The 1,153,433-nt window shown below is 43.7% G+C and overlaps 9 protein-coding genes across 30 annotated transcripts; 4 read left to right on the top strand and 5 right to left on the bottom strand.

Moving 5' to 3' along the window:
* Positions 1–52,203: 52,203 nt before the first annotated feature.
* MIER2 (MIER family member 2) lies at positions 52,204–168,331 on the bottom strand. 2 transcript variants are annotated; one of them, XM_056518048.1, is made up of 12 exons: positions 168,310–168,331; positions 149,860–149,945; positions 149,662–149,787; positions 149,473–149,557; positions 119,357–119,397; positions 112,950–113,013; positions 66,023–66,171; positions 64,605–64,686; positions 63,549–63,643; positions 55,307–55,431; positions 55,131–55,207; positions 52,204–54,005 (listed from the first exon to the last, which is right to left on the bottom strand). In XM_056518048.1, the coding sequence occupies exons 1-12, from the start codon at positions 168,314–168,316 to the stop codon at positions 53,719–53,721; spliced, it is 1,224 nt and encodes a 407-aa protein (XP_056374023.1). In that variant the 5' UTR covers positions 168,317–168,331; the 3' UTR covers positions 52,204–53,718. The 2 variants fall into 2 exon arrangements, with proteins under 2 accessions (XP_056374023.1, XP_056374022.1); XM_056518047.1 differs by lacking the exon at positions 168,310–168,331 and adding an exon at positions 168,194–168,268.
* Positions 168,332–209,641: 41,310 nt separating this feature from the next.
* On the bottom strand, positions 209,642–337,720 carry SPMAP2L (sperm microtubule associated protein 2 like). Of its 8 annotated transcripts, none has more exons than XM_056518041.1 (9): positions 337,581–337,720; positions 314,556–314,606; positions 254,542–254,691; positions 233,312–233,401; positions 221,194–221,240; positions 211,002–211,068; positions 210,760–210,886; positions 210,493–210,670; positions 209,642–209,955 (listed from the first exon to the last, which is right to left on the bottom strand). In XM_056518041.1, exons 4-9 carry the CDS (start codon positions 233,392–233,394, stop codon positions 209,708–209,710), a joined length of 750 nt encoding a protein of 249 aa, XP_056374016.1. In that variant the 5' UTR covers positions 233,395–233,401; positions 254,542–254,691; positions 314,556–314,606; positions 337,581–337,720; the 3' UTR covers positions 209,642–209,707. The 8 variants fall into 8 exon arrangements, with proteins under 8 accessions (XP_056374016.1, XP_056374015.1, XP_056374018.1 ...); XM_056518040.1 differs by lacking the exon at positions 314,556–314,606 and adding an exon at positions 255,086–255,129 and having other exon boundaries at positions 337,581–337,699; XM_056518043.1 differs by lacking the exons at positions 314,556–314,606; positions 337,581–337,720 and adding exons at positions 249,503–249,631; positions 287,265–287,516.
* Positions 337,721–337,728: 8 nt separating this feature from the next.
* Positions 337,729–699,142, top strand: LOC130268641 (uncharacterized). Of its 10 annotated transcripts, XM_056518046.1 has the most exons (10): positions 337,755–337,887; positions 343,383–343,422; positions 343,571–343,710; positions 352,164–352,240; positions 412,511–412,671; positions 486,605–486,655; positions 495,589–495,690; positions 544,869–544,913; positions 552,092–552,239; positions 698,987–699,142. In XM_056518046.1, the coding sequence occupies exons 4-10, from the start codon at positions 352,176–352,178 to the stop codon at positions 699,036–699,038; spliced, it is 624 nt and encodes a 207-aa protein (XP_056374021.1). In that variant the 5' UTR covers positions 337,755–337,887; positions 343,383–343,422; positions 343,571–343,710; positions 352,164–352,175; the 3' UTR covers positions 699,039–699,142. The 10 variants fall into 10 exon arrangements, 1 of the variants encoding a protein (XP_056374021.1); XR_008843545.1 differs by lacking the exons at positions 412,511–412,671; positions 495,589–495,690; positions 552,092–552,239; positions 698,987–699,142 and having other exon boundaries at positions 337,729–337,887; positions 544,869–545,124; XR_008843544.1 differs by lacking the exons at positions 352,164–352,240; positions 412,511–412,671; positions 495,589–495,690; positions 552,092–552,239; positions 698,987–699,142 and having other exon boundaries at positions 337,738–337,887; positions 544,869–545,124.
* A 115,586-nt stretch (positions 699,143–814,728) lies between these two features.
* Positions 814,729–862,089, bottom strand: C2CD4C (C2 calcium dependent domain containing 4C). The gene is made up of 2 exons (XM_056518037.1): positions 861,891–862,089; positions 814,729–818,702 (listed from the first exon to the last, which is right to left on the bottom strand). Exon 2 carries the CDS (start codon positions 818,647–818,649, stop codon positions 817,345–817,347), a length of 1,305 nt encoding a protein of 434 aa, XP_056374012.1. The 5' UTR covers positions 818,650–818,702; positions 861,891–862,089; the 3' UTR covers positions 814,729–817,344.
* Positions 862,090–890,866: 28,777 nt separating this feature from the next.
* On the bottom strand, positions 890,867–954,797 carry SHC2 (SHC adaptor protein 2). Of its 2 annotated transcripts, none has more exons than XM_056518028.1 (13): positions 951,770–952,475; positions 934,038–934,108; positions 932,740–932,800; positions 932,516–932,635; positions 920,899–920,952; positions 920,763–920,814; positions 910,720–910,846; positions 910,099–910,282; positions 908,690–908,756; positions 907,504–907,668; positions 903,114–903,409; positions 900,687–900,821; positions 890,867–893,085 (listed from the first exon to the last, which is right to left on the bottom strand). In XM_056518028.1, exons 1-12 carry the CDS (start codon positions 952,457–952,459, stop codon positions 900,687–900,689), a joined length of 2,022 nt encoding a protein of 673 aa, XP_056374003.1. In that variant the 5' UTR covers positions 952,460–952,475; the 3' UTR covers positions 890,867–893,085. The 2 variants fall into 2 exon arrangements, with proteins under 2 accessions (XP_056374003.1, XP_056374004.1); XM_056518029.1 differs by lacking the exon at positions 951,770–952,475 and adding an exon at positions 954,725–954,797 and having other exon boundaries at positions 890,868–893,085.
* Positions 954,798–990,868: 36,071 nt separating this feature from the next.
* Positions 990,869–1,039,784, bottom strand: CIMAP1D (CIMAP1 family member D). Of its 3 annotated transcripts, none has more exons than XM_056518034.1 (5): positions 1,039,643–1,039,784; positions 1,014,709–1,014,816; positions 1,010,538–1,010,648; positions 1,009,736–1,009,849; positions 990,869–991,362 (listed from the first exon to the last, which is right to left on the bottom strand). In XM_056518034.1, exons 2-5 carry the CDS (start codon positions 1,014,758–1,014,760, stop codon positions 990,878–990,880), a joined length of 762 nt encoding a protein of 253 aa, XP_056374009.1. In that variant the 5' UTR covers positions 1,014,761–1,014,816; positions 1,039,643–1,039,784; the 3' UTR covers positions 990,869–990,877. The 3 variants fall into 3 exon arrangements, with proteins under 3 accessions (XP_056374009.1, XP_056374010.1, XP_056374008.1); XM_056518035.1 differs by having other exon boundaries at positions 1,014,709–1,014,804; positions 1,039,643–1,039,772; XM_056518033.1 differs by lacking the exon at positions 1,014,709–1,014,816 and having other exon boundaries at positions 1,039,643–1,039,769.
* Positions 1,039,785–1,039,932: 148 nt separating this feature from the next.
* LOC130268460 (hippocampus abundant transcript 1 protein-like) lies at positions 1,039,933–1,074,820 on the top strand. Of its 2 annotated transcripts, none has more exons than XM_056518030.1 (12): positions 1,039,933–1,040,121; positions 1,043,619–1,043,714; positions 1,043,790–1,043,852; positions 1,043,940–1,044,067; positions 1,049,713–1,049,827; positions 1,052,241–1,052,459; positions 1,068,102–1,068,215; positions 1,069,859–1,069,930; positions 1,070,871–1,070,983; positions 1,071,703–1,071,800; positions 1,071,925–1,072,091; positions 1,073,894–1,074,787. In XM_056518030.1, exons 1-12 carry the CDS (start codon positions 1,040,038–1,040,040, stop codon positions 1,074,101–1,074,103), a joined length of 1,479 nt encoding a protein of 492 aa, XP_056374005.1. In that variant the 5' UTR covers positions 1,039,933–1,040,037; the 3' UTR covers positions 1,074,104–1,074,787. The 2 variants fall into 2 exon arrangements, with proteins under 2 accessions (XP_056374005.1, XP_056374006.1); XM_056518031.1 differs by having other exon boundaries at positions 1,040,044–1,040,181; positions 1,073,894–1,074,820.
* Positions 1,074,821–1,099,727: 24,907 nt separating this feature from the next.
* MADCAM1 (mucosal vascular addressin cell adhesion molecule 1) lies at positions 1,099,728–1,146,548 on the top strand. The gene is made up of 7 exons (XM_056562817.1): positions 1,099,728–1,099,782; positions 1,108,128–1,108,394; positions 1,111,880–1,112,170; positions 1,112,484–1,112,711; positions 1,125,302–1,125,559; positions 1,131,509–1,131,717; positions 1,146,396–1,146,548. The coding sequence occupies exons 1-7, from the start codon at positions 1,099,728–1,099,730 to the stop codon at positions 1,146,546–1,146,548; spliced, it is 1,461 nt and encodes a 486-aa protein (XP_056418792.1).
* Positions 1,146,474–1,151,245, top strand: TPGS1 (tubulin polyglutamylase complex subunit 1). The gene is made up of 2 exons (XM_056518032.1): positions 1,146,474–1,146,895; positions 1,150,716–1,151,245. Exons 1-2 carry the CDS (start codon positions 1,146,597–1,146,599, stop codon positions 1,151,242–1,151,244), a joined length of 828 nt encoding a protein of 275 aa, XP_056374007.1. The 5' UTR covers positions 1,146,474–1,146,596; the 3' UTR covers position 1,151,245.
* Positions 1,151,246–1,153,433: the final 2,188 nt, after the last annotated feature.

Raw genomic sequence — 1,153,433 nt, 5'->3', positions numbered from 1 at the left:
TTATAAAATTCAATAAAAACATTGTGAAACATAAAAAAAAGCTTAAAACATACAAAAAATTAGTTTAAAACAATTTTTTTTTAGATTGTAACAAAGTGTCCAACAGATGTTGAAAATAGCTAGATTATAGATCAACTTTTAGTATATACTCTGTACATTCTGATAGAATGATGGACAGGTACAATCCTTACACCTTACTAACATTTCAAGAAAAGAACCAGATTGACTTACCGTATTTTTCGCCGTATAAGATGCACTTTTTCTTCCCCAAAACTGGGGGGGAAAAGTCGGTGCGTCTTATACGGCGAATACACCCCTATCGCGGAGGTCCCTGCGGCCATCAACGGCCGGGACCCGCGGCTAATACAGGACATCACCGATCGTGGTGATGCCCTATATTAACCCTTCAGACGCAGCGATCAAAGCTGACCGCCGCGTCTGAAGGGATAGTGACACTAACCCGGCTGTTCAGTCGGGCTGTTCGGGACCGCCGCGATTTCACCGCGGAGGTCCCGAACAGCCCGACTGAATAGCCGGGTTAGTGCTTACAGGACACGAGAGGGACCTTACCTGCCTCCTCGGTGTCTTCTCCGTTCAGGGATCCCCCCTGTATGGCTGGAACTCTCCTTCCTCGTCATCACGTCATTGCGTACGTGCGTCGGCGTGCGTAACGACGCGATGGCGGTCGACGGAGAGCGAGGATACCCGGATTGTACCAGAGTAGGGAAGTGCCAGTTAAAAGAAGTACTGTTAAAATGAGGCGCCACACAGAATTCAGATGATGTATGGAACCTCTTCCTGCATGTTGGCATTTACTGACAGCAAACAGACATGTTAAGATGGCCAGACCTCTTCAATAGCTGTCAAACAAACATTTGGCCGAAAAATGTTAAAGGTGTATAGTCACCTTAACATCTATCTCTCCCAATTGTGTTTTTTTTAATGAAGAGAGGACAGGAAAGGTCCCTGACAATATTGGCATTGACTTTGAGAACAGAAGGGCTGGGCAGTTGAAATACCACATGCCCAACCCCATACACTTTAGGCAAAGACGGTGGGCTCAATCAACTTTTGACGCAAGTATATAATACGCAAGGAAATAATCTTACACACGGTCCTTTATAGTTCAATGCTTTATTTAAACTAGATTAGAAAACTCCTCAACTTGTGCAGGCGTGAAAATTAGGACAACATGCTGAGAACAGGGGGATGTCTGGTGTGGAATGCTTTGAGATGGTTGGTCCATTTGGTGTCTTATCTTTCTGGAATTTGCCATGTTTTTCCCATCATACCATGGAAGTGCAATGTTTTACAGGTAGGTGAGATCAGGTAAGAGAAGAAGCAGTCTTTTCACGTAAAATTCATGCCCGTATGTTACAGAAAGAGATTTTCAGTGCATCAGGAGTCTATGAACAAATGAAAGTTCTTGTCCCGAAGAAGTATATGTATATGTCCAGATGATTGAAAATGCACTCATCCCATTACCTTGGTCTATTTTCACACTGGTTATTTCTTCTCTCATAGAAAATTGGTCACAAGTATTTATGCAGATTTTTGCATCACAACAAAAAAATCCCATAAACAACAACAAAACCCACATAAATGAAATTCATTCTACACTAAGATAACGCAGACAAGTGTATTATAACTAAAGGGGGTTGGTAAAGAACCAGTGAACTTTATTGCTCTGGGCACAAGAGCATTGACAGGTTCTGTTGTCTGTCTTTCTGTAGACCAGATAAGAAAAAAGCTCCCACAATAGAGGTTAATTGGATGGATGTGGACAGCATTTCTAACCTTTTCACATGTAGATGTGGGTGTTTTATTTCCCTCATTCATTAAATATTTTGGTTTAGTGTGTGGTCAACACTATCAGGAAACATAAATGGAAAAGATACGTCTGATCCCTGACTACTCTCTAAGGGCCCCTTTACACGGGCCAATTGTCCGGCAAATAAGTGTTTGTAGAAATACTTGTTCCCAATATATGGCCTGTGTAAAACACTTGCTTGTCTGCTGATCACATCTTTTGTACGGCCAATAAAATTGTTATCAGCCACACAAGCACTGTAAGGCTGCATTCTGTGTGGAATGCTGCCTAAATTTATTGCCCATTAACTTTAACCCCTTAAGGATGAAGCCCATTTTGGCCTTAAGGACCAGGCCAATTTTCGTTTTGCACTTTTTTCCTCCTCCCCTTCTACAAATCATACCAATTTCAATTTTGCACCCATGTGAGGGCTTGTTTTTTGCTTCACTTATTGTACTTTATAACGATATGAATCATTTTATAACAAAATCTATGGCAAAACAAAAAATATATATATTTGTGGGTTGAAATTGAAAAAAAACAAAAAAACGCCATTTTGTAAATTGTTGGGGCTTCCATTTCTAATCAATGCAGTTTTTGGTAAAAATGACACCTTACCTTTATTCTGTAGGTCCATACGGTTACAAGGGTTCCCAAATTTTTGTAGGTTTTATTTTTTTTTAAATACTTTAAAAAAATTATAATTACATGCAGCAAATTTAGTATGTTTAACCCCTTAAGGACCATGCCCATTTTGGCCTTAAGGACCAGACCAATTTTATTTTTGCATTTTCTTTTTTCCTCCTCGCCTTCTAAAAATCATAACTCTCTTATATTTCCTTCCACAGACCCATATAAGGGCTTGTTTTTTGCGTCACCAATTGTACTTTGTAATTACATCACTTATTTTACCATTAAATGTACGGCGCAACCAAAGAAATATTATTTATGTGGGGAAATTGAAAAGAAAACCGCAATTTAGCAAATTTTGGAAGGTTTTGTTTTCACGCTGTACACTTTCCGGTAAAAATTACATGTTTTCTTTACTCTATGGGTCAATCCAATTAAAATGATACCCATGATTATATGCTTTTCTATAATTGTACCGCTTAAAAAAAATCTCAAACCATTTTAACAAAATTAGTATCTTTGAAATTGCCCTATTTTGATCACCTATAACTTTCACATTTTTCCATATATGGGGCGATATGAGGGCTCATTGTTTGATCTGTAGTTTTTTATCAGTACCACTGTTGCTTAGGTTTTACTTAGGTTTTACTTTTTATTAATTTTTTATTACATAATTTTTTTTTAATGAAATGTGACAAAAAAGCAGCAATTTTGGACTTTTTAATTTTTTTTACATTTACGCAGTTCACCGTACGGGATAATTAACAATATATTTTAATAGTTCAGACTTTTACGCACACGGCGATACCAAATATGTGTATATTTTTAACTTTTTTTTTTTTTTTTTTACACTTTTTATGTCCCCATAGGGGGCTATTCATAGCAATCAGTTGATTCTGATTCTGATTTGATACTGTTCAGTGCTATGTATAGGACATAGCACTGCTCAGTATTATCGGTCATCTTCTGCTCTGGTCTGCTCGATCTCAGACCAGAGCAGAAGACCCCGGGAGACGGCCAGAGCCAGGTGAGGGGACCTCCGGCCGCCATGTTGGATGATCGGATCACCGCGGCAGCGCTGCGGGCGATCCGATCATCCAATCAAAGTACCGCACTGCTGCAGATGCCGTGATCTGTATTGATCACGGCATCTGAGGGGTTAATGGCGGACATCCGCGGGATCGCGGATGTCCGCCATTACCGGCAGGTCCCTGGCTGCTGATAGCAGCCGGGACCTGCTGGGCATGATGCGAGCACCACTCCGGTGCTTGCGATCATGGCGGCTCGTAAATGTACGTCATGGTGCATTAAGTACTAGTGTTGCTCGCGAATATTCGCAATTCGAATATTAATCGCGAATATCGCATATTCGCGAATTCGCGAATTTCGCGAATATAGCGCTATATATTCGTAATTACGAATATTCGTTTTTTTTTTTTTTTTTTTTTTTTTTTTTTTTCTCTTCACAGTACACATCACAGTGATCATCCCTCTCTGCTTCCAGCTTGTGTGGTGTAAAGAAGGCTGTAATACTACTGTGTGAGACTGGCGTGCGAAAATTCGCATATGCGAAAATTAGCATATGCTAATTTTCGCATATGCGAATTTCCACATATGTTAATTTTCACATGCGCGTATTTTCGCATACGCGAAAATAAAACGAGGATATAACGAATATGCGAATATTCGCGAATATATGACGAATATTCGTCCATATATTCGCGAATATTCGCGAATTCGAATATGGCCTATGCCGCTCAACACTATTAAGTACCACATCACCATGACGTACATTTACGTCCGTTGTCGTTAAGGGGTTAAAACTGTCATCTTCGGACCCCCATAACTTTTTTACCGACTGTGCAGTTTAACTAACCTTATATTTTAATAGTTTGGACATTTACGTATGTGGCGGTACCACATAATATGATAATTTTTTTATTTAATTACATTATTTTATTAATTTAAAAAAATAGGGGGGTGGGGGATTTCATACTTTTATTGGGAAGGGGTTAATTCAGTTTTATTAACTTTAAAAAAAAAATTTTTTTTTGTCCCCATAGGGGGCTATACAGGCCCGTCGCAACAGGACAGGCAAACCAAGCAATTGCTTGTGACCCCGAGCTGGCCCAGGGCCCCCGAGCAGAGCCGTTGTTTGCCTGTCCTCTTGCACTATCCCATTCGGCAGGCAGCTCACCCTGTCAGCCTGTCGAGCCAGCAGTGCGAGAGCCTGCCTGGAGAGGGAGGCAAAGACTGAAGCCGCTGCTTCCGGCTCCTTTTTGTGCCCCGCTCGGGCTCACCGTCCGTCGGCCCGGGCCTCCTATGTGCGCTCGGCTCACCATGTCACGTGACGTCATGCTGAGTCCCAGAATTCAGGGGCCGGCGTCCTGACGCCAGCCCTAGAGCGTGACGTGACGGTGGGCGGTGCGCGAACTGCAGACATTACCGCGTGTGGTGTTAGTTGTGCAAGCATGTTCAACTTCTCTGACAGTGAGTGAATGTGAAGGTTCTGCACTCAATTCCTAGGGGTACTATCTACCTGCCTACTGGGTCTGGGGATAGGGAGTTAATCTGGGGGTATTACTGTCTATTTTGCTTGGGGCCCCCAAATTCCTTCAAACGGCCCTGGGGCTATAACATGCAATCTTCTGATTGCATACACTGTTCAATGCTATGCTATAGCACAGCATTGATCAATGTTATCGGTGCTCTGCTGCTCTAGCCTGCCATAGCTGGCCAGAGCCTGAGAGCACCGATTTTACGGCGATGAGGCAGGTAAGGGCCCTCCCGCTGTCCACTCAGCTGATCGGAACCCACGATTTCGCCATAGATGTCCCGATCATAGCAATCGGGACCCACTGGGTATGAAGCGAGCACGCTTCAAACCCCAGTAATGGGACCAGGGTGTACAGGTATGCCTCCCTTGGCAGGGGCGTAGCTAGAAACCACAGGGCCCTGATCACTTTGTCAGCAGATCCTCATCCTATATGTTAAGAAGATAATTGATACAAGCCTTTCACATAATGTATCACCTGAAAAAGCGGTCTAACTAGAGTCCCATGGCCCCCAGGACAAAATTTGGCATCCACACCAGCCCCCTCAATAGATAGCCAGGTAGGTAGGTAGCTAGGTTGGTAGCCAGGTTGTTAAGTAGCTAGGTAGATTGCTAGCCAGGTAGGTAGGTGTAGATAGGTAGATAGATAGCCAGGTAGTTAGGTTGCCAGATACTTTGGTAGATAAATAGCCAGGTAGGCAGCTAGATGGGTAGGAATAAAGACATGTAGGTAGGTAGCTAGATAGCCAGGGAGGTAGGTAGCTAGGTTGCCAGGTAGCTTGGTAGATAGATAGCCAGGTTACACAACCAGGGGTCCTCCAGCTGTTGCAAAACTACAACTCCCAGGATGCCTGTACAGCCAAAGGCTGTCTGGGCATGCCTTGAGTTGTAGTTTTGCAACAGCTGGAGGCACAGTAGTTGGGAAACACTATTGTAACATGATGTTTGCTGTTCCCATACATGCCACACCTGTATCCACAAACCCAGCTCCCTGTACAGAAATAACAAAAAAGATACTCACCTTGTCCCATCTTCATCTCCAGCAGCAGGGTCGCATCCTATCTTCTCCCCTGTGCAGGCGCCAATGAGTGACATCAACAGCATATGTATCGGGGCAGAGGTCACAGCCCGCTCTGAACTGTATGTGCGCATGCATATAAAAACGGTGGCGGCGGCGGGATGGGGCAGATGCAGGCATGTGTCCCCTCCAGTTCCTTCGCCCATGGCTGCATCGATAGGTCTGTGTGACCCAGCGATGAAGAACATTTTTTAGTGGCAGGGGAGCCCTGCGGGCTCCCTGGGCTATGGGGCCCAATCACACTGGCAACCCTTGCGACCTCTATAGCTACACCACTGACCCTTGGTCCTTAAGTACCAGGATGCAAGAGCGTACCTGTATGTCCTTCGTCCTTAAGGGGTTAATGAGATTCCGCAAGGTCATTCACACAGCAGAATTTCTGCTGCGAAATGATTGATGCGGAAATCCTGATTTCAACGGTCCGGAAAAATATAAGACTGGTCTTTGTTCCGGACATTTCGTGCAGAATCCGCACGAACTTTGACTGTTCAATTAAATAAAGTCTATCTTTTTAGTGAGCTGCAGAATTTGTGTGAAAATATGTTAGACTTGTGCCTTAGGCTATGTTCACACGCCAGAATTTTTGCACTGAATTCTGCATGAAAATTCTGCATGAATTTATAGCCAATACACTTCAATGGGATTCCGCTGTCCTATTCACACAGCAGAATTTCCAGAATTGCAGAAAATTCATTAAAGTGAATGGGCAATAAATTAATGCATAATTTTCATGTAGAATTCCATGAAGAATTCAGTGCAGAATCTAGTTGAATTTATGTAGTGGAAATCCTGCAGCAGAAATTCTGCTGTGTGAATGGAACAGCGTATACTGGCTCTAAATTCATGCAGAATTCCATGCAGAAATTCTGGCTTGTGAACACAGCCTAAGGCACAAGTCTAACATATTCATGAGTTACGGGCTTCCTCTGCCCTTCCACTATAGACCTACAGCTTTCTCTCAATGTAGAGTAATAGGGACAAAACTGTCAATCAGCAGTGGGTGGGCAAATCCTCTATCCCATGAATACATTGGACTCCTGCCTCACACCACTAACATCGGGTTGCAACTATTATACTGTGGGATTAACAAAGAGTACCCCACAATCACACATAATATACACACTGCAGCCATTAGCATGTCTATAACTACTTCATGCTGCCCCCAGGGCAGCAGTAACATTGTGACAATTTCCCCTCTTAGCATTTTCCTGAAGAACCCCTTTAATAAAACTTGCAGAAGGAAAAATTGTCAGTTTGTTCTCCCCGTGTTTGCGTGGGTACTCCGCTTTCCTCCCACACTTCAAAACCATACTGATAGGTGAATTTAGATTGTGAACCACAATGGGGACAGGGACTGATGAAAATCTCTGTAAAGCACTGTGGAGTATGTTGGCGTTGTATAAATAAAGTAATTAACCGCCTAATCAATTAATATACAGTACAGACCAAAAGTTTGGACACACCTTCTCATTCAGAGTTTTCTTTATTTTCATGACTATGAAAATTGTAGATTCACATTGAAGGCATCAAAACTATGAATTAACACATGTGGAATTATAGACATAACAAAAAAGTGTGAAACAACTGAAAATTTGTCATATTCTAGGTTCTTCAAAGTAGCCACCTTTTGCTTTGATTACTGCTTTGCACACTCTTTGCATTCTCTTGTTGAGATTCAAGAGGTAGTCACCTGAAATGGTTTTCACTTCACAGATGTGCTGGTGTGGAGCAGGAGGTGTGATGGTGTGGTGGGGGTGCTTTGCTGCTGTCACCGTTGGGGATTTATTCAAAATTGAAGACATACTGAACCAACATGGCTACCACAGCCTCTCGCAGCGACATGCCATTCCATCAGGTTTGCGTTTAGTAGGACCATCATTTATTTTTCAACAGGACAATGACCCCAAACACACCTCCAGGCTGTGTAAGGGCTATTTGACCAAGAAGGAGAGTGATGGGGTGCTGCGCCAGATGACCTGGCCTCCACAGTCACCGGACCTGAACCCAATCGATATGGTTTGGGATGAGCTGGACCGCAGAGTGAAGGCAAAAAGGGCCAACAAGTGCTAAACATCTCTGAGAACTCCTTCAAGACTGTTGGAAGACCATTTCAGGTGACTACCTCTTGAAGCTCATCAAGAGAATGCCAAGAGTGTGCCAAGCAGTAATCAAAGCAAAAGGTGGCTAGAACCTAGAATATGACATATTTTCACACTTTTCTGTTATGTATATAATTCCACATGTGTTAATTCATAGTTTTGATCCCTTCAGTGTAAATCTACAATTTTCATAGTCATGAAAATAAAGAAAACTCTGAATGAGAAGGTGTGTCCAAACTTTTGGTCTGTTCTGTATATTGGTTAATAAGGTTATTTCACTATCTTTTCACACTTTTCTTCTGGGTTTAATGCAAACTGTCTGCTCTGTTGTCTTTCAGCCCAACATACTATGTGGGAGGAGTTATAGCCAAGAAAGTATGGTGGGAGGGAGGTAGACTTGGCTGAATTCCTGGCTAGAGTGTCCTGTACTCAGGAACAGGAAGTCTGTTTTAGAATGTACACTAGACAGGATGTTGGGCTGAAGACAACACAGTCAACAGTTTGCATCAAATGCAAAAGGAAAGCATGAAAGACTAATAAGCTGACTTTATTTACCAATATATGTTTATTTATTAGACAGTTAAACAAATGTTTATTCATCAGACAACTCCTTTAATAACTACTGTCTGTAAAAGAAAAACATAAGTTGGGGGAAATATTTCCTATTTATGGTTAGCTTAAGATAGCACATTTTTGAGATTTGTGTCTCTTTAAGAGTCCTCTTCATGAGTATGCAAGAATTTCATTAGAGAAGCCAGTGGGCTGCAAGGAAGAATTTAATCATTTTGTTTCTAAAGGTCAAGAGTGAAAAGCAAAGCAGCCAAAGGATTACTCACCCGAGTGAGATCACAAGGAATATCCTTCCACTGCATTTCATTCCAGCCATTGGCGGTAGATTATTTCACAGACAGTGGATTCTTCAACAAATAACAAGTACAAAACAAAGGCAGGTTTTGCACCTTTGTAATGTAATTATGCATCCATTCGACCTATTTATTCTCCTGTGCTGCTTCTACACATGGACTCAGCAGGAATACTTACATTCACACACAGCTTTTGAATAGACAAGGTGCAGATAAGTTAAGCAAGAACCACCAACATTGTAGCTATTCTTCTACTCGCCTTCATTCTGGACTATATAAAAGGACCTTTTGGCTAGGACTCCACTGAGATTTTTGCCCTGTGATTTTTGTGGCATAAAAACGCCAGTAAAAACTGCCACAGTTTTCCCCAGCGTTTTTTCTGGCGTTTTTACCTTTGTGTGGAATTTGCCTTTTTTGGCCCCTTTTGCGTATTTTTTTCCAAAATAGTTGGGAACCAAAAAAAAAAAAAAAGGATGCAGTAGGGATGTAAAAATGTATTTAACTAAATGTTTATTTTTTATAACAAAATTTAAATACATTTTATTGTAAAGTGTGTGTGTTTAACTTGTTTCTCTTTTTTTTCCATTTTTTTTTATGTAGTACTACTACTCCCAGCATGGAACACACTGTTCCATGCTGGGAGTAGTAGTACCTGTACTATAGACATATCGCCCCGGGTGTCTGTCTGACACCCGATGCGATCGTCCCTTATATAGCAGAGAAGCAGAGTGGCTCTATACAGTGCTCGCACCTCTGCTCTGTACTCTGAGTGATGTTCTATTCATATTTTCCACCCAGAGCTGTGATTGGCCGGATGGTTGCAGCCAATCACAGCTCTGAGGAGAAGATGAATGAGTGAGTGGCCGGCCCATAGTACAGTACAGAGCAGGGATGTGAGCGATGTATACAGCCGCTCTGCATCTCTGTTATAGACAGGATGGTCACAGCGGGTGTCAGTAGTGACATCCACTGTGATGTGTCCTTAAGCAGGCACTACTACTCCCAACATGGAGCACACTCTGCTCCATGCTGGTAGCTGTAGTACCTGCATTAATAGACAGATCGCAGCGAGTGTAACTTCTGACACCAGCTGCGATCTGTCTATTAATGCAGTTACTACAGCTCCCAGCATGGAGCAGAGTGTACTCCATGTTGGGAGTAGTAGTGCTTGTAGTTAAGGAAAGATCACTGCGGGTATCACTCCTGACACCTGCTTTGATCCTCCGGTAAATAATGTATGGATGCGGCGGCCGCTCTACTGTGGTCCCCTGCATGCCGTATATATACACATATTCCTATTTCCCACAGAGAGCTGTGATTGGCTGGAACCATCTGGCCAATCACAGCTCTGCGGGAAATATGAATATGTGTATATATACGTGAGTGCAGGGGACCATAGAAGAGCGTCCGCCGCATCTATACATTATACAAGAGGATCGCAGCGGGACCCCTGCGATCTGTCAATTATTACAGGTAACTACTACTCCCATCATGGAACAATGTGTTCTATGCTGGGAGTAGTAGTACTACCTAAAAAAAAAAAAAAAAAAAAAAAGACCCACACACTACATTTTTATTTTGTTGGCTATATTTTTAGTGCTTTACCCGTTCACATAAATTGATCCCTGTTTAAAAATGAATAAACATTTCGTAATAAAAAAGATACATTTCGTTAGATACAATTTTTTCATCACTACTGTATCTTTTTTATATTTTTTTTATGGTACCCTACAAAATTTTTATAAAAAAGGTATCTCCACAATTTTTTTGGATCGCTAAAGTCCAAAAAAGAATAAAAACCGCCTGCAAAAACGCAAAGTTTAAAACCAACATGGCGGTTTTCTTGGCGTTTTTGCTCTCCCATAGACTTCTATGGGAGGAAAATGCCACGATTTCAGGGCAAAGAACGCCAAACTAGGTTTTGTCGGGCGTTTTGAAAATCCAGCCTCTGAGCCCGAAATAGCTGAAAAACACCAAAAGGATAAATAAAATGCCAAACTGAAAAATGCCAAGTGAAGCTGGTATTTTGCAGTTTACTATTGACTTGCAGCTAACATCTGGATGCGGCGTTTTTTCACTGAAAAAACGTCATGCGGGAAAATTGGCGTTTTTAATGGCGTTTTTGCAAAAAAAAACCTCAGTGAAATTCCAGCCTTAAAGGAAATCTGTCATCAGAATCACCTGCACTAAACCTGTTACACAGGCTTGTAGTGTGGGTGATCCTGATTAAAACGCTCCTTACCTGGTTAAAAATGGTTCAGCGCTTCTTAAGATATCTATATTTTTAGTTTTCTGTTATTCCCTGGCTTGGGACTCAGTGGGAGGTCTTATCATCTGGGACTCAGCCACACTTCATTCTAGCTGGGCGGAGCTGCCGCCCGGCTCATGAATATTCATGAACTTATCCTCCTGGTCTAATTCTTCTTTCTCGGTCTGTTTGTGAATAAATACACCCTCCGTCCCTCCCTTCCTCCCACCCCCGGCTCCCCCGGGGGGAGAACGCCGCTTCCGGGTGTATGGAACACGGCGCATGCGCGGCCCTCCACACCAGACCGAGAAAGAAGAATTAGACCAGGAGGATAAGTTCATGAATATTCATGAGCCGGGAGGCCTCTCCGCCCAGCTAGAATGACGTGTGGCCGAGTCCCAGATGATAAGACCTCCCACTGAGTCCCAAGCCAGGGAATAACAGAAAACTAAAAATATAGATATCTTAAGAAGCGCTGAACCATTTTTAACCAGGTAAGGAGCGTTTTAATCAGGATCACCCGCACTACAAGCCTGTGTAACAGGTTTAGTGCGGGTGATTCTGATGACAGATTTCCTTTAACGTTTTTTTCTGGTAGCAGCTAGGCCATGACCCAACTCTCTTAGTGTTCATATGCTTCATGCTAAATTTAAAGCATTTTTGTCATTTAGTAAAACTTTTGAGATCGTCCAGACGTGAAAAGTTTAGATCACATCAGGTCTTACTCCTAAGAGAGTTGACTAGACTAAGCCCGATTAGACTAAGTGAGCCATAGACTATAATGGAACAGAGGGGCGTAGCTAAAGCCTTATGGGCCCTGGTGCAAAAGTCCCATTTTGGCCCCCACTTTATACCTTTGGTGGATCTTTTTAATTTGTCTGTCAATAAAGCACTGGCAGCCAGGGGCATTGTTAGGTTCTCAACCCCTTAAGGACTCAGCCCATTTTGGCCTTAAGGACAATTTTATTTGTACGTTTTAGTTTTTTCCTCCTCGCCTTCAAAAAATCATAACTCTTATATTTTCATCCACAGACTAGTATGAGGGCTTGTTTTTTGCGCGACCAGTTGTCCGTTGTAATGCCATCACTCACTTTACCATAAAATGTATGGCGCAACCAAAATAATACTATTTGTGTGGGGAAATTAAAAAGGAAACCGCAATTTTGCTAATTTTGGAAGGCTTTGTTTTCACGCCGTACAATTTATGGTAAAAATGACGTGTTCTTTATTCTTTGGGTCAATACAATTAAAATGATACCCATGATAACTTACATAATCGCAAACTTTTTAACCAAATTAGTACGTTTAAAATCACCCTATTTTGAAGACCTATAACTTTTTCATTTTTCCATATAAGCGGCGGTATGAGGGCTCATTTTTTGCGCCGTGATCTTAACTTTTTATTGATACCATATTTGCTGATATAAAACTTTGAATCCATTTTTTATAAATTTTTTGGGGAATAAAAGGTTATAAAAAAGCAGCTATTTTGGACTTTTTTTTACATTCACGCCATTCACCGGCGTGTTTAGATATTTTAGTTTAGATATTTGCGCACTTGGCGATACCAAATATGTATATAAAATATTTTTTTAACATTTTTTGGCGGTGAAATAGGGGAAATGGGGCAATTTTCAAATTTTTCAAACTTTTTTTTTACACTTTAACCCCTTAAGGATGCAGGGTTTTTCAGTTTTTGCATTTTCATTTTTCCTCCTTACATTTCAAAAATCATAACCCTTTCAATTTTCCACCTAAAAATCCATATTATGGCTTATTTTTTGCGTCACCAATTCTACTTTGCAGTGACATTAGTCATTTTGCCCAAAAATCCACGGCGAAATGGAAAAAAAAAAGAATTTTGCGACAAAATCGAAGAAAATACGTCATTTTGTCACTTTTGGGGGCTTCCGTTTCTATGCTGTGCATATTTTGGTAAAAATGACACCTTATCTTTATTCTGTACGTCCATACAGTTAAAATGATACCCTACTTATATAGGTTTTATTTTGTCGTACTTATGGAAAAAATCATAACTACATGCAGGAAAATGTATACGTTTAAAAAATGTCCTCTTCTGACCCCTATAACTTTTTTATTTTTCCACATACAGGGCAGAATGATCGCAAATTTTTTGCGCTGTGATCTGAAGTTTTTTGTTTTGATTACACTTTTTGATCACTTTTTAATAATTTTTTAATGGTATAAAAAGTGACCAAAAATACGCTTTTTTGGACTTTGGAATTTTTTTTACGTGTACGCCATTGACTGTGCAGTTTAATTAACTATATATTTTTATATTTCGGACATTTACGCACGCGGCAATACAACATATGTTTATTTTTATTTTTATTTACACTGTTTTATTTTTTTTATGGGAAAAGGGGGGTGATTCAAACTTTTATTAGGGAAGGGATTAAATGACCTTTATTAACACTTTTTTACTTTTTTTTGCAGTGTTATAGGTCCCATAGGGACCTATAACACTGCACACACTGATCTTTTACACAGATCACAGGCGTGTTTTAACACGCCTGTCACGCAGTCATATCCGTCTGCCGCGCATGATCCGGGCATCGCTCTGATGCTTGCGGATATGCTCAGGACGTAAATGTACATCCTGGCGCGTTAAGTACCAGCTCACCAGGACATACATTTATGTCCTGCGTCCTTAAGGGGTTAAAAGATCATGTTTAGGCATTAAAAGATATATGTTTTCCCCCTCCTAACATAGATATATATATATATATATATATACACACACACACATTATGGCAGGATCATAGCTGTCAGTCATAGCCAGGTCCCCATAGTCATTGTGTATAACTCAGAATAACATACATGTATGTGATCTGTTGGAACTACAGACATTTTAGATGTAGAACACTGTTGGAGGCAGTGGGGGGGACTAGCCACTCCAGTTTTAATGGGGGATTAGCCACTCCAGTTCTATTGATTGGTGGGGGTCCCAGCATATGACCCATTATTATATGCATCATTAAACAACTGGAGCTTTTTGACTGCTATATACAGCTCACATTACACAGCACAGCAGAATCATGTAATGGAAACTCTTCTTTAGACATTTGGAAGCTCCTGCCTTAGGGTCTATTCACATGTACAGTATTCTGCGCAGATTTGATGCTCAGGATTTGAAACTGTGTTCAGTCATTTAGTTTACATTGAAATCTGCAGAAGAAAATCATGCACATCAAATTTGCACAGAATACTGTATGCGTGAATACACCATTAAGGTGATATAGGGTACTAGCTTGAAAATGCCTGCAGGACTTACAGTCGTGGCCGTAAATGTTGGCACCCCGGAAATTTGTCTAGAAAATTAAGTATTTCTCACAGAAAAGGATTGCAGTAACACATGTTTTGCTACACACATGTTTATTCCCTTTGTGTGTATTGGAACTAAACCAAAAAAAGCAAATTGGACATAATGTCACACCAAACTCAAAAAATGGGCTGGACAAAATTATTGGCACCCTTTCAAAATTGCCCTTTAAGCTCACCTGGGGCAAGTAACAGTTGTGGACAATATACAAATCACACCTGAAAGATAAAAATGAGAGAAGTTCACTTAGTCTTTGCATTGTGTGTCTGTGTGTGCCACACTAAGCATGGACAACAGAAAGAGGAGAAGAGAACTGTCTGAGGACTTGAGAACCAAAATTGTGGAAAAATATCAACAATCTCAAGGTTAAAAATCTATCTCCAGAGATCTAGATTTGCCTTTGTCCACAATGCGCAACATTATCAAGAAGTTTGCAGCCCATGGCACTGTAGTTAATCTCCCTGGGCATGGACAGAAGAGAAAAATTGATGAAAGGTGTCAACGCAGGATAGTTCGGATGGTGGATAAGCAGCCCCAAACAAGTTCCAAAGATATTCAAGCTGTCCTGCCGGATCAGGGAGCATCAGCGTCAGCGCAAACTATTGGTCGACATTTTAATAAAAATGAAACACTATGGTAGGAGACCCAGGAGGACCCCACTGCTGACACAGAGACATAAAAAAGCAAGACTACATTTTGCTAAAATGAACTTAAGTAAGCCAACATCATGTGGACAGATGAGACCAAGATTCTTTTTGGTAAAGCACATCATTCTACTGTTTACCGAAAACTAAATGAGGCCTACAAAGAAAAGAACCCAGTACCTACAGTTAAATATGGTGGAGGTTCAATGATGTTTTGGGGTTGTTTTGCTGCCTCTGGCACTGAGTGCCTTGAATGTGTGCAATGCATCATGAAATCTGAGGATTACCAAAGATTTTGGGTCGCACTGTACAGCCCAGTGTCAGAAAGCTGGGTTTGTGTCCGAGATCTTGGGTCTTCCAGCAGGACAATGACCAAACATATGTCAAAAAGCACCCAGAAATATATGGCCAGCAATGAGTCCAGATCTAAATCCCATTGAACACTAGTGTTGAGCGGCATAGGCCATATTCGAATTCGCGAATATTCGCGAATATATGGACGAATATTCGTCATATATTCGCGAATATTCGCATATTCGTTATATTCTCGTTTTATTTTCGCATATGCAAAAATTCGCGTATGCGAAAATTAACATATGTGAAAATTAGCATATACAAAATTAGCATGTGCGAAAATTCGCACGCCAGTCTCACACAGTAGTATTACAGCCTTCTTTACACCACACAAGCTGGAAGCAGAGAGGGATGATCACTGTGATGTGTACTGTGAAGAAAAAAAAACAAAAAACGAATATTCGTAATTACGAATATATAGCGCTATATTTGCGAAATTCGCGAATTCGCGAACATGCGATATTCGCAAATAATATTCGAATTGCGAATATTCGCGAGCAACACTATTGAACACCTGTGGAGAGATCTTAAAATTGCTGTTGGGAAAAGGCGCCCTTCCAATAAGAGAGACCTGGAGCCATAGGCATGCGCAGCCTATTGCATTAGGGTGTGCACCCTAAAGCACAAACTCACTCCGCGCACGCGTGTGTGTGTTTATGTGTGTATGTATATATATATATATATATATATATATATACATACATATACACACACACTCTTGCTTGCATAGTGTAGGAGGATCGGATCCAGGGCCGGTTTTAGGCTTAGCATGGCCCTGGGCAAAGTGGGGTCCCAAAAGTTGTAATAGTGCACTAATCAGATTAGCACATTTTTGGTCACTTCAAATACCGTAAAAAATATCTAAAAAGCAAAAAAAAAAATGGTACCGATAAAAACTACAAATCACAGCGCTAAAAATGACCCTCATACATCCCCATATAAATAAAAATAAAAGTGCTATAGGGATCAGAATAGTACAATTTTATATTTTTGTATTCACATTAGGTTGGCAGCATAGTTCCCCCACATTAGGTTAGCAGTATAAATCTCCCACATTAGGATGGAAATATATTTCCCCCACATTAGGTTGGCAGTATAGTTCCCCCACATTAGGTTAGTAGTACAGTTCCCTCACATTAGGTTGGCAGTACAGTTCCCCCACATTAGGTTAGTAGTACAGTTCCCCCACATTAGGTTGGCAGTATAGTTCCCCCACATTAGGTTAGTAGTACAGTTCCCCCACATTAGGTTGGCAGTATAGTTTGCCCACATTAGGTGCAATACAGTTCCCCCACATTAGGTGCAGTATAGTTCCCCCACATTAGGTGCAATATATTTCCCCCACATTAGGTGCAGTACAGTTCCCCCACATTAGGTGCAGTACAGTTCCCCCACATTAGGTTGGCAGCATAGTTCCCCCACATTAGGTTGGCAGTATAGTTCCCCCACATTAGGTGCCGTATAGTTCCCCACATTAGGTGCAGTATAGTTCCCCCACATTAGGTGCAGTACAGTCCCCCACATTAGGTGCAGTACAGTTCCCCCACATTAGGTGCAATATAGCCCCCCACATTAGGTGCAATATAGTTATAATTGTAGGGAGGAGGGCAAGTCTAGAATTTACCATGAGGCTTACTGGACTAATTCTATTGTTATATTTGCCAAGGGGTTCAATGGGCGGAGCCAAAGGGTTGTCAAAATTAGGTTTTGCCAAGAGTGTCAAATCCATGCACCAGCCCTGACTAGACCTCCCACTTGTGTGTATGTTTGCTGGTGTTTATAGGGATGCATTTGATGTGGATTTGAAAAAAAAAAATTGTAAGTTGAATGGTAAAACTCATGTTTTTCTTTACTTGGCAAACCGAAGAACGCTTCTACTATAAGATGGTGGCACAGAGGGGGGAATATTCCAAATTGAATTTTTTTTGCACCAGATTGGTTGAAAAAGTGATGAGGCACCCAGCAAGCTTGGAGCAGTGTGCACGTTGTAGTTTTGGGTCTGCAGCTGACCCAAAACTAGGACTCCCAGCATGTTGCACCATAATCTAAATTGTACTCCTATATAGTGCAAGATGTGTGGAGTTGTAGTTTTGGTCATCATAGATTGTATCAGGGTATGCTGGGAATTGTAGTTGGTGACTGCACCTCCCAGCATTGCATTCCTTCAAGGAATGCAATGCTGGGATTTGCAGTTACCAACTACAATTCCCAGCATGCCCTGATCCAATATATGGTGACCAAAACTACAACTCTCATTATGTTGCACTATACTGTAGTATAGGTTATATGGTGCTACATGCTGGGGGGAGCTGTAGTTTTGGGTCAGCTGCAGAGATATAGGCTAGAATCTGGATCACGGAAATTTCTTGATCCAGATTATAGTATAGTGCAACATAATGGGAGTTGTAGTTTTGGGTCAGCTGCAAAACCATAAGCTGTATCAGGACATGCTGGGCATTACAAATAGTAACTGCAACTCCCAGCATGCCCTGATACAATCTTGGTCTGCTCTGCAGCTGTCCCAAAATTAATGCATTGCTTCCCCAGGACTCAGGAGTATAGTGCAACATAATGGGAGTTGTAGTTTTGGGTCAGCTGCAAAACCATAGACTGTATCAGGCTGATACAGCCTATGGTTTTGCCGCTGACCCAAAACTAATTTTGGGACAGCTGCAGAGCAGACCGAGATTGTATCAGGGCATGCTGGGAGTTGCAGTTAATACTAACTGTAATGCCCAGCCTACCCTGATACTATCAGGGCATGCTGGGCGTTACAGTAGTAACTGCAACTCCCAGCATGCAACTCCCAGTATGCCCTGACCACACCACACATGCCCAGGCTCAGAGCTCAGGACTACATTCCCATCATGTATGATTGTGACTGTCTATTATATGTAGCCTACATATAATAGACAATCACACATGATGGGGATGTAGTCCTGAGCTGTGAGCCTACATATAATAGACAGTCACAATCATACATGATGGGGATGTAGTCCTGAGCTGTGAGCCTACATAATGTATGGCTGCAGGCCAGCAGCCACTTACTGGCACTTTCTGCTGCTGCAGGCCTCTCTCTCCTTAGCCGCCCTCTCCAGCAGCCCAGACTCCAGAGCTGGGGGCACGGGCTTCTCCTGTCCTGGAAGCAGGCCTCTTCTGTGCGGGCTCTCCAGACATAGTGTGCGCCTGCGGGCTCCTGGCACTGCGCACCATGAGTCACCTAGACGTCATGTGCAGCCGTGCACACTGACACCTGACCCATCAGCCCCCGCGCTCTTAAAGCAGCCCCGGGCGGCATGTAAGGTCAGTCAGTGTAGGGACCATATTCCATATTCCGTGGGGGGGGGTTGGTTGGCATTGGTGATGTTGGAGATGTCCGGTGGGGCTGGGGTTTAGCATTGAGAGAGAAAAAAAAGTCCTGCAGCAGCGGGCAGCGACCACGGTGATTACGGTGTGTCTGTGCACACCCGGCACACCCTGTGCTCATGCCTATGCCTGGAGCAGTTTTCAAAGGAAGAGTGGTCCAACATTCCGGAATTATGTCCAATTTGCTTTTTTTCTTCTCATTTTTGGTTTAGTTCCATCCAATACACACAAAGGGAATAAACATGTGTATAGCAAAACATGTGTTACTTCAATCCTTTTCATGTAAGAAATACTTAATATTCGAGAAAAATTTAAGGGGTGCCAACATTTACGGCCATGACTGTATATATAATGTACACTGTCTTTGCTAACCTCGTGTAAAGAACTACATAAAAGATCCATTCCAGACCACTAATAATTCACTCCTTACCAGTGTGTCCACAGCAGGTCAGGTTGAAGCGCACACTATAGAAGAGGAGGGGCACTCAGGCTTTTCTTCTGTAGTTCTGCTGCTCCTCCTCTCCATCAACATAGACTTGTCTGACAGTGACCAAAGCAAGTGAGTCTGCTGCTGCACCTGCATCACACATTCCCCACCCTCCGCTCTACAGTCCCTCCTCACTTTTCCTTACTACCATGTTTCCCCGAAAATAAGCCATACCCATAAAATAAGTCATGCCAGGAGTTCTACATCTTTGCTCAGTTCAGTATAAGCCATACCCCCGAAAATAAGCCATAGTGGTAGGTGTGGCTTATTGAAGTTAATAAAAATGGCCACTCCTACTCATCTGCCCCAGGAACCTTAAGGATGTCCAGATTCTGTGCAGCGGTGGCGGTGGTGGGTCCCATGTCCCAGCTGATGAGAGTGGGGACGGCAGCTGACAGGACAGGCAGGGCAGCTTAGGGATGTACAGCACTTCAGTGGCTCCCAACTCCCTGTGGTTGCCTAGCACTGGGAGGAACTCTATGGTGCATCTGCAAGGAGAGGCCAGGTATGGTTCATGAAATGGAGGAGAAATTCAGTTAATTTCTCTCCATTTCCTGTTCAAACAGTGAACATAAAATAAGGTCGGGTGGGGGGGGGGGGGGGGGCATATGAGGAGGAATAAACATGAGGGATAAAGGCATATCATATGAGGAGAAATAAAAATAAGACATACGCTAAAAATAAGCCATGGTGTGTCTTTTTGAAGAAAAAATTAATATAAGACAGTGTCTTATTTTCAGGGACTAAAAAAAAGAGAAAGAGGGAGCGCTCCATAGTGTTATATCGCCAAATCATGCAAGACGCTTAATGTAAATTAGCGCTTACCAAAATAGGTTGTGCACAGGCCAGCACAACAAGGAAAAAGGTGTGTAATGATGATCCACTGCTGCCGTTCCACAAATAGGCACAGGAAAATACAGTCACCTCCAAGAGGAATGGAACTCAGGCGCTGAAGGACCAAGCAAATCTCAGGACAACAAGGTATTTATTCCCAGTATGCAACGCGTTTCGTGCATGTGCGCTTCATCAGACAAATGCCTGATGAAGCGCACATGCGCGAAACGCATTGCATACTGGGAATAAATACCTTGTTGTCCTGAGATTTGCTTGGTCCTTCAGTGCCTGAGTTCCATTCCTCTTGGAGGTGACTGTATTTTCTTATTTTCAGGGAAATACGGTAGGAATCGCAGCACACCTATAACGTTGCACTGCTGGGTCTGTGTGACCCATCTGTGTAGCTACATCAACAGATATAGAGGTAGTGAGGGGGGGATATTGCTACTATAGGGGGGATAACAAAGCGTTCCTCTGTATTGTCTTGCCATGTATCAGATCTCTTGTGACTTGACCTTGCTCCTCTGCCGCCTGCGTACTGAACTCCTGCTTTGCTTTGACTACGCTACTGTGCCGGCTGCCCTGACCTTCTGCTATCCAGACTATGAGTTGCCTTATCCCTCCTGTGCCTCGCATTTCCTCAGCCGCCTGTGTGGTCGAGCCGTGCCAGGGGTAGCGACCTGGGTGTGGCCTGCAGCAGCAAGTCCATCCCACTTTGTGGAGGGCGCTGGTGAAAACCAGTGGCACCTTAGACTCCGCTCCCTGGTACGGTCCGAGTCATCTACCCCACAGGTCCAGCGGATCCAAATTCACCGGGGTTCCTGTCTTCAGAAACGTGATTGTTACACCCAGATGGTGGATAAGCAGCCCCAAACATGTTCCAAAGATATTCAAGCTGTCCCACAGGCTCAGGGAGCATCAGGACAGCTTGAATATCTTTGGAACTTACATTTAAGGAGTACCAACATTACGGCCATGACTGTATGGATAGTTTATTCAACTCATATCACAGCAGCAACATTTCAATTTTTCATTAGAATTGAAAATTATTGTAGAGGACCTTATCTGGGGGGGGGGGGGGGAGGGGTTATATACACCTTATAGTGTATAGTTACATCTAGGGACTCACAGACGTCTTTTCTGATCAGCATCATCCTCTTTCCTTTTCTTCTCTGTCCGACCTTGTCAGGATCCGGACTGGTATGCAGCGAGGACACTGGTGGTGGATCCTCTGTGTCAGTGGGGGGATGGCGTGGGCCGTACCAGGGGAACGGAGTCTAAGGGGTTACTGGTTTTCACCAGAGCCCGCCGCAAAATGGGATGGACTTGCAGCGGCAGGTAACCCCCAGGTCGTTCCACCCGATAGCGACTCAACCCCAGCTGACAACTGAGACAGGCGCGGTACACAGGGACAAGGCAAGAGCAAGGTCGGACATAGCAGAAGGTCAGGGCAGGCAGCAAGAGTCGTAGTCAGGGGCAACAGCAGGAGGTCTGGGTACACAGGCTTTGGAACACACTAAACGCTTTCACAGGGCACAAGGCAACAAGATCCGGCAAGAACAGGAAGGGGAAGTGGGTTATTATTCACATAGCGCAGGTGTAGGTACTGATTGGGCCAGGCACCAATTAATGGTGCACTGGCCCTTTAAATTTCAGAGAGCCGGCGCGTGCGCGCCCTAGAGAGCGGGGTCGCACGTGCCGGGACAGAACAGCAAGAGGACGGGGCAGGTGAGGAGATTGGGATGCGACCCACAGACGGGCGCGTCCCGCTACGCGGATCGCATCCCCGCCGGTGATACCAGTGCAGCGCTCCCGGTCAGCGGGTCTGACCGGGGCGCTGCACAGAGAGGAACGCCGCGAGCACTCCGGGGAGGAGCAGGGACCCGGAGTGCTCGGCGTAACAGACCTCTTCCAGCGAAAACTCATCTCTTTAGCATCTGTAGGACAAACATGTCAGACTTTGTATTTTTCCAGTGCCGCCCCTTCCTCTACACAATCTCCTCATCTATAGGCCTTGACCTGTTGTAATGCCTTCCTTGGTGCCCTGCACAGAAAAGGGCAGGTAGGTGGATAGGTAGCTAACTATGTAATTAGGTAGCCAGATGTGTAGGTAGCCAGGCATGTAGGTAGGTAGCTTGCTAGGTAGTTAGGTAGTCAGGTATGTAGGTAGGTAATTAGGTATCCAGCTATGTAGGAATACAGGTAGCTAACTAGGTAGTTAGGTAGCCAGGTATGTAAGTAGGTAGTTCTGAAGACAGATACATACGTACGTAGCCAGGTAGGCAGTTAGGTAGCCAGGTATGTTGGTGGTTAGGTTGTTACATAGCTAGATATGTAGTTAAGTAGTTATGTAGTCATGTAGTTAGGTATCCAGGTAAGTAGATAGGTAGTTAGGCAGACATGTATGTAGGCCAGGTATGAAAGTGGTAAGGTAGCCAGGTATGTAAGTAGGTAGTTAGGCAGCCAGGTATGTGGGCCAGTTTACGCAGCCAGGTATGTGGGCCAGGTTAGGCAGCCAGGTATGTGGGGGTAGTCAGGTAATTGGGGGCAGCCAGGTATGTGGGGGTAGTCAGGTATTTGGGGGCAGCCAGGTATGTGACTCAGGTTAGGCAGCCAGGTATTTGGGGCCGGCCAGGTATGTGGGACAGACAGTTATGTGGGGGCAGCCAGGTATATATGGGTCAGCCAGGTATGTGGGGGTTCCCTTTCCTCCCCTCCCCCAGGTATGTGAGCCAGGTTAAGCAGCCAGGTATGTGGGGGCAGCCAGGTATGTGGGCTAGGTTAAGCAGCCAGGTATGTTTGGGCAGCATGGTATGTGGGGCAGCTAGGTATGTGCCGCTCACACTGAGAGGAGGCTTTCAGCTGTGTGCGCATGAGCCACGCATACAGCTGAAAGTAGCCCTTGTCTGCCTGGGGATCCGGGACAAGTGTCCTGGATCCCCAGTAGCAGCAGCAGGCCCCTTACTCTGCCAGGCCTTGGACCACGTCCAAACAGACTGGCCGGTCGGTACCCCCCCCTGTATGTGCGAGGTTGGAGTAGTAGAAGATTTCTTTATATACCCTAGCATTGCTGTTGCATAGAATGGGGTGGGTGAGTATTATTTCCCCAATAATTATTTCCTCTGGTGGGCCCAAGGTACTCCAATCCAACACTGTATATTATCCATATATGGGATGGACATTTGGAGTACCTTTTGGGCCTACCAGAGGGGCTTCCCTGGTTCATAAAAAATTATTAAAATAATGCCCTTAAAGTGCCCTGTATATAAGTACCCCCCCCCCCCCCCCTCATAGTTCCCTATATGAAAATAGACCTTACCATAACCCTCCTCCACACATACTCCTCCGGGAGGATTCTCCATCCAGAGGCGGCGCCCCATGCCCCCTCCTTTCTTACATACTGCTCCACATGACCACTGCCCTTACATACTCTTCCCAATGGTTTCCAACTCTGTCTCACAGAGTGCTCCCATGGCGCTCTATCTCATGGACTGTTCCCAATGGCTACCCACTCTCATATACTTCTCCCTCTGTTTTTCACTCTCCTCAGGCTTCTCCCTGCACCACAGCTGCAACATCTTTCCTCTTCTGCTCCCCAGACGAGATTTCACTAGGCATAAGCTCCTTTCCTTCCTGTGCAATAATTTGACCTCCACTTCACACTACTATACAGCAGCCTAAAAGGTGGAAGATGGGGCAGGGAACCAAGGGCTCCCTTGCACCCACTATTGCTCGCCACTAGAGCAGGACATAGTTAAAAAAAAAAAGTGGTTCTGCACCCATTAAACCTCCAGTTCCTAGGGAGAAATATGGTCCTAGATATGGAAGGAGAAATCAGTACAGGAATATAGCTGTGTGGATACATAAGAGCTAATAAAAGCAGCAACCTCCTGACACAGTCCTAATATTGAATGTGAGTTATAAGCAGGGACATGTCTACGTAGGAAAAGTCAAAAACTAGGAGCAAGTTGCAAATTGCATATAAGGAGGTCTAAAATTTATCAAGGAATGGAGATGTTTTTGTAGCAAAAAAAAATGGGCGCATATTTAACCCTTAAGGACTCAGGGTTTTTTCGTTTTTGCACTTTTGTTTTTTCCTCCTTACCTTTTAAAAATCATAACCCTTTCAATTTTCCACCTAAAAATCCATATTATGGCTTATTTTTTGCGTCGCCAATTCTACTTTGCAGTGACATTAGTCATTTTACCCAAAAATGCACAGCGAAACGGAAAAAAAAATCATTGTGCGACAAAATCGAAAAAAAAATGCCATTTTGTAACTTTTGGGGGCTTTCGTTTCTACGCAGTGCATATTTCGGTAAAAATTACACCTTATCATTATTCTGTAGGTCCATACGGTTAAAATGATACCCTACTTATATAGGTTTGATTTTGTCGCACTTCTGGAAAAAATCATAACTACATGCAGGAAAATTTATACGTTTAAAAATGTCATCTTCTGACCCCTATAACTTTTTTATTTTTCCACGTATGGGGTGGTATGAGGACTCATTTTTTGCGCCGTGATCTGAAGTTTTTATCGGTATGATTTTTGTTTTGATCGGACTTTTTGATCACTTTTTATTCATTTTTTAATGATATAAAAAGTGACCAAAATACGCTTTTTTGGACTTTGGAATTTTTTTGCGCGTACGCCATTGACCGTACGGCTTAATTAATGATATATTTTTATAGTTCGGACATTTACGCACGCGGCGATACCACATACGTTTATTTTTTATTTTTTTTACACTGTTTTATTTTTTTTATGGGAAAAGGGGGGTGATTCAAACTTTTATTAGGGAAGGGGTTAAATGACCTTTATTAACACTTTTTTTTAACATTTTTTTTGCAGTGTTATAGGTCCCATAGGGACCTATAACACTGCACACACTGATCTCTAATGCTGATCACTGGCGTGCATTAACACGCCTGTGATCAGCATTATCAGCGCTTGACTGCTCCTGCCTGGATCTCAGGCACGGAGCAGTCATTCGTCGATCGGACACCGGGGAGGCAGGTAAGAGCCCTCCCGGTGTCCGATCAGCTGTTCGGGACGCCGCGATTTCACCGCGGCGGTCCCGAACAGCCCGACTGAGCAGCCGGGTCACTTTCACTTTCACTTTAGAAGCGGCGGTCAGCTTTGACCGCCGCTTCTAAAGGGTTAATACCGCACATCGCCGCGATCGGCGATGTGTGGTATTAGCCGCGGGTCCCGGCCGTTGATTAGCGCCGGGACCGACGCGATATGATGCGGGATCGCGGCGCGATCCCGCTTCATATCGCGGGAGCCGGCGCAGGACGTAAATATACGTCCTGCGTCGTTAAGGGGTTAAGGACTCAGCCCATTTTGGCCTTAAGGACTCAGACAATTTAATTTTTACGTTTTCATTTTTTCCTCCTCGCATTCTAAAAATCATAACTCTTTTATATTTCCATCCACAGACTAGTATGAGGGCTTGTTTTTTGCGCGACCAGTTGTCCTTTGTAATGACATCACTCATTATATCATAAAATGTATGGCGCAACCAAAAAACACTATTTTTGTGGGGAAATTAAAACGAAAAACGCAATTTTGCTAATTTTGGAAGGTTTTGTTTTCACGCCGTACAATTTCTGGTAAAAATGACATGTGTTCTTTATTCTGAGGGTCAATACGATTAAAATGATACCCATTATTATATACTTTTATATTATTGTTGCGCTTAAAAAAAATCACAAACTTTTTAACCAAATTAGTACGTTTATAATCCCTTTATTTTGATGACCTATAACTTTTTTATTTTTCCGTATAAGCGGCGGTATGGGGGCTCATTTTTTGCGCCATGATCTGTACTTTTTTTTATATACACATTTGTATATAAAAAACTTTTAATACATTTTTTATAATTTTTTTTTTAATAAAATGTATTAAAAAAGTAGGAATTTTGGACTTTTAAAATTTTTTTTCGTTCACGCCGTTCACCGTACGGGATCATTAACATTTTATTTTAAAAGTTCGGACATTTACGCACGCGGCGATACCAAATATGTCTATAAAAAATGTTTTTTACGCTTTTTGGGGGTAAAATAGGAAAAAACGGACGTTTTACTTTTTTATTGGGGGAGGGGATTTTTCACTTTTTTTTACTTTTACTTTTACATTTTTTTACATTTTTTTTTACACTTGAATAGTCCCCATAGGGGACTATTCATAGCAATACCATGATTGCTAATCAGAACATAGAACAGATCAGTGTTATCGGTCATCTCCTGCTCTGGTCTGCTCGATCACAGACCAGAGCAGGAGACGCCGGGAGCCGCACGGAGGAAGGAGAGGGGACCTCCGTGCGGCGTTATGAATGATCGGATCCCCGCAGCAGCGCTGCGGGCGATCCGATCGTTCATTTTAATCGCGAACTGCCGCAGATGCCGGGATCTGTATTGATCCCGGCACCTGAGGGGTTAATGGCGGACGCCCGCGAGATCGCGGGCGTCGGCCATTGCCGGCGGGTCCCTGGCTGCGATCAGCAGCCGGGATCAGCCGCGCATGACACGGGCATCGCTCCGATGCCCGCGGTTATGCTTAGGACGTAAATGTACGTCCTGGTGCGTTAAGTACCACCTCACCAGGACGTACATTTACGTCCTGCGTCCTTAAGGTGTACATTGAAAAAAAAATGTATCCCCTATCCGCAGGGTTCTTTATTTCCCACACAATGAGCATAGTTTAGAATCTCTTTCCTACCGAATAACCCCTTTATGGAGACTACAGAGCACAGGGATGTATTTGCCATTAGGCACAAGTGAGCCTGTGCCTAGGGCAGCTGTGATGAAGGGGACAGCACTTCAGTGAGTAAAATAAGAAGTTATAAATACTTTTGATATAGCTGCTGCCATGCTGTGGCCTGCAAATTTTTTGGTGTGCAAATAAGTGTTTCGTAAAAATGTGCAACTTTTCTTTACACCTGTTTAGTAAATAAACAATACATTCCACGCTATATGCTTTATTAGACTGTTTGAAGGGTTGAAATCAGTTTGCTACCTTTACGGTAAAGCTGGCTTCACAGATAGTAATTTGGTCAGATTTTTAGGGAATAGGTTCAAAACATAGAAACAGCTGCAAATCTTTTTGCAGTTCCACTCCTGGTTTTGGCTAAAAATACTGACCAAAATACGACCTGGGGAAATCCATGAACCTGATTAGGAAACATTGCTTTAGAGATCCTATACATTTTAGTAGATTATTTATTGTAATGTTGGTGGAAAGGGGACTTATTACTCATGCTTAAATTTGTTCTTGATCATTTTTAATTAATTTCTTATTAAAGCGTTTATTTTACCTATTGATTCTTATTTTTAATTTTTAGTTTGCATAATGTAAAATATGATTATATGTCATACTACTACTACAAATATAAAGCACCAAAAAATCCATAGCACTTAACAATTCTAATGGTACAAATAAAGACAAATATCCAACATATTATGTACTAAATATTCAAACTAGAGGAACGAGGGCCCTTCTCGCCAATCTATGAACCATTAGGTTAGATATCTCTAAATGCACATATCCTATTGATTTTTAGTGAAGTCCTCACAGGGAAAAAAGGTATGTAGATATAATACCAAAGTAATGGATGTGCCTAATTTTTCCCATAATAAACAAAATTAATTTTACATGTGAAGAAACAGTACCCTCTAGTGGTTAAAGCTGAAATGTAACTAAGAGACAGGATAACTATCAAAGGTACAGTATAGTGGGGTTACAGGTACTAAAAGAGCCATTTTCTTTACTAGTTTTTAAGCCTGGTCATGGTTAAATGAAGGATTCTGCAATGATCCTTACACTATCCCTTCATGTAGCCATTGTTTCTCCAAATTGACTGAATTAGACCAAATAAGCCTGCTTTAAAGGGGGTAATCCGCACCCAAAGACATCTTATCCCCTATCCAAAGGGGATTGCCGCAGTCCCGCTGCTGGGACCCCTGGGATGTTGGCTGCTGCACCCACCTGTACGGCTTCCACCTCACACCGGCAACGCTGGAGGCTTCGGATCCCGACCACAATGGCGGACGAGCGTGACGTCACGACTCCGCCCCGTGTGATGTCACGCCCTGCCCCCTCAATGCAAGTCTATGGGAGGGGCGTGATGTCACACGGGGCGGAGTCGTGACATCACGCTCGTCCGCCATTGTGGTCAGGATCCGAAGCCTCCAGCGTTGCCAGTGTGAGGTGGAAGCCGTACAGGTGGGTGCAGCAGCCGAGATCCCGGGGTCCCCAGCAGCAGGACCCCGGCCTCCTGACATGTTATCCCCTATCCTTTGGATAGGGGATAAGATGTCTAGGGGTGCGGAGTACCCCTTTAACCCCTTAAGGACCCAGCCATTTTACACCTTAGGACCCGGCTATTTTTTGCACATCTGACCACTGTCACTTTAAACATTAATAACTCTGGAATGCTTTTAGTTATCATTCTGATTCAGAGATTTTTTTTTTCGTGACATATTCTACTTTAACATAGTGGTAAACATTTTTGGTAACTTGCATCCTTTCTTGGTGAAAAATTCCCAAATTTGATGAAAAATTAGAAAATTTTGCATTTTTCTAACTTTGAAGCTCTCTGCTTGTAAGGAAAATGGATATTCCCCAAAAAAAATTTTTATTCACATATACAATATGTCCACTTTATGATTGCACATGTTTTTACTTTTGGAAGACACCAGAGGGCTTCAAAGTTCAGCAGCAATTTTCAAATTTTTCACAAAATTTCCAAAATCACAATTTTTCAGGGACCAGTTCAGGTTTGAAGTGGATTTGAAGGGTCTTCATCTTAGAAATACCCCAAAAATGACCCCATTATAAAAACTGCACCCCCAAAGTATTCAAAATGACATTCAGTCAGCATTTTAACCCTTTAGATGTTTCACAGGAATAGCAGCAAAGTGAAGGAGAAAATTCACAATCTTCATTTTTTACACTCGCATGTTCTTGTAAACCCAATTTTTTAATTTTTACAAGGGGTAAAAGGGGAAAATGTATACTTATATTTGTAGCCCAATTTCTCTCGAGTAAGCACATACCTCCTATGTCTATGTTAAGTGTTCGGCGGGTGCAGTAGAGGGCTCAGAAGCGAAGGAGCGACAAGGGGATTTTGGAGAGTACGTTTTTCTGAAATGGTTTTTGGGGGGTATGTTGCATTTAGGAAGCCCCTATGGTGCCTGAACAGGAAAAAAACAACAACATGGCATACCATTTTGGAAACTAGACCCCTTGAGGAACGTAACAAGGAATAAAGTGAGCCTTAATACCCCACAGGTATTTCACGACTTTTGCATATGTAAAAAAATTAAATAAAAATTTCACTAAAATGTGTGTTTCCCCCCAAATTTCACATTTTTGCAAGGGTTAATAGCAGAAAATACCCCCCAAAATTTGTAACCCCATCTCTTCTGAGTATGGAGGTACCCTATAAGTTGACCTGAAGCGTACTACGGGCGAACTACAATGCTCAGAAGAGAATGAGTCATATTTGGCTTTTTGAGAGCAAATTTGCTCGGGGGCCATGTCGTATTTAGGAAGCCCCTATTGTGCCAGGACAGCAAAAAAATACCCACATGGCATACCATTTTGGAAAATAGACCCCTTGAGGAACCTAACAAGGAATAAAGTGAGCCTTAATACCCCACAGGGGTTTCACGACTTTTGAATACGTAAAAAAGAAATGTTTTTTTTCACTAAAATGTGTGTTTCCCCCCCAAATTTCACATTTTTGCAAGGGTTAATAGCAGAAAACACCCCCCAAAATTTGTAACCCCATCTCTTCTGAGTATGGAGGTACCCCATAAGTTGACCTGAAGCGCACTACGGGCAAACTACAATGCTCAGAAGAGAAGGAGTCATATTTGGCTTTTTGAGAGCAAATTTTGCTCGGGGGCATGTCACATTTAGGAAGCCCCTATGGTGCCAGGACAGCAAAATAACGCCCACATGGCATACCATTTTGGAAAGGAGACCCTTTGAGGAACGTAACGAGGGGTACAGTGAGCATTTACCCCCCACTGGTGTCTGTCAGATCTTTGGAACAGTGGGCTGTACAAAATGTTTAATTTGCACAGCCCACTGTTCCAAAGATCTGTCAGACACCAGTGGGGTGTAAATTCTCACTGCACCCCTCATTACATTCCATGAGGGGTGTAGTTTCCGAAATGGGGTCACACTTTTTTTTGCATTTGTCAAAACCGCTGTAACAATCAGCCACCCCTGTGCAAATCACCTCAAATGTACATGGTGCACTCTCCCTTCTGGGCCTTGTTGTGCGCCCCCAGAGCACTTTGCCCCCACATATGGGGTATCTCCGTAGTCGGGAGAAATTGCATTACAAATTTTGGGGGGCTTTTTTCCCTTTTACCTCTTGTCAAAATGAAAAGTATAGGGCAACACCAGCATGTTAGTGTAAAAAAAATTATTTTTTTACACTAACATGCTGGTGTAGACCCCAACTTCACCTTTTCATAAGGGGTGAAAGGAGAAAAAGCCCCCCAAAATTTGTTAGGCAATTTCTCCCGAGTACGGCGATACCCCATATGTGGCCCTAAACTGTTGCCTTGAAATACGACAGGGCTCCAAAGTGAGAGCGCCATGTGCATTTGAGGCCTGAATTAGGGATTTGCATAGGGGTGGACATAGGGGTATTCTACGCCAGTGATTTCCAAACAGGGTGCCTCCAGCTGTTGCAAAACTCCCAGCATGCTTGGACAGTCAACGGCTGTCTGGCAATACTGGGAGTTGTTGTTTTGCAACAGCTGAAGGCTCCATTTTGAAAACAGTGGCGTACCAGACGTTTTTCATTTTTATTGGGGAGGGGAGGGGGGCTGTGTAAGGGTATGTGTATATGTAGTGTTTTTTACTTTTTATTTTATTTTATGTTAGTGTTGTGTAGTATTTTTAGGGTACAGTCTCACGGGCGGGGGATTACTGCGAGTTTCCCGCTGCGAGTTTGAGCTGCCGTGCAAAATTTGCTGCATCGCAAACTTGCAACCTGATATTCCCTTACGTCCTAACCAGTAGCACAGATGGGGTATTCCACCCCCCGCGAACTGGTAGGACAGATGGAAGTTTTATTGAACCTAATTAAACAACCAGTAAGACACACCCACAACCCCCTGTATAAGTAAGAGGGTCATCCTCTGCCTCATTGTGTTTTTTTCTGTCCTCCCGGACAGTGGGACAGATGGTGACCCCCTTACTCCTGTTGGAGGGGTTTTTTTTTTTCTTACTTGCAGTTCTGGGCTTAGTTTTCGCCCATCTGCTTCTATTCCTCGGAGCCGCGACTCCAATCGCGTCCCCGGCCGGAAGTGCGTCAGCGGCGTCTGACGTCACTTCCTGTTTCTCTCTTCGCTCCCGGCTCGTTTTTTTGCGCCGTTTTTGCCAATAATGCGGCGAAACCGAGCGAGGAGCCTCTTCTATAACCCTCTAACTAATAGGGTTCCTTTTCCTCCTGTTTTTTGTAAGACAGGATTCCTTTTTTCTGCAACTCCGCCTTGTGGGCGGAGTCTTGTTTTGGCGCCAGCCAGGAGGATATTTAAACTCCCCCTAGGCTGCCATTCAGCCTCCTAGAGCGCAGAGCTGTTGGTACTTCCACAGTCCTGTCTTTTTGAGTCTAGTAGTGCATCCTTGCGGATACTACTGTTTCCCTATCTCTCTATCTTACCTGGTCTCTTGCTGAGAACTTTGGGTATTTTAATTATATTTTAGCTAGCCGCAATTTTTTCTTGCCGCTACATTATCTAATCACTCCTCTCATATTTACCTAGATATGTCGACCGAGGGCTCAGGAGATCGTGAAGGCTTGGCAAAAAGATCCGCCAAGCGCAAGCACCTCTCTTGCCATGACTGCAATACTCCCCTGGAGGATAATTATGAATTTTCCACGTGCCCTCCTTGTAGGGCTAAGTCTCTACCTTCCCATCAGACTGAACCTACAGTCCAAGATATGTATGTGTGGGTCTCCTCTAACATGTCGGCTATGCAAGCCTCTATTGAGGAGCTGAAACACGTTGTCTCTCAGAAACGCGCCAGACCTTCTTCACCTCCCAGAATGGAGATGTCTGTGGATCAGGAGAGAGAAGATTCCAAGTCCTCCTCTTCGGATGAGGAGGTCACTGCATCTTCTTTTTTTCCGCTGGAAAAGACCCAGCATCTTCTGAGATCCATCCGGTCGGGGGACCAGGATGTTGATCCCGGGGAAGCCTCTACCTCCGCCTCTAAGGGACCTAGGGTCTTTAAAGCGGATGATACCCTTCTGTCCGTGCTTAGAACGGAATGGAAAAGACCAGAAAAGGGTCCGGTCTTAACTAAAAGATTTAAGACCATGTTTCCTATACAGGAATCTCAGCTTTCTTCCTGGGGTCCTGTCCCTAAGGTTGACATGGCAGTTGCCAAACTGTCCAAGAGGACAGTGGTCCCTGCTGAGGATGGGTCTTCCTTGCAGGATCCAATGGATCGAAAGGCTGACTGTGCCATGAGGCGCTCCTACTCCACTGCTTCTGCGTCTGCATCAGTGGCGATAGCTTGCTCTGAGGTAGCAAACTTTTTGAAGACCCGTCTTTCTAACATCCAGTCGGATTTGGACCAGGGGGTTCCTAGAGATGAAATTCTTTCATCCTTCAAGACGTCCAATCTGGCCGTTGATTTTTTGTGCGATGCTTCCACCCAGCATCTTAAATTGGCCTCCAAGTCTATGGCCCTGGCTTCCGCTGGACGACGTCCTCTATGGTTAAAACCTTGGAAGGTTGACAACTCTTCCAAGAACACCTTATGTGCTATGCCTTACGAACCCGGCATTCTTTTCGGAGCTGAGCTGGACCGCATTATGGAGGGACTTTCTGACAAGAAAGGCAAGTCCCTTCCTTATTCCTCCTTTCGTGGTCGAGGCCGGCGTTCTGGGGGCGGATCAGCCCCCCAGCCTAAGCCTCAGAGAGAATGGGGTAATCAACGCCGGGGCGGAAAACGCTCCCGTGGCTCCAAAGACAACAGAAAGCTCTGACTGCGGGCTTCTACGAAGCTCTGGGTTCCTTGCCGAGGTGACCTTTCCAGTTTCCCATCCTGCCCCCCAGATTCCAGTTGGTGGTCGTCTTCACCACTTTTTAAGCGCCTGGTCCCTCCACATTCAGGATCCTTGGGTCCTGAGATTAATCTCGGATGGTTATTCGATAGACCTCGAATCAATTCCCCCATCCAATTATGTGGAGACAAGAGTTTTTTCACCAATCAAACAGGGGGCGCTAGAAACCTACATTCTGGAATACATCCAGAAGAATGCCTTAGAGGAAGTTCCTCTTTCAGAGCGGGGGTCAGGAATTTATTCTCCAGTCTTCCTAGTTCCCAAGGTAACAGGAGACTGGCGGATGATTATAGATCTGAGATATCTCAATCAGTATGTGAAGCACAAACGCTTTCGTATGGAAACTATTCAATCTGTGGTCAACCTCATCTCGCCAGGGGATTACCTGGCTACTCTGGATCTAAAGGATGCTTACCTTCATATTCCTATTCATCCGGTATCCAGAAAGTATCTAAGGATCGCAGTTCAGGTAGGGGGAGTTCTAAAACACCTCCAGTTTGTAGCCCTCCCGTTTGGAATTTCTTCGGCCCCACACACATTTACCAAAGTGGTGGTAGCGGTAGTCGCTGCTCTAAGGCTCCAGGGGCTCAGCATCGTTCCCTACCTAGACGATTGGCTCCTCAGAGCTCCTTCTTCTGCGATCCTGTCCCAACATCTGCAACTAGCAGTATCCTTCCTTCACCAGTTAGGGTGGATAGTCAATTGGGCCAAATCCAATTTCCTCTCAACTACCTCAGTGAGGTTTCTCGGCTTCATAGTCGACTCAATCTCCATGACACTCTACCTCTCTCCCGAGAGGAAATCTCGGGTGCAGGAATCGGCCCTTTTTCTCTCTGTACCCCGGAGAGTTTCCATTCGCACTCTCATGCGGATGTTGGGACTTATGTCCGCTACCGTGGATGCGGTTCCTTGGGCTCTTTGGCATCTACGCCCTCTTCAATCAGAGGTGCTCGCCACTTGGAATCTCAGGCCCTCGGGCCTAAACAAGTGCCACTCCCTGTCTTATCGAGTCAGGTCCTCTCTCAGATGGTGGTCTCACCTCGAGGACGGCAAGTCAATGATCCAACCCCCTTGGATCATACTTACTACCGACGCGTCCCTTGTAGGTTGGGGAGCGCATCTCTTGGATCTGTTAGTGCGTGGATCTTGGTCTCCTCAGGAGAGAGGGTTAACCTCCAATCTCCTCGAGATTCGAGCCATCAGACTAGCACTCCTCCACTTTGCTTCTCTTCTTCAAGGGAAAGCAGTAAAGATCCAATCCGACAGCATGACGGCTGTATTGTACATCAACAAGCAGGGAGGCACTCGATCACAAAGCCTCCTCAGAGAGGTGGGTCTGATCTTGGATTGGGCAGAGAGGAACCTAACCCACCTGTCGGCAGTTCACATTCGGGGATCTCTCAATGTGATCGCCGACCGCCTGAGCAGAGGACTTTCAACTGGAGAATGGTCTCTCCATCCAGAGATGTTCAAACAAATAATACTCAGGTGGGGTATGCCAGAAATAGATCTTATGGCAACAAGGTTCAACACCAAAGTGGTGAGATTTTGTTCCCTGTACAGGGAAGACAACCCAGTAGCAATCGATGCTCTCTCAATCCCATGGAGGTTCAGGCTGGCCTACATCTTCCCTCCAATTTCCTTGATCCCAAGGGTATTGATGAAAATCAGGCAGGACCAAGCCTCTGTCATAGCCATAATTCCATTTTGGCCCAAGAGAGCTTGGTTTACCCAACTCTTGCAAATGAGTCAGGGACAATTCTGGAGGCTTCCCCCAGAGCAAGCACTAGTGTCGGGGGACACTCACAGCTGCTCAAATCTTCAAATGTTCAACCTGACAGCCTGGAGGTTGACCAGTCCCTTCCACATCTAGAAGGGCTTTCTAGTGCGGTCTTGAATACCCTCTCGCATTCCAGAGCGGAGTCCACTAACAGAGCCTATAAAAGAATTTGGACAACTTTTCAGTCTTGGTGCTCCAAGAAACAACTACCTGGACAGAATCCAGCTGTTGCCACAATCCTCAACTTTCTCCAGGACGGATTAGACAAGAATCTATCTCCTTCCACACTCAGAGTTCAGGTATCAGCCATCTCTGCCTTTCTCAATAAACCATTGTCTCAAGACCCACTAGTCAAAATATTCTTGAGGGGATCCTCAAGGTTAAAACCTACAATTATACAACCTGTCCCAGCATGGGACTTATCGATGGTGCTCAAGGGGTTAGCATCTCCCCCCTTTGAGCCCTTGGAGGAGGTGGACATGAAGTTTGTTACCATTAAAATAACTTTTCTACTGGCAATCACATCAGCCAAAAGGATTGGGGAACTTCAAGCGCTCTCGGCACTTGAACCATATACTAAATTTTTGCCGGATCGAGTGTTACTCAGATTCATGCCATCCTTTATACCTAAGGTTCCATCATTCCAAAATATAAATCAAGTTATATCCCTGCCAGTATTTTCTCCTCCTCCATCCTCCAATGAAGATAGTTCTCTTCATTGCCTAGATATCTCGAGATGTCTCCAGATCTATATAAGAAGATCTTTGGAGTTCCGGAAGGATGAAAATCTGCTAATTCTCTTTTCAGGACCCAAGAGAGGTCTTAAAGCTTCAAAGCCCTCCATCAGTAGATGGGTAAAAGATGCCATTCGTATTGCCATGGTATCCCAAGGTAAGGAGCCTCCTGAGTTTGTAAAAGCTCATTCCACCAGGTCTGTATCTACCTCCTTTGCGGAAAGGAGTCTTGTTCCCTTGGAACATATATGCAAAGCTGCTTCCTGGAGTTCACTCTCCACATTTATCACCCACTACAGACTTGACAGTAGATTGGCCGATTTTTCCTCATTTGGACGGACAGTATTATCTGCCGTCAGGCATGAGAGCCCTCCCTCATAGGGTTTCTGCTTGCCATTTCCCCATCTGTGCTACTGGTTAGGACGTAAGGGAATCGTTAATTTCTAACGATAATTTGTTTTCCCTTAGTCCTAACAGTAGCACAACTTTCCCTCCCTAGTTAAGTTATTTTCTTCTATTATTTACCTTTAGTTCTTCTTGTTACTACACAATGAGGCAGAGGATGACCCTCTTACTTATACAGGGGGTTGTGGGTGTGTCTTTACTGATTGTTTAATTAGGTTCAATAAAACTTCCATCTGTCCTACCAGTTCGCGGGGGGGTGGAATACCCCATCTGTGCTACTGTTAGGACTAAGGGAAAACAAATTATCGTTAGAAATTAACGATTCCCTGTAAGCCCCTGCCCATGTAAATGTACCCTGTACATTCACAGGGGGGGGGGGGGGGATCTCCAGCTGTTGCAAAACTACAACTCCCAGCATGCAGTCTATCAGTGCATGCTGGTAGTTATAGTTTTGCAACAGCTGGAGGCACACGGGTTGGGAAACGCTGAGTTAGGAAACAGACAATGTTTCCCAACCAGTGTGCCTCCAGTTGTTGCAAAACCACAACTCCCAAACACTTAGGCATGCTGGAAGTAGTAGTTCGGCAACATCTTTAGAGCCAGATGTTGCCGAACTACCACTCCTAGCATGCTTGGAGTTGTAGTTTTGCAATATCTGGAGGACTACAGTTTGCAGACCACTAATACAGTGGTTCACAATCTGTGCCCTTCCTGATGTTGCAAAACTACAACTCCCAGTATGCCAAAACTGTCCAGGCATGCTGGGAGTTGTAGTTCTGCAACATCTGAAGGGCCAGATGTTACAGAACTACAACTCCCAGCATGCCTGGACAGTAAGGGCATGCTGAGGATGTGTAGTTTTGCAACATCTGGAAGGGCACAGTGGTCCCAAAACTGCGGACCTCCAGATGTTGCAAAACTGCAACTTCCAGCATGCCCAGACGCCAAGGGCTGTCTGGGCATGCTGGGAGTTGTAGTATACAGGGTCCCAATACAGCAATGCATGTCGCTTTACGGCGACGTGCATTGCTGTAAAGGGCCCGACCGCGGATCTGGGTCTTCAGGGACAAGGTAAGTACCGGGGCCGGGCCCCAGCACTTCCCCGTCCCCCGCCGCGTCCTCCGGTCTTCCTCCCATCCTTTCCGGACTTCCAGGGGCCGGGCAAGGCGGGAGGAAGTAACTGCCCCCCCTGCGATTGGTCGGTTAACTAACCGACGGATCGCAGGGGATAGGAGGAGGTGGCAGGCTTGCCATCTCGCTCCTAGCCTCCAGCATGGTCCTGGCTGTCTGTGACAACCGGGATCATGCAAAATTACTGGGCGGTCGGGTCCCAGAGACCCGATCAGCACGGTATTGCCGCAGATCGAAGGGACGATTTCCCTAGCGATTTGCGGCCCCCCTCGGCGTTTGCCCTGGATCCCTGCTGAAGGATTTCAGCAGGGATCCGCTTCCGATCTCTGCCGGGTGAGCGGCGGAGACCAGGAAAAGACCATGACGTATGCATACGTCATGGGTCCTTAAGGGGTTAAATGCCATGGGCACATTTGTACCAATTTTTATTTTTTTTATTAGGACCCAGCCAGTTTTCAGTGTAGGACGCGGCCATTTTTTGCGCATCTAACCACTGTCACTTTAAGCATTAATAACTCTGGGATGCTTTTACCTTTCATTCTGATTCCTAAACTGCACCCCTCAAAGTATTCAAAATGACATTCAGTAAGTGTGTTAACCCTTTAGGTGTTTCACAGGAATAGCAGCAAATTGAAGGAGAAAATTCAAAATCTTCATTTTTTACACTCGCATGTTCTTGTAGACCCAATTTTTGCATTTTTACAAGGGTGAGAAAAAGGTGAGAAATCTTCCTAAAATGTGTAACTCAATTTCTCTCAAGTAAGAAAATACCTCATATATGTATGTCAAGTGTTCGGCGGGTGCACTAGAGGGCTCAGAAGGGAAGGAGCGAAAGTGGGATTATGGAGAGTGAGTTTTTCTGAAATGGGCGGTATGTCACATTTAAGAAGCCCCTATGGTGCCAGAACAGCAAAAAAAAAAAAAAAAAACACATGGCATACTATTTTGGAAACTTCACCCCTCATGGAATGTAACAAGGGGTGCAGTGAGCCTTAACCCCTTAAGGATGCAGCTCATATTCACCTTGAGGACGGAGCCATTTTTTGCAATTCTGACCACTGTCACTTTAAGCATTAATAACTCTGGGATGCGTTTACCCGTTTATTCTGATTCTGAGATTTTTTTTTTTCGTGACATATTCTACTTTATTTTAGTGGTAAATTTCCGGCGTTACTTGCATCCTTTCTTGGTGAAAAATCCCACAATTTCTTGAAAATGTTTAAAATTTAGCATTTTTCTAACTTTGAAACTCTCTGCTTGTAAGGAAAATTCATATTCCAAATAAATGTTATATTGATTCACAAATACAATATGTCTACTTTATGTTGGCATCATAAAATGGACATATTTTTACTTTTTGGAAAAATTTGAGGGCTTCAAAGTATAGCAGCAATTTTCAAAATTTTCATGAAAACTGCAAAATCTGAAGGGACAGATGTTACAGAACTACAACTCCCAGCATGCCTGGGCAGTCTAGGCATGCTGAGAGTTGTAGTTTTGCAACATCTGGAGGGCTTCTGTTTGGGCACCACTATAATAGTGGTCTCCAAACTGTGACCCTCCAGATGTTGCAAAACTACAACTCCCAGCATGCCCAGACAGCCTTTGGCAGTCTAGACATGCTGGGAGTTGCAGTTTGGCAACCACTAGGAAGGCAGCAGTAAAGATCGCTTTACTGCCACCTCCCTTGATGCTCCACGCCGTCGCCTCCCTACCTGCGCCGCTGATCTTCGCTGATGCCACCGATGATCGCCGGTCCCCACTGCATCTTCTTCTCAGGTACCGGCCGCCATCTTCCGTTCTGCCCGACATTCAGGGGTGGCCAGAGCGGGGGGTTTCCATGCCAACCCCCTGTTTTCAACTGCCATTAGACAGCACTCATTGCTGACTAATGGCAGGGGATAGGAGGAGGTTGCAGCACTGCAACCTCGCTTCTATCTCTTAGGATGATCGGGGCTGTCACTATTTTTCGGGCGATCGGTTCACCAGAGACCCGATCAGCCCGGAATAGGAGAAAATCGCATGTCTGAATTGACATGCGATTTCCTGCAATCGCCGACATGGGGGGTCTCAGGACCCCCCCTCGGTGATGTGCCGGGATGCCTGCTGAATAATTTCAGCAGGCATCCCGGTCCGGTCCCCAACTGGCTAGTGGCGGGGACCGGAATTCCCACGGGTGTATCCATACGCCCTACGTCCTTAAGGACTCGGGATGCAGGGCATATGCATACACCCTGCATCCTGAACAGGTTAATACCCCACAGGTGTTTGAAGACTTTTCGTTAAATTTGGATGTGTAAATAATTTTTTTTTCACTAAAATGCTAGTATTCCCACCAAATTTTTATTTTTACAAGGGGTAATAGGAGAAAATGCACCCCAAAAATTTGTAACCTCATCTCTTCTGAGTATGGAAATACCCCATGTATGGACGTCAGGTGCTCTGCTGGCGAACTACAATGCTCAGAAGAGAAGTCACATTTGGCTTTTGGAAAGCAAATTTTGCTGAAATGGTTTTTGGAGGGCATGTCGCATTTAGGAAGCCCCTATGCTGCCAGAACAGCAAAAAAAACAAACCCACATGGAATACTATTTTGGAAACTACATCCCTCATGGAATGTAACAAGGGGTACATTGAGCCTTAACACCTCACAGGTGTTTGACGACTTTTTGTTAAAGTTGGATGTGTAAATGAAAAAAAAAAGTTTTTTACTAAAATGCATTTTTTTCTCATAATTTTACATTTTTACAAGGTGTAATAGGAGAAAATGCACCCCAAAATTTGTAACCCCATTTCTTCTGAGTATGGAAATACCCCATGTGTGGATGTCAAGTGCTCTGCTGGCGCACTACAATGCTCAGAAGAGGAGCACCATTGAGCTTTTGGAGAGTGATTTTGTTTGAAATGGAAGTCAGGGGCCATGTGCGTTTACAAAGCCCCCCGTGGTGCCAGAACAGTGGACCCCCCCACATGTGACCCCATTTTGCAAACTACACCCCTCACAGAATTTAATAAGGGGTGCAGTGAGTATTTACACCCCACTGGCGTTTGACAGATCTTTGGAACAGTGGGCTGAGCAAACGAAAAATAAAATTTTTCATTTTCACGGACCACTGTTCCAAAAATCTGTCAGACACCTGTGGGGTGTAAATGCTCACTGTACTCCTTATTACATTACATGAGGGGGTAGTTTATAAAATGGGATCACATTTGGGGGGTCCATTGTTCTGGCACTATGGGGGCTTTGTAAACACATGTGGCCTTCAATTCCGGACAAATTTTCTCTTCAAAAGCCAAATGGCGCTCCTTCTCTTCTTTTGGAGTGCTTTTGGAGGGCTTTTTTCCTATTTTCCCTTGTGAAAATGAAAAATTGAGGGTAACACCAGCATTTTAGTGAAACATTTTTTTTTTCATTTTTCCATCCAACTTTGAAGAATTTTCATTAAACACCTGTGTGGTGTTAAGGCTCACTATACCCCTTGTTACATTCAGTGAGGGGTGTAATTTCCAAAATGGGGTCACATGTGGGTATTTATATTTTTGCGTTTATGTCAGAACCGCTGTAAAATCAGCCACCCCTTTGCAAATCATCAGTTTAGGCCTCAAATATACATAGTGCCCTCTCACTCCTGAGCCTTGTTGTGCGTCCGCAGAACATTTTACGTCCACATATGGGGTATTTCCGTACTCAGGAGAAATTGCGTTACACATTTCGGGGGTCTTTTATTCCTTTTAACACTTGTGAAAATAAAGAGTATGGGGCAACACCAGCATGTTAGTATAACATTTTTATTTTTTTACACTAACAGGCTGCTGTAGCCCCCAACTTTTCCTTTTCATAAGGGGTAAAAGGAGAAAAAGCAGCCCAAAATTTGTAGTGCAATTCCTCCCGAGTACGGAAATACCCCATAAGTGGACCTAAACTGTTTCCTTGAAATACGACAGGGCTCTGAAGTGAGAGAGCTCCATGCCCATTGGAGGACTAAATTAGGGATTGCATAGGGGTGGACATAGGGGTACTCTACGCCAGTGATTTCCAAACAGGGTGCCTCCAGCTGTTGCTAAACTCCCAGCATGCCTGGACAGTCAGTGGCTGTCTGGAAATGCTGTGAGTTGTTGTTTTGCAACAGCTGGAGGCTCTGTTTTGGAAACAGTGCTGCACAATATGTTTTTCATTTTTACTGGGGGGGGGGGGGGGGGGGCAGTGTAAGGATTTGTATATGTAGTGTTTTACCCTTTATTATGTGTTAGTGTAGTGTAGGGTAGTGTTTTTAGGATACATTCACACAGGTGGGGGTTTACAGTGATTTTCCCACTAGGAGTTTGCGCTGCGGCGAAAAGTTTGCTTGAGGCAGGAAACTCACTGTTATGTCCCCCCATGTCGGCGATTGCCGCAGATCGCTGGACAATTCAACCCAGCGATCTGGGGCGGATTCCGGGTCAATCGGGTCTCCAGTGACCCGGTGACCCGGAATTATTGGCTGATCCAGCAGGGTTGAGGTGGCACTGGTGCCACCTCACGATCGCCCTGATTCGTCGGCTGACCAATCAGGGCGCCTGCTGCGGGTGTCACTCCCGCAACCCGCTCCGCCCCTCTTCTGGAGGACGTGAGCGGGTGCGGGACGTGCACCCCGGGTGCTGGGGACCCCGATCCCCGTTGGAGGTGAGTGACAGCCTCCTGCTGTTGCTTAGCAACAGCTCCCAGCATGCAAAAAGGGCATGCTGGGAGCTGTAGTTATGCAACAGCAGGAGGCAGACCACCACAACTCCCAGCATGCCCTTATGGGCATGCTGGGACTTGTAGTTTTGCAACAGCTGCAGGCACATTTTTCTATGGAAAAGTGTACCTTCAGCTGTTGTGTAACTACAACTCCCAGCTTGCACAATCAGCTAAAGGGCATGCTGGGAGTTGTAGTGGTGCATCTGGTGGTTGCATAACTACAACTCCCAGCATGCCCGTTGGCTGTTGGTTACTGCTGAGAGTTGTAGTTTTGCAACAGCTGAAGGCACACTGAGTTAAGTAGCAAACCAGTGTGTCTCCCGCTGTTGCATAACTACAATCCCCAGCATCCCCAACCAAAGTAGTATGCCTCCGGCTGTTGCATAACTACAAGACCCAGCATGCTGGGGGTTGTAGCTTTTGCAACAGCTGAAGGCACACTGGTTGCAAAACACTGAGTTTGTTACCAAACTCGGTGTTTCACAACCTGTGTGCCTCCAGCTGTTGCAAAACTACAACTCCCAGCATGCACTGATTGACCGTACATGCTGGGAGTTGTACTTTTGCAACAGCTGGATGTTTCCCCCCCCCCAATGTGAACGTACAGGGTACACTCAAATGGGCAGAGGATTACAGTAAGTATCTGGCTGCAAGTTTGAGCTGCGGCAAATTTTCTGACGCACCTCAAACTGCCTGCGAGAAACTACTGTGAACCCCCGCCCGTGCGACTGTACCCTAAAAACACTACACTACACTAACAAAAAATAAAATAAAAAGTAAAAAACACTACATATACACATACCCCTACACAGCCACCCTCCCCAATAAAAATGAAAAACGTCTGGTACGTCACTGTTTCCAAAACGGAGCCTCCAGCGGTTGCAAAACTACAACTCCCAGCATGCACTGATAGACCGTACATGCTGGGAGTTATAGTTTAGCAAAGCTGGATGTTCCCCCCCCCCCAATGTGAACGTACAGGGTACACTCACATGGGCGAAGGTTTACAGTAAGTATCCGGCTGCAAGTTTGAGCTGTGGCAAATTTTCTGCCGCAGCTCAAGCTGCCAGCGAGAAACTACTGTGAACCCCCCGCTCGTGCGACTGTACCCTAAAAACACTACAATAACAAAAAATAAAATAAAAAGTAAAAAACACTACATATACACATACCCCTACACAGCCCCCCTCCCCTCCCCAATAAAAATGAAAGCGTTTCCAGAACGGAGCCTCCAGCTGTTGCAAAACAACTACTCCCAGTATTACCAGATAGCCACTGACTGTCTAGGCATGCTGGGAGTTTTACAACAGCTGGAGGCACCCTGTTTGGGAATCACTGGCATAGAATACCCCTATGTCCACCCCTATGCAAGTCCCTAATTTAGGCCTCAAATGCGCATGGCGCTCTCACTTTGGAGTCCTGCCGTATTTCAAGGCAACAGTTTAGGGTCACATATGGGGTATCGCCGTACTCGTGTTACAAAATTGTGTTACAAATTTTGGGGGGTATTTTCTGCTATTACCCTTTTTAAAAATTTAAAATTCTTGGGAAAACAAGCATTTTATGTAAAAAAAAATATATATTTTTTTACATATACAAAAGTCATGAAACACCTGTGGGGTATAAAGGTTCACTTAACCCCTTGTTACGTTCCCCGAGGGGTCTAGTTTCCAAAATGGTATGCCATGTGTTTTTTTTTTTTTTGCTGTCCTGGCACCATAGGGGCTTCCTAAATGCGGCATGCCCCCAGAGCAAAATTTGCTTTCAAAAAGCCAAATGTGACTCCTTCACTTCTGAGACCTGTAGTGCGCCAGCAGAGCACTTTTCACCCCCATATGGGGTGTTTTCTGAATCGGGAGAAATTGGGCTTCAAATTTTGGGGGGTATTTTCTGCTATTACCCATTTTAAAAATGTAAAAATTTTGGGAAACCAAGCATATTAGGTAAAAAAAATTTTTTTTTTTACATATGCAAAAGTCGTGAAACACCTGTAGGGTATTAAGGTTCACATTACCCCTTGTTACGTTCCCCGAGGGGTCTAGTTTCCAATATGGTATGCCATGTGTTTTTTTTTTTGCTGTTCTGGCACCATAGGGGCTTCCTAAATGAGGCATGCCCCCAGAGCAAAATTTGCTTTCAAAAAGCCAAATGTGACTTCTTCTCTTCTGAGACCTGTAGTGCGCCAGCAGAGCAATTTTCACCCCCATATGGGTGTTTTCTGAATCGGGAGAAATTGGGTTTCAAATTTTGGGGGGTATTTTCTTTTATTACCCTTTTTAAAAATGTAAAATTTTTGGGAAACCAAGCATTTTAGGTAAAAATTTTTTTTTTTTTACATATGCAAAAGTCGTGAATCACCTGTGGGGTATTAAGGTTCACTTTACCCCTTGTTACGTTGCGTGAGGGGTCTAGTTTCCAAAATGGTATGCCATGTGTTTTTTTTGCTTTCCTGGCACCATAGGGGCTTCCTAAAGGTGACATGCCCCCCAAAAACCATTTGTCGCTCCTTCCCTTCTGAGCCCTCTACTGCATCCACTGAACAATTAACATAGACATATGAGGTATGTGCTTACTCGAGAGAAATTGGGTTTCAAATACAAGTAAAAATGTTCTCCTTTTTACCCCTTGTAAAAATTCAAAAATTGGGTCTACAAGAACATGCGAGTGTAAAAAATGAAGATTTTGAATTTTCTCCTTCACTTTGCTGCTATTCCTGTGAAACACCTAAAGGGTTAAAACACTTACTGAATGTGATTTTGAATACTTTGGGGGGTGTAGTTTTTATAATGGGGTCTTTTATGGGGTATTTCTAATATGAAGACCCTTCAAATCACCTTCAAATCTGAACAGGTCCCTGAAAAATAGTGAGTTTGAAAATTTTGTGAAAAATTTCAAAATTGCTGCTGAACTTTGAAGCCCTCTGGTGTCTTCCAAAAGTAAAAACTCATAAATTTTATGATGCAAACATAAAGTAGACATATTGTATATGTGAACCCCCCAAAAAATTATTTTGAATATCCATTTTCCTTACAAGCAGAGAGCTTCAAAGTTCGAAAAATGCAAAATTTTCATTTTTTTCATCAAATTTGGGGATTTTTCACCAAGAAAGGATGCAAGTTATCATAAAATTTTACCACTAAGTTAAAGTAGAATATGTCACGAAAAAACAATCTCAGAATCAGAATGCTAACTAAAAGCATTCCAGAGTTATTAATGTTTAAAGTGACAGTGGTCAGATTTGCAAAAAATGCTCTGGTCCTTAAGGTGTAAAATGGCCTGGTCCTTAAGGGGTTAAACATTAATAACTCTGGGATGCTTTTACCTTTCATTCTGATTCTGAGATTATTTTTTCGTGACATATTCTACTTTATGTTAGTGGTGGGCAGAACGGGGAAACCAAAAATTAACCCCCGCCTCCAATCTGCTATTGGTCGTTGTGTCTTAACGACCAATAGCAGGGGTAGGAGGGGTGGCACCCCTGCCACCTCACTCCTATCCCTTCAGGGGGATCGTGGGTGTCATGGACAACCGCGATCCCCCTTATATTCTGGGTCACCGGGTCGCCATAGCAGGTATGAATTCACCGGCGATTTGCGCTGATCGCCGACATGGGGGGGGTCTGATGACCCCCCCTGGGCATTTGCGTGGGGTGCCTGCTGATCGATATCAGCAGTCACCCTGATCCGGTCCCCGCCCAGCCCACGGCGGGGACCGAAATTCTCACGGGCTTATGGATACGTCCTGGGTCCTTAAGTACCAGGAAGCCAGGGCATATCCATTAGCCCAAGGTCCTTAAGGGTTTAAGGACGCCCTGCGCCCGGTCGCGGTGTTTAAAACGGGGTCACGCCGTGACCCTGCATTGCACCTGGTCGTTCCCAGCTGCTATTGATAGCCAGGACCCTGGGCTAATAGCGTGCGGCACAGGTCATTGTGCTGCGCGCTATTAACCCTTCAGATGCGGCGATCAACGTTGATCACTGCGTCAAAAACAAAAGTAAAAGCTTCCCGGCAGCTCAGTCAGGCTGATCGGGACTTTTGCGATAAAATCGCGATGTCCCGATCAGCTAGGACGCGAGCTGAGACACCCTTACCTTGCTCCGTCATGTCCGATCGGCGTTTGATTGCTCCAAGCCTGAGCTACAGGCTTGAGCAATCAACCCCCTATAACGCTGATCCATGCAAAGCTATGGCTTTGCAGGGATCAGGGTAAAAGATCAGTATGTGCAGTGTTATAGCCCCCTATGGGAGCTATAACACTGCAAAAGAAAGTGAAAAAAAGTTAATAAAGGTCATTTAACCCCTTCCCTAATAAAAGTTTAAATCACCCCCCTTTTCCCATAAAAAAAACTGTGTAAATAAAAATAAACATATGTGGTATCGCCGCGTGTGTAAATGGCCGAACTATAAAGATATATAGTTATTAAAATAGCGTATTTTTGGTCACTTTTTATATCATAAAAAAATAAATAAAAAGCGATCAAAAAGTCTAATCAATGCAAGAATGGTACCAATGAAAACTTCAGAATTCGGCGCAAAAGATGAGCAATCATACCAGCCCGTACGCAGAAAAATAAAAAAGTCGATATTTTTCAGGGACCAGTTCAGTTTTGAAGTGGATTTGAAGGGTCTTCATATTAGAAATACCCCACAAATCACCCCATTATAAAAACTACACCCCTGAAAGTATTCAAAATTACATTCAGTGTTTTAACCCTTTAGGTGTTTCACAGGAATAGCAGCAAAGTGAAGGAGAAAATTCTAAATCTTAATTTTTTACACTCACATGTTCTTGTAGACCCAATTTTTTAATTTTTGCAAGTGGTAAAAGGAGAACATTTTTACTTGTATTTGTAGCCCAATTTCTCGCGAGTAAGCACATACCTCAGATGTCTATGTTAAGTGTTCAGCGGGCGCAGTAGGGGGCTCAGTAGGAAAGGAGCGACAAGGGGATTTTGGAGAGAACATTTTTCTGAAATGGTTTTTGGGGGGCATGTCACCTTTAGGGTGTCAAAACAGCAAAAAAAAAAAAAAAACACATGGCATACCATTTTGGAAACTAGACCCCTCGGGGAATGTAACATGGGATAAAGTGAGCCTTAATACCCCACAGGTGTTTCATGACTTTTGCAAATTAAAAAAAAAAAGAAATTGACCTAAAATGCTTGTTTTCTCAAAAATGTTACATTTTTAAAAAGGGTAATAGCAGAAAATACCCCCCAAAATTTGAAGCCCAATTTCTCCCGATTCAGAAAACACCCCATATGGGGGTGAAAAGTGCTCTGCTGGCGCACTACAGGTCTCAGAAGAGAAGGAGTCACATTTGGATTTTTGGAAGCAAATTTTGCTGTGGGGGCATGCCGCATTTAGGAAGCCCCTATGGTGCCAGGACAGCAAAAAAAAAAAAAAACACATGGCATACTATTTTGGAAACTAGACCCCTCGGGGAATGTAACATGGGATAAAGTGAGCCTTAATACCCCACAGGTGTTTCATGACTTTTGCAAATGTAAAAAAAAAAGAAATTGACCTAAAATGCTTGTTTTCCCAAAAATGTTATATTTTTAAAAAGGGTAATAGCAGAAAATACCCCCCAAAATTTGAAGCCCAATTTCTCCCCATTCAGAAAACACCCCATATGGGGGTGAAAAGTGCTCTGCTGGCGCACTACAGGTCTCAGAAGAGGAGTCACATTTGGATTTTTGGAAGCAAATTTTGCTGTGGGGGCATGCCGCATTTAGGAAGCCCCTATGGTGCCAGGACAGCAAAAAAAAACAAACACATGGCATACTATTTTGGAAACTAGACCCCACGGGGAACGTAACAAGGGGTTAAGTGAACCTTTATACCCCACAGGTGTTTCACCACTTTTGCATATGTAAAAAAAATTAAAAATTTTTTTTTACCTAAAATGCTTGTTTTCCCAAAAATTTTACATTTTTAAAAAGGGTAAAAGCAGAAAATACCCCCCAAAATTTGTAACACAATTTCTCCCGAGTGCGGCGATACCCCATATGTGACCCTAAACTGTTACCTTGAAATACGACAGGGCTCCAAAGTGAGAGCGCCAAGCGCATTTGAGGCCTAAATTAGGGACTTGCATAGGGGTGGGCATAGGGGTATTCTACACCAGTGATTCCCAAACAGGGGGCCTCCAGCTGTTGTAAAACTCCCAGCATGCCTGGACAGTCAGTGGCTGTCTGGTAATACTGGGAGTAGTTGTTTTGCAACAGCTGGAGGCTCCGTTTTGGAAACAGTGGCGTACCAGACGTTTTTCATTTTTATAGGGGAGGGGGGCTGTGTAAGGGTATATGTATATGTAGTGTTTTTTACTTTTTATTTTATTGTGTGTTAGTGTAGTGTAGTGTTTTTAGGGTACATTCACACGGGCGGGGTTCACAGTAGTTTCTCGCTGGCAGTTTGAGCTGCGGCAGAAAATTTGCCGCAGCTCAAACTTGCGGCCGGATACTTACTGTAAACCTCCGCCCATGTGAGTGTACCCTGTACGTTCACATTGGGGGGGGGGGGGGCATCCAGCTGTTGCAAAACTACAATTCCCAGCATGCGTTGGCAGACTGCACATGCTGAGAGTTTTAGTTTTGCAACAGCTGTAGGACCACTGGTTGTGTATCACTGAGTTTGTGACCTAACTCAATGTTTCACAACCAGTGTGCCTTCAGCTGTTGCAAAACTACAACTCTCAGCAGTCACCGACAGCCAGCGGGCATGCTGGGAGTTGTAGTTATGCAACCAGCAGATGCACCACTACAACTTACAACTCCCAGCATGCACTTTAGCTGTTTGTGCAAGCTGGGAGTTGTAGTTATACAACAGCTGAAGGTACACTTTTCCATAGAAAAAATGTGCCTCCAGCTGTTGCAAAACTATAAGTCCCAGCATGCCCATAAGGGAATGCTGGGAGTTGTGGTGGTCTGCCTCCTGCTGTTGCATAACTACAGCTCCCAGCATGCCCTTTTTGCATGCTGGGAGCTGTTGCTAAGCAACAGCAGGAGGCTGTCACTCATCTCCTACTGCTGCAAGCCGCCGCATACAGTCAGTCCCTCGCCGCCGCTCCTGGGGCCCCGATCCCAACAGGGATGCCGGGGATCGGGGTCCCCAGCTGCCGGGGTCCACGTCCCGCACTCGCTCACGTCCTCCGGAAGAAGGGCGTAGAGGGTTGCGGGAGTGACACCCGCAGCAAGTGCCCTGATCGGTCAGCCGGTAAACCGGCCGACGAATCAGGGCGATCGTGAGGTGGCACCATTGCCACCTCACCCCTGCTGGCTATGGCTGTTCGGGGCCGTCAGAGACGGCCCCGAACAGCCTGTAATTCCGGGTCACTGGAGACCCGATTGACCCGGAATCCGCCGCAGATCGCTGGGCTGAATTGTCCTGCGATCTGCGGCCATCGCCGACATGGGGGGACATAATGATCCCCCTGGGCGATATGCCACGATGCCTGCTGAACGATTTCAGCAGGCATCCGGCTCCGGTCCCCAACCGGCTAGCGGTGGGGACCGAAATTCCCACGGGCGTATGGATACGCCCTGTGTCCTTAATGACTCGGAATGCAGGGCGTATACATACGCCCTGTGTCCTGAAGAGGTTAAATTTCCTCCCTAAAAAAATATTTTTTTGGGTTCACCGTACATTTTATGATAAAATGAGATATTCCATTACAAAGTACAATTGGACATGCAAAAAACAAGCCCTTATATGGTTCTGTAGATGGAAATATAAAAGAGTTATGGATTTTAGAAGGCAAGGAAAAAAATGAAAACGCAAAAATAAAATTGGCCTGGTCCTTAAGGTCAAAATGGGCTTGGTCCTTAAGAGGTTAAAGGAGATCTGTAGTGCTCTGAACTTTATCCCCTATCCAAAGGATAGGGGATAAGTTTTAGATCACGGGGGTCCGAGCGCTGGGGCCCCCCGCAGTCTCCTGTATGGGGCCTCTGCAATGTACAGGAAAGGGGGCGTTCCGTCCCCGCATGATGCGTCAGTCGGCACGCCGCTCCATGAATCCCATAGAGATACATGAGGGGTGTGCCGGCTCCCATGTCATAAAGTTCAGAGGACTACAGATCTCATTTAAGGACCCTGCTGTTTTTGTAATACAGTACTAGATAACCTCTTTTATAATCATTTAATGACTATCTTTATATTATTAATCGTTTATGATTATCAAATCGTACTAACATTTCTGTCCCTGTTTTCTTTTTACTATGAATAAGATCCCTATTCTTAGAGCTGTTCATCCAAAAGAAGGCAAAAAACCATGGACAACGTCGAGCCAATTTCATTGTACTCATTTTGGGAGACTTGTCATCTCAGGAGATCCGGACTATTTCAGTATTTTCCCAGACAATTCAGGGAAGCAAATATGTATGACTGTGTAAATGGAAATTAGATATATGATGGGAGATACATTTGGTTGAAGAACGGTGGCAGCTGCTGCGGCATACCTGTGAGCGTGATGTGGCAGCAGCGTAATGCACGGACAGCAAACAGCTGTTTGGGCATGCTGGGAGTTGTAGTTGTGTGCCTCCAGCTGTTGCATAACTACATCTCCCAGCATGCCCTTCAGCTTTATTGGGGTATTTCCGTTATCTGGAGAAATTGTGTTACAAATTTTGGGGGGATTTTTCTCCTTTTACATCTTATGAAAAGAAAAAGTTGGCGGCTACACCTAAATTTTTTTAATTTTTACACTTTCATGCTGGTGTTGCCACATAATTTTCATTTTCACAAGAGGTAAAAAGACCCCCAAAATGTATAAAACAATCTCTCCTGAGTACGGAAATACTCCACATGTGGGAATGAAGTGCTCTGCAGGCGCACAACAGGGTCCAGGGGTGAGAGTGCACCATGTACATTTGTGGCCTAAATTGGTGATTTGCATTGGAATGGATGATAGTTGTAGTAGTTCTGACAAATGCAAAAAGACACAAAAAAAAAACCACGTGACCCCATTTTGGAAACTACACCCCTCAAGAAATGTAATAAGGGGTGCAGTGAGCATTTACACCCCAAAACAGTGGTCCAAGAAAATGAAAAATGTTGCACTTTGTTGTTGTTTTTTACGGCGTTCACCGTGCGGGATAATTTACACGATAGCTTTATAGTACAAGTCATTACGGACATGGCAATACATATGTATATGATTTGCATTTTTTTTTATGATCATACATGGCAATTATTGGGAAAGGGGCATTTATTTTATTTTTTTACACTGCATTGTTTTATTGAAGAACCTTTTATTATTTAATTTTTAGCTTTTTACAAGTTATACTATGCTGCAAAACATTTGTACTGCAGCACAGTATGACCTGATGAGCTGCACACACTTCAACCTGTGCGATCCAATCTGTGGCTGGATCTCACAGACTTCCGTAGCTGGCAGACAGGAGACCATCAGCTGGTCTCCTGCTGCCATAGCAAACAACGGCAACCAGGGATCGTATCGTGGCGCCGCCATTAGTGATAAGGGGTGAAAACCCTCCCCCTGTCAACACCATGGATGCCGTGATCAGGATTAATCACGGTATCTATGGGGTTAATGCTGCCAAGACCAGCGCACAGAGAGCATAGCACTCACCTGCGGGCCTTTGTTAGCATAATAATGAACATATTTCAGATATTTACAAAAATGTAAGGGGTGTGCTCATGTAAGATACTGGCCCTGATTTATCAATCTGCCTGAAACCCTAATTATCTGTTTTTTCCCATAACAACCAATCACAACTCAGTTTTCATATCTTAATGAGCTCTTGTAAGGTGAAAGATGAGCTGTGATTGGTTGTTATGAGAAAAACCAGACAATTAGGGTTTCAAGCTGTGTTTGATTCACTGTGTTTCAATAAATATATACTCCTTTGGAAGCTAAATGCACGCTTTGAAATGCTTGCTCTTAGGAAGAGCATTTTAATAAAGAAAGTAAGGGGACAGATAATACAAAATAACGCCATCACAAAAGATCCCTTGGAATGTTTGTTGATGAGCCTGATAGCTGCGCAAAAGAATCATCTGAGACCTTATTTCTGTATTTACAAATTTTTATTCATGTTTGGAGTCTGTATAGTTAATTGTAAAGTACTGTAATCTCTGTTTACTTAAAAAAAAAAAAACAATCTAAATGGATTGAAACAAAGTGATAAACAAGACAAACATTACATTTTGCAAGTACATAAATGAAATCTGTGCAAAAATTTGCACTGTGCTGGCTGGAAAATAGTTTCATAAAAGGGTTATGGGTCCCTAGAATAACCTACATGGACGCAGCTTGAATGAAAAAAAGAAGTTTAAATAGGCAAACAATATATGCATATATATCTTACAATTAAGCAATGTAATGTATAGTAAATATGTACAACAATATTGTATGCTTGTATTACTTTATGAATATTTTGAAAAAAAAACAAACAAAAAAAATATATAAATTTTATAACGTAAATGGTGCTGAAAAATTATTCAGTCAATTGAGGTACATGAACCAGAGGTTTTATCGAAATGTACAGAAAGGCATGGATGACTAGCAGCACTTCAAATAAAAGAAAAGTTCTGCTTAGTCTACTTAATGTAACTAATGGCTTTATCTTTCACTGGCCATCTCCTCATATATCAAAAGGGTCTGAGCCCAGACAGTGTAAATATTGCAGTCCAAGAAAGCAAGTCTGCTAAGATGGCTGGCAACTACAAAATGGCAGTAGCCAAAAAACTAAAAAAAACTAAACTAAACTGTAAACAAACCAGGCCCAATACATGTACTAGACACATGTCAGAATTGTCAGCAGGCCTAAAAACAAAGGTTTAAATATGGATGATGAAGGTAATGGGATAGATTAACTATTCATAATGTGCTAAAATTCTGGCACAATTTTCATTAAAAAAAAATAAAAAAATTGGTGTATATGCTGTGCATTACATTTATTATGTGTTTTATCCAGTGTGACCAACAAAAAGGTGTGGCATTAAAGGGGTGTGGTTTACAATGCAACATCAAGTATTAAAATTGTGCAAAAATTCTGGCACAGTTAAAGCCAACTCATAGTTGCTGGGCTAAACTTAGGCTAAAAAGAAACCAAATGAACAAAAATCAGCCTGAGCCACTGTGATACATCTGGCGCATTTATATTGTCTAAGACAGTTAGACAGTTTTAGTAAATCTGCCCCAATGTGTTTAAATTGATAGACTGAAGATGTGGAATGTGTAACAAAAAAAAAACATGTAAATCCTAGTATAGTAAACTGTCATATTGTGCAAGTCACCTCTAGTGTGCAATTTCAAAGGTCAATTGCGAATTCATACAAAAAATACAATTAAATAAAAAGAGCATACTGTACAGATCTAGTTCCTGTATATGTCACCAACTCAATACTTCAAATAGCAAATCCTCCAAAATGTCTGGTACTGTTAGGTATGTCTTCCTGAGATTCCAAAAATCAGCTGATAGGAACACAAGTAACTGGTGAAGCAATAGTGGACACATCAAGTGGTCCAATACAGCCTTGTCTTTATTTAAATTGAAAGGTGGAAAATCAGGGCGAAAGTTGATTGGTACAAAATATAGATGGTCTTGACATAAAGCCAGGAAGGGACAAGTCAGCCATATTAAATGTTTCCAAAGGATGGTCTTTTCTGACATCAGGCAATACCGGCAATTCTGGAGGGCACAGATCCAGATTGATATTTTCACTGCTGATCGGAAGGGGCTCCGGATGATCCTCCTGGTTGGAAGAAGAATGGGTGTGCAGTCTACAAGTAAGCTGACCTTTATCAGAGGAGCAGGCAGTGCTCGGAGAAGAAGAATTCTGCTTAGAGCCAGCTGTGTTCATGAACAAAAACAGAAGACGCTATTATGACAGCTGGTAATATAACATTGATAAATGGAGTATAGCCCCACATTAACTAGGGAAAGCATTCTCTATGTAATGGGAGCAGGTGGTGTATCCCAATAATAACAAAAAAGCAAATACTATTCTGTCTGAAAATACTTTTCACAACACTGTATGAAAAATGTTGTAGTATGAGTAAGAAAAGGAAAAAAATAAAACAAAACAAAAAGGTGCAAATATAGAAGTAGTGCTGGCAGCTTGAAGAAGAGGAGTTCTCTGCTTATTCATTTGAAAAATTATAGGGGGCATTTATCAAAACCTGTGTAGAGAATGAGTGGTGCAGTTGCCCAGAGGAAAAAAAATCTAATTTCATTTTTCAGAGGCCTTTTTAAAAATAAAAGAAGCACTCCTCCTTTACACTGGTTTTTGTGGGGTGGGTATATGTAGCTGCACTGTTATCAACAGCGGAATGCATTTGGAAGCTTTGTTCTTCTCAATGTATGGGGAGCAGGTAGTTGTTGCTATTTTAGGTGCTATGACTATTTGTATTCAGCAGATGACAATCTTGGGGAGGGGAACATTGACAGCACCTCAAAAAGCAGGTCATAACATTTTCCCTAGCAGGTTTGCAAATGTCCGGTTCAATTTCTTCACAGAGTAAAGGACCCCCATAATGGTAATGGTAAAAGGAAGACAAATTGAAAAAGTTGCATAAAGGACCCCCATAATGGTGAAGGTAAAATGAAGACAAACTCTAAAGTTGCATAAAGGACCCCCATAATGGTTATGGTAAACGGAAGACAAATTCCAAAAGTTGCGTTCACATGGGCATATTTCTTTTCAAACTCGCAGTGTATTTCCTGCTTCGAGTTTGAAAAGGGGCGCGGTCTCCGTGGGCTATCCACAGCAACTTTCGGCTGCGGAAAATATGTTGCAGACCTCATTGAAGTCAATAGGGTCTGTGGCAGATTTTCAGCATACCCTATGGGAAATGTCAACAAATAAGAATATGTTTTTTTTTTTTTAAAAAGGAAGCACGTGGACAGCCATTAAAAAGGTTGAGCAGGATAAAGGCTGGATATCACAGTTTACAGGCATTTGAGATACAGTCTTACCTATACCATCTTTCCTGAGTGCAGATTCCCGCAATCCAAATGGACACTCCAAATTTGGCACTTCACATACATACTCCCTAGTAAAGAAGAAAAACATATTCCTCATTATTATTCTTTTTTAGTTGTGTGCATGAGTTCGAGACTTCTACCACTAAAAACTGCGAACATTAACTCACAGTGACGTAGTGTTCATCAGCTGCTTTCTCCTACCCAGGCGACTCTGGGTGAAATGCTCATAGCGCTCAGACTTCTTCCAGGTGTAGTAGTACTGTACACACTCCCCCACTGAGCGTGTACGGACCTTGAGGAAAGAGTTAGAGAAGGACAATTTTTACAATAAATAACATAAATCATTAATTATATCTAATTAATAAATACATTTGCAGATCTCCTTCAAATGTTTTGGTACCTAAGGTCTTGTAAAAGACTGGAAAGGCATATGAGGTTGAGGTTCCATAAGACCCTAGAATATGTATATTGGGGTATAATGATCTTTCTATAGATGAAAACTGTAAAATTGCTGTTGGTCGTCTACACTACTTAGCCAAGAAATGACCTGCACAGTATTGGAAGAACGCCAAGTCACCATGAAAAAACTATTTATTAATAAAATAAATATTTTAACAAGTTAGGCTTGAAAAGGCTATTTATATGCAACTGAATAAGTATTATATGTTCCAACAAATATAGATACCCTGGTTGAATAGGTCTGACTAATACTTATAGGGGTACTGCAGCAAAAAGTAACTTATCCCCTAGCCAGGATAGGAGATAAGTGTCAGATCACCCGATCAGGCCCCAGCTCTCTGAAAGGATTTCTATGGGAGCGCCAGAAATGTCAGAGTACAGCACTCGGGTCTCATCATGATCTGTTAAGAGAATGAATGAAAGAACCGGGGCTCATTCAGGAGATATTAGGGGGTGCCAGTGGTTGGACCCCCTGCGATCTGACACATCCCCTATCCTGCGGATAGGGGATAAGTTACTTTTTGCTGCATTACCCCTTTAACCCCTTAAGGACCAAGCCCATTTTGGCCTTAAGGACCAGAGCGTTTTTTGAACATCTGTGTCATCAGTGTCACTTTAAACATTAATAACTCTGGGATGCTTTTATCTATCATTCTGATTCAGAGATTGTTTTATCGTGAAATATTCTACTTTAACATAGTGGCAATATTTTGTGGTAATATGCATCCTTTCTCGGTGAAAAATCCCCAAATTTCATGAAAAAATAGAAAATTTAGCATTTTTCAAACTTTGAAGCTCTCTGCTTGTAAGGAAAATGGATATTCAAATAATTTTTTTTTTTATTATTCACATATACAATATGTCTACTTTATGTTTGCATCATAACATTTATGAGTTTTTACTTTTGGAAGACATCAGAGGGCTTCAAAGCTCAGCAGCAATTTTCCAATTTTTCACAAAATTTTCTAACTCGCTATTTTTCAGGGACCAGTTCAGGTTTGAAGTGGATTTGAAGGGTCTTCATATTAGAAATACCCCATAAATGACCCCATTATAAAAACTGCACCCCCCAAAGTATTCAAAATGACATTTAGTCAGTGTTTTAACCCTTTAGGTGTTTCACAGGAATAGCAGCAAAGTGAAGGAGAAAATTCAAAATCTTCATTTTTTACACTTGCATGTTCCTTTAGACTCAATTTTTGAATTTTTACAAGGGGTAAAAGGAGAAAATTTTTACTTGTATTTGTAGCCCAATTTCTCTCGAGTACCTCATATGTCTATGTAAAGTGTTCGGCGGGCGCAGTAGAGGGCTCAGAAGCGAAGGAGCGACAAGGGGATTTTGGAGAGAACATTTTTCTGAAATGGTTTTTGGGAGGCATGTCACCTTTAGGAAGCCCCTATGGTGCCAGAAAAGCAAAAAAACAAACAAAAAACACATGGCATATCATTTTGAAAACTAGACCCCTCGGGGAACATAACAAGGAATAAAGTGAGCCCTAATACCCCACAGGTGGTTCACGACTTTTGCATATGTAAAAAATAAAATAAAATTTTTTTTTACCTAAAATGCTTGGTTTCCCAAAAATTTTACATTTTTAAAAAGGGTAGCAGCAGAAAATACCCCCCCAAAATTTGAAGCCCAATTTCTCCCGATTCAGAAAACACCCCATATGGGGGTGAAAAGTGCTCTGCTGGCGCACTACAGGTCTCAGAAGAGAAGGAGTTACATTTGGCTTTTTTGAAGCAAATTTTGCTCTGGGGGCATGCCGCATTTAGGAAGCACCTATGGTGCCAGGACAGCAAAAAAAAAAAACACATAGCATCATATTTTGGAAACTAGACCCCTTGGGGAATGTAACAAGGGGTAAAGTGAACCTTAATACCCCACAGGGGTTTCACGACTTTTGCATATGTAAAACAAAAATTTTTTACCTAAAATGCTTGGTTTCCCAAAAATTTTACATTTTTACAAAGGGTTAAAGCAGAAAATACCCCTTAAAATTTGAAGCCCAATTTCTCCCGATTCAGAAAACACCCCATATGGGGCTGAAAAGTGCTCTGCTGGCGCACTACAGGTCTCAGAAGAGAAGGAATCACATTTTGGCTTTTTGGAAGCAAATTTTGCTCTGGGGGCATGCCGCATTTAGGAAGCCCCTATGGTGCCAGGACAGCAAAAAAAAAAAAAAACCCACATGGCATCACATTTTAGAAACTAGACCCCTTGGGGAACGTAACAAGGGGTAAAGTGAACCTTAATACCCCACAGGGGTTTCACAACTTTTGCATATGTAAAAATAATAATAATTTTTACCTAAAATGCTTGGTTTCCCAAAAATGTTACATTTTTACAAAGGTTTAAAGCAGAAAATATCCCCCAAAATTTGAAGCCCAATTTCTCCCGATTCAGAAAACACCCCATATGGGGCTGAAAAGTGCTCTGCTGGCGCACTACAGGTCTCAGAAGAGAAGGAATCACATTTTGGCTTTTTGGAAGCAAATTTTGCTCTGGGGGCATGCCGCATTTAGGAAGCCCCTATGGTGCCAGGACAGCAAAAAAAAAAAAAAAAAAAAAAAACAACACATGGCATCACATTTTGGAAACTAGATCCCTTGGGGAACGTAACAAGGGGTAAAGTGAACCTTAATACCCCACAGGGGTTTCACGACTTTTGCCTATGTAAGAAATTTTTTTTTTACCTAAAATGCTTGATTTCCACATTTAGGAAGCCCCTATGGTGCCAGGACAGCAAAAAAAAAACCCACATGGCATACCATTTTGGAAACTAGACCCCTTGGAGAACGTAACAAGGGGTAAAGTGAACCTTAATAACCCACAGGGGTTTCACAACTTTTGCATATGTAAAAAAAAAAAATCACTAAAATGCTTGTTTTCCCCCAAATTTTGAATTTTTACAAGGGGTTATAGCTGAAAAATCACCCCAAAATTTGTAGCCACATTTCCCTTGAGCAAGGAAATAACCCATAAAAGGACGTATAATGCTTTGCTGGAGAACTACAGGTCTCAGAAGGGAAGGAGCAAAATTTGGAGAGAGAATTTTTTGGGGGGCATGTCCAATTTAGGAAGCCCCTATGGTGCCAGAACAGTGGGGACCTGCTAAGGTATTCATCTAGGGGTATAATGGAAATTTTTTAAAGTTTTGTTTAGGGGTTTAGCAAGATGGTGTAAATAAAACTATATCTGCCAAGGTATTCATCTAGAGGTATAATGGAATTTTTTTTTGTTTTGTTAGAGGTTTAGCAAAATGTTGAAAATATAAAACTATACCTGCCAAAGTATTCATCTTGGGGTATAATGGGAATTTTTAGTTTTATTAGGGGTTTGCCAATTAGATTTTTGGAAATAGTGTAGTGGAGAAAAAGGGGAAATTATTGAATTGCTCACATGTCATTCCAAGGGTGCGTTGGGTAGAGTTATTCAAAGTCATTCTAAAAATAGTTAAAGGGGACAAATTTAGATATCATATGTTGTGTGATAGATTTTAAAACAGTCTTCAATGCACAGACCGGGTTTGTGGGGACATGTCTCACAGTGGTATATAGTGCATTTTCTAATGCCACGCTAGGAGCACACCCGACACCGCTTCTGTTGCCTACTCCCCGATTCTCTACAGGGAACGACCCCAGGAAAATGTTGCCCTGGAACTATTCTGTTCTCAGATCCTGTGGCTCTGCTTCCCTCCCGTTCCTGATCCTCAAACAGAAAGTCCTTAATAACATTTTCCTGGAATTGCAGGTATGTGCATGTATTTCCTGCACGTTTGTACACCACAAATGAATTGTACATGGTAATTTGGAAGAGGTACAGTGCCAATTTTTTATACCAGGTCTTACTTTTGCGTAGGGCAGTGTACGGCTGCAAGGCCTGATCTGACAGATCCACCCCTCCCATGAACTTATTATAGTCTTGGATACACACAGGTTTAGGGGCACTCTCTGTGGTACCACGGACTTGGACAGGGGTGGATCTGTCTGGGTGTAAGGTGGTTAGTACAAGGACATCACGCTTGTCCCGGTACTTGACAAGCATCATGTTGTCCTGGCACACAGCCTTGCTTTCCCCCTTGTTCAACTTCTGCCGAACAAAAATTTTAGGCAAATCCCTTTGGTTTCGCCTGATGGTACCACAGGCCACAGTCCCCTTGGCAAACAGGCATTGTAGTAATGGGACGCTAGTGTAAAAAAGATCAAGGTAGATGTTATACCCTTGATCTAGCAGGGGGTGAATTAGATCCCATACTATTTTTCCAGTTGTTGTTCGTACGGGGGGGGGGGGGGGACACCCTGGGGGCTCTATTTTAGAATCTTTCCCCTCATAAACTCTAAATTTGTGTGTGTAGCCTGTTGCGCTCTCACACAATTTATAAAGTTTTACCCCATACCTGGCCCGTTTTTTAGGCAGGTATTGCCTAAAGTGCAACCTTCCTTTGAAGTGCCCAAGAGATTTGTCCACTGCAATCTCTTTTTCTGGGGTGTACACTTCTGAAAATGTTTGATTTAAATAGTTTACAAGGGGCCGAATTTTATACATGCATTTATATATGCGATCGAAATTTTGATCACTGCGAGGTGGACAATTTTCATTATTAGCATAATGTAGAAATTTGAGGAGGGCTTCAAACCGAGCCCTTGGCATTACCGACCGGTACAGTGGAGTATGGTAAAGCATATCATTACTCCAATAGGAGCGAATTGTGGGCTTTTTAATTATGCCCATGTTAAACAAAAGGGCAAAAATTTTTTTTTTAGTTCTAGTGGATTAGTTGGCGTCCATCGGTAAGGCTTAGCATAATATGCCTGTGGATTGGCCGTAATGAATTGCTGAGCATACCGGTTGGTTTCCTCCACTATCAAATTAAGCAACTCTTCTGAAAAGAAGAGCTGAAAGAAATCCTCTTCTTTTAACCCCGTGGTGTCAACACAGATGCCTGCAGTGGCCACGAACTCAGGCAAATGGGGTATAAAGTTTGAAGCTGGAGCCCACTCAGAGAGGGCACTAGGACCTGGCTCAATACTGGTACTAGGACCTGGCCTAGGGCGGTGGCGGGGAGGTTCCTCGTCAGAATCAGAGGAGGAGGAGGAAGAAGAAGAGGGCAAATATAGTAACTCTTCCCCACTATCTGAACCAGAGGAAGATGCCAAGAAGGCATATGCCTCCTCAGTGCTGTACATGCGATGCCTTGACATATTGTATGTACAACAGTAAAACTATATTTTTTTTGTATTTTAATTTTTTAAATAATTTTTTTTACTTTTTTTTTTTTTTTACGGAAGCAAACAACCAAAATGTAACCGCGCTGCGAACAGCAAAACAGTGGCGAACTGTCACTGCTGTCCTAAATCCCTAGAACTAAGCTCGTGGTGTGGAGAGTATAGATAAAAAAAAAAACTGTAACAGCACCACTAGTACTATAAGATGTCACTAATAACTAATATATATTTTATATATTTTTTTCTTTTTCACTTTTTTTTATAACTACGGAAAAACAAAAAGCGCCACTAAAAAAAAAACAGCGGCGAACTGTCACTGCTGTCACAAATCAGTGACGCACTAGGTAAAAATGTTAAAGGGTAGTATGGAGGCGTGCGAGGTGGTGATGGGATGAAAGGGTGACAGTCACTTCAGGGGCACTGACAGTAATTTATATTATGTTATGGTCAGTGACAGACTTCAATTTCTTCACTGTAGCCTGTTCACAGGTTACAGCAGCAGTTGATGAATGAATGAACAAATGAATGAATGAATGAACAAATGAATAAATGAATGAATCAGCAGCAGGGTACGGGGCACTGTAACACTTCTGGGAACTGAAACTTTTTATTACTGTACTGTACTGTAAAATGTAACTATATTCAGTTACAGTTACAAGAATCTTCACTGCAGCCTGTCAGATCACACAGGCTGCTGACTTCAGACAGGGAGGACAGCAGCAGGGTAAGGGGCACTGCTGGGCACTAGACTGTCACTGTTATATACAGTGACAGTCACTAGGATCTTCACTGCAGCCTGTCAGATTGCACAGGCTGCAGACTTAGGAGGCAGCAGGTGGGCACTGAGGGGCACTGCTGGGCCACAGATTTATACAAGACTGTCACTGTTATATACAGTGACAGTCGCTAGGATCTTCACTGCAGTCTGTCAGATCGGACAGGCTACAGACTTCAGACGGCAGCAGCAGTGAATGGGGCACTACAGGGGGGCTTCTTAGTACTTTTACTTTAAATTTTAGCTTTTAAAAAAGCGTTTAACAATCTTCTGTCACTCTGCTACAGTGTAACACACTAACACCGGCTCTGATCGCTATTCTGACTGAACTGAAAGTTTTGGAGTCGGTGTTAGTGTTACAAAGACACAGAGACACTGTGATTGGTCCACAGGGGCCAATCACAGGGCTCTAATCCCAGGACGTCAGGCAGAACTTGTCTCCCGCCGCTAGCCGCGGGAATTCTGCCAGTTGACCCGTGCGATGCTGTGCAGCGCCGGGTTAACTGTATGCCTTTTATAAACGGCGGTTTGCGCGAATGCACTGCACAACCCGCCGTTTATAAACGGCAGTCTGCGGGAAGGGGTTAATATTTATTCAACTCCCCATTTCTCCCATTATATTTATTTTTTCTGTTAGAGCACAATAGTAGTGGGTGAAGTGGGTTAATGAAAATATTAAAATGTAGATTTTATAAATATCAGAGTGTTGTACTTTAGTATTAACAGAGGGAGTTCCTCCGTATGGTGGTGAAATGTATAATTTAATGTATGTTTGAATATTTGTTTAACCCCTTAAGGACTGAACGTTTTTCAGTTTTTGCACTTTTGTTTCCTCCTCCTTACCTTTTGAAAATCATATCCATTACAATTTTGCACCTAAAAATCCATATGATGGCTTATTTTTTGCGCCACCAATTCTACACCAGGCATTTTACCCAAGAATCTATGGCGAAACGAAAAAAGAAAAAAAATAATTGTGCGACAAAATGGAAGAAAAAAATGCCATTTTGTAACTTTTGGGGGCTTCGGTTTCTACGTAGTACATTTTCCGGTAAAAATTACACCTTCTCTTTATTCTACAAAATCATAACTACATGCAGGAAAATGTATACGTATGAAATTGTCCTCTTCTGACCCCTTTAACTTTTTTATTTTTCCACGTATGGGGCGGTATGAAGGCTCATTTTTTGCGCCGGGATCTGATGTTTAAATGGTACCATTTTTGTTTTGATCAGACTTTTTGATCACTTTTTATAATTTTTTTTATGGTATAAAAAGTGACCAAAAATACTCTATTTTGGACTTTGGAATTTTTTTTACGCGTACGCCATTGACTGTGTGGTTTAATTAACGATATATTTTTATAGTTTGGACATTTACGCATGCAGCAATACCACATGTTTATTTTTATTTACACCGTTTGTTTTTTTAATTATTATTTTTTGCAATGTTATAGCCCTCATAGAGGACTATAACATGCATTACACTGATTCAATACACTGATCACTGCTATTGCAATGCATTGATCAGTGTTATCAGTGGTTGATTGCTCAAGCCTGGATTTCAGGCTTGGAGCAATCAATCGCCGATCAAACGCGCAGGAGGCAGGTAAGGCACCCTTCTGCTGCGTCCTAGCTGATCAGGACATCACGATTTTACCGCCATGGTCCTGATCAGCCCAACTGAGCTGCCGGGAAGCTTTCACTTTCATTTTAGACGCGGCGATCAAAGATTTAATGCCGGACATCTGCCTGAACTGCTATGTCCAGCGTTAGCCATGGGTAATAGCTAATAGCAGCTGGGACAGTACGGGTATGATGTGAGCTCAGCTCCTGAGCTCCCTTCATAACCCTCCCGTGCTGCGGCGTTTTGCAGCAAGGGGTTAATAAAGAAATACTATTAAAAAAATGTATACATACTCTAACACAGTAAAAAGAAACCCTCACCTTGTTGGCCTGGATAAGATGGAAGTTTTTACCATAGACTCGAAATCCTTGCTCAAAACTTCGACATTCATCCTCACTCCATGCACACAGATGGCCTAAATAAGACAAAGGATAGGAAGAAAAACAAAAAGTCCAGTCAGTTTTTTTTTTTTTTTTTGCTATACACAGCCTTAAAGGGGTACTCCACCCCAAGACATCGTATCCCCTATCCAAACGATAGGGGATAAGATGTCTGATGGCGGGGGTCCTGCCGCTGGGGACCCCTGCATTCTACCATGCGGCACCCACCTGTAACGGCTTTCGGAATCCGCTGGAGGCGCTCAGGCTAATACCATCCTGACCACGAGAACGGAAGATCATGACGACTCACGCCCCCTCCCATAGACTTGCATTGAGGGGGCGGGTGTGATGTCACACGGGGGCGGAGTCGTGACATCACAATCTTCCCTTCTCGTGGTCAGGATGGTATTAGCCTGAGGGCCTCCAGCGGTTCCGGAAGCCATTACAGGTGGGTGCCGCATGGTAGAATGCGGGGGTCCCCAGTGGCGGGACCCCCGCCATCAGACATCTTATCCCCTATGCTTTGAATAGGGGATAAGATGTCTAGGGATGGAGTACCCCTTTAAGCCTCATTCACATCAATGTTACGAAGCTACATTACACATGCTGATAACGGGACTGGATGTCGGGTGTGACCCTGGACACAAACAGATCCCATTTATTTTATATTGGGTCCATCGGGGTCCAGTTAGATGTCTGTTATTTTAAAAGATTTTAGAAGAGAAAAAACTTGACTTTTTTTTGTCCACTAAAGTATCTTTATTTTAACGGAATCAGAGAAAGAAGCTTCTAACGCTAAGGCTACGTTCTCCGAAGCATTTTAGTGGCAGTTTTTTCTTTAGTTTTTGAGCCAAAGCCAGAAGTGGATCCAGCAGAAAGGAGAAGTAGAAGTCCTTTCTTTATATTTTACTTTCCTTTTGAACACACCCATATTTGTGTATGGTTGTAAAAAAAATATGTTGCACTATTGACCCTATGGAACTGCACATCGCTTACCTTGAACAACCTTGACATTAAAAGACAGCCTTCGTAGAGCCTCATCTGTGTTAAATCTGCATTTCACCAATTCATAGAGAGCCTAGAAAAAAAGGTGGTGGAGAAAAGCTAACCAGAAGGCAAATAAGAGGGAAGCCAAACAGTTGTATCTGTAAAGCCACGGTACAGCACATGCAATATCAGGAAAAGAAAGAACAGAAGGTAAATGGAGAGAAATCCTCTTAACATGACAAGGATACATGATAAGAAACACAAAAGAACTACCGCTCAAGGTCTATAAATATAAGGCACATGTAATATTGAAACAAGATGACATTAGTATAAGTATAAAAATGCATATGCTCAACTGACAGGGCCCTTGTCAGAGAGCGAAATAAAAATGCAGTGACCAAATATTCAAAAAACGTCCATGTATAAAATAAAATCCAAACTTCCTCAGTAAAAAATAAAGTCATAAGATCTGACACAAAGTCAAGATTGATGGCAAAAGTGAAGTGAAGTTAGCAAGTAAAGAATAGTACTATTAGGCTACTTTTCTTTACTTGCTAACTTCACTGAGGAAGGTCCCTAAGGCGGGACCGAAACGCGTTTGAAATCAGCATTACTACCACGAGGACGCCAGCCGACTTTCTTTTCATTTTACCCACATTTTCCACAAGCCACCCGTATCCAAGGTCAGCAGGAACCCAGTTATTCATCACCGCTACCACCACCTTTGCTATTCATCACCGTTTTCCATCCCCACTGCTACCTCCAAGAACATCCAGGTCTGCACTGCACCTAGGATCCGCGTGCAAGAACCAGGAGGTTTGCAGAAACATAGGAGAAGAACAGTGTTACCAGCGTTGCAGCGCTCCGTGTAACTGTTAGGTCTGCTCGGCACGTTGTTCTCATCACAGCCAGCGGCAAGAACCAGGGGACCTGCGTAGGATCGGGTGAGTGACATCATCTTACTATACTACGAGCTGTAGTGACTTGTTACTGATTATATGCATACAAGGAGAACTTTATCATCTTATAACTATCATTTTGCCGTCAATCTTTACTTTGTGTCAGATCTTAAGACTTTATTTTTTACTGAGGAAGTTTGGATTTTATTTTATACATGGACGTTTTTTGAATATTTGGTCACTGCATTTTTATTTCCCTCTCTGACAAGGGCCCTGTCGGTTGAGATAGCATGTGCATTTTTATATATATACTAATGTCATCTTGTTTCAATATTACATGTGCCTTATATTTAAAGACCTTGAGTGCTAGTTCTTTTGTGTTTCTTACCATTTTACTGTTACACTTACAGTTTAGTGTGTCACTAGCTTCTCGGTCTTCACATTGTTTTATCAAGATCAGAGAGCCATCCTGCTTCTCCTTTCTTTTTGCATGACAAGGATACATGCCAGTGACAGCTATACATTTACCTGCTCATTATCCCTGACATTTCCTTTCTCTTGGCTATATCTTCCCCCAGCTCCGTGTTGATACTCTGCTGCCAAACTAAGGTAATTCTCCACTTCTCTTTCTGGTAAGACATTTGGATCCCAAAGCAGCTGATCCTTTTCCTGAGAATCTGACAAGCAATGGAGATACAATCTGAATGCTACCAATCTACAGTTTCCATAGGGACACAATAAAGAAAACCAGTACACTGGCCCAGAATTAGTAAACAGAAAGACAACACTTATTGCAGGGCTCTTTTTTTTATTTTATTTTTTAATTGGTCTGTTGTATAACATTGTGACAGAAAAGTATAAACAGCAAGTAGAAACCACCCTTAATTGGTGGCTGCAGGCAGTTAGCCATAATGTAGGATCATTTTTCTTGTAATGTCTATGTAAAGGCAGGGGATTTGGGGCCCTGGAGCTGAAGAATTAGAGCTTAGGCTGCTATAAATATATATTAAAAGGAGTTTTCCTAGTTTAATGTTCATACAGCTTAACCAGAGTAACAGAGAAAACTTGAACTCATTTTGGTTGTTATTCCACTTTCCTAACCTGAACCTAAAAGGCTAAACTTCCTCTGCCAAGATTTTTAAAGCATATTTTTGATCCCACAAATACCTTAAGGTGACCCACCTTATCCACTGCCTATCCCCCTATAATGCCATACTCATCAAACTTTGATGGCCAAAAACAGCACACCCACCACTTCTCACATTCTAGCTTCTACTTATTACTTTGAAACTAGATGTATTTACATACTCTTACTATCCTACTTTTATGAGGATTACTTCACACATTCCCATTCTAATGTATACCGTGGGTGAAATTAAACGTCACAATTTTTCTCACTAAATACATTTCCAAAGGTTCTATTGACATAAAATGTTCACCAGATGATGGTAACAACCTAAGTTATCCATACATACAAAGAAACACCAAAACAAATCTATATACCATGTATAAAACTCAATGTGTGTATGTGTATGTGTGTATGTTCCAGCATATTAACATGAAACTTGGCACACATGTTATTTATATGTCAACAACAAACATAGGATAGGTGATTTAACCCTTACTCACCCCCATTTGCCAGGGTCAGGCTTTTTGCTTAACCTCTTCAGGACATAGGGCGTATGGATACGCCCTGAATCCCGAGTCCTTAAGGACCGAGGGCGTATCCATACGCCCGTGGGAATTCCAGCCCCCACCGCTAGCCGGTTGGGGACCGGAGCCGGATGCCTGCTGAAATCGTTCAGCAGGCATCCCGGCATATTGCCCAGGGGGGTCATTATGCCCCCCCATGTCGGCGATCGCCGCAGATCGCTGGACAATTCAGTCCAGCGATCTGCGGCGATTCCGGGTCAATCGGGTCTCCAGTGACCCGGTGACCCGGAATTACTGGCTGTTCGGGGCCGTCTCTGACGGCCCCGAACAGCCAGAGCCTGCAGGGGTGAGGTGGCACTGGTGCCACCTCACGATCGCCCTGATTCGTCGGCCGGATTACCGGCCGACCAATCAGGGCACCCGCTCCGCCCCTCTTCTGGAGGACGTGAGCGGGTGCGGGACGTGCACCCCGGGTGCTGGGGACCCCGATCCCCGGCGCCCCTGTTGGGATCGGGGCCCCAGGAGCAGCTGCGGCGGCGGAGACGACGAGGGACTGACCTGTGCGGCGAGGATCGTTGGAGGTGAGTGACAGCCTCCTGCTGTTGCCTAGCAACAGCTCCCAGCATGCAAAAAGGGCATGCTGGGAGCTGTAGTTATGCAACAGCAGGAGACAGACCACCACAACTCCCAGCATTCCCTTATGGGCATGCTGGGACTTATGGTTTTGCAACAGCTGGAGGCACATTCTTTCTATGGAAAAGTGTACCTTCAGCTGTTGTCTAACTACAACTCCCAGCTTGCACAAACAGCTAAAGTGCATGCTGGGAGTTGTAGTGGTGCATCTGCTGGTTGCATAACTACAACTCCCAGCATGCCCGTTGGCTGTCGGTGACTGCTGAGAGTTGTAGTTTTGCAACAGCTGAAGGCACACTGGTTGTGAAACTCAGAGTTTTTTTTTTACCTAACTCAGTGTTTCACGACCGGTGTGCCTCCAGCTGTTGCAAACTACAACTCTCAGCAGTCACCGTACACCATGCACCGTACATGCTGGGAGTTGTAGTTTTGCAACAGCTGGAGGCACACTGGTTGTGAAACACTGAGTTAGGTCACAAACTCAGTGATACATAACCAGTGTGCCTACAGTTGTTGCAAAACTGCAACTCTCAGCAGTCACCGACAGCCAACGGGCATGCTGGGAGTTGTAGTTATGCAACAGCTGGATGTCCCCCCCCCCCCCCCAATGTGAACGTACAGGGTACACTCACATGGGCGGAGGATTACAGTAAGTATCTGGCTGCAAATTTGAGCTGCCGCAAACTTTCTGCTGCAGCTCAAATTGCCAGCGAGAAACTACTGTGAACCCCCGCCCGTGTGACTGTACCCTAAAAACACTACACTACACTAACACAAAAAATAAAATAAAAAGTAAAAAACACTACATATACACATACCCCTACACAGCCCCCCTCCCCTCCCCAATAAAAATGAAAAACGTCTGGTACGCCACTGTTTCCAGAACGGAGCCTCCAGCTGTTGCAAAACAACTCCCAGTATTGTCGGACAGCCGTTGACTGTCCAGGCATGCTGGGAGTTTTGCAACAGCTGGAGGCACCCTGTTTGGGAATCACTGGCGTAGAATACCCCTATGTCCACCCCTATGCAAGTCCTTAATTTAGGCCTCAAATGCGCATGGCGCTCTCACTTTGGAGCCCTATCGTATTTCAAGGCAACAGTTTAGGGTCACATATGGGGTATCGCCGTACTCGGGAGAAATTGTGTTACAAATTTTGGGGGGTATTTTCTGCTTTTACCCTTTTAAAAAATGTTCAATTTTTTGGGAAACCAAGCATTTTAGGTAAAAAAAAAATTTTTTTTTTACATATGCAAAAGTCGTGAAACACCTGTGGGGTATAAAGGTTCACTTAACCCCTTGTTACGTTCCCCGAGGGGTCTAGTTTCCAAAATGGTATGCCATGTGGGTTTTTTTTTTGCTGTTCTGGCACATAGGGGCTTCCTAAATGCGGCATGCCCCCAGAGAAAAATTTGCGTTCAAAAAGCCAAATGTGACTCCTTCTCTTCCGAGACCTGTAGTGCGCCAGCAGAGCACTTTTCACCCCCATATGGGGTGTTTTCTGAATCGGGAGAAATTGGGCTTCAAATTTTTAGGGGTATTTTCTGCTATTACCCTTTTTAAAAATAAATTTTTTTTGGGAAAACAAGCATTTTAGGTAAAATTAGTTGTTTTTTTTTTACATTTGCAAAAGTCGTGAAACACCTGTGGGGTATTAAGGTTCACTTTATCCCATGTTACATTCCCCGAGGGGTCTAGTTTCCAAAATGGTATGCCACATGTTTTTTTTTTGCTGTTCTGGCACCATAAGGGCTTCCTAAAGGTAACATGCCCCCCAAAAACCATTTCAGAAAAACGTACTCTCCAAAATCCCCTTGTCGCTCCTTCCCTTCTGAGCCCTCTACTACGCCCGCCGAACACTTTACATAGACATATGAGGTATGTGCTTACTCGAGAGAAATTGGGCTACAAATACAAGTAAAAATTTTGTCCTTTTACCCCTTGTAAAAATTCAAAAATTGGGTCTACAAGAACATGTGAGTATAAAAAATGAAGATTGTGAATTTTCTCCTTCACTTTGCTGCTATTCGTGTGAAACACCTAAAGGGTTAAAACGCTGACTGAATGTCATTTTGAATACTTTGGGGGGTGTAGTTTTTATAATGGGGTCATTTATGGGGTATTTCTAATATGAAGACCCTTCAAATCCACTTCAAACCTGAACTGGTCCCTGAAAAATACTGAGTTTGAAAATTTTGTGAAAAATCGGAAAATTGCTGCTGACCGTTGAAGCCCTCTGGTGTCTTCCAAAAGTAAAAACTCATAAATTTTATGATGCAAACATAAAGTAGACATATTGTATATGTGAACCAAAAAAAAATGTATTCGTAATATCCATTTTCCTTACAAGTAGAGAGCTTCAAAGTTAGAAAAATGCTAAATTTTCAAATTTTTCATCAAATTTACGGATTTTTCACCAAGAAAGGATGCAAGTATCGACAAAAATTTACCACTATGTTAAAGTAGAATATGTCACGAAAAAACAATCTCGGAATCAGAATGATAACTAAAAGCATTCCAGAGTTATTAATGTTTAAATTGACAGTGGTCAGATGTGCAAAAAACGCTCCGGTCCTTAAGGCCAAAATGGGCTCCGTCCTGAAGGGGTTAAAGTCCCATACAAGTCAATGGGAAATATATGTTACTGCATAACTTCAAAACGGCTGGAGATATTTTTCGATAATACTGGGTCACATGTTACTTATATGTCCATTTAAAATATAGGATAGTTAATTTAACCCTTAACTACCCCCCATCTGTGAGGGTCTGGGTTTTTGTTTAAAGTTCCATGCAAATCAATGGGAAATGTATGTTCCCACATAACTTCCGTACGGCTTGAGATATTTCAATAATACCTGGTACACATATTACGGGTCGGGATAGGAGGTCGGGATATGAGGTCGAGATAGAAGGTTGGAAAATGAGGACGAGATATGAGGATGGGATATGAGGTCGGGATACGAGGACGGGATACAAGGAAGGGATACGAGGACGGGATACAAGGAAGGGATACGAGGACGGGATACGAGGACAGGATATGAGGTCGAGATAGGAGGATGGGATAGGAGGTCAGGATATGGGGACTGGAAATGAGGTCGGGATAGGAGGTTGGGATAGGAGGTCGAGATATGAGGACAGGATATGAGGACGAGATATGAGGAAGGGATAGGAGGTCAGGATATGAGGTCAAGATATGATGACGGGTTAAGAGGACGGGATATGAGGTAGAGATATGAGGTAGGGATATGAGGTAGGGATATGAGGTAGGGATATGAGGTTGATATATGAGGACGGGATATAGGGTTGGGATATGACAACAATATATGAGGATGGGATATAAAGTCAAAAGCTTCCTCCTTTGTTGATTTTCCTCCCCAACAAGGATTAGGAAGGAAAAACTGGGCAATGCCGGGTACTCAGCTAGTCTATATATAAAAAACCCAACATGTGTGTGTGTGTATGTACAGTGGGGATCAAAAGTTTGGGCACCCCAGGTAAAAATTTGTATTAATGTGCATAAAGAAGCCAAGGAAAGAGGGAAAAATCTCCAAAAGGCATCAAATTACAGATTAGACATTCTTATAATATGTCAACAAAAGTTAGATTTTATTTCCATCATTTATACTTTCAAAATAACAGAAAACAAAAAAATTGCGTCTGCAAAAGTTTGGGCATCCTGCAGAATTTATAGCATACACTGCCCCCTTTGCAAAGCTGAGACCTGCCAGTGTCATGGATTGTTCTCAATCATCATCTGGGAAGACCAGGTGATGTCAATCTCAGAGGTTTTAAATGCCCAGACTCATCTGACCTTGCCCCAACAATCAGCACCATGGGTTCTTCTAAGCAGTTGTCTAGAAATCTGAAACTGAAAATAGTTGACGCTCACAAAGCTGGAGAAGGCTATAAGAAGATAGCAAAACATTTTCAGATGTCTATATCCTCTGTTCGGAATGTAATTAAGAAATGGCAGTCATCAGGAACAGTGGAAGTTAAAGCAAGATCTGGAAGACCAAGAAAAATATCAGACAGAACAGCTCGCAGGATTGTGAGAAAAACAATTCAAAACCCACGTTTGACTGCACAATCCCTCCAGAAAGATCTGGCAGACACTGGAGTTGTGGTACACTATTCCACTATAAAGAGATACTTGTAAAAATATGGTCTTCATGGAAGCGTCATCAGAAGAAAACCTCTTCTATGTCCTCACCACAAAAATCAGCGTTTGAACTTTGCAAATTAACATATAGACAAGCCTGATGCATTTTGGAAAAAAGTTCTGTGGACCAATGAGGTTAAAATTGAACTTTTTGCCCGGAATGAGCAAAGGTACGTTTGGAGAAGAAGGGGAACAGAATTTAATGAAAAGAACCTCTGTCCAAGCTGTTAAGCATGGGGGTGGATCAATCATGCTTTGGAGTTGTATTGCAGCCAGTGGCACAGGGAACATCTCACGAGTAGAAGGAAAAATGGATTCAATAAAATTTCAGCAAATTTTGGATGCTAACTTGATACCATCTGTGAAAAAGCTGAAGTTAAAGAGAGGATGGCTTCTACAAATGGATAATGATCCTAAAACACACCTCAAAATCCATGGGGGATTACATCAAGAGGCATAAACTGAAGGTTTTGCAATGGCCTTTACAATCTCCAGACCTCAACATAATTGAAAATCTATGGATAGACCTTAAAAGAGCAGTACGTGACAGACAGCCCAGAAATCTCAAAGAACTGGAAGACTTTTGTAAGGAAGAATGGGCAAAGATACCTCAAACAAGAATTGAAAGACTCTTGGCTGGCTACAAAAAGCGTTCACAAGCTGTGATACTTGTCAAAGTGGGCAGTACAAGATATTAACTCTGCAGGGTGCCCAAACTTTTGCAGATGCCATTTTTTTGTTTTCCGTTACTTTGAAAGTGTAATGATGGAAATAAAATCTAACTTTTGTTGACATATTATAAGAATGTCTAATCTGTAATTTGATGCCTTTTGGAGATTTTTCCATCTTTCCTTGGCTTCTTTATTCACATTAATACAAATTTTTACCTGGGGTGCCAAAACTTTTGATCCCCACTGTATATGTGTGTGTGTATGTATGTTCCAGAATCACGTCCAAACCGCTAAAGATATTAACATGAAACTTGGCACACGTTACTTTTATGTCAACTAAAAATAAAGGATAGTTATTTAACCCTTACCTACCCCCAATTTGCATCGTTTGGGTTTTTTGTTTAAAGTCCAATGCAAATCAATGGAACATGTATGTTCCAGCATAACTTCCAAACTTGAGATATTTCGATAATACTCGGTCACATGTTACTTATTCGTCCACTAAACATATATGATAGATAAATTAATCCAAACCTACCCTCATTTGCGTTGGTCTGGGTTTTTGTTTAAAGTCCAATGCAAATCTATAGAAAAATGTATGTTCCAGCATAACTTCTGTACGGCTGGAGATATTTTGATAATACTTGGTCATGTGTTACTTATATGTCAAATAAAAATATAGGATAGTGATATTAACCCTAACCTACCCCATGCAAGTATATAGGACTTCTGGTAAATTACTCCACAATCTCCGCTCTGTATCTCCAGGTGAATGTGTCAGTCCGGTTGGCAAGCCACACTCTCCACGTATTCCATGCCCCATCTTGAAAATACACGCCCACCCTTTAACCCCTTAAGGACCGGAGGTTTTTCCGTTTTTGCATTTTCGTTTTTTGCTCCTTGCCTTTAAAAAATCATAACTCTTTCAAATTTACACCTAAAAATCCATATGATGGCTTATTTTTTGTGCCACCAATTCTACTTTGTAATGACGTCAGTCATTTTGCCCAAAAATCTATGGTGAAGCGGGAAAAAAAATCATTGTGCGACAAAATTGAAAAAAAACCGCTGTTTTGTAACTTTTGGGGGCTTCCGTTTCTACGTAGTACATTTTTCGGTAAAAATGACACCTGATATGTATTCTGTAGGTCCATACGATTAAAATGATACCCTACTTATATAGGTTTGATTTTGTCGGACTTCTGGAAAAAATCATAACTACATGCAGGAAAATTAATACGTTTAAAATTGTCATCTTCTGACCCCTATAACTTTTTTATTTTTCCGTGTATGGGGCGGTATGAGGGCTCATTTTTTGCGCCGTGATCTGAAGTTTTTAACGGTACCATTTTTGCATTGATAGGACTTATTGATCACTTTTTATCTATTTTTAAATGATATAAAAAGTGACCAAAAATGCACTATTTTGGACTTTGGAATTTTTTTGCGCGCACGCCATTGACCGAGCGGTTTAATTAATGATATATTTTTATAATTCGGACATTTCCGCACGCGGTGATACCACATATGTTTATTTTTGTTTTTATTTACACTGTGTTTTATTTTTTTATTGGAAAAGGGGGGTGATTCAAACTTTTAATAGGGGAGGAGTTAAATGATCTTTATTCACTTTTTTTTTTCACTTTTTTTTTGCAGTGTTATAGGTCCCATAGGGACCTATAACACTGCACACACTGATCTTCTATGTTGATCACTGGTTTCTCATAAGAAACCAGTGATCAACGATTCTGCCGCATGACTGCTCATGCCTGGATCTCAGGCACTGAGCAGTCATTCGGCGATCGGACAGCGAGGAGGCAGGAAGGGGCCCTCCCGCTGTCCTGTCAGCTGTTCGGGATGCCGCGATTAGCCGCGGCTATCCCGAACAGCCCGACTGAGCTAGCCGGGAACTTTCACTTTCACTTTTAGCCGCGCGGCTCAGCTTTGAGCGCGCGGCTAAAGGGTTAATAGCGCGCGGCGCCGCGATCGGCGCTGCGCGCTATTAGAGGCGGGTCCCGGCTTCACTATGACGCCGGGCCCGCCATGATATGACGCGGGGTTACTGTGTAACCCCGCGTTATATCAGAAGAGCAGGACCAAGGACGTACCGGTACGTCCTTGGTCCTTAAGGGGTTAAGCCACACCACTTTAATTTTCAGCTTACAATATCTTCATCACAACTCGGACCCACCTGAGGACTGGAGATGAGGATTAGAAATGAGGATTAGATATGGGGATGGGATATGAGGACGGGATATAAGGACAGAATATAAGGATGGGATATGGGGACAGGACATGGGGACGGGATATGGAGAAGAGATATGAGGTCTGGATATGAGGTCATATACGCGGACAGGATATGGGGACGGGATATAAGGACATGATATGAGGTCAGGATATGGGAACAGGATATGGGGACGTAATCTTAGGATGGGATATGAGGTCGGGATATGAGGAAGGGATTTTTGGGGTCAGGATTTGAGAATGGGATATGAGGACAAAAGTTTTCTCCTTTGTTGCTTTTCCTCCCCCACAAGGATTTGGTAGGAAAAATCGGGCAGCGCCGGGTACTCAGCTAGTAAGCTTATAAATTAAATTATGTATAATCTGTATCAGAACCTTAGGGTGAAGTAATGAAAGAAGGATAGTAAGCGTATTTACATACATCTAGTTTTAAAGTAATAGGCAGAAGCTAGAATGTGAGAATTGGTGGGCGTACTGTTTTTGCCAAAATATATTTAGTGAGGATGAATGGATAAATGGTGACTTGTTCAATACTTACATAACCCGCTGTATTTAACTGCCGCCCCATTGAAATAAACTACCTATCAACACGCTACAGTGCCAGCAACTTTGTGCTTGGGTGCTGATGAGCCTTCACCATTTCTACTTTCCACCTTCTGCAATTTGATACTGGTCTTTTTTCCCCTTTGCTTTATCCATTTTCACATCAAGGCTCTCACCTGGAACCCACTAGTTAACCATATTTTGCACTTTTTTAAATTAAACATTTTTATTAACAGATTTTCAGTTTTTACAAATAATTGGTCCCCAACAGGAGAACAAATCCCACAATCTCACGAACACCCCCACCCCCCATACAAACCCCAAACAAAAACAAAAAGGAAATATATTGTTAAACAAAGCAGACTTGTACCAAACATTGAGAAAGGGGCACAGAGATACATACAGCTATGAAAACCATAGATGAACACCGGTAGACAACAAGGCAAAGGAAAAGAAGTAAAAAGAGAAAGAAAGACCTACAAAAAGATTAGGCATTAAAATATCTCAGAGTAAAAAGGGAAAATAAAAGACAGCGGGATAAAGACACCATCAACAGAGGAGTTAAATCGAGCCCATACCAAACCTTCGTAGTTCTCTGGAGGCTAGGCCGGAATAGTCCAGCTACACTCCCCATAGCTTCTCAAACCTGTGTAGATATACACCTTTTTCCAGATTAACCAGCCAGTTAACCTTAGCAACAAACTCAGTGACTGCAATCAACTTACGGGTCCAATACAGCATCCTATAGCTACCGCCACCTTATGGGGATCCTCAACAGTCCACCACATACCCCAGAACACAGACCAGTGGAGAGAGAACAACAGAGACCTTATACACGTGATATAATGTCAATGGATCCCTTCCAAAAGGACTCTAGAGCGGTGCAAGGCCACAGTATGTAAACAAGATCAGCATCAGGCAGGGCGCAACAAGGGCTATTGGTATCATACCGGAACCCAGTATCATACAAAAATTTGGGAGTCCTATAAACCCCATGCAGTAAATAAATCTGGGATAGGCAATGCGCCTCACTCAGAGAAAGCTGCAGAGTCATCTCCAAGATCTCTCTCCAATGGTCATCCTCTATAGGGCCAATGGACCGTTCTCACTTCTCCTTACTGTTACTGGGGTGTTGTCTTAAAACAACAAACCATATTTTGCACTTAATTTGTCATCCCCATTACTAAACATATTTTTGTACAATGTACAAGGCTCTCCCTCACCCACCAAAAAATCGAAGTTTTTTTTATTGCTACAAATCATTCCAAACTCATTATTTCTCTTCAGGAAACAAGATACTCAAAGACAAAAACCTTCTTTACCTACTATAAATTCTGTTGCCCTGAAAAGATGAGGAAAGTGGTGCTGGCTTTCAACAAGAACCTACCATTAACTTTTTTGATAGAATAGCCAATTTAGAAGATGATACATCATCTTTGTGGGTTCTTGATTTGATGTAAATGTCACATTTTTAGGCTATTATGCACTAAATGACAAGTGAATTTATTTTCATCTCTATTTAAAACCATAAAAGCCCAGCAAAATTGCCTACTGCTAGAGGTAGGCATTAAAAAGATGTCTGTCAGGGCTATGCAGACAGGCACAGTACAGTGTAATACAGAAGTCAATTTGTCAAAAATATGAAGAAAAAAATATTTCTTTTAAAATGGCAACACAAAAAAAATCCTTTTTTAAACCTTTTCCTGTCCTATCATGTATAGTTACGTCATGGAAAGGAATATGTTAATGCAAAATTATGTATATTTACCCTGTAAAAAGAAGAGGGAGATGGGAACAGCCATGTAATAACATACCCCTGGGTGCAACCAGTTGCCAAAAGTTAATCGTATAGTATATATAAAAAGAGTAAAAATGGGGGTGAGAAGAGATGCATCCCCCCGAACATGTCAACATGACATATCCTATAGACCTATTTCCAATGTGTACGTGCACCATGCCGCCCCAGTGGCACCACCAGGTGGAAACACCCAGTGCATGCCAGAGGGCTCACAGACACACATAACACAGTGTATATAAATACGCCAGACAACAAAAAATACTGTCAGTAAAATCATATGTACAAAATATATCATAATGAACAAGCTTCGGTACATAAAGATTTTAATTTCCACATCACAAGCCCATGAAGCATGCTGGGGATGCATCTTCCATATTCATTGTTTATTATGCTCATTTAAATACATTATATAGAGCTATGATAAGTTTATTTATATTTTATGTATTGGTTTCACGTGAGTGGGGAATTTAGAATGACCGTCCCAAGTGGGTATGTTAAGGTGGTCCAATTTGCTGGTTATCAATCAGTGTAATGTTTATACAAAATCAGTAGTAGTTATTTTTGGTTATTCTACACTTTTGTCCAGTGATGGGGTTTGTTTTGCCCCACTTCCAGCATTATGCATGATTATGTTTAGTGTTGCAGCATGCATTGAATTAAAGGGGTATTCCAGGCCAAAACTTTTTTGTATATATCAACTGGATCCGTTACTTCTATTAAAAAATCTTAATCCTTCCAATAGTTATTAGCTTCTGAAGTTGAGTTGCTGTTTTCTGTCTAACTGCTTTCTGATGACTCACGTTCCGGGAGCTGTCCAGCTCCTATGGGGATATTCTCCCATCATGCACAGCTGCTGGGACGTGACATCATCATTGAGCAGTTAGACAGAAAATGTCAGAAGCTAATAACTATTGGAAGGATTTCCAGAGCCAGTTGATATATAAAAAAAAGTTTTTGCCTGGAATAGCCCTTTAACTTTGCCACACTTCCGGTTGGTAGGAGTGGTACAGCTTGCCCCACTTCCGGCAGCGGAATACGCTGCATTAGGAGGTCTGGTAAGATTACACTTACATTAGTCTGCAAAGTGAATGGTTCCTGCCACACTTCTGTCTGACAGAAGGTAATCCATCTGCCCCACTTCCAGGGGCAGTACACAATGCATCAGGAGGCGTGGTGAGACACATTTACACCAGTCCTTAATTCAACTACACCATGTTACAGGTGATTATACAGGTGTTGCTCATTAGTACATATACAGTCATGGCCGTAAATGTTGGCACCCTTGAAGTATTTCAAGAAAATGAAGTATTTCTCACAGAAAAGGATTGCAGTAACACTTGTTTTGCTATACACATGTTTATTCCCTGTGTGTGTATTGGAACTAAACCAAAAAAGGGAGGAAAAAAAGCACATTGGCCATAATGTCACACCAAACTCCAAAAATGGGCTGGACAAAATTATTGGCACCCTTAACTTAATATTTGGTTGCACACCCTTTGGAAAAAATAACTGAAATCAGTGGCTTCCTATAGCCATCAATAAGCTTCTTACACCTCTCAGCCGGAATGTTAGACCACTCTTCCTTTGCAAACTGCTCCAGGTCTCTCTTATTGGAAGGGCGCCTTTTCCCAACAGCAATTTTAACCCCTTAAGGACCCGGGCTTTTTCCGTTTTTTCATTTTCAATTTTTCCTCCTTAACTCCTTCATAACTCTTAAAACTTTTCATCTAAAATTCCATATGATGGCTTATTTTTTGCGTCACTAATTCTACTTTGTAATGACATTAGTCATTTTACCCAAAAATTTCGGTGAAATGATACCCTACTTGTATAGGTTTGATTTTGTATCACTTCAGAAAAAAATCATGAATACATGCAGGAAAATGTATACGTTTAAAATGGTCATCTTCTGACCCCTATAACTTTTTTATTTTTCTGTGTTGAGGGCACTATGAGGACTCATTTTTTGCGCCGTCATCTGAATTTTTTAGCAGTACCATTTTTGTTCTGATCAGAATTTTTGATCACTTTTTATTCACTGTTTTGTGTATAAAAAGTGATCAAAAATGCGCTATTTTGGACTTTGGAATTTTTTTGAGCGTACGCCATTGAACGTGCGGTTTAAAAAGCAGTATATTTTTATAATTCGGACATTTCCACACACGGCGATACCACATGTTTATTTTTATTATTATTTACACTGTGTTTTTTTTATTCTTGGAAATGCCGGTTGATTCAAACTTTTATTAGGGGAAGGGATAATTGAAAGGGTTAATGATTTTTTGACACTTTTCTTATGCAATATTATAGCTCCTATAGGGGGCTATAACATTGCATTAACTGATCTTTTACACTGATTGATCCATCTCCATAGGAATGGATCAATCAGTGTTTTCGGCAATTGAATGCTCAAGCCTGGATCTCAGGCTTGAAGCATTCATTCGGCGATCGGACTGCACAGGAGAAGGTAAGAAGACCTCCTCCTGTGCTACAGCTGTTCGGGATGCCGCGATTATACCACGGCGATCCCGAACAGCTCCCTGAGCTAACCGGCAACTTTCACTTTCGTTTTTAGCTGCGCGGCTCAGCTTTGGGCGCGTGGCTAAAGGGTTAATAGCGCGCTGTCTGAGTGTAGCTTTGGAAGAGAGGCAGTTGAAAGAGAGTTGTAAAACAGGAGATATCTGCTATGCGGAGTGAATCTGTGGAGTGGGAGTGACTTGTGTGAGTACTTACATTTTAAACACCCTTTTCCCTTTTTTTTCTCTACTCTGCCTCTAGGGGGAGGGATAGATTGGTCACAGGGGTACTCCGGCGCTTAGACATCTTATCCCCTATTCAAAGTGTGTGACGTCACGCCTCCGCCCCTGTGTGACGTCAAGCTCTGCCCCTCAATGCAAGCCTATGGGAGGGGGCATCACAGCTGTCACGCCCCCTCCCATAGGCTTGCATTGAGGGGCGGAGCGTGATGTCACACGGGGCGGAGGCGTGACGTCACTATGCTCCGTCCCTCTGATCGCTAGTAATCAGACCCGGAGCGAGCACGAAGATCACGGGGGTCCCCAGTGGCGGGACCCCCGCGATCAGGCATCTTATCCCCTATCCTTTGGATAGGGGATAAGATGTCTTAGCGCTGGAGTACCCCTTTAAATCTCAGTCTGGGACTCAATTCTGAGCATGCTCTGTCTGAGTATTGCTTGGAAGAGAGGCAGTTGAAAGAGAGTTGTAAAACAGGACTTTGAAAGCAGGAGTTTGAGATCGCTGTGAGTGTTACTTTCCTTACACTGTGGGGACTTTAAACTCACAAGTTCTACTGAGAATTTAATTGTAATAGCTACTGTCTGTTTTGGGCTGTTAATCTGTGAAATCCCCATAACTAGATGGCCTCTATGTTGGAAAATGCAGTCCGGTGTACATCTTGCACGATGTATGCAATCCTTGAACAGCAGTTTGATGGTGCATATTGTTGTGCGAGATGTGCGCGAGTTGTTCATTTGGAAGCCTAGATCCTGGATCTAGAGGAGCAACTGGCTACACTGAGACACATTGACAACTTGGAGAGGAGTCTCCTGCTCACTGAGAAAGTACTCTCTGGGGTAGAGGTGGGGGAGGATAGTGGGACGGAGGTGAAGGACAGTCAGACAGCTAGCTGTGTTACAGTAAGAAAATGAGGTAGAGGGAAAAGTGTCACGGAGGTTAGTCTTGATCTGGCACACCGCAACAAGTTTGCCCAATTGACAGATAAGGGGGATGCCCTTTCAGAGCTAGCAGTACTGCAGCAGGACTCTGCCTCTGACCGCCAAGGGGATGTCTGCTCCAACAAGGAGGGAGGGAGGAGTGCAGGGCAGGCCAGACAGGCACTGGTAGAGGGGGACTCAATTATTAGGGGGACAGACAGGGCGATCTGAACAGTGTGTTGTCTACCTTGCGCTCGAGTTCTGCACATTGCGGATTGGGTTGACAGGTTTCTGGGTGGAGCTGGAGAAGACCCAGCAGTCATGGTACATATTGGCACCAAGAACAAAGTAGGTGGTACGTGGAGTGTCCTTAAAAATTATTTCAGGGACTTAGGCCGCAAGCTTAAGGCAAGAACCTCCAAGGTAATATTTTCTGAAATATTACCTGTACCACGAGCCACACCAGAGAGGCAGCGGGAGATTAGGGAGGTAAACAAGTGGCTTAGAAGCTGGTGTAGGAAGGAGGGGTTTGGGTTCATGGAGAACTGGGCCGACTTCACTGTCAGATACCAGCTCTACCGTGGGGAGGGTGCAGCTGTGCTTGGGGAGAAAATGGCTAGAAGGAAGGAGAAGTGTTTAAACTAGGGACTGGGGGAGGGAACCTACAACATAGAGGGGAAGATAGTGTAGATAGAGAGGGGGGACTTATTAATGTAACTGGGGGTAGAGTGGTGGGAGGGGTTAGAATAGTTAATAGGGATAGGCTTCATAGGAAGAAAAAACATACACCATTGAATTGCATGTGAACTAATGCCAGAAGTCTGTCCAATAAAACTGACAAACTGGAGTTGATAATGTCGGTGGAGAATTATGACATAGTGAGTATAATAGAGACTTGGTTGGACGATAGCTGTGACTGGGCGGTCAACATACAGGGTTAGTCTATTCAGGAAGGATCGGACAAAATGAAAAGGGGGAGGAGTTTGTCTTTATGTAAAGTCCAGTCTGAAGGCTGCACTGCAGGAGGCTATACAAGAGGGAAACGATAATGTGGAGTCATTATGGGTAGAAATATATAGAGAGAAAAATTAAAAAAATTCTGATGCTATAAGCCACCAAACATAATGGAAGAGGCAAAAGATCAATTACTGAGGCAAATAAACAAGGCAGAAAATCACAATGGGGTGATAATAATGGGGGACTTAAACTATCCTCATATAAACTGGGAGACTGAGAGCTGTGAATCTCATAAAGGAAACAGGTTTCTGACTATAGCTAAAGACAATTACCGTATATACTCGAGTATAAGCGGAGTTTTTCAGCACAACTTTTCGTGCTGAAAACGCCCCCTCGGTTTATACTCGAGTGAACTCTCCGCCTGTCAATCCTTTCTCAGTGGTCTTCAACCTGGGTACCTCCAAATGTTGCAAAACTACAACTGCCAGCAAGCCCGGGCAGCCATCGGCTGTCCGGGCTTGCTGGGAGTTGTAGTTTTGAAACCTCTGGAGGTCCGCAGGTTGAAGACCACTGCGGCCTTCAACATCATCCAGTCCCCTCTCACCCCCTTTAGTTCTGTACTCACCTCCGCTCGGCGCTGGTCCGGTGCTGCAGGACTGTCCGGTGGGGAGGTCGTCCAGTGGGATAGTGGTTCCGGGCTGCTATCTTCACCGGGGGTGCCTCTTCTCCGTGCTTATATTCGGCTTATATTCGGGTCGGCTTATACTCGAGTATATACGGTAGGTTGAACTTGATGGACTCTAGTCTTTTTCAACCTTAAGAACTAAGTTACGGCCAGCCCCCTCAAGTCAAGCTAGTCAATGGGAGGGGGCGTGATGGCTGTTTGTCCCAAACAGTGAGCAGCGGAGTACACCTCTAAGCAGGGGGACAAGTCTGGCATTGCACGATTTGAGTCCCTGGCAGTGTAGTGTGTTACTGATGGTAGCTTTTGTTACTATGGTCCCAGCTCTCTGCAGGTCATTCACTAGGTCCCCCCGTGTGGTTCTGAGATTTTTGCTCACCGTCATTTTGACACCACGGGGTGAGATCTTGCGTGGAGCCCCAGATCGAGGGAGATTATCAGTGGTCTTTCTAATTATCAGTGGATTTTCTAATAATTGCTCCCACAGTTGATTTCTTCACATCAAGCTGCTTGCCTATTGCAAGATTAATTTTTCCCAGCCTGGTGCAGGTCTACAATTTTGTTTCTGGTGTTCTTTGACAGCTCTTTGGTCTTGGCCATAGTGGAGTTTAGAGTGTGACTGTTTGAGGTTGTAGACAGGTGTCTTTTATATTGATAACAAGTTCAAACAGGTGCCAATAATACAGGTAACGAGTGAAGGACAGAGGAGACTCTTAACCCCTTTAAGGGCGCAAGGTTTTTCCGTTTTAGCATTTTCATTTTTTTCCTCATCATCGTCTAAAAATCATAATGCTTTCAATTTTGCACCTTAAATTCCATATTATGGCTTATTTTTTGCGCTACCAATTCTACTTTGCAGTGACAGTCATTTTAGCAAAATATCCACGGCGAAAAAAATTAATTGCGCGACAAAATTTAAGAAAAAATGCAATTTTGTAACTTTTGGGGGCTTCCGTTTCTACGTAGTGCTTTTTTCGGTAAAAATGACATCTTATCTTTATTCTGTAGGTCCATACGGTTAAAATGATACCCTACTTATATAAGTTTGATTTTGTATTACTTCTAAAAAAAAAAAAAATCATAACTACATGCAGGAAAATTTATACGTTTAAAATTGTCATCTTTTGACCCCTATAACTTTTTAATTTTTCCACGTATGGGGTGATATGAGGGCTCATTTTTTGCGCCATAATCTGAAGTTTTTATCGGTACCATTTTTATATTTATCAGACTTTTTGATAGTTTTTTTATTCATTTTTTCATGATATAAAAAGTGACCAAAAATACGCTATTTTCGACTTTGGAATTTATTTTGCGCGTACCCCATTGGCCATGCGGCTTAATTAATTATATATTTTTATAGTTTGGACATTTCCGCACGCGGGGATACCACATGTTTATTTTTATTTACACAGTTTTTTTTTAGTTTTTTTTTAATGGTGTGGTGGTTCTTACTTTTATTAGGGAAGGGGTTCAATGATCTATATTAACTTTTTTTCACACTTTTTTTTTGCAGTGTAATAGCCCCCCCCCCCTAGTGGCTATTACACTGCACATACCGATCTCATACACAGATCATTGCCGTGCATTGACAAGGCAAAGATCAGTGTTATCGGCGGTCGATTGCTCAAGCCTGGATTTCAGGCTTGGAGCAATCAATCGTCGATCGGACGTGACGGAGGCAGGTAAGGGGACCTTCGCTCTCGTTCTAGCTGACCGGGACATCACAATTTCACCGCGGTGGTTCCGATCAGCCTGACTGAGCTGCCGGGAAGCTTTTACTTTAATTTTAGATGCGGCGATCAACATTGAACGCCGCGTCTAAAGGGTTAATCGTACGCGGCACAATGATCAGCGCCGCACGCTTTTAGCCCAGGGTCCTGGCTGTCATTAGCCGCTGGGACCGACCCGGTATGACGCGTGACCCCGCGTTATATACCGGGACTGGGCGCAGGGCGTACAGGTACCCCCTGCGTCTTTAAGAGGTTAAAGGGTAGCTCCCACCATCCTCTTTTTTTTTTTTTTTTTCCTGTCCCTGCCTATTGCCCATCTATCCCTAACCCTCTCCCTGCCTTTATTATTTTTTTTATTATCTTAAAAATGGCATTTTGTCTGCCTGGTAGTGTGCTCACTACCAGGCAGACTTCCCCAGCAGGCACCACGTCACTGATGCCTGCTGGGGGCCGACTTCCGCCCTTAGTTCTCCTGACAGGGTGCCTCCAGCTATTTCACCACTACAACTCCCAGCATGCCCTGACATCTATTTGCTGTCAGGGCATGCTGGGAGTTGTAGTGGTGTAGTGGTGAAACAACTGGAGGTACCCTGTTTTGGAAGACACCCAGCCCCCCCCCCTCACCTGTCCCAGACCATGACCGGGGGTCCGTAGCAAGCAACAAGCGTATGCCCGGCTTCCTGTCATGCCCGTATACTCTGGCAACTGTCTCTATGTTTCTGGAGGATTGAAAAGTCCTCCAGAACCACAGAGAGAGCTACCAGAGTGTAGGAGCATGACAGGAAGCCGGGCACACGCTTGTTGCTCAGTGTGTGATGGGCCCTCCTGTAAATGGCGCCCCCCTCTCCGTATAACGCGATCCCCCTGGTAATGACAGGACACAGCTGCGAGGAGCAGTGAGGAGGCGGCGTATCCCCACTGGAGCCGTGGTTGTAAGGAGAGGTAAGAGCCACGTGCCTCCCTGCTGCATGGAGAATATGCAGCAGGGAGGCGGCCAGTGTGTGAGTCCAGGGAGCCAATGCTAAGCCCTGGATTTCACTGTGCTCACTCTCGCCTGTTTGATTGACAGGCGGGAGCGAGCACCGCAGTGACTGAATTTCAACTCATTTGCCAGGCTCAAATGAGACGAAATTCTGTAGTGACGTCACTGCCGAATGCATTCGGACACTAGGAGGGCGACCCCTAGTGGCCGAATTTAAAAGTGATTTTAAACTGGCTTAAAATCACTTTTTTTTATTAAACTATATTAGAGATATGTTGTAGTACTTAAGTACTACAACATATCAATTTTTTGATTTTATGACAGTGCCCATTTAAAGAAGAAGTTACAGGTCTGTGAGAGCCAGAAATTTTGCTTGTTTGTATGTGACCAAATACTTATTTTCCACTATAATTTGCAAATAAATTCTTTAAAAATCAGACAATTCTTTAGCACAGGAGCGCATCACGACCCCTGCCCGAAGCGGAGGCCGCCACGCCCCCTCCATAAAGCTCTAAGGGAGAGCTGTTCGGCAATCTTCGATTCTCCCATAGAGCTTTAACTCCATTTCCGGGCATGACGCGCTCCTGAGCTAAAGAACTGGGGCTCTGTTCAGTAGATTGCGGGGGGCCCCAGCGTTTGCAACCCCCGCGGTCTAAAACTTATCCTTCGGATAGAGGATACGTTTTTCTTGGTGATACTTATCCTTTAAAGGGGTACTCCCCTGGGAAAAAAAAAATCTAAATCAACTGGTGCCAACTGGTTAAACAGATTTGTAAATTACTTCTATTTAAAATTCCTAATCCTTCCAGTACTTCTCAGCTGCTGTATGTTCCAGAGGAAGTTCTTTTCTTCTTGAATTTCCTTTCTGTCTGACCACAGTGCTCTCTGGTGACACCTCTGTCCATTTTCAGAACTGTTCAGGGTAGGAGCAAATCCCCATAGCAAACCTATCCTGCTCTGGACAGTTCCTAAAATGGACAGAGGTGTCAGCAGAGAGCACTGTGGTCAGACAGAAAGGAAATTCAAAAAGAAAATAACTTCCTGTGGAGCATATAGCAGCTGATAAGTATTGGAAGGATTAACATTTTTAAATATAAGTAATTAACAAATCTAGAAGAAGAAATGTATAACCAATCCTCAAGGATTTTACCTCAAAAGGTACATAATGATATTCAAATAAAATAGGTTTGCTTTAGTAAATTTTATAAAATATATAAAATCAATAGAATAAATTGCACTATTTAGTACTCTGGCACAGATGTAATAAAAGGGGATGAAAAAACACTGGGCCCTAGTGGCAATAATCACCTATAAAAATAACAAAAAATATCAAAAAATATATATATAAAATAAAAATAAAATATATATATATACCGTATTTATCGGCGTATAACACGCACTTTTTAGGCTAAAATTTTTAGCCTAAAGTCTATGTGCGTGTTATACGCCAATACACCCCCAGGAAAGGCAGGGGGAGAGAGGCCGTCGCTGCCCGCTTCTCTCCCCCTGCCTTTCCTGGGGTCTAGAACCCTGCTGCCGGCCCTTCTCTCCCCCTGGCTATCGGCGCCGCTGCCCGTTCTGTCCCCCTGACTATCAGTGCCAGCGCCCCATTGCCGACGCCGATAGCCAGGGGGAGAGAAGCGGCGCCGACAGCCAGGGGGAGAGAAGCGGCGCCGACAGCCAGGGGGAGAGAAGGGGCAGCGGCACCCATTGCCGGCGCCTCTGCCCCGTTGCCTCCCCCCATCCCCGGTTGCATAATTACCTGTTGCCGGGGTCGGGTCCGCGCTGCTTCAGGCCTCCGGTGTGCGTCCCCTGCGTCGTTGCTATGCGCTGCACGGCGCGGCGCATTACGTCAGTGCGCCGTGCAGAGCAACGACGCAGGGGACGCACATCGGAGGCCTGAAGCAGCGCGGACTTGACCCCGGCAACAGGTAATTATGCAACCGGGGATGGGGGAGGCAACGGGGCAACGGCGCAGGCAATGGGTGCAGCTGCCCCTTCTCTCCCCCTGGCTGTCGGCGCCGCTTCTCTCCCCGTCTAGGGGGAGAGAGGCCTTCGCTGCCCGCTTCTCTCCCCCTGCCTTTCCTGGGGTCTAGAGCCCTGCTGCCGGCCCTCCTCTCCCCCTGGCTATCGGCGCCGCTGACCCTTCTGTCCCCCTGACTATAGGCGCCGGCGCCCCATTGCCGGCGCCGATAGTCAGGGGGACAGAACGGTCAGCGGCGCCGATAGCCAGGGGGAGAGGAGGGCCGGCAGCAGGGCTCTAGACCCCAGGAAAGGCAGGGGGAGATAAGCGGGCAGCGAAGGCCTCTCTCCCCCTGCCTTTCCTGGGGGTGTATCGGGGTATACACGCGCACACACGCACCCTCATTTTACAATGGATATTTGGGTAAAAAACGTTCTTTACCCAAATATCCTTGGTAAAATGAGGGTGCGTGTTTTAGGCCGGTGCGTGGTATACCCCGATAAATACGGTATATAATGTCCTGTAATCTGGCAACTTTATAATCTAAGTATAGTTTGCTGAATATTTCCGGTATATAAGAGTTATTGAAAGTCCTCTTATATATGACTGTTATTAGAATCTTTGCAATAAATATTGTAGCAAATGATGTAACATAAGTATTGTAACTTGTCTCTTTCTCTAGGTATTATAGTCTCTTTGTTGAGCCCAATAGAACACTGCTGGTAATATTGTATCTCACCCGCTCTTGTGGGACTCTGTATGCGATATCCTCTCCATTCACCACGTACCGACGGGGTTGGTAAGGCTGTTACTCCTGCAGGGATGGATTTTCGCAGGTATGCGCTTGGCACAGCGCCTCTTGCGACCTCCGCGCTGATGTAATTGCGGTGCGGGCAATGCTGTCACTGCTGCAGAGATGGACTTTTGCAGATATGCGCTTGGCACAGCGCCTCTTGTGAGCTTCGCACTGGTGTTATTATAGTGCGGGCAACGCTGGATGGTGTGGCGTCCCTCATGGTAAATGGATGGAGTCCTGGGCGGATGGATAGGTGAATGTCTCCCAGCAGGTTTGTTAGGGTCCGGACTGGTATGCAGGGACTGTCAGGATTCGGACTGGTATGCAGGGATGACACAGGTAGTGGATCCTCTGTGTCAGTGAGGTGATGGTGTGGGCCGTACCAGGGGAACGGAATCTAAGGGGTTACTGGTTTTCACCAGAGCCCGCCGCAAAGCGGGATGGACTTGCTGCGGCAGGTAACCCCCAGGTCGTTCCACCCGATAGCGACTCAACCTCATTGACAGCTGAGACAGGCGCGGTACACAAGGAATAGGCAAGGCAAGGTCAGACGTAGCAGAAGGTCAAGGCAGGTGGCAAGGTTCGTAGTCAGGGGCAACGGCAAGGGGTCTGGAAACACTGGCTTGGAAACACACAAACGCTTTCTCAGGGTGCAAGGCAACAAGATCCGGCAGGGACAGGAAGGGGAAGTGGGCTTTTATAGTCTATAGTCTGATTGCACTGATTGGGCCAGGCACCAATTAGTGGTGCACTGGACCTTTAAAGTTCAGAGAGCAGGCGCGCGCGCCGGGACGGGACAGAAGGTGGACGGGGCAGGTGAGTGACATGGGGTACGATCCGAGAGCGGGCACGTCCCGTGCCTCGGATCGTGTCCCCTCCGGAGACACGGGAGTAGCGCTCGTGGTCAGCGGTGCCAACCGGAGCGCTGCATGCAGAGGCGAGCCACGATCGCTCTGGGGAGGCAGCGGGACTCGGAGCGATCGGCGTGACAGTACCCCCCCCCTTGGGTCTCCCCCTCTTTTTAGAACCGAGGAATCTGTGGATGAGATCTTTGTCTAAAATATTGGCCTCGGGTTCCCATGATCTCTCCTCAGGGCCACAATTCTCCCAATCTACCAAAAATTTTTTTTTACCTCGGACGACTTTGGAGGCAAGGATTTCTTTAACAGAGAAGACATCAGAGGAGCCAGAAATAGGAGCAGGAACAGTGACCTTGGGAGAAAAGCAATTAAGTACAAGAGGTTTGAGAAGAGACACATGAAAAGAGTTAGGAATGCGAAGAGAAGAGGGAAGATGAAGCTTGTAAGAGACAGAATTGATTTGATTCTTGATCTTAAAAGGCCCGAGGTACCGAGGACCAAGCTTGTAGCTAGGGACACGGAAACGGATGTATTTGGCAGAGAGCCACACTTTGTCACCGGGGGAAAAAAACAAAGGAATTCTTCTCTTTTTATCAGCATGTCTCTTCATGCGAGATGAGGCCAGTAGGAGTGACTTTTGAGTCTCCTTCCAGATGGAGGAGAAATTTTGTGTCAATTCATCTACGGCAGGAACTCCAGGGGAAGTGGGAATGGGGAGGGGGGGGGGAAGTGGGAATGGGGAGGGGGGGGGAAGTGGGAATGGGGAGGGGGGGAAGTGGGAATGGGGAAGGGGGGAAGTGGGAATGGGGAAGGGGGGAAGTGGGAATGGGGAGGGGGGGAAGTAGGAATGGGGAGGGGGGGAAGTGGGAATGGGGAGGGGGGGAAGTGGGAATGGGGAGGGGGGGGAAGTGGGAATGGGGGAAGCGGGTGATGGCCGTACACCACAAAAAATGGAGATTTGGAGGAAGATTCAGAATTCTTGAAATTGTATGAGAATTCGGCCCAGGGCAGCAGGTCAACCCAATCATCTTGGCGGGAGGAGACAAAATGCCGCAAGTAGTCGCCAAGAATCTGGTTTACTCTTTCCACTTGTCCATTGGATTGAGGGTGATAGGCGGACGAGAAATTCAATTTGATCTTTAATTGAGTGCAGAGCGCTCTCCAAAATTTTTAGATAAATTGAACGCCTCTATCAGAGACGATATGCGTGGGAAGCCCGTGGAGACGAAAAATGTGCAGAAAAAATTGCTTCGCCAACTGTGGCACAGAAGGAAGGCCAGGGAGCGGGACGAAATGAGCCATTTTGGAAAAATGATCAACGACCACCCAAATGATGGTGTTGCCATGAGATCAAGGAAGGTCCGTGATGAAGTCCATGGCTATGTGGGACCATGGCTGTTCAGGCACCGGCAGGGGGTTGAGAAGACCTGCAGGCTTCTGGCGTGGAGTTTTATCACGTGCACATACTGTACAGGCCCTTACGAAATCAGTCATATCTTTTTCCAGGGAAGACCACCAATAGTGTCTGTAAATCATCTGTAAGGATTTTTTCATTCCTGCGTGACCAGCCAGATGGGAGGAATGACCCCATTTTGAGTCTGGAGGCGAAGACGTGGAGGAACATAAGTTTTTCATGGAGGAACTGGCACCAGAGAAGCAGGAGCAGAAGAGATCAGGCACTCAGGAGGTATGATGTGCTGAGGAAGGGTCTCGGCTTCGGAGGCATCGGTGGAACGTGATAAGGCATCTGCCCTGATATTCTTGTCTGCAGGGCGAAAATGGATTTGAAAGTTGAAACGGGCAAAAAACAATGACCATCTAGCCTGGCGAGGATTTAACTGCCAGACAAATTTTTGTGATCAGTGTAGATGGTGATGGGATGAAGGGATCCTTCCAGAAGATGTCTCCACTCCTCAAGTGCCAACTTGATAGCCAATAGCTCTCAGTCTCCTATGGAATAGTTTTTTTTCAGGAGGAGAAAAGGTTTTGGAGAAAAATCCGCAAGTGATATTCTTTCCCTTAGCGTTTTTTTGTAGAAGAACAGCTCCGGCTCCGACTGAGGAGGCGTCAACCTCGAGGAAGAAGGGTTTCAAAGGATCTGGTCTGGACAAGACTGGAGCAGAAGAGAAGGCGGCTGTTACGCCGAGCGCTCCGGGTCCCTGCTCCTCCCCGGAGCGCTCCGGTCAGACCCGCTGACCGGGAGCGCTGCACTGACACTGCCGGCGGGGATGCGATTCGCATAGCGGGACGCGCCCGCTCGCGAATCGCATCCCAAGCTACTTACCTGTCCCGGTCCCCGGCTGTCACATCCTGGCACATGCGGCTCTGCTCTCTAGGGCGCGCGCGCGCCAGCTCTCTAAGATTTAAAGGGCCAGTGCACCACTGATTGGGGCCTGGCCCAATCACTGTAATTACTCCCACCTGCTCCACGCCTATAATACCTCACTTCCCCTTCCCTGCATTGCCGGATCTTGTTGCTGTTACCCCTGACTACGACCCTTGCTGCCTGCCCTGACCTTCTGCTACGTCCGACCTTGCTCTTGCCTTGTCCTTCTGTACCGCGCCTGTCTCAGCAGTCAGAGAGGTTGAGCCGTTACCGGTGGATACGACCTGGTTGCTACCGCCGCTGCAAGACCATCCCGCTTTGCGGCGGGCTCTGGTGAATACCAGTAGCAACTTAGAACCGGTCCACGCCAATCCCTCTCTGACACAGAGGATCCACCTCCAGCATGCCGAATCCTGACAGTAGATCCGGTCATGGATCCCGCTGAGGTGCCGCTGCCAAGTCTCGCTGACCTACCCACGGTGGTCGCCCAGCAATCCCAACAAATTGCCCAACAAGGACAGCAGCTGTCGCAGTTGACCGCCATGCTACAGCAACTTCTGCCACAGCTACAGCAGCAACCACCTCCTCCGCAGCGAGTGCCCGCTCCTAGCCTCCGCTTGTCCTTGCCGGACAAATTTGATGGGGACTCTAGACTCTGCCGTGGTTTCCTGTCTCCATGTTCCCTACATTTTGAGATGTTGTCGGACCAATTTCCTACAGAACTGTCTAAGGTGGCTTTCGTAGTGAGTCTTCTGTCTGGAAAGGCCTTGTCTTGGGCCACACCGCAATGATCCTGCCACAGCCACTGTCCAGTCCTTCTTCGCTAAAGTCCGTAGTGTCTTCGAGGAGCCAGCCCGGGCCTCCTCTGCCGAGACTGCTTTGCTGAACCTAGTCCAAGGAACTTCTTCCGTATGCAAATCCAGTTTCGTACCCTCGCCTCAGAGCTAGCCTGGAACAATGAGGCCCTCTGCGCGATCTTCAAGAAAGGCTTATCCAGCAACATCAAAGATGTACTGGCCGAACGAGAAATTCCAGCTAACCTGTCTGAACTTATCCTTTTGGCCACCCCCATCGACAAGCGTTTTTCTGAAAGACACCAGGAGATCCGCCAGGAAAATGACCTTGATCTCTGGGCACCTCTCTCCCAGTATCCTTTGCAATCTACCCCTGTGCCTCCCGCCGAGGAGGCTATGCAAGTGGATCAGTCTTGCCTGACCCATGAAGAGAGGTCTCGTCGCAGAGATAAAAACTTATGCCTGTACTGCGCTAGTACCGAACATTTCCTAGTGGACTGCCCTATTCGTCCTCCGTGTCTGGGAAACGCACGCACGCACCCTGTTCACATGGGAGTGGCGTCCCTTGGTGTGAATTCTGCTTCTCCACGTCTCACTGTGCCTGTGCAGATTTCTCCTTCTGCCAACTCCTCCTTCTCAGCTGTGGCCTTCTTGAACTCTGGTTCTGCTGGAAATTTTATTTTTGCCTCTTTTGTTAATAAGTTCAGCATCCCAGTAACCCGTCTCGTCAAGCCTCTCTACATTTCTTCTGTCAACGGAGAAAAATTGGACTGCACTGTGCGTTACTGCACTGAACCCCTGCCCATGAGCATTGGACTGCATCACGAAAAAATTGAATTTTTTGTTCTGCCCAACTGCACCTCCGAAGTCCTCCTCGGTCTGCCATGGCTTCAACGTCATTCTCCCACCCTTGACTGGACCACCGGGGAGATCAAAAATTGGGGTTCCTCTTGTCACAAATGATGTCTCACATCTGCTCCCACTTGTCTAACTCCTGAGGTTCCACCCTTACCGGCCCCTCCCAAGGCTTACCAGGATGTTTTCGGCAAAAAGCAAGCTGAGATTTTGCCTCCTCATAGCCCCCTTCCTGGTAACACTCTGCTCCGTGGCAAGCTTCACCCTCTGCCCCCCCTCCCCATTCCCACTTCTTCTGGATTGCCTGCCGTTGATGAAGCTACCCAGGACTTCTCCTTCTTCCGGAAGGAGACTCAAGAGTTGCTCCCAATGTTCTCGTCTCGTTTGAAGGGACAAGCAGACAAAAAGAGGGGGGAGACCTAAGGGGGGGGGGGTACCGTTACGCCGAGCGCTCCGGGTCCCTGCTCCTCCACGGAGTGCTCGCAGCGTTCTCCTCTCTGCAGCGCCCCGGTCATACCCGCTGACCGGGAGCGCTGCACTGACACTGCCGGCGGGGATGCGATTCGCATAGCGGGACGCGCCCGCTCGCGAATCGCATCCCAAGCTACTTACCTGTCCCCGGACCCCGGCTGTCACGTCCTGGCGTGCGCGGCTCCGCTCTCTAGGGCGCGCGCGCGCCAGCTCTCTAAGATTTAAAGGGCCAGTGCATCACTGATTGGTGCCTGGCCCAATCACTGTAATTACTCCCACCTGCTCCATGCCTATAATACCTCACTTCCCCTTCCCTGCATTGCTGGATCTTGTTGCCTTGTGCCAGTGAAAGCGTTTAGTGTATCTCCCAAGCCTGTGTTCCAGACCTTCTGCTGTTGCCCCTGACTACGACCCTTGCTGCCTGCCCTGACCTTCTGCTACGTCCGACCTTGCTCTTGCCTTGTCCTTCTGTACCGCGCCTGTCTCAGCAGTCAGAGAGGTTGAGCAGTTACCGGTGGATACGACCTGGTTGCTACCGCCGCTGCAAGACCATCCCGCTTTGCGGCGGGCTCTGGTGAATACCAGTAGCAACTTAGAACCGGTCCACGCCAATCCCTCTCTGACACAGAGGATCCACCTCCAGCCTGCCGAATCCTGGCAGCGGCTTTGAGATGGTTAAAGGCTTCCTCGGCCTGTGGTGGCCAGGATTTCGGATTAGCATTTTTCTTGGTCAGTGCTACAATAGGAGCAACGATGGTGGAGAAGTGGGGAATGAATTGACGATAATAATTAGCAAATCCAAGAAATCTTTGGATAGCTCGCAGGCCAGTGGGGCGTGGGCAATCTATTACCGCAGATAGCTTATCAGGATCCATTTGAAGACCTTGATCGGACACTATGTATCCCAGGAAGGGTAGACTGCTGCGCTCAAAAAGACATTTCTCAAATTTTGGCGTAAAGATGATTTTGGCGTAGGCGCTGAAGCACTTGACGGACAAGGAGGCGATGTTCCTCTAAGTCCCGGAAAATCTCGTTGACAAAGTCCTGGAAGACCGCTGGGGCGTTGCATAGACCAAAGGGCATGACAAGATATTCAAAGTGTCCATCTCTGGTATTGAAGGCGGTTTTCCTTTCATCCCCTTTACGTATATGGATGAGGTTATAGGCGCCCCTTAGATCAAGTTTGGTGAAGTCCATCTCTGCAGCAGTGACAGCGTTGCCCGCACCATAATTACATCAGCGCGGAGGTCGCAAGAGGCGCTGTGCCAAGTGCATACCCGCAAAAATCCATCCCTGCAGGAGTAACAGCCTTGCCAACGCCGTCGGTACATGGTGAATGGAGAGGATATTGCATACAGAGTCCCACAAGAGCGGGTGAGATACAATATTACCAGCAGTGTTCTATTGGACTCAACAAAGAGACTATAATACCTAGAGAAAGACACAAGTTACAATACTTATGTTACATCATTTGCTACAATATTTATTGCAAAGATTCTAATAACAGTCACATATAAGAGGACTTTCAATAACTCTTATAGACCGGAACTATTCAGCAAACTATACTTACATTATAAAGTTGCCAGATTACGGGACATTATATACATATTTTTATTTTATATACATATTTTTTGATATTTTTTGTTATTTTTATAGGTGATTATTACCACTAGGGCCCAGTGGTTTTTCACCCCCTTTTATTACGTCTGTGCCAGAGTACTAAATAGTGCAATTTATTCTATTAATTTTATATATTTAATAAAATTGTTAACTAAAGCAAACCTATTTTATTTGAATATCATTATGTACCTTTTGGGGTAAAATCCTTGAGGATTGGTTATACATTTCTTCTTCTATATTTTAATCTCGGCCGATGGGTTTCGGCTTATAACCAAATATATCCTCGGATTGTGGTTTGTGAGCTGCACACACACATTGTATTTTTGTAATTCACAAATCTGTTTAACTTTCTGGCACCAGTAGATTTAGAAAAAAGGTTTTCCAGGGGAGTACCGCTTTAAGGGATTCACTAAACCCCTTCCTAAATCACTTCCTCCCAGTACTTTATGGTGCAATGCAGCAGCGTGGGAAGGAGAAATGCAACGACACCTGAGTGTGTGCAGACTATAACAGCAACATGAAATTAGGAGGAGGCATTAAGATAATTCTCCCCATTTCATATCCAATCCCCCCATTTTATGTTTTTTTATTTTATGTATGGTGAGTGGCAGTGCTATGGCGCCAAGCCCAACCAGTACCTTCTACAACCACCCTGAAGTCCTCTTCAAATACATCAGAAAATAAAATATTATGATAATACAATTTTACAAAAACTTATATTGAAAAAAAGTGGGCAGGGCAATGCATTTTCGGTTTCGGTATTCGGCCAAGCACAGCCTAAATTTTCGGTTTCGGTCCAAAATTTCCCTTTCGGTGCATCCCTAATATTTTCCCATTAATTTGCATTCAATAACCCAGAATGACAAAGTGAAAACAACATTTTAGACATATTTGCAAATGTATTGAAAAAAAAAATAAAAAATAAACTTTTGCATGGACATGAGTATTCAGACCCTTTGCTATGACACTCGAAATTTAGTTCTGACTCGTCCCATTTCCCGATCATCTCTGAGATGTTTCTACACCTTGATTGGAGTCACCTTCGGTAAATCCAGCTGGTTGCACAGGATTTGGAAAGACACACCACTGTATATATAAGGTCTCACAGCTAAAAATGCATGTCAAACAAAAAAAAACAAGCCACGAGGCAGAAAAACTGCCTTTAAAACACAGAGAGAGGATTGTTTAACGTGACACAGATCTGGGGAGGGGTACAAAAAGATTCTGTAGCATGGAAAGTTCCCAAAAGCCAGCGGCCTCCATAATTCTTAAATGAAAGTACGGAACAACCAGGATTCTTACTAGAACTGGCCGCCCCATCAAACTAAATATTCAAGTGAGAGAACAGCCGCGGTGACATCACTAAGCTCTGTCGGGTTCCCGGAGCGGAGCTAACGGAGGAGATTACCGAAGATCCCCGTCACGGAACGGGACAAGGGGAGTACGGTTGTCATCAGCGTCACCTGCACTACCTGTCGGTAATCACAGGTTAGTGCAGGCGACACTGGTGACAGATTTCCTTTAACCCCTTTGTTAAGTTATGCGCTCCGACTGCACACACTGGCTGTGAGCCCATGGTCCCGTTACCTGTTGCTGCCAGCGGGGCTGGGATTCGCATTGCGGGACATGCCCGCATGCGAAGCCCAGCCCGTCACTCATCTGGTGCTTCTCCTGCCCCCACCTCTGCCTCTCTACTCTGGCCGGAGCTAAGATTTAAAGGGCCAGTGCGCACATAAGTGAAGTAACACCTGTGGCTCATGGATAAATTCCTCCACCTCCTACACTTCCCTGCCGGATCTTTGTTGCCCTAGAGCCTTAGAGAAAGCATTCCTGAGTATTGCCTTGCCGTGTATCATACCATTGCTCCATGACCTTGCTCATTTGCTGCCTGACTACTGACCATTTGCTACGTTCCTGACTATGCTACTGTGCTGCCTGCCCTGACCTCCTGCTATTCAGACCATGGGTTGCCTAATACCAGCTGTGCCTCGAATCTCCTCGGCCGTCTGTTCGGTCAAGCTGTGCCAGGGGTAGAGACCTGGGTGCCACCTGCCGCAGCAAGTCCATCCCTCTTTGTGGCGGGCTGTGGTGAAAACCAGCGGCACCTAAGACTCTGCTCCCTGGTACGGTCCGAGTCATCTACCATATGGGTCCAGCAGATCATCAGTATTCCAGTCTACTGAAACGTGAGTGTTACAGTAAGATCCGCCCATGGATCCCGCTGAGGTACCCTTGCCTGAAGTCATGGATCTTCCCTCCGTTATGGTACGTCAGTCTAATTGGTGCAATTGGCACGACAGGCGCAGCAACTTACCCAACTGTCTGCTATTATGCAACAGCTATTGGCCTTGCAGCAACAACAGCAGCAGGTACCGCAACCTGGCCCACTCCCACCACCAGTTCCTGCAGTGTCTTCTGGCTCCCGGTTACGTCCACCTCTTCAGTTTACTACGCCTCTTGCCGAAGAGGCTATATGCAAGTGGATCGTACTCGTCTTACGCAACAGGAGAAGTAACGACACCACAGTGAGAATTTGTGCTTGTATTGTGCTAGCCCGTTGAACTTCCTCAAGGACTGTACTGTTCGCCCACAGCGTCCGGGAAATACCTGCACCTAGGGTACGTGGGAGAGGCATCCCTGGGTGTGAATACTACCTCTCCATGCTTAACTATTTCTGTACAAGTCTTCACTTCAGCCAAGTCTTCCTTCAGTGCTACAGCATTTTTGGATTCTGGATCAGCAGGTGACTTTATTGATGCTTCTTAGGTCCACAAGTATCATCTTCCCCTTACTCAGCTTGCCAAGCCCTTGTTCATCTCCTCTGTTAATGGACAAAATCTGGACTGTATGGTTCACTTCCATACAGAATCTCTCATCATACAAGTGGGAGTATTGCATAAAGAAAAGATTGAATTCTATGTTCTACCACACTGTACTTCAGAGGTTCTTCTTGGCCTTCCTTGGCTGCAACGCCATTCTCCGCAACTGGATTGGAAATCTGGAGAAATAATTTGTTGGGGACAATCCAGTCAAAATCTTTGCCTCCAACCACTTCTGCCTAAAGTTGTTCCTCGTCTTCCTCCTTTACCTGGCCTGTCCCACCGTACCAAGATTTCTCTGATGTATTCTGCAAGAAACAGGCCTCCACATCCTTACGACTGCCCTATAGATATTCTGCCTGGTACCACTCCTCCTCGTGGAAGGATATACCCTCTATCGGTTCTTGAGACAAAAACTATGGCTGAGTATATCCAGGAGAATCTCCAAAAAGGGATTTATCCATAAGTCCTCTTCTCCTGTGGGAGCTGGTTTCTTTGTTGGAAAGAAGGATGGCTCACTCCATCCATGCATTGACTACAGGGGACTTAAGAAAATCACGGTCAAGAACCATTACCCACTACCTCTTATCTCAGAATTTTTTAACCGTCTACATGGTGCCAAGGTTTTCTCCAAGTTGGACTAACGTGGAGCGTATAACCTCATTTGTATCAGCAAGGGAGATGAATGGAAAACGGCCTTCAATACTCGTGAAGGACATTTTGAGTATCTCGTAATGCCTTTTGGTCTCTGCAATGCTCCAGCCATTTTTTCAAGAGCTTGTCAATGAGATCTTCTGTGATCTTCTCTACACCTGTGTCGTCATATACCTAGATGACATCCTGATCTTCTCTTCCAACTTAGAGGAACATCGTACTCATGTTTGTCTGGTTCTTCAGTGACTACGGAAGAATAATCTCCACGCCAAACTGGAGAAAGGCCTGTTCCAGAAGTCTAGTCTTCCGTTTCTTGGCTACATTGTCTCTCATCGGGGTCTGCAGATGGATCCAGAATTGTCTGCAGTATTGGATTGGCCTTGTCCTTCGGGCCTGCATGCTATTCAACGCTTTCTGGGATTCGCTAACTATTATTATTGCAAATTTATCCCACATTTTTCGTCCTTGGTTGCTCCAATCGTGGCTCTCACTAAGAAGACTTCTAATCCGAAGTCTTGGCCTCAAGAGGCTGAAGAGGCCTTCTCCCGTTTAAAGTCTGCATTTGCCTCTGCTCCTGTGCTTACAAGACCAGATCTGGAGAGGACCTTTGCTTTGGAGGTTGATGCCTCATCTATTGGAGCGGGTGCCGTTCTTACTCAGAAAAATGCCAAGAACAAGACTAACTTTTGGGTTCTTTTCCAAGACCTTCTCTCCTGCTGATAGGAATTAGTCCATTAGAGATCGTGAACTCCTCGCTATCAAGCTAGCTTTGGAGGAATGGCAACATTTATTGGAAGGTTCTTCTCATCCGGTCAGTATCTACTCCGACCATAAGAATCTTCTATACCTTCAGTCTGCTCAGTGTTTGAACCGCCGCCAGGCAAGGTGGTCACTTCTTTTCTAGGTTCAACTTTTTTATTCACTTCCGTCTGGCAGATAAGAACATCAGGGTAGATGCTCTTTCCAGGTCCTCTGACGTCATTGGTTTGGACCCCACGCCTAGACATATTATTCCTCCAGACCGTTTGATTCCTGCCGTTCCTGCTGAAATTCAGCAAGTTCCTCCAGGAAAATCCTTTGTGCCTGCCAGGTTGAGATGCAAGGTACTAAAATGGGGTCAATCTTCCTTGACAGCAGGTCATCCTGGTATACGCAAGACTACTTCTAATCTCCCGGCACTACTGGTGGCCCCATCTTGAACGTGATGTTTCTGATTTTGTTCGTTCCTGTGAAACTTGTGCCTGTGACAAAATTCCTCGTCAGAGACCTGCAGGACTCTTACAGCCTTTACCCATTCCGGAGACTCCCTGGTCCCATATCGCAATGGATTTCATCACCAATTTGCCACTATCTCATAACACTGTCATTTGGGTCGTTGTAGATTGGTTTTCCAAGATGGCTCATTATTACATGTCTTTCGTTTACATGGTCTTCCTCAGCAAATCGTTTCGGATCGTTGTGTGCAGTTTGTCTCTAAGTTCTGGTGAGCCCTCTGTACCCGCCTGGACATCAATCTAGACTTCTCCTTGGCCTACCACCCTCAGTCCAATGGTCAGGTGGAGAGGGTTAATCAAATTATTGAGACTTATCTTCGGCATTTTGTTTCAGCTCACAAGACGATTGGGTCGATCTTATCCCCACGAGGTTGTCTCCCAGTATCCTGCAGTGTGCCTGCTGTTGATGAGCTGGTCCGTGACTTCACCATCTGTCAACAGAACCGACAGTCGTTATGCCAGGCTTCTTCATGCATGAAGGCGCACGCTGATAAGAGTAGAAGACCTCCTCCGTCCTTCTCTCCTGGATACATGGTGTGGCTTTCATCTAAGTACATCTGCTTCAAGATACCCTGTTACAAGCTTGGTCCTCGCTACCTTGGTCCCTTCCAGATTCTACAAAAAATGAATCCTGTCTCCTACAAACTCTGTCTACCTGCTACTTTACATATTCCCAATTCCTTCCACGTCTCTCTCCTCAAGCCACTTGTCATAAACCGGTTTTCTCAAAAGAATCTTGTCCCCACACCTGTCTCAGTCTCTTCTGACGTCTACAAAGTTAAAGAGATTCTTGCCACTAAAACCTTGAGAGGGAAACAATTTTTTCTGGCCGACTGGGAGGGTTACGGTCCTGAGGAGAGATCTTGGGAGCCTGAGGAGAATATCCTAGACTGGATATTCTAGAATATCCAGACCACGAGTTGCCTAATCCCACCTGTGCCATCCCACTTTGCGGCAGGCTCTGGTGAAAACCAGCGGCACCTTAGACTCTGCTCCCTGGTACAGTCCGAGTCATCTACCACACAGGTCCAGCGGATCCACTATCATCTGTGTTCCAGTCTACTGAAACGTGAGTGTTACACTCATGCTGCAAATAGTTCATTAACGTCCATCTGTGGCTCCCGAGCTAAGATGCGTGCTCAGCAGGTGAATGTGTATCATACCCGGTGGGTCCAATCGGCACATCCAAAACGATCGCCGCGTCTAAAACCATCGCCAGTTACCTCAGTGGTGCTGTTTGGGACCGCTGCGGTGAAATTGCGGCGTCCCGAACAGCTCTACCTGCCTCCTTGCTGTCCGGTTCCCGAATGACTGCTCTGTGCCTGAAATTTAGGCTCCAGCAGTCAAGCGGCACAAATACTGATCAATGCTATGCTATGGCATAGCATTCAACAGTATGAGAGATCAATGTAATGCATGTTATAGTCCCCTATGGGGGCTATAACGCTGCAAAAAAAAAGTGGAAAAAAAAAGTAAATAAAGATCATTTAACCCCTTCCCTAATAAAAGTTTGAATCACCCCCCTTTTCCCATTTAAAAAAAAACCAAAAAACTGTGTAAATAAAAATAAACATATGTGGTATCGCTGCTTAGGTAAATGTCCAAACTATAAAAAATATATCATTAATTAAACAACACGGTCAATGGCGTACGCGCAATTTTTTTTCCAAAATAGCGTATTTTTGGTCACTTTTTTGTATCATGAAAATAAAAAATAAAAAAAAGATCAAAAAGTCCCATCAATACAAAAATTGTACCGCTACAAACTTCAGATCATGGTGCAAAAAATTAGCCCACATACTGCCCCGTACGTGGAACAATAAAAACATTATAGGGGTCAGAAGATGACAATTGTAAAGATATTAATTTCCATGCATGCAGTTATGATTTTTTCCAGAGGTAAGACAAAATCAAACCTATATAAGTAGGGTATCATTCTATTCGTATGGACCTACAGAAGAAAGATAAGGTGTAATTTTATCCGAAAAATTTACTGCGAAGAAACAGAAGCCCCCAAAAGTTACGAAGTTTAGTTCTTTATTCAATTTTGTCGCGCAATGATTTTTTTTTTTGGGTGAAATGACTGATGTCATTAACAAATTTGAATTGGTGGCGCAAAAAATAAGCTATCATATGGATTTTTAGGTGCAAAACTAAAAGGGTTATGCTTTTTAAAAGGTAAGGAGGAAAAAATTAAAGTGCAAAAACGGCAGTCCTTAAGGGGTTAAAGGAGTAGTGTTCAGAAAAGTATTCCTAGTCCGTTGTGCCCGGGCTGAAAAAAAAAAAGAAAATAAACTTTAACTAATCTTCTTGCGTTCCTCCGTAGCGCCGCTATGGTGCTACTGACGGTCCCCATGCGCTTGAAATTATCTGCAAAGAAGAATGGCAGAAAATCCCCAAGTCCAGGTGGCTGTAATGGTCGCCAAAGGAGTTTTAACTGAGTACTAAGGTAAGGGTCTAAATACTTATGTCAATGCAATATTTTCGTTTTCCCTTTTTAAAAATTTGCTAAGATTTTTAACATTCTGTTTTTCACTTTGTCATTATGGTGCAGATTGCTAAAGGAATTTCTTAAAGGAAAAGTCTCCTTGTGCATTCTCATCGTGTATGGAGCAGGGGTCGGCACTTCCCCTTAATGCATCTTTATGGAAGAGAGGGAGATACCCGAACACACCAGCTCGTGTATCTCTGGCTCTCCCCTAGAGATGCATGTAGAGCACATAGTACAGGAAATCGGCGAGGGGGGGGGTCCCAGTGGTCGGACCCCCAGCAATCAGACACTTACTCCCTATCCTTTAGATAGTATCCCCTATCTAAAGGATAGGGAGTAAGTGTCTGATTGCTGGGGGTCCGACCACTGGGACCCCCCCTCGCCGATTTCCTGTACTATGTGCTCTACATTTTCCTACATGGGACTTCTGCTTTTAAACAGACTTCATGCACATATATTTTCTTTTCAGACCAACTAGGGGATATCACAATAGAATCTTCTAAGTGCTCTATGGTACACTTAGTAAACCAAATACATTTTGTCTATCATTAACAAACTGACACTAAAACCAGAGGAATTTGCAATATATTTTAAGGTGCAGAACTAATTGGAGATCACATAACATATTTTTAATCCCCTTACACAAACTATAATATTAATCTATAATTGTAAACTCCTAAATCTGATATAATGTGTTAGCTAAGGCTGCATTTAGACTGGCGCAATATGGTTGCTTTCTTGATACTTTATTACGGATACAATGCCTGAACATCCTGAAGTTTATAGTTACAAGCAGAGGAAGAAAATGGCTTTGACAGAAATGTATTAGACATTATTCTAGTGATAATCATTGTCACTATAAATGTACTGTGTAAAACTAAACAAAACAGAACTGTTTTCTTACAAAACAGTGCCACATCTGTCCTCCGGTTGAGTCTCTTATAACAACTTGGCTCCATTCACTTCTTTACAGGAGTGGTGCTGTTTATGAAAGAATGCAGCCATATTTATTCTACCAGTAGAGAGGATTGTTTTATCCACCAGCGAGAAAGAGCAGCTCTCACAGTTTCTGTGTCCACCATCCAGACAGAGGTGGCACCTTCATTATACACCCCTCTCTCTGACAGATAGGGGATAAGATGTCTTAGCGCCGGAGTACCCCTTTAATACAGTAAAATCTCCCTTAGTGGACACCTCCCAATAGTGGACAGTTTTTAATTCCCCAGCAGAGTCCCAAAAGACTTAATGTATTTGCACCCTCCGAATAGGGACTGCCAATAGCAGACGCAGACACACCCTATAGGGGACAAAACACTCCCAATAGGGGACAATACACTCCCATTAGGGGAAAAAACGCTCCAAATAGGGGTACAGCCAATACCCTAGTAATGGACCCAGGCTCCCATGGGGCCCAGGTTACCGATGCACCCTCCTACTGAAGCCCCAGCACAGAAGCAGAAGACCGCTGTTTAAACAGTGGTCTCGTGTTTCTGTACGTCCACCGGCCACATCATTCACCCCTTTCCTTCCCTGATCACCCAGTGCCACTTTATTTTTCCTGTGCCAAATCATCCCCCCTTTATTACCCCCTGTGCCACATTATTTCCTCTTGATCCACTCTGTGCTATTTCATTCCCTCTTTATTGCCCTATGTGCAAATTTGTCACAAACTCTTTACCACCCCCTTCCATTTCATTACCTTTTATCCCCCCTGTGCCATTTAATTTCCCCTTTATCCCCCTGTGCCACTTCATAAAGAGGGGGTGATGAATGTACTCAGAGGTTAATAAAGGTGGGATGAAATAGCACAGGGTGATTAAGGGGAAATTATGTGGCACAGGGGGTGGGGGGGGGTAATTTGGCACAAGGCACTGGGGAATAAGGTGGCACAGGATATAAAAGGGGGGATGAAATGATACAGGGGAGGGATAAGGGGTGAAAAACGGCACTGGGAGGTTCTACTGTAATGTTGCTATTTATCCTGTTTTATAGGTAACACTCTGGATAGGGGATAAGTGTTAATCACGCTGCAGATGTCCTTTAAGGCGGCACTGCTCTATTTGGCCATTAACAGGTGACCAGGTGTGGAATAATTGTAGCTTAGACCAGTCTTCTATCCTATAGTGAGTCGGCGGTGGTGCTAGGACGTAATGAAATAGATATCAACATATGAGCTATGAAGATAAACTGAAAAATATCCGCACTCACCACTCAATATGCAACTCTATGCTCCAAGACCGGGGCTGACCGAGGATACGGGCTGCAGAGATGGACGGCGCTCAGAGGCTAACTATCGGTGTGTTCGCGCAGATCTGCGCGAAGACACTGGTAGTTAGCCTCTGAGCGCCGTCCAGCTCTGCAGCCCGTATCAGGTCGGATGAAGCGCAGATCTGCGCGAAGACACCGGTAGTTAGTTTCTGAGCGCCGTCCATCTCTGCAGCCCGTATCCTCGGTCAGCCCCGGTCCTAGGAGCATCGAGTCGCATATTGAGTGGGGAGTGCGGATATTTTTCAGTTTATCTTCATATCTCATCTCTTTAGCAAAGACCTCTTTAAAAGTTCTCCATAGAACCTACTTTGTTCCAACTCAACTCCATGCCATATAATCTCTATGTTTTAGGGGCTGTTTGTCATCTGGCTCTATGTATCACACATGGTGGAGTTGCCTGGTCGCATCCTCTTTTTGGACATGACTTGTTAATCGAGGAAATTGCTCAAAATAAATTACCGTGACCCTTTCTTTTGTTTAGGAAGCTGTTTAGAATGCCTTAACGTACCTTTAAGCTTGCCCAACATTTTTTATTGGCTGCTAGCATCCATCTTGCCCATATGAAAAGAAATAGGTGGCACTGTCTGATGGGTTTTTAAGTACAATAGATCAGACAACTATGGGGAGCTCCATAGGAGATGCTGATTAATAGAACACAAGGGAGGTCCCGACTGCATTAGACTAAAAAATCACAGAACGTGTAGAAATTTGAACAAAAGCCGTTGCGTTGAAGTGGTTTAAGACTAATTCATGTATTCATGAGTATCCATAAATACAGGTGACGGAGGCCGAATAGCAGACTACATGTTTCAGGCAATTAAGAGCTTTCTCAAGTCATACACAGCCTTGGGGAAGGGATTTAACTGCAAAAGGCTTCTGACATAAAAACATGCAAATTAAGTCAAATCCTAAACTCACAAAAACATTATGATAAGTGAAACAGGTGAACTGGAGAAAAGGAAAGGTAAAACATGATTAAATGAAAACACTGAGATCGTTCCTATTGTTCAGACAGAGTCCTTCTAGTGCCCTAGTGTGCAGAATCCACTTCGCTTCACATCAGAGCAGTCTTGTGTTTATCCAGCCCATGTAAATTGGTCTCAACTCTTTGTGTTCCGGTACATTCCAGTTGCTCCATATCCCCTACATTTTTCATGTGCTCAATAAAGCGAACATACCATTCCAGTGTAAACTGACCTCAGATGTTCTTGGAACCTGATTTTTAATGGCCCGATTGTGGTCTCTATATAACATCTTCCGCAAGTGCAATACACTGCATGTACCACACAGTTCTGCAACATATACAGTGGGCCAAAAAAGTATTTAGCCATTAATTGTGCAAGTTCTCCCACTTAAAAAGATGAGAGGCGCCTGTAATTTTCATCATAGGTCTACCTCAACTATGAGAGACATAATGAGAGAGAAAAAATCCATACTATCACATTGTCTGATTTTTTAAGAATTTGATAATCTACAGAAAGATTTGGTAATCTACAAACAAGCAAGATTTCTGGCTCTTACAGACCTGTAACTTCTTCATTAAGAGTCTCCTCTGTCCTCTACTCATTACCTGTATTAATGGCACCTGTTTGAACTTGTTAGTGTAAAAGACACCTGTCCTCAACCTCAAACAGTCACACTCCAAAGTCCACTATGGCCAAGACTAAAGAGCTGGAAGACATACAAGACCAATGATAATCTCCCTTGATCTGGGGCTCCACGCAAGATCTCACCTTGTGGAGTCAAAATGATCACAAGAACGGTGAGAAAAAAATCACAGAACCACACAGGGGGACCTAGTGAATGACCTACAGAGAGCTGGGACCAAAGTAACAAAGGCTACCATCAGTAGCACGCTACAATGTCAGGGACTGAAATCATGCAGTGCCAGACATGTCCCCCTGCTTAAGCCAGTACGTCGGGGCCCAACTGAAGTTTGCTAGAGAGCATTTGGATGATCCAGAAGAGTATTGGGAGAATGTCGTATGGTCAAATGAAACTAAAGTAGAACTTTTTGGTAAAAACTCAACTCGCCGTGTTTGGAGGAGAAAGAAGGCTGAGTTGCATCCAAAGAACACCATACCTACTGTAAAGCAGGGAGGTGGAAACATCATGCTTTGGTGCTGTTTGAGTGAAAAACCCCTTCCACCAGCAAGGGCATTGAAAATGAAACGTGGCTGGGTCTTTCAGCATGACAATGATCCCAAACACACCGCCCGGGCAACGAAGGAGTGGCTTCATAAGAAGCATTTCAATGTCCTAGTGTGGTCTAGCCAGTCTTCAGATCTCAACCCCATAGAAAACCTTTGGAGGGAGTTGAAAGTCAAACGTTTTCTGTAAGTCTTCACAAGGTTTCCACACACTGTTCCATAATTTGCAAATAAATTCTTTAAAAATCAGACAATGTGATTTTATGGATTTTTTCTCACTATGTCTCTCATAGTTGAAGTATACCTATGATGAAAATAACAGACCTCCCTCATCTTTTTTAAGTGGGAGAACTAGCATAATTGGTGGCTGACAATATACTTTTGTGCCCCACTGTAAATTATTTTATTTTAATCTCTGTGCCCCCCAAGAGCACTGTTTTTTCAGCAACAAAATATTTGCAATGTGAACAATATCTTCACTTATGATTCCCTATAGGGGAAGTATTAGCTAGCCAGTCTTTTTGTTCTAAACTAGAGGGGGGTGCCCTATGGACTAGCACATTACTGATGCTTTTACTGCGTCTGAATGACACTATAGCTTTTTTAAGCACAATATCTTTCAGAATGGGATCGTTTTCTAAGATGAAACAATTGTCTCTTATTGCCTGTCTCACTGTGTCTGCCAGGATATTGTTTTTAAATGAGAAAACAAAACGCTGTTCTTTTTTATCGCTCCTCTCATCTGTTTTCTTATATTTTTTAGTTGGTAGATCTTTTCTGGTTATTTATTTTATTTTTTTCTAACGCTGCATCCAGTATTTTTAGGGGATAACCAAGTAACATAAACCTGTTATACAGGTTTTGAGCTTGTCTTTCAAAATCCATGGCCCAGATTTAGCAAAGAATGTCTACGGTAGAGCTATTTTCCCACGTTTATTTTGGTGGTGGGTTTGACTAGCGTGCATCTTATTTATCAAGAAGGTGCAGCTGGATGATGAATTTTGCGCAGATCTGCTGTGGTGGGAAAAGCTCTACCACATACACTTTTTCTAGATGCTTGTGAGGGAGGGAAGTTGACACTTTCCTGGGTCCTGAATTTGGCAGGTTAGGTGTTTTTATTTACTTTCACAGAGCTGGCGTGACATTTTTACTTGCATTTTAGACGCTACAATGAAATTTGATTGTGGTGTCTAAGGGGTTAAAGCCGTGCATCACCATGATCGGTGATGTCTGGCATTAGAGATGGGTCCTGGTGGCAGATAGCAGAAGGTAGAAGTGATTCTCACGCTGACTGGTAGGTGGTGTAGCTTGACCCTAAAAAAGTACCTTTGCGCACAAAATAGCGACTTTTGACAAAAGTCACAAATGATAAATACGTGACCACTGCATGGTCAAAAAGAAAAAGTTCTAAGGATATGCAAAAAGTGAAACTCTATATATCAAAAGACGCATAAAAGTCGCGAAATAAGCTGCTTGTTCCTGAACTGTGCCAAAACATAGACAAAAAAATGCTCTAAAAGCAATGATAAATCTCCCCCCATATCTCTTTTATAGATTTTTCTTAAGCAGAGAAATTGGCTGTATGGAAGAGCTTTTTTAAAAAAAAAAATTTACGTGGTCAGGGCGAAAACTAGTATAGTGCAATAAATTGTTGGAGGCAGTTGGTTTTCGGTATCCTACAGTGATTAGGTTTTCATTTTCTATTAGCAAGTGTGCGTCCAAAAATTCCATTTTGCGGTTACTACATTTTTTTTTGTAAATTTCATGTTCATATCATTGTTACTTATGTATTTTGTAAATAGCTTAAACATTTCTGATGTTCCGTACCATATTATAAGTATATTGTCCATACTATAACAGGTGACTATTTGTTTCAGGAAAGGGTTGCCGCTGCAGAAAATAAATTATGCTTCAGAAACTGCCGAGAACCACTCGTCTTGCAAAGTGAAACAATTATTCTGTAGAATTAACGCCAAGACCTCACAAGCAAATGACACGAACACTTCCTCTTTTTGGGCGGCTTCAAAAAATGATTAGTGTCCTTTATATATGAAGGAATTTGTTTCATAGGACACAAAAGCCATTTCACATACTGTGAGTGGTTCAGTGATGAAGCCAATGCTGGCCACTATAGGCCTCCCCGACGGATGTTCACTATTCTTGTGAGTTTTCGACAAGTACCACCATTTTGGCTTTACTGGGAATGAGGGGAGCAGTTTTTCTGCTTCTTTTTTCTTTAAAGGAGTAGTCCAGTCCTGAAAAAAGTGGATACGTTGAAGATCGAGTGAGGGTCAGACCGCTGGGCCCCCCCCCCCGCGATCTCCTGTACGGGGCCCCGGCTCGCTGGCCAGAGAGCGCGTGTTGACCATGGCATGAAGTGGAGGGCGACACACCCGCTCAATACAGAGCCGGAGATTGCCGAAGGCAGTGCTCCGGCCTTGCCATAGAGTTGTATTGAGGGGGCATGTCAGCTGCCGCTTCATGCGGTGGTCGACACGCCCCCTTCCCATGGGCTGCCGGGGCCTCATACGGGAGATTATGTGGGGTCCCAGCAGTCGGATCCCCCCCCCCTTAGGATAGGGGATGAGTTTTTCAAGACTGGAGATCTCCTTTAAAATCCCTTTCTCTGTATCATTTACGGAAGGTGAATTTACTGTCACGTATGGGCAGGGAAGAGTGAAGCACTGAACTCACCCGGTCCCACTTGCCCTGCCTACTTGCATACCCGCCCAAGGCCACGGGTCAACAAACACAGTAACAGTTCCTGCCTGAATAAGTGTAAAGAGTAAAACGTCAACAAAATGGGTCAAATATGCAAGAAATACAAGATACAATACAAACGCTAGCTAGGAGTATAAGCTTTTTCGCAGGCAACCCTTGGATGAATACTGAAGGTTTAAATAGGGAGCTAAGCAGGTGAAAAGCCAATGAGATCAGCTGACCATCCAGAGAACAGGGATTTCCACAGTAACCAGGTTAACAAAAGACCTCAGTGCAGATTAACCCTTCGGGTTCTTACACCTACAAAAGGAATAATTTCGGTAGTACAATCTTTTGTTTTTGTTCACTCTCTTAGTAGACTTAGTAGCTCTGTCGTGGAAGGACAGCTTTAATCTTATGTCGATAGACGTTGAAAGCCAATACATGAGAATCCTGCAAAAAATGGGAGTACAGGCTATTCAAGAATTTTTGGAAGCGGCCCAAAAGGAGGAAGTGTTCATGTCATTTGTATGTGAGGCCTTGGAGTTAATTCTACAAAATAATTATTTCACTTTCCAAGACGAGTGGTTCTCACAATGTACAGGAATGGCTATTGGGGACGCCCTGTAATATTTACTTTGCTAACTTTTTGGGGGAGTTTTTGAAGCTAAATTTATTTTCTGCAGCAGCAACCCTTTTCTGAAACAAATCATCACCTATTATAGCTATATAGATTATATACTAATAATATGGGACGGAACATCAGAAATGTTTGAGCTATTTACAGAATACATAAGTAACAACAATATGAACATGACATTTACAAAAAATTCAGTAACCACGAAATAGAATTTTTGGACGTACACTTGCTAATAGAAAATGAAACAATTTATTGCACTATACTAGTTTTCACCCGGACCACGTAAAAAAAAGCTCTTCCATACAGCCAATTTCTCAACTTAAGAAAAATCAATGAAAGAGATATGTCTTTTGAAAGACAAGCTCAAACCTGTATAACAGGTTTATGTTACTTGGTTATCCCCCAAAAATACTGGATGCAGCGTTAGAAAAAAACTAAAAAAAATAACCAGAAAAGACCTACCAACTAAAAAATAAGAAAACAAATAAGAAGAGAGAAAAAAAAGTACAGCATTGTAGAAAACAATCCCATTCTGAAAGATGTTGTGCTTAAAAAGCCTATAGTGTCATTCAGACGCAGTAAAAGCATCAGTAATGTGCTAGTCCGTAGTGTAACCCCCCCTCTAGTTTAGAACAAAAAGACTGGCTAGCTAATACTTCCCCTGTAGAGAATCATAAGTGAAGACATTGTTCACATTGCAAATATTTTGGTGCTGGAAAAACAGTGCAGTTGGGCAGCACAGAGATTAAAATAAAATTATTTATATGTTGCAGAACTGACATGTGGTACATGCAGTGTATTGCATTTGCGGAAGATTCTATATAGGATCCGTAATCAGGCCGTTAAAAATCAGGCTCCGAGAACATCTAAGGTCAGTTCACACTGGAACGGGATATGTACACTTTATTGAGCACATGAAAAATGCACATGCAGGGGATACTGAACAACTAAAATGTATGAGAATACAAAGAGTTAAGACCAACCTACCTGGGCTGGATAAACACAAGACTCTGCTCTGATGTGAAGCGAAGTGAAATCTGCGCACTAGGGCACTAGAAAAACTCTGAACTATAGAAACGATCTCAGCGTTTTAATTTAATTATTTTTTACCTTTCCTTTTCTCCAATTCACCGGTTTCACTTATCCTATTTTTTTTTTATTTCTATTTTCTCTTTTTCTTTGCATGTTTTTACAAGTTTACTATTTGACTTAATTTTCATATTGTGACGTCAGTAGCCTTTTGCAATTAAAGGGGTACTCTGCCCTAGACATCTTATCCCCTCATCACCCTCTAAAAATCATAACGCTTTCAATTTTGCACCTACAGACTCATATGAGGGCTTATTTTTGTGTGCCACCAATTGTACTTTGTAATGACATCAATCATTTCACCACAAAATTCTGATTCTACGCAGTGCACTTTTCGGTAAAAATCACACCACATATTTATTCTGTTGATCTGACCATTGATCTGTGTGCTCTGTGCTCCCTGCTAGGCTCAAAGGGGTACTCCCGTGGAAAACTTTTTTTTTAAATCAACTGGTGCCAGAAAGTTAAACAGATTTGTAAATTACTTTTATAAAAAAAAAATCTTAATCCTTCCAGCACTTTTTAGGGGCTATATACTACAGAGGAAATGGTTTACTTTTTAGATTTTTGATGTCATGACCACAGTGCTCTCTGCTGACCTCTGCTGTCCACTTTAGGAATTGCCCTGAGCAGCATACGTTTGGTATGGGGATTTTCTCCTGCTCTGGACAGTTCCTAAAATGGACAGCAGAGGTCAGCAGAGAGCACTGTGGTCATGACATCAGAGAAATCAAAAAAGTAAACCATTTCCTCTGTAGTATATAGCCCCTAAAAAGTAATTTACAAATCTGTTTAACTTTCTAGCACCAGTTGATTTAAAAAAAATTTTTCCACGGGAGTACCCCTTTAATCATTCACAGCGCAGCAGCCAACACAGTAACAGAGGTAAGCCCTCCGACTACCTCAGAAATGGATCGCCCCCTGCGATCACGCTGCGGGGGGTTATCCACCCCACAGGACCACCAGGGAGCAGTTAAAGGTACCTTTAGACACCGCTGTCAGCTTTTACAGCGGCGATCTATTGGGTTAATTGCCGGCCTCGGCTATAGCCGATCGCCGCATGTCGGCTATTAACGCCAGCCCTCAGCTACAAGAATCATCTGAGGGCCGGCCGGTATGACGTGGGCTTGAGTCGGGAGCCTGCACCATACCCCATTAACGGCACAAAAACATGTATACACGTCCTTGGTCGTTAACCAGTTAATACACTTTGGGGTATATGTGGCTTTTTGACTACTTTTTATTAAATTTTTCGGTGGTAAGGTGACCAAAAAGTAGCAACTCAGGCATTGTTATTTTAAATTTATTTATGGCATCAATTTGTCACGTGTCATACCTATTAAATAAAGTTTACTGTTGTAATTCACTGCTATATGTCTATGAAACCAACAATATTGAAGGGCGGGAAGCCAGGATTGGAGGAGCAGGAGCTCAGCTGTTTATTACGCCCAGTTCATGCTGCAGCTGGTGTGGGCTTAGTTACTCTGCTAGCACCATACATGTATTGTTTTCACATTAAAGAGGTTATCCACCATAAGGTGATTTTAGTATTTACCTGCCAGACAGTAATGGAAATGGTCAGAAAGAATCCATGCTTGTCTTGGGGCTAAATGGCTGTGTTGTAAGCCAACCATAACACTGCTGCTTTCTTTTTGTTAAATGACTATTTCCTGTTGGAGTTCCCTTCCTCCAACTACAAGTTCCAAGATCATGTTTGTAAGTGTGAGGTCACTTTTATTCTTCCCACATATCAGTCACCCTACCCAATGCAGAAGAGCTGAGCTATGCATGCAGTCCTGTGGAGAATGATCTCCTTCTAGGTGCACCACCAATGTATAGCACAAGCTGGAAAGGGGATAAAGGTATGCATTATAGTGATACATCCTGTCCCTCCCCACCTAGGATAAAGTTATGTGTAAATTCTAAACTTTAAGAGTAAATAATTGTACATTCCTTACCTCTCCCACCTGTTGGAGTGTATCTTAGATATGGTAGCTGAGGCTCAGATCCAAACATAGCCTCCTAAAAAAATGTAATCAATGTATGTTACAGTGAAATAAAATTATAATATATTCTTTTTATAGAAAAGAACTGTTTAATTCAGAATCAAATGCGAAGAGAAATAGATTACAATGTGCAATTCAACAACCCAGAAAAAGACTAAGCATAGCTAACAGAAGTGACTTCTATATATGTTTCTACGGCTGTCTAATAATCTAGAACATTAAATATACATAAAACATTTTTTTAAATCAACTGGTGCCAGAAAGTTGTACAGATTTGTAAATTACTGTCAGTGCTTATCAGCTGCTGTATACTAGACAGGAAGTTCTTTTCTTTTTGAAATTCATTTCTGTCTGATCACAGTGCTCTCTGTTGACACCACTGTTCATGTCAGGAACTGTCCGGAGAAGGAGAGGTTTGCTATGGGGATTTGCTCCTATTCTGGACAGTTCCTAACATGGACAGAGGTTTCAACATAGAGCACTATGGTCAGACAGAAAGGAAATTCAAAAAGGAAAAGAACTTCCCGTGGAGCATACATCAGCTGATAAGTACTGGAAGAATTAAGATTTTTAAATAGAAGTAATTTACAAATCTGTTTAACTTTCTGGCGCCAGCTGATTTAAAGAAAAATTTTTTCCAGCAGAGTACCCCTTCAAGCTGATTTCAATACCTATTTAACCTTATTAATGCTCGATTAAAGTAAGTTTACCATACAATATTATGATTAGCAATGCTTAACATGTACAGCACATTCTCCCTGTAGTGATGTGTAAGGAAAGGTTAGTGCCACGTAATTAATAAAACAATTTAGCATAACCATAAACATTTTGAAATGATGAATCAGAAGGTGTCACTAACAAGAGGATTAGTGTTTACAATGTATGATAGGGGCTGTGTTCCCAGTCTCGCAAAACACTTTGTTTCCGGGACTGGAGACGTGAAGTGATGCCACGGCCCCTCATGATGTCACATCACGCCCCTCCATTCATGTCTATGGGAGGGGGTGTGACAGCCATCACGCCCCCTCCCATAGACATGAATGGCGGGGGTGTGGCGAGACGAGCCGTGACATCACATCTTCAGTCCCAGAAACAAAGAGGTTTCCGAGACGCAGCCCCGCATAGAATGCGGGTGCTGCATGGAGATCGCAGAGGATCCCAGCAGCGAGTCCCCAGAGATCAGACATCTTGGCTAGGGGATAAGATGTATTTGGCCGGAAAACCCCTTTAAGTTTAAGCACAGGCATTGACAAAGTTCAGTGAGGGTGGGCTAGTACTCCTCTGTGCATTCCCCAGTGCTCTCAGACAGGAGAGAGCCATGCCTGTGCTTCAGCTTGGACAAAGCCATGATTTATAAGCCATGATTTCTATAAAAAGGAAATTACATTTTCGTATGAAGTATATTAGAAAGGTTAATGTTTTGCCAAGATGTACAACATATCAAAAGTTTTTGGATCCGACAGTGCCTGTTTAAAAGGACAAAAGGGCATACCAGTGTGCCTTGAATCCATAAGCAGGTTTGAAGCGAGCGCAGAAGCTGCGCTCGCTTCAGAGCAGTGAGTGTCGGCTACTCACTGCCGATCATGGCATCTAAAGCAATAAGGAAAATTGTCTGTAGCTCAGTGGAGCCCACAGAACCCCCGCGGTGTGATCACGGGGGTTCCTAGAGCTAAAATGGCGGAGGAGGGTCCCCTTACCTGCCTCCTGCTGCTGATCACAATCCAATGATGTAGCCTGGGCTTAGCCAGGCTATATCAGTGGATTGTCGATCAGACTATATAATGCTATACCATAGTCATAGCATTATACAGCAAATGCATCTAATGATTGCATATATAAGTCCCCTATGGTGACTTAACAAGTATAAAATCAAAAATAAAAAAGGTTTGTAAAATTATATAATCCCCCATCCCTAAAAAAAAAATAAAAAAAATTACCCTTATTTTCTAATTTTACAAAAAAATATTTTAAAGAATTAACATATTTGGTATCGCGGCGTGCATAAATGTCCAAACTATTAAAATATAATGTTTATAATCCTGATTGGTAAACAGCGTAAATGTAAAAAAAATACCAAACATCAAATATATTGATTTTTAATCACATCATATATCAGAATTTTTTTTTTAGATAAAAAGCAATCAAAAAGTCTCATCAAAACAGAAATGGTACCAATAAAAACTAAAGATCATAGTGCAAAGAATAAGCCCTCATAAATCACTGTATACAGAAAAATTTAAAAAAGTTATAAGGATCAAAAAAGGACAATTTTATACATACCAATTTTGTCAGTAAAATAATAGAAAAACTATATAACTTGGGTATCATTTTAGTCGCATTGACCTACAGAATAAACATAATTTACTAAGAGTGTTGTGTAGTTTCCTTTGTGGGTTTTAATACCGTACATTTTTTTTCCACGGTATTTACTAAGGTTTCCCTACGTTTTGCACTTTGTACACATGCTCTGATCTGTTGGGTTTTCCTTAGCTCAAATCCACCACATTTTCTGTGGAAACCTTAGTAAATATGTTGGGTTTTTGTGAAAATGTCGGGGACACGCCCCCTTTTTCAGGTTTTCTCAGTAAAATGGAGGGCTAGTCTGTTTTTTTTCCAATTCTGGTGCAATGCGCCAGAATCTGGTGCAGTACCCGACAAAACATGTCGGGTTTACAATAGTATATCAGGGCCAATGTATCATTTTTACTATCAATACACTGCGTAAAAACCAAACCCCCAAAAAGTTGCAAAAGTTTTCTTATATATTAATAATTTTTCTTATATAATAATAATATTTTGGTTTTGTGGAACATTTTATGGTAAAATGAAAGCTCTTATTTCAAGTACAACTGGTCATGTTAAAAACAAACCCTCATATAAGTCTGTGGATGGAAATATAAAAGAGTTTTGAATTTTAAAAGGGCAGGAGGAAAAAACACAAAAATGAAAATTGGCTATGTCCTTAAGGTCAAAACTGGTTATGTCCTTAAAGGAAAACTGTCACCAAATCCCCCCCCCCCCTGCACTAACCAAAGCTGATCAATATGATGCCTACCATCCCCGAATCTAGCCGTTCGCCCGATATCTTCATTTTTCAAGATATGCAAATCATCTTCTAACTGGCACGGGCAGGAGCAGGGTTACTGCCTTCATCTGGCACTGTGTCGTTGCCGCCGCTCGGCTCGCAGCACAGCCCAGCTTATGCATATTCATGCCCTCCCTCTGTATCTTCCTCTCCTCCCTGCTCTGTACAGGACTCCACTGAGCTGAGGCTGCTTCCAGGTGTACACAGGAAGCCAACACATGCGCAGTGGAGTCCAGTAGAGAGTGGGGAGGAGAGGGAGATACGGAGAGAGGGCATGAATATGCATTAGCCGGGCGGGCCGAGCAGCAGTGACCTCACAGTGCCAAGATGAAGGTAGTAACCCCGTCCGTGCTAGTTAGAAGAGGATTTGCATATCTTGAAAAATGAAGATATCAGGCGAATGGCTGGAAGGATCCAGACATGGTGGGCATCATATTGATCAGCGTCCCCCGCGCTACCAGCCAGTACCTTTGCTAAGTGCGGGGGGGGGGCTGGGGGGTTTGGTGACCGTTTTCTTTTCACAGGTTAATGGAGTGCTGGCCTTGCATGCACAGTGTGCTCCATTTATTTCAGGGACAATTTTCAAGACGGGGGAAGGGGCTTGTAGGGTGCCAATAGGTTGTCATATGTCATAGCAGTTGGGAAGTTCTTCCTCAAATCATTCCTAAACAGTTTTTGCAGTGTGGCAGGGAATTATCTTGAAAGAGGTTTACTTGGTCTGCAACAATGCTAAAGCGAGTACATAGCAAAGTCACATCCACGTGAATGCCAGGACTTGACCAGAATAATGCTTAGAGCATCACACTGCTTTTGCAGGCTTGCTTCTTCCCATAGTGCATCCTGGTGAAATCTCTTTATAGTTAAATGTAACTGTCATTAGTAATAAAAAAAATTATAGATTATATATATTTAGCCTATTTTAATTACGTTTCTAATATACTGTACTTCTTGATAACATTTTGTAACTTTATGTGTTAAATGAATCCCTAAAAGTTTGGCCACCAGGGTTCCTCATTCTGGTCCTGTCTGCAGTCCTGCTTGCAGACTGTCTCCTGTAGCAGCCTGGTAAAGACAAAAGTCAGGAAATGCTCTTGGGACCTCAGCTCAGCAGTGCGTATAACATTTCCCTTTGAGCTGAGCTAGACTGTAGAGTCATGATTCTTCAGTGAATAATGCTCAATATTGTGCTAAATATTTCTGCTCCTTTTGTAAGCTACTGGGCAGAGTTGACACACTGTAGAGTTCACGGCCAATCAGAGCCCATCTCACATTGAGCTGCTCTAGGCTGTGTGCAGCAGAGGGAGGGATGAAGTTCTCACCAGTAGGGCTTCAGATGATGTCACACCTGCAGGAGAACCTTTCTAGTCTGAGTTTACTGAGCAGAAGATACACAACAATATTAAGCTAGAAAACATAAAAATATCATAAAATAATGGCAGGTGGTGGCTTATCATGATGGGGGAGTGAACATTAGAACATTAAACATGTTCTAATTTTTATGTCCCCGGGCTCTATTAGCAGTGGACATGGGTCAGTATGCCTACTCTCACTATGCATGTCAATAAGTAGGGCTGCAACTAACAATTATTTTCATAGATTTGTTGGCAATTTATTTTTTCGATTAGGACAAAAAACAATAGTGGAAAAGTAGATATGTAAGTTAAATTAGGAAAGAAGTGAATGAGGGATCTGTACCGAAGGTGGGAGGTGTGTAAGCGATGCCTTGTGTGTTTATAGAAAGTTTGTCGGGTAGGCTAGATGCGGAGTTGAGTCTATTCCCCCCTCCCAGTTTTTTACTTGTGGCCAGAGAGGGAAGGGGGGAAATGCACACATGATCATGCATCTCCTCTCTGCAACTATTGAGAGATCAACCTGACACTCATGATAGTTGCAGGGAGGAGCTGCAGGAAGTGGAAGATTGCGTACATTGGGACACAGGCTGCCAGGGACCACAGTTACATATATACATAGTGATAACCAATCAATTGTTTATGAAAATAGGTGACAACTATTTTCATAATAGATTAGTTGTCGATTAGTTGTTTCAGCCCTATTCATATTATATGAGCAATCAAATGACAATGTGAAAGTCCCATTGTGGAAATAATAATAAGAAAATAATATGTAAAGAAAATAAAAGCTAATCACATCTGTTTACAGCATAGTGATCCCCCCCCCCCCCAGCTGCGAAATTATAGGGCTTTGTAGTCCTCTCTGACTGATTCAGTCAATCCATCAGATAGGCAGGACTTTATTTTCATATGGGCTGTGTTTTGCTGAGTTCCCTGCAGTGACTGTACGGTGGTGGGCATATTTAAGGGAGGGGGAATGGTTTCACACATAGACCAGAAATTGATTGGCTGCTATTGGCAACTGCTCCATTTTTCCTTTGCACAGTTTTTGATAAATCTCCTCCAGTATCTTTATTCTGTATGATTAAAACACTACCCATATTAACATAGCTTTTCTGATATTATACTACTTTTAACAAAAAGTCAAACCTTCACCAGACAGGATAATTAACATTGTATTTTAACATTTCGATCAATTGCGCACATAGCAATACCAAAAATACCCTTACTGCTGTTACTGAGCCACAGAGAGATATCACGGTGCACAGCAGTTAAGTGTGAGAGGAGTTATGATTAGATGAGGGTGGACACACCCCCCCTCAGCACTCCAGCCTGCACTTCCTGTGTTTGGACTTCGGTCCCAAGTCTGTGTATGAGATGGGGAAAATGTGCTTTTGAGCTTTTTTAAGCACAAATAAAACATAGAAAACATCTTTTTTTTTTTTTTTTTTTTTTTTAAGTATATTACAAATATTTTTTATTTACCATAAGAAATGCAATAGCAAAATTTTTTTTAATGAGAATGACCATTTAAAAAGATTAATGGAAAGAAACAACATATAAAAGTATAAGAAAATCACAAACAAAAGGGGTTCAGTATTCAGATATATTTTAGGAAAGTTCTGAATTATGTCTGTACACAAACTTGGTGATCCACTCCCTCATGGACATTTATATGCATTAATGAGGTTATCCAGGATTAGAAAAACATAGTCACTTAATTAAAGAAACAGCGTCATTCTTGTCCTTAGTATGTGTGTGGTATTTCAGTGCCGTGACATTTAAGTGAATAGAGCTCAGTTGTAATACTAAACACAGCCTGAGGGCAATGGTGGTGCTGTTTCCCTAAGAAAGCAGCAATGTTTTTTTGAATACTGGATAACCCCTTTAATGTTACAGGCAGTGAACCAAACATCATTTACCTCGGCTCTCATTTCAGACTCCACTGTCCAGTCATCTGGAGCTGTTAAAAGAAAAACAAATGGTATAACTGAAATAAAAAGTTAAAATTCTGTCTCTGCAGCCAACCTAATACTAAAGTAAAGTGAACATTGTACTGTTTATTATCTGTTAGGTGAGGTTCACATATCCGTTGTTCCTACAGATATATTTGTACGTCACAGAGTTGCATATATTGCCTGTAAATCTTTCTGCATTAAAAACCACAGTGAACAGTTATGGCGACATCTGTTGTCATGAATACTGTTATAACAGTGACAAACCAAATCAGTTTTGTGTCCATAAGATGAGTTTTACTGAAGTAAAATGTCAGTCCCTGACATTTTATGAGAATTGACTCTAGGATGGGATTGTCACTATTTAAAAAAATAAAAAGACCTTTAAGATACATTAAATATGGAAACTGCTTGAAGCCTGAAAAATTCTGGTGGCAGGTCTTCTTCTGATTTTAGACAGGTACAATCTTGTCATAAAGACCTTCTGTGGTTCCAAATACACCATATTTCCCATTAAAAAGTTATGTGTTTTTATGCAGTGTGATCCTGTACATGTTCAATGCTCATGGTTGTTTTCAAATCCTGCCTTAGGAATAATGAAAATTGATCTCACATGTGCGGCCATCTTTTATCCAGATTCCAAGCAGTCACACTTCACTGCTTTTGGTAGTTAGAGCAGGAGCCTGGCTGTCATGCTGAGTGTCGAAATTCTGTGACCCAGCACAGGAGACCAGTGCCGCCTTATTTTAGCCCTGCTGTATAAAGTCAGCAGGCAAGAATAAGGACCCTTAAAGGGGTACTCCTCCCCTAGACATCTTATTCCTCTATCCAAAGGATAAGATGTCTGATCACGGGGTCCCGCCGATGGGGAACCCTGCGATCTTGGCTGTGGCACCCCAGACATCCGATGCACGGAGCGAACTTCATTCTGTGCCGGATGACTGGCGATGCGCCCGGCCGCGCCCCGCTCATGATGTCACAGCCATGCCCCCTCAATGCAAGTCTATGGGAGGGGGCGTGATGGCCGTCACACCCCCTCCCATACACTTGCATTGAGGAAGCATGGCAGTGACATCACGAGCGGGGGAACAAAAGTTTGGGCACCCCAGGTAAAAATTTGTACTAATGTGCATAAAGAAGCCAAGGAAAGATGGAAAAGTCTCCAAAAGGCCTCAAATTACAGATTAGACATTCTTATAATATGTCAACAAAAGTTAGATTTTATTTCCATCATTTACATTTTCAAAATAACAGAAAACAAAAAAATGGCGTCTGCAAAAGTTTGGGCACCCTGCAGAATTGATAGCATGCACTGCCCCCTTTGCAAAGCTGAGACCTGCCAGTGTCATGGATTGTTCTCAATCATAATCTGGGAAGCCCAGGTGATGTCAATCTCAAAGGTTTTAAATGCCCAGACTCATCTGACCTTGCCCCAACAATCAACACCATGGGTTCTTCTAAGCAGTTGTCTAGAAGTCTGAAACTGAAAATATTTGATGCTCACAAAGCTGGAGAAGGCTATAAGAAGATAGCAAAACGTTTTCAGATGTCAATATCGTCTGTCTGGAATGTAATTAAGAAATGGCAGTCCTCAGGAACAGTGGAAGTTAAAGCAAGATCTGGAAGACCAAGAAAAATATCAGACAGAACAGCTCCAAGGACTGTGAGAAAAACTATTCAAAACCCATGTTTGACTGCACAATCCCTCCAGAAAGATCTGGCAGACACTGGAGTTGTGGTACACTATTCCACTATAAAGAGATACTTGTACAAATATGGTCTTCATGGAAGCGTCATCAGAAGAAAACCTCTTCTACATCCTCACCACAAAAATCTGCGTTTGAACTTTGCAAATGAACATATAGACAAGCCTGATGCATTTTGGAAACAAGTTCTGTGGACCAATGAGGTTAAAATTGAACTTTTTGGCCAGAATGAGCAAAGGTACATTTGGAGAAGAAGGGGAACAGAATTTAATGAAAAGAACCTCTGGCCAACTGTTTAGCATGGGGGTGGATCAATCATGCTTTGGGGTTGTATTGCAGCCAGTGGCACAGGGAACATCTCAAGAGTAGAAGGAAAAATTGATTCAATAAAATTTCAGCAAATTTTGGATGCTAACTTGATGCCATCTGTAAGAGGCGTAAACTGAAGGTTTTGCCATGGCCTTTACAATATCCTGACCTCAACATAATTGAAAATCTATGGATAGACCTTAAAAGAGCAGTGCGTGACAGACAGCCCAGAAATTTCAAAGAACTGGAAGACTTTTGTAAGGAAGAATGGGCAAAGATACCTCAAACAAGAATTGAAAGACTCTTGGCTGGCTACAAAAAGTGTTTACAAGCCAAAGGGGGCAGTACAAGATATTAACTTTGCAGGGTGCCCAAACTTTTGCAGACGCCATTTTTTTGTTTTGTTATTTTGAAAGTGTAAATGATGGAAATAAAATCTAACTCTTGTTGACATATTACTATGTCTAATCTGTAATTTGATGCATTTTGGAGATTTTTCCATCTTTCCTTGTCTTCTTTATGCACATTAATACAATTTTTTACCTTGGGTGCCCAAACTTTTGATCCCCACTGTATTCAGATGAGAATATTTGACTGCTTTATTGACTGCTGTAAATAATGGCCCTAATTTACTAAGAGTGGAGTGTAATTTTCTTTGTGGGTTTTAATTCCCTACAAATCTTTTCTACCGTATTTACTAAGGTTTCCCGAAATTTTTCTTTTTTTTACACATGCTCTGATCTGTTGGGCTTTCCTCAGCTCAAATCCACTACATTTTCTGTGGAAACCTTAGTAATATGTTGTTTTTTTTTTTTTTTTTTTTAAATGCCGGGGACACGTCCCTTTTTTGGGGGTTTCTCAGTAAAAAGGAGAGTTAGTCAGATTTTTTTCAAATCTGGAGCAAATTCTGGCGCACAACCCGACAAAACATGTCGGGTTTACAGTAGTAAATCAGGGCCAATATGTTGTCAATAGGTTTCACGTGGGTCTGCTGGTTTTGGATTAAAATGTCACTGTCATAAAAAAAGTAATAAACAAACAGTCTGGGTCTCAGCCACAATCTCTAGATATAGCTAAGTCAACCATGTGGCAGCTCCCTGCTCCCTGAATTGACTCTCGATCCTTCACTTTAAATAGACTATAATGGAGATCATCTACAGCAATAAGAGCTTCACCTGGCTGTGTCTAGCGATCAGTGGGGGTCTCAGCACTTAGACCTCCACCAATAAAAAGGTGTGACATGTCTGTGTGACACATCCAGGGTCGGTTCTGCCATTAGGCAAACCAAGCGTCCTCTTGAGGGCGCAAGGACTCCGCAGCCGATGGAGGGCGGAAAAAATCAAGACTTTTTTTTTAACTAAGACCCCACCTATGCGCCCTGCCGCCGCACAGCAGTGGTCACTGCCGCTGCTTGCTCCACTGTCCGCTCCCTCTGCTTTTATTGCCGCGGGCCGCCTTGATTCCTGGGCACCTCTTTCACTGTTAACCTATCTGCGGCCTGTGGCAGTGATGAGGTACGTCCACCTACACCGGGGAGCCGCGCAGGAGGATGTCACACATCAATGAAGTAGCTGCCTTCGCTAGAAGCTCATGCACCAGCAGCAACAGATTATTTGAAGTTTCCTGCAGGCTGCCTTGATGAAGTAAGGGCAGCTTTCTAAGGGGGGGGGGGGGGGGACACCTTCTGCTGGGGTGGAACCCTGACTCTGGTGCGGCCATCCCATACCTGTCACACACTGTGCAGTTGCACAGTACTGGAGGTGCCTTACTTCTATGCAGCACCTCCAGACATCTTCCTGTATCAGGTCAGAGGGGAGGGGGAGGGGCGGAAGGAGCACAGAGGCATGAGAGGTCAAAGGCTATCAAGCCCGGAGGCCCCTGTGCAGTCAGTCCCATGCCATCCTCCTCTTCATCACCTCTGCTGATCTCCTCCCGGCTGCAGACCCCCCTTCACAACATCCCTGAATGGAGTGAAATGTAAGGAGACAGGCTGCATGAGGTAAGTGTATTACAGTGGTCTCCAAACTATGTACCAGACTACACCACCCAGCATGCCAAGAAAGCCTTTGGCTCTCCAGGTATGCTGGGAGTTTTGCAACAGCAGGAGGTACATAGTTTGGAGGCCATGGGTGTATTGTATAAAAATGTGAACAAGCCCCTTCCCCAATAAAGAAAAAAATCCCTTTCCCGTACAAGTCGTACAGTAATAGAAAAATATAGACTGCAGGTCACATCTATTACATTATCTGTACTCAGAGAGTTATCACTGTGTTATCTGTGGTGTTACATAGGACTGCAGGTCACATCTACTACATTATCTGTCCTCAGAGAGTTATCACTGTGTTATCTGTGGTGTTACATAGGACTGCAGGTCACATCTATTACATTATCTGTACTCAGAGAGTTATCACTGTGTTATCTGTGGTGTTACATAGGACTACAGGTCACATCTACTACATTATCTGTACTCAGAGAGTTATCTGTTATCTGTGGTGTTACATCAGAAATAATTTAAAGAAACATATATGCAAGAGAGGTGGAGCGCAGGGTGGACTGCAGGTTTGGGGGGGGGGGGGGGGGGTACCAAAATGGAGCTTAGCTTGTGTAGGCAGAAATCCTTGCACTGGCCCTGGACACATCCAATCTTTTGTGACAAAAATATTTGCTAACTAATATTTTCGGGTTGATATACATGGCACTTTTTTGGTGCTCCTCTATTCTCTTTTTGAGCTTACCGCATTTGCAACACCAGTTCATAATAAATTATTAAAAGTGGTGCCTGCCAACTGTATTGTTGTGCGCAATTGGTTATTGCTCATACTATATTACTTTAAGGAGTAACAGCATTCCGTCTCTCATCTCATGTACCAAGTTACTGAACAGGTAGCTACTAACAAAAGTGCTCTAATACAGCTTAATTAGGATGCCCTCGCAGCATAATATAGGACAGAATAATGTGGTGTCCCGATACAGAACACGTTTCTGTACAGTCCTTAAGTCCCCTCAGGTAGAGTCCCTCAGGTCCAAAGGGCTCTCCTGCAGGGCTCCCCCTAAATCAAATGGTATTCTATTGTATTCTATTGTATAATAAGTATGTACCTGTAATATAAGTATTGTACAGTGAATGTAAACTGTATATAAAGGTTATTAGGATATTTACCCTGTATAGGACCTTCCTAAGTGATAAGTCATGTCATGTGTGTTCACATGATATACCCACAGTTCCATGGGCACAGGTAACCACAGGCAACCAGCTGCCAATGGGCTTTAGTCCAGCCCCCTGGTATATAAGGTAGTACAGTAGCCTGCATCAGCATTATAATAACCACAAGTCCAAGCAAGCCTGAGAGGTTCCCTGTGTCCAGGTCACTTTTGTGGAAGTTGGCTGTTTGTAAAGACTGTTTTATGCTTTCTCCCAGTAAAAGTTCAAGTTGCATCAAATCCCTGCTTTGGACTCTCATTCATCACATGCCGTTTTTGGGCTCCTTGTCGGAGGTGCCCTACACCAAACAATCACATCCTGGCGTTATGAACACTAGGGGTTAACAACATCTTGCCCCAGGGGTTAATACCATCCGACCCCACCACTCACTGCAACACCCCGTGGTTACCACATACTACGAACAGGATACGGGTGTGTGCTCTAACTATTAAACCACCAGGCCACCCACCACAAGGAAATGGGTGTATACCAAAAGCCACTAGTCCTCCCCCTATTCAGAACTGGGATTATAGAATTGTCCGGAGCTGTCGCAAGCTGCGACAAGAAGTTCGGCCACCAGTGTACGGGACATTGTTAATGAAATTGTGCTTTGCCGGGGAGCTGAAAAAAGTAAGGGGGAGGTGAAGAATACTGTGTTGTTGCCAAAGTACCTGCAAGGGTTAAAAGTCAATCCCAGGCCTTCCCGAGCGCGCGAGTGGTCGCAGATCCGCCCCGCCGGTCCTCCGCAGTCACGCCTCCTTGGCCAGGTGGTAGGAACAAAAAGTTTGTCCTGTGTTGCGGTGGGGATGGACTTCTTAACCACATAGGGACCCAGGGCGTACAGGTACGCCTTCGGTCCCTGGTACTTAAGGGCCATGGGCATACCTGTACGCCCGTGGGAATTTCGGTCCCCACCGTGCCGGGCGGGGACCGGACTGGGGTGACTGCTGATATCGATCAGCAGGCACCCCGCGCAAATGCCCAGCGGGGTCATCAGACCCCCCCCATGTCGGCGATCGGCGCAAATGGCAAGTAAATTCACACCTGCGATTTGCGCCGATTCCGGGTCATACGGGTCTATGGTGACCTGGAATATAAGGGGGATCGCGGTTGTCCATGACACCTACGATCCCCCTGAAGGGATAGGAGTGGGGTGGCAGGGGTGCCACCCCTCCTATTCCTGCTATTGGTCAAGACGTGATGACCAATAGCAGATCGGGGGCAGGGGGGGTTAACTTTAGGCTTCCCCGTTCTGCCCACCCACAATAGGCGGGGCAGGATGGGGAAACCGACAGAGGACCGCGGGCGAAGCCCACTCACCCATCGGCGAAGGCAGCGGACGATGATCGACGGCGGCAGCGGGTGACGATCGGCGGAAGAAGACGACGGCTATGCGACTTCCTGGATCCTACGGAAGCTGGTGAGTTGCCTAGCAACATCTGGAGGACTACAGTCTGAGACCACTATACAGTGGTCCCTAAACTGTAGCCCTCCAGATGTTGCAAAACTACAAATCCCAGCATGCCCAGACAGCACACTGCTGTGTGGGCATTCTGGGATTTGCAGTTCTGCAGCATCTGGAGGGCTACAGTTTGGAGATCACTGCGCAGTGATCTCCAAACTGTGGCCGTCTAGATCTTGCAAAACTACAACACCTAGCATGCCCACACAGCAGTGTGCTGTTTGGGCATGCTGGGCTTTGTAGTTTTGCAACATCTGGAGGGCCACAGTTTGGAGATCACTGTGCAGTGGTCTCGAACTGTAGTGCTCCAGATGCTGCAAAACTGCAAATCCCAGCATTCCCTTCAGTGATGAGTGCATGCAGGGAGTTGAAGTTTTGCAACAGCTTGAGGCACACTGGTTGGAAAATACTGAGTTACCTAAATGAAGGTTTTCCAACCAGTGTGCCTCCATCTGTTGCAAAAGTACAAATCCCAGCATTCTGTTAGTACATGCTGGGAGTTGTAGTTTTGAAACAGCTGGAGGTTTGTCCCCCCCCCCATGTGACTGTACAGGGTACATTCAAACGGGCAGGTTTACAGTTAGTTTTCTGCTTCAAGTTTGGGCTGCGGCTAGTTTTTTGCCGCAGCGCAAACTCCTAGCGGGAAACTCACCGTAAACGCCCAATGCCCTAAAAACACTACACTACACTAACACATAATAAAGGGTAAAACACTACATGTGCACCCCCTTACATTGCTCCCCCCCCCCCCAATAAAAATGAAAAACGTATCGTACGGCAGTGTTTCCAAAATGTAGCCCCCAGCTGGGAATTTAGCAACAGCTGGAGGCACCCTGTTTGGAAATCACTGGCGTAGAATACCCCTATGTCCCCCCGTATGCAATCACTATGCAGTCCTCAAATGCGCATGGCGCTCTCTCACTTCGGGGCCCTGTCGTATTTCAAGGAAACAGTTTAGGGTCACACATGGGGTATTTCCGTACTCGGTAGAAATTGCACTTCAAATTTTGGGGGGCTTTTTTCCTTTCACCCCTCATGAAAAGGAAAAGTTGGGGGCTACACCAGCCTGTTAGTGAAAAAATTTTTAATTTTTTACACTAACATGCTGGTGTTGACCCATACTTTTTTTTTCACACGCGGTAAAAGCAAAAAAGAAGACCACCAAAATTTGTAACGCAGTTTCTCCTGAGTACGGAAATACCCCATATGTGGGCGTAAAATGTTCTGCGGATGCACAACAAGGCTCAGGAGTGAGAGAGCACTATGTACATTTGAGGCCTAAATTGGTGATTTGCACAGGGGTGGCTGATTTTACAGCCGTTCTGACATAAACGCAAAAAAAGAAATACCCACATGTGTGATTTTTCGAACAGTGATCCGAAAAAATGAAAAGTTACATTTTTCATTTGAACAGCCCACTGTTTCAAAGATCTGTCAAATGCCAGTGGGGTGTAAATACTCACTGCACCCCTTATTAAATTCTGTGAGGGGTGTAGTTTCCAAATGGGGTCACATGTGGGGGGTCCACTGTTCTGGCACCACGGGGGGCTTTGTAAACGCACATGGCCCCCAACTTCCATTCCAAATTCTCTTTCAAAAAGCTCAATGGCACTCCTCCTCTTCTGAGCATTGTAGTGCGCCACAGAGCACTTGACGTCCACACATGGGGTATTTCCATACTCAGAAGAAATGGGGTTACAAATTTTGGGGGTCATTTTATCCTATTACCCCTTGTAAAAAATTTAAATTTGGGGGGGAAACTGCATTTTAGTGATAAATTTTTTTTATTTTCATTTACACGTCTTTCACAAAAAAAAGTCAAACACCTGTGGGGTGTTAAGGCTCACTGTACCCCTTGTTACGTTCCTTGAGGGGTGTAGTTTCCAAAATAGTATGCCATGTGTTTTTATTTTTATTTTGCTGTTCTCGCACCATAGGGGTTTCCTAAGTGCGACATGCCCCCCAAAAACCATTTCAGCAAAATTTGCTTTCCAAAAGCTAAATGTGACTCCTTCTCTTCTGAGCATTGTAGTTCGCCCACAGAGCATTTTATGTTCTAACATGGGGTATTTATATACACAGAAGAGATGGGGGTACATATTTTGGGGGGCATTTTCTCCCATTACCCTTTGTAAAAATGATACATTTGGGGAAAAAACTGCACATCCGACTTTAACTAAAAGTCGTCAAACACCTGTGGGGTGTTAAGGCTCACTGGACCCCTTGTTACGTGCCATGGGGGGTGTAGTTTCCAAAATGTTATGTCATGTGGGGTTTTTCTGCTGTTCTGGCACTATAGGGGCTTTCTAAATGTGACATGCCCCCCAAAAACCATTTCAGCAAAATTCACTCTCCAAAATCCCATTGTCACTCCTTCCCTTCTGAGCCCTCTACTGCACCCGCCGAACACTTAACATCCACATATGAGGTATTTCCTTACTCAAGAGAAATTGGGTTACAAATTTTGGCTGGCTTTTTCTCCTATTACCCCTTGTAAAAATTCAAAAACTGGGTCTACAAGAACATGCGAGTGTAAAAAAGGAAGATTTGGAATTTTCTCCTTCACTTTGCTGCTATTCCTGTGAAACACCTAAAGGGTTAACAAACTTTCTGAATGTCATTTTGAATACTTTGAGGGGTGCAGTTTTTATAATGGGGTCATTTATGTTTTTTTTTTTTTTTATAAGAAAGCAATTCAAATCCACTTCAAAACTGAACTGGTCCCTGAAAAATTCCGATTTTGAAAATGTTGTGAAAAATTGGAAAATTTCTTCTGAACTTTGAAGCCCTCTGATGTTGTCCAAAAGTAAAAACATGTCAACTTTATGATGGAAATATAAAGTAGACATATTGTATATGTGAATCAAAATATAATTTATTTGGAATGTCTGTTTTCCTTACAAGCAGAGAGCTTAAAAGTTAGAAAATGCAACATTTTCAATTTTTTCATCAAATTTTGGAATTTTTCACCAATAAATTATTCAAGTATTGGCGAAAATTTACCACTAACATAAAGTACAATATGTTACGAAAAAACGATCTCGGAATCAGAATGAAAGGTAAAAGCATCCCAACCATCCCAAATTTTTTTTTACTTTGAAGCTCTCTGCTTATAAGGAAAATGAATATTCCAAATAAATTATATATTGATTCCCATATACAATATGTCTACTTTATGTTTGCATCATAAAGTTGACATGTTTTTTCTTTCGGAAGACATCAGAGGGCTTCAAAGTATACCAGCAATTTTCCAATTTTTCACAAAATTTAAAAAATCTAAATTTTTCAAGGACCAGTTCAGTTTTGAAGTGGATTTGAAGGGCCTTCATATTAGAAATACCCCATAAATGACTCCATTATGAAAACTGCACCCATCAAAGTATTCAAAGTGACATTCAAAAGGTTTGTTAACCCTTTAGGTGTTTCTCAAGAATAGCAGCAAATTGAAGGAGATAATTCTAAATCTTAATTTTTGTACATTGGCATGTTCTTGTAGGCCCAATTTTTGAATTTTTACAAGGGGTAAAAGGAGAGAAATCTTCATAAAATGTGTAACCCAATTTCTCTCGAGTAAGGAAATACCTCATATGTGTATGTCAAGTGTTTGGCTGGTGCACAAGAGGGCTCAGAAAGGAAGGAGCGACAGTGAGATTTTGGAGAGTGAGTTTTTCTGAAATGGTTTTTGGGGGGCATTTCACATTTAAGAAGCCCCTATGGTGCTAAAAAAGCAAAAAAAATAAAAATAAAAAAAAACAACCCCACATGGCATACTATTTTGGAAACTACACCCCTCAAGTAACCTAACAAGGGGTACAGTGAGCTTTAACACCCCACAGGTGTTTGATGACTTTTCATTAACTTTTGATTTGTAAATGATTTTTTTTTCTCACTAAAATGCTAGTTTTCCCCCAAATATAAAATTTTTACAAGGGGTAATAGGATAAAATGCCCCCCAAAATTTGTAACCCCATCTATTCTGAGTATGGAAATACCCCATGTGTGGACATCAAGTGCTCTGCTGGCGCACTACAATGCTCAGAAGAGAAGGAGTCACATTTGGCTTTTGGAAAGCAAATTTTGCTGAAATGGTTTTTGGGGGGGCATGTCGCATTTAGGAAGCCCCTATGCTGCCAGAACAGCAAAAAAAAAACACATGGCATACTATTTTGGAAACTACACCCCTCAAGGAATGTAACAAGGGGTACAGTGAGCCTTAACACCCCCACAGTTGTTTGGATTACTTTTTGTTAAAGTTGGATGTGTAAATGAAAAAAAACTATTTTTGCACTAAAATGCTGGGTTTTCCCCAAATTTTACATTTTTACAAGGGGTAATAGGAGAAAATGACCCCCAAAATTTATAACCACATTTCTTCTGAGTATGGAAATTTGTGGCCCTCCAGATGTTGCAAAACTACAAATCCCAGCATGCCCAGACAGCAAACTGCTGTCTGGGCATGCTAGGAGTTGTAGTTTTGCAAGATCTAGAGGGCCACAGTTTAGAGACCATTGTATAGTGGTCTCAAAATGTAGCCCTCCAGATGTTGCTAGGCAACTCACCGGCTTCCATAGAATCCAGGGAGCAAGCCGCACTGCATCGCTGCCCGCCGATCACCGCAGCCGATCGCGCCCGCAGCCTCCGCCAATGGGTAAGTGGACTTCGGCGCCGGTCCCTGTCTGTTTCCCCGTTCTGCCCCGCCTATTGTAGGTGGGCAGAACGGGGAGGCCGAAAGTTAACCCCCCCCCCCGCCCCCGACCTGCTATTGGTCGTCGCTTCTATACGAACAATAACAGGAGTGGCACCCCTGCCATCTCACTCCTATGCCTTCAGGGGGATCGTGGGTTTCTTGGACAACCCCCATCCCCCTTATTTTCCGGGTCACCATAGACCCCTATGACCCGAAATCCACGCAAATCGCCGGTGTGAATTCACTTGCCATTTGCGCCGATCGCCGACCCCATTGGGCATTTGCGCAGGGTGCCTGCTGATAGATATCAGCAGTTGCGGCGGGTACCGAAATTGCCACGGGCGTACAGGTACGGCCTGGGTCCTTAACTACCAGGAAGCCAGGGCGTACCCATACGCCCTGGGTCCTTAAGGGGTTAAAGGGCCAGCGCACTCCAAATTTCTTAAAGCGACAGTGCATTCAATCAAGCCTGCAAGATGTCCGCACCCAGTTCTCCTGGAACACCGGACGAAGGTGCTTCTGCAACTCCAGCAGGGGGGTCACCACTGGCTACCAGGAGGGTTTTACTCTCTCCATCTCCAGTTCAGCGCAACAGTCTAGGAGCTCCGGTAATTGCACCAGTCGTCTTGGGGAACCCTGTTCTTCCCACCTATAGAGGGGATCCTTTCACTTTGTGAGATTTCAAGAGAGAAAATACAGAATCTTTTTGTTTTCTATTCTTTTCCCCCTAATCAGCATGTAGAGTTGCTTACTGGACAGCTACAGGGATCAGCACTCGAAGAAGTCTGCACCTTGCCAGCCTCTGAGAAGGCAACAGTGGAGCAGATCTTTGAGGGACTATACCAAGTGTTCGAGTCTCACTCCCCCATCTGAGGTACGGCTCCGGCTATATGAGAGAGGACAGAAACCAGGTGAGACTCTCGGGGCCTACGCTGTAGCCTTGCAAAATGCCTTAGAAACGGTACAGAGATTAGACGGTATCACGCCCGAGCAGGGCAACAAAGTGCTGATGGATAGATTTATAGATGGGGCTCAAAACAAGTGGGACAAAGCCCAGCTTAGAATGCTGTATCTAAAAAAGAGAAAAAAAGAAATGCGCTCCTAGTGTGGTATGTTACGATAGGCAAGCCCCTTGAAAAAACAAATGTTAGGCTTACCAGAAGGTGTTGCGCTGAGGGCACAACACCTGTGTTGGCGTGTAACATCGCTTAGTCGACGTGAGGTCAGCAGCTCCAGGATCCCCTTTGAGTGTACCAGACACTCAGTACTTGTAGCTAGATTCCAGGTGTGTGAACCACAATATGGGACACACAAAATGAGGACTTGGTTCCAAAGCGCTTCCCCTCCAATAAGTGAATGGTATGCCAAGGCAGAAAGATTTCTTAGTATAAGGAATTTATTGCAACAATTAGTTTCGAGCCTTATGCAAGGTTCTTCTTCAGGCATATAAAATACAATACAAACGCTCGTGGTTAAAAAGCCCGAGCTCACTCTGCATCTGGGTAAAAGGTCATCACATTGAACATATTAAAACATCATAAAAACAGAAAACCAGGAGGAAAAAATAATAAATATATATATACACACTCTCAAAAAAACATGTGAGCAGAACCATTATAAAATATATGTGCCAGAGGACTGTTTTAGCAGCGCTGGAGGCTCCTCAATGGGTTGCTTGTCACAGAGCTGTAAGTTGCTACTGCGCCTGCGCTGCTGTGTAACGATTTATAAAACATCATAAAAGCAGGAATCCAGGGGGAAAAATTTATATATATACACACTCAAAAAATTGTGAGCAAAACCACTATAATATATATGTTGTAGTGCCAAAGGACTAGTTTAGCAGCGCTGGAGGCTCCTGGATGGATTACTTGTAACGGAGCTGTGAGTTGTTACTGCGCCTGCGCTACTATGTAGCGATTTGTAAACAAAGGAGGAGCACCAAAAAGCGCTAGCACATGGCTCCAATTCACTAGAGCGCATGCGCTACTATGTAACAGTTTGTTGTGATGCTTAGACGAAGTAGCCGTTCACCACGTTGTCTTTACTCAATGAAGTGTTCAAAGGAGAGTTGAATCTAGCGTGTGTTACTATGTAGCCACAGCGCGTAAGATGTCAGAGGTTAGAGCGCAACGTCTCCATAGTACGGGGTAAGCAGCACAATAAGGCATACGTAATAGGACATACTCAAGTAAAACTGGTGATATTAGAACATGGATAAAGGTAAGATTTGTTAAAATCTCTTTTATCTTCATGAGTATGAAAAATTAATTATTGATATAAGGAAAGGAAATTAATTCCCACATAGGAATAGCAGTTTCTACAGGGATCAATTCTAGTATAGAGCACCAAAAAGGCAACCACATAAAAACAACAATAAAAAAGATCAGATAAATGTATCCAATAAGTGGGATATTATTACCATATTATATTGATAATAATATGGATATTACTACCATATTATATTGATAATAGTATCATTATCCTGCAAGGGATAGAGAGTTGGTTTGTGTTCATGGCTAATGTGTTAATATAATGAATACCCAACCCGATGGGGGAGGGGAATTATAAAGGGGCCAGTGACAGGTGTGAACAGCAATGCATATGGAGGCTCATAGTACTGTTTCCACCATTTCATTGAGTCCCTTCGGTGCCACTGTTGACAACTTGTACATCCAGTAGATCTCTTTTTTCTTTAATGTATCAAAACGATTTGCAGTGTCAACTGGGATATGATCAACTGTAGTGACCGTATAGATGTCCTGTTCTCCTGGATGGATCATAGCACAATGTCTAGTGACCCCATGGAGTAGGAATTTGTTCTTAACATTTTGTCTATGTTTGTTCAACCGATTGCGAAGAGGTTGTATAGTCCGACCTATGTATTGCAGTTTGCATCGGCACTCAAGTAAATATATAACATAAGAAGAACTGCATGTTAACCTATGTTTTATTATGAATTTCTCCCCGGTAACATTTGAGGAAAATTCGGTCCGTTTGTTTCGGATTTCCTTGCAGCATAAGCATCTCTTGTTTGTTGCACCTGTACGATCCTGTGGGTAAGGGAGATTTCTTTAATACTGATTTGTGTTGTTTTATGATGCTGGGTGCCAAAATATTTTTAAGGGTAGGATCTCTCCGAGACGTAATTGATGGTTTATCTGGAAGAATGTTGTTTAAGGTAGAGTCATTCTGCAAAATATGCCAGTGTTTATTCAGAGTTTTTTTGATGTTACTAGCAGAGTCGCAAAAGGTGGTGATGAGATTTAGTCTTTGCACCTCCCCGATCTTCCTATTTCCCTTGGGTTTGAGTCTTTCTAATTGTGTCTGATCTTTGACTTTATTGTAAGCATCCCGGACAATCGATCTGGGGTACTTCTTTTCTTTAAATCTATTGGATAAGATCTTAGTCTGTGCCACAAAGGTCTCATTATCCGTGCAATTTTTCTTAATCCTTTTATACTGTCCGTACGGCACATTATTTAACCATTGTTTTTTGTGGGCACTATCATACTCCAGATAGCTGTTTACGTCCACTGTTTTGAAGTATGTGGATGTAATATAGCTGGAGTGATTATGTGCGATGTTTAAATCCAAAAAGTTGATGTTATCCTCACTATATTCAATGGTGAACTTGATCCCCCAATCATTCGAATTGAGATGGATCAAAAAGGAATCTATGGATGTTGGTGGACCTTTCCATAGGAAGAACAGGTCATCAATGTAACGGCGGAACAGTTGGATATGGGAATGGTATTTCGGTAATCCCATGATATATTTGTTCTCAAATGCCCCCATAAATAAATTGGCATATGAGGGTGCCACCTTTGACCCCATAGCCGTGCCGTTACACTGATGGTATATCTGTTTATTGTACATAAAGTAGTTGTTATCCAATATGAATTTTAGGCTTTTTATAATAAAATTCCTATGTGCCTTAGTGATGTTAGTGTCATTGGCCAAATATTCATCCACGTATTGTACTCCAATGTTGTGACCAATATTGGTGTATAGTGATGTAACATCACAGGTTATTAAGTATACACCCGGTTCCCATTTGATAGTGAGCAGTTGTTCTATAAGCTGGGTAGAATCACGGAGATAGCTAGGTAGTACAGTGACATACTCCTGGAGGTACAGATCAATATAATGTGACAAATTGCTTGTCAAGCAGTTTGTGTTGGATATGATTGGACGCCCCGGGGGTCTGGTAAGAGACTTATGAACTTTAGGCAAAATAAAAATATGGCTTGTTATCATTGTTATATTGTAAAAATTTGTGTTCTTGTTTATTTAGGATACCTTCAGACCGCCCATCCTCGATCAGTATGTTATATGGGGCAAGGACCCCTTTATATGGATCTCCAGTGATGCTCTTATAGAATTTGGCATCTGATAGTATATGCAGTGATTCTTCTTCATAGTATTCTAGACTCATCACTACTATCCCACCTCCTTTATCCGCTGGACGGATTACCAGATTTTTGTTCTTTTTCAGGCTGGCTAGGGCTTCTTTTTCTTTTTTGGTTAGATTGCTCTTGTTTCGATGTTTTTTATTTTTCCCCATTTGTTGGAATTCTTCAAGTACCAAGTCCGAAAAAACTTGAATATGGGATCCCTGAGCATGCACTGGGTAAAAGCTTGATGGAGCTTTTACATCCTGATGTTTAACATCACTACTGGATGGCTCAGAACTGGAGATTACATCTGAATTGTTCTTTGGTCCCTGTTTGGAGGGCAAAGAACCGTTGTAGTGTTAGCTTCCTTACAAAACGGTTAAAATCCAGAAAAAGTTGGAAGTCATCACCTGTTGATGATGGGCAGAAGGAGAGGACCCCGATCCCCTGAGATTAGGGTTCAGCCACTAGAAGAATCACAAGTTATGTGGCCTCTGGAAAAGAAAAACTGGAAGGTTCGGATGGGATCCGGCTAGCAGCTGCCACTCCGGCTAAAACTGGATTTGCTACCCCGGTCAAACATAACAATGTACAAAGGAGAACTAGCATGGGCACACCTAATTCTCTATTTTTACAAGCTAGTATGAGCCTCTCCAAAACATATAAAGATGTTAACCCCTTCATGACCCAGGGTTTTCAATTTTTGCACTTTAGTTTTTTCCTCCTTACAACCATAACCTTAAAACCATAACTCTTTCAATTTTGCACCTAAAAATCCATATGATGGCTTATTTTTTGCGCCACCAATTCTACTTTGTAATTAAATCAGTCATTTTACCCAAAAATCTACAGAGAAATGGAAAAAAAATTCATTGTGCGACAAAATTGAAGAAAAAACACAATTTTGTAACTTTTGGGGGCTTCCGTTTCTATGCAGTACATTTTTCGGTAAAAATGACACTTTCTCTTTATTCTGTAGGTCCATACGGTTAAAATGATACCCTACTTATATAGGTTTGTTTTTATTGTACTTCTGGAAAAAATCATAACTACATGCAGGAAAATTTATACGTTTAAAATTGTCATCTTCTGACCCCTATAACTTTTTTATTTTTCTGCATATGGGACAGTATGAGGGCTAATTTTTTGCATCGTGCTCTGAAGTTTTTAGCGGTACCATTTTTGTAATGATCGGACTTTATGATTGCTTTTTATTCATTTTTTCATTATATAAAAAGTGACCAAAAATACGCTTTTTTTGTTTATTTTTATTTACACAGTTTTTTTTTTTTTTTTAAATAGGAAAATGGGGGTGATTCAAACTTTTATTAGGGAAGGGGTTAAATGATCTTTATTCACTTTTTTTTCCACTTTTTTTTTGCAATGTTATAGCTCCCATAGGGACCTATAACACTGCACACACTGATCTTTTACATTGATCACTGGTTTCTCATAGGAAACCAGTGATCAATGATTCTGCCGCTTGACTGCTCATGCCTGGATCTCAGGCACTGAGCAGTCATTCGGCGATCGGACAGTATGGAGGCAGGTAGGGATCCTCCGGCTGTCATGTAAGCTGTTCGGGATGCCGCGATTTTGCAGCAGCGATCCCGAGCAGCTCCCTGAGCTAACCGGCATTAGTTTACTTTCACTTTAGATGCAGCATTCAACTTTGAACGCCGCGTCTAAAGGGTTAATAGCGCGCTATTAGCCACGGGTCCCGGCCGTTGCTAGGTGACGGGCCCGACCCGCTATGACGAGGGGCCACGCCGTGGCCCCACGTTATAGAATGGGAGCCGACCCATGACATACATGTATGTCATGGGTCGGGAAGGGGTTAATGAGAAGCTTAAACAGACCAGTGACCCATTAGAGATACAAACAGGATCGAGTATTTTGGCGCAGGATCCAATGATACAACTAATTAACTTTGATCTTTCTATACATGAAGCGTTCTCACCAACTGGGAAACCAATTAGGGACGAAGACGTCACTCAGGAAGAGAATATCATCATTATTAATAACATCAACAATAAGGGGTGCCTAGCCCCCTTCCTCAAGAAAGATAGTGATCTACAGAAGGGGGACGAACACATCAAATTTATCAGTAGTGAGTTTTGTCCAAACGACCCTTTTGATGATACCCAAAAGTCTCCTATCTCCCTACTCGTAAAGGAGATTGAAGATCAAGCGTTAAATCAACAAACTACAACCTCATCGGATTTTTTAGGGTTGGGTACACAGAGGATGACCAAAATCCCAGGCATGTTCCTGAACAACAGGAGCAAACGAAAAATAGAAGAAGTAGAGGGAGAAGAGGAGGCAAGAAAAAGAAAAGACAAGCAAATCTGTCACCATCAGGATTAGAAACAATAACCATGGATAATAAAACCACTAAGAAAACCACTACAAAAATATTTAATATATCTGACCAGGCACTCAATTTGTATGAAATAATGTTACTGCAGAAAGGCCTCTCCTTCTGCCCATCATCAACAGGTGATGACTTCCAACTTTTTCTGGATTTTAACCGTTTTGTAAGGAAGCTAACACTACAACGGTTCTTTGCCCTCCAAACAGGGACCAAAGAACATTCAAATGTAATCTCCAGTTGTGAGCCATCCAGTAGTGATGTTAAACATCAGGATGTAAAAGCTCCATCAAGCTTTTACCCAGTGCATGCTCAGGGATCCCATATTCAAGTTTTTTCGGACTTGGTACTTGAAGAATTCCAACAAATGGGGAAAAATAAAAAACATCGAAACAAGAGCAATCTAACCAAAAAAGAAGCCCTAGCCAGCCTGAAAAAGAATAAAAATCTGGTAATCCCTCCAGCGGATTAAGGAGGCGGGGTAGTAGTGATGAGTCTAGAATACTATGAAGAAGAATCACTGCATATACTATCAGATGCCAAATTCTATAGGAGCATCACTGGAGATCCATATAAAGGGGTCCTTGCCGCATATAACATACTGATCGAGGATGGGCGGTCTGAAGGTATCCTAAATAAACAAGAACACAAATTTTTACAATATAACAATGATAACAAGCCATATTTTTACTTTTTGCCTAAAGTTCATAAGTCTCTTACCAGACCCCCGGGACGTCCAATCATATCCAACACAAACTGCTTGACAAGCAATTTGTCACATTATATTGATCTGTACCTCCAGGAGTATGTCACAGCACTACCTAGCTATCTCCGTGATTCTACCCAGCTTATAGAACAACTGCTCACTATCAAATGGGAACCGGGTGTATACTTAATAACCTGTGATGTTACATCACTATACACCAATATTGGTCACAACATTGGAGTACAATGCGTGGATGAATATTTGGCCAATGACACTAACATCACTAAGGCACATAGGAATTTTATTATAAAAAGCCTAAAATTCATATTGGATAACAACTACTTTATGTACAATAAACAGGTATACCATCAGTGTAACGGCACGGCTATGGGGTCAAAGGTGGCACCCTCCTATGCCAATTTATTTATGGGGGCATTTGAGAACAAATATATCATGGGATTACCGGAATACCATTCCCATATCCAACTGTTCCGCCGTTACATTGATGACCTGTTCTTCCTATGGAAAGGTCCACCAACATCCATAGATTCCTTTTTGATCCATCTCAATTCGAATGATTGGGGGATCAAGTTCACCATTGAATATAGTGAGGATAACATCAACTTTTTGGATTTTATTGTTGTTTTTATGTGGTTGCCTCTTTGGTGCTCTATACTAGAATTGATCCCTGTAGAAACTGCTATTCCTATGTGGGAATTAATTTCCTTTCCTTAAATCAATAATTAATTTTTCATACTCATGAAGATAAAAGAGAGAAAAAAAAAAGTGTGTTTTTTTTTTTTAACAAATTTTACCTTTATCCATGTTCTAATATCACCAGTTTTACTTGAGTATGTCCTATTACGTATGCCTTATTGTGCTGCTTACCCCGTACTATGGAGACAATGCGATCTGACCTCTGACATTTTACACGCTGTGGCTACATAGTAACACACGCTAGATTCAACTCTCCTTTGAACACTTCATTGAGTAAAGACAACGTGGTGAACGGCTACTTCGTCTAAGCATCACAACAAACTGTTACATTGTAGCGCATGCGCTCTAGTGAATTGGAGCTATGTGCTAGCGCTTCTTGGTGCTCCTCCTTTGTTTACAAATCGCTACATAGTAGCGCAGGCGCAGTAACAACTTACAGCTCCGTTACAAGTAATCCATCCAGGAGCCTCCAGCGCTGCTAAACTAGTCCTTTGGCACTACAACATATATATTATAGTGGTTTTGCTCACAATTTTTTGAGAGTGTATATATATAAATTTTTCCCGCTGGATTCCTGCTTTTATGATGTTTTATAAATCGTTACACAGCAGCGCAGGCGCAGTAGCAACTTACAGCTCCGTGACAAGCAACCCATCCAGCAGCCTCCAGCGCTGCTAAAACAGTCATCTGGCACATATATTTTATAATGGTTCTGCTCACATGTTTTTTTGAGAGTGTGTATATATATATATTTATTATTTTTTCCTCCTGGTTTTCTGTTTTTATGATGTTTTAATATGTTCAATGTGATGACCTTTTACCCAGATGCAGAGTGAGCCCGGGCTTTTTAACCTCGAGCGTTTGTATTGTATTTTATATGCCTGAAGAAGAGCCTAGCATAAGGCTCGAAACTAATTGTTGCAATAAATTCCTTATACTAAGAAATCTTTCTGCCTTGGCATACCATTTACTTATTGGAGGGGAATCGCTTTGGAACCAAATCCTCATTTTGTGTGTCCCATATCGAGGTTCACACACCTGGAATCCAGCTTAGAATGTTAGCAGTGCAGAATCCTAGTTTGTCTTTTCCTGCTTTCAAAAGACTAGTCATACAAGTTATTGAGGCCGAAGAAGTTAGCGCCTCCTCCTATGAGACATTAGGAGCATCTGCTAGGTCACTGCCACCATCACCACCTGTTCCAGTACCATTATCACCTGCCTCACCAATCCCTGCGGCCTCAGAATTGCAAAGTGTTAGGCAGGACATTGATCAGTTGACCAAGGCCGTTAAAGAACTTGCTAGCCAGTCCGCCAAGCCAAGAAACACCTCCACCTAGAAAACCTGCCCTTACTCCCTGTCCTGCTTATCCGCCTAATTTCCCTTCCAACAGACCTCCAGGGACTCAGAGGCCCTTCTGTAGCCACTGCAATAAAACTGGACATTGGAGAAACCAGTATTGGGCTTTAAAAACGGGAATCCCCTGAGGTCGAGGACCTACCCTCAGGAGAATAGTCACCAGGTCTAGATTCAGCATATTCCAAGTCAGGACTTTCCCATTACGTCGCCCCATGCCCCTATGTAAAGATTGTTGTCGAAAGGGTACAGTTAGAGGCCCTAATTGATACAGGTTCCCAGGTGTCCACAATACCTAAGGATGTCTTCTATAAATATTGGGGTCCTGATTTATGTGAACCTGACGATGTCAATTTTAAAGTAATGGCATGGGTACTGGGAGCCAACCATTCAAGTGGGAGAGTATGTCCTCAGAGGACAAGGAGTAATTGTGACTAATGTAGTCGATAAGGGGGTGGCAGAGTTCATATTAGGCATGAACATTATGAGACACTGTTTTGACGAAATAGTAGGTTCTTTGCATGCCTCTCTCCCTCACATGTCCTCTTCAGGCCGGAGGGCTGCGCAACACCACTTGAAGATTCTTAAAGCAGAGCAAAAGTTCATCAAATGCCAGGGAGAGCTCTGCCGAGTAAGGATTCAGGATATCGGGTCAGTAGTCTTGCAGCCTCATACAGAAACCATCATCTGGTGCCGTGCCCGATCTGGGATCAAGAACCAAGATTACCAAGCATTGCTGGAGCTGATACAGCTGGAAGACTATCCTTTAGTCCGAGTAGCGAGAAGCCTGGTTACGGTTTCAAGTCCCGGTCCATGTAGTCAACCTATCTGATGCCGCCACCATGCTGCCGAAGTATCCTCCTGTTGCTCAACTCTATAATCTTGGGCCAAAGGACATCCTCACCAGGACACAGGTGGCCGACATTGAACAGCCCAGACAGTTCATGGATCTAACACCAGTCATCCTGAGCCCTGGTCGACCCAGCTCCAAGTGGGGGATGAGAGCACCCCAAGAGAACAGGTTGGTGGAGTCATTCAAGTGGCCAAACAGTTCCAGGAGGCCTTCAGCAAGCACCCCACCGACTTTGGCCGGACTACTATGATACAACACCGCATCTTGACAGGCAATAGTTCCCCAATCAAGGAGAGATACCGCCTGGTAGCCCCGGGTATGTACCAGACAGTAAAGAAAATGTTGACTGAAATGAAGGAGGCTGACATCATCCAGGAAATTCAGAGTCCCTGGGCCGCTCCGTTGGCCCTTGTTAAGAAGACGGGACTATCCGTTTCTGCCTGGACTATCGGTAGTTGAATAACATCACACACAAAGATGCCCACCCTTTATCCAAGATCTAAGAGTCCTTAGCTGCTTTGGGATCAGCCGCGTATTTCTCCACATTGGATTTGACCAGTGTTACGCCTAGCGCTCCGGGTCCCCGCTCCTCCCCGGAGCGCTCACGGCGTCTCTCTCCCCGCAGCGCCCCGGTCAGTCCCGCTGACCGGGAGCGCTGCACTGTCATGGCCGTCGGGGATGCGATTCGCACAGCGGGACGCGCCCGCTCGCGAATCGCATCCCAGGTCACTTACCCGTCCCGGTCCCCTGCTGTCATCTGCTGGCGCGCGCGGCTCCGCTCTCTAGGACGCGCGCGCGCCAGCTCTCTGCGACTTAAAGGGCCAGCGCACCAATGATTGGTGCCTGGCCCAATTAGCTTAATTGGCTCCCATCTGCTCCCTGCCTTTATCTGACCTCCTCCCATGCACTCCCTGGCCGGATCTTGTTGCCTTGTGCCAGTGAAAGCGTTTAGTGTGTCCAAAGCCTGTGTACCTGAACTTCTGCTACCCATCCTGACTACGAACCTTGCCGCCTGCCCCCGACCTTCTGCTACGTCTGACCTTGCCTCTGCCTAGTCCTTCTGTCCCACGCCTTCTCAGCAGTCAGCGAGGTAGAGCCGTTGCTAGTGGATACGACCTGGTTGCTACTGCCGCAGCAAGACCATCCCGCTTTGCGGCGGGCTCTGGTGAATACCAGTAGCCTCTTAGAACCGGTCCACTAGCACGGTCCACGCCAATCCCTCGCTGACACAGAGGATCCACTACCTGGAAGCCGAATCGTGACAGTAGATCCGGCCATGGATCCCGCTGAGGTGCCGCTGCCAAGTCTCGCTGATCTTCCCACGGTGGTCGCTCAGCAATCACAGCAGATTGCCCAACAAGGACAGCAGCTGTCGCAGTTGACCGCCATGTTACAGCAAATTCTGCCTCTGCTACAGCAGCAACCATCTCCTCCGCCAGCTCCTGCACCTCCTCCGCAGCGAGTGGCCGCTCCTAACCTCCGCTTGTCCCTGCCGGACAAATTTGATGGGGACTCCAGACTCTGCCGTGGATTTTTGTCTCAGTGTTCCCTGCATATGGAGATGTTGTCAGACTTGTTTCCTACAGAACGGTCTAAGGTGGCGTTCGTAGTGAGCCTTCTTTCAGGAAAGGCCTTGTCTTGGGCCACACCGCTCTGGGACCGCAATGATCCTGCCACAGCCACAGTCCAGTCCTTCTTTGCTGAAGTCCGAAGTGTCTTTGAGGAACCTGCCCGAGCCTCTTCTGCTGAGACTGCCTTGCTGAACCTGGTCCAGGGTAATTCTTCCGTTGGCGAGTACGCCATACAATTCCGTACTTTTGCTTCTGAACTATCCTGGAATAATGAGGCTCTCTGCGCGACCTTTAAAAAAGGCCTATCCAGTCGCATCAAGGATGTGCTGGCCGCACGAGAGATTCCTGCCAACCTCCAAGAACTCATCCATCTAGCTACCCGCATTGACATGCGTTTTTCTGAGCGACACCAAGAGCTCCGCCAGGAAAAAGACTTAGATCTCTGGGCACCTCTCCCACAGCATCCTTTGCAGTCTATGCCTGGGCCTCCCGCCGAGGAGGCCATGCAAGTGGATCGGTCTCGCCTGACCCAGGAAGAGAGGAATCGCCGTAGAGAAGAAAATCTCTGTCTGTACTGTGCCAGTACCGAGCATTTCTTGGTGGATTGCCCTATCCGTCCTCCACGCCTGGGAAACGCACGCACGCACCCAGCTCACGTGGGTGTGGCATCTCTTGGTTCTAAGTCTTCTTCTCCACGTCTCACGGTGCCCGTGCGGATTTCTCCTACAGCCAACTCCTCCCTCTCAGCCGTGGCCTGCTTGGACTCTGGTGCCTCCGGGAATTTTATTGTGGAGTCCTTTGTTAATAAATTCAGCATCCCGGTGACCCGTCTCGCCAAACCGCTCTACATTTCCGCGGTCAACGGAGCCAGATTGGACTGCACCGTGCGTTACCGCACAGAACCCCTCCTGATGTCTATCGGACCCCACCACGAAAGGATTGAGTTCTTCATTCTCCCCAGTTGTACCTCTGAGGTCCTCCTCGGTCTGCCATGGCTCCGGCTTCATTCCCCCACCCTTGATTGGACCACCGGGGAGATAAAGAACTGGGACTCTGCCTGCCATAGGAAGTGCCTCTCCCCCCCTCCCAGTCCCGTCAGGCAAACCTCTGTGCCTCCTCATGGCCCCCGTCCTGGTGTCACACTGCCCCGTGCCAGGCTTCGCCCTCTGCCCTCCCTCCCCATTCCCACTCCTGCTGTACTGCCTGCCGTTGAGGAAACCCTCCATTTTTTCCCGGTGTCCTCATCCCAGGGGAGGCAGTTGCCGGTCAAAGAAAAGGGGAGACCTAAGGGGGGGGGTACTGTTACGCCTAGCGCTCCGGGTCCCCGCTCCTCCCCGGAGCGCTCACGGCGTCTCTCTCCCCGCAGCGCCCCGGTCAGTCCCGCTGACCGGGAGCGCTGCACTGTCATGGCCGTCGGGGATGCGATTCGCACAGCGGGACGCGCCCGCTCGCGAATCGCATCCCAGGTCACTTACCCGTCCCGGTCCCCTGCTGTCATCTGCTGGCGCGCGCGGCTCCGCTCTCTAGGACGCGCGCGCGCCAGCTCTCTGCGACTTAAAGGGCCAGCGCACCAATGATTGGTGCCTGGCCCAATTAGCTTAATTGGCTCCCATCTGCTCCCTGCCTTTATCTGACCTCCTCCCATGCACTCCCTGGCCGGATCTTGTTGCCTTGTGCCAGTGAAAGCGTTTAGTGTGTCCAAAGCCTGTGTACCTGAACTTCTGCTACCCATCCTGACTACGAACCTTGCCGCCTGCCCCCGACCTTCTGCTACGTCTGACCTTGCCTCTGCCTAGTCCTTCTGTCCCACGCCTTCTCAGCAGTCAGCGAGGTAGAGCCGTTGCTAGTGGATACGACCTGGTTGCTACTGCCGCAGCAAGACCATCCCGCTTTGCGGCGGGCTCTGGTGAATACCAGTAGCCTCTTAGAACCGGTCCACTAGCACGGTCCACGCCAATCCCTCGCTGACACAGAGGATCCACTACCTGGAAGCCGAATCGTGACAACCAGTGGATATTGCCAAGTGCCGATGGCTGAAGAGAACCGAGAGAAGACTGCTTTCGTGACTCCAATGGGGTTATTTGAATTGAAGAGTATGCCCTTTGGGCTATGCAATGCCCCTGCTACCTTCCAATGCTTGATGGAGCAATGCCTGGCATCTCATCTTCCAAAGCATGCTGTTATATCTGAATGACATTCCAAGACTTATCAGGAGCATCTTGACCACTTGACAGAGGTATTCCAAGTCTTGATTCGTCATGGACTGAAGAGTAAACCCTCTAAATGTCATCTGTTGAAACCGCAGGTCCACTATCTAGGTCATGTCGTCAGCACGGAGGCGGTTCAACCTGACCCCTGAAAAGTTAGTGTTGTCAAAGACTGGACTACCCCACGCATGGTGAAGGGCGTTAGGAGCATCCTAAGATTTGCTGGCTACTACCGCCGCTTCATTCCTCACTTCGCACTAATTGCTGGACCCCTTACAGCTCTCCTCCAGGGTACCGCGAAGGAAAGAACAACTCCAATTACAGTTCCTTCAAATTGGAGCTCCTCGCCTTGGTCTGGGCAGTGACCGAAAAATTCAAGGACTATCTAGCAGCTACACCTTTCAACGTCTACATGGACAACAATCCGTTGGCCCATCTTAATACTGTCAAGTTGTGAGCTATTGAACAGCGTTGGGCCTCCAGGCTTCCTGGGGACGTGAACGTCGGACAGTCGTGAGCCTATCACCGGCCGCAGCGATGTTCCACCTCGGCCGGTGATAGGCTGAGCCCACTGTCATGTAAGAAGCTGGCTTCTTACATGATAGTGCGCTCAACCTATCACCGGCCGAGGCGGAACATCGCTGCGGCCGGTGATAGGCTGACGGCTGTCCGACGTTCCATTCCATACGAAGCTGGTCCTGACCGACGGGGAAGGCGAGTTCAAGTTGATTTTGTTTACCTTTTGCAGCCCGGGGATAGGGATACAGCTATAGAGTGTCAGCGCCGGCTGCCGCAACAAACATGAGGACGAGGAGGGCAGTGCTTGCGGGTGATTACTTCCTCAACTGGGACAGTGCAGCACTGGTATGATAATTAATTGGGGGGGGGGGGGGGGGGCAGAACAGCGCTCGCGGGTCACATATGATGGGGACAGCGCAGCGGCGCTAGGCTGATAATTCATTCATTCCCAACTGGTGTTGCGGTATGGAGAAAAATTCATATCCTGCAGGACAAAAATTTCGGTATTCGGTATGAACCGGTATACAGCCCTAGTCTCTGGTGAGCGACTCCATCAGATTCTGATTCACCGAAGAGATGCTGCAAAGGTCCTTAACGTCTACCATAATCAGTCAGGACACTTTGGAATCCACAAGACCGAGTCCACTATCAGACAGAGGTTTTATTGGATCGGGATGCAAAGTGACATCGAAAAATGGTGTGGTGAATGTACTGTTTGTAACATCACCAAGAATCTCTGCAAGGATGCAAGAGCACCTCTTCACCCCATCCAAAGCAAAGGGCCTAACCAGCTGGTCGTGTTGAACTATGTAAAGTTGCCCCCTACTCGGTCTGGATACATTTACGCTCTCACCATGGTGGATCACTACTCCAAGTGGGTGGTGGTAGTACCTGTCAAGGACCTCACAGCGAAGACCGCTGCACAGATGTTCTACTCCAACTGGGTCCAGACCCTGGGATGTCCGGAGTCGGTCCTCACAGATTGCGGAACAGCCTTCGAGGCTGAACTGTTCCAGGAATTGTGTCAGTTCCACAACTGCAAGAAGCTCCGGACTTCAGCTTACCACCCCCAGGGGAATGGATTATGTGAGCGTATCAATCAGGTTTTCATACATATGCTCTGAGCAGCGTCAGTGTCCAAGCATGAAGAGTGGCCTCGGCTGTTGCCAGAGTTGTTGGAGATCTACAAAAATACCATCCATTGCTCCACTGAGTACACTTCATTCTTCCTGATGATGGGACGGCATGGACAACTGCCAAAAGACCGAACATTTGGGCTAAAAGCGCCACAACACTCCACAGGTTTCACAAGACTGGTTCTCTGATCATCAGAGGAGAATCCAAGAAGCAAAAGGAGATTGTTGAAACAAAAATGGACGAGGCACAAGAAAGACAGCAGATTGACTATAATCATTACGGCTCTGCCAAGCCTTTACAATTAGGCGATAGAGTATGGCTGCGGAAGTTCCCAAGGACGCATAAGTTGGACTCCATTTGGGAAACAGAACCCTACACTATTACCACAGTGCCATATTCAGACTCCGATGTCTATGAGGTCCAGAAGACTGGCTACGAACTGCAGGTGGTCCATCGAAATCGCATAAAACTGTGCCTCAGAGAAGATCTGCCTGAGCCTCCTGCTCCTCCTCCCACAGCTGCTAGACCCATGAAGGAGTATGTACCAGGAGAAGGAATCCACCCGTCAATGGATGTACCAATGTTCTCCTCTAACCAACCTGCAGTCTTCTGTGCTATACCATACCAAGGACCTCTCTCCCGTTGCAGCTGCTTTCATTCTGGATTCAGATGGACCCAGTAAGTCCAGGGCCAAGTACAATTCCTGAATCCAGTCTGCAAGAGTGTCCTTCTACTTTGGAAGCACAAAGGGCTCCTGAAGAAGAGTGTGTTCCTGAGACCCATGAGGTGGTGTTGCGTCGGTCCCAAAGGTCGACACAAGGAAAGTTACCTGGTTGATCAATGCCGTGGCTCCATGCATTACACTGCGGCCAGGGCGGGACATCATTGCAGCAAGTGATTTGCTGAATAGCAGCCTGATGCGCTGACCACAACCGGACCAGGAAGATGCCAGAGGAGGAGCAGAGTAAGATACAGAGACAGTTCTCTATCGTTTTAGTTTAAGGCAGCCCGGGCATTAAAGACATTTTTTTTTCCAATGGGACTTCTCCTTTAAGAATGTCTCTTTACTCTGCTCCATCTAGCTCTCCCTCATTCCCGGCCAGTCTGTTTTTTTTTCCTGTCACTGAAAAGCATCCCCTCAGCATGATGCTGCCACCACCATTCTTCACTGTAGGGATGGGTTTGGGGAGATAATGAGCAGAGTCAGGTTTTCTTCAGACATGGCGCATAGAATCGAGGCCAGTTCGATCTTGGTTTTACTAGTCCAGACAATCTTCTTTTTCACAGGTTTTTTTTTGCAAACTCCAGTCAGGCTTTTATGTGTCTTTTACTGAGGAGAGGCTACTTTCTGGTCAACCTAAAGCCCAAATTGGTGGAGTGCTGTTTGACTTTCTGGAAATTTCTCCCATTTGCACACTCAATCTTTGGATCTCAGCTAGAGAGAACATTGGGTTCTGGGTCAACTCTTTCGCCAAGGCCCTTCTTCCCTGAATAGTTTGGTGGAACAGAAAGCTTAGGAAGTGTCCTCGTTGTTCTAAATTTCTTCCATTGAAGAATTATGGAGGCTGCAGTGATCTTGGTAACTGAAGGTCTAAAAGCTTAGGACCAATACAAATTTTAGTTTATCCTATTTCTAGCCTTCAGTTATCAATTTGGAGTACTATCATTATGTATTGAGTGTAGAATGATGTAGAAAAACCATGAGTAGATTTATTTTGTATCATAAAATTCAAAATGGAATCAAGTTTTGTATAGTGGAATAAATAGCATATAGTGTAAACTAAACTGATAAAAAAGAGGGGTGGAATAAAAATAAACCACCCAAAACTACTGATTTGAGTCTTAAGTGGTAACTGCCAATATAAAAAATTCTGCTTAAACCAATGGCATCACATAATAGAGCATGATAAACAGATTCATATACTGTGTAATCTTGTTTTTAGAGATTCAGTATAACTTGTAACTTAAAGGGGTACTCCGGTGCTTAGACATCTTATCCCCTATCCAAAGGAGTCCCGCTGCTGGGGACCCCCGTGATCTTGCACCCCGTTTGTAATCAGTCCCCGGAGCGTGTTCGCTCCGGGTCTGATTATGGGCGATCACAGGACGGGCGGCGTGTGACGTCACGCCTGCGCCCCCGTGTGACGTCACACTCCGCCCCTCAATGCAAGCCTACAGAAGGGGGCGTGATAGCCGTCACGCCCCCTCCCATAGGCTTGCATTGAGGGGCGGAGTGTGACGTCACACGGGGGCGCAGGCGTGACGTCACACGCCGCCCGCCCTGTGATCGCCCATAATCAGACCCGGAGCGAACACGCTCCGGGGACTGATTACAAACGGGGTGCCGCGTGCAAGATCACGGGGGTCCCCAGCCGCGGGACTCCTGCGGTCAGGCATCTTATCCCCTATCCTTTGGATAGGGGATAAGATGTCTAAGCACCGGAGTACCCCTTTAAAGTGTACCTGTCACTTAAAAAAAAGTTTGAAGTGGTCAAGTGTTCAGGCCCTGAATGAAAGACAAGTCAAAAGTTTTTCTAACATAACCGTGTCCATTTAGTTAATAAAATCCCTACTTTCTATGCTTAGCAGTCCAGTTTAACACTTTCATTATGGACTCCATAATACCTCAAAGATTCAAAATTAAATGTCAAATTATTGGGGCTTCTTTTAATTTGTGATTTGTGAGTGAATAAGGCCTCTGTATTTTTTGTAGGCTGAAATACCTAAGCATCAAATATCATCAGTATAAATGTTGTCATCTCTGAAATTCAGACATGAATTAATAATAAAAAATTAAATATGGATATATATATATATAATATATATACATACATGCATGCATACATACAATGTGAAGAAAGTGTTTGAAAATGCATCACACTTACAGTCAGCAAAGCATGGGGAGAGTTCAGTGGACCCCCCTGAAGTCAAGGAGGGAGACATCTGTGTAGGTTCAGTGGATACTTGCTCCTGAACAATAAATATAGATATTATATGCTCAAAATCTTCACTTTACAATATTCTCTACAAAAAGATATTTTATCTGTGACCTTCGCTTTTGCTGTGAGTCTTACCGGTTGTAGAAAACCAATAGGCTGTGTGGCTTCAGGTTGAGTATTATCTACTTCACTGTCTGATAAACAGTCTGAATTGTCATAGCCGTAAAATGCCAATAAGTCATGAAATTCGGATTCCACTTCCTGAAAAACAAACAAGAATATGTCAAGTAAAGTTACATCCTATAATAACACTACCTTCTATTCGCTTCTTACCGGTGTGTCCCCAGTGGCCCACAATGGTTCCTGCTCCTCCTGCGCCAGGATCTCAGCTATTCTTAACCCTTTTTGGAAGGAGACCACTAAAGGATGGAGAAGGTAAAAAGATTACAGACTTAAATGAAATCCACGCTGTACTGCATGTTGCCCCCCACAACACACACCAGTCATATATAGCATATCCATCTTAGCCTTAAAGGAGTACTCCACTGGAATAAAAAATGGAATCAACTGGTGCCAGAAAGTTAAACAGATATGTAAATTACTTCTGTTAAAAAATGTTTAATCCTTCCAGTACTTATCAGCTGCTGTATGATCCATAGGAAGTTCTTTTCTTTTTGAATTTCCTTTCTGCCTGGCCACAGTGCTCTCTGCTGACACCTCTGTCCATTTTAGCAACTGTCCAGAGTAGAAGCAAATCCCCATAGAAAACCTATCCTACTCTGGACAGTTCCTAAAATGGACAGAGGTGTCAGCAGAGAGAACTGTGATCAGACAAAAAGGAAATTCAAAAAGGAAAGAACTTCCTGTGGATCATAACAGCAGCTGATAAGTACTGAAAGGATTAATATTTTTTAACAGAAGTAATTTACAAATCTGTTTAACTTTCTGGTACCAGTTGATAAAAAAAAAAAAAGTTTGCCAGGGGAGAACCCTTTAAGGGGAATCCGTCAGCTTAGTTATGCTGCCCTTGCTACAAGCAACATAACAGGGACAAACATGCCATTTCCAGTAGTACAATGCATTTGGAAAGTTTTCAGACCTTTTCACATTTTGTATTGTGCTAAAGTAAAAAAAAAAAAAAAAAAAAAATATAAAATGTAGTTCTCCAATGATGTTCCCCATCATTATGCACTCAATACATGATAATGAAAACATATAATAATAGAACTTTAAGCAAATTTAACCCCTTAAGGACGGACCCATATATTTTTTTTAACTTGACATGTGTCTCTTTAAATGGTAATAACTTTAGAACGCTTTTTCTGAGAAGAGTGATTCTGAGATTGTTTTTTTCGTGACATATTGTACTTTATATAAGTGGTGCATTTTTGTTGACACATGCAGCATTTTTTGTGAAAAACTGGAAAGTTCTGGCATTTTTTAACGGTGTACACTCTGCGGGAAAATTGATGTTATATTTATTCTGTGGGTCAATACGATTATGGTGATACCCATTTTATATAGCTTTCTATATTCTTTTTCCTTTTCTGAGCAAAATTCTTTTTCTGCCATTTATTTTCCAACAGCCATAATTTTTTTTATTTTAAGTCCGACACCATTGAGTGAGGGCTTATTTTTTGCGGGATAAGCTGTACTTTTTATTGGTATTATATTTGCGATACGTGCTTCATTCTGGTCACTCATTGTGGAGTGTGGCAGTGATGGTTGAACATCTGGAAATTTTGACCATTGGTTTCTTGGTCAGCTTTCTTACTAAAGGCCTTCTCTCCCAAATACTTGGTTTAGTAGCTCCAAGAAGGGTCCTGGTTGTTCCAAACTTCTTTCATTTAATTATGGAGATGTCTGTGCTGTTGGGAACTTTCAGTGATGCAGAATTTGAGGAGCGGGTAATTCAGATTATAAAACAAGCTTGCAAACTTGCCAATTTTGATCTCTAGATAAGTAACATGACTCCTGACTACATTTAGTCCTAATCCCAATGATTTTCAAAAGGCACAGGGCTATTTGCACCCGAGCTCCAATATTTCACTCTTCTTCACCACCACTTTGACCGTACATGCAGAAACCTTAATCCCCTGAAACAGGTCGGAATCCTAAGGTGTCTTATTGGGGGCTCCAGGGTCAAATCATTTAGAAGGGGGGGCAGTGGGCTCCTCTGCTTGGTTATACGACACAGTGGAAAACAATCTGAAAGATTAGCCATCACATTCAGTTGAGCCACAGGTAACAGTACATTCTCATTAGGAAAGAATGGAACGTCCCTTTCACCCCAAACTTTTCCAGCAGTGCCCCAGCCAACCCCAACGTGAATATCAAAAGCTTTCTCCGCATTGAGGGAAACCAAAATCAGCAATTCACCTGGGTGGAGACAATGCTGCACCCTATCCAAGATTGTAAGAACCTTGCCTAAATTAAAGATAGCAAAACCTCCCTTAATAAACCCTTCCAGTGATAGTCCCACCAAACCTGGTAGATGGTCACTCAGGCTTGTCACCATGAACTTTGCAATGATTTTGAGGACTTAATTAATAAGCGATATTGGTCAGTAGGAGCAAGAGTTTTCAACAAGAGTTTTATGTATGCCAAGTGAGAATTAGGGGGGTAAAAATTTAGTAGTCAGCATTTTGTTAAAGTGCTGCGTTTGTGGGAATACAATGCGATCTACTGGGGTCTTAAAAGAAATTCGCTGAAATACCCATCTGGGCCTGGTGCCTTTGAGTTGCTTATTGTTTTAATGGTCGCATCACTTTCTGCGAGTCCGACAAGGAAGATAAGACAGACTGCAAAATTAACGTGTTATGTCCAGTGGGGCCCTGTAAAGATCTTTATAATAATCACAAAGTAATGAAGCAATTAGCATTTGATCAGGCAGGAGGAATCGCTCAGAGTACTGATGTGTTGGGAAGGAGTTAACTGTCCCTTAGCCAGACGAGCCAAGAGGTGTCCAGCCTTGAAACCATACGTGAACAGACCCCTATAAAACAATGAGCAACACTACTGGCATTTCCTTTAAGACCATAGGTCAAAGGAAGTTTAAAGCATGTCTCCAGTTCTCGCAAGCGATGGGAGTAAGGAGTTGCAGGTACATAGCGTAGGCATTCTTAAGCGTCTGTTATTAAGAGCGTGTTTTCTCTTAATAACAGCTTTTTCGATCTCCCAATATAAGAAAGGATAAGAGTCCCTCTCCATGATTTTGAAGGTGAACTCCAGCCTCCACCTCTGTAAAGTAAAGCATCCCCGAAAGTGACATCTTTGAAAAGATGTGAAGGAACGTGCAAATGAAATCTTTACCTTGCACACACGTGGAGGTGTGGTCAGAGATGACAAAGTCATGTATGTTTGAGAACATAGTACCTGAGGTCAACTCACAACAGACTAAGAATTTATTCTTGACCAAGTAACATGATGTAAAAATTCTCTCAGGAAGCTCTAGTGTCATCAAACCAAGCACTGTCACATGTCCTTGTACAGTGCATCCAGCTAGCACTCATTTCGTGTCTCCTAGTGCAGTGAACACTTTGTTGAAGTTGCCCCAACACATTAAACACAACCTGATCCCCAAGAAATTTATCCGTCAAGTACCTAAAAAAGGAGGTGAAACAGAGTAGTGAAAGTGATCGGTACTCACTGAGTAGCATAGACTTCATACAACATCACAGTCCAAGCTGTCAGAGCAATGGAACACAGGTGTATGCACAAAACCAGTGGTGCTCTCTCTCTGTAGTGGGGATACAATTTCAGTATGCACTGAAGAGTAATGGAAGGCACTCACAGTTATGATGTTGTGCGGAACTTCTTTATTCGGGGTGCATAAAAGCTTCAACGGCGGGATGCCAGATTGGGTTAAACAAGTAGCACGGTAATAGCCATTTTGCGCTTGACAAACAGTGCTTCCCCAGACTACACCTACCCTGAAGCGGAAAGCCAGGTAAATAAATTTGCACCAATTACATCTTCCACAACGGTAGTTACCGGGGCTAATTGTTTTACCTAACTAATTTTCTTGATTTTTAGAAGTTTTTAATTTACTTGTCACAAGATAATCTTTAACGCTCTTACATTTTTTTAAAGTGGCTAAAGGAAAATTAGATGTTTAGTCTGAAAAGTCAGTGTCATTCTGCAGAAGAAACCAGTTATTTTTGATAGATTTTTTAATCTGTTCTGCCATTTGACTATACTGAAAAGCAAAGCAGAATTTGAAAGGGGTAGCTTCAGTTTCATTAGGACCATTATTTATCTTCCTTACGTTTTTATCTTTAGTTTTTTGTTGATTGTTACCACTTCTATTCCTGTTCCTGTTCCTAATTCTGTTCTAGTTTGATTATTCGCTCTGGTCATAGCTTCTTCTAAGACTGAATTAGGATAACCTCTTACACGTAGGCGCTTTTTCAAATCATTTGCTTGGGATAAAAAAAAATCCTCATTTCTACTGTTAATTCTTTTTAGTCGCAAAAATTGTCCATAAGGTATGGCTGTTTTAACGTGATTGGGATGATAACTTTGATAATACAGCAATGCATTGCAAGCCGTGGGCTTGCAGTATCCCTGGGTAACTATTTCATTATTGCTACTCCTTACCATGACATCTAGGCATTCTAACTCATACGGCCCGATTTTGTGGGTAAATTTCAAGTTCATTTTGTTACTGTTGTTCAGATACGTGATAAATTCGATAAAGGCTAGCTCTGTATTTGTCCAGACAATAAACACGTCGTCCACAAAGCGACGATAACAGGCTACACATTTCAGGTACGGATTTTCACTAGTGAAAATATACTTTTTCTCAAAGGTGGCCACGTAGAGGTTTGCTAGTGTAAAAGCCAAGGGTGTACCCATTGCCACACCTCCTGTTTGGGCATACCATGTCTCTCCGAACTTGAATGTGTTGCCCGTTAAAATAAATTCTGGAGCATCGCAAACAAAATCAATATAATTCTGGCTTCTATCTGAAAAAGACAATAGTTCTCTTACGGATTCTACAGCACCCATCTGTGGGATACTAGTATAAAGACATTCAATATCAATTGAGGCCAGGATACAATTTTCAGGCCATAGTAAGGAGAAACTCATAGGTATCTTTTACCAATGCAGGCATCTTCGCCAGGAGGGGGTGCCGAATCCAATCTACAAACTTGGATAGAGGTTCCGTTAGAGACCCCACTCCGGATACAATAGCTCTCCCGAGTGGGGTCTCCAACGTTTTTGTGTACCTTTAGCAGTTTGCCACTTTCGGGTATAAAGATATAAGTTTTTCAGCAGTTTTTTTTAAACAGAACATTAATTTCTACATAGTGTCTTAGGAGAGATCACAATTTTTCTGTTAATCTAGGAATAGGATTAGAGGTTAATTTACCTTAATATCTAGTATCTCCCAATTGTCTCATGGCCTCAGATATATAATAATTTTTCATCAATACTACATCTTATATCTTCAATCACCCTTTTAGAAAAAAGGTCAATGCTACTCCCTGGATTTATCGGGGGCAAAACCTTGATTTGACACCCCCAGTAAATTCAGGGACATATATAGTATCGTGCTCTATTAAATCATCATTATCGTTTTCTAACAATAAATCAACCATTGAATCCAGGCATTCAAGTTCAACCTATGATGCTGTATTTAGTACAGAGAAACCCAGAGGGCCGATACTGACTGGTATTTCTCCTTCGGCTCTCCTAGGATCCCTGAACTTATCTTAAAAAAAATAAAAAAATAAAAATTAGGGCAACTTTTCGCTAAGGTTTTATGTAAATCAATTTCAAATGTAACAGGATCAAATTTTTCTGTTAAACCAAAATTGAGTGCTTTGGAGAGGACGGAGATTGTCGAACAGTCAAGAGTATAATCGGACAAATTAATAATCGAGAGGTTCTCAGTTTTACTCTTCACCCCTCCACTTTCTAGGGCGACCTCTCCTCGTCCTCCTTTTCCTAAAGGGCCTGTAGCGCCAGTATTAGAAGGATCTTGACTGATTTTGTTCACATAATGTGGTCTTTTTCCGATTCACTGGAGTTGTCCCCATCAAGAGCATAGATATTATATAAGCTTTATTCACAACCCTCAGAGGAAATGACCCTCATAGGAAAAGGCACCTGTCATCATCCAATGAATAGGAAAGTATGACACTCTTGAAGTGAGAACTCTAGCCATACTATCAAGGGTGGATGTACCACAGACCTACCTCCACCCACATCATCTTCATGCATGCAAAATCTATGATTAAGGTTTATTAAGATTGCTTAGGCACCTAAGCGGCAGCTGAGAATTTGTCTGTACTGCATGGACTTATAATAAAGAAAGTTTTGACTGCATCTGCTGGATCCGTTGCATATTTTCTTTGATAGTACAAAATCCATCTCTGAAGGAATGCAATAATATTGCATAAACATTTGAGATGTTTCAGGAGCTTCGACTTCGAAGATATAAAGAGGTAATGGAAGCAAGATAGAGAAAGGAGAAAAGGGTCAAAAGAAGAGAAAAGAAAAGGGTGGGGAAAGAACGAGGGAGGTAGGGTAAATCTCACATGAGTATTGTAAATCAAGGATGCCATGTGATCAGTTATAAGATATAAGAGCAGGGCCCACCTAGAGTACTATAGACATCTATTGGGGAGGGAGAAAAATGGGAAGAAAGGGCACACCATGGTATCAGCGCAGCACAATAATGTACCGCTGTGTTTTAGACTTCACTTTTTTTCTAACAAGCAGTAACACCCCGAACTTCGCCATGCCAGCAATGCTACTAACAAGTAAACATATATATGAGCAACAAATGCAAAGCAATATTACTATATGAAACTTGGAATATCTGCAACCATAAGAACAGATAGAAACTGTCAGAAATACTGTACGATCACAAATTGTGAATCAGTACGCCTAAACTATTCCTTAACCATAGGTTTCCCATATCTGAAATAAACCTGAAATGTCTCCAAAATGTCTCCATAGTGTAGCCATTGGCCTCAAGTGACGAATATCAGAGTCCAGAGTAAAGTCCTAGTATAGCTCCTTAAATGCTGCGGGGGCTGCAAGACAAATGTGGGCTCTGATAATCAGAAACTTAACGAACCACAAAAGTTTATAACCTGGATCCCCCGGTGGGAGAGACCTTGAAGTGGATGCCTCTGCTTCAGGCAGTCGGGTTTCAACAGCCACTCTGCTTCTTCTAGGGCACCACGGCATACTGCAACTGTAATCTCACTTTCTGTTGATACAAATGAGTGTACACTCTGCTGAAAGCTTTTCTCTGCACTTCAGCAGAGTAGTCCTCAAACAGCAGGAGTGGGTGGCCCCACAGGCGTACTTGTTGTGAGTGGCACTGAAAGGCTCTTAACAAACTTGTCAATGTAGTTTAGTAGTTTTATTATGACTTCCCTTAGTCGCAGATAAGGGTCTCCCTGTGTTGCTCTTTTAGAAATTGAGCCCCCAGGCTTTGGGCCAACACAATGGGCATCTTCCACCTAGCAGTAGGGGTTTAGAGTCAGTGCCTTGGGAAGTTCTTTTTCGCATATATCGAAGAGATTCATGGAGCATATGGATTCTGGCATCCCCACTATTCTCAGATTGTTTTGTAACGTCCAGTTCTCTACTCCATCTATTATACTTGATGGTCGACCATTCTCCATGACTGAGGTCAGCAATAGCAAGGGCCTTAATGGGGTGTTCCACCACCTAGTCAATGGACTCCTCTGATTTCTGTGACACATCATCCCTGCAGGAGCTGCCCAGCAGAGCCTATGATTGGAAGAAGCAGTCTCCCGCCCAGTCAGTCATTGGCTGAGCGGGCAGTTCGTGTAGGCACAATGTGTCATGGGAACCGTGAAGAAGCAGTAATGAGCGGAGTCCGTAAGCCAATGGAATAACACCTGTGGGGATTGGGGTAGGCAAGTACCACTTTTTTGTGTTTACATCTGCCATGAAGGGATGCACTCGCTTGACCTCAATAATTCCTACTGTCTAAATGTCCAACCACTCATGTGCCAAAGAAACATTTCCCATATTATAATGCCACCTCTACCAGCCAGAAATGTTAAGACTTTGTGTTTATACCAAGTTCTGACTCCCATTAACATGGTGCCAGAGAAATCTGTATTTGCGTGAATTGGTAATGTTTTTCCCTGCTTCCCTTAGACAGTAATGACCCTCAGACTGGTCACCTGCTGTTAAAGCCAATCTGTATTAAAGCAGCAATCTGTTTTTTTTTTTTCTTTTTGCCTATATCATGCACACTCACCATTACTAGTTCTACAGCACCATATATTTTATCCCAGCGCTGCTGCACCAATTCAGTGTCTAAGGCTATATTCACACAATGGAATGTCAGCATGGAGAATCTCCATGAGGACATTCCACAAACTGCGGGGCACCACTATAATATGCCAGCACTAGGACCGCACCATCTCATAGACCTCCACATTCTCCGATAATAGCCTATGCTATACAGGCTGTACATTTAGGAACATTAGCTGGAACACCAACATTGTGGTTGGTTGTGCGTCATCTTTTGTCAATGAGTTGTTTATGTCCACAGGACCCCCATTTCACTGGATGTTTTCCCTTAATCATTCCCTGTATACTCTCAACACAACTGCAAGTTGCCATCATACACGGCTGTTTTTTGTTTTTTTTTTGCAACTGCCACAGCAGTTTTTGAGCCAAAGCCAGTAGTGGGGGCGGCAGGTAGATTTCCTTCTTTTATATTTGTCATTCATTTTTAATTTACTTCTGGTTTTGGCTAGAACAATCTTAATCCTTCCAGCACTTATCAGATGCTATATACTACAAAGTAATCTGTGTAGGCCTCGTTCACATTGCCATTCGCATCCAATCCAATTCTGGCACCAGTAAATGTAAAACATTTTTTGCTCCAGAGTACCCCTTTAAATAGCCTAAGCCCCACAATTTTGGCAGTTTATTAAATCCTGGCCCCAGCTAGTGTAGCACCAATGACATGCCGTGTTTTCCTATGCTATTGTGGATTCCCCCCCAAAAAAGTGGCCCTTCGGTGTAGGCTTCCCAATTTGTATAGGCCACATACCTCTTCCGTATTTATAGTCCATTATCAATATTTATAGGTAAATATCTCAAGCAATTTGTGCAATTGGTTGCCATGGGTACCCAGAAAAATCATTAAAAATTGAATTATTGGGTTATATTCAGGAGTATAAAGAGTATTCTGCTTCAAGAATTGATATTATCACTAGAGGGTGAAGAGTAATAATATTACACGGTATAGTCACTAAATTCTGGAGAGTAATAATATTCCAGTGTATAGTCACTAGAGAGTAATAACATTACAGGTTATAGTCATTAGATTCTGGAGTGTAATAAAATTACAGGTTATACATTAGATTCTGGAGAGTAATAATATTACAGGATATAGTCATTAGATTCTGGAGAGTAATAATATTACAGGATATAATCATTATATTCTGGAGAGTAATAACATTACAGGTTATAGTCATTAGAGTCTGGAGTGTAATAATATTACAGGATATAGTCATTAGATTCTGGAGAGTAATAACATTACAGGTTATACATTAGATTCTGGAGAGTAATAACATTACAGGTTATAGTCATTAGAGTCTGGAGTGTAATAATATTACAGGATATAGTCATTAGATTCTGGAGAGTAATAATATTACAGGTTATACATTAGATTCTGGAAAATAATAATATTACAGGTTATAGTCATTAGATTCTGGAGAGTAATAACATAACAGGATATAGTCATTAGATTCTGTAGTGTAATAACATTACAGGTTACAGTAATTAGATTCTGGAGTGTAATAACAATACAGGTTTTAGTCTCTAGATTCTGGAGTGTAATAACATTACAGGTTATAGTCATTAGATTCTGGAGAGTAATAACATTACAGGATATAGTCATTAGATTCTGGAGAGTAATAACATTACAGGTTATACATTAGATTCTGGAGAGTAATAATATTACAGGTTATAGTCATTAGATTCTGGAGAGTAATAACATTACAGGTTATAGTCATTAGATTCTGGAGAGTAATAATATTACAGGTTATAGTCATTAGATTCTGGAGTGTAATAATATTACAGGATATAGTCATTAGATTCCGGAGAGTAATAACATTACAGGTTATACATTAGATTCTGGAGAGTAATAATATTACAGGTTATAGTCATTAGATTCTGGAGTGTAATAATATTACAGGATATAGTCATTAGATTCTGGAGTGTAATAATATTACAGGTCATAGTCATTAGATTCTGGAGAGTAATAACATTACAGGTTATACATTAGATTCTGGAGAGTAATAACATTACAGGATATAGTCATTAGATTCTGGAGTGTAATAATATTACAGGATATAGTCATTAGATTCTGGAGAGTAATAACATTACAGGATATAGTCATTAGATTCTGTAAAGTAATATTACAGGATATAGTCATTAGATTATGTAGTGTGCTAACATTACAGGATATAGTCATTAGATTCTGGAGTGTAATAAGATTACAGGATATAGTCATTAGATTCTGGAGAATAATAATATTACAGGATATAGTCATTAGATTCTGGAGAGTAATAATATTACAGGATATAGTCATTAGGTTCTGAAGAGTAATAATATTACAGGATATAGTCATTAGGTTCTGGAGAGTAATAATATTACAGGATATAGTCATTAGATTCTGGAGAGTAATAATATTACAGGTTATAGTCATTAGATTCTGGAGTGTAATAATATTACAGCATATAGTCATTAGGTTCTGGAGAGTAATAATATTACAGGTTATACATTAGATTCTGGAGAGTAATAATATTACAGGATATAGTCATTAGAGTCTGGAGAGTAATAACATTACAGTATATAGTCATTAGATTCTGGAGAGTAATAATATTACAGGATATAGTCATTAGGTTCTGAAGAGTAATAATATTACAGGATATAGTCATTAGGTTCTGGAGAGTAATAATATTACAGGATATAGTCATTAGATTCTGGAGAGTAATAATATTACAGGATATAGTCATTAGATTCTGGAGAGTAATAATATTACAGGTTATAGTCATTAGATTCTGGAGTGTAATAATATTACAGCATATAGTCATTAGGTTCTGGAGAGTAATAATATTACAGGATATAGTCATTAGATTCTGGAGTGTAATAACATTACAGGATATAGTCATTAGGTTCTGGAGAGTAATAATATTACAGGTTATACATTAGATCCTGGAGTGTAATAACATTACAGGATATAGTCATTAGGTTCTGAAGAGTAATAATATTACAGGATATAGTCATTAGGTTCTGAAGAGTAATAATATTACAGGTTATAGTCATTAGAGTCTGGAGAGCAATAACATTACAGGTTATACATTAGATTCTGGAGAGTAATAACATTACAGGATATAGTCATTAGATTCTGGAGTGTAATAATATTACAGGATATAGTCATTAGATTCTGGAGAGTAATAACATTACAGGTTATTGTCATTAGATTCTGGAGAGTAATAATATTACAGGATATAGTCATTAGATTCTGGAGAGTAATAACATTACAGGATATAGTCATTAGATTCTGTAAAGTAATATTACAGGATATAGTCATTAGATTATGTAGTGTGCTAACATTACAGGATATAGTCATTAGATTCTGGAGTGTAATAAGATTACAGGATGTAGTCATTAGATTCTGGAGTGTAATAAGATTACAGGATATAGTCATTAGATTCTGGAGAGTAATAATATTACAGGATATAGTCATTAGATTCTGGAGTGTAATAATATTACAGGATATAGTCATTAGATTCTGGAGAGTAATAGCATTACAGGTTATTGTCATTAGATTCTGGAGAGTAATAATATTACAGGATATAGTCATTAGATTCTGGAGAGTAATAACATTACAGGATATAGTCATTAGATTCTGTAAAGTAATATTACAGGATATAGTCATTAGATTATGTAGTGTGCTAACATTACAGGATATAGTCATTAGATTCTGGAGTGTAATAAGATTACAGGATATAGTCATTAGATTCTGGAGAATAATAATATTACAGGATATAGTCATTAGATTCTGGAGAGTAATAATATTACAGGATATAGTCATTAGATTCTGGAGTGTAATAATATTACAGGATATAGCCATTAGGTTCTGAAGAGTAATAATATTACAGGATATAGTCATTAGGTTCTGGAGAGTAATAATATTACAGGATATAGTCATTAGATTCTGGAGAGTAATAATATTACAGGATATAGTCATTAGAGTCTGGAGAGTAATAACATTACAGGATATAGTCATTAGATTCTGGAGTGTAATAATATTACAGGTTATAGTCATTAGATTCTGGAGTGTAAAAAAATTACAGCATATAGTCATTAGGTTCTGGAGAGTAATAATATTACAGGTTATACATTAGATTCTGGAGAGTAATAATATTACAGGATATAGTCATTAGAGTCTGGAGAGTAATAACATTACAGTATATAGTCATTAGATTCTGGAGAGTAATAATATTACAGGATATAGTCATTAGGTTCTGAAGAGTAATAATATTACAGGATATAGTCATTAGGTTCTGGAGAGTAATAATATTACAGGATATAGTCATTAGATTCTGGAGAGTAATAATATTACAGGATATAGTCATTAGATTCTGGAGAGTAATAATATTACAGGATATAGTCATTAGATTCTGGAGTGTAATAATATTACAGGTTATACATTAGATTCTGGAGAGTAATAACATTACAGGATATAGTCATTAGATTCTGTAAAGTAATATTACAGGATATAGTCATTAGATTATGTAGTGTGCTAACATTACAGGATATAGTCATTAGATTCTGGAGTGTAATAAGATTACAGGATATAGTCATTAGATTCTGGAGAATAATAATATTACAGGATATAGTCATTCGATTCTGGAGAGTAATAATATTACAGGATATAGTTATTAGATTCTGGAGTGTAATAATATTACAGGATATAGCCATTAGGTTCTGAAGAGTAATAATATTACAGGATATAGTCATTAGGTTCTGGAGAGTAATAATATTACAGGATATAGTCAGATTCTGGAGAGTAATAATATTACAGGATATAGTCATTAGAGTCTGGAGAGTAATAACATTACAGGATATAGTCATTAGATTCTGGAGTGTAATAATATTACAGGTTATAGTCATTAGATACTGGAGTGTAATAATATTACAGCATATAGTCATTAGGTTCTGGAGAGTAATAATATTACAGGTTATACATTAGATTCTGGAGAGTAATAATATTACAGGATATAGTCATTAGAGTCTGGAGAGTAATAACATTACAGTATATAGTCATTAGATTCTGGAGAGTAATAATATTACAGGATATAGTCATTAGGTTCTGAAGAGTAATAATATTACAGGATATAGTCATTAGGTTCTGGAGAGTAATAATATTACAGGATATAGTCATTAGATTCTGGAGAGTAATAATATTACAGGATATAGTCATTAGATTCTGGAGAGTAATAATATTACAGGATATAGTCATTAGATTCTGGAGTGTAATAATATTACAGGTTATAGTCATTAGATTCTGGAGTGTAATAATATTACAGCATATAGTCATTAGGTTCTGGAGAGTAATAATATTACAGGATATAGTCATTAGATTCTGGAGTGTAATAACATTACAGGATATAGTCATTAGGTTCTGGAGAGTAATAATATTACAGGTTATACATTAGATCCTGGAGTGTAATAACATTACAGGATATAGTCATTAGGTTCTGAAGAGTAATAATATTACAGGATATAGTCATTAGGTTCTGAAGAGTAATAATATTACAGGTTATAGTCATTAGAGTCTGGAGAGCAATAACATTACAGGTTATACATTAGATTCTGGAGAGTAATAACATTACAGGATATAGTCATTAGATTCTGGAGTGTAATAATATTACAGGATATAGTCATTAGATTCTGGAGAGTAATAACATTACAGGTTATTGTCATTAGATTCTGGAGAGTAATAATATTACAGGATATAGTCATTAGATTCTGGAGAGTAATAACATTACAGGATATAGTCATTAGATTCTGTAAAGTAATATTACAGGATATAGTCATTAGATTATGTAGTGTGCTAACATTACAGGATATAGTCATTAGATTCTGGAGTGTAATAAGATTACAGGATATAGTCATTAGATTCTGGAGAATAATAATATTACAGGATATAGTCATTAGATTCTGGAGAGTAATAATATTACAGGATATAGTCATTAGATTCTGGAGTGTAATAATATTACAGGATATAGTCATTAGATTCTGGAGAGTAATAATATTACAGGATATAGTCATTAGATTCTGGAGAGTAATAATATTACAGGATATAGTCATTAGAGTCTGGAGAGTAATAACATTACAGTATATAGTCATTAGATTCTGGAGAGTAATAATATTACAGGATATAGTCATTAGGTTCTGAAGAGTAATAATATTACAGGATATAGTCATTAGGTTCTGGAGAGTAATAATATTACAGGATATAGTCATTAGATTCTGGAGAGTAATAATATTACAGGATATAGTCATTAGATTCTGGAGTGTAATAATATTACAGCATATAGTCATTAGGTTCTGGAGATTAATAATATTACAGGTTATACATTAGATCCTGGAGTGTAATAACATTACAGGATATAGTCATTAGGTTCTGGAGAGTAATAATATTACAGGATATAGTCATTAGATTCTGGAGAGTAATAATATTACAGGATATAGTCATTAGATTCTGGAGTGTAATAACATTACAGGATATAGTCATTAGGTTCTGGAGATTAATAATATTACAGGTTATACATTAGATCCTGGAGTGTAATAACATTACAGGATATAGTCATTAGGTTCTGAAGAGTAATAATATTACAGGATATAGTCATTAGGTTCTGAAGAGTAATAATATTACAGGATATAGTCATTAGGTTCTGGAGAGTAATAATATTACAGGATATAGTCATTAGATTCTGGAGAGTAATAATATTACAGGATATAGTCATTAGATTCTGGAGTGTAATAATATTACAGCATATAGTCATTAGGTTCTGGAGATTAATAATATTACAGGTTATACATTAGATCCTGGAGTGTAATAATATTACAGGATATAGTCATTAGGTTCTGGAGAGTAATAATATTACAGGATATAGTCATTAGATTCTGGAGAGTAATAATATTACAGGATATAGTCATTAGATTCTGGAGTGTAATAACATTACAGGATATAGTCATTAGGTTCTGGAGATTAATAATATTACAGGTTATACATTAGATCCTGGAGTGTAATAACATTACAGGATATAGTCATTAGGTTCTGAAGAGTAATAATATTACAGGATATAGTCATTAGGTTCTGAAGAGTAATAATATTACAGGTTATAGTCATTAGAGTCTGGAGAGCAATAACATTACAGGTTATACATTAGATTCTGGAGAGTAATAACATTACAGGATATAGTCATTAGATTCTGGAGTGTAATAATATTACAGGATATAGTCATTAGATTCTGGAGAGTAATAACATTACAGGTTATTGTCATTAGATTCTGGAGAGTAATAATATTACAGGATATAGTCATTAGATTCTGGAGAGTAATAACATTACAGGATATAGTCATTAGATTCTGTAAAGTAATATTACAGGATATAGTCATTAGATTATGTAGTGTGCTAACATTACAGGATATAGTCATTAGATTCTGGAGTGTAATAAGATTACAGGATATAGTCATTAGATTCTGGAGAATAATAATATTACAGGATATAGTCATTAGATTCTGGAGAGTAATAATATTACAGGATATAGTCATTAGATTCTGGAGAGTAATAATATTACAGGATATAGTCATTAGGTTCTGAAGAGTAATAATATTACAGGATATAGTCATTAGATTCTGGAGTGTAATAATATTACAGGATATAGTCATTAGGTTCTGGAGAGTAATAATATTACAGGATATAGTCATTAGATTCTGGAGAGTAATAATATTACAGGATATAGTCATTAGATTCTGGAGTGTAATAATATTACAGGTTATAGTCATTAGATTCTGGAGTGTAATAATATTACAGCATATAGTGATTAGGTTCTGCAGAGTAATAATATTACAGGTTATACATTAGATTCTGGAGAGTAATAATATTACAGGATATAGTCATTAGAGTCTGGAGAGTAATAACATTACAGTATATAGTCATTAGATTCTGGAGAGTAATAATATTACAGGATATAGTCATTAGGTTCTGAAGAGTAATAATATTACAGGATATAGTCGTCATTAGGTTCTGGAGAGTAATAATATTACAGGATATAGTCATTAGATTCTGGAGTGTAATAATATTACAGGATATAGTCATTAGGTTCTGAAGAGTAATAATATTACAGGATATAGTCATTAGATTCTGGAGAGTAATAATATTACAGGATATAGTCATTAGATTCTGGAGTGTAATAATATTACAGGATATAGTCATTAGGTTCTGAAGAGTAATAATATTACAGGATATAGTCATTAGGTTCTGGAGAGTAATAATATTACAGGATATAGTCATTAGATTCTGGAGAGTAATAACATTACAGGATATAGTCATTAGAGTCTGGAGAGTAATAATATTACAGGATATAGTCATTAGATTCTGGAGTGTAATAATATTACAGGGTATAGTAAATAGATTCTGGAGAGTAATAACATTACAGGATTTAGTCATTAGATTCTGGAGAGTAATAATATTACAGGATATAGTCATTAGATTCTGGAGAGTAATAATATTACAGGATATAGTCATTAGATTCTGGAGTGTAATAATATTACAGGATATAGTCATTAGGTTCTGAAGAGTAATAATATTACAGGATATAGTCATTAGATTCTGGAGAGTAATAATATTACAGGATATAGTCATTAGATTCTGGAGTGTAATAATATTACAGGATATAGTCATTAGGTTCTGAAGAGTAATAATATTACAGGATATAGTCATTAGGTTCTGGAGAGTAATAATATTACAGGATATAGTCATTAGATTCTGGAGAGTAATAACATTACAGGATATAGTCATTAGAGTCTGGAGAGTAATAACATTACAGGATATAGTCATTAGATTCTGGAGTGTAATAATATTACAGGATATAGTCATTAGATTCTGGAGTGTAATAATATTACAGGTTATAGTCATTAGATTCTGGAGTGTAATAATATTACAGCATATAGTCATTAGGTTCTGGAGAGTAATAATATTACAGGATATAGTCATTAGATTCTGGAGAGTAATAATATTACAGGATATAGTCATTAGATTCTGGAGTGTAATAATATTACAGGTTATACATTAGATCCTGGAGTGTAATAACATTACAGGATATAGTCATTAGGTTCTGAAGAGTAATAATATTACAGGTTATAGTCATTAGAGTCTGGAGAGCAATAACATTTGTTTTTGCCTTCATTTGAATACACAATATAGAGCAGGAGTTCTTAACCAGGAGTACGCCAAGGGTTATGCAGGGGTATGGTAATTCGCTGACAAATACTGGCCATGCATTGGCCAGCATTTGTCAGTGCAAAGCGCGGATTGGATGCCACTTGGGAGAGGGGATAAGTTATATTGTGCTAAAGATGTTCTTAAATCCCCTTGTACCATTATTGCCCCCTCCCTCTGATTCCCTTTTGCCATTTTCTGATAATGGCACAAGGGGATCAGAGGCAGGGGAGAATAATGGCACCTGGGGATTAAGTATCACATTAGAAAGGTAAGCAAACACCATTATGAAATTAAGGACTTTTATTGCTTATTTTGTCCGTAGATACCTCTCACACGTAAGTTCCACACAAGGGGTACCTGCGGACATACTTTCACCCTTTGTGGGTACAGTCGTGATAAAGGTTGGGAAACGCTGCTATATTATACTAGGCTGAACTGAATGGATGGATTTTTACAGCCTTACAAGCTATGGTATAAGGGTAAGTTCACACCATCCTTCACCTCCGTGAGGTAAGTTCACACCATCCTTCAGTATGGGATATGAGCGGAGAGACAAATCCTGCAGGTACACTTTTTTTTTTCTCTGCTCAACTCCTCCAAAACAACAAATGGAAAACCAGAGAAACCCCTTTTCAAATCAATGGGATCCTTGGGGAACCGTTGTGCAAAAGACTCGGTTATGTGGCCCCAAACGGACCCAGCGATGGAGTTGAACTGTGGTGTGAACTTAGCCTTATGTGTTCACCCTCTGGCATGTCCGCTCCTATCTTATTATATGTATCTGTGTTGCCTGTATGTATCTCATTGTAGCATGCTTTAGTACTGCTCTATGAAGGACTCCATTTTCTGGGGTATATACACTGGCATGAGATAAGCGGCATCCTACACAGTGGCATGTATTCCACTATATTCTTCCTCACATGCCATCTCTTTCCACAAGAAAGTTGGGAAAGTCTTCTAGTTTCAAACCAGTGGACAATGAATGATCCATGCCCCTCAGGGTGCTCTGTGACACATAGGTCATTCATAACGGGATGGACTATGCTGGGCATGCAGGGGTGCCATGAAGGTATGCCCACACTATGCTCCGCTCTACCCTCACTCCTCTATCAGGGGGCGTGCACTGCCTCACCACCCGGTGTGCCATCCTTCCATTCACTGTATGTCACAGACACGTGAAGCTTTACAGCTGGCATGCCGATACTTCCCACATTCACAGCTTCCACGTCATCCTGACACTCACATTACCCTCCATGCAACTACACTAGATTCACATAGGCAAAACTTCCGCCAAGCCCCGGCATTAAATGACTGTCTCCCCTCCCCCTCCGCCCCGGGCGGAGCCAGCCCCGGTCGTGCCACACCCTGGTCCCGGTTACCTCCAGCCGCCGAGCACCGGAGCAGGAGGAGCAGCGTGGCCCGGATGTGAGCGACCAACGCGATTGGCAACTGGGCGGAAGGAGGGGCGTGACCCAGGTAGAGCGTCACGTGACGCGCATAGGCTGAGACCCCTCAGTAGTAATTAGTAGGTACGGAGGCCACTGGAGAACGTTAGCGGCGATAGGTTGGCGGCCATATAACGGCAAGTGTCCGCTTATAGCCGAGACCTTGTACTCAGCGAAGTGCTTATTGGAAAAGGAAGGTGGCTGTGAGGATGGAAGCAGCTTCTCTCAGTAATGAAAGTCTAGGGCGCTTTATATGCTTGGTAAACTAGAGGTGATAGCAGCCAATCAGGTCACAGCTTTTAGCATCTCACCTGTCATGGGACATAATAGCTGGGATCTGATTGGTTGGTTTACTAAGTACCTCAACACTTGGTTTTACAGGGATTATATCAAATTAAAGGGATATATCAGTAATAGTGACCACATATACAATGATAGTATATGTGGTCACTATATAGTCTATAACAGTGATCTTCTCAGTGCTGCCTATCAGTAATAGCGCCCACATATACTATAACAGTGATCTTCTCAGTGCTGCCTATCAGTAATAGCACCCACATATACTATAACAGTGATCTCAGTGCTGCCTGTCAGTAATAGCACCCACATATACTATAACAGTGATCTCAGTGCTGCCTGTCAGTATTAGCACCCATATATACTATAACAGTGATCTCAGTGCTGCCTGTCAGTAATAGCACCCATATATACTATAAAAGTGATCTCAGTGCTTCCTGTCAGTAATAGCACCCATATATACTATAACAGTGATCTTCTCAGTGCTGCCTGTCAGTAATAGCGCCCACATATACTATAACAGTGATCTCAGTGCTGCCTGTTAGTAATAGCGCCCACATATACTATAACAGTGATCTTCTCAGTGCTGCCTGTCAGTAATAGCACCCACATATACTATAACAGTGATCTTCTTAGTGCTGCCTGTCAATAATAGCACCCACATATACTATAACAGTGATCTTCTCAGTGCTGCCTGTCAGTAATAGCACCCACATATACTATAACAGTGATCTTCACAGTGCTGCCTGTCAGTAATAGCACCCACATATACTATAACAGTGATCTTCACAGTGCTGCCTGTCACTAATAGTCAAACACCACTTAATATAGACACCATTCGAGTTAGATTAAAACATAACTTTTACTGATATTAATAGAAGGTAATAAAAAAGGGGGGTACACACATAAATAGGGGGCATAAGGAAAAAAGGGGTACAGGTGAAACCCTAATCTTAAAGTCCCTAATAAATTCTAACTATACGTGTGGAAATAGAAAGAAAAAAACAATAAATGGGGGGGTAATACAATGTAATCTTAAAATTGTGGTAGGTCTCTTTTGCCTACGCGTTTCGCCCTCCTTAGTAGTGGGGCTCATCAGGCATAAGAGAACCACAAATAACACATGATATAAATGGGTGTACCTAATAGAACAACTGCCCCAAAGGGTATGTGGGCAAGACCCATAGGGAATTTAGGAGGCGCATTCTTGAGCACGTGGGGGATATTAAAAACAAACGCGATAAAACTTTGGCGAATCATATGCACAGGTTCCATGCCAATGCTCCCCTCCAAATTCAATTTCAGATGATTGAAACGGTCAAATTGGATGTTAGAGGAGGTGATGTGGACAAATTACTTTTACAAATGGAGGCAAGATGGATCTACCGCCTCCATACGGTTACGCCTTTTGGACTTAATGACTGTCTATCATTTACCTCATTCATTTGAACAGCCTTTTTTTATTGGCCGGTATACTCTAGGTCCATCATGACACTATATTCGAAGAGACTTTCTCGCTTTAACATATCCAGTCTATCTGATAGTAGTGCAGGCCTCTGCTTGGTTTATTTGATTTATTATTCTTTTTCATACCTTTGTTTTTCATTATTTTTCTATATGCTTTTTCTTACCCCTTACCATTGTTTGCACACCCGGTAATATGGCCCTAAAATAATCATATAGTATGCTTATGATGGCCTCATCTAAGCCAATTACTCCTTGTATCTATATAGAATGTTCTTTTCTATCTGTCACTGTGGAACGCATTGCGTTCCAAATACTGCCTATTGTAGCTGCATAAATATTTTCATCAATTTCCGGTCTGGATGCTTCCGCCTTCTCGTGGAGCGCAGTATGTGCTCCACGTCCCGGAACTGACAATATTCGCTAACTTCCGGTTTGGCTACATGCGCCTCACTCGTGTCTGTGGAGCGCAGTTTGCGTTCCACGAGACCGGAAACAACACTACTTATCAATATCCGGGCAGGATATTTAAACTCTAGCACTTACCAAGATATCATGCGGCGTCCTCATGGCACATCCAGGTTTCCTACACGGCAACATTATCAGGTTTGCGAATTTCTTTCTCTTTGGGGCTCTTTCTAACAGCTAGTATTCTACCTTATCTTCTAAATCTATGTTGGATCTTACATTTTAGTGCAGGATATCATACCGCCATAGGACAACTGTATTACCATCACCAGGTAGTTTTTTCTACCATACATATTGTCAGGTAGGACTTCTTGGATTGTTGCTCAGTTGTATTTAACAGGTTTATTTCTCTTTAATATATAAGTCTACTATGCATTTTAGTTATGTTGTGATCTTGTCTTGATCTAGAGCCCCAGACTATTATACATCTGCCTTTACTGGATGTGCCACATATTTAATTTTTCTATCTCATCCCAGCCTATTGTCCAGGTGAGCCATATCAAAATCTGCCAAACACATGGTTACCATCAATATGTAATGGGGGTCCATTTGTAACACCCTCTATTTCTCTTCAGTTATTTTTTTCTCTCTATCTATTATTGTTTTGTAGGAATCTGTGATCAAATATGTGGATACTTGAATAATATATCTATCAGCCTGTTGTACAATATTTAATTTTGGGTAAGCCCTCTAAATTTCGTATGAGCATCATTCACTTTGGTCTATGAATATCTAATTCTAAGTGAATTTTTCTCTGCTTTTACCAACAGTGCGGCTGTCATCATATATATGCACAATACAGGCTACTATTTATATAATACCCTCTGAAGCCATCAATTTTTAGAGTGGATTTGTATCATCATTGTATCTGTATTGTTGATCATGCAAATGTTGCCACATGTCTAAGACTGATTTCTGACTAAGACTGACACAGACTTCCTCTTTGAGACGCCTGCTTACTATTGTTACCCTTTATCACATTATCGGTTACTTTATTGTGTATGTTCTATTAGATACACCCATTTATATCATGTGTTATTTGTGGTTCTCTTATGCCTGATGAGCCCCACTACTAAGGAGGGCGAAACGCGTAGGCAAAAGAGACCTACCACAATTTTAAGATTACATTGTATTACCCCCCCATTTATTGTTTTTTTCTTTCTATTTCCACACGTATAGTTAGAATTTATTAGGGACTTTAAGATTAGGGCTTCACCTGTACCCCTTTTTTCCTTATGCCCCCAATTTATGTGTGTACCCCCCTTTTTTATTACCTTCTATTAATATCAGTAAAAGTTATGTTTTAATCTAACTCGAATGGTGTCTATATTAAGTGGTGTTTGAAAATTAACTCTTATCACCAAGAGTTGCATATCGATGTAAGGTTGTGGTACCTACTATCTATACCATAAGTTTGGTTTTTCTGTCACTAATAGTGCCCACATATACCATAACAGTGATCTCCTCAGTGCTGCCTGTCAGTAATAGCGCCCACATATACTATAACAGTGATCTTCTCAGTGCTGCCTGTCAATAATAGCATCCACATATACTATAACAGTGATCTTCTTAGTGCTGCCTGTCAATAATAGCACCCACATATACTATAACAGTGATCTTCTCAGTGCTGCCTGTCAGTAATAGCATCCACATATACTATAACAGTGATCTTCTTAGTGCTGCCTGTCAATAATAGCACCCATATATACTATAACAGTGATCTTCTCAGTGCTGCCTGTCAGTAATAGTGACCACATATACTATACCAGTGATCTCCTCAGTGCTGCCTATCAGTAATAGCACCCACATATACTATAACAGTGATCTCAGTGCTTCCTGTCAGTAATAGCACCCATATATACTATAACAGTGATCTTCTCAGTGCTGCCTGTCAGTAATAGTGACCACATATACTATAACAGTGATCTTCTCAGTGCTGCCTATCAGTAATAGTGCCCACATGTACTATAACAGTGATCTTCTCAGTGCTGCCTGTCAGTAATAGCGCCCACATATACTATAACAGTGATCTTCTCAGTGCTGCCTGTCAGTAATAGCGCCCACATATACTATAACAGTGAACTTCTCAGTGCTGCATGTCAGTAATAGCGCTTATTTTATTCTTTACATAGTAATAGTTTTCCTCTTAATGCTCCATACTGTACAAATGCCCCTTACTGTTTAATAATGCCCACCTTCGTACTCCCTACTGTACTACGGTCATGGCGCAAAAAAATTAGCCCTCATGCAGCCCTGTATATGGAAAAATGAGAAAATTATAGGGTCAGAATAGGCCGATTTTAAACTAACTTATTTTGTTAAAAAGTCTGAGTTTTTTATAAAAATCAGTACAATAATAGAAAAGCATGTAACATGGGGAACATTTTATTCGTATGGACCTACAGAATTAAGAGAACCTGTCAGTTGTACCACTGCAAAACTGCACTGCATGAAAGCTAAAATCCTCCAACATTTTCAAAATTGCGGTTTTCTTTTCAATTTCCTCACAAAATAATATGTTTTTGGTTGCGCCATACATTTTATGGTAGAATGAAAGGTGTTATTACAAATTACAATTGATGGTGCAAAAAAACAAGCCCCATATGGGTTTGTGGATGGAAAAATATAAGAGTTATGGCAAAAATCAAAATTAGCTGTGTCCTCAAGGTTAAAATCTTAAATCACCCCCACAATATCTGTTAGTGGTAGCACACTGGTTAGGCAGCGATATATGTGCTGAAATTGAATATTTACCCCTATTGCCACCTTCTGTATTTGCTCAAAACTGCTGCAATTTTAACTCAATTTTGTGCAAATTGCAGTAGTGTTCGTATTGCCCTAAAGCTGTCCGTGCTGCACAGAGCCTCCCACCTAATGCCAGCCCTGCTGGTTGGGAAACACTGATTTAACCAATGAACCTCACCCCCTCCGCCCTGCGTTCTTCAGAATGGGGCCCCTAAAGCAAAACTAATTACTTAAAGGGGTTATGCTAGTTTAGGGAAATGTATTTTCTATCTAAAAGATAGCGGAAAAATGTCTGATCGTGCGTGTTCTGACCACTGGGACCCCCCCCCCCCCACCATCTTCTGCTTGGTGCTCTGGCTTTCCTAGTGCACGGAACAGGGGTCACCAGGTGCCCTCCATGCATCTCTGTGGGAGAGCTGAAGAGCTGTATCTCCGGCTCTCCCATAGAGATGCATTGAGGGGGAGCATACAGCTTCATGCATGGGGAGAGCCAGTTTACCGGGCAGGAGATCCCGAGGGTCCCAGAGGTTGGACCTACAGAGGAAGAGGTTCTACATTTACTTTCTAAAGTGAAGACAAATCACAGGGGCCTGATGGGATACACCCAAAATTATTAAAAGAGTTTAGTGGTGAGCTAGCAAAACCGTTAACAGATTTATTTAACCAATCAATGGTAACAGGAGCCGTCCCGGAAGATTGGAAATTAGCAAATGTTGTGCCCATTCACAAGAAAGGTAGTAGGGAGGAATCAAGCAACTATAGGCCAGTAAGTCTGACATCAATAGTGGGGAAATTAATGGAAACCCTACTAAAGGATAGGATTGTGGAACATCTAAAATCCCATGGATTGCAAGATGAAAAACAACATGGGTTTACTTCAGGGAGATCATGTCAAACAAATCTTATTGATTTTTTTTGACTGGGTGACTAAAATAATAGATGGCGGAGGGGCAGTAGACATCGCATATCTAGATTTTAGTAAGGCTTTTGACACTGTCCCACATAGAAGACTTATCAATAAACTACAGTCATTGAGCTTGGACTCCAATATTGTTGAGTGGATTAGGCAGTGGCTGAGTAACAGACAACAGAGGGTTGTAGTCAATGGAGAATATTCAGGGCACAGTCTTGTCACCAGTGGGATACCTCGGGGATCTGTACTGGGACCAATATTGTTTAATATCTTCATTAGTGATATTACAGAAGGTCTCGATGGTAAGGTATGTCTTTTTGCTGATGACACAAAGATATGTAACAGGGTTGATGTTCCTGAAGGAATACGCCAAATGGAAAAGGATTTAGGCAAACTAGAAGAATGGTCAGAACTCTGGCAACTGAAATTTAATGTGGATAAGTGCAAGATAATGCACCTCAGGCAGAATATAGATTATTTGACACAGCCCTGACCTCAGTATCTGAGGAAAGGGATTTAGGAGTAATTATTTGAGAACACTTAAAGGTAGGAAGACAATGTAACAGAGCAGCAGGAAATGCTAGCAGAATGCTTGGATGTATAGGGAGAGGTATAAGCAGTAGAAAGAGAGAAGTGCTCATGCCGCTGTACAGAACATTGGTGAGACCTCATTTGGAGTATTGTGCGCAGTACTGGAGGCCGTATCTCCAGAAGGATATAGATACTCTAGAGAGAGTTCAAAGAAGAGCTACTAAACTAGTACATGGATTGCAGGATAAGGTTAAAGGACCTTAACATGTATAGCTTGGAAGAAAGAAGAGACAGAGATATGATAGAGACTTATGATAGAGACTTTTAAATACATAAAGGGAATCAACATGGTAAAGGAGGAGAGCATATTTAAAAGAAGAAAAACTACCACAAGAGGACATTGTTTTAAATTAGAGGGGCAAACTTTTAAAAGTAATATCAGGAAGTATTACTTTACTGAGAGAGTAGTGGATGCATGGAATAGCCTTCCTGCAGAAGTGGTCGCTGCAAATACAGTGAAGGAGTTTAAACATGCATGGGTTAAACATAAGGCTATCCTTCATATAAGATAGGGCCAGGGACTATTCATAGTATTCAGATTATTGGGCAGACTAGATGGGCCAAATGGTTCTTATCTGCCGACACATTCTATGTTTCTATGTTTCCTTCTAGGGATTGACCGATATCGATTTTTTTAGGGCCAATACCGATAATCTGTCACCTTTTAGGCCGATAGCCCATAACTTATACCGATATTCCGCCGCCTGCTTCTCTCCCCCTGCCTGTCCTGGGGTCCTGAGTCTAACCACCACAGTTGCCCCATCACCTCCCTCCCCCATCCTCTGCCCACATACCGCCGCCGCCCCCCCATCCTCTTCCCACATACCGCTGCTGCCCCATCGCCTTCCCCCATCCCCGGTGTTATAACTACCTGTTCCCGGGGGTCCGCGATACTTCTGGTCCTGTCGGCGTCCAGCGCTGTCACTGTGCGCACAGACGGTGACTTCACGTTGGGGGACGTCACTCGTCACAGCGCACAGCAACAGCACCGGAGCTAGAAGGATCGTGGACCCCGGGAACAGGTAATTATAACACCGGGGATGGGGGGAGGCGATGGGGCAGCGGCGGTATGTGGGCAGAGGATGAGGGGGGGGAAATGGGGCAGCGGCGGTATGTGAGCAGAGGATGGGGGGGAGGCGATGGGGCAGCGGCATGTGGCCAGAGGATGGGGGGACGCAATGGGGCAGCGGTGGCAACCCCGGAAACAGGTAATTATAACACCGGGGATGGGGGGGAGGCGATGGGGCAGCGGCGGTATGTGGGCAGAGGATGGGGGGGCGGCGGCAGTATGTGGGCAGAGGATGGGGGGGAGGCGATGGGGCGGCGGCGGTATGTGGGCAGAGGATGGGGGGGAGGCGATGGTGCAGCGGCATGTGGGCAGAGGATGGGGGGAGGCAATGGGGCAGCGGCGGCAGTATGAGGGCAGAGGATGGGGGGAGGCAATGGGGCAGCGGCGGCAGTATGTGGGCAGAGGATGGGGGGAGGCAATGGGGCAGCGGCGGCGGTATGTGGGCAGAGTATGGGGGGGAGGAAATGGGACAGTGACGTTCGTCTCTGGCCGGGGGTCGGGGCATTATCGGCATATCGGCATGGTAATTGCCGATACCGATAAAGTCCAAAATCGTGATTATCGGCCGATAATATCGGCCAAACCGATAATCGGTCGATCCCTACTTCCTACAATCTGACACTTATCCCCTATCTTCCAGCCTGTTATGCAGCTTTAGAGGTGGTCAGGAAAGCCAAAAGCAGCCGATGCTGTGAAGTAGCGCAATTTGTGTGACTCCCATTGACTTTAATAGTAGTTACGCAAACAGCATACGTCTGCGAGCCGCGCTCTTTACATACCGGTTAAAATGGTTAAAGAAGGATGCAAGACTTGTTCTGACAAACAGTCGGTGCACAGTCATGAAAAGTGTAGCCAAATACAATGCTAGTACTCAATCTAGTGTGTGCGAAAGTACAACCTATTATTCCATAACACAGGTAGGCAATAACAACCTGCAAATAGTTCCAGTACTGTTGTGACTAAAGAAAACAGAAAGGCAAGACCTCAGTGGGCAAAAGATCATAAAAACTGAGCTTGCTTATTAGTGGAAATACATTGCCTGGTCACAAGCAGCATAAATTGATGAACCCTTCCAGTCAGTTGTCAACAATTCAGGTTGGTGGCATCGGCGTTAGGGTGTGGGGAATCTTTCCTTGGCACATCCTGGGTCCTCTGACAATGCCCCATGATGCAAGGGTCATTAAGTCATGGTTTGATTCCTGTGCATAAGTTTTCTTTACTTCCTTTGAGTTCATAGTCCATGTATTTAATCATATAGATCATCTCTGGGATATGAAACAAGGCCAAAGTGTATGTAAACGTTCATAATTAAGAAAAAAGATGATCATCGCAGGGCCCATGATATTGGTTTCATTGGATGTGTATGGATACAAATGCAATTAATGATTTAATTGTGAATCCAGAAAATGGCAGAACAGAATTACATCATTTATGCAGTTCTTTGCATTCAGTATTGCTGAGATTTGCAGAGAGCCAATTAAAGTCTTTCCATTTGGTTCTCAGTTGCTTCTCTGCCATCTTAATATTGACAGTTTATAATAATTTGCTAACAAGAAATTGAGGAGTTACTGACAGGTTCCAAATAGTGTGAGTAAAGCAAAAGTGTACCTACGCATTTACTCCAAATATAAAATCCCAGTGAATAAAAATCCTAGAGTTGACTTAACATGTCAAGTTGCTATAAAAAAAAAAAAAAAAAAATCTCTTTAGCTTCTATTTGTTTCTTCTGTATTGGATCTGCATCACCAGTAAAGAACAAGTTGTTAACTATAAATCCTGGCTTTTGAGTAGATTTCCTGGGACCTTCATTAAAGCAGTAGTTAGTTGGAACTGTCATCTATATACAGGGTTGCTATTCGGATCCCATAAAACCGCATGCAAGCGGGATTCAGCCAGCAAACAACAACCATAAATCAGCGTGGACGCGTTTCGGGTATGCACCCTTTGTCTTAGCACATTGTACTCTACTAAAAAGCCAGGTTATATGTGGGCATCTGAAAGGGGGAGGGGTGGAGTTAGGACATAGTCCAAAGATTAACCCACTCCATTCCCCCAAACGATTAACCCTAACATCACATAACATGAAAACCTGGTACATGATAGTAAGACATCATAATTTACACAAGTACAAAGACTTAAAATTATGAAAAAGAAGATTTTTCTATGCTAAAAACATGAAAAACAAACATAAATAAAAAAAAACATAAATTAGTAAATATTTAAAAAGGAACAGATGTGAACAGAGATAAATAGAAAAAAAAATATATGACATTAATAATGCAAGATTAGATCATTTCTTAAATTCAGACCACCAGGATGAATGGTCTGGAGATTATGTATCCAAAAGACCTCCCTATTACGTAGGGATCTAACCCGATCACCTCCTCTTACATGTCTACGAACACATTCGATGCCGCAGAAAGTCATATTAGAAACATCACCAAAATGAACGTCCCGAAAATGTCTAGAGACAGTGGAGGCATTCACATGGTGCGGATTAACTGCGGCTCGAATGTGCTCCTGAATGCGTTTTTTCAACGGTCGTTTAGTACTACCAACATACATAAGTTTTCAATTTGTACATCAAATTAAGTAAACTGTAAAGGTAGTTTGACAATTGATAAAGGACCGGATAGGAAAAAATTGGTTGGTATTGTAATTAACAAACTCTTTAGTGACATTTGCATGTTTACACACCACGCAGCGAGAGAGACCGCACCTGTAAAAACCTTTAACCTGCAACCAGGTGGGGCCATTCCCGCTGCTGGTGGAAAACATGCTGGGAGACAAAATGTTTCCCAAAGTAGGGGCACGTCTAGATGAAAACCTGCAACCGCCTCGTGTGAACTTGGCCAAAAATGGATCCTGCAACAAAATAGGTAAATATCTTTTCACAATTTTAATTATCTCATGATATTCAGAACTAAAGGTGGTAATGAAAGTGACCTTATCTTCTCCATACCATTTATGTCCCGTGGTATTTTTATGATTTTTATTTTTGTTTTTATTGGATGAAGTCAAAAGATCTTTTCTATTTTTATCTTGAACCCTAATTAAAGCTCTGATAATTAAACCCGAGGGATAACCCCTATTTAAAAGTCGCTCCTTCACCACAACCGATTCTTTGCAAAATAGTTCCTGAGAGGAACAACTGCGTTTAGCACGGGTAAATTCACCCACAGGCACAGAAGAAATTGTGTGTCTTGGGTGACAACATTCAGCTCTTAAAAGAGAATTACTTTGGATAGGGGATAAGATGTCTAGGGGCGGAGTACCCCTTTAAGGACCAGGCCAATTTTATTTTTGCGTTTTCCTTTTTTCCTCCTTGCCTTCTAAAATCCATAATTCTATTATATTTTCATCTACAGACCCATATAAGGGCTTGTTTTTTGCGTGACCAATTGTACTATGTAATGAAACCTCTCATTTTACCATAAAATGTACGGCAAACGCAAAAACTATTTTTTTAGGGAGGAAATTTAAATGAAAACCACAATTTTGCACATTTTGAAAGGGTTTCGTTTTCACACTGTACACTTTACGTTAGAAATTACATGTGTTCGTTATTCTGTGCGTCAATACAATTAAAATGATACCCAATGCTAGATACTTTTATATTTTTGTACCAAAAAAAAATCGATAACTTTTTGTACAAAATCAGTAATCTAAAATTGCCCTATTTTGACAACCTATAACTTTTAAATTTTTCTGTATATAGGGCTGTATGAGGGCTCATTTTTTGTGCCATCATCTGTACTTTTTATTGATATGATACACATTTGCATATATAAAACTTTTAGATAATGTTTTATTAATTTTTTTTGAATAAAATGTGACTAAAAAGCAGCATTTTTGGATTTTTTTACGTTTACGTCGTTCACCGTATCGGATCATTAACATTATATTTTGATAGATCGGACATTTACGCACGCGGCGATACCAAATATGTTTATTTTAAAAAATTACGCTTTTTGGGGGTAAAATGGGAGAAACTGACAATTTTTTCATTTTTATTGGGGATGGGGATTGTTCACTTTTTTTTTTTACACTTTTTATGTCCCCATAGGGGACTATCTATAGCAATCATTTGATTGCTAATACTGTTCAGTGCAATGCATAGGACATAGCACTGATTAGCATTATTGGCTATCTCCTGCTCTGGTCTGCTCGATCTCAGACCAGAGCAGGAGATACCGTCCGCCATTACAGACGATCGGATTGCCACGGCAGCATCTATTTTAACATGCGCATTGCCGCAGATGCTGTGATCTGTACTGATCACGGCATCTGAGTGGTTAATGGCGGACATCCGTGCGATCACGGATGTCGGCCATTACGGGCGGGTCCCTGGCTGCTGATATGAGCTGGAACCTGCCATGTATGATGCGAGCACCGCTCTGATGCGAGTGGTCATACACAGGACGTAAATGTATGTCCTGGAGCGCGAAGTACTACCAAGCCAGGATGTACATTTACGTCCGTGGTCGTTAAGGGGTTAAAAAGATCTTTCAAATTTGCTCATCCTTTAACTTGTACATGCCCTCATCATCTCTTGCTTGGACTACCACAACACCTCTGTGGCCTTCCATTAAACACCCTTGCTCCCCTCCAATCCATCCTCAACTCTGCTGCTCAACTAATGCACCTTTCACCTCCCTCCTTCTCTACCTCTACTGGCCACCAGTGGAGGGATTGCCAAATTAATTTAGTTCAAACTGTTCACCCTTCAACATAAATCTCTGACCTGATCTCCCGATACCGCCCCTCTCATAATTGTCAATGCTCTTAAATCTTCCACCTGTGCTCTCCCCTTGTTCGCACCTAACACAACCATCTCTAAGAATTTTTCCTTGCTTTCCCTATACATTGGAACTCCCTACTACTCAAAGCTGTCTCTCACGCACCATAAAGACCTTCTAGAGCAACTTGAAGACCTATCTTTTCAAGCAAGACTATGATTTACAATAACCCTGCTGCCATTGCACTGCACTATGAACGGCTACTTCCCCACTTGCTTACAGATGACCAGCTGTCCCCCTCACCTACTATTTCCCTCACCTTTTCTTGTAGATTGTAAGCCCTTGCGGGCAGGGCTCTCTTTCCCTTTAAATCAGTCTGCAATTTAATCTGTGTCACGATCATTGTTCCTCTGTTTGTATTGGGTATTTTAACTCTTATCAAAAAGTGCAGTGGAACCAGGGGTGCTATATAAATAAATAGTATTATATCTCTTCTTCTGGTGTCATGAACCTGACAACCCTGTCACCAGGGATACACCACTATCCATCTCTCACTCCTGACTACCACACCAAAAGGTTCTTCTGTTTAACTACTGGGTTTCTGACTCAGCTTGTTTCCTGATCTTGTCTGTTTGTCCTGAATAAGTACCATAATGAGAGAACCCTGCCTGCCCTTAATTCATCCCATTTACATAATTAAAAAAAAACTTTGCCTGCCCTGACCTAGAAATGTCTGACTAGGCTATTTGTCTTCTGCTTTGGAGTCAACATTTGCCAATGGAGACTACTTTAAAGGTACGTTCATATGTACAGGATCTGCTGCATATCTTTTCTGCATATTTTCTGCAGCTGATTTTGCTACCCATTAAAGTTAATAGGCAGCAAAATCAGCTGCACATAAAATACAAAAATATGCAGTAGATATTGTACATATAAAAATACCCTAAAGGTAGCAACATGGGGATTTCCTGACTCCATGTAAGTCCAGGGGTTTCTATGCCTATACTGGACATAAAATACATGAACTTGATGTTTGAAAACTCTTACCTTCTGGTAAATTTGGGCTTGAAGTTCTATTGTATATCTCAACCCTGGAGTTTGTTTATGGATCCAACAATTTAATACTGGAATAATATATGTGGAGAAGAAAAGACCACTACTACTCTTCACATTCAGGGATTGTGGTTGGTGGGGCATGGGGTTTATTCATGCCTATTTTGTATAAATGCGCAGTGTGGATCCTTTTGTATTGCTTAAAAGGTGATGAAAGTAAAAAAAAAGTCTCAGAATAACTCATTTAAATGGGCACTCTCATTAAACTTTTTGCTGTTGCACATTGTATTGTAAATAAAAAGTCTTTCTAATTAACTTATTTATTTTATTTGTGTTTTAAAAATCTGCCACTGGGTGTCTCCCTACTTGTACTTTTGTATAGACTTTGGGCACCTGCTGGCCTAGCAGAAGTCCCAAATCAGGGAATGCCGTCTGGAGGGGGGCTGCAGCTTTATCCAATCATAGTTAATCTCACACTGAACTGCTCTGGGCTGTGTGTAGCAGAGTGGGGGAGGAAGTTCTCCCCTGCATGACTTTAGATGATTTCACGCCGATGGGGAACGTCCATTCCCAGTCTGTGAATGTGACTGAGACTGAGCAGAAAATACAAAGCAATATCAAGGTAGAAAACTAAAAAAATAAAGGCTGGGGGTAGTTTATGAACTGGGATTCTTCCAGAATGAGCTAGAAAAATTTTAAAGTTAAAGGGGTACTCTGGTGGAAAACTTTTTTTTTTCAATCAACTGGTGCCAGAAAGTTAAACAATTTGTTAATTTGTAAATTGCTTCTATTAAAATATTTTAATCCTTCCAGTATACTACAGAGGAAATTCTTTTTTGGGGGGATTTCTTTTCCGTCACAACCACAGTGCTCTCTGCTGACACCTCTGCCCATTTTAGGAACTGTCCAGAGCAGCATATGTTTGCTATGGGGTTTTTCTCCTGTTTTGGACAGTTCCTGACACGGACAGAGGTGTTAGCAGAGAGCACTGTGGTCTTGACAGAAAAAAAAATCCAAAAAGTAATACAGCAATTAGCAATACAGCAACTAATAAGTAATGGAAGGAATAGAAGTAATTTACAAATCTGTTTAACTTTCTGGCACCAGTTGATTTAAAAAAAATAAAAATAAAAAAAAACACTTTTCCACCAGATTATTCCTTGAAGTACTTACCTGATACCTACCTCATGCACATAACACAGCTTTTTATTATTTATATGCCTGGCAGTCACACAGGGCCCTGGCTGGCAATCTGTAAAGTAGGAAACAGCTGGTCAGGTGCAACCTATTCCCCCATGACCATCACAGGGAAATAGGTTTTACAAAAGAAGGGCAGACCTGAGCAGCGGTGTTCAGTCTTGCACCTAGATATAGGCTGAAACATTGACTACATTACACTGGTTCATATTAACCCCTTAAGGACCCAGCCATTTTACACCTTAGGACCAGAGGGTTTTTTGCACATCTGACCATTGTCACTTTAAACATTAATAACTCTGGAATGCTTTTAGTTATCATTCTGATTCTGACATTTTTTTTCATGACATATTCTACTTTAACATAGTGGCAAAATGTTGTGGTAACTTGCATCCTTTCTTGGTGAAAAATCCCAAAATTTGATGAAAAATTTGAAAATTTAGCATTTTTCTAACTTTAAAGCTCTCTGCTTGTAAGGAAAATGGATATTCCAAATACATTTTTTTTTATTCACATATACAATATGTCTACTTTGTTTGCATCATAAAGTTGACATTGGAAGACACCAGAGGGCTTCAAAGTTCAGCAGCAATTCTCCAATTTTTCACAAAATTTTCAAACTCACTATTTTTCAGGGACCAGTTCAGGTTTGAAGTGGATTTGAAGGGTCTTCATCTTAGAAAAACCCCACAAATGACCCCATTATAAAACCTGCACCCCCGAAAGTATTCAAAATGACATTCAGTCAGCATTTTAACCCTTTAGGTGTTTCACAGGAATAGCAGCAAAGTGAAGGAGAAAATTCACAATCTTAATTTTTTACACTCGCATGTTCTTGTAGACCCAATTTTTTAATTTTTACAAGGGGTAAAAGGAGAAAATTTATACTTATATTTGTAGCCCAATTTCTCTCGAGTAAGCACATATCTCATATGTCTATGTAAATTGTTCGGCGGGCGCAGTAGAGGGCGAAGGAGTGACAAGGGGATTTTGGAGAGTACGTTTTTCTGAAATGGTTTTTGGGGGGCATGTGGCATTTAGGAAGCCCCTATGGTGCCAGAACAGCAAAAAAAAAAACATGCCATACCATTTTGGAAACTAGACCCCTTGAGGAACGTAACAAGGAATAAAGTGAGCCTTAATACCCCACAGGGGTTTCACGACTTTTGCATATGTAAAAAAAAAAACATTTCACTAAAATGTGTGTTTCCCCCCAAATTTTACATTTTTGCAAGGGTTAATAGCAGAAAATACCCCCCAAAATTTGTAACCCCACCTCTTCTGAGTATGGAGGTACCCCATAAGTTGACCTGAAGTGCACTATGGGCGAACTACAATGCTTAGAAGAGAAGGAGTCATATTTGGCTTTTTGAGAGCAAATTTTGCTCGGGGGGCATGTCGCATTTAGGAAGCCCCTATGGTGCCAGGACAGGAAAATAACCCCCACATGGCATACTATTTTGGAAACTAGACCCCTTGAGGAACGTAACAAGGGGTACAGTGAGCATTTACAGCCCCCCCCCCCCCCCCCCCCCACTGGTGTCTGTCAGATCTTTGGAACAGTGGGCTGTACAAAATGTTTAATTTGCACAGCCCACTGTTCCAAAGATCTGTCAGACACCAGTGGGGTGTAAATTATCACTGCACCCCTCATTACATTCCGTGAGGGGTGTAGTTTCCGAAATAGGGTCACATGTGTTTTTGTTTTTTTTTTGTTTTTTTTTTGCGTTTGTTAAAACCGCTGTAACAATCAGCCACCCCTGTGCAAATCACCTCAAATGTACATGGTGCACTCTCCCTTCTGGGCCTTGTTGTGCGCCCCCAGTGCACTTTGCGCCGACATATGGCGTATCTCCGTAGTCGGGAGAAATTCCATTACAAATTTTGGGCGCTTTTTTCCCTTTTACCTCTTGTCAAAATGAAAGGTATAGGGCAACACCAGCATGTTAGTGTAAAAAATTAGTTTTTTTACACTAACATGCTGGTGTAGACCCCAACTTCACCTTTTCATAAGGGGTGAAAGGAGAAAAAGCCCCACAAAATGTGTTAGGCAATTTCTCCCGAGTACGGTGATACCCCATATGTGGCCCTAAACTGTTGCCTTGAAATATGACAGGGCTCCAAAGTGAGAGCGCCATGTGCATTTGAGGCCTGAATTAGGGATTTGCATAGGGGTGGACATAGGGGTATTCTACGCCAGTGATTCGCAAACAGGGTGCCTCCAGCTGTTGCAAAACTCCCAGCATGCTTGGACAGTCAACGGCTGTCCGGCAATACTGGGAGTTGTTATTTTGAAACAGCTGGAGGCTCCATTTTGGAAACAGTGGTGTACCAGACGTTTTTCCTTTTTTTGGGGGGAGGGGAGGGGGGGCTGTGTAGGGGTATGTGTATATGTAGTGTTTTTTACTTTTTATTTTGTGTTAGTGTAGTGTAGTGTTTTTAGGGTACAGTCACACGGGCGGGGGATTACAGCGAGTTTCCCGCTGCGAGTTTGAGCTGCCGCTCAAAATTTGCTGCATCGCAAATTTGCAGCCTGATACTCACTGTAAGCCCCCTGCCCATGTGAATGTACCCTGTACATTCACAGGGGGGGGGGGGGGGGCGGACCTCCAGCTGCTGCAAAACTACAACTCCCAGCATGCACGGTCTATCAGTGCATGCTGGTAGTTCTAGTTTTGCAACAGCTGGAGGCACACGGGTTGGAAAACACTGAGTTAGGAAACAGACAATGTTTCCCAACCAGTGTGCCTCCAGTTGTTGCAAAAGCATGCCCAGACATCCTAAGGAGAACAGTTTGGGGACCACTGTGTAGTGGTGTCCAAGCTGTAGCCCTCCAGATGTTGCAAAACTACAACTCCAAGCATTCTCAGGCATGCTGGAAGTGGTAGTTCGACAACATCTTTAGAGCCAGATGTTGCCGAACTACAACTCCCAGCATGCTTGGAGTTGTAGTTATGCAACATCTGGAGGACTACAGTTTGCAGACCACTAATACAGTGGTTCCCAATCTGTGCCCTCCCAGATGTTGCAAAACTACAACTCCCAGAATGCCAAAACTGTCCAGGGCCAGATGTTACAGAACTACATCTCCCAGCATGCCTGGATAGTAAGGGCATGCTGAGGATGTGTAGTTTTGCAACATCTGGAAGGCCACAGTGGTCTCCAAACTGTGGACCTCCAGATGTTGCAAAACTGCAACTCCCAGCATGCCCAGACGCCAAGGGCTGTTTGGGCATGCTGGGAGTTGTAGTGTAAGGGGACCAGATGGAGCAGTCCAGATTGGTTTACGGCGGTCTGGACTGCTGCAAAGGTCCCGCAACGCTGGCGAAGATCCACTCTGCTGCAAAGGTCCCGCCACCGCCGCCGTCTCCGCCGCCGGGATCCGGGTCTTCAGGGACGAGGTAAGTACCGGGGCCGGGCCCCAGCACTTCCCCGTCCCCCGCCGTGTCCTACGGTCTTTCTCCCGTTCTCTCCGGACTTCCAGAGGCCGGGCAGGGAGGGCGGGAGGAAGTAACTGCCCCCCCGCGATTGGACGGTTAGTTCTAACCGACGAATCGCAGGGGATAGGAGGAGGTGGCAGGCTTGCCACCTCGCTCCTATACTTCAGCATGGTCCTGGCTGTCTGTGACAACCGGGATCATGCAAAATTACCGGGCGGTCGGGTCCCAGAGACTCGATCAGCCCGGTTACGCCGCAGATCGCAGGGGCGATTTCCCTCGCTATTTGTGATGATCGCCGACATGGGGGGCCGACATGGCCCCCCTCGGCGTTTGCTCTGGATGCCTGCTGAAGCATTTCAGCAGGCATCTGCTTCCGATCTCTGGCGGGCGCGCGGCAGGGACCGGAAAATGCCAGGACGTCCGTGTGAACGCATCCTTAGGGTCTATTCACATGTACAGTATTCTCCGCAGATTTGATGCACGGATTTGATGCGCAGGATTTTCTGCTGCACATTTCAATATAAACTGAATGACTTCAAATCCTGCGCATCAAATCTGAGCAGAATACTGTATGTGTGAATAGACCATTAATGTTCTGATTGCTGGGTTCTGACCCCTATCTCCCTGTGCATGGTGCGGCTTGTTGGTATGTGCTCCATACATTCTCTATGAGAGAGCCGGAGATACATGAGAGCTGTACTGGGGTATCTCAAGCGCTCGCATAGACAGGAGGGTCACCAAGTTAAAATATTAAGGGGCTGTGCCCCGAATGTCAGCAGGGCTGCTGTCAGGGGGGTACAGCCCCAGGGGGACCCAGACCCATGTCGTCGTTTATAACTGGGACATCCCTGCTATTATAACAAAGGGATGCCCTATGCTTCTGCGCTGTCACTTTAAATTTTGGAAGGCTGACGTGCCTGCGTGAGCCTGTGCAGTAGGAGCGAAGGAGCAAGAAGGATGGACTGGCGGCCAGGTAATTACTCAGGAACAGCATGCTGCCTTCTGTGCACCAACCACTGCTCCTCTAGTCTAGTGACCTACTAATATAGCCCATAGGCCCTGGAACGGTGAAGCAGTGGTCAGAAAACAGACATACTGTCTGCAGCCATATACTGTAAATGGCTGGAGGCAGTATGTCTGTGGGGGCACAGGAGGCCTATAAACAAATTTTTTTCTGAAACACTCTACACCACGGCGTCCATCACACCAAGTAGGGAACCTGTTAAAAATTTGACCCCCTTGATGCTACTGTCACCTGACCCCCACCTCAGCTTAGAACATAGAGTGGCCTCACCTAATACATCTATGGTATGGCTGTAATGGCTTAAAGTAGCATCAGCTGACAGCCAATAACTCTAACCCCTCCCTCTGACCCTTATTCATGGAGAAAAATTTTGTATGGAATGGCCATTAAACATTGAGTGGCCCCGCCCCCTTGGCCTCTCCTTTTGGGGGCTTCCGTTTCTATGCAGTACATTTTTCTGTAAAAACGACACCTTCTCTTTATTCTGTAGGTCCATATGATTAAAATGATACCCTACTTATATAGGTTTGATTTTGTCGTACTTCTGGGAAAAATCATAACTACATGCAGGAAAATGTATACGTTTAAAATTGTCATCTTCTGACCCCTATAACTTTTTTATTTTTCAGTGTACGGAGCGGTATGAGGGCTCATTTTTTGCTCTGTGATATGAAGTTTTTAGTGGTACCATTTTTGTATTGATCAGACTTTCAATAGCTTGTTATTCATTTTTTCATTAAATAAAAAGAGACCAAAAATTCGCTATTTTGGACTTTGGAATTTTTTTTACGTGTACGCCATTGACCATGCAGTTTAATTAATTATATATTTTTATAATTCAAACATTTCCATACGCAGCAATACCACATATGTTTATTTTTATTTACATTTCTTTTTATGGAAAAAGGGGGGGTGATTCTTACTTTTATTAGGGAAGGGTTAAATGATCTTTATTAACTTTTTTTTCACTTATTTTTTTGCAGTGTTATAGCCCCCATAGGGGACTATAACATGCAGTACATTGATCTCCCATACTGTTCAATGCTATGCCATAGCATAGCATTGATCAATGTTTCTGCCGCTTGACTGCTCATGCCTGGATCTCAGGCACTGAGCAGTCATTCGGTGATTGGACACCAGGAGGCAGGTAAGGGCACCCTCCTCGTGTCCTCCAGCTGTTCGGGATGCCGCGATTTCGCCATGGTGGTCCCGAACAACCCACTGATCTAACCGGCACTTATTAGCTTTCACTTTAGACGCGGCGATCAACTTTGAACTTTGATCACTGTGCTGCGCGCTATTAGCCGCAGGTCCTGGCCGTTGCTAGGTGCCGGGCCCAACCCACTATAGAGTGGCCCCGTGTTATAGAAAGGGAAAGGACCCAGGACGTACGGGTATGTCCTGGGTCGGGAAGGGGTCAAAGACCATACCCAAAAAAGTGGTGGTCAGTGATTTCTACTTTGAATGGTCCCTGGTTATGAGTGATGTACCTCAAGGTTCAATGCTTTTATTTTAATTACATAGAGGTTGGGATTAACCCCTCAAGGACTTTTTGCACTTACTTTTTTTCCTGTTTCCTCCTACTCTTCTAAAAATCATAATACGTTCAATTTTGCACCTACAGACCCATTTAAGGACTTGTTTTTTTTTTGCATCACCAATTGTACTTTGTAATGATATCACTTATTTTATTGCATAATCTGTGGTGAAACAAGAAAAAGTTATTTGTGGGGTGAAATTAAAAAAATTCAATTTTGCAACTTGTTAGAGCTTCCGTTTCTATGCATTGCACTTTTCGTTAAAAATGACACCTTATCTTTATTATGGACGTCCATACGGTTACAAGGATACCCAATTTATGTAGGTTTTATTTTATTTGACTACTTAAAAAATGATAATTTCAAGCACCAAAATTTGTATTTTTAAAATTGTCATCTTCTGACCCCCTATAACTTTTTTTTTTCATTTTTCTGCATACAAGGCTATATGAGAGCTAATTCTTTGCACCGTGGTCTGAAGTTATTATTGGTACCATTTTTGTTTTGATGTGACTTTTTGATAGATTTTTATTCATATTTTTATGGTATATGAAGTGACCAAAAATGCACAATTTAGGACTTTTTTTTTTTTTTTTTTTACGTGAACGCTATTGACCGTGCAGTTTAGCTACCCTTATATTTTAATAGTTCGGACATTTACGCACGCCCAAATTGGAAATGGGGGTTAATTCTAACTTGTATTAGGGGAGGGGCTTATTGTATTAGGGGAGTGGCTTATAAAAAAACATTTCACCCAAGTTCCCTTTAAGTTTGTGTAGTCTTGAGAAGAGACATTAAAAGGGGGTTATGATCAACTTATTTAGGTATATAAATAGCCCATACAAAAAATATGGGGGAAAACTTTCAGTTAAGGGGCACTCCAATTTCCTGTAGAAAAAAATGGTTTAATAGCCAGAGATAACAAGCCTTCTTTACCGTAAGAACTGTGAATTTGTGGAACAGTCTACCTCTGGAATTGGCCACAGCAAAAAATAAAAAATAGTCAAAGGCTTCATAACAGACTAAGGGTGGGTTCACACTACTGGGGGAGCCAAAACCAGATGCTCCCATATCCCAGCCGGACCCAGCCCGTATCTAATTCATTTCAGTGAGCCGACCATAGTCAAACAGTTACTCCAGTCGGCTCATTTTTGCCCCGTATCCAGTTTGGTGACCGGACTTAAAACCACAGCATACCATTCATTGAAATGAATTAGATACGGGCTCGGTCCGGGAGCTGTAGAGTGAGATCGTAATTTGGACCCACCCTAAGACAGATTCTTAGGACAAAATAATATTAAGGTGTATGTGGAAAAATATCAAATCCCCTCCTCGTCCACCTACCTAAATATTGCAGCTGATGGCTTCTTTAGGCTTCCCCACAGCATATGTGCTGTTGTGCTAAATTAACAGATAGTCCATAAAAAATTGTGTTTTCTTCTTCTTTATGTAATGTCTAGCAAAAAAAAAAAAAAAAACTGTCCGTGATTCTTTATCTCATATTTTGAGCACTGATATGAAGTTTTTCAGTTCAACGTTAAGGTTGACCAGATTTTTTTTTCTGTCATAGCTGTGGTTAGCATACAGCTAACATGTATGGCCAATCCAGTAAGATGTCTAATTGCGGGGTCCCGCTGCTGGGATCCCCCGCGATCTCCGTGCAGCACTCGGCATTCTAAACAGTATGTATACATAACATAACATAAATGAAAAAATACAAACCTGTGACGATACCAATCTCGCCACATTGCATTGGAGAAGCCTGGTTGCCCGCCTGCTGCCTTTGGACTATGGCCCTGGGAGATTGGGCCCTTTAAAAACAGCATTCAGCCATACCAGAGTGTATGCCACTCATTCTGGCCCTTTAAATACAGTGGGGTCATTCGGTACTTGCCCTGTTTGAGCGGTGATACCCCAGATAGCTATGCCATGGAGCCCATTCATATAATGAAAGACTATGGGAAAGACTTTAGCTCCATGGCAATTGGACTGTATGTGTGTGGTCTGAGCACCATTTGATAATGTGCGCTCAGACCTAAGCTATCTGGGGATATGTTGTATGTATATGTTTTATGTAGTAATTGTGGCATTGTGTAGTTTTATGTCTTTTTGCAACCATGTGCTCAATGAAGTCTGCCTCTATCCCTGGATATAATTGGATTTCTTCGTCCTGGGAGATAATTGGATTTCTTCCAAGTTGTCTGGGGGATAGAGAGGAGGGAGGTATGGGTAAAGTGGGAAGGGCTTATGTTGACGCCACTGCGATTGGCTACTGTCCACTATGTTTTACAGTCTTCCATCAGGTCCCCTAGGGGAGTGTCCACCTGGTGGAGACCTGCATAAATACCGGGCAGGTAGCCGCATTAAATTCAGACCACTGCTTGACCCTCAACACAGAGCCTTGTCTCGTTCTTGGGGGGATTCACTGTATGCTGTTAGAGACTGATTGCCAGGAGTGTAAGCCGCTTGGGAGCTTTTCCTATTCGTCTGTTAGCAGCTATTTGTGAGGTTCCAGTTTGGAGTGCTATTTTGTATCCAGTTCGGGAGTTTGGTGTTCTGCATTAGCTGTGCCTGTGTTTCTGAAAAGGGGATGATCGCCTAAATGGTTTTTAACCCCTTGAGTGCAGAAACGGTCCATTACAAAACCAGTACAGGGGAAGACAGGACCCTGCCATAACATCTACAATGAAAGGGGAAGGAGACAAAGGATGGGGGAAGCAGCTGTTCATTTAGCAGTACAGTGACAGCAGGGTAAGGCTATGTTCACACAGGGAATGTTTGCTCAGAAATGCACTCTCTCTATGCATTATGTGCGGAGTCGGAGAAAGAATGGACATGTTCATACTTCCTGCAGACACTGGAATTTGAATTTACGCATCAGATGTTTGGAAATTCTGCTATGTGCACAAAGCAGCAAAATCCCATTGAAATCAATTCCGCATGTAAATTCTGGTGTGTGAACATAGCCTTAAAGTTGGTTGTAGCCTTTTTTTGGGTTTTCTAATATCATTCAAGGGTTTTGCATTTTGATGTGAGAGAGAGTCTCCTTTTGTCAGGGTAGTGAGTTCCAGAGTGTGGAGAAAACAAAGTAGAAATGTTGACTGTTGGGCGAGGAGAGAACAAGAGGAGAATGCAGACAGAGATCTTGTGAGTATCTAAGATTATGCGAAGGCCAGTATCAGATTCAGATTAGAGTAGAGATGTATGGAGGGGAAAGGTTGTGGACAGCCTTGTGAATTAGCTGGGCAATTGGTAGCCAGTGACTGGATTGGTTTGTGTGGTATGTGAGGACAAGGCTTGTGATGCCAAAGGACTAAAGAATTTGTAGCAGGAGGGAGTGATCAACTGTGTCAAAGGCAGAGGAGAGATCAAGAAGAAGAAGCACAGAGTATTGGGCAGTTAGTAGGCTATTGATCATTGGCCCCTTTGGTTGGGGTGATTTCAGTAGAGCGGTGAGTCAGAGACCAGATTGTAGGCAATCAAAAAGTGTGTTGTATAAAAAGTTGGAGGACAGTTTGAAATAGACATGTTGTTCGAGAAATTTTAAGGCAAAGGCAATAAGTAAGATGGGGTGGTAGCTGGACAATGATGATGGGTGGAAAGATGACTTTTAATTGTGAATGTGATGGTTTATGTTTAAATGAGCAAGGGAAGAGAACAATGTTCAAATATACAGTAGAATAAAAAGATAGATTAGGACTAGAATAGTCACAGTGTAAAGCCTGGACATAAGAAGGAGCTGGTTGGAACTGGGTCTGGCGCACAGGTAGTGAGGTACAATGTGACGAGTTGTTGGAGAGCTTTTTATCAGATTATTGAGTAAAGAACACTGAATAGGTGTGAAGATGGATTGTAAAGACTAAGTTAAAACTTTCTCTGATGTTGTTGAGATGAGAGATATGGGGGAGGGGGCATTAGGGGATGATTATTTATTACTGATTAGAGCCAAATCCTGAAACACATTCTTTTTTATAACCAGTTTCTATTTCCTGATTGCAAATTTTAAATTTTTTTGCAAATGATTGCCTGGATATATCTGCTTTACAACAAGCCCCATGAACATAGACATGGTAGTTTACATTTTTCTGGGCATGCTCTGTGACCTATGCAGTTGTAATTTTACAGGGAGAGGGAGGCTAAGATCTGAGTTACCGCTGAGTTAGCTATCTACTGGTGTCCCCTTCTTCTGTACTCCTGTCTATGATGATAAGGAAGATACTGCTGGAAAGTGATCACTACAGTACAAGATGTCTTAGTTTAGTTGTAGGTTTAGGCTTAGAGGTCAGATTGAAAACTGCAAGATTTCACAAAAAAATTCTTTAAAATATGTGTAACATTAATAGTTAACGCTTTAACAATTTAAACAGCTGGTCACAGAGTAGGTATGACAGTTTTAGCAAAGGTAACTACAAACTTGAAAGTGAGGAGTGTTACCTGAAAATAAAAACTATTGTTACTTCTTGCTTGTACCAAATGTGAAGATCTTTTTGGAAAATTCTCTCATGCCAAGCTCAGCATATTTAAAGGGGTATTCCAGGCAAAAACTTTTTTTTATATATCAACTGGCTCCGGAAAGTTAAAAAGATTTGTAAATTACTTCTATTAAAAAATCTTAATCCTTCCAATAGTTATTAGCTTCTGAAGTTTTCTGTCTAACTGCTCAATGATGATTTCACGTCACGGGAGCTGTGCATGATGGGAGAATATCCCCATAGGAGCTGGACAGCTCCCGGGACGTGAGTCATCAGAAAGCAGTAAGACAGAAAACAGCAACTCAAATTCAGAAGCTAATTATTTTTTTAAGGATTAAGATTTTTTAATAGAAGTAATTTACAAATCTATTAGTATAAAGGAGTAGGAGAGGCTCTTGTCCGATTACCCACCAAATAAACCCGGGCTACCTAATTAGACACCTATACCCAAGGTGTCAAAATGTAGTTTGTCTGTAGAAATATATATATTAGGGCTCAGGGTTTGAGACAACTGGACAGATAGTAATTCAATTTATTAATAATATGCAATGTGACAATAGAGTATAAAATAATTGCAAATAGCAGCAACTGCGTCTCACAGGGCCCTTGTGTAGGCGCAGCACCAACTATTAAAAACTATAACATATGTATAGCATAATGTGTAAAATATTAAAAATTCTTATAAAAATTCTTATAAAAATAGAGACCACCATAAATATATATAGGGAGAGGAATCTGGGTGGGAGAGTCTTAGTCCATCCACAATCGTCAATTATCTCCTCTCTTGAAAAGTACTGCAAGTATAGACAGATTCCAGTATTTTTGTAACTAATAGCAACCATAAGGTTTGTAACCCATAGCAACCATTTAAATGTGTCCGGCTATAGTGGTAGTTCGCAATTAAACACCTTAGCAGATAATATACTTGCTATTTGCAGACAATGTTCAACGTATATGCTTGTGTACAGTCACTGTTAGTATGCATGCATATTTTTAGGATACTTTGTATCTCACCGCTATATATATTTCTACAGATAATTTACAAATCTGTTTAACTTTCCAGAGCAAGTTGATATATATAAAAAAAAGTTTTTGCCTGGAATACCCCTTTAAAGGGGTACTCCGCCCCTGGCATCTTATCCCCTATCCAAAGGATAGGGGATAAGATGTTAGATCGCCGGGGTCCCGCTGCTGGGGACCCTGGGGATCGCTGCTGCAGCACCCCTCCATCATTACTGCACAGATTACTGCACGTAATGACGGGCGATACAGGGGCCGGAGCAGCGTGACATCATGGCTTCGCCCCTCATGACCACCACGCCCCCTCCCATAGACTTGTATTGACGGGGGCTGGCCGTGACATCACGAGGGGCGGAGCCGTGACGTAACGATTCTCCGGCCCCTTATTGCCCGTCATTACGTGCAGAGCGATCTCGCTCTGCGCAGTAATGATAGCGGGGTGCTGCAGCAGCGATCCCTGGGGTCCCCAGCAGCGGGACCCCGGCAATCTAACATCTTATCCCCTATCTTTGGATAGGGGATAAGATGTCTACGGGTGGAGTACCCCTTTAATGTAAAGATTCATGGCTGTTACAACAGCTTTATATAATTAATGTGCCTGTAAGATCCCACAAGAAAGGATTAATATGTTACTCAGTATCTAATCCTGACCATGTACATCTAATTTTTATGGCTCTTTCACCTATATTTATTATAAAAAAAATACCGCTTTTCATTAGCTCATAGTGTTAGAAATCCTCTCAAGGGAATGGGGTGTGTCCCTCCCTCGTGGTGGTGGGAGGTGATTGATGTGTCCATGACTCACGGACAAGCCTGATGCTGCTGCAGGACTGGTTAAAGTCCCAGTAGGTATGGGGACCCCTAGTGGGTGGATTTTCAGGAGCCATTTTCTTTAATAAATATTCCAAAAATGTTATACAACCATATTCCAAAAGGTCTTTAATTTTCATCAGTAACAACATGTAAAAGTTTTTGCATCTGACAGTGCCCATTTAAGGAAGCACACAAGCTCCTTCCTAAGAATTTACTTCTTGTTCTAATACAATATTATTGTCTCTAATCATCATATACCCTAACTTTCATATGGTTCATAATGAGGGTTTATAGTGTTTTCAACTTACATTAACCAACAAACTCCACCATTCATCTCTCTCACTGATGATTAAAGGGGTATTTCAGGAAGAAATATTTTTTTTTATATATCAACTGGCTCCAGAAAGTTAAACAGATTTGTAAATTAACAAAAGAAAATGTGTGCAGCTCACAATCAAATGCCCGAGGTCAATGTGGTCAAAAAGATCGATCCCCAACGATCCAAGTTTATCTAAATTAATATAAAAATATTTGAACCACACCTCAAGAGCATCACCCCACTGGGTACACAATGAATATCAATTGGGAACAACCAGTTTGAAACAAAATGACAAATTTATTAAAATACAATAAAAAATATATTAGTACAAACAAAATATTTATCAGAGCAATATTAAATGTTACATTGATCTGCCATTGGGCCCTAATGGCAGAATAAATTGTATCCCTTGCAGCAATCGCCTGATATTTAAAGTGCTAGCGGTATTGAATGCCGATAATTCGGAATATACTGTTAATCCGGCAGATGTAGTGTAAATGAAAAATAAGATAAATAATCAGTCTCGCAATGGATCTAGGCTGTACTGTCCACAATCTATGGATGAAAAGTTGTGCGCTACCTCACAGTAACAGTTGGTCCCATGTTGCAGCAGGCCGAAGATGGTATATTCCATAAGGTGCTGTGTAACGGTGAGCGGGCAGTGTGGTCCTCCCGTGCCTGTTGCGAATGGAGCTCCGGCAAGAGACTTCCAGGTGAGTGGTCCGCAATAGCAATTTACACCTGTTCTCGGTGTCGGACCTTTCTCTTTGTTGCAAGGCCAGGGCACACGTGGAGTTGTGTAGTAGTTTTAATCTTACGCCCGGTTGGTAGGATGGATTTGTTACGGGCGTATGATTATTTTTATTATTGTGCAGTTTACCGCCATGTATGGACCTAGTATATTAGTCCAACATATTACATAGTAATTCCCCTGATGATGCCACGATACTGTGGCAAAAAACACGTTGGGAAACTTTCTTGTATGAATTAGTAATAATCCTAGATTCTCTGTAAATCCGCACTCATATGTGGTAACTGCTATTTGGATTATATGATTTGGTGCTGGGTGATTTGAGCACTATTATGTTACATTTGTGGATTTTAATGTATATCTATTAAAAGTTACTTTTTATGGGTGTTCCCCCCCCCCCCCCATCAGCACATATTGGTTGTTGATTTTCTGTACATGCTATGATCTTCTCAAAAGAGAAAGTCGTGTTTATCTGACTAACTAAATGCTCTAAAGAGGGAACTGTCGCTGATTTCCAATTGCTTACGCTCGCAATTTCGGCTAGTATGCAGAAAATGATACAATATACGTAGAGTTTAATGCATTTTTGGAAAATTCTTTATGGCCGATTGGCCGAATTTCCCCCCAAAATTCGGTTTGGAATCGCTATTAAAATCGGCTATTTCTGGGCTACAGAGAGCCTAATAGAGGTGTAGAACACTTTGCTTTGTCGTAACACGCATATGGAGTATGCTGTGTTAGTGAAATAATACTGTTATTCAGTATGACATGCAGATTACAGGCATCTCTATTAGAATCACTGCTGCAGAGTGTATGGATGTGGCAGCAGGGTCAGAAGAGCATATGGCGTCACAATTGAAGAGATTAAAGAGATTTTTTTATTTCATTTTTATATATTTTAATTTTTTTAAATAATTTTTTGAGGACCCATTCTGGTGAGCATCCAGCTGGTGGTCTGCCGCGAGGCGAGCTACCGCATGTCACAGCCTCTGCCTCTCAGCGCACCCCCATGCTCTGAGTTTACACTTGAAAAGGAAGGGACTGCAGTACCCACAACTTGGACAGGAGCACATTCAGCTTCTGCGCCGTTGAATAATCGGGCGCATACTGCTAGAAGTTGCTGCAGTGAAAAAGCTCATACTTGTGTCTTTAAATCGAGTTGGCGGTCCTCGGCGAGGCGAGCTGCCACCTGTCCCAGCCCCTGGGTGCCTGAAGCGTTTACTTTGAATACTGTATAACCACAAAACCCAATATAACAAGGAGTCACATGGCGGCACAATGACAGAGCCTAGAGGTGGCAGAAGCCTGACGAGACCATGGGCCTCACAATTGAAAAGATGAAAGATATTTTTTTTATTTTAATTGAAGATTTTAACCCCTTAAGGACTCAGCCCATTTGGGCCTGAAAGCGTACCCGTCAGACCCAACAACATTTTTTTTTTAAATATATCACTCAGTACCTAATCTTGACCATGTACATCTAATTTTTATGTGTCTAACACCTTTATTTATTTATTTTATTACACTTTTAATTTAGCTCACTAGTCTGAATTCCTCTCAGAGGGAGGGGGCTTGGCCTCACTGTGCAGGTCTCCGCTCCCTCCCTCAGTATGCTGTCTGTTCACATCTCCCCTAGCATTAGCAAAACTACAACTCCCAGCTTGTCCTCACTGACAGTAGAGGGACACAAGCTGACAGTGGGAGGATTTTTCATCCAACTATGAGCCCTGAGCTCACAGCTGTTAATCAAGGAAGTTTGTCCATGACATAGTTGATGATGCATGGACACAGCAGGACTAGTGTTACGCCGAGCGCTCCGGGTCCCCGCTCCTCCCCGGAGCGCTCGCAACATCCTCGCTACTGCAGCGCCCCGGTCAGATCCACTGACCGGGTGCGCTGCGATACCGCCTCCAGCCGGGATGCGATTCGCGATGCGGGTGGCGCCCGCTCGCGATGCGCACCCCGGCTCCCGTACCTGACTCGCTCTCCGTCGGTCCTGTCCCGGCGCGCGCGGCCCCGCTCCCTAGGGCGCGCGCGCGCCGGGTCTCTGCGATTTAAAGGGCCACTGCGCCACTGATTGGCGCAGTTGTTCTAATTAGTGTGTTCACCTGTGCACTCCCTATGTATACCTCACTTCCCCTGCACTCCCTCGCCGGATCTTGTTGCCATCGTGCCAGTGAAAGCGTTTCCTTGTGTGTTCCTAGCCTGTGTTCCAGACCTCCTGCCGTTGCCCCTGACTACGATCCTTGCTGCCTGCCCCGACCTTCTGCTACGTCCGACCTTGCTCTTGTCTACTCCCTTGTACCGCGCCTATCTTCAGCAGTCAGAGAGGTTGAGCCGTTGCTAGTGGATACGACCTGGTTACTACCGCCGCTGCAAGACCATCCCGCTTTGCAGCGGGCTCTGGTGAATACCAGTAGTAACTTAGAACCGGTCCACTAGCACGGTCCACGCCAATCCCTCTCTGGCACAGAGGATCCACCTCCTGCCAGCCGGCATCGTGACAACTAGTATGTGTCCAAGCAAGCAGGGGGGGGGGGGGGGCAGTTGTTTGACTGGCTTTTTCAGTATGAAATACTGAAAATTTTCTAATGAAAGCAATTGCAAAACCTGTTGGTTTTGCATGCCTTACAACATATCAAAAGTTTTGTATCTGACAGTGCACATTTAAGGACTCATTTTATTTTTACGTTTTAGTTTTTTCCTCCTTGCTTTCTAAAAATCATAACTCTTATATTTGTATCCACAGACTAGTATGAGGGCTTGTTTTTTGTGCAACCAGTTGTCCTTTGTAATTACATCACTCATTTTACCATAAAATGTATGGCGCAACAAAAAAAATAAATACTATTTTTGTGGGGAAATTGATAAGAAAACCACAATTTAGCAAATTTTGGAAGTTTTTTTTTTCATGCTGTACAAAATAGACATGTTTTCTTTATTCTGTGGGTCAATACAATTAAAATTATACCCATGATTACATACTTTTCTATTTATTATACCGCTTTAAAAAAACAACGCAAACTTTTTAACCAAATTAGTGAGTTTAACCCCTTAACGACGCAGGACGTATATTTACGTCCTGCGCCGGCCGGGACCCGCGGCTAATACCACACATCACCGATCGCGGCAATGTGCTGTATTAACCCTTTAGAAGCGGCGGTCAAAGCTGACCACCGCTTCTAAAGTGAAAGTGAAAGTATCCCGGCTGCTCAGTCGGGCTGTTCGGGACCGCCGAACAGCTTACAGGACACCGGGAGGGCCCTTACCTTCCTCCTCGGTGTCCGATCGACGAATGACTGCTCCGTACCTGAGATCCAGGCAGTAGCAGTCAAGCGCCGATAACACTGATCACAGGCGTGTTAATACACGCCAGTGCTCTGTGTAAGAGATCAGTGTGTGCAGTGTTAATAAAGGTCATTTAACCCCTTCCCTAATAAAAGTTTGAATCACCCCCCTTTTCCCATAAAAAAAACAAAACAGTGTAAATAAAAATAAACATATGAGGTATCGCCGCGTGCGTAAATGTCCGAACTATAAAAATATATTGTTAATTAAACCGCACGGTCAATGATGTACACGTAAAAAAATTCCAAAGTCCAAAAAAGCGTATTTTGGTCACTTTTTATACCAAATTAAAAAATGAATAAAAAGTGATCAAAAAGTCTGATCAAAACAAAAATCATACCGATAAAAACTTCAGATCATGGCGCAAAAAATGAGTCCTCATACCACCCTGTACGTGGAAAAATAAGTTATAGGGGTCAGAAGGTGACATTTTTAAACGTATACATTTTCCTGCATGTAGTTATGATTTTTTCCAGAAGTACGACAAAATCAAACCTATATAAGTAGGGTATCATTTTAACCGTACGGACCTACAGAATAATGATAAGGTGTCATTTTTACCGAAATATGCACTGCGTAGAAACGGAAGCCCCGAAAATTTACAAAATGGCGTTTTTTCTTCTATTTTGTTGCACAATGATTTTTTTTTCCATTTCGCCGTGAAAAAAGAAGTAGAATTGGTGACGCAAAGAATAAGCCATAATATGGATTTTTTAGGTGGAAAATTGAAAGGGTTATGATTTTTAAAAGGTAAGAAGGAAAAAACGAAAGTGCAAAAACTGAAAAACCCTGTGTCCTTAAGGGGTTAAAATCCTTCTATTTTGCTGACCTATAATTTTGTCATTTTTCCATATAATTGGTGGTATGAGGGCTCATTTTTTTGCTGTGATCTGTAACTTTTTTATACCACATTTGCATGTATAAAACTTTTAATACATTTTTTATCAATTTTTTAAAATAAAATGTTATAAAAAAGCAGCAATTTTGGACTTTTTTATTTTTTTTACGTTCACGCCGTTCACCGTATGGGATAATTAACATTATATATTAATAGTTCGGATATCTACGGATATCAACGCGACAATACTAAATACCGTATATACTCGAGTATAAGCCGAGTTTTTCAGCACGATTTTTCGTGCTGAATACACCCCCCTCGGCTTATACTCGAGTGAACTCCCCCACCCGCAGTGGTCTTCAACCTGCGGACCTCCAGAGGTTTCAAAACTACAACTCCCAGCAAGCCCGGATGGCTGCCCGGGCTTGCTGGGAGTTGTAGTTTTGAAACCTCCGGAGGTCCGCAGGTTGAAGACCACTGCGGCCTTCGACATCATCCAGCCCCCTCTCACCCCCCTTTAGTTCTGTACAGTACTCACCTCCGCTCGGCGCTGGTCCGGTCCTGCAGGACTGTCCGGTGAGGAGGTGGTCCGGTGGGATAGTGGTTCCGGGCTGCTATCTTCACCGGGGAGGCCTCTTCTAAGCGCTTCGGGCCCGGCCTCAGAATAGTCACGTTGCCTTGACAACGACGCAGAGGAGCGTTCATTGCCAACGTACTTCTGCGTCGTTGTCAAGGCAACGCCTCTATTCCGGGCCGGAAGCGCGGAGAAGAGGCGCCCCCGGTGAAGATAGCAGCCCGGAACCACTATCCCACCGGACCACCTCCTCACCGGACAGCCCTGCAGGACCGGACCAGCGCCGAGCGGAGGTGAGTACTCAGAACTAAAGGGGGTGAGAGGGGGCTGGATGATGTCGAAGGCCGCAGTGGTCTTCAACCTGCGGACCTCCGGAGGTTTCAAAACTACAACTCCCAGCAAGCCCGGGAGGTCCGCAGGTTGAAGACCACTGAGGGCGAATGATGAGAAGAGGATGATGAAGGGGGGGGGGGGATGATGACAAGGGGATGATGACAAGGGGATGATGAAGGGGGGATGTGTGGGATGATAAGGGGATGATGAAGGGGGGATGTGCGGGATGATAAGGGGATGATGAAGGGGGGATGTGTGGGATGATGACAAGGGGATGATGAAGGGGGGATGTGTGGGATGATAAGGGGATGATGAAGGGGGGATGTGCGGGATGATAAGGGGATGATGAAGGGGGGATGTGTGGGATGATGACAAGGGGATGATGAAGGGGGGATGTGTGGGATGATAAGGGGATGATGAAGGGGGGATGTGTGGGATGATGACAAGGGGATGATGATGAGGATGTTAATGACGGGTCTGGATGATGACAGGGGGGGATGATGTATTTCCCACCCTAGGCTTATACTCGAGTCAATAACTTTTCCTGGGATTTTGGGTTGAAATTAGGGGTCTCGGCTTATACTCGGGTCGGCTTATACTCGAGTATATACGGTAAGTTTATTTAGAAAAATGTTTTACACTTTTTGGGGATAAAATGGGGAAAAACGGACAATTTAAATTTTTATTGGGGGAGGGGATTTTTCTAAATGTTTTTACTTTTATTTTTTAGTTTTTTTTAAACTTTTATTTTTATACTTTCATAGTCCCCATAGGGGGCTATTTATAGCAATCATTTGATTGCTAATACTGTTCAGTGCTATGCATAGGGCATAGCACTGATCAGTGTTATCGGCTATGTTCTGCTCTGGTCTGCTCGATCTCAGACCAGAGCAGAAGACGCCAGGAGACGGACGGAGGCAGGTGAGGAGACCTCCGTCTGCCATTACAGATGATGGGATCGCCGCGCCAGCGCTGTGGGCGATCCGATCATCCACATTAATTGCCGCACTTCTGCAGATCTTGTGATCTGTATGAATCACGGCATCTGAGGAGTTAATGGCGGACATCCACGCGATCACGGATGTGGGCCATTACCGGCGGGTCCCTGGCTGCTATCAGCAGCCGGGACCTGCCCCTTAACCGAGCATCGCTCCGATGCTCGCGGTTGTGTATAGGATGTAAATGTACTTCCTGGTGCGTTAAGAACCACCTCACCAGGACGTACATTTACGTCCTGCGTCGTTAAGGGGTTAAAGAGATTACAATTTTTAAAGTTTAATTTAATGTGCCAACAGCATAAGGAGACCATATGGTGGCACAATGACACAGCCTGGAAATGGCATCAGCATGAGGAGAAAATACTGTGGCAGAATGACACAGCCTGGAATATGTGGCAGCAAGAGGAGACCATATAGTGGCAGAATGACCCAGCCTGGAGGTGGCAACAGCCTGACGAGACAATAGGGCCTCACAATTGAAAAGATTAAAGATATATATTTTTTTATTTAAATTGAAGATTTCAAATAGATGAACCTAAAAAGTTTCATTTAATGTGCCAGCAGCATGAGGAGACCACATGACGGCACAATGACAGAGCCTGGAGGTGGCAGCAGCAGCATGAGGGCCATGCCAACTGAGGGTTGAGTCTGAGTAACCCACTGTTTGTTGACTGGGGGTGTCAGATGTCAATTGGGGTGAAGTGGATGACCAAGTAAACTAATCAATCACGGTTGCTGGTCGAGACACGACTGCTAGCTGACACCAGGAGCTCAGACCTCTCGCTGTGACTCTTGCTGCCAAACGCCCCTACTCTGCTGTGATCTCTGCCTGTGCCTGATGAGTTTATGCCTCTGCCACTCCTATGTGCACATCCTGGCACTTCTCAATACGCTCCACTACACTTGAAACTGTAGCAGGAGACAAAGAACGAACAGAGAGGCCTCACTCACCGAACAAGGGCTTAATTCAGGTCTTGACGACATTCAGTAGGTAACAGGTGGGGGAGCTGGGATGGAGGATGGGGGAGTGACCGGAATAAGCTGTTTCGTGTGACTAGCGCACTTCCTTTAGCCGGGAAGAGGAAGTGCGCTAGCCTCACGAAAAAGCTTGTTACGGTTCCTCCCCCGTCCTCCATCCCAGCTCCCCCGCCTGTTACCTACTGAATGTCGTCAAGACCTGAATAAAGCTCTGGTTCGGTGAGTGTGGCCTCTCTGTTCGTTCTTTGTCTTCTGCTACATGTGCTATTTGGCTCTGTACCTCCGCTACAGGCTTCTAGTGAGTCGTGTCAATAGTGTCTTCCTTGCGCTTTACCCTGTGCTTAATCTCGTACGTCCCGGCTTCCTGCCTTTGCTTGCTTGTGTCTACACTTAAAACTGTATTTGGCTACAAAAGCAGGTAGGGGCCGGACCGGGATGCCTGCTGAAATTGTTCAGCAGGCATCCCGTGCAAAGCCCTGGTGGGGTACTGAGACCCCAGATCGCCAGTCGTTTCAGTCTGGCGATTTGTGGCAATTCCGGGTCAATCAGGTCTCTGGTGACCCGGAAAAAAAAGGGTGATTGGGGCTGTCTGAGACAGCTCCAATCACCCTTACCCAGCAGGAGTGAGGTGGCATGGGTGCCACCTCATGATCACATGATTGATCGGTCGGAATGACTGACCAATCACTACTCTGTTGGGTGGCGATCGGGGCGGTGATTGGGGCAGGCGGAGGTCCCTTACCTGTCCAGAGGTCGGCGGGGGCCCCCTCAGGAGCAGCGGCAGAGGACTGCAGCGGCGGTGGTGCGGGCGGCAGGATACAGCAGTAGGTGAGGCCTGTTCGCCTCCTGTTGCTGCTTAGCAACATCTCCCAGCATTCCCAGCCAAAGTACAAGCTGGAAAAAGTAGTAATGCAACAGTTGGAGGCATAACTACAACTCCCAGCATGCCCTTTGGTAGTCTGTGCATGCTGGGGGGTTGTAGTTATGCAACAGCTGGAGGTACTTTTTTTTAATGAAAAAGTGAGCCTCCAGCTGTTGTATTGCTACAACTCCCAGAATGTCCTTCAGCTGTCAATGCATGCTGAGAGTTGTAGTTTTGCAACAGCTGTAGGCACCCTGGTTGTGAAACACTGAGAGTTTGTTACCTAACCAAACTAAGTGTTTCGCAACCAGTATGCCTCCAGCTGTTGCACAAATACAGCTCCCAGCATGCACTGAGAGACCATACATGCTGGAAGTTGTAGTTTTGCAACAGCTGGAGGCACACTGGTTGCGAAACACTGACTTAAGTAACAAACTCTCAGTGTTTTGCAACCAGTGTACTTCCAGCTGTTGCATAACTACAACTCCCAGCATGTATGGTCTGTCAGTGCATGCTGGGAGTAGTAATTTTGCAACAGCTGGAGGTTTACACCCCGCTCCTCCATGTGAATGTACAGGGTACATTGACACCGTCGGGTTTACAGTGAGTTTCCCACTAAAAGTTTGAGATGCAGCACATTTCCCGCTGCAGCTCAAACTCCTAGCCGGAAACTCGTTGTAAACCCAATGTACCCTAAAAACACTACACTACACAAAATAAAAAGTAAAACACTACATACACACCCTTACACAATTATTCCCCCCCCCCCCCCCCCCCCCAATAAAAATAAAAAAACATCTTGTACGGCACTGTTTCCAAAACGGAGTCTCCAGCTGTTGAAAATCAACAACTCCCTGTATTGCCGGACAGTCGTTGACTGTCAAGGCCAGCTGGGAGTTTTGCAACAGCTGGAGGCACCTTGTTAAGGAAGTGTAATGCTTGCATTCTGATCCGTCCCTATGCCAATCCCTAATTCAGGCCTCAAATGCGCATGGCGCTCTCTCATTTTGGAGCCCTGTCCTATTTCAAGGCAACAGTTTAGGGCCACATATGGGGTATTTCTGTACTCGGGAGAAATGACGTTACAAATTTTGGGGGTCTTTTTCTCCTTTTATTCCTTATGAAAAGGTAAAGTTGGAGTCTACTCAGCATGTTAGTGTAAACATTTTTTTTTTTACACTAACATGCTGGTGTTGCCCCCATACTTTAAAATTTTCACTAGAGGTAAAAGGAAAAAAAGATTCCCAAAATTTGTAACGCAATTTCTCCTGAGTACGGAAATACCCCATATGTGGACGTAAAGTGTTCTGCAGGCGTACAACAGGGTTTAGGAGTGAGAGCGCACCATGTACATTTGAGGCCTAAATTGGTTATTTGCATAGGGGTGGCTGGTAGTTACAGTGGTTCTGACATAAACCCCCCCAAAAAAAACACCCACGTGTGACTCCATTTTGGAAACTAAACCTCTCACGGAACATAACAAGGGGTATAGTGAGCATAGTTGAACGTGAAAATGAAAAATTAGATTTTTTTTCACTAAAATTCTGGTGTAGGAAAAAAAGTCCCAAAATTTGTAACACCGTTTCTTCTGAGTAAACAAATACCCCATATGTGGATGATAAGTGCTCTGCGGGCACACTACAGGGCTCAGAAGAGAAGGAGCGCCATTGGGCTTTTAGAGAGAGAATTTGGCTGGAATTGAAGGCCATGTGCGTTTTCAAAGCTCCCATAGTGCCAGAACAGTCCCCCCCCACATGTGACCCCATTTTGGAAGACTACACCCCTCATGGACTGTAACAAGGGATGCAGTGAGCATTTACACCCTAGAGGTGTCTGAAAGATTTTTTGAACAGTGGTTCATGAAAATGAAAAATTACATTTTTCATTTGCAGTCCATTGTTCCAAAGATCTGTCAAGCGCCAGTGTGGTTATAAATGCTCACTGCACCCCTTGTTACATTCTGTGAGGGGTGTAGTTTCCGAAATAGGGTCAGATGTGTGTATGTGGGGGTGGTCCACTGTTCTGGCAGCATGGGGTCTTTGTGAACGCACATGGTCCCCGACTTCTATTCCAACCAAATTCTCTCTCCAAAAGCCCTATGGCACTCCTCTTCTGAGCCCTCTAGTGCCCCCGTAGAGCACTTAACATCCACATATGGGGTGTTTCCTTACTCAGAAGAAATGGTGATACACATTTTGGGGAGCTTTTTCTCCTATTACCCCTTGTAGAAATGAAAAATTTGGGGTAATAACGATCCCCGGGGTCCCCAGCACCGGGACTGCTGCGATCTGACATCTTATACCCTTATACCCCTTTAAGGCTCACTCTACCCCTTGTTACATTACTTGAGGGGTGTAGTTTCCCAAATAGTGTGCCATGTTTTTTTTTTTTTTTTTTTTTTGCTGTACTGGGCTCCCTAAATGCGACATGCCTCCCAAAAACCATTTTAGCAAAATGTCACTCCTTCCCTTTTGAACCCTCTAGTGTACCCACAGAGCTCTTTACATCCACAAATGAGGTATTTCCTTACTCGAGAGAAATGGAGTAAACTATTTTTGGGACATTTTCACCTATTACCCCTTGTGAAAATGAAAAATTTAGGGTAACAAGCATTTTTGTGAAATTTTTTTTTAATTTTTCATTTTCATGTCCCACTTTAACAAAAGTCTGTCAATCACCTGTAGGGTGTTAAAGCTCACTATATCCCTTATTATGTTTTTTGAGGGGTGTCATTTCTCAAATAGTGTGTCATGTGTTTTTTTTTTTTTTCTTTTGCTGTTCTGGCACCATTAGGGCTTCCTAAATGCGACATGCCCCCCAAAAACCATTTCAGCAAAATTCTCTCTCCAAAAGCCCAATGGCGCTCCTCCTGTTCTGAGACCTGTAGCATGCCAGCAGAGCACTTTACATCCACATATAGGGTATTTCCTTACTCAGGAGAAAATGGACCCCAAAATTTGAAGTCCAATTCCTCCAATTACCCCATGTGAAAATGAAAAATTTGGAGTAACACCATCATTTGTGTTAAAAATAAATGTTTTCATTTTCACGTCCATATTCAACGCAAACCTGTCAAACACCTGTGAGGTGTTAAAGCTCACTATATCCCTTGTTATGTCACTTGAGGGGTGTAGTTTCCCAAATAGAGTGCCATGTGGAGTTTTTTTTTTTACTGTCCTGGCACCACGGGGGCTTCCTAAATGCAACATGCCCACCAAAACCATGACAGCAAAATTTTACCTCTAAAATCCTACAGTTGCTCTTTCCCTCTTGAGCCATGTTGCGAGCCCACAGAGCACTTTACGTCAACATATGTGATATTGCCATACCCGAGAGAAATTAGGTTACAAGTTTTGGGGAGCTTTTTCTCCATATACCGTACTCCTTGTAAAAATGAAAAAAAAAAATGGGGCTACATGAACAGGTTAGTGTAAAAAAATCGAGATTTTGATTTTTCTCCTCCGCTTTGGTGCTTTTCCTGTGAAACACCTAAATGGTTAACAAACTTTCTGAATGTCATTTTGAATACTTTAAGAGGTGCAGTTTCTATAATGGGGTAATTTATGGGGTATTTCTCACAGAAAGGCCCCTCAAATCCAATTCCAGCTTAACTGGTCCCTGAAAAATTCTGATTTAGAATTTTTCATGAACATTTTCAAAATTGCTGCTATATTTTGAAGCCCTCTAATGTCCTCAAAAAGTTAAAACATGTCAACTTTATAATGCAATCATAAAATAGACATATTGTATATGTGACTCAATATATTATTTATTTTGAATATCCATTTTCCTTACAAGCAGAGAATTTCAAAGTTAGAAAAATGCTACATTTTTAAAATTTTCATGAAATTTTTGAATTTTTCACCAAGAAAGGAAGCAAGTAACAACGAAAATTTACCACTATGTTAAAGTAGAATATGTCATGAAAAAACAGTCCCGGATTCAGAATGAAAAGTAAAAGTATCCCTGAGTTATTAATGCATAAAGTGACAGTGATCAGATTTGCAAAAAAGGGCTGAGTCCTTAAGGTTAAAATGAGCTAAGTCCTTAAGGGGTTAAATGCTCTTTGCTACTCATCATTTTTAGAATGTAACAGGTTGAGGTAGAGCTTTAAAGGGGCATTGAAAGCTGACGGAGAGCCAACCCATCGGATTTAATGCAGGACGGTGTCAAGCCATGTAAAAAATTATGTATTTGTAAATATTTATAAAAATCGTGCTGCGGCAAGTGGTATGTCTCTCTCAAAACGAGGAAAGGGATGAGGTCAGAGGCAATATATCAAAGATTTGTATGCTGCTAAATCCAGATTGGGGATAGAAGCCTGTATAAAAGTAAGTGGGAGGGCCTCTTTCGTAAGTAATGTAGCTGAGGATGAGCATGGGATATATGTAGTCCAAGCCTGATAAGAGGCTTTAACTAGAGGATTGTGAAGAACAGGGACAGGTAAATCCCAATATGGAAGATAAAGGAGATGCCTAATATTATATGGAGATACCGGAAAAATCCTCAATATCAACCCAAAGGAGATCCATCAGGCTACGCCACAAATGCCGCAACATTGACACCAAAGTAGCAACATGGTGAATATTTAAACCTAGAGCCAAATTTAACTATAGGCACACCACTAAGGCATTCTTATAGTTAAAGGCATCCCGAACCGACCGATGGCTAGTTCAACTCTGTTCTCCTGATTTCTGCCATCAGGGAAGAGTCAGAAAAGCTCTATTCACTTTCTAACACATCTAACTTTTATGTATACCTTTAGATTCAGCAATTCACCTTCTTGCATTTGAATGGATTTGTTTCTGTCTTGATATATGAAACCCTAAAGGGGTACTCCAGTACTTAACTTATCCCCTATCCACAGCATAGGAAATAAGAGGGAGATTTATCAAAACCTGTCGAGAGGAAAAGTTGCTGAGTTGCCCATAGCAACCAATCAGATCGCTGCTTTCATTTTTCAGAGGCCCTTTTGAAAATGAAAGAAGCGATCTGATTGGTTGCGATGGGCAACTTAGCAACTTTTCCTCTGGACAGGTTTTGATAAATCTCCCCCTAAGTGTCTAATCGTGGGGGGTATGACCACTGGGACCTGCTGCGATCTCCTATCTGGTGCCCTGGTTTTCCCCATGCACTGAGCCAGCAAAAGCTACATGTAACACATGCAGATATTACTATCTGCAAATAATATTCACAACTGATCTGATAAGCTGAATTTCTATAGTTTTTTCCCCTGTATGTTTCAGTGTATATATAATGTGTCACATATAAATCAGATTTGAGGCAACATATAAAATCACTTGTTTATTGAATTTTTGTCCTAAATATAGTTGTTTTACTTTAATAAAATACACCTCCTAGACTTTTTTATAGAGCTGTTTCCGAGCAGGTGGTGCACTTAGCTCAATAATACGAGGAGATGCTTCAGCATGCTTAGCTGCAGGGGAGATCCGGTATGGGTCATACCCTTCGAAGATAGACTTTCGGGTTTTAGGCTTTGCCAACTGGCAGACTCTGTCTGAGGCTTGGGCATTAAGAGCAGGTGCAGGAACATGCCGCAAAATTTCCAGGTCATGATGGTACTGAGGGTGCTCCATCTTAGGCACTAAAACATATATTTAGTATATATTACATGAAGAAATGCTTCCCACCAAAATCCTGTTAAACCTAGTTGTATGGATTTCGTGTACCCATTAAAATACTCTTTTCTGTGGATAATTGACTTTCTATATACAAGAGAATAACATGTCATAAGCTGTCTTTATTTCAAACTAATTAAACCAAATTTTGATAACCTTGTAGTGTAAGACTGTTTTCCCACATTTGCATTTTATGTGTTTTTGCTGTGTTTCTACAATAAAACCTACACTGATTGTGTGGACTAAGAATGGGACAAATTCATGAAACAGCCTGAGCCACCTTGATAGATCTGGTGCATTTCATTTTTTACTGTCTAGGGGACTTTTTTGCCTAGGGATCAAGTCCTGCAAGAACAAATGGGAACTGAGTTCTTGCACTTTTTTCACAGTAAGAACACTGTTCCCATTAGCAGGAGTCCTGCAGGACCAGCTCTTGAGTGGAAATCTTGGGTGAGTTTCAACACTTTTTTTCTCATGACTTGACCCCTGCTTGTGCCCATTACCTGCTAAAGCCTCAGTCCTAGCTGTGGGAGCTACCAGTGTTTCAGAATTGATGACACCATTGCTGTCTTCTTGATGACTTTTTGGTGTGCTTAGCGTAGAGCGGGCAGCACAGTTTTTTGATATTGCTAACTGTACAATGCGAGGACTTGCAGAAGCTCTCTTGGCTGCTTCAGTCACCTGAAATAAATTGAAAATGCAATGCTATAGTTACATCTGTGAAATATTTTCTGCTATATTTCTTAGGTGCCAGGATAGTATAAACATACCACAGTGTATATAGGTTTGTCTTCCACCCATTCTGGGCTAATACTTTTAGCCTGTGCCAGTTTCTCTATCCGGGGAGATGGGACTACCTGTAGTGCACTTGCCTTTACTGTCCAATTTGAAGAGGGTCTATAGAAAGATAGTATTATACATCACCTTTAGTAGTTGCCTATAATTGTATATATTTGTTTATCATTTCAACTTCCTATAGTTTCATCTCTGACTGTCCATATCATGAAGTCACCTGTCTTCCTTATACAGCTTGTTGACAGTTTTATGCTGTGCCAGCTCATTTTGTCTTGCAGTCAGACCTATTGGAGGAAAGAAACATACATAAATAATGAATACAGAGATTGGCATATTGTATTTTTTAATCACATATTTACTATTCCACTATCCATCACTTAAAAAAATCATCTGTCACACATAACTGCTTCCCAGAATGTAAGAATGTTCAGAAACTGCGGGAAATAAAATAATTTACCACTTGGTTGCTACAGTGAAACTAATCAAGTTGTCCCATTTCATTTCACACTTTAAATCTATATTTATGCCTTCAATAAATGAAAAAGTTTGCTGTTAGGAGAAAGCTGTGGATTGTGGAAGCTTGTGTGACATGTTTACACAAGTATTGGGCCTTCTATTCATAAGCTGAGCTTACCCAGAACACCTTTTTTCTGCCTACTTGCGTAACTTAGATATCGGTTCCACAACTGGTCGCCAGTCCCTCCGCTGGCCTAAAGTGCAGGGGCATCAAGTCAAATCAATAAATAGAACACAGTACAGAGGTCAGGGATCAGGTCAGAAAATAATGGGTTAAACATAGCACAAACCAGGGAGCACAATACAGCAAACAGTCAAATAGACAGACAACTAAAGCAGAAGAAAACAGGCCAGAGTCTAAATCAGTAATGCAGTACCAAAACACTAAGCAAAAGAAAAGTCATATGCAAACCATGGTCGAATGAGAAGAACTACAAGGCAAAGAATGGCAGGCAAAAGAATGGTGTCACGATCACACTCTATCGGTCCAGCCAAGACATTAGAGTGTGATGGTGCAAGGGTTAAAGCCACCAGACCTCTGGGTATCCACTACTAGTCCCAGCAAGTCACCAAATTAACCCTTAGATAAACGTGTTTCCACCAGAGCTGCCTTCAGAAAGGTGAGCTCATATATTTAGAGATCAAAGACCAGAGCTGATTAATTAAACATTTAATCTGATATCTATATCTATATCACAGTGCTATATATATATAAAAATACAGGAACAAATGACATACAGGTACACAAATATATAAAAGAGTTTTTCAAGGCAAGTTCAGAAAACAAAAGATGAAGTTCTTACAGCATGATGATATAGCAGTCCATGTGAGTGCTGTTCTTAGGATGGTCTTGTCCGCTTGTGGCACAGCCTTGAACAAACTCAGTCTAGCATTGTTTAAATATTATCTCTGCTTCTTTGGAGGGAAACTCCATTCCCCCCTCCCCTCTGATCCCACCAGGTGGGGCATCTCTCTTCCTGACCCCTTATCTGTTTGATTATATGATGGGACCAGAGTGCATGACTTCAAAGGAGAAACCAAGCAGCCAGACCCCCAATAAAATGCAATACACATAAAACAAAGGATACACCGTCTGAATGACCCCTCACCCATGGCTTGGATAATACATCACACAGTTATAATTAAAATACACATATATGATTTTAATAATCAGGCCTTGGGCCTGACACCTCCCCCTTAAGATGGGGACAGAGAGATCTTGCCTTTCCAGGCTGATAGATCTGTTTCCATTAACCATCTATTTCCCCCTGACGCGATAATCCATCTGCATTTTGATGCAGGCTTCCTTTTCTGTGTTGGACAGGGAAATTATATTGCTGGAGGATAAGACTCCAGCGAAACAGTTTGCCATTGTTACCTGACACTCTGTCCAACCAATGTAGAGGGTTGTGATCAGTTATAACAGTAAAATCCCTGCCATGCAGGTATGGCTGTAATTTTTGCAAAGCCCAAACCACAGCTAGACATTCCTTCTCTATGACCGCATAGGCCACTTCTCTAGGCAATAGCTTCCTACTCAGGTAGAACCTAGTGGATTTGTCTTTTTTGGGCATCAGCACTACTGGGGAGGCCCAGGGGCTTTTTGACTTATTAATTACCCCTAGCTCTAACATGTCCTCGATCTCCTTCTGTATATGGGCTTTTACCCCTGGGGATACCCGGTAGGCTACCTGTCTTAGTGGTGGCTGGGCCCCCGTATCAACATGGTAGGTGACTAGACTAGTTCGCCCGGGCCTCCCAGTAAAGGTGGCACTGAAGGGGCCTAGTACCTGATTAAGCTGCCTCCTCCTTTCATCTGAGAGCTCTGGATTGATCTCCACATCCTGAAGGGATGCCTGGCTCTTAGCTTCCTCCACTAGATCAAGTAAGGGATCACTACCCAGCCCTTCCTCTGGTGCACTACATACACTGAGTACCACCTCCTCAGGGTCATAGTATGCCTTCAGTATATTAATGTGGTACTGTCTCTGCCTCTGACCTTTCTCATCAAGGGCTATTACATACGTGGTGGGTTCTAGGCACCGTAAAATGGTAAAGGGACCTTCCCAGGCCGCCTGCAACTTATTCTGCCTAATGGGGTTCAGAACCATTAACTTCTGTCCCACTTCATAGACCCAGTCCCTTGCATTGCGATCATACCAGTACTTCTGCCTGGACTGTGCTGCTGTGAGGTTGTCCTGTACCAGCCCAGTCAATGTCTGCATCCTGTCCCTGAATCTCAGAACATACTCCACCTCAGAAGTCTCAGGGGCATATAGCCCCCCTTCCCATTCTCCCCTAACTAAATCTAGGGGTCCCCGCACTTTGCGACCATACAATAACTCAAAGGGCGAGAAACCTGTAGACTCTTGGGGTACCTCCCTGTAAGCAAATAACAGATGGGGTAAATACTTTTCCCAGTCTCTGCCCTCCAATTCTACAAACGTTTTTTGCATTTGTTTCAAGGTGCCATTGAACCTCTCGCAGAGACCATTTGTTTGTGGGTGGTATGGGCTTGCTACCAAATGCGGTATATTCACTTTTTTACAGAGGCTTTGCATGAGATTGGACATGAACTGGGTGCCCTGATCAGTGAGCATTTCTTTGGGGAACCCCACCCTGCAGAATATACTGATCAGTGCATCTGCCACCTTATCTGCCCGGACAGAGGATAAGGCAACAGCTTCAGGGTACCTAGTGGCATAATCCACCACAGTGAGAATAAATTGTTTCCCTGTGCTGCTGGGTATAGCTAGAGGTCCCACAATATCCACTGCCACTCGTTCAAAGGGTACAGATATGACTGGTAGGGGAACTAGGGGAACATGAGTAACATCCCCAGACTTACCCACCCTCTGGCAGACACGACAAGATCTACAATAATTGGCAACAGCAGTACCCATACCCGGCCAGTAGAAATTGTGTGCCAACCTGGACTTTGTCTTGGCCACTCCCAAATGTCCTGCCAGGGGGGTCTCATGGGCCAACCTCAGCAGCTCTTTCCTGTACTGCCTAGGAACCACTAACTGCCTTTCTCTCTCCTGGGCCCCTAGCATGCCTTTGGAAAGGGACTCCCAGTACAAGATATCATTTTCCCAATATACCCGATGCCCATCTGTGTCAACACCTGTATGTTCAGCACGTTGTCTCAGCCCTTCAAGGGAAGGGTCACTGCGCAGTGCTTCCCGGAAATGCTCATTTCCCTCCCCCCATCTCGTGGTATCAGGGAGCACATTTTCCCCAGGTGAACTAGCATCTCCACCTTCCTCTGCTGGGGCTTGCAAGTCACACAGCTTGCCCCTTGCATCACCAACCTCCCTTCCTTTTAAAGCTGCAGCCCTGGCATGCTGCTGACGCGTTACCACTTCCACCGTTGGTATGCCTCCCTGGGGTTTACCTTCCTCCCCCTCAGTTCCAGACAAAACAATGTTACAGACATCATACACAGGGCTATCACTCCTTCCCTCCTCCTCCTTAGGCTCACAGGATTGGGATATATCACTCACTACTGGTCCCTCATCCTTACATGTCACCAGGGGCACACCAACCCCTCCCCCTAGCCCATCTCCACTAGGTTTTGACATTGGCAATGCATTGTCAACACATTTTACAATACACCCCATTCCACTTTTGGAAAACATTACTGGTTCAGTCACAGTAATAAATCCAAAGAAGGGGCAAAATAATACCAATATATTTCAAGTCGAGTGTGTTGGTAACTAACAAGAAATCCTATATACACACTGTAACACCAATTCTATACATAAGTAATAAACTTTATTGAGAACATCATTAAATAAAAGCAATTAAAAAGGACAGTATAGCCAGACAAAAAGGAGTTGGTAAGGCAGGTAATATATCATCAGTTAGCATAAATGCAAAACATGACATAGTTATTCCTGACTAAAGAGTAGGGCCACCAGTATAACAAAGAATTATAAGTTACACATGACAGTCATGTATAAATTGCACAGAAAACAAAGCCTAAGTAAGGAGGTCACTGAATAAATGGCCTCCAGCGAGTGGTCAGGAGGAAGGGGAAAAGCAAATAATAGGAAGCCAAACGGCGAAACGACGTTGGGGTGCTGGTGTTGTGTGGGTAGGTACACTGTTTATGTCTCCTAGCTTGTACTCTGTGAGTGGGGAAGCTTCATGGCAATGCTGCTCTTCTGTGCTCCAAACGGGCGGGCATTGGTTTCTATCCCGCAGTTCCTTTGAGCTCTTAATTGCACACTATTATTTGCTTTTCCCCTTCCTCCTGACCACTCGCTGGAGGCCATTTATTCAGTGACCTCCTTACTTAGGCTTTGTTTTCTGTGCAATTTATACATGACTGTCATGTGTAACTTATAATTCTTTGTTATACTGGTGGCCCTACTCTTTAGTCAGGAATAACTATGTCATGTTTTGCATTTATGCATTTATGCTAACTGATGATATATTACCTGCCTTACCAACTCCTTTTTGTCTGGCTATACTGTCCTTTTTAATTGCTTTTATTTAATGATGTTCTCAATAAAGTTTATTACTTATGTATAGAATTGGTGTTCCAGTGTGTATATAGGATTTCTGGTTCAGTCACAGGAAAACAATTATCAATCCCCTGCACTCCCTCCCAGTTACCACGTTTCACAATACACCCCACTTCACTTTTGGAAAACATTACTGGTTCAGTCACAGGTAAACAATTATCAATCCCCTGCACTCCCTCCCAGTTACCACATTTGCGGGGTGTCCCAAAGTCTCGCACAGTACCTCAGAATGAACAGGGTTCTCTCCTAGCCCTTCCGGTGTGCAGGTAGCATCCTCTGGAGCATAATGACAGAGCATCTGACCCAAATCATTCCCCAGCAGAACATTAACAGGGATGTCCTCAGAGACCCCCACCTCCCGCAAACCTTGGCCTGTACCCCAATCCAGGTACACACGGGCCATGGGCACAGCCGGTCGCACACCTCCAATTCCTTTTAAAGCCATGGTTCTTCCAGGGATGATGTCCTCTGTATCCACCACTTCAGGCCGCACCAAGGTAAAGGAGGCTCCAGAATCTCGCAAACCCACTGTCACCCGGTCACCCACAATTACACTCTGCAGGTTATCCGCTCTTTTCTCCACTGCTCCGGACACCAGAAGAACAGCTGTGTGTCCTCCAGCTACTGGTGCAGAATTATTTTTGTTGGGGCAAGTGGCACTCAGGTGCCCGATATTGTTGCATCTGTAACATCGACAGGTGTTCCCCTGACCCAATGTGGCTTCTGTTGCTTTCGGGAATGATGGCAAGAATTTCCCGGCTTACCTGGTGGTGCTTTGTGGTTGTGTGGCTCTCCTCCAGGTACTTGCTCCAGCTTGTGCAGATCCATGCTTTGCTGCTGGAGCCTGGTTGTTTGCAAAGTCATCTCCTAGTTCTGCTGCTTCCATGACTGTCTTGGCTTGCGGTCCAAAATCCACTCTCTGGCTTCAAAGCTCTGGACCATCAAGTTCTCCAGGGCCTCATAGGTAGTGACTTGTAGGCCCCCAGTCCATAGCCTGAATGCAGTCCTTAGCTGACCTGCATGTTGAGTGCAGCTTTCTGTGGCACTTTGTTGCAAAGTCCGAAACTTTTTCCCGATAAGTCTCTGGAGTCAGATTAAAACTTTTGAGCAGGGCAGATTTTATTGCCTCATAGTCCTGGTCACTCTCAGAGGGAAGCGAAGAAAATACATCCAGAGCTTTCCCTCGCAGCCGTGGGGTTAGATATCGTCCCCACTGTTCCTTAGGTAGATAGAACTGCCGGCAAACCTTTTCAAATCCCCTCAGGAACACATCCAGATCACCATCTTTCTCCAACATGGGGAAATGTTCCAAGCGGGGTTTGTGGTCTCCTTGATCCTGCACATCACTCCGTGCGGATGAAGCATCCCCTCTCAGCCTCAGAACCTCCAGTTCATGCCTTCGCTGGGCTTCTCTTTCTGCTGCTTGTGCCTCTCTCTCTGCAATTTGGTACTGGAGAAGCAGTTGGAGTTTCATATTGACATCCACATTCCCAAGGTGTTGTAAGGCAGTCCGCATATAAGAGTCCAAGGCCTCATGTGGAGTACTGTCCTGATGGGGAGTAATGTTGCTGCGTTCCCCAGGAGATATCAGTCCTTGGATGGCAGTTCCAGCTGCAGGACTTTGCCTCATGTCACTCAGCTCTTCTGCACGGGCATCATACTCCACAAGATCAGCAATAAGTTGTTCCTTGTTCTTTCCTGCAGTAGGGATGTCCTTTTCTTGGCACAGTAGCTCCAGTGCAGGCTTGGACTGCTTGCGATATGCCTCCATATTTCCGAGATGAGACAGAGGAGGTAAAACAGGAGATGGGGAGGACAGAACTGTCTTGCACTCTTTTTTTTATGTCTTTTAAACCAGCACTGAGCTCTGTCTTTGGAATTTACACACAAGGAGATGTATGCAATTTCTTTTTTAGTGCTAACATTTCCTTACAGGTAAAATCCAGCAAGCACTAAAAATCTCTAAATATATCCCGACGCTGCCACCAGTTGTTATGATTACACCCTATCAGTCCAGCCAAGACATTAGAGAGAGTGTGATGGTGCAAGGGTTAAAGCCGCCAGACCTCTGGGTATCCACTACTAGTCCCAGCAAGTCACCAAATTAACCCTTAGATAGACGTGTTTCCACCAGAGCTGCTTTCAGAAAGGTGAGCTCATATATTTAGAGATCAAAGACCAGAGCTGATTAATTAAACATTTAATCTGATAAAAGGTATCACAGTGCTATATATATATATATATATATATATATATATATATATATATATATATATATAAAAATACAGGAACAAATGACATACAGGTACAAAAATATATAAAAAAGTTTTTCAAGGCAAGTTCAGAAAACAAAAGATGAAGTTCTTACAGCATGATGATATAGCAGTCCATGTGAATGCTGTTCTTAGGATGGTCTTGTCAGCTTGTGGCACAGCCTTGAACACCCTGAGTCTGTTTAAATATTATCTCTGCTTCTTTGGAGGGAAACTCCATTCCCCCCCTCCCCTCTGATCCCACCAGGTGGGGCATCTCTCTTCACGACCCCTTTGATTATATGATGGGACCAGAGTGCATGACTTCAAAGGAGATACCAAGCAGCCATAAAATGCAATACACAAAAAACAAAGGATACACCGTCTGAATGACCCCTCACCCATAGCTTGGATAATACATCACACAGTTTTAATTATAATACACATATAGGATTTTAATAATCAGGCCTTGGGCATTACAAATGGTCAATAAACAGGCAGGTGGTAAGTGAACTGTATAAGGCAAAGCAAACATAAAGCTATAGACACAGGTATGAGCTGTAAACACAAGCGATAGGCAGCTTCAATGGGAGGACCAAAAATATGTGCTTAGTCTAGATCTGGATAACAATCACTCACTTGAGAAAGGATGATACTTGCAGGACTGCAATATTCTTGTAACAAAAACACATATATAGAATCTATCTATCTTAATATCTAAAGGGGTCCTCCAGTGGAATTTTTTTTTTTCTAAATAACTGGTGCCAGAAAGTTAAACAGATTTGTAAATTGCTGTTAAAAAAAATCTTAATCCTTCCAGTACTTGTCAGCTGCTATATACTACGGAGAAAGTTGTGTAGTTATTTTCAATCTGACCACAGTTCTCTCTGTTGCCACCGCTGTCCATGTCAGAACTGTCAAGAGCAGGAGAGGTCTGCTATGGTATTTGCTTCTACTCTGGACAGTTCCTGACATGGACAAAGGTGTCAGCAAAGAGCACTGTGGTCAGACCAGAAAGAACTATACACATTTCTCTATAGTATAAAGCAGCTGATAAGTACTGGAAGGGTTAAGATTTTTAAATAGAAGTAATTTACAAAACATTCTAGCACCAGTTGGTTTGAAAACATTTTGTTTTTCACCGGAGTACCCCTTTAATAGAGGCCAAAAAGGCACAATTTTTGTCTCTTTCAGGACAGTGGGCGGCCTATGGCTACTTTTGCCATATGCTCTAGCAGTTTGCTGATGCCAAAAATAATATATGCACCAAACATGCTTTTGGAACATAATAACTTTTGGAATCTACAGTGTTAGGCTTCTTTCACACTGCCCTTAAGAGCAAGGGAGAATAGTGGGAGAATAAATACTGCTGGTGCTGTCTTTTTCTCCCGCTATTCCTGTCAAACAACAATGGCGCCCGTCGGCCCACATAATAGTAAATGGGAGCTGTCGGGACCCGTTGTTGCCAGTTGTGCCTTGCCACGAGAAAGGCCGTTAAAGTCACCAAAAAAAGAGACTTTAACGGCCGTTGTTGACGGGGAGCAACAGCAGTGTGAAAGGGGCCTTAGAAAACAGAAACTGATTCCCTTAGTGGACACACACAATATAGTAGTGCATTCTTTATTTGCCGGTTATGTAAATGGGGTGACGTAAGGAAAAAAAATGGGTGTCAGTATTTTAGTCACTTGCCATATGTACGATTTAACATTAAAATATAATATATATGTATATTATGATATATATCACTAAACTGTTACATGTTAAAATATATTTAACAGATTATAAAAGGTCACTCTGATGGCCTCCATTGGATCATGGAAGGCTATGGAAACTTTTAGGGAGAAATATAACAATGCTTTCACGTGAAAACTGGTGTAAAAAAAAGTCACATTTTTTGGGCAACACTCAATTTTTTTAGGAAGAATTCTAGATTTAAAAATGCGATATCTATTATTTGTGAGCACAATCTGTCTTAAAGGGGTACTCTGGTGTAAAAAAAATTTTCAAATCAACTGGTGCCAGAAAGTTAAACAAATTTGTAAATGACCTCTATTTAAAAATCTTAAGCCTTCCAGTACTTATCAGTTGCGGTATGCTCCAGAGGAAGTTGTGTAGTTTTTTCCAGTCAGACAACAGTGCTCGTTGCTGACACCTCTGTCTATGTCAGGAACTGTCCAGAGTAGGAGCAAATCCCCATAGAAAACCTCTCCTGCTTTGGATAGTTCCTGACATGAGCAGAGGTGTCAGTAGAGAGCACGGTGGTCAGACTAGAAAGAACTATACAACTTCCTCTAGAGCATACAGCAGCTGATATGTACTGGAAGGATTAAGATTTTTAAATCTGTATAACTTTCTGGCACCAGTTGATTTTAATTTTTTTTCCCCGGAGTACCCTTTAAGCCTGGCAGTCTATATTTGACAGGATCTTACATGCTGCAGCTGTTCAGTCTGGAAACGGGTTTGAATTGAACTTCATGCTATCAGTGTTTCTGCATTCCTAACTCTAAGGCAATAATCACACAACGGAAAATGTGAGGAATTTCTTCCCAGAAAACACAGGCAGACATTCTGCACATTTGCACATATTGCCGGCACTGGGACTGCTCGGAAATAGGCCCTTTCTATAGAAGACAATGCATTTCAGTGCGGAATCTGCGGAAACAATGTTCATCATTTACGCAGATGCCGAAATCAGGATTTCCGCGGAAGAAAAATCTGCTGCGGAAATCTCGCCATGTGCACAGTGCAGCAGAATCCCATTAAAATCAATGGGATTCTGCTGCTGCGGAGATTATAATCAGAATATTTCCTCGGAAATCCGCTCATAAATTCTGCTGTGTGAACATGGCCAGAGCATAAAACATTCATTTTTACAATACAAACATTATTATGTAGGATACAACAGTAAATGAAAATGATAAATCCCGCACTCACCAAGTCCACCGCTACGTTGTAGCGGTGGACGTGGTGAGTGCGGGATGTATCATTTTCATTTACTGTTGTATTATCCATGTTCACTTTTCATTCGTGCACCACTCCACTATTTGACATAGTTCCGCTATCTTCACATAGAATTATTCCACAGGTTCTGGATTAATTAGGAACTTACTGCAAATAGAGTTTATGTCGGTCTTGTCTTGCCAATATACAGATGGCCTAAAACACATAAAAGTAGGGATGCTAATTACTCATATAAATTATATTCAGTTTACAATATACTATAAAGTATTAAATACATAAAACAATAAAGTAGAGGAGTCTTTCAGGTGAGCCATTAAACTGTATCTGTTCAAATGACAGACAAGGATTTATTCATCTTTATTGGTTACAACGCGCAAGATATTCACTATCTCTCTCATAGAGCGGTGGGAGACCAAAAATCCACTGGCAGGGGAGTGATGGTCCTCCATAGAAATGTCACACTAAGGCTAGGTACACACTACGGAATTTCCACCTGCAATTCCGCTTTGAAATTGCAGGCAGAAATTCCGTTTGCTAAAATGTATAGTGTAGTGAATGGGTTTCCGTTCACAAATTCACACTTCGGAATTTGTGAAGCGGAATTTGTAAACAGAAAATCCGCTTGGAAATTTCCGCCTGAAGAATGGCGTTGCTCATTCTTCAGGTGGAAATACTTGCGGAACACATTGCAGTCTAATGGAGACTGCAGTGTATGTGCGGACCTAGCGCCAACTGATTCAGTCAGCGCTGACCGCACTCGGAATCTCCGGGCAGAAATTTTCTCCCCGGAGAATCCGTAGTGTGAACCTAGCCTTAGGGTGCTTTCTCATGAGGAATAATTTCGGTCAGGAAATTGTTGCCTTCTGTCATTTTATCCATCAAGCGGAATTCGAGCGGAATTCAAGCGGAATTTCCATGCAGAAAAGAAGAGGAATGAAGGAGGTGGCTATTTAATCTACTTTTCTGAATTCCGCTCGAATTCCGCTTGAAAACGATGTTGGGCAGAATTTTTTTTTACCATTGACTTCTATTGGATTCTGCTCAAAGACTCCGCTTGAAGAATGAACATGTTCTTTCTTCAAGCGGAAAGGAATTCAGTGTCGGAATTCCACTAGCAGAATTTCTGCAGTGTCAACAGGACAGCAGAAATAACATTAAATCAATGGGCAGAGGAGATGTGCATTAATTTGGAGCGGAGAATTCAAGAGGAATTACTTGAGTAAATTCCTCTTGAATTACTCCGTGTGAATGCACCCTTAGGCTAAGTTTCCGCTTGTTTTTTTCTGGCAGTTTTTGGATATCTGCCACTGCAGTTTTTGAGCCAAAGTCAGAAGTGGATCCATAAGGGAGGAGAAGTGTTAGTACTTCCTTTATATGTCCTATTTCTTTTGAATACATTTCTGGTTTTGGCTCAAAAACTGCAGTGGCCGTATTCCAAAAATTGCCAGATTATTTATTATTATTATTTATTAAATCCGGCATTTCACACACCAGTCTAAATGAATCCCCCATCAGTGCATGAGCACACTGGATTTATGCATGAATGCATAATCCTGGTGCATCTGGTGCTGCCTTGTGTGCCCATTTTGTAAGATTCCTCCTCTCCATTATAACAATTCTGCATAAAATGTTGCAGTTGCACAAATAAATGTGCAACTTTTTAAAAGTGCTTTCCAAAGGCAGTTTTCTAAGCCAGATCTGTTGTAGATTTGCAGTGTATTAGAGGGGTTTGTGACGCTTTTTGCCACACTCACACTTGGTAAATAGGTTACCACTGCAAGTCGAAAACTATAATTGACTTTTGCAAGATCCTTTTGCTAACTGCAAAAAAAATCTTGTGCAGATTATAAGCAAAAAGAAAAAAGCTAAATACAATGATATATATATATTTTTTTTTTTACAAATTCATTATCGATCCATATGTTGCAGTATCATAGCTCCCAACCGTTCTGGATTCGGCAGGACATTACCACTTTTGGAGTGATGTCTCGGAACGGCACTGACATGTCCCTCATTTAACTGTAAACACCTCCTTATGAGGTGTCTACAGTTAAATGTGGCACTCATTTTGACAGGGTGAAGAGCCATTGGCTACCTGTGGGGGAACTGCTGCCTATATAATGTGTGGGAAGGCTTCCTACCTAATATGGGGAACTGCTGCTTAGCTAATGTGGGGAGCTGCTGCCTACCTAATGTGGGTGAACTGCTGCCTACCTAATGTGGGGAACTTCTACTGCCTAGCTAATGTGGGGGACTTCTGCTGCCTACCTAATGTGGGTGAACTGCTGCCTACCTAATGTGGGGAACTTCTACTGCCTAGCTAAGGGTGGGTTCACACTACGTTTTCTCCCATACGGGAGCGCATACGGCAGGGGGGAGCTAAAACCTTGCGCTCCCGTATGCCTTCGTATGCGCTCCCGTATGTCATTCATTTCAATGAGCCGGCCGGAGTGAAACGTTCGGTCTGGTCGGCTCATTTTTGCGCCGTATGCGCTTTTCCCCCGGACCTAAAACTGTGGTCAACCACGGTTTGAGGTCCGGTCGTAAAAGCGCATACGGCGCAAAAATGAGCCGACCGGACCGAACGTTTCACTCCGGCCGGCTCATTGAAATGAATGACATACGGGAGCGCATACGAAGGAATACGGGAGCGCGAGGTTTTAGCTCCCCCCTGCCGTATGCGCTCCCGTATGCGAGAAAACGTAGTGTGAACCCAGCCTAATGTGGGGGACTTCTGCTGCCTACCGAATGTGGGGTGAATTCTGCTGCCTAACTAATATGGGGCGCTATCTACTATGTTCCTGCCTAGCTAATATGGGGAATTACTACCAAGCTAATAGGGGGCTAACTACTACCTACATAGCTTATATGGGAGTTTTCATACAGGGGACAGATATCTAGGGGAATTACCAACAGGGGCAACTCTCTTTGGGTGGGCCCTACCTACTCGGGGTACCTATGTGATCGGAGAAACTACCTGAAGGGCCCTGTCTACCTAGAGGAGCAACCTTACTACTTATTGTGGAGGACCAACCAACTCTTCCCCAACCCACTTATCTACCCACTTTACTATGTGTGAAATCAAGGGGGGCATTATTACGGTTTGGGGCACTATAGGTCTGGCAGTTTCTGCAGAGATGAGTTGTGGCTGGAAGAAATCATCATGATGGTCTGGGCTGGATGGGGAAGGAAAATGAAAATGAATGACTCCAATTAGACAAGACGTCACCTGCGAGTCACCAGATGTAACTGTATGTAATCTCTTAGATGATCTGTGGTGGTAAAGATGGTGGTTGTTGTCAGTCACCTGATGTAACGGTATGTAATCTCTTATATGGCCTGTAGTGGTAATGATGGGGGTTGTTGTCAGTTACCTGATGTAACTGTATGTAATCTCTTATATGGTCTGTAGTGGTAATGATGGGGGTTGTTGTCAGTTACCTGATGTAACTGTATGTAATCTCTTATATGGTCTGTAGAGATAATGATGGGTGTTGTTGCCACCTGTTTATCGTAGGTCCTCCTAAACTTAGGTGACAGACTGACAAAGGTATTCCCATTCAGCATGGGCAGGCGTAGTGAGGGCATGTTTAGGGGTGTGGCTGAGGGTGTGGTTAGGGTGTGGCTTGCCCCTCTTTGTTCTCAGCAAAAGTTGGGAGGTATATAGAATGGTAGCCCCATCAAGTGCCTCATCCCTTTTCTAAGCAAAAATGTAGCAAGCAATAAATATTTTTATCATTAAATTGCACATAATTTATAAGATAATACTCTGAGTGCCTCCACGTAAAATCTGTGACAGGTTGGACTTAAAAAGTACCTCTCATCCAAAAAAACTTTTGATATATTATAGATTAATGTATGCAGAATAACTTTACAATTGCATGTTATTAAAAAATATGCTTCTTTCTATTTAATTTTCCACTTTGAAGAAATGACCACTAGGGGTCTCCCTACCAGTCCTGGCAGCAAGCATTTCAGACTCATGCTGGAGTCCTAAACACTACGAGCTGCCAGTCTGCTTTGTTCACAAAGGAGAACACTCAGAGCTGCCAGCCTGCTTTGTTCACAGCCTGTCTGGCTGTGAACAAAGCAGGCTGGCAGCTCTGAGTGTTTAGGACTCCAGCATGAGTCAGAAATGCTTGCTGACAGGACTGATCGGGAAAAATACAATAGAAAGAAGCATATTTTTCATTAACATGCTATTGGAAAGTTATTCAACATTCATTAATCTAAAATATATCAAAAGTTTATTTGATGAGAGGTACCCTTTAAAGATTTCTATCAGGCTGTGTTTCTGGAAATATTGGAGCATTTCACAATTGTAGTATACTCAGCCTTTGAAGTAATTCCTGTGACTCGATGCTACTGAATGTCTGTAATACTGCAAGAAAATATTTGCTGAACTGTATGCACTATTGTCACCATCAAATAAAAAGTGATTCCTTTGTTGCCTTATGTCGGGCGAGTGCTGACAGCAATTGGAGGGTTCCTGTGTTTGTTGAGAGCGAGGTGGGTGCAGTCACAGACATAAGAGACTGGCACACTAATTACTGGTTTTCCCAGTATTCTGGCAGCTTGAGTGCTTATTAGCTTGGGTCACCTGTAATTACAGTCTCATTGTGCTCTTTATGGGATCTGCCATTAATAGTGTGTAATTAAATGGTGCATTAGAAAAAATGATAATAGGTACCTGGTAACAAATAATAAGTACTATTTTCTATCTGGTGGTTATTTATATTTGTCAGCACTGATTATAAATGTGATTAGTGCTGAATAGTGCAAGGAACAATCCTGAAACAACTGAGGTTAAAAATGCAGAGGAAGGTAAACGACAGTTCAAGATCATAATGATACAATGTAGCATAAACAGTTGCGCAAATACAAAATGTTATTGGCAAATTAAAGAGAATGTATCACCCAGACTTTTTCTCATTAATTAACATAAGATGTCAAGACATATTTTATTCTAATGTGTTTTTATAGATTTTTTTTCTACTCTATTTTCACTACACAAATATCGGAGTAGCCATCATGCCTATAAGCTATGTAGGTAGTATGTAGCCCCACACACGACACAGACAAATTTATAAGGCTGGGTTCACATGGCAGAATTTCTGCACGGTATTCTGCATGAAAATTCTGCAATAAATTCCGCAAAAATTAATTGCCCATTAACTTCAATGGAATTGCCTGAAATTCTGCAGCAGAAATTCAGCTGTGTGAATGGGACAGCAGAATCCCACTGAAGTGTATTGGCTATAAATTCATGCAGATTTTTCATGTGGAATCCCTGCTGAATTCCATGCAGAAATTCTGGCGTGTGAACATATCCTTAGGCCGCGTCCAAACGGCTAAAATTCTGCATGTCAGCATCAATTCCGTGTCCACATTCATTTTGGCTTCAATTCTGCATCCGTCCAGCATGAGTTGATGCGGAATTGACGCAGAATTGATGTAGAATTTCTGGATGCTTTCTGCATGATTCCTCAGCACAGTTAGGCTGGTTTCACACAGCAGAATTTCTGCACTGAATTCTGCATGAAAATTCACATAGCGGAATTTCCATGCAAGATGTTTCTGGCACGAAAAGTCCGAATTCCGTGTCCGCAGAAAGAATGAACCTGTCCATTTATTCTGCGGACTCCTCACAGAATGGATAGCCAGGACTTTATGCATTAATTTATAGCCAATGCACTTCAATAGAATTCCTGCAGCTGAAATTCTGCAGCTGAAATTCTGCTGTGTTTATAGGACAGTGGAATCCCATTGAAATGTATTGGCTATAAATTAATGCATAAAGTCCCGGCTATCCATTCTGTGAAGAGTCTGCAGAATAAATGGACAGGTTCATTCTTTCTGCGTACACGGAATTTGGACTTTTCGTTCCAGAAACATCTTGCATGGAAATTCCACTATATGCAAAATGCAACAGAATCCCATTGAATACAATGCTGTTCCAGAATCTCCTGCAGAATTCCAATGCGGAATTCTGCACGAAAATTCCGGACGTGTGAACATGGCCTAAGGGTATGCTTACATGCGAGTTTTCTGCTGCTGGTTTGAGCTGAAAATCTGCAGCAGACCTCATTGAGGTCAATATAATCCGCTGTGGATTTTAGGATAGGAAATTAGACTGTGGAAAATCTCCTGCATATCCAACCTGTAGCAGGAAACTCACAGACAGCTTGTAGTTTTGTACTTTTTTCTGATTTTTCTGATACTACATGTGAACCCAGACTACCTATGTGTATACACATAATTTTCTTCACTGTTGTTGTTTGTCCATTTCTGTTTTCCATATTTCATATTGTATTGTTAACATATATATATATATATATATATATATATATATATATATATATATACATAGCTGCTTTCTAAATTCTGCTGCTTGCCCTTTGAAACAAAGGTGTCATTCTCCGCTCCAATTCATCTTCAGAAGGACCACCCGTCATTAGACCTTGCCTAAAGCACAACGCTAAGGGTACGTTCAGGCGAGCAGATTTACAGCCCGTATTACGCTGTGGATCCGCCGCTGAACGACCGCTGTGTGCTGCCTTTTCATGTGCCTGCTCAGAGCTACAATACACCGTTACGAGCAGATAAACTGCGACGTAAGAGTCGCCTTGGGCATGCGCAGTCACTCTCCGGAAGCCTGCAAGGCACCGCTGCTGCACATACTTGTCCTGTCATTCATAAATTTATCCAGGGAACCGCTCCGGCCCTTTAAGAGCAGCGCAGAGGCTGCCTGGAAGAATAGATGTGTGACATCATTTCACACTGATAGAGAGGAGCGGAGCAGAGGGGGATGTGCCGCCCTCTGTGTTGGTGTGTGTACAGCCTGCAGGCAGCGTTATCTTCTTACTGGTAGGATTTTCTATATTATCTTCTCCTCTTCCGACAGCATTTATCTTTCCTATCCCATTATCATTCCTCATAGAAATGAGGGGGGATTATATACATGTGAGGGGGGATTATATACATGTGAGGGAGGATTATATACATGTGAGGGGAGGATTATAAACATGTGAGGGGAGGATTATATACATGTGAGGAGGGGATTATATACATGTGAGGAGGGGATTATATACATGTGAGGGGGGATTATATACATGTGAGGGGGGATTATATACATGTGAGGGGAGGATTATATACATGTGAGGAGGGGATTATATACATGTGAGGAGGGGATTATATACATGTGAGGGGGGATTATATACATGTGAGGGGGGATTATATACATGTGAGGAGGGGATTATATACATGTGAGGGGAGATTATATACATGTGAGGAGGGGGTTATATACATGTGAGGAGGAGGTTATATACATGTGAGGGGAGATTATATACATGTGAGGAGGGGATTATATACATGTGAGGAGGGGATTATATACATGTGAGGGGGGATTATATACATGTGAGGGGGGATTATATACATGTGAGGAGCAGGTTATATACATGTGAGGAGGAGGTTATATACATGTGAGGGGAGATTATATACATGTGAGGGGAGATTATATACATGTGAGGAGGGGATTATATACATGTGAGGAGGAGGTTATATACATGTGAGGGGAGATTATATACATGTGAGGGGAGATTATATACATGTGAGGAGGGGATTATATACATGTGAGGAGGGGATTATATACATGTGAGGAGGGGATTATATACATGTGAGGGGAGATTATATACATGTGAGGAGGGGGTTATATACATGTGAGGAGGAGGTTATATACATGTGAGGGGAGATTATATACATGTGAGGGGAGATTATATACATGTGAGGAGGGGATTATATACATGTGAGGAGGAGGTTATAAACATGTGAGGGGAGATTATATACATGTGAGGAGGGGATTATATACATGTGAGGGGGGATTATATACTTGTGAGGAGGGGATTATATACATGTGAGGGGAGATTATATACATGTGAGGGGAGATTATATACATGTGAGGAGGGGATTATATACATGTGAGGAGGGGGTTATATACATGTGAGTAGGGGGTTATATACATGTGAGGGGGGATTATATACATGTGAGGGGAGATTATATACATGTGAGGAGGGGATTATATACATGTGAGGAGGAGGTTATATACATGTGAGGGGAGATTATATACATGTGAGGGGAGATTATATACATGTGAGGAGGGGATTATATACATGTGAGGAGGGGATTATATACATGTGAGGGGAGATTATATACATGTGAGGAGGGGGTTATATACATGTGAGGAGGAGGTTATATACATGTGAGGGGGGGATTATATACATGTGAGGAGGGGATTATATACATGTGAGGAGGGGAATATATACATGTGAGGAGGGGATTATATACATGTGAGGAGGGGTTATATACATGTGAGGAGGGGGTTATATACATGTGAGGAGGGGGTTATATACATGTGAGGGGGGTTATATACATGTGAGGAGGGGGTTATATACATGTGAGGAGGGGATTATATACATGTGAGGAGGGGATTATATACATGTGAGGGGGGATTATATACATGTGAGGAGGGGATTATATACATGTGAGGAGGGGATTATATACATGTGAGGGGAGATTATATACATGTGAGGAGGGGATTATATACATGTGAGGAGGAGGTTATATACATGTGAGGGGAGATTATATACATGTGAGGAGGGGATTATATACATGTGAGGAGGGGATTATATACATGTGAGGGGGGATTATATACTTGTGAGGAGGGGATTATATACATGTGAGGGGAGATTATATACATGTGAGGGGAGATTATATACATGTGAGGAGGGGATTATATACATGTGAGGAGGGGGTTATATACATGTGAGGAGGGGGTTATATACATGTGAGGGGGGATTATATACATGTGAGGGGAGATTATATACATGTGAGGAGGGGATTATATACATGTGAGGAGGAGGTTATATACATGTGAGGGGAGATTATATACATGTGAGGGGAGATTATATACATGTGAGGAGGGGATTATATACATGTGAGGAGGGGATTATATACATGTGAGGGGAGATTATATACATGTGAGGAGGGGGTTATATACATGTGAGGAGGAGGTTATATACATGTGAGGGGAGATTATATACATGTGAGGGGAGATTATATACATGTGAGGAGGGGATTATATACATGTGAGGAGGGGGTTATATACATGTGAGGGGAGATTATATACATGTGAGGAGGGGATTATATACATGTGAGGAGGGGATTATATACATGTGAGGGGGGATTATATACTTGTGAGGAGGGGATTATATACATGTGAGGGGAAATTATATACATGTGAGGAGGAGGTTATATACATGTGAGGGGAGATTATATACATGTGAGGGGAGATTATATACATGTGAGGAGGGGATTATATACATGTGAGGAGGGGGTTATATACATGTGAGGAGGGGGTTATATACATGTGAGGGGGGATTATATACATGTGAGGGGATTATATACATGTGAGGAGGAGGTTATATACATGTGAGGAGGAGGTTATATACATGTGAGGGGATTATATACATGTGAGGGGAGGTTATATACATGTGAGGGGGGATTATATACATGTGAAGAGGGGATTATATACATGTGAGGGGGAATTATATACATGTGAGGAGGGGGTTATATACATGTGAGGAGGGGGTTATATACATGTGAGGGGGGGATTATATACATGTGAGGAGGGGATTATATACATGTGAGGAGGGGAATATATACATGTGAGGAGGGGATTATATACATGTGAGGAGGGGTTATATACATGTGAGGAGGGGGTTATATACATGTGAGGAGGGGGTTATATACATGTGAGGGGGGTTATATACATGTGAGGAGGGGGTTATATACATGTGAGGAGGGGATTATATACATGTGAGGAGGGGATTATATACATGTGAGGAGGGGGTTATATACATGTGAGGAGGGGGTTATATACATGTGAGGAGGGGGTTATATACATGTGAGGAGGGATTATATACATGTGAGGAGGGGAATATATACATGTGAGGAGGGGATTATATACATGTGAGGAGGGGGTTATATACATGTGAGGGGGGATTATATACATGTGAGGGGGGATTATATACATGTGAGGAGGGGGTTATATACATGTGAGGAGGGGGTTATATACATGTGAGGGGGGGTTATATACATGTGAGGAGGGGGTTATATACATGTGAGGAGGGAATTATATACATGTGAGGAGGGGATTATATACATGTGAGGAGGGGGTTATATACATGTGAGGGGGGGTTATATACATGTGAGGAGGGGATTATATACATGTGAGGAGGGGGTTATATACATGTGAGGGGGGATTATATACATGTGAGGAGGGGATTATATACATGTGAGGAGGGGGTTATATACATGTGAGGGGGGGTTATATACATGTGAGGAGGGGGTTATATACATGTGAGGGAAGATTATACATGTGAGGAGGGGATTGTACATGTGATTTTTCTTCTCTCACTTACTTCACTGAGAGGGGTTTCTCCGTCCTAAAGCGAGCTGGCCAGGAAGGTAATTATCCAACATGCCACCTTCAGTGTTCAGACCACTGCTCTTCTGGTCCAGGGACCTACTGGAGGAGCAGTGGTCGGAGCACTGAAGCATGGCAGTACACAGACATACTGTATATATAGCTGGAGGCAGTATATCTGTGGGGACAGAGAGGGGCTTACAACTATATATGGAGGCACAGGGGGTCTACAACTATATATAAGGGCACAGAGGGGCCTACAACTATAGGCAGGGACACAGAGGGGCCTGCAACTATATAGGGGGGAAGAGAAGCCTACAACTATATATGGAGGCACAGGGGGCCTACAACTATATATAAGGGCACAGAGGGGCCTACAACTATAGGCAGGGACACAGAGGGGCCTGCAACTATATAGGGGGGAAGAGAAGCCTACAACTATATATGGAGGCACAGGGGGCCTACAACTATATATAAGGGCACAGAGGGGCCTACAACTATAGGCAGGGACACAGAGGGGCCTGCAACTATATAGGGGGGAAGAGAAGCCTACAACTATATATGGGGTTACAGAGGAGGCTTTAACTATTAATATGGGCACAGAGGGGCCTACAACTATATACAGGGATACCGAGGGGCCTGCAACTATATAGGGGGGGGGGGGGAGAGAAGCCTACAACTATATATGGGGGTACAGAGGAGGCTGAAACTATATATGGGGGCAAAGAGGGGCCTAAAGCTATATATGGGGACACATAGAGACCTATAACTATATATGGGGGGAACAGGGGGCCTACAACTGTATATGGGGGCACAGAGTGGCCTAAAGCTATATATGGGGCACATAGGGACCTATAACTATGGGGGCACAGATTGGCCTACAACTATATATGGGGGCACATAGGGCCTAAAGCTATATATGGGGACACATAGGGACCTACAACTATATATGGGGGGCACAGGGGGCCTACAACTATATATGGGGACCTACAATGTATATGGGGGACACAGGGGGCCTACAACTATATATGGGGGCACAGAGGGGCCTACAACTATATATGGGGGCACAGAGGGGCCTACAACTATAAATGGGGGCACAGGGGGTCTACAGCTATATATGGGGGCACAAAAGGGGTACTATGTATTGGGCCAATACACATGGGGAGTTTGTAAAGAGAGGGCCATGTGCTGGAAAAAGGAGCCTAAAATGTTTGTCTGGCTGCTCTGGCAGGTTCTGTGGAGACTAGTCTTGGCCAGGAGAAATCTTCATGGTGCCCCAGGCCAGATAGTAAAAAGGAGAAAAGGTGAATGACTCCAATCAGAGAAGACGTCCTCTGTGCGTCATTAAATGTAACTATGATCACTTATACTGTCTGCAGAGCGCTCACTGGTATCTACCTCTATATGGTCAATATGTACGAATATTGGCAAATTGCTAGGGCGGTTTCATAGTAACCAGAATAGGGTATATTAGATTACAGCAGAGTGCGGCACAGTATAATACTTTGCAGCACAGTGTTATAGAGCACTGGACTCTAATTAGAAATATATAATTAGAAAATAAAATATAATTGAGGGCAGGCCAGGGGGTGTGGGGATGGGGCTGGGGGGCCCATGCCTTGAGCTGTGTAAGGGGCCCCGAAATTTCTGATGGTAGCCCTGTGGAGTGGAGCATATTGTTATATAATGTAAGCAAATATTTTTTAAGTAAAATTTACAGTATTAAACAAAGACAATTATTTGAAATTGGAGCATTTATGGAATTGTCATTGAATGTACTGACCTGTCATGTTGTTTTAAGAAATCCAGTTTAGGATGTGCAAGGAGATCAAGATGATTTTCTGAAGATACTTGAGCTGCATACATGGTGTACCTGGTAATTGATAAGAAATAGTAAAGATTTCCTAGATAAAAATTATCACATTACCTGTGTTATGGTGAGCGCTCCAGTCCGACGCTCCAACCGTGAGCGCTCTCGTTCCTGCTTCTCGCCTGCCTCCCCTATGGCCCCGTGTCCTGCTGCAGCCGGCGGGGCTGCGCCGTCACTCACCACATGTTCCTTCTGCCTCCTCCTCTGCTTCTCTGTTCCGGCGCGTGCGTCCCAGTTCCCTAGGGCGCGCACGCGCCGGAGCTCGGAAATTTAAAGGGCCAGTACGCCCAATAATTAAGTAATTACCTGTGCCTCAGTAATAAGTTCCTCCACCTCCCACACTTCCCTGACGGATCTTCAGTGCATCTAGCCTGAAATTAATTGTTCCTATTGTCTGTTTGCCTTGCCCATGTATTTTGACTTCAGCTACATTATTTGACTACGCACCTTTGCCGCCTGCCCTGACCTTCTGCTAAGTCTGACTACGCCTGTGCCTCATCCTTCTCTATCTCGTCTTGCCCAGTTACCTGTGTGGTTGAGTCGTATCGGGGGTAGCGACCTGGGTGTCACCTGCCGCAGCAAGCCCATCCTGCCTTGCAGTGGGCTCTGGTGAAGACCAGCGGCACCTTAGACTACGCTCCCCGATACGGCCCGTGTCATCTGCTACACAGGTTGGAGGATCCACATCCAGCAGCGCTACTACTACCGTGAGCGTTACAGCAAAATCAGACCATGGATCCCACTGGGGTTCCGCTGCCCGATAATCCGGAACTCGCTCCAGTCGCAGCAGTTGGCCCAGCAGGCACAACAGTTAGACCAATTGTCCACCATGATGCAGCAGTTGCTTTCTGCTCAACAACAACCGCAGCAGCCACAGCCTCCTCCTGCTCCAGTGTTGGCTCTCTCTCCTGCAGTCACCTCGGGATCTTAGCTCCACTTGTCTTTTCCTGAGAAGTATGAGGGGGATCCCAAGTCTTGCCGTGGTTTCGTGACACAGTGCTCCATGCACATAGAACTTATGGCGGAACAGTTCCCTACGGAACGAGCAAAGGTGGTCTTTGTCCTCAGTCTCTTAACTGGTAGGGCCCTGGCCTGGGCAACCCCGCTATGGGATTGCAGTGATCCAATCACAACTAATCTCAAGGCTTTTCTGTCAGAATTCCGTGGTGTCTTTGAAGAATCTGCCCAAGCTTCCTCTGCTGAGATGGCTTTGCTGAGTTTTTCACACTGTAACTCCTCTGTGGGCGAGTATGCCATCCGATTCCATACCCTGGCATCGGAGTTATCCTGGAACAATGAAGCTCTTTGTGCCACTTTCAAGACAGGACTTTCTAGCCATATCAAGGATGTTCTTGCTGCCCCGGAATTGCCCACTACCCTGAATGAACTCATACAGTTGGCTGAGAATCTTTGTAGCAGTTATGAAAAAACGCCACGAACAACTTGATTGATTTATAACTTGCTTTAGTGAAAATTTTTTAAAACATTCACAATATGAAAAATAGAGTCTTTGCAAAAAAGTAGAAATGACAGAATTTCAAATCACCCTAAGTGCACCTTCTTCGGACGCGCTCGACACTCTCCAGGCTGTAGGTAAATTTCAGCCCATGTCCGGGCTTCCTTCAGCGCATAGACCTTCCTCTCACAAAGGGGAATCGGATGGAGCTTGCATCGATACCTTACGACGTTTCGGAGGACACGCCCCCTTTCTCAAGTATCCCTAACGTGCTCACCACCACATTACATAGGCATGTCAATCTCGCAAGACTTTATCTCTACAAACGAGAGCCATAAGATTAAAATCATATATTAAAATCATATATTAAAAAACTGACATCAGTAAAACATCGGACAGCATACAAGATGACCTCTCACAGGTAAACTCCATAATTACATGATTCATTAAGACCATTTGGATACAGTGAATTGAGTGTCTCGATCCAATAAACTTCACATCGTAGCAATCTTTTCTTTATTTCGCTTTCACTTTTACCTTGTACTTCTTCAATTATCATCCATCTCAATTCACTGATCCTATGGTTCTGTTCGACAAAATGTCTGGCAACACTCGTTTCACTGTATTTTTTACTTTCTTCTACTGGTTTTTTCTTAGCTAGTGCATTCCGGATTACCGAACGATGTCCCATAATCCGGTACACTTAAATAAATTCTGCGACACTTTAGTGGATAGAACACCTGTTTCGTTTCACAACTATACCATCCCCTGATAGGAAACTTAGTTCCTTACAGTGGATGAACGATGTGATCGCTTTTGATAATACCAGAACAATTTGCGCATGACACGCAAGCAAATGTACCTTTATTTTTAGATTTTAGAAAAGTCTGTTTTGTTATTTTCTTCTTTTTAATATCAGCCCTCACCAGGCTGTTAGCCAATGTCTTTCCTTTTTTATACGTGAAACGGGGCATGTTGCCAAACATCTTACCGAATTTCGCATCAGCCTTAAGGAGACCCCAGTATTTCTTATAGTATTTTTAATCAATCGGGCATGTTTGTCATATGTGCCCAGATATACAAACTCATCAGATAACTTCTTTTTGTCCTTCTTTTTTCTATGTCTAAATTGTTGTCTAGGAATCTCTTGCACTTCGTCTCCCACCTCCCACTTTTTAACCTCATCTTCTTTGTATCCTCTTTCTAAGAATTTCTTGACTAACATCTCCTTATTTTTCACATACTCCTCCTCGGTGCTGCAAATTCGTTTAGCCCTAATGAATTGACTCTTGGGAATCCCTTTGAATGTCTGTGGGGCATGAAAGCTATCTCTAGATAGCAAATTATTTCTATCAGCCTCCTTTTTGTATAGTGTGGACTGTCCCTTCTTTGTAAACCTCTACATCTAAGTAATGGTTCCTCTGGAGATCTGCCTCCAATGTGAACTCAATTAATTCATGGCACTGATTTAGTGCTTCAACATACCTATCTAATTCGTTATGTGTTCCTCCCCACAGCATAAACACGTCGTCCACATATCTCACCCACGTGGCGACGTGTTCACTCTGTAGGAGGGAATATACAAATTTTTCTTCAAACATGGACATAAAAATATTGGCGAAGGATGGGGCCACCGGGGACCCCATTGAAACACCATGTAGTTGTAAGAAAAAATCTTCTCCAAATCTAAAATAATTTTTAGTTAGAATAAGCTCCAGAAGATCCATCACAAATCGAATTTTAGAATTGTCCAGGGAAGCATCCTTGTACAATTCTTCTTTAACTGCTATTAGCCCCTCATATGTAGGAATATTCGTGTATAAGCTCTTAATATCTAACGTACATAGCCATATGTCCTCACTAATATTGACCTTGTCTATGCGATCCAAGAACTTGTTTGTATCACATAGACAATTGTCCAATCTCTGTACAATTTTTTGTAGAAAACCATCCACATACACAGCCAGGGGATAGAGTATTAAGTCCACCCCAGAGACAATCGGGCGTCCCGGGGGGGGGACGGGACTCCATACTCTTATGGACCTTGGGCAACAAATACAGTATAGGCGTTCTAGGAAAGTTATTGATTAGTGCACGATGTAAATTTGCATCTATGATGCCTGACTCTAATGTTTCATCAAGTAAAATCTGTATCTCTTTCTTAAATGTGGCTGTCGGATCTCCTGCCAATCTTCTGTACACTTTTTCATCACTCAATTGTTTTTCTGCTTCATTTAAGTATAACTATTTATCCTACAACACCGTGGCGCCACCTTTATCTGCTTTCTTTATCACCACCCTATCTTCTTTTATTAGATCAGAAAGAGGTCTTTTTTCTTGTACACTTAGATTGGAAGGAGATCTTAGGCCACATTTATCCCATTTTTCACATACTTCATTAAAGGGGTTATCCAGGAAAAAACTTTTTTTTATATATCAACTGGCTCCAGAAAGTTAAACAGATTTGTAAATTACTTCTATTAAAAAATCTTAATCCTTTCAGTACTTATGAGCTTCTGAAGTTTAGGCTGTTCTTTTCTAAGTAATCTCTGATGACACGTGTCTCGGGAACCGCCCAGTTTAGAAGAGGTTTGCTATGGGAATTTGCTTCTAAACTGGGCGTTTCCCGAGACACGTGTCATCAGAGATTACTTAGACAGAAAATAACAACCTTAACTTCAGAAGCTCATAAGTACTGAAAGGATTAATATTTTTTAATAGAAGTAATTTACAAATCTAACTTTCTGGAACCAGTTGATATATAAAAAAAGTTTTTTCTTGGAATACCCCTTTAAAGTCAAACTTCACAAGCTCAAATGGGTACAAACCCTAAACCTTTATTAAATAATTTATTCTGTCTTTCTGTTAGTACTAGTGGGGAGATATTGATATTGAGTTCCTGTTTCCTGTTTCTTTTTCACACTTGGTGTTTTTCCCTCTATTGATTCTTGATCTTGATCTTTCTTTTTCTTTTCCGTTTTCCATTTTGGTGTACCCCTAAAAAATCTTTCTTATTTTTCTTTTGGGGCCACTGTTTTCTATCAATCGAGCCGGTGTCACTTTCGGATGTTAACGCTTCGCTTGACGAAGCTCTCTGATTATTCCAAGTACTTATTTTCCGGGCTTTACGTCTTTCCTCTGCCCATGTATAGACACGGTCCAATTGGTAGTCTCGAGTGTCCCTCACAAATTTCTGTAATTTCGTTTGTAAAATCAATGTTCTTAATTTAGCAATATTTTCTTCCAGATCTTTTTGTTTTTTTTCTATTATTTCGACTGTAGACGAATTTCTGAACTCAGACTCTAATGCTTTAATTTCATTTTGTATTCCTTGGATCGCCATCTGAAGGTGCTGCACTGTCAGGTACATCAAATCCAATGAGTGGTGGTTACATTGCAAACAATTTCTGCTGATAATCATGATCATCTGTGAGCAGCACAGGTGTTAACGGGCTTCTCAGGCCCCGGGGAATCCGTTGGACCTTCAAGGACTCTGTGAGTGTAGAAGCATGCAAAAGAAAGCTGGCTTCTTTCTTTTTCAATTGTAGCAGTCTTTTAGCATAGTCCACTTTAAAATTTTCTTTAAGACTTCTAAGTGAAAAGCCAGCTTGCTTTTGCATGCTTCTACACTCACAGAGTACTTGAAGGTAAAGGAAAATATTGCTAAATTAAGAACATTGATTTTACAAATGAAATTACAGAAATTTGAGAGGGACACTCGAGACTACCAATTGGACCGTGTCTATACATGGGCAGAGGAAAGAGGTAAAGCCCGGAAAATAAGTACTTGTAATAATCAAAGAGCTTCGTCAAGCGTTAACATCAGAAAGTGACACCGGCTTGATTGATAGAAAACAGTGGCCCCAAAAGAAAAATAAGAAAGATTTTTTAGGGGTACACCAAAACGGAAAAGAAAAAGAAAGATCAAGATCAAGAACCAATAGAGGGAAAAACACGAAGTGCGAAAAAGAAACAGGAACTCAAGGAGGTGAGCTCCTTATCAATATCTCCCCACTAGTACTAACAGAAAGTCAGAATAAATTGTTTAATAAAGGTTTAGGGTTTGTACCCACATTTGAGCCTGAGAAGTTTGACTTTAAGGTAGAATTTTTTTTATTCTGTCGGAGTTTAAGGCTAAAAATGTTTTTCTATGATGTTAATAGAACAAAAGGAAGGGGAAATAGCGATTTGTTTAGTGAGATTCCAATATCCTTGAGAAAACGCAGTCAATTTGACCCTAATGTGAATTGTCAGCTATTAGAAAGTTTTCAAAAAGCTGTTATTAATGAAGTATGTGAAAAATGGGATAAATGTGGCCTAAGATCTCCTTCCAATTTAAGTGTACAAGAAAAAAGAGCTTTTTCTGATCTAATAAAAGAAGATAGGGTGGTAATAAAGAAAGCAGATAAAGGTGGCGCCACGGTTTTGTGGGATAAACAGTTATACTTAAATGAAGCAGAAAAACAATTGAGTGATGAAAAAGTGTACAGAAGATTGGAAGGCGATCCGACAGCCACATTTAAGAAAGAGATACAGATTTTACTTGATGAAACATTAGAGTCAGGCATCATAGATGCAAATTTACACCGTGCACTAATAAATAACTTTCCAAGAACACCTATACTGTATTTGTTGCCCAAGGTCCATAAGAGTATGGAGTCCCCCCTGGGACGCCCGATCGTCTCCGGGGTGGACTCCATAATCTATCCCTTGGCTGTGTATGTGGATGGTTTTCTACAAACAATTGTACAGAGATTGGACTTTTGTCTATGTTATACAAACGAGTTCTTGGATCGCATAGACATGGTCAATATTAGTGAGGACATATGGCTATGTACGTTAGATATTAAGAGCTTATACACAAATATTCCTACATGTTAGGGGCTAATAGCAGTTAAAGAAGAATTGTACAAGGATGCTTCCCTGGACAATTCTAAAATTCGATTTGTGATGGATCTTCTGGAGCTTATTCTAACTAAACATTATTTTAGATTTGGAGAAGATTTTTTCTTACAACTACAGGGCGTTTCAATGGGGTCCCCGGTGGCCCCATGGTTCGCCAATATTTTTATGTCCATGTTTGAAGGAAAATTTGTATATTCCCTCCCACAGAGTGAACACGTCGCCACGTGGGTGAGATATGTGGACGACGTGTTTATGCTGTGGGGAGGAACACGTAATGAATTAGATAGGTATGTTGAAGTACTAAATCAGTGCCATGAATTAATTGAGTTCACATTGGAGGCAGATCTCCAGAGGATCCATTACTTAGATGTAGAGGTTTACAAAGAAGGGACAGTCCACACTATACAAAAAGGAGGCTGATAAAAATAATTTGCTATCTAGAGATAGCTTTCATGCTCCACAGACATTCAAAGGGATTCCCAAGAGTCAATCCTTTAGGGCTAAACGAATTTGCAGCACTGAGGAGGAGTATGTGAAAAATGTTAGTCAAGAAATTCTTAGAAAGAGGATACAAAGAAGATAAGGTTAAAAAGGTGGGAGACGAAGTGCAAGAGATTCCTAGACAACAATTTAGACATAGAAAAAAAAGGACAAAAAGAAGTTATCTGATGAGATTGTATATCTGGGCACATATGACAAACATGCCCGTTTGATTAAAAATACTATAAAGAAATACTGGGGTCTCCTTAAGACTGATGATCACATGATCACATCGTTCATCCACTGTATGGAACTAAGTTTCCAATCAGGGGATGGTATAGTTTGAAACGAAACAGGTGATCTATATACTAAAGTGCCCGTGTGGCAGAATTGATGTTGGCCAAACAATGCAAAGTGTGAAACGGAACATCGTTCGGTAATCCGGAATGCCCTAGCTAAGAAAAAAACAGTAGAAGGCTAGGTTTCCACTTGTTTTTTTTTTGTACACCTAAAAAAACGCCAGCAAAAACGCCAGAAAAACTGCCACAGGTTTTTCCTGAGTTTTGGCAGTTTTTCTGACGTTTTTTCTGGCGTTTTCCCTGGTGTGTGGAAAGAGCCAAATTTGTCCCCTGTGGCAGTTTTCTCACTGCCTTCTGGGTACCACTCTGTGGGTCGGATGTTGAGTGCCCGGTCCACAGAGTGTAAGGAGATGAGGAATGATGTATAGCATCACTGCTGACCTCCCCCGGCCATATAGTATACAGGGGGGCATAGTGTACCCTTGTATACTATACAGGCGCCGGGAATCCTGTCACCAGACTGACAGGACTCCCTGCCCCTATAGCCCCTTTGGGCAGTATACAGAATATACAGCTATCTATAGATAGCTGTATATAGTGTATACAGAACAGGAGGTCCACTTACCTCCCTCGTTTCTGTCACCACTGGTCCGTGTAGCTCCACCCCCTAGTGATGATGTCATTAGGGGCAGAGCTACAGACTTATTCAGGCTAGTCTGAAGCTCTGTTCACATTGTCCGTTTTGGATAATGGGAACAGACCCTTCTGCCAGTGTCTACCCAGACAGGGGCTGTCTGGGCATGCTGGGAGTTGTAGTTTTTCACCAATTGGAGGCTCACTGTTTAGGTAGACCTTGCATTATGGGTGTTCTCCCCTGCAGAGAGTACAAAAAATGTCCTAACCAATTTTTTTGTGTTTTTTTTTCTTCTCGTTTCAGATCCGTGTATGCAGAGGATTACGACGGATTCGATGGATTACGACGGATGAACTTTATTTTTTTTATTTTAATAAAATGGTTAACGAGGGCTGTGGGGGAGTGTTTTTTAAAATAAAATAATTTTTCCAATGTGTTGTGTCTTTTTTGAATTGAATATTCAGGCTTAGTTATGGAGGCTGTCTAATAGACGGAATCCATTACTAAGCCGGGGCTTAGCGTTAGCCCCAAAAACAGCTAGTGGTAACCCCCAAATATTACCCTGGTACCCACTGCCACAGGGGTGCCGGGAAGAGCCGCTACCAACAAGCCCAGAGCGTCAAAAATGGCGCTCCTGGGCCTAGGTGGTAACAGGCTGGCATTATTTAGGCTGGGGAGGGCCAGTAACAATGGTCCTCGCCCACCCAGGTAATGTCAGGCTGTGCCTGCTTTGTGGGTATTGTGCTGATACTGAATATACAGGGAACCCTATGCGTTTTTTTTTCATAAATAAAAAACAAGCAAAAAAAAAACGTATAGGGTTCCCCCTATTTTCAGTATCAGCCAGATACCAACCAAGCAGCAACAGCCTGATGTTACCAGGGTGGGCGAGGACCATTGTTACTGGCCCTCCCCAGCCTAAATAACGCCAGCCTGTTACCGCCTAGGCCCAGGAGCACCACTTTTGACGCTCCGAGCCTGTTGGTGCCGGCTCTTCCTGGCACCCCTGTGGCGGTCGGTACCAGGGTAATAATTGGGGGTTAGCGCTAGCGCTAAGCCCTGACTTAGTAATGGATTATGTCTATTGGACAGCTTCCATAATTAAGCCTGAATATTCAATAAAAAAGAAAACACAACACATTGGAAAAATTATTTTATAAAAAAAAAACACTCCCCCCACAGCCCTTGTTAACCATTTTATTAAAATATAAAAAATCCTGTTAATCCGTGGTAATCCATCGAATCCGTTGTAATCCTCTGCATACACGGATCTGAAACGAGAAGAAAGAAAAAAACACACCAAAAAATGAGTTAGGACATTTTTTGCGCTCTCTGTAGGGGAGAGTGCCCATAATGCAATGTCTACCTAAACAGTGAGCCTCCAACTGGTGCAAAACTACAACTCCCAGCATGCCCAGACAGCCTTTGGCTGTCTGGGCATGCTGGGAGTTGTAGTTTAGCAACAGCTGGAGTCTCCCTGTCTGGGTAGACACTGGCAGAAAGGTCTGTTCCCATTATCCAATACGGACAATGTTAACAGAGCCTTATACCCTTGCCAGCCTGGATCGCGTCTGTAGCTCTAGGGGGCGGAGCTACACTGACATGCGGGGACTGCACGGAGGTAAGGGGACTTCTCCATCTTCTGCATACACTATATATAGCTATCTATAGATATCTGTATATAGTGTATACTGCCCAAAGAGTTAACCTACACTGTCCAGCAGTGTAAGTTAACTCTTTCCTTGCCGGGCTGGCTTCGCGCACAGCTCAGCAAGGGGTTAAGTGAGCCAGCAAGGTGTATACTGTAGACACATTGCAGACTCACTGTAAGTTCTTGCTGGGCAGTAGGTATACGATGTATATCTACGGCTCAGCGTCAGCTGTTCTCCCGGCTCTAGCCTTGAGAACAGCTGATCCCGACAGTCACTTCAGGAGGATTGCAGCGGGTGTCAGGAGGAGTGACATCCGCTGTGATCTGTCCCTTACTGCAGGTACTACTACTCCCAACATGGAGCTCACTCTGCTCCATGCTGGGAGCAGTAGTACCTGCATTAATAGACAGATCTCAGCGAGTGTCACTCCTCCTGACACCCGTTGCGATCCTCCGCTATAATGTATAGATACGGGCGGCTGCTCTTCTATGGTCCTCTGCACTGCCGTATATAGACACATATTCATATTTCCCACAGAGTTGTGATAGGCTGGAACCATCTGGCCAATCACAGCTCTCTGTGAGAAATAGGAATATGTGTCTATATACGTCAGTGCAGGGAACCATAGAAGAGCGGCCGCCGCATCCATACATTATACAGGATCGCAACGGACCCCGGCGATCTGTGAATTAGTACAGGTAACTACTCCTCCTATCATGGAACAGTGTGTTCCATGCTGGGAGTAGTAGTACTACCTAAAAAAAGGTTAAAAAAAATAAAAAAGTGAAACACACACACACACACACACTACATTTTTATTATTGTCGGCTACATTTTTAGTGCCCTCCCCACGCACATAAATTGATCCCTGTTTAAAAATGTATTAAAATTTTGTTATAAAAAAGATACATTTTGTTAAATACAATTTTTTCTATCACTACTGTATCTTTTCTATTATTTTTTAATGGTACCCTACTAAATTTTAATAAAAAAGATATCTCCAACACTTTTTGGATCGCTAAAGTCCAAAAGAGAATGAAAACCGCCTGAAAAAATGCCAAATTTAAAACGCACATGGCGTTTTTCTTGGCGTTTTTTCATTACCATAGACCTCTTTGAGAAAAACGCCAAGATTTTCCCGAAAAAACACCAAAGTCTCGACAAGAGGTCGTTTTTTAAAAACTGCCAAGAAGCCCAAAAACGCCAAAAGGATTTAAAAAACGCCAAACTGAAAAACGCCAAGTGGATTTGGCATTTTGCAGTTTGCTATTGACTTGCAGCTAACATCTGGCCGCAGCGTTTTTTCACAAAAAAAAAACGCCATGCGGCAGAATGGGCGTTTTTATTGGCGTTTTTGTAAAAAAAAACAAGTGGAAACCTAGCCGAAGAAAGTAAAAAATACAGTGAAACGGGTGTTGCTAGACATTTTGTCGAACAGAACCATAGGATCAGTGAATTGAGATGGATGATAATTGAAGAAGTACAAGGTAAAAGTGAAAGTGAAATAAAGAAAAGATTGCTACAACGTGAAGTTTATTGGATCGAGACACTCAATTCACTGTATCCGAATGGTCTTAATGAATCATGTAATTATGGAGTTTACCTGTGAGAGGTCATCTTGTATGCTGTCCGATGTTTTACTGATGTCAGTTTTTTAATATATGATTTTAATCTTATGGCTCTCCTTTGTAGAGATAAAGTCTCGCGAGATTGACATGCCTATGTAATGTGGTGGTGGTGAGCACGTTAGGGATACTTGAGAAAGGGGGTGTGTCCTCCGAAACGTCGTAAGGTATCGATGCACTTTGGGTGATTTGAAATTCTCTAATTTCTACTTTTTTTGCAAAGACTCTATTTTTCATATTGTGAATGTTTTAAACATTTTTTCACTAAAGCAAGTTATAAAGCAATCAAGTTGTTGGTGGCGTTTTTTCATAATTGCTACTTGGATTCCCAGTGAGTTTGAGCCCTCACTATTGAAAAACCAAGGACACCCGCCCAAGTGCGAATAGGTGACATACATTCTATATTTGCTGGGCTGAGAATCTTTGCCTTTACTGCGCCAGTGCAGATAATTTCCTCAGAGATTGTCCTCTGCGTCCACAGTCACAGGGAAGCGCTCGCACCTAGGGTTTGTAGGAGAGGCCTCCCTAGGTGGGAATACCTCTTCTCCACGCTTGAATTTGATGGTCCAGTTATCTCTACCCTCCAAAGAGACTATTTCCGTTCTTGCCTTCTTGGACTCTGGTTCCGTGGGAAACTTTATCGATGCCTCCTTAGTAAATATGTATCGTTTGCCAGTAACCCGCCTTCTGAAGCCTTTGTACATCTCTTCGGTCAACGGAGAAAATCTGGACTGTACTGTCTTATTCCGCACAGAACCTTTATCTATGCAGGTTGGAGTTCTGCATAATGAAAAATTGTCCTTCTATGTTCTTCCACATTGCAACCTCCACTATTCTTCTTGGCCTTCCTTGGTTACAACTACATGCCCCGCATCTCAATTGGAAGACTGGAGAAGTACTTAGTTGGGGAACCTACTGCTATAACAACTGTTTTCATACCCTACCGTCCAAGTTCGTGTCTCCTTCTACTCCTCTGCCTGGTCTGCCATCTTTTCTCCAGGAGTCACGTCTTCAGCGAGAAACAAGCTAAAGTTTTACCACCACATCATCCCTACGATTGTCCTATCGACTTATTTCAAGGGACCACACCTCCTCGGGGCAGAATTTACCCTTTGTCTGTTCCCGAAACCCAGGCCATGTCTAAATACATCCAAGAAAATCTTCAGAAAGTAATCCTCCCCTGCCGGAGTTGGATTCTTCTTCGTGGAAAAAAAAAAGTGATCTTGGCGAGCTTGCATCAACTACCGTGGCTTGAATAAAATTACTGTCAAGAACCGCTACCCGCTTCCTTCGATCTCAGAATTATTTGATCGTCTGTGTGGAGCGAGTATCTTTTCCAAACTCGACCTTCGTGGGGCCTATAATTTGATCCGCATACGTGAAGGAGATGAATGGAAGACTGCGTTCAATACTCGTGATGGACATTTCGAGTATCTTGTTATGCCTTTCGGACTCTGTAATGCTCCAGCAGGCTTCCAGGAATTCGTCAATGACATATTTCTTGAACTCCTTTACTCCTGTGTTGTGATCTATTTGGATGACATTCTCATCTACTCACCCAATATCCAGACTCATCGCTCTCACCTGCGCCAAGTTTTACAGTGTCTCCGAGACAATCATCTCTATGCTAAACTTGAGTAGTGTACTTTAAAAAAAAAAACAGCCTTCCATTTCTGGGGTATATCGTTACCAGTCAAGGTCTTCAAATGGATCCTAACAAGTTGTCCGCAGTACTGGACTGGCCACGACTTTCTGGCTTGAAAGCTATTCAGTGCTTTCTCAGCTTTGCCAATTATTATTGGCAATTTATTCGTCACTACTCCACCTTGGTAGCCCCCATTGTTTCTCTCACCAAGAAGACTGCTAATCCGAAGGTCTGGACTCCAGAGACTGAAGAAGCTTCCAAACAGTTAAAGTCCGCCTTCACCTCTGCTCCTGTTTTATCTAGACCCAATCCAAGCAAGCCATTTATTTTGGAAGTGGATGCTTCTTCAGTTGGAGCAGGTGCAGTATTGACGCAAAAGTCCTCTAAAGGAAAAATTGTAACCTGCATTTTTTTTCTCTGAGACCTTCTCTCCAGCGGAGAAAAACTGTACCATTGGAGATTGCGGACTCCTGGCAATAAAGCTGGCTTTGGAAGAATGGCGTCATCTCTTGGAGGACTCTTTACATCTTCTTACTATTTACTTTGGCCAGAAGAACTTGCTCTATTTTCAGACTGCCCATCATCTCAATCCCCGGCAATCTTGTTGGTCTCTGTTCTTCTCCAGATTTGACTTTTTTATTCACTTCCGTCCAGCAGAGAAGAATCTTCGAGCTGACGTCCTATCTAGAGCCTCAGATGTTCAAGACCAGGAATCTCACCCTCAACATATTATTGCTCCTGATCGACTCATCTCTCCAGCACCTGTGAGTCTACAGCACCTGCCTCCTGGAAAAACTTGCGTATCTCCCCATTTAAGACTTCAAAATGACTTTAAATGGGGTCATTCCTCTCTTCTGGCCGGTCATGCCAGAATACGCAAGTCCTTGTAGCTCATTTCCCGACAATATTAGTGGCCTACTTTAAAACAGGATTTACTTGATTTTGTCCGTTCCTGTTCGGTCTGTGCCCGGGACAAGTACCCCCGTTCAAAACCAGCAGGTCTTCTACATCCCTTGCCAGTTCCAGAGCTGCCCTGGACCAATATTCCAATGGACTTTGTTACAGACCTTCCCACTCCTGGCAGCAATATGGTCATTTGGGTTGTAGTGGACCTATTCTCTAAAATGGCTCATTTTGTACCTCTGCCAGGATTACCATCTGCACTGCAGCTTGCTAAGCTTTTCCTTTGCCATATCTTTCGCTTTCATGGATTGCCCTCTCATATGGTATCCGACTGTGGAGTCCAGTTCGTCTCTAAGTTCTGGAGGGCTCTCTGCTCACGTCTCCAAGTTAAACTGGACTTTTCCGTAGCTTATCACCCCCAATCCAATGGACAATTCGAAAGGGTGAGCCAGGTCTTGGGAGACTTTCTTCGGCATTTTGTTTCTGCTCGTCAAGACGACTGGGCCATTTTACTTCCCTGGGCAGAATTTTCTTACAATCATAGGGATTCTGCCTCCACTGGGACTTCACCTTTCTCTGTGGTCTATGGACTCCATCCTTGTCTTCCTCTTCCCTTGTCTTCTTCCTCCGGAGTTCCCTTGGCTGATGAACAAGTGCGGAATTTCACCTCCATCTGGCAGAAGACTTGTCGCTCCCTTTTGTATGCCACGCCCCCTATGAAGGCTCAAGTGGACAAGAATAGGCGTTCTCTTCCAGGAGACAGAGTATGATTGTCATTAAAATATATCCACTTTGAAAAGGTACCCAGTTATAAACTGGGCCCTTGCTATTTGGGTCCTTACAAGATCAAGAAACGTTTAAATTCTGTGGCTTATACCTCCCACAAAAACACAATCGGTGGAGAAGTTGAATCAAATATGCAGAATGGAGGAACTATCCAGTTGGTCATCTCTCACACATGACAAGTTTGAAATGTTATGGGGACCCTGGCTCTCGTACAAACGCCTTTGCATGACACAGCCCCTTTCTACACCATTGGCCTCCAATTAAGCAGATTCGAAGTCTCTAGACCTTACGTATAGACCACCGCAGTGTACAAACTCCAGGCATGCTACACCACGCAGGACTCCCAAGCATATCCCCCCTCCCCTTACCCCTCAATCACTCCCCCATCCCCCCACACTGATGCACTTATATAGCTTTTATCCTCCTAGAGATCACACTCTATCTGTGCACCCTTAGTTATCTTAGCTAGCTCACTATTTTTTCTCACCTAAGGGTAACAAGTCCTCCACCAGCTCAATTCACGTGACTTGTTTTGTTTTGTATGTTGATATTTGTATTTTAATAATAGGATCTTTCTAGGATGACATATCTGCGCATATCTCTTTTGTTTGTAAACAGCTATGTATACTGCATATATGTACCATTCCGACTGCTTATTGCCTTATCCAGCAATGAGAGCACATTGTGACGATCCTATTCATTGTTATCATTGTATCTTGCTCACTGTTATGTAAAATAAAAACAGACTTGTTAAAAAAAAAATTCTGTGGCTTATTCTCTCCATCTGCCATCTTCTTTCCGAATCCCAAATTCTTTTCATGTCTCCCTCTTGAAACCTGTTATCCATAACCGCTTCTCTAAAAAAGACATCTCTCCTACTCCCATCTCAGGTACCGTCAAGGAAATTCTGGACTCCAAAAAGAGGGGGAGACCAAAGGGGGGGGGTACTGTTACGGTGAGCGCTCCGGTCCAGCGCTCCAACCGTGAGCGCTCACCTCCTCGTTTCTCACCTGCCTCTGCTATGGCCCCGTCTCCTGCTGCTGCCGGTCGGGCTGGAATTCGCATCGCGGGACGTGCCCGCATGTGAATCCCAGCCAATCACTCACACATGTTCTTTCTGCCTCCTCCTCTGCTTCTCTGCTCCGGCACACGTGTCCCCGTCCCCTAGGGCTCGCGCATGCCGGAGCTTGGAAATTTAAAGGGCCAGTATGCCCAATAATTAAGCAATCACCTGTGCCTCTGTTATAAGTTCCTCCACCTCGCACACTTCCCTGCCGGATCTTCAGTGCCCCTAGCCTGAGATTAAGTGTTCCTATTCTCTGTTTGCCTTGCCCTTGTATTTTCACCCTTCAGCTACGTTATTTGACTATGCACCTTTGCCGCCTGCCCTGACCTTCTGCTAAGTCTGACTACGCCTGTGCCTCATCCTTCTGTACCTCATTTTGCCCAGTTACCTGTGTGGTCAGGTCGTATCGGGGGTAGCGACCTGGGTGTTGCCTGCCGCAGCAAGCCCATCCTGTCTTGCGGTGGGCTCTGGTGAAGACCAGCAGCACCTTAGACTCTGCTCCCTGATACGGCCCGTGTCATCTGCCACACAGGTTGGAGGATCCACATCCAGCAGCGCTACTACTACTACCGTGAGCGTTACAACCTGTATAATATAAAATGTTTATGTTGGAATGGTCTTTCGATGTACTGACCTTATTCCAGGAAATTTACCTTAGGGTGAGCAAGCTGCTGAAGTCCACATTTTAGGATGCTGCAACTCATTGCAAAAGTCATATGGGGAGATTTATCAAAACCTGAGCAGAGGAAAAGTTGACCAGATCACTTTCATTTTGCAGAGGCCTTTAAAAAATAAAATAACATTTAAGAAGCTATCTGATTGGTTGATGTGGACAATTGGTCAACTATTCCTCTGCACACATTTTGATAAATCTCCCCAATGGTGTTTGTCATCTGGGTTCAGCTCCTAAAGAGTAAGGCTGGGTTCACACTGCGGAATTTCTGGATGGCAAAAATCCAGCTGGAGATTCCAAGTGCGATCAACACGCTAAAGTATTAACCCCTTCCCGCAGAATGTCATATATAAACGCCGGGTTGTGCAGTGCGTTCGCGCATCCCGGCGTTTATAAATGACATGCAGTAAACCCGGCGATGCGCAGCATCGCACGGGTTAACTGGCAGAAGTCCCGCTGTTTCCAGCAGGGGACAACTTCTGCTTCACCCCCAGGACCATCAATTGGTGGTCCTGGTCAGCGATCACTGTGATTGGTCCCTGTGGACCAATCACAGTGATCTGGGGTGAAAGTTCAGATCCCCCGCACTGCCCGCCCCTGGAAGTCGGGCAGAACGGGGGACGAAGCGCTGCAGGGGCTCGCGGGGACCTGCGGCATAGGGGGGGAACACGTGGGGACCGGCGGACTTACCTGATCCAGCGGCGGGACCGAGGAGCAGCGCGGGACCGGCCACGTGGACGAGCAGCGACGGGTAAGTATGTGGTCCTCAGAGGCAGCAGTGAAGATCTTCACTGCTGCTTCTAGGAGTCTGAAAACTACAACTCCCAGCATGCCTAGACAGCCTTTGGCTGTCCGGGCATGCTGGGAGTTGTAGTTTTGCAACATCTGGAGGGCCCCAGTTTGGAGACCATTGTATAATGGTCTCCAATCTGTGCTCTTCCAGCTGTTGCAAAACTACAACTCCCAGCATGCACTGACTGTCCAGGCATGCTGGGAGTTTTAGTTCAGCAACATCTGGCCCTTCAGATGTTGCCGAACTACAACTCCCAGCATGCCCTTCAGCTGTCTGGGCATGCTGGGAGTTGTAGTTTTGCAACAGCTGGAGACACACTGGTTGGGAAACATTGTTTCTAACTCAGTGTTTCCTAACCTGTGTGCCTCCAGCTGTTGCAAAACTATAACTCCCAGCATGCACTAAAAGACCATGCATGCTGGGAGTTGTAGTTTTGCAACATCTGGAGGGCCCCAGTTTGGAGACCATTGTATAATGGTCTCCAATCTGTGCTCTTCCAGCTGTTGCAAAACTACAACTCCCAGTATGCACTGACTGTCCAGGCATGCTGGGAGTTTTAGTTCAGCAACATCTGGCCCTTCAGATGTTGCCGAACTACAACTCCCAGCATGCCCTTCAGCTGTCTGGGCATGCTGGGAGTTGTAGTTTTGCAACAACTGGAGACACACTGGTTGGGAAACATTGTCTGTTTCTAACTCAGTGTTTCCTAACCTGTGTGCCTCCAGCTGTTGCAAAACTATGACTCCCAGCATGCACTAACAGACCATGCATGCTGGGAGTTGTGGTTTTGCAACAGCTGATGCAAGCCCCCCCCGCCCCGCCACCCCCGTGAATGTACAGGGTACATTCACATGGGCGAGGCTTTTACAGTGGGTTTCTCGCATCTTGAGATGCAGCAAATTTTGCGCTGGGAAACTCGCTGTAACCCCCGCCCATGTGACTGTACCCTAAAAACACTACACTACACTAACACAAAATAAAATAAAAAGTTAAAAACACTACATATACACATACCCCTACACAGCCCCCCTCCCCCAATAAGAACGTCCGGTACACCACTGTTTCCAAAGCAGAGCCTCCAGCTGTTGAAAAACAACAACTCCCAGTATTGTCGGACAGCCGTTGACTGTCCAGGCATGCTGGGAGTTTTGCAACAGCTGGAGGCACCCTGTTTGGGAATCACTGGCGTAGAATACCCCTATGTCCACCCCTATGCAAATCCCTAATTTAGGCCTCAAATGCACATGGCGCTCTCACTTTGGAGCCCTGTCGTATTTCAGGGCAACAGTTTAGGGTCACATATGGGGTATCGCTGTACTCGGGAGAAATTGCGTTACAAGGTTTGGGGGGCTTTTTCTTCTTTAACCCTTCATGAAAAGGAAATGTTGGGGTCTACACCAGAATGTTAGTGTAAAATTTTTTTATTTTTTACACTAACATGCTGATGTTGCCCTATACTTTACATTTTCACAAGAGGTAAAAGGGAAAAAAGCCCCCCAAAATTTGTAACGCAATTTCTCCCGACTACAGAGATACCCCATATGTGAGCGCAAAGTGCTCTGGGGGCGCACAACAAGGCCCAGAAGGGAGAGTGCACCATGTACATTTGAGGTGATTTGCACAGGGGTGGCTGATTGTTACAGCGGTTTTGACAAACGCAAAAAAAAAAAAACCCCACATGTGACCCCATTTCGGAAACGACACCCCTCACGGAATGTAATGAGGGGTGCAGTGAGAATTTACCCCCCACAGGTGTCTGACGGATCTTTGGAACAGTGGTCCATGAAAATGAAAACTTGTACAGCCCACTGTTCCAAAGATCTGTCAGACACCAGTGGGGGGCAAATGCTCACTGTACCCCTTGTTACGTTCCTCAAGGGGTCTAGTTTCCAAAATGGTATGCCATGTGTGTTTTTTTTTGCTGTTCTGACACCTTAGGGGCTTCCTAAATGCGACATGCTCCCCGAGCAAAATTTGCTCTCAAAAAGCCAAATATGACTCCTTCTCTTCTGAGCATTGTAGTTCGCCCATAGTGCACTTCAGGTCAACTTATGGGGTACCTCCATACTCAGAAGAGATGGGGTTACAAATTTTGGGGGGTATTTTCTGCTATTAACCCTTGCAAAAAGGTGAAATTAGGGGGGAAACACACATTTTAGTGGAAATTATTTATTTTTTTTTTACATATGCAAAAGTCGTGAAACACCTGTGGGGTAATAAGGCTCACTTTATTCCTTATTACATTCCTCAAGGGGTCTAGTTTCCAAAATGGTATGCCATGTGGGTATTTTTTGCTGTTCTGGCACCATAGGGGCTTCCTAAATGCGACATGCCCCCCGAGCAAAATTTGCTCTCAAAAAGCCAAATATGACTCCTTCTCTTCTGAGCATTGTAGTTCGCCCATAGTGCACTTCAGGTCAACTTATGGGGTACCTCCATACTCAGAAGAGAAGGGGTTACAAATATTGGGGGGTATTTCCTGCTATTAACCCTTGGAAAAATGTGAAATTTGGGGGGAAACACACATTTTAGTGAAAAAAAATAATTTTTTTTTACATATGCAAAAGTCGTGAAACACCTGTGGGGTATTAAGGCTCACTTTATTCCTTGTTACGTACCTCAAGGGGTCTAGTTTCCAAAATGGTATGCCATGTGAGGGTTTTTTGCTGTTCTGGCACCATAGGGGCTTCCTAAATGCAACATGCCCCCCAAAAACCATTTCAGAAAAACGTACTCTCCAAAATCCCCTTGTCGCTCTTTCCCTTCTGAGCCCTCTACTGCGCCCGCCGAACACTTAACATAGACATATGAGGTATGTGCTTACTCGAGAGAAATTGGTCTACAAATACAAGTATACATTTTCTCCTTTTACCCCTTGTAAAAATTTAAAAATTGGGTCTACAAGAACATGCGAGTGTAAAAAATTAAGATTGTGAATTTTCTCCTTCACTTTGCTTCTATTCCTGTGAAACACCTAAAGGGTTAAAATGATGACTGAATGTCATTTTGAATACTTTCGGGGGTGCAGTTTTTATAATGGGGTCTTTTGTGGGGTATTTCTAATAAGAAGACCCTTCAAATCCACTTCAAACCTGAACTGGTCCCTGAAAAATAGTGAGTTTGAAAATTTTGTGAAAAATTGGAAAATTGCTGCTGAACTTTGAAGCCCTCTGGTGTCTTCCAAAAGTAAAAACTCGTCACTTTTATGATGCAAACATAAAGTAGACATATTGTATATGTGAATAAATTTTTTTTTAATTTGTAATATACATTTTCCTTACAAGCAGAGAGCTTCAAAGTTAGAAAAATGCAAAATTTTCAAATTTTTCATCAAATTTTAGGATTTTTCACAAGGAAAGGATGCAAGTTACCAAAAAATGTTACCACTACGTTAAAGTAGAATATGTCACGAAAAAACAATCTCGGAATCAGAATGATAACTAAAAGCATTCCAGAGTTATTAATGTTTAAAGTGACAGTGGTCAGATGTGCAAAAAACGCTCTGGTCCTTAAGGCCAAAATGGGCTTGGTCCTGAAGGGGTTAAAAAAGGCCAAAAGATTCCTAAGGTGAACTTAATTCCAAAAAAACTGTGTTTCTGCTCCCTCTCTGGCTTAGAAAAGGCAGAAGCATCACTTGTTGTAGGCATCTGATAGAATTAATTACCGTAGTTCACCTTAAGTTTTCTACACTACATTTGAGTGCTGTTTTAGTTTCTAATATATGTGTGTGTGTATGTGTGTATATATATATATATATATATATATATATATATATATATATACACATACAATGTAAAGACAATATATATGCATATACGCTCATTTTATTCTGCTGCTTTCCGAACACTGCGGCCCTCAGTGACACATACATGTCATGTTATCAGTTAATATTTACTTTACTTAGCGATAATTATATTGACAAAAACACAGCTCAACACCTTTATATTTCTCAGTATATATATTCTTAAGTCAGTCCACATTACACTAGTTGGTTTGCCCAGCTGTCTGAGGCGAAAACAAATAATTGTGTTTGCACAGTAACTTCTGTATCTGATAACACATCCTGTGCTCTGACCTCCAGTCCATGAAAGCATCTGCAGAGGTAGCCACCATGTAGATAACATGAACAATACACACATCTATGTGTATATATATATATATATATATATATATATATATATATATATATAATTTTTTTTTCTAGTTATATGTAAACCTAGACTTACCTCCTGTATCAATGCTTGGCTGTCATGTCATGTGTCTGGCCTCTCTGTACTGTCTCTGTTGCTGGGAGACTCAGTATGCTCTGGTTTCCAGGAGAATCAAAGAATGTCACGTGGCAGGGAAAAGGGCTTCGTGTGATGAATAGTTGACATCTGAGAATGGTTTACACCCTGGTTTCTTTTACTTTGTATATACTCATGTTTATATTACTGGCAGATAATCAAAGATTTATGCTACATTTCCTTTTTTGTTCCTTACAGTGGTGAAAATGTTTAAATTATCTAGTGCAGAGATTGTCATTGTGTAAAATTGTGCATTTATTGTCTTTGCAAACGTAAGGAGATAATGTTACAATGAAAAGCTCCCTTTCATGGGTACATAAAATATGAATCTAGAGTTTGCTTTCTTTTTTAACATAACAGTATTGTGTTTACTTTCTACATATCAGTATTTTATATTTCAGTACATTTTCTGAGCATTCACATTAGGTTTTTTTTTTGTAACCTTAATTTGGAAAATAATAAAGTCTTTTATGTAATAACCTACTACATCTCAGATCTGCAGCGATCAGTCTTGTGTATCCCACACTGCTATTTCCGGTGGTTTGTGATGATACGATATCAATAGTCATTGCCCATCATCATGGATTGGTGAGGGAGGCAGAAGACCGGTGGAGTGGGAAAAGAGAAAAAGTAGAGAGCTCAGAAATGGATATTAAAAGTTTATTTTCCTAATTTAGGGACAAAAATATTTTATGGGAATTTCCAAAAGACACTATGATGACTTGCTCTTGTAAATAGGTGCGGTTGCAGTATTTTCAAATCAAAGTTCAGTGTTTTATTCTCACTTGGCACATAGCAAACAGTCTTTAAATGCAGAACCAAAGAAAACGTAACAAAAGTCCACCTGTAATCCTTAGGTGTTTGTTCACACCTGAGCAAGTCTTTTCCAGGCCTGCAGGCAGACTGTTCACCAGCTTCCCACCTTGGAGCAAACACAGGGAAGAACTCCACACTCAGCTCTTTCTCTGGCAGTGATAGCTGCAACTAGCAAATCCCCCTCAGCTGGTAAAGCAAGCTGCCTTTAAGGCCAACAAAAGGCCGTCTGGATTGTGGGGAATGGCCCCCACCCAGCACTTAACCATTCCCAGTAAGAGCTATGCCGGATTGGCCTTCCAGCCATACTACGGTCATAGTGTCAGTCTGCATCGCAGCACAGACACTGAATAAATACCGTCTCTTAGTTCACCAATGCCAGGAGCCTTGGTGACACATATTGCCCATCCACCACGATGCCTTTCACCTTATCACAACACATTTAAACCAATTTCTTGTGAAGTCATTAATTGTTAAAATAGGAAATAGTTTTGACAATACAATTTCTGAATGTGGACCGGCCTTAGACAAGGTGGGCTCTCACTGCTCTGACCCATATAATCAGCTTTCTGGGGTTACCACAGTATATGATAATTTTTGATGGTGGTTGACTCCACACTGTTAAAGACCATGGTGTAGAGGACTTTTTGCCCAATGACCTATTTTTAATAATGTTAGGAGGCCTGTCCAGAGGCTAAATCCCCTTTCTCTAGGGGCCTCAGTGCCACAGTTAGCCGTGACATGAGCCTGGGGGGAAAATCATCATTTGTAAGTGGCCAATTCATCAACACTAACAAAGATATGTCTGATATTGTTGTCCTATTACCAATCTTTCAGTGCCTGCAGCTTATATCATAAATATGAGGTGACAGATTACCTTTAAGAACAATGCTAAAAAAAAAATGCAACAGCTAATATAAAATATACTGCTCAAAAAATTTAAGGGAACACTTAAACAACACAATGTAACTCCAAGTCAATCACACTTCCTTGAAATCACACTGTCCAATCAGGAAGCAACGCTGATTGGCGATCAATTTCACATACTGTTGTGAAAATGGAACAGACAACAGGTGGAAATTATAGGCAATTAGCAAAACACCCCCAATAAAGGAGTGGTTCTGCAGGTGGTGACCACAGACCACTTCTCAGTTCCTATGCTTCCTGGCTGATGTTTTGGTCACTTTTGAATGCTGGTGGTGCTTTCACTCTAGTGGTAGAATGAGACTGGGTCTACAACCCACACAAGTGGCTCAGGTAATGCAGCTCATCCAGGATGGCACATCATTGCAAGCTGTGGCAAGAAGGTTTGCTGTGTCTGTCAGCGTAGTGTCCAGAGCATGGAGGCGCTACCAGGAGACAGGCCAGTACATCAGGAGATGTGGAGGAGGCCGTAGGAGGCCAACAACCCAGCAGCAAGAACCTACCTCCACCATTGTGCAAGGAGGAACAGGAGGGACACTGTCAGAGCCCTGCTAAATGACCTCCAGCAGGCCACAAATGTGCATTTGTCCAGTCAAACGGTCAGAAACAGACTCCGTGAGGGTAGTGTGAGGGCCCGACGTCCATAAGTGGGGGTTGTGCTTACAGCGCAACACCGTGCAGGACGTTTGGCTTTTGCTAGGAAACATCAAGATTGACAAATTCGCCACTGGTGCCCAGATTAAAGCAGGTTCACACTGAGTCTGGAGATGCTGTGGAGAACGTTATGCTGCCTGCAACATCCACCAGTATGACTGGTTTGGCGGTGGGTCAGTAATGGTGTGGGGTGGCATTTCTTTGGGAGACGCACAGCCCTCCATGTGCTTGCCATAGGTAGCCTGATTGCCCATAGGTACCGAGATGAGATCCTCAGACCCCTTCTGAGACCATATGCTGGTGCGGTTGGCCCTGGGTTCCTCCTAATGCAAAACAATGCTAGACCTCATGTGGCTGGAGTGTGTCAGCAGTTCCTGTAAGAGGAAGGCATTGATGCTATCGACTGGCCTGCCTGTTCCCCAGATCTGAATCAGATTGAACACATCTGGAACATCATGTCTCGCTCCATCCACCAACACCATGTTGCACCACAGACTGTCCAGGAGTTGGGGGATGCTTTAGTCCAGGTCTGGGAGGACATCCCTCAGGAGATCATCCGTCACCTCATCAAGAGCATGCCCAGGCGTTGTAGGAAGGTCATACAGGCATGTGGAGGACACACACACTACTAAGCCTCATTTTTACTTGTTTTAAGGACATTACATCAAAGTTGGATCACCCTGCAGTGTGGTTTTCCACTTTGATTTTGAGTGAGACTCCATATGAAGACCTCCATGAGTTGATCAATTTGATTTCCATTGATCATTTTTGTGTAATTCTGTTGTCAGCACATTCAACTATGTAAAGACAAAAGTATTTCATACAATTAATTCATTCAGATCTAGGATGTGTTGTCTTAGTGTTCCCTTTTTTTGAGCAGTGTACATATGTGGCTTGTGGCCAGTGTTATATGCTGGCCTGGGGGAGAAGAGTCCGTTTGGTGGCTCCTGTATGCTTCTAACCTGTATGCTTCTATGTCCAATTGTATCTCTTCTAGTACCCAGACTTGAGGTGACCCACTCACTTACATATATCATCATTACATTAACACATACTGTGTGAAGTTTTATTCCATTCCAACAACTCCGTCTTGGTGCATAACTTTGTCAGTGAATATATATATATTTAATATTTATAATGATATAAAATTTACATTTATAGTTTCATTTTGAAAAGTCCAGTACAAGACCAGACAGGTTCGCTTCCACTGACACAGAGGGTTTACAAATATAAAATGTATACGCAACATTAAGGGTAGACTCGCACATGCCGTATTTTGCTGCATATTTTCTTGTCTTGTCTTTTTCTGGACTTTTCAAAATGAAATTATAAAGGACTTCATACAGTATGTGTTAATGTAATGATGGTATATGTAAGTGAGTGGGTCACCTCAAGTCTGGGTACTAGATGAGATACAATTGGACATAGAAGCATACAGGTTCCGTATGGCATCCTGTAGTACATTTGCATCCTGCACACTCGTATGATAAATTCATTTTGTTTGGATTAAATAAAGGTCCTTGATCAATTCTAAACTCTGATTCCGAATTAAATACAGTGCATTGTAGAAAAAGAAGACATACATACAGTATCTGTATTATGTGTGGCAGTTGCCCAGAATACCTTTACTTTATACTTCATAGAAAAACAATGGTGAACCAGGAAATCATTAGAAACGCATGTTATACATGGGAAAATTACAATTCAGGAAAAGCGTGACAAATACAAACATTTAGTCTAGAACAAAGGCCGAAAGTCACATTTTAAATATTGACAAACAAATGTCCTCCTGGCCCCCAAAAAGACTGGTCAGAGTTTGTTTTCAGCTAGCTTAGATCTAAATTTTCTGAACCTAAGTAACCTAAAGCAAACAGATAAGCAACCTCAGGTAAAATATAACAACCACATAGTTTCATTGTTCATACACGTAGGTTGCCAAAGCTGCCATCCCTGCTAGTCCCATAAATCAATTGGCATTAAATCTAGTGACAAATGAGGCCAAGGAAGTGTTGCTATCTCGCAGAAACATTCCTAGGAAACCCTGGCTGTGTGACTGAGAATTATTTTGAAGCAAAAAAAATGCCCATTGGAAACCTTGCCACGAGAAGCAACACAGAGGCAACAGGATGTCCTGCACTTATCACATGTAATGACAGAATATCATATGTAATGGCTTTCCAGATCATCACACCAGTTGGGGCAATGTGCAGCCAAGGCAGGATTGAAGTGCTCACCACAAGGCCCCCGTTCCTTGATCCGACCATCCTTGGATCCAAAACAGAACCTGGATTCATTGTTAAAGAAGATATGGTTTCAAACCATAGTAACCCAGTATTCTCGTTGACATCACTACAAATGAAGGTGTGCAGGTTGTTGTCTGTCAATTATAGGAAATGTAATGAGAGCCTTGACACCAATTTCCTTTTGCTAAGCACCTGAAAATGGTCTAGGCAGAGATGGGTGTGAAATGAAGGTGCCATTTGGTTATGGATAGTGGACAAGGAAACAGCAGTGACTGCTCATTCTTGTCGACGGATCACACCATACTTTTTGTTGGTGATCGGTCTGAGCCTACTTACAGATTGGTCAGGATGGCAGGCAAATTCTCAAAATTAGCACCCTTCTTCTCTCAGTCCATTAATGCAGTCCTCTCAAAGTCTAACTATGCTAAATGTTTTTAGATGCATCACAGAGGCATGTCTAGCAGTTAACGGTCAGTCATTAAAAGGTACACTACTTAAAAGTAGCCTCGGAGAGCCTTTTTATAGGGCAGCAGTGGAAGTACTTTTACATCTTCTTGTGGCAAGACCCAGTGTCTAATAAGATCACACCTGTAATAATTTACATATCTGTCTGCATGAGACATAACTGCAGGCCAAGATTTGCAGCAATCCAACATCTCTGTTTGGGTGCATTATTTGTTTTGTCAATTAATGTATGTGAATTCACTTTAATGTATGAAGGGGGTAGTCACTAGGATAAGGATTCTACCATTAAATTTAAATTATATGGGATGGCTAAAGCTGAGTATAGCAGTGTTTTATTCAAACAAGGGCACTCAGGATTTAAACTCAGGAGGTCCAAGCAGTCAGACTCCTATTGATCAGCCACTTATTACCTATCCTATTGAAAGGTGATAAGTTGTAATCAAGGGGTATCCCCTTTAAGTTTATTATTTATATCTAGTTGTACTTTTGTTACAGTTTGTCTCTAAATATGTAAATGTCTCTATAGTTTGTCTCTAAATATATTTAAAACATAACTGTAGTCATTTCCCAATTTATGTTAATTATCAAATTATGAAATAAACACATATTGGATTTCTGATCTTTTATGTACATAAATATTTGTCCTGTGATGTAAATATCACTTCTGTTTACTTTTTATTTAGTCTTCGGAGCTTGTGTAGTTTACTTTTCATGTACTAGTTTACGTTTTTTTTTTAAATGTAACTGGCTTATATTATATTTTTTTAAAGTATGACATTATTTTGCCTGACTTTTGTCTTTGTGTGTTAAGACATTTTTTATTTGTCATTTCTTTTAACACTTTATTGATGCAGCCTGTTTCGGGCCTAAGAGCCGACTTTAATTTTTGCATATTGTTTTGTTTCTCCTGGCCTTTTAATAGCCATAAGTCTTTAATGTCTCCTCTACAAGGCCATTTAAGTTTTTTTTCATGCAGAACAAATTGTTACTTGTAATTACACATTTTGCCACATAATCTACAGTGAAGCCAAAAAAAATTGCTTGTTGGACAAAATTGAAAAATGCAATTATGCAACTTTTTTGGGGAGTGGGTGGGTAGGTTTGTTTCTACGCAGTGCGTTTTACAGTTAAAATGACATGTTATCTTTATTCTGTAGGTCAATACAATTACAACGATAACTAATTTATATAAGTTTTGTTTTATTTTACTAATAAATTATAATAATACTAATAAATTAGTATGCTTAAATGGGCACTGTCAGATACAAAAACTTTTGATAAGTTGTAAAGCATGTATAACCAATAGGTTTTGCAATTGCTTTCATTAGAACATTTTCAGTATTTCATACTGAAAAAGCCAGTCAAACAACTGCCCCCCCCCCTGCCTGCTTGGACACATACTAGTCGTGCTGTGTCCATGCGTCATCAACTATGTCATGGACACACTTCCTTGATTGACAGCTGTGAGTGCAGGGCTCACAGCTGGAGGAAAAATCCTCCCACTGTCAGCTTGTGTCCCGCTACTGTCAGTGAGGACAAGCTGGGAGTTGTAGTTTTGCTAATGCTAGGGGAAATGTGAGCAGACAGCATACTGAGGGAGGGGGCGGAGACCTGCACAGTGAGGCCCTGCCCCCTCACTTTGAGAGGAATTCAGACTAATGAGCTAAATTAAAAGTGTAATAAAAAAATAAATAAAGGTGCTAGACACAGAAAAATTAGATGTACATGGCCAGGATTAGGTACTGAGTGATATATTTAAAAAAAATTTTTTTGTTGGATCTGATGGGTAGGCTTTAAAATTGTCCTCCTCTTCTAACCCCTATAATTCTTTTAATTTTTCCATATATAGGGCTTCATGAGGGTTCATTTTTTGCACCATGGTCTGAAAATTTTTATCTGTACCATTTTTTTTTAAAGCAGTCTTACTCACAGTCTATGAAATAAGCTACTACGCTTGCTTCATTGATTGCTTTTGCATCATAATGTAAATATAAGTTATTTTGCATTAACGTATTCCAATTATAAAGTAAATATAAGTCATGGGGTAGGAATAGGTTAAAAGGAACCTGTCACATTAAAAATGCTATCTAATGAGCAGGCGTCATGTTATAGAGCAGGAGCAGCTGGGCATACTGATATATAGTTTTGAAAAAGTTCAAGGTTTACTTATTTTTGGACCGTATCTGGTTTTCTTTCCGGACTGTTTTTAATCTGGCAATAAAACTAGTACGGTTCAAAAATGAGCCAACCGGAGTCACTATCTCAATGAGGTATGGTGCAGGTTTGGTGGGGGTATGGCAGCGGCCAGTTTTTAAACTCCCCCACCTGATCTGGTGGCCGTATTGCATAGTCGTGGTGTGAATAAACCCTTAGAGAAAAAGTCCAGATTTTAAAATGTGGTTGTAAAATGCCTGAATGACTGAAGTGGAGATTAGGTTTTGTTCACATTAGCATCATGGCTTCCTTTCTACAAATGGATATAAACAAATCATGACTGGTTGCATTGACTAGTAATGGAGTCCATCAGGTTCATCAGTAATGAAGTCCATTAGGTACCACAGGTCTCAAGTTAAACTAACTAATGTCATGCCCAATGTTTTTAGTGTAACATATATCCCTTCTATGTTCCCTGTCCCAAGGAGCTCACAATCTAATCTCTTTTTCTCACACAATGTATCATTGGATGTGGTCCAAGGGCCTGGTAAAGGGCCTGCAGCCATCGCTACTGGGTATCCGGGACAATTATCCCGGATCCCCAGGCAGGCTGACGCTGCTTCTTCAGCTGTGTGTGCGGCTTGCGTGCACACAGTTGAAAAACCTCCTCTCTGTGTGAGCCGCATCTGCGACCTACATAGAGAGGAGATGTGAGGAAAGTCAGCTTGTTATACGTTTTTATATACGTTTTCATATACTCCTTTTATATTTTATACTCTATACATCTTGTATATCAGCCATGTTGTCTATAAGTTGCCATCTTGTCTACGTACGACTAAGGCTACGCACTGTGGCCGAAACGCGTCACCTGTCTTCCATGTTGGCTGATTGCTGAATAAAGTACCAAGTATTGCTTGAATTGCCACGCTGGACTTTCTCTTCATTTCTACTGCATTTGCTGGACTGGGGTTCGGTCCTGTCCGTGTCGTGGCGAGGGCATAAGGGTGAGCTGTGTCAACTCTGCTCTGCTTGCCATCTTGTCTGTATTTTTTTCATTCATTTAATAGCAATTGTGGCCAGGGAGCCTGTGATTCAATGTTACTATTGCTGAGCTTACAAGAAACCTTCAAGGCCATTCAGTTTGAAGCCTTATTTCCTGCTTATGAGATTAGACATATGTTTGTAGCTACGTATAATTTGGCATTGAGCCATCCTCTCTCTTGTGTGCTATAAGAATCTTGGTCTCTGTAAGTAAACCCACACAGCTTTGGAGTTTGTGTCTATCTTCTCCTAGGCCTAGTAACTTATAACTACTGATTAGAAATCAAACAACATATGAAGAAATCCATTGAATTCCCTATCAATTTGGCGTTTCTCTGGGTGGGCTCGAAGATGACTGAAAAAGCTGCATTACCGAACCTTCGGACCTCGAGGAGGAGCAGTGAAACCTAGAACTACAGATTAATAAAGCAGCGCTGTAGGGTAAGACTTTATTTTGCCACCTTTGTGCTTCCCGGGCTGATCCTACTCCTTTGTCTGAGGGGGTAGGTATGCATACTTTCAGTATAATGTTTTTCCTTCGAGTCAAAAGAACCCTTTATAGAGGATATGTTATTTGAGTAATATGTGGTTGGTCTCTGTTTGTCCATATATGTGTGTTTTGTTTTGTGGGGTTTGTATAAGACAGGGAGCCTGTTAAGTAATTAACCCCTTAACGACGCAGGATGTATATTTACGTCCTGCGCCGGCTCCCGTTATATGACCCCGCATCACTTCGCGTCGGTCCCGGCGCTCATCAACGGCCGGGACCCGCGACTAATACCACACATCGCCGATCGTGAAAATATGCGCTATTAACCCTTTAGAAGCGGCGGTCAAAGCTGACCGCCGCTTCTAAAGCGAAAGTGAAACTATCCCAGCTAGTCAGTCGGGCTGTTCAAGACCGCCGCGGTGTCCGATCGACGAATGACTGCTCCGTGCCTGAGATCCAGGCAGGAGCAGTCAAGCGCCGATAACACTCATCACAGGCGTGTTAATACACGCCAGTGATCAGCATGAGAGATCATTGTGTGTAGTGTTACAGGTCCCTATGGGACCTATAACACTGCAAAAAAAGAGTAAAAAAAAAGTGTTAATAAAGGTCATTTAACCCCTTCCCTAATAAAAGTTTGAATCACCCCCCTTTTCCCATAAAAAATAAAACAGTGTGAATAAAAATAAACATATGTGGTATCGCCGCGTACGTAAATGTCCGAACTATAAAAATATATCGTTAATTAAACCACACGGTCAATGGCGTACGCGCAAAAAAATCCAAAGTACAAAAAAGCATATTTTTGGTCACTTTTTATACCATTAAAAATGAATAAAAAGTGATCAAAAAGTCCGATGAAAACAAAAATCGTACCGATAAAAACTTCAGATCACGGCGCAAAAAATGAGTCCTCATATCGCCCTATACGTGGAAAAATAAAAAAGTGATAGGGGTCAGAAAATGACATTTTTAAACGTATACATTTTCCTGCATGTAGTTATGATTTTTTCCAGAAGTACGACAAAAGCACACCTATATAAGTAGGGTATCATTTTAACCGTATGGACCTACAGAATAATATTAAGGTGTTATTTTTACCTAAATATCGACTGCGTAGAAACGGAAGCCCCCAAAAGTTACAAAATGGCGTTTTTTCTTCGATTTTGTCGCACAATTATTTTTTTTCCGTGTCGCCGTGAATTTTTGGGTAAAATGACTAATGTCACTGCAAAGTAGAATTGGTGACGCAAAAAATAAGCCATAATATGGATTGAAAATTGAAAGGGTTATGATTTTTAAAAGGTAAGGAGGAAAAAAAGTGCAAAAACTGAAAAACCCTGAGTCCTTAAGGGGTTAAGAGGGAATTATCCCTGATGCACCCCCTCAACCGATCTCTAGGAATTAAAAGAGAGACCTCTACAGAGGGTAATTTTTCTGGGAAATGGGAAGCCTCTATCCTGATAGAGGGACAACATCCCAATAAGCTTTTATAGAATAAGGCAGGAATAAGAGAGGGAGGGAAGAGGGGGAGTGCCCTAGTGCCCTAAAAAAACATACAAAATCATTATTCATTTGTTTGGAAAACATATGGAAAGTAGTGCTATAGTGGGAATAAAGGGATGTAAGTAGTTAAAAAGGAAGTCAGGATGTGACAGTGATGGAATACTGAGTAATCAGCATTTGAAAGACAGAAGGTTATGGGAAATGTTGACAAGTTAAGTTGACTTAAAAGTGAAGAAAATAGGAAGTTATAGACAGAAGCTTTCTGTGAAGTTTATGTGTATGTATGTTATTGTGAAGTCTGTAATATTGTCTACTATATAAACGTAAATATATATATATATATATATATATATATATATATATATATACAGCACATGTTATATCTAACATGAATCTTATATTTCTATGGGAATGGAAGATGTAAAATCGAACTTCTTTTTCCTATCTCTTATGTGAGGTATGATAGGTTTATATCTCAAAATGGCATCCAGACCTTTCAGAGAGGGGAGGGGCTTGTATGTCACATACTGTAGACAAAGAAATGTGTAATTAACATAGTAGGAGAATTTGTGAATGGTTTTAGTAAATGCTAAAGACATAATTTCATGGGATAAATTGTGTTTCATATTTGCAGTATATATATTCAATAAATGTAGAAATTGCCGGATTAGGGGAAATTCTGGAGTATGCAGTGTTTTAGTTGAATTAGGAATAGCAGTGTTATGTTATGTGCTCCGGCCGCACACGCTGGCCGTGAGCGCATAGTCCCGTTACCTGCTGCTGCCGGCCGGGCTGGGATTCGCATCGCGCCCGCATGCGAATCCCAGCCCCTCACTCACCTGGTGCTTCTCCTGCCCCGCCTCTGCCTCTCTGCTCTGCCGCATGTGTTTCCGACCCCAAGGGCACGCGCTCGCAGGAGATTTAAGATTTTAAGGGCCAGTGCGCCCATTAGTGAAGTAACACCTGTGGCTCATTGATAAATTCCTCCACCTCCCACACTTCCCTGCCGGATCTTTGTTGCCCTAGAGCCTTAGAGAAAGCATTCCTGTGTATTGCCTTGCCATGTATCATACCCTTGCTCCGTGACCTGACCTTGCTCCTTTGCCGCCTGCCTACTGACTATTTGCTACGTTCCTGACTACGCTACTGTGCCGTCTGCCCTGACCTCCTGCTATCCAGACCACGAGTTGCCTTATCCCACCTGTGGCTCGAATCTCCTCAGCCACCTGTGTGGTCGAGCCGTGCCAGGGGTAGCAACCTGGGTGCCGCCTGCCGCAGCAAGTCCATCCCGCTTTGCGGCGGGCACTGGTGAAAACCAGCGGCACCTTAGACTCTTCTACCTGGTACGGTCCAAGTCATCAACCACACAGGTCCAGCGGATCCACTATCAACAATGTTCCAGTCTACTGAAACATGAGTGTTACAGTAAGATCCGGCCATGGATCCCGCTGAGGTACATGAGTCTCAGCAATTGGTATGACAGGAGCAGCAACTTACCCAACTGTCTGCTATGATGCAACAGCTATTGGCCTTGCAGCAGCAACAGCAGCAGGTACCGCAAACTTGCCACTCCCACCACCAGTTCCTGCAGTGTCTTCTGGCTCTCAGCTACGTCTGCCTTTACCTTCTAAATATGATGGTGATTCCAAGTTATGCAGGGCTTTTTCACACAGTGCTCATGTCTGAACAGTTTCCGACGGAACATGCGAAGGTGGCCTTTGTCATTAGTCTACTGTCTGGAAAAGCCAAGGCCTAGGCTACCCCCCTTTGGGACCGTGGTGATCCTCCAATTTGTCAGCTTTCTTCGCCAGCACCTGCACGTGCCTCTTTTGCTGAGACGGTTTTGCTGAACCTCTGTCAAGGGAATTCTTCCGTTGGTGACTACGCGGTTCAATTCCGCATTCTAGCCTCAGAACTTACATGGAATGATGAGGCCTTGTTTGCCACATTCAAAAAAGGACTGTCAAGCAGGATTAAGGATGCCCTCACAGCACGTGATCCACCATCTTCTTTGACTGAACTTATCCACTTGGCCACACGCATTGATGTGCATTTTTCTGAGAGTCAGGAGGAACTGTGCTTAGAGAGGGAACCAGCCCAAACATGGAGATTTCCTCGCCTGGCACCTGTGTTTCAACATCCACCTCTTCAGTTTCCTGCGCCTCTTGCCGAAGAGGCTATGCAAGTGGATCGTTCTTCCTTGGCTGCAACGCCATTCTCCGCAACTGGATTGGAGAACTGGAGAAATAATTCACTGGGGACAATCCTGTCAAAATCCTCCAACCAGTTCAGCCTATAGTTGCTTCTTGTCTTCCTCCTTTACTTGGCCTACTGCCACCTTACCAAGATTTCTCTGACGTATTCTGCAAGAAACAGGCTCTGCCTTCACATCATCCTTACGACTGCCTTATAAATCTTCTGCCTGGTACCACTCCTCCTCGTGGAAGGATTTACCCTCTATCGCCTCATGAGTACATCCAGGAGAATCTGCAAAAGGAATTTTGACCGTCTACATGGTGCCAAGGGTTTCTCTAAGTTGGACTTACATGGATCGTATAACCTCATTCATATCCGCAAGGGAAATGAATGGAAAACAGCCTTCAATATTTGCTATTTTGAGTATCTCGTAATGCTATTTGGTCTCTGCAATGCTCCAGCCATTTTTCAAGAGTTTGTCAATGATAACTTTCGTGATCTTCTCTACACCTGTGTTGTCGTTATACCTAGATGACATCCTGATCTTCTCTTCCAAATTAGAGGAACATCGTACTCATGTTCGTCTGGTTCTTCAGAGACTATGGAAGAATCATCTCTACGCCAAACTGGAGAAATGCCTGTTCGAGAAGTCTAGCCTTCCGTTTCTTGGCTACATTGTCTCTCATCGGGCCTGCAGATGGATCCAGATAAATTGTGTTCAGTATTGGATTGGCCTCGTCCTTCGGGCCTATGTGCTATTCAACGCTTTCTGGCATTCGCTAACTATTATCGTTAATTTATCCCACATTTTTCATCCTTGGTTGCTCCAATCGTGGCTCTCACTAAGAAGACTTCTAATCCTAAGTCTTGGCCTCAAGAGGCTGAAGAGGCCTTCTCCCGTTTAAAGTCTGTGTTTGCCCCTGCTCCTATGATTACAAGACCAGATCCGGAGAGGCCCTTTGCTTTGGAGGTTGATGCCTCATCTATTGGAGCGGGTGCCGTTCGTACTTAGAAAAACTGCCCACCCACAATATGCGGTGAAGAACGATGAAACCAACAGTGGACCGGCGCTGAAGCCCACATACCCTGTAGCCCTCCTGGTCTTGCAAAACTACAACTCCTAGCATCAGTACATGCTGAAGGTTGTAGTTTTGCAACATCTGGAGGCACACTGGTTGGAAAATACTGAGTTAGGTAACAGAACCTAACTGAAGGTTTTCCAACCAGTGTGCCTCCAGCTGTTGCAAAACTACAACTCCCAGGATGCACGGTCTGTCAGTGCATGCTGGGAGTTGTAGTTTTGAAACAGCTGGAGGTTTGCCCCCCCCCCCCCCCCCATGTGAATGTACAGGGTACATTTACACGGGCAAGTTTACAGTAAGTTTCCTGCTTGAAGTTTGAGCTGCGTCAAATTTTTCGCCACAGCGCAAACTGCTACCGGGAAACTCACTGTAAACCTGCGCCGGTGCGAATGTACCCTAAATACTCTACACTACACTAACACATAATAAAGGGTAAAACACTACATATACACCCCCTTACACTGTCCCCCCCCCCCCCCAATAAAAATGAAAAATGTATTGTACGGCAGTATTTCCAAAACGGAGCCTCCAGCCGTTGCAAAACAATAACTCCCAGCATTTCTCGACAGCCACTGACTGTCCAGGCATGCTGGGAGTTTAGCAACAGCTGTAGGCACCCTGTTTAGGAATCACTGGCATAGAATACCCCTATGTCCACCCCTATGCAATCCTTAATTTAGTCCTCAAATGCACATGGTGCTCTCTCACTTCGGAGCCCTGTTGTATTTCAAGGAAACAGTTTAGGGCCACATATGGGGTATTTCCGTACTCGGGAGAAATCGCACTATAAATTTTGAGGGTCTTTTTCTCCTTTTACTCCTTATGAAAAGAAAAAGTTGGGGGCTACACCAGCCTCTTAGTGTAAAAAAAAAAAAAAATATTCACTAACATGCTGGTGTTGCCTCATACTTTTTATTTTCACAAGTGGTAAAAGGAAAAAAAAGACCCCCAAAATTTGTAACGCAGTTTCTCCTTAGTACGGAAATACCCAATATGTGGGCGTAAAATGCGCTGCGGGCGCACAACAAGGCTCTGGAGTGAGAGCACACCATGTACATTTGAGGCCTAAATAGGTGATTTGCACAGGGGTGGCTGATTTTACAGTGGTTCTGACATAAACGCAAAAAAATAAATACCCACATGTGACCCCATTTTGGAAACTACACCCCTCACGTAATGTAACAAGGGATATAGTGAGCCTTAACACCCCACAGGTGTTTGATGAATTTTCGTTAAAGTTGGATGGGAAAATGAAAAAAAAAAATTTTCACTGAAATGCTGGTGTTACCCTAAATTTTTCATTTTTGCAAGGGAAAATAGGAAAAAAGCCCCCCAAAATTTGTAACCCCATTTCTTCTGAGTAAGAACATACCCCATGGATGTAAAGTGCTCTGCTGGTGCACTACAATGCTCAGAAGAGAAGGAGCGACATTGGGCTTTTGAAGAGAAAATGTGTCAGGAATTGAAGGCCACGTGTGTTTACGAAGTCCCCATAGTGCCAGAACAATGGACCCCCCCACCCACATGTGGCCCATTTCGGAAACTACACCCCTCACGTAACGTAATAAGGGGTACAGTGAGCATTTACACCCCACAGGTGTCTGACAGATTTTTGAAACAGTAATTTTTCATTTGCACAGCCCACTGTTCCAAAGATCTTTCAAACGCCAGTGGGGTGTAAATACTGCACCCCTTATTAAATTCTGTGAGGTGTGTAGTTTCCAAAATGGGGTCACAAATGGGGTGAGGGTCCACTGTTCTGGCACCACGGGGGCTTTGTAAACGCACATGGCCCCTGACTTCCATTCCAAATAAATTCACTCTCCAAAAGCTCAATGGTGCTCTTTTTCTTCTGAGCATTGTAGTTCGGTAGCGGAGCCCTTGACGTCCACAAATGGGGTTACAAATTTTGGGGGTCATGTTCTCCTATTACCCCTTGTAAAAATTTTAAATTTGGGGAAAAAACAGCATATTTGTGAAATTTTTTTTTTCATTTACACATCCAAATTTAACAAAAAGTCGTAAAACACCTGTGAGGTGTTAAGGCTCACTGTAGCCCTTGTTATGTTCCTTGAGGGGTGTCGTTTTCAAAATAGTATGCCATGTGGGTTTATTTTTGCTGTGCTGGCACCATAGGGGCTTCCTAAATGCGACATGCCCACCAAAAACCATTTCAGCAAAATTTGCTTTCTAAAAGCAAAATATGACTCCTCTTCTGAGCATTGTAGTTCGCCCGCAGAGCATTTTACATCCTAACATGGGGTATTTCCATACTCAGAAGAGATGGGGTTGCAAATTTTGGGGGGCATTTTCTCCCATTTCCTTTTGTAAAAATGGTAAATTTGGGGAAAAAACCACTTTAGTGAAAACATTTTTTTTTCATTTACACATTCGACTTTAACGAAAAGTCGTCAAACACCTGTGGGGTGTTAGGGCTCACTGGACCCCTTGTTATGTGCCTTTAGGGGTGTAGTTTCAAAATGGTATGCCATGTGGGGGGGGGGGGGTTCTGCTGTTCTGGCACCATAGGGGCTTCCTAAATGTGACATGCCCCCCAAAAACCATTTCATTAAAATTCACTCTCCAAAATCCCATTGTTGCTCCATCCCTTCTGAGCCCTCTACTGTGCCCGACATACACATATGAGGTATTTCCTTACTCAAGAGTTTTTGGGGGACTTTTTCTCCTATTACCCCTTGCAAAAATTCAAAAACTGGGTCTACAAGAACATGTGAGTGTAAAAAATGAAGATTTTGAATTTTCTTCTTCACTTTGCTGCTGTTTCTGTGAAACACCTAAAGGGTTAACACACTTACTGAATGTCATTTTGAATACTTTGAGGGGTGCAGTTTTTTTTAATGGGGTCATTTGTGGGGTATTTCTAATATGAAGGCCCTTCAAATCCACTTCAAAACTGAACTGATCCCTGAAAAATTTCGATTTTGAAAATTTTGTGAAAAATTGGAAAATTGCTGCTGAACTTTGAAGCCCTCTGATGTCTTCCAAAAGTAAAAACATGTCAACTTTATGATGCAATCATAAAGTAGACATAATGTATATGTGAATCAATATATAATTTATTTGGAATCTCTATTTTCCTTACAAGCAGAAAGATTCAAAGTAAAAAAAAAATGCAACATTTTCAATTTTTTCATGAAATTTTGGAATTTTTCACCAAGAACTTATGCAAGTATCAATGAAAGTTTACCACTAACATAAAGTAGAATATGTCACGAAAAAACAATCTCGGAATCCGAATGAAAGATAAAAGCATCCCAGATTTATTAATGCTTAAAGTGGTCAGATGTGAAAAAAATGGCCGGGTCCTACACTGAAAATTGGCTGGGTCCTTAACGGGTTGCCATGTATCATACCCTTGCTCGGTGACCTGACCTTGCTCCTTTGCCACCTGCATACTGACTATTTGCTTTGTTCCTGACTATGCTACTGTGCCGTCTGCCCTGACCTCCTTCTATTCAGACCACAAGTTGCCTCATCTCACCTGTGCCTCGAATCTCCTCAGCCGCTTGTGTGGTCCATCCGTGCCAGGGGTAGCGACCTGGGTGCTGCCTGCCGCAGCAAGTCCATCCCACTTTGCAGCGGGCTCTGGTGAAAACCAGCGGCACCTTAGACTCTGCTCCCTGGTACAGTCCGAGTCATCTACCACACAGGTCCAGCGGATCCACTATCATCAGTGTTCCAGTCTTCGGAAATGTGAGTGTTACAAGCAGAATATAATCTCTCAGTGAGGCTGCTTAAGAAGGCTATTGATAAACTTCTGTGTCTCTGAGTATGTCACTACTGTTTTTGTTTGGTTGTAATTCTGGATCTCCAAAGATAAAATTCAGTGTTTGTGTTTAAACAGTAGGACTTTAGCATATGTTGGTTTGTGTTGAGTTTTGGCTGCTATATACTAATCCTGATCTTGTGTCTTGATATGTCTGTTTATTATTTTGTAGTGTTTTTTATCTGTATTTCATTGCATGTCACTGATCATTCTTTGGCTGGTTATTTGTTTTAACCCTTGCCTCTCCTTGATTTTGACATGTTCCTAATCTGTACTGGTCTGCTGTTCTGTTTGGTTTGACGCTCCTGTATTGTAGTTCAGCAATGGATTGGGGCTTAGTTGTTATTTACAGCTAGGGTGTGGGACACGGCACATCTGTAGTGAATCAGGTACGTGCACGTCAGGGGCTACATTTCGTCAGGGGTTGTGTATGAGATGCTTGACGCTGAAGGCAGGAGGGGGCTGCATTTTATCTGTCCTGTTTTTCTCAGAGTTCTGTTAGAGCAGCATTCATAGTTTGTTTTCTTTTGTTTTTCTTGTGTTTTTTCAGTATGTAGTTTATCTCTTATGATAAAATATGAAGCAACCTTTTTATTTTGCATAATTTTGCCTTGAATAAATGTAAGGCTTGTCTGTCTGGGGTGCAGCTTTGAGACGGTGTTGTCTTCTTGGGTTAAAATTCTGTTCTCGAGAAAGATTTATATAATTTCAGAATTGCATTTTGGTTTGTGGGAGGGGGAGTCACCCTGTTGATTCAATTCACTGACTTGTAGCAGCTTGGTAGTTAACCCTCTTCTTTATCTGGGATTCTTTCCAATCCAGTACACCCCTCCCTGTACAACACAGGATAACAGACAATTACCTTGAATCCAAATAGATTGCTCTCTGGTGGAGAATGTCTGGATTCAGCGGAGGGAGGAAGATGATGGGAGCCCCATGATTTTAGACAAACTGTGTTAAAAAAAAAAAAAAGACTGTATAGAGCTACTGCTACAGAAGACAGCAGGGTTCTCACATGATTCCCTATGGGTTTGCAGTTAAGTTACTCTACATTACTCCAAGTAGTCAAAACGGAACCACTCCTACCTTAGAGTCAGCTGAGCTAACTGGGGCCTACAGCAGGGGTACTCAACTATTTCTAGTGAGGGTCCGCTTATCCACGTCTGTCATCCGGTGAAGGTCCGAGCTAAACACTAAGGCCTGGTTCACAAATAGTGTCCTCAGTGCCATGAAGGAAAGAGCAAATGAGCAACTGAAGTGTGAAGGATGTATGACCTGAATACTGCCATATACTGTACCCCTGAATATAATACTGCCGCACACTGTGTCCCTGAATATAAAACTGCCACACACTGTACCCCTGGTATATTACTGCCACACACTTTACCGCCGAAAATAATTCTGCCATACACTGTACCCCATGAATATATTACTGCCACATACTATGCCCCTCGTATATTACTGCCACACACTATTCCCCTGCAATTTTACTGCCACACGCTATTCTCCTGCAATATTATTGCCACACATTATGCCCCCAAATAAATTATCGACAAACAGTGTGCCCTGTACCGACTAATTGTACCTCTGTGCCCCAAATAATTTATGCCACTGTGTCCCCAGAATTAATGATGCCACTGTGCCCCAGAGTTATTTATGCCACTGTGCCCCAGATTTAAGAATGCCACTGTGCCCTCAGAATTAATGATGCCACTGTGCCACTGTACTGCACAAAATTAATGATGCCACTGTGCCCCCAGAATTAGTGATGCCACTGTTCCCCCAGAATTAATGATGCCGCTGTGCAGCACAGAATTAATGCCGCTGTGCCCCCAGAATTAGTGATGCCACTGTGCCGCCAGAATTAATGATGCCGCTATGCCCCCAAAATTAATGATGCCACTGTGCCCCCAGAATTAATGATGCCACTGTGCCCCCAGAATTAATGATCCTGCTGTGCCCCCAAAATTAATGATGCTACTGAGCCCCCAGAATGAATGATACCAATGTGCCCCCAAAATTAATTATGCCGCCGTGCCCCCAGAATTAGTGATGCCACTGTGCCCCCAGAGTTAGTGTTGCCATTGTGCCCCCAGAATTAGTGATGCTGCTGTGCAACCAGAACCTACATAAACTTTGCCACTCTGACTTTCCAGCTGTTGCAAACTACAACTCCCATCATGCACAGACAGAAGGTCATGATGGGAGCTGTAGTTCTACAACAACTTGAGAGTCACAGGTGGGGGAACACAAATTTGTACCTGAGAGCTTGGCTCCCGTCCCAGGTCCCGCGCTGCTCTGGCCTCTTCTAGTCAGGCTAAGCGCGCTGCCTGCATCATAGGAGAAGCGCCGGGCGGCCGGGCAGGGAACACAGTGCTCCCTCGCTTCGGGCCGTGGCTATTCATTTATATCAGTGTCTTAAAGACACCTATAAAAATGAAAGAGGGGAGATCCGGACGGAGGTCTGGATGAATGGCGGCCGCGATCCATATACCTCTATATGACCCTGTATATAATCACTTATATAGTATACAGATCATGTGTACAGCTGATCTCTATCACCATATAGTCCTGTATAAAATCACGTATATTGTATACCAATCCTGTGTACAGCTGATATCTACTGCCATATGGTCCTCTATATAATCACTTATATGGTATACAGATACTGTGTACAGCTGATATTTACCACTATATGGGCCCTGTATAGAGGAATACTGGTCTGTGTATAGGGGTTTTATTCAGTACAGTATGGCGGTATTAACCAGTTATTGTGTGGTGGTATATATTTCCTCCTTGTGTACTGGTATTATTGGCAATGGAAAATTATTTATTTTATTTGGTGTGTAGGGGTGGTGCCTGAGGAGGGATTTGGGTGGTATAGGGGCATGACAGAGGTGTGGCCAGGGGCGGATTCTCACAGGAGGCCCTTGCTTTATTTGGACTGGGGCCCTGAGTGTTGTCAGTCCGCCCCAGACTACCTTCATCCCTATGTCCCATGAAATCTATTACTCTATCATCTTTGACCCCAGGAGCTCATAATCTAATCTCCCTATTTCACACACAATTGGCCAGAATTATCAAAAGTAAAATAAAAACTGTCTTTGTTGCCCATAGCTACCAAATGCAGCTTAGCTTTCATTAAACTGCTCTGGCAAAATAAAATCTGATCTGTGATTGGTTGATATGCACTTTATTTAACCTCTTAAGGACTCAGGGCGTACCTGAGCCTGGTCCCAGTGTGAAAAACAGGGTCACGTCGTGACCCTACAACACACCGGGTCGGTCCCGGCTGCTAACAATAGCCGGGACCCTGGGCTAACAGCATGCGGCACTGATCATTGTTAACCCTTAAGACGTGGCGATCAAAGTTGACCGCCGCGTCTGAAAACGAAAGTAAACGCTTCCCGGCAGCTCAGTCGGGCTGATCGGGACATTGCGATAAAATCGCGATGTTCCGATCAGCTGGGATGCAGGTGGAGGTCTCCTTATCTGTCTCCGCCGTGTCCGATCGGGGTTTGATTGCTCCAAGCCTGAGCTACAGGTTTGAGCAATCGAGCCCCTATCTTGCTGATCCGTGCAAAGCTATGGCTTTGCAGGGATCAGCATAAGAGATCAGTGTGTGCAGTGTTATAGCTCCCTATGGGAGCTATAGCACTGCAAAAAAAAAGTGAAAAAAAAAGTTAACAAAGGTCATTTAACCCCTTCCCTAATAAAAGTTTGAATCACCCCCCTTTTCCCATTAAAAAAACTGTGTAAATAAAAATTAACATATGTGGTATCGCCGCGTGCGTAAATGTCCGAACTATAAAATGATATCATTAATTAAACCGCACGGTCAATGAATAAAAAGTGATCAAAAAGACAGATCAACACAAAAATGGTACCAAAAAAAACTGCAGAACACGGCACAAAAAATGAACCCTTATACTGGCCCGTACACGGAAAAATAAAAAGTTACAGGGGTCAGAAGATGACAATTTTAAACGTATACATTTTCTTGCATGTAGTTATGATTTTTTTCAGAAGTGCGACATAATCAAACCTATATAAGTAGGGTATCATTTTAACCGTATGAACCTAGAATAAACATAAGGTGTAATTTTGACCAAAAAATGCACTGCACAGAAACGGAAGCCCCCAAAAGTTACAAAATGAATTTTTTTTCTTCAATTTTGTCGCACAATTATTTTTTTTTCCGTTTCGCCGTGGATTTTTTGGTAAAATGACTAATATCACTGCAAAGTAGAATTGGTGGCGCAAAAGATAAGCCATCATATGGATTTTTAGGTGCAAAATTGAAAGCGTTATGATTTTTAGAAGATGATGAGGAAAAAAGGAAAATGCAAAAACGGAAGACGCTGAGTCCTTAAGGGGTTAAAATAGTTTTGATAAATGAGGTCCGGTGTATCATCCCCGTCACTGTTGACCCCATGTGACTATGTTAATTTTTTGGGGTTTTGCTTTAGGATCTTTCGGAGGTCACATGGTGTGGTCACATGTCAGACCATGATCCTTTGTACAGATAATTGACAGAAGTTTTGGACCAATCAGCTTAAGGCCAGCCCCTGCCCATATAAGGGAGCTGCAGCCAATGATCGCTCTCTTGGGTTCCGGATCATCGGAGAGTTGAGTTCTGCGTAACTTGCAAAGACAATCCTAGGCTTGAAGCCAGCCGGCCTCAGCCTGAATCTAACCGTGAGTCCTAAACCAAATCCCCGCTAAAGCTAGCGTGACTACTGGACCGTAACTAAATCCCCTAAATCCAGTTGAACAGTGCATATTAGTCTTCGGACTTTAAAACTTCAGTAAAAGTTTCAACAGTTTTCAGCAAACTCTCCTGTTGTGGACATTCACTTATTTAATACCTCCCTACCGCTCTTGGGATGGGTGGCGGTAGGACAAGCATTACAGAGGAGCCCTCACCCTGGCATCATGAATAGAAAGGGTTAACCAGACACCCTTTAGTTACCGCACAGCTACACCCCATATTCCATACAACCCCAGGCTACCACATTAGCTCTGTAAGGTAATAGACATGGAGGAGCACAATATTATATTACAGAGTGATTTGGGGAATCTAGAGGCTTGGGCAGAGAAATGACAAACGTGATTTACTGTGGATAACAGCACATAAAATTAGGAAATGAATGCAAAAATATGTGAAATTCCTCACTTTTTTCCCAACTGTATATATAATAAGAAGGTTACATAACCTCATTTTCTGCTTTTCTATCAGCCATTGTCCCATCCCGCCTGAGGATAAAACACTTTGTGGGGGGGGGTTGTTTTTTGTTTTAACCCCTTCCCGCTATAGGACATCATACTGTGCTGCAGTACAAATGTATTGCAGCATAGTATAACCTGTAAAAAGTGTAAAGATTAAATAATAAGTTCTTTAATAAAAGTATAGTGCATAGGGAAAGTATTCGGCCCCTTTGAACTTTTCGACCATTTGCCACATTTCAGGCTTCAAACATAAAGATATAAAAATGTAATTTTTTTGTGAAGAGTCAACAACAAGTGGGACACAATCATGAAGTGGAACGAAATTTATTGGATATTTCAAACTTTTTTAACAAATAAAAAACTGAAAAATTGGGCGTGCAAAATTATTCAGTCCCCTTAAGTTAATACTTTCTAGCGCCACCTTTTGCTTTGATTACATCTGTAAGTCGCTTGGGGTATGTCTCTATCAGTTTTGCACATCGAGAGACTGAAGATTTTGCCCATTCCTCCTTGCAAAACAGCTCAAGCTCAGTGAGGTTGGATGGAAAGCGTTTGTGAACAGCAGTTTTCAGTTCATTCCACAGATTCTCAATTGGATTCAGGTCTGGACTTTGACTTGGCCATTCTAACACCTGGATACGTTTATTTGTGAACCATTCCATTGTAGATTTTGCCTATGTTTTGGATCATTGTCTTGTTGGAAGACAAATCTCAGTCTCAGGTCTTTTGCAGACTCCATCAGGTTTTCTTCCAGAATGGTCCTGTATTTGGCTCCATCCATCTTCCCATCAATTTTAACCATCTTCCCTGTCCCTGCTGAAGAAAAGCAGGCCCAAACCATGATGCTGCCACCACCATGTTTGACAGTGGGGATGGTGTGTTCAGGGTGATGAGCTGTGTTGCTTTTACGCCAAACATTACGTTTTGCATTGTTGCCAAAAAGTTCGATTTTGGTCTATTCTAACCAGAGCACCTTCTTCCACATGTTTGGTGTGTCTCCCAGGTGGCTTGTGGCAAACTTTAAACAACACTTTTTATGGATATCTTTAAGAAATGGTTTTCTTCTTGCCACTCTTCCATAAAGGCCAGATTTGTGCAGTATATGACTGATTGTTGTCCTATGGACAGAGTCTCCCACCTCAGCTGTAGATCTCTACAGTTCATCCAGAGTGATCATGGGCTGTATCTCTGAAAGTTTAGAGGGACGGCCAGGTCTTCCGAGATTTTCAGTGGTCTGATACTCCTTCCATTTCAATATTATCGCTTGCACAGTGCTCCTTGGGATGTTTAAAGCTTGGGAAATCTTTTTGTATCCAAATCCGGATTTAAACTTCTTCACAACAGTATCTCGGACCTGCCTGGTGTTTTCCTTGTTCTTCATGATGCTCTCTGCGCTTTAAATGGACCTCTCAGACTATCACAGTGCAGGTGCATTTATACGGAGACTTGATTACACACAGGTGGATTCTATTTATCATCATTAGTCCTTTAGGTCAACATTGGATCATTCAGAGATCCTCACTGAACTTCTGGAGAGAGTTTGCTGCACTGAAAATAAAGGGGCTGAATAATTTTGCACACCCAATTTTTCAGTTTTTTCTTTGTTAAAAAAGTTTGAAATATCCAATAAATTTCATTCCACTTCATGATTGTGTCCCACTTGTTGTTGATTCTTCACAAAAAAATACAGTTTTATATGTTTATGTCTGAAGCCTGAAATGTGGCAAAAGGTCGAAAAGTTCAAGGGGGCCGAGTACTTTCACTATGCACTGTATGAGGTGTGAAAAAAAAATGCCCCTTTCCCAATAAAAGCCCTGTATTATCATCAAAAAAGATCAGCAACAAAAAAGCGCAAAATTTGCCAATTCTGGTACAAATAGTGGAATAAAAAAGATCAGAAGGTAGCACATATCGCAAAAAATGATACCAATAAAAAGTACAGCTCATCCTACAAAAAAAAAATACTCACTCAATGGCGTTGGACAAAAAAAAAAAAAATTACGGGTGTTGGAAAATGAATGGTAGAAAAAGAATTCTGCTCAGAAAAGGAAAAAGAACATAGAAAGCTATATAAAATGGGTATCCCCATAATCATACTGACCCACAGAATATATATAACATCACTTTTACCGCACAGTGTACACCATAAAAAAAAACTTTTTTAAAACGCCAGAAATGTTAAAGTTTTTCACAATATTTTTGAGTTTTTCACAAAAAATTATGCATGTGTCAACAAAAATGCACCACTTATATAAAGTACAATATGTCATCTAAAAAAACAATCTCGGAATCGCTCTACTGAAAAAAAGCGTTCTAAATTTATTACCATGTAAATAAGTCAAATGAAAAAAATGAAAAAGAGCCTGGTCATTAGGGTAAAAAATGGGTCCGTCCTTAACCCCTTAAGGACGCAGCCCTTTTTCACCTTAAGAACTGAGCCCTTTTTAGCAATTATGACCACCGTCACTTTACGAATTAATAACGCGAAATCGCTTTTACCGAATATTCTGATTCTGAGATTGTTTTTTCGTGACATATTCTACTTTATTTTGGTGGTAAATTTTCGGCGTTAATTGCATCCTTTTTTGGTGAAAAATCCCCAAATTTCAAGAAAATTTTGCATTTTTCTAACTTTGAAGCTCTCTAATTGTAAGGAAATTGGATATTCCAAATACATTTTATTTTTCTTCACAAACACAATGGGGGAGATTTATCAAAACCTGTGCAAAGGAAAAGTTGCCCAGTTGCCCATAGCAACCAATCAGATCGCTTCTTTCATTTTGTAGAGGTAGAGGCCTTGTTAAAAATGAAAGAAGCGATCTGATTGGTTGCTATGGACAACTGGGCAACTTTTCCTTTGCACAGGTTTTGATTAATCTCTCCCAATATGTCCACTTTATGTTGGCATCATAAAATGGACATACTTTTGCTTTTTGAAAAAATTAGAGGGCTTCAAAGTAGAGCAGCAATTTTCAAAAATGTCATGAAAATTGCTAAATCTGAAGGGACAGATGTTACAGAACTACAACTCCCAGCATGCCTGGGCAGTCAAGGCATGCTGAGAGTTGTAGTTTGGCAACATCTGAGGGCTACTGTTTGGGCACCACTGTAACAGTGGTCTCCAAACTGTGACCCTCCAGATGTTGCAAAACTACAACTCCCAGCATGCCCAGACAGCCTTTGGCTGTCTGGGCATGCTGGGAGTTGCAGTTTGGCCCCCCTAGTGGTTGCCACAGTAAAGATCGATTTACTTTCACTTTCAATTCCCCCCCCCCCCCCCCCCCCACTGTCGATTCCCTACCTGATCAGGATCCAGCAGGCTCCAGCGAAGATCCCAGGTCCCCAGGCATCTTCTCCTGCAGGTACGGCCTTCATCTTCTTCCCAGAGCCCCTCGACATCCAGGGGCGGGCAGAACGGGGGGTTGCCATGGCAACCCCTGTCCTGCGCTGCCATTGGTCAGAACTCCATTCTGACTAATGCCAGGGGATAGGAGGAGATCGCAGCTTTGCGACCTCACTCCTATCCTTTAGGCTGATCGGGGCTGTTGCTGACAGCTCCGATCAGCGCTATTTTCCGGGTGATCGGGTCACCAGAGACCGATCAGCCCGGAATTGGAGAAAATCGCATCTCTGAATTGACATGCGATTTTCTCCGATCGTCGACATGGGGGGGTCTCAGGACCCCCCTGGGCGATGTGCCAGGGTGCCTTCTGAATGATTTCAGCAGCATCCGGCTTCGGTTCCCAACCGGCTAGCGGTGGGGACCGGATTTCCCACGGGCGTATGGATACGCCCTCGGTCCTTAAGGACTCGGAATGCAGGGCGTATCCATACGCCCTGTGTTCTGAAGAGGTTAAGGGGTTAACATTCAGCTAATATATCAGTTCTTTATCACTATAATGTATACCTGCAGGTGTACACAATGGAAATATATACATTCTGGGTAGGTTTTACTGCCAAAAGGAAGACTAATTCTATTATAACTCTTGAACTAATTTACTGGGCCTTCACCAAATAAAACTTAGCTTTTATTATTATTCTAGGGTGTATGGGGAATTGAGGCTATTTACTTACTATTAGATGATTTGTAAAGAGAATAATGACATTACTAATTTCCATTTACTATGAAGGAGATTTATCAAGCTCCGTAGTAGATTTTTCTTTTCATAAAAAAGTTGCACGTACTTGCGCACGTGCAACTTTTCTATAGATGCTGCAACTTTTTGATTTTTGCTTATTTCAAAGCACATTTCTGAAATCTACTCACGTAGTAATTTTATATATTTTTTTTACTTTGCAGTGGTCATGTATGTATCAATGTCACTATTTATGAAGAAAAAAAGTTGCATTTCCATTTAAAAGTCCTATTCCAAATCCAACCTGGCTTAGAGAAAGTGCATACGTCTGCAGAAAAGGACATTAAAGGAGTAGTCCAGTGGTGAACCCAGTGGTGAACAACTTATCCCCTATGCTAAGGATAGGGGATAAGTTTGAGATCGCGGGGGTCCGACCGCTGGGGCCCCCTGTGATCTCCTCTACGGAGCCCCGACAGTCCGCGGGAAGGGGGCGTGTCGACCTCCGCACGAAGCGGAGGCCGACACACCCCCTCAATACAACTCTATGGCAGAGCCGGAGCGCTGCCTTCGGCAATCTCCGGCTCTGCCATAGAGATGTATTGAGGGGGCGTGTCGGCCGCTGCTTCGTGCGGAGGTCGACACCCGCTATCTGGCCGGAGAGCCTGGCCCCGGTACAGAGAGATCGCAGGGGGCCCCAGCGGTCGGACCCCCGCGATCTCAAACTTATCCCCTATCCTTAGGATAGGGGATAAGTTTTTCACCACTGGACTACCCCTTTAAAACCCACTACAACAACTGTTCTTGTTCTGCATCACGAAACAAAGCTACTACATTAATGTTAATTATAGAAAAAATGTATTATATAACTAATATAATAAGGGGTACTCCACTGGAAAAAATAATAAGGGGTACTCCACTGGAAAAATTTTTTTTAAATCAACTGGTGCCAGAAAGTTAAACAGATTTGTAAATTACTTCTATTTAACCCCTTAAGGACCCATGACGTATGCGTACATCTCCGCACCCTGGGCTTTAAGGACCCATGACGTATGAGTACGTCATGGCATTTTCCGGTCTCTGCCGCTCACTGGGCGGAGATTGGAACGGCATGCCTGCTGAAATCCTTCAGCAGGCATGACGTGCAAATGCCGAGGGGGTCCCGGGACCCCTCCATGTCGTTGATCGCAGAAAATCGCATGTCAATTCAGACATGTGATTTTCTCCTATTCTGGGCTGATTGGGTCTCTGGTGACCCGATCACCCGGAAAATTGTGATGATTGGAGCTGTCAGTGTCAGCCCTGATCATCTTGCAGGGTAGGAGTGAAGTCGCAATGCTGCGATCTACTCCTATCCTCTGCCATTAGTCAGAATTGATTCTGACCAATGGCAGAGCAGGACAGTGGGTTGCCATGGCAACCCCCCGTTCTGGCCACCCCTGGATGTCGAGGGGATCGTGGGAAGAAGATGGAGGCCGGGTACCTTACCTGAAGATGCCTGGGAACAGCTGATCGTCGCTGGAGACTGCTGGATCCTGGCTCAGGTAGGGAAGCGACGGTGGGGGGGAATTGAAAGTGAAAGTAAAGTGATCTTTACTGTGGCAACCACTAGGAAGGCCAAACTGCAACTCCCAGCATGCCGTGACATTTTTGAAAATTGCTGCTCTACTTTGAAGCCCTCAAATTTTTTCAAAAAGCAAAAGTATGTCCATTTTATGATGCCAGCATAAAGTGGACATATTGCGTTTGTGAAGAAAAATAAAATTTATTAGGAATATCCATTTTCCTTACAAGTAGATAGCTTCAAAGTTAGAAAAATGCTAAATTTTCAAAATTTTCATGACATTTTGGGATTTTTTCTCCAAAAAAGGATGCAATTAACGCCGAAAATTTACCACCAAAATAAAGTAGAATGTGTCACGAAAAAACAATCTCAGAATCAGAATGATAACTAAAAGCATCCCAGAGTTATTAATGTTTAAAGTGACAGTGGTCAGATGTTCAAAAAATGGCCGGGTCCTAAGGTGTAAAATGGCTGGGTCCTTAAGGGGTTAAAAATCTTAATCCTTCCAGTACTTATCAGCTGCTGTATGCTCCAGGGGAAGTTCTTTTTTTTTTTTTTTTTTCCTTTCTGTCTGACCACAGTGCTCTCTGCGGACACCTCTGTCCATTTTAGGAACTGTCCAGATTAGGAGCAAATCCCCATAGCAAACCTATCCTGTTTCAGAAAGTTCCTGACATGGACAGAGATGTCAGCAGAGAGCGCTGTGGTCAGACAGAAAGGAAAGTTCTGTGGAGCACATAGCAGCTGATAAGTGCTGGAAGGATTAAGATTTTTTAATAGAAGTAATTTACAAATCTGTTTAACTTTCTGGCACCAGTTGATTTAAAAAAAAAAAAGTTTTCCAGGGGAGTACCCCTTTAACATTATGTACTCATTGTTGGACAACACCATGATGTCTGTGTGACTTACTAGGAAGAGGTCTGGAAGTTACCGGGTTAGAAGACTAAGAGTAGGGTCACACGTATCACATCCGCAGCGTATTTGATGCTACTGCCTAGAGTGTGCCTCCAGCAGTGCCCGTATGTCCTGCTCACAGCAGCAATCCCCTGCTACAAGCGGACACCAGCTGTGAGTCGCGTGCGGACAGCTCTCCAGACATCGCGGCCGCTCCCCCTGCTCCCTGAGCTAGGCCAAGAGAGTGAATAAAACTGTGCCTGTGCAAGCGGCTTGTAGCTCCCTCTGTGTCTGCTCGTAGTGGCTGATGCTTGAGGCGTGTAAAAGCTTTGTATTACAGTGCAGGATCAATAGGGGAATAACCGTGTGTCTGATCACCCGCATAGTCAGGTGTCTTGTGGTCATAATATGGAGGCAAAAATGCACCCATACTAACGTTAAAACGGCCTTAGGGTAATGAATGACAAATCGCTAAATTATACTTGGATTGGATTATACTGGATTGCTAACACATACAGGTTAAATATGATCTTTGTTGAAGCTGAAGGTTGTTTAACATGTATGACATCATGCTTCAACTAAGAATAAATGGGTGACGTGTCAAAGAATTGCTCAAACCCCAAATGGCGCTCTAATTAACCAACTAGAGACCACTGCCAAATAAAGCCTGAGAAGGGCAATGCATAATAACAGTCAAGGAGGAGTAAGTTGATCTTAAAAGCTTTTTATTGATTTTATTAACCTTACTGGAGCACTTTAATGGCAATGGCAGACAGTACTGAGTCAATAAAAATAAATCTACACTGTAATATGGTGTAAATTGTCTGTTTGTGTAAAGTTTGATGACAATATAAAGCAGTATAATAAAACAACAGGTTTTGCCTCACTTCCAGTCTTCCTCTTGCCTACAGGGGCCTTGTTTGTTTGATTTTATAGTAAATAATGCTACCAAAGTAACGGTAATATAAGTTTACGAGTGTTGCTGAACTGCAGCCAATGATTTTATGCTACTGTCTCAATATTTGGTCATTTGTATTGGCTGGCTCGTTTACAAGGAATTTGCACTATTCTATATTTAAACTTCTGGCAAATAATTTACTACACATTTCTCTCATTTGCACTCAGTGTTTAAATCTGTATTAAATTAGCCTCAGAAATTGTCTACTTGTTAGGGTTCATGGAAACAGCTGAACTATTGCTTTGTACTGCCTTTGAATTGCAGAGAGATGTAGTATGGCTACTATACAAATTCTTACTCTACCTCTGTATAAGCCCGATTTTATTAGGAGGCATACTGGGGCCTTCATAGCAAGCGCCATCATTTTTCTACTGTGAAGCATTCTGAACTCTGTATGCCACCACACAGATCAGTTACACACAAGACCAGTTAGGTTGTTGCTTTTGTTTTCCAAAAGCCCTCAAAGTAATGACAGCCGGAATCTGGTTGCTAACTGCTTTTTTTTTACATTTCATTACCATCATGAGCAGGTGAAAATTCTTACATCAAAGAAAGAAAACTAACAACAGACATGACAAGTTTACTGAGTGGATGACAATACTATGTCACCAGGACCATGTCTGTAGGAATTTCAGGAAGAGATGGTATTCAGTGGAATGCTGCTATTGGTAAACATATAAGCAAGGTTCACACTACCGTTAGGAGCCGCCCCGTTATAGACCCCTTATTATGCAATAACGAATCATGGAAAAAACAAACTACACAACTGTTCATAACAGATCTCAATGCATGACAGATGTTTGTTAGTTTAACGGATATTCTACTGAAATAATGGACATGTTGCGTCCGGTACTGTCAGTTATTTCATGCTCAGTAGCAATAACAGATCATAACGGAATATGAAAATAACAGAGCATAACACATACTATTTGTGGTAGTTCGTCATGCATAGACTTCAATGTAAAATTTATAACGGCCGTTATTCATCTGTTATTTTTTACGGGAAACAAATTAGTGTAAGTACCATCCTTTCTCTCGTCACAATAACGGACAAAACCAATAACTGACAGTAACTGATTATAAAGGATGCAAAAAGGAACCCATTGAAATTAATGGGTCTTTTATGACCCATTATTAGGAGTTCATGACGGGAGAACATAACGGGCATGATTCAGAGGGTATAAATGGTAGTGTGATGGAGCCCTTAGAGACACCGGGAAAAAGTAGACCCTCTGGAATATCAACTACCAGAGGGGCAGCTAAATTATGCACTCCAATATTTCAGCCACTCCTCAAATAACTAAACATCTGAACTTTGGTAATTTCAAGCCAAGGTGACCTGTGAACCAACCATAGGGATAAGTGAACAAAAGGCCTTGGAGAAACTACAAAACTAAGAACAAAACAAGTAGGATTTTTATGGAGGAGGCTATGGACAGTCCATTTTATTGATCTGTCTCCCAAACTAAACAATATGTCCTGGATCTCCATCCATAACCCCCCCCCCATTGAAATCATGCAGATGCCCCCCTTGCCACTCCAGTATATAGAGTTATAGCTGCACCAACTGGTCACACGGACCCAGTGGTGCATTGCTCCCAGCCTGTCAGGAGCACATATGAGGAGGACAGGAGGGTGGAGGTAGGGAATCACTGCCTGCTGCACTTACTCGTATGGCAGCCCAACCACTGCCCTGTGTTTGTAGACGGAGAGGAGGAGGGGAGATCTATAGAGGTGGAAAAGCCTGAATATTTCTCCCTGCTGCGACTGCTGGAAGGATTCTCTAACCAGCATAAATAATCTGCTCAGCCAAATGTTTTTACAACTTTTGTTCTGTGACAGCTGGTATGACAGAGACAATGAGAGGAATGGGTGTGGCAATGAAGTTGGTGGGGCATGTTGGTGCCTAATACCCTTCAGTAGATATATACAGGGGAGGGAGGGGGGGATGGATTGACCACCGTGTAAGGCCCCAGGCACATGAAAGGTTCTTTGTAAAGTCTATAGACACCTTTGAATGCATTTTTTTAATTACTGAATTGTACTTATCATCATGTGTAAAATGTTTTATCCATAGATCTTTATTAAAATATCTTGCTTAATCTGTATTTTGCTGCCAATATGTTTTTTTTTAATTTAACACGGCTGATTTATCCAATTCAGAGTGAAATCCTTAGGAGTTTATCTTAGGCTATCCCTTATAAATTATCATACTGATTGTGCTATTTTGGAGTTATTTTACATCTTACTTATCTTAAAAATAAAAGATTGTTGCCAGCTTCCTTATTGTGTATATAGCACCTGTTGTGCATTTTGCTATGTGATGGCCATAGCATGGCATGTACGTGGGTCCAGACTGGGTGCTGGATGCCAGGATATAGGTTAAGTAGTTTTATAGATCACTAAACTGCAGTTGTAGGAAGGGGAGGACGTGATCACCTTTTTCTATATGGTGTTAGAATGAGAATGATGATAATATACTATGGAAAGCATAATTTCCAAATAACTGAAGATATTTCGATAATACTCTGTATACATGCTACTTCTATGTAAACTAAAAATGTAGGACAGTTAAAATAACCGTTCTTACCCCCAACGTGAGGTTAGAGGTTTTTGTCTGACATCCCATGCAAGTCTATGGCTCTTCTGGTACTTTACAAGCTACGCTCTGCATCTTGGGTGAGTGTGTCAGTTCGCAAAGTCACATCCCATCCAGCATAGCCACACACCCTTCTATTTTCGACCCTTTTTGTGCATCTGTCCGGGTTACAAATCACTTAGCAGCCCTATGATATTGAGCGTCAGATACAATGGGGGAGATTTATGAAAACCTGTTCAGAGAAAAAGTTGCCCAGTTTCCCATAGCAACCAATCAGTTCGCTTCTTTCATTTTTAACAAGACCTCTGCGAAATGAAAGAAGCGATCTGATTGGTTGCTATGGGCAACTGGGCAACTTTTCCTCTGGACAGGTTTTGTTAAATCTCCCCCAATATGTTTCTGCATAAGAGAGCGTGATCCCACAGCATAGATTGGTTATGTAAGACCAACTTTTACCTGCTGGTATCCCACACCACAAATATCATAGCAGACAGTGAACAGACCACCCTCAAACCACCAACCAACCTTCATAATTTTAAAAACAGAGAAGCATGTAAAAAAAAGAGAAGCAAATGACTGTAATTAGAGAAGATGTTATCCCTGAGTCACTGGATTTACTGCTTATTGTGCCTTTCTCTATGCCTCACTGTATTTTAGTCTTTTGTACATATTGTAGTATTATGATGTCCTATGATGAAGCACTACAATGGTATCTTAGCTTTGGAATTTATATTATGATTGAACAGGTTTTTGCAATGTGGCTAGTACTATTTTATTTCTACAGTAATATAGAATTGTCATTGATGGAAGAGTGACTCAGATATATTTATAATAAACTGTATAATTAATATAGTGCTGTGTTGGCATATTTAAAGCTGTTATCTGCTGCACGTTTATTAACAATTTGCTCCATGCATTCAGTTTGTAGAAATTGAGGATACGTGAGCCTGTCCATGCTTGGTCATGATTTAGACTCATTTTTTAATTGGACTCCAAATAAGTCTTAAAATGCAAGAATTTTGAATATTGAAAGTAAATGATAATGTAGTGATATATGTTGTGACAAATTTATCAAACACAAAAATGTGTTGCAACATGTGCTTATATGCAATTTAATTTAGATATTGATGCATGTGGACATTTAAATGTAGTGGTTTTACAACTGTTGCCTATGCATCCAGGGGCGTTCCACCCCCTGACCTACCTTGCCTGTTTTTTGATCACTTAGCCTTCTGACTTCCTCATTCCCTATCCTGAGAAACATCAACTCTCATTATGGTCAACTTTACCATCTTATCTTACTGCCCAATATCTTGAAGGGGTACTCCAGCCCTAATACATCTTATCCCCTATCCAAAGGATAGGGATTAAAATGTCTGATTGCGGGGGACCCCCGCAATCTGTCATTCAGAACCCACCTTTGCCAATTTTCCGCAGCACTGGAGGCTCCGAGTGTGCAGCGTGACGACCATGGGTCCGGAGTATCGAAAACGAAACCTTCCAAAATTAGCAAAATTGTGTTTGTTTTTATTAAAATTTCCCAACACAGATAAAAAATTTTTGTTTGCGCCATACATTTTATGGGAAAATGAGTGATGTCATTACAAAGGACTACTGGTCATGCAAAAAAACAACCCCTCCTATGGGTCTGTGGATGAAAATATAAAAGAGTTATGATTTTTCGAAGGCGAGGAGGAAAAAACGAAAATGCTAAAATAAAATTGACTGTGTCCTCAAGGCCAAAATGGGCTGTGTCCTTATGGGGTTAAACATTTTCACTTCCTCAAGCTGACAGGGTTTTCGTTTTCTATGTCTCAATGACATCTTGCCCGCGTATGTGCTGCTTTCAGCCTTCAATAAGGAAAACTGTCAATAATCTGACAGTTTTACTTTTTGCCGCTGATCTACGCTACCTCCCACAGTCACTCGCACAGGACAGCGGCAAGGCACAGACGCAGTTACACAGCTGACATTTGTCAGCCAAGAGAACAGTTGGGATGTGTTCTCATGTTGCTGTGGAATTGTGTTATTTAATGCATTGTTTTTATTGTATTAGTTATTATTTGCAGTTATTTTTTATTGTCTGAAATATAAAAAAAATAATTGTCCGTGTATGGAGCAAAAAAGAGGATAGGAGAGAGAAAAAACTAAGGAAGGGAAAACAGGAAGAGGTAGGGGTTAATTTCCAAAATAAAAAATTATGATATTGATGAGTTGGTTGGTGAGTTTTGACATTTTCATTAGAAGTTCAGGGTTTCCATCCACTAATGTTTCAATGGAGGATTAGATTACCCCCAGAGTCTCACAATAATTTGCCTCGTTGCCATTGCAGAACCCAAGCAAGCTGTTCTTAAACATTGGCATGGGACCTGAAAAAATAGACAACAATGATATCCTGCCAAATATTTCCACATAAATCTGTAATTTCCTGGGGGTCAGGACCACCATCTATGTAGCATTGTTCTCACTCCTGCACAGCATTTTTCAACATTGACTGGATACCATTGAAAACAACTTGTATAAGTGCATTGGGGGTAAGGTCCCATTGTGTCAATAGTTCAACTTCTAGATCCTGCTAGGCATGAAAGTTTGAGTAAGAAGAATTAACTTATTCCATTGTTTTCAGTCCATATTTAGATCCAATTTTCCCAAGCCTCTATAAATCAATGGTGGATGTTCCCAATTTCCTCAGTAGTCAAAATACCATAGACCAGAGAAACTGTGTGATCTGGTTCTGTTGAGTCCAAAAAAAAATATTCAAAGGAGGTAAGCTAAGAATTAAATTGAGATGTTGGAGCCAGGGTCCAAGCTAAATTCATGTCAATTTTCCACTGATATATAGTCATAATATGCTGCAGTACAGAAGTATTACAGGGTATCATACTAATGATCAAGTGATTTCATGTGCAAGCCCCTGTAACAGTTGTGTCTGTCTCTTGTTATGACTTCAGCTCCAGCTGTGGTATCAACTATTGTTGTGATCACGCCCGGGCCAATCAAGAAGGGTGGACAACTGGCTAACTGTGTCTGACCATATCGATGATACCCTTCTGAGATTGTCTATTTAAAGGGGTTGTGCGCTGCCCTGCAGTTCGGAGCTCCGCTTACAGCATCCGGAAGTTCATTACTCCGAACGCTGTATGCGGGCTTCCATGTTCGCAGCCGCCGGGCGTGACGTCACGCCCGGCCCCTTCGTGACATCTCGCCCGCCCCCTCGTGATGTCTCGCCCGCCCCCTCAACGAAAGTCTATGGGAAGGGGGCGCGACCGCTGTCACACCCCCTTCCCATAGACTTTGGTAGAGGGGGCGGGCGTGACATCACGAGGGGGCGGGCGAGATGTCACAAAGGGGCCTGCGAACCCGGAAGCCCGCACACAGCGTTCAGAGTAATGAACTTCTGGACGCTGTGAGCGGAGCTCCGAACTGCAGGGCAGCGCACAACCCCTTTAAACTGCACTCTGCTTCCAGACACTTGCCTGAGATAAAGGATTCTTTGTTGTCCTCTGGGTTTTGCTATATCTTGTGTAATTATATATTTTCTTGGCTTGTTCTCTGACTCCTCTAATGCCTACTGTATCTATACTGCAACACTCTCTCTGTTACTGACTTGGATTCTTTGATTGTGCCCTCACCTGTGCCCTGACTTCCGTACTGTCTGTTTTATTATTTTAACATTGTGAAGCCCTGCATGTAGCATTATAGGGATTGTTGCCCAGTTAATGGTCTGTCGTTAAGGGAAACCCATCAAGTAGGCAGAGACAGAGGTTATGGGTAAACTGAGGGCAACACATGTCCCTGTTCTACGTGACACCCCCAGTGAGAAAAAAAGTTAAACAGAAAAAGTAATAAATACTTTCATAGTGTAAATAAAGGAAACAAGAAAAAATGACATACAAATAATATCAATAAATCCATATTAACCTGAAAAATATAACATTATTTATCCTGTGAGCTGAACCCGAAAAAAATACCAGAATTACTATTTCTTGGTCAACTCACATCCCCAAAAATTGAGTAAAAAAAGTTGTATACCAGAAATGGTGCCCCATAAAAATAAACCATCAATCAGCTTATGTAAGTTGGCTTTTAGAATCTGACTTAATATTGCTGTAACAGAACTAACCTGCAATTAACATTTCCGTATATTTCAGGATCAAGAGTCAAACCATGAAAATAAAATCCAAGAAACCAAAACCTATAAAATTTTGGTATTACTGTTTCTTTTTTACTTCCCTCCCAAAAAATAAAATATATACAAGAAAACCATATGAACCCAAAAACATCTGCTTCAATGAAGAAATAAAATTATAACTCTTGGAATGAATGATGAAAAAAACACACACACAAAAAGCAAAAAAAAAACAAAAAACACACTGGACTAGACACAAGCTCACTAGACTATACAAACTTGCCCAACAATCAGTTTGGTAGTAAGACCCTTGTCTTGCATATAAACCTACTTTAGTGTTTTCCTACCTATCATTATTGGGACTATTTTATAGTTATATATACAGAATTTTAATGTTTATTGGAAAGTATTCCATATTTTATATTTAAGATGCCGTACAGTGCAGTTGGTCTATTCACCATTAGGTGGCACCAGTCTACAGGGCATGGTGTGTGATAAGGCTAAAAATAGAGCTACAATAGGCTAATAACATAAAATATTCCTGCTGAACACTTGAACAGTTTCCTATGAAATAAACTAAATCAGGCAATACAAAGCCACTGCAAAATAAAACATTTGTATACCACACACCCATGTTTTTGAGCTGTATTGAGATGTTCTATTTGTGAAATAACCTATTTTTTGTAAATGTCCCACTAGAACAGGGGTGTCCAACTTTTTTCTGCAGTTTTAGCTGTGTAATGCATGTAAATATAAGAGTAGAGCAAACTTTTCAAAAGTTCGGTTCTGCCATTTTAGCAAAAAGTCCGGCAAAAAGTTCTGGTTCAAACTAAACTAGTTCTGTCTGAATCTGTATTTTACCAATAGTCAAAGTACAGTCAGTAAACTTGTGTGTAACACTGTCCAAGAGCCCTAAAAGCCCTGTATAACACTGTTGGGTCACCTAGAAATGTGTAACACTGTCTAAGAGCCCTAAAAGCCCTGTATAACACTGTTGGGTCACCTAGAAATGAATATATGAGGCAAAGTTCAAAGTTATGGCAACATGTATGGCTATGGGAAAACGGAAAAACTAACAAGTAAAAAAAATTTTTCAACTGTAAAAACAGAAAAACAAATACAATCATATCTGTGAGGCCAAGTCAGGGCCGGCCTTAGGTGTTCAGGTGCCCTGAGCGAGCTAACTTTGTGCCCCCCCATTACCCCATAAACATGCACAAAGAGCAAAAAAATCTTTGTAACAAATATTTTTTTTATTACAGATAATTTAACTACAACTCCCAGCATTTCCTGGTTGGGAAACACTAGCATACACACACATAACAGGGACTACAACTCCCATCATTCCCTGGTTGGGAACCAATAGCATACACCCACACACATAACAGGGACTACAACTCCCAGCATGTGCCCCCCCCCCTTCTCACATAGAAATCATCCCCAGTCAGAGATTTATTCCCCAGTCCCTGCAGTGTATGAATCCCCAGCCCGTGTACTTTGTTTACTGAACAGAATGACAAAGACAGAGCTCAGGCAGGGGAAATGAGGAGCACTGCTGTGGCTTCTTTCTCCCCGTGCAGACCTGCGTCCTCTGAGGGGAGGGGAGATGCGGGAGCCGTGCTCCTCCTCTCTCCCCCTGCTCTGGCTTTTTTCTCCCCGTGCAGACCTGCGTCCTCCCGAGCTCGGGTAGATGAAGGAGGGGGCGTGTACTCTCTCCCCGTGCAGACCTGCGTCCTCCCGAGCTCAGGGAGGGGAGATGAGGGAGGGGGCGTGTACTCTCTCCCCGTGCAAACCTGCGTCCTCCAGAGCTTGCGGAGATGAGGGAGGTGGCGTGTACTCTCTCCCCGTGCAGACCTGTGTCCTCTCAAGCTCAGGGGGGGAGATGAGGGAGGGGGCATGTACCTACTCTCTCCCCTTGCTCTGTCCTCCCCCAGCTCTAGCTTCGGAAATCTTTGGAGGGCTGGGGGAGGAGCGGAAAATTCCACCTCACACCGGCCTGTTACACTGCGAGCTGTGTCGGCCGCCCGGCGCCCCTGCTGCTATGGTGCCCTGTGCAGCCGCACAACTTGCACACCCCAAAGGCCGGCCCTGGGCAAAGTAATCGCCAGCTAGGAACAGACAATACAGTCAGTAGTACCAAGAGTGAATAAACCACTGCAGATCTAACAGATCTGCCAAATAAATATAACAATATAAGGCAATAAGGAAAAATTCTATAAAAACACATAACAGGGAGAGAACTCGCAAAAGGAGGGAGGGGAAGGGGGGAGGAAAGAGGAAACAGAAGGGTGGGAGGGAGTAGGAAAGGAGAAATTGACGAGATGAAGAAGGAAAACACTCAGAGTAAGAAAAGCCAGAGCAGAGGTAGAAAGAAGAAAAAGGAGGAGAACGAGAGGTGCAGACATAAAAAGGTAGAAAAAAAGCAAGATCATGGAGGCTGCCTATCAGTGAACCTATGCCAAGGGTCCCATGTGGACAAAAACATAGGGACAGTGTTTTGCATGGATGCAAGAGATTTCAGGGAGCGTAATTCATCAATACGAGCCATAAGCTCGTCTTCCGACGGGGGCAGGGTCTGTTTCCAATGCTTTGCTATGAGAGTCTTGGCTGCAAGAACTACATGCATAAAAAACTAAAAAATTTGGGATAAAAGCCTAGTGGAGAGGTGCAAAAGGTAAACCATAGGGTCTAGGGGGATTGAAACTCCCAAGACAGCATGTAGCAGGCTCTGAACCTGCACCCAAAAATTACTAATCAATGGACATGACCAAAAAATGTGTTATATCGTACCCAGGCCTACACCACAATGCCAACATTGGGGAGGGATATTGGGATTCAATTTATTCAGCAAAACCGGAGTGTGATACTAACCCATGAGCATCTTAAATTGTGTTTCTTTGTAAGCTAAGAAGATAGAGGCCTGCTCCCAAATAACACACCATTGTGGGATAGAAATAGTATTATGAAGAGCTTCCTCCCAACGGCTCATGTAATGATGGGAAGGAGGGGGAGGTCTGGGGGAGATAGTAGGAAGGAATAAATATTAGAGAGAAGTCCCTTCACCTGAGGACCACCCCTACACAGCCTCTCATGGAAACAGTCATCGAAGCCTGCTGGGAGGACAAGTAGTGGCAGAGCTGGACATAATGGTGTATCTCAGAGGGAGTTCCCGGGGAGTCACTAGCTGGTCAAAGGATAGAAGAGAAAGAAGAGAACGAGTAAGAGGGTCAACAACATCAGCCCAGCAGAAAAGGCCTTTAGTGCCCAATTCTCTAACCATAACAGAGGACAATCCCGGTGTGAAGTCAGGGTGATGAGAAAAGATTGCAGGGGGGAGAAAGAGGAAAGAAGTCGGAACCGTCAGGAGCAGTAAGTCTAAAAAATATCGAGATACCGACATTGGCCCCAAAAGAGGGCCCCCAGGGGAAGGGGGAAAAAAGGTCCACAGGAGCTAATTAGGATGAATCGGTGCCAACTACAACTCCTTCAATTCCATTCATTTACTGTAGGTGTGGTATGTAGACCACGCCACCAGGTGGCATAAGTGTGCCCAATAATATTGAGCAATATCAGGAACCCCCAACCCTCCCATATATCAACTAGCCAACATTACCGACATAGGGAGACTATGGCCGGAAAATAGCCGATTGAAAAGAACGCAACGCAACTAAGGGTACCCGGACCAGAAGTGTCTTCAAAAAAGTAAAGTAGTTTAGGGAGGATAGTAATCTTAACCGCCGCGATACGTCTGTAAAAAGTAATATACTGAGACCTCCATATTTACATCAAAGCACGTAACTCACGAAAAAGAGAGGGAAAACTAGCAGAGTACAGAGAAGAGTAGCGAGGAGAAATCAACACACCCAAGTATGTGAATGCAGACGGGGACCAGCAAAACGAGTAGTTAGCCCTTAAAAGAGAAGTCAAGGAAGAAGAGAGGTTAAGAGACATAGCCTTAGAGAGGTTCACCTTATAACCCGAAACAAGGCCATGGGCGTGTAGAAGGTTATATAGATTAAGCATAGACAGCAAAGGATTGGTTAGGGTAAGCAAGACATTGTCAGCAAAAAGACATAGCTTAAATTCCTTACCATGGAGGGTGATACCTGAAATGTCCAGATCCCCCCGAATCATTGCAGCAAGGGGCTCAATGCAGAAGGCAAAGATCAGAGGGAAGAGCGGGCAGCCCTGCCTGGTACCATTAAATAAAGGGTAAGAGGGGGAAGAGGCATGAGGTAGCTTGAGGGAAGAAGTGGGAGAAGAGTAGAGACCCCGCAGTGCTGTACGGAAATGACCAGAAATACCAAACTTTTGGAGGGTGGCAAATAGAAACGGCCAACCCAGCCAATCAAAAGCTCAATAGCAGAGCCTTCTCCGACCTCCGATTGACTACATCTATGAGATCCACCACCCTTCTCATATTGTCTCCACCTTGTCAGCAAGGAATAAAGCCAACCTGATCCTTATGCACAAGGGTAGGGAGAAAGCAGCTAAGGCGGTTCGCCAACACTTTGGAGAACAGCTTCAAGTCAGAATTGAGAAGGGCAATGGGTCAGTAGCTGGAGCAATCGTGAGGGTCCTTACCTGGTTAGGGAATCAGCGTAATCGAGGAGTAGAGAAAGGTCTGCGGGATCCCCTCCACCCCACATAAACAAATTAAAAAGAGGGATCAGTTTAGGAAGGAGAATAGAGGAATAGGTTTTATAGTACAGGTAGGTGAAGCCATCTGGGCCCCAAGAGCGCCCCGCAGGGAGGGTCTTGAGAACTTCAGAAAGCTATTCAAGAGTGATAGGGACATTTAAAGTCTCACGGACAGCTGCTGAAAGAGACGGCAGGCTACAGCAAGAGAGAAAAGAATAAAGTGCTGCATCACGCTCTCCCGGATCCGAGGGAAGCTGAGAGGGAAGGGAATAGAGTCTAGAATAGTAATCAAAAAATAGATGAAAAATAGCTTCAGTGTGATAATGAAGGGTACCAGAAGAGTCTCTTAGGGTGGAGGGAGCCTGAGCAGCAGCACGATCCTGCAGGCGTCTTGCCAACATAATATGAGCTTCGTTGCCCTTTTCATAGAAACGTTGCTTAGTGTACAGCAATTGACACTTAACCTTATAAAGAGTCAAATCACCCAACTGGGAAAAGGCTGCAACCAAACGCTGTAGGACTAAAAGAGAGGGGGAGGACAATAGAAGGGTTTCCAGGTGAGCTATCTGGGACTGAAGTTCCTGGGAGTGAGCTATAATGTCACATTTTAATCTAGAGCCCAGAGCGATACAATGACCCCTGACCAGGCTTTATGGGCCTCCCATAATATCACCGGGGAAGACACAGAGCCTTCATTATCGGCACAGTACTCACTTATGCTCGCTTGGATCGAGTCCCGGGAAGAAGGATACTTAAGCATAGAATCATTGAGACGCCAGTGGCATCGATGTGGAGAGGCGGAAAAAGGAGAGAAAGAAAGGAGGACAGGGCTATGATCAGAACAGGAAATAGGTTCTAGAGATGCAGAGGAAAGCATATGGACCATAGGAAGGTTACCAAAGAAGTAATCAATACGATTATGAAGTTTATGAGGATGAGAGTAAAAGGTAAAAGAGGGGTCAGAAGGGTGATTAACCGCTTAATGACCACGGACATAAACCTACGTCCTGGTTTGGCGGGACATCCCTCACCAGGAAGTATATTTACGTCCTGTGTATGACCGCTAGCATCAGAGCGGTGCTCGCGTCATACACTGGCAGCCGGGGACCCGCCGTTAATGGCCGACATCCGCGATCGCGTGGATGTCCGCCATTAACCCCTCAGATGCCGTGATCAATACAGATCACAGCATCTGCGGCAGTGCGGTACTTTGAATGGATGATCGGATCGCCCGCAGCACTGCTGCGGCAATCTGATCATCCAGCTTGGTGGCTGGAGGTCCCCTCACCTGGCTCTGGCTGTCTCCCGGGGTCTTCTGCTCTGGTCTGAGATCGAGCAGACCAGAGCAGAAGATGACCGATAATGCTGATCAGTGTTGTGTCCTATACATAGCACTGAACAGTATTAGCAATCAAAGGATTGCTATAGATAGTCCCCTATGGGGACATAAAAAGTGTAAAATAAAAGTTGAAAAATGTAAAAATAAAAAGTAAAAAAAAGTGAAAAATCCCCCTATAAAAATGAAATTTGTCCTTTTTTTTCCCATTTTACCCCCAAAAAGCGTAAATTTTTTTTTATAAACACATTTGGTATCACCGTGTGCGTAAATGTCTGTACTATCAAAATATAATGTTAATTATCCTGTACGCTGAATGGCGTAAACGTAAAAAATTTTAAAAGTCCAAAAATGCAGCTTTTTTGTCACATTTTATTTTAAAAAATGTAATTAAAAATTATATAAAAGTTTTATATATGCAAATGTGGTATCTATAAAAAGTACAGATGACGGCGCAAAAAATTAGCCCTCATACTGCCCTATATATTGAAATTGAAAAAGTTATAGGTGGTCAAATTAATGATTTTGTACATAAAGTTTTAGATTTTTTTTAAGCGGTACAAAAATATAAAAGTATCTAGCCATGAGTATCATTTTAATCGTATTGACCCACAGAATAAAGATCATGTCATTTTTACCGTAAAGTGTAAAGTGTGAAAACAAAACCCTCCAAAATATGCAAATTTGTGGTTTTCATTTAAATTTCCTCCCTAAAATTTTTTTTGGGGGGGTTCGCCGTACATTTTATGGTACAATGAGAGGTTTCATTACAAATACAATTGGTCACACAAAAAGCTGAAAATGGGCTTGGTCCTTAAGGGGTTAATGCGCCAAAGGTCGTTTAGGGAAGCTGAACGGATCAATTGCTGAAAAAGCGTAGATCAGCGCAACTGGGAAGGGGATGGGAGCATGCCCACAGCGGAATGGCAGTCAGTAGAAGGGGAAAAAGGCACTTGGGAGGCGTTGGGGCATACACATTACAGAGGAGCAACTGTCTACCTCCCAGGGAGCCTTCGACTATAAGAAACCAACGTAGGGGATTTGCATAGGAAGAAGAGACCTGCAAGGGACAGGACCTAGAAACTAAAATAGCCACCCCACCACCTTCCTATCTGTAGAGGCCAGGAATACGTGGGGGTAGAGGTGATGAAGGAATTGAAAAGAGCCCATCTTGTCAAAATGCATCTCATGGAGGTAAACAATATCCGCTTTTAGTGCTACCAACTCATTCCGCAACAAATGTCACTTGTAAGGGGAAATAAGGCCCTTTACGTTCAGGGAGACGCACTTAGCCATGAGGGAGGAAGTAAGGAATGAGGTGCATATGTTGGAAAGTACTAACTCCATCAAGTGACACAGTCAAGGAGCCCTGTGGAAGGTAGAATACTTTGACAGAACCAGGGAAGCCACTGTGATAGCCGTCCGGACCTAAGGGATAGAAAAAACAACAAAGAAAACAAGTAGAGAGGGAGGACAGTAGGACAATAGACAAAGTGGGAGACAAAAAATAAACGAACAAGGACATTGGGAGGAATACAAAGGGAAAACATAACCATAAATGAACCAATGGCTCAGAAGCCAGAGAGGAGGCCATATAAGTAGAGTGGAACAAGGCAATCAAAAATATCACTAACAAACCGGTAATTGCCATGGCCTCGGAGAAGGAAGTAGAATATCGCTCCAGAAGGAACTACCGCGATCAAATGAGAGTCCCGCCCAGAGGCCTGGCAAGAGAGAGTAGTCCTATAAAAATGGCAAATGAAATGTACTAAGACAACAATACTAAACTGGGCAAAGGTAGCAAATAGCATATAACAATGATGAAAAGCAATGGTCAAAAAGTCCCGGAAAACAGCAGTGGACTAGTAGTAAAGTCCCGGAGGTGTCCATCACAGAGGATAAGGGCAGGAGCCTCGGTGTCCCGGAGAAGCCATGCCTCGGCTCACTCTGGAGTGCTTTCCCCAAACAGACTGTGAGTTTCCAATCTGTGAGCTGAGGGACCGGAAGATCCAAGGCAATGCAGAATGCTGGTAAGTCAGCAAAGGAGTATAGTACTGCAGAGTGTCCATCACGCAAGGCAAACGGAAAAGACCACCTCTAGGGTATCTGGGCTAGAGCGTAGGGTCGACAGGAGAGGCTGTAGCATCAGTCTCTTCCACAGTGTGATCCATGAGAGGTCCTGGTATAACTGATTAGGAGCACCATCAATGTCAAAACTCCGAAGGGAGCGGGATTTGGCCATGATCCGTTCTTTCAGTTGGAAGTAAGCTACACAGCAAATGACGTCCCAGGAGAGGGGGTCATTAGTGGGGTGGGGACATAGGGCCCTATGAGCATGGTCTAACTTGATCCGGGGAGAAGGGGACTCACTTAATATCATAGTAAATATAGCTTCCAGGGTAACATGTAAGTTCTCCGCCTGAGTAGCTTCTTCGAGTCCAAAGACTCTAATGATGTTACACCTGCCTCTGCTGTCCAAGTCCTCTACCTGGGAATGCAGATCATTGAGAAACTCAGATTGGGCTGCAATGGTGTTTTGAAGCTGAGCAACATAAGACTGGGTTGAGTCATGGGCCTCCTCCAGAACCTCTACACTCTCCGAAACCTGCTGAAGGTCCTGAAGAAGTACAGAAATCTTTACCCGGCAGGCATCCTCTGTGATGAGAGCCCTAAAGGCATCTTTGGTAGGAATTTGGGAGAGTAACTGGCTCAGGTCAGGGGAGGCAGGGGTAGGGGCTGGAGCTCCAGAGAAGTCCAGATCAGAGTCCAAACCAGTCTCCAAAGAGGGGTGCTCAGGGGTCAGCAGCATGCTTGTTAGCCAACACAGTCCTTTGGGGTTTAGGAGGAGCACTCACAGGATAACAGAGAGCTCCAGAAGGGACACCCTGCAAGGAGTCAGAAGGTAAATGCGGTGCAGCTGTCCAGTCTGTAGGGGTAGCAGGAAGGGGTGCAGGAGAAACAGGTTGCGCACAGGCAGAGGGAGAAAACCTAGGTGGTGGGAGATCCCTTGCTAGAGAGGGAGAACTCCTCACAAGGTCTGCACAAGATGGCGGCCCACTCGCAGATGGCGGGAGAGCCTGTTTGGCCCTCTCAGTGAGTGGAGAGGGCAGCTGGGGTGAAGTTAGCACAGAAGGCAGCAGGGCAGGGGCCTCACTCACGAGGATCACCTCGCTGGCTGGAGGAGAGTCTGGGACTGGAGCGCAGGGCAGCAACACCACCAAGCCTGGGGCTGAGTAGGCGGGGAGCCCAGGGCTGAGTAGGAGGGCTGGCGGAGGTATTTGGTGATGCTCCCGGGAGGGAAGTGAGGTTCCAGGCCGGTGGGGGGATTCCTCCATCTGCGCCGGGCACTTTTCCTCATGGGTTGCAGGGCACTGGGAGCTTTTTTGCAAATTTTTCGACCACGAGGTACAGGAGCTCAAGCACTAGGCGGCCATCTTCGTCGGCAGTAAGTCCTTCCTAACAAGTAAAATTTAAACACATTGCACCAGCTGATTTTTTTATGCTTTTTAAAATCAATATAAAAAAAATTATCCCTTTTTGGAGGCAGATGCCTGCCGCTGTTCTTATAAAGGCAAGGTAAAATCAAGTGCTGAGACCAAGATAAAATTCAGGGTGTTTAATTACCCACAATGCAAAGCGTTTCGCGGGAGTTCCGCTTCTTCAGGCATGTAGGAGGGCAGTACAGACAAGGATTATATAGGGAGAATTCTTAATCCATTCAGGGAAAGGAATTAACCCCTTACATACTAATAATAATTTTTTATGTTTAAAAATACATGTGTATTTACATATAAATACAAAATCAATAAAAGAAACACATACATACATATAAAAAATATATATTAAATTAGAACATATATTAAATTGAAAAAATATGAATAGATGTAAATATAAATAAATTATATGAAAAAATTCATATAAAAATGTATTTTCTATATAAATGAAAGGTATCAATAAATTTATAAATTCATATCAAAATAATTATAAAATTTAATAATTACCATGCATTTTCCAGGGTTTCATTCAAACCATCTGGAAGTAAAGTGACAAGGGAAAAAATCCAAAAAGCCTCCCTATTATTTAATCTCTGCATACGGTTGGGTGTCTGTACTGGAATGGTTTCCAAAATAGTAAGTTTTATACTATCTATGCAGCTATTATGTTTAAGCTTCATATGTCGGGAAACACTATGGAGCATAAACCCGATTTTTATATTGGACCTGTGTTTATTCATACGTGAGCGCACGGTCTGAACCGTGCACCCCACGTATTGAAGCCCACAGGTACAAGAAAGGAGATAAACAGCAAAAGAGCTGTCACAGGTAAGATGGTCTTTAAAGAGTACCTGTCATCAACAAAAACTTTTAATATGTTGTTCATAATCATTAATGAAGAGATATTGTAATATATCTTCATAAAAAAATATTAATATTTATACCAGTTTTTTCATTTTATACTTTTGGCCACTAGGGGTCACTCTTCTATGCCTGGTCTGCAGGCAGCTTCCTATGCTTTTCATAGTAAGTGTACAGCTTTTAGGACTAATGCTGAAAGGGTTCTGGTCCTTCCACCGGAAGTTCAGTACTCTCAGCATTAGTCCTAAAAGCTGTACACTTACTATGAAAAGCTTAGGAAGCTGCCTGCAGACCAGGCATAGAAGAGTGACCCCTAGTGGCCAAAAGTCTAAAATGAAAAAACTGGTATAAATATTAATATTTTTTAATGAAGATATATTAAAATATCTCTTCATTAATGATTATGAACAACATATTAAAAGTTTTTGTTGATGACAGGTACTCTTTAACGAAAAAACTTTTTTTTAGTAATGTATGACATAAAAGAAAAAACTGGATCGCCCATCATCGCGCAACACATGCACCGGGTGCGATTGCAAGAAAATGCACCAGGGGAATTAGTTCGAATGGCTGCGATAGTCGGCGAAATAGTAGGCTTAAATCTACTAAGTGCTACAAGGTTTCTTAAATATGGGGACCTGCGAAAAGTTACACCAGGTTGTGGGGGAATAAATTCTTTTAAAATCGGATCGTCCATCAAAATAGACCAATGTTTTTTAAGAGCACTTTTGATATTAGACGCCGCACAATTGTAATCAGTGATAAAATTATATTTATAAGGATTAATGGCATTTATTGCATCGTCTGATCTTTTGGGGGATTTTATACTTACTAGCAATTCTTGTGATATCGATTTTACTTTATTAAAAGCATGGAAGAGAATTGATTTAGGGTAACCTTTATCTAAAAAGCGCTTGCGGAGGATATCAGATTGTCTCAAGAAATCATGATTTTTAGTACAGTTCTTCCGAACACGTAAATATTGTCCATAGGGGACATTTTTTATCCATTTTGGAAAATGGGAGCTGTTAAAATCTAGCAGACTGTTCACATCTACTTTTTTGAAAAAAGTTTCAGTGAAAATGTTATTATCTTTTTTTTTATGAGTAGATCCAAAAATTCTATTTTATTATCGGAATAATGCAGGGTAAAAGACAACCCCCAGTTATTCGAGTTTAAGTAAGTGACGAATTGTTCCGCTAAAAGTGAAGTGCCTGACCAAATTAAAATTAAATCATCGATGAAGCGCCTATAAAAAATAATATAGGGAGTGAAATTAGTGCATTGCGATATATACAGGGACTCGAATCGCCCCATGACTAAATTAGCATAACTAGGAGCGAAACGAATCCCCATCGCAAATCCCTTGGTCTGTCTAAAAATGGAATTGTCGAACTGAAATGCATTGTGTTCCAAAATAAATTCTATCGCTTCAATTAAAAAAGAACTCTGTGAGGGGTTAAATAAGGGATCACTATCGAATGTGTCATGGATAGCTTTTAAACCAATAAGTATAGAGATATTAGAGTACAGTGCACAAACATCCAAAGTTATAAAAGAAAAATGTGAGGGTAGCGTTAAAGAGTGCAATTCCCTAATAAGTTGTGTTGAATCCTTCAAATAGGAAGGTAGCTGCAGAACATAGGGTTGAAGAAACAAATCAATATAGAGAGACAGGTTACTAGTTAAAGAACCAACACCCGAAATAATGGGACGACCAGGGGGATTAGTGATAGACTTGTGAAGTTTAGGTAAAAATAAAAAATAGGTAGGGAACAATTCTTCACCGACAGAAATTATTTTTTTTTTTTATTGAGCAGGAATAAATCCAAAGCTTTTTTAATAAGTAAATTATACTCAAGTTGGTACTGTAGAGATGGATCAGTATCTAACACCTCATAATAATTTGTATCGGACAAGATATTATAGACCTCTTTGATATAATCATTTCTATTTAGGATGGCAATCCCTCCCCCTTTATCGTCCGGACGGACAATAATAGACGTTTTATACTGTAAACTTTTAATGGCACTACGTTCATCATGAGTAAGGTTATCCATATAACCAGTAAATTTAACTATCTCATGTAGTTTACATAAATCTTTTGAGACTAGAGAATAAAAGGTTTCAAGATGGGAACCTTTATGTTGAAGGGGATAGAATGTGGAATACGGTGTCACCTTTACATGTCTCACAAATGGAGCACTCTCAATATTCGCACTCATATTGGAGGGGGGTATATCTACATCTTTATTAATAACAAGGGAAGGTATGTCAACCTGGTTGTAAAGATGGCTAGGGTTATCAATAGGATTGTTGACTAATTCGTTATCACGTTTTTGTAATAAAGAAAAATGACGCCCAATCGTCAGTTTACGAATGAATCTATTTAAATCAAGAAATAGCTTAAAGTTATTTGGTAGGGCAGTTGGACAAAACGAAAGGCCCTTACTTAATAATTCTGTTTCATTCTGTTGTAATAAATAAGACGATAAATTGAAAAGTTTAATTCGAATTTGATAAATAATTATCTTCGACTAAATTTTGTTTTTTTTGGTGTGATGGTCTATTTTTTCGCTTGGTCCCTCCTCTAGACCCTCTGGGATGTTTTTTCTTTTTTTTTTGTGATAGTGTTGTGGGCTGGTAGAAAATACTGAGTGATGCAATTCATCAGTGGGCTTTTTAGTCCCAGTGTGGGAAGGGCAATGTTCACACACACAGGACAGGGATCTAAAAAACAGGTGGATTCCTCATGTGTAGAAACAATACTAGAAGGATTACTCATAGAAGTGTGGTTATCAAGGTCCACTTCATGGACAGTAATATTAGCTAAAAAAGTATCCTCATCTGATGAAATCGATGAGCAAAAATCATTCTGTAACTGAGAAACTCGTGGGGAGCATGCAAATTCAGGACCCAAGAAAGGAGATGCACTGTCTGAATGGTCACGTATCAAGGGTTCTAAAACAGTATGACTCACAATCGTAGAACGACCGTTGGGTAGATTTTTTATAGGCGCTTCATCGATGATTTAATTTTCATTTCGTCGGGCACTTCACTTTTAGCGGAACAATTCGTCACTTATTTAAACTCGAATAACTGGGGGTTGTCTTTTAAAAAATAATAAATAGATAATAAAAAAGATAATGATGATAACATTTTCACTGAAACTTTTTTCAAAAAAGTAGATGTGAACAGTCTGCTAAATTTTAACAGCTTCCATTTTTGAAAATGAATAAAAAATGTCCCCTGTGGACAATATTTACGTGTTCGGAAGAACTGTACTAATAATCATGATTTCTTGAGACAATCTGATATCCTCTGCAAGCGCTTTTTAGATAAAGGTTACCCTAAATCGATTCTCTCCCATGCTTTTAATAAAGTAAAATCGATATCACAAGAATCGCTAGTAAGTATAAAAACCCCCAAAAGATCAGGCGATGCAATAAATGCCATTAATCCTTATAAATATAATTTTATCACTGATTACAATTGTGCGGCATCTAATATCAAAAATGCTCTTAAAAAACATTGGTCTATTTTGATGGACGATCCGATTTTAAAAGAATTTATTCCCCCACAACCCGGTGTAACTTTTCGCAGGTCCCCAAATTTAAGAAACCTTGTAGCACCTAGTAGATTTAAGCCTACTATTTCGCCCACTATTGCAGCCATTCAAACTAATGCCCCTGGTGCTTTTCCTTGCAATGATGGGTGATCCAGTTTTTTCTTTCATGTCATACATTACTAAAAAAAGTTTTTTCATTAAAGACCATCTTACCTGTGTGACAGCTCTTTTGCTGTTTATCTCCTTTCTTGTACCTGTGGGCTTCAATACGTGTGGTGCACTGTTCAGACCGTGCGCTCACATTTGAATAAACACAGGTCCAATATAAAACGTCCTGGCGTTTTCCGGTCCCTGCCGCGTGCCGGGCAGAGATCGGAACCGGATGCATGCTGAAATGCTTCAGCAGGCATCCAGGGCAAACGCCGAGGGGGGCCATGTAGGCCCCCCATGTCGGCGATCGCCGCAAATCGCGAGGGAAATTGCCCTTGCGATCTGCACCGATACTGGGCTGATCGGGTCTCTGGGACCCGACCACCCGGTAATTTTGCATGATCCCGGTTGTCACAGACAGCCAGGACCATGCTGGAGTATAGGAGCGAGGTGGCAAGCCTGCCACCTCCTCCTATCCCCTGCGATCCGTCGGTTAGTTAAGTTTGTTAGGGCCTCAAATGCGCATGGCGCTCTCACTTTGGAGCCCTGTCGTATTTCAAAGCAACAGTTTAGGGTCACATATGGGGTATCGCCGTACTCGGGAGAAATTGCCTAACAAATTTTGGGGGGCTTTTTCTCCTTTAACCCCTTATGAAAAGGTGAAGTTGGGGTCTACACCAGCATTTTAGTGTAAAAAATATTTTTTTTTACACTAACATGCTGGTGTTGCCCTATACTTTTCATTTTGACAAGAGGTAAAAGGGAAAAAAGCCCCCCAAAATTTGTAATGCAATTTCTCCCGACTACGGAGATACCCCATATGTGGGCGCAAAGTGCTCTGGGGGCGCACAACAAGGCCCAGAAAGGAGAGTGCGCCATGTACATTTGAGGTGATTTGCACAGGGGTGGCTGATTGTTACAGCAGTTTTGACAAACGCAAAAAAAAAAAACCACATGTGACCCCCATTTCGGAAACTACACCCCTCACAGAATGTAATGACAGATCTTTGGAACAGTGGGCTGTGCAAATTAAAAATTTCGTACAGCCCACTGTTCCAAAGATCTGACAGACACCAGTGGGGGGTAAATGTTCACTGTACCCCTTGTTACGTTCCTCAAGGGGTCTAGTTTCCAAAATGGTATGCCATGTTGGGGTTATTTTGCTGTCCTGGCACCATAGGGGCTTCTTAAATGCAACATGCCCCCCGAGCAAAATTTGCTCTCAAAAAGCCAAATATGACTCCTTTTCTGAGCATTGCAGTTCGCCCGTAGTGCACTTCAGGTCAACTTATGGGGTACCTCCATCCTCAGAAGAGATGGGGTTACAAATTTTGGGGGATATTTTCTGCTATTAACCCTTGCAAAAATTAGAAATTTGGGGGGGAAACACATTTTAGTGAAAAAAAAATTTTTTTTTTACGTATGCAAAAGTCGTGAAACCCCTGTGGGGTATTAAGGCTCACTTTATTCCTTGTTACGTTCCTCAAGGGGTCTAGTTTCCAAAATGGTATGCCATGTGGGTATTTTTTGCTGTTCTGGCACCATAGGGGCTCCCTAAATGCAACATGCCCTCAAAAAACCATTTCAGAAAAACGTACTCTCCAAAATCCCCTTGTCGCTCCTTCCCTTCTGAGCCCTCTACTGTGCCCGCCGAACACTTTACATAGACATATGAGGTATGTGCTTACTCGAGAGAAATTGGGCTACAAATAGATGTATACATTTTCGCCTTTTACCCCTTGCAAAAATTCAAAAATTGGGTCTACAAGAACATGTGAGTGTAAAAAATGAAGATTGTGAATTTTCTCCTTCAATTTGCTGCTCTTCCTGTGAAACACCTAAAGGGTTAAAACACTTACTGAATTTCATTTTGAATACTTTGGGGGTGCAGTTTTTATAATGGGGTAATTTGTGGGGTATTTCTAAGATGAAGACCCTTCAAATCCACTTCAAACCTGAACTGGTCCCTGAAAAATTGTGAGTTTGGAAATTTTGTGAAAAATTGGAAAATTGCTGCTGAACTTTGAAGCCCTCTGGTGTCTTCCAAAAGTAAAAACACGTCAATTTTATGCAAACATAAAGTAGACATATTGTATATGTGAATTAAAAAACATTTTTTTTTGGAATATTCATTTTCCTTACAAGTAGAGAGCTTCAAAGTTAGAAAAAGATTGATAAATCAGAATGATAAGTAAAAGCATTCCAGAGTGATTAAAGTTTAAAGTGACAGTGGTCAGATGTGCAAAAAAATGGCCGGGTCCTATGGTGTAAAATGGCTGGGTCCTTAAGGGGTTAAACGTAATAGCTGCATAGATAGTATAAAACTTACTATTTTGGAAACCATTCCAGTACAGACACCCAACCGTATGCAGAGATTAAATAATAGGGAGGCTTTTTGGATTTTTTCCCTTGTCTTTTCCAGATGGTTTGAATGAAACCCTGGAAAATGCACGCTAATTATTAAATTTTATACTTATTTTGATATAAATTTATAAGTTTATTGATACCTTTCATTTATATAGAAAAAAAAATTTTATGTGAATTTTTTCATATAATTTATTTATATTTACATCTTTTCATATTTTTTCAATTTAATATATGTTCTAATTTAATATATATTTTTTATATGTATGTATGTGTTTCTTTTATTGATTTTGTATTTATGAGTACACTTTGTATTTTTAAACATCATTTTTTTTTTTTAGTATGTAACGGGTTTAATTCCTTTCCCTGAATGGGTTAAGAATTCTCCCTATATAATCCTTATCTGTACTGCCCTCCTACATGCCTGAAGAAGCGGAACTCCCGCAAAACGCGTTGCATTGTGGGTAATTAATCCCTTAAGGACTGAGCCCTTTTTCACCTTTTTTCAAATTTTTTGCAATTCTGACCACTGTCACTTTAAACATTAATAACTCTGGAATGCTTTTAGTTATCAATCTGATTCCGAGATTCTTTTTTCGTGACATATTCTACTTTAACATAGTGGTAAAATTTTGTGGTAACTTGCATCCTTTCTTGGTGAAAAATCCCAAAATTTGATGAAAAATTTGAAAATTTTGCATTTTTCTAACTTTGAAGCTCTCTGCTTGTAAGGAAAATGGATATTCCAAATAATTTTTTTTATTCACATATGCAATATGTCTACTTTATGTTTGCATCATAAAATTGACGAGTTTTTACTTTTGGAAGACACCAGAGGGCTTCAAAGTTCAGCAGCAATTTTCCAATTTTTCCAAATTTTGAAACTCGCTTTTTTTCAGGGACCAGTTCAGGTTTGAAGTGGATTTGAAGGGTCTTCATATTAGAAATACCCCATAAAAGACCCCATTATAAAAACTGCACCCCCAAAGTATTCAAAATGACATCAGTCAGCGTTTTAACCCTTTAGGTGTTTCACAGGAATAGCAGCAAAGTGAAGGAGAAAATTCACAATCTTCATTTTTTACACTCGCATGTTTTTGTAGACCCAATTTTTGAATTTTTGCAAGGGGTAAAAAGGAGAAAATTTTTACTTGTATTTGAAACCCAATTTTTCTCGAGTAAGGACATACCTCATATGTCTATGTTAATTGTTCGGCGGGCGCAGTAGAGGGCTCAGAAGGGAAGGAGCGACAAATGGTTTTTGGGGGGAATGTCACATTTAGGAAGCCCCTATGGTGCCAGAACAGCAAAAAAAAACACATGGCATACCATTTTGGAAACTAGACCCCTCGGGGAACATAACAAGGGGTAAAGTAAACCTTAATACCCCACAGGTGATTCACGACTTTTGCATATGTAAAAAAAAATAATAATAATTTTCCCTAAAATGCTTGGTTTCCCAAAAGTTTTACATTTTTAAAAAGGGTAATAGCAGAAAATACCCCCCAAAATTTGAAGCCCAATTTCTCCCGATTCAGAAAACACCCCATATGGGGGTGAAAAGTGCTCTGCTGGCGCACTACAGGTCTCAGAAGAGAAGGAGTCACATTTGGCTTTTTTGAAGGAAATTTTGCTCTGGGGGCATGCCGCATTTAGGAAGCCCCTATGGTGCCAGGACAGCAAAAAAACCCACATGGCATACCATTTTGGAAACTAGACCCCTTGGGGAATGTAACAAGCGGTAAAGTGATCCTTAATACCCCACAGGGGTTTCACAACTTTTGCATATGTAAAAAAAATAATAATAATAATTTACCTAAAATGCTTGGTTTCCCAAAAAATTTACATTTTTACAAAGGGTTAAAGCAGAAAATACCCCCCAAAATTTGAAGCCCAATTTCTCCCGATACAGAAAACACCCCATATGGGGGTGAAAAGTGCTCTGCTGGTGCACTACAGGTCTCAGAAGAGAAGGAGTCACATTTGGCTTTTTGAAAGCAAATTTTGCTCTGGGGGCATGCCGCATTTAGGAAGCCCCTATGGTGCCCGAACAGCAAAAAAAAAAACAAAAAAAAAAAAACACATGGCATACCATTTTGGAAACTAGACCCCTCGGGGAACGTAACAAGGGGTTAAGTGAACCTTAATACCCCACAGGTGTTTCACGACTTTTGCATATGTAAAAAAAAATCTTTTTTTTTTTACCTAAAATGCCTCTTTTCCCAAAAATTTTAAATTTTTAAAAAGGGTAAAAGCAGAAAATACCCCCCAAAATTTGTAACACAATTTCTCCCGAGTACGGCGATACCCCATATGTGGCCCTAAACTGTTGCCTTGAAATACGACAGGGCTCCAAAGTGAGAGCGCCATGCGCATTTGAGGCCTAAATTAGGGACTTGCATAGGGGTGGACATAGGGGTATTCTACGCCAGTGATTCCCAAACAGGGTGCCTCCAGCTGTTGTAAAACTCCCAGCATGCCTAGACAGTCAGTGGCTATCTGGCAATTCTGGGAGTAGTTGTTTTGCAACAGCTGGAGGCTCCGTTTTGGAAACAGTGGCATACCAGACGTTTTTCGTTTTTATTGGGGAGGGGGGCTGTGTAGGGGTATGTGTATATGTAGTGTTTTTTACTTTTTATTTTATTGTGTGTTAGTGTAGTGTAGTGTTTTTAGGGTACAGTCGCACGGGCGGGGGTTCACAGTAGTTTCTCGCTGGCAGTTTAAGCTGCGGCTGGGAATTGTAGTTTTGCAACCGGTGGAGGCTCCGTTTTGGAAACAGTGGCGTACCAGATGTTTTTCATTTTTATTGGGGAGGGGGGTTGTATAGAGGTATGTGTATACGTAGTGTTTTTTACTTTTATTGTGTATTAGTGTAGTGTTTTTAGGGTACAGTCGCATGGGCGGGGGGTTCACAGTAGTTTCTCGCTGGCAGTTTGAGCTGCGGCAGAAAATTTGCCGCAGCTCAAACTTGCAGCCGGATACTTACTGTAATCCTCCGCCCATGTGAGTGTACCCTGTACGTTCACATTGGGGGGGGGGTGGGGGAAGAAACATCCAGCTGTTGCAAAACTACAACTACCAGCATGTACGGTCTATCAGTGCATGCTGGGAGTTGTAGTTTTGCAACAGCTGGAGGCATACTACTTTGGCTGGGGATGCTGGGGACTGTAGTTATGCAACAGCTGGAGACACACTGGTTTGCTACTTAACTCAGTGTGCCTTCAGCTGTTGCAAAACTACAACTCCCAGCAGTCACCGACAGCCAACGGGAATGCTGGGAGTTGTAGTTATGCAACCAGCAGATGCACTACTACAACTCCCAGCATGCACTTTAGCTGTTTGTGCTAGCTGGGAGTTGTAGTTACACAACAGCTGAAGGTACACTTTTCCATAGAAAAAATGTGCCTCCAGCTGTTGCAAAATTACAAGTCCCAGCATGCCCATAAGGGCATGCTGGGAGTTGTGGTGGTCTGCCTCCTGCTGTTGCATAGCTACAGCTCCCAGCATGCCCTTTTTGCATGCTGGGAGCTGTTGCTAAGCAACAGCAGGAGGCTGTCACTCACCTCCAACGATCCTCGCCGCACAGGTCAGTCCCTCGTCGTCGCCGCCGCGGCCGTCGCTCCTGGGGCCCCGATCCCAACATTGACGCCGGGGATCGGGGTCCCCAGCACCTGGGGTGCACGTCCTGCACCCGATCACATCCTCCGGAAGAGGGGCAGAGCGGGTTGCGGGAGTGACACCCGCAGCAGGGGCCCTGATTGGTCGGCCGGGAAACCGGCCGACGAATCAGGGCGATCGTGAGGTGGCACCAGTGCCACCTCACCCCTGCAGGCTCTGGCTGTTCGGGGCCGTCGGAGACGGCCCCGAACAGCCTGTAATTCCGGGTCACTGGAGACCCGATTGACCCGAAATCTGCCGCAGATCGCTGGACTGAATTGTCCAGCGATCTGCGGCCATCGCCGACATGGGGGGGCATAATGACCCCCCTGGGCGATATGCCCCGATGCCTGCTGAACGATTTCAGCAGGCATCGGGCACCGGCTCCCCTCCAGCTAGCGGCGGGGGGCCGGGATTTGACAGGACATACTCAAACGTCCTGAGTCCTTAAGGACTCGGAAAAGGGGCCGTTTGAGTACGTCCTGCGTCCTTAAGGGGTTAAACACCCTGAATTTTATCTTGGTCTCAGCGCTTGATTTTACCTTGCTTTTAATTGGAGGAGAATTGTATCTATTGTTGAGCATTGAAGCTTGGAGCGGCTGCAGAGACCTTTGGTTTTATCCCCTTTCATCACGTCTATCCATTGTTGTACTTGGATTGAGTACAACTACATCTGGTAAGCACAGCTCACATTGTGCGGTTATGCCCTTTATCAGCAATAATACACTACGGAGCGCATCCTTCTGTTTTTTTGTCTTTGCTGTTCATATAAACACAGAGGTATCGAACAAAGCAATAGGGGATATTTATCAAAGCTTGTGCAGAAGAAAAGTTGACCAGTTGCCCATAGCAACCAATCAGACTACTTCTTTAGAGAGGCCTTTTTAAAAATGAAAGATGTGATCTGATTGGTTGCTATGGGCAACTGGTCAAATTTTCCTCAGCACAGCTTTTGATAAATTTCCACTACTAGCTTTTCCAAGCATTCCAAAAATGATCCCTTTTTGGAAGAAGCAATAGGTTTTTGTTCCTGGAAAGTGAAGAAGCAATGGCTTTTCACAAGCTGTGAAAAATAATTTCCATTTTGGGACATAGCAACAGTGCTGGAATCCTAGAGAGTGCACAAAAGTTATGCAAAACCCTCTATGTATGGCTTTTACACAATTGGTGTAAAACAAAAACAACTGGCACACAACTTTCATTTAAAATATATTTTGCACTTGCAGAGCAGATACAGAACACTCTCTACTGCTTTACTATAATTATTACATATGTGTGGTCCTGCCCCTATCTGTGTTGGTCACTGCTTAGTGTCCTTCACAGAGATCTTCACCTAACACCAGCTGTCTCTAAAATGGCAGTTAAAGCTATGTGCATGAGCTTTTAAAGGGGTACTCTGGCTGCAAGACATATTATCCCCTATCCAAAGTCCACGGCGAAATGGAAAAAAAATTCATTGTGCAACAAAATTGAAGAAAAAATGTCATTTTGTAACTTTAGGGGGCTTTCGTTTCTAAGCAGTGCCGCTTTGGGTAAAAAGTACACCTTCTCTTTATTCTGTAGGTCCATATGGTAAAATGATACCCTACTTATATAGGTTGAATATTGTCGTTTTTAGCGGTACCATTTTTTTATTGATCGTACTTTTTGATCGCTTTTTATTCATTTTTTCATGATATAAAAAGTGACCAAAAATATGCTATTTTGGACTTTGGAATTTTTTTGCGCGATTTAATTAACAATATATTTTTATAGTTCGGACATTTCCGCACCCGGCGATACCACATATGTTTATTTAAATTTTTATTTACACAGTTTTTTTTTTATGGAAAAAAGGGGGTGTTTCAAACTTTTAATAGGGAAGGGGTTAAATTACCTTTGTTAACTTTTTTATCCACTTTTTTTTGCAGTGCTATAGCTCCCATAGGGACCTATAGAACTGCACACACTGATCTCTTATGCTGATCCCTGCAAAGCCATAGCTTTGCATGGATCAGCGAGATAGGGGCTCGATTGCACAAGCCTGTAGCTCAGGCTTGGAGAAATCAAACCCAGATCGGACGCGACAGAGACAGGTAAGGGGACCTCCGCTCGCGTCCTAGCTGATCAGGATATCGCAATTTTATCGCAATGTACCGATCAGCCCAACTGAGCTGCCGGGAAGCATTTACTTTCACTTTCAGACGCGGCGTTCAACTTTGATTGGCGCGTCTGAAGGGTTAATAGCACTTATCGTTGTGCCGGGGGTTGTGGGGGGGTGAAAACTCACAGATGCACTTTAAAGGGGTACTCTGTCCCTAGATATCTTATCCCCTATCTAAAGTATAGGGCATAAGATATCAGATCGCAGGGTTCCCGCCGCAAACTTTGCTCCGTGCCTGATGACGGTTGATACAGGGACTGGAGTATCGTGATGTCACGGCCCTGCCCCCTCATGACATCATGGCCCGCCCCCTCAACACAAGCCTATGGGAGTGGGAATTGCCTTGAGGGGGCGGGGCCGTGACATCACGATACTCTGGCCTCTGTATCGCCCAACATCAGACACGGAATGAAGTTTGCTCCGTGCAGCAGATGACAGGGGGTGCTGCAGGAGAGATTGCGGGGGTTCCCAGTGGCAGGACCACCACGATCTTTGGATAGGGGATAAGATGTCTAGGGGCGGAGTACCCCTTTAAGCATTTTTCTCCATTTTACATGTTTCTTTTATTTTCATACACTATTGATTTATGCAAAGTATGTTGAAATGACAGGGATGATTTGTATCCTCATCTTACTATCTTGCTAATACTATTGAAACATTAAAAGTAGGTTTATTTTGTTTTGTTACAGGGACATGTTAAGTAAATTGTAGATTTAATTGCAAATACAAGGATAACTTGGCTAAGGTTTTCTAGGGTAGCATTTGTCTTCTTGTGGATATTGATAATTGTTTTTTTTTGTTTTTGTTTTTTTTCTTTGCTAGCAGCAAAATGAAAGATAGATGTAGCACATCAAGGCATGGCTGAATGTTCCAGTGCAAGCATAAAAGGTTGTCCTTTGAAGCTGCTGGAAGCCTGAAAAAAGCAACTGACCTACTAACCTCTGGAGAGCTTGTTTTTCTATGTCACTGGTTTCCCTTCTCTCTTGTGTGCTGGGCAGTAAAGAAAATGTTCGGTTAAAAAGATAAATTAATCAACTCTTAGAAATTGGGTTGTATCAAGTGAAAAATATTAACCTTGGTCTCCTACATAAAGCTAAGGGTCAACTTTGATAAGGCTTTACTTTCAAAGTAGGGAATTGCATTTACAGTAACTCTATAATATGTGGCTATTAGGGCTGATTGTACCTAAAGCTACAGTAGGTCTGTGCCTATAGATATCTCCAGAGAAAAGACATCAGCTTGGAAGCATCCCTTTATGAATTCTCAGAATAATTAGGCAGATTTACTATTTATTATTTAGACAGCTTAAAGTGTACCTGTTAGATCTGGTTAGTGTCTTAGTAGGTATGGAGACCCCCTAGTGGTGTTTTTTTCAGGAGCCATTTTCTTTATTAAATATAAAAAAATAAAAATAAACAACCATATTACAAAAGGTCTTTAACCTTTTGGGTATGCAGGGCGTATGCATACGCCCTGCATCCCCGATCCTTAAGGACTCAGGGTGTACCTGTACGCCCTGGTCCCGTTTACTGGGTTTAAACTGTTCCGTTCTCACCAGCAGAGAACAGGTTAAACCCGGTGTGTCCCGGTTGCTACGGGCAGCCAGGACCCTGCGTCGTTGCTATGCGCTGCGAGACGCAATGACGTCACTCGTCATTGCGCCGCGCATTGCAGTGCATAGCAACGATGCAGGGGACGCACACCAGAGGCCTGAAGCAGCAGGGACCCGACCCCGGCAACAGGTAATTATACAACTGGGGATGGAGGAGGCAACGGGGCAGCGGCGCCGGCAATGGGTGCCGCTGCCCCTTCTCTCCCCCTGTCTGTCGGCGTCGCTGCTCCATTGCCGGTGCCGCTGCCCCGTTGCCTCCCACATCCCCGGTTGTATAATTACCTGTTGCCAGGGTCGGGTCCGCGCTGCTTCAGGCTGCCGGTGTGCGTCCCCTGCATCGTTGCTATGCACTGCATTGCGCGGCGCAATGACGAGTGAGGCAATGGGGCAGCGGCACCGATAGCCAGGGGGAGAGAACGGGCAGCAGCACCGATAGCCAGGGGGAGAGAACGGGCAGCCGCACCAATAGCCAGGGGGAGAGAAGGGTCGACAGCAGGGCTCAAGACCCCAGGACAGGCAGGGGCAGAGAAGCTGGCAGCGATGGCAGGTCTCTGCACCTGCAAAGCCGCTGCAGTTCATTGATTTAAAGCGCCCCCTTTAAATCATTGAACTGCTGCGGCTTTTTGGCATATAACACGCAGATAGACTTTAGGCTAAAAATTTTAGCCTAAAAAGTGCGTGTTATACGCCGATAAATACGGTACTTCTAAAAAAAAATCATAACTACAGGAAAATGTATATGTTTAAAATAGTCATATTACCCCTGTAACTTTTTATTTTTCCACGTACGGGCCGGTATGAGGGCTAATTTTTTGCGCCATGGTTTGAAGTTTTTATCGGTACCATTTTTATATTGTGAGAAGAAAATTCGTCCAGCACTCAGGGAACGTTATCTTTATTAAGGTGGCATGGAGAACAAACAGGTACACGAAAGCTTGTGACGCATTTTGGCTCGAGTTACTGAGCCTTAGTCATACAATAAAAGCCTTACAATTCTTGCTATTTATATGCGGGCTCGACAGGTAAAAGCCACGCCCATTAGGGCCGCGGCACCTGTCTTGAACCACATATAATGACATCCGATCCACAGGTGAGTAACAAATGGTGCAGTTTAATGTGTCTATACAAGCATGTTCAATAATACAAAAGAGCGAGACTAATGGCTGGAGGGCAAAATATACAATAATCACTGATAGATCGCCAAAGGCAATCCAATAAAGGCCCTGAGGGTCCCAACCAAATATTTACTAAATACAGGACTTTAATTTGCGGGTCCAAAAATATAATAATGAAAAAAGAAGGAAAAATCACACATTTAAAAACACTATGTGCTCCTAACTAATAGCTGAATTAAGGCTTATTGGGCTCGACTAGCTCCACTATTTTCTTTAATTCGTAGGAGATACCTCAGTGGGGCAGTGTTATGGTTTTAACTGCTATGTACCCTAACAATCAGTAGTTCTGGGATACAAAAAACACAATGTATCTCCTACGAATTAAAGAAAATAGTGGAGCTAGTCGAGCCCAATAAGCCTTAATTCAGCTATTAGTTAGGAGCACATAGTGTTTTTAAATGTGTGATTTTTCCTTCTTTTTTCATTATTATATTTTTGGACCCGCAAATTAAAGTCCTGTATTTAGTAAATATTTGGTTGGGACCCTCAGGGCCTTTATTGGATTGCCTTTGGCGATCTATCAGTGATTATTACAAGCATGTTCAGACACAATATTTGAGAGAAAAACCGCAATTAATTTCACCCATTGTGGATCGAATGTTACAATACAAAATCACAATTAAAAATACATACACTTCAACACCGCACCGAAACACTTTGAGTACAACATCAATATTAACAAGATGTATATAATGTATGTTACTACGGTGCTATAGAGAAGTTACAATAATATACAAAAATATATATAATAATGTTTAAAATGGGGAAAGAGGAGGCAGACCTGGAGGCCTAACTGTATGCATCAGATAGAAGTGCATGAACACATATCAGAACCGGGAATATCAGGTGAAGCTGCCAGATAGAAAAGAGGGTATATTATAAAAATATACATATCTAAAAGATGACTCATTCGAAAATTCAGTACAAATTTAATAATGTAGAATGGTGTCAAGTCTCCTATTGGGACCGTGAGGAAATCTGGTGTTCAATTTGAGAATCCAGTAGACCTCACGGTCCAAGATTTTTTGTTTGAGATTGCCCCCTCTTGGGGACAGTCTCACCCTCTCAAAACCTCGCAGATGTGAGGAGGATGTATTTCCTCCATGGACTTCAGTGATATGTTTGGAAACCATAGACACATGCCGTGTCTGAAAATGACCTATGTCAGATAGGTGCTTCCGTATCCTTACTTTCAAAGGATTTTTGGTGCATCCTACATATTGAAGGTTGCAGTCACAGCATGTGAAAAGGTAGATAACCCCTGATGTGCTGCAGTTAATATACTGTTTAATGACAAAGCTGTCCTTATTACTACAAGAAACGAATGTATTAGAGTTATGTATATATTTGCAGCACACACATCTATTGGCACCACATTTGTAAGAGCCCGTATGTTTGAGCCAGGTTGGTTTCTTAGTAGGACCATCAGTAAACAGACTAGGTGACAACATCTGACCGAGGGTAGGGGCCCTGCGTGATACACACATGTATCCCGATTCAAGGGCTTCCCTCACCCCGGGATCGGTATGCAAAATTGGCATGTGTTTATCAATGATTTTCTGAACCGATCGAAATTCCGTACTGTACTGGGTAGAAAAGATTATGGGTTTAGAAGTCTCACCGGATAAGGATTTGATATCTTGATAGCTCTCATAATCGTCCAGTTCGGGTATCCGCGCTGCCGCAAGCGGTTGCCAACGGCAACAGCTTCCCTAGAAAAATCAGGCTCGAGGGAGCAATTACGGCGTGCCCGGATCATTTCCCCGACTGGAAGATCTTTGACGACATGAGGGGGGTGACAGGAGGTAGCGTGGAGAATAGAATTTACAGAGGTCTTTTTTCTAAATGTTGTAGATATAACCCTGCCACTACCCCTGTCACCCCGCAAATGTAAATCAAGAAATCAAATTCATCATGATGGTAACTGCCTGTGAATCTGAGATTGAGATCATTGGAATTGAGAAATTCCATGAACCCCGGTATGGCCTCCACATCGGACCCCCAAATAAATAGGAGGTCGTCGATGTAGCGGCCATACCACAGCAGATGTTCGCTGTAGGGGTTGCAGGGGGTGAAAAGGATCTCCCTCTCCCACCAACACATATATATGTTGGCAAGAGAGGGGGAGAATTTCGCCCCCATCGAAGCTCCCATGACCTGGAGGAAAAAAGAATTGTTGAACATAAAATGCGGTGTTGAAGTGTATGTATTTTTAATTGTGATTTTGTATTGTAACATTCGATCCACAGTGGGTGAAATTCATTGCGGTTTTTCTCTCAAATATTGTGTCTGAACATGCTTGTATAGACACATTAAACTGCACCATTTGTTACTCACCTGTGGATCGGATGTCATTATATGTGGTTCAAGACAGGTGCCACGGCCCTAATGGGCGTGGCTTTTACCTGTCGAGCCCGCATATAAATAGCAAGATTTGTAAGGCTTTTATTGTATGACTAAGGCTCAGTAACTCGAGCCGAAACGCGTCACAAGCTTTCGTGTACCTGTTTGTTCTCCATGGCACCTTAATAAAGATAATGTTCCCTGAGTCAAGTGCTGGACGAATTTTCTTCTCACATTTACCTGCCGGGGCGGAGTCCACGCCTGGTCCGTCCACTGCATGCGAGCGTGAGCTGATAAGAACTTTGCTTGCATTTTTATAATGATCGGACTTTTTGATCGGTTTTTATTCCTTTTTTCATGATATAAAAAGTGACCACTTTGTATACCAAAAAAATATTAATAAAAAGCAATCAAAAAGTCCCATCAAAACAAAAATGGTACCTATAAAAACTACAGATGATGGTGCAATAAATGAGCCCTCATACTACCCTGTACACAGAAAATTTTTAAAGTTATAGGGGTCATAAGATGCCAATTTTAAACATACTCATTTTGGTGCATGTAGTTTATAATTTTTTAAAGTATTAAAATAAAACCAACATAAATTGGGTATCCTTGTAACCGTATGGACCTACAGAATAAAGATAAGGTGTAATTTTTACCAAATATATCACTCTGTAGAAACGGGAGCCCCCAAAAGTTACAAAATGGTGTTTTTTTTTTATTTTACCCCACAAATATTTATTTTTTCGTTTCGCCACAGGTTATATTCTAAAATAAGAGATGTCATTGCAAAGTACAATTGGTTACGCAAAAAAAAAGCCCTTATATGGAAAGTGTTATGATTTTTAGAACCTAAAAATAGAAGAAAAAAGAGACCAAAGGAGGCACCTCGTGTGTTACCACTAAAACAATTGGCAGTATTGAGACGGGCACCGTCCCTAGGCGAGCGGCGCCCTTAGGTAATGGCCGCTCACCTTGAATGAATTAAAAATTTCCGTATCAACCCACCCAGTGGGTTACGAGAGTGAAGAGGAGGAACAGCTGCTAGGCCTGGGCCCCAGGAGAAGGAGTAATCCAGTCCTGATGGAAGTCAGTGCAGAAAGGAGAAAAGTGACCCTTACGACGGTGCTGCTGGTTCCAGTAGGAAGTGAAAGCCAAGCCAGGAGTATTTTCAAACACCGCAGTGGTTTATTGAACATAAAATAATAAAAGTACAAGGATAACGCATTTCGGGGGAGCCACCCCCTTTCCCAGATCAGTCTGGGTAAAGCAGGTACATGCAAGGTATAAATATGTATAGAGTTGTGTAGCTCATTTAGTAGTAGATTGTACCTGAGGTTAAAGGTGTTGCCTTTACCCAAGAAGGCCTATAATTAAAATATATGGAGGTATAAAAACGTAATTTATATGAAACCAGTCCTCAAGGTACAATTTGAAAGTAAGAAGGATAGGTATAATAAGTAAAATAAGATAAGTAAAATAAGAGTTGGTCCAGTAAAAGTTAATATATGGTATTTATTAAATACAACAATTGATTAAAATATATAATATAGGACAACCTATTAAACCTCAGCAGGGCCCTTGCATGGGGTATAGGGGTCCCAAAAAAATGGTAAGAATGGTAAAAAAGAGAGAAAAAAAATATAATAATAAAATTGTAAAAATATAGTAATGTACTGTATATCGAAAACAGTTATTGGCAGTCTCTGGTATAAATCAAATTCATTAGGTTGAAGCGCTTTTTATAATTCAATCAAAAAGTGCCTGGGATGTTCAGCATTGAAGTGGAAGTGTACTGTGATAATAAGCTGGCAAGTTGTCACAGTTCATTCATAAGTTGAGGATACAAATTTGCCGCAATGATGCAGTGTAACAATATTGATACAGTTCATGTGACAGTGTGCAGATGTTATCACAGTTCAGTCGTTGGTAGGTGATACAAAGTTGCCATAGGAATGCGCTGCACTGGGGTATCGTACTAAGTCCGAATGGCTGTTTATGATAGGGTTCGGTGCACAGCACCACTCACCGGCTCCTGGGAAGAACGAGACAGGATAGGCTGGCACGGCTGGGCAGTTGGCACAGACTCAGCCACCCAACTGCCAAACAGGCACTTACCCATCTGTGCCAACTGCCCAGCCGTGCCACAGATTTCATCAACACCATCATGGAAGTTGAGTGGTTCCCCGAGGATTTACTGGTTACTATGGACATATCCTCCCTATACACAGTTATTGAACATGACTTGGGTATTAAGGCTGTTTCACACGTCCTACATAGTGATCCCAGTATGCCGTCTGCTCAGATTGATTTCATTTTAAAAGGTCTGCTATTTATACTGCAACACAATTATTTCGAATTCTTGGGCCAAATCTATCTATCCCAAGTTTTGCGAATTTATTTGTTGGATTATTCTAAATACAATTCATCTACACCACCACCCCCTCTTTTCCAACTGTGTCTATTATCACTGCTACATTGATGATATCTTCTTTATCTGGAGGGGTAGCAGGGAGGATCTGAACACATTCCTCAACACCTCAACCTCAACACCAATGAGGAATGTTCACCCGATCTATATACAGTAATCATGCAGAGTTTCTGGATGTGATCATTTCACATGATGAGGGCAACAGACTATACACCAAAACTTTTTTTTAACCCCTTAAGGACTGAGCCCTTTTTCATCCTTAATGACTGAGCCCTTTTTTGCAATTCTGACCACTGTCACTTTATGCATTAATAACTCTGGGATGCTTTTTACCAATTATTCTGATTCCGAGATAGTTTTTTCATGACATATTCTATTTTAACACAGTGGTACATTTTCGATGTTACTTGCATCCTTTCTTGGTGAAAAATCCCCAAATTTCATAAAAATTTTGAAAATTTTGCATTTTTCTAACTTTGAAACTCTCTGCTTGTAAGAAAAATGGATATTACAAATAAATAATATATTGATTCACATATACAATATGTCTACTTTATGTTTGCATCATAAAGTTGACATGTTTTTACTTTTGGAAGACATCAGAGGGCTTCAAAGTTCACCAGCAATTTTCCAATTTTTCACAAAATTTTCAAAATCTGAATTTTTCAGGGACCAGTTCAGTTTCGAAGTGGATTTGAGGGGGGTCTTCATATTAGAAATACCCCATAAATGACCCCATTATAAAAACTGCACACCCCCCCAAGTATTCAAAATGACATTCAGAAAGTGTATAAACCCTTTAGGTGTTTCACAGGAATAGCATCAAGGTAAAGGAGAAAATTCTAAATCTTAATTTTTTTTCACTCGCATGTTCTTGTAGACCCAGTTTTTGAAATTTTACAAAGGGTAAAAGGAGAAAAAGCCCCCCAAAATTTGTAACACAATTTCTCTCGAGTAAGGAAATACCTCATATGTGTATGTCAAGTGTTCGTAGGGCGCAGTAGAGGGCTCAGAAGGGAAGGAGCAACAATGGGATTTTGGAGAGTGAATTTTGCTGAAATGGTTTTTGGGGGGCATGTCACATTTAGGAAGCCCCTATGGTGCCAGAACAGCAGACAACCCCACATGGCATACCATTTTGGAAACTACACCCCTCAAGGCACGTAACAAGGGGTCCAATGAGCCTTAACACCCCACAAGTGTTTGACGACTTTTCGTTAAAGTTGGATGTGTAAATGAATTGGGTTTTCCCCCAACTTTTACATTTTTACAAGGGGTTATAGGAGAAAATGCCTCTCATAATTTGTAACCCTATCTTTTCTGAATATGGAAATACCCCATGTGTGGACGTCAAGTGCACTGCGGGCGCACTACAGTGCTCAGAAGAGAAGAAGTCACATTTGGCTTTTGGAAAGCAAATTTAGCTGAAATGGTTTTTGTGGGGCATGTCGCATTTAGGAAGCCCCTAGGGTGCCAGAACAGCCAAAAAATAAACACATGGCATACTATTTTGTAAACTACACCCCTCAAGGAATGTAACAAGGGGTACAGTGAGCCTTAACACCCCACAGGTGCTTGACAAATTATCGCTAAAGTTGGATGTGAAAATGAAAAATTAGATTTTTTTTCACTAAAATGCTGGTTTTACCCCCAAATTTTCATTTTCACAAGGGGTAATTGCCTTCCAAAATTTGTAACCCCATTTCTATGGAAATACCCCATTTATGAATGTAAAGTGTTCTGCGGGCGAACTACAATGCTCAGAAGAGAAGGAGCGCCATTGAGCTTATGGCGAGAGAATTTGTTTGGATTGGAAGTCAGGGGCCATGTGCATTTACAAAGGCCCCAGTGGTGCCAGAACAGTGCACCCCCCACATGTGACCCTATTTTGGAAACTACACCCCTCACAGAATTTAATAAGGGGTGCAGTGAACATTTACACCCCACAGGCGTTTGACAGATGAAAACCCCACAGGCGTTTGCAAATGAAAAATTAAATTTTTAATTTTCATGGACCACTGTTCCAAAAATCTGTCAGACACCTGGGAGGTGTAAATGCTCACTGTACCCCTTATTACATTATATGAGGGGTGTAGTTTCCAAAATGGGGTCACATGTGGGGGGCGGGTCCACAGTTCTGGCACTATGGGGGCTTTGTAAACACACATGGCCTTCAATTTTTGGACACATTCTCTCTCCAGAAGCCCAATGGCGCTCCTTCTCGTCTGAGCTTTGTAGTTCGCCCACAGAGCACTTTACATCCACATATGGGGTATGTTCTTACTCAGAAGAAATGGGGCTACACATTTTGGGGGGCTTTTTTCCTATTCTCCCTTGTGAAAATGAAAAATGTAGGGTAACACCAGCATTTTAGTGAACATTTTTTTTTTCATTTTCACATCCAACTTTTACGGAAATTAGTTAAACACCTGTGGGGTGTTAGGGCACACTTTACCCCTTGTTACATTCCGTGAGGGGTGTAGTTTCCAAAATGGGGTCACATCTGGGTATTTATTGTTTTGCGTTTATGTCAGAAGCGCTGTAAAATCAGCCAGCCCTGTGCAAATCACCAATTTAGACCTCAAATGTACATGGCACACTCTCACTTCTGAAGCATGTTGTGCGCCCGCAGAGCACTTAACGCCCACATATGGGGTAGTTCTGTACTCATGAAAAATTGCGTTACAAATTTTGGGGGTCTTTTTTTCCTTTTACCGCTTTTTTTCCTTTTTTCCACTAACATGCTGGTGTGGACCCCAACTTTACCTTTTCATAAGGGGTAAAAGGAGAAAAAGCCTCCCAAAATTTTTAACGCAATTTATCCTGAGTACGGAGATACCCCATATGTGTCGCTAAACTGTTTCCTTGAAATACGACAGGCCTCCGAAGTGAGAGAGCACCATGCGCATTTGAGGACGAAATTGGGGATTTGAATCCGCCACAAAAATCCCCTACGGCAGTGTTTCCCAAACAGGGTCTCTCCAACTGTGCAAAACTCCCGGCCTTGACAGTCAGTGGCCGTCCGGCAATACTGTGAGTTGTTGTTTTTCAACAGCTGGAGGCTCCGTTTTGGAAACACTGCCGTACAATCCGTTTTTTTTTTTATTGGAGGGGGGGGGGGGACTATGTAAGGGTATGTGTATATGTAGTGTTTTACGCTTTGTTATGTGTAAGTGTAGTGTAGTGTTTTTAGGGTACATTCACACGGGCGGAGGTTTAAAATGAGTTTCTCGTTGGGAACTTGAGCTGCTACGGAAAATTTGCCGCATCTCAAACTTGCAGCAGAACTCGCTGTAAACCCGCCCGTGTGAATGTACCCTGTACATTCACATGGGGGGGGGGGACCTCCAGCTGTTGCAAAACTACAACTCCCAGCATGCACTGACAGACCATACATGCTGGGAGTTGTAGTTATGCAACAGCTGGAGGCACATTGGTTGCAAAACACAGTTTGTTACTTAACTCAGTGTTTCGCAACCAGTGTGTCTCCAGCGGTTGCAAAACTAGAACTCCCAGCACATACAGTCTCTCAGTGCATGCATGGAGTTGTATTTTTGCAACAGCTGGAGGCCCACTGGTTGCAAAAACTGAGTTAGGTAACAAACTCGGTTTCACAGCCAATGTGTCTCTAGCTGTTGCAAAACTGCAACAATCAGCATGCATTGGCAGTCGAAGGGCATGCTGGGAGTTGCAGTTTTGCAACAGCTGGAGGCAAACTGCTACAACTCCCAGAATGCCCTTTGGTAGTCTGTGCATGCTGGAAGTTGTATTTATGCAACAGCTGGCTGCACACTTTTTCATAGAAAAAATGTGCCTCCAGCTGTTGCAAAACTACAACCCCCAGAACGCACAGACTATCAAAGGGCATGCTGGGAGTTGTATTTGGAACTCCAGCTGTTGCAAAATTACATCTCCCAGCATGCCCTTTGGCTTTGAATGCTGTGAGTTGTTGCTAAGCAACAGCAGGAAGTGAACAGGCCTCACCTCCTGCTGTATCCTGCGCTGGGACCTCCACTGCTGCTGCCGCCGATCCTGCTGCTCCTGTCGCCGCCACTGATCCTGAGGGGACCCCCGCCGGACCAGGGCAAGGTAGCAGACTCCCGCCGGCGCCGATCTCCACCATCTTTGCCGTCCCGATCGCCGCCCAGCAGGGTCGTGATTGATCGGTTGTTCCAACCGATCAATCATGGGATCGTGAGGCGGCACCCGTGCCACCTCACTCCTGCTGGGTAAGGGTGAATGGGGCTGTCTCGGACAGCCCCATTCACCCTTTTTTTCTGGGTCACCAGACACCCGATTTACCCGGTAAAGTCGCAAATCGTTGGTCTGAATTGACCGACCATTTGCGGCGATTGCCGACATGGGGGGGTCTCGGGACCCCCCAGGGGTTTGCACAAGGTGCCTGCTGATAGATATCAGTAGTCACTCCGTTGCAGTCCCCGCCCGGTGAGCGGCGGGGACCAGAATTCCCACGGGCGTATCCATACGCCCTCAGTCCCTAAGGACTTTAAAATGGGGGCGTATACATACGCCCGCCGTCCTTAATGGGTTAAACAGGTAGATAGCAACAGTTATCTCAATTTCAACAGTGCACACTATAAAAAATGGTTATGTAATGTTCCTTTTGGACAATTCAAAAGGATCCGCAGGAATTGCACCAGGGAGGAGGATTTCAGAGCAACATCTTAACCCCTTCATGACCCAGGCTTTTTCAATTTTTGCACTTTCATTTTTCCTCCTTACCTTTAAAAAACCATAACTCTTTCAATTTTGCACCTAAAAATCCATATGATGGCTTATTTTTTGCACCACCAATCCTACTTTGTAATGACATCAGTCATTTACCCAAAAATCTACAGAGAAACGGTAAAAAAATTCATTGTGCGACAAAATTGAAGAAAAAAATCAATTTTGTAACTTTTGGGGGCTTCCGTTTCTACGCAGTACATTTTTCAGTAAAAATGACACTCTCTCTTTATTCTGTAGGTCCATACGGTTAAAATGATACCCTACTTATATAGGTTTGTTTTTATTGTACTTCTGGAAAAAATCATAACTACATGCAGGAAAATTTATACATTTAAAATTGTCATCTTCTGACCCCTATAACTTTTTTATTTTTCTGCGTATGGGACGGTATGAGGGCTAATTTTTTGCGTCGTGATCTGAAGTTAGCGGTACCATTTTTGTAATGATCTGACTTTTTGATCGCTTTTTATTCATTTTTGCATGATATAAAAAGTGACCAAAAATACGCTTTTTTGGACTTTGGAATTTTTTTGCGCATACGCCATTGACCGTACAGTTTAATTAATGATATATTTTTATAATTCGGACATTTCCGCACGCGAAGATACCACATATGTTTATTTTTATTTACACAGTTTTTTTTTTTTAAATAGGAAAATGGGGGTGATTCAAACTTTTATTAGGGAAGGGGGTTAAATGATCTTTATTCACTTTTTTTCCCACTTTTTTTTGCAGTGTTATAGCTCCCATAGGGACCTATAACACTGCACACACTGATCTTTTACATTGATCACTGGTTTCTTATAGGAAATCAGTGATCAATGATTCTGCCACTTGACTGCTCATGCCTGGATCTCAGGCACTGAGCAGTCATTCGGCGATCAGACAGCATGGAGGCAGGTAGGGATCCTCCGGCTGTCATGTAAGCTGGTCAGGATGCCGCGATTTTGCTGCGGCGATCCCGAGCAGCTCCCTGAGCTAACCGGCATTAGTTTACTTTCACTTTAGACGCGGCATTCAACTTTGAACGCTGCGTCTAAAGGGTTAAAAGCATGCGGCACCGCGATCACTGCCGCGCACTATTAGCCACGGGTCCCGGCCGTTGCTAGGTGCCGGGCCCGACCCGCTATGATGAGGGGCCACGCCGTGGCCCCACGTTATAGAATGGGAGCCGACCCATGACATACATGTATGTCATGGGTCGGGAAGGGGTTAAAAGCACAGTTCAAGGGAAAGGGCTATCCTGCCCCCCTGGTGCATTCCTCTTTTAACAGAGCACTAGCTCTCACACAGAAAGACTCCCTGGCTCCCAAATCCAGTGCCACTAATTCTATTCAGGACCGGTCCACCAATTTTGTCACTACCTACAGTAGAGAGCACGGTAATATCAGAAAAGTACTCAATAAACATTGGGCAATTGTTTTAAAGGACCCTTACATGAGCGCCCTCCTCCCGCCCAAACCCCCACTCACCTTCCGCAGGGGTCGCACCCTCTGGAACCTGGTCGCCCCCAGGTCCATAACCACTATGGCCACAGCATCCAACTTCTTGGCCACCACAGGCAACTTCAAATGTGGTTTACCTAGATGTAAATGCTGCTCCCACATCACACACAGATGCAATGGTTTCAGCTCACAGGTCACCAAGAATTCGTACCCCATTAAGACACATCTCGATTGTGGATCCCAGTATGTGATATATCTGCTTGAGTGTCCGTGTGGGTTTTAGTATGTTGGGAGGACTATACAGTGTTTTAGTGAGCTCCTCAAAAAACACTGAAACAACACAGTTCATGGATTTACCCTGCACAATGTGTCTCGTCATATGCATGAACACCACGCCGGCAACTTCAGCCTGTTACAAGCCTTTCTGATTGAGCACAATACTAAGGATGTATCCCAAAGATTCAACACCTTGAGGAGGTGGGAGAACTATTGGATACATACCCTACATACCCTTGCTCCGCAGGGTCTTAATGAAATGATAGAATGCAACTTTTAATGGACTCCGCACGTCTATCTCGCAATGTGTCTATATATACTCTGGCTTTCCATATCTCTATGTACCACTTATAGATATGTATTGATTTATTCATCTATGTGCTCATGTTTATTCATTTAATTCTCGTACACCTCTCTCCCGCCTACACATGCAAGCTAGGCAGACACTATGATCAGAGTGTGATTTTATTATCATTTTTATGATTTTATATATGCTCTCTGATATTTCACCATTATTTTTATACTCTGACCATGATTTCTGCTGGTATTTTATCTGTACTGTTCCTCGCTTTTATGATTATATGTATACTTTTGCATATCTTACCATGGTTATTATTAATTTTATTTTACTCTGATCGCGACCTTTACTGGTATTTTAACTGTATGATTACATACCTTTATACTCCCTGGGCACTGTATTGTGGACAGGCCATACAATCATATAAGATGCATTTTTATATGGTTTTATACTTTTTATATTTATATTCATATGGTTTTCCACATACTATACATTTATTATTTATTATTCATGCTGAGGTAACCCTTAGGAATGTATATATACTCTCATTGTGGGCTACTCCCTTTTCTGATACCTTCATTTTATATTCGTTTTTATTTTTTATTTTTTTGGTACCGTATACATTTTGAAAAAAACACCAAAGGGGCCAGAAATGCAATTTCCACTCAAATGCAAAAACGCCAGAAAAATCGTCAGATGCAGGAAATTGCACTCTCGCTTATTCTGGCATTTTTTCTGTGAAAAAAACGCAGGGAAAAAAACCAGGGTGAATCCAAGCCTTAGAAGCAGGATAGTTATGATCTGAAAGTGAGGTAGAAAATTATCTGGGTGCAGATCTGCATGAAATTTATCATGGTCACTGTGACAATATGATAAATTTGGAGCAGCACCGCCAAAAAAAAACGCATCTAGACAAACCACAAAATGATCTAGCCAAGATCGTTATTGATAAATAACCCCCTATGTCTCTAGGTCCAGCCTGAACCCCTGGAACGTCCTAGATATGCTATGGGGTCATGTGCAAATTCTCCCCAAATGTCTCTAAATCTGAATTTCCACTCCTTCTATAATACCTCATGTTGGACTAGAAGTAAGGCTTCTGGCTATATTTTCCTTTGTTAATTGGAATTGCTGTTCCCTGTTCTAGGCACTAAGGCCTAACTAATGGAAGGTGAGAGATAAGCTGCTCCTTTCCCTTTCTCGCTCCATTCTGAACTAGAAGGCCTTTTAACTTGAGAGGCTGGCTAGACTGTCACTGCATCTGCTCAGCCTAAGCTTGTTTCCTCTCTCATGGGAGATAGAAGCTGAGATAGGAAAGCTCCTTCTATCAACTAGAATGTTTCTCAATTCAATGTCATTTTTTAGTGTGAGTGTATGGGCTTCTGCTTTCTCAGCCAGTTAGATTCATACCAGAGTACAACAATAGAGGTCAGTATAACCACCTATCAGTACAGAATGTGATTATCAGCCATAAATGGTTTAAAATAGTACAAAATCAGTATAAGACATTACTAACAGGACAAATCCTAGAACTGAAATTTTCATCCGACAGGATCATGTAGTGGGACACTGTAACTGAGAGGATGGGGACTCGGAAAGTTCTTAACACACAGAGATCAGGGCATTTCCTGGGTACTTTCTGTGACAGCAGTCCGTAGATTCAATGACGTTTTTCTCAATCATAAAGATTGCATGACAACGACACAAGGTATCGTTCGCCTTCCCTCCGCACCCTCTGTATAGGGCTGCCAGCAGTTTTGATTATTTAGAACTGCTAACAAGCTCATTTCAAAACAAACAGGTAGACCACATCTGGAATACTGTGTCCAAAGACTTCTACAAAAATGGTGGAAGGTCTGCAGCATTGCCCGTACGCGCGATGTCCAATAGTTGCAAGATAATGTTGCAACATCCTGCAGCTATTGGATGTTATATATCCGTAATGAAAATAACATTTTCTTATGTATACTAATACTTGAAATTTCACAATTGCTGTTAGTGAGTCTTTGGCGAATTTGCATGTCCGATCCACAAAGGGTGTTGCAGATAAACCGATTAACTATGACTACGCCAAAAGTCATGTGACCTGTACGTTTGTTTTAAAAGTTTAGATGTTTTTACTTGTTTGTAGTCCATGATGAAGGTCATGCATGGACCAAAACACATCAGATTAATGGCCCAGAATTAGCCCAGTGTGAGAGAAAAAGTTCCCACAGCAACCAGTCACAGCTCAGCTAAGGAGCTCTGGTAAAGTCAAAGCTGAGCTGCGATTCGTCTCTATGGGAAAATCACTCCACTTTTCTCTCACACAGTTGGATAAATCTGGGCCATAGTTCGTGTCCATGGATGTACATGTTTTTAAAGATGTTCAATAAACCAAAGTTTTACTGCAGTTTCCTTTTTCTCGATCATTCCCTTTCGAAAAACTATGTAACTGGATATTGTGTGTGTGCTTGGTTTTGCCCACAAGCGATGATCGTGACCTCTTATTTCAAAAGGTATACTTTGAGCACCAGGGAGCACAACAGGTTTCTGCTCCCCGAACAACCTCCTTAACCCCTTAAAGGGATAATCCGCCCCTAGACATCTTATCCCCTATCCAAAGAATAGGGGAAAGATGTCTGATCGCTGGGGGTCCCGCCGCTGGGGACTGCCGCAATCTCTCCTGCAGCACCCGCTTGTCATCAGCTGCACAGAGCGAAGATCGCTCCGTGCTGTTGACTCACGATACAGGGGCCGGAGTATCGCGACGTCACGGCCCCGACCCCTCGTGACATCACGCCCCGGCCCCTCAATGCAAGTCTATGGGAGGGGGCGTGGCGGTACATAGGAAGCCGTCACACACAGGAAGCCGGCATGTGCGCAGTGTAGTCACATACAGAGCGGGGAGGAGAGGAAGATATGGAGAGAGGGCATGAATATGCATAAGCTGGGAGGTGCTGCTGACCGAGCGATGGTGACGACACAGTGCCAGATGAAGGCAGTAAACCTGCCCGGGCCAGTTAGAAGATGATTTGCATATCTTGAAAAATGAAGAAAATCTGGCAAACAGCTGGACGGATCCGGGCATGGTAGGCATCATATTGATCAGCGTCCCCCGCACTACCAGCCAGTACCTCTGGTTAGTTTGGGGGGGGGGGGGGGTTGGTGACAGTTTTCCTTTAAGAAAATAACAACATAACAATGCAAATGGCTCTATAGACACAAAAATATTAAACCAGTAAAACAAAGGCATTTTTTTTTTTGGTTGAAAGTCAGGTAACTTGACATAGGACCTTTATAAATTAAACTTGTTTTGTCAGCACAGGTTCATAAGACTGATAACACCAGGCTGAGAAGAAAAGCAGGGATGGCATTACCTAAAAACAATATAATCACTTGTACACTTGCACCATGGAGCGGGGGGGGGGGGGGGGGGTATGCAGAAAGTAAAAAATGGAAGTTAAAAAGTACTATTAGACAAAAATAAAAAGTACTATTAAGACTAAACAAAAATAGAGTAAAAGTAGACCCAAATAAAAAAAAAAGCCCAGGAGCAGAGAGACAGCATTCTGCTGACCACCATCTCTCTGCTCATGTGCAAGTTTTATTCTGGACGTACAATAAAGTTTGTCTCTTTTATCCATTGATTTCTTATTTGTAATTTTTCAGACCCGGACATCTTATTACTGTGGTGGTCCAGTACAGGAGTTGTACCCCTGTACCCTAGCTGCCCTGTCAGGCAGCCTTCTTGCAGTTTCCCCTGGGCCCCCGGCACCTGTTCCCCTTGTATAGTTATCTTTATGCTGTGTATTGTATATAAAAGTGTTATGGCTTTAAGAACTGTTGACATGTGATTAACCATTGACATGTGATTGAAACCCAGTGAGGTATCAGTGACCTTAGGGTGACCTATGTGACCCCTCCTAGTCTCCCCCATATAAGCCCTGGAAGGAGCTATGCTCGCTCTCTTGATTTCCAGTGAAGTCTTTGCTGAGGTCCAGTGCAGTCAAGTCCTAAGAGTGTGTCTGGAGTCCAGAGGAGGCCTAAAGTCAATCACGGAGCCACAAGTCTACAAGTCCACTACCCCCAGGTCCCAGTCAGAGCCTGGTAAGCAACAAATGGGGTACAGTCAGTCTCAGTCCAGTCAAAGTCAACCTGTCTTCAGTCAGCGTGGCCTGCATCAAAATTGTCCCTGTCCACTGCAAGTCCCAGCAACCCCTTAAGTCTGTGAAGTCACTGGTCACCTCCATGGGCCTGGCTAAGCTGTATAGACTATTCCACCTATCTAACTCAGTAAAGCTATCGTTGTTACGTAACTTGGCGTCAGAGTCATTATTGCCCCCGTGCCTAGCCCAGGATCCAGCGGTATACCTTCGGGTGGTATTGAGGATAAACCATGCCCTGGCATCACAAACACAACGGGCCTCATTTACTAAGAGTTTTGGGTTTTTACTAGTGGGAAAAGTTGTTTTAGAGTTGCAGGATTCCTCTCTATTTACTATTGGGAAAAGTAGGGAATATTTTCTGACCAGATTTTTCTAGGTCGATATTTCCAGCCATTTACCCACAGGATTTTCTGTGAAATCAATAGTAAATCGGTCGGGTTGTGAAACAACGCCCCTTTTCGGTCCGACCACGCCCCTTTGTGACAGACCAAGCCCCCTTTTCGGCTTTTCACAGTGCAATGTCGGTTTTGTTGTATTTTTCAGGCGCACACTGTCGCAAACTGGCGCAGACAAAAACTGGTCGGTTTCAGCTTAGTAAATGAGGCCCAATGGGTTAATGCCATCTGCCCCTAGGGCCATTCCATCTGCCCTCATCACACCCTTTTCCACATTACGTGCACGCTACTCTGTGCTTCCATACATATCAATAACCCATGAACCTGTTACTGGTGCACTCCACGGAAAGCAGTACTTCAAATTACAAATGTATTTGGGTGCCAGCAGCAACGCAGACTGATCAAAAGTCCACAATCCACAAATAACAGAAAACCTGCAGCACTCTGCAAGGACAGCCTCAATTATTGATTCGGCTTCAATATATTCGAAGCATCCAAAGTGTAGCAATGTTTTAATCCTAAGAGAGGGTTAAAACGTTGCTATAGATCAGATTGACTGAATAGATTGAAGCTGAATAAACCGCGACTTTAGGACGATCCTTGCAGGGTGTTGTGGTTTTCCTGATATATAGACACACACAGTACCCGTTCTACACTGATTAACCCCCGTGTTATGTCTTACAGTAACTGTCAGAGATTACAAGTTGAATACAGACGCTTCCCTATTTCCCACATCCTGTGCAGGACAAAAGCAGCTAATTTAAGGGAGCTATATTGAGATACAGTGACTTAACTACAAATGATTAGGGGGGCTTGGATACAACCCTATCAGATTTTCTCCCTCCATCTATTTATAGCATCCTTCCAGGGGCGGACACAGACAGCAGAGGGCCCCTGTGCAAAGAATGTGCCTGGGCCCCCCCCCCCCCCCAGCACTGTGCCCCCTCATGTACCTAGACCCCACCGGGGGGGCCTCCACTTACCCCGCGCATGTAGTGTCGCCACTTGCCTTGTCCACCACAGGTGGATGGAACGACTCCTGAGGTGGGCTCCGGGTGGCCCCTGTCCCTCTCAGTGTGCGGCCCAGTGAGTACTCCCCCAGGTCAGCCTGACCCGTATCTAGCTGGGAGGCAGAGGGCAGTGCTCCCCTTTACATTCGCACCCCTGGACTTAGCATGACACCCCTTGGCACCCCCTGGTTCCTTGGCTTCTTATCCTTAATGATAGAAGTGACTTACAGGCAGGGCCAGACTGGGACCAAAAATAGGCTCAGGCATTTTAAAATAAACAGCCCATTTTTATGGTGGGGGTCTGACTCATGGGACCCCCACCAATCACCTTGGTTCAAGTGGCTCCCGAGATGTTGGAAAGCTGCAACTCCCATCATGTCTGAAGTGACTACAGCTGATGGGACAGTCAGGAGACTACACAATGATATCAGTGACTACAGCTCTGATGGGACAGTTAGGAAAATACACAATGATATCACTGACCTGAGTGACGTCTTCTCTGTTGTCTTTACTTTTCTTCTTCATCTGGTCCAGACACCAGGATTTCTTCCATCTTCTCTGCAGAGTCTGACACCTGAACATCATTGGTTCCTTAATTTGTCAGTAGATCCTCATCCTCTGTATGATGACAATAATCATTATAACCTTGCCAAATACTGTACCCCTGAATATAATACTGCCAACCACTGTACCCCCTGAATATAATACTGCCAAATACTGTACCCTGAATATAATACTGCCAACCACTGTACCCCCTGAATACTGCCAACCACTGTACCCCTGAATTTAATACTGCCAACCACTGTACCTCCGAATATAATACTGCCAACCACTGTACCCCTGAATATAATACTGCCAACCACTGTACTCCATGAATATAATACTGCCAACCACTGTACCCCTGAATATAATACTGCCAACCACTGTACCCCCGAATATAATACTGCCAACCACTGTACCCCCTGAATACTGCCAACCACTGTACCCCCTGAATATAATACTGCCAACCACTGTACCCCCTGAATACTGCCAACCACTGTACCCCCTGAATATAATACTGCCAACCACTGTACCCCCTGAATACTGCCAACCACTGTACCCCTGAATATAATACTGCCAACCACTGTACCCCCGAATATAATACTGCCAACCACTGTACCCCCTGAATATAATACTGCCAACCACTGTACTCCATGAATATAATACTGCCAACCACTGTACCCCTGAATATAATACTGCCAACCACTGTACCCCCTGAATACTGCCAACCACTGTACCCCTGAATATAATACTGCCAACCACTGTACCCCCTGAATACTGCCAACCACTGTACCCCTGAATATAATACTGCCAACCACTGTACCCCTGAATATAATACTGCCAACCACTGTACCCCCTGAATACTGCCAACCACTGTATCCCTGAATATAATACTGCCAACCACTGTACTCCCTAAATACTGCCAACCACTGTACCCCTGAATATAATACTGCCAAATACTGTACCCCTGAATATAATACTGCCAACCACTGTACCCCTGAATATAATACTGCCAAATACTGTACCCCTGAATATAATACTGCCAACCACTGTACTCCCTAAATACTGCCAACCACTGTACCCCTGAATATAATACTGCCAAATACTGTACCCCTGAATATAATACTGCCAACCACTGTACCCCTGAATATAATACTGCCACACACTGTACCCCTGAATATAATACTGCCCACCACTGTACTCTATCAATATAATACTGCCAACCACGATACACCACTGAATCACCCCATACACTCCATCCTCAGTCTCCTCATCACCCCATACACTCCATCCTCAGTCTCCTCATCACCCTACGCACCCCATCCTCAGTCTCATCACCCCATACACCCCACACAACCCATCCTCGGTCTCCTCATCACCCCCATATACCCCATCCTCAGTCTCCTCATCACCCCCATACACCCCACGCACCCCATCTTCAGTCTCATCACCCCATACACCCCACACAACCCATCCTCAGTCTCCTCATCACCCCATACACCCCACACACCCCATCTTCAGTCTCCTCATCACCCCATACACCCCACGCACCCCATCCTCAGTCTCCTCATCACCCCATGCACTCCATCCTCAGTCTCCTCATCACCCCACGCACTCCATCCTCAGTCTCCTCATCACCCCACGCACTCCATCCTCAGTCTCCTCATCACCCCACGCACCCCATCCTCAGTCTCCTCATCACCCCATGCACTCCATCCTCAGTCTCCTCATCACCCCACGCACTCCATCCTCAGTCTCCTCATCACCCCATGCACTCCATCCTCAGTCTCCTCATCACCCCATGCACTCCATCCTCAGTCTCCTCATCACCCCATGCACTCCATCCTCAGTCTCCTCATCACCCCACGCACTCCATCCTCAGTCTCCTCATCACCCCATACACCCCACGCACCCCATCCTCAGTCTCCTCATCACCCCATGCACTCCATCCTCAGTCTCCTCATCACCCCATCCTCAGTCTCCTCATCACCCCATGCACCCCATCCTCAGTCTCCTCATCACCCCATACACCCCATGCACTCCATCCTCAGTCTCCTCATCACCCCATACACCCCATGCACTCCATCCTCAGTCTCCTCATCACCCCATGCACTCCATCCTCAGTCTCCTCATCACCCCATCCTCAGTCTCCTCATCACCCCATGCACCCCATCCTCAGTCTCCTCATCACCCCATACACCCCATGCACCCCATCCTCAGTCTCCTCATCACCCCATGCACTCCATCCTCAGTCTCCTCATCACCCCATACACCCCATGCACCCCATCCTCAGTCTCCTCATCACCCCATACACCCCATGCACCCCATCCTCAGTCTCCTCATCACCCCATGCACTCCATCCTCAGTCTCCTCATCACCCCATACACCCGATGCACTCCATCCTCAGTCTCCTCATCACCCCATGCACTCCATCCTCAGTCTCCTCATCACCCCATCCTCAGTCTCCTCATCACCCCATACACCCCATCCACTCCATCCTCAGTCTCCTCATCATCCCATATACCTTAAGCACCTCATCAGTATTACACAGCTGACACCCCCCACCCCAGTCCTTCTCATCAACATTAAACCCCCTAATCATTACCCCCCTGACCCCCCCTCTGGTCCTCCTTATCAACACTACGCTCTCCCAAACCCCCAATCTTTCTTATCATTACACCACCAACCTCTTCAACACCCCTCCTGTCCTCTTCTTCATCATTACAATTCCCTCCCCCACCGCCCTGCACCCGACCGTCGCTCTCCTCACCTTATCTGCTCAGCGATGCGGCCGTGTGAGGCGGGAGGGTTTGCTGCTCCTGTCGCTTCTGCAGGGGTCAGAGGCCATGACACGTGACGTCAGGGGCTTGGAACAGACGTGCGTGCCTGCGCGGGGCACGTCTGTTCCCATCAGCCCCTGGCCTGTCCTCTCGCCCGGCCGAGGTAAATTACTGCTGTCAGCGGCAGGTCCGGGACCTGTTGCTGCAGCATTTAGTATGAAGTACTGGCAGGGGGCCCTACAGGGGCCCAGACTGTGAGGCCCAGGCTGTGACCTGGGCTACTAGGGGGCCCCCTAACACGCTGGGCCCCTGTGCAGCCGAACCGGCTGAACAAGTGATATGTCCGCCCCTGCATCCTTCCCATGTAGCCCAGCCTCCTTTCTCCTAGTCACTTTACTTGCACTAGCAAAGTAAATTATCATTTTGGAGCTAAGATATCTTTTTATGCAATTACAAGCATTCTTGTTTAAGTACAAGCTTCATCATGTCTATGTAATTATTATTAGTAATATTAAAAATAGCAAGGAACATATTCTACTAAATCGTGACTACTGCGGGCACGGCACCAACGTATACTCTACAATTCTGGCTTATTCAGTGTGTGAGCACCTTGCTCAGTGTTCAGTATATGTTCTTTGTCAGTCAATTTAACAATGTATTAACATGAAGGGAACAAGGTTCTCAATTAGACATGATAGGCTCTGATGTGGTAAGTAACTATGAATAAGCAGGATGGCTATAAGGACTTGTATTACATACCCAGAATCTGCTCCATTTAGCGCCGACGATTTTGACTACACACACACATTGATATAGACACACAAACACAGTTTTTCTAATGTTCATGCAGTCTCTGGGGTCCTTTCCTGCTCTTCTCTCCTGTATCCTAACCGTTTCCATAGTAACACAACATCCCTGGGACTCTGGCCAGTTCTGACTGACAAGCCTGCTGCATTAGATGACCAAGCGCATACTACATTATAAGGAACAGCTTAGCGTCTGATCCTAGCATTGAGCTGTTCAGCCGCACAAAGGGCACAGAACTTTCCGTCTATGCATTCTAAGGGTATGTTCACACTATGGAGTTTGAACGGAATTTCCTCACCATTGACGGCTATGTAGTGCTCGAGGACTTCTGCACAACGCTGTTAAAATTGCTCAATGTGAACGGGTCTCGAGGAAACCCATTCACACTGATGTTTATGTTCACAGTGCGTAATTCCGCGAGCAGAAATCAGCGGGAATTGCGTAGTGTGAACATACCCTAAGATGGACAGGTAGATAGACAGGGGAAACACTGTAGGCTGTGAGTAGCACACACTCTACAGGTCAGATGTGCCCCTTCTGGCTTTATTGTAAACAATACCTTCAGCTTTCAGCTATGCAGTGGTAAGGAAGAAAAAAAACCTTTTCAAAGGGCGCTGCTGTTGTCCTGGTGAGATGAAGATGAAAAGTCCGAGGCAGAAGTATTTTGCAAGATATAGCTTCTTTATTGGTGTAGAATCATAGCAAGCAGGGATACAGGCTAGATAACGCGTTTCGGGGGACAGCGCCCCCTTCTTCAGATCAGTGATCTTCAGATCAGATCTGCCTCGGACTTTTCATCTTCATCTCACCAGGACAACAGCAGCGCCCTTTGAAAAGGTTTTTTTTCTTCCTTACCAATTCAGCTCTCAGCTGACACCTCTGTCCATTTTAGGAACTGTCCAGAGCAGGATAGGTTTTTAATGGGGATTTGCTGCTATTCTGGGCAGTTCCTAAAATGGACAGAGGTGTCGGCAGAGAGCACTGTGGTAAGGCAGAAAGGAAATTCAAAAAGAAAAGAACTTCCTGTGGATCATACAGCAGCTGATAAGTACTGGAAGGATTAAGATTTTTTAATAGAAGTAATTTACAAATCTGTTTACCTTTCTGGCACCAGTTGATTTAAAAAAAATGTTTTCCAGTGGAGTACCCCTTTAAGTGCAAATGTCCCACAAAAAGTTGCAAACCTCTACAAACAAACAAAACTACCTTTGGAGAGCACTTTTAAAAAGTCGGACAAAAAAAAATTGCAACTGTGACATTTTGTGCAAAAAAGTTGCGTGGAGAGGAGAAATCTTACAAAAGGGTGTTCTAAAGTGATTTATTGTTTTGTGCTTACGTGCGCCAAATTTATTAACCCCCCCTGCGATAGTATGATAAATATGTCACATGTAAGAAAAACCCAAGCAAGAATGTATGAATTAATCAAAACACACTTTCCAAAGACAACAAAGATAAATCCCCACAAAGGTTTCCTCCTCTTTCCCTGGGATAGAGAGTGGTGATGAACACCTATTGGACAGAAATTGGCATTGTGACTATATATTACTTTTCTAATATTTTGCAAGGACAATGCATGCATAGTATAACAAACTTATAACCCCTTATACTCTGGAGAACACTGAGTGTATGTTGTAGCACAGAAACAGAAAATATATATCTGCAACATAAGGAAACACAGCACTCTAGACATATATTTAGCTGTCCAGCAAACCCTAAGACTACAGACACCCAGCTGTTCTGGGTCATCACATATAACCCTGGAGAAGTTTTACCTCTGAAAGTCATTATGAGTCGTCAAGGAAACCTGTCATTAGATTTTACCATACATAATGCGTAGCAACCCGTAATATGTGTAAAATCTTCTTCCTCACATCCCTGGCAGATGTTCCTGCCAGCAGGTATGGAGAGGATATGATGTTTGAAAGTGTCCCCAATGGGCACGCCCATAAGTTGTCCCCTGGGCGGGAAGCTATACTCACCTAGTCCCTCTGTCCTTTCTAAAATCACGCCCCCTCATGTGGTTGACAGCCCCGCATCACCACTCTGCTCGCTTAGCAGACGGAGCAAAGTGATGACAAGGCTGTGCCCGGACTGTCAATCATTCTTAGGGGGCATGATTATAGCCAGAGAAGATGGGACTAGGTAAGTATAGCTATCTGTCCAGAGGATTTACAGGCTGGCAGGGAACACATTCAAACATCATATCCTCACTATCCTTGTGGGCAGAAACGTCTCCTGGCTATGGTGAGGAAAAATATTTTAGCATATATATCGTCTTGCCACACGTTGTATTTGGTAAAATCTGATGACAGATTCCCTTTAAGAGTTTCCCACAGTTCTCCTGGAGTTACAAGGCATGTATGTGCTGTCCCAGCACCAAAGGCTGTCCTGTAGCTTTGGACTGCTTCTGGCAGACCTGCAGCACAGTTGTTAGCCCCACTGAAAGACTTATTGTTATATTAATTATGTTTTGCACTTGGCCAAGAATTAATATCTTTTTATAATTATTTAGTTGTTATTCTTATGTATGTTTCTTATGTGTTACTGTGCTTTTAAGCAGAGGAGCAGTGTACTCATTGTGACCCTGCCTGCCAATGGGTACCCCTAAATTCTAAACCATATAGTGTAGTGGGGTATGAGTTTCCCAAGTTGCTCCTGAGCATCAGTGTTGTAAAGATGTAAGGTGTGTACTCTGAGGGAAGGCCCAGATCAAATCTACTTTATCCGGTCATTCTGTAAGGATCACCCGCACTGTGGAAGTTCATGCCCTGGCGGATGAAGCTACAGGACCTTGACAGAACCCTACCAGGATCAATCTTCAAGTCTCTCAAGTCAGTATCAATTTATTGGGTATAAGCACCACAAGTCCCAGCAAGGCAACAGGGCTCCCAAGGGGTTTCGCTGCAACCTCTCACTTTGCACCATACTGTCTGTGTAATACCATCTGCACCGTGCTCAGTAAAGACAGTTATCCGTAACCTGACGTCGGTGTGTTCCTTTACTCCCGGTATCTGGCCCAGGAAAAGCTGTCTCCAACCTTGGTCTGTGCATAGGCTAACAGTGCCCTGGAGTCACGAAGTGATAAGGTATTTTCCTACACCACCCGTGGTACCACATGTGATACAGTAGGCCTCAAGGAATGCTAAAGGGTGCCTTATTACATGTCTGTACAACCCTAGTATGCATGAGAACTAAGAAGGTTAGGTCAGGAAATTACTTTCCCACATTTAGGAATGTCCACATTGACATTTTGTAAGGGATGTAAGACAGTCACTATCCAGTAATGGAACCCATACTTTGCAATAGAGTTTAACTGTTTCAGCAACCAAGAATTTACCCGCTAGTTTTGTTTTTTCACAAATTGGTAGAAAATAGCTGCAAAGTGGAGACAGAATCCTGTTACAATTCGATGTATGAATGTAAAGAATTTATTCCTATTAAGGTGGGATGTTGCAAATGAAAAAAAAAAAGGAAACACAAGAAAGCAAAGTTCTGCTCTCCTTCCATATATAATAGTCATATAAGAAGTCTGGTAATTTCAGGAGAGAAAGAGACCTGGGAGGGGGAGCTGTTTATTGCAGGCCCCAAAACTCATTATAAATGATTGACAGAAGAGAGGGAGAGTTAAGATGCTCAGCACAATCCACTCATTATAATATGATGCACTGCCACATAAACACTGCAGAACGCTGCCCGAGCGGGGATAATACAATGTACTACCTACCATACCTTGTTATATGCAGTATTTCATACACACCTGGTTTTAACTATTCTAATTATATGCACAAATTTGGGGCACTTTCTAACTTCATATCATCACCATCCCTGCGGATACAGTATATAATGCTTTGCCATGCGTAATATATGGTAAAATCTGACCAGTTTACTCCACCACTACACCCTTCTCTCTATTACCCTTACCTCATTATGCTCAGTGGCATGTAATAGAATTAGAATTACTTCAAACCATGTGAATGGCTTCAATGAACCCTGAAACTTGAGCCAATTTAGGTCTCTGTTGCAGAAAAAGTTGTCTTTTTGATTCAGGAGCAGTAACTGCTCTAGAGAAACCAATATGCAATGTTACTTTTCATTGCTACAATTGTTATTATTGGAAAGATTGTGAGAAAATTGCTCTGTGTATTCCCAGTACTATTTTTCTCAGTTTGTATATAATAAAAAACATATTTATGTTTTGCATCTTTTTCAATAGTATCAATTTAGTGGGTAAAAAGTAGGTTCAAGAACGGTCAATGCTGGAGCTGGTTTTACTAGTACTGGCAATACATGGATCTGGAATAATATGATTTTCAAAATGTAACAAGATCAGAGGATTGACAACAATAAGGCAACTGTAAAGGCAGTAAGGATGGCTTATATGGTGTCTTCTGAAACAAGGTGGCCACCCAGCAGTATCATTTTCACTGTATAATCTCATGATCATACCCCAAGTTAATCAGAGTAAAAAGGTAAAGGGGAATTTTCTCGTGTTTCCAACAGGGGGTGGCCCAGGCTTCTGATATATGGTTAAATAAGCTCCCTATCTTTTTATTTAGAATAAAGCGTAGAACAGAGAGGATTCTGGGCATTCTCTATGGGTATAAATAGCCCTGAGCAGCTGTTGTAATCTCATTTCAACCTCACGCATTCCCAAGATGCTAATAACAGTGAGTGATTCAGAGAAACTGCAGGAGGAAAGTGAATCACTTCTACTCCACTCCATCACTCTACTCAGAATCCCACAACTCAGTATTATGTATCTTTTGCATTTCAACAGTTTCTTGATCAATTCTCTTATCAGGCTTCACAGATCTCTTATTTTAGACATCTTCAAATAATCTGTCTACTATACATGGTAGCTGGGCAGTGAATTATTTACATAAGTTGAGCCATTATAGACAATTTTACTATGCAGTCTTACGTGTACTTACTCCCCCAGATAAGCTTTAATAGCACTGTCAATAAGCAAGGATGAACCAATCAGAGTCAGTCTATTATCAATAAGTACTCATGTACTGACAGCATATTACTCTTGAACACGTTTAGTGAATTCCTACTAAAGTATGCTCCCTTGATTGCCACCAAAACCCACCTCCAGATTCCACAGCTAGAATTATTTGGCACTCTTCACAGTAGGTACTGTGTTCTTTTCTTTGTAGGCTTCATTCCCTTTATCGGTAAACAGTAGAATGATGTGCTTTACCAAAAAGCTCTATCTTGGTCTCATCTGTCCACAAGATGTTTTCCCAGAAGGATTTTGCTTACACAAGTTCATTTTGGCAAAATGTAGTCTTGCTTTTTTATGTCTCTGTGTCAGCAGTGGGGTCCTCCTGGGTCTCCTGCCATAGCGTTTCATTTCATTTAAATGTCGATGGATAGTTCGCGCTGACACTGATGCTCCCTGAGCCTGAAGGACAGCTTGAATATCTTTGGAACTTGTTTGGGGCTGCTTATCCACCATCCGGACTGACACCTTTCATCAATTTTTCTCTTGCGTCCATGCCCAAGGAGATTAGCTACAGTGCCATGGGTTGCAACTTCTTGATCATGTTGTGCACTGTGGACAAAGGCAAATCTAGATCTTTGGAGATGGACTTGTAACCTTGAGATTGTTGATATTTTTCCACAATTTTGGTTCTCAAGTCCTCAGACGGTTCTCTTCTCCTCCTTTCTGTTGTCCATGCTTAGTGTGGCACACACAGACACACAATGCAAAGACTAAGTGAACTTCTCTCCTTTTTTGTCTGCTTTCAGGTGTGATTTTTATATTGCCTACACCGGTTACTTCTCCCAGGTGAGTTTAAAGGAGCATCACATGCTTGAAACAATCTTATTTTTCCACAATTTTGAAAGCGTGACAATAATTTTGTCCAGCCCATTTTTGGAGTTTGGTGTGACATTATGTCCAATTTGTCTTTTTTTTTCTCCCTTTTTTGGTTTAGTTCCGATACACACAAAGAAATAAACCTCCCATAGTCGACAGGATTCAAGGCGCTGAACACAGAAGTAGAAGGGAGCTGACGTTTATTCACCCATGATGCAACGCGTTTCACAGTAGAACTGCTTCATCAGGCGTGCTCAGGTGGGTACAAACACATATTTTATAGGACTCACAAATTAACTATTCCTGGTAAAATCTTAAAGGGACCATAATTCCATAGACATAAAATTACAATTAAAAATACATATAAAAAAAATTAATGAATAAAGTAATTACATGTATACCAAAGATGTGTACCTAAAAACATGTGTACATCAATTTTAGAAAATAAATATATAATTAAAAAGAAAAGATTGTTATTCACATGGAGCAGACATGTGCCTCCTTTAAATAGATGGAGACCCACACTCCTCACTTGAAAGAAACAATCGAATAACACCGTTAAAAAAAAAAAAATGAAAAAATGCACACCTATGAATAACAATAATAATGATTAATGAATAGCAGTAAAGAAAATAATATGATAATACACAAATACCAAATTTAACAGAACTTTATGAAAAAGACATTGTTAAACTAAAAATGTATAGAATATGAAAATATACAGTTATATACGTAAAATTGACACTACTTAGCATTCTCGATCATCTCATTGAGTCCTCCTGGAAATAAAGAGCCCAATGAAAAGATCCAGAATGACTCTCTATTAATTAATCTTTGGAATCTATTTCTAATATGTGATGGGGTGGTCTCAATAATTTTATGTCGTTATTGTGTTTTGGTGTGAGATGACGAGATATACTGTGTAGCATGAAATTGTGTTGTATATTGAATCTGTGTAAGATACAAACATTACACTAACAGTATGCAGAAAAGGAGGGCTCAACCTATAAATTAGTAATGCAGAGGTGCTACTAACAGCAAAAGAAGCAATACACCACAGAAGATAAAAATGATATTGCTGTTTAAAGTGCACACCCAAAGAAAATATCAGTATACAAATGTTTATCTTTATTATGAAAAAACACACAATTACAGAAAATGTAAGACAACACAAGAGCAGCTAAAAACAATTAAAAGCTCAAACAGAGCAATGCACAAGATGGGAGAGGGGCCATGAACCCCCTCCCTCCACACCCCTGTCCTGCAATATGTGATGTATATATTAGCTGCTAATCCAAAGTGCACAGTGCATGTAACAAAATAAATCACAATAAATATAAGTAATACCTACAGTGCACAAAGTAGCAAACCACCAACGGAGGAGCAACTAGATATGCAGTACATGACAGGATGACCAAGGACCCCACGCATTCCGTCACTCCATGGTGACTTCCTCAGGGGTGTTGTGCCATACTGCCCTTCATCTCACTATATATACCATAAACAATAAAGAGTAATACCTAGCAGGTAGAGCGTCTGTCTAGTAGAGATGAGCGAAGTTACAGTGAATAGATTCGTCACGAACTTCTCGGCTCGGCAGTTGCTGACTTTAGCCTGCATAAATTAGTTCAGCTTTTCAGGTGCTCCGGTGGGCTGGAAAATGTGGATCCAGTCCTAGGAGACTCTCTCCTAGGACTGTATCTACCTTGTCCAGCCCACCGGAGCACCTGAAATGCTGAACTAATTTATGCAGGTTAAAGTCAGCAACTGCTCAGCCGTGTGGTTCGTGACAAATCGAATCACTGTAACTTTGCTCATCTCTACTGTCTAGCATCCCACATGGCATATAAGCGCTCGATATGTCCTGGCGCGCACTTCTGCCCGCAATGGTAGGTGCGGGCGCTTCCGCCCCATTCGTTTCTAGATCGCGCATGTGCCAACCACGCTATTGTGCTGTCTCTAACGTAATGTGTATGAGCGCTAACACACATGACTCGGTAGCGAGTCACGTGAGTCAGTCAAGTGATCACATGAATGATTCCTCTGCTGGAAGTGTAACGAAGAAAGAGTGCGCATGCGCTGAATAGGAGCCGATGTAAATTAGGTACATAAGTATAAACATACATAATAGGTGTTACGCCGAGCGCTCCGGGTCCCTGCTCCTCCCCGGAGCGCTCACGGCGTCTCTCTCCCTGCAGCGCCCCGGTCAGACCCGCTGACCGGGAGCGCTGCACTGACATTGCCGGCGGGGATGCGATTCGCATAGCGGGAAGCGCCCGCTCGCGAATCGCATTCCAAGTCACTTACCCGTCCCGGTCCCCGGCTGTCATGTGCTGGCGCGCGCGGCTCCGCTCTCTAGGGCGCGCGCGCGCCAGCTCTCTGAGACTTAAAGGGCCAGTGCACCAATGATTGGTGCCTGGCCCAATTAGCTTAATTAGCTTCCACCTGCTCCCTGGCTGTATCACCTCACTTCCCCTGCACTCCCTCGCCGGATCTTGTTGCCTTGTGCCAGTGAAAGCGTTTAGTGTTGTCCAAGCCTGTGTTACCTGATCTCCTGCTATCCATATTGACTACGAACCTTGCCGCCTGCCCCGACCTTCTGCTACGTCTGACCTTGCCTCTGCCTAGTCCTTCTGTCCCACGCCTTCTCAGCAGTCAGCGAGGTTGAGCCGTTGCTAGTGGATACGACCTGGTTGCTACCGCCGCAGCAAGACCATCCCGCTTTGCGGTGGGCTCTGGTGAACACCAATAGCCACTTAGAACCGGTCCACCGGCACGGTCCATGCCAATCCCTCGCTGACACAGTGGATCCACAACCTGTAAGCCGAATAGTGACAGTAGATCCGGCTATGGATCCCGCTGAGGTGCCGCTGCCAAGTCTCGCTGACCTTACCACGGTGGTCGCTCAGCAATCGCAGCAAATTGCCCAACAAGGACAGCAGCTGTCGCAGTTGACTGCCACGTTACAGCAACTTCTGCCTCTGCTACAGCAGCAACCATCTCCTCCGCCAGCTCCTGTACCTCCTCCGCAGCGAGTGGCCGCTCCTAGCCTCCGCTTGTCCCTGCCGGACAAATTTGATGGGGACTCTAGACTCTGCCGTGGATTTTTGTCTCATTGTTCCCTGCATATGGAGATGTTGTCGGACTTGTTTCCTACGGAACGGTCTAAGGTGGCGTTCGTAGTGAGCCTTCTTTCAGGAAAGGCCTTGTCTTGGGCCACACCGCTCTGGGACCGCAATGATCCTGCCACAGCCACAGTCCAGTCCTTCTTCGCTGAAGTCCGTAGTGTCTTCGAGGAACCAGCCCGAGCTTCTTCTGCCGAGACTGCCCTGCTGAACCTGGTCCAGGGTAATTCTTCAGTAGGCGAGTACGCCATCCAATTTCGTACTCTTGCTTCCGAATTATCTTGGAATAACGAGGCTCTCTGCGCGACCTTTAAAAAAGGCCTATCCAGTAACATCAAGGATGTGCTGGCCGCACGATAGATTCCTGCCAACCTGCAAGAACTTATCCATTTGGCCACCCGCATTGACATGCGTTTTTCTGAGAGACATCAGGAGCTCCGCCAGGAAAAAGACTTAGATCTCTGGGCACCTCTCCCACAGTATCCTTTGCAATCTACGCCTGGGCCTCCCGCCGAGGAGGCCATGCAAGTGGATCGGTCTCGCCTGACCCAGGAAGAGAGGAATCGCCGTAGGGAAGAAAATCTTTGTCTGTACTGTGCCAGTACCGAGCATTTCTTGGTGGATTGCCCTATTCGTCCTCCACGTCTAGGAAACGCACGCACGCACCCAGCTCACGTGGGTGTGGCGTCTCTTGGTTCAAAGTCTGCTTCTCCACGTCTCACGGTGCCCGTGCGGATTTCTCCTTCTGCCAACTCCTCCCTCTCAGCCGTGGCCTGCTTGGACTCTGGTGCCTCTGGGAATTTTATTTTGGATTCTTTGGTGAATAAATTCTGCATCCCGGTGACCCGTCTCGTCAAGCCGCTCTACATTTCCGCGGTCAACGGAGTTAGATTGGATTGCACCGTGCGTTACCGCACAAAACCCCTCTTAATGTGCATTGGACCCCATCACGAAATAATTGAATTTTTCGTCCTTCCCAACTGTACCTCTGAGGTCCTCCTCGGTCTGCCATGGCTCCAGCTTCATTCTCCCACCCTTGACTGGACCACCGGGGAGATCAAGAACTGGGACTCTGCTTGCCACAAGAAATGCCTCTCCCCCCCTCCCAGTCCCGTCAGGCAAGCCTCAGTGTCTCCTCCTACACCTGGTCCCCCCAAGGCTTATCTGGAATGTGCCTTGCCTCCTCATGGCCCCCGTCCTGGTGACACCCTGTCCCGTGCCATGCTTCACCCCCTGCCCTCCCTCCCCATTCCCACTCCTGCTGTACTGCCTGCCTTTGAGGAAACCCTACATTCACTCCCGGTGTCCTCGTCCCAGGTAAAGCAGTTGGTGGACAAAAAAAGGGGGAGACCTAAGGGGGGGGGGGGGTACTGTTACGCCGAGCGCTCCGGGTCCCTGCTCCTCCCCGGAGCGCTCACGGCGTCTCTCTCCCTGCTGCGCCCTGGTCAGACCCGCTGACCGGGAGCGCTGCACTGACATTGCCGGCGGGGATGCGATTCGCATAGCGGGACGCGCCCGCTTGCGAATCGCATCCCAAGTCATTTACCCGTCCCGGTCCCCGGCTGTCATGTGCTGGTGCGCGCGGCTCCACTCTCTAGGGCGCGCGCGCGCCAGCTCTCTGAGACTTAAAGGGCCAGTGCACCAATGATTGGTGCCTGGCCCAATTAGCCTGATTAGCTTCCACCTGCCCCCTGGCTATATCACCTCACTTCCCCTGCACTCCCTCGCCGGATCTTGTTGCCTTGTGCCAGTGAAAGCGTTTAGTGTTGTCCAAGCCTGTGTTACCTGATCTCCTGCTATCCATATTGACTACGAACCTTGCCGCCTGCCCCGACCTTCTGTTACGTCTGACCTTGCCTCTGCCTAGTCCTTCTGTCCCACGCCTTCTCAGCAGTCAGCGAGGTTGAGCCGTTGCTAGTGGATACGACCTGGTTGCTACCGCCGCAGCAAGACCATCCCGCTTTGTGGCGGGCTCTGGTGAACACCAGTAGCCACTTAGAACCGGTCCACCGGCACGGTCCACGCCAATCCCTCGCTGACACAGTGGATCCACAACCTGCAAGCCGAATCATGACAATAGGCAAGCCTGGTATACAAATATTGGGATCCAAAGTGCATTTCATACAATGTGCAGACTTAATGTTTAGATATAGGAATCCGTAATGCATTTCATGACAGTGCTAACTATATATGAATTTAGATAAATAAATAAAGTATATGACATTTCACAAATAATGATGCATAATCGCACTGCATATTGGCATATATGAAGCCCCACAAGTTATACTATTGCACTATTGGGGATTCAGTATACATACAAGCATAATATAAATAATGGCCAATAATGGCCAATTCAGTATACATACAAGCATAATACAAATAATGGCCAATATACAATAAAGGATATAATATAGATAATGGCCAATGTATAGTGTAAACCAATAGTAGTGAAACAATAACTGATGAATGATATATCCCATCGTTATTTCATAACCCATTATGATACACATAAATTCATTGACCACATACTATAAATATCCCCCACAAAGTCATATCAGTGAATGGTTGTCATTAATAATTCTATACAAAACCACACCTTATAATCGTGATAGAACTACCTTTGCACCATAAATGTATAAAACTAACCCTCTAATCTCACATACTAACTGTGATTTCTATTACACTATGCGTTACAGTATCTATCCCTATTCAATGCTCTACATAGTTCTGTCCCTTAATATTCAGTTCAATTATCTACCATTCTATCCCCTAACAAATTGTGTAAAAGACTGATAAAGTACATAATCCTTTACTGAAAAACCCAATGATTGACACCATCAGTGTATACACCACTGTGGTGACTGGGGTGTTGCAATGATATTACAGGAACTGGTGGTATTAACCCTTACTTGTCGTGACACCAGGGTGAGGTTTGCTTAGTATTGGAGGTCCTGCCGCCAACCGTCCCACAAACGGCAGGGATAATAAACGGAATGTCCACAGCAGAATTTATGAGAACTGGAAACTTTTACTTGAACTTTTACGTAACAGTCTTTACAAGTATACAGTGTCTTTCGAGGCAACTGGAATGCAGGTTCCTCACAGGCTTTGATCCAATGTAACCATGTAGACAACCTTTATCCTATATGTGATAATGGAGATAAATAAATACTAATTTGATATCCCATAAAACACTATTAAATACCAAAGAACTACCATCCACATATACTTGTATAGCCACAGTATGCGCCTGAAAATGCCATATAGGGGCCATGTGGGGGCCAACCAACACTCCACCTGCAGGTCATGTACAGTTACATCAAGGGCTCAAGTCCTGCAGGAACTCATGGGAATGGAGTTCCTGCACTTTTTCCACAGCAGGAAAGCAGTTCCCATTAGCAGGAAGCCTGCAGGACCAGCACGTAAAGGGGTACTCCGCCCCTAGACATCTTATCCCTTATCCAAAGTTTAGGGGATAAGATGTCTGATCTCGCGAATCCTGCTGCTGGGGACCCCCGCGATCTCAGCTGTGGCACCCCAGAGATCCGGTGCATGGAGCGAGCTTCGTTCCGTTCCGGATGACTGGTGATGCGGGGCAGAGGCTCGTCATGTCACAGTAATGGCCCCTCAATACAATTTTATGGAAGGGGGCGTAACGGCCATCATGCCCCCTCCCATAGACTTGCATTGAGGGGCCGTGATGTCATGAGCCTCCGGTGCTGCACCCAACGCTCTAAATGAATGCTGGGTACAGCAGGGAGAACGTGGGAGTCCCCAGCAGCGGGACCCCTGGGATCATACATCTTATCCCCCACCCTTTGGATCGGGTATAAGATGTCTAGTATCCCTTTAAGTGGAAATCTTGGGTGAGTTCCCATACTTTTCTTCCCTGGACTTGACCCCTGGTTACATCCAAACATCACATAATTACAATAATAATATATGTAAAGCAGTATTTTATTATTCTTGTTGTTTTCATACACTGATTGAATGCCAATACTGGCAATTCTTTTACATAGATAGGCATGATAGTCCATGTACATATTGGGGGAGATTTATCAAAACCTGTGGAGAGGCAACGTTGACCAGTTGCCCATAGCAACCAATCAGATCGCTTTTTTAATTTTTCACAGGCCTTGTTAAGAATGAAAGAAGCAATCTGATTGGTTGCTATGGGCAACTTTGCCTCTCCACATGTTTTGATAAATCTCCCCCATTATGTGTAATTTTTACACTCATCGCTCTTACAAAGAGTCCTTTTGTAGATTAGGATTATGCCAAACACAAACCACATATGTTCATCCAAACCTACAGTGAGTCTTGTTTTAAGAGTCCCAATGAGAGTTTACAAGACAGAAGCCATATACTTTTTATTTTCTAGGAATAAAGCCCCAAATTCTCAAGCCGGAAAGTTTAATACTGATGTTCCTGAGTTGAAGAAATCCTCAAGCCATAAAACTCTATACTGGTGTTCCCAAGCTGTAGGGAAAACGGTTCATCTCCTGCGGTAACGCTGCCAATCTCCTATGTACATAGCTCCACCTTATCCCTTGTAAAATGATAAACAGAATAAAGATGAAGGAAGACAGAGTAAACCAATAAAGCATCTGCATATATGACGAAATGTGGGTGTGTATTATTTTGAGTAAATTAATAAATAAATGGGTAACTAAGGATAAAGAAATTATGGCACAACACCCCTGAGGAAGTCACCATGGAGTGACAGAACACGTGGGATCCTTGGTCATCCTGTCTTGTACTGCATATCTAGCTGCTCCTCTGTTTGTGGTTTGCTACCTCTATTTGCTTTATGCTAATTTTTTCTCCTATTTTTTCTCCATACTGTAAGTATTACTTATATATATTTTTGTGATTTATTTTGTTACATGCACTATGCACTTTGGATTAGCAGCTAATGTATACATCACATATTGCAGGATAGGAGTGTGGAGAGAGGGGGTTCATGGCCCCTCTCCCATGCTATGCTTTGCTCTGTTTGAGCTTTTAATTGTTTTTAGCTGCTCTTGTGTTGTCTTTAAATTTCTGTAATTGTGTGTTTTTTCATAATAAAGATAAACATTTGTATACAAACATTACACTAACACTTTTAGTTATATGCGAAAATGGTGTCAGAGGAGAATTTAAAGGGTAAATGCTATAAAAATGTATGCTTTGACATACCGTGGAGAAGAACCAGTAGATAAGAGCCTTGTAAATGTCCACCTCTACATAGTCCGAAAAACTATAAAGCATATAAACCCCTTTATATCACTCAGAGGTACTTACCAATGGAAAGCTCCGGTGCAACACTCTAAGCAAACGACCAATGATTTAAATGGCCCTTTGCTAAGAATGTTATGTCAGAGATTCCCAGTAATTGAGTTATGTACATGAGGTTTGAAGGTTCTAAGAAGTTCTGCAATGCTTCTACAAATCACTTGTGGCTTATGTACTACAATTGATTAGATCAATTTTGGATGTTAGTCCAGTTGACATACCTGTTTTATTAAATTTGTGCAATTCCTGTAAAATAACAATTCTGGAACAAGACTTCTAAGAACTCTTCATTCTACTATTGCTCTGTAGTAAATTGCCCCAATGAAATTTACAACTGGATGTTACCAATCACTTTATAATAGGGTGTGCCTGACAGTGTCAGCACGGTAAGTGATAACATTTATTTATCAGTTTATTTCTAGAGCTAGAAGAAAAGATGCTGTAGAAATGTTGTTTTATTTAAATATTAGGGTAGCTTACATGTTCTCTTTAAAGCCACCTCCAGAACATCACGGTTGTACATTAATAAATCATAGATACCTGCGCAGGTAGACTTGTAGCCTTTACTACATTTAGAGTCAACATTTATTCTGATTTTGGTAGCATTTTGTCTTTCATTCTTCATATACTGCAGTCTAAAGGGCTAAATGTGATGTCACTTTCTAAAAGTAGCCATATACTTTCAATAGCTGGGCAGATTATTCAGCCTGCTGAAAGGCTCCCGATCACTCTCGATCTCCCCAAACACATGAACCTATGGCGTTACTAAACAATCCTGTGTTCTCTATGGAAATAGGAGGCATAAGCTGCTTTTCTTGGAAGCTTATCTGTCTGATAACAAAAAGGTCGAGCGGCTGTAATCCAAAATGCCTTCTCTGCCCTGAAATCATCTCTTGGGGGAAACTTGGGAGGAATATTGTTAGGGTTTTTTTGAGACCCATCCCCCCAAAAACCACAGCTTTTTCTGTTCTAAAACTTCCTGTATTGGGAAGCTTGGAGTGTGCATCCCAAAACTTCAAGACCTGGCATTCCTTGCAGCTCTAGTTCAGAGAGAACAGAGCAGTCAGAACAGAGCTATGATGTCATATTAGTTGCCGGCACTAATTGCAGGTGCGGGGCTGTAATTTAGAGCTGAGAATGGACTTAAAGCAGGACACTGAGGAAAGAACCATGCAAAGTTTGTAATTAGAGTACATTAAGCACTTGTATAACTTTAGAAACTGGATTATTTAGAACAAAAAATAGATTATCCCTTTAACTCTCCTAATAGGCTCATGAGAATAGTATAGGACAATATAATGAGTAATCTTAGTCTGTATTGTAACAGTAAATTTGATTAGCAGTTATAGTAGGTGGGCAAAACCCTAAATTGTGTTGTTGGGAACATTTTTGACTAGTCAGAATATTGCATTTGTTTTACCACAGTATTAGTCGGATATTTGGAAAAATTTTACTTTAATGCAGTTGACCAGTTTAGATATGTCCTTTTTAGCTCTGGAATCCCCCTGAAACCACTGCTTGCGGTATGCGTCTGTGTAATTGCAAATGTTCTATGCAGAACACTATAGTGGACCACTATCCAAACCAGGTACCCCCTATACCTCCTGAAACCGATATAATGGGAACATGTATATCTTAAAACAGATCATCCCAATAATCTGCACCATTCTACTTGGTTTGGTGCCATGAGAGATTATTTAAAAACAAGAAATACTATGTCTTTATAGCAACCAAGATAGCCATTGGATTCTAATATACAGTGCATTATTTTTGAATAGCTGTGAAATTATATTCTGTGTGGTCAATTGTCAAGTTCTCAGTGGTACTGTCACTCATATTGCCACTCAACACTGCCACGTGCTGCAGACAGAGCTGTTATTGTTAAACACAGAATATTTTAAGAAGCCAATTATACTGGTTACATGGCACTTACGTACTAACAATTTAATAAGTGCTTCAACTGTTCCGTGGTGTCTTTCTGACAGAGCGAGACAAGGGTGGGGGAGAGAGAGCGAGAAAAAGACAGACACTGTGTAATAATATAGGAGAAGGAAAATTAAATAGAGAAAATAATTGCAAGTGAAATGGAAGCAAGACACCCTGAAATAAAGGTTTTCTAGAACCGCATAGAAAGAAATGCAGTCAGGCTAGATGAATAAAAGAACTGAGAAATGTAACATTAAAGACTGAAAGAAATATATAAAAAATCCAAAGCTGGAGAGACAGCGGAAAAATGAAAATGAATTTTTGTTAACAAAGAATACAACATAGAAAAGTGTGTCTTGGAAGACAGGAGAAATAGAGGTTACAAGGATACAACTAGAGAAAGAACAAAGGGAAAAGCAATTAATTCAGAATATAAAGATAAATGTACATACAGCCTAGGTCAGATAGAAAGACATTACACCCACACTAAGTGTGCCTAGGTTCACTGGCTTTTCTAGATTGACCCTAGTGTTGAGATTATGAGCCCCGCTTGTCACCGACAGAAGTCTACTTAAAGTATATACCCGCTTTATATAATTAATGGCCAGTCCATAGAGATATTGATAATAATTCTATGTAACTAAACTGCCTGTCAGCCCCTGCTTTTTACCTTTTCACTACATGATTAGTGACACATAAGGTTTAGATACTAATCCTAAAACTAATTGTATTCTGTTTAACCATTCAGTAAAGGACAAGTAAAATGTCCTTTTTATCAAATCTGCTTCCAGAAACCCGGCATTGTGCTGTGACATAACACCCTGGCTACCCTTATGTCTATAAAGTCTGGCTGATGGCACAAATATCATTAGGGAGCTTTTGTGAAAGGCGAATACAGGCTTCTATTCTGCCACTCAGTGACAAATGATACAATAGAGCAGCTCTGGTTGAGCAGGGTCCTTATGGGATCCTATATATGTAGAATGTCAGCACTGCAGGGCTGGTTGCCTGCTGCAAATATTCCTATGAGATTTGCATATAGCACTTTACTTGTTTTTGTCTATTAATCTAATTTGATTCTCCTGCTCCCTCATATCTGAAGCCGTCCTTCTTCTCAGTCTCTTCACATGAACCAGTTTTTTTCGCGTAGCTCTATCTTTTGCCTTTACATTTTCTGTCCATACAAGTGAGAATTATGAAATCCCCCCAGTCTATTTCTGTCTACCACACTATATATTACATTTCTGATCAGCTGATTTGCCTCTATTCTCCCTCCCATTCTAGCTTGAGCTCTGGATCTGCATCTGACCTACCTTCCCGCCACTTCCTTCTTCTACTCTACTTCCTTTTTGTTCCTCTTTGTCTCATAGTGTTTTTCTTTTGGAAGGATTGTTGGTGCCTTGTTTTAAAAATAGATCAGTTCTTCAGATTTACACTTGCATGAATTGTTAATAAATATAATCTAACACGTTTGGGCTTATTCTTAAAAAATGGTGTAAATTAAAAGACCATGTGTTGCCAAAAAAATTAAAAATAAAAATAAAATAGGTCATTGCTTTTATTTTGTAATCTGTGGGAAATAAAACCACTACTGGTATCAGATGCCATTTTATCTACATTTATCATCCAATAATAGGGTACAGCTTCTGATACAGCCTGCGCTCCGGCCGCACATGTCAGCCGACAGCCCATTGTCCCTGCTCCCGGCGGGGCCGGGATTCGCATCGCGGGACGCACCTGCATGCGAATCCCGGCCCGTCACTTACCTCGCTCCTCTACCACCTTCCCCATTGTGTCTCAGCTCCGTCTTCTAGGGCACACGAGCGCCGGAGCTCTGAAATTTAAAGGGCCAGTATGCCCATAATTATGTGTAACACCTGACACTACTCTATAAGTCCCTGCACCTCCCACACTTCTCTGCCAGATCTTCAGTGTCATTTGCCTGAGAGAAAGCGTACCCATTGCCAGTTTTGCCATTCCCGTGTATCCAGAACTTCCTGATACTTTTTTTGACTACGAACCTTTGCCGCCTGCCTTGACCTTCTTCTACGTTTGACTACGCTACAGCCTCATCCTTCGGTACCTCGCCTTGCCCAGTTTCCTGTGTGGTCGAGCCGTGTCAGGGGTAGCGACCTGGGTGTCGCCTGCCGCAGCAAGCCCATCCTGCCTTGCGGTGGGCTCTGGTGAATACCAGCGGTACCTTAGACTCTGCTCCCCGATACGGTTTGAGTCATCTGCCACACAGGTGGAGGATCCACTTCCAGCTCCATGACAGCCTCCATCCAGGTGCATGACAGCTTCTATTACAGGGGGGGGTATTGTCGGTTAAATAGACCCAAATCAATCTGTGTAATAGGGCCAATGATCGGCCAAACAGCAAAGGCCTGTTTACCTGCTGACCATGTCATTTTGACCTATCAAAAAATCAACACTCGGCCACACATCTCAACATATGATAAGGTAAGTGTTGCGGATGAATGATAGGCGCAGACGGTCACACAAATGATCAAACAGCCCTCCCTGCATGATCCTCGAGCCTTGTAATATGATCTTTAAATATGTACCAATGTACAAAAGCGGCACAAAATAGGCCATTTAATAGGCCTCTAAGGCTACATGTAGTGTCATACTGTTTTGTCATTGGGCAAAACTGTTTACTGTTTACTTGCACAAATTGAAAGTCTATTTATATGACTTATTGAAAATGATCCGCTGTCCACAGGATAGGAAAAAAAAGTATAAGACCACAGGGATCTGATAACTGGGCCCCCCTTGATCTTGAGAATGGCATACCTGAAGCTCCCATCTGCATAGAGCAGTAGACAAGTAACTGTAAACTGCTGCAACCAAGCACCAAAGGCTAAAATCCTCTATATTTTATTTGCTGTTTCTTTTTTCAGTCGTGTAGCTTGTGGGTACTGTCTGGCAACCAGAACCTGTGGCCCTCTTCCCTATCTATTCCCCTGCCTTCTTATTCCTTATGTTTCCCTTTCCTATTCTCATTCTTACTTTCCAGTCTTTCCTGTGAGGAGCCAGATATGCAAAAATAGTAGTCAGCATACTGATTTACATGGGCTTCTCATACTTTTCTCGCCTCTACCTAGTTGTCTTTTCTTTTTCCTATTACATGTGTCTCATAATTTCTGTGTGACACATGCCTATGAGAGGAAAAATATGCTGATAATTTAATGAGGTTATTAACATCTACTTGCTCCCAGTACAAAGGTCTCTGAGGATAGGCAATTAAATGTGTATAATAAAGTATGATTGTATAGTATAGAGATCCTAAAGCAGTGACAAATTAAGCTCTCCTTTGTGCAACTCCTGGCAAAAATGATGGAATATCCATACTAAGGGTAAATTTACTCATTACAGATTACAGTACCAGGCGTGTAGATATGCTTTTTCAAATGTCATTCACATGCTGCAGAATTTGATAAGAAATTGACCTGCAATGTAGATTTTACAATGCATAGTATGTTAATTTTTGTTAAAGGGGTACTCCGGCCCTAAGACATCTTATCCCCTATTCATCACGCCCCCTCCCATAGACTTGCACTTTCCGGGGCATGGCGTGACTTCACACAGGTGGTACTCCGGCCCCATAGTCATGACCCGGCAGACTCGGAAGCTGCAGCGCTGCGTGCAGCTCCCACAGGTGGGTGCTGCATGCAAGATTGCGGGGGTTCCAATCGGCAGGACCCCCGTGATCAGACATCTTATGCCCTATCCTTTGGATAGGGGATAAGATGTCTTAAGGCCGGAGTACCCCATTAAAGATGTTTCACTGCAGATGAAATTTTTTTCTTGTATGGTGGTGGTGAATCTGCAGTGAATTCACAGTAAAATCTATATAGAACACGTAATTTTTTTGCTGTAAATTCCCTATAGAAAAAGAAGTTTTGTATGACATTACCCTTAGAAATTGTTCATCCAGCTTTTTCACTCAAAACAATATTTGTCAATGGAAACAATGGAAAGGAATTTAGGACTCCTTCGGGATGCAAACCAATGGATCCCAATTTGTAGTGGGGCATAAAATGTTGGTTGTTCCCTGCCAGCTCTGTGTAAAATTTGGTGTAAGTATAAACAAAATGGGAAGCTTATAAAAGGAAAACATACATGTAGACCAAAGAAGATTGGAAGTGAATTTGGATTGAAAATGCAGAGCATTATGTGAAAAACAAATAGGCAGAAACAGGAGGCAATGTGTGTAAAAGAACTATGAGAAACCAGATGAGTGAATTTACATATAAAAAAGCAAAATTAAAACCAGCACTATTGCTTAACCCCTTAAGGACGGAGCCCATTTTCACCTCTAGGACGAAGCCCTTTTTTGCAAATCTGACCACTGTCACTTTAAACATTAATAACTCTGGAATGCTTTTAGTTATCATTCTGATTCTGAGATTGTTTTTTCGTGACATATTCTACTTTAACATAGTGGTAAATTTTTGTGGTAACTTGCATTCTTTCTTGGTGAAAAATCCCCAAATTTGGTGAAAAAATTTAAAATTTTGCATTTTTCTAACTTTGAAGCTCTCTGCTTGTAAGGAAAATGGATATTTCAAATATAATTTTTTTTATTCACATATACAATATGTCTACTTTATATTTGTATCATAAAATTGACGAGTTTTTACTTTTGGAAGACACCAGAGGGCTTCAAAGTTCAGCAGCAATTTTCAAATTTTTCACAAAATTTTCAAACTCGCAATTTTTTTCAGGGACCAGTTCAGGTTTGAAGTGGATTTGAAGGGTCTTCATATTAGAAATACCCCATAAATGACCCCATTATAAAAACTGCACCCCCCAAAGTATTCAAAATGACATTCAGTAAATGTATTAACCCTTTAGGTGTTTCACAGGAAAAGCAGCAATGTGAAGGAGAAAATTCAAAATCTTCATTTTTTACACTCGCATGTTCTTGTAGACCCAATTTTTGCATTTTTACAAGGGGTAAAAGGGTAAAATGTATACTTGAATTTGTAGCCCAATTTCTCTCGAGTAAGCACATACCTCATATGTCTATGTAAAGTGTTCGGCAGGCGCAGTAGAGGGCTCAGAAGCGAAGGAGCGACAAGGGGATTTTAGAGAGTACGTTTTTCTGAAATGGTTTTTGGGGGGCATGTCGCATTTAGGAAGCCCCTATGGTGCCAGAACAGCAAAAAAAACACATGGCATACCATTTTGGAAACTAGACCCCTTGAGGAACATAACAAACAATAAAGTGAGCCTTAATACCCCACAGGTGTTTCACGACTTTTGCATATGTAAAAAAAATATATATATATATTTCACAAAAAATGTGGGTTTCCCCCCAAATTTCCCATTTTTGCAAGGGTTAATAGCAGAAAAGACCCCCCAAAATTTGTAACCCCATCTCTTCTGAGTATGGAGGTACCCCATAAGTGGACCTGAAGTGCACTGCGAGCGAACTACAATGCTCAGAAGAGAAGGCGTCATATTTGGCTTTTTGAGAGCAAATTTTGCTCGGGGGGGCATGTTGCATTTAGGAAGCCCCTATGGTGCCAGAACAGAAAAAAAAAAAAAACCACACATGGCATACCATTTTGGAAACTAGACCCCTTGAGGAACGTAACAAGGGATAAAGTGAGCCATAATACCCCACAGGTGTTTCACGACTTTTGCATATGTAAAAAATATATATATATATTTCACTAAAAATGTGGGTTTCCCCCCAAATTTCCCATTTTTGCAAGGGTTAATAGCAGAAAAGACCCCCCAAAATTTGTAACCCCATCTCTTCTGAGTATGGAGGTACCCCATAAGTGGACCTGAAGTGCACTGCGGGCGAACTACAATGCTCAGAAGAGAAGGCGTCATATTTGGCTTTTTGAGAGCAAATTTTGCTCGGGGGGCATGTCGCATTTAGGAAGCCCCTATGGTGCCAGAACAGCAAAATAACCCCCACATTGCATACAATTTTGGAAACTAGACCCCTCACAGAATGTAATGAGGAGTACAGTGAGCATTTATCCCTAACTGGTGTCTGACAGATCTTTGGAACAGTGGGCTGTGCAACATTTTTCATTTTCACGGACCACTGTTCCAAAGATCCGTCAGAAACCTGTGGGGTGTAAATTCTCACTGTACCCCTTATTACATTCCGTGAGGGGTGTGGTTTCCAAAATGGGGTCACATGTGGGTGTGTTTTATTTTTGCGTTTGTCAGAACCGCTGTAACAATCAGCCACCCCTGTGCAAATCACCTCAAATGTACATGGCGCACACTCTCCCTTCTGGGCCTTGTTGTGCGCCCCCAGAGCATTGTGCGCCCACATATGGGGTATTTCCGTACTCGGGAGAAATTGCGTTACAAATTTTGGGGGGCGTTTTTCCCTTTTACCTCTTGTGAAAATGAAAAGTATAGGGCAACACCAGCATGTTAGTGTAAATTTTTTTATTTTTTTACACTAACATGCTGGTTTAGACCCCAACTGTTCCTTTTCATAAGGGGTAAAAGGAGAAAAAGCCCCCCAAAATTTGTAACACAATTTCTCCCGAGTACGGAGATACCCCATATGTGGCCCTAAACTGTTGCCTTGAAATACGACAGGGCTCCAAAGTGAGAGCGTCATGCGCATTTGAGGCCTGAATTAGGGACTTGCATAGGGGTGAGCATCTCCAGCCATTTGAGACCACGTTTTTTGTTGTTTGTTTAAATTTTACACTTGGAGGTGTGTAAACTCCAAAATTAATGCGCCTTGAATATCTTCAAGGCAGCATTAAGGTAGCACCTGTGAGGCCATGCACCTATATTAGCCAACTCAGGTGGGGCTTGCAGCTTGCCTCCCTCCTTCCATTGCATGTGTGCTCAGTCACGCTGGAGGGTATCTGGGAGGAAGTTGTGAGTCGACCGAATGCTGCCGTAATTGCCCACTGGCCCCTGTTTTGCTTATCAAGCACAGGTAGGATTAGCGTAGGTCCCGCGCCATCTTGAGAAACCTTGGCGTTGGTGTGCGGGCTCCGGTGTGTCCTTCATATAAGGATACACTGGCGAATGTCTCAATTTTAACATCAGTGTTGAGGGATAGCCAATGTCATTGTATACATCTACCACAGTAGTGCACCCATATTTCTGTATTGTATTATTCTAATTGTTACACATCCACACTGTTTATCTGGTGTAGGATTCTATTGTGGCACTAGTAGTCCGCTGCAGGCATCCTCCATTGTATGCATTTTTATGCTGGGGATCGCCCTTAGCAACGGACTACAAGGGCAGGATCTGCTCCCCCAGTATAAATGCACAACCGCATTTGGGGTTGAGCATCTCCAGCCATTTGAGACCACGTTTTTTGTTGTTTGTTTAAATTTTACACTTGGAGGTGTGTAAACTCCAAAATTAATGCGCCTTGAATATCTTCAAGGCAGCATTAAGGTAGCACCTGTGAGGCGCGCATCGCGTTCATGGGGGGGTGTCAGGACCCCCCTCGGCGATGTGCCGGGATGCCTGCTGTTAGATAACAGCAGTCATCCCGGCCCGATCACCGCTACCGGCGACGCGGCGCTCCCAGAACCCCGCGACGTACATGTACGTCGCCGCGCGCCAAGTGACACTTCGTGGCGCCGTACATGTACGTCGCTCGTCGTGAAGGGGTTAAAGGGGTATTCCAAAATTATTTCAACTGGTTCCAGAAAGTTTGAAAGATTTATAAATTACTTCTGAACTCTTATTGTTTTCCTTATTTATTCTTGTATTTATTGTTGTAACTCTTTAAAGGAAATCTGTCATCAGCATTACCTGCACTAACTGCTTGGTATAGACTTGTTGTGCAGGTGATGCTGATGTCAACAGTATTTACTGTTTCCTGATGCGTGGCTTGTTTGCTCCGCTATTCTCGATTTTGTGATTATGCAAACAAAGTAGCCCCAGTGCACCATGACATTCGACCTGAAGTCTCTCACAGGGGAGGAGGCATTTACTCCAGATCCAGGCCAGATGTCACGGTGCACTCATTGCTTGGTAAAGCCCCTAGTGCACCATAGTACTCAATTTGCGTTATCACAAAACGAGAATAAAGGAGCAAATGAACCATGCAGCAGGAAACTGTGAATACCATTTTCTTCAGAGTCACCCACACTACAAGCCTATACCAAAACCTCAACAAGCCTGCACCAAGACACTTATTTTGCATAATAAGAAAACTGGGGATAACAGAGGAAAGAAGCCATGTATCAGTGAATGGTAAGTGCCATTGTCATCAGCGTCACCCGCACTACATGTCTATACTAACAGGTTAGTGTGAATGATGCTAATATTTGGACTCTCTTTAGTGTGTCCAGAATGCTGTACTGGTTGCCCATTTACAATAGAGTACAATTATAACTCGTTCTTCACATCCACATGCTGACAAAATCATCACTAATCTTTACAATAATAATAATAATCATCATCATTAAAATCATCACTAATCTTTATAATTATAATAATAATAATCATCATCATCATCATACTTCCTGCACGTAAAACATTAATAAAGATTTCAAATAAAAAACAAACATAAACGGCAGTATTGATTCATCATCATTTGTCCATATGACTCACACTTTTATTATATAGGTCCATGATCACATCATCAATTTTATAATGTCACATAACCAAATTCATAAATAAGCTCAAGTATTTTAGACACTAAAATGTCTACAATATAGTGCAATCTGTTGTGTTAACCATATGGGCATTTATGTATTCTAGTTCTCTTTAGAGATGAGTGAACTTTTGAAAAATACGATTCGGCCGATTCGCCGAATTTATTGAAAAAAACTTGGTTCGATCCGAATTTGTTCGCAGCAAATCTATATTAAAACGGCTTTTTCTGGACTACACAGAGCCTCAATAGGGGTGTAGAACACTTTACTTTGTTCTAACACGCATATGGAGTGTGCTGGGGTAGTGAAATAATACTGTTATTCAGAATGACATGCAGATTACAGGCATCACTTTTAGAATCACTGCCACAGAGTGGCACAATGACAAAGCATGGAGGTGGCATCAGTATGAGGAGACCATATAGTGGCTGAATGACAGTGTGGAGGTGTTGGCAGCATGATGAGACCATATAGTGGCTGAATGACACAGCATGGAGGTGTTGGCAGCATGAGGAGACCATATAGTTGCTGAATGACACAGCTTGAATGTGGCTGAAGCATCAGTAAACCATATAGTGGCTAAATGACACAGCGTGGAGGTGTTGGCAGCATGAGGAGACCATATAGTTGCTGAATGACACAGCCCGGAGCTGGCAGCAGCATGAGTAGACATTAGGGCTTCACAATACCTAAGATTAAATTTAGAAATTTAAATTGAAGATTTATGGTAGCTAGTGCATCCATAAAAACTTTTAGACCCAGGCCCAGCAGCATCCGATTAACAGTTACAAAATAGTACACAACTTAGATGTATGTATGTGGTAACCACTTATGAGGGTAGAAAAATGTGGTACAGTACGCTTAAAAAAACGTATTTTAGTTAAACACCAGCCGGTGATTACTTTTGCCTGGACTTTGACAGTATCTAGGCCCTTGACAGATTAACAGGTACAAAATAGTACACTACTTAGATGTATGTATGTGGTATGCACTTATGAGGGCAGAAAAATGTGGTATAGTATGCTTAAAAAAACTACTTATTTTTGCACAACACCAGCAGTACACCACAGTGCTGCAGCACAAAAAAGCTGTGTACTAAACACAAAATTGCATTCTGTCAAGGACTATTAGGAATGGACTGCTGGGTATTATACCGTGTACAGACTAGTATAACCAGCAGATGATTTGTTGTAAGACACAGAATTGTGCTGAAAAATTCTTCCTGCCTCCTCTGCTAAGGTTTATGAAGTTGAGGCAGCTTGTTGAAATGTATGAGGCAACACACAGCTATCTGCCCCTCTTTGTAATAAATGTAATAAAATGCTTAAGAAAGTGACTGGGAGGTTAATGGCTGAAGTAAAAATCCTTTTCAGTGAAAAAAAACACTGCTCTCTGTCCACCAGAACACTGATGTGACTGGGATCTGAAACGGTGCTGGAAAAAGCTTTTCTGTGTAACACACACACAGCGATGTCCGTCCTATCTCTATGCATTGTAATAAAGGTTATGACGACCCGCAAAATGGCTGCCGAATATATATGGGGGTGACTGGCTGCTCATAGGCTGCATCCTGCATGTGATTCAGGGTCATCCTGCCTACTTCCCTTCCCGCCTTCCCAGCATTCCTTGCCCCATGTACTGACATGTGGATACGCAATTTTAGATGCCATGGAGCCTGGGCAGCAGTAAATGGAGTTTAATTAAGCGATTTGCGCGATAGAATTGCGGCGATATTTGAATTAGTTGAGAATGGAATATTTCATGAAATTACTAACAAATTCATCAGCTTCGATTCGCTCATCTCTAGTTCTCTCATGGGGATCATAAGCATTTGCTATGAGCTAATTTATGAATTTGGTTATGTGACATTATAAAACTGATGAACCTATATGATTAGTATATATATGAGTGTGAGTCATGTGGTCATATTGAAAAATGAGTGTAAAATTTTTAATATCATGTTATATGTTTTTTAATGAAGCATAAAGTAAAATTATTCATCTCTATGTAAATCAGTAATAGTTTTGTCAGTGCTTTTTCTTGTGCAAGTATATACAATCCACAGTTTTACACATGCCCTAAAGACATATTTTTTTTTTAGATAGGGTAATCACGTTCCATAAACGGACTCCTTTCCATTAATCACCATTATGCCTCAGAACCTCATACCTTAATTTAACATCTTCATTTGTATGCTAATGTACTTCATATATGTTACATAGTTGCTGCAAAAAGACAGCCTATTACCCTATAGTCTTAATCCAGTCTTAATCCACAGACAGGCAAAAAAAAAAAAAACATGAGGCCAATTTTCCAAATTTTAGAGAGAAAAATTTCTTCCTGACTTGAAGGGCTCACAAGCGTATTTCCTTTCAAACCTGCTGCAAGTTTGAGAGGGAGCAGGCTCTCTGCCAGCTGTCCACTGCAAATTTTTGGCAGCAGAGTCTACACTGCAAAAAATCAGTCGCAGACCCCATTCTTATCAATAGAGTCTGTGGACGATTTTCAGCAACGGAGAATCTGCTGCGGACAGCCTGCGGAGAACTCGTCCCTTTAAAACCTGCGGAAACACTCTGGCAATCAGAAATCTGGCAATCAGAATAACTTACTGGATCAGCAACCCTTGTCCAGAATCTAGTCACTATACCCTGTAATTTTATTACTCTCCAGAAATGTATGGCAAATAGTTCTATGGTCTCACTGCTCTTACAGTAAAGAACCCCCCGTCTGTGCTGGTGTAGAAACCATCTTTTCTCTAAACGTAGAGGATTCCCCCTTGTTATAGATGCAGTCCTGGGTATAAATAGATCATGGAAGAGATCTCTGTACTTCCCCCTGATATATTTATACATAGATATTTGGCCTCCCCTAAGCCTTCTTTTTTCTAAACTAAATAACCCTAATTCTGATCATCATTCTGGGTACTGTAGTCCTCCGATTGCTTGTATTACTCTGCCTTTTAACCCATCTTTCTTGTACATTGGTGCCCCGTACTGTACAAGGTATTCCATGTGTGGTTTGACTTATGATTTGTACAGCGGTAGAATTATTCCCTTGTCATGAACATCTATGCCCCTTTTAATACACCCCATTATATTATTTGCCTGTCTGACACTATTTACTACAGTTAAATTAACCTAAAACTCCTAAGTCCTTTTACATGCGCACGCAAAGATCCTGGCTAGGTGACCAGGTAATATGCAGCTTTAACTCCTTCCCTCCCCAGCATGTATGCACTGCACTAGTTTGGTGCCAGGAGCCTGCTGTCGAAATCCAGCTGGGATCCTGCCACAACTGCCGAAACCGAAATCGTGTCGGTCTCGGCAGTTTTAATTCCATAGATGCCTTAGTCAGTGTTGACCACTGCATCTGTAGGATTGACAAGGGGAGGGGCTCCCCCTGTTCCCTATCAGCGACCCTGTAATGCAATCGTGGGGTCCCGATGGTTTCCATGGCAGCCAGATGCAAGATGATGGCCTCCTGTATGTCAAGTATCGATCCCTGTGAGGTCCATTAATAGGCTGGGTCTCACAGGTGAACTTTTAGTGTACACTGGCAGTTATACTATACTACAGTACAGTATACACAGCGATCACAAGTTAAAAGTATCAGAATAAATGCCCCTTTTCCAATAAAGCCCTATCATAAAAAAATATAGATATTGTTCCCAACGACTTGTACTATAAAACAGTAATATTATTCATCTTGAACACCATAAATTTTTTTTTTTTTAATTATCATTTTGGTCTTCTTGTTTAAAAAAGTGTAATAAAAATGACGAAAGGGTAGCATGTGTCACAATAAAGGTATCTGTAAAAGGCACAGCTCATCCTGCAAAAAATAAGCCCTCACACAATGAGGTCACACGAAAAATATAAAGGCTATGGCGGTAAGAACATGGCAACACATAAAGGAAACCAAAAAAAAAAAAAAAAACATAAAAAGCTATATAAATTGAGTATAGCCATATTCGTACTAATCCACAAAATAAAGATAATGTAATTTTTACTGCACAGTAAACACCATAAAAAAGATAATAAAAAATGCCAGAATTTTTCCTTTTTTTCGCAATATTCTCAAGTTTTTTTTTTTTACTCTGAATCACTTTCAGTAAAAACATTTAAACGTTATTACCACTTAAAGGAGTACTCCAGCACAAAATAACTTATCCCCTATCCAAAGGATAGGGGATAAGTTATAGATCACGGGGAAGGGGGGCGGGCGCTGGGGCCCCCCGAGATCTCCTGGACGGGGCTGTGGCAGTCTGCAGGAAGTGAAGTTTCATCCCCAGCAGAAAGCCGCGGCAGACACGCCCCCTCCATGTATCTCTATGAGGTACATGGAGGGGGCGTGTCGGCCGCCGCGTCATGCGGGGATGGAACTCCCCCTTTCCTGTACATTGCCGCGACCCCGTACTGGAGATCACGGGGGACCCCAGCACTCGGACCCCCCGCGATCTATAACTTATCCCCTTTCCTTTGGATAGGGGATAAGTTATTTTGCACTATAAATGTCCTTTAAATGGGCACTGTCAGATACAAAAACATTTTATATGTTGTAAAGCATGCAAAACCAATAGGTTTTGTAATTGCTTTCATTAGAAAATTTTCAGTATTTCATACTGAAAAAGCCAGTTAAACAACTGCCCCCCCCCCCACCCTTCCCTGGCTGCTTGGACACATACTAGTCCTGCTGAGTCCATGTGTCATGGACCCACTTCCTTGATTGACAGCTGTGAGTGAGAACAAGCTGGGAGTTGTAGTTTGGCTAATGCTAGGGGAGATGTGAGCAGACAGCATACTGAGGGAGTGGGGGGGGGGGGGAACCCGCACAGGGAGGCCACGCCCCCTCCTTTTGAGAGGAATTTAGACTAATAAGCTAAATTAAAAGTGTAATAAACAAATAAATAAAGGTGCTAGACACAAAAAAAAATTATGTACATGGTCAGGATTACTTACTGAGTGATATATATAAAAAACATTTGTTGGATCTGACAGGTACGCTTTAAGGGTCCATTCACACGTACGCAGATTTGATGCACAGGATTTGATGCACAGGATTTTCTGCTGCAGATTTCAATGTAAACTAAATGACTGAGCACAGCTTCTAATCGGCAGTTTCAAATCCTGCGCATCAAATGTGCGCAGGATCCTGTATGCTTGAATGCACCCTAAAGAGACACTTCAGATTTGAAAAATGGGACTTGTTCATTAAAGCTGTTATCCAGCCAAAAGTGATGAAAATAAAAACGTAAGATATGACATCACAAGGCATTCCAACTAATTTGTTTCAAAATCGGACCCTCATAATCCCAAACAGTATTACAAAACCTAGTTACTTCCTGGTGTGTGCAGAGAGCTGGAGAAAGCTACACAGACCATCACCACCTGTGCTTGTTTCCTGTGTGAGCTGCTGGAAAAGCTGCCTTCAAGAAGCTGAGCAGGCCACATGGTTAGAGAAGCAGTGAATGTAAATGAGGTATGAGAGAAGCGCTCTTGCCTTTTTGAGAATTGAGAAGAAGGGAGTATGACATTGCAAAGGGAAATGGGGTGTACACCCAGCTAAGTGAACATGACAGTCATCATGTGTGCTAAGAACCACTGGACTTCCTGCCTGGAGGAAACAGTGTATGTGCTAAGCAAAGATTGCACTAGTACATTACATTATTAACGTTAACACAACTTTAACATGTGCAGCTACATAAAGGCTATTTCATTTGGTTGGAGTTCTTTTAAAGTTTTTTTTTTATAAAAAAAATGGTTGGATCATTGCATGTAAAAAAATCTGTTATCTCTTCTGACACTGCACCATTTTTGTTTCACAGATTGTAAGCTCTTATGAGCAGACCCCTCACTCCTCTTGTGTTCCCTCTATATTCTCATAGATTGTAGGCCCTGTTGAGCAGGACCCTCATTCCCCTTGTGTTCCCTAAATGGACGTGAGACAGAAAACTAACAGACCTCATTAAAGTCAATGGGATTTTTCAGGATCTCTTGTTAGCCATCCATCTGTTTTCTGGCCCTTAACGGAGTCTGAAATTGAGGTCTGGAAAGGAGCCCTGACACAAATGTGAACCTAATCTAACATTAGACTTCCTTCAGCTAGCCAGTTTGTACGGTTCTACTCTGTTTTCCTACTTTCAAAAGCAGTGGGTAACAATAAATTTGGGTGCCCCACTGCAAGACCCACTGAGGGCCTCCTAAGCTCTTTCCCACAAGGTATGCCATGCCCACACCAATTTACCCCTCCCACACCAAATTGCTTCATCCATACTAATATGCTCCAAAAGCCATTTTCTATGCCCACACTTTAATGCCATTTGCCCAGATATTGTATAAGGAGCATCTGTAAGTAACACTGAGTACACTGAGAACTTGCTCCTTACTAGTTACTTTCCCACAGTGCCCATACCTAGCACTCTTTATAAATTCTAATCATGTAGAAGAGCCAGGAGGAGCGTTTCAGGTACATTAGTGGTTTCCAAACTGTGGACCTTAAGCTGTTAGGCTAATGGCTGTCCAGGCATGCTGGGAGTTTTAGTTTTACAGCAGCGAAAGGTCTAAAGGGTATATGCTCCTACTGGCTGCAGAGCCTAAGCGAAACTACAGCAGCCATGGAGAGCACAAATGACGGTCCGGGGCCCTGAGTTTTCTGCAGTTTTGTACCAAACGCCAGGCGCCAGAGAGGAGAGGCAGCTCAACAGCAGACAGTACGTACCCTTTTATGGCAGACTACAGACGTTTCCAGGGTCCTCTCTCCGTCTCACAAGGGGATACCTTTGTCACGTTTCACCCTATTCTTAGCTCCAGTGCTAGCTCTGCTTGGAGCCCCCTCCACGTGTCGGGTTTGTTGAGATCACGCTTTTTCCACAGGAGTGATTGCGACCATCTAGTCCAAGGCTTTCCAAACTTTTCTTTTTAGACATGTGGTTGTTAACACTCTTTTTAGACATGTGTGGAAACTCTGTGAGCCCTGCTCTGACTGAGTCTAACTGAAGCTGGGTTTGTATTCTAAAGTGTTGTATTCTTAAGTGTTAACATCTGAGAAGTTTTATATGCAGAAGTTTAAAAAGCAGGAGTTGTAAGCAGGACCCACTGTAACTTTAAGTATTACACTCCCTTGATAAAAGTAGTTTTTCTTAATAGTTAATAACAGCTGTTTGTCACCAAGGATATGGACAGCAGGATTGGAGGTTTTCTTCAGTGCACATTGTGCCACATGTATACATCTCTGGAGCAGCAGCTTCAGGGTGAATACCGCTGTGACAAATGTGAGCATGTTGCCCACCTGGAAGCTTGTATTAGAGATCTAGAGGACCAAAATGCAACATTGAGGGCGATTGACAATCTTACAGAGCAAGCAGTTAGTGGGGTAGAAATGGAGGTTGGAGAAACTAGCCAGGAGGCCCAAGTAGGGAGCTGGGTTAATGTAGTTAGAGGGACTGGAAAGGGGGCAAGGAAAAGGAAGGTCACTTCTGCTTCTGATCTCCCAAGTAAAATTGCCAAGTTGGGCAATGATGCAAGGGCCTCAGTATCAGAGATGGCAACCCTAGTGGATACTGGTCTCCCTAACAGCCGGGGGAACAGCTCAACTAGTAGTGTGGGGGATGGTAACGCAGGTAGGCCAAGACAGTTAGTTGTGGTAGGGGATTCTATAATCAGGAAGACGGATAGAATAATTTGTCGCCAAGACCACCTCAACCGAATGGTTTGCTGTCTCCCTGGTGCCAGGGTTCGGCATGTGGTGGAAAGGGTGGACAAATTACTAGGGGGGGCTGGGGATGACCCAGCTGTCGTGGTCCATGTGTGAACCAACGACAGAATACATGGTAGGTGGAGGTCCTTGAAGAATAATTACAAGGAACTAGGTGCCAAGCTGAAGGGAAGGACCTCTAAGGTTGTGTTCTCTGGAATACTTCCTGTGCCATGCGCATCGCAGGAAAGACAGCGGGAGCTTAGGGAGTTAAATGCATGGCTTAAGTCGTGGTGTGAGGGGGAAGGGTTTGGGTTTTTAGAGCACTGGGCTGACTTTTCATTGGGGTACAAACTCTATTCTACGGATAATTTGCACCTGAATGGAAGGGGGTCCGCTGTGCTGGGGGAGAGAATCTTGGAAGGGGTGGCTGAGTATTTAAACTAGGTGAGTGGGGGAGGATAATAAAGCAAAGAAAGCAGACAGTGGGATGGATAGGTTAGAGAGGGGTCAGGACATAATGGTGGGTGGAGAGGAGTCCTGTGGGGGGAGGTTAAGAGCAGTGGATAAGGAGATCCATGGGTTACAAACCAGCCGTAAAAATAAATGTAGCCCGAAAAATTGTAATCCCAATAATTCAAAAAATTCCATTAGCCCCAATAACTTAAATAACAACGTTAGACCCAATAACGCAAAAAATCCCATTAGCCCCAATAACGTTAGACCCAATAACTCCAAAAATCCCATTAGCCCCAATAACTTAAATAGTACAATTAGCCCTTATAACTCAAATAATAACATTAACCCCAATAACTCAGAAAATCCCATTAGTGAGACTATATGTGTAAAACTTAATGGAAATGTAAAGTGTATGTTCACAAATGCCAGAAGCCTAGCAAATAAAATGGGGGAGCTTGAGGCCTTGATACTGGAGGAACATATTGATATAGTTGGGGTCACTGAGACATGGCTGGACTCCTCGCATGACTGGGCTGTTAATCTGCAGGGGTTTACATTGTTTCGCAAGGATAGAATGAACAGAAAAGGTGGTGGAGTCTGTCTGTATGTAAGAAGTGGTATGAAAGTCAGTGTGAACGATGCCATAGAGTGTGATGATTCTGAGGATGTGGAATCACTGTGGGTAGAATTACAAAAGGAGGGAAATACTGAAAAAATAATATATGGTGTAATCTACAGACCCCCTAATATCACTGAAGAGATAGAAGGTCGGCTGTATAAACAAATAGAGAGGGCCGCCCGGGCAGGTACAGTGGTAATAATGGGAGATTTTAACTATCCAGACATAGATTGGGGCCGGGGGCTGGCTAAAACTACAAAGGGGAGAAAATTCCTAAATTTATTGCAGGATAATTTTATGGGCCAGTTTGTGGAGGACCCAACAAGAAGTGATGCCTTGTTGGATCTGATCATTTCCAACAACGCAGAGCTGGTTGGTAATGTAACTGTGCGGGAAAACCTTGGTAATAGCGACCACAATATAGTTACTTTTGACTTAAAATGTAGAAAACAAAGACAGACGTGGAAGGCAAAAACATATAACTTTAAAAAGGCAAATTTCCCTGGGCTGAGAGCTGCACTACAGGACATAGCCTGGGGGGAGGTGTTCTCAAATACTGATACAGAAGGTAAATGGGACATCTTTAAAGCAACTCTAAATAACTATACAGCTAAATATATACCAAAGGGGAACACATATAAACGATTAAAACTAAATCCTACATGGCTGACAAGTTTTAAGGCTAATTTATTAGCCGTATTTGTGGGAGGGGCGGGAATTCGCTATAAGAACCCACGGCGTTACCTGCGCTTGATGCCGCGGGTTCGTCACGTGACAGGGGGGTCAGCTGACACGAGAATCAGCAGATGCACAGGAGTTCCGTTGTGAGGTAAAAAATTCAAGGTTCCGCGTAATGGTAAGCGGCCGGGGCCGGCTGGGGTGGTGGCGTCCGCCGCAGCCCTCTCTTCGGAAGTAAGCCGGAGTATGCAGGGCACCCTCGGTCAGCCCCGGCCCCGGTTTCAGCACGGCGTTCCACGTGCTTCATGGCCGTGTGTGCGCCCTGTTGGCAGCCTGTCAGCGTGTGTAATCCGGCAGCGGGAGCCATCACGGGCACCCGCGCTTATGTGTTTAGAAGGGGATGTCTCGCTCCCCCCACGAGCCCTGCATATCTGAGTCGAGGTTAAGGGGGGAACGCGCCATTTCACCCTCCCCAGTGTCCCAATTTTGTGTGCGGGGTTGGCCTCATGTTATATGATGCATAAAGCTGTGGCAATATGAAAATGTATTTAACTGTATGCGGCCACTAGTATTGCTCACCTCAGTATATGTGAGGCTCTGTTCATTCTCTCCTCCCTTCTTGCCGTGCTTCATGTTAGATAAAAAAAAAAAAGTGGCTGATGTTGTCAGTATAATCCAAATTGTATGAATTCAGATGGTTTTGCCATTTCCCTCCTCGTTAAAACTGTTTTACTGAGCTGGTTTCAAGCCACTACAGCATTTGTATAGTTGAATGTGTCCACTGTTATTTAGTCTATCTGCTGTGCATGTAGTAGTTCTGTGCATGTTTATGTAATTTGTTTGTTCGTATAATGTATTCTAAGCATATGATTATACAGTTGTTCCGTGCACATGCCCTCGTAGTTGCTGTACATGTGTTCGTAGTATTCATTCTATACACACGTTTGTAGGATTTATGCTGTACACAAGCTTGTAGTGATTATACTGTACACTCGCTTATAGTCGTTATACTGTACACTCGCTTGTAGTGATTATACTGTACACTCGCTTGTAGTGGTTATACTGTACACTCGTTTGTAGTGGTTATACTGTACACTTGCTTGTAGTGGTTATACTGAATACTCGCTTGTAGAGGTTATTCTGTATTGGTTATACTATACACTCGCTTGTAGTGGCTATACTGTACACTCGCTTGTAGTGGTTATACTGTACACTCTCTTGTAGTGGTTATACTGTACACACGCTGGTAGGTTTTATGCTGTACACACACTGGTAGGTTTTATACTGTACATACGTTTGCAGGATTTATGCTGCACATACTCTGGTAGGGTTTATTATGTACATACGCTTGCAAGATTTATGCTGTACACACACCTGTAGGATTTATGCTATACATGCACTGATAGGATTCATACTGTACACACGCTTGTTGGAGTCATTTGGTACACTCACTCGCAGGATTTATACAGTACACACACTTGGACACGCTTGTAGGATTTATACTGTACACACACCTGTAGGGTTTATACTATACACATGCTAGTTGGATTCATACTGTACACATGCTTGTAGCTTTTATACGGCACATACGCTTATAGCATTTATACTGTACACTCGCTCATAGGTTTTATACTGTATACACGCTATGGATTCATACTACACACGTGCCTGCTCGTAGGAATTATACTGTACACACGTTTGTAGATTTATACGGTTATCACGCTCAAAGGATTTATACTCTACATGCTTGTAGAGTTGGATTATATGTGTGTTCGTGGGAATCGTGCTGTGCGTGTGCTCGTGACATGTGTGCGGTGCGTGCGCTTGCGGGTTGTGAGGTTAGTGCACTCGCAGCGTTTGTGCCGCGCACATGCTCGTACAGCGCATGGGGAGTGGCCCTGTGCGCAGGTATGTGGTCATAATAGTTACTACATGCATGCTTATTCTTTGTCATCGGTTGTGATTGGCCACATGTGCATTCGCTTTGGTGGTGCATACGCGCATATAGTTGGCCTGTGTATAGGGTCATCAAGTTTGGTGGTACAGCCATGCATAGCTGTTATACGACAGTTTCGCACATAGTCGTTCTGTACACATCTGTATATAGGCAGGGAGATACATGGTGTAGTTGTTACTGACACGTTGCATTATTGTTACTGACACGCCTTCAGCACAACAATAACACAACACATTGGTGGTGTATACCCTTTATGCCTGCCACGTCTGCAGGGGGATACATTGCATAGTTGTTGTTACTGACACGTCTTCAGAACAATGACATTACGACACATAGGTGGCGTATACCCGTTATGCCTGCCACGTCTGCTGGGGGGGTACTTCACATAATTATTGTTACTGACACGCCTTCAGAACAACAATAACAAGACACATAGGTGGTGTATACCCATTATACCTGCCACGTCTGCAGGGGGATACATTGCATAGTTGTTGTCACTGACACGTCTTCAGAGCAATGACATTATGACACATAGGTGGTGTATACCCATTATACCTGCCACGTCTGCAGGGGGATACATTGCATAATTGTTGTTACTGACACGTCTTCAGAGCAACAATAACACGACACATAGGTGGTGTATACCCATTATACCTGCCACGTCTGCAGGGGGATACATTGCATAATTGTTGTTACTGACACGTCTTCAGAGCAACAATAACACGACACATAGGTGGTGTATACCCATTATGCCTGTCACGTCTGCAGGGCGTCACAATGCACAATTATTGTTACTGACACGCCTTCAGAGCAACGACGTTACGACACTTTGGTGTGTACCCATTATACCTGCCACGTCTGCAGGGGGGTACATGGCATTATTGTTGTTACTGACACGTCTTCAGAGCAACAACATTACGACTTATATAGGTGGTGTATACTCATTATGCCTGCCACGTCTGCAGGGGTGTTCATTGCGTAATTGTTGTTACTGAGACGCCTTCAGAGCAACAACATTACGACACATAGGCGGTGATATGCTCATTATTCCTGACTGTGTGGAAAGTTGCTCTGTTTATTTGTTCATACAGTTTGTTCAGTGCATATGCTCGCTTATGCAGTTCTTTCCAGCCACACGTTCATAGTCTGTTCGGTGTACGCGCTCAGAGCTTTATACATACGCCCATATAGTTTTGATTGTGTATACGGTCGTGAGTTGTTTGAGCATGTGGTTGTGGTGTTAGTGAGGTGCATCTGGCCTTGATGGTTATGCTGGGCTCACGTTTATATTTTTATGGTCTGCGTGTGGATCAAGAAGTCATGCAAGGCATATATTCTTAGGGCAGGATTGTTCTATTCGGTATAGATTCATAGGTCCATTGGGTACACGTTTCATGATATTTTGTTGTATGTTATGGTATTTAGACCATACACCTGTGTCTATGATACTGCGCGGGTTTTATGGCTTTGGGTGAATCTGCACGGATAATTCCGTGGGGTACCATTTTTATTAACATTGAGTCGAGCATATGAAAATATAGCTGGGGTTCGGTTTATTACTTGCTAAGTCGACAGGTCAAGCATGGTTACGACCTGTCTCAGCTTCAGGTTGATGTTGTTTCTAATAGTTATGTACATTGGTAGAGACTTTTAAATTTGGCTTGATCAATCACATTTACAGGTCAGTCCGGGTACAACCTGACACGACTTCAGGTTGACGACTAAGTCATCATACGTTGTGTTATTCAGTTGTTGGGTTACGTATAGGGATATAGCTTTATTTTCCAATGTGAATTGTCATGTTTATAGGTCAATCCTGGTCACAATCTGTCTCGGTTTCAGGTTGACGTCGATACTAGTAGTCACATATGTTGGTTGAGGCTTTAATTCGGTTAGATCAGTCACATCTGCAGGTCAGTCTGGGTACAACCTGACTCGACTTTGGGTTGGCAATAATGTTTTTGTATACATTGTGTTTTTTCAGCAGTTGATTTATGCTGCAGGGATAGCTTTATGTTTCCATTGTTAATTTCCACGTCTATAGGTATAGACCTGTTTTGGTTCAGGGTGACGGTCATACTGTTAGTTACAGATTTGGTTGAGTCTTTCATTCATGTTTCGGCCTGTCTCATCTACAGGTCGGTTCAGTTGCGACCTGACACGCCTTTAGGTCGGCGGCAACGTCGTCATGTGTCCATATCTTTACTTAGCATTAGGGTCATAGCTTGGGTCTGTGTGGTTGGTTTTGTTTGTCTTGACTAAGGTTGACGATAATAGTAATCACGTGTTGGTTGAGTCTCATCATCATATTGCTGCATAAGTGGTTTCATTGCCGTTAACGTCCACAAGTTCGTTACAGTGGTAACCTAACACAGGTATAGGTTGGTGATTACGTAGTCTTTTGTGTATACACGTTGTTAGCACTTGGAGTTGTGTTTTCAGGCATAGGGTTGTTCTCTGTTGGGACGTTTCACGTCCGCAGCTCACTGAGAACTTCCAACATGTAGCCTGGAATACTTTCACAATATTTTGCATTAGATACTTAAAGGATATCTCATGTGCCTTTATGGGGTTTTGCCACTCTTCTCTGCATCCAGCATAATACTATCAAAGTATATCTGTCAGGTATACAGCATAATATCACGGTCTTGCTCTGACTGGGCGTCATCGTTTGCATTCCATGCCATCAATTCTGCCCTGGTGAGTCCGCAGGAGGAAGGTTCGCAAGCCCTCTAGCCATCAGCTCTGGCAGCTGGCTTAGTTGGTTGGTTAGTTAGTTTACGCTTTGGGTAGTTCCCCATGGCGACATCTGGACGGCTTGACATTAGAGGCTGCGCTGTCCTTCAGTTGTCATGGTTTCCTAAAGTTTAGGGGAATTACATGCAGATGCATGGCTGTAGTTACAATAACTTTGCAGGGTTCCAGATAGTTACGTATTGATATTATATAGCAGATGAATGTTATGATCAGGTTATTATTATCATTCGGTACTCTCCCGAGTCCCACGAGTGATGCTCAGCTCGAGTGTGGCTTGCTTCGCTTCCACATGTCAAGGATCCAACGGGATAAGCCGCTGCCATTGTTAGGGGGCGGCACTCACTGCTAAGTTGTTTGTCAAACATACGTATGTATTCTTGTTAAATTCTTTATAGCGATCCGTCCATTATATCCAGTCATTCCCTTAGCATCAGGGCTGCTGCACCGTGGTCACATTGTGGTGTGCCAGCATACGTGGTTAGGAAATTGGGGTGCTGGGAATTTAGTACTATGTGCACTATACCCCCATTCCATAGTAAGTATTGCACGAGGCATTTCAGTTATTGGTCACGGGGTTATTGCGTGTGTTAATAGCGCTCTGTTCTCATTATGAGTTTTGCCCTCTATTTTTCAGGTGTACTCCTACGCGGCAGTATATGGCATAACTCAGACTGCCTACATAGGTTATAGGATGTAGTAGGGAATAGGAGTTTAGTTAGAGGTTTAGTTAGGTAGGCTCGCTGTATGATTGAGAACCGACCACAAGTTTTAAGGCTAATTTATTAGCCGTATTTGTGGGAGGGGCGGGATTTCGGTATAAGAACCCACGGCGTTACCTGCGCTTGACGCCGCGGGTTCGTCACGTCCCACCCAACCCTCGTTCAATATCATTTTCACTTTATGACTATCATTACACATCAGGGTATGCCCTCTATTTTTCAGGTGTACTCCTAATCGGCAGTATATGGCATAACTCAGACTGCCTAGATAGGTTATAGGATGTAGTAGGGAATAGGAGTTTAGTTAGAGGTTTAGTTAGGTAGGCTCGCTGTACGATTGAGAACCGACCACAAATGATGTTAAAAGAGCAATAAACAACAAAAAAATAGAATTAAAAAAATTCTAATCTGATGGGTCAGCTATAACATTTAAACAGTACAAGGAGCTTAATAAAATCTGTAAAAATTTAATAAAAACAGCAAAAATTCAAAATGAGAGACAGGTGGCCAAAGAAAGCAAAACTAATCCTAAATATTTTTTTAGATATATAAATACAAAAAAACCAAGGACAGAGCATGTAGGACCCCTTAATAATGATAATGGGGAGGTTGTCACGGGCGATCAAGAGAAGGCTGAGCTACTGAATGGGTTCTTTAGTTCTGTATACACTATGGAAAAAGGAGCTGACATTGGCCAGGTCAGTGCTGGTAACACATCATGTAATGTACTGAACTGGCTTAATGTAGAGATGGTACAAGGTAAGTTAAGTAAAGTAAATGTAAGCAAATCTCCAGGGCCGGATGGACTACACCCAAGAGTTCTTAGAGAGGTAAGTTCAGTAATATCTGTACCCTTGTTCATGATATTTAGAGATTCTCTGGTGTCTGGTATTGTGCCAAGGGACTGGCACAAAGCTAATGTGGTACCAATCTTCAAGAAGGGCTCTAGGTCTTCGCCAGGCAATTATAGACCGGTAAGTCTAACGTGCATTGTGGGTAAATAGTTTGAAGGACTTAGAAAGGATTACATACAGGAATACATAGGGGATAATAGTATTATAAGTGATAGCCAGCATGGGTTTACTAAGGATAGAAGTTGTCAAACCAATCTAATTTGCTTTTATGAAGAGGTGAGTAGAAGCCTTGACAGAGGAATGGCTGTAGATATAGTGTTTCTGGATTTTGCCAAAGCGTTTGATACTGTCCCTCACAGACGTCTGACAGGTAAGTTAAGGTCCTTGGGCTTGGAAACTTTAGTTTGTAACTGGATTGAACACTGGCTCATGGATCGTACTCAGGGAGTGGTGGTCAATGATTCGTACTCTGATTGGTCCCCGGTAATTAGTGGTGTACCCCAAGGTTCAGTACTGGGCCCGCTGTTGTTTAATTTATTTATCAATGATATAGATGATGGTATTAACAGCTCTGTTTCTATCTTTGCAGATGACACCAAGCTTTGTAGCACGGTACAGTCTATAGAGGATGTGCATAAGTTACAAGATGACTTGGATAGACTAAGTGTCTGGGCATCCACTCGGCAAATGAGGTTCAATGTGGATAAATGTAAAGTTATGCATCTGGGTACTAAGAACATGCATGCATCGTATGTCTTAGGGGGGATTAAACTGGCAGAGTCACTGGTAGAGAAGGATCTGGGTGTACTTGTAGATCACAGACTACAGAACAGCAAGCAATGTCAGGCTGCTGCTTCCAAAGCCAGCAGGATATTGTCATGTATAAAAAGAGGTATGGACTCAAGGGACAGGGACATAATACTCCCCCTTTATAAAGCATTGGTACGGCCTCACCTGGAATATGCTGTTCAGTTTTGGTCGCCAGTTCATAAAAGGGACACTGCGGAGTTGGAAAGGGTGCAGAGACGCACGACTAAACTAATATGGGGCATGGAACATCTTAGCTATGAGGAGCGATTAAAGGAGTTACAATTGTTTAGTCTTGAGAAGAGACGTTTAAGGGGGGATATGATAAACGTATATAAGTATATAAATGGCCCATACAAAAAATATGGAGAAAAACTGTTCCAGGTTAAAAAACCCCAAAGGACGAGGGGGCACTCCCTCCGTCTGGAGAAGAAAAGGTTTAGTCTAAAGGGGTGACAAGCCTTCTTTACCGTGAGGACTGTGAATTTATGGAACGGTCTACCTCAGAAACTGGTCACAGCAGGAACAATTAACAGCTTTAAAACAGGATTAGATACATTCCTGGAACAAAATAACATTAATGCTTATGCAGAATTATAAAACTACATCCCTTTCCCTTATCCCCTTACACCCTTCACTTCAATTCCCTGGTTGGACTTGATGGACGTATGTCTTTTTTCAACCATACTAACTATGTAACTATGTAACTATGTGACACACTCCGCCAATTGCACAACTCTTCTCCATTCTGTTTTCCATTTAACTATCTTGGATAAGGCTTTTACCAGTTCTACAGATCATAGTTCCATGTGGCACCACGTACATTGTAACTGCACCAGCTTCAGTCATTTTTGTATACCATATTATAGTTAATTGACTGCTAAGTAGCTTAAGACTCTAATATCATCTAATGGGATTTCCATAAGTATATGAGAACGAGCATGCAATATTAACTAGGATTGAAATGAAAGCTAAAATTATCCAGAGAATAGCAATACTGTGCATGGATTATCACTAGAAGAATATGTGTAAAAACCCTGCAGTAAATGAAAGGATAGAAAATGATAGGGTGAAGGCTGCATGTGAAGGCATTCTGGAAACATCTTTATCTTTTTATTTCTTATTAGTCATTCTACTGGCCTATGTTTAAATTAAACATCACTTCACCGTAAGACCTGTAATCTTTCTTTTTACCTTATAATAAAGTCAATTTTATGGGTTCTCTAAATGAATATGTAACACTAGTGAAGTAAGAGAGAGAGAATGGTACAGAAATAACAGAGAGGGGGAGGGCAGTCAGTTAAGATTAAAGGCAGATTAGTAAACTCAGAAAGGCACAGTAGCCATCAAATAAAAAAGCGTAAAACACTGAGAAGTATGGCTCATTTTATACATAACAATTATGGCCATGAGAATGCTGGATAGGATGGAAACAATTTTCTCTGTTTGGTTTCCAGTTAAATACCTCAACATGTATTTGTAAAGCTCAGATCAATGTCACAATAACTACCGTATTTGGAAGTCTATCGCTGAAGCAGTCACACCTGCTTTCTGACCTAAGCACACTAACGAAAATTACTCTCAAGATGAAGGACCTATATAGAGCTCCATCCACTTTTGCTAACATATAGGTTTTACATTTTTTAGAAAAGGAACAAAGGGGAGATTTTTTTGAACCTGTGCAGAAGAAAAGTTGAGCAGTTGCTCATAGCAACAAATCAAATATTTTAAAAGTACTTTGAAAAAAAAAAGTAATCTGATTGGTTGTTATAGACAACTGCAAGTTTTGATAAATCTTCCTCCAAATCCTTTTCTAGTAATATATTACCTAAACATTCTCTTTCAATTCCTATCTTAGAAGAGTGACGGTTACCAATTGTGGTAAGTTCTGGTGTTGAGTAATGTAGGGCGTAGTGGAAAACACAATGCACATAATACCATGCCTAAATCAATCCATTGTGGATTTGTGGAGGGATCCTTAGAAAGGGACAAATATAAACTCCATTCAATGACCAATATTATCACTGTGCACTGAATACAGTGATGATATAGGGGGACATTCATAAAAGTGTTTACCCAATTTTTTTTTTCTTATATTTGTCGCTAAAAAGTCGCAGTTGCGACTACACATTTTTCTTTGCGACAATCCTTCCTCAGAGCGAGAAAAGCAAAAATAATGATTTCAGCTTTTGTAAGCAACTTTCACAAATCAGCTTACGGTAGTTAGAGATTTATAAAATGAGAATGTCGCAAAAAAGTCGCAATAAAGTAAAAGTTTGCTTACATTTACTCCAGGAAAATCCTGGCTTAACCTTCTTAGCGGTTATCCCGAGCGTGACTCGGGGTTAATTTTTCCTGCTAAGAGCGGTAACCCTGAGTCATGCTCGGGGTAGAATTGCAGAGTTGCCGGCCGGGCTGCACGATATATCGCAAAAGCAATCGAATCGCGATTTTTGCTTTTTGCAATATAGCGATACGGCCCCCGGGAAAACATGCGATTATCTGCTCGGGTCGGCTCCCGTGGCGGGGGCCGGCCAGAGCAGGTAAAGACAAATACTAAAAGTCAGTGTTTCCCAACAAGGGGGCCTCCAGTTGGGGGCATGCTGGGAGTAGTAGTTTCACAACAGCTGGAGGCACCCTGGTTGTAAAAACACTGAGCTAAGTGTAAAAGGCCACCAGGAGGAAAATAAAAAACCTTCTGCTTACCTTCTCCCGGTCCCTGCAGATACCGTTCCCCTCCGTGTGCTCCGGTCTCTGCTCTCTTCATTATACATCTTGTAGGACCTTTCCCTTTTCAGCCAATCACCGACCGCAGTGGTGTCACGTGTCAAGTCTGTGATTGGCTGAAGGGGAAAGGACTTGTTCGACAGCAAATACACAAGGTTTGAAATCTGGCCGGCAAACCTAGTGTGTGTTGATGCCGAACAAGAAGGTGAGAAGGGGGGATGAATATGACAAAGGGGGGAAGAATGTGACAAAGGGGGGAGGGGAATGTGACATGGAGCGAGGAAGAATGTGACAAGGGGGACCACTGGTTGGGGACCACTACTTAAAGGGGAACTCCGCTGGCAAGCTTTTTTTCTTTAACCTCTTAAGGACTCAGGGAGTATGGATACGCCCTCACAACCTGGGCCTTAAGGACCCAGGGCGTATCCATACGCCCTGGCATTTTCCGGTCCCTGCTACGCGCCAGGCAGAGATCGGAAGCGGATGCCTGCTGAAATGCTTCAGCATCCAGGGCAAACGCCAAGGGGGACCCTTGCGATCTGCGGCGATACTGGGCTGATCGCGTCTCTGGGATCCGACTGCCCAGTAATTTTGCATGATCCCGGTTGTCACAGACAGCCAGGACAATGCTAAAGTATAGGAGCGAGGTGGCAAGCCTGCCACCTCCTCCTATCCCCTGCGATCCGTCGGTTAGCTAACGGACCAATCGCAGGGGGGGGGGGGGGGGGCGGTTACTTCCTTCCGCCCTGCCCGGCCCCTGGAAGTCCGGAGAGGACGGGAGGAAGACCGGAGGATGTGGCGGGGGACGGGGGAGTGCTGGGGACTGGCCCCGGTACTTACCTCGTCCCTGAAGACCCGGATCCCGGCGATGAAGACGGCGGCGGCGGCGACAGGTGAGTTCCTCTTCAGCCGCCAACGGGCCCTTTACAGCAATGCATGTCGCCGTAAAGCGACATGCATTGCTGTAATGGGACCCTGTATACTATAAGTCCCAGCATGCCCAGACAGCCCTTGGTGTCTGGGCATGCTGGAAGTTGCAGTTTTGCAACATCTGGAGGTCCACAGTTTGGAGACCACTGTGCCCTTCCAGATGTTGCAAAACTACACATCCTCAGCATGCCCTTACTGTCCAGGCATGCTGGGAGTTGTAGTTCTGTAACACCTGGCCCTTCAGATGTTGCAGAACTACAACTCCCAGCATGCCTGGACAGTTTTAGCATACTGGGAGTTGTAGTTTTGCAACATCTGGAAGGGCACAGATTGGGAACCACTGTATTAGTGGTCTGCAAACTGCAGTCCTCCAGGTGTTGCAAAACTACAACTCCAAGCATGCTGGGAGTTGTAGTTTGGCAACATCTGGCTCTAAAGATGTTGCCGAACTACTACTTCCAGCATGCCTGAGAATGTTTGGGAGTAGTGGTTTTGCAACAACTGGAGGCACACTGTTTCCTAACTCAGTGTTTCCCAACCCGTGTGCCTCCAGGAGTTGTAGTTTTGCAACAGCTGGAGGTTCCCCCCCCCCCCCCTTGTGAATGTACAGGGTACATTCACATGGGCAGGGGGCTTACAGTGAGTATCAGGCTGCAAATTTGCGATGCAGCAAATTTTGCGCGGCAGCTCAAACTCGCAGCAGGAAACTTGCTGTAATCCCCCCTGCCTGTGTGACTGTACCCTAAAAACAATACACTACACTAACACAAAATAAAATAAAAAGTAAAAAACAGTACATATACATATACCCCTACACAGCCCCCTCCCCAATAAAAATGAAAAACATCTGGTACGCCACTGTTTCCAAAATGGAGCCTCCAGCTGTTGCAAAACAACAACTCCCAGTATTGCTGGACAGCCGTTGACTGTCCAAGCATGCTGGGAGTTTTGCAACAGCTGGAGGCACCCTGTTTGAGAATCACTGGCGTAGAATACCCCTATGTCCACCCCTATGCAAATTCCTAATTCAGGCCTCAAATGCACATGGCGCTCTCACTTTGGAGCCCTGTCGTATTTCAAGGCAACAGTTTAGGCCACATATGGGGTATCTCCGTACTCGGGAGAAATTGCCTAACAAATTTTGGGGGGCTTTTTCTCCTTTTTCCCCACTGGTGTCTGACAGATCTTTGGAACAGTGGGCTGTGCAAATTAAAAATTTCGTACAGCCCACTGTTCCAAAGATCTGACAGACACCAGTGGGGGTAAATGCTCACTGTACCCCTTGTTACGTTCCTCAAGGGGTCTAGTTTCCCCAAAATTTTTTTTTTACGTATGCAAAAGTCGTGAAACTTGCTCTCCTGGCACCATAGGGGCTTCCTAAATGCGACACGCCCCCGAGCAAAATTTGCTCTCAAAAAGCCAAATATGACTCCTTCTCTTCTGAGCATTGTAGTTCGCCCGTAGTGCACTTCTGGTCAACATATGGGGTACCTTCATACTCAGAAGAGATGGGGTCACAAATTTTGGGGGGTATTTTCTGATATTAACCCTTGCAAAAATGTGAAATTTGGGGGGGAAACACATTTTAGTGACATTTTATTTTATTTTTTTATATATGCAAAAGTCGGGAAACACATGTGGGGTATTAAGGCTCACTTAATTCCTTGTTACCTTCCTCAAGGGGTCTAGTTTCCAAAATGGTATGGCATGTGTTTTTTATTTTGCTGTTGTGGCACCATAGGGGCTTCCTAAATGCAATATGCCCCCCAAAAACCATTTCAGAAAAACATACTCTCCAAAATCCCCTTGTCGCTCCTTCGCTTCTGAGCCCTCTACTGCACCCACCGAACACTTTACATAGACATATGAGGTATGTGCTTACTTGAGAGAAATTGGGCTACAAATATAAGTATAAATTTTCTCCTTTTACCCCTTGTAAAAATCCAAAAATTGGGTCTACAAGAACATGCGAGTGTAAAAAATGAAGATTGTGAATTTTCTCCTTCACTTTGCTGCTATTCCTGTGAAACACCTAAAGGGTTAAAAGGCTGACCGAATATCATTTTGAATACTTTGGAGGGTGCAGTTTTTATAATGGGGTCATTTGTGTGGTATTTTTAAGATGAAGACCCTTCAAATCCACTTCAAACCTGAACTGGTCCCTGAAAAATAGTGAGTTTGGAAATTTTGTGCAAAATTGGAAAATTGCTGCTGAACTTTGAAGCCCTCTGGTGTCTTCCAAAAGTAAAAACTTGTAAATTTTATGATGTAGACATATTGTATATGTGAATAAGAAAAAAATATTTTGAATATCCATTTTCCTTACAAGCAGAGAGCTTCAAATTTAAAAAAATGCAAAATTTTCTAATTTTTCAAAAATTTTTGGGATTTTTCACCAAGAAAGGATGCAAGTTACCAAAAAATGTTACCACTATGTTAAAGTAGAATATGTTACGAAAAAACTATCTCGGAATCAGAATGGTAACTAAAAGCATTCCAGAGTTATTAATGTTTAAAGTGACAGTGGTCAGATGTGCAAAAAATGGCCCGGTCCTAAGGTGTAAAATGGCTGGGTCCTTAAGAGGTTAAAGCAACTAACTACTACAGTATTCAAAGGGCTGAAATATATCAGTCCGTGTGTTTTGCAACAGCTGTAGGCACCCTGGTTGGGGACCACTGCTTAAAAGGGGAACTCCGCTGGCAAGCTTTTTTTCTTTAAAGCAACTAACTACTACAGTATTCAGAGGGCTGAAATATATCAGTCCGTGTGTTTTGCAACAGCTGGAGGCACCCTGGTTGGGGACCACTGCTTAAAAGGGGAACTCCGCTGGCAAGCTTTTTTGCTCATTGTCATACTAGTGCAAATGATATTTGGTGTGACACTTTTGAAAAAAAAAAAAAACCTTTTTTGGCTGTGAAATAAAATCAGTCACTTCACTTAACACTTGGGAGTCTTTTGGCCCTTAGGGCTCATTGTCACACTAGTGCAAATCATCTTTGGGGTGACCGACCATAGTGTAAATTTGAAAAAAATAAATACCTTTTTTGGCTGTGAAATAAAATCAATCAGTTCACTTCACACTTGGGAGTTTTTGGGCCTGCTGGGCTCATTGTCACACTAGTGCAAATCATTTTTGGGGTGACCGTAGTGTAAATTTGAAAAAAAAAGACCTTTTTTGGCTGTGAAATAAAATCAGTCAGTTCACTTCACACTTGGGAGTTTTTGGGCCTGCTGGGCTCATTGTCACACTAGTGCAAATCATATGTGGTGTGACACATACAAAATACAATTTTGACTGTAATAGATTGAATAGCAGTTAGTTGTCTGCAAGCGTGTGTGTCAGGCCTACAGCGTCTACTCTACGTCTACGTCTGTCAAGGACATGTTTGAGCATAAGATGCCAATATCACAAGGTCACCCCCTAGCTCGGCATCTGACAGCTGGCTTGTCTGAACTCATAGCCCGCCAGCATTTAAAAAAAAAAAAAAAATAGCTACAATTTTTTTTTAGCTATTGGGACACCGCAGTGGAAGGTACAAAGCATGGTCAGGGCAGGTATATCACCTACACTGCGCATTGGGTAAACCTGGTGACGCTGTGCAGTGTTGCCACGGTGGATTTTGAATGAAGACGGGCCTCTTGAAGCTGATTGGTCGCTCGCTGCTGGATGGTATGGGGGCGACCAATTAGGAACGTGCCGTACATGGCTGTGTACAGTTACGCTGTCATAGGAAAAAGTCAGTGAGGGGATGTCATCCAAACATGGGCATGGGGATGGTAGGCTTAACTCTGATTGGCTGTTCGGGATGTCGAGTGAGCCAATCAGAGAGGGGACGTATGAGTTCAGGTTGCAAGTCTTTGCCGCTGGTGGCGGCAGGTTGTCTTTCAAATCTTTCAGCCAATCGCTGCTGGGCAGGTCCGGGCGGCGACCAATCAGGGATGAGACGTGTATTTCCTCTTTGGAGGATTCCAAGAGGCATCGGCGGCAACTCTTTTTTGAAGAATCCGACCAATCACGTTCCGTCTGGGTAAGGTAGCGACCAAGGATGACTTGCATAACTTATCCGCCACCAACTATGGTTCAAGCTGCAATGTTTTAGGGCACTTTCTGGCTGGGAAACAAACAAAAAAATTTTTGGCTGCTGCTACAGCAGCGGCTGCAACAATACCAAGTTTTTCAGCCATGTGTACATGCCTAATTTTTCGGGTACTCTCTGCTAACATCTCTGTCCATCATGCCAGTGAGGCGATTGATTTGCGACAGCCCAACACTTTGGAATTCAACACTAAAAATGTTCGACCGCCTGCTCCAAAAAGAAAAAGCCGTTAACCAATATTTGTATGACCGGGGTGCTAGGACATCATATGCGGAGCTGGGAATTTTTTTGCCACGTTACTGGACGCTCATGCGCAATGCCTGTAGGCTCATGCGTCCTTTTGAGGAGGTGACAAACCTAGTCAGTCGCACCGAAGGCACCATCAGCAACATTATACCATTTGTTTTCCTCCTGGAGTGTGCACTGCGAAGAGTGCTGGATCAGACAGTAGATGAGTGTGAAGAGGAAGAGTTGTGGTCACCATCACCACCAGAAACAGCCTTATCAGCATCGCTTGTTGGACCTGCGGCAACGCTGGAAGAGGATTGTGAGGAAGATGAGTCAGAGGAGGAATGTGGCTTTGAAGAGGAGGAGGAAGACCAACCACAACAGGCATCCCAGGGTGCTCATTGTCACCTATCTGATTCCTGTGGTGTTGTACGTGGCTGGGGGGAAGAAGATGATACTTTCCCTGACATCACTGAGGACGAGGAACGGGACATGAGTAGCTCGGCATCCAACCTGGAGCAAATGGGGTCTTTCATGCTGTCATGCCTGTTGAGGGACCCTTTTATTTTGAAAAGGATTTCTTTGTGTTTTTCACCGTCCTGCATTATAGAGTCTTCTGGACTTTATGATAATTTAAACTTGAATTTTCAAGAGTACTAACCATTACATAAAGGAACGCTTGTTGCGTGTGATTTTTTAACTTAAAATTTCAAAAGTAAAATACAGAGAGGGAAGAACTCTGTTTCTTTATTTGATGAAACATTTTATTTAGAAAAGAATTTCTTTGTGTGTTTCTCCGTCCTGCATTATAGAGTCTTCTGGACTCTTGGATATGCGCTTGTTCTTATTTTTCAGTCATGTGTACATACCTAATTTTTCTGGCCTCTGGTGCTGCACTTTTTCTGCTGCTGCAATTTGTTTGGCTGCAACAATATCAACTTTTTGAGCCATGTGTACATGCCTAATTTTTCTGGTACTCTAACTATGTGATGCCTAAAGGGGGGCTCTAACTATCTGCTGCCTAACATGGGGGAATCTATGTACTGCCTATAGGGGGGATCTAACTATGTGATGGCTAAAGGGGGGATCTAACTATGTGCTGCCTAAAGGGGGCTCTATGTGCTGCCTAAAGGGGGGCTCTAACTATGTGCTGCCTAATATGGGGAAATCTATGTGCTGCCTAAAGGGGGGATCTAACTATGTGATGCCTATAGGGGGCTAAAGCACGTTATTTCAAAGAATTTAGGAATGTTAGGTGATTTATGACCTTTATGGATTAAAACCAGACTCTGCATCAACTATGTAATTTTCCATGGGAGTTTTGCAATGGATCCCCCTCCAGCACGCCACAGTCCAGGTATTAGTCCCCTTGAAACAACTTTTAAATCACTATTGTGGCCAGAAAGAGTCCCTGTGGGTTTTAAAATTCGCCTGCCCATTGAAGTCAATGGCGGTTCGCCCGGTTCGCGAACATTTGCGGAAGTTCGTGTTCGCCGTTCGCGAACCAAAAATGTTATGTTCGCGACATCACTAGTGCTCTGTATGCATTCTTTAAACAGCCGTTTGAGGGAGCATGTTACTGTGCGAGATGTTGTGCGCTTGGAAGCCCAGACCCTGGATCTAATCGAACAACTGGCAACACTGAAATCCATTGAAAATATGGAGATGTACTCTCTGGGGCATAGGTGGGGGGATAGTGGGATGGAGGTGCAGGACAGCGAGGCATCAAACTGTAGGGGTAGGAGAAAAAGTGTCAGGGAGTCCCAATCTGGCACACCCCAACAAGTTTGCCCGATTGGCAGATGAGGGGGATGTTAGTTCAGAGCTAGAACTGCTGCAGCAAGATGCTGCTTCTGACAGCCAGGGGGATGTCTGCTGTTAAGTAGGAAAGGAGGAGCGCAGGAAAGGCCAGAAAGGTGCTGGTGGTGGGGGACACTAACAGCTTGTTGTCTGCTGGGTGCTCGAGTTCGGCACATCGCAGATCGGGTTGATATATTACTGGGAGAGGCTAGAAAAGACCCGGTGGTCATGGTGCACATTAAGAGGTAGGTGAAGTGTCCTTAAGAATGATTTCAAGGACTTAGGCAGGCAAGCTTAAGGAAAGGAATAGAGATGAGTGAATTTTAGAAAAATTTGATTCGGCCGATTTAAAAAAAAAAATTTGGTTCACTTCAAATTTATTTGTGGCAAATCGCTATTAAAAGTTGCTATTTCTGGCCTACAGAGAGCCTCAATAGGGGTGTAGAACACTTTGCCTTTCTGTAACACGCATAGGGTATGTGCTGGGGCGGCCCCACATAGGAGACTCTTTCTATTTCCACCTAAAAACCCTGGGAAATGGCAGTGTTTGTAGGGTGAAATAGGGAGAAGTTCCTGTGTGGGGCCGCCCTTTTTAGGGCGAATAACATTTGCAAAGAAGGGAATTAATAATGCAAGGGTAGGGCCTAACAGGGGAAGTTTTTACCCTCACCAGTTACAATGGACCATACGTTGTTCCCTTCCACCTTTTAGAGGTCTTTGCATCACATCAATACTTGGTGGTGTAGGTGGCACGTGGTGTTTTTTGCACACCTTTCCTTTTGTTTGATTAAAAAAAAATTTAAGTATGTATATTTTATCCTAAGAAAAGTTAAGTTTTAGCTAATGCATATCCTCAATTCTTACTTGTGGTCTAATTGCGAGGAATGTCTGTAACTGGGGAGCAGCACCTAAAACATGTTTTGCACTATCCATAATTGTGAAGTGTTGGTGTGGCACCATGGTCAATCTACTCCGATGCATCAGGCATTGGTGGGTGGAAATCCTGGCTGATCCATGCCTGATTCATCTTCACAAAGGTCAGTCTCTTCACATTTTTTGTGGACAGACGAGTTCTCCTTGGGGTGACTATGGCCCCGGCCGCACTAAACACCCGCTCTGATGGCACACTACTCCCCAGGCAGGACAGCTTTTCCTGGGCAAACTCTGCTAGTTGCGGCCACAAGTCAAGTTTGGCTGCCCAGACATCCAGCGGATCTTCAAGGAGTGTTGGCATGGTCATGTCAAGGTATGCTATCACTTGCTGGTTCAGGTCCTTCTCCAGGTCTACCTGCTGCTGATGAGTTGCTTCACTATTCGGGTGAAGAAAGCTACTCATTAGCGACTGTAGACTCAGGCTGCTGCTGATGGAGCTGGTACTGCTCCTGCCACCCCACCCCTTCCCAGCAATGGCAGTGGAAGGTGAGCGCAGAAGGCTCCCCCAGTCAGACCTGCAAGAGGATGGACGATGGCGCAGATAGGCATTGGCCAATTGACAGATGAGGGGGATGTTAGTTCAGAGCTAGAACTGCTGCAGCAAGATGCTGCTTCTGACAGCCAGGGGGATGTCTGCTGTTAAGTAGGAAAGGAGGAGCGCAGGAAAGGCCAGAAAGGTGCTGGTGGTGGGGGACACTAACAGCTTGTTGTCTGCTGGGTGCTCGAGTTCGGCACATCGCAGATCGGGTTGATATATTACTGGGAGAGGCTAGAAAAGACCCGGTGGTCATGGTGCACATTAAGAGGTAGGTGAAGTGTCCTTAAGAATGATTTCAAGGACTTAGGCAGGCAAGCTTAAGGAAAGGAATAGAGATGAGTGAATTTTAGAAAAATTTGATTCGGCCGATTTAAAAAAAAAATTTGGTTCACTTCAAATTTATTTGTGGCAAATCGCTATTAAAAGTTGCTATTTCTGGCCTACAGAGAGCCTCAATAGGGGTGTAGAACACTTTGCCTTTCTGTAACACGCATAGGGTATGTGCTGGGGCGGCCCCACATAGGAGACTCTTTCTATTTCCACCTAAAAACCCTGGGAAATGGCAGTGTTTGTAGGGTGAAATAGGGAGAAGTTCCTGTGTGGGGCCGCCCTTTTTAGGGCGAATAACATTTGCAAAGAAGGGAATTAATAATGCAAGGGTAGGGCCTAACAGGGGAAGTTTTTACCCTCACCAGTTACAATGGACCATACGTTGTTCCCTTCCACCTTTTAGAGGTCTTTGCATCACATCAATACTTGGTGGTGTAGGTGGCACGTGGTGTTTTTTGCACACCTTTCCTTTTGTTTGATTAAAAAAAAATTTAAGTATGTATATTTTATCCTAAGAAAAGTTAAGTTTTAGCTAATGCATATCCTCAATTCTTACTTGTGGTCTAATTGCGAGGAATGTCTGTAACTGGGGAGCAGCACCTAAAACATGTTTTGCACTATCCATAATTGTGAAGTGTTGGTGTGGCACCATGGTCAATCTACTCCGATGCATCAGGCATTGGTGGGTGGAAATCCTGGCTGATCCATGCCTGATTCATCTTCACAAAGGTCAGTCTCTTCACATTTTTTGTGGACAGACGAGTTCTCCTTGGGGTGACTATGGCCCCGGCCGCACTAAACACCCGCTCTGATGGCACACTACTCCCCAGGCAGGACAGCTTTTCCTGGGCAAACTCTGCTAGTTGCGGCCACAAGTCAAGTTTGGCTGCCCAGACATCCAGCGGATTTTCAAGGAGTGTTGGCATGGTCATGTCAAGGTATGCTATCACTTGCTGGTTCAGGTCCTTCTCCAGGTCTACCTGCTGCTGATGAGTTGCTTCACTATTCGGGTGAAGAAAGCTACTCATTAGCGACTGTAGACTCAGGCTGCTGCTGATGGAGCTGGTACTGCTCCTGCCACCCCACCCCTTCCCAGCAATGGCAGTGGAAGGTGAGCGCAGAAGGCTCCCCCAGTCAGACCTGCAAGAGGATGGACGATGGCGCAGATAGGCATTGGCCAATTGACTACGTAGGATGTCTCTCTAGTAGGTCAGTTTGTCCTCCCTCTCAGTGGGTGTGAAAAAGGCCCCCATTTTGTGCCGGCAGTCCGGGTCCAATAAGGTGGAGATCCAGGAGTCATCCCACTGCCGAATGGTGACAATTCTGCAGTCACTACGCAAACGAGCATGCATTGTGCCATTTGTGTAAGTGACTCAGAAGGACTCCTTGCCTCCATCTCCACTACATACTGCCACTGTGTGTCTGGGTCCTGTGTATCGCCTTCCTCATAACCCTCTAGCTCCCCTAACTGCTCCTGCTCCTCCTCTCCTGTCAGATTACTAGAAAATCACCCATCTAGCAAAACCTAACTTGTGCTCCACTGTGCCCCTCCCCCTCCTCCTACAGTTCAGCCCCCACAGGGCTCATGTGCCCGTGAGATGTAGGCACCACGTCTCCAGTGCTCTGACCAGCCATCGTTTCCAACACGTGTTGTAGTAGATGAAGCAGTGGATTTACGTTGTTCATCCCGTAATCCTGGCCACTGCCTAATAATGTGGCTTCCTCAAAGGGCCTGAGCAAACGGCAGGTCTCACATATGAGCTGCCACTGGTTGACATTGAAGTTACACAGTGGAGTCCCCCTATCCAGATCATCAAGAAATCTGTGATGGCCTTTCTCTGTTCGTATAGTTGGTCCAACATATGGAGGGTAGAATTCCAACGTCAGACTATGTTGAGGGATGCCGTTCTGATGCTGCAGCTCAAGGAGAGTGTGCTTTGCGGTGTATGAGTGGCTGAAGTGTTTCCTTCCCATTGCGCCTTGCAAAATTTCCTTTCCATTGTTAGGATGTCTTGCAGATGGTGGGAACATTTCAGGAACCGCTTGACAACCAGATTGAACACGTGGGCCATACAGGGCGCATGTCTCAGTCTTCCTTGTCGCAACGCAGTCTTCCTGATGAATGACTTTTAGCAGTTCCTCCCCTGTGTGACTCCATTCGCCAAGGCAAACCATGTGAAGAACTGACACCGCCATGCTCTGCACACATGGTATGCTGAAGGGGCACTGAGACTTGTCTGGGCAATGCAGGCTGAGGACACAAAATTGTGCAGGGTTGGTAATGCCTTCTTCGCAAATAAATGACAGCTTGGCACGCTCCACCTTGGCTTGGCACAAGCCATCAGCTCTCTGAAAGGGGCAGAGTCCACCACTTGAAAAGCACTGCAGCACCAGCAACTTGGACAGGAGCACATTCAGCTTCTGCGCTGTTGGATGAGTGGGCGCATACTGTTGTCTCTTGGACATGGCTTCGCCAATGGATTGCTGGCGGAATGACTAACTCAAAGTAGGAGGAGCAGGAGCATCTGGAGAGACATAAGATGGGTATGACACACAGCTCCCTTCAGCTGAGGTGGTGGAGCCTTGGCTGGCTGAAACAGGGAGCGGCATGCCACTGGGTGATGCAGCAGGCGGAACCACGACATGGGTGCCACGGTTCTCCCAGGCTGCTTTATGGTGACACTTCAGTTCTTGACGAAGGGCCTTGGTGTAAACATTGGGACCCTGTCCACGATTCCCCTTCTGCTGACACATCTTGCATGTGGCCAGGTTAAAGGAGAACTCCAGAATATAAAAATTGTCCCCCATACTGCCGGCAGTAAAAAAAAAAGATGTACATACCGTCCTCTGCTCCCCCGGCGCCTCCGGTAAACGGCTCTGGTCTCCGCCGCGATCCTCTTCCTGGTTGCTGGTGGTCAGCGAGTCATACTGCACTCAGCCAATCACCGGCCGCAGCGAAGTCCCACCTCGGCCGGTGATAGGCTGAGCGGCAGTGTGAGAATGCTTCAGGACACAAAATTCGTCACTACACCGGCACCTGCTGCCGGGGCCAAAAACGTCACGTCACACTGCCGCTCAGCCTATCGCCAGCCAAGCAGGGACTTCACTGCGGCCGGTGATTGGCTGAGTGCAGTATGACTCGGCGACCACCAGCAACCAGGAAGAGGATCGCAGCGGAGACCGGAGTCGGTTACCGGAGGCCCCGGGGGAGCAGAGGAAGGTATGTACATCTTTATTTTTTTACTGCCGACAGTATGGGGGACAATTTTTATATTCTGTAGTTCTCCTTTAACCTCCTCCAGATGCTTGATGAAAAACTGCCACACTGCTGAGTAGCTGATTTTTTCACAAATAGTTTGCACTGATTGACTGCTACTGCCGCCGTATCCAGGAACCCCTGTTTCACTACCTCCCGGGAAGGTAGGCTGCCATTATCATCATTATGTTGTGTCTGCACCTCACTGATGTCCTCATTGGGTTCCTCAATAGTGTCTGCTTCAAGAGCCTGAATGCTCGCAACACCACCTCCCACGCCACTCTCCTCATCACTACTTGCCGGCCTAGGGTAGGAAGCGGTGAATGTCTCCTCCACTTCTTGGCTGAGCAGTAGCTGCTGACTGTCCTTTAGATCGTCCTCACTAAATAGTGGAGCTGAACCCACAGCATAAGATACTTCTGTGGGGGAGGGAACACTGATATGGATTTTATCAGTGACCTTGTAACTATCTTACTCCCGGCCAAATCCATATACAGAATTTATATACCAAAGTATACCAAAGTAAATCAAACGGAGCCATGTCAGTTTGTTCTGCATGCTCTTCTGAGCTTTATTTCAAATCATTCAACCTTATATCACCTTTGTAATTAACATAAGTACCTACCCTCACTAGGGGGATGTCCGGGCATGCTGGGAGTTGTAGTTTTGCAACATCTGGAGGTCCGCAGGTTGAAGACCACTGATGAAGGGATTGACAGGCGGAGAGTTCACTCGAGTATAAGCCGAGAGGGGGAGGGGGGGGCGTTTTCAGCACGCAAAATCGTGCTGAAAAACTCAGCTTATACTCGAATATATACGGTAGTTTATTTTTATTTTTTATTTTTTTGGGGGGGTGGTGGAATCAACACAATTGGGGAGATTTATCAAAACCAGTCCAGAGGAAAAGTTGCTGAGTTGCTCATAGCAACCAATCTCCTCATGCTTTGGCCACCTCCAGGCTGTGTCATTCAGCCAATATATTGTTTTCTGATGCTGGATATTACCTAAAAAAATTTTTATGGTAGCACTAGCAAACTTCATGCTCAATAGAGATTTCAACATTGATCTTTTAATGTTAGGGGTTGTGAAGCCCTCTTATGTACGCATCCTGCTGCTTTATCCAGGCTGTGTGTTTCAGGAACTACTTGGCTTACTGATGCTGCTGGGCCTGTGTGAATTTTTTTTTATGTTAGCACTAGCTAACATACATCTTCTATACATATTTCAATATTCACCTTTTAATGTTAGGGGTTATTAAGCCCTCTTGTGTACTTCTGCTGCTACCTGATCCAGGCTGTGTGTTTCAGCAACTATATGGTTTAGTGATGCTGCTGGGCCTGTGTTTAAAATTATTTGATGTCAGCACTAGCTAACATACATCTTCTATACAGATTTCAACATTAACATTTTAATGTTAGGGGTTGTGAAGCCCTCTTGTAAACTCATGCTGAAGCTATATGGTCTCCTCATGCTGTTGCAACCTCCACACTGTGTCATTCAGCCACTATATGGTCTCCTCATGCTGCCAACACCTTCAAACTGTGTCATTCAGCCACTGTATGGTCTCCTCATGCTGCCAACACCTCCACGCTGTGTCAAGCAGCCACTATATGGTCTCCTCATGCTTCAGCCTCATCCAAGCTGTGTCATTCATCCACTATATGGTCTCTTCATGCTGCCAACACCTCCACGCTGTGTCATTCAGCCACTATATGGTCTCCTCATGCTGCCAGCACCTCCACACTGTGTCATTCAGCCACTATACGGTCTTCTCATACTGCCAACACCTCCACGCTGTGTCATTCAGCCACTATATGGTCTCTTCATGCTGCCAACACCTCCTCACTGTGTAATTCAGCCACTATATGGTCTCCTTATGCTTCAGCCTCATCCAAGCTGTGTCATTCAGCCACTATATGGTCTCCTCATGCTGCCAACACCTCTGCACTGTGTTATTCAGTCACTATATGTCTCCTCATGCTGCCAACACCTCCACGCTGTGTCATTCAGCCACTATATGGTCTCCTCATGCTGCCAACACTTCCACTCTGTGTCATTCAGCCACTATATGGTCTCCTCATGCTTCAGCTTCATCCAAGCTGTGTTATTCAGCCACTATATGGTCTCCTCATGCTGCCAACACCTCCACGCTGTGTCATTCAGCCACTATATGGTCTCCTCATGCTGCCAACACCTCCACACTATGTCATTCAGCCACTATATGGTCTCCTCATGCTGCCAACACCTCCACGCTGTGTCATTCAGCCACTATATGGTCTCCTCATACTGATGTCACCTCCAGGCTCTGTCATTGTGCCGCTCTGCAGCAGTGATTCTAAAAGCGATGCTGGTAATCTTCATGTTATTCTGAATAACAGTATTATTTCACTACCACAGCATACTCCATATGCGTGTTAGAACACAAAAAAGGGTTCTACACCCCTATTGAGGCTCTCTGAAGGCCAGAAATAGCGGTTTTTAATATAGATTTGTCTGAATCAAATTTTTAAAAAGTTTGCCCATCTCTAGATATATATACTCTGTAAAATGTAATTAGTAACAACCTTGGAAAATGTTGACTACAGTATAGTGCAAAAAACTAGCTAACATACATCTTCTATACAGATTTCAATATTCACCTTTTAATGTTAGGGGTTATTAAGCCCTCTTGTGTACTTCTGCTGCTACCTGATCCAGGCTGTGTGTTTCAGCAACTATATGGTTTAGTGATGCTGCTGGGCCTGTGTTTAAAATTATTTGATGTCAGCACTAGCTAACATACATCTTATATACAGATTTCAACATTAACATTTTAATGTTAGGGGTTGTGAAGCCCTCTTGTAAACTCATGCTGAAGCTATATGGTCTCCTCATGCTGCTGCAACCTCCACAATGTGTCATTCAGCCACTATATGGTCTCCTCATGCTGCCAACACCTTCAAACTGTGTCATTCAGCCACTGTATGGTCTCCTCATGCTGCCAACACCTCCACGCTGTGTCAAGCAGCCACTATATGGTCTCCTCATGCTTCAGCCTCATCCAAGCTGTGTCATTCATCCACTATATGGTCTCTTCATGCTGCCAACACCTCCACACTGTGTCATTCAGCCACTATACGGTCTTCTCATGCTGCTAACACCTCCACGCTGTGTCATTCAGCCACTATATGGTCTCTTCATGCTGCCAACACCTCCTCACTGTGTAATTCAGCCACTATATGGTCTCCTTATGCTTCAGCCTCATCCAAGCTGTGTCATTCAGCCACTATATGGTCTCCTCATGCTGCCAACACCTCTGCACTGTGTTATTCAGCCACTATATGTCTCCTCATGCTGCCAACACCTCCACGCTGTGTCATTCAGCCACTATATGGTCTCCTCATGCTGCCAACACTTCCAAGCTGTGTCAAGCAGCCACTATATGGTCTCCTCATGCTTCAGCTTCATCCAAGCTGTGTCATTCAGCCACTATATGGTCTCCTCATGCTGCCAACACCTCCACGCTATGTCATTCAGCCACTATATGGTCTCCTCATGCTGCCAACACCTCCACGCTGTGTCATTCAGCCACTATATGGTCTCCTCATACTGATGTCACCTCCAGGCTCTGTCATTGTGCCGCTCTGCAGCAGTGATTCTAAAAGCGATGCCGGTAATCTGCATGTTATTCTGAATAACAGTATTATTTCACTACCACAGCATACTCCATATGCGTGTTAGAACACAGAAAAGTGTTCTACACCCCTATTGAGGCTCTCTGATGGCCAGAAATAGCTGTTTTTAATATAGATTTGGCCGAATCAAATTTTTCAAAAGTTCGCTCATCTCTAGATATATAAACTCTGTAAAATCTAATTAGTCAAAACCTTGGAAAATGTTGACTACAGTATAGTGCAAAAAAAATAAAACAAAATAGGGGGCTATTCAATTTTTGATATATCAAACTATTTTGTATAAAGTTAATTTGCCTATACCCAAGGCAATGTTGAACTATCTTGCATATAACACATTTCTCCCACTATTAATTTAATTAAAGGTTGATTCATTGGCCTACTTACTTTTCTGTTTTGTTTTTTTCTGCAACAGTTCATTTTTTGGAGGTTCGCTTTGGTTGTGAGCTTTCTCCCAAATCTTGACTGTGCATCTATTTTTAAATAAACCCAAACATTAAGTATAATCTAAAATGCTACGAACTTTAAAAAAAAAAAAAAAAATTATTTCATTGAGTTTCAGTATTTCCAAAACTTAGTAAACAATCAGATTTTTTATAGGCCTGACAAATCAATAATAAAATCATGACAAAAAATGTGTTTCCATACCATTACAAATTTTTTTAAAGGACTTATGTACTGGTTATAACTTATCCTCTTTTCAAAGGATAGGGGATAAGTTATAGATTTGCAGGGGGCCCGAGCACTCAGACCCCCCGCGATCTATACTAACTTGTCCCCTCCTTCCTTTAATAATATTTTACTGGATGCAGCAGTGATCAACCAAATGAAAAATTAAAGGGTTTACACCTAAGGCTATGTACAATAGATCATGTACCTGGCTTGTTTCGGCAACTATCTCCACCTCATGTGGCGTGCTAACACGTCTGGTTGGCTATTTAAACATAATGAAGAAAAATTAATGAAAAACAATGTCCATAATTTTGTTTTATTTAATCACACACAACAATATAAACATAAAAATTTGAAATACTTACAGATATTGGTGGGCTTTCAATCACCATTTCAGGACTAGGAGTCTATAATAAAAAAAAAAAAAAGACTGCCGGTTCCTGCACAGCCGATGTGAGGCGTGCGGCAGAAGAGCTCCCGCTACCCCCGCTCAGAAACGGTCCCATATAGGCCCCCCGGACACGTACCGTGCAATACAAGCGATCCCCGAATCGCTACAGGAGCCCGGACAGGGAGCGCTTCTTACAGCGCGGCGGGCCACTCTCGCAGACGGCCCCGTCACATTCAGGCGCGGAGCCGGGCGGCCCTGCTAATATGGCCGCCGCCACTGCACCCACGGCCACCAATGTCTCAGTATCAGCGACACAGCCCCAGGCTACCAAAGAGAGTCGGACACTGCCACCGCTGAACCCGCAGGCTGCGGAGGTGGAGATGGACACCAGCCAGCCTGCTACACAGCAGCTGTTAGCGCCCCCAGGTCACAAGGCAGCCCTTGGCACAGGAGAGACCTCACTTGCACAGCATCTGATACCTTCTTCTTCAGCTGCACAAGGTACCACTATACAAATAGACTACCAGAGACTGGGAGCAGAGTTAGCCATAAATCTCACACCGAATGTGAAGCAGATAGTGGAAGAAGTTTTAACAACTACTTTGCAACACCTGCAGTTGGAGGTGAAAAGTCAGTCTCATAAAATCAGTGAAGTGGAACAAAGGGTGTCGCAGTTAGAAGATACAGACTCCGCTAAGGCCAGGCATCTCCATACTACAGAAATTGAACTAGCCAGAATAACTGAAAAGATGGAGGATCTAGAAAACCGATCGAGACGGAACAACTTGAGAATTGTGGGGGTAAAGGAATCAGTTACACCCCAGGAACTACAAAGGTTCTGTGAAAGGGATCTTCCAAAGACTCTGGGATTATCTCACCCATGCTGCGTTGAAAGGGCACATAGGATTGGCATGGCTCTCTCCCCATCTAAGGAGCTAAGTTGTCTTACGGTTCTTAGACTTTAATGACAATGTGGAAATCTTACAAGCTTACAGGCGCTTGGCCCAACCTCTTATTGTGAATGGCATGCGCCTCCTGTTATTTGAGGACTTTTCAGTGGAAGTGGAGAAACGGAGAAGAGCATTCAGCGCCATTTGTACCTCGCTCTTCAAAGCAAACTACAAATTTCAACTGCAATACCCGGCCAATCTCAGGGTGTTCCACGCTGATGGCTCCATATCTGTCTATAAATTGTCAGAAGCGGCGGCTTCTTTACTGGAACAAGTCCAATCCTCTTCAGTACAGCGCTCATCGAGGGAGAGATCACAAAGGACCAGGAGGTCCCGCTCGCCTAGGGGTCACCACCGCTCCAGATCGGCGACGGGGAGAGATGACTACTCCCCAGCACCGAGAGAGCAGCGTAAAAGACACCGTTCCCCGAGACGTCACCAGAGAGGAGACAGGCAATCATCGCCAGAGTGAGAGACTTACTTGAGAACTGGCTGCTCAATTGTTGAGGCTTGGGACCTGTCGCTGATTTAAGGACATGATCGGGCCTGGAGGCCACTACAGGTTTTCATTTACATTCTATTCACTACATGCTTTGACTAATGATAATTATATTGGTGGGAGAATATTATGCTTAAAGGGCTTCCCTTCTCTAGGGAGGAGGGGGATTATCGGGTACATTGTCCCTGCAATGTGGTTATGGGGATAAGGGGAGTTCTTTGTTTTGAATTTGTATAGTATTGTGAATTGTATACTCACGTTGGCCGAAAAAAGGAAGTCCATTACCCTAACGGAGGGGATTGGGTCACTACCGTCCACCTTTTGGGCATTTTCATTGAGGTTTTTCTATTAGTTTTGTTTATTTAATGTTCTCTTGTTATATATTTTTTCTTTTCTGGTGTCGATGTATTGCTATGCTTACCCAAATGAACTGACAGATCATACTTTTTCTTCTGGTAGGGGAGATAGGGAGGGGACTACAATCCTTCCTGCTGCTGGTGTTTTTTCGCCTTATGACGAATTTTTTATCCAAGTATCTTCCCCACATGTAAGAAAAGAATATATATAAAATATATATATAAACCAGTCCTCTAAAGCACTAGGGGTATAGAAAAAGAGAATAAGTTGATAGAATGTGGATCCAATTGTTTAAGTGAAAATAAAAGTGTATTTATTATATAAAACAATATAGTATACAGCCAATCACCTAGCAGGGCCCTTGCAGGTGAAAGGTAATATAATGTTAAAATATTATAGTATTAAAATAATGATGGTAGCAATAATAGCAATAAAGCAATAAAATAGCACAAAAATACAAAAGATATGTGAATATCCGCTGTAAAGATAAAAAGTCTCTTTTCAATGATCACAAGTCTCTTTGAGAAAAAATACAAAGACAAAGTCCATCAATGATGTATGCTAATACCACGAATATAGCACGAATATAGCAAGTGCCGGGAGTGTCACAAGTGTCATATAGTCTCACAGAATCCCAATAGTAGCACTTATCATGAGTGGTAAATCGTGGGAATAGTTCAATTGTGAGGCCTGCGACAGTGTTGCGGTATTAGACACAGTAGCAAGTCAGCTCAATCGGTAAGTATAAATGTAGTGAATGTGTCGCGGTGCACAGGACTTACCCTCCTCAACGAGCTTGTACAGCCGCGGTAGATGCAGTGCCTGTCTGTATAATTGTTACGCCGAGCGCTCCGGGTCCCTGCTCCTCCCGGAGCGCTCACGGCGTCTCTCTCCCTGCAGCGCCCCGGTCAGACCCGCTGACCGGGAGCGCTGCACTGACATTGCCGGCGGGGATGCGATTCGCATAGCGGGACGCGCCCGCCCGCGAATCGCATCCCAAGTCACTTACCCGTCCCGGTCCCCGGCTGTCATGTGCTGGCGCGCGCGGCTCCGCTCTCTAGGGCGCGCGCGAGCCAGCTCTCTGAGACTTAAAGGGCCAGTGCACCAATGATTGGTGTCTGGCCCAATTAGCTTAATTAGCTTCCACCTGCTCCCTGGCTATATCTACTCACTTCCCCTACACTCCCTTGCCGGATCTTGTTGCCATTGTGCCAGTGAAAGCGTTTCCTTGTATGTTCCTAGCCTGTGTTCCAGACCTCCTGCCGTTGCCCCTGACTACGATCCTTGCTGCCTGCCCTGACCTTCTGCTACGTCCGACCTTGCTCTTGTCTACTCCCTTGTACCGCGCTTATCTTCAGCAGTCAGAGAGGTTGAGCCGTTGCTGGTGGATACGACCTGGTTGCTACCGCCGCTGCAAGACCATCCCGCTTTGCGGCGGGCTCTGGTGAATACCAGTAGCAACTTAGAACCGGTCCACCAACACGGTCCACGCCAATCCCTCTCTGGCACAGAGGATCCACCTCCTGCCAGCCGAATCGTGACAATAATGGTCGGGGTGAGGGGCTCTCCGGGGGCTCCGAGTGTCCTTGGCTGGCACGGAGAGGCGTCCGGCCTAACGGGGTGGTGTCCAGGAGCTCTGCCGTCCGGGGCTGCGAATGAATGGATGGCCGACAACAGGTGCGTGTCCCAATGACGCGCTAACAGTGCGCGCGTTATGGTGGTCCCGATACCGCAGACATCCAGCGGTTGCAAGTCGGTAATTGAGCGGATAGAATCTTTAAAGTGATATACACCTAATATCTTTGTTCTGTAAAGCTTCCCCACATGGTTGTGTGGTATCCCACTGATCTTTCTTATGGTTAACATTACGTCATGGAACTTGAAAGGTCTGAAGTCCCCACATAAAAGGAGACTCTTCTTGAGATATCTCAAACGATTTCACCCTGATCTAGTTCTGCTCCAAGAAACTCATCTCACTGATGGGGAATTTTTTAGGATGCACCAGCAGTGGGTGGGACAGGTTTATGTATCCTCGGCCCAGGATGGGAAAGCGGGGGTCCTTACACTTATACACAAGTCATTTGCTTTTAAGCTAATATCCCATGTTTCAGATGAGGAAGGTAGGGTGTCTCAGTTAACTTTAAATCATAACAGAGATGTGTTAACCATCTATAATGTCTATGCCCCAAATGGCGAAAATTAATATTTTTTCAAAAATTTAGCTGATCGCTTACAGAGTGATGGGTACCCTGGGAAAATATTAGGGGGTGACCTGAATACGGTTTTAGACCCATTGATCGATAGGAAACATGCCTCTAACTTGTCCGTGCCCGCTAGACTTAGAGATCGTATTCTCCCCACGTTTATGGAACAGACGGGCTTATATGATGTTTGGAGGGCGTCCAACCCAGATAACGGAATTCACTCACTTCTTCAATGTTCATGGATCATGGTCAAGACTTGACTATTTTCTTGTGAGTCAGAGTATCACTCAACGAGTGCGGTCGGTGGACATTGGAGACTTGGCCCTTTCGGATCATGCACCCATCTCACTGCAGCTATTCCTTTCTTATCCAAAAGGAACCGACATACTGTGGAGGTTTCCTTCTTTATTGGCGAAAGATGAAACATTTGTAGAGCAACTTGAGGCATGGTGGTTAGAGTAGGTGCTGCTTAAGGAAGCCCATAGAACAAACCCGCCTTTGTACTGGGAAACGGGGAAAGCGGTGTTTAGGGGAAGACTGATAGCCTATGTGGCAAACTTGAAACGTACATCCCAATCTCAATTTACCGTAGCCAGTGACAAACTGCGTGTCGCAAATTCCCGGTTTCTTGCTTCACCTACGGAACAGAATAGATTAACATGGAAGGAAGCTAGAGCTCAATTTGATCTCTAGTTCGATAGACGGGAACGCCTTAAACGCTCCTATTTTGAAGTAGATCTATTTCGTCATGGGAATAAGGCAGGACGATTGATGGCTCGACTAGCACAGGGTAAATGTCCCCCCTCACACATAACGGGGCTTAGAGACGCTTCAAATTCACTTCAGTCTGACCCACACTTAATTAATAAAATATTGGCCAATTATTATACTAACCTTTATTCAGACTCTCCTACTGATCTGGAGACAGGTAAAAGGTTTCTGCGGGGTTTAGATCTCCTATCACTGACAGAGGATCAGAGGGAGAGTTTAAATGCACAAGTGACTGAGGAGGAAATTGCTGATGTAATAAAACAGTTAAAGAACGGCAAAGCACCAGGGCCTGACGGCTATACGGGAGAATTTTATAAAACTCTTTCCCCACGGATCACCCCGGTTTTGGCGGAACTGTTTAATGGGTATATGACATCCGGTTCATTGTCCTCGGAAGCTTCCATGTCATATATGAAGGTTTTGCCAAAACCGGGTAAAGACGCTACAGACCCTGGTTCTTATCGGCCGATATCCCTAATAAACCAAGATATTAAAATATTGTCCAAAATTCTAGCGACTAGGTTGTCACTAATAATGCCTGCGTTAATAGGGACTCACCAAGTAGGGTTCATCAGGAACAGATTAGCCACTATGAATATAAGAACAGTTTTAACAGCCGATTGATAGCCCAGCTCTGCTGGCCCTTGACGCTGAGAAAGCGTTTGACAATGTAAGATGGGACTGGCTGTGACTGGTGCTGGATCGAGCAAATCTCAGGGGCGCATTTCGTACCAACCTAAACGGAGTGTATAGTGCTCCGATGGCTAGAATATATACCCCGGGCATTCTTTCGGCACCTATAGCATTGGCCAAAGGAACCAGACAGGGATGCCCTCTCTCTCCCCTGCTTTTTGACTTGGCAATAGAGCCTCTTGCTCGTTATCTTCTGGCATCGAACATTTATTCAGGAATAGGGGTAGGGGAGAGAGAGGTCAAACTTACTATGTTCGCGGACGATGTATTGTTATTTATACATTCTCCCGCCTCATCATTGGGGGCTATACTGGACAGTCTAGAGTCTTTCTGGGAATTCTCGGGCTACAAGATCAACTTCCATAAATCTGAATTACTTCCTCTGGGCACGAAACGTCAGAACTGGCTATCTGATATAATGGGGAAAGGCATTAAAATAGCATCCTCGACTTCCGGTTCCGGCGCAGGGGATGCAGGACGCATAGAGAAGGAGCTCTCATCCCGCGGCCCATACCTGCCTCTTATCCGCACGAACCGGCGACACAGGGGGCCACACCACCCCCGGACTACCACACGCCCGGTGAATGGACCGGTACCTTCAGAGGGGAGGAATGTCCGCTGGACAGCCACCGGAGCCGCCCGCATTACACAGAAGCAGCAGCGCGCCCAAGATGGCCGCCACAGCATCAGCGCTGCCTCAGGAGCCGCCCGCGCTGCGCCCTCGAGCGCCGGAGAAGGCCATAGTACCCTCACCTCAGTCCCAAGCACAATTACCAGCTGACTCACCGGTGACCGCAACTCAGGGTGATGCAGCCGCAATAGAAATGGACACTGCTGACACCCCACTTCAGGCTGTAACCTCAGGATCCTCTCCAGCTTCCTCCTGGCAGGGGCAAGCCGAGCTGCAGGTCAGTGTTCGCAGTGATACCTACTCTGGCTCTTTGCACATAGACTATCAGCGCCTGGCCCTAGAGATATCCCAACAGATGGCACCCAGTATGAAAGCTATAGTGGAGGATGCCCTAAAAAATGCACTACAGCACCTGCAGCTGGAACTGTCTGATCATACAGCTAGACTGGGGGAAGTTGAACGGAGGGTCTCCTCCTTAGAAGACAGTGACACTAAAGTTTCCAACAGGATGTGCTCTGCTGAGCTGGAAATTACTCGACTATCTGATAAAGTTGAGGACCTAGAAAATAGGTCCCGCCGTAATAATTTATGCATTGTTGGGGTCAAAGAGTCAGTGTTACAGCAAGATCTCCAAAGGTTCTGTGAGAGGGACCTGCCAAAAACCCTAGGCTTGCCTCACCCCTGTAGGGTGGAACGTGCCCACCGAATTGGACTGGCTCATATGTCATCTCAAAGGGACACTGACCCCCTAGCTCATCGCCCACGCCAAGTGATACTCCGTCTTCTGGACTTTAATGACAAAGTCAACCTGCTGCGGGCATATAGGCGTCTGTCACAACCGCTAGTAGTTCAAGTTATGCGCCTGTTGTTATTTGAAGACTTTTCAGTGGAAGTCGCTAAAAAACGAAGAGCGTTTAGCGCTATCTGCCCGTCCCTCCACATGACGTAACCGCCGCTTCCAATTGCAGTACCCGGCTGTCCTGAGAGTGTTTAACCCCTTAAGGACTCAGCCCATTTTGGCCTTAAGGACTCAGACAATTTAATTTTTACGTTTTCATTTTTTCCTCCTCGCCTTCTAAAAATCATAACTCTTTTATATTTTCATCCACAGACTAGTATAAGGGCTTGTTTTTGCGCGACCAGTTGTCCTTTGTAATGACATCACTCATTATATCATAAAATGTATGGCGCAACCAAAAAACACTATTTTTGTGGGGAAATTAAAATGAAAAACGCAATTTTGCTAATTTTGGAAGGTTTTGTTTTCACGCCGTACAATTTATGGTAAAAATGACATGTGTTCTTTATTCTGAGGGTCAATACGATTAAAATGATACCCATTATTATATACTTTTATATTATTGTTGCGCTTAAAAAAAATCACAAACTTTTTAACCAAATTAGTACGTTTATAATCCCTTTATTTTGATGACCTCTAACTTTTTTATTTTTCCGTATAAGTGGCGGTATGGGGGCTCATTTTTTGCGCCATGATCTGTACTTTTTTTTGATACCACATTTGCATATAAAAAACTTTTAATACATTTTTTATAATTTTTTTTAAATAAAATGTATTAAAAAATTAGGAATTTTGGACTTTTTTTATTTTTTTTCGTTCACGCCGTTCACCGTACGGGATCATTAACATTTTATTTTAATAGTTCGGACATTTACGCACACGGCGATACCAAATATGTCTATAAAAAATGTTTTTTACGCTTTTTGGGGGTAAAATAGGAAAAAACGGACATTTTACTTTTTTATTGGGGGAGGGGATTTTTCACTTTTTTTTTACTTTTACTTTTACATTTTTTAAAAAATTTTTTTACACTTGAATAGTCCCCATAGGGGACTATTCATAGCAATACCATGATTGCTAATACTGATCTGTTCTATGTATAGGACATAGAACAGATCAGTATTATCGGTCATCTCATGCTCTGGTCTGCTCGATCACAGACCAGAGCAGGAGACGCCGGGAGCCGCACGGAGGAAGGAGAGGGGACCTCCGTGCGGCGTTATGAATGATCGGATCCCCGCAGCAGCGCTGCGGGCGATCCGATCGTTCATTTAAATCGCGAACTGCCGCAGATGCCGGGATCTGTATTGATCCCGGCACCTGAGGGGTTAATGGCGGACGCCCGCGAGATCGCGGGCGTCGGCCATTGCCGGTGGGTCCCTGGCTGCGATCAGCAGCCGGGATCAGCCGCGCATGACACGGGCATCGCTCCGATGCCCGCGGTTATGCTTAGGACGTAAATGTACGTCCTGGTGCGTTAAGTACCACCTCACCAGGACGTACATTTACGTCCTGCGTCCTTAAGGGGTTAATGCAGATGGTTCTTCCTCAATCTATAATACCCCAGAGGCAGCCGAAGCCTCCCTGAACTTATCGAGTTCCCCCTCCAGGGGCCGTACCCCACAACCTAGGAAATCGGGCAGCCGTTCTCGCTCACCCAGAGGAGATAGGACCCCCAAGGTACCAGCCAGGAATGATTCTTACTTACCTGACCCAGCAGGACGTAGGAAGCGTCCACGCTCACCCAGACGACGCAGAGGAGACAGACAACCATCCCCAGACTGATCTTAGAGGTACTGGATATTTGAGTGACTCTACGGCGGGCATTGACATGCTTTCATTGGTCAGATCGCTCTAATGTCTGATGTGGTCTCCGAGTGTGGTTGTCTAATGAATAGTAATTATTTCTCTGGATATTGATTCCCTAAATCAACCCCCCCCCCCAGCCCCTCTCCTTACCCTTCCCCCTCATTTTCCTTTCTGTTCCCCGTCTGTGTCTACCGTCTCCCTCCCCTCCTCCCCCCCCTCACCCACCTACCTCCCTCCCCCGCCCCCCCTTTCGTTCACTCTGTTCCTTTCTCCTTTATTTCACCCCGATCATATCCGTGTCTCACTGTAATGTCTACTTGTACCGAGGGCAGTGGGATGCTGCTTTGACACTCGCCGACAGGTGGGGCCGTGGGAGGGGAGGTGTTTGAATGGAAGTCAGTTCTCATTCTCTTACCGCTTATATATCGTATAATGTTTGAACCTGCACCGCCTGAAAAAAGGGAGTCCACTACCCTATTGGAATGTGCCCTACTTGCCCGAGTGGCACACTCAGGGTTTATTTTTTCCACTATAATACCTATGATTGCTATGTTATGCTTTATTTATACTGTTTTGTTACTGTTTTTTTCGAATGTATCTCGCCCATGGCATACAAGATATGAAGTCCGGGAGGTCCGCTCCAATGCTGCTGCACCTGATATCTGCGCCCACCACATACTCCAGTTATTTTACGCCTGCAATCCGATCAACTTATTTAAGGTACCATGATTACACTCATCCCTTGGAACGTCAAGGGTCTTCATTCCCCACACAAACGAAGGCTCTTGCTACGTTATCTCAAAAAACATCGCCCTGACATAGTCATGTTACAAGAGACTCACTTGTCTCAGCAAGACTTTTTCAGGATGCAGCATCAGTGTGTCGGACAAGTTTATGAATCTCCTGCAGTTGACGGCAAGGCTGGGGTGATCACCTTAATGCATAAATCTTTCACTCATACACTACTCTCTCAGACCGCCGACGAGGAGGGTAGGCTCTCCCACCTACAGATTGACCATAATGGGGAGGTCTATAGTCTGTATAATGTTTATGCTCCTAATGGGGAAAATAAGACATTTTTTGAGGGTCTCCGAGATACGATGTTGACTGATGGCACGCCTTATAGGATATTGGGGGGGGGGTTTGAACACGGTTCTAGATCCCCTGACGGATAGAAAGGGTCGCTCCCCGGTACAATCAACCCCTAGACAACGTGACTGTGTGCTACCCGACTTCCTGACAAGCCTAGCCCTGACTGACGCCTGGCGTCTTTCCCACCCGGATGATAGGGAATTTACGCACTTTTCTTGCGTCCACCAGTCCTGGTCCCGGATAGATTATATCCTAATGGACCGACGACTTAGCGAGCGCATTGATAAGGTGACTATAAGTGACTTAGTGATTTCTGACCATGCCCCGGTGATCCTTTCCCTACTTCCCACATATCTGAAGGGCACTGATATCCTCTGGCGCTTCCCAACATTTATGTCTAGAGATGAATCCTTTATAGAACTTATTCAGGCATGGTGGCTGGAGTTTGCAAACGATAACAGGTCCCACCGCTCTAACACAGGGCTATATTGGGAAACGGGCAAATCAGTACTGAGGGGGAGATTGATAGCTCATTTCTCTGCCCTTAAACGTACTGCTTCTACCAAATTTACCGAGGCTAGCGCTAATCTTCAACGTGCCTATGCCGGATACCTGCGTACCCCTACGGATGCAAACGGAGAGGATTGGTTACAAGCCTGTACACAATTCGAATTATGGCTGGATAGGAGGGAACGATTTCATCGTTCCCATTTTGAAGCGGATTTATTCCGCCATGGTAACAAGGCGGGCCGCCTGATGGCCAGGCTAGCAAGAGGTCGCTTTGGACAGTCCCCTCAAACTAAGTTGAAAGATGGATTGGGTATGCTTCAAAGTGACCCTCACCAAATTAACAACATTTTCGCACAATTCTATAAGGACCTTTATAGGGACTCACCCTCTGACCCTTCCTCAGGTAGGACGTTCCTAGATTCTTTGGAGCTTCCGCACTTTGTAGAGAGTCAGAGGGAACTCCTCAATGCACAGGTTACGGAGGAGGAAATTCAGTACACCATAAAATCCCTACAAAACGGTAAAGCCCCGGGACCTGACGGATATACAGGGGAGTTCTACAAAGCACTCCTGCCACAGGTCTCCCCGATCCTGAAAGACCTGTTTAATGAATTCATATCCACGGGCCAGATTTCTCAAGAGGCATCGGTTGCCTATCTCAAAGTTCTGCCCAAGCCAGGGAAAGACCTGTCTGACCCCGGATCATACAGACCGATATCCTTAATAAACCAGGACATCAAGATCTTGTCCAAAATCATGGCGGACAGGTTGTCTAGACTTATGCCAGAATTAGTAGGAACACACCAAGTAGGGTTTATACGGAGGCGCTCGGCGACCATGAATATCCGCACGGTTTTAGCGGTTTTGGATCGAGTCCAGCACCAACCACGTGTGGGCGAACAACCAGCCTTGCTTTCCCTGGATGCTGAGAAAGCATTTGATAATGTGCGATGGAACTGGTTGTGGCTAGTGCTTGACAAGTTCGGTATTCATGGTCGATTCAGAGACTTTCTACATGGGGTATATAGTTCACCTGTCGCAAGAGAATACACACCGGGTATCCTCTCCCAGCCCATCCGTCTCTATAGGGTGACGCGCCAAGGATGCCCACTCTCCCCATTACTCTTTGACTTGGCCCTAGAACCCCTAGCCAAACATCTACTAGATTCGGCTGTTTTCTCGGGCATACGGGTGGGGACGTCCGCGATCAAACTTACCATGTTTGCGGATGACATCCTCTTGTTTCTCGACAAACCAGCTGTCTTTTTGCCTACTGTGCTGACCTCGCTGCGAATGTTCGGTGAATTTTCTGGTTATAAAATTAACCTAGATAAATCCGAGCTACTGCCGGTGGGAGCCTCTCCACCTCGCTCGTTGCCGGACATAGCGAACCTAGGGATACGTTTAGCATCAGATTCTATAACTTACCTAGGCATAAAAATAGGTAACGTAGCGTAGATAAATCCGAGATAAATGAACGTAGATAAATCCGAGCTACTGCCGGTGGGAGCCTCTCCACCTCGCTGGTTGCCGGACGTAGCGAACCTAGGGATACGTTTAGCCTCAGATTCTATAACTTACCTAGGCATAAAAATAGGACGCACCCCTGACTCCTTGTACCACCTTAATTATCCCCCCTTGATATTAAAGATACAAACAGAACTGAAAAAGTGGGCACGAATACCACTCACATTCATGGGCAGGTGTCATTTGATAAAAATGGTTAGTTTTGAGCGCCTCTTGTACCCCTTACAGACCCTCCCCTTATTATTACGTCATACGGACATACACTCCCTACAGTCAGCCTTTACCAAATTTATTTGGAGTGGGAAACGTCCACGTATAGCGCTTCAAAAATTGACCATACCAAGGAAAGAGGGAGGCCTTAATTTCCCTAATATTAGGGGTTATAATTTAGCGTGTCTTTTCCGCTTCGTGGTTGATTGGCTCCACGGTACCTCTTTCCATGTCAACTTTGGCCTAGAAAGAGACTTAGCAGCCCCATGGAATCTGGCGGCGCTACTATATACGCCGTTCTCCAGATTGCCTCCGTTGATCAAGCACTCCTCATTGTTAAGGGATACCATCGTGACATGGAAAGAGGCTCGTAAGCTGTACCGTCTTCCCTATTTAGTATCGAAATAACTTCCGGATGGAATCACGGCAAGGACTCTAACTATATGGTCAGATCATGGCATCCGTACAGCTAACGATCTGATGAACGTTCAGGAACATACCTGGTTCACGCGTGAGCAACTAGCGGATAAATTTCACTTACCGGCGTCTCACGTTTATTCTCTCAATCAAATCTACTCCTTCCTAAAACACCGATTATACGATCTGTCCAGGGAAGCGAATACGCATCCCATGGACAACCTCATAGGTTTGGGCCAGCGCAGCCTGTCGATCTCGGACCTTTATCCAGCATTTAGACAAACCCTTTTGAAAACGGACCCTTCTTCTCTGTTTGCATCCTGGGGAAAGTGGATCCCTGATGACAATATCTCAGATAGTATTTTGAAGGGCTGGCAAAAACTACTCACATGTGTAATCAATGAGCGCTGGAGAGAGACTTATTTTAAATTGGCGCACAGAGCTATCTATGGATTCAATATACTCCCTTCCCCAGACTTCCCCAACAGAATAACGGCCTGCCCCAAATGTGCATCACCGCTTACTGACCTTTGGCATGGTGTTTGGGCATGTTATTCTACTCAGGAATATTGGGCGATGATTCGAAGTTATCTTAGAGACACTTGGAACTTGACCTTGCCCCTTCAACCTCAGGTTTTCCTTTTCCACCAACTGAGACCCCCTGAAATATCTCAGACGGAACACTCAACGGTACCCACACTGATTCATGTCATCTTACTGGTAGCCTTGCGCTGCCTTTTTACTGCATGGTTGTCTAATTCTATCCCCACGTTGTCAATGGTAATCCAACAAATGAAACTGTTCTGTAATGTTGACCGGCTTGACACGGAACGACACAAAAACACTAAGACTCAGAAATTTTTTGACAAGTGGAAACATTTTATTGTTAACCATTATACGACCCCTGAAATAGCAGACATAGTCCAACCCTTCAGCCTCACAGAGTGGTACTGTTTACAATCTATGGGGAATACCTTGGGAACCCTACGTCTGCCTCAATCATAAATACCTCCCAGACTTCAATCTTGACTTAACAACGGTTTAGTTTGTAACAGGTGAAATATCTAATGTTACTCTGCCAAAACTGAGTTGATGACTTTGTGATCCTGCAAGACATCGCAAGTTTTTATATTGTTGTTGTTTGTTGAAAATTTCAATAAAATATGTTTTAAAAAAAAAAATAGCATCCTCCGCTGTCACATATTTGGGGATCAAAGTGGGCAAAACACCTGATTTCCAAATTAAAAACGGAACTGACCCGCTGGAGGAACCTACCACTTACCTTCATGGGTCGCTGCCATCTTAATAAATGGTTAGTTTTCCAGGCTCTTTATCCCATGCAAACCCTACCTTTATTATTAAAACACAGAGATATCAAAGACCTAAACTCCAGTTTCACTAAAATTATCTGGTCAGGGAAACGCCCCAGAATAGCTTTAACGAAATTAATGCTGGGGAAACAGGAAGGGGGTTCAAATTTCCCTAATACTTGAGGTTAAAATTTATCATGCCTGTTTCGGTTTGTTATAGATTGGATTCATGGATCCTCCTTCCACGCCATCTCGCAGTTGGAGAGGGAGTTAGCGGCTCCATGGGACCTGACGGCTCTCCTCCACACCTCCAATTCCAAACTACCCCCTCTGGTGAAAAGCTTGGTACTGTTACGAGATACGGTGATGACATGGAAGAAGGTCAGGAAACTATATCACTTGCCTTATCTAATTTCTAAACATCTTAGGCTATCCAAACACCCGGAATTCCCGAGGGAGATACCACAACGAGATAAAACAATATGGGTACACAAGGGACTGGTATCGGTGCGCCAATTAATCGATAAACAGAATAAATGTTGGCATTCCTCCCAATCTTTGCTGGCTGAATAGGGGCTTCCTACTAGTCAAGCTTTCCCCTTGCTTCAGTTGCTCTCTTTTATGGCTTCCCGCTTGAGAGATGTTACTAAAGAATCGCAGGACCACACCCTAGACTACCTCATTGGTCCCAGTCCTAGGAAACTCACCATCTCAGACATATACCCATTAGTTAAAAAAGTCAAAGTCATGAAATTAGACCCCGACAAAGTGTTTTCCTCGTGGTCCATGTGGATTGGGGACGACGATATATTTGATTGTATTTTAAAGGGATGGGTCATTATACGCCGTTGTATCATTAATGAAAGTTGGCGAGAGACCTATTTTAAATTAGCACACAAAGCCCTTTACGGATTTAACATCCCCAAACTTTCCGGACAGGATAACCGCATGCCGCAAGTGTGGTTCCCCTCTGACAAACTTATGGCATGGGGTATGGACTTGTCCACACACAGTTAGCTTTTGGAACATGATCCGCACTTTTATTAAGGACGAATGGGATATCGATATACCATGTTCTCTAAGACTGCTGCTTTTCCACCAAACTAGACCCCCAGAACCAAGTGGACCTGACCTTCCCAAGTTGCCCCAACTTGTACATATTGTCCTCCTGGTAGCACTCAGGTGCTTATTTACTAACTGGTTGTCAGCCCTGACACCATCCTTGCACATGGTCATCTCTCAGCTTAAATTGCTATGCAGGATAGACAGGCAAGACATAAAAACACTCATACTGCAACATTTTTCGATAAATGGGAGACATTCATTGCTGCCCATTACTCACAGTCAGAAATAAAAGACATAGTCACACCATTCAGTTCCACAGAATTGTATTGTCTAGGATCCATTAGCGACACCTTGGGAGCTCTACGCCTGCCACAAGATCCAGCTGGGGGACACCAGTAGGTAATCACTAGCTTGCTTCAATGTGTCTAGCAAGGGAGGACTAGCAGTAACCGGTTAGTAGATTCACTGGGGTGATTGGGTTACACTACGGCCCTATCCCACTCTTAGCTTGATGGCCTCTGCTTCTTTTAGTATGATCTGGATTCGCAACTCCAGTTGGAATATATCTATGGGTTTCATGGCATACAAATTCATTTTACTGTCCAATTATATGTATGCCAGATGTATACGTACTAGCTTTACGGTCTGTTTCACTATTTTTTAGGTGTTTTAGTCCCCCCCCCCCTTTTAATTTTCTTGCTTTCTGTTTGTTTTTCTTTACCTGATACTACAAAACATGCTATTGTATTTCATGCTGGAGGTCTGCATTTTTCATTCTTTATGTTTATAAATATAATAAAATATGTTTAAAAAAAAAAAAACACCAAAAAAAACTAATTGGAATCTTGACTAAATGATGGTGATAGCATTTTTCAATTCTAATAATGAAAGAATGAAGAATAAATTTAGCACACATTTTTTTATTGAAGAAAAAATATCAAGCTTACATTAATTTTTGAAAACAATTAGGTGTGGGAGAGTTGTGAAAAAATCATAAAAGAAAATATTTAAACATAAATAAAAATTGGAGATTTTCCTACCCCTGGTCACAGAAAATATAGATTTTATTAAAGACAGGAGACGAACATTATGCTAAATTCTTTCTTTACTGAATTGATAGCAGCAAACAAAGAGTTAATAAACAGTTAAGTCCAGTATTTAATCAGTAATGGTACAGTCCATGTGAATATAAGGACCCCTCAGGTGAAGCCCCTCCTCTTTCTTTGATGAAGTGGTAGATGAGAATAATATAAAGTTGAAGTTCTCATGTTGAAAACAGAATGAACTTGAACCAATTGCTGGTCAACTTAAGGATGAGTGATCCATTATATTAGAAGGAATAACCAGAAACCCAGAGTTGTAATTTGTTTAGGCTGAAAGAAACAAACAAAAATCGTAAATAGATAGGGTCAGGTACATGAGAGGGATAATGCTTGTCTCCTGTCTTGAAAAAAATCTATATTTTCTGTCACCAATCGTAGGAAAATCTCCAATTTTATAACAAGACAGGAGACTCACATTATGCTTGTTTAAAGCTTATACATTAATAAAAAATATATACAATCATAAATCTAAAGTTAAAATAAAGACATAGAAACGTGTGGGTCTAAAATAAGAAGTCTTGAATGTGGATTCTGATGACCAATAAACAGCTTTCAATATATCTGCCAAAGAGCCTCCTGTTTGTCTAACGTTAGTGGACATTAGTGTTGAGCGGCATAGGCCATATTCGAATTCGCGAATATTCGCGAATATATGGACGAATATTCGTCTTATATTCGCGAATATTCGCATATTCGTTATATTCTCGTTTTATTTTCGCATATGCGAATATTCGCGTATGCGAAAATTAACATATGTGAATATTAGCATATGCACGGTTAACATACGCGAAAATTCGCATATGCGAAAATTAACATATGTGAAGTTTCGCATATGCGAATTTTAGCATGCCAGTCTCACACAGTAGTATTACAGCCTTCTTTACACCACACAAGCTGGAAGCAGAGAGGGGTGATCACTGTGATGTGTACTGTGAAGAAAAAAAAAAAAAAACGAATATTCGTCATTACGAATATATAGCGCTATATTCGCGAAATTCGCGAATTCGCGAATATGCGATATTCGCGAATAATATTCGAATTGCGAATATTCGCGAGCAACACTAGTGGACATGGCACTTCTATTTGAATGGGTCCCAAAATCGGAAGTATTGATATCTACTAGAGACATAACTTGTCTGATCCACCTAGCTAAAGCTGGGTAAAAAAAAAAGTGCAAATGTTAGTCTTAGTCTTTGAGGGGGAAATAATCTGTGAGAAATATCTAAAGCTCTAACGTTTGAGACTCTTAAAAGAAATGAGACATGATAACATTGTGAGTTTTTAAAGGGGTACTCCGCTGCCCTGTGTCAGAAGCTCCGCTCCCCAGCGTCAGGAAGTTTATTGTTCCGAACGCTGTGTGCGGGCTTCTGTGTTCAAGGCCGCCCCTCGTGACGCCCACTCCCTTCGTGACGTCACGCCCGCCCCCTCAGCGAAAGTCTATGCGAAGGGGGGGCGATGGCCGTCACGCCCCCTTCCCATAGACTTTCGTTGAGGGGGCGGGCGTGATGTCACAAAGGGGGCGGGCGTGATGTCACGAGGAGCAGCCCTGAACACGGAAGCCCGCACACAGCGTCCGGAACAATAAACTTCCGAAAGCTGGGGAGCGGAGCTTCCAGCACAGGGCAGCAGAGTACCCCTTTAAGATAATAATTTTATTTGTATGGAATCATTATCTCCCCATGACTTGATCAAATTTAAGACTACCGTGTAGATTGAAATCTAGGAGCAGGGGGTCTTCTATATTTAATACCTTTCATTAACTTGCACATTAAAGGGTGTTTTCCTAACGGTAAAGCGTGCACTGGTGCATAGAAAAGAGAGATGGCTGAACGATATACATTAATAGTACGATAGCTTTACCCACATCAAAAGAATCTTAAAGGAAATTGATGACTTGAGTTATAGATGCATGTTTGGGATCCAAATACCATTGTATGCACCAATTAGACCAAATTTTCCAGGCTTATCCTTAAGCTGATCTGGTACCTGGAGCCCACAACGCCGAGAGGATATCTTTAGCTGATTGTGAAAGATCGAAATCAGGTTCTGATGACCTGAGATGAACCAGGCTACTAGAGACAATTGGTCTGACAAAATGAGAGGATGTGGATTCCCTGACTAATAGGATTGATTGATTAATTGGTATGATGCAAGAAAAATCTAGACATTCCCAGAATCTGAGGGAAACAAAATTGGGTCGGCCAAAGTGGAGTTATCAGGACAATCGTCAATTTCTGTAATTTGAAAATAGGAGAATTCTCTGAATTAATGAAAATGTTGGAAATGCATAAAATGTCTCTGTTGGCAAAAGTTGAAGTAATGCATCTGTGCTGAGAGATTCTGGGTCAGGACACCAACTGAACAATCGTGAAAGTTGGCGATTCAGACAGGATGTGAACAAGTCTAGATAAAGGGGGCCCCAGAGAGAATTGAGTTGATTGAAAACAAGAGGATCTAGTCTCCAATCACTGTTGTCAATTAGGAAACAAGAGTTCCAGTCCGCTATGGAGTTGGACAAACCTGGTAGGTATTTTAAAATAATGTTTTGATTCAGACAAAAGTGCCAACAATATTATGCGATATTGGCTAACATTTTTGATTTGGTACCTACTGGTAGATTGATATATTGTACCACAGGAATGTTGTCCGTCCGCAGTAGAGTACAACAATGTAACTTGTCTTTGGCAAAACTCTTGAGGGCAAAAGAACACGCCAAAAGTTCTAAACAGTTGATATGAAGAAGGGATTCTTCTTTGGATAATTTTCCTCCTGTGGAAAGGGAACTGCAGTGAGCACCCCAACCCAGACAACTGGCATTCGCTTCTATGATCATATCCAGAACTGAACTGAAGTTGGCTTTGCCGTTCCAAGCCTAAATATGATGAAGCCCCCATAGAAGTTCTTCTTTGGTATCTAAAGTAAGGGATATCTAATCTGAATAACCCAAGCCATTTCTCAAATGGTGAGCCTTGAAGTGCCCTGTAGTGAAGAGGTGCTTGGAAGATTGCTTGAATGGAAGCAGAAAGTAGTCCTACAATACGAGCAATGGCTCATAGGGACACTTATTGTTTGTTCAAAAGGCATCGTATTAAACTCAAAATTATTTTTAATTTCTTGGGGGGAAGGCTCAGTATCCCTGATTGAGTATTGACCAGGAATCCTAAAAATTCCACTTCTTTTGAAGGTTTGAGAACTGACTTCTTGAGATTGATTAGAAATCAGAGATTGGTAAGTGTCATGATTCGGCTGGCAGGAGGTGGATCCTCTGTGCCAGAGAGGGATTGGCGTGGACCGTGCTAGTGGACCGGTTCTAAGTTACTACTGGTATTCACCAGAGCCCGCCGCAAAGCGGGATGGTCTTGCAGCGGCGGTAGTAACCAGGTCGTATCCACTAGCAACGGCTCAACCTCTCTGACTGCTGAAGATAGGCGCGGTACAAGGGAGTAGACAAGAGCAAGGTCGGACGTAGCAGAAGGTCGGGGCAGGCAGCAAGGATCGTAGTCAGGGGCAACGGCAGGAGGTCTGGAACACAGGCTACGAACACACAAGGAAACGCTTTCACTGGCACAATGGCAACAAGATCCGGCGAGGGAGTGCAGGGGAAGTGAGGTATACATAGGTGAGGTATACATATACATAGGTGAACACACTAATTAGACCAACTGCGCCAATCAGTGGCGCAGTGGCCCTTTAAATCGCAGAGACTCGGCGCGCGCGCCCTAGGGAGCGGGGCCGCATGCGCCGGGACAGAACCGACGGAGAGCGAGTCAGGTACGGGAGCCGGGGTGCGCATCGCGAGCGGGCGCCACCCGCATCGCGAATCGCATCCCGGCTGGGGGCGGTATCGCAGCGCACCCGGTCAGTAGATCTGACCGGGGCGCTGCAGTAGCGAGGATGTTGCGAGCGCTCCGGGGAGGAGCGGGGACCCGGAGCGCTCGGCGTAACAGTACCCCCCCCTTGGGTCTCCCCCTCTTCTTGGAGCCTGAGAACCTGAGGACCAGACTTTTGTCTAGGATGTTGTCCTCAGGTTCCCAGGATCTCTCTTCAGGACCACAGCCCTCCCAATCAACCAAAAATTTTTTTTTCCCTCTGACCGTCTTGGAGGCCAGTATCTCCTTCACGGAGAAGATGTCAGAAGAACCGAAAACAGGAGTGGGAGAAACAAGTTTGGGAGAGAAACGGTTGATGATGAGTGGTTTAAGGAGAGAGACATGAAAGGCATTGGGAATACGAAGAGAAGGAGGAAGAAGAAGTTTGTAAGAGACAGGATTAATTTGGCACAAGATTTTGAAAGGACCAAGATAGCGTGGTCCCAGTTTGTAACTGGGGACACGGAAGCGGACATATTTAGCGGAGAGCCATACCTTGTCTCCGGGAGCAAAAATGGGGGGAGCTCTTCTTTTCTTATCGGCAAACTTTTTCATGCGAGATGAAGCCTGTAAAAGAGAATTTTGGGTCTCTTTCCATATGGTGGAAAGATCACGAGTCACTTCATCCACAGCGGGCAAACCAGAGGGCAAGGGAGTAGGGAGGGGGGGAAGAGGGTGACGGCCGTACACCACGAAAAATGGGGATTTAGCAGAAGATTCAGAGACTCTGAAGTTGTACGAGAATTCGGCCCATGGTAGAAGATCTGCCCAGTCATCCTGGCGGGAGGAAACAAAATGCCGTAAATAGTCACCCAGGACCTGGTTAATTCTTTCTACTTGCCCATTGGATTGAGGATGATAAGCAGAAGAGAAGTTTAATTTAATCTTGAGTTGTTTACAGAGAGCCCTCCAGAATTTTGACACGAATTGGACGCCTCTATCCGAGACGATCTGCGTGGGCAAACCGTGAAGACGAAAAATGTGTACAAAAAATTGTTTTGCCAACTGAGGCGCTGAAGGAAGACCAGGAAGAGGAATAAAATGTGCCATCTTGGAAAATCGATCAACGACCACCCAAACAACAGTGTTGCCACGGGATGGGGGTAAGTCTGTAATAAAGTCCATACCAATCAGAGACCAAGGCTGTTCGGGGACGGGCAGAGGATGAAGGAGACCAGCAGGCTTCTGGCGAGGAGTCTTATCCCGGGCACAGACAGTACAGGCCCGCACAAAATCAACAACATCCGTCTCCAGAGTCGGCCACCAATAGAAACGAGAGATGAGTTGCAAGGACTTTTTGATGCCCGCATGGCCTGCGAGGTGGGAGGAGTGACCCCATTTGAGAATCCCGAGACGTTGGCGTGGAGAAACGAAGGTCTTCCCTGGAGGAGTTTACCTGATGGAGACTGGAGAAGTGGAGATCAGACAGTCAGGAGGAATGATGTGTTGCGGAGAGACCTCAACTTCCGAGGCATCCGAGGAACGAGAGAGAGCATCGGCCCTAATGTTCTTGTCGGCAGGGCGAAAATGAATTTCAAAGTTAAAACGGGCAAAGAACAACGACCACCTGGCCTGGCGAGGATTCAGCCGTTGGGCAGACTGGAGATAGGAGAGATTCTTGTGATCGGTGTAAATGATAACTGGAAATTTTGATCCCTCCAGCAGATGCCTCCATTCCTCAAGTGCCAATTTAATGGCCAGTAGTTCTCGATCCCCGATGGAGTAGTTCCTCTCCGCCGGAGAGAAGGTCCTAGAAAAAAACCCACAAGTAACAGCATGCCCGGAAGAATTTTTTTGTAGAAGGACCGCTCCAGCTCCCACTGAGGAGGCATCAACCTCCAATAGGAAGGGTTTAGATGGGTCAGGTCTGGAGAGCACGGGAGCAGAAGAAAAGGCAGACTTGAGCCGTTTAAATGCGTCTTCCGCTTGGGGAGACCAGGACTTAGGATTGGCATTCTTCTTGGTTAAAGCCACGATAGGAGCCACAATAGTGGAAAAATGTGGAATAAATTGTCTGTAATAATTGGCGAACCCCAAAAAACGTTGGATAGCACGGAGTCCGGAGGGGCGTGGCCAATCTAAGACGGCAGAGAGTTTATCTGGGTCCATTTGTAGTCCCTGGCCAGAGACCAAGTATCCTAGGAAAGAAAGAGATTGACATTCAAACAGACATTTCTCCATTTTGGCATAAAGTTGATTGTCTCGAAGTCTCTGAAGAACCATGCGGACATGCTGGCGATGTTCTTCTAAGTTGGCAGAAAAAATCAGAATATCGTCCAGATACACAACAACACAGGAATATTAGAGATCACGAAAAATTTCATTAACAAAGTCTTGGAAGACGGCAGGGGCGTTGCACAGGCCAAAGGGCATGACCAGATACTCAAAGTGTCCATCTCTGGTGTTAAAAGCAGTTTTCCATTCGTCCCCCTCCCTGATGCGGATGAGATTATAAGCACCTCTTAAGTCCTGTTTGGTAAAGATGTGGGCACCTTGAAGGCGATCAAAGAGTTCTGAGATAAGAGGTAGGGGGTAGCGGTCCTTTACCGTGATTTTATTAAGTCCGCGGTAATCAATGCAAGGACGTAGGGAGCCATCTTTTTTGGACACAAAGAAAAATCCAGCTCCGGCAGGAGAGGAGGATTTGCGGATAAACCCCTTTTTTAAATTTTCCTGGATGTATTCAGACATAGCAAGAGTCTCTGGGGCGGACAGAGGATAAATTCTGCCCCCGGGTGGAGTAGTGCCCGGGAGGAGGTCAATAGGACAGTCATAAGGCCTGTGAGGAGGTAAAGTCTCAGCTTGTTTTTTGCAAAATACGTCAGCATAGTCCATATAAGCCTTAGGGAGACCGGTTACAGGGGGACCCACAGGGTCACGGCAGGGAGTACTGGGAACCGGTTTAAGACAGTCTTTGAAACAAGAAGTACCCCAGCTCTTGATCTCTCCTGTGGACCAATCAAGGGTTGGGGAATGGCGTTGAAGCCACGGTAGTCCAAGGAGAATTTCGGAAGTGCAATTGGAGAGGACCAAAAACTCAATTTTTTCGTGATGAGGTCCGATGCACATTAGGAGGGGCTCCGTGCGGTAACGCACGGTACAGTCCAATCTTTCATTGTTAACACAATTGATGTAGAGGGGTCTGGCGAGACTGGTCACCGGGATGTTGAACCTGTTGATGAGAGAGGCCAAAATAAAATTCCCTGCAGATCCGGAATCCAAGAAGGCCATAGTAGAGAAGGAGAAGGTAGAGGCAGATATCCGCACAGGCACAGTAAGGCGTGGAGAAGCAGAGTTGACATCAAGAACTGTCTCACCCTTGTGCGGAGTCAGCGTACGTCTTTCCAGGCGGGGAGGACGGATAGGACAATCCTTCAGGAAGTGTTCGGTACCGGCACAGTACAGGCAAAGATTCTCCATGCGGCGTCGTGTCCTCTCTTGAGGTGTCAAGCGAGACCGGTCAACTTGCATAGCCTCCACGGCGGGAGGCACAGGAACGGATTGCAGAGGACCAGAGGAGAGAGGAGCCGGGGAGAAAAAACGCCTCGTCCGAACAAAGTCCATATCCTGGCGGAGCTCCTGACGCCTTTCGGAAAAACGCATGTCAATGCGAGTGGCTAGATGAATGAGTTCATGCAGGTTAGCAGGAATTTCTCGTGCGGCCAGAACATCTTTAATGTTGCTGGATAGGCCTTTTTTAAAGGTCGCGCAGAGGGCCTCATTATTCCAGGATAATTCGAAAGCAAGAGTACGGAATTGGATGGCGTACTCACCAATGGAAGAATTACCCTGGACCAGGTTCAGCAGGGCAGTCTCAGCAGAAGAGGCTCGGGCAGGTTCCTCAAAGACACTTCGAATTTCCGAGAAGAAGGAGTGTACAGAGGCAGTGACGGGGTCATTGCGGTCCCAGAGCGGTGTGGCCCATGACAGAGCTTTCCCAGACAGAAGGCTGACTACGAAAGCCACCTTAGACCTTTCAGTAGGAAACTGGTCCGACATCATCTCCAAGTGCAGGGAACATTGTGAAAGAAAGCCACGGCAAAACTTAGAGTCCCCATCAAATTTATCCGGCAAGGATAGTCGTAGGCCGGAAGCGGCCACTCGCTGCGGAGGAGGTGCAGGAGCTGGCGGAGGAGATGATTGCTGAAGCTGTGGTAGTAGCTGCTGTAGCATCACGGTCAGTTGAGACAGCTGGTGGCCTTGTTGCTCTATCTGTTGCGACTGCTGGGCGACCACCGTGGTGAGGTCGGCGACAACTGGCAGTGGAACTTCAGCGGGATCCATGGCCGGATCTACTGTCACGATTCGGCTGGCAGGAGGTGGATCCTCTGTGCCAGAGAGGGATTGGCGTGGACCGTGCTAGTGGACCGGTTCTAAGTTACTACTGGTATTCACCAGAGCCCGCCGCAAAGCGGGATGGTCTTGCAGCGGCGGTAGTAACCAGGTCGTATCCACTAGCAACGGCTCAACCTCTCTGACTGCTGAAGATAGGCGCGGTACAAGGGAGTAGACAAGAGCAAGGTCGGACGTAGCAGAAGGTCGGGGCAGGCAGCAAGGATCGTAGTCAGGGGCAACGGCAGGAGGTCTGGAACACAGGCTAGGAACACACAAGGAAACGCTTTCACTGGCACAATGGCAACAAGATCCGGCGAGGGAGTGCAGGGGAAGTGAGGTATACATAGGGAGTGCACAGGTGAACACACTAATTAGACCAACTGCGCCAATCAGTGGCGCAGTGGCCCTTTAAATCGCAGAGACCCGGCGCGCGCGCGCCCTAGGGAGCGGGGCCGCGCGGCCCGGGACAGAACCGACGGAGAGCGAGTCAGGTACGGGAGCCGGGGTGCGCATCGCGAGCGGGCGCCACCCGCATCGCGAATCGCATCCCGGCTGGGGGCGGTATCGCAGCGCACCCGGTCAGTAGATCTGACCGGGGTGCTGCAGTAGCGAGGATGTTGCGAGCGCTCCGGGGAGGAGCGGGGACCCGGAGCGCTCGGCGTAACAGTAAGGAAGGTTAGTGTCCAATGTAAGTGAATATGAATGAGATTTAAAGAATTGGCCATGATGAGAATATCATCTAGATATATTATAAGACTAACTCCTCGAGCCCTCAAAATAGCGATTACTGGTTTCAATAATTTTGCAAAGCACCAAGGGGCTGAGGATTTACTGAATGGCAGGCTGGTGAATTGCCACTTTGACCTTCCCATAAAAAACAGAATGTATGGTAGAAACATAGGGTGCATAGGCACCGTGAGATAGGCATCTTTGAGACCTAACTTGGCCAGCCAGTCGTTTTGTAATAATAGATCTTGTAAAAATTGTATTCCCTCCATCTTAAAATGATGATAAAGTACAAAATTGTTTAACATTTTAAAGTTGATGACTGGTCTGTGACCTTTGTCTTTCTTTTTCATCAATAAGAGATTGCTCAGGAAACCTGGAGTATTGAAGGGTAATGGAATTATGGCGCCTTTGGAACATAGTTCCTTGATTTTCATTTGAACGAGGTTGTGATCTGATTTTGAAAATATCAATGGTTGAGATACTTGAGTTTGAACAATGGAACAAAAAAAATTATTTGATATCCTTGAACTGTGTTCAAAATCCAGGTGCCTGAAGTTATCGTGGACCAGACATGGAAAAAATTTGCTATTCTTCCTCCTACGGGTATTTGAGAAGAATATGGAGGAAAACTATGGCCCCTAGCCCTCCATGGACACTATGCTTGGAAAGAAGGGGGTTGGTTGATAAGAAACCTGTGGTAAAGAGAAGTTATCTGCTATAGGTGGGGGAAGGCCTCTGTATGGTTGTCTTACGTATTTGTTTATCTCTTCAATGTATGAGTCCCCAAACAGATGATTATCAGCAGATGGGGTAGAGTCTGAAGATGCCGAATGGATTAATTGCAGATCCAGTTTTATTAGAGGGGATCGCTTCTACTCCATATAATAAGAAGATGGAGGAACTGCTTTGACTAGGTGGTTAATATGCAGGGGTACAGTCTGTTCAGAGATGACCGTACATGTAAAAAAGAGGAGGGGTTTGCTTCTACATAAAATCCTGTTTTAGGCCAATTCTGCATGAAGACATTGGTGAGAAAAATGATCATGTGGAATCTCTGTGGGTATAAATAAGGGGAGGGGGTAAGAACAATAAATTACTGATAGGGGTTTGTTATAAGTCACCAAGTAAAACAGAAGCAGCAGAAAATCTACTAATAAGACAAATAGATCAGGCAACAAAGAAGGTAACATCAATATTACAGGGGACTTTAACTACTCTAATATAGACTGGGAAGCTGAAACCTGCAGGTCCAGCAAGGGAAACAGGTATTTGGAAATAATAAAGGACAGTTACCTTTCCCAACTAGTGCAGGACCCAACAAGAGGGTTACCTATAGACCTTATACTAACAAATAGGCCAGACATAGCATCGAAGATAGAGGTGGGGGGTCATCTTGGGGGTCTAAATGATAAGAGGAAAGCATTTGGACTACTAAAACAAGAAGGTAGTGGAAAGGACTTAAAAAAAATATAAAGTGAAGAATAAATTCTGCAAACAAATAAACATTGCCACTGCTCATACTCAGTATATTCTGGGTTCTGTAAGCACAGAACCAGGATCCGCCACTGGCTTCAGGTTCTGCACCCCCACCCTACTGTCACCCTTCCACATCCCTTGTTTCCCCTCTGTCACACCTCTAAACCCTTCTGTCATCCCTGTACACCCCTCTGACACCGCTCTACATCCCTCATTACTCCTCTAACCCCGTACAACCCTCTGTCACCCCTCTACACCCCTCTGTCACCCCTCATTACCCTCATGTCACCCCTGTAGACCCCTGTGTCACCCAAGTACACCCCTCTGTCACCCCTGTACAACCATGTCTCCCATGTACACCCCTCTGTCACCGCTCTACATCCCTAATTACTCCTCTGTCACCCTGTAAAACCCTCTGTCACCCCTCTACACCCCTCTGTCACCCCTCATTACCCTTATGTCACCCCTGTAGACCCCTCTGTCACCCATGTACACCTATAAACCCCTGTACTCCTCTACACCTGTAAAAGAAAGGCTGGAGGCATTTTGTGTGGGTGAAACTGGAGACATTATGTGTGTGATTGAGGCTGGAGGCATTGTGTGTGTGGGAGGGTGGAGGCATTTGGGTAAGGCAGGAGTCATTGTGTGTTTGTGTAAGGTGGGGCTGGAGGCATTGTGTGGGGGGCTGGAGGCATTTGAGTGAGGCTGGAAACATTGTGTGTTGTAGGGAGGCTGGTGGCATTTGTTTGGGAGAGACTGGATGCATTTGTGGAGAAAAGGGGAGGAAAATGCAGGAAAAGTGCAGAGCCTAACATGTTTGTGTTGCAGGTTCTGTGCTCAAGAGTTTTGGCTGGAAGTAATCATCATGATATCCTGGGCCAGATAGGGAAGAAAAAAATAATAGAACGACTTCAATCAGAGTAGACGTAATTTCTGAGTCGCTGTATATGGCAGTACTGTAATCTACATAGCTAACATATAAAAATTCAGTAGCAATCTTATGTTCTCGCCTCGGGCACAAAAGGAGCTAGCTACAGCTCTGCTTGCACACAGGAAACCAGTGTCAAGCACTCTACTCTATCACACGGGGCACACTACAGAATCTGAACAGAGCAGAGGAAGTGTGATCAGGGGAGTATCACAACTCCCTGCAGTGCATCTGAGCTGGAAGAAAACAGATTACTATAAAGGAATACAGATTTAGGCTATATTCACATTGCTGGTTGTATCTGGAAGTGTGGAGCCCATTATTTTAGGATTGGGAATAGCGGGGAAAAAAATAGTGTTGCATCGTCTTTTTCTCCCGCTATTTTCTGTGAAAATAACAGCGCCCGATGGACCCCTTTGACTATAATGTGGTCCATCTGGACCCGTTATTGCCCGTTATGACCGGTCAAAATGATGGCCATCAAACTGCAAAAAAAAGAGAGTTTGAGGGCCGTTCTCTCCAGGACATGATAAAAAACAAAAACATTCTGAAGTGCATCTTTGAATGTTCTTTGTGCAATTATTTATTCCCTTTTACCTTGTCCATCATGTTTCATACTGTACTGCTGCTGCCATTGGTGCAGATACAGCTACCCCTGGTCTAACTACTATTGTCTTTACACAACCGCACATCACCTATATTGTCCATAATGTTCATACTACCGCTGCTTCCATTTCATACTACCGCTGCTACTCATTCATCATGTTCCATATTGTACAGCTACTGTTGACATGTCAATTCTTTTTGTGGAATCTGCTTGGAAATTCATTGTTTTCTATGAAGACTATGTATTTCCGATGGTCCTAGTGCCATGTGAATGAGGCCTAATTGTGAAAAACTGCATAAAGGGTTTTGTGTCACTTTTGTCTACTTTCTAGAACACCAATCCTGTTGCTAACCCATAAATTGGATAACTGCTTGATAGCTTGGTAAAAGCAAGTGTTTCTTTCCTGTACTATTTTGTTCTCTACCCAAAAATCTGGTAAACTACTGGATCCCCGACAGACCCCATTCAAGTCAATGGGATATGTCTGGATCTGTCCAGTGCTAACTTGATGGTGTCAGTTGTGCTCAGACCTGTTTTGAGGCTGTTCGGCACAAAAAAATAATAGTTAAACAGACCCAGAATGGGACGGAGCACATAGGCAATGTGAACCTAGCCTTATCTGAAATGTACCTCTGCTGCTTTATTTGTACCTTTAGGGTAGAGTCACATGTGCCATATTTTGCTGTGTATTTTGCTGTGTATTTCATGTTGCATATTTTCTGACTCAATCATTGAAATCAACAGGTTGCCAAATCAGCTGCAGAAAATACACAGCAAAATATGCAGCAAAATACCTCACGGGACCCTACCCTAAAGGAAATCTAATTTCCAGTAATTTCATCCATGCCTCTGTAGCCCACACATCATGACCAAGCTATAGTTTGTTAACTGTATGTAGCTATTGCGTTCCCTCTGTTCTCCTGGTTGAACTTGATAGACATACTGTATGTTTTTTTAACCATACTATTGGGGTAGCGGGGTGTGATGAAGGCAGATGTTGTTACCCAAGGGGCAGATGGCATTAACCCCTTGTATTCATGACACCAGGGTGTGGTTTAGCCTAAAACCACCCGAAGGTATACCGCTGGATCCTGGGTTTGGTACGGGGGCAATAAAGGCTCCGACACCAAGTTACAGACAACGGTAGCTTTACTGAGGGTAGACAGTTGGTAAAGTGTATATGTCACGATGCCGGCTGGCAGGTAGTGGATCCTCTGTGCCAGAGAGGGATTGGCGTGGACCGTGCTAGTGGACCGGTTCTAAGCCACTACTGGTTTTCACCAGAGCCCGCCGCAAAGCGGGATGGTCTTGCTGCGGCGGTAGTGACCAGGTCGTATCCACTAGCAACGGCTCACCTCTCTGGCTGCTGAAGATAGGCGCGGTACAAGGGAGTAGGCAAAAGCAAGGTCGGACGTAGCAGAAGGTCGGGGCAGGCAGCAAGGATCGTAGTCAGGGGCAACGGCAGAAGGTCTGGAAACACAGGCAAGGAACACACAAGGAACGCTTTCACTGGCACTAAGGCAACAAGATCCGGCAAGGGAGTGCAGGGGAAGTGAGGTGATATAGGGAAGTGCACAGGTGAACACACTAATTGGAACCACTGCGCCAATCAGCGGCGCAGTGGCCCTTTAAATCGCAGAGACCCGGCGCGCGCGCGCCCTAGGGAGCGGGGCCGCGCGCGCCGGGACAGAACAGACGGAGAGCGAGTCAGGTAGGGGAGCCGGGGTGCGCATCGCGAGCGGGCGCTACCCGCATCGCGAATCGCATCCCGGCTGGCAGCGGAATCGCAGCGCCCCGGGTCAGAGGACGTGACCGGAGCGCTGCCGCGGGGAGAGTGAAGCGAGCGCTCCGGGGAGGAGCGGGGACCCGGAGCGCTCGGCGTAACAGTACCCCCCCCCTTGGGTCTCCCCCTCTTCTTAGAGCCTGAGAACCTGAGGAGCAGACTTTTGTCTAGGATGTTGTCCTCAGGTTCCCAGGATCTCTCTTCAGGACCACAACCCTCCCAGTCCACTAAAAAAAAATTTTTCCCTCTGACCTTTTTGGCAGCTAAAATTTCTTTGACCGAGAAGATGTCCGAGGAGCCGGAAACAGGAGTGGGAGGAACAGATTTGGGAGAAAAACGGTTGAGGATGAGTGGTTTGAGAAGAGAGACGTGAAAGGCATTAGGGATACGAAGAGAGGGAGGAAGAAGAAGTTTATAAGAGACAGGATTAATTTGACACAAAATTTTGAAAGGACCAAGATAGCGTGGTCCCAACTTGTAGCTAGGGACACGGAAGCGGACATATTTAGCGGAGAGCCATACCTTGTCTCCAGGGGAAAAAACGGGGGGAGCTCTTCTTTTCTTATCCGCGAACTTCTTCATGCGTGATGAAGCCTGTAAGAGAGAATTTTGGGTCTCTCTCCATATGATGGAAAGGTCACGAGAAATTTCATCCACAGCGGGCAGACCAGAGGGCAAGGGAGTAGGGAGGGGGGGAAGAGGGTGACGGCCGTACACCACGAAAAATGGGGATTTGGAGGAAGACTCAGAGACCCTGAAGTTATACGAGAATTCGGCCCATGGGAGGAGATCTGCCCAGTCATCCTGGCGGGAGGAAACAAAATGTCGCAAATAATCACCCAAGATCTGGTTAATCCTTTCTACTTGTCCATTGGACTGGGGATGATATGCAGAAGAAAAATTTAATTTAATCTTGAGTTGTTTACAGAGAGCCCTCCAGAATTTAGACACGAATTGGACGCCTCTATCCGAGACAATCTGCGTAGGCAACCCGTGAAGACGAAAAATGTGTACAAAAAATTGTTTAGCCAACTGAGGCGCAGAAGGAAGACCAGGAAGAGGGATGAAATGTGCCATTTTGGAGAATCGATCAACGACCACCCAAATAACAGTGTTGCCACGGGAAGGGGGTAAATCAGTAATAAAATCCATACCAATCAGAGACCAAGGCTGTTCGGGGACAGGCAGAGGATGAAGAAAACCAGCGGGCTTCTGGCGAGGAGTCTTATCCCGGGCACAGATAGTGCAGGCTCGCACAAAGTCCACAACATCCGTCTCCAGAGTCGGCCACCAATAGAAGCGGGAGATGAGTTGCACAGATTTCTTGATACCCGCATGACCTGCGAGATGGGAGGAGTGACCCCATTTGAGGATTCCGAGGCGTTGGCGAGGAGAAACAAAGGTCTTTCCTGGAGGAGTCTGCCTGATGGAGGCAGGAGAAGTGGAGATCAGGCAGTCAGGTGGAATGATGTGTTGCGGAGAGAGTTCAACTTCTGAGGCATCCGAGGAACGAGAGAGAGCATCGGCCCTAATGTTCTTATCGGCAGGACGAAAGTGAATCTCAAAATTAAATCGGGCAAAGAACAGAGACCACCGGGCCTGGCGAGGATTCAGCCGTTGGGCAGACTGGAGGTAGGAGAGGTTCTTGTGGTCGGTGTAGATAATAACAGGAGAACTTGATCCCTCCAGCAGATGCCTCCATTCCTCAAGTGCTAATTTAATGGCTAGAAGCTCTCGATCCCCGATGGAGTAGTTCCTCTCCGCTGGAGAGAAGGTCCTAGAGAAAAAACCACAAGTGACAGCATGCCCGGAAGAATTTTTTTGTAGAAGAACAGCTCCAGCTCCCACTGAGGAGGCATCAACCTCCAATAGGAAGGGTTTGGAAGGGTCAGGTCTGGAGAGGACGGGAGCCGAAGAAAAGGCAGACTTGAGTCGTTTAAAGGCGTCTTCTGCTTGAGGAGGCCAGGACTTGGGATCAGCATTTTTTTTGGTTAAAGCCACGATAGGAGCCACAATGGTAGAAAAATGTGGAATAAATTGCCTGTAATAATTGGCGAACCCCAAAAAGCGTTGGATAGCACGGAGTCCGGAGGGGCGTGGCCAATCTAAGACGGCAGAGAGTTTGTCTGGATCCATCTGTAGTCCCTGGCCAGAGACCAAATATCCTAGAAAAGGAAGAGATTGGCATTCAAACAGACATTTCTCAATTTTGGCATAGAGTTGGTTGTCACGAAGTCTCTGAAGAACCATACGGACATGCTGGCGGTGTTCTTCTAGATTGGCAGAAAAAATTAGGATATCGTCCAGATATACAACAACACAGGAGTATAACAGATCACGAAAAATTTCATTGACAAAGTCTTGGAAGACGGCAGGGGCGTTGCACAGTCCAAAGGGCATGACCAGATACTCAAAGTGTCCATCTCTGGTGTTAAATGCCGTTTTCCACTCGTCCCCCTCTCTGATGCGGATGAGGTTATAGGCGCCTCTTAAGTCCAATTTAGTGAAGATGTGGGCACCTTGGAGGCGATCAAAGAGTTCAGAGATGAGGGGTAAGGGGTAGCGGTTCTTAACCGTGATTTTATTAAGACCGCGGTAGTCAATGCAAGGACGTAGGGAGCCATCTTTTTTGGACACAAAGAAAAATCCGGCTCCGGCAGGAGAGGAGGATTTACGGATAAAGCCCTTTTTTAGATTCTCCTGGACGTATTCGGACATGGCAAGAGTCTCTGGGGCAGAGAGAGGATAAATTCTGCCCCGGGGTGGAGTAGTGCCCGGGAGGAGGTCGATAGGGCAATCATAAGGCCTGTGAGGAGGTAGAGTCTCAGCTTGTTTTTTGCAGAAAACATCCGCGAAGTCCATATAGGCCTTAGGGAGACCGGTTACTGGAGGAACCACAGAGTTACGGCAAGGGTTACTGGGAACCGGTTTTAGACAGTTCTTGGAACAAGAGGACCCCCAACTCTTGATCTCCCCAGTGGACCAATCCAGGGTAGGGGAATGAAGTTGATGCCAGGGAAGTCCAAGGAGAATTTCCGAGGTGCAATTGGGGAGGACCAAAAGTTCAATCCTCTCATGATGAGATCCGATGCTCATAAGAAGGGGCTCCGTGCGGAAACGTATGGTACAGTCCAATCTTTCATTATTTACACAATTGATGTAGAGGGGTCTGGCGAGACTGGTCACCGGGATGTTGAACCTGTTGACGAGAGAGGCCAAAATAAAATTTCCTGCAGATCCAGAGTCCAAGAAGGCCACTGTAGAGAAGGAGAAGGCAGAGGCAGACATCCGCACAGGCACAGTAAGACGTGGAGAAGCAGAGTAGACATCAAGGACTGTCTCACCTTTGTGCGGAGTCAGCGTACGTCTTTCCAGGCGGGGAGGACGGATAGGACAATCTCTCAGGAAGTGTTCGGTACTAGCACAGTACAGGCAGAGGTTCTCCATACGGCGTTGTGTCCTCTCTTGAGGTGTCAGGCGAGACCGGTCGACCTGCATAGCCTCCACGGCGGGAGGCACAGGAACAGATTGCAGGGGACCAGAGGAGAGAGGAGCCGAGGAGAAGAAACGCCTCGTGCGAACAGAGTCCATATCTTGGCGGAGTTCCTGACGCCTTTCGGAAAAACGCATATCAATGCGAGTGGCTAGGTGAATAAGTTCATGTAGATTAGCAGGAATTTCTCGTGCGGCCAGAACATCTTTAATGTTGCTGGATAGGCCTTTTTTGAAGGTCGCGCAGAGGGCCTCATTATTCCAGGACAATTCTGAAGCAAGAGTACGGAATTGTACGGCATACTCGCCAACGGAAGAATTACCCTGGACCAGGTTCAACAGGGCAGTCTCAGCAGAAGAGGCTCGGGCAGGTTCCTCAAAGACACTTCGGATTTCCGAGAAGAAGGAGTGTACAGAGGCAGTGACGGGGTCATTGCGGTCCCAGAGCGGTGTGGCCCATGACAGGGCTTTTCCGGACAGAAGGCTGACTACGAAAGCCACCTTAGACCTTTCAGTGGGAAACAGGTCCGACATCATCTCCAGATGCAGGGAACATTGGGAAAGAAAGCCACGGCAAAACTTAGAGTCCCCATCAAATTTATCCGGCAAGGATAAGCGTATCCCAGGAGCGGCCACTCGCTGCGGAGGAGGTGCAGGAGCTGGCGGAGGAGATGACTGCTGAAGCTGTGGTAGTAACTGTTGTAGCATAACGGTCAGTTGAGACAGCTGTTGGCCTTGTTGCGCTATCTGTTGTGACTGCTGGGCGACCACCGTGGTGAGGTCAGCGACAACTGGCAGAGGAACTTCAGCGGGATCCATGGCCGGATCTACTGTCACGATGCCGGCTGGCAGGTAGTGGATCCTCTGTGCCAGAGAGGGATTGGCGTGGACCGTGCTAGTGGACCGGTTCTAAGCCACTACTGGTTTTCACCAGAGCCCGCCGCAAAGCGGGATGGTCTTGCTGCGGCGGTAGTGACCAGGTCGTATCCACTAGCAACGGCTCACCTCTCTGGCTGCTGAAGATAGGCGCGGTACAAGGGAGTAGGCAAAAGCAAGGTCGGACGTAGCAGAAGGTCGGGGCAGGCAGCAAGGATCGTAGTCAGGGGCAACGGCAGAAGGTCTGGAAACACAGGCAAGGAACACACAAGGAACGCTTTCACTGGCACTAAGGCAACAAGATCCGGCAAGGGAGTGCAGGGGAAGTGAGGTGATATAGGGAAGTGCACAGGTGAACACACTAATTGGAACCACTGCGCCAATCAGCGGCGCAGTGGCCCTTTAAATCGCAGAGACCCGGCGCGCGCGCGCCCTAGGGAGCGGGGCCGCGCGCGCCGGGACAGAACAGACGGAGAGCGAGTCAGGTAGGGGAGCCGGGGTGCGCATCGCGAGCGGGCGCTACCCGCATCGCGAATCGCATCCCGGCTGGCAGCGGAATCGCAGCGCCCCGGGTCAGAGGACGTGACCGGAGCGCTGCCGCGGGGAGAGTGAAGCGAGCGCTCCGGGGAGGAGCGGGGACCCGGAGCGCTCGGCGTAACAGTATATAAACAGTTCCACCAGGGCCCAAGGAGGTGACCAATGACGCAGGGACCTTAAGGGCTTTCTGGGACTTGTAGTATGACTGGACAATTGAATGCAGACCACGCTAACTTGACAGATGACAGGGACTGACTTATCTTGACTCATAAAGCTGTGACTTTAACTTACTTGAATTGATGGTGGCTGCAGGACTTGAATTTGAGGCCTCCAACACTCTGGACACACTAGGCACGACTGCACTGGACCTCAGCAGGAAGCAAGAGCTAAGAGCCAAGAGATAGAAGCTAGCTCCACACAGGGCTTATATGGAGGAGACTAGCATGGAGCCCATTGGTCACTCTTGGGATGACCTAGTCACTGATACCTCCTGGGTAACAATCACATGACATAACTCTTAAAGATACAACACTTTTTATAATACAATACACTGCAGAACATATGTACATTGGGAAACAGGTGCACGGGGCCCTGGGGACACTGCAAGGAAACTGCCTGACACGGCAGCAAGGGTACAGGGTAAAATCTCCCCTACTGGGCCACCACCTCTTAAATATAGTTTTCCTCGACGCCCAGTCCTAGAGGGCGGAGGACTGAAGTGGCACTGGGGCCTAGTGACAGTTCCTGGGGCATGATGCAAAATGTCCTTCACAGGTCTGGTTATAGAGCAAGGTAGAAACAAGTCCATGTAGCACTGTATATGTCCATACATGCTCTTTGGTTTGGTAAACATGTTGGATAAATGAGCTTTGTAACTGCACTAGGAACACATTTTAGACCATAATACACACAAGTTTGCAGATTGGGCTGCCGGAGGCTATCTACCCAATGCTTTGGCTGGAGGGGGCCCCTTCGGTTCTTAACACTTCTCCCCAGAACTCAACAAGTTGTGTAATACTATATAACCATTACCTCTGCATAATGTACTCTGCCTTTACATGTTTCTTACTTTTAGTTTCAGGGGAACGCTCTGGCCAGTACATGGTCTAGCATGACCAACTGGTTAGGCCTTTCACTCTGGATGGAATGGAGGGGTGCTCTTGCGTCCTTGCACATGTTTTTGGTAATGTTACAGACAGCACATTCACTGCACTATTTCTCAATGTCGCTCCGCATTCAGATCCAATAGAATCTTCGCCTGACAGTAGCTTCGGTCTTGTGGACTCCACGGTATGCGTTGAGGACCATCACCGGATCTTTTCGGTGAACCAAAATCTGATGGAGTGGATCACCAAAGACCAGATCCAAAGAATTTCAGTACAACAGTCCTTTGTGCACAAATAGACACTTCCTCTGTCGCCACAGACGTTTCAACTTGTAGTCACACTGGGCCCGGCGTAGACGGGTTGGTACCCAACAGATCCCCCATGACTCGACTTTCGTCCTGAAGAGTCTTCCAGGTGTGCAGGTCTTCGTCATCCTTTTCGGACCTGGGTTCACCGTCCATGAGGGCGGTGAGAACATTCTGGTTCATCAACCATTGGTTGAATGGGGGCATCTCCACCTCTTCCCACACATCTTTGACAGGGGGTTCTTCACCAGCGATCATTCTAGACAGTATGTCGGCATTGAAATTCGACTTGCCACTTCTGTACTTGATAGTGTAATTGGTTCATCTTGAAGCCCAACGCTGCTTGATGGCACCCAACTTTGCAGTGTTCAGGTAGGTCAATGGTTTATTATCTGTGTAGACAATAAATGGTCTGGCGGCCAAATAATCTTTAAACCTTTTGGTCACTGCCCACACCAGGGTGAGAAGTTCCAATTTGAATGACCTGTAATTCATATCGTTCTTCTTTGTTTCTCACAGGTTACGACTGGCATAGGCAATTACTCGCTCTTGCCCTTCCTGGACTTGGGACAAGACAGCTCCCAGACCTTTAAAACTGGCATCAGTATACAGCCAGATACACCAAGATGGGTGGTTCTGTCAGCAGACTTTTGAAAGCTCGAAACGCCGTATCTTGCTCTTTGGCCCATTCAATAGATAGTCTTCCATTATAGTTCTCCTTTGCTGTACCCCATAAGAGAGCTTTTAGGGGTTCTGCAATCTGTTTGAAGTGGGGAATGAAATAATGGTAGTAGCCGGCAAACCCCAGGAAGCTCCTGACACCTTTCACCGTGCGCGGGGTTGGCCAATTCTTGACAACTTCCACCTTTTCAGGATTGGGCTGTACTCCCTCTGCGCTGACAACATGACCCAAGTAGTGAACCTGAGGTTTGAGCAAGTGACACTTTGATGGTTTGGTCTTCAGCCGATTCTTGATCAGGACTTGGAAGAGGTCTGTCAGGTGGCTATGTTGTTCCTGGTAGGACTTGGAATACACAATGACATTGTCCAGGTACAATAGGACACTTTGAAAATTCAGATGGCCCAGGCACCTTTCCATTAGAGGCTGGAACATAGCAGGGGCATTGCACAGCCCAAACGGCATAGTTTTAAACTCAAACAGTCCCATGGGTGTCATGAAGGCGATCTTCTCCCCATGCTCCACGGCCACTGGCACTTGGCAATATCCACTGGTTAAATCCAGGGTAGAGAAGTAAGCAGCTGACCCGAGGGCAGTGAGTGACTCCTCGATCCTTGGCAATGGATAATCGTTCTTATATGTGACATTGTTCAATTTCCTGTAGTCGACACAGAAGCGGATAGTTCCGTCCTTTTTCTTGACTAGGACAAATGGCGCCGCCCAGGGGCTTTGACTTACCTCGATTATGTCTGCCTCTTTCATGTCGCCCAGCATCTTCTTGACAGTCTGATATGTGCCGGGCGCGACTGGCCGGTGTCTTTCCTTGATAGGTGGGCTTTCACCTGTGAGGATTCAGTGCTGAATCATTGAAGTCTGCCCGAAGTCTGTGGGGTGCTTGCTGAAAACCTCATGGTACCTCTTGGCAACATTGATGATTCCATTGACTTGGTCCCTTGGGGTAGTGTCGTCTCAAACCTGGAGTTTTGCTCACCAGGGCTCTGTAGGGCTCACACTGGATCCTTTGGCCACTTAAGCTGCACGCTGTTGGGCCACCAGACGTTCTATCACAATATTTTTTGACTCTAGGAGGCACAGCTGGGCAACAGGAGTGTATTTGGGCAAGACAGTAGCAGAATCAGACAGGTTTACTAACGGGACTCTCATGTTGGTGACAGTGACAAGGTTTCTCACAGCTCGAACAAGAGGATGATCTTCCAATTGCATAGGTTTCAGCAGGGCTTGATAGTCCCTATTCTTGACTCCAGGACGTGCAGGACACCAGATGATGGTCTCCGTGTTGGGTTGTAAGGTCACCAACCTGATGTCTTGAACTCGTACTCTGCAGATTTCACCTTACTTGTTGGCAAACTTCTGCTCTGCCTGTAGAACTTTCAAGTGGTGCTGCACAGCCCGCTGGTCTGAATGGGACATATGGGGAAGAGAGGCATGCAAGGCATCTAACACTTCAGCAATTCTTCATAATGTTCATCCCCAACATAAACTCAGCAGACCCCTTATCTGTCACATTAGTTACAATCACTCCCTGTCTGCTAAGTACATGCTCTCCCAACTGAATGGTTGGCTCCCAGTAACCATGACTGAGGACTAGTTGCCCATTAACCGCAACTACTCAGAAGTTAATATCATCAGGCTCACACAATAAACTAGCATCCCAACGCTGATAGAAAACACTTTTAGGTATAGTACACACTTGTGATCCTGTATCTATCAATGCCTCCAACGGCACATCTTCTACAATAACTTTTACATAGGGGCAGGAGGCGACATAAAGTGAGAGTCCTGACCTGTCGTTCGGGATTGGACCTGATGACTGTTTTCCTGAGGGCCGGTCTACGACCTCAGAGGAAATCCATTTAAACCCCAGCACTGCATTTTCCATTTGTTACAGTAAGTGCAAAAGGGTCTTTGAGTCCCAGAGGGTCTATTGGGCGGAGGATTGCGGTAATTGAAATTGCGGGGAACAGGGACAGGTGTTCTAGGCAGGGGCAGTTCATGGTCAGGTGGAGTGGCCCGGGTGGCAAGCTCCTTCACAGCCTTAGTCAGTTGTTGAATGTCCTGCCTAACACTCTGAGGCTGCAGTGACTGGCAAAATAGAGGACACTAGGGCGGGAGCTGGTGATGGAGGGGGTATTGATCTGGCTACCATCCCTAGCTGCTCTGGAACAGGTGTAGGGGGTGCACAAGCTTCCTCTAACTCAATCCCAGACTCAATCACTTGGATAGCCAGTCCTTCGAAAGCAGGGAAGGACAAGTTGGGGTTTTGGACCACTAACATTCTCAACTGAGCTTTGTCCCACTTATTATGAGCCTCATCAATAAATCTATCCATTAACACCTTATTGCCCTGCTTGGGAGTTATAACACCTAGTTTTTGGACAGTCCCTAGGGAATTCTGTAGGGCTACAACATATGCTCTCAAGGTCCACCTGGCTTTTGTCCCCTTTCATACAGTCGTAGATGTACCTCTGATGGAGAATGTGACTCAAATACCTGATACAGTCCTTAAAAGATCTGATCTACAGTTGCTTTCTCGGAGGCTGGCCAGGTGCGGACTTCCTCTAGCGCTGGTCCCTGGAGTTGTCCTGTGAGCAATTGCACCTGTTGATTAGGAGGGAAAGAGTAAAAGACAAACTCTGGATTCTCTCTTTGAAATCCCTCAGGGTGAAGGGGTCTCCATTGTAGGTAGCGAGGACAGGGTTCCTCATGAATACTGATGCAGACGCTGGAACACCAGGACTGTTGATGCTGACTGCAGGTAGAGCTGGCAAGATCCTGGCTGCTGGGGCAGGTGATGACCTCGATGCTGGAGATGAAGGGGCGCTGTCGCCTGTTTGATCTGGAGAGCAGGGTTCTGACATCTTTACGTTTAGTTTTGAGTGCACTGTTGCTTTAAGTAGAATAAGGTGCTTTCCCCTTTAAGATGATTGCTGAAGTGCTGCAGTGGCTTGGACTTGACTGATGGGGGTACTGTAATGGATGCTTCCCCTCTATTTTGCAGGCACCCAGTTGCAATCCATCTTGCGACCAGACTTGCAGGTACTAATGGGCTACTGCTAGCAGGTACTGTTGCCGGAGACTTAATACTGACAATCGTTTGTTTGCAGAGTCTGTGCTGCAGTGGGTGTGGAGAGCCTAGCGGCAGAGCCTAGTGGGTGCGCCCAGGGAACTACCTGTTTTGGTCCGGTTGGCAAAATCTTCCCCTGTGAAACACAGGGTTGGCTTTTTGGTTTCTCCTCGCTTGATTGAAGAGGAGTCACTGCTGGGGACTAACGGGGCGGAGCTGTGACCGCTCGCACGCGCGGGAAACACCGGACCAACTTAACCCTTTCAGGTACTACTTCTGTACAGTTCACAGTAGCAGATAAGTATTTTCTTCACTTCCCCCTCTATTTAATAAGCGCCACGAGTAAACCACTTTTCATTTGCAAAGTCCCATACACTTTCTGGCGCAGACTTAAGTCGCATCGGCATGCGGTTTTTGCAGACAATATTGAACACAGGCATAAGGTGCACACCTGTATCCTGTTTGTGACACCAAAATTTGTGGTAGCAGGGTGTGATGAGGGCAGATGTTGCTACCCTTGGGGCAGATGGCATAACCCCTTGTATTTGGCTAGGCCGGGGGCAATAAAGACTCCGACACAAGTTACAGATAACGGTAGCTTTACTGAGGGTAGACAGTCGGTAAAGTCTAAAAAGTTCAGCCAGGGCCCAAGGAGGTGACCAGTGATGCAGAGACCTTAAGTTCTTGCTGGGACTTGTAGTTGGACTGGACAATTGAATGCAGACCATGCTGACTTGACAGATGACAGGGACTGACTTGACTCATAAAGCTGTGACTTTATCTTACTTGAAGATGGTGGCTGCAGGACTTGAATTTGAGGCCTCCAACACTCTGGACACACACACTAGGCACGACTGCACTGGACCTCAGCAGGAAGCAAGAGCTAAGAGCCAAGAGAGAGAAGCTGCTCCACATAGGGCTTATATGGGGGAGACTAGCAGGGAGCCCATAGGTCACCCCTGGGATCAACTAGTCACTGATACCTCCTGGGTAACAATCACATGACATAACTCTTAATGATACAACACATTTTATATACAATACTACAATACACTGCAGAACATATGTACAGGGGGGAAAAGGGGTGCAAGGGGCCCTGGGGACACTGAAGGAGGCTGCCTGACAGGGCAGCAAGGGTACGGGGCAACATCTTCCTACTGGGCCACCGCACTATGTAACTTTAAGGACCTATTTCTTGTGGTTGACTGGTGTGATAACAGTTTGTCTGAAAATCAGCTCTGCATTCTTACTTCTTCATTGCAATTTTTATGCAATTTCCTAATCTTTTTTCCTATAGTATCTAGGACCCCCTCAACAACTCTAGCAGCACTGCCTAATATGGAACCTTTCACCTCAGTATTCACCATCTGGACAGTCTATTTGCTTTGTATCTTTTGTGTGCATGTGATATCAGCCACCCTCTGTATCTTATTCCCTTGCATACTTCCCTACATGCATTCTAATTAAGGCTCTATTTATTCCTAAAATATCTCCCTTGTAGCATACTGTTCTCCCTGCATTACTCCTGCCTCACTCTGTGTCTTTTTCACAGCCTGTTATCAGACCTCCGATCTCTGTTTAATCTCTATTTTAAGCTCCCTGTCAAGATTCAATCCCCTGGAGTTATACCTTTATTTCTATTAAATGAGCAGAATAGATGGATGTGTATCAATGAAGACAGACTGTCTGCAAGGTGAGAGATAGCTGTGGGCACAGAGGAGATAGGGAGGGGGCTGGTCTCTGTGCCACTAAGAGATGGTTGACATAAGACTGGATTTCTCTGTCACCATGGGCTTTCCAGCTGCTATGGTGACACTTAATTTCTGAACTGTTTTTCCCCTCACGGTCCAGCAGACACTATAAAACCTTCCTGAATAATTAGTCAGGCACAGAAAAGGAGATGACAGTGACACCACCTCCTGATATGATCTGTACTGTTACTTATATCCACCATTAGCCATACCATTAAAACCACTTATAATATGTAGTCCTTCTTTTGCCACTAAAATAGCTCTGTCCCTTCGAGGTGTGAACTCCGCAAGACCTTTGAAGGTGTCCTGTGGTATCAGCTGAAGTTTATTCAAGAATTTCTCAAGAAAGTGTCAAAGTAATAGTATTTGTGGGAAAAAAAGTTTCGCTAAAAATTACAGTATTATGCCTAAACAACTTTCTTGCTAATCCATTCAAAATATCCTTTACAGACGGGGCTTCATTTGTATTAATATTTAATTGACCCAGTCCATTAAGTCTTGTGTTGCTAGATTAATTTTGAAGATATCTTTTCTGGGTGCCGAAGTTTCCCAAAAATAATGTTCATAAAGATACAGGTAAGACAACGAACATTTTCAAGAACTTCAGGCAGAATATTTGGACTGTAAAACTCAAAGAACAAACTGTAAATCTTTGAATGTTCCGGCAGGTGCTATGCCGTGCATTTCCGAGCCAAATCCACAGAAAGAATAGACATTTCTATTCTTTCTCTGGATGCCGAAATCAGGATTTCTGACGTGCAAAATCAATAATACACTGGTGCAGCGGAACATAGCCTCATAGTGATCACAATATAGTTACTTTTGGCTTAAAGTGTACAAAAAAAAAGACTTGTTGGGAGGGCAAAACCCTATAATACTAAAAGACCATATTCCCTGTTAAGAGCTGCACTTTAGGACATAGACTGGGAGGAGTTGTTGTCAAATACTGATACAGGTGATAAATGGGAGATTTTCAAATCAACACTAAATATCTATACTGCTAAATTTCCCTATGGGAAACAAGTATAAATGATTAAAACTGAATCCTATACTTATTAATAAAATATTGTAACTTTATGTGTTAAATTAACCCATATAAATTTGGCCACCAGGAGTCTTCCTTCTGGTCCTGCCTGCAGGACTGCTTGCAGATTGACTCCTGCAGCAGCCTGGCAGAGATAAAAGGCAGAAAATTTAGGTGGGACCTCAGCTGAACGCTGAACACATTGTATAGATTGTACTGAGGTAAGCTGTAGTGGTGTAGGGTGAACAGGGGTGTTGCAGAGTAGTGATGTAGGGTGTAGCATTAACCCTTGATTGTCGTGACGCCAGGGTGTGGGCTTCCTCTATGTATATGTCCTACCGCCACCCATCCCAGGAACGCTAAGGAGGAATTAAGGATTGTCCACAGCAGAAGTTGTAGTAAACTAGAAATAACTTTACTGCAGATTTTATGCAGATGCAGATAATAAACAGTCTTTTACAAGAGGACCGGGATACAGGCTCCTCACAGGTTGGCTGGGACTTTTTTGTAAAATAAGCTTTGATTTTGCTGTATACTGTTCCACTGAATTTAGGGGTATGTTTAGATTCAGTTGTCACGTAGGATTGGTGAGATTGGAGTTGGATTAACTCACCGTTTAGAAGGCTGCTGAAGTTGAAGGCTTCAGGCCTAACTTGACTTGAAGAATTGTACGGAGTTGTGCTTGCTTTCATATCCCGAGGGAAAGAGAGAAGAGAACGATTATTGGATACAGCACCCTTATATACTGAAGGGGCGGGATCAAAGCTTATTGGTTCCCAGACCTGTCGGTCCTGACCCAAAGCATTATGGTAACATCACATGACCCCATCACATGTCCCAAAGGTCCTTGAACCTTGCATAACACAATTCACTAGTGATCACATGACCTAAGGTCCTGTACATTTATTACACTATGACAAAATATATTAAATATATACATTTTTGAATAGCATTATGAGGCGACTAGGGCTTAACCCACCAGGAGAGCCCCGAAAGCATGGAGGAACTCTGACTGTGGGGACTTACGACAAAGGTACGGGACCAAGTCCAGTACCGGGACACCACAGTACAATAGAGTTCAGAGAGCTGAGGGGGGGGGGTGCGGCCTCAGCCAATCACAGCCTGTGTCACACTGAACTGCTCTCAGTTGTGTGTAGCAGAGTGAGGATGGAAGTTCTCCCCTGCAGGTCTTCAGATGATATCACACCTGCGGGTGAATGTCTTTTCTCAGTCTCTGGAGCTGACTGAGACTGAGCAGAAAATACAGAAAAGTATCAAGATAGAAAACTTAAAAATAAAGGTAGTAGTTTATCATGATGGGGGCAGTGAACTGAAAGGATAAAAACAATTCTTAAGATCATAATTAAGATCAGGTACTCTTTCATAAAATCTGTAAAAACAAAATAATGAATGCAGCAAAAATTCACGATGAAAGGCAGATGGCCAAAGAAAGCCAAACAAATCCTCTAAAATTATTTAAATATCTAATTAATGATGCTGCACTAGTTTGGCTTGGGAGTTTCCTGGATGGGATGACTGGCTTCTCTCAAAATTAATATCTTACCTCGAATGCTATATTCCTTCTGGACACCCTTCCAATTCAGATCCCCAGTAGATCTTCAGTGGTTCCAACAGGAGCTTTTTCGGTTTGTTTGGGACCTATGAGTGGGTACAGCTCAGCTTCAGAGAAGTCAACAGGCCCTGCAATAGGTTAACATGGAGAATTCGGCCTTGTCAGACCTTGCTATCGACCTTTTTCCATGGTCTAACCTGAAGTTTCAGACAGCAATTCTTTGTTCATCCTTGTCCACTACTCTTTCCTTGAGGGATAGGTTGTGAGGTAGCTTCCCTCTTTAGTCTACTCACAAACTGGCTGCCTCTCTCTTTGGATTTTGTTCCAGGCCCAATTAAACCTCTTGTGGTGAATGAATAAAGGATTCTTTAGAATTGTATGTAGGCTTTATAGACAGAACATTTTGACATGATCAGTGTTTGAATCCCTTTTTATGGGCTCCTTGGGGTATAAATGATTTTACTCTTGGCTTTACTGAAAGCTGTTGTCTAACACAAGGAAATCAGCCTATTTGCCAAAATGGGAGCAGGACCTGGTTTGGGCATTGCATTTTTCAAATTTTGCTAAAATGGTGGAGACCACGTCCAAGATGTCAATTAATATGGCATTAAAGGAGACTGGGTGGAAAATGCTTCTATGATTGTACTTAGTTCTGGACCAGTTGTCTAGAATGTTTCCTTCAGCTTTTCCATTCCTCTTGTGTCTTGATCTTCAGTTCCTTTGTTGGTCAGGGGCAGTTAGCCTTTCCTCTCCTCTTCCCTCTTTGGTAACGTACCAGTTTAAGACTAATATTATAAGTTAGAGTGCAGGAGTGCATATTTCTATAGCTGTGTAGCTTGTACTGGGTCTGGACATCAAGGTCTCAGGTCCGGCGTGCAAAAGATGGATGCAGATCTGAGCGCCTTGGGGTAATTCTCCTGTGTCCCAAAGGACAGTAAGAAAGCAGGAGGTGTTGAATATTGTATGCTTCTTTTCTTTATTCAACTTAAAAGACTACTTGTTTTGTGAGGGGTCGCTGGCTTCATCAGGTCAGATACATAAATACAGCTTCATTGCTTTTATGCATGTAACAATTAAAGAAAATGCGGGAAGGGTGAATGTCATAGTGACGTGATCTCAGGACCGGAAGAGGTATACAGGCACGGATAACAAATGGTAAATTTTTATAATAAAAGAGCCTTTTTTAAGACAAAAAATACAATAAAAGAAGTGTTAAAAGGACTTGTGTGGCGTGTTATTCTGTGTTCGTGTATATTTTTCTGTTTTTCAAAATGTAAGCTTATGGGTACTATTTAATATAGTAGTCACAGCACTTTGCATCTTCAAAAATCGGCAAATGTCCGACGTTTACTTATTTTGTGGACTATTTGGCATCCAAACACTATGTGTTAGTCCTATTTGTTATATCTAGCTCCAGTAGTATAAAGAAATCTATTGTTGTTAGTTCGGACAGCAGAAATGCAGGTTGATGATGATTTTTTGCATCTGATACGCAGGTGAAAGATGATTTAGTACATAAGGTAAGCGCTGATTGGCTATGCCGTATATATACAATGAGTGTGTAGAGAGAGTAGTAGCTCTTCATTCATACGGCAGAAAAAGCCGATTAGTTTATATAGGACACATGGCTGAATGATGATTGGTCCTCCTGTAATGATTACTGTGCCGTATATTTTGTACAGCCAAATTTTTATGTAGGGTACATGGGTGGAAGGTAATAGGTTGGCAAGGTGAACGCTGATTGGCTACACCGTATATTTAGACTAAATATGTCAGAAGGGTGATAGCTATTCATTCATACAACAGAGGCAGTGGGTTGGAGATGGTTTGTTTACATGAAGCACATGGCTCAGTGATGATTGGTCCGCCTATGATAGTCACTATTCGTAACATGAGTTTTCCCTACAAAGAAGAAACCTGCTCCAGTAGGAGAAGAGGACTTACCGATAAATCCCTTTTGGAGACTCTCCTGGATATACTCAGCCATGGCTTTGGTCTCAGGAACTGATAGAGGGTATATCCTTCCACGAGGAGGAGTGGTTCCAGGCAGAAGATCAATAGGGCAGTCGTAAGGACGATGTGGAGGCAGAGACTCAGCCTTTTTCTTGCAGAAATCGTCAGAGAAATCTTGGTAAGGTGACAGCAGGCCAGCTAAAGGAGGAAGATGAGAAACAACTTTACGCAGAGCTGGTTGGAGGCAAACATTTTGACAGGATTGTCCCCAGCAAATTATTTCTCCAGTTCTCCAATTCAGTTGCCGGGAATGGCGTTGCAGCCAAGGAAGGCCAAGAAGAATCTCAGAAGTACAGTGTGGCAGAATATAGAATTCAATCATTTCTTTATGCGATTCTCCCACTTGCATGACGAGAGATTCCGTACGGAAGTGAACCTTACAGTCCAGATTTTGTCCATTAACAGAGGAGATGAACGAGGGCTTGGCAAGGGTCAGATCAATAAAGTCACCTGCTGATCCAGAATCCAAAAATGCTGTAGCGCTGAAGGAAAACTTGGCTGAAGCGAAGACTTGTACAGGAATAGTTAAGCGTGGAGAGGTAGTATTCACACCCAGGGACTCCCACGTATCCTAGGTGCGAGCGAACTGTACAGTCCTTGAAGAAGTGTTCCGGGCTAGCACAATACAAGCACAAATTCTCATGGCATCATCGTGATCTCTCCTGTTGTGTAAGATGAGAATGATCTCTTCAGCAAGAGGCACAGGAAACTGAAGAGGTGGACGTTGAAACATGGGTGTCAGGCAGGCAGGTTCCCTCTCTAAGCGCAGTTCCTGTTGTCTCTCAGCAAAACGCACATCAATGCGTGTGACCAAGTGGATAAGTTCTGTCAAAGAAGATGGAGGATCACATGCTGCAAGGGCATCTTTAATCCTGCTTGACAGTCCTTTTCTGAATGTGGCACACAAGGCCTCATCATTCCAGGAAAGTTCAGAGGCTAGAATGTGGAATTGAACTGCGTAGTCACCAACGGTAGAATTCCCTTGACAGAGATTCAGCAACGCCATCTCTGCTGAAGAGGCACATGCGGGTTCCTCAAAGACACTTGGCAATTCTGCCAAGAAGGCCGACAAATTGAAGGATACTGGATCCCCACGGTCTCAAAGGGGTGTAGCCCAAGCCAGGGCTTTACCGGACAGTAGACCAATGACATAGGCCACCTTCGTACGTTCTGTCGGAAACAGTTCAGACATGAGCTCCAAGTGCATGGAGCACTGTGTAACAAAGCCTCTGCATGACTTGGAATCCCCATCATACTTGGGAGGTAAAGGCAGGCGTGGCTGGGAGCCAGAAGACACTGCAGGAGCTGGAGGTGGGCCAGATTGTGGTACCTGCTGCTGTTGCAAGACCAAAAGCTGTTGCATCATGGCTGAAAGTTGAGAAAATTGTTGCACCTGTCGGGCCAACTGCTGTGACTGACATACCACAACGGAGGGAAAATCCGCGAGTTAAGCAGGGGTACCTCGGCAGAATCCATGTCCGGATCTTACTGTAACACTCACGTTTCAGAAGACAGGAACACCACTGGATGTGGATCCGCTGGACCTGTGTGGCAGATGACTAGGACCGTACCAGGGAGCTGAGTATAAGGTGCTGCTGGTTTTCACCAGAGACCGCCGCAAAGCGGGATAGACTTGCTGCTGCAGGCGGCACCCAGGTCGCTACCCCTGGCACGGCTTGACCACACAGGCGGCTGAGGAGATGCGAGACACAGAAGGGATAAGGCAGCTCGTAGTCTGGGTCGAAGAAGGTCAGTGCCCGCACAGTAGCGTAGTCAAGACGTAGCAGGAGTTCAGTAGGCAAGCGGCAGAGGAGCAAGATCAAAGTCACAAAGCAAGGGATCAGATACACGGCAAGGGAATACTGAGGAACGCTTTCTCTAAGGCATAAGGCAACAAAGATCCAGCAAGGGAGTGAGGAGGGTGGAGGAATTGATAAATGCCAATTTATAAAAGCCACAGGGGAATTACACTAATGAGCGTACTGGCCCTTTAAATCTTAAAGCTCCGGCGCGCGCGTGCCCTAGGGGATGGGGACACGCGTGCCGAAGCGCAGAGGCGGAGGCAGGAGAAACACCCAGAGACTGACGGACTGGGGCTCGCATGCGGGCACGTCCCACGATGAGAGTCCTAGCCCCGTCGACAGCAGCAGGTAAGGGGACCATGCACACATGGCCAACGTGTGCGGCCAGAGCGCATAACGTAACAATCTTTTTAAGTGGAAGAACTTGCACAATTGGTGGCTGGCTAAATACTTTTCCCCCCGATTGTATATAGACTGTGCATAAGTGTAAAGATAAAAAAGAGCAACCCAAGCATACATCACATACTGCATGTATTACTGAGAGGGAACTCCCATGAAAGAAAATCTAAAACTAGGAGCAGACTGCAAACTGTGTAAATTGAATGAAGATACTGAAACTTAATATAACATTTGCAATTCAAGGTAACAACTAACATGCCGGTATGTAAAAATATTTTTATATTTGAAGAGTTTCTATGGCCTTTCAGATTTGATTATTTACATGTCGAACACGATGTAACTGTATTGTCTTACATTCCTAATACAGTGAATATAAGATTAGCAAATTCACTACTCCTAGAGTGCACACATGGAAGTTTCTAAACAGGATATACTTGGAATTATTCATCTCGGTCACCAGAGTGTGACCTTTTTTTTTAACCTTTATCATTAAATAAAAAACTGTCATCCTAAAAATGCTGCCCATTCTGCTGACAATAGGATACATTGTAAAGGTTGATACTTACATTTGTGAACAATATTGAGTATGACATATTTTGTTGATTGTTTTTCTTGGAGTCCAGTAGGTGGTCTCACTCAATATTTATCAGTCTTCTTTATAATAGTGGGTAAATTGGGTATACAAAATAGCTGTCAATCACACTAGGACCACTAAGACATTTAAATGAATAGAATACAAGTAACATCAAGTATTTTCCCATAAAGTGTATATCAATGTGTTCTGCTACACTTACTCTAAAACTGCTGCCTGAAAATCACACAACATGTTCAAATGGACAGGAAGCCTACAAGGACCAGCATCTTTCTCTGTATCCCAAGGCAATTTATAGCATGCAGCCATCAGAGATTAGATGTCACCAGGCCACCAAGGAATGGGTAATATCCCAAAATATAACTGTGTCTGCAGCAGTTTTCTGGCACAAAACACTGAAGTTAGGTTCACACTGTGGAATCTCTGGGCAGAAAATGTCTGTCCAGAGATTCCGAGTGCGGCCAGGACTAACTGAATCAGTCGGCACTAGGACCGCGCGGACTTTGCAGTCTCCAATAGACTGCAATGTGTTCCACGGGTATTTCTGCCTGAAGAAAGAGCAACACCATTCTTCAGGGGGAAATTTTAAAGCAGATTTTCCATTCACAAATTCCGAAGTGTGAATTTGTGAACGGAAACCCATTCACTATACTATACATTTAAATACGCAGAATTTCTACCTGCAAAGTGGAATTGCAGGCAGAAATTTCGTAGTGTGAACCTAGTCTAATACAATTAAATACTAAAGTGTAAAGCTGAGCTGTCATATACATATCTTAACTATATACTTTCACGTGAAGGAGAAAGTTCTATATGAGCAGTTGTTGATTGTGATACAGTTGAAATATTTGTTCTTATTATAACTTATTTCCACTATATTTCCGTAGCATTTACTCAAGTTATGGTGGATATTCAATATGGTATAGTAGTAGTATTAACTGTGGTATTGTGAGATCACTAAAGGGGAATATTATGTATTCACTTTATGGCTCTGTTTCTCAGTATTGTGTGGAAGTAGTATTTGGTCATTAAATTGTGGAATTATTTATTCGAGGGTTATAATTATCCAGAACACCAGCATTTTGGCAGTGGCTCTGTGGTTTTGCCAATTTCAACAGTGCCTCTCTGCAACTGTTGCTCTAATGAACCACAATTCACTTTAGGCCTGCAGTCTGGAACATAGGACCATGCACAGAATGTAGGTGCCCCTGTGCTCTACGTGTGCTGGGCAGCTGACTTTACGGGCTAGAAGAGGCCTCACCTCCTTCTAAGTTAACTTAATATGACTGAATTTTGTTAGTATAAAACCTCAGCATTTGGATCCACACTTTATCTGAAACTGTCCATGATTTGGTAACTGTAATTTGTAACACACACGTGTAAGGGGGTCGACCCCACTGGAATGTCCCAAATATTTTTTGGTGCAAGCAACTAGGATTTTTTTCACACAGAGGCATAGAAGTTTAGAGGTGTCATTTCAAACAGCTTGGTGTTTTTCCTCATACTTCTTGGGTTAATACTCTAGAACAATACAAACACCAACTAAGGAATATTTAGTGGTTTGTAGAGGACCACGTGCCACATCACTGGTTCCCCAGGATTTCAGGATGTGCTAAAGATGGCTTGCAGCTCTTGCCTAAACCAAAAGCAGAGCTGTGGGTCTTTAGAACAATATCCCCTGCCACAACCTGCCCCACCTAAGGAATGCTTGCCAAAACAAGCCATGTCAAAACAAGGTATACAGTTACATTTATTGTCTCACAGGTGCCATCTTCTTGAAATTGTTCTCTTTCCTTTACTTCTCTATTTGGCTCAGACATCCATGAAGACTTCTTCTAATGCAATTAGTTTACGCAGAATTTGTAAGACAAACATTTTAGGCTCTGCCTATTTCCAGAATATTCCCTAACTTTTTCCCTACCCATAGTGCCCCAAATAATTCCCCCTATCTTCCCACGAAGTATGAGGTAATCCCCCCATTAGGTAGATTCCCCAAGTAGGAAGGATATATTGTCTATTAGGTAGATGCCCCCTGTAGATAGATAATTCGCTCTATTAGCTAGATGCCTCCAGTAGATTGATGAGTCTCTCCCATTAGTTGATGCTCCCAGTAGGTATATACTGTAATTTCCCCGCCAATAGGTAAATAACCCCAGTAGGTAGATAACAATACCCCGTTAGCAAAATGCCCCCACTTGGAAGATGATCCCCTGAAGAAGCAGCTTCATCATAGGCAATGATATAGTGGATTGACATTGATGGTGTCCATAGAGGAAGGCTGATTCTATAGCAGCTAGAGAGGCTCCATATGGTGAAATGCAGTTAAATGACATGACCGCATGAGCAGCAGGGAGTCTTGCATGTCAGTGTACTAAGCTAAGGCTTAGCAGGACAGCATCCATTATCTAGGATTATCCTGTTGGAGTGGGAATGGTTGAGAGGTTTGAACAAACGTGTATCTCCTACCATTTACTGTAAAGGATTGTAGATACCAACAACAGAATTTTCTTCCTTATTAGGGTGATCTAATTTTTTACTATGGTGTGATGGTTTCTCCCCACAATATTGGTGGCCCTCTACCGCTGATAGAAGGTCCGTGTAATTCAGTATACAACTGCTATTAAGTATTTACATACTTAATCTAATGGTGGATATGAATAAATTCTGTTTACATGGAGCTATTTTACAAACAACCAATGAGCAATCTTTTTCCATCATAAGTAAGGCCTACTACAGTAAGCCATTGTTGCCTAGCAACAGCTCTTGCAAAAGATGCATGCTGGGTAGACATATGTATATGTACAAGATTTTAACATATCTGTGAGAAAAGGAGAACTAATTCTCCACCATAAAGCAGATTAATATTGTCTAATTACATTTATTAAGAAAATGCTCAATCTGGAGGGGTCATTATAATGGCTGCTATATCTATAGTTTCTCTCAGTGCTTCAGAAATTAAACATGTAAGCATTATGACATGTTCACACACTGAAAAAAAACTATTAATTACAACAAAAAAAAAGTATATATATTTTTTTAACGGATGAAAATATGCCCACAAAACCAAATAAGGTCATGCAGTGTGTGAACATGGTCTAAACCTCATATTCCTTCTTATGACAAAAAACTTTATTGATAATGAACAATAATTTCTATGATTTTTATGTATATACTGTACTGTGTTGTTGTACCCCCTATTGCTTGAGTACCTAGCAGCCCTTGGTTTAGTGGACTGGCAGGCTGCTTTACACAGCAGTGCCACCATATCCTATCATAGTAGCAGGAATGATAGTTTTCTGGCTGCCAGATTGCAGGAGGAAGCGGCGGCATAAGCACCAGCTCAGAAGGAAGCCTGACAATGACATAGGGGTTGGTGCCATATTGTTGAAGAAGTGTATCCCAATGCTGGTAGTAGGGATACATAATGTGTTAAAATGACAACAGCTTTCCACGCACTTTTTGTATTTATTATGCTTGTTCATTTTTTAAGAACACTTCTCTTTACTTATAGCAATACAATGCAAATTGTGGTCACCCAGAACTGTCAAAAAAACGGAAGCTCAAATAATGTTTCAGTATTATGTGCTAAGTCATACCAAATGTATAAAAACTAAAAATATGCTAAAATATAATATAAAAATAATTACTATACATGGTATGAATAGCATAATACATTAATACAGACAGCAGACATAAATATTCAAAAAAACTAAAATTGTAAATGTCTGTTTGGATGCCGCCTGGTAATAGGAAAGCTCTGCTACTTGATTTCATTTTTATCTTCATTTGACTGGTATAGTTGTAAACTCCGTTATCTCCTTTCCCATTGTTTATTCTTCCTTTACGTCTAAATAATGCAAGAGTAGGGCCTTATAGGGGACGTTTTTGCCCCCACCGGTTACAATGGACCACACGTTGTTTTATAGAATTGTTTTTCTATGTCATGATTTTATAAACATTTGGTTCTCATTACTGACCCGAACGTAAGGTTTCCGGCTTGTCAGCTGAAAGATCACACTAATTGCGTAAACAGCGTACAATGCTATTGAATATCTTAATGAACGTAACCTTTGCATATTCATACTGAATGTATTTTAACCTCACTGTGCTGTCTTGCTACATACACTTTGCCTAACGAAGGGTCCGGTACAGAGCAGAAACGCGCTGCCTGTGTATCTACCAAATTAACAATTTTAAAGGGATACAACGGTGTTCCTAATCCTTTCACATCCAGAGTGTCAGCGCCAGAATCGGCCTATTTTTCCACTATTTCCTTCTATTACTTTGACCTGGGACAGCAAGGCTGCTACCAGAGGACTGTGGCTGCGGGTCTGGAGACAAATTGTTTTGAAAATGCTACATTAGGTGTTGTGCTCTGAGTGCAACCCGACTTGGTGAGTGTAACTTTATTTACCACCTAAATCCATTTTATAACGGCCTTCACAAGGAGGGCATAATTTCCCTTTTTTTCAGTTTTTTCTTATAGAACACGTGTTGTAGAAAATGAAGCAGTGGAATTATGTCGTTCATCCTGTAATCCTGGCGACTTACTAATAATGTGGCTTCCTCAAAGGGCCTGAGCGAACAGCAGGTGTCATGTATGAGCTGTCACTGGTTGACATTGAAGTTGCACAAGGGAGTCCCCCTATCCACTTGGCTCATCAAGAAATCGGTGATGGCTTTTCTCTGTTCATATAGTCAGTCCAACATATGGAGGGTGGAATTCCAACGTGTAAACCATACTATGCTGGGGGATACCGTTCTGATGCTGCAGCTAAAGGAGGGTGTGCTTTGCAGTATACGAGTGGCTGAAGTACATGCAAAGTTTCCTTCCCATTGTTAGGATGTCTTGCAAATGGGGGGAACACTTCTGGAATTGCTTGACAACCAAATTGAACACGTGTGCCATGCAGGGCGCATGACTCAGGCTTCCTTGTCACAGCGCAGACAAGATGTTCTTGCCATTGTCATTCACCATGGTTCCCATTTCCAGTTTTAGTGGAGTAAGTCATGATTCAATTTCTTGATGCATGACTTTCAGCAGTTCCTCCCATGTGTGACTCTGTTTGCCAAGGCAAACCATGTGAAGAACAGCATGACACCGCTGTGCCCTGCCTACATGGTATGCTGGAGGGACACTGAGACTTGTCCATGCAGTGGAGGCAAGGACACGGTGGAGGATGAGGAGGCAGAGTCGCACACTGTCACAGGACTAACGGCCTGAGAGTGTGGAAGTGGAAGCAGCGTGACCTGTCCAAGTTGTTGTTGTGGCTGTGCAGGAACCACATTCACCCAGTGGGCCGTAAAGGACATGTATTGTCCCTGACCATAGTTACAGCTCCACACATCGGCACTTTGGTACACACTGACAGACTCAAGGACTGGCCCACCTTCTGTTCCACAAAATTGTGCAGGGCTGATACTGCCTTTTTTAGCAAAGAAATAACGGCTTGGCACTCTTCACCTCGACTCAGTACAAGCCATCAGTTCTCTGAAAGGTGCAGAGTCCACCACTTGAAAAGGGAGGGACTGCAGCACCAGCAACTTGGACAGGAGCACATTCACTTTCTGTGCCATTGGATGAGTGGGTGCATACTGTTGTCTCTTGGACATGGATTCCCCGATGGATTGCTGGCAGAATGAGTGACTTGAAGTAGGAGAAGCAGGAGCGAAATAAGATGGATATGACAAACAGCTCCCTTCGGCTTAGGTGGTGGAGCCTTGGCTGGCTGAAACAGGGAGCAGCGTGCCACTGGGTGATGCAGCAGGCTGGACCACTACATTGGAGCCACGGTTCTCCCAGGCAGTTTATGGTGATGCTGCATATGTTGACGCAGGGCCGTGGTGCCAACATTGGAACCCTGGCCACGCTTCACCTTCTGCTGACACATCTTGCAAGTGGCCATGTTAACCTCCTCCGGATGCTTGTTGAAAAACTGCCACAGCCCTGAGTAGCTGATTTTCCCACCAACAGTTTGCACTGATTGACTGATACTGCCGCAGACTCCAGGACTCCAGACTCCCGGGAAGCAGGGGCGGATCCAGAGTCTAGTCTCGGGAGGGGCACTATTAGAGAATTTTGCGTTGGCGGACAGAAAATAAGGTGTTGTTTAAAGAACTTACAATATTATTAAATGTATCCAGTATAATAATCAAATATACCAATTGCAACAGAATGGGAAAGCGCTAAAGAAGTTTTTACCATTTAAAACTACAGCTCCCAGTATGACCTAAGTAGTGGTGAGGAGATGCTGGGAGTTGTTGTTTCACCCATCATTACTGAAAAAACTTACAAGTGACTACAGCTCTGATGGGACAGTCAGGGCAATACACAATGATATCAGTGACTACAGATGACGTCTTCTCTATAGTCTTTCCTTATCTAATTCAGATGGTACATACCACCGGGTCCAGCTAAATGTTCTCGCTGCATAACTTGACGCCCAGACGGCTCTTCACTGTGTCAGCGAATTCGGATCCTCCATATGAAAAAAGTATTATTATAATACTGCCAAACACCATGGCCCAGATTTATCAAACTGTGTGAGAGGAAAACATAGAGTGATTTTCAGAAAGCAACCAATCACAGCTCAGCTTTCACTTTACCAGAGCTAGTTAGCTGAGCTGTGATTGGTTGCTGGGGGAAAATGCCTCTATTTTTTCTCTCACACAGTTTGATAAATCTGAGCCCATATCCTTTGAATATAATTCTGACACACTGTACCCTCCGAATATACTACAACTCACTTTATCCTTTGAATACAATACTGCCACACACTGTATCCTCTGAATATAATACTACCACACACTGTACCAATGGAATATAATACTGCCACACACTGTACCCACTGAATATAATACTGCCACACACTGTACCCTCTGAATATAATACTGCCACACATTGAACCCACTGAATATAATCCTGCCACACACTGTACCCCTGAATATAATACTGCCACACACTGTACCCTCTGAATATAATACTGTCACACACTGTACCCACTGAATATAATACTGACACACACTGTACCCACTGAATATAATACTGCCACACACTGTACCCTCTGAATATAATACTGCCACACACTGTACCCACTGAATATAATACTGCCACACACTGTACCAACTGAATATAATACTGCCACACACTGTACCAACTGAATATAATAGTGCCACACACTGTACTCAATGAATATAATACTGCCACACACTGTACCCACTGAATAATACTGCCACACACTGTAACCTCAGAATATAATACTGCCACACACTGTACCCTCAGAATATAATAATGCCCCACACTGTACCCCAGAATATAATACTGCCACACACTGTACCCCTGAATATAATACTGCCACACACTGTACCCCTGAATATAATACTGACACACACTGTACCCCAGAATATAATACTGCCACACACTGTACCCCTGAATATAATACTGCCCACACACTGTACCCTCAGAATATAATACTGCCACACACTGTACCCTCTGAATATAATACTACCACACACTGTACGCTCTAAATATCGCTCTGAATACAATACCGTGATGTATTGTGGCTAATGAAAACCGTACTACCCCAGAAATTCCTTATACTCTGTGCCCCTCATATATAGTAGTAATGCCCCATCCTGTGCCCCCACATATAACAATGACCTCTCCTGTTCCCCCTCATAATAACAATGCCCACTGTCCTGTGCCCCTACCATATAATGCCCCCTGTGTTGTGCCCCTCACATATAATGCCCCTGCAATGTTCCCCTCACATATAATGCCCCCCAATCCTGCTCCCTCAGGGGGCATTATAAGTGAGGGGAACATAACGGGGGCATTATAAGACATGGCACATTATATGTTAGGGGCACATGAAAGGGGGGCATTATATGTGAGGGGCACATGACAGGGTGTTCCTCACTTATAATGAAAACATAGAGTGATTTTCAGAAAGCAACCAATCACAGCTCAGCTTTCACTTTACCAGAGCTAGTTAGCTGAGCTGTGATTGGTTGCTGGGGGAAAATGCCTCTATTTTTTCTCTCACACAGTTTGATAAATCTGAGCCCATATCCTTTGAATATAATTCTGACACACTGTACCCTCCGAATATACTACAACTCACTTTATCCTTTGAATACAATACTGCCACACACTGTATCCTCTGAATATAATACTACCACATACTGTACCAATGGAATATAATACTGCCACACACTGTACCCACTGAATATTATACTGCCACACACTGTACCATCTGAATATAATACTGCCACACATTGTACCCACTGAATATAATCCTGCCACACACTGTACCCCTGAATATAATACTGCCACACACTGTACCCACTGAATATAATACTGTCACACACTGTACCCACTGAATATAATACTGACACACACTTTAACCACTGAATATAATACTGCCACACACTGTACCCTCTGAATATAATACTGCCACACACTGTACCCACTGAATATAATACTGCCACACACTGTACCAACTGAATATAATACTGCCACACACTGTACCAACTGAATATAATAGTGCCACACACTGTACTCAATGAATATAATACTGCCACACACTGTACCCACTGAATAATACTGCCACACACTGTAACCTCAGAATATAATACTGCCACACACTGTACCCTCAGAATATAATAATGCCCCACACTGCACCCTCAGAATATAATGTTGCCACACACTGTACCCCAGAATATAATACTGCCACACACTGTACCCTCAGAATATAATAATGCCCCACACTGCACCCTCAGAATATAATGTTGCCACACACTGTACCCCAGAATATAATACTGCCACACACTGTACCCCTGAATATAATACTGCCAAACACTGTACCCCTGAATATAATACTGCCCACACTCTACCCTCAGAATATAATACTGCCACACACTGTACCCCAGAATATAATACTGCCACACACTGTACCCCAGAATATAATACTGCCACACACTGTACCCCTGAATATAATACTGCCCACACACTGTACCCTCAGAATATAATACTGCCACACACTGTACCCTCTGAATATAATACTACCACACACTGTACGCTCTAAATATCCCTCTGAATACAATACCATGATGTATTGTGGCTAATGAAAACCATACTACCCCAGAAATTCCTTATACTCTGTGCCCCTCATATATAGTAGTAATGCTCCATCCTGTGCCCCCACATATAACTATGACCTCTCCTGTTCCCCCTCATAATAACAATGCCCACTGTCCTGTGCCCCTACCATATAATGCCCCCTTATAATGCACCCTGAAGGGGCAGGACAGGGGGCATTATATGTGAGGGGAACATTACAGGGGCATTATATGTGAGGGGCACATGACAGGGTGTTCCTCACTTATAATGCCCCCTTATCATGCGCCCCTCACATATAATGCCCCTGTAATGTTCCCCTCACATATAATGCCCCCTGTCCTGCCCCTTCAGGGTGCATTATAAGTAAGGGGCACATAACAGGGGGCATTATAAGTTGAAGTACATTATATGTTTGCGGCCCAAGACAGGGGGGCATTATAAGTGAGGGGCCCAAGACAGGGGGGCATTATAAGTGAGGGGCCCAAGACAGGGGGGCAGTATAAGTGAGGGCCTGTTATGTGCCCCTCACTTATAATGCCCCCCTGTCATGTGCCCCTTACATTTAATGACCCCTGTCATGTGCCCCTCACATTTAATGACCCCTGTTATGTGCCCCTAACTTATAATGCCCCCTTCATGTGCCCCTCACATTTAATGCCCCCTGTCATGTGCCCCTCACATTTAATGCCCCCTGTTATGTGCCCCTAACTTATAATGCCCCCTTCATGTGCCCCTCAGATTTAATGCCCCGTCATGTTCCCCTCACATATAATACCCCCTGTCCTGCACCCTCAGGGGGCAGTTTAAGTAAAGGGCACATGACAGGGGGCATTAAATGTGAGGGGCACATGACAGGGGGCCATTATATGTGAGGAGCCCCCCTGTCATGTGCCCCTCACTTATAATGCCCCCCTGTCATGTGCCCCTCACTTATAATGCCCCCCTGTCATGTGCCCCTCACTTATAATGCCCCCTTGTCTTGGGCCGCTAATATATAATGTGCTTCGACTTATAATGCCCCGTTATGTTCTCCTCACATATAATGCCCCCTGTCCTGCACCCTCAGGGGGCATTTTAAGTAAGGGGCACATAAAAGGAGGGCATTATAAATCAGAGCACATTATTTGTTAGCGACACATGACAGGGGGGCATTATAAGTGAGGGGCACATGACAGGGGGGCCTTATAAGTGAGGGGCACATGACAGGGGGCATTATAAGTGAGGGGCACATGACAGGGGGTATTATAAGTGAGGGGCACATGACGGGGGCATTATAAGTGAGGGGCACATGACAGGGGGTATTATAAGTGAGGGGCACATGACAGGGGGGCATTATAAGTGAGGGGCACATGACAGGGGGGCATTATAAGTGAGGGGCACATGACAGGGGGCATTATAAGTGAGGGGCACATGACAGGGGGCATTATAAGTGAGGGGCACATGACAGGGGGCATTATAAGTGAGGGGCATATGACAGGGGGCAATATAAGTGAGGGGCATATGACAGGGGAGCATTATAAATGAGGGGCACATGACAGGGGGGCATTATAAGTGAGGGGCACATGACAGGGGGGCATTATAAGTGAGGGGCACATGACAGGGGGGCATTATAAGTGAGGGGCACATGACAGGGGAGCATTATAAGTGAGGGGCACATGACAGGGGGGCATTATAAGTGAGGGGCACATGACAGGGGGGCATTATAAGTGAGGGGCACATGACAGGGAAGCATTATAACGGGGCCCTGTCAGTCTGCCGGAAGTGGCCATTCCAATGTCCCCCGCAGGAAGCTCTGTGCAGGGTTCAGCACCCCCTTCCAGCAGACTGCAGGGGCCCTGTTCGGGAGATTATAGGGGGGCCTAGCGCTCGGATCCCCCACAATCTATAACTTATCCCCTGTCTCGGCATCTAAATAGGCTGTATGTAAATGAAAAATAGATGCTGGCAGCAGTGGGATAGATATGATATAGATATATAGATAGATATGAGATAGATAGATATGAGATAGATAGATAGATAGGAGATAGAAAGATAGATATATATGAGATAGATATGAGACAGATAGATAGATAGATATGAGATAGATAGATAGCTAGATAGATATGAGATAGATAGATAGCTAGATAGATAGATAGATAGATAGATAGGAGATAGAAAGATAGATAGATAGGTAGATAGATATGAGATAGATAGATATGAGATAGATAGATAGATAGGAGATAGATAGATATGAGAGATAGATAGATAGATAGATAATAGATAGATAGATAGGTAGATAGATATGAGATAGATAGATAGGAGATACATGATAGATAGATAGATAGGAGATAGATAGATATGAGATAGATAGATAGATAGATAGATAGATAGATAGATAGATAGATAGGAGATAGATAGATAGATAGATAGATATGAGATAGATAGATAGATAATAGATAGATAGGTAGAAATGAGATAGATAGGAGATAGATAGATAGATAATAGATAGATAGGTAGAAATGAGATAGATAGATAGGAGATAGATAATAGATAGATAGATAGATAGGAGATAGATAGATATGAGATAGATAGATAGATAGATACAATCCAAATGAAAGCGGCACCTCCTGAAAGGAGTATGGTCGGGTGCACGCCCTAGAACCTCGGTGCTCCGGTCCGTAGTCAATATAGATCAATGTAGGCAACACACCAAAATTAGTGCAAAATTCAAGTGTTTATTCCAGGGATAGGTGACAACGTTTCGGCGATCTCACACCGCCATTTTCAAGTGGTTTACAAGTGATACAGGTGGGGTTTAAATACACTCCCCATTTAGTGACATCATGATTATTACCATATCACATGATCATGAACAAGATGTAAATAAAGTGAAAAAATTCATGCTATACAGTGAAAAATATTAAATCAAGGCATCTCATAGATACAATGTTATATAGTGAATACATATACATGATCTGATCACCTATTCCTCCGGTGACAGATTGATCAACTCATCTTAAGTGTTATAATTACAATGTGGGCATTGTGAAAACAAGTGAAGGGTTAAAAACATTACCGATTCAAGCAGCCTCCTCCAAACACCGGCCTCATAGCGAATCGCGGCATTGTCCGCACGCCCGTACTCCACATGGGACGCCGGGACTTACTTCCGGCATTGCCGGACCTCAACCAATCACAGAGACGGCGTCATTCTGTTGTCATGGCTGCTCTCTGCACTGTCAGAGCAGCAGTGACGTGCGCGGCCAAGCTCCGTGGCCCTCTGCGCATGCTCAGTGTATAATAACACACTCATCGGCGCCATTTTAATTTAGGGCAAATAGTTGGTAACCAAAGCGTTTCCTATAGTAATGTACTGGCAAGGTAAATTGCTCTTATGTTAAACAATAAACCTCTTACTACATCCTGATAGTAATACCCTGCATACACCAAATGAAAACATTCAAGGGGCTTAAACCATTCGCCCTGTACCCTTCAAGCTAACGTCTGGGTGCGTCTTGTAGGACCCCAAAAGGGACCCTAAAGCCCGCTTCTCCTCCCCAGCTTGGTGTATCATCACCTTCCGGGTTTCAGGATACTTCACCAGATCATCGCTTCTGGCTCAGGGGGGGGGGGGGGGGGGGGGGTTTATTAGCAACCCAATATCCAGATGTCACTCATTCCAGGGTATAAACACAGGAGTATACGTAACTCTATTAAAATTGGTCCTAGTTGCCCCAGAGACGCCGTCACTGTGTTGGTAGAAAAAATAAAATAAAACGCTGTCTAAATCTAGACACAAAAATAGATATGCGGCTCTGTGTTGAGGTCCTTGGTTCATTTCTTGGGCTGCTTGATCGTAATGTAGTAACTAGATAATCTATGTGTCAAACGAGTGGACTAAGGACACCCAAGATAAAGAGAGACCAAACAACACGTATTCCATTTATTTCGACCTACAATGAGATTTCAGGCCAGATAGCACGGAAATTAAAAAAACATTGGCATCTGATCAGCCAGAGTTTCCCTAATATTCCAGAGTTTAGGCAAACACCTTTGATGTCGTATCGCAGAGCTAGGAACCTGAAAGATGAATTGGTAAAATCGGATGTGTCAAAACAACGTTTGACACATAGGTATGCGTCTGTACAAGTCAAAGGAAGTTTCCCGTGTAGGAGGTGCGTGAATTGCAAATACATGGAGAAAGGGAATGCATTCACGCACCCCCTAACGGGCAAAATGTATCCGATAAATTTCTATCTAAACTGTGAGAGTGATTTCGTGGTATACATTTTATGGTGCCCCTGTAGGCTGATATATATTGGAGAAACTAAATGTGAATTTAAAGTAAGATTGAACCAACATAGATACTCTATTCGGAAGAACAGGACTGATTTACCGGTGTCCAAACATTTTTTGGATGCGGGACACCGGGAACAGGATCTGAAATGCATGATAGTAGACCATATACCACCACTGAGAAGAGGTGGGGATAGAGTCTCTCTATTACAAAAGAGAGAGTTGAGGTGGATATATAACCTCAACTCACTCAAACCAAATGGCCTCAATGTAGAGTTCGTGGTTACCCCTAAAATGATGATGTAGACAGTAGTTGATATCTCAGTTTCCGGTTTGCATACAATGTGGTTATATTTATGAGTGATATTATTTATTAATTTATACTATTTTTTTGTATTTCAGATTTTCTAGTTACTACATTACGATCAAGCAGCCCAAGAAATGAACCAAGGACCTCAACACGGAGCCGCATATCTATTTTTGTGTCTAGATTTAGACAGCGTTTTATTTAATTTTTTCTACCAACACAGTGACGGCGTCTCTGGGGCAACTAGGACCAATTTTAATAGAGTTACGTATACTCCTGTGTTTATACCCTGGAATGAGTGACATCTGGATGTTGGGTTGCTAATAAACCCCCCCTGAGCCAGAAGCGATGATCTGGTGAAGTATCCTGAAACCCGGAAGGTGATGATACACCAAGCTGGGGAGGAGAAGCGGGCTTAAGGGTCCCTTTTGGGGTCCTACAAGACGCACCCAGACGTTAGCTTGAAGGGTACAGGGCGAATGGTGTAAGCCCCTTGAATGTTTTCATTTGGTGTATGCAGGGTATTACTTTCAGGATGTAGTAAGAATACCTCTCTGTATAACAGGAGGTTTATTGTTTAACATAAGATCAATTTACCTTGCCAGTACATTACTATAGTATACGCTTTGGTTACCAACTATTTGCCCTAAATTAAAATGGCGCCGATGAGTGTGTTATTATACACTGAGCATGCGCAGAGGGCCACGGAGCTTGGCCGCGCCGCGCACGTCACTGCTGCTCTGACAGTGCAGAGAGCAGCCATGACAACAGAATGACGCCGTCTCTGTGATTGGTTGAGGTCCGGCAAAGCCGGAAGTAAGTCCTGGCGTCCCATGTGGAGTACGGGCGTGCGGACAATGGCGCGATTCGCTATGAGGCCGGTGTTTGGAGGAGGCTGCTTGAATCGGTAATGTTTTTAACCCTTCACTTGTTTTCACAATGCCCACATTGTAATTATAACACTTAAGATGAGTTGATCAATCTGTCACCGGAGGAATAGGTGATCAGATCATGTATATGTATTCACTATATAACATTGTATCTATGAGATGCCTTGATTTAATATTTTTCACTGTATAGCATGAATTTTTTCACTTTATTTACATCTTGTTCATGATCATGTGATATGGTAATAATCATGATGTCACTAAATGGGGAGTGTATTTAAACCCCACCTGTATCACTTGTAAACCACTTGAAAATGGCGGTGTGAGATCGCCGAAACGTTGTCACCTATCCCTGGAATAAACACTTGAATTTTGCACTAATTTTGGTGTGCTGCCTACATTGATCTATATAGATAGATAGATAGATATGAGATAGATAGATTGATATGAGATAGATAGATTGATAGATATGAGATAGATAGATAAATAGATGACATATAGATATGAGATAGATAGGAGATAGATATGAGATAGATAGAGATAGATAGATAAATAGATATGAGATAGATAGATACATAGATATGAGAGATAGAAAGATATGAGATAGATAGATATATGAGATAGATATGAGAGATAGATAGGAGATAAATAGGAGATAGAAAGACAGATAGATCAGTGTTCCCCAACCAGGGGGCCTCCAGCTGTCCCAGTATGCCCACAAAGCCAAGTACATGCTGGGAGATGTAGTTTTACTATAGTTAGAGGCCTCTGCTGGAAAACACTGATAAGAGTTCCCCTTTACCTGTCTCCCGAGCCTGACCCCCCCCTCCTCCTCACCCCAGTTACTTACCATGAAGGGCAGCATCAGGGTGGGCAGGGGGGTCTGGAGGCATTGTGTGGGTGTCCGGGCCTGTGGTGGAGGGCAGTAAGCTGAACCCGGCCTGCAGGAAATACAGAGGAGTGAGAGGGGGAGGAGCTTACCTCTCTTCCCAGCCCCTGCACAGTGTAATGGCTGCAGACTGAATGATGCTGAGACCTGAGCATTCTCAGCACTGACAGGCAGCCCGCGCGGCCTGCAGAGAATGATGTCCTGCAGAGAATGGTGTCCCTGGCAGTTCACACGCTGCAGGTGAGGGGACAGTGCAGCCGGGGCTGACAGCTCCCGCTCATCGCTAATATAGTATCGGGAGGGGCAGCAATCTCGGGGGGGGGGGGCAATTTCCACCTTTGCCCCCCCCCTGGATCCGCCACTGTCGGGAAGGTAGGCTGCCGCGAAGCAGGTGGTGTACCTCGGACACGTTTGACTCCTGAATTTCCACTTCTGCCACCATGCTGACTTCCAACCATGCTACCAGCTTGGTGGTTCAGCTGCTGCCTCACGGGCAACCTGCAACAATCTTCTCTTGATGATGATGAAGCCCCTTCTGCACCTGGCACCCAAGTGCGATCAGCTTCATCATCATCGAGTTGTGTCTGCACGTCACTGATGTCCGCCTCAGGTTACTCATCAGTGTCTGCTTCAGGAGCCTGAACGCTCGCAACACCACCTCCCACTCTGCTCATCACTACTTGCCCGTCATATTAGATGACTTGGAGCCTAGACCGCACTAAATTGAGTTTAATGAAGCAGTTCGTACAAATTCAGATTTGTAACATTCGATTCGCTCATCTCTACCGACAATAATAAAAATGTAGAAAGGGACCATTTAAATGTAAAAATAGTATATTTTTTATAATTAATTTTGTTAAACTTTTTATTAGTAATGTATTTTAATTATGTGTTTAATGAAGTGTGTGTTTTTAATTTATATATATATATATATTCTATTTATATATATATATATATATATATATATATATACACATATATATATAAATATATATATATATATACCTCCTATATAATCGATAGAAGCGGGTGGCATGGCCGCTTCTCCGCTCCCCTGTGCTGTACACTGTGATGTGAAGTTATCTTCACATAACAGCTTCATATTTCCCGCAGAGAGCTGTGATTGGCATATATGAATCTGTGATGTGAAGATAACTTCACATCACAGACTACAGTGCAGGGGACCAGAGAAGAGTGTCCTGCCGGCTGCTTCTATACATTATACTTGATGATAGCATCGGGTTTCAGGAGTGACACCCACTGAGATCTGTCCTTAAAGGGGTACTCCGCTGCTCAGCATTTGGAACAAACTGTTCAGAACGCTGGAGCTGGCGCTGGGAGCTTGTGGCGTCACAGTCCTGCCCCCTCATGATGTCACACCCGCCCCGCCCCCTCAATGTGAGTCTATGGGAGTCCATAAACTTGCATTTATGGGCGAGTCGTAACGTCATGAGGGGGCAGGGCTATGACATCTCGAGCTCCCGGCACCGGCTCCAGCGTTCAGAACAGTTTGTTCCAAATGCTGAGCAGCGGAGTACCCCTTTAACTGCAGGTACTACTGCTCCCATCTGCATTAACCTCTTAAGGACCCATGACGTACTGGTACGTCATGAGTCCGATCCCATTCTATAACGCGGGGCCCGGCCTCTAACAATGGCCGGGACCTGTGGCTAATAGCGCGCAGTAGTGTTGAGCGGCATAGTCCATATTCGAATTCGCGAAAATTCGCGAATAGATGGATGAATATTCGTCATATATTCGCTAAATTCGCATATTCATAATATTCGCGTTTTATTTTCGCATATGCGAATATTCGCGTGTGCGAAAATTAGCATAAGCGAAAATTAGCAAATGCAAAAATTAGCATAAGCGAAAAATACGCATATGCGAAAATATGCATATGCGAAAATTCGCACGCCAGTCTCAAACAGTAGTATTAGAGCCTTCTTTACACCACAAAAGCTGGAAGCAGAGAGGGATGATCACTGTGATGTGTACTGTGATAAAAAAAAAAAATTACGAATACATAGTGCTATATTCACGAATATTCGCAAATTCGTGAATATGCGATATTCGCGAATAAAATTTGCATTGCGAATATTCGCAAGCAACACTAGCACGCAGCACTGATCACCGTGCCGTGCGCTATTAACCCTTTAGACACGGCGTTCAAAGTTGAACGCCGTGTCTAAAGTGAAAGTAAAACCATGCCGGTTAGCTCAGGGAGCTGTTCAGGATCGCCGCGGCATCCCGAACAGCTTACATGACAGCCGGAGGATCCCTACCTGCCTCCATGCTGTCCAATTGCCGAATGACTGATCAATGCCTGAGATCCAGGCATGAGCAGTCAAGCGACAGAATCATCGATCAGTGGTTTCTTATGAGAAACCACTGATCAATGTAAAAGATCAGTGTGTGCAGTGTTATAACTCCATGTAAGAGCTATAACATTGCAAAAAAAAAGTGGAAATAAAAGTGAATAAAGATCATTTAACACCTTCCCTAATAAAAGTTTGAATCACCCCACTTTTCCCATAAAAAAACTGTGTAAATAAAAATAAACATATGCGGTATCGCCACGTGTGGAAATGTCCGAATTTTAAAAATATATCGTTAATTAAACTGCACGGTCAATGGCGTACGCGCAAAAAAATTCCAAAACCCAAAATGGTGCATTTTTGGTCACTTTTTATATCATGAATAAATGAATAAAAAGCATTCAATAAGTCCTATCAATGCCATACGTGGAAAAATTAAAAAGTTATAGGGGTCAGAAGATGACAATTTTAAACGTATACATTTTCCTGCATGTAGTTATGATTTTTTCCCGAAGTACCACAAAATCAAACCTACATAAGTAGGGTATCATTTTAATCGTATGGACCTACAGAATAAAGAGAAGCTGTAATTTTTACCGAAAAATGTACTGTGTAGAAACGGAAGCCTCTAAAATTACAAAATGGTGTTTTTTTTTTTAATTTTGTCTCACAATGATTTGTTTTCCGTTTGGCTGTAGATGTTTGGGTAAAATGACTGACAGCCTTACAAAGTAGAATTGGTGGCGCAAAAAATAAGCCATCATATGGATTTTTAGGTGCAAAATTTAAAGAGTTATGATTTTTTAAAGGTAAGGAGGAAAAAATGAAAATGCAAAAACGGAAAAACCCCGAGTCCTTAAGGGGTTAATAGACAGATCGCAGTGGGTGTCACTTCTGACACTGTTGTGATCTGTCTATTAATGCAGGTACTACAGCTCCCAGCATGGAGCAGAGTATGCTCCATGTTGGGAGCAGTAGTACCTGCAGTTAAGGACAGATCACAGCTGGTGTCACTCCTGACACCTGCTGCGATCGTCCTGTATAAGCTATAGATCGGCCGCACTTCTCTGGTCCCCTGCCCAGCATTGTATCCTTCTGTGATGTGAAGTTATCTTCACATCACAGATTCGTATATACTGCTGAGAGTTGTGATTGGCTGAAACCATCCGGCCAATCACAGCTCTCAGTGGGAAATATGAATCTGTGATATCTTTATATCTTCACATCACAGAGAATACCGTGCAGGGGAGCGGAGAAGTGCAGCTGTACCGACCGTGGCAAACACTTCTATAGATTATATAGGAGGAAAGCAACGGGTGTCAGAAATGACACCCGGGGCGATCTGTCTATTAGTACAGGTACTACTACTCCCAGTATGGAACAGTCTGTTCCATGCTGGGAGTAGTAGTACTGCCTAAAATAAAATAAAATAAAGGAAAAAAAGTGAAAAAGTTAAACACACACACACTTTATTAAACACATTATTAAAATACATTACTAATAAGAAGTTTAACAAAATCAATTATAAAAAATATATAATTTTTACAATTAAATGACCCCTTTCTACATTTTTTTTTATAATTGTTGGCTATATTTTTTGTTCCCTGCCACCCCACATAAATTGGTCCCTGTTTAAAAAGTAATAAAAATTTGGTTATAAAAAATATAAATGTAGTAAAAGGGGTATTCCAGGAAAAAACATTTTTTAATTATATCAACTGGCTCCAGAAAGTTAAACAGATTTTTAAATTACTTCCATTAAAAAATCTTAATCCTTTCAATAATTATCAGCTGCTGAAGTTTAGTTGTTGTTTTCTGTCTGGTAACAGTGCTCTCTGCTGACATCTCTGCTTGTCTCGGGAACTGCACAGAGTAGAAGAGACTTGCTATGGGGATTTGCTTCTAAACTGGGCAGTTCCCGATACACGTGTCATCAGAGAACACTTAGACAGAAAATAACAACTCAACTTCATCAGCTCATAAGTACTGAAAGGATTAAGATTTTTTAATAGAAGTAATTTACAAATCCGTTGAAATTTCTGGAGACAGTTGATATGTAAAAAAAAGTTTTTTCCTGGATATGGGTTGAGCTTAATGGACTCTGTTTTTTTTTAACTTTGTTTTTTTCAACCTTATTAATTATGTAACTATAAAGAGCTCTTACTATGAATTCTGTCTCCTTTCTTCTTGGCTAGTACTGTAGAATGTAAGCCCTCATGGGCAGGATCCTTTTTTATTCCTCTTTTGAATATTTATTAGGGTATGTTTACACTGAGCAATTTACCCAAATAATTCTGCTCAAATTCTGCCTTGAATGAAAGAAGAATGAACACTGACTTGATTTTTCCACAGCTCTGTTTAGGGTACATTCCCACACGGCGTATTTGCTGCGTATTTGCTGCTGTGTATTTTATTTTCTCTGTTGAAGTCAATGGGTAGGAAAATACGCAGCACCAAATACGCAGTAAATATGCAGCAAAATACGCCGTGTGGGAACGTACCCTTACACTGAGGAATTTCTGGAAGTGGAATTCTGACACTGAATTATATTCCTACAGAGGATTGAAGATGTTCATTCTTCTGGCGGAATTCATGGGTAAAAACCCATTACAGTCAATGGGAACACAATTTTTTTTGACAAAATTAATCTGGCGTTGAATTGAAGCAGAATTGAAGGGTAAATTAAGCGGAATTAAAGCACATAGTAAGAATTGAGAGCCAGCCTATTTGTGGTTTTAGTATTGATCCTCCTCCAGATTTCCACTTAAAAATTCAGTGTCACATTCTCCTTCAAATTCGGCACCAATTCCACTTCAATTCCAGGCCAAATCCTCTCCATGCAAAAAAATAGCAGATTTGAAGAACTTCCCTAAACCTTTGGGATTATTGGTGCTTTAAAATAAAATAATGATAATAATAATTAGAATTTCCTTCCATAAACAAAGTTAGGAGACCATTCCTAAGATGGCCATATGCATAAGGATAGGGGTCGCCTTTATGTAGGTTGTAAAAATAGTGCTAGACATGTACATGGGCTGTATCTAACATTAAACCAATGCTGTGTTAACTAAAATGAGGATGAACTGCAGTACCTGACAGGCTGACACATCCAATTGACAGAAAGGGCACTGTTTCTGGAATCACAGACAACCCCTTTAACCCCTTAAGCCCTTAAGGACCAAGCCCATTTTCACCTTAAGGACCAGAGCAGTTTTTGCACATCTGACCACTGTCAATTTAAGCATTAATAACTCTGGGATGCTTTTACTTATGAATTTGATCCCCAGAATGTTTTTTCGAGACATATTCTACTTTAACATAGTGGTACATTTCCGTCGATACTTGCATCATTTCTTGGTGAAAAATTCAAAAATGTCATGAAAAATTTGAAAATGTAGCATTTTTCTAAATTTTAAGCTCTCTGCTTGTAAAGAAAATTGACATAACCAAATAAATAATATATTGATTCACATATACAATATGTCTACTTTATGTTTGCATCATAAAGTTGACATGTTTTTTACTTTTGGAAGACATCAGAGGGCTTCAAAGTATAGCAGCAATTTTCCAATTTTTCACAAAGTTTTCAAAATCAGAATTTTTCAGGGACCAGTTCAGGTTTGAAGTGGATTTGAAGGGCCTTCATATTAGAAATACCCCATAAATAACCCATTATAAAAACTACACCCCTCAAAGTATACAAAATTACATTCAGAAAGTTTGTTAACCCTTTAGGTGTTTCACAGGAATAGCAGCAAAGTGAAGGAGAAAATTCAAAATCTCCATTTTTTACACTAACATGTGCTTGTAGGCCCAGTTTTTGAATTTTTACAAGGGGTAAAAGGAGAAAAAGCCCCCCAAAATGTGTAACCCAAATTCTCTCGAGTAAAGAAATACCTCATATGTGAACATAAAGTGCTCTGTGGGAGCACTAGAGCATTTACACTGGAGTTTGACAGATCTTTGGAATAGTTGGCTGTGCAAATGAAAAATTTAATTTTTCATTTTCATGGACCACTGTTCAAAAAAATCTGTCAGACACCAGTGGAGTGTAAATGCTCACTGCACCACTTATTACATTCAGTGAGGGGTGTAGTTTCCAAAATGGGGTCACATGTGGGGGGAGTCCACTGTTCTGGCACCATGGGAGCTTTGTAAATGCACATAGACTTCAATTCTAGGCACATTCTGTCTCCAAAAGCCCAATCATGCTCCTTCTCTTCTGAGTATTGTAGTGCGCCCGCAGAGCACTTAACGTCCACACATGGGGTATTCATATACTCAAAAGTGTTAAAAATTTGGGGGGGCTTTTTTCCTATTACCCCTTGTGAAAATAAACATTTGGCATAACACCAGCATTTTAGTGAAAAAATTAAAAATGTTCATTTTCACATCCAGTTTTAACGAAAAGTTTTTTTTTGCGTTTATGTCAGAACCGCTGTAACGATCAGCCACTCCTGTTCCAATCACCTCAAATACATGGCACTCTCACTTCTGAGCCTTGTTGTGCGCCCGCATAGCATTTTACGCCCACATATGGGGTATTTCCGTACTCAGGAGAAATTGAGTTACAAATTTTGTGGGTCTTTTTCTCCTTTTACCTCTTGTGAAAATGAAAAGTATGGGGCAACACCAGCACGTTAGTGTAAAAAAAAAATAATTTTACAATAACATGTTGGAGTAGACCGCAACTTTACGTTTTCATAAGGGGTGAAAGGAGAAAAAGCCCCCCAAAATTTGTTAGGCAATTTCTCCCGAGTACAGAAATACCCCATATGTGACCATAAACTGTTGCCTTGAAATAGGACAGGGCTCCGAAGTGAGAGAGCGCCATGTGCATTTGAGGCCTAAATTAGGGAATTGCATAGGGACAGACCCGGATGCAGGAATTACACTTGCCTCCGATTCCAAAATCGTGTTTTCCAAAAAGGGTACCTCCAGCAGTTGCAAACCTCCCAGCATGCCTGGACAGTCAATTGCTGTCTGGCAATACTGGGAGTTGTTGTTTTGCAACAGCTGGAGGCTCCGTTTTGGAAACAATATCGTACCAGATGTTTTTCATTTTTATTGGGGAGGAGGGGGTAACTTTGTAGAGGTATATGTAGTGTTTTACTTTCTATTTTGTGTAGGTGTAGTGTAGTGTTTTTAGGGTACATTCACATGGGCGGGGGTTTACAGAGAGTTTACAGAGAGTTTGAGCTGCAGCTGAAAATTTGCTGCATCTCATACTTGCATTGAGAAACCCTGTACATTCACATGGGGGGGGGGGGCAAACCTCCAGCTGTTGCAAAACTACAACTCCCAGCATGCCCTTTGGCTGTTTTGCATCCAGTGTGCCTTAATTTGTTGCGAAAGCTACAACTCTCAGCATGTACTGACAGTTGAATGGCATGCTGGGGGTTGTAGTTATGCAACAGCTGGAGGCACACTGGTTGCAAAACACTGAGTTTGTCACTTAACTCATTGTTGCGCAACCAGTGTGGCTCCAGCTGTTGCAAAACTACAAATCCCAGCATGCATGGTCTATCAGTGCATGCTGGGAGTTGTAGTTTGCAACAGCTGAAGGCACACTGGTTGCAAAACACCGAGTTAAGTAACAAACTCAGTGTTTCTCAGCCAGTGTGCCTTCAGATGTTGCAAAACTACAACTCTCAGCATGCACTTGCAGTACAGCCGAAGGGCATGCTGGGACTTGTAGTTATGCAACAGCTGGAGGCACACTACTGTAACTCCCAGCATGCCCTTTGGTAGTTTGTGCTATTGCTGGAGGCACACTTTTTTCATAGAAAAAATGTGACTGCATCTGTTGCATAACTACAACCCGCAAGATGCACAAACTACCAATGGGCATGCTGGGAGCTGTAGTAGTGTCTTCTGCTGTTGCATAACAAAAACTCCCAGCATACCCTTTTGTGCATGCTGGGATTTTTTGCTAAGCAACAGCAGGAGGCCAGCCTTACCTCCTGCTGCTGCTCTGCTGAATCCTGCCTGCCACCGCTGCTGCTGTTTCCTCTCCGGGGGCCCTGATCCTGCAGCCGATGCCAGGGATCGGGGGCCTCCACTCCAGGTACATACTCCTGGCACCTGCTCTCTCCCTTTGGAGTAGGGGTGGAGCGGGTGCTGTTAGGGACACCCCCACAGCAGGAATCCTGATTCGTTAGCCGGTAACGGCAGACGAATCAGGACGATCGTTAGGTGTCACCAGTGCCGCTTCACTCCTGCTGCTATAGGGTGATAGGTGCCGTGTCGGATGGCACCTATCACCCTTTTTTTCCAGGTCACCGGGGACCCGATTGACCAGGAATCGCCACAAATCACCGATCTGATTTGATCTGCGATTTGCAGTGATCGCCAACATGGGGGGTCCTTAAGTACCAGGAAGTCAGGGCGTACCCGTATGCCCGTGGTCCTAAACGGGTTAAGGACATGGCTCATTTTGGCCTTAACCCCTTAAGGACGCAGCCCATTTGGGCCTTAAGGACGCAGAAATTTTTATTTTTACGTTTTCATTTTTTCCTCCTCGCCTTCAAAAAATCATAACTCTTTTATATTTTCATCCACAGACTAATATGAGGGCATGTTTTTTGTGCGACCAGTTGTCCGTTGTAATGCCATCCCTCACTTTACCATAAATTGTATGGCGCAACCAAAAAAATACTATTTGTGTGGGGAAATTAAAAAGAAAACCGCAATTTTGCTAATTTTGGAAGGTTTCGTTTTCACGCCGTACAATTTATGGTAAAAGTGACATGTGTTCTTTATTCTTTGGGTCAATACGATTAAAATTATACCTGTGATAACATACTTTTCTATTACTGTTTCGCTTAAAAAAAATCGCAAACTTTTTAACCAAATTAGTACATTTAAGATCCCCCTATTTTGAAGACCTATAACTTTTTGAGGGCTAATTTTTTGCACCGTGATCTGTACTTTTTATTGATACCATATTTACTTATATAAAACTTTTAATACATTTTTTTATTAATTTTTTCTGGAATAAAATGTTATAAAAAAGCAGCTATTTTGGCCTTTTTTTTTACGTTCACGCCGTTCACCGTACGGTATCATTAACATTTTATTTTAATTCACGCGGAGATACCAAATATGTATATAAAATATTTTTAAACATTTTTTGTGGGTGAAATAGGGAAAATGGGGCAATTTACGTTTTTATTGGGGGAGGGGGTTTTTCACATTTTTTTTTACTTTATTCTTTTACTTTTTTTACTTTTATTTTTACACTCTTATAGTCCCCATAGGGGACTATTTATTGCAATCATTCGATTGCTAATCCTGTTCAGTGCTATGTATAGGACATAGCACTGATCAGGGTTATCGGTGATCTTCTGCTCTGGTCTGCGGGATGGCAGATCAGAGCAGAAGACTCCCGGAAGACAGCGGAGGCAGGTGAGGGGACCTCCGGCTGCCGTGTAGGATGATCGGATCACCGCGGCAGCGCTGCGGGCGATCCGATCATCCAATTAAGTGACCGTGATGCTGCAGATGCCGTGATCGGTATTGATCACGGCATCTGAGGGGTTAATGGTGGACATCTGCGGGATCGCGGATGTCCGCCATTACCGGCGGGTCCCTGTCTGCGATCAACAGCCAAGACCCGCCGCGCATGATCCGAGCATCGCTCCGATGCCCGTGGTTATGCTTAGGACGTAAATGTACGTCCTGGTGCGTTAAGTACCGCATCACCATGACGTACATTTACGTCCTTCGTCGTTAAGGGGTTAAGGACCAGGCCAATTTTCAGTTTTGTTTTTTCCTTCTCTCCTTTTAAAATCCATAAGTATATTAGTTTTTTCACCTACAGACCCATATGAGGGCTTGTTCTTTGTGCGATCAATTTTATTTTGTAATAACATCTTTTATTTTACCATAAGATGTACCATGAAACCAAAAGATTTACATTTGCGGGCGGAAATTTATAAGAAAATTGCTACTTTTGGGAGTGTGGTTTTTACGCAGTGCACTTTATGGTAATAATGATACACATTTTTTTTTTTTTATTGGAGAAGGGGTTTTTATATATTTTTAGAAACTTTTTTCTATTTCCTTTTTACACTTTTTAAGTCCCCAAAGGAGACTTTGATATGCAATCATTAGATTGCATTTACTGTATAATGCTATGTCTATGGCATAGCATTTATACAGTGTGATCATCAATCCACTGATATAGCCTGGCTTAGCAGTTAGATCGGGATTGGCATCAGAAGGTAAGGGGACACTCTTCCGCCATTTTAGCTCAGGGGGGTTCCGTGATCTCGGGGGTTCCGTGAGCCCCTCTTACTTACCAATGAGCTTTCACTTGAGATGCCATGATCGGCATTGATTACGGCATCTAAAAGGTTAATCACTGGCAGTGCCAGGATTGCCGCTGCCTGTCATTAACAGTGAGTGTCTGGCTACTGACACTCACTGTTTTGAAGCGAGCGCCGCTCCTGTGCTCGCTTCAGAGCAGTTTAAGGATTCAGGGTGTACATGTACGCCCTTGGTCCTTAAGTACCAGAATGCAAGGGCGTACCTTCGTCCTTAACAGGTTAATACTTTTCATAAAAAAGCTTCTCATTCAGCTTGCAGGTAGACGTTAATAAATAACCTTTATTATTCTACGGTTAAAACAGACAGTAGGACAGCATTGGGTTTCCCTATAATTAAGCTATGTGTTTCTGGTGAGTTAACATTGCTTCTTGTAGCCATGTGTGAGGGGGCAACGCATAGGCCAATTACATGGACCTGTGTGGAGTTAAAAAGGCTATGTTTTAACTTCTACCTGCAAGCTGGATGAGAAACATTTTTTCATGGAAGGCATCTATGTGCACTGGGCTGGAACCATGTGGCACATGTGGAGTAGAGCAGTGAGCTGGACTGATCCAGGACTGCGCAGACATTGCCGTCCCCTTAGACGGCAATGTCTGCGGAGTGGATTCCGGCCTAAAGAATGGCCATTCTTTTGTCGGGGGAATTTCAGTTGTGGAATATCTGCCGTTAAAATTCCACAGTGTGCACTGTGCAGCGGAATCCCGTTGCTGCACCGGAATTTCAAAGCGCAATTTCAAAATGGAATGCCAGTCATAAATTCTGTAGTGTGAACCCGGCCTAAAACACACAATAAATGTGTTGCACAGCATGCCAGACAATGCCTTAGTGCAAATTGTGGCAGAATTAAGTGTGTTATGTATATCATCGTTCAGAATTCTCTGCCTTTTGCTTGCATGGCATATAAAACTGTTCATAATATATGAAATGTGGAACATAAACTTGTTTGGCATGTCTCAAGAGTTAACTTGGATATCTCTGTAGCAATAGGTCCTGATATCAGTCTGCTGTGGTGTCTATTCCTATTCTTTTCATCCGCTCTCCCCCTCAGTATCTTTTGGTGTTCTCTTGCTTCCGCAGTATGTTCCCAGGATTCTTTATGTTTAATATTCACAGGTCACAGTCCCAGGATGCCTGTTAAGGCAAAACTTTCCTAATTAGCACTCGTTCTTCTCACTTGAGATCAGACGGAAAAAAGAAACTTTTTTCTAGCGATGGCTCAGTGAGCTCTGACACCTTCTTCATCTCATCTAGGTGGCGAAGCTTGATCCATACACCCCTCATTAAAGCAGCGCAGCTCCCACTCAGATACATTTGATCTTTGTGTAAGATGCCAGAGAGCTAAAAACAGACACAGGCCCCCGAAAAACACCATACACGCAGCATGGCATTTTTTTTTTGGGCTAAAGACGTAGCAGCCAGATGTTGGCTGGAAGTCCATAAGGAAATATAAAATTTCATACACCTGTGTTTTTTATGTGTTTTTTTTTTTTTTTTTTTTTTAACCCTGGTGTTTTTAGACTCGTATGCATATAGGGGGCCATAGGGAGCTGTTTAGGGGTATAGGGAATTGTATATTGGGGCAGTGTATGGAGGGGCTATTTGAACTGATTTGTGGGTTTGTATCCCAAGATTAACCCCTTAAGGACTTTTTTCCTCCTCGCCTTTTGAATGCCATAACGCTTTTATTTTTCCACCATCAAACCCATATAAGGACTTATTTTTTGCAGAACAAATTTTACTTTGTAGTGACACAATAATAAAAATATTATAACTGGAGAGAAATCGAAACAAATCTTGCAATTTTACTAATTTGGGGGGATTTTGTTTTTACACAGTGCGCTTTATGGTTAAACTGACAGGTTCTCTTTATTCTGGGGGTCAATATGATGACAATTAGAGATGAGCGAACTTCCAGTAATTCGATTTGTCACGAACTTCTCGGCTCCGCAGTTGCTGACTTTAGTCTGCATAAATGAATTCAGCTTTCAGGTGCTCCGGTGGGCTGGAAAAGGTGGATACAGTCCTATGTGAGTCTCCAGCCCACCGGAGCACCTGAAAGCTGAATTCATTTATACAGGATAAAGTCAGCAACTGCCGAGCTGAGAAGTTTGTGATGAATCGAATCACTGTAACTTCGCTCATCTCTAATTACAATGATCCCCATGGTTACATGCTTTTTTATTACTGTACTGCTTCTAAAAAAAAAAACTAAAACTTTTCAGACAAAATCAATAGAGTACCTGTCACCAAACTAAATGTTTAACCCCTTAAAGGGAACCAATCATCAGATTTGACCCTATATAACGCTTGGTAAAGCGTTATATAGGGTAAAATCTTTATTTTCACCATTCCCGGGGGACGCTCCTGCCCTCAGGGATGATGAAGATATGAAGTTATAAACTAGTCACCGCCGCCGCCGTAAGTAGTCACCTGGGCGGGGAGCTCTTCTCCCCTATTCCCGTTCTTCGGCCGGCAGCGGCGCCCCCTCCGCTTGATTGACGGGCCGCGTCATCACTCTGCTCCGTCTGTTCAGTGAGCAGAACAATGACGCGGCCCATCAATCAAGCGGAGGGGGCGTCGCTCCCGGACGAAGAACGGGAGTAGATGAGAAGAGCTCCCCGCCCAGGTGACTACTTACGGCGGCGGCGGTGACTAGTTTATAACTTCATATCTTCACCATCCCTGGGGGCAGGAGCGTCCCCCAGGGATGGTGAGGACAACAATTTTACCCTATATAACGCTTTTCCAAGCGTTATATAGGGTAAAATCTGATGATTGGTTCCCTTTAAGGACAAAGACCATTTTGACTTTAAAGACCAGAGCATTTTTTGCGAACCTGATCACTGTCACTTTATGCATTAATAACTCTGGGATGATTTTACTTATAAATTTGACTCCAAGATAGTTTTTTCGTGACATATTCTACTTTATAATACTAAATGTAAAAAAATACAGCAAAAGACCTTCCCATTGGGTGGTATGTTTGAACTAGGTGAGAGGCAGGGTGAGTATATAAAGTAGATTCTCACCTTGTCAGGTTGTGTTTGGCACATGACAACCTTATAAGCCTCTAGTAGTCACGATCCTTAAGATCCTTGGTTGCGGTGAAGCCTTCCGGAGTACTCGAGTCGTGCAGATCCACACTTGATATATGCACTTGTATGTAGAGAAATGGATAAACATTTCCCGGTAATCTGTGCCAACTGTGGCTGGAAATGACTGTCCAGAGCCGACTAGTATATTCAAGATTCCTTTATTTGCCTTGACAGCCGCGTTTCGAGGTCTATCACCTCTTTTTCAATTACTATGGCAGATATGCATGTATACATTACAAGTGGCTTTATAAAGTGTCAGCAAACATCCGCGCTGACTGTTAGGAAGTATGTAATGCACTTTGTTTGTCTCCTGAGGTAACAGATGTGAATCATTACATATTTCTAAGTCTGGGTGATGTCTTATTGGATCCTATGGACTGCATATTTTAGGAAGCTTCTGACCCAGTCTCTCTATGTATCAGCTACTCTGGGTAGCCTCGCAGCACAGCTGCTGGTATGTTGCTGGCGCGTGCGTGGGGAGTTTTTGAACGCCGCTTTCTGGACATGGAGCTGCAGTGATGTTTAATGTAGAGCAATGATGGTAAACTTTATGTGGGACTGCAGCGGTGTCCACTACTGGAACTAAAGGTGAACATTGCTGTTAGAATGTGTTTAAACTGCTATGCTCAATAAATATTAGTTTTTTATATGATAGTGGTCACACAATAGTGGAATATGCAATGTTTGTCATCAGTAGTTGTAAATGGATGTCACAACTACTGATGTTATAAAATGTGGATGTCATAAAATAATAATTGATATTTAATAGTATGGATAATCCAATAGTGGAATATACAATATATGATATTGATGATTGTAATCCAATAAGGTATGAGATATACAGTATACGGTATTAATGATTGACAATAAGTATATATACCTATACGTCAATAGGTATATATATGTATATAAGAGGTGTCTATAGTATATATACGGGTATAGGAGGTGTATATAGTACCGTATATTAGTACTTTTGTATATTTATGTTGATTCTTTGGATTTAACTTTTTTGCAGTTATGTCTTATTTCTATAATTTTTCTAGACTTGATGAGACAGTGTTGATTTCTGACATCATTTTTTTTTCACACGTTATCAATATTTTCATTCAGACCCAGAGGGGTCAAAGTGTTCATTTCATAAATTCAAAAGGATTCTCTTCTGCAGAGTCTACCGAACCTATCGTCACGGTCTTCAGGTATTTGTTCTATTGCAGTGATTTTGAAGTCTTTAAAATGAAAGCTGTGTTTTTACGTTGCATGCCTCGATACACAATGGCCCTGATTTAAATAGTGTAGGGTTTTTGTCGGTCCTTTTTTTTTTTTTTTTTTGTCCTCTTTTGTCTTTTTTCGTGTGTTATTTACTAAGATGTTATTTACTAAGGTCTGTGAAAATCTGAGGCAAGACACACAACCCCAACAACCAGCAATGCAAAAGCATGAAATTCCCAAAGCATTTGCCGAATTCCTGAGAAATTGAGTTGGGTGTAAAATCTGCTCTGTTAACCATAATGATTTTATTTAAGAAATAACACACTTTCAAAATTTGGGAATACCATTTAAGCATGCATTTTGACACTGAGGCTACGAGCCATAGCAACAATATTCTACAGACCAGATGGAAGAAAAGGCTAAAAGTTGATTATGTTAGCAATCCTACAAATAAAGTTGTGCAATAAATATTGAATAAATCACAGATAAAGTTAGAAAGTACTACTGTACCATGTAACAATGCAAACATCAAAGTAAACAGTAAAGTTTCCACACATTTAAAGGGGTACTCCGGAGCTAAAACATCATATCCCCTATCCAAAGGATAGGGGATAAGATGCCTGATCAAGAGGTTCTCGCCGCTGGGGACCCCCGTGATCTTTAATTGAGGGGGCGGAGTGTGACATCACATGGGGGCAGAGCCATGACGTCACAATACTCCGGCCCAGTGATCGGCAGTCATCAGACCCGGAGCGAACATGCTCTGGGGGCTGATGGTAATGGGGTGCTGCGTGAAAGATAACCGGGTCCCCAGCGGCGGGACCCCCGCGATCAGGCATCTTATCCCCTATCCTTTGAATAGGGGATAAGATGTCTTAGCGACGGAGTACCCCTTAAAGGTCTAAAATTAAATATTTGCCCAAATATCCTATCTAGAGATGAGCGAACTTTTCAAAAATTCTATTCAGTCGATTCGCCGAATTTTCTGAAAAAAATACGAATTTGTTCGCTGCAAATCGATACTAAATAAGGCTATTTATAGCCTACATACAGCCTCTATAGGGGTATCGAACACTTTGCTGTGTCCTAAAACGCATATGGAGTGTGCTGGGGTAGTGAAATAATACTGTTATTCAGAATAGCATGCAGATTACCGGCATCGCTCTTAGAATCACTGCCGCACAGCAGCACAATGACAGAGCCTGGTGGTGGCATCAGTGTCAGGAGACCATATAGTGACTGAATGACATAGCGTGGAGGTGTTGGCAGCATGAGGACATCATATAGTGGCAGAATGACACAGCGTGGAGGTGTTGGCAGCATGAGGAGACCATATAGTGACTGAATGGCACAGCGTGGAGGTGTTGGCAGCATGACGACACCATATAGTGGCTGAATGGCAGAGCGAGGAGGTGTTGTCAGCATGAGGACACCATATAGTGGGTGAATGGCACAGTGTGGAGGTGTTGGCAGCATGAGGACACCATATAGTGGCATAATTACACAGCGTGGAGGTGTTGGCAGCATGAGGACACCATATAGTGGCTGAATGGCACAGCGTAGAGGTGTTGGCAGCATGAGGACACCATATAGTGGCTGAATGACACAGCGTGGACATGTTGGCAGCAGAAGGATACCATTTAGTGGCTGAATGGCACAGCGTGGAGTTGGCTGATGCACTAGTACACTACACACCAGGGCTTCACAATCCCCCCCAAAAAACAACACAATATGAGAAGTTTTTGACAAAGATTTCTCATAGGTAGCACCCGCTATCCAAAAATGTGAAATTCCCAGACCCAGGCCCCACCTCTGCGGCATCAGTAACCCATATATTGCCTGAAGGACACAGCCTGGAGTTGGCTGATGCACCAGTACACACCAGGGCTTCACAATCCCCCCCAAAAAACAAGACATTGAGAAATTTTACACAAAGATTTCTCATTAGGTAGCACCCGCTATCCAAAATTTTGAAATTCACAGACCCAGGCCCCACCTCTGCGGCATCAGTAACCCATATATTGCCTGAAGGACACAGCCTGGAGTTGGCTGATGCACCAGTACAAACCAGGGCTTCACAATCCCCCCAAAAAATCAAGACCTTGAGAAATGTTTCACAAAGATTTCTCATAGGTTGCACCCACTATCCCAAATTTTGAAATTCACAGACCCAGTCCCCACCTCTGCGGCATCAGTAACCCATATATTGCATGAAGGACACAGCCTGGAGTTGGCTGATTCAAGAGTACACACCAAGGCTTCACAACTCCCCCCCAAGAACAACATAATGATAATTTTTTGACAAAATTTTTTTTGTTGATAAAAACAATCTCACATGAACAAGTTGATGAGGCCCCAAAATTAAGGACGGTGGACCATCAAAAATCATATTTTTCACCAAAAAGGATGAAGAAGCAGAATTAATCCCTCTTTGTATTTTTTTAGTAAAATTTTACGTAATAAATCACACGCAACAAGCGTTCCGTTGTGTAATGGTTATCCTTCTGGAAATTTCAAATTTATTACCCTGTTTCCCCAAATGTAGGACATCCTCAGAAGATAAAACTTACAATACAATACCAGGACAAGCTGGCTTGCAATGGCATCTTGCACGTTACCCTTTATTCTGAAACGTGCATCCCTGCAAAAAAGTTTCCAGAGAAAGTTTGATGCCCGTCAGAAGATTGGCGTGACAGATGCCCGTCTGAAGCTAGGCATGAAGGATGCCCACGTGATGCAGTCCAATGCTCATAAGCAGGGGTTCTATGCGGTAACGCACAGTGCAGTCCAATTTTACTCCGTTGACCGAAGAAATGTAGAGCGGCTTGATGAGACGGGTCACTGGGATGCAGAACCTGTTAACAAAAGAGGCCAGAATAAAATTTCCAGCAGAACCAGAGTCCAAGAAGGCCACAGCTGAGAAGGAGGAGTTGGCAGAAGGAGCAATCCGCACGGGCACAGTGAGACGTGGAGAAGCAGAATTCACACCAAGGGACGCCACTCCCATTTGAACAGGGTGCGTGCGTGCGTTTCCCAGACGTGGAGGACGAATAGGGCAGTCCACTAGGAAATGTTCAGTACTAGCGCAGTACAGGCATAAGTTTTTATCTCTGCGACGAGACCTCTCTTCATGGGTCAGGCGAGACCGATCCACTTGCATAGCCTCCTCGGCGGGAGGCACAGGGGTAGATTGCAAAGGATACTGGGAGAGAGGTGCCCAGAGATCAAGGTCCTTTTCCTGGCAGAGCTCTTGGTGTCTTTCAGAAAAACGCTTGTCGATGCGGGTGGCCAAAAGGATAAGTTCAGACAGGTTAGCTGGAATTTCTCGTGTGGCCAGTACATCTTTGATGTTGCTGGATAAGCCTTTCTTGAAGGTCGCGCAGAGGGCCTCATTGTTCCAGGCTAGCTCTGAGGCAAGGGTACGAAACTGAATGGCGTATGGAAGAAGTTCCTTGAACTAGGTTCAGCAGAGCAGTCTCGGCAGAGGAGGCCCGGGCTGGCTCCTCGAAGACACTACGGACTTCAGCGAAGAAGGACTGGAGTGTGGCTGTGGCAGGATCATTGCGGTCCCAGAGCGGTGTGGCCCAAGACAAGGCCTTTCCAGACAGAAGACTAACTAGGAAACCACGGCAGAGATTAGAGTCCCCATCAAATTTGTCCGGCAGAGACAAGCAGAGGCTAGGAGCGGCCACTTGCTGCGGAGGAGGTGCAGGAGCTGGCGGAGGAGATGGTTGCTGCTGTAGCAGTGGCAGAAGTTGCTGTAGCATGGCGGTCAACTGCGACAGCTGCTGTCCTTGTTGGGCGATTTTTTGGGATTGCTGGGCGACCACCGTGGGTAGGTCAGCAAGACTTGGCAGAGGCATCTCAGCGGGATCCATGGCCGGATCTACTGTTATGATTCGGCAGGCTGGAGGTGGAGAGGGATTGGCGTGGACCGTACCCGTGGACCGGTTCTAAGTTGCTACTGGTATTCACCAGAGCCCGCCGCAAAGCGGGATGGTCTTGCTGCGGCGGTAGCAACCAGGTCGTATCCACCGGTAACGGCTCAACCTCTCTGACTGCTGAGACAGGCGCGGTACAAAAGGACAAGGCAAGAGCAAGGTCGGACGTAGCAGAAGGTCAGGGCAGGCAGCAAGGGTCGTAGTCAGGGGCAACAGCAGAAGATCTGGAACACAGGCTTGGGACATACACAAAACGCTTTCTCTGGCACAAGGCAACAAGATCCGGCAATGCTGGGAAGGGGAAGTGAGGTTATATGAGCAGGGAGCAGGTGGAAGCTAATTAGACTGATTGGGCCAGGCACCAATCATTGGTGCACTGGCCCTTTAAATCTTAGAGAGCTGGCGCGCGCGCGCCCTAGAGAGCGGAGCCGCGCGCCAGAACGTGACAGCCAGGGACCGGGACAGGTAAGTGACTTGGGATGCGATTCGCGAGTGGGCGCGTCCCGCTATGCGAATCGCATCCTCGTCGTCAGTGTCAGTGCAGCGCTCCCGGTCAGCGGGTCTGACCGGGGCGCTGCAGAGAGGAGAACGCCGCGAGCGCTCCGGGGAAGAGCAGGGACCCGGAGCGCTCGGCGTAACAACACCAGCCGGTGGATACTATTGTTTGGACTTTGACAGTTTGGAGCACCTTGACAGCTACTAAATGGTACAATACTTGGATGTACGTATGTGGTATGCACTGATGAGGGCAGTAATATGCCTAACTATTGGCAGAAAAAACTCTGTATTTTTGTAAAACACCAGCCGGTGAATACTATTGTTTGGACTTTGACGGTATGGAGCACCTTGACAGCTTAACAGGTACTAAATGGTACAATACTTGGATGTACGTATGCGGTATGCACTGATGAGGGCAGTAATATGCCTAACTATTAGCAGAAAAAGCTCTGTATTTTTGTAAAACACCAGCCGGTGGATACTATTGTTTGGACTTTGACGGTATGGAGCACCTTGACAGCTTAATAGGAACTAAATGGTACAATACTTGCATGTACCTATGCGGTATGCACTGATGAGGGCAGTTATATATGCGTAACTATACGCAGAAAAAACTGTTTAAAAAAAAAAAACAGCCAGTTAATCGTATTGTTTGGACTTGCACAGTATGTAGCCAGTCCCTTGACAGATTAACAGGTACAAAATGGTGCAAATGCACTACAGTCCACTGAACAATCACGTATTTCTGAACAGCAGCAGGACCCAACAGTGCAGTACCACAAAAAAAAAATCCAGGGATTAAACCCTAAATTGCACTCTGTCACACAATTCTGAGCAGCAGAAGATTTGTGGAGCAAAAAAAAATAAACTCAATTGGGCTGAAAAATGAGGAGATAAAATGCTTCAGAATGTTCAGGCAGCTTGGAGATCTGTATGAGGCAGCTGACAGCTATCTGCCCCTCTCTGCTGCAATGCTCAATAACGTGAATAGGAGGTTTAGTTATCAATGATCCTTCTCAGTGTAACAGCAAAGTACTCTGCACTCCTGTCTTTCCCTAATGCTGATGTGACTAGCAGTTGCAGTGTAACGCTGGGATATGAGCTATTCACACACACACAGTCCCGTCCTCTCCATCTGAGTGCATAGATGAAATGAAGAGAGGCAAGATGGCCGCCGATTATATAGGGGCTGTGACATCACAGGGGTCAGTGAACATTGATAGGCTGCATCTCACATGTGATTCAGGGTCAGCCCGCCTACCTTCATTCCCCCCGATGTTTCCCGCCCTCCCATAATCCCCTGCCCCATGTACTCACATGTGGATCCGCCATCTTAGCTCTCCAATAGCCTGGAACACTGTAAAATGGAGTTTAATGAAGCGATTCGCGCGATAGAATCGCGGCGATATTCGTATTCGTTGCGAGTCAAATTTTTCATGAAATTCGTAACGAATTCGGGTTCGTCAACTTCGATTCGCTCATCTCTAATCCTATCAAGTCAGGAATATAAGTTCTGATGAAATTAGAGTTAAGTGAACCAGTCTTTTTCATTTTGGTTTACCTAGTTGATGCATATTGCCCATAAGAACCATGCTGGGTGAAAAACTGACCATTTACCTGTGTTTGCACCAGTCTCTGGCAGTCGGGTTTTCAAAATTCACTCTTCTCCGCGTTTTCGTCAGGTTTTGGCCAAAAAAACTGTGATTTTTGAAAAATGTCGGGTTACGCCCGACATATTTTGATTAGCCATGCCCCTTCATAGGTTTTTCTCAAACTCTCCGAGCGATGTGTGTGAATGTAGACTATTTTTTGTCTTTGTGGCTTAGTAAATGAGCCCCTATGTTTTAGGAATTTATGTGTAACGTCCAATGCGGTTTTTTAGTGTTTTTGATGTCCGTCCAATGTACTGTATTAAATAACCTAAAAATGTTGAGTTACAGTCCACTCTATTTTAGATTTTGAAGTTTTCGCCCGTTTGATTGATCTTAAATGTTTTTACGCCATTTTTGATGTTGATACAAAGTTTGCAGGTTTTTGCTCTACATTTGAAACATCCACTCTGATCTATTATTGGATTTTTGTCCGTCCGGCTGTTTCTGTTCTCTAAGACGGCTGGGAGCCACCATGTTTTTTATGGTTTTGGCCCTCCTATAGGTAAAACCATTTTTTTCCGGTAATACTTTTTTGAGGAAAGGGTCCTGTAGCAGTATTTTCCAATGTGTATCCATTATGTTGTTAATGTTCTGTTTATCTGCAGCATAATCCGTGATGAAGTTGTATCTGAAATTTTCCAGTTCTTTTTCTTCTTTAATGGTCTCCCTGGATTCCTTTTTGTGCCAGTCTCTAGCTATGACCCTTGTTGATGTATATGCCCTTTGTTAAAATGAAACATTTGGGGTAACACTAGCATTTTAGTGAAAAAAAAAAAATTTTTTAAATTTTTGTTTCCAACTTTAATAAAAATTTGTCAAACACCTGTGGGGTATTAGGGCTTACTGCACCCCTTATTACATTCCTTGAGGAAAGAAAGTTTTCAAAATGGGGTCCACATGTGGGTGTTTTTATTTTTTGCGTTTTTTTCAGAAACATTGTAACTATCAGCCACCCCTGTGCAAATCACCAATTTAGTCCTCAAATATACATGGTGCGTTCTCACTCCTGAGCCCTGTTGTGCACCCGCAGAGCACTTTACTTCCAAATATGGGGTATTTCCGTACTTAGGAGAAATGTGTAACAAATTTTAGGGGTCAATATCTCCTTTTACCTGTGAAAAAAAGTATGGGGCAACACCAGCATATTAATGTAAAAAATGTACTTTTTTTTACACTAACATGCTAATGTAGCCCCCAACTTTTTGTTTTCATAGGGATAGAAGGAGAAAAAAAAATGTGCAATGCAATTTCTTCCGAGTATGGAGATACCCATATGTGGCACTAAACTGTTGTCTTGAAATACGACAGGGCTCCGGAGTGAGAGAGCGCCATGCGTATTTGAAGCCTAAATTAGGGATTTCATAGGGGTGGACCCGGGCACTTGCCTCCGCCACCAAAAATACCCTACAGCAGTGTTTCCCAAACATGGGGCCTCCAGCTGTTGCAAAACTCCCAGCATGCCTGGACAGGCAATGGCTACCTGGGATTGCTGGTAGTTGTTGTTTTGCAATAGCTGGAGGCTCTGTTTTTGAAGCAGTGCCAAACCAGTACCAGATGTTTTTCATTTTTATTGGGGGGGGAATCAGTGTAAGGGTGTGTGTGTATATTTTGTGTAGTGTAGGCTAGTGTAGTGTTTTTAGGGTGCAATCACATGGTTGGGTTCACAGAGATTTTCCTGCAGGGAGTTTGAGCTGCGGAAGAAAATTTGCCACAGCTCAAACTTGCAGCGGTAGACTCACTATAAACCCGCCCAGTTTTTGCTGCACAGTGATCTCCAGATGTTGCAAATCTACAAATCCCAGCATGGCCAGCAGTTGTATGTATGCAACAGCAGGAGGCACAAAGGAACCAAGCACTGTGCCGTACAGTTACGGAGCACTGTTGAAAAAACATTTTTCACTTCCCCCCCCCCCCCCCCCCCCCACTTCTTTCATGCACATATATTACAGTGCAGTACACATCTGTGCTGAACTGTATTATAGTACATAATACAGTACAGTACTGGCTGAAGCAGTCTCATCGGCTTATGTAGCCATGACAACGAAGGCCATTGTCGGACCTCTGGTTGCCATGGCTACCATCGACGCCTCAAAATCTATTTGTGGGACCCCGATGAAGAGCAGAGGGAGCCTTCTCCCTCTGTCTCACTATAGATGCTGCAGGACTTTGATGCGCCTGCAGAGCGGGTGCTGATTGGGGGGTGGGGCCAGCAGGCAGGTTCCCGCAGTTGGCGTGAGTTACCATCAGCTGTCTATGACAGCTGATGTCACATAACTGTCACAGGATGTTTACATTCTGTGACAGTTATCTCCAGGACGAGCCGGCTCATCCTAATGCGGGAAGTACCAGCTAATAAGGACGAGAAGGCAAGCGGTTAATATATTGTTCCTTATGTAATTATAAGACACTTTGCTAATTTCTTGCTGTTAAAATTTTCAACCTTTATATGTTTTTTATGTGATTGAAAAACAGCCACTAGGTAGTAGCTCTGTTCTGTTCCCTGCCGCAAGTTGGCAGGAGACCAAACTAAGGAAATGCATGCGGGGCATGGCGAGGCACAGCTTTTGCAGGCATCAGTGATGTCGCGCCTCACAATGTGAGCAAGGGGAAAGGTATGATACAGAGCTATTGGGCATAATAAACTCTTTCTCCCACCCCTTAGGATTATCCAGGGACGACATGGCACCTTCTTCCTGCTTCCACACGCCGACTGGTGAGTACCACCCCCCATAGCACCCCCCTATATACACTACCCCCTCCCCTCCAGATGACCTCCCTGTCACCCAACTTTCAGGCCACCTGCTGCCGTCCCTTAAAGGGGCAGCAGTAAATTAATCCTTTATACCCCCCATTACCTTGCCATCCCTCCTCTAACCCAAATTACCCCCTACTCCATATGGAAGGGCCACTAAAAACCCCTATCAAGGTGCCACTATGCCAGGGGTTACCCTCGCTCCATTTGCTCCCATGAGACTAAATACTCACCATCTTTTGCAAACATTTTTATGACGTATTGGGAAAAGAGCTTAATTTTTTTTATTTTAGCATTCCTTTTTTCGATCACATTCTAAGGATTGGTTGTTGCATAGATGAGATACTTTTAGTATGGAGAGTATTTTGCAGCATTCATGAAATATATTAATGACAAGGGCTTAAACTTGTCAACTCATTTTGCAGAGGACAGTATATATTTTCTGGATATAACATTCTCCATTTGTGCTAAAAAAAAAAAAAAAAAAAAACTATTAAACGGGTTAACCATCAAAAGACAACTAATCCCCTATCCTGTGGGGATAAGTGTCTGATCGCTAGGGGTCCTAATCAGATCTCCTGAACGGGACCCTGGCTCTCTGAGAAAGGCATGTGCTGCAGAGAGCATGGACTCCATTCATTTCTATGGGAGCACCAGAGATGCCCAAGTACATCACTTGGAATGAAACACGTGCCATCTGCAGCACACGCTACTCTCAAATATTGGATATTGTTCAAAGAAATACCCCACATGATGTATAGGAAAGGGAAGACCAGTAGCCAAATTGTCCGGTCAGCTATACGATTAATAAAAAAATCTAGACAGATGTCCAACAGATGTTCCACCATGTAAAAATTAAACTCGTCCACATAAAAACTGTCAGAACTGCTCTGCAATAATAAATGGAGAAGGGATTAATCACTCAAGGAAGGGAAATACAATACCTATTCATGGACAGTTCACATGTAACAGTAGTGGGAAGTGTACATGCATGAAAAGTACCTGTTGCCAAATAAACTGTTCTAAACTAACTCAGGCTATGTTCCCTAACTACTCCTAACACCCTCCAGCCCTTAAAAAATTCAGAGCTTTAAATAGCGATGTATCTTACTTTTCTTTTTGCTCACATAGTGCAATTTCCCAGCAGGAGAAAGTGGGCGTTTTCCAGCAGGCATGACATCACTGAAGCCTGCTGGGGGATTACTTCCGCCCTCACATGGTTGCAGTGCTGTGATGAATTGAAGACCTCAGGCTCTGTGCATGTTTCAGTCTGTGCAGATTTCAGTAAGGCTCTCCTGCAGCTTTCAATCTGCAGCTTTCTGTAAGAATCTGTGGAGCTTTCATTTTCTGTGCAGCTGTCAATCAAGCTCAGTGCAACGAGGAGCACTTCCTGAGTTTGGACTCCTACCAGGCCGGGAGGAGACCAAACTCACTGTATTAATTATGGCAGGGAACAGAACAGAGCCACCTAGTGGCCATTTTTTATATTACATTTTAAACATATTTATGTTGATAATTTTAAAATCAAGTGAATGGGAAAGTGTCTGCTAATTACATACAGTGTCTGCTGATTAAAAGTTTTATTTGGTTACAGGTATTTTTTAAATGCCCATGTGGCTTGGCAAATGCATTTGCCAAATGAACTATGTTTATTATCTATGCCATATTGCTATGTATACACCTTATGTTGTGATCTGTAGCAAGCAGTGCTTTTCTTTTTCTTTATTATAAGTTCCATAATTTGTTAAAATATTGACTTATATCTCATTTGCAGCTAATGCTATATTTGCACATTTTATTTTCTCAAATAAAAACAAATGAAACAGTGATTTTATTGAATTTTCTTTTCAATTTACTGCTATTCTCAGAATCTCTGCTACTGGATATTAGAAACTTTTTTGTTTGCAGTCTGTCTTGATGTTTTACCATGTGTCTTCCCCGACTCTGCTGTTTTGGTGACAGCTCAGAGCTTGTGCAGATGTTGCTAAGGAAAAAAACCTGTGGGGGACTGCACAACAGGTGGACACAGCCTGTATAATGTCCAGCTGGCTGGTATGTTCAGTTACCTTGATGTTGTGGTGGAGTTATCAAGAGTCACCCTTCTTGAGGTGAGTAGTGTTGAGCGGCATAGGCCATATTCGAATTCGCGAATATTCGCGAATAAATGGACGAATATTCGTCATATATTCGCGAATATTCGCATATTCGTTATATTCTCGTTTTATTTTCGCATATGCGAAAATTCGCATATGCGAAAATTAGCATATGCTAATCTTTCGCATATGCGAATTTCCGCACGCCAGTCTCACACAGTAGTATTACAGCCTTCTTTACACCACACAAGCTGGAAGCAGAGAGGGGTGATCACTATGATGTGTACTGTGAAGAAAAAAGAAAAAAAAAACGAATATTCGTAATTACGAATATATAGCGTTATATTCGCGAAATTCGCGAATTCGCGAATATGCGATATTCGCGAATAATATTCGAATTGCGAATATTCGCGAGCAACACTAGAGGTGAGGTAGAATAATGGGTTGTCAGGATCTTTGTAAATGGTCATTATGATTAAAAAACATCTTTGACATGCTGTAGAAACATGTCATCAAGTTTTGATTTGTCGTTATCTACGTGTTCAGACCATGACAGATCATTTGAACGAACCAGAAATAGAGCGAGCATAGCACATTCTCTCCCAGCTCTGTGTAACGTGACTGAGACAGTGTTATAAAGTAAGTCTATGGCACTGTCTTGCTCACATAGACACAGAGCAGAAAGAGAAACATGTGGTAGCACACTTCTTTCCCAACTTATTCTACTTATCAGTTGATATCTGAACACATGTCCCTTGGACATGTCAATTTTTTTTATGAAGACAGGTACACTTTAACTTTGCTTAAACAATGATTCTCTTCACATAGGCTGGCTTACTGCCACTTGTTTGCTCCCAGTCACTTCCCAAAAGGGCTTTGCTTCCTGCAATGCCCACTCCAGGGTACAGGTTTCTTAAGAAGTGTACTTAATGCACGAACTTGATTTGTAGGTCCGGCTCAAAACCATGAAGGGTCTTAGGGTAACTATTAGGCATGTGTCCAACTTTATCCCCCAGTATCTGTATCCTTTACTCTTCTTGTTGACTGTCTCAGGGTGAGACTAGAACCAGTAATAAAAGCTCTGCAGGAAGTTTTTCAGCCCCAGGTGCTTCTGGGTTTAGACCTACTTCGGAAAGAGGTAAAACATTACAGAATTACAAAGTACGAAAATACACAAAACACATGAAAGTTATGCAGCGTAAGCAATCACCCTAACCAACAAGACCCAAAGAGTACTCAGTAGGACACTGCCTTTCTACTTTGAGAGGCCCACTAGTGGTAGCTAGTGAGAAATCTAATATTAGCAAATTAACCCTTCAGATTCTGCATTTAGGCCTGTACTGTCCATAAGACAAGTCAAGCATCTTGCCACAGATGGCACACCATCAGGTCTGCTGGAGGCAACAATACGACCTCCAGCTCTGCACTCCTGGACATCCTTGCACATATTTTTGTCTTTGGGGGTTATTTCACATTGTGGTTTCATCACAATTTTGCAGCAAGTAGCATCAGTAACTGCAGTATATGTCAGAATCTCAGTGCTCCTGTCAGCTTAGTCACAGTGCAGTCATTGGGGCACAATAGTGGAGCCTGAGAGGATCAGTACTTCACTATGGGAGGGGGTGTGACGGCCGTTATGCTCCTTCCCATAGACATGAATGGAGGGGTGTCACATGATGTCACGAGGGGGCGTGGCGCGATGTCACATCTCCAGTCCTGGAAACACAGATCTTTCTAAGACATAGAATGCTGGTGCTGCACAGAGATCGTGGGGGAGTCCCAGTGGCATACTCCCTGCGATCACACAGCTGACCCCTATCAGGGATAAGATGTCTGTGGCTGGAAAACCCCTTTAAAAATACTGTAACATATTTTAACACATTTTAACATGTTTCTGCAGTCCTTAAGCAACAGTCATTATCCTGTTAGCCCCTAATAAACATAACAAACGTGCCATCCTTGTGATCCCAATATTCTACACAAATATATTATTTTCCATCCATTTCCTGCACACTTTGCTGCCCACAGTTTTGCCAAGTAACGCATTCTGTTTTGGTCTGAACTTATCTAATCCGTTAAGGATTACTGACACGAGCAGTGATTGACAGCATAGTCAACCACTCATTTTGAATGAACGATGAATGAAACCATTGATCTTGTGATTGTTCATTAGTGATGAGTGGCATAGGCCATATTCGAATTTGCGATATTTTGCGAATATATGGACGAATTTTCGTCATACATTCGCGAAATTCGCATATTTGTTTTTTTTCTTGCACATATGAGAAAATATATGCGCATATTCACGAATATTGAGCCCTCCCTTCTTTAATGGTATAGGGAAATATGGGTATAGGGAAATATGACTGGTGCATTAACTCTGTGATTTTTTGCCATTGAAAGCAATAGGCCTATTGTGGTCTATGAGGATCTCACGGCATGTAAAACAGTAAGATAAGTAGTGTTGCTCGCGAATATTCGCAATACGAATTTTATTCGCGAATATCGCATATTCGCGAATTCGCGAATATTCGCGAATATAGCACTATAAATTCGTAATTACGAATATTAGTTTTTTTTTTGTTTTGTTTTTTGTTTTTGTTTTTCACAGTACACATCACAGTGATCATCCCTCTCTGCTTCCAGCTTGTGTGGTGTAAAGAAGGCTCTAATAATACTGTGTGAGACTGGCAAGCGAATTTTCGAACATGCGATAATTAGCATATGCGAAAATTAGCATATGTTAATTTTCGCATATGCGCATTTTCGCTTAATGTAATTTTTTATATGCTAATTTTCGCATATGCTAATTTTCGCACACACAAATTTTTGCATATACGAAAATAAAACGTGAATATTACGAATATGCGAATTTAGCGAATATATGACGAATATTCATCCATATATTCGTCCATATATTCGCGAAATATCGCAAATTCGAATATGGCCTATGCCGCTCAACACTAAAGATAAGCAGGACCATCTCGGCAGCACAGTGGATGCGAGACCACCACTGGTTCGAGTCCCGGGGTGGGACAGATTGTTACAGTGTTGTGGTTAAACTTTACTGAAAAAGCTGCTGAGTTGCCCATAGCAACCAATCAGATCGCTTCTTTCATTTTTCACAAGGCCTCTGTAAAATGAAAGAAGCGATCTGATTGGTTGCTATGGGCAACTCAGAAACTTTTCCAGGAAAAGTTTCTGAGTTGCCCATAGCAACCAGATTGCTGCTTTCATTTTTCAGAGGCCTTTTCAAAAATGAAAGAAGCAATCTGATTGGTTGCTATGGGCAACTGCACAACTATTTCTCTACACTGGTTTCGATGAATCTCCCCCATAAAGGAAGATTTATCAAAACCTGTCCAGAGGAAAAGTTTCTGAGTTGCCCATAGCAACCAATCAGATCGCTTCTTTCGTTTTTCAGAGGCCTTTTCAAAAATGAAAGCAGCAATCTTGCTATGGGCAACTGCATAACTCTTCCTCTACACTGGTTTTCCGCATATGCACATATTCGTGAATATTGAACCCTCCCTTCTTCAATGGTATAGGGAACTGTGACTGGTGCATTAACTCTGTGATTTTTTGCCTATTGAAATCAATAGACCCATTGTAGTCTATGGGGATCTCACAGCATGTAAAACATTAAGATAAGCAGGACCATCTCAGCAGCACTGTGGAATGGGAGACCACCATGGGTTCAAGTCCAGGGTGGGACAGAGTGTTAGTTACAGTGCTGTGGTTTAACTTTACTGGAAAAGCAGCTGAGTTGCCCATAGCATCAGATCACTTCTTTCATTTTGCAGAGGCCTTGTGAAAAATGAAAGAAGCAATCTGATTGGTTGCTATGGGCAACTCAGCAGCTTTTCCAGGAAAGTAAAGTTAAACCACAGCACTGTAACACTCTGTCCCACCTCAGGACTCAAACCTGTGGTGGTCTCCCATCCACTGTGCTGCTGAGACAGTCCTGCTTATCTTACTGTTATCCACTGCTTATCTATGCTGTGAGATCCCCATAGACCACAATGGGCCTTCTCGTTTCAATGGGCAAAAAATTTGAGTTAATGCACCAGTCATATTTCCCTACACCATTAAAGAAGGGAGTGCTCAATATTCGCGAATATGCGCATATGCGCATACATTTTCGCATATGCAGCAAAAAAAACAATATTTGTAATTACGAATATATTGTGCTATATTTGCAGTGTTCGCGAATTTGCGAATATGCGATATTCACAATTAAACTTCAAATTGCGAATATTTGCGAGCAACACTATTGTTCATTGTAACTCCTCTTTACCTAGACTTTTCACACGGGTAGATGTGCTGCCAATAAATGATAGTGTTCATGTCAAATGTTGGGATCAGCCGATATATAAGTCTGCTTGCTTGTTTATCGTCTGAATGCTGGGAAGCATACACAGAAGAAAAATTGGGAATGAACATTTGTAGTAGCGATTGTATTTTGCCTGATCACTCGACCATATAAAAGGATTTCCGTGTCTTTAGCCTCTTCTTACATTGTGTCTAATATTTAATTGCAGGGGTCATGAAGACACCCCCACTTTCCTGTTCTTTCTTCTTTGCCCATTTCCACATCTTTCTGTTGCTAGGTACTTTGTTGTCTGCCATTTGATACCAGGGATGGCCACAGCTGTTGGTATCTCTGCACTATTTGCTATGTGAGACTGCCGTGCCTGTTTAATCACCTCTCATGTTTATTCCCACATCCTGGAACAAGGGGAGGGAGATGCTAATGTACAGGTGTCCCCTTCATCTTGTTGTCACGGTTACCTTCTTGGATGGGCTGCCAGTTTTTTAATGACAGAGAAGCAGGCTTGCATCTCTGCTACATTGCAATTCATCATTTCCAAAACAGTAAAAAAAAAAGATGGGAATTGAGTTGCTGAGTTGTCTATGGAGCTCACAATCTGTTTCCTGCTTGATGATGTGGTGTCCCGGTACAGAACATGGTTCTGTACAGTTCTAAAGTCCCCTCAGGCAGAGTCCCTCAAGTCCACAGGGCTCTCCTACAGGGTTCCCTCCTAAGTCATGATATGGTATTGTATTGTATATTAAGTATGTACATCTATTTTATGTATTGTACAGTGAATGTAAGCAATATATGAAGGTTGTTAGGATACTTACACTGTATAGGACCTTCCTAAGGTCATGTGATATGTCATGTGTTATGTGATCACATGATATACCCAGAGTTTCAGAGACACAGGTAACCACAGGCAACAAGCTACCAATGGGCTTTAGTCCAACCCCCTGATATATAAGGGGCTGTAGTCTCCACATTCTCTCTCTTTGTTCCTGCTTTTCCTGGACATTAAAGCAAGCACAAGTCCTGTACAAGTCAAGTCCAGCAGATCTAGGCCAAAGCCTATAAATCTGCAGCCACATCAAATCTGTGAGTACAAGTCAAGTCTCTACTGTCCCTACCAAAGTCATAACAGTAGAACAGTGGCCTGCATCATTATTATTGCAACTACAAGTCCAAGCAAGCCTGAAAGGTTCCCTGTGTCCCGATCACCTCTGTGGAAGTTGGCTATTTGTAAAGACTGTTATACTGCCTTCTTCAGTAAAGTTCCAGTTGCATCAAAACCTGCTTTGGACTCTTACTTACTATATATGCAGTTTTGGGTTGGTTTTCGGCGGTGCCCTACACCAAACAACCACATCCTGGCGTCACGAACACTAGGGGTTAACAACATCTTGCCCCAGGGGTTAATACCATCTGGCCCAGCTACCTACACCGCTACACCCCGTGGTCCCGATATAACACCGGTGACTCACCACAATGATAAACTAGTATTCAGTCACGACTGTAAATGCTGAATATTGGCATCTACTAAATAGTAAAGCAGAGAGAACTTTGTGCTTTTTAAGTGTTTTTAAACACTGTGACACAAACATCCAGTCTGAACACAATCCAATCCTCAGTCCGGCAAAATCCCCACCACACCCTAATTACACAATACAGTAACCCCCCGACCTACGATGGCCATCGCATTAACTGCTATCCGACAGCGCAAAATGCTTAAGCTGCTGTCGGATAGCAGTTTAAGCATCCCTGGCAGGTTCACTTACCTATTCCCGCTGCTCCGGGTCCACTTCGCGATCCTCCGGTGTCTTGCGCATCTTCTCCAGGGTCCGGACCTTGCTTTCCGGCATCGTTATTACGTCACTACGCACGCCGCGCCGGTGCAGCAGCGTAATAACGTCACCGGAAAGCGAGGCCTGGACCCTGCAGAAGATGCGCAAGACACCGGAGGATCGCGAAGAAGACACCGGAGCAGCGGGACAGCATCGGGAGCCCCTGGAACAGCAGCGGGAGCGGTGAGGACCTGGTGCGGAGCGGCGGGGACAGGTGAGTATAACTTCCTATACTTTACATTGCACGGATCCCTCAACATACGATGGATTCGACAAACAATGGGTCGTTTGGAACGAATTACCATCGTATGTTGAGGGACCACTGTATTTCCAACCCCTACTGAACCAAGTACTTCACAAAAAAACACAAAAAAGAAAAATAGATTTAGGGGATGTAGAGGTGGCAGATCCTCCAAACAAGGGAGATATTCCAACACTCTCCCCTCCTCAAAAACAGAAGTTGAAAATAAATAATAAAAATATTTAATCTATCTAAACATATTTTATCAGACAGTGAAATCAGTCTGTTATCCAGAGGTTTATCATTCTGTCCAGTCACTCGTCCTAATGACTTTCAGTTGTTTCTTGACCTGAATAATTACGTACGGAAATTAACTCTTAATCAGCATTTTTCTTTGGTAGATAAAACTAAAATTAGTGAAGAACAACATCTCTGCATTAATATTGATTCAGCAACAGTAGCTATTAATACTGTGTCCAGCCCCGGAGGTGAAACATGTCCAGGTAAAACCTGTTTCAAATTTCTATCCCTTACACAACAGGGGAAGTTATTTAGAAACATTTTACTCTATGGTAAATAAGGATTTTAATTCTCTATGCGAAAGGTCTATTATATATAAAGATAAAGATAGCATTTCTCTCTATAGTCGAGAGGTTATCAGAACACTGCAAAACAATAGTGATTTAGTTGTTCGCCCCGCTGACAAAGGGGGCAGCACTGTATTACTTGAACGCAATGATTATATAGCTGAAGCTATGAACATTCTTTCAGACACAAGTTATTATTCTGTTTTATTGAATGACCCTTCTACCATTTATTTTAATTTGTATTCTTCATTAATACAGAAAGCTGCAGACCTTAACCTGTTGAATAAGAAGGAGTATGCATTTTTAAATATTAAACACTACAATATTCCCCATTTTTATTACTTACCTAAGTTACATAAGAACCCCAAAAAAAAAACCCTGGTCGCCCTATTATTTCGGGTGTTGGCTCTCTCACAGCCAACCTCTCACATTTTATCGATCTTTTTTTACAACCTTATGTTTTACAGTTACCATCATATTTACGTGACTCGACACAATTGATTTATGAATTAAACAATATTACTTTACCCCCCACTTTTTCTTTTTTAACCCTTGATGTTTGCTCCCTGTACTCAAATATTCAAACAGATTTGGGTCTATCAGCTATACACGACACATTTTCTAATGATACAACACTCAATATTGACCAATCTGTTTTTTTGTTAGACTCCATTCGTTTTATTTTAGAACATAATATTTTTACGTTTAATGAGGTTTTATACAGACCAGGGGCTGTGCCATGGGGTCTCGTTTCGCCCCTAGTTATGCAAATTTGTTTATGGGGCGATTCAAGTCCCTGGTTATGGCACAGTCCGCTGCTTTTATTCAGTTTGTTTTTTTCGCAGATTTATCGATGATTTATTTATAATTTGGAGTGGTTCCTTTCTACAGGCTGAGCAGTTTGTTAGGGAATTGAATCAAAATTCATGGGGCATCAATTTTACAATGCATTACTCTACTGATGTAATCCAGTTTCTAGATCTGGAAATTTCCAGATCGGACCTTGGACATATCAGTACAAAAACCTTTTTTTTAAAAGGTGGATATTAATAGTTTTTTGAATTATGAAAGTGCACATTACCCCAGTTGGCTCCGTGGTGTCCCCTATGGCCAGTACCTGCGTATTAGAAAGAACTGCACCTCTGATGTCAGTTTTGATGCGCAGGCCACTGTCCTTAGGGGCCGCTTTCAAGAAAAGGGTTATCCTAAGAAATTGTTGTCGGATGCTTATAATAAAGTAAGAAGTAAAACCCAATTGGAATTAGTCACCCTAAAATCACCATCCGTCAATAATAAATCTTCTACGAATACATTTAATCATAAATATAATTTCATTACTAATTTTAATAATGAAGCCACCAACATTAGGAAAATACTATCAAAACATTGGCCCATCTTGTGTAGTGATCCGATATTAAAGAACCTTCTCCCCACCACCCCTAAAATTACGTTTAGAAGATCACGCAACTTACATAATTTGATTGCTCCAGGTAGACTCAGGTCTAGTTCTAAGGACGTAGTTCAGACGCCGTCTAAGTGCTCTCCATGCAGTAGGTCGCGTTGTCTATGCTGCGATCTTATCAAACCCACAACTTCTTTTAAATCAGCACAGACACAAATGGAATATAAAGTTAAAGGCAATCTCACTTGTGACACCAGTTTTGCTATATACTTATTATCTTGCCAGTGCGGTTTACAATACGTGGGCCGCACTGTACAAACAGTGCGGGCACGTATGAACCGACACAGATGGAACATCTGACACGGCTATATGCTGCATAGCATATCAAAGCATTTTTCTTTAAAGCACAATAATTGTATTGATTCTTTAAATTTAATTATTTTGGAATCTGTTCCTATAAGCTATTCAAATAGGTTTCAATGTTTGATTAACCGGGAGAGCTTTTGGATCCATAAGTTAGCTACTTTATTTCTGTATGGTTTAAATGAGACTAATGAAAATGTTTGCTAATTCTGTTTTTATATTATTATAATCTAATTTAATTTAATTTATCTCACTTTATTATTTTGTATCTATATTTGATGCATTGCATACCCCAGTCTGATGTTCATCAATGACTTTCCAAGTGTGAATTGGTGTCTATGGAGGGTGTATCCTCCACAGACACTGTGTAGTTCATAGTTTGAGCCCTGGATTTAGCCTGACACCAGTGGCGTTGCGACCGGGGTGCGGGGGGTGCGGCCCGCACCGGGTGACACCATCCTGATGGGGTGACACCAAGTACGCCCCCGGTCCTCACTTGCGCTGTCTCTGTAATAGCAACCACCCTCCTCCTCCCCCCCACTCGCGCTGTCTCACTAGTCTCCGTACTAGTAGCACCCCCCCCCCCGTCCCCCGTCACCCGTCACCTGCACAGTGAACCGGCCTGCGACCCACCGTCTTCTGTTGCGCCGGCCCGACGTCACTCCGCACAGGGCCGCACAGGAGGACGTGAGTGACGTCACTCGCAGAGCGCCCGCAGAGAAGGAGCGCTTCGCTGGATGAGTAAGTGAGTGTGTGTCTGTTTCACTCGATCTCTGTTTGTGTGTCTCTCTCTCTGTCTGTGTGTGTGTGACTGTCTGTGTGTGTGTGTGTCTCTGTCTGTGAGTGTGTCTCTGTGTGTTTGTGTGTGTGTGTGTGTGTGTGTGTCTGTCGCTATCTCTGTCTGTATGTGGCTCTCTGTCTGTGTGTGACTGTGTGTGTGTGTGTGTGTCTCTGTCTGTGAGTGTGTATCTCTGACTGTGTGTGTGTCTCTCTCTCTATCTATCTGTGTGTGTCTCTGTGTTGTGTGTGTGTGTGTGTTTTTTTTTTGTGTGGGGGGAGGGGGGGTTTGTTTGAACCAGCGATCTAATGTGGGGAGACTTTGACCTATTGTGGGGAACTTGCAAGGGAACCTGCGGCCTAATGGGGGGAAACTATTACCAAATGTGGGGAATTTATGCTACCTAATGTGGGGAAACTGGTACCTAATGTGGGGAATCTGTGCTACCTAATGTGGGGAAACTGCTACCTAATGTGTGAAATCTGTGCTACCTAATATGTGGAATCTGTGCTACCTAATGTGGGGAAATTACTACCTACTGTGGGGTAACTGGTACCAAATGTGGGGAATCTATGCTACCTAATGTGGGTAAACTGATACCTACCTAATGTGGGGAACTGCTACCTACCTTAAGGGTACGTTCACACGCGCTGATTTTTTTGCGGGTTTTCCGCTGCGTATTTGAAAGTGGGCGGGTTCTTCTCGGCTGTCCGCAGCAGATTTTCTGCGGCGGAATGTACACTGCAGAAAATCCGCCACAAGCCCCATTGGAGTCAGTAGGGACTGTGGCGGAATTTCCGCAGCGTAAATTCCGCCACGGAAAATCTGCTGCGGACAGCCGAGAAGAGCCCGCCCATTTTCAAATACGCAGCGGAAAACCCGCTAAAAAAAATCTGCCCTTGTGAACGTACCCTAAAGGGGTAGTCCAGTGGTGAAAAACTTATCCCCTATCCTAAGGATAGGGGATAAGTTTGAGATCACGGGGGGTCTGACCTCTGGGGCCCCCTGCGATCTCTCTGCACGGGGGCCAGGCTCTCCGGCCAGATAGCGGGTGTCGACCTCCGCACGAAGCGGCGGCCGACACGCCCCCTCAATACATCTCTATGGCAGAGCCGGAGATTGCCGAAGGCAGCTCTTCGGCTCTGCCATAGAGTTGTATTGAGGGGGCGTGTCGGCCGCCGCTTCGTGCGGAGGTCGACACGCCCCCTTCCCGCGGGCTGTCGGGGCTCCGTACAGGAGATCGCAGGGGGCCCTATCCTTAGAATAGGGGATAAGTTTTTTACCACTGGGTTCACCACTGGACTACTCCTTCAAGTGGGGGAACTGCTGCCTACCTAATGCTCCCCCCCCCCCGGCAGTAGCACCCTCATCATCCACCAGCAAACCCCTCCAGCAGCAGCAACTCCATCAGCAGATCCTGATGGTGGATGATGGGGGTGCTCCTGCCAGTAGGATGATGCTGCCGATGGATGATGGGGGTGATACTGCCAGGGGGGATGGCCAGTAGCACCCTCATCATCCTCCAGCAACACCCCCCCAGTACTAGCACCCCCATCATCCACTAGCAACACCACCAGATTTATATTCAGAGGGTACAGTATGTGGCAGATTAATATTCAGAGTGTACAGTATGTGTTGGGATTATATTCAGAATGTACAGTGTGTGGTAGTATTATATTCAGTGGGTACGGTGTATGGAAGGTTTATAATCAAAGAGTGTAGTGTATATTAGTATTATATTTAGAGGGTACAGTGTGTGGCGGTATTATATTCAGAGGGTACAGTATGTGGCGGTATTATATTCAGAGTGTACAGTATGTGTTGGTATTATATTCAGAATGTACAGTGTGGTAGTATTATATTCAGTGGGTATGGTGTATGGAAGGTTTATAATCAGAGTATAGTGTATAGTAGTATTATATTTAGAGGATACAGTGTCTGTCAGGTTTATAATAATTATTGTTTTCATATAGAGGATGAGAATGCGCTGACATAGTGAGGAGACATCTGGGCGTCACATTCTACAGACAGAAGTTTTAGCTGGACCAGGCGGTATGTACCATCTGAATTAGATAAGGAAAGACTATAGAGAAGACGTCACCTGTAGTCACTGATAGAGATGAGCGAATTTACAGTAAATTCGATTCGTCACGAACTTCTCGGCTCGGCAGTTGATGACTTATCCTGCATAAATTAATTCAGCTTTCAGGCGCTCCCGTGGGCTGGAAAAGGTGGATTCAGTCCTAGGAGACTCTCTATTAGGACTGTATCCACCTTTTCCAGCCCACCGGAGCACCTGAAGGCTGAACTAATTTATGCAGTAAAAGTCATCAACTGCCGAGCCGAGAAGTTCGTGACGAATCGAATTTACTGTAAATTCGCTCATCTCTAGTCACTGATATCATTGTACATTCTCCTCTCTATGTCCCATCAGAGCTGTAGTCACTTGTCAGTTCTACAGTTATGATGAGTAAAACTACAACTCCCAGCATAACCTCACCACTGCATAAAGGGGTACTCTACTGGAAAACATTTTTTTTAATCAACTGGTGCTACAAAGTTAAACAGATTTATAAATTATTTCTACTTAAAAATCGTAATCCTTCCAGTACTTCTTACCTGCTGTATAAGTGATTCACAGGAAGTTCTTTTCTTTTTTAATTTATTTTCTGTCTGACCACAGTGCTCTCTGCTGACACCTCTGTCCATGTCAAGAACTGTCCATAGTAGGAGCAAATCCCCATTGCAAACCTATCCTGCTCTGGACAGTTCCTAACATGGACAGACAGAGCACTGTGGACAGACTGGAAAGAACTACACAACTTCCTGTGGAGAATACAACAGCTGATAAGTACTGTAAGGATTAAGATTTTAAATGGAAATAATTTAAAAATCTGTTTAACTTTCTGGCACCAGTTGATATAAAAGTAAATGTTTTCCAGTGGAGTACCCCTTTAAGTATTTCTGGGAGCTGTATATTTAAATGGTGAAAACTTCTTTAACACTTTCCTATTCTGTGGCAAATGGTATATCTGATTATTATACAGGAATTTCTCACAATGCGCTACAACAGTGGTGTCTGTCACAACAGGCTAAAAACTTACTGGGGGGGGGGGGAGGTATGGGGGTGACACCATTTTCTACCGCACCGGGTGACACCAACCCTAGCAACGCCACTGCCTGACACGCCCGGTGGAATTAACATGCTCAGTCTTATTTAGGTCCTATTTCACATTGGGCGTTTTTTTCTTACTTTTTTGTATTGATTTGGTCTTTTAAGGATAATCGGTTATGTTCGTGTTTTGCATTTATAACATGTTCTGATTAGTACTGCGCTCTTTATATACATTTTATATATAGTTTTATACATACGTGTATTATTTGTATTTTATGACTATTGTGCACCTTATGGGTTAACTCTGTATGTACTTTATGGGTTAACTCTGTGGGTATAAAAACCCTCAACAACTGTTGTATGTTAAGCCTGATGAAGCCGTGCATTCGGTGAAACGCGTTGCTATTAAACCTCCATTCCTTTACCTGGGCTTTGTTCATTTCTCCGTGGTCAGCGCCGAAAATCCTGGTCTTTTGAAGTCCTGTATTTATTCCAAAGTCATAACAGTAGCACAGTAGTCTGCATCAGTATTACTACTACAAGTCCAAGCAAGCCTGAGAGGTTCCCTGTGTCCCGATCACCTCTGTGGAAGTTGGCTATCTGTAAAGACTGTTATACTGCCTTCTTCAGTAAAGTTCCAGTTGCATCAAAAGCTGCTTTGGACTCTCATTTACTATATATGCCGTTTTGGGTTGGTTGTCGGTGGTGCCCTACACCAAACAACCACATCCTGGCGTCACGAACACTAGGGGTTAACAACATCTTGCCCCAGGGGTTAATACCATCTGGTCCAGCTACCTACACCGCTACACTCCGTGGTCCCGCTATAACACCGGTGACTCACCGCAATGATAAACTAGTATTCAGTCATGACTGTAAATGCTGAATCTACTAAATGCTAAAGCAGAGAGAACTTTGTGCTTTTTAAGGCCATCCCCTCAGAAAGCTATTTGAATGTAGAGGCAACATGACCTAGTAGACTGTGGTAATAAAACTAAAGCATTATCTAGTACTCCCTCTGCAAACTGCACTCTCAGGTAGGTAAGGTAGCTGCACTGCTCGTTCCACTCATTCCCTCTGCAAACTGCTTTCTCAGGTAGATGATGTGTACCTGTACTGTCCGCTCCACTGGCTCCCTCTGCAAACTGAAATCTCAGGTAGGTAAGGTGTAGCCGCACTGTCCGCTTGGTCTGCTCCCCCTTACTTGCTCAGCACCCTCCTTACTTGCTCAGCCCCCTTCTTACTTGCTCAGCACCCATTACATGCTCTGTTCCCCCTTACTTGCTCAGCCCCCTGCTGCTCCTTACTTGCTCAGCCTCCCTTGTTTGCTCAACTCCCCCTTACTTGCTAAGCACCCCCTTATTTCATCAGCCCCCCTTAATTGCTCAGCCTCCCCTGTTTGCTCAACCCCCCTTACTTGCTCAGTCCCCCCTTACTTCCTCTGCTCCTCCTTACTTGCTCTGCTCTCTGCTCCGCCTTCCTTGCCCAGCCCCCTTCCTTGCTCAGCCCCTATTAGCGAAGACTCCTCTTACAGCTCCTCCCCCTTATTTGCTCAGTCCCCCCCTTTTTAACTCAGCCCTCTTTACTCGTTCAGCTCCCCCTTACCTTACTTGCTCATCCCCCTTATTTGCTCACCCCCCTATTATTAGCTCAGCCCCCTTACTTGCTCAGCCCCCTCTTACAGCTTCCCCCTTATTTGCTCAGCTCCCCTTACTTGATCAGCTCCCCCTTACCTTACTTGCTAAGCCTCCCTCCCTTATTTGTTCATCTCCCTTTATTTGCTCAGCTCCTCCTTAACTTACTTGCTCATTCCCCCTTGTTATCTCAGCCCCCCTTAAGTTATTTGCTTAGTCCCCTTTATTAGCTTAGCCCCCCTTACTTGCTCAGGTTTCCCTTACCGTACTTGCTCTGCCCCCTTATTTGCTCAACCTCCCACCTTATTTGTTCAGCCCCCCCCCCTTATTTGCTCAGCCCCCCCAGACCCCCTCACTTGCTCTTCCTGCTCCTCACTGTCCTAACTGGTCTTGACTCTTCTCACTCTACTCCCCTTTCCTTGCCCAGTTCTCCTTACTTTACTTACTGCTCTTGCTGTGTTTTGCTCTTCAGGTTCTAACTTCTTCTCACTGCTTACACTCTGTCCTTCGCCGTCCGCAATGTCCGCTCCTGCTCCTCTTTCTCTCTTTCTGTCCGCTGAGTCCAACTGCCAGAAAGCAAGGGTTGAGCGCACATGGCCTTGGCGCCACTGTTACGCCGAGCGCTCCGGGTCCCCGCTCCTCCCCGAAGCGCTCGCAGCGTTCTTTAATTCGCAGCGCTCCGGTCAGACCTGCTGACCGGGTGCGCTGCGATATTGCTCCCAGCCGGGATGCGATTCGCGATGCGGGACGCGCCCACTCGCGATGCGCATCTCGGTCCCCGTACCTGACCCGTTCCTCGTCTGTGTTGTCCCTGTGCGCGCGGCCCCGCTCCTTAGGGCGCGCGCGCGCCGGGTCTCTGCAATTTAAAGGGCCAGTGCACCAATGATGGTGCCTGGTCCAATCACCTTGGTTAGTTTCCACCTGTGCACTCCCTACTTATACCTCACTTCCCCTGCACTCCCTGGCCGGATCTTGTTGCCCTTGTGCCAGAGAAAGCCTTTCCTTGAGTGTTCCTAGCCTGTGTTCCAGACCTCCTGCCGTTGCCCCTGACTACGATCCTTGCTGCCTGCCCTGACCTTCTGCTACGTCCGACCTTGCTCTTGCCTTATCCCTTGTACCATGCCTATCTCAGCAGTCAGAGAGGTTGAGCCGTTGCCGGTGGATACGACCTGGTTGCTACCGCCGCTGCAAGACCATCCCGCTTTGCGGCGGGCTCTGGTGAAAACCAGTAGCTACTTAGAACCGGTCCACCGACACGGTCCACGCCAAACCCTCTCTGACACAGAGGATCCACCTCCTGCCTGCCGAACCGTGACAGCCACTAAGCCACATCAAAATAATCAGACACGAGATGAGAAGGAGGGGAAAAGGAAGCAAATGCCGCCAGTGCCGCGCCGGCTGAGCTATTAGAACAGGGGTAGGCAAGCTTTTGGTAGTGCTGTGCCCAAATGTTTTCCTAAGATGCTTGGTGTGCTGGCCACATGGGTATGGCTTGTTGTGGGTGTGGCTTGCTATGGGTGTGGTTTGTGGGGGTGTGGTCTGTCACAGGGTGGGTTTTTTACAGAATTGTCCCTATACATTGTTTTCGCTGTAAGGGCCTTACAGTTAAATACAAACCCCAGAATCAGTCCATACCACAATACAGACCCCAGAATCACCACCCACCATAATACAGACCCCCAAACCAGTCCCCACCACAATACAGACCCCAGAATCACCACCCACCATAATACAGACCCCTGAATTAGACCCCACCATAATACAGACCCCAGAATCAGACCCCACCAAAATACAGACCCCAGAATCACCACCCACCATAATACAGACCCCAGAATCACCACCCACCATAATACAGACCCCAGAATCACCACTCACCATAATACAGACCCAAGGATCAGACCCCAGTCGTGTTGTGCAATAATGTAAATACAGTTGCATTCACTGACTCACATCTGGCTCAGACCGATTTGACGACTTCTTCCAGCCAAAACCCATCGCTGCAGCATCTGCAAGACAAACATCTTAGTTTCAGCATTTTTCCAGTGCTGTCCCCAGAAGGGCAGAATTCAGTGGAGTTTATTCCATTCCAAACAGTGTTACAGAGCAGGCTGCGTCTCAGTGACCTGTCTTCGCCTTTGTCAAGCATTAGAAGCGACGAATCGTAGCCTGCTCTGTAACACTGTTTGGAATTGAATAAACTCCACTGAATTGCACTTTATACTTTGGTGTGCTGCGATTTTCCTTGGATATAGGTCGCTAGCTAGGTTGGTAGGCAGCCAATTAGGTAGGTAGGTAGCTATGTAGATATGGAGGTTCATAGGTAGGTAGCAATGTAGGTAGCCAGGTAGGTAAGTGGGTAGCTATGTGTGTATGTAGGTAGCTGGGTAGCTAGCTAGATAATTAGGTTGCTATGTAGTTAAGTAGCTATGTAGGTAGGTAGCCAGGAGGCTAAGTAGGTGGGTAGGTAGTCAGGAAAGTAATAACATTGGAAGCCAGGTAGGGAAGTAGCCTGGCAGGTAATTAGGTAGGTTTAAGCTAGGGAAATAGCCTGACAGGTAACTAGGTAGGTTACCAGGTAGGGAAATAGCCAGGCAGGTAACTAGGTAGGTTGCCAGGTAGGGAAGTAGCCAGGCAGGTAACTAGGTAGGTTGCCAGGTAGAGAAATAGCCAGACAGGTAACTAGGTAGGTTGCCAGGTATGGAAGTAGCTAAGCAGGTAATTGGGTAGGTAACCATGTAGGTAAGTAACCAGTGCTCCTCCACATCATCAGCCCCCCCCCTCACCTGCACACACACCCCACATTTCCTCCACATCATCACCCCACCACCTCTCACCTCTTCCACATCATCACCTCCCTCTCACCTCTTCCACATCATCACCCCCCCTCTTCCACATCATCACCCCCCTCTTCCACATAATCACCCCCCTCTCACCTCTTTCACATCATCAACCCCCCTCTCACCTCTTTCACATCATCAACCCCCCTCTCACCTCTTCCACATCATCACCCCCTCTCACCTCTTCCACATCATCACCCCCTCTCACCTCTTCCACATCATCACCCCCCTCTTCCACATCATCACCCCCCTCTCACCTCTTTCACATCATCACCCCCCCTCACCTCTTCCACATCATCACCTTCCCCCCCTTCCACATCATCACACCCCCCTTCCACATCAACACCCCCCCCTCTCCTCCTCCACACCATCACCCCCTCTCTCCTGCACATCCTTTGATCACCCCTCTCCAGCCAATGCCAGGATTATAAAAAAACAAAAAACCTTTTACTCACCTATAGGCAGGCAGGGATCTCCTCAGCAGCACAAGCTGGCTGCGTTCTCCCGCTATAGTGCAGACGCCGATGAGTGCTGTCATCGGCGCCTGCACTGCGTGGGGGCAGAGTTCACAGGTCTCCTCTCAGTTAAGCTACAGGTCCTGCGGCTCACACTGAAAAGATGTTTTAGCTGTGTGTGCATGTGCGCACACAGCTTAAAGCTGCGCTCGCTCACCTGGGGATCCCGGACAAGTGTCCTGGATCCCCATTAGTGGAGTGAGTGCCTTTCCACCCATGGGCCCCGCGTGCTGCTTGAAAGCACCCCGCATGGCCATGGCCCCCCTCTGCCCCCCCCCTAGCGACGCCAGTGCAGCCCAATGAAGTAATATTTGCAGCAGATATATAACCACAGCCTCTAGCAGCTTCCACATAGTTTTACATATGTCTTCAACAGACAAGTTTGGGCCACTTATTTTAGTTTGCATATGCCCAGTTAAAGTGGAATTATCCATTGGGGTAAAAGAATAGTGAAAAATGTAAAATCTGAGATTCCCCGATGCATATGGAAAGCACATCTTTTAGCCCCCTTATGACTCAAAAAAAAAGTCATAAGAAAGTTATTTGGCCTCCAAATAGAAGGTTTCAGTTGGAATTTCAGTGAATTTGCGCTGTGCTATTTCACAGATATATCACATAGTATACATTTTTTAACATGGAGCCTTATGTATGACAGATGCATCGCAGTTACTGGACACTACAAAACCACTGTGTGAAAAAAGAATTATCTAGCATGTGGCAAACAGTTACTACCTTATTATATGTCAGGGGATCTGGTGGCAGTCCAGTTCAGCAGCAAGTTTGAGTCCTTGTGGGTTGTTAGCAACTGTGTTGCCCCAATCATCAGCAATAGTATAAACGAAATGGCACTAGGGCTAGCACCGGATACCGAAGCCTACCTACCACCAGAGAATAAATGGGATCTATTTATTTTAAGGTATTCTGTATATGTATACATACTTCAGACTTACTAATATAGGATTTCCAAACACCACCTTCTGTTATCTACTTTACGAAGAAATAAAATAGATGCAGCTAGGGGCAAAAAATAAATCAAAATCTGTTTCTTGGGATTATAGTTGTCTATCCTTCTTTTGACCGTGACTCAAAAGCCAACCACCCACCCACCCTTTTCTGTGGCCACTAACAAAGTGTAACAAGGAGCAACACTGTCAGAAGGGTACAGGTTTTGGCAACCACTGTTACACTATCTAAACTATAGGACAGCTGTTGCCAAAAGTAGAATGAATAAAAGGCAAAGAAAATCTAAAGGGGGGTATAATTTATCAATGTTGGATACCAGATAACTAGCATATGTAAGGAAGCAGGATGTGGATCCTCTAACCTGTGTGGCTGATGACTTGGACTGTATCGGGGAGCAGAGTCTAAGGTGCCACTGGTCTTCACCAGAGCACGCTGCAAGGCAGGATGGGCTTGCTGCGTCAGGCAACACCCAGGTCGCTACCCCGACACGGCTCGACCACACAGGTAGCTGGGCTAGGCGAGGTACAGGGGGATAAGGCAGTAGCATAGTCAAACGTAGCAGATGGTCAAAGCAGGCGGCAAAGGTGCGAAGGCAAATAACGTAGCGGAAGGTCTGGATACACGGGTAAGGCTAACAGGCTATAAGGGTCTCCTAATCTTAGGCTAGGGGCACTGAAGATCCGGTAGGGAAGTGTGGGAGGTGCAGGGACTTATAATGTGGTGTCAGGTGCAACAACTAATTATGGGGGTATGTGCCCGTTAAATTTCAGAGCTCCAGCGCGCGCGCACCGGAGCTGAGACACAGAGGAGGAGGCGGCCGCAGAGCATGGTGACTGACGGGCTGGGACTCGCATGCGGGCATGTCCCTAGATGCGAATCCCAGCCCCACCGGTAGGGGATTCAGGGACCATGCGCTCATGGCCGGTACTTACGGCCGGAACACAGTGTATGACAGTACCCCCCCCCCCTTTGGTCTCCCCCTCTTTGAGGACAAGAACTTGTGGATAAGGTCACAGTCTAGAATGTTGTCCTGCGGCTCCCAAAACCTTTCCTCTGAGCCAAATCCTTCCCAATCCACAAGGAAAAAAAGTTTCCTTCTGACAAATCTGGAATTTCTTTGATGATATAGATATCAGAGGTATCAGAGATGATAGTAGGAGTGATGTTTTTTTTTTTAGAAGCAGTTTTGGATAACAGGTTTTAAGAGAGATACATGAAAAGAATTCTGGATCCAGAGAGAAGAAGGCAGATGGAGAGAATAAGCCACAGGGTTTAAACGTTTTTTTCATCTTGTAAGGACCCAAATAGCGAGGTCTCAGTTTATTACATGGAACCTTAAAACGGATGAAATTGGAAGACAGCCACACTTTGTCCCCTGGAGGGAATTCGGGAGGAGGATGTATTTTCTTGTCCGCTTGCAATTTCAAACGAGTGGCGGCATGCTGAAGAGAGTCACAAGTCTTTTGCACTTGATCATTGGCCATGGGAACTCCGGAGGAAGTGGACAAGGGTAAAGGAGGACGAGGATGAAGTCCATAGACCACAAAGAAAGGAGAAGACCCTGAGGATTCAGAATCTTAACCATTTTAGAGAATTGATCCACAACAACCCAAATGACCGTATTTCCGCCAGAAGAGGGAAGGTCAGTAATAAAGTCCATAGCAATATCAGTCCAGGGTTGCTCTGGAACTGGCAATGGATGTAGTAGACCGGCAGGCTTGGAACAGGGGGGGTCTTGTCCCGGGCACAAACTGAACAAGATCGGACAAAATAAACAACATTCTGTTTTAGGGGTGGCCACCAATACTGTCGGGCGATGAGCTGTATGGACTTACGAATTCCAGCATGTCTGGCCAATAGAGAGGAATGACCCCATTTCAGGACTCTGAGTCTTAAACGGGGAAGTACATAAGTCTTCCCTGGTGGCAAGTGCTGAAGACATGCTGGCGCTGCTGAGATGAGATCAGGGTAAATAATATGTTGAGAATGGGATTCCAGGCCTTGAACATCGGAAGATCTGGACAGAGCATTAGCACGAAGATTCTTGCGACTGTTACCTTAACACTGCACCTGCTCCAACTGAGGAAGCATCCACTTCCAAGATGAATGACTTGCTAGGATCGGGTCTAGATAAAACGGGAGCTGTAGCGAAGGCAGACATTAACTGTTGGAAAGCTTCTTCAGCCTCAGGAGTCCAAACTCTTGGATTAGCAGTTTTCTTGGTGAGGGAGATGATGGGGGCTACCAGAGTGGAGTAGTGAGGAATAAATTGCCGATAGTAATTGGCAAAGCTGAGGAGGCACTGAATAGCTTTCAAACCGAAGGTTGAGGCCAGTCCAGTACTGCGGACAGCTTGTTGGGATCCATTTGTAGATTACCTTGACTGGTAATAATATACCCCAGAAATGGAAGGCTGTTTTTTTCAAAAGTACATTTCTCTAGTTTAGCGTAGAGATGATTTTCACGGAGATGCTGTAACACTCTGCGGATGTGAGAGCGATGAGACTCAATATTTGGCGAGTAGATGAGTATGTCATCCAAATAAACAACAACACAGGAGTATAGGAGGTCACAAAAAATATCATTGACAAACTCCTGGAAGACTGCTGGAGTATTGCAGAGTCCAAATGGCATCACTAGATACTCGAAATGACCATCAAGAGTATTAAATGCAGTCTTCCACTTGTCCCCTTCTCGTATACGAATCAAAGTATAGGCCCCATGAACATTTTGGCACCTTGCAGATGATCAAACAACTCCGAGATTAAAGGAAGTGGGTGGCAGTTCTTTACTGAAATTTTATTCAGACCTCAGTAGTTGATGCAAGGTCACAAAGACCTGTCTTTTTTTTCCACAAAGAAGAAACCGGCTCTGGCAAGGGAAGAGGACTTCCTGATAAATCCCTTCTGAAGGTTCTCCTGGTTGTAATAAGACATGGCCAGAGTTTCTGGAACAGACAGAGGGTAGATTCTGCAACTGGGAGGTGTGGTGCTGGGTAGCAAGTAAATTGGACAATCGTAGGGACGATACCGTGGTAACACTTCGGCTTGCTTTTCACTGAAGACATCAGCATAGTCCTGTAGAAAGGAAGGCAAACCAAGCAGTGGATGAGAAGATGGTTCCAATTTTGAGATACGTATGTGAATACAGTGATTGTTGCAATGCGGACCCCAGCGAAGAATTTCTCCAGTTTTCCAATCCAGCTGCGGAGCATGGAGTTGCAACCAAGGTAGGCCAAGCAAAAGAGAAGTACAATGAGGGAGAACATAGAAGGACAAGTTCTCCGTATGCATAGTCAACGGTTCTGTGTGATATAGCACGGTACAGTGCAATCTTTCACCATTGACCGTAGAGATGTACAGAGGCTTTAACAGGCGGGACTCCGGCAGGCGATGCCTATGTACTAGCAAAGTATCAATAACATTTCCCGCGAAGCCAGAGTCCAAAAAGGCAAGAATGAAGATGATCTCTTTGGAGGGTAGGAGGAGCTGGACCATCATATTTAAGCGTGGAGAGGTGATGTTCACACCTAGGGAGGCCTCTCCCACAAACCCTAGGTGCGGGCGTTTCTCTGTGACTGGAGACGCAGAGGACAATCTCTTAGGAAGTGATCCGCACTGGCGCAGTATAGACATAGGTTCTCAGTTCGTCGTTGAGTCCTTTCCTGTGGGGTCAGGCGATACCAATCCACCTGCATAGCCTCCACTGCGGGAGGCAAGGGAGGAGGTTGTGGTGGTTGTTGGAAGACAGGTGCCAGACGATGAAAGCGCCGAGGTCGTGCAGACTCCCTTTCTTGGCATAGTTCCTCACGTCGCTCAGAGAAACAAATATCAATCTGGGATGCCAACTGTATAAGCTCATTCAGATTAGATGGCAATTCCCGGTCAGTGAGGACATCCTTGATTTGGCTAGATAATCCTCTCTTGAAGGTGGTGCAAAGAGCTTCATCAATCCGTGCTAACTCCGATGCCAGGGTACGAAATCAAATGGCATACTCGCCCACAGAGGAGTTGCCCTGAGAAAGATTCAGCAATGCCGTCTCAGCGGAAGAAGCTCGAGCAGGTTCTTTGAAGACACCCCGAAATTCTGTCAGAAACGCCTGGAGATTGGTAGTCAAAGCATCTCTGCGATTCCAAAGTGGAGTTGCCCAGACCAAAGCCCTTCCAGGATGAAGGCCACCTTTGCTTGTTCCGTAGGGAACTGATCCGCCATGAGTTCAATGTGCATGGAGCACTGAGTCACGAAACCACAACAGGACTTTGGATTCCCCTCATATTTCTCAGGAAGAGACAGGTGGAGTTTTGATCCGGAGACGACTGCAGGAGCGGGAGTTGTGACCGGAGCAGGAGGAGGCTGTGGTTGTGGCGGTTGTTGCTGAGCAGTTAGCAACTGCTGCATCATGGCGGACAACTGGCACAACTGTTGTGCCTGCTGGGCCAACTGCTGTGACTGGAGTGCCACGATGGAAGCGAGATCTGGACTATCAGGCAGAGGAACCCCAGAGGGATCCATGGCCGGATCTTGCTGTAACGAAGCAGGATGTGGATCCTCTAACCTGTGTGGCTGACGACTTGGACTGTATCGGAGAGCAGAGTCTAAGGTGCCGCTGGTCTTCACCAGAGCACGCTGCAAGGCAGGATGGGCTTGCTGCGGCAGGTGACACCCAGGTCGCTACCCCCAACATGGCTCGACCACACAGGTAGTTGGGCTAGGCGAGGTACAGAAGGATAAGGCAGTAGCGAAGTCAAACTTAGCAGATGGTCAAGGCAAGCGGTAGATGTGAAGTCAAATAACATAGCGGAAGGTCTGGATACACAGGTAAGGCTAACAGGCTATAAGGGTTGCTTAATCTCAGGCTAGGGGAGTGTGGGAGGTGCAGGGACTTATAATGTGATGTCAGGTGCAACAACTAATTATGGGCATACTTGCCCTTTTAATTTCAGAGCTCCGGAACGCGTGCACCCTAGGAGATGGGGACGCACGCGCCAGAGCTAAGACACAGAGGAGGAGGCGGCAGCGTATCATGGTGAGTGACGGGCTGGGACTCGCATGCAGGCGCATCCCGAGATGCGATTCCCAGCCCGCTGGCAGGGGATTCAGGGACCATGCACTCACGACCGGTACTTGCGCCCAGAGCGCAGTGTATGACAGCATAAATAAGGATTGCACAAAATCTTTTGTAAGCTAGGACGTGAGAGCCTGACGACGTGGGAGACTTTTTTATATTCATTACAGGGGCGGGTTTTTATGCTCATTATATAATCATTGACAACAAAAAAATGCAATCAGATAAAAATGTTGGATTGCTGCAAACTTGGCATGCTGTTATGCCTCAGTCATATATGTAAATGATTACAGGTGCAGTCTAATTAGACACTGGGTATTGCCACAAGATGTCGTAAAAGTGTTCCCTGCTGCCTAATAAAAAAGCTCTCAGAGGCTACTATTGGGTAGTGTACTACTTAGTGAGAGATCATTGACTGCTAGACATGACTTTATGATGCACTCAAATACATTTTACCCACTATCTAGGTCATCCTGACCAAGCTGTTAAGAGGTGTTGGGAGCGGTGGTTATGTGAGAGCATGCACTGCCTATTGTTTTCTGCTGATTGTCTAGGCTACAGACCGGATCTCAATATTCTGAGGTGGATGGGCTGCTGAAGCCAAGCAATCTCCCTGCACAGAGCAGGTGAGGGATGTTATTTGGCAGGAACCTTATCTTTATGTCAACATCATCACTGACACTTCAGACACACAGGCTCTGCTGCTTTTGTGGAATTTGTACTCTGTCAGCAAGCCATGCAAATTGCTAGTAGCTTGCAAACAACCAGTGTGTCTAAAGTGTCAATCACAGAGCAAGTGCCCTCCCAGCCAAAAGCAGGAAGACAGAGGAAGTTCTCATCTTTAAAGAGCTGAAAAAGGCAAATGAGAAAATCCCTTTTAACATTAAGAGCATTGCAGTTACCACCAGCCAGAACTTTGTTTGTTGGGAAGCACCCCAGGGGACACAGACTAAACAACTACTGTACAGCCCCTCTTTTTACAATTTGTAGAGTCTCTTAAGAGGACCCTTGGGGTCAATCTGTCTATTCCAGACACTTCTGACATCTTTGACTTCCCTGCTCCCGAACAAGTTAGACTAGAAGGGCCAGCAAACCCTGCCCTACAACCATGTCTGCCTTGGGGACACAGCATTTACACATATAATTTTAATTGGCATTACTTTTTTTTTTTTATTGAATGTATATTGAAAGATATTGGTAAAACAGGAAGATCTAAGCAGACCAGTTCAAAAAGCAGGCTTCCATTTCTTCTTCTGGGAATGCATATGCTGGGGAAAAAAATACTGCAAATTATCAACAAAATATTGAGAGAAAAATTTAGATCCAAATGTAGCTTCCTCACCTAAAGTCTTTTTTATGTATAATGCATGTATGTAAGTTAGTGTTGCTGTTAGAGTGGAGCAAAAAAGTATTAAGTCAGCCACCAATTGTGCAAGTTCTCCCACTTAAAAATATGAGAGGCCTGTAATTTTCATAATAGGTATACCTCAACTATGAGAGACATAATGAGAAAAAAAATCCATAAAAGAATTTGTTTGCAACTTATGGTGGAAAATAAGTATTTGGTCAATGACAAAAGTTCATCTCAATACTTTGTTATATACCTTTTGTTGGCAATGACAGAGGTCAAACATGTTCTGTAATGTAAGCAGTGATGTTTTGGGGGCTGTCACTGGGCAACATGGACTTTCAACTCCCTCCAAAGGTTTTCTATAGGGTTGAGATCTGGAGACTGGCTAGGCCACTCCAGGACCTTGAAATGCTTCTTACGAAGCCACTCCTTCGTTACCCGGGTGGTGTGTTTGGGATCATTGTCATGCTGAAAGACCCAGAAACGTTTCATCTTCAATGCCCTTGCTAATGGAAGAGGTTTTTACTCAAAATCTCACGATGCATGGCCCCATTCATTCTTTCCTTTACACAGATGAGTTGTCCTGGTCCATTGACAGAAAAACAGCCCCAAAGCATGATGTTTCCACTCCCATGCTTCACAGTAGGTATGGTGTTCTTTGGATGCAACTGAGCATTCTTTCTCCTCCAAACATGACAAGTTGAGTTTTTACCAAAAAGTTGTACTTTGGTTTCATCTGACCATATGACATTCTCCCAATCCTCTTCTGGATCATCCAAATGTTCTCTAGCAAACTTCAGACAGGCCCGGACATGTACCAGCGGACATGTACCAGCTTAAACAGGGGGACACATCTGGCACTGCATGATTTGAGTCCCTTGCAGTGTAGTGTGTTACTGATGGTAGCCTTTGTTACTTTGGTCCAAGCTCTTTGCAGGTCATTCACCAGGTCCCCCCCCCCCCATGTGGTTCTGGGATTTTTGCTCACCATTCTTGTGATCATTTTGACACCACAGGTTGAGATCTTGCGTGGAGCCCCAGATCGAGGGAGATTATCAGTGGTCTTGTATGTCTTCCATTTTTTAATAATAGCTCCCACAGTTGAAATCTTCACACCAAGCTGCTTGCCTATTGCAGATTCAGTCTTCCCAGCCTGGTGCAGGTCTACAATTTTGTTTCTGGTGTCCTTCGACAGCTCTTTGGTCTTGGCCACAGTGGAGTTTGGAGTGTGACTGTTTGAGGTTGTGGACAGGTGTCTTTTATACTGATAACAAGTTCAAACAGGTGCCATTAATACAGGTAATGAGTGGAGGACAGAGGAGACTCTTAAAGAAGTTACAGGTCTGTGAGAGCCAGAAATCTTGCTTGTTTGTAGATGACCAAATACTTATTTTCCAACATAATTTGCAAATAAATTCTTGAAAAATCAGACAATATGATTTTATGATTTTTTTTTCTCATTCTGTCTCTCATAGTTGAGGCATACCTATGATGAAAATTACAGGCCTCTCTCATCTTTTTAACCCCTTAAAGACACAACCCATTATGACCTTAAGGTCCAGAGCATTTCTTGCACATCTGACCACTGTCACTTTGAGCATTAATAACTCTGGGAGGCTTTTCCTAATCATTCTGATTCCAAGACTGTTTTTTCATGACTTATTCTACTTTATGTTAGTGGTAAATTTTTGTCGATACTTGCTTCCTCTCGGTGAAAAATTCCAAAATTTCATGAAAATTTTGAAAAGTTAGCATTTTTTAACTTTGAAGCTCTCTGCTTGTAAGGAAAATAGACATTCCCCAAAAAATTTACATTAATTCACATATACAATATGCCTACTTTAGGTTGGCATCATAAAGTTGACATGTTTTTACTTTTGGAAGACATCAGAGGGCTTCAAAATTCAGCAGCAATTTTAAAATTTTTCACGAGATTTTCAAAATCGGAATTTTTTTTAGGGACCAGTTCAGTTTTGAAGTGGATTTGAGGGGCTTTCATATTTGAAATACCCCATAAAAGACCCCATTATAAAAAACGTCAGCCCTTAAAGTATTCAAAATAACATTCAGAAAGTGTCTTAACCCTTTAGGTGTTTCACAGGAATAGCAGCAAAGAGAAGGAGAAAATTCAAAATTTTTCATTTTTTACACTCGCATGTTCTTGTAAACAGAGTTTTTTTTAAATTTGTACAAGGGGATAAAAGGAGAAAAAGCCCCCCAAAATGTGTAAGGAAATACCTCATAGTTGGATGTTAAGTGCTCTGTGGGTGCACTAGAGGGCTCAGAATTTAGCGACAATGGGATTTTAGAGAGTGAATTTTGCTGAAATGGTTTTTGGGGGGCATGTCACATTTAGGAAGCCCCTATGGTGCCATAAAAGCAAGAAAACAAAAACAAAAAAAAGCAGTAAAGTGAGCCATAACACCCCACAGGTGTTTGATAAATGTTCATTAAAGTGGGATGTGAAAAGGAAAAATTAGATTTTTTACACAAAAATGCTCGGGTTACCCCAAATTTTTCATTTTCACGAGTGGTAACAGGAGAAAATGTCCCCCGCAATTAGTAAATACATTTCTTTGGAGTAAGGACATACCTCACACTTGGATGTAAACTGCTCTGTAGGTGCACACCAGGTCTCAGAAGAGCAGGAGCGCCATTCAGCTTTTGGAGAATTTTGATGGAATCGGTCAGGGGCCTTAAGCATTTACAGAGCTACCATTGTGCCAGAACAGCGGGACCTCCCCTCAAGTGCCATCATTTTGGAAACTACACCCCTCAAGGAACGTAACAAGGGGTACAGTGAGTATTTACATATCACAGGTGTTTTGAACAGTGGGCCGTAAAATGACAGGTACTCTCCCAAAGTTTGCAGAGTTTCACGTCATACCGCGCCCCTGCGAGGGAATATACTGGCGGAAGATGAGTCTCCCCTTAAAACTGATAAGAGACTCATCTACAGAGAGCTCGCTTAGGGGTACGTAGGCCTCCAAAAATTTGGCCCCAAAATTATCTATGACCGGCCTCACTTTGTAAAGCCGGTCATAGGCAGGATCACTTCGAAGAATAAGATAAATATGAGAGTAATGCAGGCATTTCCGTATATGGCCTCGAACCAGGGGAAGTGTTTATGTGTGTGTGCAGACTAGATAACGGTGTGTGATTAGAATTCACACACTGATATATTATAACTTTTTTTTCCCCTTTTTTACACTTCACCTACCTGTCCCTCACTATCACCCTCTCTGCACTAAGGGTGGCCACTTTCTCTGCCCTGAGGGTCACAGATCTTCACAGAGGGGGGGGGGGGGTCCCTGGCACCTTCTCTCAGCTCTGCCTGCTGACTGAGCTCGGTGGGCTGGCAGAGCTGAGAGTAGGGGACATTAACCCCTCCTCTACCGACTGCTAATGGTCGGACGATCATCTGACCAATAGCAGCGCATCTGGGGAGGTGATGTGATCGCCACATCCCCCAGCAACAGGAGGTGATTGATGGGGTATAGTACACCACTGATCCCCTTCTAATTCTTGGTCAACGGGTCACAGGTGACCCGTATTACCGGAATCTCCATAGATCACCGGTGTGAATTCACACCGGGATCTCAGGACCCCCCCAGGCGTTGTCACGGGAAGCCTGCTTTCAGCAAGCATCCTGGTCCAGTCCCCGAGTGGCGGGACCAGAATTCCCACAGGCGTACAGGTACGCCCTGGGTCCTTAAGTCCCAGGGAGCCAGGGCGTAGCTGTATGCCCTGTGACCTAGACGGGTTAAGTGGGAGAACTTGAACAATTGGTGGCTGACTAAATACTCTTTTTTGCCCCACTGTATATGGTAAAGGCAACATTGCCACCAGTTTATAAATAATGCCTTTTACAGAGATGTGTTTATTTCTTCATGTTACTTTTTAATGAAGTGTCTTAACTTCCTGGTGGCTACTGCTGTTTTTGTTAATAACCTCGAAGCTTGACCCTGCTAGTAACACTTCTGCTAGGTGCCAAAAACGAATCATGTTTGAAAGTGGGCATTATAATAAAAATGGGAAGAAAAACATATTTTAAAAGGCTAAGTCTCAGATTTAATAAGGACTCTCAGGTACTTTATTAGAACCTTGAAGATCCATCAAACTATCACCTGAATTTAGAACAAAACCAGAGATCAAAAAAAGGTCTGACATTTTGCAGCAGGTAAGAAAGAAGAAAACGGCTAAGGACAAGCAGTCCTGATATGCTGTCACCCTCTATATTTCAGACAAGTGTTTTACGCGCATCTGATCACCATCCAATATTCACTGTAGTCTCTGACTCACTTCAAAAAAGGGCAAGTATATCTGACATCCCTTGCCTCAGAGTCTATTTAATTATGCAATGTAAAGACCTTTCTAGGAGGTTTCACCATTGTCCTCAACCGGCTATCCTGGTGGCAGATAAAGGTCTGATACAAGTAGCTGAATACTGACGGCTAATTTGGCAGTAATTTCAAGTGGAGAAAAGAAGGCTTCAGTTTGACTGTTTTCCACTGTTGAATAATATCAATTTCTCCTAGTATACAGTACGTTTTTGTTTTTTCCTCCTCGCCTTCTAAAAATCATAACTCTTTTTTATATTTTCATCCACAGACTAGTATGAGGGCTTTTTGTTTGCGCAACCAGTTGTCCTTTGTAATGACATCACAAATGTTACCATAAAATGTATGGCGCAACCAAAAAATACTATTTGTGTGGGGAAATTCATAAGAAAACCGGAATTTAGCTAATTTTGGAAGGTTTCGTTTTCATGCTGTACACTTTACGGTACAATAGACCTGTTTTCTTTATTCTGTGGGTCAATTCGATTAAAGTGATACCCATGAGTACATACTTTTCCATTATATCGCTTAAAAAAATCTTTTTAACCAAATAAGTGCGTTTAAAATCCCTCTATTTTGCTGACCTATAACTTTTTCATTTTTCCATATAAGCAGCGGTATGAGGGCTCATTTTTTGTGCCGTGATCTGTAATTTATTTTGATGCCACATTTGCATATATAAAACTTTTAATACATTTTTTTTATCAATTTTAGTTGGAATAAAATGTTATAAAAAAAAAGCAGCAATTTTTGACTTTTTTTCTCTTTTACGTTCACGCCGTTCACTGTACGGGATAATGAACATTATATTTTAATAGTTAGAATATTTACACACACACGGTGATATGAAATATGTTTATAAAACATTTTTTTTACACCTTTTGGGGGTAAAATGGGGGGAAAACTGATAATTTAAATTTTTATTGGGGGAGGGGATAATTCAGATTTTTTTTAAACTTTTGTTTTTTACTTTTATTTTTACACTTGAATAGTCCCCATAGGGGACTATTTATAGCAATCATTTGATGTACGTCCTAGTGCATTAGGTACCACCACACCAGGACGTACATTTACGTCCTGCGTCGTTAAGGGGTCAAAAAATTTGCCTTCAAGGTCTGTGGAAGAAACTATCGATGCTAATGGTGGGCATTTTTAGAAGAAGTTATAAATTCCTGGCCACTGCATCCACAAACAGAAATTTGACTGTTCATAGTGTTTTCTCATAAAGCTGCTGTTGGCAATAAGACAAAAAAATGGTCTCAAACCACAGCAAAAAAAAAAAAAAATCTCTAAATACATTGATAAACCACCTGGATTTGGTGATGTCCACAGCAAATCTGATAGGGTCACCAAGAACGTATTCAAGGAGGTTTTAAAGTCGTTTTAATGTTACATTAATGACAAAGTTACATGACATGCGGTAACCCATGGCAACTAACAGCTTGTTAATAACATACTTCACTAAAAGATTTTTTATATGCTTTTCAAAATAAAAATAAAAGCTGCAAAATTAAAATAAATGTGCATGGAGGTATCGGAAAATGCAATGGATTTTTCCAAGCATTTCAAAACATAGCAACATGTTTTAAAGCTGGTAAGTGAAGATGTTAAACAGCTTACATTCAAGTGGTCTGAAATGGCAGGAGGTACTCAACCCCAAGTACAGTTGTGCACCTACGCTGGGATAGAGGTCCTGCACTTGTGGTCCGTTGCTAAGGGCGATCCCCATTATAATATGCATACAATGGAGGATGCCTGCAGACGGTCACAAGTGCCACAATGGCATCCTACACCAGATAAACGTGTGGATGCATGAAATTTAAACATTGAACAACTACATTGATGTAGTCTGAAATGGCAGGCAGTCCTCAACCCCAAGTGCAGTTGTGCACCTAGGCTGGGGTGGAGGTCCTGCATTTGTGGACCACAATATAGGTTCACTACTGTGGTAGATGTAAACAATGACATTAACTAAACCTCAAAACTGATGTAAAATTGAGACATTAGCCAGTATATCCTTATAAGAAGGACGTACCTGAGCCCGCACACCAACACCAAGGTTTCTCAAGTGGTATGGAACCTAACACTAACCTACCTGTGCCGGACAAACAAAACCAGGAATCAAATTACAGCAGCATTGGGTCCGACTGGTAGACTGCTCCCCGGTTACCTCCAGTGTGACTAATCACACATACAATGGGAGGGAGGAGAGACGGGCTACAAGCCCCATCCTGGTTGGCTAATATATTTCCGGCCTCACAGGTGAAACCTTAATGCTACCGAGTATGATAAAAAAAGGAGCATTAGTATAAACTTTAGACATTAAACCACTTACATTGACGTGGTCTGAAATGGCAGGAGGTACTCAACCCCAAGTGCAGTTGTGCACCTACGCTGGGGTGGAGGACCTGCACTTGTGGTCCGTTGCTATGGGTGATCCCCAGCATAATATGCATTCAATGGAGTATGCCTGCAGATCATCACAAGTACCACAATGGCATCCAACACCAGATAAACATATGGATGCATGAAATTTAAACATTAAACAACTACATTGTCGTGGTCTGAAATGGCAGGCGGTCCTCAACCCCAAAGTGAAGATGCAATGATTTTCCCGTCACCACAATAAATACATATATATTCTCGTGAGACCTTACATCTGCAATTAAAATAATACACACAGCATTACCCGAAGGCATTATTCAGTACAAAGTATTAAAATGTTAGAACATCAGAACAGTCTACAAAAATATATTAAAGTTACACAGTTCATTGATCCCATTTGGAAAAAGGATCCAAAAAACCTCCCGCTGCAGGAGCCGTCTTTTAATCTGCTCACTATTAACCCCTTGGACTTCTTCTAAAACCATCCATTTAAATCACTGACTTGGTGGTGATTGTCACAAAAATGTCTTGCTAGACTAGTCTCACCATATCCTTCATCTTTCATTCTCTTCTATCCCTCCTTCTGTTTTCTTTTTCAGTAAATTCCTGATGGCACATTTGTGTGCATTTAGTGTGACTTTTGACTGATCTTATGGAGGGGCATTTACTAATCTTTTACTATGTAGTCTGGTTTTTACACAGTTTTTTTCTACTTCATTTTTGACTAAGTGCGACAAATTTACTAAATTGTTGCACGGCGTTAATAAATTTGGCACACATCGGCAAAAGTGGGAAGTTTACTTCATGTAGTAGAAAAAATAGTCTGTTTCTTTTTCCTGCTGTCTGAATAGGTTTTCCTGCTAGGTTTCCTTCTGGATCTTTTGTTTTTGAGTTTGTTTGTTTTTTAGCTTTTTCACCACATCTAAATAATTCAATAACTAAATTGTAGTCATGGCTCAGAATAGTGGTAAACGGTGTTTAGTGTGTGTGTTTATTACATTTTTTAACACTGTTTTTTCTCCCTAAATGTACTTTTTTTTGTTACTACTTCTACAGATACTTCTACCGTGTATCCTGTGGACTCCTTCCGATTCGGTGGACTACTTCGACGACCAGCATTTTTCTTTGCTTTATGTTAATAAAATGGTTAATGTGGGCTTGTGGGGGAGTGTTTTTTTGTAATAAATTTTTTTTAAACCTGTTTTTTTTTTTTTTTTTTTTACTTTACTAGACAGGCTTAGTAGTGGAAGCTGTCTTACAGGCGGAGTCCATTACTAAGCCGGGCTTAGCTTTAGCCACAAAAACAGCTAGCGCTAACCCCCAATTATTACCCCAGTACCCAACGCTACAGGGGTGCCGGGAAGAGCCGGTACTAATAGGCCCCGAGCGTCAAAAATTGCGCTCCTGGGCCTAGCCGGTAACAGGCTGGCATTATTTAGGCTGGGGAGGGCCAGTAACAATGGTCATCGCCCACCCTGGTAATGTCAGGCTGTTACTGTTTGGTTGGTATTTGGCTGAGAATAAAAATAGGGGGGACCCTATGTGTTTTTTTAAAATATTTAATTATTTATTTAAAAAAAAAAAACACATAGGGTCTCCCCTATTTTCATTCTCAGCCAAATACCAACCAAACAGTAACAGCCTGACGTTACCAGGGTGGGCGAGGACCATTGTTACTGGCCTAAATAACGCCAGCCTGTTACCGCCGAGGCCAAGGAGCACCATTTTTGAAGCTCCAGGCCTGTTGGTACCGGCTCTTCCCGGCACCCCTGTGGCGTTGGGTACCGGGGTAATAATTGGGGGTTAGTGCTAGCTGTTTTTGTGGCTAACACTAAGCCCAGCTTATTAATGAAGTCCGTCTATAAGACAGCTTCCACTACTAAGCCTGTCTAGTAAAGTAAGGAAAAAACACAACAGGTTTTAAAAAAATGTTATTACAAAAAACACTCCCCCACAAGCCCTCGTTAACCATTTTATTAAAATCAAACAAAGAAAAATGCTGGTCATCGAAGTAGTCCACCGAATCCGAAGAAGTCCACAGGATACATGGATCTGAAATGAGAAGAAAAAAAAAGGGTTAGTACATTTATTATCACCTGCACACACATCTCCCGCCCCGCAGGACTACAACTGCCAGCATGCCCTTACAGTAAGGACATGCTGGGAGTTGTAGTTGTGTGGTGCAGGAGATGTGTGGGCAAGTGACAAGCTTGTCCCCTGCCCCCAGCTGCAGGACTACAACTCCCAGCATGCCCTTACAGTAAGGTGGGGCGGAGGCTGGGCACAGTGTTTCCCAACCTGGGAGTTGTAGTTTTCCAACATCTGGAGGCACCCTGGTTGGGAAAAACTGTTTTAGGCCAGTGTTTCTGTTACGCCGAGCGCTCCGGGTCCCCGCTCCTCCCCGGAGCGCTCGCAACATCTTCGCTACGGCAGCGCCCCGGTCAGATCCACTGACCGGGTGCGCTGCGATACCGCCTCCAGCCGGGATGCGATTCGCGATGCGGGTGGCGCCCGCTCGCGATGCGCACCCCGGCTTCCGTACCTGACTCGCTCTCCCTCGTTCCTGTCCCGGCGTGCGCGGCCCCGCTCCCTAGGGCGCGCGCGCGCCGGGTCTCTGCGATTTAAAGGGCCACTGCGCCACTGATTGGCGCAGTGGTTCCAATTAGTGTTCTCACCTGTGCACTCCCTATGTATACCTCACTTCCCCTGCACTCCCTCGCCGGATCTTGTTGCCCTTGTGCCTAGTGAAAGCGTTCCCTTGTGTGTTCCTAGCCTGTGTTCCAGACCTCCTGCCGTTGCCCCTGACTACGATCCTTGCTGCCTGCCCCGACCTTCTGCTACGTCCGACCTTGCTTCTGTCTACTCCCTTGTACCGCGCCTATCTTCAGCAGTCAGAGAGGTTGAGCCGTTGCTAGTGGATACGACCTGGTCACTACCGCCGCAGCAAGACCATCCCGCTTTGCGGCGGGCTCTGGTGAATACCAGTAGTGACTTAGAACCGGTCCACTAGCACGGTCCACACCAATCCCTCTCTGGCACAGAGGATCCACCTCCTGCCAGCCGGCATCGTGACAGTAGATCCGGCCATGGATCCCGCTGAAGTACCTCTGCCAGTTGTCGCTGACCTCACCACGGTGGTCGCCCAGCAGTCACAACAGATAGCGCAACAAGGCCACCAGCTGTCTCAACTGACCGTGATGCTACAGCAGCTACTACCACAGCTTCAGCATTCATCTCCTCCGCCAGCTCCTGCACCTCCTCCGCAGCGAGTGGCCGCTTCAGGCCTACGACTATCCTTGCCGGATAAATTTGATGGGGACTCTAAGTTTTGCCGTGGCTTTCTTTCACAATGTTCCCTGCACTTGGAGATGATGTCGGACCAGTTTCCTACTGAAAGGTCTAAGGTGGCTTTCGTAGTCAGCCTTCTGTCTGGAAAAGCTCTGTCATGGGCCACACCGCTCTGGGACCGCAATGACCCCGTCACTGCCTCTGTACACTCCTTCTTCTCGGAAATTCGTAGTGTCTTTGAGGAACCTGCCCGAGCCTCTTCTGCTGAGACTGCCCTGCTGAACCTGGTCCAGGGTAATTCTTCCGTTGGCGAGTACGCCATACAATTCCGTACTCTTGCTTCTGAACTATCCTGGAATAATGAGGCCCTCTGCGCGACCTTTAAAAAAGGCCTATCCAGCAACATTAAAGATGTTCTGGCCGCACGAGAAATTCCTGCTAATCTACATGAACTCATTCATCTTGCCACTCGCATTGACATGCGTTTTTCCGAAAGGCGTCAGGAGCTCCGCCAGGATATGGACTTTGTTCGCACGAGGCGTTTTTTCTCCCCGGCTCCTCTCTCCTCTGGTCCTCTGCAATCCGTTCCTGTGCCTCCCGCCGTGGAGGCTATGCAAGTTGACCGGTCTCGCCTGACACCTCAAGAGAGGACACGACGCCGCATGGAGAATCTCTGCCTGTACTGTGCCGGTACCGAACACTTCCTGAAGGATTGTCCTATCCGTCCTCCCCGCCTGGAAAGACGCACGCAGACTCCGCACAAAAGTGAGACAGTCCTTGATGTCAACTCTGCTTCTCCACGTCTTACTGTGCCTGTGCGGATATCTGCATCTACCTTCTCCTTCTCTACTATGGCCTTCTTGGATTCCGGATCTGCAGGAAACTTTATTTTGGCCTCTCTCATCAACAGGTTCAACATCCCGGTAACCAGTCTCGCCAGACCCCTCTACATCAATTGTGTTAACAATGAAAGATTGGACTGTACCATACGTTACCGCACGGAGCCCCTTCTAATGTGCATCGGACCTCATCAAGAAAAGATTGAGTTCTTGGTCCTCCCCAATTGCACTTCCGAAATTCTCCTTGGACTACCGTGGCTCCAACGCCATTCCCCAACCCTGGATTGGTCCACAGGGGAGATCAAGAGCTGGGGTATCTCTTGTTTCAAGGACTGCCTTAAACCGGTTCCCAGTACTCCCTGCCGTGACCCTGTGGTTCCCCCTGTAACCGGTCTCCCTAAGGCCTATATTGTTACGCCGAGCGCTCCGGGTCCCCGCTCCTCCCCGGAGCGCTCGCTTCACTCTCCCCGCGGCAGCGCTCCGGTCACGTCCTCTGACCCGGGGCGCTGCGATTCCGCTGCCAGCCGGGATGCGATTCGCGATGCGGGTAGCGCCCGCTCGCGATGCGCACCCCGGCTCCCCTACCTGACTCGCTCTCCGTCTGTTCTGTCCCGGCGCGCGCGGCCCCGCTCCCTAGGGCGCGCGCGCGCCGGGTCTCTGCGATTTAAAGGGCCACTGCGCCGCTGATTGGCGCAGTGGTCCCAATTAGTGTGTTCACCTGTGCACTTCCCTATATCACCTCACTTCCCCTGCACTCCCTTGCCGGATCTTGTTGCCTTAGTGCCAGTGAAAGCGTTCCTTGTGTGTTCCTTGCCTGTGTTTCCAGACCTTCTGCCGTTGCCCCTGACTACGATCCTTGCTGCCTGCCCCGACCTTCTGCTACGTCCGACCTTGCTTTTGCCTACTCCCTTGTACCGCGCCTATCTTCAGCAGCCAGAGAGGTGAGCCGTTGCTAGTGGATACGACCTGGTCACTACCGCCGCAGCAAGACCATCCCGCTTTGCGGCGGGCTCTGGTGAAAACCAGTAGTGGCTTAGAACCGGTCCACTAGCACGGTCCACGCCAATCCCTCTCTGGCACAGAGGATCCACTACCTGCCAGCCGGCATCGTGACAGTAGATCCGGCCATGGATCCCGCTGAAGTTCCTCTGCCAGTTGTCGCTGACCTCACCACGGTGGTCGCCCAGCAGTCACAACAGATAGCGCAACAAGGCCAACAGCTGTCTCAACTGACCGTTATGCTACAACAGTTACTACCACAGCTTCAGCAGTCATCTCCTCCGCCAGCTCCTGCACCTCCTCCGCAGCGAGTGGCCGCTCCTGGGATACGCTTATCCTTGCCGGATAAATTTGATGGGGACTCTAAGTTTTGCCGTGGCTTTCTTTCCCAATGTTCCCTGCATCTGGAGATGATGTCGGACCTGTTTCCCACTGAAAGGTCTAAGGTGGCTTTCGTAGTCAGCCTTCTGTCCGGAAAAGCCCTGTCATGGGCCACACCGCTCTGGGACCGCAATGACCCCGTCACTGCCTCTGTACACTCCTTCTTCTCGGAAATCCGAAGTGTCTTTGAGGAACCTGCCCGAGCCTCTTCTGCTGAGACTGCCCTGTTGAACCTGGTCCAGGGTAATTCTTCCGTTGGCGAGTATGCCGTACAATTCCGTACTCTTGCTTCAGAATTGTCCTGGAATAATGAGGCCCTCTGCGCGACCTTCAAAAAAGGCCTATCCAGCAACATTAAAGATGTTCTGGCCGCACGAGAAATTCCTGCTAATCTACATGAACTTATTCACCTAGCCACTCGCATTGACATGCGTTTTTCCGAAAGGCGTCAGGAACTCCGCCAAGATATGGACTCTGTTCGCACGAGGCGTTTCTCCTCCTCGGCTCCTCTCTCCTCTGGTCCCCTGCAATCTGTTCCTGTGCCTCCCGCCGTGGAGGCTATGCAGGTCGACCGGTCTCGCCTGACACCTCAAGAGAGGACACGACGCCGTATGGAGAACCTCTGCCTGTACTGTGCTAGTACCGAACACTTCCTAAGAGATTGTCCTATCCGTCCTCCCCGCCTGGAAAGACGTACGCTGACTCCGCACAAGGGTGAGACAGTCCTTGATGTCTACTCTGCTTCTCCACGTCTTACTGTGCCTGTGCGGATGTCTGCCTCTGCCTTCTCCTTCTCTACAGTGGCCTTCTTGGACTCAGGATCTGCAGGAAATTTTATTTTGGCCTCTCTCGTCAACAGGTTCAACATCCCGGTGACCAGTCTCGCCAGACCCCTCTACATCAATTGTGTAAATAATGAAAGATTGGACTGTACCATACGTTTCCGCACGGAGCCCCTTCTTATGAGCATCGGATCTCATCATGAGAGGATTGAACTTTTGGTCCTCCCCAATTGCACCTCGGAAATTCTCCTTGGACTTCCCTGGCTTCAACTTCATTCCCCTACCCTGGATTGGTCCACTGGGGAGATCAAGAGTTGGGGGTCCTCTTGTTCCAAGAACTGTCTAAAACCGGTTCCCAGTAACCCTTGCCGTAACTCTGTGGTTCCTCCAGTAACCGGTCTCCCTAAGGCCTATATGGACTTCGCGGATGTTTTCTGCAAAAAACAAGCTGAGACTCTACCTCCTCACAGGCCTTATGATTGCCCTATCGACCTCCTCCCGGGCACTACTCCACCCCGGGGCAGAATTTATCCTCTCTCTGCCCCAGAGACTCTTGCCATGTCCGAATACGTCCAGGAGAATCTAAAAAAGGGCTTTATCCGTAAATCCTCCTCTCCTGCCGGAGCCGGATTTTTCTTTGTGTCCAAAAAAGATGGCTCCCTACGTCCTTGCATTGACTACCGCGGTCTTAATAAAATCACGGTTAAGAACCGCTACCCCTTACCCCTCATCTCTGAACTCTTTGATCGCCTCCAAGGTGCCCACATCTTCACTAAATTGGACTTAAGAGGCGCCTATAACCTCATCCGCATCAGAGAGGGGGACGAGTGGAAAACGGCATTTAACACCAGAGATGGACACTTTGAGTATCTGGTCATGCCCTTTGGACTGTGCAACGCCCCTGCCGTCTTCCAAGACTTTGTCAATGAAATTTTTCGTGATGTTATACTCCTGTGTTGTTGTATATCTGGACGATATCCTAATTTTTTCTGCCAATCTAGAAGAACACCGCCAGCATGTCCGTATGGTTCTTCAGAGACTTCGTGACAACCAACTCTATGCCAAAATTGAGAAATGTCTGTTTGAATGCCAATCTCTTCCTTTTCTAGGATATTTGGTCTCTGGCCAGGGACTACAGATGGATCCAGACAAACTCTCTGCCGTCTTAGATTGGCCACGCCCCTCCGGACTCCGTGCTATCCAACGCTTTTTGGGGTTCGCCAATTATTACAGGCAATTTATTCCACATTTTTCTACCATTGTGGCTCCTATCGTGGCTTTAACCAAAAAAAATGCTGATCCCAAGTCCTGGCCTCCTCAAGCAGAAGACGCCTTTAAACGACTCAAGTCTGCCTTTTCTTCGGCTCCCGTCCTCTCCAGACCTGACCCTTCCAAACCCTTCCTATTGGAGGTTGATGCCTCCTCAGTGGGAGCTGGAGCTGTTCTTCTACAAAAAAATTCTTCCGGGCATGCTGTCACTTGTGGTTTTTTCTCTAGGACCTTCTCTCCAGCGGAGAGGAACTACTCCATCGGGGATCGAGAGCTTCTAGCCATTAAATTAGCACTTGAGGAATGGAGGCATCTGCTGGAGGGATCAAGTTCTCCTGTTATTATCTACACCGACCACAAGAACCTCTCCTACCTCCAGTCTGCCCAACGGCTGAATCCTCGCCAGGCCCGGTGGTCTCTGTTCTTTGCCCGATTTAATTTTGAGATTCACTTTCGTCCTGCCGATAAGAACATTAGGGCCGATGCTCTCTCTCGTTCCTCGGATGCCTCAGAAGTTGAACTCTCTCCGCAACACATCATTCCACCTGACTGCCTGATCTCCACTTCTCCTGCCTCCATCAGGCAGACTCCTCCAGGAAAGACCTTTGTTTCTCCTCGCCAACGCCTCGGAATCCTCAAATGGGGTCACTCCTCCCATCTCGCAGGTCATGCGGGTATCAAGAAATCTGTGCAACTCATCTCCCGCTTCTATTGGTGGCCGACTCTGGAGACGGATGTTGTGGACTTTGTGCGAGCCTGCACTATCTGTGCCCGGGATAAGACTCCTCGCCAGAAGCCCGCTGGTTTTCTTCATCCTCTGCCTGTCCCCGAACAGCCTTGGTCTCTGATTGGTATGGATTTTATTACTGATTTACCCCCTTCCCGTGGCAACACTGTTATTTGGGTGGTCGTTGATCGATTCTCCAAAATGGCACATTTCATCCCTCTTCCTGGTCTTCCTTCTGCGCCTCAGTTGGCTAAACAATTTTTTGTACACATTTTTCGTCTTCACGGGTTGCCTACGCAGATTGTCTCGGATAGAGGCGTCCAATTCGTGTCTAAATTCTGGAGGGCTCTCTGTAAACAACTCAAGATTAAATTAAATTTTTCTTCTGCATATCATCCCCAGTCCAATGGACAAGTAGAAAGGATTAACCAGATCTTGGGTGATTATTTGCGACATTTTGTTTCCTCCCGCCAGGATGACTGGGCAGATCTCCTCCCATGGGCCGAATTCTCGTATAACTTCAGGGTCTCTGAGTCTTCCTCCAAATCCCCATTTTTCGTGGTGTACGGCCGTCACCCTCTTCCCCCCCTCCCTACTCCCTTGCCCTCTGGTCTGCCCGCTGTGGATGAAATTTCTCGTGACCTTTCCATCATATGGAGAGAGACCCAAAATTCTCTCTTACAGGCTTCATCACGCATGAAGAAGTTCGCGGATAAGAAAAGAAGAGCTCCCCCCGTTTTTTCCCCTGGAGACAAGGTATGGCTCTCCGCTAAATATGTCCGCTTCCGTGTCCCTAGCTACAAGTTGGGACCTCGCTATCTTGGTCCTTTCAAAATTTTGTGTCAAATTAATCCTGTCTCTTATAAACTCCTTCTTCCTCCCTCTCTTCGTATCCCTAATGCCTTTCACGTCTCTCTTCTCAAACCACTCATCCTCAACCGTTTTTCTCCCAAATCTGTTCCTCCCACTCCTGTTTCTGGCTCCTCGGACATCTTCTCGGTCAAAGAAATTTTAGCTGCCAAAAAGGTCAGAGGGAAAAATTTTTTTTTAGTGGACTGGGAGGGTTGTGGTCCTGAAGAGAGATCCTGGGAACCTGAGGACAACATCCTAGACAAAAGTCTGCTCCTCAGGTTCTCAGGCTCTAAGAAGAGGGGGAGACCCAAGGGGGGGGGTACTGTTACGCCGAGCGCTCCGGGTCCCCGCTCCTCCCCGGAGCGCTCGCTTCACTCTCCCCGCGGCAGCGCTCCGGTCACGTCCTCTGACCCGGGGCGCTGCGATTCCGCTGCCAGCCGGGATGCGATTCGCGATGCGGGTAGCGCCCGCTCGCGATGCGCACCCCGGCTCCCCTACCTGACTCGCTCTCCGTCTGTTCTGTCCCGGCGCGCGCGGCCCCGCTCCCTAGGGCGCGCGCGCGCCGGGTCTCTGCGATTTAAAGGGCCACTGCGCCGCTGATTGGCGCAGTGGTCCCAATTAGTGTGTTCACCTGTGCACTTCCCTATATCACCTCACTTCCCCTGCACTCCCTTGCCGGATCTTGTTGCCTTAGTGCCAGTGAAAGCGTTCCTTGTGTGTTCCTTGCCTGTGTTTCCAGACCTTCTGCCGTTGCCCCTGACTACGATCCTTGCTGCCTGCCCCGACCTTCTGCTACGTCCGACCTTGCTTTTGCCTACTCCCTTGTACCGCGCCTATCTTCAGCAGCCAGAGAGGTGAGCCGTTGCTAGTGGATACGACCTGGTCACTACCGCCGCAGCAAGACCATCCCGCTTTGCGGCGGGCTCTGGTGAAAACCAGTAGTGGCTTAGAACCGGTCCACTAGCACGGTCCACGCCAATCCCTCTCTGGCACAGAGGATCCACTACCTGCCAGCCGGCATCGTGACATATATGGACTTTGCTGATGTGTTTTGCAAAAAAAAAGCTGAGACTCTACCTCCTCACAGGCCTTATGACTGTCCTATTGACCTCCTCCCGGGCACTACTCCACCCCGGGGCAGAATTTATCCTCTGTCCGCCCCAGAGACTCTTGCTATGTCTGAGTACATCCAGGAAAATTTAAAAAAGGGGTTTATCCGCAAATCCTCCTCTCCTGCCGGAGCTGGATTTTTCTTTGTGTCCAAAAAAGATGGCTCCCTACGTCCTTGCATTGACTACCGCGGTCTTAATAAAATCACGGTAAAGAACCGCTACCCTCTACCTCTTATCTCTGAACTCTTTGATCGCCTCCAGGGTGCCCACATCTTTACCAAACTGGACTTAAGAGGTGCTTATAATCTCATCCGCATCAGGGAGGGGGATGAATGGAAAACGGCATTTAACACTAGAGATGGACACTTTGAGTATCTGGTCATGCCCTTTGGCCTGTGCAACGCCCCTGCCGTCTTCCAAGACTTTGTTAATGAAATTTTTCGTGATCTCTAATATTCCTGTGTTGTTGTGTATCTGGACGATATTCTGATTTTTTCTGCCAACCTAGAAGAACACCGCCAGCATGTCCGCATGGTTCTTCAGAGACTTCGTGACAATCAACTTTATGCCAAAATGGAGAAATGTCTGTTTGAATGTCAATCTCTTCCTTTCCTAGGATACTTGGTCTCTGGCCAGGGACTACAAATGGATCCAGACAAACTCTCTGCCGTCTTAGATTGGCCACGCCCCTCCGGACTCCGTGCTATCCAACGTTTTTTGGGGTTCGCCAACTATTACAGACAATTTATTCCACATTTTTCCACCATTGTGGCTCCTATCGTGGCTTTAACCAAAAAGAATGCCAATCCTAAGTCATGGCCTCCTCAAGCGGAAGACGCCTTTAAACGGCTCAAGTCTGCCTTTTCTTCTGCTCCCGTGCTCTCCAGACCTGACCCATCTAAACCCTTCCTATTGGAGGTTGATGCCTCCTCAGTAGGAGCTGGAGCGGTTCTTCTACAAAAAAATTCTTCCGGGCATGCTGTTACCTGTGGTTTTTTTTTCTAGGACCTTCTCTCCGGCGGAGAGGAACTACTCCATCGGGGATCGAGAGCTACTGGCCATTAAATTAGCACTTGAGGAATGGAGGCATCTGCTGGAGGGATCAAAATTTCCAGTTATTATTTACACCGATCACAAGAATCTCTCCTATCTCCAGTCTGCCCAACGGCTGAATCCTCGCCAGGCCAGGTGGTCTCTGTTCTTTGCCCGGTTTAATTTTGAAATTCACTTTCGCCCTGCCGATAAGAACATTAGGGCCGATGCTCTCTCTCGTTCCTCGGATGCCTCGGAAGCAGAGCTCTCTCCGCAACACATCATTCCTCCTGACTGCCTGATCTCCACTTCTCCAGCCTCCATCAGGCAAACTCCTCCAGGGAAGACCTTCGTCTCTCCACGCCAACGCCTCGGAATCCTCAAATGGGGTCACTCCTCCCATCTCGCAGGCCATGCGGGCATCAAGAAATCCGTGCAACTCATCTCTCGTTTCTATTGGTGGCCGACTCTGGAGACGGATGTTGTTGATTTTGTGCGGGCCTGCACTGTCTGTGCCCGGGATAAGACTCCTCGCCAGAAGCCCGCTGGTCTTCTTCATCCTCTGCCTGTCCCCGAACAGCCTTGGTCTCTGATTGGTATGGACTTTATTACAGACTTACCCCCATCCCGTGGCAACACTGTTGTTTGGGTGGTCGTTGATCGATTTTCCAAGATGGCACATTTTATTCCTCTTCCTGGTCTTCCTTCAGCGCCTCAGTTGGCAAAACAATTTTTTGTACACATTTTTCGTCTTCACGGGTTGCCCACGCAGATCGTCTCGGATAGAGGCGTCCAATTCGTGTCAAAATTCTGGAGGGCTCTCTGTAAACAACTCAAGATTAAATTAAACTTTTCTTCTGCTTATCATCCTCAATCCAATGGGCAAGTAGAAAGAATTAACCAGGTCCTGGGTGATTATTTACGGCATTTTGTTTCCTCCCGCCAGGATGACTGGGCAGATCTTCTACCATGGGCCGAATTCTCGTATAACCTCAGAGTCTCTGAATCTTCTTCCAAATCCCCATTTTTCGTGGTGTACGGCCGTCACCCTCTTCCCCCCCTCCCTACTCCCTTGCCCTCTGGTTTGCCCGCTGTGGATGAAATAACTCGTGATCTTTCCACCATATGGAAAGAGACCCAAAATTCTCTCTTACAGGCTTCATCACGCATGAAGAAGTTTGCTGATAAGAAAAGAAGAGCTCCCCCCATTTTTTCTCCCGGAGACAAGGTATGGCTCTCCGCTAAATATGTCCGCTTCCGTGTTCCCAGCTACAAATTGGGACCACGCTATCTTGGTCCTTTCAAAATTTTGTGCCAGATTAATCCTGTCTCTTACAAACTTCTTCTTCCTCCTTCTCTTCGTATTCCTAATGCCTTTCATGTCTCTCTTCTTAAACCACTCATCATCAACCGCTTCTCTCCCAAACTCATTTCTCGTACTCCTGTCTCCGGTTCTTCTGATATCTTCACCGTTAAGGAGATACTGGCCTCCAAAAAGGTCAGAGGTAAAACTTTTTTTTTAGTGGACTGTGAGGGCTGTGGTCCTGAAGAGAGATCCTGGGAACCTGAGGACAATATCCTAGATAAAAGTCTGGTCCTCAGGTTCTCAGGCTCTAAGAAGAGGGGGAGACCCAAGGAGGGGGGTACTGTTACGCCGAGCGCTCCGGGTCCCCGCTCCTCCCCGGAGCGCTCGCAACATCTTCGCTACGGCAGCGCCCCGGTCAGATCCACTGACCGGGTGCGCTGCGATACCGCCTCCAGCCGGGATGCGATTCGCGATGCGGGTGGCGCCCGCTCGCGATGCGCACCCCGGCTTCCGTACCTGACTCGCTCTCCCTCGTTCCTGTCCCGGCGCGCGCGGCCCCGCTCCCTAGGGCGCGCGCCCGCCGGGTCTTTGCGATTTAAAGGGCCACTGCGCCACTGATTGGCGCATTGGTTCCAATTAGTGTTCTCACCTGTGCACTCCCTATGTATACCTCACTTCCCCTGCACTCCCTCGCCGGATCTTGTTGCCCTTGTGCCTAGTGAAAGCGTTCCCTTGTGTGTTCCTAGCCTGTGTTCCAGACCTCCTGCCGTTGCCCCTGACTACGATCCTTGCTGCCTGCCCCGACCTTCTGCTACGTCCGACCTTGCTTCTGTCTACTCCCTTGTACCGCGCCTATCTTCAGCAGTCAGAGAGGTTGAGCCGTTGCTAGTGGATACGACCTGGTCACTACCGCCGCAGCAAGACCATCCCGCTTTGCGGCGGGCTCTGGTGAATACCAGTAGTGACTTAGAACCGGTCCACTAGCACGGTCCACGCCAATCCCTCTCTGGCACAGAGGATCCACCTCCTGCCAGCCGGCATCGTGACAGTTTCCCAACCAGGGTGCCTCCAGATGTTGCAAAACTACAACTCCCAGCATGCCTGGACAGCCAAAGGCTGTCCAGGCATGCTGGGAGTTGTAGTCTTGCAACATCTGGAGGCACCCTGGTTGGGAAACACTGTCTTAGGGCTTGGGCAACTTACCGGCTTCCGTAGGATCCAGCGCCGCACAACATTGCCGCAAGACAATGCCGCGCGACAGTGCCGCCCGACGATCTCCGTCACCGATCGTCGCTGGAGCCTCGGAAGGGTAAGTGAACGTCTTCGCCGGTCCCCTTCAGCTGTTTTGTTTTGCAACAGCTGGAGGACTACAGTTTACAGACCACAAACCAGTGGTCTGCGAACTGTGGCCCTCCAGCTGTTGCAAAACTACAACACCCAGCATGCCCTGACAGCCAAAGCCCGGGCTCCTCATTCTGCCTCCCCGCTACCCTCACTTATGGGGACACTGATATCCCCCCCCCCCCTTGTCTCCCGCCCACACCGCTCAGCTCCCGCTGCTACAAGACTACAACTCCCAGTGTGTCCTCACTGTAAGCGCATGCTGGGACTTGTAGTCTTGCAACAGCAGACAGATGTGAGTTGTGTGGCGCTGGCAGGTGAGAGGGGGGGATGTAAATCACTGCAGTGTCCCTGTAGCGAAGTGAGGGTAGCGGGGAGAAAGTATGTCGGAGCCCGGGTAGCTTTTCCTGCTCCATGTTGGAGCTGGAGTAAATTTTGTCAATTTTTACGGCCGTTGCGACAGTTTATTGCGCAACTGCGACTGTCTCAGTTAATAAATACCTGACCACTGCAAGTCAAAAATGCAAACTAGCGTAAATCGAGCGGGGAAAAAAATTTGACTTTCTAGCTCTTGCTAGAGAAAGTCGCACGAAAAATAGGGTAGTTGCAATTGCGACAATTTTGCGCCAAAAATTTTCAGAAAAAAATGACTAAACCCCTTAGTAAATGCCCCTCAATGTCTGTTCTATATAGACTTTCCCACATGAACATTTAACCATGTATACAACTTGTTTTGCGTCACATGTGTACCATCCTTTCACTGAAAAGGAAGTCCCTTTCATTGAGTGTACAATCTTGTCACCTTTGATTATCCCTGTACAATTTTGACATGATCTACATGGAAATGTTCCAAACTTTCTAGCCTTCAAAAACGTTTGTTTCTCCTTTTTGTATTGCTGATATCTGCTCTAACAAGATGGTTAGGAATAGATTTCCCTTTTCTGTATATGAGTTTAGGACGTTGCTGGAACAGTTTCCCATATTTTTCGTCTGCCATAAGAATATTCCAATGTTTATTAATCGTCTGTTTGACCAGTCCAGCATATACAGAAAAGTAAGCTATTTCGATCTTTTTCTTAGTTTCAATCCTGTTACATCTATTTTTATTCCTCAACTTCGCCCGCTCAATTTCATCTACTTCCTTCCCTATTTTCTCCATTTGCTTCCTGTTGTATCCTCTCTCTACAAATTTGTTAGTTAAGATCTCTTTGTTTTTTCTGTACTCATCTTCTGTATTGCAAATTAATTTCGCCCTGATCAATGGCCCTTTTGGTAGGCTTCCAAACACTGGAGGTGCATGCCCACTCTCTCTGTGAAGCATATTATTAAGGTCTGTTTTTTTTAAAAAGAGGGTAGCATCTAAATCTCCTGCATAATTCTCCTTCACCAATACATCAAGGTAAGGAATTTCTGTTAGATTACTATTACATACAAATTCTATCAGTGGGTGTCACTGATTCAAATAACTTACAAATTCATCAAGCTGGGACTGTGTGCCCACCCACAGGACGAACATGTCGTCCACATAGTGGACCCACAGCCCCAGCTTGTCACTCAAATGACATCCATGTACAAATTCAATTTCAAACCTGTTTATAAAGATATTGGCTAGACTTGGGGCCACAGGGGACCCCATCGAAGTCCCCTGTTTCTTGAGGAAGAAGCGGTCCCCAAATCTAAAATAGTTTTTACACAACACCAAGTAAATTCATGATAAAGGCAATCCTTGCATTTCTTATAGAAGCATCTTTACAAAGTTCTTCCCGAATAGCTTCCATGCCTTCTTTTGGTCTAAAAATGTGTTTGTGTCTCCCAAACAGTTGGGTAATCTCTTTACAATTTTTTTGCAAGAAACTGTCTATAAAGGTAAGCCCATTGCATTATACTTTGCTCGATTTGCTTTGTGTTGTAGTGTGATAGCTTTTTTGGGCTCGTTGCACACAGTGCACACAGTATTTGAGCTCAGCCCACTGCATAATGCTTGCTCAAATAGCTTTTTGTTGTTTTTGTAAAGGCTTTCTGGGATCAATAGTTCCACAGTGAGTTCTTCTGTGCACTGCTCATTGGTAAGCTTTTTTTCCAAGATGGCAGCCGTAGTGCAGTACATAGCATTTTTATCAGTCTCTTAAACCCATCGCTATGCTGTCTCCTGATTGCGAGCAATGTATGCAAGCAATGATTGGCTAACATGCGGTCATGTTATCTTGCTGTTAGCTGAAATGTATGCTGGGCTGCCCTGACATCTTCTTAGTGTTTCTACTTCCTCATTTTCAGCTGTCAGGGTGCCAAAATGCCATGAATTCCTAATCCCATTTCCTATAATAATGCAGCTTTCAGGTTTGCGCAAGCCGAGCCTGGCAAAGTTCTAATGTTAAAAGAGACATTTTTTTCCCAAAGAACTGAGCGAGGCCCGGTTTGCTAGGCTTGGCTCGCTCAACTCTGTTGGGGAGGATTTATAATACACTTTTGTTTCTGTTTAATAAATACATTTTATACAATTAAAAAAATAACAAAAAAAACAAATATTAACAGATGCTGAAAACAGATGCTGCTGTATGCCTTACAGCAGAATCTATTTCTCATTCCATTAAATTATTAAAAAATTTACGTAACATATACATTTCTTTTTGCATACATAATGGTGTAGGTAAATATGATTTTGCAGATATCAAAACTTAATGTAATGTAACAGAAACAGTGAAGAAGATGAAAACACAGTGTGAACCCTACAATAGAATATCAGACCTAGATAGGGCCTAGAAAAAACTAAGAGAAATGTAAATACTAGCAAAAAGAAGATAAGGTATGTGAAACTGAAGATGTAAATTACACTGCATAAACAGCAAAAAGAAATTTTATGAAAGTAACTGGGGTTAAATCAAAAGCACATCCTGCTAACAACATCAGTTGCAGGTACTGTGAAAGCAACTATCCCTGAGGCAGAGACTCCAGCACGTGGAGAAACATATAGGGGGAGATTTATCAAAACCTGTACAGAGGAAAAGTTGCCCAGTTGCCCATAGTAACCAACCAGATCACTTCTTTCATTTTTGACCAGGACTTTGCAAAATGAAAGAAGCAATCTGATTGGTTACTATGGGCAACTGGGCAACTTTTCCTCTGCACTGGTTTTGATAATTCTCCTCCTATATAATGAGTGCAAATAACAAAAACATTTCTCTACAGTCTACAGGTAGAAAGCAAATTACAAAATTTACACAGCGGCTCAGATCAAGAACAGCGGCTCAGACAAATGAGTCACAATTATATATAGGGTTTGCAGACAATCCAGGAGCACAGCAGTTTGTACCACTTAAACTTAGCAGGAAAAATTTAGTAAGGTGGCCATATGTGGTGGCTCAACGCAGAAGTACCAGCTGCGAAACTTAACCTAGTTCAGTGGCTATAGTCTTGCAAAGTTTGCTGGTTAATCAAAAGTCTTTATATAAAAAGCTGAAGCCTATATCTATGTGTTTATTACATGTGTTTTACATGCATGCACTGAGTCTTATTTAGAGTGTTGGGGGTTAACTATTTCAACTCATTAGTCTATTGTACTATAAAAAAAAGCAGTAGTAAAATCTGTGACATGACCACATCTTAGCTAATTAATGCAAACGACTTATTATTGCACGACTATTCCCCCAATAGGTAGGAGTTATTGTGGTGTCCCAGTACCGCATTCTATACGGTACCTATTTATGTATGGGTCCCCATACCCAGAGTCCCTAGGATGTAGGGATCCCTGTCATCCAGTCTACCCCTAGTCGCCTCTATTCCAGTTTATAAATCAGTATTTTATGCAAAGGTTAATGTAAATAGAATAACATATATGTAAATAAATGGTTAATTACTTGTTTCCATAGCGTTGCAGGACCTGCGGGTCATGTGACTAGGTGAACTCTATGGTATTAAGCTTAGGGACCTTTTGGAGGCCCTGTGACATAAGCAATCCCATTACACCATGTAATGGTGAATGGCAGATGTTCGGACCAATCGGATTCGCCACGCCCCCTGCCCAGATAAGGGAGCGGCGGCCATCTTCTCTCTCTCTTGTTCCTGGGCTGTCATGAGAGAAGGATCTGCGCAGAAATTATCACAGTGAGTTAGGCCTGAGCCTTGCGGCAATGGCTGAACAATCCTAATTATAGAGTGTATTAATTCCCAAACACTCTGCAGCATCACCGGACCTAATAGTTCCCCTAAATCCGGACGGATCTGCAAAATCTCTCCCTAAATTTAGAGATTGTATAACTAGCTCAAGGTACGCAACAACTGTCAGTCGCTATGCAACCTAAGGACTGTTTATATGAGACTCTTACTGTGCCGTGAATATTGCAAGCACTTCAGTAAAGTAGTTCAAGTTCAATCTATTTGTGGACCTTCAGTCATTTCATGCACCCATCGTTACTGGGAAGGGCGGCGATAGGCCGGAACATTGATTCAGCATACCAGCCCTCAGCCTGGCGTCACAAACTATAGGGTTAACATTAATCCCTCATATACCGATACCATACCACCACTGCCATACACCCCCCCAATGGCTACCACAAAGCCTTTTTAGCGTTGCACGAACAGGATTCGGGTGTGTGCCTACTATTGCCACTAGTGAAAGTGTACTCCCCCCCCCCCCCCCCAGAAAGCGAACTTTATTCATGTGTTGCTGTGTACAAGAACGGTGCTTGTGGTGCACCATACAAAGGGGCCAAGAGAAAAGTAAGGGGGGGGGAGGCGAAGATTTGTCTACAGTTGAAATGTGTAAAACTGCGCCATGAGTTCATGCTGCGATCCTCTGGTCCGGTCGGCACAGGCGGAGCTGAACTGCCGCCGGAAAAGCGTGCGAAGAAAGCCCACGCTGTACCACGACCCGCCCCTGGGCGTGGACGCCAAGTTGCTGTATCCCAGCCGAAAGGGAACTCAGAGATGCAGAAGTCATTTCTGGAGGGACCGGAAGTCGGGGCTGCACCGATAGCGTCCTTCCTGCCCAGTGCCATTTTGGGGAAGCCCATTATAAAAGACACCACGCAGAGCAACCTCTTCAGTCTGCAGAGAGAGCCGGAGAGTACAGACATGGTGGAGAGCAGCGTTCCACGTGGTCAAGTTGGCAAAATGGCGCTGGAAACACGGAAAGTTGTGGCAGTCGCAGCCCAACTTTTTCAAGTGCTTGCTGACCGTCTGCAGCGGTTGTCATTAGACGAAGAGGGGGCCTGCAATCTTCCCCCACTGCCTGATGATGATGACGATTGGCCAGAGACACCTCCAGCGAACAGTGCAGGGACACCTGGAGGTGCGTCACCGGTGAGATTGTCCCCTCCCCACAGGACCTGGGGCTCGTGGGCCGAGATCCCGTCGGAGGAATCTGCTGTGAGTACCCTGCAAGAGGCGGCCTATTCTTCCTCCTCCAGCTCTGAGGTCATTCCTCGATCAAGCTTGCCAAGTGCACGACCGTGCTCACCAAAATTGCCACAATGGGTGTTCGGAGATGAGCCGGAGCTGATCGAGTACATGCACAGAGTACTTCAACCATTACCTGGGAACTCACTCCCACCAATCCCAACTGCAGAAAGGGAAAGGGCCCGTCAAGAAGCCGAGCTGGCCGAATTGATGGAAAAGTTAAAGGCCCGACACAAGGAACTCTATGCTTCAAAGTACGTACACTTGCCTTATGAAGAAAGAGTGCGGTATCAGGAAAATACCAAAGAAATGGAGGCATTGTACATCCGTAAATGGGATCACCACCGAGAAGGGGAGGAGCCATTAGAAAGGAGAAGAACAACTGGGGCCAAGTTCGACATGGTCAGAGGTTATGGGACACTCCTTGACTGCCACACTGGGCAGACCATCCTCGTAAAGCCGGCAAGCAGTGCAAAGGCCATATCTCCTTAAGAAGTTTAACACCTTGGAGGTGGGTGAAATTGTGGAGTACACCCCCGTCCAGAGCCTTCGTGGAGAATGGGCTGCCGCGGTCACAAGACCAACAGCCCCAAAACAGCTTCCTTTCAAATATTTCTCACCAAATATTTCCTAAAGCCTCCACCAGTGTACCCAAGGAGGAGGAGCTTAAAGAGTCAAGTTCATCATCTTCTATGTACAGCAAAGTGTCAAGTGCATCATCCTCTACGTACAGCAAAGAACCAAGTTCTTCATCTTCTTCATACCGTCGAGAGTCAGGTTCTACACAGGGTGAAGAAAACAGGCCAAAATTGCGGCCACCCCAGTCGGTACCTAGACTCTTTCAGAGCAGTGAGAGTTTGTCTAACCTTGGGGTACCACAGATGTACCTAGGCCCTCTCGGAGCAGTGAGAGTTTGCCAGTTTATGAGGTACCAAGGAAAGGGTCATGGGTTGCTCCTAATTTGGAGAGGGTGCTCAAGCCCTGTTGTCCCACTGTGATCCCGGCTAGTAAGCCTATAACCCCTTCTCAAGCTGCCTTCCACAACTCCATTCTCACCAATGTGGTGTGACAAAGCTATGTCAAGTCTGATCCTGCCCCTGATGTTGGCAGATATAGGGGAACCAAGAGAGGCACTACAAGAGTGAAGAAGAACATCTTCTAAAGAGACTCTAAAGTATTGTCTTATTGTTTTTTCTGTCTAACCATTTTGTCTTACAGTAACCAAGTTCAAGAAAAGTGCCTAGCAGGACTGTGCTAAGTTTGTTTCAGTTTAAAGTTCAGCAACATAACCACTAAGCTTGTGCCTGACTATTAAGTCAAGAGACTCCTAGCCTGTTGGAGATTCATCAAGGACTGTACCCGGCTGAGTTGGGGTCAAGGCCGTGTTCACTTTTCAATTGGACTCCTAGTATAGGTGGACTGCTGATCCTTACATGCCAATCTGTATATTTTCTTTGGACTCCTAGTGTAGGTGGACTGCTGATCCTTACATGCCTGCTTCATGTATATACCACCAGCTTCATAAGAACTCTTATGATAAATGTTGCACTTATCGGGTGAATGCACCTGAAATATGTTGGAACGTTGATAAATATATAGTAAATTTGTATATGGTTCTGTACACAGAAAGATGTCCTTTTGTCTGTGTACAAAAATAGTAAGTAAGGTTTGTACATAGAAAATATAGTCAAATGTCTATGTACATTAAAATAACTCAGAGTTGTACATGGAAAATATTGACGTACTGCACGTGTACACTCAACACTAAAAATATCTATAATTCTTGTACATACAAATGTATAATAAACTAAAGGTGTTTAGTAGTAACTCAATAGGGGACACCTTGGATCCTCCGAGGGTAGTATTATTGTTGTCGTCCATCGCTAGCACCTGTCTCAACAAAAATAGTAGGGAGGGTTCCCTTTCAAATAGTACTTGCACATAGTACCCTAGATTACTCACTTAATGTACTACCTCAAATTTCTCTAGTACATACACAAAAACAAATAAATATCTCACTTAAGAAAACACTTAAGGAATTGTAGCATATTGATACCCAATTCCTGCCACTGTTAGGTACACTTCTTCTTTTCTTTATTCATTGCGTGTGTGAGATGCTCTGCCTGGCCAGTAGGTACTCTTGCTAATATAAAAATAAACACGTAATTCTAAGAATAACCTAGTATGTTGTTTTGAAAGTGCTTTAGGGGTAAGTAGCGTGTAGTCGATAGACCCTAGCAGCCACCCTTACTGTGACCTAGCTTCCGGCTAGCCAGTATACCTTTCGTGTACTAACTAACAGGTAACTTATTGTTGGCGAATAGAATGTGTGAGATAATACAAATGCCTAGTCAGCTTGATGCTAAAGGTAGATAGAGCTGTGCTAATGTTCAGTTTAGCCTCATTAAAATGTGTTGAGAGCTAATAAAAATGTCTTAGGCAGCTATCTAATTGTCTAGGGAGACCTAATTGTATAGTAAGCTTCAAAATGTATAATAATTTTTACAAAGTTGTATAGGAAGCTAGAAACTAAAGGATAGATAGCTTCTTCAAATGTCTAGATAGTATTCAAATATCTAGATAGCATTCAAATGTCTAGATAGCATCAAAAGGTGTTTAGTCTACCTAGGATGTATAGCAAATGTACAGATCATCCTGTTCTATAGCATCCTGTTCTCGTCCTAGTCCCTCTGGCCATTTTGGGACACAAGGATGTCCCGGTTACCTCTCTACGGTCCCGCGTTAGCTTTAAAAACGCAGGGACCGCCGGGAGGTAGAGCACGCAGGGACATCACGTCACTGACGACCCATGCGTGCGCCCGTACAGCAGAGCAGAGCGGAGGATCGAGGAGGAAGCGCGCATGGTAAGTGACCAGCGGGACGTCATCTTCGGTGTTCCGACACAGACATACAGCCTCCAGCCATACACTGTATATTGCTGGAGGCTGTTTGTCTGTGGGGGAACACTGCCTGTCTAATGTGGGGGAACTCTGCCTGTCTAATGTGGGGGAACTCTGCCTGTCTAATGTGGGGGAACTCTGCCTGCTAATGTGGGGGAACACTTCCTGCCTAATGTGGGGGAACACTGCCTGTCTAATGTGGGGGAACACTGCCTGCCTAATGTGGGGTAACACTGCCTGTCTAATGTGGGGGAACGCTGCCTGCCTAATGTGGGGGAACTCGGCCTGCCTAATGTGGGGGAACTCTGCCTGCCTAATGTGGGGGAACACTGCCTGCCTAATGTGGGGGAACACTTCCTGTCTAATGTGGGGGAACACTGCCTGTCTAATGTGGGGGAACACTGCCTGTCTAATGTGGGGAGAACTTTACTGCCAACCTTGTGGGGGGGAATTATACTGCCAACCTTGTGGGGGGGAATTATACTGCCAACCTTGTGGGGGGGGAACTATACTGCCAACCCTAATGTGCGGGGAACTATAGTACACCCAATGTGGGGGAACTATACGGCCAACCCTAATGTGGGGAACTATACTGCACCTAATGTGGAGAACTATACTGCCAACCTAATGTGGGGGGAACTATACTGCCAACCCTAATGTGGGGGGAACTATACTGCACCTAATGTGGGGGAACCATACTGCACCCAATGTGGGGTAACTATACTGCCAACCCTAATGTGCGTGGAACTATACTGCACCTAATGTGGGGGAACTATAGTACACCCAATGTCGGGAAACTATACTGCCAACCCTAATGTGGGGAACTATACTGCACCTAATGTGGAGAACTATACTGCCAACCTAATGTGGAGAACTATACTGCCAACCTAATGTGGAGAACTATACTGCCAACCTAATGTGGGGGAACTATACTGCACCTAATGTGGGGGGACTATACTGCACCTAATGTGGGGGAACTATACTGCACCTAATGTGGGGGAACTATACTGCATCTAATGTGGGGGAACTATACTGCACCTAATGTGGGGGAACTATACTGACAACCCTAATGTGCGGAGAAGTTAGCTTTCTCGATATCCTTCTGATAAAAAATGATAGGGGTGGTCTATATACTGATCTTTATCAAAAACCGACTGATAAAAACAGCTTATTATGTTTTGATAGCGCACATCCGGCGTCAATTAAGAGATAAATCCCCTTTTCCCAAAAGAAGCGGATTCAGAGGATCGTTACTGATCCTTCAAGGGAAAAACGCATGGGTGAATTGGTGGATAAGTTTAAGGCGAGGGGTTATCCTGAGAGAATAATTAATGCTATCCCAGAAGATAGATCTAGAGCGATTATTAAAGATTAAAAAAAAAATACCATTCGTCAGAACTTTTCACCCCCAGATAAGTAAAATTGATATGATTGTACGTGAGAATTGGTCTATTTTGAGTAATCCATACCCAGATATACCAGAATTTCAGACTGCACCCCTGATTTGCAATAAGAGGCTCCCCAATTTACGGGACAGATTAGTATGGGCAGATTTGGGATCCAGTAAAAAATCGAAGCAGACCTTTTTAGGGACAAGAAAAAATGGGACCTTCCCATGTTTGAACTGTGCCCAATGTTATTAAAGGGGATAGGATTGTGCATCCACACACAGGTAAGGTCTTCACAGTGAATGTTTTTTTCACTTGTAAAACGAAAAATGAAGTGTATTTGATTAAGTGTCCATGCGGTCTCCTATACGTTGGGGAAACTTCCCAGCGTGTAGGGGACCGCATTAACAGACATAAGTCAACCATACGGTGTGAAAATCTGTTATTCCCGATTCCAGCCCATTTAAAAAAAATGGGACACAATATTTCACAATTACAATTTCAGGTGCTGGAGGAAATATTACATCCGCGCAGAGGGGGGAGCATTAAAAAACACCTCCTGAAGCGGGAGGCTCACTGGATTCATAAACTGGGTACCCTGGAACTCCGTGGGATGAATCGAGAATATGAGATAGCAAGATTACTTTGAGATGTATTCATTTGCTCGTGTTGCTATAGGCTTATAAATGTATAGACTATGAATGACCAACTGATTATGATTGTGGTTTTATTTTAGAGACCAGCATGAAAGAAAATAGAAAAGGCGAAGACTTTGAAATGTGTATGTTTTGTTTTCTGGTTTCTTGTATTATGACATAGCAACTGATTATTTGTTTATGTTGTAGTCATGGCGACTGAGGAATTGTAATTAGCCTCCATGTGTTATAAGGAAGCCATGTGATGTATGAGTACATGCAATTGAGAAAGGCTTTGGCCGTAACGCGTACTGCGTTTCTTTCCTATGTTTGTTTTGCATAAATAAAAAAGAAGAAGAAAGAAAAATTGAGTGCTGGGATTCCTATTTTTCCTATACACTAAAGAATGATACTTTGGGCCCAATTTGCACATTTCACTTAGGGGTGAACTCACTTTTGTTGGCATGGTTTAGACATTAATGGTTGTGTGTTGAGTTATTCCGAAGGATACATTAAAGGGGTACTCCGCCCCTAGGCATCTTATCCCCTATCCAAAGGATAGGGGATAAGATGTCTGATCGCGGGGTCCCGCCGCTGGGGACCCCCGCATTCTACCATGCGGCACCCACCTGTAACGGCTTCCGGAACCGCTGGAGGCCCTCAGGCTAATACCATACAGACCACAGGGACGTAAGATCGTGACGTCACGACTCTGCCACCATGTAATGTCACACCAGCCCCCTCTATGCAAGTCTATGGGAGGGGGCGTGAAAGCTGTCACGCCCCCTCCCATAGACTTGCATTGAGGGGGGCGGGGTGTGACATCACACGGGGACAGAGTCGTGACGTCACGATCTTACGTCCCCGTGGTCGCGATGGTATTAGCCTGAGGGCCTCCAGTGGTCCCAGAAGCTGTTACAGGTGGGTGCCGTATGGTAGAATGTGCAGGTGGGTTCCGCAGTGGTGGGACCCCCGTGATCAGACATCTTATCCCCTATCCTTTTGATAGGGGATAAGATGTCTAGGGGTGGAGTACCCCTTCAAACACTGTTATACAGGCTGTGCACTCACTACTTTACATTGTTGTCACATAAAAAGATATAATACAATATTTACTAACCTCTGATGGGTGTACTCATTTATATGAGATTCTGTATATAGGACATAAGCTAGTGCAGTGCACCACTCAAGCCCTGTGATACTACAAGCTTTATCATCCACCACACACACACAACCTTATTACTGGCATCACAATCTTATCATATTACCTCACCACAGACTGCACCTGTGCCAATACACATACATTTTCAAAAACTGTAAACCAGTTTCTGGTATAGAATGCTACAGCTGCAAAAACACAATCTAAATGTGGCCTACAAAAAGAACCTGAAATACATACTGCAGACCTGGTCTGGAGCAACATTTTCTCATGAATAATGGATGATGATTCTCCTGATTATGAGATATTCCCCATACAAGCAGGCAATGCTTTTAACAAGGACCTGGAGCAGATAAACTTTGCTAAATATTTAATAGTGTCTGATTTGTACCTACAACAAATCCAAAAATACAATGAACAAGAGGCATTAAAGTACTGTTCTTAAAGGATAACCAGAGCAGAAAAAGTTTCTTGCATCAGGCACTGTTCAGAGATTCAAAGGAATCTGTCATATCATGCTCAGAGCTGCAGACATAGGCAAATAACATGATTTTAGAACTTTACAGCCATCAGCAACAAGACAAGGTACCGTATTCTTTGTTATATCTCCCCATTAGTTATCTGTCCATGTCTGTAGCATCAGGCATAATACATTCCCTTTAAATAAGTTTACAAAGTGAAATTTTGTACATAGGACACTGGGTTATACCACCAAAAAATAACATTAGTAAAGACTCATTCTACTCTCTTAGGAATGTTAGTTAGAGTGACAGATCTATGACCAGCTGGAGATGCAAGTGCCACAAAGTGCTAATGTGATACCCACAGGGATGATAGGTATGGTGGTACAGGTCAGCTGGGAGTAGTAGTCCTGCCGGAAAACAGATGCATCAGTACCCGAAGGGTTAATCTGCCCTAGGACTCTGTTTAGCCTGGTTGCAGGGTTACACCCTTCGGTTTATGCAGCAATCAGGCTGAGCTCACCTGTGAGCTTGATATATAGCCCAGCTCACTTTAGACCTAGCTGCCTGTGAAAGAGCTTATCCCCTGTAGCTAACATTGTTAATCCTGTGATTCTTGATATTGTTATTTGATCTCAGCTTGGCTTTTTGACTTCTCTTCTGTGTTTGCATCTCGGTACCTCAACATTTCAGGTTACAGAATCGTCTAGTTGACTTTATTGTGTGTTTGTTTAGTATTTTATTCTGTTAGTTTGTGTGCCTCTTGACGCCTAACCTGTGTCTGTTTATTATAGTTTATTGTGTTGACTATGACTCCCATCACTTATATAGGAAGGGACCGGCACCTTGGTTACGGATCTGCTGCCTAGGGCAGGTACGTAAGTAGGCAAGGACAGAGGCTGTGGGCGAGTTCAGGGCTGTACTCTTTCCCTGCCAAGATGTGACAAGATCACAGCAGGGTGATGTAGCTAATACAACGGTCCCCTGTGAGCCCGACAATGCTGTGTCAAATAAATCAGGTAAGTGAAGTTACTACAGTCTGATTAGCATGAACTCTTGTCAGGATGCGGCAGGCTGGTGGTGGATCCTCTGTGTCAGAGAGGGATTGGCGTGGACCATACCGGTGGACCGGTTCTAAGTTGCTACTGGTTTTCACCAGAGCCCGCCGCAAAGCGGGATGGTTTTGCTGCGGCGGTAGCAACCAGGTCGTGTCCACCGGTAGCGGCTTAACCTCACTGACTGCTGAGACTGGCGTGGTACAGGAGGACTAGACAGAGGCGAGGTCAGACGTAGCAGAAGGTCAGGGGAGGTGGCAAGGTTCGTAGTCAAGGGCAACGGCAGAAGGTCTGGTAACACTGGTAATGGAACACACAACAACGCTTTCACTAGGCACTGAGGCCACAAGATCCGGCGCTGACAGGAAGGGGAAGTGGGTTATATACACCTGGAGCAGGGAAGCTAATAGACACTGATTGGGCCAGGCACCAATTAGTGGTGCACTGGCCCTTTAAATCTTAGAGAGCCAGCGCGCGCACTCCCTAGAGAGCGGAGCCGCGCGCGTCAGGACGTGACAGCCGGGGAACGGGACAGGTGAGTAGATTGGGATGCGACCCGCTACGTGGATCGCATCCCCGCCGGCAGTGACAGTGCAGCGCTCCCAGTCAGCGGGTCTGACCGGGGCGCTGCAGAGAGAACGCTGCGAGCGCTCCGTGGAGGAGCAGGGACCCGGAGCGCTCGGCCTAACAGTACCCCCCCCCTTAGGTCTCCCCCTCTTTTTATCTGCATGTCCCTTCATACGAGACGAGGCCAGTGGGAGCGACTCTTGAGTCTCCTTCCAGATAGCGGAGAAGTCCCGGGTTACTTCATCTACGGCAGGAACTCCAGAAGAAGTGGGAATGGGGAGGGGGGGCAGAGGGTGAAGCTTGCCACGGGCAGAGTGGCACCAGGAAGGAGGCTATGAGGAGGTAAGATCTCTGCTTGCTCTTTGCAGAAAATATCAGAAAAGTCCTGGTAAGCCTTGGGAGGGCCCGGTAAGGGTGGAACCTCAGGAGTTAGACAAGTGGGAGCAGATGTGAGGCATCGTTTGTGACAAGAAGGACCCCAATTTTTGATCTCCCCGGTGGTCCAGTCAAGGGTAGGAGAATGACGTTGGAGCCATGGCAGACCGAGGAGGACTTTAGAGGTGCAGTTGGGCAGAACAAGAAATTCAATTTTTTCGTGACGTAGTCCAATGCTCATAAGCAGGGGTTGTGTGCGGTAACGCACAGTGCAGTCCAATTTTTCTCCGTTGACAGAAGAAATGTAGAGTGGCTTGACGAGACGGGTCACTGGAATGTTGAACCTATTAACAAAAGAGGCCAAGATAAAATTTCCTGCAGAACCGGAGTCCAAGAAGGCCACAGTAGAGAAGGAGGAGTTTGCAGAAGGAGAAATCCGCACAGGTACAGTCAGACGTGGAGGGGCAGAATTTATGCCAAGAGATGCCACTCCTACATGAACAGGGTGCATGCGTGCGTTTCCCAGACGCGGAGGACGAATAGGGCAGTCCACTAGGAAATGTTCGGTACTAGCGCAGTACAGGCACAAATTTTGATCTCTGCGACGAGACCTCGCTTCTTGGGTCAGGCGAGACCGATACACTTGCATAGCCTCCTCGGCGGGAGGCACAGGAGTAGATTGCAGAGGATTCTGGGAGAGAGGTACCCAGAGATCAAGGTCCTTTTCCTGGTGGAGCCCCTGGCGTCTTTCAGAAAAACGCATATCAATGCGGGTGGCCAACTGGATAAGTTCAGACAGGGTAGCAGGAATTTCTTTGATGTGACTGGATAATGCCTTTCTTGAAGGCCGCACAGAGGGCCTCATTGTTCCAGGATAGCTCTGAGGTGAGGGTACGAAACTGGATGGCGTATTCGCCTATGGAAGAATTCCCTTGGACGAGGTTCAGCAAAGCAGTCTCGGCTGAGGAGGCGTGGACCATACCGTTGGACCGGTTCTAAGTTGCTACTGGTTTTCACCAGAACCCGCCGCAAAGCGGGATGGTCTTGCTGCGGCGGTAGCAACCAGGTCGTGTCCACCGGTAGTGGCTCAACCTCACTGACTGCTGAGACTGGCGTGGTACAGGAGGACTAGACAGAGGCGAGGTCAGACGTAGCAGAAGGTCAGGGCAGGCGGCAAGGTTCGTAGTCAAGGGCAACGGCAACAAGATCCGGCGCTGACAGGAAGGGGAAATGGGTTATATACACCTGGAGCAGGGAAGCTAATAGACACTGATTGGGCCAGGCACCAATTAGTGGTGCACTGGCCCTTTAAATCTTAGAGAGCCGGCGCGCGCGCGCCCTAGAGAGCGGAGCCGCGCGCCAGGACGTGACAGCCGGGGAACGGGACAGGTGAGTAGATTGGAATGCGACCCGCTAGCGGGTGCGTCCCGCTACATGGATCGCATCCCCGCCGGCAGTGACAATGCAGCGCTCCCGGTCAGCGGGTCTGACAGGGCGCTGCAGAGAGGAGAACGCCGCGAGCGCTCCGGGGAGGAGCAGGGACCCGGAGCGCTCGGCGTAACAATTCTACCGTGGAAGGCCCTCCCATAGTGCAAATTGCTGTACTTTATACTCACAGATTGTTTGGGCAAGATACCCAGCATGTAGGGTGTAAGCTGACAACTTCTGTGACGTTTTGAGAAAGACAACACTACCTCCAAACATAGGTCACTGAAGAGATAAGTGTAGGTAGAGAGACCCCTATTCAGCATTATTCTACTCTGGCTAAGCGATACTCCTTTTTGAAGAAATAATTTTATCACTTTGCCTACACAGTGTTTACAGGAGATGAACTTTTGATCAGAAACCACCAAACTCCACACAGTGCAGTGGTCACTGTACTCAAAACTTGGATCTGTCTCAGATGATGTAACTTACAACTTTAACAGAACAGTAAGCTTTATCTTGAATAGGGTAAACCTAGGAGTACACTTTGGCCTAGGTGCATGTATGCCTAGCAGGAGCAGAGTATGGAGATGTTTTTCTGGTAAAAAGCTAGACTCGTTTGGGGCCACCCCTCTTAGAGAGAGGAGACAGGACTAGGGACTGTTCCTACAACCTTCTAAAACTATCTGTGTAGAAAGCATGATGTGGCTAAGGCATGATTATGTGGTGCCCCGGTACCGTATCCTATACGTTACCTGTATAGAGGTCCCCATTGCCCGAGTCCCTAGGAAGTCGGGGTCCCTCTTGTCTAGTCTTCCCCTTGTCACCTCTCACTTAGTCAGTAGATATATAGTAATTCTATTTGGTATTTATATAGCTATAGGTATAGAAACTGTATATATTTGGTTATTTACCTGTACGGAGCATAGCAGGACCTGCGGGTCACATGATCAGGTAGAAACTCTATGGTTTTGCTTAAGGACCTTTTGGAGGTCCCCGTGACTTGTTCACCCACCAGGCCTTGTAACGGTGAGTGACAGCTGACACGGACCAATTCAAAACGGCCCTGCCCATATAAGGGATCGGCGGCCATTAATCTCTCTTTTGTTCCTGTGCAGCCAAGCAAGCAGCATCGTCTCTTTCCTCGTGGGCTGCTGATGAGGACGGACCTGCGCAGCTGTCATCAGCAGTAACCAGGCCTAAGCCTTGCGGCAACGGCCATCTCTCAAAACTGTGAGTTACTTCAATCCCTATTACCTCAGCAAGATCACCGGACTTAAATATTCCACTAAATCCGGATGGATCTCTGCAAAAATCCTAAATCTAATAACTCTTTGGATAAGTCAATGGTCCTCAGCATCTGTCAATCACTGCCGTGCTATATAGAGACTGTATTACTAAGACTGTTGCTGTTAATTGGATGTACCGCAAGTACTTCAGTAATGTTTATGCAAGTTCAAGTTCGTCTCCCTTGTGGACCTTCATTCATTTAAGCACGCACCTATCGTTCCTGGGAAGGGTGGCAATAGGCCGGAGATTTAACACTCTTGATAACCCTCAGTGTATCCTATTAAAGAAATGCAATGTTTATAAGAGTTTTGCAAGTTAACCAACATACAGTCTTATGCTATTTGGAGAAAGTTTTCTGACAGCCACACAAAAACTTGATACATATGGTAGGTAGAACACAATGGAACACAGGTGAGGGACACTATACTGAAGCAGCATTGCAGCCCTTTTAAGCACCGAAACGGCGGTAATGTTCCAAGCACTCAGGGGAAAATTTATCAAAACCTGTCCAGAGGAAAAGTTGCTGAGTTGTCCATAGCAACCAATCAGATCGCTTCTTTCATTTTTCACAGGCCTTTTCAAAAATAAAAGAAGTGCTCTGATTGGTTGCTATGGGCAACTCATCAACGTTTCCTCCTGACATATTTTGATAAATCTCCCCCTCAGAGTCCACAAATAACAAAACAATAGCATATTCTAGCAATATGCCATCCCTTTTTAAATGGAAAAAAAAACAGATAATATGCTTTTTTTAAAAAAAAATTTGTTGCAGTTTACATACTGAAAAAATCATAGCTTATTTATGAATAATCTTTTTATATTTTTAGGGACAGCAGTAAATAAAAAAAATGTGTTCGAAAAATCAATTTTCGTTCCTTAAGAAAAGACTGTGCTCTACTGGTCATCAATGTCATGTATTGATTTGTAAACAGTTACACATCCATATTGTTTAGAGTTATTGTGGTTGTGTTCATTCTGATTCTATTCTCCAGGGTTACAATTTGCTTTCCGATGCTTGAAAAATAGAAGTCCTGCAAAACGACAGTCAAATATAGGTTCCATGGGAGGTTGGAGGAATCAAATAAAAAATCAGTACCATATGACACTTCTCATCAGTACCTTCCAGCGTATAATGCTGTGGTAAGTTGAAAGGCCATTGTGCGGAAATTTCTCAGATCCCAGCATTCTGACCAGGAGATTCTGTATCTGTCAGGATTTAGAAAATTGTATTTGATAGATTTAGAAATCCTTTATGTATGAAAAGACTCCTACTGCGACTATTCTTGCAAACCTTTAGGTAAAAGGGTGATGCTGGGCAGGTTTATTAAAATCTTTTAAAATGACAGGTTCACTTTAAGTACCTTCAGACTTGACATGCATCTCCTATGTTCTCTGTCTGCAATTGCTTCCATTCTGTTAAAGCCTTTTTTTTCAACTAAAATGGAAAGTAGAAAGAGGGTCCTGTAATATGCCCACAATAATATTCCAACACAGGGTTCCAAATACAGCGATATCACAGTACACCCATAATAAAAATAGTGACCTCACAGTCCTTGTATAATAAATATAGTGTTATCAGAGTACCAGCATAATAAACATAGGGATTCACATACACAATAGATAATGCCCGAGCATGACCAAAGTGAAGCAACAAAAATAGCAGCCATATATCAATATACAGGACTAATGCAAATATTGGAGTCATGTCACACAACCCTATGCTTAGATAATAAACACTGTGGAGTCAAGGTAAATGACTATTGCACAAAGTGATGTCACAGTACAGTTGGTAATAAATATAGTAATGTCAAAATAAAAACCATGAAAGTTAAAGGGGCTGTCCAAGTTATTTAAAAAGAAAAGTCATAGTCTTGTTTTGTGATAAAGTAACAAAAGGGGCTATTCCTGTTCTATACAGAGACACTGTTCGAGTCCTCCCTACTGCCTTTGTTTACTTTCCTCTAGGATTTACACAAAGCAGCTCAGTGGCAGATTATTATATGAGTAGTTTTGGTGGCCGTCGGTGGCCTGGGGCTCCTAGTGGCCCATGGTTGCCAAACTATGGCAGCCACGGGGAGTTAGACAGATTGGGGTACGTGACTCGGGGTGGTTAGATGTATCACTTTGTGACGCAAGGCATAATAAATACACCGATGCCAGGTTACGGATAACTGTCTCTTTACTTTGCTGAAGGTAGCAGATCTCAAGCAATACAGTCTCTTGTGCAGAGAGAAGGACAGAGTGGAACTCTGGGAGCCTGTTACTTTTCTGGTAATTGTAGTTGCTGTTGAATGCAAATATTAGTAGCAGCACATGTTGACTTGAAAGACTTAACTTAACTGACTGAAGTAGAGATTTTCACAATTCACCTGAGCGCCGGGTTCTTTACCTGAAATTTGGCATGGCTGTGGAAGTTAGTAGACTTCTCCCAAGGCTTCTCCTCAGTTTGCTAGCTGGAACACACTCTCCTCACTGCAGCTCACACTGAGCTCTCCTCCCCCCACCTACACTACATAAGGGCTAGGTTTGGGGGTCTCCCATTGGGTGTCACCTGGTTCCTCTGCCACAATTCCTTAACCCCTTAAGAATGCAGGACGTAAATGTCCGTCCTGGTGCGGTGGTACTTAACGCACCAGGACGTACATTTACGTCCTGTGCATAACCGCGGGCATCGGAGTGATGCCCGTATCATGTGCGGCTAATCCCGGCTGCTGATCGCAGCCAGGGACCCGCCGGCAATGGCCGACGCCCGCGATCTCACAGGCGTCCGCCATTAACCCCTCAGATGCCGGGATCAATACAGATCCCGGCATCTGCGGCAGTACGCGATTTCAATGAATGATCGGATCGCCCGCAGCACTGCTGCGGGGATCCGATCATTCAGAACACCGCACGGAGGTCCCCTCACCTTCCTCCTTCCGGCTCCCGGCGTATCCTGCTCTGGTCTGAGATCGAGCAGACCAGAGCAGAAGATGACCGATAACACATAGAACAGATCAGTATTAGCAATCATGGTATTGCTATGAATAGTCCCCTATGGGGACTATTGAAGTGTAAAAAAAAAATGTAAAAGAAGTAAAAAAAAAGTGAAAAATCCCCTCCCCCAATAAAAAAGTAAAACGTCCGTTTTTTCCTATTTTACCGCCAAAAAGCGTAAAAAATAAATTTAATAGACATATTTGGTATCGCCGCGTGCGTAAATGTCCGAACTATTAAAATAAAATGTTGATGATCCCGTACGGGGAACGGCGTGAACGTAAAAAAAAAATCCAAAATTGCTACTTTTTTCATACATTTTATTTTAAAAAAATTATAAAAAATGTATTAAAAGTTTTTTATATGCAAATGTAGTATCAAAAAAAAGTACAGATCATGGCGCAAAAAATGAGCCCTCATACCACCGCTTATACGGAAAAATAAAAAAGTTAGAGGTCATCAAAATAAAGGGATTATAAACGTACTAATTTGGTTAAAAAGTTTGTGATTTTTTTTAAGCACAACAATAATATAAAAGTATGTAATAATGGGTATCATTTTAATCGTATTGACCCTCAGAATAAAGAACACAGGTCATTTTTACCGTAAATTGTACGGCGTGAAAACGAAACCTTCCAAAATTAGCAAAATTGCGTTTTTCTTTTTAATTTCCCCACAAAAATAGTGTTTTTTGGTTGCGCCATACATTTTATGATATAATGAGTTATGTCATTACAAAGGACAACTGGTCGCGCAAAAAAACAAGCCCTCATACTAGTCTGGCGATGAAAATATAAAAGAGTTATGATTTTTACAAGGCGAGGAGGAAAAAATGAAAACGTAAAAATTCAATTGTTTGAGTCCTTAAGGCCAAAATGGGCTGAGTACTTAAGGGGTTAAAGGTACAGAGCATAAATGAACACATAATGTGGTGTCCCAGCACCAAAATCTGTCCTGTGGGCTTCGGACTTCCTCAGGCAGGCCTGTGGCACAGGTGTTGGGCCCACTAAAGGACTGGTTGTTACCGTTATTATATTTGAGCAATTTAGCATATGTTTATTTATATTTCTAATATGTACTATGTTGTATGTTGTTGATGTGTTATACCTTTAAGAGAGAGGAGCAGTGCAAGCCCATGTGACCCTGCCTGCCAATGAGAACCCCTAAATTTTGTAGTATATAGAGTAGTGGAGGGAGGAGTTGAGCACAAGTGTGGTAAAGGGGTGAGCTGTATAGGCTAACGGTGCCCTGGCGTCACAAAGTGATCAGGTATTCCTAGCACCCCCATGCCACCACAATAACATGACACAGCAATAAATCACATATAACACAATGATGTAAGAGCTGCAGTTTGTGGCATGCAAGAGACCGCAAGGCTGCAGTGTGCACAAGGAGGGCCAGTTAACATTATGTCCACTACACCATGCATACATGCATCATCATAGGAGAGTGGTACAGAAAGCAGCTCATGTCTGGGAATAAGAGCATTTGAGTCATATCTCTGCCACCCTATTAACCACCCTGGCCATCGGAGTAGTTTTTTGCGTGATAACTCAGGCTTTCTCACTTGACATTTTTTGACCATACAAACTAACAACCAAACAAGTATGTAAATATTCTGCTGTCTATTTTCGAGTTGTATTGCAATCTCTTCTTCCTGTACAATGCAGTGTTGAAGAACAGCCTGACATTTCACATCAATAAAGATTGATCTCAAAAGGACAAACATTAGAGCTGAATTTGGAAATGTAACAGCCCAGGTTAATACTACAAGTTTTCTTGCTCTATCTTATTGGTATATGTGCGCTGACTTCTGATCCTCTTTTCAAAGTAGTTTTTTTAATCACAATATCTGATTTAGATATGACAGACACTTTGTAATGATATGTTTGATGTCTTTTGTAACAAATGAATAGATGTAATTATTTGACTCCATTAGAACTCGAGGGCCTCAGTTGAGTGTTTTGTACACACATTACAGACACACAGAAAAAAGGTTTCATTTCTAGTCTCAACAAATGTTAGAGCTGTAATTTTACACATGAAAACAAGTGAATGATCAAACAAAAATGTAATTATTTAGTAGATATCTGAACTGAAGGAAGAAATAACACATAGGCCCAAATTTATCAACATGTCTGAAATCTGAACTGTCCAGTTTTGCCCACAACAACCAAGCACAGTTCAGCTTTCATTTTACCAGAGCTCGTTAAAATATGAATGCTGAGCTGTGATTGGTTGTTGTGAGCAAAACCAGACTATTTTGGTCTCAGGCAGATTGATAAATGTTATAATGTTATTTTTCTGCAGAACTTAGGTCTTTTAATACCCCAGGAGGGAGATTTATCAAAGTCTGTGTAGAAAAAAGTGGACCAGTTGCCTATAGCAACCAATGTGATTGCTTCTTTCCTTTTTCAGAAGTCTAAAATAAAAAAAAAAAACTGAAGCAATCTCATTGGTTGCTATGGGCAACTGGTCAAATTTTCCTCTGCACACGTTCTGATTAATCTCTCTCCTGGTCCAGAACTACAGAAAACAGGAAAATGTACATTAAGATTTATTTCAAACTTTTACTTAACTATTAACCCCTTCCTGACCCATGACATACATGCATGCCATGGGTCAGGTGCGGGGGAATATGACACGGATCCGCAAGTAGGATCCGCCTCACAACCAGCAGCTGACATCTGCCGGACATTGGAGATCCCTCTGATGTTTGTCATTTAAATGGTTAAACATCGTATTCAATGGTGATCACGACATTTAAACATGAAAGGAGTACTCAGGCCCTAAGAAATCTTATCCCCTAAGGATAGGGGATAAGATGTCTGATCGTGGGAGTCCCACCGCTGGGGATCCCTACAACCTCTCATGCAGACACCCACCTGTGGCAGCTGCACAGAGCAATGTTCGCTCCGTGTCTGAAGGCATAAAAGTTATATATATATATATAGCCATTGTATTAAAAATATAACCATTGCGAAAAAAAGTAAAAAAGTTTTAAAATAAATATACTTTGTATCACCGAGTGTGTATTTGTCTGAACTACTAAATGATTACATTTCTGATCCCACACTGTCAACGATGTAGATGCAAAATAAAATCCAACACCAAAATTGCAGATTTATTGTCACATCACATCCCAGAAATGTTTTTATAAATTGTGACCAAAAGGCTAGAGCTAGACAAAAGTGGCACTGTTATATGTTACATTTCTTATGTTTATAAAATTCAATAAAAACATTGTGAAACATAAAAATAAAAGCACATGGTGCAAAAAAAATAAAAAAAAGCTCTAACAAAGTTATATGGGCCAGAACATGGCATCAAACTTATTTTAAATATAATTTTTTTTTTGTCTTTCAAGTTTTTTTTTTACCATAAAGAGAAACATAAATTATCCAAGTTTGGTATCATTGGAATTGTACTGACCAAAACTATAAAGTTAGCATATTAGTTGTACCATATTGTGAATGGCGAAAAAATTATTCCCACATAAAATTGCACAATTCCATTTTTTTTTTTTAATTGTCTCTCAAGTTGCAATATTAATTGGTTCCAGGACAACCATTGTATGCTGAAACCATTGAATGTTGAGACCTTTATTGAAATTTGGAAATTGGTTCTGAAGCCCCAAAAATGTCTTCCAAAAATAGGAAAATGTGAGGATTAAAGAAAAATAAATAGATAACTAATACAGATAAAGCAAGTTGGAAGCTGTAAATTACTGTAAATGTAGCTTTCTATGTAGAGGACAGGAGTACGCAGTGTCCCAAAAAAGTAAAATGGTGCTGCCCCCTCACCTGGTGTCCAAAGGAGCAGCTAACCCTGGCACAGGTAAAGAGTAGTACGGACATGTAATACCTCCCTGTACTGTAGGGGGCACTACTAGACAGCCAGTCATTGTATACACTTCAGTAATACAGGGGTTTTACCAGTGAAATGCCCATTCAGACTGGTCAGTTCTTCCAGCCATTGACAAATTTTGCAGATCTGGACTGTCCATAGAATTGTATGTTCAGTTTGGTTACAAGTTACAATGGTCCAGAAAAGACCATTGTATGTTGAAAATATTGTAACCTGAGACCATTGTAAGTTTAGTGACTTCTGTACCTTCAATATCAGGGTTATCATGCAGTACAGCTTTTTTCATAATTAACATGGATATGAAAAAAGTGTCCTTTTTACCCCCAAAAAGAGTAGTCTATGGGCTGTGTCTGGCAAACTAGCTTCATTACCTCTGTCTGTGTCAAGAACTGTCCATAGCATGAGCAAATTCCTATAGCAAAGCTTTCCAACTTTTGACAGTTCCTTGATAAGAACTGATGTCGCTCAGGAATGAGATAAAGCCAGGAGTAAAACTCCTGCAATCAGACAGACTGAGGGCTGATGCAGGGGGTGAATGTCCCGGCAATGCGCTTTAATCAGGCTTACACTGAGACCCTGACTAATCAAAACTTTTTTTTTTATTAACCACCAACAATGAAATACAGACAATAAGTCAGTAACAAAATATGAGCATAGATAATTCTCGAATAGCTGACAAAGCAAATGAGAAACAGTAGAGCTTTTTCAATAAACACACATAATGGGAGTATCTTCTAACATAAACTAAATAGAAAGAAATTAATAGGATTCCCTTCAAGATAAAGTAATAGGAGACCTGCCCATGAGCAACTCCTTCATGTACCAGTCAGTGCATTGAAAGCAGTTGTGAAGTGCCAAACACATCCACAGGGGGAGATAAGTAATACAAACTGTCCATGTGGTGAAGAATCTCTTAGTTAGTCTCTCCTCATCTGTGAGAGTGTCAATCCAGTTCATTTGAAAGAAAAAGTCCACTTTACTAGTTATAAAAGTTAAGGAACAGAATTTTGCAGAAAATTGCTAAATACTATTCCGCATGCTGTCGTCCACGCATGGAGAAGCTGCTTAGCAGGAAGACACAATCGCTCAAAACTCAAATCTTCATATATGAAATAAGGACCACTCCGAATTCAGGGATAAGTGCCATAAGTATAAAGTAAATGTGAGGCAAGTGCAGCCCACATGCCATGAACACGGGTACAGTCCCAAAGACAATGAAAAATATTTGCTTTGGGCAGGGAGTATTTAGGACAACGGGGTTACCAGAAGAAGTAATGTTTGCCATGTATTTAAAAGAATAATACGCTCTATGAAAATCATAAGAGCCATCGATTTGTAGCTATCATATGGCAGCAAGGTAATTAGTTTGACCGTGGCTACCAGTAGGTCTTGAACAGAAAAGGTGGGTAGTTGAGATTTTCACTTTCCCAGACCAGGAGAAACATTATCCCATTGTAGCCAGGGTTTGAGCAATTTATAGAGAAAGAGAATGAAATACATTTATTCATGACTGAAACAATATTTAAGGAATTATTCCTAGCCTCAGATGGACTAAGTCATAGCACAGAATTAGAGATGAGCAAACATTTGAAAGGTTCCACTCGCCAAGTTCGCTGAATTTTCACTAAATGTTTGGTTCTGATTGAACACTGCTAGGAATGTATTCAAATAGTTCTAAAGTGGTTTTAAGGCTCATTATGGCAACATGTGATAACCCATGGTAACTAACAGCTTGTTTAATGCAGATTTTTTTAGGCTTATGAACACTAAAATAAAGCTGCATAAAGTATCCTTGGTTGTCAGTAGATGTCTGCCGGTGTTGAAATGCACACAAAGGTATAAGAAGACGTGGTGCCTTTTTCCAAGCGTTCCAAAAATGTTCCTTTTTTTGGGAGTAGTAACTGGTTTTCAGTCTGACAAGTGAAAAAGACAACATGGATTTTTCCAAGTGTTCCAAACATTATCCCTTTTTGGGAGTAGCAACAGGTTTTGAGTCTAGAGACGGCATGGATTTTTGCTTCGCATTCCAAACATTTTCTCTTTTTGGAGTTGAAACACTATTGGTGTCTCAAAAAAGTAATGAAGACTTATTATTTTTTGGGGATAACACTTCGCATGCACACGGTGACTTGCAAGTCCCTGTGTGGCTGCTTGAAGTGGCGCATTGCAGCTGTGAGTAGCAAACAGTAGGGAACAGCTGGAGGCACAATATAGGGTCGGGTCATCGGCGGATCCACAGTGTAAAATACGCTGTGGATCCGTTCCGTGTGACCCTATTCTAAATCTGCTTCTTCTTTTCAAATGTACAACTGTGCCTAGCTGAAGTCATTCGCACCTAGCATAAATGGCATACCAGCACCCAAACACATACACCTTAGTGTGCCGATGGGTCAAGGGCTTCCTGTGTAGATACCAAATTAAGTTGCAGAGACCACAAGAGGATATACAGAGCTTATTCAACACAAAGCTACTATTATACCCCAGAATTTTATAGATGTACTACTAACCCAAGCTTGCACTACACTACTACTTCCATCCTCCTTGTGGATACCATAGGTGTGCTTTAAATTCTGGTGTCACACACACACCCTTAGACCCTGCACATGGAAAATTAGTGAATCACTCTTAAGACTGCTTAAAAGCTTGTAAACCACAGTGAAATATAACAGGTGATGTTAAGCCTCGGGGTTTCTGTTCTAATAATGATTGATGGCATATCTCCAGAATATGCCATCTACATGTGATTTGCGTGGGTGAGACTGCTGGGAGCCTCAATCAGTATTGAGAATTAAGAGGCTACTGTGGGCATTGATGCAGTGTGGCCTCCTCAGCTTTTATAAGTGTGGTATTGTGGGGTGTGAGATGCAGGGCAGATGTTATTGCCCTGGAGGCAGATGGCGTTAACCCCTTGTATTTGTGACACCAGGGCGTGGTTTAGCCTATGATCACCCGAAAGTATACCGCTGGATCCTGTGCTAGGCACAGGGACAATGAAGACACTGATGCCAAGTTACAGACAACGGTAGCTTTACTGAGGTTACACAGTTGTTACAGTCTATGCAGTACAGCCGAGGCCCAAGGAAGTGACACAGGGACACACCTCGCAGGCTTGCTGGGACTTTAAGTTGGACAGGAGAATTTAGTGCAGGCCACACTGGGTAGACAGATGACTTGACTTGACTGACTTGTGACTTCGTGACAGTGCAGGGAAGGTACGGGGTAACACCATCCCATTCTGGGCCATCACAAAAGACACAGCGGTGGCCTGGTTCATGTGCTATATCTGGCATTGCAGCTCAACCTTCAAGTAAAATTGGTTTAAAAGCATCATCAGGTTTTTTAAAACATCCTTGACCATGAGCATAGACCATGAATATTAGATCAGCGGGAGGCCAACTCTCAGCACCCCTGCTCATCAGCACTTTTCAAAGTAAATTCATGTATTTTGGGAATTACATAATTTTGTAATTTTATCCACGCTTTTGAACTAATTTAGCCCGACCTATTTACTATTGAATTACTATTGAATAAAAAAAAAAAAACTATAAATAAATGCCTGGAAATATCCACCTAGACATAGCTGGTCAGAACATTTTCCCAACTTGTAAATTTGTGAATCCCCATAGTAAATAGAGAGGAATCCTGCAAATCTGAAACAACATTTCCCACTAGTAAAAACCCAACACTGTTAGTAAATGAGGGCCTTTGTCTTTAATTCATGAACAGATCTTGGGAAAACTAGCCTTGTCTTCCAGGCCAGCTGCGAGAAGGAACTACGTTTTTTAATTTAACCTTTTGAACTAAGTAAGCCCATGATTGCAAAGAGAGAAAAGGAATTATACAATTTTAACAAGATAGTATAGAGTTTAATCTTACTGGCCCTTTACCCGAGATGGAGATGTGGCCGACAGTGGGAATCCATAACTTATATTTGCTGGGATATCTGTTCTCTCATTCATGACATCTATGGAAAGGTGGTAGACTTAATTCAAGTGATCTACCCTCTACCCACCTACTATCAATTGTACTTATAGTACCTGGTACTCTTAGTACACTCAATAAAAGCCTATTATTTCTCTTCTCAGGCTTTGGATAAACCCCATCAATAATAGATTTGTTTAAAGAAATCCTCTATCTGTGGCCCATGGGGGCATTGATTGTGGAGTCCAGGATGAGATCAGAGACCCATATGGCTATTTAGAGGGACTGTATTACTTTCTTAGGCTCTCATATATACTAGTCTTATCAGCAAAGTTGAATTTCTGCTATATATCTGTTCACACCTTCTCTTATTTTTATTATACAAAAATGTCCCTAACAATGGTGTTATGCAATTTTTGTTATTAATACTAAAACATAATAGAGCATCAGGTGGTTATGCATCATAAGGTATTATTTTTGTGTTCTCCTATATACACTTATCTCGGTTCACCCTACCCCTCATGATTTCTGTTGTTCTAATGCCTGTTGAGCCAGGTAAATTATCATTGTGCAATCCTGTACATACTGTAGCTTTACTTATGTTAATTTATTGCCTAACCTTCCCCAACATCTTTTGTTTCTGTGTTTCTTTTTAATAATGTTGAAGTTAAAAAAAAAAAAAAAAATTAAAAAAATGATAACTCTTTTGAAATGGGGTTTTATCTAAATTTTTCACCAGGCTTCTGTAGATTCTATGTATCACTGAAAATAGTAAGATTCTAAATCCTTTTTACAGTGAAATCTGTCAGAGGCCTCATCTGTTGGTTCATTCAACAGCCATTCTTGCCTTCTCTTGAGTGATCATCTAAGCTTACTTATGATGAAATCAAAGTTCAGCAACACATTGTCAGGGACCGACCGGGGGACAGGGAGAGTGAGCCCTAAACTGACCCTAAAACTGCTCTCCCTGCCTACTTGCCCATCCACCCTAACCAGTGGATCGACAACTGGGTGCCGGTCCCTCCCTGAATTAAAGTGCAGGGGCCTAATAAAAACACATACTTATAAATAGTTGGTCACAAACCAGAAACATAACAGGAACATAGAACTCTATAACAGATTAAGTTCAGAGGACACAGATTAGTGAGCAGCACAGGGGACACTTTAGATCAGCGGTCATGAACAGAGGACACTATAGATCAGCGGACATGAACAGAGGACTCAGTGGTCATGAACAGAGGACACTATAGATCCGTGGTTGTGAGCAGAGGACACTATAGATCAGTAGACATATACAGAACTATAAAGATCTGAAATCAAGAACTAATAAAAATAGAGTTCAAAACACCAGACAGAAAAAAAAAAACGGATAAGTCAACAGACCTCAGGAACAGAGAGGAAATAAAATAATCCCCCAGAACATCCAGTAGACACAAAGTCCCCATGGACCAGAAACAGGGATCTATCGCTAATCAAGAATATTCACGTTCCCTATTCAAAACCTCCAGTGGATACGAGGTCCCCATGGACAGGTAATAGGAATGCCTAGATACACAGGATATATTTATAGAACACTGTTCACACTGAACACAAGACAGGAATAATTGCAATCCCTTCAGAACACCTCCTGTAGACAAGGAGTCCCATGGAGCAGTAACAGGGATGCCTAGATACACAGGATATATTTATAGAACACTGTTCACACTGAACACACAAACTGGACACTCCACTTCACTATAGGAGTAGCCATTAATAATAAATACAAACAGACTACTGGCCAGCAGCACACTCCACCGTGTGGTCAGGATGCTGGCCCAATAGGAAAACAGAAATATAAAAACACAGAACTTCACATAAATGGATACAAGAGAAAACATAGTGTGAAGAGACACATAGCAGAAAGGATAAACAAATCCTAAAACCGACTAAACAAACACAGCTTAAAATCCACTAAGAGCATGCCACCTAACATGGCTAAAACCAGAAAATACAAAGTACATGCTAAAACAGTGATAGTAGATTAAAAGCTCAAACAAAGGGTGTTTCACCAAGCCTCCATTAGCAGTGTAGTCAGCATGTTAGCAGCTAGACATCAGGAAGTCCATCAGTAAAGGAAGTCAATCACCAGCATATCCAGCATGTTAGCAAGTCAGGATGAAATGAAGTCAATGACCAGCCCAGAGGCTAGACTGGGCTGACTTTAAATAGACACACCCTAAAGGCTATTGGCTAACAGAGGCTGAGGCTGAAAAAGCCAGAGACATTAACTATTCCCTGACCAGGGGACATAAAACTGTTCACACACAGCAAATCCAATAGCTGTGTGTGAACACAGACCAGGACCGACATGACACACATTTTTGGCAGTATGAATTTACCCATGTGTTAGGTTTCAGATATTCCCAAGTAATGGCATAGCATGGGTTGGGAGCACCATGTCGCAATTATTACAGCAAGGGACCTCCATTAACATTCCCTGGTTATTGTGCCACTAAGGGACCTCCAAATATGTGGAGCCCATTAATTGGGCTGCTAATGGTACTAATTCATGACACCAATATGACCACTGACCTATGGTCACCAAGATGCAAAATATGTGATCTGATGAATTGCCAAAAATATAAATCATGCTATTCATATCTCTGGGTGTGACTATTTACCCAGAATTGTTTAGTTCATTGATTAGCGCTTGGTGGTACCTTTGCAACATCATAAAGCAATACTCAGGTATTCTAAAATATGCTGATTTATTGGTTATGAGTAATAAACATACAGAGTACATAAATACAATGATTAAATGTATTTGTGCTCACTGGTATGTTGCATACATACCCATATGAAAACCTTAGCTTAGCATAGCGGTCAGAGGTGTGCCATAAAACCGCGTCTGAGGGCCTATAGAGGGCATACCCTCTAATAAAAGAATGAATAAAGGGAGGGTTGGGAGGGTTCCGCAAACGTCACATACGCCCCTTCTGAATGGAGAAGGGGGAGTTATATACTCATGCCCCTCACTTAAGTCCCACCCAGAGATGCAGGGGGTGTGAAATACTTATGCCCCTCGCACAAATACAGCCCTATGGGCTTTATACTTGTGCTCAGGGCTCCAGACATGTGCTAGTGACTGGAAATGTTGCATACATACCTGTATAAAAACCTTAGCTTAGCATAGCTGTCAGAGGTGTGCCATGAAACCACATCTGAGGGCACGCCTATAGAGGGCAAAAACAACCATAATAGGATGAATAAAAAATTAATACCACAACAAACAAACCATACCCAGCATCAAGCATCACATACCCCTAACACAGACTCTACCTTGCTAGCCAATGAATAGCATCTACCAACTAGTGATAACTAGAGGCGGTACCTGTACCTTAGCAGCTGCTGCAGTAATGTCCATTTGTGAAAGAATGACCTGACACTGCTAACAGGAGCAGACGGACATGCTAACTAGAAGTAGAAGCCTTGACAGAGGAATGGCTGTTGATATAGTGTTTCTGGATTTTGCTAAAGCATTTGATACTGTCCCTCATAGACGTCTGACAGGTAAGTTAAGGTCTTTGGGTTTGGAAATTTTAGTTTGTAACTGGATTGAACACTGGCTCATGGATCGTACCCAGAGAGTGGTGGTCAATGATTCGTACTCTGATTGGTTCCCGGTTATTAGTGGTGTACCCCAAGGTTCAGTACTGGGCCCGCTGTTGTTTAATTTATTTATCAATGATATAGAGGATGGTATTAACAGCTCTGTTTCTATCTTTGCAGATGACACCAAGCTTTGTAGCACGGTACAGTCTATAGAGGATGTGCATAAGTTACAAGATGACTGGGATAGTCTGGGCATCCACTTGGCAAATGAGGTTTAATGTGGATAAATGTAAAGTTATGCATCTGGGTACTAATAACCTGCATGCATCGTATGTCTTAGGGGGGATTAAACTGGCAGAGTCACTGGTAGAGAAGGATCTGGGTGTACTTGTAGATCACAGACTACAGAATAGCATGCAATGTCAGGCTGCTGCTTCCAAAGCCAGCAGGATATTGTCATGTATAAAAAGAGGCATGGACTCGAGGGACAGGGACATAATACTCCCCCTTTATAAAGCATTGGTACGGCCTCACCTGGAATATGCTGTTCAGTTTTGGGCACCTGTCCATAAAAGGGACACTGCGGAGTTGGAAAGGGTGCAGAGACGCGCGACTAAACTAATATGGGGCATGGATCATCTTAGCTATGAGGAGCGATTAAAGGAGTTACAATTGTTTTGTCTTGAGAAGAGACGTTTAAGGGGGGATATGATAAACGTATATAAGTATATTAATGGCCCATACAAAAAATATGGAGAAAAACTGTTCCAGGTTAAACCCCCCCAAAGGACGAGGGGGCACTCCCTCCGTCTGGAGAAGAAAAAGTTTAGTCTAAAGAGGCGACACGCCTTCTTTACAGTGAGGACTGTGAACTTATGGAACAGTCTACCTCAGGAACTGGTCACAGCAGGAACAATTAACAGCTTTAAAACAGGATTAGATACATTCCTGGAACAAAATAACATTAATGCTTATGAAGAAGTATAAAATCCCATCCCTTCCCCAATATCGCGCCACACCCCTACCCCTTAATTCCCTGGTTGAACTTGATGGACATATGTCTTTTTTCGACCGTACTAACCATGTAACTATGTAACTGAAATATACCTATTAACATGCTTATTTGTGACATCACTACAACGGGATACTGACAGATGTTTGTCCGGATGACATAGAGCTCTCCTGAGTGCCTGTTATTAAGAGGTAAAAATTAAACTGTCATGTAAATACCAGGCAAGAACCCAACTACATGATAGACCTTCGTGGGTCATATCGCTTGTCGACCAAACAAGGCTCCTAAAAATACCTTACCTGAAGACTTTGACTGTATAGTCAGACATACCCAGCTGCCAACATTTTTACCCAACTGGTCTCGGGAGTGATGACCCGCTGCAGATGACAGGTCCCTGTGTAACCATCGAACCTGTAGATGTGACAGGTCTAAGTGAACCATCATGCCTGTAGACTTGACAGGTCTAAATAAAACCATCATGCCTGTATACGTGACAGGTCTTTGTGAAACCATTGTTCCTGTAGACATGACAGGTGTTTGTGAACCATCGTGCCTGTAGATGTGACAGTTCTTTATGAAACCATTGTGCCTGTAGATGTGACAGGTCTTTGTCAAACCATCGTGCCTGTATATGTGACAGTCTTTGTGACACCATCATGTCTATAGATGTGATGGGTCTTTGTGACACCATCGTGCCTGTAGACGCGACAGGTCTTTGTGAAGCCATCATGCCTGTAGATGTAACAAGTCTTTCGGAAACCATCGTGCCTATAGATGTGACAGGTCTTTCTGAAAACCATCGTGCCTGTAGATGTGACAGGTTTTTTTTAAAACCATTGTGCCCGTAGACGTGCCATAAAAGACTCTAACCGTATGCACAGAATAAAAATCACGCTAACTGTATGCACCAAATGAAATATGCTAACTGTATGCACATAAAACGCAGTACCCTTAAGGACAGGATAACATTTCCTAACCTGAAGCACAAAATAAAACCTGCTTACCGCAACTTGCTAAATGTATGTACTGAGTAAACATGCTAACGGAAAGCATAGAATACAACATGCTAATTGTATGCACCTAATGAAACACGCTAACCTAACCATATACACAGAATACACTAAAACTAACCATATACACAGAATACACATGCTAACCATAATCACAGAATAAACCAACCGTATGCACACACATAAACATGGTAAACAAAATGTTATTCTCTGGTCAGTAATAATAACCTATGTGGTGTATCCCCCTGTCGACGTGGCCATCATGAGAATATGTGCTCTGTATAGCTGCTAAACTTAAAGCGTACCTGTCAGATCCAACAACAAAAAATGTTTTAAATATATCATTCAGTACCTAATCCTGACCATGTACATCAAATTTTTATGTAGTAGCGGGACACAAGCTGACAGTGGGAGGATTTTTCCTCTAGCTGTGAGCCCTCTGATCACAGCTGTCAATCAAGGAAGTGTGTCCATGACATAGGTGATGACGCATGGACACAGCAGGACTAGTATGTGTCCAAGCAGGCAGGGGGGGCAGTTCTTTGACTATCTTTTTATCATGGTTATACATGTTTTACAACATATCAAAAGTTTTTGTATCTGATAGTGTCCATTTAAGCGCAATATGAAAGCTGTAATGGTGAATTGAATGTACGTACAGGAAGGGATGCAACGGACATCCAGAACGAATGTTAGCCACAATAAATAGCTACCCAACCAAATGCACTGAATAAACTGATAACCAAATGCACTCCAAACATACCAACCATACACACAGAAAAACATGCTAACCGTATACACAAAATAAACATGCTAACCGCACACACAGAATAACCATGTTAACTGTGTACACAGAATAAACATGCTACACCGTATGCATTGGAATAAAATATTCTAACCTTATGCACAGAATAAAATACAACTAACCAAATACACTGACTAGAACATGCTAACCATACACCAATAACACGCTAACTGTATACACAGAAGAACATGCCAATCGTATGCACAGCATAACATGCTAATGGTAAGCGCCGAATAAAACACTCATATGCAACGATTAAAATGCCTGAGCTATACGTACAGAATGAAGCATGCTAACCGGAGAAAGCATGATAACCATGTGCACAAATAAAACCCCGCTAAACGTATGCACAGAATAAACACCTTAACTGAATGCAACGGATGAAAACACGCTAACCGTAAACCTAGTTCTGTGTACACAGAACTAACATGCTAACCCTAAACCTAGTTTACACATGCTACCTGTATGCACAGAAAAAAGCATGCTCCCAAAATGAAACATGCTAACCAGATGCACTGAAACACGCATACTAACGGTATGCACAGAATAAAACATGCTAACCATGTGTACTAAATAAATACTCTACAATGTGCACCGAATAAAGCACACTAACCATATGTACCTAACAATATGTTAACCGCATGCCCAGAAGAATAACATGCTGAACAACAACATATGCTAACCGTATGCACTGAATGAACACGCAAGCGGTATGTACGGAATATGATATGCTAATTGTATGCACAGAATAAAACATGCTAACCTTCTGCAAAAAATAACTGCTAACCATAAGTACATCATTATGCACAAATAAAGCTAACTAGAAGTACAGCATAAAACGTGCTATCCGAAGCACAGAACCCTGCCAACGGAACGCACAGCATAACCATCTTAACCGAATGAAAACTTGGAAGGTATGCCCATAATAAACATATAGCTACTTTGCAGGCTACGTATGAATGCCCAAGTAAAGCTAAGAACAAATGCATAGATTAACGTACTATGGCCGTATGCATCAACAATGCTATGAACTAGTGTATGTAGAGTATAAGAGCTGAGAGCGTATGTTCTGTGAGAATGTAAAGCAAGTTATACACACCATATATGATATGCGTCTATGTATAGAATAAAAGTTATGTACAGTGTACACTACAGGTGAAAAGTATAAAAATTTTACATATTTACAGAGAAATGCAGATTACTGATTATACATATTCATAACACTATAATTCTAGAACTGGAACTAAGAAGAGCAGTGACATCTGACATATTAAACAATAGTTGAAATTAGGAAAGTGAAACTGCACTATCAAGGAGCAGGATGTAATGCTGCATTTCAATATAAATTAATTAGCATTCTCCTAATTTTCATGAAAATATCAGTCTGAGTATAGTCGTAATACTATTATAATTGACCGCAATACACTTAGCTGAGACTGCTGCACAAGCCCCTCCCCTTTCTGAAACAGTGTGCTGCAACTGGGGGAATCTCCTCAGCCTGCAAGACGTTCAACTCCAGGACCTCTGAGCAAAGGGCAATGCCACAGGCAGAGTCAGTGCCACCCGAGTTCTCACCCCTGCATAACCCTTGCATCCTGCTCCCACATCCTGCTGTGCTGCAGGCAGAGCCGGGGGGCGGCAAGGCCCAACCTCACCTGATCGCTGTCACTCCTCCAGTTCCATCAACCTAATCTTCACTGCTGCCCGCCGTGAAAATGTGGCGCAACATGATGTACCCTCCCCCCGCTGCTCCGACACTAGCACCAATCCCGCAAACGTCAAATACGCCCCTTCTGAATGGAGAAGGGGGAGTTATATACTCACGCCTCTCACTTAAAGGGGTATTCCCGTGGGAAACTATTTTTTTTTTTTTTATCAACTGGTGCCACAAAGTTAAACAGATTTGTAAATCACTTCTATTAAAAAATCTTAATCCTTCCAGTACTTTTTAGGGGCTGTATACTAAAGAGAAATCCAAAAAAGAAATGCATTTCCTCTGATGTCATGACCACAGTGCTCTCTGCCGACCTCTGCTGTCCATTTTAGGAACTGTCCAGAGCAGCATATGTTTGCTATGGGGATTTTCTCCTGCTCTGGACAGTTCCTAAAATGGACAGCAGAGGTCAACAGAGAGCACTCTGGTCATGACATCAGAGGAAATACATTTCTTTTTTGGATTTCTCTTTAGTATACAGCCCCTAAAAAGTACTTGAAGGATTAAGATTTTTTAATTGAAGTGATTTACAAATCTGTTTAACTTTCTGGCACCAGTTGATTTAAAAAAAAAAAAGTTTTCCACGGGAGTACCCCTTTAATCCCTATAAGCCCCACCTAAAGATGCAGGGGGCATGAAATACTTACGCCCCTCGCCAAATACAGCCCTATGGGCTTTATACATATGATTCACCAATCAATATGATCATATATAATATTAGTAAGTATTATAAGCGAATATTAGTAACTTACTTTTACATGATATTCTTAAAGAGATAGTATTATATATGTAGAACATTAATGAAGCATACTAAGCTTATCTTAGTAGGTACAACTACAAATTACAGAAATAGATTCATTTTACGACAATGGTTAGTTCAATATCATATGTTATTACACCAAATAATATAAAGGATTGGCCAATATCTAATCTCTGGGTATATTAATTGGAGGTGACTTGTATGAACCCTCCAACCCCTAACTAACTATACATATCTGTTAGGACATATTCAAGTACAAATATCAAATCTATGGCACTAAGTTTGTTATCTTACTTTTTTATTTTTATTTGGAGGAATACTTAAATAAGTTTGACCTCTGTTGACAATGTCAAACGTTTTCTGTAAGTCTTCACAGGGTTTTCACACACTGTTGCTGGTATTTTGGCCCATTCCTCCATGCAGATCTCCTCTAGAGCAGTTGTGTTTTGGGGCTGTTGCTGGGCAACACAGACTTTTAACTCCTTCCAAAGGTTTTCTATGGGATTGAGATCTGGAGACTGGCTAGGCCACTCCAGGACCTTGAAAGATTTCTTCGTTTCCCGGGCGGTGTGTTTGGGATCATTGTCATGCTGAAAGACCCAGCCATGTTTCATCTTGAATGCCCTTGCTGATGGAATGAGATTTTCACTCAAAATCTCACAATACATGACCCCATTCATTCTTTCCTTTACACGGATCAGTCGTCTTGGTCCCTTCGCTGAAAGACAGCCCCAAAGCATGATGTTTCCACCCCCCCCCCCCCCCCATGCTTCACAGTAGGTATGGTGTTATTTGGATGCAATTCAGCATTCTTTCTCCTCCAAACACGAAGAGTTGAGTTTTTACCAAAAAGTTCTACTTTGGTTTCATCTGACCATATGACATTCTCCCAATCCTCTTCTGGCAAATAGCAAACTTCAGATGGGCCTGGACATGTACTGGCTTAAGCAGGGGGACACGTCTGGCACTGCATGTTTTGAGTCCCTGGCGGCGTAGTGTGTTACTGATGGTAGCCTTTGTTATTTTGGTCCCAGCTCTTTGCAGGTCATTCACTAGGTCCCCCTGTGTGGTTCTGTGATTTTTGCTCACCGTTCTTGTGATCCTTTTGAAACCACGGGGTGATGTCTTGCGTGGAGCCCCAGATCGAGGGAGATTATCAGTGGTCTTATATGTCTTCCATTTTCTAATAATTGCTCCCACAGTTTATTTCTTCACACCAAGCTGCTTGCCTATTGCAGATTCAGTCTTCCCAGCCTGGTGCAGGTCTACAATTTAGTTTCTAGTGTCCTATGACAGCTCTTTGGTCTTGGCCATAGTGGAGTTTGGAGTGTGACTATTTGAGGTTGTGGACAGGAGTCTTTTATACTGATAAGTTCAAACAGGTGCCATTAATACAGGTAACGAGTGGAGGACAGAGGAGACTCTTAAAGAAGAAGTTACAGGTCTGTGAGAGCCAGAAATCATGCTTGTTTTTAGGTGACCAAATACTTATTTTATACCATAATTTGCAAATAAATTATTTAAAAATCAGACAATGTGATTTTATGGATTTTTTTTCTCATCATGTCTCTCATAGTTGAGGTATACCTATGATGAAAATTACAGGCCTCTCTCATCTTTTTTAAGTGGGAGAACTTGCACAATTGGTGGCTGACTAAATACTTTTTTTTGCCCCACTGTACATGGTGAAAGATAAGACTATGGTATATGCATTATATATACCTCCAAAAAAGAAAAGCAGCACCCCAATGGCAAAAAAATTGTGTATTTATTAACCCATAAAGTCAATGCAACGTTTCAGCCTCACAATGAAGCCTTTCCTATATATATATATATATATATATATATATATATATATATATATATATATGTATTATATGCACAGAACACACCCCATTCTCTGCAGTAGAAGGGAGAATTTTCCATATTCTAGAACCTACGAACTCTAACTGGAGATTAGGAAAGATCTTTCACCATACATATTAATTGGTATAATTTTCATCCACATTGTAAAATGATCACAATCAAATAAGAACTAGTACGCTACCAGATATATGTGAGGCCTCCAACAGTAAAAGGAAAGAGAAGAAGGTGCAATAATAGGACCCTTGTATAGTTATCGTACTATCGTATTGCTGCATCTGACAGGACCTCTCTAGCTCCTCATGGCCTCACCTCTTAGGTGACTTTATGGGAAAGCGCCTCATGGCGCTTCCATGCAGGCCCCCCTTCTCTTAGAAGATTATATTATTACATGATAACTACTGGTGTCTTCCACTCTCCCATGTGCCCCCCTTTCTGTGGCATGGGGATAAATTTATTAGCATGGCTGTTATGATGTATGCCCCTGGGTATGAAACCCCTGGGTATGAAACTCAGTGACAATATAATTCATTCTAGGTGTCATTATAACACCACATATCATGTTTTGGACCAAATACGACTAATGAACAGGTTACATTTTTCAATTAATAAAAATATAAGAAAATAAGAGGATATTTGACCTTGTAACAACAATATTGTTTATAGCCAATGTCTGACTACAACAGGCATTGTAGCTGGGACCTTTAGAGATACCCCAAACAAAACTGATATGGTGTTCTGAGAACCTCATTTGTTAGTGTGAAAAATGTCTATGAGAATAGAGGTTAATGTGGAATATTACAGATCCAGCAAAATGGCTGCTGTTATGTTATACAAAACAATATGCAACTGCTTAAACATGGCTACCAGGATCATGTCTCTCTGCTTTTTTTCTGATTTAGTCAGAACGCATGACAGCAAAGCAAAGTATTGTGCCCCCCAAACCCGGCCTGTGAATGTAAAATAGTAGTGAAGTACACAGTGCATGCATGGTCGCTCACCAGGGGCGCACGTAGGGTTTTCTTAAGGGTTTAACACTAAGGAGCACTCCACACATTTGCAATTTATGCCCATATGCACAGGCTCTAACTATTGTCCCTGTAGCCATTTATTCATTATTTGGTAAAGGATTAATACTTTACAAGCTTTTTTTTTCCCCCATACTGATCGGACAAATTGATATGGAAAATAAAAAGTAGGGCTATAAAACAGCTACAGAGAATGTTTCATCTTACTCCAGCCTCAGACACAGTTTTGTGCTATCACATTATACAGTTCATGTTCAAGCGTAGTTCAGTGGAATTGAAAAACAGTCATCGCTTCTTATCTAGATTCAAGATCCATGTCTATATCCTGGGAAATCTTAGCCTCTCACAGCATCAATTACAGAACAAGATGTCAGATGGTGCAGCAATCTAGTGATCCAATGGCTGTAGTGAACAGATAACTGAAATCCACCATGTAAGTGTATATTTACTATTGCGCTTTTTCTGTATTATTTAGACAATTTCCCTTTAAAATATGCTGTTTGCAAAATGTTTCCCTGCTGGGACCCTGACGGTCATGAACTGTCCAGAGCAGGAGAGGGTTGCTTTGGGGATTTGCTCATTGTCAAATTTTTTTTGCTAGATTGGGAGAATTGTGGCCCTGAAGAGAGATCATGTGAACCCGAGGCCAATATTTTAGACAAAGATCTCATCCACAGATTCCTCGGTTCTGGGGGGGTACTGTCACGCCGAGCGCTCCGGGTCCCGCCCCTCCCCGCAAGTGCTGCTCCCGTGTCACCGGAGGGGACGCGATCCGAGGCACGGGACGTGTCCTCTCTCGGATCGTGCCCCATGTCTCTCACCTGCCCCATCCTCCTGCTCAGTCCCGGCGCGCGAGGCCCCGCTCTCTAGGGCGCGCGTGCCGGGTCTCTCAGATTTAAAGGGCCAGTGCACCATTAATTGGTGCTTGGCCCAATTAGTTCCAAGCGCTCCCAACACTATAAAAACCCACTTCCCCTTCCTGTCCCTGCCGGATCTTGTTGCCTTGTGCTAGTGAAAGCGTTCCAGTGTGTCCTTTGCCCATGTATCCAGACCCTTGCCGTTGCCCTTGACTACGAACCGTTGCTGCCTGCCCTGACCTTCTGCTACGTCTGACCTTGCCTTTTGCCTAGTCCTTCTGTACCGCGCCTGACTCAGCAGTCAGTGAGGTTGAGTCTCTATCGGCTGGAGCGACCTGGGGGTTACCTGCCGCTGCAAGTCCATCCCGCTTTGAGGCGGGCTCTGGTGAAAACCAGCAACCCCTTAGATTCAGTTCCCCTGGTACGGCCCACGCCATCACCTCACTGACATAGAGGATCCACTACATGTGTCTACCCGCATACCACTCCGGATCCTGACGCTGTGGACAGTACCACCTCACCAGGACGTACATTTACGTCCTGCATCGTTAAAGGGGTACTCCAGTGGAAAACATTTTTTTAAATGAACTGGTGCCAGAAAGTTGAACAGATTTGTAAATTTCTTTTATTTAAAAATCTCAATCCTTTCAGTACTTATTAGCAGTTATATGCTACAGAAGAAATTCTTTTCTTTTTTAATTTCTTTTTTGTCTTGTCCACAGTGCTCTTTGCTGACACCTCTGTCCATGTCAGGAACTGTATAGAAAATTATATAATAAAGGAATTATATAACCAGTCCTCAAGGATAGTGAAAAGAAGAAGAAGAAAAAAAAGAGAAAAAAGGGAGAAATAGCAGGGAGAAACAGCAAGGGGGAAAAGAAAAAAGAATAAAGAATAGTAATTGACAGATAAAAAATAATAATACACCAGATATAATGTCTAAAATAGTTACTAGAAAAATTAAAATTATTAAAATATAGATAATGAATACCTGCAAAATAAATAGCTTTTTTTTTTTTTTCTTCTTTTCACTATCCTTGAGGACTGGTTATATAATTCCTTTATTATATAATTTTCTATAGATTTCATGGTCTTGGGGTAATTAGACCATACCAGTTAACCTCAGGCTAGTTATTGATTGAGCTGCACTGCCCTTTATTCCATGTCAGGAACTGTCCAGAGCAGCCTAGGTTTGCTATGGGGATTTTCTCCTGCTCTGGACTGTTCCAGATACGGGCATCAGGTGTCAGCAGAACACACTGTGGACAAGACAAAATTTTTTTTTTTTTTTTTTAAAGAAACAAATTTCCTCTGTAGCATACTTGTAATTTTCAACCTTCAGACTCATATGAGTATTGTTGCTTTTTGTGCCACCAATTGTACTCTGTAATGACATCCCTCATGCTACCATGAAATATACAGTGAAACAAAAAAAATTTTTTTTTTACTTTTTGGGGCTTCTGTTTCTACCCTATGCACTTTTCAGTAAGTAATGACATTATCTTTATTCTGTAGTTCCATACCATTACAACAATAACCAATTTTTATAGGATTTGTTTTATTTTACTACTTTAAAAATAACTTATTGTACAAAAAGTAGTATACTTAAAATCATCCTCTTCTGACCCCTATAACTTTAGAATTTTTTCATATACTGGGCTGTGTGAGGGCTCACCTTTTGTGCTTTGATCTATAGTTTTTACTGGTACCATTTTTGTTTTTATTGGACTTTTCCATCGCTTTTTATAACATTTTTTATGGTTTATAAAATGACAAAAAATTTGCAATTGTGGACTTTTGTATATTTTAACAATTACGCCATTGACCGTGTGGATTAAAGGGGTAGTCCAGTTAAGTAAATTATTAGAGATGAGCGAACTTTTCAAAAATTCGATTCGGACAAATTTTCCGATAAAGTTCGTTTTGATCCGAATTTTTTTGCGCCGAATCTATATTAAAAAAGGCTATTTCTAGCCTACATACAGCCTCTATAGGTGTATAGAACACTTTGCTGTGTTCTAAAACGCATATGGAGTGTGCTGGATTAGTGAAATAATACTGTTATTCACAATAGCATGCAGATTACCGGCATCGCTTTTAGAATCACTGCCGCACAGCAGCACAATTACAGAGCCTGGTGGTGGCATCAGTGTCAGGAGACCATATAATGACTGAATGACACTGCGTGGAGGTGTTGTCAGCATGAGGAGACCATAAAGTGGCTGAATGGCACAGTGTGAAGGTGTTGGCAGCATGACACAGCTTGGATGAGGCTGAAGCATGAGGACACCATATAGTGGCTGAATGACACAGCGTGGAGGTGTTGGCAGCATGAGTACACCATATAGTGGCTGTATGACACAGCGTGGAGGTGTTGGCAGCATGAGGAGACCATATAGTGGCTGAATGACACAACGTGGAGGTGTTGGCAGCATGAGGAGACCAGATAGTGGCTGAATGACACAGCGTGGAGGTGTTGGCAGCATGAGGACACCATATAGTGGCTGAATGCAGGGCTGCCATCAGAAATTTCGGGGCCCCTCACACAGCTCAATGCCTGCCCCCCCCCCCCCCCGGTGGCCTGCCCCCAATATTATTTTATTTTCTAATTATATATTTCTAATTAGATTAGAGCAGAGTGCGCTGCTGTATAACACTGTGCTATTAAAGGAGTTGTCTGGTAAAAATAGGGGATAAGTTATAGATAACAGGACTCCCCGCTATTTCCTGCACGGCAGGAAGAGGGGTATGCTGTACCCCGCACGAAGCGCCGGCCGACACGCCCCTCCATGTACCCCATAGAGACACATGGAGGGGGTGTGCTGGCTGTGGCTTCCTGCGGGGGTACAGACATCAGCTTCCAGCAAACTGCCAGGGCCCCGCAAGGGGGGTCCCAGCACTTGCACCCTTCTGCGATCGATAACTTATCCCATATCCTTGGATAGGGGATAAGTTATTTTTCACCAGACTACTCCTTTAACAGAGGGGCCTACCCAAACTATATGGAAGCAACTATTAACAGAGGGGCCTACCCAAACTATATAGGGGCTCCATATAGTTTGGGTAGGCCCCTCTGTTAATAGTTGCCCCCATAGGTGTAGCTAGAAACCACAGGGCCCCGATGCAAAAAATTACCTCGGGGCTCCCTACCCATCCCCTTGCCCCCCCCACGGCCATTTTTTGGGTGGGGTTCCAACTGCTGAGACCCCCACCGATCACCTCGGTTGAAGTGGTTCTCCAGCTGTTGGAAAGCTAAAACTCCCATCATTCTGGAGAGCCTCTGCCAATGGGAGTTGTAGTTTTGTAACAGCTGGAGAGACACAGATTGGACACAGTTTTACCCATCATCACTGCAGAACTTACAAGTGACTACAGCTCTGATGGGACAGTCAGGAGAACACACAATGATATCAGTAACCTGAGTGACGTCTTTTGACTTGAGTGACATCTTCTCTGTTGTCTTTTCTTCTTCATCTGGTCCAGAGACCAGGTCTTCCTCCAGCTCCATCTTCTCTGCAGAGTCTGACATCCAGACATCATTGGCTCCTCACTGTCAACAGATCCTCATCCTCTGCATGAAGACAGTAATCATTATAACCTTGCCAGAAAGTGTACCCTAAATAAAATACTGCCCCACACTGTACCCTGAGTATAATACTGCTATACACTGTACCCACTAAATATAATCCTGCCACACTGTACCCTGAATATAATACTGATATACACTGTATTCACTGAATATAATCCTGCCACACAATGTACCCTGAACATAATACTGCTATACACTGTACCCTGAATATAATACTGCTATACACTGTACCCACTAAATATAATCCTGCCACACACTGTACCCTGAATATAATACTGCCACACACTGTATCCACTAAATATAATCCTGCCACGCACCATACCCTGAATATAATACTACCACACACTGTACCCTGAATATAATCCTGCCACATACTGTACCCTGAATATAATACTGCTATACACTGTACCCACTAAATATAATCCTGCCACACACTGTACCCTGAATATAATACTGCCACACACTGTATCCACTAAATATAATCCTGCCACGCACCATACCCTGAATATAATACTACCACACACTGTACCCTGAATATAATCCTGCCACATACTGTACCCTGAATATAATACTGCTATACACTGTACCCACTAAATATAATCCTGCCACACACCATACCCTGAATAGAATACTGCTATACACTGTACCCTGAATATAAAACTGTTATACACTGTACCCACTAAATATAATCCTGCAACACACTGTACCATGAATAGAATACTGCCATACACTGTACCCACTAAATATAATACTGCCATACACTGTATCCACTGACTATAATGCTACCACACACTGTATCCACTAAATATAATAATACCACACACTGTACCCACTAAATATAATACTGCCATACACTGTATCCACTAAATATAATACTGACACATTGTATCCACTGAATGTAATACTACCCCACACTGTATCCACTGAATATAATACTGCTATACACTGTACCCACTAAATATAATCCTGCCACACACTGTACCCTGAAAATAATGCTGCTCCACACTGTATCCACAGAATATAATACTGCCACACACTGTATCCACTGAATATAGTGCTGCCACACACTGTACCCTGAATATAAAACTGCCATACATGCATACACATCATATATACATATACACCCCCTCTTATCCTCTGTGTCCTCATCACCCCCATAACCCCCTGCCAAACCTCTCCTCATCACAACTATAACCCCCCCTCTCCTCATCACTACTATAACCCCTTACAGCACCTCTCCTCATCACTACTATAACACCCCCACAGCACCTCTCCTCATCACTACTATAACCCCCCAACCTCTCCTCATCACTACTATAACCCCCCCGCACCTCTCCTCATCACTACTATAACCACCTCCCGCACCTCTCCTCATCACTACTATAACCCCCCCCCCCGCACCTCTCCTCATCACCACTATAACCCCCCCCCCCGCACCTCTCCTCATCACTACTATAACCCCCCCCGCACCTCTCCTCTCATCACTACTATATCCCCCTCGCACCTCTCCTCATCACTACCATAACCCCCCCGCACCTCTCCTCATCACTACTATAACCCCCCCGCACCTCTCCTCATCACTACTATAACCCCCCCGCACCTCTCTTCATCACTACTATAACCCCCCAGCACCTCTCCTCATCACTACTATAACCCCCCAGCACCTCTCCTCATTACTACTATAACCCCCCAGCACCTCTCCTCATCACTACTATAACCCCACCCTGCACCTCTCCTAATCACTACTATAACCCCCCCGCACCTCTCCTCATCACTACTATAACCCCCCAGCACCTCTCCTCATCACTACTATAACCCCCCTGCACCTCTCCTCAGCACTACTATAACCCCCCCAGCACCTCTCCTCATCACTACTATAACCCCCCCAGCACCTCTCCTCATCACTACTATAACCCCCCCAGCACATCTCCTCATCACTACTATAACCCCCCCCCCAGTACCTCTCCTCATCACTACTATAACCAGGGGGGTTATGGGGATCGGATGCGGCGTGAGGCTGCTGCTCCTAGTCCCGTCACTGGATGCTGGAGATCGTGTGAGGACGTAGGCAGGGACAGGTCAGGTGACTGAAGTAGACGTCACGTGCGTGCCTGCGCGGGGCATGTGACGTCTCTACTCCAATCAGCCCCTGACCTGTCCGGCCCCTAACCTGTATCTTAAGGGGCCCGCGGCCTGCAGAGAGGTAATTTTAAAAGAAATGTGCGGGCCCCCCGGACTATGAGGCTGGGTCATAGTCCTGGGGCACCCAGCGGTCAGTGAGTGACAGTGGCAGTCACTCACCTGAAGCTCCGGGCCCCATACAGGTGTATGGGTTATACCCCCCTGATGGCGGCCCTGGCTGAATGGCACAGTGTTGAGGTGTTGGCAGCATGAGGACACCATATAGTGGCTGAATGACACAGCTTGGATGAGGCTGAAGCATGAGGACACCATATAGTGGCTGAATGACACAGCGTGGAGGTGTTTGCAGCATGAGGAGACCATATAGTGGCTGAATGACATAGCATGGAAGTGTTGGCAGCATGAGGAGGCCATATAGTGGATGAATGGCACAGCCCGTAGTTGCCAGCAGCATGAGTAGGCACTAGGCCTTCACAATCCCTAAGATTAAAAGGTGAATTAAGAAATTTAAACCGAAGATTTTGGATAGCGGGTGCTACCTATGAGAAAATATGAAATTCCCAGACCCAGGCCCAACAGCGGCATCAGTAACCCATATATTGCCTGAATGACACAGCCTGGAGTTGGCTGATGCACAAGTACACAGGAGGGCTTCACAATCCCCCAAAAAACACCACAATTTTAGAAATTTTTGAAAAAGATTTTGGATAGCGGGTGCTACCTATGAGAAAATTTGAAATTCCCAGACCCAGGCCCAGCAGCACCATCATTTTTTGATTTGAAATTTAAAACAACCTTTACGTGTCCCGGACCCCAGCGTGTGGGTATGAAGGACCAAATCCAACAAGCCCCCACAGTGCTCATGTGGTCGTGAGATTTAGGCGCATTGTGTCCAAGACTTCTTGCCAAGGCAAACCATGTGAAGAACAGCGTGACACCGCCATGACCTGCACACATGGTATGCTGAAGGGCCACTGAGACTTGTCCGGGCAGTGGAGGCTTAAGACACAGTGGAGGATGTGGAGGCGGAGTAGCACACTGTCACAGGACCAACGGGCTGACAGAGTGTAGCAGAAAGCAGCATTGAGTGCACACCAGGGCTTCAGAATCCCAAAGAAAAAACAACCATTTAAAAAATAATTTTAACAATATTTAGGACAGCGGGTGCTACCTATATATTGCCTGAATGACACAGCCTGGAGTTGGCTGATGCATGAGTATACACTAGGGTTTCACAATCCCTCCAAAAAAACACAACAATTATAGAAAGACTTTTGGATAGCGGGTGCTACCTATGAGAAAATGTGAAATTACCAGACCCAGGCCCAGCAGCGCCATCAGTAAACCATTAGTGTTGAGCGGCATAGGCCATATTCGAATTCGCGAATATTCGCGAATATATGGACGAATATTCGCCATATATTCGCGAATATTCGCATATTCGTTATATTCCCGTTTTATTTTCGCATATGCGAACATTCGCGTATGCGAAAATTATCATGTAAAAATTAGCGTATACAAAATTTACATTTGCGAAAATTCGTATATGCGAAAATTAGCATATGCTAATTTTCGCATATGCGAATTTCTGCATGGCAGTCTCACACAGTAGTATTACAGCCTTCTTTACACCACACAAGCTGGAAGCAGAGAGATCACTGTGATGTGTACTGTGAAGAAAAAAAAAAAAAAAACAACGAATATTCGTAATTACGAATATATAGCGCTATATTCGCGAAATTCGCGAATTCGCGAATATGCGATATTCGCGAATAATATTCGAATTGCGAATATTCGCGAGCAACACTATAAACCATATATTGCCTGAATGACACAGGCTGGAGTTGGCTGATGCACGAGTACGCAACAAAGCTTCACAATCCCTAAAAAAAAAATTTTAACGAAAATTTAGGACAGCGAGTGCTCTCTATATATTACCAGAATGACGCAGCCTGGAGTTGGCTGCAGCATGAGTAGACCATTGCAATGTGTGTTTTGTTTTTTTTTTAAATTTAAATTAAAATTTGTGTCCCAGACCATGCCGTGTGGGTACAAAGGACCTAATCTCACAAGCACCCACAGGGCTCATGTGGCCGTAAGATGTAGGCGCAACGTCTCCATAGCCCTGACCGGCCATTTTTGGTTTTTGTACCTTTGTTTAAGAACAAGCGCATATCCAAGAGTCCAGAAGACTCTATAATGCAGGACGGTGGACCACCAAAAGACATTCTTCTATAGAACAATTTTTTTATGAAAAAAGAAGCAGAGTTCATCCCTCTGCATATTTTTTTTTTAACAATCGTTCAATGGTGTAATGGTTATTATTGTCGAAAATTTTAGTTTATTGCAGTTATAATTATCAGAAAATTTGAAAAAAAACACTACCCAAGAGTGTTTAATAACCCGATACATTGCACCATAAATGTTGAAATTAAAATTAAGCATGTATGTATGTATTTCAAAAATCCTAAAATTAAAGGTCAAGCCCAGAAGCATCATGAAGTCAAGTAGTTCCTGAAAGACACAGGAGCAGTCAGGAGTAGGCATCAGCAGTACCCAAGAGGCTTTAATAACCCCTTACATTGCACGATCACTCGCGAGATCGAGCAATAACAGGTGTGTTCTGCCCTCAGATGTCCGGGGCTGCACGCGCGCTACACTGAATGGACCAGCATGTGTCTATCCTTCACCGACAGGTGCGGGTAACCCGCTGAACCCCGTTCGCAATAGGGATCAGGGATTGCAATTATTTGCCAGGAAAGAAGAATCACAACTAAGCGCGGATCATAAGCTCGGGTTCATTAAGTCCCTGCCCTTTGTACACACCGCATGTCTCTACTACCGATTGGATGGTTTAGTGAGGTCCTCGGATCGGCCCCGGCGGGGTAGGAGAAGGCCCTAGCAGAGCGCCGAGAATTTAAAGATCATTGTTGAAATTTGCAATTATTTCCTAAAAGACACAGAATGAGTCAAGAGCAGTCATTCGCAGTACCCAAGAGGGTTTCATAACCAACCCCTTACATTTAAAGATCAATGTTGAAATTTGCATTAAGCATGTATTTAGCTACTGCTAAAAATCCAAATATTGAAGGCCCAAGGCCTGAGGCATCAGGGAGGCTAGTAGTTCCTGAAAGACACAGAATGAGTCAGGAGCAGGCATTCGCAGTACCCAAGAGGGTTTCATAACCCCTTACATTTAAAGATCAATGTTGACATTTGCATTAAGCATATATTTAGCTACTGCTAAACATCCAAAAATTAAAGGCCCAAGGCCAGAAGCATCAGTGAGGCAAATAGTTCCTGAAAGACACAGGATGAGCCAGGAGCAGGCAATCGCAGTACCAAAGAGGGTTTCATAACCCTAATTGATAACCCAAGAGGGTTTCATACCGAACCATAATTGGGAAATGTTGGTGTAGCAGCATGGTCAATCTACTCTGAGGCATCTGGCATTGGTGGCTGGAAATCCTGGCTGATCCATCCCTGATTCATCTTGACAAATGTCAGTCTCTCCACATTTTTAGTGAACAGACGAGTTCGCCTTGGGGTGACTATGGCCCCGGCAGCACTAAACACCCACTCTGATGGCACACTACTGGCCGGGCAGGACAGCTTTTCCAGGGCAAACTCTGCTAGTTGCGGCCATAAATCAAGTTTGGCTGCCCAGAAGTCCAGCGGATCTTCAATGGTTGTTGGCATGGCCATGTCAAGGTATGCCACTACCTGCTGGTTCGGGTCCTGCTCCATGTCTACCTGCTGCTGATGAGTTGCTTCACTATGCGGGTGAAGAAAGCTACTCATCAGCGACTGTAGACTCAGGCTGCTGCTGATTGAGCTGGTACTGCTCCTGCCACCCCTCCCCTCCCCAGCAGCCATGGCAGTGGACCCCCTCGGGGGTCACTACGCAAGCAACTGAGCATGCATCGTGCCATTTGCGCCAGTGACTCGGAGGGACTACCTGCCTCCATCTCCACTGCATACTGCCACAGTGTGTCTGGGTCCTCTATCTCAACTTCCTCATAACCCTCCAGCTCCTCTGGCTGCTCCTGCTCCTCCTCTCCTGTCCGATGACTAGAAACACCGGCCATCTCATCCAACCTAAACTGTGCTCCGCTCTGCCCCTCATCATCCTCCTCCTCCAGTTCAGCCCCTACAGGGCTCATATAGCCTTGAGATGTAGGCGCAACGTCTCCATTGCCGTGACCAGCCATGGTTTCAATCATTTGTTGTAGGAAATGTAGGAGTGGAATTACATCGTTCATGGCGTAATCCAGGCGACTCACAAATAATGTGGCTTCCTCAAAGGGCCTCAGCAAACGGCAGATGTCAATTATGAGCTGCCACTGGTTCCCATTGAAGTTACACAGGGGAGTACTCCTATCTGCTTGGATCATCATGAAATCGGTGATGACTTTTCTTTGTTCGTATAGTCTGTCCAACATATGGAGGGTGGAATTCCAACGTGTGGCAACGTCACAAATAAGACTATGTTGTGGGATACCATTCTGACGCTGCAGCTCAAGGAAGGTGTGCTTGGCGGTGTACGAGTGGCTGAAGTGCATGCACAGTTTCCTTGCCATTTTCAGGATGTTTTGCAAATGGGGTGAAGACTTGAGGAAGTGCTTGACAACCAGATTTAACACGTGTTCCATGCAGGGCGCATGTTTCACACTTCCTTGTCGCAGCGCGGACACGATGTTCTTCCCGTTGTCGGTTACAAGCCATCAATTCTATGAAAGGTGCAGAGTCCACCACTTGAAAAGGGATGGACTGCAACACCAGCAACTTGGACAGGAGCACATTCAACTTCTGCGCCATTGGATGAGTGGGCGTATACTGTTGTCTCTTGGACATGGCTTCGCCGATGGATTGTTGGCGGAATGGCTGACTAAAAGCGGAAGAAGCAAGAGTGACAGAAGGAGGGTTTGACACAATGCTCCCTTCGGATGAGGTGGTGGAGCCTTGGCTGGATGAAGGAGGGAGCGGATGGCCACTGGGTGATGCAGCAGGCTGGACCACTACATCGGAGCCACGGTTCTCCCAGGCCGCTTTATGGTGGTGAAGCATGTGTTGACGCAGGGCCGTGGTGCCGACATTGGGACCCTGGCCACGCTTCACCTTCTGCCGACAGATCTTGCATGTGGCTACGTGAACCTCCTCCGGATACCTTATGAAAAACTTCCACACCGCCGAGTAGCTGATTTTCCCACCCGCAGTCCGCACTAATTGACTGCTACTGGCGCCGTCTCCAGGAACCCCTGTTCCACTACCTCCCGGAAAGGTAGACTGCCGCGAAGCACGTTTGGCTCCTGAATTTCCACTACTGCCACCACGCTGACTGCCAACCGTGCTACCGCCCTGCTGCCTCAAGGGCAACCTGCAACTCTCTTCTCCTGATGATGATGAAGCCCCTTCTGCACCCGGCTCCCAATTGCAATCTGCCTCATCATCATCCACAGGTGTGTGCACGTCACTGATGTCCTCCTCAGGTTCCCCAACAGTGTCTGTTGCAACACCGCCACCCACGTCACTCTCCGCATCACTACTTGGCCGCCTAGCGGAGCAAGCGACGCATGTCTCCTCCCCTTCTTGGCTGTCTAGTAGCTGTTGACTGTCCTCTATTAGATCGTCCTCAGTAAATAGTGGAGCTGAACCCACAGCATAAGATACTTCTTTAGGAGAGGGAACAGCATAGGACAAAGGCAATGGGAGGACATGGACTGCTTCCGGGCCATGCCAACTGAGGGTTGTGTCTGAGGAACCCACCGACTGTTGACTGGGGGTGTCAGATGTCATACCTGGGCTTCCATAACATCAGACCATTGGGTGCTAAACACAGTCTCAGGTTTTCTGATAGAGTTTATAACTCCTCCAATACAGGATTTTTTCCCTCATCCGATTCAATTTTCACAAGAAGATCAACATCTCATAGATTCGGAGATCAAGGATCTTTTTTTCCAAAGGAGCCATTAATCCGGTTCCAAATCTCTCCCCTGGTTTCCTCAGCAACCTTTTTCTAGTAAATCAATTTACGTATCCTAAACAAATTTATTCATTACCAGCATTTCAAAATGGAAGGAATTCACCTTCTCAGAGACATGCTAATCCAAGGAGATTGGCTTGTGAAAGTGGATCTAAAAGATGCCTACCTCACGGTACCCATACATCCTTCTCATCAACAATACCTGCAATTTCTGTGGAAGGACCAAATATAGCAGTTCACGTGCCTTCTTTTCGGATTGTCATCAGCCCAGTGGTGTTTAACAAAACTAATGAAACCCGTAGTATCCATTCTAAGATGCAGAGGCGTACGTCTAATCCTATACCTAGACGACATACTCATCATGGCTCAATCCCATACTCTAGTTCTTCGACATCTCCAATAGACTTTGACTCTACTGACTTCTCTAGTTTTTTCCATCAATTACAAAAAATCTATTTTGACCCCTTCAAGGGAAGTCGAATTTTTGGGATTCATGATAAATACCCAAAAGACTATCTTGAGTATACCTCTCAAGAAATTATGAAACATTCAGAAAGAAATCCGAACAATTTTGAACAAACAAACAAACAATTTCCTTACGGACCATTGCTCGTATAATAGGTCTATTATCAGCATTAATTCAAGCCATTTTTCCAGCTCCTTTGCATAATCGAGCTCTACAACATCTTAAAGGGGTACTCCAGTGCTTAGACATCTTATCCCCTATCCAAAGGATAGGGGATAAGAAGCCTGATCGCGGGAGTCCCGCCGCTGGGGAACCCCGGGATCTTGCACGCGGCACCCCGTTTGTAATCAGTCCCCGGAGCGTGTTTGCTCCGGGTCTGATTACCGGCGACCACATGGCCGGCGGCATGTGACGTCACGCCTCCGCCCCTGTGGGATGTCACGCTCTGCCCCTCAATGCAAGCCTACGGGAGGGGGCATGACAGCTATCACGCCCCATCCCGTAGGCTTGCATTGAGGGGCGGAGCGTGACATCACGCGGGGGCGGAGGCGTGATGTCAAACGCCACCAGCCGTGTGGTCGCCGGTAATCAGACCCGGAGCGAACACGCTCCAGGGACTGATTACAAACGGGGTGCCGTGTGCAAGATCCCGGGGGTGCCCAGTGGCGGGACTCCCATGATCAGGCATCTTATCCCCTATCCTTTGGATAGAGGATAAGGTGTCTAAGCACCGTAGTACCCCTTTAAGATCGAACATTTGAGACAAGGGCCCTCATTTACTTTTGCAAACCCGACGTGCACCAGATTCTGTCGCATTGCGCCAGAAATTCTGTCTGCACCAGAATTTGTGCCAGAATTGAAAAACCCTGACTAACTCTCCATTTTGCCAAGAAAACCCGAAAAAGGGGCGTGGCTGCCGTGAAAAGGGGACGTGATCTCCGAAAAGGGCGTGGTCCCGACATTATTACAAAAACTCAACATATTTACAAAGGTTTCCACAGAAAATGTGGTGGATTTGAGATGAGGAAAACCCTACAGATCTGAGCATGAGTAAAAAAAGCAAAGTGTAGGGAAAGTGGAAAATGTAAATACCTTAGTAAATACCGTGGAAAAAATTTTGTAGGGAATTAAAGCCCACAAAGAAACCTATACTCCACTCTTAGTAAATGAGGGCCAAGGTCTCCACTCTTAGTAAATGAGGGCCAAGGTATCTTGCTTCGCATGGACAATATCTCAGCGGTTCAATACATCAACTGCCTGGGAGCACAACATCCAAAGCTTTATCAGAAATTGCCAAAGCATTCTGGCACTTCTGTCTAGAGAAGAACATCATTATCAAAGCAGATCACCTTCCTGGTTTAGCCAATTCGATTGCAGATTGGAATTCCCAATTCCTGATAGATTCCAGCAACTGGAAACTGGATTCCATTTTTTTCTTCTCTCAATTCCCTCTGGGGTCCCCTTTATCTGGACTTATTTGCCTCCCGTTTGAACAGTCAACTTCCTCTTTTCTTCAGTTGGCGTCCAGACGCTCTGGGAGTAGATGCCTTCCTACAGATCTGGCCTCAAGAAAGGCTGTACGCTTTCCCCCCCTTTTCAATGATTCCGAAAGTCATTTCTCAAGTGATGGCACAACAATCGACGATGGTGATCATAACTCCTTGGTGGCCATCCCAAACTTGGTTTCCACAAGTCCTCAGTCTATCAATGTGTGGATAATGGGGGGGGGGGTAACGGTCTTAGAGGCGCTGCGCGAAAATGGTCCCAAATGGAGAGACTTGAGCCAGCACAGGACAATTATTATTTTTCTTCACAGGAACCTCACAAGTGCATCCTTGCATTTTTCCACCCCAGAGATTGCACTTTATGTTTGGACCTGAGGAAGGCACTCTTTGTGCCGAAACACGTTGTCCTTTGTGTCGAATAAAATAATAATTGTCCTGTGCTGGCTCGAGTCTCTCCATTTGTTACCATTTTCGCGCAGCGCCTCTAAGACCGTTTTTTTCCCCCACATTATCCACGATTTGCCTAAACTGGCCCTTACGCAAGGGTCCAGTCCCGGTCAGAGTGCGGCAGCCACCAATACCATACTTACACCGGCGTACTGCAAGCATTGACCCCGGGACACCTAGGATCAAGGCTTGCAACCTCATCTGGTGAGTATATCACTTGGGTGTGGTGGAGGGTCACACTAAGTCAGTATACATAAACGAAGGGAGCGCCGTGTGTCTTTTTTCTCTCCTACATCTCCAGTCTATCAATGGACATCCTGAGAATCTTACCTGTTTTTCCTCTTCTCCTACAAGACCCATCTGGTAATCCACACCCTCTATCTAATTCAATCGAACTCTCTGTCTCTTGTAGCTTGGCTGATCACGGGTCATCCTCAATTGATTGTAAATTTTCACAGTCAACTAAAGCAATCCTCTCTGAAGCCTGGGTTCAGGCACCTGTAAAACTTACAGATCAGACTGGAGACTTTGGGTTCATTGGTGCTCTCAACAATCTCTGGTTCCCATTCGAGCACCTATTTCCCACATATTGAATTTCCTCTCAGAATCCTTTGATTCCAGGATCGCTCAACCATATCTTTGGAACATGAACATATCACTTCCCTTGCGATCGGTAGACACCCTCTGGTATGCCATTTACTTAAAGGAATTCGCTTTAGAAGACCCCCTCGTCCAAAATACAAATTCACCTGGGATGTTTCCCTTATTCTTAATTTGTTTTCCTCTTGGGAAGACAATGATTTTATTAACGACAGGAGGCGAGCAATATCCCTCTCTATGTTCATCCCTCCCTAATTATTTTCTTCTTCTATTTTTAAGCCTATTAGATATAATTTTCTACACCCCAATTGGTTGACCCAGTTGATGTCCCTTCTTTCAATATTCCAAACCGGCTTACTGTCTACAGTCTAGAAGTTTCACCCGGATCTACATAGTCTACCTTCGAATGGTTATTTTCTCAACTTGACTGTACTATAGAATGTTATTTCTACAAGTTATACTTACTCAGTTCATTGCATCTCAGAAAGAGGGAGGAGTTTCACATAACAGACTATTTATCACCTGGCCTCACACATGATTGGCTACTACTGTGACCTGTTATGTTTGGTTTCACCTTAAAGTTTTTTTCTTGTAATCTTTCATTAACTATTTCGCTGCTATGAAAGTCAGCCTCCTGTCGTTAATAAAATCTATATTTTCTGTCATTAAAACTAGGAAAATCTTCAATTAACTGCTTTGATGCCCCAGTGTGTTCTCACTTAGTAATGGGCATCTGCTACACTTTCCTTAGGCTTTGGTTTTTAGACTCACTCGTAGTATTTTGGTTAGTATTTAAAGGTAATGCCAAGAGTTTACCTGACAGAGAAAAATTATAATGGAAAATGTTACACCTTTTTCTGTGTTTTTGGACCCACTCTTGGTTTTGGCTAAAAATACTGACCCAACTACTATATGGCCTAAATTGCCCTTCCCGATGTCTAGTACAAATCGCTGCTGCTGTGCTGTGAGCAGATTATAATCAACTGTTTGCAAATACAAGTGTTAAGTGTGTTGAGAAAGGTTCTGATATACACTGCTCAAAAAAATAAAGGGAACACTTAAACAACACAATGTAACTCCAATCACACTTCTGTGAAATCACACTGTCCACTCAGGAAGCAACACTGATTGACAATCAATTTCACAAGCTGTTGTACAAATGGAACAGACAACAGGTAGAAATTATAGGCAATGAGCGAGACACCCACAATAAAGGAGTGGTTCTGAAGATGGTGACCACAGACCACTTCTCAGTTCCTATGCTTCCTTTTGCATTACTTTTGAATGCTGGTGGTGCTTTCACTCTAGTGGTAGCATGAGACAGAGTCTAAAAGCCCCCACAAGTGGCTCAGGTAGTGCAGCTCATCCAGGATGGCACATCAATGCGAGCTGTGGCAAAAAGGTTTGCTGTGTCTGTCAGCGTAGTGTCCAGAGCATGGAGGCGCTAACAGGAGACAGGCCAGTACATCAGGAGATGTGGAGGAGGCCGTAGGAGGGCAACAACACAGCAGCATGGCAGCCACCTCCACCTTTGTGCAAGGAGGAGCACTGCCAGAGCCTGCAAAATGACCTCCAGCAGGCCACAAATGTGCATGTGTCCACTCAAATGGTCAGAAACAGACTCCATGAGGCCCGACGTCCACAGTTGGGGGTTATGCTTACAGCCTAACATTGTGCAGGACATTTGGCATTTGCCAGAGAACATCAAGATTGGCAAATTCGCCACTGGCGCACTGTGCTCTTTGGATATTGAAGAAGGTTCGCACTGAGCACATGTGACAGATGTGACAGAGTCTGGAGATGCTGTGGAGAACGTTCTACTGCCTGCAACATCCTCCAGCATGACCAGTTTGGCGGTGGGTAAGTAATGGTGTGGGGTAGCATTTCTTTGGGGGCTGCATAGCCCTCCATGTGCTTGCCAGAGGTAGCCTAACTGCCATTAGGCACCGAGATCCTCAGACCCCTTGTGAGACCATGCTGGTGCGGTTGGCCCTGGGTTCCGCCTAATGCAAGACAATGCTAGACCTCATGTGGCTGGAGTGTGTCAGCAGTTCCTGCAAGAAGGCATTGATGCTATGGACTGGCCCGCCCGTTCCCCAGACCTGAATCCGATTGAGCACATCTGGGACATCATGTCTCACTCTATCCACCATCATGTCTTGCTCCATCCACCATAGACGGTCCAGGAGTGGGTGGATGATTTAGTCCAGGTCTGGGAGGACATTACTCAGGAGACCATCCGCCACCACATCAGGAGCATGCCCAGGCATTGTAGGGAGGTCATACGGGCATGTGGAGGCCACACACTACTGAACCTCATTTTGACTTGTTTTAAGCCCTTAAGGACTGAGCCCTTTTCACCTTAAGGACCAGAGCATTTTTTTGAACATCTGACCACTGTTACTTTAAACATTAATAACTATGGGATGCTTTTACTTATCATTCTGATTCCGAGATTGTTTTTTCGTGACATATTGTACTTTAACATAGTGGTAAATTTTTGTGGTAACTTGCATCCTTTCTTGGTGAAAAATCCCCAAATTTGATGAAAAAATTTAAAATTTAGCATTTTTCAAATTTTTAAGCTCTCTGCTTGTAAGGAAAATGGATATTCAAATTAAATTTCTTTTTGGTTCACATATACAATATGTCTACTTTATGTTTGCATCATAAAATTTACATGTTTTTACTTTTGGAAGACACCAGAGGGCTTCAAAGTTCAGTAGCAATTTTCCAATTTTTCACAAAATTTTCAAATTCGATATTTTTCAGGGACCGTTTCAGTTTTGAAGTGGATTTGAAGGGTCTTCATATTAGAAATATCCCATAAATGACCCCATTATAAAAACTACACCCCCAAAGTATTCAAAATGACATTCAGTCAGTGTTTTAACCCTTGTAGACCCAATTTTTGAATTTTTGCAGGGGTAAAAGGAGAACATTTTTACTTGTATTTGTAACCCAATTTCTCTCGAGTAAGCACATACCTCATATGTCTATGTAAAGTGTTCGGCGGGCAATGTAGAGGGCTCAGAAGGGAAGGAGCAAGGATTTTGGAGAGAACATTTTTCTGAAATGGTTTTTGGGGGGCATGTCACCTTAAGAAAGCCCCTAGGGTGCCAAAACAGCAAAAAAAAAAAAAAAAACACATGGCATACCATTTTGGAAACTAGACCCCTTGAGGAATGTAACAAGGAATTAAGTGAGCCTTAATACCCGACAGGTGTTTTATGACTTTTGAAATGTAAAAAAAAAAATTTTTTTTTACCTAAAATGCTTGGTTTCCCAATAAATTTACATTTTTACAAAGGGTTAAAGCAGAAAATACCCCCCAAAATTTGAAGCTCAATTTCTCCCGATTCAGAAAACACCCCATATGGGGGTGAAAAGTGCTCTGCTGGCGCACTACAGGTCTCAGAAGAGAAGGAGTCACATTTGGCTTTTTTGAAGGAAATTTTGCTCTGGGGGCATGCCGCATTTAGAAAGCCCCTATGGTGCCAGGACAGCAAAAAAAAAACACATGGCATACCATTTTGGAAACTAGACCCCTTGGGGAACATAACAAGGGGTAAAGTGAACCTTAATACCCCACAGGGGTTTCACAACTTTTGCATATGTAAAAAAATATTTTTACCTAAAATGTTTGGTTTCCCCAAAAATTTACATTTTTACAAAGGGTTAAAGCAGAACATACCCCCCAAAATTTGAAGCCCAATTTCTCCCGATTCAGAAAACACCCCATATGGGGGTGAAAAGTGCTCTGTTGGCGCACTACAGGTCTCAGAATAGATGGAGTCACATTTGGCTTTTTGGAAGCAAATTTTGCTCTGGGGGCATGCCGCATTTAGGAAGCCCCTATGGTGCCAGGACAGCAAAAAAAAAAAAACACATGGCATACCATTTTGGAAACTAGACCCCTTGGGGAACGTAACAAGGGGTAAAGTAAACCTTAATACCCCACAGGGGTTTCACGACTTTTGCATATGTAAAAAAAAAAATTTTTTTTTTACCGACAATGCTTGGTTTCCCAAAAATTTTTAATTTTTACAAAGGGTTACAGCAGAAATTACCCCCCAAAATTTGAAGCCCAATTTCTCCCGATCCAGAAAACACCCCATATGGGGGTGAAAAATTCTCTGCTGGCGCACTACAGGTCTCAGAAGAGAAAGAGTCCCATTTTGGCTGTTTGGAAGCAAATTTTGCTCTGGGGGCATGCCACATTTAGGAAGCCCCTATGCCAGGACAGCAAAAAAAAAAAAAAAAAAACCCACATGGCATCACATTTTGGAATCTAGACCCCTCCGGAAACGTAACAGTGTTACAGTGAGTACTTACACCTAACAGGTTTTTTGAACAGTGGGCCATAAAAGTGAAAAAAAAATTTGCACTATATTGATAGTGTTACCCCAAATGTTTCATTTTCACATTGGGTAATAGGGCAAAAGGCCCCCAAAACAATTTTGTCTGAGAAAAAAAATACCCTATATGTGGATGTAAATTGCTCTGTGAACGCACTGCAATGCTCAGAATAGAAGGAGTGAAAATTTTGTTGAAATTGAAGTCGGGGGTCATGTGCATTTATAAAGCCCCCAAAAGCAAAAATAAACCCACATGTGACACCATTTTATAAACTACACCCCTCAATGAACGTAACAAGGGGTACAGTGGGAAATAAAACCTCACAGGTTTTTTGAAAAGTGGGCCATAAATTGGAAAGTTAGATTTTTTTACACTAAAATGCTGGGGTTACCCAATTTTTTAACATTTTCACAAGGGGTAATATGAGGAATTGGGTTACAAATTTTGGAGGGCTTTTTCCCCTGACTATAAAAATACATCCACATATGGGGTAACGTGCTGGACGGGCGCACAACAAGGCTCAGAAGTCATAGAGGTCACTTTGTATTTGTGGCCTATGGCATATCAGTAGCTGACGGTTACATACATTCCGAGGAAAATACAAAAATGAAACACCCACATGTGACACATGTGACACCATTACCCTGAGGAATGGGTATAGGGGTAAAGAGGACATTTTGAAAGCACAGGTGTTTCCTAAATTTTTTTTCCAGAAAATTTTCCGTCGCATTTGAGACGCATGTTTGTTACGGACCTAACAGTTACATACATTCAGAGGAAAATACAAGAAAGGAACACCCACATGTGAGAATACTACAAACAGTACACCCCCTAGGGAAGGTGTATAGGGTGAAGTGGAGATTGGGAACCGACGGGTGTTCCCTTCATTTATTTTCCAGGAATGAATGAAGAGTACTATGGGGGGGAAGAAAATTGCAATTTTAGAACTGATATGCCAATTATTTTCCCAGAATGATGACCCAGAGTACAGCCAAAAGTAAAAATTATGCCCGCCCCAAACCCTATACTCTGAATCATCATTCTGGGAAGGGGATGTGTGGGGCCGTCCCTATTCTGTTACCTCAAATGCGCAACCCACTCAGGTGGGGAGAGAGAGCATTGTGCATTTGAGGCAACTGCAAACCTCCAATGCTGTTGACTCTGTGTTCCATGACCCATTTTTTGGGGGACAAAGATATTATGAGGGGCATTGGGAAAGAGGTTTTGGGTTTGATTTTTTGGGGGTAGGGTATTTTGGTATAAAATTTGGAAGACAATGTACCCTGGACTGGTACAGTGGAGCCGAATTCTGGGGAATTAAAATCAGGGAAAAGGATTAAAAATGTAGTACTCCATGGAAGTGTGATACTCCCTGAAGAAGTTTTTAACACAGAGGCCCGGATGATCAGGGCAAGTGTCACACTGAGTGGTGGTGTCCTTCCGAATCCCCCTCTTGTGACACACTCTGCATTTTTTCTGAGATCGTCCCATCTTTCCAGTGTGGGGGACCTCACCTGGAAAGTGTTGGCCGGGGACGATCGGGGGCACTGAAGTTCCATAGGTGCTCTGACCCGCTCTTTGGCGATCACCAAAGATGAGGGCCCTTAGAACTACCTCTTGAAACTCCAGGTATGTCCCTGTGTTGCCAGCGTACTTGTACAGTATAAAAGAGTTGTACATGGCAACCTGTACCATGTAGACCGCAACCTTTTTATACCATACACGTGTTTTCCGCATGGCGTTATATGGCTTGAGGACTTGATCAGAAAGTTCAACTCCCCCCATATACCGATTGTAGTCCAGAATACAATCGGGCTTGAGGACCGGTCCCGCGGTACCTCGCACAGGGACAGGGGTGCTGCCATTCCCATGAATTGTGGTGAGCATAAGGACATCCCTCTTGTCCTTATACCGGACCAACAACAGGTTCTCATGGGAAAAGGCACGGGACTCACCCCGGGGGATAGGAGCATGTAGGGGATGGGGCGGAAGGCCTCTTTGATTCTTCCGGACTGTCCCACAAGCGACCGTGGATCTGGCAGCGAGGGATGTGAAGAGAGGGATACTAGTATAAAAGTTATCCACGTAAAGGTGGTAACCTTTATCTAGCAATGGGTGCAAAAGGCCCCAAACGATTTTCCCGCTAACACCCAGAGTGGGGGGACATTTTGGGGGTTCAAAACGGGAATCTCGTCCCTCATACACTATAAACTTGCAAGTGTACCCGGAGGTACTCTCGCAAAGTTTATACATCTTCACCGCGCTCGCTTGGTCGGGATGTATTGCCGGAAGCTGAGTCTCCCCTTGAAGCTGATGAGCGACTCATCAATAGAGACCTCCCGCCCCGGGACATAGGCCTCCCAAAATCTGGCCCCGAAGTGATTGATGTCCGGCCTGATTTTATACAAGCGGTCATACGCGGGATCAGTTCGGGGGGGACATGCCGCATTATCAGCATAATGCAAATCTCTCCGAATGGCCTCGAACCGGGAACGTGTCATGGCCATACTGTAGAGGGGTGTCTGGTAAAGGACATCCCCACTCCAATATTGCCTGACACTGGGTTTTTTAACTAGACCCATATGCAGCACAAGTCCCCAAAAGGTCCTCATTTCGGCTCCATCGACTGGAGTCCAGGCGCGGGGTCTAGCTAAAAATGAGCCCGGGTTAGCGGCGACAAACTGTTGGGCATACAGATTCGTCTGTTTAACCATCAAATTAACAAAGTCTTCACTGAAAAAATTACCAAAAAAGTCCTTTTCAGTGAAGCCGGCGATGTTAATTTTGATTCCTGAGTCGCCAACAAACTCAGAAATCACGGGCTCGTGGTCCGCTGGCTGAGTCCAGACAAGTTCTCCGGTACGATGTACCAGTGATCTTGGCTGGGGGGCTTCACTAGTATGAGTGCCAGGGGGACTCATACTAGCATGGGGCACAGGGTCAAGGGCAGTGGAGGTTTACGGCGCCGCACGGCGGCGTCTCCGCCACCTTGGTGGCTCATCATCTAAACTAGATGATAAGGAGGACGATGAAATAAGGAAGGTGGGGTCTTCATCGTCCTCTGAGCCGCTCTCGGTCTTCATCGTCCTCTGAGCCGCCGGGTCTTTACGATTTAAAGGGCCGGTGCGCCACTGATTGGCGCATGGGTTTTAATTAGTGTCTTCACCTGTGCACTTCCCTATATCACCTCACTTCTCCTGCACTTCCTTGCCGGATCTTGTTGCCATTGTGCCAGTGAAAGCGTTCCTTGTGTGTTCCTAGCCTGTGTTCCAGACCTCTTGCCGTTGCCCCTGACTACGATCCTTGCTGCCTGCCCTGACCTTCTGCTACGTCCGACCCTGCTCTTGTCTAATCCCTTGTACCGCGCCTATCTCAGCAGTCAGAGAGGTTGAGCCATTGCCGGTGGATACGACCTGGTTGCTACCGCCGCTGCAAGTCCATCCCGCTTTGCGGCGGGCTCTGGTGAAAACCAGTAGCAACTTAGAACCGGTCCACCGACACGGTCCACGCCAGTCCCTCTCTGACACAGAGGATCCACCTCCAAGCCTGCCGAATCCTGACAGTAGATCCGGCCATGGATCCCGCTGAGGTCCCGCTGCCAGTTGTCGCTGACCTTACCACGGTGGTCGCCCAGCAGTCGCAACAGATAGTGCAACAAGGCCACCAGCTATCTCAACTGACTGTGATGCTACAGCAGCTTCTACCACAGCTTTAGCAACCATCTCTTCCGCCAGCTCCTGCACCTCCTCCGCAGCGAGTGGTCTCATCCAGCCTCCGTTTATCTTTGCCGGACAAATTTGATGGGGACTCTCGCAATGTTCCCTGCATTTGGAGATGATGTCGGACCAATTTCCAACTGAAAAGTCAAAGGTGGCTTTCGTGGTCAGCCTTCTGTCTGGGAAAGCCCTGTCATGGGCCACACTGCTCTGGGACCGCAATGATCCGGTCACTGCCTCAGTACACTCTTTCTTCGCGGAGATTCGAAGTGTCTTCGAGGAACCAGCCCGGGCCTCTTCTGCCGAGACTGTCCTGCTGAACCTGGTCCAGGGTAATTCTTCTGTGGGCGAGTACGCAATCCAATTCCGTACTCTCGCCTCCGAATTGTCCTGCAATAACGAGGCCCTCTGCGCGACCTTCAAAAAAGGCCTATCCAGTAACATCAAAGATGTGCTGGCCGCACGAGAAATCCCTGCTAACCTGCATGAACTTATTCATCTGGCCACCCGCATTGACATGCGTTTTTCCGAAAGGCGTCAGGAGCTCCGCCAGGATATGGACTTTGTTCGCACGAGGCGGTTTCTCTCCCCGGCTCCTCTCTTCTCTGGTCCGCTGCAATCTGTTCCTGTGCCTTCCGCCGTGGAGGCTATGCAGGTAGACCGGTCTCGCCTGACACCTCAAGAGAGGACACGCCGCCGCATTGAGAACCTATGCCTGTACTGTGCCAGTACCGAACACTTCTTGAAGGATTGTCCTATCCGACCTCCACGCCAGGAAAAACGCACTCCGACTCCGCACAAAGGTGAGACAGCTCTAGGTGTGAACTCTGCTTCTCCATGTCTTACGGTGCCAGTGCGGATTTCTTCTTTTACCTTCTCCTTCTCAGCTGTGGCCTTCTTGGATTCCGGATCTGCAGGAAATTTTATTTTGGCCTCTTTCGTTAACAGGTTCAACATCCCAGTGACCAGTCTCGCCAGACCCCTCTACATCGCCTCTGTTAATGGTGAAAGATTGGACTGTACTGTGCGTTACCGCACGGAACCCCTCTTAATGTGCATTGGACCCCATCATGAAAAGATTGAATTTCTGGTCCTCTCTAACTGCACTTCTGATATTCTTCTTGGACTACCTTGGCTTCAACGCCACTCCCCTACCCTCGATTGGACCTCCGGGGAAATCAAGAACTGGGGTACTACTTGCCACAAAAAGTGTCTTATGTCTGCTCCCAGTCCTGTCAGTCAAAACCCTATAGCTCCTCCGATACCTGGTCTCCCCAAGGCCTATCTAGACTATGCTGATGTTTTTTGCAAAAAACAAGCAGAGACTTTGCCTCCTCACAGGCCTTATGACTGTCCTATTGATCTTCTCCCTGGTACTACTCCACCCCGGGGCAGAATCTATCCCCTGTCTGCTCCGGAAACACAAGCTATGATGGAGTACATCCAAGAAAATTTAAAAAGGGGATTTATCCGCAAGTCTTCCTCCCCTGCTGGAGCTGGATTCTTCTTCGTCTCCAAAAAAGACGGCTCCTTACGACCATGCATTGATTACCGCGGTCTTAATAAAATCACTATAAAAAACCACTATCCCCTACCTCTTATCTCGGAACTCTTTGACCGCCTACGTGGCGCCAACATCTTTACCAAATTGGATTTAAGAGGTGCATATAATCTCATCCACATCAGGGAGGGGGACGAGTGGAAGACCGCGTTTAACACCAAAGATGGACACTTTGAATATTTGGTTATGCCTTTTGGGCTTTGCAACGCCCCTGCCGTCTTCCAGGATTTTGTAAATGAAATTTTTCATGATCTATTATATACCTGTGTTGTGGTCTACCTGGACGATATTTTGATTTTTTCTTCCAACCTAGAAGAACACCGCCGGCATGTCCGCATGGTTCTTCAGAGACTTCGGGACAATCAGTTATTTGCCAAAATGGAAAAATGTCTCTTTGAATGTCAATCTCTTCCCTTCCTAGGATATTTAGTCTCTGGCCAGGGACTCCAAATGGACCCAGACAAACTATCAGCCGTATTGGATTGGCCACGCCCCTCCGGACTCCAAGCTATCCAACGTTTCTTGGGGTTCGCCAATTACTACAGACAGTTTATTCCACATTTTTCCACTATTGTGGCCCCAATTGTGGCCCTAACCAAAAAAAAAAGCCAACCCTAAGTCCTGGCCTCCTCAAGCGGAAGAGGCGTTCAACCTTCTCAAAACTGCCTTTTCTTCTGCTCCCGTACTCTCCAGACCTGATCCATCTAAACCCTTCTCACTGGAGGTAGACGCCTCCTCGGTGGGAGCTGGAGCTGTACTCCCACAGAAAAATTCTTCCGGACATGCTGTTACTTGTGGTTTCTTTTCTAGGACCTTCTCTCCGGCGGAGAAAAACTACTCCATTGGTGATCGAGAACTACTGGCCATAAAACTGTCTCTCGAGGAATAAAGGCACCTGCTGGAGGGGTCCAAATACCCAGTTATTATATACACCGATCACAAGAATCTCTCTTATCTTCAGTCTGCCCAACGGTTGAACCCTCGCCAGGCTAGGTGGTCATTGTTCTTTGCCCGTTTTAACTTTGAGATTCATTTTCGCCCCGCTGACAAGAACATTAGGGTTGACGCTCTCTCTCGTTCCTCGGATGCCTCTGAAATGGAAGCCTCCCCGCAACACATTATTCCTCCTGACTGTCTGATCTCCGCTTCTCCAGCTTCCATCAGACAAACTCCTCCAGGAAAGACCTTTGTCCCTCCATGCCAGCGCCTCAGGATTCTCAGGTGGGGACACTCCTCACACCTCGCCGGCCATGCTGGCATCAAGAAATCCATCCAGCTCATCTCTCGTTTTTATTGGTGGCCTACCCTGGAAACAGATGTTGCTGATTTTGTTCGGGCTTGTACAGTCTGTGCCCGGTACAAGACTCCTCGCCAGAAGCCTGCCGGTCTCCTCCATCCTCTGCCTGTTCCTGATCGACCATGGTCTCAGATTGCTATGGACTTTATTACAGACGTACCATTATCCCATGGCAACACAGTTATTTGGGTGGTCGTTGATCGTTTTTCTAAGATGGCACATTTTATTCCTCTTCCAGGTCTTCCTTCCTTTGTGCATATTTTTCGCCTTCACGGGCTTCCTACGCATATCGTCTCGGATAGAGGCGTTCAATTTGTGTCGAAATTCTGGAGGGCCCTCTGTAATCAGCTTAAAATCAAATTAAACTTCTCGTCTTCTTATCATCCCCAATCCAATGGGCAAGTGGAAAGAGTTAATCAGGTTCTTGGTGACTATTTGCGACATTTTGTTTCCTCCCGCCAGGATGACTGGGCCGATCTCCTACCATGGGCCGAATTCTCGTACAATTTCAAAGTCTCTGAATCTTCCGCTAAATCCCCATTCTTTGTGGTGTACGACCGTCACCCTCTTCCCCCCCTCCCCACTCCCATGCCTTCTGGTTTGCCCGCTGTTGATGAGGTGACTCGGGACTTCTCCACCATCTGGAAAGAGACTCAAAAATCTCTCATACAGGCCTCATTCCGGATGAAGAAACATGCCGACAAAAAAAGAAGAACTCCTCCTGTCTTTTCTCCTGGAGACAAAGTGTGGCTCTCCGCCAAGTATGTCCGCTTTCGTGTCCCCAGTTATAAACTGGGACCACGTTATCTTGGTCCTTTTAGAGTCAAATGCCAAATCAACCCTGTCTCCTACAAACTCCTTCTTCCTCCTTCTCTCCGTATTCCTAATGCTTTTCATGTCTCTCTCCTTAAACCACTCATCCTTAACCGCTTCTCTCCCAAGGTTGTTGCTCCTACTCCTGTCTCCGGGTCCGCCGAGTGCTCCGGATCCCCGCTCCTCCCCAGACCCGCTGACCGTGTGCGCTGCGATAATGCCCCCAGCCGGGATGCGATTCGCGATGCGGGACACGCCCGCTCGCGGTGCGCATCCCGACCCGCTTACCAGAGTCGTTCCCCGTCTGTGCTGCCCCGGCGTGCGCGTCCCCGCTCCCTAGGGCGCGCACGCCGGGTCTTTGCGATTTAAAGGGCCGGTGCGCCACTGATTGGCGCATGGGTTTTAATTAGTGTCTTCACCTGTGCACTTCCCTATATCACCTCACTTCCCCTGCACTTCCTTGCCGGATCTTGTTGCCATTGTGCCAGTGAAAGCGTTCCTTGTGTGTTCCTAGCCTGTGTTCCAGACCTCTTGCCGTTGCCCCTGACTACGATCCTTGCTGCCTGCCCTGACCTTCTGCTACGTCCGACCCTGCTCTTGTCTAATCCCTTGTACCGCGCCTATCTCGGCAGTCAGAGAGGTTGAGCCGTTGCCGGTGGATACGACCTGGTTGCTACCACCGCTGCAAGTCCATCCCGCTTTGCGGCGGGCTCTGGTGAAAACCAGTAGCAACTTAGAACCAGTCCACCGACACGGTCCACGCCAATCCCTCTCTGACACAGAGGATCCACCTCCAGCCTGCCGAATCCTGACAGTAGCATTTAGTTATTTTTTTATAGGATAGAATTTAGTTAACATTCTTTGAATTTTTTATGTTTCAAAATTGCATAGGGTCACTGTCTAACTGTTCTTGCCCTCTGTGCCTACCTCGTTTGATGATTACCATCTGCAATGCCTTCTGCATAATAACACACAGCTCACAAGTTATCATTTTTTGAGCATTTTTCATTTTATTGCTACTCTGCTCGGTTCTATTTCTAAACCCAACAGATGAAGGTAATTATGAGTTAATGAGTGGATGTGCACTAACTGGGACACCCGGAGTTACTCCGTAGGCTGATGATAACCTACAATATCTGCTCACACTAAATATGCATCCTCCTTTCTCCATCTGCCTCTAGGCTCATTCACCTCCCACCTACTGTCACTCAATTCTGTGGCACAGATGTATTTTTACACAACAAGCCTTCATGGAATGACCAATATTTTTCTCACACGTTGGTAAAAAAGATGTCTATAGCATAAGGGTGCTTGGGCAAAATTGCCAGACTAAATATAACCCTTTTACTGGCAATGTCCTATCGTAGGAGAAATAAAGAAATATCTGAGAGTTAGAAAAATATCATCCTAAGAAAATTGGATTTGTATAAAGACCAAAGAGAATAGTGGGAGCAGGAAGCAGTGTAAACAAGGTAAAGGTAAGGAAAAATCGAGCAGATAGCTAAAAGAGACAGTCACAATAACACATAGTTATTGCTAGCTCATGTTTTTCCTCGTAGCAAAATTGTGTATTTCATTTTCTGGAACTTAGACGGGTCTGGGAATAAGGGTACTTATGAATCACAAATGCTGCAGCAATTTCCCAGGTAAATCCACTAGCAGCAAATCTGCACCAATGGTGTGGCTTTCAGTGCAGATTTGCCTCTGCATATTTTCAGTGCAGAAAATGTAAATAAAGATTAGTTTTAATGAGGTATGTGTAAAAACCCTCAGTTTTGCCTGCAATTAAATACTATTGCAGATAATGTGGCCTTCCCATCAAAAACAAAGACAAAAATTTGCAACAAATCAACATAAACATTAATTGACATGACTTAAATTGGTTGTATGGTGAAAAGCAAAAATGAAAAATATGCCCTGGCTACCTGCATTTAAAAAACAAACCTTTACTTATCTCCAATGCTCCCAGCTTCTGGTGTGATTCACTTCCTGGTGCTGAACATTAGAGTTGAGTGAACTTTTTAAAAGTTTGGTTGGGAATGATTTGCAAGGAATGCGAATATTGCCGCGATTCTAATTAAACTCCAATTACTACAGTCCAGTCTCCAGGGCATCTAAAATGGCGGATCCACATATCAGTACATGGGGCAAGGAACGCTGGGAAGGCGGGAAGGGATGTAGACGGGATGTCGCTGAATCACATGCAGGATGCAGCCTATCAGCAGCCCATCACCCCTGTGATGTCACAGCCCTATATATTCAGCAGTCATTTTGCGGCTCGTCATATCATTCATTACACTGCATAGAGATAGGACGGACATCGCTGTGTGTGTGTTAAACAGAAAAGCTTGTTGCAACAGCATTTCACCTCTTTGTCACCTCAGCCTTCTGTAGGACACACAGCATATTTGCAAAGAAATTATTTCTTACTGCAGCATTTAACCCCTCAGTCATTGTGAAGAGCATTGTATTACACAGAGGGGCAGAGAGCTGTGTGTTACCTCAGCTGCAGAAACGTTTTCACAGGAGGGAATTTTTTTTTTTTTAGGGCAAATCTGTGTCTTTGTTCCACAACAACTTTTCTGCTGGTTATACTACTCTGTAGATGGAATAATCCATACCCAGCAGTCCATTCCTAGAATTTGAATAGAAATTGAGAGAGAGTCTTTTTGCTATTTTGGGTTTAGTACACAGTGACTGTATGCTCCAGCATTGTTGTGTACTGCTGGTGCTGTGGGCAAGCTTTTTTTTTCTTTTAGTACTATTTTGTACCTGTTAATCTGTCAAGGGCCTATATACTGTAAAAGGACAGGCAAAAGTAATCACCGGCAGGTGTTTTACGCCAATACGTTTATTAAGCATACTGTAGCGCATTTTCTGCCCTCATAAGTGAAGTGCATACCACATACCTACATCTAAGTGGTGTACTATTTTGTGCCTGTTAATCTGTTAAGTGCATTTTTCTGCCCTGTTTGTTCCACCAAATGGTCTGCTGGTTATACAAGTCTGTAGACAGTATAATACATACCCAGCAGTCCATTCCTAATAGTCTGTGAAAGAGTGCAATTTTCAGTACACAGCAACTGTGTGCTGCAGCACTGTTGTGTACTGCTGGTGTTGTGCAAAAATAAGTTTTTCTTTAAGTGTACTGTAGCGCATTTTTCTGCCCTCTTAAGTGCATACCACATGCCTACATCTAAGGAGTGTACTATTTTGTACCTGTTAACCCCTTAACGACGAGCGCTGTAAATGTACGTCCTGGTGAGGTGGTACTTAACGCACCAGGATGTACATTTACGTCCTAAGCATAATCGCGAGCATCGGAGCGCTGCCGCGGCAATCCTATTATCCAGCACGGCAGACGGAGGTCCCCTCACCCACCTCCGCTGCCTTCCCAGCATCTTCTGCTCTGCTCTGCCTTCCCGCAGACCAGAGCAGAAGATAACCAATAATGCTGATCAGTGCTGTGTCCCATACATAGAACTGAACAGTATTAGCAATCGAGTGATTGCTATAAATAGTCCCCTATGTGGACTATTAAACTGTAAAAATAAAAGTTAAAAAGTTAAAAAAATAAAAAATAAAAAAAATGTGAAAAAACCCGTCCCCCAATAAAAATGTAAATTGTCCCATTTTCGCTATTTCACCCCCAAAAAGTGTTAAAAAAATATTTTATATTGGTATCACTGCGTGCGTAAATATCTGAACTATTAAAATAAAATGTTAATGATACCGTACGGTGAACGGTGTGTACGTAAAAATAAAAAAAAGTCCAAAATAGATGCTTTTTTATAACATTTTATTCCCCAAAATTTTTATAAAAAATGGATTAAAAGTTCTATATAAGCAAATATGGGAAGGCAAACAAGGTGAAAGCCAGCTCACCCCGCCCCGGACAGTAGAGCACGGATCCAGGTGCTGGACGGCACCAGCCAATAGCAAGAAAATGAAGGAGATCGGATCCAGCTCAGTGCAGATAAAATCAGGTTTAATCCATAGGACAAGGAAGGAACAAGTAACGCGTTTCAAGCGCTATAGGTGCTCTTAGTCATACAACAAATGCATGTTACAGGTCGGTTTAAATAAGCAGTGAGGTAATTGCGGCCGGTCACAGGTCATGTGACCGGCAGGAATTAAACCCTTACAAGTAAAAAGGGGCAGTATAATAACATGAGATATAAACTTCAAGTATCAGGGAGGTGAATAAACACAAATACAATACTGACTACAAAAAAGAATGATGTCTGAAAATAATAAATGACCCATGTGTAGAAAAAGAATGGGAAAACAAACATGAATGAATAAATTAAGTAGCAAAAAACATATACTATTATGCATATAGGCTGGAAATGAACCACACATGAGTTGACATCTAAAAAATGTGTCACCAGGTGAGTCCTGTGTAAAAATAAGCACAAGTGCACAAATAAATCTATACATGTTAGTGGACACCTGGAGGACATATAGAGATGTCAAAGAATAAATGGAGGATGACATAGATATAATTATATTCAATAATGGAGAATGACATCCTGACATTTATTCATGCCGAGAGGAACTCGTGTAGACAATTTGAGAATCCAAAAGACTTCTCGATTGAGAAGCTTTTGTTTCAAGTCACCCCCTCTCTTGGATGGGTTTAATACGTTCAACTGCAATGCATTGTAAAGAAGAAAAGCTGCCATGGTGTGCCTCAGCACAATGTTTGGACACTGCAGAGGTGTTTCTAGAATTAAAATGGGGGATGTCGGATAGATGCTTTCTCAGCCGAACTTTGAGTGGATTTGTGGTACAGCCGACGTATTGTACACGGCAGGTCATGCACGACACCAGATACACCACATATGTGGTATTACAATTAATATATTGTTTAATTGTGTAGGTAGCATTAGTGGCGAATGAAGTAAAGGATCTGCTGCTGCATGACCGAGCAACAGGTACATCGGCTGTGCCCGCATCTATATGAGCCAGGGTAGGATAGCCAAGTAGGTGGAGTAGGCCTAGAAGTAGAAAAGAGACTCGGAGAGACTCTTTGGCCAATCGTGGGAGCCTTTTTAGGAACACATCTGTACCCGGTTTCTTTAATGCACCCATACTGGGGATCAGTCAAAATCATGGGCATGTATGTGTGTACAATGTTGAAAATAGTAGAAAAACCTGTACTATAAGAAGTGGTAAAAGTCACCGGAGATGGATTGTCACATTTCATTTTCGGTTTGCGGGAACTATTGAGTAGTTCCTGTCTGTTTCGATCAAAAGCAATTTTGGTAGCTCTTTGGTGCTTTTAAACGTGCCTGGATAGATAGAGTCAGCCTCAGTAAAAAAATCATTATCAGTGGAGCAGTTTCTGCGTGCCCGAATCATCTCACCCACTGGCAGGTTTTTTATAATGTGGGGTGGGTGACATGAGTGGGCACACAGAATGGAGTTGACAGCTGTACTTTTACGAAATGTAAAAGACTGTATTTTGCCAGTGGCACTGTCACCCCTCAGGTTGACATCAAGGAAAGAGATAGTGTGAGTGTGTTCTGAAACAGTGAACTGTAAATTATGAGTGTTTGAATTGAGATAAGAGGAGAAATCTGGCACGGCCGCCACACCGGGACCCCATATAAATATGAGGTTGTCTATGTAGCGACCGTACAGACAAGATGATTAGCAAAGGGGTTAGAGGGGGAAAAGAGATAGATAGATTCCCACCAGCACATGTAGATATTAGCAATAGAGGGGGAGAACTTAGCCCCCATAGAAGCACCAGTGATTTGGAGGAAGAAACACCCATCAAACATGAAAAAGTTGTGTTCAAGGAGAAAAGAAACACATAGACCCAGAAATTCATGTAGATCAGGAGAGTAAGTGGAATAAGTAGAGAGAAACCATTGAAGTGCAGTTTCAGCGGATGTCACATCCCTGTACTCAGTCATCCCACATCCCCTTGCACTCACTGCACTTCAATGGTTTAAATAGTTAAACCCATAGTATGCGGTATTTCCGATATCCACGTGACGCACTCCCCATAACTTCAACCAAGTATAAGTTAACATAAATGCAAAAAATATATATATAATTATTATTATACATCACCAAATAAAAACCATTTCATTATTATCCCAAGTGTTACCATACTTAGTAAAAACGTAACAATAGTGTAAAGCCCATACTATAGAGCCCATAGTGTAGAGCCATAGTAACCATAGTGTAAAGCCTATACCATAGAGTCCATAGTGTATAGCCCATACTCATATCCATAGCCCATATGGGGTACCTACCTACTCACATACAGTACAGTTAATATAGGGTTAGGACAAGTAGAGCATACCCCCACATGTCCCAGTTGACACCCTAACATATATTAGACCACATCACCTCATGCCTCCATTTGTTCCATCATACCATACCATGTGCGCACATCATACATACAACACCACACAGTTTTTCTTCATCTTCTATCTACTAGACCACAGGTATCTCCTTCAAACTCACTATATTATAAAATGCGTACATTTTATTGAACAGCATGGTCATTTATAATACCGGTTACCTTAGTACATAATCAAAGAAAAATGTCATATGCAATATACCGTATACATAGTGTAGTTGGATATAGCCCCCACCGATTCATTTCACTCTAATGTCTGTTTCTGGAGGCTCAGTCTTAATAATCAGATGCCCCTCAAAGCTTTTTGTTTGTTTTCTCTGGGAGGATGCAAGCAATCCCAAGGGATAAAGCTAATTCTCATCCATAATATCTTGTGTCCCCCATCAATATGGGCACATTCCGCTTTGCTCCCAAGCATAGCGTGTCCTAGGGAGTCCAAATCTCCTCTGTGGCCAGGATCGTGTCCTAGGGAGTCCAGATATCCTCTGATCACATTTATATGTCCTCATCACTCCGATTCCTCCAATCTTTGTCTATCTCGCTATATAGATGTTTATTCAGATTTTACACGAGCAGATACCCTAAAACACCAATATATATAGCCATTAATATATATACATATATAAATATGAATACAAACATTTCCAAATGCTCTCCTTTGTTGGTCCCAATAACTGGGAATCTACTGTTATTGAACCTGGGGTATATAGTGCGGTGTTCATAAATGTAAACAAATACACTGTATGCGTGTGTCCCCAATCTAATAATAACCAAAGTGAAAAAGTGATCAACTAGTGAAAATTATGACCCTCAACATCTAACCTGAGAATCGTGATGTGCTATCTAATTTGTAATATTAGCCCATTAAGGCCCAAATGGGCTGCGTCCTTAAGGGGTTAACCCCTTCCCGACCTATGACATACCTGTACGTCATGAGTGGGAAGGTGTTCCCGACCCATGACGGACCAGGTACGTCATGAACATTTTTGCCGCTACTCGCGGCATCCCGCAGCGCCCGGTAAGATGGTGGCTATCACTGATAGCCAGCCATCTTACCATGCGACCACGGGGGGTTTCATCCCCCACCCCCAGCGATCGCTGCTATCAGCTAGTCAAATCTGACCAGCTGATAGCAGCGTTTCGCTATCAGAATACTTAGCAGTGCGGTGTGTGAGTCCCGATCACGGGGATCGGGACACACCGCGCTCTGCTAAGTGTCACTTACCCGGCCATGCGGTGTCCCGAGCGGTCCCGGCGTGAGCGGCGTCCTCCAGGCGGTCCTGGCGGTGGTGCGTCCCCGCGGTGAGTTTGCAGCAGCAGGGCGGCATCTTCATTGGCAGCAGTGAGATCACCGTAAAGCGATCTCACCGCTGCCTCTGGGAGTTTCAAAACTGCAACTCCCAGCATGCCCAGACAGCCTTTGGCTTTCTGTGCATGCTGGGAGTTGCAGTTTTGCAACATCTGGAGGTCCACAGTTTGGAGACCACTGTATAATGGTCTCCAATCTGTGCTCTTTCAGATGTTGCAAAACTACAAATCTCAGCATGCTCAGTCTGTCCAGGCATGCTGGGAGTTGTAGTTCTGTAACATCTGGAAGAGCACAGATTGGAGACCATTATACAGTGATCTCCAAACTGTGGACCTCCAGATGTTGCAAAACTACAACTCCCAGCATACCAGACTGCCCAAGCATGCTGGAAGTTGTAGTTCGGCAACATCTGCTCCTTCAGAAATATGCCGAACTACAACTTCCAGCATGCCTGGGCAGTCTGGGCATGCTGGGAGTTGTAGTTTTGCAACAACTGGAGGCACACTGGTTTGGAAACACTAAGTTAAGTAATAAAGTTTCAAGTGTTTTGCAACCAGTGTGCCTTCAGCTGTTAGATAACTACAACCCCTAGCATGCACGGACAGCCAAAGGGCATGCTGGGAGTTGTAGCAGTATGCCTCTAGCTGTTGCATAACTACAAGTCCCAGCATGCCCTTCTGCTGTAACTGCATGCTGAGATTTGTAGTTTTTGCAACAGCTGAAGGCACACTGGTTGCGAAGCACCAGTTTGTTATCTAACTCCGTGTTTCGCAACCAGTGTGCCACCAGCTGTTGCAAAACTACAACTCCCAGCATGCACGGACAGCCAAAGGGCATGCTCGGAGTTGTAGTTTTGCAACAGCTGGATGTTTGCCCCCCCCCCCCTCCCCCCAATGTGAATGTACAGGGTACACTCACATGGGCGGAGGTTTACAGTGAGTGCTGCAAGTTTGAGATGGTGCAAATTTTGCGCTGCAGCTCAAGCTCCCAGCAGCAAACTTACTGTGAACCCCCGCCCGTGTGACTGTACCCTAAAAACACTACACTACACTTACACTAAGCTAAAATAAAAAGTAAAAAACACTACATATACACATACCCCTACACAGCCCCCCTACTGTTTCCAAAATGGAGCCTCCAGCTGTTGCAAAACAACAACTCCCAGCATTGCCGGACAGCCATTTACTGTCCAGGCATGCTGGGAGTTTTGCAACAGCTGGAGGCACCCTGTTTGGAAAATCAATGGCATAGAATACCCCTATGTCCACCCCTATGCAAATCCCTAATTTAGGCCTCAAATGAGCATGGCGCTCTCTCACTTTGGAGCCCTGTCGTATTTCAGGGCAACAGTTTTGGGACACGTATGGGGTATCTCCGTACTCGGGAGAAATTGCCTTACAAATTTTGGGGGGCTTTTTCTTCTTTAACCCCTATGAAAAGGTGAAATTGGGGTCTACACCAGCATGTTAGTGTATAAAAATTAAATTTTTTACACTGACATGCTGGTGTTGCCACATACTTTTCATTTTCACAAGAGGTAAAAGGGAAAAAAGACCCTCAAAATTTGTAATGCAATTTCTCCTGAGTACGGAGATACCCCATATGTGGGCGCAAAGTGCTCTGGGGGCGCACAACAAAGCTCAGAAGGGAGAGTGCACAATGTACATTTGAGGTGATTTACACAGGGGTGGCTGATTGTTATAGCAGTTCTGACATAAACGCAAAACAATAAATATCCATATGTGACCCCATTTTGGAAACTAAACCCCTCATGGAATTTAATAAGGGGTGCAGTGAGAATTTACACCCCACTGGTGTATGACAGATTTTTGGAACAGTGGTCTGTGAAAATGAAAAATACAATTTTTCATTTGCACAGTCCACTGTTTCAAATATCTGTCAAACGCCAGTGGGGTGTAAATGCTCACTGTACCCCTTATTAAATTCCATGAGGGGTGTAGTTTCCAAAATGGGGTCACATGTGGGGGGGGGGTCCACTGTTCGGGCACCATAGGGGCTTCCTAAAAACCCCCAAAAACCCTTTCAGAAAAACTCACTCTCCAAAATCCCATTGTCGCTCCTTCCCTTCTGAACCCTCTACTGCGCCTGCCGAACACTTTACATTCACATATGAGGTATTTTCTTACTCGAGAGGAATTGGGTTACAAATTTTAGGGTGATTTCTCTCCTTTTACCCCTTGTAAAAATAAAAAAATTGGGTCTACAAGAACATGCAAGTGTAAAAAATGAAGATTTTGAATTTTCTCCTTCACTTTGCTGCTATTCCTGTGAAACACCTAAAGGGTTAAAACACTTACTGAATGTCATTTTGAATACTTTGTGGGGGGGGGGGGGGGGGTGCAGTTTTTATAATGGGGTCATTTATGGGGTATTTCTAATATGAAGACCCTTAAAATCCACTTCCAACCTGAACTGGTCCCTGAAAAAGTACGATTTTGATAATCTTGAGAAAAATTGGAAAATTGCTGCAGAACTTTGAAGCCCTCTGGTGTCTTCCAAAAGTAAAAACACGTCAATTTTATGATGCCAACATAAAGTAGATATATTATATATGTGAATCAATATGTAATTTATTTGGAATATCCATTTTCCTTACAAGCAGAGAGTTTCAAAGTTAGAAAAATGCAAAATTTTCTAAATTTTCATGAAATTTTTAGATTTTTTTTTTACCAAGAAAGGATACAAATATCAGTGAAATTTTACCAATAACATAAAGTAGAATATGTCACGAAAAAACTATCTCGGAATCTGAATGATAAGTAAAAGCATCCCAGAGTTATTAATGTTTAAAGTAACAGTGGTCAGATGTTCAAAAAATGCCCAGGTCCTGAAGGTAATGAGCTGGGTCATGAAGGGGTTAAAGGGGTACTCCGGTGGAACACTTTTTTTTTTTTTTTAAACCTATTGGTGCCAGAAAGTTAAACAAATTTGTAAATTACTTCTAATAAAAAATCTTAATCCTTATTAGCTGCTGAATACTACAGAGGAAATGATTTTCTTTTTGGAACACAGTACTCTCTGCTGACATCACGAGCACAGTGCTCTCTGCTGACATCTTAGGAACTGTCCAGAGCAGCATATGTTTGCTATAGGGATTTTCTCATACTCTGGAAAGTTCCTAAAATGGGCAGAGATGTCAGCAGAGAGCAATGTGCCAGTGATGTCAGCACAGTATAAGTAGAGTTTTTCAGCACGATTTTTCGTGCTGAAAACGCCCTCCTCGGCTTATACTCGAGTGAATAAAAAAAACGTTTCTGGCTTAAGCTGTGAGGGGATGGTCCCAGCCATCCATCTCCACCTGTCAATCCCTTCTTCAGTGGTCTTCAACCTGCGGACCTCCAGATGTTGCAAAACTACAATGATGACGAAGGCCTCAGTGGTCTTCGACCTGTAGACCTCCAGATGTTTGAAAACTACAACTCCCAGCATGCCCGGACAGCCATCGGCTGGGAGTTGTAGTTTTGCAACATCTGGAGATCCGCAGGTTGAAGACCACTGAGAAGGGATTGACAGTTGGTGATGATGAAGGGGGGGGGGATGATGACGAGGGGGGATGATGAAGAGGGGGGATGATGACGAGGGGGGATGATGACAAGGGGGATGATGACGGGGTGATGATGATGGGGTGATGATGACGGGGTTGATAATGACAGGGTGATGATGACGGGGGTGATAATGACGGCGGTGGTCTGAGTGATGACAGGGGGGGGGGCATGATGACATGAGGGGGATGATGTATTTCCCACCCTAGGCTTATAGTCGAGTCAATAACTTTTCCTGGGCTTTTGGGGTGAAATTAGGAGCCTCGGCTTATATTTGGAAAGGCTTATACTCGAGTATATATGGTAATTTACAAATCTGTTTAACTTTCTGGCACCCGTTAATTTACAAAAAAATAAAGTACCCCTTTAATCTATCAAGGGCCTACATCCTGTGAAAGGACAGCCAAAAGAAATCACCGGCTGGTGTTTTACTCCAATACGTTTATTAAGCGCACTGTAACGCATTTTTCTGCCCTCATAAGTGCATACCCCTTACCTACATCTAAGTAGTGAACTGTTTTGTACCTGTTAATCTGTCAAGGGAGTACATACTGTGAAAGGACAGCCAAAAGTAATCACCGGCTGGTGTTTTACTCAAATAATTTTTGAAGCGTACAGTAGCGCATTTTTCTGCCCTCATAAGTGCATACCACATACCTACATCTAAGTGGTGTACTATTTTGTTCCTGTTAATCTGTCAGGGGCCTACATTCTGTGAAAGGACAGCCAAAAGAAATCACTGGCTGGTGTTTTACTCCAATATGTTTTTAAGCGTACTCTAGAGCATTTTTGTGACTTGTTTGTTCCACCACAAATGGTCTGCTGGTTATACTAGTCTGTAGACGGTATATTACATACCCAGCAGTCCATTCCTAATAGTCTGTTAAAGAGTGCAATTTTGTGTTTAGTATACAGTGACTGTGCGCTGCAGCATTGTTGTGTACTGCTGCTGTTGTGCAAAAATATGTTTTTGAAGCGTACTGTAGCGCATTTTCCCTAATAAGTGCATACCACATACGTACATTTAAGTAGTGTACTATTTTGTACCTGTTAATCTGTCAAGGGCCTAGATACTGTGAAATTCCAGGCAAAAGTAATCACTGGCTAGTGTTTTACTAAAATACGTTTTTTTAAGCGTACTGTAGCAAATTTTTCTGTCCTCATAAGTGCATACCACACACGTACATCTAAGCAGTGTACTATTTTGTACCTGTTAATCTGTCAAGGGCCTAGATACTGTAAAAGTCCAGGCAAAAGTACTCAACGGCTGGTGTTGTACTCAAATACTTTTTTAAGTGTACTGTAGCGCATTTTCTGCCCTCATAAGTGCATACCATGTACCACATATAAGTAGTGTACTATTTTGTACCTGTTAATCTGTCAAGGGCCTAGATACTATGAAAGGACAGTCAAAAGTACACACCTGCTGCTGTTCTAGACAAATACTGTTTTAAGCGTAGTGAAGCGTATTGTACTCCCCTCATATACGCACTAAGTATGTCAGGCAGAGAAGTGCCAGGATGTGCACAGAGGAGTGGCAGAGGCCTAAATTCATCATGCAGAGGTTGCAACAGACTAGGGGCGAGTGGCAGCAGGAGTAGCAGCAAGAGGCCTGAGCTCCCAGTATCAGCTAGCGGTCGTGTATCGACCAGCAACCCATCTGCCATTATCGATTGGTTAACATGGTCATCCACTTCATCACAAGTGACATCTGATACCCCCAGTCAACAGTTGGTTGGGTATCTCAGACACAACCCTTAGTTGGCATGGCCCGAGAGCAGTCCCTGTCCTCCCATTGCTGTTACGCCGAGCGCTCCGGGTCCCCGCTCCTCCCCGGAGCGCTCGCCACATCCTCGCTACTGCAGCGCCCCGGTCAGATCCACTGACCGGGTGCGCTGCGATACCGCCTCCAGCCGGGATGCGATTCGCGATGCGGGTGGCGCCCGCTCGCGATGCGCACCCCGGCTCCCGTACCTGACTCGCTCTCCGTCGGTCCTGTCCCGGCGCGCGCGGCCCCGCTCCCTAGGGCGCGCGCGCGCCGGGTCTCTGCGATTTAAAGGGCCACTGCGCCACTGATTGGCGCAGTGGTTCTAATTAGTGTATTCACATGTGCACTTCCTATATAACCTCACTTCCCCTTCCCTTCCTTGCCGGTCTTGTTGCCATTGTGCCAGTGAAAGCGTTCCCTTGTGTGTTCCTAGCCTGTATTCCAGACCTCCTGCCGTTGCCCCTGACTACGATCCTTGCTGCCTGCCCCGACCTTCTGCTACGTCCGACCTTGCTCTTGTCTACTCCCTTGTACCGCGCCTATCTTCAGCAGTCAGAGAGGTTGAGCCGTTGCTAGTGGATACGACCTGGTTACTACCGCCGCTGCAAGACCATCCCGCTTTGCGGCGGGCTCTGGTGAAAACCAGTAGTAACTTAGAACCGGTCCACTAGCACGGTCCACGCCAATCCCTCTCTGGCACAGAGGATCCACCTCCTGCCAGCCGAATCGTGACAGTAGATCCGGCCATGGATCCCGCTGAAGTTCCACTGCCAGTTGTCGCCGACCTCACCACGGTGGTCGCCCAGCAGTCGCAACAGATAGCGCAACAAGGCCACCAGCTGTCTCAACTGACCGTGATGCTACAGCAGCTACTACCACAGCTTCAGCAATCATCTCCTCCGCCAGCTCCTGCACCTCCTCTGCAGCGAGTGGCCGCTTCCGGCCTACGACTTTCCTTGCCGGATAAATTTGATGGGGACTCTAAGTTTTGCCGTGGCTTTCTTTCACAATGTTCCCTGCACTTGGAGATGATGTCGGACCAGTTTCCTACTGAAAGGTCTAAGGTGGCTTTCGTAGTCAGCCTTCTGTCTGGGAAAGCTCTGTCATGGGCCACACCGCTCTGGGACCGCAATGACCCCGTCACTGCCTCTGTACACTCCTTCTTCTCGGAAATTCGAAGTGTCTTTGAGGAACCTGCCCGAGCCTCTTCTGCTGAGACTGCCCTGCTGAACCTGGTCCAGGGTAATTCTTCCGTTGGCGAGTACGCCATTCAATTCCGTACTCTTGCTTCCGAATTATCCTGGAATAATGAGGCCCTCTGCGCGACCTTTAAAAAAGGCCTATCCAGCAACATTAAAGATGTTCTGGCCGCACGAGAAATTCCTGCTAACCTACATGAACTCATTCATCTTGCCACTCGCATTGACATGCGTTTTTCCGAAAGGCGTCAGGAGCTCCGCCAGGATATGGACTTTGTTCGCACGAGGCGTTTTTTCTCCCCGGCTCCTCTCTCCTCTGGTCCTCTGCAATCCGTTCCTGTGCCTCCCGCCGTGGAGGCTATGCAAGTTGACCGGTCTCGCTTGACACCTCAAGAGAGGACACGACGCCGCATGGAGAATCTTTGCCTGTACTGTGCCGGTACCGAACACTTCCTGAAGGATTGTCCTATCCGTCCTCCCCACCTGGAAAGACGTACGCTGACTCCGCACAAAGGTGACACAGTTCTTGATGTCAACTCTGCTTCTCCACGCCTTACTGTGCCTGTGCGGATATCTGCCTCTACCTTCTCCTTCTCTACTAAGGCCTTCTTGGATTCCGGATCTGCAGGAAATTTTATTTTGGCCTCTCTCATCAACAGGTTCAACATCCCTGTGACCAGTCTCGCCAGACCCCTCTACATCAATTGTGTTAACAATGAAAGATTGGACTGTGCCGTGCGTTACCGCACGGAACCCCTCCTAATGTGCATCGGACCTCATCACGAAAAAATTGAGTTTTTGGTCCTCTCCAATTGCACTTCCGAAATTCTCCTTGGACTACCGTGGCTTCAACGCCATTCCCCAACCCTTGATTGGTCCACAGGAGAGATCAAGAGCTGGGGTACTTCTTGTTTCAAGGACTGTCTTAAACCGGTTCCCAGTACTCCCTGCCGTGACCCTGTGGTTCCTCCTGTAACCGGTCTCCCTAAGGCTTATATGGACTATGCTGACGTATTTTGCAAAAAGCAAGCTGAGACTTTACCCCCTCACAGGCCTTTTGACTGTCCTATTGACCTCCTCCCGGGCACTACTCCACCCCGGGGCAGAATTTACCCTCTGTCCGCCCCAGAGACTCTTGCTATGTCTGAATACATCCAGGAAAATTTAAAAAAGGGGTTTATCCGCAAATCCTCCTCTCCTGCTGGAGCTGGATTTTTCTTTGTGTCCAAAAAAGATGGCTCCCTACGTCCTTGCATTGATTACCGCGGACTTAATAAAATCACGGTAAAGAACCGCTACCCCCTACCTCTTATCTCAGAACTCTTTGATCGCCTTCAAGGTGCCCACATCTTTACCAAACAGGACTTAAGAGGTGCATATAATCTCATCCGCATCAGGGAGGGGGACGAATGGAAAACTGCATTTAACACCAGAGATGGACACTTTGAGTATCTGGTCATGCCCTTTGGCCTGTGCAACGCCCCTGCCGTCTTCCAAAACTTTGTTAATGAAATTTTTCGTGATCTCTTATATTCCTGTGTTGTTGTGTATCTGGACGATATTCTGATTTTTTCTGCCAACTTAGAAGAACATCGCCAGCATGTCCGCATGGTTCTTCAGAGACTTCGAGACAATCAACTTTATGCCAAAATGGAGAAATGTCTGTTTGAATGTCAATCTCTTCCTTTCCTAGGATACTTGGTCTCTGGCCAGGGACTACAAATGGACCCAGATAAACTCTCTGCCGTCTTAGATTGGCCACGCCCCTCCGGACTCCGTGCTATCCAACGTTTTTTGGGGTTCGCCAATTATTACAGACAATTTATTCCACATTTTTCCACTATTGTGGCTCCTATCGTGGCTTTAACCAAGAAGAATGCCAATCCTAAGTCCTGGTCTCCTCAAGCGGAAGACGCATTTAAACGGCTCAAGTCTGCCTTTTCTTCTGCTCCCGTGCTCTCCAGACCTGACCCATCTAAACCCTTCCTATTGGAGGTTGATGCCTCCTCAGTGGAAGCTGGAGCGGTCCTTCTACAAAAAAATTCTTCCGGGCATGCTGTTACTTGTGGTTTTTTTTCTAGGACCTTCTCTCCGGCGGAGAGGAACTACTCCATCGGGGATCGAGAACTACTGGCCATTAAATTGGCACTTGAGGAATGGAGGCATCTGCTGGAGGGATCAAAATTTCCAGTTATCATTTTCACCGATCACAAGAATCTCTCCTATCTCCAGTCTGCCCAACGGCTGAATCCTTGCCAGGCCAGGTGGTCGTTGTTCTTTGCCCGTTTTAACTTTGAAATTCATTTTCGCCCTGCCGACAAGAACATTAGGGCCGATGCTCTCTCTCGTTCCTCGGATGCCTCGGAAGTAGAGGTCTCTCCGCAACACATCATTCCTCCTGACTGTCTGATCTCCTCTTCTCCAGCCTCCATCAGGCAAACTCCTCCAGGGAAGACCTTTGTTTCTCCACGCCAGCGTCTCGGGATTCTCAAATGGGGTCACTCCTCCCACCTCGCAGGCCATGCGGGCATCAAAAAGTCCTTGCAACTCATCTCTCGTTTCTATTGGTGGCCGACTCTGGAAACAGATGTTGTTGATTTTGTGCGGGCCTGTACTGTCTGTGCCCGGGATAAGACTCCTCGCCAGAAGCCTGCTGGTCTCCTTCACCCTCTGCCTGTCCCCGAACAGCCTTGGTCTCTGATTGGTATGGACTTTATTACAGACCTACCCCCATCCCGTGGCAACACTGTTGTTTGGGTGGTCGTTGATCGATTTTCCAAGATGGCACATTTTATTCCTCTTCCTGGTCTTCCTTCAGCGCCTCAGTTGGCAAAACAATTTTTTGTACACATTTTTCGTCTTCACGGTTTGCCCACGCAGATTGTCTCGGATAGAGGTGTCCAATTCGTGTCAAAATTCTGGAGGGCTCTCTGTAAACAACTCAAGATTAAATTAAACTTCTCTTCTGCTTATCATCCTCAATCCAATGGGCAAGTAGAAAGAATTAACCAGGTCCTGGGTGACTATTTACGGCATTTTGTTTCCTCCCGCCAGGATGACTGGGCAGATCTTCTACCTTGGGCCGAATTCTCGTACAACTTTAGAGTCTCTGAATCTTCTGCTAAATCCCCATTTTTCGTGGTGTACGGCCGTCACCCTCTTCCCCCCCTCCCTATTCCCTTGTCCTCTGGTTTGCCCGCTGTAGATGAAGTGACTCGTGATCTTTCCACCATATGGAAAGAGACCCAAAATTCTCTTTTACAGGCTTCATCTCGCATGAAAAAGTTTGCCGATAAGAAAAGAAGAGCTCCCCCCATTTTTGCTCCCGGAGACAAGGTATGGCTCTCCGCTAAATATGTCCGCTTTCGTGTCCCCAGTTACAAACTGGGACCACGCTATCTTGGTCCTTTCAAAGTCTTGTGCCAAATTAATCCTGTCTCTTACAAACTTCTTCTTCCTCCTTCTCTTCGTATTCCCAATGCCTTTCATGTCTCTCTCCTTAAACCACTCATCATCAACCGTTTCTCTCCAAAACTTGTTTCTCCCACTCCTGTTTCCGGTTCCTCTGACATCTTCGCCGTAAAGGAGATACTGGCCTCCAAGACGGTCAGAGGGAAAAAATTTTTTTTTGATTGATTGGGAGGGCTGTGGTCCTGAAGAGAGATCCTGGGAACCTGAGGACAACATCCTTGACAAAAGTCTGGTCCTCAGGTTCTCAGGCTCTAAGAAGAGGGGGAGACCCAAGGGGGGGGGGGTACTGTTACGCCGAGCGCTCCGGGTCCCCGCTCCTCCCCGGAGCGCTCGCCACATCCTCGCTACTGCAGCGCCCCGGTCAGATCCACTGACCGGGTGCGCTGCGATACCGCCTCCAGCCGGGATGCGATTCGCGATGCGGGTGGCGCCCGCTCGCGATGCGCACCCCGGCTTCCGTACCTGACTCGCTCTCCGTCGGTCCTGTCCCGGCGCGCGCGGCCCCGCTCCCTAGGGCGCGCGCGCGCCGGGTCTCTGCGATTTAAAGGGCCACTGCGCCACTGATTGGCGCAGTGGTTCTAATTAGTGTATTCACATGTGCACTTCCTATATAACCTCACTTCCCCTTCCCTTCCTTGCCGGTCTTGTTGCCATCGTGCCAGTGAAAGCGTTCCCTTGTGTGTTCCTAGCCTGTATTCCAGACCTCCTGCCGTTGCCCCTGACTACGATCCTTGCTGCCTGTCCCGACCTTCTGCTACGTCCGACCTTGCTCTTGTCTACTCCCTTGTACCGCGCCTATCTTCAGCAGTCAGAGAGGTTGAGCCGTTGCTAGTGGATACGACCTGGTTACTACCGCCGCTGCAAGACCATCCCGCTTTGCGGCGGGCTCTGGTGAAAACCAGTAGCAACTTAGAACCGGTCCACTAGCACGGTCCACGCCAATCCCTCTCTGGCACAGAGGATCCACCTCCTGCCAGCCGAATCGTGACAATTGCCTCTGTCCTATGCTGTTCCCTCCCCTAAAGAAGTATCTTATGTTGTGGGTTCAGCTCCACCATTCAGTGAGGACGATCTAACAGAGGACAGTCAGCAGCTACTGCCCAGCCAAGAAGTGGAGTAGACATCTGCCGCTTCCCCCGCTAGCCGGTCAAGTAGTGATGCGGAGAGTGACGGGGGAGGCGGTGTTGCAAGGGTTCAGGGTCCTGAAGCAGACACTGTTGAGGAACCTGAGGAGGACATCAGTGACGTGCAGACACTTGTTGATGATGATGAGAAGAAAGTTGCAGGTTGCCCGTGAGGCAGCAGCTGAGCCAGCAAGGTGGTAGCATGGTTGGCAGTCAGCATGGTGGCAGAAGTGGAAATTCTGGAGCCAAACGTGCCCGGGGGGAGACCATCTGCTTTGCGGCAGCCTACCTTTCCGGGAAGTAGTGGAACAGGGGTTACTGGAGACGGCGGCAGTAGCAGTCAATTAGTGCGGACTGTTGGTGGGAAAATCAGCTACTATGCGGTGTTGCAGTTTTTCATCAAGTTTCCGGAGGAAGTTCACATAGCCACATGCAATATATGTCGGCAGAAGGTGAAGCATGGCCAGGGTCCGAATGTTGGCTCCATGGCCCTGCATCAATATATGCTTTGCCACCATAAAGCGGCCTGGGAGAACTGTGGCTCCAATGTGGTGGTCCAGCTTGCTGCATTCCACCAAAATTCCATCGGCGAAGCCATGTCCAAGAGGCAACAGTATGCGCCCACTCATCCAATGGCGCAGAAGCTGAATGTGCTCCTGTCCAAGTTGCTGGTGCTGCAGTCTATCCCTTTTCAAGTGGTGGACTCTGCACCTTTCAGAGAACTGATGGCTTGTGCTGAGGCGAGGTGAAGTGTTCCAACCTGTCATTTCTTTTCGAACAAGGTGGGCCAGTCCTTGAGCCTGTCGGTGTGTACCAAAGTGCATGGCAGTGCCGACGTCTGGAGCTGTAACTATGGTCAGGGACAATACATGTCCTTTACGGCTCACTGGGTGAATGTGGTTCCTGCACAGCCACAACACCAACTTGGACAGGTCATGCCGCTTCCTCCTCCACGCTCTCAGGCCGCTAGTCCTGTGACAGTGTACGACTATGCCTCCTCATCTTCCACTGTGTCCTCAGCCTCCACTGCCCAGACAAGTTTCAGTGGCCCTTCAGCATACTGTGTGTGCAGGGCACCACGGTGTCACACAGGGGAGGAACTGCTAAAAGTAATTCTTAAAGAAATCGGAGCATGGCTTACTCCACGAAAACTGGAAAGGGGAACCATGATGACTGACAATGGGAAGAACATCTTGCATGCGCTGTGACTGGGAAGCCTGAGCCATGCTCCCTGCATGGCACACGTGTTCAATCTGGTTGTGAAGTGGTTCCTGAAGTGTTCCCCCCATTTGCAAGACATCCTAACAATGGGAAGGAAACTTTGCATGCACTTCAGCCACTCGTACACTGCAAAGCACACCCTCCTTGAGATGCAGCGTCATAACGGTATCCCCCAACATAGTCTCATTTGTGACCTTGCCACATGTTGGAGTTCCACCCTCCATATGTTGGACCGACTATACAAGCAGAGAAAAGCCATCACCAATTTCTTGATGATCCAAGCCGATAGGAGTACTCCCCTGTGTAACTTCAATGTGAACCAGTGGCAGCTCATACGTGACACCTGCCGTTTGCTCAGGCCCTTTGATGAAGCAACATTATTAATAAGTCGGCAGGATTACGGGATGAACGACTCTTCTTTTCTGCTTCACTACTGCTTCATTTCTGAAAACACGTATTTGAAACGATGGCTGGTCAGGGCACTGGAGACGTGGCGCCTACATATCATGGCCACATGAGCCCTGTGGGGGCTGAAAAGGAGGAGGGGGAGGGGCACAGTGGAGCACAGTTTAGGTTTCGCCAAATGGGCCAAATGAGCAGCCAGAGGAGCTAGAGGGTTATGAGGAAGGCGAAACAGAGGACCCAGACACACCGTGGCAGTATGCAGTGGAGATAGAGGCAGGTAGTCCCTCCGAGTCACTTGCAGAAATGACATAATGCATGCTCACTTGCTTGCATAGTGACAGCCAAATTGTCAACATTCGGCAGTGGGATGACTTCTGGATCTCCACCTTATTGGACCCTCGCTACTGCCACTAAATAAGGGCTTTTTTTTACACACACTGAGAGGGAGGACAAAGTGACCTACTACAGAGGCATCCTATGTAGTCAGTTGGCCGATACCTATTGGCGCCATAGTCCATCCTCTCGCAGGTCTGAATCGGGGGCCCCCTGCGCTCACCTTTCACTGCCATGGCTGCTGGGAAGGGGTGGGGTCGCAGGAGCAGTACCAGCTCCATCAGCAGCAGCCTACAGTCACTGATGAGTAGCTTTCTTAACCCGCATAGTGAAACAACTCATCAGCGGCAGGTAGACATGGAGCAGGACCTGAACCAGCAGGTGGTGGCACCTTGACATGCCCATGCCAACACACCTTGAAGATCCGCTGGACTTCTGGGCAGCCAAACTTTATTTGTAGCCGCAATTAGCAGAGTTTGCCCTGGAAAAGCTGTCCTGCCTGGCCAGTAGTGTGCCATTAGAGTGGGTGTTTAGTGCGGCGGGTACCCCAAGTTGAACTCGTCTGTCCATGAAAAATGTGGAGAGACTGACCTTTGTGAAGATGAATCAGCCATGGATCAGCAAGGATTTCCAACCACCAATGCCTGAGTAGATTGACCATGGTGCCACACCAACACTTCACAAATATGGATAGTGCCAAACAGACTTAAGGCGCTACTCCCCAATTACAAACATTCCTCCGCATCAGACCTTTTTCACCCACCTTCATCCCCGGGTACTGGTATTGCCATCCACCGCACCACTCTGTCACCAGGTAACTTTCATGACTCCTGATGCTGCTTCTGCCACCTCCAGGCTGTCTCATTCAGCTACTATATGATCTCCTCATGCTTCTGCCACCTCCAGGCTGTGCCATTCAGACACTATATGGTCTCCTCATGTTTCAGCTACTTCAAGGCTGTGCCATCCAGACACTATATGGTCTCCTCATGCTTCAGTCTACTCCAGGCTGGGCCACTCAGCCACTATATGGTCTTTTCATGTTTCAGCCACCTCCAGGCTTTGCCATTCAGACACTATATTGTCTCCTCATGCTTCAGCCAACTCTAGGCTATGCCATTATGCCACTACATGGTCTCCTCATGCTTCAGCCACCTCCAGGCTGTTCCATTCAGCCACTATATGGTCTCTTCATTGTAACACTCACGTTTCAGAAGACAGGAACCCCGGGGGATGTGGATCCGCAGGACCCGTGTGGCAGATGACTCGGAACGGAGTCTAAGGTGCCGCTGGTTTTCACCAGAGCCCGCCCTAAAGCGGGATGGACTTGCGGCGGCAGGCAGGATACAGGTCGCTACCCCTGGCATGGCTCGACCATACAGGCGGCTGAGGAGATGTGAGGCACAGGAGGGATAAGACATCTTGTAGTCAGGATAGCAGAAGGTCGGGGCAGGTGGCAATGTAAAGTAGTCAGGAACGTAGCAAATGGTCAGTAGGTAGGCGGCAAGGAGCAAGGTCAGGTCACGGAGCAAAGGATCAGATACACAGCAAGGCAATAACAGTAATGCTTTCTCCCACGCTCAAGGCAACAAAGATCCGGCAGGGAAGTGAGGAGGGTGGAAGAATTTATCAATGAGCCACAGGTGAATTACACTAATGAACGCACTGGCCCTTTGAATCATAAAGCCTCGGCACGCGCCCTAGGAAACGGGGACAGAGAGGCAGAGGTGTGCGGCCGGAGTGCATAACATAACAGTACCCCCCCTTTGGTCTCCCCCTCCTTTTATGAGTCACAGTCCAGGATATTCTCCTCATGCTCCCAAGATCTCTCCTCAGGACAGTGACCCTCCAGTCAACCAAAAAATACTGTTTACCATGTCACCAGGAGTGAAGGACGGAGGAGGTCTTCTACTTTTATTTGCTTCCTTCATGCGTGAAGAAGCCTGGGATAACGACTGTCGGGTCTGTTGCCAGATGGTGGAGAAGTCCTCGTGGACTCAGAATCCTTATGATTATATGAGAATTCAGCCCAGGGAGAAGTTCGCCCCAATCATCTTGGCGAGCTGAAACAAAATGCCAAAAATAAGTCTCTAGGATTTGATTAACCCTCTCCACCTCACCGTTGGACTGTGGGAAGTAGAACGAGGAGAAGTCCAAATTGATGTCCAGACGGTTACAAAGGGCTCGCCAGAACATAGAGACAAACAGCACACCTCGATCCGAAACGATATGCTCAGTAAGACCATGTAAACGAAAGACATGCAACAAGAAGTACTTTGCCAGTTGCGGGGCAGTAGTGGACCTGGTAGTGGAATGAAATGAGCCATCTTGGAAAACCGATCTACAATGACCCATATGACAGTGTTATTATGAGATGGAGGCAAATCAGTGATGAAATCCATGGTGATATGGGACCAGGGAGTCTCTGGAATTGGTAAAGGCTGTAAGAGTCCTGCAGGTCTCTGTTGAGAAGTTTTGTTATGGGCCAAGGGTAGTTTTACAGGAACGAACAAAATCAGAAACATCATGTTCAAAATGGGGCCACCAGTAGTGCCGGGAGTTAAGAAGTAGAGTCTTGCGTATTCCAGGATGTCCTGCTGTCAAGGAAGAATGACCACATTTCAGGACCTTGCGTCTCAATCTGGCAGGCACAAAGGATTTTCCTGGATGAATTTGCTGAATCTCGGCAGGAGCGGCAGGAATTAAATGGTCAGGAGGAATAATATGCCTAGACGTGGAGTCCAAACCAATGACGTCAGAGGATCTGAAGAGAGCATCAGCCCTGATGTTCTTGTCTGCTGGACAGAAGTGAATAAAGAAGTTGAACCTAGAAAAGAATAGTGACCACCTTGCCTGGCGGGGGTTCAAACGCTGAGCAGACTGAAGGTATAGACGATTCTTATGGTCGGAGTAGATGCTGACCGGATGGGAAGAACCTTCAAATACATTTTGCCCTTCCTCCAATGCTAGCTTGATAGCGAGGAGTTCACAATCTCCAATGGAGTAATTCCTCTCAGCAGGAGAGAAGGTCTTGGAGAAGAACCCACAAGTAACAGTCTTGCCCTTGGCATTTTTCTAAGTAAGAACGGCACCCGCTCCAATAGATGAGGCGTCACCTTCAAATCAAAGGTCTTGTACGCCCTCCTAGTGGCCGAATGCATTCTGCAGTGACGTCACTACTGGATTTCGACTCATTTCAGCCTGGCAATGAGTCGAAATCCAGTCACTGCGGTGCTCGCTCCCGCCTGTCAATCAAACAGGCGAGAGCGAGCACGCTGATAGCTGGGGCTGCACGCATTGGCCAGCTCCACTGGCCTCGCGCACGGTCCCGCCCGCCCGCCCCCGTTACCCTGTCCGGAGGCAGCTCATTCATCCTCCGGTAAGTCTGCACCACTAGAGGAATGGGGTGGGGGAAGCGGGATCCGGGGGAGCGCCGCAGCTCAGCACTAGAGGCATGGGGGGGGGGAGCGGGGTTTGGGAGAGCGCCGCCGCTGCTGCTCCCGAAGTAGCACTGCTGCGCTGGTTAAACAAAGTTATTGTTTTCACCACAGGGTGCCTCCAGCTGTTTCACCACTACAACTCCCAGAATGCCCTGACAGCCAGTAGATGTAAGGGCAAGCTGGGAGTTGTAGTGGTGAAACAGCTGGAGGCACCCTGTATAGTGAGCTAAGGGCAGAAGTGCCGGCCCCAGCAGGCATCAGTGACGTGGTGCCTGCTGGGGAAGTCTGCCTGGTAGTGAGCACACTACCAGGCATACAAAAAGGCATTTTAATATAGTAAAAAAAAAATTTAAAGGTAGGGAGGGGGTTAGGGATAGATGGGCAATAGGCAGGGACAGAAAGAAAAAAAAATGGATGGTGGGAGCTACCCTTTAAGATTAGATGCCTTCTTAGTGAGAGCCACAATTGGAGCAACCAAGGATGAAAAATGTGGGATAAATTGATGATAATAGTTTGCAAATTCCAGAAAGCGTTGAATAGCACATAGGCTAATCCAATACTGCATACTTTATCTGGATCCATCTGCAGGCCCTGATGAGCGACAATATAGCCAAGAAATCGAAGACTAGATTTCTCAAACAGGCATTTCTCCAGTTTGGCGTAGAGATGATTCTTCCGTAGTCGCTGAAGAACCAGACGAACGAGTACGATGCTCCTCTAAGTTGGAAGAGGAATATCAGGATGTCATCTAGGTATACGACAACACAGGTGTAGAGAAGATCAGGGAAGATATCATTGACAAACTCTTGAAAAATGGCTGGAGCATTGCAGAGACTGAAAGGCATTACTAGATACTCAAAATGTCTGTCACGAGTATTGAAGGCCGTTTTCCATTCATCTCCCTTGCGGTTACAAATGAGGTTATACGCTCCACGTAAGTCAAACTTGGAGAAGACCTCGGCACCACTTAGACGGTCAAAAAGTTCTGAGATAAGAGGTAGAGGGTAACGGTTCTTGACCGTGATTTTGTTAAGTCCCCTGTTGTCAATGCATGGACGGAGTGAGTCATCCTTCTTTCCAACAAAGAATAAACCAGCTCCAGCAGGAGAAGAGGACTTATGGATAAATCCCTTTTGAAGATTCTCCTGGATATACTCAGCCATGGCTTTGGTCACAGGAACCGATAGAGGGTATATCTTTCCACGAGGAGGAGTGGTACCAGGCAGAAGATCAATAGGGAAGTCGTAAGGACGATGTGGAGGCAGAGACTCAGGCTGTTTCTTGCAGAAAATGTCAGAGAAATCTTGGTAAGGTGGTGGCAGGCCAGTTAAAGGAGGAGGACGAAAAACTATTTTAGACTGAACTGATTGGAGGCAAAGATTTTGACAGGATTGTCCCCAACGAATATTCTCTCCAGTTCTCCAATCCAGTTGTGGAGAATGGCGTTGCAACCAAGGAAGACCAAGAAGAATCTCTGAAGTACAGTGTGGCAGAACATAGAATTCAGTCTTTTCTTTGTGCAATACTCCCACTTGCATGACAAGAGATTCAGTACGGAAGTGAACCATACTGTCCAGTGTCACTCACCTGGATGCGGGCGGTCTGGAACAGGATGTGGATCCTCCACCTGTGTGGCTGATGGTTCAGACCATATCGTGGAGCGGAGTCTAAGGTGCCCCTGGTCTTCACCAGAGCCCGCCGCAAAGCAGGATGGATTTGCTGCAGCAGGCGACACCCAGGTCGCTACCCCCAATACGGCTCGACCACACAGGTAACTGGGCAAGGCGAGGTACAGGAGGATGAGACAGAGGCGTAGTCAATGAAGGTCAAGGCAGGCGGCAAAGGTTCGTAGTGAGTAAACGTAGCAGAATGGTCTGGGTACTCGGGTATGGCAAACAGGCAATTGGGTACGCTTTCTCTCAGGCAAATGGCACTGAAGATCTGGCAGGGGGTGTGGGAGGTGCAACAACTTTATAATGTGCTGTTGAGGTGCATACTAATTATGGGTGTACTGGCCCTTTAAATCTCAGAGCACCAGCACGTGCATGCCCTAGGAGACGGGGACACGCGCGCTGGACCTGAGACTCAGAGCAGGGGGCAGCAGAGGAGCGAGGTAAGTGACGGGCCGGGACTTGCATGCGGGCGAGTCCAGCGATGCGAATCCCTGCCCCGCCGGGAGCAGAGACCGTGCGCTCGTGACCGCCATGCGTGGCCGGAGCAGGTAGTGACAGTACCCCCCCCCCCTTTGGTCTCCCCCTCCTTTTGCGGCTAAGACATTTCTTGAGCAGGTCTTTGTCCAGAATATTGTCCTGCGGCTCCCAAGACCTCTCCTCTGGACCGAAACCTTCCTAATCAACCAGAAAAAAAGCATTTTCCTCTGATGAACTTGGAGTCCAAGATTTCCTTCACAACATGCACATCTGAGGTACCAGAGATGGGAGCAGGAGAGATGTCCTTATGAGAAAAACTGTTGAAGATGGCTGGTTTTAGGAGAGAAACATGGAACGAGTTCGAGATCCGGAGAGAGGAGGGAAGATGGAGGGAATACGCTACAGGATTGAGCCGTTTCTTGACTTTATAGGGACCCAAATAACGAGGACCAAGTTTATAACTGGGTATCTTGAAACGGATAAATTTAGTGGATAGCCAGACTTTGTCACCAGGAGAATATTCAGGAGGAGGACGTCTCTTCTTGTCTGCCTGAACTTTCATGCGAGAAGTAGCCTGTAGAAGTGCAAGACGTGTCTTTTGCCAGATGGAAGAAAAATTCTGTACTTGTTCATCGACGGCAGGAACTCCAGAGGAAGATGACAAAGGATGAGGAGGACGAGGGTGAAGTCCATAGACCACAAAAAAGGGAGAAGCACCAGAGGAATCGGAATCTTTGTGGTTGTAGGAAAATTCAGCCAATGGTAGCAGACCGACCCAGTCATCTTGACGCGCAGAAATAAAATGGCTTAGATAGTCTCCCAACACCTGATTCACCCTCTCAACCTGTCCATTGGACTGAGGGTGGTAAGCTGATGAGAAATCCAACTTGATTTGTAGACGTGAACACAGGGCCCGCCAGAATTTAGAAACAAACTGAACCCCTTGGTCGGATACAATATGGGAAGGAAGTCCATGCAAACGAAAGATATGAAGGAGAAAAAGCTTGGCAAGTTGTGGTGCTGATGGGAGACCAGGTAGCGGTACAAAATTAGCCATTTTAGAACTACCACCCATATGACAGTATTACCTTGGGAAGAAGGAAGAACTGTAATGAAATCCATGGCAATGTCAGACCAAGGAAATTCAGGAACTTGCAAGGGTTGAAGCAGACCTGCTGGCTTGGAACGGGGAGTCTTGTCCTGGGCACAGACTGGGCAGTACCGAACAAAATCAACAACATCCTTTTTCAAAGTTGGCCACCAGTAATGTCTTGAGATGAGCTGTTAAGACTTACGAATACCAGGATGGCCAGCAAGAAGAGAAGAGTGTCCCCATTTCAAGACTCGGAGTTGCATACGAGGTGAAATGTAAGTTTTTTCAGGAGGCAGGTGTTGGAGACTTGCTGTTGCTGTAGAAATGAGACGCTCCGGCGGGATAATATGCTGTGGAAGACATTCACCATCGTGCACATCTGAAGACCTGGAGAGAGTGTCAGCACGGACATTTTTTTCTGCAGGGCGGAAGTGGACGAAGAAGTCTAATCTGGAGAAAAACAATGACCATCGGGCCTGTCGTGGGTTGAGACGATGAGCTGACTGAAGATAAAGCAGATTCTTACCAAACCTTCCAAGAGGTGACGCCACTCTTCTAAGGCCAGTTTAATTGCTAGGAGCTCGCGGTCAACGATAGTATAGTTTCTTTCTGCAGGGGTGAAGGTTTTAGAGAAACCAAGGACGTATATTTACGTCCTTGGCCGGCTCCCGCGATATAGCCCCGGGTCCTTGGCCGGCTCCGCGCGCTATTAGCCCCGGGTCCCAGCATCAGATACATGCCGGGAACCACCCGATCTGACGCGGGGCTAATAGCGCGCGGCAGCGATCGCGGTGCCGCGCGCTATTAACCCTTCAGATGCGGCGTTCAAAGTTGAAAGCCGCGTCTAAACCGAAAGTGAAAGCTGCCCGGCTGCTCAGCAGGGCTGATCGGGACTACCGCAATGAAAATGTGGTGCTGTGATCAGCTGGGACACGAGCGGAGGTCATCTTACCTGCCCCAGGCGTGTACCCTCGGCGATTGATTGCTCCAAGCCTGAGATTCAGGCTTGAGCAATCGACCGCCGATAACGCTGATCATTGCAAAGCTATGGCTTTGCAGTGAACAGTGCTGGCAATCAGTGTGTGAAATGTTATAGGTCCCTATGGGAGCTATAACACTGCAAAAAAAAGTTTAAAAAAAAAAGTTAATAAATGTGATTTAACCCTTTCCTTGATAAAAGTTCAAATCACCCCCCTTTTCCCATAAAAAGAAAACACCATGTAAATAAAAATAAATATAAACATATGTGGTATTGCCGCGTGCCTAAATGTCCGAACTATAAAAATATATAATTAATTAAACCGCACGGTCAATGGCGTATGCGCAAAAAAATCCAAAGTCCAAAATAACGTATTTTTGGTCGCTTTTTATATCTTGAAAAAATGAATAAAAAGCGATCAAAAAGTCCGATCAATACAAAACTTCAGATCACGGCGCAAAAAATGAGCCCTCATACCGCCCCATATGCGGGGTCAGAAGATGACAATTTTAAACGTACACATTTTTCTGCATGTAGTTATGATTTTTTACAGAAGTACAACAAAATCAAACCTATATAAGTAGGGTATCATTTTAATAGTATGGACCTACAGAATAAAGATAAGCTGTCATTTTTACTGAAAAATGTACTGCGTAGAAACGGAAGCCCCTAAAAGTTACAAAATGGCGTTTTTTCTTCAATTTCGTCGCACAATGATTTTTTTTTCCGTTTCGCCGTAGAGTTTTGGGTAAAATGACTGATGTCACTGCAAAGTAGAATTGGTGGCGCAAAAAATAAGCCATCATATGGATTTTTAGGTGCAAAATTGAAAGGGTTATGATTTTTAAAAGGTGAGGAGGAAAAACGAAAGTGCAAAAACGGAAAAACGCATGGTCCTTAAGGGCGTTAAAGTTCTCCCTTTAGCAGACTTTTGTGTTAAAACTGCCCCTGCTCCTACTGAGGAAGCGTCCACTTCCAAGAAAAATGGCTGGTTAGGATCAGGTCTGAATAAAACAGGAGCAGAAGCAAAGGTGGACTTCAACTGCTTTAAGGCTTCTTCAGCCTCTGGTGTCCACACCCTGGGATTAGCAGTCTTCTTGGTAAGGGAGACGATGGGAGCTACCAGAGTAGAGTAGTGAGGTATAAATTGACGATAGTAGTTGGCAAAACCAAGGAAGCGCTGGGTCGCCTTCAGACCAGAAGGTTGAGGCCAGTCTAGAACAGCGGACAACTTGTTGGGATCCATCTGGAGACCTTCACTTGTAACAATATAACCCAAGAAAGGAAGACTGGTTTTCTCAAAAGTGCATTTTTCCAGTTTGGCATAAAGACGATTTTCTCGGAGACGCTGTAAGACTTGGCGGAGAAGAGAGCGAAGAGATTGATGATTGGACAAATAGATGAGTATGTCGTCCAAATAGACTACGACACAGGTGTAGAGAAGATCTCGAAAAATATCATTGACGAACTCCTGAAAGACCGCTGGAGCATTACAGAGTCCAAATGGCATGACAAGATACTCGAAATGTCCATCACGGGTATTAAACGTGGTCTTCCATTCGTCCCCTTTACGGATGCGAATCAAATTGTATGCCCCACGCAGATCAAGTTTTGAGAAGATTTTGGCACCTCTCAGATGATCAAATAATTCCGAGATTAGGGGTACTGGATGACGGTTCTTTACAGTAATTTTATTTAACCCACGAAAGTCAATACAAGGTCGCAAAGAACCGTCTTTTTTCTCAACGAAGAAGAACCCTGCCCCGGCAGGTGAAGAGGACTTCCTTATAAACCCCTTGCGCAGATTTTCTTGGATGTAGTCTGCCATGGCCTGGGTTTCTGAAACAGACAAGGGGTAAATTCTGCCTCTGGGAGGAGTGGTGCCGGGCAGTAAGTTTATAGGGCAATCGTAGGGTGGAGGTAATACCTCAGCTTGCCTTTCGCTGAAAACATCTGCAAAGTCCTGAAGAAAAGTAGGCAGACCAGGCAGAAGTTTAGAAGTTGGTTTCAATTTAGTAACACATACATGGATACAGTGACTGTTACAATGTGGACCCAAACGTAGAACTTCTCCAGTTTTCCAATCCAGCTGAGGGGCATGGAGCTGTAACCAAGGTAGAACAAGCAGGAGAGGAGAAGTACAGTGTGGGAGTACGTAGAAGGACAAGTTCTCCATATGAGAGACTCCGACCTGCATAGACAGGTGTTCTGTGCGGTATAGCACGGTACAGTCCAGTCTTTCTCCATTGACCGTTGAGATGTACAGTGGTTTCCGTAGGCGGAACACAGGCAAACGATATTTGAGCACAAGGGAGGCATCAATAAAGTTTCCCGCAGAGCCTGAGTTCAGGAAGGCCAGAACGGAGATGATCTCTTTGGAGGGTAGAAGGAGCTGGACTGTCAAATTTAAACGTGGAGAGGAGGAATTCACACCTAGGGAGGCCTCTCCAACAAACCCTAGGTGCGAGCGTTTCCCTGTGGCTGTAGACGTACAGGACAATCTTTGAGGAAATGATCGGCACTGGCGCAGTAGAGACACAGATTCTCAGCTCAGCGGTGAGTTCTTGCAGAGTCAGGCGTGACCGATCCACCTGCATAGCCTCCACTGTGGGAGGCAAAGTAGAAGGTTGCGGTGGTTGCTGGAAGACTGGTGCCAAGCGAGGAAAACGCGGAGGTCGTGCTGATTCCCTTTCTTGACGTTGTTCCCTCACGTCTCTCAGAGAAACGGATATCAATCCGGGATGCCAATTGTATAACTTCATTCAGATTAGATGGCAACTTCCGGGCAGCGAGGACATCTTTTATTTGGCTAGATAATCCCCTCTTGAAAGTAGCGCAGAGAGCTTCATTATTCCAAGACAGCTCCGAGGCCAGGGTCCGGAACCGGATGGCATATTTGCCCCACAGTGGAGTTGCCCTGGGAAAGACTCAGCAATGCCGTCTCAGCGGAGGAAGCTCGGGCAGGTTCTTCAAAAACTGTGAGAAATTCCATCAGGAACGCCTGGAGGTTATTAGTGATAGCATCACTGCGATCCCATAGTGGAGAAGCCCAGGCCAAGGCCCTACCAGACAGGAGACTGATGACGAAGGCCACCTTTGCTCGCTCTGTGGAGAACTGGTCCGCCATGAGTTCCAAGTGCTTGGAGCACTGCGTCACGAAACCCCGACAAGTCTTAGGATCCCCCTCAAACTTCTCAGGAAGTGACAGACGGAGTTTAGAACCGGAGGAGACTGCGGCAGCGGGAGGCTGTACTGGAGCTGGAGAAGGCTGTGGCTGTGGCAGATTCTGCTGGCTAGAGAGCAGCTGCTGCATCATGGCGGAAAGCTGGTTGAGCTGCTGTGCCTGCTGAGCCAACTGCTGGGACTGAAGCGTCACAAGTGATGCAAGATCCGAATCAGGCAGAGGAACCCCAGTTGGATCCATGGCCGGATTTTGCTGTCACGCACCTGGATGCGGGCGGTCTGGAACAGGATGTGGATCCTCCACCTGTGTGGCTGATGGTTCGGACCGTATCGGGGAGCGGAGTCTAAGGTGCTGCTGGTCTTCACCAGAGCCCGCCGCAAAGCAGGATGGATTTGCTGCGGCAGGCGACACCCAGGTCGGTACCCCCAATAATGCTCGACCACACAGGTAACTGGGCAAGGCAAGGTACAGGAGGATGAGACAGAGGCGTAGTCAATGTAGCGGAAGGTCAAGGCAGGCGGCAAAGGTTCGTAGTGAGTAAACGTAGTGGAATGGTCTGGGTACACGGGTATGGCAAACAGGCAATTGGGTACGCTTTCTCTCAGGCAAAGGGCACTGAAGATCCGGCAGGGGGTGTGGGAGGTGCAACAACTTTATAATGTGCTGTTCAGGTGCATACTAATTATGGGCGTACTGGCCCTTTAAATCTCAGAGCACCAGCACTCGCGCGCCCTAGGAGATGGGGACACACGCGCTGGACCTGAGACACAGAGCAGGGGGCAGCAGAGGAGCGAGGTAAGTGACGGGCCGGGACTCGCATGCGGGCGCGTCCCGCTATGCGAATCCCGGCCCCTCCGGGAGCAGAGACCGTGCACTCATGACCGCCATGCGTGGCCGGAGCGCAGGTAGTGACATCCAGATTTTGTCCATTGACAGAGGAGATGAACAAGGGCTTGGTAATCCGAGTCAGAGGAAGATGATACTTGTGGACCAAGAAGCATCAATAAAGTCACATGCTGATCCAGAATCCAAAAATGCTGCAGCACTGAAGGAAGACTTGGTGGAAGTGAAGACTTGTACAGAGATAGTTAAGCGTGGAGAGGTAGTATTCACACCCAGGGATGACTCTCCTGCGTACCATAGGTGCAGGCATTTCCCGGACGCTGTGGGCGAGCTGTACAGTCCTTGAGGAAGTGCTCTGGGCCAGCACAATACAAGCACAAATTCTCATTACCTTCGTGACCCCTCCTGTTGCATAAGACAAGAATGATCCCCTTGTATAGCCTCTTCGGCAAGAGGCGCAGGAAACAGAAGAGGTGGACGTTGAAACACAGGTGCTGAACGAGGATATCTCCTGGTTTGTGCAGGTTCCCTCTCTAAGCACAGTTCCTTTTGTCTCTCAGCAAAACGCACATGATTGCGAGTGGCTAAGTGGATAAGTTCAGTAAAAGAGGATGGAAGATCACGTGCTGCGAGGGCATCTTTAATCATGCTTGACATTCCTTTTTTGAATGTGGCAAACAAGGCCTCATCAATCAATGCAAGTTCAGAGGCAGCAGAGCCGTCTCAGCAGAAGAGGCACGTGCGGTTTCCTCAAAGACACTGCAAAATTCTGCCAAGAAGGCCAACAAATTGGAGGATACCGGATCACCACGGTCCCAAAGGGGAGTAGCCCAGGCCAGGGCTTTTTCGGACAGTAGACTAATGACGAAGGCCCCCTTAGCATGTTCCATCGGAAACTGTTCATACATGAGCTTCAAATGCATGGAGCACTGTGTAACAAAGCCTCTGCATGACTTGGAATCCCCATCATACTTGGAAGGTAATGGAAGACGTAGCTGGGAGCCAGAAGACACTGCAGGAACCAGTGGTGGGAGTGGGCCAGGTTGCGGTACCTGCTGCTGTTGTAAGGCCAAAAGCTGTTGGATCATAGCAGAAAGTTGAGAAAGTTGCTGCACCTGTCGGGCCAACTGCTGCGAATGACATACCACAAAGGAGGGAAGATCCCCCACTTCAGGCAGGGGTACCTCAGCGGGATCCATGGCTGGATCTTACTGTAACACTTACGTTTCAGAAGACATAAACCCCGGTGGATGTGGATCCGCAGGACCTGTGTGGCAGTTGACTCGGACCATACCAGGGAGCGGAGTCTAAGGTGCCGCTGGTTTTCACCAGAGCCTGCCGCAAAACGAGATGGACTTGCTGCAGCAGGTGGCACCCAGGTCGCTACCCCTGGCACGCCTCGACCACACAGGTGGCTGAGGAGATGCGAGGCACAGGAGGCATAAGACAGCTCGAAGTCAGGATAGCAGAAGGTCAGGGCAAGAGGCACAATAGCATAGTCAGGAACGTAGCAAATGGTCAGTAGGTAGGTGGCAAGGAGCTAAGTCAGGTCATGGAGCAAAGGATCAGATACACAGCAAGGCAATAACAGGAATGCTTTCTCTCATGCTCAAGGCAACCAAGATCCGGCAGGGAAGTGAAGAGGGTGGAGGAATTTATTAATGAGCCACGGGTGAATTACACTAATGAGCGCACTGGCCCTGACAGGGACACGCGTGCCAGAGCAGAGAGGCAGAGGCGGGGGCAGTAGAAGCACCAGGTGAGTGATGGACTGGGGTTCGCATTCGGGCATGTCACGCGATGCGAGTCCCAGCCCCGCCGGCAGCAGCAGGTAACGGGACCATGCAATCATGGCCAGCTTGTGCTGCCAGAGCGCATAACCTAACATTCATGCTGCCACAAACTCTAGGCTGTGCCATTCAGCCACTATATGGTCCCCTCATGCTTCAGCCACCTCCAGGCTGTGTCATTCAGCCAATATATGGTTTACTATTGTTGCTGGTCCTGGGCCTAAAAAGTTTTATGGTAGCCCTAGCTACCATAAATCTTCAATTTAAATTGCAAAATTCATCTTTTAATCTTAGGGATTGTGAAGCCCTACCATCTACTCATGCTGCTGCTAGCTCCAGGCTGTGTCATTTAGCAAGTATATATGGTCTCTCATGCTGCCAACACCTCCACGCTGTGTCAGTTAACCACTATATGGTCTCCTCATGCTTCAGCCAACTCCAGGCTATGCCATTTAGACACTATATGGTCTCCCCATGCTGCCACAATCTCCAGGCAGTGATTCAGCCACTATATGGTCTCCTCATACTGATGCCACCTCCAGGCCCTGTCATTGTGCTGCCATGTGACATGTGATTCCTTGTTATATTTGGTCCTTTGTACCCACACACCGGGGCCCGGGACACTAAAACTTGGGAGTTAAAATTTCAATTTCAAAATCCTCAATTTCAATTTCAAAATCCTAAATTTCTATTTAAAAATCTTAAATTTCAATGGTCTCCTCATGCTTCTGCCAACTCCAGACTGTGCCATTCAGACACTATATGGTCTCCTCATGATTCAGCCACCTCCAGGTTGTGTCATTCAGCCAATATATGGTTTACTGATGCTGCTGTGCCTGGGCCTAAAAATTTTTATGGCAGTACTAGATACCATAAATCTTCAATTTAAATTTCAAAATTCAGCTTTTAATCTTGGGGATTGTGAAGCCCTAGTGTCTACTCATGCTGCTGCCAGCTCTGGACTGTGTCATTCATCAACTATATGGTCTCCTCATGCTGCCAACACCTCCATGCTGTGTCATTCAGCCACTATATGGTCTACTCATACTTCAGCCACATCCAAGCTGTGTCATTAAGCCTAGGGATCGACCGATTATCAGTTTGGCCAATATTATCGGCCGATATTCACGATTTCCTAAGTTATCAGTATCGGCAATTACCTTGACGATAATGCCGATAATGCGGGCGCTTTAAATCAATGAACTGCATTGGCTTTTGCGGGGCCCGCTTCTCTCCCCCTGCCTGTCCTGGGGTCCTGAGTCCAACCACTGATGCTGGCCGATTGCCTCCCCCTGCTTATCCTCTTGCCAGAGACTGCCATTTCCCCATTGCCTCCCACATCCCCGGTTTTATAATTCCTGTTCCCGGGGTCCATGTTACTTCTGGCTCCTGCGGCATCCTGCGCTGTTGCTGTGTGCTGCGCAATGATGAGTGACGTCCTCAGCGCGAAGTCACCGTCAGTGGCCCGGCGCATAGTGACAGCTCAGGACGCCACACACGCACCCTCACTTTACCAAGGATATTTTGGAGGGGGGAATTAAAATGCACGGAATATCGGTATAATTTATCGGCCTAAAAGTTCACTGGTTATCGGCATCGGCTCTAAATAAACAATATTGGTCGATCCCTAATTCAGCCACTGTATGGTCTTCTCATGCTGCCAACACCTCCACGCTGTGTCATTTAGCCACTATATGGTTTCCTTATACTGCCAACACCTCCACACTGTGTCATTTAGTCACTATATGGTCTCCTCATGCTGCCAACACCTCCACGCTGTGTCATTCAGCCACTATATGGTCTCATACTGATGCCACCTCCAGGCTCTGTCATTGTGCCGCTCTGCGGCAGTGATTCTGATAGCGATGCCTATAATCTTCATGTCATACTGAATAACAGTTTTATTTCACTACCCCAGCACACTCCATATGCGTGTTAGAGCAAAGCAAAGTGTACTACACCCCTATTGAGGCTCTCTGTAGGCCAGAAATAGCCATTTTTAATGTAGAGTCGGCCGATTCGCATCTTTCAAAAGTTCACTTATCTCTAATGGTAACTATTACAGCATCGAACTAACTATTACAGGTACAAATTGAGGTGCACTACACACTACAGCAGGGTGACTGGGAGAATAATGTTGTCTGGAGGACATGTATTCCCCCAATGGAAAACTGATGGGATCGGGGGGAGGAGGAGGACGCAACATAGATGAGGCAAATCCTGAAAATCTGCTGCCTGTGGAAGAGGCCTATCTTATAGACAGTTGGGAGGGATCTGGAGGATCAGTAGCAGCAGCAGCGGTTTCCTCACGTTGTGGGGGGTCTCGACTGTCCCACGCGGCCATGTGGTGACACTCCACATGGCTGCGTAAAGACTTAGTTCCTATACCCTGGATACGGCTTACTTTCTGTTTGCAGAGAAAACATATTGTTCTCTGCATCAGGTAAGGTATTAAAGAAGTTCCACACATCAGAATATCGGACATAGACTGCACCACCTGACTGTGCCCCTCCCCTGGATGTTTTTTAATAAAACCTAAACATGCAGCAGCATCGCCGTCATCTGAGCTATGCTCTTCTTCGCTGACAGTGCCACTACCCTCCTGCTTTGAACACGTCAACTCATGCCCAGGTAGTTCCCACATCCTGTCCAACACCACATGATCATCAACATCAAACTCCTCATTGTCTATACATAGCCACCTTGACACCTTACAGTATCCCCACCATGCCTACCACCACCAGTCCCGCTTGTGCTGGGCTTGACCACTGATTCTACTCTACTACAGGCTAGATACGTGTAACTTCAACACACATTTTTCGTGGAACAATATTAAATGCTCCAGAACCGTATAACACTACAGACACCAGCACCAGGAAGAAGACCAATGCTGGGCCTCAGTTCGGCTTATTGCTGCTCAGACAATCACTGGATGAGGTGAGACACCACTTTGGCTGGCAATTCACTGAGCTGCACTGTGATGCATTGACTCCCAGCACCAGAAAATGGATCGCTGGGAGCAACCATACTGGAAACACCATTGAAGCGCAAAAGGTAAGCAGGACCAGTTTTAGACAATGTGGCCCTGAGCAAAATTAAAGGTGGGGCCCCAAAAGCCGAACAATTCAGTCACATTTAGTTAACTCAGGATGTAGCATGCCAAGAGTGTTGCAAGTTTATTAACCTCTTAAGCATTCAGGGCATACCTGTATGCCCTGTGCCCACTCCCCTGCTATGACGCAGGCTCACAGGCTGACCCCACATCATAGCCGGGTGGTCCCGGTGTCTATCAGCTGCGGTGATGCCCAGCATATATCCCTTAGATGTGGCGATCAAAGTTGAACGCCATATCTAACGTAAAAGTAAAACCGTTCCCGGCAGCTCAGTCGGGCTGTTCTGGACCAACGCGGTGAAACCGGCTGCATCAGCAGAGCGACGATAAGACTGATCTATGCTATAGCATAGCATTGAACAATATATGCAATCAGAAGATTGCATGTAATATTCCACTATGGGGACAAAAAATGGTTTTAAAAAAGTTTTAAAAAAAGTTAATAAATGTGATTTAACCCCTTCCCTAATAAAAGTTTAAATCGCCCTTTTCCCATTAAAAAAAAAATGTAAACAAAAATAAACATATGTGGTATTTCCATGTGCATAAATGTCAGAACTATAAAAATATAATGTTAATTAAACCGCACGGTCAATGCCGCATACGTAAAGAAAGTTCCAAAATTGGGTATTTTGGGTAATTTTGTTTACCCTAAAAAAAATTTATAAAAAGCGATCAAAATGTCCCATCAAAACAAAAATGTAGCAATAAAAACTATAGACCACGGCGCAAAAAAATTAGCCTTCATACATCCCCATATATGGAAAAATAAAAAAGTTATAAGGCTCAGTTTGAAACATACTAATTTTGGTGCATGTAGTTGTATTTTTTTAAAATTAGTATAATAAAATAAAACCTACATAAATTGGGTATCCTTGTAACCATATGGACCTACAGAATAAATATGTGTCACTTTTACCAAAAAGTGCACTGTGTAGAAACTGAAGCCACTAAAAACTACAAAATGGCGTTTTTTTTCTCAATTTTTTCCCACAAATAATTTTTTAGGAGTTTTGTCATAGTTACATTGGTAGCATATAAAGTAAGCCCTTATATGGGTCTGTAGGTGGAAAACTGAAAACGTTATGGTTTTTAGAAGGTGAGGAGGAAAAAACGAAAATGCAAAAATGGAAAAACGCTGAGTCATGAAAGGGTTAAAAGATCAAGAGCAGAAGCCACCCAACAAAGTGTATGTCCCTGTAGACACACAATATTTGCTTGACACACAAAATACCGCAATATTGTTCCTGAAATAAAAACCACGATACATAGACCAATATTCTCACATACAGTAACATATAGTGGTAGATACCCGCTATACGCTGGCACCCTGCAGACTGAATGAGGCTGGGTTCACATATATCAGGCGTGCACTGGAGGGAAACTGATGCTAGAAGTGATCCCATTCATTTGAATGGGACAGTTCACAATCATTCAGCGTCTTAATTTTGACACCGGATGGTTGGACACACCAGAGAGAGAAGTTTGGATTACACCCCCTGAAATACACTACTGTGTGTTTGTGTGTGTGTGTGTGTGTGTGTGCGTGTGTATATATATATATATATATATATATATATATATATATATATCATAGGACAGAAAAAAATATATATATTTCCAAACCAGAGTGTATCCAGCCGTTGTAAAAACTACAACTCTCAGAATGCTGGGATTTGTAGTATTTCAACAGATGGAGGCGTCCTGGTTGCAAAACACTGATGTATACACACACATGCATAAATCAGTGTTTCCCAATCAGGATGCCCCCAGCTATTGCAAAACTAAATATCCCAACATGCCCAAACAGCCTATACAGCTGGAGGCATCCTGGTTGGGAAACACTGTTAACGATATATATATATATATGTGTGTGTGTGGTGTCCCGGCACCGTATTTCATACTGTGCCTTGGTGGGGGGGTCCCCAAAGTCAGAGTCCCTAGGACCAGGGGCGTACCTAGAGCATTTGGCACCCGGGGCGGACCCTTTGTTTGGCACCCCCCCCCCCCCCACACACACACACACACACGCACCCCCCCCTTAATTACACCCCCTCCCTCCCCTCCCCCCCAGGAGCGGACTGACAACATTCGGGGCCCCCGGACCAAAAAAAAGGCAAGGGCCCCTGCTAGGCTCTGCAGCTCGTCAATCTTCTGCCACGCTCCTATTCCACCCAAATCCCCCACACACAATAAACTAAAATTTATATATGTGAGAAACACTTTAACATAGGTACATTTCTATGACCAATAATACTGGTATACAAGGAGTAAATATATACCACCACACAATAACTGGATAATACCGCCTTACTGTATAAAACCACTATATAAAGACCAGTATACTATAAAGAATCTGTATACAACCATATGGCGGTAGATATCAGCTGTACACAGGATCTGTACACCATATAATTTATTACAGTTACATTTTGGGACACACAATTACGTCTTTTCTGATCAGCGGCGTCATCTTTCCTTTTCTTCTCTGTCTGCATAAGACAGCCATGTGGTTCTCTTAACATCTGCAGGAAAAACATGTCAGACTCTGCATATTTTCAGTGCCCTCCCCTCCTCTACACAATCTTCCCATCTATAGGCCCACAAACTGTAATAATGCCCTCCTTGGTGTCCTGCACAGTAAAAGGGCAGGTAGGTAGGTCGCCAGGTAACCCCTTCTTTCCCATAGGTATATGCAGAGTTACACCCCCCACTCTCTTTCCCATAGGTATGTGCAGAGCTACGCTACACCCCCCTCTTTCCCATAGGTATATGCAGAGTTACACCCCCCTCTTTCCCATAGGCATATGCAGAGTTACACCCTCCACCCCCTCTTCCCCATAGGTATATGCAGAGCTACCCCCCTCTTTTCCATAGGTATATGCAGAGCTACACCCCCCCCCCCCCACTTTCCCATAGTATATCTAGGGCTGGGCAGTATACCGAATACCATACCGAATACCAAATTTTTTGCACAGTATGAATTTTCCCCCCATACCGCAATACCGGTTGGGCCCCTCCCCCTCCGGAATGTATTATCAGCCTATCACAGCGTTGTCCCCACATCGGGGAACTAATCCTATGTTACCCGCCAGCACTGTTCTGCTGCCCCCAATTAATGATCAGCCCAGCGGGGTACTACTCACATATGTCAAGCACCTGCGGACCTCCAGTTGTTGCAAAACTACAACTCCCAGCATGCTGGGGTTGCAGTTTTGCAACAGCTGGAGGTTCGCCGCTTTGAGACCACTGCTGTACGCTGTATTCTTATGCCCAGGCTGCAAAAGAAACAGAAAATAAACTTAACTCACCCACGTCGGCCGCACACTGGGGACGGGAACGCCGGACAGCCGTCAGCCTATCACCGGCCAGAGCGATGCCCCGCCCTGGCCAGTGATAGGCTGAGCCCACTGTCATGTATGAAGCCGGCTTCTTACATGACAGTGGGCTCAGCCTATCACTGGCAGGGGCGGGGCATTGCTCTGGCCGGTGATAGGCTGACGGCTGTCCGGCGTTCCCATACCCAGCGTGCGGCCACCGTAGGTGAGTTAAAAGTTTATTTTCTGTATCTTTTGCAGCCCGGGCATAGGGATACAGCGTACAGCAGTGGTCTCCAACCTGCGAACCTCCAGCTGTTGCAAAACTACAACTGGGAGTTGTAGTTTTGCAACAACTGGAGGTCCGCAGGTTGGAGACCAATGGCTTACAGTGAGCTCCATCGCAGGCGGCCCCCAACAAAGAGGAGGAGGGCAGTGCTTGACATATGTAAGTAGTATCCCGCTGGGCTGATCATTAATTGGGGGGAGCAGAACAGTGCTGGCGGGTCACATGATTTTGGGAGGGGGGAGCCGAACACCGCGCGCGGGTCACATGATAGGGGCGGGGGGGGGGGTCAGAACAGCGCTGGTGGGTCACATGATTTGGGGGGGGAATACCGTTATATACCGTGGAACCGCCGTAAGTTAAAAAAATACCGTGATACACATATATGGTCATACCGCCCAGCCCTAGGTATATGCAGAGCACCCCCCCTCTCCCCCCTTCCCTATAGGTATATGCAGAGCACCCCCCCCTCCCCCTTCCCTATAGGTAAATCAACACAAAAAAGACTTAGAGGCACTGTCTCTGTAGTAGACCATAGGCCACCAATACATATACACCGAAATAAGGGCCAAAGAAAATGGTCATAACGAATATAAATCTTTATTACACAAATACTAAAAACACTACAACATGTTAAAACAACATAAATCAAGTAAAGGATGGTTGCACATACAGAAAAAGGAGATGAGGATATTACATATGGCACCTACTGGGAATGAATAGACAATCTTGTAGTAACAAGAGAAAAAGACTAAGACACAATTACAAATAAGCAATGTGTCTAATATCAAAAAGACTGGTGCCAGGATAGATCAAATAAATATACATACGATGTGACAGAGGGGTAAAGGCTGAAAGGCAATAAGGTTATGAGTAACAATGTAAAAACCAGCCATGCCACACACCCCACATGCAATACCTCACCTCACCCCGAATGCGTTTTCGCTAAGGCTTTGTCAAGGGGTGTCATGCAGAGCACCCCCCCTCTCCCCTATAGGTAAATGCAGAGCACCCCCCTCTCCCCCCTTCCCTATAGGTAAATTCAGAGCACCACCCCTCTCCCCCCTTCCCTATAGGTATATGCAGAGCACCCCCCTCCCCCCTTCCCTATAGGTATATGCAGAGCACCCCCCCTCCCCCTTCCCTATAGATAAATGCAGAGCACCCCCCCTCTCCCCTATAGGTAAATGCAGAGCACCCCCCTCTCCCCCCCTTCCCTATAGGTAAATGCAGAGCACCCCCCTTCTCCCCTATAGGTAAATGCAGAGCACACACCCTCTCCCCCCCTTCCCTATAGGTAAATGCAGAGCACCCCCCCTCTCCCCCTTCCCTATAGGTAAATGCAGAGCACCCCCTCCCTCTCCCCCCTTCCCTATAGGTAAATGCAGAGCACCCCCCTCTCCCCCCCTTCCCTATAGGTAAATGCAGAGCACCCCCCTCTCCCCCCCTTTCCTGTAGGTAAATGCAGAGCACCCCCTCTCTCCCCCTTCCCTATAGGTAAATGCAGAGCACCCCCCTCTCCCCCCCCTTCCCTATAGGTAAATGTAGAGCACCCCCCCTCTCCCCCCCTTCCCTATAGGTAAAAGCAGAGTAAACACCCCCCTCTCCCCCCCTTCCCTATAGGTAAATGCAGAGCACCCCCCTCTCCCCCCTTTCCTATAGGTAAATGCAGAGCACCCCCCCTCTCCCCCTTCCCTATAGGTAAATGCAGAGCACCCCCTCCCTCTCCCCCCCCCCTTCCCTGTAGGTGTATGCAGAGCAAAAAAAAAAAAGGATGCTCACCTGATATCCCAGATACCTGATATCCTCAGTCCGCCCCTGGCACCCCCCTTGAGAGTGGCATCCGGGGCGGCCCCCCCCCCCCTTGGTACGCCACTGCCTAGGACTGTCGGGGTCCGCTTTCCTATTTCGCCCCTAGTCACCCCTTAGTAAGTTGATATTCATAAAAATTATAATTGTAAATATGTATATTGCATTAATCACTTGTTTGGCGTCGCAGGACCTTAGGTCATGTGACCCGTTACTCAGAACTCTATGGTATGTTGAAGGACCTTAGGTGGTTCTTGTGTCACGTGTTCACCCACAATGCCGTGTAACGGTGAGTGACAGTTGTTATGGACCAATCCAAAACGGCTCAGCCCCTGCCCATATAAGGGAGCTGCGGCCATTATTCTCTCTCTTGGGTTGCTGTCACTGAACGAGGTAGGACCTCCGCAACTTTCAAGTATTTTTACTAGGCCAAAGCCTTGTGGCCTCGGCCTATACCAAAGCTGTTGTACTTCTACAATTCCCTGCTACTCTCCACAAGATCACCTAAATGCACCCCTAAATCCAGCGGATCTATGCTACGGAATCTTCTAAAAGCTACATTGAGCTTATCTGATCCCAACCAACTGTCAATCGCTGCTTAACTGCAAATAGACTCTGTTATATGGACTGTTGTTAATATTGCCTGCTACAGAAAATCTTCAATAAAAGTTCCTGCAAGTTTCAGTTAAACAGTGGTTATGGACAATCCATTTATTACGCACTCACCTATCGCTCTTGGAAAGGGTGGCGATAGGCCCAGCACCATTACAGTATTTAACCCTCACCCTGGCGTCATGAGTGACAGGTGTTAACAGCGCCCTTTTATTATCCAGAACAGCAACACCCCAACTACCCTATAACCCCCAAGGCGTACCACAAAGCCTTTTTGGCGTCTCACGAACAGGATTCGGGTGTGTGCCTGTTGCTGTTGCCACTAGTGAAAGTGAACCCCCCCCCCCAATATAACGGACTTTATTCATGTGTCGCAAACCGCATTTCTCTGTACAAGAGCGGTGCGTGTGGTGTGCAGTACAAGGGGGCCACGCGAAAAGTAAGGGGGAGACGAAGATTTAGCTGCTGCAAGAATGTGTAAACTGCAAAATGAGTACATGCTACTGTGGTGGCTTGGTAGGGATATAGGGTAGTTGGGGTGTTGCTTTTCCTGAATTATAAAGGGCGCTGTTAAAACTCTGAGGTAATGTTGGGCCTATCGCCACCCTTCCCAAGAGCGATAGGTGAGTGTAGAATAACGCATTGTCCACAACCGGTGCTGAACTGGAAAACTTGTGGAAACTTTACTGAAGATTTTCTGTACATGCAGTAACAGTCCAGATAACAGAGTCTATATACAGCACGGCAGTGACTGACAGTCGGTTGGGACCGGTAAGCTCTCTTTGGAGTAGGAGAATTGGATTGCATAGATCCGCTGGATTTAGGGGTTGGTTTAGGTCCAGTGATCTTGCGAAGATTCCGGGGAATTGTAATAACTCACAATTTGGATTATGGCCGAGGCTGCAAGGCTTTGGCCTAGTGGTTGCCGATGACAGCTGCTCAGATCCTACCTCATCAGCAGCCCACGAGGTAAGACCAAGATTAATGGCCGCAGCTCCCTTATGTGGGCAGGGGCTGAACCGTTTTAGATTGGTCCATGTCAGCTGTCACTCACCGTTACATAGGATTGTGGGTGATCACCTGACTAGAACCACCAAAGGTCCTTTAGCAAACCATAGAGTTCTGTGAACCAAGTCACATGACCCGCAGGTCCTGTGACGCTAATAAGGTAGGAATCTTAAATATACATATTTACAAGATTATATTCATAAATATCAAGTTACTAAGGGGTGACTAGGGGCTAATTAGAGAAGTGAACCACGCTAGTCCTAGGGACTCTGACTTTGGGGACTAATAACCAAGGCACAGTATGAAATACGGTGCCGGGACACCACACTATGATCCTCTGGTCCGGTCAGCACAGGAAGCATGCAAAAAAGTCCCGTGCTGCGCCATTACCCCCCCCCCCCCCCTGTATCACAGCCGAAAGGAGACAGAGGAGTTGTTTCTGGGAGGACCGGAAGTCGGGGCTACACCGATGATGTCCTTCCTGCTGGCCGCCATTTTGGGGAAGCCCAGTATAAAGGACACCCTGCACAGCGACCTCTTCAGTCTGCACAGAGAGCCGGAGAGTACAGACATGGAGCAGAGCAGCGTTCCACGTGGTGAGAGCACCAAGATGGCGCCGGAGAAAAGGAAAGTTGTGGTGGTCGCAGCCCAACTGTTCCATGAACTTGCCGACCGGCTGCAGCGGTTGTCATTGGACGAAGAGGGGGCCTGCAATCTTCCCCCACTGCCCAACGATGATGATGACTGGCCGCATACACCTCCAGGAGACTGCGCTGGGACACCTGGAGTAGCATTGCCGGCGATAGGCCAAGCACCATTACAGTATTTAACCCTCACCCTGGCGTCACGAGTGACAAGAGTTAACAGCACCCTTTTATTATCCAGAACAGCAACACCCCAACTACCCTATAACCCCCGAGGCATACCACATATATATATATCTCAAATGTTAGTGCCCTAAAATGTTGCCACCGCTTCGATATTTGCTGCACTAGGGTTGGGCATTATAAGATGCACCACTGTATATCACATATATTAAAAAAAACTATGCATATACGCATGCATACATATAACACATACATACTCAATCACACATAAATCATACATGTGTATATACATATCTGCATTACACACACATACAGCACAGTATACACAAATACATGTAACAGATAAACTGTTTACATCACACATGTACATCTACACATTACATCTACTTACTTTTATTGAAAGCTGGCTGGGTGCATTAAATACTTTAGGAGCTGCTCGATATTCAAGCCTCCTGGTGCCTGCAGACTATCTACCTCATCGTCGGCCAGCAGGCAGCTGAACTGTGCGACAGCAGCAGCAGCAGAAGGAAGAAACAGGGGAAGGGGGGGGGGTGTTAAAGGAGCCTCCCACTGCCAGCACAAAGTGATTGAACTCTGCAGCGTGGCTCAATCCTGGATGCTGCTGGCTGCAAGGCTACACTGCTTCCCCCAACTACAAACCCTCTAGCAGCCACAGGGGGCCCTCTGGAGGACGGGGGCCCTGGGCAATTGTCCAGTTTGCCATGCCCTAACCCGGGCCCTGAAGATAAGTAAATATTTGCTTGTTTTTCTTTTTATGCAGGAAGCCAGGCCATATCCCCTTTAAAATCCGCACAGTGTGCTGCAGACCTACACACAAGTAAAGGAACACTTTTGGCACCTCATTTGGAACTGTCCTTATATAGTAACATAGTTCATAAGGTTGAAAAAAGACCAGAGTCAATCTAGTTCAACCTATATCCCTAATGAGTCCTTACTGAGTTGATCCAGGGGAAGGCAAAAAACCCTCATACTAGAGGTAAAAATTCCTTCCCGACTCCAAATATGGCAGTCAGAATAAATCTCTGGATCAACATGCTGTCCCTGAATATCTAGTATACATAACCATCAATGTTATTATTCTCCAAAAATGCATCCAGACCCCTTTTGAACTCTTTTACAGAGATTACCATGACCACCTCCTCCGGGAATGAATTCCACAGTCTCACTGCTCTTACAGTAAAGAACCCCCATCTGTGGTGGTGTAGAAACCTTCTTTCCTCTAAACGTAGAGGATGCCCCCTTGTTATAGATAAAGTCCTGGGTATAAATAGATCATGGGAAAGATCTCTGTATTGTTCCCTGATATATTTATACATAGTTATTAGGTCGCCCCTAAGCCTTCTTTTTTTCTAAACTAAATAACCCTAATTCTGATAATCTTTCTGGGTACTGTAGTTCTCCCATTCCCCTTATTACCCTGGTTGCCCATCTTTGAACCCTCTCCAGCTCCACTATGTCTTTCTTGTATACTGGGGCCCAGTACTGTGCACAGTATTCTATATGTGGTCTGACTAGTGATTTGTACAGTGGTAGAATGATTTCCTTGTCGTGGGCATCTATGCCCCTATTGATGCACCCCATAATTTTATTTGCCTTGGCAGCAGCTGCCGGACACTGGTCACCACAGCTAAAAAAAAAAGTACAGAGTAAAAAAGAATGTAGAGGTGGCTACTATAAGATCTATGCAGTAATGAAGTCTTTCAACCATGGGACTGTAATGTAGTTGACATGGAGGCCAATATAGACAGAAATGGTGCAGCGGAGGTGCTAGGATAAACAAAGGATAGAGGTATCAAATGTGGGGTAAGCAAAGACAAAAAAAGATATCCACACTCACCGATAAATAAATGACCAACTGCTTCTATGTAGAGATGCCGTGAGGTCCGGGAGGTAGACGGTGCATAGCGTTCAGAGAGGTGATTACCAGTGATTTTGCACACTAAGCCTAGGCCGGACGAAGCGCTTATTTAGCGGTGAGTGCGGATATCTTTTTTTTGTCTTTGCTTACCCCACACATATATATATATATATACATATGCATTTTGGGGGAAGTCACAGATCTTCTTGGTAGTGTAGTCAGGACACCTGTTCCTTGTGAACCTATGCAATCCCTTGGGGTATTGTCTAAAATAATTAGCAGTGTAACATATGTACTTTCCTCAGGGAGACCCTTTATCTGGCCTTGCATTGGATCCTAGACCTCCCTCTGTTGGTAGGTGGCATGGCTAAGAAAAGTCAGTTATACCTTTTGATAACATTACATTACTTTTAAATATAGGGGTAACCAGATAAATTTGATAAGGTGTGGGATCAGTGGTGCTCCTATGCACTTAATGCAATGTCTCCTCCTTTAGATGTATGAGAGATGACTTGATTGCCCATCTTCTTTATTAGCTTTTGACAGTAATATGCTGTCCTGCTCAGAGGAATATACTTCCTATGTATATCTATCTGATTTACATTAGATTCTGTATCTTGCCACTAACTCTGCTTTATTCATGCTACAAATATGAGTGTTTTACAACCCTGGCCATGTGTGGGATGTCTAGACTATTTTAGTTTTGCCTTTTATTGTTGCTCCCATGCGTGGGATGCTGTCTTCGCTGCTCATGTTTCTGGCACTGTTTGTACAGTACTTTATTTACTGTTCAATAAAATGAATAAAAATAAAAAATAACAAAAAGAAATTAGAAGAATGTTCCCAAGTAAAGTACCTGGAGTAGTTACACACAGTAGTAGTGTTTTCTGAAATGTCAATGGGAGAATTTAAAAACTGTTTGAGTGTAAGAAGATTTGCCATACCTACAGTAAAGATCTGTGAACCTTCTCCTTGTCTGCCTTTGTCTGGTATCCTACACCTACACCACCAAGGGGACTCCTGTCAGGTTTTGTATTTGTATATTCCCCTATCTTATATGCTATGGATATAAACGTTTGCCAGACACAGGCTGTTTAGCTTAGGAGTTAAAGCACTGGCTTAACCTACTGTGAGTAAAACAGTACAAACATGGCAAACAAGGTTAACTAGTGTGGTGTCCCTGTACCGTATTGCATACCGTACCTAGTGCAGAGGTCCCCAAAGTCAGAGTAACTACGTTCAGGTAGGGTTCCTCAGGTGGGACAGCCCCTAGTCGCCTCTCCTCAAGTCTAATTCTTTAATGATAATATATGTATATATTTAAATATTATATATATATATTTTATGATAATGTATAGTGCTTACCTTGTTTAGCGTCGCAGGACCTTCGGTCATGTGACCATGCTAATAAACTCTATGGTATGTTGGAGGACCTTTGGAGGTCCTTGGGTCATGTGTTACCCACAAGTCTTTGTAATGGTGATTGACATCAGTATGCACCAATTAGCTTTAGTCCAGCCCCTGCCCATATAAGGGAGCTGCGTCCAATTTTCGCTCTCTTGGGTTGCTGCTCTCGTGGATGCCGGACTTACAGGACGGTTCTGCGCAACTCAAAGACACGCTAGGCCAAACAAAACCCACCGGCCTCAGCTGAACCAAAACCGTGAGTTCAAATCTAAATCCCCGCTAATGCTAGCGTGACTACTGGACTGCAACTAAATCCCCTAAAACCAGTGGAACAGCGCACAATACTAAAAGACTCTGTGGTGATGGATGAGAGGATACTGTCTTGTGGGAGTGCAGGGTGTTTAGGGTGTCATTGTGCAGAATAGTTAAGGGCGCTGTTAACCCTTGTCACTCGTGACGCCAGGGTGAGGGTTAAATGCTGTGTTCTTGATAGGCCTATTGCCACCCTTCCCAAGAGCAATAGGTGATGCAGAAATAAAGGATTGTCCACAACCGCTGTTAACTGAAAACTTGCAGGAACTTTTACTGAGGAGTTTCTGTGCATGTAGTAATAGTAACAGTCCAGATAACAAAGTATCTTTACATACAGCTTGAGCAGCGATTGACAGTCGGTTGGGATCAGGTAAGCCCAATTTAGCTTCTGAACGATTATATAGCAGAGATCCGCTGGATTTAGGGGAGTAATTAGGTCCAGTGATCTTGCGATGATTAACGGGGAATTGCTCAGTCTATCAGCTAGGTTAGAGGCCTAGGCCGCAAGGCTTTGGCCTAGTAATTTGACTTGTAAGCTGCGGAGGTCCTACCTCTTCCAGAGTCAGCAACCCAAGAGAGGGATCAAGATGGCGCGGGTCCCTTATATGGGCAGGGGCCGGCCGTTTTGGATTGGTCCGTAACGACTGTCACTCACCGTTACAATGCATTGTGGGTGATACGTCACGGGAACCTCCAAAGGTCCTAAAGCAAAACCATAGAGTTTCAACCTATTCACGTGACCCGCAGGTCCTGCTACACTCCGAACAGGTAGATAACTAAATATATTCATATATACATCCTTATACTTATATAAATATTGAATAGAACTGCTATATAGTTATAGACTAAATGTGAGGTGACAAGGGGGGGATCTACAACAGAGGGACCCCGACGTCCTAGGGAATCTGGCTATGGGGACCTCTATACAGGTAACATATATAATACGGTACCGGGACACCTCAAACCCCCTTACTTAAGATAGGTCGACCTCCACACCTGTCCCCTAAGGCAGAGGAACTAGGACAATAACAGGATTATGTATCAATTTTTTTTATACATCCTGACAAAACCTAAGTAAACATTAAACACATTCACATTCTCTGGATACTTTTACTAGTATCTTTACTAGACAATATTGAAGCTATCTAGACATTGAGGAAGCTATCTAACCTTTAGTTTCTAGCTCCGTAACCATTTACATATAGCTCTAACATTTCTGAGGCTAACTAGACATTAGTACAGCTCTCTATAACCTTTAGTCTCAAGCTGTCTAAACATTTTGAAATCTAACCACATTTTTCATTTTGCCACGATGAGTCACCTGTTAGTACACAGAAGGGTATTTTGGCTTGCCCGATATATGTACTGAAGTAGACTGAGGCAGAACATTCAAGAGCGTAGTCTAGAGCTATGTGTGCAAGTACTGCTTACTAGTTAGTCTTGCTATCTTAAGGGTAAGTTACCCTGTTAGTTTTGTTGAGACAGGTGCCAGCGATTGGCGACTAGAAACAATGTCACTCTCGGAGGAGCCAAGAAAGTCGCCTATTGAGCAATTACTTAAACACCTTTTAGCATTTTTATACTTTTATATGTACATGCATATAATGTACATACAAGAGTTATTGACATTTTTGCTTTTGGTGTACACGTGCATATAGCGGACAATTTTCCGTGTACAACCTTTACTTACTTTTTATGTACACAGAAACAAAGCTATTTTTTTCCTGTGTACAGGCGCCATATGCATTCTTATCATACATTTATTAACACTCCAACAAGGTTCAGGCGCATACACCTGATAAGTGCACATTTTGGCGAGAGTCCTATAAATATAGGGTTATGTACATAGAACGCGTGTAAGGATCTGCAGTCGACCTACACTAGGAGTCTATGGGAAACACGGCTTTACCACAATCAGCCAGGCATAAAACTTACGAATCTCCTACTGGCTCTTGACCCGATGGTCAGGCACAAAGTTTGATGGTTACGTTGCTGAACGTGAAACTGGAACAATCTTAGCACAGTCCTGCTAGGCACATGTCTTGAACTTGGTTACTGAAAAAACAAAAGTGGTTAGCATGGAAAAGCAATAAACATTACTTTACAGTCCTTCAAAAGACATTTCTTCTGAATCTTCTTGTGCCTCTTGCAGATCCTCTATATCTGCCAACATCTAGAGCAGGCAAGGAGTTAATGTAACTCTCCCACACCACATTGGTGAGAGTAGAATGGGCAAAAGTAGGATTTAGGGTGACCAGAGGCTTACTGGCCGGGATCACAGTTGGTGCATAGGGTTTTAGCACCATTGCCATATCAGGAGTGGGCCAAAGCCCTTTCTTCAGTACCCTGGAAGCAGGCAAAGTCTCCATGTCAGAAGAGGGCCTTGGTACATACGTTGGTACCTGTGCAGGAGGCAAACTGTCATTGCTCCGAGAGGGCCTAGGTACATGCGTTGGTACCTCTGGAAAAGACGAACTCTCATTGCTCCAAGAGGTTCTAGGTACGGTCTTTGGTGCCCGCAATTTAGGCTTACTTTCTTGATCTTGAGCAGGACTTGGCACTTTACTGTACACAGAATATGATTGATGCTGTAGAGGCTCCTCCTCCTTGAGTACGTTGGTGGAGGCATCAGGAGCAGACCATTTTGGCCTCAAGTTGAAGGGATCCGATTCCCAATCTGTAGATGGAAAATATTTGAAGGGAAGCTGTGTTGGGGCTGTTGGTCTTGTGTCCGCTGCAGCCCATTCTCCACGCAGGCTCTGGACGGGGGTGTACTCCACAATTTCACCCACCTCCAAGGAGTAGAACTTTTTGTGAAGATATGTCCTCTGTACTGCTCGCCGGTTTACGAGGATGGTTTACCCTGTATGGCAATCTAGGAGTGTCCCATAACCTCTGACCTTGTCAAACTTGGCCACAGTTGCTCTTCGTCATTCTAGAGGCTCCTCCCCTTCTCGGGGATGGTCCCATTTGCGGATGAATAAAGCTTCCATTTCTTTTGTATTCTCCTGGCAGCGTATTCTTTCTTCAGGAGGCAAATCCACATGCTTAGGGGCATACAGTTCTCTGTGTCAGGCCTTTAATCTATCCATCAGCTCAGCCAGCTCGGCTTCTTGACGGGCCCTTTCTCTTTGTGCGGCTGGAATTGGTGGGAGTGGCTTCCCAGGTATGGGTTGTAGAGCCGCGTGCATATACTTGATGAGTCCTGGCTCATCCCCAAAGATCCACTGGGGCAAATCTGGTGAGCACGGTCGTGCACTTGGCAAAGTAGATAGAGGTATTTTAGCTTCAGGGCTGGAGGAGGAAGAATAGGCAGCCTCTGGCGGGTTTACTCACTGCAGACTCCTCCGATGGGATCTCGGCCCACGAGCCCCAAGTTCTGTGGTGAGGGGACAATCTCACCGGTGATGCACCTCCAGGTCTCCCTGCGCTCTCCGCTGGAGGTGTCTCTGGCCAACCTTTGTCATCATCAGGCAGTGGGGGAAGATTGCAGGCCCCCTCTTCATCTAATGACAACCGCTGCAGATGATCAGCAAGCTCTTGGAAAAGTCGGGATGCGACTGCCACAACTTTCCGCTGTTCCGGCTCCATTTTGCCATCTTCACCACGTGGAACGCTGCTCTCCGCCATGTCTGTACTCTCCGGCTCTCTGTGCAGACTGAAGAGGTTGCTGTGCGTGGCGTCATTTATAGTAGGCTTCCCCAAAATGGCGGCCAGCAGGAAGGACAGACCCGACTTCCGGTCCTCCCAGAAACAACACCTGTGTCTCCAAGTTCCCTTTTGGTTGCGACACAACAACTTGGCAGCCACGCTCAGGGGCGGAATGTAGCGCAGTGCGGGCCTTTTTCGCTCGCTTCACCGGCAGCAGGTCAACTCCTCCCATGCTGACTGTACCAGAGGATCGTAGCATGAATTCATTTCGCAGTTTACACATTCTTGCTGAGCTTGAATTTTCGCCTACCCCCTTACTTTTCTCGTGGCCCCCTTGCAAGTTGCACCACAAGCACCGCTCTTGTACATGATAATGCGGTCTGCGACACATAAATAAAGTCTGTTACTTTCTGGAGGGAGTACAACTTCACTAGTGGCAACAGCAGTAGGCACACACCCGAATCCTGTTCGTGACGCCAAATAGGGTTGTGGTGGCGGATGAGAGGATACTGTCTTGGTGGAGTGCAGGGTGTTTAGGGTGTCGTTGTGCAGGATAGTTAAGGGCGCTGTTAACCCTTGTCACTCGTGACGCCAGGGTGAGGGTTAAATGCTGTGTTCTTGATAGGCCTATTGCCACCCTTCCCAAGAGCAATAGGTGATGCAGAAATAAAGGATTGTCCACAACCGCTGTTAACTGAAAACTTGGAACTTTTACTGAGGAGTTTCTGTGCATGTAGTAACAGCAACAGTCCAGATAACAAAGTCTCTTTACATACAGCTTGAGCAGTGATTGACAGTCGGTTGGGATCAGGTAAGCCCAATTTAGCTTCTGAACGATTATATAGCAGAGATCCGCTGGATTTAGGGGAGTAATTAGGTCCAGTGATCTTGCTATGATTAGCGAGGAATTGCTCAGTCTGTCAGCTAGGTTAGAGGCTTAGGCCGCAAGGCTTTGGCCTAGTAATTTGTCTTGTAAGCTACGGAGGTCCTACCTCTTCCAGAGTCAGCAACCCAAGAGAGGGATCAAGATGGCGCAGGTCCCTTATATGGGCAGGGGGTGGCCATTTTGGATTGGTCTGTAACGACTGTCACTCACCGTTAAAATGCATTGTGGGTGATATGTTACGGGAACCTCCAAAGGTCCTAAAGCAAAACCATAGAGTTTCAACCTATTCAGGTTACCCGCAGGTCCTGCTAAGCTCCGAACGGGTAGATAACTAAATATATTCATATATACATCCTTATACTTATATTAATATTGAATAGAACTGCTATATAGTTATAGACTAAATGTGAGGTGACAAGGGGGGATCTACAACAGAGGGACCCCGACGTCCTAGGGACTCTGGCTATGGGGACCTCTATACAGGTAACGTATATAATACGGTACCGGGACACTACAACTCTAAATGCTAAAGTCCCAACCTTTGTCAATCTCCAAGGAAAGCAGTTGTTATGCTTAGAGATTGTTCTGTTATTGAAGCTTGCAGAAATTCTTCAGTAAAAGTCTCCGGTTGTGGACAATCTATTATTATATACCTCCCTATCGCTCTTAGGAAGGGTGGCGGTAGGACAAGCGTTACTGAGGAGCCCTCAACCTGGCGTCACGAATAGCAAGGGATAACAAACACCCTTTAATTACCGCACAGCTACGCTCCCCATTGTCAGGATTCGGCTGGCTCGAGGTGGATCCTCTGTGTCAGAGAGGGATTGGCGTGGACCGTGCCGGCGGACCAGTTCTAAGTTGCTACTGGTATTCACCAGAGCCTGCCGCAAAGCGGGATGGTCTTGCAGCGGCGGTAGCAACCAGGTCGTATCCACCGGCAACGGCTCAACCTCTCTGACTGGTGAGATAGGCGCGGTACAAGGGATTAGGCAAGAGCAAGGTCGGACGTAGCAGAAGGTCAGGGCAGGCAGCAAGGATCGTAGTCAGGGGCAACGGCAAGAGGTCTGGAACACTGGCTTGGGACACGCACTAAACGCTTTCTCTGGCACAAGGCAACAAAATCCAGCAAGGAAGGGAATGTCAGTGCAGCGTTTCCCAGACGTGGAGGACAAATAGAGCAATCCACCAAGAAATGTTCGGTACTAGCGCAGTACAGACATAAATTTTTATCTTTGCGGCGAGTCCTCTCTTCATGGGTCAGGCGAGACCGATCCATTGAATAGCCTCCTCGGCGGGAGGCACAGGGGTAGATTGCAAAGGATACTGGGAGAGAGGTGCCCAGAGATCAAGGTCCTTTTCCTGGCGGAGCTCCTGGTGTCTTTCAGAAAAATGCTTGTCGATGCGGGTGGCCAAAAGGATAAGTTCTGACAGGTTAGCTGGAATTTCTTGTGCGGCCAGTACATCTTTGATGTTGCTGGATAAGCCTTTCTCGAAGGTCGCGCAGAGGGCCTCATTGTTCCAGGCTAGCTCTGAGGCAAGGGTACGAAACTGGATGGCGTATTCGCCTACGGAAGAAGTTCCTTGGACTAGGTTCAGCAAGGCAGTCTCGGCAGAGGAGGCCCGGGCTGGCTCCTCGAAGACACTACGGACTTCAGCGAAGAAGGACTGGACTGTGGCTGTGGGAGGATCATTGCGGTCCCAGAGCGGTGTGGCACAAGACAAGGTGTTTCCAGACAGAAGACTAACTACGAAAGCCACCTTAGACCGTTCTGTAGGAAATTGGTCCGACAACATCTCCATATGTAGGGAACATTGAGACAGGAAACCACGGCAGAGTCTAGAGTCCCCATCAAATTTGTCCGGCAGGGACAAGCGGAGGCTAGGAGCGGGCAATCGCTGCGGAGGAGGTGCAGGGGCTGGCGGAGGAGATGGTTGCTGCTGTAGCAGTGGCAGAAGTTGCTGTAACATGGCGGTCAACTGCGACAGCTGCTGTCCTTGTTGGGCGATTTGCTGAGATTGCTGGGCGACCACCGTGGGTAGGTCAGCGAGACTTGGCAGCGGCACCTCAGCGGGATCCATGGCCGGATCTACTGTCAGGATTCGGCTGGCTGGAGGTGGATCCTCTGTGTCAGAAAGGGATTGGCGTGGACCGTGCCGGCGGACCGGTTCTAAGTTGCTACTGGTATTCACCAGAGCCCGCCGCAAAGCGGGATGGTCTTGCAGCGGCGGTAGCAACCAGGTCGTATCCACCGGCAACGGCTCAACCTCTCTGACTGCCGAGATAGGCGCGGTACAAGGGATTAGGCAAGAGCAAGGTCGGACGTAGCAGAAGGTCAGGGCAGGCAGCAAGGATCGTAGTCAAGGGCAACGGCAAGAGGTCTGGAACACTGGCTTGGGACACACACTAAACGCTTTCTCTGGCACAAGGCAACAAGATCCGGCAAGGAAGGGAAGGGGAAGTGAGGTTATATGAGCAGGGAGCAGGTGGAGGCTAATTAGACTGATTGGGCCAGGCACCAATCATTGGTGCACTGGCCCTTTAAATCTTAGAGAGCTGGCGCGCGCGCGCCCTAGAGAGCGGAGCCGCGCGCGCCAGAACGTGACAGTCGGGGACCGGGACAGGTAAGTGGCTTGAGATGCGATTCGCGAGCGGGCGCGTCCCGCTAGGCGAATCGCATCCCCGTCGTGAATGTCAGTGCAGCGCTCCCGGTCAGTGGGTCTGACCGGAGCGCTGCAGAGAGGAGAACGCCGCGAGCACTCCGGGGAGGAGCAGGGACCCGGAGCGCTCGGCGTAACACCCATACCCTACATCCCCCAGGCTATCACACTAGGAACAAGCCAAAGAACACAAAATAAGTATAAATCAAACAGGTAGATAAAGCAATGTCAGGTGGGCTAGAATCAAACCAAATGTAGCAAAGGTACTAACACACAAAGGCAAATGCAATGTAAAAAAACAAGCAATGGGTAAAACTTATACAGCAGATGAGTACAAAACAAGACAAAAGAATGGTCATGGTACAAGCAAAGGGTCAAACTAACAAGGTTAAGGATAGCTAGGAATCAGGCCAACAGGTCAGAACACAGACAAAAGGGCAAGGAAATAAGAGTACAAACACTGGTGAGACAGGAGACCTGCAAGAGCAGGGCTGGGACATACTGCAGGGATTTAAATATCCCACTCAGCACTGATGACCATTCCTGTCACTGTCTCCCAATATATAAACACTGCATATGTTAGAATACAGGGTCAAAGGTATATGAGGCACTGTATATATAATATATTTGTGTAAATTGATTATATTCTTTACATAGCCTGTTTACATCAACATATTTGTTTCTATATTTTCTGCACACTTTCTATAGAGATATATGTGAGCAGCAATGCATAAATATTACCACTCACTCAATGTGATATGTGTACAGTGCCAAGTGGGAAAATCACTCCACTTTTTCTCTCACACAGTTTGATAAATCTGGGCTACAGAGTGTAACTGCAGATAGACGTAAGATTGTAGGAGGAATAAGTAATAAGAAACACTTGGATGATTTTTATACTGTAAATTAGGCTAGAGAAAACCCACTTAAAAGGGTACTCCGATTGTACTCCTAGCAGCAACAGCAGCTAGGTGTCTGTTGGTAGTAGTAGCAGCTGTGTTAGCCACTAGTGTTGAGCGGCATAGGCCATATTCGAATTCGCGAATATTCGCGAATATATGGACGAATATTCGTCATATATTCGCGAATATTCGCATATTCGTTATATTCTCGTTTTATTTTCGCGTATGCGAAAATACGCGCATGCGAAAATTCGCATATGTGGAAATTCGCATATACGAAAATTAGCATACACTAATTTTCGTATATGCGAATTTTCGCACGCCAGTCTCACACAGTAGTATTACAGCCTTCTTTACACCACACAAGCTGGAAGCAGAGAGGGGTGATCACTGTGATGTGTACTGTGAAGAAAAAAAAAAAAAAAAAAAAAACGAATATTCGTAATTACGAATATATAGCGCTATATTCGCGAAATTCGCGAATTCGCGAATATGCGATATTCGCGAATAATATTGGAATTGCGAATATTCGCGAGCAACACTATTAGCCACCTCAAGTTCTTACTGTCTGTCAGAGGTTGTGTGGTTTCAAAGGATAGTATATCCCTTGTAGACTGTTTTGGAGAAATGTGTGTTCGAGAAATCTAGTCTTCTTGGCTACGTTGTCTCTCATCAGGGCCTGCAGATGGATCCAGATAAATTGTCTGCAGTATTGAATTGGCCTCGTCCTTCGGGTCTACGTGCTATTCAACGCTTTCTGGGGTTCGCAAACTATTATCGTCAATTTATCCCACATTTTTCATCCTTGGTTGCTCCAATTGTGTCTCTCACTAAAAAAGCATCTAATCCTAAGTCTTGGCCTCAAGAGGCTGAAGAGGCCTTCTCCCGTTTAAAGTCTGCGTTTGCCTCTGCTCCTATGCTTACAGGACCTGATCCAGAGAGGCCCTTTGCTTTGGAGGTTGATGCATCATATATTGGAGTGTGTGCCGTTCTTACTCAGAAAAACGCCAAGGGCAAGACTGTTACTTGTGGGCTCTTCTCCAAAACCTTCTCTCCTGCTGAGAGGAATTACTCCATTGGAGATCGTGAACTTCTAGCTATCAAGCTAGTTTTGGAGGAATGGCGACATTTATTGGAAGGTTCTTCTCATCCGGTCAGCATCTACTCCGACCATAAGAATCTTTTATACTTTCAGTCTGCTCAGCGTTTGAACCCCCGCCAGGCAAAGTGGTCACTGTTCTTTTCTAGGTTCAACTTCTTTATTCACTTCCGTCAAGCAGACAAGAACATCAGGGCTGATGTTCTCTTCAGGTCCTCTGACGTCATTGGTTTGGACTCCACGCCTAGGCATATTATTCCTCTTGACCGTGTGATTCCTGCCGCTCCTGCCGAGATTCAGCAAGTTCCTCCGGGAAAATCCTTTGTGCCCGCCAGATTGAGACGCAAGGTCCTGAAATGGGGGTCATACTTCCTTGACAGCAGGACATCCTGGAATATGCAAGACTCTACTTCTTATCTCCCGGTACTACTGGTGGCCCCATCTTGAATGTGATGTTTCTGATTTTGTTCGTTCCTGTGAAACTTGTGCTCGTGACAAAACTCCTCGACAGAGACTTGCAGGACTCTTACAGCCTTTACCCATCCAAGAGACTCCCTGGTCCCACATCGCCATGGATTTCATCACCGATTTGCCACCATCTCATAATAACACTGTCATGTGGGTCATTGTGAATCGGTTTTAAAAGATGGCTCATTTCATTCCTATACCAGGTCTTCCTTCTGCCCTGCAGCTGGCAAAGTACTTCTTATTGCAAGTCTTTCGTTTACATGGTCTTCCTCAGCATATTGTTTCGAATCGAGGTGTGCAGTTTAGCAAAACAAGAAGGAAGTTGTCCAGTGAGGAATAGTGCCAAAATCTTCTTTATTGAATAAAAGTTAGCAAACAGGAAAAAGTAACGTGTTTCAGGTGTCCATTTGAACCATTAGTTGTACATATTAAAACTGAGTGTTTTATACACATATATCCATGTGGCGTGTGCGGGATCTGTCTACACCCAGGTGAACTGAGTGTGGGCCAATCCAGCATCTTAACCCCTTACATATAAAAACTTTTTTAGACATGCTACATTGCCAATAGCAACCATGCTACAAAAAGGCAGACAACACATTATATATGTATAAATGCGTGTGTGATAAAGACACGCGCGCATATAGGTAGACATAACAGTATACATGGCTGTTTAGAATACACTAGACAACACGTATAAAAAATAAATTAAGTATTAGTAATACAGAGAAAGCCAAAGAATTTAGGATTTACAAAAAAGACGCATATATATCAGGTAAATATATACATATATGCATGTGCAACAAATTAGAGAAAATCCATAGAGTGCTATGGGAAGGAATCATATAATATTTAAAATGCATCATATTAGAGAATAAAGATATTATAAATATAGTGTTGTAAACAAATTTCTAATAATATAGTGACACATCTTGGCGTCTGTTTAGACCACGCGGTACTCGAGTATCCAATTTCACGATCCAATAGACTTCTCTATTGAGTAACATATTTCTTCTGTCTCCTCCCTGATAGGGAATACTAATTGTTTCAACCCCCATAAGGCGTATGGTCGATGTGTTTCCTGAATGTAGTTGTGCACAGTGTTGAGATACAGCTGATACATGTTTGGAATTGAAATGTTTGATGTTTGAAAGGTGTTTTCTGATTCGAGTTTTCAGGGAATTGGTTGTACATCCTATATACTGTACTTTACATTCTGTACAGGAAACTAAATAAAGAACAAAAGAAGTATTACAATTAATATATTGTTTAATGTTAAATGTCTCTTCTGTTAGCAGCTGGAGCCAACAATGTGCAGCAACCAGGTAGGTGTACAAGATTTATGTGACCTAAAAGTGGAGGGAGAAACAGTGTGTCCAATGGTGGGCGCACGTCTAGCAATGCAATTGACATCTCGGGGTGCCGAATAACTAAAGAGTGGATCAGTAGAGATGATTGGCCAATATTTTTTAATTATTTTGGACACATCATGGAAATCTGTGCTGATGGAAATTAAGAAATAGGCAGAGCTATTACTATTTGTGTTAACAGTATGTTTATTTTAATTTTTAGGTGTAATAAGATCTTTTCTATTCTTGGACAGGGCTATAGATCTAACCCTATCCAAGGACCATTTGCTGTAGCCACGGCAGGTTAAGCAATCTGATAGAGAATCCATTTCTTTCTCAAAATCTGTCCTGTTACTGCAATTCCTTCTGATTCTAATGGCCTCTCCCACGGGCAGGTTTTTAATAACGTGGGGAGGGTGACAAGATGAAGCATGAAGGATAGCATTGACTGCTGTATCCTTCTGGTATGGGGTTGAGATCACAGAGTTAGAACAATGATTACCAGTTAAGTTGAGATCTAAGAAAGAGACAACTTGCTGTTGGTACCCAAGAGTGAATCTAAGATTAAAGGAATTGTCATTCATGTGTTGTTGAAATATATCAATAGGACAACTTTCAGAATCCCACACCATCAGCAAGTCGTCTATATACCTGCCATACCAAAAGATCTTGTCACCATAGGTATTACGGGGATAAAGGAAAAACTGCTTCTCCCAGAAGCCCATATATATGTTGGCTTAAGAAGGTGAAAAACGTGCGCCCATAGGAGCTCCGGTCGTCTGCAGGAAATACATGTCATCATAAATAAAAAAGTTGTGTTTTAGTAAATATTCTGTAGTGATGACAATGAACTCCTGCAGATGATCGGAGTAAGTGAATTAGGTGGATAAAAACCATTTGAGTGCTACTAATGCTGTGGAATGTGGGATTACTGATTAGAGCGAGGTGACATCTGCAGAGATCCAAGACATGTTGTCTGTCCATTTTAAACTATCCATGGCTTCTGGATCCTGTATGTATCCTGTATGTATCCAGGTAAGTGGGGGACTAAAGGTTGTAATAGGCTATCCACCCACGCTGAGAGATTCTCATTGAGTGAGCCTATGCCTGCTACTATTGGTCTAAGAGGTGGGGGAAAAATGTTTTTATGAATTTTTGGAAAGGATTGAAATAAAGCTGTGACAGGATGTTTAGGTATGATATATTCAGCTTCCTGTTCCGAGAAAAAAAATTATTTTTTGCCCAAGTCTACAAGGAAAATAAGTTCTTTAGTGAAAAGAGGAGTTGAATTGCTAGATAGGGGTCTTTACGTAGAAGTATTGTTTAGCATTTCTAGAGTTGTTTTTTTTTTATAGACCCGCATCGAGCACCACAACAGCAAATGCTAAAATCTGTTACATTAGATAGGACAATTGCGAATTTTGTAGTTTAGAAATATCAGAAAAATTTCTTTTAACTGTGACACCCCTCACAAATGTATTCACGTCTAATAACGTGGTGAATAGATCAAAAGTTCTAGTGGGAGCAAATGATAGGTCTTTAGACAGGATAGATAAATGGTATGATGACAGTACCTTTGCTGATACGTTGTAGATGGAAATGGTTAAGTCCTTTTGTAGTGACGTTGCGGATTCTTCTGTGCTGAGTTGTGTTTTCTACCTGCTCGTCGTTTTTTGAAGAGCCACTAGTAGAGACACCTCTATTTGGTGCATTCACCATTGTGGATTGACCTCGTGGAGGTTTGGATGTTGTGGCTGACGTGGCTCCTACAGGGATCTCCAAAGCTGAGTCTGATGAGTCAAAGTTGTTTGAGCTGATGTCAAGGTTTGTATTTCTTTAAAATGGATCTGGGAGTTCCCAGAAGTTTGTCAAGATGTGGCCAAGTGTAGACATTGTTGGTTTTATAGTCCTGGACATCATGTATATATTTGGCTTGTTTGGTTTCCATAATAGAATTTTCTAGTTTTTCCAGATTTTCTTGAATCTTATTATCCAGCTCAATGAACATAGCATGTCCTTGTTGTTTGGAGACAGACTCTTGTAAGATTGAAATTAGCTTTTGTGTCTCCAACAATGTTTTTTCTTCAAAAGTAATAATCAGCTTGATAAACCGCATAGACGGGAAGCTGAATATATCATACCTAAACATCCTGTCACAGCTTTATTTCATTCCTTTCTGAAAATTCATAAAAACATTTTTCCCCCACCTCTTAGACCCATAGTAGCCTGCATAGGCTTACTCTCAGCGTGGGTGGACAGCCTATTTCAACCTTTAGTCCCCCACTTACGTTTTGGATCTCTGCAGACGTCACCTCGCTCTAAACAGTAATCCCACATTCCACAGCATTAGTAGAACTCAAATGGTTTTTATCCACCTATTCCACTTACTCCGATCGTCTGCAGGAGTTCATTGTCATCACTACAGAATATTTACTAAAACATAACTTCTTTATTTTTGATGACATGTATTTCCTGCAGACGACTGGAGCTCCTATGGGTGCATGTTTTTCACCTTCTTTAGCCAACATATATATGGGCTTCTGGGAGAAGGAGTTTTTCCTTTCTCCCCATAATACCTATGGAGACAAGATCTTTTGGTATGGCAGGTATATAGATGACTTGCTGATGATGGGGAATTCTGAGAGTTGTCCTAATGATATATTTCAACAACATATGAATGACAATTCCTTTAATCTTAGATTCACTCTCGTGACCCACCAGCAAGTCGTCTCTTTCTTAGATCTTAACTTAACCGGTAATCTTTGTTCTAACTCTGTGATCTCAACCCCATACCGGAAGGATACAGCAGTCAATGATATCCTTCACACTTCATCTTGTCACCCTCCCCACGTTATTAAAAACCTGCCTGTGGGAGAGGCCAATAGAATCAGAAGGAATTGCAGTAACACAACAGATTTTGAGAAGGAAATGGATTCAGATTGCTTAACCTGCCATGGCTACAGCAAATGGTCCTTGGATAGGGCTAGCTTTATAGCCCTATCCAAGAATAGAAAAGATCTTATTACACTTAAAAATAAAAATAAACATACTGTTAACACAAATAGTAATAGCTCTGCCTATTTCTTAACCTCCTTCAGCACCGATTTCCATGATGTGTCCAAAATAATAAAAAAAATATTGGCCAATCATCTCTACTGATCCACTCTTTAGTGATTAGGCACCCAGAGTCAAGTGCAATGCTAGATGCGCGCCAACCATTGGACAAACTGTTTCTCTCTCCACTTTTATATCCCATAAATCATGTACACCTACCTGGTTGAAATATTTAGGTTGTTTTTCCTGTGGTTGCAACAAATGTGCTTGTTGCACAGTGTTGTCTCCAGCTGCGACTTTACATCTATTGTCCCAGGAGAGACATTTAACATTAAACAATATATTAATTGCAATACTTCTTTTGTTCTTTATTTAGTTTCCTGTACAGAATGTAAAGTTCAGCACGTAGGATGTACAACCAATTCCCTGAAAACTCGAATCAGAAAACACCTTTCAGACATCAAACATTTAAATTCCAAACATGTATCAGCTGTATCTCAACACTGTGCACAACTAAATTCAGGAAACACATCGACCTTATGCCTTATTAGGATTGAAAAAATGTGTATTCTCTATCGGGGAGGAGACAGAAGAAATATGTTACTCAATAGAGAAGTCTATTGGATCGGGAAATTGGCTACTCGAGTACCGCGTGGTCTAAACAGACGCCAAGATGTATCACTATATTATTAGAAATATGTTTACAACACTATATTTACACCTAGGTGTAGGCAGATCCCACACTCCCCACATGGATATATGTGTGTAAAACACTCAGTTTTAACATGTACGACTACGGGTGCAAATGGACACCTGAAACGCGTAACTTTTTCCTGTTTGTTGGCTGTTATTCAATAAAGAAGATGTTGGCACTATTCCTTGCTGGACAACTTCCTTCTTGTTTTGCTATATTACATTGTGTGCCTGCCATAGAACAGTCCGAGCAAAGAGTGACTGCACGGTGAGCTGGATATTCTCTGCTATTCTTTGAGGTGTGCAGTTTGTATCGAGGTGTGCAGTTCTGGTGACCCCTTTGTAACAGTCTGGACATAATTCTGGACTTCTCCTCGGCCTACCACCCTCAGTCCAACTGTCAGGTGGAGAGGGTTAATCAAATCCTAGAGACTTATCTATCTTAATTTACTTCTATTAAAAAATCTTAATCTTTCCAGTACTTTTAGGGTCTGTATGCTACAGAGGAAATTATTTTATTTTTGGAACAAAGAGCTCTCTGCTGACATCATGACCACAGTGCTCTCTGCTGACATCTCTGTCCATTTTAGGAACTGTCCAGAGCAGCATATGTTTGCTATGGGGATTTTCTCCTGTTCTGGACAGTTACTAAAATGGACAGAGATGTCAGCAGAGAGCACTGTGGTCATGATGTCAGCAGAGAGCTGTGTGTTCCAAAAAGAAAACCATTTCCTCTGTAGTATTCAGCAGCTAATATGTAGGATACACCCCTATCACCCACTGTATCTATGGGGAGGTGGTGATTTCGTCACCCACCCCCCCCCCCCCCAGGAACGCTCCTATTGGCTGGATGATCGTCCAGCCAATAGCAGCCGGTAGGGGAGGGGTTAACGGCATCCTCCTGCAGCTCCCGCGGCTGGCTGGGTTCAGTCAGTCGTCAGAGCTGCTGGAGAAAGCCAGGGACCCCCCTCTGCACGATCGGAGCCACCTCAGGACCGAAGATCCCCCTTAGAGCAGGGACAGATTAATCCCAGGGACAGGTAGGTAGGTGTTAAAAATTAATAAAAGTAAAAAAAAAAAAAAATCCCCCCTGGCCCCCTAATAGGTCCCCAAGGGTCCCCAAGTTTTTTTCAGTGTGACCCGGGCCCTATTAAGGGTTCAGGGCGCTGTATTTGCCCCCCCCATTTTTTTTTTTTTGCCCGCAGCTTTTTTCCCCCCATATAACGGTGTGTGATTTTTTATCACACACCCTTATATAATAGTCACACCAAGCACACAACACTACATACTCCACCCCACCCCCACACACACACACACACCCGCTCACTCGAGAGAAATTGGGTTTCACATTTTACCACTTGTAAAAATTCAAAAACTGAGTCTATAAGAACATGTCAGTGTAAAAAATGAAGATTTTGAATTTTCTCCTTCAAATTGCTGCTATTCCTGTGAAACAATTAAAGGGTTAAACACCTTTTGAATGTCATTTTGAATACTTTGAGGGGTGCAGTTTTTATAATGGGGTTATTTATGGGGTATTTCTATTATGAAGACCCTTCAAATCCACTTCAAAACAGAACTGGTCCCTGAAAATTTTTGATTTTGAAAATTTTGTGAAAAATTGGAAAATTGCTGCTATAATTTGAAGCCCTCTGATGTCTTCCAAAAGTAAAAACATGTCAACTTTGTGATGGAAACATAAAGTAGACATATTGTATATGTGAATCAATATATAATTTATTTGGAATATTAATTTTCCTTATAAGCAGAGAGCTTCAAAGTAAAAAAAAATGCTAAATTTTCAATTTTTTCATAAAATTTTGGAATTTTTCACCAAGAAATGATGCAAGTATCGACAAAATTTTACCACTAACATAAAGTAGAATATGTCATAAAAAAAACTGGAATCAGAATGAAAGGTAAAAGCATCCCAGAGTTATTAATGTTTAAAGTGACAGTGGTCAGATGTGCAAAAAATGGCCGGGTCCTGCAGTGAAAATTGTCTGGGTCCTTAAGAGGTTAAGGATCAAGATGTCAGCAAGCCTGTTGGTCTGAGCAGCTCAGGAGACCACAACGGTTGGTGCTGGATCTGTAGTCTTGAGAAAAAAACCTCCTAGAAAAGTGGCACAGTCAGGTAGTGGTGTACCAGCCGTGTGGAAATTCTGCCATGTGGAAATTCTTTATTATCTAACCAGATGCAGGAAACCAGACACAGTTCCGTATCTGCAGAGAGAAAGTAAGGCATAGCAGGGGTCTGACTTTTGGAATTAGGCCTCTACTTAACACATGGAGAAGCATCACAAGTCTGGCTACAAGTATCCCTAATCCACCAATGCCTGCTGTCTGGTGGCTACAGCTAACACTACTTCACCACTGCCGGCTGTCTGCTGGCTACAGTTACCACTAGTCCCCGCTGTGCACACTTTTGCTGCTGTAGCTTTACCTAGACCTCAAAAAAACAAAATTCCCAAATCTCCTGCTGTTCTACGCTGGCTACAACTGGTCCTCCTCCTGCTGTATGCTAGATACTGTGGCTCCACCTCCTCCTGGCTACTACTAATCTGCCTCCTGCTGTGCTTTGGCTACTACAAATATTTAGCCTGCCATGACCCTGTAAAAAACCATGACTGCTGCTACTTCCAGCCAGGCCTGAAATTTTTGGAAAAATCTCAATTTTTTCTTCTTTTAAACCTCCTGATGTACGCTGACTACTACAGGCCACCAGTCTGCCATCACCGTTGCTACTGGTAGTTATAACCAGGCCTGCACATACACAACCCATGATTTCCAGAAAATTTGGAACAGCTTTTTATACAAAGGCTAATTCTTTGTCTTCTTTACTTGCCAGGCTCAATTCTGTTGCTGCCTGCAGGCATCTACCGACAACCAGGGATACTTTATGCTGCTTTATTTTAGTACTAATAATCCTAAAAAATCTGCAAGCCCATTAAACAAGCTGTTAGTTACAATGGATTATCAATGTTGCCATAACTAAGCCTTAAAATCACTTTAAAACTAGTAAAATACATCCCTGGCAGTGTTATTTGGGGCTTTAGAGCTCTTAGGCAGTGTTATAAACGAGTTTAGGGGCTTATTTCATTGCCAGTACATGGCTAACCAGTTCAACCAGAACCGAACATTTTGCAAATTTTGCAAGTTGACCTTTTTAAAAGTTAGCTCCTCTCTTCTAAAAACATTTTTCTCCACTGCATTCACACTGGAAAATGGAATGCATGTTTAAATGCAGTGGCATAAGGTAAACTCCCCATTTCATGTCCCCTATCTAACCCAGGAATAAATGCAAGTCCAGACGGCATACAACCCCGCATTATGAGTGAGTTAAGTAGACAGACCACTATTTCTAATATTTAAGGACTCTGTAGTGACAGGGTCTGTTCCCAAAGACTGGCACATAGTAAATGTAGTGCCAATATTTAAAAAAGGGCACAAAAAGTGACCCTGGGAATTATAGGCCTGTTTATTTAACCACCGTTGTATGTAAATTGAGTATTGACATAACATAGAGATGCTATTTGTAGTATATTAATGAAAATAAATGTATGACTCCATATCAGTATGGCTTTATGAGGGATTGGTCCTATCAAACTAACCTGATCAGCTTTTATGAGGAGGTGAGCTCCAGACTGGACCAGGGGGAATCGTTGAATATCGTATATCTTGATTTCTCCAAAGTATTTGATACAGTGTCACATAAACTCCAAAATCCAAAATTGTGTATTTTTGGTTACCTTGTGTACTCAAAAAATTTTTTTCATAAAAAGCGATCAAAAAGTCTCATCTAAACAAAAATGGAACTGATAAAAACTACAGATCATGGCCATGTGGATATTTTATTTTATTTTTTTGGGGGGGGCGGGTGGGGGTAGCATTTCACTCTTGGACCCGGCTAGCACAATGTCGTGGGTTGGCCCTGCATGATGAACTCAATAAAAGAATTCAAAAGGGGCCTGGATGCATTTCTGAAGAGTAATAATATTACAGATTATGGATACTAGAATTATATAGACAGAACGTTGATTAAGGGATTTGTTGTCCAGGGATATATTGTTCTGCCATATTGGAGTCGGGAAGAAATTTTTCCTCTGTTATGGGGCAATAGGCATCAGATTCATAATAGTTTTTTTTTTTTGCCTTCCTCTGGACCAACACAGTAGGGACACAAACGGGATATAGGTTGAACACGATGGACTCTGGTGTTTGTTCAATTTGTTATGAACTATGTAACTATGTAAAATTAAGTTAATGCACAGATTATAAATTGCAAACTCTCTGTACTATCAGTTCTCTTATTTTGATCTGTAGATTGATTATTTGTAAATTGTTAATAGTGTTAAAACCCCTTTGTTTCTGATTCAAGATCAGTAACATCTCACACTGATGTCCTTGTATCTTGGGTGGCAAATCCTGTCTTCGTACTGAGTCTCTTTTATGTTCACTACTGTCTGTAATATGTCAAAGTCACAAGGTCTGAAATATGTAAGTGTGGTTACATAATGTGCAAGGTTCATAAAAAATGGCATGCCAGGTGTCTACTAATAAAGTGTGTTTGTTTATGTGATTCCAGGTGTCTTTTAATAAGAGATTTTGTTTGTATGCCTGGCAAAACATCCATGATTCCTATCTATGTTTTTCTTCAGAGGGTTCGTTACAAGCACAGTGTATATCTGTGAACAGTCCAGGTGACTTTTAATCTCAAACTGATGACAGTGTTTTAACAGTAGGTACAGTTTATCTTATATAACACATATTGGGACCTGTTCACATGTTTTTGTTTACATTTAAAGGGGTATTTAAGGAAAAAACTTTTATACATATATATATATATATATATATATATATATATATATATATACACATACAGTGCTTGCAGTAAGAAACAGCGTTCGGCACTGCCAGCCGTGCAGCCTAGTAATCGCTCTTGGTGAAACAGGTGTGCATGTATGTCGCTGCTGGTGGGGTGCTCAGCCAGGACAGAGTCATACATCAAACGTGGGAGAGAGCATAGAAAATGAGCGGCACTCACCACAAACAGATAGCGACAACTTCTTTATTTCTTAGACGTGCAGTTAGAACATACACGTGCAGGGAGACAGGAACGCCGGTGAATCCGGCTGACTGCTCACAGCCGTATCGTGTTTCCGATGGAAAAATCTCCAAAAGGCATCAAATCACAGATTAGACATTCTTATAATATGTCAACAAAAGTTAGATTTTATTTCCATCATTTACACATTCAAAATAACAGAAAACAAAAAAATGGCGTCTGCAAAAGTTTGGGCACCCTGCTGAATTTATGGCATGCACTGCCCCCTTTGCAAAGCTGAGACCTGCCAGTGTCATGGATTGTTCTCAATTATCATATGGGAAGACCAGGTGATGCCAATCTCAAAGGTTTTAAATGCCCAGACTCATCTGACCTTGCCCCAAAAATCAGCACTATGGGTTCTTCTAAGCAGTTGTCTAGAAATCTGAAAGTGAAAATAGTTGGTGCTCACAAAGCTGAAGAAGGCTATAAGAAGATAGCAAAACGTTTTCAGATGTCCATATCCTCTGTTCGGAATGTAATTAAGAAATAGCAGTAATCAGGAACAGTGGAAGTTAAAGCAAGATCTGGAAGACCAAGAAAAATATCAGACAGAACTGCTCGCAGGATTGTGAGAAAAACAATACAAAACCCACGTTTGACTGCACAAACGATCTGTCAGACACTGGAGTTGTGGTACACTATTACACTAAAAAGATATACTTGTACAAATATGGTCTTCATGGAAGAGTCATTAGAAGAAAACCTCTTCTATGTCCTCACCACAAAAATCAGCGTTTGAACTTTGCAAATGAACATATAGACAAGCCTAATGCATTTTCTCATATGCGAAATTTCGCGTATGCAAAAATTTGCATATATAAAGATTAGCATAAGCGAATTTTTGCATATGCGAAAATTTGCATATGCTAATTTTCACATATGCGAAAATTCGCAAGCCAGTCTCACAAAGTAGTATTAGAGCCTTCTTTATACCACGCAAGCTGGAAGCAGAGAGGAATGATCACTGTAATGTGTACTGTGAAAAAAAAAATATTTAAAAAAATAAATAAATTCGTAATTACGAATATATAGTGCTATATTCGCAAATATTCGCAAATAAAATTTGCATTGCGAATATTCGCGAGCAACACTAGTGGACCGATGAGGTTGAAATTTAACTTTTTGGCCGGAATGAGCAAAGGTACGTTTGGAGAAAAAGGGGAACAGAATTTAATGAAAAGAAGCTCTGTCCAACTGTTAAGCATGGGGGTGGATCAATCATGCTTTGGGGTTGTATTGCAGCCAGTGGCACAGGGAACATCTCACAAGTAGAAGGAAAAATGGATTCAATAACATTTCAGCAAATTTTGGATGCTAACTTGAAGCCATCTGTAAAAAAGCTGAAGTTAAAGAGAGGATGACTTCTACAAATGGATAATGATCCTAAACACACCTCGAAATCCACGGGCGATTACATCAAGAGGCGTTAACTGAAGGTTATGCCATGGCCTTCACAATCTCCTGACCTCAACATAATTGAAAATCCATGGATAGACCTTAAAAAAGACAGCCCAGAAATTTCAAAGAACTGGAAGACTTTGGTAAGGAACAATTGGCAAAGATACCTCAAACAAGAATTGAAAGACTCTTGGCTGGCTACAAAAAGCATTTACAAGCTGTGATACTTGCCAAAGGGGGCAGTATAAGATATTAACTCGGCAGGGTGGCCAAACTTTTGCAGATACCATTTTTTTGTTCTCTGTTATTTTGAAAGTGTAAATGATGGAAATAAAATCTAACTTTTGTTGGCATATTATAAGAATGTCTAATCTGTGATTTGATGCCTTTTGGAGATTTTTCCATCTTTCCTTGGCTTCTTTATGCACATTAATACAAATTTTTACCTGGGGTGCCCAAACTTTTGATCCCCACAATATATATATATATATATATATCAACTGGCTCCAGAAAGGTAAACAGAAAATATTTCTATTAAAAAATTTGTATGCTTCCAGTAGTTATCAGCTCCTGAAGTTGAGTTGTTCTTTTCTGTCTGACAACAGTGCTCTCTGCTGACACCTCTGCTTGTCTCAGGAATTGTCCAGAGTAGGAGAAAATCCCCATAGCAAATCTCTAATGCTTCGGACAGTTCCTGAGACAAGTAAAAAATAAATGGGAGCTCAACATAAAACGTAATTGCCCAAGACGAGGATACTGTGTTGCACAAAAAACCCAATGTGCCAAAAAATGCAAGTGGAGACAAAAAAAAAATGGGTAACAGTCCTACTAGGCTAGGGGTGAGAGATAAGAGAAAGAACAGAAGAAAAGTAAAATAAAATAAATAAAAAAGAAAAGAGAGTGAGAGAGAGAGAGTTTCCAAATTAAAATAGCATTTATTTGAATAAACTTAGTGGAGTGAGGTCTTTAGCAGGGCCCTGGCTTTGGACTATTCACGAGATATAAAATATAATATAAAGATATACTATGAAAACTGTACTGAAGGTATATATAAAAACAACACTGGATAATAATATCCCTATTAAATATAATTAGAACTGGACACGGAAATAGGAAAGTCTTTGCGCTATATTAGGCGCTACAAGTGCTGCAAATATGGATATTTCCTCCGCAACTGGAGATGGATTGTGTATAGTCAATAGCTTGGCAGGGACAGCACTGTGCCGAATAAGTTAGTTAGCAGTAGATAATATTTCTTCACAGCGTTTGGCAGCGCCTTGTTTGGAGCCCAGGGCTATAGTATGAGTGGCTTCAAACTCAGCAGGGGTTTTAGCTGATTGTTCACAGTTATTGTGATCCTCCACTTCGGGACCTCGCTATCACCCGGCGGCGCGAGGCAGGTTTGCGAGGCTCCGAGCGCAATGTGAGTTTGGCACTGTGTGCCTCTTACTGGCTATGCCGATCATGGGCTGGATGCAGTCATCCTAGCTGAGGCTGGACAGCGGAGCAGAAAGAGTTCCTGATGGAGCGTGCTTCTCTAATCAGAGGCTCCTAGGGTATAAGTCCTTCCGTGTGTCCACAGTGGTGGTGATGGTAGGTGACTTCTCGGGCCAGAAGCGTTTCGGGGAGCCCCCTCCCCTTTTCCGATAGCAGTGAAAGTGAATTACAGAATGACGTCTCAGTCATTCACTCTCACTGCTACCGAAAAAGAGGATGTGGCTCCCCGAAACGTGGGGTATTATCATCCAGTGTTGTTTTTATATATACCTTCAGTATACTTTTCATAGTATATCTATATATTATATTTTATATTTTGTGAATAGTCCGAAGTAAGGGCCCTGCTAAGGACCTCACTCCACTAAGTTTATTTAAATAAATGCTATTTTAATTTGGAAACTCTCTCTCTCTCATTCTCTTTTCTTTTTTATTTATTGTATTACTCTTTGCATTTTTTCTTCTGTTCTTTCTCCTATCTCTCACCTATCTCTCATAACTACTGGAAGGATTACGTTTTTTTATAGAAATAATTTACAAATCTGTTTACCTTTCTGGAGCCAGTTGATATATAAGATTTTTTTTTTCCTGGAATATCTCTTTAAGGCATAAACAATGTAAAGCTTTCAACTTAGGCATCTGTCTCAGACTTTGTTTAACAACTAACATTGACATTGATCACACATAGGCAATAATGGCATCAGTTTAACTTATGTCAATGAGCTTTTCAATAGCTTTTTTGTTATGTATCCATATGCCATTATAGCCTATGGGTGATGGATGTCAACGTTAGGCATCTGTTGACTGCATCAGTCACCTGCAGGCTATTAAAGTATCTGTTTAATGGATATGTCATGAAAAACTATTGATGAGCCCTGCTTAACAGATGCATATGACTGGTGCTATACAATGGCAACCTTCAGCCCTAAATTACCATTTCTTTGAAAAATATTTCATCAGACTATGGGCTGAAATACCATAATCTATTATTCCATACCATTTGTATACTTAAAGGGGTTATACATGTTTAAAAAAAAAATTGTAAAAGGCCATAAATGTATTAAATTAACAAACTAATTTATACTTACCTCTGCGATCCGGCACTGAACCTCTTGGGGCTCGGCAAAAGATTGTAGCTGTAATTAGTAGTTATTTATTTATTTAAATGCCTTGGTCCTTTTACATTTTTTATCTTTTTTAAACACTTAACACCCCTTTAACCCCTTAACCCCTTAAGAACTCAGGGTTTTTCCGTTTTTGCACTTTCGTTTTTTCCTCCTTATCTTTTAAAAATCATAACCCTTAAAATTTTCCACCTAAAAATCCATATTATGGCTTATTTTTTGCGTCGCCAATTCTACTTTGCAGTGACATTAGTCATTTTACCCAAAAATGCACGGCGAAACAGAAAAAAAATCATTGTGCGACAAAATCGAAGAAAAAACGCCATTTTGTAACTTTTGGGGGCTTCCGTTTCTACGCAGTGCATATTTCGGTAAAAATTACACCTTATAATTATTCTGTAGGTCCATACGGTTAAAATGATACCCTACTTATATAGGTTTGATTTTGTCGCACTTTTGGAAATAATCATAACTACATGCAGGAAAATTTATACGTTTAAAAATGTAATCTTCTGACCTGGTATGAGGACTCATTTTTTGCGCCGTGATCTGAAGTTTTTATCGGTATGATTTTTGTTTTGATCGGACTTTTTGATCCCTTTTTATTCATTTTTTAATGGTATAAAAAGTGACCAAAAATGCGCTTTTTTTGACTTTGGAATTTTTTTGCGCGTACGCCATTGACCATGCGGTTTAATTAATGATATATTTTTATAGTTCGGACATTTATGCACGCGGCGATATCACATATGTTTATATATTTTTTTTTTTACACTGTTTTATTTTTTTATGGGAAAAGGGGGGTGATTCAAACTTTTATTAGGGAAGGGGTTAAATGACCTTTATTAACACTTTTTTTTTAAATTTTTTTTGCAGTCTTATAGGTCCCATAGGGACCTATAACACTGCACACACTGATCTTTTACACAGATCACAGGCGTGTATTAACACGCCTGTGATCAGTGTTATCGGCGCTTGACTGCTCCTGCCTGGATCTCAGGCACGGAGCAGTCATTCGCCGATCGGACACCGAGGAGGCAGGTAGGGGCCCTCCCGGTGTTCTGTCAGCTGTTTGGGACGCCGCGATTTCACCGCGGCGGTCCCGAACAGCCCGACTGAGCAGCCGGGTCACTTTCACTTTCACTTTAGAAGCGGCGGTCAGCTTTGACCGCCGCTTCTAAAGGGTTAATACCGCACATCGCCGCGATGGGCGATGTGTGGTATTAGCCGCGGGTCCCGGCCGTTGATGAGCGCCGGGACCAACGCGATATGATGCGGGATCGCGGCGCGATCCCGCTTCAAATCGCGGGAGCCGACGTAAATATAAGTCCTGCGTCGTTAAGGGGTTAAGGACCCAGCCAATTTTCAGTGTAGGACCCGGCCATTTTTTGCACATCTCACCACTGTCACTTTAACCTGTTCAGGACCCATGACGTATGCATACGTCTTCACACCCTGGGTCTTAAGGACCCATGACGTATGCATACGTCATGGCGTTTTCCGGTCTCTGCCGCTCGCCGGGCAGAGATCGGAACTGGATGCCTGCTGAAATCCTTCAGCAGGCATCCAGGGCAAACGCCGAGGGGGGCCATGTAGGCCCCCCATGTCGGCGATCGCCGCAAATCGCAAGGGAAATCGCCCTTGCGATCTGCGGCGATACCGGGCTGATCGGGTCTCTGGGACCCGACCGCCCGGTAATTTCGCATGATCCCGGCTGTCACAGACAGCCAGGACCATGCTGAAGTATCGGAGCGAGGTGGCAAGCCGGCCACCTCCTCCGATCCCCTGCGATCTGTCGGTTAGTTAACCGACCAATCGCAGGAGGGGGGCGGTTACTTCCTCCCGTCCTGCCCGGCCCCTGAAAGTCCGGAGAGGACGGGAGGAAGACCGGAGGACGCGGCGGGGGACGGGGGAGTGCTGGGGACCGGCCCCGGTACTTACCTCGTCCCTGAAGACCCGGATCCAGACGATGAAGACGGCGGCGGCGGCGACAGGTGAGTAGATCTTCAGCCGCGGTCGGGCCCTTTACAGCAATGCACGTCGCCGTAAAGCGACATGCATTGCTGTAATAGGACCCTGTAAACTACAACTCCCAGCATGCCCAGACAGCCCTTGGCGTCTGGGCATGCTGGGAGTTGCAGTTTTGCAACATCTGGAGGTCCACAGTTTGGAGACCACTGTGCCCTTCCAGATGTTGCAAAACTACACATCCTCAGCATGCCCTTACTGTCCAGGCATGCTGGGAGTTGTAGTTCTGTAACATCTGGCCCTTCAGATGTTGCAGAACTACAACTCCCAGCATGCCTGGACAGTTTTGGCATACTGGGAGTTGTAGTTTTGCAACATCTGGAAGGGCACAGATTGGGAACCACTGTATTAGTGGTCTGCAAACTGTAGGTCTCCAGATGTTGCAAAACTACAACTCCAAGCATGCTGGGAGTTGTAGTTCGGCAACATCTGGCTCTAAAGATGTTGCCGAACTACTACTCCCAGCATGCCTGAGAATGTTTGGGAGTTGTGGTTTTGCAACAGCTGGAGGCACACTGGTTGGGAAACATTGTTTCCTAACTCAGTGTTTCCCAACCCGTGTGCCTCCAGCTGTTGCAAAACCACAACTCCCAAACATTCTCAGGCATGCTGGGAGTTGTAGTTTTGCAACAGCTGGAGGTCCCCCCCCCCTGTGAATGTACAGGGTACATTCACATGGGCAGGGGGCTTACAGTGAGTATCGGGCTGCAAGTTTGCGATGCAGCAAATTTTGCGCGGCAGCTCAAACTCGCTGTAATCCCCCCGCCCGTGTGACTGTACCCTAAAAACACTACACTACACTAACACAAAATAAAATAAAAAGTAAAAAACACTACATATACACATACCCCTACACAGCCCCCCTCCCCAATAAAAATGAAAAACGTCTGGTACGCCACTCTTTCCAAAATGGAGCCTCCAGCTGTTGCAAAACAACAACTCCCAGTATTGCCAGACAGCCGTTGACTGTCCAGGCATGCTGGGAGTTTTACAACAGCTGGAGGCACCCTGTTTGGGAATCACTGGCGTAGAATACCCCTATGTCCACCCCTATGCAAATCCCTAATTCAGGCCTCAAATGCACATGGCGCTCTCACTTTGGAGCCCTGTCGTATTTCAAGGCAACAGTTTAGGGTCACATATGGGGTATCGCCGTACTCGGGAGAAATTGCCTTACAAATCTTGGGGGTCTTTTTCTCCTTTCACCCCTTATGAAAAGGTGAAGTTGGGGTCTACACCAGCATGTTAGTGTAAAAAAAATAAACTTTTTACACTAACATGCTGGTGTTGCCCTATACTTTTCATTTTGACAAGAGGTAAAGAGGAAAAAAGCCCCACAAAATTTGTAACACAATTTCTCCCGACTACGGAGATACCCCATATGTGGGCGCAAAGTGCTCTGGGGGCGCACAACAAGGCCCAGAAGGGAGAGTGCACCATGTACATTTGAGGTGATTTGCACAGGGGTGGCTGATTGTTACAGCGGTTTTGACAAACGCAAAAAAAAAAAAACCCCACATGTGACCCCATTTCGGAAACTACACCCCTCACGGAATGTAATGAGGGGTGCAGTGAGAATTTACCCCCCACTGGTGTCTGACAGATCTTTGGAACAGTGGGCTGTGCAAATTAAAAATGTTGTACAGCCCACTGTTCCAAAGATTTGACAGACACCAGTGGGGGGTAAATGCTCATTTTATGCCTTGTTACGTTCCTCAAGGGGTCTAGTTTCCAAAATGTATGCCATGTGGGGGTTATTTTGCTGTCCTGGCACCATATGGGCTTCCTAAATGCGACATGCCCCCCGAGCAAAATTTGCTCTCAAAAAGCCAAATATGACTCCTTCTCTTCTGAGCATTGTAGTTCGCCCGTAGTGCACTTCAGGTCAACTTATGGGGTACCTCCATACTCAGAAGAGATGTGGTTACAAATTTTGGGGGGTATTTTCTGCTATTAACCCTTGTAAAAATGTGAAATTTGGGGGGAAACACACATTTTAGTGATTTTTTTTATTTTTTTTTTACGTATGCAAAAGTCGTGAAACCCCTGTGGGGTATTAAGGCTCACTTTATTTCTTGTTACGTTCCACAAGGGGTCTAGTTTCCAAAATGGTATGCCATGTGTTTTTTTTTTGCTGTCCTGGCACCATAGGGGCTTCCTAAATGCGACATGCCCCCGAGCAAAATTTGCTCTCAAAAAGCCAAATATGACTCCTTCTCTTCTGAGCATTGTAGTTCACTCATAGTACACCTCAGGTCAACTTATGGGATACCTCCATACTCAGAAGAGATGGGGTTACAATGTTTGGGGGGTATTTTCTGCTATTAACCCTTGCAAAAATGTGAAATTTGGGGGGAAACACACATTTTAGTGAAATTTTATTTTTATTTTTTTACATATGCAAAAGTCGTGAAACCCCTGTGGGGTATTAAGGCTCACTTTATTCCTTGTTACGTACCTCAAGGGGTCTAGTTTCCAAAATGGTATGCCATGTGGGGGATTTTTGCTGTTCTGGCACCATAGGGGCTTCCTAAATGCGACATGCCTCCCAAAAACCATTTCAAAAAAACGTACTCTCCAAAATCCCCTTGTCGCTCCTTCGCTTCTGAGCCCTCTACTGCGCCCGCCGAACACTTTACATAGACATATGAGGTATGTGCTTACTCGAGAGAAATTGGGCTACAAATATAAGTATACATTTTCTCCTTTTTCCCCTTGTAAAAATTCAAAAATTGGGTCTACAAGAACATGCGAGTGTAAAAAATGGAGATTGTGAATTTTCTCCTTCACTTTGCTGTTATTCCTGTGAAACACCTAAAGGGTTAAAACGCGGACTGAATGTCATTTTGAATACTCTGGGGGGTGCAGTTTTTATAATGGGGTAATTTGTGGGGTATTTCTAATATGAAGACCCTTCAAATCCACTTCAAACCTGAACTGGTCCATGAAAAATTGTGAGTTTGGAAATTTTGTGAAAAATTGGAAAATTGCTGCTGAACTTTGAAGCCCTCTGGTGACTTCCAAAAGTAAAAACACGTAAATTTTATGATGCAAACATAAAATAGACATATTGTATATGTGAATAAAAAAAAAAAATTTTTTGGAATATCCATTTTCCTTACAAGCAGAGAGCTTCAAAGTTAAAAAAATGCAAAATTTTCAAATTTTTCATAAAATGTTGGGATTTTTCACCAAGAAAGGATGCAAGTTACCACAAAATTTTACCACTATGTTAAAGTAGAATATGTCACGAAAAAACAATCTCGGAATCAGAATGATAACTAAAAGCATTCCAGAGTTATTAATGTTTAAAGTGACAGTGGTCAGAATTGCAAAAAATGGCCGGGTCCTGAGGTGTAAAATGGCTGGGTCCTTAAGGGGTTAAGCATTAATAACTCTGGGATGCTTTTACCTTTCATTCTGATTTCGAGATTGTTTTTTCATGATATATTCTACTTTATGGTAGTGGTAAAATGTTGTCGATACTAAAATTTGATGAAAAAATGAAAATCATGCTTTTTTTTTTTTACTTAGAAGCTCTCTCCTTATAAGAAAAATGAATATTCCAAATAAATTATATATTGATTCACATATACAATATGTCTACTTTATGTTTGCATCATAAAGTTGACATGTTTTTACTTTTGGAAGACATCAGAGGGCCTCAAAGTATAGCAGCAATTTTAAAAATTTTCACAAAATTTTCTAAATTGAAAATTTTCAGGGACCAGTTCAGTTTTGAAGTGGATTAGAGGCCCTTTTTATTACAAATACCCCATAAATGACCCCATTATAAAAACTGCACCCCTCAAAATATTCAAAGTGACATTCAAAAGGTTTGTTAACTCTTTAGGTGTTTCACAGGAATAGCAGCAAATTGAAGGAGAAAATTCAAAATCTTCATTTTTTACACTGGCATGTTCTTGTAGACCCAATTTATTAATTTTTACAAGGGATAAAAGAAGACAAATCTTCCTAAAAAGTGTAACCCAATTTCTCTCGAGTAAGGAAATACCTCATATGTGTATCTCAAGTGTTCAACGGGTACAATAGAGGGCTCAGAAGGGAAGGAGCGACAGTGGGATTTTGGAGAGTGAGTTTTTCTGAAATGGTTTTTGGGGGGCATGTCACATTTAAGAAGCCCCTATGGTGCCAGAGCAGCAAAAAAAAACAAAAAAAAACACATGGCATACTATTTGGGAAACTACACCCCTCAAGGAATGTAATAATGGGTACAGTGAGCCTTAACACCCCACAGGTGTTTGACGACTTTTCATTAAAGTTGGATGTGTAAATTATTATTTTTTTTCACAAAAATGCTAGTTTTCCCCCAAATTTTTTATTTTTACAAGGGGTAATAGGATAAAATTCCCCCGAAAATTTGTAACCCCATCTCTTCTGAGTATGGAAATACCCCATGTGTGGACGTCAAGTGCTCTGCTGGCGCACTACAATGCTCAGAAAAGGAGGAGCACCATTGTGCTTTTGGAAAGAAATTTTGTTTGGAAGGCATTTGGAAGGCATTTGACATATCTTTGGAACAGTGGGCTGTGCAAATGAAAAATTTAATTTTTCATTTTCACGGATCACTGTTCCAAAAAATCTGTCAGACACCTGTGGGGCATAAGTGCTCACTGTACCCCTTATTACATTACATGAGGGGTGTAGTTTCCAAAATGGGGTCACGTGGGGGGGTCCATTGTTCTGGCACTATGGGAGCTTTGTAAACACATGTGGCCTTCAATTCCGGACAAATTTTCTCTTCAAAAGCCCAATGGCCCTCCTTCTCTTGTGACCATTGTAGTACACCAGCAGAGCACTTTACATCCAGATATGGGGTATGTTCTTACTCACAAAAAATGGGGTTACAAATTTTGGGAGGCTTTTCTCCTATTACCCCTTGCGAAAATGAAAAATTTAGGGTAACACCAGCATTTTAGTGAAAATATTTTTTTTTTTCATTTTTCCATCCAACTTTGAAGAATTTTCATTAAACACCTGTGGGGTGTTAAGGATCATTATACCCCTTGTTATGTTCCGTGAGGGGTGTAGTTTCCGAAATGGGGTCACATGTGGGTATTTATTTTTTGGGTTTATATCAGAAGTGCTGTAAAATCAGCCACCCCTGTGCAAATCACCAATTTAGGCCTCAAATGTACATAGTGCACTCTCACTCCTGAGCCTTGTTGTGCGCCCGCAGAGCATTTTACGCCCACATATGGGTTTTTTCCGTACTCAGGAGAAATTGCGTTACAAATTTTGGGGGTCTTTTTTTCTTTTACTGCTGAAAATAAAAAGTATGGGGCAACACCAGCATGTTAGTGTACATTTTTTTTAACTTTTTTTTACACTAACAGGCTGGTGTAGCCCCCAACCTTTCCTTTTCATAAGGGGTAAAAGAAGAAAAAGCCCCCCAAAATGTGTAGTGCAATTTCTCCTGAGTACGGAAATACCCCATATGTTGCCCTAAACTGTTTCCTTGAAATACGACAGGGCTCCGAAGTGAGAGACTAAATTAGGGATTGCATAGGGGTGGACATAGGGGCATTCTACGCCAGTGATTCCCAAACAGGGTGCCCCCAGCTATTGCTAAACTCCCAGCATGCCTGGACAGTCATTGGCTGTCCGGAAATGCTGGTAGTTGTTGTTTTGCAACAGCTGGAGGCTCTGTTTTGGAAACACTGCCGTACAATACGTTTTTTATTTTTATTGGTGGGGACAGTGTAAGGGGGTGTATATGTTGTGTTTTACTCTTTATTATGTGTTAGTGTAGTGGTTTTAGGATACATTCACACTGGCGGAGGTTTACAGTGCGTTTCCCGCTAGAAGTTTGCGCTGCGGTGAAAAATTTGCCGCAGCGGAAACTTCAAGCAGGAAACTTACTGTAAACTCGCCCGTGTGAATGTACCCTGAACAGCTGTTTCAAAACTACAACTCCCAGCATGTACTGACAGACCGTGCATGCTGGGAGCTGTACTTTTGCAACAGCTGGAGGAACACTGGTTGGAAAACCTTCAGTTAGGTTCTGTAAGCAGCCGGGACTTGTGCGCCGCGGCAAGCAGGTACTTTAACACTCATTTGCATTTTAAAGGTGCCCTCACGGCAGCCATTTCTTTATTGGATTCCCCTGGTCTGGGAAATCTGGCTGACTGTGCCCTGGGCGGCAGTGCACTATAGGCAGCTGCCTAGTTAGCCTAGGGGCTGCACCAGCCCTGTTCAGGCACATACCTGCCATTGACCCCTAATGAAAAAAATAAGACTTTTTTTTTTACATACAATTGTATTGAAAAGTAATGCTGACAACAGTTTACCAGACAGTTGAGAAAAAAGTGTATGGATGTATACTAGCTATACATGTGCTAAAAAGAGATTACCAGCAATAGTCTACAGTAACATTAGACATACATTCTGGTGTTTATGCTGAACATAGAGGAGAAACAAAGTTGGAACCTACTCTAAAACTCCTACAGGATCCTCTTGCCAGGTTGGCAGCACCTTTCAAATGTATCACAACCATTTCCATTAACTGACACATCTGATTGGAACCTGTATTACCAATGATTTAAACTCCAAGCCTCTTATCAATAAATATTGTGGCACGCAACTATTGATAACATACTCATAAGGTAAAGTTTATTTGTATTACTATACAATAAGTTTGAGAGAAAAACGTTATGCAATCATCATTAAGCCAATTTCGCACATAACATATAAAGAATCTGTAGTGTTTTAAGATCTGTAGTAATTGGTGCATCATATATACAGTTTACTCCTGTGTCAAAGCTGCTAAACCATGGTTCAAGCACTCTTTCCGCTCCCGTTGCTTTCCTAATTAATTCCTCTTAGCAATTTAGCCAACTGCCAACAACCTGGAAACCTGCCAGACATCCCTGTTAACAGAAGTGTTTATAAAGACATGGTTTATAAATACAGGCCAATTTCCAAATCCCATTCTCTTTTATAAAAAAAAAAAAGTGCTATTCTACAATTATGCAATTACCTTAAGACATTATTTTTTCATTCAATGGCAGTCAGCTGCTCGAACCCTGACCACAATTCCTTACTATAAATGAAAGATATTTGTAAATAAATGATAAACTATTGTATATGTTTATGTCCAAAAAAAGCTACAATTCCTCGCACTTAAAACAAGGCTTTGTACAACTTTATCTATGAAAAAAGTTATGGCTGCCAAAATGAACAAAGAAATGTAAATGTCATATAAGCCAAAATTGTCTGCATCATAAAATGGGTTATAGGGGTATTTCCATCTCAAGCATTTCTGGCATATTCACAGGAAATGTCTGACAGATGCGGGTCTGACAGCATGTGTGTGTGTGACTCTCTATTTACTTCTAAAGCAGTAAAGTCTGACATAGTAGTAAGTATTAGAAGAGGGTTCTGCATTTGAGATATTTAGCTTAAATGGGCACTGTCACATCCAAAAACTTTTTATATGTTGATACTGTTAAAATTAAAGACATTTTGTAATATTAATCCTGAAAATCCCACCACTAGCTGTTACTACCCATAGCTACTGGGAGACTACCCAGTCCTGCAGCAGCATCAGGCTTGTCTATGAGTCATGGACAAGAGATACAAGAGATAATTCATGGACAAGGCTGCATGAGCAGACACACCAATCACCTCCCACCACCAAAAGGAGCGACACACCCCCTTCCCCTGAGAGGATTTCCAACACTGTGAGCTAATCAAAAGAGGTATTTTTATAATAAACTAGCTGAGTACCCGACGCTGCTTGGTTTTTCCTTCCTATTCCTTGTTGGGGAGGAAAATCAACAAAGGAGGAAGCTTCTGACTTCATATCCAATCCTCATATCCCGTCCTCATATCTCGACCTCATATTCAGTCCTCATAATCCGTCCTCATATCCCGTCCCTATATCCTGTCCTCATATCCCATCCTTATATCCCGTCCTTATGTCCCGTCCTCATATCTCGTCCTCATATATTGTTGTCATGTCCCAACCTCATATCCCGTCTTCATATCCTTACCTCATACCCCAACCTCATATCCCATCCTCATATCCCGTCCTCATGTCCCGTCCTTATGTCCCGTCCTTATGTCCCATCCTCAGGTGGGACTGAGTTGTGATGAAGATATTGAAAGCCAAAAATAGAAGGGAACGTGACTTTGTGGGACTGGGCATGATTTGCGAGCCAGACCATTTCCCAAAAAGGGTAGAAAATAAAAGGGACGGGGCTTAAACAGTGGGCGTGTGTTTGTGAGATGAGGCATGGCATGCATGGCAGGTTTGGCTTGCAAGTCAGACTAACACATTCACCAGGAGATGCAGAGCGGAGCTTTTAGGGTAAGGTACTGGAACTCCTATTTACTTGCATGGGACTTGAAACAAAAACCCATCTTTTATATAAGGGTGTAGGTAAGGGTTATTTTAACTATCATATATTTTTGTTTGACATATAAGTAACATGTGACCAAGTATTATCGAAATATAAACAACAACATACATGAATATGACCACAAATACAGGCAATATATTATCTCCCAAAATGGGGGGCACAAAACAGAAATGCACAAGACCTACAACACTAGAAAAACCCCTTCAATGTGTCAGTTTGCAATAATGAATAATGTACACAAAGGTATGAAAAAGTACAAATTGTATTGTTTATTTAATTGCACAGAACAGCCCATTAGTTCCCAACCCATAAAAAAAACATATATAACACAAGACAGGTTAAAAAACAAGCAGTGGGGGAACACCAATAGATCACAATGTAAATGGATACAGCAGCATATATGTAAGGTCAGAGTGACTGTTACGCCGAGCGCTCCGGGTCCCCGCTCCTCCCCGGAGCGCTCGCTACACTTCCCTCACTGCAGCGCCCCGGTCGGTTCCACGGACCCGGGGCGCTGCGTTACCACCTCCGGCCGGGATGCGATTCGCGATGCGGGTAGCGCCCGCTCGCGATGCGCACCCCGGCTCCCGTACCTGACTCGCTCCCCGTCAGTTCTGTCCCGGCGCGCGCGGCCCCGCTCCCTAGGGCGCGCGCGCGCCGGGTCTTTGCGATTTAAAGGGCCACTGCACCGCTGATTGGTGCAGTGGTTCCAATTAGTGTTTACACCTGTGCACTTCCCTATATCACCTCACTTCCCCTTCACTTCCTCGCCGGATCTTGTTGCCCTAGTGCCAGTGAAAGCGTTCCTTGTGTGTTCCTTGCCTGTGATTCCAGACCTTCTGCCGTTGCCCCTGACTACGATCCTTGCTGCCTGCCCCGACCTTCTGCTACGTCCGACCTTGCTTCTGTCTACTCCCTTGTACCGCGCCTATCTTCAGCAGCCAGAGAGGTTGAGCCGTTGCTAGGGGATACGACCTGGTCACTACCGCCGCAGCAAGACCATCCCGCTTTGCGGCGGGCTCTGGTGAAAACCAGTAGTGACTTAGAACCGATCCTCTAGCACGGTCCACGCCAATCCCTCTCTGGCACAGAGGATCCACCACCTGCCAGCCGGCATCGTGACAGTAGATCCGGCCATGGATCCCGCTGAAGTTCCTCTGCCAGTTGTCGCTGACCTCACCACGGTGGTCGCCCAGCAGTCACAACAGATTGCGCAACAAGGCCAACAGCTGTCTCAACTGACTGTTATGCTACAACAGTTACTACCACAGCTCCAGCAATCATCTCCTCCGCCAGCTCCTGTACCTCCTCCGCAGCGAGTGGCCGCTTCTGGAATACGACTATCCTTGCCGGATAAATTTGATGGGGACTCTAAGTTTTGCCGTGGCTTTCTTTCCCAATGTTCATTACACTTGGAGATGATGTCGGACCAGTTCCCCACTGAAAGGTCTAAGGTGGCTTTCGTAGTCAGCCTGCTGTCTGGAAAAGCCCTGGCTTGGGCCACACCGCTCTGGGACCGCAATGACCCCGTCACTGCCTCTGTACACTCCTTCTTCTCGGAAATTCGAAGTGTCTTTGAGGAACCTGCCCGAGCCTCTTCTGCTGAGACTGCCCTGTTGAACCTGGTCCAGGGTAATTCTTCCGTTGGCGAGTATGCCGTACAGTTCCGTACCCTTGCTTCAGAATTATCCTGGAATAATGAGGCACTCTGCGCGACCTTTAAAAAAGGCCTATCCAGCAACATTAAAGATGTTCTGGCCGCACGAGAAATCCCTGCTAACCTACATGAACTCATCCATCTTGCCACTCGCATTGACATGCGTTTTTCCGAACGGCGTCAGGAGCTCCGCCAGGATATGGACTCTGTTCGCACGAGGCGTTTCTTCTCCCCGGCTCCTCTCTCCTCTGGTCCCCTGCAACCTGTTCCTGTGCCTCCCGCCGTGGAGGCTATGCAGGTCGACCGGTCTCGCCTGACACCCCAAGAGAGGACACGACGCCGCATGGAGAATCTCTGCCTGTACTGTGCTAGTACCGAACACTTCCTGAAGGATTGTCCTATCCGTCCTCCCCGCCTGGAAAGACGTCCGCTGACTCCGCACAAAGGTGAGACAGTCCTTGATGTCTACTCTGCTTCTCCACGTCTTACTGTGCCTGTGCGGATGTCTGCCTCTGCCTTCTCCTTCTCTGCTGTGGCCTTCTTGGACTCTGGATCTGCAGGAAATTTTATCTTGGCCTCACTCGTCAACAGGTTCAACATCCCGGTGACCAGTCTCGCCAGACCCCTCTACATCAATTGTGTAAACAATGAAAGATTGGACTGTACTATACGTTTCCGCACGGAGCCCCTTCTAATGTGCATCGGATCTCATCACGAGAGGATTGAACTGTTGGTCCTCCCCAATTGCACTTCTGAAATCCTTCTTGGACTTCCCTGGCTTCAACTCCATTCCCCAATCCTGGATTGGTCCACTGGGGAGATCAAGAGTTGGGGGCCCTCTTGTTCCAAGGACTGCTTAAAACCGGTTCCCAGTAAACCTTGCCGTGTCCCTGTGCTTCCTCATGTAACCGGTCTCCCTAAGGCCTATATGGACTTTGCGGACGTTTTTTGCAAAAAACAAGCTGAGACTCTACCTCCTCACAGGCCTTATGATTGTCCCATTGACCTCCTCCCGGGCACTACTCCACCCCGGGGCAGAATCTATCCTCTGTCCGTCCCAGAGACTCTTGCCATGTCTGAATACGTCCAAGAAAATTTAAAAAAGGGCTTTATCCGTAAATCCTCCTCTCCTGCCGGAGCCGGATTTTTCTTTGTGTCCAAAAAAGATGGCTCTCTACGTCCTTGCATTGACTACCGCGGTCTTAATAAAATCACGGTTAAGAACCGCTACCCCCTACCCCTCATCTCTGAACTCTTTGATCGTCTCCAAGGTGCCCATATTTTTACCAAACTGGACTTAAGAGGTGCTTATAATCTCATCCGCATCAGAGAGGGGGATGAATGGAAAACGGCATTTAACACCAGAGATGGACACTTTGAGTATCTGGTCATGCCCTTTGGTCTATGCAACGCCCCTGCCGTCTTCCAAGACTTTGTTAATGAAATTTTTCGTGATCTCCTATACTCCTGTGTTGTTGTATATCTGGACGATATCCTGATTTTTTCTGCCAATCTTGAAGAACACCGCCAGCATGTCCGTATGGTTCTTCAGAGACTTCGTGATAATCAACTCTATGCCAAAATAGAGAAATGTCTGTTTGAATGCCAATCTCTTCCTTTTCTAGGATACTTGGTCTCTGGCCAGGGACTACAAATGGACCCAGATAAACTCTCTGCCGTCTTAGATTGGCCACGCCCCTCCGGACTCCGTGCCATCCAACGTTTTTTGGGGTTCGCCAATTATTACAGGCAATTTATTCCACATTTTTCTACCATTGTGGCTCCTATTGTGGCTTTAACAAAAAAAAATGCCGATCCCAAGTCTTGGCCTCCTCAAGCGGAAGACGCCTTTAAACGACTCAAGTCTGCCTTTTCTTCGGCTCCCGTGCTCTCCAGACCTGACCCATCTAAACCCTTCCTATTGGAGGTTGATGCCTCCTCAGTGGGAGCTGGAGCTGTCCTTCTACAAAAAAACTCTTCCGGGCATGCTGTTACTTGTGGTTTTTTTTCCAGGACCTTCTCTCCGGCGGAGAGGAACTACTCCATCGGGGATCGAGAGCTTCTAGCCATTAAATTAGCACTTGAGGAATGGAGGCATCTGCTGGAGGGATCAAGATTTCCAGTTATTATTTACACCGATCACAAGAACCTCTCCTACCTCCAGTCTGCCCAACGGCTGAATCCTCGTCAGGCCAGGTGGTCTCTGTTCTTTGCCCGATTTAATTTTGAAATTCACTTTCGGCCTGCTGATAAGAACATTAGGGCCGATGCTCTCTCTCGTTCCTCAGATGCCTCTGAAATTGAACTCTCTCCTCAACACATCATTCCTCCTGACTGCCTGATTTCCACTTCTCCAGCCTCCATCAGGCAAACTCCTCCAGGAAAGACCTTTGTTTCTCCACGCCAACGCCTTGGGATCCTCAAATGGGGTCACTCCTCCCATCTCGCAGGTCATGCGGGCATTAAGAAATCTGTGCAACTCATCTCTCGCTTCTATTGGTGGCCGACTCTAGAGACTGATGTGGTGGACTTTGTGCGAGCCTGCACTATCTGTGCCCGGGATAAGACTCCTCGCCAGAAGCCCGCTGGTTTTCTTCATCCTCTACCTGTCCCCGAACAACCTTGGTCTCTGATTGGTATGGATTTTATTACTGACTTACCCCCATCCCATGGCAACACTGTTATTTGGGTGGTCGTTGATCGATTCTCCAAAATGGCACATTTCATCCCTCTTCCTGGTCTTCCTTCAGCGCCTCAGTTGGCTAAACAATTTTTTGTACACATTTTTCGTCTTCACGGGTTGCCTACACAGATCGTCTCGGATAGAGGCGTCCAATTTGTGTCTAAATTCTGGAGGGCTCTCTGTAAACAACTCAAGATTAAATTAAATTTTTCTTCTGCATACCATCCTCAATCCAATGGACAAGTAGAGAGAATTAACCAGATCTTGGGTGACTATTTACGACATTTTGTTTCCTCCCGCCAGGATGACTGGGCAGATCTTCTACCTTGGGCCGAATTCTCGTATAATTTCAGAATCTCTGAATCTTCCTCCAAATCTCCGTTTTTCGTGGTGTACGGCCGTCACCCTCTTCCCCCCCTCCCTACCCCCTTGCCCTCTGGTCTGCCCGCTGTGGATGAAATTTCTCGTGATCTTTCCACCATATGGAAAGAGACCCAAAATTCTCTCTTACAGGCTTCTTCTCGCATGAAGAGATTCGCAGATAAGAAAAGAAGAGCTCCTCCCATTTTTTCCCCTGGAGACAAGGTATGGCTCTCCGCTAAATATGTCCGTTTCCGTGTCCCGAGCTATAAGTTGGGACCACGCTATCTTGGTCCTTTTAAAGTTTTGTGTCAAATTAATCCTGTCTCTTACAAACTTCTTCTTCCTCCTTCTCTTCGTATCCCTAATGCCTTTCACGTCTCTCTTCTTAAACCTCTCATCCTCAACCGTTTTTCTCCTAAATCTGTTCCTCCCACTCCTGTTTCCGGCTCCTCGGACATCTTCTCTGTCAAAGAGATCTTAGCCTCAAAAAAGGTCAGAGGAAAAACTTTTTTTTTAGTGGATTGGGAGGGTTGTGGTCCAGAAGAGAGGTCCTGGGAACCTGAGGACAATATCCTGGACAAAAGTCTGATCCTCAGGTTCTCAGGCCCCAAGAAGAGGGGGAGACCCAAGGGGGGGGGTACTGTTACGCCGAGCGCTCCGGGTCCCCGCTCCTCCCCGGAGCGCTCGCTACACTTCCCTCACTGCAGCGCCCCGGTCGGTTCCACGGACCCGGGGCGCTGCGTTACCACCTCCGGCCGGGATGCGATTCGCGATGCGGGTAGCGCCCGCTCGCGATGCGCACCCCGGCTCCCGTACCTGACTCGCTCCCCGTCAGTTCTGTCCCGGCGCGCGCGGCCCCGCTCCCTAGGGCGCGCGCGCGCCGGGTCTTTGCGATTTAAAGGGCCACTGCACCGCTGATTGGTGCAGTGGTTCCAATTAGTGTTTACACCTGTGCACTTCCCTATATCACCTCACTTCCCCTTCACTTCCTCGCCGGATCTTGTTGCCCTAGTGCCAGTGAAAGCGTTCCTTGTGTGTTCCTTGCCTGTGATTCCAGACCTTCTGCCGTTGCCCCTGACTACGATCCTTGCTGCCTGCCCCGACCTTCTGCTACGTCCGACCTTGCTTCTGTCTACTCCCTTGTACCGCGCCTATCTTCAGCAGCCAGAGAGGTTGAGCCGTTGCTAGGGGATACGACCTGGTCACTACCGCCGCAGCAAGACCATCCCGCTTTGCGGCGGGCTCTGGTGAAAACCAGTAGTGACTTAGAACCGATCCTCTAGCACGGTCCACGCCAATCCCTCTCTGGCACAGAGGATCCACCACCTGCCAGCCGGCATCGTGACAGTGACAAGACGTTTATAGCTACATTCATATGGTATATATATATATACATCCTCACCTATAGGGGAATCTCTGTATAGCTGTACAAGAGTATAAAGGCTCTATAAGCAGAAGGTCTGGATACACAGGCTTGGGAACACACTAAACACTTTCACAGGGCACAAAGCAACAAAATCCGGCAAGGACAGGAAGGGGAAGTGGGTTTATATAAGCAAGGTACAGGTGCAGGTACTGATTGGGCCAGGCACCAATCAATGGTGCACTGGCCCTTTAAATCTCAGAGAGCCGGCGCGCGCACCCTAGAGAGCAATGCCGCGCGCGCCGGGACTGAGCAGACAGAGGACGGGGCAGGTGAGTAGATTGGGATGCGACCCGCGAGCGGGCGCGTCCCGCTACGCGGATCGCATCCCCGCCGGCAGTGACAGTTACGGTTACTTCATCTACGGTTACTTCATCTACGGCAGGAACTCCAGAAGAAGTGGGAATGGGGAGGGGGGGCAGAGGGTGAATCTTGCCACGGGGCAGGGTGGTACCAGGAAGGAGGCTATGAGGAGGTAAGATCTCTGCTTGCTTTTTGCAGAAAACATCAGAAAAGTCCTGGTAAGCCTTGGGAAGACCCGACAAGAAGGACCCCAACTTTTGATCTCCCCGGTGGTTCAGTCAAGGGTAGGAGCATGACGTTGGAGCCATGGCAGGCCGAGAAGAACTTCAGAGGTGCAGTTGGGCAGAACAAGAAATTCAATATTTTTATGATGCAGTCCAATGCTCATAAGCAGGAGTTCTGTGTGGTAGTGCACAGTGCAGTCCAATTTTTTTCCGTTGACAGAAGAAATATAGAGTGGTTTGACGAGACGGGTTACTGGGATACTGAACCTATTAACGAAAGAGTCCAAGAAGGCCACTGCTGAGAAGGAGGAGTTGGCGGAAGGAGAAATCCGCACAGGTACAATCAGACGTGGAGAGGCAGAATTTACACCAAGAGATGCCACTCCCAAGTGAACAGGGTGCGTGCGTTTCCCATGCGCGGAGGACGAATAGGGCAGTCCACTAGGAAATGTTCGGTACTAGCGCAGTACAGGCATAAATTTTCATCTCTGCGGCGAGACCTCTCTTCATGGGTCAGGCGAGACCGAGCCACTTGCATAGCCTCCTCGGCGGGAGGCATTCTGGGAGAGAGGTACCCAGAGATCAAGGTCCTTTTCCTGGCGGAGCTCCTGGCGTCTTTCAGAAAAACGCATATCAATGCGGGTGGCCAACTGGATAAGTTCAGATAGGGTAGCAGGAATTTCTCGTGCGGCCAGCACATCTTTGATGTGACTGGATAAGCCTTTCTTGAAGGTCGCATAGAGGGCCTCATTATTCCAGGATAGCTCAGAGGCGAGGGTGCAGAACTGGATAGCGTACTCGCCCACAGAAGAACTCCCTTGGACAAGGTTCAGTAGGGCTGTCTCGGCTGAAGAAGCCCGAGCTGGCTCCTCAAAGACACTACGTACTTCTGAGAAGAAGGAATGGAGTGTAGCAGTGGCAGGATCGTTGCGGTCCCAGAGCGGTGTGGCCCATGACAAGGCCTTTCCAGACAGGAGACTGACCACGAAAGCCACCTTAGACCGTTCAGTGGGGAATAGGTCCGACATCATCTCCAAGTGCAAGGAACACTGGGACATGAAGCCACGGCACAACTTAGAGTTCCCATCGAACTTGTCAGGTAGGGACAAGCGGAGTCTGGAAGTGGCAACTTGCTGCTGAGGAGAAGCAGGAGCTGGCGGAGGAGATGGTTGCTGCTGTAGAGGCAGAAGCTGCTGTAGCATGGCGGTCAACTGCGACAGCTGCTGTCCTTGTTGGGGGTATCTGTTGGGATTGCTGGGCAACCACCGTGGTTAGGTCAGCGAGACTTGGCAGCGACACCTCAGCAGGATCCATGGCCGAATCTACTGTCAGGATCTGGATAGGTATGCAGCGAGTACACAGGTGGTGGATCCTCTGTGTCAGTGGGGTGATTGGCGTGGACCGTACCGGAGGACCAGTTCTAAGTTGCTACTGGTTTTCACCAGAGCCCGCCGCAAAGCGGGATGGTCTTGCTGCGGCGGTAGCAACCAGGTCGTGTCCACCGGTAGCGGCTCAACCTCACTGACTGCTGAGACTGGCGTGGTACAGTAGGACTAGACAAAGGCGAGGTCAGACGTAGCAGAAGGTCAGGGCAGGCAGCAAGAGTCGTAGTCAGGGGCAACAGCAGAAGGTCTGGATACACAGGCTTGGGAACACACTAAACGCTTTCACAGGGCGCAAGGCAACAAGATCCGGCAAGAACAGGAAGGGGAAGTGGGTTTATATAAGCAAGGTACAGGTGCAGGTACTGATTGGGCCAGGCACCAATCAATGGTGCACTGGCCCTTTAAATCTCAGAGAGCCGGCGCGCGCGCGCCCTAGAGAGCGGGACTGAGCAGACAGAGGACGGGGCAGGTGAGTAGATTGGGATGCAACCCGCGAGCGGGCGCGTCCCGCTACGCGGGTCGCATCCCCGCCGGCAGTGACAGTGCAGTGCTCCCGGTCAGCGGGTCTGACCGGGGCGCTGCAGAGAGGAGAACGCCGCGAGCGCTCCGGGGAGGAGCAGACACCCGGAGCACTCGGCGTAACACTTACATTCTACTTTTCCAAGTTATTTCTGAATGTCACCTCTTCGGATGCCCATATGGATACCGTCTACTCCTCTAAACTTGAGCAGGCGTCATTGTCCATTGTGTGAGGTCCTGAAATGCCGTGGGATTGGTTTTAATTTAGATATCCCTTCAAGATCAGTCAGTTCAACTTTCATTGCAGATCTTATGTCTCGTAAATGCTCTTTAATTCTTACCCGCAGTTGTCTTAAGGTCATTCCCACGTAAATCAGTCCGCAGGGGCATCTCGCATAATAGACCACTGCTGTTGTCTTGCAATTAATGTGGTTAACTATCCGGAATTTCTTTTCTCCACTAGAGTCCACAAAGAAGTCTGTTCTCTCAACTTGATTACACACTGAGCAGTCCCCACATGGTACTGATCCCCACTTGGGCCTGTTGATGAGAAAATATATGAAGATCTAGGAGACTCATAATGGCTTCTAACCAACAGATCTCTCAGGGACTTACTTCTTCTCATTGTTACTTGAGGTTGTGTAGGGTGTATTTTTCGAAGGTCCGGATCCTGTTGCAGTATTGGCCAAAACTTATGCATGGATCCCATCATCTCACACCAATGATAATCCTTTATCATCCTGATGTCCTTGGATTCTGCTTTTTAGGTCTTGATTGAAATATGTGCTGTCGCTGCTGTGATTTGGCTCTCACTTACCCTTTAGTTATGTCTCTATGTGAGTATCCTCTCTGTAAAAAGCGTTGTTGTAAGTCGAAAGCTTGTCTCTCAAATTCACCCTCCTCATCACAGATCCTTATGGCTCGAAGGAACTGGCCATATGGTATTGCACTAATGGTATGTTGTGGGTGGGAGGATTGGGCGTGAAGTAGTGCATTAACCCTGGTACTCTTTCGATGAATAGTAGTATGTAATTTGCCTCAGTCATCAACGAGGATTTTTAAATCTAAGAAGTCCACTTGTTTCTGACTAATCTGATGTGTTAATTTTATGTTCAGATTATTCTCATTGAGACTTGTGAGGAATATACATAGAGATTCATATGTACCTTGCCAGATAAACAGCACATCATCTATGTAGCACATCCATGATGTCAGTTGTCCTTTTTCCGTTTCATATGTCAGTATATTTTCTTGCTCCCATTGTCCGAGAAATAAATTTGCATAAGATGGCGCGCATCTGGCACCCATCGCCACTCCTCTTGTCTGCAGGTAGAAGCGATCCTTGAAAGTAAAGACCTTTTTATGAAGTGCAAACTCCAGTAAGATCAACAGAAATTCCAAAAATTGGGGCTCAAGTCCCCTCATCTGTAGAAAGTATTTACATGCTGCCAGCCCCTGTGTATGGTTAATACATGTGTAGAGTGATTCCATGTCGCAGGACACTAGAAACATGTCCTTCTCCAACGTCACCCCTTCTAATCTTTGTAGGACTTCTCCTGAGTCTTTAAAGGGCACCTCTCATCAAATAAACTTTTGATATATTTTAGATTAATGAATGTTGAATAACTTTCCAATAGCATGTTAATGAATAATATGCTTCTTTCTATTGTATTTTTCCCGATCAGTCCTGTCAGCAAGCATTTCTGACTCATGCTGGAGTCCTAAACACTCAGAGCTGCCAGACTGCTTTGTTCACAGCCAAACAGGCTGTGAACAAAGCAGGCTGGCAGCTCCGAGTGTTCTCCTTTGTTAACAAAGCAGACTGGCAGCTTGTAGTGTTTAGGACTCCAGCATGAGTCTGAAATGCTTGCTGCCAGGACTGGTAGGGAGACCCCTAGTGGTCATTTCTTCAAAGCGGAAAATTAAATAGAACGAAGCATATTTATTAATAACATGCAATTGTAAAGTTATTCTGCATACATTAATCTATAATATATCAAAAGTTTTTTTTGATGAGAGGTACCCTTTAATGTATGAGGGCAGATCCTTGACACAGGGCTGTAGGTAATAATCCAGAAAACGAAATATTGGTTCACAAAGACTCCCCTTCCCCGACACTATTGGTCTGCCAGGCGGGTTGGATAAGTCTTTGTGAACTTTGGGCAGCATATACAATGAGGCAATCACCGGATGTTCTACCTTCAGCCCTTCATAAACTTTTCTTGAAATGATTCCTTCCTCAAAGGCTCCTTCCAAAATCTGAAAGAGTTCTGTCTGATATACCGCTAGAGGGTTATTGCTCAATTTCTTATAGCATGTGGGATCATTTAGTTGCCTAAATACCTCTTTCATATTTATCCGTGGGCCACACCACAATATTCCCCCCTTTATCAGCGGGTTTGAAAACGACCCCCTTCATTTTCTGTAACTCAGATAAAGCCCTCCTCTGTTTCATGTTCAGGTTGTCACGACATCTATCACTGGGTAAGTTTTTGACTTCCTGAGCTACTCATTTGATGAGCACTTCAACTGGTGGAGTAAGAGACGGGGGGGGGGGGGGGGGGGTAAGACAGTAGATTTTCTACAGATGTCTGTTGGAAACTTACCCCCAATGCTGTTTTCTTCCTGTTCAAGAAGTAGTGATTCTAGTGCCCGGAGCGCTTCCAGTTCCTGTTCTTCTGTAAAGATATGATGTGAAGATTTTTTAGAGAAATGTTTTTTGAGTATATTATCGAAATATCTCCAGCCGTACAGAAGTTATGCCGGAACATACATTTCCTGTAGATTTGCATTGGACTTTTAAAAAAAACTCGGACCCTCACAAATGGGGGTAGTTAAGAGTAAATTTATGTATCCTATATTTTTTGTGGACATAAAGTAACATGTGACCAAGTATTATTGAAATATCTCCAGCCGTTTGGAATTATACAGTAACATATGTTTCCCATAGACTTGCATGGGACTTTAAATAAAAACCCTGACTCTTGCAAATGAGGGTGAGTAAGGGTTAAATTACCTATCCTATGTTTTATCTTAAGCCGTTTGGACGTGATGCTGGAACATACACACACACACATACATTGAGTTTCATATATATATAGATGCTAGCTGAGTACCTGGCGTTGCCTGGTTTTTCCTTCCTAATCCTTGTTGGGGAGGAAAATCAACAAAGCTTTTGACTTCATATCCCATTCTTATATATTGTTGTCATATCCCGTCCCCATATCCCGTCCTCATTTCTTAACCTCATATTCCGACATCATTCTCGGTCCTCATATCCCATCCTCATATCTCAACCTCCTAACCCAACCTCCTATCCTGACTTCCTATCCCGTCATTCTATGCCATCCTCCCATCCCGTCCTCCTATCCCGACCTCCTATCCCGACCTCTTATCCCGTCCTCATATCCAGACCTCCTATCTCATCCTCATATCCTGTCCTCATAACCCGTCCTCATATCCCGTCCTGATATCCGTTCCTCCTATCCCAACCTCCTATCCCGTCCTCATAGCCCGTCCCCATATCCTGACCCCATATCCTGTCCTCATATCCTGTCCTCATATCCTGTCCTCATATCCCGTCCTCATATCCCGTCCTTATATCTCAACCTCATATCTTGACCTCATATCCAGTCCTCCTATCTCGACCTCCTATCCCATCTTCCTATCCCATCCTCCTATGCCGTCCTCTAATCTCAACCTCTTATCTCGACCTCATACCCCATCCTTATGTACCATCCTCATATCCTGTCATTTCCATAAATTTCCCATAGATTTGCATGGGACTTTAAACAAAAACCCTGACCCTCACAAATGGGGGCAGTTAAGGGTTAAATTAAGTATCCTATATTTTAAGTGGACATATATGTAACATGTGACCAAGTATTATCGAAATATCTCCAGCTGTTTGGAAGTTATGTAGTAACATATATTTCCCATAGACTTGTATGGGACTTTAAAGTGTACCTATCAGATTGAACAGAAATATATATATTTTTTAATATATCACTCAGCACCTAATCCTGACATCTAATTTTTATGTGTCTAGCACCTTTATTTATTTTTTTATTACCCTTTTAATTTAGCTCACTAGTCAGAATTCCTCTCAAAGGGAGGGGGCCATGGCCTCACTGTGCAGGTCTCCGCCCCCTCCCTCAGTATGCTGTCTGCTCACATCTCCCCTAGCATTAGCAAAACTACAACTCCCAGCTTCTCCTCACTGACAGTAAAGGGACACAAGCTGACAGTGGGAGGATTTTCCTACAGCTGTGAGCCCTGCGCTCACAGTTGTCAATCAAGAAAGTGTGTCCATGACATAGGTGATGATGCATGGACACAGCAGGACTAGTATGTGTCCAAGCAGGCAGGGGGGGCAGTTGTTTGACTGGCTTTTTCAGTATGAAATACTGAACATTTTCTAATGAAAGCAATTGCAAAACCTATTGGTTATACATGCTTTACAACATATCAAAAGTTTTTGTATCTGACAGTGCCCATTTAAACAAAAATCCTGACCCTGGCAAATGGGGGTGAGTAAGGGTTAAATTACCTATCCTATGTTTGTTTTTGACATATAAGTATCATGTGTGCCAAATTTCATGTTAATATCTTTATCTGTTTGGATGTGATGCTGGAACGTACACACACACACACACACACACACACACATTGGGGGATATTTATCAAAGTTTATTGTGGTCTATTGTGCGCTTAATTTATTTAAAGTCGCACGGCTCTTGATAAATTCTGTGCATGGACTTCGGGATCTATGCTTTAGACTGTATTTAAACCTGCTCCAACATGGTCTGACATTTCAGCGTGCTTTCGGCCAATGCGACTTTTCGCTGAAAAGTCGCTATTGATAAATTCAGCACCAATGCATTTTTCTGTCTAAAATAGACTAGAATGCATCATGTTCTAAAAATCCTCTAAAGCAAAAGTCACAGAAAAGTATTTAGACTGCAACTTTCTGTGCGATAAATTTAGATGGAAAAAAACTAGTCTAAATCCTTTGATAAATCTCCTTCATTGCGTTTCATAATTATATATATACATAACTGCATAACTTCCAAACGGCTGGAGATATTTTGATAATACTTGGTCATATGTAACTTATATGTCTACTTAAAATATAGGATAGTTAATTTAACCCTTAACTACCCCCATTTGTGAGGGTTTTGGTTTTTGTTTAAAGTCCCATGCAAATCAATGGGAAATGTATGTTCCCACATAACTTCCGTACGGCTGGAGATATTTCAATACCTGATACACATATTATTGGTCGGGACAGTAGGTCGGGATAGGAGGATTGGATAGGAGGACCGGGATAGGAGGACTGGGATAGGAGGACGGGATAGGAGGTCGGGATAGGAGGTCGGGATAGGAGGTCGGGATAGGAGGTCGAGATAGGAGGACGGGATAGGGGGACGGGATAGGGGGATGGGATAGGGGACGGGATAGGAGGACGGGATAGGAGGATGGGATAGTAGGACCGGGATAGGAGGACCGGGATAGGAGGACGGGATAGGAGGTCGGGATAGGAGGTCGGGATAGGAGGTCGAGATAGGAGGTCGAGATAGGAGGACGGGATAGGAGGTCGGGATAGGAGGTCGGGATAGGAGGACTGGATAGGGGGACGGGATAGGGGGACGGGATAGGGGGACGGGATAGGACGACAGGATAGGACGACAGGATAGGAGGACGGGATAGGAGGTCGAGATAGGAGGTCGAGATAGGAGGACAGGATAGGAGGACGAGATATGAAGACGGGATAGGAGGATGGGATATGAGGTCGGGGTAGGAGGTCGGGATATGAGGACGGGAAAGAAGGACGAGATAGGAGGTCGAGATATGAGGACGGGAAAGAAGGACGAGATAGGAGGACGAGATAGGAGGTCGGGATAGGAGGTTGAGATAGGAGGACGGGATAGGAGGATGGGACAGGAAGACGGGATAGGAGGTCGGGATAGGAGGTCAAGAAAGGAGGTTGGGATAGGAGGTCAGGATAGGAGGTCAGGATAGGAGGACAGGATATGAGGACGGGATGTGAGGATGGCATATGAGGTCGTGATATGATGACGGATAGGAGGTCGGGATAGGAGGTCGGGATATGAGGACGGGATGTGAGGACGGTATATGACAACAATATATGAGGACTGGATGTGAAGTCAAAAGCTTCCTCCTTTGTTTATTTTCCTCCCCAACATGAATTAGAAAGGAAAAGCTATTGTATATATATATATATATATATATATATAGGTGATAAAGGCAAAATAAATAGATACACATGGTCGAATTAGGTACCTTATAACATATTAAATTTTTTTTTGACAGGTACGCTTTAAAAGATCAATTAAAAAGACAGTGGTTTCTACTGGATGAATAAACAAGTGGATCCAGCCTCAGCAGCTGGTCAGTCTTTGCATTGTCTAAAGTTGTTAGGACTTTTTTTTAACTGAACATGTAACTGAACATGCTTGTTTTTCTCACTTAGGGCTCGTTCATACGTCCATTAATAAATGTCCATTAGCAATCATCTGTTTGATAATTTTTCAAACAGGTTGCAAACAGCTGTAAAATAATCCCATTGATGTCAATGGGAATTTTTTTTCCCAGTCCTTTGTCACCCGTTTGCACCCATTTGCTTCCTGTTCTGTTCTGTCTTTTTTTTTTTTTTTTGACGGGGGGGAAGATGGTGCATGCAGTATTTTTTCTCCCCTCAAAAATAACGTATTAGGATTAGAATAACGGATTAGAATAAAGGATATTATAAATTTAACATTGAAGTCTATGGCAAATGAATGAGCCTTTACTGTCATCTGTTTGCACCCGGGTTATAATATACATTATTAGTTCTGAGCATGCTCAGAAGAGGTAACATCAGAAGACTCCTGCAGTGTTGTGGGACTACTACTACTCCAATCATGGACTTGTTTCCATGATGGGAGTAGTAGTTCCTCCAGCTGCAGGAGTCTGCGGGTGTCTGGGGAGACTATATTAGTGCTTGTACTACTACCCTAATCATTGAACAGAGTCTGTTCCATGTTGGGGGTAGTAGTACAGGGGATTGATCTCACCGGGTCTCACTTCTGAGACCCGATGCGATCAGAAGTTATTAAGCATGGAAGCGAGCGGCATGCTCCACTCCTCTGCGATGTATAGAATGTTTTTACTTTAATTTTGCCACCCCCCCCCCAGTGCTTCTATATACAAATGCCCCCACAACACTATGTGTGAAAAGTGTTATATTAGCAGCACATCTGCTGGCCGCCTGCTGGCCTGATGCACTGCTGATAAAAATACTTTTCACACATAGCGCTATGGTGGCATATTATGATAAATGTTCTGTGGGGGGTACATTATAAATGCGCTGCAGTGGGTATATATTAATAAATGCACCGGCAGGGGGTCATATCTTTAAAACATGCGCTGCGGGGGAATATTATAAATGTGCTGGAGGGGCTAGATATATAGTGCTATATGTCTGCCCCTATCCAGCTCTATATATCTTGACCCCCACAGCACTTTTCATATATAGCCCCTGCTGCCACTCACAATCTTCATTTTAAAAACCATGCCGGTCGCCCTGAATGGTTTCTCAGTACTGGCCATTCAGGGCTCCCAGCGGGGGATTTAAAAATGAAAGTTAAAACACTCTACATCACAGAGGAGCGGAGCATGCCGCCCGCTCCCCTGCTTAAAGGGGTTCTCGCTTGTTTATACTGTTTTTTGTTATTATGTTTGTGTGTTATGTGTGTATAAGTATGTGTTTTTTATGTGTGTTGTGATTATGTATATATGTATTTTCTTACCTTTTGTGAAGATCCGGAAGCTGACCCCTTTTTCTTCCAGCGGCTTGCTGTGTAACCTCGGCCTCCGCCATATTGTGTTCGGTAAGTGGGATGTCGGGGGGTGTGTTCTTGCTTCTGTACTTCCTATCTTCTGACGTCCGAGGTGAATCTTTTCTTCCTGTTTCTTCCATGGCTCAGCGACGAATCTGTGGCCTCTTCCGGCGCATGCGGAGGTAGTTTGTTTTTTTTACCAATAAAGTTTTTTTTGTCTAATTGACAAACTGTCTGCGCATGCGCGAGTACGCAAGTGCTACGCTAACAGCGTAGCGTACGTTAGGCCTACGCTAATAGGGTAGCTTTGCGTAAGCGCAGACAGTTTGTCAATTAGACAAAAAAAACTGTATTGGTAAAAAAAAAAAAAAAACTACCTGCGCATGCGCCGGAAGAGGCCGCAGATTCATCGCTGAGCCACGGAAGAAACAGAAATAAAAGATTCACCTCGGACATCAGAAGATAGGAAGGACAGAAGCAAGAACACACACCCCGACATCCCACTTACCGAACACACCATGGCGGAGGCCGAGGTTACACAGCAAGCTGCTGGAAGAAAAAGGGGCCAGCTTCCGGATCTTCACAAAAGGTAAGAAAATACATATATACATAATCACAACACACATAAAAAAAACACATACTTATACACACATAACACACAAACATAATAACAAAAAACAGTATAAACAAGGGAGAACCCCTTTAATAACCGCTGATCGCATCAGGTCTCAGAAGTGAGACCCAGTGCGATCAATCCCTTATCCCCTGTACTACAACCCCCATCATGGAACAGACTCTGTTTCATAATGGGGGTAGTAGTACAAACATTAATGTAGTGTCCCCAGTCACCTGCAGACTCCCGCATCCAGGAACTACTACTCCCATCATGGAAACAAGTCTGTTCCATGATTGGAGTAGTAGTCCTGGCTGCAGGAGTCTGTAGGTAGCTGACTTTTCATACTGACGGATGAAAAACTGATGCAAAAGGATGCCACAGAATGTCATCCGTTTGCATCAGTTTGCATCCGTCAGTAGTATAGTCTGTTTAGGAGGCAGTGACGGGAGAAAAGCGGGACGGAAGTAAACGGTCGTGTGAACGTTGAATTACAAGCAATAAAAAACATGGAAGATAAGGCAGAATAGGGGGACACTGGGATGTCAGGAGCAGAAGGGAAGGGTTGACAGAGAAAAAGCATGAAGATACAGAGAGTAGTTGCCTGTTCTCATAAAAGCATTACAATATTCTATAATGTGATGATTGGATAATTTATAGTAGCCATTGGGTTATCTTGGAGGGTATTATGGTTGAATCAAAATTAAAGAATGCGGCAGAGATTTGGCAAGGCTTCCAGATACTCGTTTCTAATTGGGTTAGGGAAGACTGACATTTTACTTCCTGCATCAGGCAGCAGAAAGTCTAAAATGCTCTTTTGGTTTAAAGATTTCTTTATTGAAAATCCCACACAAGACTCTAAGCACACTGGCATTGATTTGAGCAGCGGTTTCCTTAGAATGTTGTAGCAGAAATCTCTAAGTAGTGCCAGCTGCCACAAAAAAGGTTGAAGAGGTTTAAGAGCTTTACAAAACCCTTTCATGCAGGAATGTGAATAGCAACCTAGAGGTTTTGTTTATACCACTCTTTATATATTTCGTGTCATATACAGTAAATCATTTTTTTTTACATATAAGAGTTTTAAGTCTCTAAATGTAGTAGAGGTAAATCAGTCATACCAAAACTTGTTATAAATTGCAAATTGCCTTCATTTAAAGGGAAACTAACTGGCTGTTCACCTGCACTAAACTCAATACACTTTTATAGTGCGGGTAAAAAGCATTACAAGGGATCACTTACAAAAATTGGTGCAGTTGATTAAAACTTATGGCTCCTGTTATCCTTATTGCTATACAGCTGCGCTACTGTGCACAATGAAGGCAGGGAGATGGTTTTTCAAGCTCTTCTGCCTCCTCTATGCACAGCACTATGGCCGCCCATATGATGAATATTCTAATTTGTTCGCTCTCATGTTCTAATGACGTAAGAGCCTTCTGGCACATGAGTGATCTGCTTTTGTAGCCTGTGTAGGTTCTCACGTCCCTAGGACATGAGAGTAAACAAATTAGAATTTTCATAAGGTGGGCGGGCATAGTACTGAGTATAAAGGAGCTTGACAAGCCAAATCTCCGCCTCCATTGCACACAGCAGCGCAGTAGCAATCAGAATACTGGGAGGCAGAACTTTTAATCATGTAAATGATCCCTCATTTTATTGCTGTTTATCTGCACTATAACCCCATGTATAAGCTTTAGTGTGGGTGAATAGGCTGTCAGTTTCCCTTTAAAATAACTAAGGGACTCTTTCCTTTGTACTGCTACAGCTGCCAATGTCAATAAAAATCCAATCTTCCTTAGTAAAAATGCAAAGTATTAAGTGTGTTAGTCATTGCTAGGTCACTGATCTTTTTAGAGTCACCAGGACCAGGTTTTTAACCCAGGGTAGAACCTAGTATTTCCTGCCATCCCTTTTATGCTGTCTGAACCATGAGGTTGTCCCCGGTGGCATCTTCCCACCCAACAGGTAACACACTTAACCACATTTGAACAATGATGCAAATCAAACTAACCCAGGAGTTGACTCCATTGAGTCATACATTTATTTTGTGAAGAAGGACGTTAAAGAATCAACAACTTAACAAATCTATTACACCAGTGACTGTGGGTAGATTGATAGATAGATAGATAGAGTCCATGCATAACACTTGGAAAGATATTATATAACTCAAGGAGTGAACGTCCTTTAACCCCTTAAGGACATTGGCCCACATTTATCATTGTCTTTAGACAGCTTTTTGTGTCTAAAAAAGGGGCAAAAAAGGCGAAGCAGGGTTTTTTGGGTCTTTTTTTGCCCCTTTTTGTTTACACATTTCTGCTGATTATGAGTTGCAATCCACTGATTTTGAGTTGCAATCCACTGATTTTCTCAATAGACATGATATGGAAGGGATTTATCATTGCACCTTTTTGTAAAAAGGAGCAAAAAAGGCGCAAAGCCACTGAAAAGTCTATAAAACTACACCAGCCCAGACATGGTGTAGCTTTTTGGTGTATGTGTAGACAGAAATTTCAGAAAATGTGGACCTGCTCAAAATTTATTAAAGCTCTTTTACCTTTTAATAAATTTGGTGCTCCTACACATTATCAGCACACAAAAAAAGGTATAAAAAAAATGCTTCACTTGCACTGCAATGATAAATGTGGGCCATTGGGCGTAAATGTACATACTGATCCGCTGGGACTTAGCACACAAGGACGTATATTTACATCCTGTACATGACGCGAGCACCAGGACTATGCTTGCATCATGCACGGCAGGACCCGGCTGTGATGTGTGCATACTGTGATGACTCGCTCTTGCAGACAGGTGCAGTTGCAGTATAGAGGCACAGAAACAGGACTTTTCAACTCAATGTTTTATTCACACTTGGCAAACAGCAAACAGTCTTTAAATGCAGAACAAAGGAAAACATAACAAAAGTTCACCTGTATTCCTTAGGTGTTTGTTCACACCTGAATCCATGTCGTGCAGCATCAAGCAAGTCTTTTCCAAGCCTCCAGGCAGTCTGCTGACTGGCTTCCAAACTCTCAGGGAAGAACTCCACACTAAGCTCTCTCTGGCAGTGTGAGCTGCAACTATCAATTCCCCCTCAGCTGGTGAGGCAGCCTAGCTTTAAGGCCAACAAAAGTTGGCCTGGATTGTGGGGAATGCCCCCCCCCCCTACACTTGACCAGTAAGAGCCCTCCTGGATTGGCCTTCCAGCCATACTACAGCCACAGTGTCCATCTGCATCGAAGCACAGACACTGAATAAATACCGGCTCTTACTTCACCAAGGCCAGACTCGTGACAGGGCATCGGCGTTGCCTAGCAACTGACCAGCCCTGTGTTCAACTGTGGACTTAAAGTTTTGTAAGGGCAAAAACCACTGGGTGACCCTGGCATTTTTGTTCTTAGCCTGGCACATCCACTTGAGAGGGGAATGATCCGTCACAAGATTAAACTTTCTCCCCAACAAATAATAGGGAAGAGACTCGAGTGCCCACTTTATGGCCAGGCACTCTCTCTCCACTATACAATACCTGGTCATGGCCGGGGTCAATTTGCGGCTGAGAAAGACAACAGGATGTTCTTCCCCGTTAATTTGGTCTCTTCCAACCCTATAGCACATTTTTTAGGGTTAGCAGTAAACCCGGCCTTCCTAAGGGAGTCTACCACTGCCTGTACTATTGGAAGGTGACATTTCCAGTCTGTACTGTGAATAATGATATCGTCCAGATAGGCTGAGGCATACCGACGATACAGCCGGAGTACAATATTCAATAGCCTTTGAAATGTAGCGGGAGCGCCATGTAAACTAAAGGGTAACACCTTGTACTGGAATAAACATTCTGGTGTGACAAAGGCTGTTTTCTCTTTGGCAGCCTCCATCAAGGGTACCTGCCAGTACCCTTTTGTGAGTTCCAAAACAGAAAAATACCGAGCCTGTCCTAGTCTCTCAATAAGCTCATCCACTCGGGGCATGGGATATGCATTAAACTTGGAAACCTCATTAAGTTTGCGGAAATCATTACAGAATCCAACATACCGTCTGGCTTGAGTATTAAGACCATTGGACTGGCCCACTCACTTTTTGACCCTTGATGACATCCAATTTTAACATCTGTTGTATTTCTTCTGAGATGGCTTGTTGCCGCGACTCAAGTACCCGGTATGGTTTCAACCGTATTTTAACCGTGGGTTCAGTGACAATATCATGGTGGATGACAGAAGTATGTCCAGGAAGGTCTGAGAACACATCGGTGTTCCTACTGACAAACTCCCTGGCCTCCTGAGTCTGTGCCGAAGAAAGGCTGTCAGCAATTTTCACTGTGGCAACTGCTTCCTTCGTACCAGGCTGAGGGACGGGAAACCCCACCTCTAACAAACCTGGCCTGGGGCTGTCATCCACACAAGTCTCCCTATCTTTCCAAGGTTTCAACAAGTTTTCATGGTACACTTGCTCTGGCTTCCTCCGCCCGGGCTGGTGAACCCTGTACGTCACCTTCTCTACCTTTTCGATCACTTCGTAGGGACCTTGCCACCTAGCCAGAAACTTACTATCAACCGTTGGTACCAGAACCAAAACCTGATCCCCTGGGTTAAATTTCCAAACCCGAGCCTGGCGGTTATGGACTCTGATCTGAGCTCGCTGAGCTGCCTCCATATGTTCCCTAATCAAGGGAAACACTTATTCCATCCATTCCTGCAACTGAGTGACATACTCAACAACACTTTTGAGTGGCATGGGCTGTTGTTCCCACGCCTCTTTGGCTATGTCTAAAAGACCACATGGATGTCTGCCGTACAGCAGTTCAAAGGGCGAGAACCCAGTAGAGGCCTGGGGCACTTCTCGCACTGCGAACATGAGATAGGGCAACAAAAGATCCCAATTCTTTCCATCTCTAGCCACCCGCTTTAACACATTTTTTAATGTTTGGTTAAAACTTTCTACCAGGTCGTCCATCTGCAGGTTGTACACGGAGATCCGTAGCTGTTTTACCTGCAGTAACTTACTGAGCTCTTTCATTACTTTTGACATAAACGGGGTGCCCTGGTCAGTAAACACCTCTTTAGGTAAGCCCACTCAGGAGAACATCTCCATTAGCTCCTTATCTATGAGTTTGGCCGAGGTGTGTCGCAGAGGTAGCTCCTCGGGATACCGAGTCGCATAGTCCAGTGCTACCAGGATGTGTTGGTGCCCCCTAGCGGATTTTGGCAACGGCCTACCAGATCCATAGCGATCCGTTCAAACGGGACCTCGATAATCAGGAGGGGGACCAGGGGACTACGGTAATGTGGCTGGGGGCTAATTATTTGGTATGTTGAGTAAGACTCATAATACCTTTTGACTTCTTTATACACACTGGGCCAGTAAAAGCGCTGCAAAATTCGGTCCTGCGTCTTCCGCTGGCCCAGGGGCCCCCCTAGAACATGTTGATGGGCTAACTCTAACACCGGCCTCCAATATGCTTTAGGCATTATCAATTGTTCCACATTCTCACCACGAACATGGTTTACTGGGTACAGCGTCCCTTGGTGGACCTCAAAACGGGGGTATACAGTCTCGGCTCCCGGTTGTTGTGGTGCACCTTCTACAATTAATACATTTTCCCAGGCCTGAGATAGAGTCGGGTCCTGGTGCTGTGTTGTACCAAAATTTTCTCCCAGAGGTCTGCCAACTCTGGCCCTTACTGCAGTTCCTCCACATCTCCTACCATTGCGCTCAGTGGAGATGACACCTCCTTTTCCACCGTAGTGGTGGTTACCCCAACTGCTGGTGCTTCTGACTCGGGTTCCAAAGGTTCTGGGGTTACCACTGAATAGTGCCAGTCTATTGGGGATACCCCTGCCTCGCGGGTCTGGGGAATTCTTGTCTGGGGCCACAAAGACATGAACCCTGGAAAGTATCTCCCAATTATCAGTTCATACGGTAAATTTGTGGCAATGGCCACCTCATGAGTCCACTTGCCGGCCACTGTGGACAAAATCACTAGGGCGGTGGGATAGTCCATTAAGTCCCCATGAATACACAGGACCCCAGCTTTCCGGTCCATATACTCAGTGGGCGGCACCAGATCAGACCTCACCAAAGTAACCATGCTGCCAGAGTCCAACAGTGCTACCACCACAGTATCTCCCACCTTGACCCGACAGTCTTTGGGCATACATGGAGGGGCGGTGGGCAAAGTTAATGTCCATGCGTTCTCCCTGGTGGGGATAATTAGCCCTGACATGTCCTGGCTCCTGACACCCCCAACACAGCAGCAGGGTGGGGTCTTTATGGAACAACTCCCAGGGAGTTTGAGTGCATTGCTAGGGGACGCCTTGCCAATCCAGCTCTGGAGGGAGTAAGGCAGAGCCCTCAAGAACATGTCGGCCAGGAGACAGTCCAGCATGGCATTGGGACTCAACACCTCCGGCTGCAGCAATTTTTGCAGGCTTTGCAATAGGTTGTAGTATTGCGGCTTAGCAGGCTCAGCCAGCTTATACTCCCACTGGTGTACCTGCTGTGCCCAAACCCACACATTTACCCCCAGCCTGGCCAGGATCACACCTTTGACAACGTCATAGTCGGCAGCCTGGTCGTCAGACAAGTCAAAGTACGCCTGCTGGGATCCAGACGACAGGAACAGAGCGATGACCTCAGCCCACTGGTCTCAGGGTTACTTCTCCCTCACGGCCACTTTTTCAAAGACCGCCAGGTAGGTCTCGACATCATCCGAGGGGGTCATCTTGGGCATCGCCATCCGAACCGCTTTTCTGGCGTCAGGGGTGGTCCGGGTCATCACTGCGGCTTGTAGTGCCATTATGTGCTGCAACAGTAACTGGTTAGTCTCCTGCTGATGCCTGTTGAACTCCTGTTGTTGCTTGGTGGACTCCTGCTGGAGCCTGTTGGTCTCCCGCAGTTGCAAGTTGACCTCCCTTAGCGCTTTTATAACATCCTCCATTTTAGCAACACTGTGGTCACTGGAACACTGACTTGCCTTGACTCTCTGGTGAAAACACTCCCGCTATACTGTGAGTCACTTGTCGGCAGGATCATTGCCCCTAGCAACAACTCCAACAGGTTAACAGTGTGCTGCAACTCAATCGCTGACCTCACTGCGTTGCCCGCATCCTCCACCAAATGTAATGACTCACTCTTACAGACAGGTGCGGTTGCAGTATAGAGGCAAGGAAACACGACTTTTCAACTCATAGATCAGTGTTTTATTCACACTTGGCAAACAGCAAATAGCCTTTAAATGCAGAACAAAGGAAAACGTAACAAAAGTCCAACTGTATTCCTTAGGTGTTTGTTCACACCTGAGTCCATGCCATGTGGCATCAAGCAAGTCTTTTCCAAGCCTCCAGGCAATCTGCTGACCAGCTTCCAAACTCTCAGAGAAGAAATCCACACTCAGCTCTCTCTGGCAGTGATAGCTGCAACTAGCAAATCCCCCTCAGCTGGTGAGGCAGCCTAGCTTTAGGGCCAACAAAAGATGACCTGGACTGTGGGGAATGGCCCCCACCCTACACTTGACCATTCCCAGTAAGAGCCGTCCCGGATTGGCCTTCCAGCCATACTACGGCCACAGTGTCAGTCTGCACTGCAACACAGACACTGAATATATACTGTCTCTTACTTCACCAAGGCCAGGAGCCTTGGTGACGCATATCGACTGTCCACTATTATCCCTTTCACCTTCTCACAATACCCATCACTCCAAATACCATGGTGCTGCACAGCTTGCATCATTAACATTGGGTTTATTGAAAACAGGCTGTCACGTCAACATGACAAATGTAGGTGCTCCATGCCTTAAAGGGGTTCTCCGGTGCTTAGACATCTTATCCCCTATCCAAAGGATAGGGGATAAGATGCCTGATCGCAGGAGTCCCGCCGCTGGGGACCCCGTGATCTTGCACGCAGCACCCCGTTTATAATCAGCTCCGGGTCTGATTACCGGCGACCACAGGGCCGACGGCGTGTGACGTCACGCCTCCGCCCCGTGTGACGTCACGCTCCGCCCTTCAATGCAAGCCTATGGGAGGGGGCATAACAGCTGACACGCCCCCTCCCAAAGGCTTGCATTGAGGGGCGGAGCGTGACGTCACACGGGGACGGAGGCGTGAAGTCACACGCCGTCAGCCCTGTGGTCGCCGGTAAACAGACCCGGAGCGAACACGCTCCGGGGACTGATTATAAACGGGGTGCCGCGTACATGATCACGGGGGTCCCCAGCGGCGTATAGGGGATAAGATGTCTAAGCACCGGAGAACCCCTTTAAATTAACAGCAACGTACACACCTGTCTGTGTTTTCCTGCCTTCCAGTTACAGCTGTGCTGATCCATCTGGGACCCTTGGCTTGTTTATTTCCGATTCCTGAAAAAGCTTACTGAAGTATTGGGTTAAAGCTGCTGCAAAAAGATACATGTAGAGAAGCCGCTGAAAACTGTAGTAAGTATATATATATATATATATATATATATATATATATACTCTGGGGCTTCAGTCAAAGCTTACACTATTCTATATTGCCCTGCATACTGCTACAGCTTCTGTGGGTGTATTATAGAGGAGTATCTCCTCTGTATATGTTTGGTGCATTGGAAACATCATGGTAGCTAGTCTCCACCCTCTAGTTGGAGGGAGGGGGGGAAATAATTAGAGATGTATCCTGCATAGGTAAAAGCTCATGAAAATAGCAAACCAGACTCAGGCCAGGAGATGGGGTCTGGAAATCTACAGTGACTGCATTTCAATGTGTCTGGATAGAAAAATCATATCTATTATATGGTAAAAAAAAAAAATCATATATGAGTAAACTAGATGAATCATGTGGTCTTTTTTTGCTGTCAATCTGATTTCTCTATTAACATATGTGACATAGCCAATACATCAGACTACTAATATAAAGACAGAAAAAAAGAGAAATGAGGTTAACTACAATAACTATAATAACTGCACAAGAACTTCCGGTTTAAAGAAAATCATGGGTATCTAAGTGTTGCCCTTCCTTTTGTGCAAGCATCTGAAGTTGTATAAGGCAAGTAACACCCAAAGTAATATTAACCCCTTAATGTCCGTTGCCGGCTACCGATCTGTGAAGCGCACTCAGAAGATGAGAGCGCTTTGTAACTGCTGGGTCCCGGTTCTCTCATCAACCAGGACTCGTGGCTAACACCGGACATCGCCGATCAGGCTGATATCCAGTATTAACCCTTTAGACGCCGTGATCATAGTTGATCGCGGCATCTAAAAGGGAGAAATCCATACTGGCTAGGTCAGCTTAGCTGTTCGGGACCACCACGGGGAAATCGCAACGTCAAGAACAGCTGAGAGGACAGTGGGAGGTGCCTTCCCAGCTGTCAGATCGGCATTTGATTGCTCAAAGCCTGAAATCCAGGCTTGAGCAATCAAGCACAGAAAACACTGATCAATGTATTACTATGGCAATGCATTGAACAGTGCCTGCAATCAGTGTATGCAATGTTAAAACCCTTAGAGGGGGCTATAACACTGCATTAAAAAAGTTTTTTTTTAAAGTAAATAAATGTGATTTAACCCCTTCCCTAATAAAAATTTGAATCACCCCCCTTTTCCATAAAAAAACAACAACTGTGTAACTAAAAATAAACATATGTGGTATCACCACGTACGTAAATGTCTGAACTATAAAAATATAGTTAAACCGCACAGTCAATGGCATATGTGCAAAAAAATTCCAAAGTCCAAAGTAGCGTATTTTTGGTCACTTTTTATTCCATAAAAAAATTAAAGGGGTACTCCGGTGCTTGAACATCTTATCCCCTATCCAAAGGATAGGGGATAAGATGCCTGATTGCGGGAGTCCCGCCGCTGGGGACCCCCGGGATCATGCACGCAGCACCCCGTTTGTAATCAGACCCGGAGCATGTTCGCTCCGGGTCTGATTATGGTCGACCGCAGGGCGGGCGGTGTGTGATGTCACGCCTCCACCCCCGTGTGACGTCACGCTCCGCCCCTCAATGCAAGCCTACGGAAGGGGGCGTAATAGCTATCACGCCCCCTCCCATAGGTTTGCATTGAGGGGCGGAGCGTGACGTCACACGGGGCGGAGGCATGACGTCACACGCTGCCGGCCCTGCGGTCGCCGGTAATCAGTCCCGGAGCGAACACGCTCCGGGCACTGATTAAAAACGGGGTGCCATGTGCATGATCCCTGGGGTCCCCAGCGGTGGGACTCCCGCGATCAGGCATCTTATCCCCTATCCTTTGGATAGGGGATAAGATGTTTAAGCTCCGGAGTACCCCTTTAATAAAATGTCCGATCAAATGAAAAATGATTAAAAAAAACGATAAAAAGTTCAGATGACGGCGCAAAAAATTAGCCCTCATACCGTCCGTACAAGGAAAAATAAGAGTCATAGGGGTCAGAAGATGACAATTTTAAACGTATTAATTTTCGTGCATGTGGTTATGATTTTTTCCAGAAGTATGACAAAATCAAACCTATATAAGTAGGGTATAATTTTAATCATATGATAAAGATCAGGTGTCATTTTTACTGAAAAATGTACTGCATAGAAACGGAAGCCTCCAAAATTACAAAATGGCGTTTTTTCTTCAATTTTGTCGCACAGTGATTTTTTTTCCAATTCGCCGTAGATTTTTGGGTAAAATGACTTATATCATTACAAAGTAGAATTGGTGGCGCAAACACTCAAAAAATAACCCATCATATGGATTTTTAGGTGAAAAATTGAAAGAGTTATGATTTTTAAAATGTAAAGAGGTAAAAACGAAAGTGGAAAAACGCTTGGTCCTTAAGGGATTAAAGGTGTCGTTCACCACCTAGGAAAGTCATTTTAGGGAATCTTCCCCAGCAGTGACCTGACCATGGGTGCTCTGCTTCTGGTGGAGGCGAAGCTACTGATGATTTTCCTATAAAAAAAAATGTAGTTATTCACAGTGATAAGATACAATAAACTCCTGGGCCGAAGCCCGGAGTCACTAACTCCCCTCGTTTATATACCCCCTAAAAATTAGCTTTTATTGATCTGTATTAAAATAGAATAAACTAAAACCCCAAGTGTGTAATGCTGGGACAAATATATGTTTAGTATAACAGCAAGGAGCCCCTTATCCATTTTATATATAGAAAATATGGTGCTGCAGTACACCATTGACAAGCACTACTGCGGCGTGCAGTTTAAAATATCTCTGTACAGCTACAATCGACATGTTTAGCGTTGTCAAGAGGATAACGTGGCTATGGCGGTCCTGCCGCACTGATGGATCTATTTATAGATATCTCTATTGCCATCATAATGCTGCGTCTCCCCTAATGACCCATCAGGATGTACGTGTCTTCTCACCAATCATATTTACCTCCCGGTTTTAATTACAGGTCATACAGGTAAGGGGAGTCTATCAGAGTACAGATAAATACTCAGGTAAGGTGTTATTTACCTGTGTGACATAGGGATCTCTCTTCCGTCACTCATAAGCGTCCGGAGCTCACGTTCTAATGTCGGCCAATGTGCGCCCGATGTATGCGCATGCGCATCATTGGCAGAACGGCCATGCTAACCTGCTACTGCGCATGTGACAATGACATATTGTATTTATTACAAGGTATAAACCTGTGAATTCGCCAGTGATGACCTTATAAATGAATAAACCATAGCAGTTAGTCTACAAATAAGCCACACAGTAATAAAGGTGATGCCTGAACAAATTAGTTCTTTATATGGTAAAGTTATTATATTCTGAGTAATATTACTAAATGTTTTGCATGCAATTGTATATAATAAAAAAATAGTACTGCTTCACAGACTAACACTGTAATGATTTAAAGATGTATTTTGGTCATTTGTCCATTATCTGGGTAGCTCAATTATCTGCAACCGAATATGGGCAAAGAGGATATAGGAGAATATTAGAATAGATGAAGAGTGTGTATATAGTCCACATACTTCTGAACAGCGGGAACTGCCATGTGTACAATTCCATAAAAAAAACCAGGGGTACTAATCTGATAATTATAAAGTAAAGTAAATTTATGAAATATAGTAATCAACAACGCCATTATGATAGCATGAATTAAAGGCTACAACAAACTATAATTTCTTTTTTGCAGTAACCTATACCCTATAAGAAAGCTGCAAAAGAGAAGCCTTCATTAATACCGTTAGGTGCTTTACTTTTTAACCTAAATTTCCATCTAGCCTCTTCTTGTAAGAGGCGAATGTCCACGTTCCCCTTTCGTTAGCCTAATTTGATGTGGCCTGGGCCATAGAACCGGAGGTCATTCACCCTGCCGTTATGTATGTGTTGAATATATCTGGCTAGTGGTGTATCCGACTCAGTACGTATGTTACTCAAATGTTGTGACATACAACGTCGGAACTCTTGGGTGGTTTTACCAACGTACAACATTGGGCAGTTACATGTACCACATATACAATGTTCCTAGTGCTACAGTTTATGAACTCATGGATTTGATATGTTCGTTGGTCCACCGGGTTAATGATCTCTTTAGATTTAGGGACAAAAGCGCAAAATTTGCAATGTCCACACGGATATGAACCAACCATGTTATTATGTAACCACGTGGGAGCTCTTGCCTCGATGTTAAGGTGGCTATGGACCAATTGGTCCCTCATATTCAGTCCCCATCTATAGGTTAGAATTGGTTTGGCCCCTACTACCGGGAGCAATTCTTGGTCCCTAGAAAGCAGGTGCCAATGTCTCTGTAGAATGGCCATCACTTGATTTGTACATCCATCATATGTCCTGATGCATCTGACTTTTTTTTATAAATGTCCATAGTGCGGGATTAGGATAGAAGCATGTTCCTCTCACTCCCACTAGCTCTATGGAAAGCTGTCTTGAGGTGTTTACGTGGGTATCCCCGCTGTCTGAAGCGGTTGTATAGATTATTACTTTCTTGGTGGAACAATTTCTCCTCGCCCTTAGGTATTGGCCGACTGGAATATGCCTCTTGAGTAAGTCCGGGTGCCAGCTGTCACAATGTAGGAAAGGTTGGTTGATGTCGGTTTCCTGTAAATGTCCGTTTGGATATGGTTATCCATATCTACATAAATATGCAGGTCACAGTGACCACATATTTTAATACATGGTCCCTTCATGTCCTTTACAATAAGAGACTCACTTTAGAAGAGGTTCTGCACTTTCCATTACATTTATATTATTTAACTTGGCAACAACAATTGTAAGTTGGAAATATTGTATTTTGAGACAAAAACTATATGGAAAACTGGTGATTGGTTCTGAACCACCTAAAATGTCACGTCATCAATGTCATCTAAAACATGAATAAAAAGTAGATTAAAGGAAAATAAGCAGGTAACCAACAAAGCTAGAGTTATTTAAATGTTGAGGACAGGAGAGTCTTCAAAATCTTGTATAGAACACACAATGCACCCCTATCTGATGTCCCAAGGGGCAGTTTATCCTTGCACAAGTAAAGAGTAGTTCAAAACATGTAATGTCATACTGTACCTTAAAGAAGGCACTACTAGACAGCCAATCAATGCATGCACTTCAATAATACAGGTGATTTACCAGTGAAATGTAAAATCTGATTGGTTGGCACTTGCAGCCACTGACAGACATGGATCAGAACTGCCTATGGCATTGTATACTGAGTATGGCTTCTAGTTACAATGGTCCAGCAAGGCCTATTGTTTGCAATGCACAGAGCTCAACTGTCAAAGAGGCAGTGCCATGAACTATATGCCTTCTCCCTCCCTACCCTGCATGACTGATGTACAGGACTCAAAGGGGTTATCCATCAAAAGGTGATTTTAGTACTTACCTGTCAGACAGTAATGGACATGCTTAATAAAGATCTGTACTTGTCTTGGAGCTACACGGCTATGTTCTGAGTCAACCATAATGCAGTGGCTATCTTTTTGTGAAATGTCTATTTCCTGTTGGAGTTTCCCCCCTCCAACTACAAGTCCCATGGTTCCTGTAATTATTCCATGGTTTGGGTATTATGTTTGTAAGTGTGAGGTGACTTTTCTCCCTCCCACAAATCAGCCACCCCACCCATTGAAACACACCTGAGCTGCCTTCCATGCAATAGACCAGTATTTTCTAACCAGGGTGCCTCCGGCTGTTGCAAAACTACAATTGCTTGCAGAATGATCTCTCTCCCACCCAGTGATCACTCCACCCATTGAAGAAGACAGGCTCCTTTGAACACCTGACTAGTGATGTAATGTCTCGGGCCGCACTGCAACCTGGGAAAACCTGAGATGACAGTAATGTTGTATGCTGTTAAAAATAAACATTGGGGCAAAAATCACAGATGAATTGCGAGATCACCATGAAACACAGGTACAGACACTATATTATGAACTACACTATCTATACAGCCCCTGTAGCATAGTCAAATTTAAAAAAAATCTTGGAATACCCAGTTAGCTTCTAGCATTGAGACCTTTAAGTCAATTAGTCCATGTAGTGAGGGGTGGGAGAGGGAGGAGGTGTCGATGCTGTGCTCTAATACAGTAGTTCTCAACCTGGGGTACAAGTACCCCCAGGGGTACTTGGCAGTTCCCCCCAGGGGTACTTGAAAAGAAAAAAAATCAGTAATGGCAGCCACAGAAACTGGTTACTGGTCTGGACCACTGAAAGAAATGTTAGGCTGACGTCACAGCACTGAGGAGCCGAGCAGGAGGATATCAAAAGGGAAGCACAGGAACTGGGCTGCTGTGGGCAGTAACTACCATCAGCTTTGGTGCTCCACTGCAGACCGGGGACCTACTGCTATGAACCATAACAATAGGTCCCCAGACCAGAGGAGCAGAGGAGCACCAAAGTGGGACAGTATATACAACTATAAATGGGGGCAGTTAGGGGGCCTACAGCCATATTATGGGGCCTTACAATTGTATGGGGACGCAAAGTGGGTACTATTACTGTATGTGACAATGAACATGGGGAGTTTGTAAATAGGTGGTTGTTGTACTGCAGAAAGGAGCCTAAATGTGTTTTGGCTGGTTCTGTGGATGTCTTGTATGGGAGAAATCTTAATGGCGGTCTAGACCAGATAGTGAAGAAAAGAAAACAACTCCAGTTAGAGAAGATGTCACCTGTAAATCGGGGAACTGGGGAGATAGGGAGAGGAACAGGGGCCTGTAATAGAAGAAAGTAAAGCATATGAATTCTACTATAATCATTACAAAATGTCTCTAATATGGGGGTACAATTTTTCAGGAATGGGCTGTCAAGGGGTACTCAGGCAAAAAAGGTTGAGAACCACTGCTCTAATATGATATACAGCTGACAGATTTCCTCTAAGGAAATAGAGAAAATTCTTCCAGTTTATCATCAGTCAGGATCAGGAGGAAAATGTTTCCTCTTTAAGGCAGACTGGTTTGGGTCTTATGGGTTTCTTACCTTAACATAGATCAGTAGAAAGGAAACAAAGTTCCAATGATACCCATACCATCCCCCCCCCCCCCTCTTCATTCACATCAGCCCCCATCCCCGACACTCTTGGTTAAACCTGATGGACGTTGTCGTTTTTCCACAATGCTACACTTTTTTGAAGAATGTTGAAGCCTTCTGGTGGCTTATTCAGAGATGATACATGCATAACGTAATTCCTATATAATTATAGTACAACTACATTGAAAGTTACTAGGTTACTGCTGCTACTTCCCTGCATCTCACTTGGAATTGCCTATCTACTGTAAGATCCTTGCTTGCTTTACAGCGCATGCTAACACAAAGGCAATATTTTAATCTGTCTTTCAGATAATACTGTAAAATATATCATACCTATGCACCATTACTTTTGTTTTGTAATAAAACACAGTCTCCAGACTTACTTGTATTTGCTGGAAAAAGTACATGCCGGAGGGAAGATGGATACATTGAACTTAAGCCTCCTCTGCTGCAAATCTTAGAAAACAATGATTTTCTCTCATACCAGGGATGTGATAGGCTGTTCTTTTCATAACAGTTGATAATGTTCAGACATTCCAACTTGATTTTCTTTTTTCTATATTAAACTGATTTGTTAACCCCTGGGAATAATGTAGCCCTTAAAGCTATTCCTTCTGTTTGTTTTTGTAAACCAAAAGCTGTCTTCATAGGTTATTTCAAATGCTTAACCCATGAATCTTTTACCCACTGACAGTTCATATATTGGAGGCTTTGATTCCTTATTACCATCATAGACTCTTGAGATAAAATTTCCTCATGACCAATTAACATGACAAAAAAGCAGAACACACACTTTCTTATTTGCCTTTTATCCACATTATTTATTTCTGCTCCTCATTACCTCTTCTGGGATATATCATTTTTGGCTTGTATGGTAACACTTGCTGTTTCTAAGTTCTATTTCAAGTAATGATATTCCCTTTTCTTTTAGGTACTTTTCTTCTACGTACATTAAATACATTTTGTCAAACAATCATTTTAGTGAGCAATTATGCTTCTTTGGTTCTTTTTCTTTTGTTGCCTTCCAAAGTTTCTGATGCAAATTATACTTGAAATGGTCCTGTTTATTTACAGGTACAATTTGCCTTTATTATAAATCTTTACAACTAGGCTTTTTTTGTTTGTTTTGCTACATCTGTATTATTTCTGATGCTGGGACTATAGAGCGAATTTCAGTGTCGCAGCTCAGTGACTCGAACCTATCTTGAGAACGAGAGACATCCAGTCCTCTCTGGCGTGCTTGTAGCGACTAGAGGTGGTGGGGAAGCCGAAAACAGACTGTTTTACACACTTTATGTTGCATAAACATGCCAGCACTGCAAGCTACACTGTTTCCATTACTTGGGACCTTAACCCTAGTAATGCCTTAGGACCTGAGAAAAGTAGGGGTGCAAACACAGATACCGCCACAACACTGAGTTCCACTACACCTAGTCCTAATCGGTACCTAATCCTGACATGTAATTTTTGCCTCTTTTGCCTCTATGCCTCTATCACCTATATTTATTAGAAAAATACATCTTTTCATTAGCTCACAGTGTTATAAATCCTCTCAGGGAAATGGGGCGTGTCCAGCCTTGTCCTTGAGTCATCTCTTGCCCATGACTCATAAACATGCCTGATGCTGCTGCAGGACTGGTTAGTGTCCCAGTAGGTATGGGTAACCCTAGTGGTGGGATTTTCTTTTCTTTTTTGAGCCATTTTCTTTATTAAATATTCAAAAAAATGTAAACAACTATATTACAAAAGGTTTTCAGTTTTCATTTAAAAGGTTTTGCATTTGACAGTGCCCATTTAATCCTTCCAGTACTTATCAGCTGTTGTATGCTCCAGAGAAAGTTGTGTAGTTCTTTCCAGTCTCACTGCCGTTCTCTCTGGCAGCAAAGATATTTCCTATACCTAAACTTAGGAAGGCAAAGAATAGGCTGATTCACTTTATTGGGAACTTTGAAAATACCAGCTAAGACATCTTGATCATCCTTACGCCATATTTCGACATTCTTCTGTTTAAAGTATTTATTTTTTATTGAAGTTTCAAATAAACATTACATGTGTGAATATTAAGAGTCATATTCCAAACATGTCATAAAGTTAAATGCAAAGTAAACATTTTCAATATGGACATTCTTCTGGAAGACCCTGACCTAATGGTGATTCTGGAGACATATCCATGCATGATGTTTTGAAGAGGCAGAAGCCTCAAAGACAGCAAAAAAAATTAACAGGAAAACGAAACAGGCTCCTATTAGATTTACAGATTCCACATTGATGTAGGGACTATATAACCTGTCCTTCATATAGGGGATAGTTGATATGCAAGAAAGACAGTGGCTAGAGATGTTCTACAACATCACCAAGACAACACTATTTCTATGGGATTCAAGGAGTTAGTGTTAAGTTTTCCAAGCACTTCCGAGAAGTGACTGGAAAAATTAAAAAACTAAAGGGGATTTCCACTGAATTTTTTTTCTCGACTCTGCTGGGGCTGCAAAAGCAAAAATAACAAACTTTAAGTTACCTTCCGCTGCTTCACCAGTGCGCTCATCTTGGTCTCTCATCCTCGAGCCCCAGTCTTCTTCCACATTCTGGGGCCCGACACACCAGACTGCACTGAGTTTATCGCAATCTCCTGCCTTGGCTGTTGATCCGCTGATCCGCACTGTCATGTAACGGGCACAGCCCTCTTCCTGCCTATGGACAATAAGCAGGTCACCCGTTAGTCTCCCTTCTGCTCAGTGACCTCAGTGAACATAAGGGGCGGTCTCATGAGAAATGTTGTCTTCCGCTCCATGTTACTAAATTAAAGGTAGAATCTACTCCAAAAGAATTATCAGTGACATACCATTCCCTACTCAAAAACTTGAGTGGTCCATTCAGAATGTTTAAAGAGGCATACCTGATCTGCTGCCAGTGTTTGACATTCCTTTCTTTGCTCTTGTACTTCTGTAGGTAATCATTGAGTACTATGTGCTATTTTACAATCTGTCCAGCATGTAGTGTGTGCAGGTTCATGTGGGAGCATACAGTAATATAACAATTATCGATAATCCCTATTCCATTAAGTCATTCACCAACTGTGCGATTCAGGAATCATTCCATATCCTCTGAATGCTTTAAACATACAGCATCCATCCAGAGACAAGGTCTGCTTATATATACTGTCACGATGCCGGCTGGCAGGAGGTGGATCCTCTGTGCCAGAGAGGGATTGGCGTGGACCGTGCTAGTGGACCGGTTCTAAGTCACTACTGGTGTTCACCAGAGCCCGCCGCAAAGCGGGATGGTCTTGCTGCGGCGGTAGTGACCAGGTCGTATCCACTAGCAACGGCTCAACCTCTCTGACTGCTGAAGATAGGCGCGGTACAAGGGAGTAGACAGAAGCAAGGTCGGACGTAGCAGAAGGTCGGGGCAGGCAGCAAGAATCGTAGTCGATAAGGCAATAGCAGGAGGTCAAGTACACAGTATGGACAAACACAGTAACGCTTTCACTAGGCTCTAAGGCAACAAGATCCGGCAGGGGAGTGCAGGGGCAGAGATCAGATATAGGCTGGGAGCAGGTGGAAGCCAATTAAGCTAATTGGGCCAGGCACCAATCATTGGTGCACTGGCCCTTTAAGTCTCAGGAAGCTGGCGCGCGCGCGCCCTAGAGAGCGGAGCCGCGCGCGCCAGCACATGACAGCGGGGGACCGGAACGGGTAAGTGACCTGGGATGCGACTCGCGAGCGGGCGCGTCCCGCTGTGCGAATCGCATCCCCGACGGCCAAGACAGTGCAGCGCTCCCGGTCAGCGGGACCGACCGGGGCGCTGCGGAGAGAGAGACGCCGTAAGTGCTCCGGGGAGGAGTGGGGACCCGGAGCGCTAGGCGTAACAGTACCCCCCCCCCCCTTAGGTCTCCCCTTCTCTTTGTCCGGTAACTGCCTCCCCTGGGATGAGGACACCGGGAAAGAATGGAGGGTTTCCTCAACGGCAGGCAGTACAGCAGGAGTGGGAATGGGGAGGGAGGGCAGAGGGCGAGGCCTGGCACGGGGCAGTGTGACACCAGGACGGGGGCCATGAGGAGGCACCGAGGCTTGCCTGACTGGACTGGGAGGGGGGGAAGGGCACTTCTTGTGGCAGGCAGAGTCCATAAAGACCTTAGGGAGACCGGTTACAGGGGGAACAACAGGGTCACGGCAGGGAGTACTGGGAACCGGTTTAAGGCAGTCCTTGAAACAAGAGGTACCCCAGCTCTTGATCTCCCCTGTGGACCAATCCAGGGTAGGAGAATGGTGTTGAAGCCAGGGTAGTCCAAGGAGAATTTCGGAAGTGCAATTGGAGAGGACCAAAAACTCAATTTTTTCGTGATGAGGTCCGATGCACATTAGGAGGGGCTCCGTGCGGTAACGCACGGTGCAATCCAACCTGACTCCGTTGACCGCGGAAATGTAGAGTGGCTTAACGAGACGGGTCACCGGGATGCGGAATTTATTCACCAAGGAATCCCGAATAAAATTCCCAGAGGCACCAGAGTCCAAGCAGGCCACGGCTGAGAGGGAGGAGTTGGCTGAGGGAGAAATCCGTACGGGCACCGTGAGACGTGGAGAAGCCGACTTTGAATCAAGAGAAGCCACACCCACAAGAGCTGGGTGCGAGCGTGCGTTTCCCAGACGTGGAGGATGGATAGGGCAATCCACCAAGAAATGTTCGGTACTGGCACAGTACAGACAAAGATTTTCTTCTCTACGGCGATTCCTCTCCTCCTGGGTCAGGCGAGACCGATCCACTTGCATGGCCTCCTCGGCGGGAGGCCTAGGCGTAGATTGCAACGGAGACTGTGGGAGAGGTGCCCAGAGATCTAAGTCTTTTTCCTGGCGGAGCTCTTGATGTCTCTCAGAAAAACGCATGTCAATGCGAGTGGCTAGATGAATGAGTTCATGTAGGTTAGCAGGAATTTCTCGTGCGGCCAGAACATCTTTAATGTTGCTGGATAGGCCTTTTTTAAAGGTCGCGCAGAGGGCCTCATTATTCCAGGATAGTTCAGAAGCAAGAGTACGGAATTGTATGGCGTACTCGCCAACGGAAGAATTACCCTGGACCAGGTTCAGCAGGGCAGTCTCAGCAGAAGAGGCTCGGGCAGGTTCCTCAAAGACACTTCGAATTTCCGAGAAGAAGGAGTGTACAGAGGCAGTGACGGGGTCATCGCGGTCCCAGAGCGGTGTGGCCCATGACAGAGCTTTCCCAGACAGAAGACTGACTACGAATGCCACCTTAGACCTTTCAGTAGGAAACTGGTCCAACATCATCTCCAAGTGCAGGGAACATTGTGAAAGAAAGCCACGGCAAAACTTAGAGTCCCCATCAAATTTGTCCGGCAGGGACAAGCGGAGGCGAGGAGTGGCCACTCGCTGCGGAAGAGGTGCAGGAGCTGGCGGAGGAGATGGTTGCTGCTGTAGCAGAGGCAGAAGTTGCGACTGAAGTTGCTGCACCATGGTGGACACTTCCGACAGCTGGTGAGTTAGATGGGCGATCTGTCGGGATTGCTGGGCGACCACCGTGGTGAGGTCAGAGATAGCTGGCAGGGGAACCTCAGCGGGATCCATGGCCGGATCTACTGTCACGATGCCGGCTGGCAGGAGGTGGATCCTCTGTGCCAGAGAGGGATTGGCGTGGACCGTGCTAGTGGACCGGTTCTAAGTCACTACTGGTGTTCACCAGAGCCCGCCGCAAAGCGGGATGGTCTTGCTGCGGCGGTAGTGACCAGGTCGTATCCACTAGCAACGGCTCAACCTCTCTGACTGCTGAAGATAGGCGCGGTACAAGGGAGTAGACAGAAGCAAGGTCGGACGTAGCAGAAGGTCGGGGCAGGCAGCAAGAATCGTAGTCGATAAGGCAATAGCAGGAGGTCAAGTACACAGTATGGACAAACACAGTAACGCTTTCACTAGGCTCTAAGGCAACAAGATCCGGCAGGGGAGTGCAGGGGCAGAGATCAGATATAGTCTGGGAGCAGGTGGAAGCCAATTAAGCTAATTGGGCCAGGCACCAATCATTGGTGCACTGGCCCTTTAAGTCTCAGGAAGCTGGCGCGCGCGCGCCCTAGAGAGCGGAGCCGCGCGCGCCAGCACATGACAGCGGGGGACCGGAACGGGTAAGTGACCTGGGATGCGACTCGCGAGCGGGCGCGTCCCGCTGTGCGAATCGCATCCCCGACGGCCAAGACAGTGCAGCGCTCCCGGTCAGCGGGACCGACCGGGGCGCTGCGGAGAGAGAGACGCCGTAAGTGCTCCGGGGAGGAGCGGGGACCCGGAGCGCTAGGCGTAACATATACAACCTATGAATTGAAGAGTCAGACAGTTTTTATGGTGTTGGTAAATAAAGGTGCTAGATTTTCGGATTATAACACTAGCAGATATATACATGAATTTCTGTAAAAAAAAACTAACTCCAATTTTACTGTAGTTGACACAACTATTCCACGCATCTAACATAGGAATAGTAGGTTAATGCTGCTGAAAATTGGTCAGCGGTAAGGTTTTCATATTTTGCCTGCACTGAGGACTAAATTTAATCTGTTCACTTATGACTCCAATTAACTTCTCACTGCCGCCAGCTAGTGGGTTAATAGTCATTTAAATACTATTAACATAGTTTTACCATGTCATTACCCAGACTCCTGCTAGCAATGTCTTCAGGCTAGAGGCAAGCCAATGTTGTCATTCTGAGGTTTACTTTATTGATAGACCTTAGTGTGGAAAAATATTTTCATGTATATTAAGAGGAAAAAAAGCCAGAAAATTATAAAACAGGCAGCTATTTTACAGGAGAAGTTCACACCACAAGCAGGGCCATTTCCACACATCGATGGGCCCAGTGCAAAGGTTGCAAGAGTACCCCACATAAACACTGGAGAGGAACAAGGGAGAGAAGTATGAGGAAGGAGTTGTCCACAGCTGATGACAACTGAGTCTGACATTCTGCAGAACACTGGAGGTGCATTATCAGCCATGTTTATTTTTATGACAACCTGCTACAAAAATAGCCTGTTCATGACAGCCTGCTCCCAATACAACTACTTTATGACAACCTGCTCCAAAAACAGCCTGTTCATGACAACCTGCTCCCAATACAACCTGTTTATAACATCCTGCTCCCAATACAACTGCTTTATGACAACCTGCTCCAAAAACAACCTGTTCATGACAACCTGCTCCCAATACAACCTGTTTATGACAGCCTGCTCCCAATACAACCTGTTTATGACAGCCTGCTCCCAATACAACTGCTTTATGACAACCTGCTCCAAAAACAACCTGTTCATGACAGCCTGCTCCCAATACAACTGCTTTATGACAGCCTGCTCCCAATACAACCTGTTTATGACATCCTGCTCCCAATACAACTACTTTATGACAACCTGCTCCAAAAACAACCTGTTCATGACAACCTGCTCCCAATACAACCTGTTTATGACAGCCTGCTCCCAATACAACTGCTTTATGACAACCTGCTCCAAAAACAACCTGTTCATGACAACCTGCTCCCAATACAACCTGTTTATGACAGCCTGCTCCCAATATAACCGCTTCATGACAACTTGCTCCAAAAACAACCTGTTCATGACAACCTGCTCCCAATACAACCTGTTTATGACAGCCTGCTCCCAATACAACTGCTTTATGACAACCTGCTCCAAAAACAACCTGTTCATGACAACCTGCTCCCAATACAACCTGTTTATGACAGCCTGCTCCCAATATAACTGCTTCATGACAACTTGCTCCAAAAACAACCTATTCATGACAGCCTGCTCCCAACACAACCTGTTCACGACAGCCTGCTCCCAATACAACTGCTTCATGACAGCCTGCTCCCAATACAACTGCTTCATGACAGCTTGCTCCCAATACAACTACTTCATGACAACCTGCTCCCAATACAATCTGTTTATTACAACCTGCTCCCAATACAACCTGTTTATGACATCCTGCTCCCAATACAACTGCTTCATGACAACCTTCTCTAAAAACAACCTGTTCATGGCAGCCTGCTCCCAACACAACCTGTTCATGACAGCCTGCTCCCAATACAACCTGTTCATGACAGCCTGCTCCCAACACAACCTGTTCATTACAGCCTGTTCATGACAGCCTACTCCCAACACAACCTGTTCATGACAGCCTGCTCCCAATACAACCTGTTCATGACAGCCTGCTCCCAACACAAATTGTTCATTACAGCCTGTTCATGACAGCCTGCTCCCAACACAACCTATTCATGACAGCCTGCTCCTAATACAACTGCTTCAAGACAGCCTGCTCCCAACACAACCTGTTCATGACAGCCTGCTCCCAACACAACCTGTTCATGACAGCCTGCTCCCAACACAACCTATTCATGACAGCCTGCTCCCAATACAGCTGCTTCAAGACAGCCTGCTCCCAACACAACCTGTTCATGACAGCCTGCTCCCAACACAACCTGTTCATGACAGCCTGCTCCCAAAACAATCTGTTCATGACAGCCTGCTCCCAATACAACTGCTTCATGACAGCCTGCTCCCAATACAACTGCTTCATGACAGCCTCTTCCCAATACAACTTGTTCATGACACTCTGCTCCCAATAGAACCTGTTTATGACAGCCTGCTCCCAATACAACCTGTTCATGACAGCCTGCTCCCAATACAACTGCTTCATGACAGCCTGTTCCCAATACAACTTGTTCATGACACTCTGCTCCCAATAGAACCTGTTTATGACAGCCTGCTCCCAATACAACCTGTTCATGATAGCCTGCTCCCAATACAACTGCTTCATGACAGCCTTCTCCCAATACAACTGCTTCATGACAGCCTGCTTCGAATACAACTGCTTCATGACAGCCTGCTCCCAATACAACCTGTTCATGGCAGCCTTCTCCCAATACAACCTGTTCATGACAGCCTGCTCCCAATACAACCTGTTCATGGCAGCCTTCTCCCAATACAACCTGTTCATGGCAGCCTGCTCACAATACAACCTGTTCATGGCAACCTGCTCCCAATACAATATGTTCAAGACAGTCTGCTCCCAATACAACCTGTTCATGACAGCCTGCTCCCAATACAACTGCTTCATGAAAGCCTGCTCTCAATACAACCTGTTTATGACAGCCTGCTCCCAATACAACCAGTTTATGACAGCCTGCTCCCAATACAACCTGTTTATGACAGCCTGCTTTAACCTGTTGGAGACGAAGTGCGTATGCATACGCCCTTGCGTCCTGGTACTTAAGGACGAAGGGCGTATCCATACGCCCGTGGGAATTTTGGTCCCCACCGCGCGTCGGGCGGGGACCGGACCGGGGTGACTGCTGATATCTATCAGCAGGCACCCCTTGCAAATGCCCAGGGGGGTCATTAGACCCCCCCATGTCGGCGATCGGCGCAAATCGCAAGTGAATTCACACTTGCGATTTGCGCCGATTCCGGGTCATTACGGGTCTATGGTGACCCGGTGACCCGGAACAACAACTCCCAGCATTTCCGGACAGCCACTGACTGTCCAGGCATGCTGGGAGTTTAGCAACAGATGGAGGCACCCTGTTTGGGAATCACTGGCGTAGAATACCCCTATGTCCACCCCTATGCAATCCTTAATTTAGTACTCAAATGCGCATGGTGCTCTCTCACTTCGGAGCCCTGTCGTATTTCAAGGAAACAGTTTAGGGACACACATGGGGTATTTCCGTACTACAAATTGCACTACAAATTTTGTGGGGCTTTTTCTCCTTTTACCCCTTATGAAAAGGAACAGTGTGGGTCTACACCAGCCTAGTGTAAAAATATTTTTTTACACTAACATGCTGGTGTTGCTCTTTACTTTTTATTTTCACAAGAGGTAAAAGGAAAAAGAGACCCCCAAAATTTGTAACGCAATTTCTCCTGAGTACGGAAATACCCCATATGTGGGCGTAAAATGCTCTGCGGGTGCACAACAAGGCTCAGGAGTGAGAGCGCACTATGTACATTTGAGGCCTAAATTGGTGATTTGCACAGGGGTGGCTGATTTTACAGCGGTTCTGACATAAACCCTAAAAAATAGATACCCACACGTGACCCCATTTTGGAAAATGCACCCCTCATGGAATTTAACAAGGGGTACAGTGAGCATTTACACCCCACAAGTGTCTGACAGATTTTTGGAACAGTGGTCAGTGAAAATGAAAAATGGAATTTTTTTGTTTGCACAGCCCACTGTTCCAAAGATCTGTCAAACGCCAGTAGGGTGTAAATGTTCACTGTACCCCTTATTACATTCCGTGAGGGGTGTAGTTTCCAAAATGGGGTCACATGTGGGGGGGGGGAGTCCACTGTTCTGGCACCACGGGGGGCTTTGTAAATGCACATGGCCCCCGACTTCCATTCCAAACAAATTATCTCTCTAAAAGCTCAATGGCGCTCCTTCTCTTCTGAGCATTGTAGTTCGCTCGCAGTGCACTTGAAGTCCAAACATGGGGTATTTCCATACTCAGAAGAAATGGGGATACAAATTTTGGGGGGCATTTTCTCCTATTACCCTTTGTAAAAAAAAAAAAAATTTGGGGAAAAACCAGCATTTTAGTGAAAAAAATTTTTTTTCATTTACACATCCGACTTTAACAAAAAGTTGTCAAACACCTGTGGGGTGTTAAGGCTCACCGTACCCCTTGTTATGTTCCTTGAGGGGTGTAGTTTCCATAATAGTGTGCGATGTGGGGGGAGGGTTGCTGTCCTGGCACCATAGGGGCTTCCTAAATGGGACATGCCCCCCAAAAACCATTTCAGAAAAACTCACTCTCCTAAATCCCATTGTTGCTCCTTCGCTTCTGAGCCCTCTAGTGCACCCGCCGAACATTTGACATACACATATGAGGTATTTTCTTACTCAAGAGAAATTGGGTTACAAATTTTGATAGGATTTTTTTCCTTTTACCCCTTGTAAAAATTCAAAAACTGGGTCTACAAGAACATGCCAGTGTAAAAAATGAAGATTTTGAATTTTCTCCTTCACTTTGCTGCTATTCCTGTGAAAAACCTAAAGGGTTAACACACTTACTGAATGTCATTTTGAATACTTTGAGGGGTGCAGTTTTTATAATGGGGTCATTTATGGGGTATTTCTAACCAGAAGACCCTTAAAATCCACTTCAAACCTGAACTGGTCCCTGAAAAATTCCGATTTTGAAAATTTTGCGAAAAATTGGAAAATTGCTGCTGAACTTTAAAGCCGTCTGATGTTTTCCAAAAGTAAAAACATGTCATCTTTATGATGGAAACATAAAGTAGACATATTGTATATGTGAATCAATATATAATTTATTTGGCATATCCATATTCCTTATAAGCAGAGAGCTTCAAAATTAGAAAAATGCAAAATTTTCAAATTTTTCATGAAATTTTTGCATTTTTCACCAAGAAATTATGCAAGTATAAACAAAAATTTACCACTAACATAAAGTAGAATATGTCACGAAAAAACAATCTCGGAATCAAATTGATAAGTAAAACCATCCCAGAGTTATTAATGCTTAAAGTGACAGTGGTCAGATGTGCAAAAAATGCTCCCGTCCTTAGGGTCATAATGGGCTCCGTCCCCAAGGGGTTAAGAGAGCTAAAAGCATTCTGCTTCCCAGTTCTCGATTTTCGGGTAATTTCCTTATAATTTAGCATCAGAGTTATATTGAGTTTATCCTGGTTTAGCAGAAACTTTTGAGTAGTCAGTGTAAGATTAATATAGAGTGCAATACATTAAGTAAATAATATATTTTCACTGCTTGAATAAAACCTAAAATCCGCATTTCGCAAAAAGATAGAATGTGTCGGCAGGTATGAACCATTTAGCCTAGCTAGTCTGTCTAATATTCCTGTGTCCATTAGGTAAAGTGTTCTAACATGGGGTGTATATTAATATGCATCAGGAGTTCTGAGTATTACTTAATATTTTGCAGTCTCTAACTGCTTCCTGAGAATATAGGATGGAGCCTGATAAACATGTTGTAGTGCAGTTGCGGTGAGGTTGCATTGTGGTTGGCCACATACAGTAACTGCTTCTGAAATGCTGCTGATAATCTGCTATTAAGTTTTTTTTTTTTTAGAGTTTTTTTACTTGCCAGTTTTTGCTATTTACAAAATCACGGTTAAAAGAAAAACCGGGGGCACTCACAGTTTCGGTGAATGTGTATGCTTCTGTATTGTTGCGGTGCAAGTAATACCTGATACAGCGGGACGCCAGGCAGAGTACCGGGTAATGATAGCTAATTCGTGCCACTAGCAGCACTTCTTCAGGACACCTGAAGATGTGCCGGGAGCGGCACGAAATAGCTATCGTTACCTGATACTCTGCCTGGCGTCCCGCTGTATCAGGTATTACTTGCACTGCAGCAATCCAGAAGAATACCCCTTCACCGAAACAGTGAGGGCCCCGGTTGTTCTTACTTACCGTGCGCAAATGATATTGACTTTTCTCTAGCCGGACGGAGCACCTGCGGGGACGGGAGTTCAAGACTGTTTGTTCCTCAACTCAGTTTACCCATAACCAGTGCCAGCAGCTATTTTTCTTCCAGTCCATTTATAAAATAGTGTGCATTTAGATTCTCCCTATACAGCTGTGTTCATATGTTGCATAAAGTATAATTGCAGTACTGTCGCAGTACTACAGAATTTTTACTGTGGTTACACATTATCGCAACTGTACTGCAATGAAACTGCAATGCAACTGTAACATGTGAACACAGCCTATTGATCTTGTTGATTAGTTTATTTTGCTCTTTCTGTGTCTACTTGAATAGCGCCTCAGCAGCACACAGTTCAGCAGAAATATTGACAATGCAGTAAGGATCCATATAGAAAAAAGTGCTCAGTAGGGATGAGTCTCAAAACCACAAATCAATCGAATTCCTTCTTTTTCAATACATGGAAAAGAAAGCCCATACATTCAGAGCTCCAACCAACTCTACTTGAATCGAGTTAAACACGTGTGTAGGGCTATTAAGGTACTAACATCACGCCGACTTTTAAACAGTATTTTTCGTGAGTAAAAATATGCAATAACATTTATCAGGAAGATTCTTCCAGCTTTATTTTTCTTACTTCATATCGCACATAAACAGTCTCGCAGGACTTGGTAAGTTACATTTAGCAGCAACAAATAGCAGCAATATCTGTACTTTCACCAGTCATGGCACAATGTTTCAGGGGCTGACCCACTTATTTATGCGCTAAGACTGCTGGGAACAAGAGCTTCTAAATAAGTCAATCACAGCTGTTATTAATTGGAATAACGTTATAAAGTGTGCACATGCACATATAAGTTAAAAGTATTTCAAACCAAAAAACAGCATAATATAACTTATAAAAATGTTTTAAAGCTACAGTGTTCATTCATATCTTTCGGTATGAAAGTTTCGAGTTCCATGATCCAAAACGTTTCATGCTGAAGCAAGCGTTTTCGATTTTGGTTTTCATTCATGTGAACTGTTACCTGTTCTATCACCTGCCACCTCAAATCTGATACTTGATGTTCATGTTCTTTAAAATGTCGTGCTACTGTTGTTTCACCATACTTATTAGGTGTAATTTCTGATTTGTTTTGTTAATTTTTTAAAGTTTTTCTAATTGCAGCTCTATGTTCATTAATATGATTTTTTATGTTCCTGGATGTCTGACCTATGTAGCATTTGCCACAGGGGCATTTTAACCCTTTAACGACCAAGGACGTATATTTACGTACTTGGCCGGCTCCCGTGATATAACGTGGGATCACGCGGTGACCCCGCGTCATATCGGGTCGGTCCCGGGTCGGTATCTGATGCCGGGACCCGGGGCTAATAGCGCGCGGCAGCGATCGCAGTGCCGCACGCTATTAACCCTTTAGACGTGGTGTTCAAAGTTGAATGCTGCGTCTAAACTAAAAATGAAAGCTGCCCGGTTGCTCAGTGGGGCTGATCGGGACGACCGCAGTAAAAATGCGGTGTCCCGATCAGCTGGGACACGAGCGGAGGTCCTCTTACCTGCCTTTGGTGTGTCCCCTCGGCGATTGATTGCTCCAAGCCTGAGATTCAGGCTTGAGCAATCAACTGCCGATAACGCTGATCATTGCAAAGCTATGGCTTTGCAGTGAACAGTGCTGGCAATCAGTGTGTGCAGTGTTATAGGTCCCTATGGGAGCAAAAAAAAGTGTAAAAAAAAAGTTAATAAATGTGATTTAACCCTTTCCTTAATAAAAGTTCAAATCACCCCCTTTTCCCATAAAACAAAAACACCATGCAAATAAAAATAAACATATGTGGTATTGCCGCAAGCGTAAATGTCCGAACTATAAAAATAAATCATTAATTAAACTGCACGGTCAATGGCGTACGCGCAAAAAAAATCCCAAAGTCCAAAATAACTTATTTTTGGTCGCTTTTTATATCATGAAAAAAATGAATAAAAAGCGACCAAAAAGTCCGATCAATACAAAAATGGTACCTCTAAAAACTTCAGATCACGGCGCAAAAAATGAGGCCTCATACCGCCCCATATGCAGAAAAATAAAAAAGTTTTGGGGTCAGAATATGACCATTTTAAATGTATAAATTTTTCTGCATGTAGTTATGATTTTTTACAGAAGTACAACAAAATCAAACCTATATAAGTAGGGTATCATTTTAATCCTATGGACCTACAGAATAAAGATAAGGGGTCATTTTTACCGAAAAATGTACTGCGTAGAAACGTAAGCCCCCAAAATTACAAAATGGCGTTTTTTCTTCAATTTCGGCGTACAATGATTTTTTTTCCGTTTCGCCGTAGATTTTTGGGTAAAATGACTGATGTCACTGCAAAGTAGAATTGGTGGTGCAAAAAATAAGCCATCATATGGATTTTTAGGTGCAAAATTGAAAGGGTTATGATTTTTAAAAGGTGAGAAGGAAAAAACGAAAGTGCAAAAACAGAAAAACCTGTGGTCCTTAAGGAGTTAATAATTTACATTCGTAGAATTGCATGTAAAAAAAAACTTTAATTTGAATTTTATGTCCTTTTGTGGGATGATGTATAACATCACCTTTGATGATACCATTACAATTAAAGGGTAGCTCCCACCATCTTATTTTTTTTTGCTAGCCCGTTACAACCCCCCCCCCCCCGCTACTGCACTAGCCCGTTCCCTCCTCCCCCCCCCCCCCCCGCCCCGCATACCCCGTTCCCTCATTACACTTGCAGTTACTCCAGAGTCCGGCAGCGGGCGTGCAGGGACAGCGGCGGCAACGCGGCGGCGATGTGCGGGGTGCCAATGCGCTCGCTCCCGCCTGTCTTATTGACAGGCAGGGAGCGAGTGCAGCCTAACTGAAAATGGACTGATTGCCACTCCAAAATCAGTCCTTTTTCAGTGGCTGGTTTTTAAATGTAAATGAAACCTTTTTAATGAAAAAAAAAATAATAAAAGTATATCAGAGATATGTTGTAGTACATAAGTACTACAACATATCAAAAAATAAAGTTGGTGACAGTGCCCATTTAATGCGAGAGAGACAGGAAAATGTGCCATGTCTCCGTGATGCTAGAAGTGATGTTTTTTTTAGAAATATCACTTCTAATTAATTTGTCCCCCATTGACTTTCCTCTTTTATGTACATACATTGGTGGATTTATGAATAATGTACCATATTTGGGATCGGTTTTTAGTAAACCCCAATTTTTTTTATTATTATTATTATTATAATTTTTATTTTTTTTTAAGATTACTTCTTTTATCATAGGTGGTAACATACTAGGGGGTAACATGTTGGTAAATATTTAGAATTCAATCGGAAAAACAGAAAAAAGAGAAAAATTGAGTATTGTATGTTACCACCTATGATAAAAGAAGTAATCTTTTTTTTTAAATAATTAAAAAAAATATTGGGGTTTACTAAAAACCGATCCCAAATATGGTACATTATTCATAAATCCACCAATGTATGTACATAAAAGTGGAAAGTCAGTGGGGGACAAATTAATTAGAAGTGATTTTTCTAACAAAAAAGCAAGACAGACAAACATTTCTAGCATCACGGAGACATGGCACGTTTGCCTCTCCTTCATTAATTGTAATGGTATCATCAAAAGGGGATGTTATACATCATCGCACAAAAGGACATCAAATTCAAATTAAAGATTTTTTTACATGCAATTCTACGAATGTAATTTTTTTTATTTATTAAAATGCCCCTGTGGCAAATGTTACATAGGTCAGACATCCAGGAACATAAAAATTCGTATTAATGAACATAGAGCTGCAATTAGAAAAACTTTAAAAAATGAACAAAACGAATCAGAGATTACATCTAATAAGTATGGTGAAACAACAGTAGCACGACATTTTAAAGAACATGAACATCAAGTATCAGATTTGAGGTGGCAGGTGACAGAATAGGTAACAGTTCACATGAATGAAAACCAAAATCGAAAACGCTTTTGGATCATGGAACTCAAAACTCTCATACCGAAAGATATGAATGAACACTGTAGCTTTAAAGTATTTTTGTAAGTTATATTATGCTGTTTTTTAGTTTGAAATACTTTTAACTTATATGTGCATGTGCACACTTTATAACGTTATTCCAATTAATAACAGCTATGATTGACTTATTTAGAAGCTCTTGTTCCCAGCAGTCTTAGCGCATAAATAAGTGGGTCAGCCCCTGAAACATTGTGCCATGACTGGTGAAAGTACAGATATTGCTGCTATTTGTTGCTGCTAAATGTAACTTACCAAGTCCTGCGAGACTGTTAATGTGCGATATGAAGTAAGAAAAATAAAGCCGGAAGAATCTTCCTGATAAATGTGAGTTATTGCATATTTTTATTCACGAAAAATACTGTTTAAAAGTTGGCGTGCTGCTAGTACCTTAATAGCCCTACACACGTGTTTAACTCAGTAGGGATGGAGAATCGAATCTGATGAATCCAAATTCATTATGAATTTCAGGAAAAATTTGATGCACAATGAATGCGATTATCGCCGCGTTTCTATCCACGAGTGAGGACATGAGGCAAGGAATCCTGAGAAGGCGAGAACAATGGTCGGCGGGATGACCCTGAATCACATGCAGCATGTAGCCTATCAGCAGCCAGCCACCCCTATGATGTCACAGCCCTATGTAATCGGCAGCCATCTTGCGGCCAGTCACATCAGCGTTCTATTACAGAGAGAGAGGGACAGAGAGCAGTGTGTGTTGCACAGAAAAGCATTTTTACAGCAGTGATTCACCTCCTAGGCACATCATTGTTCCATTGCAGAGAGAGAGAGAGAGGGACAGAGAGCAGTGTGTGTTGCACAGAAAAGCATTTTTACAGCAGCGATTCACCTCTCAGTCACATGAGCATTCTATTGCAGAGAGTGGGACAGAGAGCAGTGTGTTGCACAGAAAAGCTTTTTTACAGCAGCGATTCACCTCAAGCCCAAACCCAGCCTGGAAGAACTGATAAGGAAGGAAGTGAGATTGAGAGAGAAAGTGCAATTTTGGATATAGTACACATCGACTGTGTGCTGCAGCACTGGTGTGTACAACAACTGAAAAGCTAATAGTAGCCAGCCAGTTAGTGTGAGCAGAGCACTAAAAGCATATTGTCCGCTATTAAGTGTAACCTGTGCGTACATCTAAGTGGTGTACTATTTTGTTCCTGTTAAGTCTTAAGGGCCTAGATACTGTGAAAGGCCAGCCAAAAGTACACACCTGCTGGTGTTGTAGACAAATACTGTTTTAAGCGTACTGGAGCGCATTGTCCTCCCCTCAAAAGTGCATACAACATACAAACATCTAAGTGGTGTACCATTTTGATCCTGTTAAGTCTTAAGGGCCTAGATACTTTGAAAGGTCAGGAAAAAGTACACACTTGCTTGTGTTGTAGACAAATATTGTTTTAAGTGAACTGGAACGCATTGTCCTCCCTCATAAGTGCATACCACATATGTTCATCTAAGTGGTGTACCATTTTGTTCCTGTTAAAGTCTTAAGGGCCTAGATACTGTGAAAGGCCAGCCAAAAGTACACACCTGCTGGTGTTGTAGACAAATAATGTTTTAAAGGGGTTGTGCGCTGCCCTGCCTTTCGGAGCTCCGCTCGCAGCCTCTGGAAGTTCATTACTCCGAACGATGTGTGCAGGCTTCTGTGTTCGCGGCCGCCAGGCATGACGTCACGCCCGACCCCTCGTGACGTCACGCCCGCCCTCTCTACCAAAGTCTATGGGAAGGGGGCGTGACAGCGGTCGCGCCCCCTTCCCATAGACTTTCGTTGAGGGAGCGGGCATGACGTCACGAGGGGCCGGGTGTGACGTCACGCCCGGCGGCCGCAAACACGGAAGCCCGCACACATCGTTTGGAGTAATGAACTTCCAGACGCTGCGAGCGGAGCTCCGAAAGGCATGGCAGCACACAACCACTTTAAGCGTAGTGGAGCGTATTGTACTCCCCTCATATACACACTAAGTATGTCAGGCAGAGAAGTACCAGGACATGCACAGAGGAGTGGCAGAGGCCTAAATTCATCAGGCAGAGGTCACAGCAGACTAGGGGCGAGTGGCAGCAGGAGTCGCAGAGAGAGGCCTGAGCTCCCGGTATCAGCTAGCGGTTGTGTCTCGACCAGCAACCCATCTGCCATCGTCGATTGGTTAACACGATCATCCACTTCCTCACAAGTGACATCTGACACCCCCAGTCAACAGTCAGTGGGTTCCTCAGACACAACCCTCAGTTGGCATGGCCCGGGAGCAGTCCCTGTCCTCCCATTGCCTCTGTCCTATGCTGTTCCCACCCCTAAAATGGTATCTTACGTAATGGGTTCAGCTCCACGGTTGGCAGTCAGCATAGTGGCCGGAGTGGAAATTCAGGAGCCAAACATGCTCGGGGTAGGCCACCTGCTTCGCGGCAGCCTACCTTCCCGGGAGGTAGTGGAACAGGGGTTCCTGGAGACAGCGGCAGTAGCAGTCAATTATTGCGCACTGTTGGTGGTAAAATCAGATACTCGGCAGTCTGGCAGTTTTTCATCAAGTATCCGGAGGAAGTTAACACAGCCTCATGCAACATATGTCGGCAGAAGGTGAAGCCTGTACAGGGTAGCAATGTTGGTACCACGGCCCTGCGTCAACATATGGTGCGCCACCATAAAGCGGCCTGGGACAACCGTGGCTCAGACGTGGTGGTCCAGCCGCATCACACCTCTTTCAGCCAGCCAAGGGTCCACCACCTCAGGCGAAGGGAGCTGTGTGTCATCCCCTCCTTCTGTCACTCCAGATGCTTCTGCTCCTCCTACTTGAAGTCAGCCATTCCGACAACAATCCATAGGCGAATCCATGTCCAAGAGACAACAGTGGCCCTCATTTACTATTCTAAACCTGACTTGTTTTGTCGGGTTTTATTGTCGCATCTTTGTCTGCGACATGTCGCAGACATCGTGCGCCAGTCTGCGACACGATGCAACATTTTTTCCCGACGGACCCGATGTGGATTCTCCCAAACCCGAAAAAGGAGCGTAACCCGACATTTCTGAGCTTTCCCACATATTTATAAAGGTTTGCAACCCGAATTTGTTGAATTGTTGTGGATTTTTTCCCGACAACTCAGAGGAGTTGGAAACCAAAACCTACAAAACCCACGTGCGACAAACAGGATGCGACATATTAATAAATACCAGGGGAAAAAAGCAGTCGGGTAAAAAAGCAAGATAGACTTAAAACCCGATCTTCTAAGTAAATGAGAGCCAGTATGCGCCCACTCATCCAATGGTGCAGAAGCTGAATGTCCTCCTTTCCAAGTTGCTGGTGCTGCAGCCTCTCCCATTTCAAGTGGTGGACTCGGCACCTTTCAGAGAATTGATGGCTTGTGCCGAGCCGAGGTGGAGAGTCCCAAGCCATCATTTCTTTGCGAAGAAGGCAGTACCAGCCCTGCATAATTTTTGTACAAGAGAAGGTATGCCAGTCCTTGAGCCTGTGGGTGTGCTCAAAAGTGCACGGCAGCGCCGACGTGTTGAGCTGTAACTACGGGCAGGGACAATACATGTCTTTCAAGCCCACTGGGTAAATGTGGTTCCTTTACATCCACAACAGCAACTTGGACAGGTCACACCGCTTCCTCCTCCACGCTCTCGCTCTCAGGCAGTTGGTCCTGTGACAGTGTGCGACTCCGCCTCCTCATCCTCCACTGTGTACTCGGCCTCCACTGCACGTACAAATCTCAGTGGCCCTTCATCGTACCATGTGTGTAGGGCACGGCGGTGTCACACTGTTCTTCACATGGTTTGCCTTGGCAAACAGAGTGACACAGGGGAGGAACTGCTAAAATTCATTCGTCAAGAAATCGGAGTATGGCTTACTTCACGAAAACTGTAAATGGGAACCATGGTGACCGACAACGGGAAGAACATTGTGTCCGCTCTGCGACAAGGAAGTGTGAAACATGTGCCCTGCATGGCACACGTGTTGAATCTGGTTGTCAAGGACTTCCTGAAGTCTTCACCCCATTTGCAAGACATTCTAACAATGGGAAGGAAACTGTGCATGCACTTCAGCCACTCGTACACTGCAAAGCACACCCTCCTTGAGCTGCAGCGTCAGAACGGTATCCCACAACATAGTCTTATTTGTGACGTTCCCACAAGTTGGAATTACACCCTCCATATGTTGGACAGACTATAAGAACAAAGAAAAGCCATCACAGATTTCTTGATGATCCAAGCAGATAGGGGTACTCCCCTGTGTGACTTCAATGTTAACCAGTGGCAGCTCATACGTGATATCTGCCGTTTGCTGAGGCCCTTTGAGGAAGCCACATTATTTGTAAGTCGCCTGGATTACAGGATGAACAATGTAATTCCACTCCTACATTGCCTACAATAAAGGATTGAAACGATGGCTGGTCACTGCAATGGAGACGTTGCGCCTACATCTCAAGGCTACATGAGCCCTGTGGGGGCTGAACTGGAGGAGGAGGATGAGGAGCAGAGTGGAGCACAGTTTAGGTTTGATGAGATGGGCGGTGTTTCTAGTCATCGGACAAGAGAGGAGGAGCATGATCAGCTAAAGGAGCTAGAGGGTTATTATGAGGAAGGCGAGACAGAGGACCCAGACACACCGTGGCAGTATGCAGTGGAGATGGAGGCAGGGAGTCCCTCCGAGTCACTGGCGCAAATGGCACGATGCATGCTCAGTTGCTTGCCTACTGACCCCCGAATTGTCATAATTTGTCAGCAGGAAGACTTCTGGCTCTCCCCCTTATTGGACCCTCGCTACAGTCACAGAATGGGGGCCTTTTTTACACCCACTGAGAGGGAGGACAAATTGACCTACTACATAGAGATCCTACGTAGTCAGTTGTCCGATGCCTATCGGCAACATGGTCCATTCACTCGCAGGTCTGACTCGGGGGGCCCTCTGCGCTCACCTTCCACTGCCATGGCTGCTGAGGAGGGGAGGGGTGGCAGGAGCAGTACCAGCTCCATTATCAACAGCCTAAGTCTACAGTTGCTGATGAGTAGCTTTCTTCACCCGCATGGTGCAGCAACTCATCAGCAGCAGGTAGACATGGAGCAGGACCTGAACCAGCAGGTGGTGGCATACCTTGACATGGCCATGCCAACAAACCTTGAAGATCAGCTGGACTTCTGGGCAGCCAAACTTGATTTATCGCCGCAACTAGCAGGGTTTGCCGTGGAAAAGCTGTCCTGCCCGGCCAGTAGTGTACCATCAGAGCGGGAGTTCAGTGCGGCCGGGGCCATAGTCACGTCTGTCCACGAGAGACTGACCTTTGTGAAGATGAATCAGGCATGGATAAGCCAGGATTTCCACCCACCAATGCCAGATGCCTCAGAGTAGATTGACCATGCTTCTACACCAACACTTCACAATTATGGTTATGAAACCCTCTTGGGTTATCAATCAGGGTTATGAAACCCTCTTGGGTACTGTGAATGCCTGCTCCTGACTGATCCTGTGTCTTTCAGGAACTACTTGCCTCACTGATGCTTCTGGCCTTGGGCCTTTAATTTTTGGATGCTTGCACTAGCTACATACATGCTTAATTGAAATTTCTAAATTGATCCTGCAATGTAAGAGGTTATGAAAGCCTCTTGGGTACTGCTGATGCCTGATCTTGACTGTGTGTTTCAGGAACTACTTGGTTTATTGATGCTTCTGAGCTTGGGCCTTACATTTTTGGATGTTTAGCAATAGCTAAATACCTGCTTAATAGAAATTTCTACCTAACATGCATCTTCAATAGAGATTTCAACATTCACCTTTTACTTTTAGGAGTTATGAACACCTCTTGTGTACTCATGCTGCTTCCTGCTCCACTCTGTCAGCCCGTTGGTCCTGTGACAGTGTTCGACTCCACCGCCTCATCTTCCATCATGTCCTCAGCCTCCACTGCCCGGACAAGTCTCAGTGGCCCTTCAGCATACCATGTGTACAGGGCATGGTGGTGTCACGCTGTTCTTCACATGGTTTGCCTTGGCAAAAAGTGTTGGAAACAATGGCTGTACTATAGAGACAAAAAGACAGGAGGAGCGCGATCCTAGTGCGATACCATAAAAAATTCAGGCAATGTTGGCAATAATATTATGCTCACCGGAATGTGTTATGCTTTGAGCATAACATCTATAACAGCTCATCAGATAGCGGATCAGCAGTCTTGGAGCACCCGATCCTCCAGGGGAGTCGGCAGACAGAGATAGAACTTTTAGGCCAAATTTAACAAGCCCCCACAGGGCCTATGTGGCCGTGAGATGTAGGCACAATGTCTCCATTGCCCTGACCAGACATTATTTCCAAAAATAGAAAGAATTTCTCCAAAACCAGGCGCTTATCCCAATAAAAGGTTTTCTTTATTCCATCATGGTAGATATAAAATATTAAAAAGCACTTTCAATGCGTTTCTACCTCGGACCGAGCTCTTTATCAAGACGTGCACGTCTTGATAAAGAGCTCGGTCCGAGCTAGAAACGCGTTGAAAGTGCTTTTTAGTCTTTTTTATCTACCATGATGGAATAAAGAAAACCTTTTATTGGGAGAAGCGCCTGGTTTTGGAGAAATTCTTTCTATTTTTGGAAACAATGTCTGGTCAGGGCAATGGAGACATTGTGCCTACATCTCACGGCCACATAGGCCCTGTGGGGGCTTGTTAAATTTGGCCTTTGTACCCACATGCCGGGGTCCGGGACACTAAAACTTGGGAGTTAAAAGTTCAATTTCAAAATCTTTCATTTAAATTTCTAAATCTTAAATTTAAATAAAAAAATCATACATTTCAATGGTCTTCTCATGCTTCAGGCAACTCCAGGCTGTGTTATTCAGGCAATATATGGTTTACTGATACTGCTGATGGGCCTGGGTCTGGAAATAAAAATTTTGTTATGATAGGTAGCACTAGCTATCCAAAATCTTCATTTTAAATTAAAAAAGATCTTGTGTTTTTTCTTGGGGATTGTGAAGCCATGGGGTCTCCTCATGCATCAGCCAACTCCAGGCTGTGTCATTCAGGCAATATATGGTGTACTGATACCGCTGCTGGGCCTGGGTCTGGGAATAAAAATTTTGTTATGGTAGGTAGCACCAGCTATCCAAAATCTTCATTTGAAATTTCAAAAATTCTTGTGTTTTTTCTTGGGGATTGTGAAGCCCTGGGGTCTTCTCATGCTTTAGGCAACTCCAGGCTGTATCATTCAGGCAATATATTGTTTACTGATACTGCTGCTGGGCCTGGGTCTGGAAATAAAAATTTTGTTATGTAGGTAGCACTAGCTATCCAAAATCTTAAATTAAAATTTCAAACATTCTTGTGTTTTTTTCTTGGGGATTGTGAAGCCCTGGGGTCTCCTCATGCTTCAGCCAACTCCAGGCTGTATCATTCAGGCAAGATATGGTTTACTGATACTGCTGCTGGGCCTGTGTCTGGGAATTTTTTTTTTGTTATGGTAGGTAGCACTAGCTATCCAAAATCTTTGGTTTAAATTTCTGAATTCATCTTTTAATCTTAGGGATTGTGAAGGCCTAGTGTCTACTCATGCTGCTGCCAACTCCTGGCTGTGCCATTCATCCACTATATGGTCTCCTCATGCTGCCAATACCTCCACGCTGTGTCATTCAGCAACTACATGGTCTCCTCATGCTGCGAACACCTTCACGCTGTGTCATTCAGCCACTATATGGTCTCCTCATGCTGCCAACACCTCCACGCTGTGTCATTTAGCCACTATATGGTCTCCTCATGCTGCCAACACCTCCACGTTGTGTCATTCAGCGACTATATGGTCTCCTCATGCTGCCACCACTTCCACGCTGTGTCATTCAGCCACTATATGGTCTCCTCGTGCTTCAGCCTCATCCATGCTGTGTCATTCAGCCACTATATGGTCTCCTCATGCTGCCAACACCTCCACGCTGTGTCATTCAGCCACTATAGTCTCCTCATGCTGCCACCACCTCCACGCTGTGTCATTCAGCCACTATATGGTCTCCTCATGCTGCCAACTCCTCCATGCTGTGTCATTCAACCACTATACGGTCCCCTCATGCTGCCAACACCTCCACGTTGTGTCATTCAGTCACTATATGGTCTCCTCATACTGATGCCACCACCTCCACGCTGTGTCATTCAGCCACTATATGGTCTCCTCATGCTTCAGCCTCATCCAAGCTGTGTCATTCAGCCACTATATGGTCTCCTCATGCTGCCAACACTTCCACGCTGTGTCATTCAGCCACTATATGGTCTCCTCATGCTTCAGCCTCATCCAAGCTGTGTCATTCAGCCACTATATGGTCTCCTCATGCTGCCAACACCTCCACGTTGTGTCATTCAGCGACTATATGGTCTCCTCATGCTGCCACCACTTCCACGCTGTGTCATTCAGCCATTATATGGTCTCCTCGTGCTTCAGCCTCATCCATGCTGTGTCATTCAACCACTATATGGTCTCCTCATGCTGCCAACACCTCCACGCTGTGTCATTCAGCCACTATAGTCTCCTCATGCTGCCACCACCTCCACGCTGTGTCATTCAGCCACTATATGGTCTCCTCATGCTGCCAACTCCTCCACGCTGTGTCATTCAACCAATATATGGTCTCCTCATGCTGCCAACACCTCCACGTTGTGTCATTCAGCCACTATATGGTCTCCTCATGCCTCAGCCTCATCCAAGCTGTGTCATTCAGCCACTATATGGTCTCCTCATGCTGCAAACACTTCCACGCTGTTTCGTTCAACCACCATATGGTCTCCTCATGCTGCCAACACCTCCACGTTGTGTCATTCAGCCACTATATGGTTTCCTCATACTGATGCCACGACCTCCATGCTGTGTCATTCAGCCACTATAGTCTCCTCATGCTGCCACCACCTTCATGCTGTGTCATTCAGCCACTATATGGTCTCCTCATGCTGCCAACTCCTCCACGCTGTGTCATTCAGCCATTATATGGTCTCCTCGTGCTTCAGCCTCATCCATGCTGTGTCATTCAGCCACTATATGGTCTCCTCATTCATGCTGCCAACACCTCCACGCTGTGTCATTCAGCCACTATAGTCTCCTCATGCTGCCACCACCTCCAGGCTGTGTCATTCAACCACTATATGGTCTCCTCATGCTGCCAGCACCTCAATGCTGTGTCATTCAGCCACTATAAGGTCTCCTCATGCTTCAGCCTCATCCAAGCTGTGTCATTCAGCCACTATATGGTCTCCTCATGCTGCCAACACCTCCACGCTTTGTCATTCAGCCACTATATGGTCTCTTCATGCTGCCAACTCCTCCATGCTGTGTCAATCAGCCACTATATGGTCTCCTCATGCTGCCAACACCACCATGCTGTGTCATTCAACCACTATAGGTTCTCCTCATGCTGATACACCTCCACGTTGTGTCATTCAGCCACTATATGGTCTCCTCATGCTGCCACCACCTCCATGCTGTGTCATTCAGCCACTATATGGTCTCCTCATGCTTCAGCCTCATCCAAGCTGTGTCATTCAGCCACTATATGGTCTCCTCATGCTGCAAACACTTCCACGCTGTTTCGTTCAGCCACTATATCGTCTCCTCATGCTGCCAACACCACCACGCTGTGTCATTCAACCACTATATGGTCTCCTCATGCTGCCAACACCTCCACGCTGTGTCTTTCAGCCACTATATGGTCCCCGCATGCTTTCAACACCTCCATGCTGTGTCATTCAGCCACTATATGGTCTCCTCATGCTGCAAACACTTCCACGCTGTTTCGTTCAACCACCATATGGTCTCCTCATGCTGCCAACACCTCCACGTTGTGTCATTCAGCCACTATATGGTTTCCTCATACTGATGCCACGACCTCCATGCTGTGTCATTCAGCCACTATAGTCTCCTCATGCTGCCACCACCTTCATGCTGTGTCATTCAGCCACTATATGGTCTCCTCATGCTGCCAACTCCTCCACGCTGTGTCATTCAGCCATTATATGGTCTCCTCGTGCTTCAGCCTCATCCATGCTGTGTCATTCAGCCACTATATGGTCTCCTCATTCATGCTGCCAACACCTCCACGCTGTGTCATTCAGCCACTATAGTCTCCTCATGCTGCCACCACCTCCAGGCTGTGTCATTCAACCACTATATGGTCTCCTCATGCTGCCAGCACCTCAATGCTGTGTCATTCAGCCACTATAAGGTCTCCTCATGCTTCAGCCTCATCCAAGCTGTGTCATTCAGCCACTATATGGTCTCCTCATGCTGCCAACACCTCCACGCTTTGTCATTCAGCCACTATATGGTCTCTTCATGCTGCCAACTCCTCCATGCTGTGTCAATCAGCCACTATATGGTCTCCTCATGCTGCCAACACCACCATACTGTGTCATTCAACCACTATAGGTTCTCCTCATGCTGATACACCTCCACGTTGTGTCATTCAGCCACTATATGGTCTCCTCATGCTGCCACCACCTCCATGCTGTGTCATTCAGCCACTATATGGTCTCCTCATGCTTCAGCCTCATCCAAGCTGTGTCATTCAGCCACTATATGGTCTCCTCATGCTGCAAACACTTCCACGCTGTTTCGTTCAGCCACTATATCGTCTCCTCATGCTGCCAACACCACCACGCTGTGTCATTCAACCACTATATGGTCTCCTCATGCTGCCAACACCTCCACGCTGTGTCTTTCAGCCACTATATGGTCCCCGCATGCTTTCAACACCTCCATGCTGTGTCATTCAGCCACTATATGGTCTCCTCATGCTGCAAACACTTCCACGCTGTTTCGTTCAACCACCATATGGTCTCCTCATGCTGCCAACACCTCCACGTTGTGTCATTCAGCCACTATATGGTTTCCTCATACTGATGCCACGACCTCCATGCTGTGTCATTCAGCCACTATAGTCTCCTCATGCTGCCACCACCTTCATGCTGTGTCATTCAGCCACTATATGGTCTCCTCATGCTGCCAACTCCTCCACGCTGTGTCATTCAGCCATTATATGGTCTCCTCGTGCTTCAGCCTCATCCATGCTGTGTCATTCAGCCACTATATGGTCTCCTCATTCATGCTGCCAACACCTCCACGCTGTGTCATTCAGCCACTATAGTCTCCTCATGCTGCCACCACCTCCAGGCTGTGTCATTCAACCACTATATGGTCTCCTCATGCTGCCAGCACCTCAATGCTGTGTCATTCAGCCACTATAAGGTCTCCTCATGCTTCAGCCTCATCCAAGCTGTGTCATTCAGCCACTATATGTTCTCCTCATGCTGCCAACACCTCCACGCTTTGTCATTCAGCCACTATATGGTCTCTTCATGCTGCCAACTCCTCCATGCTGTGTCAATCAGCCACTATATGGTCTCCTCATGCTGCCAACACCACCATGCTGTGTCATTCAACCACTATAGGTTCTCCTCATGCTGATACACCTCCACGTTGTGTCATTCAGCCACTATATGGTCTCCTCATGCTGCCACCACCTCCATGCTGTGTCATTCAGCCACTATATGGTCTCCTCATGCTTCAGCCTCATCCAAGCTGTGTCATTCAGCCACTATATGGTCTCCTCATGCTGCAAACACTTCCACGCTGTTTCGTTCAGCCACTATATCGTCTCCTCATGCTGCCAACACCACCACGCTGTGTCATTCAACCACTATATGGTCTCCTCATGCTGCCAACACCTCCACGCTGCGTCTTTCAGCCACTATATGGTCCCTGCATGCTGCCAACACCTCCATGCTGTGTCATTCAGCCACTATATGGTCTCCTCATGCTGCCAACACTTCCACACTGTGTCATTCAGCTACTATATTGTCTCCTCATACTTCAGCCTCATCCAAGCTATGTCATTCAGCCACTATATGGTCTCCTCATGCTGCCAGCACCTCAACGCTGTGTCATTCAGCCACTATAAGGTCTCCTCATGCTTCAGCCTCATCCAAGCTGTGTCATTCAGCCACTATATGGTCTCCTCATGCTGCCAACACCTCCACGCTTTGTCATTCAGCCACTATATGGTCTCCTCATGCTTCCAACACTTCCACGCTTTGTCATTCAGCCACTATATGGTCTCCTCATGCTGTCAACACCACCATGCTGTGTCATTCAACCACTATATGGTCTCTTCATGCTGCCAACACCTCCACGCTGTGTCATTCTGCCACTATATGGTCTCCTCATGCTGCCAACACCTTCATGCTGGGTCATTCAGCCACTATATGGTCTCCTCATGCTGCCAACACTTCCACGCTGTGTCATTCAGCAACTATATGGTCTCCTCATGCTTCAGCCTCATCCAAGCAGTGTCATTCAGCCACTATATGGTCTCCACATGCTGTCACCACCTCAACCCTGTGTCATTCAGTCACTATATGGTCTTCTCATGCTTCAGCCTCATCCAAGCTGTGTCATTCAGCCACTATATGGTCTCCTCATGCTGCCAACACCTCCACGCTTTGTCATTCAGCCACTATATGGTCTCCTCATGCTTCCAACTCTTCCACGCTTTGTCATTCAGCCACTATATGGTCTCCTCATGCTGTCAACACCACCATACTGGGTCATTCAACCACTATATGGTCTCCTCATGCTGCCAACACCTCCACGTTGTGTCATTCAGCCACTATATGGTTTCCTCATGCTGCCAACACCTCCATGCTGTGTCATTCAGTCACTATATGGTCTCCTCATGCTGCCAAAACCTCCACGCTGTGTCATTCAACCACTATATGGTCTCTTCATATTGATGCCACCACCAGGCTCTGTCATTGTGCCGCTCTGTGGCAGTGATTCTAAAAGTGATGCCAGTAATCTGCATGTTATTCTGAATAACAGTATTGTTTCACTACCCCAGCACACTCCATATTCGTGTTAGAACACAGCAAAGTGTTCTATACCTCTATTGAGGCTCTCTATAGGCCAGAAATAGTCGCTTTTAATATAGTTTCACCGCAAATACATTTGAATAGAAACTATTTTTTGAGGAAAATTATGTGAATCGGCCGAATCGAATTTTGAAAAGTTCGCTCATTTCTAAAGAGCACCTTGGTCATCAGTCAGATGTCTTCCAAGTATTGATCAAACATGGATTGAATATTAAGCCGTCCAAGTGCCATCTGCTCAAACCTCAGGTACACTACCTAGGTCATGTTGTCAGCGCTGAGGGAGTCCAGCCTGATCCTGACAAGGTGGAAATTGTTAAGAACTGGCCTACCCCGCGCACAGTGAAAGACGTCCGGAGTTTCCTGGGATTTGCCGGCTATTACCGCTGCTTCATTCCGCACTTCACCCAGATTGCAGAACTCTTCCAAGCCCTCTTGCAGAGTACAGCTAAGGAGAACTACAGTGGAAAACTACCTGTGGCCTGGACCAAAGAGCACAAGAAAGCCTTCCAAGCCCTGAAACAACCTATTGACTGAGCTACCGATCCTGGCGTATCCAGACTACACTCAACCGTTCCAGCTGTACACCGATGCCAGCTTCGAAGGTTTGGGGTGGTCCTATCCCAAGTCCAGGAAGAACAAGAGTGGGTGATAACCTATGCCAGCAGTAATCTGCATGGAGCAGAAATGAATTATGCCAATTACAGCTCCTTCAAGCTGAAACTCCTTGCCCTCGTATGGACTGTGACTGAGAAGTTTAAAGATTACCTGGCTGCCACACCATTCACTGTCTATATGGATAATAATCCATTGTTGAACAATTATCACTTCACCATCAAGTACAGAAGAAAGTTGAGTCATGGGGGGATCTGTAGGGCTACTTTCTAATGAAAAAGGTACCAACCTGTCTATTTCGGGCTCAGAGCAACTACGAGTTAAAGCTGCTGTGGCGACAAAGAAAGCGACTGGTCGTGCTCAAGGGACTGTTATACCAAAACTCTTTGGATCTGGTTTCAGATGAATGACTTCCTCAGATCCTGGTTCCTCGAAGGGACACGGCAATGGTCCTCAATGCCTACCATGATCAGTCGGGACACTTCGAAGTCCACAAGACAGAGGCCACTGTCAAGGGAAGGTTTTACTAGATTGAGATGCGGATCGACATTGAGAAATGATGTGTGAGTGTGCCATCTGCAGCGTCACCAAGAACGGGTGTAAGGATGCCAGAGCACCCCTCCATCCCTTCCAGAGTGACAGCCTTACCAGTTGGTCGCGCTAGACCATGTCAAGTTGTCTCCTACACGTTCCGGGTACTCATGCTCTCACCATGGTGGATCAATACTCCAAGTGGGTTGTAGTCGTACCAGTCAAAGTTCTTACAGCCAAAACCACAGCCCACATGTTCTACTCCCATTGGGTACAAATCCTCAAATGTCCATAGTCTGTCCTCACTGACCGAGGAATGGACTTTGAAGCCCATCTCTTCCAAGAGCTGTGTCAATTTCATGCCTGCAAGAAACTCAGGACAACTGCTTATCACCCTCAAGGGAGCGGGCTCTGTGAGAGAATCAATCAAGTCTTCATTCACACGCTGCGAGCAGCATCTGTGTCCAGACACAAAGAGTGGCCCCAGTTGTTACCCGAACTATTGGAGATTTATAACAACACAGTGCACTGTTCCAGTGGATACACCCCGTTCTATTCGATGATGGGCCGACATGGGCAACTGCCCAAAGATCGCACGTTAGGACTCCAAGCTCCAATCAATAACTCTCTGCAAGCTTCTATGGAGTAGATCTCCAACCACCAAAGAAGGATCCAGGAAGCAAGAGAGATTGTTAACAGAAAGATGGGTGAGGCTCAACAGAGGACGCAGCAAGACTACAACCGTCATGCCTCCGCCAAACCTCTCCAGATAGGTGACAAGGTTTGGCTGCGGAAGTTCCCGAGAACTCATAAACTGGACTCCATCTGGGAAACCGAGCCTTATATGGTGACCGCAGTACCCTATCCTGATTTAGATGCAATCCAGAAGTCAGGGTGCGAACTGTAAGTCGTTCATTGCAATCGAATGAAGTTGTGTCACAAGGAGGATTTGCCTGTGCTCTCGATACCTCCCTCACCACCAGTCAAACCTGCGAGGGTGTATGTGCCCAGAGAGGGAATTCACCCTTCCATGGATGTTCCCATGTTCCCTCCTGGCCGAGCTGCAATCTTCAGTTACATAGCAACCTGTGGGCCAGTGCAACCAACCTTAGTCACCACACTGGCTCAAGTTCTGTCACCGTTGGCGCAAGAATATACTCCATTCTCCAGACCACCTGCCTCATCTATGTCCGAACCCCCAAGTCCAAGTCCAGAGTTACAACCTACTTCGGCTGCTGAAAGGGGGGAACCTGCCATAAGTCCAGCTGCGTCAAGAGCTCCTGAAGAGGTTGCTGTTCCTGTGTCCCAAGAGACGGTGCTGTGTCGGTCCCAACAGTCCATGCAAGGGCAGATACCCACCAGATACAAAGACTAAAGTACACATAACCAGTACACATAATGTACACATAGTTATGTACACATAAGTAGTATATACCTCAGTCACATACAGTAGTACTGTAGTACTCCAAATTACACAGTCTACTTGTTGTCATATGTCAAATGTATCTAATGTTATGTATCATCATGTTCGTGCGCAGGATACTTTCCTGGCCAGAAAGTACTCCTGATACTAAACTCATGCACATAGTCAATACAAGGTAACAGAAATGTCAAAATGTTATCTGTGTCAAATGGCTAGCATAAATATGTCTAGAAAAAAAACCTAAAAATAGTGTTCTGGGGAGATGTGTTTTAAATGCCAAGGGACCCCAGTAGCCAAGGCTTTGGGCAGAGAGCCTCAGGCAACCCAATCCGCAAATGTCTAAGTCTAAAGTCTAGGCATGTAAACAATGTCTAGTATATAGTCTAGTCATGCATTGTATATATTATAATATACATAGTCACAATGTCATGTTGTGTATAGTTAACTGTAAAATGCATAGTCCAGTTGTTATATGTATAGTCAAGGGTCCTTAAATAAAAGTTATATGTTATCACTAATCCTGTTCAACCACAAGTCAGAGCATGTATGGACAATTTATACAAAAACTCTAATGCCATCCATTATTTCACCAGCCTGAAATGGACGTTTGTTATCTCAAAATGCCTCAGGACTGCATCTGGTCCCGCAGCCAGTTCGCCCCTCAACTCTGACAGCACCTACCTCGAGGACAACCTATGTTAAGTAGGCAGATTTGTACTACCTGTACTAACTACCCTTAGGCCCTGTCAGGTTGAGACCCTCATTGACCTTGGGGGCTCACCTGCATGGACTCCCCCTGTTGTTTCCAGAATGTTGTGTATACTGCATTAATGTGTAGACAGGATCCTAATGTATAGATAGAACAGAGGACCTGCGAGAGGTTGTCTCAAGGACCTGTATGTCTGTCACATTTTATGTTCTGCAGTCACATGATTTGTTGTCACACTTCGGGCCTATGTCTAGACTAGGGCAGCAGCAGTGTTGAGGGGAGCCGAACTTCAGTATATATATATATATATATATATATATATATATACATATATATCTATACATATATATATATATATATATATATATATATATGTGTGTGTGTGTGTGTGTGTGTGTATTTACTTTTCATATGTAGCTTCTGGAGCCATGCTGTGGCTCGGTGAAAAATTATTTCCTTATTTGTTTGAATTCATGTGGGTCTGAACAGCTACAAATTTGATATGCAAATGCAGCATACTCATATCAACGTGGGAGGTTTTTCAAAACCTGTCCAGAGAAAAAGTTGTCCTGTTGCCCATAGCAACCAATCAGATTGCTTCTTTCATTTTGAAGAGGCCTTTTAAAAAATGAAAGCAGCAATTTGATTGGTTGCTATGTGCGACTTATTCTCTGCACAGGTTTTGCTAAATCTCCCCAGTTGTGTATTTGTGATTGATTTCACCATGTACTGTGTATTAGGAATACTGTAGATCTACACTGATTCTGCAATAAATCCACATGTAACGCATTTGGTTTTAGCCGGGTATTTTTGTGGCAGATCTGCGTGAATTTTTTTTTTACGTTTGCAGAATCACCCTAAAGGCATGTATTCAGTCCGAGTGCCTGGGGCAGCACAAGCTGTAAATACGGCTGTGCTGGCAGGGAGGACCAGAGCAGTAGTGCTGGACTTGGCAAGGATTAAACTGGTGAGTATAGCCTCTTTTCCTCTTCACAACATCCCCTTCTGTGGGGAAATAAAAAACCATAAACCCCCTGTACTGTACATGTAAAACAAATAATATTGTATAAAAGGGAAAATTAGATTTAATTTCCTTATTCTATTTCTGCCATGTGCTGCAAGCACCATTTTGTCACTCTCTTCTCTCCCGATTGGTTTCTATGGTTACAAGATAGCTATTTACATTTTCTCTTGTCTTTTTTTGTAAATTTGGTAGTTTTCTTCAGTTTCTTTTCTGAAAACTGTGATTTCACACAATTAGAACAGTTTAAATTGTAGTTAGTTTTCTTTTTATAATTCTAATATCCAAAGTTTCACAATTTCAGAATGCATAACAAGTTAAATCCCACCTCCTGACGGGTGACATTGTAAAGGTTAGAATGGCTATATGCAGTGGATCATTGTTTTAATGGCAGAAGAATTTACTTGTAACAGGATTAAAGGGGAACTCCGGTGGAAACAAGTAGAAAACAAATGTTTTCAAATCAACTGTTGCCTGAAAGTTAAACAGATTTGTAAATAACTTCTTTTAAAAAATCTTAACCCTTCCAGTACTTATCAGCTGCTGTATACTACAGATATACTACAGAGAAATTTGTAAAGTTCTTTTCTGTCTGACAACCATGCTCTCTGCTGACACCTCTGTCTGTGTCAGGAACCTCATAGAAAACCTCTCCGGCTCTGGACAGTTCCTGACACGGACAGAGGTGTCAGTAGAGAGCACTGCTGTCAGACAGAAAAGAACTTTACACATTTCTCTGTATTATATCTGTAGTATACAGCAGCTGATAAATACTGGAAGGTTAAAGATTTTTTAATAGAAGTAATTTACAAATCTGTTTAACTTTCAGGCATCAGTTGATTTGAAAACAATTATTTTCCACTTGTTTCCACCAGAGTATCCCTTTTAAAGTCTTTTCTGTCAATCTTCATTAAGAGTCTATTCACAGGGCAGAATTTCTGCATGCGGATTCTGCGTCAAATTAAAGAGATTCCACTCATCCATTCAGGAGATTCTGCACCAATTCCGCACAAGCCAGAAACCACCCAAAATGAATGCGGAAGCGGAATTGGTGTGGATGTGCGGAAATTCTGCCATGTGAATAGACCCTCAGAGGAGACTACAGCCTAGAAAAAGAGGAGCAGTGCTCAAAAATCCTCCCTTAAACTGTCAAAATAAGTGTGAGGTCTAGTAGTGCTGGGGAGAACTAACTTAGACTGCAGGTGTGAACAAGAGTCTATGCCTAGATATTTTGTAAAATGTGTGTTTTTTATGCTGAATCTAGCAGACAAGAGGCTGCAGATCTAGATATGCTGCCGGAGGCTACCATATTCAGAGCAATTCTTCTGACGTCTGTGAGCTCACTGAGCAGGGGACCTGATGACAGTCATACCTGTGACTCTCTCTTTCTCCATCTGCCTATTGTCACCATCTTCTCACCCTCTCCCAACTTCTCCTTCTTTCCATCTGTCAGTGAAAACTCGAATCTAATTTTATCTGGCCCTAAATCCCTTATGTATCATTCTTTTATTTTTTTGTAATTGTGTTTATCTTTTCTGCCATCAACATTAACAATAGTAGGAATACACTAGAAATAAGTGGTGGGGAATGTCATGGAGCTGTTATCATTGACCTGATTAGTTTCCTTCCAGACATTTCAGCACTGAGAATCATATGAAGAACATCAGTGCCTGCACCAATATATGTTCCCATTGTATTAAATATCACAGGGGTTAAATATTTAACACAACACATCATTATGCAATGTTTATATGATGATATTTGATTTTTAGGAATTTGATATCCGCAGTAATGTCCCCCTCTGCTATATGCACAATAGACATGGATCCTGTAATTTCTAGTTTTCTATTCGATAGACTTAGAAATGATACTTCTAAAAGACATAGGGGTAGATTTATCAAAAAAAAGAAGCAATCTGGTTGGTTGCTATGGGCCACTGTGTCACTCTTCCTCTATGCAGGTTTTGATAAATCTCCCCTATATTGTATATATTCATGGTGAGACAATGTCATGACCCGGCTAAACTTACGTCATCAACAAACTGGGAGTTAGTGGAGTCAAGTAAGGATGTCTTGCTGGCTGTACTGGGAATGTTTCCTAGGCAACTAAAGAGATAATTTTTACGTCCTAACAAACTTACCTCATAGCAGCTAAGGAGTTAGAGCCCCGAGGGGAAAAATAACCCTTTAACCCTCTCAATGCCAGCAGTTCATCATCAACGCAATATTAATGCTAATATAAGATTTAAAAAAAACTAGCCATAGAGAGTGTGTTGTATTATACTTATCCTGTAATGCACTACACGAATACATGATATGAAATGCACTTCATGATGTTTCAGGATTTTCTACTGATGACCTATTCCTACTGACCAGAAAAACTAAGGAGCCGTGGTATTCGCAGGGGTTCATCGCCCGTTCATTGTTCATCCAGGCGCAGGGATATCAATGTGAGTGTAGCTGTACCTCAACTGCTGCCCTATCTTTCTGCTGATCAGTTGTGGTTCTTACGATCCAACCACCACCAATAATACAATGATAGCCAATCCTAAAGATAGGCCATCAATAGGAAACCAAAGAAAATACCTTTAAAGGGAACACTGGTGGAAAACATTTCTTTAAAATCAACTGGTGCCAGAAAGTTAAACAGATTTGTAAATTACTTCTATTTAAAAATATTAATCCTTCTAGTACTTTTCAGAAGTTCTTTTCTTTTTGAATTTCTTTTCTATCTGACCACAGTGCTCTCTGCTGACACCTCTGTCCATGTCAGGAACTGTCCAGAGTAGGAGAGGTTTCCTATGGGGATTTGCTCCTGCCCTGGACAGTTCCTGACACAGACAGATATGTCAGCAGAGAGCACTGTGTTCAGACAGAAAAGAAATTCAAAAAGAAAGGAACTTCCAGGCCATCAGTTATTAGGAAGAAAATCAAAACAATGTAGACTCTAAAAAAGACAAATGATATGTCAATGTCAAATGATGAAGCTGAAAAGACCAAAACAGGAATAACTAACTGTGGACTCGAGGGTTAGCCGACTACTAATAAATCCAATGTTTTTATACGATATTACGGAGACTATGATATAAATTATTTTATTCAAGTATAAATAGGTCTGTCAATCTGCTGTGTCATTGCCACTAGACTGAAATGTATTCTCCTCCCCACTTCCATATATTTAAATTTAAGATGTTCCCATGGTAGCATTATAACTTTACATGTGTGCCCTAGTTATCTGAATTAAAGGGTTGGAAGCATCACACTAGTGTAGTCATAGGCTGCATCAGAATGCTCTCACTGTACTGCAGGTCCTGTGCTAGTAATAAAGGCAAGGTAGGTGATTGATTTTTATCTCTTTCACACATTTGTACATAATTGCAGGTAATAGGTTAAATATTGAATTTTTGTCCAGTAGTATTGAGTTTATCAGGTTGCCAAGTTACTGGAGCAGCAAGTACTGGGCCAGGAACAAAGACTGTCTGGAATCCATGCTCTGTTGTGTTCTTGGAAGAAAAATGTAATAAGTATATTTTTATTTGAAAAATATTATCCTCCTCCCCTGTGCTCAATATCACTACCTCAAAAGCAGCAGCAGCATGGAGGACATTATAGAGCAGAACTGAGCCATGTAAGCCGTGAATCAAGCAGTTTGGTGAGATCTAACACTCTATATAATTTCCTGTACACTCTTTGTGATTGTATGCTTCTGTCTCTCTCCTCCACTAATTCTCCACCTCTCCAATCTACATAAACCTATATGGGCATCATGTAACTTAATCCCTGATTGAGCTGATAGTCCATCTGCTCTCTCCAGTTTCAGGCAGGAAAGGAGCCTGCTAAGGGGGAAACAGAAGCATTTTTCTTTGATATAATACATTACAAAGTTTCTTAATAATATGGAGGGGTGGTTTTGGGGGTGGACAACTGACAGGTTCCCTTTAAAAAATTGTGATTAATCACAATATAATATTTTTACTTAAGCTGCTACAAGAACCAGCCATGTGTCTCATGACAAAACCATCTGTCTGTGGCCTGTTTAATACAAGTGTATTGGTATACATCCATGATATTTTTCTGATATCAGGATATATTACGGTTATAATGGCATCAACATATAATTAGTATTGCACTACTATTGCCTCTATATTTCTGGACATTAATTGCTGATGGGCTGTCTTCTAGGAAGGTAATTGAACTACACTTTTAAAAACAGATGCAAATTTAATGACCTACTGCTGCAATATGTATGAAATACTTTAATCTGTTTCCATTGACTTCCATAGGCATATTCCATCTGCAAAACAGATAACACTAGCACACACTGTGTTTTTATCAACTTTAGGGCCGAGGGCGTAACTGTACGCCCAGGTTCCATTACCGGTGTTTGAAGCATGCTCACTAGCTGAGCATGCTTTAAACCTGGTGGGTCCCAACTACTATCAGCAGCCAGGACCCATGGTTAGTGCCGGGCATAGCCAATCAGGACAATGCCTGGCATTAACCTTTTAGACGCTGCGAACAAAGTTGACAGTGATGTTTATAATAAAATGGAAATCATCCCAGCAGCTCAGCAGAGCTCAGTAGACGGGTGGAGGGCCCTTACCTGCCTCATCGCCATCTGATCGGTCCTCTGTTGCTTGAGGAAGCTTCAGCTGGCTGGAGCAGCAGAGCACCGATAACACTGATCAATGCTATGTTATGGCATAGCATTGAACAGTGTATGCAACTGAAAGATTGTATGGTATAGCCTCCTATGGGGACTTATAAATAAATAAAAAATAAATAAAGTGTAAAAAAAGAAAAAGTTAATAAAAGTGAATTAACTCCTTCCTGATAAAAGTTTGAATTCTTTCCCATTTTCCAATTTTTAAAATAAAATAATGTAATAAAAAATTTAAATAATCATATGAGTACAGCCGCGTGTGTAATGTAATGTAATGTAATGTCAGAACTATTAAAATATAAGGTAAGTTAAACTGTACGGTCATAACAAAAAATACCAAAGTTCAAAATTGGCAATTTTTGGTCACGTCATATACCATAAAAAAAATTATAAAAAGCGATCAAAAATTCGCATCGACATAAAAATGGTACCGATAAATACTACAGACCCAGGCGCAAAAAATGAGCCCTCATATAGCCCTGTATGCGGAAATATAAAAACATTATTGTGTCAGAAAATGACAATTTTAAACATACTTGGTGCATGTAGTTATAATTTTAGTAGTGAAATAAAATAAAACCTACATAAATTGGGTATCCTTGTGACCGTATGGACCTACAGAATAAAGATAAGTTATCATTTTTAAACAAAAAAAAAGAACTGCGTAGAAACGGAAGCCCCCAAAATATTTTATCCCACAAATAATGTTTTTGGTTAGATTTTTCTGTAGATTTTGGTATAAAATAAGTGATGTCATTACAAAGTACAAATGGTGATGCAAAAAATAAGCCCTTATATGGGTCTGTAGGTGCAAAATTGAAAGCGTTATGATTTTTAGAAGGGGAGGAGGAAAAAGCTAAAGTGCAAAAATGGGGGGGCGTGGCTTGCTGCGGACTGAGATGGCCGCCTAATCTGCGAGCTCCACGAGGCCCTAAAAAGGCTGCATTTGCCCACCCAGACCAGCCACCCGATGCCGAGAGGGACCCGCCGCCGGAGGAAAGTCCCCCCTGCCTGCACAGACACCCTGCATCCTGCCAGGACCATCTGTCGTGCGGTAATAACTCAATTATGAATGATGAATTTTGGTCATAAAAATTATTAAATATGAAAAATGTTTAATTATGAAAATTACTAAACATATCAAAATTATGACCTGGTGAATTGTAGACAAAGCTAATCAATACAATTCACATCTGAGTCCGACTATTTCCTCAGATATCAACAAGTTCTTTTTATGACGGGATGACATTAACGCTTAAGGATGTACAATATACAATAATACACAGGTAATATAAAGTATGCCGATTTATTGGTTATAAGATTATAAACATAAATGAGTAATAAACACAATGATATATGCAAATGAATATCAATTAGATATTAGTAAACAGTATAAGCTTGTTAATTGACTGCATATAAGTAGAACAATATATGTGAGTAGTTAGAACTTGTTACAACAAACAAAAGCTCCTAGGTTAGAATATCATATAATAAAAAGGTTACATATCACTCTATCCAGAGGAACCTCATGATATTAAGATGGGCAATATCTAATCATAGACATATCAATATGGAATGCTAAATACAATCCGCCCTCTTCTAACCAACTACAAATCACATGATTCCATGAATGGGGAAATCCATCTAAGAATATATACATGGAAGAACTATGATATACTTCCACCCCATTCTGGGCTATGTTCTATACATGATCCTGGTAAGATTATTAAGACAATTAAATAGCAATGATATATGATCTTGCTAGACTATATTTTAGGAGAAAGAACTTGAAACAAGTTTCCTGTGTGGGAAATATACCGTATTTATTGGGGTATACCACGCACCGGCCTATAACACGCACCCTCATTTTGCGTGTGTGTGCATGCGTATACCCCGATACACCCCCAGGAAAGAGGGGGAGAGGGGCCGTCGCTGCCCGCTTCTCTCCCCCTGCCTTTCCTGGGGTCTAGAGCCCTGCTGCCGGCCCTTCTCTCCCCCTGGCTATCGGTGCTGCTGCCCGTTCTCTCCCCCTGACTATCGGTGCCGGCGCCCCATTGCCGGCGCCGTTAGCCCGGGGGAGAGAAGCGGCGCCGGCAATGGGGCAGCGGCGCTGATAGGCAGGGGGAGAGAAGGGGCAGCTGCCGGTGCCCCATTGCCTCCCCCCATCCCCGGTTGTATAATTACCTGTTGCCGGGGTCGGGTCCGCGCTGCTTCAGGCCTCCGGTGTGCGTCCCATGCATCGTTGCTATGCACTGCACGGCGCAGCGCAATGACGAGTGACGTCAATGCGTCTCGCAGCGCATAGCAATGACGCAGGGGACGCACACCGGAGGCCTGAAGCAGCGCGTACCCGACCCCGGCAACAGGTAATTATGCAACCGGGGATGAGGGGAGGCAACGGGGCAGCGGTGCCGGCAATGGGTGCCGCTGCCCCTTCTCTCCCCCTGGATATCGGCGCCGCTGCCCCATTGCCGGCGCCGCTTCTCTCCCCCTGGCTATTGGCGACGCAATGGGGCGCCGACACTGATAGTCAGGGGGAGAGAACGGGCAGCGGCGCCGATAGCCAGGGGGAGAGAAGGGCCGGCAGCAGGGCTCTAGACCCCAGGACAGGCAGGGGCAGAGAAGCCGGCACCGGTGGCGGTCTCTGCACCTACAAAGCCGCTGCAGTTCATTGATTTAAAGCGCCCGCTTTAAATCATTGAACTGCAGCGGCTTATCGGTGTATAACACGTAGGTAGACTTTAGGCTAAAAAATTTTGCCTTAAAAGTGCGTGTTATACGTCGATAAATACGGTATTTATAACACTTAGCTTGGCGAGTAGGAATTCTATCAATTTCTAAGCAATTATTTAATGCTTTGATAGATTATGAGTCTTGATTCTTCTGCAGGTAGAATGAAGTCTCACAATATCCTAAAACTATGATCTCAATATCGAGATAATTAATTCTTTTATTTTATAAATTTTTTCGCCAATCTAAATGGTATAATCCCAACCACATTATCCCAGTCTTAATTAAATGAAATACCCTTTTTGTGTCTCCTACCAAAACTTTGTAAGAACCTTACTTCTGCTCTGAGGAACACTGAACGTGTCTCATCGTCAGGGATAGCCATTGGGTCGGTACCGTTTGATCAGTCCGGCTGCAGGGATCTCACATGGCTTTCATGGCTTCCATCTTGTGGATCCTTTCCTTTGTCTTTATGTTCTCTACAGCACAGCCTACAGTTCAGAGTACAGCAGTCTCCAGACTAGTTCAGTTAGAGCAGTTCCGACCAGTTAGTGAGAAGTTCAGTTCCCTAACATCTGGTTTACCAGACTTTTAATTAGTTAGACACACCCTCCTAAATTGGAATTCCCCAATGAATGTAGGTTGGGCGTGTACATATGGTAATGACTATGACATCACTATACTACCCAGAATGCCTTTCCTGTCAGTGTAATGTCAACTACCCATCCACTAGGGGTGCTATTGCATAAGCAATTAGCATCATTACCATTAAGGGTTAACTGTCAATAATTGGTCTTAAATCAACATTCCACACTTGACATATGGAACAATAATTAACAAACAGGGATTACTTTTGACATCTATAAGTAATCAAAACCTGGATTCTCATAGACATAGTGTCTCCAATTGGACATCCTAATTTATTGGAAAGATAAGAGTCATGGAGGTCTCCGAAAAGTGTGAATGTTTATGTCCAGTCAAATGGGTAATTAACTGTTAAACAGAATAACATTCACAAAGTCTTAGGAATATTCCACTAGGTCTTATCTAAACATTGAGCAATGCTCCTATGAGAATCCTATATAAGATAATAGATATATACTGATGTCCTTTACAATACTAACAGTATATGACAATATCATATGTCCTACTAATTACCTTATATATATAAAGAACTAATGTTCATTCGGATGACATAATGTTCATTCAGCCGAGCTGCTGCAGGATGTGCCCCCAGCCCTGCAAGTGCTTCCTCCTTCAGTGTGCCTCCATTCCAGCTCTCCAGCCCTTCCTCCTCAGTCTCCCCCTATATTAGATTGGGCTGCTGCCCCCTTCTCACCTGCCTTCCCTTCCCTGTCTATTGCTGGTGACAGACCCCCCCCCCCCCCCCCCCGGGGACCCCCCTGCTGCACTCCAGTGGCTCCCCTAAACTACAGAGAGCAATGCCCCATCGGCCCTACTTTCCTACAGCCGTCCACTCTGTCTGGGACATGGGTTTGGACTCTGACCTGACATGTTCTGGGGTCCCTGCATCAACCCTGACCCCTCCTGACCAGTCTTCTAATCTCTCAACTCCCCACTAAAGAGGACTTCAAAGCTCTCATAGGAGAGGTTAAGGATGCCTGTCGAGCCTAAATATCTGCACTCCACAGAGACTTACAACATGTTTCTGGAAGAGTGGACAACTTAGAGGGGGAGCACAATTCCACCAAGTCATATATCACCCAGCTACAAGCCACTGTTTCTGCTCAATCGGAATTTCTGGGTGACCTACATTCTCATGTGGAGGACTTGGATAATAGGGGGAGGCGCAACAATATTAGAGTCCAGGGTCTCCCTGAGGCCACCCAGGCTGAGGACTTACACGCCACATTGGAAGCTATCTTCAACACAATTCTGGGCGAACCCCGTCCCACAGGATTAAGCTGGACCGTGCACACAGGGCTCTTCACCCACGCCCCTCGAATGGTCCCCCACAAGATTTCATCTGCTGTGTCGCTGATTTCCAATTGAAGGAGCGGATTATGACTCGCTCCCTCTGGAACTTCGACTTTGATGGGGCCCCGATCCAGCTTTTTCAAGACCTCTCCTGGATTACTCTACGCAAACAGAGAATGCTACAACCCCTCCTTTCTGTCTTGCGAGCTGCTCAGGTGCCGTATAGGTGGTCCTTCCCGTTTGCCCTTCAAGCTAGACGAGATGGACGATCTGCTGTTCTGAGGTCCTTTACTGATCTTCCTGAATTTTGTGCCACCCTGGACCTCCAGGTCCCACAGCTAACGGACTGGGGCTTGTCTCCCACACCTACCCTTCTACCTCCGGTGTGGCAACCAGTCCATGGGAAATGCCAAAGAGCTGGCCAACCTCACTCTTCTCCGAGTGCTCATGCTTCCAGATCGGACCCTCCTTGAGCCTTATCGGGACTTTAATGCTGGGTCCTGGTTTCCTTTAAGGGACTTCCTCATGCTGTTTTCTTTTATTGCCTAATATGTTGTCCTCTCTCTATTATAGATTGATTACTTTTCTTTATTGCGGGTGGCTATGGTTTACGGGTGTTAATTTGGCTCGGCCTCTGGGAGGGACCTCGGCTTTCCCGAGTGGACTTCCTCAGTGCGCATCTCCACTCCCCCCCCCCCCCCCCCCTTGAGGCCGTGACAAAGTCAGAAATGTTACTGTTCTCTTTTTTTTTTGCCTGTTATATTGCATTTTCTTGGTCTCCCCACTGACATCCCTGCCATTGGTTCATTTACAGTCTTGTTCCCTCAATGTTCCCTCCGCTGTGTGTTCCCCGATCTGCTATCTTCCCCTTTGTCCTGTCTATTGTGCCTCTGTCTTTCTCATGTACAAGATTCTTTTGCTTGTTCCTCTTATTTACAGGTATGGATGGCTTCCACTGGAGTTCCTCCCGCCTTCTTCTTCTCCTCTCTCCCCTCGGGACCCCTGTGATGGTCTGAGTAAGTGCCTTGCTTTATTGCTTCTTCACACACATCAGCCCCCTCATCTCTAAGTGTGTCTCCTTGAATGTAAAGGGCCTTAATTCTCCTGCTAAATGATGCCTGCTGCAGAGAGAGTTGGTTTCAGGGGTGACATCATCTACCATCAGGAGACGCACATTGACAGGACGGGTTTGTTTCACTTCCTTCGACACCTTTACCCTCAAGCCTTTTCAGCTTCTGCTGGTAGGAAAGTAGCGGGGATGGCTATCCTAATCTCTAGGTCCTGTCCTTTGTAGGTTTATTCTTCTTACATAGACCCTGGGTAGAGTTGTTATAGTTCATGGGACACTGGGGGGGGGGGGGGGGGGGGGGGTAAGCAACTACTTCTTTGCAATGTTTTCGCTCCCAATACCTCCGAGATCCCTTTTTTGCGTTGGGTCTTTTCTCGCCTCAATAAGTTCCCTCCCTCTGCTTGTCTTCTGGGCGGTGATTTTAATTTGGTTCTTTGACCGACTCTTATCGGTGGTTGCGTCTACCCCCCCCCCTCTCTCTGCTAAGCCTCTCTACGTTTTTTCGACGTCTGGTGTGCTCGGCTGCCCTTTATGACCTCTGGCGGATCAATCAACCCTATGACCGCTCTTTTTCTTTTCATTCCCATCCTCACAAGCTCCACTCACGTATTGACTACTTCTTTGGTAATCTCCCTATGGTTCGTTAGCTTTCTTCTGCTTCTTTGGAGCCTATTTCCTGGTCCGATCACGACCTATCCTACTCTCTCTCACTCCTTTTGCATCCTCTACACGCCGTTGCCACTAGTGCCTTAACGACTCCTTGCTTAAGACTTCCCCTTCCCGGGACTTGATCCAGGTGCACATACAAGCTTACTTTGCTGATAATGAGGGCTCTGTGTCTTCTCCAGCAATTCTATGGGAAGCCCGCAAGGCAGTGATTCATGGCCACTGTATTGCCCTCGGCTCCCACCTGAAATGTAACGCCATGGCTCACTCCAGGGACCTTAGGGCTGAGATTACTCACTTGGAGTCTCTCCTTCAGTCCTCTTCCTCCCTTTCGGTGCTAAGGTGCTTGGTCGAGGCTCGATCCTAATTAAGTGACTTGGCCCTGCACAAAATGAAGCGTCAGCTGTTATATGCTAAGCAGCGTTTCTATGAGAAAGGCAACAAAACGCACACTATGCTGGCACCCAGGCTCCCTCTGCCCTGAGGACCCTTCCGGTACCTTACAACATCACCCTGACTCTGTTTCTAAGCTTTCCTTTGACTACTACTCCAAGCTTTACTCACTTCCTTCTCAACTCCTCTCGGACCCTGGAGACCGAGCTACCGCTCTTGACTCCTTTATTTCCCGATGTAGCCTTCCGACTCTTTCGACGGCTGACAGAGAGATCTTGAATGCTTCTATCACTCTTGAAGAGCTCATGGAGGTTCTCAAGACTCTCCCGGCAGGGCACTCTCCAGGTCCAGATGGCTTTACCTACTTATACTGTAAGACTTACTACTCCTTACTTCTTGCTTGCCTGGTCTCCCTCTTCAACTCCTTCTTGGGGGGTGAGGGAATCCCACATACTTTCCTCCACTCGCTGATTACTTTGATTCCCAAGTCCAGTAAGGACCCTCATGACTGCCAAGCTACCGGCCGATCGCCCTTCTCAACTCCGATCTGAAGATATTTTCTAAGCTCCTAACAAACCGCCTCTGTCGCCTATTCCTTCTCTCATCCATAAGGACCAAATGGGTTTTATCCCTTGTCGGCAGGGGGGCAATAACACGAGATGGGTGGTTGACCTTATTGATATTGTAAATCGGAGGTCGGAGGCAGCCTTGGTCTTGAAGGCTTTTGACAGGCTCGGTTGGCCCTTCCTATTTGCTACCCTTTAAAAATGTGGTATTTCAGGGAATTTCCTCACACCCTGTGGGGTCTCTACTCATCCCCTACTGCCTCCCTTAAGCTCCCTCATTCTTCCTCTTCCACTTTTACCTTGTGCAATGGCACTAGGCAAGGGTGTCTGCTGCCCCCCCCTGATCTTTGCTTTGTGCATTGAGCCTCTTGCTGCCCTGATCCGGGGGGATCCGGATATCTCTGGTATCTCCTTCCAAGACTTCAAAATATGCCTCTTTGCTAATATCTTACTTACCCTCACTAATCCTCTCATCTCCTTGCCTTCTCTGTATAAACTGCTACATGCTTATGGCCTGGTTTCTGGCTATAAGGTTAACCCTTCCAAAACTGCAGCTTTGCCCCTTAATCTCCCTCCTGCATTGATCTCTCTATTGCAAACTAACTACTCTTTCCGCTGGTCCTCCTCAGCTATCACTTACTTGGGTATCTCTGTCTCCTCCCACTACTCTTCCCTCTACTCTGTCAACTACCCTTCTCTCTTTAGTGAGCTGCGTGCTCTAATGGAAAAATGGAGGTCTCAGTATATTTCTGCGGTCAAGATGACCATTCTTCCCAAGTTACTCTACTTTTTTTAAACACTGCCAGTGCGGGTCCCTCTAGCTATACTGCACTCATTCCAATCTGCTATTTTTCAATTTATCTGGCATGTTAAGCGTCACCACCTCCCCATGTCGGTTATGCTTACTGGTAGATTTCATGGAGGGTTGGGTGTCCCGGATGTGACTAAATACTATTGGGCGGCTCACCTCCGCCATCTGGTGGCTTGGTCCACATACCATGCCTATGGTAAGTGGATAGAGTTGGAAAAGCTCTGGTTAGCCACGGTTCATCCCAACTCGCTCCTATGGACGGTTCCCCTCCCTACACCAGATTGCCCTCTCTTTAGTCCCATGTCATTCTCTCGCTATGTCTGGACCTACTGCTTTCGGCGGTTTGCCCTTCTTTCCTCTTTCTCTCCTTTGCAATCTTTCTTTTATCACCCTGACTTCCCTCCTGGATTGACTTCAGACATGGTTAGGCTATGGGGCTCTCATAGTATTTTCTGTTGGGCTGATGTGGTAGATCCTCGTTCTCGTTCCCTTCTCCCCTTTAGCCAACTAGCTTCCAGGTGGGACCTCCCTTCCTCAGAGGAGACACACTACATGTGGCTCCTCAACTTTCTCTCCTCTAAACGGAGTTCTATGACTGTTTCTCTGCCTACTGGCTTTGAGCGGTTGTGTAGGGGTAGTCCTCTGACGAGGGAACTTCACTCCGGTATTTACTCCTTCCTTCTCTCTCCTTCTGATGCTCCCCCCCTCTCACCGCTTTATGGGAGGCTGGGAAGAGGCTCTCAATGTTACTATCACTCTTCCCCAATGGCACTGCATCTGGGAACGGGCTTCTAAAGCTTCTATCTGCACGGCATATAAAGAGACTCAATACAAAATGCTTATGGGATGGTACCACACTCAAGCCTAACTTAACAAGCTTAACCCGGCTATCCCTCCTCAATGCTGGTATTGTGGAGTGGGCTTAGGTTCTGTTTTCCATATCTTCTGGTCTTGTGCCCTGATAGTTCCCTTCTGGACTAGGGTGCAGGGATTGATCCAGACAGTCTTGGGTCCTGTAGTTCCTCTTGACCCTCTGATCTTCCTACTCCACCTGTCCTCTAGGGCGCTGGCTAAGAAACCTTTTAAACTCTTTTTGCATATTGTCCTTGCAGCCAAAACCCTCATAGCTAAACACTGGAGGTGTACCCTGCCCTCATCTGAGGATGAGCTTGTAGATAGGATTCAGAAGATTTGCTCCCTGGAATCTCTCACGGCTTCCTTGAACAATACCTTTCCACATTTTCTGTCTATCTGGGAACCGTGGGACAGATTTATGGATAGCCGTCTTCCATGACGTGTTTCCCTCTATCCCCCTCTGACTGACTTTTTCTTCCCCTACTTCTTCCCTCCCTCCATCTCCCCCCCCCTTCATTCTTCCTTTTGTGTACTTGCTTTCTTTTGTCCCGTGTTTTGTGTTGTCATCTGGTTTATCCTTTTGTCCCCCCCCCCTTGTTAACCCCTTCATTATTGTGATTGCATCTTTGTCTTTATTTTCTTTCAGTTCTTAATTTGACACAATTGGCTTTCTTGGGCTATTAGTATTTGCTTTTTTATTCATCGACATGTGTAACGATGTGATTGTTCTTGTGTCCTTGCTGTGCTGGACTCTGTCCCTAGCCTTTGACATGTTTTTATTGTTTGTTACTTTATAAAACTCTAATAAAAATGTACAGTTTAAAAAAAAGTGCAAAAATGAAAATTGGCCTGGTCCTTAAAGGGGTACTCCGCCCCTAGACATCTTATTCCCTATCCAAAGGATAGGGGATAAGATGTCAGATCGCCGCGGTCCCGCTGCTGGGGAGCCCCAGGATCCCCACTGCGGCACCCCGCTATCATTACAGCACAGAACGGGTTCGCTCTGTGAGTAATGACGGGTGATACAGGGGACGGAGCAGCGTGACGTCATGGCTCCGCCCCTCGTGACATCACGGCCCGTCCACTTAATGCAAGTCTATGGAGGGGACGTGATGACCACCACGCCCCCTCCCATAGACTTGTATTGAAAGGGGCAGGCCGTAACATCACGAGGGGCGGAGCCGGGACGTAACGATGCTCCGGCCCCTGTATTGCCCATCATTGCCGGGGCTCCCCAGCAGCCGGACCGTGGCAATCTGACATCTTATCCCCTATCCTTTGTATAAGGGGTAAGATGTCTAGGGGCGGAGTACCCCTTTAAGGTCAAAATGGACTTTGTCCTTAAGGGGTTAAAATATACACATATTTCATAATTCCGTGCGATTATAAATGAACTCATGGATTAATATAAGTTCTGTATTATGGTCCACAAATAAAAAATTGGATGTAAAATGAATGCAAAATACAATTGTGTAAAATTGTCTGTTGTCAAAATAACTGTGAGGATATTTAAACACAACAGATTAATTACAGAAATGTCTCTTACCGTGAATCCAATCTACAACCTGAACAGGGTTGTTCTTTTTACAAACCCATCTAAAATGTATTAAACAGTCTCAGCAACCACATGAAAATACTCTAAGTAACCTCCGATAAGACTTTAAGGTTCTTCTAGGTTCTGATCTAACATTTGACCTAAATAAAAAGCACAAAACAAAGCAAAAAAAAAACAAAAAAACACCAATGTAATGTGGCCCCTGGAATGCCTGCTTTTTCTGTCTGTCGCTGTGTACCTCTTGGTGTCAACCCTTTTCTGCTTTACTGCAGCTGAAATGATATTCCCAGTGTGAACCAGCAGGATGTAAGGCTCCACTGACTAATGAATGGCTACCCAGAGTGCTGTGCGAACAGATCAAACATGACTTGTCTTTGTCATCATTGAGGTCGGAAGGTGGCCTAGCTAAATCGGATTCTTGTGCTTAAAATACTGTTTTATCCGCACAATTCTGTGCTAACCAGAATCAATTAAACCATGTATATGTATTACTATATGCACATCAAATCCTGGTTGAAAATCACAGCTCCCTTACATTGTCTCTCTGTTTAACAATAAGAGTAGATTTGTCACTTGCTGCGGGTACGTTAATAATGAATGTTTTTTACATATAAATAAATGCTAATTGACCACTCACAGTCAGTCTCTGTGATTTTTAGCATACACTTATTGGCCTGTTGGCATAAAGAAGAATAAAATTCTTGCATTTTTTAGTCTTTGTAGGTAGGGCTCCATAACACTGCTTATGTTTCAGTATTTTTTGGCAATAGGAATGAAACATTAATGTAATTTTAATGTAATTTAAAAAAAATTACTGTGGTGTAACCACATTTTATTTCTCATAAACACATTATTTTGGCTAGAGCATTAGCTGGCAGATACCTCATTCCATCTCTTTGATTCTTGAATCTGCAAACAATTTTGAAATGCCAGAGACAACTGCATTTAAATCACCCCCTTAAAGGGGCTCTTTATCTTCAGCAGTTTTTACATAAAGCGATTTTTTGCCCAACAGGCCAACCTCATCATGTGTAACAGGCCCAGCTATCAGCTGACAAACCAGCAAATGCTCATTCATCAGCTGATTGCTTTAGTAGGTTACAAAAACATTGTTTGTCGATTTCTTTGAGTAGAGGATGAAAAATGGAAGTATAGGGCCACATGAATGAGCCAATGATTATTCATGCAGCCATGTCAGCACAGTAGTTAACTTACGTAAAGGCTATGGTTCACAACCCGGGGGAAGGCGTACCATGAGATGTACTTAGCAGTTCTCCTGGGGTACACAAAAATAAAATCAGTAATGGCGGTCACAGCGACTGGTCCCTGCTTCTAAAGTGACCGCATCCCCAGTGACATTGCTAGGGGGTGTGGGGGGTGCAAACCACACCGTGTGACATCCCCAAGCAGGTTAACACCACCAAGTGGGAAGTCACCCCAGTCTGTATTCAATTGTAAGCGCACCCTTAGGACGTGCTTACAATTGAATCATTAGTGGCCAGTGCCTTCTATACACAGCTGGCTTTCCCGCTGCACACCACGCTTCCCTCCAGGTCACAGCCTACTACACTTGTGGTAGAGGGTGTGATGAGGGCAGATGGAACTGCCCTAGGGGCAGATGGCATTAACCCCTTGTGTTTGTGACGCCAGGACGTGGTTTATCCTCAATATCACCCGAAGGTATACCGCTGGATCCTGGGCTAGGCAGCAAGGAAAGATTTTGCAAGATTCAAGCTCTTCAGCCTGGCAACTTTCCCTTCCAACCTCATCGGTCAACTTGCTTCTAGGTTGGGACATGTACCTAGGACCACGAGATTGTGATCCCGCCATAGGGCTGACATGGGAATTCCATGACACATGCGAAAGACTGGTACCAGTGATGGTCGGGCTCACATTGACCACCACTTGTACAGCAGCAGCTTGCGCCACTGGGAAACCAAGTATTGGTGCCTGTTGGGCCCAGCCAAACCTCCTCCTCAGCAGGAGTAGGCCGAGGCACTTTGGTTGATGCCCGCTGGGTAGGCCAAACCTCCGCAACAGCAGGAGTAGGCCTGGGCACATCTATAGGCGACCCTCGACACAGATCTTTAGGATCCATGACAGGTGACTCAGGAAATCATTCTTCTTGGATGACTTGTCCCTTGACGCTCGGTGGCAGGAGACCAAATGGATCTGACTCCCAATCCTCAGAGGAGATATAGGCGAAGGGGATTTGTGTAGGATTCTTGGGCCTGGCTCAGGCTCTGTACAGGGGTGTATTCCCCAATTTCCCCACTCTCTAGGGAGTGTAGAGGTGGAGGGAGGTAGTCTCTCTTCACAGCTCTCCTGTTGACCAAAATAGTGCCACCGTGGAGGTAGTCCATCAATGCGCTGTACCCCCTGACTCTGTCAAATTTGATAACCGTGGCTCTCCGCCATTCTAGGGGTGGCTCTCCCTTCCGAGGATGCTCCAGCATTCTGATGTATGAGGCCTCAAGGCTTTTAGAGTCCTGTTGTTGTGCTTGGCGCACTTCCTATGGCATTAACTCCTTCCTCCTAACTCCTTCCTCCTAAGGCAATACTCCTTCCTCCTCTGGGCCCTCATCTCTGGTGGCCACTTGGGCCTCTTGTTTGGCCCTTTTGGCCTGGGCTACTGGAACTGGAGGATGGGACTTTCCTGGCAGGGGTAGGAGATGATCCCTCAAGTACTGGATAAGTGCTGACTCATCGCCAAATAGCCACCGTGACAGCAGTGGTGACCGGTGACATGCTGGGAGCTGCTGGACCTGGGGCGCAGGCTCTGGACTGGGGGTAGATGGATGGGTAGAGACCTTGGCCAGGGCACTCACTTCTGACTCCTCTGTGTGCATCTCCGCCCAGGATCCCCAGGTCCGGTGACGATCCTAGCGACAATGCAGGCGTTCCACCCATCAGAGTTGCAGGCCAGTCCCCATTGTCCTAAGGCAGCAGAAATTTGAGATGGGCATCTTCGGCCCCGATATAGAATCCCTGCAGACGATCTACTAACTCCTGGTGCATCTGCACCGTGGCAACTTGTCAGGCCCCCGGTGCCATCTTGGGACTCTCTGACCTCGTGTTCTGCTGTGCCTCTGCCATCTTGCTCTCACCAGGGACTTCCGCAAATCTGAAGAGGTCCAGCTCCGCTCCGCTTCTTATAATGGTCTCCAACAAAATGGCTACCGACCGTAACTTCATCATCAGCAGGGCCTAGGACCGGAAGTGACCAAGCGGTGCGTCCTCTTCTTCGCCCCCCCCCCCGGCAACAAGGGGAGGGCCTTTCAGGTTCCATTTAGAATTATAAACCTCAACTTGGCTTCCACGTCCAGGGGCGGGAGGCTGGCTTTGGCTGGATTAATTTGCGCAATTTTCTTCCAACAGATTAACCCTTTCAGGTATGGCGGTAGACATCCTGGCACATAACATTGCTTCAGCACGAATTATACACATAGTACTCACGACTTCAGAACTGTTCCCAATGATAACAGTCCTTTCTTCACCACCCGCTCTATTTCACAAGCACCTCTTGACATAACCTTTACACAGACAAAAGCGGAGATTTATCAAAACCTGTCCTGAGGAAAACTTGCCCAGTTGCCCATAGCAACCAATCAGATCGCTTCTTTCATTTTTAACCCCTTCCCGCTATTGGACGTATGCATACGTCCAGGCGAACTACACGTTCGCGCAAATGGACGTATGCATACGTCCAAGTGATCTCCTGCTCTGCCGCGGGCAGCGCAGGAGATCGCGGGTGGGACTCAGCTGCCAATCACAGCCGGAGTCCCACCGCAGCTGCCGGGGCCACGATCACGCCGGTCCCGGCAGCATTAACCCCATAGATGCCGTGATCAGTTCTGATCACGGCATCTATGGTGTTTGCAGGGGGAGCGCTCTCCCCCTGCCCATCAACGGCGGCGCCGCGATAAAATAAGGGGGATCGGGGGTGTCCAAGACACCCTCGATCCCCCTTGAAGAGATAGGAGTGAGGTGGCAGGGTTGCCACCCCTCCTATCCCTGCTATTGATCGGCCGAGCGACCGACCAATAGCAGACTGGGGGCGGGGGGGTTAAAGTTGGGTTCCCCCCGCTATGCCCACCCATCGGTGTCCGGGCACAGCGGGGGGAACCGTGTAATAGCGGCGGCGGCGGCGGTCACTTACCCGGCGGAGGCTGTGATCATGGCGGCGGTGGAGGTGAGTATGGCGCCGCGTGTCCGGGGTCTGTTGCCTAGCAACATCTGCAGGGCGACAGTTTAGAGAGTAGTCTCTAAACTGTGGCCCTCCAGATGTTGCAAAACTACAACTCCCACCATGCCTTGACAGCTGTTTGCTGTGTTGGCATGCTGGGAGTTGTAGTTTTGCAAGATTTAGAGGGGTTCAGGCTAGAGATCACTGACAGTGGTCTCTAAATTGTAGCCCTCCAGATGTTACAAAACTACAACTCCCAGCATGCCCAGACAGCAGTTTGCTGTCTTAGCATGCTGAGATTTGTACTTTTGCAACATCTGGAGGGCCACAGTTTAGAGACCACTGTCAGTGATCTCTAGCCTGAACCCCTCTAAATCTTGCAAAACTACAACTCCCAGCATTCAGGAACAGCAAATGGCTGTCTCGGCATGCTGGGAGTTGTACTTGCGTGCCTCCAGCTGTTGCATAACTACATCTCCCAGCATTCCCTTTGGCAATCAGTACATGCTGAGAGTTGTAGTTCTGCAACAGCTGGAGGCACACTGGTTGGGAAATACCGAGTTAGGTAATAGGTTCTATTACCTAACTCAGTATTTTCCAACCAGTGTGCCTCCAGCTGTTGCAAAACTACAACTCCCAGCATGCACGTTCTGTCAGTGCATGCTGGGAGTTGTACTTTTGCCCCCCCCCATGTGAATGTACAGGTTACATTCACACTGGCGGCGGATTACAGTGAGTTCCCCGCTTCAAGTTTTAGCTGCAGCCGCAGCTCAAACTCCTAGCGGGAGACTCAGTGTAATCCGCCGTCAGTGTGAATGTAACCTAAAAACACTACACTACACTAACATAAAATAAAGAGTACTACACTACATATACACACGTACACTTCCCCCCCAATAAAAATGAAAAACGTATCCTACAGCAGTGTTTCCAAAATGGAGCCTCCAGCTGTTGCAAAACAAAAACTCCCAGCATTTCCGGACAGCCATTGACTGTCCAAGCATGCTGGGAGTTTAGCAACAGCTGGAGGCACCCTGTTTGGGAATCCCTGGTGTAGAATACCCCTATGTCCACCCCTATGCAAATCCCTAATTTAGGCCTCAAATGCGCATGGCGCTCTCACTTTGGAGCCCTGTCGTATTTCAAGGCAACAGTTTAGGGCCACATATGAGGTATCGCCGTACTCGGGAGAAATTGCCTAACAAATTTGGGGGGGCTTTTTCTCCTTTTACCCCTTATGAAAAGGTAACGTTGGGGTCTACACCAGCATGTTAGTGTAAAAAAAAACATTTTTTTACACTAACATACTGGTGTTGCCCCATACTTTAAAATTTCACAAGCGGTAAAGAAAAAAAGCCTCCAAAATTTGTAACGCAATTTCTCCTGAGTACGGAGATACCCCATATGTGGGCGCAAAGTGCTCTGGGGGCGCACAACAATGCCCAGAAGGGAGAGTGCACCATGTACATTTGAGGTCTAAATTGGTGATTTGCACAGGGGTGGTTGATTTTACAGCGGTTCTGACATAAGTGCAAAACAATAAATACCCACATGTGACCCAATTTTGGAAACTACACCCCTCACGGAATGTAATAAGGGGTACAGTGAGCATTTACACCCCACAGGTGTCTGACAGATCTTTGAAACATGGGTCTGTGAAAATGAAAAATTAAATTTTTAATTTGCACAGCCCACTGTTCCAAAGATCTGTCAAATGCCAGTGGGGTGTAAATTCTCCCTGCACCCCTTATTACCTTCCATGAGGGGTGTAGTTTTAAAAATGGGGTCACATGTGGGGGGGTCCACTGTTCTGGCACCACGGGGGGCTTTGGAAATGCACATGGCCAAATTCTCTCTCCAAAAGCTCAATTCTCTTCTGAGCAAATGTAGTTCGTCCCCAGTGCACTTCACGTCCACTTACGGGGTATTTCCATACTCAGAAGAGATGGGGTTACAAATTTTGGGGGGTATTTTCTGCTATTATCCCTTGTAAAAAATGTAAAATTTTGGGGAAAACAAGCATTTTAGTGTAAAAAAAATTTTTTTTTTTTACATATGCAAAAGTCGTGAAACACCTGTGGGGTATTAAGGTTCACTTTACCCCTTGTTACGTTCCCCAAGGGGTCTAGTTTCCAAAATGGTATGCCATGTGGTTTTTTTTTTCTGTCCTGGCACCATAGGGGCTTCCTAAATGCGGCATGCCCCCAGAGCAAAATTTGCTTCCAAAAAGCCAAATGTGACTCCTTCTCTTCTGAGACCTGTAGTGCGCCAGCAGAGCACTTTTCATCTCCATATTGGGTGTTTTCTGAATCGGGAGAAATTGGGCTTCAAATTTTGGGGGGTATTTTCTGCTATTATCTTTTTTAAAAATGTAAAATTTTTGCTAAACCAAGCATTTTTGGTAAAAAAAAAACATTTTTTTTTTTACATATGCAAAAGTCGTGAAACACCTGTGGGGTATTAAGGTTCACTTTATCCCTTGCTACGTTCCTCAAGGGGTCTAGTTTCCAAATGGAATGCCATGTGTTTTTTTTTTTTGCTGTCCTGGCACCATAGGGGCTTCCTAAATGCGACATGCCCCCCGAACAAAATTTGCTCTCAAAAAGCCAAATATGACTCCTTCTCTTCTGAGCATTGTAGTTCGCTCGTAGTGCACTTCAGGTCAACTTATGGGGTACCTCCATACTCAGAAGAGATGGGGTTACAAATTTTGGGGGGTATTTTCTGCTTTTAACCCTTGCAAAAATGTGAAATTTGGGGGGAAACACACATTTTAGTGAAAAAATATATATATTTTTTTACTTATGCAAAAGTCATGAAACACCTGTGGGGTATTAAGGCTCACTTAATCCCTTGTTACGTTCCCCAAGGGGTCTAGTTTCCAAAATGGTATGCCATGTGTTTTTTTTTTCCGCTGTTTTGGCACCATAGGGGCTTCCTAAATGCAACATGCCCCCCAAAAACCATTTCAGAAAAACGTACTCTCCAAAATCCCCTTGTCACTACTTCGCTTCTGAGCCCTCTACTGCGCCCGCCGAACACTTTACATAGACATATGAGGTATGTGCTTACTCGAGGGAAATTGGGCTACAAATTCAAGTATAAATTTTATCCTTTTACCCCTTGTAAAAATTCTAAAATTGGGTCTACAAGAACATGCAAGTGTGAAAAATGAAGATTTTGAATTTTCTCCTTCACTTTGCTGCTTTTCCTGTGAAACACCTAAAGGGTTAAAACACTTACTGAATGTCATTTTGAATACTTTGGGGGGTGCAGTTTTTGTAATGGGGTCATTTATGGGGTATTTCTAATATGAAGACCCTTCAAATCCACTTCAAACCTGAACTGGTCCATGAAAAATAGCGAGTTTGAAAATTTTGTGAAAAATTGTAAAATTGCTGCTGAACTTTGAAGCCCTCTGGTGTCTTCCAAAAGTAAAAACACGTACATTTTATTATGCAAACATAAAGTAGACATATTGTATATGTGAATCCAAAAAAAAATATTTGGAATATCCATTTTCCTTACAAGCAGAGAGCTTCAAAGTTAGAAAAATGCAAAATTTCCAATTTTTTCATCAAATTTGGGGATTTTTCACCAAGAAAGGATGCAAGTTACCACAAAAATTTACCACTATGTTAAAGTAGAATATGTCACGAAAAAACAATATCGGAATCATATTGATAAGTAAAAGCATTCCAGAGTTATTAATGTTTAAAGTGACAGTGGTCAGATGTGCAAAAAAGGGCTGCGTCCTAGAGGTGAAAATGGGCTGTGTCCTTAAGGGGTTAACAAGGCCTCTGCAAAATGAAAGAAGTGATCTGATTGGTTGCTATGGGCAACTGGGCAAGTTTTCCTTTGCACAGGTTTTGAAAAATCTCCCCCAAAGTCCCGTACACTTTCTGGTGCAATTTTTGTTGCTCGTGCGTTTTACTCTGTAACATGGGACAAAGTTCAGAGGGGGAGGGGTACTTTGGACATAAGGCACACACTCGTGTCCTGTTCGTAGGATGCCAAAAGTTGTGGTAGAGGGTGTGATGAGGGCAGATGGAATTGCCCTAGGGGCAGCGTGCATTAACCCCTTGTGTTCCTCAATACCACCCGAAGGTATGCCGCTGGATCCTGGGCTAGGCAAGGGGGCAATAATGACTCTGATGCCAAGTTACGGAACAACGATAGCTTTACTGAGTTAGACAGGTGGAATAGTCTATACAGCTTAGCCAGGCCCACGGAGGTGATTAGTGACTTTAAAAACCTTAGGGCTTGCTGGGACTTGCAGTGGACTGGGACAATTGTGATGCAGGCCACGCTGACTGAAGACAGGTTGACTTTGACTGGACTGAGACTGACTGTACCCCATTTGTTGCTTACCAGGCTCTGACTGGGACCTGGGGGTAGTGGACTTGTAGACTTGTGGCTCCGTGATTGACTTGAGGCCTCCTCTGGACTCCAGACACACTCTTAGGACTTGACTGCATTGGACCTCAGCAAAGACTTCCCTGGAAATCAAGAGAGCGAGCATAGCTCCTTCCAGGGCTTATATGGGGGAGACTAGGAGGGGTCACATAGGTCACCCTAAGGTCACATGGTCACTGATACCTCACTGGGTTACATGACACTGGTTAATCACATGTCAACGGTTCTTAAAGACATAACACTTTTATATACAATACACAGCATAAAGATAACTATACAATGGGAACAGGTGCAGGGTGGCTAGGGGACACTGCCGGGAGGCTGCCTGATAGGGCAGCTAGGGTACAGGGGTACAACTCCTGTGCCGGGCCTCCACACACTCACTGGCTGTAGTAGGTTACATAGTCCCATGAGTGTACTGTGTAACAGTAGCCAGCTCTGTATCCTCCCTCGTCAGGTCTACAGTAGCCTACAGCCTTCAGGTCTACAGAGGAGAAGAGAATGAGTCACTGCCACGCCTTCATGGAGGAAGCTGCCCATCAAATCAGTGCAGGGCTCTTCCATAGTAACCCCAGTGAGTAGAGCCAGCAGGTGGTTGTTGTAGCCTTAGACAGGGCATGTACATGAGCAGCTTTTTAGCCACAAAAGGGTGGCTAAAGGGTGAGTGAGGGGGGCACAAGGCCCCGATAGATAGCAAGAAATTTAATTTTTATAAGGAAAAAAAAACAATTCAGTTAAAATAGATGGGGCTTACCACAAGGGGTACTCCGGTGGAAACTTTTTTTTCTTTAATCAACTGGTGCCAGAAAGTTAAACAGATTTGTAAATTACTTCTATTAAAAAATCCTTCCAGTACTTATTAGTTGCTGAATACTACAGAGCAAATTATTTTCTTTTTGGATTTCTATTCTGTCTGTCCACAGTGCTCTCTGCTGACACCTCTGTCCATTTTAGGAACTGTCCAGAGCAGGAGAAAATCCCCCTTGCAAACATATGTTGCTATGGACAGTTCCTAAATGGACAGAGGTGTCAGCAGAGAGCACTGTGGACAGACAGAAAAGAAATCCAAAAAGAAAATAATTTCCTCTGTAATATTCAGCAGCAACTAAGTACTGGAAAGATTAATATTTTTAAATAGAAGTAATTTACAAATCTGTTTCACTTTTTGGCACCAGTTGATTTAAAAATAAATGTTCTCCACCGGAGTACCTCTTTAAGGACCATGGGTTTTATCATTTTTGCACTTTAATTTTTTCCTCCTTATCTTCTAAAAATCATAGCACTTTCAATTTTCCACCTACAGACCCATATAAGGGCTTGTTTTTTGCACCACCAATTTTACTTTGTAATACTATTAATCATACGGGGATGTATGAGGGCTCCTTTTTTGCGCTGAGATCTGAAGTTTTTATCAGTAGCATTTTTGTTTTGATGGGACTTTTATATCACTTTTTATTTGTTTGTTTAGGGTGTACAAAATTGCCAAAGATACGCAATTTTGGACTTTGGATTTTTTTTGCGTATGCCATTGACCGTGCAGTTTAATTAACATTATATTTTAATAGTTTGGACATTTATACACGCAACAAAACCACATATGTTTATTTTTATTATGTTAACATATTTTTTATATGGAATTTGGGAAAAAGGGGGGTGATTTAAACTTTTAGTATGGAAGGGGTTAATTCACATTTCATAACTTTTTTTTAACCTCTTAAGGACGCAGGGCGTATGGATACGCCCTGCATCCCGAGTCCTTAAGGACGCAGGGCGTATCCATACGCCCGTGGGAATTCCGGTCCCCACCGCTAGCCGGTTGGGGACCGGAGCCGGATGCCTGCTGAAATCGTTCAGCAGGCATCCCGGCATATCGCCCAGGGGGGTCATTATGCTCCCCCATTTCAGCGATCGCCGCAGATCGCTGGACAATTCAGTCCAGCGATCTGCGGCGATTCCGGGTCAATCGGGTCTCCAGTGACCCGGTGACCCGGAATTACTGGCTGTTCGGGGCCGTCTCTGACGGCCCCGAACAGCCAGAGCCTGCAGGGTGAGGTGGCACTGGTGCCACCTCACGATCGCCCTGATTCGTCGGCCGGATTACCGGCCGACCAATCAGGGCGCCTGCTGCGGGTGTCACTCCCGCACCCGCTCCGCCTCTCTTCCGGAGGACGTGAGCGGGTGCGGGAAGACGACCCCGGGTGCTGGGGACCCCGATCCCCGGCGTCAATGTTGGGATCGGGGCCCCAGGAGCGACGGCCGCGGCGAGGGACAGTCCTGTGATGAAGCAGCAGCAGGAGGTGAGTAACAGCCTCCTGCTGTTGCTTAGCAACAGCTCCCAGCATGCAAAAAGGGCATGCTGGGAGCTGTAGTTATGCAACAGCAGGAGGCAGACCACCACAACTCCCAGCATTCCCTTATGGGCATGCTGGGACTTATGGTTTTGCAACAGTTGGAGGCACATTTTTTCTATGGAAAAGTGTACCTTCAGCTGTTGTATAACTACAACTCCCAGCTTGCACAAACAGCTAAAGTGCATGCTGGGAGTTGTAGTGGTGCATCTGCTGGTTGCATAACTACAACTCCCAGCATGCCCATTGGCTGTCGGTGACTGCTGAGAGTTGTAGTTTTGCAACAGCTGAAGGCACACTGGTTGTGAAACTTAGAGTTTTTTTTTTACCTAACTCAGTGTTTCACGACCGGTGTGCCTCCAGCTGTTGCAAACTACAACTCCCAGCAGTCACCTTATACCATGCACCGTACATGCTGGGAGTTGTAGTTTTTCAACAGCTGGAGGCACACTGGTTTTGAAACACTGAGTAAGGTCACAAATTCCGTGATACATAACCAGTGTGCCTACAGCTGTTGCAAAACTAAAACTCTCAGCATGTACAGTCTGTCAGCGCATGCTGGGAGTTGTAGTTTTGCAACAGCTGGATGTCCCCCCCAATGTGAATGTACAGGGTACACTCACATGGGCGGAGGCTTACAGTAAGTATCGGGCTGCAAGTTTGAGCTGCAGCAAATTTTCTGCAACAGCTCAAACTGCCAGCGAGAAACTACTGTGAACCCCCGCCCGTGCGACTGTACCCTAAAAACACTACACTACCACAAAAAATAAAATAAAAAGTAAAAAAACACTACATATACACATACACAGCCCCCCTCCCCTCCCCAATAAAAATGAAAAACGTCTGGTACGCCACGGTTTCCAAAACGGAGCCTCCAGCTGTTGCAAAACAACAACTCCCAGTATTGTCGGACAGCCGTTGACTGTCCAGGCATGCTGGGAGTTTTGCAACAGCTGGAGGCACCCTGTTTGGGAATCACTGGCGTAGAATACCCCTATGTCCACCCCTATGCAATCCCTAATTTAGGCCTCAAATGCGCATGGCGCTCTCACTTTGGAGCCCTGTCGTATTTCAAGGCAACAGTTAAGGGTCACATATGGGGTATCACCGTACTCGGGAGAAATTGGGCTTCAAATTTTGGGGGTTATTTTCTGCTTTTACCCTTTTTAAAAATGTAAAGTTTTTGGGAAAAGAAGCATTTTAGGTAAATTTTTTAAATTTTTTTACATATGCAATAGTCGTGAAACGCCTGTGGGGTATTAAGGTTCACTTAACCCCTTGTTACATTCCCCGAGGGCTCTAGTTTCCAAAATGGTATGCCATGTGGGCTTTTTTTGCGGTCCTGGCACCATAGGGGCTTCCTAAATGCGGCATGCCCCCAGAGCAAAATTTGCTTTCAAAAAGCCAAATGTGACTCCTTCTCTTCTGAGACCTGTAGTGCGCCAGCAGAGCACTTTTCACCCCCATATGGGGTGTTTTCTGAATCGGGAGAAATTGGGCTTCACATTTTGGGGGGTATTTTCTGCTTTAACCCTTTGTATAAATGTAAATTTTTTGGGAAACCAAGCATTTTAGGTACATTTTTTTATTTTTTTTTTACATATGCAAAAGTCGTGAAACACCTGTAGGGTATTAAGGTTCACTTTACCCCTTGTTACGTTCCCTGAGGGGTCTAGTTTCCAAAATGGTATGCCATGTGTTGTTTTTTTTTTGCTGTCTTGGCACCATAGGGGCTTCCTAAATGCCCCCAGAGCAAAATTTCCTTCAAAAAAGCCAAATGTGATTCCTTCTCTTCTGAGACCTGTAGTGCGCCAGCAGAGCTTTTTTCACCCCCATATGGGGTGTTTTCTGAATAGGGAGAAATTGGGCTTCAAATTTTGGGGGGTATTTTCTGCTATTACCCTTTTTAAAAATGTAAAACTTTAGGGAAACCAAGCATTTTAGGTAAAAAAATATTATTATTTTTTTACATATGCAAAAGTCGTGAATCACCTGTGGGGTATTAAGGTTCACATTACCCCTTGTTACATTCCCCGAGGGGTCTAGTTTCCAAAATGGTATGCCATGTGGGTTTTTTTGCTGTTCTGGCACCATAGGGGCTTCCTAAAGGTGACATGCCCCCCAAAAACCATTTGACGCTCCTTCCCTTCTGAGCCCTCTACTGCGCCCGCCGAACACTTTACATAGACATAGGAGGTGTGTGCTTACTCGAGAGAAATTGGGTTTCAAATACAAGTAAAAATTTTCTCCTTTTTACTCCTTGCAAAAATTCAAAAATTGGGTCGACAAGAACATTCGAGTGTAAAAAATGAAGATTGTGAATTTTCTCCTTCACTTTGCTGCTATTCCTGTGAAACCCGTAAAGGGTTAAAACGCTGACTGAATGTCATTTTGAATACTTTGGGGGGTGCAGTTTTTATAATGGGGTCATTTGTGGGATATTTCTAATATGAAGACCCTTCAAATCCACTTCAAACCTGAACTGGTCCCTGAAAAAAAGCGAGTTTCAAAATTTTGTGAAAAATTGGAAAATTGCTGCGGAACTTTGAAGCCCTCTGATGTCTTCCAAAAGTAAAAACTCATCAATTTTATGATGCAAATATAAAGTAAACATATTGTATATGTGAATAAAAAAAAATTATTTGGAATATCCATTTTCCTTACAAGCAGAGAGCTTCAAAGTTAGAAAAATTCCAAAATTTCAAATTTTTCTTCAAATTTTGGGATTTTTCACCAAGAAAGGATGCAAGTTACCAAAAAATTTTACCACTACGTTAAAGTAGAATATGTCACGAAAAAACAATCTCGGAATCAGAATGATAACTAAAAGCATTCCAGAGTTATTAATGTTTAAAGTGACAGTGGTCAGATTTGCAAAAAATGGCCGAGTCCTTAAGGTGAAAAAGGGCTCAGTCCTTAAGGGGTTAAAAACTTTTTTACACCATTTTTTAGTCCCCATAGGGGTCTATTACATGCAATCTTCTGATTGCAAACACTTTTCAATGCTATGTCAAAGCATAGCATTGATCAGTGTTTTCGGCGCTCTGCTGCTCTAGCCTGCTGAGCAGGCATGGAGCAGCAGATCACAGATCGGATGGCGAGGAGGCATTTAGGTACCCTCCCCGTCCTCTCAGCTGTTCGGAACACAGTGATTTCACCGCATTGGTCCTGAACAGCCCGACTGAGCTGCTGTAGACATGGTTCCCGGCCGTTGATGGCCGCCATGACCACCCCGCTATGACGCGGGGTCAGCCCGTGACCCTGCGTCATAGAAGGGGAGCGGCACCAAGGAGTACGGGTATGCCCTTGGTCTCAAAGAGGTTAAACAGATTTGTAAATTACTTCTATTAAATATTAATCCTTCCAGTACTTATCAGCTTCTGTATGCTCCAAGGGAAGTTGTTTAGTTCTTTCCAGTCTGACCACAGTGCTCTCTGCTGACACCTCTGTCCGTGTCAGGAACTGTCATGAGCAGGAGAGGTTTTGCTAAGGATTTGCTCCTGCTCTGGACAGTTCCTAACATGAACAGAGGTCTCAGCAGAGAGTACTGTGGTCCGGCAGGAAAGAACTACACAACTTCTTCTGGAGTACAAGTACTGGAAGGATTAAGATTTTCTAATAGAAGTAATTTACAAATTGTGGCACCAGTTGATATGAAAACATTTTTTTTCCACTAGGGTACCCCTTTAACACTACGGCCCTCATTTACTATTCACAACCCGACAACTTTTGTCGGGTTTCTTTGTTGCATTTTTTCTGCGACATGCCACAGACATGTCGCAGACATCATGCGCCAGTGCGCGACAGTTCTTCCCGAGGCTGGAACCCGAAAAAGGGGCGTGTCCCGACAAAGAAGGCCCTTTCACACATATTTATCATTGTAAAGGACCCGAATTGTCGTTTTTTTTTTTTTCCCCCCACAGCTCTGACCTGTTGCAAATAGCCCTATCTAACCTATGGAAAGCCGGATATGTTGTATTTTTTGGTATGATGTTTTTTTCTCATAAATTAGTGACTGCTTCTTTTATATTTGATTGTTTCTAATGTATATGTATATTTTTTTTTTACTTAAAAAAAATGCGACACAAATACGAGCGTGCGTCACCCAAAAAAAATTACTTGCGACATGCCTGCGACACAATAGTAAATAAGCGAGGAAACTAAGGTGTCGGGTTCAAATACAACCAGAAACCCAACCCGACTTTCTAAGTAAATGAGGGCCTATATGTCCCTTTTATAATTTTTTTGTGAGACGTATGTGTGCCATATTTCTAATGTATCAAAGAGTTCTGTTACGCCGAGCGCTCCGGGTCCCCGCTCCTCCCCGGAGCGCTCGCAGCGTTCTCTCATTCGCAGCGCCCCGGTCAGACCTGCTGACCGGGTGCACTGCGATATTACTCCCAGCCGGGATGCGATTCGCGATGCGGGACGCGCCCGCTCGCGATGCGCATCTCGGCTCCCGTACCTGACCTGTTCCCCGTCTGTGTTGTCCCGGCGCGCGTGGCCCCGCTCCTTAGGGCGCGCGCGTGCCGGGTCTCTGCCATTTAAAGGGCCGCTGCGCCACTGATTGGCGCAGCAGGCCTAATCAGTATTCTCACCTGTGCACTCCCTACTTATACCTCACTTCCCCTGCACTCCCTCGCCGGATCTTGTTGCCATTGTGCCAGTGAAAGCGTTTCCTTGTATGTTCCTAGCCTGTGTTCCAGACCTTCTGCCGTTGCCCCTGACTACGATCCTTGCTGCCTGCCCTGACCTTCTGCTACGTCCGACCTTGCTCTTGTCTACTCCCTTGTACCGCGCCTATCTTCAGCAGTCAGAGAGGTTGAGCCGTTGCTGGTGGATACGACCTGGTTGCTACCGCCGCTGCAAGACCATCCCGCTTTGCGGCGGGCTCTGGTGAATACCAGTAGCAACTTAGAACCGGTCCACCAACACGGTCCACGCCAATCCCTCTCTGGCACAGAGGATCCACCTCCAGCCAGCTGAATCGTGACAAGTTCAGTGTGCGAGTAGTGGATGTTTAGAATGTGTGTATATGGCCATTGTGGGCGAAAGCGGCATGTGTAACCTGTTTTAGTGATGTATGCAGTATTTTTACCCTGTGTGAGCAGGGCTGCCATCAGACATTTTGGGGCCCCTTACACAGCCCACCAAAAAGTCTACCCCCCAGTATCCGCTCTCTATACTTCCTATCGTCTATAAAAAGAGCCCAAAGTTCAAAGAGGAAAGAAGGAAAAAATATCACTATAAATATTACCAGCATACTGTTATTGACTAAATTCTGTATACTGAGATTAATATTAGTAATAATACCAGTATACAAGGAGGAATATTATCATCATACATATTATCATCATATTGTTCATAGTAGTGACCCTGGCTCTGCAGTCCCTGTGATTAAAGTGCAGTTACATCTACTGACTCACAGAAGGTGTTTTCTTGGAGTCGCTCTCTTCTCTTTCCTTCTCTGTCTTGCTCTAACCATCATGAAGTCTTCTTCCAACCATGACACATCTTTACAGAATCTGCTAGACAACAAACATATTAGGCCCCGCACTTTTTTAGCACATTTCCCACATGTTCCCTACCCTAAGTGCCCTAACCCCCCCCCCCCCGCCCCCAGGTGCCCTGAATAGTGTAAGGAAGTAAAGTGTGTTAAGGGAAATGGTAGGGGGATAGGGTGGAGGGTAGGTTATTTAACCCCTTAAGGACCCAGCCCATTTATACCTCAAGGACCCGGCCATTTTTTGAACATCTGACCATTGTCCCTTTAAGCATTAATAACTCTGGGATGCTTTTACTTTTCATTCTGATTCCGAGAATGTTTTTTCGTGACATATTCTACTTTATGTTAGCGGTAAATTTTTGCCGATTCTTGAATCATTTCTTGGTGAAAAATTCCAAAATTGATGAAAAAAATTGAAAATGTAGCATTTTTCTAACTTTGAAGCTCTCTGCTTGTAAGGAAAACAGACATTCCAAATAAATTATATTTTGATTCACATATACAATATGTCTACTTTATATTTTCATCATAAAGTTGACATGTTTTTACTGTTGGACGACATCAGAGGGCTTCAAAGTTCAGCAGCAATTTTTTTTAAATTTTTCACAAAATTTTCAAAATGGGAATTTTTCAGGGACCAGTTCAGTTGTGGAGTGGATTTGAAGGGCTTTCTTATAAAAAAAAAAAATAAATACCCCATAAATGACCCCATTATAAAAACTGCACCCCTCAAAGTATTCAGAAAGTTTGTTAACCCTTTAGGTGTTTCACAGGAATAGCAGCAAAGTGAAGGAGAACATTCAAAATCTTCATTTTTTACACTAGCAGGTTCTTGTAGACCCAGTTTTAGAATTTTTACAAGGGATAATAGGAGAAAAAGCCCCCCAAAATTTGTAACCCAATTTCTTTCAATTAAGGAAATACCTCATATGTGTATGTCAAGTGTTCGGCGGGCACAGTAGAGGGCGCAGAAGGGAAGGACCGACAATGGGATTTTGGAGAGTGAGTTTTGCTAAAATGGTTTTTGGGGGGCATGTCACATTTAGGAAGCCCCTGTGGTGCCAGAACAGCAGAAAACCCTACATGGCATACCATTTTTGAAACTAAACTCCTCAAGGCATGTAACAAGGGTTACAGTGAGCCTTAAGACCCCACAGGTGTTTGACGACTTTTCGTTAAAGTCGGATGTGTAAATGAAAAAAAAAATTTCACTAAAGTGCAGTTTTTTCCCCAAATTTATCATTTTTACAAAGGGTAATGGGAGAAAATGCCCCCCAAAATTTGTAACCCCATCTCTTCTGAGTATATAAATACCCAATGTTAGGACTTAAAATGCTCTGCGGGCGAACTACAATGCTCAGAAGAGAAGGAGTCACATTTAGCTTTTGGAAAGCAAATTTTGCTGAAATGGTTTTTGGGGGGCATGTCGCATTTAGGAAGCCCCTATGGTGCCAGAACAGCAACAAAAAAAAAAAAAACACACATGGCATACTATTTTGGAAACTACACCCCTCAAGGAACGTAACAAGGAGTACAGTGACCCTTAACACCCCACAGGTGTTTGACGACTTTTTGTGAAACTTGGATGTGTAAATTAAAAAAATGGGTGGCTCTTTGTTATGGCTTTTAAGTGTTTTTAAATGTATGTGTCTCTTTGTGATTGTCCTGCAATAAATATGTTTTGATTTATTCTATCTCATTTTGGGTGTGCACATTTTTATGGTATTGTCTTTGTCTTAACTTCTTCTTTGGCATAGATTTTGTAACTCCAGGGTTAACCTGCATCATAAAGTTGACATGTTTTTACTTTTGGAAGACACCAGAGGGCTTCAAAGTATAGCAGCAATTTTCCAATTTTTCACAAAATTTTCAAAATCGAAATTTTTCAGGGACCAGTTCTGTTTTGAAGTGGATTTGAAGGGATTTTATATTCGAAATGCCCCACAAATGACCCCTATTATAAAAACTGCACCCCTCAAAGTATTCAAAATGACATTCAAAAGGTTTGTTAACCCTTTAGGTGTTTCACAGGAATAGCAGCAAATTGAAGGAGACAATTCAAAATCTTCATTTGTTACACTCGCATGTTCTTGTAGACCCATTTTTTGAATTTTTACAAGGGGTAAAAGGAGAGAAATCTTCCTAAAATGTGTAACCCAATGTCTCTCGAGTAAGGAAATACCTCATATGTGTATGTCAAGTGTTCGGCGGGTGCACTAGAGGGCTCAGAAGGGAAGGAGCGACAGAGGGATTTTGGAGAGTGAGTTTTTCTGAAATGGTTTTTGGGGGCATGTTGCATTTAGGAAGCCCCTATGGTGTCAGGACAGCAAAAAAAAACCACATGGCATACTATTTTGGAAACTACACCCCTAAAGGAACGTAAGAAGGGGTACAGTGAGCCTTAACACCCCACAGGTGTTTCACGACTTTTCGTTAAAGTTGGATGTGTAAATGATTTTTTATTTTTTTTCACTAAAATGCTAGTTTCCCCCCAAATTTTACATTTTTACTAGGGGTAATAGGAGAAAATGCCCACCAAAATGTGTAACCCCATCTCTTTTGAGTATGGAAACACCACAAATGTGGATGTCAAGCACTCTGTTGGCGCACTACAATGCTCAGAAGAAAAGGAGTTCTATTTGGCTTTTGCAAATCTAATTTTGCTGAAATGGTTTTGGGGGGGGCATGTCCCATTTAGGAAGCCCCTATGGTGCCAGGACAGCAAAAAAAAAAAAACACATTGCATACTATTTTTGAAACTACACCCCTCAAGGAACGTAACAAGGGGTACAGTGAGCCTTAACACCCCACAGGTGTTTGACGACTTTGGATGTGTAAATGAATTTTTTTTTTTTTTTTTACTAAAATGCTGTTTTTCTCAAAATTTTACATTTTTACAAGGTGTAATAGAAGAAAATGTCCCCCAAAATGTGTAACCCCATCTCTTCTGAGTACCCCATGTAAGGATGTCAAGGGCTCTGCTGGCACACTACAATGCTCAGAAGAGAAGGAGTCACATTTTGCTGAAATGGGGGGGCATGTCACATTTAGTACCAGAACAGCAAAAAAAAAATTGTAAATACATTTCTTTGGAGTAAGGACATACCTCATATCTGGGCGTAGATCGGTTCTGCTCACTGGTCACGGAGGAACAGGAGGGCAGTCAATGGCCTGGAGCTTCTAGACAGCTGCCTATGGAGCCAGAACAGTGGGACCCCCCCTCAAGGGGCATTATATGGGGTACACTAATAACTAACAAGGGGTACAGTGGGACATAAAATTATAAAACAGGTTATGTTCCCAGAATGATGACCCAGAGCATAGCCAAAACTAAAAAAATATGCCCACCCCAAACTCTATGCTATGAATCATCATTCTGGGAATGTGACATGTGTGGCCGTCCCTAACCTGTAGCCTCAAATGCGCACCCTGCTCAGGTGGAGAGAGAGAGCGCTGCGCATTTGAGGCAACATAAAAAGTCCCCGATGATAGTGACTCAGTGACCCAAGACCCATTTTTGGAAAAAATACCCCCTGAGGTCTTATCAGTTTATTTTTTATTTTTTTATGAAATAGTTTTTTTGGGCTATTTAGTGGTTTTATGGGGTTAAAATTTGGAATGTACTCTGGACTTGGTACATTGGGGTCAAATTATGGAAAATTTAAATGAAGAGGGAAAATTTAGTACTCCATGGAAGTGTGATACTCCCTGAAGCAGTCCTTAATGCAGAGGCCCGGATGATTGGGGCAAGTGTCACACTGAGTGGTGGTGTCCTTCCGTATCCCCCTCCTGTTACACACTCTGCATTTTTTCTGGGATCGTCCCTTCTTTCCAGTGTGGGGGACCTCACCTGGAAAGTGTTGGCCTGGGATGATCCTGGCACCTATTACTCCAGTTCCTTGGGAAGTCCGGCCTGCTTTTTCCCGGTCAGCAAAGATCAGGACCTTTAGGACTTCTTCTTGGAACTGGAGGTATGTCCCTGTGTTGCAAGCGTTCCGGTACAGTACAAAAGAGTTGTACATGGCAACCTGCACCAAGTAGACCGCAACTTTTTTGTACCATACCCGTGTTTTCCGCATGGCCATGTATGGCTTGAGGACTTGATCTGAGAGATCAACTCCCCCCATATACTGATTGTAGTCCAGAATACAATCAGGCTTGAGGACCGTTGTTGTGGTACCTCGCAGGGACAGGTGAGCTGCCGTTACCATGAATAGTGGTCAGCATAAGGACATCCTTACCTTATCTTATCCTTATACTTGACCAGCAACAGGTTTTCATAGGTAAGGGCACGGGACTCACCCTTGGGAATAGGTGTCTGGATCAAATTTAGAGGGAGGCCTCTCTGGTTTCTCCACACGGTCCCACAAGCGGACGTCGATCTGGCGGCAAGGGATGTGAAGAGAGGGATGCTGGTATAAAAGTTATCCACGTACACGTGGTAACCCTTATCCAGCAATGGGTACATAAGGTCCCAAACGATTTTCCCGCTAACACCCAGAGTGGGGGAACAATCTGGGGGTTCAATACAGGAATCTCGTCCCTCATACACCCTAAACTTGAGAGTGTACCCGGAGGTACTCTCACAAAGTTTATATAGCTTCACGCCATACCGCGCCCGCTTCGAGGGAATATACTGGCGGAAGATGAGTCTCCCCTTAAAACTGATAAGAGACTCATCAACCGAGAGCTCCCTAAGCGGTATGTAGGCCTCCAAAAATTTGGCCCCAAAGTGATCGATGACCGGCCTCACTTTGTAAAGCCGGTCATGGGCGGGATCACCTCGGGGTGGACATGCCTCATTATCTGCATAATGAAGGCATTTCCAAATAGCCTCGAACCGCTTACGTGTCATGGCCATACTGTACAGCGGGGTCTGGTATAGGATGTCCCCGCTCCAGTACTGCCTGACACTAGGCTTTTTGACCAGGCCCATATGCAGCAAGAGGCCCCAAAATGTCCTCATTTCTGCTGCACTGACGGCGTACCATTCATTTGACCTGGCCAAAAAAGAATCTGGGTGGTGGGCGATGAACTGCCTGGCGTACAGATTCATCTGCTCCACCATTAGATTGACCAGGCTGTCACTGAAAAAATAACTGAAATAGTCAAATTCAGTGAACCCAGCCGTGTCAATCCGGATTCCGGAGTCGCCAACAAACTCCGGAACCCGTGGCTGATAACCCTCTGGGGGTCTCCAGACAGGTTCACCGGAAGGGAGCTTCGGTAAATTCGCCTGGGGGGTCGGACTCCTAGTACAAGCGGCATCACCACTCGCACTAGTGCCAGCCACTGGGGCACTTTCATGAGGGGTGCGTGGCCTCGTCTGGCGGCGTCTCCGCCGCCGTGCAGGGGGCTCATCATCACTACTAAATGATGAGGAGGACAAGGAAGAACACAGGAATGTTGGATCTTCCTCGTCCTCACTGGCAGATTCGGATTCGGAGGCAAGAAAAGCGTATGCCTCCGCTACCGAAAATGCCCGGCGAGCCATCGCCTTTTATCTACAGTGGAGGGGGGGGTGGTGGTGGGAGTGTGTAGTGAGTGCTTGGTGTAACTATGTATAACGGTGTGTGATTAGTAATCACACACCGTTATGTGAGCAAAAAAAAAACAAACGCTGCGGCCCAAAAAAAAAGGGGGGGGGGGGCAAATCGCAGCGCCCTGAACCCTTAATAGGGCCCGGGTCATGCTAAAAAAAGATGAGGCGTACTCTTGAGCCCTATTAGGGGGTCAGGGGGGGGGGTATTTTTTAAACTTTTTTTTTAAACTTTATTTACATGTATTTCCCTACCTTTCCCTCTGTTGATTCTGTCCCTGATCTAGGGAATCTTCGGGTCTCCTGAGGCGATCCGATGGGGCAGAGGGGGGGTCCCTGGCTCCTCTTGCAGCTCTGACCGCTGACTGAACCCAGCTAACGGTCAGCGCTGCAGAGGATGCCGTTTAACCCCTCCCCTGCCGGCTGCTATTGGCTGGACGATCGTCCAGCCAATAGCAGCTCTCTTGAGGGGGTGGCAAAATCGCCACCTTCCCATAGATACAGTAGATGATAGGGGGTGTATTCTACACCCCCGATCACCTTGTATCTCGTGACCCGTAAGACCCGGAATTGTGCAAATCGCAAGTGCGATTTCACTTGCGATTTGCGCCGATCGCCGACATGGGGTGGTCTAATGACCCCCCTCGGCATTTGCGCGGGGTGCCTGCTGATTGATATCAGCAGTCACCCCAGTCCGATCCCTGCCCGGCGCGCGGCAGGGACCGGAATTCCCACGGGCGTACCTGTACGCCCTGGGTCCTTAAAACCCAGGTACAGAAGGCGTATGCATACTCCCTAGGTCCTGTACGGGTTAAGGACGGAGGGCGTACCTGTACGCCCTGCCCATTTCTGGTCACCACTGCTCGCCGGGTGGGGATGGATTGGGAAGACTGCTGATATCTATCAGCAGGCATCCCGTGGCAATGCCTAGGGGGTCCTGAGACCCCCCCATGTCGGCGATCTGGGCCAATCGGGTCACTGGTGACCCGATCGCATGGAAAATAAGAATCATTGGAGCTGTCAGAGACCTCTCCGACCATCCTAAAGGATAGGAGCGAGGTGGCAGTGTTGCCACCTCCTCCTATCCCCTGCCATTGGTCAGTCAGAATGACCACCAATGGCAGGAGGGGGCGGGGGGTTAGAGTTCATTTACCCCGCTCTGTCCGCCGATCGAAGTCTGGGCAGAGCGGTGGAGGGAACATGGGCGCGAGGGGGGGAGCATGGCCAGCTTAACCGGACCGGTGGCGGCATCGGCGGCGGCATTGGCGGCATCATCGGAGCGGTGGACGGAAAGTGCGGCGGGGAAGAAGGCTGCCGTGAAGATCGAGGTAAGTGATCTTCACTGTGGCCTTCTTAAAGCTGCAAAACTATAACACCCAGCATGCCCAGACATCCAAAGGCTGTCTGGGCATGCTGGGAGTTGTAGTTTTGCAACATCTGGAGGGCCACAGTTTGGAGACCACTGTGCAGTAGTCTCTAAACTGTAGTCCTCCAGATGTTGCAAAACTACCACTTTTAGCATGCACTGACTGTCTGGGCATGCTGGGAGTTGTATTTTTGCAACATCTGAAGTGGGTCAGTTTGGAGACCACTATATGGTGGTCTCCAAACTGTAGCCCTCCAGATGTTGCAAAACTACAATTCCTAGTATGCCTGGACAGTCTGGGCATGCTTGGAGTTGCAGTTTTACAACATCTGTTCTCCAAACTGTTCTTCCCCAGTTGTTGCATAACTACAACTCCTAGCATGCCTTTCGGCTGTCAGTGCATGCTGGGAGTTGTAGTTTTGCAAAAACTGTAGGCACACTGGTTGGGAAACACTGAGCTAGAGTCTGTTTCCTAACTCAGTGATTCCAACCCGTGTGCCTCCAGCTGTTGCAAAACTACAACTCCCAGAATGCACTGACAGACCGTACATGCTGGGAGTTGTAGTTTTGCAACAGCTGGAGGCACACGGGTTGGAATCACTGAGCTAGAGTCAGTTTCTTAACTCAGTGGTTCCCCAACAGTGTGCCTACAGCTGTTGCAAAACTACAACTCCCAGCATGTACGGTCTGTCAGTGCATTCTGGGAGTTGTAGTTTTGCCACAGCTGAAGGTTTGGGGCGCCCCCCCCCCACCATGGGTTTCCCTCTACAAGTTTGAGCTGTGGCAAATTTTCCACTGCAGCTCAAACTCCCAGCGGAAAACTCACTGTGAACCCAACCATGTGAATGTACCCTAAAAACACTACACTACACTACCATATAATAAAAAGTAAAACACTACATATACACCCCTTAGACTTCCACCCCCCCCCCCCCCCCCCCCAATAAAAATGAAAAATGCCTCATACAGCAGTGTTTCCTAAATGGAGCCTCCAGCTCTTGCAAAACAACAACTCCCAGTATTGCCGTACAGCCATTGACTGTCCTGGCAGGCTGGGAGTCTTGCAACAGCTGGAGGCACCCTGTTTTGGAAACACTGCTGTAGGGTTTTGGTGGAGACAAGCCCCATCCTTGTATCCGGGTCCGCCCCTATTGCAAATTCCTTTTTTGGCCACATATGGGGTATTTCCGTACTCAGGAGAAATTGCATTACAAATTTTGGGATGATTTTTCTCCTTTTACCCCTTATGAAAAGGTAAAGTTGGGGGCTACACCAGCATGTTAGTGTAAAAAAATTAAAATTTTTCATTTTCAAAAAGGTAAAAGGAGAAAAAGACCCCCAAATTCTCTAATGCAATTTCTTCCGAGTATGGAAATACCCCATATGTGGACAAAAAATAATCTGCGGACGAACTACATGGCTCTGGACTGAGAGAGTGCCATGTACATTTGAGGCCTAAATTGGTGATTTGCACAGGGATGGCTGGTAGTAACAGCGGGTTCTGACATGAACGCAAAAAAAAAAAAAACACATGTGACCCCATTTTGGAAACTACACCCCTCACGGAACGTAACAAGGGGTATAATGAGCCTTAACACTCCACAGGTCTCTGAGAAATTTTCGTTAAAGTTGGACAAAAATTAGTTTTTTCCCCCTGAAATGCTGGTGTTACCCCACATTTTTCATTTTCACAAGGGGTAATAGGAAAAAAGCCCCCCAAAATTTGTAACACCATTTTTTATGAGTAAGAACATATCCCATATGTGGATTTAAAGAGCTCTGCTGGCACACTACAATGCTCAGAAGAGAAGGAGCGCCATAGGACTTTTTGAGAGAGAATTAGGCTGGAATTGAAGGCTATGTGTGTTTACGAAGCCCCCATGGTGCCAGAACAGTGGACCCCCTCCACATGTGACCACATTTTGGAAACTACATCCCTCACGGAATATAATGAGCGGTACAGTAAACATTTATACCAAACAGGTGTCTCAGATTTTTTTGAACAGTCATCCGTAAAAATGAAAAATTTAATTTTTCATTTGCACAGCCCACTGTTCCAAATATCTGTTAAACGCCAGTGGGGTGTAAATGCTCACTGCACCCCTTATTAAATTCTGTGAGGGGTGTAGTTTCCAAAATAGGGTCACATGTGGGGGGGGTCCACTGTTCTGGCACCACAGGGGGCTTTTTAAATGCACATGGCCGCCGACTTCCATTCCAATCAAATTCTCTCTCCAAAAGCCCAATGTCGCTCCTTCTCTTCTGAGCATTGTAGTTCGCCCACAGAGCACTTTACATCCACATATGGGCTATTTCCATAATGGGGTTACAAATTATTATTTTTTACGTCCCAATTTTACGAAAGTTCGTCAATCACCTGTGGGGTGTTAAGGCTCACTGTACACCTTGTTACATTCCTTGAGGTATGTAGTTTCCAAAATTGTATGCCATGTGTTTTTTTTTACTGTTCTGGCATCATGGGGCTTCCTAAATGCGACATGCCCCCCAAAAACGATTTCAGCAAAATTCGCTCTCCAAAAGCCCAATGTTACTCCTTCCCTTCTGAGCCCTCTAGTGCGCCCACAGACCACTTTATATCCACATATGAGGTATTTCCTTACTAGTGACAAATGGGGTTACAAATTTTGTGGGGAATTTTTTCCTATTAATCCTTGTGAAAATGAAAAGTGTGGGGTAACACCAGCATTTTAGTGTTAAAAATCTAATTTTTTTCATTTTCAAGTCCCACTTTAACGAAAGTTCGTCAATCACCTGTGGGGTGTTAAGGCTCACTATACCCCTTGTTACGTTCCTTGAGGGGTGTAGTTTCCAAAATTGCATGCCTTGTGTTTTTTTTTTTACTGTTCTGGCATCATGGGGGCTTCTTACATGTGACATGCCCCCCAAAAACCATTTCAGCAAAATTCGCTCTCCAAAATGCCATTGTCGCTCCTTCCCTACTGAGCCCTCTAGTACACCCAAAGAGCACTTTACATCCACATATGAGGTATTTCCTTACTCGAGAGAAAATGAATAACAAGTGTTGGGGGGCCTTTTTACCATTTACCTCTGGTAAAACTGAAAAAATTGGGCTACAATAACATTTTAGTGTAAAAAATGGAGATTTAGATTTTTCTCCTCTATTTTGCTGCTATTCCTGTGAAACACCTAAAGGGTTAACAAACTTTGTGAAAGTCATTTTGAATACTTTGAGGGGTGCAGTTTTTATAATGGGGTCCATTATAGGGAATTTCCAACATAAAGACCCTCAAATTCACTTCTAAACTTAACTGGTTACTGAAAAATTCGTATTTTTAAATTTTCCAGAAAATTTTTTCAATTGGGGGGGGGGGGGGTGGCCTGGCCACGAGAGAAGATGGCTGTGTGAAAGGTCTGCTCCGCAACAAGCACTCAGTTAGCTATTCAATTTACCAGCCAGCAACTCCCAAACTTACTGGGAAGCTTCCTAAACAGTCATGGCATCTTCGGGCGGGAAGAGGACAAACAAGCCGGGCGACAGCAAGTCCCGCAAGCACTTCTTCCCCCCTGAGAAGCTAAGATGACAAGGGTCCCTCTGCTGCACACCGTGAGCGCTCACACAGGCCCGCGATCCCAGCTGCCGCTGCCGCATAGACAGCGCACCTCCCCAGTAAACTCAGTAAGTGCCCGAAAGATACCCACAAGAGCCCAAAAGGATTGCACCTTACCCGCTGACTGGGGCTCTAGGGATCCGGGGAGAGGTCCAATATGGCGGATGATGACACACTGCCCCTTGCGCTGCACAATGCTGCCTTAGCCACAGGAGAGGAAGATAGTGCCTCCCCGCCGCTTATGTCTTCTCCACAAGTCAGTCCTGCTAAACAGAAACCACGCATGGACTCAGATGTAGCAGAGGATTGGGCTGCAGACCTAGACTCAGGAAGCTTGCATAAGGGACATGAGGGAGACCTATTTGCTGCATACCAAGCTTCAGAGAAGACTGTCTCTGAGTCCACATTTAAAGAATTGCTCCAGCTTCTCCGCTCCTCCTTACATAAAGATTTTTCATCTTTGCTTACACCTGTAGAGACCTCAGTCAAGCGCCTGGAACATAAAGTAACAACTGTTGAGACAAAGATGCCGTCCTTTGCAGCGGCGCACAATGGCTTAGTTGATGCTCACAATACCCTGGATGAAAAAGTTATTGCTATACAAGATAAATCGGTGGATGCAGAGGACCGAAATAGGAGCAACAATGTGAAATTTCGGGGGATCCCGGAGAATGTACCGGCCTCCCAGCTTGCTAACTACGTAACTGAACTGACGCACCATTTCCTGCCAGATCTCGCAGCCTATTAGTACAGCATTGACAGAGCACATAGAGTGGCGAAGCCCAAATCCCTACCTGAGAATCTCCCCAGAGATGTCTTGGCCCACTACACATTCTTTAAGACTAAAGACATGCTGATCCAGTACTCCAGGAAGCGCAAGACTCTGCCAGCTCCCTATGATGACATTCAAATCTTTGTGGACTTATCGGCTGCAACTTTACAAACTAGAAGAAATTTGCACCCACTGACAGCCGAACTTCGACGACCGGAGATACCGTACCGCTGGGGATTTCCAATGAAGATCCTGGTTTCACCTTCCACGCACCCTCCTACGGTGTTAGTCTCACGAATACACCTCACTGTTAAGTGTCCTCTGTGCATTTCTTTTTTCTTAATTTGTATTTTTCCTTTTTACCTTTCTGATTGTCCACTGTTCAACTTGCTTGGTCTAGTTGAATCAGCACAAGGCCCAATTCTTAGCCGGTAGACTCCACCCTCTCTCCCTCCTCTCATTCCTTTATTTTTCTTCTCTCCCAGTGTTCACAACTTTCAATGGGAACAAAGGTGTTATCCTTCAATGTGAATGGGCTCAATAGCCCTCATAAGCGAAATTTCCTATGGCGTGAAGCGACATATAACTCAGCAACTCATCTGTATACAGGAGACGCATCTCTCCTCTACTAATCCTCCTGCTTTAAGACATAGGAAATATCCGGTGGTCATAACCTCCTCTTTTTCGAAAAAGAAGCGGGGAGTGTTAATTGCCTTTGGTGATAAGATAAGCGCTACAGATTACTAGTCAAATCATAGATCCACAGAGTAGATACATTATTGTGGTGGGTTTGATTGATAATGTTGAATGCACAATTGTGAACCTATATGCCCCTAATCGACACCAGGGACGTTTCTTGAGGAAACTTATGAAAAAGATTGACACGGTGCACAGGGGAGCTCTGATGATATGTGGAGATTTCAACACGGTAGTGTCCCCTACATTAGACCTCTTGTCTTCCACAACCTGCCGGTCATTCTATTTGAACGACATGTTATCTGAATTTGATCTATTTGACATCTGGAGATTGCGGCACGCTTCAGAGTGTGATTACACCCATTGCTTTGCAAGGTTCCACACACGCTCGAGAATAGATCTCATCCTAGTGGATAGGTCCCTACTAGACAGGGTGGTGACGTCGGAGATAGGTCAGAGGACATGGTCTGACCACGCTCCTGTGTATATTACACTCAGAGATACTGTCTCGAAAAGGAGCGATTTCGTATCGGGAGCTAACAACCACCTAATAGCACATTCCACACACTCTGCATTTCTTGAGGAAGTGCTATCAGAGTACTTTTCTCTAAATGTAACCCCTGACATCAGCTCAACTACTACTTGGATGGCCCATAAGGCTGTAGTTTGGGGTTCCTTTATACAACTGGAAGCTACCCTAAAGAAACGTAGGAATTCAGCATTTACTGAATCTCTAAACATGATAGCAGCGTTAGAAGCCATATTAAAGCTGAACTACTAAGAACAGACCGATAGCCAGTTGCGTGCTTTTTACTTGCATGACAACAAAACTGGTTCCCTCTTGGCTAATAAATTGAAACCCGTATTCTATAAACAACGAATTTCTGTCCTTAAGCACCCCAGAACGCAGTCCCCCCAGATGTCCCCCAGGAACATTGCAGATGCCTTTAAGGATTATTACGAGTCCCTGTACAATTTAAAAAACGATCCTACATGCCCTCAGCCTAACCAAGAAGCCATCGACACATTTCTGTCTAATCTAGCTCTTCCTTCGCTTTCTCCTTCTGCTCTGGACTCCCTAAACGCACCTATCACAACCCAGGAGATTACCGATGCTATCAATTCACTCCCATCTAAAAAAGCTCCGGGCCCAGATGGCCTCCCCAACGAATATTATAAAAGATTCTCATCATTCTTGGTCCCCCATATGCTCCCTGTCTTCAACACGGCCATGGAGACTGGCTCATTACCTCCAGATATGCTCGACGCCCTTATTACGACTATTCCAAAATCGGGCAAACCTTCAGACCAAACTTCCAGTTACCGCCCAATATCTCTTTTAAATTGGGACGCCAAGGTCTATGCCAAAATTTTAGCCTCACGTCTACAACCCTACTTACCTTCCTTACTGGGACGTGAACAAGTGGGCTTCACACTAGGGAGACAGGCTCCAGACAATACGAAGAGAGTTATCTCCCTGCTGTAACATTGTAAGAGGTACCAGATCCCTGCGTTTTTTTGACTTTGGACGTTGAGAAGGCGTTTGACAGGGTGAACTGGCAATATGCATTTTCTGCTTTGAAAGCCGTTGGTTTTACAGGCCCTATTCTAACGGTTATACAAGCCCTTTACTCAAACCCAGTAGCGAGTGTATTCGCGAATGGTGCTCTCTCTCGCCGGTTCACCCTGTCAAATGGCACGAGACAGGGCTGCCCCTTGTCTCCTCTGATTTTCCTTATGACCATAGAGCCACTAGTGCAAGCAATACGTAGGAACGACAGGATTGCAGGCATTGAAGTAGGCGGAGTTGAGCATAAACTGGCACTATTTGCTGATGACATATTATTATCACTGACGAGCGCTATTCTTTCCCTGACGCCTCTTTTTGCAGCCACTGAAGACTTTAGCAGCCTGTCCTATTATAAGCTCAATGGGGGAGATTTATCAAAACCAGTGCAGAGGAAAAGCTGCCCAGTTGCCCATAGCAACCAGTCAGATCACTTCTTTCATTGTTAAGAAGGCCTGTGAAAAATGAAAGAAGTGATCTGATTGGTTGCTATGGGCAACTGGGCAGCTTTTCCTCATCACTTGTTTTGATAAATCTCCCCCAATGTCTCTAAATCACAGGCTCTCGCAGTAGGCATACAACCTCTTGTACTAAACGATTTGAAACCCAAATTTCCCCTGGATTGGCAGCATCGCTCTGTTTCCTATTTGGGTATACAACTTACGAATCCCTCCTCCTTGCTTTTTCAGACAGACTATCTCCCACTGCTCTCTGATCTCTCTTCAGTCCTCACTACTTTTCAAACATAAATCCTATCCTGGCTTGGGAGGTAGGCAGCATTTAACATGCTCTTTCTTCCGAAGCTATTGTATCTATTCCTTACCCTTCCTATAGAAATCCCAAAATCATATTTTCGTTCCGTCAATAGTCTGGTAGACAGGTTTATATGGAGTGACAAATGTCCTAGGGTACCAGTTAGGGTTATGATACATAGTAGACCCTCGGGAGGGATAGGAAAGCCTGACATTGAGGGATACTATAAAGCATGCATATTAGACTAATTAAGACACTGGTGGTCAGGGGACGATGCCTAATTGTGGGTAGCATTAGAACAATCTTATAGCCCTGAATGCACGCTTAAAATTAGAATGTTAGCCACATTCGCACATTGAGCTCTCCCCAGAACACACCTTGCTGCTATAGATGTAACCGAGAGGGTGTTGAAATCCTGCCTTAAAGAATTCCCTAATTTTATCCCATGTCCACTTAGGTCAATTCCTTTAGACTACTTGTCTCTTCATTCACCGGAGTAAGACCTGGACGGAGGATGGAGCCTCTTCGGTTAAAGACATATTAGAAGACAATGGCAAAGTTTATTTTCCATTCATCAGAGAGAGATTTGATATCTCACACAAAGATTTTTACAAGAGCTTACAAATTAGGAGTATCATCGCTACGGGAACACTTGATAAAATTTCTATACCAGCAAGACTTCTGGGAGTTTTAAACACGTATAATAGAAAGTTCTGAGGCATCTCCTTTTTTTACAACCTCCTAGGAAATAAATCCAGTCTGAATGTTTTTCTTTATATGCAGAAATGGGAAAAGGATTTAAATCTCCGCATCACTCCAGAGCAATGGCAAAAAGCTTTCCGCTATATTCGTAGTTTTTTTAAATGTGCCTCTCATCAGGAGGCTCTCTTTAAGGCGATCCATAGATGGTACTTCACCCCATATAGACTGCACAAAATAGACTCCCAATGCTCTGAGAGGTGTTGGAGGGGCTGTGGTGAGGTGGGCACACTACTGCACACGCTATGGGAGTGTCCTGTGCTCCGATTTGTTTGGAGAGGTGTCGAACTGGTTGTCTCGAGGCTGCTGGGGTCGACATACACATTAACACCGGCAACTGCCCTCTTGTTCATTGATCTAGAACTTTATCCTCCTAATGCCCTTTAGTAGTAGCACCATTGCTCATGACTATGAAATTATTTATCGCCAGGAGATGGAAGACCCCATTCGCCCTGACACTATCAGAGATACTCTTGTATGTGAACCTTACTTGTGATTATGAACGCACATTTGCATTAGTAAACTCGCGGGACCACAAGTTCTTGAATCAATGGACTGTATGGCTGCATAGCCCACATTTTGTCACGGCACAGTGATAAGGTGAAACACTACACACTATTGCTTCTCCTTCCTTTCTCTTCTCTATTTTCTCTTATTCTCACCCTTTCTCTTTTTCACTCCTTTTCTATGTGAGGAAGTCTACCATTCCATTTCTCTGAGTCAAGACATGATTCCCTTGTTAGTACATTGTTACTTCTGTGCCATTTTGTTACATGTTGTTGCTGTAACATACCTTGTTTTTTGGATCCTTGTACAAGTAAAACATATGTATATGTCATCTCCATTGGATCGTCTGTGCTACAAGAATTTGGCTGAATACTCCGAGGATCTAATGGCCTGTTTTGGAGCTGTCCTTCTAACTGGTAATGTTTTCTGATCATATACATTGATGTACATTGACGTACCGATTCCTGTTCTTTTTATTGAAAATTAATAAAAATAAATAAAAAAAAATTTGGAAAATTGCTGCTATACCTTGAAGCCCTCTGATGTCTTCAAAAAGTTAAAACATGTCAACTTTATGATGCAAACATAAAGTAGATATATTGTATATGTGAATCAATATGTAATTTATTTGACATGTCCCTTTTCCTTAAAAGCAGGGTGCTTCAAAGTTAGAAAAATGAAAAGTTTTCACATTTTTCCTGAAATTTTTGAATTTTTCACCAAGAAATGATGCAAGTATCAACGTATATTTACCACTAACATAAAGTAGAATATGTCACGAAAAAACAATCTCGGAATCAAACTTATAAGTAAAAGCATCCCAGAGTTATTAATGCATAAATTGATAGTGGTCAGATTTGCAATAAATGCTCCCGTCCTTGGGTTATAATGAGCTCTGTCCCCAAGGGGTTAAAGGGGTATTCCAGGAAAAAAAATATATTATTTTTTTTATATCAACTGGCTCCAGAAAGTTAAACAGATTTGAAAATACTTCTATTAAAAAATCTTAGTCCTCCCAATAATTATCAGCTACTGAAGTTGAGTTGTTGTTTTCTGTCTAGCAACAGTGCTCTCTGCATACATCTCTGCTTGTCTCGGGAACTGCACAGAGTGGAAGAGGTTTGCTATGGGGATTTTCTTCTACTCTGGACAGTTCCCGAGACACAAATGTCATCAGAGAGCACTTAGACAGAAAAGAACAACAATTTTTTAATAGAAGTAATTTACAAATCTGTTTAACTTTTTGGAGCCAGTTGTATATATATACCAGCACCTGCAGTATAAGGGAACTGGGCTGCTACTTAAAATATCACAAACATATTGGGCCTCATTTACTAAGCTGAAACCGACCAGTTTTTGTCGGTTTATTTTGGCACAGAGTGTCGGCGACATGTCTGCGCCAGTGTGCGACAGAAAAATCCAACAAACCCGACACTGCACTGTGAAAAGCCGAAACGGGGGCGTGGTCTGTCACAAAGGGGGTGTGGTCAGTACAAAAAGGGGCGTAATTTCACAACTCAACCTATTTACTATTGAATTCACAGAAAATCCTGTGTATAAATGGCTGAAAATTTCCACCTGGAAAAATGTGGTCAGAAAATGTTCCCGACTTTGGCCTATAGTAAACAGAGAGGAAACCTGCAAGTCTGAAACAACATTTCCCACTAGTAAAAATCCGACACTCTTAGTAAATGAGGCCCATTGTCTGCCCTACATGTTTCGCGGTAACAACCACGTCCTAAGGGTTTAAGAGACAAAGACTAAGTGGTGAGGCACTGCTGGGTTATCTGGGTCATTTATATATACAGTATTTTATGTATGGGGCTGAAAGAAAAAGCAGCGGAAATGATCACCAAGCAAAGCATTAGTGCGAGACTTGTTTTTTCAAAAAAAAAATTATTCTCCTTGGTATACTATTAGCATTGTATGAACACCTATTTTAGTAATTACTCAGCCAAAGTACAGATCCTAACCACTCACTTTACAGGAACATAGTGACCTATATTGGGAGGTTGCATGGTCTGAAAAAGAGGAGTATGAATAAACACCACTATGTGGAGTAAACATTAACCCCTTCATCACCCAGAAAAAAAATTTCTAGCTCACATTTTTTCCCAACTTACCTTCTAAGACTCATAACTTTGAAAGACTTAGACTGACAAAGTTGTATAAGAGCTCATTTTCTGTGTATAACGAGGCCAGAAAAAAATATATGTAGGAAAAATGTAAAAAAAATATGGAATTGCACATTTTTGCATTTTTGTAGGGCAATAATTTTTGGGCCACTAAAATACGGTGGATCTGATATGCTATCTTTATTCTATGGGTCACTATGATTCACAAAGATCAATGTAATTCTATTGCATTACATTGATCCATAAAATGAGTGCTCAATTGCTAAGGGCTGCCAAATGGAGCATTAAAGGGGTACTCCACCCCTAGACAGCTTATCCCATATCCAAAGGATAGGGGATAAGATGTCTGATCGTGGGGTCCCACTGCTGGGGACGGACATCACGCCCCCTCCTACAAGCTTGCATAGAGGGGGGGCGGGGCATGATGTCATGAGGGGGCAGAGCCGTGACAACCCGACACTCCATCCCCTGTATCGCCCATCATCAGCCATGCAGCTGAGGAACGGGGGTGCTGCAGGAGAGAGCAGACATCTAATCCTCTTTCCTTTGGATAAACGAATAAGATGTCTAGGGGCAGAGTACCCCTTTAAGCAATCACAGACCCAGGAGAAGACGCTGAGGACCAGGTAGGGACTCGGGCTTCCCCAGCAACCCATTGCCCCCCTAGCAATTACATCGCAGAGTGGCTATGGGACCACTAGACACCAGGGAATAGCAGCATTTAATGCTTAAATGCTGTGATCTGTATAGATCACGGTACTTAACCAGTTAAATGACGGACATCGAAGCAATCTCAGATGTCCGTCATTACCGTCAGATGTCAGCTGCTGATAGCAGAGGAAATCTCCTGGTTATGATGCGGACCCAACCCACAGGACTCTGTCATGTCCGCTCACCCGACCCATGACGTACATGTATGTCATGGGTCAGGAAGGGGTTAAAGAGGTACTCCGATGGAAAACAATTTTTTCTTTTTCAAATAAACTGGTGCAAGAAAGTTAAACAGATTTGTAAATTACTTTTATTAAAAAATCTTAATCCTTCCAGTACTTTATTGTATCAACAGCTGACCAAAACCAGTGCAAGAGGTGCCTAAAATATACCTTTTATTATTAATTAATAAAATGGCAAAGCAAATAGTTTGTATCAAGTGATCGCATTCTGGTTTATGTATATAAAAAAAAAAAAGCTGTTAGATGATAAATATATCAGACCAGGAGTGCTTTATTAGTTTCACAAAAGCACATCCAAGATCTGTTTGAACGACTCAATAAGGTCATTCTGCAATAATCACTCCCTCAGTCATCCATCTCTGGTGACTGGTTCACCCAACACGTTTCTATCGCCTCTCTCAGCGACGTCATCAGGGGAGTATTTAGAACAGAGACTGCCAGGGTCCGTTAACCCCTACAGGCTGGGCTGGATGTCAGCGCGCTGGGCTAGATGTCAGCTGGCCTCTTCGCCACTGCGGGAGTGCCCGCCACCCGTTGATCTTTTTTGAAGTCTCAGAACCGGACCCCAGCTGGAGGTTTATGAGGCAGACCCCCCCGCTGGCTGAGGACTTCATGAGATAGACCCAAACGGTTTAATCTACTTTTATTTATATATCTGATTAAGAGCTTACCTGACAGTATTGCATAAACCAAGTGATATACTATAAATGTCTGATGTATGTCCGCTGTAGGGGTTAAGGGACCCTGGCAGTCACTTAGTGACTCTTACTGTTCAAAATACTCCCCTGATGACATCGCTGAATGAGGCAATAGAAACGTGTTGGGTGAATCAGTCACCAGAGATGGATGACTGAGGGAGTGATTATTGCAGAATGACCTTATTGAGTCATTCAAACAGATCTTGAATGTGCTTTTGTGAAACTAATATAGCACTCCTGGTCTGATATATCCTTTTTTTTTTTTTTTTTTAAATAAGCCAGAATGCGAGCACTTGATACACACTTTTTGCTTTGTCATTTTAATAATTAATAATAGAAGGTATATTTTAGGCAACTCTTGCACTGGCTATGGTCAGCTGGTGATACAATATTGCTTTCAGGCTAAGAGGGAATAATTACCGGTCGTGTACAGGACCCTATTTTTTGTGCATATTTGTAATCCTTCCAGTACTTATCAGCTGCTGTATGCTCCAGAGGAAGTTGAGATGTTCTTTTCTTTTTTACCACAATGCTCTCTCCTGACGCCTTTTTCTGTGTCAGGAACTGTCCAGAGTAGGAGGAAATCCTCATAGAAAATCCCCATAGAAAACCTCTCCTGCTCCAGACAGTTCCTGACATGTACAGAGGTGTCAGTAGAGAGCACTGTGGTCAGACTGAAAAGAACTACTCAACGTCCTCTGGAGCACACAGCAGCTGATAAGTACTGGAATGGTTAAGATTTTTTAATAAAAGTAATTTACAAATCTGTTTAACTTTCTGGCACCAGTTGATTTGAGAAATAAAAATTGTTTTCCATAGGAGTACCCCTTTTAAGGAGAACTATAATGCAGGACAACTTATCCTCTATCCGACCACTAGGACCCCTGCAATGTCTCTTGCACGGCATCTGACTTTTCCCAGAAACAGGGCGTGTGTCGACCCCCCGCACAAAGACAGGTCAGGTGGTGGTGTCCTGTTGTGTTGAAATTGTTTTTGTATCATACCAAATGCAAAAAAACAGGCACAGTGCTGTCAAAAAGGCATAGATAGGCATAGATAGGAATTATGGCTCTATGTAAGCACATGGGGGGGGGGGAGATTTATCAAAACCTGTCCAGAGGAAAAGTTGCTGAGTTGCCCATAGCAACCAATCAGATCGCTTCTTTCATTTTTGAAAAGGCTTCTAAAAAAAAGAGAGAAGCGATTTGATCGGTTGCTATGGGCAACTCAGCAACTTTTCCTCTGGACAGGTTTTGATAAATCTCCCCCCATGTGCTTACATAGAGCACTAATCCACCACTGCCTGCTTTCTGCTGGCTGATACAACTACCACCAGTTCACCACCCTTGCTTCTGCTACTACTAGCCAGGCCTACACATAAACAACCCATGATCCCAAAAAAGGAATAATTATTTTCAGCTTTATATAAAAAAAAAATATTATAAAGGGAGAATTTTTTGAACAACCCATGACCTTAAGAAAAGTGATAATTTTTTGTCCTTTAACTGGTGACAGTGAGTGAATGGCGTAGGCTACCGACTCAATCCCGCGCCATACCGGGCGTCCCTCAGCTTATTCCTGTAGCTGAGAGCCACCGTTATTAGCCGACATGCGGCGATCGCTGCGGCCAGCTATTAACCCTTTGGATCGCCTCTGTCAAAGCTGACAGCGGCATCTAAAGGGACCTTTAAACAGTCCCTGGTGGTCCAGTGGGGTGGATCGCCTGCCCCCCCCTCCCGCAGCGCGATTGCGGGGGCTGATCAACTTATGAGGTAGCCAGAGGGCTTACCAATCCTCCTCTGGCTGCTGTGGCTTCTGCATTGATACAGCCTGGCGCAGAGCACACAGATCAATGTAGTTCTACGGAACTACATTGATCTGTATGAGGAATCTAATGATTCCTTCTAAAAATCCCCTAAGGGGACTAATAATGTGTAAAAAAAAAAAGGTTAATAAGAGTTTTAAAAAAAAAACACCCCTTAACCCCTTCCATATTAAAAGTTTAAAACACCCCCTTTTCTTCCCAAATTCCAGATAAAACATATGTAAACATAATAAAAATAAACATATGTGGTATCGCCGCGTGTGTGCACATGTCTGACCTATAAAAATATAACATTAATTAAACTGCACGGTCACTTTGTATACCCTAAAGAAAATTATAAAAAACAATCAAAAAGTCCCATGAAAACAAAAATACCAATAAAAACCACAGATCATGGTGCAAAAAATTAGCCCTCACACATCCCCGTAAACAGAAAAATTTAAAAAGTTTTAAAGGACATTTTTGAATCTACAAATTTTTGTGCATAAAGTTACAATTTTTTAACAGAACTAAAACAAATTCAAACCTATATAAATTGGGTATCATTTTAATTGTAAGGACCTACAGAATAAAGATAAAGTGTCTATTGTACCAAAAAGCTCTGTGTAAAATCTGAAGCACCCAAAAGTTACAAAATGCTATTGTTGTTTTTTTTTCTGGTTTCGCAGAAGATTTTGTGGTGAAATGATTGATGTCATTGCAAAGTAAAATTGGTGGTACACAAAACAAGCCCTCATATGGGTCTGTAGGTGGAAAATTGAAAGTGTTATGATTTTTAGAAGGTGAGGTGGAAAAAAACTAAAGTTCAAAAATGTGGTCCTTAAGAAGTTAATACAAAATCTATTTCTTTACCTTTTTGGGACACCAATCCTGTTGCAACTCAAGTAAGATTTTTTCACATAGCAGAATTTCCACTGCAGAAATTCTGCTTTCCAGATTTTGTAAAAACATTGAACATGTCATAAAATTTTTCAGTATTTCGGGCAGAATCCCATTTTGACCGAATTCCGCCAAATTATGTTCAAATTCTTCAAAACTGCACAAATTCCGCAGCAAGCTTTGCATAATGGAATAGCAAAATTTTCATTGTGTGAACATAGACTTAGCCTCCAAAATCCCCAGAAGTCAGTTCGTTCTAGGATAAGTGTGATGCACTGGTAAAAAAAAAAAAAAAAAGTCTGATTCATGAGGGAAGCACCTCATAGGGAATCTATCAGTAAAAAATGTTTGCACTTTTTACCCATATGCTCTAGTGAATAATAAGTTCTTTGCAGGAAACATAGCTGAGCCTTGGGGGTCTCTTGTATTCCAGAATGAAGTCCTTTTTTTTTTTTTCTTCTTTTTTTTGGTTGGCGGCAACCACTCATGTGTACAATAAACAGACAAGCACCACAGTGATACATTCTTAGAAATATTATTTATTGCACAGAAAAAATGCAACTTTTCATTATATGTAAACATACAACACATTTTTGGATATTATTTTTCAATTTTATTGTTTTCATTCAATATATTTGTATATACTGTATTATACAAACCCAAAATTTCTATGAAAGCTTAGAAAAAAATGACAGTGACTTATTAGGAAGAAGATATAGCCTCATCTGCTAGAGGGACCCTGTGTAAAGAGGTTATAAACCGCCTCTCTGGATACCCAAATAACATCAGAACAAAAGTGTCCAGCACGAATGAGGAGTCAAATAAGTGCATTAGTGACAACATAGAGGGGCTGCTCTACCGTCACAGAAAGTATTCAGCCGGGTTCTCTATTGCTACGTCCTACGTCTTGCTGGGTTCAAAATTATGAACAAAGCCCATTGAAAAGCCCTATTTAACACCATAGTGCAAATGGGATAGTGTGTTAAACAAGTAATTTGTTAAATTTATAGGTGCATGATGCCTCATACAAACAATTACATTGCATTGATGTGTTGTTTAGAAATGCATGGAACCATATTGTAACTTCATATGCCTCATATTCATGTAGAGACATACAGCTGAAAGAAAAAATCAAGTCATGCTTCATTACATCTTTAATATGAACTCCCTTAGAAGCATTGACTTTTAGGTGCAATGGGGGGAGATTTATCAAAACCTGTCAAGAGGAAAAAAAGGCCTCTGCAAAATGAAAGAAGCGATCTGATTGGTTGCTATGGGCAACTGAGCAACTTTTCCTTTGCACAGGTTTTAATAAAACTCCCCCAATATTTCCGCTATACAAGCCAAGCAGTACAGAGCTCCAGGGCACTCCATGTGTTGCCATAAAGCCTGCTGCACACGGCTCTTCTGTGTAAATGAGCCCTTAGGGCAGTGTTCCACAACCTGTGGCTCTTCCGGCTGTCAGGGCATCATGGGAGTCTTATTTTCCAACAGTGAGAGAGCCACAGGTTCACAAACTATGCCAAAGAGTATGTTAACATGTGGCATCTTTGTTGTGGAAATATCTGGGACTGTTCTATATATCTGAATAGGGTTTGGGACAGTCCAAGTACGTATTGACATGTACAGTATGGAATGGACATCAGTCCTAAAAAGTTAAACAAAACTGTCACATGTGAATATACCCTAATGAAAGATAAGGAGGGACATTATCCAAAAAAAGGGACCAAGGGAAACAATCAGAATCCAGCTTTTGGGCCCTTTGGAAAACACATGAAAGAATCTGGTGACTATGGACAACTTTACACGGGTTCTAATATCGCTCCCCATACAAGTGACAGCAGATATTGTCACCGTGTAATCGGACCATTATTGTCATCATGTAATCGGACCATTATGTTACACTAATATGCCAAATTGTAATCTAGAAAAATGCCAGAGCCATTTTAGGTGTTATCCAATCTATATGATAGATATGCAAAATCCTCCAATATATTGGATACACAGGCAGCATTGTAGTTGAAATTGAGAATTAATTGAGCCCAAACCTATACACTATAGAGGGTTTTAAGAAGGAATCGATCGATTATCGGTTTGGCCGATGGTATCAGTCGATATTCACGATTTTCTAAGTTATCGGTATCGGCAATTACCCTGCAGATAATGCCGATAATGTGGGTGCTTTAAATCAATGAACTGCAGCGGCTTTTGCGGGGCCAGAGATCGCCGCATGTCCTGGGGTCCTGAGTTTAACCCCCGCCGCTGCCCAATTGCCCCCCCCCCCCCCTGCTTATCCTCTGGCCAGAGACCGCCGCTGCCCCATTGCCTCCCCCATCCCCGGTTTTATAATTATCTGTTATAATTATCTGGCTGCGGCGGCGTCATGCACTGTTGCTGTGTGCTGCGCAATGACGAGTGAAGTCCTCAACGCGACGTCATCGTTAGTGGCCCAGTGCACAGTGACAGCTCAGGACGCTGCAGGAGCCAGAAGTAGCGCGGACCCCGGGAACAGGAAATTATAAAACCGGGGGAGGCAATGGGGCAGCGGCAGTGGTTGGACTCAGGACCCCAGAACAGGCAGGGGAAGAGAAGAGGGTGGCAGCGGCAGTCTCTGACCCTGCAAAAGCCGCTGCAGTTCATTGATTTAAAGCAACCACTTTATATCATTGATCTGCAGTGGCTTCTGCGGGGCCAGAAACAGTTTATCAGGGTATACCCGCACACACACACACACTCATTTTACCAAGGATATTTGGGGGGAATTAAAATGCACGAAATATCGGTGTATGTTATCAGCTATCGGCCTGAAAGGTTATCGGTATCGGCTCTAAAAAATCAATATCGGTCGATCCCTTGTTTTAAGTAACATGCAGAGTGATTTTTTTAAATAACCCTATCATTTTAGAAAAAATAATTGGATCTCGGTCTGCTTTTCAGTAGTTCACTTACTGCTGTCACTTATCTATTTGCTGTCCAGATGTAGGAATATTGCTACATAACCGTTACATTGTCTTATTCCATGCAGGGTGCTTTTGTTACAGTGCATTCTTTAAGGTGACTTTGGTTCTAGCACAGTCTTATAGTCTGCAGTATTATTTGCAGAATTCTAGAATCGTCATCCTTTCTGTTGGCAAAGTAAAGCCAAGGATCTATAAAGTAAATATTATTACTGCTGGTTACTCTGATATTATATATATCTATAGAGTGAGAAACCAGGGTAACATACCCAGTTTCACCTGAGATGGATACACAATTTTTTATTGGTACACTGATTTGATGAACATTATGATAAGAAGTTACCATTACTAATATAGGTTGCTATTAAAAAGGTTATCTGACAGAGGAGGTGGTTTTGCAATTAAATGTAGGCTCACTGCTATAAAAACACAAATCTGCAAATACATTTCATGCTGCCTTTGCTCCAGGTCTCCGATGCTCTCCTCTTTTGGGTGCTGGGGCCCAATACACCAAGTGCCGCTCAGCCACTCATTGGCAGCAGCGGTGTCCCTCTTCAGCCAGTGATTGACTTAGTGGCAACTGACATATTCGGCAAAGCGTCGATCTCTCCTTGGTGGTGGGGCCTACCATGTCACATTGCCTCTCAGCCAATAACTGGCTAAGATGGGACACCCCTGTGGCTAGTGATTGGCTGAGCAACAATTGACATATTGGGCACCAGAAGAGAAGAGCACTGGAAACGGGGAGCGCTGAAGGTATGTGCAGGTTTAGTTTTTATTTGTTGCAGTCAGCCTTGGCATCTTTCACAAAAAATACAAAACCCTTTTGCCAGATAACCCCTGGATCATGCACATAGATGTATTACAGCTTCATATAACCACTAAGTTGTGATTCCTAATAGGGCTCTTGTAGCTTTATATAGGACTTGCATGTCTTCAATTTAATCTGAAAGCAAATTGAGTATTTTCCAGTTGGATTTTGTATGGGTTTAACAGAAAGCTTGCTGTAGTACAGAAGCACTGCTTCTAGGAGAGAACATCTTTGTAATATGGTTCCAAATATAGACTATGGCGCCATAGTAAAAAGGTACATAGACTACAAGTGCATGATGCCAAAAGAGAATCAATATTATTTTGGCCTGCCTACATCTTCCAGAAAGAGCAGTGGGGAACCTCTAACATTTTAACCAATAATTATAAATGTACAATTTTGATTTCCCCGGGAAATGTGTTCTTCATTTTTTACTCATATGAGTCCATTCAGAGTTAAGCAGGTGATATCACTTACAAACCACAGTTGTTCATGCATATCTATCAGATTGGGTGAATCCACCAACCAAAACAAATTGACATCACATGTCTGGAACAGCTGGGACATGCACCACACTGTTCTGCAAGACAATGAATGACACAGAATAAACACAAAAGTAATAGGTCTAGTAAATTGACTCAAAAATCCAATATGTTAATTTCCATAATACATGTAACAATATTTCACTAGGTTTGCTATACAAGTCAATATAAAGTGAGGATAGAGCGCAGTGCACAAAGAAACACTTTAAAATGGAAGATTACAACAAAAATTTGACCAATGACACTAAGATACTGAATATCCACATGTAGCATCAGAAGAACACAGCTTCTCCCTTTCCTCACTTTAGAAAGTGATTCTTCAGGATAATAACCTCATCCCTATGTACAACTAAGTCTAAGCCCACACTCAAGGTCACGTTATACTGTATAAATAATGAATTCCCCTATGACCTTTCATTCTTAATATCTGCATTATCTGCAGAAAGTCTTATATGTCAAGCAGAGGAGCACAATGGAATGACTGTGCTTTGTAAAGCTGCATATATATATATATATATATATATATATATATATATATGTATTTAAGCAGTTGCAATAGCTGAATTCATAAGCAGCATTTATTGTTATGCGCTGATGGATAAGATTTGTAAAAACAATCTTAAACTAAATTTTTGTCTCCAATTTAAATTTTTCATGGGCTACTAAGCTGAGATTTTTTTCTATCTGATTGCAGAAAACTTGATTTTTACCTCCACTTTTAATATTACATAAGCTACTGGTTTAGACCTGAGATTCTGTCATATTTACTAGGAGGAATAGCGCAGCGTGCAATGTTATTCTTACACAGACACCATTACAGAACCAAATATAAGTCAGTGAGGTCTGTTAGGTACCACTGATATCCATTGTGCTATGAATCCAGCACTACTTCATTTATGGTTTTCACAGTCATATTACATACAACTGTATAGGCATGAACGGCTTTTTCTACTTTTGCCACCAATTTTTGTTGTACTAATGCCTAAATTCGGATGTATTTGTTTTCATGGTTAAAGACTACAAACAAACCCTGTGTAGTCTGATCCAGTAGTCATGCTTCCTCATCCTGCTACCCTGCTATGTGTATTCTGCAAGTAAGCAAGAAGCGGGGCTGTAGTATATAACCATAGAAGGAAAATAGGTCTGCATGGAAACTGTGCAAATGATTAGATTTTTAATCAAGAATATTGAATATTTAATCAAGGTTTTTTTTTTTTATTCAATTTTAATCTTATTCAATTTTAATCTTATTCAATTTTAGAAAACAAGTAAAAATATAAAACAAAATAGTTTGCTCTCAACTGCTTTAAGGCTACTGTTAAATTACATATAGAATCTAAAATAAATAAAAAACTCTCCTGAAAATCTTTGAGGACAGAAGACAGCTCAAGGAAAAAGAAAAACATTCCTTATTTTTGTAAGGAATATTTTATACCTCCCTTTAGCCAATATCCAATGTAATCCCTGTAGGTGATCTAAAAGAGGTCTAATTTATATCAACTGTAGAGACATTGGGGGAGATTAATCAAAACCTGTGCAAAAGAAAAGTTGGCCAGTTGTCCATAGCAACCAATCTGATTGGTTGCGATAGGAAACTGGTCCATTTTTCCTCTACACAGGTTTTGATAAATTTCCCCCATTTGCCACTTGCGTAGTGGACAGATAACTACTTTGGAGAAAGATTTCAGCATTCACCATCACTGGTGCCAGAAGATTTAATCTTAGCAGAAGTAGTAGTAGTAGAAGTAAGATGAAGATGAAAATGGGTAAGCAACTATTTAAGACTTCAGACTTTGGAGGGGCTTTCTTTTTAAAATATTCTTTTGAAAGAGAATTCAAGAATTATGGTTGTGATTTACTTATCCCGCCAGCAATGTTGGGGAATATCACTGTTAGGAAGATGGTGAACATGAAAATCTACTCCGCATAATAGTTTGAAATAAAATTTACGGAAACAAGCGGCAGTAAATTTTGAAACATTCAGGCAAATAAATCCATGTATTTACAAATACATTTACAAATCAGTAAAATAAATTCTGATTTGTAAATCCATTTATAAGTGTATATCATGACATTAGATAGTTTTAGATTATTTAGATTATGAATAGTGTGCCAGTCAGTTGTCTATAATAACTACAGTGCTATCAACAAGTGGATTGCACTGAAAAGAATGAATGTATTAGAATGCAAAAATATGGCACTACATTTGGGATAATCAGGAAAGGATGCCTCCTAGATCAGAACCGGGATGTTTCATCACATAGCGTCAACAACACTCATGCCTCATTTGTATATACCCACAATTAACTATTCATATTTCAGATGAAACAACCGGACCTTAAACTGTTCTACTGACCCAAACTGCAGATGGTCCATCTGGAACATGGACAGTTAATCATCAGTACATATAACCCTTTAAATGTTGGATTACATTGAGATTTTATAGGCTGCTTTGTCTGAAAACACCACATTTTTCACTTCTATTGCTCCTGGATAGATGAATATCCACAGATTCCAATTGGTGTAAATCAGGGGCGCACAATCTTTTTGGATCCGATGGCCTCAGATTGTGCTCCTCCAAAAGACTAACAATGGGTTATTGCAATCTAAGACATTAGGAGCATAACAACATTATATATGGTAAACATGTCTTATATTTGTCTTATATTTGGGCAATGGGAGAATGGGTGTTTCTTGGTTACCCATTCAACGCTCTTGAGATGAAGAAACAATGCATGTGGCTTTCTCTCATTTCAATCGCTATGGAGGTCTCAACAGTGATCGAGGGAGCCCCCATTCTCCGAATATGTATGGGCAGATAAAACCCTCACCTATTAGAAAGTTATGTAATATATTCTGGATATGCTGTGAATATTAAGTAACACTCTGTAAAACTGATGCACTGTTAAACTGACTAGTGCAGGGCCTGATGGGGCGCTGCATAACACAAGGATTCATAAAACAGAAAAGAGAGAATTCCAGTTATGCACTGTCCCTTCAGGCTATGCACTAGGCATAATATTAACAGTTTACAATTTATACAGTCCTCCAGAGGCTCCACACAGAATACTACCATAGGCCACAGGGGGAGTTGTGCACTCCTAATATAAATGGATGATTATGCGTAAACGCACTGACTTAGCCTCTTTACATCCAGTCATTAGAGCTGAATGTAAAAAATTGACATCCAAACATTTTGCCATACAAACTGAATACAAAATAGTTTATTTGGTCATTTTCACATGTAAACAGGCACCAGAAACCCATGTGGAGTTTAAAATGTGCAATAATGATACCTTGGATACAGTGGGTCATGTACAAACTGGAAAAATGTAAAACCACATACCAAGAGTCTACCTGTACAGTTTTTTATGGGAAAATTCCCGCTAATAAAGTACACAAACTTTACTCTACATTAAGTAATCTTTTGCTGTAGAAAATCATAAAAAAAATAAAAAAAAACATATTTCTTAAAGTATGAAACATACTACAAATAATGCTTTTTGTTTCTGCCATTTCTCTTAACTTTGATGCATTGGAGGGGGGGGAGTCCATTGAGTTTTTTTTTTTTTTCGAAGTATGGTCTAGGTATGGTTTTAACATTTAGTTTTTGCATTTTCCCCATATATTTCGGCATAGGAGTTAAAGCGCCTAAAAAGAATGTATAAATGTGTCCGAAAAAATGGCACTGCAAAAATGCTTGTAAAAAAAAAATCTGTGGGGGAGATTTATTAAAACCTGTGCAGATTGCTTATTGGAAAATACCTTTAAATACCAAACAATAAAAGGGTATTCCATGGTTTGGAGAAAAAAACATATGTTGCTGGGGCCAGGGAACTCACTATACTTGCCTACCCCTTGTTCCCTGCTGGTCTTTGTTTACCTCCTTTCAATCTACCGGTCTCCTAGAGTCTTTTAGCTTCCAGTCATTGGCTGAGTGGACAGGTCCTGCACTGAGCTGTAATCTCAGAAGCTGGAAGAAGACAGGAGATCTGTCGATGGAAGGAGGCAAGTAGGAGGTGAATTTTAATAGTTGTGAGGGACCAGGGGTAGGTAACTAAAGCTCCCCCCCCCCCCCCCCCCCCAGCTCCAGCAACATATGATTTTTTTTCTCCAAATGCTAGAATACTCTTTAAATGGAGGCTCAACAAAATAGATGCTAGATACTCCTATACTTTACACTTCTATTACAGCAACAGAGCATCAATTAAACAAGACTGGAGCATGTTTGGGACCATTTACTGTGTGACTCTTCAGTTGTGTGGCTCCACCTCAATGATAACAAGTAGGTAATAATCAGGTAGAGATAATAAATACTTATTTTAACTAATGAAGCTACTGTTAATAATGATATGAACATATTAAGAAGCTATTTACCTGCACTATAAAGGGGGAGGTGACAGGCTTTCCTTTAATACCATTTTATATTGAAATGTCTCTCGCCTGACAAAAAAAAGGCTAGAGCTGTTGGCTTTTGACTTTTGACATGCACTGCAAGTACTATAAATTATTATATGATGCTTTTACTAAGTTCCCTCTCGTGTTACAGCATGAATCCAAACAAATCTGAGCTATTTTAAGAAATAATTGAAGGTTTTTAACTACTGTCCTGTATAGAGAATGTATCATTTCTGGAATATTAATACGTTCGGTATATGCAAAATTTGTAATAAGCCATCTGTTGGTCGGGACACTGTTTGGGCTATGGTAATGTTGATAGGAAATCTAGGATAATTTAAAGCCGTTAGCTCATCTATATTTACAGTAACTATAGATAGCAGCTGTCATCTACAAATACAGCTTCTTGGAGCTGCCATGGTCCTTAGAAAGTATTTCAATGCAGACAACTGGGTTCACTGCATCTCTCACAGCACAGTTTCTATGCCAAACCTGTGCTCAATGGATGACTTTCAATGGTGAATTATGAACATTTGGAAAATATTTATGGGCTTGTAAATGACTGGTCATTTAGAGTAGAGTTAAAAAGACATGCTCTGTGGGCATGCTCACACACACATGATTTTTGATGAAGTGCCAATTTCCACTTGACATGGCGCAGCGCTGCACAAGGTTTTTGCCCATGTGCCCTTATGGTTTCAGGAAACTGTAAAATATAGGTGGGGGGAGGTTCTTCAGTCCCAACAGCATCCCTTCATTAAGAGATGCAACAAAGTTTTGTCAATACTGACATAATGGAAAATGCAAAGCCTATGGATATCCCTGCAGCCAAGTCATTGTGACAGATGAAGTGATACTATAGCCAGACGACAGAAAAATTGGAAAATTCTCACAATAGCTAGTAAATAGGTTTTCATATATTCTGCTTAACATTAAATTAAAATTAAAAATGAGTAACCTGCTCACCCCTTTTAAGCTTGCAAACATTTTAAGTAGGGTGCAAGCAGTGGCGTTGCTTTTGGGGGGGGGGGGGGGTTAATGAGTCTGAAGCCTAGGTCTGGTTCAGGCTCACTTGCTAATGGGGATCCAGGACACTTGCCCCAAATCCCAAAGTGAGCAAGTGCTCCTTTCGGTTGTATGCACATACACACAAACAGGTGAAAACTGCCTGTGAGTGTAAACCGCAGGAGCTGTGATCTCTGCCAGGAAAAGCAAGCGCAATTACATCACTGATCAGTGCCTGAACTATGGAGAAAGATGGACACAGTCAGGCTGTTCTGCTGATCGCTGCATTGGACAGGAGTATCTGTTTGTTTTTTCTGCTTTTTCAACCTGTATATATACCTAACTACTTACTACTAACCTATATATATATATACCTAACTACTTACTTGGCTACCACACAACCAACCTGGTTACCTAACTAGCTACCTACCTACATGACTGACTACCTGTTTAGCTAGCTGAAACCTAACTACTTAGCTAGCTGACTACCTACATACATGGCTACCTACACATCTAACTACCTGTCTACCTACCTGGATACCTAACTACCTAGCTAAATACCTATCTACATACATGGCTACCTAACTAACTAGTTAGCTACATACCTACATACCTAACTACCTACCTGGCTACCTTGTTACCTAACTAGCTACCTACCTACATAACTGACTACCTAACTGTTTAGCAAGCTGAAACCTAATTACTTAGCTAGATATCTATCTACATACCTGGCTACCTAACTACCTAGCTACCTACCTACCTGGCTACACAACTACCTACCTACATATCTGGCTAAGGAGGTGGGTTTTCCAAAAGGCAGGGCCATAAAGATAAAAGGCAGAGAGAATAGTAGGCAGTTTTACTATAATTTCATATCTGTAAGTAATATTTTTGGTGTCCTTACCACAGTTATTTGGTTACTAGGCTAACAATTCTGTGGGCCTGAACTGAACCTCTACTTATCTTCAATTTAAAGGGCATCTGTGGCTAACCCAAATAAGAGAAAGAGCTTTTACTCTCATTGAATAGCTTAGTGTCCTGTTTCCACCCTTTTTTTTTTTTTTTTTTTACAGTTTCTTGATATGCTCTATCAGTCCCGAGATATGTAAGTTTATAGTTTGACAATATAAGGAATCATCAGATGGGCGTGAACTTAATCTTAATAATAGGAGTGACTGTCAGGTGATAGCGGGAATTATACAGTCTGAGGGAGTATATTAGTACCCCTCAACATTAATACCCCCTGACTGTATAGTCTTGCCCATGACCTGATATTCTCTCCTATTATTTAAATTAATTTCATGTCTATGTGACGATTCCCTAAACATGAGAGCATGTCAAGAAGAAAGGTCTATAACCAGGGCACTCTACACTATTAAAGGGTAATATGATAGTAACATTTTATTTTTTGGGGTAGGCCACAGGTCCCCTTTAAAGAAAACTATATGCAAGAAGGGATAGAGCTAATAATCAAGGCCAGCAGGTTGAAGAGAAGCTGCTGGGGACCCCTTTGATGATCTGTAGGCGTTTTCCTGTATGATTCCTCTGTACTACTGCAGTGTTTTAGAGCGATACGTACGTCATTGTAAGAAACAGGGTCCCTGTTTCTTGCTGTGCATGGATCGGCAGCATAAAGCTGAAGCTGACAGTTGAGATCAGTTTGAGATAGAAGTTTATTCCTTGTCAACTACTGTGCTGAACCGACTTTATTTCCTTGGATTTATTCAATGTGGCACACATGTTCCTAGCCATGTGGGGAGCAATTGTGCAAAAGACAGAGAGATATGGAATCAGTGTTGCAAGTAGGGTGAGCTACTACTTCTATTTTCTCTTGTGTCATGAAGGCACCAGATGGTGGCACATTAAGGGACTATGTTGGTCCACATTGTGGACCCATATTGTAGTCTGTGAGTGTGTGTACCACCAAATAGGTCTGTGCATGTTGTATAAGCTAATAAAACACGTATTCTGCATAGCCTTGTTACTATCATAAGTTGACCATACATAAAAAATTCACTTTCAATGTGCTGTACCAAAGAGTAGGAGGGTATTAAATGTCTTTGTGGTAAGAGGAAAAAAGGGCTGTATGTTCAAACTAAACGTTTGGTAAATATCAACTAATATGTCAGACTTAGCAAAGCTAACTGTACAGGGGGCATATATAAATTATCTTACTCTAATCATACAACGGTTAAGAGCTTTATTAACTTTATGATACAAAACCTCAAAAAGAGGTTTACAATTTCATATTTTCATCTTCCTGTAACCTATGTTCTAAATAGAGAGCAAATAAATAACGGGACACTTACATTTTTTCCATGTGTGTACATGACCCGGGTGGAACCAAGTTCTTTACTTAGTGTTCAATCACCTGTTCCCTATTAAACAAGGACTTAGATCTGAAGTTCATTAAAAATGAGTTAAAGGCTGTGGTGCTGTATGGGTTAACCAGTCTCATTTCGCATTCATTTACCCAGAAGGGAATGTCTGACCTTTTGAATACACCATCTGCACAAGGAGCATGTATGATGTAAATACCCACACTTCATCTTCTTACATTCTAGGTGTGAAAGAGAAAGAACAAATTGGATGGAACATTATATTCTGTGTGGGAGGGCCAGAAACCACCAGGATCTTAAAGGAAAGAATGCAGTTTATGAAACAGATAGGAACAATTGCTTAAAGGAAGAAACGATTGCTGGGTCTTCTGTCCATCCAGATGGTGAAAAGTACACCTGGAGAAGGATTGGAAGCATCTATTATTTGTAAGAGAAAGTATCCTATAATATTATATCATATAGCAGAACACAAGGATTCAAGTCATTTGCGAGAAAATCTCCTTTTTTGTAGGTCCATAGTTAAAAGCTATGAGAGGTCCTGTCCTGTTCGCTGCGATCTGATACAGTAGCTGGTGCCCGCCAATCTCTGGCTAACCGATGAGGACCATGGAGTTACTGCATGTTACTGTAATTCTTGCTAAGATACTTAATTTAAAAATAACTAATATTATATAACCAGAGGCATAGCTGCCAATTTATTCTGTTAAATTAGATTCCTATAAAGTACATGTGTTGCATGCCTACTGTTGCTATGCAAGCACGCAGATTGAATACGAACTCATGCAGCAATACAACATACGGTATTAATATGTGTACATATGGCAGCTATAACAAGAGGTTATATTTACTATTCTCCTTTATCTAAGATAATGGCCAGGATTTGCCCATGAGAACGTATTGTGAGAATTCTCTTTGCACAAGCAGTAGGCTTTGATTTTGAGCTCTCAGGGCAATGCACAGTGTTCTGTAGATACATTATTAATGTTCCTTCATCATCTGAGTTTACTTATCTTAATTCTCTTTAGACCTCTCCATGAAATCAGTTTGATTTGTCAAAACATAAAGGTCCCTAAAGCTTGCAGACGCCGTTATAATTTACAGTGCTTTGCAGTTCACTATCGCAGTGGAAGCTCAACACTCTGTTATTTTTTGAATGAAGGCTTTCAAGTTTTTCTAGCCATGGAAATACTAACCTCTGTATTCTTGCTGCCAAGTGCAATGCTTTGCAGGGCTGTGCTTCATCATCTATGGGATAGTATATAGTTTGGTAGCTACTACATGCACTCACCACTGCAGAGAACAAACAGCTCTCTTTCACACACCATGCACTCTAACATAGCTGCTCCATTCTCAAAGAAAGGGCAAAAGTGAGGTCAGAGGGATCTCCTTCTCTCCAAGGAGAGTGTCTCTTTTAAGGCTGCTTCCCTTGTTTAGCACCTTTAGTTTAAGTGACATCTTTTTAGCACTGCCAGCCACCAATCCATCAAAGAAAAAGTCTTCATTGAACACCGGGTTTCGGCTGTTCTTGATAATAGTGCTTCTCTGGCGGTGAACTTTACCAGGATTCAGATAGAGAACCACACAGCAGTTTACCCCCTTGAGATCACAAAGCTTGTCAAAGAGATGCTCCGCTGCTATTAACCGTACTCTGAGACGGGCATTAGATGGGTCGTACTCTGCTGATAGTCTCATGCTGCCTCCTTTACTTAGGACAACATTATGTTCCTTCTGTAGAAGATCTAAAGGTAGCACACCTTGCTGTCCAGAACCTATCCCGGCACCCTTGGCACCTCTTACTCTTCTTCTAGGCATGCTGGGACTAGTGTCAGCAGAACTGCACTCATCGGTGGATAGTGAACTGTTTCTAGCTACTGAGTGCTTGAGTTTGATGAGTTTTGATTGTGTGTCTGGTGTAAATATTTTCAGCAGAGAGACTGAGCGGGAAAGTAATGGTGAACTGAATGGTGAGGATTCTGCTGAGGAGCAGGTATCACTTTCACCACCACTAAAATATCGGTATGGATTCATCAAAGACATCCCAAAATCTGAAGTGTTTAGCTGGGATCCTCCTTCTGTACCACTTCGTCTTTGAGAACTAGGTGAACTCGACTGTGATGGACATGGGGAAAGAGACCCCTGGTCAGTGTGAAAGAGGGACTCTTTACGTCGGGTATGTGGACTTTCCATCAGGGTGACAAAGCCATATGATGTCTGGGCCTTTGGAACATATGGAAGAGACATAGCAGTTTGAGATTGTGGGTCTGCATTGGTACCCAAGTCTTCCTCTGAAGCCCACTCATCTGCACTTTCAATCTGAATGATGTGCCGATTTGCAGCTTTCACAAGGTTTCTGCTCTCTGAAGTGGCTTTAGTTGGTAGGCGAGGGCTGCGTTGTGGACGTCTTCCTGACAAGTTTTGCTCAGAAGCAGAAGTACCTATGTTAGGTTTGGATTGCACTGCTTCACCCGCTGCAGCACCTTCAGCTCCTTCTGCCGGTACACTAGTGAGTTTTGGTGGAATGAAAAAATCTGGAATCTTGTCTGGAGTCAGCACATTGCTGTATGATCCACCTTTTGACTGTTTATCACCAGATTCTCCTGCCTGTCGACCACTGCCATGATCCACTGTGCCTCGGATCCTCTCCAGCAGCCACATTGTGTTTCTTGAGTGGAGTGAAATCTAAATTATGTTGTCACAGACTGAACTGCCTGCAAAATAAAGAGAAGGAAGTTAAGTTTTACCTTACGAAGAATTATTTCTAAGAACATTAATGTATAGTCAAAGCATCCAACTCCGCTTAGTAACAGTGTCTGAAACGGGACAAGAAAGTAAGTTGGCAGGTGATTCTTGCTGGCTAAGAACTTTCATTGACTTTCACTGTATAGTTTAGGAATAGCCTTCAAAATTGGAAACAGAGAGCTTGTGTTCTTATTAATTTTTCATATTAAAAATTACTGTTTTTAATGTGAGTTCACCATATAAAGGAAATTGTTTCATTACATATGTAGAGAGGGAACTCAAAAATATGCAAGAAGTATACAGTAGCTAACATATGATCAGCATGCCAAGACATCTGTAATTTCACTGTTGTGTAAGGAGTTAAGAAGTGTACTGTTGTCACTTGGATTATTTATTGCCCTAGGTTACTTGGCACAAAAAGCTTTTCTGCTCAGTAAGTCATATGCTTCCTGGTTCTTTACACAGTCTGCTGAACTGGCACACTCCCACTCTCTTCATATACTGATCACTCAGAACATTAAAAGCACCCGTCTAATATAGTGTGGGCCCCTCTCGTGTCATAAAACAGTTCTGACCCATTGACTCCTCTGAAGGTGCCGTGCGGTATCTGCATGCCTTTAGAATGTCCCGTAAATGGTGCACAGGGTCTTTAAGAATCAGATATGTTTTCTTTTTATTACATCCCACAGATGCTTTGCTAAGAGGCCACGGCCCTTAAAGAATACTCTTGCCATGAAGAAGTGTAATTTGGTCTGCAACAACATTTAGGCAGATAGTATGAGTCAAAGGACCATTTATATAAACACCTGGACACACGGTCTCTCAGCAGAACATTGCCCAATGTAAACAGCCTTTTTTTCCACGGTGAATCCTGGAGCCATCTCTTCCCTAGGTACATAATACACTTGCACCTGGTCACAACATGATGTAAATGAAAATGTGAATAATCAAAAAAGATGGTTTACTCTCAGGAATATTACTAGTTTACTGGTTGTTCTTCAATGGACCACTTTTGGTAGGTACTAACCACTGTTTACTGGAGACATTTAGAGGACCTGTCATTTTAGCATCTTAGCCATTCAGAAAATAACCCACAGTTAGGCTATGTTCACACTACGGAATGTCCACTCAGGAAATCTCTGTGCAGACATTCCGGAGACTGCAGGTGCCAGCATAATATGCCGACGCTAGGACTGTACAGGAATGCACCGTCCCATAGAACAGGTTCATTCTTTCTGCAGAAACGGAAATCAGAATTTCTGTACCTTAAAAATTCTGCCGTGTGCACAAAGTAGCAGGATCCCATTGAATTTAACGGGATTCTGCTGCAGCGGAATTTCTGTGCAGAATTCCAAGCAGAATTCTGCACAGAAATTTCAACATGTAAATATAGCCATATAAGAACCCCCATGACACATTTTCTTAGGTCTTGTGGTTCTGAAATAAGTAAAAAGAGGTTGTTAAAGGGGTACTCCAGCCCTAAGGCATCTTATCCTCTATCCAAAGGATAGGGGATAAGATGTCTGATCGCGGGGGTCCCGCCACTGGGGACCCCCGCAATCTCACATGCAGCACCCACCTCTGGGAGCTGCACACAGCGCTCTAGTCTCGGAGTCTGCCGGGTCACGACTACGGGGCCGGAGTATCGTGACGTCACGATTCCGCTGCGATGTCTGACCCCCATGATCAGACATCTTATCCCCTATCCTTTGGATAGGGGATAAGAAAACTTAGGGCCAGAGTACCCCTTTAATTCTGCTCTGATAGAACTGTGAGTATTAAATTATGAAAGGATTGGGGATTTTGGCAAGAATTTACTCTCTATTTACACTCTGTTCCAAATTATTATGCAAATTATAATTTTCTCATTTACCTAAATAATTGATGTAAATAACAGTCAGCATAATTCTTATGTTATCAACTATCAAGAGTACAATTCAAATTTTATTGAACAAACCTCTTAATGAGAACAGTATTTTGTTTAAACATAAAAAACTTACAATGCACTGTTCCAAATTATTACGCACAGTAAGTTTCAAAACACTTCATAGGTTGTAAACAACTGAAAATTGTCTTTTGTTGTGTTTGCAGCATATGTACTGAAATCAAAAGCTATTTCAATCAAACTTTTAAGAACATTTTAACTTTTTAAACATTTTAACAGGTCACGTTACATTTTAACATAGGACCCCTTATTTGATAGCAGCTTCACGAGTCTTGCATCCATTGAACTTGTGAGTTTTTGGACAGTTTCTGCTTGAATTTGTTTGCAAGATGTCAGAATAGCCTCCCAGAGCTGCTGTTTGTATGTAAACTGCCTCCCACCCTCATAGATCTTTTGAGGATGCTCCAAAGGTTCTCAATAGGATTGAGGTCAGGGGAGGATGGAGGCCACACCATGACTTTCTCTCCTTTTATCCCCATAGCAGCCATTGATCCAGAGGTATTCTTTGCAGCATGAGATGGTGCATTGTCATGAATGAAGATGATTTTATTATGGAAAGCATAGTTCTTCCTTCTGTACCAGGGAAGAAAGTGGTCAGTCAGAAACTCCACATACTTTGCAGAGGTCATCTTAACACCTTCTGGGACCATAAAAGGGTCCGACCAGCTATTTTCCCATGATTCTAGCCCAAAACATAACTCCACCACTGCCTTGCTGATGTCGCAGCCTTGTTGAAACAGGGTGGCCATCTACCAACCATCTAGTGAACAGGACTGTTTGAAAAATAGTCTTCATGTATTTTTCTGCCCAATGCAGCCGTTTCTGCTTGTGGGCATTGGTTAGTGGTGGCCAGATAGAAGGTTTATGCAAAGTTACAAGACTCTGGTGGGCTCTACACCTTTATGTCCGTGGGACTCCAGAGGCACCAGGAGCTTCAAATATAGGTTTGCTGCTATGTGATGGAATTTTAGCAGCTGCTCTCTGCATGGATCTGGCAGAAATCCTTCTAAATGTGCCTTTATCTGAAGAAACCCGTCTGTGCTCTGAATCAGCCACAAATCTCTTAATAGTGTGATGATCACTCTTATCTTTTCGTGAAACATCTATGTTTTCATACCTTGTCCAAGGCATTGAATTATTTCACTCTTTTCGGCAGCAGAGAGATCCTTTTTCTTGCCCATATTGCTTGAAAATGGTGCTCTACATAATAATGTGGAACACCCACCTTTAGTAGTTTTTCCTTAAATTGGGCTCACCTGGCAATCTAATTATCTCAGGTGTCCTAGATTGTTTTCAGTGATCAAAAGAGCCCTGAGACACAATGTCATGCTTGAGTTAAACTGAAAACCAAAATATCTAATCTTTGTGACACTTAAATAGAATTTGCATAATAATTTGGAACAGGGTGTACATAAAATTATGACTATTTTTTTTTTTTTGTTTATAAAATGCTGTGGCTTTATAAGAGTACATGCCAAAACTGTCCCTCGGATTCACTCTGAGCATGACAAGCATGTAAAACAATGCTCTGTCTTAGTCTAGGCGCACAGGACTGTTGAAGACCTTAGATTAAGTAAGAAGTGACCACTCTTTGTAATAAACCGTCCTCACATTATGAATTTGCAGTGTCCTCACAACAGCACAACAGTGCCATCTTTGCAGGTTTGTTTGTTAATTCAAGAGTCTTCTACACTATTCTCTAAGAATACAGTACCCCCAAACTTCCGAAATAGTGAAAGCTGCAAAGCAAGCCACAGTGCCCCTATAACAGAGTTACCTATATTGCCCCAATAAAGCTGTCTTTATCTGGCATTCTGTAAAGATTCTATACCTAGTGCTGGGTGTTGCAGATGTATCAGCATCATTCAGACATTGTAGGAGAATTATCTATTTACTTAAAGGGGTACTCCAGTGGAAAAAAATTTATTTTATTTTTTTAATTAACTGGTGCGAGAAAGTTAAACAGATTTATAAATTACTTCTATTTAAAAATCTTAAAGGGGTATTCCGGGAATTTTTTTTATTTGACTATGCTACTGGGGCTGTAAAGTTAGTGTAGTTCATAATATAGTGTCTATACCTATGTGTGACGGTTTTCTCACAATTCTTATGTGATTTTCACCCCAATATTTATTTTTAACAGCATACAAATGTCTCGGAATTTTTCCCAGCTTGCAATGCGGTCGAGACCTGACTCACTAGTCAGCTGATGACAGGGAGCCTGTCTGCTTCAATGGGTGGAGGGATCAATCTGCAACTAATGCAACAGCTGTAAGCATCCTGATTGAAGACCACAGGTCTGCAGCTCATTTAGTTTCAATGGGTGGGGTAGCTGATGTGTGGGAAGGAGGAAAATGGTATCATGGGATTTGTAGGCAAACAAGAAAACAGGAAATACAAGTTCACAGAAAGTTAGCCACAATGTTATGGTAATCTCACAGCATAGCCATTTAGTCCAATACAAGTGCAGATCCTTCCTAAGCATGTCCATTACTGTCTGCCAGGTATGTACTAAAATCACCTTATGGTGGATGACCCCTTTAATCCTTCAAGTACTAATCAGCTGCTGTATGCTCCACAGGAAGTTCTATTCTTTTTGAATTTCTATTCTGTCTGACCACAGTGCTCACTGCTGTCCATGTCGGGAATTGTCCAGAGCAGGAGTAGTTTGCTATGGGGATTTGTTCCTGCTCTGGACAGTTCCTAACATGGAAAGAGGTGTCAGCAGAGAGCACAGTGGTCAGAAAGAAAGTTCAAAAAGAAAAGAACTTCCTGTGTATTATACAGCAGCTGATAAATACTGGAAGGATTAAGATTTTTAAATAGAAGCAATTTACAAATCTGTTTAACTTTTTGGTACCAGTTGATTTTAAAAGAATTGTTTTCCACCAGAGTACCCCTTTAAGATATACAGACACCATCATGTATATGACGTCAAGGATCCAATAAAAATTACATCCTAGACTGGGAGAGCAGTACATTACACAAGAAGAACCCCTATTCACATCAATAAACATTAACAGCTAACACTGCACCATCCACTGTCAGTCAGTTCAACCTACCTTCTCCACAGGGCCGGACTGAGGATAAAAACAAGCCCCGGAAATCCCTGCATACCAGCCCCACAGCGCTGTGCGATTGTGCCAGCCAACGTACACACACGCATACCTATATTATGTGCATATTAAACAAATATATCACAGTTCAAAAATTCTAAAAGTAAAATTGGGCAACACTCCATTATAGTGAAAAATGCAGCAATGTTTGAAAAAGGTTCTATGTGAAAATCCAGTATACTGAGACCAATAATACCAGTATATAAGGAGGAATAGTATCATCATACATATTACCATCATACTGTTACTGACCACTTCCTGTATACTAAGACCAATATTACAAACAATACCAGTATACAAGGAGAAATATTATCACCATACATATAACCAATAATACCAATATACAAGGAGGAATATTATTCTCATACATATCATCAACATACTGTTACTGACCAAATCCTGTGTACTGAGATCGATATTTTCAATAATATACAAGGGAGAAATAATACCACCACACTGCTAATGAAAACAATCCGCTATGCAAAGACCAAGGTTTACCCCATACAGTGATCATATACAAGTAGGCACCAACACTACATCAGATGTGCAGACTATATGAGTGCTTACAGTTACATCCAGTGAATCACATCTGACATCTTCTTTGATCAGAGTCGTTTACTTTTACTTTTCTTTCTCCCGGCCAAGACTGGTCACCGCAGAATCTGCCAGACAAACATTTTTGGCTCCTTGCTTCAGCAATGTCTTCACTACTATACAAACTTCTATCAATATTGCCTTACATAGTAATAGTGCCCCCATACAGCAGTTAGGCCCCTCTATGCTTCCACACAGTAGTTAGACCCCTTCAGTGCCCCCATATACTGGTTAAGCCTCCTCTGTGCCACCATACAGTAGTTAATTCCCCTCTGTGCCCCCATACATTAGTAAGGCCTCCTCTGTGCCCCCATATCATAGTTGTGCCCCCTTTGTGCCCCCATATAGCAGTTATAGCAGGTAGATATCCCCCCCCCTTTACATTTGGTAAGTAGACTTCTCCCCGCCCCCCTCTCTCCCTCCATAATTGCTAGGTGATAGATTTCTCTCCCCCTCCCACCTCATGTTCGGTAGGTAGGTAAGCAGGCTGCTCCTCCTCCTCTCCCTACATATTAACTAGGTAGATCCCCTTTATATTAGGTAGGCAAGCAAAGTTCCCCTTCCCTCCCTCTATCTTAGCTAGGTAAATTTTTACCACTCTTTAAATAAGGTAGGTAGGCTTCTCTCCCGCACTCCCATTCCACATTAGCTAGGTATAGGTATATCTCCCCTTTATATATTACATATTTCCTCTTCATATTAGGTAGGTGGACAGGCTCCCGCCTTTCTGCACTCCATATTAGGTAGGTTGTCCCCCCTGCGTCATCTTGTAGGTGGCGTGATGACATCATATCATCGCACCACCCTTGCAATGACGTGGACATCCTGCCCTGCCTCGCTGGAGTCAGTGAGTGGAGTGAGTGGCAGGGCTGGGAGCTTATAGCTCTCAGCTCTGCTACTCTGTGGCTGCTGCATACAAGGTCCTGATACTAATGTCAGGACCTTGTATGCTAGTGTGAGGCGGTGGCCGGCCCACACTACTTTCTGGATTGTACAGCCAAGCATGGGAACTTTCCCAGTATCCCGATAGTCAGGCCCTACTTCCCCAGCATTTAATACATCTGCAGCTGTTGCTGATACCAGCCAATGTGTTGGAAGGATAAAAAAAAAGTGTCATGTCCAATATTGACCCTTTTCTCTTAGTTATATCATTATTATAGCTTCATTACTTGCCCCTAAAAAAGTATTAGAAACATGTTACTGTATACAGCATCTATTTATGTACTACATACTTTGAACTGTAAAGCTGCTTCATGTGAACAAGACACTTACAAAAATGTGCAGAAAACATAGAATGCTACATTGATCACTTCTCTAAAACAAGTTAGATCGGAAGGCCGGAGGAGACAGACTAGACATTGGAGATGCCTGTCAGATAAACTATAGGGAATCAATTGCCATCCTCGAGGTAAATATTCAGGCAAGGGAGTAAAAGTACACTTAGCTCTTTCAGTTTATATAAATGTTAAAGCAAATGATAAAGTTGAAGAAAAGTATCAGGGCTGTGCTGTGGTTAACATATCTGCAAACCGATAAATGGCTATTCCTGCATAAGTGTGTAATAGCTGGATAAACTGTAGCTTCAGAGGAGTGCTTTACCATTCACAGTATGGTGAGGCTATGAGCACATGTTCTATATCTTTATGCTGTAAGCTTATCCAGCACTAGATAGAAACACGGTGTGTGAGATTATCATTTCAGGACACTGTTCCATTCATTTCCATTTTAGATACTTTATCACAAAGTAACATATGGTGATTTATGAGAAAACAGTGTATGAGCCTCTAACTGGTAGGAAAAGCAGCTTCAATTTTAGATCTAGTACTTTCTTGGAACCAGAGGATTACCTATTATATCACTGCAGGATGAACAGCATTTTTGGAAGCTCTCAGCCAATCAGCAAAGCCAAAAGGAGTCACATAACTTCCAATGTTTTCTCTCCTAAGGATCAATATGGAGAGTTGGGTGCGAGGCTTCCTTTTTTTATTGGAACTTTACAGTCCTCCTTAGAATGTATCCACACATACAGTATCCTGCGAATATTTGATGCAAAGTTCAATGTACACATAGATAATTGAACACAGCTTCAAATCTGCAGCTTTTAATCCTGAGCATCAGATATGTACAGGATACTGTGCATGTGAATACACCCTTAAAGGTAGTGGCCCTCATTTACTATTGCAAACCCCACAAGTTTTGTTGGGTTGTGCGCCAGATTCTGTCGCATTGCGCCAGAAATTCTGTCTGTGCCAGAAAAAACCCCGACTAACTCTCCATTTTGCTAAGAAAACCCAAAAAAGGGGCGTGACCGGCGAGAAAAGGGGGCATGGTCTCCCAAAAAGGGGCATGACCCTGACATTTTCACAAAAAAAACTACATATTTACTAAGGTTTCCACAAAAAATGTGGTGGATTTGAGCTGAGGAAAACCAGACATATCAGAGCATGTGTACAAACAGCTAAATATAGGGAAAGTGGAACATATAGGGAAACCTTAGTAAATACCGTGGAAAATAAATTGTAGGGAATTAAAACCCACAAAGAAACCTACACTCCACTCTTAGTAAATAAGGGCCAATGTGTCATCAGAAAATGACCAATTGTTTAAATCAAGGATTTTTAAGTTTAACATATTTTATATGTATTTCTGGTGATGGTTTTTTATTTTTCCAATATTCAATTTTGTTATCTATATTAAAATAATCCTGAAATCTCGCAGTCTTCTTTGTGATTACTATGTCAAAAACCAAGCTGAGACTTCCTCTTCTATCTGTGAGGATATGGAGGAAGCTGCTGGAAAGTATTCTGCACAGGATTAGAGTAAAAGGTAACCCCTACAATCAGGAAAAAGAAACAGATTAGGAGAAAAAAGAACATGTCATCTGGCTCACCTAACATTACAGCTGTTACCGGAATGTGAGAACAGGAAATAGAAAAATTAGGATTATTGTCACACTGGGCAGGAATAAGTAAGGTTCTGAATTGACACACACTCTCTGTCCCTACCTTCTGGGGAACCCACCTCCTTAATAGGGTTGCCCCCACCACAGTGCCAGTCCCTACGCTACTAAGGTATAGTGAAGTTAAAGTAACAAACACAGTATGGAAGTCAGGAAAAAGGTCTGAGCACAAAAGAGTTCACAAAATACTGAACAGCAATATGAGCACTAACAGGGAATGCAAAATCAAATGTATAATCAGAGTTTAACAAGCCAAGACAGTAACAGAGAGAGCTGTGCAGTACAAAATCATAAAGCAAAAATAAAAGACCAAGAAAATACATAAGATACACAGAAATAAAAAACCAAAGCCAGGGACATAGAGTCAAGAATATAAAGATTGAGCACAGTATGAATAAACCAGCTTAGGAGGGTGTGGGTGCTACAGCCAGACACAATTAGCCAGTCATACATGCCTCCTGATTGGCCTGGGCATCAAAACAGCAAAGCCGCAGCTGAGGGAGAGCAAAAGCTGCTGTCAGAGCTAGCAAGAAACACACTCATTACAATCATTATGTAGGCTGATTACACACACAGTCAGAAAGGTGCAGTCGACACTGCCAAGAATAGGTGTACACCTGTGAGAGCACTAGATTACATCCGGGTCACACCAGCATTACTGCAGGATATATCAGTGGTGCTCTGTGAATAATAGATTGCATCTCCAAAGTTCATCCACCACGTAAAGATAGAAAAGATCACGGCACTCACGTATCTCTGGTACAAAACTTCTTTTTTCCAACTTGATTAATATCAGCATTAGAAGGGTGCAGAATGACGTACATTTCACAGAAGTTACAGGGACCTTTTGTTCCATCATCCTGCAGCTTCCTGATGCTGATTTTAGTCAAGATGGAATAAAGAAATTTTGTACCAGAGATACGTGAGTGTCTTGATCTTAGCTATCATTACGTGGTGGATTATGCAGGCTGACCATATGTCCAATTTTGAATGGGACAATACTGTTCTTTTGGGAGGCTTTTAAACCGTCCCTTCTCTTTTTTTTTTTTTTATAAAATTGACAGTTTTTGTATTTTTATATAGTGCTGCAGCAGCCACTAGTCACTGTTCTTAAGTTCTTAAAGTGGTCATGTCCTGTGCTGCCTGTGCTGGTGCTCTAGTCACGAGTCAGTGAGAAGTGGCTTCCTGTACTTCTAAGAAGTGAGGTCCTGACCTTGCATCCCAAGGAGCACCAGGAGGACATCAGGGGACGTCTGGAGAGCACAAGTCGGGACTTCAGTGTGCCACTGCTCCTCCGGTCCAGGGACCTACTGCAATGGTCAAGCCACACCAGCCCAGAGGAGCAGTGGAGCACCAAAGCAGAGGGGCTGCTGTGGTCGGTATGTCTGTGGGGAGATGTAAGATGTAATTTCCGGGGGGGGGATACCATAACATTACAACACTCAAATTAAGGACATGACTCCAGAAATTACTAGAGCACTTCTTTAAAGGGGGACTCCACTGGAAACCATTTTTTTTTATCAACTGGTGTCATAAAGTTAAACAGATTTGTAAATTACTTATATTTAAAAGTCTTAATCCTTCCAGTACTTATCAGCTGCTGTATGTTCCAGTGGAAGTTCTTTTCCTTTTGAATTTCCTTTCTGTCTGACTACAGTGCTCTCTGCAGACACCTTTGTAAATTTTAGGAACTGTCCAGAGTAGGAGCAAGTCCTCATAGCAAACCTATCCTGCATCGGACAATTCATACAATGGACAAAGGTGTCAGAAGAGAGCACTGTGGTCAGACAGAAAGGAAATTCAAAAAGAAAAGAACTTCCTGTCTGTAGTTAACAGCAACCGATTAGTACTGGAAGAATTAAGATTTTTAAATAGAAGTAATTTACAAATCTGTTTAACCTTCTGGCACCAGTTGATTTAAAAAAAATGTTTTCCAGGGGACCTTTTAACAGTAGAAAAAGGCCTCCTTAGCTGCTTTATAACCTAATGTGTGTCACGATGCCGGCTGGCAGGAGGTGGATCCTCTGTGCCAGAGAGGGATTGGCGTGGACCGTGCTAGTGGACCGGTTCTAAGTCACTACTGGTTTTCACCAGAGCCCGCCGCAAAGCGGGATGGTCTTGCTGCGGCGGTAGTGACCAGGTCGTATCCACTAGCAACGGCTCAACCTCTCTGGCTGCTGAAGATAGGCGCGGTACAAGGGAGTAGACAGAAGCAAGGTCGGACGTAGCAGAAGGTCGGGGCAGGCAGCAAGGTTCGTAGTCAGGGTGGATAGCAGAAGTTCTGGTACACAGGCTTTGGACACACAAAACGCTTTCACTAGGCACAAGGGCAACAAGATCCGGCAAGGGAGTGCATGGGAGGAGGTCAGATATAGTCAGGGACCAGGTGGAAGCCAATTAAGCTAATTGGGCCAGGCACCAATCATTGGTGCACTGGCCCTTTAAGTCTCAGGGAGCTGGCGCGCGCGCGCGCGCCCTAGAGAGCGGAGCCGCGCGCGCCAGCACATGACAGCAGGGGACGGGAACGGGTAAGTGACCTGGGATGCGATTCGCGAGCGGGCGCGTCCCGCTGTGCGAATCGCATCCCCGACGGCCATGACAGTGCAGCGCTCCCGGTCAGCGGGACCGACCGGGGCGCTGCGGAGAGAGAGACGCCGTACGCGCTCCGGGGATGAGCGGGGACCCGGAGCGCTAGGCGTAACAGAACCCCCCCCCTTAGGTCTCCCCTTCTCTTTGTCCGGTAACTGCCCCCCCTGGGATGAGGACACCGGGAAAGGATGGAGGGATTCCTCAACGGCAGGCAGTACAGCAGGAGTGGGAATGGGGAGGGAGGGCAGAGGGCGAGGCCTGGCACGGGGCAGTGTGACACCAGGACGAGGGCCATGAGGAGGCACCGAGGCTTGCCTGAGTGGACTGGGAGGGGGGGAGAGGCACTTCTTAAGGCGGGCAGAGTCCATAACGACCTTAGGGAGACCGGATACAGGAGGAACCACAGGGTCACGGCAGGGAGTACTGGGAACCGGTTTAAGGCAGTCCTTGAAGCAAGAGGTACCCCAGCTCTTGATCTCCCCTGTGGACCAATCCAGGGTTGGGGAATGGTGTTGAAGCCAGGGTAGTCCAAGGAGAATTTCAGAAGTGCAATTGGAGAGGACCAAAAACTCAATTTTCTCATGATGAGGTCCGATGCACATTAGGAGGGGCTTCGTGCGGAAACGCACGGTGCAATCCAACCTGGCTCCGTTGACCGCGGAAATGTGGAGTGGCTTGACAAGACGGGTCACCGGGATGCGGAATTTATTCACCAAGGACTCCCGAATAAAATTCCCAGAGGCACCAGAGTCCAGGCAGGCCACGGCTGAGAGGGAAGAGCTGGCTGAAGGCGAAATCCGTACAGGCACCGTGAGACGTGGAGAAGCCGACTTAGCATCAAGAGACGCCACACCCACGAGAGCTGGGTGCGAGCGTGCGTTTCCCAGACGTGGAGGACGGATGGGGCAATCCACCAAAAAATGTTCGGTACTGGCACAGTACAGACAAAGATTCTCTTCCTTACGGCGATTCCTCTCTTCCAGGGTCAGGCGAGACCGGTCCACTTGCATGGCCTCCTCGGCGGGAGGCCTAGGCGCAGATTGCAATGGAGACTGTGGGAGAGGTGTCCAGAGATCTAAGTCTTTTTCCTGGCGGAGCTCTTGATGCCTCTCAGAAAAACGCATGTCAATGCGAGTGGCTAGATGAATGAGTTCATGCAGGTTAGCAGGAGTATCTCGTGCGGCCAGAACATCTTTAATGTTGCTGGATAGGCCTTTTTTAAAGGTCGCGCAGAGGGCCTCATTATTCCAGGAAAGTTCAGAAGCAAGAGTACGGAATTGTATGGCGTACTCGCCAACGGAAGAATTACCCTGGACCAGGTTCAGCAGGGCAGACTCAGCAGAAGAGGCTCGGGCAGGTTCCTCAAAGACACTTCGAATTTCCGAGAAGAAGGAGTGTACAGAGGCAGTGACGGGGTCATCACGGTCCCAGAGCGGTGTGGCCCATGACAGGGCTTTTCCAGACAGAAGGCTGACTACGAAAGCCACCTTAGACCTTTCAGTAGGAAACTGATCCGACATCATCTCCAAGTGCAGGGAACATTGCGAAAGAAAGCCACGGCAAAACTTAGAGTCCCCATTAAATTTGTCCGGCAAGGACAGGCGGAGGCTAGGAGTGGCCACTCGCTGCGGAAGAGGTGCAGGAGCTGGCGGAGGAGATGGTTGCTGCTGCTGTAGCTGAGACTGAATCTGCTGTAGCTGCGACTGGAGTTGCTGAGTCATGGTGGTCAAGTACGACAGCTGGTGGTCTTGTTGGGCAATCTGTCGGGCTTGCTGGGCGACCAGTGTGGGAAGGTCGGCGACAACTGGCAGAGGAACTTCAGCGGAATCCATGGCCGGATCTACTGTCACGATGCCGGCTGGCAGGAGGTGGATCCTCTGTGCCAGAGAGGGATTGGCGTGGACCGTGCTAGTGGACCGGTTCTAAGTCACTACTGGTTTTCACCAGAGCCCGCCGCAAAGCGGGATGGTCTTGCTGCGGCGGTAGTGACCAGGTCGTATCCACTAGCAACGGCTCAACCTCTCTGGCTGCTGAAGATAGGCGCGGTACAAGGGAGTAGACAGAAGCAAGGTCGGACGTAGCAGAAGGTCGGGGCAGGCAGCAAGGTTCGTAGTCAGGGCGGATAGCAGAAGTTCTGGTACACAGGCTTTGGACACACAAAACGCTTTCACTAGGCACAAGGGCAACAAGATCCGGCAAGGGAGTGCATGGGAGGAGGTCAGATATAGTCAGGGACCAGGTGGAAGCCAATTAAGCTAATTGGGCCAGGCACCAATCATTGGTGCACTGGCCCTTTAAGTCTCAGGGAGCTGGCGCGCGCGCGCGCCCTAGAGAGCGGAGCCGCGCGCGCCAGCACATGACAGCAGGGGACGGGAACGGGTAAGTGACCTGGGATGCGATTCGCGAGCGGGCGCGTCCCGCTGTGCGAATCGCATCCCCGACGGCCATGACAGTGCAGCGCTCCCGGTCAGCGGGACCGACCGGGGCGCTGCGGAGAGAGAGACGCCGTACGCGCTCCGGGGATGAGCGGGGACCCGGAGCGCTAGGCGTAACAATGTGTCTGCTACTCTAGTAGTAACCCCAATGCCTCTTTACTTTTTACAGGAAGAAACAGAATATTTTACCATACAATACAAAAATAAAATAAAAAATAGCAAAAGGATGTAACAAAATTATGATTTTATATTTCATTATTGAAAATCTTATAACAGACTGAGCTAAGCATCTCGGTTATTAGAATATAGTCTTGAGAACATAATATCCTTTACACATAACATGAGTTTAAAGGATTTGATGCCCAATCCCACAGTAACCTCAAAGAAAAGCTCTTCAAACACAGCAGAAAAATGACTCTCATAACATTTTATTGTTATCTATTTATAAACCACTGACATTTTCCCATTTTACCAATGGTCTCTAGATTCACTCAATTCTTACTTCACTAATAAAAGACACACACAAGGGTTGTGGCTTGCTGCCGCTGATGATGGCCACCTAGTGTGTGAGCTCCCGCGCTGAGCAGCCGAAAATCAGCTATAATCCTACTGTGCCCGCTTCCTGCTGATGTAGAGGAGTGCCCGCCGCTGCCACAAACGGCCGTCCACCCACCTAGACCCTTCAAATCCTCCCGGGAGCATCACCCGTTTCCTCTGCCGGACCCCCCACCTCTGCTCCGACCTCCCCATCTTCCTTGCTGGGCCCAGAGCAAGGCCTCCACTCCAGATCAGTGGGGATAGGGCTGCCAGGAGCTTCCTGCTTGCCTGCTATGTCAGGGGAGCCCTCAGGAGACTGGCGAGACACCCAACATCTGCTGCACACTGCCTCTCCTGCTCCGGACTGTTCACCTTGCGGCCACGCTGCCCTGTGGCCTCCATCTTGCCGGCTTCCTCCCTTTTCTGCCGAGAGGAGACGCCAGCTGCTGCCGAGACGTCGGCCTCTCCTGCCTCTGCTCTGGTACCACCAGTAAGTGGATCTCCTGCCCTGCCTGCCACCCCGCTCACTTCTCCAGTGGCATTCCCTCCTCTGTCTCCTCAGAGCCCGCCGGCTTCTCCCTTCCCTGGGGGCGGGCGACCATCTTGGGCTGCATTAGTGAAGGGCCTCCATCCCCACTCAGCTACACTCCTCCACCCTGCTCCACTGCAGCTTGTAGCCCTTCACCTGGCTTGCCCCTGCTGTCCCTAGAGTTGGTGGGGGACTGGACTGAGCCGCCTGCTTCACCCTCTGGCCTCCTGGGTGATATTTTGCTAGAGGGATATACTTTAAGTGAGCCCCTGGCCCCAAACCACAGAGGGCCATGTCGGCAGCCAGACAGTCAGCGGGCTTCTCCTCAGGGTTCTACCTCGGACCCGCGGCCCCAGTGGCCCTCCAGTCAGTCCCTGCAACCTCTCCTCTGGATGCTGGTCTAAACACTGATCTGAACTGCTCCGGATTGCCTGCCTCCTTCCCTATATCACCTAATCTCAGCCAGCTTTTGTCTCAAATTACGACTTCAGGGCCCTTATCTCGGAGGTTAAGGATACCTGCCAGGCTGAAATTTCTACGCTTCATCAGGACTTGCAGCAGGTTTCTGACCGGGTGGAGGGCCTGGAGGAAGCCCATGATTCAACACGGTCCTATGTTGCTCAACTTCAATCCACTATTGAGGCCAGTCGGACTTCCTTAATGACTTACACAGAGGACTTGGACAACCAGGGTCAGCGCAACAACATCAGGGTCCGTGGCCTCCCTGAGGCCACCCAAGCGGAGGATTTCCATGCAATGCTGGAAGCCATCTTTAACATGATGCTGAGTAAACCTCCGTCTCATAGAATAAAATTAGACCAAGCACATAGGGCACTTCGGCCCACCAATGATCCTCCTAAGGACGTTATATGCTGTGTTGCTGATTTCCAATTAAAGGAACAGATTATGGCACGTTGACTTTGATGGCACCCTGATCCAGCTTTACCAGGATCTTTCATGGATTACCCTACGCAAGAGACAGATGTTAAAGCCTTTACTGTCTGTCCTATGCTCAGCCCAAATCCCATACTAGTGGTCCTTCCCGTTCACTGATTTGCCAGCCTTCTGTGCTGCCCTGAACTTGCCTTTTCCCCAACTGGTTGATTGGGGCTTGACACCCCCTTCCCCCCTCCCTCTGGTGTGGTAACCCATGCGTGGCAAGCGCACTCCATCTGGCCGGAAGTAGTCCTCCCCGGGTTGTCGGCATTCTCAGCCTTACCCCCCTGAATGGTCTAGTTGGGACGGTTACTGCATATTCTACTGATTTTTGGCGAGTTACTTTACCTGCGTGTTTTCCTCATTGTATTTTCCTAATTGTTTACTAGGTTGCTGTGTTTTTGCTTAGTATAGTTTGATTTTGCCTAGTTATCTGTATTTTATGGCGCCTCCATTGCCACGGCCTCAGGGCAGGGATCCTCTTGATCTGGGTTGTCTCCCTTCATGGGGCGTTCTTCTACTTCCCCCTTTGAGGCTATGATACTGGGTTGTCCCCTTCCTATCTGGCCCCCTAGTCTCCTCTCTGGCCATCGAGCCACTGGTGCTTTGTTGGATTTGTTTCTCCCCTTGTCTTTGTTCATTTGTTTTTCGTTTCCCTTCTCTTCACGTCTACTGTGTTTTGGCCCTCCTTCTGTTGGTGCTTCTCTTGTTTTTTCCCTCTCTTCCTAGGTGTGGTTGGCTGTCGATGGGACCTCCTCGATCTCCTGTTTCTCTCTCACTGATGATACATCCTCCGGTTGGTATGCGTGAGTACCTTCCTGCATTGAGACTTATACCTTTTTTGCCTCCTCATGGCTAAATATGTCTCCTTGAATGTCAAAGGCCTCAACTCGCCCTCTTAACGGCGGTTGTTGCAGAGAGAATTGGTGTCGCTCCAAGCTTACATTGTGTACCTCCAGGAGACTCATTTTGACAAGACAGGCACCTTTCAATTTCTTCACCACCTGTATCCTCAGGCTTTTTTGGCTTCTTCGGATAGGAAGGTGTCAGCAGTGGCTATTTTGATCTCCAGATCCTGTCCCCTCTAGGTTACCACCTCCTATGCCAACTCCATGGGCCGGTTTCTGATAGTCAATAGTGTTGCTCATGAATATTCGCAATGCGAATTTTATTCGCGAATACCGCATATTCGCGAATTCGCGAATATTCGCGAATATAGCACTATATATTCGTAATTACGAATATTCGTTTTTTTTGTTTGTTTTTTTTTTATTTTTTTTTTCCACAGTACACATCACAGTGATCACCCCTCTCTGCTTCCAGCTTGTGTGGTGTAAAGAAGACTCTAATACTACTGTGCGAATTTTCGCATATGCGAAAATTTGCTTATGCGAATTTTCGCTTATGCTAATTTTGTATATGCTAATTTTCGCATATGGTAATTTTCGCATTCGCGAATTTTCCGCTTATGCGAAAATAAAACGTGAATATTCGCGAATATATCACGAATATTCGTCCATATATTCGCGAATATTCGCGAATTCGAATATGGCCTATGCCGTTCAACACTAATAGTCAAGGGCTTACTGGGGGGCAAACAATTGCTACTTTGTAATGTATATGCCCCCAACACCTCTCAGATACCTTTTTTATAACAGGTGCTGTCTCGTTTGCATAAATATCCCCCTCTGCCTGGCTCCTTGGGGGCAACTTTAACCTTGTTTTTTCACCCTCCATGGATCCCCACTCTACTGCGGGTGCGTCGCCCTCCCCCTACCAGTTGAGTCTTTCTTCGATTTTTCGATGTCTGCTATGTGCCGCCTCACTGTATGACCACTGGTGCATTTACCACCCTACTGATCATTCTTTCACCTTCTACTCTCACCCTCACAAACTTCACACTCATATTGATTATTTCTTTGGTAATCTCCCCATGGTCCGCATGCTGTCCTCTACTTCCATTGACCATATTTCTTGGTCTGACCATAGCCCTGTCTTGCTTTCCTTCTCTCCTTTCTCTACCCACCCTTGCTGCTGTCATTGGGCCTCAATGACTCCTTGCTTAAATCTTCTCCTTCCCTGGAGTCGATTCAGGCGTGTATACTCAAATATTTTGCCAATAACGAAGGCTCGGTACCCTCTCAGGTGACTCTTTGGGAGGTGCATTAATCCATTGTCTGATGCCATTGTATTGCATTAAGCTCATGTATGAAGCGTGATGCCCTGGCACGCTCCCGAAAACTTCGTACTCCGATTTCTCATTTAGAAGCACTGTTACTGTTGTCTCGCTCTCTTTCGGTGCTGAGGCACCTGGTGACTGCTCGGTCTCAAGAACAATAAGGCTCATACTATGCTGGCGAGGAGTTTACGAGACCTTGTAGCTTCCCTGGTGCCCTCGGCTCTGAAGGACTCCACTGGCACTATCACCCTGAAGCGATTTCCCAGCTGTTTTTTGACTATTATTCTAAGCTTTACTCCCTCCCTTCTCCCCCCCCCCCCCTTCAGACCCAGTGGAGCGTGATGAGGAACTTACGTCTTTCCTCTCTCAATGCAGATTGCCCTCTCTTTTGGCGACTGACTGTGAGACTTTGAATGCTCCCATTACGCTTGAAGAGCTCTACGAGGTCCTCAAGTCCCTCCCCGGGCCCTGATGGCTTTGCTCATACTACAAAACTTTCTCCCCTGTCCTGCTTCCTTAACTTGTTCCTCTTTTCAACTCTTTTATGGGGGGGGGGGGGGGGAATCCTGCAATCCCGCAATCCTTTTTAGACTCTCCGATTACTTTTCTTCCCAAACCCGGTAAAGACATGCTTGCTCCAGCTATAGGCCCATTGCCCTCCTTAACTCTGACCTGAAGCTGTCTTCTAAGGTCTTGGCTAACCGCCTTTGTTGCTTTCTTCCCACCCTTATACACAAGGATCAAGTGGGTTTTATCCTTTGTCGTCAAGGTGATGATAATACTTGGCGGGTAGTGGGTCTAGTGGACTTGATCAATCGGAGGTCTGAGCAGGCCTTAATTCTTAGTCTAGGTGCGGAAAAGGCCTTTGATAGGCTCGGTTGGCGGTTCCTCTTTGCTACTCTCCAAAAATTTGGTATCTCTGGTAACTTCTTTACTGCTTTGCGGGGTCTCTATTCCTCTCCCACTGCTTCTCTCAAACTTCCTCATGCTTCTTCTCCTACTTTTCCTTTGTATAATGGCACTCGGCAGGGCTGTCCCTTCTGATTTTTTCTTTATGTATTGAGCCCCTGGCGGCGTTAATCCGGGGGGACCCGGACATCTCTGGTGTTACCCTTCATGATCGGGAAGTCAAGATCTGCCTATTCGCTGATGATGTCCTTCTTACTCTCATTAACCCTTTACTCTCTTTACCTAATCTGTATAGGATTCTTCATTCTTATGGTCTTGTTGTGGGCTACAAGGTTAATCTTTCTAAATCTGAAGCTCTGCCAGTGAATCTTCCTCCCCTTTTGACTTCTCTCTTGAGGGTTGATTACTCCTTTAAATGGTCTTCTTCTGCTATCAAATACCTGAGTGTGTTGCTCACACCCTGATTTTCTACTCTATATTCTACCAACTTCCCTGTCCGTTTTTGTGATCTGCGGGCGATGATGGAGAAGTGTAGATCTCAATATATTTCCATTTTTGGTCGTATTGCTGTGGTGAAAATGACTATCCCTCCTAAATTGCTTTATTTTTTTTGAGACCTTACTGGTGCGTCTTCCACTAGCTGCTCTTCACTCTTTCCAATCTTCAATTTTCTGCTTTATCTGGGATGCTCAATGCCACCGTCTTCCTATGTCTGTTATGCTGGCCAGTAGACACATGAGAGCCTGGGGGTCCCTGATGTCGCCAAATATTATTGGTCTGCCCATTTATGTCACTTGGCTGCTTGGTCGTTGTACCATGCTTTCAGTAAATGGATGGAACCGGAGAAGTTGTAGTTGGCCCGGTTCACCCTAATACTCTTCTTTGGTCTTCTCCCCCCCCCATGCCCCCACCCCCTAGTCCTCTCCTGGGCCCAATGTCCTTATCTCGCTATGTGTGGGACTATTGCTCTAGATGGTTTAAGTTCTCTTCTTCTTCTCTATCCCCTCTACAGTCCTTTCTCTATCATCCGGACTTCCCCCCAAGCTTATCCTCTAGAACTGTTAGGGAATGGGGCTCTAGAGGTCTTTTTTGCTGGACGGATGCTGTGGATCCCCTATCCCGCTCTCTTTTGTCTTTTGATCAATTGACTGCTCGTAGAGACCTTCCTTCCTCTGAGGAAACCCATTACCATCAGCTTCACCACTATTTATCCTCTAAACAGAGGTCTTTGGCTGTGTCCCTCCCCACGAGTTTTGAACGGCTGTGCAGGAATGGGCCTTAGACAAAGGGACTCCTTTCTAGCATTCACTATTTCCTCCCCCCCCCGCCACCCCGGTCCGATCATTTTATGAGTTGCTGGGAAAAGGCCCTTGGTGTCTCTATCACGCTCTCTCAGTGGCAGATAATTTGGTAATGGGCATCCATGGCATCCATATGTACAGCATACAAGGAGACCCTATTTAAAATGCTCATGGGCTGCTATCATACCCCGGTCCTGTTGAATAAACTGAATCTGGAAATAACCCCCCCCCCCCCAATGCTGGCATTGTGTAGTGGGCTTGGGCACAGTCTTTGATATTTTCTGGTCCAGCCTATTGGACAATGGTCCAGCGGCTTCTTCATGCTGCTCTGGGTGTCTTGGTCCCCTTGGTCTACCTCCTGCACCTTTTGAGTAGGGTTCTTTCGAAGAAGCCATTTAAGTTATTTTTACATGTGACCCTGGCTGCTAAAACTCTTATCATCAAGCACTGGAAGCAGACTCCTCCGCCATTGGAAGACGATCTGATGGCCCGGGTCAGTGAGATTCGTTCTTCGGAATCTCTTACAGCCTCTCTGAACAATATGATCCCTCAATTTGTGTCGGTCTGGGAGTCTTGGGATAGGTTTGTGGATCGGCAGCCTCTGTAATCTACCTTTTGTTGATTGTACCTTTGGCTTTCCTTATTTAAAGCTTTTTTTTTCTCTCTCTCTCTCTCTTTTTCTCTTCTCCCCCTTCTCTCTGACTCTCGGTCACTTCTATCTTGTGTCTCCTCTTGTTGATCGTGTGGTTTGTCTCTCGCTGTTTCCTTCCTTCCCTCCCCCCTTCCTTCTCCCCCCTTCCTCCTCCCCCTTCCTTCTCCCTTCCCTTAGTATTTTTATGTGTTCATAGTCTGGTTAAATTGGTACTGGCTTTCCCTCCATTTGCTGGATTAGCCTTGTTTCATTTTTTTACTCTCTTTATTATTGTCCTCCCCGGAGGGATTAGTTTTCTCATGGCCTTATTCTTGTACATTGATTGTGTTGTAGTCTTTGGCCTGCATTTCATTGTCAACTTTGCGATTTTCTCCCCATATCTTTTGTTGTATATTTTTATTATAAAAAATGTCAATAAAAATTTACAGTTGAAAAAAAAGACACACACAGAGTTATAGTACTCAATAAATACTATTAATAATCTTCACTTATGTAAAGCTTACATAATACCAGAGATACATGTACAGATGAAATCTTACATTATATAGTAACAAACTAGCAGTATAAACAAGAGGAGTAAGGGCTCTAGTTACAAGAGCTTAGAATTTATAAGGAAACAGTAAAACATGCTTGATTAGTACGATAGTATGATTGTATGTTCGACATGGAGTGGGTAGGATGAGAAAGCTTGGCAGGATTTGCTGTAAATTGGCCATCAATTTGATTCTGGCTTGATAGCCGATTTAGATTTGTCCCAACTCCCTACACCTGCTGGGCCAGATGCACAGTGCCTGGCCTAGTAAATATTGGGTGGATCCGCAGGGTATTTTACGATGCAGATCCAACTATGACTGAACCTACAGTGTGCCTTTAGCTGTACCTGCTCGTCAGGGACATGCACAGACATTTTAGTGGGCAGGGGCTCAAGTAAAAAAAAGGGCCCTTTTCTAGTAGCATAGCAATAAATTTGGGGACCTCCCTATGAGACCTACTGAGGGGGCTCCTACATACACTGTCACCCTCCCCACATGTTGTCCCCCTCCATGTTGTTACTCCCCCTAAACACAATTTCACCCCCTTCACACAGCCACACTTACATTAAAGAGGTTATCTGGTAGGAGGATTTTTATTTATTTATTATTAACCTCTACTCACCTTCAGCACTCCAACAGTGCTTCTAGTGTCCTGCTTCAGTCCCCGATGCAATCCTCTTCCTGAGTGGAAGTATGACACATTGGCCCTGTCACCTGCGGCTCAGCCAATCACTCGCCAAATCAAGACATTGCTGCAACCAGTGATTTGCTTAGTTCCAGCGTGACATATTGGGCCCAAGAAGCAGGAAAAGGAGCGCACTGGGGACCAGAGCAGGATATCGAAAGCACCGCAGAAACACTGAAGGTGAGTAGAGGCTTATTTTTTTTATGTATTGCAGAATGGGTATAGTTCACAAAAAGAGAACCTCCTTTCAGGTAACCCCTCTTATCCTCTCATAATCTTGTCACTCCCTCACCCTCCAATCATACCATACTCTCCTCTCTCAGCCACACTCATCCTATCATATTAATCAAATTCACCTTCTCTCACAATTTCACACTCCTCTATTATTCTGTTACATTCACCTGTCCACACTCCCCTTGTCACCTTAACCCATTAACACAGATCACTGTACACAGTATAACCTCCATAAAAGTGTAAAAAAGTTAAATAAATGGCCAGTATTATCACACAAAAAAACACCAAACAAAACCTATACATAATAGCTATTGCATGTTCTTAATAACTTGTACAAGAAAACTATAATGTTATTTATCCCGCACAGTAAACAATATAAAAAAAATGGAAGAATCGGTAATTTTGGTCCAAAACGTGGAAAAAATTAACAAAAGGTAGAATGTATTGCAAAAATAGTACCAATAAAAAGTCCAGCTCATCTCACAAAACATGACCCCTCACACAATGCAATCTTCTAAACACCAGCCGAAGGTATGGCTGCATTGTAATAGTTATATATATATATATATATATATATATATATATATACACCCCCCCCCCCATTCCATGGGAAATATATATTCTAAAAAAACACAACTATTCCCCTATCCTGTGATAAGTGGCTGATCACAGGCGGTCCGCCGAGCGCCTACACACACTCCCCCACACTAAACCCCCCCTCCCCCACCACCACCACCACCACTACCACTTTAACAGGATAATCCAGACTGTAAGGGGTCTGGAAGAACAATAGCTATGCACTCATGGATAAGGAAAGAGTAGGCCAGATACAAAATTTTGTATGTAACAGGGATTTTCAGACATGTCACTAAAGCCAGACAGGCAGAGCAGAGAAGACCCCAAATAGTTCTCCATAATACTGTGACTTGAGCAAATCCTCATTTTATTTCCAGCACAGGTGTGTTACCTCTCCACTGAAATTAATAATGAAACAAATGAGTGTCAGGTGTGTGAACACTGAAGCATCATTCTCACTCCAATACTGAAAATGAAACTGGCTCTTACCTCTCCACAAGATTGGTGGTTGAACATATTGGCAGCTCAAAAAAGGTTAAAGGGGTACAGAGGTGGAAAACCTTTTTTTTTTTTAAATGAACTGGTGCCAGAAAGTTAAACAGATTTGTAAATTACTTCTATTAAAAAATCTTAATCCTTTTGGTACTTTTTAGCAGCTGTATGCTACAGAGGAAATTCTTTACTTTTTTAATTTCTTTTTTGTGTTGTCCACAGTGCTCTCTGCTGACACCTCTGTCCGTGTCAGGAACTGTCCAGAGCAGCATAGGTTTGCTATGGGGATTTTCTCATCAGGTGTCAGAAGAGAGCACTTTTTACATGCTAAAAAGTACTGAAATGAATAAGATTTTTTAATAGAAGTAATTTACAAATCTGTTTAACTTTCTGGCACCAGTTCATAAAAAAAATGTTTTTCACCAGAGTACCCCTTTAATTTGAAAACAAAACACTTCTCAATATACCAATATATCATATGCAGCATGGTATGGGGGCAAAATGTGTGGGTGACCAAGAGGCCAGGTGGGTAAATTAAAGAAGTCATAGTCCTTCCACACTCCCCTGGGCTTGCAAAGTGACTATTGATGAAGGTAAAAAAAAATTACAGATCATGGCGCAAAAAATTAGCCCTCATACCGCCACTTATAGGGAAAAATGAAAAAGTTATAGGTCAGCAAAATAGAGGGATTTTAAACGCACTAATTTGGTTAAAAAGTTTGTGAATTTTTTTAAGCGGTATAATAATAGAAAAGTATGTAATCATGGGTATCATTTTAATCGTATTGACCCACAGAATTAAGAAGACAAAATGTCTATTTTACCGTAAAGTGTACAACATGATAAGGAAACCTTCCAAAATTAGCAAAATTGCAGTTTTCTTATCAATTTCCCCACACAAATAGTATTTTTTTGGTTGCGCCATACATTTTATGGTAAAGTGAGTGATATCATTACAAAGAACAACTGGTCGCGCAAAAAACAAGCTCTCATTCTATAATTTTAATTTCTTTTCTGTCTGTCCACAGTGCTCTCTTGCTGACATCTCTGCCCGTGTCAGGAACTGTCCAGATTAGGAGCATTTCCCTACAGCAAATCTCTCCTGCTCTGGACAGTTCCTAACACGGACAGAGGTGTCAGCAGAGAGCACTGTGGTCAGACAGAAAAGAAATTCAAAAAGACAAGAATTTATTCTGTAGTATACAGCAGCTGACAAGTACTGGAAGGGTTAAGATTTTTAAATAGAAGTAATTTACAAATCTGTTTAACTTTCTGGAACCAGTTGATTTAAAAAAAAAATTCCACCTTAGTACCCCTTTAACCCCTTAAGGACCAAGGACGTACCGATACGTCCTTGGTCCTGCTCTTCTGATACAACGCGGGGTTACACAGTAACCCCGCATCATATCACGGCGGGCCCTGCGTCATAGTGAAGCCAGGACCCGCCTCTAATAGCGCGCAGCGCCGATCGCGGCGCCGCGTGCTATTAACCCTTTAGCCGCGCGCTCAGACCTGAGCCGCGCGGCTAAAAGTGAAAGTGAAAGTTCCCGGCTAGCTCAGTCGGGCTGTTCGGGATAGCCGCGGCTAATTGCGGCATCCAGAACAGCTGACAGGACAGCGGGACCTGCCTCCTCGCTGTCCAATCGCCGAATGACTGCTCAGTGCCTGAGATCCAGGCATGAGCAGTCATGCGGCAGAATTGTTGATCACTGGTTTCTTATGAGAAACCAGTGATCAACATAGGAGATCAGTGTGTGCAGTGTTATAGGTCCCTATGGGACCTATAACACTGCAAAAAAAAAAAGTGAAAAAAAAAGTGAATAAAGATCATTTAACTCCTCCCCTATTAAAAGTTTGAATCACCCCCCTTTTCCAATTAAAAAAAAAACGCAGTGTAAATAAAAATAAAAATAAACATATATGGTATCACCGCGTGCAGAAATGTCCGAATTATAAAAATATATCATTAATTAAACCGCTCGGTCAATGGCGTGCGCGCAAAAAAATTCCAAAGTCCAAAATAGTGCATTTTTGGTCACTTTTTATATCATTTAAAAATGAATAAAAAGCGATCAATAAGTTCTATCAATGCAAAAATGGTACCGTTAAAAACTTCAGATCACAGCGCAAAAAATGAGCCCTCATACCGCCCCATACACGGAAAAATAAAAAAGTTATAGGGGTCAGAATATGACAATTTTAAACGTATTAATTTTCCTGCATGTAGTTATGATTTTTTCCAGAAGTCCGACAAAATCAAACCTATATAAGTAGGGTATCATTTTAATCGTATGGACCTACAGAATAAAGATAAGGTGTCATTTTTACCGAAAAATGTACTACGTAGAAACGGAAGCCCCCAAAAGTTACAAAACAGCGGTTTTTTTTTTACAATTTTGTCGCACAATGATTTTTTTCCCGTTTCACCGTATATTTTTGGGCAAAATGACTGACGTCATTACAAAGTAGAATTGGTGGCGCAAAAAATAAGCCATCATATGGATTTTTAGGTGCATAATTGAAAGAGTTATGATTTTTTAAAGGCAAGGAGCAAAAAACTAAAATGCAAAAACGGAAAAAACCCCGGTCCTTAAGGGGTTAACATGCAGCCTAGTTTACCGCATCTACTATATGCTATTACATAGCTCTGACTTGCCTCTGCAGTGTTCTTTTGTGTATCAATGTAATAATTGTCTGCAGGTCGCAGCAAACAATGGATACAATGCAACACAGAAGTTTTTCAAGTGTGCAGTCCTTGTACTATTGTGCTTCCCAAGTCTTTCTCTGTGAACCTGAAATAAGCTTTCTGCCAGGGGATTCCGATCAGATGTAAAAAATCAGGTGTAAATTACCCAACTCCTAATCTTGGAAAGAAATCCATTGTCAGCAACTAATGTCAGTGAAGCTTGCAAATTAGCTCTCCTCTTGGAGGAAGAAAACTGCCTCTCTAGTGCCCCCTATAGGGAGTTACCCCATTAGTCAATGTTTGACCTATAAAAGAACCTTAGTAAGGACCTACAGGCAATGCTCCATAGCAAAGAAAAGGTATGCAAACAGCTCTTCTCCAGGAGGAAGTAAACTGTCTCTCTAGTGCCCCCTATAGGGAGTTACCCCATTAGTCAATGTTCGACCTATAAAAGAACCTTAGTAAAGACCTACAGGCAATGCTCCATAGCAAAGAAAAGGTATGCAAACGGCTCTTCTCCAGTTGGAAGTAAACTGTCTCTCTAGTGCCCCCTATATGGAGTTACCCCATTAGTCAATGTTCGACCTATAAAAGAACCTTAGTAAGGACCTACAGGCAATGCTCCATAGCAAAGAAAAGGTATGCAAATGGCTCTTCTCCAGGTGGAAGTAAACTGTCTCTCTAGTGGCACCCATAGGTATGTCTGATTCACAAAAGAACCTCAAAGGGGTACTCCGGTGGAAAACTTTTTTTTTTTTTTTTTTATGAACTGGTGCCAGAAAGTTAAATAGATTTGTAAATTACTTCTATTAAAAAAATCTTAATAATTTGAGTACTTTTTAGCAGCTGTTTTCTACAGAGGAAAATCTTTATTTTTTTTATTTATTTTTTGTGTTTTCCACAGTGCTCTATTCTGACACCTGATGCCCGTATCAGGAACTGTCCAGAGTAGGAGAAAATCCCCATAGCAAACCTATGCTACTCTGGACAGTTCCTGACACAGACAGAGGTGTCCGCAGAGAGCACTGTGGACAACAACAAAAAAGAAATTAAAAAAACTAAAGAATTTCCTCTGTAGCATACAGCCGCTAAAATGTACTGGAAGGATTAAGATTTTTTAATAGAAGTAATTTACAAATCTGTTTAATTTTCTGGCACCAGTTCATTAAAAAAAAAAAAAAAAAAAGTTTTCCACCGGAGTGCCCAAAGGGATATTAGCCAAACCAGACAGATATTTGGAGACTTAAAATGACATGGAACATTGCCTGGAAGGCTCTCTACAGCAGCTAGATCTCCACAAAAGGAACAGTCCCTTTCTCCGGACCCTCATAACAGAAAGGCCTCTTACCCAGCCAAAGTGCCCTGCTCTGTACTGATCAGGGGCAAAAAACTAAAACACTAAAAGAGAGCCTGTATTAAGAGAGTTTTAAAAGCCAGGAGATATCTGGTGTGCGGAGTGGAGTAACTGCCTATAGTGCAAGATCATATTTGTGTGAGTAGCTACTATTGCACATAGTGGGATTACTTATAGAATTTAAAACAGCCTTTTCACTTTATTTTCTCTACTCTTTCTCTAGGGGGAGGGGTAAATCAGTCACAGGTGTATAAATCTTAGTCTTCTTGCTCTGGTCTGAGAGTGCTGTTCAAAGAGAGCCTGTTTTAAGAGAGTTTTAACCGCTTAAGGACCAGACCAATTTTATTTTTGCATTTCCGTTTTTTCTTCCTCACTTTCTAAAAATCATAACTCTCTTATATTTCCTTCCACAGACCCATATGAGGGCTTGTTTTTTGCGTCACCAATTGTACTTTGTAATGGCATCACTTATTTTACCATAAAATTTATGGCGCAACCAAACAAACATTATTTATGTGGGAAAATTGAAAAGAAAACCGCAATTTTGCAAATTTTGGAAGGTTTTGTTTTCACGCTGTACACTTTCCGGTAAAAATGACCTGTTTTCTTTATTCTGTGGGCTAATACGATTACTATGATACCCATGTTATAAGCTTTTCTATAATTGTACCGCTTAAAAAAAATCTCAAACCATTTTAACAAAATTAGTATGTTTGAAATTGCCTTATTTTGACCACCTATAACTTTCACATTTTTCCGTATATGGGGTGATATGAGGGTATTTTTTTTTTAGCCATGATCTGTAGTTTTTATCAGTACCACTTTTGCCTAGGTTTTGAGGTATAAAATGTTACAAAAAAGCAGCAATTTTGGACATTTTAATTTTTTACGTTTACGCCGTTCACCGTACAATATATTTTAATAGTTCAGACTTTTACGCATGCGGAAATACTAAATATGTGCATTAATTAATTTATTTTTACGCTTTTTTGGGGGTAAAATAGTAAAAACTGAAGTTTTACCTTTTTATTGGGGGAGGGTATTTTTCAAAATGTTTAACTTTTTTATTTAAAATTTTTTTACTTCTTTTTTTTACACTTTAACCCCTTAAGGACAGCGTTTTTCCATTTTTGCACTTTTCCTCCTTACCTTACCTTTCGTTTTTTTTTCCTCCTTACCTTTTAAAAATCGTAACCCTTTCAATTTAGCACCTAAAAATCCATATGATGGCTTATTTTTTGCACCACCAATTCTACTTTGTAATGACATCAGTAATTTTACCCAAAAATCTACAGCAAGACGGAACAAAAATCAATGTGCGACAAAATGGAAGAAAAAAAACTTGATTTTGTAAATTTTGGGGGCTTCTGTTTCTACGCAGTACATTTTTAATAAAAAAATTACACCTTATCTTTATTCTGTAGGGCCATACAACTAAAATGATACCCTACTTATATAGGTTTGATTTTATACTACTTTGGAAATAATCATAACTACATGCAGGAAAAGTTATACGTTTAAAATTGTCCTCTTCTAACCCCTATAACTTTTTTATTGTTCCATGTACAGGGCGGTTTGGGGACTCATTTGTGCCGTCATTTTTAGTGTTGCTCGCGAATATTCGCAATTCGAATTTTATTCACGAATATCGCAGATTCGCGAATTCGCGAATATTCACGAATATAGCGCTATATATTCGTAATTACGAATATTCGTTTTTTTTTTTTTTCTTCACAGTACACATCACAGTGATCATCCCTCTCTGCTTCCAGCTTATGTGGTGTAAGAAGGCTCTAATACTACTGTGTGAGACTGGTGTGCAAATTTTCGCATATGCGAATTTTCGCTTATGTAAATTTTTGTATATGCAAATTTTCGCATATGCTAATTTTCGCACACGCGAATATTCGCATATGCGAAAATAAAACGAGAACATTACGAATATGCGAATATTCGCGAATATGACGAATATTCGTCCATATATTCGCGAATATTCGCGAATTCGAATATGGCCTATGCCGCTCAACACTAGTCATTTTGTGCCGTGATCTGAAGTTTTCATCGTTATCATTTTTGTTTTGATCTGACTTCTTGATTGCTTATATCGCTTTACATATTTTTTATGTTATAAAAAGTGACCAAAAATACGCTATTTTGGAGTTTGGAATTTTTTTGCGCGTACGCCATTGACTGTGCAGTTTAATTAACAATATATTTTTATAGTTCAGACATTTACGCACGCGGTGATACCACATATGTTTATTTTTATTTACACAGTTTTGTTTTTTTATGGGAAAAGGGGGGTGATTCAAACTTTTATTAGGGAAGGGGTTAATTGATCTTTATTCACTTTTTTTACACTTTTTTTTTTTGCAGTGTTATAGCTCCCATAGGGGGCTATAACACTGCACACACTGATCTTTTACACAGATCACTGAAATGCCATAGCTTTGCATTGATCAGTTTTATCGGCGGTTGATTGCTCAAGCCTGGATTTCAGGCTTGCAGCAATCGCCGTTCAGACGTGCAGGAGGCAGGTAAGCCACCCTCCTGCTGCATCCTAGCTGATTGGGACATGGCGATTTTATCGCCATTTCCCAATCAGCCCGACTGAGCTGCCGGGATGCTTTTACTTTCACTTTTAGATGCGGCGATCAACTTTGATCGCCGCGTCTAAAGAGTTAATGCAGGACATCTGCCGGAACAGCGATGTCTGGCATTAGCCATGAGTCCTGGCTGCTGATAGCAGCCGGGACCGTGCGGGTATGATGCAAGCTCAGCTCCAGCTCGCTTTATAACCCTCCTGTGCCACAGCGCCGGGTATACTCGTCGTTCTGTGGCAAGGGGTTAATAGTCCCCATAGGGGAGTATTTATAGCAATAATTTGATTACTAATACTGTTCAGTGCTATGCATAGGATATAGCACTGATCAGTATTATCGGTGATCTTCTGCTCTGGTCTGCTTAATCTCAGACCAGAGCAGAAGACCCCAGGAGCAAGCCGGAGCCAGGTGATCGGATCCCCACGATCAGATCAACCATTTAAAGTACCGCACTGCCGCAGATGTCGTGATCTGTATTGATCACGGCATCTGAGGGGTTAATAGCGGACATCCGCGTGATCGCGGATGTCCGCCATTAACGGCGGGTCCCTGGCTGCTGATAGCCAGAACGGTGCTCGCAGTCATGGCGGAGCGTAAGTGTACGTCATGGTGCGTTAAGTACCATGGCACCATGACGTACATTTATGTCCATTGTCGTTAAGGGGTTAAAAGCCAGGAGTTTGAAAGCAGGAGTTTGATATCCCTGTAAGTGTGACTTTCCTTACACTGTAGGGACTTTAGACTCACAAGGTCTACTGAGAATTTAATTGTAATAGGTACTGTCTGTTTTTGGCTGTTAATCTGTGAAATCCCCATAACTAGATGGCCTCTATGTTGAAAAAGGCAGTCCAATGTACATCTTGCACAATGTATGCAATCCTTGAACAGCAGTTTGAGGGTGCATATTGTTGTGTGAGATGTGTGCAAGTTGTTCATTGGGAAGCCCAGATCCTGGATCTAGAGGAGTAACTGGCAACACTGAGACGCATTGACAACTTGGAGAGGAGTCTCCTGCTCACTGAGCAAGCACTCGGGGTAGAGGTGGGGGAGGATAGTGGGAAGGTGGTGCAGGACAGCTAGCTGGGTTACAGTTAGAAAACGGGGTAGAGGGAAAAGTGTCAGGGAGGCTAGTTCTGATCTGGCACACCCCAACAAGTTTGCCCGGTTGGCAGATGAGGGGGATGCCATTTCAGAGCTAGCAGTACTGCAGCAGGACTTTGCCTGACCATCAGGGGGGGTGTAAGGAGGGAGAGAGGAGTGCAGGGCAGGCCAGACAGGTACTGGTAGTGGGGGACTCTATTATTAGGGGGACAGACAGGACGATCTGTCACAAAGACCGGGATCGCCAAACAGTGTGTTGTTTTCCTGGCGCTCAAGTTTGGCACATTGCGGATCGGGTTGACAGGTTGCTAGGTGGGGCTGGAGAAGACCCAGCAGTCATGGTACATATTGGCACCAATGACAAAGTAAGAGGTAGGTGGAGTGTCCTTAAAAATGATTTCAGGGACTTAAGGCAAGGACCTCCAAGGTAATATTTTCTGAAATATTACCTGTACCACGAACCACACCAGAGAGGCAGCAAGAGATTAGGGAGGTAAACCAGTTTCTCAGAAGCTGGTGTAGGAAGGAGGGGTTTGGGTTCATGGAGAACTGGGCCGACTTCGCTGTCGGATACCAGCTCTACCATAGGGACGAGCTGCACCTCAATGGGGAGGATGCAGCTGTGCTCGAGGAGAAGATGGCCAGAAGGGTGTAGGACTGTTTAAACTAGGGACAGAACCTACAACATAGAGGGGGAAGATAGTGTAGATAGAGAGTTTGGACTTATTAACGACTACATACGTAAATGTATGTCCTGTTGCGGAGGTACTTAGCGCACCAGGATGTACATTTACGTCCTGTGTATGGCCGCGAGTAGTCATGCTCTGCAGGTCCTGGCTGCTATCAGCAGCTGGGGAGCTGCCGGTAATGGCCGACATCCGCAATCATTCTGATGTCCGCCATTAACCTCTCAGATGCTGTGATCAATACAGATCACGGCATCTGCGGCAATGAGCATGTTAAAATAGCTGTCGGGGGGATCCGATCATCTGTAATGGTGGCTGCAGGTCCCCTCACCTGCCTCCAGCCGTCTCCCGGCGTCTTCTGCACTGGTCTGAGATCGAGCAGACCAGAGCAGAGGATTGCTGATAATACTGAACAGTGCTATGCCCTATGCATAGCACTGAACAGTATTAGCAATGTAATGATTGCTATAAATAGTCCTCTATGGGGACTAAAAAAGTGTAAAATAAATGTAAAAAAAGTTTTCAAAAAAGTAAAAAAAAAATTGAAAAATTCCCTCCCCTAATAAAGTTTTAAATCATCCTTTTCCCCCGTATTAATACATAAAAGCATAAAAAAAAAGATAAATAATAAACATCTTTGGTATCGTTGCATGTGTAAATGTCTGAACTATAAAAAATATAATGTTAATGATCCCCTACGGCGAACAGCGTAAACGTAAAAAAAAAAGGTCACAAATTTCTGTTTTTTGTCACATAAAACTAAACATTTTTTTTATAAAAAGCAATCAAAATGTCACATATACGCAAATCTGGTACCAAAACAAATTACAGATCATGGTGCAAAAAATGAGCCCTCACACATCCCTGAATACAGAAAAATAAGAAAGTTAGAGGTGGTCAAAATAAACATACTGATTTTGTAAAAAATTGTTTGAGGTTTTTTAAAAGCAGTACAGTAATAGAAATTTACGTAACCATGGGTATCATTTTAATTGTTTTGACCCAGAGAATAAAAAAAAAACGAAACCTCACAAATTTGCTAAAGTATGATTTTCGTTTACATTTCCTTACACAAAAATAATTTTTGGGGTTTACCATACATTTTAGGGTAAAATGAGTGATGTGCAACTGGTCACGCAAAAAACAAGCCCTCATATGGGTCTGGGAATGGAAATATAAAAGAGTTATAAATTTTAGAAGGCGAGGAGGAAAAAACTAAAACGCAAAAATAAAATTGGCTGTGTCCTTAAGGTGAAAATGAGCTGATTCCTTAAGGGGTTAAGAGATTAATGTACTTGGGGTGGAGCAGAGGGAGTGGTTAGAATAGTTAATAGGGATAGGCTTCATAGGAAGAAAAAACATACACCATTGAATTGCATGTGAACTAATGCCAGAAGTCTGTCCAATAAAACTGACAAACTGGAGATGATAATGTCTGAGAAGAATTATGACATAGTGAGTATAATAGAGACTTGGTTGGACGATAGCTGTGACTGGGCGGTCAACATACAAGGTTGTAGACTATTTAGGAAGGATCGGACAAATGAAAAGGGGGAGGAGTTTGTCTTTATGTAAAGTCCAGTCTGAAGGCTGCACTGCAGGAGGCTATACAAGAGGGAAACGATAATGTGGAGTCATTATGGGTAGAAATATATGGAGATAAAAATAAAAAAATTCTGATAGGGGTTTTCTATAAGCCACCAAACATAATGGAAGAGGCAGAAGATCAATTACTGAGGCAAATAAACATGGCAGCAAATCAAAACGATGTGATAATAACTATCCTGATATAAACTGGGAGACTGAGTCCTGTGAATCTCATAAAGGAAACAGGTTTCTGACTATAGCTAAAGACAATTAGCTGTCCCAAATGGGGCAGGGCCCAACCAGAGGGGGCATGAGTAAGGGGGCGTTCCCCCAAAACGACGTGTCAGACCCTGATGGCTCCCGACTAGTGAATTCTATCTCTGCTGGGGCGGTTGTACATCTACCTGCTGCAAGCTTTGAATATCACAGCCTTGAATTTTATGAAGATGTTGAATAAAGAAAAAATAATTACAAAGCATCTAACAGTGAGTGTCTAAAATCTTATATTTAAAGTGATTGCTGCACGCTCATGGTCTTACTTGTAAGGATTTGCATTGTGGAGTCGGTGAATACCCACACCTGAGCATTGCCTAATAGTCTACACAGGACTCTTTTTTCTAAGATTTGTAAATTATTTCTATGAAAAAAAATCTTAATCCTTCCAGTACATATTAGCTGCTGAATACTACAGAGGAAATTATTTTCTTTTTGGTACAGAGTGATCTCTGCTGACATCACGAGCACAGTGCTCTCTGCTGACATCTCTGTCCATTTTAGGAACTGTCATGAGCAGCATATGTTTGCTATGGGGATTTTCTCCTACTCTGGACAGTTCCTAAAATGGATAGAGATGTCAGCAGAGAGCACTGTGCTCGTGATTCAGCAGAGAGCTCTGTGTTCCAAAAATAAAAGAATTTCCTCAGTAGTATTCAGCAGCTAATAAGTACTGGAAGGATTAAGATTTTTTAATAGAAGTAATTTACAAATCTGTTTAACTTTCTAGCACCAGTAGAATTAAAAAAAAAAAGTTTCCACTGGAGTACCCCTTTAAATAGGTCCTGACTAGGTGTTCAATCAAGGTCAGCTGACCAGTCTCAGCAGACAGGCGTAACCAAAGCAACAAGACCAAACAAAAGCTCTCAGTGCAAGTCAACCCTTCTGTTCCTTACAGTAATGTACATGGGGAGGAAAAATCCAGGCTGGAATTATGCATTAAATGGGAGAACACTTGGGAGGACTGACATGGAAAAGGACTTAGGGGTCTTAGTTAAAGGAAAACTGTCAGTAAATTACCCCCCCCCCCCCCGCCCTTACCAGGGGTACTGGCTGGTATTGTGGGGGACGCTGATCAATATGCTACCTACCATGCCCGGATCTGCCCTGCCCAGCGCCACCCAGCTTAAGAATATTCATCCCCTCCCTCTGACTGTTCCTCCCCTCCCCGCTCTATACTGGACTCCACTGTGGAGGGAGGGGATGAATATTCATAAGCCGGGCGGCGCTGCGGACGAGCAGAGCTGACATTAGAGTGCCAGAAGGAGCCCTTGTAACGCCGCCTGCGCCAGATAGCAGCTCATTTGCATATCCAGAAAAATGAAGATAACGGGCGAACGGCAGGGCAGATCCGGGCATGGTAGGTAGCATATGGATCAGCGTCCTCCGCAATACCAGCCAGTACCTCTGGTTAGTGCGGGGGAGTTTACTGACAGTTTTCCTTTAATAGTAAATTTAGCTGTGGTGACCAGTGTCGGGCAGCTGCTGCCAAGGCAAATAAAATCATGGAGTGCATCAATAGGGGCATAGATGCCCACGACAAGGAAATAATTCTACCGCTGTACAAATCACTAGTCAGACCACACATAGAATACTGTGTACAGTACTGGGAACCAGTGTACAAGAAAGATATAGTGGAGCTGGAGAGGGTTCAAAGACGGGCAACCAGAGTAATACGGGGAATGGGAGGACTACAGTACCCAGAAAGATTATCAGAATTAGGGTTATTTAGTTTAGAAAAAAGAAGGCTTAGGTGCGACCTAATAACTATGTATAAATATATCAGGGGACCGTACAGAGATCTCTCCCATGATCTATTTATACCCAGGACTTTATCTATAACAAGGGGGCATCCTCTACATTTAGAGGAAAGAAGGTTTCTACACCAGCACAGACTGGGATTCTTTACTGTAAGAGCAGTGAGACTGTGGAATTCATTCCTGGAGGAGGTGGTCATGGTAATCTCTGTAAAAGAGTTCAAAAGGGGTCTGGATGCATTTTTGGAGAGTAATAACATTACAGGTTATGGATTCTAGATCTATAAGGTCAGAACGTTGATCCAGGGATCTATTCTGAGTCGGGAAGGAATTTTTACCTCAAGTGTTTTTTGCCTTCCTCTGGATCAACTATGTAGGGACTCATTAGGGATATAGGTTGAACTTGATGGAATCTGGTCTTTTTTCAACCTTATGAACTATGTTACTTGTGCAGAGATCTTATGGGTCAGAAGATCTTATGGGTCAGCTACCTAGAAGTGGTACTAGAGAGACAGTTTTCTTTCTATATCTCTTCCTATATCTCCTTACACCCCAAGGGATAAGTAAGACATACACAAGGCGATTCTCAGAAATGTAAAATATGAAGAAAGTTTATAATTCTTGGGGACAGATATTTTTTTGGGACTTTCTGTCAGTCATACTGTTGAAGAACACTACAGTCATCTTTTCTCTAGCCATATTCTATAAGTGGCATACCTACTGGGCACAGCAGACCGGGGGTCCTGTCAGAGACTAAATGGTCTCGTCCCCCCAATCCACATGACCTTGCAGGTTATAAAGTTAATGGTTTTGGCAGTCGTCCAAACCGATTACTTTATAATTTGCTTGCTATAATTTGCTTGCTAGGGAAAGCCAGGACACTTGCCCCGACTCCCCAGGCCAGCGATCATCACCAAGCTGTCGGTGTAGGTCAAACACAGCTTCAGGCTCCAATGGAAGCATTACCTGATCTCTACACTGGAGTACTGGAGGAAGGATCTGGCTGGTTTAATAGAGGGGACTGTTTTCCTAATAGGAGGGGGGCTACCTACCTGTTGACCCGACTGCCTGTCTAATGGGCAGGGGACGGACACTACCTGTCTAATACGGGACTACCTGCCTATTGAGGGGAATATCCATCTACTGGAGGGACTACCTGAATACTGGTGAGACATACCTGCCTAATGGGGGACTATGCCTGCCTACTGAGGAGACATACCTGCCAAATTGGGGGGGGGGGGGGGAACTACCTGCATAGCTACCTAACTGCTGTAGTAGACATTCTTAGTGAGGAACCTATTTACCTAAAGGGTGACCTATTTACCTGCTCACTTTACTGTGCGGGGCAATATTACCGTTTTGGGGACTATAGATGTGAAGACTGTATAGAGGTGCCATGTTTGTTGGAAAAGTAGAAAGTCTAGAGGTGCATTCTCAGCATGTTTTAATCCTACAGCTGCCGGATCCGGTGGGGATATTTCAAAACCGGACGCTCCTGTATCCCCGCTGGACGCGCAAAGCTTCTCATTCGTTTGAATGAGCTGACCGGAGTCAGTATACCACAGTTTTAAGTCCTGTCACAAAACCGGATACGGGGCAAAAATGAGCTGACCGGAGTCAGTATCTGTGCTAGGTGTGTTTCTAGCACATTCTGCAGAAAAGAGCCAGGGCTGGAAGAAGTTGTCATGGCAGTTTGAACAAGAAAAAATATGGGAGAGATTTATCAAAACCTATCCAGAGGAAAAGTTGCTGAGTTGCCCCTAACAACAAATCAAATTGCTTCTTTCAATTTTAAAAAGGCCTCTGAGAAATGAAAGAAGCGATCTGATTGGTTGCTATAGGAAACTCAGCAACTTTTCTTCTGGACGGGTTTTGATAAATCTCCCCCTATGACTCCAATGCAACATTATATGTTAGTTACTGTTGGTGTACAGTATATTGCTATATGGTCACTAAATAGGGAAATATTAGTTGGAGGGGTCCCCTGAGATTCTAGTTACACCCCTATAGTCTGTTTCTGTATGTTGTTCTAATACATTTGTACTGATGGGTTTTTGTTATTTGTTCCTCTGTTGCTGTATTAATGAATGGGGTCTGTAAACCATTGTATAGTAGCATCAGATATGTCAGTAGAAATTTGAATGCTCTATCTACCTATAGATACATCACGTTCTACCTATAATAAAAACAATAACTGATTTTCAACAGAGCGTAAGGGCTTGCATTTTCTGTCAGTTTAGTGTATGGTACAGTAGCTCATCTTTCTTCAAGTTTCAGGACAATCCTAAACTTGTATAGCGTCATATATTTCCTTTGATTCATGATATATTCAAAAAGCCAAGTTTAAAGGGGTACTCCGGTGGAAAACTTTTCTGATGGCAGAAAGTTAAATAGATTTGTAAATTACTTCTATTTAAAAATCTTAATCATTCCAGTACTTATTAGTGGCTGTATACTACAGAGGAAATTGTTTTCTTTTTAGATTTATTTTCTGTCATGACCACAGTGCTCTCTGCTGACACCTCTGTTCATTTTAGGAACTGTCCTGAGCAGGAGCAAATCCCCATAGCAAAGATATGCTGCTCTGGACAGTTCCTGTAATGAACAAAGGTGTCAGCAGAAAGACACTGTGGTCGTGACAGAAAAGAAATCCCAAAAGAAAAGAATTTCCTCTGTACTATACAGCAGCTAATAAGTACTGAAAGGATTAAGAATTTTTAATAAAAGTAATTTACAAATGTGTTTAACTTTCTGGCACCAATTGATTTAAAAAAAAAAAAAAACGTTTTCAACCGAAGTATCTCTTTAAAGAACAATGGGGGAGATTTATCAAAACCTGTACAGAGTAAAAGTTGCAGAGTTGCCAATAGCAACCAATCAGATTGCTGCTTTCATTTTTCAGAGGCCTTTTCAAAAATGAAAGAAGCAAGCTGATTGGTTGCTATGGGCAACCCAGCAACCTGGACCTTGGACAGGATTTGATAAATCTCCCCCAATATTCTGAGCAAGGAGAATGGTGTCAATGGTGTTGATGGGCCATCTTTTCATTCTTTCCCCTCACCCTGTCTACCATTGTACCATAACTTGGTTTGGTCATTTTCTGCCTCTCACAGGATTTTATATTTTTTTGAGGTGTCTTGGATCAATGGTTGAAGTATTTATTATTTATTTTTCATTATTATATAAAATGGTTTGCTTTATGCTGAAGTCACAGCTGGCATTTGCTGACTCTAAGGCTCGGTTCACACTACGGAACTTCTGTCTGCAATTCTGCTTTGAAATTGCAGGCAGAAATTCCACTTACTAAAATGTATAGTACAGTGAATGGGTTTCCATCAACAAATTCACACTTCGGAATTTGTGAGCGGAAAATCCGCTTTAAAATTTCCGCCTGAAGAATGGGTTGCTCATACTTCAGACGGAAATTCTAGTGGAACACATTGCAATCTATTGGAGACTGCAGTGTCCGCACAGTCCTAGCGCTGACTGATTCAGTCGGCGCAGGCCGCACTCGGAATCTCCGGGTGGAAATTTTCTGCCCAGAGATTCCACAGTGTGAACCTTGCCTAAAGGGTCCATTCACATGGCAGAATTTCCGCTTGTGGAATTCCACCTGAAATGAAAGCCCATAGACTTCTATTGGATTCCACGCTCCCAATTCAGAAGTGTGAATGGGAGTGCGGAATCCCATAGAAGTCAATGGGCCTTAATTTCAGGTGGAATTCCGCAAGCAGAAATTCTGCCGTGTGAATAGACCATAAGGCTAGCTTCACACTACGGAACTTCTGCCTGAAATTCCGCTTTGAAATGGCAGACATAAATTCTGCTTACTAAAATGTACAAGCTAGTCAATGAGTTTTCATTTCACCAATTCACACTTAGTAATTTTTGAAGCAGAATTTGTGAATGGAAAATTCGCTTTCAAATATTCGCCTGAGAAATGGTGGTGCTCATTCTTCAGGCAGATCTACTTGTGGAACACACTGCAGTCTATTAAGGACGGCAATGTCCGCACGGTCCTAGCGCCGACTGATTCAGTTGGCACTGGCCGCACTTGGAATCTCTAGACGGAATTTTTCCGTCTGGAGATTCCGCAGTGTGAACCTAGTCTAAGATGTGCAGTGTTAAGGGAATCTGCCTGTTAAGAGTCTGCAGTTGGCATAACCTTTAAACTGATGAGTGTTTAGGGTAGGGTCACATGTGCCGTATTTTACTGCGTATTTGCTGCTGTATATTTTCCTACCCATTGAACCAATGGCAAGCAAAATATGCGACTGATTTTGCTACCCATTGACTTTAATAAGTAGGAAAATACACAGCAGCAAATATGCAGCAAAATACGGCACGTGTGACCCTACCCATAAGAGAACAGTCCATTCACATTATATCACATGTCGCTAGTATACGTAGGCAACCTGTCAAAATGGTATACTTACCTATACTGTGGTGTATTTTAGATGGGCCCTTTTAGTTTCATGAACTGAAAACATTCTACTACTTACTACATTTGGTCCATTTCCTGAATTTTTACTGTTTTTTGTGTGGTACTCAATAGCCAAGCAGAACATGCGTTTGGGTTCAACAAAGAAACAGTATACATCTGGAACACTGGCCAAGTGTAATGTAGGTGGATTACATTAGTGGATTATATTTGGCCCATTAAAGGGTAGTAAATGGATTACATTAGTGGATTATATTTGGCCCATTAAAGGGTGGTAAGTGGATTACATTAGTGGATAATATTGGGTCCATTAAACTCAATTTTGGCCAGTCAGGAGTACCTTGCCATATACATCAGGATTCATCATTTTAGCAGGTTGCCAATATATATGGCTGATGTGTGATAAAAACATAGTTACATAGTTACATAGTTAGTACGGTCGAAAAAAGACATATGTCCATCAAGTTCAACCAGGGAATTGAAGGGTAGGGGTGTGGCGCGATATTGGGGAAGGGATGGGATTTTATATTTCTTCATAAGCATTAATGTTATTTTGTTCCAGGAATGTATCTAATCCTGTTTTAAAGCTGTTAATTTTTCCTGCTGTGACCAGTTCCTGAGGTAGACTGTTCCATAAGTTCACAGTTCTCATGGTAAAGAAGGCGTGTTGCCCCTTGAGACTAAACTTTTTCTTCTCCAGACGGGGGGAGTGCCCCTCATCCATTGGGGCGGTTTAACCTGGAACATGATGTGGATGGGCCCTAAAAAAGCTGAGAATGACATACACCTAAGTCTGTATGATTAGTTATAGGACATGGGAGATTTAGAAAAAACAGAAAAAGTACAGTAGTCCCAATTTACAATGGCCTCAACATACAATATTTTCAACATACAATGGTCAATACACAGACAGACCAGATCTGTGAAACGTGTCAATGGCTGGAAGATCTGACCAATCAGAATGGGCCATTTTACTGGTAAAACACCTGTACTACTGAAGTTCATGCACTGACTGGCTGTCTGGAAGCGCCCCCTACAGTACAGGGAGGTATTACATGTTCTGTACTACTCTTTACCTGTGCCAGGGTTAACTGCTCCTTTGGACTCCAGGTAAGGACAGCTCCAAGGACTTGCTTTATCTATATCAGTTATCTACTTTTCTTTAATCCGGATTTTTTCCTATTTTTGAATGACCTTTTGGTGGTTTCAGAACCAAAGACCATTTTTCCATAGAGTTATGGTCTCAACATACAATGGTTTCAGCATTCAATGGCCGTCCTGGAACCAATTAATATTGTAACCTGAGGGACCACTGTACATGCTAAAGAATATATGATCCTTGCACTCTGTTGGACAAGGCCTCACAGTCCTGGGAGGTGGCCTAGTCTTTAGCCCAATAACTACATACAATAGAAGTATAGTGCATAAACTGTAAAATGTTAGTAGATACTAGGGATCGACCAATTATCGGTTTGGCCGATATTCACAATTTTGGACGTTATCGGTATCGGAAATTAGTTTGCCGATAATCAGATAATGCCCCCTATAAGGGGATTGGAGGTAGCAGTAGCACCTGGGCCCAAAAATCTTTATTCCATATAGGAGACACCAGCATTATAAATGGCACATGTTAGGTAGGTGGCTCTGTTCCAGATTTTGCATTGGGGTTCGCTAGTGATAATGCACCAGTGCCCCTTATATAATCATACAGCTATACAGAAACACTCGTATGTGCTTGTACCATATTTCTAAGCGTTTACAAGTGTTCCTATAAAAGCGACCTATGATGTTCTATAGAAAAGGAATCTTTCAAGTGCCAGTTGTAGCTCTTCAATGCCTTTCTGCTCTATGATCTTTACAATATGCCATTTATGTGCTTGGTTTTAACATAGAAGTATCTTATGCCATTACGTTATGCCTGCAGTCCCATCATCGTAATCTATCGATTGTTGCCAATGTACCTAGATATGTCAACTGCACCTATAAATGGGCAGAAAATCGCGATATGATTGGGATATATTTTTATTTTTCTATTTATCACAACCTTTTCCTTTTGCCCTCACGGCGGTGTGATGTGCGCTTGTCCGCAACTCCCCGTTTTTCAAGCAGTGAGGGAAATATCTACCGTTACCAAACGAGAGAGAGATTTTATCATAGGTTTTTGTTTCGAAAATCTTAGTAAATATATGAAATGATTTGACCGCTATCAAGGAATAATGTGCGGTATCCCTTATCTGGAAGATGGCTGTACTGTATTACATTGGTCATAGAAAGATATTTAGCAGATACAGAATGGAAATGCTTAATACAATTTCCCATAGGTCGCAATGCAAACAAAAGATTTTCGTAACGCTAGTAAATACTGTCCATGGAAAAGTCTTTCTCGTTTCAGCAATATGCTATTATTTGTATTCCCTTTGGCTATGAATGTTGGGATAATGAAATAGATCAGAGCTCTCCTCTAACAGGGGAAAACTGTAAGGTGATGACCTGTTGTAGGGCTTATATATAACTATATTACAGCTCAGAAAATAGATCTTGGTCAGAGCTGGTTTGAGCTGAATAGAATAGGCTGCACAGGCTGACACTGGCAAACAGCAGCATCTCTCTTCTCCCTCCCTTCCCTTCCACCTGTCCGTCTACTTCAGGGTTTCCCAACCAGGGGGCCTCCAGCTGTTTCAAAACGACAACTCCCAGCATGCCCGGACAGCCAAAGGCTGTCCGGGCATGCTGGGAGTTGTAGTTTTGCAACAGCTGGAGGCCCCCTGGTTGGGAAACACTGGTCTACTTTGTTGCCCACCTGCCAGTCACAGGTCACAGGACCACCGGAGCGCAGCCATTAGGGATGGCTCACGAAGGCTTGTCAGCCCAACATAGACAGTGGGAAAACTTTCTGTTACTCCAGAATTTGATGATGTGATTACAGATGTAGCAGAGCTGAGTAAGCGGTTAACTCTTTCAGACTCACACCCCCATTTTCACAGATAAAAAGGTCACTTTTACAGATAAAAGAGCACTGACAATAACAATGATTTTGCCTAAAAGGACAATGCATTGAGTCATTGCCTATAGGCAATACGTATGCCTAAATGAGCTGGAAGATAATGCTGTTGGTTGTACTTGCAGTCCTATGTAAAAAGCACCGTTTGCACATGATAGCATGGTGTGCTGTGCCAAATGATAAACTCAGCTCTGCTGCACTGTCGTCATAGCACAGAGCACACAGTGGCCAGACCTGCAGAATAATCTAACAATAGGCAAATGGGTGAAGATGATAGGAGGTGACTGCTGCAGGATTCAGGTCACAGCCCCAGCCTGAAGAAGCCCTGGATGTCTTCCTAAAGACAGTAGACGTCTACTAGAAAGTGGTGGGAGCCACGAAGACAGCATCCTAGGCTGCCAATGACTGCCCACCCAGGACTAGAATAACATACAGGGGCACAGGGCAGTGCAAGGCTCGGTACCCACCTGTAACCCGGGCTGGGCACTGCCGGTGTGCTGTATGCTCGGCGGAGCAGCTCCTGTATGCTGGGCACCTACTTCTCTAGATCACATGTAAACACCGGTGAGCAGCTGGGAGATCGTCATGTAGGTTGGCTGGATGTCTATGAAGTGGCCAGGACTCTGCTGTGTTATATAGACACGGCTCCCAGCCCTGCCAACCAACCATTCTATCCCTCCTCACACACCTCCCAGTCTGGGAGGCACCATGCCCAGCCTCACCTAGTCCTCTGCTTGGGTCCTGGGCAGCTACAAGTGTGCGAGGAGGAGGATGGCAGTGCCTATGACAGCTGTATACAGAGAACGTGGTAGTAGTGTATAGTGTTCTATGGAGGGAATGGCAGTATTATATCATGGTATACATAGTGTTATATAGAGGACATGGCAGTATTATATAATGTTATACATAGTGTTATATAGAGGACATGCCAGTATTGTATAGTGTTATACATAGTGTTATATAGAGGACATGGCAGTATTGTATAGTGTTATACATAGTGTTATATAGAGGACATGGCAGTATTATATAATGTTATACATAGTGTTATATAGAGGGCATGGCAGTATTATATCATGTTATACGTAGTGTTATATAGAGGACATGGCAGTATTATATAATGTTATACATAGTGTTATATAGAGGACATGGCAGTATTGTATAGTGTTATACATAGTGTTATATAGAGGACATGGCAGTATTGTATAGTGTTATACATAGTGTTATATAGAGGACATGGCAGTATTGTATAGTGTTATACGTAGTGTTATATAGAGGACATGGCAGTATTGTATAGTGTTATACATAGTGTTATATAGAGGACATGGCAGTATTGCACAGTGTTCTATGGAGGGAATGGCAGTATTATATTATGGTATACATAGTGTTATATAGAGGACATGGCAGTAGTGTATAGTGTTATACATAGTGTTATATAGAGGGCATGGCAGTATTCTATAGTGTTATACATAGTGTTTTATAGAGGACATGGCAGTATTGTATAGTGTTATACGTAGTGTTATATAGAGGACATGGCAGTATTATATCATGTTATACGTAGCGTTATATAGAGGACATGGCAGTATTGTATAGTGTTATACATAGTGTTATATAGAGGACATGGCAGCATTGCACAGTGTTCTATGGAGGGAATGGCAGTATTATATTATAGTATACATAGTGTTATATAGAGGACATGGCAGTAGTGTATAGTGTTATACATAGTGTTATATAGAGGGCATGGCAGTATTCTATAGTGTTATACATAGTGTTATATAGAGGACATGGCAGTATTGTATAGAGTTATACATAGTGTTATATAGAGAACATGGCAGTATTGTAAAGTGTTCTGCAGACTACATGGCAGTATTTTATAATGTTATACATAGTGTTATATGGAGGACATGGCAGTATTGTAAAGTGTTCTGTAGACTACATGGCAGTATTTTATAATGTTATACATAGTGTTATATAGAGGACATGGCAGTTTTGTAAAGTGTTCTGTAGACTACATGGCAGTATTATATAATGTTATACATAGTGTTATATAGAGGACATGGCATTATTGCATGGCGGAATATAGAGGACATAACGGTATTGTATAGTGTTCTGTAGACTACATGGCAGTATTATATAATGTTAGTGTTATATAGCGGACATGGCAATATTATATAATGTTATACGCAGTGTTATATAGAGGACATGGCAGTATTGCATGGCGGTATATAGAGGACATAATGGTATTGTATAGTGTTCTGTAGACTACATGGCAGTATTATATAATGTTATACATAGTGTTATATAGCGGACATGGCAATATTATATAATGTTATTCATAGTGTTATATAGAGGACATGGCAGTATTGTATAGTGTTCTATAGATGGCATGGTAGTAGTATTGTATAGTGTTCTATAGAGGACATGGCAGTATTATATCATTTTCTACATAGTGTTATATAGAGGACATGGCAGTATTGTATAGTGTTTTATAGAGGGCATGGTAGTAGTATTGTATAGTGTTCTATAGAGGACATGGCAGTATTATATAATTTCATACATAGTGTTATATAGAGGACATGGCAGTATTGTATAGTGTTAAATAGAGAGTATGGCAGTATTGTATAGTGTTCTGTAGACTACATGGCAGTATTTTATAGTGTTATACGTAATATTATATAGAGGACATGACAGTATTATATAAGGTTATACATAGTGTTATATGGAGGACATGGTATCAGTATTGTATAGTGTTCTATGGAGGACATGGTAGCAGTATTGTATAGTGTTATATAGAGGGCATGGTAGTAGTATTGTATAGTGTTCTATAGAGGACATGGCAGTATTATATCATTTTATACATAGTGTTATATAGAGGACATGGCAGTATTGTATAGTGTTCTATGGAGGACATGGTAGTAGTATTGTATAGTGTTCTATAGAGGACATGGCAGTATAGTATAGTGTTATATAGAGACCGTGGCAGTATTGTATAGTGTTCTGTAGACTACATGGCAGTATTTTATAGTGTTATACATAATATTATATAGAGGACATGGCAATATTATATAATGTTATAAATGTTATACATAGTGTTATATGGAGGACATGGCAGTATTTTATAGTGTTATACATAATATTATATAGAGGACATGGCAATATTATATAATGTTATAAATGTTATACATAGTGTTATATGGAAGACATGGCAGTATTGTATAGTGTTATACATAATATTATATAGAGGACATGGCAATATTATATAATGTTATAAATGTTATACATAGTGTTATATGGAGGACATGGCAGTATTGTATAGTGTTATATATAATATTATATAGAGGACATGGCAATATTATATAATGTTATAAATGTTATACATAGTGTTATATGGAGGACATGGCAGTATTTTATAGTGTTATATATAATATTATATAGAGGACATGGCAATATTATATAATGTTATAAATGTTATACATAGTGTTATATGGAGGACATGGCAGTATTGTATAGTGTTATACATAATATTATATAGAGGACATGGCAATATTATATAATGTTATAAATGTTATACATCGTGTTATATGGAGGACATGGCAGTATTGTATAGTGTTATATATAATATTATATAGAGGACATGGCAATATTATATAATGTTATAAATGTTATACATAGTGTTATATGGAGGACATGGCAGTATTGTATAGTGTTATACATAATATTATATAGAGGACATGGCAATATTATATAATGTTATAAATGTTATACATAGTGTTATATGGAGGACATGGCAGTATTGTATAGTGTTATACATAATATTATATAGAGGACATGGCAATATTATATAATGTTATAAATGTTATACATAGTGTTATATGGAGGACATGGCAGTATTGTATAGTGTTCTATAGAGGACATGGCAGTATAGTATAGTGTTAAATAGAGAGTATGGCAGTATTGTATAGTGTTCTGTAGACTACATGGCAGTATTTTATAGTATTATATAGAGGACATGGCAGTATTATATAATGTTATAAATGTTATACATAGTGTTCCATGGAGGACATGGTATTAGTATTGTATAGTGTTCTATGGAGGACATGGTATTAGTATTGTATAGTGTTCTATGGAGGACATGGTATTAGTATTGTATAGTGTTCTATGGAGGACATGGTATTAGTATTGTATAGTGTTCTATGGAGGACATGGTATTAGTATTGTATAGTGTTCTATGGAGGACATGGTATTAGTATTGTATAGTGTTCAATGGAGGACATGGTATTAGTATTTTATAGTGTTATATAGAGGACATGGCAGTATCATATAATGTTATAAATGTTATACATAGTGTTCCATGGAGGACATGGTATTAGTATTGTATAGTGTTCTATGGAGGACATGGTATTAGTATTGTATAGTGTTCTATGGAGGACATGGTATTAGTATTGTATAGTGTTCTATGGAGGACATTGTATTAGTATTTTATAGTGTTATATAGAGGACATGGTATTAGTATTGTATAGTGTTCTATGGAGGACATGGTATCAGTATTGTATAGTGTTCTATGGAGGACATGGCAGTATTGTATAGTGTTATATATAATATTATATAGAGGACATGGCAATATTATATAATGTTATAAATGTTATACATAGTGTTATATGGAGGACATGGCAGTATTGTATAGTGTTATACATAATATTATATAGAGGACATGGCAATATTATATAATGTTATAAATGTTATACATAGTGTTATATGGAGGACATGGCAGTATTGTATAGTGTTATACATAATATTATATAGAGGACATGGCAATATTATATAATGTTATAAATGTTATACATAGTGTTATATGGAGGACATGGCAGTATTGTATAGTGTTCTATAGAGGACATGGCAGTATAGTATAGTGTTAAATAGAGAGTATGGCAGTATTGTATAGTGTTCTGTAGACTACATGGCAGTATTTTATAGTATTATATAGAGGACATGGCAGTATTATATAATGTTATAAATGTTATACATAGTGTTCCATGGAGGACATGGTATTAGTATTGTATAGTGTTCTATGGAGGACATGGTATTAGTATTGTATAGTGTTCTATGGAGGACATGGTATTAGTATTGTATAGTGTTCTATGGAGGACATGGTATTAGTATTGTATAGTGTTCTATGGAGGACATGGTATTAGTATTGTATAGTGTTCTATGGAGGACATGGTATTAGTATTTTATAGTGTTATATAGAGGACATGGCAGTATCATATAATGTTATAAATGTTATACATAGTGTTCCATGGAGGACATGGTATTAGTATTGTATAGTGTTATATAGAGGACATGGTATTAGTATTGTATAGTGTTCTATGGAGGACATGGTATCAGTATTGTATAGTGTTCTATGGAGGACATGGTATTAGTATTGTATAGTGTTCTATGGAGGACATGGTATTAGTATTGTATAGTGTTATATGGAGGACATGGTATTAGTATTGTATAGTGTTCTATGGAGGACATGGTATTAGTATTGTATAGTGTTCTATGGAGGACATGGTATTAGTATTGTATAGTGTTCTATGGAGGACATGGTATTAGTATTGTATAGTGTTCTATGGAGGACATGGTATTAGTATTTTATAGTGTTATATAGAGGACATGGCAGTATCATATAATGTTATAAATGTTATACATAGTGTTCCATGGAGGACATGGTATTAGTATTGTATAGTGTTCTATGGAGGACATGGTATTAGTATTGTATAGTGTTCTATGGAGGACATGGTATTAGTATTGTATAGTGTTATATGGAGGACATGGTATTAGTATTGTATAGTGTTCTATGGAGGACATGGTATTAGTATTGTATAGTGTTCTATGGAGGACATGGTATTAGTATTGTATAGTGTTCTATGGAGGACATGGTATTAGTATTGTATAGTGTTCTATGGAGGACATGGTATTAGTATTTTATAGTGTTATAAATGTTATACATAGTGTTCCATGGAGGACATGGTATTAGTATTGTATAGTGTTCTATGGAGGACATGGTATTAGTATTGTATAGTGTTCTATGGAGGACATTGTATTAGTATTTTATAGTGTTATATAGAGGACATGGTATTAGTATTGTATAGTGTTCTATGGAGGACATGGTATCAGTATTGTATAGTGTTCTATGGAGGACATGGTATTAGTATTGTATAGTGTTATATAGAGGACATGGCAGTATAGTATAGTGTTATATAGAGACCATGGCAGTATTGTATAGTGTTCTGTAGACTACATGGCAGTATTTTATAGTGTTATACATAATATTATATAGAGGACATGGCAGTAATGTATAGTGTTATATATAATATTATATAGAGGACATGGCAATATTATATAATGTTATAAATGTTATACATAGTGTTATATGGAGGACATAGCAGTATTGTATAGTGTTATACATAATATTATATAGAGGACATGGCAATATTATATAATGTTATAAATGTTATACATAGTGTTATATAGAGGACATGGCAGTATTGTATAGTGTTCTATGGAGGACATGGTGGTAGTAGTATTGTATAGTGTTCTATAGAGGACATGGCAGTATAGTATAGTGTTATATAGAGACCATGGCAATATTGTATAGTGTTCTGTAGACTACATGGCAGTATTGTATAGTGTTATACATAATATTATATAGAGGACATGGCAATATTATATAATGTTATAAATGTTATACATAGTGTTATATGGAGGACATGGCAGTATTGTATAGTGTTCTATAGAGGACATGGCAGTATAGTATAGTGTTAAATAGAGAGTATGGCATTATTGTATAGTGTTCTGTAGACTACATGGCAGTATTTTACAGTGTTATATAGAGGACATGGCAGTATTATATAATGTTATAAATGTTATACATAGTGTTATATGGAGGACATGGCAGTATTGTATAGTGTTATACATAATATTATATAGAGGACATGGCAATATTATATAATGTTATAAATGTTATACATAGTGTTATATGGAGGACATGGCAGTATTGTATAGTGTTATATATAATATTATATAGAGGACATGGCAATATTATATAATGTTATAAATGTTATACATAGTGTTATATGGAGGACATGGCAGTATTGTATAGTGTTATACATAATATTATATAGAGGACATGGCAATATTATATAATGTTATAAATGTTATACATAGTGTTATATGGAGGACATGGCAGTATTGTATAGTGTTCTATAGAGGACATGGCAGTATAGTATAGTGTTAAATAGAAAGTATGGCAGTATTGTTGTCACGATGCCGGCTGGCAGGTAGTGGATCCTCTGTGCCAGAGAGGGATTGGCGTGGACCGTGCTAGAGGATCGGTTCTAAGTCACTACTGGTTTTCACCAGAGCCCGCCGCAAAGCGGGATGGTCTTGCTGCGGCGGTAGTGACCAGGTCGTATCCCCTAGCAACGGCTCAACCTCTCTGGCTGCTGAAGATAGGCGCGGTACAAGGGAGTAGACAGAAGCAAGGTCGGACGTAGCAGAAGGTCGGGGCAGGCAGCAAGGATCGTAGTCAGGGGCAACGGCAGAAGGTCTGGAATCACAGGCAAGGAACACACAAGGAACGCTTTCACTGGCACTAGGGCAACAAGATCCGGCGAGGGAGTGAAGGGGAAGTGAGGTGATATAGGGAAGTGCACAGGTGTAAACACTAATTGGAACCACTGCACCAATCAGCGGTGCAGTGGCCCTTTAAATCGCAAAGACCCGGCGCGCGCGCGCCCTAGGGAGCGGGGCCGCGCGCGCCGGGACAGAACTGACGGGGAGCGAGTAAGGTACGGGAGCCGGGGTGCGCATCGCGAGCGGGCGCTACCCGCATCGCGAATCGCATCCCGGCCGGAGGTGGTAACGCAGCGCCCCGGGTCCGTGGAACCGACCGGGGCGCTGCAGTGAGGGAAGTGTAGCGAGCGCTCCGGGGAGGAGCGGGGACCCGGAGCGCTCGGCGTAACAGTACCCCCCCCCTTGGGTCTCCCCCTCTTCTTGGGGCCTGAGAACCTGAGGATCAGACTTTTGTCCAGGATATTGTCCTCAGGTTCCCAGGACCTCTCTTCTGGACCACAACCCTCCCAATCCACTAAAAAAAAAGTTCTTCCCCTGACCTTTTTAGAGGCCAAAATCTCTTTGACAGAGAAGATGTCCGAGGAGCCGGAAACAGGAGTGGGAGGAACAGATTTAGGAGAAAAACGGTTGAGGATGAGAGGTTTAAGAAGAGAGACGTGAAAGGCATTAGGGATACGAAGAGAAGGAGGAAGAAGAAGTTTGTAAGAGACAGGATTAATTTGACACAAAACTTTAAAAGGACCAAGATAGCGTGGTCCCAACTTATAGCTCGGGACACGGAAACGGACATATTTAGCGGAGAGCCATACCTTGTCTCCAGGGGAAAAAATGGGAGGAGCTCTTCTTTTCTTATCTGCGAATCTCTTCATGCGAGAAGAAGCCTGTAAGAGAGAATTTTGGGTCTCTTTCCATATGGTGGAAAGATCACGAGAAATTTCATCCACAGCGGGCAGACCAGAGGGCAAGGGGGTAGGGAGGGGGGGAAGAGGGTGACGGCCGTACACCACGAAAAAGGGAGATTTGGAGGAAGATTCAGAGATTCTGAAATTATACGAGAATTCGGCCCAAGGTAGAAGATCTGCCCAGTCATCCTGGCGGGAGGAAACAAAATGTCGTAAATAGTCACCCAAGATCTGGTTAATTCTCTCTACTTGTCCATTGGATTGAGGATGGTATGCAGAAGAAAAATTTAATTTAATCTTGAGTTGTTTACAGAGAGCCCTCCAGAATTTAGACACAAATTGGACGCCTCTATCCGAGACGATCTGTGTAGGCAACCCGTGAAGACGAAAAATGTGTACAAAAAATTGTTTAGCCAACTGAGGCGCTGAAGGAAGGCCAGGAAGAGGGATGAAATGTGCCATTTTGGAGAATCGATCAACGACCACCCAAATAACAGTGTTGCCATGGGATGGGGGTAAGTCAGTAATAAAATCCATACCAATCAGAGACCAAGGTTGTTCGGGGACAGGTAGAGGATGAAGAAAACCAGCGGGCTTCTGGCGAGGAGTCTTATCCCGGGCACAGATAGTGCAGGCTCGCACAAAGTCCACCACATCAGTCTCTAGAGTCGGCCACCAATAGAAGCGAGAGATGAGTTGCACAGATTTCTTGATGCCCGCATGACCTGCAAGATGGGAGGAGTGACCCCATTTGAGGATCCCAAGGCGTTGGCGTGGAGAAACAAAGGTCTTTCCTGGAGGAGTTTGCCTGATGGAGGCTGGAGAAGTGGAAATCAGGCAGTCAGGAGGAATGATGTGTTGAGGAGAGAGTTCAATTTCAGAGGCATCTGAGGAACGAGAGAGAGCATCGGCCCTAATGTTTTTATCAGCAGGCCGAAAGTGAATTTCAAAATTAAATCGGGCAAAGAACAGAGACCACCTGGCCTGACGAGGATTCAGCCGTTGGGCAGACTGGAGGTAGGAGAGGTTCTTGTGATCGGTGTAAATAATAACTGGAAATCTTGATCCCTCCAGCAGATGCCTCCATTCCTCAAGTGCTAATTTAATGGCTAGAAGCTCTCGATCCCCGATGGAGTAGTTCCTCTCCGCCGGAGAGAAGGTCCTGGAAAAAAAACCACAAGTAACAGCATGCCCGGAAGAGTTTTTTTGTAGAAGGACAGCTCCAGCTCCCACTGAGGAGGCATCAACCTCCAATAGGAAGGGTTTAGATGGGTCAGGTCTGGAGAGCACGGGAGCCGAAGAAAAGGCAGACTTGAGTCGTTTAAAGGCGTCTTCCGCTTGAGGAGGCCAGGACTTGGGATCGGCATTTTTTTTTGTTAAAGCCACAATAGGAGCCACAATGGTAGAAAAATGTGGAATAAATTGCCTGTAATAATTGGCGAACCCCAAAAAACGTTGGATGGCACGGAGTCCGGAGGGGCGTGGCCAATCTAAGACGGCAGAGAGTTTATCTGGGTCCATTTGTAGTCCCTGGCCAGAGACCAAGTATCCTAGAAAAGGAAGAGATTGGCATTCAAACAGACATTTCTCTATTTTGGCATAGAGTTGATTATCACGAAGTCTCTGAAGAACCATACGGACATGCTGGCGGTGTTCTTCTAGATTGGCAGAAAAAATCAGGATATCGTCCAGATATACAACAACACAGGAGTATAGTAGATCACGAAAAATTTCATTAACAAAGTCTTGGAAGACGGCAGGGGCGTTGCATAGACCAAAGGGCATGACCAGATACTCAAAGTGTCCATCTCTGGTGTTAAATGCCGTTTTCCATTCATCCCCCTCTCTGATGCGGATGAGATTATAAGCACCTCTTAAGTCCAGTTTGGTAAAAATATGGGCACCTTGGAGACGATCAAAGAGTTCAGAGATGAGGGGTAGGGGGTAGCGGTTCTTAACCGTGATTTTATTAAGACCGCGGTAGTCAATGCAAGGACGTAGAGAGCCATCTTTTTTGGACACAAAGAAAAATCCGGCTCCGGCAGGAGAGGAGGATTTACGGATAAAGCCCTTTTTTAAATTTTCTTGGACGTATTCAGACATGGCAAGAGTCTCTGGGACGGACAGAGGATAGATTCTGCCCCGGGGTGGAGTAGTGCCCGGGAGGAGGTCAATGGGACAATCATAAGGCCTGTGAGGAGGTAGAGTCTCAGCTTGTTTTTTGCAAAAAACGTCCGCAAAGTCCATATAGGCCTTAGGGAGACCGGTTACATGAGGAAGCACAGGGACACGGCAAGGTTTACTGGGAACCGGTTTTAAGCAGTCCTTGGAACAAGAGGGCCCCCAACTCTTGATCTCCCCAGTGGACCAATCCAGGATTGGGGAATGGAGTTGAAGCCAGGGAAGTCCAAGAAGGATTTCAGAAGTGCAATTGGGGAGGACCAACAGTTCAATCCTCTCGTGATGAGATCCGATGCACATTAGAAGGGGCTCCGTGCGGAAACGTATAGTACAGTCCAATCTTTCATTGTTTACACAATTGATGTAGAGGGGTCTGGCGAGACTGGTCACCGGGATGTTGAACTTGCTGACGAGAGAGGCTAAGATGAAATTTCCTGCAGATCCAGAGTCCAAGAAGGCCACAGCAGAGAAGGAGAAGGCAGAGGCAGACATCCGCACAGGCACAGTAAGACGTGGAGAAGCAGAGTAGACATCAAGGACTGTCTCACCTTTGTGCGGAGTCAGCGGACGTCTTTCCAGGCGGGGAGGACGGATAGGACAATCCTTCAGGAAGTGTTCGGTACTAGCACAGTACAGGCAGAGATTCTCCATGCGGCGTCGTGTCCTCTCTTGGGGTGTCAGGCGAGACCGGTCGACCTGCATAGCCTCCACGGCGGGAGGCACAGGAACAGATTGCAGGGGACCAGAGGAGAGAGGAGCCGGGGAGAAGAAACGCCTCGTGCGAACAGAGTCCATATCCTGGCGGAGCTCCTGACGCCGTTCGGAAAAACGCATGTCAATGCGAGTGGCAAGATGGATGAGTTCATGTAGGTTAGCAGGGATTTCTCGTGCGGCCAGAACATCTTTAATGTTGCTGGATAGGCCTTTTTTAAAGGTCGCGCAGAGTGCCTCATTATTCCAGGATAATTCTGAAGCAAGGGTACGGAACTGTACGGCATACTCGCCAACGGAAGAATTACCCTGGACCAGGTTCAACAGGGCAGTCTCAGCAGAAGAGGCTCGGGCAGGTTCCTCAAAGACACTTCGAATTTCCGAGAAGAAGGAGTGTACAGAGGCAGTGACGGGGTCATTGCGGTCCCAGAGCGGTGTGGCCCAAGCCAGGGCTTTTCCAGACAGCAGGCTGACTACGAAAGCCACCTTAGACCTTTCAGTGGGGAACTGGTCCGACATCATCTCCAAGTGTAATGAACATTGGGAAAGAAAGCCACGGCAAAACTTAGAGTCCCCATCAAATTTATCCGGCAAGGATAGTCGTATTCCAGAAGCGGCCACTCGCTGCGGAGGAGGTACAGGAGCTGGCGGAGGAGATGATTGCTGGAGCTGTGGTAGTAACTGTTGTAGCATAACAGTCAGTTGAGACAGCTGTTGGCCTTGTTGCGCAATCTGTTGTGACTGCTGGGCGACCACCGTGGTGAGGTCAGCGACAACTGGCAGAGGAACTTCAGCGGGATCCATGGCCGGATCTACTGTCACGATGCCGGCTGGCAGGTAGTGGATCCTCTGTGCCAGAGAGGGATTGGCGTGGACCGTGCTAGAGGATCGGTTCTAAGTCACTACTGGTTTTCACCAGAGCCCGCCGCAAAGCGGGATGGTCTTGCTGCGGCGGTAGTGACCAGGTCGTATCCCCTAGCAACGGCTCAACCTCTCTGGCTGCTGAAGATAGGCGCGGTACAAGGGAGTAGACAGAAGCAAGGTCGGACGTAGCAGAAGGTCGGGGCAGGCAGCAAGGATCGTAGTCAGGGGCAACGGCAGAAGGTCTGGAATCACAGGCAAGGAACACACAAGGAACGCTTTCACTGGCACTAGGGCAACAAGATCCGGCGAGGGAGTGAAGGGGAAGTGAGGTGATATAGGGAAGTGCACAGGTGTAAACACTAATTGGAACCACTGCACCAATCAGCGGTGCAGTGGCCCTTTAAATCGCAAAGACCCGGCGCGCGCGCGCCCTAGGGAGCGGGGCCGCGCGCGCCGGGACAGAACTGACGGGGAGCGAGTAAGGTACGGGAGCCGGGGTGCGCATCGCGAGCGGGCGCTACCCGCATCGCGAATCGCATCCCGGCCGGAGGTGGTAACGCAGCGCCCCGGGTCCGTGGAACCGACCGGGGCGCTGCAGTGAGGGAAGTGTAGCGAGCGCTCCGGGGAGGAGCGGGGACCCGGAGCGCTCGGCGTAACAATTGTATAGTGTTCTGTAGACTACATGGCAGTATTTTACAGTGTTATATAGAGGACATGGCAGTATTATATAATGTTATAAATGTTATACATAGTGTTCCATGGAGGACATGGTATTAGTATTGTATAGTGTTCTATGGAGGACATGGTATTAGTATTGTATAGTGTTCTATGGAGGACATGGTATTAGTATTGTATAGTGTTCTATGGAGGACATGGTATTAGTATTGTATAGTGTTCTATGGAGGACATGGTATTAGTATTGTATAGTGTTCTATGGAGGACATGGTATTAGTATTGTATAGTGTTCTATGGAGGACATGGTATTAGTATTTTATAGTGTTATTTAGAGGACATGGCAGTATTATATCATGTTATACATACTGTTATATAGAGGACATGGCAGTATTGCACAGTGTTCTGTAGACTACTTAGTAGTATTGTACAGTGTTCTATGGAGGGCATGACAATATTATATAATGTTATATATAGTGTTACATATTGGACATGGCAGTATTGCATGGTGGTATATAGAGGACATAACGGTATTGTATAGTGTACTGTAGACTACATGGCACTATTATATAATGTTATACATAGTGTTATATAGAGGACATGGCAGTATTATATAATGTTATACATAGTGTTATATAGAGGGCATGGCAGTATTATATAATGTTATGCATAGTGTTATATAGAGGGCAAGGCAGTATTGTATAGTGTTATATAGAGGACATGGCAGTATTATATCATTTTATACATTGTGTTATATAGAGGACATGACACTATTATATAATGTTATAGTGTTATATAGTGGACATGGAAGTATTATATAATGTTATAGTGTTATATAGAGGACATGGCAGTATTGCAGTGTTCTGTAGACTACTTAGTAGTATTGTATAGTGTTCTATGGAGGGCATGGCAGTATTGTATAGAGTTCTATATAAGGACATGGCAGTATTGTATAGTGTTCTGTAGACTACTTAGTAGTATTGTATAGTGTTCTATGGAGGGTATGGCAGTATTGTATAGAGTTCTATATAAGGACATGGCAGTATTGTATAGTGTTCTGTAGACTACTTAGTAGTATTGTATAGTGTTCTATGGAGGGCATGGCAGTATTGTATAGAGTTCTATATAAGGACATGGCAGTATTGTATAGTGTTCTGTAGACTACTTAGTAGTATTGTATAGTGTTCTATGGAGGGCATGGCAGTATTGTATAGTGTTCTATAGAGGACATGACAGTATTATATAATGTTATAGTGTTATATAGAGGACATGGCATTATTGAATAGTGTTATATAGAGGACATGGCAGTATTGTAAAGTGTTATATAGAGGATATGGCAGTATCGTATAGTATATTGTAGACTACATGGCAGTATTATATAATGCTATACATAGTGTTATATAGAGGACATGGCAGTATTGTATAGTGTTATATAGAGGACATGGCAGTATCGTATAGTGTTCTGTAGACTACATGGCAGTATTATATAATGCTATACATAGTGTTATATAGAGGACATGGCAGTATCGTATAGTGTTCTGTAGACTACATGGCAGTATTATATAATGCTATACATAGTGTTATATAGAGGGCATGGCAGTATTGTATAGTGTTATATAGAGGACATGGCAGTATCGTATAGTGTTCTGTAGACTACATGGCAGTATTATATAATGCTATACATAGTGTTATATAGAGGACATGGCAGTATCGTATAGTGTTCTGTAGACTACATGGCAGTATTATATAATGCTATACATAGTGTTATATAGAGGACATGGCAGTATTGTATTATGTTCTCTAGACTGCATGCTAGTATTGTAGTGTTATATAGATGACATGGAAGTACTGTAGGATGTTTTCTTGACTTCATTATAGTATTGTATTGTATTGTATAGTGTAATATGGAGGACATGACAGTATTGTATAGTGTTCTTTAGATGACATGGCAGTGTTATATAATGTTATGCATAGAGCAATAGAGAGGACATGGCAGTGTTGTATGATGTTTTCTAGACTACATGGTGGTATTGTTGTGTTATAAAGACGACATGGAAGTACTGTATGATGTTCTCTTGACTACATTGTGGTATGATTGTATAGTGTTAAATAGAGGAAATGGTAGTATTGTATAGTGTTATATAGAGGACATGACAGTATTGTACAGTGTTTTTTAGATGACAGCAGTGTTATTTATTGTCATACAAAGAGGGCATGGCAGTATTGTATGATGTTTTCTAGACTATATGGTGGTATTGGGTTATATAGAGGGCATGGCAGTACTGTGTTACGTTTTCTACACTACATTGTAGTATAGTTTAGTGTTATATAGAGCACTTGGCAGTATTATATAATGTTATTCATAGTCTTATACAGAGGACATGGCAGTATTGTATATGGTTATATATAGAGTGCATGGCAGTAATGTATACTACTATACATAGACTATAATAAAGTATGTGGCCATATTATATAGTGTTATATAAGGGACATGGCAATATTTTATGGCGTTACATGGCAGTACTGTATGGTGTTCCATATAGTACATGGCAGTATTGTATAGTGTTATATAGGGGACATGGCAATATTTAATGGCGTTACATGGGAGTACTGTATGGTGTTCTATATAGTACATGGCAGTATTGTATAGTGTTATAGTGTTCTGCAGGCTACATGAAGTATGGTATAGTGTTCTATAGAATACATGCAGTACTCAAGTATAGTGTTATATATTGTGTAATATAGAGTACTTGGCACTAGTATAGTATAGTGTTACATAAAGGAGTGTTATATATTGTTACATAGACTATATGGCAACATATTGCACGGTAGCATATACATTATATTATGCACAGTGTTATAAGGAGTACTTGTCATATATATATATATGTCATGTGTAAGCAGTATAGCTATATCTATCTATCTATATATGTTAGTCTACATAGTTTGACATATTCCAGCATTTCATTATATAACTGCTGCAGTGATCGTTTGATTTTTATGATCATTCTATCAATTTAGCAAACAATAAAGCCCACTTTTATCTTATTTACATGGGTAGCTGATTGCAACAGATGCTCGCTATTGTTCACATTGGACCAATAATCACAATGTGAATACACCTTAAGGGCTCATTTGCACAGACTTACCCGTGTTTCGTTCCTCCCCCAAGATGAGTTAGAATTTTTAGAAAAATGATAAGCATGAAAACACAGACCATAAATATGGCCATAGATATGAGCCCAGAAATGTAGATTTACTTGTAAACTTACTTTGTATTAAAACAGAAAAACTGACAGAGGGATGCCATTCCCAGTGACTTCTCTGCAGCCTGTCAGCAGACACAGCCTGTTCTGTGACAGCTTTATGACAGCCTGCAGCTGCTACATTATCTGCTTAAAGGGGTACTCTGGTGGAAAACTTTTTTTTTTATCAACTGGTGCAAGAAAGTTAAACAGATTTGTAAATTACTTCTATTAAAAAATCTTAATCCTTCCAGTACTTATTAGCTGGTGAATACTACAGAGAAAATTATTTTCTTTTTGGAACACAGTGCTCTCTGCTAACATCACGAGCACAGTGCTCTCTGTCCATTTTAGGAACTGTCCAGAGTAAAAGGATATCCCCATAGCAAACATATGCTGCTCTGGACAGTTCCTACAATGGACAGAGATGTCAGCAGAGAGCACTGTGGTCATGATGTCAGCAGAGAGCACTGTGTTCCAAAAATAAATGAATTTCCTCTGTAGTATTCAGCAGCTAATAAGTACTGGAAGGATTAAGATTTTTTAATAGAAGTAATATACAAATCTGTTTAACTTTCTGGCACCAGATGATTAAAAAAATAAAAAATAAATTTCCACTGGATTGCCCCTTTAAGGCACAGTCCATGTTCACATGTGTAGTAAGTCCAGTGTTTTCCTCCAAACTGTTCAGTCTTAAAGAATAGACATTATGTCAAACTTCATATCTCATCTGGCTGAAAACTGGGGCCTGCACCCTGGATACTGAGTGCCAGGGAAACACCAACATGCCAGTTTGCCTTGTCAGGATATTTAGATACAGGGGGCGAAACACGGTGGAGGTGTGGTGGGTGACTGGGGAACAGGCGGTCTCTGCATACCATATATACTCGAGTATAAGCCGAGTTTATCAGCACGATTTTTCGTGCTGAAAACACCGCTCTTGGCTTATACTCGAGTGAACTCTCCGCCCTCAGTGGTCTTCAACCTGCGGACCTCCAGATGTTTCAAAACTACAACTCCCAGCAAGCCTGGGCAGCCATCGGCTTATACTCGAGTATATAAGGTATCTGTTTACTAGCCGGTCTTGGAGCGCTTTTTCTGGCTCCCAGCTATTTGCTGTCTCTCATTGTGCTTGGCACTGGTTTAGGAGACCATTCCTATGTACTCATATGTATTTATTTGTCACATCACACTTCTCTTGCATTTTTTGCACGATTGCACTTGTCTATATTTCTACCTAGTCCTGCCATATACATCTGTGTGGGTCTACTGTATTATTGTTTTTGTTTTGTATAGCTGGCCATGACTTCTTATTAGTGCTACATAGCCATTATCATATTTGATTCTGTACCCCTCCTTTCCCTAGTCCCCACCTTTTTCTTTGTCCATGCCTCTTGCTTTTAACCTATTTTTTGTATTATTTTCATAATAAAGATTACCTATTTTTATATATGGTCCGTTTTAGAGTGGTCTATAAGGTTGATAGGTTATTTAATTCAGTGGTTTTAAGCACCACATGAGCTTATCATTTGGTTTACATTGGATGTATCCCTTCTTTATGTTGGTGGTAGGAGCAGACATTATGTTAAACTTCATATCTCATCTAAAGAAAGAACCTACAAAATGACACCAAAGCCACGTGATAGCAAAAGAGTTACAATTTTATTAGATAATACATACAAATAAAAACGCTTAAAAATAGCAGCAAACAGTCAGACTGCACACATAGACTCATAGGAACCACAGTACCATAATATTGGATAAATAGCAAAAGAGAAAAAGATATATCACATGTGGGCAGTATATTGCACATCTGTATCCATCAAGCTATATAAAAACAGCATATGTGAACAAAACAATGTGACCATAGTGCTCACTAGAGATGGTAGCAGATATAAATTACTAATAATCCATATTTGTACTGCAAGAGGGGGAAGAAAAGGACAAGTGGCATAGGAGACTAAAACTAAATGGAAGTAAGGTGACAGATTGGAGGGGGGGACAGGGTGAAACACACAAAGGGAGGGGAAGTACACCCACACACTGTGTCCCCACTGTACCCCACTCCACTGCACAAGCAGAAAATTGCTTCACCAGGTTTCCATCACAGTCACCAACAGCAATAGCCTTACCCATTGAACCTGGAATCACCCCAGCGCCGCTTCGGTAATCGCGCTTCCCTGAGGAGGCTATTGGTGTTGGTGACTGTCATGGAAACCTGGTGAAGCAATATAGTTCTATGGAAACGTCAAGGTGAAGTAAGGTACAGGCATGACAATACCTAGGTATTACCTGTAAGGCTGGGTTCACATATATCAGTTGTCCGGAATAGTTTCTCTCCGGCGTGCAACGGAGGGAAACTGATGCCCGAACTGATCCCATTTATTTGAATGGGACAGTTCACAATCATCTAGCGTCTCAATTATGACGCCGGATGGTTGGACACGCCGGACAGCACCAGACAAGGGAACGCAGCTTGCTGCGTTAGCCTGTCCGCCGTCCAGAAACAATGGACACTGGATGCCATACAACTAATGACAACTTGTCATCAGTTATGGAATCAGTTGCGTTGAGATCTAGGCTGGATTCACCTATGCCGGATGCCGGACATAAGTGAACCCAGCCTAATAAAGTCTGAAGAGCTAAGACTATTAATGTCTTGTCCCCATAGTAATATTATTCTGCCATATAATACAGTATTAAATTCTAGTAGTAAATTGGAGTCATTGGAGGAGATTTATTTAAAAACCTGTCCAGAGGAAAAGTTGCTGTGTTGCCCATAGCAACCAATCAGATTGCTTCTTTCATTTTTAACAAGGCCTCTGAAAAATGAAAGAAGCGATTTGATTGGTTGCTATAGGCAACTCAGCAACTTTTCCTCTGGACAGGTTTTGATAAATCTCCCCATTCTCCTTCCCTTTTCTTTTCCATCCGTCCCAGACCCCAAGAAGACTTTTCTTGGCCCTAACTCTGTATCCCACACATTTTATTATGTGTGTTCCACTGAGGCTGGAGAAAGCCAGAAGGGATAGTGAAATATCTAGTGGAAAAGGCGCCGCAGTGACAGATGGGGGCTGGGACTTGATGAGATAGGGGGTAAGAGGGACAGTAAAGCAGGATGGGGAGGGGGGCAGTAGTGACAGTGAGGCCTTTGATGGGGACTGAGGCAGTAGGTGAAGTATCTGAAAGGAGAGGTAGCAGGAGGGACAGTAAAGCAGGATGGGGATGGGGGCAGTAGTGACAGTGAGGCCTTTGATGGGGACTGAGGCAGTAGGTGAAGTATCTGAAAGGAGAGGTAGCAGGAGGGACAGTAAGACATTTGACAGGATGGGGGCAGTAGGGACAGTAAGGCATCTGATAGGATGGGTAGCAATAGGGACAGATAGGCATCAATAGGGACATTGAGGCATATAACAGGAGAGGTAGCAGTAGGGACAGTGAAGCATCCGACAATAGGGGGCAGTAATACAGGTGTTAACTTTTTTTAAAATTTTTAACGTTTTAACTTTTGTGCTTCACACACAACTAATAATAAAAATAATGAACAGCCATAATCAATTATCGTTATATTCCCCCCCACCACCACCACCACCACCACCACCTTCAGGCTGTAACGTAATGCAGAAATGTTCTCTGCACCAGCCTTCTGTCTTCCTTCCTGTCTCCTCATTCTCTTCCTGCCTCTCCTGCAATTGGCTGGCAACTTATGACATCATTACCTGCCATCCAACAGTAGACAGAGGCAATACTGCAGTTCCCCTGCTAGTACTGCGTAGTAATACGGCAGCTGTGGCGTCAGGGTAAGAAGGATGAGAAAACCCAGCTACTTTCTGTATACTGTCATGAACAGTAGTGTCGGCAGCAGCAGGGGACTGGAAACCAAGGAGACCAGCTGAGCAGTCCAATCCCAGATCCCCCCCCCCCCCCCCCACACACACACACACATTGGGCTATTTTAACAGAAAGCAGGAGCTGCTGCCTCCTGAATCCTGTCCTTTGTCGCTCCTAAATTGCACAATGTTTTCAGCTCCTGCACACCATGGACAAGACACAATTCTAAGTGGAATAAGGATGCGACAGCCTCCCATTGTTTTCAATGGGATTCTACTGCTCTCTTCACAAGTCAGTAGTTCCCTAGCAAACCTTCCAAGGTGGATCTGGATTTCTCCAAAAGAATGAGCATGTTTATTAGCTTATTTCAGAAGTAAAATAACTGTTTTCTTGCTGAATTTCCTCAGTGTGCATGGGCCCTCACAGTTAGTGCGTACAGGAAAGCAGTTAGCCTAGTGTGGTGAGGGGGGGGGGGGGAGCTTAGGGGTCCAGTCCCAACTGCGACCTCTGCAGCCCCTGGAGCTACACCACTGCAGTTAATAGTGTTTCTTTATGTGCCCCTGCCCAACAATAACAAATGTAGGATTGTTCTGATTTGTTATATGCTATGTCAAATAAATGCACTTTGCACCTCAACTTGTTTGTGTAGGGCGAAGTGGCAACGTCACTTTATGCTCTGTGACACACAGACAGCTATATCAATGTGATTGTGCTGTATTATGCAGAATAATTGTGGCTGTATTTGTTTTGTCCGCAGGGAATTCCTGTCTCTGAATTGGATCAGCAGCAGTTACCGTAGTTACTAGAGTAGAGGCTGCCCTCACTAGTCTTATACTTGTCATCTTATATCTGATTTCAGGAGGGAATGTTCGGCTAAGCCAAGATGAAAAATATAGGAGTATTGATGTGGACAATAACATATACAGCCTGTGAGATTGTAAAACATACAGATCTGAGAAGAGATGGCATCAGGATGTACACTAGGAAGAAGAAAAGCCAAAGAGGCAGTGTGAAGTACTGGGCAATTTTCTATGGGAAAACCATGGGTCCTGACATTCATGTAGATGACTTAGTTCAGTATATAGTGAAAAGCGGTACTCACAATATAGATACGGTAAATTACAAATGTAATTGTATCATATTAAAAATGATAGATTCAGTAGGGGATTGGTGCAGAGAAGCATAATGGACAGGACAGCCTAATGAAGTCCATGGAACACGCAAAGTAGCTACCGATGTCCTGTCCTTACGTTTCTCTGTACCAATCTCCAGCTGAAGCCTATCATTTTTAATATGATACAATAAAGTACTGAAGATTTTAACACATGTATAGTGGTGAGTGCCTCTGTCAGCTATAGCTCCCTCTGTTCCCGTTCACATGCACTAGTCCCTTTGGATTAATGTGAAGGCGTCAGGTAGTTGCTGACTCCCTTTTTGTTTTGTTTTGTTCAAGTAGATGACACGTTGACATATGCCAGCTACGTTGCCAAATCCTGCATGGCAATGCCATTCCCCAATATCAGTTGGCTCTTTCAGCAGGATAACGGAGCAAATTTATCAAAACCTGTGCCAAGGAAAAGCTTACCAGTTGCCCATAGCAACTAATCAGATCACTTTTATTTTTCAGAGGCCTTTTCAAAAATGAAAGAAGCAATCTGATTGGTTGCTATGGACAACTGGTCAACTTTTTCTCTGAACAGGATTTGATAAATCTGCCCTAATGCTTCTACCACACTACAAAACTTGTTCAGGAATGGTATAAGGAACATGAAAAAGAACTCAATACAATTGAACATCCATAGAATGTGCTCCATTGAGATGCACTTTACAAGTTACAGGAGTTACTTTGGCATTAGTTACCAAAAAGGCTGGTATTCTGATAAGTTGCATTTTTGACTTTCATGTGGCTCAGAGGTAAGCACTGTTACCTTACAGTGATGGGGTCCTGTGTTCAAATCCCACCAATAACAACATCTGTTAAGAGTTTGTATGTTCTCCGTGTTTGCATTGGTTTCCTCCCACACTTCAAAGCATACTGAAAGTTTAAGATTTTGAGCCCCAATGGGGACAGGAACCAATTTGAGTGTACAGTGCTGCAGAATCTGTGTGGCCTATATAAAAAAAATATACATTATTCCTGCCTACTGAATTTTGATAGAAATTAAAAAATATGCGCCTGACTTCACCTGTCAACATTTTAGCCATTCCTGACAAATAAAAATAGAATTATGTTGGCCACGTAGGATCCGACACATGTACTTGTCTGAACATTAAAATCAACCATCACAGTTCAGGAGATGTATGCTATTTTACAGTTGTGGCCCAAATTTTTTAGGCTGATAACAAAGAAATAATTGTGCACACGTTTTTTGTGTTTTATTTTCTTTAAAAAATTACTAAAATATTTCCATGTGGCTCGTATAATATTTTTAGAATAGTAATGCAGAACGAATAGGCCATCCATTGCACATATATAATTTCATAGGCGATACCATTATTAGGATGTTTCGGTCATGGGGTCCTGTTTCAACAGGTGTCTAGATGTTGGTAATAACAACAATGCAAGTGCTAGTATAACATGTAAAAATTGTATCATGCTGCACAAAACAATCACATGGTACATCTATCTATGATTAATGTTGAACATAAAAAGTTTATACTCCAGGTTAGTCACTGGTGCATAGATTACGGTATCATATAATAAAATGGCTCAATGATAAGTATAATGTCTATAATAACCCTCAGTGGGCACTTAGATATTTGCATAATCTATAAATGCAAGAAAATCATACTTACTAATGTGACGTTATTAGAAGAGAAAAAAAAGAAAAGGGTGTATCCCCAAGCCTGGAATAAGAACATAGTCAAGGATTACTAAAACATAATAGAGAAAATAAGGTGTGAACATACACACATAATTTGTGTAAACAGACTATTGTTAAAAGGGTTATCCAGGAAAAAAAACTTTGATATATATATATATATATATATATATATATATATATCAATCAACTGGCTCCAGAAAATTAAACAGATTTGTAAATTATTAAACTATCAAATAGTAAACTATTAAAAATATTAATCCTTTCAGTACTTATGAGCTGCTGAAGTTGAGTTGTTCTTTTCTGTCTAAGTGCTCTCTGATGACACCTGTCTCAGAAACCACCCAGTTTAGAAGCAAATCCCCATAGCAAACCTCTTCTACTCTGTGCAGTTCCCGAGACAAGCATAGATGTCAGCAGAGAGCACTGTTGCCAGACAGAAAACAATAACTCAACTTCAGCAGCTGATAATTATTGAAAGGATTAAGATTTTTTAATAGAAGTAATTTACAAATCTGTTTAACTTTCTGGAGCCAGTTGGAAAAAAAAAAGTTTTTTCCTGGAATTCCCCTTTAACTTTATTATGTTTTAGTAGTTCTTTTCTCCTGACAATGTTCTTATTCCAAATTCTTAGGATACACCCTTTTCTTTTTTTCTCTTCTAATACTGTCACATTGGTAAGGATGATATTCATGCATTGATAGATTATGCATATATTTGAGTTCCCATATCATACAGTAACTTTCTGGATAGACACTAATAGTTCTATACTCCACTAGTAGGAGATTAATTATAGATAATTAGCAGCGATTACAATACTGTAATCTATACAGCAAATGTATAAATAAACATATATACACAGTAGAATCTCCCAATAGCAGACACTCTCGGGGGGGAAAAAAACTGTCAGTTACTGAAAGATGCCCCCTATTGGGAAAAAAAAGGCTCAAAAATCTTTCTTAATGACCGAATGAACTGTACTCACTCCAGAGTGTACATCTCATGGGACTAATTATGGGATTAAATATGGGATTAGGCCTCTCAGAGGCCATCGCATGTCGATGTCAGCATCGACATACAATGCTTTTTTATGTCGGGGCCATCGAATTAAATGCTATCCGGCAGTGCCAAATGCTTAAGCTGCTGCCAGATAGCAGCTTAATGTTCCCCGTGTGGTGCGGTAAGTATTACTTACCCCTCCACGATGCTCCGGGGTGCCCTCCGGATCCAGCGCTGGTCTTCCGGTGTCTTCTCGGCCCTCTCCGATGACGTCAATACGCTGCTGCGCACGCCATCCAGCAGGAATGGCGTACGCAGCGCGTAATGACGTCGCTACGCAGGCCCAGTAAGGCCTTGCGGAAGAAAGCAGAGGACCGGAGAAGACAGCAGAGGACCGGAGAAGACAGCGGAGGACCGGAGAAGACAGCGGAGAGCCCAGCGGAGGCTCGGGGTCACCATCGGGAGCAGCGGGGACACCATCTCGAGCAGCGGGGACAGGTGAGTACAGCTTCCTATACTTTACATTGCACGAATCCCTCAACATACGATGGATTCGACAAAGGATGGCTCGTTTGGAAGGAATTACCATCGTATGTTGAGGGACCACTGTATATACAAGGGACTCTATACCAGGGATGTCAGATGCTCTACTGTATATACAATTGTATATTGTGATACAATTTTTACATGTTATACTTACACTTGCATTGTTGTTATTACAAACATCTACACACTTGTTGATAAAGGCGCATGGAAATATCTTACCTGTCACCAAATACAGTGGGGCAAAAAAGTATTTAGTCAGCCAGCAATTGTGCAAGTTTTCCCACTTAAAAAGATGAGAGAGGCCTGTAATTTTCATCATAAGTATACCTCAACTATGAGAGACATAATGAGAAAAAAAATCCATAAATTAAATTGTCTGATTTTTAAAGAATTTATTTGCAAATTATGGTGGAAAATAAGTATGTGGTCAATAATAAAAGTTTCCCCTCGATACTTTGTTATATACCCTTTGTTGGCAATGACAGAGGTCAAACGTTTTCTGTAAGTCTTTACAAGGTTTTCACACACTGTTGCTGATAATTTGGCCCATTCCTCCATGCAGATCTCCTCTAGAGCAGTGATGTTTTGGAGCTGTCACTGGGCAACATGTACTTTCAACTCCGTCCAAAGGTTTTCTATGGGGTTGAGATCTGGAGACTGGCTAGGCCACTCCAGGACCTTGAAATGCTTCTTACGAAGCCACTCCTTTGTTGCCCAGGCGGTGTGTTTGGGATCATTGTCTTGCTGAAAGACCCAGCCACGTTTCATCTTCAATGCCCTTGCTGATGGAAGGAGGTTTTCATTCAATATCTCACAATACATGACCCCATTCATTCTTTCCTTTACACAGATCGGTCGTCCTGGTCCCTTGGCAGAAAAACAGCCTCAAAGCGTGATGTTTCCACCCCATGCTTCACAGTAAGTATGGTGTTCTTTGGATTCAACTCAGCATTCTTTCTCCTCCAAACACGACAAGTTGAGTTTTTACCAAAAAGTTCTACTTTGGTTTCATCTGACCATATGACATTCTCCCAATACTCTTCTGGATCATCCAAATGCTCTCTAACAAACTTCAGATGGCCAGGACATGTATTGGCTTAAGCAGGGGGACACTGTTGGCACTGCATGATTTGAGTCCCTGGCGGCGTAGTGTGTTACTGATGGTAACCTTTGCAACTTTGGTCCCAGCACTCTGCAGGTCATTCACTCAGTCCGCCCGTGTGGTTCTGGGATTTTTGCTCACTGTTCTTGTAATCATTTTGACACCATGGGGTGAGATCTTACGTGGAGCCCCAGATCGAGGGAGATTATCAGTGGTCTTGTATGTCTTCCATTTTCTAATAATTGCTCCCACAGTTGATTTCTTCACACCAAGCTGCTTGCCTATTGCAAATTTAGTCTTCCCAGCCTGGTGCAGGTCTACAATTTTGTTTCTGGTGTCCTTCGACAGCTCTTTGGTCTTGGCCATAGTGGAGTTTGGACTGTGACTGTTTGAGGTTGTGGACAGGTGTCTTTTATACTGATAACAAGTTCAAACAAGTGCCATTAATACAGGTAACAAGTGGAGGATAGAGGAGACTCTTAAAGAAGAAGTTACAGGTCTGTGAGAGCCAGAAATCTTGCTTGTTTGTAGGTGACCAAATACTTATATTCCACCATAATTTGCAAATAAATTCTTTAAAAATCAGACAATGTGATTTTATTGATTTTTTTTTTCTCATTATGTCTCTCATAGTTGAGGTATACCTATGATGAAAATTACAGGCCTCTCTCATCTTTTTAAGTGGAAGAACTTGCACAATTGGTGGCTGACTAAATACTTTTTTGCCCCACTGTAAACTGTTCCCAACTAACTCAGGCTATGTTCCCTAACTACTCCTAATACCCCTCCTGCCCTTAAAAACAATTTCAGAGCTTTAAAAAGCTGTGTATCTTGCCTTTATTCTTTATTTGAGGAAAGTGTCCTCTCTCTTTTTATTGTATATTTGCTCTACAGGTTGCATAGGGTAAGCAACTTTATACACGAGTACTCATCTGGCATATTTATTTATATCAACTTTTTCTTGTGGTTTGAGCTACCTTCCTTCCATATTTACCTTTATTCTTGCTAGCATAGTGCAATTTCCCAGCAGGAGAAAGTGGGTGTTTCCCAGCAGGCGTGACATCAATGAAGCCTGCTTGAGGACCACGTCCGCCCTCACATTGTTATGAATAGAAGACCTCAGGCTCTGTGCATGTTTCTGTCTGTGTTGCTATGAGTGAGGCTCACCTGCAGCTTTCAGTCTGTGCAGCTTTTTGTGAGAATCTGTGAAGTTTTCACTTTCCGTGCAGCTGTCAATCAAGCTCCGTGCAGAGAAGCACTTCCTGGGTTCGGACTCCTGACAGGCCCAGAGGAGACCAAACTCACTGTATTAATTGCGGCAGGGAACAGAACAGAGCCACCTAGTGGCCACCTTTTATATTACATTTTACATTTATGTTGATCATTTTAATAGCAAGTGAATGGGAAAGTGTCTGCTAATTACACGAGGAACACTATATTAAAAGTTTTATTTGGTGGCAGGTACTCTTTGATAATTTTTAAATAAAATAAAAAAAAATTGTAATTCCTGCATAAGATACGTGTGGAGTGCAGTTTTGAGACTGACACAAATTCTGTTTTTCCCAAAGAGATTTTGGATTATTTAGGCGGATGTTTCTATCGTATACTGAAGTATAATTATAAGCATTTCATACGTTTTTCAAATTTTATTGACAAATACATCAAGTTTATGCAAAGCCTTAATATTTACAGTGTTGACCCTTCTTTTTCAAGACCATGCAGTTCGCCCTGGCATTCAGGATATCAGTTCTTAGTCAATTCCTGACTGATGACAGTCTATTCTTGTCTAACCAGTGATTGGAGTTTATCGCAATTTCATTGGTTTTGTTTGTGCACCCACTTCTTGAGAATAGACCACAGGTTCTCAATGGGATTAAGATCTGGGGAGTTTCCTTGCCATTGATCCAAAATTTCAATGTTTTGTTTACCGAGTCACATTGCTTTTGCCTTGCGACATGGTTCACCATTATGCCGGAAAAAAGCATTGTTCATCAACAAATTGCCTCTGGATCTTTGGGAGATGTTGCTTTTGCAGGATGTTTAGATACCAGGAAGTGCCAGGACCATCTTCTACAGATGAGTAAACAACAGAATTGGTTCAACAACAATGCAGAGCTTGTCCAGGTATTGCAGCAGGTAGGTGTCAGAGCATCTGCACGTACAGTGAAGCAAAGGCTTTTGGAGTCTGGTCGGGTGTCAAAAAAGGCAGCAAAGAAGCCATTATTACCCAAGAAAAACATTGAGGGCAGACTGATATTCTGCCGTAAGTACAGCGATTGGACGGCAAAGGACTGGGGTAAAGTTAATTTCTCTGATGAAGCCCCTTCAGACTGCTTAGCACATCTGGAAAAATGACGGCCCAGAGAAGAAAAGGTGAGTGCTACCATGATTCTTGTGTCATGCCAACAGTAAAGCATCCTGAGGCCATTCATATGTGGGGTTGCTTTTCATCCAATGGAGTGGTCTCACATACAATTTTGCCATGAATAAAGAATGGTATCTAAATATCCTTTAAGAACAACTTCTTCCAACACCCCAGGAGCAATATGGTGATTAACAATTCTATTACCAGCATGATGGAAACTATGTCACAAGGCAAAAGTAATAACTAAGTGGCTCAGTTAACAAAACATAGATTTCTTTGGGGTCCATGGCTAGGAAAGTTCTCCATATCTCAATCCCATTAAGAACCTGTGGTCAATCCTCAACAGTCCTCAGAAATCGGGTAGAAAAACAAGAACACAAAAATTACTCACAAGACTGAAGGCAAGACTGAGCTGCCAACAGTCAGAATTTATCCTAATAAATTATATCCAGCATGCCAAGGTAAACCGCAGAAGTCTTGAAAAAGAAGAGTCAACACTGTGCATCTAAAATCCTTATAACTGTACTTTAGTATAGTGGTCCCCTGACATACAATGGCCACAACATATGATCATTTCAACATACAATGGCTTCTCAGAGGCTATAGTATGTTGAAGGCAGCATCAACATACAATGCTTCTGTGTGTCGGGGCCCTCGCAAAAATAGCTATCCGGCAGTGCTGAATGCTTCAGCTGCTGCAGGATAGCCATTTAATGTACCCAATGTGCCCCACTGAATGATGCTTACATGTTCCCGCTGCTCCGGTCCGTCATTTCGCCGCTCCTCTGCTGCCGCTGCCCTGTGCCGTTGCTCAACGTCATCCCGTTGCCGTTCACACCGACCGACTAGTCATACAGTATGGGGGGGCGTGAGCGGCGACGTGATGATACGGCATCAGCAGGACGGCGAACTGACGGACCGGAGCGGTGGGGACATGTGAGTATGATCCATGGTACGAATCCCTTAACATACAATGGTTTTAACAAACGATGGTCCACCTGGAACCAATTACCATTGTATGTTGAGGGACCACTGTATACCATAGGAACATCTTCCTCTCTGAACTGTGACCATGCTGTGCCCCTTGCAACATTCACCACACTCTCCCATAATTTCCCTTGTTTATATGACAGACCAGGAGATGGCACCTGGACCACTGTAGTGGATTTCATTAGGTGGTCGTAACTACAGGAAACAGGTTATCAAATCAAAGCAGGCATATGGAAGACAGTATATGCAACCATACGTTTTCAAGCAATTACTTGTACAGTAGAAATATGTTTAATTTTACATTATGCATCAGCTTAGGGCTCTTTATCTTCATGTGAAAATCCCTTTAAAATCAATTTGTGTAGCTCCTTAGGTGCCTGTAGAAGAAGGTGCTGTCAGAAATGTACAGTTAAGCCTACATGTTTGGGGACTCCCATTCCCTATGCTGGTTTCTGTAAATGTATGAAAAACAGATGGTTTCTTCTTGGTGTATTGTTAGAGAAATGCTTTGTTCTTAGAACCAGTCCTTAGTCGTCCCCCTTCCCTCCCCATCTACCTTATGTCCTGCAAATAATCCTAACCCGGTACCCCCCCCCCCCCCCTCCGTTGTATGTAGCCAAGCTGTGGTAACAGTTCTACTAACTAGTAGAAAAGGTTCTGCAGGAGTCTGGAAAAAAACTGATTTTCTGGGATGCATTTTCTCCAGACTCCACCAGAACTTTCTCTACTTTGCGATACCGATCCCTCTACAGGTCATCTGTCCAGGTATAGAGAGCAGCCGCAGTTACCTCGACATGTGAATAAGGTGTTGTGCCCTGAGCCCAACACCTAAGGTGAGCAGATTTTCTCTCCTTATTTTCTGTTATGCAACGTTGTAATACACTAGGGAGTGCCTCATATCTAATCATATCTAAACTTCCAGTTTTCTTGTCTAGACATTCTTACAACATTTAGACACCCATTACAATGTTTTGTCAGTATTCACCATTTTGTCGTCTATGATTCTTTCATTCTTTTCATGCAATTTTGTACTATAAATTTCCAAGTCTGCCCGTCGTTCGTGTCTTCATGTTGATGCTTCCTTTCTCCCTTCTTGCTCTCTGTTAGCTGAATTTCTTTCTTGCCTCACAGTTCTTCCTATCTTATTTTCTTATTACTCCACTTTACCATTTTAATGTGACATTCAAAGATGAAGCCCAGGCTTGCTGTTCTATTCCAGAACTTACCACATGTCTGTACTTCTCAATATGAGTGACGTTCCCCAAATTTTTACATCAGTTAATGACTTTTTTTTTGTTTAGCCATTGTGGAACCATGTGTTGCCTGCAATCTGTGTTTTTTGTATGAAACCTCATATCTATGTGCGTCACAGTAGGTACAATTATAACTAGGGGCAACATGTAATTTGTATGCTTGTCTGGGTGGGTTTCCCATTTTTGTGTTCAGTTTCTTCTCACATTCGAAAACCATACTGATAGATTGGCATTCTATAAAAGTGTCCCTAATGTGTAAGTGTAGCCTAAACAGTATATAAACACAGGCAGATTTCTTTCAGTGCATTGCCAGTGCAGACCGTATGCAATATGCACATGCCCTAAAAGAATTTAGTACAAATGCTAATTATTTTTTTTTTTTTATTAAAACCAACGGGTTGAGGCTAAGTTAGGCACCTTCCCTGAAATGCCCAGTGCCCCACTGTATTTGTCTGAAAATTCCAGATCAATCACTGTACGATTCCTAGCCATAGTGAATGGGCCGATACAAGCCAGTGCACCATGTCACCCAACTCTACTCCTATAGGTGCTGATTGTCAGATTCCCCAGTGAAAGCTTTCAGGAGGATATCCTTTATCATTTGCAGAATATTAAGTTCATTCCATAGGACTATAGTCCTCTGTAAATCTTGCAGTCTCTGCACCTCCTGCTCCAGTTGCCTTGTATCACTCATGTTACATGTTACGATAGTCACCAATACATGGACAAGCTCATATGGTACTGGCATTTACCTAGCTAATGGAATGCAGTTGGTGAAGCAAATTTGGTCATTATTAACTAACATTTTGTAAGACAGTAGCTTTAGCAGTTTAATACCTGTGAAATCCCATTTTCTGGCCTTACCTGTATAAAACAACATCCATCTCCTTGCTACCTGGCTACATGGCTCCAGGATATAGATAATTGGATTATCTCTTGTGTTCTATGCATTCAGTATAGAGCAGCCCAGCCTAGAGGGTGTCAGGTGAAGCATATTATGTACTAACATCTAAATACCCACAAGCTATCCTCTGGTTTTCTGTATGCTCATGCATCACAGTCATCATAGAAAGTGGGGCAATATTCCCAGCATGATATATGTTGTAGACTCAGATTTACTGCTGCATAGCATCAGGCATTACTGTCTCCTGAATATATCAGTTAGGTTAAACAGACTGGTTGAAATACACTGACTTGTTGTTCGGGTTGTATAATGCATATCTGTATATATTGTTAGCATTACTGCTCCTCAGCAGGCTTACACAGTGTCCCACCTGCATTTGCCCCTGATGCTGGATATGTCTTCTGTTAACATAACTTTGTGTTAGTATAATAGTTAGAGTTATGAGTGATTCTCTTCTTCGAGCTCAGCTATTCCCTCTGGTGGTAGAAAGCACAATAGTAGAGCTATACGTAAATGCAAGATGTTGTCTCTGGTGGAAGAGAACTCAGTGTGTCACTTATTGATGTTCCTTGTGGTGGTTTACACCTTTGCGACCTGTTTCAGGGGTAGCTCCTCTGTGCTCCCATCCTGATAAATTTTCATCTCCAAGCAAGGGGTGAGCCTAAATGATATACAGCAAACAGGTGATATGTTATACGGCATAGCAAGAACAAAGATTGACATGCTTAGTGTAAATCACTTGTGTCTCGTAATATATATGTATATTGTATATGAATAACAATTCTCTGTCTTCACAGTTTGTTACGAAGTATGAGTCTAGATAAATAGGGACCTCAAAGGCTGGTATCACACTATGATTGTGCTAGTATAGATACTGCAAATGGGCATCCTGTCAAAATGGGATGCCAACATATACAAGATTGGACAGGCACCGACCCATAGACATTAATTGCCTGAACGTAGTTAGCAAGTGACTATGCTCAGGTTATTTTCACAACAAGCTCGTGTTTGTATTTGGCAACACCACGCTTTAGGGTCCAATCATGGTGTGAATAAGAGGCTGGTTTCACACTTGTGCATTTTGAATTCAGTGCCGTTTTATGAAAATGCAGTATATTCTAGGTACAGAGGGGGCTTTCTCTGGTGTTTTCGCAGAGCGAGCGCTTCTCAATAGAACATCAAAAACACCAGGAAAATGCCAGTACAAAATTTCAAAAGGTAAAATAACTACAAAAATGTGAGTTTGAAAAAAAAGTTTGAAAAAAAATGTGTGAAGGAGGCCTTAGGCTGGAACTCCACTGAGTTTTGTTTTGCAAAAACGCCATCAAAAACACTAATTTTCCCGCACAGCTTCTTTTCAGTGTAAAAAGATGTTAGCTGCAAGTCAATGGTAAACTGCAAAATGCCAGCTTCACTTGGCGTTTTTCAGTTTGGCGTTTTTTTAATCCTTTTGGCATTTTTCAGCAATTTCTGGCTCAGAGGCAGGATTTTCAAAATGCCCTTCAAAAACCTAGTTTGGCATTTATTGCCCTGAAATCGTGGCGTTTTCCTCCCATAGAAGAACAAAAACGCCAAAAAAACACCATGTTGTTTTTTTGCAGGCGTTTTTTATTCTTTTTTGGACTTTAGCAATCCCAAAAAAATATGGAGATACCTTTTTTATTAAAATTTTGTAGGGTACCATAAAAAAAATTAATAAAAAAGATACAGTAGTGATTGGAAAAATTATACCTAACGAAATGTATCATTATTATTACGAAATGTTTATAAATTTTTAAACAGGGATCAATTTATGTGAGCGGGTAAAGCACTAAAAATGTAACCGACAATAATAAAACTGTATTGTGTGTATGTTTTTCACTTTTTATTTTTTTTTTATTTTTTAGGTAGTACTACTGCTTCCAGCATGGAACTCACTGTTCCATGATGGGAGTAGTACTAACTAAAAAATAAAAAAAATAAAAATGTGAAAAACATACACACAATACAGTTTTATTATTGTCGGATACAGATCGCCGTTGCCATCCTCCTGTATAATATATAGATGCGGCCGCTCTTCTCTGGTCCCCTGCACTGACGTATATATACACATATTCATATTTCCCACAGAGAGCTGTGATTGGCCAGATGGTTCCGGCCAATCACAGCTCTCTGTGAGAAATCAGAATGTGTATATATACGGCGTGCAGGGGACCATAGGAGAGCGGCCGCTGCATCCATACATTATACAGGAGCATCACAGCGGGCGTCAGGAGTGATACCCGCAGTGATCTTTCCTTAATTACAAGTACTACTACGCCCAACATGGATCACACTCTGCTGGGAGCTGTAGTACCTGCATTAATAGACAGATCGCAGCGGGTGTCTGAAATTACACTCGCTGCGATCTGTCTATTAATGCAGGTACTACAGCTCCCAGCATGAGGCAGAGTGTGCTCCATGTTGGGAGTAGTAGTGCCTGCTAAAGGACACATCACAGTGGGTGTCACTACTGACACCCAATGTGATCGTCCTGTCTATAGCAGAGATGCAGAGCGGCTGTATACATCGCTCGCATCCCTGCTCTGCACTGTACTCCGGCCCGGCCGCTCATTCATTCATCTTTTCCTCAGAGCTGTGATTGGCTGCAACCATCTGGCCAATCACAGCTCTGGGCAGAAAATATGAACGGCCAGTGATGTGAATAGAGCAGAGATGTGAGCGCTGTATAGAGCCATCACTGCTATATTATGGACGATCAGACTGACACCCGGGGCGATATGTCTATAGTACAGGTACTACTACTCCCATCGTCTGGCGTTTTTTTTTTTTTGCATTTTTTCATTTGTGTGGAAATTGCACCTTGGCAGTTTTTTTTTTGGTACACAAAATTTGTTGGATACCAAAAAAAAAAAAAAAAAAAGGATGCAGCAGTGATGGAAAAAATGTTATTCAACGAAATGTATATATTTTATAACAAAAATGTTATTATTTTTTAATAAAGTGTGTGTGTTTCACTTTTTTTTTCTCTATTTTTTAAATTTTTTAGGTAGTACTTCTACTCCCAGCATGGAACACACTGTTCCGTGAATAGTAGTACCTGTACTATAGACATATTGCCCCGGGTGTCAGTCTGACACCCAATGCGATCGTCCATAACATAGCAGAGATGTGGAGCGGTTCTATACAGCGCTCGCATCTCTGCTCTGTACTCCGGCCAGTGATGTGAATAGAACATCACTCATTCATATTTTCCTTCCAGAGTTGTGATTGGCCAGATAGTTGCAGCCAATCACAGCTCTGAGGGAAATATGAATGAGTGAGTGGCCGGAGTACAGAGCAGAGATGCCAGCGCTGTATACAGCCGCTCTGCATCTCTGCTATAGAAAGGACGATTGCAGCGGATGTCAGTAGTGATACCTGCTGTGATCTTTCCTTAACTGCAGGTACTACTACTCCCAACATGGAGTGTGCTCCATGTTGGGAGTAGTAGTACCTGCAGTTATGGAAAGATCACAGCGGATGTCACTACTGACACCCGCTGTGATCCTCCTGTATAATGTATAGATGTGCCTGCCCAGTGGCGTTGCGACCCGGGTGCGGGGGGTGCGGCCCGCACCGGGTGACACCAACCTAATGGGGTGACACCAAGACGCTCCGTAGCCCCCCCCCCCCCCATCTGTGCCTGACCGGCCTCCCAACTGTCAGCACCAACCCCCCCCCCCCCCCCGCGCGCTGTGTGTGCGGTGCGCCCGTCCGTCAGCAACCCCCCTCTTTCTCCTGCACTGTGCGCCCGTCCATCATCACCCCCCCCCCCCCCTCACCTTCACCAGCATTGTGCCCGGCCTCCGCTCCCACGTCTGCGCCGGCCTGACGTCACACCGCATGGCCGCGCAGGAGGACGTCAGTTACGTCACTCGCACGGCGCCCGGTGAGAAGGAGCGCTGCGCTGGATGGGTGAGTGTGTGTGTCTGTCTCTATCTATGTTTGTGTATGTGACTGTGTGTGTGTATGAGACTCTGTGTGTGTGTGACTGTGTGTGTGTATGAGACTCTGTGTGTGTGTGACTGTGTGACTCTGTGTGTGTGTGTGTGACTGTGTATGTGTGTCTGTGAGTGTGTGTGTCTCTCTGACTGTGTGTGTTTGTGTGTGTCTCTCTCTCTGTGTTGTATGTGTTTTTTGTGTGTGTGTGTGTGTGTGGGGGGGGGGGGGGGTGGTATAACCAGCAATCTATTGTGGGGAGACTTTGACCCATTGTGGGGAACCTGCAAGGGAACCTGCGGCCTAATTTGGGGAAACTACTACCAAGTGTGGGGAGTCTATGCTACCTAATGTGGGAAGTCTATGCTACCTTATGTGGGGAGTCTATGCTACCTTATGTGGGGAGTCTATGCTACCTTATGTGGGGAATCTGTGCTACCTAATGTGGGGAAATTGCTACCTAATGTGGGGAATCTGTGCTACCTAATGTGGGGAAATTGCTTCCTAATGTGGGGTAACTGGTACCTACCTAATGTGGGGGAACTGGTACCAAATGTGGGGAATCTATGCTGCCTAATGTGGGGAATAGATGCTACCTAATGTAGGGAAACTGCGACCTACCTAATGCGGGGGAACTGCTGCCTACCTAATGCTCCCCCCCTGGCAGTAGCACCCTCATCATCCACCAGCAACACCCCCCCCCCAGCAGCACCTCCATCAGCAGATCCTGATGGTGGATGATGGCGGTGCTCCTGCCAGGAGGATGATCCTGCGGATGGATGATGGGGATGATACTGCAAGGGGGGATGGCCAGTAGCACCCTCATCATCCTCCAGCAACACCCCCCGAGTAGTAGCACCCCCATCATCCACTAACAACACCACCAATACCCCCCCTCCCGTCGTAATAGCATCAGCTAACGGATGTTGAGGGGTGTTACTGCGGTTGTGGTATTATATTCAGAGGGTGCACTGTATGGCAACGTTATATTCAGAGGGCGCCGTTTGTGGTAGTATTATATTCAGAGGGCGCAGTTTGTGGTAGTATTATATTCAGAGGGCGCAGTTTGTGGTAGTATTATTAGAGATGAGCGAACTTACAGTAAATTCGATTCGTCACAAACTTTTCGGCTCGGCAGTTGATGACTTATTCTGCGTAAATTAGTTCAGCCTTCAGGTGCTCCGGTGGGCTGGAAAAGGTGGATACAATCCTAGGAAAGAGTCTCCTAGGACTGTATCCACCTTTTTCAGCCCACGGGAGCACCTGAAAGCTGAACTAATTTATGCAGGAAAAGTTATCAACTGCCGAGCAGAGAAGTTTGTGACGAGTTGAATTTACTGTAGTTTGCTCATCTCTAAGTATTATATTCAGAGGGCGCAGTGGGTGGTAGTATTATATTCAGAGGGTACAGTATGTGGCGGTATTATATTCAGGGGTACAGTATGTGGCAGATTTATATTCAGGGGTACAGTATGTGGCAGATTTATATTCACGGGTACAGTATGTGGCAGATTTATATTCAGGGGTACAGTATGTGGCAGATTTATATTCAGAGGGTACAGTATGTGGCAGATTTATATTCAGAGGGTACAGTATGTGGCAGATTTATGTTCAGAGGGTACAGCATGTGGCAGATTTATATTCAGAGGGCGCAGTTTGTGGTAGTATTATATTCAGAGGGTACAGTATGTGGTAGTATTATATTCAGTGGGTACAGTGTGTGGCGGTATTATATTCAGGGGTACAGTATGTGGCAGATTTATATTCAGAGGGTACAGTATGTGTTGGTATTATATTCAGAATGTACAGTGTGTGGTAGTATTATATTCAGTGGGTATGGTGTATGGAAGGTTTATAATCAAAGAGTATAGTGTATAGTAGTATTATATTTAGAGGATACAGTGTCTGGCAGGTTTATAATAATAATTGTTTTCATATAGAGGATGAGAATGCGCTGACATAGTGAGGAGACGTCTGGGCGTCACATTCTGCAGAGAGAAGTTTTAGCTGGATCAAGTCCTGGCGGTATGTACCATCTGAATTAGATAAGGGAAGACTATAGAGAAGACGTCACCTGTAGTCACTGATATCATTGTACATTCTCCTCACTATAGAGAAGACGTCACCTGTAGTCACTGATATCATTGTGTATTCTCCTCACTATAGAGAAGACGTCACCTGTAATCACTGATATCATTGTGTATTCTCCTCACTATAGAGAAGACGTCCCCTGTAATCACTGATATCATTGTGTATTCTCCTCACTATAGAGAAGACGTCCCCTGTAGTCACTGATGTCATTGTGTATTCTCCTCACTATAGAGAAGACGTCCCCTGCAGTCAGATATCATTGTGTATTCTCCTCACTATAGAGAAGATGTCACCTGTAGTCACTGATACCATTGTACATTCTCCTCTCTACATCAGAGCTGTAGTCACTTGTCAGTTCTACAGTTAGGTCAGTGAAACTACAACTCCCAGCATAACCTCACCACTGCTCAAAGGGGTACTCTACTGGAAAAAAAAATTTTTAATCAGCTGGTGCTACAAAGTTAAACAGATTTGTAAATTACTTCTATTTAAAAATCTTAATCCTTCCAGTACTTATTAGCTGCTGTATAAGCGATTCACAGGAAGTTATTTTCCTTTTTAATTTATTTTCTGTCTGACCACAGTGCTCTGTGCTGACACCTCTGTCCATGTCAAGAACTGTCCATAGTAGGAGCAAATCCCCATAGCAAACCTATCCTGCTCTGGACAGTTCCTGACATGGACAGAGTTGTCAGCAAATAGCACTGTGGTCAGACTGGAAAGAACTACACAACTTCCTGTGGAGCATACACCAGCTTATAAGTACTGTAAGTATTAAGATTTTAAATAGAAGTAATTTAAAAATCTGTTTAACTTTCTGGCACCAGTTGATATAAAAGTAAATGTTTTCCAGTGGAGTACCCCTTTAAGTAATTCTGGGAGCTGTATATTTCAATGGTGAAAACTTCTTTAACACTTTCCCATTCTGTGGCAACTGGTATATCTGATTATTATACTGGAATTTCTCACAATGCGCTACAACAGTGATGTCTGTCTCAACAGGCTAAAAACTTACTGAGGGGGGGGGGGGGGGGTAGGTATGGGGGTGACACCATTTTCTACCGTACCGGGTGACACCAACCCTAGCAACGCCACTGTGCCTGCCGCTCTTCTATGGTCCCCTGCACGGCCATATATATACCCATATTCCTATTTCCCACAGAGAGCTGTGATTGGCTGGAACCATCTGGCCAATCACAACTCTCTGTGGGAAATATGAATAGGTGTGTATATATACGGCAGTGCAGTGGACCATAGAAGAGTGGTCATACATTGACAGAGCGCCGTTGCGATCCTCCTGTATAATTAGTGCAGGTACTACTACTCCCATCATGGAACAGTGTGTTCCATGCTGGGAGTAGTAGTACTACCTATAAAAATGTAAAAAAAAAAAAAAAGTGAAAAACACACACACACACACTACATTTTCATTATTGTCGGCCACATTTTTAGGTCCCCGTCCGCCCACATAAACACATCCCTGTTTAAAAAGTAATAAAAATGTTGTTATAAAAAAAGATACATTTTGTTAGATACAATTTTTTCCCTTCACTTCTGAATCTTTTTATTTTTTTAATGGTACAATACTACATTTTATTTAAAAAAGGTATCTCCGTCACTTTTTTGGATCGCTAAAGTCCAAAAAAGAATAAAAACCGCCTGCAAAAACACCAAAGTTAAAACCCACATATCGTTTTTCTTGGCGTTTTTTCACTCCCATAGACTTCCATGGGAGAAAAACGCCTTCATTTTGACAAAAAAAAAAAAAATCGCCAGTGGCTCAACATGCTGCGATCACTAACGATCTGAAAAACGCCAAAAATGAGTGAAAAAAATGCCAAAAGGATTAAAAAAAAACACCAAAGTGAAAAATGGCAAGTGGAATAAGAATTTTGCAATTTCTCATTGATTTACAGCTAACATCCGGCCGCAGTGTTTTTTGGCCGAAAAAACGTTGCGCAGACATCTTATCCCCTATACTTTCGATTGGGGATAAGATGTTTTTGCCCGGAATACCCCTTTAATCCAGCACTGATGAAACAGAAAATCATGGACTGCACCATTCTTGTCATCAAAAACATCAACTGACCTTGGTCTCACTGTATTACCTAAAGCACTTTTTGTTCTATACTTTACAACTACTTATATGCTTTTTTTTAGGTGTAATAACCATAATGATCATTTCACATTTAATAACATCTGCTGCCTTACCTAAGATGTTACTTTTCGTGCGATCACTTGCCGCAGGTGTAGTTCGCTCTCTGCTGCCACAATTGGCTGTTGGTTATGTAGATGGTAGGAGATCAGATGACTTATGCTCTCAAACAACACATCTTTGGTTCTGACCTGAAGGGATGCAGGAGACAACATAAGCTTCCGTGGCTAATGTATTAGCAATGTTCTACTGGAGAAGGTTGGCGAGCTGTACGATGGCCAGCATGATAGATTAACCGAGATTTAACTATCTTCAACAGTTTTACCTTTTATTCATGGCTATTTATGGAATAGAATATGTTGTCACTATACTGTATAGATTAGTATGTTCAGGGAGCAGCTTGGTTGGAAATAGTTGGACCTGGAGATAATAGTTAGTAACAGTTATTAATGGGTTTGATGTGGAATATAATATATTGAATTATAGCTGCAGTCTGACTGAAAGCCAGAGACCAAAAATATAAGTTATGTCTAATGAGAGTCATGCCTGTACAATAACAAGCACCAATGAATGACATCGATGGTCGCTTAATGAGCCAGGCTGGGCCATATGAATGATTTAGCAACCATTCGTTTAGCCCTTTAATTTTATCATTGTCGATCATTGTCACTAACGATTATTAAAACAGCTGCACAAAAGATGTGACAATTCGTTGGCTGATCACTTGCCCTATTACGAGGAAAGGGCATTTACCCCTTCTCTTCCCTACCCCTAAATTAGTAATTTATTGACAGATACTGTAGATGACATTTATCATTGTGTGATGACAATAACGTTTTCTTGAAAAATAAAAATAAATTACAGTGACCTCAATATTTAAGTAGTTGAATATTTACCTAAGGTCAGCACATTTGCTGCATAATCTCCATGTATAACATATGGCCACAGACTTTAACCCTTGTATTGCATTTGCTAATTATCTAACTCCATGACATCTACGAAATACAGTTAGTGTCTATTTTAAAAAATATGCATCACTTCTTAAAGTTACCAGTATCTGTACCTGTATGTTACCTGTACCTGTCACAATGGCTTTACTGATGTCTCAAAGTCAAAAGGTGGCTGGCCAAAGTACACTGCTCAAAAAAATAAAGGGAACACTTAAACAACACAATGTACCTCCAAGTCAATGACACTTCTGTGAAATCACACTGTCCACTCAGGAAGCAACACTGATTGACAATCAATTTCACATGCTGTTGTGCAAATGGAACAGACAACAGGTGGAAATTATAGGCAATAAGCAAGACACCCCCAATAAAGGTGTGGTTCTGCAGGTGGTGACCACAGACTACTTCTCAGCTCCTATGCTTCCTGGCTGATGTTTTGGTCACTTTTGAATGTTGGCGGTGCTTTCACTCTATTGGTAGCATGAGACAGAGTCTACAACCCAAACAAATGGCTCAGGTAGTGCAGCTCATCCAGGATGGCACATCAATGCGAGCTGTGGCAAGAAGGTTTGCTTTGTCTGTCAGCGTAGTGTGCAGAGCATGAAGGCGCTACCAGGAGACAGGCCAGTACATCCGGAGATGGGGAGGAGGCCATAGAAGGGTAACAACCAAGCAGCAAGACCTCCCTCTGGAGCATGCCCAGGTGTGGTAGGGAGGTCATACGGGCACGTGGAGGCCACACACACAATACTGAGCCTCATTTTGATTTGTTTTAAGGACATTACATCAAAGTTGGATCAGCCTATAGTGTGGTTTTCCACTTTGATTTTGAGTGTGACTCCATATCCAGACCTCCATGGGTTGATATTTCATATGATTAGTTCATTCATTCAGATCTAGGATGTGTAATCTTAGTGTTCCCTTTATTTTTTTTGAGCAATGTATTTAAAAAACAAAGCTAAGAAAAAAAATTTTAATTGGAGGAAGGGGAACTGAGTATCATTTTTATTTTATTTTATCATTGTCATCTACAGTATCTTAATCTCAAATCACGTTTTCTTTTAGAGATGCAGTCTAAAGGTTATGTTTGTATAATTAGAATATCATTGTCGTAGATGTATTACACTTCTCTAGGATACTGCCTGTCATATTCTGAAAAGGAATGTCTCTGAATGTTTCCTTTTACCGTAAATCATTTAAATTGTAATTAACCAATACTGAAGTATGTGAATAGTAATTGGACAATTATTTCCTATGATACTATTCTACTAGTCTAGAGTGAAAATGCATTCCAATAAAGGCATACCGTACATGTTACAATGAGGTCATATCAAGATCATAAAAGATGGAAAAGTGCTTATACTTCATGGGAATGACAGAACGGTAAAATTGATCACAAAAGCACGTTCTTATTCACCATTAATTTGTGATCACTGCATAAAATCATTTTATAGATAGATAGATCTAGCTAAAGAGAAATGGGGTGCATCCCACCCAACCCTGAGCCCCAAAGACAGATAGAATATTCCGTACCACTCCTTCTGGGTCTACCAATAGGAGATGTTTGGGTTGTCCTCTGTGCATACCAGTCAGGACATACTGGCCTGGATTGGTGATACTGTCTCTCACCAAGAAGTCACCATCTCTCTGCAAAAGTTTCTCTGCTTCCCTCCTGCTCATTTTACCCTGGTACCATGGTTCTCTTTTGAGTTGTTCTTCTGTGGGGGCAACTGGCGCTCTTCTAGTTGGTGGGCTTGGCCACTGGTCTTCCAATTTTTGGGACCCTGCTAGACCAGATTCATGAAGTTTTAAAGCATCTTCAAATGGTCCTGGTAAAGTAATGAAGAATGGTTAATAACTTAGCCTTGATTTACCTAATTTTTTTGATTAAAAGTAGTAGTAATAAAATAAGTAATAACATTGCTATGAACAGTTCCTGACATAGACAGAGGTGGCAGCAGAGAGCACTGTGGTCAGACTGTAAAGAACTACACAACTTTCTCTGTAGTATACAGCAGCTGATAAGTACTGGAAGTATTAAGATTTTAAAAGAGAAGTCCTTTACAAATCTGTTTAACTTTCTGGCACCAGTTGATTTTTTTTTTTTTTTAACAGTATGTTTATTTTTGTTTATAGTTTCAAAAGCAAACAAAGACAACAATAGGACATGAAAGAATCCTATCAAAGGGCTACAATGAAGGCATAATGGATAACACAGAAAAGAGATTTTATTAAGCAAACAAAGATCAAATAGAGCATATGTGTAACATATCCAAATGTAAATAGCAAAACACTAAATATAGCAATAAAAGTTAGAGCCAAAGTCAAAACGGTGCTCTCGTGCTCTCTACTGGCACCTCTGTCCATGTCAGGAACTGTCCGGAGCAGGAGAGGTTTGCTATGGGGGATTTGTTTTGCACTGGAGTACCCCTTTGGCGACAACAATATGGGCAAATTGAGAATGCTCCAGCTTTCTGACATAATTTTCAACAAAATTCTGATATACATGCTTTACACCACATTTATTATGTGTTTTAGGTTTAAGGATGGGGTCACACGTGCTGTACTTTTCTGCGGATTTGCTGCTTTGTATTTTCCTACCCATTGAAGACAATGGATAGCAAAACATGCAGCTGATTTTGCTACCCATTGACTTCAATGGGTAGGAAAATACGCAGCAGCAAAATATGGCACGTGCGACCCTACCCTTAGGCACTTTTTGCACACTTTTGTGCCTCAATTGACTATAGGGTGTATTTAAGTGGTGAAGGACAAGGTTTTACGCTGCGTTCATATCACGATTTCTCCATCCGACTTGAGTACACGATTTTATAACTTTAAATCGTATGAAATCGTATATATAAAGTCGGATCCATTGACCTCCATTAAAAAATCGGATCCATTACACACATCCGATTTTATCCGCATCCGATTTCATGCGATTTTTGTTCGTGTATGAAATCGGGTTTGACCACGATTTCAGAGCTGAACAAAAATCGTGTGAAATCGGATGCGGATCAAATCGGATGTGTGTAATAGATCTGATTTTTTAACGGAGGTCAATGGATCCGACTTTATATACGATTTCATACAATTTTAAGTTATAAAATCGTGTACTCAAGTCGGATGGAGAAATCGTGATATGAACGCAGCCTAACGTGAAAAGGGGGTGGCTGTATTGCAACACTGTGTCACTGTGCAGCAATATTGACATGTTATCTGTATTCCTACAATTCCAACGATACTAAATTTGTATAGTTTCCATTTCAAAACTTAAAGTGAAACCAACAGGGGGTCACCCGTACTAATCTGTACATAAAGCACTACTGCCACTGACGTGTCTCCCAGCAGCCAACAAGGAGCCGGGTGTAATTATTTAGCCATGCAGGTGCAGAGGCATCAGCACACGTGATGACATGGCTCCCTGCTCAGCTGGCCAGGAAACTTCAGCAGCTGGTGCATTGAATAATAATGAAGGAGCAGGTGGGAGGGAATGAAGATGGTGGGGTGAGCTTTTCGAAAAGAGCAAAGGGAAAGCCCCTCTTGCTATTTTTTAGAAATTTCCTTTTGGCTGTATACCTGCACAACAGCTTAACAGATTTTGGTAAATGATAAATTGTTGGAAACAGGGTCACCTGCACTATCTACCTGTATATACAGGTTATAGTGGGTGACCCTCCTGTCAGTTTCCTTTCTAAAGATGCTTTTTTATGATTACATTTTTATTTATTTAAAACATTAGAAAAGAGGAGTGATTAGAATTTATATTGTAGGGGGCATATGTTAAACTTGTTCAGGATGCAGGGCGTATGCATACGCCCTGCATCCCGAGTCCTTAAGGACGTAGGGCGTATGGATACGCCTGTGGGAATTCCGGTCCCCGCCACTAGCCGGTTGGGGACCGGACCGGGATGCCTGCTGAAATAATTCAGCAGGCATCCAGGCACATCGCCGAGGAGGGTCCTGAGACCCCCCTATATCGGTGATCGCAGGAAATCGCATGTCAATTATTCAGACATGCGATTTTCTGCTATTCGGGGCTGATCGAGTCTCTGGTGACCCGATCGCCCGGAAAATAGGGATGATCGGAGCTGTCAGTGACAGTCCCGATCATCCTTAGGAATAGGAGCGAGGTTGCAGTGCTGCAGCCTCCTCATATCCCCTGCCATTAGTCAGCAATGAGTGCTGACCAATGGCAGTTGAAGACGGGGGGTTGCCATGGAAACCCCCGCTCTTCCCTCCCCTGGATGTCGGGCAGAACGGGGGGAGAAGATGGCGGCCGGTACCTGCAAAGAAGATGCCGTGGGGACCGCCGATCGTCGGTGACATCAGCGGAGATCAGCGGCGCAGGTAGGGAGGCGACAGCGTGGAGCATCAAGGAAGGTGGCAGTAAAGCGATCTTTACTGCTGCATTCCTAGTGGTTGCCAAACTGCAACTCCCAGCATGCCCAGAAAACCAAAGGCTGTCTGGACATATGGGGAGTTTTAGTTTTGCAACATCTGGAGGGTCACAGTTTGGAGACCACTATTACAGTGGTGCCCAAACGGTAGCCCTCCAGATGTTGCAATACTACAACTCTCAGCATGCCTAGACTGCCCAGGCATGCTGGGAGTTGTAGTTCTGTAACATCTGTCCCTTCAGATTCATGAAAATTTTGAAAATTGCTGCTATACTTTGTAGCCCCCTAATTTTTTCAAAAAAGTTAAAATATGTCCATTTTATGATGACAACATAAAGTAGACATATTGTGTTTGTGAATTAATATAACATTTATTTGGAATATCCATTTTCCGTACAAGCAGAGAGTTTCAAAGTTAGAAAAATGCAAAATTTTCAACATTTTCATGAAATTTGGGGATTTTTCACCAAGAAAGGATGCAAGTAACGACGAAAATTTACCACTGTGTTAAAGTAGAATATGTCACGAAAAAACAATATCAGAATAATCGGTAAAAGCATTCCAGAGTTATTAATGCTTAAAGTGACAGTGGTCAGAATTGCAAAAAATGGCTCCGTCCTTAAGGTGAAAATGAGCTGCGTCCTTAAGGGGTTAATACTATTATTATTATTATTATATTTTTATAAACCTTTAAGAAAATCCTGTGTGTGCCCCTTTCTTACATGTACAGGCAGGGGGGTGCACAATACTTTGCCTTGCCCCAGGTAAGGCCTCATGTTCAGGTTTCGAGTAAGGCCTCAACAAGTCTAGAGCTGTCTCTTGTTGAGGTGGAAGTGCTCTTTTTTACATACTACTTATTTTAATAACCTTATCTTTGGTAGTATAATCCAGTACACCTTTTACTGTACTGTTTGTATAGTTGTGCTAATGTTGTTTGGTTAGTTCTGTCTTTTACAACACTAATATGTACACTCTCCTTCCCTTCTGGTGCATTTGATGTGTACTGTTCCAGATGGCTCAGACTTTCTCAGTTCCTTTTCAAAGGGGCAACTCCCCCTGTCTACATATACTGACAAATGCAGGCATTGCTGATAATGGACTGTGCTAACAACACATTAACAAAGCACAGTGCTGAAATGTACATACATATAAATCTGCTGACATGGTTGCAACTTACATAGTTGTAACTTGTAAATTATCTGGACTAGTTATGATAGGTAGATTATATACATAGACAGACACACAGAAAGATAGACAGATAGATACAGTTTGAGAAAGGTTCTGGAGAACCAAAACAACACCTTTTTGCACAGTTCATGTAACAAACAACTCTGTTTTTTTTATTTTTGGAGTGCTGTTTTTTGGATTTCCATTTGTGTTTGCTGTTTGACCAAGCCCCTGCTGCTCACCTGCACCTAGTTTACCTGTTGTCTACTCCACCTTTCAATGATCTGCTTTTCTATGAAAGACGGACAGATAGATAGTTAGATAGATGAATAGATAGAAACCATAAACCTACTTACTCATATCAAAAATATCCTTCTTTGGACTATCCTCTGGGATCATATAGGGCTCTTTTTCTGCATTTAGCTCATCAAGGGTCTGTGTGTTGACATACATGTGTTCCTCATAGTCTCGGAGTCCTATAGCACGACCACTGCTTGCATGGAATAGGTCATTAGTTGCCCCTGATATAGGAATATGATGAGAATAAGAATTTTTACATACTCAACCTAAAGGTAGTCAAAGACTTACAAAATATTGTTAAAGGTCCATACAACTTAGGCTAGGTTCAGACTACGGAATCTCCGGGCAGAAAATTTCCGCCCGGAGATTCCGAGTGCGGCCAGTGCTGGCTGAATCAGTTGGCGCTAGGACCGTGTGGACACTGCAGTCTCCAATAGACTGTAAAGTGTTCCATGAATATTTCCGCCTGAAGAAAGAGCAACACCATTCTTCAGGTGGAAATTTCCAAGCGGATTTTCCGTTCACAAATTCCGCTTCACAAATTCCGAAATGTGAATTTGTGAACAGGAACCCATTCACTACACTATACATTTTAGCAAGCGGAATTTCCGCCTGCAATTTCAAAGTGGAATTGCAGGCGGAAATTCCGTAGTCTGAACCTAGCCTTAAAGTCAAAACAAAAACAATTTGCCAGTAATTCCCATTTGTAACTATGCCTGTTAAAAATATGTTTAAGAGAGATGCTTTTCACATTTACTTTGTATAACATGCCCAAAAGGGGGCCTGAGAGGTCTTGCACTCTATATCTAGTCAGTTAACCAAAGGTATCATCCTTACTCTGCTTATCTTCTAATGTGCAATGGAGATTTCCATCTGCCCAAACCCTTATCAATAGGGTACACTTACGCAGAAACTAGCAGGAATGGCTAGCTCTTGCACTATAGGTGTATACAGTACCTGGAATTCATACTGTTTTACACCACAAGTCCAGATGCAACCAGCAGTTAGTGGTGATCCTGAGTGCTAGCTATGGCTGATAATGCTGCATGTAAGAGCACTCCTATGCTTCAGGATTTCTTTTTGTAAATAGTAGGAAAGACAATAATAGTACTGATTATTTCTCTAATTAAAAAAAAAGAAAAATAAATCTGGAGAAAAATAAATCTGGAGAAAATAGAAAAGACTAGAAGAATATGAGAAAATAAGCACAAGATGAAAAAAGTTAATTTCAAGTAATCTTACCATGGTCTTCCAATTCCCACTGTGATCCTGAGTGTGCAACTGGTGCTCGTCTGGCTGGAGTTCCAACCTTTAAATAGATAGAAGATGAAGACTGATGCAGACATACAATTCTTAGTTCATATTGCCATTAAGACACCAATACACATACAGTATATGTCAGCCGGATGTTAAGTTAGCTGACACTTATCTCTCCCGATCTCTGTATGAACATTATTGTTGGCTAAGCTGACCGTTCATGTTTCCTGAATAGAGAAAGGCTCCTCTGGTGGTGACTTAACTCAAGAATAAAAGGATCAAGCATTTGAAATCCAAACATGCCCATTCCTTCTGTTCCCTGGCATCATCTGTAGAGGAGAGTCAGGAGGCCCCAATATACATTAGATAATTGTCTGGTCCTATCAGCAGGCTCAGCTAACATTTTTCTAATTTGTATGGGGCCTTTAAGCTGGCAATACACATACAATAGCTGTCAGCTGAATGCTCAACCAAGTGTGTCTGTGTTTTTAATGGGGAGAAGGTAGAAAGCTGCCAGACTACCCCAGTATGCCTGATCCTTCTCTGTCCCCACATCTGCCATTTGGGTAGACTAGTGAGGTACCACACACATAAGAGGGTTGGCCGGTCCCATAGAAATTGACATTGTCAATTTAAATGTATTGTATCTAATGTGCCAGATTTAGAGTACTTCAAATTGGCAATACATAATCAATGATATGTGGCAAAGAATAAATTATATCTCTGGGAACTTTCTGAAAACATTCTTTCCCACAAGAGGGCTAGTGTTATTTTGTGGGCTTTTGTGGGCAAGTGTTATTGGATGAACATTTCAGACAGCTGACATTATTTCAGATTAGGATGGTCATTGTTTGGCTAAAGGTGCTTATGCACTGTAGACTAAAGTTGGTCGAATTGGTTCTTTGGCGGGTCCAGCTGACTGTTTAAGGTGTAGGGTGACCTCCCAACTCTCCAACAACAGATAAAGTTGGTGGAGAAAAGGGTCAAGCATGGGTTCTTAACATCTGAGCCTATTTTTCTTGGAGAGATAAGCCACCAGAGCTGTCTGTCTGTGGCTTACTTTGTGCCCCACTCTACCCTTCCAGAGAACAAAAGAAGGTTTGGCCGCATGTATGGGGAAGTCAGGAGAGATAACAGTCAGCGGAACAAACAGTGAATAGTTATTGAAAATGTATGGCCCCCTTAAAATAGACATTTGTTGTTAAAAACAACCGTTTTGGTTAAAATCATCTTATGTCATCAACTTTCATATAATGTACTTGGGTACTTTTAAATGTAGATACATGTATAGACACAATACAAAGTGTTTTCATCCTGCTCATTTGCAAAGGCTAAATTTCCATAGAAACATTCAATATGGAAATATATCTTATAGTAAAAGTATCTCATAGTACCTGTGTCCACCCATTACTTGTTATCTGTGTGTTGGGCTGGTTTGTTGCTCCCAAATCCCTAACTCTGCAGTCTTGTACTCCTCCAGGTGGTGGTTCCTTGCCAGGTATACTATTGTAATAGTTGTGTTCAGAATTCTGATCTTCCTCAGCTACCCATGCCAGATCTTCACTTCCAACCACTACCCTTTAGAGACAAATGACACAAAAGTAAATAACTATATATGCCTTCCTCTTCTCGCTATACTGTTTGGAATTGAAGAAAATATTTAAGAACCCAAACTGTATTCTTATAGATTAATTGTCTATATGCATTGTTTCCATATGGCTTTGCGGTTTTGGAAATGGGATTACCAAACCAAGTGTGGAAGCATTATAAGTTGTTACACATTACACAAAATTAGGAATAAAAATTAAAAGTAATTTGAGCTTTGAAGAATATTTAAAGTAAAGATAAAGCACAAAGTACCAACACAGTAAGGTCATTGATAAATGTTTAGATAAAGGAAATCTTACCTACTCTGTGTGAGACCCAAGACTCATTTTATCTTTAATTAGGAAATTAATTGTCCTAAAGACTGAAAAATGTGGGTTAAAGTTGATTAAACTAGGTTTCCATCGTACCTGTCTGGGGGTGCTGCCACTTTGGGGGGACTGTGCAGGAACTGTTTGAACCTCAACTCAAAGGCTTGTCCTACAGTGCTGATCACACTTTGAGCCAACCCATCACAGCATTCCAGAATGTGACAGGCTGCGGATGATTAAGGAACACAAGGGGACAGATGGGAGGACAGGGATGGTATAAAATAGGACAGTAAGGGTGGTTCAAGAGACAAAAACACACATTAACGCCAAGATGAATTAAACAGAAGGACTGAGGTATGAAACAAGGAAAGAAAATTATGGACAGATGGTTATATGTTGCCCAACATGTGCCCAATTATTTTCCCTAGCAACATTCACCATCTTTCTCACCCAATTCTTCTTTCTCACTACTTGTATAGTAAAGTCCACATTCACCTACTTGGATTTGACTTATCACACAATCATAGTCTCTTGCTTGGGAACAGCAGGAAAGAGTTATCAAAACGGGTGCATGGAAAATAGGGAGCATTTCCTATAGTAATCATTTGGATTTTATTATCTAAAAGGGCTCTGAAAAATTAAGGTTAAATACTAGTCTTAACCAGAAAAGTTATAATAAGAAACATGGAATACTCAGACGAACAATGGTTAGTATAGGCAAAAAGTTTTCTTTTAGGCTGTTTTCATAAATCTGCCCCATGTGTCTAACCAGTTTATATATTGTACCACTTTAAAGGAGTACTGTAGTGCTTTTTTTTTATTGTCCCATTGTGTCCGGGCTACAAAAAGTGGAAAAACAAACTGTAACTCACCTTCTGTCGTTCCCCCGATGTCACACTGTGATCAGCGTATTATTGGCCGCAGCTGATCGCAGTGTGACGATCTGTGTACACGGAAGCAGGAAAGAAGACAGAGACCGGAGGACAGAAGAGCTACTTAATTAAATCTCCACCTAACTGGCTACAACTTCATGTTTCTTGTATGTGATTACAAGAAAGTATTAATTTGTATAATGAAAGATCTCAATCCCCAGCAACAAGCATATGTCATTGCACCTCTGCAGTATAACCGCATCCTTTAAAGAGAATTTGTCAGCTGTATTTGCTACTACAGAAAGTGTTGGATAGCTATTAGGGTATAAAAGAAAACTGTACCTGGAGCTTATGGTGGTTATCATACTTATATAATTGCCTTTTTATTTATTAACAAAGTGTCAAAGAGGCAGAGCTTAACGGCTCAAATGCCGCAACCAGGCACGCCTCCTCACTCGCCCTCATTACTAAGCTTCTCCTTGATTGTAAGCCAATCCCTGTACATCAGTCAAGAGGGGGAGGTGTCTTTCCAAATCATGACCAATCAACTGAAATTTTCACAGGTGACTCCATTCAAGGTGCCGAAATATCTCAAAGACAATCAAGAGAAATAGGAGCAGATAAGCTAAATTTCAAGTGTCATAGCAAATGGTCTGAATATTTATCACCATGTGAAATAAATAAAATAAAAATTTTGCTTAAATTTGTAAAATTCGAGTTTAATGTTTTCATTATGGGGTTTTGAGAACAGAATGAGGGGAAGAAAAAAGTGAAAGTGTAAAACTTTCCAAATGCATTGAACATGTAAGCTTGGGTGCTGTAAGGATTGAGAGAGGTTGCTATGCAGAAGCTTTTTTTTTATGTTTTTTTTTTTGTAAATTAATATTAGATAACAAGCACTTGTTAACAAATACAGCAGCCCTGGCAATCAGGACATTAAAGTGTACCTGCTGTTAGTAAAAACTTTTTTTATGCAATGTAGATAATACCCTTTCATGTATATTTGTAATATACTTTGGTTAAAAAATTTGTATATTTTTTAGTGAAAAAATGCTGTCCCTGCAGAGCCTCAGTGCACAGAACCCTGCTTGTCCTCATTGCACAGAGCCCTGCTTGTCCTTAGTGCACAGAGCCCTGCTTGTCCTTAGTGTACAGAGCCCTGCTTCTCCTCAGTGTACAGAGCCTTGCTTGTCCTCAGTGTACAGAGCCCTGCTTGTCCTCAGTGTCCGGGAGCCCTGCTTGTCCTCTGTGTACAGAACCCTGCTTGTCCTCCCTGCACAGAGCCCTGCTTGTCCTCAGTGTACAGAGCCCTGCTTGTCCTCAGTGTACAGAGCCCTGCTTGTCCTCAGTGTACAGAGCCCTTCTTTTCCTCAGTGTACAGAGCCCTGCTTGTCCTCAGTGCACAGAGCCCTGCTTGTCCTCAGTGTACAGAGCCCTGCTTGTCCTCAGTGCAGAGAGCCCTGCTTGTCCTCAGTGCACAGAGCCCTGCTTGTCCTTAGTGTACAGAGCCCTGCTTCTCCTCAGTGTACAAAGCCCTGCTTGTCCTCAGTGTACAGAGCCCTGCTTGTCCTCAGTGTACAGAGCCTTGCTTGTCTTCAGTGTACAGAGCCCTGCTAGAGTCTTGCTTGTCCTCAGTGCACAAAGTCCTGCTTGTCCTCAGTGTACAGAGCCCTACTTGTCTCCAGTGTACAGAGCCCTGCTTGTCCTCAGTGCACAGAGCCCTGCTTGTCCTTAGTGTACAGAGCCCTGCTTCTCCTCAGTGTACAGAGCCCTGCTTGTCCTCAGTGTACAGAGCCCTGCTTGTCCTCAGTGCACAGAGCCCTGCTTGTCCTCAGTGCACAGAGCCCTGCTTCTCCTCAGTGTACAGAGCTCTGCTTGTCTTCAGTTTACAGAGCCCAGCTTGTCCTCAGTGTACAGAGCCCTGCTTGTCCTCAGTGTACAGAGCCCTGCTTGTCCTCAGTGTACAGAGCCCTGCTTGTCCTCAGTGTACAGAGCCCTGCTTGTCCTCAGTGCACAGAGCCCTGCTTGTCGTTAGTGCACAAAGTCCTGCTTGTCCTCAGTGTACAGAGCCCTGCTTGTCCTCAGTGTACAGAGCCCTGCTTGTCCTCAGTGCACAGAGCCCTGCTTGTCCTTAGTGTACAGAGCCCTGCTTCTCCTCAGTGTACAGAGCCCTGCTTGTCCTCAGTGTACATAGGCCTGCTTGTCCTCAGTGCACAGAGCCCTGCTTGTCCTTAGTGTACAGAGCCCTGCTTCTCCTCAACGTACAGAGCCCTGCTTGTCTTCAGTTTACAGAGCCCTGCTTGTCCTCAGTGTACAGAGCCCTGCTTGTCCTCAGTGAACAGAGCCCTGCTTGTCCTCAGTGCACAGAGCCCTGCTTATCCTTTGTGCACAAAGCCCTGCTTTTCCTCTGTGTACAGAGCCCTGCTTGTCCTAAGTGTACAGAGCCCTACTTGTCCTCAGTGCACAGAGCCCTGCTTGTCCTCAGTGTACAGAGCCCTGCTTGTCCTCAGTGCACAGAGCCCTGCTTGTCCTTAGTGTACAGAGCCCTGCTTCTCCTCAGTGTACAGAGCCCTGCTTGTCCTCAGTGTACAGAGCCCTGCTTGTCCTCAGTGCACAGAGCCCTGCTTGTCCTCAGTGCACAGAGCCCTGCTTCTCCTCAGTGTACAGAGCTCTGCTTGTCTTCAGTTTACAGAGCCCAGCTTGTCCTCAGTGTACAGAGCCCTGCTTGTCCTCAGTGTACAGAGCCCTGCTTGTCCTCAGTGTACAGAGCCCTGCTTGTCCTCAGTGTACAGAGCCCTGCTTGTCCTCAGTGCACAGAGCCCTGCTTGTCGTTAGTGTACAGAGCCCTGCTTGTCCTAAGTGTACAGAGCCCTGCTTGTCCTCAGTGCACAGAGCCCTGCTTGTCCTCAGTGTACAGAGCCCTGCTTGTCCTCAGTGCACAGAGCCCTGCTTGTCCTCAGTGCACAGAGCCCTGCTTGTCCTCAGTGCACAGAACCCTGCTTGTCCTTAGTGCAAAGAGCCCTTGTTGTTCTCAGTGTACACAGCCATCCTTGTCCTCATTGTACAGAGCTCTGCTTGTCCTCAGTGTACAGAGCCCTGCTTGTCCTCAGTGTACAGAGCCCTGCATGTCCACAGTGTACAGAGCCATGCTTGTCCTCAGTGTACGGAGCCCTGCTTGTCCTCAGTGTACGGAGCCCTGCTTGTCCTCAGTGTACGGAGCCCTGCTTGTCTTCAGTTTACAGAGCCCAGCTTGTCCTCAGTGTACAGAGCCCTGCTTGTCCTCAGTGTACATAGCCCTGCTTGTCCTCAGTGCACAGAGCCCTGCTTGTCCTTAGTGTACAGAGCCCTGCTTCTCCTCAACGTACAGAGCCCTGCTTGTCTTCAGTTTACAGAGCCCTGCTTGTCCTCAGTGTACAGAGCCCTGCTTGTCCTCAGTGAACAGAGCCCTGCTTGTCCTCAGTGCACAGAGCCCTGCTTATCCTTAGTGCACAAAGCCCTGCTTTTCCTCAGTGTACAGAGCCCTGCTTGTCCTCAGTGTACAGAGCCCTGCTTGTCCTCAGTGCACAGAGCCCTGCTTGTCCTCAGTGTACAGAGCCCTGCTTGTCCTCAGTGCACAGAGCCCTGCTTGTCCTCAGTGCACAGAGCCCTGCTTGTCCTCAGTGCACAGAACCCTGCTTGTCCTTAGTGCAAAGAGCCCTTGTTGTTCTCAGTGTACACAGCCATCCTTGTCCTCATTGTACAGAGCTCTGCTTGTCCTCAGTGTACAGAGCCCTGCTTGTCCTCAGTGTACAGAGCCCTGCTTGTCCTCAGTGTACAGAGCCCTGCTTGTCCTCAGTGTACAGAGCCCTGCTTGTCCTCAGTGTACAGAACCCTGCTTGTCCTCAGTGTACAGAGCCCTGCTTTTCCTCAGTGTACAGAGCCCTGCTTGTCCTCAGTGTACAGAGTCCTGCTTGTCCTCAGTGTACAGAGCCCTGCTTGTCCTCAGTGCACAGAACCCTGCTTGTCCTCATTGTACAGAGCCCTGCTTGTCCTCAGTGCACAGAGCCCTGCTTGTCCTCAGTGCACAGAGTGCTGCTTATCCTCAGTGCACAGAGTGCTGCTTATCCTCAGTGCACATGGCCCTGCTTGTCCTCAGTGCACAGAGTGCTGCTTATCCTCAGTGCACAGAGTGCTGCTTATCCTCAGTGCACAGAGTGCTGCTTATCCTCAGTGCACATGGCCCTGCTTGTCCTCAGTGCACAGAACCCTGCTTGTCCTCAGTGCACAGAGCCCTGCTTGTCCTCAGTGCACAGAGTGCTGCTTATCCTCAGTGCACAGAGTGCTGCTTATCCTCAGTGCACATGGCCCTGCTTGTCCTCAGTGCACAGAACCCTGCTTATCCTCGGTGCACAGAGCCCTGCTTGTCCTCAGTGTACACAGCCTTCCTTGTCCTCAGTGTACACAGCCCTGGTTGTCCTCAGTGTATAGAGCCCTGCTTGTCCTCAGTGTACAGAGGCCTGCTTGTCCACAGTGTACAGAGCCATGCTTGTCCTCAGTGTACACAGCCCTGCTTGTCCTCAGTGTACGGAGCCCTGCTTGTCCTCAGTGTACGGAGCCCTGCTTGTCCTCAGTGTAAAGAGCCCTGCTTGTCCTCAGTATAAAGAGCTCTGCTTGTCCACAGTGTACAGAGCCCTGCTTGTCCAAAGTGTACAGAGCCCTGCTTCTCCTCAGTGTACACAGCCCTGCTTCTCCTCAGTGTACACAGCCCTGCTTGTCCTCAGTTTACGGAGCCCTGCTTGTCCTCAGTGTACAGAGCCCTACTTGTCCTCAGTGCACAGAGCCCTGCTTGTCCTCAGTGCACGCAGCCTTCCTTGTCCTCAGTGTACAGAGCCCTGCTTGTCCTCAGTTTACAGAGCCCTGCTTGTCCTCAGTGTTGTCCTCAGTGTACAGAGCCCTGCTTGTCCTCAGTGTACAGAGCCCTTCTTGTCTTCAGTGTACAGAGCCCTGCTTGTCCACAGTGTACAGAGCCCTGCTTGTCCTCAGTGTACGGAGCCCCGCTTGTCCTCAGTGTACGGAGCCCCGCTTGTCCTCAGTGTACAGAGCCCCGTTTGTCCTCAGTGTACAGAGCCCTGCTTGTCCTCAGTACACAGAGGCCTGCTTGTCCTCAGTACACAGAGGCCTGCTTGTCCTCAGTGTACAGAGCCCTGCTTGTCCTCAGTGTACAGAGCCCTTCTTTTCCTCAGTGTACAGAGCCCTGCTTGTCCTCAGTGTACAAAGCCCTGCTTGTCCTCAGTGTACAGAGCCCTGCTTGTCCTCAGTGTACAGAGCCCTGCTTGTCCTCAGTGTACAGAGTCCTGCTTGTCCTCAGTGTACAGAGCCCTGCTTGTCCTCAGTATAAAGAGCCCTGCTTGTCCTCAGTGTACAGAGCCCTGCTTGTCCTCAGTGTACAGAGCCCGGTTTGTCCTCAATGTACAGAGCCCTGCTTGTCCTCAGTACACAGAGGCCTGCTTGTCCTCAGTGTACAGAGCCCTGCTTGTCCTCAGTGTACAGAGCCCTGCTTGTCCTCAGTGTACAGAGCCCTGTTCGTCCTCAGTGTACAGAACCCTGCTTGTTCTCAGTGTACAGAGCCCTGCTTTTCCTCAGTGTACAGAGCCCTGCTTGTCCTCAGTGTACAGAGTCCTGCTTGTCCTCAGTGTACAGAGCCCTGCTTGTCCTCAGTGCACAGAACCCTGCTTGTCCTCAGTGTACAGAGCCCTGCTTGTCCTCAGTGCACAGAGCCCTGCTTGTCCTCAGTGCACAGAGTGCTGCTTATCCTCAGTGCACAGAGTGCTGCTTATCCTCAGTGCACATGGCCCTGCTTGTCCTCAGTGCACAGAACCCTGCTTGTCCTCAGTGTACACAGCCTTCCTTGTCCTCAGTGTACAGAGCTCTGCTTGTCCTCAGTGTACAGAGCCCTGCTTGTCCTCAGTGCACAGAGCCCTGCTTGTCCTCAGTGCACAGAGTGCTGCTTATCCTCAGTGCACAGACTGCTGCTTATCCTCAGTGCACATGGCCCTGCTTGTCCTCAGTGCACAGAACCCTGCTTGTCCTCAGTGGACAGAGCCCTGCTTGTCCTCAGTGTACACAGCCTTCCTTGTCCTCAGTGTACAGAGCTCTGCTTGTCCTCAGTGTACAGAGCCCTGCTTGTCCTCAGTGTACATAGGCCTGCTTGTCCACAGTGTACAGAGCCATGCTTGTCTTCAGTGTACACAGCCCTGCTTGTCCTCAGTGTACGGAGCCCTGCTTGTCCTCAGTGTACGGAGCCCTGCTTGTCCTCAGTGTAAAGAGCCCTGCTTGTCCTCAGTATAAAGAGCTCTGCTTGTCCACAGTGTACAGAGCCCTGCTTGTCCAAAGTGTACAGAGCCCTGCTTCTCCTCAGTGTACACAGCCCTGCTTGTCCTCAGTTTACGGAGCCCTGCTTGTCCTCAGTGTACAGAGCCCTGCTTGTCCTCAGTGCACAGAGCCCTGCTTGTCCTCAGTGCACGCAGCCTTCCTTGTCCTCAGTGTACAGAGCCCTGCTTGTCCTCAGTGTACAGAGCCCTGCTTGTCCTCAGTGTTGTCCTCAGTGTACACAGCCTTCCTTGTCCTCAGTGTACAGAGCTCTGCGTGTCCTCAGTGTACACAGCCTTCCTTGTCCTCAGTGTACAGAGCTCTGCTTGTCCTCAGTGTACACAGCCCTGCTTGTCCTCAGTGTACGGAGCCCTGCTTGTCCTCAGTATAAAGAGCCCTGCTTGTCCTCATATTACAGAGCCCTGCTTGTCCTCAGTGTACAGAGCCCTGTTTGTCCTCAGTGTACAGAGCCCTGCTTGTCCTCAGTACACAGAGGCCTGCTTGTCCTCAGTACACAGAGGCCTGCTTGTCCTCAGTGTACAGAGCCCTGCTTGTCTTCAGTGTACAGAGCCCTTCGTTTCCTCAGTTTACAGAGCCCTGCTTGTCCACAGTGTACAGAACCCTGCTTGTCCTCAGTGTACAGAGCCCTGCTTTTCCTCAGTGTACAGAGCCCTGCTTGTCCTCAGTGTACAGAGTCCTGTCCTGCTTGTCCTCAGTGTACAGAGCCCTGCTTGTTCTCAGTGCACAGAACCCTGCTTGTCCTCAGTGTACAGATCCCTGCTTGTCCTCAGTGCACAGAGCCCTGCTTGTCCTCAGTGCACAGAGTGCTGCTTATCCTCAGTGCACAGAGTGCTGCTTATCCTCAGTTCACAGGGCCCTGCTTGTCCTCAGTGTACAGAGCCCTGCTTGTCCTCAGTGTACAGAGCCCTGCTTGTCCTCAGTGTACAGAGCCCTGCTTGTCCTCAGTGTACAGAGCCCTGCTTGTCCTCAGTGCACAGAACCCTGCTTGTCCTCAGTGTACAGAGCCCTGCTTGTCCTCAGTGCACAGAGTACTGCTTATCCTCAGTGCCCAGGGCCCTGCTTGTCCTCAGTGTACAGAGCCCTGCTTGTCCTCAGTGTACAGAGCCCTGCTTGTCCTCAGTGTACAGAGCCCTGCTTAAACACTTCCTGAATTTGGACTCCTCAAAGAAACACACAGACAATAGCTGCAGGGACAAAAATATATACATTTTTAACCAATGTATATTATGAATATACATATAATGTTATTTTCTACATTATATAAAAAGTTTTTGCAAATGGAAGGTACATTTTAAGATATAATAAAGTAAATGTTTATGTACATGGAAATTGTGAATTCAATACCTTGGAATTTTTCATAATTAAAACAATTTCCAAGGACAGGGGTCCGAATAGCCGAATAATATGATGACATTGTCAGTCAAATTCGTTAAGACAGTAATTGCGGTATATACAAAATTTAAGTTAGTAACGCCGAAAACGTGTACCAAACAGTGCACACAAAAACATGAAATCATTATTAATCCATATACTTTATTAAATTCACAAAGTTTAAAACATACATAGAAAAGGGCAGAATGCATAAAAAAGGCACTGAATCACTATGGAAAGGCAGGTATAAGTCTATGTGAAATGTAATATAGCAGAGTAATCACATAAATAGATGGCAATAGGGATTATAAATGCAAGGGAACCTCAGTATAAGACTATGACGAACATAAGTAAATTAAAAGAAAACAAAGCCCAATGCCCAATCAAGAATGCCAGACCATACCTACCAAGAGGTATGGTATGGTATGGTCTGGCATTCTTGATTGGGCATTGGGCTTTGTTTTCTTTTAATTGACTTATGTTCGTCACAGTCTTAGGCTGGGTTCACACTACGTTTTCCCCCATACGGGAGCGCATACGGCAGGGGGGAGCTAAAAGCTTGTGCTCCCGTATGTCACCGTATGCGCTCCCGTATGTCATTCATTTCAATGAGCCGACCGGAGTGAAACGTTCGGTCGGCTCATTTTTGCGCCGTATGCGCTTTTACAACCGGACCTAAAACTGTGGTCAACCACGGTTTTAGGTCCGGTTCTAAAAGCGCATACGGTGCAAAAATGAGCCGACCGGACCGAACGTTTCACTCCGGTCGGCTCATTGAAATGAATGACATACGGGAGCGCATACGGTGACATACAGGAGCGCGAGCTTTTAGCTCCCCCCTGCCGTATGCGCTCCCGTATGGGGGAAAACGTAGTGTGAACCCAGCCTTATACTGAGGTTCCCTTGCATTTATAATCCCTATTGCCATCTATTTATGTGATTACTCTGCTATATTACATTTCACATAGACTTATACCTACCTTTCCATAGTGATTCAGTGCCTTTTTTATGCATTCTGCACTTTTCTATGTATGTTTTAAACTTTGTGAATTTAATAAAGTATATGGATTAATAATGATTTCATGTTTTTGTGTGCACTGTTTGGTACACGTTTTCGGCGTTCCTATTTAGCAAGTGCACCCCCACTTACTTTTTACAGTAGGTTGGTTTTTCTCTTTTTTGGTGTTAAAATTTAAGTTAGTGTAACATATGAATCCTGATATTTTAGGGATTTTTTCACTTGCAATCTGCATCTGAAATCTGTTCAGATTTTGATACGAATCATCAACCAGAAGTTCCAAATTAATTTCAAGAAATGTACGTCCCTTTTTTAGGTGCTGAACATTTCACGTCATTTTTGAAAAACATGCAGCTTTTATCAGTATGGTGTGGATTTTTCCATTGAAGTCAATGGGAGGAGGGTTTTGTTTATGCAAAACTTCCCTGATTTGAAATAATACAAGTGATTTTTTTTTTCCACAAAGTTGCAGCCAACACCTTTACAAGCAATAGTAAGTATTGTTTATGTACCTCTCTGGTTAATAGGATCCTTGGCCACATATGCCACATAGTCTGTTGTGTCCTAGCAGAAAAAAAGGGAATAGTCAGTGTCTCAGTTCAATTTTGTTATCTTGGAATACAGTGAAAGACTTGAATGAGCACTTACCAAATCCCCTCCTGATGCAAAGGAGATTGCTTGCATGTGATGGTTGGCAATAACCTGCAAAAATGACACAACTGTTTGAATAGAAGTCATTTTACAAGGATTTATAGAGGAGATTTATCAAAACCTGTGCAAAAGAGAAGTTGCCCAGTTGCCCATAGCAACTAATCAGATCGCTTTTTTCATTTTGCAGAGGCCTTGTTAAAAATGAAAGAAGCAAGCTGATTGGTTGCTCTGGGCAACTGGGCAACTTTTCCTCTGGACAGGTTTTGATAAATCTCCCCCTATATCCTTTGTCTGAGAGCAATATACACGTCTCAGCATTGTGCAGACAATGATTGGAGTATAAAATTATTCTTAATGGCGTTGCCAGAGCTGCGAGAGACAAGTAATATATTAAAGGGGTACTCCGGCCCTAAGACATCTTATCCCCTATCCAAAGGATCTGTACAGTCATTTGTTATCCTTTTTCCTATCCACTTATGTCATATCGTGGGGGGTCCAGCCGCAATCTTTCATGCAGCACCCCGCTATCATCAGCCTCCAGAGTGAACATTGCTCCGGGTTTGATGAATCACGGGATCAGAGTATCGTGACATCACGGCTCCGCCCCCGAGTGAAGTCACGCTCCGCACCCTCAATGCAAGCCTATGGGAGGGGTCTTGGTGGCTGCCACACCCCCTCCCATAGACTTGCATTGAGGGGGCGGAGCGTGACATCACACGGGGCGGAGCCATGACATCACGGTACTCCGGCCCCGTGATCGTTATTCATCAAACCCGGAGCAATGTTCACTCTGGAGGCTGATGATAGCGGGGTGCTGCATAAAAAAAGATTGCGGGGGTCCCCAGCGGCTGGACCCCCCATGATATGACATAAGTGGATAGGAAAAAGGATAACAAATTAAGGCAAGGTACACACTATGTTTAGGGCTTCTGTCACAATTATCTGTCACCATCCTGCCAAGAACAGATTGCCAACGTATACTGTAATGGAGAACAGTGGATGCCATTTATTTCAAGTGATTCAGTTCAGACCGCATACGTTCTTTCCAGCGGACTCAAAAGCGCGGTCTGCTGTGCTATCCAGTCTGTTAAAAATGCTATATATGTACTGAACATAGTCACTAGGTGATGCCATTTGTGCCATTAAAATTAATGGCATTCGCTGATCTCTGCTAGAGAAAATTCTGTTTTCAGTGGGATGCCAACGGATACCTGTGACAGAAACCCTGAACCCAATATGAACCAAGCCTTAGGCAGGTTTTAAAAAAGCATTTTACCTGCATATTTTTCACATCCACTTCCTGGTCTGACCATGGGTCTGATAAGCTAAACTGACAGTCTATTCTTACATGGATTTATGTTATAAAATGCCATAAAAACCACAACACATTAGAAAGAAAGGTGCAGTTTTTTTTTTGTTAAAGTTGCAACGCAACCTGTGGGTGAATACAGCCCTCAACAGTGTCCTTAAAGGGGTACTAGCGTGCTGACAACTTATCCCCTATCTAAAGGATAGGGGATAAGTTGCCTGATCACATGGGTTCCCGCCGCTTGGAACCCCCGCGATCTCGAACACAGCACCCCACTCTCATCAGGCCTCGGAGCATGTATCGTGATGTCACGGCTACGCCCCATTTGACATCACACGCCGCCCCCTCAATGTAAGTCTATGGCAGGGGGCAAGACAGCTGTCGCGCCCCTGCCATAGACTTGCATTGAGGGAGCGGGGCGTGACGTCACACGGAGGCAGAGCTGTGACGTCACGATCACCGGCGCCGTCATCAGACCCGGAGCGGATGTTCGCTCCGGGGCCTGATGAGAGCAGGGTGCTGCGTGCGAGATCGCGGGGGTCCCCAGCGGCGGGACCCCGCACGATCAGGCAACGTATCCCCTATCCTTTAGATAGGGGATAAGTTGTCAGCACGGTAGTACCCCTTTAAGGGTAGGGTCACACTGGGCACATATACAGAGTATTTCACGATCCAAGAAAACTGCTGAGCAGAGTGAAATATACTGTGTATGCTCTAGGAGCAGACACATGGCTTTTCCCGCTACTGTCCTGTGTCTGCAATAGGTTCGGAGGACAGTTGTGCGCACCAGTTTAACTGTGACGTGCGATCGGCTCCCGAACCTTATTGCACACACAGGGCTTTGGCTGGAAAAGCCCTGTGTCTGCTCCTAGTGCATACACAGTGTATTTTGACACTGCTCGGCAGATTTCTCACAGTGTCAAATATGCTGCGTATCCACCCAGTGTGACCCTACCCTTAAGAACACCACTAAGGCTGGGTTCCCATCACGTTTTTCCCAATACGGGGCCGCATACGGCTGGGGGGGGGGGTGGGAGCTGAAACCGGGCGCTCCCGTATCCCTGCTGGATGCGGCCCATATGTAATTAATTTCAATTCATTTCATTTTTTCCTGAATGCGGTTTGCCACCGGACCTAAAACCGTAGTCAACCACGGTTTTAGGTCCGGTAGAAAACCGCATATGGGGAAAAATTAGCCGACCAGTTCACTCTGGTTGGCTCATTGAAATTAAATACATACGGGCCGCAAACGGCAGGGATACAGGAGTGCCCGGTTTTGGCTCCCCCCAGCCGTATGTATTGCCGTATGTAAAATTTTACACAGCAGATGCACCGACAGCAGTCACAGAGTAATGGCAGAGCAACCTCCCTGTTGCAGACAAGCCGGCACACAGAGCTACGCGGCTGCAGCAGGGGGCTTGCTCTGCCATCCCTCTGCCTCCACTCTGTGCCTGCCATCGGCGCATCCGCAGTCTGAAATACATGTGTGACTGTACCCTAAGGCAGGAAAAAACTTATGGAGGTTCATGAGAGAAAGGACACTACAAGTTGAGTGAAAAACTCCACACCTACAGTGTACTGTGTCAATGCGTTGACATCCTTTTTGACAGGTTGGCAACATACAACCTGAAGAAGAAGATGAAGGAACTTCCAGTTGCGCGCTGCCATGCTCAGCTGCAGTCAAGTGAGCTCCCGCACCTCCCAGCCTCTTACCGTACTTCACAGACCAGCAAGTATTACCACTGGCGGCACCTGCGTCCCCCAGGATCGCGGCCAGTCCCCCCTGCTCCTGTATGGAGTGGTACCTGCTCGGGTGCAGCCAGAAAGCACTGGCCCGGCATGGAGTGGGGCGCTTGTTACGGGAGCAGTATGCTCCGCTCCACCTAACCCTGGAGACAACTGGGCACCCATGAGGCCTGAGGAAGCTTTACACTCTACTCCCTGCCTGTCAGACTGCATGGCGGCTCACCTAGGAGAACCTTCTACCTCCTCTCTTCATCAGCCTCACTGTATCATTTCAGGCCCTGGTGGGTCCCAGCTTTTACCAGCCAGTCTGTCTAATGATGGTAATCAGTCTGCACGGATGTCTCCAGCCTTTTCTAGTCCCTCACCTCTTTTTTATGTTAAAACACTGGTGACAGTAGTGATGGTCCAAATAGTACTTGACTTGCAGAGAACTTTGGAGGCAACGCTTCAGGCATCCTTTCACATGTTGCGATCTGATCTCGCACAAACGAATGCTATGGTTGCTATAGTCCAGAATGATGTTAAAATGCTTGAGAGGGGCCATGCTAATGTCTCTGCCTCCCTGGCTGACCTTCAACAGGAAAACGCTAATTTATGGGCCAAACTTGACGACCTGGAGAACAGAGCCAGGCATAATTATTACACATTGTAGGACTTTCAGAACAGGTGAAGGCGAGCTATCATCAGCGCATATGTGAAATGGAACTGTCTGAAGCCTTAGGATTGGACCACTACTGCAGGGTGGAAAGAGTGCATAGACTAGACCCAGATCCTGGCGACCATGATGCAAATGTGGGACTTTCTCAGTCTTCGCAACAAAATCGACCTTGCCAGGTCATTTTAAAGTTGCTAGACTACATCTACTCCCCAGCTCTGTTACGGGCCTTCAGGATGCGCAATACTCCCCTCGTACTACGGGATTGCCAAGTCTTGCTGTTTGAGGACTTTTCAACGCCAGTCTTCAGTACCCTACTCTACTCCGCATTTACCATGAGGATGGCACTTCTTCTGTGTTTTCTAGTCCAGCGGTGGTGGAAGTCACACTCCACAGTCCAGTTAGGTCTGGATGCACGAGAGGCAGTCCTCACCCTGTCAGAGAGGAACCTTTCACTCCCTCTCCTGGACGTTTGGGGTCTCAGTGTGATGCCTTCTGACTGCCCTTGCTAGGGCCTGACTACCACAGCTACACACTCTCTGTACCAGTGGAGTGAGTATAATTGATCTTGCCTGTGGGACCCGTTCTCTGGTGTGTTTCTATGTCTCCTGTTCTTTGGTAGCGTGATGCTGGACTGTGGGACATATCTAACCCTCTTGTAGACTGGTGCCTACGTAACCCCAAGTCCATCCATGTCAAGCCGGTGTGGGAGGGGGTGGGGTATCCCCCTTTGGCTTAATTTCCTTTTCTCAGAACCCCACTATATCCCTCGAGAATGTCACAGCTTCTGTGGCCTAGGTCAATAGGATTATCTTGAATCTGCGCCTGTGGTCTGGATAGCTGCTGCAAATTTGGACATTGAGCTGCTGGTCTCTTTTTCAATTGTCTACATATGTTTGGGGGGGGCATTTCTTTGTTATGCCAGGGGAATTATTTTGTTCATTAGTTGTATGAGTATTATTATCTTGTCACTATTTTCTACCATTGTCTGGGAGGTTGCTCCTACTAGGCTTGGTAGAAAGAAAGTGAAGTCCACAACAGGATGTTAGGCACTTACGGTGTTTTTTGTGCTTTTTTACATTGTTATATTGCTCTTTGTCTTTGTTTTTGTCCTCGAGGCTTTTGATTCCTACCTAGGCCTGGACGACCCCTCTTAGTTTACTCGCCTCTTTGTCCTGCATAGGGTGGTGTGAGTGTTGTCGGTGTTTTTTTTTCTTCTTTTCTCTCTCCATATTCTCACCTGTCTCTCCTTTTAAAGGGGTTACAAATTTGTAAATTACTTCTATTTAAAAATCTTAATCCTTCTAGTACTTATCTGCTGCTGTATGTTCCAGAGGAAGTTCTTTACTTTTTAAATTTCCTTTCTGTCTGACCACAGTGATCTCTTCTGACACCTCTGTCCATTTTAGAAACTGGTCATAGCAGGATAGGTTTGCTATGGGGATTTGCTCCTACTCTGGACAGTTCCTGCTAACATCCCGTGACCTATTATCATGAATAGTAGATTTTGAAGTCCAAACCATGGTGATCTCTGATCACTCCCCCATCTCTGTCACGCTGTCTGATACTTACCTAAAAGGGGCTGATTTTTAATGGCACTTCCCTGCTTATATGACAAAAGATGATAACTTTATTGAATCCTTGAAGAGCTGGTGGACATAATTATCTTGGCATTATAGTGCACACCTTTCCAATGCTCCCTTATACTGGGAATCTGTGAAGTCTGTATTGCATGGCCGATTGATTGCTTACATGATCACAGTGAAGAAGAAATCCCTCCACCATTTCCAAGAGGCCAGTAAGGCGCTACAGGCGGCTTACACTTCTTACATTTCCCACCATTGTAGGGCAGCTTGTCAGGCATGGAAAGAAGTGAAGACTACTTTCGACCAATGGTCGCACAGCAAATGTTTAGCGTCCTTCTCCAGATTCAAGGCTAAGCTGTTCCGTTTTCGGAACAAGTCCAGTCGCCTCCTTGCTTGCCTGGCTAAGGGCTGTAGGCCCCTTTAGCACTTCTTTGGTTTGCGTGATGCATCGAAGATGATGCATATGGACCCTAGAGAAATTAACTCACTTTTCCGTTACTACTATTTATCTCTGTATTCCTCCACCCTAGCAGACATGGCTTTGGGTAAGACATTATTGGAGTCGGTTAAGCTACCCGTGTTGACCTCGGATCAGTGGGATGCTCAGAATGCGAGCTTTAAGTCTGTCAGACCATAAAGAACCTCCATAATGTGAAAACTTCTGGCCCAGATGGCATTTGTTTTATAGAGTTTTGGTAGACCAAATTGTACCCCAACTAATGTCTTACTACAACCATCTACTGCACTTCGGCTCTATGCCTCTCCACTCCAATACTGCCACATAAAACTTTTGTTAAAACCAGGCAAAGACCCTCTACTTCTACAGTCTTACCGCCCTATCTCCTTAATTAATCAGGACCTTAAATTAGTTAATCTACGATTTATGCTGATCACTTGAGCAAGTTTTTACTTTCCCTTATAGGTCCTTCTCAGGTGGGATTCATCCGAAACTCAGCAGTGACTAATATTCGCAAGGTACTGATGATCCTGGATAGGGTGCAGCATCGTTCCCGAGCCAGGGGAAACACAGCTGGTAAGCTGTTATTAGCTCTTGATGCTGAAAAGGCATTTGACAGGACTGGACATTTCCGCACTTTTTTAAGAGGCCCCTATTCTTTCCCAATGGAGCAGATTCATTCTTCAGCCATACTGTCCCCCCCCCCCCACCCTTTCCTCTCTTTAAAGGGATGAGAAAGGGGTGCCCCCTGTCTCCGCTCTTGTTTAATTTGGCCCTAGAACCCTTAGCTCGGCACTTGGAGGACTTGGAGGATGCATATAGGGGTATTTTTAATCCAGCATGAGGAGGTCAAGCTGACCCTTTTCGCAAATGATATCCTCATTTTTATGGCTGATTCGGCACCCATTATTCTCACTTGATGTCCATTCTCAGCACTTTGGCTCTTTTTCAGGGTATAGAGTTAATCCATCCAAGAGTGAGATCCTTTCTCTGGGCCCTTTTAAACCTACCAGTTTTTGGAGCTCTCTGGGTCTACCGACAGAACTCGTTACGTCATTCATCACGTATCTTGGCATTAAAATTGGGAAAGCTCCCTCCTCTTTATACACATTGAATTATCCTCCTTTATTTAAGCAAATTCAGGAGGAGTTGCAACGCTGGTTCCCTCTCGCTATGTCATTCCTGGGCAAATGCCATTTTATTAAGATGATCAGCTTCCCTTGTTTGTTATCAATTGCAAACTCTGCCCATCTTCCTTAGCATAAGGATGTCACTTCCCTGAACTCGGCCTTTACACGCTGAGCTGTCAGGCGGATTGTGCTCCAAAAATGTATGCTTTGCAAAGCTGATGGTGGGGTTGGTTTCCTAATATCCGTGGCTATAATCTATCTTGTATTTTTCGCCATGTCATGGATTGGCTTCATAGCTCCAATTACCATTTAAACTTGAGCCGTGAGGCTGATGTGATTTCCCCATGGAACTTGGTATCCTGTCTTCATGCCCGCATACCTAGCCTTCCCGCCCATATAAAGCATTCCCTGGTAATCAGAGACACTATCTTGACTTGGAAGGCTACCCGCAGGGCCTATGGACTTCCTTTTCTGCTGTCTGGGCATCTCGACCTCCAGAATTTCCCCAAGGTAGGGGAAACAGTTTGTTTGAGGCCTTGTGACTTAAGGGGGTCCGAGTTGCGAAACAGTGGCTCACCCTGCAGGAAACTCTGTCCAAGTTCTTATTACCGCCCTCTCATTTCCTCCAGGTGCCTCAACTTCTCTCCTTTTGCACCTTAAGACTCCGCGACCCCTTCTCAAAGGTGTGACCCTCTTCCTTTGAGGACATGGTGGGGACACAACCCAGAAATGTCTCCTTTTCGGGTCTTTACAGGTGTTTTAGCGATTGTCTCCTAAAAGTCTCTAAGCATGAACTATTTGCTAAGTGTGAAGCAGTCCTTCAAACCCCTGACTTACAGGAACAGGTATTAGATGGGTGGGCCAAGGTGCGGGCTAATGTTATCAGTGAGTGGTGGCGTGAAACTTTTACATTTTGGCTATCTGGGCTTCAATATCCCTCCTCATCTAGCCTCCTCTAACTTCCCTGATAGACTTACCTCATGTCTGAAATGTGGTGAGCCAAGTACTGATTTCTATCATGGAATCTGTAACTGTACATAGACTAGATTTTTTTGGAACGTGATTATTGAGTACATTGCTAGATTTTGGAAAATCCAGGTGCCTTTGACTCCTCAGGTCCTTTTGTTCCAGTCTGTCAACCTGTCCATTGCAGAGGAGGTAGGCCTTCACAGTTTCCTAAATTTATGCATATTGTTTTGCTGGTAGCGAAAAGGGTATTGATGGATCAAACCTGCCATGCCAGCAGCTACTGACGTGGTGGACAAGTTGAAATCCTTTTTGGAGGTCGATAGACTGGACATGGAGAACCACAGGGAATGGAATGCTAAAAATTATTTACAAAATGGCGCACCTTTCTCACAGCCCATTACTCGAAGTCTCAAATTGATGCTATTGTATTGCCTTTCCGTCATGTGGAGTCGTACTGTTTGACCACTTTGAGCAACACCTTGGGCCCGCTCTGTCTCAATAGAAACATATAAACATGGAATGTTTCGGCAGATAAGAACCATTTGGCACATCTAGTCTGCCCAATAATCTGAATCCCACCAACAGTCCCTGGCCCTATCTTATATGAAGGATAGCCTTATGTCTATCTTATATGAAGGATAGCATTATGCCTATCCCTATGTTATATGAAGGATAGCCCATGCATGTTTAAACTCCTTCACTGTATTTGCAGCGACCCCTTCTGCAGGAAGGCTATTCCATGCATCCATTACTCTATCAGTAAAGTAATACTTCCTGATATTACTTTTAAAAGTTTGCCCCTCTAATTTAAAACTATGTCCTCTTGTGGAAGTTTTTCTTCTTTTAAATATGCTCTCCTCCTTTACCGTGTTGATTCCCTTTATGTATTTAAAAGTCTCTATTATATCCCCTCTGTCTCTTCTTTCTTCCAAGCTATACATGTTAAAGTTCTTCAACCTTTCCTGGTAAGTTTTATCCTGCATTCCATATACTAGTTTAGTATCTTCTCTGAACTCTCTTTAGAGTATCTATATCCTTTTAGAGATACGGCCTCCATCACTGCGCACAATACTCCAAGTGAGGTCTCACCAGTGTTCTGTACAGCGGCATGAGCACTTCTCTCTTTCTACTGCTTATACCTCTCCCTATACATCCAAGCATTCTGCTAGTGTTTCCTGCTGCTCTATTACATGGGGACGACATGGGGTGATTGGTCCACATTTCAAATTTTAAGTGCCAGTAGATCTCTTTCCCTTTTTTCTCCTCTATGTTTTTTTTTTTTTTTTTTTTTTTGAGGGTATGGTTGGATGGGTGGGTGTGTGTGATGTGGTGACCATGCTGAGTGGGACAATCACTTTGTCTGGGTGGGGTGGGAATTTATCATGCCTCCTTGATGTATGGTTCTTGCTGTTTTTCTACTTGCCTTATGTTATTTGTTTGTGGGTACTGGGTTATTCACCTAATTGTGTTTCTTGTCTATACTTTACACTATGCTGTTATAGCTGCGCTGTTTTAAAAAAATTTGAAAAATCCAAAAAATAGAGCTAACAAAAAAAAAAGATGAACTTAGCCTTTTAGATACTTTTGCACCTCACTAGAAAAGGGGGTGTAACTTACCGGGAATGATTATAGCTTAGCTGAAAGAGTTGTAGCTTAACTCCTTAACGACGCAGGACGGATATTTACATCCTGCGCTGGCTCCCACGATATAACGGGGGATTCACGCGGTGACCCCGCATCATATCGGTCAGTCCTGGAGGCCATCAACGGCGGGGACCCATGGCTAATACCGGATCACTGATCTCGGTGATGCCCAATATTAACCCTTCAGACACAGCGATCAAAGTTGATCGCCGGATCTGAAGTGAAAGTGAAACCTTCCCAGCAGCTCAGTGGTGCTGTTTGGGACCGCTGCAGTGAATTTTTATGGCAGCGTCCCGAACATCTTGCAGGAAGCGAGAAGGATCCCTACCTGCCTCCTCGCTGTCTGATCGCCGAATGACTGCTCCGTGCCTGAGATCCAGGCAGGAGCAGTAGAGCGGCGATAACACTGATCAATGCCATGCTATTGCATGGCAGTGATCAGTGTAGGAAATCAGTGTGAAAATAAAGTGGTAATAAATGTGATTTAACCCCTTCCCTAAGAAAAGTCTGAATCACCCCCCTTTTCCCATAAAAAAAACTATGTAAATAAAAATAAATATAAACATATGTGGTATCGCCACGTGCATAAATGTCCGAACTATAAAAATATATCGTTAATTGAACCACAAGGTCAATGACATACACGTAAAAAAAAAATCCAAAATAGAGTGTTTTTGATAACTTTTTATACCATAAAAAAAATTATAAAAAGCGATCAAAAAGTCTGATCAAAACAAAAATGGTACAGATAAAAACTTCAGATCATGGCCAAAAAAATGCTCTATTAAATCCCCATATGCGGAAAAATAAAAAAGTTATAGGAGTCAGAAGAGGACATTTTTAAACAAAATCAAACCAATATAAGTTTGGTATCATTTTAATCGTATGGACCTACAGAATAAAGAGAAGGTGTCATTTTTACCAAAGAATGCACTGCATAGAAACGGAAGCCCCCAAATTTTTCAAAATTTCTTTTTTTTTGTAAATTTTGTCGCAAAATGATTTTTTAGGGGGGGTTTTGCAGTAGCTTTTTTGGTAAAATGACTGATGTCATTACAAAGTAGAATTGGTGGCATCATATGGGTTTTTAGGTGGAAAATTTAAAGGGTTATGATTTTTAAAAGTTAAGGAGGAAAAAGAAAAAAATTCAAAAACTGAAAAATGCTGAGTCCCTAAGGGGTTAATTGTTTCAAAAATGGCACACGATTTTAGCACTAAGTAGACAAAATAATAGATGATCGAAGCTTGGAGTAAACAGTCTACAGATCTACCAAATTTTCAAACAGATTGAGCCGCTGTAATACATATGCCGCATTTTAAAAAGAAGCTTTTTGTGACAGCTTTTAATTCAGTGTTTGGAGCCAGAGCCAGAAGGTGATTTGAAAAAAATGGGAAATATAAAGCAAGGACCTATACTTCCCCTACCTGCTGGATCAACTTCTGGCTTTGGTTAAAAAAAAAATTATGAAACACTGCCTCAAAAACTACAACAAATAATATTTTTTTAGCAACCTGTCCTAAATGCTGTGTGTGAATCAAGGCTTAGGCTGCATTCACATCTCGTTTTTACATTACAGGTGTCGGATCCGGCTGGGGGAGGAGCAAATCAGGCTCTCCCGTACCCCAGCCGGACCAGCGTTGAACTCCATTCACTTTAATGAGCTGACCGGAGTCAAATGGTGACTCTGGTCGGCTAATTTTTGACTCGTATCCAGTTTTGTGACCGGACCTTAAACCATAGTATACTACGGTTTTAGATCTGGTCAGAAAACCGCAAACAGGTAAAAAATTAGCCGACCGGAGTCACCATTTGACTCCGGTAGGCTCATTAGAGTGAATGGAGTTCAGCGCTGGTCCGGCTGGGGTACGGGAGAGCCCGGTTTGCTCCTCCCCCAGCCGGATCCGGCACCAGTAATGTAAAAACGAGATGTGAATGCAGCCTTAATCTAGCATATTTTCTCCTTAGAAGAGTTTCCAGAGAGTTTTAGGGTGTGTTCTCATGATCAGGTTTTTAATTGTTATTTCTGAATACAAAACCAAGGACAGATCATGTGAATGTGTGCGCACACTTTTACACCTTTATACAGTAAAGAGTCAGTGGGATTCAAGGGTATCTACCTGTCGAGTGGTGGGTATACTGAGGTTCAGTCCCTCAACGGATATGTTTACAGCAATGCTTATTCCGGCAAAACGAAGATTACTCCGGCCCAAGATTGATGCTAAGGATTTATTGGGGGCCTTCAAAGAAAGAATAAAACATAAATATGACATATGTTAAAAATAACACTGAGGGCATTCATAATCCTTTTCCTTATCAAGCAGAAGTAATTCATTACACTCACCTTTTTCTTCCAGGTCCCTCTCACACCAGGGACAGCCTCATATAGTCTGTTAATGGCTTCTCTGTGACATAAAATAAATAAATAAATAACACAAGTTTTTTTTCAGATGAAACAAACATTTTTTATTTTCTTCTGAATATGCTGGACATTTCCTTTTTTTACTGGAAGTGGCTTTGGGCTGTAACACTCATCAGCTGGTCCATGCACATTTAGAAAATTTGCAGTGGTGAGCTGAAGATAAACCGTGTTTGTGTTTCCATAGTTCCAGACTACAAACAAACCTTGTGTAGTCTGATCCCGTAGTCATATGTTACTTTCATCCATCTGCCCCCTCTTCTTGCTAGACTACCAGCAGTAAATAGTTCAGGAGAGCAGAGTAGCACATACCGTATTTTTCGTCCTATAGGACGCACCGGCGTATAAGACGCACCCAATTTATAGGTGCAAAATCTAAAAAAAGAAAGATTTTGAACCCAATAGTGGTCTTCAACCTGCGGACCTCCAGATGTTGCAAGACTACAACTCCCAGCATGCCCGGACAGCCAACGACTGTCCGGGCATGCTGGGAGTTGTAGTTTTGCAACATCTGGAAGTTCGCAGATTGAAGACCACTGCATAGGAGGTAATACTCACGTGTCCCCGCCGCTTCGGACCCGTCACCGTTGCCCTGGATGTCGCTCCATCGCTGTTGCCGTGTCCCCGTCGCTCCATAACGTCTCTGCTGCCGGCCGGGTATCCTCGCTCTCCGTCGCCGCCATCACGTCGTTACGCACGCCGACGCACGTACGCGACGACGTGATGACGAGGAAGGAGAGCGCCGGCCATACAGGGGATCCCTGAACGGAGAAGACACCGAGGAGGAAGGTAAGGTCCCTCCCGGTGTCCTGTAAGCACTAACCCGGCTATTCAGTCGGGCTGTTAGGGACTGCCGCGGTGAAATCGCGGCGGTCCCGAACAGCCCGACTGAACAGCCGGGTTAGTGTCACTTTCCCTTCAGACGCGGCGGTCAGCTTTGATCGGCGCGTCTGAAGGGTTAATACAGGGCATCACCGCGATCGGTGATGTCTTGTATTAGCCGCGGGTCCCGGACGTTGATGTCCGCAGGGACCGCCGCGATAGGGGTGTATTCGCCGTATAAGACGCACCGACTTTTTCCCCCCAGTTTTGGGGAAGAAAAAGTGCGTCTTATACGGCGAAAAATACGGTAACTAAAGGATTAGACTATACACAGGGGTTGTGTATAGTCTGTTCTCATGGGGATCAACACAAAAAATGTTTACATTATTTATATCACCAACCTTGTCACTTGAGTCCTTGTATTAAAATCCAGAGACCTCATGGAACGAAGAACTTCAATGCAGCCCATGTACTAGAAGGTCAAACATAACAGAACAGAATATTAAACCTGATGATCTACCAGATAAAATGTAAAAAAGGAGTTCATATTAAACAATTTTTTATTTTATTTCTTCAACGATGAGCTATGATCAATTAGTTACAGATCAAAACCTCTGCAGCAGCCACAAAGGCACAAAAAGGGTAAAATCTCCAAATTTTCATGCAAAAATCCATACCAATTTGTGTAAGTTTTGCTTTGACCTTGTGGTGCGTTTACTGCTATGAATTTAAAGAAATATGCCAATGTTGTTAAAAAAAATTCAATGTACTGTATTTCAAATCTGCAGCTACAGATTTGGTTGCAGATCTTCAGAAATTCTGCGGGAAAATTTTATTATTTGCAACATGTGGCTTTTAAGATTTTCAAAAATTTTATTCACTAAGCTGCTACTGTAAATACTGTGGATTTTACACATGCAAATTCCATTGTAGAAAATATGCAACTTTTTCACAACTTGCCACATGTGTGATTGAGCTACAATACCAGGCAAGGCCCATTGACAAAAGTTGTGCGTTACTTCAAAATAAAGCAAACTTTATCATTTGTGCCTTTTTCTTTCCACTTTTTTAGCTTGTACATTTTCTCTGATGCCAATGTCAAATGTGGCAAATTAATCATATTGTTGTGCAATCTATGGTGAATTCGCCACATTTTATAAATCACTTATTGCATTGTTGATTTTTTCACCAATCAATTGAGGGAGATTGTGTAAAAATGTTTAATAGTGTATTCACACGTATAGTATCCTGATATACAGGATTTGAAGCTGCAGATTTCCACTTCGGTGGAAAACTTTTTTTTTTTTAAATGAACTGGTGCCAGAAAGTTAAACAGATTTGTAAATTACAAGTAGAAGAAACAAGATCCGGCACTGCTGTATACACGGTGATTTCTGCGATAACTACAGGTCCAAATGTGAAGCAAAACCAAATCCTGCGGTGCACAATCCAAAGACTGATAGACACATCCAAATATGCACAAAAGAAGAATGGAGGATGGCACTCACCCAGATGGAAGCTTCAAATATTATTTATTGAACAAACACGATGGCGTTGTCAAACAGGTGAACAGACAGGAACACTAAGGGCTTCAGATGAAGTACGGAAGTACGACACAGCTGTTACCTGCACGCTGAGGCCCTCGGCGTTCCTGTCTGTTCACCTGTTTGACACCGCCACCGTGTTTGTTCAATAAAGAATATTTGAAGCTTCCATCTGGGTGAGTGCCATCCTCCATTCTTCTTTTTTGCAGATTTGTAAATTACTAAAATCTTTTAAAATCTTTTTGTGTTGTCCACAGTGCTCTATACTGACACCTGATGCCCGTATCAGGAACTGTCCAGAGCAGGAGAAAATCCCCATAGCAAACCTTTGCTGCTCTGGACAGTTCCTGACACGGACAGAGGTGTCAGCAGAGAGCACTGTGGACAACACAAAAAAAAGAAATTCAAAAAGTAAAGAATATCCTCTGTAGCATACAGAAGCTGATAAGTTCTAAAAGGATTAAGATTTTTTAATAGAAGTAATTTACAAATCTGTTTAACTTTCTTGCACCAGTTCATTTAAAAAAAAAAAAAAAGTTTTCCACCGGAGTACTCCTTTAATGCTGCCGATCTCAATGTAAACTAAATTACTAAATACAGCTTTAAATCATGCACATCAAATATGTGCAGGATACTGTACATGTGAATAGCAAGTAATAAATACGGCCAAAGACCTTACTCCAGATAAGCCCAGCCCTCAGCAAAACTGGCAAACAAGGCATAAATGTGCGGAAAGATGGTTATGCCTACGTGAAGATTGCTGTAAAAAATGGCACTATTTACTCCAAAATATAGGTGCATGAGAAATGATAAATTCCCTCCTTGTTATTTGTAATATGTTGCTTATAACAAAATGGCTTTGTTCTTAGTTCTTTTTTGGTGACAAGAGCCAGCTGCAGGTGACAAGCAAGTACAGCCTAGGAATAAAGAAAATGTAGCCAGGTTAGCAGGGTGGAGTAGACAAATAGACATGTTAGACTTGGCTCTACGGATCAGACTTGGCATCATATATATAACTCTGACGTGTTACTAGTACACAGGTAAATATTCTTAGTTTCTCAGAATATTTCTAACAGCACTGATCAATAACACATCATCCATTACAGTAGACATACCACAACAACATTAACTGCGTTTGTACAAACTGGTGTATTTGGGAAATTCTGGCGCATATGGCTAATAAATAAATTAAAAAGCAGATATGACATTATTGCAGTATACAGTGAACCTGAACAGGTAGAAATTAGAGATGAGCGAACTTACAATAAATTTGATTCGTCACGAACTTCTCGGCTCGGCAGTTGATGACTTTTCCTGCATAAATTAGTTCAGCTTTCCGGTGCTCCGGTGGGCTGGAAAAGGTGGATACAGTCCTAGGAGACTCTTTCCTAGGAATGTATCCACCTTTTCCAGCCCACCGGAGCACCTGAAGGCAGAACTAATTTACGCAGGAAAAGTCATCAATTGCCGAGCTGAGAAGTTTGTGATGAATCGAATTTACTGTAAGTTCGCTCATCTCTAGTAGAAATTATAAATTATGGGTCATTGTGTTGGTGTGTCTCACTGTCAATAAGATCACTATTTTCAATAACAATATTCCAACATTTTTAATGGAAAGTAGCTTAGAAGAACAGATATTTCCAACTATATAAAACTGTCTGTATAGCAAATTGTCTTTTCATTGACCCACATGTACATGTATTCACTTCGTACATCAAGACACTGGAATTGTTGACTTTTCCCCTCTCCTCTGTTTTGACTGACTGACATAAAGGGCTGGAAGCCGAGCCTTGTTTATCAATCATGCAGTTCATCATCACCATTTTGACTCTTTAGCTGCTAAGAGTAAAGGCATTGGGAAAACTAAAGGTATAATTCATTTTATTCCCCTAGCATCTATCTACCAATATCATGTTAATTTGTTGGACAATACATTATTACGGGGTATTATAGCAACTATTTATAAAATTTTTAAAGGAAAGTATTTTTCCTTCCACTGTAACAATTTGGACTATTACTAAAAAAAGAAATCTGTTAAGGTCAATTTAAATGGGTACTGTCATTACAAAAACATTTGATGTCACACAAACATAGGCAAAAATGTAGACATAGGCATAGAGACATACATAAAGAGGCTGGGAGAAGAGAGCGCTCAGCATGTAATCGAGGCGGTCTCATAAAATCAGTCTATGGACTGGGTCACTCACAAAGTGGGGGGAGAAGAGCGCAGCTACGCACTTCTCTTCCCAGTGATTGGTTGTTTATGAACACCCTGTAACAATGCAGGAAACCAAAAACAAGGAAAGAGGTTAATACTCTCATAAGGTACTGTATTTTCCAGCAAGTGGCAGCTCTTGAAGTTGATGTGTTGAAAACAGGAAAAATGTGCATGGAACTGAGGATTGCAGAGGTTGCAGTTGTGACCTGGCCCCTTTGCTACATGGGCAGCACGCACACTGCTTACAAAGCATAACAAGGGCATTTCTGGACCCAGGATACATTTCCCAGATCCCTGTGTGTGGTTCATCAAGAGGCACACACAATTGAAAGCATATCGGTAGCAGGGGCATCACTGTACCATGCTGTCTTCACAAGAGCATAGAGAAGGCCTGAACAGAGTATTGTTTTTTTTTCCATGAGGCCACATATGGCGACAGTGTGGGGGCCTGATTATTTGGGGACACAGAGGAGCCCATTTACTATATAAGGGCACAGAGGAACCTATTTACTAACTGGGGGCACAGAGAGGCCTTACTACTATATGGGGAACAGAGGGGCCTAACTATTATATGGGGCATAGTGTGGGGGCCTATTTACTGTATGTGGCACAAAGTGGGCTTGTCTAGTATATGCAAAGTGGGCACTGTTACTGTGTGGGCAATGCAAATTTGGAGCTTGTATACATGTAAGGAGGGTACTGGAGCAAGGAGCCAAAAATGTTTCTCAGGCAGACTCTGCAAAGATAAGATGTTGCCAGGAGACGTCTTCGTGATAGAAGAAAAATAAAGGTGAACTACTCACAATGTGAGAAAACACCCATTGTGAGCCAATGAATATCTGCAGAGGCTGTGCACAGCTGGTATATATAACTTCATGGGTCGCTATATAGAGGGGAGGATATTGGTCTTTGTATAGTGGATTTTATTCAGTAACAGCATGGTGGTATTAGTCAATCATTATGTGGTTGTGATATGTTGTCAGGACTTTAGTTACGCTCCTAATTTAAGTGAATTTGAGAAGGGTTAAATTCCGATAACAACTGTTGACTTATTCCACTAAGATGTATTGTATAGGTACACAGGTATTAGAGAGCCAGGTGACCATGTCCTGACTTTCTCTAAACTGTAAGAATTTTGTCCAGGTTCAAGTAAACTGATCGGTTCAGTTTGTACCATCTGCCACCATTTCTTCCTTGCTCGTGATATATTTAATCTCAATTACCCATTCTACAAGAGTAGGGGGGTGATGGAGATGTCCAGTGGTGGGATATTCTCAACCTAGCCTCAGTGAAGAAGTGTTGTAGAATCCCCTTTTAACTGAAGAGAAATATCTCAATATTATTGATAAGAGACACATTTGAGCTGTTGGAAAAACATTACTACCTGTCAGGAAGTTGAATGAAGCAAATATCCTAGGAAAAATCTCTGTAGCAATGTGCCGGTGCACTATACGCAAAGCATGGTGCCAGTTACAGCAGAGAATTGTGAACACCACGTTCTCTTGCACTTGGTTAGTCTCTCCTTTTCCTGGCAGGTACAAAGCATGGTGGTATAGTACAGTTGAGATAATTAAGAACAGTAGGGAAAATATTCTAAATGGAGGGCTTGACTGAGTTGCCATGGATTCCACTGGGGTTAAATCTTAGTGGAGGGCTTCCAGTTGTGGAAAAGAGGAAAGAAAAATATCATAGTTGAAAATATTCCAGCCAGGAAAGATGTCGGTCTGGACAGAGGTCACCAAGCCAAGTAAACGGAGGTAAATAGGCTGTCAGTAGTTGTGTAAGTCTAGTGGGTTTGTCCCAAATGAGAAACATCTCCCTTGTTAAAAAAAACTTTGATCCGTCTGGGTGTTAGGACTCCTATTGATTGGTAGAAGGAGCCAGAAGAAGAGTGCAGCTCCGCACTTATATGCCCTCTCTGTTTTGCTGCACTAGACGAGGGAGACAAGAGCTCAGCCATGTGCTTCTCCATGCTTGTTCTAATGATCGGTGAGAGTCTGAACTAGAGATGAGCAAACTTTTCAAATGTTCTGTTCGCTGAATCATCCGAAACAGTTTGTTTCATAACAAACAGGTTCTCTGTGAACTGGCAGTAAAATAAGCCTCAAAACACATGTATAACATTGTCTAAAAAGGCCTGTCTAACACTGCTAGAGTCACCTAGGAATGAATTCAAGCTGCATAAAGTATTGCTCTTTGTTAGAATGCCCTCGAGGTGTCAGAAAACACAATGGGGGAGATTTATCAAAACCTGTCCAGAGGAAAAGTTGTCCAGTTGCCCATAGCAACCAATCAGATTGCTTCTTTCATTTTTCACAGGTCTTCCTAAAAATGAAAGAAGCAAGCTGATTGGTTGCTATGGGCAACTGGGCAACTTTTCTTCTGGACAAGTTCTGATTAATCTCCCCCAATGGCTTTTCCAAGCGTTCCAAAATTTTTCAGTTTGGGAGTTGCTACTGGATTAGTGATGGTCTCCCAAAATTGTAAAGAACTTATAGATAGCGAAGAAGAAATAATTTATGTAAATATTGAAAAGCTGAATTTTTTTTATTTTTTTACAAAAATCTCCCTTTTTGGTAATTGCAACAGGTTTTGAGTCTGGCAAGTAAAGATGCAATGGATTTTTATCAATTCTCCCTTTTGTGATTTGCAATTGGATTGGTGTCCCAAAACAGTGAAGAAGAAATAGCTTTTCTATGAAAAGCCAAAACAGACAGTACAGTACAGAAATCTTTCCAGTGATATTTTCATACCTAGGCCTGTACCCATAACAAGGGGGCATCCTCTACGTCTAGAGGAAAGAAGGTTTCACCATCATCACAGATGGGGATTCTTTACTGTAAGAGCAGTATATATATGTAAGAGAATATGGAACTCTCTGCCACATGATGTTGTGATGTCTGACTCACTAAACAAGTTCAAAGGGGGCCTGGATGTTTTTCTAGAGAGTAATAACATTAGAGGTTATGGATACTAGATTTAAAGGGATAGAGCATTGATCCAGGGATTTATTCTGATCACCATACTGGGGTCGGGAAGGAATTTTTCCTCTATCATGGTGCAATTGGCATCAGCCTCATGGGGTTTTTTAAAGTAGAAAAGGAAAAGAGCTCAGCACAGCTTCCTTAAGCCAAGTATACTAACGCTCAGGGACACCAAGTCCGTAAACCTTCAGCGGGGTGCTCAATCGGAACTTCAGGAAACAAAGTGTAGAAAGAAATAAGGATGGCACTCACCACGTTTTGGGTGATGGCTGTGCTTTATTCAATGACCGGCAGACTAAAGCATGGGGAGGAGGGATGCCAAGAGTGTGAGAGCAATTTCATGCACCTGGTGCATGAAATAACTATTACGCTCTTGGCATCCCTCCTCCCCATGCTGTAGTCTGCCGGTCATCGAATAAAGCACAGCCATCACCCAAAACGTGGTGAGTGCCATCATTATTTCTTTCTACACTCATGTTTTTTTTTTGCCTTCCTCTGGATCAACACAGTAGGGTTCCGGTAAAACCTGATGGACTCTTGTCTTTTTGTAACCTTACAAACTATGTTACTATGTTACTAATTATCGCTTTTTGGGGGATCATGGGTTGGTTATGTGTAAGCCTGGCTGGTAGTAGCAGCAGCAAAAGTGATGGTGGACTAGGGATATCTGTAGCCAGGCAGCGGTAGAATGGTGGGATTTGAAGTATCTAGTGTACAGCATGAAGTGGCGATCTGGTGGGTGTTGTAGTAGCCAATGGACAGCAGGGAGTGGTGGAATGGAGGGAGATGTAGTAACTGGTGGGAGTTGTAGTAGCCAGTGGACAGCAGGCATTGGTGGACTTGTGGGAGTTGTAGTAGTCAGTGGACAGCAGGCAGTGGTGGACTGGTGGGTGTTGTAATAACTAGTGTTGCTCGCGAATATTCGCAATTCGAATTTTATTTGCGAATATCACATATTCGCGAATTCGCGAATATTCGCGAATATAGCGCTATATATTCGTAATTACGAATATTCGTTTTATTTTTTATTTTTTATTTAATTTTTTTTTTCACAGTACACATTACAGTGATCATCCCTCTCTGCTTCCAGCTTGTGTGGTGTAAAGTAGGCTCTAATACTACTGTGTGAGACCGGCGTGTGAATTTTCGCACATGCAAAAATTTGCATATGCTAATTTTCGTATATGCGAATTTTTACATATGTTAATTTTCGCACACGCGAATATTTACACATGCGAAAATACAGCGAGAAGATTACGAATATGCGAATATTCGCGAATATTCGTCCATATATTCGCGAATATTCGCGAATTCGAATATGGCCTATGCCGCTCAACACTAGTAATAACCAGGAGACAGCAGGCAGTGGTGAACTGGTGGGAGATGTAGTAGTCAGCAGACAGCAAAGGTGGTGTAGTATTGTCTAATTAGTTGCATCAAGCATAGGTGGTTTAAATTTCTGTTGTGCTAAACACTCTTTCCGATGTTGGAGGGTGGACAAGACAGAACACCCATGGCAAACTGGGCAAATTTCGGCCAATGGTCCAATCTGGTGACCCAAAAGTCCATGTGCTCTGGGCTAATGGAGCCTGTCAGAGAAAAGGCACAGCTCAGGTATGCAACAACCTGGTTGTTCAGGTGGTGATGTACATCCCTTTGATGATGATTCACGGCAAGGTGGAAAAACTTTATCATAATGTACTACAATGCGAATATGCCACTGCTGTTTCTGCCTCTCGCAGGGGTATTGCTGGTAGAGGGAGTGGAGCATTGAATCAGCAGGTGCGGAGTGTGGACTACTTTAGCCTCCTTCTTGAAAGGTGAAAAAATTCCCCCGTTGTGGCTTTATACTAAGGCTCTAAGAGTGTGGCAATCCAGTACTTATGTCTTTCCTTCAAGTGTGCAATATGCCTCTCACTGTCCAAGCAAGAAAGCATCCAGCTCACCATCCTTTCAAGCTTTTCCAAACCGAGGCTCTGGTTTGTTCCTTCTTCCTCCCATACTGCCAAAGTTGATCATCATGATCGTTGTCATCATCAATTTTACCTTGTGTAGGTTCTTCGTCCCCCTATCCCTTTGACAGATTCTATCTCTAAATCCTCCTTCTCAGGTCCCATTTTCTCATCCTCCTAATTCAACTCCTCCTCAAGAAGAACATCCATACTGCTACCAGCCAGATGTGAACCTTTCTCTATCGCTCCTTCCTCAATAATCACCATAAGCATTGGGTCCAAAAGGAATATCAGTGGCATTACATTACTAACAGTTATCCTTGCTGAGCGTAAATCGTGTTGCCTCATTGAAAGGCCTAAGCACATGACAGGTGTCCCTGATAAGCTGCCAATACCTCTGTCAATGCTTTGCTCTGTATTGGCCCTGGCCAAGGCTACTACTCAAAGTATCTACTGTCGCATGCACTGAGCTGCAAACCGGCAACTGTATAAAGTGGGGCCGGCTTTTTTTGAGCAAAATAATGGCAACTAGGTATGCGCCACCTGGGCTAGGCACACCACCTTAGGCACCTAAAGGCCATGGAGTCAACAAGATGGTGCAAGAAAACCTGAACCACAAACAAATTGACCTGGTGCAAATTAATGCACACTAAAACAGGGAGATTGGACGAATACTGTTGTCTGTATGACACAGAATTCCCAAATAGATAACTAAAGGGATAGAAGAGGAGAACAGGACAGAGAATGTGCTGCCTATGGACAAGGCCTAGCTGCTAGACAATTAGGAGGGACCTGGAGGACCAGATATTGTGGGGTGTCTTAACTGTCAGTCATGACCTTGGGATGCCACTCATTTATCCTACGTAGAGAAATAGGGGAGATTTCTATGCAGAGGAAAAAGTTGACCAGTTTCCCATAGCAACCAATTAGATTGCTTATTTTCATTTTTAAAATGGTGTGTAAAAAATATAAGAAATTATCTGATCAACTTTTCCTCTGCACATTTTTTGATAAATTTCATTCCTATATCCCATTCCTATGTCTCGTGTACACACTTTATCATGAACTCCTCTTCATTGTCCCCATCACGCCTCTCTATATGAACTTCTGATGTCATGGGCTCCTTGCTCCCCCTCAGCATATCCTCCATGACACCTTACAGTATCCTTACCACGCCTTTCACCTCCAGTTCTACTAGTGCTATCCTCAGCCACTGCTTTTACCTCCTTTTAAACATACTCCAAAGGTTGACTGCCCTTATACAACTCCTCCTCATGGCTAATGTTATTCTTCTGCTCAGCACTAGAGAGGGGGAAGCAAAGACAGAGATGACAACTGGCTCAATGTCATATTATCAAAATCTTGTTCTTCCTACAAGGGCAGTACTAATCTCCAAAAGTACAGATCCCCTGAAAGACAGTGAGAACTGTGGCTTGCTGAAGCAGCTGCTGCTACTATTACCACCAGGCACCTGGTTGCTGCTGCTACCTGTACTGGTGCTGATACTGTCCCAACATTCTTACTAACAGAGGCATGCCATGGGTGCTCTGTCCTCTACCCTGTCCAACTAATCCTTTACCAGACATATTTTTGTTTACTGAAAAAGATTTGGAGGTGATTTGTCACTAACCTACTAGTCAACTTTAAGTCTCAATGCTATAAATACGTATTTATGGTAAACCCAACTACAAATGCTCTTTTTATTAAACTCAGAAAATACACATAACTTAGCCTAAGATGGCTATTGTGCATTAACGTTCAATACTTTTAAATGCATACTTATGTTAAACCCAGGTATAAATACTATATTTTGAATTAAACCTAGAAAATACACGTAACTTAGCCATAGATGGCTATGGTCACTCTCAATGCCTCTAAATGTGTAGTTATGCTAAAACCAGGTGAAATACTTGATTAAACCCGGAAAATACATGTAACTAAAAGGCATATTTCACATTCACAACTATGCCTATTTATGTTAAAATACAGGTTATCCCACTGCTTTGCTCAGTTTGCTAGATATTGTAATATGATAGCTTTTATGGGCTCATTCACTGCTGGCTGGGAATTGTATTGTACCAACTGGACACAGCACTGCAGGTGACAAGTGACAAGAGGTGTCAGCAGAGAGCACTGTGGTCAGACAGAAAGGAAATTCAAAAAGAAAAGAACTTCCTCTGTAGTATACAGCAGCTTATAAGTACTGGAAGGATTAAGATTTTTAAATAGAATTAATTTACAAATCTGTTTAACTTTCTGGCACCAGTTGATTTAAAAAAAAAAATTTCAGAGGAGTATCCCTTTAAAGCTCTGCACAAAGAAAATCCTGGAATTGCTAACATGAAGGCTTTGGCTAGAAGTTATGTATGGTGGCTTAAAACTGATAAGAATATAGAGCAATGGGTAAAGAAATGTTCTCCTTGTTATTCTCCAGCTAAAGCTGTGTCACTTTCTTGGGAAGTGACCAGAAATCAATGGTTTAGATTGCATATAGACTTTGCAGGTCCAGTTCAAGGACAGACATTTTTCCTTGTTTTTTGATTCCTTTTCCAAGTGGCTAGAAGTTGTACCAGTGTCCTCTGCCACCACAAATACTGTCATGTTCTGTAAAGTTGTAAGGAGGCTGTTCGCAACACATGTATTACCTTATACAATTGTGAAACCTGATACAATACCTGATACAATTGTGTCAGACAATGGGCCACAAGTTACATCTTCAGAGTTCAAAGTATTTGTGGAAAATAATCTTAATCACCATGTTACAACAGCTCCATTTCATCCATTTTCAAATGGACGAGCAGAGCTCATGGTTCAGACTACTAACGATACTTTAAAGAGAATTGTAGGAAATTTGAATCAGTAAAAGACATACAGTCATGGCTGTAAATGTTGGCACCTATGTTTATTTTGTATTGTGCATATTCCCATCATTGTAATTGATGTGACCAGGGAGCCCATGCTATTTTTGGGGTATATGTATTTTATGGGTTAGGGGTTGTTTGTCCTGGTTGTATAGTTTTTTTGTATATGTGCTAATAAAATTAAAAAATTTGGCATTCTATATTGTGGAATATATTCTTTGTGGGGACAATTGTAGGGGTATACAATAATTGTGAGACAGGAATAGGAATGAGCATAGCCCCTTACATGTCATCCATTTGACAGTACTATTATTATTGTTTAGCATTTACACAGGTTGTATATTATTTCCTCTTCTGCCTTTGAAACTAATATAAACCAATCATTTTTCCAGTGAAATTAACAAACTTTTATTACACCTTTATAAAAGATACAGGAAAATATGTTATCCTCACATCTGAAAACTATCAGACATATACATGATTAGAATACATCTACCACCTAGTGATGGCTGAAGATCACAATGAAGCTGCCAATGCAAGTGCCAGCACTAAGATGCTGAAACCAGAGCAGGAGGTGGTGCACATCCACGCCTTGCCAGCACATGCTGTAATCGCTTAATTGTCATTCTCATGAGCTGCCAACAGCTAAGTATATAGTGCCAGCATGTGTATATGAACACTGGTGTCAACAAACATGTTGTGGTCTTCAGCATGATCTTGAAAACTGAAGACTGGTTGCCAAAGACCCCACAATGATCGTCAAAGCCATACTGTGTACAAACAAAGTGCCAGAATATCATGTACGGTAAGTTATCTTAAGAAGGGTGTATCAGCATAATCAAATTCTTTTTTATATTTTGCAAGGGATGTTTTTAAAAACAAAAACAAGTGATGCTTACCTTCTGCCGATCACAGGCTGCAGCATTGTTCCATGTCAGTCAGTGATTGTTGGGGCAGCCAGGTCCCAATCTAACACTTTGAAAAGTAGGGATTGGAAGTTCTTTAATCGGGAGCTGTTGGGGGACTGGGGTAGGTAAGTATCCCTTGTCCTCCCCCAAAAAAAAAAAAAAAAAGTAATATCCTGAAATACCCCTTTATTTGGGCATGGGAATATTTCAAGGAATTTTTCTGTACCATGACCTCCCAGTAATCAAATATCATGTTATAACCTTTACACGGTTATGTACTCCACTGAGTGAACATTTACCTAAAATAGAGTTTAGTATCCTTCAGTAATTGATCTGAAAACAGCTGAAATGCTTATGGAGAAGATCAGATGTATAGTTGTACACACCACATGTCAATGTCTAGTATTTTTATTCAGTTTAAGGAATAGAATGAGTAATTTACCTCCTAATATATGCACATTCATTATGTTTTTATTAACATTTTTTTTTTGGCTAGGCCTACACTAAGGACGTTCCAGACGGAGATTCTGTGTGCGGCCATTGCTGACTGAATTAGTCGGCGCTAAAACGGCAATATACTCAAGATGGATTCCACCAAAAGAATAAGCAGGAACATTCTTTCTGCTGCAGAATTTCAGCAGTGGAACTTCTACTGCTGAAATTCCATAGTGTGCACTGTGCAACGGAATCCCATTGCCAGCAATGAGATTCTGCTGCACCGGAATTCTAAGCGTAATTACACTAGGAAATTCTGTAGTGTGAACTTAGCCTTAGAATTCTCTAGAACTCCTTGCTTAAAAAGTAGCCTGATCTGCCCTTTTCAGGACAACAATCTCTCTCTCTCTCTCACTCTCTCTCTCTCTCTCTCTCTCTCTCTCTCTCTCTCTCTCTCTCTCTCTCTCTCTCTCTCTATATATATATATATATATATATATATATAAAACTCAATAGCCCAGATCTATCAAACTGTATGAGAGAAATAATAGAATAATATTTTCCCATGGCAACCAATCATAGCTTAGGTTTCACTTTACCAGATCTCGTTACCTGAGCTGTGATTGGTCACTGTGGGAAAATCATTCTATATTTCTTTCACACAGTTTAATAAATCTGGGCCACTGTGTGTATGTGTGTGTATGTGTGTGTGTGTGTGTATGTGTGTGTGTATGTATGTGTGTATGTTCCAGCATCAGGTCCAAACAGCTTAAGATATTAAAATGAAAATTGGCACACATGTTACTAATATGTCAACAACAAACATAGGATAGGTGATTTAACCTTTATCCTCCCCCATTTGAGAGGGTCTGGGTTTTTATTTAGAGTCCCATGCAAGTCTATGGGAAATATATGTTACTGCCTAACTTCTAAACAGCTGGAGATATTTCAATAATACTTGGTCACGTTACGTATATGTCCACTAAAAATATAGTCCATTTAAAGGGTTATTCCAGGAAAAAAAAATTTTTTATAGGATAGTTCATTTAAAGGGTTATTCCGGGGAAAAAAAATTATTTTTTATATCAACTGGCTCCAGAAAGATAAACAGATTTGTAAATTACTTATATTAAAAAATCTTAATCCTTCTAATAATTATTAGCTGCTGAAGTTGAATTTTTCTTTTCTGTATGGCAATAGTGCTCTCTGCTGACATCTCTGCTTGTCTCGGGAACTGCACAGAGTAGAATAGGTTTGCTATGGGGATTTGCTTCTACTCTGGACAGTTCCCAAGACAAGTGTAATCAGAGAGCACTTAGACAGAAAAGAACAACTCAACTTCAGCAGCTCATAAGTACTAAAAGGATTAAGATTTTTTAATAGAAGTAATTCACAAATCTGTTTAACTTTCTGGAGCCAGTTGATATACAAAAAAAAGTTTTTTCCTGGATAACCCCTTTAACCCTAACCTACCCTCTTTTGTGAGGGTCGGGGTTTTTGTTTAACCCCTTAAGGACCAAGGACGTACCGGTACGTCCTTGGTCCTGCTCTTCTGATATAACGCGGGGTTACACAGTAACCCCGCGTCATATCACGGCGGGCCCGGCGTCATAGTGAAGCCGGGACCCGCCTCTAATAGCGCGCAGCGCCGATCGCGGCGCAGCGCGCTATTAACCCTTTAGCAGCGCGCTCAGAGCTGAGCCGCGCGGCTAAAAGTGAAAGTGAAAGTTCACGACTAGCTCAGTCGAGCTGTTCGGGATAGCCGCGGCTAATCGCGGCATCCCGAACAGCTGACAGGACAGCGGGAGGGCCCCTTCCTGCCTCCTCGCTGTCCGATCGCCGAATGACTGCTCAGTGCCTGAGATCCAGGCATGAGCAGTCATGCGGCAGAATCGTTGATCACTGGTTTCTTATGAGAAACCAGTGATCAACATAGAAGATCAGTGTGTGCAGTGTTATAGGTCCCTATGGGACCTATAACACTGCAAAAAAAAAGTGAAAAAAAAAAGTGAATAAAGATCATTTAACTCCTCCCCTATTAAAAGTTTGAATCACCCCCCTTTTCCAATAAAAAAAAAAACACAGTGTAAATAAAAATAAAAATAAACATATGTGGTATCACCGTGTGCGGAAATGTCCGAATTATAAAAATATATCATTAATTAAACCGCTCGGTCAATGGCGTGCGCGCAAAAAAATTCCAAAGTCCAAAATAGTGCATTTTTGGTCACTTTTTATATCATTTAAAAATGAATAAAAAGTGATCAATAAGTCCTATCAATGCAAAAATGGTACCGTTAAAAACTTCAGATCACGGCGCAAAAAATTAGCCCTCATACCACCCCATACACGGAAAAATAAAAAAGTTATAGGGGTCAGAAGATGACAATTTTAAACGTATTAATTTTCCTGCATGTAGTTATGATTTTTTCCAGAAGTCCGACAAAATCAAACCTATATAAGTAGGGTATCATTTTAATCGTATGGACCTACAGAATACATATCAGGTGTCATTTTTACCGAAAAATGTTGTACGTAGAAACGGAAGCCCCCAAAAGTTACAAAACAGCGTTGTTTTTTTCAATTTTGTCGCACAATGATTTTTTTTCCCGCTTCACCATAGATTTTTGGGCAAAATGAATGACGTCATTACAAAGTAGAATTGGTGGCGCAAAAAATAAGCCATCATATGGATTTTTAGGTGTAAATTTGAAAGAGTTATGATTTTTTAAAGGCAAGGAGCAAAAAACGAAAATGCAAAAACGGAAAAAACCCCGGTCCTTAAGGGGTTAAAGTCCAATACAACTCTATGGGAAATCTATGTTCCAGCATAACTTCCGTATGGCTGGAGATATTTTGATAATACTTGGTCACATGTTGGTCACATGTTATATTTATATGTCAAATAAAAATATATAATAGTTAAATTAACCCCTAACCTACCCTTATATGTGATGGATGGGGCTTTGATTCAAGTTCCATGCAAGTATTTGGACTTCTGGTGCCTAACTCCCCAAGCTCCGCTCTTCATCTTCTGGTGAATGTGTCAGTCAGTCTGGCAAGCCACACCCTCCCTGAATTCCATGCCCCATCTTGCAAAACCACACCCACCCTTTAAGCTGCCGCACCTGAGGACGGGATATGAGATGGGGATGGGATATGAAGACGGGATATAAGGACGGGATATGAGGTGAGGATATGTGGTCTTGATATGGGGAAGGGATATGGGGACGGGATATGAGGTCAGGATGTTGGGGTCAGGAAATGGGGATGGGATATGAGGACTGGATATGAGGACGGGATATGGGGACGGGATAAGAGGATGGGATATGAGGTTGAGATATGAGGTTGAGATATGAGGTCGGATATGAGTACGCCATATGAGGTTAGAATATGGGGACGGGATACGAGGTTAGGATATGAAGTCGGGATGTGGGGACGGGATATGAGGTCGGGATATGGGAATGGGGACGGCATATGAGGAGAGGATATGAGGTCGAGATATGAGGACAAAATATAAGAACAGGAAATGAAGTCGGTATATGAGGAGGGGATATGGGGTCAAGATTTAAGGACGGGATATGAGGAAAAAAGCTTCCTCCTTTGTTGCTTTTCCTCCCCTACAAGGGTAAGGTAGGAAAAACCGGGCAGCGCCGTGTTCTCAGCTAGTAGATATATAAAACAAACGTGAGTGACAGTGGAGGCCCCTTGTGACTTCTAAGTGATGTGTGTGTTTGCGTCTCCAAATGATCTCATCCTATCGGATTGCCATATATAATGTGTACATAAAACGTGATGACACATAGATTAACTGAGTATCAATTTGAAAAGATTAGTAATTCCTGAAAAGGGGAGAGATAGTAGATAGGCCATACATTCTGAGACATGAGATTTATTTAATGATTCATAATAATTGCAAGGCTGACCAACTGTTATTGTATATTCTGTTCTAAAATTAAAACAATTACATTGCAGCTCATATTATGTGCCTCATTCGTCATGCTATCTGCCTTACCCTATAGTCTATATTTCTACATCTTTCTCTTTTCTTGTAATGTAATTGATCTAATTTAGAAACAAGTTTGAGAATCTCCAGAATGACTGTCAGAAGAAGAACACCCCTCTGGCTCAGCTCATACCCCCTGGGAGATATATCTGACAGAGCAGACCTGCATTAATGAAACTCTCCCTATAAAAATGAGTCTGAACAGAAGCAATTTAGGGCAAGGACATGTCCATCAATAATAAGTAGATATTAGCCAAAATCTGAGATGATTCAAGGCGCATTACCCTCTCTCTAAAGATTTACACTTACATTATCCTGTATATTGCACTTACATTATCCTGTATATTGCACTTAGATTATCCTGTATATTGCACTTAGATATCCTGTATATTACACTTACATTATCCTGTATATTGCATACATCTGTCAGCATCAGAATACATATAGTATTACATAACTGAAAGGGTCATTGACTGAAAGTCCCTTTTGTTAGTGTATTGATATGCTCAGTCAGTCTCGGCAAAGTGGAAATATCCCAAAATAATTCTAACTTTCACTTATTGTGAAGATTATACTAAATATGTTACAAAACAAAAGAACTTTGGGACTTGTAGGTATTAGTGATAATATGAGGTTTGGTTAAATGTAAATTGTGATGGGACACATGAAAACAAATATGGTGGCCTGGTTGGCGATGCTGTAAGAACTGTTCTAGAAACTAATATGGTTACACCAGCCCTTCCTTTGCTCCTTCAAAACAAAGGAGCCATCATCCAATCAGTGCACAGCAAAACAAAGGAGAAAAACATTGCATCAGCACTTTTACAAATCAGCACCAGGGATAGTAGAGCTGCCCAATAAGGTACCAGAACATAACTCTCTGCACACAGCTCTCAGTACTGAGCCGTTAGTTAAAGGGAAATGCACAGAATCCAATGTTGTGGGACTTAGGGAGTATCATTTAAAGAGTTTTTGGCCTTTAGAAAGGAATACGTTAATATGATATTGGCCATCTTAACTGAGTGCTCTTACTGCAGCTGAATATCAATATCACAACCTTGGTCTTGGGGTTACCTTACTGATCTCAGTTGAATGGCCTCCAGTCTTTCCCTATTATATCACAATAATTCATCCATTTTAATTTCAATATGCCCCACCCTATATGTTGATACGTCTTGTTTCTTTCTTGTATATTTAAACCTGTGTTCATTCTAACAACACTTACCCTCACGATATAAGATACACCGGGTCCCTGCAATCGATCATCAGGGTGAAGCCAACCCTGTGCTGGTTTGCTGATAAAAGTCCCTTTACGAGTCCATTCCTCCCCTGGCAATTTATATGTCTCTGTCCGGGAAGCCTTTCTACTTCCTCCTCCTGCTCCTCCCCGCAACCGGTTTATAACCTGCAGAGTACAAGGTGTCGAACAAACGGGATCACAGGCTCCAAACATAGACCCTAGTCCCCCAGAAGCGCCTGACTTTTCTATTGATAGATCCTTGCTGGCGCCAGAAGGAGATCGGCTCAAGAAAGCTGCAGGACTTGAGAATTTCCATTGTCCCATCCTAGGTATCATCATGCAGAAGGTGGTAGCTACATCCTGCTCTTCTGGACATTGCGGTTCAGCGAAAGGTTGACCCAGTGATGGTGATGTGCTTGGTGTACCAGGGGCCACTTGTCCACTCATAGCTCCAGCTGGCAGAGTTGTCTGTTCCTCTGCTGAAGTTACAGACTCATTGCGAAAGCGACCATACTTGGAGTCAGCCAGCATGCCGTGTGCTGGGATCCATCCAGAGCTTTCAGAGTGATTGCTTCTCTCTCTCATTCCCTCCTCCTGCTCTTCTCTGCTCCCCTGGGAGGATCCACTCTCACAAGATGATGTCATTCTCATATTACTCATGTGCCCCCACCGCATGCAACATCTCAGCTCAGGTCAGCAGAACCTGCCATAGTCTCATCACATCCCCCACCCTTTAAAATAAAGTCATACATTGCAGGATTCTTGATAAAAAGAGAGGTTAAATGTTTACGCTCTATAGCATATAATGCCTTATACCGTGCATTAAACTACATCCTATGGTTTTCTCGTAAATGCCTGGAACGTTTCTTAGCAACCAGAATCTCCAGAAAACAAATTTCTACAGATTCTGGGTTCCCAAAACTGCACACAAGGAAGGGCTGGTAACTATGACGCTTATGTAGATAGTCTTACTTTTTTTAGAGCTCATGGTAAATGTTCTGCTCCAGAAATGTTGACTTGTCTACTTTATAAATCTCTGTGCTTCACGAGACATGTTTTAACATATAATGTATATGCAGATAAATGTACATGTAACATGAAATAGGAGAACATGGAATATATACATCTTTGTATATAAGAAATGGTTTAGGGAAAGCATAGTCCTGACTGGAAATAAATAAATACATATATATATATATATATATATATATATATATATATATATATTCATAACCCTAGCCATTAAAGGTTTCCTGCAGAATAGGTAATAAAGGTCTGATCAGTGGAGTTCAGTCTTCTAGGACCTGCTCAGATCATCAGAACAGGGTTTTATGTCCCCCCTGGGTGAAAAGAGCAATAAGTTAGACGTGCTCTGCCTCATTCTTCAACTCTATGGGGGTGATTTATCAAAACATGTGCAGAGGAAGAGTGGTGAAATTGCCCACAGCAACCAAAGAGACCTGTGAAAAATGGAAGAAGCAATCTGATTGGTTGCTATGGGCAACTGCACCACTCTTCCTCTGCACATGTTTTGATAAATATCCTCCTATTAGCATGATAAAGATAGCCAAGTACAACACTATCTTTAAGAGGACCATAGAGTAGAATGGAGCGGCAGCAACTATGTTCAACCATTGCTTGATTCAGCCAGTGGGACACAGGACTCTGCTATCGTGATTGATGGGTGTTCCAGTGGTCAGACCCCTAAACATGAGACCCTTATCACCTGTCCTGCAGATATTGGTAAAACTCCTCTAAGGCCACTTTCGCGTGGCTGTATATTGGTCAGCAATTTGCATCATACAAAACCAGAAGTGGACCCAAAATACAGAAATACAAATATTTCCATTATAATTCTTCTCCATGAAGGTTCCACTTCTAGTTTTGGCTTACTAATACTGATCCAAATTACTGACCAAAATACTATGATTTATATTTTATGTTTAAGCCTTGTGCTAAAATTAAATAAATATCAGGTTTCCCCTACAATTCTGAGCTCAATACCTCAAAATGACTAAGTAAAAACAGAATTTTAAAATTTATTAAAAAGTAAAAAGTAACATTTTTCATGGACATAAGTATTTAGACCCTTTGCTACGACACTTGAAATTTAGGTCTGTGGCCTCCTATTTCTATTGATCATCTGTGAGATGTTTCTACACTTTATTGGAGTCACCTGTGGTAAATTAAGATGATTGGACAGGATTTGGAAGGACACACCCCTATCTATATAAGGTCTCACAGCTGACAATACATATCAGAGCACAAATCAAGCCATAAGAAGGAAAGAACTGCACGTAGAGCTAAGAGACAGAATTATATGAGGACACAGATCTGTAGAAGGGTAGAAAAACTGTCTGCTGCACTGAAAGTTCCCTACAACACAGTGGCATCAATAATTCTTGAATAGAAAATGTCTGGAACAACCAGGACCCTTCCTAGAGCTTGCCACCACACTAACCTAAGTAATCGAGGAGAGAATGGCCTTGGTAAGGCTACTTTCACACTATGAGTTTTCATCCGTTATTAAACATTCCTTTTCTGTGTAAAAACGCATGTGGAAGCCTAATTAGGCTGAGTTTGTGGGAGGGGCGAGAGGGTATTTAACGCCCCTGGCCCTGACGTCAGGGCATATGGTGCGTTTGGCGGTGTATTCAGTTTGTTGCACCATGTGAGCCATACGTCTGGAGCGGAGTAGTGTTTTCAAGCGGAAGAGTGCAGCGTCGCAGTTTTCCGGTGACTGTTTAATACGGAGGTGGTAAGTGCCAGTACCGGCATTACTGGAACATGTTACTTCTGGGGTAGCGGGCACTAGGGGCCAGCAGGGCCGGTGCATGTGTCCTACCCTAACCCTGACAGCGCCACGGAGCTGCGGGTCTCTGGCGCGGGGGGTTGGGGTTGTAAGTCGGCGTTTGTAGTCTACAGTAGCACGGCATTTACCTGTATTGATGTTACGGGGAAGCGGCAGGCAGCCAGCAGTTCCCACGCGGCGTCAACTTGTTCCTGCGACCTCGCTCCGTTCAGCTGGGGTTTGATGATGGGGGCGTGGCTCAGTTGTTTTGCATTCAGCTATGATTTTGGATAATTGCCACCAGGGGGCAGAAAATAGCAGGCTTGTGTTATAACTCTGCTATTATGCTAACGGACAGCAGGTGGCAGTATGTACAAGTGTAAAAAAAAAAGAGAGATTGTGTTATCATTTTTCTGATTTTATTTTTCACGTACATACACAGTACACGCACACAAAAAAAAAGTGTATGTGCGCATGTATATATGTATATAGAGTGTGTATATGTGGGTATATATATATATATATATATATATATATATATATATATATTTAGGTGTATATATGGAAAAGATTGGTGTAACATAGGGCACTGGTCACCGTATTTCCTGTCTCGTCTTCAGAAGGGGGCCCTGTTGAGTTATTGTTGCCGACACGTCTTCAGAGCAATAATCAGTCGGTGGAGTGTTGCCTTACGCTGCAGATGGGGCCACTGCAATTGAAGCTGTGGCCGACTGGTGGCAACACAACAACGTTTGACGCATGGTAATTTCTTTTACCACATTTACGTTTAGTCACGTTAAGACATTGCACGTTATCATCATCACGGTATGGGGTGCATCTGTCAAAGTAATGCCACTGGTTCAAATTAGGGGGATTGGAGTACCTGGTGTGGTATAGGCAGAGGTTGGTGCATAGTGATTTATTTCTTCTTTTGTCGTTATGTTGCGGTGACCAGTTTTCTGTTGGTGCTTAGGCCAGGTTAGTTGAGCGGATTTTGAGAGGTTATGTAGTTTTCTAGATGCCCGTTTGTTTCCGGCACCCTTAAATGGCCCGGTTAGGTCTGATTGGGAACATGTTGCATGCATCTAATATTGAGGATCAGATGTCCATACCTGAATCGCCAGCCAGAGCTTCTGACCATGGTAGCATTACCTATCGTACTTGGACTGTGACCAAATTAATGGAGGAACTGCGCAGAAAAGGAATACCTTTTCCAGCATCTGCCAGAAAGGCTGAATTATACAGACTGCTCATGGCTGAACCTACTCTGGGGGGGAAGTCATTAGGCAATGTCTTCTCAGTCCATTTCCACCTCCCTGGGACAGTTACATGCAATGATGACCACTATGATGGGTTCCTTGGCAAGCGTCCAAGCAAGGTTGGATGTGGTTGAAAGGGGCAATGGCAGAGATGTTTCCAATAACCAGTTGTTGGTGGTGCCTGCCTCATTCCAGAGTTTCCCCGCTACCCAGAACACAGAGTCTGGGGCCCAAACAAGGGCACCCACCATTGCTCCCTATCATTTCATCCCTGCCGCTATGCACACAGAAATTCTGGACAGTAAGGACATTAACCTAGCTTCATTACTGATTGCGACTCAAGATGTGGCGGACACAAAAAATCATTAATTGCGGTGAACTGTTAGTCACTTTTAAGAGCAAAGATGCGAGACTGAGTCACAAATTGAGCATACCGGAGTATGTATTGGCGTTTGAGTTATATAGGGATGTAGTCTGCTCTGCAAAGCCCGATAGGAGAGAAGAGCTTGACTTATATCTACATCACGTCATGGAACTATAAGTACGGGGGCTCTAATTTTTATGACTATCACAAGTCGTTTTCGTTGAAAGCCGCAGTGGCCTTTAGCCAGTTCAACTACTTTACGAATTGGGGGGTCATGGACACAGAGCTTTTCTGTAAGCATTTTGCAGGTTTAAAGTCACCTGCTTGCTCGCTGTGTCCATCAATTACTCACACCGCAGCTTGGTGTGCTGCAGCTAGCACTACAGCCGAGCCATCCACCAGTAGTGGCATCACACATAATGTCCCGACTAGTGCTAAGACACCTGCTGCGGTGGACAAATTGGGGTGTCTGGTGAGATTTTTGGCCAAAAATCTAATTTGCAACAATTTTTATCTCGCCGGGTGTAATTACAGTCAGTGCAGGCTGCTTAATGTTTGTTTCCATTGCTTTAGGCACATCCCAGCACACTGTGTACTCAAAAAGGCAAGCACGCATGACTAGGCAGGGTGCAGGTCCAGGCCCTCGCTCATGTGTTGCGCAATCACCCGGATGCTGCTTGGGTGCAATGGCTCCTGGATGGTTTCCGCTCGGGTTTCCATCCAGGATTAGTGGCCCTCCCCTAGGCCACATATGAATGCAGCAATCTGCGTTCAGCAACGAATTAACCTCACGTGGTCTCTCAGTTACTGAAAACTGAAGTAGATAGAGAGTACATGATTGGGCCATTCGGGGAGCCGCCTTTTGGCATGTGGAGAGTGAGTCCACTGGGTTTGGTGACGAGAAAGTTTAATAATAAAAAACTATTAATATACGACTTGTCATCGCCCTATTCTTCCGTCATTCCCAGCATAAACTCGTTGATCCCTTCAGAGGAATTTTCGATGACCTATGCATCGGTTGACCAGGCCATGCAAATCATGCAAAACATTTAGGCCCTGGCACGTGGTTGGTCAAAGCCGATATTACGGATGCCTTCAAATTGTTGCCATTAAAACATGAGTTGTGGAAGTGGTTTGGGGTAAGGTGGTGTGAGGTTTATTATTTTGCGGTAAAATTAATGTTTGGGTGCAAGAGCAGCCCGTGGTTCTTTGACCAACTTGCACAGGCCTTACATTGGGTGTTGGAAAATGTACTAGGTTGTGATTACATTTTACACTATTTGGACATCTTCTTGATATTGGAGCCTCCAGCGGTGATTCCAGGGAAATTGTCAGCGTTGGTAGAATTGTTTAATCTTCTGGGGGTCCCAGTCTCTCCCTCTAAGACGGAGGGACCGACTATCAGCTGACTTTCCTTGGGATCACTTTGGATTTGGTCAATATGCAAGCAAGCCTACCGCACGAAAAACTTCAGAGGATCAGAGAAGTGATACGCAAATTCAATATTGCGCCTGTGGCCACCAAGATAGAGTTACAAAGCTTATTGGGTATGTTGGCATTTGCATGTAGAATCATCATTGCATGTAGGCCTTTTGTGTCCAGGCTCTTGGCACTACTATCGGAAGCTCATCATCTCATGGTTATGCAGCAATTTTCGGCACACATTGGCTTGCTGGTCCTTGGCCACAAGAAGTCCAAGCGTTCCCTGGGTTCACAACTTGTTCAGCTCTATTCAGCATTAGTTTGGGGGCAGGAATGGCGCAACAACACGGTCACTGTTTGTTTGTGGCAACGCTGGCACAGTTGATATAGTGTATAAGGGTAAATCCAGGAATTTACAGGTGATGCGGTATCTCAGAAAATTAGTCTGGTTGTCATTGCAACACAATTTTTATTATATGTGCATTCATATTGAAGGAAACTGTAACACAGCGGCAGATACCCTATACAGAGCTAATTTGAGCGCATTTTTTCAGGTTTTGCCGGACGCTGATCTGGTGGGTGTTCAAGTGCCGCCACATCAATTGCTCACGATGGATTGAATTATTTTTCGGCAGTAGCGGCATGTCAAGAGTTAACACTGTGTCTTAGCACACTTTTCTATCTTTCTTGCACACAAATCACATTCCTTTTTCTTTGAACAATTCCACTATACTGATGTTTATTGGGTTTTGCCACTCTATTCTTCACTTATCACATAATTCTATAAAATCACATTTAGCAGGCATTCAACATCACAATTCTATTCTTTACCCTGACAGGCCATCTATCTGTTCGGCACCTTTGGTGAAAGGTGCACTAAAAGGGGTGACGGTCAATAATACACCATCACGCATGACACGGTTGCCGGTAACGGGGGAGCATGTTCAGGGCTATGTCCTCCATCCTGGATTCTCACCCCTTTGGTCTGGTTGACAGCCTGGTAGTCAAGGCTGCCATTTATCTGGTCTTCCATGGCTTCCCTCGCCCGGGGGAGTTCACATGCAGGTCTTTGTCGGCTCCTTTTCTCACCAAACAGCAACTACGATTAGTCGGGGGAGCTTTTGAACTGTCTCTATCTTCTACAAAGACGTCATGAGGTGGGGCGGTGGTCACTTACTTTCAGACGGATAATCAGTGGTGTCCTGTGCTAGTTTTCCACCAGTTCTTATTAGCCCTGGCTGACAAACCAGCTTCGAGCCCCTTACTCCCGGTGTTGGGTCACCCGTTGACCACTGCTAAGTTTGTGCATCTTGTCCGTACTTTGTTGCGGGTACTAGGACATGATGCTTGCTGTTTTTCGGGTCACTCTTTCCGTATTGGGGCAGCGTCTGCCGCTTCTAAGCACAATGTTCCGACACATATAATCAAGAACTTGGGTAAGTGGCGGTCTTCATGTTACCAATTGTACATACCTGACCCACGTGCTGAAATGGCTAATGTGTTTAAATACGTGGTGATGTAATAGATTTCAATAAATGTTTTTTGCGATTTTCTGTCTGTTTTTTTTGGCCCTCTATAGGCTTGCCCGGGTTTGCGGTTTTGGGCACATTTCTAACTGCTGTATAAATATGTTAATGCTATTATCTTCTTCACCAAGGGAAGGTAAGTTATGCAGACGAGTCCTAGTTGATGGATATAATCACTGGGTGTATTGGTAAGTAAGGTTTGTTATTGGGGGAGCAGTTGTGTATCAAACCCCATGATGTTTGCAGCCACGACTAAAAGTATAATAATGGATGAAATAACGGGTGCTAATGGCTGAATAATGTCTGTCAACATAACGGGCATATTCATCCGTTAAGACCCGTTATAACATCCCTCGTGTACGGCCATTTTAACTCCTCTGCCTACAGACTCCCACACCCGGGACTACTACTACTCCCCTCACGGAACAGACTTGTTTCCATGATGGGAGTAGTAGTTCCCTGGCTGCGGGAGTCTACATTAGTGTTTGTACTTCTACCCCCATCATGGAACAGAGACTGCTCCATGATGGGGGTTGTAGTACAGGGATTGAGGGATTGATTGCATCGGGTCTCACTTCTGAGACCCCATGCCATGAGAAGTTATTAACCCCTTAAGGACTCAGCCCATTTTGGCCTTAAGGACTCAGACAATTTAATTTTTACGTTTTCATTTTTTCCTCCTCGCCTTCTAAAAATCATAACTCTTTTATATTTTCATCCACAGACTAGTATGAGGGCTTGTTTTTTGCGCGACCAGTTGTCCTTTGTAATGACATAACTCATTATATCATAAAATGTATGGTGCAACCAAAAAACACAATTTTTGTGGGGAAATTAAAAAGAAAAACGCAATTTTGCTAATTTTGGAAGGTTTTGTTTTCACGCCGTACAATTTACGGTAAAAATGATGTGTGTTCTTTATTCTGAGGGTCAATATGATTAAAATGATACCCATTATTACATACTTTTATATTATTGTTGTGCTTAAAAAAAATCACAAACTTTTTAACCAAATTAGTACGTTTATAATCCCTTTATTTTGATGACCTATAACTTTTTTATTTTTCCGTATAAGCGGCGGTATGAGGGCTCATTTTTTGCGCCATGATCTGTAATTTTTTTTTATACCACATTTGCATATAAAAAACTTTTTATAAATTTTTTATAATTTTTTTTTAATAAAATGTATTTAAAAAGTAGCAATTTTGGACTTTTTTTTTACATTCATGGACATTTACGCACGCGGCGATACCAATTATGTCTATAAAATTTATTTTTACGCTTTTTGGGGGTAAAATAGGAAAAAACTGACGTTTTACTTTTTTATTGGGGGAGGGGATTTTTCACTTTTTTTTACTTTTACTTTGACATTTTTTAACATTTTTTTTTACACTTGAATAGTCCCCATAGGGGACTATTCATAGCAATACGATGATTGCTAATACTGATCTGTTCTATGTATAGGACATAGAACAGATCAGTGTTATCGGTCATCTTCTGTTCTGGTCTGCTCGATCACAGACCAGAGCAGAAGACGCCGGGAGCCGGAAGGAGGAAGGTGAGGGGACCTCCGTGCAGCGTTCTGAATGATCGGATCCCCGCAGCAGCGCTGCAGGCGATCCGATCGTTCATTTAAATCGCGCACTGCCGCAGATGCCGGGATCTGTATTGATCCCGGCACCTGAGGGGTTAATGGCGGATGCCCGCGAGATCGCGGGCGTCGGCCATTGCCGGCGGGTCCCTGGCTGCGATCAGCAGCCGGGATCAGCCGCGCATGACACGGGCATCGCTCCGATGCCCGCGGTTATGCAAATGACGTAAATGTACGTCCTGGTGCGTTAAGTACCACCGCACCAGGACGTACATTTATGTCCTGCATCCTTAAGGGGTTAAGCAGGGGAACAAGCGGCATGCTCCGCAACCCTTCGATGTATCGTGTGTTTTTACTTTCATTTTCAAATCTCCGCGTGGAGTCCTGAATGGACGGTACCAAGAAGCCATTCAGGGCTCCCAGCGGGGTTTTTCAAATTAACATTGTGAGTGGCAGCTGGAGCCATATGTATATTAAAAGCGCTGTGGGTACAAGACATATAGCGCTGCAGGGGGACAGACATGTAGCCTATATATCTAGCCCCCCAGCGCATTTATAATATGCCCCCCGCAGTGCATTAATAAAGATATGACCCCCGCAGGGCATTTATAAAGTGCCCCCCGCAGCGCATTTGTCATAAAATGCCACCGCAGCGCTATATGTTAAAAGTATATCTATCGTCCGGGCCGATGATGCTGAAATACTTTTCATACATAGCGCTGCCGTGGCATATGTATATAGATGCGCAGTGGGGGCCAGATAATGCTATATGTCTGCCCCCCCCAGCACATCTATATACATATGCCCCTGCAGCACTATGTATAAAAAGTATTCTATCAGCATCATCAGGACGGCTGGCTGCTGGCCCAAGAGCGCTGTGGTGGCATTTTATGACAAATGCACTGCAGGGGGCACATTATAAATGCGCTGTGGGGGGGTATATATTTATAAATGCGTCAGCGGGGGGTCATATCTTTTTTAATGCGCCGGCGGGAGTCATATCTTTACTAATGCACCGGCGGAGGTCATATCTTTATTAATGCGCTGCGGGGGGGGCATATTATAAATGCACTGGGGGGGGTTAGATATATAGGCTATATGTCTGCCCCCCCCCCTGCAGCGCTACATATCTTGCCCCCCACAGCACTTTTAATATACATATGGCCCCCGCTGCTACTCACAACGTTCATTTTAAAAACCGTGCTGGGAGCCCTGAATGGCTCCTCGGTACCGGCCATTCAGGGCTCCCTGCGGGGGATTTAAAAATGAAAGTAAAAACACAAGATACATCGCAGGGTTGAGGAGCATGCCACTCGCTCCCCTGCTTAAAGGAGTACTCTAGTGCAGAGTATTCCTGCTCCGTCCTGCCCGGGCTGCAAAATAAATTAAAATGAACCATCACTCACCTCCCTGGGTTCCCGCGGAGCGCCACTACAGCTGATCGGTCCTCCGGTCCATCTCCTTCATACTTCCGGGTGTAACGAAGTGTCACATGGCGCTCAGCCTATCGCCGGCCGAGGCGGAACATCGCGGCGGCAGGCGATAGGCTGAGCGCCATGTGACGCTTCGTTTCACCCGAAAGTATGAAGGAGATGGACCGGAGGACCGATCAGCTGTAGTGGCGCTCCGCGGGAACCCAGGGAGGTGAGTGATGGTTCATTTTCATTTATTTTGCAGCCCGGGCAGGACGGAGCAGGAATACTCTGCACTAGAGTACTCTTTTAATAAGTTTTGATCGCATGGGGTCTCAGAAGTGAGACCCGGTGCGATCAATCCCTCAGCCCCTATACCACAAACCCCATCATGGAACAGACTCTGTTCCATGAAGGGGGTAGTAGTACAAACACTAATGCAGCCTCCCGAGCTGTCTGCAGACTCCCGCAGCCGGGAAATTACTACTCTCATCATGGAAACAAGTCTGTTCCATGATGGGAGAAGTAGTAGTCCCTCAGCACTGCAGGAGTCTGCTAATGTAATAACAGATATTATAAAACAGGTGCAAACGGATGACATAAAGGCTCATCCGTTTGCCATAGACTTCAATGTTAAATAAAACGGTCGTTAATTTACCCGTTTCTTGTGACGGAAGAACAATCCAAGAACCCAATGTTTACTCTGGCTAAGATCCTGTGTGTGCTGCAGCCCTCCACCAATGTGGGTTTTATGGCATCAAACAGATGTCAATTTTTTTGTTCTCATTAGTGTGTATATTTCCCGTTCAAAGTACTATGCATATTGGCCCTCATTTACTATCACCAAACCGACAGCATTTGTCGGGTTTCTGTTGTCGCACATTGTCTGCGCCATGGCGCAGACAATGTGCGCCATGTTGCGACACTAATTCCCGAACCACCCGACTTGGCTTGCTGAAAAGCCGAAAAAGGGGCGTTTCCCGACCAAAACCTTACTTTCACACAGATTTACCAATTTTCCGACCACATTACTCGGGTTTTGTCCTTTTTTTTTCCCGACAGCTGCAAGCTGTTGTAAAAAACATGTTCACGTTTGTACAAAGTCGTTTTTTATGTTAAGAGATATATATATTTGCCCACCGCACCGCGCAAACATATGCCCCCAACAGCGCATGTATATACAGTATATATGCCCCCCGGCACAGCGCAATCATATGCCCCCAGCAACACATGTTTATACAGTATATATGCCCCCCGCACAGCGCAAACATATGATCCCAGCAGTGCATGTATATACAGTATATATGCCCCCCGCACAGCGCAAACATATGCCCCCGGCACATCTATATACATATGCCTCAAGCGCTATCAAGGACAAGCATTTTATTAGCAGAGCATCACTCCGGGAAGCCGCTGCACGATGCTCTGCTAATGCTCCGCTTGTCAATCATAGCGAATCAGAGGCATATGTGTATAGAAGTGAAGTGGGGAGCAGACATATAGCCTTATCTGGTCCCCACTTCGCTTCTATACACAATCCTCAGCAAACACCTCAGCTGCCCCATCGCCTCCCCCATCCCCGGTGTTATAATTACCTGTTCCCGTGGCCCGCGCTTCTTCTGGCTCCGGCGCTGTGGCTGTGCACTGCGATGCGCAATGACGGGTGACGTCACCAAACGCGACGTCACCGTAAGTGCGCACAGTGACAGCGCCGGAGCCGGAAGAAGCGCGGGCCACGGGAACAGGTAATTATAACACCGGGGATGGGGGAGGCGATGGGGCAGCTGAGGTGTTTGCTGAGGATTGTGTATAGAAGTGAAGTGGGGACCAGATACGGCTATATGTCTGCTCCCCACTTCACTTCTATACACATATGCCTCTGATTCGCTATGATTGACAAGCGGAGCATTAGCAGAGCATCGTGCAGCGGCTTCCCGGAGTGATGCTCTGCTAATAAAATGCTTGTCCTTGATAGCGCTTGAGGCATATGTATATAGATGTGCCGGGGGCATATGTTTGCGCTGTGCGGGGGGCATATATACTGTATATACATGTGTTGCTGGGGGCATATGTTTGCGCTGTGCGGGGGGCATATATACTGTATAAACATGTGTTGCTGGGGGCATATATTTGCGCTGTGCGGGGGCATATATACTGTATAAACATGTGTTGCTGGGGGCATATGTTTGCGCTGTGCGGGGGGCATATATATATACATGCACTGCTGGGATCATATGATTGCGCTGTTGGGGGCATATATAACATTTACTATGCGACACAATTTCTAACCCGTGCGACACAATCCATGTGACACATTAGTAAATCAGGGAGAAAAATACAGGGAGTAAATGAAGAAACACTCAGAGATAAACCCGACACTCTTAGTAAATGAGGGCCATTGTGTTGCTCAGATGGTAAAATTCTATTTAAGTCAAGGATAATTCTATTTTGTAATGGTAGCAAAATGGGCAACAGTGGCAAAATGGGCAAGGCATAATCTAAACATATATATATACATATCATATATTCAGTCATGGGAATGTTGGCATCCCTGAAATTTTTCTAGAAAATGAAGTATTTCTCACAGAAAAGGATTGCAGTAACACATGTTTTGCTATACACATGTTTATTCTCTTTGTGTGTATTGGAACTAAACCAAAAAGGGAGGAAAAAAAGCAATTTGGACATAATGTCACACCAAACTCCAAAAATGAGGGAGGGGGTGGAGACCTGCACAGTGAGGCCACGCCCCCTCCCTTTGAGAGGAATTCAGACTAGTGAGCTAAATTAAAAGTGTAATACATTTTTTTTTATAAAGGTGCTAGACACATAACAGTTAGATTTAGATGGTAAGGGTTAGTACTGAGTGATATATTTAAAAATATATATTTTTGTTGGATCTGACGGATACGCTTTAACTCACCTGTTATTCCAAACATAAACTGGATTTCTTGCTAAAGAAGATGCAGTCCCAGTAGGTAGCAGTCCAAACTTCTTGTTCACAACACCACTGTACGTAAAGGAAACACTGGCATAAGGCTAATTTTAAAACTAATAGTAAAAACTAATAACCACACCTCAAGGACACCACCATAAAATATGGTACATAATGTTAACCTGTTAAGGACCGAGGGCGTACAGGTACGCCTTTGCTCCCTGGTACTTAAGGACCAAGTGCGTACCTGTACACCCGTGGGAATTTTGGTCCCCGCCGCGCGCCGGGCGGGGAACGGACGGGGGAGACTGCTGATATTGATCAGCAGGCACCCCGCGCAAATGCCCGGGGGGGTCCTCAGACCCCCCCATGTCGGCGATCGGCGCAAATCACAAGTGAATGCACACTTGCGATTTGCGCAATTCCGGGTCATTACGGGTCTATGGTGACCCGGAAAATAAGGGGGATCGCAGTTGTTCAAGACACCCACGATCCCCCTGAAGGGATAGGAGTGAGGTGGCAGGGGTTCCACCTCTCCTATCCCTGCTACTGGTGGTCTAGACCCGACCACCAATAGCAGATCGGGGGCGGGGGCGTTAACTTTTGTTTTCCCCGTTCTGCCCACCCACAATAGGTGGGGCAGGACGGGGAAACGAAGGGGACTGGCGCCGAAGATCCACTTACCCTGCGGGCAAGGCTGCGGGCGACGATCGGTGTCAGAGATCAGCGCTGGCGGCATGTCGTGAGGCAGAAGAGGATGGCTCCCTGGATCCGACGGAAGCCGGTAAGTTGCTTAGCAACATCTAGGGGACTACAGTTTGAGACCACTATACAGTGGTCTCTACACTGTTGCCCTCCAGATGTTGCAAAACTACAACTCCCAGCATGCCTAGACAGCTGTCATGCTGGGATTTGTAGTTTTGCAACAGCTGGAGGGTCACAGTTTGGAGATTACTGCGCTGTGAACTGTGGCTCTCTAGATCTTGCAAAACTACAACTCCCAGCATGCCCACATAGCAGTTTGCTGTCTGGGCATGCTGGCATTTGAAGTTTTGCAACATCTGGAGGTCCACAGTTTGGAAATCACTGTGCAGTGGTCTCTAAACTGTAGACCTCCAGATGTTGAAAAACTGCAAATCCCAGCATGCCCAAACAGCTGTCTCAGCATGCTGGGAGTTGTAGTTGCGTACCTCTAGCTGTTGCATAACTACATCTCCCAGCATGCACTTCGACGATCACTACATGCTGAGAGTTGTAGTTTTGCAACAGCTGGAGGCACGCTGGTTGGAAAATACTGAGTTAGGTAACAGAACCTAACTGAAGGTTTTCCAACCAGTGTGCCTCCAGCTGTTGCAAAAGTACAACTCCCAGCATGCACGGTCTGTCAGTGCATGCTGGGAGTTGTAGTTTTGAAACAGCTGGAGGTTTGCCCCCCCCCCCCCCATGTGAATGTACAGGGTACATTCACACGGGCAGGTTTACAGTGAGTTTCCTGTTTGAAGTATAAGCTGCGGCAAATTTTTTGCCGCAGTGCAAACTCCTAGCTCACTGTAACCCGCCAGTGCAAATGTACCCTGAAAACACTACACTACACTAACACATAATAAAGGGTAAAACACTACATATACACCCCCTTACACTCTCCCCCCCCCCCCCCCAATAAAAATGAAAAACGTATTGTTCAGCAGTGTTTCCAAAACGGAGCCTCCAGCTGTGGCAAAACAACAACTCCCAGCATTTCCGGACAGCCACTGACTGTCCAGGCATGTTGGGAGTTTAGCAACAGCTGGAGGCACCCTGTTTGGGAATCACTGGCGTAGAATACCCCTATGTCCACCCCTATGCAATCCCTAATTTAGTCCTCAAATGCGCATGGCGCTCTCTTACTTCGGAGTCCTGTCGTATTTCAAGGAAACAGTTTAGTGCCACATATGGGGTATTTCCTTACTCGGGAGAAATTGCACTACAAATTTTGGGGGACTTTTTCTCCCTTTACCCCTTATGAAAAGGAAAAGTTGGGGTCTACACCAGCCTGTTTGTGTAAAAAAAAATTTTTACACTAACATGCTGGTGTTGCCCTTTACTTTTTATGTTCACAAGAGGTAAAAGGAAAAAAAGACCCCCAAAATTTGTAACGCAATTTCTATGTAGTATGGAAATACCCCATATGTGGGCGTAAAATGCTCTGCGGAGCAGAGCCTAACAAGGCTCAGGAGTGAGAGGGCACTATGTACATTTGAGGCCTAAATTGGTGATTTGCACAGGGGTGGCTGATTTTACAGTGGTTCTGCCATAAACGCAAAAAAATAAATACCCACATGTGACCCCATTTTGGAAACTACACCCCTCACGGAATGTAACAAGGGGTATAGTGAGCCTTAACACTCCACAGGTGTTTGACGAATTTTCATTAAATTTGGATGGGAAAATTAAAAAAAATAATAATAATTTCACTAAAATGCTGGTGTTACCCTAAATTTTTCATTTTCACAAGGGAAAATAGGAAAAAAGCCCCCTAAAATTTGTAACCCCATTTTTTCTGAGTATGGAAGTACCCCATATGTGGATGTAAAGTGCTCTGCTGGCGCACTACAATGCTCAGAAGAGAAGGAGCACCATTGGGATTTTGAAGAGAAAATTTGTCCGGAATTGAAGGCCACGTGTGTTTACAAAGCCCCCATAGTGCCAGAACAATGGACCCCTCCCACATGTCACCCCATTTTGGAAACTACACCCCTCACGTAATGTAATAAGGGGTACAGTGAGCATTTACGCCCCCACAGGTGTCTGACAGTTTTCTGGAACAGTGGTCCGTGAAAATGAAAAATGTAATTTTGCATTTGCTCAGCCCACTGTTCCAAAGATCTGTCAAACACCAGTGGGGTGTAAATACTCACTGCACCCCTTATTAAATTCTGTGAGGGATGTAGTTTGCAAAATGGGGTCACATGTGGGGGGTCCACTGTTCTGGCACCATGGAGGCTTTGTAAACGCACATGGCCCCTAACTTCCATTCCAAACAAATTCCCTTTCCAAAAGCTCAATGGCGCTCCTCCTCTTCTGAGCAACATGCCCCCCAAAAACCATTTCAGCAAAATTTGCTTTCAAAAAGCCAAATATGACTCCTTCTCTTCTGAGCATTGTAGTTTGCCCACAGAGCATTTTACGTCCTAACATGGGGAGTTTCCATACTCAGAAGAGATGGGGTTACAAATTTTGGGGGGCATTTTCTCCCATTACCCTTTATAAAAATGGTAAATTTGGGGAAAAAACTGCACTTTAGAGAAAACATGTTTTTTTTCTTAATTTACACATCCGACTTTAACAAAAAGTCATCAAACACCTGTGGGGTGTTAAGGCTTACTGGACCCCTTGTTACGTTCCTTGAGGGGTGTAGTTTCCAAAATGGTATGCCATGTGGGGGGTTTTCTGCTGTTCTGGCACCATTGGGGCTCCTAAATGTGACATGCCCCCCAAAAACCATTTTTCACCAAGAAATTATGCAAATATCGACAAAATGTTACCACTAACATAAAGTAGAATATGTCCCGAAAAAAAAATCTCGGAATTAGAATGAAAGGTAAAAGCATCCCAGAGTTATTAATGCTTAAAGTGACAGTGGTCAGATGTGCAAAAAATGCTCTGGTCCTACAGTGAAAATTGGCCTGGTCCTTAAGGGGCTAAGAATAGGTTATGAACAGAACGTGCTTAAATTTCACAAAATATTTATTTGCATAAAATATAAAAATTTACAAACATAAATTTTACAAAGCACTACTATTTCCTACCACTGGGCCCTAGTGTTGGATATGTACAATTAATAACAGCACCGTTTCCTGCATTAAGCGATTTTAGATCTTATATTATCAGTTGCTCACATATAGTTTTAGTGTCCTAATAGACCGGCAACTAGTACTCCGGCACTTCCTGGATCACAGCACAAACGTCCAAGCCACCACTCCGGCAGGAGTGTGATGTTTCTCATGTGGCCTGTCTCTTGGCGGGTGACATCAGCGGACTTCCACTACAACTGTTAGATGCAGATCGTGGATAGATACAAGTGTCCAAAAACAGGTAACAGTGCGTATAGTGCTGTATTCAGACAGAATTTGATTTAGACGCATTTCATGGTACTTGAGATGATAACGCGATCCCTTCTTCAGTAGATTAAAAGGATAAAAGTGTGTATATTGGATCAGTGAGGTGCTCTGTGTAAATAACCAGTCCACAATTGTTTCTCATTAGATGACAGTAGTACATAACATGTGAAATGGACTAATATGTTCTGCTGGGCAGAGATAGATTAACATTATATGCAAACCATGGAGTGGATCTATCTCATCATTATAAACTACGTATTCCAATTAAACCTTGTTCACATTACTATATCAATAGAAGTAGATATCTTTCTATATATCTAATAGTGTAAAATAATTCTATAGAAGAAAGTACAGTATATACTGTAAAAGATGCAAAATAATTATAAAATGTACATATATATAATAATAATAGAAATAACAATAGGATGAAAATAAATATACATAGAGGAAAAGAATAAAAATAGCTAAAAATAATTATAAATAAATATAGATATAGACAGATGTAGGTATAGAATTATAGATGAAAATAAGATTACAAAAATTAATAAATGATAGTGTGTGAATATAGATAAATAAAAATAGATATAAAAATAAAATGAAAATCAAAATCAAAAATAGAGAAATAGAGATTGGAAAAAATTAATAAATAATAAAAATAATAAATAAAAATAAACATAAAAATAATAAAATAATAATAAAAATAAAAAAATAAATAAAATAAAAATTATCTGTGATGTCCCGGTACCGTATCCTATCCGGTACCTGCGTGTGGGTACCCTTAGCCAGAGTCCCTAGGACGTCGGGGTCCCCATTGTCTAGTTCACCCCTGGTCACCTCTCATCTAGATAGTTATTGAGCTAATAGTTTATTTAGGATGCATGTAAATATGATGATATCAATGTCTATAAATAGTTAATTACCTGTATACAGTGTGGCAGGACCTGCGGGTCACATGATCAGAAAAACTCTATGGTTTCTGCTTTAGGACCTTTGGAGGTCCCTGTGACGTATGCTACCCGTCACTCCTTGTAACGGTGAGTGACAGTTACTGGGTCCAATCCAAAACGGCCCTGCCCATATAAGGGAGCGATTCTAAATTGAGAGTGTAACAATCCCTAAGCACTCTGCATGATCACCGGACTTTATCTAACCCCTAAATCTGGATGGATCTGCAAATATTCCCTAAATTCAGAGACTGTATATAAAAGTCAAGGTCCGTAACAACTGTCAGTCATTGCACTATATAGAGACTGTGTTCCTGAGACTGTTATTGTGCATTGGATGTACCGCAAGCCTTTCAGTAAAGTTTGTTCAAGTTCAAGTTCCAGCACCTTGTGGACCTTCAGTCATTTTTATATATGCACCTATCGTTACTGGGAAGGGCGGCGAAAGGCCGGAGAATTACCTCCACATACTAGCCCTCAGCCTGGCGTCACGAACTATAGGGTTAACATTAACCCCTCATCTACCGAAACAACTCCCCAACTACCATACACCCCCCAAGGGCTACCACACATCTAAATAAAGTCTCAGAAGTCATGTAAGGGGCTGGGTCTAGATATTAGTCCATGTCACATGTTAGGTACTACTGTCATCTAATGAGAAACAAATGTGGATCGGCTATTTACACAGAGCACCTCACTGATCCAATATACACACTTTTATCCTAATCTACTGAAGAAGGGGTTGTGTAATCATCTCAAGTACCCTGAAACGCGTCTAGATCAAATTCTGTCTAAATACAGCACTATAGGCACTGTTACCTGCTTTTGGACACTTGTATCTATCCACAATCTGCATTTAACAAGTGTAGTGGAAGTCCGCTCCAGCCCTCTGACGTCACCCTCCAAGAGACACGCCACATGGGAAACATCACATTCATGCTGGAGTAGCGGCTTGGACGTTTGTGCTGGGATCCAGAGAGCGCGGTATTGGCACACAGCCCTTGGGTAATCCAATCAGGTCTGTCGCAGTACGGGACCAGCGGCGGTATCCTGGTGAGACGTATCTGAACTGTGTTTAAGATTGCATGTAATCGGACATATCCACTACCATATTTGAGAACATTACTATATGGACACTCAAATTGAAGTGCCGGATTACTAGTTGCCGGTCTATTAGGACACTAAAACTGTATGTGAGCAAGTTAGAACATAAGATCTAAAATCACTTAATACAGTAAACGGTGCTGTTATTAATTATACATATCACCCACTAGGGCCCAGTGGTAGGAAATATTAGTAGTGCTTTTTAAAATATACAGTATGTGTGTAAAATTTTTATACAAATAAATATTTTGTGAAATTGAACCACGTTCTGTTCATAACCTATTCTTAATATTATGTACCATATTTTATGGTGGGGTCCTTGAGGTGTGGTTATTAGTTTTTACTATTGCCTTTTTTTGACTGGTGGGGATCGGTAGTTAACCACGTAAACCTTGGACACTATAGCTGTGAACTGCACAGATTTGTTGTTTAATATAATTTCCAAACTAGGACAGGGCTTCCATATTATTTTTCTTGCGTTATAAAATTGCCAACATTTGTACTTGTGCATTGGGAGAGGTTTGATGAATAGAACAAATCATAGCTATGGGGTGAGAGGGAGGGCATGTTTAAAATTGCCCGGGGGTTGACAACTGTAATAGTACAGCCTTGAAAATTATGCTGTCATTTATCCAAATTATAAAAATAAACTTTAGACTTTGAGGAAAGGAGAACAAAGACAGAAGATAATGATAACTAAAGGGGAAAGTAGGGGGGGGTCACATTCTGGGAGGCAGTGATGTGTACATAGTAAGAACACAAGTATGTACATAAGGGACATTTGATCAGAAATGTTACTTTCAGGAACAGTGAGGATTCTCTGGAGAACAGCTGGACACTGTAGAGGAAGCTGACATGCTTAGCTTGCATGTACAAAGTCCATGCTCTCTCATCTGTTTGGCACTAAGCCCCACCCTCACTTCCTGTGTTCAGTCTTGGTCTGCTAGAGACAGAATTCCCCTAACAATAGGCAGTGGACAGCAATGTGCAGGAAAGAGAGACACCTACTGGCCAAGGCTTTTGCATTTTGTTTCTGGGTTAAGAAATTTTTTTTTTTTTTTTGGTCTTTATTTTGCAAAGGAATTGATTTTCAATCAATCATTTTCAACATCAGAAGTAAAATGGATGTGTATACATGGCCGCAAGATGCCCTTGGGATGCTGGCCTACAGGAGAGATAGATAAGCAAAGCCCACACTGTGGAGGAATGCCAATGTCTTCAGACAAAGGAGTGATGGAAACTAGTTGGGACAATAATTATATGACTCTAATGTCAACAAAATTATGTAGCCTGTAGCACGCACTCAGTAAGATTTATTGTTAAAAATGTACCAGAACACTGGTGTAAATTGCGCCAAATAACTGTCTTACATGGTCTGACCAACATTTAGTATGCGTTCTTAACACTTTTTGACTTGCCAGAAAAAACAATGGAGCTTATTGAGAAAGTGACTTCAGGATGAGACTTCAGGGGCCTAGAATGTAACAGAAAATGCATCAACATTTTGCCACAAGCTCCTGATGTAAATTAGGCCAACTAATAGTTGGTGAAAACTTAGATTAGACAAATTTATCAACCAGCCCAAAACACTGTGATAAATCTGGTTCCGCTGAAGACGGTCTGTCTTTGTCTTAGAATCATACTGTTTCAATATTTTTGACAGAAGTCCGTTGTGAGAGTAGGTTCACATAACAGATTTGTTGCAAAAATGTGAGCAACTGTTCCACACATCTGAATAAGGCTGTAATGTCAGTTTTTCTGTCTTTGGTTCTGTTCAGACACAGTTTTTTGTGTTCTGAGCAGTTTCTGTTCTTATTTTCCCTAGGCTTGGAAGAGTTAAAGTAGTCCAGTGCTGAAAAACTTATCCCCTATCCTAAGGATAGGGGAAAAGTTTCAGATTGCGGGGGGTCCGAAGCCTGAGGCTCCCTGCAATCTCCTCTACGGGGCCCTGGCAACCCGCGGGAAGGGGCGTGTTGACCACAGCACAAGGCTGCGGCTGACACGCCCCCTCAATACAACATCTATGGCAAAGTCGGAGGGCTGCCTTCGGCAATCTCCATCTCTGCCATAGAGTTGTATTGAGGGGGCGTGTCAGCCGCCACTTCATGCGGTGGTCAACACGCCTCCTTTCCGTGGGCTGCCGGGGATAGGGGATTAGTTTTTCAGCACTGGACTACTCCTTTAATGCTTTATCCCCCGTTTAGGGCAGATGGGCAAGTAGGCAGTGTTCTCAGGGACCATTTAGAGCTCACTTTCCCTGTCCACCCGCGGTCATGACAGAACCACCAGCCTACCCACTTGCTCTGGTGTCACTTTCCATGTTCCAGTTATCCGTTTTTTCAAGTGGACCAGATGTACCTATTCGTCCAGTCCTGGAAGCTACAGTATGGCGTACCTCCATCCCTGAGTCAAGCATCTGCGTCAAGGTGGCAATCGTGGAGCCATCTGGGTGCCCAGGTGTTTTTTGTAAAAAATCTTTCTGATTTATTTTATGCTTCTTTTGTGTTTTTATAGAGTTTAGTAACATCCATGTTTGTGTTTTTCTGTTTTTGGGTCTTTTCAGACACAGTTTTTTTTGTGTTCTGAGCAGTTTCTGTTCTAATACTTCCTAGGCTTGGAAGAGGTAATGCTTTCACTGTCAGGATTCGGACTGGCAGGAGCTAGCAAGAGCTGGAGGTGGATCCACTGTGCCAGAGAGGAGATGACGTGGGCCGTACCAGGGGAACGGAGTCTAAGGAGTTAATGGTTTTCACCAGAGCCCACCGCAAAGCGGGATGGTCTTGCTGCGCCAGGTAACCCTCAGGTCGTTTCACCCAGTAGTGACTCAACCTCTCTGGCTGCTGAGATGAGGCAAGGTACAAGAGGATCAGGCAGAGGCGAGGTCAGACATAGCAAAAGGTCAGGGCAGGCAGCAACGGTTCTCTGGCGGTAGTCAATAGCAACAGGTTCAGCAACAGGCAGGGAATGCACACAAACGCTTTCTCTAGGGCACTAAGGCAACAAAGATCCGGCAGGAAGCTGTGGGAGGAGATGGTACTTATAGGCAGTGCACAGGTGAAGGCCTAATTAAGTCAAAGCAGAACCTTTAACCCTAGATTAACCACTTTGGACCAGGCACCAATCACTGGTGCACTGGCCCTTTAAATTTAAGAGTCCCGGCACGCACGCGCCCTATAGAGCGGGGACGCGCACGCCGAGACCGGGTGACCGGAGCACTGCCTGGGGACACACGCTGTGAACGCACCGAGGCAAGCAGGGTGCCCGGAGCGCTCAGCGTAACATTCACCCTATTGCAATTCGGGTGTGGCTTTAAAACCCCAGCTCGGTCTGTATTCTGTGCAGGTTATTTGTGCAATTCTGACCATGTCCGCTTTATCATGCATATTTATCTTGTAATATTTCTGAGTTTTAACCATGCTTAATAGTCCTGTTTATTATTGATTTTAGTCTGTAGTACATTTGTCATTCTGCTTTAGCCTTGTATCTTAGTCTGTGTTCACACTGTGAGTCTTGCTTGTATAATTCCTGTTTTGGTATCCTGGTTTGTCCATTTAGTGGAATTTGGCTTTGTTTTGTTATCCTGACCTGTATTCCTCCATGTTGTGGAGTTTGGTTTTCCTTATCCGTTTTTTATAGAATTCATGATTGCTGATCTTAAGTGTTTTTAGTACATGCACTGATCAGAGTGTACAAGATCACTGATCTAGTGTTTCCTCTGTACATTACCATTGGTCTATAGTGCCTCTGTACTTTATCACTGATCTGTGTCCTCTGAACTAGAATCTGTTTAAGTCAGTGTTCTGTGTCCAGTGTTCTTTTTTCCTGAACTGTATGTTAATACACTACATCCTGCCCTGTTTGTGAGTTTATATTCTGTCTGGTATAACTGGTTGTTTGGTAGTTTTCCTGTTATGCTTCTGACCTGTGACCAACTATGTATATTATTATTTGTTTTCACTGCACTTTTGCTCAGGTAGGGACCTGCACCATGGTTGTCGATCCGCCAATTGGGACGGTTGGGCAAGTAGGCAGGGAGAGTGTTATTAGGTACAGTTTAGGGCTCACTCTCCTTGTCCACTCCTGGTCATGACAAAGGCTGTCAAGAATGCATGTACATGATGCTGAAACAACCCCATTCCCATATAGAACATATTTTCAATCACTGAAATTTCAGCCACAAATCTGCTGAGTGTGAACATACTCTTAGAATGGAAACTGTGTTATAGATGCCTATATATCAATAGCTCAGTTCTAAGAATATATCTAAATACATTTATAGAGACATTTTTCTACTTTAAAAACCAATGGACAGCTTCATGTGAAGTCCATTAGTTTATAAATAGTTAATAATGATGCAACTCTCCATCATAAATAATGAATATTGTGGACATCTAATTAACCCTCCAATTACAGGCACACATCTGTTAACTTCATTTCACTCTTTGTCAACACTAAATAAGAAACTCCCCATGTAGTGATCATGGAGAAAAAATGAGACTGTTGAACAATCAAGGTTTCACTATTAGCTCTGTGAAAAATAGTCCTGTTTTAGGGCTCAAGCCAGAGACCTTATTACAGTTGTGGAAGCTGAGAGGGAGCGCAGCTGGTACCAGAGAAGAAGGCCTGTGGGAAAGGCCTTTAGTCCTCACACCAGTCACCGTTCAGACCTCAGTGGTTACTATGGCTTGAGTGCTTCCACAGGGACCTTCACACTTCAGAGGCAAGCGCAGTGACAGGGGGTTGCACTAATAATGGTGGTACTAATGTGCCCTCAGAGTATACCCTATGTTGTGTCTGTGCTGGTGGCATTTTGGATGGTAAATGTCTAAGGATGAGGCCAGACAAGGTACTATATACGGGAACAACAGTTCCTTTACTGATAGCGGCAGATTAAGTCACGAGAGGTACAGTTCTTGATCATAAAAAAACACACAGGCAGACTTGTGGTTGGAGCACTGTAAACCACAGTGTCAGTATTTCTAAGGTACATGCTGTTTGTCCACTTTACTCTAGTCCTTGGTCCACTAGTCATTTTTCCCTGGAGCAGGCATCAGCCAATAAACAAATTTTACAATAGGTCTTCACGTATGGGGTAATGGTCATATGGAATCATGACTTGACAGTCACATGGTACTAGACCCAGCAAGAGGTCTACTTGAGTCCTAGGGTCTTGTTATAGGGCCCTTGTTCAAGTTTTCTCTAAAGTCTATAGTTTCTCCTCTCTCTTTTACTCTAAGTGCTCTAAGATTGAGAACCAGGCAGTATTGGTATAGTCATCCATAGTCTTAAGAGGAGCTCTTAGGCTGGGTTCAGGTATGTCCAACATAGGTGAACTCAGCCTAAGTAATGCTGTATATAAGAAGGTGCGTGCGGCACTGCGGTAATGATGGATAAGTGAAACAGTATTTCGCTGGCATTAGCTGTGGTGAAGTGTAGGTGGTGCTCAGTAATCAGAGTGTTTCCAGGTATAACAGTTGATAGAAGGCAAAGGAAAAACGGCACTCACCAGTACTTCGAATTTTTGTATGAAACTGAGCTTTGTCGCCCTGATTCCCCCCACTGTTTGTCTCCCTTCCTATATATGTGAGTATTAAGCATGCAATAAAGCAAGAAGATTCGAAGTACAGGTGAGTGCCCTTTTTCCTTTGCCTTCTATCAACTGAACACAGCCTAAGTCTCGACGCAACTTATGAAAAGGTGCATCAGTTGTCATCAGTTGTATGGCATCCGGCGTCCATTGTTTCTAACACCGGACAGGGGAATGCTGGAAGCTGCGTTCCCCTATCCGGTACTGTCCAGTATGTCCAACCATCCAGCATCAAAATTGGGATGCTGGATGATTGTGAACTGTCCCATTCAAATGAATGGAACTAGTTATAGCATCAGTTTCCCTCCGGTTCATGCCGGAGGGAATCTATGCCACACACCTGATATATGTGAACCCAGCCTTACTGGCATAGAAGCTGTTACACTACTCTCTTCTTCCCACTACTCAATCATTTGTGAATCTTTTATCCCACTACAAATGACAGCTGCGACTTATTGACATAAAAAACCAGTGCAAACAAGTACATAACAGCATAAATATCAAAGTACATATAAAGCAAAACACTCTCTACATACCCAACTAAAGGCCCTGTAGGCATCCCTTTTTATCTTATGTAGTGTTTGGTCTTACTTGTCTTATAGATGTTTTATAAAACATATTAAAAGTGTGGGCACAGTAAACATCGCTGGACAGACTTCAGGAAGTGTAGACTAAACATTGGTACAAAGGTAAAGAGAAATGCATCAACTAAACCTGATAGAGCACATATGTGAATGGGATATACAAGCATGGAAAGAGTCAATCAGGATGTTTAAGAGGCAAAAGAATTGAAAATACAAGCTAACCAATGCAGAACCATACACCACCTGCACTTACCCCAACGTACGTTTTGCGTTATTGCGCTTCCTCAGGGGGCACTGATGCATTTCTCTTTACCTTTGTACCAATGTTTAATCTACACTTCCTGTAGCCTGTCCAGCGATGTTTACTGTGCCCACACTTTTAATATGTTTTATATTATGTATTCCTAAAAAAGATTTACATGTTTCTTAAACTTTGGTTGCTGTTGAATATTTCTCCTATCGGTGGTGAGATTTGTAAATTAATTCTATTAAAAAATCTTAATCCTTCCAGTGCTTATAAGCTGCTGTATAATACAGAGGAAGTTCTTTTCTTTTTGAGTTTCTTTTCTGTCTGTCCACGGTGCTCTCTGCTGACATCTCTGTTCATGTCAGGAACTGTCCAGAGCAGGATGGGTTTGCTATGGGTAATTGTTCCTGCTCTGGACAGTTCCTGACATGGACAGAGGTGTCAGCAGAGGAGAGCACCGTGGACAGACAGAAAAGAAATTCAAACAAAAATGAACTTCATCTGTAGCATACAACAGCTGATAAGTACTGGAAAGATTAAGATTTTTTAATATAAGTAATTTACAAATCTGTTTAACTTTCTGGCACAAGTTGATTTAAAGGGGTACTCCGGTGAAAACCTTTTTTCTTTTAAATCAACTGGTGGCAGAAAGATAAACATATTTGTAAATTACTTCTATTAAAAAATCTTGATCCTTCCAGTACTTATTAGCTGCTGAATGCTACAGAGGAAATTCCTTTCTTTTTGGAACACTGATGACATCACGAGCACAGTGCTCTCTGCTGACATCTCTGTCCATTTTAACAGCCATGCATATGCAGATAAGGGCAGCATGATGGCTCAGTGGTTAGCACTGCTGCCTTGCAATGCTGGGGACTTGGGTTCAAATCCCACTAAGGACAACAATAATTAAAGCGTTATTATTATTATAATAACGTAAGCAGAGAGAACTGTGCTCGTGATGTCATCAGAGAGTAGGGATGTAAGAAAAAATCGATTCGCACGATTATCGCGATTTTTCACTTGCCGATACTGAATCGATTCAAAATATTTTTGAATCGATTCTTTTAGTGATGTGGAATTTGTATCTCCTGATGCCTGGAACAGCATGTCCCGGGCATCAGGAGATACAAGTTCCACATTTTGTCAGCCGTATCTGACGCGGCGTCGTTCTGGGTGTATGGAGCAGGCTCCTGACTCGTGCCTGCTCCATACTCTGCGGCCCCCGGCTGATTTCAGTAGCCGGGGGCCGCTGATACATCACCGCCACTAATATCCATCATGCGGCGCTCTGCAGTCTGTATGGAGCGGGCTTCCGACTCGTGCCCGCTCCATACTCTGCAGCCCCCGGCTGTTTTTAGTAACCGGGGGCCGCCGCTAATAGCCAGCATTCGGCGATCGCCGTGGCTGGCTATCATCCCTTTAGATTGCTGCTGTCAAAGCTGACAGCGGCATCTAAAGGGATCTGTGAATGCTCCCTGGTGGGCTAGTGGGGTGGATCGCCCCCCCCGCAGCGCGATCACAGGTAGCTGTGGAGGTAGACGGAGGGCTTAACTCTGCTTCCCTGCTCTCCGTGGCTCTGTCATTGATGGAGCCTGGCTGGACCAGGCTCTATCAATGGATCGCAGATCAATGGAGTTCAATAGAACTCTATTCATCTGTCTGAGGAATTCAATGATTCCTAAAAGACTAATAAAGTGTATGAAAAAAAAAAATAAATAAAGTTTTAATAAAAGTGTAACAGACATTGTTTTTTAGACAGAATCGGGATATATCGCGATGTATCGTCACCTAGACGGTATCGCGATATATCGGGATATATCGAATCGCCACACTGGTATCGCGATTCGAATCGTATCGCCAAATTCTTGGCGATTCACACCCCTATCAGAGAGCATTCCAAAAAGAAAATAATTTCCTATGTAGTTTTCAGCAGCTAATAAGTACAGGAAGGATTAAGATTTTTTAATAGAAGTAATTTACAAATATGAGGATAGATGGAAAAATGCAGTGGTACTTACTGAAGATATTGAGTTATAATCGCAAGGATGAATGTTGGGATATGATGATGATTCCTAATCACTTATAGAGGTCCCTCCCGAGAGGAAATGATGAAGATGTTCCGGTATTGTGCCTGTTACAACGATTTATATACACAATGTACCAGTTAAGCTGACAATAGTAGGGTTCTGCTATATAACATCAATCCATACAATTTGAGGATGATTAGGCAGGAAACCAACTCACTTATTATAGTATTGGTTGAAAATCCATTCTGGATCTCTGACGAAAAAGATCTCTGACGAAGGTCGGCGTACCGACCGAAACGCGTTAGATGGTTTTTTGGCCCCTGTGCCCTGCTGTAATTGTGACGTCACGAACAGCCTACAGGTTTCAGTTAACCCCCGGAAAACTAGTAGCGCGGTAGCACCGGTGAGACGCTACCGGCCGGAGCAGATTTCCTGGTGCACACACGCGCTACCACCCGGACCTTCCTAGTCTCCTTCCTGCTGAATCGTGACACCAGTGGATCCCGAGGTCTTTGTGAGGCAAAGACGCTGACATCGCTGGACCTTCTGGGACCCAGACAGCGCTGGACGACATAGGTATTCCGTATATTCAGCTCTCGGTGTAGAGTATGTATTGACAAGTTACCTGAACAACGTGCACCTTATTTCGGGTCTGATATTACAGAGCGGCATACAAATCATTTGAACACCATAAATTGCACAATAAGAAATTGAGTATATAGTATGTTATCTTGAAGGTGAAAGTATTATCTATATATTGTAGCACGATCGCCAATAGGAGGCCTGCAACATAAGTATCATATTGGAATACAGTGAATCAAAAGTGAAAATAACTTCGGCACATAGCAACTCACTCCACAGTGACAGATCACCGCCGCAAGAACTGTACATTGAGAACAATAAGTGAAGCACATGAACATCTGGATTTTCAACCAATACTATAATAAGTGAGTTGGTTTCCTGCCTAATCATCCTCAAATTGTATGGATTGATGTTATATAGCAGAACCCTACTATTGTCAGCTTAACTGGTACATTGTGTATATAAATCGTTGTAACAGGCACAATACCGGAACATCTTCATCATTTCCTCTTGGGAGGGACCTCTATAATTGATTAGGAATCATCACTATATCCCAACATTCATCCTTGCGATTATAACTCAATGGGGAAGATTTATCAAAACCTGTCCAGAGGAAAAGTTGCTGAGTTGCCCATAGCAACCAATCAGATCACTACTTTCATTTTGCAGAGGCCTTTTCAAAAATGAAAGAAGTGATCTGATTGGTTGCTATGGGCAACTGGTCAACTTTTCCTCTGGACAGGTTATGATAAATCCCCCCCAATATCTTCAGTAAGTACCACTGCATTTTTCCATCTATCCTCATATCTGTGTGCCGACACACAGGTTTTTATACATGTAGTTATATATATATTACGTGAGCATTAGCCAATACTCACATTTGTGTGTCAGGGCTGTCGTATTGAGGTACCATTTTTTGTGCTAGTATTACATACATATATATTAATTTACAAATATGTTTAACTTTCTGCCACCAGTTGATTTAAAAGAAAAAAGGTTTTCACCGGAGTACCCCTTTAAAAAAAATTGTTTTTCACCGGAGTACCCCTGTCCCAACTCCAGGTGTGCATTGGATATTCATCAAAAGGAGGACCTTCCTACCAACTGCTCTGTTCTTGACTTGAAGTATTTAATGTTGTTTCTAACTCGTTTCTAGACTACTTTTGTTGACTTGCTTCTTTGTATTTCACTTCTATGTGCCTTGTTGTTTTGTCTTTGTATTTGGCTTGATCACTTAGGCCCCTTTCACACTGCCGTTGTGTCCCATCTGCAAACGTCCGTCAGACCCTTTTTTTTGTGCCTTGACGGACATTATTTTTGAAGGGGCACAACAGGTCCAGACAGCGGGTCCCAATTGTTTTTTGACGGGAGTTTCGGGAGGAAAAAACATTGCATGAGGTATTTTTACTCTCACTCTTTTCCCTGGGTTCTCCGACGGACGTCACGCTGTCGTGTCACAACGGCAGTGTGAAAGAAGCCTTAAAGGGGTACTCCAGTGGGAAAAAAATATTCTAATCAACTGGTGCCAGATAGACTTATGATTGGAGCAATGTAAACCACAGTGTCAGTATTTCAAAATTGCATGCAGTTTGTCCACTTTATGCTAGTCCTTGGTACCTCTAGTCTTTTTCCCTGGAGCAGGCATCAGCCACTAAACAAATTTTACAATAGGCCTTTACGCATGGGGTAATGGTCATATGGAATCATGACTTGGCAGTCACATGGTACTAGGCCCAGCAAGAGGTCTACTTGAGTTGTTCAAGTTTTCTCTAAAGTCTATAGTTTCTCCTGTCTCCTTTACTCTATGTGCTCTAAGATAGAGAACCAGGAGGTACTGGTATAATCATCCATAGTCTTAAAGGGGTAGTCCAGTGGTGAAAAACGTATCCCCTATCCTAAGTATAAGGGATAAGTTTCAGATCGCGGGAGGTCCGACCGCTGGGGCCCCCCGCGATCTCTCTGTACAAGGCCCCGCCTCGCTGGCCAGATAGTGCGTGTTGACCACCGCACGAAGCGGTGGCTGACACACCCCCTCAATACATCGCTATGGCAGAGCCGGAGATTGGCGAAGGCAGCGCTCCGGCTCTGCCATAAAGTTGTATTGAGGGGGCGTGTCAGCCGCCGCTTCGCGCGGTGGTCAACACACCTGTCAGGTCTCCGTACAGGAGATTGCGGGGGGCCCCAGCAGTCGGACCCCCCGCGATCTGAAACTTATCCCCTATCCTTAGGATAGAGGATAAGTTTTTCACCACTGGACTACTCCTTTAAGACTATGGACAACTATACCAGTACCTCCTGATTCTCTATCTTAAATCTCGACGCAATTGATGAAAACGTGCATCAGTTGTCATTAGTTGTATGACATCCGGCATCCATTGTTTCTGACAACAGACAGGGGAATGCTGGAAGCTGCGTTTCCCTCTCCGATGTGTTCAACCATCCAGCATCACAATTTTGACGCTGGATGGTTGGACACTCTGGACAAATTTGTAAATTACTTCTATTCAAAAATCTTAATCCTTCCAGTACTTATTAGCTGCTGTATGCTCCAGAGAAAGTTGTATAGTTCTTTTCTGTCTGACCACAGGTGCTCTCTGCTGACACCTGTCTGTGTCACCATGAAATTACATGTAAAATAATGCAGAAGTGACCTTATTTCCTTGTCTCTGCCTTTTTTTTTGTTTAATCCTTCCCCCTTTTTAAATGAAAATCGGTGTGGTGGACGGAGGTTCTGATTGTGACATGATTTTCTCTAAACTTCATTTCCCAGCAGTCATTAGTGCACGAGCTCATTCGTGTGCTGCATAGTGAGAGCCTTTCATTAGGAGAATATAATCTTCATAATGGTAAAGTTATCTCCGCTCTCCTCACACACTGAGTAGTGTCATTATAGGGAATTATATCCCCTACCCCTCTCCTCCTGCCTAGTGTTACAGACTGTTATATAGAAGCTATGGCAGTGCATAATATATATTCACCTCATCCTGGTCAGTGAATATTCAACCAGGCAAGCAGACTCCCTCATACATAAGTAATGAACCTTATGCAGTGGATCAGCTGTAGGCTGCAGTCCATGTGGCTGTGAGAAGAACTGAGCAACTGATCATGTGTGACTAGAGGGGGGACTGCCTACAGGATGTATCCCATGACAATTATCAAAAACATGAGAGCACCCACCCTTCATTAATAGGGCTGCTTCTCTAAAAGTATTGAGTTCTGATAATTACTTGTATTTGTAAATTTGTTTTATTTCACATAATGTATCAGTATAGGACTATTTCTCTTCACAGTAAAACCCATTTAAGTAAACTTTTCACTTAGATATTGTGTGCTGACCTATTTATTCTTCTATCATATAATTCACTGTAAATCAAATGGTGGCATACAATTATAAATATGTTGCAGCAAAGGTATAGAGTACTGCTTTTGATTTACTCCTGGCCACTCACTAAAGTTGGTATCTTGCTGGACACATTTATTCTCGTATCATAAAACCCACTGCACTGTAAAATATAGTGACACGCAGATCCCCTATGGTTCTGTATAACAGGTCTATAGGCACTTAGGAGGGAATGTGTCATAGTATGTCAGCTATCTGATACAAAAAAGTCAGTACATTTTCCACAAGACAGATTTTATACAAACAAATTTTCACCATTACCCATTAATCTCACTTTTGGAAAAGTGGCTGGGGCTTAGTTATACTAGATGTGGTCTTTTGTGCCCAGCCGATTTACATTATTCACATCTGAACTGAGATGTAAATTATAGCAGAATCTAGTTTGTATAGATTTCATTGTGTGCTGAACATATAGTGAAAGATGTTCTTAATAAATTCGTGCCATCTTCTATTTATTTTTTTATCAAGACCGATGTATGAAATGCCCACTTGGTGTACTGCAAATAGTGGCTCTGTATTGCTTTTTAGAGAAATTACCTCCATGCAACTGTATGTGTTTTTTTCTCAGTGATTTATAGGGATGATCTTCACATAGATATGCAAGCATGCTTAGGTTTATATAGATGAGAGAGGGGAAGTCAAACATGGTGCTAAAATCCCCTCGTTCCACCCAAACAGTTATGTCAAGGTATGGACACCTCTAAAGTTGTCTTGTGGTATCTGGCGCCAAGACTTTTACAGCAGATCCTTTAATTGCTGTAACTAGTGAGGCCTTCATGGATCAGCATAATCCCACAGATCAGATTGAGATCTGGCAAATTTGGAGCGAATGCCAAACCTTGAAAAATCTGTCATGTTCCTAAAACCATTCCTAAATATTTTTTGCAGTGTGGCACAGCATGTTATCCTGCTAAAAAGCCACTGCTTTTAGGTAAACACTGTTTCCATTATAAGGTAAACTTGGTCTGCAATAATGTTTAGATAGGTGGTACATGTCACTGTAGAAAACATAAGAATGCAGGACCCAAGGTTCTCCAGCAGAGCACTGCACAGATCACTCTGTCTCCACTTGCTTGCCTTCTTCCTATAGCTGTGATAGAACCACAATGCCCTCCCGCCCGAACAAGCTGTATCGCATGGATCAAAATAAAGAGCTGATTATGAATTGTGAATGGTGGTGGCTTTATTATTCCTAATGTGCTGGAACTGCATATGGACTGTCTATTGCGCCAACTGAGCACCACCATGAATGCTGGTACTGTCATTGAATCAGTACTGCCAATGGTAATCTATCAGTGTCCTCTCATTACCTCCCCTCTGCTGTTCAATCCTCACCACCCCTACATCACTGCTTTATGGCTCTGTACAATCTTATTCCTAAGAGATACTTGTTTGCATAAAACTCCGCTAGATTTTTGCATCATTTATTTTCTTTGCATAAATGGGTTAAGGGCTGTGTGTGATGCCAGTGGTGATGAAAGATGAGGTATAGCAGTGTGTGAATAGATTGCTATATAGCTATCAGGGGATAAGCAGCAATGAGTAGGTTTGTAAATTGACTGAGATAGCAGTGCTAAACAGTGAACTAGAATAGAGATTAATGCAATGAGCTGAGCAGAAGCTGCATCCAGCTGCATTATTTGACAAACGGATAAATCTAGCACGATATACAGATACATTATATCTAGCTTTCATAATAAAAGAAAAAAACAACTCAAGCATACACAATACCGTAATCTGGTTACTCAATCCAGCAGTCATAAAATCTGCACCTTTTTTATATTAATGGATCTGAAAAGTGATACTTTATTCTGACACAGAGATCCTAATGAGATTTTATTCTGAAATGATAAATTGCATTACTGCTATATTAACTATATATATATGTAAATTAAAGTTTACCTTTATAGTTAAAATAGCAGTAATCCAATTTAAAATATTTCATCTTCAGTGCTCATGTGTCTTGTGTTTGCAGGGTGTTACTGCAACCTTTTGTTTTGAATGTTTATTATTTATTTTGTGACAAACTAAGGGGTTATTCCCTCAGGGGATCACTACCTCCACTGTCTGAGATGGTTGGCACAATACAAATTGCAGTCCAAACACAGAAATGTTCATTTAAAACCGGTCTCAGCCAGATTTATTCTTTGACCACAAAGTAAATATTGGTAACCATACGCACATCAGATAAAACAAAAAACCTGCTCAGCTGAGAGTTTACTCATACAGGACAGCGTCTATAGCTATTAGTTTGAAGCCTACTGGTCCTTAGCACCAGTTGTCTGGCATGACTATTGAGCCTAAGCAACTCCTAGTGTGGTGTCCCAGCACCAGTAGCTGTCCCTTGGATTTGGACTGTCTCAGGCAGCCTGGCAGCACAAGGTGTAGGGCCCACTAGAGTTTTACTGTTACATTAATTATATGTATATTATAATGCCAGATAATACATTCTTTTACATTAATGTTGTTACTATTATATGTATATATGTTTTCCATGTTGCTGTGCCTTTAAGGGTGCTACCCATGAGACCCTGCAGTAAACCCCATGTGACCTTGCCTGCCAATGAGAACCCCTAAAGTCTCCCCTGTATAGTAAGCTGCAGGGGAGGAGTTAGTTAGTCCATTGCTAGTTTCACCCCAGTGAGGCTCCTGAGCAACAGCTTAGCTCCGGTGTGCTGTGTGTTGTGTGCTTTCAGAAGTCGCCTACTTCAAATCTAATCTCTCAGATAGTCATCCTGCAAGGATTACTAGCAAGGAGGAAATTCATGCCCCTAAGGAATAGTCCTCAGTACCTTGACAGGACCCTAGCAACCAGGAATCAATCTTCTGTCTCACAAGTCAGTATTAATCTGTTTGGTGTAAGCATCACAAGTCTCAGAGAGGCAACAGGGCTCCGGGTTACGCTGTACTCTCTCACCAAAAGCCAGCTGTTTGTGTATTACCATCTGCACCATCTCACTAAAGACAATTGTCTGTAACCTGACGTCAGTGTGTTTGTTTACTCGTGTCTGGCCCAGGAGAAGCTTTCCCAAACCTCGGACCGTGTATAGGATAACGGTGCCCTGGAGTCACAAAGTGATCAGGTGTTTCCACTAACACCACCCCGTGTCACTACACTAGCATGAGTGGAATGTAGCTGGAGTAGAAGCTGTTCTCCCCAACTCCAACAACCAGCTTCTGTTTTTGGGTTTTAACCCAACTGAAACAGGAGAAAAGCCTGTTTTCTACATTTTATTGATATATCCATGCAACTCCAGCAGCCATACTGCCACTATATATGTATAGGATTAGCTGTAGGACTACATCAATGTAATCGCAGCACAGGTTTGTATTTGTGCAGCTATAGACACACTTTATTTATGTCATGCTTCCCAACAATACATTTTTCAGTACAAATATTTGGCCATGTAGAATAAAGTGTGTGTTTGGGTAGCAGACCACATAAGAAATCAGGAATGCTAATTTGGTACTAAAATGTATTTGGATGTATACTTTCTTTTGGTCTTGAAATATACATTTTTGCTTTTCCTACTACAATAAAATAAGATACATAGTTTCCTTGTAACAATAGAGAGTTTAAGAAAAATCCTGTTACTGTAATAATAATTGGTTAGCTTTGCTCAGGCTTCAGGTCTTGTCTTAAAGGGGTACTCCACCCCTAGATATATTATCCACTATCCAATAAGATGGGGATAAGATGTCTGATCGTGGGGGTCTTGCCACTGGGACCCTCGCGATCTCTGTGCAGCACCAAGCAGTCATTTAGAATGCTGCGGGGGGTCATGGCTACACCCCTCGTGACGACACGTCACGCCCCTCAACGCAAGCCTATGGGAGGAGGTGTGCTTCGCCGTTTCGCTACCCGCTTCGTCAGGGAGTGACGACTCCCTGACGAAGCGGGTAGCGAAACGGCATAGGGGCTGTGTGTGATCTGATTCACTGAGTATAACATGGTGATTCTGGATGTGCTGTGTTGGCGTCCTTTTTTCCTTTACTGGCATTCTTGTATTTTTTCTAGAGAAGTACTGTTGGAATATGTGGGCCTGCTTACTTATAATTGTTTCAGGTCCCATACCTATACACTCCATTCTCTAGCAATCCTAGCCCCCACAGAACATTACAGATCACTCAATACAACCTTGTTGTCTCTCTTCTCTTATATTACATTTGATTGTGTTTGCCTATCCTATATATGCATCTTGTGGCATTATATATATATATATATATATATATATATATATATATATATACTGTTGTTCATTTACAACTGGTATTGGCAACCTCTTTTCCTTAAGAGAATATTCTATATCTGATCATTGCACATTTTTTTCTGGCTATTGCTGATCCTCATTCTTTGTCTTTTTTTATTATGTTTGTACAATAAAGCTTGTGATTTTATCTTCATCTCTTTATATGTAGCATCCAGTTTCATAGTACATACAGCATCCAGATAAACAGTTGCTTTCCGATAAATCATGTCATACAGTAGCCAAATAAATTCATAAATTCAAAGTCATGTCATACAGTAGCCAAATATACTGTGGAAAGTGACCATGGCATCCAAGGAATTTAACAAGGAAAGGAGGATTCTGTCACCCATCAGTGTCTCACAAACACGTTAGCACGCCACTGTGGGTTGCCATCACCACCAGCAGAATGACAAAGACCCCCAGGCCTGTTATGGCCTTATGACTATTAGGGTAGGCCATTCCAGAGCTGTAATCTATTAGACTATCAGGTTTACAAGCTTTGTCAATAATGTGTAGGTGTACTGAGTAGACCAAAGCATTATACGAGTAATCTATCACATTGTAAAGTCCCTTAGAAAAAAAGTTAAGTAAAGCAGATTGATGTTGTAAAATAAATAACTATATAGTTAAATAAAAGAAATAATATATATATATAGATGATTAAAATCGCTTGGTGAACATGATAGAAATTATAGAAAAAAACGTATAAAACAAATACCCAAAACAGAATCCTTTTTTCACCCCTTTCCCTAAAAATCTAAAACCAAATACATTTTTTAAAGTACATTTATTGTGCAAAAGTATTAACACAAAAATAAAACCTGCATGTACATGGTATTACCATAATCACACAGAGAATAATTACATAGAATAAAGGTAACATTTTATTTATTATTATTAGAATGCTATTTTATTATATTTAAAATGCTAAATAGATAGTTTGTATTATCTATCTAATACTAAAAAAGCTGCATTCAAGCTTAAAGGGGTTGTCCTGGAATTTAGAAAAACAGGCCTAATTTCTTTCAAAGACCGCTCCCTGTCTGTCTTCACTTTTGGTGTGGTATTACAACTTGGCTCCATTCACTTCAATGAAACTGAGGTGCAGAACCGCACCCAACCTGGAGACAGACAGGGAGCTGTATTTGAACAAAATCATCTCTGTTTTTTAAACGGTTTTTTAAATGGTTTTTTAAAGGGGTCATCAAGGAAAAAGAAAAAAAAACAGAGCTTATTTCTTTTAAAAAAGGAAAAAAAACAGCACCACACATGTCCTCAGGCTGTGTGTGGTATTACCACTTGGATCCATTCACTTCAAAGGAACTAAGCTGCAATACCACATACAGCCTGAGAACGTGTGGGGTGCTGTTTTTTGAAAAAATAAGCTCCATTTCTATTCTTGTATAATGTGTTATGTAAAGGTCAATGGAAAAGTGGCAGTCAATGCATAATGCTTTTCCATATACATTACTATAACTCATTATTAGTTACATTTTACAATGTATTACCCAGTCTATAACTTATTTAGTAGGACAGAAATACAAAGAGTTAATTTGCACTCACCACCAAAGCTTGGAACATTTTGCCTGGTGCACGTATTAGCTGTCCAACACTGGCAACTTTAGAAAAAATAGACTTGCAAGTACAAAACATATTTTACTTACTACAGGATATGCGATAAGGATCTGATTGAGTGGTTCCAACAGCTGCAACCCTCGCAAGCACACCAATGGGGGGTCCCTTGTTCCCGAAGAAAATGGAATGCTTCAATAATCAGTGGGACACCTACATATGCATATAATCAAATACAATATAATCTTGGGATAATTCATACTTTTAACCAGCATTCCGTGTACTTTTTTCTTTGAGTGGACCCCAAAAAAGATCATTTTTGGTGCATTTTTTTGTGGGTTGTCTTATACAATTTACATATGGAAAATGTTTAATGTGATATAGACTCCTCAACATTGAAATTGCAACACTAGGAAGTAAAGGTGGAATTATGGAAATCACCAGATCAACAGACATGTTAATAATATGAAAAAAGCAAAAAAAAAATTAAACAAATATTCAAAACATCTCGATTTGGTGAGTATAGAGTATGAGCGTCACACATACACACTTATACGCCTTGGCATGTTATCAATGAGGTTAATGGTTGCCTGAGGAATGTTCTGCCACGCCAATGATGGCTTAGATGTGCTAGATGAAAGACAAGTCCAGAGATGCTTAGGCCACACAGGTTGCTCACAGTAGCAGCCTCTGCTGCATTGTAGTGTTACGAATGGCTCTTGGGAGCCTTCCAAAATATGGCTGTACCACAGGTTCCACAACCAAAGCAATGTAATGCCGAGCTGTAAGTGTACTTGGAATGAAGACTACAAGGATCCGGCTACCATATGTTATTCCACTCCACACCATAATCCCAGAAGTAGAACCTTCTGTGTGATATTCCCTAATAAAGGCCTCTTCATGGTGTTACTCACGTGGTCTCCAGACCAATCTCTGGATATCATTGCATCCAAGACAAAAGCGGGACTCATCATTCCAGTCCAACCTCCATTGTCATCTTTCACTTCACTATAAAAGCTTTTGAGAGTGTTGGCATGAGGTCAATGAAACACCTGTAACTGGATGTCTGGCTTGTAGCCCAATCTCCTGTGCAGAGGTTAGTCTCTGCGTACCTCTTCCTGTCATTCCAGTCCATTGGTGGTCCACAAGCTACTGGGACACATCACGTTGCATTATACAATCATACTGTACTGACTTGATCCAATTTTTGATGTTTCATGTAGCTGAAAAAAAAACCTCTTTTCAATTTGGTATTTATATCATTGAAGTCCCTCCTCCATACCACAGAGTGGAGACAGGTGCTTAAAAATTTAATTATTCCCTTTTTGGTGTTGCAATTTCACTGTTGCGGAGTGTATTTTGATTCAGACTTTTTATACACTACTCTGGAAGGTCAATTGGGTACTTCTATTATGAGAGGGGTAGTATATTCAGAGTGTCGAATACCCATGGAGTATGCAGGTGCTTTGCACTTGTGGATTGCTACTTTCTCTGGACTATGAGCACCAGGACCTGGTAAAACAGACTCGGCTTTTGAAGTTTGGTGTCTCCCAAGTATGGAGAAAGCTGGACCTCTTTTCATGTAGCTGTTATTATCTGTTTGATTGTAGTGTGCTGGACCAGGTGTAAAAGCCAAATCTTCAGAATGCCCGCCACGATGTGTTCTGCCAGAGAGACTGAAAGCGGGGGCAGATCCTTTCACGGGAACACGGGGACCAATTACTGGAGGCAAGAAATATGTGTTTGGAGCTGGTACCTGATCTATGGATCTGTAACGTGTTCTGGAGCCCATGGAGTATGATGGTGGCTTCTTATGTGTTGGAATAATGGATTTCTCAGGTCTGTAAACTCCTGGACCTGGAACCATGTCTTTATTATCTATGAAATATACAGCAATGATGACAAAATTAGGATTGAAAAAGTCAGGTTTATAACTGTAAAGATAGATAAATAGATGCTTTAGCATTACAGTAATACTGCTTCTGCACATTTATTTCACTTTGGCTGGATGTTCTTACTAACTTTGTTTTTATACAGGTATACAAATAAATTGGGATGAAAAGTTCAACGATGAAAAGTAATTTGTGTGTAAATTCTATAACATTTTAAATATTTATGTCTGCTGTTAGTTAATAGGAAAATTTTTATTTACACTCATCCATGGGTGGTTTGGACTGCCTCCCAGGCCCAAGACTCCCAAGGTGTCCATGACCACCCAAGACTCCCAGGGGGCTTATGACCACCCAAGACTCCCAGGGGGCCCATGACCACCCATGACTCCCAGGGGGCCCATGACCACCCAAGACTCCCAGGGGGCTTATGACCACCCAAGACTCCCAGGGGGCCCATGACCACCCAAGACTCCCAGGGGTCTTATGACCACCCAAGACTCCCAGGGGGGTGTGGGGGTGTCCGGGCTGACGAGGAGCCTAAATGTGAGGAGGTGTGCCAGTTTAGGTTCAATTGCCCAGGACCGGAACGACTTGGAATTACCCTTACCAGCTTGTCCCCACCTCACTAGGGTAATACACGAGGCGCTGCCTCCCGGTTCTTTTTCTTTCTACTTCTACATAGATGTGAGGAAGGCAGGTATTTCTGTTTGGTCTGGAGCCTGGTCTGGCATCTACCACATAAAATACATTTAAACTATAGACACAGCATGATAGGGCGGATGTGGGAAACCCAAGTTTTGTAAACAGCTCAGGGTCTACAGTTTATATAATATGGCACTGTATTAAACTACTGACTTCCCTATAAATGTGTGTGAGTGTGCATCTGTATTTAAGGTAAAATACACCAATTTATGTATCTCGTTTTTATATGTATGAGGTTTATTCCTAATTCTTGCAAATGGTGCCATCTAACCCAAGGTTGGCCCTGACTTTGATAGCACACGCTTTAATGGTTAAAAGGGAACTCTAGGGTGCTCATTTCTCATTATTATTTATCATTCTTGCTCCTTAACAGAGTTTATGAAAGGAGAGTAACATGCTACCAGGGAAATTAATGGGAGTGAGGGAAATTGTTAAATAAGAGCAAAAAATATTTCTATAGCTCCCATCCATTTCCATAGAATGTGAGTGTGCTTGACTGCATATGCACAGTTACTGTCCACTGACAATTCAAGACAGCCACAAGGAATCTGATAATCCCTCTGGTTGGTTATTTTGGGGATAAATACCGTACATTATATAAGGTTAATAATGCATTTTAAAACTATGATTTTTAAACACCCGAGTGAATCAGAGTAATTCATAGTGTTTCAGCATCGCAAAGCCTGCACCATTTTTATGCTTCCCACAGTTTGGACAGTATAAAACAGATGACAGGTTCTCTTTAGCTCCTGTGGATTTAGAATGGGATGTCCTCATGTAGAGGTAACATGTGGGTGTCCCAATACTTTTGTTTATAAAGTGTATACAATATAAATGTACAGTAATACTTGGTTCAGGTATTAGAAGACAGCAACCTTATACATGCACAAAAAAAGAGACAATAAAATTCAGTTTTTTCTAACTATACATAATTAATATTATAACTGTGTACAGCTCTCCGCATTAATATGTGCATGAGAGGGCTGACAAGAGCAATATGATATCAGTGACCGATTAAGACAGCTTGACATTGTTTGGACAGAAAATAGAAACAGGGCTGGTAATAGTGGCTGATGGGCTCCCTCTAGTGGGAAAAATAGGTTATATGACGTTTGAAAAAAATTGCAAAGTTTGGGGGGCTCTAACCAAAAAAATTAAAGCCTTTAACTTATTTTAATTATCACAGAAAGGTTTTCATAAAATATATTAAACCCTTTATAAATCAAAAACACAATTCCTGCTCTAAAAATATGGATTTTGGTAGTTAAAGAAAAAATTCTCCAAATGTGGCGCTTCTCCCATAAAAAAAGACTTTCTTTATTTCAACATCAAAGGTATAAAAGGATGGTGGTAACACTTTCAACGCGTTGCACATCTTGTAAAAAAAGATTGGTACGAGCTAGAAACGCGTTAAAAGTGCTATCACCATCCTTTTATACCTTTGATGTTGAAATAAAGAAAATATTTTTTATGGGAGAAGCGCCACATTTGGAGAATTTTTTCTTTAAAGGAGTAGTCCAGTGGTGACTCAGTGGTGAGCAACTTATCCCCTATCCTTTGGCAATCTCCGGCTCTGCCATAGAGATGTATTGAGGGGGCGTGTCGGCCGCCGCTTCGTGCCGAGAGCCGACCCGCTATCTGGGCCGAGAGCCGGGGCCCCGTACAGAGAGATCGCAGGGGGCCCCAACGGTCGGACCCCCCGCGATCTCAAACTTATCCCCTATCCTTAGGATAGGGGATAAGTATTTCACCACTGGACTATCCCTTAAACTACCAAAATCCATTTCTGCTTGCTGACCCTTTTGGAGGATTGGGTGCTCCAAGGCTGCTGACCTGCTCAGTGATATGCTGCTCTAGATGTTATGCTCTGAGCATAACCAACTCCAGTGAGCATAACTTATCTGCAACCCTTGCTCGTATATACTTTGGAAATACACTAGGATTGCGCTCCGCTCTCTCTCTCTTTTTGTCTCTTCAGTTAATTGTTCTAAAAATATGTCCCTGGGCAACAAGCACAGTAAAACCTCCTTCCTCTCCATATTAGTTTGATTGTTGTATTATGGCTCCACACAACCCAGAATTTGCAAAAGAAATCAGTATAAAGAGCCTTGCCCAAATACTGAAACAGAGACTTTAAGATTATATTTTTAGGTTCCACACCCTATTTATTAGGGTCTATTCCTCAGGGGTCTGCTAAAAAAAAACTAGGGTCCAGTTTTGCAAACTGGACTGATTCTGAGAAAGAGAGCAAAGTTGAACAAAATTGCTTTATTGGGTGCCATGGACCAACTCTGCATCAAAATCCACACGTGTACAGCCGAAGTGGTTTTCCGGTAGTTTAGAAATATTTCTTACAGGCTGGAAGATGCACATGAACTACATTCAAAAAGAGTCCACTGAGGCCACCGATTGGCTGCAATGCCACATGCATGATGTAAAGCAGTGTCATCACAACACTTTTGGCAGGAAATTAAACTATACTTCATTATAATGAAAAAAAACATACTAGCTTCTTTTTCAATTTTTGTATAAGTATTGTTTAGTTTTTAATATGCATTTTTTTGTCTTTACAACATTCTAGAGCAGTGATGGCAAACCTATGGCACGCGTGCCACAGGTGGCATGCTGATCCGCCTCTGTGGGCATGCGGCCATAGTTCGCCAGGCGGGGCAAACCGGGACATCCCTGTGTCCCGAAAGATCTTTTTGGGACACAAGGATGTCCCGGTTACCTTTCTGTGCCCCACGTTAACTTTAAAAATGCAGGGGCCGCCGGGAGGAACCACACACAGGGATGTCACTGATGTCCCGTGCGTACGCCCATAAGAACGGACGAGCGGAACATCGAGGAGGAGGACGCACGCTGGCCGGCATGGTAAGTTACCAGCTACACTTCAGCTTCGGTGCTCCAACCACCACTCCTCCGGTCCCGAGACCTACTGCTTTGGCCTATAGGCCATAGCAGTAGGTCGTGACCCCTGACCGGAGGTCAGAGCACTGAAGTGAGGCAATACACAGACATACACTGTATATGGCTGAAGGCTGTATGTCTGTGGGGGAACTATACTGCACCTAATGTGGGGGGACTGCAACCTAATGTGGGGGAACTGCAACCTAATTTGGGGGAACTGCAAGCTAATGTGGGGGAACTATGACCTAATGTGGGGGAACATACTGCCAACCTAATGTGGGGGAATTGTACTGCCAACCTAATGTGGGGGAACTACAACCTAATGTTGGGGAACTAAATTGCCAACCTAATGTGGGGGAACATACTGCCTACCTAATGTGGGGGAACTACCACCTAATGTGGGGGGGGGGGGCATACTGCCTACCTAAGTTGTTTTTTCTAAACTTAAACCTCAGTATTCTGATTTAATTGCTGTGCTGGCACTTTAAGGGGAAAAAAAGCTGGCGTGCATTACGGTTTGGGCACTCGGGCTCAAAAAGGTTCGCCATCACTGTTCTAGAGCTACCACCTACTATAGTGTCATAATTTGTCTGTTATTATTTTAATGTCTGAGATAACGGAGCATGCTCCATTAGATAGGAGTGCAAGGTGTTTATTAGGGAAAGGCATCCAGATTGCTTACCCTATCCAGGGGCAAAGCTATAGGGGGTGAAGATGTAGCATCTGCACTGGGGCACTGGTGCCTAAGATGGTCCAAAAGCACATCTACCCCATAAGAGACCAGTATTATAATTGGCACATTAGGGCCCTGTTGCAGATTTTGCATCAGGCCCAGAGGCTACATGTTACACCTCTGACCCTACCTATGGCCAAGTCTGCAGTGAACTGTGCTGTCAACCTCCACCGGGTGCAACAATGTTTTATCATAGATTAGCATATAAATATGGCTGACATGCTATTTTTGCCATTGCATATTGACATCAGAGTTTGAGCTGAATATGGATATTACAGTGCTATTATACTGCTCTTTTGTGGCTAGTATTATTATTAACCCCTTAAGGATCACAGGTTTTTCTGTTTTTGCACTTTCGCTTTTTCCTCATCACCTTCTAAAAATCATAACACTTTCAATTTTGCTCCTACAGACACATATGAGGGCTTATTTTTTGCTTTGTAATGACATCAATCATTTCACCACAAAATTTACGGCAAACCCAGAAAAAAATATTTGTGGGGTAAAATTTAAAATAAAAACGCCATTTTGTAAATTTTGGGGCTTCCGTTTCTACGCAGTGCACTTTTCAGTAGAAATTACACAATATATTTCTTCTGTAGGTCCATATGGTTATAATGATACCAAATTTATATAGGTTTTAAAAAAAAAAAAATTCTACTTAAAAAAAATTATAACTACATGCGCCAAAATTTGTATGTTTAACCCCTTAAGGACCAGGCCATTTTACACCTTAAGGACCGGAGCGTTTTTTTGCAATTCTGACCACTGTCACTTTAAACATTAATAACTCTGGAATGCTTTTAGTTATCATTCTGATTCCGAGATTGTTTTTTCGTGACATATTCTACTTTAACTTAGTGGTAAAATTTTATGGTAACTTGCATCCTTTCTTGGTGAAAAATCCCAAAATTTGATGAAAAAAATAAAAATTTAGCATTTTTCTAACTTTGAAGCTCTCTGCTTGTAAGGAAAATGGATATTCAAAATATATATTTTTTTGGGTTCACATATACAATATGTCTACTTTATGTTTGCATCATAAAATTTATGAGTTTTTACTTTTGGAAGACACCAGAGGGCTTCAAAGTTCAGCAGCAATTTTCCGATTTTTCACAGAATTTTCAAACTCGCTATTTTTCAGGGACCAGTTCAGGTTTGAAGTGGATTTGAAGGGTCTTCATATTAGAAATACCCCATAAAAGACCCCATTATAAAAACTACACCCCCCCCAAAGTATTCAAAATGACATTCAGTAAGTGTATTAACCCTTTAGGTGTTTCACAGGAATAGCAGCAAAGTGAAGGAGAAAATTCAAAATCTTCATTTTTTACACTCGCATGTTCTTGTAGACCCAATTTTTGAATTTTTGCAATGGGTAAAAAGGAGAAAATTTTTACTTGTATTTGAAACCCAATTTCTCTCGAGTAAGCACATACCTCATATGTCTATGTTAATTGTTCGGCGGGCGCAGTAGAGGGCTCAGAAGGGAAGGAGCGTCAAATGGTTTTTGGGGGGCATGCCGCATTTAGGAAGCCCCTATGGTGCCAGGACAGCAACAAAAAAACACATGGCATACCATTTTGGAAACTGGACCCCTCAGGGAACGTAACAAGGGGTAAAGTGAACCTTAATACCCTACAGGTGATTCACGACTTTTGCATATGTAAAAAAAATATATATATTTTTTACCTAAAATGCTTGGTTTCCCAAAAATGTTACATTTTTAAAAAGGGTAATAGCAGAAAATACCCCCCAAAATTTGAAGCCCAATTTCTCCCGATACAGAAAACACCTCGCGTGGGGGTGAAAAGTGCTCTGCTGGCGCACTACAGGTCTCAGAAGAGAAGGAGTCACATTTGGCTTTTTGAAAGCGAATTTTGCTCTGGGGGCATGCCGCATTTAGGAAGCCCCTATGGTGCCAGGACAGCAAAAAAAAAACACATGGCATACCATTTTGGAAAGTAGACCCCCCGGGGAACGTAACAAGGGGTAGTTTGAACCTTAATACCCTACAGGTGTTTCACGACTTTTGCATATGTAAAAAAATATATATTTTTTTTACCTAAAATGCTTGTTTTCCCAAAAATTTAACATTTTTAAAAAGGGTAATAGCAGAAAATACCCCCCAAAATTTGTTAGGCAATTTCTCCCGAGTACGGCGATACCCCATATGTGACCCTAAACTGTTGCCTTGAAATACGACAGGGCTCCAAAGTGAGAGCGCCATGCGCATTTGAGGCCTAAATTAGGGATTGCATAGGGGTGGACATAGGGGTATTCTACGCCAGTGATTCCCAAACAGGGTGCCTCCAGCTGTTGTAAAACTCCCAGCATGCCTAGACAGTCAACGGCTATCTGGCAATACTGGGAGTAGTTGTTTTGCAACAGCTGGAGGCTCCGTTTTGGAAACAGTGGCGTACCAGACGTTTTTCATTTTTATTGGGGAGGGGAGGGGGGCTGTGTAGGGGTATGTGTATATGTAGTGTTTTTTAACTTTTTATTTTATTTTGTGTTAGTGTAGTGTAGTGTTTTTAGGGTACAGTCGCATGGGCGGGGGGTTCACAGTAGTTTCTCGCTGGCAGTTTGAGCTGCGGCAGAAATTTTGCCGCACCTCAAACTTGCAGCCGGATACTTACTGTAAGCCTCCGCCCATGTGAATGTACCCTGTACATTCACATTGGGGGGGGGGGGACATCCAGCTGTTGCAAAACTACAACTCCCAGCATGTACGGTCTATCAGTGCATGCTGGGAGTTGTAGTTTTGCAACAGCTGGAGGCACACTGGTTGTGAAACACCGAGTTTGGTAACAAACTCAGTGTTTTGCAACCAGTGTGCCTTCAGCTGTTGCAAAAGCTACAACCCCCAGCATGTACGGACAGCGGAAGGGCATGCTGGGTCTTGTAGTTATGCAACAGCTGGAGGCATACTACTTTGGCTGGGGATGCTGGGGATTGTAGTTATGCAACAGCTGGAGACACACTGGTTTGCTACTTAACTCAGTGTGCCTTCAGCTGTTGCAAAACTACAACTCTCAGCAGTCACGGACAGCCAACAGGCATGCTGGGAGTTGTAGTTATGCAACCACCAGATGCACCACTGCAACTCCCAGCATGCACTTTAGCTGATTGTGCAAGCTGGGAGTTGTAGTTACACAACAGCTGAAGGTACACTTTTCCATAGAAAGAATGTGCCTCCAGCTGTTGCAAAACTACAAGTCCCAGCATGCCCATAAGGGAATGCTGGGAGTTGTGGTGGTCTGCCTCCTGCTGTTGCATAACTACAGCTCCCAGCATGCCCTTTTTGCATGCTGGGAGCTGTTGCTAAGCAACAGCAGGAGGCTGTCACTCACCTCCAACGATCCAGCCGCATCAGGTCAGTCCCTCATCGTCTCCGCCGCCGCCGCTGCTCCTGGGGCCCCGATCCCAACAGGGGCGCCGGGGATCGGGGTCCCCAGCACCCGGGGTGCACGTCCCGCACCCGCTCACGTCCTCCGGAAGAGGGGCGGAGCGGGTTGCGGGAGTGACACCCGCAGCAGGCACCCTGATTGGTCGGCCGGTAATCCGGCCGACGAATCAGGGCGATCGTGAGGTGGCACCAGTGCCACCTCACCCCTGCTGGCTCTGGCTGTTCGGGGCCATCTCTGACGGCCCCGATCAGCCAATAATTCCGGGTCACCGGGTCACTGGAGACCCGATTGACCCGGAATCCGCCGCAGATCGCTGGACTGAATTGTCCAGTGATCTGCGGCCATCGCCGACATGGGGGGTCATCATGACCCCCCCTGGGCGATATGCCCCGATGCCTGCTGAACGATTTCAGCAGGCATCGGGCACCGGCTCCGCTCCAGATGGTTGCGGGGGGCCGGTAAAACACATGACGTTCTCATACGTCATGTGTCCTTAAGGACTCGGAAATGGAGACGTATGAGAACGTCATGTGTCCTTAAGGGGTTAAAATTGTCCTCTTCTGACCCCTATAACTTTTTTACTTTTACGTATAAAGGAAATTAATTAACAGGAATACAGGAATTTTAATTAACATTATATTTTTATAGTTCGGATATTTACGCACGCGGCGATACCACATGTTTATTTTTGTTAACAAAAATTTTTTTTATGGGAAAAGGGGGGTGATTCAAACTTTTATTTAGGAAGGAGTTAAATCACATTTATTCACTTTTACTTTTTATTTGTTTACAATTTTTACACTTTTTTTTAGGGGACTATTACTTTTGATGGCCTACACTGTTCATGCTATGCCATAGCATAGCATTGATCAGTGTAATCTGCGCTCAATTGCTCAATCCTGGATCTCAAGCTTGGAGCAATTAAAAGACAATCGGAGCGAGGCAAGGCACCTCCCGCTGTTCGGGATGCCGCAATTTCACTGCGGCGGTCCCGAATAGCTCCGCTGAGCTAACCGGCAGTGTATTCTCCCGTTGATTTCTCCCTTTTTAGACGCAGCGATCAAAGTTCAGCCCTATTGGCAATGTTCAGTATTAGCCGCGGGTCCTGGTTGCTGATAGCAACCAGGACCCACAGATACGAAGCGCGCTTGTTACGCCGAGCGCTCCGGGTCCCTGCTTCTCCCCGGAGCGCTCGTGGCGTTCATCTCCGTGCAACGCCCCGGTCAGATCCGCTGACCGGGAGCGCTGCACTAGTGTCACCGGCGGGGATGCGATCCGCATAGCGGGACGCGCCCGCCCGCGGCTCGCATCCCAATCTCCTCACCTGCCCCGTCCTCCGTCTGCTCAGTCCCGGCGCGCACGGCCCCGCTCCCTAGGGCGCGCGCGCACCAGCTCTCTGAGATTTAAAGGGCCAGTGCGCCATGGCCACGCCCTTCTCGACTCCGTGCTATCCAACGCTTTCTGGGATTTGCCAACTATTACCGACAGTTTATTCCCCATTTCTCCACCATTGTGGCCACTGACCAGGAAGAATGCCAACCCTAAGTCATGGCCTCCTCAAGCGGATGAGGCCTTCAATCGTCTCAAAACTGCCTTCGCTTCTGCACCAGTGCTGTCCAGACCTGATCCATCGAAACCTTTCTTTCTGGAAGTTAACACCTCCTCAGTCGGAGCCGGAGCCATACTCCTCCCAAAAAACTCTACCGGACGTAACATTACTTGTGGTTTCTTCTCTAAAACTTTCTCTCCGGCTGAAAAGAATTACTCCATTGAAGATCGTGAACTTCTAGCCATCAAGTTAGCACTCAAAGAATGGAGGCATCTATTGGAGGGTTCACAAGAATCTCTCGTACCTCCAGTCTGCTCAGCGTCTGAATCCTCGCCAGGCTGGATGGTCGTTGTTTTTTGCCTGCTTTAACTTCGAGATACACTTCCGTCCTGCAGACAAAAATGTCAGGGCTGACGCCCTTTCTCGTTCCTCTGATGCCACCGAATCTGAAGTCCCTCTGCAGCATATCTTACCTCCCGAGTGCCTGGTCTCCTCTGCTCCAGCTTCACTGGGACAAACTCGCCCTGGAAAGACGTTTGTTCCTCCACGCCTTCGCCTCAAGATCCTCAAATGGGGACATTCCTCTCACCTTGCAGGCCATGCTGGCATTAAAAAGTCCATCCAGCTTATTTCTTGTTTGTATTGGTGGCCTACGCTAGAGGGTGACGTTACTGATTTCGTTCGGGCCTGTACTGTTTGTGCTCGGGATAAAACCCCTCGCCAGAAGCCTGCTGGACTCCTCCTTCCTTTACTCGTCCCTGAGCAACCATGGTCCCAAATTGCCATGGATTTTATTACGGATCTGCCCGTATCCCATGGCAACACCGTCATCTGGGAGGTCGTTGATCGTTTCTCCAAAATGGCACACTTCATTCCACTTCCAGGTCTTCCTTCTGCGCCACAATTGGCAAAGCAATTTTTTCTGCATATTTTTCGCCTTCACGTGCTTCCCACGCATATCGTCTCGGATAGAGGCGTTCAATTTGTATCGAAATTTTGGAGAGCTCTCTGTAACCAATTAAAAATCAAATTCAATTTCTCGTCCTCCTATCACCCCCAATCCAATGGACAAGTAGAGAGAGTAAACCAGATTCTTGGTGACTATTTGCGACATTTTGTCTCCTCCCGCCAAGACGATTGGGTCGACCTTCTACCCTGGGCTGAATTCTCGTACAATTTCAAAAATTCGGAATCCTCTGCCAAATCCCCGTTTTTTATGGTGTACGGCCGTCACCCACTGCCCCCCTCCCCATTCCCACTTCTTCTGGACTGCCTGCTGTAGATGAAGTTACCCGGGACTTCTCTGTTATCTGGAAGGAGACTCAAAAGTCGCTCCTACTGGCCTCGTCTCGTATGAAGAGACATGCTGATAAGAAGAGAAGAACTCCTCCTGTCTTCGCCCCTGGGGACAAAGTGTGGTTCTCTGCCAAATATATCCGCTTTCGTGTTCCCAGCTACAAGCTGGGCCCACGTTACCTTGGACCTTTTAAAATCAAGAGTCAAATCAATCCTGTCTCCTACAAACTTCTTCTCCCTCCTCTTCGTTTCCCTTCTCAAACTTCTCGTTCTTAACCGCTTTTCCCCCCAAGGTCACCGCTCCTGCTCCTGTCTCTGGCTCCTCTGATGTCTTCACGGTAAAGGAAATCCTCACCTCCAAGGTAGTCAGAGGTAAAAAAAAAAAATCTCGTAGACTGTGGAGAATTGTGGCCCCGAAGAGAGGTCTTGGGAGCCCGAGGATAATATCCTCGACAAGGAGCTCATCCATAGATTCCTAGGCTCCAAAAAGAGGGGGAGACCAAAGGGGGGGGTACTGTTACGCCGAGCCCTGGAGCCCGGAGCGCTCGCGGCGTTCATCTCCGTGCAGCGCCCCGGTCAGATCCGCTGACCGGGAGCGCTGCACTAGTGTCACCAGCTGGGATGCGATCCGCGTAGCGGGACGCGCCCGCCCGCGGCTCGCATCCCAATCTCCTCACCTGCCCCGTCCTCCATCTGCTCAGTCCCGGCGCGCGCGGCCCCGCTCCCTAGGGTGCGCGCGCACCGGCTCTCTGAGATTTAAAGGGCCAGTGCACCATTGATTGGCGCCTGGCCCAATCAGTACCTGCACCTGTGCCTTCCTTATTTAAACCCACTTCCCCTTCCTGTCATCGCCAGATCTTGTTGCCTAGTGCCAGTGAAAGCGTTTTGTGTGTTCCCAAGCCAGTGTTTCCAGACCCTCTGCTGTTGCCCCTGACTACGACCCTTGCTGCCTGCCCTGACCTTCTGCTACGTCCAACCTTGCTCTTGCCTTGTCCCTTGTACCGCGCCTGTCTCGGCTGTCAGCTGGGGTTGAGTCGCTATCGGGTGGAACGACCTGGAGGTTACCTGCCGCTGCAAGTCCATCCCGCTTTGCGGCGGGCTCTGGTGAAAACCAGTAACCCCTTAGACTTCGTTCCCCTGGTACGGCCCACGTCATCACCCCACTGACACAGAGGATCCACCACCAGTGTCCTCAATGCATACCTATCCGGATCCTGACAGCGCTCAACTTCTGAACACGCTTCACATTACACGCTTCACGCATGAGTAAGGGGGCGGGCCCCTCGAAACGTTGCGTCATATCCTGCTGCCTCTGAGCTGTGAACACCTCGCTTTTGTGTAAATGTTGCAAACTGCACTTTACTGAAGAAAAAGAAAAAATAAAGTCGTTTATACTCTACTGGAACATCGGTGAGATCGCTTCATGTACAGAAAGATCGACTTACTTACCACTTACTAACCGGAGGAGAAGCGCTTTGGAAACAAATCCCCATTTTCTGTGTCCCGGATTATGGGTCACACATTTTGAATCTTAGAACCATCAATAGCATTCATGCCCACTTATGCAAACTTATTCATGATTAAGTTTAAATGGGTTATCCACCATAAGGTGATTTTAGTACGCACCTGGCAGGCAGTAATGGTCATGCTTAGGAAGGATCTGCACTTGTCTTGGGGCTAAATGGCTATGTTGTGAGATTACCATAACTCTGTGACTAGCTTTTTGTGAACTGGTATTTCCTGTTTGACTTCTTTTTTTTACTACAAATCCCACAATTCCATTTTCCTCCCTCCCACACATCAGCCACCCCACCCATTGAAACATAAATGAACTGCATCCATTCAAAATCAGTGTGGTTTTCAATCAGGGTGCCTACAGCTGTTGCAGATTGATCTCTCTCCCACCAAGCGATCCCTCCACTCATTTAAGCAGATAGGCTCCCTGTCATCAGCTGACTAGTGAGTCAGGTCTCGGCCGCATTGCAACCTGGGAAACATCTAAGGCAACAGTCATTTTTTATGCTGGTAAAAATAAATATTGGAGTGAAAATTACAGAAGAATTGTGAGAAAACCGTCACACACAGGTACAGACACTATATTATGAACTACACTAACTTTACAGCCCCTGAAGCATAGTCAAATAAAAAAAATTCCTGGAATATCCCTTTAAGGATCTCCAAACTTACTGTTACGTTATGCGCTCCAGCTGCACACGCTGGCCGTGAGCGCATGGTCCCCTTACCTGCTGTAGCCCCAGTCCGTCACTCTCCGGGTGTTTCTCCTGCCTCCGCCTCTGCTTCTCTGCTCCAGCGCGCGTGTCCCCATCCCCTAGGGCGCACGTGCGCCGGAGCTTTAAGATTTAAAGAGCCAGTACGCTCATTAGTGTAATCCACCTGTGGCTCATTTATAAATTCCTCCACCCTCCTCAGTTTCCTGCCGGATATTTGTTGCCTTGAGCCTGAGAGAAAGCATTCCTGTTATTGCCTTGCCATGTATCTGATCTCTTGTTCTTGTGACTTGACCTTTCTCCTCTGCCGCCTGCCTACTGACCTCCTGCTACGTCTAGACTATGCTACTGTGCCGCCTGCCCTGACCTTCTGCTATACAGACTACGAGCTGCCTTATCCCTCCTGTGCCTCGCATCTCCTCAGCCGCCTGTGTGGTTGAACCGTGCCAGGGGTAGCAACCTGGGTGTTGCCTGCAGCAGCAAGTCCATCCCGCTTTGTGGTGGGCTCTGGTGAAAACCAGCAGCAACTTAGACTCCACTCCCTGGTACGGTCCAAGTCATCTGCCACACAGGTCCAGCGGATCCACATCCACCGGGGTTCCTGTCTTCAGAAACGTGAGCGTTACACATATCCCCCTTAATTTTTCCAAATTGAAGTAACGGTCTATAAGCGACACATTGATGACCTCTTTTTTTCTCTTCAGAGGGTCAATAGCAACAGTGGAAGCATTTTTACTAAGAAAAAAGAATAGATGGGGAGTAAAATTTACTCAACAATTCTCAGAAGAAGAAACAGAATTCCTGGATCTAAAGATCACTTCAAAACAGTGTACACAAACAGCTATGTCCACTTTAACAATGGCCATATAAAAAAAAAATGGCAAGCTAATATAGCCAAAACAAAAGAATCTGGAAAAAAAAAACTGTGCAGCTTAAAGGGGTACTCCACTGGAAAACATTTTTTTAAATCAACTGGTGCCAGAAAGTTAAACAGATTTGGAAATTACTTCTATTAAGAATATTAATACTTCCAGTACTTATCAGCTGCTGTTATGATCCACGGGAAGTTCTTTTCTTTTTGAATTTCCTTTCTGCCTGACCACAGTGCTCTCTGCTAACACCTCTGTCCATTTTAGGAACTGTTCAGAACAGGAGCAAATCCCCATAGAAAACCTATCCTGCTCTAGACAGTTTCTGACATGGACAGCGGTGTCAGCAAAGAGCACTGTGGTTAGGCAGAAAGGAAATTCAAAAAGAAAAGAACTTCCTGTGGATCATAACAGCAGCTGATAAGTACTGGAAGGATTAAGATTTTTTAATTGAAGTAATATACAAATCTGTTTAACATTCTGGAGCCAGTTGATATGAAAAAAATAGTTTTTCCCCCGGAGTACCCCTTTAAGATAATTTAACCCCTTAAGGACGGACCCATTTTTTCCCTTAAAGGGGTACTCCGGTGAAAATCTTTTTTCTTTTAAATCAACTGGTGGCAGAAAGTTAAACATATTTGTTAATTACTTCTATTAAAAAATCTTAATCCTTCCAGTACTTATTAGCTGCTGAATGCTACAGAGGAAATTCCTTTCTTTTTGGAACACTGATGACATCACGAACACAGTGCTCTCTGCTGACATCTCTGTCCATTTTAGCAACCATGCATAGCAGATGAATGCTAAGGGCAGCATGGTGGCTCAGTGGTTAGCACTCCTGCCTTGCAGTGCTGGGGACTTGGGTTAAAATCCCACTAAGGACAACAATGAATAAAGCGTTATTGTTATAATAACGTCAGCAGAGAGAACTGTGATCGTGATGTCATCAGAGAGCATTCCAAAAAGAAAGGAATTTCCTCTGTAGTATTAAGCAGCTAATAAGTACAGGAAGGATTAAGATTTTTTAATAGAAGTAATTTACAAATATGTTAAACTTTCTGCCACCAGTTGATTTAAAAGAAAAAAGGTTTTCACCGGAGTACCCCTTTCATGACCAGACTCTTTTTTTTTTATTATTATTTGACATGTATCTGTTTAAATGGTAATAACTTTTGACTGCTTTTTGGAGCGATTCTGAGATAATTTTTTCGTGACATATTGTACTTTACATAAGTGGTGCATTTTTGTTGACACATGCAGCATTGTCTGTGAAAAACTCCAAAATATTGTGAAAAGCTGGAAAATTTCTGGCGTTTTTTTTAAACTTTTTTTTATGGTGTACACTGTGCGGTAAAAGTGATATTTATTGTTTGAGTCAGTACGATTATGGCGATAACCATTTTATATTGCTTACTATGTTCTTTTTCCTTTTCTGAGCAAAATTCTTTTTCTAACATTCTTTTTCCAACAGCCGTAACTTTTTTATTTTTCGTCCGACGCCATTGAGTAAGGGCTTATTTTTGCGGGATGAGCTGTACTTTTTATTGGTATAATTTTTAGATACATGCTACCTTTTGATCTTTTTTATTCCGCTATTTGTACCAAAATTGGCGAATTTTGCACTTTTTTTTAGTCTTTTTTTTACGGCATTCACCATGCGGGATAATTTACATTATAGTTTTATAGTACACCTCATTACGGATGTGGCAATACCTATTATTTCATGATAATACAGGGCTTTTATTGGGAAAGGGGCATTTTTTATTTTTTTTTGCACTTCTTACTTTTATTGAAGAACTTTTTATTTTATTTTTTACAGGTTATACTATGCTGCAATACATTTGTACTGTAGCACAGTATGACCCAACCAGCTGCACACTGTACAGCCTGTGTGATCCAGCCTCTGGATGGATCTCCAAGGCTTCCGTGGCAGACAGGATGTCATGATCTGACGTCCTGCTGCCATAGCAACCAACGGCGACCCACGATCGTATCGTGGAGCCGCTGTTGGTGAACAGGGGGAGAGAGCTCCCCCTGTCAACACCATAGATGCCGTGATCAGGATTGATCACAGCATCTATGGGGTTAATGCTGCCGGGACCGGCGCGATCGCAGCTCCGGCAGGACTCCGGCTGTGATTGACAGCCGGGTACCACCGCCGATCCCCTGCGCTGCCCGCGGCAGTGCCGGAGATCGCTAGGACGTATGCATACGTCCCAGAGCGCGAATGTGTCGGGTACTGTGAAGTATTCATACGTCCTATAGCAGGAAAGGGTCAAAACAACAATCTACAATTTTAAACAACAGATTTGTGAAAAAAAGGATACCCAGGGCACTAGAGCAAAAAAGGATATGAAAGGACAAGGAATCTGGCTCAAAAATTATTATTACACTGAGAAGGGCATCAAGGTCCCTTTTTAAACTCTTGTGAGTGTACCATGATAACTTCCTCTGGAAGAACATGCCATAGTCTCACTTCCAGTACAAGAAAGAATCCTCTTCCATCTTAGTGTTAAGAGATCGAAAAAGATTGACTGTCTGTTTTGAGTACCCGACAAGCTGCTTTTAAAAAAAAATACTTTAAAAAAGTGGCACCACATGTCCTGTTCAGACATTAAAGGCGTAGAATTGCCAACATTAAAACACATATGGTTATAATTGCTACTTAAGAGGCTATATTCACACTAATGTTAGAAGAATAATAAGCATTTTATCACTAATGATAATGTTTTAAAGCGTTACTGTCATAAGAAACAACTTTTTTCCATTTAATACTTCCATAAAACCGAAGCATTTTCCTAATATACTTCATTAAAAATGTCATTGCTAAAGATGTGAAATAAATGTTTAAAAACATGGCCACTAGGGGTCTCTGTCTCTTCAATTTTGAAAACAAACCCTGGTATCTAGGGCTCTTTGGTCCTGACAACGAAGAAAGGGACTGAAATTCTGAAGGGAGGGGGGAGTGAGGGTGTGGTTTTCTCTCTCCTCTGCTCACTCAGTACAGTGTATAATCCAGCTTTCAGCTGTGTGAGGAGAACACCTGTGAGATCCAGAAAAGATGCAGACAGCTTGCAGCCTCTTCAGTTGAGAAGCATTTACATGCACAGTGACACACAATACAAGGTGCTAAACTATTACTTATATGCAAAATGATTTGTTTGTTCATTTTATGAACTTATTTCTTGTGTATTTGCATCATATAGGTTCCATATTTAGGGCTATAAAAAGCATGCATTTTGGTTACAAAGCTGTGGAAATGTAAACATGTTTGTTTTTTAGCACAATATGCAGGTTTTTCTTCTGTCCTTGCACCATATAGTTTCACGTGGCTGTGTTAGAGTTATATAGAGCCTGCATGGCTACATTAGGTATTGTTATATCTGTTTCTGTGTTTTTGCATTTTTCTGTTTTAGGTCCTGTTCAGACATTATTTTGTGTCAGAACTGTTTCTGTGCTAATTCTCCCTGGCTTGGGAAGAGTTAATGCTCTCAGCCTATGGCAGCTTGGGTGTGAGCTCTGCTGGAACTCTCTGCTGGTAATTGGATCTGTACTCTGACCATGTCTTGCTTGTTTACAATGCATCTTAAGCTTTTGTCTGTTTTAGCATATATCCTGAGTTTTAACCATGCTTATCTGTCCTGTTTGATATAAAGATTTTAGTCTGCTTTGTTTTAGTACATTTGTTGGGTTTTAGTATTGTGTAAGTTTGTCCTGCATTTGCTATGTGTTGCCTTAGTCAGTATTTACACTGTGCGTTTGGTCAGTCCTGTTTTTACCTTTTTATCCTGCTACTCCTAGGATAGAATTCCTGAGCCTTGTGCTAATCCGTCTATCTATCTGAGTGAGTGATTCTTGTGCCTGTACCCATATTTGCTTGTATTTAATATTTCTGTTTCCTACTAGGTCAGTATCTTGATCACTCGGTGGAGTGTGCTCACTAGCTAGGAGTCTATTTGCCTTTGGTATTGATGTCCCTCCATGTTTAGAGTGAGATGTCTAGTGTGTTCTTTGCTCTGTGTCCAGTGTGAACAGTGCTCTTGAATTCCTGACCCGTTTTATGTTAGTTTGCTATATCCTGCCTAGTTTGTACTTAGATATCTGTTCTGGTTATTGTATCTCCATTATTTTCCTGACCTGTTCCCAGATTATGTACAGTTCCGTTTGTTTTGTTGACTTATACGCCAATGCACTTTAACGCTAGGAAGGGACCGTCTCCAAGTTGTCGAGTTGTCATTCAGGGAGGATGGGCAAGAAAGCAGGGAGAGATGTCTTAGGGACAGCTTAGGGCTCCCTTTTCCCTGCCCCTGATAATGACAGTTATGCAGAGCATGCATTTAAGCAGAAAGTGTAAAAATGTTTGTGCAGACCTCATGACAGGGGAGGGGGGAGGAGAGGAGCTCATCATACTCCAGGGGAAACACCCCCAGCCTCCGAGAGGAATTCAGAAGACTGATCACAGTAATACATAGATCAAAAAGAATTTTACATATTAACACATGCATATTTTTTTGCATACAGGGCTTAGGGCATACTGCTACACTGATTTAAGCATTTTTTTTTTTAAATTGACAATAACGCTTTAAAGGATACATTAACCAGTGGGCATATAACAAAATCCTGTTCAGTTGGCTCATAGTGTTGTTCATAAGTGCACCTTACCTGCTGATTTGCCTCGTGCCAGCATTGAATAGGCCGGTCCAGCACTCCGGCCAAAACGTGTTAGGCATGGCTCCACATAATACCGAGGTCCTGGACTACAATCACTGGGATAAGCTAGAGAACAAGGACAAATAAGGAAATCAGGCAAATGAAAAAAAAAATTAAGAAACAATAGATAATAAAGTTTGAAAGCACAGAATGTAAAGTGATAGGGCAACAGAGATAAAATATGTAAAAGGTGGAAAGGATCCTGTGTCAGTTGGTTTGTTGTTTCAAATGGATTCTTCCACTGGGGAGACAACTTAAAGGAAAACTGACAGCAGGGTCACCCGCACTTAACTGGTATACAGGTAGATACTGTGGGGGGGGGGGGATGTTCTTTCAAACGCTTCTCACCAAGTGAAAATCAGTGCAGCCATTCAGAAGATATTTATTTTGTTGCTAATAAATACTCCTTATGTGCAATGGAGGTGGGCTGCTGTTGGGCAATGCTTTCTCCTGCTCACTTCCATAGTCATCCCCTCTTCCTCAACAGGTCCATGAAGAGGGTGGGGTTATCAACCAAAGGGCACAGTTATCAGCCGGCGAGAGAAAGCATTGCACATACAGCAGCAGCCGCCCTCCATTGCACATGAAAAGAATTAACCACAATAGCAACAAGATGAATATTTCCTAATTCACTTAACTGATTTTCGTCTGATAAGAAGCATTAGAGATAGGGTTACCTGCACTATCTATCTGTATATTCAGGTTAGGACAGATAACCCTGCTGTCAGTTTCCCCTTTTTAACAAAATGCTCACCGGAATGACTTGTCCGTCCATGGAAAGAATATGCTGGGCTGGAATGTTTAGTATAATCATGGCCCACAAACCCTACTGTAGGAGGCAGGTTGTACCGTCCAGGACCAGGACCTAAGAATGTAGAAGAATCAGTAATAAACGAGGAATTAAAACACATCAGTAAGACATCAAAAATGTATATCATTAAAAAAAGGTTTTTAAAAGGTTGTTTGGATGGTCCTTATAAGTGAATTCTGAGTTAAGAGATGGGAATTTTAGAACCCTAACCTATTACATTAGGATAAGAGCAGCTAGAAACAACATTTCTCTCTATGGAGGACCCAAAAAATATCTATGCTTGAACAGACAGGCCATTGGTTTCAATGAAAATTATGAAATGCCATTGGGAACAGAGCCTAAATTGACGCACCCAAACTGAAAACACTAATGTACTGAACTATGCCATTATTTAACCCCTCACCAACATTTGACATGCATATATGTCATGATTTTGGGACAGGGGAGACAGGGGTATATAAGCAGGCTCAGGAGTAAAGGCCGCTGTTTACTACAATCCAAGCAATTTCATTACTTAGATGTCAAGATCATGCTGTTCGACAGAAGGGAGCTCCTCTGTCATCTGAATACTGCCCCATCTGTTCTGCAACACAAACGGAAGATAGTGAGTGGTTGACTTTGTAGCCGAGGGCTGTAATAGTTAAGTAGAGTGCTATAGCAATATACTGCAATACTTTATTATTGCACTGTACTGTACTGGCATTTATGCTCTCTAGTAGTCACTAATGGGACTAAACACTAAAGTTAAAAAAAGTTTTAAAAAATATAACAAAATTTTTCAGAAAAAAAATTCCCATTTATAGTACAAACAAAAAACATAATGAAATATAATATCTTCTAATTTGTCTCCCATGATAAATACCGTAAAAACATATACACAATTCAAGAATAACTGTTATTCGGTTTAATCAAACCCCCCTTCCCAAAGATCAAAATAATAAATAAATAAATTGTCTCTACCCTAATATAACAAAAAATACAGCATACCTCACAAAATGCAAAAACATTTCAGAGTTCAAAAATCTGGCAATACGAAATTGAAAAAGATTTAAATAAGTCATGAAAACAAAATGTTTCTTAAAGCGTACCTGTCGGATCCCACCAAAAAACGAAACTGTCATATGTTACTCAGTACCTAATCCTGATCATGTACATGTCATTTTTAGGTCTCTATTACATATATTTCACACCAAAAATAGCATATTACACCTGCTTAACCCCTTAAGGACCAAGGACGTACCGGTACGTCCTTGGTCCTGCTCTTCTGATATAACGCGGGGTTGCACAGTAACCCCGCGTCATATCATGGCGGGCCCGGCGTCATAGTGAAGCTGGGACCCGCCTCTAATAGCGCGCAGCGCCGATCGCAGCGCCGCGTGCTATTAACCCTTTAGCCGCGCGCTCAAAGCTGAGCCGCGCGGCTAAAAGTGAAAGTGAAAGTTCCCGGCTAGCTCAGTCGGGCTGTTCGGGATAGCCGCGGCTAATCGCGGCATCCCGAACAGCTGACAGGACAGCGGGAGGGCCCCTTCCTGCCTCCTCGCTGTCCGATCGCCGAATGACTGCTCAGTGCCTGAGATCCAGGCATGAGCAGTCATGCGGCAGAATCGTTGATCAATCGAAGATCAGTGTGTGCAGTGTTATAGGTCCCTATGGGACCTATAACACTGCAAAAAAAAAGTGAAAAAAAAAAAGTGAATAAAGATCATTTAACTCCTCCCCTATTAAAAGTTTGAATCACCCCCCTTTTCCAATAAAAAAAAAACACAGTGTAAATAAAAATAAAAATAAACATATGTGGTATCACCGCGTGCGGAAATGTCCGAATGATAAAAATATATCATTAATTAAACCGCTCGGTCAATGGCGTGCACGCAAAAAAATTCCAAAGTCCAAAATAGTGCATTTTTGGTCACTTTTTATATTATTTAAAAATGAATAAAAAGTGATCAATAAGTCCTATCAATGCAAAAATGGTATCGTTAAAAACTTCAGATCACGGCGCAAAAAATGAGCGCTCATACCGCCCCATACACGGAAAAATAAAAAAGTTATAGGGGTCAGAAGATGACAATTTTAAACGTATTAATTTTCCTGCATGTAGTTATGATTTTTTCCAGAAGTCCGACAAAATCAAACCTATATAAGTAGGGTATCATTTTAATCGTATGGACCTACAGAATACATATCAGGTGTCATTTTTACCGAAAAATGTACTAAGTAGAAACGGAAGCCCCCAAAAGTTACAAAACAGCGTTTTTTTTTTCAATTTTGTCGCACAATGATTTTTTTTCCCGCTTCACCATAGATTTTTGGGCAAAATGACTGACGTCATTACAAAGTAGAATTGGTGGCGCAAAAAATAAGCCATCATATGGATTTTTAGGTGTAAATTTGAAAGAGTTATGATTTTTTAAAGGCAAGGAGCAAAAAACGAAAATGCAAAAACGGAAAAACCTCCGGTCCTTAAGGGGTTAAAGGGGTACTCCGGTGAAAAACTTTTTTTTTTTTTTAAATTAACTTGTGCCAGAAAGTTAAACAGATTTGCAAATTGCTTCTATAAAAAAAATCTTAATCCTTCCTGTACTTATTAGCTGCTGAATACTACAGTGAAATTATTTTTCGTTTGAAACACAGAGCTGTCTGCTGACATCATGAGCACAGTGCTCTCTGCTGACATCTCTGTCCATTTTAGGAACTGTCCAGGGTAAAAGGAAATCCCCATAGCAAACATATGCTGTTATGGACAGTTCATAAAATGGACAGAGATGTCAGCAGAGAGCACTGTGCTCGTGATGTCAACAGACAGTTCTGTGTTTCAAAAAGAAAAGAATTTCCGCTGTAGTATTTAGCAGCTAATAAGTACAGGAAGGATTAAGATGTTTTAATAGAAGTAATTTACAAATCTGTTTAACTTTCTGGCACCAGTTGATTTAAAAAAACAAAAACGTTTTTCACCGGAGTACCTTCGCCTTTCGTTCTCTTGCCTGCACTGTGATGACTCCTCCCCCTCCCTCACTCTGCTGATTCATTACTCTTGGAGGAGCACGGCAGCCCTGCTCTGTAACCCTTTCCTCTATGGTTTTATACTGTACACAAATACACATACACACAGTGATTAGTGGAGATTGCCTGCCCTCTACCACCAAAGACAATATGGTGAGTGTATAACTTACATCTTCCTAAATTAGTGCAAAGGTTTATGTGTATCATCCTTTGCCAGTCCTGTAAAGCTGGGACTTGTTGTTTTGGAATAGTTGGAGGTACAGTGTTTGGATAACTCTTTTTTTTTACAGCAGTGTTGCCTTCAGCTGTGTGCCTACAGCTTTTGCAAAACTACAATTCCCAGCATGCCCAGACATCCTTTGACTGTCCAGACATGCTTTAAGTTGTAGTTTTGCAACAGCTGGAGGTACAGGATTGGTAAAACTCTGTGCTAGGGCAGTGTTGCTGCAAGCTGTTTTCCTAATGCAGCCTTGTCAATCAGCCATTTTGTGTCTATGACCCTTGGACACCCTCATTCTACTGTGGAACTCATAAGAGTCCCAGGAGGTTTGGGGACCCCTAGTGGCAGTTTTCTTTAATAAAATGTGAAGGTTTTTTTTAAGAAGTGCCCATTTAAAAGCCGTAAGAACTAAAATCTGTATAAGTTGCAATGGTGCAGTTGTGTCACTCCTGTTCCACCTTTACTTAAAAACATTTTAACATTTCAGAACATTATATGCCCCATTGAAAGGTACCATTAAAAATGCAAGTTGTCCTGCAAAAAAAACAAGCCCTCATAAGGATAGGTCAATTAAAACATTGACAAAAATCATGTGTCAGGAAGGGGTTAATAAAATGTCAGAACATATTAATTCACCTGTCAAAAAAACTATGTTCTCATTTTTTATAGATCTTTGTAAAAAGTTTAACATTTCATTTTTAACATTTAGATATCTATTGAGAATGTCAAGTAATTCCCATCAGGACTTCTGCCAGTCAATTCTGCCTCATAGCTGTTGTCCATAAGTCATAAGCTACAAGGTGTGTAAAGACTTGTCTGCTTGTAGTGGTAGTCCACTTGGTTAGAGAATGCCATGTGGTCTGTTAATAATAATCTCCACACATTACTTACCAGTTTCCTTTGCAGCAATCATGGGTATTTTTCTTTCTGTATATTCTCCCATCTTTTCCCTCACTTGGCAATCTCTTTATAAGGTTATTGTTATAACTGGAAAAAATACTACTAATAAGAGTTATAAGACTTATGGACTTATTATGGATTTAGAAATGTCACCTCAGTTTTTTTTCCGTATATGTACTTCAATATGATAGCCTTCGAGTTAGCAAAGATGTCTTGTGTTGTCTTGCCATGGATGTCCCTGTGCAACACTGCAGGTCACAACATGGTAATGTGACCTGAGGATGTTCTAATAAATGTAAGCTTATCCCATTGCTGTCTCATCACCCCCTCCCAAACATACCCATCAGCCCCACTCACTCAGGTTCCAAGTCACTGGTGCACGACCGGCTCTATTATGACTATTGCTCACGCTTATTTAACTATTTATTTGCTGCCTGTTGCATTGTGTTTCGCTCCTTACAGTAATACAGTTACTTTGGTTTAATAAATATTTTCTTTGTAACATTGAAATTCAAATGCAAAAATTCAGGTTTCCTTATTTGCTTTATATTTTTTTAAAGTATTTATTTCAGTTTTTTGCAAATAGTGATAACAGACATAACCAACATGGCGAGATAACAGAAACAGAGAAAACAGCACTCCCCAGAGGTCCCAGTGAGCCTCATTAAGCAAGATTAAGGAGACAAGGCATACCAAAAGGATCATCAGTGTGCACAGAGGGCAACCCTGAGACCCCGAGAAGAGTCCCAACACAGACAGACAACCAGGCACACAAACATACACACATCCCGGCACTACTGCCTGGGGGCCTGGAGAAGGGCCCGACCAAGTCTGTGAGGCTTTCCCTGCCAATAGAAGGATCCCAGAGCACAGCACAGCGCATTAAAATACCTCTTGGGGGGGGGGGGGGGGGGGGGAGTGACAGGGGACAGGTGAAATAGATATAGAAATGTAGGGATGTAAATCATTTTAAAGATATTGATCCTGCCAGCCAGGGAGAAAGGGAGTGCAGACCATGCGAGCAGACGCTCCACAGTGGAGTGCAGTAGTGGCTCCAAGTTAAGGGGCATATAGTCTAACAGGGACAGAGTAACCTCCACTTCCAAGTATCGAAAACGAGGAACCACCTGCACCCCAGCCGGGAGAGAGGATGGGATAGGGACCTCAGTAGAAAGCGCCATCAGGGAGGATTTAGCCCAGTTAACCTGAAGGCCTGACATTGCACCAAATCGGGTAAGTAAGTCCATAAGGGACAGTAGGGAACCCTCAGCATCCGCCATATATACCAGAGTATCATCAGTGTACAGGGAAACCTTTTCCACAATAGACCCCCTGGGAATGCCACATATATCCGGGTCCCTCCGAATTGCAGCCACAAACAGCTCTATCGCAAGCGCAAATAAAAATGGAGAGAGCGGGCACCCCTGCCTAGTTCCTCGACCCAGGGAAAATGGGGCGGAAACATCTAAGTTAGAGTGGATCCGGGCCCTAGGACTATCATACAGCATGCGAACCCATGCACAAAAGTGGGGACCAACCCCAAACGACCCCAGCACTTCCCAGAGATAGGGCCACAAAACCAAATCAAAGGCTTTATAGATATCCAGGCTCACTACCACGCCCATGGGAAAGCCCCTGTCTACAGCCGCTATGTTGAGGTGCAGACGTTTCACATTTACATCCGTAGCCCTACCTGGCATGAACCCCGTTTGGTCAGGATGAATGATAGCACCGACAACTCCATACAATCGAGTAACCAGAATTTTGATGTCAACATTCAGAAGGGAAATAGGTCTCTAGGACCAGGGAGCACTGGAACCTTCCCAAGTTTAGGAAGCACAACAATGAACGCTTCCCTCATAGAATCTGGAAGGGCTTCAGCAATGGCTATGGAGTGAAACAATTTGCACAGAATAGGGGCCAGACGCTCCTCATTCATCCTGTACCAATCACCTACCATCCCATCTAAGTCGGAGTCTTCCCCCTAGGGAGATCCTTAATAGCCACCACTGTAAAAGGGACATCCAATGCCTCTGCCTGAGCCCGCCCAAGCGTGGGGAGAGATAAATCCTGCAAGAAGGAGAGAATCTCCCCCTGACAGGGCATAGAGGGGACAACATATACGGATGAGTAGAAGTCTTGCAAAACAGCATTTATCCCCTGAGGATCCGTAACTACCACCCCATCACATCCCATGATGCAAGGAATAGAGGCCTTTGGGCGAGTAGCCCTAGATAAATATGCCAATAATTTACCATTCTTATCACCAAATTTGAACAGGGCAGACTCCCTAACTGCTAACTTTAATTGGACCCTATCTTTCTGGGCAACTAGCAGAGATCTCTGAGCCTAAGCCCATGTCCTCTCATTCTCAGGGGACAGATTCCTAAAATACTCAGCCTCCAAAACCCCCACCTTCTGTAACCGTGCGCTCTCCATGGCCGACCTAAGCCTGACCTGAAACTCCCGTAATGAAAGCTCCCCTAATCGTGGCCTTGTACGCATCCCACTGCACTAAAGGGTAATTATGGTCAGTATTATGCTCCCAGTATTCAGTGGGAGCAACCCCTAATGCCTCCCCAACCGCCTCAGCCTGTAGCCAGCCAGGGTGTATGCGCCATATGCGGGAAGGGGGGCTAGGGCCCAGGTGCAAAACTAGATCCCCCTTAAGGTGTAGGAAACGTCTCTTACTACCGGAAGAAGATCCACAGATGCCAAAGCCAGATCTATGCGAGAAAACGACCTATGGGCTGCAGAGTAAAAGGAGGACCCAGTAGGGTATTTCCACCTCCAGAGGTCAGTCAAGCCCAACGCCAACCGCCAGGTATTGAACGTAGTGGAGCCATGGTCAGCAGCCATGGTACGGTCGAGGACTGGATCAGGAACTATGTTGAAATCTCCTACAAAGAGGACAGGGTCAGAGGGAAAAGAAAGCAGTTCATTAGTAATGAGTTCCAGGACTGAGACTTGAAAAGGGGGGGGGGCACATACACAGCAACAAGAACAAAAGAGACCGACCCCAGAGAACAGTGTAAAAGGACAAACCTCCCAAATTGATCACAGGCAAGCCGAAACACAACCAACGGCAGGGAGTAGGTAGCATGGTAACCCCTCGCAATCCAGGCCCTTTTTAGGGCCAGGACCTTCTGGCCAGTAACATGAGTCTCTTGTAGGCAGATAATGTGAGGAGACTGACACTTAACAAAATCAAGGCAAAGGGCCCTCTTAAACTTAGAATTGAGCCCGCTGACATTCCAACTAACCACCTTCAAAGTCCCCATTTGGATACAGAACACTATTAAGAAACAGGAGGGACCAACTTCGGACCAGGGAGGATTGAGCACCGGGACCACACACCCCCCACTTGCCCAACAGACCGACAAACACAGCCATAGCACACACAACATAAAAACAAATGAAACATAGCAAAATTTAAACAACTCCATGAAGATCCTGTCTAACACTAACCGGGACATACTAAACCTTTAATCCCTAACACAGTGCAGACCTATACCCAAAACGTAAACCACTACGGGCACCCGAGGACGCAGAGAAAAACTAGTCTAATAAACCCCCAATCCCTCCCACCACCCCAGCAGAAACTAATACGGCCGGTAACTAAAAACTATTCCAAAAGAGCCAAGGGACACAGGAACCTATGGAGGCCTTACATAAGGAGCTGACTTCCTAACAACTAGCTATAAACTTTCACGGAGAACAGTCAGCAGCAGACCAGAACAGAACAGCTCAGTCCGGTGGTCCAGCAGGGGAGGCAGCATCAATTCAATGAAGAGCCTCAGACGGAGAAGTAAAGAACTTGGTGGAAGTACCATCTACCACTCGTAGATGTGCAGGATACAGCATGGAATAATGATAGCCCTTGGCTCGCAGCTTCGCCCGGACTTACGTGAACTGCACCCGCTGTTTGCGAAGTTCAACTGAAAAATCAGGGTAAAAGGACACTCTGCTCCCATCACGAATAATTTTGCCTTTGATGCGCACAGCCCTGAGGATGGCATCTCTGTCCTTGAAATGGAAAAGCTTGGCCAGGAAAGGACGTGGAGGGCCGCCAGGTGGAAGAGGTCGGGCCGGGACCCGGTGAGCACGCTCAACAGAAAAGTAGGGAGAAAAAGTGTCTGCTGGAAGAATCTCCTTCAGCCAGTTTTCTAGGAACAGCACAGGGTCCTGCCCCTCAACTTTTTTAGGAAGACCCACAAGGTGGATATTATTGCGCCTCAGGCGGTTCTCCATGTCATCCAGATGGCTCAGCACCCCGGTGACTTGTCTCTGTAGCGAGTCAAAACGCTCCAGGAGCGGGTGCATGGTATCTTCCTCCGTAGAAACTCTGCGCTCCACCTCCTCAGTGTGCTCATGAATCTTTTGTGTTTCATGTCGCAGTATAACAAACTTCTGCCTCAGTTCATCAACCTTGGTCACAATGACAGACTGACAGGAGGTAAAAGCAGTCAGAAGTTCAGAAAACTGCTGATCCAGCGCCACGGCATCATACATAGGACGAGCAGGAGACTGTTGCTGCTGAGGAGACAGAGATCCATCAAAGAAAGACAGCGGAGGGTCAGGAGATGCTCAGCACCTTCGCCACCTTCTCAGACACTGAGGACCCCTCATCAGAGGAGGCATCCTCATCAGAGGTCGGTCTTGGAGCTTCAACATTCAGTTTAGATTTCTTATGCCTCTGGCTGCCTCGGGGGCCGCCCATGGTCAGCAGGTCCAGACAGAGAGAGGTAGAAAATCACTAGGGCCCACTTTAAGGGATGCAGCAGAGGATGGTCTCAGGGTAGGAAACAGGGTATCAGCCCCACAACAGAGCACCACAAGTCCCAGCAAGGCACCCCCCAATCCCGAAGCACTCACAGACCTCAGTAATTGCCAGTACAAGCAGCAGAAGTGTCCCCAAACAGGCAGGAGATCTCATGCAGGAATCTCACTCCAGGTAGAGAAGCATTCCTGGTATGCAGAGCAGTCAGGCACCTTTAAGACAGTCCAGGCAGCAGGAAAGCCCACAGCCTCAGCGCAACAGCCTCAGCAAGGAGCACAGCAGAGTCAGTGAGTCTCCTGGGCAACGGAGAAGTCACGCACACGAAGCCCTCAATGGCGGTGCCCAGCTCTCAGACTTCAGCCCACAGACCACAGGGACCCAGGGATGAGAAAAGCCACCCGGACTACCGCCGACCCTCAGGACCTCTTTACCGTAGCCTCCGCCCGCCAGCCACCGCCCGACTCAGGCTGCATCTCTCACCCGGACCTCCGGATAGCACCAGCCAGCGCACCGCCGCCCGCACTTCCACAACTTCACTGGAAGGGTCCCCGGTCCTCAGCCAGCCCCAGGGAGCAGCAGGGGTATGTACCGGCAGCCCGACAGGGTATTCTAACAGTGTTTTTTTTTTTTTCAACTGAAATGTTTATTCAAGGAATTTTCATATATATAAGTCAAGACAAAACACAATCAACGTCCAAAGGGCCGAGACCCAGGGGCCAAAACAGGGTACAAACAATAATAGAGAAACAATAAAAAATTATAGGGAATAACCAATAAGGGTACCACAATAGCAAAAGAGTGAGTTAAAAAAATAAAACCAAATGAGTTCAGGAAGGGAAGGCACGAGCCTTGACATCAGGGCGCCAATGGCAGGGAGACAGAATCGGGACAGAGGACCCAAACCATAGCATAACCCATCTCGACATAAACGCACCACAAACAACGGAGGTGAGGGGGAGGGACACAAGGCAGACAAACGAACGAACCACTACGGGAAGGGGGGGGGGGGAGAAAAGGAGAGGAGAGAAAGAGGAAGAAGAAGAGAAAAAAGAAAGGACAGACCGGAAATAAAGAATCAAGGAGGTTGCCAATCCGAGAAGCGATCCCACGGCTCCCAGACAGAAAGGAAAGAGGGGATAGAGTTATTCAGGGAAGCAGTAAGAAATTCCGCGGAGCGGATTTCCCGAATACGAGCCAGTAAATCATGCTCAGAGGGAGGAAGAGTTTGTTCCCAACACTTGACAATAAGAATCTTTGCAGCTAAAACAGTATGCATGAAGAGTTTAAAGGGCCTTTTAGACAAAGTAGGATGAGAGAGGTAAAGGAGATAAACCAGAGGATCCAGAGGGACCGAGACACCCAGGGCCCCGAGTAGAAGGTGTGCCAGAAGGGGACAGGACCAGAAAATATGAAAGACCCTGCCCAAACCCACCCCACAGTGCCAGCACTGAGGAGGAATAGAAGGGTTAAGTCTATTCAAAAGTTCAGTGTTATGGTACCATCCCATAAATAACTTATATTGGGTTTCCTTGTAAGCAGTACATATAGAAGCCCTGGATGCCCTTTCCAAAAATCACCCTCCACTGGGGCAAGGTAATGGTAGTATTCAAGACCTCCACCCAACGGGCCATATAACGGTGAGACGGGGGTGTACCGTTCGGGGCATGGAGGAGCAGAGAGTAGATATCGGAGAGAAGGCCCCTCATCTAAGGTCCACTACGGCATAACCGCTCAAAGCCAGTGGGCAAAGAGACAGATACAGTGCCAGTAGAGAAGGACAAAAAGTGCTGCAATTGCAGGTAGCGGAAATGCTCGGATGAGGGGAGATCCCAACGAGATGTCAGCTGCTCAAAAGGTGAAAAGGTGAGGGAACACAAGGCTAGATCAACAACATCAGCCCAACAGAATAGACCCCAGGAACCCCACTCCCGCACCATAATGGAGGACATACCGGAAGGAAAATCAGAGGGATAAAGGAAAGACCGTAGAGGAGAGAAAGGAGAGGACAGTCGAAACCTCCAAGAATAATAACCCCAAACATACCGAGAAAAACCCATAGGACCTAAAAGAGGGGAGGGTGAAACAGTTGATACAGGAGTGGACCAAAGGAAAGAGTTATGGTAGACAGGGGCCAGCCACAGCTTTTCCAGCTCCATCCAGCAAGTATAAGCATGGTATGTAGACCAAGACACGAGGTGGCGCAAATGAGCAGCCCAGTAATACTTTGCAACATCAGGGACAGCTAAACCCCCATATTCCGACCAGCCATCATAACCGACATTGGCAAACGATGCCTCTTCCCGTCCCAAATAAAGCGGAAAACAGTGAACTGAAAAGAGCGAAGGGCCGACAACGGAACAAGGGTAGGCAACGTCTCGAATAAATAGAGTAGCTTTGGAAGGATCATCATCTTGACCGCCGCCATGCGGCCGAAAAAGGAGATATATTGCGAAAACCATTTGTCAAGAAGAGCCCTAAGATCCCTTAAGAGGGGGAGGTAGTTAGTAGAATAAAGAGAGGAGTATCGGGAAGTGATATGTACCCCTAGGTATTTAATGGCAGAAGAGGACCACTTGAAAAAATAGTTGGAGAAAAGAAGGGTAGATAGGGATACAGGCAAGTTGAGAGGTAGAGCTTCCATTTTAGAAAGGTTAACTTTTTAGCCAGAGACCACCACATAGGCACAAAGAGCTTTATAGAGATTTGGAAGGGAGAGTAAGGGGCGAGAGAGTGTTAAGAGCACATCGTCAGCAAAAAGACAAATCTTAAACTCTCTGTCGTGCAAAAAGATGCCAGTGATATCCAGGTCCCCCCTAATCATAGCTGCTAAAGGTTCGATACATAAAGCAAAGACCAGGGGGAGAGCAGACAACCCTGACGGGTGCCATTAAACAGAGGAAAGGTCGGAGAAGGAGCGTGAGGGAGCTTGAGGGAAGCAGTGGGAGACGAGTAGAGACCCTGCAGAGCCGTAAGAAAGTTACCCGAGATACCAAATTTCTGGAGCGTAGCAAAGAGGAAAGGCCACCCCAACCTATCAAAGCCTTTTCAGCATTTTTCAGCAAACTAAGGATTAGTGCCTGTTCCGACCTCTGATTAACCAAGTCAATAAGGTCCACCACCCTCCTAGTATTGTCCCCGCTTGGCGGCATGGGATAAACCCAATCTGGTCCTTATGGATCAGAGAGGGGAGAAAGGCACATAAGCGATTCGCCAAAATCTTGGAGAATAGCTTCAAATCAGAATTAAGGAGGGCAATGGGTCTATAACTGGAGCAATCATGGGGGTCCTTTCCAGGCTTGGGAATCAAGGTAATTAATGTGGAAAAGTCTGCGGCATCCCCCCCCCCCCCATAAAGGAGTTAAAAAGAGGAACAAGTGTAGGGGAGGAGGTCATATAATATAAGTACGCAAATCCATCCGGACCTGGGAGCGACCAGCAGGAAGGGACATAAGGATGCCCGAGAGCTCCTCCTCTGTTATCGTAGCATTAAGGACCCCACGGTCTGCCTCCAACAGGGTAGGCAAGCAGCATCGGGAGAGGTAAGCGTTTAGAGCAGCTTCGCGGTCACCAGGTGCGGATGGAAGCTGAGAAGGAAGGGAGTAAAGACCAGAGTAATAGTCAACAAAGAGGCGAGAAATAGCAGCAGGGTGATAATGAAGGACACCCGAAGAATCTTTAATGGCTGACAGAGATTGGTCGACCACACGGTCAAGCAGGCGCCTGGCTAACATAGTATGGGCTTTATTCCCCTTCTCGTAAAAACGCTGTTTGGCATACAGCAGTTGCCTTTCAACCCTATGAAGAGCCAGGTCACCCAACTGGGAACGAGCAGCCACCAATCGCCGCAGGGTCGAGACTGAGGGAGTGGACAGTAAGAGAGATTCAAGGCGGGCAATCTGAGTTCTGAGTTCCTGGGAGCGAGTCAGAGCGTCATGTATCATGCGTGCACCCAGTGCTATACAGTGTCCGCGTACTACCGATTTATGAGCTTCCCAGAGAATAGCCTGGGAAGAAACTGAGCCCACTTTAACAGCAAAGTAATCAGACAAACACTTCTGAACCGACTCCTGGGAAGGCAGCGATTTGAGGAGAGAGTCATTGAGACGCCAATGACAACTCCGGAGAGAAGAAGGGGAGGAAGAGAAAGAAAGGAAGACAGGACAGTGATCAGACCAGGCGATACAGTCCAGAGAAGCATCAGATAGCATGCGCACCATGGGAAGATTTCCAAAGAAGTAATCTATGCGTGTGTGCAGTTTGTGAGGGTGAGAATAGAAGGTAAAAGAACACTCGGTCGGATGGTTGATTCTCCACAAATCATATAAAGAAGAAGCCCCTATTAACCGCCGAAAAAGGATAGCCAGACACAACTGGGCTGGCGCAGGGGGGCCGCCAATACCGAGTGACGGTCCAGAGAAGGAGAAAAAACAAGGTTAAAATCACCCCCTAGCGACCAGGCAGAAGAGGGGTATCTATGTAGTTTAGCAAGAACTCGACGCAAAAACGGTATCTGCGACGTGTTAGGGGCATAAACATTACAGAGTAGCAAAGGCACCCCTCCCAGGATCCCCTCCAGCACCACATAACGCCCCTGCGGGTCGAGAAAGGTAGAGGAGACTTGAATCGGACAGGATCTAGAGATAAGAATTGTAATCCCAGCTACCTTCCTATCATTAACAGCAGAATAAGCCTGAGGATAGAGGTGGTGCAGAAATTGGAAGGATCCAGTATGGTCAAAATGCATCTCCTGAAGAAAGACGATATCAGCCCGCTGGGAGACCTACTCCCTCTGCAACAAGTGCCTCTTAGAGGGAGAATTAAGGCCCTTAACATTCAAGGAGACACACTTGACCATAATGGAGGTAGAGGGGAGGACAGAGCAAATGACGGCACATACTTACAAAGTCCAGTTGATAGACCAGAGAACACCACTGGATGGAGCCTGCGAGGTATAAACCCTGTAGGAGAGAAGAGGGAAAAACAGAACCTAGAGGAAAAGAAAAACAGTGAGATCAAGGGAGACAGAGGGACACAAAAGGGCTGACAAACTGACAACAACAAACAAACATCACAACATGAGACAAACAAAAAACAGAGCACATCAATAAAGTGAACCATTGACCAACTAGCCAATGCGGAGGCCAAGACCACCGAAGTGGGAAAGAAACCAAGGCATGAGCTGTCCATTGCTATAGCCTCTGGGAGAACACCAATCAATAGCGGTCGCCGTCAAGGCTGCACACCGCTCCGAGGTCATAGCAAAAAAACGTAAACATAATAACCAAGCAAGTGAAAAAAAATGCAAATCCACCAGGGTAAAGAGAACAAGCAAAATACAACAGTTACAGCAGGAGATCAGGGCCCACAGTATAGTGTCAGGGAGTCCCAAGCAAGTGCAGCAAGGGAAAGTCACAGGACTGCAAACAATGTTTCAAGGGGGTCTCCGTGGGGGGCCGCCAAGGTCCCGAGAGGGAGCTTTCTTCCGCGACTTCCTCTGGGTGTCCGATCGTCGGGACTGAACAGGCTGCCAAACAGGGGGCAGAGGGGGAGGGGGGTGAGTCAAGTCCTAATCGACCAACTGGGGCATCGGCAAGTCCAAGGCAGAGCAGAAGGGGGCCAGATCAGAAAAAGAGCGAAGAACAGCAGCGAAGAGTGTCAATCTTTGCGGGCATGTAGGGCAAATGGAAAGTTCCAATGATAGGCCACCTGATGAGAACGAAGAACAGCAAGCAAAGGTTGGAGCATCCGTCGCTTTCATAGCATGAGCCAGGACAGGTCTTGGTAGAGCTGGATAGGGGCACCATTAAAGGCAAAGTTCCGAAGAGACCGAGCCTTGGCCATGATGGCTTCCTTGAACTGGAAGTGCACACAGCAGATAACATCCCTCGGGTTACGGGATGTAGACTTGGGGCGGAGGGCCCTGTGCGCCCTATCCAATTTGATCCTGTGAGAAGACAGTTCCCCCAGGATAAGATTAAAGATGGCTTCAAGAGTGGCATGAAGATCCTCCTCATGGGTGGCCTCCGGCAGCCACCTCACCCTGATGTTGTTGTGCCGGCCCCTGTTGTCCAAATCCTCTACATGGGCATGTAGGTCACACATCTGAGAGATGTAGCATGGAGTTAGGCGATGTAGGTCCTAGTGGTGTCATGAGCATCCTCTAAACCTTCCACTCTTTCAGAGACATGTTGCAAATCCTGGCGCATGGCCGATATCTCTGCCCTACAGGCATCTTTAACTTCGGCAAAGAGCATACGAAAGTCCTCTTTAGTTGGAATTTGGGAAAGGAGCAAACTAAAGTCCGGCAGAGGACAGAAGAGCAGGAGGGCCAGAGCAGGAGGGAGCAGGATGGTCATCCCAAGAAAGGGATGGGGTTCCTGGGGGCGGGAATAAAGAGCCCTGTGCAGGGGAGGTGGCCCCTGGAGGGGACAGGTGGGGGGCACTGGCCGCCATCTTGTTGTGGGCCCAAGGCTGTTGCGATTTAGGAGGCACAGGTGGAGCAGCACAGCCTGAGGCAAGGCCCTGGGGGCGAGAGCAGAGGGATACAGGAGACCCCGGCGTCCGGAGCGGTACAGAGCAGTCCCACAAGGGGGGGGGGACACAGGGCTATAACAGGGTTTTTAACGCTAAGCGGTGGGAGTTCCGGCTGGTGCGTCCGCTCAGCTCAGCATCCAGGCCACGCCCCGTCCCTTTTTTGCTTTATATAGATGAGCAGTTGAAGTTTAGTAGCTGTTTCAATTACTAAGATACTGATATTAGTTGCCATTTTTGCAAAAGTGAAAACAGAAAGTGTAGTATCATTGGTTGTCAATTTTGAATTAGCTTTGTCAACATGCGCTATCAATGACAAAGGGGCAGTTTTATCATCACTTGCTAAGTCAAATGTCACAACCAATATGGCCAACATGACATCTGCAATGAATAGGAAAACTGCAGCATTCCTGTATGTAGAATAAAAATACTACTGTTTAACCCCTTAAAGACCAAGGACGTATGAGTACGTCCTTGGTCCCGCTCCCGTGATATAACGCGGGGTCCCACGGTGACCCCACATTATATCACGGCGGGCCTGGCTTCATAGTGAAGCCGGGACCCGCCTCTTATAGCGCGCAGCACTGATCGCGGTGCCGCACGCTATTCCCTTTAGCCACGCGCTCAAAGCTGAGCCACACGGCTAAAAGTGAAAGTAAAAAGTGCCGGTTAGCTCAGGGAGCTGTTCGGGATCGCCGTGGTGAAATCGAGGCATCCCGAACAGCTGTACTACAGGAGGAAGGTCTCTTACCTTCCTTCCTGCAGTCCGATCGCCGATTGAATGCTTCAAGCCTGAGATCCAGGCTTGAGCAATCAATCGCCGAAAACCCTGATCAATGCATCCCTATGGAGATGCATTGAACACAGTTAAAGATCAGTAAATGGGGGCTATAATATTGCAAAAGAAAAGTGTAAAAAAATCATTAACCCTTTCAATTATCCCTTCCCCTAATAAAAGTTTGAATCACCTGGCATTTCCAATAATAAAAAAAAACTGTGTAAATAAAAACAAAAATAAACATATGTGGTATTGCCGTGTGCGGAAATGTCCGATTTAAAAAAAATATACCGCTAATTAAACCGCACGGTCAATGGCGTACGCGCAAAAAAATTCAAAGGTCAAAAATTGCTTATTTTTGCTCACTTTTTATATCATGAAAAGATTAATAAAAAGTGATCAAAAAGTCAGATCAATGCAAAAGTGGTGCCGACAAAAACTTCAGATCACGGCGCAAAAAATGAACCCTCATAGCGCCCTGAACACGGAAAAATAAAAAAGTTATAGGGGTCAGAAGATGACAATTTTAAACGCATACATTTTCCTGCATGTAGTTATGATTTTTTTCTGAAGCAATACAAAATGAAACCTATACAAGTAGGGTATCATTTTAACCGTATGGACCTAGAGAATAAAGATAAGGTGTCATTTTTACCGAAAAATTTACTATGTACAAACGGAAGCCCCCAAAAGTTACAAAGTTCAATTTTGTCGCACAATGATTTTTTTTCCTGTTTCGCCGTAAATGTTTGGGTAAAATGACTGATATCATTACAAAGTAGAATTAGTGATGCAAAAAATAAGCCATAATACAGATTTTTAGGTGCAAAATTTTAAGAGTTATGATTTTTTAAAAGTAAGGGGGGAAAAACGAAAGAGCAAAAACCGAAAAACGCCCGGTCATTAAGGTGTTAAACTTGACTAACAAAAGGTATTCCTGACCCCAAAACACTTTCCTTTCCCCCTGTTGCCATTTGCTGGTGCAGAACATTTGTCAAATAATCTGGTGGAAGAATACAATATGTTAAGTAGGGATTGTCTAGGAGTTGAAATAATTTTACCTATAGAATAATCACCTGCGCATCGTGGCCTTGTAGCACCTACCAAAAATACACCGGGAAGGACAATAATTTGAGGGATAACATCCTATCTTATATATTGATTGGTACACTATGGGCTTATGTTTCACTATACAAAAGTGTAATAGACTATGATTCAGTTTACAGTAAAAAAAAAGGTATACATTGCAATGCCTCCTTTATTATATAGGTTAATGGGAAACAAATTGCTCTGTATGGCATATAGCTGCATCTGTTAACTAATTTTAGAAACAATAGCATGGGAATACCATTGTCTTTTAGGCACATTAAATAGGCACTGTTAGATTCAAAAAACAAAACATTAACCTTTCTAATATACTTCATAAGAAAATGTTATTTCCTTTTTATAGAAATCATGGCTAAAAAAAATCATGAGTTTGTCCAAGCTGACGCACAGGCATGGACAAAGTCCAGTAAGTGAGGGTGAGCTAGTACTCTGTGCTCTCTCCTGTCTGATGCTACTCCTCTGTGCTTTCTCCTGTCTGATAAGACTCCTCTGTGCTCTCTCCTGTCTGATAGGACTCCTCTGTGCTCTCTCCTGTCTGATAGGACTCCTCTGTGCTCTCTCCTGTCTGATAGCACTCCTCTGTGCTCTCTCCTGTCTGATAGCACTCCTCTGTGCTCTCTCCTGTCTGATAGCACTCCTCTGTGCTCCTTCCTGTCTGATAGCACTCCTCTGTGCTCTCTCCTGTCTGATAGCACTCCTCTGTGCTCTTTCCTGTCTGATAGCACTCCTCTGTGCTCTCTCCTGTCTGATAGCACTCCTCTGTGCTCTCTCCTGTCTGATAGCACTCCTCTGTGCTCTCTTCTGTCTGATAGGACTCCTCTGTGCTCTCTCCTGTCTGATAGGACTCCTCTGTGCTCTCTCCTGTCTGATAGGACTCCTCTGTGCTCTCGCCTCTCTAAAAGGACTCTTCTGTGCTCTCGCCTGTCTAATAGTGCTCCTCTGTGCTTTCTCCTGTCTGATAGGACTCCTCTGTGCTCTCTCCTGTCTGATAGCACCCCTATGTGCTCTCTCATGTCTAATAGTGCTCCTCTGTGCTTTCTCCTGTCTGATAGCACCCTTATGTGCTCTCTCCTGTCTGATAGGAATCCATGGTCTAGATTGCATATAGACTTTGCAGGTCCAGTCCAAGGACAGACATTTTTCCTTATTGTTGATTCCTTTTCCAAGTGGCTGGAAGTTGTACCAGTGTCCTCTGCCACCACAAATACTGTCATGTTCTGTCAAGTTGTAAGGAGGCTGTTCGCAACACATGTATTACCTGATAATATTGTGAAACCTGAAACAATACCTGATACAATTGTGTCAGACAATGGGCCACAAGTTACATCTTCAGAGTTCAAAGTATTTGTGGAAAATAATCTTATTCACCATGTTACAACAGCTCCATTTCATCCATTTTCAAATGGACGAGCAGAGCTCATGGTTCAGACTACTAAAGATGCTTTATGGTCTATTCACATGTACAGTATTCTGCGCAGATTTCTTGCGCAGGATTTTCTGCTGCAGATTTCAATGTAAACTGAACACAGCTTGAAATCCTGTGCATCAAATGTGCACAGAATACTGTACGTGTGATAGACCCTTAGGGTACGTTATTTTACGCTGCAGATCTGCCGCTGAAGGACCCTCTGTATTCTGCCTTTACATATGCCTGCTCGGACACAGTGCTATGTGCGAGTCGCCAAGCGCATGCGCAGTATACTCGCACATCGCGGCAGCTCTCGGCCAAGCTCATTGAGCAAGGGGAGCGGTCGGCTCATTTTTGTGCCGTATGCGCTTTTACAACCGGACCTAAAACCGCGGTTGACCACAGTTTTAGGTCCGGGGAAGCGCAAGGTTTTAGCTCTCTGCTGCCGTATGTGTTCCTGTATGGGAGATAACGTGATGTGAACCAGCCCTTACAAAGTGATGGCCATACTCTAAGGCGGCACATAGACCAACTAAGAAGCAGAGAAGACAAATGTATATGACCTGCTACTGAAAGATATCCAAACCCTAGGACAACAACAGTTCAGAGTGATGACCTACACCCCCCTCCTCTTATCCAACAAGAGGAACAGTCTTTACCATCAGATGTGCCTGAGGATAATGAACCACTTGTAAAGAACACTTCAAATGGGAATTCTTCATATTCATCGGACCGTCCAAAACAAGTTATTCATCGCCTCTGTTATTTAGATAGTTATGTTCTCTAAGATTGGAGGATTGTTATGTATTGTCAGTTATGTATGCCCAGTGCCACTAGATGGCTCTGTAACTGGGAAGTTATGAAATAGTATAGCAATGTCAGGTACTTTAACCCCTTAACAACACGGACGTAAATGTACGTCCTGGTTTGGCGGTACTTCGCGCACAAGGACGTACATTTACCTCCTGTGTATGACCGCGAGCATCGGAACGGTGCTCGCGTCATACACGGCAGGTTCCGGCTGCTATCAGCCATTAACCCCTCAGATGCTGTGATCAATACAGATCACGGCATCTGCTGCAGTGCGGTACTGTAACCTCTTCAGGACACAGGGCGTATGGATACGCCCTGCATTCCGAGTCCTTAAGGACACTGGGCGTATCCATACGCCCGTTGGAAATCCGGTCCCCACCGTTAGCCGGTTGGGGACCGGAGCCGGATGCCTGCTGAAATCGTTCAGCAGGCATCGCGACATATCGCACAAGGGGGTTATGATGACCCCCCATGTCGGCGGTGGCCGCAGATCGCTGGACAATTCAGCCCAGCGATCTGCGGCGGATTCCGGGTCAATCGGGTCTCCAGTGACCCGGTGACCCAGAATTGCAGGCTGTTCGGAGCCGTCTGATGGCCCCGAACAGCCATAGCTAGCAGGGGTGAGGTGGCACTGGTGCCACCTCACGAACGCCCTGATTCGTCGGCCGGTTTACCTGCACCTGATGCGGGTGTCACTCCCGCAACCCGCTTCGCCCCTCTTCCGGAGGACGTGATCGGGTGCGGGAAGAGGACCCCGGCAGCTTGGGACCCCGATCACCGGCGTCCCTGTTGGGATCGGGGCCCCAGGAGCGGTGGCGAGGGACTGACCTGCAGCGGCAGCGTGGATCAGCAGTTGGTGCAGCGGCGGCGTGGATCAGCATTTGGAGCTGAGTTACAGCCTCCTGCTGTTGCTTAGCAACAGCTGCCGACATGCAAAAAGGGCATGCTGGGAGCTGTTGTTATGCAACAGCAGGAGGCAGATCACCACAACTCCTATGGAAAAGTGTACCTTCAGCTGTTGTATAACTACAACTCCCAGCTTGCACAAACAGCTAAAGTGACTGCTGGGAGTTGTAGTTTTGCAACAGCTGGAGGCACACTGGTTGTGAAACACCGAGTTAGGTCACAAACTCAGTGATACATAACCAGTGTGCCTACAGCTGTTGCAAAACTAAAACTCTCAGCATGTACAGTCTGTCAGCGCATGCTGTGAGTTGTAGTTTTGCAACAGCTGGATGTTCCCCCCTCCCCAATGTGAACGTACAGGGTACACTCACATGGGCGGAGGTTTACAGTAAGTATCCGGCTGCAAGTTTGAGCTGCGGCAAATTTTCTGCCGCAGCTCAAACTGCCAGCGAGAAACTACTGTGAACCCCTGCCCGTGCGACTGTACCCTAAAAACACTACACTACACTACACTACCACAAAATAAAATAAAAAGTAAAAAACACTACATATACACATGCCCCCCTCCCCTCCCCAATTAAAATGAAAAACATCTGGTACGCCACTGTTTCCAAAACGGAGCCTCCAGCTGTTGCAAAACAACTACTCCCAGTATTACCAGACAGCCACTGACTACCCAGGCATGCTGGGAGTTTTACAACAGCTGGAGGCACCCTGTTTGGGAATCACTGGCGTAGAATACCCCTATGTCCACCCCTATGCAAGTCCCTAATTTAGGCCTCAAATGCGCATGGCGCTCTCACTTTGGAGCACTGTCGTATTTCAAGGCAACAGTTTAGGGTCACATATGGGGTATCGCCGTACTCGGGAGAAATTGTGTTACAAATTTTGGGGGCTATTTTCTGCTTTTACCCTTTTTTTAAATGTAAATTTTTTAGGAAAACAAGCATTTTAGGTAAAAAAAAAAATAATATTTTTTTTTTTACATATGCAAAAGTCGTGAAACACCTGTGGGGTATAAAGGTTCATTTAACCCCTTGTTACGTTCCCTGAGGGGTCTAGTTTCCAAAATAGTATGCCATGTGTTTTTTTTTTTTTTTGCTTCCTGGCACCATAGGGGCTTCCTAAATGCGGCATGCCCCCAGAGCAAAATTTGCTTCCAAAAAGCCAAATGTGACTACTCCTCTTCTGAGACCAGCAGAGCACTTTTCACCCCCATATGGGGTGTTTTCTGAATCGGGAGAAATTGGGCTTCAAATTTTGGGGGGTATTTTCTGCTATTACCCTTTTTAAAAATGCATTTTAGGTTAAAAAATGTATTTATTTCTTACATTTGCAAAAGTCATGAAACACCTGTGGGGTATTAAGGCTCACTTTATGCCATGTTACATTCCCTGAGGGTTCTAGTTTCCAAAATGGTATGCCATGTTTTTTTTTTTTTTTTTTGCTGTTTTGACATCCTAGGGGCTTCCTAAAGGTGACATGCCCCCCCAAAAACCATTTCAGAAAAATTCTCTCCAAAATCCCCTTGTCGCTCCTTCCCTTCTGAGCCCTCTACTGCGCCCGCTGAACACTTTACATAGACATATGAGGTATGTCCTTACTCGAGAGAAATTGGGCTACAAATACAAGTGAAAATTTTCCTTTTACCACTTGCAAAAATTGGGTCTACAAGAACATGTGCGTGTAAAAAATGAAGATTTTGAATTTTCTCCTTCACTTTGCTGCTATTCCTGTGAAACACCTAAAGGGTTAATACACTTACTGAATGTCATTTTGAATACTTTGGGGGGTGTAGTTTTTATAATGGTGTCTTTTATGGGGTATTTCTAATATGAAGACCCTTCAAATCCACTTCAAACCTGAACTGGTTCCTGAAAAATAGTGAGTTTGAAAATTTTGTGAAAAATTTCAAAATTGCTGCTGAACTTTGAAGCCCTCTGGTGTCTTCCAAAAGTAAAAACTCATAAATTTTATGATGCAAACATAAAGAAGACATATTGTATATGTGAACCCAAAAAATATATATTTTGAATATCCATTTTCCTTACAAGCAGAGAGCTTCAAAGTTAGAAAAATGCAAAATTTTCATTTTTTTCATCAAATTTGGGGATTTTTCACCAAGAAAGGATGCACTTTTTACCACTAAGTTAAAGTAGAATATGTCACGAAAAAACAATCTCGGAATCAGAATGATAACTAAAAGCATTCCAGAGTTATTAATGTTTAAAGTGACAGTGGTCAGAATTGTAAAAAACGCTCCGGTCCTTAAGGTGTAAAATGGCCTGGTCCTTAACCCCTTCAGGACGGAGCCCATTTTGGCCTTAAGGACCGGAGCGTTTTTTGCACATCTGACCACTGTCACTTTAAACATTAATAACTCTGGAATTCTTTTAGTTATCATTCTGATTCCGAGATTGTTTTTTCGTGACATATTCTACTTTAACATAGTGGTAAATTTTTGTCGATACTTGCATCCTTTCTTGGTGAAAAATCCGTAAATTTGATGAAAAATTTGAAAATTTAGCATTTTTCTAACTTTGAAGCTCTCTGCTTGTAAGGAAAATGGATATTACGAATACATTTTTTTTTGATTCACATATACAATATGTCTACTTTATGTTTGCATCATAAAATTGACGTGTTTTTACTTTTGGAAGACACCAGAGGGCTTCAACGGTCAGCAGCAATTTTCCGATTTTTCACAAAATTTTCAAACTCAGTATTTTTCAGGGACCAGTTCAGGTTTGAAGTGGATTTGAAGGGTCTTCATATTAGAAATACCCCATAAATGACCCCATTATAAAAACTACACCCCCCAAAGTATTCAAAATGACATTCAGTCAGCGTTTTAACCCTTTAGGTGTTTCACACGAATAGCAGCAAAGTGAAGGAGAAAATTCACAATCTTCATTTTTTACACTCACATGTTCTTGTAGACCCAATTTTGGAATTTTTACAAGGGGTAAAAGGACAAAATTTTTACTTGTATTTGTAGCCCAATTTCTCTCGAGTAAGCACATACCTCATATGTCTATGTAAAGTGTTCGGCGGGCGCAGTAGAGGGCTCAGAAGGGAAGGAGCGACAAGGGGATTTTGGAGAGTACGTTTTTCTGAAATGGTTTTTGGGGGGCATGTTACCTTTAGGAAGCCCTTATGGTGCCAGAACAGCAAAAAAAAAACACATGGCATACCATTTTGGAAACTAGACCCCTCGGGGAATGTAACATGGGATAAAGTGAACCTTAATACCCCACAGGTGTTTCACGACTTTTGCAAATGTAAAAAAAAAATAAAAAATTTTACCTAAAATGCTTGTTTTCCCCCCAAAAATTTATTTTTAAAAAGGGTAATAGCAGAAAATACCCCTAAAAATTTGAAGCCCAATTTCTCCCGATTCAGAAAACACCCCATATGGGGGTGAAAAGTGCTCTGCTGGCGCACTACAGGTCTCGGAAGAGAAGGAGTCACATTTGGCTTTTTGAACGCAAATTTTTCTCTGGGGGCATGCCGCATTTAGGAAGCCCCTATGGTGCCAGGATAGCAAAAAAAAAAAACACATGGCATACCATTTTGGAAACTAGACCCCTCGGGGAACGTAACAAGGGGTTAAGTGAACCTTTATACCCCACAGGTGTTTCACGACTTTTGCATATGTAAAAAAAATTTTTTTTTTTACCTAAAATGCTTGTTTTCCCAAAAATTTTACATTTTTAAAAAGGGTAAAAGCAGAAAATACCCCCCAAAATTTGTAACACAATTTCTCCCGAGTACGGCGATACCCCATATGTGACCCTAAACTGTTGCCTTGAAATACAACAGGGCTCCAAAGTGAGAGCGCCATGCGCATTGGAGGCCTAAATTAGGGATTGCATAGGGGTGGACATAGGGGTATTCTACGCCAGTGATTCCCAAACAGGGTGCCTCCAGCTGTTGCAAAACTCCCAGCATGCCTGGACAGTCAACGGCTGTTCGACAATACTGGGAGTTGTTTTGCAACAGCTGGAGGCTCCGTTCTGGAAACAGTGGCGTACCAGACGTTTTTCATTTTTATTGGGGAGGGGAGGGGGGCTGTGTAGGGGTATGTGTATATGTAGTGTTTTTTACTTTTTATTTTATTTTTTGTGTTAGTGTAGTGTAGTGTTTTTAGGGTACAGTCGCACGGGCGGGGGTTCACAGTAGTTTCTCGCTGGCAATTTGAGCTGCAGCAGAAAGTTTGCGGCAGCTCAAATTTGCAGCCAGATACTTACTGTAATCCTCCGCCCATGTGAGTGTACCCTGTACGTTCACATTGGGGGGGGGGACATCCAGCTGTTGCATAACTACAACTCCCAGCATGCCCGTCGGCTGTCGGTGACTGCTGAGAGTTGCAGTTTTGCAACAACTGTAGGCACACTGGTTATGTATCACTGAGTTTGTGACCTAACTCAGTGTTTCACAACCAGTGTGCCTCCAGCTGTTGCAAAACTACAACTCCCAGCATGTACGGTGCATGGTGTACGGTGACTGCTGAGAGTTGTAGTTTGCAACAGCTGGAGGCACACCGGTCGTGAAACACTGAGTTAGGTAAAAAAAAAACTCTGAGTTTCACAACCAGTGTGCCTTCAGCTGTTGCAAAACTACAACTCTCAGCAGTCACCGACAGCCAACGGGCATGCTGGGAGTTGTAGTTATGCAACCAGCAGATGCACCACTACAACTCCCAGCATGCACTTTAGCTGTTTGTGCAAGCTGGGAGTTGTAGTTAGACAACAGCTGAAGGTACACTTTTCCATAGAAAGAATGTGCCTCCAGCTGTTGCAAAACCATAAGTCCCAGCATGCCCATAAGGGAATGCTGGGAGTTGTGGTGGTCTGCCTCCTGCTGTTGCATAACTACAGCTCCCAGCATGCCCTTTTTGCATGCTGGGAGCTGTTGCTAAGCAACAGCAGGAGGCTGTCACTCACCTCCAACGATCCAGACGCTGCAGGTCAGTCCCGCCGCCGCAGCTGCTCCTGGGGCCCCGATCCCAACAGGGGCGCCGGGGATCGGGGTCCCCAGCACCCGGGGTGCACGTCCCGCACCCGCTCACGTCCTCCAGAAGAGGGGCGGATCGGGTGCGGGAGTGACACCCGCAGCAGGCGCCCTGATTGGTCGGCTGGTAATCCGGCCGACGAATCATGGCGATCGTGAGGTGGCACCAGTGCCACCTCACCCCTGCAGGCTCTGGCTGTTCGGGGCCGTCAGAGACGGCCCCGAACAGCCAGTAATTCCGGGTCACCGGGTCACTGGAGACCCGATTGACCCGGAATCGCCGCAGATCGCTGGACTGAATTGTCCAGCGATCTGCGGCGATCGCCGACATGGGGGGGCATAATGACCCCCCTGGGCGATATGCCGGGATGCCTGCTGAACGATTTCAGCAGGCATCCGGCTCCGGTCCCCAACCGGCTAGCGGTGGGGGCCGGAATTCCCACCGGCGTATGGATACGCCCTCGGTCCTTAAGGACTCGGGATTCAGGGCGTATCCATACGCCCTATGTCCTGAAGAGGTTAAGGGGTTAAGCGGTACAAAAATATAAAGGTATCTAGCCATGGATATAATTTTAATCGTTTTGATCCTCAGAATAAAGAACACATGTCATTTTTACCATAAAGTGTACAGTGTGAAAACAAACCACTCCAAAATGTGCAAAATGAATGAGCTGCCTCCGGACAGGGTAATGGGGGCGGGCGGGACCGCGCACGAGGCCAGTGGAGCTGGCCAATGCGTGCAGCCCCAGCTATCAGCGTGCTCGCTCTCACCTGTTTGATTAACAGGCGGGAGCGAGAACCGCAGTGACTGGATTTCGACTCATTGCCAGGCTGAAATTAGTCGAAATCCAGTAGTGACGTCACTGCAGAATGCATTCGGCCACTAGGAGGGCGACCCCTAGTGGCCGCATTTTAAAGGGGTTTTTAAACTTGTTTAAAATCACTTTTTTTTTATTAAAGTATATTAGAGATATGTTGTAGTACTTAAGTACTACAACATATCAATTTTTTTATTTCATGACTGTGCCCATTTAAGGTGAAAATGGGCTTGGTCCTTAAGGGGTTAAAAGAGATCTGTAGTGCTCTGAACTTATCCCCTATCCGAAGGATAGGGGATAAGTTATAGATCGCAGGGGTCCGAGCACTGGGGCCCCCGCGATCTACCGAACGGGGCTGTGGCAATGTGCAAGAAAGGGGCGTTCCATCCCCGCATGACACAGCAGCCGGCACGCCCCTCCGTGTATCTCTATGGGATTCATGGAGGGGCGTGCCAGCTGCCGCGTCATGCGGGGATGGAACGCCCCCTTTCCTGCACATTGCCGCGGCCCATACAGGAGATTGCAGGGGGGGGGGGAGCCAGCTCTCGGACCCCCACGATCTATAACTTATCCCCTACCCTTCGGATAGGAGATAACTTCAGAGCACTACAGATCTCCTTTAATCCTTGTCATGAATGTAAAAACTAATTGTTTTTTTAGTTCAGTCTGCATTTTGTTTGACCAGTAAAAAGACATAAACCAATGTTGTTGCATCATATTAATTATAACTAAAGGAGTACTCCGGGATATGAAAACGTATCCCCTATCCTAAGGATATGGGATATGTTTCAGATCGTCGGAGGTCCCCCCATCTCCCGTACAGGGCCCTAACCGTCAATGTCAAGGAGGGGTATCCGACCACCGCATGACACAGTGGCCCACATGTCCCCTCAATACCTCTCTATGGGAGAGCCGGAGCACTACATTCAGCAGTCTCAGGCTCTGCCATAGAGATGTATAGAGGGTGCTCGTCGGCCTCAGCGTCATGCCGTCGTCCAAATGCGCTGTTTTGGCAAAGAGCCAGGGGCTCCCGTACAGGAGGTCTGGAACTTATCCCCTATGCTTAGGATAGGAGATACGTTTTCAAATCCCGGAGTACTCCTTTAAAGGGGTATTCCAGGCCAAAACTAACTGATAGTTATTAGCTTCTGAATTTGAGTTGCTGTTTTCTGTCTAACTGCTCTCTGATGACTCACTTCCCGGGAGCTATGCAGTTCCTATGGGGATATTCTCCCATCATGCACAGCTCCCGGGACGTGACATCATCATTGAGCAGACAGAAAACTTCAGAAGCTAATAACTATTGGAAGGATTAAGATTTTTTAATAGAAGTAATTTACAAATCTGTTTAACTTTCCGGAGCCAGTTGATATATAAAAAAAAAGTTTTTGCCTGGAATACCCCTTTAATTACAAAACATAACACGTCTCGAAAGCAGTCACTAGGGATGGGATCAGCTGCCCTCTTATACAGTATACTTCGGCATCCCATTTTCGTCATGATGCTGACCGATACGATTTATGGGGCAGGGACGCAGTGTGATTGTACCCCTAGTTTCACAATCTGCCCAGTCTGACTAAAATGTTGCCCTCCTGACCTATAGGGTCAACTATACTGGTGCCATAGAGGAATAATGGGGGAGATTTATCAAAACCTGTCCAGAGGAAAAGTTGACCAGTTGCCCATAGCAACCAATCAGATCGCTTCTTTCATTTTTCAGTGGCCTTTACAAAAATGAAAGAAGCAAACTGATTGGTTGCTATAGGCAACTCAACAACTTTTCCTCTGGACAGGTTTTGATAAATCTCCTCCAATGGCATTTACTGGACTGAACAGTAATTGTGTAGGTTATCACTGATCCATACCGGAATCACCGCCATGCCCAACCTGAATGTATCCCTCCCATCACCGTTTACATTTTTTTTTTTTTTAGGCTGCATTCACACCACGTTTTTGCAATACAGTTCCCGTATCAGGTTTTTGAGGATTTCTCAAAACCTGACTAAACTGTATTAAAACGTGTGTACAAATTTTAACCCGTATACAGTTAAAAACCGTATCCGGTTTGAAAAATGACATCCGGTTGCATCTGTTTTTTAAGAAATAAACGCATACGTTTTTAACTTTTCACTCCATTTTGAATAAAGTTTTACTTGTTTGATTGAAATTTCAAGAAAAAAAACTGTGCAAAGTCAAAAACCGTATGGTGAAAACCGGATGGAACTGTATGCACATACAGTTGTGTACGGTTCCCATTGACTCCCATGTTTTAAAAAAAAAAACGTATACGGTTTAATACAGTTTTTCAACCGGACCTAAAACCGTGGTAGACTACAGTTTTGGGTACAGGAAAAAAACTGACAAAACCGTACAGGATGCAAAACGGACACAACCTGATGCATCTTTTGGCATACGGTTTTCAATGGAGAGTCAATGCATACGTTTACCAATATGGTTCCATACGGTTTTCACATAGAAAATGTATACAGGAACTGTATTGCAAAAACGTGGTGTGAATGCAGCCTTACCCAAATAGCAAAAGGCAGCAATAGGACCCATGCCATCTAAAGCAGTCTTTCCCAACCAGTGTATCTCCAGCTGTTGCAAAACTAAAACTCCCAAAAAGCCCGGACAGCCTGTTGTAGTTTTGCAGCAGCTGGGGGCAAACTGGTAGGAAAACACTGCTCTAGACCGTATGGTGCACATCCGATAGATTATTAGAGTGCACGCGTAAATCCAAGCATAAAAAGGCGGGTATTTAGTGAAGTGACCTGTGGAATAGCGCGCGCAGCTGGTCGCAGTCGGACACATAAACATATGGAAGCAAGAGGCATGCCATCCAGCCAGGATGACAGCTCGCACTCGTGCCCCTCTCAACATGGCCGACTTCACCCGTCCTCTATCCCTCTTGCGTCACGGGATTCAGCCAACCAGCACGTACGTCGTGTGTTAAGGACGAGCGCCTTAGCCAATAAGAATGCTCAGAGATCTGGCCGCAGCCTTTCATTGGCCCTTCATTAAGCAAGGGGCGGAGTGAGCGGCGGAGGCCGGAAGCGAGGAATGATGCCGAGGGAGCCGCCGTTTCCATGGCAGTGTGGCCCGGTGAGCTGTGAGGGCCTGGTCCCGGAGCCTTTCCCGTTGTCGGGATGACGGGCCTGCGCTCACCATGACCAGAGAAAAGAAAAAGAAGAAGAGGCTGAATCGCAGCATCCTGCTGGCTAAGAAGATTATCATTAAAGATGGAGGGACGGTGAGTGCCAGGCTCTCCGTATGTCAGGCAGGTAGTGAGTGAAACGTATGGCAGCAACTGGTAAGTGAGCTATGAGGTCACAGCTGGGTTACGTCATTTTCATCATATAGCACTCTCATGGCAGTAACTTTTAATGGCATGTAAAGCTGGTCACCATGCCCTCCAGCACCAGCTGTGATCACTAGTTTAAACTTCATTTTTAACAATGGCATATGCCATTTGTATTGGGTATAGGGGAAGGACGTGCCAGGTGAGAGCTGTTAGATGGCCTAATGTTCATAGGGTGCACTACATCCTTCACAAGGGTGAGCTGCCCACTACCCACCCAGTTTGGGGTGGCATAAATCAGATTAGGGCACCAGTCTTGTGTAACACGCATCTCCCATGCATAATGCCTTGCTATGAGAGGCTAGTGATGCCATCTGTAAGTTTAGTGACACGTATTGGCGCCATGCCACCTGCACGAGCCTGGCTGTCACTCACTGCATTCACACCACGTTTTTGCAATACGGTTCCTGTATACGGTTTTGGTGTAAAAACTGTATTGCAAACCGTATGTATAGACCTGTCATTGAAAACCATATGCCAAACGTAGCATCCGGTTGTGTACGTTTTGCATCATTTATGGTTTAATCCGTTTTTACTCCCGTACACAAAACCATAGTCTACTACGGTTTTATGTCCGGGAGGAAAAACTGATAGAAACTGTATATGTTTTTGTTTTTAAATGGTGGTGCAAACTATGGGAACTGTGTGTGCGTACGGTTCCATCTGTTTTTCACCATACGGTTTTTTGACTCTGAACAGTTTGTTTTTTTTTTCTTGGAATTTCAATCAAACAAGTGAAACTTTATTCCTAATGGAGTGAAAAGTTAAAATTGTGTTTTTCTTAAAAAAAACTGATGCAACCGGACATAATTTTTCAAACCGTATACAGGTTAAAGTTTGTTCACATGTTTTTATACAGTTTAGTCAGGTTTTGAGGAATCCGTTTTGCATCAAAAACCTCATACAGGAAGTGTATTGCAAAAATGTAGTGTGAATGCAGCCTAAGCCAGTGTTTCGAAACCAGAATGCCTCCAGCTGTTGCAAAACTACAACTCCCAGCATGCCAGGACAGCCGAAGGCTGTCCTGGCATGCTGGGAGTTGTAGTTTTGCAACAGCTGGAGGCACGCTGGTTGGGAAACACTGCACTAAGCCATAACATATGTCCAGAAGGATATCAGAACATTATGTTTTAGTTCAGTGTTTTCCAACCAGGGTGCCTCCAGCTGCTGTAAAACTACAACTCCCAGCATACCAGGACAGCCAAAGGGGAAACTGCCTTAGAATCACGTGTACAGTATCCTGCGCATATTTGATGCTGCAGATTTTCATGTAAAGTAAATGGATGAACAGAGCTTCAAAGCCTGCGCATCAAACATGTATAGGATACTGTATGTGTAAAAACAACCTAAATTAGTTTGTTACCCCCTATCCACAGGATAGGGAATAACTAGCTAAGTGAAGAGGGTCCGATTGTAAGGACTCCCAATGCCCCCTGAAGGAATGGAGACGCAGTGTGCTGGCTCATCTTATACTCCATTTATTCTCTATGGGGCTTCCAGAAATTGCCAAGTTCAGTGCAAGGCAATGTTGGGAAGCTCCATAGAGAATGAATTGGGCACTGGCACTGGTACTCCATTCATGAGGACATATGACTTGTCAGCGAGTATAGGGCACATATATTATGTTAGGATAATCCCTGGGTGTGGCTGCCACATCAGGTGAGAAAAAAGGTAAAGGGACCCCTCTTCACTACATAGATGCAGGTCCTGTAGAGATGCCATAAATATGGGAATATCCCTTTAAACGTTCAGAAGTTGCACGATAACCACTTTGGTGTATGTTACATCTGACTTATTTGTAGCAAGAGTCTTTGGAGAGCCCTATTTTTGCTTTGCAGTAGTGCCTGGAAACCAGTCCGGTGGGTATTCATGTGCTGTGTATAAAGTGGTGTGGTACACTGGGGAATCATGTGGCATCAGGTAGGGAGGGGTTAGGCTTGTGGTGCCTGACACACTGCCAATATGAGTGCTCCATGCTGAGCAAATATTAACTCGGGAGCCGGTTACTGTGCGTGCCCTCCACCCCCACCGCCGTCTGGCATTCCAATAAATTCAGTGAGTGTAATGCAAACCATGAGGAGAATTTATTATTGGTTTTACCCTCTTTTTGTTGTGTTGATTTGTCGCACAATTTATCGCAAAGCCTTCAATTTGTCACAAATCCAAACCGCCTCAGACCTTGCTTACAAAACTGGCCATGGAGAGAATTTGTAAAAAGTTGCACATTTTGCCGCAACAGGTTAAACAGTCTCTGAGGAATCATATGAAGTGTCATCTAAAATGTGTACTAGCCCCATATTTATAACGCCATGCAATCAGTTCATACATTTCACAAATTAAAGGGAAAGGAAAATTGTTTACTTGCACCAACCTTGATAAATTCCCCCCCCCCATGTCTCCGGTGCTAGAAGAATCTTCTACAATCTTGTAAGTTACCAGGCGAGCAGGATCTATTGGTAGATCTGAGAGGTCTGAGTAGATCAAGTATGCTCGGGATCCCTATTCTTGTAATCGATGGGGATCTTAGCAGTCGAACCTCCATTGAATAGGGAATTATCACCTATCTTCTGCATAGGGGATATGTTGTCATTAAGGGAAACCCTAATAAAATGTTACTGTTATTTAGGTCATTTAATTTAAAGGAGCACTCCAGTGCAGTAAAACTTATCCCCGTAGACTTGTTCCGGTCTGGTTTGAATGACAGCCAAGGAGTCAAACACGCACTGCTGCACACTTCACTCAGCTGGGCCTTAGAACTGGGACCTAGTGGGATCTAAACTTTTGACAAGTCTGGACAATATATCAAAAGTTCTTATTCTATCTCTCAAATTAAAGGAGTAGTCCAGTGGTGAAAAACTTATCACCTATCCTAAGGATAGGGGATAAGTTTCAGATCGCGGGGGGTCTGATCGCTGTGGGGCCCCCCGCAAACTCCTGTACAGGGCCCCGACAGCCCGCAGAAGGGGGCATGTTGACCACCGCACGATGCGGCGGCTGAGACACCCCCTCAATACAACTCTATGGCAGAGCCAGATCGCTGCCTTCGGCAATCTCCGGCTCTGCCATAGCGATGTATTGAGGGTGTGTGTCGGCCGCTGTTTTGTGCACTATCTGGTCAGGAAGCTGGGGCCCTGTACAGAGAGATCGTGGGGGGCCTCAGCGGTCAGACCCCCCCCCCCCCCACAAACTGAAACTCCTCCCCTATCCTTAGGATAGGGGATACGTTTTTCACCACTGGACTACCCCTTTAAATAAGAGCCATTGGTTTTCCATGAACATCTGCCTGCAGCCTATGTGTTGTAGACGGACTATAAACAGTGGCAGGACCAGAATATTTTCTGTGTGGCATTGTAGACAAGTATTGATTGAATGATTTGTGTCTTCTACAGCGACAGGGGGTTGGTGAGCCCAGTGTCTACCATGCTGTGGTGGTTATATTTTTGGAGTTTTTTGCCTGGGGATTGCTAACAACACCCATGTTAACGGTAAGTTGAAGTCCATGAACTGTCAATCTTTCACTGCTGTCGGGATATACTGAAGGTTAGATGTTGTCTTGACAGGTTCTGCACCAGACCTTTCCTCAGCACACCTTCTTAATGAATGGCCTGATCCATGGAGTCAAGGTGAGAAACCTTACAAATGGTTAGCTGAGTGTCATGTACTTTATTTCATAAGATATCGCTGTAACATATAGTTTATTTGTCTTACAGGGACTTCTCTCCTTCTTGAGTGCCCCCCTCATTGGAGCATTGTCTGATGTTTGGGGCAGAAAGTCTTTCCTCCTTCTCACAGTTTTCTTCACATGTGCCCCTATACCTCTGCTTAAGATAAGTCCATGGTACGTAAGTGAAATGCACCCGTGAACTTTTCCTTAGCCACAGTTCAATTGGTAAGACCCTTTACTCAGTACTTAGTTTAACCTGTTGGGGACGGAGGGCTTATGGATACGCCCTCACGTCCCGATACTTAAATGGGCACTGTCAGATACAAAAACTTTTTAAATATGTTGTAAAACATGCAGAAACCAACAGGTTTTGTAATTCCTTTCATTAGAAAATTTTCAGTATTTCATACGGATTAGAGTTCATTTCCCCCCGTTCTACCCGCCGATCGAAGTCCGGGCAGAGCGGAGGGGGAACACGGTCGGCGAGGGGGGAGCATGGCCGGCTTACCGGATCGGTGTTCGGCATCATGGAGCAGCGGCGGCAGCAGGAGAAGTGTGGCCGGAAAGTGCGATGGTGGAGGAGGCTGCAGTGAAGACCGGTAAGTGATCTTCACTGTGGCCTTCTAAAAGTTGCAGAACTACAACTCCCAGCATGCCCAGACAGCCAAAGGCGGTCTGGGCATGCTGTGAGTTGTAGTTTTGCAACATCTAGAGGGCCACAGTTTGGAGACCACTGTGTAGTGCTCTCTAAACTGTGGTCCTCCAGATGTTGCAAAACTACATCTTTCAGCATGCACTGACTGTCCGGGCATGCTGGGAGTTGTAGTTTGGCAACATCTGAAGTGGCACAGTTTGGAGACCACTATACGTTGGTCTCCAAACTTTAGCCCTCCAGATGTTGCAAAACTACAATTCCCAGCATGGCCAGACAGTCAGGGATGCTGGGCGTGTAGTTCTTCAATATTTGGCCTTTCAGATGTTGCAGAACTACAACTCCCAGCATGCCTGGACAGTCTGGGCATGCTTGGAGTTGTCGTTTTGCAACATCTGAAGGGCTACAGTTTGGAGACCACTACTTGGCGGTCTCCAAACTGTTCATCCCCAGTTGTTGCATAACTACAGCTCCTAGCATGCCCAGAAAGTCCAGGCATGCTGGTAGTTGTAGTTCTGCAACATCTGAAGGGCCAGATATTACAGAACTACACGCCCAGCATCCCTGACTGTCTGGCCATGCTGGGAATTGTAGTTTTGCAACAGCTGTAGGCACACTGGTTGGGAAACACTGAGCTAGAGTCTGTTTCCTAACTCAGTGATTCCAACCCTTGTGCCTCCAGCTGTTGCAAAACGACAACTTCTAGAATGATCTAACAAACTGTACATGCTGGGAGTTGTAGTTTTGCAACAGCTGGAGGCACACAGTTGTAATCACTGAGCTAGAGTCTGTTTCTTAACTCAGTGGTTCCCCACCAGTGTGCCTCCAGCTGTTGAAAAACTATAACTCCCAGCATGTATGGTCTGTCAGTGCATTCTGGGAGTTGTAGTTTTGCCACAGCTGATGGTTTGGGTATATTCACACCGGCGGGTTTACAGTGGGTTTCCTTCTACAAGTTTGAGCTGCGGCAAATCTTCCGCCGCAGCTCAAACTTCCAGCGGAAAACTCACTGTGAACCCCCGCCTGTGTGAATGTACCCTAAAAACATTACACTACACTAACAAATAATAAAAGTAAAACGCTACATATACACGTCCAGAGTATACGGGAACCGTATTTAATGCATGTCTATGAGCCGACCGGAGTGAACCGCAGCCTCCGGTCGGCTGCGTTTTTGGCCGTATGCGGTTTCCCGACCATAGGCAAAAACGCGTTTTTTGCCTGCGGTCGGGAAACTGCATACGGCCGAAAACGCAGCGGACCGGAGGCTGTGGTTCACTCCGGTCGGCTCATAGACATGCATTAAACACGGTTCCCGTATACGGCTGAGTGCAGTGCCGCGATTAAGCCCCGCCCCCTCCTCCCAGCCATATACTGGAACCGTAAGTACAAAACGTAGTGTGAACCTAGCCTTAGCTTGGCTGTGTACGTAGGATCATTGTTTTGGAAGGTTAAAGGGGTTATCCAGGAAAATACTTGCTCTCTGATGACATGTGTCTCGGGAACCGCCCAGTTTAGAAGCAAATCCCCATAGCAAACCTATTCTACTCTGTGCAGTTCCCTAGACAAGCAGAGATGTCAGCAGAGAGCACTGTTGCCAGACAGAAAACAACAACTCAACTTTAGCAGCTGATAATTATTGAAAGGATTAAGATTTTTTTAATAGAAGTAATTTACAAATCTGTTTAACTTTCTGGAGCCAGTTGATATAAAAAAAAGTTTTTTCCTGGAATACCCCTTTAACCCTTGGCCCAGGTGGTATAGGGCAGATAAATGAGCAGTGCCTGGTTTCCTCCATACATGATGCTTAGAATTGAGGCCAGAAAGTTAAATTTTAGTTCCATCAGACCAGAGAATTTCAGATGGGATTTAATTTAATGTGTCTTTACTTGAGGAGAATCTTCTTTCTTGCCACTGTGTAATAAAACCCACATTGAAGGAGTGTTGCAGTGATTGTTGCCTTTCTGGAAGTTTCTCTTATCTGCACATAGGATCTTTGGAGCTTAGCCAGAGTGCCCATTGAGTTTTTGGTCATTGTTTGATGAGGTGGCTCTAGGAAGAGTGATTGTCCCAAACTTTTTTCATTCATGAATTATGGAGGCCATTGTACTTTTGCAAACTTTCAGTACAGCATTTTTTTTGTACTCTTCTCCAAATCTGTGCCTCCTCATGAACCTGTCTGAGCTCTGCAGGCAGTTATTTTCACCTCATGACTTAAGTTTTTGCTCTGATATTGTCAGCTGTGAGACCTTATATATTCCAATCATCTGAATTTACCACAAGTGACTCCAGTCATGGCGTAGAAACATCTGAGATGATCAAGAAAAATGGAAGGAGCCAGAGCTAAACATTAAATGGCATCGTTTGGAACAAACTGTTCCATGAGCTTGTGACGTCATAGCCCCGCCCCCTCATGACGTCACGATGCTCCCCCTCAATGCAAGTCTATGGGAGGGGGTGTGACGTCATGAGGGGTGGGGACATCACGAGCTGCTGGCTCCAGTGTTCGGAATAATTTGTTCCAAACGCTGAGCAGTGGAGTACCCCTTTAAGTGTCATAGTAAAGGGACTGAATACTTATGCAAATTTTTTGTTACCTTTTTAATTAGCAAAAATGTCTGGAAAAAATTTTTTTTTCACTTTGTAATGAAGTACTAAGTGCAAAATAATAGGGGAAGGATCTTTTGCTGTATTTCACTGTGACTCTGATTTGCAGTAGAATTACTATCTGTACTTTTAGGTGGGTTCACACAGTTTAAAATGTGCATACATTCCACACGTTTGAGTAATCCGGCAGGTGCTAGGACCACTCAGAAATGCGCCATTGTAGAAATGGCAATGCCTTTCCAAGCAGCTTCCACAGAAAGAATAGCCAAGTCTAGTCTTTCTGCGGACGCCGTGATTGGGAAATTCCATCATGTGCAAAGTGCAGCAGAATCCAATTGAAATCAATGGGACTCTGCTGGATTAAAATGTCTGTGAATTCACACAGTGGAAAGCCTGCAAAAAAAAATGGCCTTAAAGGGGTACTCCGGTGGAAAACTTTTATTTATTTATTTATTTATTTTTTTAAATGAACTGGTGCCATAAAGTTTAAACTTATTTGTAAATTACTTCTATTAAAAAAATCTTAATCCTTCCAGTACTTATTAGCTGCTGAATACTATAGAAGAAATTATTTTTTTTGGAACACAGAGCTCTTTGCTGACATCATGACCACAGTGCTCTCTGCTGACATCTCTGTCCATTTTAGGAACTGTCCAGAGCAGCATGTGTTTGCTATGGGGATTTTATCCTACTATGGACAGAGATGTCAGCAGAGAGCACTGTGCTTGTGATGTTAGCAGAGAGCACTGTGTTCCAAAAAGAAAGGAATTTCCTCTGTAGTATTCAGCAGCTAATAAGTACTGGAAGGATTAAGATTTTTTTAACAGATAAGTAATTTACAAATCTGTTTAACTTTCTGGCACCAGTTGATTAAAAAAAAAAGGTTTCCACCTGAGTACCCCTTTAAGGTAAATCTACACATGGTGAAAATGCTGCAGCAGCTCATTCTGTTACCAGTTTTGCCACTCTCGGTGTAGCAGGGGTAAATACACTGATCATCTAATGATAAAAACAAACCCTGGGATGTCATTGTAAGTAGTGTATATCTGCCCAAAATATTCAACAACAGTTGTGTAGAATTTCACATTGTAGCCATGTCCATGTTGAATCACAACTAATACTTCCAACAACGCTGTTTGCAGATATCCATTGTTAGCTGGGTGCTGCAAAAGTGCCTGTAGCGTTCTTAATGGGTAAATACATACAGTGAAGAGTAAATTTTTACCTAACATACACAATATGCACAAGGTTTTTCATCATTCTAGAGACTGTCACCTAGACCAAACCTCCTGATATCTCTAATGGGCACCACATGATAGCGCATCCTATGTGTTTTAAAGCATGCTTCTTGCCTAGGGGTCAAAAGGACAATAGATAGTAGTCACATGGTTATATTTCTCAGAGCATCTTTGTTAAGCCCTAGGGGAAAAGGGGGGTCATGGTGACTGATTCCCTTAGTTGAGCAATATCATCTTTGATCTTTGGGTACAAGGACACTTGTACAGTGGTCCCTCAAGTTACAATATTAATTGGTTCCAGGACGACCATTGTATGTTGAGACCATAACTCTATGGAAACCTGGTCATTGGTTCTGAAGCCCCAAAATGTCATCCAAAAATAGGAAAAAGTGAGGATTAAAGAAAACTAAGTAGATAACTAATACAGATAAAGCAAGTCCTGACATATAAAAGTAATAAAGATCTGCTGGGAGCTGTAAATCACTGTCTATGTCAGTGTTTCCCAAGCAGGGAGCCTCCAGCTGTTGCAAAACTACAACTCCCAGCATGCCTGGACAGCCAAACGCTGTCCGGGCATCCTGGGAGCTGTAGTTTTGCAACAGCTGGGGGCACCCTGCTTGGGAAACACTGGTCTATGTAGAGGACAGGAGCTTCTTCAGGGTACTGTACAGAACACGCAATGTCCTAAAAAAAAGTAACATAGAGCCCCCCTTACCTGGTACAGGTAAAGTGTTCAGAACATGTAATACCTCCCTGTACTGTAGGGGGTGCTACCAGACAGGAATTCAGTGCATACACTTCAGTAATACAGGGGTTTTACCAGTAAATTGCCCATTCTGATTGGTCAGTTCTTCCGGCCATTGACATGTTTCGCAGATCTGGACTGTCTGTTTATTGTATGTTGAGTCTGGTTTCAACTTACAATGGCCCAGAAAAGACCATTGTATGTTGAAACTATTGTATGTTGAAGCCATTGTAAGTTGAGGGATCACTGTATCTATATGGCATATATCCATATTTACAAACATAGTAATCTATGGGCTTCTGAAAGACTTTCTTGAATAGTTTTTGCTGTTGATACACCTCACCACAGAGCCAGTGTCCTCACACAGCCACACTTGTGCTTCATAGTCACTAATAACGGTTAATTATTAATTCCTTAAGATGTAAATCTTTAATACCATACCTGCTAACATCAAAAACTTGCACATTCCTTTTTATATGATATTTTCAGAAAGTTCCTTTATTACTTGAAAAAAATAATAATCTTCTTTCTAATGTTTGGTGAAAAAACCTTATCTTATTTTCCTGCTTTCCTGCAGGTGGTATTTTGCTGTGATTTCTATGTCTGGTGTCTTTGCTGTTACCTTTTCTGTGATTTTTGCCTATGTGGCAGATATCACCAAGGAGCATGAGCGAAGCACAGCATATGGTTTGGTGAGTACTTCCTGCATTTCTGAAGCCTTCTGGGGGTTCTTTTTGCACATAATGCTAAGGCTAGGTTCGCACTACGTTTTGTAACTACGGTTCCCATATACGGCTGGGTGGAGGGGGCGGGGCTTAATCGCGGCGCCCGCACTCAGCCGTATAGGGGAACCTTATTTAAGGCATGTCTATGAGCCGACCGGAGTGAACCGCAGCCTCCGGTCGGCTGCTTTTTCGGCCGTATGGGGTTTCCCGACCGTAGGCAAAAACGCGGTCGACCACGTTTTTGCCTGCGGTCGGGAAAACGCAGCCGACCGGAGGCTGCGGTTCACTCCGGTCGGCTCATAGACATGCATTAAATATGGTTCCCCTATATGGCTGAGTGCGGGCGCCGCAATTAAGCCCCGCCCCCCTCCTCCCAGCTGTATACAGGAACTGTAGTTGCAAAACGTAGTGTGAACCCAGCCTAACTTGTCAGCAATGTTCCTGCAGTGTGATTTGTTTTACCCTAGCTCTTTGCATCTGTACATATTTGCCCAGATTGATCTGCCTAAAACCAAAACTGTCTGATTTTCCCATAACAACCAATCACAGCTCAGCTTTTATATCTCAACGAGATCTGAGCTGTGATTGGTTGTTATTGGCAAATCAGACAGTTTCAGGTGCTCAGTAAATAGCATGCTTTCATGTGACAGGTCTTGCTAATATCCTGTGCTCTACATGTCATGTAGAAAAAAAAGTAAATTGCAAAAAATTTAAAATGTTCAAATTTCATTGCACAATTAAAAAAAATATATTTTTTTGCAGCATATTTTTTTGAAAAATGTCATAACTAAGTATCATTGGTCCCACAAAAAACAAGCTTTCATATGGGTTTGTAGATGGAAAATTATCAAAGTTATGGCTCTTAAAAGGCGAGGAGGGAAAAAAAAAATAAACATTTTCCAGGGTCAATAAAGTGAGCCACAAGCTGCATAAAACAATGGCTGGCCTTGACATTGTGAATGACTACAAATGTAAAATGTATGTATGAAAAGAACATAGGCTGGCATTTATCACTGTGTGTACACTTTTTTTTTCATCTACATTTGGCGCTAGTGTAATTTTTGCGCCTTTTATGTTTTGTTTACACATTGCTGATTTTGAGTAGCAATCCACTGATTTCGAGTTTACGCATGATATTGACTGGTTTTATAAACTGCGCCTTTTGTTAAATGGAGCAAAAAAAAAAAATAGGCGCAAAGCCACGAAAAGTCTCTAAACTACACCAGCCCAGACTTAGCTTTTTGGTGAATGTGAAGAGAGAAATTTCAGAAAATGTGACCTGCACTGTATCAAATGCTCTGTGACCATATAATAAATCTGGTGCTCCTTCACATTACCAGCAACCAAAAAGGTGTAGAAAAATGCTTCACTTACACCTACAATGATAAATGGCGGCTATATGGTCTCCCAGGTCATCCCAGCAGCAGCCTCATAAGATGTAAGACATTGTTTCCTCCAGCATCCAGTCACTGAAAGTCCGGGACATAAAAAACGGCATCTGTTTGGTTGCCATGAGCATCACCAGCACAGTCTCTCTGCACTATTCCTCCCCCCTCCTCTGTTCTCCTTAACCTTGGGATGTTTGCCCTTATTTACAATCCTGAACAGGTATGCACAGCCTACCCACTGTTTGTCTTTACTCAGTAAGCCTTGTGGGCAAGTCATTAAACTGTAACCAATATATTTTGATATTTATTAAAGCTGGTGTAATGGACAATACAGTAAAGTAAATCTTGAAATTGTTGACATTTTTTCATGGTCCAGGTTAATGCATTATAGATATTTGGGCACACATTTCTTATATCACCATTGACTGGTAAAGTGTATAGCGTGATTATCTGGCCACAATGGCTCCTGCCAAGTGTTGGAATACATTAGGCAGCAAGTGACCTGTCAATTCTTAGTTTGTGTTGGAAGTAGGTAACAAGCCTAAAGTAGTAAGCGATTGTGACAAGGGCCAAGTTGTCCTGGCTGAACCACTGTTTCAGAGCATCTCCAAAAGGATATGTCTTGGGTGTTTACTTGGGCTTTAATGGGTCATTGGTGCATATGGGAAAATAAGGTCAGTCCATCTGGTTCAGTCCACAGTTACTGCAGCACAAACTGCGGAGGACAATATTGCTGGCTATGGTATTGGAACACAGTGCATCACAGCTTGCTGTGTAGAAGCAGCCCAGTTACAGTGCCTCTGCTGACCTCCATGTTTTCTTCATAATGCATACGGCTAGGTGGATGTGTAAGAGGCAGGTTAATGCTTTGCACAATGTTCTTCTGGTCAGAAAATGGTTTCGGAAACAACATAAAGAGTTCTAGGTGTTGACTTGGCCTTTAAATTCTTCAGATCTCAATTCATTCAAGCATCTGTGACTCTCCTTTTTAGGTATCTGCCACCTTTGCTGCCAGCCTTGTAACGAGTCCTGCAATTGGTGCCTACTTGTCTCGTGCTTACAGTGACACATTGGTTGTGGTACTAGCTTCTGGTGTGGCACTGCTAGACATAGGTTTTATCCTATTTGCTGTTCCGGAGTCACTGCCTGAAGAAATGAGACCAGTGTCCTGGGGAGCTCCTATATCTTGGGAGCAAGCTGATCCATTTGCGGTAAGATTTTTTTAAATTTGTTTTATCTTGTTGGTATAGAGAATGGCCATCCTGTTTGTCACCTCTTAAACTGACAATACAGACTACAGGGTCCTTTCACATAGTGTGGTCAGGTGGCGTCTTTTCATAATCAACAGGAAATTGCTGTAACCTGCTGCAGTTTTTGCGGCAATAGAATTCTCTGGGGAAGGGGAAAATGAGAGACACACATGCTGCTGGGACCATGGAATCACAAAAAAGGGGGTTAATACACCCACACATGGAAGGCAAGTAACACACTTTGGACACAACTTGCCATCACAGGCAGGATAGTAAAAATTCTGCAAAAACCTGGATAACCCTTTAAATAAACTTCTTAAAGGGGTATTCCAGGAATACAGGGGATGTAAAGTTGTAGTTCATAATATAGTGTACCTGTATGTAATGGTGGTCTCTCAATTTTTCTTAGATTTTTGCCCCAATATTTATTTTTAACAGCATACAAAATTACTCAGGTCTCGGATTTCCCAATTTTGCAGTGCATCAAGACCTGACATCACTAGTCGGGTGAGCAGAGGGAGCCTGTCCTGCTTCAATGGATAAAGCCGCCACTGGGTGGGAGAGATATCATTTTGCAACAGCTGTAGGCATCCTGGTTAGGAAACACTGGTCTTTTTTATAGAATGCAGCTCATTAGTATCAATGGGTGGGGTGGCTGTGTGGGAGGGAGGAAAGTGACCTCACACTTACAAACAAGGAAATATGGGATGTGTATTTTGAGAGAACTAATTCCAGCAGGAAATAGCCAGTTGACAAACAAGCCATAGTATTATGGTAATGTCACAACATAGCCATTTAGCCCCAAACAAGTGCAGATCCTTCCTAAGCATGTCCATTACTGTCTTGCAGTTACGTACTAAATGGTGGATAACTCCTTTGTCATTTTAACCCCTTAACGACAATGGACGTAAATGTACGTCATGGTGACGTGGTACTTAACCCCTTAAGGACCAGGCCATTTTACACCTTAACCTCTTCAGGACATAGGGCGTATGGATACGCCCTGCATCCCGAGTCCTTAAGGACCGAGGGCGTATCCATACGCCCGTGGGAATTCCGGCCCCCACCGCTAGCCGGTTGGGGACCGGAGCCGGATGCCTGCTGAAATCGTTCAGCAGGCATCCCGGCATATCGCCCAGGGGGGTCATTATGCCCCCCCATGTCGGCGATCGCCGCAGATCGCTGGACAATTCAGTCCAGCGATCTGCGGCGATTCCGGGTCAATCGGGTCTCCAGTTACCCGATGACCCGGAATTACTGGCGAACAGCCAGAGCCTGCAGGGGTGAGGTGGCACTGGTGCCACCTCACGATCGCCCTGATTCGTCGGCCGGATTACCGGCCGACCAATCAGGGCGCCTGCTGCGGGTGTCACTCCCGCACCCGCTCCGCCCCTCTTCTGGAGGACGTGAGCGGGTGCGGGACGTGCATCCCGGGTGCTGGGGACCCCGATCCCCGGCGCCCCTGTTGGGATCGGGGCCCCAGGAGCAGCTGCGGCGGCGAGGGACAGTCCTGCAGCGTCTGGATCGTTGGAGGTGAGTGACAGCCTCCTGCTGTTGCTTAGCAACAGCTCCCAGCATGCAAAAAGGGCATGCTGGGAGCTGTAGTTATGCAACAGCAGGAGGCAGACCACCACAACTCCCAGCATTCCCTTATGGGCATGCTGGGACTTATGGTTTTGCAACAGCTGGAGGCACATTCTTTCTATGGAAAAGTGTACCTTCAGCTGTTGTATAACTACAACTCCCAGCTTGTAGTGGTGCATCTGCTGGTTGCATAACTACAACTCCCAGCATGCCCGTTGGCTGTCGGTGGCTGCTGAGAGTTGTAGTTTTGCAACAGCTGAAGGCACACTGGTTGTGAAACTCATTTTTTTTTTTTTTTTTACCTAACTCAGTGTTTCACGACCGGTGTGCCTCCAGCTGTTGCAAACTACAACTCTCAGCAGTCACCGTACACCATGCACCGTACATGCTGGGAGTTGTAGTTTTGCAACAGCTGGAGGCACACTGGTTGTGAAACACTGAGTTAGGTCACAAACTCAGTGATACATAACCAGTGTGCCTACAGTTGTTGCAAAACTGCAACTCTCAGCAGTCACCGACAGCCAACGGGCATGCTGGGAGTTGTAGTTATGCAACAGCTGGATGTCGTCCCCCCCCCCCCCCCCCCCCCCCCAATGTGAACGTACAGGGTACACTCACATGGGCGGAGGATTACAGTAAGTATCTGGCTGCAAATTTGAGCTGCCGCAAACTTTCTGCTGCAGCTCAAATTGCCAGTGAGTAACTACTGTGAACCCCCGCCCGTGCGACTGTACCCTAAAAACACTACACTACACTAACAAAAAATAAAATAAAAAGTAAAAAACACTACGTATACACATACCCCTATACAACCCCCCTCCCCTCCCCAATAAAAATGAAAAACGTCTGGTACGCCACTGTTTCCAGAACGGAGCCTCCAGCTGTTGCAAAACAACTCCCAGTATTGTCGGACAGCCGTTGACTGTCCAGGCATGCTGGGAGTTTTGCAACAGCTGGAGGCACCCTGTTTGGGAATCACTGGCGTAGAATACCCCTATGTCCACCCCTATGCAATCCCTAATTTAGGCCTCAAATGGCGCCCTCACTTTGGAGCCCTGTCGTATTTCAAGGCAACAGTTTAGGGCCACATATGGGGTATCGCCTTACTCGGGAGAAATTGTGTTACAAATTTGGGGGGTATTTCCTGCTTTTACCCTTTTTAAAAATGTAAAATTTTTGGGAAAACAAGCATTTTAGGTAAAAAAAAAAATTTTTTTTTACATATGCAAAAGTCGTGAAACACCTGTGGGGTATAAAGGTTCACTTAACCCCTTGTTACGTTCCCCGAGGGGTCTAGTTTCCAAAATGGTATGCCATGTGGTTTTTTTTTTTGCTGTCCTGGCACCATAGGGGCTTCCTAAATGCGGCATGCCCCCAGAGAAAAATTTGCGTTCAAAAAGCCAAATGTGACTCCTTCTCTTCCGAGACCTGTAGTGCGCCAGCAGAGAACTTTTCACCCCCATATGGGGTGTTTTCTGAATCGGGAGAAATTGGGCTTCAAATTTTTAGGGGTATTTTCTGCTATTACCCTTTTTAAAAATAAAAAATTTTTGGGAAAACAAGCATTTTAGGTAAATTTTTTTATTTTTTTTTTTTTACATTTGCAAAAGTCGTGAAACACCTGTGGGGTATTAAGGTTCACTTTATCCCATATTACATTCCCCGAGGGGTCTAGTTTCCAAAATGGTATGCCATGTGTTTTTTTTTTTTTTTTTGCTGTTCTGGCACCATAAGGGCTTCCTAAAGGTAACATGCCCCCCAAAAACCATTTCAGAAAAACGTACTCTCCAAAATCTCCTTGTCGCTCCTTCCCTTCTGAGCCCTCTACTGCGCCCGCCGAACACTTTACATAGACATATGAGGTATGTCCTTACTCGAGAGAAATTGGGCTACAAATACAAGTAAAAATTTTGTCCTTTTACCCCTTGTAAAAATTCAAAAATTGGGTCTACAAGAACATGTGAGTGTAAAAAATGAAGATTGTGAATTTTCTCCTTCACTTTGCTGCTATTCGTGTGAAACACCTAAAAGGTTGAAACGCTGACTGAATGTCATTTTGAATACTTTGGGGGGGTGTAGTTTTTATAATGGGGTCATTTAGGGGGTATTTCTAATATGAAGACCCTTCAAATCCACTTCAAACCTGAACTGGTCCCTGAAAAATACTGAGTTTGAAAATTTTGTGAAAAATCGGAAAATTGCTGCTGACCGTTGAAGCCCTCTGGTGTCTTCCAAAAGTAAAAACACGTCAATTTTATGATGCAAACATAAAGTAGACATATTGTATATGTGAACCAAAAAAAAAATGTATTCGTAATATCCATTTTCCTTACAAGCAGAGAGCTTCAAAGTTAGAAAAATGCAAAATTTTCAAATTTTTCATCAAATTTACGGATTTTTCACCAAGAAAGGATGCAAGTATCGACAAAAATTTACCACTATGTTAAAGTAGAATATGTCACGAAAAAACAATCTCGGAATCAGAATGATAACTAAAAGCATTCCAGAGTTATTAATGTTTAAAGTGACAGTGGTCAGATGTGCAAAAAACGCTCCGGTCCTTAAGGCCAAAATGGGCTCCGTCCTGAAGGGGTTAAAGAAGATATCCCATGCAGCAAAGAAAAAAAAAATACCTAGCCATTCCATAGTATATTCACCTACCACCTCTCTGACATGTTTGTGATTTTTTTTCCGCCCCCCATTCACCGGCTATTCAGCTCATAAATTGCAGTTACTTCCTGGTTATGGTGGCTATGCCTGTGATCTCAAAAACTACATTTCCCTGCATGCACTGCTCACATTTCCTGCTCTCAGCTGCCTGAGCAGAGAACTTGTTACCACCCCTAACTTATGTTAATCACTCCCACATAACACTGAGCTCCAATCATAGCCCTATACAGCAGGGTGATCACATAACACTGAGCTCCAATCATAGCCCTATACAGCAGGGTGGTCACATAACACTGAGCTCCAATCATAGCCCTATACAGCAGGGTGGCCACGAGGAAACAAAATGTAATCTCAGTGCTCAGAGAGAGGGACCCTGGAGTTGAAGCTGCAGTTTTACACTGTAAAATCACTCCCTCCCCCTCCTCCTCTCAATGAAACAGCTTTACAGTGGCACAATCACCTCCCCCCTCCTCTGCCCTGCACTCCTCTCTCCCCAGTGCTCAGTGTGACAACTCTACTCTCCCTCCCCTCCATTCTCAGTGTGACAGCCCTACGCTGGCAGCTCCCTCCCCTCCCCCCTCTCCTCCGTTATCAGTGTAAAAACATTAGCAAGGAGAGGGGAGAGAACTATGATCTGAATCAGCCGGCATATAGGCAGTGCTGCTCAGCCAATCACTGCAGAACAGAGGGAGGACAGTGTGAATATTCATCAGATGGGAGGGGCTAAGGCCGAGCTCAGGGAGCTCTCTGCAGCACAGGGGTTTTCTGGGTAATTGTCATGTCACGGCCCCGGGATGCTGCTAACAGCCTGAATAGGGGGTCGAAAGTCATGAAAACCTGGAACAGCTGAACTTCCTGTCAGACAGAAGAATGCAGATAAAGCTGGTTTCTAAGCAGCATTGGTAATGGAAGTGATTTACAAACCTGTATAACTTTACCTTCTGCACTAAAAGCTGAACAATTGTTTACTGTGAGACTTGTCCTTTAAGGACCAGAGCGTTTTTTCAATTCTGACCACTGTCACTTTAAACATTAATAACTCTGGAATGCTTTTAGTTATCATTCTGATTTTTTTTTCGTGACATATTCTACTTTAACATAGTGGCAAAATTTTGTGGTAACTTGCATCCTTTCTTGGTGAAAAATCCCAAAATTTGATGAAAAAAATAAATTTAGCATTTTTCTAACTTTGAAGCTCTCTGCTTGTAAGGAAAATGGATATTCAAAATATATTTTTTTGGGGTTCACGTATACGATATGTCTACTTCATGTTTGCATCATAAAATTTATGAGTTTTTACTTTTGGAAGACACCAAAGGGCTTCAAAGTTCAGCAGCAATTTGGAAATTTTTCACAAAATTTTCAAACTCGCTATTTTTCATGGACCAGTTCAGGTTTGACGTGGATTTGAAGGGTCTTCATATTAGAAATACCCCATTATAAAAACTACACCCCCCAAAGTATTCAAATTGACATTCAATAAGTGTATTAACCCTTTAGGTGTTTCACAGGAATAGCAGAAAAGTGAAGGAGAAAATTCACAATCTTCATTTTTTACACTCGCATGTTCTTGTAGACCCAATTTTTGAATTTTTGCAATTGGTAGAAAGGAGAAAATTTTTACTTGTATTTGAAACCCAATTTCTCTTGAGTAAGCACATATCTCATATGTCTGTTAATTGTTCGGCGGGCGCAGTAGAGGGCTCAGAAGGGAAGGAGCGACAAATGGTTTTTGGGGGGCATGTCACCTTTAGGAAGCCCCTATGGTGCCAGGACAGCAAAAAAAAACACATGGCATACCATTTTGGAAACTAGACCCCTTGGGGAACGTAACAAGGGGTAAAGTGAACCTTAATACCCCACAGGTGATTCACGACTTTTGCATATGTAAAAAAAAAAAGGGTTTTACCTAAAATGCTTGGTTTCCCAAAATTTTTACATTTTTTAAAAGGGTAATAGCAGAAAATACCCCCCCGAAATTTGAAGCCCAATTTCTCCCGATTCAGAAAACACCCCATATGGGGGTGAGAAGTGCTCTGCTGGCGCACTACAGGTCTCAGAAGAGGAGGAGTCACATTTGGCTTTTTGAAAGCAAATTTTGCTCTGGGGGCATGCCGCATTTAGGAAGCCCCTATGGTGCCAGGACAGCAAAAAAAAACACATGGCATACCATTTTGGAAACTAGACCCCTCGGGGAACGTAACAAGGGGTAATGTGAACCTTAATACCCCACAGGTGATTCACAACTTTTGCATATGTAAAAAAAAAAAAAATTTTTTACCTAAAATGCTTGGTTTCCCAAAAATTTTACATTTTTAAAAAGGGTAATAGCAGAAAATACCCCCCAAAATTTGTAACACAATTTCTCCCGAGTACGGCGATACCCTATATGTGGCCCTAAACTGTTGCCTTGAAATTCGACAGGGCTCCAAAGTGAGAGCGCCATGCGCATTTGAGGCCTGAATTAGGGACTTGCATAGGGGTGGACATAGGGGTATTCTACGCCAGTGATTCCCAAACAGGGTGCCTCCAGCTGTTGTAAAAGTCCCAGCATGCTTGGACAGTCAACGGCTGTCCGGCAATACTGGGAGTTGTAGTTTTGCAACAGCTGGAGGCTCCGTTTTGGAGACAGTGGCGTACCAGACGTTTTTCATTTTTATTGGGGAGGGGGGCTGTGTAGGGGAATGTGTATATGTAGTGTTTTTTACTTTTTATTTTATTTTGTGGTAGTGTAATGTAGTGTTTTTAGGGTACAGTCGCACGGGCGGGGGGGTTCACAGTAGTTTCTCGCTGGCAGTTTGAGCTGCGGCAGAAAATTTGCAGCAGCTCAAACTTGCAGCCGGATACTTACTGTAATCCTCCTCCATGTGAGTGTACCCTGTACATTCACATTGGGGGGGGAACATCCAGCTGTTGCAGAACTACAACTCCCAGCATGTACGGTCTATCAGTTTTGCAACAGCTGGAGGCACACTGGTTGTGAAACACCGAGTTTGGCAACAAACTGAGTGTTTTGCAACCAGTGTGCCTTCAGCTGTTGCAAAAGCTACAACCCCCAGCATGTACGGACAGCGGAAGGGCATGCTGGGTGTTGTAGTTATGCAACATCGGGAGGCATACTATTTTGGCTGGGGATGCTGGGGATTGTAGTTATGCAATAGCTGGAGACACACTGGTTTGCTACTTAACTCAGTGTGCCTTCAGCTGTTGCAAAACTACAACTCTCTGCAGTCACCGACAGCCAACGGGCATGCTGGGAGTTGTAGTTATGCAACCAGCAGATGCACCACTACAACTCCCAGCATGCACTTTAGCTGTTTGTGCAAGCTGGGAGTTGTAGTTACACAACAGCTGAAGGTACACTTTTCCATAGAAAGCATGTGCCTCCAGCTGTTGCAAAACCATAAGTCCCAGCATGCTCATAAGGGAATGCTGGGAGTTGTGGTGGTCTGCCTCCTCCTGTTGCATAACTACAGCTCCCAGCCTGCCCTTTTTGCATGCTGGGAGCTGTTGCTAAGCAACAGCAGGAGGCTGTCACTCACCACCTGCTGCTGATCGACGCTGCAGGTCAGTGCCGCCGTCGTCGCTCCTGGGGCCCCGATCCCAACATTAACGCCGGGGATCGGGGTCCCCAGCACCCGGGGTGCACGTCCCGCACCCGCTCACGTACTTCGGAAGAGGGGCGGAGCGGGTGCGGGAGTGACACCCGCAGCAGGCGCCCTGATTGGTGCCACCTCACCCCTGCAGGCTCTGGCTGAGAGACGGCCCCGATCAGCCAGTAATTCCGTAATTCTGGAGACCCGATTGACCCGGAATTGCCGCAGATCGCTGGACTGAATTGTCCAGCGATCTGCGCCCATCGCCGACATGGGGGGGCATAATGACCCCACTGGGCGATATGCCGCGATGCCTGCTGAACGATTTCAGCAGGCATCGGGCACCGGCTCCCCTCCGGCTAGCGTCGGGGGACTGGGAATGGACAGGACCTACTCCTACGTCCTCGGTCCTTAAGGACTCGGAAACGGGGGCGTAGGAGTACGTCCATTGTCCTTAAGGGGTTAATGCACCATGAAGTGCATTTACGCGCCGTCATGATCGCGGGCACCGGAGCGGTGCTCGCGTCATGCCAGTAGCCAGGGACCCGCCGGGAATGGCGGACATCCGCGATCGCAATCAATACAGATCACGGCATGTGCGCCAGTTCGGTACTTTGAATGGATGATCGGATTGCCCGCAGCACTGCCGCGGCGATCCGATCATCCAGCATGGAGGCCGGAGGTCCCCTCACCTGGCTCCGGCCGTCTCCCGGGGTCTTCTGCTCTGGTCTGAGATTGAGCAGATCAGAAGATCACCGATTAATACTGATCAGTGCTTTGTCCTATGCATAGCACTGAACAGTATTGGCAATCAAATGATTGCTTTAAATAGTCCCCTATGGGGACATAAAAAGTGTAAAAATAAATAAAGAGAAAAAAAATTACATTTGAAAAATCCCCTCCCCCCAATAAAAAAAGTAAAACGTCCGTTTTTCCCATTTTACCCCAAAAAGCGTAAAAAATTAATACACATATTTGGTATCGCCGCGTGCATAAAAGTCTGAAGTATTAAAATATATTGTTACTTATCCCGTACGGTGAACGGCGTAAACGTAAAAAAAAATTTTAAAAGGCCAAAATTGCTTTTTTGTCACCTTTTTATTCCCAAAAAATGTCATTAAAAATACGACCTACGATGGCCCCGACATATGATCAGCATCGACATACAATGCTTTTTTATGTCGGGGCCATCGCATTAAGTGCTATCCGGCAGCGCAAAATGCTTAAGCTGCTGCCGGATAGCAGCTTAATGTTCCCCGTGTGGTGCGGTAAGTATTTCTTACCCCACCACGATGCTCCGGGGTGCCCTACGGGTCCAGCGCTGGTCTTCCGGTGTCTTCTCGGCCCTCTCCGATGACGTCAATACGCTGCTGCGCACGTCATCCAATAGGAATGGTGTACGCAGCAGCGTAATGACGTCGCTATGCAGGCCCAGTAAGGCCTTGCGGAAGACAGCAGAGGACCGGAGAAGACATCAGCGGACCGGAGATGACCAGGAGAGCCCAGCGGAGGCCCGGGGTCACCATCGGGAGCAGCGGGGACAGGTGAGTACAGCTTCCTATTTACATTGCAAGAATCCCTCAACATACGATGGATTCGACAAACGATGGCTCGTTTGAAACGAATTACCGGTACAATTCTAGTAAAGCATATAACATGGATATCATTTTAATTGTGTTGACCCACAGAATAAAGAAAACTTGTCATGTTTACCGGAAATGTACAGCGTGAAAACAAAACCTTCCAAAATTCATAAATTGCAGTTTTCTTTTCAATTTTCCCACATAAATATTTGTTTGGTTGCGCCGTACATTTTATGGTAAAATAAGTGATGTCATTACAAAGGACAATTGGTGACACAAAAAAGTAAATAGACATTTATTAAATTAGGGCAACAAAAAGACATATTGTAAATGTGAATTAATAACTCATTCATGTGGAATGACTATCCTTCTCACAAGTAGATTCACAATGTGAATCTCAGAAAAAAAGCAAACTTTTCAATTTTTCATGGCATTTTGGAGGTTTTTTTTCGCAAAAAGAAATAGCATGTCAGTTCTTTCTACGGAGGGCTGAAATAGAATTTTTTTAAATTTTGCCATGTCAATCAGGCCTAACAATGTGTCAGTCCAATCCTCCAGTAACAATGTGTCAGTTCAAAATGTAAGGGCTGTATTTGGTACTGGGGAGTGTGGGAGCTTCCTTCCTGCATTTTGGCTGATGACATCACTGCGGGGATAAAATTCTGTGTATTCCCTGTATTTCTCGACATGCAGTTCACTGGTCTGAAATATTTACAAAAAAATATTATCCCAAATGTTGGCACCCCTGAAATTTTTCAAGAAAATGAAGTATTTCTCACAGAAAAGGATTGCAGTAACACATGTTTTGCTATACACATGTTTATTACCTTTGTGTGTATTGGAACTAAAGCAAAAAAAGGAGGAAAAAAAGCAAATTGGACATAATGTCACCAAACTCCACAAATGGACTGGACAAAATTATTGGCACCTTTTCAAAATTGTGGAAAAATAAAATTGTTTTGAGCATGCTCCTTTAAACTCACCTGGGTCAAGTGACAGGTGTGGGCAATATTAAAATTGCACCTAAAAGCAGATAAAAAGGAGAGAAGTTAACATAGTCTTTGCATTGTGTGTCTGTGTGTGCCACACTAAGCATGGACAACAGAAAGAGGAGAAGAGAACTGTCTGATATTTTTAATCAATTTTGGTTCTCAAGTCTTCAAACTTCTCAAGGTTACAAGTCCATCTCCAGAGATCTAGATTTGCCTTTGTCAACAGTGCGCTACATTATCAAGAAGTTTGCAACCCATGGCACTGTAGCTCATCTCCCTGGGCATGGACGGAAGAGAATAATTGATGAAAGGTGTCAACGCAGGATAGTCTGGATGGTGAAGAAGCAGCCCCAAACAAGTTCCAAAGATATTAACGCTGTCCTGCAAGCTCAGGGAGCATCAGTGTCAGCGTGAATTATAAGTCAACATTTAAATGAAATGAAACGCTATGGCAGGAGACCCAGGAGGACCCCACTGCTGACAAAGGGACTTAAAAAAGCAAGACTACATTTTGCCTAAATCCTTCTGGGAAAATGTCTTGTGGACAGATGAGACCAAGATAGAGCTTTTTGGTAAAGCACATCATTCTACTTCACACAAAGAGAACAAAGGAAGCTGAGCGCTCACCGTTCCGGTTGCAGGTAGACCAGGTTCAGGAAACTGCAGACCACATCGGTCCAAGCAGGGAGGCAGCAGATGGATCCGGGGGGAGCTCAGACATCAGGCCATGGACTGTATCACGCCCCTAGGTGCTTCGTCAGGCCTGATCTATCTGACGCCTCCCTGCTTGGACCTATGTGGTCTGCTGTTTCCTGAACCTGGTCTGCCTGCAACCGGAACGGTGAGCGCTCCGCTTCCTCCTTTGTCCTCCTTGTGTGAAGTTATAATATTCGCTGTGGTTTCCTTGGCATGTAGCACAACACTGCCATTGCCAGTATTACACACCTGGGTCTGATATCCCGAGCTGATCTTGAATGTGTGGATGTGTAGCGCTGTGGTGCTGGGTGTGCTTTTTTGGTCTTTGAGATAATACACATCATTCTACTGTTTACTGAAAAAGGAATGAGGCCTACAAAGAAAAGAACAAAGTATCTACAGTGAAATATGGGGGAGGTTCAATGATGTTTTGGGGTTGTTTTGCTGCCTCTGGCACTGGGTGCCTTGAATGTGTGCAAGGCATCATGAAATCTGAGGATTGCCAATGGATTTTGGGTCACCCTGTACAGGACAGTGTCAGAAAGCTGGGTTTGCCTCCAAGATCTTGGGTCTTCCAGCAGAACAATGACCCCAAAAATTTGTCAAAAAGCACCCAGAAATAAATGGCAACAAAGCGCTGGAGAGTTCTGAAGTGTCCAGCAATGAGTCCAGATCTAAATCCCATTGAACACCTGTGGAGAGATCTTAAAATTGCTGTTGGGAAAAGGCGCCCTTCCGATAAGAGACCTGGAGCAGTTTTAAAAGGAAGAGTGGTAAAACATTCCGGCTGAGAGGTGTAAGAAGCTTATTAATGGTTATAGGAAGCGACTGATTTCAGTTAATATTTGGTTGCACACCCTTTGGAAAAAATAAGTTAAGGGTGCCAATAATTTTGTCCAGACCATTTTGGGAATTTGGTGTGACATAATGTCCAATTTGCTTTTTTTTCCCTCCCCCTTTTTTGGTTTAGTTCCAATACATACAAAGGGAATAAACATGTGTATAGCAAAACATGTGTTACTGCAATCCTTTTCTGTGAGAAATACTTCATTTTCTTGAAAAATTTCAGGGTGCCAACATTTTCGGCCATGACTGTAGACACCTTTTACATGTAGCCAAAAATGAATGAATCAATATCCCTGTTTGTTATATACACATGTTACTTGTCTAGTTACCTACATTTAGTTTCTGTACATGGGTGCTTTAGACAAGTTTAAGTTTCTAACGTACCCTATATGTAAGAGGCATGCTAGAAAGAATGGGAATCTTTTCTTTGACAGTATAGCAATGATGGCGGTTGGACAAAGTACTCATAATTTGCTATGATATATTATGGCATACATTTGTCTGGATAAACTTTTTTATTTTTTTTTACTTATTTCATACTAAGTGTTGGTGTTTTTGTGTTTTAGTTTTTTTTTTTTTTTACTATAAAGAAAATAGACTGAAGCTGTCCTATTCAGAGGAATTCAGGACTTCACTGAACATCAGAGGTCATTCTACAGCAGTGCTTCCCAAGCACAGTCCTAAAGTACCCCAAACAGGTCATGTTATCAGGATCTCCTTAGCCTTTCACAGGTGATATCATTGTGGACAGTGCATTGGGCATAACCACAAGAGTTCTCTGTATGGGATGTCCTCAAATCATGACCTGTTGCAGGTACTTGAGGACTGTGCTTGGGAAAACTAGCTAATCTCTACTGTAAATGGTGGTGAATCCAGTGTGATCTCTGTACTCGTGATCACTTTCACTGTACTTCTTGTCTGCTCTGAGAAGACATTACTGGGAAATGATCTGTACAGAACAGAAAGCCTCAGCTTAGTTTTAGACCTAGTGGCCAGAATAGAAACTGCAACATTTTAAGATTGCAAAATATAGATAGTAAAAAAGAAGAATTAGTAATAACTAGCTGAGTACCCGGCGTTGCCCGGTTTTTCCTTCCTAATCCTTGCTGAGGAGGAAAATCAACAGAGGAGGAAGCTTTTGACTTCATATCCCATCCCCATATATTGTTGTCATATCCTGTCCAGTCCTCCTGTGCCGTCCTCCTGTCCCGACCCGTAATATGTGCACCAGGTATTGAAATATCTCCAGCCGTACGGAAGTTATGTGGGAACATACATTTCCCATTGATTTGCATGGGACTTTAAACAAAAATTCTTCTTTCTCGGTCTGTTTGTGAATAAATACACCCTCCGTCCCTCCCTTCCTCCCACCCCCGGCTTTTCACTTATGCAGCCCGTCTTATTACTTGTATAGGGCTGCAGCTTAAGTGAAGACGGGGGGGAGAACGCCGCTTCCGGGTGTACGGAACACGGTGCATGCGCGGCCCTCCTCACCAGACCGAGAAAGAAGAATTAGACCAGGAGGATACGTTCATGAATATTCATGAGCCGGGCGGCCGCTCCGCCCAGCTAGAATGACGTGTGGCCGAGTCCCAGATGATAACACCTCCCACTGAGTCCCAAGCCAGGGAATAACAGAAAACTAAAAATATAGATATCTTAAGAAGCGCTGAACCATTTTTTAACCAGGTAAGAAGCGTTTTAATCAGGATCATCCACACTACAAGCCTGTGTAACAGGTTTAGTGCGGGTGATTCTGATGACAGATTTCCTTTTAAATCACCTATCCTATGTTTGTTGTTGACATATAAGTAACATGTGTACCAAGTTTCATGTTAATATCTTTAGCCGTTTGGAAGTTTTTGTGGAACATACACACACACACATATATATACACACACACACACACACACACACACACACACACTTTGAGTTATTTATATATATATAATATAGATCACAAAAATCTTTTAAAAATATGGATAATATGAAAACTGGATTTAAACAATGGGTAATTTTTTTTGACACATTCCCTTTTTATAAGAAGGTCAAACATGGACGGTTACAAGAAGTGAGGGGATGCCTGGCATCTATAGCCTTTAAGGGGAACATCATGTAATGAAACATTCCACTTTCTATTTAACAATAGAAAGTTGATGTGATTTGACATCTTGGGTGATTTAAGATGTCAGATAAAAATTATATACACAAGAGGATGTGATTGTTATGATTATACTTCCTGCTATTCTGTTAGTTGATGGGAGGCTAAAGCTTGTTTAATGGTGTAAACTAAGGTTTTCACTTGCTTTGTTATTGATGTGTGCTGTTATAAGGGGAAAACTGAAAAGGATGTTAAATGTTGGGAATAGAAGAGGATAAACATACTTATCATTCCTGGATCTTACATTGGCTACATGTGATGGATCATTGTAGCATTGGCAACAATATCCCCAAGTGCGGGAATTACCACAACTTATAGCCCATTATTCCATTGGCCAGTTCTTGTAAACTAGCTTGCTGATGTATGGCATTGCACTGTATTTACATGTCCATTGGAATTTTTTTGAGCTTGTATAGGGAAGGGAAGACTGTTTTTTTATTTTTAAAGTTTTATGTTTTACAACCAAAAAACTAACAAGGAAAAACAGGCACATTGATTCAGATCCTAAAAGCTTACACAGTCAGGAAGATTATTTGAGTAGTAAGGTAAATATTTGTGTGGCTCCTTATTAAAGGGTTACTCCGCTCCCCAGCGTCCAGAACATTGAGTTCCTAACGCTGTGTGCGAGCTTCCGTGTTCACGCCCGCCCCCTCATGACGTCACATCCCGCCCCCCTCAATGCAAGTCTATGGGAGGGGGCGTGACAGCCGTCGTGCCCCCTTCCCATAGACTTTCATTGAAGGGGCAGGCCGTAATGTCACAAAGGGGTGGGCGTGCACACGGAAGCCCGCACACAGCGTTAGGAACTTAATGTTCCGGATGCTGGGGAGCGGAGTAACCCTTTAATTCCACTTGTATGGCACATCTGGGATCAGTGACTAGGCTAAAGCTGGCCTGACGCATTAGATATGTGCATTAGATATGTGCTGACCGAGTCTGCTGGTTTTTAGCGGTATGGTTGCCTCCCAACTCTTCCCCCAAGGCAGATGTTTAGGAAGAGAGAGAAATGGCAGATAAAAAGCAAACATGCCCGATTCCTTATAGTTTCCAACTTCTGCCATTGGAGGCGAGTTTGAAAGCCACCATACATGATTGTCAGCCAGCCTATGAAATAACAGGTTTTGCCAATACTTTTGTTCTCTGAGAGATATCTTGCTAGCTGATGGGAAGCTGCTTTCTCTCATCTAACCAGAACACATGCACAGCCAAGCATTCTCTTGCATGCTGGGAATCGGGAGAGATAGCTCTGAGCCAACAGCTATCTTATGTGGCCAGCTTTAGTTGAAGAGGTGGCCTGCCTCAGTGTGAAAATAGGGCAGATCAATAGGAATCCCACCAAAAGCGTTTCCAACTAGTGATGAGGTAATCCTTCCCATTTTTTTTTAATAATTTAAATTTTTTAGACTTGCAGGTTTTCTTAAAATGGTTTCTGAAATATTTGTTTTGTTTATAAAAGTTTCTATCCTATTTTACAGTCCTTACGGAAAGTTGGCCAGGACTCCACCATCCTCCTCATCTGTATAACAGTGTTTCTGTCCTACCTCCCTGAAGCTGGACAGTACTCAAGCTTTTTTCTTTACCTGCGTCAGGTAAGAGAAATACAAGATATACAGTCATGGCAGTAAATGTTGGCACCCCCTGAAATTTTTCTCACAGAAAAGGATTGCAGTAACACATGTTTTGCTATACACATGTTTATTCCCTTTGTTTGTATCTGAACTAAACTAAAAAGGAGGGGAAAAAAGCAAATTGGACATATAACACATGTCACACCAAACTCCAAAAAGATGGGCTGGACAAAATTACTGGCACCCTTAACTTAATATTTGGTTGCACATCCTTTGGAAAAAATAACTGAAATCAGTCGCTTCCTATAACCATCAATAAGCTTCTTACACCTCTCTGCCGGAATGTTGGACCACTCTTCCTTTGCAAACTGCTCCAGGTCTCTCTTATTGGAAGAGCGCCTTTTCCCAACAGCAATTTTAAGATCTCTCCACAGGTGTTCAATTGGATTTAGATCTGGACTCATTGCTGGCCACTTTAGAACTCTCCAGCGCTTTGTTGCCATCCATTTCTGGGGTTTTTTTTTTTACATATGTTTGGGGTCATTGTCCCGCTGGAAGACCCAAGAGCTGTACAGTGCGACCCAAAATCCATTGCTAATCCTCAGATTTCATGATGCCTTGCACATATTCAAGGCACCCCGTGCCAGAGGCAGCAAAACAACCCCAAAAAAAAAATCATTGAGTCTCCACAATATTTCACTGTAGGTACTGTGTTCTTTTTTTGTAGGCCTCATTCTGTTTTCGGTAAACAGTAGAATGATGTGCTTTATCAAAAAGCTCTATCTTGGTCTCATCTTTCCACAAGAAATTTTCCCAGAAGGATTTTGGCTTACTAAAGTTCAATTTGGCAAAATGTAGTCTTCCTTTGTCTGTGTCAGCAGTGTGGTCCTCCTGGGTCTCCTGCCATAGCGTTTCATTTCATTTAAATTTCGACAGTTTGTGCTGACACTGATGCTCTCTGAGCCTGCAGGACAGCTTGAATATATTTGGAACTTGTTTGGGGCTGCTTCTCCACCATTCAGACTATCCTGCATTGACACCTCTCATCAATTGTTCTCTTCCATCCATGCCCAGGGAGATGAGCTACAGTGCCATGGGTTGCAAACTTCTTGCTAATGTATGTATGTCAAGTCTCCTATTTCTGTTGTCAATGCTTAGTGTGGCACACAGACACACAATGCAAAGACTTTCCTTTTTATCTGCTTTCAGGTGTGATTTTTATATTGCCTACACCTGTTACTTGCCCCAAATGAGTTAAAGGAGCATCACATGCTTGAAACAGTCTTATTTTTCCACAATTTTGAAAGGGTGCCAATAATTTTGTCCTGACCATTTTTGGAGTTTGGTGTGATATTATGTCCAATGAGCTTTTTTTGTTTTTTGTTTTTTTTTCCTTCCTTTTTTGGTTTAGTTCCAATACACACAAAGGGAATAAACGTGTATAGCAAAACATTTACGGCCATGACTGTAAGTGACCCGTCTTATGATCATGAAAATATTTCCTAACTGTTTAATTTTAGGTTTAAGTTGGGTATCAGATAAATGTCACACTTTCTGCATTTAAATAATAGGATTTCCTTGTTACATGTTCTCATGCCAGTAACACATCTTGTAATGTACTTGGAGATTATGGATCACAATATTAACTCTTCTCAATTATACAGGTGATAGGCTTTACATCAGAAACCGTGGCTACATTTATTGGAGTTGTTGGAATTTTGTCAATCTTGGCTCAGGTGAGTGACACAAAAAGGTGGTTAAAAAATGTGCAAATAGAGTGCATTCAAAAATTACTGGACATAAGCCTGGATTTAGAAATCTGTCCATGACGAAAACTGGTGTGGTTTGCCCATAACAACCAATCCCAGTTCAGCTTTTATATCTTAATAACTCTTGTTGTTATGGATACATTTCTGCAGTTTCACAGACTGATAAATCTAGGCCTTTGAGTTAATTTTATTGATACATAGCCAAACAATAGACACAGACCAGATTGTCAAAAATCACCTAAAAAACATACATGGTATAAGATAAGTCATGGTGTATGTAGTCCTATTACCACCCAGAACCTGAACCCTGTATGAGACATACTGTAAGTTTATAGATCCAAGTGCAAAAATAAATGCAAAGAATTGAGTGCAACATAAAAGTAATGGTTTCAAAATAGCTGCAACAGCTACCAAAACATCAACAGCATACTCAGTAACAAACATGTAGTCTTATGTCCAAAGTTTTAAAGGTGCCAAGGTTTAGGTCTTCAAAAGACCATACATGTAGGGCCACTGAAATTGTTCTCATTGTAAGTGATCATAGGCATCTGGAAAAATGATATACCTAAAGCCATAATAAAGTACTCAAAACATTTGTTTAACTTACCACCTCAACGGTAACCTAGCTCCCCCATCAGCAAGTGGCATTCACAAGAGTGTATGTTGCAGGGGCCAAAGCCTAGGTACCTGCACTCAACATGGAAGGACTGCAAATACATAAATTTATGCAAAAGAAGCCATATGCATGACGAGTATGATCCTGCAAAATATATATATAGAGCAACGACATATACATAAAGGGAAAACCTATGTCTGGGTAAAAATGTGTCGTGTGTCTGTGAAAGTTGCTAGTTTTGTGTTTTTGGGACAGATTATGTTGTAATTGCCTTTGCTCCTTTTCCTGCAGACTGTTGTTTTGGGAGTTCTTATGAGGTCAATTGGCAATAAAAACACTATACTACTGGGTCTTGGTTTCCAGATATTGCAGCTGGCTTGGTATGGCTTTGGTTCTCAACAGTGGTAAGTGGAAGTTTTATCTAGTCATGTAAAACATTAAATATTACCATGAAGGTAATTGTGGCTTAAATGAAACAAAATGAAAGGTATACATTACCCTGTGGTGCTCTCTAAATCCTTGTGGACTTATCATCCTCCATAACTTCATTTTTCTTCCATTGTTCACTGCTTTGCTTCTGAAAGGGAACCAGGCTAAGTAACACTCTTATGTGCCACACTCAGTATACTATGTTAGTGTATTGGGTGTGCCATGTGACCTACCTAAAACTAGCAAGAGAACACCATAAGTGGAGAATGAGCACTTGTGTATTTATGTACATACACACTTGCATCATTATATAATACTACTTTGGACAATTCCCACAAGGTAAAAGTGTTTCTTTGACAATCAGGTGATTTTCAGTTCTGCGCAATGGAGGCAGAAAGCTGTTTCCCATCCCCTGGGTCCCGTTCTCTCATTTTGCATAAGCTGACTTATGAGAGTTACTCTTATTCTTGTTGATGACTAAGAGATCAGGACCTAGGGAATAGAAAAACGGCTTGCTTGAAAGCGAAGGAGCCAACCTCCATTGCGCAGAACTGAAAATTAACATATTAGCAATGAGGAAGCTATCTAAAGAATAGCTGAATGTATTGGAACCCAGTAAGAGCTTTGTATATTCAGGTTAGTAAGTGATCCTGCTGTTTTCCTATTTAAGGGTTTACATTTTGCTCTCTGCTAGGATGATGTGGGCTGCTGGTGCGGTAGCTGCAATGTCAAGTATTACCTTCCCTGCTATCAGTGCAGTGGTGTCTCGCAATGCAGATCCAGACCAGCAAGGTGAGTTATACAGCTTTGGCTTGTTTTGAATTGAAATTTCTAAAAGTAATAAACCAGACATACCTTGAATGGCTTTTGGCATACATGCAAAAACTTGTAAGTAAATATTGCTCCTCTGTTGTAGGTGTTGTACAAGGAATGGTAACTGGGATTCGTGGCTTATGTAATGGACTTGGACCTGCTTTATACGGTTTTGTCTTTTATTTGTTTCACGTGGAGTTGAATGAAATTACTGAGGAGGAGCCCTCTGACAAGGTCTTGAGACTCAATATGGCAAACCCTTCTGATGAGGTAAGTTGAAGCTGCTGCATACTATGCATAGTATCCTAGTAGCCTACTTTTGGCTTAGAGAAACAATGACCACTGTTGCAGCATCCTTAAAAGTATGCAGCACATAAAGATAAAGGAGGTTCAGGATTCAGAAGAATAAGGCTATACATATATATGAATTGTTAAAGAAAATCTGTCACCAGTGTCACCTGCACTAACCTGGCCCTGTTCCTTGTTGTGGCTGAAAATCCAGATTTGCAGATGAGTGCTTTGGTGTCCTCTTCTGCTCGCCTGGCTTGGCCCTGTTCAACACCCCCTTCATATAGATTCATGGGCCTGAGCTCTATTCTATATAGGTAACGTGTAACTCTAAATCTACCCACTCATGTCACAGAGCAGGTGACTGCCTAACCAGCACCTTCTTAGTATCCTGCTACATGCTTGAGGTGCAGGACCTGTAATGATGTAACAATCATGTGACAAGTACATGTGGCGGTGGAGCTTGGCAGTGCGGGATAGAAGAGAAAGTGACTGAAGGACCTTGCAGAAGAGGATTTGCCCCAAGTACCTGTGATGGTGATGATCATGGGTGTCAGGTAGGCAAAAGAGTACTTTAAAGGAGTACTCTGGTGCAGAGTATTCCAGCTCCGTCCTGCCCGGGGTGCAAAAAAAAATGAAAATGAACCATCTCTCACCTTCCTGGGTTCCCGCGGAGCGCCACTACAGCTGATCGGTCCTCCGGTCCATCTCCTTCATACTTCCGTGTGAACGAAGCGTCACATGGTGCTCAGCCTATCGCCGGCCGAGGCAGAACATCGCGGCGGCCGGCGATAGGCTGAGCGCCATGTGACACTTTGTTACACACGGAAGTATGAAGATGGACCGGACGACCAATCAGCTGTAGTGGCGCTCCGCGGGAACCCAGGAAGGTGAGAGATGGTTCATTTTCATTTTTTTTGCACCCCGGGCAGGACGGAGCTGGAATACTCTGCACTAGAGTACTCCTTTTAAGAGGCTGTGAACACCCCCAGTGCACCAAAGCACTTCATTTGCACATAAGGATTTGCAGGAATAACATGGGAACGGGGCCACAACGGGAAAAAGGTAAACAGAAATCCGCATCAACCACACTATTTCCTTGTACCAGCAGATAAGCGTGGATGATGCTGGTGACAGATTATTTTATAAAGCAGACATAACCTGGACTGTCATTTAGATAATAATAATGAATATATTGGCTACCTAAATTCTTTAAAACCTTATTTTCTTAGGTGAAGGCAGTTGCTTTTTTTTCTTTCTAAACTATTTATTATTTTATAGTAGTAATTGTTTTATTTTATTCTCTGTACAATATTCTAGGGGCTGCCATCTTGCCTGTGCAGTTCTTAACAGCACTTAGAGATATACTTTACTGCAGGACCAATATACCCTAGATAAAAATAGACAGGTCTTATCTCATTCAGATGAATTGAAGATGTTACTGGGCATTCTCTGTGACCTTTCTACTGGGAGAGGGGATGCTGAGCTCTACTCTGATCAGTGGTGGATCTACATATTGGTGTCATCTTTCACTATACTACTATCTGAGCTGAGATGTAAGGCATTACTGGGAAGCATCTGTACAAAACAGGAAGTGTCCGCTTAGTTTTAGGCTTTGTGGCTAGAATGGTAACTGCAAGATTTCAGGAATAGTTTACAATATAGATAGCTAAATGGAAAATGTGAAAAATATCACCATAAATTCTTAAATATGTTTAACAGAAAAACTTGATTTAAACAGGTCTTTTTTGCATGACACTTTTTTTTTTGTTTTCTCTCCACAGAGAAGTATAATCCCAGGTCCACCTTTTCTGTTTGGGGCTTGCTCTGTATTGTTGTCCTTGCTTGTGGCACTCTTCATCCCTGAGCACACCAGCCTTACACTGCGCTCTGGTGCTCATAAAAAGCACAGCAATGGTGCTCAGAGCCATGCACTTCTACCTCCTGCCCACCTCCCTGAGGGCAAGGAACCACTTCTTGATGATAGAGTATGACCCAGTAACATTTTTTGGTGTCAAATCAAGAAGACTGTCAATATCCTGGATTGCTCCAAGATTATGGCGGAAACTGTAACTACAACAGCAGAGGAAGCAAGGACCAAATGACAGTGGAAACTCTGACAATGTCCTTTTATTAGAGTAAGGAAATGATGTTACAAATGTGCCACTACATCTTGATGACCGGGATGGATGGTGGATCTGGCTGTAAAGCAGAAGCGCATGGCCAGGAAAAGTATAATGGAATAGTTTATCAGTTATGCGTTGATCTGCAGAAAGTTGGCAGTGTCATGTAAAATGTTTCAACAGGCATTGGCTGAATGAGAAGCTATGAAATCTCAGTCTCTTGCCAAATCCAAGAAGAGTAGGACTACCAGAAGAGTAGGACTACCAGACGTTCTGCCTTTAGGCCTAATCACAGAAGAAGAACCTAAACAATGTTGGCAAAAGTTATAAATTTTTTATGTTTTTTAATTTTCACTATAGGTGACTGAAAAAGGGTACACAATTTCCATTTTTTGTATATTCTGTTGTCTTCAATGTTTTTAGTTTTTGTTCAAACCCTGCTTTCCAATTTGTTTTCCTGTGCCACAGTTCAGCCCCCGTGGGGACTGGGTTGGATGAAGAGATCTGACAGACCAGCCTCTTCCTATATGCAGAATATTAAATATTTTTTTTCTTTCCCAAACAAACTTTTGTTCTTGTTCTTAAAATCCTAAGGTTTGGAGAAGAAAAGTAATGAATGCCAAAAGTGGTAGTTAGCAAGGTAAAAAAAAAACAACTAATGATTGGTTTCTACTACGCTGCAGCCAGATATTAGCTTCATAGGGTAACATATAAAATTAAAAGATGGTGCATTAGCGATGCTGGAATTTGTAGGAAACAAAACATTTTTTTTAATGAACAACATTTTTGGGGATTTTAAAGATGACAAGGTTTTTTTATTTTTTTTGGAGAGGGCAGAGAATTGAAAGAGCAGAGCTGCCGGTAGCAAGAAAAGAGGGATATGATTCTGTCTTTTTTTTTTATTTATTTAAAGGGGTACTCCGGTGAAAACCTTTTTTCTTTTAAATCAACTGGTGGCAGAAAGTTAAACATATTTGTAAATTACTTCTATTAAAAAATCTTAATCCTTCCTATACTTATCAGCTGCTGAATACTACAGAGGAAATTATTTTCTTTTTGGAATCCTCTCTGATGACATCACGAGCACAGTTCTCTCTGCTGACATTATTATAATAATAATAACGCTTTATTTATTGTTGTCCTTGGTGGGATTTGAACCCAAGTCCACAGCACTGCAAGGCAGCAGTGCTAACCACTGAGCCACCATGCTGCCCTTAGTATGCATCTGCTATGCATCTGCTTTGCATCTGCTTTGCATCTGCTTTGCATCTGCTTTGCATCTGCTTTGCATCTGCTTTGCATCTGCTTTGCATCTGCTTTGCATCTGCTTTGCATCTGCTTTGCATCTGCTATGCATCTGCTATGCATGGTTGCTAAAATGGACAGAGATGTCAGCAGAGAGCACTGTGCTCGTGATGTCATCAGTGCTACAGAGTAAATTCCTTTCTTTTTGGAACATTCAGCAGCTAATAAGTACTGGAAGGATTAAGATTTTTTAATAGAAGTAATTTACAAATATGTTTAACTTTCTGCCACCAGTTGATTTAAAAGAAAAAAGGTTTTCACTGGAGTACCCCTTTAACCCCTTAAGGACTCAGCCCATTTTGGCCTTAAGGACTCAGACAATTTAATTTTTACGTTTTCATTTTTTCCTCCTCGCCTTCTAAAAATCATAACTCTTTTGTATTTTCATCCACAGACTAGTATGAGGGCTTGTTTTTTGCGCGACCAGTTGTCCTTTGTAATGACATCACTCATTATATCATAAAATGTATGGCGCAACCAAAAAACACTTTTTGTGGGGAAATTAAAACGAAAAACGCAATTTTGCTAATTTTGGAAGGTTTTGTTTTCACGCCGTACAATTTATGGTAAAAATGACGTGTGTTCTTTATTCTGAGGGTCAATACGATTAAAATGATACCCATTATTATATACTTTTATATTATTGTTGCGCTTAAAAAAAATCACAAACTTTTTAACCAAATTAGTACGTTTATAATCCCTTTATTTTGATGACCTATAACTTTTTTATTTTTCCGTATAAGCGGCGGTATGGGGGCTCATTTTTTGCGCCATGATCTGTACTTTTTTTTGATACCACATTTGCATATAAAAAACTTTTAATACATTTTTTATAATTTTTTTTTAATAAAATGTATTAAAAAAGTAGGAATTTTTGAATTTTTTAATTTTTTTTCGTTCACGCCGTTCACCGTACGGGATCATTAACATTTTATTTTAATAGTTCGGACATTTACGCATGCGGCGATACCAAATATGTCTATAAAAAATGTTTTTTACGCTTTTTGGGGGTAAAATAGGAAAAAACGGACGTTTTACTTTTTTATTGGGGGATGGGATTTTTCACTTTTTTTTTACTTTTACATTTTTTAACATTTTTTTTTACACTTGAATAGTCCCCATAGGGGACTATTCATAGCAATACCATGATTGCTAATACTGATCTGTTCTATGTATAGGACATAGAACAGATCAGTATTATCGGTCATCTCCTGCTCTGGTCTGCTCGATCACAGACCAGAGCAGGAGACGCCGGGAGCCGCACGGAGGAAGGAGAGGGGACCTCCGTGCGGCGTTATGAATGATCGGATCCCCGCAGCAGCGCTGCGGGCGATCCGATCGTTCATTTTAATCGCGAACTGCCGCAGATGCCGGGATCTGTATTGATCCCGGCACCTGAGGGGTTAATGGCGGACGCCCGCAAGATCGCGGGCGTCGGCCATTGCCGGCGGGTCCCTGGCTGCGATCAGCAGCCGGGATCAGCCGCGCATGACACGGGAATCGCTCCGATGCCCGCGGTTATGCTTAGGACGTAAATGTACGTCCTGGTGCGTTAAGTACCACCTCACCAGGACGTACATTTACGTCCTGCGTCCTTAAGGGGTTAATACTTCTCTACTAAAAGATGTTTTAATTATAAATATTGTTAGGTGACAAATGTATTTCTAGATTATTCTTATTCTAGCAGATTCTGCATATTTGAACTGTATTTAAAAAAAGTATAATAATCCGGAAACAGATTTGTCAGCTGTCAAACTTATTATTAATATATCTTTTACTATTAATAGCTAAATAGAAGCATTTTAAGTGGCAAAGTGCAATGCTCTGCTGAAAATATAAGGGGAGATTTATCAAAACCTGTCCAGAGGAAAAGTTGCCTAGTTGCCCATAGCAACCAATCAGATCCCTCCTTATATTTTTGACAACGCCTCTGCAAAATGAAAGCGATCTGATTGGTTGCTATGGGCAACTGGTCAACTTTTCCTCTGGACAGGTTTTGATAAATCTCCCCCATAGTATTTTCGAGTGTAAACATCCAGGGATTATCTTTCTAAACGGTCTACCTTATTTGCTGTAATTTTCTATACTATACTTAAATGGTCCTGCACTAATATTTAATTACAATACAGTTGTGTCTCTGTCACCATTTGTAAGGCAGCGCAATACTCTGCAATAGCGTCGGACATACAATTTAGCAATGTGTACTGTACTTCCTTAGGCTCATGTATTGTAGAGATTCCTCTATTACACAATACATCAGCCTAGGAAAATTTCCAACATACAGGAGCAAGGCAGTACAGTACAGATTGCTAAATTGTATGTCCGGCGCTACTGCAGAGTATTGCGCTGCCTTACAAATGGTGACACAGAGACACAACAGTATTGTAATTAAATACTACCGCAGGACCATTTAAGCATAGTATAGACAATTACAGCAAATAAGGTAGACCGTTTAAAAAGATAATCCCTGGATGGTTACACACTGAAATACTACATTTTCAGCAGAGCATTGCACTTGGCCACTTAAAAGGGTTTTATTTAGCTATTTATAGTTAAATATGTGTCAAGAATTTGGAAAAATTGATAGAGATATATATATATATATATATATATATATATATATATATATATATATATATATATATATATATATTATATATATATATTATATATATATTATATATATATTATATATATATTATATATATATTATATATATATTATATATATATTATATATATATTATATATATATATAAAAAATATATATATTTTTTTTTCATACAGTTGGTTCTAATATGTGGAATCTGGTTTATTCTCATTATCTTGCTGTTTTACAGGACATTTTTCAAATATGGCTCATCTGGCTCCTGGCAAGTAAAAAGTCAGTTGGTAACGCCATAAAAGGAAGGATGCGGATTGATTTACAGTCTTGTGGTTAACCAAAAGTCCCTCAACATTCTAAAATCAATTAGCATCCATCTGACCTAGATTTTTTTCAATTGTCTCTAAAGCGGCAGATTTGAAAAATGAGCTGAAATATCATGTAAACGTTAACACATGAGACATATTAGAACTGTTAATAATAAAAAAAAAAAGCTAGAAAGAAATTTGTCACCTAACAATATTTAGAACTAAAACATATTTTACTAGAAAAGTATAAAATAAAAGACAGAATCTTACACCTTCTTTTCTTGCTCTCGGCAACTTGGCTCTTTCAATTCCCTGCCGGCTCAAAAAAAAACTTCTAATATTCAAAATCTCCCAAAAACATTTTGAAAAAAAATTAAGTATTTAATTTCCTAATTATTCCTGCATTCAGACTACATCGCTCTTTCGTGTTATCCTACAAAATTTAGCTAAACGCCTCAGAGAAAAATTGCCAAAGAAGCTAAAACTGCAATTTCCACATGAAGGTAAAAATGCCAGAACAATGTGCAAAATGCTGAGAAAATCAGTGGCAGTTTTTCTGGTGTTTTTTCAGGTGAACAAAAAGGAAATCTAGACTAAAAACTTTCACGGTACAGTGGTCCCTCAACATATGATATTAATTGGTTCCAGGAGAACCATCATATGTTGAAACCATCATATGTCGAGTACATATGTCTATGTAAAAATGGTAATTGGTTCTGGGGCCTCGGAACCATTGTATGTTGAATACATATCTCTATGGGAAACTGCTAATTGGTTCTGGGATGACCATTGTATGGGGAGTGTATGGGGAGTGTTTAACAAACCAGGGTGCCTCCAGCTGTTGCACAACTACAACTCCCAGCATGCATGTACAGCCATTGACTGTCTGGGCATGCTGGGAGTTATAGTTTTGCAACAGCTGGAGGCACACTGATAGGGAAACATTGATGTATGGGGTGTATAGTGTGTATATGTGATGTGTGACATCGCATACAGTACTGTACAGTTCTTTAAATACCTTCAGGGGGGACAGAATGTCCTCCATTACCATCCTGCCGACTACAGCTCTATAGGAAAGGAAGGGGAGGGCAGCCAGCAGCTTATTGGATGCCTGCAGCAAGATGCTGCAGGCTATTGGCTATGGCTGCACTGGGGGGCGGGGCTTACACGGAGCTCACAGTGGAAGCCTGCGTGAGTTAGTAGGACAGCATGTGAGTAACAGGAGGCAGAACGGGGCACATTAAACAACTATGTGTCAGTTGCTGAAGTTGTCAGCGCTGTCAGATAGCTGTTTGTACGATGGCCCCAACACACAGCAGCATCATATGTCGAGGCTGCCTTCAACATACGATGGGCTCTGAGAGGCCATCATATGTTGAAATGATCATATGTCGGGGCCATCATAAGTCGAGGGATCACTGTATATGGTACAAAAATCTGATCTGGAGAACCTTTTCTGATAATAATTCACTACAATCAGTAGTTTATCATAGTGGAAGGAAGCAGTTCTGAAGTGTGAAACAGCTTTTTTTTTTTTTTTTAAGCCAACATTAGGGGTGAATTTATAAGAAGAAATGGAAAATATAAAAGGAAAATATATATATATATATTACACACACACACACTTTTGGCTTTGCATCTAATCCTGCAGTGGCATTTTTCCAAAAACACTGTAACATGAGCCTTATAGTATACACTAGTATAACATGTAGTCATTTAAAAATAAACAGTTGGGGCTTTTTCCTCTGCTTCTACAACCTTTGGGAAATAATTCCGGATTTTCCCATAAAAACTCCTAGAAATTCTTGTTTTTCCTAAAGGAAACGGTTATCTGTTTTATAGACACAAAAAACATTCTAGGGTCGACGTTCCGATAAAAATATGCTGTGCACTAAATGTTTCATGAAATAACTGCTGTTATTGCTATAAAATGAACAATCGGTAAAAGCCACATGGACAGTTGTCAGTACATACAGTGTAATACACATAAGCATTGCATTTTAGACACATTTTATTAAAACTTTTTACACCAAAAAGAATGCCTTTTAACCCCCTAAGGACCAGGCCCATTTTATTTTTGCTTTTTTGTTTTTTTTTCTCCTTCTCCTTGCCTTCTAAAACTTTTTTTTAAATATTTCCATCCACAGACCTATAGGAGGGCTTGATTTTGGTAAAAATGAGGTGTTCTTTATTCTGTGGGTCAATACTAGAGATGAGCGAACTTACAGTAAATCCGATTCGTCACGAACTTCTCGGCTCGGCAGTTGATGACTTTTCCTGCATAAATTAGTTCAGCTTTCAGGTGCTCCCGTGGGCTGGAAAAGGTGGATACAGTCCTAGGAGACTCTTTCCTAGGACTTCATCCACCTTTTCCAGCCCACCGGAGCACCTGAAAGCTGAACTAATTTATGCAGGAAAAGTCATCAACTGCCGAGCCGAGAAGTTCGTGATGAATCGAATTTACTTTAAGTTCGCTCATCTCTAGTCAATACGATTAAAATGATACCCATGTTATATGCTTTATTATTGTACTGATTTAAAAAAAATCTCAACTATTTTTAACAAAATTTGGATGTTTGAAATAGCCCTATTTTGACCACCTATAACTTTCAAATTTTTCTGTATATGGGGCGGTATGAGGGCTAATTTTTTTTTTTTGTGCCATGAGCTGTAGTTTTTATCTGTACCACTTTTGCTTATATTTTACTCTTATTTAAAAAAAAAAAAAAAATTATATATATATATATATATATATATATATATATATATATATATATATATATATATATATATATATATATATATTATCTCAAATATAAGCAGCAATTTTTAAACTTTTTTTTTTTTTTACATTTATGCTGTTCACCGTATGGGTTAATTAACAATATATTTTGATGGTTCAGACTTTTATGCACGCAGCGATACCAAATAGGTTTATTTTTACTCTTTTTGGGGGGGTAAAATGGGAAAACCAGATGATTAACATTTTTATTGGGGGGAGGGGATTTTTCTAATTGTTTTTTACATTTTCTAATTTTTTTAACACTTTAATAGTCCCTTTAGAGGACTGTTTATATCAATCATTTGATTGCTAATACTGTTCAGTGCTATGCATAGGGCATAGCAATGATCAGTGTTATCGGTGATCTTCTGCTCGATCTCAGACCAGAGCCGAAGACCCCAGAAGACGGACGGAGGCAGGTGAGGGGAGCTCCGTCCGCCATTTTAGATGATCAGATCCCCGCAGCAGTGCTATGGGCAATCAGATTATCCATTTAAAGTACCGCACTGCCGCAGATGCCGTGATCTGTATTGATCACAGCATCTGAGGGGTTAATGGCGGACATCCGTTGTATCACAGGTATCCGCCATTACCAGTGGGTACCTGGCTGCTGCGTTAAGTATCACCACACCATGACGTACATTTACATCCATTGTTGTTAAGGGGCTAAGACCCCTCTATCATGCAGTAAAAGTTTGACAGGGGAACTGGTCATCAGTCTCATGCTGCCCAAACCACAGGCAGCATAAAACCATGTCAGACGTCCTTATTCCAAATGTCACAGACTGTAATTTTTCTGCATTTGAGCAAAATCACAGTTTAAAAATTAATACAGTAGAAAGTTAACAGCACCCACTGATATACAAAGCCACAGTAGCCAGTAACAGGGAACGATATATATCCAGACAAATCCCGACTAAGGTGCTCAATCCCAACAGAAGTAGTTTATAAAGTCCATACTTGTATAAATGATGCAGGAGGTACTCTCCACAGGAATTTGCATAAAGGATCTTCTTTATTACATTGCGCAAAAACAACTGTTAAAATCGGGCCAGCATGGACGCTTTGCAGCCACGCTGGCCCGATTTTCATTGTGCAAAAAGGATTTTTATTGAATCGTGCAAAAACAAATTCCCGTGGTGAGTGCCTCCCGCATATTTTATACAAGTACAGTTTAAAAATTGTCTGGGAATGGGGATCTGATCTTTCAGACATACGGGACCACATACGGCTGGGGGGGGGAGCTAAAACCGGGTGCTCCCGTATGCCGCCCATATGTAATTCACTTCAATGAGCAGACCAGAGTGAAACGCTGAGTCCCGGTTGGCTAATTTTTGCCCCGTATGCGGTTTTCCACCAGCCCTAAATCCGTGGTCCACCATGGTTTTGGGTCCGGTGGGAAAACCGCATACGGGGCAAAACTGAGCCTACCGGAGTCAGCGTTTCACTCCAGGCGGCTCATTGAAATGAATTACAGACGAGCGGCATACAGGAGCGCCCGGTTTTAGCTTCTGCCCCCCCCAGCCGTATGCGGTCCCGTATGGCTGAAAATGTGGTGTGAACCCCAGGGACCCCCCCCCCCTTCCCAGTATCCCTGGCAATCTGTATTTATCTATAGGGAAGGATGCAGAGCAGCTAGAGTTTTCACTTTATTCAAATTAATGCAAGCCCATATAATAGATGGTCCCACAAGTTTATCCAAAGTAACCAGTCTTTCCAGATGGACTCTTGTCTGGTAAATCCGTGGGGGTTTTGAGTTTGAGATCTAGCCTCTAATGTCCTTTAAATGACTTATGAGCAGGTATTAAGGTAGGTTAAGCTTTAGTTTAATAAAATTAGAAGGTCTGTTTAATTCCTTACGAAATAGCTTACTATAAGCCTTTTAAAGTGTTACTGTCATAAAAAAAAAAACTGTCTTTTAACTCTGTTTTTTGCGATCATGAGTTATAAGCCGGCGAAGTGCAGAGGAAAAAAATAGAGAGAAATGCCCCCAATGAAAACATTCTAAAGTGGAAAAAAAAAAATAGCCGGTCTTCTTCCATAAGGTCTAAAAACAGATCCAAACCAATTTCCTCCAAAATGGGCAGAGTCAAAGAGGCGCTTGAAACCGAGGTGAGAGTAAAACTTCTACTTTATTCCCATAATGCAACGCGTTTCGCGGGGGTTTCGCTTCATCAGGCCTGATGAAGCGGAACCCCCGCGAAACGCGTTGCATTATGGGAATAAAGTAGAAGTTTTACTCTCGCCTCTGTTTCAAGCGCCTCTTTGACTCTGCCCATTTTGGAGGAAATTGGTTTGGATCTGTTATCTGTGAAAGGTGGAGCGGCTGCTGGAACTTTACACTGCAAGCACTCTTATCCATGGTTGTACTTGGACGCAATACAACCCGACTTGGTAAGCGCACATTCACATTCTGCCTCACCTGTACATCTTACGGTATCACACTAGGGAGCGCTTCCTGCTCTGTTTTTTTATTATAAGGTCTAAAAAGGCACTATCCCATTGAGGATGCAGCCGATTGGGACACAGTTCTCAATGTTTATATCCCAGTGGCTAAATGTACCTCCTTGACCTGTGGATTCCCCTTATCTTAAAGAGATTCACATAAACTTTTCTAAAGTAACTCAGTCTATGTTCCCTAACTACTCCCACTCTCAAAACAAATTTTTAAGTTTTACAAAGCTGTGCCTTACCGTTCTTCTTGCTCACAGTGCAATCTCCCAGCAGGAGGAAGTGGGCATTTCCCAGCAGGCATGATATCCCTGAAGCCTGCTGGGGGACCACTTCTGCCCTCACATCGTTGCAGTGCTGTGATGAATAGAAGACTTTAGACTGCATCTTTCAGTGAGGCTTTGTGTAGCTTTCAACGAAGCTCTGTGCAGCTGTCAATCAAGCTCAGTGCAGAGAAGCACTTCCTGAGTTTGCTCTCCTGCCAGGACTGGAGGAGACCAAACTCACTATATTAATTGTGGCAGGGAACAGAACAGAGCCTCCTAGTGGTTGTTTTTTCTATTACATTTTAAACATATTTATGCTGATAATTTTAACAGCAAGTTAATGGGAAAGTGCCTGCTAATTACACAAGGAACACTATATTGAAAGTTTAATTTGGTGACAGGTAAAATCCTTAGAGTAGAAATTCTACAGTCTCTTCTGTCCCTTAAGATGGCTACATATAATCTGATATACTCCCCAGCTGAGGCAGTTAAATTAGCAGCTCAAACCTCTGTTTTATCCAACTCTACTAGAAGAATTCGTTAAGTATAAAAAGTTGGTCTGGGCCTCTAAGACTATGTTAACATGGTGGGATATCCGTGCAGACATTTTACTGAAAGCGCAGTGCCAACAGAACATGCCGGTGTTAGGACCGCTTGGAAATGTGCTGTCTCATAGATGGCAATGCATTTCCTTGTGGAATCTGCCAAAAGAAAAGACATGTCTATTCTTTCTGTGGACACCGAAATAGAAATTTCCGTGGCAGAAACATCTGGAATGGAAATTCTGCTGCGTGAACAGTGCAGCAGAATCCCATTGAGATCATGCAGAATTCTTCTGCGTTAAAGCACCCTTCTTTTTCATGTTTAGTTTACTAAATTTCTGTTATTTCGTGTGCTCTTAGCTTTCTCTAAGATTTTGTTTATAGACTGGGTTTCCTGAGGAAAGAGCCCTGTAAAAGTATGCTACCTTTTTGTCCATTTAGGCAACCAGACCAGGCAAAAGGGAGACCAACAAAGTCTGGAGGATCCAAGGACTGTGCAACAAAGGTTTCCCTGATAGTCTCCTTGATTCAGCTACTGGTGGTAGGTTTGAATTCTCTTCCTTCTTGAAGTCTCCAGATCTATACACACAGATTCAGAGGCATCTCAAAACATCCAAGGTGGGAAGATCTTTTTCTTCGGAAAAGACAGGATGAGGAGGCAAGACAGGTAAAGAAATCCCTTGACTTAGATTCCTGAAGCAAAGGTATGTATGAACCTCTGAAGGACTCTGTCCTGAAGAAATTTGGTCTAGGGTTTTAAGGTGGAAAACGCCTGGAGTTCCCAAATCCTCCTAGCAGGTGATACTGCCAGCAGAAAGGTCAGTGTCCAGGTGAGATGCCTGAACTCTGCTTCCTTCAGGGGTTCAAAGGGGGGAGATGCTAACCCCTTAAAGGAGTACTGCAGCGAAGGTTAACAGGATAGGGGATAAGTAGCTGATTGCGGAAGGTCCGACAGCTGGGATCGCCCCCGCTACTGGTAGTAGTCTACTTGTTGTCTACTGGTAGACGGCAAGCGCTCCATTCATTTCTATGGGAGCGCCGATGATACCCGAGTGCTGTAGTCAGGTCTTTTCTGCGCTCCCATAGAAATGAATGAAGTGCATGCCGTCTGCAGTATGCGCTCCTCACTGAGTGCTGGGTCCCGTCCCAGAGATTGTGGTTGGACCCTGCAATTTATTCTCTATCCTGTGGATAGGAGATAGTTCTCCTTTAAGAACCACAGACCTATCCCATTCTGGAATGGGCTTTACAATTGTAGGCTTAAATCTCTCTGCTTCTTTCAGGAACCTCTTATTGAGAAGGTCTTGAGAAATGGGTCTTTGAATACAGACTGAGATAGCTAAATCCTGGACCCTAAAAGTAGAACACCACCTTTTATCCAACGTACCCTGAAGAGACTGAAGGATAGGCGGGTGAAATGGATCTGCAAATGCCACCTCCTTGCTAGAGTGCCAGGTATTGAAGATCTTCATGATCCTGGAGTAAGCCTTCTTAGTAGATTCTGCCCTAGAAGGTCAAAGGGTTCTCAAGAACACCTTGATAGCCCTTCTAAAACTGAAAGGGACCAAACAACCTCCAGGCTGTTAGGCTGAACCAGTGCACATCTGAGCAGAGGGGAGCATCCCACATCACCAGTGTTTGTTGTGTAGGAAGCTTCCAACATTGCCCTCAACTAATCTAAATGGGTTGGGTAAACCAGGAACTCTTCAACCAGATTAAGAATTGACTGTGCATTGTCCTCCCTATACAGGGAGAAAAACCTTGGGTGAGATTCAACTCTGCCCAATTCATGATCATTCCCATCTCCCTGCTTTGTTTATGTAGAGTACTGCCGTTATGTTGTCTGACTGGACTCACCGCTTTTCCTTCGCCTGAGGGGCGAAGTGAAGAACTGCAAGCCAAATTGCATGCATCTTGCAGAGATTGGAGTAAAATTTCTGCTTAAGAAGAGTCCAAGATCCCTGGACTGGAATTCTTACTAGATGTGCACCCCAGCCTACTAGGGACTCGTCTGTAGTCATTATGACCCAATCCAGTTGGATCACAAACCCTCCATCCTTGTGCTGCCACAGTCACCTGAGAGAAATGCGAAACTGACAAGACAGGAAGCATAGAATTTGGGGTGTAGTCCCATTTGGAAAGGACGTTCATCTGAATGGGGCAGAGGTGCCCAAGGAACTGCTTCCGCGGTTGCTGTCCTGAGCCCCAGCATCTTCATGAGTGTCTGTATATTTACCCTCCTTGGAACCCAAAGGAACACTACTGTGCTCTTACCTTCTTTCTCTCTGCAGTAGGAGTGATGCTGATGCAGTGGATGGTGAAACCTATGTGAAGGTGTTGGGTGAGGACTGGTAATGATAAAGGATTCAGAAGCCATTCATCCTGGTACAGTGTGATGGTTAACCCTTAAAGCATGAGAGCAGCCACAAAAGCTACCACAATCTTGATTAAAGTGTGTGTGGCAGAAGAGATGCCAAAAAGCAGGGCAACAACTGGGAGGTGTCTGAGCACCCTGGAGACCAGGACTGCAATCCTTAAATGCTTCCTAAAACCAAAATTAATTGGGACATGAAGGTGCGCATCTTTTAAGGTTCAGCGTTGCCATAACATCCCCTGACCGAATAGTTTCCATGCGAAACCCCTCTTTCCTCATGTACCGATTGAAAAATTTCAGATCAACAATTGTGCGAAAGTTCCCCGAAGCTTTCGGAACTAGAAACACCAAAGTGTAGGTCCCGGATCTATGATCCTCAGCCAGCACCTCCTACAAAGCACCCTTGCCCAGGTACTCTAGAATATAATATTCTAAAACCGCTTGTTTCTCTACAGGAAGCAACCTTGTGTTGACAAACTTGTCCGGAGAAGGTGCTAACATGTCTATAGAGAAGCATTTGGATGTAATTTTATGGACCCAAGGTTATTGGATGGCTTGCTTCCTGGCATCTAACTTGTAGTAGATGGCCTCCGACTGGAAGATAAGAAGAAGGAACTTCAAAAAGAACCGGAGCCACAGCAGGGAGAACGGGGGAAAACCAAGAGCTTCAAGGAGGCCAGCAGTCAGGAGGAGGACTTCTTGAATTTATGTTTCATCCATAGGAGTGCCTTGAACCCCTTTTCTACGCTCCCCAGTTTCTTTGGGGCCTCGACTGAGAGGTAGACTTGACATCACGATTCTGTCTGCTTCTGCCTCAAATGGACTGCTGGGGAAGACTCTCCCCCTTTTTGTTTGATAGCCCCTCCACAATAATATATTTCAATAAATGTTAATAACTGTGAATAATAAGGTGTTTTTTTTTTCTGTGGCCAGCTGTAGATGGGTACTTCTATGGAACAATATATACCACAACTATGCATGATTAGTGTAGGTCTAAGTTAATGATCACTTGGGGGCTGCAATAACGCGGCTAAATATAAAGAAATCATTATTGCCCCTGGTGTAAATACATCTAACAAGATAAAAAGCTAGTGGCAAAGAGAAGTAAAGGACTGTGCCATAACAGTTAATGTATATCACATGTCAGCTGACCAGCTAACAAGTGAACCCTTAATTTCAATAAAAGTCATAAACCTTCCATTTATAACGTCTGTCAGTTTCTTGATCTATTCATGATCAAGTTTTTGCACAGCAGCAATCACAGCCTCCCAGACACAATTCAGATAGGTGTACTGCTTTCCTTCACTGTAAATCTCCCGTTTAAGAATGGCCCACAAGTCAAGTGAGGAAGGGGCCATATCATAATTTTTTCCAGTTTTACTGCCTTTTATGACTAATCATGTAGTGGGGTACTTCGATGCATGTGATGGGACATTGTCCTATGTGAAAACCATGGTCTTGAAAGATGCAGACTTATTCCTGTCACACTGCTTGGAGAAAGGGTCTTCTAAAAAATGGCAGTAGGTTTGGAGTTGATTTTGAGTACATCTTCAAACCGAAAAGGTCCAATTAGTTTATATTTGATAATATCAACTTATCTCACCTTGCTGGCAAGTCAGCGTGGAACATTACTGTTCCATCCAATATCAATACATTGAGCACTAAACACCTTTTACTTCTGGCCACTGCAGGTACTTTGCAGTGCCACCAAATGTTTTATGGTTCTGTAATCACACCACAATAGCTTAGAGTGCTGCATCCCCCTGAAAGTCTTTTTAACAATTTTTGGCTTTCCAGAGTTATTTAAATCTCTTTTTGGCCCATTTTGTCTGAGGAAGCTGCTCAATTATTATGCACACCTAGATATGGGTGGGGTGTTCATCTCCTTGGCCACACTCTTCCTCATTGCACAAATACATATAACATGATGTGCTTAAAGCAGTACATAATCCTGATCGTGTGCATATAATTTTTTATGTGTCTAGGACCTATTTATCCAGGGAACAAAGCATTTATCTGCTGCTGAGTTACTTTTTCATCTTGCTGGCTGGAGGGGGCGTGTCTGTCTCCCTCACAGTAATGACTCATCTGCTCTGAGTCTCTGGAGCGAGCCTGGGCAGTCAGCCAATTACTCCTCTCTACTATGTAACCCTTTTCTTTCTGGGTGTATGTACATTCCTATACAGGTATGGGTATGTGCAGAGCATTACACCCTTGTCAGTAGTACAGACTAGGGTGCAATGCTCTGCACATACCACCCATGTGTATAGCAGTGTGTGTATGTTTAATCCTATACAGGTGTCTGTAGAAGACCCTAGGGTGCAATGCTCTGGAGTCTGCACATCTCCCCCCCCCCCCCCCCCCCATGTGTGTGTATGTAAATTCTTATATAGGCGGGGGTATGTAAATTCTTATACAGGTGGGGTTATGAGCAGACTGCAGAGCATTGCACACTATAGTCTGTGGAAGACACTAGGGTGCAATGCTCTGCAGTGCACTTAGCCCCATGTGCAGAGGCCCTGGCTGGGAGGATTGCTGAGATGCAGACACTTACAGACCCAGCCGGGGCCGGGCTACAGTACAGGTACAGTCATGATCCTCCAGGGCAGGCTACCCGGGCACCACAAAATGGAAAGGGGGGGGGGTGGTGATGGCAGGGTGAGGAGACATAGGAGGGGCACAATCCCAATACAGCCCTCTAATACAGAGCTCTATGCTGCTGCAGCACAAGGGACAAACTGCACAGAGCTCGGCTGCAGACCCCTCCGCGCTTAATAGCATGAAAGGTAAGGCCTCGCTCACTGCTCTAATCCCAATACAGCCCTCTAATACAGAGCTCTATGCTGCTGCAGCACAAGGGACAAGGGACAAACTGCACAGAGCTCGGCTGCAGACCCCTCCGCGCTTAATAGCATGGAAGGTGAGGCCTCGCTCACTGCTCTACAGGTGCTAAATTACTATGAAACCTTGGTGTGTGTCCCAGAGGCAGCGGGGGAGGGGGGGAAGGTTTAGACCAAAACTCGAGTAGGGCCGTGAGTGTTTTCCGCACTGCCTGTGTGTGCACGCTCCCTGTGCTCGTTCACAGGCAGTGCGTGCCCGTGCATACACTCTACATGATACTGCATGGATCACCTATACTGGATACCGGCACGCTTTACGGACGGTATCCAGATTGCTGTAAAATCTAGACTAGTCTGGCTGGCTAAAAGACAGGTGACCCCTAGTGGTGGCTATTTTGATCTTTAAAGGGGTACTCCAGTGGAAAACCTTTTTTTTTTTAAATCAACTGGTGCCAGAAAGTTAAACAGATTTGAAAATTATAATTAATACAGAGGGTGAGGGTGGCACCTAACGGAAAATGAAGTGCAAAAAATATTTCAATGGAAATATCCAGGAATGTTCATAAATAATCAATGTTCCTAATATACATGATAGAGACAATCCATTGTAAAAACCTGCTCCATGCGTTACGGTGGTGCCAGGACGCAGATAAGTAGTTCACACAATATATGTAAAAAAGGAATAAGTCCGGCAACTCACCGTTGATACACTGACTGCTGCGAGGCTCAAATTATGTTCATGAGGCGGAGATCAGTGTGGGAAGCTCAGAGGCGATTAACCGGTTGATTTCATGCAAAAGCACTTCGTCCGGCCTCCGAGGAACATGATTTGAGCCTCGCAGCAGTCAGAGTATCAACGGTGAGTTGCCGGACTTATTCCTTTTTTACATATATAGATTTGAAAATTACTTCTATTAAAAAATCTTAATTCTTCCAGTACTTTTTAGGGGCTGTATACTACAGAGGAAATGCTTTTCTTTTTGGATTTCTCTTCTGTCATGACCACAGTGCTCTCTGCTGACTTCAGTTGCTAAAATGGACAGCAGAGGTCAGCAGAGAGCACTGTGGTCGTGACAGAAGAGAAATCCCAAAAGAAAAGCAGTTCCTCTGTAATATACAGCCCCTAAAAAGTACTGGAAGGATTAAGATTTTTTAATAGAAGTAATTTACAAATCTGTTTATCTTTCTGGCATCAGTTGATTTTAAAAAAAGTTTTCCACAGGAGTACCCCTTTGATTTTGGGGGAAAATGTTAAAAACATTTTTTAACAGTTGTATATTGTGAAATGGCATATTATAATGAATCCTGCAATATATCAAAAGTTTTCAACAATGACAGTGCCATTTTAAATCTAATAACTTAGATTTAGAGTTGGAAAATATGCATAAAAATAATATGGTCAAAATACTGACTTGCTAAATAATTGTGCAGTATCCATGCTGCTTTTTCCATCTATTGGTGGTCCAGTACATATTTATTTGCTGTTTTGTAGTTATAATAAATTTTAATTAGACAACTGCCAAGTTGTATAAAGATGTGTATTGCACACTTTCAGAACAATTCTTTTATCTGGACCACAAATGTTATATTCAGTCCTATCCAATTATCCCTGTTATTTCCTTGCATTGTTACTGACCTGTAACTTACCCTTCAACAACCCTGGCTTTTTCCATCCACTTTACCTGTTAAAGATGTATCATATGGTCACAGTGTCTCTGTGGGTTGCTGTGTTTGTATAAAGTAGCTTCTTCCTTCTAATCTCATACAACTTCACAAATGAGTTTGAAAAAAAGTAAATCTATATATGGTTGAAAACATACTGACCTACAGAATAAAGATAATGGCCCTGATTTACTAAGAGTGTTGGGTTTTTATTACTGTGAGATGGTGTTTCAGACTTGCATAAGTCTACTCTATTTATGGGGACACAAAGTCCAGCGAAATTCTGACCAGCTTTTTCTTGGTGGGAATTTCCAGCCATTTATTCACAGGATTTTGTGGGAAATTAATAGTAAATAGGTCCATAGGTGAAAAAACGCCCATTTTCTTGCTGACCATGTACCTTTTTAGGTTTATTACAAAAAGGTCTGGTTTACAATAGTAAATCAGGCTCACAATCTCACTTTCACCATAAAATGTAAAAATGAAGCATCTCTCCACCTACCAAAAACTTGCAAAATTGCAACAAATTCACCCCACAAATATTTTTTTTGTTTTGCCTTAGGTTTTTTGTTAAAATTTGTGCCCATTCTTCCTTACAAAAGTCTTCCAGTTCTTTGAAATTTCTGGGCTGTCTGTCACGCACTGCTCTTTTAAGGTCTATCCATAGATTTTCAATTATGTTGAGGTCAGGAGATTGTGAAGGCCATGGTAAAACCTTCAGTTTACGCCTCTTGATGTAATCCCCTGTGGATTTCAAGGTGTGTTTAGGATCATTATCCATTTGTACAAGCTATCCTCACTTTAACTTCAGCTTTTTTACAGATGGCATCAAGTTAGCATCCAAAATGTGCTGAAATTTTATTGAATCAATTTTTCCTTCTACTTGTGAGATGTTCCCTGTGCCACTGGCTGCAATACAACCCCAAAGCATGATTGATTAACAGTTGGACAGAGGTTCTTTTCATTAAATTCTGTTCCCCTTCTTCTCCAAACGTACCTTTGCTCATTCCGGCCAAAAAGTTCAATTTTAACCTCATCAGTCCACAGAACTTGTTTCCAAAATGCATCAGGCTTGCCTAAATGTTCATTTGCAAAGTTCAAATGCTGATTTATTAACTTTCTGGAGGGATTGTGCAGTCAAACGTGGGTTTTGAATTGTTTTTCTCACAATCCTGCGAGCTGTTCTGTCTGATATTTTTCTTGGTCTTCCAGATCTTGCTTTAACGTCCACTGTTCCTGATGACTGCCATTTCTTAATTACATTCCAAACAGAGAATATTGACATCTGAAAACGTTTAGCTTTCTTCTTATAGCCTTCTCCAGCTTTGTGAGCGTCAACTATTTTCAGTTTCAGATTTCTAGACAACTGCTTAGAAGAACCCATGGTGCTGATTGTTGGGGCAAGGTCAGATGAGTCTGGGCATTTAAAACCTTTGAGATTGACATCACCTGGTCTTCCCAGATGATGATGGGGAACAATCCATGACACTGGCAGATCTCAGCTTTGCAAAGGGGGCAGTGCATGCTATAAATTCTGCAGGGTGCCCAAACTTTTGCAGACGCTATTTTTTGTTTTCTGTTATTTTGAAAGTGTAAATGATGGAAATAAAATCTAACTTTTGTTGACATATTATAAGAATGTCTAATCTGTAATTTGATGCCTTTTGGAGATTTTTCTATCTTTCCTTCTTTATGCACATTAAGACAAATTTTTACCTGGGGTGCCCAAACTTTTGATCCCCACTGTATCTGCATTCACGTGTCTTGTGGTAAATAAGGCCCTGCTCATCCTACCTATATGTCTAGTTCATTGCATGCAGCCTTAATACCCAGATTCCTTGTGAATTTTGTGATTTGCTTGTTGTCTGTGTCCTAGATTTTTGGGGTCCAGATTGTCTAGTAGAATGAAGAGAAATATTATTTTGGCAATGTTACATAAGAACTTGAACTTTTATTTATATAACGACACTACGACATGTAAAAGCAGTAAATGACGTATTTTGGTTGTGTTTCACCCTTAGGGTATGTCTACAGATTTTGTGCAGAATTCCGGGTGCTGAGTTGCGTGTCGGAATTCCACAATGTGAACTCCTACCATTAATGTGAATGGGTCTTCCGCAGACCTGTTCACACTGCAGAATTTCATCCGCGCAAAATTGATCCGCGCAAAGAAAGAACATGTTCTTTTTTTGCACGGAAGTCCGCGAGCACTGCATAGCCTTCAATAGTGACGGCGCAGTGTCGTCCTGTGGCGGCTGCCAGGATGGAATCTTGGCTCCCAGAATTCTGTGAGTGGAGATTTTGTTCGAAATCCGTAGTCTGAACATACCCTTAGTCAGTATGTCTAAGGGTGAGTTACACCCGAAATGCAACATTGCTACGCTGGAATTTCTCTTCTTCCTATTCTGTTTGGGTACAATCCTACGCTGTCTGTGCTGTGGCTGGGCTACATTAGGTGAGATGGATCTGAGTATCTGTACAGATTGTCTTGTATTTCCTTTTTATTCTACTAATACTTGTCTTGCCTCTGCTTTTCCATTATCTATACAAGGGTAAGGATTACTGTAAAGAGTGCACACCACAAGATCAATATTCATATAAGTAACAAATTTTATTAAGTATCATATAAAGTTTGCAAAAAAGACACAAAAGGGCTAAAATCAATTAAAAGCCCTCAATTGAGCAACCTCTACAACATGGGAGAGGGGCCATGAATCCCCTTCTCACCAAAGTCCCGTCCCTCTGTTGTACAATACAATGGCTCAAGCAGTGGTGCTAACTAATAAGATGGTACACGTACAGCATCAATCTATGTCACCAAATAAATAATCCTAACATCAAATGAGAAGAAATACACGGTGTACAAAGAAAAGATAAATAAATACATATCACCAGTGCACAGCAACCACAGAACAAAGGAGCCGAGATGGTAAGTAGCGGGACGGGACCCCTAAGCCCCACGCGTTTCGTCACCGTTTGTGACTTCCTCAGGGGTGTTGTAGTCCACCTGCCCTTGGGGTCTTATATATCAGCATAGTATATTGGGTAATACCTGTCAGGTGAGTACATCGAGGGTCAATCACGCTGTGTATAGTGGAGCCGGCGTACACTTCCGCCTCCGCCACCCACTTCCGCTATGTGTGCGTCACGAGAAGTGTAGATCATGTGACCACCTAGTGGTCACATGATCTCTTCTCCTTGATATTGACTGTCATGTGCGATAGTGCCGCATCCGGGAGTAAGTGCGTCCCACGTAACCGAACGGTCACGTGAGGCGTCATGTGATCACATGTTGTTAAGAACTTTGTTGTGCCTTGGCGCATGCGCACCCCATATGTTAGGACACCAGGTAAGTACATAACAATGTACACAATTTGAACTCAATAATAAAGCTGTAATATGCATGCAAATTGATGGTAAATGAACTGGCCCGTCACATGATATAGACGTTATATAAGAAATAAAAATAAAAAAATATATAATTAAATAAATAATTGGGAATAGACAATATACATATATATATATATGGATAATAAGTGAAGAATAGTACGTGAGTAATGAAAGATAAATAATAAATAAAATAAAAATTGCAAATAATAATAAATAAATGCATACATGAAGATAAGAAATAAATAATGTATATATACTTTATTATGAATAATAAGTGTATAAATGGGGAAAAGTGGATAGGCATATAGCCCATGTGTGATCAGTAGTTAGAATAAGTTAAAAAATATCTAAGTAATTCATACCAACGACTATACATATGTGTGTGTGTGTGTGTGTGTAAAAAAACACACAACCACCCACACACATGTACATTAGTATATGTGCAAAGTGAAAGAATAAAAATAAAATAAATAAATATATAATAAAATTAGTAATAAAATTGGTGCAAATAAATTGTCCATATGATTACTGTCAAATCCCAATCATGATAATAATAAAATCTAACATGTGAAGGTCTTCGTCCAATTTGATAACCCACCATGCATGCAATATCAAAAATTAGATATATATATCTCTCCGACAAGGTTTGGTCACCATTGATGTATCATACCTGGTATCTTATGCGGATAGAGGATAGTCCAATATCCCCTTAGTCTCAACAGCCTGTGTAACCCTCAAGGGCCTCCTGACTAGGTCAATGTAAGATCAATCAATATTAAGATAATATATAAAACATTAATATTCAAAATTCAATAATTATCCAAACTGGGCAAGTGGCGTCCTCTTCTTATTGAATGAATGCAGTCCCAGGTCTCCATAATGGAGTCCACATCTGCTTTTCCATTATTCCTGAGCTATGTCTGTGTTCAAGTTTCCATCCCAACAATATTCCAGTTTTTTTCCAAGTACAACATCCCTTTTGTTATATGTCCGGATCTTACTGTTTTGACATCCAAGAACAGAGCATTTAATTTAAAAAATCAAATTTCTCACGTACTCAGGCTTTCTAGTGACTCTTAACTTACCTGTCCTTACTGGGTACTACATTGTTACACCATCTGCAGTAGATCCCAGACTGGAAACTGGTATTGATGTCAGGCAGTTAAAGGGGAACTCCGGTGGAAACAAGTAGAAAACATATGTTTTCAAATCAACTGGGACCTGAAAGTTAAACAGATTTGTAAATGACTTCTATTAAAAAATCTTAATCCTTCCAGTACTTATTAGCTGCTGTATAAAACAGAGAAATTAGTGAATTTCTTTTCTGTCTGAAAACATTGCTCTCTGCTGACTCCTCTGTTCATGTCAGGAACTGTGCAGATTACAATAATACCCCCATAGAAAACCTCTCCTGCTCTGGACAGTTCCTGACACGGACAGAGATGTCAGAAGAGAGCACTGTTGTCAGGCTAGAAAGAACTTCACATATCTCTCTGTAGTATATCTGTAGTATACAGCAGCTGATAAGTACTAGAAGGGTTAAGATTTTTAAATAGAAGTGATTTACAAATCTGTTTAACTTTCTTGCATCAGTTGATTTGAATTTTTTTTTTCCACCGGAGTTCCCCTTTAACCTACATATGCTCTAGTCTAACGTGTAGTACTCACTGAAAACTTCCTGAATATCCCCTCCAGTAGCACATAAGCAAAACGAAAGCAAAAAAAAAAAAAATGACTTCAGAACTCACTTTCCAAAGCAAATTAATAATGATAAATGTCCCCCAAAGTGTTGTCAGTGGCAGCGCCCATCTGGTCTTCTGCATTTTTCTTCATCATTGCACATTTTTAGTAGTTGTACTAACACCCATATGCTAGGCTACTTACAAACATATGTACATAGGTGAAAAGCCCAAACTAGGACATAGAGGTTTGATAACTGAGTGCAATATCAGTATCTCTTGCATTATCAAATGAAAGACACCACCATTATCCGGCTTTAATTGCAGAGTAAAGAATAAAGGCCATATCCTATTTATTTGCAATGATTGCCAATGTACTATACGGGATACATAACTATACATATTATTAACCCTTTAAAGGATGCGTCCAGTTTCCATTTTTGCATTTTTTTTTATTTGTCTCATTGTCTTCTAAACGCCATAACAATTATTTGTACTATGTAATGACACCCTTCATTTTACCATAATACCTTACAGTAAAGCAAAACAAAAAATTATTTGGGGGGGGGGGGGGGGGTAATGGGAAGAAAGCACAATTCTGCTAATTTGAGGGGGTGTTTTTATGTTGTTCACTGTGAAGTAAAACTGACATGTTATTTTTATTCTGTGGGCTAGTATGATTAGTTTATGTTATGTTTTACTAAAGAAAAGAAAAATGCTTTGCATTGCCACATTTTGATGACTATAACTTTTTTTATCATCGGGTCTAGAGTTATGTGCAAGCTTGTTTTTAAGTGCTGTAATCTGTAGTTTTTATCAGTATCATTTAGGATTACAAAGGACTTTATGATGATTTTTTATTTAATTCTTCCAGGATGTGATGTGACCAAAAATGAGCAATTCTGATATTTGGTATTTTGTCATTTACAGCTAAATCAAACACATTGGCCCTTATTTACTAAGAGTGGAGTGTAGGTTTCTTTGTGAGTTTTTATTCCCTACAATTTATTTTCCACGGTATTTACTAAGGTTTCCCTACATTTTCCACTTTCCCTATACTTTGCTTTTTTTTTTACACATGCTCTGATCTGTCTGGTTTTCCTCAGCTCAAATTCACCACATTTTCTGTGGAAACCTTAGTAAATATGTTGGGTTTTTGTGAAAATGTCGAGAACACGCCCCTTTTCAGAGACCACACCCCCTTTTACCGGCAGCCACGCACTATTTTGGAGACCATGCCCCCTTTTCCCGGCAGCCACGCAACCTTTTTCGGGTTTTCTTAGCAAAATGGAGCGTTAGTCTGGGTTTTTTCAATTCTGGTGCAGACAGAATTTCTGGCGCAATGCGAGAGAATCTGTCACACAACCCGACAAAACATGTCAGGTTTGCAATAGTAAATGAGGGCCATCATATTTTTATAGTTTGGGAATTTCCACATATGGCCATACCAATTATGTTTATTTTTAAATTTAGATATTTTTTATTTAAAAACTAAGAAAAAAAGGATCATTTAAATTTTAAGTCTATGAAGCCTTTAACCAGCAACTGGACAGATAGCAGTGAGCCAGGAGCCATTCTCTTTATTCCAGGAGTCTTGTGGTTTGTTCAAATGCAACTTTGCAAATGTAAGCCGTGCTACCATGTTCTTTTTAGGAAAGGGAGGCTCTCTCATAGCAGACCTTATAAACAACCCATACTTGTTTAGTATTTTTCTAATTCTGCTTTGAACTTGCACATTTAACATGTTAACTTAGACTTGTAGGGTCTGAGATGTAGCTCTTTATTTTTGTGCAATTTTTCTGGGCATTTTCATGGGGTGAATTTGCTGGAGCATGCGATTGTCAAATGTCTTAAATGTTTTTCACTAATGAATAATCTTTTTCACTGATCTTAGATCATTGCTAATGTCTGTCATCCTTTGCGTTGTGTTAACTAACGCACAGCTGAATTCTTCAGATTGGAAATCTGCCCAAACTTCTGCTTTTATAAAGCTGGTTTTCTGATGATCAATTCGCCAAGGGCACTTGATTAGCAGAACCTGGCTGCTACCTACCCTCTTATATAGGTATGCACCGAAATTTCGGCTGCCAAAAATTATCTCCTGTAAATGCCCCTTTCGGCATTTTCGGCTGATGTATTTTCATGCTGAAAATTTTGGGGGGCGAGTTTGCTCTGTACAGTAATGACAGTGGGGTGCTGCAGACGAGATCTCCGGGGTCCCCAGCGGTGGTACAACGGTGTAAATTTTAGGACATCAGTCGTCAGCCGTACCTCCGTCTGGCAAAACAGCATCCCGCCTCCTCCCTCGGACCAATCTCCGTCAGGCGTCAGCCGCAACTCCCTCCTTTGTCATCCTAAAGTCTCTCATCCAAAACTCCGTCATCCCTCAGACGAAAAAACTTCCTGCCGTGTAGCAGGCCGAGTCAGTGTCGGCTCTCTGCTATATGGGTTCTGCTGTACATGCTATACAATGTCTGCTCTGCTATACAGTGCTGTGCAGCGTCGGCTCTGCTATGCAGCAGGAAGTTGCGTCTGAGGGAGAATCGTCTGAGGCATGACGGTGATTTGGATGAGGGAGTTGTGGCTGAAGGATGACAGCGATTGGTATGAGGGAGGAGGCGGGACGCGGTTTCACCTGACGAAAGACAGAGTTGCGGCTCACGACTGATGGCAATTGGTCCGAGGGAGGAGGCTGGACGCTGTTTTTCCTGACAGAGGAAGTAGTTGCGGCTGACTGACGGTGATTTGTCAGAGGAGGCGGGAAGCTGTTTTGCCAGATGGAGGTCGGAGTTGCGGCTGACGACTGATGGCGATTGGTCCGAGGGAGGAGGCGGGACGCTGTTTTGCCTGACCGAGGACGGAGGTATGGCTGACGACTGACTATGTCCTAAAATGGACACCGTACGGCGGGACCCCGCGATCTGACATCTTATCCCCTATACTTTGTCCATGGGCAGAGTACCCCTTTAATGATAGCATGCTTATATCTTGAAAGTGGAGAGGAATTCAAATACACAGAATAGAAAGCTGTAGAACCTTTCATTAATTGAAACTGATTAAGTATTACATATACAATACCAGAAGCCCCTTTCTCAATATCTGCTCTATTTTGGGATTCTGGTAAAAAAAAAATCCCTTCATTTTCTCCACCCCTTCACATCCATTTCCCTGCATTCCAAAGAGTCCCCATTATCAGTAAATGTCATGTGAAGGGATATATATTGGCAGCAGGATGAGGATAGAAAGTAGACAGAGGAAGGAACCACTCATAAGAGAACTTTGAAGAACAGCCATGGCTTCTAGTTTACTCAGCTTCATCATCCTGCTACTGTTCATTCTGAGCAATGGTGAGATAGATTAAAAATCTCTTTATTCCCTGTACTATTATTTACTCTACAACATAATTTAAAAAAAATTATTTCATTTCCCAAGTAAGTATATTTGCTTTATTGACATGATTTAGTTTGAATAATAGTGTTAGAAAGACCTCAAGGAGTTCTATGCCATTGACTTTTTGTGTTCATTTTACTTAACACTAAGGATGAGGGCTGCATTCAAACACCTTTCTGACATCACTAAAAGCAAGGGACACAACCTGTCAGGTGCTTCTAAACATTTTATAAATATCCATCATGGTAATCAAACAGGCTTTAAGATATTTGCATTATAAAAAGTCATGCAGTCACATCGAGGTGATGATCTCAAGCATCTAACCTGATCAGCTTTTATGAGGAGGTGAGCTAAAGACTGGACCTGGGTGAATCGCTGGATCTCATAGATCTTCATTTCTCCTAAGCATTTGATACGGTGCCACATAAAAGGTTGGTACATAAAATGAGAATGCTTGGACTGGGGGAAAATGCATGTAAGTGGGTAAGTGACTGGCTCAGTGATAGGAAACAAAGGGTGGTTATTAATGGTACTAGTGGGGTACCACATGGATCAGTTTTGGGTCCTAATCTTTATAATGTATTTAATGACCTTCTAGAGGGATTATATAGTAAAGTATCAGCCTTTGCAGATACGAAGCTCTGTAAAGTGGTTAACACAATAGAGGTATGTGCACTGTTACAAATGAATTTGGATAGGTTGGACGTTTGGGCTGAGAAGTGGCAGACTAGGTTCAACACAGATGATTAATTTAAGGTTATGCACATGGGGAGGAAAATTCCAGGCTGGGAAAACTCTGGGGACAACTGGCATGAAAAAGGACTTGGGAGTTTTAGTCGAAAGTAAATGTACCTGTATCAACCAATGCCAGACAGCTGCTGCCAAGGTGAATGAAATCATGCGGTGCATCAAAAGAAGCATACATGACAAGGAACTAATTCTACCACTATACAAATCACTAGTCAGACCACACATGGAATACTGTGTACAGTACTGGGCACCAGTGTACAAGAAAGATATAGTGGAGCTGGAGAGGGTTCAAAGATTAATAGGGACTAAACATTGATCAAGGGATTTATTTGGAGTTGGGAAGGAATTTTTCCTCCTAGAATGGGAGAAAGTGGCATCAGCCTCATAAGGATTTTTTTTAAATTATTTTGGATCAACACAGTAGGGACACAACTGGAATATAGGTTGAACTTGATGGTCTTTTTTCAACCTCATGAACTATGTAACTATAGATATGAAAGCATATAGGATTTTTAATCAAAGTACATGCTATCCATAGGGATTGAATTACAAGCATGAATTATTGTTCCATTATTAATTTGCTTCCTTATGTATTTTAGTATGTTGTGTCTAATTATTATCTACCTTTCTTGGCATCTGAATTTAGTTATGGTTTTAAATACATGTTTACATGATGTGGTTTCTATCCTGCGTTTTTCTCTGATTTTACTATCCACCCAGCAGAAAGTATCCACACATGTGGCTAACTCACTTTAAAAAAGGGGATTTGTCTGTAATAGAACATGATTGCAGCTGTATCAGAGACATGTTGCTTTTAGGGGTTGATTTTAAGAAGTCCTTAAAGGGGTACTCTGGTGGAAAAAAAAAATTTTTTAATCAACTGGTGCCAGAAAGTTAAACAGATTTGTATATTACTTCTATTAAAAAATCTTAATCCTTCCTGTACTTATTAACAGCTCAATACTACAGCGGAAATTCTATTCTTTTTGAAACACAGAGCTGTCTGCTGACATCATGAGCACAGTGCTCTCTGCTGACATCTCTGTCCATTTTAGGAACTGACCAGAACAGCATATGTTTGCTATGGGGATTTCCTTTTACTCTGGACAGTTCCTAAAATGGACAGAGATGACAGCAGAGAGCACTGTGCTCATAATGTCAGCAGACAGCTCTGTGTTTCAAACGGAAAATAATTTCCACTGTAGTATTCAGCAGCTAATAAGTACAGGAAGAATTAAGATTTTTTAATAGAAGTAATTTACAAATCTGTTAATTTCTGACACCAGTTGATTTAAAAAAAATAAAATAAAAAAATATAAGGTTTTCACTGGAGTACCCCTTTAATAAAGAAATTCATTTTAACTAACAATTACCTGCAGGATCATATGCCTTTTTGGGCCTTTGCCATTGACACTACTTATACATTTTTGGCTCTTGAACTTTAAGTAGAACATGCATTACTTAACCCCTTAAAGGGGTACTTCGCCCCTGGACATCTTATCCCCTATCCATTTTCACCTTAAGGACCAGAGCGTTTTTTTGCACATCTGACCACTGTCAATTTAAGCATTAATAACTCTGGGATGCTTTTACTTATGAATATGATTCAGAGATTGTTTTTTCGTGACATATTCTACTTTATCATAGTGGTAAATTTTCGCCGATACTTGCATCATTTCTTGGTGAAAAATTCCAAAATTTCATGAAAAATTTAGCAGTTTTCTAACTTTGAAGCTCTCTGCTTGTAAGAAAAATAGACATACCAAATAAATGATATATTGATTCACATATACAATATGTCTACTTTATGTTTGCATCATAAAGTTGACATGTTTTTACTTCTGGAAGACATCAAGTTCAGCAGCAATTTTCCAATTTTTCACAAAATTTTCAAATTCAAATTTTTTCAGGGACCAGTTCAGTTTTGAAGTGGATTTTAACCCCTTAAGGACCAAGGACGTACCGGTAGGTCCTGAATCCTCTCCCTTACTAGAACGTAGGGGCCACGGCGTGGCCCCCCGTCATAGCGGGTCGGGCCCTGCCTCTAAGAATGTCCGGGACCCGTGGCTAATAGCGCGCGGCACTGATTGTGGTGCCACGCGCTATTAACCCTTTAGACACAGCATTCAAAGTTGAACGCCGCATCTAAAATGAAAGTAAACCAATGCCGGTTAGCTCAGGGAGCTGTTCGGGATCACCGCGGTGAAATCACGGCATCCCGAACAGCTGTAGGACAGCAGGAGGGTCCCCTTACCTGCCGTCTGTTGTCCGATCGCCGAATGAATGTTCAGTGCATGAGCAGTCAAGCGACAGAATCATTGGTCAATGGTTTCCTATGAGAAACCATTGATCAATGTAAAAGATCAGTGTGTGCAGTGTTATAGCCCCCTATGGGAGCTACAACATTGCAAAACAAAAAGTGAAAAAAAAGTGAAGATCATTTAACCCCTTCCCTAATAAAAAGTAAGAATCACCCCCTTTTCCCATTTAGAAAAAAAAACTGTGAATAGAAATAAACATATGTGGTATTGCCGCATGTGGAAATGTCCAAATTATAAAAATACATTGTTAATTAAATCGCACGGTCAATGGCGTACGCGCAAAAAAATTCCAAGGTCCAAAATAGTGTATTTTTGGTCACTTTTTATATCATGAAAAAAATGTATAAAAAGTGATCAAAAGTCAGATCAATACAAAAATTGTACCTCTAAAAACTTCAGATCACGGCGCAAAAAATGAGCCCTCATACCGCCCCGTATGCGAAAAAATTAAAAAGTTATAGGGGTCAGAAGATGACAATTTTAAACTTATAAATTTTCCTGCATGTAGTTATGATTTTTTCCAGAAGTAGGACAAAATTATAATTTTAATCATATGGACCTACAGAATAAAGAGAAGGTGTAATTTTTACCGAAAAATGTACTGCGTAGAAACGGAAGCCCCCAAAAGTTACAAAATTGTGTTTTTTCTTAAATTTTGTCGCACAATGATTTATTTTCTGTTTTGGCGTAGATTTTTGGGTAAAATGACTAATGTCATTACAAAGTAGAATTTGTGGAGCAAAAAATAAGCCATCATATGGATTTTTAGGTGCACAATTGAAAGAGTTATGATTTTTTAAAGGTAAGGAAAATGGAAAAAGGAAAGTGCAAAAACGGAAAAACCCCTGGTCCTTAAGGGGTTAAGGGACTTCATATTAGAAATACTTCATAAATTACCGCATTATAAAAACTGCACCCCTCAATTATTCAAAATGACATTCAGTAAGTGTGTTAACCGTTTAGTTGTGTCACAAGAATAGCAGCAGATTGAAGGAGAAAATTCAAAATCTGCATTTTTTACACTCACATGTTCTTGTAGACCCAGTTTTTGAATGTTTACAAGGAGTAAAAGGAGAGAAATCCCCATTTTTACAAGAGGTAATAGGAGAAAATGTCCCCCAAAATTTGTAACCCCATTTCTTCTGAGTATGGAAATACCCCATATGTGGATGTAAAGTGCTCTGCGGGCAAACTACAATGCTCAGAAGAGATGGAACACCATTGGGCTTTTGGATAGAGAATTTGTTTGGAATGGAGGTCCGGAGCCATGTGCGTTTACAAAGCCCCCCGTGGTGCCAGAACAGTGGACCCCCCCACATGTGACCCTATTTTGGAAACTACACCCCTCACGGAATGTAATAAGGGGTGCAGTGAGCATTTACACACCACTGTCAGACACCTGTGGGGTGTAAATGCTCACTGCACCCCTTATTAAATTTTGTGAGGGGTGTAGTTTCCGAAATGGGGTCACGTGTGGGGGGTCCACTGTTCTGGCACCATGGGGCTTTGTAAACGCACATGGCCTTCAATTCCAGACACATTCTCTCTCCAAAAGCCCAATGGCGCTCCTTCTGAGCATTGTAGTTCCCCCGTAGAGCATTTATATACTCAGAAGAAATGGTGTTACACATTTTGGGGGGCTTTTTTTCCTATTACCCCTTGTGAAAATGAAATATTTGGGATAACACCAGCATTTTAGTGAAAAAATACAAAATTTTCATTTTCAACTTTAACGAAAATTCGTCAAACACCTGTGGGGTGTTAAGGCTCACTATACCCCTTATATTCCGTGAGGGGTGTAGCTTCCAAAATGGGGTCACATGTGGGTGTTTTTTTGCGTTTATGTCAGAACCGCTGTAACGATCAGCCACCTCTGTGCAAATCACCTCAAATGTACATGGTGCTCTCACTCCTGAGCCTTGTTGTGCGTCTGCAGAGCATTTTACGTCCACATATGGGGCATTTCTGTACTCAGGAGAGACTGCGTTACAAATTTTCGGGGTCTTTATTTCCTTTTACGTCTTGTGAAAATGAAAAGTATGGGGCAACACCAGCATGTTAGTGTAAATTTTTGTTATATTTTTACAATAACATGTTGGAGTAGACCCCAACTTCACCTTTTCGTAAGGGGTAAAAGGAGAAAAAGTCCCGCAAAATTTGTTAGGCAATTTCTCCCGAGTACAGAAATACCCCATATGTGGCCCTAAACTGTTGCCTTGAAATAAGACAGGGCTCTGAATTGACAGAGAGCCATGTGCATTTGAGACCTAAATAAGGAATTTGCATAGGGACGGACCCGGATGCAAGAATAACACTTGCCTTCGATACCAAAATTACCCTACGGCAGTTTTTCCAAACAGGGTGCCTCCAGCTGTTGCAAAACTTCCAGAATGCCTGGACAGTCAATGGCTGTCCGGCAATAATGGGAGTTGTTTTGCAACAGCTGGAGGCTCCGTTTTGGAAACAGTGTCGTACAAGACATTTTTTATTTTTATTGGGGGGGAACTGTGTAGGGGTATGTGTATATGTAGTGTTTTACCCTTTATTATGTGTTATAGTGTAGTGTAGTGTTTGCTGCATCTCAAACTTGCAGCGAGAAACTCACTGTAAACCCTGCCCATGTGAATGTACCCTGTACATTCACATGGGAGGGGCAAACCTCCAGCTGTTGAAAAACTACCACTACCAGCATACCCTTTGGCTGTCCGTGCATGCTGGGGGTTGTGGTTATGCAACAACTGGAGGCACACAGGTTGAAAAATAGTTAGGTAACAAAACCTAACTCAAAGTTTTACAACCAGTGTGCCTCCAGCTGTTCCAAAACTACATCTCCCAGCATGTATGGTCTATCAGTGCATGCTGGGAGTTTTAGTTTGCAACAGCTGGAGGCACACTGGTTGCGAAACACTGAGTTATGTCACAAACTCTGTGTTTCGCAACCAGTGTGCCTTCAGCTAGTGCAAAAACTACAATTCTCAGCATGCACTGATAGACCATACATGCTGGGAGATTTTTGCAACAGCTGAGTTTGTTACTTAACTCAGTTTTTCCCAAGTGTGCCTCCAGTTGTTGCAAAACTACAACTCCTAGCATGCCCAGACAGCTGAAGGACATGTTGGGAGTTGTAGTTATGCAACAACTGGAGGAGAAAAGTTTGGAGACTACTGTGCAGTGGTGTCCAAACTGTAGCCCTCCAGATGTTGCAAAACTTCAACTCCAAGCATGCTCAAACTATCCAGGCATGCTGGGAGTTGTAGTTCTGCAACATCTGAAGGGCCAGATGTTAAAGAAATACAACTCCCAGCATGCCTGCGCCGCTGCCACCTCGCTCCTATCCCTCAGGATGATTGGGGCTGTCTCAGCTCCAATCATCCCTATTTTCCGGGCTGTCGGGTCACCAGAGACCCGATCAGCCCGGAATCCCTGCAAACCCCACAATTCCCATGTCATTGGTCAGTCACTTACTGACTGGCCAATGACAACGATCAGCAGCAGGGGACCATTCTGATTGGTCCCCAGTTGCATAGTGTCATCCGTTAACTGTTCAGAACAGCTGCGATGCCACCGGACATGGTGATAGAAAATGTATTGGACGTTTATAAATGTCCATTTGCGTTAAGTGACAGTAAAAATGGACGTTCATAAACGTCCATATGCGGGAAGGGGTTAAGGACCAGGCCCATTTTGACCTTAAGGACAAGGCCAATTAGATTTTTGCATTTACATTTTTTCCTTCTCGTCTTCTAAAAATCGTAACTCTTTTATATTTTCATCCACAGACCAGTATGAGGGCTTGCTTTTTGCGCGACCAGTTGTCCTGCATAATGACATCACTAATTTTACCATAAAATGTATGGTGCAACCAAAAAATACTATTTGTGTGGGGAAATAAAAAAGAAAACCGCAATTTTGAAAATTTTGGAAGGTTTTGTCTTCACGCCATACAATTTATGGTAAAAATTACATGTGTTCTTTATTTTGTGGGCCAATGCAATTAAAATGATACCCATGATAACATACTTTTCTATTATTGTTGCACTTAAAAAAAAAAATCGCAAACTTTTTTTACCAAATTAGTATGTTTAAAATCCTTCTATTTTGACGACCTATAACTTATTTATTTTTAAATAGTAAGCCGTATAAGCAGCTGAATGAGGGCTCATTTTTTGCGCCATGATCTGTACTTTTTACTGACACAACATTTATGTATATAAAACTTATACATTTTTTATACTTTTTTTTTTATTCACTCCGTTCACCGTACGGGATCAATAACATTATATTTTAATAGTTTGGACATTTACACACGTGACAATACCAAATATGTGTATTCATAATTTATTTTTATTTTTTTACACTTTATGGGGGTAAAATGGGGAAAAAAAGACATTTTAAATTTTTATTGGGGGAGGGAATTTTTCAATTTTTTTTTTACTTTTATCTTTACCCTTTAGGGCACTATCTATAGCAATCCTTTGATTGCTAATACTGTTCAGTGCTATGCATAGGGCATAGCACTGATCAGTGTTATCGGTGATCTGCTCGATCTCAGACCAGGGCAGAAGACCAGACCAGAGCAGAAGACCCGGCATCTGAGGGGTTAATGGCAGACATCAATGCGTTTGCGGATGTCTGCCATTACCGGCGGGTCCCTGGCTGCGATCAGCCGTGCATGATCCGAGCATCGCTCCGATGCTCGCGGTCATGTAAAGGACATAGATATACATCCTGGAACGCTAAGTACTGCAGCACCAGGACGTAAATTTACGTCCTTGGTCGTTAAGGGGTTAATCCAATTTGAGGACACAGACAATTTAAATTTTTATGTCTTTTGTTTTTTCTTCTTGCCTTTTAAAGAGATATAACCCTTTTATTTTTCTATCCACAGACCCATATAAGGGCTTGTTTATTGCATGATCAATTGTACTTTGTACTTTCATCTTACCACAAAATGTACAGAAAAATTTAACTGTTTCTTGGCAGGAAAGAAAAATGTAATAGGCTGCACTTTTTGTCTTAAGATTAGTACCCAAATGTACTGTATATTGTTTTTTAATTACAATAGAATACAATGGCAACAGCATCTTGTTGGATCCCGTTTAGCAGTATAGATTTTTTGTAATAAGCAATAAAAAAAATAATTCCTTAATTCCCAGGACATGATTTGTGCATGTACTTGAACATTGAGTGTTTGTATGTAAATGCATATGTAGTATCTTTTATGTTTACAGCTCAACACTACTTAACCGTGCATCCTAAGGATACAGTGGTGTCTATTGGAACATCAATACAATTGAACTGCTCTATTAACTGTCATTCGGGTATCGTAATGTGGAAAGGACTTGACAATGCTGATAACAGACATTATGTTGCCCCTGGGTACAGTGTCATGACTTTAGAAAATATAAGAATCTCAATGGAAGGCACTAGAATCTGTGTGGGATCTTGTCCAGGCTATCGAAAAGTTTACCAAAGATCAGTGGAACTCCGTGTATATGGTATGTAACATTATGTAATATGTACCATGCAATATAGTAGCACAACATAACACTAATATTTAAAGTGTTAATGTCATTTAGAAAAACTTTTGACATGACATGAGACATGTCAAAAGTTCCAATTTGTAGGGGGTCTCAATGCTAAGACCCCTTTGATCTCTAAATATAGCTCAGACTATTACAGGAGATAGGCTCCATTATAGTCTAAGGAGCCAGTCTCCTGCAATGAGTTGGAGCCAGTGCACTGTCTTGCACCTAGCTATATTTAGTGATCAGTGGAAGTCTTAGTAATGAGACCCTGACCAATCAAAACTTTTTAACATGTCTGCATGATATGTCAAAAGGTTTTCTAAATGACAGTACTGCTTTAACCCCTTAAGGACACAGGACTTAAATGTACGTCCTGGGGCGGTGGTACTTAACGCACCAGGACGTACATTTACGTCCTGTACATAACCGCGGGCATCGGAGCGGAGCCCGTGTCATGCATGGCAGATCCCGGCTGCTGATCGCAGCCAGGGACCCGCCGGCAATGGCCGACGCCCGCGATCTCGCGGGCGTCCGCCATTAACCCCTCAGATGCCGGGATCAATACAGATGCAGCAGTACACGATTTCAATGAATGATCTGATCGCCGCGGGGATCCGATCATTCAGAACGCCTCACGGAGATCCCCTCACCTGCCTCTGTCCGGCTCCCGGCGTCTTCTGCTCTGGTCTGAGATTGAGCAGAGCAGAAGATAACCGATAGAATAGATCAGTATTAGCAATCATGGTATTGCTATGAATAGTCCCCTATGGGGACTATTCAAGTGTAAAAAAAAAAAATGTAAAAAAATATAAAATTAAAAAAAAGTGAAAAATTCCCTCCCCCAATAAAAAAGTAAAACGTCCGTTTTTTCCTATTTTACCCCCAAAAAGCGTAAAAAATAAATTTAATAGACATATTTGGTATTGCCGCGTGCGTAAATGTCCGAACTATTAAAATAAAATGTTAATGATCCCGTACGGTGAACGGCGTGAACGTAAAAAAAAAAAAAATTTCCAAAATTGCTACTTTAATACATTTTATTAAAAAAAATTATAAAAAAATGTATTAAAAGTTTTTTATATGCTAATGTGGTATCAAAAAAAAGTACAGATCATGGCGCAAAAAATGAGCCCTCATACCGCCGCTTATACGGAAAAATGAAAAAGTTATAGGTCATCAAATAAAGGGATTATAAACGTACTAATTTGGTTAAAAAGTTTGTGATGTTTTGGGGCTTTCGCTGGGCAACACAGACTTTCAACTCCCTCCAAATGTTTTCTATGGGATTGAGATCTGGAGACTGGCTAGGCCACTCCAGGACCTTGAAATGCTTCTTATGAAGCCACTCCTTTGTTGCCCGGGCGGTGTGTTTGGGATCATTGTCATGCTGAAATACCCAGACACGTTTCATCTTCAATGCCCTTGCTGATGGAAGAAGGTTTTCACTCAAAATCTCACGATACATGGTCCCATTCATTCTTTCCTTTCCACGGATTAATCGTCCTGGTCCATTAGCAGAAAAAACTGCCCAAAGCATGATGTTTCCACCCCCATGCTCTCACAGTAGGTATGGTGTTCTTTGCATGCAACTCAGCATTCTCTCTCCTCCAAACACGACGAGTTGAGTTTTTACCAAAAAGTTCTACTTTGGTTTCATCTGACCATATGACATTCTCCCAGTACTGTTCTGGATCATCCAAATGCTCTCTAGCAAACTTCAGACGGGCCCGGACATGTACTGGCTTAAGACGGGGGACACGTCTGGCACTGCATGATTTGAGTCCCTGGTGGCGTAGGCTGTTACTCATAGTAGCTTTTGTTACTTTGGTCCCAGTTCTCTGCAGGTCATTCACTAGTTCACCATTCTTGTGATCATTTTGACATCACGGGGGGAAGAGATCTTGCTTTGAGCCCCAGATCGAGGGAGATTACCAGTGGTCTTCCATTTTCTAATAATTGCTTCCACAGTTGACTTCTTCACACCAAGCTGCTTGCCAATTGCAGATTCAGTCTTCCCAGCCTGGTGCAGGTCTACAATTTTGTTTCTGGTATCCTTGGACCGCTCTTTGGTCTTGGCAATAGTGAAGTTTGGAGTGTGACTGTTTGAGGTTGTGGACAGGTGTCTTTTATACTGATAACAAGTTCAAAGAGGTGCCGTTAATACAAGTAACGAGTGGAGGACAGAGGAGACTCTTACAGAAGAAGTTACAGTTCTGTGAGAGCCAGAAATCCTGTTTGTTTGTAGGTGACCAAATACTTATTTTCCACCATAATTTGCAAATAAATTCTTTTAAAAAAAATTCATAAAATCACATTGTCTGATTTTTTTTACTCATTATGTCTCTCATAGATGAGGTATACCTATGATGAAAATTACAGGCCTCTCTCATCATTTTAAGTGGGAGAATTTGCACAATTGGTGGCCAACTAAATATTTTTTTCCCCCACTGTATGTGAAATGTCCGAACTATAAAACTATAACGTTAATTAAACTGCACTGTCAATGGTGTATACGTAAAAAAATACCAAATTCCAGAATTGCTTATTTTGGGCACTTTGTATACCCTAAAAAAATTAGAAAAAGTAATCAAAAAGTCCCATCAAAACAAAAGTCAAAAGTTACAAAATGGCATTTTTTTTTTCATTTTGCCCCACAAAGATTTTTTTTTTGTTTCACCATAGATTTTGTGTGAAATAGTTGATATAATTAGAAAGTAGAATTGGTGGCGCAAAAAACAACCCCTTATATGGGTCTGTAGGTGGACATTCGAAAGTGAGGGTGGAAAAAACAAAAGTGCAAAAATAAAAAAATACCTGTGATCCTTAAGGGGTTTATAAACCTGTTCACTATAAACAGTCTAGCCACATTCACAGTGTTTAGTAGTGTTGAGTGTTGAGCGGCATAGGCCATATTCAAATTCGCGATATTTCCCGAATAAATGGATGAATATTCGTCATATATTCGCTAAATTCGCATATTCGTAATATTCGCGTTTTATATTTGCATATGCGAAAATTTGCATATGCAAAAATTAGCATATACCAAAATTAGCAGAAACAGAAATTAGCATATGCAAATATTCGCATATGCGAAAATTTGCACGCCTGTCTCACACAGTAGTATTAGAGCCTTCTTTACTCCACACAAGCTGGAAGCAGAGAGGGATGATCATTGTGATGTGTACTGTGAAAAAAAAAATATTCGTAATTGCGAATATATAGTGCTATATTCACGAATATTCGCGAATTCGCGAGCAACACTAGTGTTTAGTTCTGTATTTTCCATCATTTGTAAGCCAAAACTAGGAGCAAGCTTAGAATATACTGTAAAAGGGGGGCATATCTTTTAATAATTTTTTCCATTATACTCTGTTTGTTCCAATTTAGTGTTGGTTCACAAATACGGGTACAAAATGTGTAAGTGACCTTTATATGTATTGTTCTCGATGTTGCAGCTCTACCCGAAACTTTGCTTCTAAGCAACAGCATGAAAAATGGTGTCCATTATTTGAACTGTTCGATGAAGCATGTGTACCCTCCACCTGAAATCACCTGCTACAGAGGAACTGAAAGGTTGGGTGAGAGCATTGACATCGAGGAGGTCCAAGAGGTGGATGAACTATATAATGTAATGTGGAGCTGGGAAATTCCTGAGACAGAAGAGACCACATACAGATGTGAAGCACAACTGAATGTCAATGATCATGTACTGACAAGAGAGGGAACCTTGAAGCTATCAAACAAAGGTATAAATACAATGTTCCCAATGGTTTCTTATATTGGTATGTTGTTACTTCTTTTTCTTCTTATGTTTAAGGACACTACATCCACTTTCAATACCTTACTGCGCACACTTGTATTATTACTGCTGTACTAAATGACATGTTGAATGTTTTGTGTTGACTGTTTTGTGTTGTACTGTATTGTATTTTTATTCCTGAAAAAGGAAATAAAAAGATATAAAAAAGCATAAGAACACATGACAATACATCACTAATGTCTGATACCCAACTCACAGGTACATATGCATAATCTAATACTAAATATTTCCATTTATAGAAGAGACCACTACTGCAGTACCTGCTTCTTCCACTCCCCAAATCATATCCACCTCATCATGGAAGCTGGAAACACCTTATGTGACAACCTTTATTAATGCTTCTCAAACCATTCCAGAGGCACAGAAGGACACCAAGATAGGAAGTCATCACTCGACCACTCCAGGAAGGTATACAAATACAGTCACCATACAGACTACACAGGCTCCTACCAAATCCTCTAGCACAGGTAAGTACAGAGACAATAAGTAGTCATTTAAATTGACAAATGGGGGGGGGAGGGTATCATTAGAGCTACTAGAAGAGATGTAGATAAGTCATGCAGCAGCATCACAGTTCAGAGAGGAAACCAGGAAGTGATCAGATTTGTACTCTTTTAGGCCCCTTTCACATTACCGTTATGACCCAGTAGTGTGACGGTCGTCAGGACTGCTGGGCAAAATAGCGGTAGAAAAAATTGTGCTTGCACCTTCTTTTTTTCCGCTATTCTCTCTGAAAATAGTGGCGCCCAACGAACCGCATTGACTATAATGGAGTCCATCGGAACCCGTTATTGCCCGTTGCGCCTCGTAGAAATGACGAAATGACCATTAATATTGGTAAGTACAGAGACAATATTTACAAAAAGGTCCTATCATTTAACAAAAATTTTGACATATAGTAGAGACGTTTTGATCATTTGGGGTCTATCACTAGAATGAGCCAGGAGAAGCGATTACTTGAGTGCTTCTCTCCCAGGCTTGATGCTTTCCATGTCTTGCTGCAGAATATGCTTTCCATAAACTTACTATGGAATCGCTCTCCTGCAGTAAGATGATAAAAGCAGGGAAGAGAACTGCTCAGCTGAGTGCTTCTCCACACTTGTTCTAATGATCACTGGGGGTCTGAACACTGAGACCCTGACTAATCAAAAGTTTTGATATGTCCCTATTAAAGGGGTATTCCCGTGGAAAACTTTTTTTTTTTTAAATCAACTGGTGCCAGAAAGTTAATCAGATTTGTAAATCACTTCTATTAAAAAATCTTAATCCTTCCAGTACTTTTTAGGGGCTGTATCCTAAAGAGAAATCCAAAAAAGAAATGCATTTCCTCTGATGTCATGACCACAGTGCTCTCTGCTGACCTCTGCTGTCCATTTCAGGAACTGTCCAGTGCAGGAGAAAATCTCCATAACAAACATATGCTGCTCTGGACAGTTCCTAAAATGGACAGCAGAGGTCAGCAGAGAGCGCTGTGGTCATGACATCCGAGGAAATGCATTTCTTTTTTGGATTTCTCTTTAGTATACAGCCCCTAAAAAGTACAAAAAGTACAAGTTTTAATAGAAGTGATTTACAAATCTGTTTAACTTTCTGGCACCAGTTGATTTAAAAAGAAAAGAGTACCCCTTTAAGGGTATGTTCACACGGGGAAAATTGGGCAGAATGTCCGCACGAAAAACAGGTGTGAACATTCTGCATATTTGATTGACCGGCGGACGCTAGGACCGCTTGGAAATGCGCCATCTCTTAGACGGCAATGCATTTCCTTGCGGATTATTCCTTGACTATTCTATCTTTGGACACTGGAATCTGAATGTAAGGGTAGGTTCATGCGGGCGAAAATTGGGCAGAATGTCCGTACATACACTCCACTACCGAGAGTTCCAGTTCTGCGACAATGTTCACACGGCAGAATTTCCGCGCCTGATGTTTCTATGGGATATTCCATGCAGACTTTTCGCCCAATTTTCACCCATGTGAACATACCTTTACATGTGAAAAGTTTTCGTAAATGACAAACGCTTTCCATTATAATACACCTTCATAGCAGAGTGGCTTAGTAATCTGTTGTTCAGTTTTGCTAGTAGTTTATTTTATTTTCATACAGAATGTATTGTGTCCCAAAAGTGTCATTCAAAAGTATATAGCATCTTTGAACTTGAGATATGTAATCAGATGTCTTCAATAACTGAAGAGTTCCCACTAAATGGTTGTCTCTTGCATTTTAGCAAAATATGCATGAATGTAGTAGAATTGTGAAAATAAAATATATTTTATTTCACAGAAATAAAAAGTAAAATAGGACATAATTGGTAACAACTTCTACGTGTGGTCCTGGCTCTAAAAATGGTTCGGGATGATGCATCTCTATATAAAATCTGGATTTAACATAAAGAATTTACTTACCCATGAACTGCCATAGGGATTACCGAGATCGAAAAACATTATTATCATAAACATTTGCATTAGCGGTTAAAGTGTACCCATAACCACGATCGAGGACACGCCTATAGAGGGCATACCCTATAATGTGCTTGAAAAGAAAATGGTCGGGTGACGCCAAACGCGCCATACGCACCTGTATCTGGTAGGAGGGGGGTTTATGTACTCAACACCACTTCCACAAACACAGCCTTCCAGGCTTAAAGGGGTACTCCGGTGAAAACCTTTTTTCTTTTAAATCAACTGGTGGCAGAAAGTTAAACATATTTGTAAATTACTTCTATTAAAAAAAATCTTAATCCTTCCTGTACTTATTAGCTGCTGAATACTACAGAGGAAATTATTTTCTTTTTGGAATGCTCTCTGATGACATCACGAGCACAGTTCTCTCTGCTAACGTTATTATAATAATAATAATAACGCTTTATTTATTGTTGTCCTTAGTGGGATTTGAACCCAAGTCCCCAGCACTGCTGCCCTTAGCATACATCTGCTATGCATGGTTGCTAAAATGGACAGAGATGTCAGCAGAGAGCACTGTGCTCGTGATGTCATCAGTGTTCCAAAAAGAAAGGAATTTCCTCTGTAGCATTCAGCAGCTAATAAGTACAGGAAGAATTAAGATTTTTTAATAGAAGTAAATTACAAATGTGTTTAACTTTCTGCCACCAGTTGATTTAAAAGAAAAAAGGTTTTCACCGGAGTACCCCTTTAACACTTGTGGTCCTGGCTCTAAAAATGGTTCGGGATGATGCATCTCTATATAACATATGGATATAACAAAGAATTTACTTACCCATGAACTACCATAGGGATTACCTTGATGGAAAAATATTATTATCATAAATATATGCATTAGTAGTTGAAGTGTGCCCATAACCGCGATCGAGGGCATGCCTATAGAGGGCAAAAGACAAGAGAGTAGGTGCAACGCAATTTTATTATGTATCACAGAGCCAAAACTTTAAACACACTTGCCATTTCAAGAGACGGATCTGGAATATATTGGGTGAAACAGGCAGAATTCCAACAACCTAGTTGCTTAATTATGTGGCCTGCAATGTTGTGTCTGAAAGCTGCAGCGGCTGCCCCTATGCAAAAATGAGTGACCTGATATACCTGCTGGATCATGACCCAGCATGATAATTAATGAGCGGATGTGTTTGACAAACTGTGTTGAAGTTAGCGCTGTGGACTGGAAAGGCAGGAGGGAGCTGTCAGCTGGTTTCCCTAATAGGACTGAACGGAGCTGAGAGAGTACAAGTACTGATGGAAACATGGGAAATAGCGTATTGTCACGCCCCACCTACAAGTTTTGGTGGAAGATAACACTAATTTGTAAAGAAAGAAAATGGCAGCAGCGCACTTGGTCAACAAAATGGAGGCTCTTAGCGCACTTTTTGATCAAAACGTGTCCCCCCATCCACCACACGGAGGTGGCTTCATATCGGGACCCTAACACTAACTCACCTCTGCTGGGCATACAGCCTCTGACTTCACGCCCCGTCCCTTCAATGCAAGTCACGCCCCCTCCCATAGACTTGCATTGAGGGGGCGTGATGTGATGTCACACAGGGGCGAAGTCTTGATGTCACGAACTTCCGTTCCCGTGGTCGGGACAAATACCCTCCATCGCTTCCGGAGCACAAACCGGTGGGTGCCGCATGCTATATTGCGGGGTCCCTAGCGGTGGGACCCCCGCGATCAGACATCTTATCCCCTATCCTTTGGATAGGGGATAAGATGTCTAGGGGTGGAATACCCCTTTAAAGGAGATATCTAGTGCTGAAAAACGTATCCCCTATCCTAAGGATAGGGGATACGTTTCAGATTGCGGGGTGTCCAACCGCTGGGGCCCCCCGCAATCTCCTTTATAGGGCCCCTGCAGCCCGTGGGAAGGGGGCGTGTTGACCACCGCACGAAGCGGTGGCTGACACGCCCCCTCAATACAACTCTATGGCAGAGCCAGAGCGCTGCCTTCGGCAATCTCCGACTCCGCCATAGTGATGTATTGAGGGGGTGTGTCAGCCGCCGCTTTGTGTGGTGGTCGACACTCGGTATCTGGCCAGCGAGCCAGGGCCCCATACAGGAGATCGTGGGGGGCCCCAACGGTCGGACCCCCCGTGATCTGAAACTTATCCCCTATCCTTAGGATAGGGAATACATTTTTCAGCACTGGACTACCCCTTTAAGTTCTTGCATTCATATGTAAACTGAGGGAGAGCGATCAACCCAGTATGAAACCCTTCACAGAAGCCAGTTACTAAACAACTAATCCAAGCGTGATCTGGATGGCCACTGAGCATCTGAGCCAAGGCTTTGGCCTGTATTACACCTAGTCATGCCTGGGGCCCCTTTTGTGTACAGATGGTGCTGGGGCGGGCTCTAAAACAGTTAAAGCAAACATGCAAGAGGTGGCAATTACTATAAGTGCAGGTGGCAAGATACCTGATATTTATCTGGTAAATATTTATCTGGTATCACAACGGTATTAGATTTTTGATCGGGAAAATTACTAACCGCCGGGGCTTTACTGGTGCTGGGTTCCTCCGGGTTGTTGACCTGTGAGCACCATGCGGAAGTGTGTGATATCGAGTTGAATAGTGTACAGGAAGGGGCTTTCAAACCAGCAAAATAGTTCAGTGTCAATTGAGCCCCAGTTGGTGGTATAGTTGAACTGATGAAAGCTGTGGCTGCTTTTGCAGAGAAAGATTTGTGATAATCATAAAATGCGGAGCCACCGTACTTGTACACCATCTCCGTCACTTTATGAAGATACAAATTTAGTTCTTCCCTGCGTTCTGGATTAGCAGAACAAACAACATCCCTGAACAAACCAAAAGCGATGATGAACTCAGGAATTGTTAGCTTCCTGTTCAGTCTCGCATCCTTACTTTTGAAAACAACAGCTAGTTCAACACATGCCACAGTTTTGGTTTCGGTTAGGTCAATAGTTGCGATTAACATCCTTGCCTTCCAGGATGTCCTTCTTAATCGCTGCCGGATAAAATGAGCGGGAGCGACATTAGGAGGCATGAGAGGTTTACCTGGCGGAGTTGCTTGAGAAGTAGAAGCTACGGGCATGGTAGCTGTGCTGGGTGGTTCCCTTGTGCGAGACCTTTCCAACTCTTCTAGTCTGGACTGGAACCCTGCCATCGAGGACATCATGTGTTCATCATGCTATGCAATTGGGTTAGGGAAGCAATCATTGTTTGAGCGGACATAACTTCCTGACTACCCCCTGTCATGGGATCAGACATCAATAAGAGGGATGCCCTTTCTCCTCAATTCCTCCATTAGTTTGGGGATAGTCAGGTGCGGTAAGAGGGGGCACTACCCCGATCAGAGGCCCTTACGGGAGTCTCTGGGACGGAAAGTGCTTCCTCGATGTCAGATGGTTGGGACATGTTGCTGCACAATAGTGAGCTACGACCAACCAAAAGCTAACTCCCCAAATAACGCATTACTGACCTGAGACAACAACAACCATGTTCCCTATATAACTTAAATGACGCACCGCAACCACTCCAAACCTACTGATAACCAAACAAGAAGCTGTAACTATCATACAAGAATGCTCACTATAAGCGTGAGGAAACCAAATACATGTGCGAAATGATGGTAACGCAGGAAAGGGCCGCTGAACACAAGGCTGACTTACCAACACCCTATATTGTTCAGGGAGTGTAACATTATGTCGTCAACAGGATAGTATGGTGCGCGGCATGTGGATTATAAGTGGCTACCATAAGAGGAACCTTAAGTGACCTGCTAACAGCACAACCGTGGGACATAGAACTACAGACATGACAGAAAATAGAATAAAACTGCGAATTCCAGTGGCAGAGTCCCATCCGTTACCTGAAGGCTGTTGCTTTGAAGGACGAGTCATTAACAACAGTGATGCAAAGGGCCCCATCTGAAGACGTGTCAGATAAACCGGTGGCCTGACTGCCTATGTGTAATGATGTTGCTCTGAAGACGAGCCAGTAGCTGTGGTGACTCACTGACTAAGTGGAATGTCATTGCTCTGAAGTCGTGTCAATAACCATGTCTAACAGGATACTCCGTCCGAAGAACGTGTCAGACAAACCGGTAGTCTGTCTGTGTATTAACGAGGCACTGTAATGTGATACAGTCCTGCTTGTAATATCAGTGATGTTAGACGTGAGTCCCTTCCCCGTTATGGCGTGAACCTATGTGAACATGTGGGTATAAATAACAGAAATGGCAGTTAACAAGTACCTAAGACGCTTTATAAGTGTACGAGACTGACCAACACACAGACCTGCTAGGCACGAGAAATACACGCTGAATGGGAAAAAACATTGCCTGAATGAGAATGCAAGAAGGTGTAGACATGACTAGCCATTATCCTAAAAAGAACCTGTATAACATTATGACATTAGCTGCCAGACACGTTATATATAACCTTCATGAGCAAGATTATGGACTGTAAAACAAGATTATAGAGACTGTAACATAATTAACTGCAGCATTTGATAAGGATGCTGGTTGCGCCTGGCTCCGTGACCTGTAAGCCTGGTATTGTGACACCGCACCTACAGTAATCATCCCCCCCCCCCTCATTTTGTGATCCCTGTGCTCTAAACTTAGGTTCTCCAGAGCTTAGACATGCGCATCCCTGGCAGGTGCACAGCTTCCCTGCTCTGGTACACAGGGGAGCGTGCGTTGCGACTGATGATGTCACCAATCTGATGCGAGGGAGCTGCCACAGCTCCACCCCGACAGTCACCGTGCCAGCCGGCAGGGCAAAGTCTGGACGGAGCAACAGAGGAACCGATCAGATAGTGAAGCCATGAGAGGAGGTGAGGAGGGGGGTTTATGTACCCAACACCACTCCCCCAAACACAGCCTTCCAGGCTTAACACTATAGATACAGTCCCTTGCATAAGTATTCACCCCCTTGGATTTTTTGCTCACTTTGTTACTGTTACTCTGCCGAGTAAATACTTGGTAGACCCACATATTGCTGCAATTACAGCAGCAAGTCTTTTGGGATTTTTCAGAGGCATTTTCAAAAATGAAAGAAGCGATATGATTGGTTGCTATGGGTAACTCAGCAACTTTTCCTCTGGACAGGTTTTGATTAATCTCCCCATTACTTGTCAGCTTTACACATCTAGAGATGGGAGTATATGCCCATTGTTCTTGGCAAAAAATCTGAACCCCCATCAGATTGCATGGTGACTATCTGTGAACACCAATTTTGCCAACGACCTGAATTGGATTCAGGTCTGAGCTTTGAGTGGGCCATTTTAGGACATCAACATGCGATTTATCAAAACCTGAGTAAACGTTGCCCATAGCAACCAATCAGATTGCTTCTTTCATTTTTAACAAAGCCTCTGCAACATGAAAGAAGAAATCTGATTGGTTGCTATGGGCAACTTTTCCTTTGCACAGGTTTTGATAAATCTCCCCCATTGTGTTTAGTGTTATTGTCCCGCTGAAAGCTGAACCACTATCCCACTCTCAAGACTTTTGCAGACTGCATCAGATTATCTTTAAGGATTGTCCTGTCTTTACATCCTCAGGGTAATGGGTACTGTTCTATTTTCGCTATGCATAGTGTTTTGCACCGAGGCCAAAAAGTTCAATTTTTGTCTTTATCTGACCAGAGCAAATTTTTATGTGTTTGCCCATAGTAAACTTCAAATAGGATTTATTGTGGCTCCTTGCAACAATGGCTTTCTTCTTGCCACCTTTCCATAAGGCTAGGTTTCCACCCAGGTTTTTTTCTAGCATTTTTTGGAAACCGCCACTGCAGTTTTTGAGCCAAAGCCAGAAGTGTATTCAAAAGGAATGAGAAATATCAAGGAAAGACTTATAATTCTCCTTACTGCTGGACCCACTTCTGACTTTGGCTCAAAAACTTTGGTGGCAGTTTTCCAAAAAAACTCTAGAAAAAAAGTGTTGCTAAAGGCATGATTTGTGAAGTACATTACTAAGGCTATGTTCATACATCAGAATTTCTGTGCGGAATTCCACTTGGAAGTCAGCATGGAGATTTCGCTCCAGCAGAGTCCTGTTGAATTCAACATTATTCTGCTGCTCTGTGCACATGGCACGTAAATTGCAATTTTTGTGCCCGCAGACCAGAAAGAATGAACATGTTCATTCTTTTTGTGGACTACGCACGGAATGCATGGCCATCTATGAGACGGCACATTCCTGTGCGGTCCTAGCGCTGGCAAATTATGCTGGTGCCCGCAGTCTCCAGTGTGTCTGCACAAAGATTTTCTGTGCGGACATTCCGTAGTGTGAACATAGCCTTAGGGTCTATTCACACGGCAGAATTTCCGCACCAATTCCGTTTTTGCATTCGTTTGGGTGGTTTCTGGCTTGTTCGGATTTTGTGCGGCATTGGTATGGAATTCGCATGTGGAAATTCAGAAGTGTGAATGGGAGTGCATAATCCCATAGAAGTCTGTTAGGCTTTAAAGGGGTATTCCAGGCAAAAACTTTTTTTTATATATCAATTGGCTCCGGAAAGTTAAACAGATTTGTAAATTACTTCTATTAAAAAATCTTAATCCTTCCAATAGTTATTAGCTTCTGAAGTTGAGTTGCTGTTTTCTGTCTAACTACTTTCTGATGACTCACGTCCCAGGAGCTGTCCAGCTCCTATGGGGATATTCTCCCATCATGCAAGGGATATTCTCCCATCATGCACAGCTCCCGGGACGTGACATCATCATTGAGCAGTTAGACAGAGAACTTCAGAAGCTAATAACTATTGGAAGGATTAAGATTTTTTAATAGAAGTAATTTACAAATCAGTTTAACTTTCCGGAGCCGGTTGATATGTAAAAAAAAGTTTTTGCCTGGAATACCCCTTTAATTTGAGGCAGAATCCGCGTGCATAAAATTTTACCGTGTGAATAGACCCTAATAGTTGTCATGCTGACAGATTCTCCCACCGTAGCTGTAGCTCTGCACAGCTCCTTCAGAGTTACTATGGGCCTCTTGATTGCTTCTCTGATTCATTTTCTCTTTGCCCGACTTGTCAGTTTGGGTGGATGGCCTTGTCCTAGGTTTGCGGTTGCGCCATATTCTTTCCATTTTCTGATTATGTATTTTATGGTGCTCCATGAGTTGTTTAAAGCTTGGATTCTTTTTCTATAACTTAACCCTGCCCTGTACTATTCCACGACATCATCCCTGACCTGTATAGTAAGCCTCTTTTCTTCATGCTGCTGTATGTTCTAAGAAATTCTGAGGCATGAATTTGTACAGAAATTGCAAACAGGTGGACCAGATCTTTGTTAGGTGTTTTACAGTAAAGGGGGGGAACTCAACACTTTTCAGATTTTTATTTGTAAATAATTTAGAAATCCATTTAATATTCCCCCTGCCCACTTCCAAATGATGGATTATTTTGTGTTGGTTCATTGCATAAAATCGCAATAAAATAAATTTGAATATTTGTTTATACCATGAAACAATGTAGAAAAGTCCAAGAGGGGTTAGAAAGTTAAAAGCCATATAAAGTATACATATATACATATTCAATTCAGAGACATACAGTGCAAAAAAGAAAAACAAAACTGGTGGAATGGGTGGGGGGGTGGTTTGCACCCTTAAAAAACAAGCCCTTAAAGGGGTTCTCCGGTGCTTAGCCATCTTATCCCCTATCCAAAGGATAGGGGATAAGATGCCTGATCACGGGAGTCCCGCAGCTGGGGACGCCCGTGATCATGCACGCAGCACCCTGTTAGTAATCAGTTAGTAAACCCCTCCCGTCGGCTTGCATTGAGGGGCGGAGCGTGACGTCACACGGGGGCGGAGGCGTGATGTCACATGCCGCCGGCCCTGCGGTCGAGCATAATCAGACCCGGAGTGAACACGCTCCGGGGACTGATTACTAACAGGGTGCCGCGTGCATGATCACGGGTGTCCCCAGCTGCAGGACTCCCGCGATCAGGCATCTTATCCCCTATCCTTTGGATAGGGGATAAGATGTCTAAGCACCGGAGAACCCCTTTAAATTGCTGTCCTGAAGCGCAAAAATAGATTGGTCTGAAAGTTATTAAATCCCACATTCATACTTCTTACTATGTGTATGCATCTTCATTGTGACCATTTATTTTGTAATTCTTTTTATATAAACCATGAAGGGATGGACTGGTCCCCAGAAAGCACATACAATAAAGAGTGCAGCCACAATAGACAAGGGTTAACATAGGCCACCAAATCATTGTTATGTATTGTGTTATTTCACAATGGATCTGTTTTTCCTGTTTATGTGACCTGAGTGTCAAACAGAAATAACACAGGATAAAAATAAAAAGGAAGCATAATGGATTTTTATTCTAGCAATTTATAGGGCGCATTCACACTACAGAATTTTTGCAAGGAATTCCACTTACAAATTCTGCCTAGAAATGCCAGTGCTGTCAACGGGATTCTGCTGCATCACACACACACACACTGCTGGATTTCAGCAGCAGAGAATTCCACCACGAAAATACATCTGCCGAAAGAATGAACCAGTTAATTCTGTGGATCCACTTGGATTTGCATTGCCGTCAATAGTGACGGCGCATATCTAATGGGTCCTACCATCAGATTTTTCTGGACTGACATTCTGTAGTGTGAATTCGCCCTTACTTCACAACAAACAACACAATTTGATATACCACTTCATACCGTACAAATATAAGTAGGAATGTACAGGTATACATGGTGTTTATTTCATGCACTTATAGCAATATTAGGAGATGACAGTTCAAAGTGGCATGGATTTTTCTATTCTTGAAATTCTTTTTAGTTATAGGCTTATCAAGATCATCAGATCTATGTATATATCATCATAAGCAATTGAAGCTTACTTCAATTGCTTATGATGATATATACATAGATCTGATGATCTTGATAAGCCTATAACTAAAAAGAATTTCAAGGATGAATTTACATGTGGCAGATTAGCTGTAAACATGTATAAAACAAAAATAGAGAAAAAGAAACACAGCCGCACATCCACAATTTGTGTTTTGATCTACTTGCTTCTCAGCATAAATTCAAACAATAACAGGTTGTTAGTAAACATTTTGTTAAAAACGTACAAGCTCCCCTACCACATCAAGGCCGCCTATTTGGAGTGGCTCCCTAACCCAACATTGGCGTAGTGCAGGGCGGCAGCCACCACCACCGCAACACCATGCCCACAGGGGGAGCGACCCCGTGGCCAGTCAGCCCCACTGATGCCCGACCAAGCCCCTGGCTCCGTGCCGCACCACCCCACAGACAAAGCATCACAGTAACAATGACCGCCGCAGTGCAACCACACCAATGTGATTATCTACCAAGTGCTCCCTACCAGAAGGCTGGGAGAATGAGAGGAGGAAATCCTTGTGCAGTCTCCTGCTAATTAAAAATGCCTGGGCCTAATGGGGGGGGGGGGGGGGGAGCAGAGTGCTGGCTATGAAAGAGGCGACAGACTACAATTGTAAAACAAAAGTAGAGAAAAAGAAACACAGCCGTACATCCACAGCATAAATTCAAACACTAACAGGTTGTTAGTATACATTTTGATCAAAAAGTACAAGCCCACCCACCACGTAAAGGGAACCTCTTTAGAGTTGGTCCCTAACCCAACATTGGCATAGCGCCGGGCGGCAGCCACCACCACCGCAAAACCAGCGGCTTGGTCGGGCAGCAGTGGGGTTGCCTGGCCACTGGGTCATTCCCCCGGTGGGCTTGGTGTTTCGGAGGCAGTGGTCGACGCCCAGCGCTGCGCTAGTGTCAGGTTAGGGACCCACTCCTGACTAGGTGGCCTTGACGTGGCGAGTGGGCTTGTACTTTTTGATCAAATTGTATACTAACAACCTGTTAGTTTTTGAAATTATGCTGAGAAGCAAGTAGATCAAAATACAAATGGTGCATGTGCGGCTGTGTTTCACTATTTTTGTTGTACATTAGCTGTAAACATTTTTTGTGAATGGGGTTTGCAGAAATGTATGTGTTTTCAGCAGAAACATCCCTCATTTAAATATATGAAACAGATTTAAAAGGGGGAATCGAAAAACAGACCTATTTTCTTTCAAAGACCTGTCTGTCCCCCTTTTAGGTGTGGTATTACAATTTGGCTTCATTCACTTCAATGGAACTGAGCTGCAGAACCACAACCAACCTGGAGACAGACAGGGAGAGGTGTTTGAAATTATCTCTGTTTTTCAATTCCTGGATTTAGGCAACAGAGTTTTCTGCAGCAAATCTGCAACATGTGAATGTACCCAAAAGTGGTTGTATTTTAAGATGATTTTGCCAATACAGGATATTGGGGAATTCATTGAGTGCTAGAATACCTTCTTTATTGACAAGTGAACAATGTGAAATGTATGTAGTGAACACAAGATGCATATGGCCTTCTGGATTTGGTTCAATAAATGCAGTGGTAATTTTATAAAAAGAACTGTCAAGTGGAAACGCAGCCAAACACATAAGACTTGATACATCAGCTCAACTGTGTAACATGTATTGTCATAAGATAAAACATGTGATAGAAGAGATTTAGCTATCACATTGCAGGCAGAAGGGCATGTTTACTGTTCATTCACTAAAATCTCATACTAAATATTTTCATTTATAGAAAAGACCACCCTTGCAGTCCCTGCTTCTTCCACCTCCCAAATCCTATCTACCATAGCACAGAAGGAGACATCTTATGTGACAGCCACTATTAATGCTTCTCAAAATGCTCAAGCCTTACCAAGGGCACAGAAGGACACTACAATAGGGAGTCATCAATTGACTAGTCCAGAAGGGAATACAAAGGTGCCTATAATAAATACAGTCTTCATACAGAATACACGACCTACACAAACTCCTACCAAACCCATTTACATAGGTAAGTACAGAAAAAAAATAGTATTTGCATTGCACCCTAATATTCATACACTACCTTTAGGGTAGAGTATCACAGTGTTTTTTCAGGCATATTGCATTTGTAAAAATGTGTCTGCAAAATCATGGGCAAATTGTGTAGCATTTTTATCATTAATGTGCTCTATGTGGGTCTACGGGTAAGTGGTTGTCTGTGCACACAATGGCCCTCATTTACTAACAGGATCCCTACTCTTTTTGTCGGGTTTTGTGCCTAAATTCTGTCGCAAGGACCATGCGACAGAATGTGTGACAGAAAAACCCGACAGAATCTGAAACACTCAGAGTGAAAAAAAAATTTACAAAATGGGCATGGTTTTTAGGAAAAGGGGCGTGTTCCCTACATTTCATGCAAAAATCACTCGTCTTTTCTGAAAACCACTCCTAAAATTTTCTGGGAAGAAAACCCTAAACTTTAAAGCATGTATAAAGTTTCCAAAAGCAGAGTAAATTAGTAAATACCATGGGAAAAAAAAAGTCGGAAAAGCAAGAAACACAACAAAACCTACACCCCACTCTTAGTAAATCAGGGCCAATATGTAACTATATGGCCACATTAAGCAAATTTTTACATTTTGTGTGCACAGATAACCACTTTACCAAAGACTAACTGAGAATTCATTAAGGTTAAAAATGTGGACGCAATTTTTTGGAGGCATTTTTACAAATGAAATACACCTGAAAAGAAAACTGCGTGAACATAGCAGAGTGTTTTAGTGTTTTGTTATTTCGTTTTGCAAGCAGTTTAATCTATTCATCATAAATATTAATATACAGTGCCAAAAGTGTCACCGCTACTCACAACCACTGCTTTTATCTGTCTGCAACTGTATGTACATGCTGCTCCTGTCCTCTCCACCCTGCATTCAGCCAACCAAACTCTATCCTACTGGGACCCTTGTGCTGCGTAGCAGGTGCACATACTGGATTCAGGCCTTTAAAAGGGGGCAGAAAGCACTAAAATTATTTTTCCCTAGCTATAAGTCTAGTTGACCCAGGCTATTAAAGATCCAGCTTCCACTAATTCCTACCTGAGCAATACGGTTCATAGATTTCTATTAAGTGTAAAGGTGTTCTACTGTTCTGACTAGTTTCTAATGTAACCCATGTATGATAATTCTTGAAGTTCTGGCTCATCAGTTCCCATCAGGGCAAATATTGTCCTTCATTGTGTCCTGGCTTACTGGGAAAGCTGATGTCTAACTTGTAAGACCTCTTGGCTTGTTTCCTAAGGGTATTTGAAGGCAAAAAAGCAGCCCTAACACACAAACCTTACCAGTCACCCCAAAAACTTAAACAAAAATAATGGAGAGCAATTCACTTTGTGGCAAATTTAGCTTTACTTCACGCGGCAGGCCAGTCACACACAGGTGTAATACATTATTCTGCATCTCTATTATAGTCCTGGCCTGGCAGTGTTTATGATGACCCTAATAACTCCCTTCTTTTTTCTCTCCATCTGTCCCAAACTACCATCATTTCCCCTGACCACAACTCATCTCTGTCGAGTTTGGTCATTCATACCCTCTATATTAAGAAAAAACCCTACCCCTGAATATTATGCTACACACTGTGCCCTTTGAATATAATAGTGACACACACTGTGCCCCTTGAATGTAATAGTGCTACACACTGTGCCTACTGACTGTTATAGGGCCATATACTTGCCCCTGAATGTAACAATTCTATACACTGTGCCCCCAGAAAGTATTATCGCCACACACTGTACCCCCCGAATGCAAAAATGCCACATCTACAAGGTAGGCCATTTAGAACTGTGTAGCTTTCAAATCAATTTTTGTGGTGACATATGAGACCAGACTTTACTGTGGAGATCCAACTAAATAGTAAATGCTGTTGTAGTTTTCAGAAATATGCATGAAAGAAACATAACTGGTGAAATAAATGTTATTTAATAAAATAAAATAATCAACACATATTTGGTTCTTAAGTATACACCAATTGGCCATAATAGTAAAGCCACTGACAGATAGAGCAAATAAGATTGATTATCTCATGACAATGGTATTTATCAAGAAGTGGTATAGATCAGGCATCAAGTGAAAGCAGGAAAAATAGGCAAACTTACAAAGCTAACTGACTGACCTTGGCCAAATGGGCTATTATACACTGCTCAAAAAATAAAGGGAACACTTAAACAACACAATCTAACTCCAAGTCAATCACACTTCTGTGAAATCACACTGTCCACTCAGGAAGCAACACTGATTGACAATCAATTTCACATGCTGTTGTGCAAATGGAACAGACAACAGGTGGAAATTATAGGCAATTAGCAAGAAACCCCCAATAAAGGAGTGGTTCTGCAGGTGGTGACAACAGACCACTTCTCAATTCCTATGCTTCCTGGCTGATGTTATGGTCACTTTTGAATGCTGGCGGTGCTTTCACTCTAGTGGTAGCATGAGACAGAGTCTACAACCCACACAAGTGGCTCAGGTAGTGCAGCTCATCCAGGATGACACATCAATCCGAGCTGTGGCAAGGAGGTTTTCCGGGTCTGTCATTGTAGTGTCCGGAGCATGGAGGCGCTACCAGGAGACAGGCCATTACATCAGGAGACATGGAGAGGCCGTAGAAGGGAAACAACCCCGCAGCAGGACCGCTACCACCACCTTTGTGCAAGGAGGAGCAGGAGGAGCACTGCCAGAGCCTTGCAAAATTACCTCCAGCAGGGTGGTATGAGGGCCTTACGTCCACAGGTGGGGGCTGTGCTTACAGCCCAATGCCGTGCAGGACATTTGGCATTTGCCAGAGAACACCAAGATTGGCAAATTCACCACTGGTGCCCTGTGCTCTTCACAGATGAAAGCAGGTTCACACTGAGCACATGTGACAGATGTGACCAGTCTGGGACGCCATGGAGAACATTCTGCTGCCTGCAACATCCTCCAGTATGACTGGTTTGGCGGTGGGTCAGTAATGGTGTGGGGTGGCATTGCTTTGGGGGGGCCGCACAGCCCTCCATGTGCTTGCCAGAAGTAGCCTGACTGCCATTAGGTCCCGAGATGAGATTCTCAGACCCCTTCTGAGACCATATGCTGGTGCGGTTGGCCCTGGGTTCCTCCTAATGCAAGACAATGCTAGACCTCATGTGGCTGGAGTGTGTCAGCAGTTCCTGCAAGAGGAAGGCATTGATGCTATGGACTGGCCCGCCCGTTCCCCAGACCTGAATCCGATTGAGCACATCTGGGACATCATGTCTCGCTCCATTCACCAACAACACGTTGCACCACAGACTGTCCAGGAGTTGGCGGATGCTTTAGTCCAGGTCTGGGAGAACATCCCTGAGAAGACCATCCTCCACCTCATCAGGAGCATGTCCAGGCATTGTAGGGAGGTCATACGGGCACGTGGAGGCCACACACACTACTGAGCCTCATTTTGACTTGTTTTAAGGACATTACATAAAGTTGGATCAGCCTGTAGTTTGGTTTTCCACTTTGATTTTTGGTGTGACTCCATATCCAGACCTCCATGGGTTGATAAATTTGATTTCCATTGATAATTTTTGTGTGATTTTGTTGTCAGCACATTCAACTATGTAAAGACAAAAGTATTTCATACAATAAGTTCATTCATTCAGATCTAGGATTTGTTATCTTAGTGTTCCCTTTATTTTTTGAGCAGTGTAGTTAGTTGCATTACAGCTTGAGACTAATTTACAACCAAAACAGCCTACAATGGGCATATGAGCCTCAGAACTGGACCAAGGAGCAATAGAAGTGGGTTCTCATGTTGCTGCTGCCACATGAGACTGAAGCTACATTATGATAATTTCCGCAACATGGAACAGCCATTGCATGTAGGCATGGTTTTGGCTGTATGCAGCAGCCGTAACGTCTGGGGGAAAAATTCTTCAAAACTGCTCTTCTGAAGTGAAATTGGCTTTGTCCAGAAGTTCTATACACTAGATTCCAATTTTATAGGCTGGGTTAACATTATTTAAGTGGTCTACATTCAGGATATACGTTGGCATACTGGTATGCCAATATATACCCCAAAAGCAGAAAATTGCCGATTTTGTATGTTAACCAGTTAATTAATGCAGAAATACACTGGTCCACTGGAGGATCATATAATAAAGAGTCCAGCCACAACAGGGACTATAAAGGGGTACTCTGCCCCTAGACATCTTATCCTCTATCCAAAGGATAGGGGATAAGATGTCAGATCGCCGGGGTCCTGCTGCTGGGGACCCCGGGGATCGCTGCTGCAGCACCCCGATATCATAACTGCGCAGAGCGAGATCGCTCTGCAAGTAATGACGGGCAATACAGGGGCCGGAGCATCGTTACGTCATGGCTCCGCCCCCTCGTGACTTCACGGCCCGCCCCAGTCAATACAAGTCTATGGGAGGGGGCGTGGCAGTCGTCACGCCCCCTGCCATAGACTTGCATTAAGGGAACGGGCCGTGATGTCATGAGGGGTGGAGCCATGACGTCACGCTGCTCCGGTCCCTGTATCGCCCGTCATTACGCACAGAGCAAACTCGCTCTGTGCAGTAATGATGGCGGGGTGCCGCAGCGGCGATCCCCGGGGTCGACAGCAGCGGGACCGCGGCGATCTAACATCTTATCCCCTATCCTTTGGATAGGGGATAAGAGGCCAGGGGCGGAGTATCCCTTTAAGGACCAACACAGACAACCTGAACAGCAATTCATAAACTAAATCTGTATAGCACATGGATGGACCGTCAGAATAATCCAGCCTGTTAGCTCCATTGTGCCCCAGCCTGACTGAATTTAAAGGGGTTGCTTTATAAAGGTATATAGGTCTAAACTGATGCATTATGAGAAATTAAACATATTTCAAATGTACAAATATTTCTTCAAATGTCCTGTTTGGGAGATATAGATCTCCTAATCCCCTATGACCCTGCTTTTTATTTTGATAACCTGCTGCCGTTGGTTGCGAACTACTAAGGTGGATCAAACATGCTTAGTTAAACTGCAGTCTCCCGATATGTCCAGGAAGTACTGGCTCAGTTAATCTCCCCTGCACATGCAAGCAATAGGGATTGTGGTAAAGTGTGTTGTCTGGCAACAGCAGGGTCACAGTTCAGAGAGGAAAACAGGAAGTGATCAGATCTGAGGGAATGGAACTCTGCAGGGATGTAAGATACTTTCGTTAAAAACATATCATTTGTCCTCCTTTACATATATGAATGTGCTATATATCTGATTTTACCAACTTTGTTTTGTAAAACAACCCCTTTAAGGAAATAACTTCTGATGTGTATATCATATCAAATCATATTTTTTACATTAAAGTATATGGAAAAATAGTTGTCTATGAACACAATATGTAAACATATTGCAAAAATAAAAGAAATAATCTAATTGGTTGCAATGGGCAACTTTTCCTCTGCACGTTTTAAAAAATCTCCCCATTTGTGTGCACAGACTACCACTTTTATGGACTTATGTAGAGCACAGTAAATGTTAAAAAATGTGGCCACAATTTTGCGGATGCATTTTTACTTATTAAATCTGCATTTTTAGTCTTATAATGGGCTGTAAATGACTGAAAAAGCTGACCAAAAGTGTGAACATAGCCTTACCAAAAAACAAAAAGTTAAGAAAGACAACACTAATAAAAGTATTGTTTGTAATGCAATTTATATTTTATTATTGGCTTTCAACAAACATTTGTCTGCACAACAAAAATGCTGTGTGTGAAACCCCCCTAAAGGTAGGGTCAAACGTGGCATATTTGCAGCAGGTTGTCCACAGCTAAAATTCCACGTTCGGATTTTCCGCTGCAGAATTTAGTTTGCAGAATTCCACAGCAGAAAATCCGCAAGTGGATTTTCAGCTGCAGGAGACCCGCTGCTGATGTGGTATGTGTGACTCTACCCTAAATAGTAAAGATGCTTTCATTTATTTTGCAGATGGGCACTACTTTATGTGGACAGTGGTCCCAGCTACATGTCTGGTTGGAAGCTTTCTACTTTCTCTGATAATCTACAGACAACTGAACAAGAAAGGATTCTTCCAACCCAACCATCTGGAATTTCCAACAGACAAAAAAATCACACAATCCCAAGGAAACTTTCAGACAGAATTTTGTTACGATAATTCAAACATTAAGGAGATTTCCGTATAGTAACTAAGTTTTGTCATATGGAGGGCAAGTTACTACGAATGACTGATCTGAACTGTGATTAATCTAAGGTACAGGCAGCTGATTCTAATAGCTGTATGCGAATGGAGCATAAAACATTTGTAATAATAGATCAATCCCTAAGGGTATGGTCCCACGTTGCGCTTACGCAGCATATTTCCCACTGTGCAAAATCCCCTGTAGCAGCAGGAAATATGCTGCATATTCTCAGATGATCATACGCACAGGGCCAGCCGGCGGCAGCCCTGTATTTTCAGTGAAGTTTGGAGGCCAGGCCGCGCGTCACAGTCACGCTGGGGCACGGCTCTGACTCTAATCTTCACTGAAAATACAGGGCTGACGCTGGCTAGCCCTGTGTGTATGATCATCTGAGAATATGCAGCATATTTCCTGCTGCTACAGGTGATTTTGCGCAGTGTGAAATACGCTGCATAAGCGCTACGCGGGACCATTCCCCTAAACTGAATGTATCATGTGAGTGAAAGTGTACTGATATTTAAGTCAAATATGAACGCTGTTTGTGCACTGCAGGGGTCAGCCCCTCCCATAGACTCACATTGAGGGGGCATGGCGTCACGTCCCGAGGGTGCGTGGCCGACCCCCACAGCTTTCCAAACTAAATGTTCCAGTGGAGTACCCCTTTAAATTTATTCTGTTGCTCTGTACAATTATGGTGATACCAAATGTATATAATAATATTTTTTTTATCTATTTATATACTTTTGCACAATAAAAACATGAAAGAAAAAAAATTTGTCATGTGTCATCATATTCTGAGAAACAAAACTTCTATATTTTTTCATCTACAGAGCTGTGCGGCTTTTTTTTTTTTTTTTTTTTTGCAAGATCGGTTGACATTTTCATTCATAAACTTTTGGGGTGCATATGATTTTTTTGATCACTTTTAATCTAATTTTATGGTAGTCTAATCTACAGGCAGCAAGTTATAAAGCCAGAGGGGCTGAGCAGGATGATATGAAGTTTTGTTTTTATTCATTCTTGGCTAAGTAGTCAAGTGGGTGGGCTTTCACTGTATGTGTGTATACATGTATAGCTGTCAATCACTGTGTTAAGAACGCCCACTGGACTCCTAAACCCAGAAGTAGCAGAGATTTACCGTACATTAATAAATAAAACAAGTGAATAAAAGAAGTTATACTGTAACTTTTCTAGCAAGACTATATTTTATTCTGCTCAGCTTCTCATGCTCTATATGATGTCTGCAGGTTGTGCAGACAATGTGACAGGTGTGCTATAAATATCATGATCATTTTATAGTTTGAGTTGTTACAGTTGTGGCAATACCTATTCTGATTACTTTTCATGTTTAAAATTTTTACATAATAAAGCATTTCAGATTTTCACAAATTTGTAATACTTTTAAACTTTTTTGTTAAACTCTTAAACTTTTTGGTCTCACTGGGGGACTAGACTGTGTAAACTACTTATACTATTCTGTATTGCAATATATTGTGCCTGTGTCACATAGAGCAGGTATACGTGCGCCAGACATAAGGTCTTGTAATATAACAGAAACCACAAGACCCTCAGGGAGTATGGTTTCAAGGTTGAGGTCATGGTTCTGCTTGTCGCAGAAACACCTGGACAAGGCGTCCACTTTCTCATTTTTTTAACATGGTCAATAGTTTAGGACAGAATCAAACTTGGTAAACAATATGGCCTATTAGGCTTTGCAGGGATTGAGGCTTTTTGCCAATTCCTAGAAGGTTACATATTTTATAGTCAATAATTATAGTGACTGTATACATTGCTCCTTCCATGAAATGGTACCACTCCTCAAAAGCCCATTGGATGGCCAACAAATTCTCTGTTGCCTAATCATAATTGAATTCAGGCACAGAAAATGTACACAAAAACAGGTAACAAATGAGTGTTTGAAGTTTCTTGTGAGAGAACTACTCCAGGTGTCTACCTCTACAGTAAAGGGTTTTATCAAGTCTAGCCGATTGAGGACCGAAGCTGTAATAAAGCGTCTCTTAAGATGTTCAGACTTCCAGCTGACTAAATGCTCAGACTTCCAGTTGAAGTTATACATTTATTATAGAACTTTGGAAAGCCTAAGATTCTCTGTAGAGACTAAAGTAAGGAAATACATACTCAGTCAGTGACAGCCTGGACCTTTGCAGTGTCCATCTTGTAAGCAGTAGGAGACAAAACTTCTTGTACACCAAGAGACACTTTTTAAGTTAACCAAACAAATGATTTTCACATAAAATTGTAAGTACAATATCACATGAGTACCATGTGAGGACCAGTCGAGGATAGATTAATATGTCATCCAAATATGCCACTGGAAATTTACCCCCCCCCCCCCCCCCCCAAAAAAAAAAAATTCACTAAATATATAATTAATGAGATTCTGGAAGACAGCTGAGCATTATTAAACCTAAACACATTAAAATGTATTCACAATGTCCCTCTAGTGTGTTAAAAGCTGTCTTTCACTCATCTCCTTCTTGTATGAGAATTATAAGCCACTTTTAGGGAACCAAATGGCTTCTTGTACCTGGTAAAACAGTTCTGGAATGAGGGACAGTGGCTATCGATTCTTTATGGTGTCAGTGCATGGTCTAAGACCATGATCTTTTTTAACCACAAAAAAGAAACCTGCACCCATAGAAAGAAATTAAGGTCCTATTTGACCTTTCTGAAAGCTAGGCTGAATGTATTCCTTCATGGCAAACCTTTCTGACCCTGTAACATTGAAAATACGCCCTTTGTGAAACATTGCTCCTGGTGCCATGGCACAGTCATACTCTCGATGTAGTGGAAGAGCAGAGGATGCTTCCTCTGCATTGGTTAATTGGATAACGGAGAAGATGAGGTATTTGTCCTAAAAAAACTGTCATGTAGGGCTGGCTTTTAACTAACCAAAAATAAAAAAACAAAACAAAGTCAGACTCTCTGCCCTTGCCTTTTAGGGTGCCCCTGTCCTTAATCGGGTGGCCCCAACCACGGTGTAAGTCCCTGTTCTACTAAGCTGCAGGGCAAAGCGAAGTTAAAGAAACAAACACAGTACAGAAGTCAGGGAAAAGAAAAGGGTTAACGAACAACAGCACAGCAAAAAGACAAACTGGGAATGCACATACAAACATATAATCGGAGTCAAACAAGCCAAGTCAGTGTCGGAGAGATTGATGCAGTACAAATACAGTAAGCAGTAGTGTAGTCAGAGAACGAGCCAAGGAAAGGAATAAAGCAAACCAGAGCCATGGGGAAGAAAGATTCCTTTTTCTCAGGCACTGACTTGAAACAGACTGCAAACTTAACCCCTTAAGGACACAGGATGTCCTGTGACGTCCTGGCACCCTGAGCTTTAAGGACCCAGGACGTCCTGTGACGTCCTGGCGTATTCCGGTCCCTGCCGCTCGCCGGGCAGAGATCGGAAGCGGATGCCTGCTGAAATGCTTCAGCAGGCATCCAGTGCAAACGCCGAGGGGGCCATGTAGGCCCCCCATGTCGGCAATCGTCGCAAATTGAGAGGGAAATCTCCCCTGCGATCTGCGGCGATACCGGGCTGATCAGGTCTCTGGGACCCGACCGCCCGGTAATTGTGCATGATCCCGGTTGTCACAGACAGCCAGGACCATGCTGGAGGCTAGGAGCGAGGTGGCAAGCCTGCCACCTCCTCCTATCCCCTGCGATCCGTCGGTTAGCTAACCGACCAATCGCAGGGGGGGGGGCGGTTACTTCCTCCCGCCCTGCCCAGCTCCTTGAAGTCCGGAGAGGACGGGAGGAAGACCGGAGGACGCAGCGGGGGACGGGGGAGTGCTGGGGCCTGGCCCCGGTACTTACCTCGTCCCTGAAGACCCGGATCCCGGCGATGAAGACAGCGGCGGCGGCGACAGGTGAGTTCCTCTTCAGCCACGGTCGGGCCCTTTACAGCAATGTACGTCGCCGTAAAGCGACATGCATTGCTGTATTGGGACCCTTTATACTACAACTCCCAGCATGCCCAGACAGCCCTTGGCGTCTGAGCATGCTGGGAGTTGCAGTTTTGCAACATCTGGAGGTACATAGTTTTGGGACCACTGTGCCCTTCAGATGTTGCAGAACTACAACTCCCAGCATGCCTGGACAGTTTTGGCATACTGGGAGTTGTAGTTTTGCAACATCTGGAAGGGCACAGATTGGGAACCACTGTATTAGTGGTCTGCAAACTGTAGTCCTCCAGATGTTGCAAAACTACAACTCCAAGCATGCTGGGAGTTGTAGTTCGGCAACATCTGGCTCTAAAGATGTTGCCAAACTACTAGGATGCCTGAGAATGTTTGGGAGTTGTGGTTTTGCAACAACTGGAGGCACACTGGTTGGGAAACATTGTCTGTTTCCTAACTCAGTGTTTCCCAACCCGTGTGTCTCCAGCTGTTGCTAAACTACCAGCATGCACTAATAGACTGTGCATGCTGAGAGTTGTAGTTTTACAACAGCTGGAGATTCCCCCCCCCCCCCCCCTGTGAATGTACAGGGTACATTCACATGATCAGGGGCTTACAGTGAGTATCAGGCTGCAAGTTTTCGATGCAACAAATTTTGCGCGGCAGCTCAAACTCGCAGCGGGAAACTCGCTGTAATCCCGTGCCCGTGTGACTGTACCCTAAAAACACTACACTACACTAACACAAAATAAAAAGTAAAAAACACTACATATACACATACCCCTACACAGCCCCCCTCCCCAATAAAAATGAAAAATGTCTGGTACGCCACTGTTTTCAAAATGGAGCCTCCAGCTGTTGCAAAACAACAACTCCCAGTATTGCCGGACAGCCGTTGACTGTCCAAGCATGCTGGGAGTTTTGCAACAGCTGGAGGCACCCTGTTTGGGAATCACTGGCATAGAATACCCCTATGTCCACCCCTATGCAAATCCCTAATTCAGGCCTCAAATGCACATGGCGCTCTCACTTCGGAGCCCTGTCGTATTTCAAGGCAACAGTATAGGGTCACATATGGAGTATCGCCGTACTCGGTGTAATTGCCTAACAAATTTTGGGGGGCTTTTTCTCCTTTCACCCCTTATGAGGCAATAGGAAAAAACACTAGTGTTTTTTCCTATTGCCAATTAAATATTACACATAGGTCTACACGCATCATATGCTCCCTCCTATATTTTTCACCCCTTATGAAAAGGTGAAGTTGGGGTCTACACCAGCATGTTAGTGTAAAAAAAAAAAATTTTTTACACTAACATGCTGGTGTTGCCCTATACTTTTCGTTTTGACAAGAGGTAAAAGGGAAAAAAGCCCCCCAAAATTTGTAATGCAATTTCTCCCGACTACGAAGATACCCCATATGTGGGTGCTAAGTGCTCTGGGGGCACACAACAAGACCCAGAAGGGAGAGTGCACCATGTACATTTGAGGTGATTTGCACAGGGGTGGCTGATTGTTACAGCGGTTTTGACAAATGCAAAAAAAAAAAAAAAAAACACGTGACCCCATTTCGGAAACTACACCCCTCATGGAATGTAATGAGGGGTGCAGTGAGAATTTACACCCCAATGGTGTCTGACAGATCTTTGGAACAGTGGGCTGTGCAAATTAAAAATTTTGTACAGCCCACTGTTCCAAAAATCTGACAGACACCAGTGGGGGGGTAAATGCTCACTGTACCCCTTGTTACGTTCCTCAAGGGGTCTAGTTTCCAAAATGGTATGCCATGTGGGGGTTATTTTGCTGTCCTGGCACCATAGGGGCTTCCTAAATGCGACATGCCCCCCGAGCAAAATTTGCTCTCAAAAAGCCAAATATGACTCCTTCTCTTCTGAGCATTGTAGTTCGCCCGTAGTGCACTTCAGGTCACTTTATGGGGTACCTTCATACTCAGAAGAGATGGGGTTACAAATTTTGGGGGGTATTTTCTGCTATTAACCCTTGCAAAAATGTGAAATTTGGGGGGAAACACATTTTAGTGAAATTTTTATTTTATTTTTTTACATATGCAAAAGTCGTGAAACACCTGTGGGGTATTAAGGCTCACTTTATTCCTTGTTACGTTCCTCAAGGGGTCTAGTCTCCAAAATGGTATGCCATGTGTTTTTTTTTTTTTTTGCTGTTCTGGCACCATAGGGGCTTCCTAAATGCAACATGCCCCCCAAAAACCATTTCAGAATAACGTACTCTCCAAAATCCCCTTGTCGCTCCTTCGCTTCTGAGCCCTCTACTGCACCCGCAGAACACTTTACATAAACATATGAGGTATGTGCTTACTCGAGAGAAATTGGGCTAAAAATAAAAGTATACATTTTCTCCTTTTACCCCTTGTAAAAATTCTAAAATTGTGTCTACAAGAACATGCGAGTGTAAAAAATGAAGATTGTGAATTTTCTCCTTCCCTTTGCTTCTATTCCTGTGAAACACCTAAAGGGTTAAACCGCTGACTGAATGTAATTTTGAATACTTTGGGGGGTGCAGTTTTTATAATGGGGTCATTTGTGGGGTATTTCTAAGATGAAGACCCTTCAAATCCACTTCAAACCTGATGAAATGGTCCCTGAAAAATTGTGATTTTGGAAATTTTGTAAAAAATTGGAAAATTGCTGCTGAACTTTGAAGCCCTTTGGTGTCTTCCAAAAGTAAAAACATGTCAATTTTATGATGCAAACATAAAGTGGACATATTGTATATGTGAATAAAAAAAAGTATTTGGAATATCCATTTTCCTTACAAGCAGAGAGCTTCAAAGTTAGAAAAATGCAAACTTTTCACATTATTCATAAAATTTTGGGATTTTTCACCAAGAAAGGAAGCAAGTTACCAAAACAATTAACACTATGTTAAAGTAGAATATGTCACGAAAAAACAATCTCGGAATCAGAATGATAACTAAAAGCATTCCAGAGTTATTAATGTTTAAAATGACAGTGGTCAGATGTGCAAAAAATGGGCGGGTCCTAAGGTGTAAAATGGCTGGGTCATTAAGGGGTTAAAGGAGAACTCCAGCCAAATGAAATGACCTTTATATTGCACATGTTAAAGTTATATAACTTTCCAATGTAAAGTTTAATCTTTGCTGAGCACATACCCTGCTTTTCTCAGCTTTTTCTCCAGACAGGAAGTCCAGCAGGGACAGACTGGCCATCGGGCAAACCGGGCATTTGCTCTGGGGCCGGGCCTCGTCCCTGCTTGCACTGAATAAGCTGGAGCCACAACTTGCAGTCACAGCTTTTAGAGCTGTGACTGACATTTTAAGGCTGTGTCCGCACTGTATAGTGAAGGAAGAGGCTGGCCCCTTGTCAGTGAGCATGGAGCTGAGGGAGCCCGTCACTGAGGAAGCAGCAGAGCTGAACATTGTGAGTTATCTAATCTACATGAAAGAAGTCTTCTTGTAATCCTGGCTGGTAGCTGACAAGGATCTCTCTGCCCATGTTCTTATCTAGAAGGTTTGATTCAGGTGGTTTAACCCTTACATTGTATTACAGGGGCAGCCAGAGAGTAGAGAAACTTGCAATATTATTTATATGACAGGAAGAATGTCAATTCTAAACCATGTTGTTTACCTCCCCAAGCCATGTATTCCTCTGTACCAGACCCCTCTGTCCATCCCTGACCCCCCTGTACTCCACCAGACCCCTCTTTCCATCCCTGAGCCCCCTGTACTCCACAAGACCCGTCTGTCTGTCAGTCACTGACTGCTCTGTATTCCACCAGACCCCTCTGTCCGTCCCTTACTCCTCTGTACTACACCAGACCCCTCTGTCCGTCCCTTACGCCTCTGTACTCTACCAGACCCCTCTGTCCATCCCTTACTCTTCTGTACTCCACCAGACCCCTCTGTCTGTCCCTTACTCCTCTGTACTCCACCAGACCCCTCTGTCTGTCCCTTATTCCTCTGTATTCCACAAGACCCCTCTGTACTCCACCAGACCCCTCTATCTGTCCCTGACCCCTCTGTCTGTCCCTTACTCCTCTGTACTCCAACAGACCCCTCTGTACTCCACCAGACCCCTCTGTCCATCCCTGACCCCTCTGTATTCCACCAGACCCCTCTGTTCATCCCTGACCCCTCTGTATTCCACCAGCCTCCTCTGTCCATCCCTGACCCCCCTGTACTCCACAAGACCCATGTCCATACCTGACCCCTCTGTACTCCACCAGACCCCTGTCCATACCTGACCCCTCTGTACTCCAACAGACCCCTCTGTCTGTGCCAGACCGCTCTGTATTCCACCAGACCCCTGTCCGTCCCTTACCCCTCTGTACTCCACCAGACCCCTTTGTCCATCTCTGACCCCTCTGTATTCTACCAGACCCCTTTGTCCATCCCTGACCCCTCCATATTCCACCAGACCCCTTTGTCCATCCCTGACCCCTCTGTATTCCAGCTGGTGAGGTCACTGTGTACATACAGTAGATTACTAATCCTGTACTGATCCTGAGTTATATCCTGTATTACAATGCAGAGCTGTACTCAATATTCTGCTGGAGGAGTCACTGTGTACATACATGACATTACTTATCCTGTGCTGATCCTGAGTTATATCCTGTATTATATTCCAGAACTGTACTCAATATTTTGCGTTTCAGTGAGCTCCGATGACCGCTGCCTGCCTGAGCTGCCACTGACACAAGTAGGGCAAGAGGGTATTGAATATAACAGAACTCTGCTGCTGTGGAATCTCCTTGCAGAATTCCAATGTGGAATGCCGCACAGAAATTTTGACGTGTGAACATAGCTTGATAGAAGTGTAACTTTGTTGTAGAATAGTGTGAAGCTCAGTACACTGCTGCTATACACTGACTTCACTGACTACAACAGTATGTTAGTAATATGTTTGGTGATAATATTCCTCCTTGTATACTGGTATTATTGGTAATATTGGTCTCAATATACAGGATTTGGTCAATAACAGTATGATGGTAATATGTATGGTGCTAATATTCCTCCTTGTATACTGATATTATTGATAATATTAGTCTCAGGATACAGGATTTGGTCAATAACAGTATGATGGTCATATGTATGGTGATAATATTCCTCCTTCTATACTGGTATTATTGGTAATACTGGTCTCAGTATACAGGATTTGGTAAGTAACAGTATTATAGTAATATGTATGGTGATAATATTCCTCCTTGTATACTGATATTATTGTTAATATTAGTCTCAGTATACAGGATTTGGTCAGTAACAGTATGGCAGCAATATGTATAGTGATAATATTTTTTCCTTATATACCGGTGTTATTTGGTAACTATATGATTTATTTATAGGTATGTGTTTTTATCATGGGAAATTGTCTTACCTTAACAGGCTAGGTTCACACAATGTATTTTCAGGCATATTTCATTATCAAAAATGCATCCACAAAATCACAGAATGATTGTGGCAGTATTTTTAACATTAATGTGCTCTATGTAAGTCTATGGGAAAATAGTTGTTTTGCACACAATATGTTAATTACTATGTTATATAGTAGATTGTGGGGAGCCCTGCCGCTGAGGCCCCCCGCAATCTTCTGTTTGGAGCGCATCACGACCCCCTCCTTATCATTTTATGGAAGAGCCATTCGGCAATCTTCGGCTATCCCATAGAGCTTTATGGAGGGGGCGTGGCGGCCGCTGCTCCGGGCGGGGATACGTTTTTTTAACATGAGATTTGCCCTTAAAAAAAAAGGAAAAAGGAACACATTTTAGCATCCCCGAAATATGACTTGTTTAGGCCCTTTCAACACTGCCGTTGCACCCCGTTGAGAACTGCCGTCAAATTTTTTTTTTTTTTACGTCATGACTTTAATCACCGTTCTTATAACGGGGTGCAACGCCAAACAACGGGTCCCGGTGGCTCCCATTTACTATTATACGATACCTGCTGTAATTTTCTTCCCGTTGTTGCGGCCGGCTCTCGCAGATGCTCTGCATTTTTTTTTTTTTTTAATTAAATATGGCTGAAATACACTGTGTATATACAGTACAGACCAAAAGTTTGGACAAACCTTCTCATTCAAAGAGTTTTCTTTATTTTCAGGACTATGAAAATTGTAGATTCACACTGAAGGCATCAAAACTATGAGTTAACACATGTGGAATTATAGACATAACAAAAATGTGTGAAGCAACTGAAAATATGTCATATTCTAGGTGGAAAGTGTCCCCAAGAGCAGTCACAAAAACCATCAAGAGCTACGAAGAAACTGGCTCACATGCGGAGCGCCCCAGGAAAGGAAGACCAAGAGTCACCTCTGCTGCGGAGGATAAGTTCATCCCAATCACCAGCCTCAGAAATCGCAGGTTAACAGCAGCTCAGATTAGAGACCAGGTCAATGCCACACAGAGCTCTAGCAGCAGACACATCTCTAGAACAACTGATAAGAGGAGACTGTGTGAATCAGGCCTTCATGGTAGAATATCTGCTAGGAAACCACTGCTAAGGACAGGCAACAAGCAGAAGAGACTTGTTTGGTCTAAAGAACACAAGGAATGGACATTAGACCCGTGGAAATCTGTGCTTTGGTCTGATGAGTCCAAATGTGAGATCTTTGGCTCCAACCACCGTGTCTTTGTGCGATGCAGAAAAGGTGAACGGATGGACTCTACATGCCTGGTTCCCACTGTGAAGCATGGAGGAGGAGGTGTGATGGTGTGGTGTGGGGGTGCTTTGCTGGTGACACTGTTGGGGATTTATTCAAAATTGAAGGCATACTGAACCAACATGGCTACCACAGCATCTTGCAGCGGCATGCTATTCCATCCGGTTTGCGTTTAGTTGGACCATCATTTATTTTTCAACAGGACAATGACCCCAAACACACCTCCAGGCTGTGTAAGGGCTATTTGACCAGGAAGGAGAGTGATGGGGTGCTGCGCCAGATGACCTGGCCTCCACAGTCACCAGACCTAAACCCAATGAAGGCAAAAGGGCCAACAAGTGTTAAGCATCTCTGGGAACTCCTTCAAGACTGTTGGAAGACAATTTCAGGTGACTACCTCTTGAAGCTCATCAAGAGAATGCCAAGAATGTGCAAAGCAGTAATCAAAGCAAAAGGTGGCTAGAACCTAGAATATGACATATTTTCAGTTGTTTCACACTTTTTTGTTATGTCTATAATTCCACATGTGTTAATTCATAGTTTTGATGCCTTCAGTGTGAATCTACAATTTTCATAGTAATGAAAATAAAGAAAACTCTTTGAATGAGAAGGTGTGTCCAAACTTTTGGTCTGTACACATATACACATATATATATATATATATATATATATATATATATACACACACACACACACATATATATATATATATATATATATATATATATATATATATATATATATTTTTTTTTTTTTTTTTTTTTTTGTTTTTTGCTATTATATCCAACTATGATGATTAACATTTGGCCCCTCGCATTTGTGGCTCCGCCTCCACATAGCCACACCCACCCATGGCTAAAATGGGCTGCTTTTGGTCCCAGTACCTGGGCCTACTTTTGGTCCCAGTCCGGCCCTGAAGTCCAGTATATCTTATCACACATGATGACTAGTGTCTACAGTAGACGACACATCAAACTCCCTTCTCCTCGGATCAGAGAGCCATGACAACCAATCATTACTTTCCAAGTGCATTGGTGGCAGGAGTGTAATAGTGGTGGCAGAATGAACCTACCCCAATCTGTTGAACCACTGAAATATCACAGGCGCTATTTAATACACACACTCATTAGCCACTTTATCAGGTACACCTTGCTAGTTTCAATGTGGTCTTCTGCTTCTGTAGCCCATCTGTTATGCATACTTTGGTTAAGATGAGAGGTTATTTCAGTTACTGTTGCCATGCTGTCACCTCAAACCAGTCTTTACTCACTGGATATTTTCTCTTTTTCTGAACATTCTCTGTGAAACCTAGAGATTGTTGTATGTGAAAATCACAGTAGATCAGCAGTTTCTGAAATACTCTGACTAAGGCTGGGTTCATACCACGTTTTTGCAATACAGTTCCCGTATCAGGTTTTTGATAAAAAACAGATTCCTCAAAACTTGACTAACTGTATCAAAACATGTGTACATATTTTAATCCGTATACGGTTGAAAACCGTATACGGTTTGAAAAATGACGTCTGGTTGCATCTGTTTTTTTTTAAGAAAAAAAAACATACGTTTTTAACTTTTCACTCCATTATGAATAAAGTTTCACTTGTTTGATTGAAATTCCAAGACAAAAACTGTGCAAAGTTAAAAACTGTATGTTCAAAACCAGATGGAACCTTACTCACATACGGTTCTGTACTGTTCCCATTGACTCCCATGTTTAAAAAAAAGTATACATTTCAATATGGTTTTTCACCCGGACCAGAAACCATGGTAGGCTACGGTTTTGGGTACGGGGAAAAAACTGACAAAACCGTACAGGTTGCAAAACGGACAAAACCGGATGCATCTTTGGCATACGGTTTTCAATGGAGAGTCAATGCATACGGTTTTCAATATATTTCTGTACGGTTTTTGAATTGAAAATGTATACAGGAACTGTGTTGCAAAAACGTGGTGAGACCCCAGCCTAACCCTTCTGGCACCAACAACCATACCACATTTAAAGCCACCTAAATCCCCTTTTTCCCCTATAATGATGCTCAGTTTGAACTTCCAAATCCCTTAAATCCCCTTTTTCCCCCATTATGATGCTCAGTTTGAACTTTACCATGTCTACATGCCTAATCGCAGTAAGTTGCTGTCATGTGATTGGACGTTTTGATAAATCTCCCCCATAGCGTTTTGCTTTTTTATTTTGGTCTCATCTGGCCAGAGCTTCCACATGTTTGCTGTGTCTCCCACAAACTCCAAATTGAATTTCTTGAGACTTTCAACAATGGCATTCTCCAAATGAGTACACGACTAATAGCTGTGGACAGATTCTTCCACCTCAAATATTGATCTTTGCAGCTCCTCCAGAGTTACCATAGGCCTCTTGGTTGTTTCTCAGATACATTTTCTCCTTGCCCAACTTGTCAGTTTTGGTTGACGGCCTTGTCTTGTTAGATTTGCATAAGTGCCATATTCTTTCCATTTTCCCATGATGCATTTTATGTTTCTTTGTGAGATGTTCAAAGCTTAGGATTTTTTTTTATACCCTATCCCTGCTTTATGTCTGACCTGTTTGTTGAGCTCCTTGGTCTTCATGTTGCTGTTTGTTCAGTAATGCTCTCAAACAAACTCTGAAGCCTTCACAGAACAGGCATATTTGTACTGAGATGAAATTACAGACAGGTGGGCCCTATTTACTAACTAACTATTTACTAATTAAGTCCTTCGCTTTTCCCCAAATTTCAGCTTTTTAGTGAGCTTAGGGATATGCTATTGGAGCCAAAGGCTGTCCAAGCATGTGGGAGTTGTAGTCTTGCAACAGCTGCAGACACCCTTGTTGGGAAACACTGTATTAGAGAGTAAATTAGCAGGTCCCCAGCTGAAGATGGAATGATGGGGGTACTCCTTTGCCTGCTAGAGTTGTGATAAATGCTTACTATGGCAGCTTGCAGGCATGCATATAAGTAAACTTTGGGACACAAATATTTAGTGTCCCTTTAACCCAAGGATAAGTGCAGACTTGCAGGCGTTGTGCTGTCCTCTTCTTGATCCTGTTTTCCAGAGTGGGGGCTTCCACTGGGGAAAAAACGCACTCACTGAGCAGGTTGTGGTCCTGTGTGGCAGAAGTCCTTCCTTGTGACTAGCTATGTGCGATGGACAACAAACGCCCAAGAAAAATAAATGCAACCAAAGAAAGCAAAATAAAGAGACAACACATTATGGGGGAGATTTCTCAAAACCTGTCCAGAGGAAAAGTTACTGAGTTGCCCATAGCAGCCAATCAGATCACTTCTTTCATTTTTGAAAAGGCCTCTGAAAAATGACAGAAGCGATCTGATTGGTTGTTATGGGAAACTCAGCAACTTTTCCTCTGGGCAGATTTTGATTTATCTCCTCCTAGAATCGGTGTGTACGGTCAGGTAATTTTCCGAGTGTATCCAAGTTAATGCCACATTATTTAGTCTGAGCCAAAACTCGAATACACTTGGAAAATGACCCGGATGTAGTCACTATATAGGTGACTCTGGTTTTAACGGGGTCAATGTTGATACGAGCACGGATATGTCAGCAGCTTTTCTGATGTATCTTTGCTTCGGGGACACAAATCAGAATGTGAATCAAGCCTTACAGCAGTGTTACCCAAATAGGATGCCTCCAGCTGTTGCAAAACTACAATTCCCAGCATGCCTGGACAGCTGAAAGCTGTCCAGGCATGCTGGGATTTGTAGTTTTGCAACAGCTGGAGGCATCCTATTTGGGAAACACTGCCCTAGAAATTACATGCATAGGTTTATGTACAGCTGAAAGCTGTCCAGGCATGCTGGGATTTGTAGTTTTGCAACAGCTGGAGGCATCCTATTTGGGAAACAATGCCCTAGAAATTACATGCATAGGTTTATGTACAGCTGAAAGCTGTCCAGGCATGCTGGGATTTGTAGTTTTGCAACAGCTGGAGGCATCCTATTTGGGAAACACTGCCCTAGAAATTACATGCATGGGTTTATGTAGAGCCAAATGCCCCTTTTTAGGTCTCAATATTGGGCAGAACTAGCACATACCTTTTAACGTGTATATACTTACATACATTTACATGTCTGCGCACCTTCTCTCACAGGAAGAACCCTCCCTACATCACACACCTCCTACAACAGTAGGGTTGGAGCTGGCAGTGACAGGGCCTCACACGGCGTCTACGGTTGTCATGGCGACCAGCGTTGCCATAACCAAACATGGCCGCCCAGTCGTTCTGCGGGACTTTGTGCTGTAGCGTCGCCCTTACGTGAGATGGCGCCCGAGCAGAACGTCGAGGGGAAGCATGGCGGACAAGAGACGTGCTGTGGTGAGCTCCCCGGTACCGAGGTCTCAGCCCCGACCCACCAGCGAGGCGGATTTTCTGGCTCAGACCGGAGTACGTGACATGCTACGAGAGGCCGTGCTTAAACTCCTGGAGGCCAGGCCCGAGGAGCCGGTGGTCTTCTTGGCCGACTACTTCGAGAAATTGGGCGTAGGAGCAGCCGGGGGATCCAAGCCTAGTGATCGGGGGTCGCACGTCCTAGTGCAGCAGCGTTTAGGGCATGTGCTGTGGTACCTGAAGCTGGCTCATCATTCTCAGAGGTGGGTGATACAGAAGGGTACCTGGGGCACTGTGCACCTACTGGGTGCATGCTCTATTGTTCTGCATAGATCACAGAATCTTCCAGAATGGCTACACTGGAAACCCCACAGTGCCACAAAACATCATGATTATGTCAAGTCCTGCCAAAAAAAGTGTGGGAACTCACCCTAGATTTCCACTTAGGGCTGGTCCCACAGGACTCATGCTAATGGGAACAGTGTTCCTGCTCTAAAAAAAAGTGCAGTGACGTCTGGCGGGGCTGTAGGCGGTGACCGCCTACAGCCCCGCCGGACGTCACCGCCTACAGCCCCGCCGGACGTCACCGCCTACAGCCCCGCCGGACTTCACCGCCTACTGCTCTATTGTTCTGCATAGATCACAGAATCTTCCAGAATGGCTACACTGGAAACCCCACAGTGCCACAAAACATCATGATTATGTCAAGTCCTGCCAAAAAAAGTGTGGGAACTCACCCTAGATTTCCACTTAGGGCTGGTCCCACAGGACTCATGCTAATGGGAACAGTGTTCCTGCTCTAAAAAAAAGTGCAGTGACGTCTGGCGGGGCTGTAGGCGGTGACCGCCTACAGCCCCGCCGGACGTCACCGCCTACAGCCCCGCCGGACGTCACCGCCTACAGCCCCGCCGGACGTCACCGCCTACAGCCCCGCCGGACGTCACCGCCTACAGCCCCGCCGGACGTCACCGCCTACAGCCCCGCCGGACGTCACCGCCTACAGCCCCGCCGGACGTCACCGCCTACAGCCCCGCCGGACGTCACCGCCTACAGCCCCGCCGGACGTCACCGCCTACAGCCCCGCCGGACGTCACCGCCTACAGCCCCGCCGGACGTCACCGCCTACAGCCCCGCCGGACGTCACCGCCTACAGCCCCGCTGGATGTCACCGCACTTGAGCATGAGTCCTGTGGGACCAGCCCTAAGTGGAAATCTTGGGTGAGTTCCCACACTTTTTTTGGCAGGACTTGACAAAATCATGATGTTTTGTGGCACTGTGGAGTTTCCAGTTTAGCCACAAAGTTGCGGAGCAGCTCTATACAGCGCTCGCATCTCTGCACTATACTCTGGCCAGCCAGTGATGTGAATAGAAATTCACATCACTCATTCATATTTTCCGCCCAGAGTGGTGATTGGCCGGATGGTTGCAGCCAATCACTGCTCTCAGAGGGAAATATGAATGAGTGATGTTCTATTCACATCACTGGCTGGCCGGAGTACAGAGCAGAGATGCGGAGCGCAGGAGAAAGCAGCTCCGCATCTCTGCAATAGATAGGACGATCGCATCGGGTGTCAGGAGTGACACCCGCTGTGATCTTTCCTTAACTGCAGGTACTACTACTCCCAACATGGAGCACACTCTGCTCCATGCTGGGAGCTTTAGTACCTGCATTAATATACAGATCGCAGCGAGTGTAACTTCTGACACCTGTTGCGATCTGTCTATTAATGCAGGTACTACAGCTCCCAGCATGGAGCTGAGTGTGCTCCATGTTGGGAGCAGTAGTACCTGCAGTTAAGGAAAGATCACAGCGAATGTCACTTCTGACACCCACTGTGATTCTCCTGTATAATGTATAGATGCGGCCGCTCTTCTATGGTCCCCTGCACTGCTGTATATATACGCATATTCATATTTCCCACATAGTTGTGATTGGCTGGAACCATCTGACCAACCACAGCTCTCTGTGGGAAATATGAATAGGTGTATATATACGTCAGTGCAGGGGACAATAGAAGAGCGGCCCCCCACATCTATACATTATACAGAAGGATCGCAACGGAACACGGGGTGATCTGTCAATTAGTAAAGGCACTACTACTCCCATCATGGAACAGTGTGTTCCATGCTGGGAGTAGTACTACCTAAAAAATTTAAAAAATAAAGAATAAAAAGTGAAAAACATACACACACTACATTTTTATTATTGTCTGCTATATTTTTTGTGCCCTGCCCGCCCACATAAATTGATCCCTGTTTAAAAATTTATAAAAATTTTGTTATAAAAAAGATTAATTTTGTTAAATACAATTTTTTGCATCACTACTGTATTATTATTTTTTTCATGGTACCCTTCGAAATTTTATAAAAAAAAGGTATTTCCATCACTTTTTTGGGATCGCTAAAGTCCAAAAAAAGAATAAAAACCGCCTGCAAAAACGCCAAAGTTATTTAACCCCTTAAGGACCAAGGACGTACCGGTACGTCCTTGGTCCTGCTCTTCTGATATAACGCGGGGTTACACAGTAACCCCGCGTCATATCATGGCGGGCCCGGCGTCATAGTGAAGCCGGGACCCGCCTCTAATAGCGCGCAGCGCCGATCGCTGCGCCGCGCGCTATTAACCCTTTAGCCGCGCGCTCAAAGCTGAGCCGCGCGGCTAAAAGTGAAAGTTCCCGGCTAGCTCAGTCGAGCTGTTCGGGATAGCCGCGGCTAATCGCGGCATCCCGAACAGCTGACAGGACAGCGGGAGGGCCCCTTCCTGCCTCCTCGCTGTCCGATCGCCGAATGACTGCTCAGTGCCTGAGATCCAGGCATGAGCAGTCATGCGGCAGAATCGTTGATCACTGGTTTCTTATGAGAAACCAGTGATCAACATAGAAGATCAGTGTGTGCAGTGTTAAAGGTCCCTATGGGACCTATAACACTGAAAAAAAAAGTGACAAAAACAGTGAATAAAGATCATTTAACTCCTCCCCTATTAAAAGTTTGAATCACCCCCCTTTTCCAATAAAAAAAAAAAACACAGTGTAAATAAAAATAAACATATGTGGTATCACCGCGTGCGGAAATGTCCGAATTATAAAAATATATCATTAATTTTTATAATCGGTCAATGGCGTGCGCGCAAAAAAATTCCAAAGTCCAAAATAGTGCATTTTTGGTCACTTTTTATATAATTTAAAAATGAATAAAAAGTGATCAATAAGTCCTATCAATGCAAAAATGGTACCGTTAAAAACTTCAGATCACGGCGCAAAAAATAAGCCCTCATCCCGCCCCATACACGGAAAAATAAAAAAGTTATAGGGGTCAGAAGATGACAATTTTAAACGTATTAATTTTCCTGCATGTAGTTATGATTTTTTCCAGAAGTACGACAAAATCAAACCTATATATGTAGGGTATCATTTTAATCGTATGGACCTACAGAATACATATCAGGTGTCATTTTTACCGAAAAATGTACTACGTAGAAACGGAAGCCCCCAAAAGTTACAAAACAGCGTTTTTTCTTCAATTTTGTCGCACAATGATTTTTTTTCCCGCTTCACCATAGATTTTTGGGCAAAATGACTGACGTCATTGCAAAGTAGAATTGGTGGCGCAAAAAATAAGCCATCATATGGATTTTTAGGTGTAAATTTGAAAGAGTTATGATTTTTTAAAGGCAAGGAGCAAAAAACGAAAATGCAAAAACGGAAAAACCTCCGGTCCTTAAGGGGTTAAAACCCACATGATGTTTTTCTTGGCGTTTTTTTTATTTCCATAGACTAGAGGAATTCCAGCCTTACAGATTTCCTATCTCCAATTTAGTTAATATACCCAGTGTTAGCTCAGGATCAGGTTTTACTGGACCCCATAAAATCCATGACATCCCGTGGATTGAATCATCCGCACCACAGGTCCCTTTCTGTGTGGAAAATTTCTGCTGTTTGTAGATGTAACTGGAAAGGTCACATTAACTTTTTTTTTTTTTTAGCACTGTAACGCACTGAAGACTATTCATGAAAATTCTGCGTGGAATATCCACATTTTAAACACTGGTGATGTTAATGTGAATTTTCTTTGTCTCTGTACAGAACTGCTTTCAACAATAATCTGACCATCGCATATGACTTCCTCAGTGCTGGTGGGAGAAAGAAAAAGCCTGGCTTGAATGGAAAAATGTACAGTGAGGTCCTGGCCAGGATTTGTCAAGAAGGTGACCTACCTACTGAGGTTTCCGCTGCCCTTCTGAAGAAAATCCAGTGCCGAGATCATGAAGCGGTTCCTTTTGATGTATTTCGCTATGGGGTTCTCACCTGCTTTGTGTTGGTGGAGTTCAAGTCTAAAGCAGACACTCTGTTCAGTATTCTAGATAGTAGCAACCAGCCAGACCAAAAAGTGTGCCAGGCTGTGCTAGACACTTTAGACCAAGCACTTACTGCTAGTGACTTATCTGTCCCCGCTAGCTACCTGGAGGCTGGCTCAAAACTAGGACCAGACTGTTTGGCCATCGCTATGGATCGAGCTCTCCAGAACAGAAAACCTGGCTTTCCTATGGGACGTAGTGAATTTTTGAAAGATGCATGCATTCTGTTCCTTGATAAAGTCAAACCAGTTCAATGAATGGCCTGTTTGCCCTTCCGTGTTCTTGCTAGCCTTATGATCTCTCCTGGAGTTGTCTCCTGGCTGTGTTCACACCAGTATTTTCCAGTCTTAAAGGGGTACTCCGGTGAAAACCTTTTTTCTTTTAAATCAACTGGTGGCAGAAAGTTAAACAGATTTGTAAATTAATTCTATTAAAAAATCTTAATCCTTCCAGTACTTATTAGCTGCTGAATGCTACAGAGGAAATTCCTTTCTTTTTGGAACACTGATGACATCACGAGCACAGTGCTCTCTGCTGACATCTCTGTCCATTTTAGCAACCATGCATAGCAGATGTATGCTAAGGGCAGCATGGTGGCTCAGTGGTTAGCCCTGCTGCCTTGCAGTCCTGGGGACTTGGGTTCAAATCCCACTAAGGACAACAATAAATAAAGCGTTATTATTATTATAATAACGTCAGCAGAGAGAACTGTGCTCGTGATGTCATCAGAGAGCATTCCAAAAAGAAAAGAATTTCCTCTGTAGTATTCAGCAGCTAATAAGTACAGGAGGGATTAAGATTTTTTAATAGAAGTAATTTACAAATATGTTTAACTTTCTGCCACCAGTTGATTTAAAAGAAAAAAGGTCTCAAAATAAGTGTGGTGAAAGGACTCCGTGCCCTCTGTCTCTTCAGAGCCAGCGGTATTATGGGAAATGTTGGAGTGTTATATCAGAGGGGAAGAAGGAATCAAGATGGCAGAGAACATCAGCTAAAATAGGTGTATACAAGACTTACACAAGAGCCTTCTTTATAGGGCATCTGATAGCAGGGTCAGCCGCCCTAGCCTGAAAATACTGGTAGATAGTGCAGGTGACCCTGTTCCTAACACTTCTTACTGGGTGAAAATCAAGTCCAGCTGTTTAGGAGATATTCATCTTGTTGCTAATATGGTATTTTCTGCTGCTGCATGTGCAACGCTTTCTCAGCCAGCTCTGGTGATAACCCCACTCCCCATGGTCAATAACTCCATAAATATTAATCTCCTCTCCCTCAGCATGTCTTTGAATTGGGCAGCGTTAAAGGGGTATTTTGGCCAAAGACATCTTATCCCCTATCAAGGGAGAGGGGGATAAGATGTCTGATCATGGGGGGCCCGCCGTTGGGACCCCCGCTATCTCTGTAGCACCCGCTGATGTCACGACCACAGTGCTCTCTGCTGTCCATTTTAGGAACTGTCCAGAACAGGAGAAAATCCCCATAGCAAACATATGCTGCTCAGTACAGTTCCTAAAATGGACAGCAGAGGTCAGCAGAGAGCACTGTGGTCATGACATCAGAAAAATCTAATAAGCAAAGCATTTCCTCTGTAGTACAGTATACAGCCCCTAAAAAGTACTGGAAGGATTAAGATTTTTTAATAGAAGTAATTTACAAATCTGTTTAACTTTCTGGCACCAGTTGATTTAAAAAAAAAATTTTACCACGGGAGTACCCCTTTAAGGTAATCTGAGCTCCCAGAAGGCACTACTCTTTAGTAGCAAGAACCCTGAAGAAGTCTGGATTTGACTTTGAATGTGAAAGCATGACAAGTAACTTGAAAAATTATTTTGCACATCTAGTTACTATTGTTTATTTATATTATGTATTTTTTACTTGTGTATTTTAACTCTGTGTGGATAAGAACATAAGTGGCAGAAAAGCACTGTAAGTAACGGCTGTGCAGCTTAAGTCATCTCTATTCACAGGAAATCGCACTAAAATCCCTTGAACACCCTCATGAGACTAAACTCTCTAATGTTTTGTAGTTTATTTATATATATTTTTCTGCATGTATAATATCTGGCACATTCCATTGCAGTGGTTGCCAACAGCTTATTTTTCTGGATGTTAGAGTGCACTGCTTTTGCTCTTGGCATAATGTGCTCTTAGAAAGTGGTCTCTGGGCATCAGTCCTAGACAGGGAGATCTAATGGAAGAATACCGCTGCACGTCGATATCTCCTTAAAATTATATTTGGGTTAATGCTTTTTCTTTTTTGGCAGTGATTGGATGTCCTATATTTATAAATATGAATCCTTTTTGTTTGTCATTTATTGGTTTGTTGTTTTTGCACCTTTTGGCTGTGTAGATAAAACTAGCACATATTGCAGGGTCGACAGCATGATGTAAACTAATACAATGTGTCACAGCTAAAATAAATGATGCTGTACAAGTAAATATAAAT

The sequence above is a fragment of the Hyla sarda genome, chromosome 1 (assembly GCF_029499605.1).
Source record: "Hyla sarda isolate aHylSar1 chromosome 1, aHylSar1.hap1, whole genome shotgun sequence".
NCBI classification, from domain to species: domain Eukaryota; kingdom Metazoa; phylum Chordata; class Amphibia; order Anura; family Hylidae; genus Hyla; species Hyla sarda.
The sequence above is the reverse complement of the archived record's forward strand: the minus strand, read 5'-3'. Positions and strand labels throughout refer to the sequence as shown.

Coding starts and splice junctions, on each gene's coding strand:
- MIER2 (XM_056518047.1), bottom strand. CDS start 168,257: ATGCCAGCTGTAAAGCTTCACGTGTCTGTGACATACAGTGAATGGAAG. Junction 149,946..168,193: donor GAAGGATGGCACACCGGGTG/GTGAGGCAGTGC, acceptor TCCATCCTTTAG/TGGTCTCCTTCCAAAAAGGG. Junction 149,788..149,859: donor GGGCCACTGGGGACACACCG/GTAAGAAGCGAA, acceptor TTTGTTTTTCAG/GAAGTGGAATCCGAATTTCA.
- SPMAP2L (XM_056518041.1), bottom strand. CDS start 233,394: ATGTATGCAGCTCAAGTATCTTCAGAAAATCATCTTGATCTCCTTGCA. Junction 211,069..221,193: donor CGACATAAACTCTATTTGCA/GTAAGTTCCTAA, acceptor TTCCTCCAATAG/GTCTGACTGCAAGACAAAAT. Junction 210,671..210,759: donor ACAAACCTATATACACTGTG/GTATGTTTATAC, acceptor AATTTATTTCAG/GTGACTGAAGCAGCCAAGAG.
- LOC130268641 (XM_056518046.1), top strand. CDS start 352,176: ATGAAATTTACAACTGGATGTTACCAATCACTTTATAATAGGGTGTGC. Junction 352,241..412,510: donor TGCCTGACAGTGTCAGCACG/GTAAGTGATAAC, acceptor GGTTTGTTATAG/ATTGGATTCATGGATCCTCC. Junction 412,672..486,604: donor CGGTGATGACATGGAAGAAG/GTCAGGAAACTA, acceptor CCCACCCCTTAG/GATTATCCAGGGACGACATG.
- C2CD4C (XM_056518037.1), bottom strand. CDS start 818,649: ATGTGGCTGCTGGAGAGGATCCGAGGCACAGTGGATCATGGCAGTGGT.
- SHC2 (XM_056518028.1), bottom strand. CDS start 952,459: ATGCGGTGGGGGCACATGAGTAATATGAGAATGACATCATCTTGTGAG. Junction 934,109..951,769: donor GTGTATCTTATATCGTGAGG/GTAAGTGTTGTT, acceptor TTGACCTTCTAG/TACATGGGCTGCATTGAAGT. Junction 907,669..908,689: donor GTGGGAATTGGAAGACCATG/GTAAGATTACTT, acceptor TTCCTATATCAG/GGGCAACTAATGACCTATTC.
- CIMAP1D (XM_056518033.1), bottom strand. CDS start 1,039,751: ATGTTGAGAGGGGCACGAGTGCGAGCTGTCATCCTGGCTGGATGGCAT. Junction 1,010,649..1,039,642: donor CTGCGCGCGCTATTCCACAG/GTCACTTCACTA, acceptor CTACATTCTTAG/GTCCTGGTCCTGGACGGTAC. Junction 1,009,850..1,010,537: donor TGGACGGACAAGTCATTCCG/GTGAGCATTTTG, acceptor CTTGTTCTCTAG/CTTATCCCAGTGATTGTAGT.
- LOC130268460 (XM_056518030.1), top strand. CDS start 1,040,038: ATGACCAGAGAAAAGAAAAAGAAGAAGAGGCTGAATCGCAGCATCCTG. Junction 1,043,853..1,043,939: donor GCCTGATCCATGGAGTCAAG/GTGAGAAACCTT, acceptor TTTGTCTTACAG/GGACTTCTCTCCTTCTTGAG. Junction 1,049,828..1,052,240: donor GAAGCACAGCATATGGTTTG/GTGAGTACTTCC, acceptor TCTCCTTTTTAG/GTATCTGCCACCTTTGCTGC.
- MADCAM1 (XM_056562817.1), top strand. CDS start 1,099,728: ATGGCTTCTAGTTTACTCAGCTTCATCATCCTGCTACTGTTCATTCTG. Junction 1,112,171..1,112,483: donor CTTGAAGCTATCAAACAAAG/GTATAAATACAA, acceptor TTCCATTTATAG/AAGAGACCACTACTGCAGTA. Junction 1,125,560..1,131,508: donor TACCAAACCCATTTACATAG/GTAAGTACAGAA, acceptor TTTATTTTGCAG/ATGGGCACTACTTTATGTGG.
- TPGS1 (XM_056518032.1), top strand. CDS start 1,146,597: ATGGCGGACAAGAGACGTGCTGTGGTGAGCTCCCCGGTACCGAGGTCT. Junction 1,146,896..1,150,715: donor CTGGCTCATCATTCTCAGAG/GTGGGTGATACA, acceptor GTCTCTGTACAG/AACTGCTTTCAACAATAATC.